Source organism: Sus scrofa, chromosome 8, assembly GCF_054392235.1.
Source record: "Sus scrofa isolate SSC_HxYL_T2T_F1_AM1 chromosome 8, Sscrofa_HxYL_maternal_Yorkshire_Landrace_v2.0, whole genome shotgun sequence".
NCBI lineage: Eukaryota > Metazoa > Chordata > Mammalia > Artiodactyla > Suidae > Sus > Sus scrofa.
The window spans coordinates 125,041,639-125,880,934 of record NC_139390.1 but is presented as its reverse complement, the minus strand read 5'-3'; the positions used below and the strand labels follow the sequence as shown (position 1 = coordinate 125,880,934).

The 839,296-nt window shown below is 37.7% G+C and overlaps 3 protein-coding genes and 1 long non-coding RNA gene across 11 annotated transcripts; 2 read left to right on the top strand and 2 right to left on the bottom strand.

The window, feature by feature from the left end:
- The first annotated feature begins 68,384 nt into the window (after positions 1-68,384).
- On the top strand, positions 68,385-614,797 carry BANK1 (B cell scaffold protein with ankyrin repeats 1). 7 transcript variants are annotated; one of them, XM_084973315.1, is made up of 19 exons: positions 68,385-68,743; positions 98,000-98,069; positions 313,748-313,837; positions 350,428-350,826; positions 394,436-394,590; positions 403,607-403,745; positions 410,079-410,218; positions 431,278-431,383; positions 441,919-442,115; positions 561,568-561,646; positions 565,143-565,448; positions 569,090-569,392; positions 583,092-583,157; positions 593,221-593,399; positions 598,030-598,093; positions 610,374-610,403; positions 611,566-611,621; positions 612,888-612,951; positions 613,212-614,797. In XM_084973315.1, exons 2-18 carry the CDS (start codon positions 98,063-98,065, stop codon positions 612,945-612,947), a joined length of 2,376 nt encoding a protein of 791 aa, XP_084829441.1. In that variant the 5' UTR covers positions 68,385-68,743; positions 98,000-98,062; the 3' UTR covers positions 612,948-612,951; positions 613,212-614,797. The 7 variants fall into 7 exon arrangements, 4 of the variants coding, with proteins under 4 accessions (XP_084829441.1, XP_084829444.1, XP_020957378.2 ...); XM_084973318.1 differs by lacking the exons at positions 98,000-98,069; positions 313,748-313,837; XM_021101719.2 differs by lacking the exons at positions 68,385-68,743; positions 98,000-98,069; positions 313,748-313,837 and adding an exon at positions 314,014-314,230.
- LOC146401030 (uncharacterized) lies at positions 576,115-581,754 on the bottom strand. Its single transcript, XR_014813320.1, has 2 exons — positions 581,519-581,754; positions 576,115-578,776 (listed from the first exon to the last, which is right to left on the bottom strand). It is a non-coding gene; the product is annotated as an uncharacterized LOC146401030 (long non-coding RNA).
- Positions 614,798-750,992: 136,195 nt separating the features above from the next.
- Positions 750,993-823,807, bottom strand: SLC39A8 (solute carrier family 39 member 8). Of its 2 annotated transcripts, none has more exons than XM_013979001.3 (9): positions 823,500-823,807; positions 822,796-823,247; positions 794,862-795,024; positions 788,467-788,636; positions 785,124-785,246; positions 784,471-784,638; positions 755,176-755,383; positions 754,669-754,853; positions 750,993-752,557 (listed from the first exon to the last, which is right to left on the bottom strand). In XM_013979001.3, the coding sequence occupies exons 2-9, from the start codon at positions 823,012-823,014 to the stop codon at positions 752,408-752,410; spliced, it is 1,386 nt and encodes a 461-aa protein (XP_013834455.2). In that variant the 5' UTR covers positions 823,015-823,247; positions 823,500-823,807; the 3' UTR covers positions 750,993-752,407. The 2 variants fall into 2 exon arrangements, with proteins under 2 accessions (XP_013834455.2, XP_020957376.2); XM_021101717.2 differs by having other exon boundaries at positions 823,692-823,807.
- Positions 807,456-827,547, top strand: LOC110262181 (uncharacterized). Its single transcript, XM_084973319.1, has 3 exons — positions 807,456-807,670; positions 812,825-812,927; positions 822,253-827,547. The coding sequence occupies exons 1-3, from the start codon at positions 807,635-807,637 to the stop codon at positions 822,441-822,443; spliced, it is 330 nt and encodes a 109-aa protein (XP_084829445.1). The 5' UTR covers positions 807,456-807,634; the 3' UTR covers positions 822,444-827,547.
- The last annotated feature ends 11,749 nt before the right edge of the window (positions 827,548-839,296 follow it).

Genomic DNA, 839,296 nt, shown 5'->3' with positions numbered 1-839,296 from the left:
CACTGTTGCTGGCAGGCCGGGGTTAGGGAAGGAGAATGGGCAGGGGTCGCGGTTGGGAGGAGAGAGGCCCTACTATGCCACCCTCAGCCCGATTTGGCCTCCTCCCCGGCACCCCGCACACACACCCCATACACCCCGGGCCGCTTTGGCAACCGTGCCTCGTCGGCTGGGTCGAGCCGCAGTGTGTGAGTAGCCAAGTGCGGAGGGTGTCTCCGGGTGTGTGCGTGGCCCGCGAGAGGGCAAGAAGAGAGGAGGCGGAGAGAGGAGGGAAGGGGGTGGGGGTGAGAAGCGACAGAGAGGGCGGAGGAAGGAAGATCGCGGGGACCTCCGGGGCCCACCGCACAGCTGCTGTCGCTGCCGCAGCTGTCCAGAGAGAATCGCCAAAACGGCGACGAATAAAGGACTTACCTTGGGGAGACGGGCTCAGCCTGTGATGTGTTTACGGTTGTTTTGCTATCTGGGTTTTTGTAGGGGACCGTGTGGTGGTCATTTATGTTTCCCACTTGTGCATCCACACCTTCCGAGGAGGGGCCGCTCTGGAGCGTTGCGGCCCGAAGACTTGGCAGAGCGTGCTGGGAGCTCTAGGACGCTGGAGCAGACTGTCCACCGAGGGTGAGGACCGGAGTCCAAGAGACCCCAGGCAACTTTGGGTCACCTAGGGCTGCCCAACCGTCTCCAGGGAGAAATGGGGGGCGGGGGAGTTGGAAAAAACACCGGAGAGGGTTGGTTTTTCCATGTTGACACTAAGCACCCAGCCACTGGTTAGAATTGGTGACACCACATCTCCTTTCCCCTCTCCTTTGATCACCTGATACCCACTTGCTGCTCCTCATACCTGCAGGGCCCTGAAGCCCAAAGCGGGCCCCACTCTGCACCCGCCCCCGCCGTTGGAAAGAGTGTGAAGGAGAGAATGGGAGTCGTGGGAGGCTAAATAGTGGCAGTGGCCAAAGTGCTCCCTTCTGACCTTCCTGCAGGGCCACAGAATGAAGAGCAGGTCTCCCTCTGCAAGAAGGTCACCTCACCCAGCACCTCTCCCCAACCAAGCTCAGCACCAAGGAATTACAGTACAAACTCAAAAAGGAGTTTTACGAATTGACTGCTGACCCTCGAGTGTGGCTTCAGCAGTGTGGCCTGCAAGGAATAGGAGCTCACACTAGGAGGCAGGTGAGCCTCTAAGGAGGCCTTTTAGCAAAAGGAGACCATTCTGGGTATGTCCCTGGCTCAGAGAGACTGCCACTGGCTCCTAATTCTGCTGCCCAATTCAGAACCTGGGACAGTTTTGTAGTAACTAGGCAGACAGTACATTCAATAAATATGTATCATGCTCTTTTTATATGCCAGATGCTGTAATAGGTAATTTGTGTGGAGTGGGGGTGGGGAGTATTTGAAAATGGCCCTTGCGCATAGGAAAGCCTAGTCCAGTAGAACTGTCATAAAAATATGAGCTCTGAGGGGCCAGTGTATTTCCTCAGGAAGGGGTTGTTGAAAACAGCCTCCTGAGCACGAGCAGAGCTTGTTGCTAAGGCAGATTTGGGAAGTTGGTCCCTGGCCAGATGGCACACAGCGAGGAAGGGATGCCAAGACCTGTGGGTGAAGAAGAGGGCCTGCTTGTGGCAAGATCAGGAAACCACGTCCAGGGATGCTGACTTCCAGTGCCGCAGTGTTCTTTCCCACATCTTGCAAACAGAGATGCAGTTGCCACTGTTATTGGGACACACTTCTCCAGTGTTAAAACGCACACACACAAACAAACCTTTGAACCAGGATCAGAAAGCTCCAAATGTCAGCACCATAGAAAGGTTTTATGATGCAAATAGGAAATGCAGGCACACCTTTCAGGCACACCCTTCAGTCCGCTAGGAGTCTGGGACACCTCCTAGCTGAGGTATGTGTGGGAAAAAAATGTTGTGAATCATAATACTTTACAACACATCTTATTATCATCAGGTGTCTTTAATGCATGTGTATGGTTCCACACTGTTGCAACACAGGATCATCTTCTTAATCAAAACTGAACTCTAAGGAAAACTAGATAGCAGCATATTAACTGAGACTAGTCATACCCACATAACTGGCCTACTGAAATAGCCAAATCTTCCTTTTTTTTTTAATGTAGATTTTTTTTTTCAGATTTCCCACTATCTGTTACCAACCTTTTTTTTTTTTTCAGAATGCCCAAGCAATCCTTGATTATATTACCACAGATTACCTTACACTTGGAATTTACATTTTCTAAGATGTTACTGCAATTCCTGGATGCTGACTTTGAGAGTATCCTCTGATTGAAGAAAAAGAAAAAAAAACCTTGGCAGAAAAAACTTACTGTCTACCAAATAATTGTATTTCCCCATCTTTAGTGTATTTCTCTCTGCAAAATATTTGCCCAGGTAGGGACTCCATTTTCCATTTCCCAGTCTGCACCTGCTTGCAAATAAGTGGGTCCATGTGACTAGTTATGGTGAATGGAATGTGGGCTGAAGTGTTTCATCACTTTCCCAGGAAGGCAGTTAGGCAGCAGATAACACATTCTACAGCCTATGGGTTCCCATCTTATAGCTGAATTCATGGGCTTCTAGAGGCCAGGAGAAGGGGTGACCCCAAATGAAAAGAACTGAGTACCTGAGCCAGCACATGGAGGAATGCTGCCCGCCTAGTAGGAAAATCTGCACTGGACTTTACTCGAATTAAAAATAAGCTCTTATTGTGTTGCTCCATTGAAATTTAGGGATATGTTTGTTAGAGTACCTAGTATCACCAGATTAGCACACAGATGTTATCATGTTAGTTCAGAAAGGAAAATCCAGAATTATTTTGTATCTGTTATATGTCAGAACTACCAGAAGACTAAAAATATTATCTTTTAATACATGAGCATCAATTTTGATTTTTTGTAAATGAATTATTGATTTGTCTCTTGTGTTTCAAACATCTGTTCTGTGCAAAGCGCTGACTATATGATGCACAAATGTATAAAGGATTCTAGATTTAGTCCTTTTATTTAAGGATTGTTACAGAAGAGTTGTACATATGCTATCTTCGCAAACATTTAGGTGCAAGGTGCTACTTCCTCAAAATTGATTATGAACATAAATACGTACGGAAAAAATATTGAGGATTTGGAGTCATCTGTGCATACAAATGCTCCAAGTCACAGCTTACCTCCACTGGTACCAATTATAGTAAATGAGTAATATTTTAGTTTGCTTTTTTAGGCAACTACCAGATGTAGAAGCTTTTTTTTTAAAGAAAAAAAGTAATGATATTTCATATTATATCCTGTTTTGAGAATAACCAGCTTTTGAAATTTTGGACTTTCCTTTGGTTCTCAGATGAATTACTATATATATGTATTTTTTTTTTTCTTTTGGCTTTTTAGGGCCACCTGCGGCATATGGAAGTTCCCAGGCTAGGGGTCAAATCAGCCACAGCAACTCGGGATCCGAGCCTCATCTGCAACCTATACCACAGCTCATGGCAACACCAGATCCTTAAGTCCCTAAACGAGGCCAGAGATGGAACCCACATCTTCATGGATACTAGTTGGGTTCGTTTCCTCTGGGCTACAAATGGAATTCCAAATTACTGTTATTTTGCCATTAAGGATGGAATAATAACTTCAGGTTCTGACCCTTCCAAGGCATGTGCTTTGTTCTGAGTAGTTGATAGCAGACAACTGTATGTCTGACCTGTTCTCACCTAGGCTGATGGAGCATGGTGCTGAAGAACCTGCAGAGTACACAGCCAATCCTTGTGGATCCATGAATGTGGATGCGAATTTGATTTATTATCTTAAAGCTAATTCCTCTGACATTCATATTTAACATGTTCTACCCTTTTCACTATAGAGGCTCTATGAAATACATTATTCAACATGGATTTTATTTGCGGTTTAAAATAAAAGAGCTTTTTGTTGTTTATATTTTGGATTGCTCTTGAAATTTATTGAGCCTGTTTTTTTCCAGAAGGCAGTTTTCCTCATTTAAGAAAGTTATTTTTCAAAGTACACAAAAATTGTTATACCAAATGCATTTAGGAATAAATTTACTTTCTCTCCATCAGGGACCAGGTCATGATTGAGAGAATTGTATGCTAAGTTTAATACAGAGAGGATATGTTTTATGTAAAGCTGGGCAAGACTGTGAGCAATCATTATTAATTTGGATTTAATAAATATGTTTTATTTATATTTTTATCTTCATCTCATATCCTAGTTTCGGGCACAAAGTATATGCAACAGATTTTGTTGAGTGAATTTAAAAAGTATATTGACATCCACTATATAAGTCACTAGACTAAGTACCACAGTCCCTACCCTCAGGGATTTTTGAGAGTGCTAATATATGTAATATATATATTATATGTGTATGTATTATATTACATATTATATGTGTATAGATCTATCTATATATATGTACCTACACACATACTGGAGAGAAATCTTATAGCCCTTTCTTCTAGATAGTTTGAGCTGTAAAAGTTGATGTATCTTGGCTTTTCTAAACTCAGAATTTCAGAATGTTTGACCTGAAATGAGCTGAAGTTTACACTTGAAATGCTCTGAGAACAACTAATGGCTTAGTAATCAAACTGAAGATACCATGTTGTGGAAGAGCTGGTAAGTCAGTTTGGGAGAAAGTTTGTCAAGCTCTCTAAAAGCACATTTGCATATAACAAATCAATATAGTAATTGGAAATGAGTTTCACCCTTCAAAGCTAGTAGAAATTTAACCTTCCCCTAAGTAAGTTTTTCCGGTTATTTACTGGAAATTCATGAATTTGCAAGTAAATATTCTATTAAAAAAAAGAATCTTACACTCACTATAGCCATCTTTCCATTTAATTCTATGTAGTGGAGTTTGGTTGTATTCATATCCATGGTTATTGGAAAGCCTATATTCAATAGGCATTTATTGGGAATATAACATGAAAAAAAAACCAGTCTATACCCCTCTCATAAACCTTACATTCCAGTGAGGAGAGACAGATGATACAAAAGAACAACTAAAAACAACTGTACACACAGGACATGTCAGGTGAACCAAGCAATACACATGACAATAGTGTACAGAGGTAACAGGAATGGCACTGGAGGGAATGCTCAGTGAAGTGATGCTACTCACTGTGTAGACAGATTGTTTAGGAAAGACCTCTCTGAGAAGGTAATACTTCAACAGAGATTTAAATGAAGTAAGGACAGTAAATATGCAGCTATCTGGAAAAAGAGCATTTGGGTTAAAGAAACAGCATGTGCAAAGGCCCTGACATAAGTCTGTTTGACATTTTTAAAGAACGGTCAAAGAGGCCATTGTAGCTGGAGTGCAATGAAATAGAGAGTAGGTCAAGATGAGGCCAGAGAGGGCATGTAGGGTCCCATAAGGCCTCATAAGCCATACAAAAGACCCTGAACATTGCTCTGGTGAAATGAGAGGTATTTTATTAGGAAAGGGATGTGATATGATTTAAGCTTAAAGAAAAACATCACTCTTTTGTAATAACTTACCCTGGATCGGAAGGGAGCAGGGCTAGATATTGTAAGCCCACCTAAGAGACTATTGTCATAATCCAGGCCAGAAATAAGATGATTTGGAGTATTGACTTTAGAAGGAAGGGATAAAAAGTATTCAATTCAAAGCATATTTTTAAAGTAGAGCCAACAGATTGGCTAATAGATTGACTAGAGAATGAGGGTGAGGATCACAAACTCCAAGGTTTTGGGTCTGAACAAAGGAAAGATGGAGTTATCATTTACTGAGAAAGAGAACATTGGAAATGGAGAGCATATTTTATGGAGAGCTAAAACGAGTTTTAAATATGTCAACTGTGAAATATATATTATACAGAGAAATGGAGATGGCATGTAGGCAATTGAATATATGAATTTGGGCTTGAGAGGAAAGATCCAGGCTGCTGATGTATAAAATTTGTAGTCATGGCATCTTAGTAGTCCTTTGTTGTAGGTGGGGCTTGGGAAAAGAAGAGGGACCCAGCAAATCTGACAGAAGGAAGCAGCTTCTGGAGGAGAAATGTGGTGTCTCTGAGGTTAAGCCAGTCAAGTGACTTGTGTCAACAGTGCTGAAGATTTGAGTAAAATGACAACAGAGAAGTGACTATTGGTTTTGACAAAGGGGAGTTCACTGGTGATCTTAACAAAGCCATCTTTATACCTATCTAAAGTAGCACCTCATCACTTTCTGCCTTTTTATACTGATTCAGCCCCTTTTTCATGTTAATAACTGCTTGATAGACTGTGTGTGGTTGGGCTATGTATGTGATGTGTTTGTCTGTCTTCCTGCAACTAGACCATATGATATGACTCTTGAGAGCAGGAAATGTGTCTTGTTCCCATTTGAGTCTCCAGTGCTTAAAAACTGGTTGTTGAAAGAATGGACCTACAGTGCTAGCCCAGGTTAATTTTCCTCATTTTCGCCATAGTTGAAATAAGCATTTCAAGGGGTTGAGGTAGGAGGATTAAGTGAAGGTGGTCAAAAGGTACAGACATCCAGTTACAAGATAAAGAAGCTCCGAGGATGTAACGTAAATCGTGAGGACCATAGTTAGTAACACTCTCTTAGAGACGCTCATACGAAAGGAAGTACATCAGAAAGACAAATACCATATGATATCACTTCTATCTGGAATCTAATATACAGCACAAATGAATCCATCTACAGAAAAGAAACAAACTCATGGACATGGAGAACAGCCTTGTGGTTGCCAAGGGGGAGGGAGAGGGAGTAGGATGGACTGGGAGTTTGGGGCTAAAAAATGCAAACTATAGCATGTGGAGTAGATAAGCAATGAGATCCTGCTGTACAGCACAGGGAACTATATCTAATCACTTGTGATGGAACATGATGGAGGATAATGTGAGAAAAAGCATGTATGCATGTGTATAACTGGGTCACTTTGCTGTACAGCAGAAATTGACAGAACACTGTAAATCAGCTATAACAAAAACTTTTAAGAAAAGAAAATTGCTAAGAGAGTAAATCTTAAAAGTTCTCATCACAAGGAGAAAAATGTAACTGTGTGAGGTGATTGGTATTAACTAAACTTTTGTGGTAATCATTTTGCCATATATACATGATCAAATCATGGTACACTTTAAATTTATACAATGTTATATGTCAATTATATCTCATCAATTATATCTCAGTAAAACAGAGAGAGAAGGAAGCATTTCAAATAATTTATAGAAAAAAAATTCATATTTGGATTTTTTAAAATTACAAAATCAACTTTCATGAAGTAAAAAGAATTGACTCAGACCTCCAAGATGAGAAATAGGATGGGAATTCAGGAGTTATGTTTTAGTATGAGGTGTGTCTCTCACATATCCCCACTGTAAGAATAATTACGTGTGTAAATCCAGAGACGGGCACAGTGTTACTCATAGCTCCTCTTTCTCCAAATACACAAGGGGTTCTATTGTTTGCAACATCTAAATTATCCCCTGGTAATAAATTAATCAGACATTAGCAATTTTCAGGGAGGAAGTGAGTGATAACCATAATTGGGGTTATGGTTGTTTAGAAGCAATCCCTCAAAAGAGATTCCTTTTCTCTCTTTCAGAGTGTCCCTCATGTCCAGCTCAAAGTAGTCTAGACATCAGGGAAATTGTTCTAGATACGCTTTAGGATGCCTGTTCTGCCCACTCCCATTTTGGATACAATCTCCAGCCATAGCACATCATCAATACACAGGTTCAACTCCTGACATTACAGAAGATTGGACCAGGGTGGGTGACTATCTAACTAGACAACATCTAAGGACCAGTGACGTTTAACTTCCCAAACCTAATTAGCAAAGTAAGCTAGGCTAAACAGATACTCTCTAGGAAGAGCTTGACTTAAAAATTCAGAAGAAAGCTGGCAGTGGTTGTTTGAATGAAAAGTCTTGCAGGATGAAGCTGAGGTGGCCACTAGCAAATGAGTCATGTGCAAGGTAGGTAAACAGATGAAGCCCTTTGGGCCAGAGGGACCAGAGGTCAGATTCAGCAGGAGGGAAGAGAGAACAAGAGAGAGACAGAGAGATTCCTAAACCTGTTTTCCTTTTTGTCTTTTCTAAGGTCTGGTTGTTTATATTTATTTCTGGATGTATGAGCCCCTTCAATATCTTTATGGAAGAAATAATCTTGTTTTCTAGAGCTGGTTTAAGAGTTTTGTTCCTTACAACCCCCAAACACCTCAGTAAATCATTCCGAGGATAGAAAGAGCAGTTGAGATTGTTACTTTGTGCCCGCTATGGGCTTTCAAAAGTTGACGCCTTCTGATTGTGATGGTTCCTTTTCTTCATTCAAAAAATAACTATAACTATAATGTGCTCCCATCCTTGCCCATTCCAGTTGTTTCTATAGCACCGTCAATGCCAAAAATAAAGAGCAAAACAGTTTAAGTGGAGAGAGAGAGAGCAAGTGAGTGAGAAAGAGAGAGGGAGAGAGAGAGACTGGAGAGTTCCCTAAGTTTTTGAACCATTTAATTCATACCATGCCTGTTTCTTTCTTTTTTGTTGTTCCTTTTAAGGGCTGCACCTGAGGCATATGGAAGTTCCTAGGCCAGGGATCTAGTCGAGCTACAGCTACCAGATTACACCACAGCCACAGCAACGTGGGATCCAAACCGTGTCTGCGACCTACATCACAGCTCACAGCAATGCCAGATTCGTAACCCATTGAGCCAGGCCAGGGATCGAATCTGCAACCTCATGGATACTTGTCAGATTCATTTTGCTGCACCACAGTGGGAACTCCCTCTCTATGCCTGTTTCTATGTTACATTCAGGCAGATTATAATCTATGCTGCAGTAAAAATTTTAAAATCTCAGTAGCTTAACATAGTTTGAATTCCTCTGCAGACTTGGGCCTCCCTCCATGGTGGCAGCCATCCTCCGTGACTTGAGGTGGCTCTGCATCCCAGCCCGCTTCAGTCAGGCAATCAGAGGCACCCATATCAGGCTCTCACAGTCACCCAGCAGGAGAAGAGCGCCCTGGAGAGCTGAGCTCCAGTGATCAAATGCTTCTGCCTGAAGTGACACTCACGAATGACTACACTCACATTTCATTGGCCTTGGAGTTCCCGTCATGGCTCAGTGGTTAACGAACCTGACTAGCATCCATGAGGTGGCAGGCTTGATCCCTGGCCTCACATCACATAGGACCACATTACATATTTATTAAAAGGTAAATTTTTCTGATTTAATTCTGTAGGGTAAATATTCACTTTGTTTTTTCACTTATGGCTCAGAAAAAGAAATTCTGTTCTTCCACATATACCAATTGCCTAAGTAGTTCTAATGGATCATCAGGCTCTAAAGTTGGAGTCCCCAGAGGTAGACCCTGAAATACATAAAAGTGATTTATTAGAGAGTGTTCCAGGGAAAAACCACAGAAAAGCATGGCAAGTGACAGGAGGGGAAGGAAGCCAGGTGAAGGCCTGATGTCAAGAAAAGACCCAGGGATGACAACTTTGGTTCAGTCCTTCGGGGGACCTCTGCAGACTTGTAAGCCACTCTAGTGTTTTGATGAAAAATATTTAACCTGTAAATGCAATACACAATTTGCTAGAACTTATAACCATGTTTAATTATTAATCTTTCAATATAAAACTTCAGCTAGCAACTAAAAATATAACTTTAAAAAAAGTGTTTTAGGAGTTCCCATTGTGGCTCAGCAGTAATGAACCCTGCTAGTATCCATGAGGATGCAGGTTCAATCCCTGGCCTTGCTCACTGGGTCAAGGATCTGCAGTTACCTGTGAGCTGTCGTGTAGGTCAAAGATGAGGCTCCAATCCCATCTGGCTATGGCCATGATGTAGGCCAGTAGCTGCAGCTCCCTTCTGACCCATAGTCTGGGAACTTCCCTATGCCACAGGTTTGGTCCTAAAAAAGATATATATATATATATATATATATATATATATATATATATTTTAGGAGGTCTTGAGCAAACACAATGAATATCTCTAGATCAGCAAAATATATTCATCCAGACTAAACCATATGACCAAGGGAGCTGACCAAATCCATCTTTTCTGTTTATACTCTTGAATGTCTCATGACCTTAAGACCACAAAACTCTGATTCATTAGTTAAAGGACCAAGGAATAAAAGCATAAACTAATTTTTTGTTTTGATATGTGAGGCATAAGAGAGAATGCAAGTATACTAGTACTGAAAGGTGATAATTTTTAATACTGAAAGAAAAAAGCATAAAAGTAGTAAGCTTGACTTGTTTTATAATTCTGCATAATATTCACATCAATATTTTATAGTACTCTACAGTTGCCCCAATTTGCTATTCTTCAAGGTTGACTTGGTTATTTGCATTTCAATATATATTTCTAAAAAAAAATACCCCTGGGATTTTAATTAGGATTGCATCAAAATATTAGATTACTTTTTGTTAAAATCTTTATAATATTTAGTCCTCCAGTCCTTAAATATGGTTTATTTCTTTCTTTGGATCTTTGATTTCTATCACTATTGCTTAATATTTGGGGGGGCAGAAAGAGGCATTGTACATATTTCCTTAGATTTTTAAAAACTACATGTTTGAAATTTTTGGGTAACCATGTGTATTTTTAAGGAATAATTAACTGACTTGGAATCTGACTGAATTTCTGTGAAAGCCAAAGTCTTTAGGCTGATGCTTATTTGCACACAGGCTATACGGATGTGTCAATTTCCTGGGAGATATATTTTAATTTTCTATAGTAATAACTTTGATGAATTATATTTTCATTTTAATTCAGTATTATGAAAGGTTTCCAGAGAAATGGTCATATGAAGAACATTTCACCTATTTGGTCTACCATATTCAATGTATTTTAAGTTGGAACTTATTCATGCAATAAATTGTGTCTCGTATTTAGTGTAAGGAAATATTCATTTTTATAATTCATTGATATATTACCTATATTAGTCAGGAAACAAGTGGCAGATTTAATTTGAGTACTTTGAAGAAAGTTTAATAAAGGCCCTCTTTTACAATGCTATAGGCAGTATGCGCGCTGTACTGTGAAGATGGTGACTGCACAGTGTATTACCACTCCTCCACCTAAATGACAAGAAGAGAGAGTAATTACCAAACCCTGGGAAAATGGGCTCTCTGAAGGTTCTGTGACCTTCAGAGCAGACACACAGCCAGCCTGCATAAACCCCATAGGTATGGAGTTCTTGCTCATTTTCTCCTTCCAGTGATCTCATTGGCCAGACCCCATCAAAAGCCAAATAATCAAAAGAACATTTGACACAATTCATGCATTCCATCTTCCAGCGGATACAGCCCAAAACAGGAAAGGATGTAGAATGGCTTCAGAGGGCCAAGCAGGAGATGTCATATTACTTTTATAAATCAAGATAAATTTTAATACCCTATTTTCTTTGACTTTCAGGGAGCTAAACTATTAAATGTTTCATTGACAATAGTACATCTAGACTTTTAGCATACGTCTTCCCCTTATGCTGTGTAGTGAATGCTTTTGGAGTCCTGCTAAGGTTGCCTTTATCCATCTATATCCATCACCCTGTCACTGGATTTTTGATTAATAATAACTCATCACTGTCCCTTCTTCAGAGAACTGCTTTTGGTCATTAAGGAATTACTTAGTGGGCTGGCCCTACCTCTCCCCTCCTTCAAGAAGTTGGCCAGCAACAGACTGACACAGCAGTACAATGGCTGGTCCACTTGCATAATGTGAGACTAACCCTGTGGTGCAATGTGTGCTTTGAAATTTTCCCAAGGGATCAGACTAGTGTCTAACTAGATCAAGCTAATGTCTACCTAGGCCTACATTCCAGTTTGTTCCACTACCTTATCCTGTTTCCCTCCCTCTCTTCTGAGAGCACTTCCCCAATAAATCACTGAAATAAGAATCCCTGTCTTAGCCTCTACCTCAAAGATAGCTGACTTTAGATGTTCTGTAATACGATACATATATGTACCATGTTACAGGTTTATGAGGGCTTTTGGGCTATCTTTGATCCTTTATTTTAAAATTTTTATTTATTTTTATTTGTTTGCTTTTTACGGCTGCACTTGCAGCATATGGAGGTTCCCAGGCTAGGGGTCCAGTTGGAGCTACAGCTGCTGCCTATGCCACAGCCACAGAAGTTTGGGATCCGAGCTGCATCTGAGACCTACACCACAGCTCAGGGCAGTGCCGTGATCCTTTATTTTAAAATAGCATTTACTAAGCACTGAAAAATAGACTGGCACTTATTAATAAGTGCTTCACATGCATTTTAAAATTTTATCATCTCAGCAAACCAAAAGGAACAGTCATAATTCTTACCTTATAAATAAAGATGTACTTAAAGGTTAAGGACTAGCTGATATTCAAAACTAATCTCCTGAATTCCTAAAACCAATCTCCTAATCACCAAAGTATATTGTCTGCTATTGAATTTTTTTTTTTTTAATCTAGTGGTTTTTGGATTTCCTGTCTCAGGGGTTAACGAACCCAACTAGTATCCATGAGGTCGTGAGTTTGATCCCTGTCCTTGCTCAGTGGGTTAAGAATCTGGCATTGCCATGAGCTATGGTGTCGGTCGCAGATGCAGCTCAGATCCTGCATTGCTGTGGCTGTGGTGTAGGCTGGCGGCTGCAGCTCAGATTGGACCCCAAGCCTGGGAACCTCCATATGCCATAGGTGCGACCCTAAAAAAGACAAAAACAGACAAACAAATCTAATGTTTATTGAGAACTTACTAATAACTTTAAGTGAATTATATTATAAACTCTCATAATTTTCTGTAAGGTGGATACTAAAATTATCCTCATTTACAAAAGAAGGAAACTGAGAAGCAGACAATATATAAAAGATATACAATCTGGAGCTAAAGTTCCCCATTTCCAGATGTAGGCCTTTTTCCTCATTATCTTATCTTGAGGCATGTGATGGCCTTTATTACCATATCACATAAGATATAGCCTTTCTCATAAAGATTGTAATTTTATGCCTTTCCTACGAAAAATTCAAAGGGAAAATAATCATTTCTGAACTTCTAGGACCTCCTACAATGCTGGGCACATAGTAGATGTTCATTAATTTCACATAAATGAATGACTTAAAAGGTAATTCATGGGTTGGGGGAATTCACTCTGGTCTTAGTTCAGGCTACTACAACAGAACACTGTAGACTGGGTGGCTTAAACAGCAAACATTCATTTTTCACAATTGTGGAGGCTGTGAAGTCCAAATTCAAGGTGCCAGCAGATCCAGCATCTGGAGAGGGCTTGCTTCCTGGCTTGCAAATGGTTGTCTCAATGTATACTCACATGACAAAGAGCAAAGAGAGGGAGCAAGTTCTACCATGTCATCTTATAAAGGCACTATTTCCATTCATGAGGCCTCCACCTCATGATCTAGTTGGCTCCCAAAGGCCCCACCTCTTAATGTCATTATACTGGAGCTTAGGATTTTAACATTTGAATTTCAGAATGTTATTCAATTCATTACAGCTCTTTCACTTAATTATATTGGAATCTATCATTGAGTTCCTATTGCTCAGTGAATTCGGCAGGAAAAACTCTCTTTCCAGCTATTTGTTTTTCTCTTTTGAGGGTCACTCTTCTTTAAACTACAATTACACACATTTCTACTTGATACTGCAGGTATATATATATATATATTTTTTTTTTAAAAAAAGGAGTTCCTGCTATGGCTTGGCAGATTAAGAACCCTCGTTAGTATCTATGAGGACACAGGTTCAATCCCTGGTCCTGTTCAGTGGGTTAAGGATCTGGCGTTGCTGTGAACTGTGGTGTAGTTCGCAGACACGGCTTGGATTTGGTGTTGCTGTGGCTGTGGCATAGGCCTGAAGCTACAGCTCCGATTCAACCTCTGGCCTGTGAACTTCCATATGCCATGCGTTTGGCCCTAAAAGGGGAAAAAAAAGGGGGGGGGCAGCAAGTGGGATGTGGAGAAACTGAACTGACCAAGTCACAAAGCAGCCGGTCAACAAGCCAGCCTAGGCCTTGTTCAGAACTGTTTCTGTTGGTCCAGGTTGCCTCCTTACACAAACAGTGAAATACATATACGTATGCGTGTACATGTATCTACTTTTTTATATGGATGTTATTTATATATATATATACACACTTGCATCATCTGTGATGGCCATTTTTAGCCCATATCCTTTAAGACCATTAATAAGATCTAGGAATTACTGAGTCTTAGTACATGTCCAGCATTATGTTGGGAGATCTACATCCTTGAACTCATTCAATCATCCAAACAGTCCTATGAGAGATGTGTTGTTTTACTGTCCTGTTAGAGTTAAAGACACTGAGGCACAAAGAAGTTAAGCAGTGTAGCCAAGTGGTGGTTTGTTTAAAATGGAGTATATTTGATCCACAGCATTATGTTAGTTTCAGGTAGGTGTACAGCATAGTGATTCAGTATTTTTGCAGATTATACCCCATTATAGTTATCACAAGAAAATGGCTATAATTCTCTGTGCTGTGCAGTATATGCTTGTTGCTTATCTTTACCCAAGTGGTGGTTTTGAATCCCAGTTTGGAGTCCAGAGCTTTCCACTCTTTAATACTAAGGAGATTTGTGTTAACTTTTACCATCCATGAAACTTCTGATAGAAAATAAGCATTTCTATTGCTTAGCCAAAGAATCATTAAAACCAAGAATTATCAGGTTCAGCTTACTCTTCCTCTCAACTGAAAACCACCAATGACATAATATACTTAAGGACAGTTCTAATATCAACAAGGAATTTAAAGGGAATAAATGCTACATATAGAAACAAAATGCTATGCTGTACTGAAATTTAGCTACTTAACAACAATAAAATCATATTTTTAGTATAGTACAGTTCTTACTATTTTTAATCAAAGAAATTTTACCTATTTTGTAACTCTAGTATGGTTCTTTTCCTAATATATGCACTTTTAAAATGTAAAAAAGTAGAATTTTTATTGATTAGTGTATAAGAAATAGAAAAAAGAAATTGTTTCAATGAAAATTATCATCAATATACATGCTTAATATTGAAATATTTTTCTAATATATGCACTTTTAAATATACATGCTTAATGTTGAATGTTTACATGTATACATGTATACATGAATGTTACATGTATACATGCTTAATGTTAAATATATGTTAAATATAAATATAAATATATGTTATATTGTATACTGTTATAATGTATATATTAAATATAATATATGCACTTTTAAATATACATGCCTAATGTTGAATGTTTACATGTATACATGCATGTTACATGTATACATGCTTAATGTTAAATATACATGCTTAATATTGAAATATTTTTCTAATATATGCACTTTTAAAATTTAAAAAAGTGGAATTTTTATTGATTAGTTTATAAGAAATAGAAAAAAGAAATTGTTTCAATGAAAATTATCATCAATATACATGTGTAATGTTGAAGTATTTTAAGTGTGAAAAATAAAAAAATGTTTAATTAGAAAAAAAATCTTCAGAGTTCCTGTCGTGGCTCAGTGGTTAATGGATCCGACTAGGAACCATGAGGTTTTGGGTTTGATCCCTGGCCTTGCTCAATGGGTTAAGGATCTGGCATTGCCATGAGCTGTGGTGTAGGTCACAGACGTGGCTTGGATCTGGTGTTGCTGTGGCTGTGGTGTAGGCCAGCGGCTTCAGCTCTGATTAGACCAGTAGCCTGGGAACTTCCATATGCTGCGGGAGCAGCCCTAGAAAGAGATGCGCACACTTGCACACACACACACACACACACACACAAATTTTCTCAGAGTTCTCATTGCTCTTCAGCAGGTTAAGAACCCAACATAGTCTCCATGAGGATGCAGGTTCAGTTCCGGCCCTTACTTAATGGGTTAAGGATCTGGCGTTGCCACGAGCTGGGGCAAGCTACAAAACATTGGGTGAATAAAATAAGCATCCATGCAGCCAAGCATAAGAAATAAAGCATTACAAATACACTTGAAGCCTCCTGTGAACTATCCGTTACTGTATTCCTCTTATTTTGGTCTCACTCTTCGGAATGTTTTATATTTCTACTACATATGTATGAATGCCATAAATAAATGTACAAGAGTTATTTTGCATATCTAAAAAGTATCAAAGTGCTGTTGCACTCAATATATTCTTTAGCAGCTTGCTTTTTCAAAATTGTTTCTTTTGAGATTTATTCATGTTCTTATATTTAGTTTTAATTCTTTCATTGCAACAACTATATAGTCTTTTTTGCCATATGAACAAATAGATGTTTATCTAGAAACCCACTAACAAACATTTTCTTTCCTTTTCTTTTCATTGTTAAAAATCAATGAGCATGCTAGTAAGCTTCTCTTTGTCAGCATGTGTGAGTAGCGTATATCTAGTAGTAGAATCACTGCCTTAAAAGTTATGCATATTCTCAATTTTATTTGACATTCCAAATTGTTTATCAATGTGACTGAGCCAATTTACACTCTGCCAGGATGAAATGATCTTTCTCAACACTTTTAATTTTACCCAATCAGATGCATGTGAAAGCGTATCTCACTGTGTTTTCAAGTTGCATGTTTCTAAGTAAATGTGAAGTTTAGCATCTTTTAGTATGTCACTGGCTGTTGGGTTTCCTTGTGTGTAAATTTTTTGTCTTATTTCTGGTGGTTTTGTACCGTGTCAACTTGTGTAGGTTAGAACTGTTTCCCAGACTGCCATTCTCTGTCTGGTTCCAGTTAGAGTTGGCCAGAGAGAAATCGTATGAGATTTGGCATGTAGCAGTGAAGCAGCTGGCATTTTGCATTAAAGTTATTGTGACCAGATATGGTGAGAAGTAGATGCAGAAATGTCTGTGGTTTCCACCGGGTCCTTTCTTTCCCCCATTATATAGCTCCTCTTGATGATGGCCAGCCCTGATGACCAGTCAGGACCCCAAGTGCTGCACCAGACCCAGAAGCAATGGCCTCTCCACCAACATTCTTTTGTATTCCCACTTCAGTGAGAATCTGGCTTCAGGAGAGCTAGTACTTTGTCTCTGATTCTCCAAATTCTTCTTTTGGATCTTTGTCCCCCAAATTCTCCTACTGTTGTGTAAGTTCTTTTTACTATACTGTTTCTCAGACAAAACAAAACGATAACAACTGGACGCAATCACAAAAGTCATGAGAACCTAACAGGCTAAGATGTGAGAGAGAACAGAGGGATTGAAATGAGCCCAGTATCTGGCATAGCTTTTTTTTTTTTGCTATTTTTTTTTCTTTTTTGGGCTATGCCTACAGCACATGGAAGTCCCAAGCTAGGGGGTGAACTGGAGCTGCACCTGCTGATCTACACCACAACCACAACTGGAGATATGAGCCTCATCTGCGACCTACGCTGCAGCTCACAGCCGTATCCTTTTCTAGGTCCATCCATTTTTGCTGCAAATACCATTATTTCTTTCCTTTTAATAGCTAAGTAACATTCCATTGTGCATATGTACCACATGTTCTTTATCCACTCCTCTGTCGATGGATATTTAGGTTGTTTCCATGTCTTGGCTATAGTACACAGTGCTGCAATTAACACTGGGATACATGTATCTTTTCTGGGATACATGGTTTTCTCTGGATAGATGCCCAGGAGTAGGATTGCTGGATCAAATGGTAGTTCTATGTTTAGTTTTCTGAGGAATCTCCGTACTGTTTTCCACAGTGGTTGCACCAAAATTTACATTCCCACCAACAGTGTAATAGGGTTCCCTTATCTCCACACCCTCTCCAGAACTAATTGTCTGTAGACTTTTTGATGATGGCCATTCTGGCCCGTGTAAGATGGTACCTCATAGTGGTTTTGATGTGCATTTCTCTAATAATCAGTGGTGTTGAACAGATTTTCATGTGTTTTTTTGGCTATCTGTATCTCTTCTTTTGGAGAATTTTCTGTTTAGGTCTTCTGCCCATTTTTTGATAGGGTTGTTTATTTTGTGGTTTTGAGCTGTAGGAGGTATTTGTGTATTTTGGAGATTAATCCCTTTTAAGTTGCTTCATTTGCAAATATTTTCTCCCATTTTGTGGGTTGTCTTCTCATTTTGTTTAAGGTTTCCTTTGCTGTGCAGAAACTTTCAAGTTTAATAAGTCCCATTTGTTTATTTTTGTTTTTATAGTCAGTACTCTAGAAGGTGAATCTGAGAAGATATTTCCATGCTTTATGTTGGAGTGTGTTCAGCCTATATTTCTGAGTTTATAGTATCTGGTCTTATATTTAGGTCTTTAATCCATTTTGAGGTTTTTTTTTTGTTTTTTTTTTTTTTTGTCTTTTTGCCTTTTCTAGGGCCACTGCCAGCAGCATATGGAGGTTCCCAGGCTAGGGGTCTAATTGGAGCTGTAGCTGCTGGCCTATGCCAGAGCCCCAGCATCTCAGGATCCAAGCTGCGTCTGTGACCTACACCACAGCTCACGGCAATGCCAGATCCTTAACCCACTGAGCAAGGCCAGGGATCAAACCCAAATCCTCATGGTTTCTAGTTGGATTCATTAACCGCTGAGCTATGACAGGAACTCCCTGAGTTTATTTTTGTGTAGGTGTTAGGAAGTGTTCTAATTTCATTCTTTTACATGTGGCTATCCAGTTTTCCCAGCACCACTTACTGAAGGGACTGTCTTTTCTCCATTGTATATTCTTGCCTCCTTTGTCATAGATTAGTTGACTGTAGGTGCATGGGTTAATTCTGGGCTTTGTATCCATTTCACTGATCTATATTTCTGGTTTTTTTGCTAGTACCATATGATTTTAATGACAGTAGCTTTGTAGTATAGTCTGAAGCCAGGGAGACTGATTCCTCCAGCTTCATTTTTCTTTCTCAGGATGGATTTGGCTATTCTGGATCTTTTGTGCCTCCAAACAAACTTTAAAATATTTTGTTCTACTTCTGTGAAAAAATGTCTTTAGTAGTTTGATAGGGATTGCACTGAATCTGTAGATTGCCTTGGGTAGTATAGTCATTTTGATAATATTGATAATATTGATTCTTCCAATCCAAGATCATTTCTATCTGTTTGCATCACCTTTGATTTCTTTCATCAGTGTCTTATGAGTACAGGTCTTTTGACTCATTAGGAAGGTTTATTCCTAAGTATTTTATTCTTTTTGCTGCAATGGTAAATGGGATTTTTTCTCTAATTTCTCTTTTGGATCTTTCATTGATAGTATATAGAAATGCAGTTGATCTCTATGTATTAATTTTGTATCCTGTGACCTTAACAAATTCATTGATGAGCTCTAACAGTTTTCTGGTAGTGTTTTTAGGATGTTCTAGGTATAGTATCATGTCATCTGAAAACAGTGATTGTTTTACTTCTTCATTTACAATTTTGGTTCTTTCATTTCTTTTTCTTCTCTGATTGCCATGGCTAGGACTTCCAAAACTATGTTCAATAGTAGTGGCGAGAGTGGACATCTTTGTCTTGTGGGAATTCTTTTGGCCTTTCACCACTGAGAATGATGTTAGCTCTGGGTTTGTCATATATGCCCTTTATTATATTGAGGTAGGTTCCCTCTCTGCCCACTTTTTGAAGGGTTTTTATCAGAAATGTTAAAATGGGTGTTGAATTTTGTCAAAAGCTTTTTATGCATCTGTTGAGAGGATCATATGGGTTTTTTCCTTCAGTTTATTAATGTAGTGTATCACAGTGATTGATTTATGGATATTGAAGAATCCTTGCATACCTGGGATAAATCCTACTTGATCATGATGTAAAACCCTTTTAAAGTATTGTTGGATTCATTTGCTAGTATGTTGTTGAGGATTTTTGCATCTATGTTTATCAGTGATATTGGCCTGTAATTTTCTTTTTTTTGTGGTACTTTTGTCTGGTTTTGGTATCAGGGTTATGGTAGCCTCACAGAATGAGTTTGGGCATGTTCCTTCCTCTGCAATATTTTGGAATGGTTTCAGAAGTGTAGGTGTTAGCTCTTCTCTAAATGTTTGATAGAATTTGCCTGTGAAGCCATCTGGTCCTGGGCTTTTGTTCATTGAAAGTTTTTAAATCACATTTTCAATTTTGGTGCTTATGATTGGTTCATTCATCTTTTCTATTTGGTCTTGGTTTAGTCTTGGAAGATTGTACTTTTTTAAGAATTTGTCTGTTTCTTCTAGATTGTCCATTTTATTGGCATATATTTCCTTGTAGTAATCGCTTATTATCCTATGTATTTCTATGATGGCTGTTGTAATGTCTCCTTTTTCATATCTAATTTATTGATTTGAATCCTCTTTTTTTCTTGATGAGTCTGCCTAAAGTTTTATCAATTTTGTTAATCTTTTCAAAGAACCAGCTTTTAGTTTCATCAATCTTTTCTATGGTTTGCTTTGTTTCTATTTCATTGATTTCTGCTCTGATCTTTATGATTTCTTTCCTTCTGCTAACTTTAGATCTTGTCTGTTCTCTCTCCTTTTGCTTTGGGTGTAACGTTAGGTTGTTCATTTGAGCTTTGTCTTATGTCCTGAGGTAGGCTTGTATTGCTATAAACTTCCCTCTTAGAACTGATTTGCTGCATCCCATAGGTTTTGGATTGTCGTGTCTTTGTTGTCATTTGCTTTTGGTATTTTTAAATTTCCTCTTTGATTTCTTCAGTGATCCATTGGTTGTTTAATAACATGTTAGTAGCATGTCTCCACATATTTGTATTTTTTGCCTTTTTTTTTTTTTTTTTTTTGCTGTTGATTTCCAGTCATATGGTGTTGTGGTCAGAAAAGATGCTTGATATGATTTCAATTTTCTTAAAGTTACTGAGGCTTGATTTGTGGCCCCAAATATAATCAATCCTAGAGAATGTTCTGTGTGCACTTGAGAAGAATGCATATTCTGTTGCTTTTGGATGGAATGTTCTATAAATATCTATTAAGTTCATCTGGTGTAATGCATCATTTAAGGCCTTTGTTTCCTTGTAGATTTTCTTTCTGGATAATCTGTCCATTGCTGTAAGTGGGGTGTTAAAATTATTGTCAATTTCTCCTTTTAAGGTTGTTAGCAGTTTCTTCATACATTGAGGTGATTCTATGTTGGGTACATATATATTTACAATTGTTATATCTTCTGCTTGGGTTGATCCTTTGATGGTTATGTAATGTCCTTCTTGTCTCTTATAATATTCTTGATTTTAAGATCTTTTTTGTCTGATACGAGTATTGCTACTCCAGTTTTCTTTTGATTCCCATTTGCATGGAATATTTTCTTCCTTCCTCTCACTTTCAATTTTTATGTGTCCCCAAAACTGAAGTGGGTCTCTTGAAGACAATATATGTATGGGACCTGCTTTTGTATCCAATCATCTAGTCTTTTGGTTGGGGTATTTAGTCCATTTACTTTTTTTTTGACTTTTTGTCTTTTCTAGGGCTGCACCCATGGCATATGGAGGTTCACAGGCTAGGGGTCTAATCAGAGCTATAGCCGCCAGCCTACACCACAGCCACAGCAATGCAAGATCCAAGCCACATCCACCAACTACACCACAGCTCATCCAACACCGGATCCTTAACCCACTGAGTGAGATCAGGGATCGAACCCACAACCTCATGGTTCCCAGTAAGATTTGTTAACTCCTGAGCCACAACGAATCTCCTAGTCCATTTACATTTAAGGTAATTATTGATATTTGTTTTTACTTCCCTTTTATAAACTCTTTTGCAGCAAAAATGGATGGACCTAGAGACTCTCATACTAAGTGAAGTAAGTCAGAAAGAGAAAGACAAATACCATATAAAATCACTTATATCTGGAATCTAATACATGGCACAAATGAACCTTTCCACAGAAATGAAACTCATGGGCTTGGAGAATAGACTTGTGGTTGCTAAGGGAGAGGTGGAGGGAGTGGGATGGACTGGGAATCTGGGGTTAACAGAAGCAAACTACTGCATTTGGAGTGGATAAGCAATGAGATCCTGCTGTATAGATAGCACAGGGAACTCTATTTAATCTCTTTTGATGGAGCATGGTGGAGGATAATGTGAGAAAAAGAATGTACACATATATGTTTGTGCCTGGGTCACTTTGCTGTATAGTAGAAAACTGATAGAACACTGTAAATGAAGTATAATGGGAAAAATCATTAAAAAAAATAAAACAGCTGTGAGCTATGGTGTAGTTTGCAGATGTGGCTCAGATCCCACGTTGCTGTGGCTGTGGAGTAGGCTGGTAGCTACAGCTCCAATTCCACCCCTAGCCTGTGAACATCCATATGCCACGAGTGTGGCATTAAAAGGACAAAAGACAAAAAAAAAAAAAAAAGGCCACCTCTAGTGGAACAAATGCTGATGATTATTCCAGAGGCAATTGCCTACAATATCCTTTTCCCACAATAAGTTACAGTCACCCCTGTTTTCTCAGGAGATCCTCCAAGAACTGCCGTCAGATCTGATCTAGATTCCTATGGAGTCTCACTTTGCCCTGGGACCCAGTGCACATAAAAGCCTGTGTGTGCATTTTAAGAACAGGGTCTCCATGTCCCCCAGTCTACGGTACCCCTGAGCACAAGCCACAGTGGCTTTCAATACGAAATGCTCCTGGGGGCTCCTTCTCCCAACCAGATCCCAGGCATGGGGACCCGATGTGGGGCTCAGAGCTCTCACTCCAGTAGGGAAGTCTCTGTGATACAGTTACTTTTCAGTCTGTGGGCTGCCCACCTGAAGGGCATGGGATTCCTTATATTGAGTAATAGCCCCTCCTACCATCTTGATGTGCCCTCCTCTTTATTTTCTGGAGTAGGATTTTTTTTTGATAGTTTGCAGTCTATCTGGTTGAAGGTTTGAAGGTTGTTCAGCGTTTGGTTATAATTTTGTTGCTTTTATGAGATAAGGTGAGTTCTAGTCCTTCTACTCCTCCATCTTAATCCTGTCTCCTGGCCAAGACATTCTTTTTTTTTTTTTTTAATTACTCAATGAATTTTATTGCATTTATAGTTGTACAATGATCATCACAACCAAGTTTTATAGCATTTCCATCCCATATCCTCAGTGCATCCCCCCAACCCCCAACCTGTCTCATTTGGATACCGTAAGTTTTTCAAAGTCTGTGAGTCTGTATCTGCTCTGTGAAGAAGTTCATTGTGTCCCTTTTTTAGATTCCATATGTAAGTGATAGCATTTGATTTTGGTGTCTCATTGTCTGACTGACTTCACTTAGCATGATAATTTCTAGGTCCATCCATATTGCTGCAAATGCCATTATTTCTTTCCTTTTAATGGCTGAGTAATATTCCATTGTGTATATGTACCACATCTTCTTTATCCACTCCTCTGTCAATGGACATTTAGGTTGTTTTCATGTCTTCCAGCCAAGATATTCTTGAAGGGAAAACTCTCTTAAGGATTTTGAGAAAAACATTTTAAAAACAGGACACACAGAAATGTTGATAAGTAGCATTACATTAAAATGCTGTTCATCAATAGATAACTTAAAAGAGTGGGGAAAGACATTTGCTAACAAATATGACTGGTAAGAAAAATAAAGACAAATGGATAGAAAAGTGGATGAGAGATGTTAACTTGAATTTTAAAAAAATTAAAATTCAATAACCAAGTGGTCATTGCATGTATGAAAATGCTCACCACGATAATCATCAGGGAAATTCAAAATTGTAATTATCAGCTTCCTCTATACTCACTGGAAGCATTGGGAGTTCCCTGGTGGCTTAGTGGTTAGGATTTGGTGCTTTCACTGCTGTGGCCCAGGTCCAATCCCTGATCTTGAACTGCTATCCCACTTCAAGCTGCTACACATTATGGAAAAAAAATTATCAAGTATCATGAAGCCTTGTAATGGAGAGAGGTGGAATAACTAGATCTATCATATAGGATTAAAAAAGGATTGATACAAGGACTTTAGAAAAGAATCTAGCATTGTCTCATCTTTCGACTGCCTTATTCTATATTAGCCAAATAAAAACATCCCACGTGTCTACTAAACACAGAACGGGCAAAATTTTTTTGAAATTTCATTTTATTGATGTATAGTTGATTTACAATGTGTTAATTTCAATGGTAGAGCAAAATGATTCACTTATGCACACACACACACACACACATATACATTCCTTTTTATGTTCTTTTCCATTAGGGTTTATCACAGGATATTGAATATAGTTCCTTGTGCTACACAGTAGGACCTTATTGTTTAATCCATTCTACATATAATAGTTTGCATCTGCTAATCCCAAACTCTCAATCCTTCCCTCCTCTACCCTATCTCCTCCTTGGCAACCACAAGTCTGTTCTCTTTGTCTCACAGTTAAGTTCATTCATGTCATATTTTACATTCCACCTATGTGATATATATTTGTCTTTGAGGTCACTTAGTGTGATAATTTCTAAATTCGTCCACGTTACTGTAAATAGCATTATTTCATTTTTTATGGCTGAGTAGTATTTCACTTTATCTATATCTATCTCCCATCTTCTTTATCCAGAACGAGCAAAATTTGATAGAGTCATACAACAAAATATTTTCATAGCAATGGACATGAATGAACCTTACCTAAATCATAACTCTTAAAAAAAAATCGGACTTCTGCTCAAGATGGTGGTGCCACGGAGAGCAGAGGCGAGGTGAAAAAAACAGGACCTCAGGGGCCTCTCTGTCAGGCAACATAACATGGCAGCAGTGTGCACATACATTCCAACGAATGTTTAAAAAAGGCCCCTCAAATGTTGACTGAACGCGATGTCTAAGAAGCAGAAAAAGGAAAGGGCCTGCCACGGAGACCCAATCAGTCTGCAAGGATTGCGAACGCCCCATGTGGTGCAACGGTGGGTCCCCGCCCTTTCCGCCAGGTTGCTCCAGGGACCAGGCAGCAGGAGCTTCTTTTCCATGTCACAACTGTGAGTAAAGGTGGGCAGTGGGAGAAGTACAAAATTAAATTTTTAAAAGAAAACAAAATAAATGAGGGCAGTCTTTCTGCCAGCACCTGAAATCTGGCCTCAAGTGGGAGCTGGCTTGAGAATTGCCCTTCCGGAATCTGCTGAAGAGTGGAATGGGGGTGGGGGAGGTCGAGTTACATCAAGGTTGTAGAAAGGGCGAAAGAGTGGTGCTTTTACTCTCACAACAAGAAAATTGGAGGTAAGCTGCAAAGTCGTAACGTTTCTTTCTTTCTTTCTTTTTTTTTTTTTTTTTTTTTGGTCTCTTTAGGGCTGCACCAGGGGCATATGAAGGTTCCCAGGTGAGGGGTCTAATCGGAGCTGCAGCTGCAGCTGCTGGCCTATGCCAGAGCCGCAGCAACACCAGATCCAAGCCACAACTGAGACCTACACCACAGCTCTGTGGCCACGCTGGATCCTTAACCCACTGAGCGAGGCCAGGTATTGAACTGAAACCTCATGGTTTCTAGTCGGATTCCTTTCCACTGTGCCACGAGGGAAACTCTTCCTAACGTTTCTCAAACCTATTTTACTGCTGAGAGTCTAGGGTAGTAGGATAGCCTGAAGTCTAAGAAAGGACAGATCCTTCTGGGAGAACAGTGGGAGATGCAGCTTTGTGATTGTTAGAAATTTTATTCCAAAAATTGGATAGATATATTGTTACAAAAATTGTTCCAATTTTTTTTGTTTTTCATCTCTCTCCAAAAGATAATTTAAGGGCGTTTCCGTTGTGGCTCAGCATAATTGAATCTGACTAGTAACGGTGAAGATGCAGGTTTGATTCCTGCCCTAGCTCAGCAGGTTGAGGATCCACTCTGAGAGCTGTGGTGTAGGTCGCAGGTGCCGCTTGAATCTGACACGGCTGTGGCGTAGACGGGACACTACAGCTCAGATTCAAACCCTAGCCTGGGAGCCCCTGAATGCTGTGGGTGTGGCCCTAAAAAAAAGCATAAAAAAAGATAATTTAAAAACAATTTTCCCCAGAATTTATAATTATTATGTATAGAAATGTTAGTCCAATACAAGTGATCCTTTTAGAAAGTGATAACATTTCTATCTTGATTTTTATCCAGTTAACTTTGCTAAGCATTCTTATTATCTTAGTAACATTTTAACATCATTTAACATTGGAAATGTATAATGTGTAATGTCTGAGAGGGAGAACCATCATAGTTTCTCCTTTTTAATCTATTTGCTTTGTTTTGTTTTATATTATATTGATCAGAACCTCTGGAAGAAAAATGTAAAAATAATCACTGAAAGCAGATGTTCTTGTCTTGTTCCTAATATTAAAAAATTTTCTAAGTTTTCATCATTCAGTATTATGTATCTGCAAAATTTGATACATACAGTTTATTAAAAAATTTTTTTAGATATGGTTTATTGAATTATGGAAATTTCCTTCTATTTCTTATTTTCTAAGAGTCTATTCATTTATTGTCACATGTAGTATGTTGAATTTTATTAAATATTAGATCATCACCTATGGTGATATTTATGATTTGTCTACCTGAAATTATTATTCTAGAGAATTATTATATGGATGGATTTTATGGATTATATAATGTTAAATAAACTCTGTATTCCAGGGATAAACCCAAATTTATTATGCTATTTATACAAATATATATGTTTCTGTGTGTGTGCATGGTGTGTAGTAGTATGTTATTTCTGGATTCAGCTGGCTCTTTTTTAAAGAGTTTTATGTTTAATTTATAACAAGCTAAGTTATAATTTTATTTTTTATTATCTTTTTTCTAGTTTTGGTATCAAAATTATCACAGTCTATAAAAGTAATTGGGAATTTTTTTCTTATTTTTGTTACATGGAACAGAATGCATAAAGATTTCCCGTTACATAAGTCTTGAAAGAACTCCACTGTAAAATCATGTGACCAGTATTTCATTTGTAGATTTTTAACTATTTCAATTACTTTAATTTTAATAGATCTGTCCTCTTGCAGGTCTGTGTTTTCTTGAGGTAATTCTGATAAAATACATTTTTTTCTAACAGTTTCTCCATTTTTTGTGAATTTGCAATATGCTGGCCTAAAATATATTATTATTAAATCTCCTGTATGTAAAGTTCTCCCTCCTCTAAATGTATAATATTTTTTAATTCATACCTTCTGGTTTTGTTGTTGTTGCTTTATCCTGCTATAAACAATGGCTTTCCCTGTTCTTTTTCCTCTCCTTCTATAATGCCTAAAGAGATATATATTGTCCTTTTAATTTTATGTTTCATGTCACCTTTTCCTCTTTCCCATTTCCTATTTCTTTTTCCTTGTGGTATATTCTGTCTAATTTCCCCAATATATACTCTACTTTGTTAAGTTCTTTCCAGTCTCTTTTTTTCACCTCATCCTTGCCTCTAAGTATTTTAATCACCCATTACATTTTTCATTTCTCACATGTCTCTTTTTTTAATATGCCAAACTGCATGGTCTTTTGGATAATACCTTGTTTCCCACGCGTTTAGTTTCTTCTCTGCTTTAACTTTAAACATGATTACCTAACGTATATCTGATAAGTCTTCCATCTGAAGGTTTTAGGAGTATACTCCTGCCATTTGTTTGTGTTTTGGTGACTTTGGCTTATTACGGATTTTTTTTTTTTCTCATGTTTTGTTATTCTGAGCTGGGAAATGCTGTTCACCTGACTTCGTTAGAACCCTGAAAGGATGACTTGAGGTTTTTTCTTTGCAGAGCAATTTTAGGTATACATCTGCCATGCTTAGCCATTTACACTTTGGGAAATATTTTTTATATTAATTTTCCAGACCCCCCCCCCAAAATTTAAATCCCTGAACATACTAAAGCAGGCCTGTAGAAGTAATGTTTTAGGGGAGGTGTTTTGTTTTGGTTGGTTTTTTAACCCAGAGCCAAGGATGATACAAAGTGCCTTTGTCATATCCATTTTCAAGTGGAGCGATTTTAATGAAGTTCACACTTTCATAGTGGATGATGCCCTTCAAGGGTTGTGATTGTATGACTCATCCTCATTCCAGCTTATCCACTCACAGGTGCCCAGGGCTTCATGTGGCCTTTAAAGGCCAAGCCTCTTGATTACTCAGCCTCGTAAAACCTCTAGGGCTGCCAGTGCCTGATTATCACACTGGGTTTCAATTTCTCCTACTTTAGGAGACAGTGGAGGTTTGCTTTAGTCACTTGTGAACTCAAACATTTACATTAAAGAAGTTTATCCAGGACTTTGACAGATTTGCTATAAGAGGGCTTTTTTTTTTTTTTTTTCCCCCACCATCAATACACAAAATTTTTGAGAAGAAACTTGACCTCAAAAGTCTTCAATGCCAAACCACAATCTAGGTTTTTCAGTAGCTGATGATAACACCTGAGAAATATAAAATATTGCCCAATTAAGAAAATAGCTTAATATAGGAAACTGCTATACCAAACAAACTATTGTTTTCATTGGGTAGTGTTTAAAAATAACAACATAAAATTTATGAAGAAATTACACTGTCCAAAATTATTGAGAATTTCAGAACTTTTGTGGGTTATAGCTATCATTTTTATTATGTTATAAATCAAAGCTAAGGACTTAAAGATTCATTGTTTATTCATTTATTTTAAAACAGTCACAACTAAATCCATTACATTTTAACATAAATAAGATTTTTCATGAAAATCACATTTTCCAAAACAAAAAATAATGAGGCGAGGGGCATTGTTTGATATTTTTGCATATCTCCTTTAAGGTCTGACTTAACAGAAAAGAGCTGGATTCTCATGTCTTCAGTGTGTTGCAATATTTGGTTGAAATATATGAAGAAAATCCAGTCTCACAGAGACATGTAGTTACAAGAGGGAAGAGTGTTTTAGTAACTTTTTCATATTGTTACAGATATTCTTCTTGGATTCAACATCTGTGTAGTCTGTTAAATTCAAAGGGGCGTGGCCAAGCCTTTGGCTGCATACTTGGAATAGCATGAAATGAGGGAAACAGAGAGAGAATACTATTGAAACTGTGTGTTCCCATGGTCCTACGGTTACAGACACAGTAGGTATTGCATATATTTCCAAAACTCCTTCCTTACCTTAAAATTTCCTCTCGTCTGCTCTCCCCAGCTTCCCCCCCACCGCCCCAGAATTTCCAAATCATCAAATAGCAAGGATTAAAGTAAACTAGAGACAAGGGAAGATGCAATAGGTCAAGAACACTGGCAATAAAAGATACTATAAAGAGAAGAAATGATGGAGTGACAGAAAGAGGCCCAGAACACGCTGTAGTGGCACAGAAGATAAAGCATAGTGGGAAGACAACAGAGAGGAAAGACAGGGAGCAGGAGAGGAGAGAAACAAGACAGGAGACAGAAACAAATACCCAAAGGACAGGACAGGGGAAGACTGAGGCACATATAAGGAGACCTTTTTTTTTTTTTTTTTTTTTTTTTTTGCTTTTCAGAACCTCATTTGCGGCATGTGGAAGTTCCTAGGGGTCAAGTCAGAGCTACAACAGCTGGCCTACACCACAGCCACAGCAACGCGGGATCCAAGCTGCATCTGTGACCTACACCACAGCTCATAGCAAGGCTGGATCTTTAACCCACTGAGTGAGGCCAGGGATTAAACCCACATCCTCATGGATCCTAGTCAGGTGCGTTAACCAGTGAGCCACGAGGGGAACTCCCAACTTTTTTTTTTAAAATGAGTTACTTTTGCAGGACAGTAACACCAATAAGTTAAGAAAATAGCATGTTTGTCCATCAGTTAAGACCCCAGGAGACAGTGCTAGTTACGCAGGGCTGTTCTCACTCCAAAGATTAAGGTACTTACAATGACAAAACCTGACCTGTCCCCGCATTTTCCCTTAGAAAGAAGGCCACTATGAACTGTGACTACTACCCAGAGTGTTATCAAAAACCTTTCAGAATGTTTTCATTTTATCTTAGCTTGTTCTACCTCTCAGGATACAATAATAATTTATTTCCCTGTTGTATAAAATAGCTTTTTTTCATTTTGTATTGTTTCCTTATTTCACATTTCAAAGAGCTCCATCTCATGCTAGTGTATCATTTTTTCATGTTGAAAAAATTTTCTGAGTACCAATCTCATTAAGGAGTTCCGCCTTCCCCTTAATGGTCTCAGGGTTCCCGTCATTGGGCCTCATTTCTCTTGTGTCTTTGTTTATGACCTTGCGCAATAGCCAGACAATTGTTTTCCTCTTTTATTTTCTTTTAAGAATACCAGCTTTTGAAAAATTTCACCTGAGGTATCACAGTGAACCAACGTCTGGAAAAGGGTGTATAATCATTGCCTCATCTTTCTCTGGATTGTTGTTGGTCTGGAGTTTGCCATTCCATGAGCAAAGTCTGGATTATCCTTCTGTAAGCAACTTTCTTTCCGGATTTTTGTTCTACAGAATCTCATTTGCCATTATTATGTCTTCTTATACCAAAAGAGATTTCTACAGCTTATCTCCTTTAGCTTAGAATTTCACTGCAACAAAAAGTTTATACTGTTTATAGACTTGGAGGTTTGACTATGGACTGCTTCGCTTTCTCCCAATTATCTATAAATACATAAAAGACGACTATGGAGATGAAGTAGTTGTCATTATCCTGTAATTCCTGTTCATGTCTATTGTAAAACTCTAGCTCTCATCACTTGGTGACTCAATGCATTTTAATAGTGTTTGATAGAAAAATATCTGAAAATCTAAATAAACTTTAAAGCTACTGGATTTCATGTTTCTCAGATTACTCCCAGTAAGCACCCGTTCTCTGAAAGAAACCACGTTAGCCGTTGTATATGTGTGTGAATATATATATCTCCTTATGTTTTCAGTGTTCCAATCCTTGATTTTAAATTCCAAAAATCTCTGTGAAATGGAGGAAAGAGTTAGTAGTTCTCAATGTTCCCTCTGAAGCCCTATTATAAATGATTATCACATTGGAAAATCACCAGCTGTCTTGCATAAAAGCACGAACATTCTGGGAATTATTCCACAATTGCACACCTTAAATTTTTTCACTCTTTTATATCAGTGACAAACTGACATGGATTTATTTTTACATTTTCTTAGAGATCTGGTATATAAAACCTATAGTTTTATACAATTTAGAAATCCCCAAATATCAATTTCTAAAACAACTTGAGAGTGAGCAACTCCCTTAACCTTTTCCCATTAAAGACTCAACTAGTTTATATTTTAATGAAAAAAAAAATTTTTCTTTTGAGCGCACCCATTGCCTATGGAAGTTCCCAGGCCAGGGATTGAAATCTGAGTTGCTGATGCTGCAGTAACGTTGGGTCCTTTAACCCACTGCGCTGGGCTAGGGATCAAACCACACCTCTGCAGTGACCTAAGACACTGCGGTCAGATTCGTAACTCGCTGGGCAGCAGCAAGAACTCCAGACAAATAGTTTATGTTATTCTCTAGTTCCTTCTTTTTTGACCCCTGATTCTTCTTGTGTCCCATGGTCCTTGAGTTGTTCTGTGGATTTCCTAAGTAAATTTTTTGTTTTATCACGTTATTATTAATGTAGAAGCTGCTATAACAGGCTGTATTAAATATATTTTGCTCCGCCTTGTTTGTAATAGTGAACATTCAGTTAAATATGGAAGTAGAATTATCCTGCCATGCTGGAAGGAACTGGTTTAGATATCAGAATCAGGGCAGGGATTGCAGGCATTGCAGGCGTCTACCTTACTACTTCCCCAATTGGATCTCATCTGTTGTTTCTCAGACAATAGCTGCATAGAACAATTTCTTGTCTGAATCACTAAGATGAGGGAGTATTCTCCCCAATAAAACGTAGGAAGAACTCACACCTTTCCAGAGAAGTTTTGAATATAGAAGAGGAGGAAACCCAGGAAGAGTTAGAGCATTGGTTTTCAAAGTGTGGTTCACAGGTCACCTGCAGTAGCACAGCAGCATCAGGGAATTTGTTGAAATGTGAGTTTTTGGTCCCTCTTCCTCAGACCTGCTAATTCAGATGCTGGGCAAGCGGGAATCTGGAAATTTGTTTTTTAACCTTCAAGTAATTCTAATGCCTTCTAGAGTTTAGAAAGCCACTGCATTGGAGACTTGGATCCATTTATCAAAGGACAGGCAATGTCCTGGAGTCATGGTTCTCAAACATGGTATGTGTAGGAATTAATTGTAAGTCTTTGGTGGGACTAGAGAATCTACATTTTTAAGAAGCTCCCAGGTAATGTTCCTGCTGCTGCTGTTCTGTAGACTACATTGATTGCAAGGCCACTGATAACATCCAGCGAGAGATCGTATAAGGAGGTGCCAAGAAAAACAGCCTACATGGAGTGACCTTGGTAAGGTTGGCCTTTTGCTGAGGGAGATTGACTAGACTTGGCTTTATTAGAAATTCTCATAGCTCTGTCAAGACAAAGGAAAGCCTTATCCTGAATCCAATATTTTAAGAAAGGTGATCTGGCATGAAAGGTCAGTGAATAAGGAACAGAGATTGTAAAATTTTAAGCTTATGCCAGGTTAGGTTGTATAGTTTGAGATGGTGTGATGAGCAGTATCTCAATTCTTTAGAGCAATTTTTGGAATAAAGATATACATTTGAACTTTGCAGAAGCCTTAGTAAGTAGACACAGTGGGGCAAAGTATAGTCTAAAGGATAGGAAACAGGGACAAGTCATGTTGGTGGAACCCAGATTAGATACCGACAGTTCGGGGACTGCTGGTTGACCTTGAGCAAGTTACCAAACGTCCTCAGTTTTCTCATATCTAAAATGTGATTGAAAATAAAATCTACCTTGTAGAATTCTTTGAAGCTTAAATGAATGAAGATGTTGAAGGCTCTCAAAAGAGTACCTGGCACATGATAAAACTAAAACTGTTTCTTTTTCATTGCTAGTATCTTTGTCTTCATTTTAAAATTTTCATCATTGTTTTTACACCCGCCACATTCAGGTTAATAAAAGTTAAGTGGTGGAGGAAAAAAAAATTAAGATTATTGAGAAAGCGTTCTTTGAGAAAGGGGGAACATTAACCAAAATAAGGAATCCTTCCTTATGCCAAATATTTTTGTAAAAGGAAATGGAAAGTCTCTTTATTTTATGACTAGTCCCAAAGGATATATAATCAAGGCAAAGCTATCATTATTAGAGTTACCTTCAAAATTTATAAGGGTAGTGATGTTTTAATGATATGTAAGATAAATAGCAAGTTAGTATTAGTCTACTTTCTTTTCACTTTATGAGGTCATTCGGAGGTCAGAGTTTCTTTCCAATCCATTTTTTGACATGGTGAGCTCTTCTACTATGGAAAATGGAGAATTCCTTTAGGGAGCATATCTCTGGGTTTCCTTTTTTCTTTTTTTTCATTCTTTCAAGCAATTTCATCAGTGTATCTGTTAACAGCAGGGAAGAGTTGTTAAAAATCATTTCTATAATCATGGCTGAGAATATGAAAGTAGTGTTTTTGGGTAAGAGGTAGAGAAAGAGAGTTTTTTCTAAATTCTTATACTGATCACTTAATATGTCCTCACGGCTATTTATTTGTATTGGAGTAATTTGATTTCATTGCTGAGAACACAGATTTGTTACCACAAAATAAAACAGGGTTTTTTTTTTGTTTTTATGTATTGATCTCAACTTATTTGTTCTTTTCAGTAAACGCTTATAGTCTAAAAATGACAATTTAAAATTCCTTAATACACATACATGTGGCTCTGTCTCTGTCTTTCTCACACACACACTATATATGTGTCTGTATGTATATTACATATATACACATATGCATATATACATATATATGTAATTGACCCTTGGCAGTAATTTTGAGTTGCATAAATTTTCACATTTTTTTAACCTGTTACATACTCAAAATCTTAATAAAATGAAGTAAAACTAAGTCCCTGAAAAAAAATGAGTTACTTGGAATTTTTCAGATTTTATAAAGTTCTCCCCAAAACAAATCTTTAAAAATGATATTCAGTATTTAATGCTTTTAAGAAATGTACCTGTTTGATGCATCATTAGGAAGGATTTCCTCACAGCCCTCAATGAAAGCAGTGTGAAAGAAAAATGCACATAAATCTTTTACCCAAGCAGAACTGTTGTCTTACTCAGTGGTTCACACAGCCAATAATATTTAACTCGTATGGCTCATGTAGCAATAAAACAAATAAATGGCCCTCTAAAAAGTTACATCCTGAATTATATAAATATTCCTGTTTAGCACATTGTAACCTGCCTAGCCACAAAGTACTACAGCCATTTAGCCACAGCATAAGTATGGGCATTGGCTGAGGCATGGGCACTTTCATTGATTTTCCTCACATCACAGTGAAATGGTCTGTGCCATAAATTAAGTAACAATAATTAATATCCCCAAAGCATCTTATTATCAATTAGTATTTAACACAGCCAACTACAGCAAATGCAATGAATCTTCCTAAATAAATGGAGTGTTTTGTACTTCAAAAGTTAGGTGGAGGAGTTCCCATCGTGGCGCAGTGGTTACCAATCCAACTAGGAACCATGAGGTTGTGGGTTCGATCCCTGGCTTTGCTCAGTGGATTAAGGATCCGGTGTTGCCGTGAGCTGTGGTGTAGGTTGCAGACGCAGCTCGGATCCTGCATTGCTGTGGCTCTGGCGTAGGCTGGTGGCTACAGCTCCGATTCGACCCCTAGCCTGGGAACCTCCATATGCCACAGGTGTGGCCCTAGAAAAGACAAAAAAAAAAAAAAAAAAAGTTATGTGGAGGTGGAGTAGTGATGAAAGACTCTGCTCTGGTAGATCTACATTTATCCAGCTGATGTGCAAAGTTCCCAGAAATTTGGCAGAGAAATTTTGAGACTCATAGCAACCTATGTGAAGCAGGCTGGATTCTACTTCTTATCAGTCATGTTACAGTGTCAGCAGAAGAGAGCCCACAGAGCTCAAAGCCAAGAAACTGTGGTCTGTTTTTCTTTCTGAAGGGAGGTTGATGAGAGTGAAAGTATTCAGGACATCCTCCAAGTGCATAGTAACAGTGTAATCTGAAATCAAAAGACAAAACAAACAAAAAACACACAAAAAACCAAACACACACACACTCATACAAGACCCTTTCTGTAGTATTTACCTTTTTGCAACTCCATTAATTTTTTTTTTTTTTCAGTTTACTCATGGAGAAAAATATTCAAACTTCCTTCCATTCTGAGAGAAAGTAAATGTGAAGCCCTTTACCATCTCTTCCTGTGGTAAGAGTAAATATGGTTTGAGTTTCTCAGAATATAGGGGGGAAATGAGTATGCCTGGCCCCCAGGACTCATCTTTGAATTACAAATATAACCTGTTTTGTTCAGACTTCATATAGATGGCTTTTGATATTCAAATAAATAAGGTGCTAATTAGAGTGGTAACACCATTCTAAACTATCAGGAACACATGCAATTTTATATACTTGAGGGAGGATCAAATGACCCATGCCTTTGAGAAGTTATTGAACATAGGAGAAATAATGTGTGTGGTTATTAAATCATTGGGTTCAGTTTGGTCACAACTGAACCACAAGCTGAGGCTCAGTCCCCAGTTCCACAGGTTCTACTCAACAGCTGTTACTGGCTGTTACTCCTCCCCATGATAACTTGCTTATGTCATATTCCAGTTCAGAAAATAGGGCTTTGATTTGTTCCCAAGTCTCATATTTGCATAATACTTCCCGCCTACCAGCTGCACAAGCCAAACGCCACCAAGGAATGTCTTTCGACGGTCTGTAGCCTCAAGGGTAGATTCTTATTTCTCTTTCATTTTATCTTCTAAGATGTTCCTCACTTTCCAGCAGCCTCAGAAATGCACCTAAATATTTTTCAATATATTTTGCCATAATTTTTAGGTGTTTTGTGATATATGACACTGTGGCAGACAAACAAATTAGCTTGCAAGGGGATTGGAAAATCTGAGAACCTTCACAGTTCTTAACAGTACGTATATATGTTAATACATATATGTGTGGAGTGTGTGTGTGTGTGTATGTGTGTAATGCTTTTTTGGCTGCCCCACAGCACATTGATTTCCCGGGCCAGGGATCAGGTCTGAGCCATAGTTGCCACCTACACTGCAGCTGTGACAATGCCTGATCCTTAACCCACTGAGCCAGGGCCAGGATCCAACCTGTGTCCCAGTACTCCCAAGACACCATGGGTCCTGTTGAACCAGAGCAGGCACTCCGATATTTTTATATTGTTACTTATTTTAACCTCTTTTTATTTAAAGTAATTGACCAATTACTACTGATCATCTTATCAGATAAGAGTACTTTTACTATACTCTTTGGTAGTTTGAGGCCTTTTTTCCCCCTTTCTTCTTTTTCTTCTTTTTTTTTTTTAAATCCTTCTTCCTCTAGTAAGAGTGAGAAGGCATTCAGAGTACTTCAAGTGTTTCAGTAATGCTCCTTTCCGCTAATCCCCAATTTGATGATAAATTTTTAGGCTGTAAGAGAATTCATTTAGTTGTTTAATAGTTCCTTTGTGACAGGATTCCAGAACTCCCAACTTCAAATACATCTCCAAAAAGAGTTATAAAAACAAACATTGTTGAGTGTCCACAACTCATGGTAATTTATCTTCTTTCATGGTAATTGTAGGTTTTTGTAGGTGCTGTCTATGAAGTTGAGGAAGTTCCCCTCTAATTGTAGTTTACTGAGAGTTTGGATTGTGAATGGATGTTAGATTTTGTCAAATACTTTTCTTTATCTGTTGATAATGATAAGGTGATTTTTCTTCATTAGCCTGTAGATGGATGGATTGCATTAACTGATTATTGAATGTTGAACCAGCTTTGCATATATGGAATAAATGGTGTATAGTTTCATCATGGTGTATAGTTTATGTATGTGTATAGTTAGAATCAATTTGCTGATATCTTGATGAGAATTTTTGCATCTGTGTTCCTGAGAGATATTGGTTGAATTCTTTTTCTTGTGATGTCTTTGTCTTTTTGTGGAATTAAGGCAATCCTGGCCTCATGGCATGAGTTAGGAAGTATTTTTTCTGTTTCTGTCCTCTGAAAGATGTTATAGAGAATTAGCATAATCCTATCCTTAAATGCTTGGTAGAATTCACCAGTGAACCCATCTGGCTCACTGGTGCTTTTTGTTTTGGAAGGCTATTAATTACTGATTCCAGTTCTTTAATAGATGTAGGACATTCAGATTGTTTATTTCTTCTTGTGTAAGTTTTGGCAAACTGTATCTTTCAAAGATTAGTCCATTTCTTCTAGGTTATCAAATTTGGGGGGCATAGAGTTGTTCACAGTAGTCTTTTATTTATTTATTTATTTTTTGTCTTTTTGTCTTTTCTAGGGCCACACCCATGGCTCATGGAGGTTCCCAGGCTAGGTGTCCAATCGGAGCTGTAGCCGCCAGCTGTAGCCACAGCCACAGCCACAGCAACAGGGGATCGGAGCTGTGTCTCAACCTACACCACAGCTCACCACAACGCTGGATGCTTAACCCACTGAGTGAGGCCAGGGATCAAACCCACAACCTCATGGTTCCTAGTCGGATTCATTAACCACTGGTCCATGACAGGAACTCCCACAGTAGTCTTTTATTATCTCTTCAGTGTCCACTAAGCTTGTAGTGATTTCCCTACTTTTATATCTGATATTAAAGATGCCAGAAGATTCCTCAACTAAATAAAGATCTAAGTTGTCTGGCTACATTTTTGACACTAGTAATTTCTGTCTTGCTTCTCTTTTTCATAATTAGCTTGGCTAGAGTCTTAACAATTTTATTGATCTTCTCCAGAAACTAGTTTTTGGTTTTGTTGATTATCTCTGTTGATTTCCTGTTTTCAATTTCATCTCTCTCTCTCTCTCTTTTTTCTTTTTGTCTTTTTCCCTTTTCTAGAGCCACACTCTCAGCATGTGGAGGTTCCCAGGCTAGGGGTCTAATCAGAGCTATTGCTGCCAGCCTGTGTCAGAGCCACAGCAACTCGGGATCTGAGCCGGGCCTTTGACCTTCCCCACAGCTCACAGCAATGCCACATCCTTAACCCACTGAGCGAGGCTAGGGATCGAACCCTCAACCTCATGATTCCTAGTCCGATTTGTTAACCACTGAGCCATGACAGGAACTCCTTTCATTTTTACTATATCTTTTCTTCTGCTTACTTTGGATTTAAGTTACTCTTTCTGCTGTCCTGGTGTGGATGTTTAGGTTATTGGTTTTTATTACTCCTCTTTTCTAATATATGCATTCAATGTTGTAAATTTTCCTTTAAGCACTGCTTTCACTGTATCCCACAAATTTTGATAAGTTGTGTTCTCATTTTCATTTAGTTGAAAATATTTTTTAAAATTTTTTCAAATATATTCTTTAACCCAAGCATTATTTCAACATGGCTATTTAATCTCCACATATTTGGGGATTTTCAAGCTGTCTTTCAGTTACTAATTCCTTGCTTAATTCTCTTGTGATCTGAGAGCAGACGTTATATGATTTTTTTTCATTTAAATTTGTTAAGGTGTGTTTGACATTTCATGACATAGAATGCATTCTGTCTTAGTGAATATTCCATGGGAGTTTAAAACGAATATGTGTTTTGCGGTGGTTGGATAAAGTAGTCTATAGATGTCAATTATATCTAGTTAATTGGTAGTGCTGTTTTTGTTTAAAAATGGACTCATTTCTCTTGTAGTTCTATCAGTTTTCCCTTCAAGTACCTTGATGTTCTGTTTTTAGGTGTATGCACACTGAGCATTGTCTTCTTGGAGTATTGACCCCTTTATAATTATGTAATATCTTCCTTGCTCTGAAATATGCTTTGTCCAAAAAAAAAATTTTTTTTTTCTCTTTTTGCCTTTTCTAGGGCCACTCCTGCATGCAGCATATGGAGGTTCCCAGGCTAGGTGTCAAATCGGAACTGTAGCCACCAGCGTACCAGAGCCACAGCAACGTGGGATCTGAGCCGAGTCTGCAACCTACACCACAGCTCACAGCAATGCCGGATCCTTAACCCACTGAGCAAGGCCAGGGATGGAACCTGCAACCTCATGGTTCCTAGTCGGATTCGTTAACTGCTGAGCCACGATGGGAATTCCCTGTCCAAAATTAACATAGCTACTCTCCCTTTCTTTTGATTAGTGATGACAGGGCATTCATTTATCCATCTCTTTACTTTTAATTTGTATGTGTCTTTACATTTAAAGTTGATTTGTTGGAAGAATGAGTTAGGAAGTTTTTTCTGTTTCTGTCTTTGGAGAAACTATTGGTATAGAATTGGAATAAGTTTTTCCTTTAATGTTTGGTACAATTTGTGAGCAAATCCACCTGGGCCTGATGCTTTATGTTTTGAAAGGTAAGTAATTACAATTTAATTTCTTTAATTGATATAGGCCTGTTCAAATTGTCTGTTTCTTATTGCGTGAGTTTTGGCAGGTTGTGTCTTTCAAGGATTGGTCCATATATTCCAGTTTATGAAATTTGTGCCCATAGATGTCTTTATATTTAAAGTGAATTTTTGTAGACAATCTGTCTTTTAATTGGTTTATTTAGTCCCTTTACCTTTAAAGTGATTATTGATATATTTGGATTAAGATCTACTATATTTGTTGCAGTTTTCTATTTGTTGCTCTTATTCTTTTGTTTCTGTTTTTTTGTCTTCCATAACCTTTATGTCTTTTTTGGCTTTAATTGAAGGTTTTATAATTCAATTTTTCTTCATTTTACTGGTTGCTCTAGAGTTGTCAGCAAACATTTACAATTTTGCCAAGAATCTTCCCTCAGCCATATCCAGTGTACTCATGAGCTCTTCAGAGGCACTCTTCATTGTTGCTGCAGTTGGTTCTTTTGTTTGTTTGTTTTTTAATCTCTAGCATTTCTGATTCTTTCTTAGAATTTCTCTCAAGATTACATTATCCCTTTGTTCTTGGTTGTCTACTTTTTCAGTTAGAATTGTTAACATACTAATCATAGTTATTTTAAATTCTTGTTTTGATAATTCCAACATTCTTGGCCATAAATGACTCTGATTCTGATGTCTGTTTTGTCTTTTCAAACTGTTTTTTTTTTTTTTGACATTTTATTGTGCCTTGTGAAGATTTCTTGATAGCTGGACATGACATACTGGGTAAAAGCAATGGTAATAAACAGACCTTTAGTAATGTGGTAGTAAGTTTGGAGGAGGGAAAACTTCTCGAGTCCTATGACTAGATGTTAGCCTTTCAGTGAAGCTGTGCCCCCGGACTGTAACTTCAGAACTGCTTCTCAGTGTCTACCCCTACCTACCACTATTTGGTGGGAGAGAATGGCTAGAGAGGCCTGGAGTTTGGTATCTAGTTCCCCCACATGGAAGGACAGAGGGAGCTATACTTCATTGAATTTCCTTTCCAGCACAGAGAGCCAGCTGGATTTGGGTACTTCTCTTTCCCCAGCTAAGCTGGCAAGACAGTTTTGTCTGAGGGTAGACCTTGCTATGCACAGCATGCTCTGAAATGTGTCACAATGATATTTGCCCCCTCCTACAGGAATCAAACATGAATTTTCACTGTGAAGACCCGGTAGGGTTTGTGGAGGTAGAACGCACAAAAGTGTGGGGGCCTCCTGACTGGATCCTCCTGGAGATTAAAGTAATTATTTTGAAATAATTTTTTAGAGCAGTTTTAGGTTCACAGCAAAATTGAGAGAAAGGTATATGTCCCTGTCCCAACACATGCATGGCTTCCCTTGTTATCAATATGACCCTCCAGAGTGGTGCATTTGTTACAATTGAGGCCTGTGTATTTACACCTCATTATTACCCAAAGTCTGTAGTTTGCATTCGTCTCCACTCTTGGTTCACTATCAGTCTCCTGCGTTTTTTCACTCTTAGGCTTGTCCACACTGAGCCTCCAGCAATTCATCAATTGTAGTCCAGCTTTTCCTATTTGACACTGGTTCCCATGGAGGTATCCACTTCTAAGCTGTTAAATTGTGTATCTACCTGTTCATCTCTTCAGTTTGGGGGTCACTGGTTTTGCCCTGTGACCTCACTTCTCTGATGATTCTAAGAAGAGTTGTTGATGTTTCAGTTTATTCTTATTTTAAGCTCTTAGTAGGATAGAGTGGTGTCTTCTAAGCTCCTGACTTGCTAGACTGGAAACCAGATGTCATCAATACTTCTTATTGTCTGTCTTTTAAAGTGTTAGCCATCCTAGTAGGTATAGGTAGTGACTGTGTTTTTGATTCACATTGCCTTAGTCACTAATGATGTTGAGCATGGTGCATATAATTTTAAGGACCATTTACATGATTTTTAATTCAACTGAATTTCATTGTTATAGGATAAGGAAATGGAGTCTTTCAACAATTGGCGTATCCCCCATTAATTTTTTTGTTTGTTTTGGTTATGCCCATGGCATGTGGAAGTTTGCTGACCAGGGATTGAACCAACTGCACCACAGCAGTGACCCAAATCACTCTGCTGGCAATGTTGGATCCTTAATCTGTTGATCCACAAAAGAAGTCCTATCCCCCATAAGTTTTTGCAGTCAGCTTCCATTAAGATACTTTTGAGAGATTCTTTCCTCACTGGTTTTGATTAGATTTCTAGATTGAACCTTTCTGCATGAAATGTGGCATAAGGAATAAACAATAGATGCCTAAGCTTGTGTCTCATTGTAATTAATACTCATTTTAGCCAAGCAAATGTTGATACCATGTGATCAGAAAAAATTATGAATGTGATAGTGAGGTTCCGTATTTCAAGATTGTCATGTGTTGTTTTGGGCTATTCAGGTGCAGTTTCTTGGGGAAACCGCCCCTCCATCAGTTCATGTCCTAATGATGCTTACCATTAAACCCACCCCTCATCCACCTGTAGCCTCTGCTCCCCAGACTAGAGGGATGTGCCATGGCCAATTGTACTGTCTTATGCACATCTTTTTTTTCACATTTTCCTGATACCCTCTCTTCTCCACTTCTATGTACACAGTTTCTTCAGGGTCATCAAGATCTTTGAAGAAAAAAAGTTGGCTCTCTAGGCAAGTGATAAATACAGAATATTAAATATGGCTTGGTTTTAGGGGTACCACAAATACTTCTCAGTGAATTTACACGTGCATCTTCCATTCAGTCATGCCTTTCTCTCTTTCCAGGTGAGTTGTGTCTTTTGTTGAAGGTGTTGAGTGGAAGGAAACTGCTAAAATGTTATCTCGGAGGTGATTAATTTTCACTTATCCATTTGTTTTAGAGACAATCCAGATGTCATGGTCTTGACTGACCAATGTTGAACATTTGTATCACTTCCTCATTTCTGTGTCAAAGCGACAGAAGGTAAGGTGACTTTAAGGCTTAGTTTAATATGTACATGTGTGCACTATTGAAGAAACCATACAATGTCAAATGCCTACAATAAAGGTTATAATTTCAAAAATATCAGGAGCTATTCAGATGAGAGATCTTTGAGAGAAGGGGATATGTGCTTTTTTGTTTCCTTGACAATAGATGAAGGTCTTAAGGAGTTAATGTCATTTTGATGATCTCCCTTGAAGTCAGATGGCTAACGAGCAATCTGACAAAGGGAATCCATGTGTGTGGAGCACCAGTCCTGAGTTGAGCACTTAGTTCATCCAAGCACATGATTTCATTTTGTCTTTCAAAGAACCCACTGAAGAAAGTATCGTGATACTGTTCTTAAGAGATTAGCGAACAGAGGTTCAGTGATCTTAAATGAATTGATTAATTTTCCTCTCTACCCATGTCTCCCAGCTATCAATCTGTGAGCAGATGCAGGGCTGGCTGCATGATAATCATCCTAGTGAAATTGTTTAAAATATAAATGCTGGGACCCCTGACTCCCGAAGATCCTAGTTTGATAGGTTTAGCTTAGATCCAGGTATTCTTTCAGGCCAAAGTGATTTGGTTAAATGGCCAAGTTTGTACCATCTCTTCTCTACCCCATAATCTCAGACTGGTTCAGGGAGTTGATTTAGTTTCATGCCTTACAGCTGAAATCATTTGGAAAAGGCAGTTTAGAGTCCTGTGTGGAGAAGGTTCTGAGACCAATGGAGAAGTGTTCTGTGATCCATTAGTGATGGCTGTCGCGAGGCCAGATGGAGGGAGGAGAATCCTACTGCCAAGTATCAGCCAACTGTGATCTAGATTGTGACAGTTGGTAGGTGGGTGAGGAGGGTGGAAAAAAAAAAAAGGGAAAGTAGAGAATATCAGTCACATTTGATTAAAATTATCTGAGAATATACTAAATATTTCAAACAGCTGTATCTTAGCTATATCAGAAGCCTAAATGTTGCTCTTGGAAAAATACTAGTGATGACCTAAGTACAGAGAGCCAAATGGAGGAGACGAGCCAAAACACTCTTGCGAATCCCCCAGATACTGGATTTCTGCAGTGTCCTGGTCCTGTGGGAATGCGTGTGCCAGGAATATCGGGAACTCTGTGTAAGAGCAGCTGCCATGTACCCATGTCTTCTCTGTAGCAATCTTTTTTCTTGTGGCAGAAAAAAATGTGGCTCTACGCATTTTAGCAATTGATCATGGATTTCATATTTAAAAACTTTCAGGAGAAGACAACTATATTTTATAGTTCTAAATTGTGTGTGCTTCTTCTTCACATTCTATTAAATTTTAATATTACACGTATATATTATATTTGGAGCAACCGATTTGGAATGTGGGTCTGATAAAAATATACCTGAGTAGATATAATGGCTCTCTTTTCTTAGATTCATAGAAAGAGATGGATAAAGCTGGCCTTTAAATAGAGAAAAGCTTCCTTTTAGGGTTTAATTCTCCCTAAGTTAGCCTTTTTAAAGGGAGAACTCCATGCTTAGGTGTCATTTAGTCCAGGAAAACTGTGCATGCAACTCTTTGCTGTAATACCAGAAACAGAGGACCTACAATCTTCATTATTTCAGTGGCCATCAGCAGGTAACCTATGGCAGATAGGCTCTTAGGATTCTCAACTAATTCTTCTTTGCTTTCCACTCTTGTGGACTTTGTTACTTCCTTTAGTCCACTTGGAGTTGAAGGGAAATGATGGCTAAGGTCACGTCTCACAGCCAATGTCGGGGATGAGCTTTGACCTGCTAAGTTATCTCCTGGGCTTTAGAAGAGTTGTGAAAGAGACATATAGCAAATATAAAGAGAAAAATGTTGCAATTTGTCAGTGATATCTATCATCAGACCGGAATTGGGAAATTGCAACACATGATTAGTAAATTTACCATCTTTGATTCATATTGGGGGCTAGGTGAGTGGGAATAAATAAAAATATGTCAAGCATGATGTTGCTATTATCAGCATGAAGGTGGGAAAAGGAAAAAAAAAAAAAAAACCTAGATGAGGAATGGCCTGAAGCATCTGGATACATTTTCAGAAGACCCAGTTTGAGCCTGCATAAATCTCTGTCGTGCCAGAAATATTGAAATTTTAAAAATTAAAATTAAAAAGTTTTAGGTATAGCTGCTTAATGAATTTTAGAAATGTAATTGACTTTGAATTATACATGCATTATTTGTCTTTGTTAATAGGAATGTTCCCCATTTCAAAATTCATAAGATGTGAGTTCCAAGAAAAATAAGTTGGAAACATAATTTATCACTTAGCCATTCATTCATCAGGACCTGGAAATTGGTCATCACTTTGGTAAATAGTTTGAAGTTCCAACATTACCCTCAGTTTTATTATTGTAATGACTGAGACTCAGTGTTCTAAAGATAATTACATTATTGTACAAGCTAACTGAAAGAATGCTGAATAATTGTCACTCTTCCGGAGATTGGATTTTGTAGAGTTGTTTGTTTGTTTTTGGCTAGCACTACATCCAGATACTTTGGATGGAAGGAGCTACAGTAAAATTAAAGAATCGATAGGTATTTATGAGAGGGACTTTTATATTTGTAAACAAAACCTGACTTTATCAAAAACAAATGTCAAGAGGTTACTTTAACCTTTGTTACACCTCATAATGCATTTCTGATGTATTCTGGAGCAAGTGTGGGGTGAGTGGGAAAATTTAACGTAATGGACTAAGAAAAACCTAGTGTTTGGCAGACCAAATGACAAGGAATGAAAAAGAAACGCCAGACAATAAAAATATATTTTATGTAATGATGCAGTAGGATTTTTAAATGAGTTCCCATTTGCCTCAAACTCTGGAAAACACACTCAACTCTCAGTATTTCCTGAAGGCAATGGAATTTTTTTTTTGTCCCTTTGAAAACATTACCTTTAAGGCAATGAGCAAAACAAGGAAACCCTCTAAAGGGCTGGCTGGAAATCGAAACTGAAGCCAAGACACATATTGAAATTAGAGCTACTATTGCTTCACCATGGCTTGATTTCTGGTTTTCTCATTAGATGTCGCACATATGTTTCCTGTTGTGCTTATTAAAAACAACATCTTATATCAGGTCACATTTCCTACAAATACCGACTGAGAACTAATTTTCCAGCTTGAAAGTTAACTTTTAAATGTGATTATGCATCACATTTTAATAGGAAAAGGAATGATTATTTAATAAATGATGATGGGTGGTTAGTTAACTACTTGGGTTTCACTTTGTATTGTAGGAAAGAGAAAGAAAGAGAAGGAGGGAAGAAAGATAGGGAGAAAGAAAGAAAGGAAAGATGAAGAAAAGGAGGAAGAGAGACAGGGAGGGAGGGAAGGAGAGAGGGAGAGGTAGAGAAGAAAGAAGGAAGGAGAGAAGAAAGGAAGGAAGGAGGGAAGGAAGAGAAAGATAAATTCCAGAATGATTAGTGAAACAAATGTTAAGCATAAAACCATAAGAAAGAGAAAATTTTGAGGGAATATTTATTTTAGGACTCCTATTTTCTAAGTAATAAACCAAATCACAAAGAAAAAATGACTTAGCTATGTAAAAACTGAAAGAACAAACCACTGTTGGAAATAATCAGTTAACAAAGAATCAATCAATACAGTGAGACAATATCTATGTTCAATGGGACAGCTAGAGATTCAGAACCTGAAAATACAAAGGATTGCTAGAAATACATAAGAAAAATCTTACGATCCCAACAGCTTGGAGAAAACAGATATTAGAGTTTTGGTCACAGTTGTTTCAAATAGATATTGAAAATAAGATGACGTATTTCACTTTGCTGGTAAGCAAAGAAATGTAAACTGAAATAAGATGTTATTTTGCCTAAATACTTAGGAAACATAAAATATACAAAGTAGCAAAGAGGATTTTATAGAATAATAATGTTCACATACAGTATAAATTGGTGCAGTTTTTCTGGGTTGGTCTGGTCATGCATATTGAAGGTGACCAAAAAGCTCATCACTTTTTTAGTTATTTCCATTATAAGAACCTATCTGTGGAAATTGTCATGTATGCATATTGTGACTCTAATGCTATTCATGATGAACCATCCAAATATCCGATTGTAAAATAATGTTTACGTAATCTAGTCAACTGCCGTGTAATCCCCAAACCGACAAGATCAGCATCACCAGGCAGACTGTTAGAAATGTACATTCTTGGCTCTATTTGACACCCACTGCCTCGGAAACTCTAGGGGTGGTCCAAGCATTTACCAAGGCTTCAAGATAATTTTGATGTGTACAAAAGCTTGAGAATCACTGATATAATGGAGTAGTAAACAGACATTGAAAATGTTTTCAGAGAACACTCATCATGGAAAAATTCATAAAACCTAATTTTAAGTGGCTAAAAGGAGAATAAAATTCGTTTATATTTAATATGGTCATGGCAATTATCATATGATATATCATATTATGATATAAGATGACTTCAATTTTGTAAATAGATAGGAGTCAAGACCATATATTTGTAAAATCAGAATCATGTATATGTATACTCACATAAACACACATATCAGCAGGAGAAAAAAGCTATCCTCAATATATCTGAGGAATATTATCTTTGAATTACTTCTCCTTTGCATCTTTATGTCCTTTTCCAAATTCTCTTCTGTGATGACGTGTTATTTTTTACTATCAATAAAACCATCTTGGGAGTTCCCACTGTGGCTCAGTGGTAACGAGCCCAACCAGGATACATGAGGATGCAGGTTTGATCCCTGGCCTTGCTCATTGGGTTAAGGATCTGGCATTGCCATGAGCTGTGGTGTAGGTTGTAGAAGTGGCTTGGATCTTGCGTTGCTGGGGCTGTGGTATAGGTCAGCAGCTGTAGCTCCAATTTGACCCCTAGCCTGGGACCTTCCATATGCCGTGGGTGTGGCCCTAAAAAGCAAAAAAAATTTTAAAAATTAAAAAATAATGTTAAAATAAAAAAATGAAAGATATTGGCCACGTTTTCACATGTATAGCTAATGCTCAAGGCTCCAAGTTTCCTGTAACCCTAAATGGTTTTTTATTATTTTTTTTAATAGTTATTTCCCCAATACTTTTTTTTTCTACTGTACAGCATTGTGACCTAGTTACACATACATGTACACATTCTATTTTTGCCTATTATTATGCTCCATCATAAGTGACTAGACATAGTTCCCAGTGCTACACAGCAGGATCTCATTGCTTATCCATTCCCAAGGCAATAATTTGTATCTATTAACCCCAAGCTCCCCAACTACCCCACTCCCTCCCCCTTTCCCTTGGCAACCAAAAGTCTATTCTCCAAGTCCATGATTTTCTTTTCTGTGGAAAGGTTCCTTTGTGCCATATATTAGATTCCAGATATAAGTGATAGCATATGGTATTTGTCTTTTTCTTTCTGACTTACTTCACTCAGGATGAGCATCTCTAGTTCCGTTCAAGTTGCTGCAAATGGCATTATTTTGTTCTTTTTTATGGCTGAGTAGTATTCCATTGTGTATATATACCACATCTTCCGAATCCAATTGTCTGTTGATGGACATTTGGGTTGTTTCCATGTCTTGGCTATTGTGAATAGAGCTGGGTGCATGTGTCTTTTTTAAGGAAAGGTTTTTCTAGATATATGCCCAAGAGTGGGAATGCTGGGCCATATGGTAGTTCTATGTACAGATTTCTAAGGTATCTCCATACTGATCTCCATAGTGGTTGTACCCCACCAACAGTGCAAGAGGGTTTCCTTTTCTCTACACCCCCTCCAGCATTTGTTATTTGTGGGCTTATTAATGATGGCCATTCTGACTGGTGGGAGGTGGTATCTCATGGTAGTTTTGATTTGCATTTCTCTAATAATCAGTGATGTTGAGCATTTTTTCATGTGCTTCTTGGCCATCTGTATATCTTCCTTGGAAAAATGTCTGTCCAGGTATTTTGCCCATTTTGCAATTGGGTTGTTGGCTTTTTTGCTGTTGAGTTGTGTAAGTTGCTTTTGTATTCTAGAGATTAAGCCCTTGTCAGTCACATCATTTGAAACTATTTTCTCCCATTTTGTAAGTTTTCTTTTTGTTTTTCTTGGCTGTGCAAAAGCTTGTCAGTTTGATTAGGTCCCACTGGTTTATTTTTGCTCTTATTTCTGTTGCTTTGGGAGATTGACCTGAGAAAATATTCATACCAGATGGCTTAACAGGTGAATTCTATCAAACATACAAAGAGGAACTGATACCCATCCTCCTTAAACTTTTTCAAAAGGTCGAAGAAGAAGGTACACTCCCAAAGATATTCTTTGATGCCACCATCACCCTAATTCCAAAACCAGATAAAGATACAACCAAAAAAGAAAACTATAGGCCAATATTTTTGAAGAATATAGATGCAAAAATTTTCAACAAAATTTTAGCCATCTGAATCCAACAACATAAAAAAGATCATACACCACGAACAGGTGGGATTCATCCCAGGTGTACAAGGCTGGTTCAACATACACAAATAAATCACATTAACAAAAGAAAAGTCAAAAACCACATGATCATCTCAATAGATGAAGAAAAAGCATTTGACAAAGTCCAAAGTCCAACATCCATTCATGATGAAAACTCTTACCAAAGTGGGTATAGAGGGAACATACCTTAACATAATCAAAGCCATTCATGACAAACCCACAGCAAATATAATACTCAATGGAGAAAAGTTGAAAGCCTTCCCACTAAAATCTGGAACAAGTCAAGAATGCCCACTCTCACCACTGTTATTCAACATAGTACTGGAAGTCCTAGCCACTGCAGTCAGACAAACAAAAGAAATAAAAGGCATCCAAATAGGAAGAGAAGAGGTAAAAACTGTCACTGTATGCAGATGACACTATATATAGAAAACCGTAAGGACTCAACCCAAAAACTACTTGAACTGATCAACAAATTCAGCAAAGTAGCAGGATATAAGATTAACATTCAGAAATCAGTTGCATTTCTGTATACTAACAATGAAATATTAAAAAAGGAATACAAAAATACAATACCTTTTAAAATTGCACCCCAAAAAATCAAATACCCGGGAATACACCTGACCAAGGAGGTAAAGGACTTATATGCCGAGAACTATAAAACATTAATCAAGGAAATTAAAGAAGATGTAAGGAAATGGAAAGATATTCCATACTCCTGGGTTGGAAAAATTAATATTGTAACAATGGCTATACTACCCAAAGCAATCTACAGATTCAGTGCAATCCCTATCAAATTACCCAGGACATTTTTCACAGAACTACAACAAACAATCCAAAAATTTATGTGGAACCACAAAAGACCCAGAATTGCCAAAGCAATTCTGAGGAACAAAAACCAAGCAGGAGGCATAACTCTCCCAGATTTCAGGCAATATCACAAAGCCACAGTCATCAAGACAGTGTGGTACTGGTACCAAAACAGACAGACAGACCAATGGAACAGAATAGAGAACCCAGAAATAAACCGAGACATGTATGGTCAATTCATTTTTGACAAAGGTGGCAAGAACATAAAATGGGAAAAAGACAGTCTTTTCAGCAAGCATTACTGGGAAACCTGGACAGCTGCATGCAAATCAATGAAACTAGAACACACCCTCACACCATGCACGAGAATAAACTCAACATGGCTTAAAGACTTAAATATGACAAGACACCATTAAACTCCTGGAAGAGAACATAGGCAAAACATTCTCTGTAACCCTAAATGTTTATTAATCTTTCACGATGACATGAATTTATTGCAAAGAGAGACCCCCTTCTTCAAGAGCAGGTGGTGTTTTTATCAGTCAAGAAAACAGTAAGATGTGGTACTTGGGTTGACCTAGCCACAGGCAGGATGTGGCTGCCAGAGCAGAAGTGTAAGTCTTTGAGCAACAGCCACATCCTCCTCCCACTAGTTCTTTTTTTAGCTAATGGCAACTCCCAGGATTCTGATGTTAACCAAAAGTTCAAGTCTTCTTTGTAGCACCATCATATCCTCTTCTTTCACCAGCAGTTGTCACAATAATCTTAGTACAGAGCAGAAGGCATAGAATTTATGGAAATTTTAGGCATTCGAATAACCAAGTTCATGTAGCCAAAATGTTCTAGCAGGGTGATACTGAGAAGAAGTGATAATCAAACAGTAGTTATTTATCTCTCTGTGTTAAAAATGATCTGTCCTTTGTTATCTCAAAAAAATCATCAGAATTTCTTCTCTGGTTGACATTGCAGCTGTTTGAGCACACAAAAGTTCAACCTGTTCTCCTAGTACTTGGACAAGGTAGTGGATTTAACATTGTTTACAGTGGTCTTAAAAGCTCTTCAGTGTTGGAAACATTTTAATTGTCACAGAAAATAAATATTGTAGCATGTGTCTCTTTGCTTGTCCAAATCACTGGAATGAGATACATTCTTTTTTGTTTCCTGCTCATGTTAACATAGCAAGAAGATTAGGAGACAGCCCCAATTGCTCCAAATTGACAACTGCCTTCAGAATATTTAGGGGCTAAGAAAAGGTATTATTCAGTTTATATGCTATGATCTGCTTCAGCCTCCATGGTAATATGTTGGAGAAATTCTTTAGGCAGAAATACAGTTCCACTCCTTAGGTAGGTGCAGAAATTTCTGTAATTTGAAGGAACTGTGATGTATTAACAAACAATGACATACTAAAAGAAATATACCATAGTCTCATTGAAAATCAGAATGAAAGTATAATTTTATATAGTGAACTTGCTAGGTAGATACACTTATGAAGCCGGCTTAATGGCAACAGTCTTAGATTTCCTAATACCTGTTATTCAAAATGCATGGATTTTTGAGAATGATCAGAAACTGGTTTTGAAAACCTAAAATTCCTCGGATGATGGTTCATCATTTTGTATCACGTAGATGCTATCCCCTGAATTTCTGGTTCTGCCCTCAGGTTTTATTACCAAGGTCGTATTAGTGACTTTCTACAAATGTGCTTTGTGTCTGTGAGACATACTTATAAATGTTTGACTAAGTTTGGGAATACTCAGATTTTCAAAAGAAACCCAGGTGGTATATGGAAACTGACCACGATGTGTAAATGCTGAAGATAAGGTGAACTATACAGAAAATAGGACAAAAGTAAATACAGCAAACATCAGGATGGAAACCTAGTCAAAAAATGAGAAACTTGAAAAACACCTGTGTTTTGTCAACAGTGGCTTGGCAGCCAAATGGGAAGGACAGAGGAAGTTAAACCCATGCTGGCTTCCAGAAGGCAGCTACAAAAAAATGAACCCCCTAGGACCAGATGGTTTTATGGCTTTGGTAAACAATAGATTTGCATAATTCTTTCCCAGTAATTCTGTCAGGAAGAGCGTTGAGCTAGAAAACAACATAAAATTGTGCCTTTTTGGAAAACCAGCTCTCTAAAAGGCCAGCCGGTAATTAGGGAGAAAGTGAAATGTTGGGAAGGACAGACGGAAGTATGTAATGAACCGTTATCAGGCCATCTTGACTATGAGTTAATTGTAAATAGCAATATGTTTGGAAGTCTTAGGTCTCCCCTGGTGGCCATATTATAAACTGATTATCTTACAGGAACAAGGGCTTCTCTGATTTCAGGCACCACCTCCCCAGGGTTTCCTTGTTTGTTCTGATTTGTAGCTTCCTTTGACTTTTGTTTCTAAGGCTTGGGTGACTGCCATTTGGTTTCTCTTCAAGAAGAATCAACAAACCACTTAACGCTGAATTCTTTTCTAGTATACACATGCATCATTACTCCCCATTGATCTCAGGATGTGGGATCCCCGTACACCTTTTGAACAAGATCCTCTGTTTCAGCACAGGGATAAAGAACCCTCATCTATTTCATTCATTCAACTGATGCCATTGGCAACCATTACTCCCACAGGTGGTTTCTCCGCATGCAGATAAAGATTTCTACTTTTAAACAATTGAATCAGAAAATGGGCCAGTGTAATAATGCATTGGCTAACGTCCACCTCTCCTGCCCTCTAAACCGGGCAATAATCCCCAACCCACTTTTAAACTGAATGCTTAAATATTGATGTTAAAAGACTAGGGCGTGCAAACTCAAAAGCCTCCAGTGCTCAAGTGAATAATACAACTAAATACAGCCGATGTTGAAGGGAGTAAAAACTAACAACAGGGCATCTTGGCAACTGTGGTGAAGTTGCAAGCCTGGGCTAAAAAGCAGTCAGCAGCTTTCTAGCTCCGGAAAATTGTTGCCATGTAATAAAGTAGCCCAAGAAATGTCTGATCTCTGGGACTTTTAATTCTCAATTTTATGAGAATACAGGGTGATTTTTCAAAGTTAGCAACAAAGTTTATATTCTAATGATATTGTAGGGAACAAAGCATTTTTGTGAGCATTATTTTTCTTACAGAGTACCAGGGTTGATCCCTACCTTAGTCTCAAGGCAGAGATGTCCAGTAGAAATACAATACGAATTACATACGTGATTTAAAATTTTCCAATAGCTCCGTTAAAAAGTAAAAAGAAACAAATACAATTAATTTTTAGAATATATTTTATTTAACCTAGCTATCCAAAAATTGTCATTTTCACAGTATAATTATTATAAAAATTATTAATGATCTATTTTAGTGTTTGTTGAGTGTGAAATTCAGTAAGTATTATATACATACAGCACATTTCACTTTTTCCTGGCTGCAGTTCAAAGGCTTAATAGCCATATGTGGCCAGTGGCACTGTATTGGGCAGCACAGCTCTAAGGCTTAGAGTACCTGCTTTTACTTACATACAAAGAGTGGGCATGACTTTGTTCTTTAAAAAAAACACTCCATGATCTTTGGGTACCAGAGCTCCCCCTGTTCCTGCCCACCAAGTTACTGCTGCCATTTTGATAACATACAGTTGTTAACTGCCAGTGTGTTGTAGGAGACAGACAGGAGAAGCTGTTCAAGGAATATGTTTTGCCAAGGAAATAACGTAAGGAACTTTGGATATGCTTGAATTATGGGAAACACAATCTTAGAAGTGTTTTTGGAAGTCATCTAATGCAGATGACCTTTCATAATATTATAAAAAATGCTAATTCATCCTCTGCTTATGCATATCTAGCAGGAGCCTACTACCTAATAAATTAACCTCAATTATTACTGGATTATTTTAATTTATAAAGTCTTTGGTGTCAGGTGAAAAAATGATTTGACTCATTCTAGAGCAAAACACAAGTGGAGATGACAATGGGAGACAAATGTTAATTCAAACATGAAACAAACCAATCACAATAAAGTGGGAGAAAGCAACAACTTTCTAGGCTATTTAAAGATTGACTAGATTTCCTTGAGTTCCTTATATCCAGGGGTATCCCGGCAATAACTGAACAAATAATTGGTGAGTTTATTATAGCACATCCATTGCATGACTAAATAATTTTCCTGCCCTGAGATCTGTGATAGGTGTAATAATAATAAATGTGTATAATACACACATATATACATACATATTCTCAAAATTTAGATAATTATCACATTTTCTGTGTTATTTTGAAATTTATTACTGTGTTGCTTCAATTTGCATTTTTTTTTTTTTTTTGCTGCCGGTGAAACTGAGCACGTTTGCTTGTTTTTAGCAATTTAGATTTTTTTTCTCTGATTGATAATTCAATCTAGTGTCACAAATTGTATTTAGTTGTTGTGTGCCTTTAGTTTTGTTACTCTAGAAGAGTTTCTCAAAATTTGCTTTGTATTTTGCGATACTGATAATTTTGTAAGACAGTGGCCAAGTATTTTGTAGCATCCTCTATAACAGGAATCATTTGTCCCCTGAATTTCTGTAGAATTCCTACACCTGGGTTTGGAGGGGGTTTTGTGGGTTGATTTTCAATGACTGACTCAATTTCTCTAAGTATCCCAAGACCATGAAAGACATTTCTCCCCCCTTTACTCATTTTCTTTAAAATTTCTGGTAATTTATCCATTTTAATTATATCTATTATGATAAAAGTGCTCATAATTTTCTTTTATTATACTTTTATTGTCTATAAAGTATATAGTTTTGTCTTCAAATTTGCAATAATATTTGTCCTCTTCTTTTTCTTTTTAGATCCCAGACCTTTCTTTTCGATATACTTTCCTTTTGCTTGAAGTTACATCTTTAAAGAATTTCCCTCAGGTAGACATTCTGTATCATCATCACCATCATCATCATCCTTGAAAGGTGTCTTGAACCACTGTTGACACTTTTTTCCAGTTACCATTCAAATTATTGTGGCCCATGAAACACATGTGTGTCATTTGCATCTTGAGAGTGGTATGCTTTTTTATTGCAAAAGCCCCTCAACAATGCGCTCATAGTCAAGGCATCTGATAGACCTTCCATCCTCCTTACCGTCGACAGCATCTTGTATTGTTGTCTTGGAAAGCCCGTCTCAAAATTTGACTCAGAAAGTTTTCTGACTGTATCCCCTTCATCTCTTCCTGGTCTACACCCCTTAGTAAAAGAGTTTGATCACTGAGTAAGGCTGTTGCCAGAAAGAGGTCATTTCCTGGTCAATGGTCAGGATAAAAATTTAGACTTCTGCCTTGACCATTTCTGGGAGTGATACTTCTCTATTTCTCCAAATAGGAACACTGAAGATATGATATAGTTTTGTACATGAAAATTCAAAAACAATACAGCTAAATCATTAGGCTTAGTGAATTTTGTAGAGTTTCTTGATATACATGATATAGAAAATATATTCTATATATTTCTGTGCGTTTTCTCTCTTTTTTTTTTTTTTTTTTGTCTTTTTAGTGCTGCACCCACGGCATATGAATGTTCCCAGGCTAGGGGTGGAATCGGAGCTGTAGTTTCTGGCCTACACCACAGCCATAGCAACACAGGATCTGAGCTGTGTCTGTGACCTACACCACAGCTCATGGCAACACCAGATCCTTAACCCACTGAGCGAGGCCAGGGATCGAAACCACAACCTCATGGTTCCTGGTCAGGTTCATTAACCACTGAGCCACGATGGGAACTCCTATTTCTGTGGGTTTTCTAAGTGATAAAATTAGAAAGACAAATAATACCCTTTATTATTAATATTTCTGGCTTATGCATAAACTTACTTTTTCTCTTTGGAAAACAGTTTGGCATTATCTACCAAAGTTGAAATTATGCATTTCATACAGCCTGACAACTTGACTCTTAGGTGTATATACCCAAGGGAAATGAATACACATTTATAAAAGGAGATATAAGCATAATGTTCATAGTAGCACTATGACAGTCTCAAACTGGTAACAAACCCATCGATCATCAATGATAATAAATAGTAAAATAATAACAAAATGGTAAAATAAATAGCAAAGTATAGAAAATAAATATTTCTACAGTAGACAGTGGGCACTAAAAGTGGATGTAACTGTAGATACATAGAATATCGAGTTTCTCAAAACTAAGCACACACAAAATAATATGTATATTGGATGTTTCCATTTATATTTAGTTCAGAAATGACAAAAAACAATATAAACTTCGATGCAAAAACTATACAGACAACAAAGAAGTGATCATCATACAGTTCTAGATAGTCAAATACATTGGTGTGGATCAAAGCAATAGTGATTAGGAGAAGGCATAAGGAAAGTGTTTGATGAACTCGCTCAAGTTCTGTTTTCACATGGGTGAAAAGTGTTTTCATTTTCTTTCTTTTTTTTTTAACTGACTTTATAATTGACATAATAATATATTAGTTTCTGGTGTACAATGTAGTGGTTCAATATTTTTATAAATTACAGGATGATTGTCACAGTAAGTGACATACTGTCACCATACAGTTATTAAAATATTATTAACTATATTCCCCACACTGTACATTTCATTCCTGTGACTTATTTATTTTATAAGTGAAAATTCATGCTTCTTAATTTCCCTCACCTGTTTCATTTCCTACTACCTCCCTCTGGCAACCCCCACTTTGTTCCCTGTATCTATGAATCTGTTTCTGTCTTGTTTTGGTTGTTCATTTTTTAAAGATTTCATGTAAAACTGAAATCATATAGTATTTGTCTTTCTAGGTCTGACTTTTTTACTTAGCATAATACCCTGTATATATATTCATGTTGTTGGAAATGGCAGGATTTCATTCTTTTTTATGGCTGAAAATACTCCAATATATATTTACTAGAATATGTGTGTGTGTGTAGTGTGTGTGTGTGTGTGTGTGTGTGTACAGACACATACATATGCCATATCTTTTTTTTTTATTTACAAAAAACTTTATTGAGGTACAGTTTATGTTCCATAATATGCATTCATTTTAGGAATACACGTCAGTGAGTTCAAACCAATATTCACACTCAATTATAATACCACCACAAGGAGTTCCTGTTGTGGCACAGCATAAACAAATCCAACCAGTGTCCGTGAGGATGCGAGCTCAATCCCTGGCCTCGCCCAGTGGCTCAGATCTCGCTCTGCCATGACTCCAGTGCAGGCTAGCAGCTGCAGCTCCTATTCAACACCAAGCCTGGGAATTTCCACATGCCATGGAAATGAAAAAAGAAAAAAAAAAAACCAAACACACCACAAGATGCAAACATTACTGTCACCTCACTCGTCCTATCATGTCCTTTAACATATGCCACATATTTATCCATTCATTTATAATGGACATGTAGTTTACTTCCATATCCTGGCTATTGTAAATAGTGTGGCAAATGAACATTTGATTGCGTGTATATTTTTAAATAATTGTTTTTGTCTTCTTTGGAAAAATATCTAGCAGTGAAATTGCTGGATTGTATGGGAGTTCTATTTTTAATTTTTGAGGAACCTCCATACTATTTTCCATAGTGGCTACACAAATTTACATTCACACTGGTAGTGTTCAGGGGTTCCCTTTTCTCCATATCCTTGCCAGTACATATTTGTTATCTTTTTTATTTTAGCCATTCTGACAGGTGTGAGGTGATACTTCATTGTGGTTTTGATTCTCGTTTCCCTGATGGTTAGTGATGTTGAGCATCTTTTAATCTGCCTGTTGTCCATCTGCGTGTCCTCTGTAGGAAAATAGTCATTCATGTCCTCTGCCCATTTTTATTTTTTTTAATTTCCCCAATATGTTATTTTTTTTTTCTGCTGTAAAGCATGGTGATCCAGTTAAACATACATGTATACCTTCTTTTTTCTCACATTATCATGCTCCATCATAAGTGACTAGACATAGTTGCCAGGGCTACACAGCAGAATCTCATTGCTGATCCACTTTTAATCTTGTCATTTGCTTTTTCAGAAAATGATTTTTATTTTTTGCATTATAGTTGGTTTACAGTGCTCTGTCAATTTTCTACTGTACAGCAAAGTGACAGTCACACATACATATATACATTCTTTTTCTTACATTTTCCTTCATCATGCTCCATCATAAGTGACTAGATATAGTTCCCAGTGCTAAACAGTAGGATCTCATTGCTTATCCATTCCAAAGGCTGTAGTTTGCATCTAATAACCCCAGATTCCCAGTCCATCCCACTCCTTCCGCCTCTCCCCCTTGGCAACCACAAGTCTGTTCTCCAAGTCCATGATTTTCTTTTCTGTGGAAAGGTTCATTTGTGTCATATATTAGATTCCAGATATAAGTGATATCATATGGTGTTTGTCCTCTCTTTCCTACTACATCTTTATGAGGGTCTCTAGTTCTATCCATGTTGCTGCAAATGGCATTATTTTGTTCTTTTTTATGGCTGAGTAATATTCCACTGTGTATATATACAACATCTTCTTAATCCATTCATCTGTCCATGGACATTTAGGTTGTTTCCATGTCCTGGCTGTTGTGAATAGTGCTGCAGTGAACATAGGGGTGTCTTTTTCAAGGAAAGTTTTGTCCAAGATATATGCCCAAGAGCGGGATTTCTGGGTCATACGGTTATTCTATGTTTAGTTTTCTGAGGAATCTCCATACTGTTTTCTATAGTGGTTGTACCAACTGACATTCCCATCAACAGTGTAGGAGGTTTCCCTTTTCTCCACACCCTCTCCAGCATTTGTTATTTGTACATGGTTGTTTGCTTTTTTTGATGTTGAGTTGTATGCGTTCTTTGTATATGTTTTGGACATTAACCCATTATCAGATATACTGTTCTCCAATTCACCAGGTAGGCTTTTCATTTTGATGATAGGTTCCTACACTGTACAAAAGCTTTTTAGTTTGAGATCATTATTTTTGTTTTTGTTTCCCTTGCCTGAAGAGACACATTCCCCCAAAATATCACTAAATCAATGTCAAATAGCATACTGCCTGTTGTCTTCTAGGAGTTTATGGATTCAGATCTTATTTGAGTTTATTTTTGTATATAAAGGTAAGAAAATGGTCCAGTTTTATTCTTTTGCATGTAGCTGCCCACTTTTCCTTTTATTGAAGAGGCTGTATTTTTTCCAATGTGTATTCTTGCCTTTTTGGTCATTGATTAGTTGACCATAGAAATATGGATTTACTTCTGGTCTCTCTATTCTGTTTCATGAATCTGCATGTCTCTTTTGTGCCAATACCATATTGTTTTAAGTACTATAGCTTTGTAATATAGTTTGAAATCAGGGACCATGCCTCCAGCTTTGTTATTCTTTCTCAGAGTTCTTTTGGTTATTCAAGGCATTTTGTTTTTCCATTCAACTTTAGAATTCTTTGTTCCAGTTCTGTTTTAAATATTACTAGGATTGATAGGGGTTGCCTTGAACCTATAGATTGCTTTGTGAAGTAAAATCATTTTAGCAATGTTAATTCTTCCAATTAATGGACATGATGTATCTTTCCATTTATTTGTATTGTCTTCAATTTCTTTTGTAGATGTCTTATAGAGTTCCAAGTACAGGTCTTTTACTTTCTTGGTTGGATTTATTCTTAGATATTTTATTTTTTAATTATGTTATTTCAAGTGGGGTTATTTTCTTAATTTCTGATAGTTCATTGTTACTGTTTAAAAATGCAAAAGATTTCTACATATTAATTTTGTATCCTGTAACCTTTCTTAACTTCTCTTATTAATTCAAGCAGGTTTTTGATGGCATCCTTAGGATTTTCTATATACAGTGTTATGTCATTGGCAGTTTTCTTGTTTCCTGAGGTAGGCTTGCATCACTTTAAATCTCCCTCTTAGAACTGCTTTTGCTGTATTACATTTATTTGGAATCATTGAGTTTCCATTGTTATTAATCTCTAGGAATTTTTTGATGTCCTCTTTGATTTCTTCAGTGACTCATTGCCTGTTTAGTAGTGTATTTTTTAGTCCCCATGCATTTGTGTTTTTTTTCAGGGTTTGTTTTTTTTTTTTTTTGTAGTTTATTTCCTGTTTCATACTCTTTGGGTTGGCCAATGATACCTGATGTAATTTCAATCCTCTTAAATTTACTGAGATTTGTTTTGTGACCTAAATTGTCATCTATCCTAGAGAGTGCTGCATATGCAGTTGAAAGATTGTGTATTCTTCTACTTTGGGATGAAATTTTCCACATTATCTATTAAGTTAATCTTGTGTAATGTATTGTTTTAAGCCATTGGTTCTTTTTGATTTTCTGTCTGGGTGATCTGTCCATTGATGTAAGTGGGGTGTTAATGTCCCCTACTATAATTATATGACTGTCTTTCTAAATGCAATATATTATCTTTACCAGCTCAGATTTTTCCTTGTTCTCTTATCTTGTATAATAATTAACACAAAACACTGACCTCAAAATCTCGGTGGCTTAACCACTATGAAGTTTCCATTTGGATGTGAAGAAAATACGTGATACATAGCAAACCACCTGTCAATAGCAATGATCAAATTCCACCATGTGGTGATATTTTATTTTTCTATTATTAAAAGTTCATTGCGAAATGAAATCATGGCCTTTTTTTTTTCTTATTTCTTATTTCGTTTTCTTTTTAGGGGCACACCCGTAACATATTGAGGTTCTTATATAGGGGTTGAATCAGAGCTGCAGCTAACTAGCCAACACCACGGCCACAGCAACATGGGATCCGAGCCACATCTGACAATGCTGGATCCTTAACCCACTCAGCAGGGCCAGGGATTGAACCCACTCCCTCATGGATATTAATTGGGTTTGTTATCACTGAGCCACAATAGGAACTCCCATTACTTCCATTTTAAGGCTCAGCCCTTTGGAACTTGGGTCTTCCGACATTGCTGCAACAGAGGAAGAGAGAAATGGAGTTGCTGCTCACTCCAATAAGTGCTTGGTAGGCATTTACTTTCCTTATCAGATACAAAATGGTTTTGTGCTAATCCTTCTGCATATAGAAAGTACTCAGCCCTTATCCATGGGGTTTCAATTCAGATACCTCATCTTATCAATGCACGTAGCTCAGATTTTAAGGTTGATAGATGATATACAGTAGTGACTACATCGGGTCCAGATTATCTCCTCTGTGCCTGGAAATCTAAAAAAGGAAATGAGGGTTCATCTCCTTCCATATCTCCACACAATCCACAGGGACAGGATACTGGCAATAAACATTTCCTGTAGTCGGCTTTTTCAGATCTTGAATTTTGCCATGTTATCTGGGAAGGGATTCTCCGTTGGTTATTATAAACATGGCTATCTTATTTCTACAAAGTAAGGATATTGTTTCTTGGAAATATTCTAAACACCTGCACTTATTTTTCATACTGCTATCCTCATGTATTAGTAAATATAATCTATTTTTGATTAATAGAATAGAGTGATATAGAGTCATAATCTCTTAACTATGATTCTAAAATCCAAAATTTCAGAAACAAAACAAAACTCTAAGTTCTTTGATGTTTAGTGATATAACTTACCTTGGGCTGAAATGAGGGTATTTGTAATCCTTTCTTATCTCACTTCATGTAACTATTCATATTTTTCACTGATAAAGTGTTTGATTATGGGCTGCTGCTTTAGATGCCCACTGGGAATGCCTTCTAATATAAGCTCTGTGCCTGGTATAAGACTTCTAAAATTGGAAAACTTTTAAAATACATGGAGGAGCTCCCTGGCAGCTCAGTAGGTTAATGATCTGGCCACTGTCACGCTGTGGCTCGAGTTGCTGCCATGGCATGGGTTTGATCCCTTACCTGGGAACTTCTGTGTGCTATGGGCATGGCCAAAAAAAATAAAAAAAAAAAAAACAAAGCAAAACAAAACAAAACAAAAACATGTAAAACACATGTTCCTCTAAGAATTTAAGATTAAGGATTATGGATCTGTATTTACCTTTTTGTTGTTAGGTTTTTGACTTGCTAAGTATTTGACACTGGGGAAAAGTATTTACAATGCTAAACCGCCTTGAAGGTTTCAGTGTTGATTTAATCTTTCAGTCTATAGATTGTAGATATGTACAATTTTTATAAAGTCATTATTAAGAGCCATAACCACTATGTTACATAGTATTCCCTCTTTGAATAAGTGATATTTGTTTCTGGTATTTAAGTAGGTGGCTAGCCTTGTGAACATTTCCTTGTTCATTGCTAGAAGTTTATAGCCACATTTGGTCCTAAGGATATGGCATACAATTTCTTCCTATTGGTCTCATTTTCTCATTTTCAACTTCATGTTACAATTCTTTGTTTTTCCATTCTGTTTCTTCCTTTGAAATTATTTTGTCTTGATTTTGTGCATTTTCTCTTTATCTCAATTATGGAAACAAATTAGGACAAATGACATAAATAGATATATAAAAATTCCATGAGTGATGCTAAACAGAGCTAAATTCCTACAGAAAGGAACTCTGTGGTATTTGTGTACATGTGTGCTTTGACAACTGCATACTGTATTATTCTGTCTTTACACACATTTGTGAATAGTCCTTTTATAACCATCCTTAAATTATAATTTTATGTCATCTGTTTTCTGCCAGGACCTGATTATTAAAATAGTTGGTCCCAGAAAATAAACTGTCAAAAGGGTATCTGAGATTGGGTTACCCATAAAATCGAGAAATGCAGATATAACTTTCTTGCAAGGCAAAAATGAGTCACAGGTAAATCTGTGACATGCTGTGGTGTCACAGTTACTCAAACTATTACCAGTGGTAGTGCCTGAGAAAGGCAAGAAATGAGGACAGTGCTTCTGAAATTTTAATGTACATACAAACCACTGCAATTTCTTATTAAAATGTGTTGCTGGTACAATAGGCCCGTGATGATGTTTAAGAGGCTGCATTTCTAACAAGCTCCCAGGTGATGCTGATACAACTGGATGATACCACGTATTAAGTAGCAGGAATGAGAAGATCCTGTGGCTGGAGCGCTCAGCTTCCATGGCAACAGTAATAATAATGAAGATTGGGGAGTCAGCTGGAAACTTCTCGTGTCTCTGGAGATGTAGGGAGGGTGAATGTAGTAATTGAAAGATATGAATATACATTGAAGCAGAAATAGGGAAGTTATCAGATGTCCTTGCAGGTCTGAAGTTATCTGGCATCTGCTGTATGTGCAGGGAAGGTATGGCTCAGGATCATGCCCATGGTCTGTCTGACGATAAGGATTACAGAATGGTAGTTACGATTACATGCTAAGTTTTTAAAAGCTAAAGTAAAGGCACTAGCAGGGAGGGAAGAGACCTTGGCTATGGGAACTTTTCAGCAGACACGGGTAAGGTTCTGAGATTCTTCTAGACCCTTCAAATTCTCTCTGCCGTCTGAGGGAACCAGCCTTCCTCAACATAAAAACTTTCCAATCACTCTCTCTGGGGACTTTTTCTCTTACGGTGATGGCCGTGCTCTCCCTGGCTCACCTTCAGCTACTCTCACTGCCTTGTAGATTCGAAGACAGCCTAGGCCAGGGGGTCGAGGGATGGGGTGGGAGGGTGGTATACGATCTTTAGGTGGAGCCAAAATTTGAAAGAAAGAAACAATTAGAAGACATCATTGATCATTCTCAGAAAGAGCCTGGGCAGCATGTATGGCAGCATTAAACCAAGGAGGTAGAAATTTAAGTTTCGATCAGGCTGAAATTAATTGTCAGAGTGTACTCACCCTGGATTTGGCCTCTACTGCATTTTAAAATAACCTGGAAGTGGTAATCAGGTAATCAGGTTACATTACCCAAAACGAAGTAATAAAAAATACAGATTGTAAAATCAGTCCCATTAACCATTTTTAAGTGCCTGGTTCTGTAGTGTTAAGTATTTACCCATTGTTGTGAAATAGACATCCAGAACTTTTTCATCTTGCAAAACTGAACTCTGTATCCATTAAACAACTTCTCCTTTGCACCTCTGTCTAGTCTCTGTAAATACCACTCTACTTTCTGTTTTTATGAATTTGACTATTTTGTATATTACCTCATATAAGTGGAATCACACAGTTCAAGAACATTCTTGGCATAGCTTCTGTAGAGGAAGCCATCCAAACTGCGGAAACACGTATATGTTGTGGTGGATTTATATATGGAGTTTGTTCAGCATCCACCTCTCTCAACCAAAATCCTGTGACGAGCCTGGAAGAATCTACTTTTTTTTTGGGGAGGGGGATCAAAGTATTAAAAAACATATAGGTTAGGAGGATACTGCAACTTGAAGAACTTGGGGGTGGTTAGCTTCTGTAGGCCAAGGGTAAGGGTAGCCATACCCCATTGGGATTAAGTTTGTTGATTTTAGTGGGAGTAAGTGATTCAGAGAATGTTAGGTTTGGTGTGTCAAGGTAACATAAAAGACTGTATGGGCCCCATTACTGGGAGAAGCCATAGAGATAGAATTTACTCAGTGTTTTGGGTCACAGAAATCTGTGGCCTAGGCTGATGGATTATGGTATACAAGGAAGAATATATACTATGCAGTCTATAAAATTAAAATATTAGTAATCTAATAAAATACCTATACAGAAGAACTTCTAGGGATGCTGGGCAGAAACCTCATTCACTGTAAGAGCAGGAGGCTCATATTCTGTAGCCTCATAGCCCTTTTCCAGAACTGTTCCATTTCACAGATCCAAGCAGCCCTGATTGAAAAGGAGACCAGACATTCTGAAGAAGGGACTCCGCAAGGTGGCTACAGATGTAAACTGGGACTCTTCCTCTATGTTTTTCCCCGAGAGACCTCAGCTATAAACCTCAGTGACCAAGTGCTAGGAAAAAGGAAAAATCTCATGTTTCTAGGGCTTCTGAGATACTGGCTTTAAATTTTTGTTGATTCTCAGAGACCCAAAATGTACCTATGAGCTCTTGAACACAGTAGGGACTTATTCAGGTCAAGTGGATGGAATTTTGGTTCTGTCCCACAGACCTGTCCTATTGTTATTTCCTAGTCCCGGAATGTATATGTGTATTTAATATCTGTTGGAATCACGAGAGTGGTTCCTTGATGCATAGAGCAAGGGCTAAGAGAGCAGGAGGGACCAAGCAGAAGCCCCTCAACAGTCTCCAACAACCCTTGACAAAATCGTATATGGAAAGCAGTACTGCTTCCCTGTGGAAATGTATGTTGTGGTCCTATCGTCAGAGACTTGAGAGATGCACAAATAATGATTCCTGCCAATTCTATCTACATTTCTCAACTAAATGACTGTTGACTGAAAAATTAACTCAAAATCCAGATAGTGCATGGAAAACCAGGCTGGATCATCACTCATATGATGGGGGAACCATGGGAGTCACTACTGAAATTCCAAATATGGCATCTTTACTGGAAAAAAATTAACACACTCTGCGGAAATTGATATGCAGTTACTGACCTGGCAGATGCCCTCTTGTCAATCCCTATCAATTAATACACCAAAAAATCAGAAGCAGCTTGCATTTACATGGCAGAGAAAATGGTATTTACTGACTTGGCGCAGGATGCTGTCAAATTTTATGTTCTCTCTTGATTTTGTAATACAGTTCAGAAGGTCCTTGATCACTGAAGTAACGAACAGGGTATCACACAGGTTTATTACACTGATGACAATATGACAGTTGGACCCACCAAGAAGAAAGTAGTAAACACCTAAGGTACGTTCATAAGACTTAATTATGCCAGAGGGCGAGCAGTCATCCTTGCAAAATATTTGAGGACTGCCACACTGGGGAGGGTCCCAGAAATCAGAGTTCTGGGCCATATCAAGATATCCTTTATATGGACAGTGTCTAAAGTGGCAGACTTGTTCTCTTCCTTGTTGCATCTAGGATGAATAGTGAGGCATATCACCTCACAGATTTCTTTGGATTTTGGAGGCAACCTATACTTACAGATGTTTATCAGTCCATTTACTATATATCTAGTAATGCTGCTAGTTTTGAGTATAGCCTGGCTATAAATAGGGCCCTGCAGCAGTTCTAGGCTGGAGTCCAAAAGCTACCTCTTGGACAACTTACTCCTTTTAACCTGGCGGATGCGATTTTGTTGGAGATGTCTGAGGCAGAAGAAGTCATTGAAAAGTCCTAGAGGAAAAATAACAGAGAAGATAACATTGCATGCCTTTAGGTTTTTAGAGTAAGGCTATACTTTCCTTGGCCACCAACCAATTTCCATTTGAAATGTAGCTCCTAGGTTGCTACTGGGCCTGGTTAGAGACAGAACACCTGACCATGGACCCCATGTAACCAAGGGGCCTGGACTTCCCATCAGGAACCAGGTGTTACCTGATCTATTGCAACAGAAAACTGCATGCACAGGAGCATTCCATTATAAAATGGAGGTAGTTTATTATAAGACTTCTCCTGAACAGGTCTAGAATATAGCAATGAACTGCATGAACATTGGTTCAGACTCCTGCTGTATCTGTCCCTTCACGGTCTCCTCATACCAACCTATAGTTTCACAGCAAGTTCCCTGTTACCAGTTAATGGAGGAGAAGGAATCATTGTCCTGGCTCACAAATGATCTGCATAGTGTATCAGGTTGGGTGGAAGTGCATGGGTTCTGCCTTGTAGCTCCTTTGAGGAATGGTCCTGAAAGAGTAGGGCGATGTCAAATATTTCAGGAAAATAGTGTTTAGGGCTACCTCTGGTCGTTCACTTTTTATGGAAGGAAAGATGATTTCCAGCATGTATCTATGTTGACTGAGGTGTATTCAGTACGTTTTTGGCTCGTTGCTTAATTAGCTAATTGGCTAACTGACCTGGAACAAAGAATATTGGAAAATTAGTGACCAGGATGTATGGGGGGAAATACATATATATATATATACACAACTCCCATGATGGGAATTTTTCACAGTGTAGGAGGCTCTACTAACTAGGATCACAAATGACTTGGCCTCTTGTTATCTGTCACCCTTCCCTTCAAATCTGCCAGTCCTTGCACAATAGGACCATGAACAAAATGACCATAACGGCTGAACAGAGGCTCTGTATGGGCTCAGCCACATGGGCTCATCCTCACCAAATTTCTCTCTGACTGCTGCCATTGTTGAGTGCCCAAACTGACAGCCGCAGAGGCCAATGCTTGCTGCAGCCCCGTACTGATCACTTCTGGGGAATGACAGCTGGCTGGTGGCCATTGATTATGTTAGACTCCTCCCATTAGAAGAACAGGCACTTTTCCCTCATGGAATTAGACACTTTTTTCAGGTTTTCATTGGCCTTTTAGGCTGACAGACTTCTCCCAGCACCTTGCTCTGTGGCCTGTCAGAATGTCTTTTCATCCTGAATGAATGTACCTGTGATGAAGGCACATATATTACCACATATATATTGCAGTGATGGGCTTATGCCCATGGAACTTACTGGTTTAACCGTATGCTTTATTATCAGAAATCAGTTGATGTGACAGAGTGGTGGCATGGCCCAGCGAAGGCTTATTTATGGCTTCTGCTCCTGATAAAATCCTACAAATTTATGGTATGTACCTTAAACGAGCAGGCTCTGCATCGCACAATTTCTCCTATAGCCAGAAAAAAAGACTTGACAGTAAAGTAGCTCTTCTCATTAATGACATCTAGCGACGAACTTTTTTTTTTTTTTTTTTAGAGGTTTCCAGGCTAGGGGCCGAATTGGAGCTGTAGCCACTGGCCCACACCACAGCCACAGCAACGCTATATCTGAGCTGTGTCTGTGACCTACACCACAGCTCAAGGCAATGCCGGATCCGTAACCCACTGAGCGGGGCCAGGGATCAAACCTGCATCCTCATGGACGCTAGTCAGATTCATTTCCGCTGAGCCATGATGAGAACTCTATGTAGCAACTAGTTTTAAGGAATTTCATTTCTTGTCATCATAACCTTAAGCATGGTAGATACAGAGGAATTAGTACTTAGGAAATGATGACTTTGAAGAATTGGAAGCTTCTGGCCATTTTAAGATCATTAAGTCTTTGCACTAATAGTCATCCAGGGATAGCCATGCAAGAATTTGGTCCCAATTATTGGGAGAAATTACTCCCCCCCCCGTCTTCTTTCAGGATTTGTTCTTTATCTTGATATGCCTAGGTATAGTTCTATTTGTATTTTTCATTTATCCCAGATTTTCTTGAGTCTGTGGTGTCTAACATTAATGTGGGGATGTTTTCTGTCGTTATTACATCAAATAATTCTCCTCCTTTCTTCTCCTTTTGGTATTCTCATCACACATATGTTACACCTTTTGTAGTTGCTCTAGTCCTTGGATATTCTGTATTTTCAGTCTTTGTTCTTTTTGTTTTTCAGTTTTTGAGGAATCTATTGATACATCCTCTAGCTCAGAGATTCTTTCCTTGGACATGTCTAGTTTACTAACCCACCAAGGCATTCTTAAATGCTATTGCAGTGGGTTTTTTTTGTTTGTTTCTTTTGTCTTTTCCAGGGCCACACCTGTGGCCTATGGAGGTTCCCAGGCTAGGGGTCTAATCAGAGCTGTAGCCGCTGGCCTACACCACAGCCACAGCAATGCGGGATCCGAGCCGTGTCTGCGACCTAGACCACAGCTCATGGCAAAGCCGGATCCTTAACCCAGTGAGCAAGGCCAGGGATTGAACTGGCAACTTCATGGGCCCTAGTTGGATTTGATAACCACTGAGCCATGACGGGAACTCCTCGCAGTGTTTTATCTTTAGCATTCATTTTTGGTTCTTTCTTAGGATTTCCATCTCTCTGTTTACATTGCATATCTGTTCTCTTTGCAGGCTTTATACCCTGTCTACATATAAAATACAGACTTTGCATATTCATCACAGTTGTTTAAATTCCTAGTCTAGTATTTCCAACAATCCTGCCATGTCCGAATCTGATGTTTGCTCTGTCTCTTCAAATTGTGTTTTTCTTCTTCCTCTTGTTGTGCCTTATATTTTTTTTCTTGATAGCTGGATACGCTATACCAGGTAAATAGGCCTTTAGTAATGTGTGAGGGAAGAGGAAGAGCTTCATAGTCCTGTGATTATGTCTCAGTCTCTTATTGAACCTTTGGCCTCTGGACTGTGACCTTTGCAAAAGCTTCCATTTTTTGTTTTTCCCCTCTCCCCTCAGGTGGGACAGATAGGCCAGAGTGGGCTGCACTTGGGTGGTTCCTTCCCTGGGTCAATTAGGCTCTGATGATACCGCAGCAGGTTAGGCTCGGGTTAATTAGTTTCCCCTGAGGGCAGGCCTTGTTAAGAAAAAATGCTCCAGAGTATTTCAAAATGGTTCCTTGCCTCCTCCCTCTCCTGGAAACCCAAGGGAATTTTTCTCTGGTTTTACTTAGGAGGTAAACGTCACACTGCCGTGGAGGCCCCCTTATGACTGGGTCCCCATGGAGCTCTGAGCTCTCAGAGTTCAGTTTCCTGCTTCTGGTTCGTGAGGCATTGCCCTGGAGTTTCTGCTGCCTGGTAAGCTGTGGCCGCCTGTAATTGGCTCAGTCTCTCTGGTGTTGGGGCCGCGGCTCTCCCTTGTCCTTCTCCCTCTACATCCAGAAGGAGTTGTTGATTTTTCTGTCTGTTCAGCGTTTCAGTTGTTGTTAGGATGGGGTGTCGTCCCTAAGTTCCTCTCTGATCCTTTCACACTTCACAAAAATTTCTTTTTCTTTTTTTCCATTTTATTGCTGATATGTCCCCCATTGAATATTATACAGTATTAGCTCTTATTTAATTCCAGTTGCATCTTCCTTTCTGTTGGTTTTGTTTGCTGTGCCCTTCCTGAATTTACCAGCTTATGTTCTGGGAACATATGTGCATTCGGTGTTTTAGTTGTAGAGTTTATTGTATCTATGAATTTAAGCTCTGTTATTGTATGTTTGAAGTTTATATGTTGTAGCTCATTTTTTGTTGATGTTTCTTGGATTCTGAAAGAGGTATTAAAATATACTCAGTAATCATTTTGTTCCTTTTTCCTTTCCTTGAAGCACAAAAGCTTATGGTTGTTTTGCCTTATTGTATTTATCATTTATCATTACAATATCACCCTTTTTCCAAGTAAATGCTTTTTTGATTTAACTCTGCTTAATGAAATAGTAAACTAGCTATCTGTGTTTCTTCTTCTTAGCATTTGTTTGAAATATCCTTGACTATACCTGTATTTTTAATCTTTCTCGATTCTTCTTTAGGCATGTTTCCTATCAATGGTAAATTGTTGAATTTTCTTCATTTGAAGCAAATTGAAAATCCTTGAAAGGACAACTCAGACTATTCAACTTAATTATGTTAACTGATCTGAATGGTTTTCTTTTTTCCATCTTATTTTATATATGAAATTAAGCAATTTTATTGCTTGAATCTCCTCTAGTTTCCTTATTTTTCATTTTTAAAGATTTTATTATAGTTATTTATGATGTTCTATCAATTGCTGCTCTACAGCAAAGTGACCCAGTTGTATGAATATATACATTCTTTTTCTCATATTATCTTCTATCACATCTGTCACAAGTAATTGGATATAGTTCCTACTGTATTTTTCATTTTTTAAAAAATTATATTTCACTTGACTTTTAGGAAGAGGTCAGAATGCACATTGGAAGAATTTGGTAACAACTGTGGCATGAATACTATTTCTGTGTACTGAAATTTATGGTAATTTTTACTTTAAAAATACATTTTCAATGAACTCTTTCAGATTTAAAATGATGTTTTATAATCACTGAAACAGATAACTCTATGTTTTCTTCTTTCTAAAGATCCAAGTATTCTTAATTCAGGGATATATTTTGCTTTGGCTCGATGATTCAGGCCATCTTCTCAACATGTTTCTTGATCCTGTAACTTAGCATTACACATTTCCTGAGTTTTTTCTCAGCTAGCTTTTCTCTTCTTGTCTTGTTATTATTCTTCACATATACTGTATTGGACATCTCTGTGTTAAAAATAGGAAACTGGTGTCTTATAGAGTATGTATATCCTATATATCTCTATATATTCTATATATCTGATCTAAAATGCTTTTTAGGACATAGTTTGTCCTTTGGTGAGGGACTTCCTGCAGTGCAAGTTTAGTCAAAAGTCTTGTGGGGTTGTGTTCTAGGTTAAATGTTGTTGATTTGACCTTGAGACTCGGAAGACTTAATGATGTTTGGCTAAGCTGATTAAAAGTGTAGAGTTCTAAGATATTTAATTCCATTTTAAACATATTTACTGTTATTATGCTTTGCTGACAACAAATTATATTATTGAGATATGAATGAATATTTTATTATATATTTTTATATTATTTATTTGTAAATATCTTCACTAGATATTATTTAAATATTGTTAAAAGTTTATTATTTAGATATTAATTTATTTAGATATTAATGTAGTTTGCCGTTATTTTGTCTCACCATTTGACATCATGATTCTCAGTCCTAAGCAGAAAAGAAATGTTCCAAAACTATATCAAAGAATTTGCCTGATGCGCAAACTGCTATTTCCCTGCTTCCTCAGTGTACATGGAGACGAGGGCAGCCCTTCTGCACCAGGAAGACTAATTGCAGCTGCTTGAAAACCACTCCTGTTTTGACTGCCTCCACCAAAATACCAGTTGCTTTCTCACTACTCATGCCAGAAAAAGTGGAAGTTGCATAAACAGATCATTTCTTTTCTTGGCTCGCTTTCACAGGGAAGTCTCAAATGGATGTGTCTGATTAGTGGCATCAAATATATATATATATATATATATATATATATATATATATATGACTGAATCCAAGCTTTAGGGGAGTCTGGGAATTTGAATTCTGATTCCATTGAAAGGAATTTCAACTCCTGTATCTTTCTTCTCTGTTCTAGGTGACTTTTTAAATTCTAGTTTAAATACGGTAACCCTGCATATCATTTTTGTGACAGCAGGTATTTACTTTCCGAGATTTCCATAGGCTAGCTTTTAGCAGTTACATTTCAACACCTTCGTAATAGGAAAATAGTCTATTTTTATTTTGAAGATATTATCTCTGTGTATTCTATATCTACTTATAGTTAACCCTTGAACAACTATGGGGGTTAGTCCACGTATAATTTGTGGACTCAATCAACCATGAATTGTGTAGTTCTGTAGTGTTTACCACTGAAAAATATCCCAGTGTAAGTTGACTCAAAGAGTTCAAACCCATGTTGTTTAGGGTCAACTGCATTTTAAAAATCCTTTTCAGATCATTTTATTATTTTCTGTTGGTGTGAATGCTTCTATTTGAGGGCTTTTCTGAGAGCTGCTTAAAGTGTTGGATTGACTTGTGTATGTTGTTTAAAAAAATTTTTTTTTTTTTTACTTCTGTTGTAGATGTGCTACTAGGACCTAATGATCTAGGGCTTCTTGGTCAATGGAATAATATGGTACTTTGTTTATCTGCGATCCACTCTCTTCACCAGAGAGAAGATTGTCTTCCTGTTCTAAACTGGTAGAAGCTGCTTTTCAGCTGTAGACATTCAAAAAATGATCTCTTTGTCATGAAGAGACACAAAGTTATCCTATACCTCTGATTTCTTATTTATATTCATTTCTAGTATTGTTATTAGAAAAGTGATTTCATGAGTAAGGTTATGTATTTCCTGAATGTAATACTTTTGTGGTTCCTATAGATGGCTGGCTCTTTCTACAGACTCACTCTCCTTGCAGTGACTAGACATGTTTATAGCTTGGTTATTGTTAAATGATTGCCGCATGATTACACATATAATGCCTACCCACTATGCAGTAATTAGCAAGAGTCATCAGTTTACCTGAAACCCAAATGGTAAAGCCTAGTATTACACCTTGTTGAAAGCAGTTTTTATCGTACCTCAATTATGGTGAAGATTTAGGGTGATATGGCTGGGAGTGTACTGACTCTGTTAATCCCCTCTCCTGGGCTTTCTGCAGCCTGACAGGGTCTTCTCTGAGCTGGTAGAACCCTAAGTCACTCACACTCACTCAGTATCTCCTAGCCTGACACTGTTGGTTATCCTTTTTTTATTTATTTATTTTTTTTTTTGGTCTTTTCTAGGGCCACATCTGTGACCTATGGAGGTTCCCAGGCTAGGGGTCTAATTGGAGCTGTAGCTGCCGGCCTATGCTATAGCCACAGCAACGCCAGATCTAAGCTGCATCTGCAGCCTACACCACAGCTCATGCCAAACTGAATCCTTAACCCACTGAGTGAGGCCAGGGATTGAACCTGCAACCTCATGGTTCCTAGTTGGATTTATTAACCACTGAGCCAGGATGGGAACTCCTATTGGTTATCCTTTACTTGAAAAGGATATACTTTCTTTTGTCTTGTTGTAGGAAATCTTTAATTTATGTAAGATGTATGAGCTGGAGAAGGTTTTTTCACAAAGACCCAGTCCTAGTCTTCCAAGGACTTGTAGCTTCTCCCTAGAGTGTGTAAGATGAAGGTAACTAACATAAGCATTGATGTGTCGCTGCTCTAGTGCCTGGTAAATCCCTGTTCGGAGTGAATGATTCATATTAAAGTATAAGGTTTTCACTTAACACAAAATTTAGAAAGTGAGAATACAAGAATAGGTAAATTCTCTGTGAATTTTGGCTGAGCTGGAATGCCTAAAACTTGTTTAGTGGCAAGTAGATGAGCATCATTATAACAGCATTATAAGAACAGAATATTCTTTTAGAGACTACTTAGACTTTGGTAATTGAATCTAGGGGCATTTGCAGGACACTGCCATTTTCTCATTTAATGGAATGATTTTGCAAGCACTGCATACTGTGTTTAGAAATAACAGTTTAAATTGAGATGGAAAGTAAACTGAATCTGATCAAAATAAAGTAATCCAATAAATAAATTTCTTCTGAAATTAGCATCCTAAAAGTTAAATGCCACCTAATTTATATGAAACCAAATTTCTCTTTTACAAAAAGAACATTGCCCACATTATTATATTATTAGGTAATTAATGTTAGTGACAGTTCACAAATTTTACTTGTTAGATTGCCCTTTTGTACAGATTTCTCACTTGAGTTGTCACTGTTAAGTACAATAGGGCCTTTGACTAACCTTTGCTTTTTCCATATAGTGAGTAATGAAGAAATTGGAATTTTTTGGCTCACATTTACACCCTACTACAAGTGTGTAATCATTAGGCATGAAGAGATGGGATTGTGTAAAAGGATGTACTAGTGCTTCGATTCTTCAAATGTCTACTCTTACCTCTTTAGCTATAGTTCACAGGCAAAAAAAATAAAAACAAAAAACCTTTCAATCCCTACTCCAAGCATGTTGATGTGCACACACAGAGAGTAATAAATAGTTGTTTTCCTAGTAGAGCTGGTAAGTGATCTGTAGGGGTTTGGTTAAAAACTATATGAAATGAGACTTGGAAATGATGACCTGAAAAATGAAAAACTCATTTTATATAAATGCATAAGGACACCTAAATATATCTACTTATTTGGAGATCTGTAAAGAAGTCTATTCTTATTTTTATCTTTTTTTTTTTTTTTTTGTCCTAGGAAAAAGCAGAGCGTGTTTGGCCTCGCTTGTTTGTAGTTGCTTCACGATCCTTCTTTATTCTCACTCTGTGCCTTCTGGGAAGGGAGAATGTTGTTAAATCTTTTTTTTTTTTTTTTTTTTTTTTCCTTATTTCCATCCCTAATTACTGTCTATTGTTTCTGTCCCAGTTGGGTTTAAGGGCAGGGTAGGCATAAAGGAGGTGGAACAGGTAGGTGGAGGGGAGCGGGAAAGATCTTATTTTGACTGTGTTCACAAAAGATGGCTCTGTGCTGTCTGATCCCAGCAGATGTTTTTTGTGAAGCATTTTTATGAGTTATGTGGAAGTCCTCCTTCCTCCATTTCTGGATATCTCTTACCTGAAACACCCTCAAATTTTACTATTTTATCTGGTTGCTTATTCCCTCTGCAGCTTCAAAGAGTTTTATCCAAAAAGCTTGCTCACAAATTCTTCACATAACCAGCCTCTTTCATCACATCGGTGTGGCTGACAAGTCCAAGAATCACGTAACTTTTTTTTTTTTTTTTTAGTTTAACTGCTTCATAAATTTGGCATTTTGTCTAACACTTCCTTTGGAAAACAACCTTTATTCTACTTTGCTGCTCCAGCTTAATCTTATGCTCCCCCTCATAAAAGTACATTTGAAAACCTATATTGAGAAAAAGCTCATTTTACAATTAGCACAGCTTTGAGCCCATGGGGCCTCATAATTTTATTGAAGATCATAAGGTTTCTTTCCTGTTCTATCTTGGGGCCTGCCAGAATCATAAAAAAAGTTCTACTTCCTGTTACCTAAAGAGTGATTTAGGTCTCAATTATGTTTACTTCATTCTTCATTACTTAATAATCCTCCCTTGAGGTGAGGGCTTGGGGGTGCACAGTGAAAAGGGGTTTAGGAGTTGCCATTTATTCCTATCTCACAGAGATATTTTAAACTATTAAGAACGAGAACATGCTCAGTTCTCTAATATGGTAATAGTTAATGGGTCCCTATAATTAAATAAAAAATATCAGCCATGAGTATATTTCCTTTAAACATGATTCACTTACAATTTGGCTGTTTTTCTTAGAACCCATTCCCTAGGTTGTTTCTCCCCCTCATATTTTTTTCATGTTCCCTGAGCAATTGTATCCCCAGAAGATCTTCGGTCATTCAGGCTTCTGGTCTACATTGCTTTTTGCCTCTTGAGAACATCAGACACTGACAAAAATGCAAGCCAACCATGGCTTTTAAAACTGCCTTTTGGTGTTAAAAAATGTCAAAGTGACTTTTCATTGTAAGATGAGAATGTTAAACATGAGATGTAGAAATAAAATTCTCACTGGACTGGTCTATGTACAGTTTTCTCGCTACGTCCCTATCTGAATGTTGATGTAAATGTATATGGAATCACTTATTCTTTTCTTTTTGGTTCAGGGTTATTTTATATTTATTCACCTGCTATTTTCAGTTTAGGGCATGAAAAGGACTATGTAAATTTTTAACATAGGATCAAGCTTGTTGTTTGCATAGGGATAGTTTCTACCAATTCTTTAGGCAAAGGCACTGTTGGTCAGCTTTTCCATTTGTAGCAACAATGGATTTATCTATGGAAAAAAAAAAAGACATTTTATTGGCCTTATACTACTTGAAGGTTTCCCCCGCCCCTGAATATTTTAACCCTTTCTGCTACTGAAGTATATTGTAGGGAATTTCTTCTTCCTCCCTTCCTTTTCCTCCTTCCTTCCTTGCTTGTTTTCCTTTACATATTTAGTTTTAAACTTCACCTTCAATCCTTGGTAACAATGTCTCAGTGTCCTTACATATAAAGTTAGATAATATGAAACCTAGACATAAGTCTGAAATGAACCGAGGCATGTGGAGGGCTTATGTGGTACAGTGCCTCACTTTACCTAATTTGACAAAGTTATGTGGAAAATTGGGAATGCCATCAGAAACATTGGGTATGATTGGTCTCAATTTAGTTTTATTTTTATAAGCGTTTTCCTTACCTTTTGGGGCAGGCAGTGTAATAACTTTCAATTAAGCTCTTCCTTAGTATTTCTTTTTGTGTGGTGGGTAGGGTCTGACTTCTTGATGGGGACCCTGACCAGTCTGCCCAGCCTCTGTAATTACTGCTCACTGAGTACCCTCCTCTAGTGTCTGCTCCAATTTGGACAAACTTCCAGGAATCATAATTGGAGCATCAGCTTGGTGAGATGGATGGAGACCATTCAATGACTCCAACCGCAATTTTCTCACAGTAGATATCACCTGTGGTTCAGATCGGATGCAAGTTTACAGGTCACTTGTTCAATTAAAAAAAAAAAAAAGCTTAAAAAAAAGCTTAAAGTTGCTAGCATTTGAATTATAAGGAAGATCAAAGAGAATAAACTGAAAAACACAAATTATCTACCTAGATTTAACACATGTCAAGATTTGGCCATACATATTTCAGATGCTTAAAAAGACTGTTAAAAGTTCAAATGAGGGAGTTTCCTTGTGGCACAGTGGGTTAAGGATCTGGTATAGCTCATGGCACAGGTTTGATCCCAGCCCGGGAACTTCCGTATGCCATGGGTGCAGCCAAAAAAAAAAAATACATATATACAAATGAAATTCCTCCCTTCCTATCCTGTCCTCTACTTTTTTTTAACCTAGAAGAAACTTCTCTTCTGAACTTAGTATATATCTATGTATTTATGTTTTATGATTTACCATAAACTTATACTATCCCATGCTTCTAAATTTTGCGTGTGTGATATCATATTGTATGTCTGAATTACGCTTCTGTCGTTCATTGGTCACATTTGTGCTTAAAGATATATTTAGGTTTAGGTTATTTATTTTACTGTGTTTATAGCAATAGACTCATCCTATATGTGTGGGTGTGTTGGGGGCATTTTCTTTCTAACTTTTCTTCATGGCAAATAATCCCGGGAGGAGTGTCTTCACATATGCACGTTTTCTCGGTCTCTGTGCAAGAATGTACATCCTGCAGTGGAATTGCTGTGTCGTGGGGTGTGAGGACAAAGATTTCTTTCGGTCAACCTGGGCTGCCAGGCTTGGTGCCATTCCACACAAAAAGAGAAATCATTTGGGGTAGGGTGTACCTGGCCGGATTTCCTGGGCCGACAGCATAGCACGAACCCCGTCCTGGGTCATCACTTCCATAACGCATTCTTTTCTAAAGTGCCCTGACATTATTAACATCCTGCATGATTAATTTACTTTGTAAGGGTTTATATGTCTCAACTGAAAATAATTCCATGAGATTAAAAATACTGTTACCCAGGAGGCTTTGAGAAGATAAAACATAATCTCTCATTTCCTTTGAGATTAGAAACCAGGTTGTTGTCTGAGTAATGAATTTTGCTAAAGTCATGAAAACAGGTCCTAAAAATAGACAAAAAAATACAGTTTATTGGGATTTTGCTATCTAGTTTTCAAATCTATTCGATGGTTAATATTTACTGCATGTAACATGACTGAGTCATAGCTAATCACGCTCCCATTTGGATCTAAGTGTTAATTGTTAACAGATAAAGCTTTCTCAGGATGAAAAGAGTACTTGAAAAAAACAAAGAAAAAAAGGAGAAAACCTCACACAATGACTTGTTGGATTTGATTTTATAGCAGGAGTTGAATTGAACATGATTCAAAAGCATTGATCTTGAAGTAAGAAGTTAATCAGTCACATATCATGAATGTTTGGGAGGCAGAAAAGTAGTGAAAAACATTATTTTTAAATGTTGAATGAATGAATAAAGAACATTACATCTATTGAGAGACAAATCCATGTTTGATTTTCATTTGTATCCTTTGTGGTCTCAAGTACAATACCATGGGACACAGGAAATGCTAGGCAGCTATCGATGAGTGAATGAGCTAATAAATGGGCAAGGGATGCTTGAAGCGATGAGAAGAGATGCACAGGCCTGTTTGCTTTCCCATTAGGAATATAATCAAGCAGTGGAATCTTAAAATTAGAAAATAATTAATCCTCGTATGATAATTTACTCTAATGTTAAGCGTGGCTTTTTTTGGTAGTAGATATTTTTGGTAATTTAAAATGAGAGGGGATATCTATTCTATAATATTTAAAACCCATTCCTCAAAGTAGTATTTGTTCATTCAGTTGAAAACTTTTAGCAAAATGCCTCTGACATGTAGCATTCTTAAAAAAAAAAAATGTTCGGGGGACTTAATTATAATTCTTTTAAAAGCTTTTTTTGAGCTTAACTAAAGCAATTACCCAGTCTCTTGGGTTTTGCTACCACCATGTGCTAGTAGATGACAGATGTTTGGATAGCTGTGACCAAGCAGACTGGTCACTTCAGGGTTTGTTTGAACCCCATGAAAGATGATACATAATGTTGACACAGAATGTTGAAAAATGTGTAAGCCAGGCAATTAAGATGAGGAGTTATGCCAATGTTATTATTTTTAATGATATAAAAAGTTTCTCAGAATATATTTACACATAAGTAAGGAAGGACTGTTTCCCGAAACTGTATAAATATGTTTTTAAATACAGATTTATGTTTTGAAATATATTTCTTCTCATGGTTGCAATAAAAATATTTAGAAGCCAGTCTCTTAAGGGACACAAAGGGACAGGTCTCTTAAAAAGGGACTCTGGTCAGTAGAAAAAGGCAAACACCAGGAGAATGTGGTTTATAAACTGAGGATAGCAGGCGTTTTTTTAAAAGAAGGGAATGGTCAACATTATCACTTGCCAGAGTGAGATCAAGTAAGATACGGCGAGAAAGGGCTGATCTGAGTCAGCAGCAAGGAGGCCTTGGATAATTAGGTTTCGTTTCAGTGCTGAGGTGGGCCTTGGTTAGGTTCATGAGTCAGCGGTGTTAAGGATGAAGAATCAAGTAAGTAGACATCACTTTCAAAACTTGCCTGAAGGTACAAGAAAGAGGAAGCAGAGGCAATTCATAAGAGCCTCAGTTTTCTTATCTATAAAATAGAGACAAGAACGCTTGTATCAGAAGGCTACTGTGTGGCTTGGGCACAATGCCTGGACAACACATAGGGCTCATTAAATGTAAGCCACCATCGCCACCACTCCCACCATCAACATTTCTGGAGGTAGTCAATTTCCAAATGTTCTTATAATGTATGACTATCCTATCAGTCATTGGTAGCACTAGCTCCTTTATTTTTACCTACTGCTTTAGAATTCTGGGTATAAGACGTAATGATTTTATGTGTATAGAAAAGGAGTGGGGGGAGGATATAGTAAAATGATCAGTTCACAAGAAGACTAGGGCTGAACTATGTAGCCTAGCAATCCAAATTCTGTGGAAAGATTTGCAAACACATATAACATGTGCTGAATATTTACTACGTGCCTGCCACTCTTTTCTAAGCATTTCACATTCATTAATCCTTACAGTCACCCGAGAGGGTAAGTGTCTAAATACATCCTCATTAAGTGAGGGAGGCACACAGAGATACTAAGAAGTTAAATAAGCATGTAGCACATCTTATTTTATTGCAGCTGTGGTTTGAGTCCTTTTAGGAATGAAAAAGCTTAAAAAACCTTAAAACCTGAGAGTTCCCATTATGGCTCAGTGGTAAGGAACCTGACTGGTATCCATGAGGACACAGGTTCCATCCCTGGCCTTGCTTAGTGGGTTAAGGATCCGGTGCTGCTGTGAGCTTTTGGGTAAATCGTTAGACGAGGCTCAGATCCCGCATGGCTGTGGCTGTGGCGTAGGCCAGTGGCTTCCACCCCGATTTGACCCCTAACCTGGGAACTTGCGTGTGCTGTGGGTGTGACCCTAAAAACAACAACAGCAGCAACAAAAACACCTTAATACCAAAGAGACGGGATGAGGGGAGAGAGAGCTACCACATTGAAGGTTCCTGTTTCTTCTCCTTTTGTCCATGAAAAAGAGTTGGGTTTGTATGCCAAGTCTTACGAATACATCCATTCCTGTAAAGCTTATCAATCATCCTTTTTGCACATTCTTCAGGTCAGGCTTAGAACACTTGGAGAAGACTTTGTATACCGTTCCTCTGTCTGCTGGGCGAGGGAAAGAGCTGTTGCCACACTGTTTGAAAAGGAGTAAATCAGAAGTGACTGCTGGACATACCCATCCCCGTGCCCTGTTTGATATAAATTGAGGTGATCCCCATAAATGAACAGAGTTAGAAGCTATTCCATGTTTGGGAGATTGGGAAGGAGGTGGTTGGGAAAACTATTGGCTGTGGAGTTGGAAATAAAATTTCACTGTGAAGCATTTCCAAAGATACTGCAGGCTAAAATTTCAAAGTATCTCCAGAGGATTTAGTTTTATTACTCACACTGATGTCAGTGGGAACTGGGCAGTTACAGCCTCGGCTGCTCTCTGGAACTTTGCCTGACTACTCCAGTTTCAGCCATTAGAAATTATTTGTTTCCCAATCTCTTTCAGCTCCCCATCAAATAAAGCAATCTCCAGTAATTGATGTTGAGGTAACAACAGAAAAGTGGTCCCCGCAAAACAGCTACTAGCTCTGAACTGTCACCAGAGAATACAGATGACCCTGTCCTGTGTGAAACGCAGATTGCCTATGAAAGCAGTTCTCTACATGTGAAAGCTGATCTTCTTGTTGACTTCCGTTATAAAATTGGAGACTTGCTCCCCCAGAAAATCTCTGACAGATAAAATAGAAACATAGTGAAAGGCAGCAAATTTAAAAAATGTATTTAAAGTGGATTAGTGCAATATATAGGAACATTTAAACAGTGAATTTGAAACAGTTAAGAGTTATTTTTGTTGTTCCTTAGGTTGGCTTTCATTTGAAAAGTAAATTAATCAGTTGAAATAGGAAAAAAAAAAAACACAAGCAATTGGCTCAAGTTTTTTTCCACTTCTTTCAGTCTCCATTCCTTTACCTTCTGTAACTGAATGTTGTTCATAGTTGCCTTTGGTTGGACAGACTCTGCTTCCCGGTAGTTTAAGAAAACTCATAGCTCATCATTATTGTTTTTTTAAAAGAATAAGGCTGCTTATCTGGTCGGAGGGGAGGGAGTCTATCCAGAAGCACAATAGGAAGGACAATTTAAATTATAAGAAACTGCAGGGAACTACATCTAATCACTTGTGATGGAATATGGTGGAGGATAATGTGAAAAAAATAATGTATATAAATGTATAACTCGGTCACTTTGCTGTACAGCAGAAATTGACAGAACATTGTAGATCAACTATAATAAAAAATTAAAAAAATAAAAAATTATAATAAACTGAATTAACTGTATTCCAATCCATAGTTTGCTTTTTAAAAAGATTTTAGTTTTTTTCCATTAGTTAGTTTAAAGTGTTCTGTCAACAATGTAATATTCTTTAGAAAAGCATTTTGCTAAATGCTCTATTGATTCTGTAGGCTGTTCATTTACTCTTGACTGGATGCTACTTTCTGGATGAAGTGCTGGCTTCCAGTCTCAGTGAGGTCAGACCTCGCACCGGGTTCCCTTGACTTGGTTCCCTAAACGCATCTCATTTTGAGCATCCATTTCCCTAGACTCCTCTTCAATCTGTATTCTTCTGGTTGCAAATTCTGATTTGTATTTAATCAGTCAGCAACTAGGCAACTGTCTCCAGTACCTAACTGGGTGACAACACTGGCCAATTCACTCAAGGTCGTTAGATAAAAGATGCTGGCCTCTACGGAGACTGACAGCTACTCCCCATACCACCATCTCGCCACTGTCCCTTACTTCATTCTTGGGCATGCTGAGAGGGATATTTTACGTTCGAGGATGGTAGTCAACTACCAATATCTGGCAGTTCTATTTTGGTGTGTTTTCCTCTTTTCTGAATTTGGGCCAGCCCTCTGACTATTTAAGTAGAATGAAGTAGAAGTGGCATTGTACTTGTTCTAAACGTTGACCTTCAGAACCCTAGCAGCTTCAAATTCATTCTTTGCATGCAAACAGTTAGGATGCATTCTCTCGGACACCAGCTAATCTGCAGTGAGAAGCCCCAGTCCCCGAGAAAGGATGCATGCAGGTGTTCCAGGCAACAGGCCCAGGAGAGCTCCCAGCCCACAGCTGGCATCATCTGCCAGTGAGCCATCTTGGATGCTCCAGCCCAGTTGAGCTCTCAAATGACTGCAGCCCCCAGCCAATATCAGGTGCAGGAGAAGAACCACCTAGCTGAGCCTGGTCACCTTGCAGAATTGTGAGAGAAAATCGTGTTTTAAGCCATTAGATTTCAGGGTGATTTGTTACACAGCTGGAGATGACAGAAACAGGGGTGTCTGGTCAGTTATTGTGCTAGGAACTGCAACTGTCAGGATGGAGAGAAAGGGGGTTTATATCCTGAGACTTTGTCAGTATGGTTTTCCTCATGTCCACAGTTTGCCTCTCCTCGTCTGGTGTGTCATGTCTAGTCCGGGACGCACTGAACGCTCCTGACTTGGGAGAGCTGGTAGCTGCCCTGCCTCCCTCGCCACCCATGAAAATCAGTTCTATGTACCAGGAGGACTCTTAGGCCTCCCTGCAATGGCCAAAAGAGGCCTCATTCCTTCTGATAGGTGTCCAAGGTTCTGCAGTGGGGTTTGCTTGCCAAAGCTTTCAAGGAGGTTGTTTCTCGTCAGGTGTTCTTTATTTTTATTTTTGTTTTATTTTTTGTCTTTTCTATTTCTTTGGGCCGCTCCCGCGGCATATGGAGGTTCCCAGACTAGGGGTCGAGTCGGAGCTGTAGCCACCCGCCTACGCCAGAGCCACAGCAACTCGGGATCCCAGCCGCGTCTGCCACCTACACCACAGCTCACGGCAACGCCGGATCGTTAACCCACTGAGCAAGGGCAGGGACCGAACCTGCAACCTCCTGGTTCCTAGTCGGATTCGTTAACCACTGCGCCACGACAGGAACTCCAGGTGTTCTTTATCCCTGAATCTCCCTCGGGGAACCCGAGGAGCGTGGCTGTGGGAGAAATAAGATTTAGATATTCATGATTCTCAGCCCTGGCCATTTTCATGCTCTTCCCATCCAACACAGCCAATTTTCAGTTGGGCTTTTTAGAGAAAAGGAGCATGTGCCAATGTGCCCATTTTCTCCAGTAACCCATGTAGCCTCCTAGAGGCTTATTCATCTCTGCCTCTAACCTATAGAAGCCTCTGTCACATAGCCCCCAGCAGAAGGACATGGAGCTGAACTGGAGGCCAGAACACTAAAGAACACACTCCATTTGGCTTCCAACTTCAATTAGCTAGAAGCCTGGCTAGGTATATTTTCTAACTTATGGCTAAAATCATAAGTTAATTAACCTAAACCGTTCTGTATGTCAACATTTTCTTTCCAGGTCTCATACCATCTCTTGCTCACTTTCAGGTATGTTTTCGGTATAGGAATATTCACTTGCAGACATAAGAAATATATATTTATAAATGCCTTTGTGTTAACCACCCCCATTCTTTTAATGTCCTGACCTTAATGTCAATGATTTCTTCCCTGTGTTGTGGCTGCTCATGCAATGTTTTGATATTGCTTCACAAAGAATTCTTTCGGTGCTTCATCTCTTTGCAAACATTAAATTAGATGTAAAAATATTATCAATATTTTTGGCTAAATTAGATGTAAAGATATTATCAATTTTCTGGTACTTTGGGTTTCTAATCAGTGTTGGGATTATTGCAGTGTTCTCTATTAATCTAGATTCTGAGCTGTCATTTGTTAATGTTCTCTTTGAGCCCATTCTATAGCGGTATAATTCATTCTCACAATCTAAATTTGCATTTTATATCATTGCCTTGATAGAAGTATAGAAACAAAAGCATCAGTCCATATTGTAAAGTTCTCATTCTTTTTCTTTTCTTTTTTCTTTCCTTCCTTCCTTCCTTCCTTTCTTTTTGCTACACTTGCAGCATGTGGAAGTTCTCCAGTCAGGGATCAAATCCAAGCTGCATCTGCAGCCTACAGCACAGCCGCAGCAACACTGGATCTTTAACCCACTGCAGAGGCCCAGGGGTCAAACCGGTGCCACTGCAGAAATAATGCTGGATCCTTAACCTACTGTTTCACAGTAGGAATTGCAAAATTCTCGTTCTTTTTTTAACTTTTAAAATTTTTATTATTTTACTATTAAAAATTTTTTTTTATTATAGTCAATTTACAATGTTCTGTCCATTTCTGCTATACAGGAAAGTGACCCAGTATACACACACACACACACACACAGAGTTTTTCTCACATTACCTCCATCATGTTCGGTCATAAGTAACTAGATATAGTTCCCTATGCTATACAGCAGGATTTCATTGCTTACCCACTTCAAATGCAATAGTTTGCATCTATTAACTCCAGACTCCCTGTCCATCCTACTCCCTCCCCTGCCCCTCATTCTTTTTCATCATCTTCTTCTTTTTTTTTTTTTTTTTTAATTCCTGGAGCATTCAATCTTCCATTTTTAAAAAACCATTCTGCCACACACTGCTAATTCAACTTTCTCATTATGTTGGTTGCTTATGAACAAGGCACCAAAGAAGTGATAGACTAACTGGACCTTGTTTTTGCTGAGATGTTTTCTTGATTCATCAAAGCGCTGAAGCAACTCTGAGGATGTTTATAATGGGCGGTTTGTGGAGTTTCCATGGTGGCAGCGGTAATGAACCCGACTAGGATCCATGAGAATGTGGGTTTGATCCTTGGCCTTAAACAGTGGGTTAAGGATCTGGCATTGCCATGAGCTGTGGTGTAGGTCACAGATTCAGCTTGGATCCAGAGTTGCTGTGGCTGTTGCATAGACAGGCAGCTGCAGCTCAGATTCAACCTCTAGCCTGGGAACCCCCATATGCCCCAGGTGCAGCCAAAACAAAACAAAACAAAACAAAAATGGTTTTTGCTATATATTCTCCACTTGACTCTTTGGGTCTGCTTTAGACTTTTGTTTCCCATCCTGCTGTGTGCATGGAGAGGCTGTCCTGTAAGGACCAAAATAATGGGCCCTTTTGCCCTCTGGTTTCCAGTTGAGTTCAGCCAATGGGAGGTACTGGCAGGAAATCAGACAATGGGAAGATAAAGAAGCCCTGGTGTATGTCCACCCCTCCTACTTTCCTCCATCCCAGCTTTAATATGGTTCTCTGCTCGTGGTTTTGTTCCTACGCCAAAGGCCATGGCTGTTAAGGTGAGTCTCTTTGACAGGTATAAATCTTTCTAGTTTTTTCGGTCGTATCTTTCCCTCTTCAGGAGTTGCAATGGCTTCGTATAGATTCTAGCCCTGGTTTTTCCACCATTTCTTCTTACTTCTTTTAACCTTGCCTATGCCTTGTAAATTGCCTGTGATCCTTTTGTACCATCTCTTTCCTGCCAGGAATCTTCAGGATTAACACTGCAGGTATTTATAAGCTATCCTCAGTTTTTTAGACTGCGGAGAACTCTGCATTGTATATTTCATCAAAGTCAGATCCATACTGTGTAAATTTAGGCAAGTCAGCAGACAACATGTATGCCTGATAGAGAATATTTAGAGGTCATTAGCTCACTTCTGTCCAAATCAGTATAACTGTAACCCAAAGGGTGCTGCTTCTCTAACAAAGCACTGTTAAACTTAGTTCAGCTAAATTTAATGTTACTAAATATTTTTTTTTCCATGTGGCACCTGTGTGGATCATGTTTACTCCTTCCTTCCATGATATGTTCTCTCTTTGCTGCTTTGTTTTCATTTCTCCTGGTTCTTGGGTGCCCGTTGTGTAATCCCAGCTTTGAAGAACTCACAGGAGCATGATTATAATATAAGATTAGGGTTTCCCCACTTCTTAAAAATTCTTGAGACCTTCTCGAGACTCATACCATGTCTCCACATTATAATCAGTCGTTTGTCCATCTAAATTGTCTAGGACTTCAGAAGTTTAGTAGTTGGAATCCACATTTGAGAAACTTGTCCCTCCCCTACCTTTTTTCTTTTGCCATTAGGGCTTTTCTTCTTTCTCACAATTTTAACCTATTTTCATGGTCAGGTCGTACTTTTCTTTGTTTTGCTCTTTCGAAGAACTTCGTCACCTTTGCTTTTTTTCCCAGATATTAAGGGCTTTTTTTATCATTGCCTATTAAAATGGTGCTTCTATTCCTTTGCTATTTACTTTCAAAATTGAGTGTGGAGGACTTGTAACAACTTGTAGTTAGAGATATACTGCAGTGTACTTTATATTAGTTACAAAATGACTTTCATCATCCATGGCAGAAGCTAGTCAAATATGTTCATTCTATGTTATCATCAGAGAAATTGATAGAAGAGGATTTGTAGGTACAATTTATCTAGTTACTAAACAATAATAAATTGCATACCCATGTGTCTGTCTATGAATCTATGTATCGCTTTATCTATATCTTGGTCAGATCATGAGCCATCTCATCTGCTCAGTGGAAACCCCAGATTCTCCTGTTTTGGTTATGAGCTTAAAAAAGTCACAGAATTCTTAGAGAAGAGAGTTAAAATTTGACAGACCTAGTCTTCCCTGAGTATAAACTTCACGTTTCTTTTGTAATGACCTAACATTTTTGTGGCCCCTTGATGAATTTCTCTGCTTCAGTCTCACTGTATCAAAAACGTATATATCCTTTTCTTACATATGTAAAGGAAAATAACTCTGGTTTCTATTATCTTTAACAGTGTTATTTTCCTAACTTATAAGACTTGCATTCCTTTCCTTCTTTGGGGGAAAAAAAAAAGATGTTTTGGATATATTGGAAAAGAGTGGGTATTTAATGATGTGCTAGATTCTTTGTCTAGCAGTCCTTTTTAAATAGAAAGGATTAGATTATTATTTCACCTCAATTATAGAAATGATTTTTCTATAAATAACCATTTCCACAACTATTCTTTAAGTTAGAACCTGGGCATATGATTAAATGCCTTAGATAGATTTAAAGCTGATACTTTCTTCAGTCCTTGAAATTGCTGTTAACCCAGCAGGTTTAACACTAGAGACGTTCCTAGAAGAAAGGTGATTCTCTTTGCAAGTTAAGAAATCCATTTTACTATTCCAAGATGGAAACAGACTGTCCATAGATTTCCCATTTCAGAAGACTAACAAGTGAATTGAGCATATTTGTACTCAGGAAGAATCTCCTTTTTCTCTTTCTCCTTCTTCATTTACTGAAATGTGTGAATTTTAATCTAGAATGTTAAATCTTCACAGTCATTTTTACCCAGCACTGACAGTTTCTTTGTAGGAACAACTCTGGACGAGAGTTGTTATTATCACTGCCTTCAGTTTAAAGCTGCCTTCCAAACCAAGCTGATTGATGCCAAGATCAGTGCTTCTTTCCAGATCACCCTAGTGGACTTGTAAAGAAGGACTGATCTTTTCCATAAGTTTTTCCTTTTCGCAAGTGATTCTAAAGTGAATAACCTTCCTATTTAAGAATAATTTATAACAGAAACAACTTGGGTCATGAACACTTGCACTGGGTTTCAACTTAGTGGTGGGGAGTCATGCCCTTCTCTCCAAATTATTTTGGCACTTCCTAGAGGAACCGGGTGCCACAGGATTTTCCTGTGCTTTATTGCCAAGTCATGCTTTTGATACATAGTGATACTCCTGGAATATGTGTTTGACCTTGTTGATTTCTTCTCAATTGCAGTCTTATGTTATAATATTGTCTTAAGCTGATTTTGGTCTGTTTCTAAGTATTTTCTATGCTTTGCTGTTTGCATGCACCTATATTTTAGAGTTAGAAAGATGTCAAAATGTTATCCCTAATCTAAGAGTAGCTATGGATTTTTCATCTGTTACTTTTTTCTAGCAGTTTCCTTTGTCTTCACAGACTAGCCTTTTCTGTTGGCTCTTACTTTACCAGTTCTGAATTGTTTCATTATATTTAATCATAGTTTCAGGAAAAACCCACAGATAGTATTAATTCTAGGGGACTATAATCCAGACCTCTTAATAAACCATATTATAAACTTTATACTGAAACATATATTTATAGCATCACCCTGCATCCATGCAATATTACACACTCTACATACCTGATTCCCTAGAATACAGGACTTTTATTTTCCAAAACATGGTACTCAGCTGGTTACTAGTCTTCACAGTCCTTTTCTCAGACACGTTACAATCTATGTTTTGAAGGCGATTTCAGCCATATTCAGTACTACCTCAGTTTTCACTTAATAGTATTATATCTTCAACTTATTTCCTACATGGAGAGTTTTAATCCTACCAATCATTGTTGAATTACTAACTGCTTCATTTCTTTTGGACTTCTTATCCTCCAAGAATTTACTTTTCCTTCTAACTATGCATACATGTGTGTGTGCGTGCGCGCGCGCGTACACACACACACACACACACACACACACACACACACACACTCTCTCACTGGAGTATTATTCAGCCATAAAAAATGAAATAATGCCATGTGCAGCAACATGGAAAGACCTAGAGATTATTATACTAAGTGAAATAAGACAAAGACAAATATATATATCACTTACATGGGTAATCTTAATAAATGGTAAAATGAACTTATTTACAAACCAGAAGCAGACTCACAGACATAGAAAATATTCTTTTTTTTTTTTCTTTGCATTTTAGGGCCACTCTTGCGGCCTATGGGCAGGTGGAGGTTTCCAGTCTAGGAGTCAAATCAGAACTGTAGCTGCCGGCCTGTGCCACAGCCACAGGAACACAGGATCTGAGCTGCGTCTGTGATCTACACCACAGCTGACTGCAATGTGGTTCCTTAACCCACTGAACAAGGCCGGGAATTGAACCCACATCCTTATGAATAGTAATTGGGTTCATTAACCACTGAGCCATGAAAGGAACTCCCAAAAATATTCTCATGGTTACCAAAGGGGATGAGGGATAAATTAGGAGTTTGGGATTAATAAGTACACACTACTATATGTAAAAGAGATAACCAAGAAGGAGCTACTGCGTGGCACAAGGAACTATATTCAATATCTTCTAGTAACCTATAATAGAAAATTCTGAGAAAGAGTATCTATATCTATATATCTGAATCACTTTGCCATACCCTTGAAACTAATATAACATACTTCAATAAAAAGTTGTTTCTTTTTTGGGGAAAAAAAATAACCAAAAAAACCCAACTAGTTCTGGTTCTTAGGTATTCTTTTTTTGGAATGGAAGCACAGATGCATGTATTTCTACCATAGACTCAGTCTCCTAAATTTGGATATAATTAGAAAATGCAAGGTAACATCTCAGTCCCTGAGTTTGGTTGCTGAGTAGATCTCAGAAATATTTAGATTTGTCCAAGGCATGACAGCAGTGAACACCCGCAAACAGTATTGGTGGTGATCTGTTTATTCTGGGGTAGGGGGCATCCCTCCTTTCTTCTGGCTCTGTTCCCCTTCACCCAGGCATAAATGACATCCTCATCCAGAGTGCCTTCACTAAACAACAGCTTCAACTCTCCAGACTTGTTCAGAGATTCAAGAATTGATTTTAAAGTATAAAATACATGATAAAAATCAAAGGACAGTGATAGACACATCTCCCAGGCCTTCTGAAGTTACCGTAGTGCGGGAAGGGGAAGGCTTTGAAATTTAGCATGTAACTTAAGATATATATCACACTCAGCCTGGCAACTCCTGCTGTTTCTCACTTCCTATAGACTCAAAACTAGAAATTCAGGGCAAATAAGAGAAGAGGAAAATAGAGGATGCTATGGAAAACAGATGAGAGAAGCTAAGATCAGCATAACACACAACCTATATGTTTCTCATCTCCTGTCTTAACAAGCTCATGAACTGAGCTTGTCAAATAACTCTTATCTCAAAAATTTTTTTTTTTAAACTAGGATTTGACTTTCTTGGTGAATTTTATCCAGGATTTAGGCGGACAATTTTTTTTTTTCAATTTGATTTTCTTACAGAGTCCAGAAGTTGATTTTCATAGTGCTCTAAAGAGAAATTTCTTTATTCAGCAAAAGCTTTTGCTTCCAGCATTAATAAGAACACGTATTCTATGAAAACTCCTCAAGGGTCTGTTCTGCCCAGGAATGGATGTTTTCTTGGTCAGTCCTAAGTATGGACAAGAAGAGAAGATGTGTGAAATGAAGGGCTATTTGGTCGATAATGTTTTAGGGTGGGTTTTGAGCAATAATGCAGCATTAATTGTTCCAGGAGTGCAGTGAATCCAGACATAACATTTGAGAAGCAGACCTACCTTGCTATGAAGGCTCGGGTCTTATTCAGCATTTGATACCTAGTTCCTTATATGGAACTTGACATACAGTAGAAGAGCAGTGAATATGAGTTGACCTCATTTTCCCTTCCTTGCCATGCTTCAAGATTATCTAGGGCAGACTCTTCACCTTCGATTTCATTTGTATTTCCTATGAAGCCCTTGAAATTACAGTGATACAGTAAAGAACAGGGGCTTAAAAAATCTGACTGATGGGAGAATTGGTAATTTTTAATTAGCCGAGCTAGCTACATCCAATGGAATATTCTACAGCCATTACAAACACTGTTTTGGCAGAATTTTGAATAACATGGGACCTTTTGAGGGTGTAATGCTAAGTTTGAGAAAAAACAGGGTATTAATGTCATGGTTTTTCTCACTCACCTTTCTGAACATTATCCAATGTTATTAATTATTCCAAAATTTTAAAAATGGCAATTAGCTGAGTTAGGTAAAGTGAATTGTGTAAGGGAGAAAAGTTTTTTTTCCCTCTCTTTTCCAGTTGTATAAATTTAGCTTGGCAATGGGTAAAATATACTCTCCCCCAAAGTTTACCTTTGAGGACTAATCAGCTTTAGACATATTTTGGTAGTAGCTCCTATCTGCTTTATATCTAAGAGTTTAGACTCCTGAAGTCATGTACTTAATACTTACTTTTTAAGGTGTCTGAGGCTCTTCTCTCCTAAACTGTTTTTCATTTTCTGTGGTTTCCTTTGTTGCAGAAGATGTTCAAGTTTTATGAAACATCAGGTACCATTCGGCCTAAGTTTCTTATAATATAGATGGAGAAATGGAAATTAAGCATACTAAGGGGGAAATAGAAAATTATCAGCTATTGTAAATTAAAAATGCGGTGGATACTATGCTATCCTCCATGCATATATTATCTAATTTATAATTTCAAGTTAACCTTCATTTATAAATGGGTATCTATTTAACCTCTTACTCCCCCATTGAAGAAGAAAATACTTTAAAACTTACTGGTCTGACTAATTGAGAATTACTTTAATCACCAGAGGGATTAATATACTTTTTTTCCCCAGAAACCATGTAAAAATGAATGATGACTAAAGGCCCATTAAAAGAGTAGGATTTTGATTGATGTACTCTTCTTTTCCAAGCTTCCTTAACAGCTTTAACATTCCTTTTACTCCTAAAACACAATATTTTAAAACTCCTGTGTAGAAGGTGATTGCCTAGCATAATCTATTCTGTCCATCAGTAGTAACAGAACTATTACTTAATTCCAGGTAGAAACCCATCCAATTAAAAGATTATATTTCCCAACCTCCTTTGTGTCTAGGGATGAATACTGAGATGTTAGCAGCAGATGTTGGGTGAGGCTTAGTAGAAAGCTGTTTTTTCCCTTTGCCCTTTCCTATACGGTGATTGAAGCTCTGGAGGACAGAGACCGTGTGGTTTCCTGGTGGCATTGGAGAGCTGCCATACAGGTTTTAGCTGCCCACTGCTGAACTCCTTCTAGATGAGAGAATAAATTCATTGAGTTTAAACTACAGTTGTCAGATTTCTTTGACCAGCTGCATTTCCCAACTGATCCACAGCTTAGGACAGATAGGGAAGAGCTCAGTAGTGTTTTTAAACTGTGCTCCATTGTTTCATGGTTTCTAGATGTTGTTCAGGGGGTTACCTGGGAAGAATTGCAAAGAAGGAAGGCAGGATTCTCAACTTTGTGCTGGAGCGCATATCTCTAATTCCCTCTGTTTTTTCATTTGGACATCCATGTGGCATTTCATTTGACCCAGGGTCCCATAACTTCAAGTAGTTTGAAAACCATTGAGTTCCAGATCAAAATTTTCATCATATAATTGCTAAAACAGTGACCATGTTTCAGGCATTTTTCTAAGGGTTTAACATGTAATAAATCATTTAACTCTCTAAATAACATCGTGAAATAAGTCTATTACTATGATCCTGCCCACCAGGAAACTGAGGCACAGAAGTGTTAACTTGTGCAAGACTGCAAATCCTGCATGTGGCATAGCCAAGGATCAGATGTGGGGCAGCTTGCTCCACCATCCAGGCTTTGAACCACCACCCTGTTCTCTGCACATGATTTCTAAATTAATGCTCATGGAATGTAAGTGATTTTTCTCAAATTCGAAGAGCAGGTTTGTGGGAGACGTGAAGAACCTCTCAGATCACTTAACTCTAATGTTCTTTCATGAACACCAAGCAGCATCCTCCTTCTCTTCTTAAGTTTTTTCCCGTATGACACAATGATTTAATTGTAAGTCACTTTCCTAGCTGCTGCAGTTGCAAATGAATGACACCCATCACTGATAAAAGCTGAAAGTCAGCTTTCAGCTTTTAGCTTCTTTGTAAAAAGCAGTTCTCCTGAATAGTGTAGCAGTGACACTATACTTGGCTGCAATCTCTTCTACCCTGTAGTTTTAACGTTAGAATCATCTCTTTCCATATACTTCAAATCCCAGACTTTGAAAGGTTTTAAGACTTTTAGAGTGCAAGTTGTCTAGTCTCAAACAGCTGGTAAAATCTGTCTTAAGACCTTGCTGTCTTAGTCCTGCTTAAATCAAAGACGCATCAGCTAAATGTGGCTCCATTGCTACCATCTCTTCTGCTAATAAATTAAAAAAATCTAGCCAGATAACTGTTCCCTTATAGAACTAACAATGCACAATATTAAGCAGCACATTTTCTATTAGAATTCATAATTCTAATTCTGTTAGGAATTATAGATGTGTACAAGAAAAAAAAAATCTGATTTTCTAGAGGAAATGTCTGCCTGCAGACATTTCTCCAAGATATGTTATTATGCTTCTTTTAATTTTAACCTACGTAAGTTTATGTAGTCAACAAAAGTTATTTTTCTTGTGTGATATTCAGTGATGAATATCTTATGTTGATAGGCCTTTCATTCCATTAAATGTTGAATGTAATTTTCTTACAATAAAAAAGATTCCAAAATAAGGGAAACAGTGTACTTTTAGAATAGTATAAATGTCAGATCTTGGTAATATTCTCCACTAATAGTCATTTTTAACATTATAAGCAATGTTATTATAAATATATGTGTGTAACTTTTTTTTTTTCTTTTTAGGGCCGTACCTATAGCATATAGAAGTTCCCAAGATAGGGGTCAAATCTGAACTGCAGTTGCTGGCCTATGCCACAGCCACAGCAATGTGGGGTCTGAGCCACATCTGCAACCTATACCACAGTTCATGGCAACTCTGGATCCTTAACCCACTGAATGAGGCCAGGGATTGAACCCATATTCTCATGGTTACTAGTTGGGTTTTGTTACCACTGAGCCACAGTGGGAACTCCTTGTGTATAACTTTTATATATATTACAATGCAAATGCTATTTGCCCTGTATCCTTGTGGAGTTTTTAAAATAAGCATATTTCACAAATTGATAGATAAGAAGGATGTCTTGCTTTTTAATTTGTACTTCTTTGATTGCTATTGAAGATGAGTATTTGTCCCTAAAGGTAATGGCCTTATTTTTCTTTTTTCTCTTTGGCTTGACTATTTATAGTCTTTGCTTATTTTATTTTATTTATTTATTTATTTATTGTTGCACCTGTGGCATATGGAATATCCTGGGCCAAGGATCAAATCTGATTCCTGGATTTGATCCCTGCTACAGCTGCAGCAACCAACACTGGATCCTTAACCTACTGCACTGGGCCAGGGATTGAACCTGCACTACCACAAAGACAACACTGGATCCTAAACCTGCTGCACCACAGCAGGAACTCCAGCCTATTTTTTTAAAACATCCATCTTCATCTTTTTATAATCATTTCTAAGAATTTTTTAAATCAAGGATGTTAAATCCTTGTTTATTCATTTATAATGCAATTATTTTCCTAGTGATTTATTTTTTACTTTTAAAATATTCTTTTCATTACTATATATATTTCATGTTTATGTGGTCATATTTACTATTCTTTATGACTTCTGCTTTTGCTTTTATTCTTTGTGCCAAGATGAAATATATTCACTATATGTTTTTAAGCCTTTTGTTGTCGTTCTATATATCATATATAACTTTTTAATATACCTGACAATTTTTTTGGAGTATAGTTTGAGGTATGGCTCTAGTCATGCTTTGCTTCTAAATAGTTTGCATTTGGCTCAACAGTTTCTGATGAATAGTATCTATTTTCTCCTACTGATACGACAATTTTAGAGAAAGTATTAGATAGCCTTAGAGAAAGTCATTAGGTGGCAACTCTAGTATATAATCACAACTATTTTTGTTTGCTCTCACCCTGTAATACCATGGAGGCAGTGTCTGTGTTCTTATCTCAGTGTCGTCTCCTCTGGTGCATGTAGCATCACTCTCATAGCCTCAAGACACAGAGGAGCAGCCATTTCTTCAACAGCTTTTCCTCCTTGTATTTTAAATATGATAGCTTCCCTGCTCTGTCACTTTCTCACATAATCCACCAATGTTTCTTGCCTAGACTACTAGAAAACCTTCTAGTTGATCTTATACCAATATTTCTCTCCCTCCCTTCCTCCGTCTCCAAATCATTCTCTATATACATGTTTACAGCACTACACACACAGGTTTCAACTTTGGTTCTAATAGTCACTTTTATAGTTATACCTTTTAAAAAATATCCTTAACACCCTTGTTTTTTGGCATTTTCTACTGGTGTCCCAGTAAGAGCATTACTGAGATTAGCTTGTATCATCTTATTCCCCCTTCAGCTTCACCTCACTTAGAATCTGATTTGAAGTAAGACTAAGTAGTGATTGGTCTCAGAAACTTCCAAATATTTACTTCCAGGATGAGAGTTATCCCTTCCTACGTTGGAATTTCTGTAAGAGTTGAACTTACATGGGTCACGAGTACTTGGAGAAGCAGAGAATGAGTGAAGGAAAAGGCCATAGACATGTCCTAAAATGGCAGATCTCAGAGAGCACTTCCTTCTAGAAGAAAAGGAATACATTTGAAAGGAAGCTGTGCCCTTCCTAATTTCATCCAGGGGGAGGGCCAGGGAAGCTAGTGAGGAAAGAAGCCCTGTGAGCTGGGTTAGGTTCTGGGATGTAAAAGTGGCATGGCATGACTACATGGAAAATATATAATGTGTATATATTAAAAATGCAATACAGCAAATATATATTTAAACCATGCAAAGAAATGAATACATGTTTTTTAAATTGAAAACATTTTACTTGTGCTAAAATACACATAAAAATATTTACAATTTTGATCACATTTTTTTAGTGTACTGTTCAGTAGTGTTAAGTATATTCATACTGTTACACAGTCAATCCTCAGAACCCTTTTCATCTTGCAGAACTGATACTCCATACCCGTTAAACATGTCCTCATTCTCTACTCCCCACAGCCCCGGAGTGCTTATATTTTAAGTAAATTAAAGAGAGCTCCCTCAGTCAGTGAAACCTGGGCAGCTGCCTTTCTCCTTTGTTCCAGGAACTTCTGGCTTATAGCTGGCTTAAAAGAATTTACCTCCTTCAGAATGAATTATATGAAGGGATACATCCAATTTCTATATGATGAAACTATGAACAAATAGTATGTAGTTTTACACATGAAAAAAAAAGCCAGAAAAATATTACCAAGTGATAGAAAAAAATAATAACCTAATTCTAACTTTAAAAATGTAATGAAGTAATTGCCACTATGAAGGTAGACTGAAAGAACTAAGAATTTGGTGGATGATAGGGCCAGGCAGGGGGAACTAAGACCAGAAAACAAGAGAAAGAAAAATAAGAAGTGGCCAAATTCAGGAATGAAATAGAAGTAAATGAGACCATTTCAAGCATGGAGACTAGAGTTCCCGTCGTGGCTCAGCGGTTGACAAAACTAACATCCATGAGGACGTGGGTTTGATCCCTGGCTTTGCTCAGTGGGTTAAGGATCTGGCATTGCCATGAGCTGTGTTGTAAGTTGCAGATGAGGCCCTAAAAAGACAATACAAAAAACAAAACATAAAAAAGGATGGAGACAAAATTGCAAGGACGTAAGAGTGAATATACATCACAGAAAACATTGCAAGAATGGGATGTGTTAGTGGTAAAGCAAACAAAATGAGACAGAAAACAAGAAAGACTTCAGAAGATTAGAGAAAAGTTTTGTCCTTGGGAGATAGTCCCAAGAAATGTTAATATGTACATATTTGAAATGCCTGAAGAAGAAAACCAAATCATGGACTGGAAGAAACATTTTAAAATATAAGTTAAAAAAAAAACTACTTCTAAGGTAAAGAAAAATAACAATTTATATAAAGAAACACTGGTAGAAAGCACAGCAACTAAGGAGAGTGGTGACTAAGAGGAATAAATTAGAAGAATGGGAAAGATGGGGAGGTGGGTAGGAGCAAGATTTCCCTGCTTATACCTTTTTACATGCTTTCAGTTTGGAAACATTTGAATATACCATCTATTAAAAATACGTTAAAACCTAAAAATGTCCGTCACATGGTAGGTCCCTTAGATTATAAGCCATTGTTATAGGCCTCATATTTTTTTTCTTTCTTTTTAATATGAGGTAAGTTCTTTCCAGGCCTGAACTCTAAATTGAATGTGTGGCTTCTCCTTAACTCCTTCCTTATAACCTGGTGCCGTTGTAATTCACTCGCCCATTTACCAAATAGTTATTTTCTACTACGTGCCAGTCATCATTCCAGCCAATGGGCTACATCAGTGAAAACATAAAAATGACAAGTCTCCATCCTCATGGAAATTGTATTCTTGTTGTAAAGGAAGGAGAAAGACTAATATACATCAGTAAAATGTGTAGGATGTTAGATGATGGTGTTTGAGAAAAAAGTAGGACATAATGGTACAGGGAGTGGGGGAGGTGTGAAGGTGCTTGTAATTTTTGACAAGGTGTTCGGGAAAGGATTGCTAGGAAAAGAGATTCCGCCTTCATTTTAACCTCCTTTACTTTAATCTAGTTAGGGCCCCTAACTAGACTTCTGCTCTTCTGTGGGTATGTAATTTGAATATTTTTGGCCGAAGGAGGAATTCCTGGATTTATTTCTTGAGCTTCTTTTGGTGAGAAATTTTATTTAAAAAATATTCTTAAGCTTTTTAAGACTCTTTCCCCATTAGACAAGGTGAATTAAAATAAAGTAACATCCTCCCCCAACTAACGAAATTGTGATTTCTCAAGTCCTTCATTCCATGGATCTTTCAACCAGAGATCCATGTGTAAGTGCCTTTTAGACCAAGTGCATTACCAGGAAAATTATTTCCAGAATTGGTGCCAAAAAAGTTATTAAAGGGAAGAATGGGGAGGAGGTTATTGGAAGAGCTGTGATTCAACTAAAAAGCTGCTCCACACCCTAGGTTGGAGGCTTCTCTCTGGTAAATAAAGGGAATCTGTGTCTAAAATGTGGGAGACCTGCTCCTGTGTTCTTTACGCGCTTATGTTCCCTTCCTTGCTTCCAGGGAATTCTTCCAGGATTTTACTAATTCCATTACTGTCTGACTTGTGAAATTGGGCAGCTTTTACAAATTAAATATCCAGTGCTTCTGAAATTTTGAGTCTTCAGAAAACTACTTTCAAAACTAAATGAGAAGATGACGGTGGGGGCATTAGCTGTCGCTCACATTCTGTCAAGAGAAGCTAGAGGCTCCTCTCTCTTTTATTTTTAATTTTATTCAAAGTATTTCACATATATAATTTTAAAAGTAAAATAGTTCTTCAAGGATCATAATGAGAAATGAGACCCTCTGCTTTATTCTGCCACAATCTGATTGTTATACCTGCGGAAGTATCTGATTGTTGTACCGGTGGAAATGGTTTTCAGTATTTTAGCTCTTTAATTTTGTGTTTACTTCTGCATTTCCAAATGGCATTGCTCAGATTGCTGTTTTTGAACTTTGAACTTCATATCCTATATGTAGATGCCTTGTGATAGATGAGTATTTAGCTCTCTTATATTTGCTACCCCACTACAAAGTTTTTTAGGTACATTACTCTTTGGTGCTTACATTGTTGTAACATTATGCGTACTTATAGTTGACATATCTATTATACATTATTTTGCTTTTTGCTTCGTCATCGTTTTATTTTTTTAGTGATTCATTTTTCTTTTGCCTTGTTTTCTACACAGCTATTATGAGTTTATCCCCAGATTCTTGCCAGAAATAGAAATCTCTTCTCAAAGAGTCCAAACATGTCAGGTAATATATCCATTTTATTTATTTATTTTTGTGACACAGCTTCTGGGAGCTGTCCATCACCTCAGTTTATTTTTTTTTTTCTTACTGACTTTGCAACAGTGTGGTCCAGAGCTGTCCCTTCATCATCACCAATGTAAAGATTTCCTAAGACTCTTCTTACTGGACCCTGGGTTTTTTAGATTTCATTTTTATTCTGGATTTAATCAATTGATATCATGGGGAACATCTTCCAGTAATATACAAAATTTGACATTGGAGTGAAATTTTTTGGGACTTTGCACATCTAAAAATATCTGTATTCTCACACTTAGAATTCTAGATTGGAAATTTTTTCCCATCAGACTTGTGAAGACTTTGCTAAGTTAGTTCATTGTCTTCTAGGTTTCAGTGTTGCTTGTTGAAGCATCTGATGCTATTTTTAAAACATTTTATTTTAACATAATTATATTCTCAACAGGAAGTTGAAAAAATTATACAGAGTCCCTTGTATCCTCTCAACTTAACCGCAGTACTGGGAAGTTGATGCATCCCCGTGGAACAACTATAGAGATGGCATAAGACTAGAGAATTTTGCAGTTTTACTAAAAAAGTTTTCTGCCCCCCTCAACTTGAAGGCATGATTACTGAACAGCTATACAGAATTTTTGATATTATTATTATTTCAAAATGGGCTAGTCGTCAGAGAAATGTAAAAGATGCATCAGATTTAGGTACTTATTTCCATTCATTATATCCCTGGAGGATGAACACATAGTTAACCATCAACTGACGTGCGGTGATTATAAACAAAGAATGAAAAAAAAAAAACAAACCCTGTCCCTCATTAGTCATAACAAGATGTTCATGTTGGTATACCAGGCATCAGTGGACAGCTCCAAAGTCTGACAGTTGTACAATAGAACACATTTGCATGATTCATTCTGCTTTAGCCTCAGCTCTGGGCTCACTTTATTCTCTGTGAATTGCTCAAATGAGAAAACAGGACGTAAAGAGGATACAAAAGAAAATACACAGGTCGGAAATTGCTTTGTTCTACATGCATTTTTTCTCTCAATAAGGAAATAAATTTTCCAGACTTCTTTAAATAGAAACATTAGTCTGAAGCATTCATTGTCTCTTCATCTCCTTCATTTTCTTTCCCTTTTGCACTTTGTGCTGGTGAGTTTCCATGACATGTAGGATTTAGGGCTGGCCTGGGAAACATGCAGGTAGTGAAGAGAATACAAGTCAACCTAGTATCTCTGAGGAGGCTTGGGATCACCTTGGCGTATCACAGAGGGCATAGGAGAGCCGCTGAATATTAGGTACACTCCTGTAGTTGGCGAAATGTCCACTGGCACAGAGAAGGATACTTTGACCATGTCTAAGCTCATGTTCTTAGCGTGCCACTGTTCCCTCGGCTTCGAGAATGCAGTAGGATAAACAATAATGTTAAAGTAGGATGCTGCTTTCTGGATTCAAAAGGCGTTGTCTATGCAGTTTCTTCCAGCCTTCCACAAAACTAAGGAAGAGATGGGATAAGCGAATTCATTATAGAACTGAAACGTACAACTAACAAACAACTTATAATTGGAAACTATAAAGATCTTCCTTTCTTATAAGGCAGATAGAACTAAAGTTTAAAAACCTCAGTCTGGCTTGATGTCTTCGCACACTTAGATTTTTGCCTTGCTACTTAAAGGACAGAAAGATAATATAGAACGTTGCCACTATGTCAGTAGACGCAGAAATTCAAGGTCTGAGCCAACCAAAAGAACATACTATTCTTCCTCTACTCTGCTGCTTTGATCTATACATCATAAATACTTTTGTGCCTCTGCCCCTTGGTTTTTTCCACCTTCCTTTTCACCATTGACACCACTATCCAGGGACAGCAACTTTCAGAAAACAATCAGGTAGGAAATAGTCAGAGCCGTATAGTAGCAAGTTATGTTCCCAGCAAAATCAATGAAAATAAATCTATACTTAAATTCACCTTGGGAAACATTTTAACAACAAAGATAAAGAAATAATACCATAAAATATCCACATAAACAAAACCAGCAAAGTAACCTGCAGAGGAATAAAGCTGAAACTAGTTTCTTTTCTTCCAACAAAAGACACTAGACGGTTATGGCAGAGAATTTACTGCTCAACAAATATCTATGTTGTTCTGCATGTTTCCCAGCCCCCTGGAGTTAGGCAAAGGCATGTATTTGGGCTCTGAGTGGAAGTGGAACTGTCACCTTTGTGTTGAAACTTTTACAAGCTTAATTTCATCTCCCAAAGGGCCGAGCAGGCCCACAGACGCTCCCTATGGATATCCTCAGTTCCTGAATGCAAAGTTGGAATAAACATTCCTGACCACTGAAAAGTCTCTACATTGTCTCCCTGTGTGAGGGGAGAGCTATTATGATGGGAAAGTGGGACAAGATAAACCCTGGGGCTGGCCCTTACCTTCCAAACAGTGCAATGAAAGGTCCTCTATCATTTCCCTTGGTATCCTTTTCATGGCTTCTTCCCAAGTCAGGCTGGGTAGAAAGAGGGTGAGAGCTGGAGCTTCAAGACCTCTCGAGACTTTAATTTAGAAGTCTCACAGCCTCACTTCCACTGCCTTCAGTTGGTCAATGCATGTTACAAGGCTAGTTCAGATTCCAGTGGTAGAGAAATATGTGCTCTTACATGTGAAGAGTGGCAAAGTCCAGTTGCCAAGAAGTGTCATATAGGGATGTGAGGAATTATTGCAGCTGTATTTTCAAGAAATCTACCACATCTCATAGGATCTGGCAAGATGACAAATGGCATTTTATTTTCACCTGTCACACATAGACTTGCACCTTCATTGTTTCAGCTCAAGGTTATGTCTTTTCAAATCTCTTTACTCATATAGCCAAGGAGTTGATTGCTGGGAAGGGCAGTCTCCTGTCCATAGTCTTTCAGTCCCCACTCAGCCAAAAGTGGGCCCTGGGCTTGGAACACTTCCTTACACAAAGATAAAGAGTCCACATAGCCTGTGCCGCCAAGCTTTTCACCTTGTTTAAGAATATCTTCCCTGTCTCAGGCTCAAAGTATGCTCTTTTGTCTTTGCTTAAAGTTTGTTTTTATGGTCAGTCTCTCTGTTATATCTGTCCTCCCCTGGGAGGGGTCAGAGTCTTTCTACTACAGCTCAAATTGCCCTGCCTTGGCCATAGGGAGTGACCTGCTGGCCAGGAGGTACTGACACCCACTGCAGAAGCTGATGTTGCTCTGTCTGTTCTCTATGTAAGTAAAGCATTGTTCCACCCAGTGCTTGACTGCACTGTTCTTGGTGATTCTGCTACCAAGATGCAGTGGGCAGAAGTGTTTAGAGAGGAATTGATGACCAGTGCATGTCAATCTGCTCCAACATTGATCATTTGAACATCTTTTGGAGCATCATGCCATGGATGACATCATGCAGATTGGAATATTGAGAAATAACGAGTGTACTCGATGCTTTAGTTGGATGAATATGTGCTAGAGTTTAAGAAATAAATCCTACTTGTGGGCCTGCTGGTTCAATACATTTTGGGGATTCTTAAGCAGGTTTTGATATCTCTTCCCAAATAGAGGGTATGGTGTTGTGCTTAGTACCAACTTTCATTAAGAAAGTAGTACAGCACATGGCAGACTCCTCTGGAGGCCTTTTGGGAGCGATGCTCTGATCCATTTATTGAGAAACCCTAAAACTGCATGTTTGGAGTGAGAGCACAGCAAAAGAAGGCTCTGCAGCAGGGACAGGCTGTTGGAAGCAGTCCTGTCATCCATCAAATTCAGTGGTGCTCCAGGTATCTGATACATAAGAATGCCGTATGTAACATCTGGCAACTACATTAAAAGATGTGAGACACAGTTCTCTGATTGGGAGAAGTCTTCTGCTGATAACTTTCATTTTGAGCAGCTGCTCTTGATTTGCTATTGAGATCTGGAGGAGGCTGAGTGCTAGAACATTGGACACCAAGACACTGGATGTTGAGATGTCTAACATTAGGTGTTAACAGATTTATCCATCAGATTGTGCAGGATCAGTCATTATGAAATTGAAATATTATGGTCTGGATTAGATTCACGAAGTATGGAAAGAATAAGAAAACTGTATGGATGAGTGGCTGAAGCTCTCAGGACACCTACTCATGCTTCATTCTACCCATACATACAGTCTCATGAAGGATTTCTTGCAAATAACTGACATAAGAGGAAACAAAATCTCAGGGCTTGTTTGCAGAGAGTTCTTCAGGATAAGCTGGCACCAGCTGGAAATGGTCCATTTCTATCTTATGTGCCCACTCAGAGGTGTGTGTCTGATGAAGGAAAAAAATCAGACAATATAGAACATTCTCCACTTTGCCAGGAAGGAGGCATGGCCTGAGGATCTTCCTCATGGGTGACAATTAATGGCTTGACTTGTTGGTTAAGAACTTGGAAAGAAGAAGATTGAATGATTGATGGTAGAGAGCTCTAGGGACTTGTGTGTGAATGGACCCATTGTAATAGGTACAGAGAGGGATGATATTGTATCCCACGTGATTTCCCACAAAAGCATAGCTCTTGCAGAGGAGACTTTCAAAAGCCAGTTGATCTAGTTGGCTCATCTTATGAATATTGGCTAGTCTTTTTTTACCAGGCATCTTAGAACTATGTATAAAGAAGCTGTGGTGGCTGGGATGGAAGCTTTGCATGGATTCAACAATGTGACTTCCCCCTCATCAAGGCTCCTATGGCTCTTGCCCCTACTTGCTGCCCAGCTTACCAATAGCAGAGGTCAATCCTAGGGACTTGATATGGCTCTATTTCCCAGGGAGACAAACTAGCCACCTAGGTGTAAGTTAATAGCATTGCCTTTCTTTCATCATGAGGAAGGCAGTGGTTTGTTCTCACTGGAATAGATATTAATTCTGTTTGGATTTTCCTTCTTTACTCACAATACTGCTGCTGCAAGAAACAACTGAGGACTTAGAGAAAGCTCTGTTCATTAAGATGGTATTACTTCTAACCAAGGAACTATTTTCACCACAAGAGTTACGTAGCAGTGAGGTTTTTTTTTTTTTTTTTTTTTCCCCCCCACTGTACAGCAAGGGGGTCAGGTTATCCTTACATGTATACATTACAATTACATTTTTCCCCCACCCTTTCTTCTGTTGCAACATGAGTATCTAGACATAGTTCTCAATGCTATTCAGCAGGATCTCCTTGTAAATCTATTCTAAGTTGTGTCTGATAAGCCCAAGCTCCCGATCCCTCCCACTCCCTCCCCCTCCCATCAGGCAGCCATAAGTCTCTTCTCCAAGTCCATGATTTTCTTTTCTGAGGAGATGTTCATTTGTGCTGGATATTAGATTCCAGTTATAAGTGATATCATATGGTATTTGTCTTTGTCTTTCTGGCTCATTTCACTCAGTATGAGATTCTTTAGTTCCATCCATGTTGCTGCAAATGGCATTATGTCGTTCTTTTTTTATGGCTGAGTAGTATTCCATTGTGTATATATACCATATCTTCTGAATCCAATCATCTGTCAATGGACATTTGGATTGTTTCCATGTCCTGGCTATTGTGAATAGTGCTGCAATGAACATGCGGGTGCATGTGTCTCTTTTAAGTAGAGTTTTGTCCGGATAGATGCCCAAGAGTGGGATTGCGGGGTCATATGGAAGTTCTATGTATAGATTTCTAAGGTATCTCCAAACTGTTCTCCATAGTGGCTGTACCAGTTTACATTGCCACCAGCAGTGCAGGAGGGTTCCCTTTTCTCCACAGCCCCTCCAGTACTTGTTATTTGTGGATTTATTAATGATGGCCATTCTGACTGGTGTGAGGTGGTATCTCATGGTAGTTTTGATTTGCATTTCTCTTATAATCAGTGATGTTGAGCATTTTTTCATGTGTTTGTTGGCCATCTGTATATCTTCTTTGGAGAAATGTCTATTCAGGTCTTTTGCCCATTTTTCCATTGATTGATTGGCTTTTTTGCTGTTGGGTTGTATAAGTTGTTTATATATTCTAGAGATTAAGCCCTTGTCAGTTGCATCATTTGAAACTATTTTCTCCCATTCTGAAAGTTGTCTTTTTGTTTTCTTTTGGGTTTCCTTTGCTGTGCAAAAGCTTTTCAGTTTGATGAGGTCCCATGGGTTTATTTTTGCTCTAATTTCTATTGCTTTGGGAGACTGACCTGAGAAAATATTCATGATGTTGATGTCAGAGAGTGTTTTGCCTATGTTTTCTTCTAGGAGTTTGATGGTGTCCTGTCGTATATTTAAGTCTTTCAGCTATTTTGAGTTTATTTTTGTGCATGGTGTGAGGGTGTGTTCTAGTTTCATTGCTTTGCATGCAGCTGTCCAGGTTTCCCGGCAATGCTTGCTGAATAGACTTTCCTTTTCCCATTTTATGTTCTTGCCTCCCTTGTCAAAGATTAATTGACCATAGGTGTCAGGGTTTATTTCTGGGTTCTCTATTCTGTTCCATTGGTCTGTCTGTCTGTTTTGGTACCAATACCACACTGTTTTGATGACTGTGGCTTTGTAGTATTTCTTGAAGTCTGGGAGAGTTATGCCTCCTGCTTGGTTTTTGTTTCTCAGGATTGCTTTGGCGATTCTGGGTCTTTTGTTGTTCCATATAAAAGTTTGGATTGTTTGTTCTAGTTCTGTGAAAAATGTCCTGGGTAATTTGATAGGGATTGCATTGAATCTGTAGATTGCTTTGGGTAGGATGGCCATTTTTACAATATTGATTTTCCCAATCCAGGAACATGGAATATCTTTCCATTTCTTTACATCTTCTTTGATTTCTTTGATTAAAGTTTTATAGTTCTCGGCATATAGGTCCTTTACCTCCTTGGTCAGGTGTATTCCGAGGTATTTGATTTTGTGAGGTGCAATTTTAAAAGGTATCATATTTTTGTATTCCTTTTCTAATGTTTCATTGCTGGTATACAGAAATGCAACTGACTTCTGAATGTTCATCTTATATCCTGCCACTTTGTTGAATTTATTAATCAGTTCAAGGAGTTTTTGGGTTGAGTCCTTACGGTTTTCTATGTATAGTATCATGTCATCTGCATACAGTGACAGTTTGATCTCTTCTCTTCCTATGTGGATGCATTTTGTTTCTCTTGTTTGTCTAATTGCTGTGGCTAGGACTTCCAAAACTATGTTGAAGAGCAGTGGTGAGAGTGGGCATCCGTGTCTTGTTCCAGATTTGAGTGAGAAGGCTTTCAGTTTTTCCCCGTTGAGTATTATATTTGCTGTGAGTTTACCATAAATGGCTTTGATTATATTCAGGAATGTTCCCTCTATACCCACTTTGGCGAGGGTCTTGATCATGAATGGATGTTGAACTTTGTCAAATGCTTTTTCTGCGTCTATTGAGATGATCATATGATTTTTGCCTTTTTTTTTTGTTAATGTGGTGTATGATGCTGATTGATTTGCGTATGTTGAACCATCCTTGTGAACCTGGGATGAACCCAACCTGGTCATGGTGTATAATTTTTTTGGTATGTTGTTGGATTCGGTTGGCTAAGATTTTGTTGAGAATTTTTGCATCTATATTCATCAATGATATTGGCCGATAGTTTTCTTTTTTGGTGGCATCTCTGTCTGGTTTTGGAAGCAGTGAGTTTTTTATTCCCATGCAGGAATGTTTCCAGTAGAAGAAGCAGTGGTAGTTCTATCAGACTGGAGATTCAGACTACCACCTAGGGACTTGGGGTGTTTTAAACCATAGAACTAACAGAGAAGGAACTTAGATGATTGATGTCAATTACAAAGGAGAGACTTGGATTGCTTTTACAAATGGATGTGGTTTGTATTATTTCTGTAACCTAGGAATTAACTGGGACATCTCTTAGTAATTCCATGTCTGATAGTAATAATAGAGCCGCCCAGTAAGGGCAGGAACACTAAGGGCTCAAACACATCAATAATTAAGACTTGGATTATCCCACTAATAAAAATACCAAACAACTGAGGCATTGCTTGGGGCAATGGAAACAAAATAGCAAGATGAAGAAAAAATTTAAGAATATGTCCTTGGAACTAGTTACAAACTCTAGAATTATAGCAGCTGTGTATATATCCTTAAGGTATATATTACTCAATGACTGTCCCCCTTCTATGTTCACTATTTTTGGTATGCGATGTGATGTTGGCACTTAAATTTATTTAAGTCATGGCCCATAAGGAACCATATGCAGATCTGACAAAAAAAAAAAAAAGAAAAAAAGAAAAAGAAAAAAGAAACCCAAAACAAAAAACAACCCCTTGAAAAATAGGCAGAAGACCCAAACAGACATTTCTTCAAAGAAGACTTAGCAATGGCGAATAGACATATGAAAAGATGTTTAGCATCACTAATCATTAGAAAAATGCAAGTCAAAACTGCAATGAGCTATCACCTCACATCAGTCAGAATGACCGTCATTAAAAAGTCTAAAAATAATAAATGCTAGAGAGGGTGTGGAGAAAAGGGAACCATCCTACAGTGTTGGTGGAAATATAAATTGGTGCAGCCACTGTGGAAAACAGTCTGGAGGTTCCTTAAAAAGCTAAAAACAGAATTATCATATGATCCAGCAATCCCACTCTTGAGCATATATCCAGAGAAAACTCTAATTGGAAAAGTTACATGCTCCCCAGTGTTGACAGTGGCATTATTTACAGTATCCAAGACATGGAAGCAACCTAAATGCCCATCAGCAGTGTATTAGATAGAGATGTGTGTATATATTATTTATTTGACTACCTAAAAGTTTAAAACTCTTTTCATAATGAAGTTAAAGGACAAATGATAAATTGCAAAAAATGCTTGCTACTTTAATGTCAGGTAATGGATCAATATCATTATAATAGACCTTTTACAAATCAAAAAGAAAAAGTTGAATATTTTTTCATAGGTTTATTATTTTTTTACATTATTAATTTCTACATTTATATTTTATATTGTTTTGGTCAAAGATTTAAGGCATAAAAGTAAAACCTATTAAAATTTTTCATGTGAGGGAAATATTCTTGTGCATTTTCTGTGGACACATAAAGCAACATAAACTTTTTGGGTGGTAATTCAGCAATATATCAACTGTTTAAAAATGGATTTATTTCTGATTTAGCAATTCTGAGTAAAGCCTAAGTAAATAATCAGTGTATATAGACATCTGTCAGATGCTTTGTTTGCTATATTATCTTTATAATAGCAAAAATTTGGACTCCAGCTACATGTCAACAACACAAGAATGATAACGTTATTCAAATTAGAATAATATTTGAGAGTATGAACAGACATTAAGAGTATGTAATTGATGAATACTGAATGAGGTGAAGTAATTTTCCAGTCAATAGTTAAGTTGAAGAATAGGTGAGCAATTAGATTAATATATATACATATTTATACTCATTCATATATGTGATATATAGATATGGATATATATCCATGTAATGTATCATATATGAATATATATACCCATGGATATATTCTTATCAAGGTTTTAACAGTGGTGGTCTTCTCTATATGATAGAATTAAAGGTTATCACTTTTACTCACCTGTAACTTCCCTATTTTCTAAAATGAATATCTGTTTTTGTATGTACTGAAAGGAAGCGCAAAGGTATTTCATACATGCTGTAAGAAACTATTTTTAAATTTGCAGAACATAATAATAAGTGAAACCCATTTCTTAGATTTTTGTATTCGGCACCTCAGTCCCAGGGCCACTATGTCTGGCATCCTTCTCTACCTGACAGCACATCTCACCTCCATGTCTCAGAGAAGCGAGGCTCTTTGATGTGGGCATCAGTAGGCACTGATTGGACTGGAAATGCACCTGATCCAAAGGTGCTCAACACAGGCCTGTGGGAAGCCTGTCCATAACTTCTCATGGCACAAAGGACTTTTCCAAAGGTAGGCAGTGATAATTAGCTACCTCAGCTATGCTTGTTCTTTGTGGAATTTACATGGAATGTGGTGGGTTAATGGCTGGATGTTTTTTTTTCTCTTTCTTTCTTCTTTTTGAGAAGACAAATCATATACTCAACAGGAGGCAGAAAGGCTAAGAAATAAAGATTACATGAGAATAAGGGAGAAAGAGAACTGGGGTGGGGAGAGGGGCTTGAGCTCATCTCCAGCAATGTCTTGTGCTGACAGTTTTCCAGTCCTCATGTTCATCTACCGTCAAGGAGGCCAGTGTATCTTCCATCCTTCCAGCCAAAAAATGCCCAGTCATTATCCTCAGTGATGAGGAGTAAAGTTATGATACAGTCACTCCCTGGCTACCACATGTACTTCATTCTTGTTCAGTCACATGTTACTAAATGCTGCCCAAGTCCATAATAGCAGTGGAGATTGTCTTTTAGACTTTTGCTTTGCATTCTCTTCTTTGATGTGTGTGTGTGACCTAAATATTTCACTAAATGAGAAGTTATATGTTGAAAGTGTAGGGAAAAAAAAAGAATTGGGAGCTTCTTGTATTTCCTGATTCTGTATTTTTTATCCCTCTTTCAAATAAACAAGCTGACATTAAAAGCAGCCCTGAAAAAAATGCATTGACCTCATTAAATATATATCAAGGAGAGAGGCTTGCTCAATAACGAGGTATTGATGCTATCAGGGAAGTTCTCAAAAATATGGAATCAGGCAAAAGAGAAGGCTGAGTGTGCTTTCAGGGCAGTAGCTGTTGGACTTCTAAGAGTTTGGGTTCTCTGTAGGGCTGAGATTAACATGTAGATTTTTGTCTGGTAGAGACGGAAATCATTCTTTCCTGTAGAAGAGACAATCCCAAAGGATGTAGTTCACTGCTCTGTAAGACATAAACTGGTTTTACTTCTAACCTAGCTATGTTATCCTAGCACTTCTATGTTTAATTGTCTATGTGACAAACTTCTCAAATGCTCTTTGACCTGGTTATAACATTTTACTGGTTCCCTCATTAATTAATGAATTGAATAAAATTCCTGATGTTTTTGTTTCATATTTGCCTGAAAAATCCTGATTTTTTACCTTTTTTTAAACAATTTTTTTCCCATTATAGACGGTTTATAGTGTTCTGTCAATTTTTTGCTATACAGCAAGGTGACCCAGTCACATATACATGTATACATTCTTACCCTTTTTAAAAATATACTTTTACAGCACTCTCCTCTAAATCTTTTTTTTTTTTCTTTTGGGGCAAATACTCAGTATGAAATAAGCTAACTACTGTTGTAATTCCTAGTTGGGAGTTTTAAGGGGTTGTAAGAATATTTCCCCTTAAAAACTGACACAAAGAATACATATTTCAGAATTTTCTTTAACCCAGGTTTACCAGTTTCTTCCATAGTATGACATTTTCATATTTAAAAAGAAATGCTTAAGAAAGTTTTTTGCTTTTGTTGTATTTTATGTATTATTGTCATACATGTTTTGCAATCTCCATTAGATTTTGTTTTACAGAGCAACCAGTTCCTTTTTTTCATTTTTTAAAGTTTTATTGAAGTATAGTTGATTTACAAGGTTGTGATAATTTCTGCTGTACAACAAAGTGATTCAGTCATACATATTCACATATCCATTCTCTCTCAGATTGTTTTCCCATGTAGATTATCATAGAATAGTAGGTAGAGGTCTCTGTGCTATACATCAAGTCCCTGTTGGCAAATCATTCCATATACCTCAGTATGCATATGCCAGTCCCAAATCCCCAGTCCATCCCCACCCCACACCTGTCCCCTGCAGTAACCATAAAGTTTTCAAAGTCTGTGAATCTGTGAGTCTGTTTCTGTCCTGCTAAATTCATTTGTATCCTTTTTTAAGATTCCACATGTAAGTGACAGCACATGATGTTTGTCTTTCACTGTCTAATTTTACTTAGCATGATAATTTCTAGGTCCATTCATGTTGCTGCAAATGCTATTATTTCATTCCTCTTTATGTCTGAGTAGTATTCCATTGTGTATATGTACAACATCTTCTTTATCTATTTCTTTGTCAGTGGACATTTAGGTTGTGTCCATGTATTGGCCATTGTAAACAGTGCTGCAGTGAACACTGGGGTACATGTATCTTTTTGATTTATGGTTTTCTCTGGATATATGCCCAGGAGTGGGATTGCTAGACCATATGGTAGTTCTATTTTTAGTTTTTTGAGGAACCTCCCTGCTGTTTTCCATGTGGTTGCACCAGTGTACATTCTCACCAAGAGTGTAAGAGGGGTTCTTTTTTTCCACACCCTCTCCAACATTTATTGTTTGTAGACTTTTTGATGATGGTCATTCTGGCTGGAGGAATGTAGTACCTCCAGTAGTTTTGATTTGCATTTCTCTAATAATTAGTGATGTTGAACATCTTTTCATATGTTTTTTTTTTGCCAACTGTATGTCTTCTTTGGAGTAGTATCTATTAGATCTTCTGCCCGTTTTTGATGACATTTTTCACAGAACTAGAATCACAAATTTTAAAATTTGTGTGGAAACACAAAAGACCCAGAATAGCCAAAACAACCCTGAGAAAGAATGAAGCTGGAGGAATAATGTTCCATGACTTCAGACTATACAGCAAAGCTATAGTCTTCAAAACAGTATAGTACTGGCACAAAAGCAAAAATATAGATCAGTGGAACAGGACGGAAAGCCCGGAAATAAACCCACATACCTCTGGTCAACTAATCTATGACAAAGGAGGCAAAAATATACAATAGAGACAAGACAGTCTCTTAAATAAGTGGTGCTGGGAAAGCTGGAGAGCTACATGCAAAAGAATGAAATTAAAACACTCTCCAACACATACACAAAAATAATCCCAAAATGGATTAAAGACCTAAATATAAGACTGGATACTATAAAACTTTTAGAAGAAAACAAGAACACACTCTGACATAAACCCCAGCAATATCTTCTCAGGTTCTCATAGAGTAATGATAATAAAAACAAAAATAAATAAATGGGACCCTAATTAAACTTAAAGTTTAAAGTTTTTGCATGGCAAAGGAAACCATAATCAAAAGGAGAAGACAACCCACAGAATGGGAGAAAATTGTTCCGTCGTGGCGCAGTGGTTAACGAATCCGACTAGGAACCATGAAGTTGCGGGTTCGGTCCCTGCCCTTGCTCAGTGGGTTAACGATCCGGCGTTGCTGTGAGCTGTGGTGTAGGTTGCAGACGCAGCTCGGATCTGGCATTGCTGTGGCTCTGGCGTAAGCTGGTGGCTACAGCTCTGATTCGACCCCTAGCCCGGGAACCTCCATATGCCGCGGGAGCGGCCCAAAGAAATAGCAAAAAGACAAAAAAAAAAAAGAAAAGAAAATTGTTGCAAATGACATGACTGACAAGGGATTAATCTCCAAAATGCATAAACACCTCCTACAGCTCAATATCAGAAGAGCAACCAGTTCTTTTGAGCTTCTTTTAACAGTGCTTTAAAAACAATGGATGATAAATGGTTATTATTACAAGCATTTAAGAACCAGTCCCTCCTTGATGTTTATGCCCTCAAAATATCTTTCAAAAATTCAGTATAATCTGCAGGCCACTCTAGATCGTCTACTTTTAGTCACCTGTAGTAATGAGTAAGTTCATTGAGTTTTTCTCATTTTTTACTTAGAATTTCCACATGAGAAATGATGACATAACAGATGAAGTCACTTTTCAATATACTACTTTATTCCTTTTTCTTGTCAACAAATATTTGTTGAGAACTCTTCTGTGCCATGCACAGTTCTAGGAGTTGAATATGCAGATGAATTCAGGAAATCAAATAATAACTAGGGAGGACCATTTGCTGAATTTAGATTTAAAGCAAAGAGACTTACCTGCTAAATTTTTCATTTCTCTTCTAAGAGTATTTTTGTCTGAGAATTAGGACCGAGAGTTTGTAATAAAAACATCTTTTTCCTTGAATGGTACTCTTGAAAAACTAACAAATTCCTTGCAGTTCTTCTATTTCACAGATTCTGTGGTGATTTATGCCTTATGATTTTCCACCTCCACTCTGACTTAATAATAAACTTCACAATTCTTCTACTCGAGATAAATAATTTTGGTTAATTCCCACTGTCATTTCCCAAAGAACCTGCCTCTAGTAGTACTAATCTTTGCTTTTCCTCAATAAAATCAACCAAAAAATTATTTAAAAGCTACTTATACTAACTTTTATAAAAGACAGTAAAAGTTTAAGTCAGGAGAAAACAGAAGGTGAGAACTTGAGGAGAAATATTTCACTTAACATTATTCTTTTGCTGTAAGTGATGGATTTGGTCATTCATCATAGATGAAACTGTGTATTTTACAAAAGTAAATATCGTCTAACATTATATTTGATACACTGATCATTCCTTTCAATCCACAGACTCACAAAGGAATATTCATATAAATTGACAGGACAGGATGAGTCATGAGTGGATCAGAAATTGTCTGTTAACTTGTGTGAGTTTATACAGTCGATTATATGCCTACATACAACCTCTGACTCAAAGATTACAGGCAGAAATGTCTTTGGCAACCACCTAGAAGAGGGTAAAAAACATTTTCAAAGCTAAGCAAACATTGTGGGTGGAGCCATCGACATGCTGAAAATATTGAAGTCAGTAGTCCTATTTCATTGGCTTTGTATGATTTCTGGGGCCAACTCGAGGGCAGGGGGTGGGGAATATTGCTGTGATAAAATGGCAGGGACTTTAGAAATGAAACGCAGAAAGGAAGCACAGCATATACCTGAGTACCGAGAGAGTGTTTTTTCTGGTAGGGCTTAATCTAGGTGTTGTACTCTTCCTACTGAAACCTTGGGTGGTCCAAAATAACAATAATAATACTACTCACTGATCTGTAAGATACAGAGTAGTTGTGGCAAGCAACTTTGTATAGTTTACATTGACAGAATATCAGCATTCCAGGCAAATAGGGTGACTTATGGGATATGAAATGATTAGAGCTTTCAAAGTATTGTTTCATTAAACTCCCCCTTCTGAAGCCTGAACTTTGAGCAAGTGGTGTCAATTCTGGTATGAGAGAGCGACCATTGTTAGTGTGTAGTACTGGCCAGATAAAGGCACACACAGGACAGTAGTGATGAAAAAAGAGATGACAAAATAAGGGGCTCCAGCATAAAGAGTCTATTATCTTATCACATGTAATCGAGAGGCTCAAAGAGATTAAAATATTTATTCAAAATTCAAGGACTATTACCGTTTTCTTTCTCATGGCTGAATCCCACTTGGCTACCCTTTTCATCACTTCTCTAGTGGGGAAGGAGTGTGTCTGCGACCAAAACTATTCTGTGATGACAGCCATTGGGGTACATCTAATACATGTCTGTGGACACATGGCTCTGTTGAGGATTTCTCTTTGCAAGCAACCAACTGACTGTAACTCATTTAAAGGGAACCACCGAATATATAGGCAGGGTGTCTGGGTTTGTCTGGAATGGGGTGGACAAGCTGGAGAAGCCAGTGGAGGAATTAGGCCTATGCTGGGGACTTCGGCATCAGAGGCTTATGGGTTTCTCATTAGATTTGCAGTCACTTGTATTTCCATTCAGATTGTCACATTTCCTGGTGAAAGATTCTTTGTAGCTTCAGCCATTGGATATAAAGATGCCCAGCAGATTATTAGAGAGGTGAGAAGTAGGGTTAATGCTGGTGTGATAACTGAGGGGTCAGTCGTCACTTCTATATGTGACAGGTCTGGATGTGTGTATGTAAGTGCACATATACGTGTTTCTATACTTAGGTTATATTATATTTGCATTGGATTTTGGTAAATTATAGAGCCTGAATTACAATCGATAGATCTGATTGTCCTTGGTTTAAGATTTTTTTAAAAAAAATCTAGGACTTACTCCTTTACATATTATTAAGAAGTACATAAACAAGATGGGCTAAAAATACTATTTTACTATCAAGGCTTGTCTCTCCAGTGTGATCACATCTAGTCCCTGAATTTTAAACCTGAACAAGACCTAGTGTTCTTCCGAGGATTTGTACTCGACTGTATACGAAGTGCTAGGCAGACTGTTAATTTCCTTCACATCAGTTCATCCGTTGTTCCTCAAAAAATGAGCAGAAGAGCTTAGCCCAGGAGAAAACACAGCAGCAGTACCAATGTTGCTAATTTAATGAAGCTACATTTTTCAGTGAAAAGATTTTGGGCATATCAACCATCACTGGAGACTTTGCGAGATGTTTTGCTTTTCAGATACTTTAGAGTTACATCACAGACACAAATTCAATTGCTTCTTCAGATCTATTACTTAAGTGCCCCTTCTAATCTCCAGGGACAGCTTGTCACATTTCCTAGAAAGGAAGAATGTAGCATAATTGATGCTGAGAAGATCAATTTGGCTACATATTGGGAGGGAGTACATTTACCAATTTCACCATCTTCTATCCTAGTTGTTTCTTCCAATAGCTTCTTGTAGAAATGAGAGGTGCAAAACCAAGAAATCTGTCTTGGTAAATACTGTGAGTTTTCTCCAAACACAAAATTATTTAAAAACACCTTAAAAAGGAGTGTAAATGAATTTGTGTTCATTAAATTGAGGGGGGGTTAGTAGAGAGATGGAATCCTGTGGAAGGATTTTTTTTTTCCTCATGGGCAAGAAATACATGGTTCTGCCCATCTGTGCTCCAAGAAGAGAAAGTATTAGTAGATGGTTTCTCATCACCTACGTATGCGCTGCTGATTATCAAAACAACCCTTAACAAGGAGTTCCAATTATGGCTCAGCAGGAATGAATCTGACTAGTATCCATAAGGACTCAGGTTGGATCCCTGGCCTTGCTCAGTGGGTTAAGGATCCTGTGTTGCCGTGAGCTGTGATGTAGATTGCAGATGCAGGTCGGATCCTGAGTGGCTGTGGCTGTGGTGTAGGCCAGCAGCTGTAGCTCTGTTTTGACCCCTAGCCTGGGAACCTCCATATGCCACAGGTGCCACCCTAAAAAGACAAAAAGACAAACAAAAAACCAAAAAACCCCAACCCTTCCAAGGACGTGAGCAAGAATTATGATGTGTCAATTTCATGTTAAGGAACCTGAAAACATAGACTTCTGTGCTCCAGAAACATTCATCCCATTGTGCCAAGCAAATGCCTAGAACGTGAAGCCTGTAGCCAGGATTTCCCTAGACATAGTTCCTGCTGCTTTTTCCTACTTGCAGTTCTGGAAAAGTACAAGAAAGCAAGATGCCAATCATAGGGTACCTGCCCTTTGAGATGCCATGTCCTCTGAGGCTCTACTTCACTTTCAGAATGTGCTGCTGATGAACATTGCTATATTTTCTGAGGGCTTCTGGTTAGTCACTAGTAAAAAGTAATTACTAGTTAAGGCAAATTTTAAGTGAATACAGTTGGTTTCTGAGAGCTCTGTGTATGGGGGCTAAGGGAGGAGGTGGCTAACTCCCTTAGCCAAGTTTTACAGTTGTCACATGTGGGAGTTTCCAGAATCTTAAAAGGCAGTGAAGGCATCCTATATGTAAACTGTGTTTTAAGTAGGTGAAGGCTTGCATCTTCCATGAAGGGAAGAAGAAGAAAATATTCATATCCTTTCTGTCTCAGTTGAAATTGCAAAATTTCCAGAAGCCCAGAAACTTCCCACTTGATGCTCTCTTGCCAAGAATGCTGGCCTTGGATTGTATCTTCCTTCCCCAGACCATATCCCCAGGAGGAGAGTCGTTCTTGCAAATGGCTAAGCCAGCTGCCTCCCCAAAGGGGAACAGACAGTGTCTCAGTTATGCATAGTCCTTTTGTCCTTCCAGATGGATGTGGTTTATGATCTAAGTCCCACATTTAAAAATAGTATATTTATGATGGAACTTTATATAATCTGGCTTTTCACCTGCCAAGGGGTGGGAGTGCAAACATTTTCACTCTCCGAAGAACATCTCCATGGAAATGGACTCTGTCCACTGGTTCCTTGCAGGATGACCTGGAGAATACAAGGACACCTCTGAAGCCACTATATCATAGTCACTGTAGCACAGGGAAGAGTCATATAAATAAATGCTCTACAGACTCCAGTAGCATAAAATACCTGTTAAGAATTCAAACTTGGACATCCAGCAAAGTCTGGGCTGACACCTACTTGTTAGCTGTGCAATGCTAGGCAATTAATTTAGCCTTTCTAAATCTTAGTTTCTCCATGATAGCACGTATTGCATAGGTATTTGGGAGGATAAATACATAAATAGTGTTATGTCTAGCATAAAATGATATTAACTAGATTATTATTGTTATAAGCATGACTATATTAAAAGGTTGAATCTAATGGCCCACTCTGTTGGTCAACCTTTTGCCCATACTTATGCGGTCTTTGTGTACATTGTACAGCAATGACATTCTCCACGCTCTAAGTGATTTGTCTAACTTTGATTTACTACTTATAGCTCTTATACGGTTTCAACTGAGGATATCCCTAGACTGTTTTATAAAGTAGCTTGTGGGTCTATTGGTTTCTGTTCTTAAAAGTTTGGAGGACATAAAATCTGTATAAAATTGACCTGTTCATTCTATTTTTTAAATTTAAAACTTTTTAGCTTTACATTATATATCATGTTAGGAGGAAAACTTAGCTCATTGACTATTACAACTTCCTGCTGTCTCTGTAGGGAAAATAAGTGTGGTATCTGTGGGTCAATGTACCACCCCACAAAATAAGAATTATAAACAGAATTAGTAATTGTTCTTAAGGCCTCAGACTAGGTTCAGTTTTCGATGCAATAAAACAATGATCACCCAGTTTTTTTCCCCAAGATTTCTTTCTTTATCTGAACTAGATCCAGTGGATCAACTTTCACCAAATATTCAGCTTCTCTTTATCAGCTCTTTGTTTCTTCCTCAAGATTCTTTTTTTTTTCTGAAATTTGGTTAATTTTATTGTACTTATAGTTGTACAACCATCATTACAACCTAATTTAAGAACATTTCCATTCCAAACCTGCAGTGCATCCCCCCAAAAAACTTGTCTCCTTTGGTAACCATAAGTTTTTCAAAGTCTCTGAGTCTGTTACTGCTCTACTAATAAGTTCATTGTATCCTTTTTTTTAGGTTCCACATATAAGTGAAAGCCATATGATCTTTGTGTCTCACTGTCTAACTTCACTTAGTGTGCTAATTTCTAGGTCCATCCATGTTGCTGCAAATACTGTTATTTCATTCTTTTATATGGCTGAGTAATATTCCATTGTATATATGTACCACATCTTCTTTACCCACTCTTCTGTCAGTGGACATTTAGGTTGCTTCTAGGTCTTGGCTATTGTATATAGCACTACACTGAACATGTATCTTTTTGAGTCGTGGTTTTCCCTGGATAGATGCCCAGGAATGGGATTGTTGGATCACATGGTGGTTCTATTTATAGTTCTTTGAGGAACCTCCATACTGTGTTTCATAATGGTTGCACCAGTGTACATTCCCAGCGTAAACAGTGTAAGAGGGTTCCCTTTTCTCTGCACCCTCTCCAGCATTTATTGTTTGTAGATTTTTTTTTTTTTTTGTCTTTCATCTTTTTATGGCTACACCCACGGCATATGGAGGTTCCCAGGCTGGGAGTCATATCAGAGCTGTTGTTGCTGGCCTACACAACAGCCATAGCAACTCAGAATCCAAGCTCCGTCTGCGACCTACACCATAGCTCACAGCAATGCCGGATCCTTAACCCACTGAGCAAGGCCAGGGACCAAACCCGAGTCCTCACGGATAATAGGCAGGTTCGTTAACCACTTAGCCTCGATGGAAACTCCTGTTTGTAGACTTTTTGACGATGGCCATTCTGGCTGGAGTAAGGTGGTACCTCATAGTAGTTTTGATGTGCATTTATCTAATAATGAGTTATATTGAACATCTTTTCAGGTGCTTTTTGGCCATCTGTATGTCTTTGGAGAAATGTCTGTTTAGATCTTCTGCCCATTTTTTTTTTTTTTTTTAATTTTCCCACTGTACAGCAAGGGGGTCAGGTTATCCTTGCATGTATACATTACAATTACATTTTTCCCCCACCCTTTCTTCTGTTGCAACATGAGTATCTAGACATAGTTCTCAATGCTATTCAGCGGGATCTCCTTGTAAATCTATTCTAAGTTGTGTCTGATAAGCCCAAGCTCCCGATCCCTCCCACTCCCTCCCCCTCCCATCAAGCAACCACAAGTCTCTTCTCCAAGTCCATGATTTTCTTTTCTGAGGAGATGTTCATTTGTGCTGGATATTAGATTCCAGTTATAAGTGATATCATATGGTATTTGTCTTTGTCTTTCTGGCTCATTTCACTCAGTATGAGATTCTCTAGTTCCATCCATGTTGCTGCACATGGCGTTATGTCACTCTTTTTTATGGCTGAGTAGTATTCCATTGTGTATATATACCACCTCTTCCGAATCCAATCATCTGTCGATGGACATTTAGGTTGTTTCCATGTCCTGGCTATTGTGAATAGTGCTGCAATGAACATGCGGGTGCATGTGTCTCTTTTAAGTAGAGTTTTGTCCGGATAGATGCCCAAGAGTGGGATTGCAGGGTCATATGGAAGTTCTATGTATAGATTTCTAAGGTATCTCCAAACTGTTCTCCATAGTGGCTGTACCAGTTGACATTCCCACCAGCAGTGCAGGAGGGTTCCCTTTTCTCCACAGCCCCTCCAGCACTTGTTATTTGTGGATTTATTAAGGATGGCCATTCTGACTGGTGTGAGGTGGTATCTCATGGTAGTTTTGATTTGCATTTCTCTTATAATCAACGATGTTGAGCATTTTTTCATGTGTTTGTTGGCCATCTGTATATCTTCTTTGGAGAAATGTCTATTCAGGTCTTTTGCCCATTTTCCCATTGATTGATTGGCTTTTTTTGCTGTTGGGTTGTATAAGTTGTTTATATATTCTAGAGATTAAGCCCTTGTCAGTTGCATCATTTGAAACTATTTTCTCCCATTCTGTAAGTTGTCTTTTTGTTTTCTTTTTGGTTTCCTTTGCTGTGCAAAAGCTTTTCAGTTTGATGAGGTCCCATGGGTTTATTTTTGCTCTAATTTCTATTGCTTTGGGAGACTGACCTGAGAAAATATTCATGATGTTGATGTCAGAGAGTGTTTTGCCTATGTTTTCTTCTCGGAGTTTGATGGTGTCCTGTCTTATATTTAAGTCTTTCAGCTATTTTGAGTTTATTTTTGTGCATGGTGTGAGGGTGTGTTCTAGTTTCATTGCTTTGCATGCAGCTGTCCAGGTTTCCCGGCAATGCTTGCTGAATAGACTTTCCTTTTCCCATTTTATGTTCTTGCCTCCCTTGTCAAAGATTAATTGACCATAGGTGTCAGGGTTTATTTCTGGGTTCTCTATTCTGTTCCATTGGTCTGTCTGTCTGTTTTGGTACCAATACCACACTGTTTTGATGACTGTGGCTTTGTAGTATTTCTTGAAGTCTGGGAGAGTTATGCCTCCTGCTTGGTTTTTGTTTCTCAGGATTGCTTTGGCGATTCTGGGTCTTTTGTTGTTTCATATAAAAGTTTGGATTGTTTGTTCTAGTTCTGTGAAAAATGTCCTGGGTAATTTGATAGGGATTGCATTGAATCTGTAGATTGCTTTGGGTAGTATGGCCATTTTTACAATATTGATTTTCCCAATCCAGGAAAATGGAATATCTTTCCATTTCTTTACATCTTCTTTGATTTCTTTGATTAAAGTTTTATAGTTCTCGGCATATAGGTCCTTTACCTCCTTGGTCAGGTGTACTCCAAGGTATTTGATTTTGTGAGGTGCAATTTTAAAAGGTATCGTATTTTTGTATTCCTTTTCTAATGTTTCATTGCTGGTATACAGAAATGCAACTGACTTCTGAATGTTCATCTTATATCCTGCCACTTTGCTGAATTTATTAATCAGTTCAATTAGTTTTTGGGTTGAGTCCTTAGGGTTTTCTACGTATAGTGTCATGTCATCTGCATACAGTGACAGTTTGATCTCTTCTCTTCCTATGTGGATGCCTTTTATTTCTTTTGTTTGTCTAATTGCTGTGGCCAGGACTTCCAAAACTATGTTGAAGAGCAGTGGTGAGAGTGGGCATCCGTGTCTTGTTCCAGATTTGAGTGAGAAGGCTTTCAGTTTTTCCCGGTTGAGTATTATATTTGCTGTGGGTTTACCATAAATGGCTTTGTTTATATTCAGGAATGTTCCCTCTATACCCACTTTGGCGAGGTTCTTGATCATGAATGGATGTTGAACTTTGTCAAATGCTTTTTCTGCATCTATTGAGATGATCATATGATTTTTGCCTTTTTTTTTGTTAATGTGGTGTATGATGCTGATTGATTTGCGTATGTTGAACCATCCTTGTGAACCTGGGATGAACCCAACCTGGTCATGGTGTATAATTTTTTTGGTATGTTGTTGGATTCGGTTGGCTAAGATTTTGTTGAGAATTTTTCATCTATATTCATCAATGATATTGGCCGATAGTTTTCTTTTTTGGTGGTATCTTTGTCTGGTTTTGGAATGAGGGTGATGGTGGCATCATAGAATGTCTTTGGGAGTATTCCTTTTTCTTCAACCTTTTGAAAGAGTTTAAGGAGGATGGGCACCAATTCCTCTTTATATGTTTGATAGAATTCACCTGTGAAGCCATCTGGTCCTGGACTTTTATTTGTAGGGAGTGATTTTATGACCTCTTCAATTTCATTTCTAGTGATTGGTCTGTTAATTTGGTCTGTTTCTACTTGATTCAGTTTTGCCAGGCTGTAAGATTCTAGAAAATTGTCCATTTCTTCCAGATTGTCAAACTTGTTGCCATATAGTTGTTCATAGTATTCTCTTATGGTTTTTTTTTTTTGTATTTCTGCTGTATCCGTTGTGATTTCTCCTTTTTCATTTATAATTTTGGTTATTTGGCTTCTTTCTCTCCTCTTTTTAGTGAGTCTGGCCAGGGGTTTGTCAATTTTGTTCACCTTTTCAAGGAACCAGCTCTTGGTTTTATTAATTTTCTCTATTGTTTTTTGAGTCTCTATTTTATTGATTTCTTCTTTGATCTTTATAATTTCCTTCCTTCTGCTGACTTTAGGACTTTTTTGTTCTTCTTTTTCTAATTCATTTAGGTGGAGGGTTAAGTTGTCAATTTGGGATCTTTCTTCTTTTTTGAGAAAGGCCTGTATTGCTATAAATTTCCCTCTGAGCACTGCTTTCACAGCATCCCATAGATTTTGAGAGGTTGTGTCTTCATTATCATGTGTTTCAAGGTAGTTTTTAATTTCCTTTTTGATTTCCTCATTGACCCTTTGGTCTTTTAGTAGCATGTTGTTTAGTCTCCATGTAGTAGGTTTTTTCTCTTTCCTTTTCCCATGGTTGATTTCTAATTTCATGGCATTGTGGTCAGAGAAGATAATTGAGATAATTTCTATGCTCCTAAATTTATTGAGATTCCCTTTGTGTCCCAATATGTGGTCGATTCTTGAGAATGTTCCATGAGCATTTGAGAAGAATGTGTATTCTGCTTTTTTTGGATGTAGTGTCCTGAAGATATCAATTCAGTCTAACTTTTCTATGGTTTCCTTTAGGATCTCTGTTGCTTTATTGGTTTTCTCTCTAGAGGATCTGTCCATTGCTGTGAGGGGGGTATTAAGGTCTCCTACTATGATTGTATTCATATCAATATCTCCCTTTATGTCTGTTAATATTTGTTGTATGTATCTGGGTGCTCCTATATTTGGGGCATATATGTTGATGATAGTGACCTCCTCTCCTTGGATGGATCCCTTAATCATTAAGTAGTGTCCTTCTTTGTCTTTCTTTATGTCTTTTGTTTTAAAGTCTATTTTGTCTGATATGAGCGTTGCGACTCCTGCTTTTCTGTCATGTCTATTGGCGTGAAATATTTTTCCCCACCCTTTCACTTTCAATCTATATGTATCTTTTGTCCCAAGGTGAGTTTCTTGTAGGCAGCATATTGAAGGTTTTTGCCTTTTTATCCACTCAGCCACTCTGTGTCTTTTGATTGGGGCATTCAGTCCATTGACATTTAAGGTGATAATTGATAGATGATTATTTATTGCCATTTGAACCTCATGTTCCAGTTGATTCTATGGTTCTCCATTCTTCCTTTCTTTCTTTTTTTTTTTTTTTTTTGGTTGGATGGTCTCCTGTTATTATCTGCTTGAGTGTATTTTTTTTTTTTTTTTTGCAAATGCAATATTTGGTTTTGGCTTGTGGTTGCCCTGTTTTTTTAGTATGCTAACCCCTTCCCATAATTGTGTGTTTTAGCCTGATGGTCCTGTAAGTTCAAACACTTCATTACTAGATTAAAATTAAGAAGAGAAACATACAAACAAACAAAAAGGGTTATTTACTTCCTAACATCCCTTGCCCACATTTTATGGTTTTGATGACTCTTTTTTATTTTTTTCTTTTTAATTTTATTTTGTTTGAAGCATGTTCATGATTAGGTCTGTATTCTGGCTTATTTGAGTGACTTCTCTCTGATTGCGATTTCCTCAGTCCTAGTTCTTCCTCTTCTTCTTTTTTTTTTTTCTTTTTTCTTCCCTTTCCTTCCTTTCTTTTTGGTTTAGAGAAGCCCTTTCAATATTTCCTTTAACCTGGGTTTTGTGTTGCTGTATTCTTTAAGTTTTTGTTTGTTGGAAAAAATTTTTATTTCCCCTTCTATTTTAAATGATATTCTTGCTGGATAAAGTATTCTAGGTTGCATATTTTTTCCTTTTAGCACTTTAAATATCTCTTGCCATTCCCTCCTGGCCTGTAGTGTTTCTGTAGAGAAATCAGCTGATATTCTTATGGGGGTTCCCTTGTAGGTAACATTCTGTTTTGCTCTTGCTGCCTTTAGGATCCTCTCTTTATCACTAACTTTTGCCATTTTTATTATGATGTGTCTTGGTGTGGGTCTGTTTGGGTTCAGATTGTTTGGGGCCCTCTGTGCTTCTTGTATCTTTACCCGGTATCCTTTAGATTTGGGAAGTTTCCATCGATAATTTCTTCAAATATATTTTCCATCCCCTTATCTTTTTCTACTCCTTCTGGAATTCCTATTATGCATAGATTGGCCCACTTTATATTATCCCATAGGTCTCTTATATTGTTTTCCAGTTTTTTGATTCAATTTTCTGTCTGTTGACCGGATTGAGTGATTTCCATTATTCTATCTTCCATATCACTGATTCGTTCTTCTGCATTATTCATTCTGTTTTTTACTGCCCCTAGTTCAGTTTGCATCTCTGCAAATGAATGTTCTAGTTTTTCTTGGCTCCTCCTTATATTTTCTAGTTTCTTTCTGAGGGTATCTGCATTACTGTTCATATCTTCTCTTAATTCCTTCAGTATTTTCACTATTTCTCTTTTGAACTCCAGGTCTGTCAGACTGCAGAGATCTGTTTCATTGTTGACTGTTTTAGGTGAGTTCTCCTGTTGGTTTGACTGGGGGTGGTTTCTCAGCTTATTCATCTTGCTTGTTGTTTTCTTTCTCCTGAGGGAGTTGTACTCTCCGTTATCGGGCAGTGTTTGCCTTGTCACTGCCGTGGAATATTTCCTGAGGGCTGGCGTTGTTGGTCAATCTTTTTTGAGGCAGTGTGGCTTTTTTGGAGTGTTGATGGGACTAACAGTGTTTCTTTGAAGCAAAGGAGGGCTTCCTGAGGGCAGACAGGACTGGGACGTCCACACCACGATGGTAGCAGATTTCACTTGGTTATGCAGAGCTTGCTCTGGTGTTTTTAGGCTGTGGGGTTCTTGCAGGGGGCTGGCAGTGTTGGGCAGCTGCTCCTCAGGAATGCAGCACCCCCTGGAGGCTGGAGCAGCTATCTGGGTCACTGAGAACCTAAGAGGCTCTTCCCTAGGGCAGCCCAACTCAGAAGGACAGCCTGCGAATGTAGGCGGATCTTTTCACAGTCTGGCCAAGCTTGTTGCAGCTTTTCTGGGCTGCAGGGGCTCTTCCAGGGGGCTGGTGGTGTTGAGCAGCTATTCCGTGGGAGTGGGGCACCCCCTGGGGGCTTTGGCGGGTAGCAGGGCCCTTGGAGACCCAAGAGGCTCCTCCCCAGGGCAGCCCGACTCAGAAAGACCGTCTGAGATCTTTTCCCAACTCGGCCAGGCTTGTTGCAGCTTTTCTGGGCTGCAGGGGGTCCTGCCTGGAGCTGGCAGTCCTATGCAGCTGATCCACTAGGGCACCCCCTGGGGGCTTGGGCGAGTATCAGGGCCACTGGAAACCCAAGAGGCTCCTCTCCAGGGCAGCCTGACTCAGAAAAACCATCCGAGAATTAGGCCGATCTATTCACGGCCTGGCTAGGCTTGTTTTAGCTTTTCTGGGCTGTAGGCCTTTACTCGGGGGCTGGTGGTGTTTGGTGCTGGTCTGCGGAAGTGTAGCCCCTCCAAAGGGCAAGCAGCCCTGTGGAGGGACATCCCCTGCGGTAGTAGGCTTCAGGCAATTGTTGAGGCCAGCCCTCCTGGATGGCAGGCAGCCCCAGGTCTGGTGAGAGCGTAGGGCATGGTGGGGGTGGGGGGAGGGGATGCACTGGGAAGCACAGCTTTCTGCTAGCTTGTAAGCTTGCTGTGGCATGGGGGTATTCTATGGGAACCCACCCCTTCTTCTCTCCCCTCCCCAGCACGGGCGCAGACCAGGCTCTTCTCCCAGGTTCCCTCTGATGCGGCTTTCCACTTCCCCACCCCTAGAGTATTGTTCCCTTCCTCTGCGACAGCTTTGTTTTCTAGTCTCCCAGGCAGTCTCTGCCCCATCAAATGGTTTCTAGACCTCCCAAGCAGTTTCCACTCCACCCCGCCCCCCCAGCCCGGGGACTAACCTTCGGAGGCGAGGTCTCGGTGCCCAGCCCCCACCCAGGCGTCTCAATTTTTGGTGACTGTGCCCGTAGTTCAGATGGTCCATTGGGTTCTTGATTGGCTTTTCCGTACTCCAGCTTACTGCTACACTCTTCTCTGCATCTGGAGATTCCTCCAGTTTGTTTGATCTTTCCCCCGGTAGGTGACTTTCCAGGGTGCAGGATCCCTTTCTCCTCCGCAGTTCCCTTTCGGGAGCGCCCGTCCCGCTCGGATTCACCTTCTCTCACTCTCCTCTTTTCTCCTGTTCTGCCCAGTAATGTCACGAACTTTTTGCCGTTATTGGAGCTTAGGTTCCTCTGCCAGCGATTGGTTGCTGTTCTGTGCAAGTCATTTATTCTGTAGATGTGCTTTTTTTGTTGTGTTTGTGGGAGAGGGCGGGCGTGTCCCCCTACTCCTCCACCATCTTGTCCTCTCTCTCTGCCCATTTTTTGATGGAGTAGTTTGATTTTTTGGCATTGAGCTACAGGAGGTGTTTATATATTTTGGGGATTAATCCTTTGTTGGTTGCTTCATTTGAAAATATTTTCTCCCATTCTGTGGGTTGTCTTTTCATTTTGTTTAAGATTTCCTTTGCTGTGGAAAAACTTTTAAGTTTAATTAGGTCCCATTTTTTTGTTGGTTTTTTTTGTTGTTGTTGTCTTTACTCTAGGAGGTGTATCTGAGAGGATATTGCTGTGGTTTATGTCCGAGAGTGCTTGGTCTGTTTTCCTCTAAGAGTTTTATAGTATCTGGTCTTATATTTACGTCTTTAATCCATTTTGAGTTTATTTTTTGTGTATGGTCTTCCTCAAGATTCTTTAGTTGTTCCTTTATTGAGGTAATACTCTTCCAACCTTCCCTATCCTTTGAAAATTCATAAAAACTACAGGATGGGGATGGGAATGGAATGATAAGAAAAGACATGATTTACTGGGAAATAGTGGAGAAAAGATGTTCACAAGTAAGGATGATAGGAGAGAAAGGCAAATGCAGATATCAAATAGTTAATTGTAACATGATACCAAATTCAAAAGCTACCAAAAAAAAGCGTAGTAAAAATTCTATGTACTATCTCTGTCTAGCCACCTTGATCTTTCCCCCAGAAGTGAACAATGTGATTAGTTTCTGAGGTGCTTATAGGCCAGGGATTGAACCCATGTCTCCATAGATGCTGGTTGGGTTCACTAACTGCTGAGCCATGATGGGAATGCCTATATCTTTCTCTATCTCCGTATTAACAAATGGTAACGTACTATATGCTCTGCACTGTACCTTGCTTCTTTCACTCACAATAAATAACTTGGAGATTGTGAGTATTAATACCTAAAAATCCCCCTATTTCTCTTGTTTTGCTTTATTGATATTGTTTTAGCCAGTCTCTCCTTATTGATACTCAGCTTTTGCTCTCGCTGACAGCACTGCATTGAGCAGCCTTGAACACATCTCTGTGCACACGTGTATTACCCCGTGCTCAGTTCTGAAAACAGAAACTGCTCCATTTTAGGGAGACAGGGGTTTCATATAGCACTTGATTACTTACAGGTCTTTAGAGGGTTGCTGGCACAGCTGGAACGATGGGCTCTCAGGATGACACTCAAGAATCTCTGAGAATCGATGGGCAGTGGAACTTTTCTGCAGCCTCTGTGACTCCTTCTGCAATGTTGAGTTCCAAACCACCATATCTCGTAGCTATGGGTCAGGGATAAGGAAGCCAAAATCAAGAAGAAATTGCGTCCATTGACACTGCCTTTTCATAAACAGTCAAAGAGACAGAAAGGTAGCTTCCTTTGTATTTCCTCCTTCTAAATCTTACTTGATTAAATTTAATCAGGGTTATTAATTAATGGAACCTAATTTTCATTTAGGACTCTGATTCTATAGGATCATGGGAAATATCAAATTTAGTTTTCTAGACTCTGCATCTGTGTAAGAAGGCACTCTAGAAAAAGGCAGGGATATGAGTCCATCTGATAGAGAAAACAACTATTACTTTAATTGATGATATTGTTCTAAAGAATTTATCAAATCTCTTACAGAATCACTGAAGGTAAAAGTCCATTAAGTCTAATTGAAGTGGAGTTCTCTTGTGGTGCAGCAGGTTAAGGATCTGGCATTGTCACTGCAGTGGTTTGAGTCACTGATGTGGCAGGGGTTCGTTCCCTGGCCTGGGAACTTCCACATGTTGCAGGTGCAGTTGGAAAAAAAATTACTCTTTGAAATGAATGGTTTTTATTGACAGTTTGACAGGTGACAGGTTGTATTTGACTGCCCTGGATCCTAGAAACACTCACCTCCACTATCTCCCACCCTGACCTCCTCAGCGTATTCCCTTTGGCCAAATAAAGATGGTCCCAGAGAAGCAGAAAGAGTTTCCACCAGAGCAGACAGACAGAAGAATTTAACACATGCACGTCTAGCCCAAGCCATGGCTACTCCCACAGGAAGGTAGAGGAGCAGTAAGATTCAAGTGTGGTATCAAGACCACGTATCCCAAGTGGAAGAAAAACAGTGAAGAAAAAGGGTGAACGCAATACTGAAAGGCTGGCTGGGTGATAATAATGGTCAGTTGTTGGAAGTAATACTCTGAAAAAGATTTTCTCATAAAAGTTGTCAAGAGTGCAGTGGGTAGAAGTTACAATGCAGGGTAAGCAAGAGGGCTTTGAGAGCAGCTACTGGGAATAGAAGGTAATGGCCCTGTAGTTAATAAGCAGTGAAAATATAAAAGTAAAGCAGAGTGGCTGCTGCTATGCATTGGTAGGTATTAAGAATTGCATTATGCTGATATTAAATTAGCATGTATTTATTTACTCACTGTTTGCATGTAGAAGACAGCAAAGCATGGTGTGAACCGGAGCCCTGTGGGGGAACCCTGTGAAAGAAGATATGCTAAACTCTCTTCTGAGAGGAGACTTTAAGTAACAAAACTACAGCTGTCATGGAGACCCAGTTTTCTTTGGACTGTAGAGAATGGTGGTCCGGCTTTTTGAGAATTTCCTAGAGGGGATAAATACTATCACCTGGGCTAGGTTTTATCTAAGGTTGGCAACTCCATTCTTTCCTTTATTCAGACAAAAATACTTGGAGTCATCTTTGACTTAGACTTTGCCTCCTTTAAAAAATTATTATTTTTTAACAGCTGCATCTGTGGCATATGGAAATTCCTGGGCTAAAGGTTAAATTGGAGCTGCAGCTGATGCCTATACCACAGTTTGCAGCAACAAGGCAAAGGATTGAATACAAATATTCATGGACACTATGTTGGGTTCTTAACCCACTGAGCCACAATGGGAACACCTTAAAAAAAGTTCTTAATTGGAGTAAAATACATATATTCTAAAAGCTATTATTGTAACCATTTTTTTTTCATTTTTTAGTTTTATTGAAGTGTAGTTGATTTACAATGTTGTGATAATTTTTGCTATCTTAACCATTTTTAAGGGTACAATTCAGTAGTGTTGAGTGCAACTGATTGCCAGAACTTTTTTCATCTTGCAGAACCAAAACTCTTAATCCCTCTCCCCCAGCCATGGCAACCCCACTCTACTTTCTGTTTCTGTGAATTTGACTACTGTCATTACCTGAGAGAACTGGCATCATACAGTGTTTGTCTCTTTGTGATTGGCTATTTCACTTAGCATCCTTGGGGGTCTGTCCACCTTCTAGCATATGCCAGAATTCCCTTCCTTCTTAAGGCTGCTTGTTTGCTTGCTTTTGGGCTTACTTTTCTCTCTTGCAATCTAAACTCAAGTATTATGAAATCCTTTTGACTCTACTTTCACAGTTAGTCCAGAGCCTGGCCCCCTTCTCTCTACTGCCCCTGTGACCACTGTGGTCCCAGCCACTATCACTTATCCCCTGGACTTCTGCAACTTGCTCCCTGTCTTCTCTTTTCAGCCCAGCAGTCTTAAAGATCAGGTCATCCCTTTGCTCAAAATCCTGCAACATCTCTTCATTTTGTTTAGAGAGGAAACCAAAATCCGTGCCTCAGCCTGCCTGCCCTGCAAAGCCTACTAGCTCACTGTCACTAGCTTTGCTTCCTATTGCTCTGCCTGCTCGCCCACCTCTGCACCCACATCAGCCTTGCTTCCTTGTTCTTCTTGACTAGCAGGCAAGATCAAACAGCAGTGCCCTTGCCCTGGCGTTTCTCTTGCCAGATATCTTTGTATTCTGACTCTATTATTTTTTCTAAGCATTTGTCAAATGTAAGCTTAAAGAGCCCTAACCCAACCACTTTATTGAAAGAACAGCCCACCCTGTCACACACATTCTTTTATCCCCATTGCCACGCCTTTTCCCCCGCTGACAATTAGCGCCTTCTAAATTGCTATATAATATACGTATGTATTGCTTTAATAGTTTACTCTCTGTCTCCCCCTGCTAGATATGTACCTTTACCTGCCTTGTTTATGGGTGGTGTACCCTAAACACTGAGAGCCATGCCTGGCACAGAGTGGGAGTTCAACACGTGAATGAGAGGAAAGATCACCTCCTTGCATGGAGAGTAGGTTGGGCAGGTGCTTTAATCCATCACACAGGACTGAAACAGTATGTGAGTTCAGAAGGAGGCAACCAAAGGATCCCTATTTCTAGTCCAGCCACTCCCAGCTTCTTGCATATTTTCACACCAACAGAGCTTGTTTTGAGAGTCCACTGAGAAGCAGTGTGGTGCAAGCTAGGATCCTGGAGTTTAATGCTCTCCAAACTTAAACTCCATTATCTACTGACTGAATGGCTTGAGGGAAGTTAGTCTTTTTTACTCTTCTTCTTTTCACAGTTCCCTCACCTGTCAAATGGAGATACTATTAATACTATATTAGTAGTATATTAATAGTGTATTAGTGTATTAGTACTACTAATATTAGTATTAGATAGTATACTAGTATAGTATACTATTAATTGGGTCTTCCTCATGGGTTATGAGAATGAAATGAGATAATTCATGCAAAATGCCTAGCACTTGATAAATTACTTTTTGGTAAATATAATTATGAAGCCCTTAAAGACAGTGCATTTAGGATGCTATGCGTTACCTCTACAATCTCATTTATGATTTTTATTTGCTTAGTAAAATTCTCTTTATCTAGGTGATATAAAGATAAAGTTTGTTTGAGCTCAGAACTGAATTGTCAAGAGCTCTGAGGTGCTATATGAATTATTTTACCATATAGTGAATTCTCAGAAGTTAAGTCCATATTCAAGTGAAAGTACAAAACATAACATAGGATCAAATATAAGAGAATTTTGACTGTCTATGTAGTTTTTTCCATAGTACTGATTATCATGATATGACTCATTATACCTCTAACTCAATGGTATTTTTCAAAAAATTATTATAAATAGATAATGAGCTTTTCATTTCACCTTTCAAATAATATTTTATTACTTGACATTTATTTTCTATTTTTAGCAAAGTTTTTTCTTTGTTATGTTATCTGGACTGTACCCATTACATTTTGAAAATTTGATATTTAGCTTCAATTTGTAAGTTACACATCTGAATCAAGCACTTGTACTAGGTTTTAATCACCTTTTGGGAACAAATATTTGCATAATTGATTAGTAACTCTTGATCTTGTGGTAATTTCTTCAAAAACATCTTCTCATTAAATGTGGAGGTTTAAACCAGTTGGAAATGACCCTTTTTGTTATATAAATCTGGCTTCAATTTTTGAACCCATTACCCTAATGTTCAGTGCTATTTCCCATTTTGAAAACTCATTTCGTGTGTGGGTATTTGAAATGATCAGAGATATTACCAAGAAAATAACCAATAAGCCATAAAACTGCTCAAGTCATTCCTAGTGTAATTTATTTGTTACTGGGCAAGTTTCATTTTAGATTACTTTGGAAGAGAGGATGAGTGTATATGTAGCAATTCCCTGAGTGTATGGTCTTATTGTCCTGCCCATAATTTATGGAGAATTTCTGCACTTGCTTTAAATAAGCGTGAAAGTAAGGCCATTGTGTTTAAAAATGTAGTACAGGAATCTGAGCTTTCAGTGGAATCAGATAAGAAACCTGAGAAGCATGCATGAGAGGGAAGTGTTTATTTCATTCTCCCTACTTGTGTAAGAGAATAGCCCACCTGAGTAAGATGTTCACATCTACAGCTTCACCAGCATGCGGAACAGGAAGCAAGAGGACCAAGAAAAGCATTCTGCAAGTGGCCTTCCCCAAACAGGATGCCCCGCGTCCCTCTGCCAAGGCTGAATGAATTGAATCCAAACTGAGAACTTAACAAGTTGTGTCTACCTAGGACCATTTTAACTTGAATTTGAATGTTTCATCCTTTGCTGACACCTACAGAGGATTTTGAATCAGTTATAGGAGCACTTGGTCAAACTCTTGTATATAAAATATCTCTTTAAACTTGTTCAACAAAGACAAAAGAGGCACATGATGGGGTGACTTTTCATGACCTACTGCTGGCTAGAGAGGAAGTCAGCAGTAGGCTTTATCTTTAGATGGCTTCAGATAATCGTGGAAGCCGATTTTGGGTGCCCTTCAGAGTACATTTACTTTGAACCTCTGGTGATAAGTGTGATAATACAGCCTGTTTTTCCTTGATTTACTGTGGTATTAAAAGCTCTCCTTGAATGTTTCTAAAACTTGTAAGAAGAAGGAAGGTGTTTTAGAGCAGCTAGCAAGATTTATAAGACTATAGAAAAGCTTAGTTAGTTGTCTTTTATAAACACTTAAAAAAATCTTTGGATCAAAGGAGCATTCATAGAAAACATTTTTAGTTGCTAAAATAAAGTATATGTTCATATTTGGATTTTTCCAAATATGTTTTCATGTTTTTATTTTAGTTCATGGCAACTCTTTGAGGTAAATAAGGGAAAAACAAGATACATGTACGATGTCCTCTTCCTAGAAAGGAAATGTTGAGAATGGGAACGGTTTCTAGAAATGAATAAGATAAGCTGGGAGTAATAAGCCTTCTGAGTTGTGTAAACCCTAAGCTAATGATAATTGTGAATGTTTATGGTGAATTTACTGGGCCCATGCAAATAGGATGATATGTAAGAAAAGGTGTTAATGGATGATAAAAACTCAACTCAGGTTCTCACAAAAGAGGACATAAAACAGTTGTCTCCAGGGAAGCTTCCCAGTGCTTCGTAGGGAGTAGCAGTGAGCAGTGCATCCAAATAGCTCCGAAGATGAGAACATAATACTTTTTGCCCAATCAAGAAATTATTCTTCCTGACAAAGTGGATGGAACATCATCTTTCCCTCATTGTGATGCAGATAGAATAATACAATAGAAAAGATACAGGAAATAGAATTAGCAGCTCACAGTGGAGAGAGAGACAGAAAAGCACAGCCCTTGGTAGACACCAAGAAAAAGAAAAATTTCTCGGCGTACCTTGCAGATTTCCTCAGAAGAAGGAGCACATAGAAGGGCTAAGGACAAGGACTTTAAGATCGGTTGGACACATTTACGTTCTAACTGGTGGAATTAGGCAGGGACCGGAAGCCTCCATTTCTTCTTCCAAACCTTGGAAAAACAAAAAGATAATAAACTAACTCATGCAGTTGTTGTGAGAGTTGAGTATGGTAATGCATGTAGAGAGCTGAGTGAAATGCCAGGCATGTAGGTGCCCATGAGTTAGTGGCTGCTAACATATGTCTTCAACTGATCATTGTTAAATAAAGCCTATAGATGATTTTAACCAAAGCCTTTCCATCGGGAAGAACATTGACGTGTGAACCAATAAGCGAAAGTAAACATGTGGTAAACAAGAGTGTCATCAGATTTAGGAGGAAACTTAGAATGGCAAACAGCATGACCTGGAGACATCCTAGAGACAGGATTAAAGATGTTCACAATTTTCCCCCAAATTAGTATAGTATCTGTCCTTATTTTGTTGTCTAGATTTATGACAAAACTGATTGCAGAATGACTTAGAGATGGGGCACATTCTAAAGCATGTACTTATTCATTCTCAGTCCTTACTTTTTGCCTGCCTTGAATTAATAAACGTCTCCAGTCTGGACAATCCATTCAGGTTGGTTTCTGTACACTTTGCTACAGCCTAGATTTTGGAGCTCAGAAAGAGGAAGCGCTAAAGAGTAATACTCATTATAGGAATTTTGCCTTAACAAATCTCTATTTTAGCTATCTGAGTTTGTGCTATATATGCATATTTAAGTGTATTGGTCTTAAAGTACTGTATTCTTAAATATGCCTAAATATATTGTTTCAGACTTCTTCTGAACTCCATTCCATGTCATGGGTCTCCAGGGAAACAAAAGGAAAAAGAAATGCCCTTTTTGTGTTCAGCTCCCATCATCTTTCTGAGCAGAGGACCTGGGGGAAGGAATGTTGGATTTGTTTCTCACTCTGATCGCTTACTTTCTGGCTCTAGAGACCCTTTTAAGGCAGGCAGTGTTTTTGGCTCAGTCAGGTTTGGTTGGTGAAGCAGAAGCTATTCTGCATTTCTTTGGTGGAAAGAAAATTAATATATGCAAAGTATTTGAGGCTTAGATAATCATCAGCAGAGCTTCAAAAGCAAAGACCCACAGCCAGGCCCCTTTTAGGAAATCTGGAAACATAGGCTTCCATGGAAGCCACCAACACTGATTCTAGTTGCCAGCAGAGCTGAAATAGGAGCAAAGCGGAAGGTCCAGGGTGCAAGTGAGCCAGACCTCATCTCTTTTCCTCTCCAGATCTTGTCTTCATCTCCCTCCCCTGCCTTCACATCCGCAGGAGGCTGACTTGAATGGACTGCCTTGGTGGTCCTCCTCGTCCTCCAGCTTCTGGTTCGGTTTGGCCCATGAGGAGTATCCATGGGAAATCAGGGATGGGGAAAAGAGTGAGGTTAGGGTCATTATTCTGCATCCCTTCGTTCAAGGTTAATTCAGGAAGTTTGTGCCCTTTGACTGCAGCTGCTTTCCAGTTAGCCTCCTCTCTCAACATACTCCTCCCAGGTTTTGGTAACTGTTCTTTCCTCATCCTTTCAGGCCGAGGGATGATAATGGCTCTTACTAACCCTAGGAGCCTGCACTCACCCTTGCAGTTCCGCCACATCCTGCAACCTTTTTTTGGTAAATACTCCTTTAGTAAATAAAGACTCCACGAGTTATTCTAATATGCGTGTTCCAACTCTCCCCTCTTGGGAACCTGACTAATACAGTAATTTATACCGCAAGTTCTCAAGAAATGTACCTTAGAAAAGGGTGTCTAAATTGAGCGATTTATATTTAAAGGAGCTCAGGGATAACCTCCTGGCAAGGATGGAAAGGATGCGGGTTATCCATGGCATGTGGTAAAACCTACCTTTCTCCCATTGTCATGCTTAAGGACATTAGATAAGGTACAAGTGACAGGCAGGACATGGATGGATTCATTGAGGAATTTGGCTGTTTTGTAAACAGTGAAGATTTATAAAGAGTGTGGCATCACCCGTTTTTCTCTTTGGGTCTCAGAGAACATAAACAGAAATTAAGAGCCGTATAATTAAGACCATGAGATTGGAAGGCTCCATGGAGCTTAGAAGGCTTTGCTCCTCTGCAAACCTTGTCATCTGGAAGGAGGGGGAAGCACTGCAGAATTGCAGCTCCGATGAAATGCTCAATCCTGCCCGAACTCCACTCTAAAAATAAGGACACTGCTAGAAAGAACTGGGTCCTTGAGATCAGGCTTGAGGACAGTGGAGGACATGTGGACTGAGGCTGAGATCTTTAATCGCAACCTGCCTTCAAATTCCCTTGCTTGTGGAGGGAGGGGCTCCTCTCCTCATAGTTCTTTAGCTCTTAATACCACAGGCAGCTGCTTCAAGAGCTAAGACTGATTTTCCTCCAGGCCCACCTTGACAACTTCACACTGCTTTTGAGTTGCCTTAATAATTATATACCAATAAAACCCCCCAAAATGAAAAATTATCAACAGCTGTTAAGTAAAATATGTTGAGATATTTGATAAATGTGAAATACAATTAGTAATAAAAATGTTTTTGAGGAGCTCCCATTATGGCTCATAGGGTTAAGGACCTGATGTCTCTGTGAGGTTGAAGATTTGATCCCTGGCCTGACTCAGTGGGTTAATGACCTGGTGTTACCAGTGGCTGTGGTGTAGGCTGCAGCTGCAGCTCTGATTCAACCCCTGGCCCAGGAACTTCCATGTGTTGCGGATGCAGCTGTAGAAAGAGAAAAACTGTTTTTGAGAAATCACTAAGATGTCTTTTATGCCTACAGTATCTTTGGGTTTCCCAAAATGGTCATTAGGTAATACAAAGATTTCCTCCTTCACCCTGCAAAAGAAAGGAACATAAGAATAACTAAGGTTTGTCTAAAACTTCTGCAAATTTTAATTAATTCATAGCTGTTGTGAAAGCTTTTGTCTGCCAGACTTAATGTATACCTTAAAAGACCCTAAAAAATCAAGGAAAATTTGTTTTCCTAATAAATATGTGAGTAATGATCTAATTATTGAATGCTTTTCAAATGAAAAATGTATTCCTGTTTCAGCTCAAAGATGGGTACAATAACTTTGACCAAAGATATTTGTTTCCAGGTTTCTAGATTGATAAATAATATTTTTTTATTCACTTAAAGTCTGGACAAGTATCAGGATATGACTCAGTAATGTGTAAATTGTCAAAAGCTTATGGTTTCTTTCCCTTTTTCTATGGATTCAATAGCCAAGATGTATATGCCCTTGCCTAAGAGTGATGTAGCAATAGAAAAACTGATGAGAGCTTCAATTGCTAGAAGTACAAAGTAAGCTTAATGGTTTTCCATTTTATACAAACGCTCCTGTTGACAAATCAACCTTAGCACTTTTTGGCCAGTTGTCTGACTGTGAAATAGGGTGTTTTCCGCACACACATGTAGCCGTCCATCACTGCAGTGCTGTAAAGCCAGTACCTCATTCCTTCACGGAAGAGGAATCCTGTGACACTTAAATTTTCTAAGGGAATTATTTGTGCCTTGTATAGATTTCTTAAAGACCCCCTTGGATAATTCTGATTTACTTATGCTTGTAGATGTTTCATTCATAAAAAGAAAACATTCAACATTTTCCCGTAGGTTGTACTATCACAGACATGATTTTATCCTTAAAGTTTAAGCTTCTCACAGAATTAAATCAGTTCAGATGGCTATATGAATTGCTGTTTGCTCAGACCTGCCTTCTGAAAAAAAGGTAAAAGCCTGAATTTTTATACTGATAGGAGATTCCTGCTTTTGGGTTAGCCCATGACTTTGAAATGCGTTGATTCTAGAGGTCTCCTTTCTACCAGAGGAACCCCTAGAAAATGGATGGCAAATTAAAGAAACGGGAGCTCTTTGCGATTAACTGAGGAGATCGCCATAATAAAAGTGGATTTACCAACAATCCTTCGTGATATTCGCCTCAATAGCAGAAATAAATTAGCCATGATACTGAACAAACTTTCTGAATATTTTACAGACACTAAACCTTTAAAGAGGTTTCCAGGGGTTGGCCTACCTGCTAATAACACAGCTCGGTGAGGTCAGAAATGGAGGATATGGACAGGAATGTGGGCCCCAGGGTCCTTTTAAAAATCTCCAGACACTGCTATGAGGAAGTTCTAATTGCTGTTACTTATTTTGCGGGTAGCTTGGAGCTTTGTCTTGATGGAGACTATGATTGTAATGGTGGGAAAAAATAATGTGATGTTGTTCTCCCAGCTTGGGGAGTTCCAACTTCTCTCTCCAGTAATAGGGATGCACATTCACTGGCACTGTTATTTAAACACGCTGTAACTAATAATTACTCAATCTCCACAATCCTCATCATCCCAAATTTTAAGAAAGGTAAAGAGAAGCAATGGAATTCCAAAACTATACTTAACCGTGCTCTCAGGAATCTCAAACTATTAAGGCCCAGAATACTGCCTATATCCTTGAAGACAGTAAGATCAACCCTGTCTCTTATCCATGCATTATCTCCTTTTGCATAATAACAGGCCTGCCTACTAGTTTTGAGAATTACTTCCAATCCTAGATTCTACTCTATCAGAAATTGATATGACTGATTATTGCAGGAGGCGCACATGGTACCTCTAGCTTTATCACCAACGGGTAAAAGGTGTACTTCCAAAATGCCAACCCAAAGAGCCTTTGCGTGATCTGAAATATAGTGATCTGGACTTTAGAAAAGGTGTCGGGAAAAAAAAAAAAATTGCCCTCGCGCCTCAATAAAAAATCCTTATTAAGTATTGTTACAACTGACACAACATAAAATTCTAAGGTGTTGATTCCTGGGTTCCTGTTTCCCAAATTAAAAAATATTCAGCAGTTCCTACTGACTACTAGACATCTGTTCCATCAGGAGATCTTGCATTGATGGTTTTTAGGAACTCTCCTGAAGCTGCTGACTGTGTAAGTGGGCAGCTTCTGCCCAGAATGACAGAACAATCTGCAGACTACAGAAGTAGACAGCTTGATGCTGATGGACCAAGATGAATTATCTGCTTTTTTTTTTTTTTAGCACTTTTTGCCCTGTACCCCTAATCTTGTATATTGTTTTTTTGTCCTTATCCATTAACTAACTAAAGTTTCTCAATATGATCTCCTTTATCTTTATCTTGTTTCTTTGACTCCCCTTCTTCTGCCACTTAAGAAAAAGCAAAACTCTCTGGTGTATTTTTCTCAGACTATATAGCTTCTGCTCTGAGTGCTGACAACGTTTAATAACTGTTCTTTTAGACACTTCAGAAGTTGCGTCACTTTTATAGGAACCTCTTGGTAACTTAGGTTTTCTTCATATATCACAAACTTTAGTCTGATCAAAAATAGACTTTGACCTCATGTAAACAAATGCTTTAACTAAGCTTACGACAACCCTGTCAGTAAAACCTAACCCATCAGTGGGAGGTCATGGTGGATCTAATTTGGGGCCATTCTTGCTGCAATCGTCTGTTTTCGTTGAGACCTATTTTGCAGGAACTGTTTAACTCGATCAAAGAATTTGCCCATCTTGAGGGACAAAATTGGTGTCCTTCTGGTACTAAATGATATTGTTACTCCCAATACAGTCTGTGTCCCACTGGATTACTAATTCTTACGCGGACATCAAGCTTATTCCCATCTGTCACCTGCTAACTTGGGTATGTATTCAGGAGATCTGTTAGTGACTTTTGACATAGTTGCCAACCTCCAGTGGATCGTGTTTCCTTGAAAAGTATACACAGAAACTTGCTAAAGGGGTCAACATAGTCTACCTAGGAAAACTCCTAGAAGGGACCACTGCAAACTCTGCATGCTACAGGATAATACAATTGGAAAAATATTCTGACCCTAGAAGACATAATAAATGAAACAACTCCTGTCTGAAAGCCCAGAAAATCATTTTAAATTTAAATTTATTACTCAGAGATATCATGACTAATAACATTAGTCTTAATTTCTACTTAGCTATCCAAAGGAAAAGACAATTCCATATCAAACCCTTCTTGTGTCTCCTATGATGCAATAGGTCAAGGAGAATAGTGCATGCCTAGTCTAAAAAAAGCCATCTGGTTCTCTAAAACAGACTCAGCTGAGTTCTAGAAAATGCTTTTATTGCCTCAGTTTTATAATCTTTGCCCTGACTTTGAGGTGTTTTTTTTTTTTTTTTAAGTAGGAATAATACTGAATTTAGCAAACTTTTAGGGTGCAAAAAAGTAACCATAATGATATTGGAGATGGTGGCATAAGCCATACCCAATCCAACTGTATTGAAAAATAAGAATTCATCACTAATTATTAGAGAAATGCAAATTAAAACCATAGGAGGTACCAATTCACATTATAGTCAGAATGGCCAACATTAGTAAGTCTACAAATAACAAATGCTGAAAGGGTATGGAGAAAAAGGAACCCTCCTACACTGTTGGTGGGAATGTAAATTGGTGCAACCACTGTGGAAACCACTCAGAAAACTAAATATAGAATTACCATATTGTGCAGCAATCCCACTCCTGGGCATATATCCAGACAAAAGTTTCCTTGAAAAAGATACATGCACCCCTGTGTTCATTGCAGCACTATTCACAATAGTCAAGGCATGAAAACAACCTAAATGTCCATCAACAGATAAATGGATTAAGATGTGGTACACATACATGGTGGAATACCACTCAGCCATAAAAAAGAACAAAACAATGCCATTTGCAGCAACACGGATGGAACTAGAGACTCTTACATTAAGTGAAGTAAGTCAGACAGTGAAAGACAAATACAATGAGATATCACTTATATCTGGGATCTAATATACAGCATAAATGAACCTATCTACAAAAAAGAAACAAACTCATGGACTTGGAGAACGGACTTGTGGTTGCCAAAGTGGAGGGAGTGGGATGGATGGGGAGTTTGAGGTTAGTAGATGCAAACTATTGCATTTGGAGTGGATAAGCAATAAGATCCTGCTGTATAGCACAGGGAACTGTAACCACTTGTAGGAGGATGATGTCAACATGATGGAGGATAGTGTGAGAAAAAGAATGTGTATATATTCATAACTGGCTCACTTTATAGCAGAAATTGACAGATCACTGTGACTCAACTATCATAAAAAAGAATTCATCATGAAATCACTTTAGACTGATGTGGTGAGAACAGAAGCTACAATGGTTTGAGGAGAAGTTAGAAAGTAGAAATCAAGGTAACTTTCTAAAAATGAAAATTAAAAATTTAAGGACCATGGAAGTTACGGAGACCTCCAGAGATGTGAGTTAAAGAGATGATGCTGTTATCCAGTGCCCAGATGTGGGATTAACTGTCCACAGGTGAGAACCACATCTGATAACAGATGAGGAATGTGGTCTAAAGGATGGGTGATGATGTAGACAGGTTGTAGGCAAGATAGATGGAGGGGAAAGTAAATATTAGATGACACCTACTTCCCTTTCCCTGTGAAGGAGGTGCTGAGACCGTCCGTTGGGACTGAGGATGAATGTAAAATGATAGAAGATTTGAAGAGTAAATGGGAAACAGATATTGAGGGGACCGAAAGGGGTGAATGAGGATGTACAGCAACTTTTTCTGAGGCGTCTCCAGTACTAGCTTGTATTGGGAACCATGTATTTGTAAGGGAACCGACCTGCAGGGTTGTATAATCCTCTCCAGCGGGACTGGGAAACAGCGATTGTTGAGAAACAGAAAAAGTGAGCTGTTGGATTGAGCCGCGGACATCACGTTTTATATACATCTGTGTGGTGAAATGACACGGGACAGGGAAAGTAATCAATTAGACAAGAGTGTGTTTGGAGAGATGGGCCATCGTATCTGAAGTGTCAGTGACACTTGATGACTGACTTTGGGAGTTATGCTATCTGTGTTAGGCCTCCAGCAGCAATTCCCAGTTGACTGAAGGAATGAAAACCTGAAGTGAAGCAGACTTGACAGAGCTGTATTTGAGGAAGTCAAGGAATCTTTAATCCACTGCAGAATGCGGCAATGCATGTATAAAGATCGAGAGAAGAGGGAGGGAAGGAAAATAGAATTGGCGGGAGAATAACATTTTAGTTAAGGTAAAGAGGTGCTAGGAGTTACATGGTAAATTGTATTATGAAGGACATAGGCATTAAACCCATGTAGAAACTCTGAAGAACTCTAGAAAATAAATTGTTTTACCAATATTATCTTTAAGCATCTGGCCCACATGTTGCGACTTTTAGAAAGTTTTATGATTTCACTAGACCTCAGTTTCCCTCTTTGTAAAGTGGTGACAACAATACCCACCTTGAAAGTTTTAGGGAGAGGATTTAAAAAATCATAGGAAAGTGCATATCATAATGGTGGCTCAAAGCCTACATTAAATTTATCTGTAATTAATACTCAACTAGTGCTGGCTAAGTATTTTAGAAAGCAGTTGGTCCTAAATTAGAAAATATCCAGGATCATTTTTTCAGCTTGTTACCATCAAGAAAACCTTATGCTTAAGTGTATGGTTCTTGATCTAGGAATTATGTAACTAAAAATATAGATGCAAATAGCAAGAATCGTTTAGTTAAATATGAAACTTGGGCTTTGCCGGAAACAGGCAGGGAGCAGACTATTCCCTGAATCTCCACGACTTCCTTGTTTCCTCCCTTCCACTAGGCAGAGAGGCTGTGTGATGGTGTCTGGGCTTTGCAGGGCGTGGGTTGAACTCTCAGGTCATGGCTGGTGACTCCCAAGCTCTGCATCCAGACCTGATCTCTCTTTGGAACTGCTTGCTACACTTCTCCCCCTGGAAGTGTCTGTATTTATATATTACAATCTCAAACCCTGAACCTGCTTTTCAGCCTGTGTTTCCTATTGTTTTGGGGGCAACACCATAATTTAGGCACCCAAGCTAAAAAAAAAAAAAAAAAAAAAAACCCTCAGTTTCATTTTTGAATATTTTTTTCTCCCTCACTAACTATCCCATTACCTAAGATCTTCTAAAACTTTCTCAGGCTGATCCCCTTCTTTCAGCCCTACCACCATTACCTGACACTCCCTCAGAATCTCTCATAGGGACCTTTGCATATCATTATATATCACTCCAGGAGCCTCACCTTTAACCCAGATGGATGGCTGTGTCTTCTCCCCCATCATACTATGCAATTTTCTATGCAGCCTCCAAATACCTCATGATGGAGTTACATTCTGAAAATTCATCGTAAGTCAAAAATATAAGGCATAAATGCATTTGATCCACCTAGCCTACCAAACATTATAGCTTAGCCTAGTCTACCTTAAATGTGCTCAGATATATTAGCCTCTAGTTGGGCAAAATCATCTGACACAAAGCCTATTTTTAATAGTGTTGTAATTTATTGAACACCGTACTGGAAAGGAAAAACAGAATGGTTGTGTAAGTACAGAATTGCTGTATGTGTATCAGTTTACCTTTGTGATCTCAAGGCTGACTGGGAATTGTGGCTTCCTGCTTACCCCGTAATATGAGAGAGTATCATGCTGCATATTGCTAGCCTGGGAGAAGATCAAAATTCAAAATTTGAAATGTTTCTACTGCATATGAATCACTTTTGTACCATGGTTAAAGCAAAAATTCCTAAGTCAAGGACTGCCGGTAGAGTATAGTAGGTTAAATATGGCCACACATTTTTTTTTTCTTTCAGCGTCTCCTTTCAAGAGCTTATTTCTGTACACATCTTTTTAAAATTATGTTTATTTTTTCCATTATAGTTGATTTACAATTCTGTACATATCTTAAATCTGAACTGGCCTTGTGACTTGCTTGGCCAGTACAATGTGGAGGAAATAAAGATGTGTGAGTCATGGAGCCTAGGTCTTCAGAGGCCTTGCACCATCAAGCTTTGCTTTCTTGTAATGCTCCCACCACTATCTAAGGAAACCCAGGATAGCCTAGTGAATGGTGAGAGACCTCATGGAGAGAGCAGCCCAGGTGACAGCCAGCACCAATTTCCATCCTTGTGAGTGAGACTATCATATACCCTCCAACCACAGGCACGTTACCAGCACCCTCAGTCACATCACAGGAGAGCCTCTCAGTCAATCCAAGAATCATGAGCAATAATAAAGTGTCACTTTAAGCCTCTAAGTCTTGGGGTGATCTTTTAATGCATGAATAGTTAACTGAGACCCAGATGGGCACCTCAAGGTGGATTGCAGCGATGATATAGACCCACAGAAGTGCCATTGGCTTCGAGTCCAGTGATAGGTCAGTGAGAGAGAGGGAACCACAGGACTATTAGGGGAGCTGGACGAGCTGTGAGGAAATAGATGTTGGAGGCTGGAGCAGGGACTTCTGCATCATATAATTCCAGTACAATCAGAGTGACTCTTGCCTTTGGTAAATTGGAAGATAGAAATTATACCTAATGAATTTGTGGAGCTGGCCAAAAAGATCTAGAGACAGATTCTGAATGGGCCAGGCTGTTTCTCTTAGTAATGTATGATAAACTATAGAAAGAAATATATAAGCTAAAAGGAGAGTGGTCAGTTTGTGAGAAGAAATTAGGGAAATAAAGAAGACCCAGGACTTGCTAGATTGGGATATAATGGGATGTAAGCTACTTCACACTCTATCTCCCAGCTGGTCAAAACAGTCTCAATTGGATGAGGCCTGTGGATAGAAATCCAATTGTGTATGTGGTTGTGTAACCCTTTGACTTGTCAAGCCACAGAACTGGACGAGATACATCAGGAAAAACTCATGAGGTCAATGAATAAGAGGATTCAACACAATCCAGGAGCTACAGCAGTTGGGATTTTATCATAAGCAGGGAAATAGAAGATGGCAATCAGTACTGACTTACTGTTAAGGTTTCAGAGGTGAAAACCTAGTTGTTGATGATGATAATGAAAGTTTGTGGCAAAGAAGGGGTTAGAGGAGAATGTGAGTGGGCGTGAGAAGCCACAGGGCTTGATGACTTCTGGCAGTTGACATCACTGAGATAATAGCAGGTTTAGTGGGGAATCCCACACTCTTGTGTTTTCATCTCTTGTTATAGCAAGATTCAGGCACTTTGTTTTTGTCTCTTTTGAATGTCTTAGAGAAACAGAATAGATTTAAAAGGCAAGTTAATAAATTATGGCAACCCATGATGGTTATTTTGGAAGAAAATAAGCCCAAAGGAGATAGTGATCAGAGACTTGACCTAAGGAATCAGGTGGCAAATCTCTCTATTCATCAGGTGTCCCCTTAGAGTGTGAGCAGTTCTTTAGAAGGGCAAGTCTGAAAGCAAATGGTGGGAAATATCAACAAATTGTTTCATATATGGAATGTGTTCCCTCTGTCTGATGCTTTTTTTTTTTTTTTTAGATTTAACATATTCTCGAGAAACAATGATATAAACTAAAGAAAGAGGCAAAACAAGTTATGGTCTATTCAGCTCTTTTTCTATTGCTAGGAACAAAGGTTTTCTAGGGTCACTGAGAATTCCTGTTTCCCACTGTGATCATTTAAATTCAGTAGCAGAAGCAGTTCAGGTAGCAGTATATCTGTGAGATACCTCTATACTTAATATTATATGGTCCTATATCTTTATGCTGAATAAACATAAAAAAATGAACCGACCGCTGTTAGGCAAGATGATCCATTTTGACACCTCTTAATTTTGAAGAGTTCTACAGGATTGCTCCATTTATTGAGAAACTGCAAAATGTATAAAAGCTACTTAAAATTTAGTAATGTTTTCAACTAAATTTGTATTTCATAACCATAGCAGGAACATTTATATTTAAATACATACCACATACTTCTATTATATAGTAATACTTTGATCAAGTATTAATAATATTAATTATTGTATAATAATTATTATTAATAACATCTATATTCAAAAATTTTTATTTACCTGACATAAAATACTCACCATTTATTTGGATTTGAAGAGTTCCCACAGTTGTCCAGGGACATTTGGATCTATCAAAGAAAAACGTACAGGACAAAGTCAAAAAGGCAAGTAAGACTTTATTTAAGCCTATTTCGGTAAGGAGAGAGATTGAATTCAAGTCCATAGAAACAGAAGGTGGATGAGATTTTAGAGCTGGGGTAAGTTTATAGAAAATACTGAAGGATGTCAGGGGAGAGGTTGGCACATGGGAGGTGCCAAACACATCCATTTATTCCTGCGTTTGCCAGTGTTCTCCTTTGTTGTTAGGTCATGGATATTTGCTAATTAACGTCACAATACGCTTCTACCCTCCCACAGAGACGGGGAGATGGGGTACTATCTTCCTTGATGATTTCAAAGAAGTGGCTGTAGGTCCTTGACAAAGACATTCCTGGGTTGTAAAACTATCAAGAGGCTGGGAGAAGATTTATATACATTTCAAAGAGGCAGAGAAATAATTTTCAGCTACAGATTTTCTAAAGTAACTCATCTAAGAAAAGGGATCAGAGGCCTGTCACCAAGAAGCCTATCTAATGTTTAGTCAAGCTAAGGGAAACTTTAAGGTCATCTTGGTCAGTCCCCAGGTTGGAAAACACCAATTTCAAGACCACTTGTAAATAGAAGCCCAGTGGACCAGAACCAAAAGTCCTGAGTATCAGCCCTGGCTTTTCCATGGCTAGCTATAGCTCTTGGATAGATCACTTAACATCTCTGACAGTAAAACAAATGTTTTTTTGTTTGTTTTAAGTATTTAAGACACTTAAGATATACTCTTAGGAAATTTCAAGTGTGCATTACAGAACTATTAAGCATTTTTAAAATTTAATTTAATTTTTTTAAATGTAAGTATATTCTTATTAGAATATAGTTTATTTACACTGTTGTGTCAGTTTCTGCTGTACAACATAGTGACCCAGTCATTCATATATATATGTATATATACACACATTCTTTTTCTCGTTTTTAAGAATTGTTATGGCGTTATTTCATTCTTTTTTATGGCTGAGTAATATTCCACTGTATATATGTATGACATCTTCTTTATCCATTCCTTTGTCAATGGACATTATGTTGCTTCCATGTCTTGACCATTGTAAATAGTGCTGCTCTGAACATTAGGGTGCATGTGTCTTTTCGAATTATGGTTTTCTCTGCATAGATGTCCAAGAGTGGGATTTCTGGATCATATGGTAGTTCCTTTTTTTTTTTTTTTTTTTTTTTTTTTTGAGGACTCTCCATACTGATTTCCATAGTGGTTGTACCAATTTACATTCCCACCACGCATGTAAGAGGGTTCCCTTTTCTCTGCATTCTCTCCAGCATTTATTGTTTGATGTTTCAGTTTCATGTGGCACACTTCTAAGGTAGTTGGCTCCATCCACTCCAAATAGTCAGCAATGGTCAGCATCACTAAGGTAAAGATGAGTGCCCAGTACTGATCATTCTATTATTCTTTATTTCTCCCTCTTCTCCCCTCCCCTCTTTCCTTTTCTTCTGCCTTCTCCTCTACTTTTTCTTCATTTTCTCTCATTTTCCTGTACTTACTTTTCTCTCTCTCTCTTATTGGTCAGGTTTATTTGGTGTGTCAGTTGGTGTAAAATTTGGATACCTGTACATCGTTTTTATGTGTATTTTCTTTTTACATTGTGTGGCAATATATCCTACCCTGATACATCTAATACACAAAGTTAAGATCCTTTCTTTAGAACAGTTATATACAAAACATGCAAAATTGGTTGTCTCTTTCTTTCTCCCCCACACACATATCTCATACTAGCATTTTCCAGATTCTAGAAAAAGAGGAGTGCTAAGAAAAACACTTGCTGAATAACATCATCTTTTAGTTGATGCTCAAAATTCTACTATTAGAAAATTATTCTTCCAGGTTGGGCAATTTTTACTTGAAGTTCTTCATTTACATTAACTTAAAATTTTAGACATTATTGTAAGAAAAATAACAACAAAAAGAGCTTTACTGCCATGCGGAGACAACAAATACTTTGTTAATAAGAGAATTAAATTTGAAATTAACTCTACATTAATGGATTATAGTTTCTTGCTTGAGATAACCCCAGGTGATAAAAATTTGTCCTATGTGATTGAACATTTCCTTGCCGATGAATGTTTGTTGGCTTTTAAACAAGTCAGTATCTTTTTTAGATTTGGGGGGATCATTCTCTTGGTTTTCTACTTCAGAAAGACATGAAATACCTTGTACTTCTTTTTTATAACCAAGTTGATCAAACATAACTACAGCACTCATCAACAAAATGACAACCTTTGTAAAACTTAGTGGAAAATTTCCTTTTTACACTGTCAAGTCTCTCATTCTTATTCTGTTTATGTGTGTATCCATATATATCTTCCTTTTATTTACCATTTCTTTATTCCATATTAATTTTTAAACCACAAGCCATTAGAGGAAAGAGGTCATATCTGTCTTGTTCATTCTTATATCCCTATATGTCCAGGGCTGCAAAGTAAGGAAAGAATAATATAAATCCCCAAATTTGCTGCATATATGTATATGCATATGTACATATGTATTATATATACATTTCACATACATATAAATTATACATATACATATCTACCCACATATATGTATATATGTTTGCTTGTTCCAACTACACACTTAATTTTTAGGAGTTACTTGTATGGGAGAGAAGATAGAAGGTGAAATATATGGAGATATAAAATAGTTCAGGGCTGAGAATAGCATGGTTTAATGAAATTCACAGATAGTTCCTAAATCTCACTATAAGCAATAATTCAGCATCTTTTTATTCCTAAACCTTCATTTAGAATACTTTAAAAATAGCATATTTTCTAAATATTTCCACATTTTCTCTTTGAGGCCAGGACAGTCAGTTTACATGTACTATCAGTAAATCAGAGAGGGGCAGTGAGAACAAATAACTGTCTGTGCATGGCGTGCACTAGGTCACCCCCCTGCCCTCCCATCTCCCGCAGTAAACATTAGCCAGGTGGAGAGGAAAGTGCATGAGCTTTGGAGCCAGTGAGATTCAGATTTAGATCCTGGCCAAATCACTCTGAGCTTCTGTGTCCTCTTTGGTAAAAGAGGGCTGATTAAACCCATTTCAAGAGATGTTGCAGGGATTAAATCGGATGAGGTAGGGAAAGCACTCATATTTAATAACATATGGTAGAAGGTCAATAATTGTTCTGTCTTTTTCACCCTTATCAAGGAGGAAGTGCTTTTCTAACAAGCCCAGGGGTCAAACCCTAGTCCTCATGGATGCTGCTCGGATTCATTACTGCTGAGCTGCAACGGGCAATCCTACTATTCTTTTTAACATAACATTTCAGGGAACTGTTTCTTATCTTGTAGCATTACATACAAGATGAAGCCCACCAGTCTTTTTTATTCCAGATGTTTTAGGAGAAAATCATTTGAAAAGGAAATTTTTAAAAAAGCACGACACATTAGTTTCCTGAAACATATAGCTGGTCATTTATAGGGAGAATTTATATGATAGATTATTTGGAAATGAAAGTTTCTTTTAAAATACATAATAGACTGACAGCATGAAAGTATTATTGTAGCACCATTATTTTTATACTGTATAAAATATGCTGAAAATTGAATGTCACCAACTTCCAAATTAATCTGTGGTTCTCTGTGGATCAAAATTGACTGATTTTTTTTTTTTGCCCTTCTAAGTTTTTTAAGTAGTGAAAACATTTAAAATATGACAGTTTTTTTTATTACACTGTAATTTTAAAAAGGTTTATTTTAAAATTGGATAAAGTAGTAATCATTAGATTCATTCATTCATTTCACAAATGTTTACTGAATGCCTAAGAAATGTCAGTCACTGTTCAGCTCTAAAGGTGAGTGGGTAACAGGAAAGCCAAAATTCTGCTCCTACAACTAGAAATGTAAACACATTCCTTCATGACTGTATGCAGAGTACTGAGATTGAATAGTTTGCTAGAAAGTACTTGGGGACTAATTTAGATTGGTAGGTGAGGAGTGGCTTCTCTAAGAAGCTGATTTTTTTTTCTTTTTTCTTTTGTCTTTTTGTCTTTTTAGGCCCACACCTGTGGCATATGGAGGTTTGCGGGCTAGGGGTCGAATTGGAGTTGTGGCCGACAGCCTACACCACAGCCACAGCAACATGGGATCTGACGTGGCGTCTGTGACCTACACCACAGATCCTAGGAATGCTGGACCCTTGCCCCACTGAGCGAGGCCAGAGATCGAACTTGCGTACTCAGGATCCTAGCAGGATTTGTTAACCACTGAGCCACGGTGGGAGTTCCAGAAGCTGATATTTTATTAGAGACATTAATTACACAAAGGAGTCAGTTTTGTGAAGCTGGGGACATGGGAAGTACATTTTGTGCAGGCAGAGCTGACTACAGAATTTGCAAGGTCTGATGCAAAAAGAAAATGTGGAGTTCTTTGTTCTAAAAGCAGAAAAAATACCATTAAAAATATATATATAAAACTTTCTCATTTCTTTATGGTCTTTCTCTCCACTTCTGGTATTTTTTATTTGCTATGTTAATATTAATGTTTTAAGCAAGGAAAATTAAAATTTCAAATTACTAGCATGAATGTTACTGTTCCTCTTTATATTGTGCAATATTTCTTTTAAATGCAAAAATACGGTCACTTAACTCATAGGTAGCATCACCAATATGACACATTTTTAAATTTTATAGCTTGTTACATATGTATTTCATTCTTACCAGAAACATTGTACAAAATTGACTCAACTTTTTAAATCTTGCTTCTCCATAGGCACACACTCTACCTTGAGCTTACTTATGAGTAAGAAAGGACTAAATGAAAATGTGAAAATGAACTCTGATTGCCCTCTTTTTTCTCTATCATCATTTTCAGTGTAGGTGGTTAGCTAATACTGGGAAGTTGGCAGGAGCCAAAAATGTTATGTTAGGGCTCTTTGATTGTTCTTGTTTCTTAGAACACCCTTGCTTCCTTTCTGTGTTTGAAGTAAGTTCTGGTTCTCTGTAGAAGGTGTGGCCTCTCAGAGCTGTAGGTGCCCCTGCTTACTCAGTTCTGGATTTAATGTGATCACCTTTTACTGTCTTAGGCTCACTCATGCTGGACTCCTATGCATTGTTGGTCCTTCAGAATTCTTTGTGCCTGGGGCATTGCAAATGCCATATGCAAATAAGGTGATGATGAGTGACGGAAACATTTGGTGTAATTTCTCTACTCGCTCAGGTTCTCCATTGTCCTGTTGGATTTCACTTAGAAACGCAAGTTAAAAGGTGAAATTATTTAAAATAAAATAAAAAGACCGCAACAGTGGAACATTAAACTGATTGTGGGGCCCTCCAATATCCGGTCTTTGCATGACTGCTGAGGTCATACATCATGAAGCTGGCCCTCCAGGTAGATCAAGGATGAGCTATTAGGGTCTTAAAACAGAAATAAACTTGGCACTTTTAAAAATAAAAAATAAAAAAGGAAGGAGACCATTGAAGCCTGGTTAGGGGGTGGGGAGGAAAATGGAGATGAGGTCAGTGAACAATGAAGGAGCAGGTGGCTTAGGGTTTTGAAGGCCATGGAAAGAAGTCTGATGCTTATTCCAATTTTGATGGGAAACTACGAAATGTTAGAAACTGGGAGCAGCATGATCTGATACACATTTTAAATACCACTCTCACATTGAGTATGAACTAGAGTGTGTGATGGCTTGAATTATTTTAGGAATAGTATAGATGGAGAGATGTACAAGATTCAGGGTACATTTTAGAAGGTGAATGAACATGGATTCTGTCGGGTGGGTATATAATATGAGAGAAAGAGAGCAAGAAGAGATAGTTAGGGATTTTTTCCCCTTTTTCAATGAAGAGAGGACTTGTAGCAGGGCAGGTTTGGTGGAAATGGAAAATCAATAGTTCTCTTTTGGCCAAGGTGAGTATTGAGTCGCCTGCCAAGCCTCCAAGTGATTTCGCCAAGTTGGCTATTAGAATTAAAGGCCTAACAGTTGATGAATAAATAAAAGTAAATTGAAGCACCATATAGAGCAAACTCATGAATTATAGGTCATTTGCCATTTTTCTCTGCATGAGAGGTGATTGGCTTTCTTCAGATGGTTTTAGTGCATAAGCTACAAGATCACAAGTAATATCTTTTTTTCCTGGTCTTAATGATAGGTCATTGTATATCCCTAGAAAGGTCTGTAGGTTCATCATTTAAAGAAGAAATAAAATCTTGTTAGTGGCAAATTACATGGATCCTTGAATTCATGAAGATGGTGTACAATTTTAATAATTACTAGTAGCCCACATATTAATCCAACAGAAATGGTCTTAGGCGAGGGTCAAGAGGTCCTTTACTCTTGTTGGTCTACTGTGTTCTTTCCATTTTATTTCTCTGCTCTAAAAATTTTTTAAATTACAGTTGATTTACAATACTCTGTCAATTTCTTCTATACAGCAAAGTGACACAGATATATACATGTATATATATGACTATATATATTTCCTCATATTATTTTCCATCGTGTTCTATTACAAGTGATTGGATATGGTTCTCTGTGCCATATAGTAGGACCTCATTGCTTACCCACTCCCAATGCAGTAGTTTGCATCTACTAACCCCAAACTCCCCATCTATTCCACTCCCTCCGCCTCAGTAACCCTTTTGTTCTCTATGTCTGTGAGTTTGTTTCTATTCTGTAGATAGGTTCATTTGTACCATATTTTAGGTTCCACATATAAGTGATATCATGTGATATTTGTCATTATCTTTCTAACTTACTTCATTTAGTATGAGAATCTCCAGTTCCATCCATGTTGCTGCAAATGGCATTATTTTGTTCTTTTTTATGACTGAGTAGTATTCCATTGTGTGTGTGTGTGTGTGTGTGTGTGTGTGTGTGTGTGTGTGTGTGTATACACCACACCTTCCTAATCTATTTATCTGTTGATGGACATTTAGGTTGTTTCCTGGTCTTGGCTATTGTGAATAGTGCTGCAGCGAACATAGTGTTGCTTGTATCTTTTTGAATGAAAGTTTTGTCCAGATATATGCCCAGGAGTGGAACTGCTGGGTCATACGGTAGTTCTAAATTTATTTTTCTGAGTATTTTCCATACTATTTTTCATAGAGGTTGTTCCATTTTGCATTCCCACCAATAGTGTAGGAGGTTTCCCTTTTCACCACACCCTCTCCAGAATTTGTTATTTGTAGACTTATTAATGATACCCATTCTGGCTGGTGTGAGGTGGTACCTAATTGTAGGTTTTTTTTTTTTGCATTTCTCTAATAATTAGCGATGAGCATTTTTTCATGTGCCTGTTGGCCATCCATATGTATGTCTTCTTTGGAGAAATGTCTATTTAGGCTTCTGCCTGTTTTTTTTTTTTTTTTTTTTTTTTTGCTGTTGAGTTGTATGAGTTGTTTGTATATCTTGGAGATTAAGCCCTTGTCAGCTGCATCATTTGCAGCTGTTTTCTCCCATTTCATAGGTTGTATTTTTTTAAAAAATGGTTTCCTTTGCCGTGCAAAAGCTTGTCGGTTTGATTAGGTCCCACTGATTTATTTTTGTTTCTATTTCTATTACCTTGAAGAACTGACCTAAGAGAACATTTATATGGTTGATGTCAGAGAATGTTTTGCCTATATTCTCTTCTAGGAGTTTTATGCTATTTTGTCTTATGTTTAAGTCTTTAAGCCATTTTGAGTTTCTTTTTGTGCCTGGTGTGAGGGTGTGTTCTAGTTTCATCATTTGCATTCAGCTGTTCAGTTTTGCCAGCATCACTTACTGAAGAGACTTTTTCCCATGTAAATGCTTGCCTCCTTTGTTGAAGATTATTTGACCATAGGTGTCTGGCTGTATTTCTGTGTTCTCTATTCTGTTCCGTTGGTCTGTATGTCTGTTTTTGTTTGAGTACAATGCTGTCTTGATTATTGTAGCTTTGTAATATTGTCTGAAGTCTGGGAGAGTTTTGCCTCCCGCTTGGTTTTTCTTCCTCAGGATTGCTTTGGCATTTCTGGGTCATTTATGGTTTCATATAAATTTTTGGATTGTTTGTTGTAGTTCTGTGAATAATGTCCTGGGAAATTTGTTAGGGATTGCATTGAATCTGTAGATTGCTTTGGGTAGTATGGCCATTTTAACAATATTAATTCTTCCAATTCAGGAGTGTGGAATATCTTTCCGTTTCTTTGAATCTTCTTTAATTTCCTTGATTAATGTTTTATAGTTCTCAGCATATAAGACTTTCACCTCCTTGGTCGGGTTTATTCCTAGGTATTTAATTTTGGGGGGTGTGATTTTAAATGGTATTATATTTTCATATTCTTTTTCTAATATGTCATTGTTAGTATACAGAAATGCAACTGATTTCAGAACGTTAATTTTGTAACCTGCTACTTTATTGAATTCATTGATCAGTTTGAGTAGTCGTGTGTGGTGTCCTTAGGGTTTTCTCTCTCTATGTATTTAGTATCATGTTATCTGCATACAGTGACAGTTTTACCTCTTCTCTTCCAATTGGGATACCTTTTATTTCTTTTGTTTGTCTGATTGCTATGGCTAGGACATCTAATACTATGTTGAATAAAAGTGGTAAAGGTGGGCATCCTTGCCTTGTTCCAGATTTTAGTGGGAAGGCTTTCATCTTTCCTCTGTTGAATGTTATCTTAGCTGTGTATTTGTCATAAATGGCTTATATTATGTTAAGGTATGTTCCCTCTATAGTCACTTTGGTAAGAGTTTTTATCATGAATGGATGTTGGATTTTTGTCAAATGCTTTTTCTGCATCTATTGAGATGATCATGTAGTTTTTGACTTTTCTTTTGTTAATGCTGTGTATGACATTGATTGATTTGCATATGTTGAACCATACTTGTGATCTTGGGGAGAATCCCACTTGGTTGTGGTGTATGATCTTTTTATGTGTTGTTGGACTTGTTTGGCTAAATTTTTGTTGAGAATTTTTACATATATATTCATCAAAGATGTTGGCCTATAATTTTCTTTTTTTGTAGTACCTTTATTTGGTTTGGTATTAGGGTGATTGTGGCCTCATAGAATGTCTTTGGGAGTGTTCTTTCTTCTTCAGACTTTTGGAAAAGTTTAAGAAGGACGTGTAAAAATTTTTCTTTACATTTTGGAGAATTCACCTGTGAAGCCATCTGGTGCTGGGCTTTTGTTTGTAGGGAGCATTTTTATTATATATTCAATTTCATTTCTAGTGACAGGTCTGTTTAAATGATCTGTTACTTCTTAATTCAGTTTTAGTCTGCTATATGTCTCCAGAAAGTTGTCCATTTCTTCCAGGTTGCCAAATTTGTTGGCATATAATTGTTCATAGTATTCTCTTATGGTTCTTTGTATTTCTGCAGTGGCTGTTGTGATTTTTATTTTTTTCGTTTCTTATTTTATTTGTATTCTGTCTCTCTTCTTCTTGGTAAGTCTGGCCAGAGATCTGTCAATTTTGTCTACTCTTTGAAGAACCAGCTCTTGATTTTATTGATTGTTTTCTATTGTTTTTTTGAATCTCTATTTTTATTGATTTCCTCTGTAATCTTTATGATTTCCTTCCTTCTGCTGACTTTAGGTTTTGTTTGTTCTTCCTTTTCTAATTTTTAAGGTGGTAGGTTATGTTGTCCGTTCGAGATTTTTCTTCTTTTCTGAAGAAGGCCTATATCGCTATGAACTTCCCTCTAAGAACTGCTTTTGTGGCATCCCAGATTTTGAGTGGTTGTGTTTTCATGATCATTTGTCTGGAGGTATTTTTTAAACTTCCCTTTTGATTTCCTTGTTGATCCATTGATTTTTTAGTGGCATGTTGTTTAGTCTCCATTCAACAGTTTTTTCTCTCTCTCTTTTTTTTTTTTTAATTTTCTCCCCAGTGGTTGATTTCTGGCTTCTTGGCATTGTGGTCAGAGAAAATGCTTGAAATAATTTCTATATTCTTAAATTTGTTGAGGTTAATTTTGTACCTCAGCATGTGGTCAGTCCTTGAGAATGTTCCATGGACATTTGAAAATAATGTATATTCTGGTTTTTTTGGTTGTGATGTCCTACAAATATCAGTTAAGTAACTGTTCTATTGTATCATTTAGGATCGCTGTTGCCTTACTGATTTTCTGTCTAGGGTATCTGTCCATTGATGTGAGTGGAGTGTAAAAATCTCCTACTATTATTGTATTCCCATCTATTTCTCCTTTTATGTCTGTTAGTATTTGTTGTATGTGTTTGGCTACTCCCATATTAGAGGCATATAAATTGACTAGTGTGATATCCTCTTCTTGAACTGATCCTATTATCATTAAATAGTGTCCTTCTCTATCTTTCTTTATGGCCTTTGTTTTAAAGTCTCTTTTATCTGATAGGAGTATTGCAACTACTGCTTTCCTGTCTTTTCCATTCTCATGAAATATCTTTTTCCTTCCCCTCACTTTCAATTTATATGTATCCTTTGCCCTAAGGTGAGTCTCTTGTAGGTGGTATATTGTAGGCTCTTGTTTTTTTTTTCTTTTTTCTTTCTTTTTTTTTTTGTCTTTTGTCTTTTTGTTGTTGTTGTTGTTGTTGTTGCCATTTGTTGGGTTCCCAGGCTAGGGGTCCAATCGGAGCTGTAGCCACCAGCCTATGCCAGAGCCACAGCAACGTGGGATCCGAGTCGCGTCTGCAACCTACACCACAGCTCACAGCAATGCTGGATCGTTAACCCACTGAGCAAGGGCAGGGTCCGAACCCGCAACCTCATGGTTCCTAGTCGGATTCGTTAACCACTGCGCCACGACGGGAACTCCCTCTTGTTTTTTTAATACAGTCTGCTACTTTATTTTTTTTTGATTGGGGGATTCAGTCCATTGACATTTAAAGTGATTATTGATAAATATGTATTTATTGCCATTTTAAACTTGTTTTTCAGTTGATTCCATGTTTCTCCTTTGTTCCTTTCTTTTTTTTGTTGTTGTTGGATAATTTCCTTTTATTTTATGCTTGTGTCCTATTCTTTTTAGTTCTTGTGAATGTATTTTTTGGTTTTGATTTGTGATTGCCATGTTTTTCAAGTATGTTAACTCCATCCTATATCTGCTTGCCTTAGCCTGATGGTTAAATAGGCTCAAACACAATCTAACAAAAAGAATATAGATTTTCTTACTTTTCTTCCCTGCATTTTATGATTTTGATGTCCTTTTTTATGTCTTCATATTTATCCTTTTGGTATTCCTTGTGTTTGTCATCATTTTTACAAATAGGTGTGTGTGTGTGTGTGTGTGTGTGTGTGTGTGTGTTTCCTTTTAGGTATGTACACTGGTCTTATTTAAGTGATTACTTTACAATTGTGATTTCCTCCTCCTAATCTTCTTACTTCTTTCCTATTTAGAGACCTTTCAGTATTTCTTTTAGAATGGGTTTAGTATTGCTGTGTTATTTTAATTTTTGTTTGTTGGAGAAATTCTTTATTTCTCCTTCTATTTTAAGTGACAATTTTGCTGGTTTGATTATTGTAGGCTGCAAATTTTTCCCTTTTAGAACTGAATGTATCTGCCACTCTCTTCTGGCCTGTAGTGTTTCTGTAGAGAAATCAGCTGATAGCCTTATGGGTGCTTCCTTATAATTAACTCTTTGTTTTTCTCTAGCTGCCTTTAGAATAATCTCCTTATCTTTAACTTTTCCAGTTTTTATTATATGCCTTGCTGTGGGTCTGTTTGGGTTAAACTTGTTTGGGGCCCTCTGTGCTTCCTGTATCTTGATATCTGTTTCCTTTAGATTTGGAAAGTTTTCAGCCATAATTCCTTCAAATATATTTTCAGTCCCCTGTTCTTTTTCTTCTCTTTCTGGAATCCCTGTTATACGTAGATTGGCTTGCTTTATATTATGCCATAGATCTTTTATATTGCTTTCATGGTTTTTCTTTTGGTTTTCTGCCTGCTGTCCTGACTGGGTGATTTCCATTATTCTATCTTCCAAATCACTTGTGAGTTCCTCTGTATTATTCATTCTGCTCTTCAGTGCCTTTAACTCAGATTTTGTCTCTGCAAATGAATTTTCTAATTTTTCCTGGCTCCTTCTTATATTTTCTAGTTCTTTTGTAATCTGCATTATTGTTCATATCTGCTTTTAAATCCCACATCTGCACTCTTAATTCCTTCAGAATTTTCACTGTCTCCTTTATGAACTCAGTGTCTGTTAGAATGCATAGGTCTGTTTCATTGTTTGCTCCTTTGGGGTCATTTTCACATTCTTTTAATTTGGAATGGTTCCTAAGCCTCTTCATTTTGCTTGTATTTTTCTTATTCTGTGAGTTTAGGGAAAACAACTACTGTAGTTTTGGAGGTCTGTTTATAGGTGAGAGCTCCCCTGGGTAGTTTGCAAGGACATACTAATTTTTTTTTTTTTTTCGCTTGAGGGCTGCTTTTGGTTTGTATGCTTGCTGTCTCTTTCCTCAGTGTGTGCAGGCTGTTATCCCCTTGATGGTGGGTGTGCTGGTATATGGCCTATGCACATTTCCAGGGAGATGGAGGCCTTGGGCAGTGCCTGGTTGCTGGTTGCTGGGCCCTTGACAATGGCAAGGACCTGTGGGGAGGTGGCACAGGCTGCTCCTGATTGCAGGGCCCTGGGAAGTGGCGACAACCCTCAGGCAAGTGTAGGCAACACTCAGAGACTTTGGCAGTGGCAAGACCAGGGCATATGCATTCCCAGGGTGTGGTTATTTGTTGCACTGCCCTCCTCTGTGGTGACCTTTGAGGTGATTGGGACCGTAGGTGGTGCCTGTTCAATGACTCCAGTGGTGGCGGTCCATGCCCACCTCGGAAATCCGAGAGGGCTGTAGCAATTTAGTCCCAACAGCTGTAGCCTGCCAAGAGGTGCCCCTGCATAGAGAAAGATATTCATATGGTGGTCCCACCCCTCCTTCTCTCAGCCTCCTAACAATGGCGCCTTGCTTCACCTGCAGGACCAGGCCACCTCCTATGCTATCTTGGCTGTGGTGCTCCTTTCCCCAGCCCAGTGGGTGCACTGCTCCCTAGCCCCTCAGGCTCTCTCCACATGTCCAATCCTAGTCGTCTCCTCAGAACTGGCCTTCAGAGTCTCAGCACCCAGCCCCCACCTGAGTGTCTCAGGCTATAGTTTCTGGGGGAGGTGGTACAGATTTTCTGTGCAGCTCTCTCTCTGCTTTGTGCTTCTCAGTCTGGATGCTTTGCTTTTCTCTGAGGCTTTGAGGCTCCCCCTCTGTCTCAGCTGTTCTCCCCATCAGTTAGATGGCCTCCCAGGGTGTGGATTACTTTCCTCTTTCATACCTCCTTCTCAGGAGTGCTGATCCCATCCTGGTTCCTTTTTTTGCTCTTCTCTCCCTCTTTTTCCCTTTTGTTCTATCCGGTTATGTGGAGGGTTTCTTGCCATTTTTGTAGGTTTAAGTTCTTCTGCCAGTGTTGAGTATATGCTCTGTGCAAATGGTTCTATATGTAGTTTTTTTCTTCTGATATGTTCGTGGGAGAAGGTAAGTGTCATATCTTACTCCTCTGCCATCTTTATTGCAATCTATTTCTCTGCTTTTTGGTTCTCACTTAAGTGGTAAAAGTCAATGGGCCAAAGCTGATGCTGTGAGGAATGCTCACAAGACTAATATTCTGACTTCAACTTAGGCCCCTTGTCTTGTGGTTACTCATGCTTAGTAAGAGTGTGCTTGGGTTGTTTTGGATTCTCCAGAGTGACTTCTAGAATAGTAGTGTACCGTTCTTTTACTAACATCCATTACTTCATCACAACATCTATCAACTCTTATGCAAAAGCACCCTTTGCCACCACAAGTGAAGATATAAAAGAATGATGGGGTGAAGGGGAAGAGCACCGTCTTATACCCAAATAGCTACAATTATTGGGCATCTATTATATGCTAACAGTTTCTACACATTGTTTTTTAATGATTATTACCCCATGCAGGAGAAATCATTTATTTCTTCATTTTATAGCTGAGGTCAAGATCAAATAGCCACTAAATTTCGGTTGGAGAAATCAAATTCATATCATTATGTGAAAAAATCATTTTTCTTTCCATTACACAGCACTGCCTCTCCAAAGTAAAGAGTCATTTGAGGTTTTTTTTTCACCTCCCAAATATCCATTTGCTTTTGAGTTCCAACTGGAATCATTAGAATGTTCCTTTTATAGACTAATTCAATATCTAATTTTATAGGTGAGAAAACGAAAGCACAGAGAGTTTAGCTGACCTGCCCAACATCACACAATAAATTTAATTATAGCAACTTCATAATGTTATATACCAATTATTTAATAAGGTTTACAATTTGCCCTGCTTAATCAGCAGTGAGGTATCTCAGAGATGTAAGAAGGGAACAAAAATTAAAGTTATCTTTTCACTAAGACCCTGTGCAAAATACAAGATTTTATTTTGCATAGTTTAAATAATCCTGATAGATAAATGCAAACATAGATAGGACTAGACTGTACTGTCTTCTATTTTACCTGACTCTACATCTTGGAACAAATACATTTTGGTCTTATTATTCATGAAAATGAGTCCAAATGGAACCTCATTATGTTTGTTCTCAAATGAAAGCAAACATCAGAAATTACACATCCAACATGCAAAAGGCACTTTCTTTTTGATCACAAAACAAGAAGAGACCATAGAATTCTCCTGTAACAAACTAAACTGGTGTAATTGACTTGGGCCCATAGCAGGATCCACAAGAATTCGGATATTCTTTAGAACTAGTATTTAGGTATAATGTTAGCCACTGGGTGAATGAAGCTAGAAAGGAAGCTTTTTCAGATGTTACACAGCTGGGAATAAAATTAGAATCTGCTTCATTAAGGAAACAGGTTAAAAATTACTCTTTCATTTTTTCCCCCAGTCTCCAAAGATTTCTGAGACCTAGATATGTTAATACTGTTTCAAAGATTTGTAATATTTACGTGTAAATTCTACAGGATGGGGACTACTTGGCTAGAATATTAGGAGGAAGAGGCAATATTCCACAGCAGTTTGAAACTCATCCAGGACCAAAGTGGCCTAAGGCAGCTAAGCATAATACAGTTTTAGTGGCTTATATAAAATATTTTGCTAATTTGTCCAGATCTTAATTGGAAAAATCCACTCTTCTCTGAAAGAAATGGTAACTGTTTAAGCCAGAAAGCCAGAGGTAGATGGAACATCAATAATGATGCCTGTTCTATATGCCAAGGACGCTGTGTGAAGACTGAAGAGTAAGTGAAAAATTGGAAGAGAAAAATGTGCTCATACTGCACTCTTCAGTGAATAAAGGTAATACACATGCTTCCATAAGGAGAGCTGTACAGGAGGTAGCTGAGACCCCCATTAAAAGTCTTTGAGTAAATAATTAGCCAACAAATATATCACAAGGGTCTGTGTGCTTAAAATGGGTGCAGTGGGAGATACCACGGTCCATGTATGCTTCTTGCCTTCAAGGGGTGCCCAGTCTAAAGAAGCTACACCAGTAAGCTGTAAAAGGCTTTTGTGATGGTGCAGCCAACACATATAGGAATATTTTTCCACTAAAGTGCAAATGTGATTTAAGGAGCCACTTTGTATACAGCTTTGTAATCTCTATATGGTCCCTTTTTTTTAGAAAATGCTCTGATGAATATCTAGAGCATATTGTGTGGATGGGATAGCTATGTGGTTGAGGCAAATACTTAATCTAAGTGCTTCACACATGTAAAATGGGAATAACAACAATTCTTGCCTGTACTGTGGCGAGGCTGAAAAAAAAAGTATGGACCAAAAATGCTTCCCCTGGACATAATAAGTCCTCAATCAATATTAGTTGTTACTACCCACCACTAGCACTACCACCACCACCACCACCACCATCATCATCATCTAGTGAGCCTTCCAAAGAGATTTTTTTTTTTTTTGGCCACCCTGCAGGTAATGGATTTCCCTGGGGCAGGGATCTGATCTGAGCCACAGTTGTGACCTAAGCTGCTGCTGCAACAATGTTGGATCCTTAACCCACTGTGCTGGGCTGGGGATCACACCTGAGTCCCAGGGCTCCAGAGAACTCCCCAAGAGATTTTGTTAATGGCCGGTGTTGAATAGAGATAAAAAAGAATTTTCCCCTTTTTCCTGCAGCAGTGTTTCTTGTGGGGAAAACTGTGACCATGTATTTTAACATCTTAGAAGGGAGCACCGGGGACCTGACACTGCAATTACATTTAATTACAACCAATGAGGAAAACTACTATAATTCAGCTTAATAAGCAATCATTGAGCATGAGAATATGTTAAGTAGGGTGCTAGGCATGGGCATGGGATGATAAATAAACTGTATCCCACTCTCAAGGATTTTAGAGTTTAGATGGGGATTTCAACAAGTAAAGATCTTGAGTTCCTGGTGACCTGCACTCTGATAGAACATTGCAGGATGCTCTGAGAGCAGATTGGAAGTGGGCCTGTCCCAGTCTGGAAGGGAAGGGGAACATCTGTGAAGTCTTCTTGGGGAATTATGCATGAGTTGAGTCCTCGAGGAGGAGTTATATTTAGATGAAGAAGGGGGTTGTAAGAACAAAGCAGGGAGGCTTGTGTGGGTATTGTGTTTGGAGGGAACTATAAGTAGTTTTGGGTGTCTGGATGAAAGTATGGTGCAGCAGGCTTGGAAGGAAAAGAGGCTATAAACGTAAGCAGGTTCTAGGTCATTAAAGATCTTTGATCAGACTAGAAGGGGCTGGCTTGGATTTGATGATTGATGAGAACCACTGTTAGGATTCAGTTCAAATTCGCTTTTACTTCAGCATACTACCAATATCAGCAGATGACTCATGCAAAAAGTACGTGAGGTGAGAAAACAAATGAATAACTAGTTCCGGTCCTGGACCTATGCAAAATTGATGGACAGTGTGGGCTATGGAGTGAAAAATTGGAGTGGTAAAGAAACTATGGCAGCTGCTAGCTTTTATCACATTGGGCTGGAGGGGAGATGGAATCACCAGTCAAGGATTTATTACTTCGACATAAAGCAATTCTAGCTGAAACCTGACTACATCTTTAGGTTTCCATTTCTTATTATGTTATCACAATTAAAGACTGGCCCCAGTCTAGCACAATCTCTTTTGCCAAGTCAAAGAACTTGGACTTCATCTAAAAAATAATTTGGAGTCAGTAATCATTTTAAGTATAAAAACATTTTAGAAATCAGCCCAGCATCAGCATGTTTTCTAGAGGCCATTCTAATGTACCAAAGGTTACAATAGTAAGATGCTAAAGGCTGCAAGCACAGTGGGACGACTTGGCCAAGTAGTTATAAGCAAGAGAAAATGAGGACCTGAGCTAGGTCAGCTGCAGTGAATTGTAGGTGATCCTGAGAAAGAGACTTCTGAGACCAAAATGACAGGTTGTATGTGCTTTGGCTTATTTCTGAGCTTTGGAATGTAGTGGAAATTCCAATCCTAGTTGGCTTAATCCTTTAGGATCAGCTCTATCTCTTCAGTGTGGAGGTAGATTCTCCAGCCCTCTGGACTGTACCATCTTTCTCTTAAGGATGCTCCAGCAGGAGGTCATAGGGATGATACCAGTTTTGCATCTCACTGTCATGGACTATGAGAAAGCCAGTATTATGATACCTGATTATGTTCTATATTTTATATCACTCGTTCTCTGTACCAGGCTCCTTTTTTTATTCTCTATTTTTCATCAGTCTCCTTGATCGTAAGGCAGAACAGATCTGTGTATATACATACGGATATATGTATGTATGATATATGGTATATAACAAAGACTTGAGCAGGATTGAAAATCATCAATGCGTACAAATAAATACAGAATATTTTTATTTTAGTATCTAAATGCTGAAAGGACCTCTATCAAACATATAATTATTGATCAACTAGGATCCTTACACAGTGCTGTATGTTCCCATATAATTTATGTTCAGCATGAAATTCTATTAGTTTCAATTTTTTTTCTATTTTTATTTTGACACCAATTTCTGTTCTAGAGAGCTGTAGGAAGCAATGGGAGTTCAGGCCTGGATTAAGAAACAGTAGAGCAGCTTTCTCTGCAAATATTCTGATTTTATAGGTCTGGAATAGGACTTGGAAAATTTTATGAACAAAAGTAAAACTTCTCAGATTGTTTTGATGTGCATCCAGGATTGGAAAGACATGTTTTCTAGATAAAGTCCAAATTCCTTATTATGACATATATAATCCTCTGTGTTCTGACACTTGCCTGCACCCCTAGCCCCATTTCCCTACTGCAGTCTGCTTTCCAGCCATACCAAATAGCCTGCAATTGTCCAGACACTTTAGACTGAGTTGTGCCTACCTGTCATGTCTGCCTGCCTAATGCATGAGCCCAGGTTAAAAATGATAATTAACTCTTCTTGGTTTCCTCTTCTATTCTGTAAGGACTGGAATCACAGCATATGAGCACTTTTTGTCAGGATCAGAGATATGCCATTTGAAAGTGACCTGCAGGCTACAGCAGTTGCACCAAGACTATTGGCAAAATGCTAATACTCAGGAAAAAATGTCCCTTTGTTTGAGGAAAAATATCTTAGTAGAAATTGCATTTACACAAAGGAACGATCCAGATCCTACTCTGAAGTGGAAATGTTGAGCAAAACGGAGAGCTGAAAGCCTCAGTATAATGGGGCCGTAAGAAGGGCTCTTGGATTTTCAGGAAAGGGATGTTCTGATAAGACATGGGCACAGGGAGCCTCCAGAGCCCTGGATTTCAGAGAGTTCTTAGAGTGTCTTGAAGCAGCAGACTGAATTCTGACCCTAAAGCAGAGGCTGCAGCTCTTAGTCTGCAGCTTGATTTGGTCCTGACTGGTATGTCTAAGCCCACAGGGGTTTATGAAGCAGAAGAAAATTAGAAACTTCCAGGTGCCCTTTGCTTCCTGAGTCATAAACAGCAACACTAGAAAATGTTCAAATAACCATCCACTCTCTGAAAAAAACTGTGAAAGGTGTGTATGACCAGCTTATCAGAAATCTCTAAAAATTCCTGATCTGGAAGGTGGAGTAGGATCTGTAAAGACAAAATGAATCAGAAATAGAAGCATGTCATAGGCTGGGTTTGGTTGCATTAATACCTAATAGTCTCTGTTGAGTGCTGTGTAGATATAAGGACTTAGAATCCTTACTACAACCTAGAAAATTAGCCCTATCCTAGAGTGAAGCAAGGGTGTGAAAATAGAGACACAAAGAATTTAGGCTTAAAATATCTAGCAAGTGGCAGACTGAGTTTTGACCCTTTCTTTAAGTCTAGCTAGAGCCGGCTCTTTTAAACACCATGCAGCTTAAGACAATGTAGTCCACAGTAACATTAGCAAGGAAAGCCTACTGAAAATGTTTATTGTGAAGAGGAAGGAAAAGGAAATTAGAATAGAAATTTCACCAAGTATCCATTTAAGTACACCATGGGACACTAAGAAAACACATATATGATACCCAACAAAAACAAAAAACTTATTCAGGACCTATTTCAAAGTAATAGCAACATCTTGTTCTCTTTGTGGCTAATTTGTTTTTGCAGTAATACATTTTTCAATGGAGTCAAATTACCTGTATCACTGTAGATTTTTATTGTGTTGAAATGTATCTTCTTCTCTGGCCCATTTTGTTCAATTTGATGGTATTTTCTAGCCTTAATTATATTATAAAACCCTCCTCTACCCAATTAAATCAGACTTGGACGTTTAAAGAAGAACTCTACATCCTTCTTTGATCCTATGTAATTCATCTATCATTAGAGAAAGAAATATTTCATCAACCTTTGAAAAGAGCTGACTGTGGGATAGAATTTCTTCTACTTTTAAGATAGTAAGTACTTTTCCCCTGAAGATACAATTTTTTTTTATAAATATGAGATATATCTGATGGAGCCACATGACATAAAGCCATGTATGTAAAGTATAGATCTCAAGTTCACATTAATATTCCTTTAAGAGATGTTCTTTTTATAGTATTCATAAAATGACCTATCTGAAGAATAAAGACCTTCTGTTTTTTGGGTTATATGATCCAAATTACATTTGAATAACATCCTATTATGTTTACCCATGAGTTTCAGTAGCTGCCACTAAGCCCATTTTGATAGGACAGTACAGCTGTAACCTCCACCTTGTAGTTTTGGTGAAGGAAAACTATTAGACAGTAAAATGCTATCAATGGATTTCAACTGATAAAATCAATAAAAACTCATTTGTTTTTGGAATTACTGGAAAATGGTGTGTAGATCCCTGAAGAATAGGATAAGGATGAAATTTTCCTTTTTCCTTGCAGATCAAGATGTTGTGGTTTTTTTTTTTTTGTTGTTGTTTGTTTGTTTTTTGCCAGTATAATACTCCAAGGGTTAGCTTGTGGTAATTAAAAACATTCACCCTTATTATTAAGGTTTATCTATATTTAATATCTGAGATCAGCCAGCATGAAGAGCTTGAGTCATAATTAGTTTAATAAAACCCATCCAGGGAGGCTCTGTGATCTTGTAGAAAACACTGACCGTCAATGAGACGGGTCTTAGTCACAGCTTTGTAATGACGATCAGTGTCATACTCCATGCCTCAACCTACTCTCTGTACAATGAAGACAGTAATCTTCCTTTTGTCACAGGGTGGGTGACTGATACCTTCCCTGCTGTTGTCTGACCAGCAGTCAGTGTCTGTGGTGGTGTGTTCGAGTGTCTCTTCCGCTTACTGTAAAGCTGGTCTTTCAGTTTTCCCCATGGATATGTCACCTCCGTATATTCCCGTGAGACCTCCCATTTCCCATGTGGGTCTAACTCAAATGGCTCTGACATTGAATTATTTTACTTTTGGAACACAAGTTTGATTTTCCTTTAAAGATGTTTGAATTGTGAAGGTATGATCTCATACTTGTCCTTGCCTCACAGAACTTACCATATACCTTTGCTTTCTAAGAAGTGGAACACCCTCAGGCACTGATGCTTAGTTAACTATTTCATTTTACTTTTATGTAACTTTCCTAAATATGTATGCTCAGATTAGTTCTAAGTTAGATTTGGGGTATTGCTGCAATACCCAGCTGCTGGACAGATACAGAAGGTAGCTAAGTAAAAAGTGACACGTTTAAGACATGTCATTAAAGTAGATGATGGAGAATAGACTTCAATTCTGAGATTGGGAAAAAAAAGAAGGATCAATAAAAAATATCTTTTTGTTTACTTCAGTTTTTCTTTTAATAAACGTGGATATTAAGTACCCATAAGTCCTAACTAGTGGAAAGATAATTGATTTTGCAGTCAAACATTTGCGTTTGCATCTCAGTTTTGCAGTTTATTAGCTATGAACCTCAACAGTGTACACATATTAATTCTCATTGCAATTATTGGTGAAAGAAGGATAATAGAAGGTAGTGAAATTTTATGTTGACATCTGTCCCCAACTCATAGTGGCTTTCTCCTGTCCTGTTATTCTCCCCCTTATTCACTCATTCCAGCCATGCTGGCTTTCTTGCTGTTTCACAAAAACATCAAGAATGTTCTCAGGTCAGGGTTTCGTGCTGGCTGTTCCCTTTGACTTACACTCTCATTCTTTAGATACTCACATGACTTTCACCTTCATCTCTTTCATGTCTTTGTTCAGATGTCATTTTCTCTTAGGGGTCAGCCCTGATTCAAACCTATTTACACTTGCAAACCCTATAACTATTTACACTCCTAAACCTTTCTCCTTGGCATTTTCCATTTCTCTGAAAGATGTATTTATCTTATAACTGAAAGTTTGTACCTTTTGATCATTTTGCTCTTGTAGGAAGGGCTGGGTCCCGGGGCTGCTGGAAGCCCAGGGGTTCCTATGGAACCGGGCCTGCTGGTAAGCTGTTTCACCCAGGGTGCCCCAAGACTGGTGCTGGCCAGCTGGTGGGCAGAGTCATGTTCCAACATTAGTAAACTAGAGGGAGGATTTTGAAATGGCCCTTGGGGAGTTCCCTGGTGGCTTAGCGGGTAAAGGTCCCTATGTTGTCACGTCTATGGCTTGAGTCACTGCTGTGGCCTAGATTGGATCCTTGGTTTGGAGACTTTGGCATGCTGCAAACATGCCCAGAAGATAATAAAATAAAATAAAATTAAATTAAATTAAAAAATAAAATAGCCCCCACCAGCACCAGTGTCCTCGTGGTAGAATAAGCTCCCAATAAAAGTTGCTTCCAGCATCTGTGAGCCCAGGGTGAGCCCCAGTGGCCTCCTGCCTCTCTGTGAGGCTCTCCAAGATGAGCAAGGGGTTCTGACCCAGCCTCCTTTTAAATCACTGCTTCTGCCCTGGGTCTCAGAGCATGTGAGATTGTGTGCACCCTTAAGAGTGGAGTCTCTAGTTCCCACAGCACTCTAGCTCTCTCAAAAGTAAGCTCCATTGCCCTTCAAAACCAAACATTCTTGGGCTTCCTGGTATGGGACCCCTGGCGTAAGAGGTCTGATGCCTCGCTCCTTGGGGACAATGTCTGCAAAGGTAATTACCCTTTAGTCTGTGGGTCACCTACGCGGGGGGTGTGGGTGTTGACTATCTGCATCTCCGCCCCTTCTAACTGGTCTTGTGTTTCCTTTGTATCTTCATTGGCAGAAGGTCTTTTCTGCTAGTCTTCAGCTCATTCTCAGTGATAGCTGCTTTGTAAATTGTTGTCATCTTCGTGTGCCCATGGGAGGATGTGAGCTGAGGGTCTTCCTGCTGTGCCATCTTGGCCACTCTTCTGCTTTCTAATGTTCATATTTTATTTTATTTATTTTATTGTATTTATCATATTTTATTTTATTTATCATATTTTATTTATCATGATAATTTTCTGTATCTCTTTAATCAGATATAAGGTCAGTGGGGGCAGGGCTTTGCCCACTATTGAATCTTACAGACTGTAATAGTTCCTAGCACATAGTAAGTGATCAATACACATTTTTTAAATGAATGGATAAGTATTTTAATATTACGTATGGATATAATAAAGTCCAAATTGTGAGGTGTCAATAAATAAAGGACTGCATGTATTTTTTGCCAATTATGGGAAATAATAAGTGCAAAAAAATCTAGAGAAAAGTCAGTCTAAGATCCCTTGTAGAACATACACTCTACCAGGATCTTTGTTTGTTTGTTTACTGCTGAGATATCAAACATGCAAATGGACAATGGCCAGTCATATATAAAAACAGAACTTTGACCTATAATCTGCAGCAAGCTGCCTGGGAAACCAATCCCCTCATCTGTAATAAACAACCAGGAAGTCCCCCTGCTCTAAGTCATACTTGCGGGAAGCCTGATTGCTCTCTCTAGTGACAAATCTAGGAAACTAAACAATAACTTCTGAAACAATCAGCCCAACACGGCCAGGACCTGATTAATAACTGACAGCTTCCCTAATATTTGTTCCCTGCTTCCAACTTAGGATCAACCATAGGAAGTCAAATGTGTACCCCTAATCAATCAAAGAGGATGCCCTGCTTCTAGTTGGCCCACCTATAGCTTCCTCAGGCCAGTAGCATCCAATCAGGACACAGCTAAAGGCTTCTCCTTTTCCACTCTAAACTTTTCCATTTGTCTTGAATCTCTGCCAAAACGCAAGTAACAGTGGCTGACTCCATTAGTAGCAAGCTCAGAATAAGCAGTATTTGCTTTACTGCTTCAGCTGGTCTTTGTTTATTTCCATGCTACTATATCTTGAACTCCTCGAATAAAGCCTAACGCATAGTGTGCATTCAGTGAACATTTGTTAAATAAATAAAGGGATGGAAAACTAACATCTTTGAGGAAAATTTCATATAATGCAGTAACATTTTTCTCTCTTGCTTTGGAGAGAAAAATAGGAATTGTTGTCATACACATTTTCTTCTTAGGTTGCTCAAGGCCATCTTACCTCTCTTGAGAAAAAGGATAAAGTTGTGCCATAGTAGTAGAAGTTAGATTTTTGATGTGACTTGAGAAAGGATGATAATGTGTAGCATCTGAGGGCAAATTTTTCTTTGTATTCTGCTCATTGATTTATCTTTGAGATCCCAAGCTTTAAGGATTATGTGGCAAAAAATATCTCCTTCTCTCTGTTTCTTACCCTGTTTCTCAGAGGAGGTCTCATGATCCATATGTAGTCCTAACCAACTCCCCAGGAAACTAGGGGTTTGAAGTCAAAATCCCAGTTAGTAAAAGGATGTGACTGTGTGTCTGTAGTCTCTGTGTACTGACCAAACAAGTATAACGAAAGATTGTGGCCATAGTTGGTGGCAGGTAGGAAATTCAGGGATTTCAGAATATTGGTTATCTTTTTATTATTTTCCACTGCAAATATGTTCCCCACTTTTTCCAATAAAAATGGAAACATATGTATGGAGGGGTAGGGGGTTGGAAATGGAGAAGGTGACTGGGTTGAACATTGGAAACTGTTGAAAAAATATGGCCTATAGATTATAATAAGCTTTTAAAGAGGAGTTTATATACAATACAGTAGGAAGTAGGGAAATAAGTTCTTAGGAAAGAAAAGAATACAGTAGGCGTTCCCGTCGTGGCTCAGTGGTTAACGAATCCGACTAGGAACCATGAGGTTGTGGGTTTGATCCCTAGCCTTGCTCAGTGGGTTAAGGATCCGGCGTTGACATGAGCTGTGGTGTAGGTTGAAGACGCGGCTCGGATCCCGCGTTGCTGTGGCCCTGGTGTAGGTCAACGGCTACAGCTCCAATTCGACCCCTAGCCTGGGAACCTCCATATGCCGCAGGAGCGGCCCTAGAAATGGTAAAAAGACAAAAAAAAAAAAAAAAACAGAAAAAGAAAAAAAAGAAAATAATACAGTATAGTGGTGTTTTAGGAAGACTAATCTGGCAGCCAGTGGCATTTGCTTTAGCACTCATGGGATTTCAAGAAAATTAAACAGAATAGGTGGTGTTACTTCAATTCAGTTTATCTTAGATAACTTTTTGGTAACTTTTTTGAATCAAATGTAAGGAGAGAAATTCAAAGAAGACAAAAATTAGTCTTTTTCTTTCAACATCAAGCTTTTCTCATAAAATCTTACGAATTTATTTTGTACCACCATGTAGTTTAATTTTTTGGCAATGAATTGGGGCAGGCAATCCGTAGGAAAGAGTTAAGGTGTATTTCAGATTATTAGGGAGTTTATGTAGTGCGCAAAGTGAATTTTTCACATATTGTGTTTTCGTGTGTGTTTGTGTGTGTATATGAGAGAGGTGGAGAGAGAAGGGTGAGAAAATGCATCACTATGGTTCTGAAAATTCAGTCAGAGACAGTTAATGACTTCACAGAGAATAGAGTTTCAGATTTGAGAAAATCAGTATAACTCACCCACCATATCTTTTTTGGGGGGTGGGGTCTGCACCTCCTAGGCCACAGACTGAGCCCATGCTGCAAGTGCAACTCACACCAAAGCTGCAGCAACACCCGATCCTCAACCCAGGGTACCACATGGGAACTTCCCACCACATCCTTCTGTGTACATTTGGTAAATGGCTACATAACTGAATTTTAGGGTCTTTGTTCATATTTTCAAGACACATCCATGGCACAGTAGAGGAGCTTGCTAAATGACTTAGCAAATCTAAATGCATTCCAACTTGTAGTTAGTATCAAAGATAGTTCTCCTTTCACAGGTGGTGTCTATCAACTTACTCAGAGGCGCACCAGAAACTCAACACAGGTAACTTCCTTATGAATGTTTTCTGGAGACACCATTATTAAAAGGAACATTAATTCTTTAATCTACTATGGTTGACTTTCAGATATTAAATTGCTGACCTGAGCTTTTGGGCTTCGGTAATTAAAATACGAAGCACTGGAAACAACAGCATTCTCTGTGCCCAGAACCTCTCAGCAGCTACCCTATGACTAACTGAGAAGGGCATTGAAGACTCATTTATCAGTATTTGTGGTCGGGTTAAGTGAAAAAAACATTTTAATGATTTTAGAGATTATTCTGTAATAAGAATTTCTTGGGAAACCTGAAGTTAGGTGTGACATAAGACAAGTTGAAAAGTATGGGGAACTGCTATGCTATTTAAATTGTGTTTCTTACATCCACATTTGTGCTACACATTTCTGGGGACTCATGATCACAAGAACTAGGTTCAAATGAAACCATCTCACCTTCTAGCTGTGTGAACCTTGACTATACAACCTCCCCTTTTTGAGATTTTATTCTTTAAGCTTAAGACCTATGGCCCAGGGCAATGGTAAGCATGAAATAAACCATTTTTTTTAAAGTATTCATATAGTATCCGGTACATAACAGCATCTTAGTAAGTGAATTAAAATGAATAAGCAATCTGAAAAAAATACTAATTCAGCAAAGGCTCTTGTAATGAAGATTGATAAAGTGCCAGGCTTCTTTACTTCCTTACTGTGCATCTGACACCACTTAGGAGCCTCACAGAGAGTTTATAAGATTATAGTCTTTTGGGAACACTGCCTGCATTCTGGGTAGTTTTTAATCCCACTTTGGTGATGTCATTAAATGAACTTACTTTTTTTTTTTTTTTTTTTTTTTTTGCGCTTTTTAGGGCTGCACCCACGGCATATGGAGGTTCCCAGGCTAGGGGTCGAATCTAAGCTACAGCTGCCGACCTACGCCACAGCCACAGCGATGTGGGATGTGAGCCATGTCTGCGACCTACCCCACAACTCATGGCAACGCCGGATCTTTAACCTACTGAGCGAGGCCAGGGATCAAACACTCATCCTCAAGGATCCTAGTCGGGTTCATTAACTGCTGGGTCATGAAGGGAACTCCTGAACTTACATTTCTATTGCTTACAAGTATTGTATATATTTGATTATATTATCTGCCTCTCCCATTAAAAAACCTAGCAAAAGCATTAGCAAATATTTGAGGAGTAAAATATCTTAAGACTCAGATCATTGATCACAGTTTGATCACATAGTAGGAACTAATTGAATAGTGGTTGGATTAACATCTCACAGGTGTAGTTCCCATCATGGCTCAGCAGAAATGAATCTGACTACCATCCATGAGGACACAGGTTCAATCCCTAGCCTCGCTCAGTGGGTTAAGGATCTGGCGTTGCTGTGAGCTGTGGTGTAGGTCAGACGTGGCTCATATCCTGCCTTGTTGTGGCTGTGGTGTAGGCTGGTGGCTACAGTTCCGATTAGATCCCTAGCCTGGGAACCTCCATATGTTGCAGGTATGGCTCTAAATAGACAAAAGACCAAAAAAAAACAAAAACAAAAACAAAAACAAAAACAAAAACTCACAGGCAAACAATGTTTAATTGAGTGAATAAAGTTTTTTTTGTGTGTGCATTTAACTCAGGTGTCTTAACTCTATGAGCAACAAAAATATCAAAGCTGTCTAATGAATGTGTGTAGAAAGTTAAAATCTGCAGAATATATGAAACTTCTGCTATGTTATCTCATTAATTTCAAATGATTAGGAGCATCCAAACCACCTGATATGACCACACTGAAAATAGTTTAAAGTAACAAAATGTAACCAGGAAAAAACAGTTGTCTTTAAGAAAAAAAGCTTTATCTTATGAGTAAAATTCACAACATAAGTTAGAAAATACTTAAAATAATAATGAAAAAGCTATATATATAAGTATTTGATATTCAAACAGCAATACTTAGGAATATATAGCCTTCATGTTTCTATTAGAAAAGAAGAAAATTTTAAATTAGTTAGATAAGCATCTTACCTAAGGAGTTTAAAATTAATAGAAAAAAGAAAAGAAATAATAAATATCAGATATGATTTTCATGAAGAGAAAATAAATATCTGAATGATCTATAATCTTTCATGAAGTTAGATCATGAGTTAAAAATCTTCTCCCAAAGCAAACTCAAGTACAAGCTTGGTTTTATAAGAGGGTTCTACCAAACTTTTAAGATACAAATTGTAACATTAAAGAAACTCTTTAGTAAAAGTGAAAAAGAAGGATTTTTTTCAAATATTATAATAGTTGGTAAAAAAATACACATATAATTTTTAGATTTTATATGGCATAGTAATAAAATAAACATCTGTGAAGTTATCATCACATCTAAAACCGTAAAAAGTTCCAGTCCTGTTGTCACTGAATGCTCTAACCTGTCCTGCTGCCTCTCCCAGAGGTAAATAGTACCCTGAATTTTGTGTTTTATAATAAAATTTTTAAAAAATTGAGGTGTTTAGTAAAATGTCACAATACATTTTGACAAATAACTACACATACATAAACAAGATAAATAATCTTTCCATTGCATGAAATAATTCCCTCCTTCAACCAAGACAACTATCATTCTCTACTTTTTCCTATCACCTCAGCTTAGTTTTATCTGCTCTTGAACTTGTATCAGTAGACTTCCATAGCATATATTGGGGGTGTGTGTGTATGTTTCTTTTGAGATACAGCCATCTTGTCTTAGTAGTTGACTCCTTTTGATTACAAAGCAATGTCCCAGTATATAAATATAGCACTGTTTGTTCATCCATTTTCCTATTGATGGAATCCCAGACTGTCTTTAGTTCGGGGTTGTTATGACTAAAAATGATATGAACATCCTTATACACAACTTTTTGTGAACACATTTCAGCATTACTTGTGTAAGTATTTTGAAGTGGAATTGCTATATCAATGGATATGTGTATCTTTTTTATAAGATTTCAAACTGTTTTCCAAAGTGTCTGTGCCATTTTCCATGCACACTAGAAATTTGTGAGTGTTTCAGTTGCTCCACTTGCAGTGGAATTTTAGATGTTGCAAATTTTCTGAATTTTAGCCATTCAAGTATGTGTGAAGTGCTATCACATTGGAATTTTAATTTGTATTTCCATGACAAATAATAAAGTTGAACAACTTTTCAAGTGCTTGAATGATTTGCAGCAGGGTTTCTAAAAGGGAACTTTGCTGCTTATTTTGGATACAGATTGAAAAAATAATGATGAGTATTTCGGGATTAAAAGATGGCTTCCTTGGAGTTCCCACTGTGGCTCAGTCCTTAACGAATCCGACTAGGAACCATAAGGTTGTGGGTTCGATCCGTGGCCTTGCTCAGTGGGTTAAGGATCCGCCGTTGCTGTGAGCTGTGGTGTAGGTTGCAGATGCGGCTGGGATCCCAAGAGTTGCTGTGGCTCTGGTGTAGGCTGGTGGCTACAGTTCCAATTCCACTTCTAGCCTGGGAACCTCCATTTGCCCCCGGAGGGGCCCAAGAAATGGCAAAAAAGACAAAAAAAAAAAAGATGGCTTCCAGTTCGTCTTCATTATTTTTTTAGATAGCAACAGATTTCTGAGTATATAATCTTTCTCTCTCTTTTAAAAATAAGGAAATCCCACAGAAAGATACAGGTGATTCAGGTTAAAATGTGAGGGAAATCCTCACGTGCAAACAAAAAGGTGTTAATAAACTTTAAATTGTGACCGTCCCCTTATCTGACCAAACGAGTATTGCCTGAAACAACACACTTAATGTATTAGGTAGAAATAAAACTATAAAACAGAGCTTGAAATTTGTAACAACACCCCATTATGTGATTTGTAATATTTTGTAAGCAAACAGAATGATGTGTGCCTATCACTAAAGACAAATTGATGAATTAAGACTATATTTTCACTTAAATTGAAGAGAGCTCTTGTTTCTCTTGGGTTATTGAGACTAGTAAGGCCTATACAAATTTAAAATGCAAGAATTCATAAATTTCCATAAAGAGGAAAAAAAAGACAACAAAATAAATCTTAAATACTTGTTGGGCTATAGCTCAAGGGAGCAAAAGAGTGCTTTAAAATAATCACCTTGATTTCTAGGTTAAAAGATAAGCACAGGAAGGCCGTTGTTATCAGATAAATAGCCAGGAGAAACAAACAAACAAATGCTTAAGAACTTTTGTGCTTCTTGATATACTTTAAAGGTGAAATCTGAATAAAGTCTACAATTTAATTAATATACAGTACCAATGTTAATTACTTCGTTTTGGCAGCAGAACCAAGGCTGTATAAGATGTTAACTTTGGAGGAAACTGAGGGAAAGATGTATAGGAACTCTGAACGATACTTAATGCAATTTTTCTAAATAGTAAATCTAAAACGATTCCAAAATTAAAAGTTTATTTAAAATTACATATTTGGCAAGAGGGAAAGGAAATGTGGCAAAACATTAACAATAGGTAAGTCTAGGTGACAGGCGTATATGGGTGTTTTTTGGCCAATTTTTTTCAACTTTCCTGTAGGTTTGAAATTTGTCAACATCAAGTGTTAAAAGAAAAGAGAAGATCACATTGGTAAAAAAGCAAAATAAAAGAATTTAAAACATGTATTTACTATATATATCTTGAAAATAGTTGAATATTTTTTTATTCAGGTGACTCTTTGAACAATTTCAACTGGTTTAATAATTTTGATTGAAACAATAGTTTGTAATAACCTACATGGGAAAAGTGAATGCATATATGTAGGTATAACTGATACACTTTGTCATACACCTGAAACTAATAGAATATTGTCAGTCAACTGTAATCCAATAATTTTTTTAATTTTAAAAAATAATACAAAAATAAAGCAGTATATGCCATCTCCCAGATTTTATCACAATGTGAAAAAAATAATATTAACATGTTCTATTTTATGTTACTCAGTAGTGTTTGGTTTATAGAAGACATATTTATTTGTTCATAAAAAGCTTAATTCTCCTGAAATTTTAAATTTCCTAACTGACTTTATGGGTAAATAATATATCATTGTTTCCATAAAACGTTTAGGTAAAGTTGGAATATACAGTTTAAATAATAATAATACTATGGCCTAAATGGTTTACTATTTAAATTTTTTATCAAGGTACACATCACTAAGACTGATTACTGCAAATACGCTATGTGGATAAAAATTTTATCCAGTAAAAAGGCTATCTGTTAGTAGGCTAAGAAGGACATAGAATACCTTGTCTTACTGTACATGTTTATATTAACCTTCACAAAGGTAAAAGCCATGTAACAGCTGTTCCATGATTCAGTCACATATTGCCACGATAATACTGCTTATCTACCTATCCTAAAACTCAGTGGATTAAAGGAATCGTTATTTCCTTGCTCACATGTCTACAGGTAGTCTGTATGTTGCTGGGCTAGGCTGGACTCCCAACTCTGAGATTCAGGCCTCAGGCCCCAGGCTCCAGGATGCAGTAGTCTTTGTGCTGGAACACAGGTGGAAGGGCCTCAGCTCCCTGGGACATGCTTCTCTGATGGCAGATCGCCAGACCAGAAGAGGCCATGCCCTATCATGAAACCACATGTCTAACCTCTACTCCCCTCCTGTATAATAACGTTCCAATAGCCAAAGCCAGGCCCGCAGCCATTCCCAAGCCAAAGGGCAAAGACCTACACTTTGCTCACCATGAGGCACTGTGAGTGTGTGAAAGAAAAATACCACAGCAGATCAGTGAAGAATTGGGACCAATGCTTTAGTCTGCCCATGTGGATGTGTCTAGCAGTGTACAGTTGTTTCTGGACGTCTGCTACTTAACATGCTTAGACATAGTGGATTATTTTCCATTTATTCGCTAGTACCGCTTGGCCTATGACAGAAGTTAGTAATTTCAGTTGTGAGTTCAAACTAATATTGGTGGTTGAGGCCCTAGTAAGTTGGACAGTTGCAAAGAAATGTAACTGTGTATAGAGGATGATGGGTTTGGCTTTTGTCCATGAAAGGGAAAAGAAGGTAGGTAAATAAAATGGTTGGTTATACTAGAATGTGAACGAAGACAGACATAAGACAAATTGGGGTTCCCCAGTCACATTTAGAATAGCTGAGGTCAAGGGAACCTTGTTTGGCCTGTAGTACCTGCAGTAGCGAGTTAAAAAATGAACAGTCGTTTATTTAGTTTGGCAACGTGGACCAGTGTTATGAGTCTCTTTTAAGGAAAGTTTTGGTTTCCCCACACAACTGTCGTCATTGTTCTCTTCCTTCATCATTCTTCCTCCTAATGCCTACCCCTGGGTGACTCATCACCCTTATTGATTGCTTTAATCCTCACTACACCTCCACATATGGTGCCCTCATTTTAATTCTTTGCAATTTAAATCCGTGGAGGGTGACATCTGTTTCCTGCTGGCACCTTGACTCTTATGGATTTATCTCTTTGTTTTGTTGTAGTTTTTCCACATTTTAAGGTTTAGATTTTCTTCTATATCCGTCAATAATAGCTGTTGAGAGGAAAAAGCTTGAAGTGCAATCTTATGATGTCGTCTTGTAAATTAAAAGTATGTCCTCAGGGATTATTTTGGATCACCTATCTATCTAACTAAATGTTTATGATTTTTTTTCTGTCATTCAGGAGACTGAAAGGTATTTCTGAAGTTGAAGTCAAAATAAACATAGTAAAAATGATTCACTGATCTTTTTTTTTTTTCCAGAAGAAACCAACAAAACTCCCCAATTTCCTTGCAACTTAGAATCTTTTAAAGAATGTTCTACTTCTCTTATCCCCTTCTTTTGACTCCCACTGCCTCCCTCTGCTCTGGCACAACCTGGTATCTGATGAGAAATGCTCTGAGTCTGGATGACTTAGGTTTGCAGCTTTAGACATTTTGTGATGAGTTTCAGACCTAAAGCTAGCACTGATCTTAGGCATCAGTGTCTGTGGTGCCTCTGCATTTTCTAGAAAATGCCCTTCACCCCCTTGTCTTGAAATGAGAAAAAAACCCTTGAAGGGAATATTTCTCAGGATCATTGCTATCTGTCAATCAGAAATACGAGGGATTAATGAACAACCCCTAATTCTGACACATCGATATGGTGGGAAGTACGTAAATTCACAACTTACGACAAACGTGGGTTCAAGGCATTTGCTGGAAGAGGTTATCGAGAGGACATGAGTGTGGGTTGACTTACCACCTGGACCCAGAATTCTGCCCCCTGCCGGCCCTTGGAATGAATGTTCTGCCCACAGTTCCTGTTGTGGGAGCTGTTTTCAAGGACTCAGCCTTGAGAGGGCAGTGTGTTGTTGAGCCCATCGTGACTGAACCCCCTTAAGGATGCTGTGTATACTTTTAAGATTCTGGCAGGAGGATGTGGTGTTTGTCTTGTGGTGACGGCAGACAAACCTCTAAGGAAGTTTCCTTGTTCATTAGAACTGCCACCTGCCAGCCTGGTTGGCTGCCTCCTCCTTCCCTCTCCCCTGTCCTCTCTGTCCGAGGGACAGTTTGTGAACAGGATTGTTTCACATTCTCCCATCTCTTCTTTTGCAGAGTAATTCCTCTTCCCACTCCCCAGTGCTGTGTCATGTAGGAAGGGATTACTAAAGAACATTTTGCCTAAACCTTTTATTTTATTAAACTAAACGGAATTGAACTTAATAATTCTCTACCTCCTGGATATCTTCAGCCCTTCCTTGTTCCTTGCTACCTAGTAACTTTGAGCAAGTGGCTTAAACTTGCCTGGCTTCAGTGTCCTCATCTTATAAAGGTGTTTACTTGTGCCATGTCACCAGCACATGTCCTGGCTTGTAGGAGGCCCTCAGTAAGTATTATTATTACTATTTTTGCTATTAGAGAAAGTGTATGTATAAGTGACATTTTTGAAACAGGTAAAGAGGCCCTAATAAATAAAATTTGGAATGTATGAATAAAATAACCCAATGGAGAAATAGTTAGGAAATAGGCAGATACTGCATTTTGGCCTTAATGTAATTATTTTTTCTCCTTTAAGATTGCACTGTGCTACTTTAACACTGAGTTCACCTGGATAAAATGCTTACAAGGTAATGATTTGCCTTGTTCCCCAAACACCTTGGGATGAGCCTGAACTGGGTAATCAACAGGAAGGGAAGGCCACTTTTCCTTGGGCAAATACTTGCATTGTATGTATGTATGTATGTGTGTATGTTTTTCTAGGGCTGCACCCACAGTATATGGAAATTTCCAGCCTAGAGGTCGAATCAGAGCTGCACCTGCCAGCCTACACCACAGCCAGAGCAACACAGGATCTGAAGTGTGTCTGGTATCTACACTACAGCTCATGGCCATGCCAGATCCTCCACCTATGAGCGAGGTCAGGGATCGAACCTGCATCCTCGTGGACACTGGTTGAATTTGTTCCCACTGAGCCACAATAGGCATCCCATGCTTGCATTTTTATGTTCACTATTTCAGTCCTGTGGATAATGGAATTATAATATTTATCCACCTCATAAAGGTGTTGACAAAGAAACATTTTTTTTGTAGAAATACATATTAAAATGTAAGTTCTTAAGATTACTTATCAACTTCTTCTGCTGCAAACAGACAAAAAAGGTAGATTTTCCTTCATCTCTTGACAGTGATTTAGGAGGTTTTCATGAATTTTGAAAGCTTATGAATAAAGAAAAGAGTGTAATCGCAGCAGTGAGTAGGAAGTTTATGATGAAGGGTGACATATGGATGGATGTCAGCAAGTATCAAGAACATTCATGTAGAAGAAAGGGAAGATGTGGTGTAGGAAGAGCTGGTGCAGCTGTCTCAGGGTACCACAGATCAACCATCTTAAGTATCACCAAAGTTCTGGATCCTGCCGTATATTTTTCAAGTATTAACCATGATAAAAATGTCCCTTGAGAACTTTAATTTCTAAGTGTTTTTCATGCTGATAAATTGAATCTCCTCTCTTCAAGTAGAAGAGTTTTAGTATTACTATGACTAATAATAAAAAGAAGAGTAGTAAAAAAGTAATTAAGAATCATATCAGCTTAATACATTGCTCTCCTGAGCCAGGCCCTCATCATTTCATTGAGTATCTCAGCAAACCTCTGAAGAAGATCTTCTTATATTTTACATATGTGAAGAATGGAGGATCAGGAAGTTAAGAAATCTCACCACAGTCATACAGTTTGGAAAGGATAGAACTAGGAGTAAACCAAGTTTTCCACCTTTCAAAGCTGAATTTTTAACCTCTGTAGTGCCCTACACAACTGGTTTATAGTTTCCTTTTTCTTTATGAAAAATCATAGTGATTTTTATAATTAGAATTCCGGATTGCCTATCAGCAACAAGAAAAATGGACATAAAACTCATGGATTATGTTGGCTCTTTTTTTTTTTTTTTTTTTTTTTTTTTTTAAGGGCTGCATCTGCAGCATCTGATGGAAGTTCCCAGGCCAGGCATCAAATCCTGAGCCACAGCTGCAACCGGAGCCACAGGTATGGCAATACCAGATCCTTTTGGATCCTTTAACCCACTGTGCTGGGAATCAACCCTGTGCCTCTGCAGTGACCCAAGCCGCTACAGTCAGATTTTTAACCCACTGCACTGCAGTGGGAATTCCTATATTGGATTTAATTGCTCCTCTGTTTATCCTTTTGGAAATGAGTCAAGAAAATACACCAAGAAGGCCAAGTTGCACAGAAATAATCTATACACAATAGAACATTTGTTAAATATGATTACAAAGCATTTCTCTTTTCTAATAAACAAGTCACATTTTATGATGGTAAAAATTATAAACATTTTTGAAAGAAATTACTTGGTTTTAGTGTTCTGGAAGTATACTTAATTTTCAAAAATTTTCATACAAATCCATGATCTTTAATTAGAAGAAAGAAGTCTGCAGACATAACATATACAGATTAAATTAGGAATTATCTTTTAATTCCTTTCTTTATTGTTTTCCTCTTAGCCCTCAAAACATCCTTTTTTTACGCTTCTGTTTTAGACGTTAGTTTCTAAAATGCTTGGCTGAGACTTTCCTTCATGTACAAAGAAGCAAGTTTATACTGGCAGGTTACTCAGTTTAGAGTCTCAAGTGTGTCCAGTATGTCTAAGCATATGGTTGATGAGTGAGAAGTTTTTATAAATAATTATGGTGTCTTTATTATCAGTCTCAGAAATTCTTCTTAGTTGTAGGGACATTTAAGATATAGGAGGAATCAAATTAGTTAAAGCACACAACTTATTTAACTCACAAAGACTTACGAACAAAAATTATCAACACTGATTCATTCTCAATTGGAAATTTAAACCTAACAGAGAATAGCTTACTTGATATCTTTTAATTTTTAATATTCAGCAAGATCATGGTCACCATAATTACATGTACAGAGTAACCCCTGACCCCTGACTTTAAAGAACTACTTTTCAAAATATTAAAATATCTGACCCATGTCAGTTTTTCTGCTCGTTATTTCAGAAGAATGGTCCTTTAGGATAGTTATTTTCTCTTAAAAACCTTTAAAATGATCTAAATTAGCTTTAACAAGTTTATTTCTGATTATTGAACCACCTAGTCAAACTACGTCCAGAATGCAAGTGAGGCTACCCTTAAAGTATTAGTCTTTAAGGTAAAAGTTACATGTTCAAGCCATGTTTTTATTGTTCGTGGAGACCAACAAATTTTATTAGGTGAAAAGACACAGGCATTATATAGATAACACAGCCCAAGCCATATTATATGCTAATCCACATCCGTGGGAAAACTTAGTTACTTGCTAAAAGTAAGGACTGAATATACCAGCTTCAAAAATGATGTATTTTAATGACCATTTTGCCCAAAGATTCTAGGCAAGTCATATACATTTTTTTGAGAATAATGCATAAATGTAAACATAGATGTAAAGCAGTGGTTCTCACCTGGGGTCAGTTTAACCCCCCAGGACACATTTTTGTTGTCATCCTTGGAGACTGCGCTTGGCATCTCAGAGGTCAGGGATGCCAAAAATTCTACAGTGCACAACTCTCCGCAGCACAGAATTATCCAATCGGAAATGTCAATAGTGCCTCTGGGAGAAACCATAATGTAAAGATTTCTCTAATTAATGTGATGGAGTATTAAAGACATCCTTTAAAAAGACATAAGCAGGAATCTCGAGTTCACAATTCAAAGTTAGCATATTTTGGGAGAATTAGAGTACAAGAAATTATGTAAGAATAAGTAGGAAAAACAGTTAGGCATTGAGTATATAGACATCACAGTCAGAAACTGAATGCAGGATTTCCTGTTGTGGCTTAGCCGTAATGAACCTGACTAGGATCCATGAGGATGCAGGTTTGATCCCTGACCTTGCTCAGTGAGTTAAGGATCCAGCGTTGCCATGAGCCCTGGTGTAGCTTACAGATGCAGCTCAGCTCTGGTGTTGCTGTGGCAGTGGTGTAGGCTGCCATCTACAGCTCTGTAATGAACCCCTAGCCTCCCAGGCAGGGAACTTCCATATGCCCAAGTGCAGCTCTAAAAAGACAAAAACAAAACAAAACAAAACAAAAAAAACTGAATGCAATGAAAAACTGAGCAGAGTCATTTGACTAATAGTTATCAAGTTACATAAAGACGAGAGAAAATGAGGAGAGCATTGATTTTACATATGTATTGCAAATTTAAGGTGCTACAGTAATACAGAAAGAAAAGGAAAGTCTTTTAATAAGTGGTACTTGAATAACTAAATATCCATAAGAATAAAAATGAGTGTAAATACTGACTTCACAGCACACATGAAAATTGACTTGAAGTAGATCAGACTAAAATGGAAACCTAAAACTATGCAATTTTTGGAGGAGAACCTAGGAGAAAATCTTTGTAACCTATGTGTGTATAAAGGTTGCCTAAATAAAATACAGAAAACAAGGAGCAGAATATAGCTTTTTTATTAAAGTTCACCAAAAGTAAAAATTTTGTTCTTTGAAAGTCATCGTTAAAGAAACAAAACACAAACAGCAAATTGGGAGAAAATGCAAAATTTGTATCAGACTGCAAACCTTTGAAACAAGAAGGTAAGTCAATTAATCAGCAAAATTGAATTCACTTGGGAATAGCAGAAGAATTGAAATTTGGGCCATGCAAACTCTGGTGAACCATAGGACAGTTCGGAGAACAAAGGAGAACATTCTTTGATAGAGGAAAGGAGAAAGTTGGGAGGGGCTGATTGGAATGAATGAAAGCTCATTGAAGGATACTGAGAATTGGAGGTGGTGTTGGTAGTGCCTCATGGGCTAACTTGTGGGAATTTATCACTAGCTGGGCTGTTGCTGGGCAGGGAGAAAAATCTTCCTTTTCTCTGCTGGGGTGTGTAAAGTTAAGCTGTATGCTGCAACAGACAGTACACGTGTGAGTATATCACAGCTTCCTGACTTCATTTTAAATGAGATTTTCCTTTATTTATTTTCACATTTCTCTCTTTTAATTAAGATCTTTCATTGAAAGCATTGCTGATCAAGAGTAAGGCTTTTTGTATTTAGTGTTTTTGTCTCTCAGTGTCAGGAAGGACCTTTTCTGGTGGTCATGTCCCACATCACAGGAAAAGTATACAGATTGGAACCTTTGAAGCCACATCTGTGTGACAAAGAAGGGTAGGAAGGAATTCTCAGCCCTTTCCCACTGAGAGTTTGTATCTTACCATGGTCAAAAGCATTGGAGATCATCTCAAAGCATTGACCTAGCATCACCTTATTGGCTTAGAAAAAATTATGCAGGGCAGAAATAAAAGTAATATGACAAATCCAGTTTGTGTGATGTTTCTAAACCAGGATCCTACCCTTGAAGGTGGCCAACTGAATAAATCAAAGGAACGGAGAGCATGGGGTGAAGTTTGTTATAACCAGTGTGCTTGTCCCCTGATCATGTGTAATTGAACTTTGACTTCTCCAGAAGCATTTATCCATGTACAAGAGGTGATATTTGCTATTGCATAAATGCCTCCTTGTTCAGTAATCAAGAGTTATTCAATTGTCCAAAACTATTTTAGCTAAGTGATTGTTGTTAGGCTTCTGTTGTTTTGGCTATGGCATCAGTTAGCTCTCCTAATGTTAAGGAAAGATTTATGACTATATTTTCTTGGCACTTACTCTGACCCAAGGGAGAATGGCTCTCCTTATAGAGGCAAATCATGTATGTCTCCAGGTTGTTCTTGACTGACTCTATGGCTCAGGACTAGAAAGATAACAGCCATGGAAGCCAGTAAAATTTTGAGAGTCTGTAGGTCATACAGGCAGTTTTATTCTGGTTATTCTTCCCTTGTGTCTTTTTCTTTGCATAAAGCCTGAATACAAAATTCCTCAAGTTTGGGTGTGACTTAGAGACGGGGAAATGAACCAAGGGGTCTCTAGCATAATGGTCCAGATCAGTTTTCGATGAAAGTCAAGCAGTCTGAAAGGTTATCTTCCCCTCCCCTCAGCAATGAGAGATACAGATGATGACATCTTTCCAGGTTAATACTACGGTAAAAGAAAGAAAGGGAAGAAGAAAGGGTTTCATGTTTAACCAAGGTAGGAAGTCTTGATCCAGCATCTTAGGAGGAAGTCATCTACCTCAATATTAGATTCTTCTCTTCCTGTTCACCTTTATTTGGAGGTCTCCAGCTGTGGTACAGCACCCAGTGTCAAGTGGAGCTTTTTTTATCTGTGAGATGGGTCTCTAAGGTTCAAGTCTCTGAAGTCTGGTTGCTGAGTAGTGAGCAGGGACTAATATTGTCCTTTCCAAAGAGAATTCAAGAACAATCTTTGTTCTTAGTGATTGGGACCTTGGGGTTAATAGATGCAGACTCTTGCTTTTGGAATGGATTAGCAATGAGATCTGGCTCTGTAGCACTGGGAACTATGTCTAGTCACTTATGATGCAGCATGATAATGAGAGAAAAAAGAATGTATACATATATGTGTAACTGGGTCACCATGCTGTACAGTAGAAAGTTGACAGAACACTGTAAACCAGCTATAATGGAAAAAAAATAAAAATCATTAAAAAAAACACATTAGTTTGGAGATTTGTAGCCTGGTATTTGAAGAAACTAGAAGAATTCAGCATACTTGTATTTAACAAGACCTCAAGGACAATTAACAGGCTTAGAATGTAATATAGACAAAGGTGTGAACATAATTCCTCTCTCCACAGTTGCCCCCATTTTTATCAAAGATAATGACAGCAAAGCTAACTTATTTGCCTTAAACTTAGCCTGTTTATTTATGTAAGTGCAGCAAGCATAGTGATTGGCCATATGAGATCTTTTAAGACTGACTTGTTAGAACTTGTTATAAAGAATCTCAGATTAAGTTCTTAACCTCTCAAGACCAGGAAGCCAGGTCAAAGTCCAGGTAGTTCTTTAAAACTATCTGGTCATGTCTGAGTCTATGCATGCCTCTCTCATGGGTGATACTCCAGTCAAAGTCTTGGTAATACTTAGCCAGTATCTCTAGTTGCCCAGTTACAAAGAGAACTGATTTTTATTTTATTCATGTAAATAACTAACCATATTGTTGTGAAAAGAATGCTCAAAATCTCCAAATTTTGGAGGGATCAGGTAGAGGAAAGAAAAGAACTAATGTTTCATCTCTGTCTACAAATGTATGTCTTAACCAGATTGCTCTCAGTTGTAGATAACTTACGAGAAAAGTTTTCCGTAAATCTGGGAAAAACAAAACATTAAGGAACAAGGATTGTTTCAAAGAAAATTTCATTAAAAAAATTATACTCATTCTCCTTGGTTCATTTAGTCCCCTCTAATTAATATTCGTTCTGCTTAAATTCAGTTTTTCCATTAGTTCTTGAAATTCTTAGATCAGTTTTATATCTGAAGATTAACAGAAGCCTGTACTTGTCAAAAGTCCTGTCCTTAAATTTCCTTGACAATGAAGTATTTTTGCAGGAATGCTTTTGTAAAAGTACCAGAAAAAAAAATCTGTCTGTAACTGACAAAACACTAAAAATGGCACTAAAGATCTGATGAGAGTTCATTATATTGCAGCTAACAAGGAAATTTGGTTATTTCTGTGCCACACATTTAAGATAATAACTAGAATTATGACTGATCACATCACAACAGGACATAATCAGAATTTTAGGAATTTTATATAATTTCTAGAACACTTATATTAATAACATTCACCAGTGCTTTCTCATGGAAAATGTTCTCAGCATGGCGTAAAACATTTACTAGTAGAATCAAATATGTTCAGTTTCTCTGTAAAAGGAAGCCAAAAGTGGATACATGTTTCAATGTTTTATCTTTTCTGGAAATTATTTAGCTATTTAATGAATTTAACTTATGATTTAACTGAACTTAGCAAAACTTTAAAAATGTGTTTTTGTTACTGTAACATTGCTTTATAATATTGTATCAGCTTCACATAACATTGTGTTTCTACTCCTGTATACTCTACAGCATGCTCATCACCAAAAATTTAGATTCCATTTTTCACCATTCAGCTGACCCCTGTAACCCTCCCCCGCTTCTTTCCTCATCTGTTCTCTGTATCTGTTTGTTTGGTGTGGTTTGTTCATTTTTAAAAAATATATATATTCCACATGAATGAAATCCTATAGTATTTGTCCTTCACTGATGTTTCTGATAACACAAAACCCTTAAGGTCCATCTATATCATTGTAAGTGGAAAGATTTTATCCTTTGATGGTTGATCACTATTCCGCTGTATATATACCACATCTTCTCTTTCCATTCATACATTGATAGTCATTTGGGTTTTTTCCCGTACCTTAGTTACTGTAAATAATGCCATGGTGAACATAGAGGTGCATATATCTTTTCAAATTAATGTTTTTGTATTCTTCAGATAAATACCCAGAAGTGGAATAGCTGGGTCACATGATAGGTCTATTCTTAATTTTTTGGGGAATCTCCATACTATTTTCCATAGTGGCTGCATCGATTTACAGTCCCACCAACAATGTGTACAAGGGTTTCCTTTATTCACATTCTCTCCAGCATTTGTTATTTGTTGTCTTTTCAATAATAGCCATTCTAACAGGGATGAGGTAATATTCATGGTGGTTTTGATTTTCATTTCTCTAATAATTAGTGATACTGAAAATCTTCTTGTGGGCCTCTTGGCCATCTATATGTCTTTTTTGGGGAAATGTCTTCAAATTCTATGCCCATTTTAAAAGTCAAATTGGGTTATTTTTTGGATTAATTTTTATTTTTTTTATTAAAAATTTTTTTGTTTGTCTTTTTAATAGGATTGCACCCTTGGCATATGGAAGTTCCCAGGCTAGGGATCTAATAGGAGCTACAGCTGCTGGCCTATACCACAGCCACAGCAACCCGGGATCCAAGTCATGTCTGTAATGCTGGATTCCCCAGCCCACTGAGAAAGGCCAGGGATCAAACCTGCATCCTCACAGATATTAGTTGGATTTGTTTCCCCTGTGCCATGATGGGAACTCATTTTTGATGAATTTTTAAAAAATATTTTGGATCGGATTTCCTGTCGTGGCACAGCAGTTAACGAATCCGACTAGGAACCATGAGGTTGCCGTTTCGATCCCTGGCCTTGCTCAGTGGGTTAAGAATCCGGCGTTGCCGTGTGCTGTGGTGTAGGTTGCAGATGTGGCTCAGATCCTGTGTTGCTGGGGCTCTGGCGTAGACTGGTGGCTACGGCTCCAATCCGACCCCTAGCCTGGGAACCTCCATATGCCATGGGAGCGACCCAAGAAATGGCAAAAAGACAAAAAAAAAAAAAATTTGGATATTAACCCTTTATTGAATATATGGTTTGCAAAAAGCTCCAATTCTGTGAGTGGCCTTTTTGGTTTGATGATGGTTTTCTTTGCTGTACAAAAGATTTTTAGTTTGATGTAGTCCCATTTTGTTTTTGCTTTTGTTTTCCTTGCCTTTGGAGTCAAAGCCACAAAAGCAATGCTAAAACTGATATCAGTGAGACTACTACTTATATTTTCTTGCAGGAATTTTGTGGTTTTGGATCATTAGTTCAAGTCTTTAGTCTGTTTTTATTTATTTTTTGTGCATGGTATAAAATGGTAGTCTAGTTTCATTATTTTGCATGTGGCTGTGCAGTTTTCCCAATGCCATTTTTTTTGAAGAAACTGTCCTTTCCTCATTTTATATTCTTTGCTCCTTTGTTGTTGATTAATGTTCCACATATGAAGGGGTTTATTTCTGGCCTCTCAATTCTATTCCATTGATCTATGTGTCTGTTTTTGAACCCGTACCACACTGTTTTGATTACTATAACTTGGTAGTATAGTTTGAAATTAGGGACTGTGGTACCTTCAGCTTTATTCTTTCTCAAGATTGTTTTGGCTATGTAAGTGTGTGTGTGTGTGTGTGTGTGTGTGTGTGTGTTTCTATACAAATATTAGAATTATTTGTTTTAGTTCTAGGAACTAGGCCTTTGACATTGATAGGAATTGCATTGGCTTTGTGCATTGCTTTGGGTAGTATGGACATTAATTCTTCCAGTCCATAAGCATGGAATATCTTTCCGCTTTTGTGTACCTTTAATTCTCTGGGTACTACTCAAAAAGATCTTCTGTATTGACATTCCATGCTAATGGATTGTTTTCGTAGATATAGGTGGTACAGATGGTGAAGATCTGGTAAGATCTTTCAATACAGAAGATCTTTTTGAGTGATACCTTCAGGAAGGGAGGAACTATCTTCTGTAGATTTCTCAATATTTTCAATTAAATTATTTGAAACTTCTCCAACCTTATTTCATGTTTATGTTTATGTAGCATGTTAAGAGATATATTTCCAGCCCATATGAGTGAAAGGACTTGCTTGATCTCCTGTGTTAAATGAGAATTTGCAATCCTGCACCCTACTTCAGTGCTAAATGAAACTGAGATGTGTTTTGTGCCTTTTATTGAAGGATATTAGCTTGCACTTTTATTTCCCCAAGGCCAAAACAAATGGATGCTGTGTATTTTTTTTAATGCATATAGGCAAATGTTTCTCAGAAGAGCTTTGGTTTGGTTTGTTATTAAGGCATGATTTAAAAGTAATAATGGATGTTTGTCATCTATAGATTGAGACTGGCTTTAGATCTGGAGAATGGTTCAGATATTTGTTGGAACCTGCTGTACCAGTTCCTGAAGAGCTAAATGTCGCATCTCTTCCTAACTTTGTGTTCAGTGACATCACATAGCTCACAGTTGGCAAAGGTGGGAATATTTACACTGTGGGAATTGGCAAATGCTGTAAATCAGAGCTTCTCTCATCCCCTTGCCTACTCAGTTAATCAGGTCATCACCGATAAAATCAGCTAGAAGGTGAATGGTACACTGTGACAGTCACCCACAGCTTATTTCTTCCAACTGGCTGATCACTGAACTATTTTACAAAGTAACCATTATCTTAAGGTAAAAGGGAATGAAGACCTCCTTTAAAACATACTTTCTTTGCAGATGAGAGAATTGATATCCAGAGAGGTTAGTTGATTTACTTAGCATCACACAGCTGGTTTTAGGGTTGAGACTAGACTCAGCCTCTTGACTCTTAGCTGCTTAGGAAAACCATTTTCTAATTATGCAGGTTTGCAAGGTACCCTGTAGTTGTGTGGACTCAACTTGACTGTAGGCTCCCAACCAAAGCCTTAAACATATTTGGGTCCAAAACTTGCATTCAAGCTATTTATTATGGACAGTGCCAAACAAACTTATTGAGATTTTTGTTTGTTTCATTGGCAGTTTTAAGTCTTTTGAGAGTTGAAGAGCTCCAAGTTAATTTTTTTATAAGCACTTTTATGTATGTACAGACTCAAATGAAAATTGAAGTGCCATTCCATATATGTCTCTTGATGTTAGTTGCTTTTATTTATTTATTTATTTATTTTTTGCTATTTCTTGGGCCACTCCTGCGGTATATGGAGGTTCCCAGGCTAGGGGTCCAATCGGAGCTGTAGTCTCCCGCCTACGCCAGAGCCACAGCAACGCAAGATCCGAGCCGCGTCTGCAACCTACACCACAGCTCATGGCAACGCCGGATCGTCAACCCACTGAGCAAGCGCAGGGACTGAACCCACAACCTCATTGTTCCTAGTCGGGTTCGTTAACCACTGCGCCATGACGGGAACTCCTAGTTGCTTTTAAACTCATGTGATTTGTTAGATCTAATGATAAAAAATGAAACTGATCTGACCATTGAACATCTTAATGCTTAAACAAATGATATGAAAAATATAAAATATCTAAGACCGGAAAGACAGATTTATAAATATGTATAAAATAAAGGCAAAATAAAAAGAAGGTGCTCAGAATTTGGGGCTCAGTGCTAAAAGTATTTTGAGAATACTATTAGGACAACTTAATGATTTGCAAAGTGGTAATTGCTCAGGACATTCTGTAACTTAGAGTCACAACTTCGCTATCACATTTCCATGTGTCTAAGTGTTTTAGAGACTATGGGGAACATTTTCCCTGTGGAATGAGAAAGTTAATTTCCATATTAGGGTATGGAAGGCAGAGCCTTAGTGGGGGGAAGGCTTATCGAATAGTTTGTTCCTCCCCCTTGTCTGTGGGTGGGTTTGGGAAGTCTGTGTCTCCTACCCTTCCATGGTAAAGTTTTGAGATGCAAATACTTCTAGGTATGTTTTAGGAAGAATATTGACAGTGCTCACCGGCTTTTCAAAGAACTCTATGAATCCTCTGAAAATAAAAGTTAAGGAAAAGTTAATTAATTTTTATTTGGTATCTACTCTGTGTAGCACTGTACTATGCATTTAAATACCTGATTGCATTTATTTAGTCTTCACAGTTGGAAGAGATAATATTACTTGGCTCTGATTTTTCTGACTTATCTTCCTTATCTGCTCCAGCAAGTTCTTAACCTCTTAACCCTCAGAGTTATTGCTAGTGGATTCTAGAGTTAATTGGGTAAATCACTATATGAGATGGTAAATAGTTACTGTATTTTTAAATAAATCCTTATTATTCAGTTTGCTTACTTGGATTTATCATTACTTGCCCACAGTGTTCTGTAGAATATTTACATCTTCTATCAAGAACTCCCTTGGGCAAAAATATATATTCACCTAAAGAAAGGAAGCATCTATCTGTCTGTGGAGATAAAATATTACTTAGACTTTTTGTAACTGACTTATGAAGTGAACATGTAGAATTCTTTTCATTAAGTGGCCAGTTTTCCATTTGAATGTTCAGATCTTGGGTTTCTTTTCTTTTCTTTTTTTTTAATGGGTGAAATATGTGGCTGTAGTTTTCCAGCATTCATTTGAAGGCTTTTATCTGGACAAAGAAATCAGTAAAAACATATATTGTAGTTTGACTTGAAGTTTTCATCAAGTGAGCTGATGAGAAGGCAGGTGGTTACAATGAAGCAAGACAAGCCTTAGATTGCTCTGCAGGCATGACTCACTATGAAATACAAGTGAGCAACAGATGAAAGCAGCAAGGAATTGAAAGGATGGAATGATTTCATATTTCAACACAAAAGATTGCCTAGGATTTTTTTCCTATTCAATAGGGGAAATATGACCTTCTGTCCTGGCTCATAAACAAATCTATTCAACATTTTTTAGCATGCCTGTTCTTTCCTACATTGTTGAAAATGTATCCCACAGCCTCCAGAGACCATAGCAAGCTTAAGCCTGACAAACATCCTAATCCCTCCCAAACCATTTGAGAAGAACCTGAGGTCCCAAAGTTCTCAGGTTCAGTTCTTTTGTTACTGAAACAGTTTTCAAAACCTAAGGGAAAGCAACTGTTTTGTTTTGTTTTGCCTTTTTAACAAGAAAAATAGAAGGTGAGCTGACTGAGATATGGGCACAGAGGTGAATTTTCATGCTATAAATATGCCTGGGAAACTATGAGGCAGAATAAGAATATAAGTACCTGTGGTGAATTGAGTTACATCTTTGAATGTCAGGCCACTGAATTCTTTGTGGTGTTTAAATCCCTTTATAATGAGTGAGGTCATTAGGGAAATATGCTATCTTAATGACCTTTATAATCTTAATGATCCTTACAGATTTATGAGTACATCACCTTTATTCTGTATACTCCTGTAATACGGCATAGGATACTGTTTCAAGGCAAAGGCTTTGGACCCAAAAGACCTGAATTCACATGTGGCTCTATCACATGATAGTTGTGATACCTTGGGAAAGTTTGGTAACTTGTAATTTGATTGTGTCACAGTTTCTTCAAGGATAAGATTAGAGTTGTAACAGCAATTGCCTTTTAAGGTTATTTGCCAGGATTGTGTGGATAAATGGATATAAAGTTCTCGGCACAGGACCTTGCATCTAAGAAGTACTCTGCATGTTAGTTCTTTTTTTTTTTATTGCTTAGATACTTTTTTTTAATATAATTTTTTTTCTACTGTACAGCATGGTGACCCAGTTACACATACATGTATACATACTATTTTCACATGTTAGTTCTTGTTAGGAAACTGTTCCATTGGTTATAGGAAGAGGCCAGTAATGGGACAAGTCCTGGCATCTTGATTCTGTCAGATGCTATCCAAGTTGACAAGGCAGTTGTCCTCTTTCAGTTTAGAGTTCTCATCTGGCGTAATGAAGGGATTGACTGACTATAGCTTATATGACCAATAATAAGGAAGGTTTTAATAAATTATAGTGTAATAATCACTAACATTTATTGGTTACTGTTTTAAGTGATTAACATGCATCAATTCATTTAATTTTTATAACAACCTTTTGAGATAATGACTATTTCTTAATATCTATTTTATAGATGAAAAAATTAAAATACAGAGAAATTAGGTAATTTAACAAACAAATAGCAAGTGGCAGGGCTGGGATTAGGTGGGTTAAAAAGTAGTGTATACAGAAACAGGAGTTTCGCTATCATGGCTCAACGGTAACAAACCTGACTAGTATCCATGGGGATACAGGTTCGATCCCTGGCTTTGCTCAGTGGGTCAAGGATCTGGCATTGCCATGAGCTGTGGTGTAGGTCTCAGATTCGGCTCAGATCTGGTATTGCTGTGGCTCTAGTGTAGGCTGGCAGCTACAGCTCTGATTCGACCCCTAGCCTGGAAACTTCCATATGCTGTGGGTGTGGCCCTGAAAAGACCAAAAAAAAGAAGTAGTATATACACTATGATTCCATTTTGGGGAAAAGAAAGATTTTATATATACATACACATACGTTTATGTATAAAACTGAATCATACATATAATACAATTGTGTGTGTATGTATGTGCATAATATAGTTCAAAAGAAAAAAATAAAGAGAGCTTTACTTGATATAAACATTTTATTGGGTGGGAAATACATTGTGGTGAACAGGGAGACTTCAAACCTGAAAGTGCTATGAGGCTCAGAGGCTAGATCTTATAGGATGGCTTATAAAGGAATGAGGAAGTTAACCTTTAAAATGATTAATTATTATAAGGGGAGTTTCAAGACAGCAGGAATTGATTAAAAGGGATTATCTTATACCATGTTAGGAAGACAACTTAGGTTTCATTTATGACTATCAGAGGCATTTATAAGGAATAACTTAAGTTAAATTTTGCTTGTATTCATGGTATAAACAAGATTCAGTTTCACTTATGGGGCCTAACTGGTTTTTCCAGCTCAGGGGTCTTCAAGCCTGTTCTCCATTATACCTTATTTTAACAATTCCCTCCCTTGGGTCATTTCTCTCAGCAAACTCTTACTCTCAGTTACCACTGTTGAGGTGGTTACTAGGACAATCGCTCCTATAGCCATCATTACCAAGGGTTGTTTTCCAGATTGTTAAAATTATTAAGAGAAAATATATCTAGAAGGTGAAATTTAGGGCAACCTGACATTTCTTCATTTTGCTTGATGACAGTTCTAATCTTTGTATAGTATAAATGTATTGCTTGAATAATAAAAAATAATTTATGCCACTATAAACAAATGGGCAGGACTAGGTGAACTTTCAGGTTCTGCCTGAAAGTACTATTCTGTGATTCCACATATGGAATAAACACAGCAGCAGGGAGTTTCTGCTGTAGGAAGGTGGGCAGGACTTCCCACCCCCACCATGTGTCTCTGAAAGATTCCCAGGTGCAGGGAGTGTCACCATTGCCCATGCCGCTGGCCTCAGGAGAATTGCTGATATGGAAGGACAGCTACTCTCCTGTGACTAATGCAGCCTAAGGCTCACTCCTGTCTCCTCTGTACTAGTTTCCAAAGCAGCCATGGGGTGACAGAAAGGGTTAGTGGAAGCAGTTCGTGTGATATGTATGGGAGAGCCATTATTCAGCGGCACATAATTCCTTTGCATGTGAATCACAAGGTGTGCTTATTAATTCAAATGTTTCTATTAAAAGATTGCTAATTAAAATATTCAAGAAGATGAAGAGAGAGGAAACAGGTTAACTACTGAAGTTTGGTGCTACTGCAGTGTTAATGTTTGAGACATTGTCACTGTGCGACACCCAAGAGGCAGGTCAACCTTGTGTGTTAAGGTTCAGCACACAAGATCACCAAACCTTTTCTCAAAGTAATTTTAAGTATGATGTTTTAAAAAAAAAAAATCAAAGTAGCTATGGGAAAAAATCAGAAACTTTTTGCAATTTATAAGACTGATTTCATGGTTTAGTACTAGGCATGGTCCTTACAGGATTTAAGGTCTTTAAAGGTTTTCAACTAGCCTTTAGCATCATCACACCATTTGATTAAATGATTCTTTGGAGACAGAGAATACAACATAGTGATTGGATGAGCAGAATATGGGCTGTTGCAGATGTTTCAAAGCTGATGGCTGGAATGTTTACTTAAGCATAGGTCACTGGATATTGATCACTGCATATAGCTCTTTACCAAAAAGATCAGTGGCCTTTCCTATGGGCCTAACTCCTTGTTTCTGGAATGGGATAGATAACTGTATCTGAAAGTAAGATTTTAATACACACATACACACACACACACACACACGCACACCCCTATAACTGAATAAGCCTTAAAGTTTCTCTCCTTCAGAACTGAGTGAAGAGGGAAGACATTTCTCATCTGGATTAAAGTTATTCAACTGTTCAATTACCCTTTCAAGCTCTTCTATAATCCTTCTTCTTTACCATCAGAGGATAATCTAACCTGGAAGATAGAGCCAAAGGGGTTATCTTTGGTGGTTTTAGAGAAAACCTTTCTAATTATATACTTGAAACACAGCGCATTCCTCTTTATTAACTAAATGCGATGATTCTAAATTTATGTAGGCAAAAATTAAATTTTTCCCATGTGAATGATAGTTGATCTCGGCATAGCATGTACAGTCTGCTCCAATTGTTTAACAAAATAAGCATGCGGTATCGATTTCTTTTTTAGAAGAAAAAGAAAGCTTAGGAGTCAAGAGGCATTTTGAAGCAAGAGTCTAAGGAAGAACAGAATCGTTAGGTTAGAAGAAAAGAGGTTGGATTCATTTTTCTATTTCCTTCCTCTTGCCTAATATGTAGGAAGCCAAAAATCATAGCAGTAAATAGCCTTTCATTTTAAAAGATGAAAGGAGGGTGTGGTAGGAGAAACAGAGTTGCTTCAGAAGATCTAGATTTTAAATAACTGGTGAAACAGTCAATAAGTGTTTAGGGTTAACAAATAATGACAGAAAAGGAATCAATTAACTTTGTTTTAGTTTGTACCTTGATGAATGATTTGCATACATTTTGGACGAAGAGACTCAGCTCACCACTCCCCTGGGCTCCTTTTCATTTTCACTGCTTGGAATAGCAGCCGAGTCAAAGTCAGGAAGCATGGAAGTCTTGCTTGCTGGAGAGAGTGCCTCTGATCGTTGTATCCTAACCCCACCAGGATTTAGAAAGAATACATTTTAAACTGCGTAGATGGAGATTTAATGAGTTGACGGAGCAAAGCCAATGAAGATAAATGGACTTACTCTGTCAATGATGCTGATGATTGTCTATTTCATAATGGAATGAAGCCCTAGCATGGCAATACTGGAGCACCAAATCCTCACTTTGTAGATAAGAATATTGAGGTCTCAATCTCTGGATGCTAGCAAGTCTTTGGCACTCTCCAGGTAAACATACAAGCTTCTTGAAATTTTGAAAAAATATCATAACTCATTCATTAAATAAGTATTTGTGTGTACTTCTATATACCAGGTAAACTAGTTTTCTCTAATAATGATTTAGGAAAAAATTAATGAGGTTAATATATCTCCAAATATGGAGGCATGCATTGTTCTTTCTCTCCAATTTTAAGGGAACATCTCTGATTGGGCATTAAAAGATATACCCAACTGATGGCTGCACAATTATTAAATTATAAAGATAGGACAATTTTCCTCAATTCTCAAGTCATATAACACAGGAATCTCTAAGCCTCAGGTTTTTTCAAGTGTCTATCATTGATTGAATACGATTGTGATTTTCTTCAAAGAAACCGAAAAATTCTCTGAATAAGTGAGTGTCCCAGAAATGGGATGCTCTGCAGTTGGTTCACAAAGTAAGATTAATGACACTGTGTCGTTGGTGATGACAAGGCCATGTGGAGCGGTCATGGGAGATTAGGTTGTAACCATCTGTTTTCCATGTGATGTCTTAATAAACACCACCACCTACACTGAGGTGTTATTACAGTCAACCTTCTGGGTCTTTGTAGATCAGGGCACTTGGGTACAGGGAAGGAATTGTTGCCTCTCTTTGGGTTACCACATGGTATGTTGTGGCCTATATTAAAACAGTGGTCTCATTTTAAGGGTTTTGTTTTTGTTTTTAAGTGCAAAGAACATTTGGTGAAGGGATGCTAGGATTGGAAGCTTAGGCTAAAGAGATTGCTTAGAAAGAAGTAGAGGTGAGAATTCAGAAAAGGTAGGACAGAGAAAAGCTCTCCAACCTTTGATAAGGAACTGAATAGAGAAAATCTTGGATATGTATTATACTTAATATGAATGCCATAAAAATAATGAGTTGCTATGATTAACTGCTAGTTAAAACTGCCCACCCATGGCAAGCAATAGATTTATATCACCATATCATGGATCTATTCAGTAAATATTTATGATATTTATGGTAACCTACTGGATGCCATACTTGTATAACTCAAAACTGTTCTTTTGTAGCCTGTCTTATTCTTCCAGATGCAATGACTTTTAGATGCCATGAATTCAGACTTGATTTTGCTGGTGCATGTCTACTCACATTGGGTGGATATAAGGCAGGTCTTCTTTTGGAGCGTGCTTTAGGAAAAGTCTATGCTTATGTGATCCTGGGTGAAAGAATATTGCCTGCCATTTCAGTAAACAAAAAAGTTTCCTGGAGTTCCCTGCTGTGGTGCAATGGGATCTGCAGTGTCTTGGGAGTGATGTGATGCAGGATTGATGCTTGGCCTGGCACAGTGGGTTAAGGATCCTGTGTTGTCGCAGCTGTAGCTTAGCTTGTGACTGTGGCTTGGATCTGATCCTTGGCCCAGGAACTTCATATGCTGTGGGATGGTCAAAGAAGTAAAAAAAAAAAAAAAAAAGAAAAAAGAAAAAATTCCTGCCTTTAAGACATCAGCCCCTGCAGCTGCCCCGATGGATGTACCCTGAGGGGAATTCAGGCTGGAGGGAAAAAAAAGGATACTGGCCCTAGATAATTAAGATGCATATCAAAGGAATAACTTCAAGGATCCCAGACTCTTGCATTGTTCTATACCTAGAAAAGCTCTAAAATTATTAACTCAAGATGTCTGTTTTTTTGTGATAAGCAGTAATCTTTTGATATTCAACTACCTATTTGTTTTTTTTTCCTCAAATGCTCCTATATACCCTGGCTCCTCATTTACCTCTTTGGAATTGTCCCTTAGAGCTATCTGAGAGGCTCTCTCTCAGGCTATAATCTTCAATAAGATCCTCAGGTAAAACATAACTCACACTTTTAGGATATGCATTTTTTTTTTTCAGTCTGCTCTGGGTTTGGAGATGCTACACTTTCCTGCAAATGGCCAATAGCATTTGCTACTTTCTATTTTAAAAGTCCATTTCAAATGGGGAGTGCAGGCAAGGCCAGTGAGAAGTGGAAATTTTGCCATACCACTACCTATATTTACAGATTTTCTGTATTCCTTGTAAGTCACCTTGCTTCACATTTATGCACCTCTTTGTCATTTTTCTACCCAATTTAATATCTTATATCCTTTGCTCTAACTTGATACGGTACTCTTAAAATTCTTTAAATCCAGTGTTTTAAAGGACACATTAAAGTAACTCACATCTCAGTACGAAAATGCTAAAAAAAAAAAAAAGAAAAAGAAAAGAAAGAAAAATGCTAAATTCTTTGCTGCCTTTCTGGGCCTTGCTTTCTACATTTCTTTACAGGCAAGAAAACAGAGCCTAAAGCATAAAGCTCATTTATGGGATTGAGAGAATGAGGTTTCCTTCCTGATTAGTGGTTGACTAATTATGAGTCCCTATTATGCCTGGAGGGAAATAGCCACTGTTTTAGCTTTTATAAACTCTGAAGTGTCTATTTGCCTTTTTGAAAAACCTCATCCAAATTCCAGTGAAATCTCCTCCTCTATTAGTCACTGCCCAGATTTTTCAAGTGGGGAAAAAGCAAAAGCAAAACCGAACCAACCAACTGGAAAAAAAAAAAAAATTCTGTGGGTGCCTTGAGGCTTCGAGATAAGCTGGAAATAGATCCACACCCTGCTATCCATGTGCATGATACACAGGGAAAATAGAACAGCTAAAAATTTTTGAGTCCTTTTCCTTTGAAAATTCCATTTATATTCTAAGTTCATAAGGCACAATAAATACTGGGAAGTTCTGTGTATGTATGTCTGTGTTTTTTGTTTTTCTCTTTTTCCATATAGTTTCCTGAAGGACTCTGGAATTAAACTAGCTTCCTTTGGTGATTGTGAGGTCACACCTGCTTTTTCAGAAAGATAAACCACAGGTTCTTTCGAGAAGTGGTAGCCATGTTATTGGAATTTACACAAAGGCTTTTGCAAGGATGTTGGTGACCTCAGCTGAAAATCTGACTTTCGTGCTGAAAGTGTTGCTATCAAGGCTTTTGGAATTGCCTCCAGTCTTTGCTAAGATTTTAGTTCCTTCTGTTGATTATTTTCGCTGTTTTCTACTAGAATAAGATTCATGGTACTGGTAGAGCATTAGAATATTTAACTCTCTCTAAAGGACAGAAAGAGACCTGATCCCATAAAAAATAGTTCTCAAAATCAAAATGCCAGGAAAACATACTTGTAATTATCCTTACGAAGTTATTTCAATGAGCACAACTCATTATGCTTTCCTATAGATAATGTAAAGTAGCTCACTTATGGTATTTTTAAAAATCGTGTTCATGCATATTGTGAGGTAAAGATATCAGTACCTCACAGTCTCTAAAGTATGAAATAATTTCCAAAAGAGGTTGAGATATTCCTGCTGGTTTTGTGTTCTATGGAGTAGCAAATGAGGGCTACAATTCCAACTTTATTTGAAAAGTATTGGAATTTGTTTGTAGTTCAGAAGTTTTAGCAAGATACAGTTCAACAGCAAGTAGACAAATCAGGCCATTTAATAACTATTTCAAATAAATTATTTACTTTGAAAAATGATGGGTCCTAAAATGTTCTCCCTTGAATCATATCAACACAAAATGTAGGTAAAGCTTTATATTTTTTAAACAGCAAGCAAAGGTAAATTAATAGTGATGAAAATCATGAAAAATAAAATATTTGACTTCGTGTTATTACACGTTTTAGACAATATCCTTAGTTCTGAGTCAATTACTTCTTAAAACAATTTTCATCCTCATCAAGTTTTTGAGTAGGTTATTATGTGTGTGGCTTGTAATGGAAACTTTGTAGCTGTGCCCCTGAGCTCACATTGTAACAGAAATAAGAACAAATTCAAGAAAACCATTAATCTTTCCCCCCCTTATGGTGAACTCAGTAAAGCAGACTGTTACAAGTTATAAAAATACAAAGTTCTGTGGTGAAATAAATTTTAGAAATGCTGTGTAAAATTTAAACTTGTCCTTTAATGTAAAACTTCTCAATTCTGTTTGTATTTACATGAACTCTAGGTCTACAGCAGAATGATCATTTATCAAATTTGTTTGACAGTTGCATTAATTTCTCAGGGTTCTCCAAAGAAACAGAACCAAGAAGAGAATATCTGTTTATCAATTTATCTATTGATTTATCTATGTATCTATCTATCTATGATGAGAGATTGGCTCACATAAGTATTGAGGCTGCTAAGACCCATCATCCACTCTGTCCAAGTTGGAGGCCCACGAAAGCTGATGATGTCGCTCCAGTCCAAAGCCTGAGAACCAGGGGAGCCAATAGCAGGATCATTAAAAATAGCTGTGGAGGGCCCCAGGGCCCACAATCTGGAAGTCCTGTGGTGTAAATACTAGTCTACATCTGAAGGCCTGAAAACCAGGGGTGTCAGGGGGTGAGGGGACGAGAAGGTGGATGTTCAGCTCAGGTAGTGAGCACATTCGCCCTTCCCGTGCCATTCTGTTCTATTCCGCTTCTCATTGGAGTAAGTGATGCCCACCTGCATTGGTGATTGGCGATCTTTATTGAGTCTGCTGATTCAAATGCTGATCTCTTCCCAAAACACCCTCAGAGACACACCTACATAATACTTTACCAGCTATCTGGCATCTCTCTGCCCAGTCAAGCGGACACATAAAATTAGCCACTGCAACCTTGGAACACTTCTCTCACGCCATATTCATGGGATTCTCTGGATGTTTCTTATAAGCTGCTGGCATGTATCGTATATGTACAGCTGATTCCTGAACAATGCAGAGGTTAGGGCAGCTGACCCTCTCACAGTCAAAAGTCTGAGTATAACCTGTCTGCCCTTCTATCTTTCGTTTCACATCCGTGGATTTAACTGATTGTGGTACTGTAGTGTACATTTACTGAAAAAAAATTCACGTGTAACTGGACCTGTGCAGTTCATACCTGGGTTTTTCAGTGGTCAGCTGTATGAAGGAGCTAAACCTTGCCATTAAAATGAAAGAAGTATTTAAGTTGTGACATTTTTAGAGAACTAAATTTAAAAATATATAGCATCGTCACTTAAAATTTTTTTCTCTAGTAACCTTTCTTTCTGTCTGTCTTTCTGTCTTTTTAGCGCCACACCTACAGCATATGGAAATTCCCAGACTAGGGGTGGAATCAGAGCTGCAGCTGCCGGCCTCTGCCGGCCTCTGCCATAGCCACAGCAATTTGGGATCTGAGCCCTGTCTGCGACCTACACTACAGTTCATGGCAATACCGGATCCTTAACCCACTGAGCGAGGCCAGGGGATCCTCATGGATACTAGTGGGGTTCATTACCACTGAGCCACAATGGCAACTCCCAGCATTTTTACTATTAATAGGATATATTTTTATTATATTTCATGTCACGTCTTTTCTGCCAGTAATTATTGATTACTTTTTTACACTTAGACTATTTAAACCTCACCTACCTGTGTCTAAGTTGAGTGTAATACTTGGAGTTCCTGTTGTGGCTCAGCAGGTTAAGGATCTGATGTTATCTCTGTGAGAATGCAGGTTTGAACCTTGGCCTTGCTCAGGGGTTAAGGATCCAGAATTGCTGCAAGCTGTGGTGTAGGTCATTGATGCGGCTTGGATCTGGTGTTGCTGTGGCTGTGGTGTGAGTTTGCAGCTGCAGCTCCAATTAGACCCCTGGCCCAGGAACTTCCATATGCCGCAGGTTCAGCTGTAAAATGAAGAAAAAAAGTGTAACTCTTGTTACCTGTTAATTATTCTGAGACCAAAAGAATAATGTATGGAGCTAGCAAAAGACCTATTGTAGCTAAGGGTAATACCAACTTGACTGAGTCTTAGTGAGAAAGGAGACTATGTACATAAACAAGATAGAGAAAGGAGATGACCTGTGCCAAACTGACTTCGTCCCAATAAATATTCGCCCTGGAAAGATAAGTTTGCAAACCAATAAATACTTTTCACTGTTTGCTTTAGGAAATTCATGTAAGCCAATTTTTTTCTGGGATAACAATCTATTTATCTGGGGAAACAGCTCACTTATCAAGTAGCAATTTACTTAGGAAGACTGACTTCAAGACCTTCATTTCATTCATCCACCAACTGCCAACTATTAAGAACTTTGCCCATTCCCAGTACCTTCATCTCTCCAGGAAAAGCCTGAAAAACCCACCTGAAACCACATGAACTCAGAAGCCAAAACTCTACAAATCTCTCCCCCTATCTCCCCTCTTCTGAGACACAGCTAACATGGTATTCTGCTTGACTCTAGTGAATTCTAATAACGTCAGCTTTATTAATGCATTGATTGGTGATATTATGGAGAATTCAATAGTGGGATCTCAAAATAGGGGAAACCAATAACATTTTTCGGGGTTTAGATCCTTTTGATTTTAGCAATTAGGCAGAGTTTATGTGTAATAACTTTGGATTGGTGAGGATAGCAAATCAAAGTAAGGTTTTGAAGCATATCTTGATAAGCAAACTTATATAATCTTCATATAGATACTCTTTTCATTGCCTTATAGTCTTTTAAAAGCAAATACATTTCATTGAGTAGGCAGATAGTTATTTTTAACTTGGTCCCAATGTTGTTTAATAATAGAGACACTGAAATTATGTCTCATTCTTGCAGGTGTCTAACGAAAGGATTAAAAGTTACGTTGGTTTTAGTTCTCACTGATGCAGATAGAGAATGAACATGCATTTGTTCATTGAAATATCACAAGAGTATTTAAAGATTAAATTAAAAGAAGATTGCTAGAAAGATTGCTGATGTCCTGCAGGACAATAACAATGTAACTTTTGGGATTATCTTTTTTACTGAACAGAAATCATGTAACTTCTATCAACTAAATAAAAAATGCACCATGTAAAAGCTGCAAGTTGAGTTTTATTCAGTGTCTTATTGAGGACTTTAGCCCAGGTGATAGCCTCTCAGAAAGCTCTGAGGAACTGCTCTGTAGAGGTTGGGGAAGAGGCCAGTTTATATATGATTTTAGCTAAGGCATACATGCTACCCAGCAAACATTACCATGAAAGTTTACTGTTCATCAGAGGAACATTAACAGATATCTCATTGAATGATTCTAGTTAATGATTTCTTTTTCCTGAGAATGGGAAGATGCAAGAATCTGGGTTCATAAAGTTAATTTTTCTGAAATGTAACTATCTAAGGGCCTGTTTTGCCTCTTTCCCTAAAGCACAGAGTGCTTCAGCTTGGTCTCCACCCTGAATTCCTTTTGGGTGTAGTATAGGTCAGCAATTGCGGGGCTAATGACTTAATCCTTGTAGAAGTGGATGTTGGAAACATTCTTTGTTTTATGCTTCACATTAACTGAATTTTTATCCACAAATAAATAGCAAGTTAAACAAAGATACATTAAACCACATAACTAAATAGTCCTTGGTTGGACCATTTTAAAAAATATTCCAATATGGCATTAAAAGGTTAGATCACCTTCTACTTGACTTATTTCATGTAATTTTTTTTTTTTTTTTTTGTCTTTTTGCTATTTCTTTGGGCCGCTCCCGCGGCATATGGAGGTTCCCAGGCTAGAGGTCTAATCGGAGCTGTAGCTACTGGCCTACGCCAGAGCCGCAGCAACGCGGGATCTGAGCCGCGTCTGCAACCTACACCACAGCTCACGGCAATGCCGGATCATTAACCCACTGAGCAAGGGCAGGGACCGAACCCGCAACCTCATGGTTCCTAGTCGGATTCGTTAACCACTGCGCCACGACGGGAACTCCTCATGTAATTTTAAAAATATTGATGATGTGTCTTCACAAAATAAGTAAATCCCCACATTCAACTACCCATTCCACAAAGTCAAGGACTTTGTACATTCTCAGGAAATTCCTGCTGAATTTCCTTCTGTTCAATCTCTAGAATTCTATGGTCCTACGTATTTAGATGTAGCCTGTTGATTGTGAGGTTTATGATTCAAGGTATTTACTATATCCTAACTCATTTCATGCTTTTCTTTTCTTCTTCTCTGTGACTGCCATTATAGTTAATCAGGATGCTTTAGCATCAAGTTAAAGAGAGATGAATGGGTACGAATGGTGCCTCAATGAGGTAATTTTCATCCTCTCATCTGAATAAATAAAGCATCTTTTTAAATAGGGAAGACTGTAAATTAAGTGGACAGTCATGTAAATATTTTAAATTGAGAAGAAACACTCATAGCTTTATTTTTTTCAGGGGATAACCGTCCCCAGTATGGGTACAATGTATATAGTATGGCTAATAGTTTTAAACAAATTGGAAGAGGGTGAAAGAATAGAGGTGAAAATGGTGAAGTGGGGGAGATTTGATTTGGGTAGGATTTTGATAACATGATTTTGATTTATTTTATTTTATTTTTTTGTCTTTTTAGGGCCACACCTGCAGTATATGGAAGTTCCCAGGCTAGGGGTCAAATTGGAGCTGCAGCTGCTGGCCTTCACCACTGCCATAGCAACTCAAGATCCTTAACCTACTGAGCAAAGCCAGAGATTGAACCCGCATCTTCATGGATATTAGTCAGGTTCATTACCACTGAACCATGATGGGAACTCCATGATATGTGATTTTAGTCTGAAGGAAACAATTATGAAAGACTTGGAGTTTCCTTGTGGAGTAGGGGTTAAGGATCTGGCATTGTCACTGCAGTGGCTCAGGTTCATTCCCAGGCCCATGAACTTCCACATGCCACAGGAGTGGCAAAAAATTAAAAAAAGGGGGGAGCTTGGAGACAACATTAAGCATGGGACACTTGTTTATGATAGTGGTATGAGGGGAGAATATTAGGCAAAAATTGGGGGTAGTGAGAAAATATAACTGGAGAGAATTTCATATTTCAAAACAATAGAAGTTTGGAGCATTAAATGAAACTACTTTTTCATAAACTGAAAAGTCAGAATGAGAAATTTGATTTGATTTTTTATGTTGGAAATAGGCCTGTCATATATTAGAAAACTAAATTGAACACAGTGTTCAGGATGTAGAAGAAGGAGAGACTGAAATTAGATTGACTGGTTGAGAAACCACGGCAATAAGTCAGACAAGAAGCCATGAGAGTTTGAATTAAAATGAAGGACACATCTTAGACATGTTGATGGATATGTTTACAGAATTTGATGACTGATTGGATGTAAGAAATGGAAAGAAGATGAGAATCAAAGATAAATCTCAGATTTCTAATGTTTATCTCTGAAATGAGGAATTTGGGCTACAGAGGTAGAATGGAGACAGAATTGCAGTTCCAGTTTAGACATAGTAGGTCCATAGTTTGGAGCATTCAAGTTGTGAGGTGGATGCTGAAGGACGGCAGGCTCGAAGTTAACAAAGACATCAGAGCTTAAGATAGAAACTTGAGAATTGGGCATCATTCAACCTATGAAAGTGGGTGATGTTTCTCTTGGAAATAGCACAGAAAAATAAGAGCAAATGGCAAAATTTGAGGCCACAAAAAACGTGGAGAATCAAGAACAGACATTATTATAAGAACAGAAGAAAAGGTATAGGGGAAAGAATATTAGATTTTGTGAAAAGAAAGCCATTCTTGGCTTTAGAACTTTCACTTAGGGAAAGTAGATTGCAAATGAGTTAAGAAACAAAAAGATAAGAAAAAATAGCAATATATATAGAGAGAGACAATCACTCAAGAAATAAGACAGAAATAATAATAGGGCCTGGGTGTGCATATGGAAAATAATGTTAAACGCAAGTATGTTGCTAAAATAGCAAACAAGGAAAAGATGGTTGAAGGGATGAATTGAATTAGAGAAAGAAGGGATGAATTCCATCAGCAGTAAGAATGTTAGAATTAGTTTTAGAGAAAATATATTACTTTTAAAACTGATGGAAAGATAAGAGGACCAATACAAATTTATATATTGTAATATATACATGTATATGGTATCAGAAAAATGACGTAGGTTGCACTTAGGTAAGACAGGATGTGCACTTACTTTAGAGTGATGTGATACTTGGGAGGAAAGGAGGTATAAAAGAAAAGATTGTTTTTTTTCTGTAATAGAATATATCTGGACATATTTAGTCAATCAGTGTGGAGAGGTGACCTGATGCCCTTTCTTCCTACTCCATTGCTATAGGTACCTGGTAGCTCTTGGTAAAAAGCTACAAAGCCTTGTTTTATGAGCATAGAGGTCTTTGGGGCAGGAAGGGGTCAAGACCTGAAGTACTTTGTTGTAAAGTGAAAATTTATCAAAAAGCTTTGAATACATCAGGAATCTATTAAATCTATTTAATCTCTTTAACAAGGTTGTGTGGTATAGAAAGTAACCAGACAGTAAGAGGCACAGTGGGCTGGTGCCTGAACTGTAAGTGGGAAGACTGAAGGTCTCTTAGGTGGTTTACACTGGAACCTGCTTTGACCCAGCTGTCCTGCAGGCAACTTGGGATCCATGCAAATGAATAAGTAAAAACTCAAGTTATAACGACCTGTAACACTGGGGCTAGACTTGTGGGACGCTTGTTGCTGAGCATAATATCAATGTGTTCTCCTGAAAGGGGCTTCCACCAAACTGCTGGGGTTAGCAATGACAACTCCCCTACTTTTTTAAGTCTTAGAGCTCTCTTAGGACACACTGAGGTAGGCCAGCAGGGGGCGCTGCCGAAATGTCAGGTCTGACAGAGACTGGTCACAATGGGTACATCTGATTTAGTGCAATAGCTAAGCCCTCCAAGAATCTGTTCAGATGATTAATTGCTGTGGGGGGGGTGGTGGGAGGGGTTTTCTATGAATCCTTGGAGAAGAAAGCAAATGATTGTTGTTCGTGCCAATTTGGACATAAAGAGCTGAGTTTTTATAAACTGAACGTCACTTGTGACCAGGTTTTGTATCGCATCATGGAGAGGTGAAACAGGAATTTGTACTGTTAGAATAAAAAGCTTAGAGTTCTGCATGATGTTTAGAGTACAGACTTGGTTTGGACAGATTATGCTCAAGTTCTGGCTATACTATATACTAAAAGGTTGTGTGATTTTATGTGAATTATTTGAGCTCTGCGGGAGATTGCATGAGAAAAATAATACCTGCTCTGAGATGTTTTACTGAGTAGTACAGCTAGAGGATACAGGTCAGCCCCCAGCTCGATGTCCGGTAGTGTGATTGACATGGTGACTGTTAACGTTGTGCTTAATTCTGACCATGTCAGTCATCTACTATATTGAGTAAATTTCTGTTTCAGAGAGCTTGCAAATTTTGGAGTTGAATAGGTAATTTTTTTTTTTTTTTTTTTTTTTGTAACTTGTCTGTGTCCATGAACTAAAACATGCGTCCCAACCAAGGAGTGGTGAGGGAGGGACCACTTCCTTCCTACTCTTAATGATGTCCTTTCATGCAGAAGAGATCTTTGACAGTGGAATCCTCCTGGCCTCTCTCTGCTTCCTTGCACACATTTCTTTAGGGGGATATTTTCATGACTGAATTTGATGGGTGAATTTGGTAGTAGGAATTGTGCATGCATATTTCCACCCCCCTGACTCCGCCCCGTGTCTCCTCATTGGGCTGTGCACTGCAGGCCAGGATCATGCATTTCCCTCCCCTCGGCCATGCCGCATGCACTTCCTGTAGGTAGCCCTGCAGTTGAGGAGGTTGGTCAGGGCCAGTGCTGGGGGACTGGGTGGCCGGTCTGTCGTGTCCTCAGTGTCCACTTTAGGCGGCCTAGTTGCTTACCCATTTAAACCACTTTTTCTTGCTCATAGAAATTTTAATTTCCTCTTGGAAATATTCACCATTATATGGGAGATAAATAACAGGTGGTTAGTAATCAAAGATTCACATATTTTGGCAATTAGGAATTTTTGGTTTTATTTTATTTTTTAAATTTTCACAGCGAGCTGCAGTCACTGGCCTATGCCACAGCCACAGCAATTCAGGATCCAAGCTGCATCTGCTACCTACACCACAGCTTGCGGCAACCCCAGCTACTTAACCCACTAAGCGAGGCCAGGGATTCATCCCACATCCTCTTGGACACTATGTTGGGGTCTTAACCTGCTAAGCCACAATGGGAACTCCAGAAATTAGGAAATTTTTATAAAGCTATACTGAGAGAGACACCTCGGATTATGAAGGCATCTCAGCCACTAATGTTTCTCCCAAAGGAAAGCACTTTATACCTAATCATGTGTCTCATGTAACAGCAGCTAAAAACTCCAGCAAAGGGCACTCTTATGTTGCTGTTATTGCCAGCATTTTAGAATTTACGAAGTAGGTCCAGAATTTAATTATGCATTTGGCCATCAACTGTATTTGCTTTGGAGAGGCACAGAAAGGTAAAATAAAAAAAGATATTAAGTCACCTCACAAGCTATTATTTTACATGCAGTATCTCTAATTTCCATAAAAATTCTGCAAGTTAAAGAGTATGGATCCTATTTGCAGACGTGGTGGAAGGTGAGGCTTGTGAAAGTGAAGTAACTTCTTAAGATAACAGATTGACAGGTTTTCAAGTTACAGTTTTCTCAACTCAGACCAGACTTGTGTTGTTCCAAAGCACATATTCTTTCTGTTATATTAGTTTTTCTTTAAAAACTGTGTAATAGTTTTTCTTTAAAACTAATATATTGTGAGTTTATGTCCTATTCTACTTTCATTATTTTGCTTAAGGTATTGAATTGGTTTTCATATTAGTGACATTTGTTTACTTTAATCTGATAAAACCTACAGAGTTATTGCAATGCCATTTCTAATTTTGACCTCAAAGAATGGAAACTTAGGATGCTCAAGTGTCTTCATTTCCTCAGCTAATAACTTGTGCATAGACCACAGTGCTGAGCACACCAAATCTAAGGATCGGGAAAATTTTGAATTTCATTTCTATGAAAGTATACTTTATTTTCACCTGCAAGTACCATTCATGCAGTTAGCAGCATGACTTAATGTGCGCAGAACTGTTTGAATGGCTTCGTAAGGTGGGGCAGGTATGCAAGAGAGAGTTAGCAAATGGGGGTATGAACTAATGGTCCACAAATTAGATTTGAACCTGGCTCTGCTGTAGGAGGGTGGCTCTTAAAGGGAGTATGTTGACCCTGCACAACATTGTTCTGAGTCCTAAATGTAAACTGCACACAAGAAGTACTAAATAAAAACAATTTTTAACTTTTCAGAATACTGTCACTTTTACTCTCTTTGCACTACCTTATAGAAGAAAATCAGTGGAATGTAACTCTTTCCAGGTTTGGTGAAATATTTTCAAAACTTGGCCAGGGAGAAATCTGATAGGTTGATTATCCTTGCTCTTTGAAAATTGGTATTCTCTGCATCGTAACTTTTAATGTTTAATTTGAATAGCTTTGCCGAGGGGAGGTAGTCTTGCATAGCTGATGAAACAGACTTCTATCATAGGAATGATATTTTATAAATTGGGCCTGATTGTTTCCTTGTCTTGAAAAATAGAACTACGTCTTGAACAAGGCGAGCCGAACACAAGCAGGGTGGCAGGGAACATCACTTCTGGGAGGACAGGCCGTGGCTCAGTTCCAGTGCCAGCTCTCTCGCTAAGGACTGGGCAGCCTCGGACAAATTTCTTCTCTTCTATGCATCTTGTTCCTCTTCTGTAAAATGAAAACTGATAATGCCTATTTGGTATCTATATAATTATTATCAATAATAAATAAAACAGTGTTTTTAACACCTCAGGCACATGGTCATGACTCAAAACATGCTGGATGTTATGATAGTGGCTGTTGGCTGTATTGTTCAGCATTACGGTTAAAACTATGTTATGATCTATTAAACTTTTAAAGAAAACTGGAAAAACTGGGTATTGCTCAAAGTAATCCTTAACTTTTACTGATTCATCATGATTGCCATTCTTTTGTATAATCCTTGGTTAGAATTTACTATTATTATTTATTACATGTCTGTTGTTTGGCTGTTTCTACCTAACAGAGGAAATACTTTCATTGGAGTCAGCTTCGCGGCTTTCTCCTTTTATTTCTCTCCCAAGTTTAGAAAAGACCTTATGGCGGGATACAATTACGCCCCTAGAAAGACCAAATTTGGGGACCATTTTCCCCAGCACAGATTTCTTGGTTCTTTCTGCTCGTTGGAAGATAAGCGAGAGACAGTACTGTGTTCTCACCTTAGTTTTGTCTTCTTTAGCTTGATGTTTGCAATGGAGAAACTCACTGGAACCAGCTTATTTGTCCAACTGCCCTCAATGTTGGGCTCAGAACGAAGGAGTAGGGCTCTAAGTGGCTTTGCCAAATTTACACAGCCAGTTGGGGCAGAGATGAGGTAAGACACAGTCCTTCTGACCCTCAGTCTAATGCAATTCCCTCTAATACCCTGATGCTTCTCAGCTGGCTTCCCAGCTGCCATTCTGCTTCCAGCTTTGGGATAGGTACCAGCTTTCCTGTTAAAATGAAACAAGCCCAAGCCAAAACTTTGTCTTTTTCACAGAGAGCATTTTTCCTGCCCATCTCCTCTCTCTTTATACCATTGTTTCTGGATGAGAATGTGGGTGGACCTGTGGGTCCTGACTAGTTGCTCTTCCCCAGACTTGCAAATTAGGGATTTTTGGAATGCAAATGTAAGTGTGTGCTCTGGCTCTTAGAAGGTTGTTGGATAGCTTAGGTTCTCCTCTGTCTCTAATAAGATCCCTTGGACTCTTGATTTTCATCCTTCCTCTTCTTTGCTATAGGAATCTTTGAAACCACTGATTGGGAGAAATTCTCCCAACCGAGTCCAGTTAATTAAGAGGAATGTATTTGGAAGGAAAGGAAAGTTTGATATCTATAAATACATTTGGATGCTTGGGATCCAGATGTATTTTTTAAGGAAAAATATTTTGGGGAAAAGACCGGTGGGCATCCTAGCCTTACTTATTTTTATTTTGGAAATTTTAGTTCTTTATACTCTGTGTAAAAATGAATTTGCAAAAACAGATTGCTCCAAAAGTTAATGAAAGTATGAAACTCAACTTTGAAGTGTCGGTCTGGGTAGTTAAATTTCTTCAGCCAACTTTCTGAGGCAAAACTGAAGGGCATCATTTCCCAATTCTGGTTTTTAAAGTCTATTTTCCTCATAATGTCCTCCTTCAAGAAGGGAAGCTACTCAAAATGAAAAGAAGGGGGGGGGTAGTATTGAGTGGAAATGATGAGTCACCCCCCACGACTCCCAGCAATAGAATCATCCATTCATACAGTTCATGGTCATCTGTTTTTCTGCACCATTATGCTAATGAATCACTGCTGTTTACCGCTTGGGGAGTAGCAGCACCTTTCAGCACCTGTAGGAACGAAATGCTGCTTGAAAGCTGGCTTCTTGGTTAGAATGCCAGAATGTTCTGTGACATGCTCTAGTTGCAAAACCCTAGTAGTAGAAAGGACTGCATTCATATTCCAAACTTGAAGAAACTACGCTTCTCTTAGAGAGGGACCGTGTCCTTCCTGGAAGGGTCTTCCTGGAATGAGATCTGAACACGCTTGCATCACTGTCACTGTCAGCAAAACAGCCTTGATCTGCAATTTGTCCATGTTGACTCTGGCTTACTTAAAATAGGCAAGTAAAAATAAGGAGACAAAACCCTGCTCTTGCATCTTAAAGAGAATTTATTATGTTTTGGATTCACTGTCTTGGCTTTGAACTATCCAAGGAGTTTGGGGTCAAGATAGTATATACCTCTTCCCCCAGTTAAGTTTGGTCTGCAAATGCAGACTTTTAAAATGGATTCTAAAAGCAGCTGATTTTAAAAACATGTTGGAAAATGAAATAATTTGATCTCTGGGGCTATGTCATTTAACTGCATTAACCTAGAATTATTTTGCTCAGATGTTTTTGTTCAATCATGTTGTTTCTAATGCTGGTATGATAAGAAATAGCTTACTCCATGTTCAAGTCCTTGGGCGTTGATGGATGAGGTACTTTGCCTCACTGAGTGGAATGTTTATGAGTGTGGTAAGTCATTTTTTATTTCTCTAATATGTATATTATCATTGTCTCAGCAGAGCTTCCTGGTAAGAAATCAGTCTATTGTCATTAAGTTATTTGAAAATTCCTTCCATGTGAAAGTAACTTTGAGTGATAGGATTCTCTTTGACAGGACGATGAAGTCTCTCCAAAAGAAATAAAGAGGATTAGAATACAAACTGGGAGACCAGAACAAACATGTTTCCCTAATAATGCTGGCATAGCTGAGTAGTCCTAGAATTCTGGCTTCCTAGGTCCCACACCAGCAGAAACAATTCCCCAGAGAGAGGCACTGTCTCCAGTTGGACACAAAAAAAAGACCAAGTAATACAATGAAATCATTAGGGATTAAATGGCAGCTCAAATAATCTCTTTCCTTTTAGGTTAAGTACATTTGTTTTCTAAGCAAATGGAAAACGGATCTTAGAAAACATTATTTTAGTTAGAGTGGTATTTTTTACTTAAAAGCCATTTTAAGCCTAGTCATAGTTCCAGATGGTCAGCACGAAAATCACCCAACTCCCTGCTGAGGTTAAACTAAAATTTATAGCTGGGAATTTACCAGGATTTTGTTGTGTTCTAGAAGTTCAGAATGTTTTAGGACCCCTGATATGTCTGAATATGTGTAGAGATATTGTAAATAGACCTGATATGGCTGTACTATAACACAAACAATTTTATGTGTGAACTTCAGTGATATGAAAGGTGTCAGCCACGTTTCTATTTAGCCACCCTTAATTCAAGTGGATTCTATGGCTATTTAATAATTTTTTCATTCATGCCTGGTGGGGTGGACTCCTTCTTTCAGAGAGTATTTGTGACAAGTAACAAAAGATGGAATTATTGACCATTTCCATGGTCATGGAATTGCTTCCTAATCTGTGGCTGTGGACTGTTGCTGCAGGGCTGATAAAAATATGTGGAATTTCGTGATTCTTGCTTTTTGCCGAAACATCTCAAATTGCAATAGTTTATCTAAATCCTTTTCTTATGACTTTCTTGGGGACTATGAAGTATCTAAATTTCCCATAATTACTTATCACTCCAAGACATATTAAGGCTTCTAATGAATTACTTTTGTGGGTTACTTGCATTCAAAATATAATGTTCCTGTACAGGATGAAGTTTGATTTCATTAAATTGAATAAATCTTTACATAACAGTAAATATATGGTAGGTATCTGCCAGAGCTAAAGACACCCCCTAGTTCTCCGTATCCCTGTGAACATCCTAGAGCATGGAAATGAGGGAGGACAGAATGCTTTTGTGTCTTCAGAATAGTTGTCTTCATGGGGATGCAGAGGTTCACAAAGTCTCTGAAGTTTCTTTAGACTATGTGATCCTTAGCTTTGTTACACCATGGGGTGTTTCCCTCCTCTGAGCCTCATGTCTATGTGCAAAGTAAAGATAACACCTACATTGCATGGTGGTTCTGAGGGTTAAATTGAACATATCTAAAGCACTCAGTGTAGTCACTGACAGAGAGGATGCTCCATGAAAGGCACTCATTCTTATTATTATTCTGATGTTCTTAGAAGGACCATGTTCATCTAGAAACACTAGGAATGTTCCAAAGAGCATCATGGTTTTGATTTGCTTGGAAGTCTTTGGGCTTACTGAATCATATTATGAAAGATCTGTAGGACCAGAAGGACCCTAACACCAGCTCAAATCCCTTATAAGAAGCAAGAAGGATGAAGGTTTCCTAAATCCTTATGGAGACTGAATCACTGCCCTGGTGAGGTAGAGAAGATGCAAAGAGCTGTGCTTCCCTTTAGAGACTTCAGTGAAGAAGCTCTGCATTCTTTGCTTCTTAGCTGCCTTCTGAGGACTCGGGCAGCAAGCATTCAGTTTACAAATGCATATTTATTGTATGACTACTATGTACCAGGCATTGTTTTAAGTGCTAAATGTAGAAAAGTGAAAAGATAATTGATTAAAAAAATCACTGTTCTCATGGAACTTAGATTTTTGTAAGGAGGGAAGAAGACAATAAATGTGGTCTGTAAATAATGAATGAGGTATGTTAGAAGGTGATAAGGGCATGCGAGAGGAATAAATCTGAGAGATGGGTAGGGAGTGCTGGGGGTTGCAGCTTTCAGTGGAGTGGCCAGGGTAGGCATCAGTGAGCATGTCTCCTCTGAGCAAATACTTGGAAGAAATATGGGAGTGTGGCAGAATGGGAAGAGTTTTGGTAGGAAGGGAAACCCAGCATGCAGACGCTACAGTGGGAGCATGTTAATGGGATCTAGGACCAGGGTTGAAGACACAGAGGCTAGAGCAGAGTCAGGAAAGCAGGTTCCTGTTGTCTCTCCCAGTGCACTTCCTGTTTGCTGACTCTGCTCTAGCCTCTGTGCATCATTCAACAGGAAGATTATAGGTGATGGCTGTAGGAAAGCATGGCCACAGTGTGTGCCGGGCGGCCCCAGGACCAGAGTAGCCTCGTGTTTGGATCTATCAGCATGAATGGCTTTAGAGTCAATGGGAACAAACATTGTGGCAGAAGGATCACTTGTAATATTAACAAGTAATTTGAACAGTTAGGATTTGCAGCATCAATTGCCTTAGGGAAGGAATGTTGCAACAGAAGCGCAGTAAGATTTAAAAACTTCTATCCCCGCCCCTGCCAAGAGAACTCAGGGCACAGAGAATGTTTGAAGTGTTAGAAAATTCTTCCAAATCCCTGAGGCTTCAGGTTTGGGGGGCTGAGGAGACAAGGCAAAGGCAAAGCAAGAAAGGTAGTCTCAGGGGGTGTCTGACAGAGAGGAGACCTGTTCCTTGTTCCATGCAAGCTGAGATGCAGCAGCAATGATCAAACCTCACAGAAATTTGGGAGGATGTGATATCAGAAGGTACTTGGACCTCCTTTGCCAGGTAGACCCAAGGAGAGAACAAGTCCCCAAGAGGAAAGCCTTTGTGGTTCATCTAGGCAGATGTGTGTTCTATAATCATGAGTCGTCTGTATGGCAGCATGGGGCAGGAGCAGAACGGATGTCAGAGTTTCAAGGGGACCAGAAGACAAGGATTGGTGGGGTAGGGACTCTGAGGTGAGCCCTGATGAGTTCTGGTGAGCCCTGATGGGCCCTTTGCGTCGGGATGAGGAAGAATGCATCTGTGACCCCTATGAGATAATAACTGAGGTCCTTTTTGGATGGTGGACATCTCAGAAAGTAGTAACTCATGGTCTGACTTCCCCCACTCCTTAGAACACAGAGGCAACCCCACTAAAAATAGAACTACATGAGGCTGGGGTGGATGTTGGGGACTTGTTGAACTAGACATTGAATTTGTGAACAGTTCAGTTTTTGAACTGAGACTTGTATTTGTGATATATTTGGAGAGCATAACTTCACTTTAACCCTTAGAGTTGAGAAATATGGAAGTGGAGAATTTATTTTCCTTGGTTGTTCGCATCCACTCCATAGAAGCCCAAAGTGGCTTCTATTAAAAATAAACAAACAACAAGCAACTATATTAGGCAGATCCTGTAGGCAAAAGATTTCTTTGATTATAACTTATGCTCTTGATAGATTTTTTTTTTTCAGAAGTGAAAAAAAGAGTAGAGGGATGTGGGAAGAAAGTATGACTCTATTAAAGGCAAAGGTACAAGGGAGTTCCCATCATGACTCATCGGAAACGAATCTGACTGGTATCCATGAGAACGTAGGTTTGATCCCTGGCCTTGCTCAATGGGTTAAGGATCCAGTGTTGCTGTGAGCTGTGGTGCAGGCCTATGGCTATACAGCTCCAATTTCACCCCTAGGCTGGGAGCTTACATTTGCCACAGTGCGGCCCTAGAAAGAAGACTGGGGTGCAAAAAGCACATGGTGGAAGAAAGAAGGAGATATAGGAATGGGGGTGAAACAAAGGCACAGAATCACCCAAATTAGGGAGGAGCTGATCAAGTAAGGATTAGCGTGACAGAGTGAGGACAGCAAATGAGGGAATTTGTGCTGGTGCACCCTCCTATTTGGTGAAGAGGAGTCAGATCATCTGCTGTTGTGGGGGGGGCGGACAGGTGGACTTGGGGGAGGTGGGTGGGGGGAACTAAGGAGAGCAGAAGGTTGCAACAGCCTCTCTGGAGAATGTGTTGTGAAATCAACAACATTTGCCAAGAAACGGCAATGAAATCTCAGTTGAAATTAGGTAACATGAATTTGTAATATGCCAAGGTAGATGTTTGTCTCTTTATTTCCTTAATTTTTTTTATTCTAATGGTAGTTCTTTAACCTGTTTTGCCAGTACATTCTTTTTAAATATACTTTCTTGTTCTGTAAAAACTTGAAAACCAAATTATGTTTTCTTTCATTGAAAGAGCATACAAGATATGCCTTAGGAAATTTTTAGATAGGTTAATTGGCTTTTCTTTATAATGGATTTGTATAGATCACTTTCATCTTTTAGATATATTTGGCATGCTATCTTTGTTAATAAAACTGCAAGAGCCTTGGACAAGGAAGAAAGAGGGAGGGAGAGAGGGAAGGAAGGAAGAAAGGAAGGAAGGATGGTAAGAGGGAAAGAGGGGATGGGAAGAGGGAGGGGGAGAGAGAGAGAGGGAGAGAGAGAGAAAGAAGAAAGAAAGAGAGAAGGGGAGGGAGGGAGGAAAGAGAAAAGAACAGAGGGAGGAAGGAGGAAGGAAGAGAGAAAAAAAGAAGGGAAGGAGAGGAGAGGAAGAGAAAGAAAAGGAACGGGAAGGATGGAGAAGTAGCTCGGTCCAGGAATTCGGGGCATCCTTCTCACATCTTTTCTCCTGGATATACAAATCTTCATCCACAGTTTAAATGGTTGAAGAATCTTGAATAAATAAGTGTCTTTAATTTTATACTGCCCATATTCAGGTTTACGGGTTAAATCTATAACCTGTAAGAAACTATTGACCAAAAATAGCAGCTCAAGAGCAAGAGCAGTATATTTAGACTTGGATGGACCTGAGATCAGTAACTCAGTAACAGGCACTCAGTCAATTGCTATTAATAATTTTAAACAGTTTTTCAAGCTCTCTCCTCTGAAGCCAGTTCTTGCATAGTAGGAGTGGAGACAAAGGGGGAGGAATAGGCATTAGCTGTTGAATATTTAGTGGTCTGGGTACCACTCTGTGACTACTAGGACATAACCGGCTGGTCCCTGTTACTGTGGGAGGGACAGGTAAATGACTAGCTAGAGCTGTGGGGAGAGAAAGGTGGGTGGATGTTCATATCAGTGCGAGGCAAAATAATGAAAAATCACAGAATTGAGCACTGATAGATTTTTGTCACAATAAAACCTTACTGTCAAAATAAAAATAAAAAAAGATGGTGTTCCCCAGTGGCCTAGCAGTTAAAGATTTGGTGTTGTCCCTGCAGCAGCCTGGGTTACTGCTCTGATGTGGGTTTGATCCCCCCTGGGCTGGGAACTTCCACATGCCATGGATACAGTCAAAAAAAAAAAAAAAAAAAAAGTCTTTTCATCTTTTACCACTGTTCTTCTATTTATGCTTTCACCTCACTGTACATGCAGAATCCACACACCCTTGCCTTTCACTTCCACAATTTCTAGCCAAACTAATCAAGGGCAATTAAAACTCTCATGTCATGGCAGTGTATTAACAGGGAGCCCCTGCCTGTAGCTAGGACTGCTCACCTGGCCCCACACAGCATTTTTATTTTCTTTCTCAGGTCTGCTCTAGGAACATCTGGCTTATCTTGCTTGACCCATAGTTTTGAGAAGGGGAGGAAGAGAGTTTTAATACCATTTTTAAACCTTCCTCTTTGCATCATACGTACTTTAGAGAGACAGGAAGGTGGCCTAGGAGGCTGGTTCTTAAATGTAGGAGTTCAACATCTCTATTCCTTGGCACCTGCCCTTCTTTTGTTCTCTTCCCAGTCCTGCCAGGTCCTGCATCTTTATGCAGCTGGCTTTCATGAGAAGGCAAAATAGATCCTGCAGCTCGGTCCTTAGCAATTCATGACTCCCCAGAAGAGGCCTTTGGCCTGGGAAGTCCCTCACCCTCATTTGGTTTCTAAAAGTCGCTGGAAGCTTCACAGGGAAGAACACAAGCCCCTAGAAGCTTTACTGGAAACAAAACTCAGTTTCTCACTAGAACTTTCTTTAGTGAAAAGAAGTCTGAAAAACACCTTGTGGGCACATACTAATATCTAGTATGTAAATAAATTATACCTCATAAGTTCTCAAAGGGCTTCTCTCCAATCCAATAAAAGAAGCCTCATTCTTGCACTGGGCACAAATGATGATGTTCCTTGGGAATTTTCCAGGTAAACTAGTTTGGAATTATGGGAAGGGCTTTCATGGCCCTCTCATTCTTCCAGGAATGGCACATTTCCCACCTACCTTTCAGTTGGCTCCTCTCAAGAACATTTTTTTTTTCCCTGAAAAATGTATCTAGTTTAAATCATATATTTATTTATTTTTTTGGCCATGCATGCAGAAGTTTTAGGGTCAGGGAGTGAATGCATACTACAACAGTGACCTGAGCCACAGCAGAGACATTGCTGGATCTTTAACCCTCTGTACCATCTGGGAACTCCTAAGTCATATCTTTAAATAGCTTCACACAAAAATCCTTATGATATAGTAAGTGAAAGGAAAACATAATTCAGTCTATGCTATGATTATAGATTATTTACACTTCTGCTTGAACAAAGATTTGAAAGATTAGAAGAGAGCATGAAAACTTCCCTGGGGTATAGAAGGTCTCAATAAACTTTGATGAGTGAACTATTAATGCATATGAGAAATGAAACAATGGTCCGAGAGACAAGATTGTTGATAAAATTATTCAATTTTCTTTTGAATATTGAAGTTATAAAATATATTAAAAGTCAATTGTTTGTATGACATTGTTAGTAAAACCCTCCGTCTTCTTTATAACGTCACCCTTTTCCCCGCTAGAGCTGTTTTTTTCCTTCTCTGGCCCGTCTCTAATGATGGAAAAGCAGATCCAAGCACTTGAAATGTGAGAATGTTTCAGCAGGTGGACAAAACACCACATATTTGTCACTGCATTCTCCAATTCAATATTGGCCAAGTGATAGGATGGCTTAATTAAGGGACTATATGATGAGTTTCCAAAACATTTTGGTCCCCTGTATGCCTGTAATATAATATTGATGCTTAACTTTTATAGACATGCTCCATTATTTAAGGCTTCTCCCCAAATGAATCCAAATACCTGGAGAAATAATACTTCAAGAATTCTTGGTCATTCATACGTTAGTACAAATCATTTGGGTAAAGGAAGGAGAGCATGAGGATTCTGGAGGTGGACGTGGCTTTAGGAGAGGACGTGTTGAAGGGAGAAGTGACAAAGAAAGGAGAGAAGACTAAGTGCTACTTGCTGAGTTCTTCCCAGAGGTCAGTCTGCTGTCTAAGCCGGAGTTATATGGCTGGGTTGGCTGGGACCAGGAAAGGTGCTGCCACCATGTTCAGTGGGTAGGAATGTGGTTGGGGATTTATGGTGTGGCTGCAGCTGTGGCTCGGGGTGAAGATGGTCATGTCCAAGCTGCCTCATGGTCTGTGGGATTCCTGAGCCAGTAGTGAGTTTATTATGGGATTAGGACTTTACATTTTCAGATGGGATTTGTGGTCATAACTCAAAGCCAGGATTCTAGCACAGTTGTTAAGAGAGGACTAGCAGAAGATTAAGATCTAATGTCAGGGCTCTTAATACCATTTTCTGCTACCGTTTATGAATCTATAAATTCCAACCCTTTCATTCTCAGTAACAAAAGAAATATCTTGAAGTTGATTACCGGGTTTTGATTGGGCATTATTACCCAGCCTCAAAGCCATCCAAATTATGTTCTTCTGGTGATCATCAATCTGTACTTTCTTTTAAATGATGAACATTTTACTATTATAGAAACAATATGTTGGCTTTACTTGTGAGAAGTTCATACTTACCTGCTTAACTAATTATGTAACAACCTTTGTTTAAAATAATCAAAAATGAGATACAAACAGAACTCACGCACCAAGAACCTGTAAGAGTTGTGTTCCTCAGTTTAAAGAAGGTTTCTGAAGTTGGTCTCTCAGGCAGTAGAAATAAAAACAAAAATAAACCAATGGGACCTAATCAAACTGACAAGCTATTGCACAGCAAAGCAAACCATTAAAAAAAAAAAAAAGATAACCTACAGAATGGGAGAAAATAGTGGCAAATGATGTACCCAACAAGGGCTTAATCTCCAATATATACAAACAACTCATACAACTCAATGGCAAAATACCAAACAATCCAACTGAAAAATGGGCAGAAGGTCTAAATAGACAGTTCTTCAAAAAAGTCATATGGATGGCTAGCAAGCACATGAAAAAATGCTCAACATCATTAAGTATTAGAGAGATGCAAGTCAAAATTACAATGAGGTACCACTTCATACCAGCTAGAATGGCTGTCATTAATAAGTCTACAAATAACAAATGCTGAAGAGGGTGTGGAGAAAAGGGAACCCTCCTACACTGTTGATGGGACTGTAAACTGGTATATTCACTATGGAAAACAGTATGGAGGTACCTTGGAAAACTAAATTTAGAACTACCGTATGATCCAGCAATCCCACTCCTAGGCATATATCTGGACAAAATTTTCATTCAGAAAGATACATGTACCCCTGTGTTCATTGCAGCACTGTTCACAGTAGCCGAGATTAGAAACAACCTAAATGTCTATCAACAGATGAATGGATTAAGAGGATATGGTACAGGTACACAGTGGAATTCTACTTAGCCATAAAGAAGAATGAAATAATGTCATTTGCAGCAACATGGATGGAACTAGAAATGCTCATACTAAGTGAAGGGAGTCAGAAAGAGAAAGACAAATACCATATAACATCACTTATATGTGGAATCTGAAATATGGCACAAGTGAACCTATCTATAGAACATAAACTCATGGACATAGAGAACAGACTTGTGGTTGCCAAGGGGGAGGGGGAGAGAGTGGGCTGGACCGGGAGTTTGAGGTTAGTAGATGCAGACTATTGCATTTGGAGTGGATAAACAATGAGGTCCTACTATATAGCACAGGAGACTTTGTCTAATCACTTGTGATGGCACATGATGGAAGGTAATATGAGAAAAAGAATGTGTGTGTTTATATGTGTAACAGGGTCATTTTGCTGTAGAGAAGAAATTGATAGAACATTGCAAATCAACTATAGTAAAAAGTTAAAAAAAAATAAAGTGAATGAGGGAGTGTGTGTGTTTGGGAGAGAGAGAGAGCATGAATACACACATGCATGCATCAGTGTGGCTCCTAGGATGAGAAAACGAGATGACTGTAATACGTAGTGACGTTTTTAAGTGTTCACCACGTTCCAGACCTTGTTAGGTGAGTGCTATTATTTTTATTTCAGATCTTATAGAACAGAACATTTAAATCACATGAATATGGTTTTAACTATAAAAAAGGAGAGATTAAAACAAGAGAAATTAAAAGGGAGCTGCAGTTCTGTCACTTCTTGTCCTTTTCAGAGCTGTTTTGAAGCATAATAAAATGAAGGCAGACAGCTTTTCTGGGAGCAGTAATTCTTCTCTTGGTCAATATTGAAAAATTAGGTGAGCTATACATGGATTTTGAGTTGCACATTGACATCTTTATCCATTTTATTTGAATCTCACTGAAGTAGTTTGATGGGTATTTCCTTTGTTATAGATGATATTGCTATGACATGATATTGACATCCATTCCAATTGAGAATTTTGTCTATAATCATGATTTTTTAAAAATAGAAATAGCCCAGAAAGGGTCTGAAATTAGTGGTATATTGCTTTTTATAGGCGAAAGAGTACCTCATGTTAATGGAAATTACATCCCCAGACTTTGTTCCAGGTCCAAAAATGTGACGTTCAGTGAATAAATTTTTCTATGCATTGTTAAACAAGTACATAATCAGTTTGATTCCATTTCATATATACAACACATAGCACACACACACACACATGCACACACACCTGCAAAAAGACTGTACGACAAAAATATTGAGTGGCTATTGTTGGATGGTGAATTGGTTTTTTTTTTTTTTTTCTCTTTTTGTTTGACTTTTAAAAACTGTCCACAAAACCATGTCCCCATTTGCAATAAAAAAACTTGTAGAAGTTAATTAACCAATATTTATCACACTTGTATCAAATAAATGGTATTGTACTAGGATCTTTGTAGAAGATACAGTATTGTATTAGGGAGGCTACTGCTCTCTAGAAATTATTTATTGTGTGGATAGGCACAAAAAAATGAAAGCAGTATGCTAGTATTACAGATACTGATTTCTTAATAAAAGAGCAAGCCCTAACTAAGAGCTGTGTTGTTCAAGGGAAATTACAGAGAGAAAAAAAGGGATCCGGCTGACATTAAAAGATAGGTCCAGTCCAAGGGTGGACTATGAATAGAAGGAGACAAGAAATTCCTATTGGATGTAATGGCTTCCATAAAAACAGAGATTAGAAAACACTCTGTTTGGAGCTCAGAGATGGGATTAGTGGTTGGAGAAACAGAAAGATTGGTCCTGACTCTGGCATCCCTTGAGTGTCAGATGAATATCTTCTCAGAGCAACCTCTTTCTTTTCTTTTCTTTTTTTTTGTCTTTTTGCCTCTTCTAGGGCCACTCCTGCGGCATATGGAGGTTCCCAGGCTAGGGGTCCAATCAGAGCTGTAGCCACCGGCCTACACCCAGAGCCACAGCAACACAGGATCCGAGCCACGTCTGCAACCTCCACCACAGCTCACGGCCACGCCGGATCCTTAACCCACTGAGCAAGGCCAGGGATCGAACCCACATCCTCATGGTTCCTAGTCGGATTCATTAACCACTGCGCCACGACGGGAACTCCTCAGAGCAACCTCTTTGAGTACTTGTAACAAGCCCTTTTTTAGAGGCATATAAACCAGAAAAGGTAATCCTAAAGTCTCAGAAGAGGGGTTCCAGGCGCTGTTCCTACATTCCTTTTGAATTTTGTCCATGCCATTTGATATTAGCGTCTTGATTTCAAAGTGTTTACTTTGTTCTCATTACTTTGTTTTCATCCATGACTTCTTCAAGATACTGTTTCTCGAAACCTCTTCTTGGCACCACAGATTAGGGATGCCCTGCCTTCAGGACTGGGATGTATTGCACACCAGCCTAAGCCTCATTTTGTCCCAGCATGCACTTGTTAAAGGAAGCAGATAAGAAAATGTATTTGTTATTTTTTTGCAATGTAACAAAATAGCCCAAGGCTTAGTAGCTTGAAACAACAAATATTTATAATGGCACCTGTTTCTGGGGGCAGGAATCTGGGAGTGGCTTAGCTTGGTGGTTGTGGGTTGGGTCTTATAAGCTGCGAGTGTGGGCTCCCGTCTCTGAGGACGTTGAAGATCTGCTTCCATGACCATTCAAGTGGCCATTGGCAGGAGCTTCAGTTCCTTGCTATGGGAAGCTCTTCGTAAGGCTCCTCACAAGTTGACTTATCTCAAAACAAATGATCCAAGAGTGAAAAAAAAAAAAAAAGCTACCAAGTTGAAAGCCACAATGTCTTTTACAACCTAATTGCAGAATTGACATATTACCACTTCTACCTTATTCTATGGGTCACACAACCTTGGAACAACATAGGAGGGGACTACACCAAAGTGTGGGTACCAGGAGGTGAGGATCATTGAGAACCATCATAAAGTCTGGCTACTGTGGATAGGCAGGTAATTTTTCTAAATTGTATTATGGCATAAACGTATCACTTGTAAAGATGAATTTGACAGCTTTAAGTGCTGTATTTCTGCATTTAACATAATGAAACGGGGGTCTTTAAAAAGTGAATCTGATCTATTTGGTATTATTTAGTCACACTGAGAGACGCATACTTCCTTGAAATACCCACCTCCAGAAGAATGGGACACTGTAGGCAGAAATGCCAGCTATCAAGCAAGACCTACACTGGGATGTCTGTGTAAGCAGAGATCTCTGCACTGTCCCCTGAGGTCAGGCAGACTTTCTGGGGAACATGTAAGGGGAGCGGTATGGGGCTACCACACAGCCCCTAGAGACAAGCTGAGCCTCCAGGCCAGGGCACGGGCGGCAGAGGTCGGGGGTGGGGTCCAGACTCTCAGCTGTTGAGTGACAGAGTCATACTTTCTGGCCGTCTGATAATTACCTTGCGTGCATTGGGGTAGATAAAACATTTTAATTCTCTAATAACTTGGGATGTCTGCTCTCTCTGCTGATCTAATGGCCTTTGAGGCAGAGCATTGGTTCCTGCAGAGTTTTGGTAACACAATAATGCACCCTGAAGAACTGATGGCAGTGATCAGGCTGCCCTAGTTATTCTTTTGGCTGATGAGTCTGATCATGGAAGTGGAACCTGAAAATTGAAGAAGTAAGAAATTGAAGCTCAGGAAGATTCAAACAAGGTAGCTTCTAAATTTCAAAAATTTTAAAGCAAAGAAGGACTGCAAATAGTTTACATACAAGGAAGAAGTCTGTTAGATTGTAAGTAACCAACAGGTTAATTTTAGTAAGTTTTTGAAACCTTCAAATCCACTTGCATAAATGATACGTATTTTTGAATGTGTTCCCATAAGAAATAATGGTGTCATAATAATTTCTACCATGTATTTGTAACCTAGAATTCTGATCAAGTTGAGTTGCCATACAGGGTCAGATTTTTCTTTAATATTTGTAAAAATAGCATTCATGGTCTTATTCCATACCTCACTGGGAGGCCAGTCTCTTTTCTATGATTTCTGGAAATCAAGAATGTATGCATCCTAATCCAATTTCCAGTCCCCGCCTCAGTCTGATTAGCACCTCCTCCATCTAAGATCAACATAGACGTGAACCTCAAGTCCTTTCTTTTTTTTTAATCATTTATTTATATATATATATATATTTTTTTTCTACTGTACAGCATGGTGACCCAGTTACACATACATGTATACATTCTATTTTTGCACATTATCCTGCTCCATCATAGGTGACTAGACATAGTTCCCAGTGCTACACAGCAGGATCCCATTGCTAATCCATTCCAAAGGTGATAGTTTGTATCTATTAGCCCCAAGCTTCTCAACCACCCCACTCCCTCCCCCTCCCCCTTGGCAACCACAATCTATTCTCCAAGTCCATGATTTTCTTTTCTGTGGAAAGGTTCCTTTGTGCCATATATTAGATTCCAGATATAAGTGATAGCATATGGTATTTGTCTTTCTCTTTCTGACTTAACTTCCCTCAGGATGAGAGTCTCTAGTTCCATCCATGTTGCTGCAAATGGCATTATTTTGTTCTTTTTTATGGCCAGATAGTATTCCCTTGTGTATGTATAGACCACATCTTCCTGATCCAGTCATCTACCAGTGGACATTTGGGTTGATTCCATGTCTTGGCTATTGTGAATAGAGCTGCAGTGAACATGCGGGTGCATGTGTCTCTTTTAAGTAGAGTTTTGTCTGGATAGATGCCCAAGAGTGGGATTGCTGGGTCATATGGTAGTTCTATGTATAGTTTTCTAAGGTACCTACCCCCATACTGTTCTCCATAGTGGTTGTACCAGCTTCCATTCCCACCAACAGTGCAGGAGGGTTCCCTTTTCTCCACACCCCCTCCAGCATTTGTTACTTGTGGACTTATTAATGATGGCCGTTGTGACAGGTGTGAGGTGGTATCTCATGGTAGTTTTGACTTGTGTTTCTCTAATAATCAGTGGTGTTGAGCATTGTTTCATGTACTTGTTGGCCATCTGTACATCCTCCTTGGATAAATGTCTATTCAGGTCTTTTGCCCATTTCCTATATTTTACGTCAGATTGCCTCACTCTTTTCTTCAGAATTCTCTGATGACTTTCCATTCCACTCACAATAAAACGTATCGTTTTGTCATAGCCTGTGAAGCCCTCCTATGTCTCTCCCTCTGCCTCCTTTATTCCAGCAACATGGGTCTTCTTGCCCTTCCTTGGACATGGAAGTACACTTCTCTTCATGCTTAGGGGCTGTGTACTTGTTTTCCCCTCTGCTGTGATTCTCCAGTGTCTGGCGGCTTTAGGTTACTCTTAATTCTCCAAAGTGAGCCTGCTTTAAATGCAAAAATGCTTGTTTCTTGACAAAAACTTGTGATAAATTGTCCTTCAACAGTTATGCTCATGTCTGAATGTCTAAATATAAGGCTATGGGTTCTTGGTGTGAATATTCATCTGGAAAGGAGAGCATTCTCATCTCACACTGAAAATTATATCCTTCTGAAAAATGCAAAGAAACACCCAAATTCTACAATTTTTTTTCTTTAAAATGTCTTTTGACATTTTAAGTGTAAAAAAAAATACTGTAAGGGATTTTCTAGTTTGTCTCCAAATTCCATGGAACATTTGCAATTGGATCAATCAGTCTCCACCTACAAATTAGTATTTATTGTTAGTAACTCAAGTATAATAAAAACTTTTTTAAAAATAAATAAAAGACCTACATGGGAAAAAAGAATATATATTGAGCTACTACTTATATTGAGTGAAGCAATGAAAGCCACAGGATCTGCTTTCAAGGTTTATTCTTCTTTCAAGTTACTATCCATTTTGAAGACATAACATAATACAAATGTAAACAATTGAACAACCCTCTACCTTTCCCCCTGGATCCCAGCATCAACGATTTAAAAATGCCCCAGTATTCTTAAAGATTGATTTTTTTATCTCTGAACACCTATGAGGAATAAAGTTTACCTATGTTTGTGCATTAAAGTGGTTTGGGGCTGAAACTGTTTGGACAGATTTAATGACCTTTGATAAAATGTATTTAATCTGAATATTTGCTTCTAGATATAGTGGTTGTATTCTATCAGTGTGCTTGCATAAGTTGATGATGTTCTGAAAATGTGCATTCAACATGTTAAAAATAGGAATATCAGTTACCACAATGACCTAACTATGCTACACATGGTATATGGTCCAATGACTAGCATAGATACTTGTAAAATTTGAGTTTGCAATAGTGATAGCTTCTTATTCATTCTTGCAAACGCCTAGGTATGCTGAAGCTGAAAACCTCTTCAAGTCATGTAATGCTGCTCTGTCCTTTCCTTGAAATGACTACTGCAGTAGACCTATTAGCACTATAGGTATTTATTTTCTCTTTCTCAAAGGACAGGGTCAGGAAATGTGTGCCAAGAGTTCACTGAATGAAATTCTACTGAGAAGCATCTCCCAACAAATTTGAGGATGTCAGTTGCAATGCGATGGATTTAATTGTTCAGCAAAGTGGAAATGCTTGCTTGGTTAATGATGTCTCTTTAAAGCAGGGTCAGATTATTGTGGAATTTTTCCAAGAAACTCACCCTTAGAAACAGAAGGAAAATTCTGATGTTATTAATTGGTGGAAGGAAGAGTTACCAGCTTTAATGTCTTTAGAAATTAATCCATCACAGTTAGATTTCTCAACTTTTGTTTTTCCCATTGGGACCTTTAATCAGATCCTAGATATATCAGTAAACTGGGATTAAGAAGATGGGCTCAGACAACCAGACTCAGTGATAACTCTGTTATGGTCTTCCCTGAAGGGCTGAAAAATGGAAATATTAGTATTTATTGGGTCATGCAGATAATAATGCCAGGCATCCATTCTGTAATTCATAGGTTACAAATTAAATAAAATCATGTCTGAAACAGTAGAGCACAGCATTTGCAAAAATGGCAATGGTAACCAAATTCCTCTTCTCTGGGAAGCTGGAAATCTGGCTTTGTTAGACTTTTCTTTTGAGCAGAGTTTATCTCCAACGCCAAAGGAATGGGTCTTTTTGTAGTAAATGGTTGGAGTTGGTTTTAATAGTACTGCCTATATTTACTTTATAAAGATATTTCCTTAATAAATCAAAATGAAATTAACCTAACAATGAGTTTAGCATTGAGACTTGCATCTGATAGGATTTCTGCCACTTGAAAATGCAGCCAGACATCTGTCTGTAACCTGATCCTGACCCTGGAGTGACAGTATCACAGAGATTTTGGAGATCTTATGATTGTGCTGAAGGGCCATGGGAAAGAGATGATGATTTAGTAACTGAATGGCAAATCCAATTGGAGGGACATCTGTAGCATAGTTTCACTGTCATTCCTAGGCACAAGTTGATGCATAGCATGAGTGAAGTTTGGCAATGTGAAGGAAGATGGGAGGATGAAACAAAAGGCTCAGGAAAACTCCTGGAGCTATTTCTGTGAAATGTTATCATTTGCTCAAGGATTGAGTTGGGGCTCTTAAAGAGCCTGGCTAATGTGGAGAAATCCGTATCTTGTGGAGGCATTTCATGTGGTCCAGGAAAAAAACAAAGTTTCCCAGGTTTTTCCTTAGTGGGACATGCTGTGGTGACTCTTGGGATCCTAGTTGAGCTTCAACCCATTGCTGCCTCTCAATCATATATATCACTTGAATTCTTCAATACCAGGAAAGCAAACAATATTTGATATTCCAACTTTGTTTCCTTGAGAGAGAGAGAATGTGCCGTAGATATGTATTAGGATGCTTTTGGCTGCAAGTAGCAGGAAATATTTGTAACAGTAAGGAAACTATAAGGATAAATCTAGTATGATTTGGAAGATCTGAGGTATGGCATTTTTAATGTTGGTTAAGTCATCAGCTTAATGACTTAATGTAAAAGATCCAGGATTTTTTTCCCCATTTTTCTGCTCTGTCATTTTTACCATGCCATCTACTTCCTTCATGGTTGCAGGGCAGTTGCATGACTTCAGATATGACATCCTGTAGCATATTTATAGGCCAGAGGAGAAGACAGTGCATATTTCCTTTTAAGAGTAAGGGAGGTTTCACTAGAAGCCTCACAGCATTTATACTGTCACGTCTCATTTAACAGAATTGCACTTTTCTCTTTGTCCTAAACTAAAACAAAAGGAAAAAAAAAAGTGAGTATAACTGGCTTAGATAATCAAAGGGCCCAGAACCCACTGAACCTGGTCTGATACTTAAGAAAGTGAAGGTTCTTTTGTCAGAAATAAGGGATGAATTGATATCGTATAGACTGGGGCTGACAGGTGGCAGTTTCCTTTGTACTCAGCCTAGCAAAGAATACAGTGAAGGGTTTCTCAATCCTGGCACTTAATTGATATTTTGGGCCAGAGCATTCTTTATTATGGGAGCTGTCCTTTGCCTTGTAGGATACTTAGCAATAACCCTGGTCTCTGCACAATAGATGCCAATAGCAACCCACCCTCCCTTGTGACAACCAAGTTGTATCCTCAGACAGGTAGGAAGAGGGGGTCAAAATCATCTCCCATTGAGAAGGTAAATTGGTGCAGCCACTATGGAAAACAGTGTAGAAGCTCCTTAAAAAACTAAAAATAGAACCACCATGTGATCCAGTAATCCTACTTCTGGGCATATATCCTAAAAAGATGAATACTCTAATTTGAAAAGACACATGCACCCCAGTGTTCAAAGCAGTGTTATTTACAAAGGCCAAGACATGGAAGCAACTTAAATGTCCATTGACAGATGAATGCGTAAAGAAGATTTTAGTTGGAAAAACATCTCCTGCATGGGAATGTGAAGTGAGTTCTTATAACGTAATTTTATTTGGCCTGCTTACCTTGCAAATGTCCTAGTACAGAGTGAATTCTTCTAGTAAATGGTTTAAATGCTGTGGAAGGGGTGCACCTTGGGAAACAGTACTCCAAAATTAGGGCACGACCTGGAGTCCTTGGTTTGCGACACACTTGACCTGGAATTGGTAGAGTTTAAAAGTTCAGATTTCTTGTGTTTGAAAGTAAAAATAATCACCATATTAGATAAACTGAACAGCTAAAATAAGCCAGTTTTTTAGAAACTGTTACTTCAAACCAAAGTAGTTCTGACTACTTAGGAACCTCTTTCCCTTTATTTTCTCTCTCATTTCAATGCAAGAAAGCAACTTAAACTTTACAAAATTGTGGCAAATTTGAAAGAGAGACAGCTTGGAGATAGAAATAAGCAAAGCTGTCCCTGGAGGGGAAATACAATGGTTAAAAGGAAGTGAGGCACAAAAAGTGAAAAGTCAGAAGGAATGTAGGAAGACATATGGGCAGAGGGGTACACTGTAAAGTACCAAGGGTACCATCCTGTGCATGACTTACTTATTCAATTCACATATTCTTAAAATATTGGCATTTATGCTTTATAGATGATAATCCACTACATGTTTTGTGCATTGACAGTTGAGTTGATCACTGTGATTTAACATTCAATTCTGTATGGCATCGTGGATAAGAGTAGGAGTGTGAAGCAGAGTCATTATCACTTATCAGCTGTGCGACATAGGGAAATTATCAAATTACATAACAGCTCTGTGCCTCGAATCCTATAAAATGAGGTTGCTAATGGAACTTAGTCCATAGGGCAGTTGTGGGCATTTTCTGAATTATTTCAAGGCAAATTACTTATCACACTGGCTGGCGTGGAGAAAATGCTTAACAACTAATGTTGCTATTTTAAAAATATTTTCTTGATTTTTTTCTCTATTCAACTCATCTTAGGACTTTTCTAAATTTCACCACTAAACTGAACCAGCTAAACGTGTCAGCATTCCCTACTAATTGAACACATGTTTTAATGCTTCTCATTTTAAGTCAAAACAGCGGAGAACAATATTGTAATGAAAATGTCTAGATGGGAAGAACTGAAAAGTTACAGAATCCGCAATGATTAAAGTTTGGCATATGCATGCAGATGACTAAATATCAGTTTGTGAAGAGATCATAGAAGCTCAAGGAAAAAAAACCCAAATTCTGCCAATTATTTTAATAAAAAACTTTGTTCAATTAAAAATAAGTTCACATATACAAAATTATATAATGAGTGAATGTATATGTATGTATATTATATAAATAGATAAAGCCTACTAAAGAAGCAGCCATGTGCTCATGACACATTTTAAAACATTAAAGTATGCAGCGCTGTTCAAGATCTCTCTGTACCTCTTACTTAATTTTGTGTTTATCGTGTCACTTTTCTTTATAAATTTATAATATATTATAACTCCTAACCAGCACAATTGTTTGGTTGTGCTTTTATTTGAACTTCATATTGTAGTATCTGCTCTCTATATTTTTCTAAGGCATATTTTTTATTAAAAATCAGCATTATGAGCCTTATGTTTTTGACATACACCCAGGTGGGCCTATAGAGATGTAGTTCATTTATTATCTTTGCTGTAAATATTTTATTGTATGAGATGAAAGCCATATAAGAGATCTACAGGATAATATAAACCAAGCCAATCTATGCATAATAGGGATTCCAGAGGGAAAAGAAAGAGAGTGACAAGACATATTCCAAGCTCTAAAAGGGAAAAATTTGCAGCCTAGAATACTCTACCCAGCAAGATTATCACTTAAAATAGGAGAAGAAATAAAGAATTTCTCCAACAAACAAAAACGAAAAGAATACAGCAATACTAAACCCATTCTAAAAGAAATACTGAAAAGTCTCCTCTAAATAGGAAAGAAGTAAGAAGATATAGGATAGAGGAAATCACAACTAGAAAGTAATCACTTAATTAAGCCAGTATACAGATCAAAAAGAAACCTATTTGTAAAAGTGATGATAAACACAAGGAACAGCAGAAGGATAAACATGAAGATGTAAAAAACATCAACATCATAAAATGTGGGGAAAGAAGGTAAGAAAATCTATATTCTTTTTTAGAATGTGTTTGAACCTATGTAAATATCAGGCTGAAGCAAGCAGAGGAAGGTGTTGACATACTTAAAAAACAGGGCAACCACATATCAAAGCCAAAAAATACATTTTTCACAAAAACTAAAAAGAAGAGGATACAAGCGTAAAATGAAAGGAAATCATCCAACCAAAAAAAGAAAGGAACAAAGGAGAAACGTAGAATCAACTGGAAAACAAGGTTTAAAATGGCAGTAAATACATATTTATCAATAATTACTTTAAATGTCAATGGACTGAATGCTCCAGTCAAAAGACATAGCATGGCAGACTGGGTTAAAAGACAAGAGCCTACAATATGCTGCCTACAAGAGACTCACCTTAAGGCAAAGGACACATATGAATTGAAAGTGAGGGGATGGAAAAAGGTGTTTCACATGAATGGAAATGACAGGAAAGCAGGAGTTGCAATACTCATATCAGACAAAATAGACCTTAAAACAGACGCCATATAGAAAGACAAAGAAGGACTCTATTTAATGACAAAAGGATCAGTTCAAGAAGAGGATATTACACTTGTCAACATATATGCTCCTAATATAGGCATATCCATGTAATACAACAAATACAGACATAAAAGGAGAAATTGATGGGAATACAACAATAGTAGGATATTTTACCACCCCACTCACATCAGTGGACAGATGGTCTAGACAGAAAATCAGTAAGGCAACAGAAATCCTGAATGACACAGTAGAACAGTTAGATTTAATTGATATTTTCAAGGTTTGACCACATGCTGGGGCACAAAACTCACCTCAACAAATTGAAGAGCACGGAAGTTATTGCAAGCATCTTCTCTGCCCACAAAGGCATGAAACTACAAATCAACCATAGGAAAAGAAAGGAGAAAAAACTGGCTACATGTAGACTAAACAATATGCTACTAAAAAAAGCCAGTGGGTCAATGAGGAAATCAAAAGGGAAATTTAAAAATACCATAAGACAAATGATAATGAAAACACAACCATTTAAAATCTATGGTATGCCGCAAAAGCAGTGTTTAGAGGGAAGTTCATAGAGATACAGGCCTTCCTCAAAAGAGAAGAAAAATCTCAAATCAACAACCAAACCTATGATGAAAAGAATTAGAAAAAGAAGAAAAAACAAAACCTAAAGTCAGCAGAAGGAAGGAAATCATAAAGATCGGAGAGGAAATCAATAAAATAGAGATTAAAAAACAATAGAACAAAGTCAATAAAACCTATTATTTTTTTATTGCCTGTTATTATTTATTGTTAGATAAGTGTACTTATTTTCTTTCTATGTTTAATAATTCTGAAATATTTATGGATCTAATTATATTTATTTATTCTCCTTATTCATGCTTGTTTGTATTTGTCATGCTGTGGTTTTAAAAAAAATCTCATTGTGAAACTTTATTGGTGAGGAGTGGCAAGGCTTAGCTTGAGGGTGTGTGGTCCTACAGAGATGACTTCCCTTAATTTCTGCAGCCATACACAATCTCTTCTAAAATTGAGCAACCACCTTCATTTCTTTTCTTGGCTTTTTTTTTTAATTATTATTATGCAAGTACTTTAATTTCAGACCTGCAATTAATCCATAGTGACTGACTTCTCCTTAAAATTTTCAGGGAATATTTCAGCCATTCCAACCCCCTCTCTCCCCTCACACATTAAAGGCCAAGATTATTCTAGAGTCCTCTTGCAAACCAGTTTTCTTCTAGTTCATCCTGTCCTGAAGGATATAGCATATTAGGGATCATCGATTTATGGGTAGGTCTCCAAAACAACTATCCAAATGCCATGTTTTTTTTATTTCCTATGTGGGGTTCGAAGTTACAACTCCATGGAACTGGAGATTGGTAGATACTCCCCAGAAGCTACTGGCTTTGGCACCTCCTTTCCTCTCCAGAGTCATAGGACTGCCTCATTTTTGGCCTTGAGAAAGAATTTCCACCTTTTCTTTCACATACATGGTTAAGATATACCAAAAATAATTCAGGAATATTTTGTGTATCAGTTTTAGATATTTTGTAGTGAACTGGTTTTTTTAGGTATATATCTACCTATTTAACCAGAAAGGAAAGTCCCTTGAATATTTAATTTGGATAGTGTGTATTTCTTTTTTGTTTTTATTTTTTACTTCACATTAAAAATCATTCTGGGAGTTACCATCATGGCACAGTGGAAACGAATCTGACTGGGAACCATGAGGTTTCGGGTTTGATCCCTGCCCTTGCTCAGTGGGTTAAGGATCGGTGTTGCCTTGGGCTGTGGTGTAGGTCACAGACACAGCTCAGATCTGCTGTTGCTGTGGCTCTGGCATAGGCTGGAAGCTGTAGGTCCCATTCAACCCCTAGCCTGGGAACCTCCATATGCCATGGGTGTGGCCCTAAAGAGAAAAAAGAAAAAGAAAAAAAAATCATTCTGTAGAGCAGATATTTAAACTGAGTCACACTCCCTATCGTTTTGGGGTTATTTTTTATTTTCTTTTAATTTATTTCCCTATAGTTTGGTTTTTTTTTTTAATTTTCATTTATTTTATTTCTTTTCATTTTTCCCCCCTGTAACACACACATTTGTTTTCTATTTGATTTAAGGAATAGCTTTCCTGGAACTGCATAGAGTCAGCATTTTGACCTGCATCTGTGTTGCACAGTAGTGTTTCTTTCATATCCTGCAGTCTCTAGTGCAAAATTAGAAACTTATTGAAAAAACATTACTAAGTACTCACTAAAATGTGTTGACTGTTGAACTGAAAACACTTATGTTTTGAACATGGTGAAAACAAAGATTTAGAATACTCCTATGCCTCTAAAATTTTAAATAAAATAAATAGATAGCTTAACATATAGTTATGTAATATTTTGTCTAATTTTTTTTGGTCTTAATTTGATGTTTAAATAAATTTGATGTGTGTGGGAGGAATTCTGTGGATATTTGTTGTAGAAGGAACAGCACAAAATAGCAATATTTAGGAGAAAAAGGGATGGGCTAACGCTGCTTAATATAGAAGCAATCAGTACTGTTTCCATGGAAATATAACTGTGGAAGAGCAGAAACTCCCCCTGTCTTAAAATTCATTAAGGGAATTCGCTAATGGCATAGCAGGTTAAGGATCTGGTGTTGTCATTGCTGCAGCTCAGGTTGCAGCTATGGTACGAGTTCCATTTCTGGCCGGTGAGCTTATGCATGCTGCTGGTGCAGCCAAAAAGGAAAAGAAACAAAAACAAAAGCAACAAACAAACAAACATTCATTAAAATTTCTGTAGTATATATATGAACAAGGACTATCAAGGAATTTTTTTAAAGAAACTATAAATTATTATCAGTGCAAGAAACTATAAATTATTTTCAGTGAAGATTAGTGATATACTCTTTTAAAAATCTGCATTTTGCACATTTTTTGGGGAATCCACTAACCTGACTCTTAAGTATTTGATCATGATGTAGGCATTCACCAATGTCAGTTTCTCTTCTGTTTCCTTGCCATGGGAAATTTTACTTCCTCAAGCTCTTAAATTTAAGCCAGGCGGGGTGACTTGCTTTGGCCAGTGAAACGTGAACAGAAATGATATTATGTGTCACGTTTAGGCAGAAGCATTTCATGGTGAGAGTTCTGGTTTTGAGCTGCACCTCCCCCTGCCCACCCCCACCCCCTGGCTAGCTAACATGAGTCTGATGCAGCCCAGAAATGGGTTGAACCAACATAGCACAGCTGTCCCAAGAGTGGCCCAGATCTGCAGATTTGCAGGTGCAAAAATTAAACTGTTGTGTAACAGCTCTAAGATTTGGAGTTGTTTTGAATTGCCCCATAACCTAACATGCTTTGGCTAGCACAGGTGGTAAAATATGAAGTACTTTCAGCCAATCCAAAAAGAACACTTAACATAAGGAAAAGAGAACAGTTGAAATGATATTTCATATTAAGAAGCACTGTCCATGTTTCAAAATACTCCAAGATTTCAGATAAAATTAACTTTTTAAGGGTGCTTATAAAAGTGACCTGAAATAAAATTTACCCCCTTTTCTCAAATTTTTGAGTTTACATTTACTTTTTATATATTTTATCCTGAGGTAAGGTCTTTGAGTATGTATTAAATATATATTTTTGGATTCATTTTACTTTATTTTAGTGAATATGTGTTTGTGTTTTTCTTTCATCTATGTCCTCTGATTATATTGTATTTTTAACTTTTTTCATTTTAATATTTTTATTTTTTCCATTATAGTTTACAGTGTTCTTTCAATTTTTATACTGTACAGCAAAATGACCCAGACACACACACACACACACACACACACACACACATGTATATATGTTCTTTTTTTCATATTATCCTCCATCATGTTCCATCACAAATGACTAGATATAGTTTGTGGTGCTATACAGCAGAATCTCATTGCTTATCCACTCCAAATGCAATAGTCCAAACTCCCAGTCCATGCTACTCCATCCCCCTTGGCAACCATAAGTCTGTTCTCCAAGTCCTATACAAATACCTTATACAACTCAACAGCAAAAAAGCCAACAACCCAATGGAAAAATGGGCAAAAGACCTGAACAGACATTTCTCCAAAGAAGATATACAGATGACCAACAGGCACATGAAAAAATGCTCAACATCACAATTATTAGAGAAATTCAAATCAAAATTATTATGAAATACCATCTCACACCTGTCAGAATGGCTATCATTAACAAGTCAACACATAACAAATGTTGGAGAGGGTGTGGAGGAAAAGGGTACTCTCCTACACTGTTAGTGGGAATGTAAGTTGGTACAACCACTATGGAAAACAGTATGGAGGTAATACAGAATTACCATATGACCCAGTAATCCCACTCTTGGGCATATATCCAGACAAAACTTTCCTTGAAAATGATATATGCACCTGTATGTTCATTGCAGCACTATTCACAATAGCCAAGACATGGAAACAACCTAAATGTCCATACACAATGGAATACTACTCAGACATAAAAGAGAACAAAATAATGCCATTTGCAGCAATACAGATGGAACTAGAGATTTTCATACTAAGTGAAGGAAGTCAGAAAGAGAAAGAAAAATATTATATGATATCACATATTAGAAATCTAATATACAGCGCACATGAACCTTTCCACAGAAAAGAAATGCATGGACTTGGAGAACAGTCTTGTATTAAATATTTTTGTATGCTAGTACTACTTGCCAAGCACAGCCATTATTTATTGAATTTTATTATTCTGATCCTCTGTATCTTTTGTCTTCTCAGCCCAGGGTTAGCATTGCAACACGCTTTAGCTGAAAGTTTGAAGGGGGTGTGACAGGGAACAATACAATTTCATAATTATAGGTGGAGCAGACCTTTATTTGTGTTTTTATTTTGCTTGTCTTGTATTTGCTTGCTTGGCTGCTTGGGCTTTGAATTCCTTGTCTATGTTGTTAACTTTGCTACTGCCTCTGTCTTGCCGGGGGAGATTGATTTGCATATGATGCACCGTGCTGGCATGGATTCCCGTGGGCCAGCAGGGGGACAATAGGGTTCTGTCCAGACCTCTCCCATAGTAGGAAGTTGGTTATTGTTCCCTAGTCTTGCTGCCTAGATTTCATTTGCCACACATTTCCAAGCCAGGTTCTCCAGCCACGCAAATAGATTTGGAAGACTGTCCTGTCGATAAATTCCCCTTCTTAAATTTAGTCAGTGTCCGTACCATTTTTACCGTTATATTTTTTTAAACCTTACCCTGGTTGGAAAACTAATGTGACAGTGCAAAGGTGCATTCTCCCAGAAAGGACACCTCATTTTGATCAGTTAATCTTTTGTAATGATTAGCAAGTGGAAAAGCATTTGGGGATGAGAAGATACTCATTTTAACCATTTCTGAATTTTATTTTCCTTTTCTGTATATTTATAACTCACATAATTATTTTTAAGCAACAAAGTATATGTCAAAACTGTATAACTTAGAAATTGCTACATAAGTGTTATTTTTTGATACAAAAGTAAGAATTGCTAAGATAAAATGAAAGTAGAACAGGAGCTAAAGAGTCTTTTGTTTGATTAGGGTGCTTTTCTGATCAGAATTGAGAAAGCAATCCAGTGAGCAATTTATAAGCCATTTGCATTTTCTGTTTTTTAAATGTATTTTTTACTTAGGTTTAACAGAACCTGGATGATATATTTTTGGGAGGACAAGGTCAACCCCAAGATCACTGTAAGACTGATAAATTTAGGACCAGTGACTTCAATCTCTTATTTCTTTTTAGTTTGTCTGCCTTCGAGTACTAGTATTTTTAGGTACACTTTGGACCCTCAGAGTTTTCCGCTCTGGCACTTTAACTGAAACAACATATTTTCTTTCCTCCTTAGGTAAATAGAAAGTAACATTTTTATTAGATAATTGAGAACCAGTCCAAGTACAATAGTCTGTTGAATGTCAAGGCGTTAAGACAATCTCAGGCTAGAGATTTAGGAGGAACAGCAGTGGATGTAGAAAGTTAACTACTACAGGAGGGTAGATGTGGATAGTATTGGTAAAGGTAATTCAGGTTCATGAGAAATGTGTTGAGACCTAGCATTTCTAAAGGTAGAATTGCATTTGAAAATGATTTAATATTCTTAATATTAAATGTTAAACTTATCAGTTGTGAGGATGTTGAGAAAACTTATTTTTCTCAGTAGAGACTATGACAGAGTGTTCCTGAGATCAGAGCATCGCTGAGAAGGTGCTTTGCTCATCCCACCTTAAGGTAGAAGCTGAACCTGTAGGGTTTTAACAGGGACTGGACTCTTTTGCCTGAGCCCAGGGTCATGGTTTACTCAGTACAATGGAAGAAAATAAGAGGAAAGAAAAGAAAAAGTGGGAAGGAAGCTAGTGAGGTCGTAAAAGACCAACCTCTCCATCAAGTGACATCAAGTTACTAAATTCACAAAATCATGAAGCAATTTTTGGAGAGTAAGATTAGACACAGAGCCAGGGCCTCACACTTAGTCTAACATGGGCTCATCTGAGGCAACATGGCCTAAGAAAAAAATGTGAGTCAGAGGAAGTGGCTGAGAACTCAGAAATTAGAGGACAAGCTCTAGACTTTCCCATGGAAGGAAGATCAACCAATGGGAGCCCATGCTAAATTTGGTCAGGCCAGGGGACCCTTAGATAGCATCTAAACTAATGGTAGAAGTTATTTCTGCTTTTCTCTTCAGAGTTCTCTTTCATGGTAAACCAGTGTTTCTACATCCTAAAACTCTCTCTCTCTCTCTCTCTTTTTTTTTTTTTTTTTTGTCTTTTTAGGGCTGCACCTGTGGTGCATGGAAGTTCCCAGGCTAGGGTCAAATCCGAGCTGCAGCTGCCAGCCTATGCCACAGCCACAGCAACGTGGGGTCTGAGCTGCTTTTGCAACCTACACCACAGCTCAGGCAATGCTGGGTCCTTAACCCACTGAACAAGGCCAGGGATCGAACCTCCATCCTCTTAGATACTAGTCAGGTTTGTTTCCACTGAGCTACAATGGGAACTCCTATCCTAAAACTTCACTGGATATTTTTTCCATCTTCTGCTTTGACTGACTACTCCTCTCCCTTACACTTTTTAGTCCACTGCAACTTGGCTTCTGCACCTAATCATTCTACTGGATCCATTCTTATAGGAATGGGAGTATTTACAATACAAACTTACAATTATTCTATGATGTAGGTGCCATTATTATTCTCATCTGTATAATAAGGTTAATAATAGAACTGACTACCTAGAGTTAGCTGAGCTTCAAAAATCATGCAGTTAGTTTTCAACAGATACTTGCTACTGTTATGTTGTTGCTGCTGTTATTGTTGCCTGTTCCCTTCTTTTAGAAATGCTGTTATTCTTGGTTGCTACAACAAGCTTCTTTCTGGATTTTTGGTCTTCTTCCCTGGATATTGCTTATGTTTCCTTTGTAGCTCCTTTTCCTTTACCGATCCTTAAAAAAATTACTGTTCTTTGGGGCTCCTCCTGAGTGATAAGCCATAAAGAGTAGCTTTTCTTTCTAGCACTTCAACCATATCTACTTTTTTTCCCCAAAATCTTACTTCCAGACTATAATTCTACTAAGCTCCAGAACCATGAATGCAATTACTAATTCTGTTTTCCCAGCTCGGTCAATGGCAATGACTGCCAAGTTGCCCAAGCCAAAAACTAGGTGTTATCGATGACTTACCCATATTCAATCAATGATTGGACTGGCTGATGCTGACTTCTAAATATATCTGGAATCTATTTTGCTTCATCCTCTGTATCATTGAATTTAAGGATTGCATGGTCTCCTAATTGGTCTCTGTTTCTCTAGCCAAGAACTTTTGATCCATTCTCTATGTCATAGTGAGTTTATAACAAATTAATCCCGTGTTCATCTCCCACCGCTTTCTGCTTGAATGGTTCCAGCTCTACCAAACTCTTCTAAGTTCCCTTAAGATGTCCCATTCCCACTTTAGCTCTGAGCTCTGAACATTCTTCTCGCCTTTGCCTAGAAAGCCACTTCCTTTCTCTGTACGCTTCATCTGGTTGATGCCTTCTCATCCATCAGGTTTTAGCCCATATATTATTTCCTCTAGAAACCCTTCCTGCTTCACTCAGACTCTGAATGAGATATTTCTGCTCTGTGCATCTAGAGTTCCTCTTGCAGCTCTCACCACAGTACCTTGAGATTGCCAATATACACATCTATCTCTTCCACTAGGCTGTAAGCACCATTTAGTACTTTTTTATTATTGAATTTTGTTTATTATTGTATCTCTAGAAACCAGTGCAGCGTCCAGAATATAATAAGTACTTAAGGAATAGTTGTCAAAAAATAAGAATGGGTAATAAAAACTCATTTAACATTTAAATATATTTTCTAATAATGTATCCCTATAATAAAAGTAGATATCCCTATTTTATTATTTTATCCCTATAATAAAAGTAGATATCCCTTAGTAACATATCCTAATGTTACTAAGTCCAAACCCATTCTGCTTGCCGCATGACAGGCCAATAAATTGGGAGATAAGGTGTTGGGACAAGGAGTAGTGACTTTATTTGGAAATCCAGCAGACCAAGAAGATGGTGCACTGGTCCTAGGGAAACATCTTACCAAGCCAGAAATCAGGCCTCTTTTATACTAAAAGGGGAGGGCTTGTTGTTGATAGTTGTAAACTTGATCCATTCTCTATGTCCTAGTGAGTTTTTCACAGATTAATCCCAGATTCATTTCCCACCACTTGGAATCCTTTGGTGTTGGAATCCTTTGTTCTTGCAGCTGTCTACATAGGTCAGGTCATGATGTTCCTGTAAGCCTCCAACAAACGAATGTTCTTCTCTGGTGTTTAACTTTTTAATCTTTGTATGAATGGAAAAGTGTTATATCATTAAAGGTCTGAGTCATGAGAATGGGCCATCCTGTATATTTCAGGCTATAGGCACTGTTCTTAACTGGAAGCAAAAGCAGTAGAATACAAAAGTTAAAGGAAAAGAAACAGATCTAATATGGGGTGAGATTTGTTTTTCCTATTACACTAATTAAAGTGTATAGTCAAGTCACTCTGTTTCTCAGTTGCCCAATCTGTAAAATAGAGCTTGGATGAGTGTGTGTGTGTGTGTGTGTGTGTGTGTGTGTAGGCCTTTTCCATCTCTATCATTGTATTATTTTCTAAAGAATCCTCAATGAGAAACTACCAGTAAAACTATCAAAAAAGCTATTAAGCAACAATCCGGAAGGATAATTGACTTTTGGATGAGTCAACAAATGCTTTCTTCCCAGATACTGAATGTAGGACAGCCATCTTACTTCCAGATATTCTAGGTACTTTCAAGTCAAAGATTAATAAAGTACATTCCAGGCTGAAGTCTAGACCATTCTAAAATAGGCAGGACTGTGTGCATTTTTGAATCCTGGTTTTATGGTATTAGTGGCTTAATGCTGAGTTATGAGCATTATGAGTTTTGTGTCTTTACTTAAAAGTTAGAGCAACCGTGCAATAGAGCAGTGACTTGCAAGTCAGACAGCCTGGACACAAATCACTGCTCCTCTAGTTTCTTGGTATGACTTCGGGCTAATCTTTTCACCTGCAAATTGGAATAACAGTGGTAACTAGCACAAAGTTTTGTGAAGATTAATGCATTAGGAAATGCACAATTATTGAAAGTATTTGGAATAGAGTCTGAAGTCAATTAATGTTATCTATGATTGTATCAACTCACTGTTATTTAAATGACTCTCTTAGTTACTTAACTTTCAGTTTAGGGGTATTTTCAAGAGGAGAGGGTCGTCTGCCGTCTGCCTTTGCAGAACAACCTCTTCCCTGGGCCACCAGATGTCACTGTTTCTGACAGTTTCCAACTTCTTGACCATCTAAGATGTTATCCTATTTCCAAGGGAAGATGTGTAAAGTTTCAAAGAGAGAAAAATTTCAATACTATGGAACTTTTAATAAAAGTTCCCTAAAACCATATATAACCATCTTTAAAGTATTTTTTATGTATCACTCAAGGAATTCATATTATACTTGCCATTCTGTCTGATGTTGATCATAATGTGGACCTGAGATTGGCTCCTAAATGGGTCATTTGGGGTTTATTCATTAATTAAGCCATTCAACAAAACCATTTTTGTCAGTGGCTATGTTTAAGGTACTTGATAGGGAACTAAATTACACTGGACATGGATACCACCACTAGATAGAGGCTAATAACAGAGATAAGAGTTACAAATAGCTTAAGCCTTGAGAGTGACAAATGCTATTTAACAAGGAGAAATATTCTTCTGTGAAAGGACATCAAAGGCAAAAGATGTATCTTGATAAAGGATTAGGGACAATAATATTGATGAGAAGTATTTGAGTGAGATCTTAAAGAACAATTAGGATGTGACATAGGGAAATGGGTTGGGGATGATTCGTTTGTGCAAAGACATGAAAATATATGTAGAATAATGAGAAGTTCATTTAATCTCACAGGTAGGATGTATAATAGAATGTGACAAGGAAAAAAGAGTGAAAATATACATTGAGGTCAGATTGTAAAGGCCCTTGAACACCAGGGAATAAGCTTTAGAAGTACAACAACATAAAGCAGAGCTCTGAAGATCTGCATAGATGAGTTTAAATCCCGGTTTAGGCTCTTAGGCATTTAAGCTTAGACCAAACAACCTCCCAGCCCCACACTGAGAGAAAGAGGGAGGAGTGGGGAGAACTTTCCTGCACTGCAGTTAGTTCCTGATTGTGAAAACTGGGCAAATAGCACTGTTGGGAAGTTGGGAAGATTGACGATAATGCTCAGGAGGCACTTGGAAGATAGAAGCTGTTACTGTAATATAATCTGTAGGCGATGGTTCCTCTGTTATCAGAAATTATATTTCCATATTTAGTGGAAACTGAGAGGTGATTGAAGTAAAGGTACCTCAGTGCAGATTTTCCTCTCTTCCTTGAGAGCTCTTGAGACCCACCTTGAGACACCCTGGGTCTATTGTTGAAGCAGGCATTTGTGTAAATGGAGCAAGTGGTCTGTGACTCCTGTTCTCCGAGGTGCTTCAGGATTTGGTGAAATGCTTAACCTGCAGTGGTCAGTCTCAAGTCCCAGGTGCCTCCATCATGTTTCTAAAGAGGGTGCTAGAACTCTGTTGGGCCCCAGCAGAGATCACTTCTGTTACATGAGAAGTTTACCGTTTTCGCAAGCTCAGCACATGCGCCCTGTTTGAGAATTTTCAGAAGCCTACTTATTTTGTTTTTAAGAATGAAAACTAGCTCATTATTATTTGCTTTCTCTCCAGAGAGATCCTATGGATTAGCTTACGTGTTTTTGTTTTTAATTAAAAAATAATTACCGCAGGTCCTGCGAACCAAATACCCTAACAGTTAGAGGCTGAAAAAGAAAATCTTCACACTCCTTTTGGAATAATATGGCTGCTCTAAATTGGACTTTAATGCTTTGCAGTGATTCACTTTTCCAGTGTCCTGAAGGATGGAGTTTTACCTGACTTCTTTTAAGAGACTATTCTAGAATATTGTAACTGAACTACTAACTCATTTTTTCTTTCTCTGGGATATTTCTCCTGACAGACTAAATTTTCTTTTCTGAATTTCATATCTACCCCTCTTCCTTTGAACCAAGCTAAATAATTCATTTCTTCCCCGTTTCATAACCTGTCATACTACTTCACGTTTGCTCTGCTTTAACCAAACTGTCCACTTTTAGGGGCTCGAATCTTCCCTGATTTCCCTTACCATTTGACTCTTAATTTTATTACTTGTGCCACTGAAATATGTACAGTAAAAAAAGGCGCAAGGAGTTTTCCAACTTTGAAAATTACTTTTGTAGCTGTCGTTCCCAAGGAAACCACTTCCATTGTGTCTCAGTTTTATTTAGCACATAGAGTCCATTATGGGATAGATTTTGAAGAATTGTTGCTCGATTTCTTTGTCTCCCTCTCTTTTTCTGTTAGGAAGCTGGGCGTCAGTTTCAAGAAGTTGAGGAAAACAGTAAGTGCCCTGAAAATCGACTTTGAATTCACAGAGCTTATGAAACACCCAGAGGTAGGCTAAGACATTGGTGGTGAAATATTTGGAATAAGAACTAGGGAACTCCTATTTCCCACTGAATTTTTGAGTGTACCTGGAGGATTTAACCTTTATTGATATTATTTAAGTTTTCATTTTCAACATGGCCTATCTCACCAAATTATTGTTCCTAAAGGTTTCCATGCTTTGGCATGACAGCGGCCTATGATTCTCCATTAAACTTGTGCTTGTGTTATTATATTCTAGGAAATGTTACACAGTTACGAAAATGCTGTACAATTGTATACCTGCGTATTTATATTAACCTCCTACACACATTCATTTCAAATTTATCTTGCTTGGTTTTCAGTTAGCTCAGCTCCCTGACCAGATGCTGTGTTTATCTGTCAGATTCTTTCTATTTATATACATAATGATTTTTATTTTTTCCATTATAGCTGGTTTACAGTGTTCTGTCAATTTTCTACTGTACAGCATGGTGACCCAGTTACACATACATGTATGCATTCTTTTTTTCTCACATCATCCTGCTCCATCATAAGTGAACAGACATAGTTCCCAGTGCTACACAGCAGGATCCCATTGCTAATCCATTCCAAAGGCAACAGTCTACATCTATTAACCCCAAGCTCCCCATCCATCCCACTCCCTCCCTCTTGGCTACTGCAAGTCTGTTCTCCCAGTCCATGATTTTCTCTTCTGTGGAAAGGTTCATTTGTGCCTTATATTAGATTCCAGATATAAGTGATATCATATAGTATTTGTCTTTCTCTTCCTGACTTACTTCACTCAGTATGAGAGTATCTAGTCAGATTCTTTAGAAGAAAACTACAGAAATCTAAATAGATATATCCAACACTTGAAAAGAATCGGTATTTGCTGATTACAGTGCCTTCTTATGAGACAAATCACTACTTCCAGCCTTTAGCTGCCCAGATTTTTAATATATCTGCTTCAAATAGCCAGAGGCAAACAAGATTAAAAACAAATGCACTAAGCCTTCTTCAGTTATCACTCAGCATGAGGAGGTGTTCACCATGGGCAGGTGGCTGCTTGTAGGGCGGAAGTTCCTTCTGGCACCCTCATCACACTTCCCACCCTCTATTATTCCTGCTCCTGGGCTTGCAGCCTCATCTGGCAGGGGCGGATGGTGGTGGTGGTATTTCTGCTCACAGCATGGATTTGTTTTTTGCACAGATGAATATTTGGATAAACTGGTAAGCCCTTGTTAAAGCTGTAAAGAAACTGACATTGGTCCATGTTAACCATGCACACACCTCCTCCCTCTGTGGACCACCTGCTGGCAACTTCTTCCTCTTCATAAAACAAGGACCTCCACACTCTTGTAAGACCTTCACACAATGCAGTACAGTTACACTGGGGTATCTGCTTTCATTTAACCTTTCACTTTTCATTTCCAAAAAAAAATTCCATTTCACTTGCGGCTCTGAACTTGATTCTGTATGCTTTTCCTATCCTCGAACCTATCAGTGAGATCATGAAAACATGGTTTAACTACATTAAAAAAAAAAAAAAAACTCTTTCCTGAAATCTTTTTCAGAGGCTAGCATATGCATGCACCCACATAAAGTGTTTTCTCCTTCTCTCCCCACCCCCACTTGAAATTTGAGAATCTAAATGTTTGGGTGGTTTGTGAGAAAAGGCAGCTTCTAGTTTATTTTGCTGTAGTTTTCTTTGAAGCTGCACAGGGGTGAGTAATGTTCTCTGAGCCCCTCCCCTTTCCTGATCCCCAGCCATTTCCAGGGAATGATAAACCCCAGTTGTGGTTGTGCATGGCTCATTTCCCAGAGCTGATAGATACATAGGAATATGTCTCAGCATCTGGTCTTGCAGTGTTTTAACTGGCCTTTTCCTTCTGATATCTCTTTAGTTCCCTATCTCTTAATATACACCAGCCCCCTACTTTCCGTCCTCTGTGCAGACATCTAGCAGCACTTACTATGATCTTGTTTTAGACACTGTACTGAGCATTGGCATAAAGACAAGAAAGAAAATTTGGTCCCATGCTATATGAAATTGACAGTATAATTAGAGAGAGGACATAAATACGTATTTGCAATGTTGTACAACAATAGGTCTAAGTTCAGAGTGTTATGGGAGCTGACTTGAAATGAGTCGCAGAACCTGACTTAGAGCTAGCCAGGGAGGAGGGGACTTGCTCAGGAATGACCTGTGCAGAGGGAACAGCAAGTGCAGAGGCCCAGGGGTGAGCCAGTGGGAAACAGTAGGCAAATTGGCAGGAGCTAGAGATATTTCACTATGGCCAGGCTTTTTCTTTTTACCACGAGCGAGTGTCAATGTGAAGATGGTAATGATGACTCTTATTAATGCTGATGGTAATTGCAGATGCTGTAAAAATAAACATTGAAGAAAAACAAAACTATGTAGTTATACAAAAGTAATACTAATTATAGCTACTCAAAAATACCTCTTTATACTTTGTATCTAGATATAATATAGCAGGACTTATAAGCTGAGAATCATACCTTTTGGACCTGAGAGGGACTTTGTGGATCATTTAGGTCAGTTCTTCATTTGAGAGATGAAGAAAATGAGGTTCAGTTGTACTGAGAGTTTCAAGGTTGGCCCGCTGGAGCAGAGCAAACATGCCTGGTTAATTAAAATGTGCTTATTCTTAAGTTAGTTGCAATGTTTAATTTTATTACAGTTATAAACTCTACATTCACACTTATTTTCAAGATGGTATATTCATGGGACGAAGTTACTTTGTTAACCTTCAATTTTTCATTTTCCCCAGTTGAAGTTTTCAGTACTATAGTTATAAAATAATCATCAACTGTAGAACCTATTTTGTTTAGGGTTGTTCCTATCCCAGTGTTGTGCCTGTAAATTTGGAGAGCTGAAATAATGCCACTAAGTTTGCAGTAAGACTGTGGATCACGAGTTATCAAAATGAATTGGTACAAGTATAGGATACTGAAAATCCATAAAATGCAATTCTGAAATTAAGCAGTCCATTGGAGTGCTTTAGAATGATAAAAGCCAGTGTTGGCATTACTTAAGTATTATTGTTGGCAGATGGAACTCAGTGTGTTTCAAACAGGACTCACTCTAATGGAGAATAAGATTAACCATTTATTGAAATGGTAAGGATTGCACTAGAGCAGAGCAATTGGAAATAAATCTCAAGAGAAACTAAATGGGTATTATATGGGCCAATACCACAAGTTAATCCTCCCCCTTTTCAATCCCCAAATGCAAATGGCAAGTTGTTTTAAGGCAGAGCCTAATCTCTTTTGCATCTGTTCTCTAAAGCTTTGTGTTAGACAGATATTTTATTGCAGAGCTGGCGTCCAAACAGTTTAGGAAAAATGTAAATCTAGCAGATGATTTAAACCAAAGAATTGTGAAATCTGATCATCATTTCCCCCATTTTTGTATTTCTGATTTCAATTTCCTGAATTGAGGAAGCAAGACAGAAATAAAGCCACACATTGTCATTAATGGATGAATTACATTCTCTTCTTTTTTTTGGGCCACATCCACAGCATATGGAAGTTCCCAGGCTAGGAGTTGAATCCAAGCTGAAGCTGCTGACCTATGCCACAGCCATAGCAATGTGGCATCTGAGCCATGTCTTCGACCTACACCACAGCTCCGGGCAACGCCAGATCCCTAACCCACTGAGCAGGGCCAGGGATCGAACCCACATCCTCATGGATACTAGTTGGGTTTGTTTCCACTGAGCCACAATGGGAACTCCAACAAAATACATTCTTGCAATGCCTTTTTCTCAGTAAAAGTATATTGAAAAACTATGAGAGGAATCCAGATCCTGAAATACAGACTACCTGACTATCAGGTCCCTGTCATTGACCAACCAGACCATAGTGTGCAGTCCTCAAATCAAAAGATAAGTACATAAGATTAAGCAAGACAAGGTTAGCATTTCACACTCTATTGCCAATTGGGACATTACCCCAAACCTCAGTTTAGTTTCCTAGACTGCTAGGCTGAACTATGTGAAAACTTCTTTTTGCTTTGATATAGATAACTTTTACCCAACTTCTTCAAATGGACTTTGTATCTCTCTTAGGTTCATTCTGAATCTTGACTCTTCACATTCTGTGAGGAAAAGCTGACCTAGAAAGATAAAATTGATAGCAAGAGGAAGCCCAGAGAAGTGCAAAGGAGCTGGGGCAGACAAGGGCAAGACATTTCTCAAGTGTGTCTTGTAAGATACTGGGGCACTACCCTTTTGGAAGGAAGAGCATTCAAAGAGCCAGAAGGAAACATTTATCCTCATACAAGCTTGATTATATCTATAGTACTTTGGTCAACAAAGTGCCCTTAGCTGCAACCATGGCCGCCTTGAGGGCAAGAACCAGAAAGACTCTTTGATGTCTCTCTCAAGACTGCTGGAGTACAAGATGAGGGCAGCACGATAGAAATTAGTGGTTATCAAAATCTCTGTGACAGGAGTTCCTGTCGTGGCTCAGCAGAAAGGAGTCTGACTAGGAACCATGAGATTACAGGTTCGATCCTTGTCCTTGCTCAATGGGTTAAGGAGGTGGTGTTGCTGTGAGCTGTGGTGTAGGTCGCAGACGTGTCTCAGATCCTGAATCGCTGCGGCTGTGGTGTAGGCTGGCAGCTGTAACTCCGATTAGACCCCTAGCCTGGGAACCTCCATGTGCTGCAGGTGCGGTCCTAAAAAGACAAAAAAAAAAAAAAAAAAAAAAAAATCTCTGTGACTTGCTTAGGTTTGCTTAAGAGATAGCATTGACGTAGCACCTGGTGTGGGGGGCCTGTGGACCACTCTTGCCCACCTAGTTCCTTCTGAAATTAGAATCGTAGGTACACAGTAGGAGTTGGAAGGGGTGTGCAAACATAGCCTAGGTAATGAAAAGCTTGGATCCCTTTTACTTCATTCTTGCAAGTTGGTTATCATTTCTCCTTGACTACTTCTTGAAAGGGGAATGAAGACAGGAAAGATGGAAGGAGTAGAACATTAGCTGGTACTATATAGCAGGCTCTGTGCTGAATATTGTATATATTTTACCATTTAAAACTTGGATCCATTTTGTGAGTTATTGTTATATTCCATAAGCATCAACATATATGAAAAAACTCAGCTTGCCAAGAGGTACAAGAATGAACATTTATACTGGGATTGGATAACCCGTCTTTCTGGACCCCAAATTTCATCCTTTTTTCACAGCAACTTTTACATTTTAAGCCATGGACTTCTCATACTTTATATATTTTAAGGTTTTATTGGAAAATGGTGATGAAGCAATTTGGGGCAACACTGGGGTGAATGATGTGAATATCTTCTTGTTAGTGCAGGAATTCACAGTCTTTAATGTGTTGATGTCATCTGTGTTTCTCCCAAGTGTGATAAGGGTATTTGTTGTTTGTTGACTTTTTAGCCCTGTGGTCAAGTAGTGTTATCCCCATTGTGCATATGCAGGAACAAGGGTTGATGGCTTTGTCTCAAGTTCCAGTTGATAATGGTAAACCTGTGATTTGTTGTTGTTGCTGTTGTTTGTCTTTTTAGGGCCATACCCACAGCATATGGAGGTTCCCAGGCTAGGGGTTGAATCAGAGCTGTAGCTGCCAGCCTGTACCACAGCAATAGCAACACCAGATCTGATCCACGTCTGCAACCTACACCACAGCTCATGGCAATGTTGGATTCTTAACCCATTGAGCAAGGCCAGGGATGGAACCCGCATCCTCATGGATACCTGGATTTGTTACCACTGACACACAGCAGGAACTCTAGTGGAGATGTGGTTTTGAACTTAGAGGGTGAGACTCAAGAGTCTGCACTCTTATCCAGTGCACTGTACTGGTCCTCTCTATGGCATGTGATGTGTCCTTCGATTACGTACCACAATCATCAGGAGGAACCATTATTCCTTATGACAGCTCCAGGGCCCAGTGCAATTCTAGAGAAATCTTGAAGGATAGGAAATGTACCAGTGTTTTCAATAAAATCTATATAGCCTAACAGAGACTGAGTAGTAGATACTTATTGGTTAATGTTTTATCAAGGGGCTGATCATTTGGCCATAAATTATGGTAATGGTTATGTTTCCAGAAGACAAAATTTATTATGGTAAGCATTAAAGAGAGAAATTTTAATGTAGTGATTATTTAAAGAAGCAAATACTTCACTAGCAGCCTATTCTTTTTCCTGTGATTAAGAACTTTCAGGAGTTCCCATCGTGGCACAGTGGTTAACGAATCCGACTAGAAACCATGAGGTTGCGGGTTCGATCCCTGGCCTTGCTCAGTGGGTTAAGGATACATGTATACACATGTATACATAAAGTAAAAAGATATACACATATATATATGTGTTCTTCATGTAAAACATATATACGTATATGTACATATATGTGTATAAATACATAAAATAACAGCTTACGGAATTGTTACTAGGATCTATTAAGAGATCTGGTGAATTTGTATGAGGGAGAGAAAAAAAGAATTTAACTTGGGATAAGGAGAGCAGGCTTGAGAGGGTGCTAAATTTGGTTCTAAATAGAGTATTTGTGGTTTCTATGAAACGTACTGATTGAAGTGTTTGGTGGGCAGTTGAAATGCGAATCTAGATTCGATGTTGTTTGGGGGGTGCTCAGCAGATAGACATGGTTAAACCCAGAAGTTTAATTACCTCATGAGAGGTAAGGGAAGAGGAATGAAGATTGGACTCTAGCAGGAAAGAATTCATTACATATTATAATTTTTTACAGAATTATTGACAGGTGCATATAGATAGTGCACCATAAAGAGCTGTTTGTTACAGTATCAGTTTATGCTACATAAGTATATTACATAGTTCTTTTATTCACAGTGAAATTTGCTAAGAAACCATGGGATTTTTATCCTCATATCCAGTAGATTTCCAATAAAAGCATAAAAGATAAAACCTCAATATCTGTAATTTATTCACACCAAATATTATATACTCAAAGTAGAAACTTAGCTCCAGTTACAGCAACCATGAACAGGAAATATGACTTTAAAAAATATTTCCCCAATACTGGAGTGAGATGAACCAAAAGAAAGAGGAACCTAATGTGCAATTATTTTTAGTGTTAAATGCAAATGATAAAATCGTAGCAGAAGCTCCACTTGAGTGTAGCTTAATCTCAACGCAGGAGCCGGCATGACTCTTCAAACTTAAGTCAGATGGTCTCACTCATCTTCAATCGCTTAGCGGCTCTTCTGGATTTATGCAGAGTCAAAGCCGAAGTCTTCACCTCTGAGGCCTCACCTGAGCTGTCTCCCATTACTCCACTGCCTTCCTCTCTTTCTCTCCCTCTTGCTAGGTGTGCTCCAGCTGCAGGGGCCTTAGCAGGCTGCTATGGAAAATGCCAGGCCTGTTTCTACCTAAGGACCTGTGGCCTAGCTGCTCTCTCTGGCTGCCATGCTCTTCTTTGCAAATATTCACTTTAATGCCCTCCCTCACACCTTCAAGGCTTTGCTCAAATATCGCCTTTCTAATAAGTCAGGGCAAGGCCTACCATCTGTTCCCTCCCACCTGCCCCTAGCCTGGATCCCCCACACCTGACTCAACTTCTTTTCCAATTATTTATGTCTTCCAATAAAGTATCATTTATATAATCGGAAAATCTGAAAATCAACAACTTTAAGATGTACAATTTTTTATGTGCAGCTAAGAAGGAAGAAGAGCTGCCAAGCAAATCATGATATGCCATCAACTGTTAGATGTGCCCAGATATTACAGTTGTTAAAAATGTGAAAAATTTCTATCTCAGACTTAATGAAATACATACTTATTATGGCTATTTTTATTTTTTCATCTCCTATGCCAGGACATAAAGTTCCAACAGCAGAAATCTTTATATTTTTCCTTCACTGAAACATTCCAGGTGCTTAGAACAATGCTTGGCAAGTAATTGGTTCTCAATAAATGTTTGTAAAACCAACTGTTAAGTTTATTATTTAGAGAGAGGCCCCGGGACTAAGTAAAGGTTAAACCAGAGGTATGATGGATGACATTCAGAGATTGCAAACTGAGAGCAAAGGGGCTAAAAATATTAGCTTTGGATGACTTCACATGGTCTCCTTTAAGGTTGGGCATGAGCATACGTGCAGTTGTAGATCATGGCATGGGCACTAGGTATTGCTGTGTACCAAGTTGCCCTCAACCTTGACAACTTAAAATAACACACATTTAATGTTTCATAATGCCTGTGGGTTAGGAGTCTGAGCATGGCTTAGCTGGGTCCTCTGTCTCAGGGTTTCTCTCAGGCTTCTATCAAGGGATTGCCTGACCATGATCACCTCCGAGTTTGACTGGGGTAGGATCTGCTCTTAAGCACAGGTGACTGACTATTGGCAGGTTTCATTTTCTCCTGGATCATTGGACTGAGGTCCTCAGTTCCTTGCTGGTTGTTGGCCAGATGTTACCCCTCGGTTTCTATGTGTGGGCTTCTCCAATATGGCACCTTGCTTCATCAAAGCATGCCGGTCAAGGAGGCAACAGAAAGAACCTCCTGGCAATACTGAAGTTAAAATCCTTGGTAATCTAATCACAGAAGTGACATACCATCACCTGTGCCATATTCTGTTGGTTAGAAGTGAGTCATTAGGTTCAGCCTACTCTCAAAGGGGAGGATTGTACCGGACATGAATATCAGGAGGTGGGGATCATTGGGGACCATCTTAGAAGTATGCCTACAACATTATGTGCAGGCATCTTTGAAACTGCCTGTGTAGGAAGAAGGACATATTTGTCTATGGAGGACCTACGCAGGATCTTTTGTAGTCGCACTTCAGAGTATATATTAAATGATGGTTTTAAGTGGGTATCATTTTCCATCATAAAGATGATGAATTTTGATAATAATACATCTCTAACCACGGCTGATTGGATAAAGGGTAGATACCTGACCTAAGCCAGTCCAGTTAAATTTCTCCTCCATAATTTTTTGTTATGTACTGACAGACACTAGTTCGGTATTGCTTTGAGAGATGCTGTCATCATAGGAACTGTGACTTGATCCTCTTCTGTCATATGAAACAAGAAGCCAGGAAAAAAAATCTGCAGAAGGGGGAGGACAAAGATGTTTAGAATGGTTCTCTAGACAAAAAGTAGAGTGTCTGATGGATTTTCTTTTCACATCGCCAGGCATTTCTGTAATAACCTTTCATGAGCCCCTCCTATACTATTATGAATTTATACTTTATTTTTAACTAAAGTGAGCTTAAGGTGGTTTTGCAACTTGCAGTCAGAGTTCTTACTAATTATCTCTTTATGGAGGCCTTCAAAGTACCTCTGTTACCATGACGATGACTATGACACATTGTGATGACATTTTCCTAACAAAGATGTTGAGAAAACTTGAAGAGAAGGAAAGAAGGCCTTGAGCCTTCAGTCCAAATTACAGCAGGATTTAAAATTTTTGGCAAAATGGTCACATTGTTTCACTACTTCAGTCTTTATAAGATTTTAAAAGAAAGCATGTCAGTGCATGTGTCTTTTTTAAGGAACGTTTTGTCCAGATAGATGCCCAAGAGTGGGATTGCTGGATCATATGGTAGTTCTATGTATAGTTTTCTAAGGTACCTCCATACTGTCCTCCATAGTGGTTGTACCAGCTTCCATTCTCACCAACAGGGCAGGAGGGCTCCCTTTTCTCCACACCCCCTCCAGAATTTGTTACTTGTGGACTTATTAATGATGGCCGTTGTGACAGGTGTGAGGGGGTATCTCCTGGTAGTTTTGATTTGCATTTCTCTAATAATCAGTGATATATTGGGGAAATAAAAAATAAATAAGTAAAAGAAAGCATGTCAAGTAGGGGTAGGTTTATAAGACCCCCTGTGGAACTAAAGAGGAAGGAATCTGAATGGTGAGAACTGTCTCAGGCATATTTAAATCAAGCAAAATGGCTTCTGTCTAGTCATCTCTTATTCATGGTAATACATTTGTTTACTCAAAATACCTGAAACGAAAGAAAACCAGCAAGCTGTAACACTAGGTTCTTTAAATATTGGCTGAAACCGACAAAATAACACTGTTACAGTTGATGCAAACTTTATTTATAACCACGCTTTTTAAAAGGGTTTTCAGTTTTTCTGCAGTGCAAAGGAAAAAAAAAATCACAGCATGTTCTAGGAATCTGGAAATACTTAGACTATTCAAGAATGAGTAATAGATGAAGTGTTGTCTGCATTGCCACTTCCTCCATTTGAGTTGTTTTTATCAGCCCCTAATCTTATTTCGAGACCCTGTTAGACACTCAGTCACCTCTTAAAACAATGCTGAGCCAAGGACCGAGTTTGGACCCTTTTTTGTGAAGTATTGATTCTGTTTCTTTCTTGTCGTGCCTTAAACAGAGTTATTCTGTGTGGCTCCTGTTTTATGTTCAGTTTCCCTAATGCACAGTGAGTACTTCTCTCCACATGCGGCAGTTGTCCGGGTCTTTAGCCAGTGACTGCTCAGTGCATGGCTGCTGCATAGAATTGACTTGCTTTCCTATTGTTGACTCCAAGGAGACCTCCTCAACAGGTGAGATTACATGCCAAGCTAAAGTAAAATATTAAAAAAAAAAAAAAAAGAAAAAAAAAAAAGAAAAGAAAAGGAATAAAACTCCCAACCGGGACATTTGCAGAACTCAGTGGGTTATGTGAAGGATTTTTTTCCTTTGTTCACCTTCTCAATGAGGACGAAAGTGTTGTCTTCTTTTTTTTTTTTTTTTTTTTTCTTTTCTTTTTTCTTTTTTGCCACACCTGTGGCTCACAAAAGTTTTTGGGCTATGGATCCAACACGCACCATAGCAGTGACCAGGATGCTGCAGTGACAACGCGGGATCCTTAACCCACGGCACCACAAAGGAACTCCCCAGAGTGTTGACTTCTTTGGTGGAGGGCTTTGCCAAGTCAAGAGCGAAAGTTTCAGTTAGTAGACCTTGCACTAACTGTGTGTGCCTGAGCAAGTCGCTTCAGGACAAAGGTTTCATAAGAAAAATCTCTGGGCTTAATTCACTGATGATTGACGTAATCGCATTTGTGGGGGAAATTGGCCATCTGTGAGTGGCATCCGCTGGGGTGCGTAGGTGTGAGTGGGTTGCACACGAGCCTCCTGGGCAAATTTCTGCCAAGCTGTCCTCAGCTCAGAGGCTAAATAAAGATGAGAAACTGCCATGCAATATTGAGATAGAGCCATTGCAAGGCCAGAAAATAGTATTAGCTTCATCTGAATTGTTATGGAACATGGCAATATCACTTTGATACAGTAATATCTTGAAGCCTGTGATGAAAGTCTGCAAATTCACAATTTTCTCTCCGCTTCCAACCCTGCCACCTTAGTTTCTGATAATTTCACGCATCCATCATGAGAGACATTCTAGTGGTTGTGCCTAACTGTAGTTTCCAGTATTTCTACCTTATAGTGCAGGTTCTACCAGGTTGATCTACATGTATGAGAGCTGTTTTACAATCTGGGGCCACAGTTTACTTCCAAAGGATGTCGATGGCCTTACACCCAGGGGCTCTTCTTTGTGTCAAATCCCTCTCTCCCTCCTTTCCATTTTCTTTACGTTCTTTTTTCTCACTGTTCATGTTCCACCTTCTCCCCTCCCTAACACGTAGATTCACCTTATTACCTTTATAAAATCGAGGAGGAAAATCTGAGTTCTAAAAGACATCTGGCCTGGAGGGTTTTCTATGATAGATTTGGGGCCTGTGTAGCTTTTCCTTTTATGACTACTATTTCTAAAGCTGCCACTGCTTTCCCTTTTCCATTAACATGTTACATTTTTGTCCAAACGTCCTTCTGAAAAACTCTTTGTGCTTTCTTTTCTGAAAACTTTTTTCAGGGAAATGTTTTTTCTTTGTCCTTTCTTTTCAGAAAACTTTTCAGGAAAATGTTTGAAAACAAATAGCATCTCGCCACAACCATAAAGGGAAAACCACCCATAATTCTACAACATTTTAATAAAGTAAGGAGTAAAAGGACAAACCTCTGTCCCCATTACTCAGTGCTATTCACCACTGAATAAGTATGATGAGGATTCAGGGTATAATATTCTATTTTTTTTCATTTGCATAAATATGCATCTGTACATTGTATATGCTCTAAAATATATATACACTTGTGAAAATAAAAACTTATAACTTGGCAGTTTACCTTTTTGACTTGACATCCTATCATGATCAGCTTGACACCTGTTACCACCAACAGATCTACTCAGTTCTTTTTCATGACTACCCAAAATTCCAATATTGCGTTTGTGGCATAATTTATTTTGTTTTCCCACAGATAAACAAAATAGACTGCATAAACAAACTTAAACACTTATTTTTAACTGACAAGGATACATTTCTAAAGGGAAAACTGCTTAGTCAAAGATGGGTAGATTTTAAATGTTAATTAAGTGCTAATTTAGAATTAGATTTCAAAAGCTTATGTCAATTTGCATTCTCACAGATAGTGTATTAGAGGTTCTAGTTCCTTGCCAGAACTCGATGGTATAAAACTTTTTCTCTCTTGTCAGTCTGATAAGTAGAAGAAGATATCTCATCCTTATTTATATTTGCGTTTTCCTGATTAATACTCTGGCAGACCTTTTTTTTTTTCCTTCTCTTCCGACTCTTGTTCCACCTCCTCATTTTTCTTGAATTTCTGGTTTCTACTGCAGGGTGCTCCCGTCTCATTTCTTATTAATTTTTAGAAATACACTGTAAAGTACAAATTTTAACTCTTTTCTGTCTTTCATAAAATAAAATTCCCATAGACTTTCCATGGCCTTTTAACATTTTTTTATGTTCTTCGCAGGTACTTTCTTGTGACTGATACAGTTACATATCTCTGTTTTCTGCTCTTTATGGTGTATGGATATCCTGTTTTATTTACTCAGAATATGTGTGTATAATTACTCTCCCCTATTTCACTCAATATTTTTTAGTCTTATTTTTTTAATTTAGATTTATAATTTGTCTTGAATTTAACTTTTTTTAATGGCGTGACGATTTAGTTTTGAAAACAGCATAAGATGTCAACAAATGGTGCTGGAACAACTGGACCTCCACATGTGAATGGATCTAGACATAGATCTACATCCTTTACAAGAATTAACTGAAAATAGAGCATAGACCTAAACATAAATGCAAAACTGTAAAACTCCTAGAAGATACTATTGGAAGAAATCTAGATGACTTTGGGTATCATGATACCTCCTTAGATACACCATCAAGGCATGACCCATGAAAGAAATAATGATGAGCTGGACTTCAATAAAATTAAAAATTTTTGATCTGTGAAAGACAATGTCAAGAAGAACGAGAGGAGAAGTGAGAGACTGGGAGAACATATTTGCAAAAGGCACATCTGATAAAGGGCTGCTATCTAAAATATGCTAAGGACTCTTAAAACTCAACATAAAATGACAAAAACCCAGTTAAAAGTAGGTAAAAGATCTGAACAGACACCTTGCCAAGGAAAATATAGAGATAGCAAATAAGTATATAAAAAGATGCTTCACATTCTATGTCATCAGGGAAATGCAAATTAAAACAGTGAGATACCACTAGATACTTATTAGAATGGCCAAAACCTAAAACACAAATTACTCAATGCTGAGAGGATATGGAACCCCTGGAACTCTCATTGCTGGTGGAATGCAAAATTATACAGCCACTTTGGAAGACAGTTTCTTATAAAAGTAAACATACTCTTTTAAAAAATGATCCAGCAGCCATAGTCTTTGGTATGTATCCAGAGGTGTCAAAGACTACCATGGATGTTTATAGCAGCTTTAGTCATAATTACCAAAACTTGGAAGGAGCCAAGATGTCTTGTAGTAGGTACATTGGATAAATTGTGGTATATCCAGACAATGGAATGTTACTTAGTGCTAACAAAAATGAGCTAGTAAATCATGAAAAGACATGGAGAAAACATAAATGCATATTACTAAGTGAAAGCAGCCAATCTAAAAAGGCTACATACTGTATAATATCAACTAAGTGAAATGCTGGAAAATACAAAACTATACAGACACTAAAAATGTCAGTGGTTACCAGGGGTTTGGGGAGGGATAAAGATGGTTCACAAAGGATTTTTCAGGCAGTGAAAATACTCTATATGATACCATAACAGATATATATCAATTTAGATTTATTTAAACCAGTGGGATGCACAACACCAAAAATGAACTTTGATGTAAACTATGGACTTTGGGTAATTATGATGTGAGATCCCAGCCCATAGCCCTCAGGTTGTCTCAGTCTGAGCAGCTTTATACTATGCCTAGAATGCTTGGCACCTATTTTAGCATTTGACTGGAATCTTTACATAATTGATTATCCTCCAGTTTGATTTGACATAAATTCTCCCATCAGACTTGATGGTCTTATGATGTGAATAAAAAACAATAAAAAGTCTGATTTAAATGTCCAGATTTTGAAGAGGCTGTTTAAAGATGAAGTTCATTTTTGTGTTTACCATTATTTACAAAGATTTTGTGTTCTGCACAAAGTACACATAACAAAGGCACATCAGCAAGGATACAAAACGAACTAATTTGATTTACAATAATAACAGACGGTGGCCACCTGCTGTTTGTGTTAAATATGAATGGTGTTCAGTAATGCCATCATTTATGAAACTTGAGATAGTCCCTTAGTTTCTACTTCTAATATGCAGAATAGGCATAAATGAATGAAGACATGACAGGTTTGGTGATTAAAAGAGTGGCAGAGTTCCAAATTCACTACCTTAGTGAGTTTATTATAAGTTGTTACTTTGTAGCCTAGTGATACAGGGCCAGTCAATGTAGATTAAACATGAATATTTATAGTTACCTTCCTTTTGACATATGGCAACCTACCTAGATAACACCTGTTTGACTTTGTTAAAGAAAATGTGAAGAAAATATAAAGGGATAGGCATAAAAACATAGTGAAAACTAAAAAGTAGATTAAACGTTGTTTTAGCCACATTACTTGGTCCAGCACCAAGGGGTGATTATTGTGACTAAGATATAAAAGTATTGGATGCTAAGTTATCCATAACCCAAAAAATCTAAATGTAAGTAAACTGTTTCTGTAATATGCCTGATTTCATTATGCAAATGTAAAATGAATCTGATTAATTCCAAAGGAAGCTATAGATTTAGAGACAAGAGCACTGGATTTTGAGATTCTATTCACCAAGGATATAGTTCTATTCCATAGGTAAGTGGCTTAATATCCCTGATAGTCAATTTCTTCACCATAAAATAGATGATACCTAAATTACAGCATTATTTTTGTGGATGTGATAGGATAGTAAAAATTATTCTTGCTAGAACAGACTGTGTGCCTATCAAATATTTGTTTAAATAGCTGCATTATTTAAAACAAAGCAATTAATTTGTTACCAACTTTCTTCTAAAACAAGGTTGTACTTCATGATGATGCATAAAATATGACAAAAGAGAATACATTGGAATTGAGGAGAAAGAGATTTAAAACAACCACCACAACAGGATAGAGAAGAAAGGAACCAAGATAAGAATACAAAGAAAACTGCAAGGGCCTATATACAACTTAAATGGAGGCCTCAAATTTAGCTCTAACTTTCTAGAACTCACAGGCAAAAGTCGATCTCATTAATTTCTCAGCCCTTTGCGCAGGAGCAGTAACAAATATCTTCTTGGTGCTAAGAGCTGGCAAAGATTCCTCCTGAGGTTTTTCGTAAAGGGGACAGTGTTAGGACCTCCTGTGTGGCTCACAACAAGAGGACAGTGTTGGAAGTAATAAACAGCATCCTCAATGGTATCCTTAAAATAGATGCAAGGACAACGACTTTATAGAACTGTTTCTAAATGGGTTCCTTGCGTTATTCCTAGGAATTCCTCAGTAAACATACTTCTGTGAATGTCAAGGCAAAGGCAAGACTGTCCTGTTCAGTCTTGCTTGTTTACAGAAGGGTAAATGCCAAGGCAAAAGAAGCAATTGTTATCTCAGTAACTGGGTTTAACACAGGGATATATTTTCGGATATCTGAGAGAGGGAAGGGCTTGTACCCTTCAGGTCCGTCATCCTGAACACTGTTTCTCTCACAAAGAAATTTGAAACAGATGAAAAGAGCAGTCAGCTTAAAATGTCATCCTTGGAAAATGCAAAATGAGAGCTAGTCTATGTTACTTGTTCTGCTCGTTTAGCAAATGTTTGAATACTGACTATGAGCCCCACACTGTGCTGGGGATACACACCGCAGCACTGTAGTTTTGAAAACTGTATCTGTGTACATGTATAGGTGTATATCTATAGCTGTCTCTACATCTACATTTATTCCTATATCTATTTCTGTATCTATACACCATCACCCCCCAACACATCGATACTCAGAACCATCAGGTTTTTGTCATTGAATCTGATACAGACAAATAAAGAGGCAACGACAGTTTTGTTTCATAAACCTTATGAAATGATTAATCTGAAAGCTGTATTATTACTTTTTTTAAGTATATGTAAGTAGCTTAACAAGATTTGTACATGAATAGAAAGCCATTGTATTTGGTGCAAAGAAGAGAGCTGATTTTTTTTTCTTTTCTTTGTAGTATTATCAAAATGCATTCCCATCATCCCAGACAGACAGTTCCTTTAAGGTCAGCTAAACATACAATATTCTTAGAAGTGGTTTTCTAGTAAATGAAGCTTATCCCTTTAAATGGTAATAAAAATTAATCCCCTCAGACATAAACCTTTATAAATTGGAATAGACATATTATGTGGATATCATTAAATATTTGAAAATCTATAATTACATGATTCAGTAATATCTGCCAAGACCTACTGAGGTAGGTTGGTGTTTTACCCCTACCTAAGCTGTCCAAAAACGATGAAATTTTGTATACTTTGTCTGCCATAAGTCTGCTCTCTCATTTTTCACTCCTGTCAAATATGTCTGCCTATAGCTTCTATTAGTTGGAAAATCAGTATTACCTTTTAAAAACCATACTGACCGGGCTAAGAGGATCTGAAAGAGTGTGGAGGAGGCTGTCCTATGCAAACCACATGAGTTTAGTGCACAGATTCAATTGCATCACTATTAACTGCCCAAAGAAATTCTGTATCCTTTCATTGATGGGCTTCACACAGGTAGTTGGATGTATTGGATAAGGAACATTTGGATAAATTAAGTTGTATCATAGTCATAACTGCAAGTTGTTCTTATGTAACTTAGTGCTTTCTTACTTATTTTTGCCAAGGGATAAAAGAACTAATTTAACCTTTTAAGGAATGGAAGTTTCTAAGGGAGATACATATTCTTAAGATAGAAATAATACTCACAATAATAATATTTATTATAATGATGAAATTGATAATGGTGGCTTAGTGCCTAGCATGTGCCAGGCACTATCTTTTAAAGTTCATTTATCTTTTTTTATTTTTTATTTTATTTTTTTGCTTTTTAGGGCTGCACCTGTGGCATATGGACATTCCCAGGCTCTGGGTCTAATATAAGCTGTAGCCGCCGGCCTACGCCACTGCCAAAGCAATGCGGGATCCTTAACCCACTGAGGGAGGCCAAGGATTGAACCCTCATCCTCATGGATACTAGTTGGGTTTGTTAACCACTGAGCCACGACGGGAATTCAAATAAGGTTCATTTAACTTTAAAATTCATTCAGCACTCCACAGAGAGTTGATATCATTTGTCTAAAAATGTCTTTATTATCTTTTCATTCTTAAAGAATGACACAGTTATACTTAGTATAAAATTCAAGGGGAAAGTTGTTACAAGACAGGTTTACTGAAAGTAAATATATATATCACTTTAAAGATGGCCAGTATATCCTAATGTCCATTAAAATGTATGCGTACACCTAGTTTCTTTCATTTGATATAATGTTAAGATTTGTTGATTTCATTGCATGCATCAGTAATTTACTTTTATTGATGAGTGATGTTTCACAATAAGGATATGCTGCAATTTGTTTATTCTCTTGCTTGTAGGCATTTGCATCGGTTTTAGTGTCTGGCTAATGTGAATAAAAATTTCTATCAGTGTTCTCATGCGATTCTGTTAATGGGTATATGTTTTCATTCTTCTTGTGCCAGTACCTAGCAGTACAGTTGCTGGGTTCTAGAGTAGGTATATGTTTAACATTGAAAGACAAACTTGTTAGGACTTTTCCCAAAGAGATTGTGCCATTTTACACACCTACTAATGTATGAGAGTTTCAGCTGCTCTACATCCTCACTACTGTTGGAATTGTTAATCTTTAATTTTAACCATTCCACTAAATATGTATTCATGTTTCATTGTGTTTTTGATTTGTATTTCTTTGATGACTTAACAGGGTGAGAAATTTTCCTGTTCTTATTACTGACTTTTAAAGATCCCTTAAAAGATCTATTAAAGATTTCTTTCGTGAGGTTTATGCAAATGACACTTGCCCACGTCAAGTTTTGCTGATTGTTTCTTTTTTATTATTGAATAGTGAGAATTTTTTTTCTTTTTAATCAAAGTGAAAGTCATCTTTTTAAAATTTTATAATGTTTTTTATTTTGTATTTTTTAATAATGGTTTTTACTTTTTCCATTATAGCTTGTGTATTATGTATATAACTGTATATTAACTGTATATTATTACATATATAATATTATGTATGTAATTATATATTAAGTATATAACTGTAGTGTTCTGTAAATTTTCTACTGTACAGCAAGGTGACCCAGTCACACATACATGTGTACATTCTTTTTTCTCACATTATCATGCACCATCACGTGACCAGACATAGTTCCCCATGCTATACAGCAGGATCTGATTGCTTATCCATTCCAAAGACAATAGTTTGCATCTATTAACCCCAAATTCCCAATCCATCCCATTCCCTTCCCCTCCCCCTTGGTAACCATAAGTCTGTTCTCCATGACCATGATTTTCTTTTCCGTGGAAAGGTTCCTTTGTGCCATATATTAGATTCCAGATATAAGTGATATCGTATGGTATTTGTCTTTCTCTTTCTGACTCACTTCCCTCAGGATGAGAGTCTCTAGTTCCATCCATGTTGCTGAAAATGGCATTATCTTGTTCTTTTTTATGGCAGGGTAGTATTGCATTGTGTATGTATACCACATCTTCCTGATCCAGTCATCTGTCAATGGACATATAGGTTATTTCCATGTGTTGGCTATTATGAATAGTGTTGCAATGAACATACAGGTGTGTGTGCCTTTTTCAAGGAAAGCTTTGTCTGGATATATGCCCAAGAGTGGGATTGCTGGGTCATATGGTAGTTCTATGTATAATTTTCTAAGGTACCTCCATACTGTTCTCCATAGTGGTTGTACCTGCTTACATTCCCACCAACAGTGCAGGAGGGTTCCCTTTTCTCCACACCCCCTCCAGCATTTGTTACTTGTGGACTTATTAATGATGGCCGTTGTGACAGGTGTGAGGTGGTATCTCCTCGTAGTTTTGATTTGCATTTCTCTGATCATCAGGGATGTTGAGCATTTTTTCATGGGCTTGTTGGCCATCTGTCTATCTTCCTTGGAGAAATGTCTATTCAGGCCTTTTTCCCATTTTCAATTGGGTGGCTGGCTTTTTTACTGTTGCGTTGTATAAGTTGTTTGTATATTTTAGAGATTAAGCCCTTGTCCGTTGCATCATTTGAAACTATTTTCTCCCATTCTGTAAGTTGTCTTTTTGTTTTCTTTTTGGTTTCCTTTGCTGTGCAGAAATTTGTCAGTTTGATTAGGTCCCATTGGTTTATTGTTGCTTGTATTTGTGTTGCTTTGGGAGACTGACCTGTGAAAACATTTGTACGGTTGATATCAGAGGATGCTTTACCTATGTTCTCTTCTAGGAGGTTGATGGTTTCTTGTCTTACATTCAAGTCTTTAATGGTATAAACATTTTGAGATTCTTTTTGTGCATGGTGTGAGGGTGTGTTCCAGTTTCATTGATTTACATGCAGCTGTCCAGTTTTGCCAGCACCACTTGCTGAAAAGACTGTCTTTTCCCCATTTTATATTTATGCATCCTTTGTCAAAGATTAATTGACTGTAGGTATCTGGATTCATTTCTGGGTTCATTTCTGGGTTCTCTATTCTGTTCCATTGGTCTGTATGTCTGTTTTGGTACCAGTACCACACTATCTTGATGACTGTGGCTTTATAATATTGTCTGAAGTCTGGGCCAGTTATGCCTCCTGCTTGGTTTTTGTTCCTCAGGATTGCTTTGGAATTTTGGGTCTTTTGTAGTTCCATATAAATTTTTGGATTTGTTTTTCTATTTCTGTGAATAATGTCATGGGAAATTTGATAGGGATTGCATTGAATCTGTAGATTGCTCTGGGTAGTATGACCATTTTTACAATTTTAATTTTTCCAACCCAGGAGCATGGATTATCTTTCCATTTCTTTGAATCCTCTTTAGTTTCCTTGATTAATGTTTTATAGTTCTCAGCATATAAGTCCTTTACCTCCTTGGTCAGGTGTATTCCCAGGTATTTGATTTTTTGGGGGTGCAATTTTAAAAGGTATAGTATTTTTGTATTCCTTTTCTAATATTTCATTGTTAGTATACAAAAATGCAACTGATTTCTGAATGTTAATATGGTATACTGATATTTGCTGAATTTATTGAACAGTTTGAACAGTTTTTATGTGGAGCCCTTAGAGTTTTCTATATATAGTATCATGTCCTCTGCATACAGTGACAGTTTTACCTCTTCTCTTCCTATTTGGATGCCTTTTATTTCTTTTGTTTGTCTGTTTGCTGTGGCTAGGACTTCCAGTACTATGTTGAATAAAAGTGGTGAGAGTGGGCATCCTTATCTTGTTCCAGATTTTAGTGAGAAGACTTTCAGCTTTTCTCCATTATTATGCTGGCTGTGTGTTTGTTGTAAATGGCTTTGATTATGTTGAGGTATGTTCCCCCTATACCCACTTTGGTAAGAGTTTTTTATCATGAATGGATGTTGGACTTTGTCAAATGCTTTTTCTGCATCTATTGAGATGATCATGTGGTTTTTGACTGTTCTTTTGTTAAGGTGGTATATGATGTTGATTGATTTGCATATGTTGAACCATCTTTGAACCTGGGATCAATCCCGCTTGGTTGCGGTCTGTGATCATTTTTATATGTTGTTCAATTTTGTTGGCTAGTATTTCACTGAGAATTTTTGCATCTATATTCATCAAAGATATTAGCACATAGTTTTCTTTTTTGGTATTATCTTTGGTTTGGCATTATGGTGATGGTGGCATCATAGAATGTCTTTGTATGTGTTCTTTCTTCTTCAAACTTTTGGAAAAGTGTGAGGAGGATGGGTATAAGTTCCTCTTTATATGTTTGGTAGAATTTGCCTGTGAAACCATCTGGTCCTGGATTTTTATTTGTAGGGAGTGTTTTTATGACATATTCAATTTCATTTCTAGTGATGGATGTTTTCAGTTGATCTATTTCTTCTTGGTTCAGTTTTGGTCTCTGGAAAGTTGTCCATTTCTTTTAGGTTGTCAAATTTGTTGGCATACAATTGTTCATAGTATTCTCTTATGGTTTTTTGTATTTCTGCAGTATCCATTGTGGTTTCTCCTTATTTGTTTCTTATTTTGTTTATTTGGTTTTTTCTCTCCTTTTCTTGGTGAGTCTGGCCAGGGGTTTGTCAGTTTTGTTTATCTTTTCAAAGAACCAACTCTTAGTTTTATTGATTTTTTTTCTGTTGTTTTTGAATCTCTATTTTATTGATTTCCTCTCTGATCTTTGTTATTTCCTTCCTTCTGCTGACTTTTGGTTTTGTTTGTTCTTTTTCTAATTCATTTAGGTGGTGGGTTAAGTTTTCTATTTGAGATTTTTCTTCTTTTTTGAAGAAGGCCTGTATTGTTATGAATTTCCCTCTGAGCACTGCTTTCATGGTATCCCATAGGTTTTAAGTGGTTGTGTCTTCATTATCATTTGCCTCCAGGTATTTTATAATTTCCTTCTTGATTTCCTCATTGACCCATTGGTTTTTTAGTAGCATGTTGTTTAGTCTCCATGTAGTTAGTTTTTTCTCATTTCTTTTCCCGTGGTTTATTTCTAGTTTCATGCCATTGTGGTCAGAGAAGATACTTGAAATAATTGCTATACTCTTAAATTTGTCGAGGTTATTTTTGTGCTCCAGCATGTGATCAATCCTTGAGACTGTTCCATGTACACTTGAGAAGAATGTATATTCTGATTTTTTTGGATGTAATGTCTTGAAAATGTTGAGTAAATCTAACTTTTCTATTGTGTCCTTTAGGGTCTCTGTTGCCTTATTTATTTTCTGTCTAGAGGATCTGTCCATTGATGTGAGTGGGGTGTTAAAGTCTCCTACTATGATTGTATTCCCATCAAATTTTCCTTTTATGTCTGTTACTATTTGTTGTAGATATCTGGATACTCCTATATTAGGTGCATATATATTGGCAATTGTAATATCCTCTTCTTGAATGGATCCTTTTACCATTAAATAGTGTCCTTCTTTGTCTTTCTTTAATGCTTTCATTTTAAAGTCTATTTTGAGTCTGATGTGAGTATTGCAACTCCTTCTGTCCTGTCTTGTCCATTGGCATGAAATATCTTTTCCCATTCCCTCACTTTGAATCTATATGTGTCTTTTGCCCTAAGGTGAGTCTCTTGTAGATTGTAGGCTTTTGCTTTTTTATCCAATCTGCCACTCTGTGTCTTTTGACTGGAACATTCAGTCCTTTGACATTTAAGGTAATTATTGGTAGCTATGTATTTATTGCCATTTTAAACCTTGTTTTTCAGTTGATTCAATGTTTCTCCTTTGTTCCCTTCTTTTTCTGGTTGGATGATTTCCATTTATTTTATGTTTAAGTACTTTTCTTTTTAGTTTTTGTGAATGTAATGTTTGGTTTTTATTTGTGGTTGCCCTGTTTTTTAAGTATGTTAACCCCTTCCTATGTCTGCTTGCTTTAGCCTGATAGTCATTTAGGCTCAGACACATTATTAAAATAAAAAAAAAAATCTGTATTTTCTCACATTTCTTCCCTACATCCTATGATTTTGAAGTCTTTTTTTTTTAATATCTTCATGTGTGTCCCTTTGCAGTTCCTTGTGTTTATCATTACTTTTACAGTAGCTCCCCCCCCCCTTTAGATCTGTATGCTGGCTTATTTAAGTGATTGCTTTCCAATGTGGTTTCCTCCATCCTGTTTCTTCTTACTTCTTTTTTTTTTATTTAGAGAAGCCCTTTCAGTATTTCTTTTAGAATGTGTTTAGTATTGTTGTACCCTTTTAGATTTTGTTTGTTGGAGAAATTCTTTATTTCCCCTTTTATTTTAAATGGTATTCTTTCTAGATAGAGTGAGAATTTTTTCTTAATGATCTCTATTGATTGGCAGAAGTTTTTAATTTGGGTGAAATTTATCATTTTATTCCCTTAAGGCTGCTGCTTTCTGTGTCTTTTTTAAGAATTTGCCTATACTTAGGTCATGATGAAGATATTCTCTGATTTTTCTATCTTCTTATAGGCTTATATTTTAGCTTTTATGTTTAGCTTTTAAAGTCTAGGTGCATTCTCCATTTCAAATTATGTTTTGTGCAGTAAGACAGACATTGAAATTCACTTTTTTTTTTCCCATATGGATGTCCATTTGTACCAGCAACATTTATTAAAAAGACTTTTCTTTCAATTTCCTTGGTATCTGCCAAAAGTCAATTGACCATATAAATGAGGGTCTGTTTCTAGACCCCCTTTTCTGTTTCATTGATCAAATTTTCTCTTCTTATGCCATCATGCAGTTTTGATTATTATAAATTTATACTAAGCCATAGTCTACCTAAAGTCAATACACTACTTCACATGTCTCTTTCAACAATAAAATTCCATTTACCTCTTTCCTTTGTGCTACTTTTGTCATATATATCACATCTTTATGTTTAAGCCCCACAATTAAGTGCTATAATTTTTATTTTAGAAGGTCGTGTGTCCTCTAATGAATAAAAAAGAAAAAATAATTTAGTGCCTTATATTTTCTCAGATACCATTTCATGTGTTCTTTATTCCTTCCTACAAAGGAACCTTGCTGTCTTGCATCATTTTCTTTCAGCCTGAAGAATTTTCTTTGACATTTTTGTAAAATGGAGAATGTATGCAGGCAATGAATTCCCTCAGTTTTTATCTAAAAATATCTTTATTTTGCCATTATTTTTGAAATATACTTTGCTAGATCTATAATTCTGGATCAACAGGTTTTTTTTCTTTAAGCATGTTAAATTATTCCATTATTATCACTGTTTTCCTTTATGTATTGTGTCATTATTTGATGACTACTATGATAATTATCTTTTTGTCTGGTATTCAGTAGTTTTATTGTTGCATACCCAGATATGACTGGTTTTATATTTAGTCTCCGAGTTCATTTTGTTTCTTGAGTATTTAAGATGATTTTTTTTTCTTTCTTTTTTTGAGAGGGAAACACGCCTATGGCATATGGAGAGTCCCAGACTAGGGGTCAAATCAAAGCTATAGCTGCTGGCCTGAACCACAGCCACATCAATGCCAGATCTGAGCCATGTCTGCAACCTATACCACAACTCACAACAACACCAGATCTTTAACCCACTGTGTGAGGCCAGATATCAAACCTGTATCCTCATGGATGCTTAGATTTGTTTCTGCTAAGCCATGATAGGAACTCCTAAGTTGATTTTTCTTTGACTAAACTTGAGAAATTTAGATCCTTATTCCTTTGATATATTTTCTACCCTATTTTCTCTCTCTTATTTTATCTTTTCCTTTAATTAAATAAATTAGTGCACTTTATATAATCTAAATGTCACTGAGGATCTATTACTTTTGGTTTTAATATTTTTCTCTCAGTTCTTTAGATTGGATATTTTCTATTGATCATTCTTCAGATTATTTATTATGACATCTTCAATCTGCCAGTAAGTCATCATTATATATTTTTATTTCAATGTTGTACATTTTAGTTCTTTTTTTTACAGTTGCCATTTCCTTCTGCTATTCATTCATTCTTTTTATTAGTAAACTATTTTCTTAAACATATGGTGGCTGTTAATTCCAACACCATGATAATCTCTGGGTTGTTTTCTAATGACCACTTGTACCTTAATTATGTGTTTATCTTCATATTTTACTCACATTTCTTTGAAAAAAATTAGCTTATATTCTAGAAATTGAGGATATGCTATACAGACACTGTGTTTTGTTGTACTCCACTGAAGAGTGTTTACTTTTGCTCTGGTAGGTAAATATCTTAACTCAAGTTCCAAACTGAACATCTTTTGCAGAGGGCAACAGAATAAATTTCTACTTTTTTTTTCTCTTCAGATTTCTAGCTGATGCTTTTCCCTTTGATCTCTGGATTCTCTCTTTCCCTCAAGTCCATTTCAGGTGTCAACCAAGGATTTTGAAAAAAATGTATGTGAAGAGTTTGGGTCTTCCTCTTCTGTGGCTTATTCATTTTAAATCCTTTTCTCTCACTTTACATTGACTCACACAACTCTAAACCCCATCTCTAATTCCTTGAGACAGAAAAACTGTGGGTCTCTCTTCTTGTGTTCTAGCTACCTCATGCTGCACATACAGATATATTCTCAAGAGAAAAGTATCTATCTATCTATCTATCTATCTATCTATCTATCTATCCATCTATCTCTCTATAAATTCAAAGTTTATTATTGTTATTTGTAAGAGGGTCAGTCCAATACCCTCCTATTTGAAGTAGAAATTCTCCCTTTGATTGTGGCCTCTGAGTATATCTATTTGTTCTTTACCTTTTCAGCAATAAAATTTTAAAACACTGATTTTTATATTGGCAGAAGTTTCATAATATCCTTATTGCTCTGAAAATAAAAGTTGCTAAACTACTTTTAGTTTGATAATATGGTAAGGCATTATTACAATTCAGTTACCTCAAAAACATAAAATTTCTTTAAAGCATTCCTGTAACTTGATTCGAACATTACTATGTTCTGGAGTGAGTACCAAGATAAACTATTTGTGAAACGGACATCAAGATAATTAAATTAAAAAGCTTGGTTATGAAATTTTCCTGACTCTGTCATTTACTAACATTTTGACCTTGGGCAATTTAATTACCTTCTATACCCCAGTATCTTATTTGAAAAACATTGTAATAGTGCCAACCTTGGAAACTTGCTGTGAAAATAAAATGAGTAAATATGTAGAAACTGCATGATCTGGACTTAGCACATAGTAAATATTATGTAAATTATAGATCCATTATAAATTAGGGAATACTTACAAAAATAATTTTACTTGCAGAATAATTGATTTCTAATTATTTGTTTTAGGTGTAGTAAATGAGCAATATCAGTTGGTAACTATTCAGGCCACTTTTATTTAATAGTAATAAGACAATGATGTACTATTAATTTGAAGTATACTTTTCAATTTCTCATGGTTTATGAGTATATGTAGCTGGCTTATCCTATTGGGATCATCAAAGAAGAATTTTAAGAAAGAATTGAACACACCTTATTTTATCCTGTGGGAAATTTTTATTGCTCTGGAGATCTTTTCTCTGAATACTGAGAAAATATTACTTGTTGGAAACTATATAATAATTAAGGATTAAGGGTTATTTTTCATCAGCTCTGCTTTGGGTCCAATCAGGCAAGCCATGCCTAAAAGATAAGCAAAGGTTAACATGTACTAATATCAGTAGATGGCAGTTTTTAAAATCATCCCAAATCTGTTCTAGGGAGAAAAAGCTTTTTATGGTTGTTTATTTTTATTCCTCTTATCAGTTGCATAGTGAGGAACTGTTACTGGATAGAAGCTGGGAATTTACAAAATTGTGTTAGTTTACAGAACTTGGAGTGCTGAGCCTATCAGATTCCTGCTCCAAATCTGCTTTTAGTGCCTAGTCAATTGGCTACAGCTTCTGTCTCCACATGATATGATTGTAGCTCAATTGTTGCTTTATCACGTTTGAGAAAGAGAGAAATGTATAGTAACAGATGTTAAAAATTACAGTTTTAAGTAACTACTATGGATTTCTTTTTTAATTGAAGTATAGTTGACTAACAATGCTAGGTTAGTTTAGGGTGTACAGTAAAGTGATTCAGTTATATATGTATAGATTCTATTTCAGACTCTTTTCCCATGTCGGTTATTACAAAATATTGAGTATAGTTCCCTGTGTTATCTAGTAGGTCCTTGTTGTTATTTTATATATAGTAGTGTGCATATGTTAATCCCAAAATGGAATCACACTCAAGTTTTCATTTGTATTTTTGTTTGAAATGACATAGAAACCTTTTCAAATCAGCCCCTAGGAAAGTGAGACTTGTATTCTCAGTGACATTTGGAGCTCAAATGAGATATTATAATCTCTGATCTTGTAGAGAAACAGAGGAAAACTTCTTGAAAGCTGAATTTTTTTAAAGGGAATTCATAGGGAATTCAACATAGGGAACATTGGAATTAATACGGTAAAATTCAGGTTTCTTACAACCATTAATTATATAAATTTCTTCAAACAGCCCCAACTTTAGACTGTTAACTTTTGGGCCACAATCAATCACATTTTAGTAGAGGATTTGTAATCATTGTGGAAAATGCTCCAGTGGATGTAAAAATGGGTGTCTTTCACAAAGGGGTATCTTGTCATTTTCCATCTCCTCCATTGCAAAGAATTTCATCCCTTACCCCTTTGAGCCTTTGCACCGGGACCCCAATTTTGTTCATATACTGTTGGCCTCCTTCCTTCAGGGGAGGCTGAGTTAAGGACTGGTCCTCAAGTGTCTAACAATCACAGCTATTCCACAGTAAGCCTTTTCTCCTTTCCAGTGACTGGTTTAAGGGTAGAAAAGTGAATAAATGCAATGCTGCCCTGGAAAATGTAAAGAGAAGTTTGTTGAGAGGCTGCTGGGTGTTATTCTTCACTCTTAAAAAGGGTCTAAGGGAAAATAGATCCTTTTTTTGCCCTTGAGAAATGACTGTGCAAGGAACTTAATGCCTCAAAATGCTGCAGCCTTTTTACAACCAGGAAGAAATTAGATATTAAAGTTCAAGGTGACGGAGCATCAAGGTCAAGTGATGATACTGTGTTTCATCACATTAGTGAATCTTGCAGTTGCCTAATCACTGGACTTCTGTCATGCTTATGCTATGTTTTTAAGCATTTTCTTGAGTCTTTTGTTACTTGAAGCCAATGCATTCTAAATAACACAAATAACAAAATAATTCTGTGTCTTATACTTTCTGGAGTGAAAAATTTTTTCAGGGAAAGACCTCAAATATGTAAGATATTGGACAAGTTTTGAAAATTAGCGTGAACTATTTGCACATGAATTTTTTGAATATGGCATACCGAAACATTCATGGGTCTGAAAAGCATTGTTATTAAATATCAAAGCATTTATTCAGGAAGTAAGAATAGCTTTTTTTTTTTCCTTTTTAGGACTGCAACTGTATTATATGGAATTTCCTATTACTTATCGATTTTTAAAAGTTTTATTTTTTTAAATTCCATGACCACAAAATGTTTTAGAGTCAATATTTTAAAATACCAAAACCTGAAGTATTTGGGTTCTGCCAAGGCATGTTTAATGGTGAAACTTGGGCTTCTCTCTCTCCAAGAATTTTTCAACGCATATAGATTTTTTATGGGCTTTTTGTGATGAGCTTTAGGACTTTCTTTAAGTCTTAATTGAGGTTAAAGGCTACATCAGATCATTGGATTTTCACGTTATATTAGGCAACATCTGTAACTTCACTGCTCTACTTTGTAATCTTGCCACACTGCCACACTGCAGATACACCTCCTCATCACGCTCCTGCACCTGCTGTCCTGTCATCCCCATTTACACAGATTGAAGTCCCCAATGAAAGGTAAGCCATGCATTCCACTGTGTTTTCAGAAAATACAGGTTGTGACTCATTTTCCATGTGTAAAATTATATAGAGGTTTTATGGGCACCAGCAGAGAAAAGCAGTGTTGAGAAAATTGCCAAGAGATGTTTTCATAATTATAAAGTAATTTTATTTATGAATAATTGGTTACTAAAATTTTTCTACTTTTGGTTACTACTGTATTCTGAATTTATATACTGTATACTGAACTTAGCCTTTCAGAGGATGAAGTCATAATTTTTCTTTCTAAATAAAATAGGGAAGAATTTTAAAAAGAAACTGAGTTCCCATTGTGGCTCAGCAGGTTAAGGACCTGATGTTGTCTCTTTGAAGATGTGGGTACATGGAGTTCCCTATATGGCGCAGTGGAAACAAATCTGACTAGGAACCATGAGGTTGCAGGTTTGATCCCTGGCCTCTGTCAGTGGGTTAAGGATCTGGTGTTGCCATGAGCTCTGGTGTAGGTTGCAGACGTGGCTCAGATCTGGCATTGCCATGTCTGTGGTGTAGGCTGGCTGCTGTAGCTCCAGTTAGACCTGGGAACCTCCATATGCAATGGGTGCAGCCCTAAAAAGACAAAAAAAAAAAAGATGTGGGTACAATCCCTGGTTTCGCTCAGTGGGTTAAGCAGATATGGCTTGTATCTGGTGTTGCCATAGCTGTGTGTAGACTGCAGCTGCAGCTCCAATTCAGCTCCTAGCCCAGAAAGCTCTATATACTGCAGGAGCAGCCATAAAAAGAAAGAAAAAAAAAAGCAGAAACCTCAGATGAGTTATTGATTTTATATTTGTTGAACATATACTATGTACCAGGAATGTGTTAAAGAATTAGAAAACAATCTTTTTGCCATTGGAAAACAAGTTAGACTTTTTTGCCTTATTTTTTTCTCATGATTAAACATATTTAAAATCCAGTCAAGTATACAACTGAATGTTGAAGGCATTTTAGAGTGAGACCTCCCTAACATTGCAGTTCCTACTCACAGTCCCTTCAGAATCTAGGGACAAAAACAAAACAAAACAAAACAAAACAAAACAAAGCTTTCCACATATACTGCCTAACAGTAATAATGAACTTAGAAAGTTTTAAACATTTGTGGAAATACATACATGTAGATGTAAGAGCAAAACATAATATTTAGTTGATTCACAACAAATGGGTTTAACATTGAATTTCCGAAACTTAAACCTAAGTTTTATTTTAAAGTAGCTTGTGGGAACAATTTTAAGGGATATCAACAGGTAAAAATTGAGAAGGTCAAATCCTTTGAGTGCTAGGTTAATCCCAGATCACACAAGTCCTGCTGGTCCAAGGACTAAAGTTGATTTCATTCCATAGCAGGCTCACGATCATTTCCATGCTTTGCTGCAGGAAGATGGTATCTGTAGGAGGTGAATATTCTTCTTAGAGCTAATTTTACCATGCCCAGATTGAATCAGCATTTCTAACAATTTCTGTTATTCCTTATTCATGTTTTTAAATGCCCTTTGCCCCGTAAGGCTAGAGTCGCCTCACAAAATTCTCCTTACTTTCATGGAGGTATAATACATCCACAATTGCATAGGAAGAAATTTCTCTTCACAGTAGTGTCATACATTTCTATGCTACCTTGTTCCAGGAAGAGTTTTATGGCAGCTTGATATGAAAGGGGTATTGCAGCCATGCACCTGGGGCCCTGGCTGAAGTGACACAATTTGGGCTGCAGACTTCAGAGCATATGGGGTGGGAGGATGCTGAGAGGTAGCAGAACAGCACTGGAGAGGGGGAGAGTATTCCCTTTTCCTCTCCCCTTTTCCTGAAGCTCTGCCAGAGTGACAATGGGCTGTCAAAGTCAAAGCACTGTTCAAAGTCTGAGGGAGGAGCACCGATGCAGTGTTGTCAGGAAAACCAAGCTGTCTCTTCAGAAATTGACTGGAACACTGTAAGCTCTTTCAGAAAATGAAAGCTTAACTCTCACCTGTCATTCAGGAAGAGAGGTTTCTTCAAATTCTAACTGTCAGTAAGATGTGATGTCAGCGATGTGGGCTCAGCTCTTTCTCTTCGCTGCATGAGACAGCTGTGGAGGGATTTCTGGGAACAGAGGCAGCTCTGGGCAAAGTTGGGAATTAGAAGCTTATCTTCAGGACAGTTTCCTCAAGTTCCTCATGCTACTGTCCCAGTGTTTCCTCTTACAAAGTCCCAGTCGGGCTTGCTTCCCACCCAGCCAGACTGACCTTTATCATTTACCAGTTCCCAAAGCCCCCCCTCCCCATTCTCTCCATAAAGCAAGTTAACCTGTAAGACAATTATTAATGAATATTTGCATTCATGGCTATGTGAGTGCTGGAAGGGAACTCGGAGCCTCTTTAGCCCCATAGCCTCATTTTGCAGATAAGAGAATTGGTTTTCACATGACCATGTAATTACTTGAGAGAGGAGGGCATTGGGTTATTTTATTACAGTTAGTATGGTAGCCTGTGTAATTAAAAATTAATTGTTGTAATTCAAATTAATTGTTGAAATGGAAAGATGGCAGATAGTGAGACAGAGTTCTCATCAAGGAAGCTTGATGGAAAGGCTACCCAGAGACCTCCTTATACCTAATATATTTTCTTTCATTATTTCATGGCAATACAGAGCATTCTTCTCTGCTTGCAGAATCTCATTGCTGCAAGTGTCAAGCAGTTGACTGAATTCAGAGCTTCTGGCTTACACTGGCCAAAGCTATAGAAGACTCCAGTAGAAAGCTGAATGTCAGTGTGTTCATTAATAAAGAGAGACGTAACTGTCAAGTAGACTGGGAAGAATCATTGGTTTTTTAAAAAGAGTATGAGATAACATTATTATTAAAAATAATAATTAATTAAAGTAATTATTAAAACATTATGTGCCAGGTGCTGATTGATGTGCTTTACAAAAGCTGTCGCTGTCATCCAAGCTTCTCAGCAACCTATAAAATAGATACTATCATTGTCCCCATTTTAGAAATAAGGAATCCGAAGCACTGAGAAGTCAAGAACTTGACCTTGCTCTGTAGCTGGTACAGTTGGGTTGTGAACCCAGGTAATGTGGTTTTACTCACTCTTCAGTAGTGCCTCAGTAATGACTTGGTAAGGACAAAAGCAGAACATATAATTACGTTTTATAAAGAGGCCCGATTTACCTTTTGGGTGAGTGGTATTAGGAGTCAACTGATCCCAGCTCATTCTCCACAGGGAGAGATTTTGTTCCTGGGGGGCATTTGACACATCTGGAGGCATTTTGTGTTGTCATAACTGGGAGAAGGGCTTACTACTGGAATGTAGGAGGGATAATCCTGGGATGCTGTTAAACATCCTGCAATGCACGAATGTCCCCCAACAACAAAGAGTTACCTGGTCTAAAACACCAGTGGTCCTGGGACTGAGAAACCCTGGGATGAGGCAGTAAGAGCTGCATCCACATCTACAATAGAGATCATGTCCCATCAAGCCATTCGTGAGGAGTTCTTGATCAGTGGTGCCCTGTTATTTGCACAGTGCATGGATGTGCATTCCAAATTTGCCCTCTGACGTGTTTTTCCATGTTCCCAAATGGCTAATTCCTAAGGTAGTCACTCATTTATCTCATTAGAGATGATAAAGCATTGCTGTGCCCTTTAAACTACCTCCCAAAGTTAGTTGCAACCCTAATACCAAAACTATAAAAATTAGTTAGAAATACTGAATTCACCTACATATATTGCATGATTTAAGCCAGAGTTGTTTTTTTCATAGGCAAAGATTTTTTTCATCAGGATTGAAAACAAAAAGAATGATAACGAGCACCTTAATAACTTTATATCTAGAATATTTCACTCATGTAATCTCTACCATACAACTGCTTTCCCCTCCACACTGAAAATTGGCCTTTCTGATTAACTTCAAGCCCAATTCCAGAGTGTGTTTGAAAATCATTTGTTGAAACTGGAAAAGTTTCCAGCATGAAGCAGAGCTATGATGGGCTGGAAATCTCTGCCTATGACTCAGAACTATGATGTGAGAAAGAAATACAGGTGTGAATGGTTATTTTGTTTTTGTTTTTTGCTTATCCTTTTAGCTACTGAAGTGTGATTTCTTTTGATTAAAGCTATTAACTTTCACTAGTAAATAAGCTTGCTTCCCAAGTTTATTATGTGTTCTGTTTAAGGGCAACACAAGTATCAAGGATGTTTGGCTTATATACCAGTTTACAATATCAAAACCTTACATTTGCATAATATTCTTATGTTTCATAAATTCTGTTACATTTAATTTCTACCATAATCCTTGAAAATAGATGTGGTTTAGCATCTGTATGTTAATGTGTTTTCATTTTAAAATACATTTAAAGGACTCAGAAATCTAGGTAGTAAAACATACCACCAATCAGAGATATCACATTAGCAAATAACTGTATATGCAATATTTTTGAGTGAATTTTTAAAAAGTGAAATCAAATGCATGCAATTAATTGTAACATATCTACCTTTACTCAACAACATACAGTATTTCCCATGTCAAGATCAATTTTCTAATCAACTGATTGAATAGATGCTTAGTTTTCTGTTAGGAATTTACTGAAATTTATTTAGCCAATCCCTTAATAAAGGACATTTGATTTTTAAAAAATTTTTATTTCATTATATGTGTATTTTTCTACTGTACAGCATAGTGACCACGTTACATATACATGTATACATTCTTTTTTCTCACATTACGTGTTCCATCATAATTGACTAGACAGAATAGATGCAGAATGTTGCCTTTGGGATGGATTAGCAATGGGATGCTGCTGTGTAGCACTGGGAACATTTGATTTTTTTATACAACTTTTCTTTCATTTAAGGCAATGTAATTATAGAAGAAGAGTTTTATACATACACCTTTCTGTACTTGTCTATTGGTTCCTAAGTTTATCACTATATTGTTAGATCAAATAGTATGTTTAAAATTATAATGCATATTGCCAGATTGTCCTTATCAAAAGTCCTAACTCATTGTACTTGCTATACTCCTTTATTTTCTAATGGTAGGAATTATTAATCATTTCATACTATACAATTACTATTTCATACTTTATTTTACTTCCATTTTTATAAATAATATTGAGTATCACTTCTTTTTTCAGGTAGGCTGTACTTACACTTTTAAAAATTAATTTCCCAATCATTCCCAAATTTCTTTAAATTTTTTTCTCTTCCATTAATTTTATTTGCACTCTTGATTGGTTTATAGGATTTTTTTATATTTTAGGGATAGGACAGTCTTTCCTTTCACATATTGCTAATGACATCTTTGACTAATGGAAAACCAGAAAGTGTGTCCAAGATACAAGTGGCAAAGTCATGACTAGATACAAGGTCTTCTGGTGCCGTTTTTTTTTTTTTTTTAATTCATCTTCTTCATCAACTTTCTTAAATGAAGCAATTAGAACTCCAACAAGAGATGCAAGAATATTAAATTTTGAGGTTGAATTGCTTCTGAAATATTTTTAGAGTGCTTACTAAAGTAGATTACATGCTGCCCTAGAGGCAAATAGTAAGTAACATATATATATATATATATATGATACATGTTATATATCATGTATATATATGATATACATATTGCCCTATAGGCAAATAGTAAGTATCATATATATATATATATATATATATGTCTTTTTAGGGCTGTACCTGCAGCATATGGAAATTCTCAGGCTAGGAGTCGAGTTAGAGCTGTAACTACTGGCCTACGGCACAGCCACAGCAACACAGGATCCGAGCTGCATCTATGACCTATACCACAGCTCACAGCAATGCCAGATTAACCCACTGAACGAGGCCAGGGATCGAACCATGTCCTCATGGGTACCAGTCAGGTTTGTTACCACTGAGTCACAATGGGAACTCCCCCATAAATGTTTGTTGATGGATGGATTAGTGTGCTGTATTGTGCACACAGACAGATAAAAGACACAGTCTTGGCATTCAGAGAACTCCCAATCTTGTGGATGTGACAGATGAAAGATAGATGGAATGACCCAAAGTGGGATAAATGTTATTATGGAAATGAGCATAGAATCAATCTGATGTTCTAAGCAAATGTTAATGACTCTCAAATCCCCTTCCTCAAATATATTGACTAGAAACACATTGTTTTATAATGTGACATTTTTCTTTAGTGAGGAATAATGAAAATCATGGTGGCTTTGGAGTCAGATATACCTGGGCTTAAGGTCCAGTTTCACTACTTTCTGTCTGAATAATTCTGAATGAAGTAGCTTCTGTGAGCCTGAACTTTTTACCTGTTGATATCAATATCAATGTCTATATCCTAGGCCATTAGGAATATTAAATAAATAGCAATGTATTCAAAGTGCTTAGCTCTTAGAAGGTGTGCTAGAGACACTGGTTCTTTTCTATATTCCTCAACCAAACAATGTTAAAAATTACCCATATGGAACATTGCCTGCCCCCTTTTTCCCCAAGATTGTATCATTTAAAAAACTATTAATAGTTTATCGTATTATCTTGACCTTCCCTCGTAGCAGACCTTCGGATAGTTAGCAGCAGACCTTTACCATGACACTGTATACTTCTGTCTCACCCAGAACAATTTATAGACAGAGGTAGGTACTAGAAGTTTAGATAATTCAAAAACATGTATCGCCCTTGACTTTGAAGTTCCCTAGAACATAGAAGGCATTACATAATAATATAAAATACTGGAGTGGTATTTAATAGAAGTTATGTAAATGCCGAAGAAATAGATTTTAATAAAGATTACATGGTATGACGTTGCCTGTTCCTAATAGCATAACCTGACTTTCCAAGAGGGCGTTAGAGACATAGTCTTGATTTGGGTATACTATACAGAATATGAAACCACTGGCAATTCATTGAAGCGTGTGTGTGTTGAAATCTCATGTACATCCTGCTGAGGGAATGTGACAAGACAGCCTTTGGAGGTCAGCGTTCACATCTCCCAAGATGTAATTATTCTAACTTCATGAGTAACTGGTCTTCCCTCCCCCTCCGGTACTCCGTAGTAACTGATACTATAACTTATATGATCTCTTCTTATTTCTGTTACTTTTGCAGGAAATTTTGGACAACCTTGATTTATGTTATCAATTACTTAGGTTCATATTGCCATCCTAAAGAGGAATTTCAACAATTTTATTTTAAAAAGTATATGGAATGTTCCCAGAATCACTAAAGAGTTTACTAATTTAGTGGTGGGGTAAATACAGGTGATTTAAAAAGAAACTATAATCCTTTATTTTAAACTGAACTGACCTTATCAAATATTCTATATTCAGTGTTTCATTAAGCTTCAGAAGCCTTGGTTTTCAGATTATTTATTTGCTTCTTCACTAAAGGAGAGTTGTTTGGGATTTCTTCCTCTAATATGATGTAACTACAAGAATTACAGCAGGATCTAGAGCTAAAGAAATAGTTCAACAATTGTATTTACACATATAAAAATATGACAGGCTGTCTTTCATACCTTTGAAATATTTTTCCTCAGGAAATTCCATTTTATGGTTCAAACTAATTTAATTGACAATAGCCCCAGTGCCTCAAATTTGTGAAGACTATGCTGATATTTATGAAACAAGGTAATGTCATGAAACTTTCTTTCAAAAACAAGTTAGAAATTTCTTATGGGTCCTTTATTTGAAAACAGCAAAATGCATTCCTATAATGAGATAAAATGAAAAAAACTCAATTACTGAAGAAAATGACAAGATTTTCTCTAAAATTCTGGTAAAGAGAGAGTATCAGAAATAGAATATAACATTTCTTTTTCTTGAACTATTACCAGCAAAGACTATGAAGAAATATAAACAAGTAATAAATCATAATGCAATCAATCAGAGCAGTACAGAGGCCATTTATCTATATGTAAATTTTCCCTCTCTTATTTAGAATAAAAAACCCATTCAATTTTCTCTGTCATGTAAGAATTATCTTTTCCTCACATTCTATTTGTCTTGCATCTAAACTTGAGTCCGTTTTTCATGAATTAAAAAGGGGAAATTAGTATGGAAAGAAGCCAAATCTTATTACACAGCAGTTGTATTGTCCTGGGTACTACCAAGAGAGATTGGAAAAACTTCTGAAACCTTTGCAAGAGAAACTTATCAATAATTAAGTATAAAGAGAAATATAACAAAAAAATTAAGATGAGAGTCTCGGTGAACTGGAGGACAGTATCAAATATTCTACTATATATATAGTTTGAGTCCCAGAAAGAGTGGGAGGAAAGAAATCATAAAAATATATTTGTAGAAATAATTACAACCCGGAAAAATTTCACATTTTATTAAATCTATAAATATGATCTAAGAAAAGCAGTAAATATCAAGAAGGATAAACAGAACAAAAATCACAAAAACAAATTTTAATCAGATTCATTTTATCTTTTAGTGATAGAAAGGAAATATTTCAGGCATCCAGAAAAAAAATGGTATATGACATACAGAAACACAAAGAAAATAATCACTCCAGACTTCACATCAGAAACCATGCAAGCCAGAAACATCATGATGTCATTCAAGTCCTGAAAAGAAACTGTCAACTCATATCTATTTCCTACAGTTTCTTACAAAACTTAGCAATTTTACCATATGATCCATCAATCATGATGCTAGATATTTACACATTTGAGTTGAACATTTATATCTACATAAAAAACTGCTCCCCAATGCTTATAGCTGCTTTATTCATAAGCATCGAAATCTAGAAGCAACCAAGAGGTACACTAATAGATGCATGGATTAGCAAACTGTGGTACATATGTACAATGGACTATTATCTAGCGATAAAATGGAAGCTGTGTCAAGCTGTGAAAAGACATGGAGAAACTTTAATGTGTATTGCTAAGTGAAAAAAGATAATCCACAAAACGAAATACTGAATTCTTGCAACTATCTGCTCTTCTGGAAAAAGCAGAACTATAAAGACAGTAAAAGATCAGTGGTACTAGGTGTTTCATGGGGTAGGAGAGGGTGGACTAAGGATGAATAGGTACAGAAACAAAAGATTTTTAGAATTGGGAAATCTGTATTCTATATGACGCTATAATGGTAGATATAAAATATTGTGCATTTGTTAGAACTATGCAATACTGGAGTTCCCGTCGTGGCGCAGTGGTTAACGAATCCGACTAGGAACCATGAGGTTGCGGGTTCGGTCCCTGCCCTTGCTCAGTGGGTTAACGATCTGGCGTTGCCATGTGCTGTGGTGTAGGTTGCAGACGCGGCTCAGATCCCGCGTTGCTGTGGCTCTGGCGTAGGCCGGCGGCTACAGCTCCGATTCAACCCCTAGCCTGGGAACCTCCATATGCCGCGGGAGCGGCCCAAGAAATAGCAAAAAGACAAAAAAAAAAAAAAAAAAAAAAAAAAAAAGAACTATGCAATACAGACAGTGACCCTTAATGTAAATTGCAGATTTCAGTAGTGATAGCTTATCAATACTGATTTGTTAGTTGTAATAAGTGTACCACACTAATGCAAGCTGTTAAAATTAGGGGAAAAAATATATAGTGGGGGCAGATATGTGGGAATTCTTTGTACAATTTTACTTTTACTTGCTTTTACTCTAAAAACATTAAAAAAATACTTGGAGATGAAACTTTTAGTTTCACTGAACTAGAATGGAGAAGGTAAGGATAATGACATCCTTTAATTTTTAGTAAAACTTTTCCATAAATCTTAAATATTGTTTGATTATAGATTTAAGATTTTTGGAAATCATTTATATGTTAAAATTTTCTATTAAAAAGTTTTTGGTAATCTATGCTGTGCAAAAAAGAAGTAAAAAAACCACAAAAGACAAAAACACAAAACCAGAAATTGTCACTCCTCGAGAGAGTCCATAAAGAAAATGAAAGGCAACCATTAAAAAATTTTTAATATGATAGGAATATAAGAAAAACTGAGGATTAGTCCCAGATTTTAAAATACTGGCTAGCTGAAAATGCAACAGCCAGAACATGAAGCTTTAACCTTCAAGTTTGGAAAGCAAGGGGACTCCAGCTATTAGAAAGTATGACAATTTCTATAGCTATAGATACAGACTAAGGGAAAAATTACCCAATATTTCATCATCCTTTTGATTAACCTGAGCTCTGACTTTTCATAAATAATAAAGTAGATTTATAAATATAAATAATAATAAATAATAGCCAATATGTACAGTTACTTGAAATAGTCCCTCATGTATTAGCATAAATAAATCAATTATGATTTAAATGCATGGTTGCCTTGTCTTCTTTTATTCCTACAATTTCATGAAATTCTATCTTATTATACCTATTTTGTGGATGAGAAATTGAACTTTAGAGAGGCTCTATAATATGTCTAAGAAAACACATTTATAAAAGTAGATTTACTAGACTAGGATGTCTCAGCCCAAAGCCATCTCTAAATGACAGCTCACTGCTAGCATTTATCTTAAATGATCAGGCTTGCTCACTTGAGAGGCAAAATGATTGATAGTAAATGAGTCTTAGCATTAGGGAAAACAAGTGTAAAATTTTAACTTCCAGTGGGTAGGTCATATTATGTATTCCTAGGATTTAATTTGGGAACAAACACAGTAATTATTTTAGGAAATTGTGTTCTGAATTGCTTTTGGTTTTCCTTCTTAATGTTCTTTATTCACTGTTTCCTCTAAATTGTCATTGGTTAAGAGTATTAACTGATACTTCTAGACGAAGCCCTGGCTCAAAGCCGTAAGACTAATTAACTTTATCAGTTTACTAAAATAAAATTTAGTATTGTCATATATACAAATTAAGTACAGTGTATTTAAGGTATATTTCAGTTGTCTTTTGACTGTTCTGGCTCTGTAGGCTTCCATTATCAATAATTTTATGGTATATTATGGTAATTCATAATACAAAGTGTCCCAAAGTAGGACAATTTTGCTGCTAATGAAGATTTAATATATTTACATACTTTCCTCCAAACTGATAATAAAAAATAGAATAATAGTTATTGAGAATAGGCTCCTAATAAACAAGAGACTTGGTAACTTTCTGTGCAAGTTGAATTTTAAAATTCTTTTCTTTGCAGAGCTTAACAAATAATTAGATTTTATTAGATTCATCAAAATCTTGATTGTCAAGAAGGTTTATTGGACAAACTTGCAAAGAATGTTTTATCTGTTTTTTTTAGTTAGAAAAAGTAACAATTTCAATAAACTTTTTTCAGTAAGTACTTCATTTAAAAATCCTTTAATTTAAAAAGTGGTGTACTTCTTCCGAAAATTACTTTCCCCTCAACTTTTCTAATTTCAATTAGAATTCAAATTGCTTTTAATTATGCTAAAAATGAAATTTCCTATTCCTCTGGCCTCCTTCTGCATACAGGAGACATCTTTTAAGGTTCAGTCAGATAACATTTTCAGCTAGATTACATAGCAAGTAAGATGAATTAAAGACTGATAATCAAGGTATCAGAAAATCTAGGCAAAGGTAATCTGTATAATTTTAATCATTTGGAAACTGTTAGACTTCTGTATTCCTAAGAGCCCTGGCCTCAACCTTTTTTTTTTTTTTTTTTTTTTCCAGGATTTTCTTTTTCTTACCATTTCATTGTCTTTTCCAGCTGTGTAGCCACTTAACTGTTTTTATCTGTAAACTGGGTCATTAACTCCTCAGAGAAAGTGTATTGTCTTCAGGGAGGACTTATCACCATGGTTTTTTTTTTTTTTTTTTTTTTTTTTTGGTCTGTCCAGATTTGGTGCTTTCCTCTGATATCTGGTGGCCTCAGCCTGGGTTTGCTCTTCTTTTTGATTCCCACTTCCTCTCTGCCTGTCTGATCTTGACTTTCCTCTTTACTTTCCCATGGCCTATTGGGTCCTCATTGTTGAATATTTGGGTGCTTCTGGTGTTCTCTCTTCCTCTGTGCATAGTATCTGCATGTGTCTCAGTTCTGGACCTTTGCTTCTGTTTTGACCCTTGAGCTTCTGGCTCCTTTCTGCTGGTTTCCTTTCTTGGGAGCTCCCCTTTTCATTATTCTCTGGGCTCACTCCCTGTCTCTTTGCTCTTAAAAATTACATTTTTGGAGAAATCCTAGCAAAAGATTTAATGGGAAGAATGAAGGGTTGAAAGTAAGAGTTCTCACAGGTAAAAGAATTGCCTGGTTTGATAAGTGAAACTGTGGTTTTGGATGACAATGATACCAGTTGAGATTACAGTCATTTCCACCCCACCTAGAAGCACGATTCTTGAGAATACCCCATGGCCGTAAAACAAATAGTTGGGAAATATAATCTTTTATGGGGGAAAAATCAACAGTAAGGGATTAGACATCATGTATGAAACCTTTTACAATATTAAAATATTTATATGCATTGAAAGATAACATGCTAAATCAAATAATGTTGGTGACATTTTATACATATCAGATGACAAAGACTGCAAAATTACTTTCCATTTATCATCTCTCGCTTTCTAGAAAATGTAAGGATCTATTCTCCTAAAGTCTACATATGCTCATCATAAAATTGTTTTATTCTTGTTTTCTTGTATCTTTTGTCCAAATATCCAGTGCTTGTACCAGTTCTGATCTTCATAATGGGCACTTAAAGTGCCATTATCAATAGTCCAGTGATTTAGTCTTAAGTCAATTTTACTGATTCTTATAATGAATTTATCCTCTGATTCAGCAGTACAATCTTACCTTAATTCTGTGATCATACCATCAAATAATATCCTAGTTGATGGGTTGACTATTCCTTATTCCCCGTCTGCATGATTCTGGACTGTAATTACCTGCTTCTAGACTGTTGTTTTTGAAATGTGGCCTTATCTTGCTTTCTCCAGGCACTCTCTGAACCTTCTCTCTGCTGTCTCATGTCCTCTTTGTCACTGCCTCCATGACTGCTGTGATAATCACACGTCATCTCCACCAAGACTCCACGACCACCTTACTTCTTTCTTCCTTCCTTGTTGTCTCTTGCCCTGACACAACAGCTTCCTTCCCACCTTTGGCTAACGCACACACCAACATCTTCAGATCACCTTGGATTCAGCCAGCAGCCATGAGAGAACACAGGCTCCACCCAGAAGGAAGACAGGAAGAAAAATTAGTCATCGTCTCAATTTTCCAACATCCTCAGGATTCTCCGACAGGAGCTGAGTCGGGCTTTCATCATATTTTGATGATGTGGTAGTAGGGACAGAAAAGAGAGGATGAATTCAGCTCTTATTTAGGAGGGTCCTTTGGTAGAACTTTGTGATTGTTTCAGGGAAGAAGAGAGAGAAGTTGAGGATGACTCAGGTTTCTGGTTTGGGGAACTGGGTGGATACTGGCTCCCCATCTTTCATCCGTGCTGTTGCAATGACTTCCTAATTAGTCTTGCCTTCTAGCTTTGTATTATCTTTCTAAATCACATGTTTTGTTATGCTTCCTCCCTGCATCGAAACCTTCCATGACTTCTGATTAACTGCAGGATAAAGGCTTTCATTATTGTAGTATTTGAGTTTCCACATAATGCAGCCCTCAACTTAATGTCCTGAAACACATGCATCGTTACACACTGACCAGTCATCTGCTAAGTGTACACTTTCACATCTCTCTGCCTTAAAGCATGGCATGCCCTTTGTCTGGAGTGTTCCTACCACTGTCACTGCCTAGAAAAATTCTGATTATTTTTCAAGGTCTAGGTGAAGTGTCCCTGTTCTGTAGAAGTGGAGTCTTCACTGTGCACTAATGTCACTAAGTATAGGACTTCATTATTGGTCTTTTGAATACTCCATCACGATTATTTGCTTACACGATTCCACCATTAAAATGCAATGCAGGAGTTCCCTTCGTGGGTCCTAATGAACCTGACTAATATCCATGAGGATGTGGGTTCGATCCCTGGCCTTACTTAGTCGTTTAAGGATCTGGCGTTGCCATGACCTGTGGTGTAGGTCTCAGTCGCGGCTTGGATCCCGAGTTGTTGTGGCTGTGGTGTAGGCTGGCAGCTATAGTTCCGATTCAACCCATTGCCTGGGGACTTCCATATGCTGTGGGTGCGGCCTTAAAGGCAAAAAGAAAAACAAAAGAAAACACCAAAAAACTGCAATGCAATTCATGCAATAATTGTGGAGAGTTTTTAGGTCCATGAGTCATTTTGCTAATGATTTCAAGTATATAACTGCTTCAAAATTCTCAAAAATTAAGCAATATGTAATTTTTTTTTGTTTTTGTTTTTGTTTTTTACTTTTTAGGGCCACACCCACAGCATATGGAAGTTCCCAGGCTAGGAGTTGAATCAGAGCTGCAGCTGCCACCCTACGCCACAGCCACAGCAACTTGGGATCCAAGCCACATCTGCACCATAGCTCATGGCAACACCGGATCCCCACCCACTGAGAGAGGCCAAGGATCAAATCCTCATCCTTATGGATACTATCGGATTCATTTCTGCTGAGCCACAATGGGAACTTCCAGTAATGTGTAATTTAATGTGCTTAACATAATGGTACAAATTTGTAGACTTGCTTGTTGTCCTAATGGATTTTATTTTGGATGTTGTCTTCTAAAGGACATCAGGATAGAGGCACTTATGGGGGGGGGGTGGCAGTAGATATTCTCTGGAGATTTCAAGGAGAAGCCTCCATGCTGGGGGAGCACTAACCCTGTTTTGTGTGGCTAGATTATGGGAAGTAATAGGATTAATTTGTACCTGCACCAGTGAAATGAAGGGGAACTGAAGCAAAAATCCATATTTGAAAAAGATAGACAAAGAGTTAGGAAGCAAAATGAAGGGCAGAGTTTGCAACTAATATGAGAGAACTGGAGCCACTGCTTTAAGAGTGAACATGGGGAGTTACCATAGTGGCTCAGCGGAAATTAATCTGACTAGAATGCATGAGGATGCAGGTTTGATCCCTGGCCTCGCTCAGTGAGTTAAGGATTCCACGTTGCTGTGAGCTGTGGTGTAGGTTGCAGATGCAGCTTGGATCTAATGTTGCTGTGGCTGTGGTGTAGGCCAGCAGCTACAGCTCTGATGTGACCCTTAGCCTGGGAACCTCCATATGCCATGGGTGCAGCCCTAAAAAAGACCAAAAGAAAAAAAAAAGAGTGAGAGAGTGTAAATGCGAATTTTCTGCTATGAGAGGGTCCCTGGAACTTCTGGTAAAAGAAACCCATTTATAGACTGTCTCTGTCCTTGCTCGCGGATGGAAGGGAAGGAGCTGCTAAGTGATCCTACATTTCATAGCAGGTTGAGGGTTACGCTTCCCTAGACCTCCTTGCAGGCTTCATTTCTAGTGGTAAAGTGTGCTGGGACCACAAACTCTGATCTTCAGTTAATTTCATGTGTGTGTACATATGTACATACAGAGGAAGAGTGAGGCAGAGGCAGACACACAGACTGATTTACTGTAAGAAACTGGCTAATGCAGTTATGGGAGCTGGCAAGTGGAATCTGAAGGGTAGGCCTGTGGGCTACAAGCTCTTTGGCAGGAGTTGGTGCTGTGATCTTGAGACAGAATTTCCTTTTCTCTGGGAAACCTCAGTTTTTGCGTGTTAAGCCTGTCAACTAGTTGGATAAGACCCACCCACATTGTTGAGGGTAATTTTCTTTAGTTAAAGTCAACTGGCTATAGATGTTACTGCATCTTTGGAACACCTTCACAGCAACATCTCTATTAGTGTTTGATTAAATAACTGGGTGCCGTAGGCTACCCAAGTTGACACATAAAACTATCACAATTCACCCCTTGTTAATTTGGCATCCATACGTATATCCTTAAACCAATAAAATATCCAATTAAAGAGAATAACAGAGTCATACTCCTGCCCAACATGATGCAACTATCCTGCATACAACCCCAAACACACTTTTTCCCCAGAAGAGGCTAAACAGTCCTTGGATGATGTTTCTTCTTCTCAATATCTTGTAACTTAACACTACAAAGTAAAGTTTATTATTAATACATATTACATTGTATGATAAGGGGACAAGGGAGGAAAGAAAACACTCTGGTATATGTATATCAATACTGTAAGAACTTAGATTCATGTATATCTGATTTGGCAATCCAGTACTTGGTATGAGCTCAGATATTGATCTTAATCGGTGGCCAGGCATGGTTTTTTTATCATTAATTAGGTAAGCAAATAAGACATAAGACTATTGTCAGATTTTTCTTTCCAGAGTAGTTTTCATACTGTATGTCAAATAGGAAATTGCAGTCTATTAAAATGTCGAGCAATAAATAGTAGGTCTATCTCCAGAATTTAAGCAGAGCCCAACCTCATGAGATATGAAAAATAGATAGGAATCCCTGCTGTGGTGCAGTGGGTTAAGAATATGACTGTGATGTCTCAGGTTACTTTAGAAGCACAGGTTCAATCCCAACCAGGGCAACGTGGGTTAAAGAATCTGGCTTTGCCACACCTGTGGCATAAATCAGCAGCTGTGGATCAGATTCAGTCTCTGGCTGGGGAACTTCCATAGGTGCAGCCATTAAGAAAAAAGAAAAAAGAAAAGAAAAAGAAATGGACAATAACAACTGAGGATATAACATAATCCTCATGTATACCTGAGGATAGATTTGGTCTTGTGACGTTCTACCAAGAGGCTGGGGATAGAGAGCTTTTCAGAGCTTATACAGAAAAAGAAAAGGCAGGAGTTCCTTGGTGCCTCAAGAGGTTAAAGATCCGACATTGTCATTGCGGTGGTTCAGGTCACTGCTGTGGCACAGGCTCCATCTCTGGCCTGGGAACTTCCACATGCCAAGGGTGTGGTCGAAAACAAAAAAACCAAAAGGCATGTGCATCTTGGAGGTCAATTAAATCTTGTTAGTTTCACAATCCGTGCTCTGGAAGTCATGACTCTTAGTTGTTTATCTTACTTTGGCAATCCCTTGGAGTTTATAGAGCTATTTAAAATATTCCAGATTTTTCCATAGGTGCCAAACAACAGGAGTTTACTCATGCTTAGACTAGAGACGTATAGGGAGCATTCCATACCATGAGACTCAGGGAGATGGGGGCAGCGGTATTCACAGTGAGAACACTACCCATGTTCAGAAATATGAGATTAGGTTACTGTATTAGTGAGCACACAGGGGACATATTTGGGTGAGATTTTTTTTACTAAGAATATTTACCCAAAAGAGTGAGAGGAATATTACGAGAAAAGGTGAGTTCTGAAGCCAGATTTTCAAGAGTTATGTGTAAGAGGAAGGGAATATTCAGAGGCCTTGAGCTATCAGGAAGGTGATAAAAGGCCATGTCATTGCCTATACAATGTAATCCCCATTGTCAAGAACATTACAGCCTAGATAACATAATGTATTTTTCAGTGTAGATCTGATCTTTATTTTTTAATTAATAAGACATGGCAGCAATATATTGAGAACTAATCTATTATTTATATATCTCTTGCAAAGAGTCATTTATACATTATATATCCAGACAGAAAATTCCTTTTATTTTATCTGAAGTTAGTTTTTAATAGAAAATATATTAGATTATTATCATATACCTGCAAAGAAAAATAGGTATGCTGAAATTCATAATTTTCCCAGATATGTGCATGACCTGCATACTGATAGTTATACCAGTTAAATGGCCTAGACTGAACTTTCACAGAGGTTGTTGCTTAATGTTAAAGATTTTTATTTAAAGATAAGTGGCTGTTTCATGTGTCAATTTAGAGCTAGAAACATTAATTAAATTAAGGAAGAATGAAGACAGATTTTTAAAAATTTTATTTCTCTAACTTATTTGTGTATTTCTCCAGTGAAAACTAATATGATTACCCAAACACTGTGCCCTTGTAAAAAATGTTTTAACAAGACATTCTATAAACGTTCAATTCAAATTGTGTTTACTAGCACTTAAAATGTGAAATACTTCACCCAATTTTGTCAGTACACAAAGAGAGCATTTGCCAGGCTCTTCAATAACTTATAACTTTCTTTTGAACAATCATATAGCACTATTACATGATTAACTTCTTTTCTTATCAAATCTTGTCAGTAACAATAGAAGTTAAATTAAATTTGGAACAAATATAAAACTGAAAGCTGGAATAAAACAGTGTGGAAAGTATGCTGAGAGAGAGAAGAACTTAGCAAGTACTAATCTTTATATGCTCGAAAATACTCATTCATTAAATAATATTTCTGTAGCCTTGCTAAGGCGAAGTTACTATTCTAGGCACTCAGGATATATCATTGAACAAAACATTCATTTATCTCGGTGCTTTCATTCTATCTCCATATAATTGGAACTTTTAAGGATAACAACGAAAACAAATAGAAATTCAAGAAATCTTTAATTCTAGTATGGGTGTTGTAACAATATTGGGTGTCATTTGTTATCTTTGTAATTACTTTTGGAAAGTTTGTTGAACAGAGGCTTTTCAGCAAGTGTTATTTTAAAAAATTTTTATTTGATTATGGTTGACTTAACAGTGTTGTATTGTTTCAGGTGTGCAGCAAAATGAATTAGTTATACATATATCCATTATTTTTTCCCACATGGTTATAGCATATTGAGTAAATTGCCTATTCAATAGGTCCTTGTTAATTATCTATTGTATATACAGTAGTGTATGCATATCTTACCCAGCCTCCCAGTTTATCCCTTCCTCCCATGGTTTTTCTTACGGAGACCAGAAGTTTGATTTTGAAATCTCTGCGTTTGTTTCTGTTTTATAAATAAGTACTTTTGTATCATTTTTATTAGATTCCACACGTAAGTGATATCATATATCTGTCTTTCTCTGTCTTGCTTCGCTTAGCTTAATAATCTCTAGGAACATCCATGTTGCTATAAGTGATATTATTTTGTTCTTTTTATGGCTGAGTAATATTCCATTGTATATATTTACCAGATCTTCTTTATCTATTCCTCTGTCAGTGGAATTTAGGTTACTTCCATGTCTTGGCTCTTGTAAGTAGTGCTGCAGTGAACATTGGGGTGCATGTTTCTTTTCAAATTATGGTTTTCTTTGGCTATATGCCCAGAAATGGGACTGCTGGATCAAGTGGTAATTCTATTTTTAGTTTTTTAAGGAACCTCCATATTATTTTCTATAGTGGTTGTACCAATTTACAGTTCCACCAACAGTGTAAGAGAGTGCCCTTTTCGCTGCACCCTCTCTAGCGTTTATTGTTTGTAGAGTTTTTGATGATGGCCATTCTAATGTGTAAGGCGATACCTCACTGTAGTTTTGATGTGCATTTCTCTAATAATTAGTGATGTTTAACATCTTTTCATGTGCTTTTTGGCCTTTTGTCTGTCTTCTTTGGATAAATGACTAGATCTTCTGCCCATTTTTTTTTTATTGTTTTTCTTTTTCTAATATGTGAAGCTGCATGAGATGTTTGTATATGTTGGAGATTAATCCCTTGCCAGCTTTCTCATTTGCATAAAGCGTTATATACTGAGCATCTTGGATTTCCCCTACAAAATTAAAAGGAATCCTTATTTTTATTGAGTTTTTTACAATGAGTAAGCTTTTCTTTTAACACTGTCTCTGCAACACCAAACATCAAATCCAAAATGGAAGCATTCAATCAGTTATTCAGAGGTTTCTTAGATTCAAATCAAATACAATAACAATAGTTTCCTTAATTATTGAAAGCCACAGCAGAGCAGCTGGTAAATTACTATTTGGGTTATTGAAGAAGCTCTAAATGACATTAAACAAAATAAATGTTTTTTTTCACAAATGTATTTCCTAATTTATTTATTTGTTTATTTTATCACATGAGCAGAGAGTGAGTCAGCCTCTGATATTTCATAGGGAAAAAATATCTTTTTAAAAAATGCCATTATGGGAGTTCCTATTGTGGCTCAGTGGTAATGAACCAAACCAGTATCCATGAGGATGCAAGTTTGATCCCTAGCCTTGCTTAAGGATCTGGCATTGCAGTGAGCTGCGGCATAGATTGCAGATGCAGCTTGGATCCCACACTGCTGTGGCTGTGGCTGTGGCTTGCAGCTTCAGCTCTGATTCAGCCCTTAGCCTCTGCCATACACTGTTGTTGTGACCCTAAAAAAAAAAAGTAAAAAACAAACAAAAAGCCCCCCAAAATCACACTATTATGTTTAAACTTGGTACATTTCTTTCTTTGAGCAGATCTTAATCTGCATCTAATTTTTTTTTTTTTTTTTTGTCTTTTTGCCTTTTCTTGTGCTGCTCCCACAGCATATGGAAGTTCCCAGGCTAGGGGTCTAATCAGAGCTGTAGCCTCTGGCCTATGCCAGAGCCACAGCAACAGGGGATTCAAGCCGTGTCTGTGAACCACACCATAGCTCATGGAAACGCCAGATCCTTAACCCACTGAGCAAGGCCAGGGATCAAACCTGCAACCTCATGGTTCCTACTTGGATTCGTTAACCACTATGCCACGACAGGAACTCCTAAATTATGTAATCAAAATAATATTTACCCATAATTACTGAAGTAATATCTGTTCAAATCAGAAAATTTGGAAAATACTGAAAAGCAAAGAAGAGAAAACTTTGCCTCTTATAAGCACTATTAGGAGTTTTAGTGTATGTCCTTTTTTTCTATCACAGTTTTTATCATATACAGCATGTATAATTTCATATTGTAGCATATAGCATATATTGTTTCAAACTTTTTTCCTTTTTCATTAGCAGTTATGAACACCTTCCTATGTCAATAAATATTCTCTGTTTGTGGCATTTAGATTTTTCCAGAAGTATAAAATACATTGAAATGTGTAAAAATACTGTAGATGCTTCTTTTTATTTTCTAGGGAGTTGTGGACAAATGGTATGCTCAGGGCAAAAGGTTTTTGCCACTTTCTCAGTAAATGCTCCCACCCAGGACAAACTGTGGCCCAATGGCCCAAGTCAGCATGAATCCTTGATTCATTACAGTCTATCTTAAGTTGATATTACCACACCATTGACAAGGCAAAGTCATCAGAACATTTTAATCCATTTTATTATTTGTTACTTCTTGTATTAACTTTTTATGTGTTTTATTTCCATACCTATTTGAAATTTCAAAAGATATTATAATTACTATTTTACATATTCATTTACATTTTCTTAAATAATTATGCCTCCAGTCATCTTTTTTCAACCTCCTGCAATGCTATGGTTTTATCTAAGATAATTTTCTTTCTCCCTGTGGAATTTTCTTTAGTATTTATTTTATTGTAGGCCTATGGGTAACAAATTCAGGGATATTTTTGCCTGAAAATGTCTTTACTTGTCTTCATTTTGAATGATACTTTTTGCTGGTTATATTATTCTAGATTGATAACAATGTTCTATCAGGATTTAAAAGGTGCTATTTCATTATCATGGGGCTTTCATATTTTCTGTTGTATAACCAGCTGTTGAAATATAGTTGTTCTTTTTAAAGTGATGTGTGTCCTTCCCCCTCCCCCCCGGCTGCTTTTGTGTTTTGTTTCAAGCAGTTTTCATATGATGTGGCTCTGAATAATTTTCTCTTTGTTTTTCATGATTGGTTTTACAGAAGATCTTGAATCTGTGGTTTTATATCTTTCATTTGTTTTGAAAATTTCTCAACTGTTATTATCTCCTCAAATATTATGTCTTTTATTTACTCCCTTTTGTCATTTCCTGAGACTCCAATGACTTTTGGGAAGTTTTATCACTATGTACCCTCCACCCCTTTTTTTCTGCCTGTATTTCAGTTTTCTATAAACCTATCTTCTTCTTATTTTCTGAAACCTTAATCTGTAGCTGAATGTATTTATTTAATTATTAATTTCAGATAATCTTTCAGTGTTAGGATATAGCATTTTCAGCTTTAAGATTTTTAAAAATTGTATTTTATAGAGATCCTATTAGAGGGAAAATATTAAACATTAATTACAGGTACTTGAAAGTCCAAGTCTATAACTCAAAAAAAGCTGGATTAACCATGTATGTTTCCTATTTCCATTTGTGTGTGTGTGTGTTTTCTTGGTTTTGAATATTCGTTACTACTTCTTGATAAGGCTGTTAAAAACTGGACATTACTTATAAAATTTGTAGAGGTTCTGATTGACCCTATCTTCCAATGGATAGAATTTAATTTTTTTTTTTAAGCAAACTGAGTAAAATCAGCTTGTCATGAACTGGTTAGGGTTAGTCTATTTCCAATTTCTGTTTAAAGGGAATAGCTTTTCTGAATTCTCCTTGTAATGCCTGAGGTGTTCCTTATGGCTTCTTTTCTTTAGCAGACCCTAAGGTCTAATTTTTGTTTCCTCAGCACTTGAAGACCACAAGAATCCCTGCTTAAATTTTTGCTACTTAGCAGACACTTTCTGCTTGGTTCTGAACATAAAGCTCTGTGCATTCACAGTTTAGGAATTTGCAAATGTATCTAGGAACAGTTGTGGCTGTTTGTTGGATCATTTTTCTGTGACTTTTTCTTTTTCTCAAATTGTAGCCAACAATCTTAGTAACTCTGGTGATCTTGAACTTTGAATTCTGTTTCCCAAGCCCAGTGAGATTGCTACAAGCTCTAATCTACTTCCTGCTGTTCTGCATCTATAGTTTATGGTAAAAATAAGCTATTCCCCAAGGGGGTATGTGACATCTAATATAGAACTTAATGCTCTGCTGCATTTACATTCTTCTAAGGATTAGGTTTCTCATGTCCAGATTGTCTTGTTCTCCAATGCCTTAACAAAACATCTTTAAAATATTTATTTAGATTTGCAGTTGTAATTAGTGGAGGGTAGGGGTTAGTCTGATCCAGCTACCATAACATGGCCAGAGGTGGTATTACTACCTCAGTAATTTTTGCTTTAATTTCAAACTATCATTTCTGCATTTTTGAAGTTTATTTTCTTGCTCTTTTTCTTATTCATTACCTTGAAAGCTTTCTTCATCTACTTGCATTGTTTTTTGTATATTTTTTAAGCTCATGCATTTTATTTTGAGCTTCAGTTTAGCTGTATTCCACAGGTTGTGCTTTCTGGTTTGTACCAGCCTACTCCAGCTTCCCCTCCTCCCCATCTTCCTGAATGTTTTGGAATTTCCCTTTGAGCTTCTTATTTAAACCAAGATTGTGCAAGAAAAATTGTATTGTTACAAAATTTGTAGATGCTGGAGTGTTTTTGATTTCTGATTTTGTTAATAACTTCAGTTTTATTTTATCCTAGATAATGAATATATTATTTACATTTTAGAATTTGTTGAGGCTTTTTTTTCAGTCTAAGATATGAATTTTAATGAGTGTTTTCATTGCATTTGTAAAGACAGTGTATTCTCTGTTTTCAAGTTATTTACCATCCTGACCGCCCATGTCTGTGTCTCTCTGTTTCTCTGTCTGCTCATTGACCTTTTTCTGGCCTGAATTCAGTATTATTATGAGCTTTAGTTTCATTTTGTTTGCACTTATACTTTGCCTAACATTTTATTCATCTTTCCAAATCAGATATTTTTCACCACTTCTAGTATGTAGCTCACAATTTTATTTTTTGTGTGTGTGTTCCAATATCCTACTTTAAATAGGTTAGGCCACTTAATTTTATTGATATTTTAGAGAAATGTGTGTTTAACATTATTTTATGCTATGCCTTCTATTTATATAACTCTCCTTTTTAAAAATCTTTCACTCTGTAGTGATTTGCATTGTTTCCTCTGAAAAAAGATTTTTATCGTATCTTTAAGTTTATACATTACTTTTATATGCTATATATATATATATATATATTGCATTACTTCTATATTATTAACAGTGATAACATTTCCATGTCTTCTTCCCCCCTCACCTTCTCCCACTCTGACAAATTAAATTTACTATATTATTTTTGGTTTTAGCTACCTTTGTACTACTATATTTACATTTTAAAAATCAACATTAAGTGATATCATTTGACTTCCACGTACTATAAACTGGGAAATGCAAGTACACACACACACACATGCACACACATACTCTTCCACCATGTAGTGACACTGTGGTGCCCTGACCATTTCTTCTTTGTACTCATCATGTACATACATGCCAAGAACAAACACATGTTACTTTTTGCCTGTGTACTTTTTCTGATCTGTTGTTAAACTATGGCTACTAGAAGTGAGTACTTTTATTTTGAAACAATATTTATTGCATGCATATTAAAGGACAGTTTGACTGTGTATGATATACTTGGGTCAAAATTAAATATATAACATCCTTCTCTTTTTGTGTTTGGCATTGCTGAGCAAAAATATGAAGGCAGCCTGATATTCCCACTTCCTCTTTTACATGTATTAAACTTTAAAGGAATACTTTTTTTGAAGTTCAGAAACTTTATTACAGTATATATAATTTTGATTCTCAGATATGGTATGCCATTTCAACATGTAGTTCCAATACTTATTTGATTTTTCTTCAACAGAATCTTTAAATATTTATTTGTTCATTTACTTTTGAATTCTATTTATGACTATATTGCATATTTTCTTTTGGCTTTCCTATATAAATATTTCCTTCTGTATTTTAACTCTTCATTTCCATTCTTTTTACTTTGTTTTACTTATTCCTGTTGTCCATGTGCCTTACATATTTTCAGCAGTTTTTATTTTTTATACTGCTTCCAATTTTACTTTTATTTCAATTGTGTTTTAGGTTTTCCTTTTACTTTCCTTAGCATAGGTAACCTATGTTTTATCTTTTCCTTATATATTAATACGTTTTCTGAGGGCTTGTTTCCATGTTTTATATTCCTAGTAAATAAGGGCAATTACTACATTAAGATTCAGGAATTTAATGTGAAGATATTTTGTCTCAGTTTTCATTGATTCTTGGAAATAATTTTCTGATGTGTTTTCATTATTGGTTTTGCTTTCTATTTCTTTCCTTTTGTTTTACTCATTATTTTTGTATGTATGCATCCTTATCTGTCATGATGTTTCTTATTCATATATTTGAGGAATTCATCTAAGAAGGGACCTGTGATCCAATCCAAATTAATGATTATTTTACATCTGATAAAAACATAATTTTTATTTCTCCCAATCCAATAGATAGGAGGTATTTGGCAGATCTTTTTATAGTGCAAAAATCTTATATGTCCCTTTTCCAATTTACTATGTGGGCAGACCACCACTTTTCAGTGGAACTTTCTAATTAATTCTTTGTTTGACCTTGTGTTCTCTGTTTTTCAAACATATTAATGTCAGGGAAATTTTTGTTGCCAGTGTTTGTTCCTATGTCCAACAGTTGCAAAAAAGAGTAGGTTGCATTCAGTGTACTCCTTTTACCTTAAAAATAATATCTTATGGTTTTTTGCTGATCACCTGCTCTAAATGCCTATCTCTACTTTTTTCTCCATAGTTTATTTGTGGTTTGAGTTTTTACTTGTACATAATTTATGTGTCACTGGGGTTTGTCTGTTTCTTACTTTCCTTGATGCATTAGTTGATATCGAACTGGAGAAGGGGAAACTGTTAACTTTTTATTATCATTTTCAAATTGGATGCCTAATCTGCATTTCAGTATTTGATTTTTAAGAGCATAAAGGAAACATAGAAAACTCCTGGTCCAAGCATCTCATTTTGCAGAAAGAGAGATTCAGGCTAAAGTAAAATGATATTCCCAAGGCCAAGCCTATTATAACTTATTATAAATAACAAAATAAAAATCTATTCCAGATCTATTAATTGTCAATTCAGTGCCAGTTAAGCCATGCAAACTATTCCATTTAAAAACTTATAGTGAAACATGTTTCTAAACAAGTAACTTGCTAGCATGTTAGGAGAATATTTGCAAACATTAGAAATATGGATGAATTTTCTCAATAAACAGGAGATAACTTTCACCTAACATTTCTATTAGGATTAAAAAAAGACATTTTTATGTAGGTCCAAATTAAATATTAAAGTAGTTTTAGGGGTGAATGGTGTGGTGATCTCAAGTTTTGGAAATGATGGTGGGATTATGTTGCTATTGAGCACCATGGTAGTCAGTGGCCAAGACTGTTTCTGTACTGCCTGCTGTGTCGCTCTTTCACAGCAGTTATCTGAGGGATGCAAAATCAAAGGCACTTCATATTATCTGACACTTTTCTGGAGATACCCATGGATTGATTTTTGACGTCTGGGCTATTGTATACTTTAGCATAAAACTTTGTTTTTCTCCCTAAACTCAAATTTAAATTTATTGATTCATTTTACATTTGTACTTGATGCAGTTCTATGCCCTGGGTAGAGAGTGATAAAAAACAAAAAAGGCAAAATCTCTGCCTTCATAGAGCTAATGCTTTGGTATGGGAGACAGACAGTAATGACATGATAGACATCTGTCTATCAGTATATCTATTCACAGCTAAATATTTGATTACTGCCGCAAGAAATGAAAAGTAGTGAGTGAATGTGACTCCCTCACATCCCTCCTGTTACTTAAAGGTAGGCCCATGTTTGCAGAACTCTGGAGGTTCTAAGGCCTATATATCATTTCAGGTTGAAGTTAGGTGTATTTTAACACTTAAGGGTCTACCTTATTAGCATAACATGAACTTCATCTTGCCCCATGGTTATATATTTTAAATTTTATTTCATAATAAATTTCCATGCCATTGGGTCCAATTGAGATGCCAGTTCAATAGGATTTTGCATGAGGTACTACAGAGCAACCTGGGTGGGAACGATGATATAATGGGGAAAAAAGAGCATTCTGTAGTGACATTTGAGTTGAAATGTAATTGATGAGAAAATGAAGGTTTGCAAAGACTTCAGGGTAGAGCGTAGGAGTAACAGGCTTGACGTGTTTGAATCATATAAAGGAGAATATTGTAGCTGGAATGTTAAGAGGGAAGCAGAGAGGGTGAAAGATAAAATTCTGGTGATGGGCAGGACTCAAATCAAAGAGGCCCTTGAAAACCTTGAAGAACTGTGAATTTTCCACTCAATGTAATAGGAAGCCATTGGTGGGCTTTTGTTTGTTTGTTTAGCAAAAGAGTAACAGCCTTGGTTTATGTTTAGCTGCTGTGTGGATAATTAATTGTAAAGGACAGGATGGAAGCAGGAAAGCAGTAACAAGCCTTTTGTAGTAATGCAGGCTTGTGCTCATGGGATAGTGGTGGATATGGAGCAATGTAGATATATACAGGACATTCATAGATTTTAAAATATCTGAAAACATAAGGGAAACATTTCACTATTTTTATTATACATTTTTCAGATGAGTAGTCATATTTATGACTTTAATTAGGAAGGTTTTTACCTGAGAATTTCTCCAGAGGTTGAAGGAAATGGTTCCCTGATGAGGGAATTTTGACTCTGACTTGAACTCTTCCACAAGCCCCTACCTTACTCCTGCCACAGATGGTCCTGTTACTATTATAATTATATATAACATTTTATATTTATATTGTATATAAAATGTTATTATTATGATAAAAGCCCATAGCCTTTTATTATAGGATCTATCATTTCATGGGCATCTCTCCTGAGGAGTACTGGAATGATGGTTCACCTTTACCCCGGTCCATGATGTCCACTTGACTTCTGCAAAATCTGGGGTAGATTTATATGACAAAGACAGGGAGCTTAGGATGCTTGCTAGCCACCTCTTCCCTCCTCTGACATCATTCTGTTACCTCTTTGTCTATAACAGTTTGGCAGCATCAGTTGCTCTGTAGGTTGAATGGTGAGCCAAATTTCAGAGGTGAGATAACACCTGCCTTGACCCTTGAAAGTGATTAGGGTTTTCACTTAATCTCTGATAGGATGTGTACCCTATGGGAAAAAGTAAGGGGAGGGGGAAAAAAAGCTGTGTTCTGTCGCAGCTCTTTTTTTCATTGACTGAAGTGGAAGTGAGGTGGTCAGGAGGATTATTTTTGGTGGTGGGGTCAATTCTCTGCCCAGGCACACATCAGAAAGTCAAAGAGGGCCTCTTCCTCAATCGTCAATCATTAATTCAACAACTATTTACGGAGTATCTAGTTTAGGCCCTCTTGTAGGTGTTAAGGCCACAGAAATGAAAAGACAGCCATAGTTTTCACCCTTAATGTCTTAAAACATCAAGCGCTTTAGTTTATGGTGTAATATTTCATTTCTTATTGTTTCTACCTGAAATCAAGTGTCTTAACTTTTCAATGACTGTTATGGGCTTATGTGGGTTAAATAACTGGAAGAGAAAAAGGAATTTTTTTCTTTGATTCCACTTTATCCCTATCTACTATCACATTTACCCTATTTATTCAGTTTAACTTCTCTGTTATCCCAATTCCTTGGCCAATACAAATTTTATCTTTTTAATGGAATTATGACGCAGGACATTGAAGAAGTGATGGATGTGATTTTCTGCTGTACAGGAACTTTCTCGTTTTACAGCTCAGTCCATATTTTAAATTAGACTGTGAATTAAGTATCATGTGTAAATCACTTGAGTCTGTCAGTCATCAGTTATGTTATTTTCTGTGCCTGCACTATGCACAGACCTTTATAAAAGTGTTCCACTTATCTATTGCTCCATGAACAAACTACTCCAAGTCTTCGTGGCTCAAAAATTTTTTCTTTCTCACCATTCTGAAATCTGAGCTGGGCTTAGGTGGGTGATTGTTCAGTTCCAGTGGTGACTGCCGATGCTTGACTATCCGGAATAGCTTCTTTACTCACACGGCTCACTCCTCAGCTGTGATGGCTAGAATAACTAGGGATTGGCTGGGTAGTTCTCTTTATTCACTTGGTCTATCTATGACGGTAGCTGGATCTCTTTAACTAGTGGCAGAATGTTCCAAGAGAGAGCATTAGCAATATAAACCTTTATGTGCAAGCCCTTATTAAGTCTCTACTTATATTTAGCTTGTCAGTGTTCTGTTGGTGAAAGTTAGTCAACTGATCAGTCCCAGAGTCACTCAAAGGAACTACATGAAGGCACGAATATCAGAAAGGCTGGTGCATTTGTAATTATCAAGTTGTTATACTTGATTCATGTTCCCTCAACGTGAAAAATATACTCAGCCCTTCCTAAGATCCACAGTCTCCTTACATTGCAGCCTCAGACACAGACTTGAAGCTTAGGCTTGATGTTCCTAACACCATTTAAATCAGGTACAAGTGTGGCTGAAGTGCCTGATATGAAATTGCTCGGGTGAACCATTTAAAGTACCTTGTTTTGAATACAGAGCACTGTAAACTGAATTTGAAATTATCTGCTCCCTCTAACCACTCTCACCCTCAACTCCAATGTACAGTGATGAAATAGGATCAGAATAATTTAAATTAATCCTTCTATTCAAGGGGGGTGGTGGTGGTGGTATGTGTACAACATAGCTTTCACTGGTTCACAGCAATTCTGAAATCCACCTGGGAAAATATTTTCAGTTCCCATCCTCTGAGATTTAGAGGAAAATCCACTCTCATATTCAAGGAAGAAATCGCATTCAGGTTATGGTGAACACATGTAATGTGTAAATCATGGTTAGTCTGCGAGTTCAATAGAACACCCCAGCATGCAATGACCATGTAAACAGCTAGAGGGTAATATGGACAAGGACTGGGGGAATCATACCATGAAAACTCCATATGATGATGTAGTGTTTTTCCTTCTGTGGATCTCTTTCATTCGATGGGTTTCAAATCTGTGAAATAGCTCAGGTCCAAAAGCTGTTTGTCTTGAATATAGTTGGAACAGTCTATAGATTGTTTGCTGCCTAATTGTTTTGTCCCAGGATCTCTGTGTTTTGTTGATCTTCTTAGAGGTCTCTGAAGATCAAGCTCCCCTGTTTTTCATGCCAGCCTTGCTGCTCATTACATTTACTGTGCCCATTTTATTTCTGGTGATTAAAATATTGGATTGATTATTTGGGAGTTTTATCACCCCCTGTACTACTTGGAATCCTCCTTATGTAAAAGTCCTAGCTTTCAGGTGACAACCACTACTAGGCTTCCTAACAGTTTTGGTTCTTCCTCTCAGTAATGTGTTCTTTATCACGTTGATAAACAGAAGTCCCCCGGGTCTCTCCATAAAACACAGTCATCTCATGAGTTTTCTTTCTGCTGCAATATATTCTTTCTATCAGGTCTCTCTGAACTTTGAATCCTCTTACTGTACCATTTGCCATAGCAGTTCTACTTTACATAGTAAGAGCTGTGAGTTTTTCCATGCTTCTGAGTTCCAACTAAGCAGTATATTAGCATGAGCTCCAACTCCTGAGGAGATTCCCATAATGTTAAATACGACATCACAAGAAAGTGAACCCATATTGAAAATCCTCCAGTATCCAGTTTTTTGTTTCATTTGACTTGATTCTTCTCCTTCAGGATCCAGTCCAGAATCTTGCTGACGTATATTGGCTTTGTCTTCTAACTCCTTTCTTCCTCTAGGGGGTCCAGCTCTTCCATTACCTGGTCATATTGTAGCTGGACCCTGCTTATGCAGCTGGTGCTAAAAGAAGAGATGGAGGTTAATCATAAGGAGCAATGACATATCTTCTTCTTTCTTTCTTTCTTTCTTTTTTTTTTTTTTGGCTTTTCAGGGCCGAATCCTTGGCACGTGGAAGTTCCCAGGCCAGAGGTCGAATCATTGGTGCTACAGCTGCCAGCCTACACCACAGCCACAGCAACTTGGGATCTGAGCCACATCTGCAACCTACACCACAGCTCATGGCATTGCCACATCCTTAACCCACTGAGCAAGGACAGGGATCGAACCTACATCCTCATGGATACTAGTTGGATTCATTTCCACTGTGCCACAATGGGAACTCCATATATTGTCTTCTAAGGCACAAGCTTGCACATTATTGCTGAGAAAGGAGGAAGTGCTAGCCTTTATTATAAGACATGGTGTACTTCTCCTAGCACAGAGTTCAGAGGAATCTGGAGGTTAAAGTTTTTTAAGTGCATCGACCCAGATATTACCATCTCAGGGTTCCCGGTCCATTCCTTCTCAATGAGAGCCCTGAGCTTGGCATAGCAGACTTGTTGGGATGGAGGAGTCACACTTCTCTGGAGTTCTACTGCTCATAAAATAAGTCTTGGCCCTGATCCTTGGCCTGACCAGGTACATCAGACAAGAATCTCTTTATTCTTTGTATGCTCCCTAGGAGGCCCTCTGTCTTTCACAATTTGTTTTACATTGGTAATTAATCACCCTCAGCCTTTGTTTTCTTCTTTCAATGCACCAATGGCTCTTTCTATAGCTCTCCAATTCCATAGTCTTTATCATTATGATTTTCCTCTCTTTTGCTAGATTATTGTACTCGTCAATTCATCCTTTCCATTGGCATCCTATTCCCGTTTACCACTGGAAAAATAATTTAGTGATTACACTGAAACTACATGCCAGGAGTTTTCAGTGCTGGTATTGATGCCCTCAGGGTTGTAGTGAAATCCAACTCCATATTTCATTTTAGAGTCTGCTTCCTAGGGCCATTCCAGGACCACCTGTCACAAGTTCTCTGGGAAGTACATTCTGATATTTACATGCAGGAGATTTTCCGAGAAATAATCTTAGGAATAATACATGCCAGGGGTGAGGAAGGTAGGAATGGGCTAAGAAAGAAGCTGAACAAAGAAACAATTGCAACAGAGACCTCAGGCCATGCTTTGGGGAGTTCTCGTGCTGGATGGTGCTTCAAAGTTGTCCCACTTGGGTAAGGAGTCTAGCCCTTTCACTCCCACGTTGAACTCCCACTGGACTCCTGGATGCAGGTTGTTCTGTAGGGAGGGAGAGTAACCTTGAGCAAGGCAGCTTCTTTTGGCCAAGGGCGATTCCTGGAGAGAACTCCGTTATGAGCTGTTCTTAGCCAGTACTCTCAGGACCTGAGAGGTGAAGGCCATGAAACTGAAGAAAGCTACATGCAGTACTTGAGCCAACTGCTGAAGTCACTAGGCTGATCTTTTATAGTAGACATCTATTTTTCAATCCACCCTTACCCCTTCTTTCTCCCTTTGGGGAATGATGTCTACCTTCTCCTGGGAAATGTTTTTCTCTAATCCAACCACATTGTCCAAATTTGTGTGGCTGTTTTCTAACTCCTCTTCCAACTATTGATGGTCTCAAAGATGAGCTCCTGGCCTCAGCAAGATGAATCACCACACCCCAAGCCTCCCTCCGGAACTGCAAAAATGAGCTTTTGAATCAATTTAGGTAAAGCCCTTCTTTATGAATTTTTAATAATGGTTTTATTGAGATATAATTCATATACCATACAATTCCCCGCTTTTTAGTCCTTGTTAGTATATTCACAGAGTTCCGTAATCACCTCCACTGTCTAATTTTAGAATATTTTTCATCACCCTAAAAAGAAACTGGGAACTCAGCAGTCACTCTTCCTCTACCCCAACTCCCACCCCTTGGCAATCACTAATCTACTTTCTGTCCTTAAGGATTTTCCTATTCTGGACATTCCATATAAACAGATATAGTATATGGTCTTTTGTGGCTGCCTTCTTGCAATAATTTACCATGCCATATATATCAGTATTTAACTTTTTTATTTTTTGGCTTTTTAGGGCCACACCTGCAGTATATGGAAGTTCCCAGGCTAGGGGTCAATTTGGAGCTACAGCTGCCAGCCTATACCACAGTCATAGCAATGCCAGATCCAAGCCACATCTGCAGGCTACACCACAGCTCACTGCAATGCTGGATCCCTAACCCCCTGAGTGAGGGCAGGGGATTGAACTGGCATCCTCATGGATTTGTTACTGCTGAGCCACAGTGGGAACTCCCAGTATTTCATCCTTTTTATTGCAGGTTGATATTACATTATGTTACACCACATTTTTTTTTTTAATCCTTTCATCAGCCGATGGACATTTGGGTTATTTCCACTTTTTGGCTCTTATGACATTGCTGTGAGTATCTGTGCCTCATGATTTTCTAAACTTGATACCAGTGAGAGCAAGTCTCAGTCCTACTCATTTTGTCTCAGCTGGGCATGTTTTCAACATTTTGAGGCAGCCATTCTAGAATAAAAGAACAGAATTGGAGGGAGAAAGAACAGTCCTATGTTTCGGTTTTGTGCAATGCCTAGGTACACCACTTCTTTTCCCCCAGTGTAGTCACATGATCTGTTAAAACGTACCATTTTACATAACCTGCTTATGGTGGGCAACTATCAGGTGCAGACAAAAGAGTTCAGGCTAATACATGACGTCTGATAAAATTTTAAACAATACTACTAGCAGTGATGTTGTTTAAATAATAAAATCCAACATTTAGAAATAACTCACAGCTCCTCCCTCATTCTACCTCTCTCATCTCTGTGAAAATGACATGCCTGTGGAAATAATCCCCAATCATAAAGGGCCAAACTCCAAAAATTACTTTGCTCAGTAGGCTCCCTAATGATATTTAATCACTTCTTCCATTCAGGCTTAAACAGTTTGTTCGGTACCTTCATTTAGGGTTTACTCCTGTATGAATCAAATTACCATTCATTTACAGATCTGCCTTCTTCATTAGACCACAGGCTTTTTGAGACCTGGAGCTCTTTTTCAACTTCATGTTTTCTAATAGTTCTCATGGTAATTAATTCAACAAACACTTACTAATTCTTCTGTATTAGTCACCTATTCTATTCTTAGAACTATGATAGTCTTGAGGATAGAAAGGTGAATAAGATCCCTTGAGGGGCTTACATTTTATTATGGGAAGGTTATATTAAAATCAGTAAGAATAAACTGTTTAAGTGTTGTTTTGGTAAAAATAAGCACAGGGAACAGAAAGTCACTAGAAGGTATAGTCAATTCTACTAAGATTAGAGAATCTTAGATTTATCCACAAATCCACTTTTAAACCCAAGGCGGGAATCCCCTTTAGCTTCTTACAACTGTAGTGGTTGAATCAGGGTGAGGGCTGCCCTATAGGTGAGTTCCCTAATGAGCCTATTTCAGGGTCAAAAAGTGGCCACAAGTCTCAAAATTGATCCATATTGTGATTTCTAGTTCCTGTGATGCATATCAGACAGTGAACCTCTTCTCTCTGTGTCTGAGTAGGAATTAGGCCTCCTCCAGGAAGTGGAAAAGATGCTAAGAGGCTCCTACTGGATCATTCTCACTGGTTATGCTTGTGTGGGAGGGAACCCCTGCACCTTTGTGTAATATGTACTTCTGCAAAGAGTGAAAAAAATAACATGCTTATCTCACATGTAGCTTCTCTCTTTCTCCTTTAAAGTAGTACTTTTGATAAAACAAAGAAGTTGGTGGCAAGATAGAAATTGCATTCTACCAGTTAGTCACTGAAATCAGATCCCTTTTTACTAAGTATGAAAGGTATAAAAGGGGAAATTATTAATACAGTTGGTACCCGTCCACTTCATTAGAGTTTCAAGAGAAGAGTGAACAAAAATTACCACTTGCTGTGGGTATCACAATAAGGAATAAGTTACAGTAAAGATTTAGAAATGTAGTGACATATTTAGCTCTATGGTACAATAGTTTTACTAAGCTATTATAATTTTGTTTTTGTTTTTGTAGGTTGGAATTCACTGCTGAAAATAGTTTCAGTGTATCAAAGAGTACTTGCCCTTTCCTGAATTGAGATTACTTTTGGGATTTATTTTAATCATTTTAAATTCATCAGATGTGGGGATAATGGAGCCTCAGGAAGGGTTTTCCTCACTCTAAGGCTAAACTAACCTTCTTATGCCCTGCCTTTAGTCTGTTTGATATCCCAAATATCCCAGTGCCTGCTCTGGAATAAAATTATCCTTTCTTTACTATAATGTTGGACTATTCCATTACTTATAATAATTTCTATTATTTGTCTTATGGGAAGACTCCGAGGATAGAAACTATGATGCATAGTAGGTACTTAATATAAAATTATTTTCAATATTATAATTATTTTGAATATTCACTGTTTTCCATTGCCTTAGTGCTATTTCATGGCAAGTATTTATTGCATCTGTAAAACACAATTCCTTTATTTTTAAGTGAAATTTGTTAACTCTGTTAATTATTATACTACTAAGATAATTTTATGAATTATATACTTTAGCTTATGAAATCTCCATCCTTTATATATCGTTATTAGAATCGTATACAGATAGAAGGTGCTCAGTCCATATTTATAGAGTGAAAAATAACTTTTATTTTTAATCTTAAAATTTTAAATTTATTTTCTTCTATTTCAGTTACTTCCAATATTATTTTCAGTCTTTTATGAAGCAAAAGGCATATTTTTTTCAGTAGGAAACAAGTATAAGAAAACTTATGCAAGATATTTATAGGGACACAAGATTAAATATATGTTTTAGATCTCTCAGCAAAATTTTTCAGACAGCTCTCTCAGTCACATCTCTACCCATTAGGCAAATTTCTCATACCCTCCCCTCTCTTCTTCTGTTTCTGTGGCTAATCAAGTGACCTCCAGGGATGTAGCTATACCCATAACTTAAACTCTTATCTGTTTTCAATATAGTTTTCAACATCCCTCTCCTATGCATATGTGACCTAGACTCACAAAGAAATCACCCCTTAACAATGTCTTCTCTTTCCTTCAAAAACGTGCATGATGTTTTTGATTCCAGGAGGCCTTTTTTTTAATATGTGGCAGCTGCCACCACGCTTTTTTCTTTTTTTGCTTTTGTCTTTTTAGGGGCACACCCACAACATCATGGAGGTCTAATCAGAGCTACAGCTGCTGGCTTACGCCACAGCCACAGCAACGTCAGATACAAGCTGTGTCTGCAACCTACACTACAGCTCACGGTAACACGGGATCCTTAACCCACTAAGCAAGGGCAGGGGTTGAACCTGCAACCTCATGGTTCCTAGTTGGATTTGTTTCCGCTGTGCCACGAATGGGAACTCCTGATTCCAGGAGGTCTTAATGAAGAAATATTTTTCACTGATCTCAATAAGGATGGCCTGAGATTTCTCCAGCATTTCTCAAAGGTTCAGGATCCCTGAACTCCACATGAGGTCTGGCAAGATAATGTAGAGTCTGTGACATTGAGATCCCTCTGTCCTGAAATCTTAGATGATTCAGGAGGGTGGAAGTCCTCCATGGATGTCCTCTTAAAAAGATGAATTGGGGCCACACAGCTGATCTCTCAGAAGGTAGGGAATGTGCAAGCCACAGGAAAGGAGCAAACTGAACTCTCAGAAGATCTCCAGGAGATCTTGGTATTCTCTTGGTATTGGTTTAGTATCACCAGCATTTCTGTTACTTGCATTTGGAAAATGAAAACTCATTTTTTTTTTTTTTGCTGCGAATTCTCACCATAAAAATGCCATTTTCTGTTCTTACACTCCTTTTTAGCTCATTGTAGAGTCAGTTATTCTAACTGCTTTTTCTCTGTATGGGTGTTTCAGACAATACGTGCAATGACTTGCTTTTCACGTCATAATCCAAGATGATAGGGACTTTAGCAGGAAGCTTACTTCACTTTCCTCAAATAAATGACTGCATTTTCTTCTCTTCCACACTATTTTCAGGCTATTCTCTGCCTGATGAAATTGCCTGATAGATGTGGAAAATACCTTCTATATGCTCTTTCAATTTTTGGATGGTGTCAAGGGGCATAATTTTTAGAACCTGCCCAACACAAACTAATAGCTAGTTACACCACTGGCTGAAACATTATCGTCGTTTCTCTTCCTGTTGAAATTTTCTTCCAGCCACTTCCTGTTGTTGTCACCTAGTTCCAAACTCCCAATTTCAGTGTTTCTTTAAGATGATTATTAGTATTAGAAACTGCCCCAACAATCACATTACTTACAAGAATATTCTTGATCCAGCCTGTGGTCCAAAGATATTTTTTAATTACCATAGAACCATTTAGCATTACTTTATCCTACATAATTCTCCACAAAAACTGAAGCAGACTATCTAGAAGACAGATTTTTGGGGAAGCAAGGGCTATATCTTTTGATCACTTTATGTCCAGTGCCCAGCACTGTGTCTTGCATATGATATAAAATCCCTTTGAATGAATGAATAAATGAATAAATAAATGGATAATGAAAATGTGAAGAGTAGTATCTCCTTTTATCAATCCTGTAGATTAAAGCTAACACGTTCAGCTATCGAGAGACCTGTGGTAAGTTAGATGCTAAGGAAAACATAAATCGAGTAGGGAGTGGGGCTGGAACCCTTATCTAATCAGTAGTTCTAGGGTAAAAAACAGAAGCAAATTATCAGAGTTCTCAAAGTAAGCCGAAACAACCAAAAAGAGAAATGGCAAATTTTAGATTTCTTGACCTTTAAACCTTTTTTTTTTTTTTTTTTGGTCTTTTTTTTTGTTTTGTTTTTGTCTTTTTGCCATTTCTTGGGCCACTCTCGTGGCATATGGAGGTTCCCAGGCTAGGGGTCCAATCGGAGCTGTAGCCACCGGCCTACGCCAGAGCCACAGCAACGCGGGATCCGAGCCACGTCTGCAACCTACACCACAGCTCACGGCAACGCCGGATCGTTAACCCACTGAGCAAGGGCAGGGACCGAACCCGCAACCTCATGGTTCCTAGCCGGATTCGTTAACCACTGCGCCACGACGGGAACTCCTAAACCTTTTTAAATATTGTTTGTTAAAACTCAAATCTACTAAGTAAACTCTATTCCAGCAAACTCACTTTCATTTGTTAGCACCAGCAGGATATGGAGGGGGGTGGTGTCAGCTACAGTAAAAGCAGAAAACGTGGTTAATTCCACATGTCATCCTTAATTGAAAAGAAAAGTGAAGATTCAGCACATCGACTCAACCACTAGAGAACAGAAGCAAGCACATAATGCAAACAGCCCTGCAGGAAGGAATATCAAAGAGCTACCACAACCACCAATTAACAGTGAAATACTTCTCCATAGGGACTTGGCAAATTAATGCTAAAGAGAACAGAATATTCTTTAATATATGTTTATTTAGAAGAATATAAAATTTTTCCTTATTAATGAATATCTCCAAAGATCCAGTTTATCGCTGTAGGTTGGTATTCGTTTTCTATTGCTAATGTAACAAATTGCCACAAACCTAATGGCTTAAAACAACATAAATTTATTATCCTACAGTTCTGGAGATCAAAAGTCAGGTATGAGCAGGACTGGTTCCTTCTGGAGGCTCTGTGGGAGAATCCATTTCCTTGTCTTTTCCAGCCTTTTTTTTTTTTTTTTTTTTTTGGTTGTCTTAGGTCCATACCTGTGGCATATAGAGGTTCCCAGGCTAGGGGTCCAATAGGAGCTGTGGCCACTGGCCTACACCACGGCCACAGCCACAGCAATGTGGGATCTGAGCCGCATCAGTGGCATATACCACAGCTCATGCCAATGCCGGATCCTTAACCCACTGAGTGAGGCCAGGGATCAAACCCATGTCCTCATGGATGCTAGTCAGGTTTGCTAACTGCTGAGCCACAATGGGAGCTCCTCTTTTCCAGCTTCTAGAGGAGGCCTGCATTCCTTGGCTTGTGCCCTATCCTCCATTTTCAAAGCACATTACTCCAATCTCTGCTTCTTTATCATGTTTTTTCTCTGACTTTCGTGCTTCCATCTTATAAGTACTGTTGTGCGTACTGTAGCTTACGTGGATAATCCAGGCTACTCTTCTTGTCTCAATAGCCTTAACTTAATTCCACTTTCCATGTAATGTAAAGTAATGAACACATAGGTTCCAGGAATTAAGACGTGGATACCTTTAGGGGGCCCGGCCCCTAACACAGGCTGGACCTTAGGATACAAGAACTCACTTAAATGTGAGAAAAGTTAAGAAAATGAACAAAGCAATTTATAATAACAAAAGGGTACTATTGCTATTTCAGTTTTATAGTAGGTTGCTGCTGTAGGTAAGAACCAGCTTTGTTTTTTAAAGGGATCCAGAATCTAAAAGGAAAAATAAAACCAGCAGAATTAGCAAAATCATCCAGTCTTCAAAGGCGCCGGAATCAGCCATGGCAACTGCAACAGGGCAACAGCCAACAGCCTCAGCCATCCAGTTACTGGAACACAGAGTCAGCATGAGGCTCTTATAATCTCTACGGAGTGGAGTAATAATATTGAGGCTGTCAACATGCGGCTAGAAAAAAAAAAAGAATTCAAAGGAAGAAGTCAATGGATCCAAGAGTTTGATATATGGAGAAACTAGGAACCAGCTGTGGCTAGCATTTTCTGTCATTCTGTAACAGAGGAAAAATCAGAAACCTGCGATGACTCGCTGCTGGTAGCCTTCTGACTGAAAAAGCATCTCAGTGTGAGAATTACTAAGTGCCTCTTCCCTGAGAACAAATGTGAACCAAGACGTAACCCGGCATTTCCAACAGTATCATTTCCTTAGGGGAGGAAGCAGGAGAAAAATAAAATCACCTGTGACTAAAGATGTGTTTGACCCTGAGAAATAAGACAAAAATGAGTGAGAGCATTCCTAAAATATCTTTTCATAAATGCTCACAAAGTTAGGATACATGGTAAGACTTGGGTTGCCACCTGTGTGTGACCTCCACACATTTTCCTTTCTTTGTGAACACAGTGTCTCTCTATCCTCAATAGAATAGTACCAATATTGTAAGGAATTATAAGTACAAGTCACACCTATTTTTAAGGAGATGCATATTCCTTTTTATGAGAGTTTTGCTCTGTGAGAACATGAGTACGAAAAGAAAAGCACTTTTTTTAATAGGTGTATGTATAACCCTGCCTATGAGAGCCGTATACTTTTTAGTAATGACTTCACGTGACCTTAAAAGAAAGAGGAGGATTCTGTCTAAGAAGCAAGGCTATAGGAGTTCCCGTCGTGGCGCAGTGGTTAAAGAATCCGACGAGGAACCATGAGGTTTCGGGTTCGGTCCCTGCCCTTGCTCAATGGTTTAAGGATCCGGAGTTGCCGTGAGCTGTGGTGTAGGTTACAGATGTGGCTCGGATCCCGCGTTGCTGTGGCTCTGGCGTAGGCCGGTGGCTACAGCTCCAATTGGACCCCTAGCCTGGGAACCTCCATATGCCGCAGGAGCGGCCCAAAGAAATAGCAAAAAGACAAAAAAAAAAAAAAAAAAAAAAAGGAAAAGACAAAAAAAAAAAAAAAGAAGAAGCAAGGCTATAGCTGAATTCCAGCTCTGTCACGGAAAACTTTCAAAACCTAGATTCCTCATTTGTAGAGTATAGTTAAAATCACATTGTCTTGAGCACCAAAATGGCATGAACTTTGTAAAACCCTTACGTAGAGCTTGGCACATGGAAATACTTAAAACCGAGTAGCTGTTAACAGCAACAGCAATGAAACAAAAGGATGAACGAATATGCAAAGGGCCTAAACGGTTACCTCATATCTTTTGAACAAGAGTTGTGTTCTCTTTCAGTACCTGAAACAAAAACAAAACCAGAATGGATTTCCCGTCGTGGCGCAGTGGTTAACGAATCCGACCAGGAACCCTGAGGTTGCGGGTTCGGTCCCTGCCCTTGCTCAGTGGGTTGATGATCCGGCGTTGCCCTGAGCTGTGGTGTAGGTTGCAGACGCGGCTCAGATCCCGCGTTGCTGTGGCTCTGGCGTAGGCCGGCGGCTACAGCTCCGATTCAACCCCTAGCCTGGGAACCTCCATATGCCGCGGGAGCGGCCCAAGAAATAGCAAAAAGACAAAAAAAAAAAAAAAAAAAAAAAACCAGAATAATGTTTGAATTTTAGTGGAAGATTTTAAAATAATTTCTAGCACAAAGTCTTATTTAATAAAGCTGTTTTTAAAAGAGCCCATAATTTAAAACACACATTTGTTCTCATTTTTCATTTACCGGGATCATACGGCTATAAATTATAGAAGTGAGGATCTGAAAATATCCTTAAATTTCCTACGTATTGTAAATCTTATTCTGTGTGTGTTAGAGGAGACAGTGTCATAAAATTGTATAGCTGGCAGAAGCTTGAATATAACTCTTCCAGTTTTCTTATTTAGCTGAGCTTATGCAAGCCTCCGAAATACTGAGAATTGTTCCACTTGCCCAGATAGCACGTTGGAGGGTCAGGATGGCAACCATAGCTTTCTGACTTCCAGTCCAGGCCTCTTCATAGAGGAAGGCTTGTAAGTGACAGATACCATTTGCTATCTGAACACTATCCTTTTTAGCAGGCCTGTGTTTGCAGGGAAGGAGTGAGCATTGCGTGTTTCTTTAGAACAAACTAGGATGCCTTTGAAGATGTGGACATGTACTTCTGGGGAGCAGAAGCTGGGATGTGTATGTCACTTGCTTTTGCTTCAAAACCTTGGTCAAAGTATCTCATGTGAAGAATAGATGTATGTATATATATATATATATATATATATATATATATATATATATGCGTCTGCATCAGTTCGGACGTTGTCTCCCCAGGGGACTGGCTGAAGAAGACGTGGGCTTTCCTGAGAATTGAATTCCTGAAAATATTGACCAGGACTTTACATGTACCCTGCTATCCAAACCCTCTGTCTTCACCTTGTTGGACTGAAGTCTCTTGGTAAACCAGCATGTGTAGAAGACAATAAACTTAATATATATTATTTCATAAATTAGATAAAATCTTTTGCTCCATTATTTCAAATAGAGGAAATCAACTTAAAGTTAATAATGATGTTCAAGGAACTACTGGAAAGTGGATAAATATATCTATAATAGTTTTTAAAATTTGCTGATATTTCACCTATTTCTCCAAGTTTACTTCTTTATGGTATACGGTATAAAACAAGTCCCGTAAACAGGCCAACATTTTGATACTTTCATACTTTGATACATATGCCATTCCTAAAAATGGCCATGAGATAAATAGTTGCCACATGAGCCTCCCTTCTAGGTTTCTTTTTTAAAAAGAAAGAGGGACCCTTAAGCATGAACGATCACCAAATCTTCAAATTGATCTTCAGAAATACTTTTAACTTCAGGAGGTAAATTACTAATTTAGAAAGCCTTGGGAGAAGAAGGGACATTTCTTCTAAAGCTCTAGGGGGAAACTCTTGAGGATTTCACAGTCTTTAAAGCAAGCAAGCAAGCAAACAAAGGACCTATTTCCATCCATGTCTTTTATTTTATTTTGTTTTTTATTTTATTTCATTTCATTTCATTTTATTTTATTTTATTTTATTTTATTTTATTTTACGAGCCCCAGTTCTGACCTGGAGCGTGATTGGGAAATACATTTTGTATAGGCTTTAAAAATCACTTTATAATTTATGAATCTAGCCTAAAATGTCTGGGCAAAATGCAATATCAAAAAACAAAAGCAAAAAAAAAAAAACCCGCAACAACTATGTATCTGCACCTCCATCATCTTTATCTATACACCTTTCCTTAAACATCCATACCTGTCTGTCTGTTTCCCTTACCTTAGTGCCCCCTTCCAGCAGGTGTCTGCTTCTGGGATCCCTATTTCTTCCTGGAAGGAAGTGCATCCTGGAAGCCCCTGAATGGGACAAGAATGGCTACAGGAACAGGTAACCTAGCTCTAAAAGTATCCTGAGTTAAAAGGTTAGGCGGCAACAGGTCCAGAGAGTATTAAAGAAACCAAAGCGCCTAAAAAGGAGCCCCGAGCAAGCCGGCGAGCAGTTTCACTTCCGCAGGGCGACCAGCACGGCCAGCCCTGACCCTGTGGCCCGCGCCCCGCGGCTGCGTTTCCGGGACCTCGGCCGCGGCCGCCTCGGTGGGAAGCGGACTAAGGACCGTCGGGGGCCCGGAGACCAGCTGTCGGAGAACCTCAGGCCGGGAGAGGCCGGCCTCAGCAGGCACTCGTCCAGGGACCCGGGCTTCCGAGGCTGCGATGCTGCCTGCAGTGCCGGGCCGGGCGGGCGGGAGCCGGGAGTCGCCCGCAGGCGGCTCAGCGCCCCCAGGTGGGTGCGCGCGAGGTCGGGAGGCGGGAGGGAGGCCGGCGCGTCCGGGGTCCCGCGGAGACTGAGCGCCTGGCGCCGGGGACCGCGGCTGCCGGCTGCCGTTCTGCCGCAGGGCAGGCTTCCGTCGTGGGCTTCTTGACGGGGGGAAATAGGGACCCAACGAGGTGGGAGCTCTCTTTGGATCTGGGCAGCGTGCCACCGCCATTGCCTCAACTTCTGAGTAGCTGGAACTTTCCACAGCACCTGGGACAGGTCCCCTCTAGTCTCTAAAATCACGTTGGCATGTGTATTAAAACTCTGCGCGTGTTTTAAAATTCTGTCAACATTTTATAGCAAAACTGCCCATTGATAGCATCACCCGTTAACCTGCCGGGTTTGCCCAAATCCAACCCGGTGAGTTGATAGGATGGCCTGTGACCTGCAAATCAGACAGGTTACTTTCTGTAGGAAGTCTTCGAAACACAGACTTTGCTAACTTGTTAAAAAGAAAAGCAGTCAGTTTGGTTGAATACGTAAATATATTTACGAGTCAAATGGAAATTATTTTCACTTCTTATTGAAGTATATCAAATGCATTTGCGAATTGTGTAGTGGTTATAAAAAATGTTCAGTTTTGAGATGTTCACACTGAGATATGCACTAAGAAAATCGGAGTGAATTTTTATTCATTTGCTGAATAAAATTGCTTATAGTTTATACTAGCATTTTTAAAGTAATGAAATTATGACTTTACCCCTTTCTCCTGGCTAATGTGTTTTTTAATACATACATTTTAAAGACTGCTTTTTAGTTAAAATGGGAAGTGTATTTGTGACAATGGGAAATGACAAGAAAGGAACTGATAGCTTAATTAACTTTCTAAATATTGAACACTACCATTCTGAAAACTGCTTCTGATAGACTGCATCTCTGCTTGCATCTGTAAATAAACCAGCCACGTCTTTTGAATTTTGAGCAGGTGAGAGCTCTTCTAATTTCAGGTGAACCATTTAGTTAAATAGAATTAGCTCCGATTTGTTTCAAACTTTCAGATTGAGCAGTTTAGCAGGCAGTGACTTTTATTTCACTTAATACTCAAGTAATACTTTAAGGGATTTGCTATTGCGAATAATGCTAGAGTGATGTGAACCAACTCTTGTCTCATCCTGACTGTTCCTATACATTTCCCCCCATCTTGTTGTATTCTTCCAATATAGTATTTACTACTTGCTACATTTACCTCCTTCTTTGGCTCTGGTAGAGACACTCTTCTTATAATGAGCTACCTCTTGTTATTAACCCCTGCCATTCCTAGATATGAATAGTCTTCTAAAAGAACTACTTCTGATTAACCTTTTTTTTTTTTTTTAAATGGAGAGTTTTCTCATGTGACCTCTCTTTCTCTTTGGGCAAGTGTCTCTACAGCATTGCAGACTTGGGCTTAATGTGACACATTAGGGGTCGGTTAGTCCAACTGCCTTATATTATTTTTTAAATTAAAAAATTCACAAGTTTTTATTTTATTTTTTGGTGTGTTAATTTTCCTTGTATCATTAGCATATTTCTTTTTTATTATAGTTGATTTGCAGTGTTTCTTCAATTTCTGTTGTACAGCTAAGTGACCCAAACACACACAGTTCCCTGTGCTGCACAGTAGGGCCCCATTGCCCATCCATTTCCAATAGAACAGTTTGCATCCATCAGTCCCAAACTCCCCTGTCCATTCCTCTTCCCCTCCCCTGCCCCCTGGCAGTGACAGGTCTGCTCTCCTTGGCTGTGATCTGTTTCTGTTTAGCAGATAGGATCATCTGTGCCATATATTAAATTCCAGATGTAGGTGATGTAATATGGTATTTGTCTTTCTCTTTTTGACTTCCTTCACTCAGTATGAAAATCTCTTGTTCCACTGTGTTGCTGCAAATGGTAATATTTTGTTCTTTTTATGGCTGAGTAGTATTCCATTGTATTTATATGTACTCCATCTTCTTAATCCATTCATCTGTTGATGGACATTTAGGTTGTTTCCATGTCTTGGCTATTGTGAGCAGTACTGCAATAAACATAGGGGTGCCTCTGTCTTTTTGAATCATTGTTTTGTCCGGATATATGCCTAGGTGTGGGATTGCTGGATCATATGGTGGTTCTATATTTATAGTTTTCTGAGGTACCTCCATCCTGTTTTCCATAGTGGTTGTACCCATTTTCATTCCCATCAACAGTGCAGGAGGGTTCCCTTTTCTCTACACCCTCTCCAGCATTTGTTTGTTCACTTGATAATGATGGCCATTTTGATGGGTATGAGGTGGTACCTCAGTGTAGTTTTGATTTGCAATGTCTCTAAAAATTAATGATGTTAAGCATTTTTTTCATGTGCCTGATGCAACTGCCTTATTTTGGGATATGGGAAAACTGAGACCCAGGGAGTGATTTGCCCACCCCATTCATCACTTCATCAACAATCTTTTACCTACCCACCCCTAGGAATTGTGTAGTTATATGAGTGTAAAACGGGCAGTCTTCAGTGGTAAACAGTTTCATGCCTATGAAGACATATTTCTAGCACTAGGTGTATGGTATACTTGTAATGACAACATCTTGTGTGTGCTGCCATCAGAGAAATCTATGAGTGTCCAACTTGTCCTTTAGTGGAAGCAGGAAAAACATGATAGCCAGTACTAAGACAATGTGGCAATCATGCACAGTGGATGAAAATTCTATTTAGACTGTATTTTCTGGCTTATGATTAACTAGATACTGACCATTATTAATGTCTAAAAGAGAAATTCTCTGTTTTATTCCAAAACCTATGATTTTTTTTTTTTTTTTGGTCTTTTGTCTTTTTAGGGCCGCATCTGCGGCATGTGGAGGTTCCCAGGCTGGGGGTACAATCAGAGCTACAGCTGCTGGCCTACACCACAGCCACAGCAACCCAGGATCCGAGCCGCATCTGTGACCTACACCACAGCTCACAGCAGCACTGGATCTTTAACCCACTGAGCGAGGCCAGGGATCGAACCTGTAACCTCATGGTTCCTAGTCAGGTTCATTAACTACTGAGCCTCTATGGGAACTCCTATGATTGTTTAATTTTAACTCCTAACTTCAGTAAGGACTTTTTCTTTATTAAAGTGTAAGTGTATTTTTAATTAATATTATTTGATAACTCTGATGAAGAGACATAAATGGATAATTTAAAAGCAGGTAGCATCTGTCCTGTCTCACCATGTGCTAGATGCTTATATATAGCTTATGAGGAACATGGTTTGTCTGTCTTGCCCCTCTGTCTTAAAGTTCTCGAAGGTTTGAAGATTTTTCTCTGACTACAATCTTCCAAAATAGCCAACAATCTAGATTTCTCCTACCAGGAAAATGTTCTTGTTTAACTCTGGTGGCTGGTAACCCTTGCTTTCTTCAGATCAGCTCAAAAGGTTCTGATAAGTTTACTTTTACTGAGATTTTAAAGAGAGGTAGCTCTCTCGGGGCCTTTTTATTTTAATGTGGAATAATTTTATAATATTTACTTGCTTTGGATTTCAAGTGTACACAGCAGTATATTGGGGGTTCTACTTAAGGTCCCAGAGGGACCTTTTTTTGCCTCATGTGTCTGAACTGTAGGTGATCATGCCCTGATTACGATGGCTTTTGGGCTCAGACTTCTTCAAATCCAGTCCAGCTTCATTGCTTATTCACATTATGACCTTGGATAAACAAATAAATCTGCCAGTATTGCATTTTGTCCATGAAGAAAAGCAAAAGTGGGTGGAATAACATTTATCTGAAAGAATGGTTTTGAGGATTAAAGAAGAAAATCCATGTGAAGTGCTTTTCGGGATGCCATAGCAAATTATAATTGCTTAATACATGTTAACTATTATTTTACTTCTTCGATCATTGGTCAGTAGTGTCATATTTACACGTAAAAGGTAGAATTTTTATTGAGAAATGGCCTCATGCTGACTTGGGAAAGATAGAATTTTTATTGAGAAATGGCCTCATGCTGACTTGGGGAAAAACTAAAACATGAAGCCATGAAACTTTCTCATCAAAAAAAAAAAAAAATTGGAAGTGTGGCTTCTTGTAGAAAGATATTGCCATAATATTGGGAAAATATTGTGGTTAATAGTTCTGAGAGGAGAAAAATAAAGAACCCACAATAAGAATAACTAAGGATTAAAAGAATTTTAGATGAGGGCAGGTACAGGAAAGAAAAAAAAATGGGACTTTAATAGGACAAAATGAAAGCATGTTTTATCTCTCCGTATCAGAGAGTATGTATTGTGACCCAATTTAAAAAAATCTTTTGGAGTTCCCTTGTGGGACAGCAGGTTAAGAATCCAGTGTTGTCACTGCAGTGGCTGGAATTGCTGCCATGGTACACAATGGATCCCTGGCCTAGGACCTTCCATGTGCCATGGGTGTGGCCAAAAGAAATAGAATAACTATATGTGAAAAAAATAAACATTAAACAGAAAATTGTGGGAGGCTTCATCAAATTATAAGAATATGAAGGATCTGTTTTATCAAAATATTTACTGCCAGGTTAAAAAATATCCAGCAAAAAGAATATCATTCCTGCCAAATATAAATCACATGTTAAGAATTTAAATGGCTGTTACCTGATCATCTAAGTTACAGTTGCTTTTTTATTACTTTCTTTATATGTTATAGAATATCTTATAGTAATTTTAGAGACAACTGTGGAATAAGAACAAGGACAAACATTTCAAAAGTATATTTTAAAAATAAGTTGTGGAGTTCCCTTGTGGTGCAGTGGGTTGAGGATCTGGTGTTGTCACTGCATTGGCTCAGGTCAATACTGTGGCATGGGTTTGATCCCTGGCCTGGGAACTTCCACATGCCATGGGTGCAGCCCCCCAAAAAAACAAACAAAAAACTTGAAAAAAAGTTGTTATATGAACTTGTTATTCTTTCCTGTTTTATTTTTTATTTTATTTTCAAAAATTTTATTGCTTTTTAGGGCCACACCTGTGGCATATGGAAGTTCCCAGGCTAGGGGTCGAATCGGAACTGCACTGACCTTCCATTGACAACAGTATCATTATCTTTTGTTTGAAAGGAAAGAATGGGTTTTGTTGAGTCCAACAAATCTTTTAAGTGCCAGACAACACACTGACCATTGTGTGTTGAGCATTAAACAACCAATGGGCTTTCTGCCTTTGAATCAAATGCCTATTGGCCAAAGCAACTCTTTCTGGAAGCTGGGCTATCCATGGTTCTACTCATGTTATAAGGATATGGATAGACAGGAAATGATAAACAAAGGGTCTCTGGTCTGCAGATAAGGGCCTGGTTTAGTGAAAATTCTAAGCTCTTACTGAAAAGCCATGAGAAAACGAAGGAAATTATCTCACTTGAAATCAAAGTAGATTTTTTGCCTCAGTTGTATCTCCCTCACTTTCCCAACACTGACCTAATAGTTCATGAATTGTACTAAAACTGTAGTTATCTCCTGAAAAGTCTAAATCACATCAGTCTGCTTAATCTAAATAAAATGTGATTGTCCAGTGTAGAAAATGTATACATTTTAGGGATTCTTTACACAGTTGCAAGAAATACTCTACAATTTGTCATTCCAGTTCCATGATTTATCTTGATATGTTTCTCCATATCTTTGAGGCTGATGTTTCTCCACCCTCCACCCCACCCACCTAAATACTATAGCAGCTTAGAAAAGTTTTTGTAGGAAGCGAAAGAACATGATGAATTATTAAATGGTTTCATATGATTAGATGGAACAATATAACTTCTTGCCCAAAGTAGGGGCTAATCCTCTGATGCTCTCACCTCTCAAGGTACTGTGATATCTGTACCATATGAATTCAAAGTAGAAACATAATAAATGGTAGCTATTAAAAGAAGGCCAAAATTTCAAGTGGTCTAACAGTATGTTGTTGTTCTGAAAATTAGGCGTGATCCCATAGCTAAATTGGAACAAAAAGGACATGATAATATTGATTGTGATCAAAGGATGAGATTTAGCCTTCAGTGAGGATCATGACAAAAAAAAAGGAACTATTCTTGTACTTTTTGGTATGTCTGCCTTATAAAATGGAACACATTAGAAAAAAATGAAGCAATGGGAACTACTAATATGGAAAAGAAGTATAGGCGCTTGAAAGGAAAATATGACACATGGTTAATATGATAAAACAAAATTTAATGTACTAGATACAAAGAAAATCTTATGAAAGCACAGAAGGTAATGATGAATTAACGTCTCCTGATTACAAAGGGAAAGAGTCTTTCTGGATTATCTCAATGTGGAGCACTTGGAAGCAACAAAGAAATTTCTCTCCAGTGGTAAAGGCTTAAAAGGCTCATTCTTTTTCTCTGAGTGAAAAAAATAAATACAGAAAGGTCTAATTCCATACAATATCTGATATTTTCACCACCTGGACTGTTTTCAGGGTCTGCAATAAAACTTAGATATCATTCTTTATGTTTAAAATAGGAAAGAGGAATTCCTGATGTGGCTCAGTGGTAATGAACCTGACTCGTATCCATGAGGACACTGGTTGGATCCCTGGCCTCTCTCAGTGGGTTAAGGATCTGGCGTTGCTGTGAGCTGTGGTGTAGGTCGCACAGGCCGCTTGGATCCTGCATTGCTGCGGCTGTGGTATAGGCCGGGCAGCTGCAGGTCTGATTCGACCCCTATCCATATGCCTCAAATGCGGCCCTTAAAAAAAAAAAAAAAAAAAAAAAAAAAAAAAAAAAAAGAAAGTATCTTCATTAAGTTACAGATGATATGTTAAGAATGGGGTTAATGATCGTCTTGAAAAATAAGATTAGAATTCAGTGTGCTGCTCCTGAACTGGGGAGATAGGCACATGTTAATGAAGATCAGATGTGATCAATGAAGTGTAATGCTATAGGGGAAGGAATGAGACTCCGAATGATAAAAAATTTTCAGGTTTTGAAAAGGTTACATTCACAGTCATACAGTGAGCAGAGGGTGGGTGGGTTGCAGAAGAAAAAAGCTGGAAAAGTAAACTGAAACTAAATTACATAAATCTGTGTGAAAAGTCCCCTGAGGATAATGAGTAGCTGTTGAAGCATTTTAAAACAGAAACATGACATGACTTGATTTTTGCTTTTAGAAAATCACACAAAAGGTTATTCTTTTAAGTCATCTTCTAAGTCAATGAAGGTGAAAATAAAAAGAGAGTTTATAACCCTGGGGGAGGAGAAAAAAAAACATAACACATGAACTGCTTTGGTTACAATGAATTGGAAGAGGTCAACAGTGGAAGTTTATGAACAGAGTTTACTAACCAGTAAAATACAGGAGAAGTGGACACTTTAAGAAGTATTCCTTATAGACTTTTTGTGGTATAGTAGTAGATATAGAGGCTGAGCGGGGAGGAGATGTGAAGAATCAATCGTAGGTTTCCAGCATGGAACACTCAGAGGGTCATAATGTCACATACTCCACTGGAAAAGATCAAAGGAGTAGGAGGCTGGGGTGGGGGAGGGGGGATGGTAAGGGTGTGAGAACTTCCAATGGATATGCTACGTTTGGGTATCTTGGAAATATTCAGGGGGTGGTATCAAGTAAGCACTTGGTATTATGATCTGGAGCTCAGAAAGGCAGTTCAGGCTGGAGATATAAAATGGGGGAAAACCAGTAACACTCCTTCAGTAAATAAGATAACAGAAAAAGAGGGCCTAGAGTAGAAAGAAAAGGTGACCCAAGGTGAAGAGTATATAAAGCAAATGTTTAAGTGTCGATAGAGCCTATTCAACCCAGTGATTGAGGAGAGGCTCAAAAGAAAAGGAGGAAAATAAAAGAATAATGGCAAGAATTCAAGAGTAAAATATTTTGGGAGTTCCCGCTGTGGTGCAACGGGATTGGCAGAGGCTTGGGAGAGCTGAGGCACAGGTTCGATCCCTAACCCGCCACACTTGGTGAAAGATCTGGTGTTTCTGCAGCTGCGGCTTGGGTTATAATTTCATCTTGGAACTGATTCCTGGCCCAGGAACTCCATATGCTGCAGGGTGGCCAAATATGGAAAGAAAGAAAGAAAGAAAAGAAGGAAGGAAAGAAGGAAGGAAGGAAGGAAGGAAGAAAAAGAAAGAAAGAAAGAAAGAAAGAAAGAAAGAAAGAAAGAAAGAAAGAAAGAAAGAAAGAAAGAAAGAAAAAGAAAGAAAGAAAAAGAAAAAGAAAAAAAAATATTTTGGGAAAGCAAGAGTGGTGAACTGACTCAAAGTTCTTTGAATAAGTCAGGTAAATTGAGGACTGAAGTTTAGCCAATGAATTTGTCACCATGAAAATATCAGATGACCTTAGGAATAGAAGTTAAATAGCTTTAGTAGAGGGGACTCAAGTTGAAGGGAAATGAAGACGAGGACGCCATGTAGACAACTTTTGAAAGCATGGCTGCCAGCATGTAGAAACAAAGCATCTGCCGAAGGAGATATGGGTCAAAAATTTATTTATTTTATTAGAAAGTATTTTTTGTTGTTGTTGTTTTAAGATCTGTGCTGCTACAATGACTTAACCGTACTCAAAAGCTGATACTGTCACACCAAAGGGGATTTCCTCCTTTGAAAACTTTCAGAGATAAGTTCCATAAATTCCACTAGGAACACATTTTAAAACACAGATTTTCTTACGTTTTTAAATATCCTCTCTCATTTTCCCCCTTCTTTCCTTCTTTTCTTCCACGTTTCTGGAGTGCCTCTCCTCCCCTTCCTCCTCTGCCTTCATCCCCTTTCCCCCTCCCTGCCTTCTTCTCTCTCTAGGTATGAATGTTGATGGAAAATAACTTATATTTCTTTTTATAGAAACTTTGTTTCAGTGCTAGATTATTCTGTAGCTTCGACTTTTTATTGATCACCCCTTCATTTTTATCCAAATTGAAATCAGTGCTTCACTATTACAGTCCCAGCTTTGCATATGCTTCAACTCCCATCTATCTTATAAAAGTCCAACCCTAAATAAATCTACCCAACTGTATTCTTCTTGTCTGAATCCAAGTAACTGAATATGGCGAAGTAAAAACACATTCACCTGGGTTGGTATAGTTCTAAATTTTGACAGTTCTTGTTGCATGTTAGTTGTGTCATAGAAAATTTTGAGAATAAATGACAGTGAGCTCAAAATTGTATTCTCTAACAGATGTGTAGAATACAGATTTTTTCTGTGATGTCAGATTAGTGAAATCTTACCTACTTTCTGTCTGCTGATGGGCAAAAAACACTATATTGTGCTGTCCAACTGTATCCACTAGATACGTGACTCTTGAGCACTTGAAGTACAGCTGGTTCAAAATGAGATGTGCTATAAATATAAAAACCCACTAATTTTCAAAGATTTAGCACAAAAATTAGACCATAATCTCTCAGTAATTTTATATTGATTGCATGTTGAAAAATAGAATTTATTGGATTGAATCAATATATTCTTATAATTAATTTTACCTATTTTTATTGTAATATGGCTGTTAAAAATTAAAAGTACATATGTGGTTTGTATTTTTTATTAATGTTATATTTTCTGTTGAATAGCTCTCTCTAAACTTTCAAAAAAAACTCAGTGAAATCCATTAAGATTTGATTTTTCCCTTAAGAAATATTGTTGCATATATATTACCAGATAACTGTCATAAAAATGCTAACCTAATCCATAGTTCCTCCAGCAGTTTAAAGAGACCCTCTGTCCAGTTATGCACACCCACAGGAGGTATTTTAATAGTGATATTTCACTATTATTTTAATGTTAGCTAAAATTAGCATTTTCATATCATTTATTCATATTTTTATCTTTTGTCTTGATAATTGTTAAGATCACATTACATATTGGAGATTTAAACTTATACATCACAGATTTTTTTTTTTTTTGTCTTTTTTTTTGCATTTTCTAGGGCTGCACCTGCGGCATATGGAGGTTCCCAGGCTAGGGGTTGAATTGGAGCTGTAGCTGCCAGCCTACACCACAGCCACAGCAACACCAGCTCCTTAATACTACCAAGTGAGGCCAGGAATCGAACCTGTGTCCTCATGGATGGTAGTCATGTTCATTTCCACTGATCCACGACGGGAACTCCCCATTACAGATTTTTTAAATGTATCTCTAAATGATTCTGATTATGGTGTTCATTGACACTGAATATATTTTAATGCTCATTGGTTCAAATATACTTATATTTTCTTTCATAGCTCTGTTCCTGTCTTGGCTGAAGAAGGGTTATGAATCCCTAGATAACCAGTGTAATTTTCTACATTTTTTTCAAAGATTTTAGTTTTTATAACCGCATGTGTATAACATGAGGCTGAAATCCATCTTGTTTCTTTTTAAAATAAGGGCAGCCACTGAAAAGAATGGATATGTGTACATGTATAACTGAATCACTTTGTTGTACAGCAGAAATTATCACAACATTATAAATCAGCTATACTTCAGTAAAACTTTAAAAACTGAAAAAAAAAAATAAGGGCAGCCAATTGGGAAATCAGTATTTATTAAATGAATCTTACTCTTCCAAATGAATTGAAATATCGCCATTGCTGTATAGCAAAGTTTCATAAATCCTAGAATTTGGATTCTGAAATATGTATTCTGTTCCACTAGTGTATTCGTTTATTCCCGAGCCAGTATCTGATAAGGAAAGTTCTCGTTATGGAAATTCTTTTCCATAATTTTTTTGGCTATTAATAGATATTTATTCTATTTTTCCACTTGCATTTAAAGATTATTTTGTCCACTTCTTCTCCTTTCCATGAGACAATTAGGATGTTGTGTAATATGTATTGTAGAGACATTTAATAGAAAACAGTGAGAAGTTTCAAGCAGAAAACTTCAATATAGGGAATTAAGTCTTTCCATAATCAGTGTAATGGATTTGGAAATAGGCTGAGCAACCAGGAACAGTTTTCCTAACTGGCTCGCTTAGGCAGGAGCTTGGGTGGGAGCAGGGGAATCAGGAACCACCAGGAAGCTAGGGAATCAGGAACACACTGGTGTCAGGACCCCAAGAATTTCTGGCTTGTAAGCTGTCTCCTATTTGCTGGGCTTGCACCAGCAAAACAGATGCTTTTCATTTCATTGGAATTGCGTTATACTTATATTCTGATTTGGGTAGAATCAACTTTAAAGGCTAGTAAATATTCTGTTGGACTAATTTGAGTAGAAAATTCTGTGTATGAAAGGTCCTGAGTTTCATAAGAAATATATAGTAACTTGGGTTATTTAAATCAATTGACAAAGTTGGGAACTTTCCACTCACTCATGTCACAAGCACATAAAGGTTGAATTTTCCTGCTTTGGTTCTGTGAACAATGTAATAAGATATTACTTTCTACATTTGAAATGTCTTTCCAGGTAACATTTTATCACAAAATTAGTTCCTTGAATCATGAGTTGGAAAATGTGACCTCTATGTTGAAATTATGAGAAGAAAAAAATCTCATTTTTTATTAGTATTAACTGTAGAAGATGTTAAAATGAAGAAAAAACAATGCCTTCGTAAAAGGAATTTAAGATAGATCCTTCATATAGAATTCAAGTTTAAAATTTTGATAAATTTTTATTCATATTATAGTCCAAAGTAATCTCCTAAACTTTCCTTGTTTCCTTTACGTTTTTCCAATGTAACATTGATAAGTGTTATTTTGAAAGATAACTAAAGCTACAAGTTTCGTTCACTTTTGTGAGTTGATTATCTATGCTGATATCTATTTCAACTCAGACATGGGATCTGTCGCTTGTTGTGTGACTCTGAGCAAATTACTTATCTAAGATCTCATTCTTTTATATCTGGAATGGGTAACACCTATTTTGTAGAAACATCATGGTAATTAAATGTAATTCTTTGTGTCGGGTGCCTAGAGCATTCATAGCAGGTACTTTGCAAATGGCAAATATTATTGCAGTCAGCATAAGCTGGTAGTCAGCTTCTACTTTCATTAGAAGAAATGTGTTTACAGGGATCATGGTGCCACATATATGTAAATCTCAGGATTGAGAGCCTCATATAAATGCTCTTGCAGTTATCCTGTTTAATTTTTCTCAACACTACGTTAAACACTGTCATATCTCAAATACATGTTTCTTTGGGTTTTCACTACAAACTGAACTTGATGAAACCTGTGATCTGTTATGGGAACAAGTTATGTGATGCTATATGTGAGTTGTGTACTGTCTTCAGGGAAAATAGGTAATCGGAAAAGAATATTTTTCCCATTTTGAGAATTTAATTCTGTTTAAGCATCTTATTTTTAAAAATAAAAATGTCGTTAACTTCAATTCTTTATTCTTGAAGGAGACTTAATCCACAACTCTATCATATATCATCCATGCCACTCCCCCAAAGGAGAAAAAAAAACAAAAAAAAAAAAACCCACATAGAGAAACTGGATTGTCATGTAGTTGACTTAGAGTCTCTCAATGTTTGTAATAAAGCCATTTTTAATGCCATCATCTATTTAAATTTAATAGTTGATATAGCTGTCTAGGTAAAGCTTTAATGATATATTTGAAATTGTTTAAATTATGTCTAAGTAGCTTCTTCCCTATAGGATATAAATCTATGTAGTATTTCACCTAGACCTCTAAGAATGAGCAGAATAACAGAAGGGTCCCCCTAAGCAAATTTCTAGTTCTGAGTACTCTACATATAGTTAGAAAGCATTTGTAATTATGCAAAGTAAAGGGCAGCTTTTCTATTTCTTTTATGAGGGCCTGTCTTCTGAGAAGTTAGCAATTAAAACACACTTCATTTCTGCTTCTCCTTAGGAAAATACAGATTTGTTAGAAAGTAGGTTCATATGTAGTATTTTATTACATGACCTCTTAGTATAATTTTCCAGTCTGGTGCATATTAAAATCTGGCTTAAGTTTCTCATTCTGAGTTCAGAGCCTAGCTGCATGACCTAGTAGTCAGTCGGTCATATGACCTCAGGTAATTCTGTTGCAAGACCTCTCTGTACCTCACCATGAAATGATGGAAGATCATTTAGTAATGCTTGCAGTATAGTAGGTGCTCTGTAGTTGATAGCTCTCATAGCAGCTGTGAGGTGAGTAGGTGAGTGGCCATGTGGGACATTACAAAGTGTGACTCATACTTTTCTTACCTGATGGTCAAAATCTAGAAAACCTGAATTCGTACTTACAGGACTTTATTCCTTTAGTGCTGTGTTGCCCCTCTTGGCAAAAAGTGTTCCATGGTGAAGTAAATTTTGAATATATGTATCAGAACATTAAATTTTGAATGTACGTATCAGAACATTAAAGTGGCTTGAGAAATTCTACAATTAACAATGTATCTTCAGTTTCCTCAAAGCCATTGTTTCATAGATATATTTAACTATGCGACGTTTTGTCATGTCAACACTGGTAGAGAAGTTAAATTCTTTTGCACAAAATTATCCCTGTTAAATGACAAAAAATTTTGAAAGGTTGGTTCTTTCAACCAAAGATTGGTTGCGCTTCTTTTAGCTGGTTTCCTCAGTGCTGTTCATTCCATCATGTAAATAAAATTCTGATCGTCGTTTGCTGATGATTATGTTTCAGATGGGAAGAGAGAGGGAGACTTATAGTAGAAATTGAAGCTGCAGGGGCTATGGACTAGGGAAATAGCATTGGTAAGCTAAGTAGGGCATACGCAATTTGTGGATTTCTTTAATTCTCTTATGAGTCATTCTAATCATTCAGGTGGGACCTTCGATTATGGGATGTGCTAGAGAAAATGAGGGAAAATGAGAAGGTAATTCTCTGTTAGTCAAAGTGTGTGAATGAAATGGAACTGGGAAAATGCATAGGAAATTCTAACATAAGAATATTTTTCAGGGTGTCTGTTTATGAGATGGATATTTAAATAGCATGTGTGCACTTTAACCGAGCAAATGATTTTACAGGTATTTCCACATGTTAGATATGTAAATCTATCTATGTGGCTAGGTAAACAGCCTCACATTGTTTAATTATTGGTATTTCATTCATCAAAATACTCCACAATTAAGAGCAACTTAACTACATGGCCATACCCAGATGTATATTAGAAATGTTTGTCAGTGAAACATATTTGGAGCCAACATGTAGGTTGCTAAGAGTCACCCAAATAAGTTATTGCAGAACTATTTTTCTACCTAAAATAATAGTAAATAATAGAAATGCAAATAATTTAGACAGAGAATGAATTTTATGTCTTGGAGATTTACTCATTTATCAGGTCATGTGGAAAACAATGTTAATGTGATAATCACTTTTATTATTCAAACAGATTGGATGCTATTTAGAGGAAGGGGTAACCTGTGGCATCCATTCAGCAGAGATAAGCACATTAATAAATGCTTCCTTATTAGCTAGTATAAAAAGTGACATTAGAGTAGCCAATTAACTTTACGAAAAAGGGTAAATAAAGGTGAAGCCATTTCTAAATGCCCTGTTTCTGAATATCCTTGAAGTCTTACATCTACCTTTAGAGAACCACCCTGGTTTCTGAATTCCTTTTCAACTATTTAGTCTGCATCTGAGCTGTCTTTGATGATGAAAAAGAACCTTAAAAATTCACAGAACCTTTTACACAAAGATAATTCTAAGGCATTTCTCAATATTATATTAACTTTTAATCTGATAACAAGTGGTTTAGTTATTTTTTGCCCAGATTTCTATAACCTTTTAATAGAACTTAGAATATTTAGCTAATTAAATATTTTCTGGGGCAAATAGGAAAAGTATGATTATGGTCTAAAAGAAATAAAATTTAATATCCTCCATGTTTGTCTAAAAGATTAAATCATTTTGCTTCATTTTTTCCTAAAATAATGCAAGCACATAATTGAAAATATGTAACAAAGACCTAAAAGTTGAAGAGTGGTGTATATACTTCTAGTTTCTTTTTTCCTTTGTTAACTTGGAATAGTGTTACTTGTTTAGCATTGTAGCTTTAATATATTTATATTAGTTTATGCAGCTTAAAATTACATTTGTATGTCTCCTTGGTAATGTGATATTGTAAATCTATTTGCACCTTGTTTTAAAATGAAAGAAAACCAAAAGAAAAGAAAATCCTCAGTGATTTATTGAATAGAAGAGTACATCATCCTCCATATAAGATTATTTTAATTAATCAAAAGAAAGACTCAGGAAGACAAAATGGTTTGATTTCACTTAATAAAAACAAAACAAATTAACAAACATAAGAACACTGACACAGAAAACAAACTGCCAGAGGGGGAGGAAGGTGGGCAAATGAGTGAAATAGACGAGGAAGATTAAGAGGTGCAAACTTTCAGTTACAAAATAAATGAGTCACAAGGATATAAATATACAGCAAGGGAACTATGGTCAGTAATATTGTAATTCCTTTGTATGGTAACAGATGGAAAGGAGACTTATTATGGTCATCATTTTATAATGTACAGAAATATCAAATCACTATGTTGTACTCCTGTGTCTAAAATAATGTAGATCAATTATATTTCAATTAATAAATACATATACTCTCCTAGCCAATTAAAAATATACTGTATAGTGTGGTTCCCTATAGTTACCATGCATTACCTTTAGTCACTATGCTATATACATTGCTTCAGTTTTAACTCATTTAAGTTATGATTATAAAGGGGAATTGTAATTTAACCTTCATTTAAATCATGATTCTTTTTCCCAGACATTTTTCTCAAGACTTTGTAAGTTGTTCTCAGATATTTTCCAATGCTTATGTCACTTTAGTCCTTGGAATGTATCATAATACAATGGAAAGAGCACAGTATTACTATTTGGAGAGGATACTGTAGCCAAGCATGTCCCTAGTGTTGTTCAGTTATACTATTGTTTTAAGATATACAATGTAGTTAACACTTCCAAGATGCTTATTAGCCCTACAACAGCAACAAAAAATAACTTTATTAACTCTTCTAAGACTTATTGGGGATGATTTACATTGTCGAAAATTTGGGAAATATAAGGGAGAAGCATAAAATTCCTTTTCAGTGTACTGCCCAGTTTTCATCCCCTTTTCTAAACATATTGGTGTTGCATACCCTTTTTCATCTGTGTGTGTGTTTTATGTAACATTTGTAAAAGAAAAATTAGACTGAAAAATAAAGGAAAAATAAAAATAAATAAAAACAAGAGTTTTTAAGAACATAGGAAATACTTTTTCATAGTCCTGCGTTTGAAGTCAGTTAACCATAGGGTAAAATCCTGGCTCTGTTACTAATAGACCTTCACCTTTTGCAAGCCATGCAACCTCTCTGATGCCAACAAGGCATTGAGTATATTGATGGTAACATCAGTTATTCAGGAGAATGTTTGGCTCATAATAATTACTCAGTTAATATCTCTGATCTTAAAAGTACCACAGAAATTAAAATTGCTTTCTCTAGGAACTTGGGATTGAGGGTATTTGTCAAGAATGAGTGGACTAATACCTCGGTAGTCTTGTGCAGGAGTAATTACCCTTCCTTCCTTCCTTCTGCACCTCCTGTGCTAGGCTCTAGGGATACACACAAAGTTGGCTCCAGCCCTCAGGGACTGATTTAAGTGAAATAGGATGGGATTAGCTGAATAGTTCTATTTTTTTTTTTCTCCTCACTCTAATTCAACATCAGGTGACTCAGAACCCCTCAGCCTGCAGAAATCTGAGTAACTCAGAACTAGTTAGCTGGGGTGAGCAACAGCTAAGAGAGTTTTCTTTGACTACAGGGGATGATTCTTGGTATGTAGCTGCTGTTCCAGGAAGTTGCTGTTCGTTTTAGAATGCAGTCTTGAGTACAGTCTCCTGGGACAGGGTTTTGCAAATTTCTGTCATTCTCATAAGACCTTCCCCATTTTTTGGCTATCATATCTATCCTCTTGTTTAAGAAAAAAACCTTTAGGTTTTTTTTTTTTTTGGCTTAAATGTGATGTCTTTAAAAAATTACATCACTACCATAACTGAAAAATCATTATCATTCTCCACAAATAACCATACACATACACAGATTGAAAATCAAATAGTTTTGAAAAAATTATAGCTAAGGAAAAGCTCTGGGACCACAAATCACTCTCTCTTTGATAATTCATGAAGCCATCATAGCTCCAAACTGAGACATAGTCCTTGAAGGAGTTAGGATTGGAGAAGAGAGTGACTTGCCCTGTGTGACCCCCGTCATTGTGTCCCAGGAGTTTGCATCCCACCCACTGGCAAACCCTGACTCTAAAAGCAGATTTCACTTTGCAGAAGTTGAAAGGAAGTTTTATTTCGTGTTTACAGCTATCAAGCACTGTGATCAATGCTCTCCATTCTTCATCTCATTTAATTCTCACAGCAACCCATTTCATAAATGGTGTTATCCAGATGTTACAAGTGGGGGATCCAGGTTCAGAGATGTTAATTATTTGCCAAGTTTGGACTCCAAGGAAGCTTTGACTTCAGCCTTTGGCCTCTTGAGCACTGTTTGCCTCTCTGAAATGAACTCATTTCATTCTCACACAAATACATATATACACCCACGTCAGGCAGGTATGCCTCCCATGTGAGCATTTCTGGTTTTTCAATCAACAAAGTAGCCATGTACATACAAAGTCCTTTTAACAGAGAAGATGTGCAACATGAAATGTGATATTGTTACCTCTTCATAGATCCACTTAGGAATATTCTTTACAAGGGATAGAATAGACAACTGTAGTTTGCAGCTGATAATCATAAAAACTTAGAAGGTTTTGCTACTTTCAGAGTCCTTGGAGATAAATGAAGTAACAGAAAGTGAAATATCTACAGTGAAATGCTAAAAAACATATATGTCTTTAATGAAGGCCATTCGGTTATTTAAAATCATCAAAGCTATAATGCAGATGTGATTAAAATATATTGTAAGATGCCTGCAGTAGGGTGCCTTAAGAATGCAAGGCTAATAATTTGCATCTGCCTAATGCTTTGCATCCTCAAAGGAATTTTCAAACCCCTACTAACTGACTCCTAGAAAATCCTTCTAATGTATCATTTGCTTTGACTCCATAAGAAAGCTAAACAATGATCATTTAAGCTATTTAACCAGGGTTATCCTACAGACACTGTGTGAGGAGAAGCAGCAAGTAGACTTGCACATACATCTATCCGTTTTATTTCAGAAGGCTTTAGGAAAGGGAGAGAAGGAACCAGAGCCAAAATCACTGTTCCATTGTTGCGGTAGACAGAATAATGGATCTCCCCAAAGATATCTACATCCTAATCCTCAAACCTGCCAATGTGTTAACAATATGGGAAAAAAAAAAGGGTTAAGGTTGCAGATGGAATTAAAATTGCTTATCAGTTTACCCTAAGATGGGGAGAGTGTCCAGGTGACCCACTGTAACCTCAAGGTCCTTACAAGTGAAAGAGGAGGGAGCCTGCCTCACACTGCCCAAGACATAATAGCATGAGAAGGGCTCAGTCAGTGGAGCTGGCTTGAAGATAGAGGGATGGGATGTGATCCAGGAACTGTCATGGCTTCTAGAAGATGGAAAATGCATGGGAGTGGATTCTCCCCTAAGGTCTCCAGAAGGAACATAGCCCTGCAGATGCCTTGATTTTAGCCTAGTGAGACCCATTTCAGACTTCTAACTCCCAGTACTGTAAGACAATAAATTTCTGTGGCTTTTAAGCCACTCAGTTTGTGATTGTTTTGTGTTTTTTTTTGTTTTTTTGTTTTTGTTTTTTTTTTTTAACAGCAGCGATAAGAAACAAACAGATTTGTAAACACAACAGGGGCAAAGAATGGTATGACTGCTACAGATAGGATTCTGTCCATCAAACATTCATACACCATCTGCCTCATTAAAACATTGGATGCAAACCCCCAAAATATAGCTGTTATAAAATATGGCATCAGTATGGTATCAGACTATCCTTTAGTAGTCATCCTTGGTCAGATATAAACTTATTTATTATCGGAACGTCTCCCTGGAATTCACTGCTCTAATAGCGAAACAAACAAAAAAGTCCCATTGTTGTTTATTTCTACTTGGTGGCTTTTACCAGTTTCATAATCCTGTCATTAATGATACTGGCTACTGCTGCTGTTACAATTTTTGATAGTATAGACCTGTGAGCCTTGGCAAGGTGTTTCCTTTCTCACTGCTTCAGTCACCGCAAGTGCAAAATGGGATAAGAAGAGTACCTGTTCACAGGGTTGCTGTGAGGTTAAAAGGAATGAATGCTTGTGAAACACTAGAACAGTCTTTGGCACATATTAGGCACTCACTGCATTTTGGTAGCGTTGATGATAATTGCCTCCATTCTCATCATCCCTGTCATACATTTAAAAATGACTGCTGGGGGCCAGGCCCAACCCTGGTAACCAGGCTTACTATTTTATCTCTAGGAATTTGGGATCAGTATCTCTATATTTTCAGGTAAAGAAATGTAAACAATTTAACCAAGAAACAACTTAACCAGGTAGAACTTTAAAATAGTGGAGTGAGGACTGTTCCAGAAATATTTGGTTAAACTTTTGATAGGCTTTTTGCTTGCTTTCTGCTTTCATTACGTAAAGCCCTGTTCCATCCTAGCCTCTCAGAGGACAAAAATGTACTGAGAGACAGCTGATTTAGATGTGTACTCCTTGTAAAAGGTCACTAATATTATTTTATGCTCCCACTTTGTTTTGGTATCTGAGAATCTGAGCCAGTTTTTAACTCTGGAATAGAATTATTTTGAGGCCATTTTCTCTAATGATAAAAATTGGGTTGGAGTCAGGCTAGTTTTCCATGAAAGGAACCATATGGGATAGTTTTTAGGGGTATTTCCTTATAAAAGTAATGTATGTGCACTGTAGAACATTTGAAAAAAGAGAATAATATAAGATTAAAGTTATAGTATACCATAGTCCTTCACTGACAAATAGGTATTGATAATATTTTTTGGAGTTGTGAGTTTGTGTATATATATATATATAAAAGAGCTCAGATTTTATATATAGTTTTAAAGTGTTCACTGTGGTTTGCATATTAATTTATGATACATTTTCAGATTTTTTTATGTCAAAAGGGTCTTTGTAACATTTAGGTCTTTTGGATGTATAAATTGTTCGATTATGAATTTTGTGGTACATAAGGATTTATTGACACTTTACTTCTAAGATTGTATTTCTCATTAATCCCAGGATAAATAAGAAGATTCCTCCACCACAGATTTTAATGAGATACTAAAATAAACTACCTTGTGTTAAGGTAATTTGTAAAACTCCATTTCCTATTTATAGAAGATAAGTCCTTTTAAGGGTAGGAATTGTGCTTCATGGTCTTTATATGTCTTAAAGTCTAAATAGTTGCTTTTTATAATAATCATAATGTGATTTTTAATGAAACAAAAAATATGCATGAATAAGGAATTGATATTGAGGTTTTTTATCAACACTATGGTACTTATGGATAATTATAGTAAATTATCCTATTGAATTTCAGAATAGCAGATCTGAAAAAGCCAAGTAATGAGTGAGAACTATAAAGTATTCTAGTAGTGAGGATCAGTATCATGGAAGATAAAGGACAAGAACCTGTTAGATATGACTGTCGGGAAGTGTTAGGAATTCCCAGTGGGAGTTCCCATCATGGCTCAGCAGTTACCCAACCTGACTAGGATCCATGAGGACATGGGTTCGATTCCCTGGCCTCGCTCAGTGGGGTAAGGATCCAATGTTGCCGTGAGCTGTGGTGTAGGTCACAGATGTGGCTTGGATCTGGTGTTGCTGTGGCTGTGGTGTAGGCCGGCAGCTGTAGGTCTGATTGGACCTTTAGTCTGGGAACCTCCATTTGCCGCCAGTGCGGCCCTAAAAAGCAAAAAAAAAAAAAAAAACGAATTTTCAGTGATAGAAAATAATATTTAAAAATATATGTATACTTAAAATAATATTTAAAATATTAAAATAATATTTTAAAAGTATATATATTATATATGTGTGTGTGTATATATATATCCATATTTATATATCCATATGACTCAATCACTTTTCCGTACACCAGAAATTGGCATACACTATAAATTACTAGTTTTTTAAAAAAAGAATCTCCAGTTAATAAACTGTACCCTTCATCTCTGTCTATATTTTTCAGTATCTGTTGTTGATTCTTAACTTTTCCTATAGTTGTAAGCCACATTAAGATATAGGGACTCCTCAAGTTCAAGTGGTAAAATTTTTAAATACTAATTATGTCTTAGTCTTACAAGCCCCAAGAAAAAATATAAGGGAAAATTCAGTATTTGGATAGCTATTTTTCTACACTGTGTTTATAAGTAATTAAGCATTTAGAGTCTAAAATAAAATTTTAAGAATAAATGTACATTTATGTTCATATATTCTTGACTTAGCTCTATCTTTAAATTTTTTATGTGACATAGAGCTTCAGTTTTTGATGGACAGTATCTTTATACATTTAAATAAGATAGAAGAAATATAGAAACAATTGTAATAATTCTTTCTGCTTCCTCATATTCTAAAATCATCTTTCTTTATCTAGAAGTTCACATTTTTATAAGAATTTATACATAGATCTTATCATATTATACACTTCCAAATGTCAAATACTAATGAAAGCAGTCCCATCAGGAATCCTCAATGTTTCATTATTTAAGTTCAGAAAAGACTTTTGAATTCAATCTTATACCAAATATTAGCCATGGGTAAAGTAATTGAACATTAATTTTTTTAAACTTTGGCTTTTGTAACGTGGTTAATACCTGACTTCTAGGCTGTTAATTATAGTAATATGACACCTGGAGTCCTGTTAATAATAGTAAAATAGCAATTTTTATAAAAGTTGATGTGAAGTTAAAATTGCTTTTGCTTAACCAGATATTGTATTATAAAATTTGCCTCTCATCACTATCTATATTACTTTTTATAATTTTGGATAAACATCATAAACACAGTATTCAGAATTAAATCTAAATTTTAGACGCATATTTCAGGTATTGTTTGGAAATAAATGATTTGGCTCTCATTTGACAAACAAAAATCATTTTGGTGAAATAAGGCAGATTTTGAGCCAATAAGTTAATGATTTTAGTGAATTGAATTATGCACACGCATTTAGTTCCTTAGTAAGTAACAATATAAATCACTTGGATTTTTTCCTCATTAGGAAAATCTTCATTTTCTTTTTTTACATCAGCAGAACTTGAGAGATCAGTATTGAGTTATAATGATCAAGTATGGTACTAGAAATACTAACAGCATAAGAAGGACTCTATAGTGATTTTCAAACTCGAGTGGACGTAAGAATAATCCCAGTGTTTAGTTACATGATGGGTGATTCTTTCCTGAGCACCAATCCCAGAAAATTCTGATTCTGTTAAGCTTCCACACTGGTTCTGAGGCAAGTAGGCCCTTAACCACATAGAAAAGGATGAAGTTACAGGGGCAATGTAGCTGTTATCAAGGGCTGAACAGAGTCAAGGACATTTATAGAGACACCTAGTGTTTCAATCACTTGGTATTGGTTCTCTGTACACAGAATTCATGTTTATTATAAGCATAGGTCCCAAGAGGCCTTGGGTTGCTTCTGCAAGTGGTAGGAGACACACTCTGCTAGGTCTGTTATTACTCTTCTTGTCAAGAATGGTTGCAAGAGGATGCAGGCATCAGGAAGGGGTGGGCAGTTACATGCTTGCTGGTATTGCTTTCAACAAATGAGCAGAAGTTTATTCTGTCCATTGTTGCAGTCTGTACATATATTTCAGTATACAGATATTTTGAATATATTCTACAATACCCACAGTAGGATGTGAATTTTAAGGGAAACTTTGCACAGAAGGTTTTGCTAAAGGTGTGTTCTTAGTTATATTCTTATATTGCGACATCTCAGGTAAATGCACACAACAAAACTGTTGAAAGACCTTAGTGTCTAAATGATAATCAAACACTTGCCAGTATAATTAAGTGTATGAGTGTATTTATCATGTCCTTGATTTATATACTTCATAATAGCGACTAAGAAGCATTCATTTCAATGAAAGGAATTCAGAAAGAAATAGATAAACTATTTGGTCATTGCTCTCAGTCCATGATGCGCTGTATGCTCTTTTTTCTCCTATCCTTGCCACCATCTTGTGCTTTGGAAAGAAAAGGTAGAAAGGGGGAGTGAGGGACATAAAGAAACAAGGGAATGCCAACACAGTCTTCTCTTGCTCAGAACTAGGACAGCAAAAGTAGATTTGCCAGTGGAACTGAAGTTAATTGTCTTTTTAATCTGATCAACTGATCAAATGCGTCTGTCCCCTGGAAAGTGCAAGGAAGGGACTGCAGTTTTATTTCATTTTCTCAGTAAGATAGCCTGCAGCGTGGTTTGATAGCCAAACCAGAGTTGGCAGTAGATGGTGTGAATTTAAGCCCACATCTATGACTTTCTAACGATGCAACCTTGGCCAGTCTCTCACACTTTCTAACTTGTGTCTTCTCAAGCTTAAAATTTTGTTTTTGAGTTAAATTGAATTAAAATGCAGTTCATAAAACTGTAACACTATCAATAGCAGAAGACACATTATAATATTCATGTGAATATGCTTGGTATATTATTACAACTGGATGGAATTTCAGTGTGTGTTACTTTGAAATGTGGCACATTTACAGTCAAGTGTTAAGCTTTTAAGCTGACATGAGGCTCCCCTGTGGCTGAAATGAAACCTCTCTGGCTGAATCAACTAATTTTTCCTGATCAGGTTTCAGTTGCCAGTAGGTAAACAGAGTTCGGTGCAAACAAGACAAGCTTTTATTCAATGGGCAAAAATAAAAGGAGCTCATTACTCACGGCTGAGTAATATTCCATTATATATATGTACCACATCTTAATCTACTCGTCTGTCAATGGACATTTAGGTTTTTTCCATGTCTTGGCTCTTGTGAATAGTGCTGCAGTGAACATATGGGTGCATGTGTCTTTTTCAGGGAAAGTTTTGTCTGGATATATGCCCAAAAGTGGGATTGCTTGGTCATATGGAGTTCTAGCTTTAGTTTTCTCAGAGAACCTCCACGCTGTTTTCCATAGTGGTTGTACCAATTTACCTTCCCACCAGTGGTGCAGGAGGGTTCCCTTTTCTCCACACCCTCTCCAGCATTTGTTATTTGTTGATTTGTTAATGATGGCCATTCTGACTGGTGTGAGCTGGCACCTCATAGTAGTTTTGATTTGCATTTCTCTAATAATTATTGATGTCAAGAATTTCTTCATGTGCCTGTTGACCATCTGTATATCTTTGGAGAAATGTCTATTCATGCCTTTTGCTCATTTTTCCATTGGGTTGTTGGGTTTTTTTTATTTTATTTTTTTTCTGTTGTTTCGTATATTTCAAGCCCTTGTTTGTTGCATCATTTGAAACTATTTTCTCCCATTCTGTAGGTTGTCTTTTATTTTTAATGGTTTCCTTTGCTGTGCAAAAGCTTGTCAGTTTGATTAGGTCCCATTCGTATATTTTTGCTTTTATTCCTGTTGCCTTGGGAGACTGACCTAGGAAAACATTTGTATGGTTGATGTCAGAGAATGTTTTGCCTATGTCCTCTTCTATGAGTTTGATGGTGTCTTGTCTTGTATTTAAGTCTTTAAGCCATTTTGGGTTTTTTTTTGTGTATGGTGTGAGAGTGTGTTCCAGTTTCATTGTACCAATTTACCTTTCACTTGCTGAAAAGACTGTCTTTTCTACATTTTATATCCTTGCCTCCTTTGCTGAATATTAATTGAGCATATATGTCTCGGTTTATTTCTGGGTGCTCTGTTCTGTACCATTGATCTGTATGTTTGTTTTGGTACCAGTACCACACTGTCTTGATTACTGTAGCTTTGTAATACTGTCTGAAGTCTGGGAGAATTATGCCTCCTGCTTGGTTTTTGTTCCTCTGGATTGCTTTGACAATTCTGGGTCTTTGATGTTTCCATATAAATTTTTGGATTGTTTGTTGTAGTTCTGTGAAAAATGTCCTGGGTACTTTGCTAGGGATTGCATTGAATTTGAGGATTGCTTTGGGTAGTACTAAGTCTTCCAACCCAGGAGCATGGAGTATCTTTCCATTTCTTTCCTTGATTAATGTTTTATAGTTCTCAGCATATAAGTCTTTCACCTCCTTGGTCAGGTTTATTCCTAGGTATTTAAATTTTTTGGATGCAATTTAAAAAGGTGTTGTATTTTTATATTCCTTTTCTGATATTTCATTGTTATTATACAGAAATGCGCCAATTTCAGAATGTTAATCTTGTATCCTACTACTTTGCTGATTTCCTTGTTTAGTTCGAATAGTTTTTATGTGGAGTCCTTAGGCTTTCTATATGTAGTATCATGTCATCTGCATACAGTGGCAGTTTTACCTCTTCTCTTCCAATTTGGATACCTTTTATTTATTTTTTTTGTTTGTCTGATTGCTGTGGCTAGGACTACTTTGCCCACTATCTTGGATTGAGCTGCTTTAGTCTGGTTTTGTTACTAGTCTTTGTGGCATCCTGTTGCTAAAACATAAGTTGTTTATATGGTTAAAAACCATTTCTGTGTCTGGGTGGTGGGCTACATAGTGTAGGTGACAAAGCTACTTTTCAGTTAAAAAAAAAAAAAAAACTCAGGGACTTGTATTGAGGATATATGTGGGGATGGAACAATAAATATGCCTCTTCAGTGTGTAAGTTGTTGAGTTGTTGAGCAGCTGAGAAATAAAACAAAAAGAATAAAGCAGAGGGAAAATTGAATATTGTCTTTATTATTGATAAAGTTGGCATTGGCTAATGCAGTGTAGATCTAACACTTGCCTTTATATAAGCCACAAAAAATATCAGGATATCACTGCATGGAAGAAAGTAACTGGTAGGCTCTTGTTTTCCAGATATATTTTCTTAATTAGTAACCTAGTTTGTGTCAATAAATGAGCATATTCTTTTCTACTCTTTCTTCTTTTACTCAAAGTGGATCCATAGTTCAGGCCTTTTCTTCAAAACAAAGTGGACAATTAGAGATATTTGCAAAGTTCTATCAGCTGGGAGAATTTCCTTTCACCATTGTCTTCTAAAACAACTAGAGTGGGGCTGTAATGCAGCAATCATTCATTTTGAAATGGTGCCAGTATATTTTCAGACCCAAGGTGTGTAGTATATGTCTTAGTTTACTATTTTGGTGGAGATGGTGGGGATGAAGTTGATCAGTTCCAGAGGCTTACATTTTTCTTTTCCTATCATGATATCCTAATTCTCTGTTAAGGATTCTTCCATTTGCTATGCATATGTATTACCACATACATTCCTGGCTTAAAAATACCCACAGGCTATCTCTATGGGCCCACTGGAACCATTATTAGACATACCCAAGGGAAGATGTTATTTATCATTACACCCAACTTCGGTAAGTTCCCTTTTACCAGTATGCTCTTGTGGCATTTCAGGTCCACTAAATCGTGGTACACATGGCTGCAAGTCTCTGGGGAATGTTTGGGGAAAGATTCCTTTCATACATGTTTAGCGGCATAGAAGAATCCTTTCTCAAAAGGATTTCTCAAAAGGACATATTCTTCTCTCAGTCGAAGGGCTCTGGGTCTGTGAGCCAGATAGGAGGCCATGCGTCTTCACGATTGCAACTTACGTCAGTTTCAGCACCCAAACCTAGAATTGTTTTGTTTATAAAGGTGAAATTGAAGCTTCATAGGCTGTACTTATATTTCATTCCTAATGCTCCTCAGATCAATTACTTATCATAACAGATCCCTGCAGTGAAAGATGCTTTGATTACTCAAGTTGGCTGTAATGATTAAGTGCTGCCATTTATCCTCTACCAATATAGACTTCATTATTCCCCCATTGACATCAAGAAGTTCAGTTCAAAGGGTCCAGTTGCCATTATTGTCTCCAGGCTGCAGAGGACATACATCACAGAACTTTGAATTTCTTTTTTTATATATAGATAGTGATTTTTTTTCCATTATAGCTAGTTTACAGTGTTCTGTCAATTTTCTACTGTATAGCATGGTGACTCAGTTATACATACATGTATACATTCTTTTTTCTCACATTATCATGCGCCATCATAAGTGACCAGACAGAGTTCCCAGTGCTACACAGCAGGATGCCATTGCTAATCCATTCCAAAGGCAACAGTCTACATCTATTAACCCCAAGCTCCCCATCCATCCCACTCCTTCCCCCAATCTGCTGTCTACAAGAGACTCACCTTAGGGTGAAGGACACATATAGATTGAAAGTGAGGGGATGGGAAAAGATATATCATGCCAATGGACAAGACAGGGAAGCAGGAGTTGCAATACTCATATCAGACAAAATAGACTTTAAAATGAAGGCCATAAAGAAAGACAAAGAAGGACATAAATTTCTTAATGCTTAGTGAAGGGAATGTCAGAATACTCTAGAGCAAGGGTCAGCAAACTACAGCCAACAGGCAGAATCCAGTTGGTGGCTTATTTGTGTACACCCTTTAAACTAAAAACAGTTGTTGTTTTACAAATTTTCTCTTACATTTTTAAAGGGTTATTAAAAAAAAGAGGAGGAGAAAAAGAAGAAGAAAGGAAGGGAGGAAAGAGAGACAGAAAGACAAGGAGAAAGAGAAAGAGAAAGAAAGAAAGGAAGGTTATCCTGTGCTACCCATAAAGCCTAAAGTATTCACTGTCTAGCCCTTTACAGAAAACAATTTGCCTGCTGACCCCTTTTCTCCATCCTGGTAGGCATCCTGGTAGAACTAGCATTGTAATCACTTTGACTGTAGGCTGCTGTGGAGTCCGTGCCTCAGTTATACATTCTAATTGACTGTTAATGCCACTCAAGTACTTGAGAAAACACATTATATTCTACTCTTGTATGCATATAACCAGATTGATGAATTAAGTTGGATTCAGCCCTCTTGGTTTAATAACTCCTAAAATCCATTCCATATATACTTCCCAGACTCATGCTGATATATATTGGCACAATCTTGTAATAATTTCTGTGTTTGAAATAGTTTCTCTAGAATAGTCCTTTCACTTATGGGATCTAATTTTAGTTATTGATTTTAGAGGCCATCAATAGGAGATGTTGGCATGGATACTGAGAAAAGTTCACATCACTTGTAAAGCGATTGCCTCAAGTGAAGTTCTTGAAAAGTTTTTATTTTCTTTTGTTTGTTTTTACAAGAAGCACAGGTTCCCTTGGTTTAAAAAGATCCAGGAACATTAGAGAGTTAAAGTTCTTAGACTCATCTCTATCCCAGTCTTTCTCTCTCAAAGTCTTATGATTCCACAGCTTCCTCAACAATGCTCTTATATTAGTTTATGATTCTTGGAGGGTTTTTTCCTGCTACTGGAGTTGTAGCTCTGTCTCTGTGTGAATGTATGCTCTTTAGGATGGAGAAGCCATAAAACCAACCTCCTCCATCTATGTAATCCTTGTGGCCACCGTATTAACTAAATTCCATTGACAAGTGATCTCCTAAAACTTTCCCTTCCATTGACAGTCCATCCCATTATGGCATTCTGGTGCTTCTGCATGCCATAAGTTGCCGGTATACTGTTCCCTCTTGATGAGGGGTTTCTTGTGTTCTTATGTGAGTAACCCAATTCCAAAATCCATCTTACCGAGTTTGTTTCCTGTCATCACTCCTAGTACCTGTACTTATCAGGATCCCAGCAAGAACCAGGTGCCACTCTCAAAGATTTTAACTGAAAAAAATTTAATAAAATGATTATTTAGTAAGATGTTTAGGGCTGAAGAACTCAAAGAGGGATGGGGAAGCATTTGACGGGTAAGCAGGAATCCTTTATGCACAGTGAGTGGCACACAGTGAGTGAAGTGGAAGTAAGACGATTGCTAGAGATGCATGAAAACTGGAGCCACAGAAGAAAAGCCACAAAAGGGCCACAAAAGAAAACAGCCATTGCCAAAATTAGAATGGGGAGGTGAGTGACAGGGCTAACAAATAACCTGATTGTTCCCTTCTCTCACCTTCTGGTGTTCTGATGGTGTTTTCCAATAGAGTGAGCGTGGGCGCCTGGATGATGTAATCCATAGGGAAGAAATCCGTCTGGAGAGATCACAAAAGATATTTAGGTCCTAAGGAGATCATTCCTGAGTGAGATTTAGAGAAATGAGAAACATGTAAGGAAGATACTGTGTGAGATGATTCTACACCCATATTTAATTGATTCTAATAATGTTCTTTGTTTTAGGCTAGTCAAACTCCCTGAAATCAGAATTCATCTTAAAATTTGTGATATATCCTTCCTGATCATGGTATTTTTTTCTTAGAGGAATATCAAGCAATGATGTCGTTCATTCAGTAATCTATAGAGTTATGGCAATAAAGGAGAGAAAGGATATGGACATTGCATAAACAGAATTCTGTAAACTAGTACTAAGTTTGAAACATTTTAAAACCTCTTCCCAGATCTAGAATCTTTTATGTTTCTCATTTTTATTTTATTTATTTATTTTTTTGCCTCTTTAGGTCTGCAGCCATAGCATATGGAGGTTCCCAGGCTAGGGGTCAGATTGGAGCTGTAGCTGCTGGCCTCTGCCACAGCCACAGAAATGTGGGATCTGAACCACGTCTGCAACCTACACCCCAGCTATCAGAAAAGCAGGATCCTTAAACCACTGAGCAAGGCAGGCATTGAACCTGCTTCCTCATGGATGCTAGATTCAGTTCCGCTGCGCCAGTGATGGGAACTCCATACATTTCTCATTTTTAAAAGAGCTGTCAACAATTTGTATTAGCAATAAAACATTATAGAGATGGGAGTTGAACATTTGTCGTTTATATATGAGAGGGTAGGAGGACTTTGCAAGATAATCCTGTGGCAGTAATACCATGCTTACTTTACAGAAAAGGAAAAAAATCTCTTTCAAGATTGTTCTGTGAAGCATAGAAACATTTATTTGCATCTTAAAAGGGAAGAGAAAGAGGAAGGATCTGCATTTGTATAAAAATAATTTTTGCTGGTCGTTGTTCTTTACCATAGCTGAAAAGCATAATCTGAAAATGATGTGTTGGCATTTTCCTGTATTTGAAAAGAAGAACTGAGTTAATTAACATATGCTCATAGAGATTTCTCCTGAAGAAGACTGAAAAATGGACCTGAGTGCAGGTAGTCTATTTAGAGGATGAGCCCATGAAGCTCATAAGATAAGAAAGGGGGAAAAGCGTGTATATTAATAAGCAGAACAGTATGATGAACAATTGTAATTCAGTATTACTGAGAACCCTCTAATTTCTGTGTAGAACAAACCTCAGAATTGTCCCAATGAAGGATGGGGAAGCTGACCTTTTTATACATTGGCTTCCATCGTTCATTGACTTAGGGTCCCCCCTCCCCCTCAGCTCTCCTTGCTCTTTCCTCTAGCCCCAGAGAAAGTCCGAAGGCAGCAAAACAGAGGTTGGAAGTGGTCAATGTGCTTAACAGTTGAGCACCAAGCTGAAGCCAGTGGGCCAGGAAGATGGGGGATGTGTATCAGCAGCATCTGCTACACAGATATATACAGAAAACACCTGGTACTTTCACCACTATGAATAAGTGAAATTAACCATCTTTCCTAGAGGAGAAATATGAGTTATAGAGTATTTTGCTACCTTAATATCTTTGAGATGCTGACTCACAGACATTGAAAAACTTATGGTCTCCGGAGGAGACAGTTTGGGGGGTGGGGGGATGTGCTTGGGTTATGGGATGGAAATCCTGTGAAATTGGATTGTTATGATCATTATATAACTACAGATGTGATAAATTCATTTGAGTAGAAAAAAAAAAACAAACGAAACAACAACAACAAAAATATCTTTGAAAAATCCTTAGTTTTGTTCCCCTCTTTAGTGGCTAGAGTACAAAGGCAGAAAATAAAACCAATTCAGTTGTACTTAGCATATAATTTAAGTAATGGTATATGTATTTGTGTGTTATTAGATCAAGACTAATATTCGTGTTATCACCAAGAGTCTATTATGGCTATAACTCATTTCTATGTACTTGTCTGTTTTCTATACTTGGGTTACCAGTTAGAAAAATGTAATATTGAAAAGATGCATCATGCAGTCTTTCTCCATTACACACAATCAAACGTGGGTAAGAGATAGGATCTTATTCAAAAGGAAGAAAAATCTGCTTTTTGAAGCTGTGCATATATAATAGGAAGGATTTTGATTTGTGGCCAGCCTCATTTTTTTTTGGTAATATGTAGTATAATTTATTCTCATAGCAAAAACAATTATTGATATCAATTATTAATAAAAATTTTCTCAGGCTTGAAGATTTGTTCAGTATTTTGTAAGATAAATAAGGCAATGTTGCAAAATTTGAAAGTACACTTTATAGTAAATTTAAATCTATTTTGTTTCTACCATTGTAGTATAAGCTGTCATTTACTTTATGTTGCTAGACTGAGATTTGCATTTTAAATAATTTATTTGCAGACCTTAATTCCATCTTCAATAGCAATTTCCCTTTATCTTGATGAAGCATTCCAGGAATGAACATTTCATGTTTCTGTATTTCAGGTTCATCCTTTGTAGTTTGATTACATAGCCCATAAAATTTGGCCGACATTAATAACAGTAACCCTCCTTAAATGAGCAGAGTAATGATTTAGGTTTGATTTAGTTCAAGTGTGTAGAACAAAGTGCATTGCAAGGCCAGTAGGCTCCTCTTGAGAAATCATAGAGAACTATTGTTGGATCTACAACCCAGATGTTACTGAGGCACAAGCTATTTTCTAGAAGGAGGAAAAAGAAAACTATGGCTATGAAAAGCCCTTTCATTTACTTTCATTTGACTCAACACAGTTTCATACAAAAAGATTGGAAGGTAACATAAAGACCAATTACTGTCTTCATAGCCATGGCAGGTTAATCAGTGTGGTCATCAGTAAAATAAAAATAAGTACGACTCCATATAGTCTTATGAATATTAAGTGAAGTGATACATGTTAAATGCTTAGGAACATGCCTGCTACATGGAACATCTCAAATGATATTTGAGAAAATTTAACGATTAAATATCTGAAATCATTTAATCTGTAGCAGAAAAAAAAAAGGATGACATTTAATGCTAGTCTTCAGGCTTCTGAAAATTGTCAAACAGAGGTTATTATGTACAGGTCAAATTTAAGTTCTAAAGGAAAGCACAATTTCAGTAGAAGAAAAAAAAAATGACCATGGAGTATTGAGAGAGACTTCCTATCTAATTTTCTTGGTATGTTTTGAAAGACTGGTTATGTATGATTGTCTTTAGAATTGATTTCCTATGGCTGCCTTCAACCACAGTTGTGACCTATACTATAGCTGTGGTAACACCAGATCCTTAACCTACTGTGCCAGGCTGGGGATTGAACCTGCGTCCCAGTGCTCCAGAGATGCCACCTATCCTGTTGTGCTATGATGGGAACTCCTTTTTCTTTTCTCTTTTTAAATACATTTTTTAAAATTAAGGTATATTTGATTTACAGTGTTGTGCCAATTCCTGCAGTACAGCCAAATGACTCGTATATATGTATATATTCTCTTTCTAGCATGGTCTATCCCAAGAGACTGGATATAGTTCCCTGTGCTATACAGTAGAACTTCGCTGTTAATCTGTTCTAAATGTAATAGTTTGCATCTAACAACTCCAAACTCCTCATCTACCCCACTCCCTCCCTTCTCCCTCTTGGCAATCACAAGTCTGTTCTTTATGTCCATGAGTCTGTTTCTGTTTTGTAGACAGGTTCATTTGTGCCATATTTCCACATGTAAGTGATATCATATGGTATACGTCTTTCTCTTTCTGACTTCACTTGGTAATCTCTAGTTGCATCCATGTTGCTGCAAATGGCATTATTTCATTCTTCTTATGGCTGAGTAGTAGTCTATGGTGTATATGTTCCACATCTTAATCCATTCATCTGTCAGTGGACATTTAGGTTGTGTGTTGGAGCCTCTTTTGTAAGTGGCCAAAATTCCATTCATGAGGGCTCCACCCTAATAACGTCCTTATCTCCCATTGGTTCACCTCCTAATACTATAAGACTGGAGATTATGATTTCAACATATGAATTTGGGGGAAGACGTAAATATTCAGTCCATAACAATGATTATTTATACCTTAACTCTGTTGATCCAAATAGTGTATAATGGTCCTGCTTCTTTTTGTTTTGTTTCTCTGCAATTAATTTTACTTTCTTTTGTATTTTATATGGAAAAGACTCTAATGTGCCCAAATTTGTTTTTCAAACTGTCGTATCAGAACTGCCCAACTTCTATTAGCATTTTTTTCAAATGTTGAAATATATGATACAATATTGCAGTTGCTTTGTGTTCTTCGTCCCTCCTTCCCAAAATGCTCCATTCATTGATTATAAATCCTTAGACCTCTTGAACAGCTGCCATCCTAAAACATTCTTTTTTCTTTTGATATTTTACTTTACTTTTTAATTGCCATGTAATATATATACACAATCTAAGATATGCAAATAGATTTTTTACAAATATATATGTATACTTTGTATAACAACCACTTAGACCAAGATGTAGAACATTTTCAGAACCCCAGCAGGCTCCCTCTTGTCTGCTTTCATTCATTAATCCCACCCCCAAATATTCTGACCTGTGTCATCATGTATCTTTTTTCTTTCTTTCTGTTTTTGAACTTCATATACATACAGCCATTCAATACATACACTTTTTCTTCTTTCGTTCAACATTACATCTTTGGATTCATCCATGTTGCATGTGGTTCATTCCTTTTTATTCCAGTGCAATGTTCTCTAGTATGAATTTTCTATAAAATTTTTTTTGTAAGTGCTGTTTTATAGCTCATTATAATCTGGCCTTGAAATTGCTCTGAAAAAAAATATATTAACCTAATATTTTTCCTCCTCTGGTATGACTTGCTTTTCTTTCCTGGATATATTAAGCGACTTTATAATAATCCTTAAACCAAGGGAAATTTAATCAAGATATATTTTCTCTAACAATTTTTCCATAGAACTGGTTCCTTTTCCCTCCATATTTTAAGGATTAAAGAATTATATTTTAAAACTTTCAATGTGATTTTCATCCTCTTCTACTTCAGGTTTTTGGATTATCTTTATACTGAATCTTTTCTTGTTTGACTCTTATCCAGATATATTAAATTTTCACCAACTGCTTTAATCTTTTTCTCCCTTTTTACATTTACTATGAAAATATAAAGCTTTTCTTTGAGACCAAAAATTAAAGTATTACCTATGTCTAATCTAGTCATTGCCTCTTCTTATTTATTACTTGGGCAGTGGTACTGCTTTGGTTCTCAACTTATCTTTTAATTTATTAATTATACCCTTTCAAATGATTCTCTTTAAAAACTCAAATCAACATGTCTTTGAACTTTGGTTTATTTAATGGTCTTTTTTATACCGTGAGGGACTTTCATGGTATTTTTTCTTCCCTGCTTGTATCTTCTAGTCTTGGCGTGTCATGTGACTTTCATTATGATGAGAATCGTATCATTATTACTAATATTATTGTCATCATCTCTTTCCATAATTACGAATTTGTATTGCTAATCCTTTCATCTTGCTCATGATTCTCTTAGCTCAGTTTAGGCTTTCTATTTGCTTTCATATTGTGTGTGTAAATTATTCTTTATTTTCCCCTCCCTATCTTTTTCCTATTTTTTCTTTTTTCCCTCCAAACTATAGTTTGAGAGATAAAAATCTATATTCTAGTCAGTTTTTATGGCCTGAGAGGAAAGAGAAGGAAGATCTGTATTTGCGATGCCCTAGTTGTAGGCCATGGGTTGTGGTCTCTAATGAGACCTTGTTGTCTGCAAGTCCCCTCTCCTCTGCCCAGGGACTTGCTTGAGTTCCCGTGCAATTGATCCTGGATTATTGAGGGTTCAGCCTTTCCTGCTTTTGCAGATGCCCCCAGTCATTTTCCAGTTAAGGAAGAGATTTCATGAGCACCCTGGTGGTTTTGGTGATTTGTAATCTTTTTCATCAGTACTGGTTCTAGGGTGGGAGAGGTTTAGGATTAGTACTGCCTCACTAGAACCTCATGTTTATTTCATCAACATCAAGTTTTTCTTTTATAACTTGAGATAGGGGCTGCTTTGTTTGTTTGGTTTTTTTTTTTTTTTTTTTTTTTTTTTGCTATTGAATTTCTTTCTTTCTTTCTTTCTTTTTTTTTTTTTTTTTGCTTTTTGTCTTTTCAGGGCCACACCTGTGGCATATGGAGATTCCCAGGCTAGAGGTCCAATCGTAGCTGTAGCCGCTGGCCTACACCACAGCCACAGCAACATCGGATCTGAGCCGCATCTGTGACCTACGCCACAGCTCACGGTAACGCCGGATCCTTAACCCGCTGAGTAAGGCCAGGGATCAAACCCGCAACCTCATGGTTCCTAGTCGGATTCATTTCCACTGTGCCACAATGGGAACTCCTGAATTTCTTTTTTTTTTTTATTTTTATTTTGTTGATTTTCTGGGCATCGAAATACTGTAATCTGTTTTGATATATCCATCTTTTCCTTGAAGAAAGATTTTAAAGTCCTTTAATGTAAATTCTCATATTTCTTCTCAGAATAATTTGATTTACCAGGTAGATTTAAAAAAAAAAAAAAAAAACAAGCAAACAGGAGTTCCCATTGTGGCTCAGTGGTTAACAAACCTGACTAGTAAACATGAGGTTGTGGGTTTGATCCCTGGTTTCACTCAGTGGGTTAAGGATCCAGCATTGCCGTGAGCTGTGGTGTAGGTCGCAGACAGGGCTCAGATCCAGCGTTTCTGTGGCTGTGGTGTAGGCCGGCACCTCCAGCTCCAGTTGGACCCCTACCCCGGGAACTTCCATATGCTCCAGGTGTGACCCTAAAAAGAAAAAAAAAACAGGACAACAAACAAAAACAACACGTCATTTAGTTGGTGAATAAACAGTGGCTGAAAGGAATCGAGTGCCGTACTCTAGGATAGTCTAGGTAACATTTTGTGTTTACTGGCTGAGCCATGCCTGGTAGCCCAGCATCCCTAATCCCACAGAACTGTTTCCATTCTGTTTCCAGACCTCTCATTTATTTCTCTCGGTCTTTCTGATTCACGTTTGTGCAGTGAGTACAATGTACACGTGCATAAAGCATGAACTCTGTGTTGTGTCTGAAGGATTACTTTAATCTCATAGGATTATGGTGGGGGTAATATGGGCTATATTATTGATCCCTGATACAAGCAAATTAATATATTCCCTAAGGAGTACATTTAATTCTTTAAGAAATTAACATTATAACCTGCTGTTAGTGTGTCAAACAGAAGAATATTAACACATTATTTTCTTTCTTTCCAGAAAATACAAAAGACATCCTGATGATATATGAAGAAGATGCTGAGGAATGGGCTCTGTACTTGAGGGAAGTTTTTCTGAATGCTGTGAAAAGGGAAGCCATACTATTATATTGCTTGGAGAATTATTGTCTTTGGGATTTGGAGCTGCTGGATTTAAACTCCTACAAATGTAAACTTTTGATACTATCAAATAGCCTACTTAAAAACCTAACTCCAAAGAAATGTCAGTTTCTGGAAAGTGTACTTCACTTACCAGAAAGTGTGGTTACTCTGCTGTGTGGGGTGAAGAGCTCGGATCAGTTCTACAAGTCATTAAATATCTCCAGAGGCAGGTGGGAGCTCTCAACTGAGCAGGAAGCTGAGGACTACATCTCGGTCATCAAGAGCATCATTTTCAAAGGTAGTGTTGCCAAATCTTACTTTTTTATCTCTTTATTAATTGCTGTAGTTAAAATACCTAATTTTTACACCAATGAATATCTACTATTGGGATTTAAAAAAAAAAAAAGAAAAACGAAAGCCAACTTTAACAGTATGTTATACTTTCCTCAAAATGCAGGCAAGTTCCTAATTTTAGCTCTGTTCCAATCAATGCGTATCAGTTATGCCAAACATGGTTGATAAGCGTATTCCTTGGGGCAGCCTATATGAGATTACACTTGGTAGAACAAATATGGTAGGCTATTCGTCAGTTTGGTTCTGGAAACTGGCCTTTTAGTTAAGTAGGGAGGCTTGAGTTAATGTTATCTACCCTAATATTGGTAGCAGTCCAAGGTTTGAAGGTCTGGGTTAGAATTGCAGAACTGAAATTTTGTTCCTTTTATTAATTTTAAATAGCAAATTTGGTTTTAATCATACAGGCACTGCTTTAGAGGGTAGAACACGAGGACCTTTCATTAACTGATCGCAGTTTCATGTAACAGTCAAAAGCCTGAAGCTTATGGTGTTAAAGCTTCCTCCTTCCCCCAGGGCTTCAGCCTTGGTGTGGGAGGGGTGCCATGGTCAGCTGCATCCCTGGTTTTCTCAACTTGCATTTTGCCTTTAACTTCCATTATTCCAGGTATGATTTCCTCTCCTCACAGAGAACTGGTGAGGTTCTTGTTTTCTACTGGCCATACCAGCTATTAAGTACTGCCTCTTTAACTTAGAACATATTTCTGGGCTCTGTGGAGAGCCCCTCAATTCCCAGGGGGTATCTCACCTGTAGTTCCCTAATGTGACAAATTAATACCCATTTAGTTAGCTATATTTATCACTTCAATCCTTGCTACTTTCTTAGGCTTTCAGTACTCTCTCTTCCCCTATATTATTTCAAATTTCTCCATTTATCTATTGCTTTTACTTTTTTCCTTTTACTGTTTGGTTGAGTACTGGAAGCTTACAGTTCATCTCTTGTTTTTATCTTGCTAATCTCTCCTTGACACCTTGTCTTTCTGCCCTATATAATTCCTTCAAAAAGGTGATTGCTATTCATGACGTTTTAAAACTTCATGGTGAAATGTTTGCTCACACTTTTCCACTTCCATCATGGCAATATATTTTTAGTATGTGATTCTTTGTGTGCACCAATTTTCTCTCTCTCTCTCCCCCTCTTATTCTCTTGCATAGTATGTTTATATAGATCCTGTGCTGGTTCAGTTTTTCTTTTGTTATCACCGAGCAAAATGAGTTTTTCTCAGTCTTGCCCATGGAGATAGGCAATAGGGGTTTTGTTTGTTTTGTTCTGCCTATCACCCCCTTCACTAGCCACACACAATGAAAAACCTTACTTCTCTGTTTTCACAAATGCAGACTGCTTTCTACAGGTAATGTATTTTTCTGTATAGTTCTCATTTAGCCTCACTCTTTCTACTTTTGGAATCAAACAACTTCCATAGATGCTTCTACCTGAAACTATTACATCCTATCTACGGTGTAACAGCCACTAGCCTTAGAAGAAGCTGTATTTGTTAGCTCTTTTTGAAAACTGATTTTGGAACCATTCTATTGACTTAGAGATCTAAGAGAGGTCCCTGTTTACTCTCTTCAATAAGTAGGGCATTTGCATAATTGTTTGTCTTTCTCTACATTTTGGCATGACTTGCAGAAATAAAAAGGGGTAATGTGGAATGCATAATTTTCTAATATGCCCTGTTTTTTAAAAAAAATTTTTTGTTTGGTATTCACCAAGTACAATAAGATTTTTGCTTGAAAATATAAAAATGTTATAATTGGAAATTATGAAAAATTATAATAAAATGCACATAAGTACAAATAATTTTATGCTAATTGTCTTCCCTGAGATAGAGGAGCACTAAAAATTTGTTGAAGAATTTTGAATGATTCTCTACATGCATCATTTTTATTTCCTTGTAGAATTCACACTTAAATTATGATGTCACTATTGTGTAAAAATATTGAGGAAATACCTTTCAGTTGTTTAAGTTGTTTTGTTTTATGATGAGTACCTTTGGGTAGCTCTGTCAGTAATATTCTGCTATCTCTTCAAATTATATTTCTATTTAAATTTGGTAGGAGAAAAGCTTATACTTTAGGGATAACATAGGATTATTTTGAAGACACTATTAGCTCTCATCTTTCCACATTCAAGTGCTATACTCTAATTTCATATAATAACTAAGATGCACCTCCCAGATAGAAAATAAAACAATGTTGTATGGAAAAAGAAACATTCAAAGATGATGTGAATGAACTGCAAGCATGCAAGCAGAATGTAGATCTCTAAGAAGCTTGCAAACCATGTCTAAAATAACTTCAATGGGTTGTTGTCCTTTGAAAAAAATTAGTATTAATTGCTATAGTCTATGCATTAATCATTTTGTTTTAATAAACAGCCTAAGTGTTGGGCTTCCTTATTTTATATTTCGTATTGCCATTTGTGTTGAATACATAAAGTCTGCAATGGGTGAAATGGTAGATGTGGAATTCAATTTTTACTCCTCTTTTTCTACTTCTTCAGTATCCTATAGAGAAATTATGCAAGGAAGAAAGGAATATTATTATTCAGAAATACTATAGGACAAAGACAATAATAAAAATGCCAGAAAAGTCATGGAAATAATCAAATGTTGTAATATATTCACATAAGAAAGACAAATTAGAGGAAATTTTATAAAACATAATGAAAGAGAAAGGTATTTTATAATGAATCAAGGGTCTGGAAAAAACTTTTTAATGATAAGGATGAAAAAAGTTACAGTACTCATGTTTAATGTAAGCATTTTACTTCTTTTAAAATAATTAAGAAAGCTAAATTTTTTGTCTTCTTAATTCTGAAATTGGGAGTTAAACACAAATTCTTATGTGTTTTCCATTTTTCTGTGTGTAGTGTAACCAATTTGACCCTATCTCTTCCTTTTACTGTCTTCTATTTATTTATTTATTTTTTGGATCGTTACGTCATTTTCTCATTCTTTTTACATCTGTAGGTTTCATAAGTATTATTTATATGTAATGTAAATTATCTGATCTCAAATCTACATAAAATCAATTAACATTTCTGAGTGTCACCATTGTCTATCTCGTTGTTTATAAATCCTCCGCTTAAAAAAAAACTCTGTACCAGTTCCAGTGATCCTAGCATATCTCCTAGGTCTCCTTCCTCCCTTTCTCTTTCTTTTTTCTTCTTGTATATTTTGCCATTGGACCCTTTCAAGCACACCGGTTGCTCGCAACGTTTGAGTCAGCTCTCTCCACACTTTATTTTAATATGTGTTATATGAAAATATAGTACTCATATTTACTTCATATTTATCACACTTCCTTCATTGTCAAACTGTAAATGTAATGGTGGTGGGAAAGCTGCTAATTCTAACACATCTGTAACTATATATGAAATAATTCCATAAGAAACAGGCCTGAAAACTGTATGAACAGAGCATCCAGGGTAAAAGGATAGTATACTTGACTCAACAGGGAATATGTCCAAAAAAACTGTAGAACTATAGGAAACCGAAAACCTGCTCCTAAAGAGCTTGCACACAACCGACATGACACGAAGACTAGTGCAAAAGTATCAAATTGAAAGAAGCACATGGCTCATAAGTGAAGCAGATCCACTTACTAATCTTTTTTTTTTGTCCTTTTTTTTGTCTTTTCTAGGGCCACACCCCTAGCATATGGAGGTTCGCAGGCTAGGGGTCCAATTGGAGCTGTTGCTGCTGGCCTACACCACAGCCACAGCAATGCAGGATCCGAGCCACATCTGTGACACACCACAGCTCACGGCAACGCCGAATCCTTAACCCACTGAGCAAGGCCGGGGATTGAACCAGCAACCTCATGGTTCCTAGGCAGATTTGCTCACCCCTGAGTCATGACGGGAACTCCCACTTACTAATCTTGAAGTGTCTGAAGCATTTGCCAGAGAGGCAGGACAATTTGGGATGCTCTGCAGAGACTGAGACACTGACAGGAGCCATTTGAGTTTGTGATCTCAGGCTACTTTCCTAATGCTGCCACTACCACCAGGGGGCATGCCCCACTGAGAGCCACCTCTACCCCTGTTCCTTGAAGCCAGGCCAGGGCCAGGCCAACCTTTTCAGTGTGCTGCAGCAGTGTGGCTCTGCCACAACAGGAAGATGCACAAAGCCCAGACAGAGGATATCTCTTGAGCACCAGACAGAGGACATCCCTTGACTCTGATGGCCAAGCAAAATTGTGCTTCTGAGTCCCACTTGACATTTCCTCAATAAGGCCATTCCATCAAGACTGGGAGAGATGGCAGATTTACCTATGACATAGAAACAGAGAACTAGGAAAAATGAGGAAACAGAGGAGTATGTTCCAAGCAAAAGAACAAGACAAACTTCAGGAAAAGATATAAATGAATTGAAGGTAAACAATCTATTTGATAGTGAGCTCAAAGTTTTGGTCATAAAGATTCTCAATGAACTTGTGGGAAGAAAGGATGAACACAGTGAGAAATGCCACAAAGACATAGAGAATATAATAAAGTACCAAATGGAAGTTATAACGGAACCGAAAAATAAACTGGAAGGGTTCAGTAGTAGACTGGATGAGGTAGAAAAATGAATAAATGAACTGGAATACAAAAGCAATGAAACTCATTCAGATAGAGCAACAAAATGAAAAAAGAATTTTAAAAAGTGAAGGTAGCTCAAGGGACTTTTGGGAAAACATCAAGCAAATTAATATTTGCATAGTATGGAACACAGAAGAAGAGGAGAAAGAGAAAGAACCTGAAGAATTATTTGAAGAAATGGTAGCTTAACACTTCCCTCATCTGGGGAAGGAAACAGACAGGCAGGCCCAGGAAGTCCAGAGAATTTCAAGTAAGTTGAAAGCAAAGAAACACCAAGACACACTATTATTAAAATAAAAATTAAGGATAGTGAATTCTACAGGCAGCAAGAGAAAAACAACTTTTACCCTACAAGGGAATTCCATAAGGCTATTAGCAGACTTTATAACACAAACTTTACAGGACAGAAGTAGGTTGCATAACATAGTCAAAGCACTGAAAGAAAGAAAATTCCAACCAAGAATATTTTACACAGCAATGTTATCATTCAGAATTGAAGGAGAAAGAGTTTCCCAGATAAGCAAAAGCTAAAAGAGTTTATCACTACTAAATCAGCCCTATAAGCAATATTAAAGAAACTATTCTTTAAGCTGAAAAGAAATGGCATTAATTAATATTCGAAAATATACAAAAATAAAAGTCTCACTGGTAAAGGTAAATATATAATAAGATCAATCACAAAAAAAGGTAAAGTTTAAAAGAAAAATATAGTAAAATTAACTAAAATTACAATAATTACTTAACAGATGCATAAAATAAAAAGATGTGAAATGTATCATTAAATGTATTGAATATATATGGAGGGGGTGAATAAAAAGATTAAGCTTTAGAATGTGTTCATATTTAAGTTGCTATCAACTTAAAACAGTTACTGCTTAATTAGAATTTTATATATGAACTTTGCAGTAACAACAAGGAAAAAGCAGTAAATACACGAAAGAAAATGAAAAGAATCTAAACATAACACAAAAGAAAATGAAAGGAATCTAAACATAACGCAAAAGAAAATTACCAAAACATAAGGGAAGAGAGAAAGGACAAGAAGAAAAGAAGTGAGAGGAACTACAAAAACAGCCAGAGAACAATGAATAAAATAGCAATAAATACGTGACTACTAATATGTACTTTATTTTATTTTATTAATAGTTATTTTAAACGTAAATGGACTGCTTTTGCCAATGTAAAGACATAGATCAGCTGAATGGATATAAAAACAAGACCCATCTATATGTTTCTACAAGAGACTCACATCAGGAGAAAGAATACACGTAGACTAAAAGTGAAGGAATGGAATAAGATAATCTGTGCAAGTAGAAATAAAAAGAAAGCTGCAGTAGTTATATTCACACCAGACAATATAGACTTTAAAACAAAGATTGTAATAAAAGACAAAAAGAATGCTATTATATAATGATAAAGGCATCGATCCAGCCAGAAAATATCACATTTATAAATGTATATGCATCCACAGAGGAGCACAAAGATGTATAAAGCACATATTAATGGACTTAAAGAGATAAAAGCAATTCAATCAGAGTAAGGGACATTAATTCCCCAGTTACATCAATGGATAAATCATCCAGACAGAAAAAAATAAGGAAACAATGACTACAAAACATTCAAAGAAGATTTAATACCTATCCTTCTCAAACACTTGCAAAAACTTTAGAGGTGGGAAACCTTCAAAACTTATTTTACAAAACTAGTGTTATCCTGAACCAAACCAGAGAGGGACAGCACAAAAAAATAGAAAATTACATGCCAGTATCTTTGATGGATATAGATGCAGAAATCCTCAACAAAACATTAACAAACTGAATCTAACAATATGTTAAAAGCATGATAGACCGTGATCAAGAGGGACTTATTCCAGGAATGCAAGAATGGTCTAACATCTGAAAATTAATCAACGTGATATATCACATTAATTAAATGAAGGATAAAAATCATATGAGCATTTATTTCAGTCAATGCAGAAAAAGCATTTGACAAAATTCAAGATATAAATGATAAAAACTCTAAACAAAGTGGGTAGAGAGGGATCATAACTCAACATAGTAAAAGAAATATATGACAAGCTATAGCTAACATCATAGTCAACAGTGAAAATCTCAAAGCTTTTCTATAAGTTTAGGAACAAGACAAGAATGCCTCTTTTTTCCACTTTCATTCAACATAGTATTGGAAATTCTGGCATAGCAATTAGACAAGAAAAAGAAAAGGTATCTAAACCAGAAAGTGAGATGTAAAACTGTCAGTATTTGCATATGTCAGTACTATATATTAAAAAACCCTTAAAACTCCACAAAAACTGCTATAACTAATAAATTAATTCAGTGAATTTGCAGGATACAAAGTCAATATGCATATATCTGTGATGTTTCTGTATACTAATAAAGAAATATTTGAAAGAGAAATTAAGAAAACAATTCCATTGATATTTGTACCAAAAATAATAAAGTACCTAGTAATAGAAATAAATTTATTAAGGAGGTGAAAGACCTTTATACTAAAAACTGTAAGACACTGGTAAAAAAAATTAAGAAAGACACACACACATATGACTCTAGAGGCAAGGGAAACAAAAACAAGGGGGATTGCATCAAACTAAAATTCTTCTATACAGCAAAGGAAACCGTCCATCATGAAACCTAAAAGACCACCTATTATATCCAATAAGGAGTTAATTTCCAAAACATATAAAGTAACTGTACAACTCAATGAAAAACAACTCAATTAAAAATTGGGGAGAGAATCAGGATAGACATTTTTCCCAAAAAACATACAGATAGCCAACAGACATGGGAATTTTTTCTTTTTCATTATCATTATTAGGAAAATGCAAATCAAAACCATAATGATATGTTACTTCACATCTGTTAGAATAGCTGTTATTAGAAAGACAAGACATAACAAATGTTGTAGAAGATGTGGTGAAAAGTGAACCTGTATACACTGTTGGTGAGGTTGTAAATTGATGCTGTTGATATAGAAAGCAATATAAAGATTCCTCAAAAAATTAGGACTAGAGCTACTAATTAAGAATATGACCCACTGTTCTACTTCTGGATATTTATCCAAAGAATGCAGAACATCAGCTGAAAGATATGTTCATCCCTGTGTTCATTGATGCAGTTTTTACAGTAGCCAAGATATGGTAACAATCTAAGTGTCCATCTGTGCCTGAATAGATAAAAAATATGGAATACTACTCAGTCATAAAAAGGAATGAAATCCTGCCATTTGTGACAACATGGATGGATTTGGGGGTATTAAACTAAATGCAAAATAAATCAGACAAAGAAAAACAAATACCACATGATCTCACTCATATGTAGATTCTGGTGCATTAGCAGTGGGATCCTGCTGTGTAATACAGGGAACTGTCTAGTCACTTATGATGGAACATGTAATGTTAGAAAAAAGAATGTACACATGTAAGTGTAACTGGGTCACCATGCTGTACAGTAGAAAAATATATATGTATATATAAATAAATATACCTGAAACATATAATAATGAAAAAACTGAATCTAATCATATAAAGAACTATCAGACAAACTAAAGGAGATTCCACAAGATTTTTTTCTTTGTACTCTTCAAAATATTAAGATCAAGAACATTTTAAAAAGAATGAGTTATTGTTCTAGATTAAAGGAATCTAAAGTTACATAAGAACTATATACAATTGGAGTTCCCATCATGACTCAGTGGTTAAGGAATCCGACTAGGAACCATGAGGTTGAGGGTTTGATCCCTGGCCTTGCTCAGTGGGTTGAGGATCTGGCATTTGCCATGAGCTGTGGTGTAGGTTGCAGACGCAGCTCGAATCCCTCATTGCTGTGACTTTGGCGAGGCCAGCATCTACAACTCTGATTTGAAACCTGGCCTGGGAACCTCCATATGCTGTGGGTGCAGCCTTAGAAAAGACAGGAAAAAAAAAAAAAAAAAAACTATTTACAATGAATTACCCTGAACTGAATGGCTGGACTAGAAAATATGACCATACAGGATATTAATAGGACAGTTAATGAAATTTGACTATAAATTATATATTAGATAGTGGCATTGCATGATATTCAGTTCTCAGACTTTTAAATTATATTATACAAGAGAATATCCTTGTTTTTAAGAAATACACATTGAAATGTTTAAGAGTAATGGGGTGGGATGTCAATGGCATGCATACACACAACACACACACGCATAAATGAACATCTCTTTACAAAGACATATGTCTGTGTGTATGATTATTGGCTAAATATCCTGAGTCATCTCTTATGCATATATGTAGTTCTAAGAGATGAACAAAAGGGAAAGTAAGAACATTTTTGTATTGTGTGCTGATGGTGGTGCATCTTTAAGAGGTGATGGCTTTTGAAGGAGGACATAGTTCAGTGCAAGCACTGTGAAGCTAGACCGATTACCCTGTGGTTGGCATTTGAGGAACCTCCAAATTCTATTTTGAATGTAATAATAAGGCATTTTACTGCCATTCTTACTGTTGGATGTGGGGTGTTATCTAGCATGAGGAATAATATTTGCTCTGTATTATTTATTGCTCTTTATTTTAGCCCTTTGTGTCATGTACCATTTCTTATGTCTTATACTCTGGGGGTTTTTTTGTGTGTGTTTTGTTTTCTTAGAAATATTGAGTTCAAAAATATTAGATGATGATTAGGAATCATAAAGTGACATTGAGTTTCTCCCCCAAGTTTCCTGCATAAGGTGAATGTTTAAAGGAGAAACTTTTTTTTCCATTAAACAAATGTTAAATAAATATATTTCCCACAGAAATCCTATTACTTGCTTCTGATCTCAGAATAGTAGTGAAGAGCTGACTTAATAATACTTTCCAGCTGATACTATTGTGATGGTTCAGTTACTTAATACATTTAAAGTGCTTACAAGAGTTCCTGGCAAAGAATCCATGCTCAATTAAAATAAGCTAGTTTTATTACTTTTCTGTCTGTACATTAAGTGAGAGGTAGGAAGAAAGGAAAGGAGAGAGGAGGGAGAATAGAGAAAGGGGGAAGGATAAAAGAGAAGGGAAATAAGGGAGGAGGAGGAGAAGAGAAGAAGCCTCAAAGATGGGTGAGAGATGCAGAAGGAGCGACAGGTACTCTTGGACTGCAAATAGAGAGCAAGGTGTTATTGACTAGGCAAGAAGGAGAAATCAGGGTGGTGAATGGAAAACTCAAGGTTGAGAGAGTGTCAGGGAAAGAAGTGAATCAAATACCCCCCATACACCCAAATCTAGGAGGGTTTAAGAGTTGAGGGAACAGAAAACAGGTGGAAATTGAAGTAGGAAGCAATAGGAAGAGGAGAATGTATTAAATCACCAAGGCTGATAACAAAGAGCTTCATTTATTTTGGAATTTGCACCTACTCCTTTGGGAGCCCAAGCCAATCAGCAGGTGAGGACCTGAAAGCTTTGGACCAGCTCAGAAAAAAATACCTGTAGGGAGTGGGAAGGAGATTGGGAGAAAAGACTTTTATATCAGATAATGTTTTTACTCCCTAGCTAGATGTAAATATGGACAAAAGGATATATATGTTAAAAGTAAGCAGGAGTTCTGTTTTCTAGTGGTTCTAGTTGTCACTTTCACAATTTGATGTGTTTAGGCTTTCTCTAATAAAGTGAACGAATTAGAATCACTCCTGGTTTATGAAATGTTTGTAGTTTTCAAAGTTTAAAGTTTTTTTGATAAGAACTTACAAGTGTTAAATTAAATGTACTGGTCTTATGAAGTAAAGGAAGGGTTCTCAAATTGTTTTCTCAAGTAAAGGGACCTTCCCTACCTTGTTCCAACCTAATGTACTAGCAAGAGGAATAAATGCACTTCATTATTCACTGCAGGGGTTTCTGTCCATCTTCATCATACTCTTCAGAGCAGCTGGGAGGGGTCTGCCCAAAACTTCAGATACCCGGATCCCCTAGTTTTACTGAATAAAATCTCTGGAAGTGAGTTGTGAAAGAGCAAGTAGCGGAGGCCGTAGAAATAAACACTAAATGAGTTCCCCTGTGGCTGGTGTACTCTGAAGTTTAAGAACACTGATCTGGACTATTATTTCATGAATCTAATCTGTACTGATGGATAAGTAAGCATCACTCAAAGAATTAGAAATAGCAGTTTTGTGCATTTAAAATCAGTATCTCTCCTTTATTGTTTGAAGTAGTTGGAGTGCACTATCACTTATCTATCAATTTTATTATCTACATAAATTGTGACTGTTTACAGAGGTTTTTGGTTTGGGTTTTGGTATTGTTCATATAATGTAATTACAAATGTTGTTCTGTGAACATTTCTGGTACAGGTTTCCTGGTGCACAAGTATTATTTGAGGGCATAAGTCCATAAAGCAATGGTGGTCACAGGATTTGTGTACATAAAAATTAATGCAATTTGTCTCCCCAAAGCAGTTGTACCAGCTTATTTGATAGAAATGTAAGTCTTCAATTCATTCTCTCTCTTCAATAATTGATACCCTCAGAATTTGCAGTTTTTGATTGAGTGGATAGGAAAGTATAATTCATCCTATATTTAACTTGAATTCTTGATTACAATGATCAGTTTCTCATATATTTATGTATTTATTCATTATATATCTCAGTCTCAAATTTTATTCTATGAAATGCTTTCTCATGACACTGTCTTTTTTGGTTTCTTGGATACTTTAAAAATCATTGGTTATATAGTTTACAAATATCTTCTCTGAGGTGGAATTTGGGGCTTAAATTTTTAACTTCATTTTTAGTCGTTTTGATAAACGAGCTCTTAGTATAGTTAAGTGTATCAGTTTTTTTCTTTTAGCTTACTATTTATTACTTGCTAAGTTATCTTTGCCTCTTAGTTCTTACAGATATCTTCTAAAAATTGGAAACCTCAGACTTTCTCATTAAGTATGACATCCATCTCCATCTGGAATTAATTCTGTGTGCAATGTGAGGCTGGACTCTAGATTATTTTTCCATTGTGAATTAATTACCTAGTCTTTGAATGTCTCAGCTGAATATATTTAAGATTATTGCAATTATTCACGTTTTCCATTTGAGTCATTTCTGTTGCTCTATTTTTCTAGGAATTTGCTGATTTCACTTGTGTCCTAATTGCACCATTATAAAATTGTTTATAGCATTTATTTATTTTTAATGCCTGCCCTATATAAAATTGTGTGTTCTCTTTATTTCTAAGATCATTTATTTCTGTACTTTTGTTCCGTATCAATTAATCTTCCTAGAAGTCTGTAAATTTCATTTGTCCTTTCAAAGGACAACCTTTTAAATTAAAAATTTTCTATTGTGTATTTTTCTATTTTATTTATTTTTATTTTTAAATTTTTATTGAGATATAGTTGATTTCAGGTATATAGCAAAATTATATATGTGTGTGTATATATACATATACACACACACACGTATATAATAGATATATCCATTATAGATTATTATAACATCCTGAGTATAGTTCCCTGTGCTATACAGTAGGTCCTTGTTGGTTATATATTTTTATTTTAGTTATTTTTATGTATTTAATGTTTCTTTCTACTTTTCTTCAATTTTAATCTACTTAGCTCATGGATGTGAATCTGTTTTTGCTTTTTGTGATAAACATTTAAAGCTACAATTTCTCGCCAAGTACTTCTTCAACACTTTTCATTATTATTCAGTTGTATATATTTTATAATTTTATTTCTTCTCTAAAAGTATAATAAACAGAAGTATTACCTTTAATTTATTTTCTTGCCATTTTCTAAATTTCATTGTGTGGCCAGAGAATGTGGACTATACTATTCACGTAGTTCAAAATTTATTGAGTTTTATTTATGCACTGGTATTTGACTGATTTTTTTAAATTCCATGAGTACTTGAAAGGAATACTTATCTCTGTACTTAGTATGCACTATAATTTATGGCCGTGAGACTAAGCTTGTTATTTCAATGTATAGGTTTTTACATTTTTTAAATCTTGAGCTATCATTGTATCTTTGCTCTGTCTTTATATATTAATGTATATTTTATAAATTGTACATAGCTGGATTTTTAAAAATTTGTTCTGAGAATCTTAGTCTTTTAATGTATTAAGTTAATCACTTTATATTTGTTGTCATACCTGTTATATATGGATTCAGTTCTACTATGTTGTTTATTGTTTTCTATTTGTCCCATGTTTTTTTTTTCATGTTTCTTTTTTCTTTTATCATTTTTTGCCTCTTTTTAGCTTGAGTCCCTTCCCATTCTATTTGCATGCTACTTTATTCTTTCAGTGATATTCTAGAAATTTCAGGATGCATACTTAACCTAGCAATGAAATTATTGTTAATCATTACCTTTAGTTATTAAGCAATATCTTTATTATCTTTCCACTAAAAAATAAAAATGCCATTTGTAATATTTTAACTATAATCGTCTCTGTTTCCACCTTTTCAGGATAATTGTTTTTTCTTAGTTTTTCCACATTTTTGCTGTTTATACACTCAATATTTATTTAACTTAAACCCTCTATTCAGTTTTCTTTGTATGCCATTCTTTCTTGTGTCTTAAATTCTCTTCCTGGGATCATTTTTTTTTTCTTAGAAAATACGTATTTGAAGATTCTCTTTGGTGAGCTCTGTTGAAAATAAACCATGTCAGTTTCAATTTGTGCAAAAATGTCAGCTTTACATCATTATTGATGATAATTTCACTGGATATAAAAATTCATGTATTTTCTCTTAGTTCTTGAAAATATCCCACATCCATATTGCCTGATTATCTAACAGTTGTTCAGCTGTTGGCAGTCTATTTTTCTTAGTAGCCAGCTATTAAGACCTTCTGGTTGTATTTCTTCAGGTTTGTTTGTTTGGTTGGTTGGTTTTTTTGTTTGTTTGTTTGTTTGTTTGTCTTTTTGCCTTTTCTAGGGCTGCTGAGTGGCATATGGTGGTTCCCAGGCTAGGGGTCTAATTGGAGCTGTAGCTGCCAGCCTATGCCAAAGACATAGCAACGGGGGATCCAAGCTGCATCTGCGACCTACACCACAGCTCACGGCAATGCCGGATCCTTAACCCACTGAGCAAGGCTGGGGATCGAACCTGCATCCTCATGGTTCCTAGTCGGATTCGTTAACCACTGAGCCACGACAGGAACTCCTGTATTTCTTCAGTTTTAGACTGATGTGTTAAGATATTTAACTTTTTAAATTTATCCTGTATGTAATTACATGAGTGTCTTAGAGATGAGATTCCATGTCTTTTCATAATCTGATAAATGTTCAGCGATTACACCTTTGAGTATCTCCCTCCTTGTCCATCCCCCTCTTACCTACTGCAGTCAGATTAAGCACATGTATGATCTCCCTTCTCTGTGTCTCTTAATCACCCTTTCATATCTGCTCTCCCTTTGATCCTCTTGCTTAATTCTACTTACATTCTTTAGATCAGAGTTCCTGTTATGGCTCAGCAGAAACAAATTTGACCAATATCCATGAGGACACAGATTCGATCCCTGGCCTTGCTCAGTGGGTTAAGGTTATGGCATTGCTGTGAGCAGTGGTGTAGGTCGCAGATGCAACTCAGATCCCTAGCTGTGTGGCTGTGATGTAGGCTGACCACTGCAACTCCAATTCATCCCCTAGCTTGGGAACTTTCATATGCCATGGGTACAGCCCTAAAAAGCCCCCCCCCCAAAAAAAAGCAAAAAAACTGTCTCAGATTTATCTTTTGAATAATAGATTCTTAAGTTCTTTCTCATCTGCTTTTGAAAATCTTCATGGAGTTTTTAATTTCAGTTATTACATGCCATTACCTTTTTCATTTCTTAGGGTTCCATTTAGATGTTTGATCAAAGCCTGTTCCAATTAATAGTCTTTGATTTCTTTACAGTCTTATTTTCTTTTTAAAATTTCTTTTATAATATTAACACTTATTTATATTCTTCTTCTGAATATAGTAATATGTGGATTGCTGGCCTGGTTCTCTAAGACTTGTTCTTTAAGTATTTTTTTTTCATTGCAATTGATGTTACATGGGCTTTCTCTGTATAAATCCATTGAGGCCTGATTTTAATGTATTTTGCTAAAAAAAGATTTAGGTCTGTTTCTGCCAGGAAGTTGAATTTCCACCTGGGACTACTTTAAACTAAATTTCTGGCTTGCAGTTTTTTGGGCAGTTTTTAAGGTAGAATCTGTCCAGGTCCTAAACCCAAGCGAATGTTCTTCGTTTAGGAAGTCTCAGAAACAATATTTCTACTTTTCTATTCCACCCAGAACAAGGCTGAAGAAGAAAATTTCTGTGTGAAAGTTTGAGTGTCCTGATTTATAAGAAGATTTCTGGTCTGATCTCTTACTTTGTTCATGTTTTCACTTTGTCTCCGTTTAAATGAGTACGGTGCCTCTTGAAACTGATCCCTCAGTACCATCCGGGATCAGCAGAAAAACTCAGAGAAAATATGGGATATAATGTATTCCCTTAACACTATGAATTTGTGCCTATTTTTTGTTTTGGACTCTAGGAAATTTTCTTATGTTATCTTCAGCCATTCATGAATGAAGGCTTATTGTTATTAATAATAATATTAATTTTTTTTTGTCTTTTTAGGGCCAACCCATGACATATCCAGAACTGTTTTCTTATCTTGCAAAAGTGAAAATCCGTACCCATTAAACATTAATTCATTACCCTTTCCCCCACAGCCTCACATATAGCATTATGCTTTCTGTCCTTACAAATATGACTAATCTGGATTTGTCTTAGAGGTGAAATCATATAGTCCTTCTCTGACTGACTTATATCTCTTAGTATAACGTCCCCAAGGGTTCCTCCATGTTGTAGCATGTATCAGAATCTCTTTCTTTTTTAAGGATGAATGATGTTTCTCTCTATGTATATACTACACTTTATTTATCCCTTCATTGGTTGATGGATACTTGGGCTGTTGCTTCACAATGCAGCTTTGGCTACTGTGAATAAAGCTGCTATGAACATGGAGGTACAAATATATGTTTATGTCTCCACTTTCAATTCCTTTATATACCCAGAAGTTGAAGTGCTAAGTCATATGATAACCTATATTTAATTTTGAGGAACTGACAACTGTTTTCCACAGCAGCCATACCATTTTACATTCCCATCAACAGTGCACAGCGTTTCCAGTTTCTCTACATCCTTGTCAATACTTGTTCTTTCTGGTTCTTGATGCTGTTTTTGGGGGGGATATTATACATCTTAATAAGTATAAGGTGATATTTCATTGTGGTTTTGATTTATTTGCATTTTCTTAATAGTTAGTAACATTGAACATCTTTTCATGTGCCTAATCGCCATTTGTGTAACTTCCTTAGAGAAATCTAAGTCCTTTGCCTATTGTTTAATTAGGTTATTTATTTTTGCATTGTTAAATTCTAGGAGTTTTCTATATATTCTGGATATTCATCCTTTAGCATAAAAATGATTTGCAGATTAAAAAATAAAATAGTTCTGGTTATGTATAGTGTGATGGTTGCACAATACTATGAAAAAAAATAGTATTTGCAATAGTTTAACTTTGGTATATAGGAATTGACTGAGATTGAATTTCTAATCTGTTCCATTTCTGTAAACAGATTACTATAAATACTATTTAAAACTGAAAAATAATATCAGTTTCAAGTGTAACAAGAACTGTGAACAATTAGAAATTTCAACTGATTTAAGATTTCTGCCATGTGTCTTGAGACATGGTCTCCAGAAGCCTTTGAACCGAATTCCTAAAACTACCCTTTTTTTTTTTTTTGATGTACCTCTGCATGTTTTATTTTCACTATCAAAATTCACCCATGAAATAAAAAAAAAAAAATCTGTAAAGCTTTAGTAGATCAATAGTGTGAAAATTTTAGACATTCCAGTTTAAGAAGAACAAATGTTTTTAGTGATTCTAAAATGCAGAAAATTCTCTTTGAAAATTCTAAAAAAACAGTAAGTTATACTTAATATGTGAGATAGGGATTCCTTAGAAACAGTTGAGATTTATCAAATCAAAGTATGCAAGGTTCTTTAACTGAAAAGAAAAAGATCTTTTAATAAATAATGACTGTGTTATACTTTTTCTATCATCTGTTGGTTACCAGACATAATAAGTAGGCACATATCATTATAGAAAAGATGTGATTTAATTAATTTTCATGGTTTGTTGGCATGTATGACACTGTATTAGGTAGCTGAATTCAGAGTCATATCAAAGAAAAGATAATTTTTTACAAAAGATTTCATGATGTAAGGAAACTTACTGATTTATATTTCTGATAACAGCAAATTAGAAATAAGTGTGGGTATGGCACATTAATTAAAATGAAACATTTGCATTATGATTCCTTTGCACATTCCTACCCTGGGGATACTGTTCGTGGGAGCTTCTTTTATGAGAAACCATGGTATTCTGTATTCCCAGTAATAAATCCCCTGGAAAGAATGTCTAATAACTGTGCTTCTGTGTGCTGGCCTTTGGTCAGATGTGGTTCGGGAAAATGTGGTATAAAATCTACTTTTGACTTCCTAGGTGTTCTCCTTCCTAATGCCTTTACCTTCAGTTTAGTGAGTTATAAAGGGGTTGGGCCAGAAGAGGGCCAAATTAGGAAATGAAAGTATAGCTAAAAAAGAATGGTGTAGATAAATCCACAAACTCTTAAGTAGGTTGTGTAATTAATAATAATGAAGTTCAACACCTCAGTCCATTACAACTTTCTTTAAATCTTCAGTCAATTTTAATGATCAGAAAATGTAAGCCTTATATGTTTAAGTGACTGTTTTTCAGCCACTTAAACATACCATTCGGTTCAGTTTTATTGTTGTGTACTTGTTTACTGGATTAGAAAGAAAACCTTTGAGTAACTCTTGTTTAATCACATATTTATACTAATGTCTATTACTTGTAAATAGAGGATGAAAAGAATGATTCTAGGAAGATTCAGTTACTTCTTTTCATTTATTTAAACTCTTGTATTTAGAGAGTCTGTGACCACATGGACAAGTTCTTGGAGGCTAGGGCAGATCTGTTTCACTGAGAAAACTCCATGTAGCTTTGAATAACAATAATTTATGTATAATGAGGCTAGAAAGACAGTCTGAGCTAGATGCAGCCTGAATGGATTTTTCATGCCACAAGGCACTGTTTTCAAATTCATATATATATATATATGAATTTATATACATATAAATATATGTATGAATATACACACACGTATATATTTCAGATACCAGTAAGAGGAGAAAACTGTCAAACTCATTTTGCAAAGTTAATGTGAACTTAATGTCAAAACCAGTCAGAAAAAAAAAAAAGAAGAAATTATAAATGCACACAGATTTTTTTGAATTTTAAATGAAATAGTAGTAAGTAAAATCCATCAATGGTTTTTAAAATTAATCCATCAATTTTAGTAGAGTGTGTTTACACTCAGAAATGAAAGACTGAAGGGGAAAATACATTGACAAAATCTAGTAGGATTTTAGGAAGATTATTCCGACAGCATAGTATATAGATAAAACGGCTACAATGACTAGGCAAGAAGACACTGCAATGCTATATGAGAGAAACAATGAGTGCCTGAATTAAGGAATTAATGGGGAAATGGATTCTGGAGGACAAATTAGGAAGATACTTAAAGGATAAATTAAACACATCTTAAGGACAAATTTGATGTACAGACAATTGAGCTACAGTAGGAAGATCAGGGTATTGCTCAGATTTCTGTCCTTGGTCCTTTTAGCTCTCCCTAAATGTAGCTTAAATCATTTTCTCTAAGATAAGGATTTTTCTATCTATATCATTTTAGGCTAGCCATTCTTAAACTTTTGTTCTCAAGAACTTTTATATTCTTAATTTTTTTTGAAAAACCCAAAGAGCTTTTGTTTGTTAGTTAAATTTATTGGTTTTTGTGATGTAAGAAATTAAAATGTAGAATTGAAAATATCAATTCATTTAAAAATACTGGCGTTCCCACTGTGGCTCAGTGGATTAAGAATCTGACATCTCTGTGTGGGTGCCATTTCAATCCCTGGCCTCACTCAGTAGGTTAAGGATCTGGCATTGCTGTAAGCTGTGGTGTAGGTCACAGATGCAGCTCAAATCCAGTGTTGCTGTAGCTATGGCATAGGCTGCAGCTGCAGCTCCAACTCAACTCCTGGCCACAGTATGCCACAAGTGTGGCCATAACAATTAAAAAAAAAAAATCCATTACATGTCAACATAAGTAACATTTCCATATAGAAAGGCGATATTTTCAAAAAGCAGAAATTAGAGAAGTAGTAGTGCTTTACATATTTGCAAAACTCTAATGTCTATTTTAATAGGAGTCAGATTTTCATAGTGGCTTGGCAACATGTTGTATGAGAGAAAAATTCTGTCTCACTCCAATATGTGTTTAGAAAAGAGAGAACTTGTTCTTTAATACTACACTCAAACTTGACGAGCAATGGTTTCTTAAAGCTCAGTTGCAATGTGGGATCTAAAAATCTTATCAGTGGCCTTTTTGTACTCTGTTGAATTATAGTTCTTTGGCTTATCTTGCACTTTTAAGTGACTCTTCTATCCATGCATAATTTTATATCATTATATACACTGATCACGTGGAAAATATTGATTTACTTAGTTGCAGATCTTCTAAGTATTGATGCATTTCATTATAAAATATTCCCATTACACACTGATATGGTAAGAAAATTGTTAAGTATTGGAAAACTCTCTTTTTTGGGGAGGGGGGCATTCCATGGCGTGTGGAAGTTCCCAGGCCAAAGATGGAACCTGCACCACAGCAGTTACCCAAGCCACTGCAGTGACAATGCAGGATCCTTCCCACAAGGGAACTCCTATTGGAAAGCTCTTAGGCTTTGGTGTGGATGTAAGTTTTTCCATTTTTTGCTCAAAATAGCAATTTCTCAGTGCCAACAGATATTGTCAGTTCATTTTCCTTGAAGTGACAAGTTCACTTTGTTCACTTTCAAGAATATTTCTGTCAGTATTTAAGACTGAATAATCATAATTTGTCTTTTAGTTGTTCTTTCAAGTACAAGTTGTTTCATTGGGAAGTGGGAGTGGGGGGGTTGCTAATGACTTTATAGCAGCAAATCAAAGAATTGCAAATTTTGCCTTGAGATAACTACTATACTTCAGTATATAGCAGAAGTGAAGTATGCATTTTGCCATATAGAATTTTAAAAATACATATTGGACTTTCCCTTCTCACCCAGTAGAGTTATTAGGATCCATTACAGCTAGACAAAATGGATGATATATATGAAATAACTAATTTCATATTAGTTAGATATTGGACATAAAGCCTTTCAGGAACATCAGCCTTGAGAGAGGGGAAACAGTAAGGTGAGTCCCATAATTGTCCTGGAGAGGTTTCCAGGCCACAACAGGGGAAGGGGTAACCCAGGTGGAGTTACTGGTTTCCCAGAGTTTGGGAGATGGAGCTGGGAGTTCAGGGAGGCTGAGGCGTCTTGAGTAGGGAAGTGAAGAGAGCTGCACAGAGAGGAGCTATGGAGAGCATAGAAGTTTGCTTTAATCTTCCTCAGAAGACTAATCAGGACATGCCTTCAAGACGACTGCTCAGGATCAAAGAAAAACAATCCTGAGGGAGCATAGGAATATCTCAGGGGTTCACTCAGATCTGGGAATACTTGAATGTCCACAAAAAGAGTAGAAAGACTCTGTGGTCCAAAACAGCAGGGAGGACGCTCAAAATCAGCCCTAAATGAAAGACTGCTCTGGTCATGCCCAACACATGTAAAAGAAAATCTTAAAATATCCATACTGTTTTCACGTAAGGTAGCTGTATATCAATAGGTTCAAGTATATCAATAGGAACACAGCACCCAGGAAGAGAGACTTCATAAAGTACTTGTATCCAGAATATATAGAGAACTCTCAAAACACAATAAAGAGAAAACAAACAACCCAGTGAAAAATGTGGGCAAAATATTTAAGTAGATACTTGACCGAAAGACATAGCAGGATTGCGAGTAAGCACATGAAAAGATGCTCGATGTCATTAGTCACTGTGGCACAAACCACACACCTGTTTTCCAAAGTGGTTATACCAATTTACATCCTCACCCGCTCTGCTGACAGTTCCAGTTGCTCACCACCGCACCAACACTTGATCAGTCTTTTCAATTTCAGCCATTCTGATGGTTGTGTGGTAGTATCTTATTGTGGGTTGTTTTTTTTTTTTCCTTATACAAAATTAACATTTATTTTAAGCATAAGTGCATGGTGGTTAACAGCACAGTTCAGTGCCACCGCCTTTGTTGTTCATACTTAGGCAACAGTTGTTCTACTCCGTTTCTCTTGTATCTTCATAGGCAAACTACCTCTTAGTATTACTATGAAAATTATTTTGATCTCATGGACCACTTGAGTCACTATAGTCTGAGGTTTTTTTTTTGTTTTTGTTTTTGTTTTTTTACCAAATTCACACTGTATATGTATGGTCCACCTTCAGATTTGCTAAAATCAGTATTTTCTTCTGTCTTCTCATCAAAAATAAAGCCCTATTTGTATATTCCCTATCTTAGTTAAAACATCACTATGACCCCTAACACCCCAAGGCTATCACAGAACCCTCTCTTTCTCCCACATACAGTGAATTTCTCTGCCTTAGAAATGTCTCTACTTTCCCATCTCCATCCGCATCAGCCTGGACCATCATCTCCTGTTGGTGGCCTGTCTCCTCATGGTCTTTTTAAAATGCGCACTTGATTATAGGGCTTTATATTGCCTATAGAATTGAGTCAAAATGCTTTAGGGTAGTTGACAAGGCTACTGAAGACCATATATTATATAAGGTATTTTTTTTTTTAAGTTTAGCAGTATGATTTAAAACACCTGTATTGATTGTCCACTAATTTAGACAATAATTAATTCAAACAGTAAATGTGTAATAATAGCAGTACATTTAGGACAAAGGCCAGTAGAGCTGTTTTTGTACTTCTAGAATGTATTAAAGTTTGAAAAATTATGAGCTGCCAACTTTTAGATTCAAGGATTGGATATCTGCTTTTTTTCTTTCTCTAAGAAACTAATAGTTCATTATAACTTCAGAATTCCAATTAAAATGATGGATTGTTTGAAAAGTATACTGCTCAAAAGTCTGAATTAAAAATGTGAGTTCAAGTATGTGATACTTTACACAGGGTTTTATTTTGTCCTGAAGAGATTCTGTGACTTACATGATTTAATAAAGTAGCTCAAATTATTTCTGAGGTTGCAGAGACTAAGGTTTCAAGGTGTTTTCCTCAATGTATGATACATACTGAACTTCTATTTGAAGAAATTACTCTATTTTAATCAGTTTATCTTTTTGAATTCTATTTTCCTTATTATATTTTGTATTTCTAAATATCACCTTTTGTCACTCATATATACTGAAAAATAAAACTCAAACACCAAATTGTTAGTGGAAACTTATTAGTCTTAGACGTCAGAGTGTAATTATGAGTTATTTATTGCTAATAAAACAAGATAAAGGTATTTAGTCAGGATATTTTTGCTGTATTGGTAATGACATTTTGAACACTGGGTATCTTTTTGCCATACTCATATTATGATTAATATGTGTGTATGAGTGCTCCCTATTCCAGATTTCTCCACCTCCCGTTTTGGTTCAAAACCAAGGTATACTGTTCCTATTACTCAGGGTCATTATGCTATCACTACATACTAGCCAGCTTATGTCATTCCTTGCTGCTCCAAAATCTTCCACCTCCCCTTAGATGATTTTCTCCTCATTTTTGCTAAAAGCTTGTCTTCTTTTCTATGTTTCAATTCTACATGGGAAATGGCCATCTGTTGCATTGACAGCCCCTATGGAAGGCTTTTCTGGACATTAACTCTAGTGTTACAAGGAAGAAGCTATGTAAAGAGTACATGGAAAAGCACAACACTACTGTCCTTATTGAATAAAATAACTAGCTCTGAAATCTATGCCAACACAATCAATATCCTGAAGGCTTTGTGTCTGAGGTCCATAGAACTCATCTTCAAGCTATGGCTGAACTGTCATTATCAAATTTGGAAGGCAACGTTGCATGTGAACTGTGCTTAACCTAAACACCCCTTACTCTAGCAGATAACCAACCATTTGCTAGTCTCAGTAATTGTTTTTCTAGCCAGATACATTAAACTTTATTTACTTAACATCAGTAACATTTTCTCATTCACATTTAGGTTTATGCTCAATATAATAAAACATAAGATCATATCAGATCAACAAACAGCCTGATACAAGATGATACCTCTAAAACTGACTTATCATATGTTTATATTTCATGTAAGGAATAGAGCAAGATATCTTTCTACCTTAACTCAGTTCTTCACTGAGAAACACAGTAGCCAGTTTAAATTATATTGAGAAACAAGTAAAGATTTTAAAAATTAAACATTTTATGTTACCACCAAATACGAATTCACTTACACTCTATACCGAGGATATATAATTTTTACTATAAATTTGCATGAAACATTTCAAATTAATTTTTCTAGTGTCTTAATATTCCTATATATTGAGAGTCACATTTTTTACAATCTCCATTTACAAATTGCATAATAGCAAAATTGGAATTACATTTGTTCCCAGAAACTATATTTATCCATTAAATTTTTACTGTTGTACTGTTTACCAGGCAATTATTATTTCCTTTTGAATTGTAATAGGAAAATTTGGAGCAAGTGGAAATTAATACGTCTTCCTCTGAAGTTCATCCTGTATCTCTTTTTTTTGGGGGGGGCTTTTAATGTTATCCTAGTGCTATAAAATGTAGGGATGGTAAATAATGCTTATCAGTCTCTTTGTTTTCCATATGAAGAAACTTGGTTTCTATGCACCTTTTCATATATTCAAGTACCTAGACAGGAATTCTATTTGACTAATAACATTATGGTAATTGAGAACATGAATTTTCAGCTCTACTGGAATGCCACTGAACTCTCTAACAAATACTTTATCATTCCTTTCTCTAGTCTGGAGCATCTTAAGTAAGAGGACTTTTCTCAATCATTGTTCTATTAGTCACAGTTGCTTCAGGCAAATGGTTCTTTTCTCGTTGCAGAAGGAATTCAGAAATGAGACAGGGAAAGAGAGAAAGTAAAGTGAGGATTTATCTAAGTAAGAATATGCCCCCAGAGGGGGCTTAGGCAGACAGGTGAGCAGCTGCCTTGCTTTTCTTTGGCATGCCAGTTCTGAGAGGGAATACAAATGAAGAGGCAGAATATTCATTGGGGAGGAGGGGTTTAGGGGTCCTATTTCCTGATTTTCACCCTGGCCCCACCTTCCTGACAGGAGGGGAGATTTTGTCCTCATTTAGCCTTGATAGGAAATGTCAATGGGAACTTCTTATCTGTTAAGTCTAATTTTATTGTAATAAGGGCATAATGAGCAAAAGGTTACATTAAGATGCTGGAGATTCCCACCTTTCCCACATTTCTTTGTCTGCCTCCAAGACACTTACCACCCCAGGTGTGTGGTTTCCTGTTGATCTGGAGATTCCTGCTTTGCTTTGTCTGCCCATGGATCCCTGCTGTTTACAAGGTGCATGGTTTCCTGCCACCTGGCCCCTGCCCCCCTTTCTCTGCTCATACCTAGCTATCTGCCTGCTTGTAACACAGTGACTAGAACCATACACAATCATTTCCTTATTCAACCATCCAAGTTCTTTACAACTCACAGAAATTCTTTTAAAATATGAGAAAATATCTTTTGCATCTGATCTGTAATTCTTTATTAGTCTTTCCTAGCTGTTTAGAAGTTAGAAAAAAAGGAGGGAGCTATATTTTTTTCTACTTTCTTAGGAAAATCCTTTCTAATTTAAAATATTTAATTTTATAGTTTTCTCCAGTTCCTCTATGTTATTTCTCTCAATTATTGCCTGCATGCAGCAAGGATCTGGAGGTGCAGGTGGCCTGGTGGAGGGTTGTTCTGGCTGGGAAGTGCTTCAGCAGCACCTGCAGTCAATGGTCTCACCGCACAGGAATGGAGGTGGGCAGTCTCTCTAGGCAGGATCATTCAGTTCAGTTCCGCAGCAGTTCTGGGTCGAAGGGAATTCCCCTCAAACCCACATTCTGGTCTGGAACGAAAAAATGCTCCCTCTGGTTGCCTCAGAGATCACAATCTTGATCTCAATCAAGAGTCAAGTTTGTAGCAGTGTACAACAAGTTGTATTTGTGCCCCAGAGAGAGTGGGCCATCCTAGGGTAGGGATTGGCTCTAGTTACAACGGGGTCTTTCTTTTTATCCCCATACAGGGGATGTGTTTGGGGACCCCAATTCTCCCGCCCCAGGCCCACTAATTTTTCCTGTTCCAGCCCCCCTGCACCATGTATAAGGGTTGGGTGTTGATTGATCTCTGTATGGGGGCATGTTTTTGATCCTCTGATTGGTTTTGGGCAGGATGCCTTATCTCTGTGGGGTATAGGTTATAGGGAAGGGCTCGCCCAAGAGCATGTCTCATTTGTATAGGGAAGTGCTCCAAAGAGGATGCCTCTGGTATCTGCCTGTGTCCTTATTGTGTGATCGCAGGCCTCCTGTTTTGGGTAATGAGAGATGGCCTGTTCTGAGTCACCTGGGTCTGATTCCCTATCTTATCCTACTTAACACTTTGATCAACAAATATGTGAACCCAGCTTTGAATGATGAATAAGAATTCTAAATCCAAAGAAAAATATTTTTAAGTTAAAAATTTTTATCTAATTATAAAAATAATATATGCTCATTATAAATAGTCTGAATTATACAGAAAATGTAAAAGAAGCCAGAAAAAACTGTCACTCAGAATGACAATACCCAGAGGCAATCACTGTTAACATCTTGGCATTTTCATTCCAAAGATAAATCTTTATAGTGTAGAATACAGGCTGTTTAATAATTGAGAGAGTACTTGCCAAATATGTAAGTAGAATCATTTTAAAACAAAATCATAGTTTATGTTAGAAGAAAAGGCGAAGCATTAGGTGGCAAGTATGGGATTATACTGCTGAATGAATGTGGGGAAAAATTCTTTTAAACTCTGAAATGATAAGCCAGGATCTCAGAATTTGTCTTTGGATTAGGAATAATATATTAACAACTATTACATGAGAAAATGAAAATCCCACCAAAATCAATGTTTTACTCAAAAGAAAGATTCTGGTATGGAACAAATTAGTCAAAATGATCAAACAAAATATTAATTCTTTGAACATAGATATAATCGGTAATGATAATCTTACAGAGAATTGTGTTAAAATACTGATGTAGGGAGAAGCAAAAATAAGCGTAAACAGATGAACTATTAGGAAAAGCAGAAGAAAATATAAATTTATAATGATTTTTCTGGTACTTCCCATAGAGAATTAAAAACTTTCTTTTTATAAAGAAATTATAGACTACTTCCAACTTAAAACTGGTCTCAAATAATACCTTCTCCAACACTGTTATTTGACAAATGATGTAATTGAGACATTGAGACATTACATCATTTATATAGGACCCACAGTTTCCAAGTGGGCAGGAGTCTGGGAAAATCTGTGCTGAGTCAGGATGCTGGCTTCTCTCTGAATTCCAGTTCTCCAGTGGCACTTGTGCTTGCACAAGAAAATTTATTACTTCCTTGCTGCTCATGATTGAGCCATTCCTTTTTACCTTATGTGTTTATTTTCTAATATGTGATGAATCTCTATGGGTTATAAATGTCTACCAGTTAAGCACTGTTGTAAGAACTTTACGTACATTTTTTTAATTTAATTCACACAAAACCAGTGAGGTCCAAGTACCAGCACCATTCTTATTTTTAAGTAAAAATACCAACATGAGAGGGTAGGTAAGTAGCAAATGACAGAGCTGGAATGTGGCTCAGATATGTCCAGCACCCACATATTAAATGAAAACAATACTGAACAAATTTTTATTTGATTTATAAAAAATATTTTTAGGGTCCTTTGGGAGTACCAGACCATTTTTTAACAAAAATATTCTCAAGTCCAATCAGAGTATTCTTAAAATTGTCAAGGATTTTGTATTTCAGAATCTGAGGTGAAAACCTAAGTTGTCAATAATTGGTTGCTGTTACAGGCACTGAATCCTCTTCTTCTCCATCACCTGATAGTTTCAGTTGCAGGGAGATTTTAAGCTTTCACAAAACACCTCCACATTCTAGATTTAACAGCAGGGTCACACCTGAACATATTTTACATCTTGGGCCCCGTGTCATAATTTACATTTACAAACTTGCAATGTAATTTTTTTTTTTTTTTTTTTTTTTTGTCTTTTTGCTATTTCTTGGGCCGCTCCTGCGGCATATGGAGGTTCCCAGGCTAGGGGTCTAATCAGAGCTGTAGCCACCGGCCTACGCCAGAGCCACAGCAACACGCGATCCGAGCCGCGTCTGCAACCTACACCACAGCTCACGGCAACGCCGGATGGTTAACCCACTGAGCAAGGGCAGGGACCGAACCCGCAACCTCATGGTTCCTAATTGGATTTGTTAACCACTGCGCCACGACGGGAACTCCGCAATGTAATTTTTAAATATAATATTATAGAGGCATTCCCCTTTAGTTACTTTCTCATGCTAAATCAGCTTTAGAAAGTTTTCCTGTCTGGAATAGTATACCAATACTTAAAAAATGTAAAACTTTTATGAATTCCCACTAGGGCACAGTGGGTTAAGGACCCAGTGCTGAAAAAAAAAAAAAAAAAAACAGCTTAAAACTTTTAAAGTAAATAAGGTTTTGGCGTTCTCTTGTGGTGCAGTGGGTTAAGGATCTGGCATTGACACAGCAGTGGCCTGGGTTGCTGCAATGTCATGAGTTTGATCCCTGGCCCAGGAACTTCCATACGCTGTAGGCTTGGCCAAAAAAAAAAAAAAAAAAAAAAAAAATTAAATAAATTTCTGAATTTTCCATTCAAAACATTTTTCTTTTTTATCCAAAATGTGTTCTTTCTCATTTAGGCATCATATTTCAAAATTGTGACCAAAAATTATATCTACTTTTCTTAATCTGCCGTCCTTCCACCATGCATACCTCTTTCACTGGGCTCATTTTAATATAATAATCTTTGTTTTCATGTTTCCTTGTCAATATTACGTCCCTATTTTGTGCTTTTTATGACAAGTACTCTATCATGTTAACCCTGATTTAATAACATAAAATGATACCTTATAGTGTCTTCTTCATCAGCATTTTATTCATACCAAATTATTTTGAGCTTCATAAATTTAGGCAGTTTTTTCATACTATTATTAGTCTTTTGATCTCTATGATATGTTTTCACATTGTTAACTTAAACATTAACATCAAATAATTTGATCATTTTCCTCCTTTATTGTCACATTTAGATGTTAGAAATGCTTTTTCCTCCACTCCTGAAACATTTAGATGTTAGGAGTGCTTTTTCCATAACCCCCCAAATTCATGTTCCATGTCTATTATGTTTCCCACTTCTCATGCCAGTTAGTGCCATATCTATGTAATTTACTTTTCTTCAACTTTCATAATTTTGTTTTGAAATGTATGTATTGGCCATAGGAAATAATTACCTTCCTTTGGAACACATGTTTTTTCCTTTGACTTGATTTGGTTTCCAGTAAATAATGGTTTTAGCCAATTGACACTTATTGAGCTTCTTCTCTGTGTCAGGCCTTTAGTAGTTCCTTAGAACTAAGCTAGAAGTAAAGATCATGAGCTTCTGTTGTCAAGGGCTCACTGGCTAATGAAAGAGACAAGAAAACAAATGATGTGTAAGTGGTATCTTCCATGTGACACTTTCTCACAAAGTACATTGCATCCAAAGAGCTATGATCATGGGAAAGTTGGAAACGTTTTCCACCAGGAGTAACCATTGATGGAAGTGTTGAAAATTAATTAGGAGGAAAAAGGGGACTGGCCACAGCAAGCAGAGGAAAAGAACATATATAAACAAATGAAAGGTTGTGGTCATGTTCACAGACTGGGAGGTTGGAATGGCTATAATGGGAGTAGAGCATCATCACAGGTGAAGCAATCAAAGTGAGTCATTAAGGCTCTTCCTCGTCACTCTTAACAGAGGTGGGTCTGCTGACGAGGCCAACTTGCTAGAACTTCTTGTGTATGAGATTGGGGACAGGCAAGATGTATGTAGACCAGCCAAGGGTCTTTTACCTACAGTGCAAGTTATACCCTGTGGCCAAGAGTGCAGAGTTTGGAGTTGGGTACTCCTGGATTCAGGCCAGCTCTGTGACCTATGGCAGTTTATTTAATGTTTTTTAAAATGCCATTCTTGTTCAGTAAAATAAGAAAATAATAGTATGCATGTTAGGACTGTTGTGAGGATTAAATGCAATTATGCACATTCAAGTACCTAGGGTACTTGAGACTTAATCTGAACTCAATGCATATTACTCTTATTTTTATCCCAAACTGAGAAGACTTCTTTTAGGATCTTATCTACCAACGAGTTGTGCCCCAAGGAAAACTTTACTAAGCCTAACTGCAGAGTCCTTTCTCGTACATCTGACAGAGTAGAAGGTGGGGAAAGGCAAAACCTATTTCTGCCACAAAAGTGTATAGACTCAGTTTCTATAATTTTTATTCAATTTGAAAAAGGGTTATGCTTATATATAATATTTCTTAGAAGGGGAAAGAAAATGAAAATATCCTTTAAAAACTGCTTTTAGGGAGTTTCCATTGTGGCTCAGTGGATTATGAACCCGACTGGTATCCATGAGAATGCAGATTCGATCCCTGGCCTTGTTCAGTGGGTTAAGGATCCGACGTTGCCATGAGCCATGGTGTAGGTTGCAGATGTGGCTCAGATCTTGTGTTGCTGTGGCTGTGGTGTAGGCCGGCAGCTGCAGCTCCAGTTCAACCCCTATCATATGAGAACTTCCGTATGTTGCAGGTGAGGCCCTCAAAAGCTAAAAGGAAAGGAAAGGAAAGGAAAGGAAAGGAAGGAAGAAAGGAAAGAAGGAAGGAAGGAAGGAAGGAAGGAAGGAAAGAAGGAAGGAAGGAAGAGAGAGAGAGAGAGAAAGAAAAGAAAGAATGAAAGAAAGAAAGGAGGAAGGAAAGAAGGAAGGAAAGAAAGAAGAAAAGAAAGAATTTTATATCAAAGCAGGCAATTTCAGTCATTTTGTCTAGTTGCATGAAAATATGAAATTAAAAACTATAATATATCCTAAAATTATTGCCATTTCATTTGATTTGGAAGCTAAATAAAATCCTCAGGTACAGAGTCCCTGATATTTTATGGAAATAGTCTTGGATATCAGTTTAAGATACTGATTGCTGTTTAAACTGTGTAAAATGCTGGTGGACATTATTAAAAAAAAATACCAAAGAATGTGTGCTGTCGAAGTTCATGTTCAACATGAATTACTCTAGACAATTGTAAAGAATTTGAAGATTCTTGAAGGAAAAAAAATCAAAATGTATCTCCTCCTTCCTTCTACTCAAATCTAATTGGAATTGAGAAAAATCATCATTACCTACTGATAATGACTCCACCTGTTTGGCACAATAAAAGCCATTTTCTCTAGCAGTAAGTCAATCCAACAACATAAAAACCACCCCTGGGAATTCTTTGTAATATACAACATTCTTCTGAAATAATTCAGTGAGCAACAAGACTGGTGAACATATACAATTCACATGTAAATTGCCCTCTCTATGTAAATTAGCAAACTAGAATGCCGATTTAATGTCACATGGAGTATAATCTTATGCTATCACAAGAATTAATGCCTTAGACATTTTCACTGGAGTTTTGGGCCATATGTTGTTTTTAACAGCTCTGAAAATTGTGTATCTTTGATTCTGTCGGATCAGCCTTGTGATAAAATGACTGTCAATATGCAGGGATTTAACTGTGGGTGAGGAAGCAGTATAGCGTGGTGATTATGGGCTCTGAAGTCTGACTAGCTAGTTCCTCTTTGACTTCAGCAATAAGTAGCTGTGTGGCCCTGGAAGAGTTAATTTATTGCTCAGAGCCTTATTTTCCCTATTTAAAACATCACCTCGCCCAAGTTCCCTCCAGACTTCCTAAGCTTGAATGTTTTTTCTGCACTTTCCAGCCTCTGCTACACTCTGTATTTTAAACTGTATTATTTACCTCCACGCCTTTAGCTTGCAAGTCCTGAGAAGGAAGACTCACCTTAGTGTCCTGTATAGCACCTGGTACATAGTTAGTGCTTCATAAATATTTGTTCAAAGAGTCAATGAATCAATCTATAAGATGAGGATAGTATTAGCACCTACCTCATGGAGTTCGAGACATTACAACGTATTAACTGTGTGTTAATATGTGCAAAGCACTGAGAACAGCACTTATCACACAGTAAATGTTCAGTAGTTTTTAGCTGTCATTAAATAATATTCCCAAGGAAGTTTTGCTAATATAGTCATGGGTATTCATTTTTGAACAAACCTTTATTTGAAATTCTTTTCCTTTTAGCCAATTAGTTGATTATACCTTCCTTTTCATTTGCTAAACTGAAAGACACTGTCACTAAAACCATTCCAGCTTTCTGACAGTAACTTGTGGCTGACTTTGCTACGTTGGGATGGAAGTCAGGAGTTAGATCCACTTGCTAAAATGATATAGTCACTCACTAAGAATTGAAGAGACACCTAAGCCATGAGATTTGAAGGGAGGGGTAATATTCTTGTATTAGTGTCTTTCATGCTTTTATTATTTAATGAAATCATCCATTCATGAGCATAAAAGACAATTCTGTGGTTATGTAAATTTAAGTAATTCAAATGTGCAGCATCTTGTTCTTAGCCTTTCCAAGAGTAGAGACTTCTCATTAGGCATTTCACAAGAATATGCCTGCCTCGGTCTCTGATCTTTCTGGGATCCTGTTCTTGCTCTTATAGTATCATCCCTCCTTTCCTTTGAGCAGTTGAGTCATTCACAAGTCTAGCTATTGCCTTGGCTGATGCCCTTGTCTGCTGAGCCCTGGAGGAGATCAGGTTAGACACACCGGCCTTATTCTTGCTTCCCTGTGATTACCATTCTGTATTCTCCTGAAACATTCAGATCTGTATCTAAGTATAATTACTTGTACTGGAGGCAACACCAAAAACAGAAACATTGAAATTGTCATTAATATTGATGGTTCCCTGAATTTCAAAGGGAAGATAATTACAGATTCTTCAAAAAGAGAGGCTGCCGCTTTCCCACTCTTAGTCCATTTTCTCAATCCATTTCCCAATCCCAATCTCATCACCTTCAAGCATCTCCAATTGAGATATATTAATTCATTCATTTTACAAATAATTTTTGAGCACTTGTCCTGTGATCAACAATGAACAAGATAGTCAATTTCTGTCTTATGGAGATTGAAGAAAAGAGTGGTTCCAATGACCAGAATGTTCTCTCTCTCTCCTCGTCACCGTTTTACAGTTAAAGCCCACTTCTAAGAAGGCCAAAGTGAATGCCTGGTCCTCACGGTGGTCTTGGGAATTAACATGTGGTGTTAGTGTTAGTGTTTCTAGCTAGGTAATAGGCATATTTATACAAAAGAAAGTTGGGTCTCCCTAGTTAAATTAATTAATGCTTATTAGGAAGAAACTAAACTCAAGTTATTTTCTAAACAACATCGAAACTTTATTTCCTATTCAAGGACCAGAAGATCCTCATCATTTACTTAGCAAAATTTAAGATTTTGCTGTTGAATTTACTACTTAGGGCTCTATTATCTTATTCCTGAGTTAATTGTGTCAATGTTTAGTTTTTTTAACCCTGTTTGGTAAAAAGTACTGTATTGTCTCCACAGCATTGACACACATTAGAAGAGGAATAAAAGATTCTATTTGGCTGAACAACTTAATGAGGGAGGAATAGTTTCCAACTCACAGAATTTAAAAACTATAAATAGTTTTAAATGGTTGACAGAAATTCAGTAATCCAGCTTTGAAAAGGGATCATTTTAAGTGTGTATTCAAAATAAAATGTAGTGTATGTGAAAATCTGGATTGTAAAGAGTCATTAGAATATAAAGCATTATTATTGCACCTAATAGTAAAAATGCAGACCAGATTGTCCCACTTTGGTTCTTCAAAATTATGCATTTGCAGTCTTTAAACAAAGGCTAGAAGGGAATACATCAAAAATTACCTAGGGTTACCTCTAGGAAATAGTATTATTTTCTTTATTTGTGTGTTCTAAATTATACATAATGAATATTTCTTACTCATGTAAAATATGTAAATTTTATTTTTAAAAAAGGAACTGCTGTTATCTTCTCATCCAGTAAAAATGATGAATAATTTTTTGATGCTGTTCATCTTTGATTGATTAGAAAAGTAATATTTATGGGTTTTTAAAACTCTAGTGTATGTTATAAAGAATGAAGAAGGAAATTTTAAAAATGGCTTTTATTTCCACCTCAGAAATAATCACTGTTAAAATAAGAATATTTTTTTCTTGCCATATTATATATTCATATGTACACAGTATATTGTAGGTACACATCACATATATGTGTGATACATATGTATGTGCATATATCTACACATGTACATGTATATGATTTTTTATTCAGCTAACATTATAACAAAAAATTGTCTCATGCTATCCCAGCTTCATTTGGAACACTGCTCAAACCATACATTTTATGAATCTCTATGCAGATTAATCTGTGCTTTTTCTTTCTAACTTGTAAGAAAAGAATAACAAAACGAGACAGGTAAATCGCTGAATATATGTGGGTCGTGGGTATTTTCATACTCTGGGTATTTCAATGGAATATTTTGTAAGACCACAAGAAGTCATTTCCCTACTTATGAATTTTTACATGTGCCATGTATAATTTAGCACTCAAATTGGGAATGATTCATTCACAAACAAATTTTTCTTATAGCCTGGACTACAGCTACCAAAGTGGATTAAAACTTTACAGTGTCAGAGTTCCCGTCCCGGCTCAGTGGTTAATGAACCCGACCAGGATCCATGAGGATACGGGTTCGATCCCTGGCCTTGCTCCGTGGGTTAAAGATCTGGCATTTCCATGAGCTGTGGTGTAGGTCACAGCTGTGGTGTGGCTTGGATCCCACATTGCTGTGGCTGTGGTGTAGGCTGGCAGCTGTAGCTCCAATTTGACCCCTAGCCTGGAAACCTCCGTATGCCACAGGTGTGGCCCTAAAAAAAAAAAAAAAACACAACAACAACAACTTTACAGTGTCATTCATTAAAGGGAATAGTCGAAATTCTGATGGTCAGTTTTTGTTTGCAATCTTATTCACTAAATCTTGATTTTTATTTCATTGTTGATGATCTACTGAAAGGGATTGTCACTGACACATGTCGAACTTCTTCAGAGAGGATGTAACTAGGGTTTGTTTCATTAACTAGCCTCTCGATTCTTTCATCCAAGTGCTGCATGTATCCTGTTGCAGGAAATAACTGTCACCGTGGAGAACGTAGATAATGCTAATACTGTCTTAGCAACTCACAGAAAAAGTAAACAATGAAAATGTGTAGGCGAGCAAGAGGCAAGCTTAGTGCTTTCTAAGCTTTGGCGATTTTCTCTAGCTTTGTTCAGTTCCTGTGTTTAGGTTTATAATGATTTAAGTACAGATGTTCTTCCTTGAGACAGTCAGGCAGAGATTGTGGTAGACAGAACAAATTATTGACCTTCAGATATAAGTCACCCTCTCTCCCCACAAAAAAATAAACCATGCTAGGCATGGATTTATTCAATCATTAAATCAGGTAACACATATTTAGACCTGCTATGAATAATAGCATCTTATTATTATGTGTACTTACATAAATATTGAGCATCTACTATGTTAAAGGCCGTATTATATGCGCTGGAGATGTAGAGAGGGAAAAAAAACTAATGACCTCAAAAGCTTACATTCTAGATGGATGGACAGACAAGGAAACAGATAAATACGTGATATGATTTCAGTTAACGGCCTACGCTATAAAAATGTCATGGAAAGGTCTCAAGCCAGGATATGAATTGTCACCTTTCACTGCTTCTCAAACCTCAGTGCACATTCAAATCCTGTGGGATCTTTTTAAAACACAGATTCTAATTCAGCAGGTCTAGAGTGGTGGCTGAGAATGTGCATTTCCAATAAGCTGCTGATCTGAAGACCACACTCTGGAGTTGCAAAATATAATACCATTTCTGTGTAGCAAGTTTGACTAAGAAGTTGATAGGAAAGGTAGCTTAAAGGGAGAGTGGGTAATGGGTGATGAAATAAGAGAAGGGGAAAGGGTAGGGAAAAGGAGAAAATAAACAGAATGAATGGAATTGAAATGCAGGTAAAAATTGAACACACAGGCCACCAAAACAGCATCTCTGCCTTAGAACTATTCCTGAATGTTATGATCTAAAATTAAAAGACTGAAGTATCAAGAGTAAAATATAAATATACATTCATGCTAACGTTTAAGAGAACTTTAGCTGGTAGAGTTTGTGCAGTTAGAGTGCCAGGATCAATGTGGGTGTTTAAAATAAAGTAGATTTATCTTATTATTATTGGGAACCAACATTTGCTTAGCTATATTTAGTATGTTCATTTTTATATATATGTATTTTTTGAGTAAGAAGTATTCTTCTTCTTCTTCTTTTTCTTTGGAGGTAGCCTTGAATGAAATATTTCTTATTTTGTGTCCCTTATAATGCACCAGGGACAGCAAAGGTTAAGAATGTTGAGGACTAGACTAAAAGGTTGGTAAAAATTACAACTTTTTCTACAGTTTATTTATTTCCTTTACCTTTTGGGGAAATACCAATTTACTTACCAGAGTCATGGGGAGTATTGTAGTTGTTGGTATGACATTAAAACTCCAGAAGAGCATGCTAGAATCTGTACTGCCTTAAACGTACTTAATAAAATTAGCTACATTGTGATTATAGAATCATTTCCTAAATTATAAATTAAAAAAAAAAACAATGATGTTTAGTGTTGAAATTCCAGGGGCATGTCGCAGTCCTTTCTGAGTCATAGTTGGCTATACACACTGAGAAAGATGGATTTATGATCTTTTGAAAATATGCATTGCTTTTATTCAATTTGATAAAAGAAATCAGAAAAAAAGAGAAACTAATATTGAGTTGCCTATCCTAGGCCTGACTCATTAGATATATTATTATTAAGGGTAATGAAAAACAACCCAACAAGGAAGTCATAATTTACCCCATTAAAATAATTGAGGAAATTTGAAGCTTAGAGTGCACAGGACTTTATCCAAGGTTGCATCAGAAGACAAGAAGGTTTTTTTTTTGGGGGGGGGGGTTGTTTTTTTCAGCAATAGACATGTATCTTTTAGATTATTGCTTGCCTCTCTCTGGCCCTCTCTCTCTCTCTGTTTCCAAATCATTTTTTTTTTTTTTTTTTTTACTAGTTCAACACTGAAAAATCATTTATGATAAAAACTGAACAAGAGGAGAATCACTTTTATTCCAGATGACATTTGGGGGGATTGCATAGATCATCTCAACACAAAGGTGATTTGTGATAAGCTAGTTTTTAGTCTCTGCAGAGCAGTGTTTTCCTACCCGTTTTTACATCTAATACACAAAGAAAATAATCTTTACTGTAATTTCATTTACATATCTTAGAAGAGAGGTAAAGACATGTGCTCAGTCTGAATTCTTGATCAGTTCATTCCTCTATTTGAGGAATGTATATGGTTCAATCTGTAAAGCAAATATATTTTCATTATAGAAAACCAGAATATATATTATGTATATTAGATATTACTATTCATAATATAAACTAGTATATTTATCTAATACAATTACCCATAACCCCACCAGCCAGAAATAGCTACTCTTGATATTTTGGGTATATATTGCTAGTCTTTTCTTATCCACTCAAAGTGTTGAATGTCTATCACATAGTTCTGTATCTGAATACTTTTTGAAAGACTTTATTTTTTTAGGGAAGTATAAGGTTTACAGCAACACTGAGAGGGAGATACGGAGATTTCCGATATAGTTTCTGTCTCCCCCCAGTGACCTGTACATGTAGTGCAGTTTATTTGTCCATTCACCTGCTAAAGGGCATCTTGATTGCTTCCAATATTTTGGCAATTTTGAATAAAGCTGCTATAGATATCTATGTGTAGATTTTTGTGTGGACATAAGTTTTCAACTCCTTTAGGCAAATACCAAGGAGAGTTCTTGCTGGATTGCATAGTAAGAGTATGTTTAGTTTTTTCGTAAAACCACCAAACTGTCTTCCAAAGTGGCTGAAACATTTTGCATTTCCAGCAGCAATGGATGAGAATTGTTGTTGCCCCACATCCTCGGTAGCATTTGGTATGGTCAGTGTTCCAAATTTTAGACATTTAAATAGGTGGGTAAAATTAAATATATACCAGGTTTTGCAATTTAATTCTATTCTGTTCCACTGACCTGTTTGATTGTTCTTTACCAATACCACTGTCTTGATTACTATAAATTTATAGCAAGTATTGAAATTGGGTCATGTTAGCCCTCCAGCTTTGTCCTTCACCTACAATATTAAGCTGCCTACTCTGGGTCTCTTGCCTCTCCATATAAATGTTAAAATCAGTTCGTTCATGTCTGTAAACTAACCTGCTGAGATTTTGATTGTGATTGCATTGACTATATAGATCAAATTGGGAAGAACAGACATCTTGACACTATTGAGTTTTTCTATTCATGAACAGAAAATATCTTTCCATTTATTTAGTTCTTACTTGATTTCGTTTATCAGAGTTTTCATTCTATAGATATTGTGCATATTTTGTTAGATTTATACCTAAGTATTTCATTTCGAAGGGACACTAAATTGCATTCCATTTTAAATTTCTATTTCCACTTGCTTATTGTTAGTATATAGGAAAGCAATTGCTTTTTGTATATTCACCTTATATCCTGCAACTTGGCTATAATCGCTTATTAATTTCAGGAATTTCATTGTTGATACTTTTGGATTTACTACATAGACAATCATGTCATCCCAAAAAGTCAGTTTGTTCCCTCTTTCTCTTTTTAATTATCCAGGCTAGAGACTTAGGAATTTTATTGATCATTTCAGAAAGCCAACCTTTGGTTTCATTTATTTTTTTCTCTATTGATTTCATGCTTTTAATTTCATTGATTTCTTTTCTAATTCTTATTATTTCTTTTCTTCTGCTTACTTTGGATTTAATTTGCTATTCTTTGTTCAGTTACCTAAGGCGGAAACTTAAATTTGACTTTAGATCTTGCTTCTTTTGTAATATATGCACTATCAATTTCCCTCTCTGCACTGTTTTTGTTGCTTCTCGTATATTTTACTGTTACATTTTCATTTTCATTCAGTTCAAAATATTTTTGTAATTTCTTCTGAGATTTCATGTTTGACCCATGTGTTATTTAGAAGTCTGTTGTTAAAAATTTCCATATATTTTCAGTTACCTTTCTATTAGCGAATTCTAGTTTAATTTTATTGTGACCTGAGAGCATTGTTAGGAATCTAACCTTTTAAACTTGTTAAGGTGTGGCTTATGGCTCAAAATGAGTTCTATCTTAATGAATGTTCCATATGAGGGGAGGGGGAGTGTATTCTGCTATTGTTGGATGAAGTAAACTAAAAATGTCAAATATATGCAGCTGATTAATGGTGCTTATGAGTTGAATTCTGTCCTTACTGATTTTCTGCCTGGTGGATCTACCCATTTCTGAGACAGAGGTGTTCAGTTTTCTCACTGTGGCTTCATCTGTTTCTCTTTGATGTTGTATTAGTTTTTTCATCACATAGTTTCACACTTTGTTGCTAGATGTATGCACATTAATAATCGTTATGTCTTCTTGGAGAACTGACCCCTTTATCCTTATGTAATGTCTGTCTTTATCCCTGAAGACTTTACTTTGAAGTCTGCTCTATCTGAAATTAAAACAGCTACTCTGCTTTCCCTTGTTTAGTATTAGCAAACAAATTTTTCCATCCACTTACTTTTAATTATTATGTGTCTCATATTTAAAGTATTTTGTAAACAACATATAGTTGAGTCTTGTTTTTTGTTCCATTCTGATAATCTGCTTTTTATTAGTGCAATTAGAGCACATACATTCAAAATGATAATTAATATGTTTGGATGAGTGTCTACCATATTCATTACTGTTTTCTGTTTTTTTGCCCTTGGTCTTTGTTCCTAGTTTTGTCTTCTACTCTTTTTCTGCCATTTGTGATTTTAATTGAGCATTTTATATGATTCCATTTTCTTTTTTTTTTTTTAGCATGTCAGTTATAATTTTTTAAAAAAACTTTAATGGTTATCCTAGAGTTTGCAATATACATTTACAACTAATCCAAGTCCACTTTCAAATAACACTTTACCACTTCATAAGTAATATTATTACCTTATAATAAAATAATCCAATTTTTCCTTCCTATCCTTTATGTCATTGCTTTTATTTCATTTATATATAAGCATATATAAATAATTATATACATAAGCAAACATTACTGAATGCATTGTTGCTATTATTATTTTGAACAAACTGTTATCTTCTAGATCAATCACAAATATGAAAAGTATTTTTAAAATTTTACCTTCAGTTATTCCTTCTTCAATGCTTTCCCTTCTTTATATATATCTGAATTTTTGGTCTATATTATTTTTCCTCTCATTAAAGAACCTCTTTTAACTTTTCTTTCAGGCTGGTACACTAACAATAAATTATCTCAATATTTGTCTGTGAAAATCTCTATTTCTCCTTCAATTTTGAAAGATAATTTCACAGGGTACAGAATTCTGGATTAGTAGGTCTTTTTTTTTCTCCTCTCATACTTCACCTCTCATACTTTTCCTCTCATACTTTTTTTCCCTCTCATACTCATTTTTAACTCCATTCTCCTCTTGCTTGCATAGTTTCTAAGAATAAGTCAGGTATAGTTCTTATCTTTTGTTCCTCTATAGTTACTTTTTTCCCTCTAGCTTTTTCCCAATTTTGTTTATTTTTGATTTTCTGCAGTTTAGTAGATAATGTCACTAGACGTATTTTGGGGGCAGTTTTCCTACTTGGTATTCTCTGAGATTCCTGGATCTATGATTTTGTATCTGACATTACTTCAGGGAAATTCTCAGTTATTGTTGTTTGAAATATTTCTTCTGTTTCTTTCTTTCTTATACTTCTGGTATTCCCATTATTCATGTTATACTTTTTGTAGCTGTACCATGGTCCTTGGATATTCTGTCATGTCTTTTTCAATCTTTGTTTTCTTTGCTTTTCCGTTTTCAAGGATTCTATTGATATATCCTTTATCTCAGAAATTCTTTCCTCAGTCATGTCCAGTCCTTACTAACAAACCCATCAAAGGCAACCTTCATTTCTGTTTTTAATCTCTAGTACTTTTTTGGGATTTTTTTCTTAGGATTTCCATTGTTCTGCTTATATGGACCACTTGGTCTTGCATTCTGTCTACTTTAAACATTAGTACCCTTAGCATTTTAGTAAAAGTTGTTTTAAATTCCCGGTCTGATAATTCCAACATTGCCGCCATGTTTGATTCTGATATTTGCTCTGTCTCTTTAAATTGTGCTTTTTTGCCTTTCGGTATGCTTTGAAATTTTTCTAAATAACTATGCATAAAATACTCTGTGAAAGTCACTACTCTAAGATGGCCTTTAGTAATGGAGAGGAAGCTTTCTAGAGTCTTTTGATTAGGTCTCAGTCCTATAGTGAGCCTGTGCTTCTGGACTGTGAACCTCTTAAAAGTTTCTCCCCTTAGTGAGAGAAGATTTGTTGCTATGGGCTACAGTTGGGCTTTCTCTTCCTCTGGTCAGTTAGATTCTGCTAATATCCCAGTAGGTTAACTTGTTTCCCCTGAGGGCAAGCCTCTTAAAGAGTATTCTGGAGTTAAAATGTTTTCATTTCTACTAAAGGCTGAGGGCATTTTCCCCAGTATTTGGTATGGGAATCTAGTTAAGCCTCTAGAGGTAAATCTCAAAATAATGTGTTCCACCCACCTTTTGGCTGAATTCCCCTGGAATTTTTAACTCTTAGACTCATCTTCACTGAGTGTTTAGCAATTTGTCAGTTACAGTTCAGGTTTCTCTACCCTGGTACTGGTTTCTGGGGGCAGTTTCCACTCCCAAGTCTCTGCTCTGATAAGCTGAGACTCTGTGTTCACCTGCCTGTCTCTCCAGCCTTAGGGGCAGCAGTTTGTGCTGTGTCTACCCCTCTCTTAAGAACCAGAGAGGAGTTGCTTTTAGTCTTTTCAGCTTTTTGTTTGTTAGGATGAAGTGGTGACTTTCAAAGCTCCTTAAATGTGGAATCTGAAACAGGAAGTTCTAATTTTACTAAAATGGGAACCTGTGAAATTGACAACTTTGTAACTTGATTTTTTTCATTTATATTATAGATTTGTTCCTTCATGTTGAATATTCTTTGATGAAATTTTAATTAGTGACAATGTCTTTTATTACATTACGTATTTTTATCTGGTCCTTTATTCTTAGATTGCTCTCAATTTTCTGCATTATAAACTGTGCTTCTGTGAACATTCATAGAAGTAAATCTTTTGTACATCCATGTTTATGTCCTCAAGGCAAAGAAAATAGCTCTCATTAACCTGTGGTATTCATCAATACCACAGGTGAATTATCAGGAAACATTCTAGATAATACTGCAGTGGAACAACTTATACCTTTTAAGATGCATTAAATAGTTTTCTTGTTCTTTCATCAATTCACAAAGTGATAGAGACAATTGTATACAATCTTTCACTGTTTGTGGGTATGTGTGTTGGGGGGAGAGGGGAAAGGAGGGGGAGAAGTATACAGGGAGAAAGACTGCTTTTGGAAGTGTTTTAAATTGTTAGAGAAATAAAGGCTGTTTTTCATTTCATTTCAAGCAAGACCTAGTACTGAGAGAACCTTGAAATCCTAAGTGCTTTTATGTTTTTATTCTGAAACTTTTATAAGACAGAAAAAAACAAAACAAGAAACTCTCCTCCTTAGATATGGCGTGAAGACAGCTCCTCTCCAGAGGACGTCACTTTTGTTAGTCTGTTTTTCTGATAAAATTACCTGTGTGAAACTGGTGACTTCACTTTTTGGATGTAATGAGGCCAAAATTCTTGCCATCTTCATCTGTATTGCTTTTGACTTTTCTTCCTTTTTTTATCCTGTCAATTTTCTTTTTCCAGAGACCACTAGGAACACACATGTCTTTGAACATTTTTTTTTTCCTAGTTGCAATGAAGAGAAGGCCACCATGGAGAACCAATGGGCATCTCAATAAGATTGTATTAAGAAAAGAATTATTGTAGGATTTAGGGTTGTGTTAAGTTATTTGAGGAAGAGTTCAAGGAAGCAGGGCTTTGCTATATTTTGCTTGCTACCAAAAGTAGGTATGATTTTATGATGTGGTGTATTCATTACTCTCATTGAGAAACAGCATGACCAACTATCCCAGTATGCTTGAAACCAAAGAGGTTTCTGGAACACAGCATTTTCAGCACCCAGACCAAAAAACTCCCAGGCAAACTGCAAGCAGTTGGTTACCTTACCTGGAAGGCAAGAGAAATAAAGTGAATCTGAGGCTGGAAATGGTAAAGAAGCAATATTACTCACAGGAACCAGGATTTGGAATGTTTGGTTATTTTTGTGGTTTGGACAATATTCATGTTTTTGCAAGGACTCAGACATGATTACCAAGTGGTCTGATCTCTGACTTAATACATCCTGGTGACAGAGTGGCCTTGTTGGATGGCAAAGCTCTTGAGACTGTTGATGTGCAATAGGAGAACAGGAAGCCACCTCCTAGTGACACTAGGGCCTTCACGCAATATCAGGCCAGTTTCTAGCTGTCAGGAACTGCTTTCCTTTATTCCTCTTCTCTTCTTTGAGGATTTGAGGGGTGCTTTTGTGGTTGGCCTTGGACAACTTGTGAGAGCCTTGGTTTTGGTCATACTGGTTCTGTGCCTTAATTAGACATGTTGGGCTTCGAACCAATGAGTAATAAAAATACTATCCATCTCTCTTAACACAACTCCTCTTTGCTTCAACAGAGAAAAATGTTTTAATGATTGAAACCAAATACTAAATTACTGTTATTTTTTTAAAAAAATAAAGTACTTTTCTCCCTTCTTTGAGATTCAAAATTCACATTAGCATATTTTAGTATTCTTAGTAATACTGCCAAAAAGAAACCCAACTTATTTAATATAGGACACTTTTTTTACAGAATACATTAAGATTTTGATGAACATTAATATTTTCACCATTAAGCTAATATTTCATAGAAATACTAGTTTTTTTAGTATTGTCTTTAGTATTTAGTATTTAGATTGTCTCCTAGTTATGGTTTTTGTTTTTAAAAATTAGAAAAATATGTAAAGGGTAAATAATTGCTCTGATTTATATTGTTCTGATTTTATTTTATTTTATTTTGGTCTTTTTGTCTTTTTAGGGCCGCACCTGTGGCATATGGAGGTTCCCAGGCAAGGGGTCCAGTTGGAGCTGGAGCTGCCAGCCTACACCACAGCCACAGCAACTCAGGATCTGAGCCACATCTGCGACCTACACCATGGCTCACGGCAACATCGGATTCTTAACCCACTGAGCAAGGCCAGGGATTGAACCTGCATCCTCATGGATGCTTAGTTGGGTTCACTAATCACTTAACCATGATGGGAATTTCATAAATTGTTCTGATTTTAAATGAGTAAATTTTCTTAATATAGTCATTGAAAGGAGATAGTTTCATGTTTTGCAGATTTACTGTTTTAATGTTAAGTGAAAATATTAAATGGTGATTGGATTTTTTTGGGGGGGAACGTTTAACTAGTGGATGAACATATTATGTTGTTGGTTTAGTTTGGTAGCTAAGTTTATAATGCTCAATTATGAAGCATTATTTTAGTTATTAAACATTGATTCAACTATTTTAGCTGCCTTAAACTCAGTTTGGTTGTGCCGTACATTGATTAAATAGATTATTCAGCAACTGGTCTTTATAATGATGGAGGAAATAATATGGACTTAGCGATATTATAATCTACATTCATGAACTTTCTTCTAGATTATGAAGACTACCTGGAGATCATTACTCCAGAAGACATAAGAGTGAAACATTCTGGGGAAATAAGTGAGAAGAAGGAAATGGAAGAATCGTCAGAAGCTTCAAGAAGCACCATACCACAGGCAGTGGTGCTTCCTGCTGAAATCCCATGTGAGGTTAGTGAAGCTGCCTTGTTATGTAAGTGACTGCATTGTTTTAATGGATACTGTATTTGACTAGAGTGTAACTAACACTAGAAGCTCCAGCATAGAGGCATTTTTGTCTGCTTTGTTCGTGGCTTTGTCTTCAGAATCCAGAACCATGTCTGGCAGTTAGTAGGTATTTGATATGTATTTGTTGAATAATAGACTATTGAAACATACATGAAAACTTAATTTTATTAAATGCTATTTTATATGTTACAAACAGATTTACAGTTATTTTATATACATGTATATGTGTGTGTGTGTGTGTGTGTGTGTGTGTGTGTGTATCAAGCTATTTAAAAGAAAATTGGATTCATATTAACCAGATCAAGGGTTTTATTTTCGTAAAGGGAAATACGTCTTTGAATAGGATTTAAAAATACTTACTTTTTAGGACCCCCAGTTTTTCAATGATAAAACATGTATCAAAGGCATACATTATGAAGTGGAATTTTCATTAGAGCTAGAACTGGCCTTTTTGGAAATAAAGGTATAATGTCAGGAGGAGTGGATTTCTCAGAAAGTTACTCTATGAATATGTATTGCTGATGTTTCTTCCTCCTAAGTCTTTATTGGACTGAACCACCAAAATATGCCTATTGCTAGAGCATGAGCAGAAACTTGGGCTATACGATTTCCAGACAATAAGAAGATGCTGGTGCTCAGTGCCCCTGGTGTGCTTGAGCAGGAAAAGCCAAAGATAGAGAAGCTTGAGAGATGCATGAAAGGGGCCTTCAGGTAGAAGCCAGTGGATTTACGTGATAGGACCTTTACAGGTCTGCTTACTGGGAGGCATTTTTAGGGAGAGAATGCCCTAAAACTGATGCTACCAGAAGTCCCGGGAGAAGCTCAACATTCTGTTAGAGGGAACCAAGACAGAATCAGGCAAAGAAAAATCACAGCCTATTTAAGGAAGGGAGATCAGGCCAAACACTCTGAACCAGTGGCTCGTATTGAGTCAGAAATAGTGGAAGAAACAGAAATAAATAGAAGAGACTATAATAAAAGAGAAATGAGAACTATTTTCAAGAAGGTAAAGTCAAAGCAAGAAAAGAAAAGAAAAGAAAAAACCCTCTGGAACTAAAAATTGGTCATCAAGGATTATGCAAGGAATCTCAATAGCTGCTTTTAAAAATATCTGCAAGAGTAAAATTTGAACAATATAAAACCTTTCCATTATTAAATTTGCAGAGAAATCAAAATCCGGAAATTAAACCCCATTGTCCCCTAGGAAGACATGGCTCACTCAGATGGCTGGGTAGGGTCAGAGTTCTTTCAGTAGCTCTTTCAGTGATTGTGGGCTATCTTTTACTGATGTGGATATAATTCTTTCAGACCCTCTGAAGTTAAATTATTTCAACTCCAAATCTCTCTTGGGCACCCCGCTTTTTAAACAGTCCGACAAGTTGAAAGATCATATAAGATTATTTTAGCACCAGCCCTACACTGTTAAAAAAAAAAAAATGGAAATCCTTGGACCAAAAATTGTCATCCTAGTCAAAATCCTGTGTACTTAGAACCTAGATCTTTGTACAGTCTGACTCCATGTGCCAATTTCCCAACGCCACAGGCAAGATCATTTGTATCCAAATGAGTGAAAAAAATCATGTTTCAGGTTTGCTAAGATTAACATTCAGTCTGTGCCAGTTGTCTGAAAGCACAACCTTTCAACTTATTCATTTCTGAGAAGTCTTCAAGTTACCGGATAAAGAGAGACCACTTAAAGAGGCCTCCTCTCCCTGGAAGTGATACTTGAGACTCCCCTGCCGTTGTACAAAATCTAGAAATGTGCAAGACTCAAGACTGTCCTTGCCAGTTACCAGGTCGTATTTGAGATATACTTCCTTTGCACCCAGTAGCTTCAAGAATCTGTGAATTTCCCATTACAGTTTTTTTTTTTTTCCCAGCACGCCAGTGCTGAGTTGACTGGTATCATCTAAGGGCATACTCTTCATTTTCTCTGATGAACAGGGAGTTAATTTAAATCTGTCCTGCTGCCTCTTGAATTGCTTGGGTCTGCGCACCTTCCTCTGGAGAAATGCTCTCCTCATTCCCTCTGCTCTGGAGAATCAGTGTTAAATGGTTTAACTGAGGCAGCAGGAAAGGCTGCCACTCTTTTGGACCCTAGGAGCCTGGCAACGTTGATGCCTCTGCCTTGTCATCTTTCCCAGCTTTGTTCCTTGCCATGGGTATCAGATTTTTCTGGACCTTGAAAATCTTCTGCTAGCTTGAAAACAGCAGAAAAAAATTTTTTCTTTAACAGTTTTGTTCAAGCAATAGTGGAGATGTGCCTCCAGAGTTCTGTTTATATAAGTATTCCCTGTCTTTTTAAGAAATACCTAAATGAGTTTTAACAGTTTAAATCTGCTGCTTATTTGGGCCTCCTACTTCTTCTAGGATTAGCAACCTTTGTTCTATTTTAGTATTTGTCAAGCTTTTTGTTGTTCTTATGGGCCAAGTTGTTTGTTTCTCTAGCACATTTCTCTTGATTTTGTTTTGTAGGGTAATTGATCATGAGAAATTTGAAATCAGTGAATTCTAAGTCTGCCAAACACATCCATTGTTCAAATGAATCTTATTCAATTTGGTCCCTGATGAATACTCCACTTGGGAGGCATTCTTCCACTGGAATAACATCTAAACCAGAACTAGACCTGATCTATTACATGCTAGCTTCCTTTCCCTTTCTGTGTATTTACTCCAAAATCCTAATTTCGTTCATTTCTCAGGCAGAACCTCAGAGCAGTGGTTCTCATCTGGGGGTGATTTGGCCCCCTTGCCCTGGGAGATATTTGCAAAGTGTGCAGACAGATTTGTTGTCATAACTGGGGGGTTGCTATTGGCAGATGGTAGGGGGTAGAAGCCAGGGGTGCTGCTAAACATCCTCCAGTGCACAGCAGTCCCCACGGCAATGACTTCTCTGGTGCAAAAACATCAAGAGTGCCAGGGTTAAATCCTGCCCCAGAGAAGAGGAAATACATTCATGGCCCTTAGTAATAGGTCACCTTCGAGTCACCTAATAATGGTGTCAAGGAGGCAGTTGTCTTCTTCAGAGTCTTGTCTGCAGTCCAGCCCATTGTTTTGTGATCTCTTGCTAGAGCCACGTCATCTGCAGGCAGTGATGCAGTCACTAGATTTTTTAAAAAATGAATTTGACCTGAAACCTTAAAAGGGAGCCTATAAATGCTCTCCTCAGTGGTCCTCTCGGATGCCTCCTGCCTCTCCTGATATTTCTGTGAGCCCAGTCACAGATTCAGTAATGGCCTCTGTATTGCTTCTTCAGTGACACCACCCTAAAGTGCAGGTAAGAGTGAGCTCATTTTTTCTATCTTGTTTAATCCGTGTAGGCAGGGCATCAGTATGTCATTTCCTCCTCTTTTTGGTAGAATCTGCTGCACTTCTCAGCTTTTTTCCACTCAATACCTTGTACTTACTTTAGTATAATTAACTAATATTTCTTTATGTTTATATTATTCTCCCACTGCTTGTGTTCTGATAAGATTGAAGTATGTTTTTAAAAGGAGTCTGGTCACTTGTTGATTTCTTGAGCAAATTTAATTCCGAAAGTTTAATATAACCACAAAAAGCCCTTTTAAGAGGCTTTATCAGCATTTGGATCTAAACTCATTTCTCTGATTTTTTTTTTCTATCTGTATCTAGAACATGGCATACTCCCTAATAAATAGCTTCATCTTATTTGACCTTCCCCAATATATAGCTCTGTGACGGCAACCATAATAGGTCTCCAAACCCTAATCCACACAGACCACAGATTATATAACCAAAGAATCTAGAGAACCTCTGAGGATCTATGGGAAGGGGTGTGACTCTTAGAAGGGCCCATGGGCAAGCTACAGAAACCTCAGAGAGAACCCCCTGCCCATTCATTCCATGGCACTGAATGCAGTTTAAAACAATATATAAGAGCTAGCAGCATTGGCCACTTATTTTTAACACCAAATCACACACTAATTCTTGGTTACTCAGCTTAAATTAAAAGTCTGATTCTGTGATTTAATTGCAAAATAGAGTAAAAGCAGCAAAAGGTTATTGTATGTATCAGTGCCTAAAAAGTCTATGTTGTAAAGTATTACCCCTTTGGTAGCAAGGCTTTACAATGACAAAAAGATGTTGTTGTTGTTTTTTTCTCCCGTTAACCAATTGCTAACTAAGCTGCATTATAGGATTACTAGGGGAGGTTTTAAAAAGTAATTATGTCTGACTCCTACCCCCAGAGATTCATATGTTAATAGTCTGAGTTATGGCCTGGACATTGGGAGTTTTAAAAGCTTCCCAGGTGATTCTGCAGGTGAGAATTAGCAGCCAAATTTGGAACCACTGCCATCACCTAATCGTTGCCCTGCTGTCATGGGTCAGATCAGGGAGAGCTGCAGGAATCTGCACAGTGCTGGCTTAATAAGGCTCGTATGCACCTGTGCTTGTAGAGCTAATGCCTATTAGTTATGAATATATGAAAAGAGCCATTGGTCTGTGTACACAAGTCATAGGGAGCTTATATTATCCATGAGGCTCAAAATCCTTTGTTTCCTGTGCTTAATGATTCATTAAAGCCTAAAGACAATCTTGAAACTCCACCATCCTTGTGTTGCATTGCAGACAGAGCTCCAGCCCTTTTGTTGAGGTGTCGAGGTCTATGACCAGCGCAGCAAATGTTTAGAGTTTGGAAGTGATCATTAATAACTTTTTCTCTCTATATATGCTCAGAACCAAATAAGGGTTAAACAGAAGAGTCAGAAAGATTGAGAGAAAATTAGCAGCTTCATAACGGATAAAACTAAATTTAAGACCATTTGATTGTCCTAATATTTCCTCTATTGAATTAAATGTCCCCATGTAACTAGATCTTTAATTAAGATGTCCATGATAATTATGGACAGGGCTGGATGAGCCTAGGCCTTCCCTCTTGGAGCAGCCCCCTCCAGGCATGGAGATATAGGAAGCAGATGAAGCTATGAGTCCTGAGGGGGTGACTGAGTAGATCTGGGGATGCCCCATATTAAAAATGTCATATTTTTATAGACTTATTCCATCTGAATTTAAAAATATATACAGATGGCCTCTTACGTACCTAATTCTTGCAAGATGCCACAATGATATGAAAAAATAAAAGTACCTTCAGGATGTTTAAAATCCACCTGGGAACCAAGATATAGACATGAAAAACTAATTAAGAGTACACATACACACTCCTGTATACAATAGATGACTAATGAGAACCTACCATATAGCACAAGAAAATCTACTCAATAGTTTGTAATAACCTATATGGGAGAAAAGAATAGATATAAACACATGCATGACTGATTCACTTTGCTGTACACCTGAAACTAATACAACAGTGTACATCAACTATACTCCAGTAAAATTAAATTTAAAAGAATAAAGAGCAGAGGACATGGCTTAGAAAGGGTTGACTAAAGAGTACATGAAATGCCTTATGATTCCTTTGGAAGTTGCGACACTCTTCACAGGCCCAAGTTGCAGGGGGGACTTGTGGAGCTCTCAGAACCCGAGTTGGACCTTAGTGGAGAGGATGTGTATGAGAGATGAAGGGAGAGAAGGAACTCAAGGGCCAACATTATGTTCAAACAGGGACGGCTACCTAATTAGCAGGGCCCAGTGCAAAATGAAAAGGCAGGGACCCCGATCAAATTACGAAGCATTTCAGCCTGCTACAGCAGAACATTAAGACAAATGCAGGGCCCTTCCAAGGGTGGGGCCAGTGCAACTACTGAGATTACGTGCCCATGAAGCTGGTCCTGGGTACAAAGGAGGTGTCAGTACCTCCCTGGGTGTAGTCAGTTTGCTTGTCTTTTGTTAAGAACTCTTCTCTGCAAATGGATGAATGGTGGAGTCCTGTCCTTTTAGGGGAGACTCTAAAGCCTACAAAGCAGCCTGTGTGAGCACTCATGAACAAGAATGAGTGTGCTAAATAAACACTGGGAGAGAATGCTCAGGCTTACTGAGTTTGGAAGATGAGAAGTCAAAGTTAAACATGAAGGGAGATACACAGGGAAGAGAGCTCTGAAGAAGATTGAAGCCAAGGATTTGGGGGGCTTGGGCAAAGTAAAATGGGAAGTCATTAAATCTTCAAAATAAGATGACAGATATGAGCAATAGAGGAACTAAAGAAGTGAGCTGGAAGTGAGGTCCTGTGAAGAGGAGAAGGCAGACCTGAGGATAAGGAGGGGCTCCCATTCTGACCTCAGGACTCAGATGATGCCAGGCGTGGGGAGACACAAGCAAAGAAACAGGGAAGCATGTCCACCATGTTGGATGTGAGGCCAGAGAAATAGGTGGAATTGTGGGATCTTTTCTCCACATGCAATTTAATTGGTATGGAGAAATTTAGTTCAAAATATCCTGTGGGGAGTTCCCCTTGTGCTCAGTAGTAATAAACCTGATGAGTATCCATGAGGATGCAGGTTTGATCCCTGGGTTAAGGATCCTGAGTTGCTGTGAGCTGCATTGTAGATCTCAGACATGGCTCGGATCCTTTGTTGCTATGGCTGTGGCATAGGCCTGCAGCTGCAGCTCCAGTTCAACCCCTAGCCTAGGAACTTCCATATGCTGAGGGTTCGGCCCCCCAAAATAACAAAAAATTTAAAATCCTGTAGACAAATATTTGGTAACACTAAACTCCTGGGAAAAGTGCCTGAAGGAGACTGTGTGTCAGCTGAAATGATTTTGTAACATCATCATATTGGTAGAAACTCTTTAATGCTCGGGTACAGAGCATTAAAATATATTTTTATTGGTGGGTGATTTATCCTTAGGGAGATAACACTTAAATATAAGAGAACTTTGAAACGATTGACTTTTGGGTAAAAATGATTTTATTAGAGTATAAAAATGAAGCTTCTGGTTGTTTTGTAAAGAACTGAAATTTAGTTTGATTTGATATTTTAAAAATTACGGTTGATTTACAACATTCTGTCAATTTCTGCTATACAGCAAAGTAACTTAGTTTATAAACATATATGTTTATCTATACATATATGCATTCTTTTTCTCACATTATCCTCCATCATGTTCCATCAAAAGTGATTAGATATAATTTCCTGTGCTATATAGCAGGATCTCGTTGCTTATCCACTCCAAATGCTATAGTTTGCACCTACCAACTCCATAGTCCCAGTCCATCCCACTCCCTCCCCCTCCTCCTTGGCAACCACATTCTGTTCTCCACGTCCGTGAGTTTCTTTCTTTTATGTAGATAGTTTCATTTGTGCCATATATTAGATTCCAGATATAAATGATATCATATGGTGTTTGTCTTTCTTTTTCTGACTTACTTCACTTAGTATGAGAGTCTCTAGTTCCATCCATGTTTCTGCAAATGGTGTTGTTTTGTTCTTTTTAATGGCTGAATAGTATTCCATTGTGTATATATACCACATCTTCTTAATCCAGTCATTTGTCAGTGGACATTTAGGTTGTTTCCATGTCTTGGCTATTGTGAATAGTGCTGCAATGAACATACAGGTGCATGTATCTTTTTCAAGGAAATTTTTGTTCAGATTATATGTCCAGGACTGGGATTGCTGGATCATATATGATGGTTCTATACTTAGTTTTCTGAGGTACCTCCATACTGTCTTCCATAGAGGTTGTACCAATTTACTTTCCCACCAATGGTGTAGGAGGATTCCCTTTTCTGCACATCCTCTCCAGCATTTGTTATTTGCAGCCTTATTAACGATAGCCATTCTGACCATTGTGAGGTGGTACCTCATTGTAATTTTGATTTCCCTTCAAAAGCCTTTGAATGGTGATATCTAAGATAATAAAAAAATATATTTCATTTTATTTATTTTGAAGGGTTAAACAGCAAAAGATAAAGAATGGTACAGGTTTTGAATTTGGATAGTTTTGATCAACTTTCAGAAAATTCTATTAGTTACCCTGTTCGTGAAAGAGAGAAATAATATTCTTCCATTTTGGTTTTGGTGTGTGTGTGTGTATGTGTGTCATATGTTTTGGTTAGGATTAAAGGAAATGGCTTTATATTAAAAATGCTTAGCATAATTTGTAGTATAAAATAGATGCTCAATAAATATTTATTCTTTCCTTTTCTCTGTATTAATTACGATCTTCTTAACCCTTACTTTCTTTCTGGATTGTTTTCCAAAAGGTTTTCAATAATCTTTTTTATCTTACATACATAGATTTAGTGTTTCTACCTTAATAAAATCTTGAAACTTTTAGGTTTATAACCTTTAGTCAACTCAATAGCCTTCACTGGATACTCATCATGAATAAAGATTAATCAGAGAATCTCCATCAGGTAAGATGAAAACTACAGTTGATCCTTGAACAAAAGGGATTTTGAACTGCATGCATTAGCTTATACACAGATTTTTAAAAAAATAGCAAACGGCCCAGTACAGTGTGATTTGCAGCTGGTCGAGCCTTCAGACACTGCTGTGGTGGAGGGCCTGCTATACACAGATTCTCCACTGTGTGGAGGGTTGGTTCTCCTGACACACTGTTCAAGGGTCAACTGTATTAGACATTTAAAACAACTCATCATATTTAAATTATCAGAGATCTTAAAGCTAAGCTTGTTCAGTCATTTATAGATAAAGACACCAGGTTCTAGAAAGCTGAAGGAAGGGGATTTGGGGGGAAAAAAAGGATTTGTTTAGCCGTTGAATTACAGTGCTCATAACCCTCAAAGAACCTCACACGCGGGGATGAGGTAAGAGGAAAGGGAGCAGCTGTGTCCTCATTGTCTTTTTAGTTGCAAAATGTGGTGTTGGGGAAAAAATTGAGAATTCCATAGACATCAAGTTGATAAAGTGTGAGAATCACCTTTACACATTTCCGAATATGGCTGAAAATACAGCCACGATGAAGACATATAATTACCACATGCGACCTTTATCACTAGTAAATGTACTGGGTTCCTTGGTTAATGAAAACTTTTCAAATGACTCATTGGGTTATATTTTTCATCTTATAGAATCCTGGTGAAATATTTGTTATTTTAAGAGATGAAGTAATTGGCGATACTGTGGAGGTTGAATTTACGTCAAGTAGTAAATGCATTAGAACACGGCCAGCTCTGTGGAATAAGACAGTCTGGTGGATGAAAGCTTTAGGTAAGAATTTTTTTATGCTTTAATAATTATAAAACATCATTATCTTGAGCTTCTTTCAATAAATTTATGGTAAATGGTTTCACTTCCCTACAGAAACTAATATTGTTCTGCAGGTGTTTCCTGTGTTGAGCTTTCACATACCCAAGTTTCTTCTTATTAATCTGGATTCACAAAAGCACGGATGTGTAAATTATGAGAAATGAGGTTGTCTACTATGTGGTGAAATGACAGCCGGTAACATCACATATTTTTAACTGTGTCAGCAGACAGCACTTTAATGTAAGTCAGCTATTAAATATGGAACTAAAATTATCGGCTTTCTTGTAACAGAATTAGCAGACATTTATTTTGTATTTTTTCTTTCTTTCTTTTTTTCTTTCTTTTTTTTTTTTTTTTTGCGATGCCCCCAGTATATTTTTGATCATTTTGGAAAGTGTAGTTCTTTTTCACTCTTTTATCATCATGATGCCATTTCTATATACAGTCTTCACGCTTTTCCTTATTTAATTTATGAACCTAATCATTATTATTCCAATTTCGATTCAACATGATAAATTGTACCAGATTGAAAATTCCAGATGGAATAGCCACACTTATGATAATTGTACTGAAATCAAAATCTAATGTATTAATTTCTGCATGTTTTGATATAAATGTAGGACTTTTACTTGGTGTTTGAGTTTATGATGTCCCTTTACAATCAGAGAATAAAATTACTTTGGTAAACTTTATAAATGTGAACTTCAGAAAATATTTTAAAGTACAAAGATATTCAATCTTATTATGAATTTAGAGATGCAGTAAAAATATTTAAAATTAAGAGTATTCAAATGCATCCTGAGCTGTTTTGTTTTCTTTTTAGAATGCAGTTATTATGAAATTCATTTACAAAATAAATACAAACCTTTTCTCTTATGTTAAGTATGTGTCACTTCTATGGATTTCCTTGCACAGTTTAGGTCACAGTTGGTTTATAGAAAGGAAAGACTCTATACCAAGTATTTATAAACATTTAAACACTTCTTCCTATCACGGACAGGTATATGTAGAAGTGAGATGAGAAAGAATTCTGTCTTTTTAATTTTTTTTTCAGAGCCACTTGCTTTCTTATGCCACATTTTAAAATGATTTAATAAACAATAATTTCTACCTAATAAGTTTAGAAGTTAAACTAAATCTAGTTAGATTAAAATCAATACAGAAAAATCAATATTGCAAATTAAGAAGTACTTAGGTAAAATTTCCAAAATAGCAAATCAAAATGTCAAATAAAATTTTTTGCAGTAAGATTTTAGGTTCAGTTTTCCTAATAGCTAAGATTAGTGCAAAAAATAAAATGTCTAAGTTCACATGTTTTTCAGAAAAGCAGAAAACTATTATTCCATATTTTTCCAGATATGCAAAACCATAATAGTATCTATGTGGTTGAACAGCAAATCATTTGTAATAAAATTAAACAAGTAAAGAAAAACAAGCCATTACTTACTAGCTATGCTAATTAAACCTCTTCAACTCTTTTTTGCAACTGGTGTATTCACTAAGTTAATGACAGATTTTCTTACAAAATACTGGCTGCTATGTAGCAAGCTATAGGGTATTTCCATGAATACATATGGGAATAAAGATAAGACATGCCTCAGCAGAAATGGCCCCAGAGTCCTACTGCCGCATGGCACTGTTTCTTGAAATTTTCTGAACCCTAGCAAGAACTCCATGATCCAGTACTTATTCATAAATACATAATGAAAACAAAAGTTTTAAAAGCAGTATTTAGATTAATGGCTTCAGCCCTTACATGATATAAAGAGCTTGAAATTCACCACTCCCATTCTTACAACAAGAGAAGGCTGAACAGACTGAAAATGAATGGCTTTTCTTGAACTCTTTGGGGAACTAAGGTTCTAGGGCAAACAACCATCCCCAAATCTGGACATTTTGGTAGGTTTTCGTTTGTTTTTTGTTTTTTGTTTGTTTGTTTGTTTGTTTTTTGAGGGCTGTACCTAAGGCATGTGGAGGTTCCCAGGCTAGGGGTCTAATCAGAGCTGTAGCTCCGGGCCTACGCCAGAGCCACAGCAATGCAGAATCCAAGCTGCATCTGTGACCTACACCACAGCTCACAGGCAATGCCGGATCCTTAACCTACTAAGCAAGGCCAGGGATTGAACCTGCAACCTCATGGTTCCTAGTCGGATTTGTTTCTGCTGCGCCACAACAGGAACTCCCATTTTGGTAGTTTGAAATCAGGTGGGAGTATTTACACCACAGAAATTGGTAACGACTATAAATCAGTGCCTTTTTTTTTTTTTTTCATTCCAAGGGATAATTTATCAGCACACCATTGAGATAAAGAAATGAAAAAGGCCTCATTAAACTAAGGTTTCTAGAAGACGATCTGCTGCTATCTCCTTAGCCAGAACTTAATCCCAAGACCATGTCTAGCTAAAGGAAGAATAGAAAATCTAGTCTTCTCAGTTGAATAGCAATGTGCCTAGCAAAGATTAAAATCAGAATTCTGTTTCTGAAAGGAAGAAGAAATATTGGGGTGAGCAACTAATATTCTCTGTTAGAGAAGGGTACCAATACCCCTCTAAGATCAACTATAATTCTTTACTTCTTTGGAGCCCTTCTCTTGGCCATTATAAGTCAAAGTGCATGTGTGTGTGGTAATGGACTTTCATCGTTGAAGCATATCATATACTCTGAGGTCTTCTTACAGTTCTCTAAACTCTCAGATTTTTCTCTGCTCAACCCAACATTATGCCATATCAATGTTCTTTTTAACTATATATTCCTTTTTAACTTGGTAACAATTCAGAGAAAAACAAAGTTATATTAAAGTACACTTATGGTGACCTGTGAAGAAATCCTCCAATGCTCTTTTTTCTAAATGGTATCCTTCTCTTCTGACTCACTTCCACATCTTTATCTGACGTTTTCATTTCACAAAATATCCTATAATTTTGCCTTCTTCTCATTCTTTCAGCTATGGAGATTGATAAACTCATAATTACTTTGTTTTCTAAAAACCACACCTTCCCAGGGGTGTCCACAGGTTTGTGTTTGACCGGGACTGTTTTGTATTAAAGGAATTTGAAGTTACTATAGTCCCAGCTTATGCCAAAACTTTAAAGAAATACATATGAAGGCTTTAAACTAGAGATATTAACTAATTATAACTCAGAAGTAAGAGGGCATTCCTCTGGTACCTGCCTCTCAGGCAGAAAAATATTTTACACAGCAGGGGGATGACCAATTAAAAGTTGAAAGGGAGTTCCCATCGTGGCGCAGTGGTTAACGAATCCGACTAGGAACCATGAGGTTGCGGGTTCGGTCCCTGCCCTTGCTCAGTGGGTCAACGATCTGGCGTTGCCATGAACTGTGGTGTAGGTTGCAGACTCGGCTCGGATCCAGCGTTGCCGTGGCTCTGGCGTAGGCCGGTGGCTGCAGCTCCGATTCAACCCCTAGCCTGGGAACCTCCATATGCCTCGGGAGCGGCCCAAAGATATAGCAAAAAGACAAAAATAAATAAATAAATAAAAGTTGAAAGGACTGTAAAATTTATCCACAAAGGTATAGAATCTCTTTATTAATTAGGAAACTATGTTCTGTATAATGTAAATTATAACTTCACATTTCATTAATAGAGCAAGAAAAATACTTTAGGATGTGCTAAGTATTATGTTGAACATGCTTAGAAAAATAGCAACTGTTAAGAAATTTTTCTAAATATCTTAACCATGAAAATGATTTTTACATATATTAAATTGATAATAATTTTTAGGCATGGCTAAAGTTTTGAAACCACCAATATTTATTTAATAATAAACTTCTAATCAAAAGAGTTATGTTGATTTCAGTTCCCACGGAAACTTTAGGTGGGTTCATTTAAGGTTTACCAGGTTATAAAGGGCTAAAAATGGTTAATAAAGGAGGACAGTTTCTCAGACAAAGGAAAACAGAAAGCAAAAATCTCCTAAATTAATGGATTTGTGAAGTATGTATTTTTATGGAAATAGTGAATATATTTCTGATTATTCAGAAATACCTTTGGGTTATATGTCCCATAAATTAGTTTGTCCCTCACCTGGAAAGACAGATCACTTAAATCATGGTGACGGGGAGGGTTGACAGAGTCTCTTGAATGGCTTAGAACTTCAGATTTGAAATTTTAATAGAACTCCTTTTTAACCACTGCTCCTCTGTAATTGTACTTTATTGTCTTTCTGGGTCTGATGCAGGTAAAGAATTCCATGTGTTCCTTTCATGATAAGCCTTTTTTTCTCTTCGTAACTGACCCTTATACCCTTTTTTGGTTTGATGATCTTGACCTATATTTGTGTGTACTTCAAATGTTAACTCTCACTTACCTACTTTGTCTAGATAGTAATAGCAGGATTCACTTTCCCTCCCTTCTGAGTCTTTGAATTAATTGGTTTTTCTTCTTACTGAAGAGCTGTAAAATGTAGATAGTGACTACAGTTCAAGTAAAATAATGCTCAAGCAGTACAGGGTACTGGTCAAGAAAAAGCCAGTTTAATAGTGCCTTGTAAAAGACAGTCTCCCAACCAACCAGAGGATTCCATAAGAATCCTTCTTGCTATATAGGTAGAAACAGTAATTGGATCTTGATGTAATAAGTTGCATTCACTAGATATGAAAGTGTATACAGCAAAGACAGTACTTCAAATGGTATGTCCTTAGAGGATTACTCTAAAATCAATATCATCAATATCATTATTGATAGATCTAATGATAGAAATTTGAGTCAACTAATGCCTCAAGATATCAGGAATAAACTGGTTCATTCTCATGTTAAATTCTAAGGAAATTAGAATTTTTAAGTATTTTACATCGAAGAACTACCCAGCAAACATTCTCACTGTTACGTCTTGTATTTTATCACCTTTCTTTCAGAAGGTTAGCACCTCATTGTAAAACTCTTAATCTCTTTTCTGATAAACAAAATTGATATTTTCTTTCAAAATCATCTTTATGAAATCTACCAAAATTGATTTCATCTCACACCGGTACCTCCAGGACCCTCGCTACCATACGTACAGAACTGTAACTGATGAGAGGTACTTGACAACTTTCAGGGGGTTTTGAGCTTTCTCTTACAGTCTCTGTAGACACTTACTTTTGGGAGAGAGAACTTTTCTACATATATTCTCTTTGTTGGTTAAATGTTTAGTCAAGCAACATGAAAGGAAGAAGGCTTGGCTTCTTGATCATGTTAAATTTAAGATTGTTATGTTGGCTTTAAATTTCCCTGAACAATATCATAAGAGCTTCTATAACCTCTTCAGGAGAAAAAGTCAAATTGAATGCTTAAACCTTAAGGACATTTAAATATTCAGTGTTTCATCAGGTGGCTTTGGTCTTGTACCTAATGCCTTATTCCAAACCCCAGATGTTTGGGTGACAGGTTTCCAGGAGAAATTGGGAAATCTCTTTGTTGCAAGGAGTGAAAGTTTTAAAAAGTGTGTTCTGCAAATGAATTTAAAGAGCTAAGTTTTGTTTACTTTTGTTACAATAAAACACAGTAACTTTTCCATTGAAATGATTCTTTAGTGTTTTTTTTTGTGGAGAGCACAATAGTCTTAGGAACTTCAACTTTGCTGGGTATGTTACCACAGAGTTTATAATTCTCTGTTATCAGTTGCTTTGAACAAGTTGTTCACAAAAAGACTTTGGATGAAGGGAGGGTGTAAATAGTTTTAAATAGCACGGGTTGCCTTCTAAGGGTTTTGCCTTGTAATTAATTGATTACAAGTCCTTTAATTTCAGTTAATGCTACTCTTTCTTTCTCCAAACCATTTTAAGAAACGTCCATGTAAACAATGGGAACTTTCTTCCTCAGATTAATGACAAATACCTACCTTTTAATGAATGACATTACTGTTTTAACCTCTAAAGTGTTACATGGAGATGATTATAGATTACTCCAAAAAATGGAGGTTAGAAGGTAGGGAGAAAGAGTTAGTGCTTTGCTCTTATTATAATTTAGCACAGTTTTTTTTTTTTAAATGACTCTGGATTATGTAAATTTTTTTATATAATGATTTTTATTTTTTTCCATTATAGCTGGTTTACAGTGCTCTGTCACTTTTCTACTGTACAGCATGGTGACCCAGTTACACGTACATGTATACATTCTTTTTTCTCACATTATTTCTGTTTTGTGGTTTCTAACTACTAAGGATAAAAATGTGCTAAAAGTTAGTAAAATTATTATGAATTCTTAAAGCCTCCCTTCACAGTCTCTAAAACATATAATAGTATGAACCATGCATTTGTATACTCAGCTCCCAACTCTCATTTGTGTTTTATAAGATTTTCCTGCTGGCTCTGTCAATGTCCATGTCTTCTGTGATGGAGTCATCAAGGCCACAGCAGAAATTAAATACTATACAGCAGCAAAGGCTATGGAATCCCTATTGGGAGCAGCAGGTCCAGGAGATGGTGTGTGCCAGGTAAGTTGATCTTTCCATGAAGCTGGTAATAAGCTAAAATGCTAATGCAAGTTAAACGAATGTATGCTTTGGTAAGAGTCTGAATTTTGGTTGAATAAGAATGGATTACTGGAGCTCCCATTGGTGGCTCAGTGGAAACGAATCCAACTAGTATCCATGAGGATGCAGATTTGATCCCTGGCCTCATGTATGTTAAGGATCTGGCATTGCCCTGAGCTGTGGTATAGGTTGCAGACATGGCTCGGATCTGGCGTTGCTGTGGCTGTGGCTCTGATTCAACCCCTAGCTTGGGACCTTCAAAAAAAAATGAATTACTGATCAATGCGAAAGGAAGAAACTGACCTCTGTGGTGCAGAGATGTAGAGGAATTAGTTTGTGTAGGTCAAATCATCCCTGAAAATGTCACTGGGAGACAGTTATCCATTACAAAATGCCTGTTGTGGTGGGCTCATTTTAAGCTGTTGCAGAACCAACAAAAAGACAAAAGGATTTAAAAAGACTCTTTAAAAAAAAAATGAGTCTCCTCTTCATCCAGATGTGGGCAATACAAGATAAAAGAAACTTTGAGGTTAAGGAGTCAGACAGACCAAGAATACCACCAAAAAGGGAATGTGTGGTGTTAACCAAGAAATTGTTATTTTCACGAGGAAATTTCCAAGCTACGTGTATGATTTCCTTAGTGTCATTTATCACTATTGTCTGATAATGAAACCTATTGCTTTAAATTAACCATGTTTATTTAGAATTCCAGGAGTTCCCATTGTGGCTCAGTAGTTAATGAATCTGACTAGGAACCATGAGGTTGCAGGTTCGATCCCTGGCCTTGCTCAGTGGGTTAAGGATCCGGTGTTGCTATGAGCTGTGGTGTGGGTCGCAGACTCGGCTTGGATCCCACGTTGCTGTGGCTCTGGCGTAGGCCGACAGCTACAGCTCCAATTGGACCCCTGGCCTGGGAACCTCCATATGCCGTGGGAGCAGCCCTAGAAAAGGCAAAAAGACAAAAAAAAAAAAAAAAAATCCAGAAAGGCTAAACTTTTCTGGGAACTATGTGGAGGTATTTTCAGGTTTTTTCTTAGTGTGACAAAGTATCAACTCAGTGGCGATGGCTGGATGAGGGAGGACTTTCTAGTCCTCTCCAAGGCCTGGGTTGGGACATTTTCCAGGGAACAGTGGATAATGTGAGTGCCCTGCCCTCAGGGACTTAGAATGGAACAATTGCATTTTGATTAATCTTAAGCCATTAGTTAATTTCTGCATTTTTTTTTTTGTTTATGTTACCTGAGCCAGTTTCGGTAGAGAGAAAGCTTGCCTAATATGGAACCTTTACCCTTTATGTGCTTATTCCATGACATTTTCAGATTTTCAGAGTGAAGGGAATGCCATTTCTTTTACTAGCTACTTGATAATTAGAATCATAAGCTTGCCTAATGTCCTTGTTTTTTGTTTGTTTGTTTTGTTTGTTTTCTTTTTCTCGGGAAGGAGGAAGGTAGAATAGAGTTGAGGCAAAGAAAGTCAAATTGAACATGCAGTCTTCAGATTTACCACAAAACACTCCATTAAACTTGTAACAAAACCAAAGATAGTGATGTTGACAGGTGGTTGTGAAGCCTTATTGTTTAAACTAGTTTGGAATTGGAGGCTTTGTTATTTATTTTGTGTGACACATTTTTCTATTAGAGTTCTCCTTCATGAATGATATGTTTTAGAACAATGGAAAAGGTAAAAATGTCTTAGAAAAGGAGGACACAGTAAAATACCATTTGTCAAACTGAGGAGTCTGAGGACATTTGACAAAATGTCTATATTATAATTGCAAAGCAAGAACAAAAGTAATAGCTTGAAATACAGATTGTTACATTTTCCTGTGACACATCTACTTTATCCTCTACTTTAAAAACTTTATTCATTACAAAAAGACTAATAAAAGTGATATATTGCATTCAGTATTCAGTAAGCACAGAAGTAAAGTAGTCCCCCAAACACATTTTTGTGTTGGTTTTGCTTGGGGTAGAAGAAAATAAATCTTCTGTACCGAAAATTAAATGTAATTTATGACTCTTGGACAGCTTTTCAGGATGTTGTAATATGCAAGTCATGATTTTGTCTGCAGTTTTGAATGAATAGAGACTTTCTTGGCATAGTTTTCATTTCTTTAATTTCATTTGTTTTAGCTAGCACAATCATTTCTTAAAGTTTTTTATTAAAGTATAGTTGATTTGCAATGTCCTGTCAATTTCTGCTGTACATTGAAGTGACCCAGTCATATGTATATATGCATAATTTGGTTTTTAGATAACTAGAAAATGCTATTTCATTTTTACCCTCAGTGTCAGAAATGAGAGGTAAGGATGAGTTTCTCCCCTCCATTAAACCCTGGTGCCTAGTGAGAGGAAGAAGGTTGGGCAGTCACAGCTTGCATCAGGCTTTTACTGTCAGAAAAGAGCCACTTTAAACCTGAGGTTTGAGTCCTGAGAGGTAAAGTTATTCTAAGTTGGTGACAGCAGGCTACTGTTTGGTAAGAGTCATTAAGAGATTAGGTTTACCGTATACAATTTAAGATAGGGTTAGAAGTTTTGCTGTTGTCATGAGGGGACGTAGATGTCCTGTGGAATTAGATCAAACAAATTCTGCAATTGAGATCTCAGACCAGACCAGGCTATCCCATCACCATCCTGACAGAAGGAAAAGACTGCAGTTCAGTCAGTCTCCATCACGTCTTGGACCAGGAGTGATATGGGATTCTTCTCATCCACTGGCATCTGAACCCATGACTTATTCCTACCATGAGTTCCCAGAGATAGTGAACTTCACCCTTGATGAAAGAGGAGCTGCAGGGACACAAGGAACCTTGGTGTGTTTTAGGGTTACTTGCCTCTCTTTGTTGGCATTGATTGTTTTCTTGTGACATTTAGCTTTGCCCTCATCTAAGTTGCATTTTAAAAGTTGTATAAAAAGCTGTGCTTTTCCTCTCCAGCATACAACATTTTGGGAATTATTCTTTTAATGGGCTTCTCTACTGCTTTAATTGGGAAGTTTGGATATTTTGCAAATAGTCCACTGAACATCTCTATTCAAAGAACAGAGTACAATGTAATTTTATTCACATGTTATTGTGTATTTGTAAGGACATATACAAGCAGATGTCAGGGTTTTTTTTAAAAAAATATTCTACCCACTTAGCTGAAATAGCATGCTATAAGAGTTATCCTGAGTTTTCTGTAAATTGTAATGGTAGATGTATTTAATCCTTAAAATTAAAGGGATATCCTATAATCATTTAAACGCAATTGGACATTTAATAACATGAATATTCCATAAATTTGAGAAAATGAACAATAGTGAGAAATCTGTAGATTTTACTTTTCAATAATCCTCAAATTTTTAATGAGATTTTCTATAGCTCTTTCTTTTTTTCTTTTTTTTGGGGGGGGGGGCTTTTTAGGGCCACACGCATGGCCTATGCAAGTTCCCAGTCTAGGGATTGAATCAGAGCTGCAGCTCCCGGCCTACACCACAGCCACAGAAACACAGGACTCGAGCCGTGTCTGCAACCTACACCATGGCTCACAGCAATACCGGATCCTTAACCTGAGCAAGGCCAGGAATTGAACCTGCATCCTTATAGATACTAGTCAGGTTCATTATCGCTGAGCCACAATAGGAACTCCCTCTATTATCATTTAAATAGGAGGGAATGTAGCAAAATGACCATTCTGTGGATTTTAGTATATAAATGATGAGAAATTTGGGTTTTCTTAGTTATTTTTAATGATGTCTATTAGATTTTTTAAGACTTCACCTAAACCATCTTAATTATCTGTTTCCTAAATCATTTCATCTTTTTTGGATTGATACTAAGCCCCAGCACATAGCTTCATAGAGGTACAATTTCCAGAGCATCAACTAGAACAGTGAGAGCATCAAATGAAAAAATCAAAAGCCTGATTTGAGAAGATAATTAGAATTCAAGTGCTAGTGTTAGAAAAACTGGTAACTCCTATTTAACTGCAATAATTAAAACCTTTGAATCTTCCATCTTACAAAAGTGTCTAAGGGCCACAATAGAGTCAACTTTGTATAGGAACAGTATAAAAATCAACTTAGGTCAGAGTGCCAAAATAACAGCAATTATTGATCAAAGCATTAGGATCCTATTAAAAGAATTTTTAAAATGGTAAATAATTTTTATTAGTCATATTTCTTATTGGTAAAAAGGTACCTTTGTGTTGCATGTATTTATCATCTTAAATGTTTTACTTTATACCTATTGTAATCCTATTTTAGGTACACTTCATTTCCAATTTTTATTAAGTTGTATAAGATTATTCAATCTTTGGTTTACTGCTTGCAAATATTTAATATAGCGTGAAGCCAGATGAGGTTGGGGTGAGGGAAGGTATGGACGAAGGGAACCCTCATATCACGAAGAACTTCCCAGGTTTTTGTTTTTTTGTTTTGTTTTGTTTTGTTTTTGTCTTTTTGCTATGTCTTTGGGCTGCTCCCACGGCATATGGAGGTTGCCAGGCTAGGGGTCGAATCGGAGCTGTAGCCACCAGCCTACGCCAGAGCCACAGCAACACGGGATCCGAGCCGCGTCTGCAACCCTACACCACAGCTCAGGGCAACGCCGGATCGTTGACCCACTGAGCAAGGGCAGGGACCGAACCCGCAACCTCATGGTTCCTAGTCGGATTCGTTAACCACTGCGCCACGATGGGAACTCCTCCCCCAGGTTTTTTTAGTTCCCTTAAAGGTTGGTTTTTTCATTAAGCAAAAGCTCAAGCATGAGTGGTTATCTCCCTTAGAGAATTCTTCAGGAGATTCTTTATACCGAGAGAAAGTGGAAGCTCCCAGGCCTTTTTGAGCTTTTTTTTAGGTCCTCACATCCTTTAGTAGGTTGATGGCCACACAAGGCTTCAGGGTCACAAATCTTTTCCAGCACTAGCTCCTATCTCTCATGCCTGCTTGTCTCCTTAACTGTCTCCATGTTTCCGATGTTCTAGCCACCCAGGATCACTGCCTCTTTTAGAACACATTACGCCACTGACTCTTCCCTGTCCCTTTTTTAAGGCATGGGCATTGTGATTTTCATCTTCACACACCCAATTTCTTCACATAATTTGTTCCTGATATAGATGATGCAACTGGTACTTATTGTTTACAAATGGGAAAATGGTGATTGCTTTTTCCCCCAAGTGCTATTTGAAAAAATAAGTGAAAAACTATAGTATAAGTATGTAAATAAGATAGAGAAATGAAAACAGCACTTTTAAGATACACTGTTATTTATAAAATAGAATAAATGAATCTGATGTTTATGAAAGTAAGGAACTCACAGAGGTTTGTGATACTAGAAAAGTGAAGAATTCGTGCCATGAACTTAGTCATGAACTCTGTGTTAGTACTTCACTACTGCCTTTAACAGCTGTAAAATTCCTGATGCCAGTCTTGCCTTTCTTTAGAATATTGAGGCATTGTTTACTACTCAAAAATGCCTAAGATCTTACCACTCTTCCAAAAGGCTGCTTATTATCTTTCCTTTTCCTGAGTGGAAAAGGGAAGTGTGGCATGAGAGAAGTAGTCCTGGATAGACAGGGCAGGGGTGGAAGTTGGATTCTTTTACCAAACCAGCAATCACTTCATGCGAGCTCATTTTCCTTAGTGCCAAAGGAATTTCCTCATGTGAACAAAAGCTAGAGTATATGATCTCCAAGGTCACTTCTACCTCAAATTCTATGATTGTACGCCAAGAAGAAATACTTAGATTGGGAATTTTTACCCTTCTCCCTTAAGGAGGATTGACTTGCAAATGCATGCGCCCAACGTGTCGCCTTTATTTCCGTCTTATTTGTACTCATTCCTAATTTTCCCCCAGAGAAGAAGGAAATGATTTGAGTTTCATGTACCTTTGATCAGTATTATTTCTTGCTTTATATTTCTGATGAAAGGATTTGTCATCAGTCAAGTAAAAGGAAATTTAGAGATTTATTTCTGGATTCATTTTCAATACTGTTTTTGTTCCTAATTAGGGTGGACCAAGAAGAATAAGTCATATCTATTGAAACTCATATTTTACTGATAAAACAAGTTATATTTCCATTGTGTTATGTTTTTACTTATGGTAATGGTCAAGCAGTGGTTAAAGATGCCTAATTAGGGTAGTTCAGACTTAATGATATATTCACCTCAGTTACAGATCATTGACTAAAACAGGAACATACCACTTGGCACACTCATCCATTTATTTAGAGAAAAATAAATAAATTAGTTAACTTTAACAGCAGGTACATCAGCTGTTATAAGAAAAGGATAAATATTTCTGAGTACAGGTACTTAGCTATTAACACAACTATACTGCTGTTTCTCTACAATTCTTTATCTTACGGGCCGTGTCAGTCCATTTTCATAGTTATTGGTTCCATATGTTTTAGCTTATGTTTAGCTGCTATTTAGAATGCATTTTATTAATGACTTCTTAATTTATAGTTTCTGCTCAGTCAGTGGAAAGAAATACTTCCTCCCTTTTCGTTTCTCCCAAACTAAAGCATCTCTCTTGTGTCTTACATCCCCCTCTCATCTCATCACTGAGGCTGGCTTTGGCTGCCCTTTGCAGAGGATGCCTGTGTGCTGGTGTGAGTGCTACCTCTAACCAACCCTATCCAAGTGCAGCCTTCTGCTATTGTTACCTAGTTCTTCACAGAATTCAGATCTTCTACCATAAGAAATATTTTTAAACAAGTCTGGAAAACAAAGGACAAGTCAAACACAGTTAAGGATGTTCCTTCATAGCTATTGTTCATAATAAGATAATTAGAGGAAATTAGAGAATCTGCCTCCAATAGGAACAAACCTCAAATCATCAATAACCCTTTAGAAATTAGAAAACTAAAAAAATCTTGTGGCAAAAATGTGTTTGCATTTTCTAAAAGTCATTATGCATTCCTGTGAGTCTCTTTGCTAATAATGTTTTTCGTTATCAACAATAAGATAAAGTGGAATATAATTTAGGAAGTCTAAATTGTGTTTAGCATTCATGAAATATGTTTCTACACTAAACTGTATTGACACAGGAAATGAAGCAAAAGAAATCTTTGACAAAGAAAATTGAGCTTCTGAGAATCTATTTCCCCCCCTCCGCCCCCTGAGGTGAGCCATTTAGTCTTATCAACCTTATTAAGTACCAACATACAAACACATGTATATCGGTTAGGCTCAAGTCCCTCCCAACAAATCCAATAAGCATTTTTTGTCATTCAATTTAACTTGATTTTTCAGCAGCAATTAACATCATTGACCAAACTCACTTTCTCGATATAAATTTTTTCTTTAGCTTCCATGAAGATGTATGTTTCTGGTTTTCTTCCTATATCCTTTTCCTTCTCAATAAGTTTTGCAATGTCTTCTTTATAGATTGAGAAAGTGAAGTTTCACATCTATCCAGTATTGATTCTTAGACACCCTTCTTTTTTTGATAGATATTTTCTCTCCAAGTTACCTCATTGACTTACGGGATATACTCCAAATGTGGATTTCCTTTACGCCCGTCTTTCACTGTTCTCTGACTCATGAAATGCATCATCATCAATCTAGTTTGAAAGCCAGAAACATGAGGTACCACCTCACACTAGTCAGAATGGCCATCATTAAAATGTCCATAGGAGTTCCCGTGGTGGCGGAGTGGTTAACGAATCCGACTAGGAACCATGAGGTTGCGGGTTCGATCCCTGCCTTTGCTCAGTGGGTTAACCATCCGGCGTTGCCATGAGCTGTGGTGTAGGTTGCAGACGCGGCTCGGATCCCGCGTTGCTGTGGCTCTGGCGTAGGCCGGTGGCTACAGCTCCGACTCGACCCCTAGTCTGGGAACCTCCATATGCCGCGGGAGTGGCCCAAGAAATAGCAAAAAGACCAAAAAATAAATAAATAAATAAAATGTCTATAGGTAACAAATGCTGGAGAGGGTGTGGAGAAAAGGAAACCTTCCTACACTGTTAGTGGGAATGAAGGTCAATGCAACCACTATGGAAAAGAGTATGGATGTGCCTCAGGAAACTAAAAATCGAATTATCATATGATCCAGCAGTCGTACTGCTGGGCATATACCCAGACAAAACAGTGATTCAAAGGGACATATGCACCCCAGTATTCATTGCAGCACTATTTGCAATAGCCAAGATGTGAAAACAACCTAAATGTCCATTAGCAGATGAATAGATTAAGAAGATGTAGTATATGTACATGATGAAATACTAAGTAGCCATAAAAAATAACAAAATAATGTCATTCACAGCAACATGGAAGCAACTAGAGATTTTCATACTGTGTGACCTAAGTCAGAAAGAGAAAGACAAACATATATCACATTTTTGTGGAATCTAAAATATGGTACAAATGAACCTATTTACACAGCAGAAACAGACTCACAGACATAGAGAACAGACGTGTGGTTGCTAAGGAGGAGAGAGGAGAGACAGAAACTACTACATAGACAATGAAGTCCTAATGTGTAGCACAGGGAACAATATCCAACCTCCTGGAATAGACCATGATGGAAAATAATATTAAAAAAGAAGAATGTATATATGTGTATAACTAAGTCCTTTGTTGTACAGTAGAAATTAGCATAACATTGTAAACCAAATACTTTAATAAAGCCAGAAATGAGTCTTCGTATACTTTGTACTCCTTTGACAAATAAATACAATCCATTACTAAGCCTATCAGTTTAACTTAATAAATACTGTTCACTTCTCTCCACATCTCTCCAATTCTAACACTTTAGTCCATTGCTTTTTCCCTGGCCTCTGCCACTAGGCTACCCTCCTAACTGGTCCCCTACTGTAGATCCTTTACACACCCTACTTATCTCAAGCCCCTGGTCTGTGAAGTTATTTTAAAAATAAAGACTTCAGCATATAGTTTTACTGCTGAAACACTTTAATATAGAGTTCAGTTGTTGTATGGATTAAAAAAATCTTAAACATGGACAAGATGACCTTGAAGTCACTGTCCCTGCTTTCTCTTCAACTTAATCTTAATCTTCTCTTACTTCTGTATTCCAGAAACACTGGTCTGTTTTAGGTCCTGAGCTTTAGTTCATAATTTCCTGCTACCAGTCCTTCCTATATGCTCCTGTCTCTAACTGAGACCCTCTTCTCATTCCTCTTACATAACACTGTTTTCATCTAGTTAATTCTAACTCATTCTCCATATTTTATTTTTTTACTTATTTTTCATTTTTGGCTGCCCTGCAGCATATGGAATTTCTGGACCAGGAATCAGATCCGAGACCCAGCTGTGGTCTATGCCACAGCTGCGGCAATGGCAGATCCTTAACCCACTGTGCCAGGCCAGGGGTCAAACATGCATCCAAGCACTCCAGAGAAGCCTCTGATCCCATTGCACCACAGCAAGAACTCCCATCCTCCAAATTTTAATTACAGCATCTCTTCAGTGGAGCCTTCCCTGACCCATACATCTCCCTGTGTATCTCTTTGTAATACTAATCACATTCTCATTTGACATCTCTATACATGGTATTTCTCAAAGTACCTCTCATTATCTTCCTTGCCTTAGACTCCAAGGTCAGTGGGACAGAAATGCTATCTTTTTGGATCCCTCTTCCATCTCCAGAACCACACTTAGTTGCTCAATCCATATTTTGTTGGGTGAAAGAATTTTATACATTAAATTTCTCACCCAGCCTCAAAAGATCCATCCACCAGAGTCCCTTGTTCCAACAGCCACTGGCTTCCCAATGGCATAGGCACAGCCCTTTTTGAGAGAGTTATTGGCTGAAGCAGTGCTGCTTTTGGCTGAAGCAATGCTGCTTTTGACTAAAGCAGCAGGTAAAGAAGTAAAGGACAACAAAGGAAAAAAAAAATCAAATGAATATAAAACAATGAGATTAATTTTACTGCCTATCCTGGAAACTAGCAATAAAACAACCCAAAAGAATAATTTCCAAAATTTTCAGAAAATCATGGCATCATTTAGAGAAGGTTTTTTTGGAAAGACATTTCCTTGAATATGCTAGTGCAGTATTTGTTTTAAAACTCACTTATTACCTATTTAACAGTAAATTGTTACAAAATGATTTCTAAAGAGAGGTAAGGGTGAGAAAAGACATGGTTCTTGTCTTTCTCACCTGCCATAGAAAAACGGTTTTTTGTTTCTTCGTTCATTTCATTGTACGTGCCATTAAATATCTCCATTAATGGGTCTGTTCACATTCAGTCAAATTAAAGTTTTGAGACTTTTTGACATTATGTGAGGGGAGTGTCAAGTTGAAAAATTCAGCACAGTCAATCTTCAATCAGTGGTTTGGAAGAGTGTTTTTCTTTTTTTACACTTGCCTTTACATGATTACAATGTTTATGCATTCTGTATGATTGATGGAGATGACAGAAACTTCTCGTGGTTCCCCAGTATTTCGTTTTCCTTTCTTACATGGTAATATAACATTTATCCAGGCATGGGACCACCCAGGTCGTTGTTGCACTTCCTGATCCCTGCAGCTAGATGAAGCCATATAACTAACTGATGGCCAGTGGCATGTCAGTTGAAGTGATTTACACAGATTTCTGACCATTTCTTAAAGAAGGATATGATCATGCTCTACCCCTCTCTGACTTTTTCATTTGGCTGCAAGGCCAACAAAGGAATGATGGGTGAACCATCTAGAACCCTTAAAACCATATATAGTAGTGCAACACAATATAGCCTGGATCCCTGAATCGGTAAGCCAGAGCACCAACCCTGGACTGCCTAATCCTAGACTTTTATGATAAAGAGAAATGGGTTTCTTTTCTTTTCTTTTCTTTTCTTTTTTCTTTTCTTTTCAAAGCCACTGGCATTTTGGTTCTCTGTATTGCAATATAAAACTTACATTCTAGTTAATTTTAAAGATATGCATTACTTAATTTAAGAATTTAAAAAGAAAAAACAAAATTATTTTTCAGTCAGTACAAATACCAGTTTGGGGAGTCAAATCTCCTCATTAATAGACCTGTGCACTTTCCTAAATCACAGTGATTACACTTTGTGAGTTGTTGTAACTGAGGGTTCACATCATATTATACAGAGAAAAGAGAATTCATGTTTACTAGAGATTTTTCATATTGACTCATTTACACTTCTAAATAATTCTGTCAGGTAAGTGTCGTTAAGGTCCACAGCTGATGAGTCCTCAAGCCAACATGTCAACATAGGTTACTCAGATCTCAAAACCTATTTTATTACTATAATTGCTTTTAAGTTATTTAAAGAGATTCTACAACTATATGAATACCTAATCAATAATAAATATAAGATATTTGAAGGAAATGTTAAATTGCATTGTTTTATATTCTTATATTTATTTTTGCATATGTAATCACGAACGTGTTGAGATTCTGAAAACTGAGCCATTCAAAACTTAGAAAAATTAATTCAACCAAAATAGCAATTACATCTTAGGCCAATTATGTATTTAGATTATTCTTTTACATTAACTGCTTGAATACTCATAAAGTGAAAAAGTAAAGGCTTTTTATAACCCTAAGAAGTATTTGCTCTGCTCTTTGACCTATCATTCTCTTTATAAGCTGTAGGAGAAAGTTTTGTTTAAGATATATTATGTAAACTATGCATCAAATTCTCCTTTAAATGGCTGTTTTGGCTTGGTTTCACAGCACACATTATGAACAATGGAACAAATGAAGTGACTTTTTTTCCTTTTACTAGTGAAACTTAAATAAGCATAACAATTTATTATAGTAAGAAAAACGAGATGTTTTTAGCTCAGTCATTGGCTTGCCTTTTAGATACCTAAAGGTACAGAGGAAAATGCTGCAGCTGTTTAATGGATTTTGTCTCCTTTAGGAACATGTACAACCCTCCTATGGTTATTTCACGGAAATCACTTCTCTTGTCAATCAAGATTCTTTCTCTCTACCAGATTTGAAAGAATTAACTTCATATTCTGTGGCCAGCCTTACAAAGTTTCTTCACCCAACAGCAATACTGAAAAACCCTTTTCCTGCCTACTTCTATTGTAGAAGCTGGGAAAGCCAGATTCTCACATTTTGAACCACCCATGCAGGTAGAGATGCTCAGTTTTAGACAATGAGACTAAGCTCTAGAGAGCTTTTGCTTTTCTGCTTACAAAAAGAAAACTATAGATCTGACTGGCGGTAGCCACCTTCCCATCTTTCCCCTCCCTGTACGCCCACCTCTTCCCTCTTTTGGTTAAACATGAATATGATGTTTTGGGTAAACATGGGTGTGGACACTATAGTGTCCATTTAGAAACCACAGGACCATAATTTATTCTTTATTTTTCTAAATACTGTTTCAGATTTTATTTTTCCCTCCAGGACTAGAATAAAGTATGAAATGCAGTGTGTTTAGAATGTGAAGTTAAAATCCTTATTATACTACTTATGAGCTCTGCAATTTGGGGTTAACTGATTTTTTTTTTTTTTGTATCATGATTACAACATATATAAGAATAGGCATTAAAAAAAACTACCATTCAGGAATGTTATAAACATTAGTGATAAATTATATAAAACCTAGCACATTTGAAGTGCTTAATATGTGGTAGTTGGTATTACTACTTGAAATTCTTTGAGTCTATTTCATTGTATACATTGATCCCGACGCCTACAAGGTACACCCTTTCACATCACTCCATGTGCCTGAAGTTATCTTCAAGCTTCTTACATTACAATACCCTAAAATCCTTTTAAGGACAATCTCTCAGTGCTATTATCATCTGCAAAAAATGTTCACACCTCTCATTCAAGAAAGGTCAATCAAACTTTGAAGGAATGCTACTGTGGGAATGGGTATTCCTCTCAAGGAATTCAGCTTTGTGTAATGAATCTCTTCTTTTTTCTGCTTTGTATTTTTAAAATTTTTATTGGAGTATTATTGATTTGCAATGTTGTGTTAGTTTCAGGTGTACAGCAAAGCGATTCAGCCATACACATATACACATCCACTCTTTTTCAGATTCTCTTCCCATCTAGGTTACTACAGAAACTTGTGCGGAATTCCCTGTGTTATCTATACAGTAGGTCCTTGCTACCTATCTATTCTATATATAGTAGTGTGTATATGTCAGTCCTCAATTCCCAATTTATCCCTTCCCCCCAACTTTTCCCCTTGGGTAACCATAAGTTTGCTTTTGAAGTCCTTAAGTTTGTTTCTGTTTTGTTTGTTTGTTTGTTTGCTTGTTTTGTCTTTTTTGCTATTTCTTTGGCCGCTCCGTGGCATATGGAGGTTCCCAGGCTAGGGGTCGAATCAGAGCTGTAGCCACCAGCCTACACCAGAGCCACAGCACCACAGGATCTGAGCCATGTCTGCGACCTACACCACAGCTCAGAGCAATGCCGGATCCTCAACCCACTGAGTGAGGCCAGGGATCGAACCTGCAACCTCATGTTTCCTAGTCGGATTCGTTAACCACAGAGCCATGACAGGAACTCCTGTTTCTGTTTTGTAAACAGAGGTTTATTCCTCATTTCAGGGTTATTTAGAAGTGTGTTGTTTGCTTTCTAAATATTTTGAGACTTTCCCAAAATTTGTTGACATTTATTTATAATCCAGATATGGTCTGTCATCGTTTCTGTTTCATAGGCACTTGGAGAGAATATATATATTCTGCTTTTGTTGAATAGAATGTTCTAAAAAATTGCTTAGTTTCTTATTGGTAAGATCATTGCATCATGGTGTGTTGAGTTTTTTCTACATTCTTGTTGATTTTCTGTCCACTTGTTATATCAGTTTTTGAAAGAGGTATCTATGTGTTAACTGTAATTATAAATTTGTCTATTTCTCTTATCAGTTCTGTCAGTTTTTACCTGAAAAATTTTGCAGCTTTGGTGCATATGCATTTCGGATTATTATGTCTTAATGGATTGATCCTTTTATCATTATATAATGTCTCTTTCTCTTTTTGGTAATCTTCTTTGTTCCAATGTCTGCTTTATCTAAAATTAATGTAAGCTACTCATACTTTCCTTTGTAATGGTTCCATAATATATTTATTATCTTTTACTTTTATCTGTCCATATTGCTGATTTGAAGTAAGTTTCTTAAAGAGAGCAAATAATTAGATCTTTTTTTTTTTTTCTTTTTAGGGCTATACCTGTGGCATATGGAAGTTTCTGGGGTAGGGGTCAAATCAAAGCTGCAGCTGCTGGCCTATGCCACAGCCACAGAAATGCCAGATCTGAGCGTGTGCGACCTGTAGCACAGCTCATGGCAACGTGAATCCTTAACCCACTGAGTGAGGCCAGGGGTCAAACCTGCATACTCATGGATACTAGTTGGGTTCTTAACCTGCTGAGCCTTGGTGGAAACTCCTTAGATCGTGTTTTTCATCCACCAAAACATGGTGGATGTTTACCAATCTCTGTCTTTTATTGATGTGTTTAGACTATTTACATTTAACATAATCATTAGTATGTTAAGGCTTTCATCTGCCATTTTATTTTTTTGTTTTGTTTTTTGTTTCCTCTCTACTTTTCATTTATTTATTTTTATCATCTTCTTGTATCTTACTTAAACTTTTTAAAAATATTTCTACTTTGATATATCTCTGGTATTTTGAGTGCATCACTTTGTATATCTCTTTTAGTGGTTCTTTATGTTCATAATGGATCACTTGAGTGAAGTATTGAAATCTCACATCTCAGAGATTGGTACAAGATGATGGAGTATAAGGACTTAAACTCATTTTCTCTCATGAAAATACCAAAATTACAACTAACCACTGAACAACCATCAATAAAATAGACTAGAAACTACCAAAAAAGATATCCTACACACAAGAACAAAGAAGCCACATTGAGATGGTAGGAGGGGTGCTTTCATGATACAATCCCATACCTGCCGGGTAGGTGACACACAGACTGGAAAATAACTATATCATAGAGGCTCTCCCACAGGAGTGAGAGTTCTGAACTACACATCAGGTTCCCCAGCCTGGGGGCCTGACATTGGGAGAAGGAGCCCCCAGAGCATTTGGCATTAAAGGCCAATGTGGGTATGTGTGTGCAGGAGCTCCACAGGACTGGGGGAAACAGAGACTCTACTCTTGGAGGACACAGATGGGATTCCATGTGTACTGGATCCCAGGGCAAAGCAGGGACTCCAGGAGAGCCTGGGTCAGACCTACCTGTGGGTCTTGGAGGGAATCCTAGGAAAGCAGGGGGCAACTGTGGCTCCTTGTGGGGGCAGAGCATTACAGACAGAGGTCCTGGGAATATTCATCATCATGAGCTCCCCTGGAGGCTACCATTTTGGAAAAATCTGACAACTACCCATCAGGGCTGAGAAGCCCCAGGGTAACCAACAAACAGAGTGGGAACACAGCCCCACCCATCAGCAAAGAGACTGCCTAAAGTCCTTTTAGGCACACTGCTGCCCCTAATCACACCCAGAGACAAAGCCCCACCCACTGGAGGGACAAGACTTAGCTCCACCTACCAGTTGGTAGGCACTAGTCCCTCCCATCAGAAATCCTGTAATAAGCCCTTGTATCAACTTCCCCCACAAGGGGACAGACACCAGAAGCAAAAGAGGCTATAACCTTCTAGCCCACAAAAGGGAGAACAGACGAAAGCCTATACAAAATGAAAAGGCAGAGAAATATAAGCCAGATGAGGGAACTGGAGAAAACTCCAGAAAAACAACTAAATGAAATGGACATTAGCAGCCTCCAAGAAAAAGACTTTAGAAAAATGATAGTAAAGATAATCCTGGGGGAAAAAACTGGACGCAAGGATTGATAAATTAGAAGAAAAACTGAACAAAAAAATAGAAGATTTAAAGAGAGACTGGGTTTGGAGTTCCCATCGTGGCGCAGTGGTTAACGAATCTGACTAGGAACCATGAGGTTGCGGGTTCGATCCCTGGCCTTGCTCAGTGGGTTAACAATCTGGCGTTGCCGTGAGCTGTGGTGTAGGTTGCAGAAAAGGCTTGGATCCTGCGTTGCTGTGGCTCTGGCGTAGGCCGGTGGCTACAGCTCTGATTTAACCCCTAGCCTGGGAACCTCCATATGCCGCGAGAAAATGGCAAAAAAAGACCAAAAAAAAAAAAAAAAGAAAAGAAAAGAAAAGAGAGAGACTGGGTTTTAGGGATTGACATATGCACACTGAGATATATGGAACTCTTGGCCAGTGTGGACCTGCTGTATAGCACAGAGAACTCTATCCAATATGCTATTATCTATGTGGGAAAAGAATCTGAGAGAGACTGGATATGTGTATGTGTATGTCTGGGTCGCTTTGTTGTATGACAGAAATTATCACAGCCTTGTAAATTAACTATACTCCAATAAAACTTAAAAATTTTTCCTTTCCTCTACTCATCCCCCCATTTATATAAATTGCCTTAGATATTCCATCTACATACATTTAGAATCACATTAGAAGGTACTGTAACTTTTGCTTTAGCCATCAAACGTAACTTAGAAAACTCAAGAGAAGGAAAGCCTATTGTATTTACCTGCATTTTTTACCTTACTGTGTTCTTTTTTCCTTATCCCAGTTCCATTATTCTTTCTTTTGTCATACCCTTACTGTTTAAGGAGCTTGTTTATTCATTCTTTTATTTATTTATTTGTTTGTTTGTTTTTTAGGGCAGCACATGCAGCAGAGTCATATGGAAGTTCCCAGGCCGGGGGTTGAATCAGAGCTGCAAGGCTACACTACAGCCACAGCAATGCAGAATCCAAGCCATGTCTGCGACCTACCCTACAACACAGTTCACAGTAATGCCAGATACTCAACCCACTAAGCGAGGCCAGGGATGGGACTCGAATCCTCATGAGTTCGAGTTGGGTTCGTTAACCACTGACCCACAGGCTGAACTTCCTCATTCTTTTAGGGTGCATCTGGGGGTGACAAATTTCCTGTTTTCCTTCATCTGAGAATGGTACCTTTGGTTATGACTGTGTTTCTAATTATTTTTTAAGGTTTCATTTTTCTCCTACTTATTTCAAACATTTTTGTCTTTAATTTACAGAAGCATAATTATAATGTCTCTTGGCATGGAATTCATTGGGTTTATTAACCTGTTTGTGGTTTGCTCAGTTTCTTGAATCCATAGGTTTGCCTTTTGCTCAGTTCAGGATTTTTCATTCATTATTTCTCTGTATTTTTTCATCCATATCCACTTTCCCCTCTCCTCTGGGACTCTAATTACATGAATGTTAAATCTTTTGTTATAATTTCACAGGCACCTCACATTCCATTTATATTTTTAGTCTATTTTCTCTCTGTTGTATGAATTGAGCATTTTTTTATTGTTCTATTTTTAAGGTAACTGATTCTTTCCTCTGTCCTTTCCATTCTGCTGTTGAGCCCATGCACTGAGGTTCTATTTTGATTATTGTATTTTTCAGTTCAAAAATTTCTAATTGGTTGTTTTTTATACCTTCATTTTCCTTTCTGAAGCTTTTACTTTTTATTTATTTCAAGAATATTGTAGTTGCTGATTGAAGCATTTTTCTTATGGCTGTTTAAAAGTCTGATTAATTATAAAATTTTTCTCATCTGGTGTTGGCGTTTATTGATTGACTTTTTTCATTCAGGGAAGAGATCTTTCTGGTTCTTGGTATAGTAAATGATTTTATATTAAAATCTCAATATACTAGTTGTATTTAAAGAGAAGAAAAGGAGGAAGTATAACTACTCCATCTCCGGGAAATAGAAGTTCATAATTACAAATCTTTTAAAATAGATATTTTATGTATTTTTTTCTCTTTTAGGAAGAAATACTCTTTATAGTAGTTTTTTATCATAAATAAGTATATATGTATATAACATCTTCATATTTAATTAAAATTGTGGTCTATAAATATATATGCAAATTACTTTTTCAAGTAACATTCATCAATTCCACAGTCCATCCAGGGCGCTAAAAAAATTCTCTTGGAAAAAGTCATATATTTACTTCATTATTTTGTAATTAGACTTATGTGTATTTGATACCTTAGTTTTTTCTGCTTTCTTTTCCAATATTCTTGATTGATATAGATCTTCACGTACATGCATATGTATATATGGTTATATTATTTGTATATATTTGATTTTTCCTAAAATCAAACACTATTATCAGTATAATTTTATTATTTTATCCTGCTCTTATTTTTATAACAAGTTGCTCATTAATAACTAACATCTGAAATTGGTTGTAAATTTTTCTGAACAAATATTAAACTACTCCATTTTAATCTTTCTACCAGTTGCACCAAGTATTCTTAGGATTGCACACTTTATTTAAAGGAGAGGAAAATCAATGGCATTTTTGAATTTCAATGCTAATCTTTAGAAATGATGCTTGTTTTTATTCTTGAAATTTAAAAAGAAGCATAAAACTCAAATCGGATTTTTCTAGTTAGGATATCCTTGGGAGAGAAATTCTTTGGGGATAATTTTTAGTACCCATTTCTGTGATTTTTCACATCTTTGTTTTGTGTTCTATACCATTTATTTATATGTGAGAATAATACTAGTAACATGCTTATGAAATTGAAAACAGAAGTGATTCAACTAGTAATCATAAGCTAGAATATTTAAAGGTATCTTCATTCTTTCTTAATGAAATGAGTTCTTTTCTACATAGTGTAGTTTCTGTTCTAACCCTAAAAACACTGTTAATTCATTTTAAAAATTCAATGATATGAAATGTAGCATTTCTCATATTAAAGCATCATAGTACCTCTTTATGAGAAATTTTACTTCTCAGATTCTTCCTGGGAATTCATGCTGTTTTTGAATTCTCTATGTCTCAGAATTTCAGAACTGAAGAAATCCCAGAAGTCATCTTATGCCTAATTTATACACAAGTGTATTACCTCTATGACAAACTAATCTCTAGTCATTAAATCTTATATACTTTGGCAAAGAAATAGTAAGTTCTCTCTTTATGCAAAAATGCCAATGACTAGATAATAGCCTATGCAGAACTCTCTTGACTTTTGATACAAATTTTCAAGAAAATTTACAAACTGATGTTAGGGTTTTGGTAATTTTTTAATTTCTTTGTCAAGGCCTATAGCTAAAACATATTCTTTTCGAGCTTTAGCATAAAGAATATGCAAATATATTGTCAGTAATGTTTTTCCCTGTTCCTATCAAAGACTTCCTGAAGAGACTGAGTGATAATTACTCATATAAAGTTTCACAACTTTATAGAATAGGTCCCACTCAATATCAGTATTCAAGCATATAAACAGTCATAGTTATGCTGATATTTAAATAAGCTTAATTTAATCTCCATAATAAACATATCCATGTTAGGTATTTTAAACCTTAAACAACTCCTTATTGCTTACAGGATGAATTAAAAACTTTTGGTCAGATGTGCAAGGTCCCCTCTCTTCTCTCTCATTCTTCTGCAGTCTGTGGAAACTCCTGAAGTCCTTAACCAGGCCATGACATCTCCCTGACTATGTGCAACTTGTGACTTTAGTCCAGAGCTCCTGTGTGCATAGCAGTCTCAACTTAGGTCATCTTCTCATGAAGCCTTTCCTAGCCATTTCTTCTGTGGAATTGAGTCACCTCCTGTTTTGCCTGCACTGTGTCTGACCCATAGAGACTTTGTATGAAGTACCTAGAACTCAATTTGTTGCCCATATACAATCGCATGAACTTGAATTTCTTTCTTTTTTTTTTTTTTCCTTTTTTCTAACACCTGTGGCACACCAAGTTCCCAGGACAGGGATTGAACCCATGCTACAATGGAGACCTGAGCCACTGGAGTGACAATGCCAGATCCTTACCTGCTGTCCTACAAGGGAATTCCAACCCTTAATTTCTTGTTCTTGATGACAAAACTTGTCACATCTCTCCCTCTTTTTCTTTTCTTTCTCTCTTTCTTTCCCTTCCTTCCTTCCTTCCTTCCTCCCTCCCTTTCTTTCTTTCTTTCTTTCTTTCTTTCTTTCTTTCTTTCTTTCTTTCTTTCTTTCTTTCTTTCTTTCTTTCTTTCTTTCTCTTTCTATGATCCAGAGCTGAGCACTTCACATAGTTCATGGCATTAAGTCAATTAATGTTGGGTTTTGCTTTGCATTCCATAACTATAAGTTGAGAAAAGGACTTTCATCCTTTCTCTGTACTTTTTTTTTTAACTCAATGGATTTTAATATATTTATAGTTATATAGCTTTCTCTGTACTTCTAAGTAGGACTTTTAGAAAATCCAGAAAGGCTTGAATCACTTTATTACTTCAGGCACCCAGATTATTGAAAAGTGAAAAAATAGAGTAATATTTTTTTCAATCGGGTAATTTAATTTCTGTGACTGAGTATTGGCAACATGTCTAATTTTATTTAGAAATCATTTCAAAAGTCTTGATTAGATACTTTTGTTTCGCAAACCTCTCTCTCGACACCATGGCTTTGTTGACTGGCCCACTTCCTCAGCTATAATCACCTATGCCTCAAGTCAATTTGGTCCCAGCCATGGCTTCACAAAACACAGTTTAAAAGAATGATGGCCTTTGCAATAGTTTGTCATTGTAGTAGAACACGTGGGTTCTGCATGGCTCATTCCAAAATACTCAGATTAGGAAAATAAAGTTGATCTATGGTAACTCTATATCTGAAGGGGAAAAAAAGTAGGCCAAGATGAACATTCTCCCTTGCTTTGACACAGAAATGAAATATTCTATTTTAAGATTATTCCATTTCTAACTCTTCAGTTGAAGAATCAAACTCATAGTTTTATTTCATTTATTAAAATGTTTTCACATATATTTTAACAGAATTTTTTATTAAAAAAAACTTCAGTTTTATCATTGACCTACTGCAAGCTTTTCTAAAATTACTGAGTATATAAGTGAATTAACTCATCCAAAAGCAAAAACTTATTCTTGTATTCATATTTCTATTATTCTAATAACTAGCTTTAGGCAAGTGCCTAATGTGTTATATTATTCTTTTTAAAAAGGTATAAGTATTATTAAAGATTACCCAGTATTTACTACAGTCAATAATTTTTATTTATTGCACTGAGTTCCTATGTAAATAATTGAACTAAGAAAAAAATTTCCCTTTTATTTGAAAACAGAATGACATTGATGGACTTGATGATATTCTCACATCCACATTCAAACATGAGATACCACATTATGAATTCCGACCATTCCAAACTGAAATCCACCCTCAAAAGGAATGTGAGTATTTTCCAACTACATCAATTATTCTCTATGTCACATTTCACTATATGTAACTATTTAATAAATATTATAGCAGAGAATATTGCATTGCTGATGGAATATTTTAGACAATTCCCATCCCTAGTGAGAGATGATTTTTGTTTTGTTTTGTTTTGTTTTTGTTTTGTCTTTTTGCTTTTTCTAAGGCCGCTTTCCGCCGCATATGGAGGTTCCCAGGCTAGGGGCGTAATCGGAGCTGTAGCTGCCAACCTACGCCAGAGCCACAGTAACGCAGGATCCGAGCCATGTCTACAAGCTACACCACAGCAATGCTGGATCCTTAACCCACTGAGCAAGTCCAGGGATCGAACCCTCAACCTCATGGTTCCTAGTCAGATTCGTTAACCACGATGGGAACTCCAAGAGATGATTTTTATTCTAAGGAAATGTTTGGATGATGTATGATGAAAATTTTTCATCATAGCATTATGTATAATTACCAAGAATGGAAATAACTTAATCCTCCAAAGGTAGGTAAATGATCAAATAAATTTTGGTATATCTGTTAATGCAACCATCATAAACAAATTTTATTAAAAATTGATTTGATGGCTGGAGTGAGGCTTTGATATATACTTAATTGAATAAAAGCAGGGTATATAGCAATAGGTAGTGTGATCCTCTATTTAAAACAATACATATGTTTAAGAGCGTTATGTTTGTCTATTTATTTATTTTGGCCATGCCCACAGCATGTGGAAGTTCCTGGGCCAGGGATTGAACCTGAGCCACAGCAGCAATCCAAGCTGTTACAGTTATAATGCCAGATTCTTAAGCCATTGCACCACCAGAGAACTCCTAAGAGTATGTATGTGTGAGTGTTTGTATGTGTGTGTATAAATTGATAGTCTGGACAGATAGCACCTGTTATGACTGTTATCTTTGTGTTGTGCAATTTCAGGGATTACATTTTTTCATTTACTTAATCTGTGTTTACTACAACAACCACATATTATCTGCATCATATTATTTGTATTTTATATATGTAGTATATGTAAAGCAATATAGGAGGTACTACAAGAAAAATTATACCTCTGAATGTTATCATGAGCTCAGTAGCATATTTTCTATATTGTTTGTTCTTACATAGTTGGTTGATACACTTTTTATAATCCAATTATATGACCAATTATATAATCCAATTATATGACCTTATATGATCAATATGTACCAAACAATGTGATCAAGGTATAATGGTGAGTAAAACAGGCATGAAGGTAAAGAATATGAGAGGTCTTCTACAGGCATAATGTAGGACTAAGGAGCAGAGGTTTTTGTCTGTAGAGTTTTCTGCTTTTTGAAGCAGTTTTATCATCAGGCTGGCAGGCCTGAGGGAAGTGGGAAGAAAAGAATAAGACCCTTAAGACACTATCGGTTTTGATTCACCTAGATGTATGAGTATCTGCATTATGTACAGTGAGGTTAATTACAGGTAAAGGTCAGTGATAGGCTAGTTTCGAATAAGTAATCTTGTAAGAATAGTGAAAATTTATTTTTATTTCCCATACACATTTTAACAATAAACAATTCATTTATAAAAGTTAGACATTAGATTGGAGATAGAGAAGGAACATGACATGATTCCTCACTTAAGACACTCATCATTTAACTGGGGAACCAAGATAATATACATAGTAATAGAAAGAAACAATATGCTGAGGTTCGTGGAATTGATTATATTGGTAAAAGAATTTTTGAGAAAAGCTATATTATTTTTCAGGACCTGCTTCCTAAAGGAGGTAGGATTTTACCTATTTCTTAAATATATCTCAATGAAAAAAGAGAAAGGAAACCAGAATCCTAAGGAATAGAAAGTATATGCAAAGGTATGAAGATGGAATTATGACACAATGTTCACAAATTCCTCAGCACCATATTTGTATAGGTTTGTGGAATGAGAATTGTGGAATTGGAGAAAAAGTGAGAATGACTTTAATTTCTCATTTTATAGGAATTCCAGGTAGGTTTTAAAGTGCTCCTCAGTGTCTTAAGTAGGTTGTAGGATATTAATTTTACAGTTAGAAATGATGGGATATATTTGGTCCTTTATTTTTATAGAAAAAGAATTCTGGTAGGTTAAATCAGAGCCCCTGCCAATGTGGATCTTATTCAGTACGGTTGGGGAACAGTTAAGCTTCTACTTTTTAAACAAGGTTCTGGGTAAAGCTGATGCTGCTGGTCCTCAGACCTTTCACTGAGTATCAAGGCTGTAGAGCAGTGGTTCTCAAAGGTGCACATATCTTCTACTGTGTAACTTTGTAGTTAAAAATCTGAATTGTTATCTTAAATGCAACTCTTTCCTTCAGAGCCTGTACAGTCAATCATCAAGCCCTATTGAGTTTTATTTTGAAATATGACATCTCTCTCCTTTCTTACCCATTTTCACTACCATGACTCTAGTTCAGACCATAAGTTATTTCTCCTTCTTCCTAAGAAAGCCTCCAAGCATGTTTCTCTAACATGTTTCACCTTTCTTTCCAACCATCCTACACTTAGTTGCTTTCCTAATCATTCTCATATTCCACTTATATTCTGGTCCAAAGGCATCTTAAGATCTACCCAGGTCATTTATTGCACAAAAAAATTCCCAGAATTTTTTTCCTGCCTTATTTTACTTTTACTATCAAAATTGTTTAATATTTTTAAAGAATAAATCAGGTTCCCAAGACTATAAGAAGTCCTCCAAAATGCCAAATACTCCTTACTAATGAAATCAAGCATCTTTGCCAGATATGTTGATTCACTCCTTGGTAGTACACATTTCTTGGATTTCCATGTATGAGATCCATACAAAGGACAGTGGGTTGCTTTCTATGTGTAAGGTATGGCCTCCTGGTGGATAACCAACCATCTGATCCCAACCCAGCCCTTCTGGCTTCCAGGTTTCCTGGGTATTTCTAGGCTCTTTTCTGGCTTCTTTCTAGGTTCTTCGTTCCTTTGCTGTTAAGAATCAGAAGACAAAATGAGTAGTTTTCAAAATCTATTTTTAAATTTACACATGGATATGAATGACATTTCTTGAGATTTCTTGTTTTAACTAAAGGTTAGCCATAGCTTAGCTGGACTGGTTAATCATGGAACAGCCCCACTCATCCTTGTCTAAATGGATTGTGAACAACCTATTAAAATGCTATGAGACTTAATTTTAAGAACTACTAATAAGAAATGCACGTGTTTCTTTGCTTCCACACATTATCTCCAGACATGGACTTCAAGCTTCCAGGCTATTCCTTGTGGCATCATTACCTGCTTCAGGCTTGTTCTGCATGTTGCCTTATTTCTCCCTGACTACTCTTGGCCTAAAGCCCTGGATTAGAAGGTGTTTCACACTGTGTCTTCAAATACTCCTTTTCTGGGACCAGACTGCATGACACCAACCTTCACAGGTTCTGCTGCTCTGCTATTCCTCACCCTGACACGAAGGGCCTAAAATCGCTGCTTCTCACCTCCATTTGTTACCTATCTCATTTCCTTCCCATCTCTTCCTTCTTTCCCATTTCTTGTTTCTCCTCCCCTCATGACTACTGATGCTAATATTATGGCAGATTCTATCTATTGGGATATCCCATGAGTAATGAACTCTTTCTGGATTCAAGGTTACATATGCTCCATGCATTTCTCATGTTTCTTGTCAATTCATCTGTCAGATAATTTACATACCAGAAGATCCATCTCCCAGAACTCTCTATTTATAGTTTTATAAAACTCAAAAATATTAGTCTAGTTACAACAAAATACAGAATTTTCACCTAAATTAAAGAGATGTATAGGCACTTTAAGGAATTTATATTATCTGAGAAGAACAGAGAAAAGATTGACTTTAATCCTAGATGTTTTCTATTGTTTTGCCTGAGCCCGTCAAGTGGGAGAAAAAACAACACAGATTCAAAGTCCTAGGACTGTTCTTTCTACCTCCAGGGTGATGGCCAGCATGGGCTCTAACCACGCCCAGTTTGGATTTAACTGATCTTGGTAGACCCTGAACACAGAAACAGCCAGAGAAAATGCCTTAGAAATCGTGGTTTTAAGCTAATACCTCCTTCCTTCAGCCCCATGCCTTTTCCAGCCTCATCCTGAGAGGCTGTCCACAGGATTGTACTCTGGGCTCCCTAACTGTGTGGAAAAAAGAAAAGAGTCATCATACTTTTGAAAATGCGTAGCCATGTTACCATGGGAAACCAATTCTGAACTCCATTTCCATAAAGGAGCCTCTGCATTGCTTTAAAGTGCAGCTGAATCTCATTATTCACAGCAGTGATGTTCTGTAAACTCACTGAATAAGAGAATACTGAACCATGGCTCCTAGGAGAAATCCAGGGTTAGGTTCCTATGAGCCTCTGGTCACATGTTTTTGGTCAACTGATCAATAATGAACCATATTTCTATTGAAAGACACATTATTTAATATATATTTCAATGTATTAACATTGAACTCACCACCAATGACATTATTATTGATGCCTGAATGAAGCCTAGTGGACACATATCTTCTCTCCATGAAGTGTATGTATCAAGCCTTAACTGTGTTTAGGAGCACCAGATGGCACTTCAGCACTATGCCAGCAGGCCATTTTTATAACAACTAAATCACCAACAAATACAGAAAAATGTGTCTCTACATAGACCCCAAAAAAGGACATTTCTTTACAATATGAGAGCTGAAATAAGGCCAAGTGTCATCTTGCTTGACCTCAGCTGGGAATGTGCACTTTGGTTGATTCACATTTTTCACTACTCTGCCCATATCCACAAATGACTACAAAAGTTCCGTAAAATTTGATTTGGGGGGGCACAAATAAATTTTTATTAGTCAGCAAAGTTGCAAATACGAAATTCATGAATAATGAGGACCAACTGTATTTATTTATATTGAAGAATTTATTCGGCCTATGTCTAATATCTGATTGAATAGATGTTATTATCTTCATTTAATGGTTGAGAAAGTTGAGATGCAGAAAATTCAAATAGATTGTCCAAATTACATTATTTGTAAATGCTAAAATTAGGATTTCGTCCATATGATATGATTCTAAAGCCTTTATGTTTAAGCAATAGCTACACAAAATATTGCCTCTCAAAATAAATATTGTTTTAGAATTTTAGGGTTCAAGATAATAAAATTTGTTATCTTGAGCTTTATTTATTAAGATGAAATCAATTCATTTGAATATAATATATATTCATTTGAATATAATCATAGATTAGGGATTTAACCATTTTAACTAAAATATTAGAAAAAAATGAATAATATGAACTTTCTTAAGACAGTTAATAAGGGACATACAGAATGAACACAACTTTTAGTTTTTCTATTTAATATTAAGAGAATATTTTAATAACAAGAATGTAACTGTAACAGTTTATGAGGTGAATACAAAATTGAAGTTAACATGTACTTCCCACTCATATTTTTTGTAATATGAGAGATAGCAAACTGCCTGAAGGGCTTTAAAGGACCATTATTTACTTTGTGTGTTTAATTTACATTATCAAGATTTTAGAAATGCAATAATCTTGGCAGTATATTTGGTTGCTTGAAATTCTAAATGGGATTATATGTCTACCATTTTAACAGGATGGAAGAGTGACACCTCATGTGTTACGTATTTGCTCCTTCTGTCACTGGTAATAGAGTCATAAATGCAGCAATGCTCTGTCTTAGTGATCCACAGAAATACTAACGTTTCATCAGACTCCAAATCCTATGATGATATAAATGAAAATCATTACCTTTCTTCAACCTTCACAGATATCTCTGCGAGAGGTATCTTACGCTTTTAATCGGTATCTGATTAGCATCCAGGGAAATTTACCCTAAAACCATCTGTGGCATGGTCCCCAGCCTGGAAGAATACCCTAAGTCCTCCAGTTCTGACCCCAAATTTATACTTTCATAATTGAAGAAACTGAGGTCCAGGGAAATGAAGGAACTTTCTTAAGCACCATAGATTTAGTGGCTGAGTGGGGATTAGAATGCAGATTTCCTGACTTTTTATCTTCTCTTTGTTGCTGCTTCATTGTTTTATTCTAAAATGGCCTCCTGGTCATCGTAAATTGGGTGAATAAAGATTTACTGTTCCAGATAGTGACTTAAGAGAACAGTGGATTATATGGTCATGCGCTTCCTCATCTTATTTAAGAAATTTTAAAGTTTATATTCTGAGAATATTCCCATTATTCCCGTTTTATTTATAGGCCCATTTTTTTTTTTAATTCTACTGAGCTTGCTTAATCTTTTGAAAGCTTTGGTTTGATAACTTCAATCTTATTATTGGCTATATTTTATATGGATTATCTTGAACTGTTAGAAATGGCTCAGTCCAAACAAATATGTGACTTGATTTCTTTACTATGTGCCAGCTCCTCTATTTATTTTTATTTGCAAAAACTAATGAGATTGGATTTTCTTTGAAAAATTCCCCTTCCAGGCATTTAATTCTGTTTCCCTAAAATTACCATTTGACAGACATTGGCTGTAACAACTGAAAACTGAAATTTATTTTGTCCGGAAAAGAAGTTGAAAGCCAATTGGCCATACATTAGTGTGAGTTACGGCTTCTTCAGTTATACCTTGACAATAAACACAAATACAACAAATTTTGATTAGTTAAATGAAAATTGCCGTGAAATGAAACAGATATATGCTGCAGATTAGCACACTCCAAAAAAAATTTTTAATGTCTTCTTAAGGAATCTATTGTTTTAATCTGAAAGGTAAGATTAACTGTTCACAGGACAGTTTAAGAAAAATAACTAAATGGTCTATAGGATTTGTAGTACTTCTGATTAAGATGTATAGCATCATAAGAGGCTATTTTTGTCCTTGTAACAATAGAGCAAGCAAGATGGTCTTCAAAATGACAATCTCTTTTAAATGCAGCAGCAAATGAATGACAAAGGAAACCTAAAGAAACTAAATTCCAGAAAGGGGCAAGTCCTTCACTAAAAAGGAGAAACTCATGAATTCCTTCATCCTTTGCGGAACAAAAAGATAAGAGCTCACTGTAGATGAAGAGGAAAGAGAAACCAGCTGAGCATTTAGCAAACTCTGAATCACTATACTTTGGCTAGTGTGATGGATAAAAATCCCAAAGAGCCTCATTATGGAGTGGGTGTGTATCACCCACCAACTCTCTTTGGTAGGCTGTCATAAGTGCACAGACCCAGTATACCAATGGCTGAAAGAAGGCAGTAAGATAGAGAAAGATCCTTAAAATCCCTGAAGACCATCTAGTAGCTCCTGAAAAATAGGAGAGGGACAGCGTTGCTGAGACAAATCACATCAAAACTGTTACCATATGGAAAGCATCAGCAGACAGATTCTAAATACAGAGCAGCATAAAAGTGGGAAAACAATACCTCTAAGCTATTAGGATAGTAAGGAATCTTCCTTAATTGAGTGTAGGCAGAAGCCTTACAAAATCTGAGAGAGAGATTCCGATGTGAAAAATTCTAGAGGCAAGACTGGAGAGAAAAAAGAACTGCCCAGTGACCAAAAAGCTGGCAGCTAGTCTGTAGAGCAACACAGATTTCTTGAGTCTCTCTAAAACTCAGATCCCAAGCAGTGCTAAAGAAACTTATGATTCTGCCCTTAAAATATTTGAGAGGGGGGCTACCTAAATCTAAATAAAACTGCAAAAATAACCAAGCTCACTCAGCTACAGATTAATTGAATCAGCTCCTGAGTGTAGTTGTCTGAAGAAAGTTTATGCCTTACTCTGGGGTATTATTTACTTCAGTCCTTTAGCATAATCCTTAGTATGCAATATAAGATTATAGGAAACATGAAGAAAGAATAAACGATGATCCAAAGTCAAGAAAAGAGGTAGTTAATAGAAGCAGACACAGAAATGCTCTAGATGTTGAAATGGTTAGATAGGAATTAAAATAACTATGATAAATATGTTACAGAATCTGATGTAGAAGTTATGCAATGTGCATAAAAAGATGGAAATTTCATCAGGGAAGTGGAAATTATAATAAAAACAAAAGGAAATTCTGGAAATATGCAATATCAGAAAAATTTTTAAGTATTAGATAGACTTCAGTGTAGAAACATCATTAGAAAAGAATCAGTGAACTTGAAAACAGTCAAAGTAAATTATTCAAACTGAAAGAGAAAGGAAAAACCCAGATTTTAAAGCTTTAAAAAAAGAACTTAGCTCACCTACTTATTAATTTGACTCAGTCTTGATCTAAGCTCTGTAGGATAGTATTACATATGTGTTATTGAATTCTCTGGGTAAAGATGTGGGAGAATGAGGCAGAAAAATATTTGAAGGAATAAAGCCTGAGAATGATCCAAAGTTGATGAACAACATTAATGCACAGATTCAATAAGCCCTGCAACGCCCCTAGCAGAATATGTACAAAATACCACACTTATACATACCATAGTTAAATTCCTGAAAATCAGAGCTAGAGAGAAAATCTTAAAAGTAACTGTGGTAGGGGATTGGGGTGGGGATGCATGTGTTAATTGACAGGTGATGATTTTGTGTATTGTATGTTATGGCAGAGAAAGATGACCAAGGGCATGTAAAAATCTGACATTATCTTGCAAATACTTTCCTTTATTAACTTTGGTTTGTTTAATTACAGCAGAAAATTCTTTTATGATGCATTTAAATAAAAATAAATAGAAAATTGTATCTTAATTCCTTTCTAAGAAAATACATTAGTTTTATTTGAAACTTGTTACCTACTTTGAACAGTTTCAACTTTTATAAGCTGATCTTAATAAAATACTTCATAGCATTTTACCTACTGCATACCCTGTAGGAAGAGACCAGCGCATCTATGATTTAAGCAGAATCATAGGTTTACCTACAGCCATTTAGTTCAACACTCTTTGAAGGATAAAATATTTCCTTCCTCTAAGTTCTTAACACATCCTCAGGGCTTTTGTTTTGTTCTGTTTCCTGTTAAAACATACAAACGAACAAACTAAATAATTTATTCAGCCCTGAAACACCCAAGTGAATTGAAAACTCAAGGTTTAATTCTCCTCTCTTTTCCTTTTTTTTCTGGTCTACCAAATAGCAAAGAGGAAAATGAGGCCAGATTCACAGGCTTCCAAAACATTATGAGATGGCTGTTTTTATTGTTTCAGAATTTTGCTGGAAGATAATTGACTTTTTCTTTGATGCTTTTGTTTCTCTTGCTATGTCTTCACATTGCTTGCTTCTGATAATACCTTACTAATTACACACCAGCTTACTATTAAAGTAATAGCTTACTATTAAAGTAAGCTGGTGTGTAATTTTCATAATGCAATTTTTCTAGTTAAATATGAAACTGTAGAAAAATAGCAAACCATCACTAATTGGGAAGTGTGTGTGTGTGTGTGTGTGTTATCATTGGGATAGCAGTTTACATTCATCATTTTGTAGTTATACATAATTAACATATATCTTCTGATAGCTAATATGTACTTATAAAATTCAAACTCCAAAACATTGATGTGAAACCTATAAAATCCTGATGGAAATTTCCATACTAAAGATTTTTATTTTTTATTTTTTATAATGATTTTTATTTTTTGCATTATAGCTGGTTTACAGTGTTCTGTCAATTTTCTACTGTACTGCAAGGTGACCCAGTCACACATACATATATACGTTCTTTTTTTTTTTCATTTACGATGATTTTTATTTTTTCCATAGTAACTGGTTTACAGTGTTCTGTCAGTTTTCTACTTTTTTTCTCACATTATCATGTTCCATCATAAGTGACTAGATATAGTTCCCAGTGCTATACAGCAGGATCTCATTGCTTATCCATTCTAAAGACAATAGTTTGCATCTATTAACCCCAAATTCCCAGTCCATCCCATTCCCTTTCCCTCCCCCTTGGCAACCCAAGTCTGTTCTCCATGTCCATGATTTTCTTTTCTGTGGAAATGTTCATTTGTGCCATATATTAGATTCCTACTCAGCCATAAAAAAGAACAAAATAATGCCATACTAAAGATTTTTATAAAAGCACTGCCGGTATTTTCCTATTGCAGTTACTTGTGAAAAATTTCACATAGAAATCTAACATAACCCTTCTAGGAATTTCATGGTCATTTCAACTTCAAAAGGAAGCAAACTAGGCATGGCATTAGAAAACACAAAAAAGTTTTATAGATGAATTTACGTATTATTTATTGCTTGGTTATTTAGTGTTAAAGTACATTGAAAAGGAATTGTTACAATGTAATGTTTTTGTTTTGCCTTTAGGAAATTGATGTGCCTTTCTAAGTAAAAGTTACTCCACTAGTAAGGGGAGGTACTAATGCTAGTGAGAATATTAATTTATATTTGTTTTAAGATAAGGAATAGAAAAGAGGAGACTCTACATTGCTCAAACCAGTGATGGTTTCTCATGTGCAAAATCACACTAAAATCACACTGCTCTGCTTTGAGGTAATTACTTTTAGGAATAGATGGTGGTTGACTTTTTCTTATGGGGTTCCAGATATGATAAAAATTATCCTGTTATGTTTATAGATACTTATTTCAAAGAACTTCCAACTCTTCTCCACTGTGCAGCGAAATTTGGCTTAAAGAACTTGGCTATTCATTTGCTTCAATGTTCAGGAGCAAACTGGGCATCTAAGATAAAAAACTTGGAGGGTTCAGATCCAGCACATATTGCTGAAAGGCACGGTCATGAAGAACTCAAGAAAATCTTTGAGGAGTTTTCCGTAAGTTTTTTTTTCTTCCATTTTATCTCTAAAACTTTTTTGTAAAATTAGTGTGTGTGGGGAGGGTTTGTATGTGTGTGTGCGCGCTTGTGTGTATATCATAGTCTTTTGAAAATGATACTACTCTCCATCTAGTTTGTAGTACATGTTTGTCCTGAGTCATTCATTATCTTAATCATTTTGCATGATTAGTCAATTTGTTTTTAATGTTGCCATAAACCAGCTCTGACTCCAATTCCACCCCTAAATAGCCCTTTTGGTAACTTGTCTGGTCTTTTGGCTTCTAAATAGTCTGTTCAGTAATGGAAGGGAGATGGTACAAAGGAAATGAACACTTATTACCTTTTGTCTCTTGCTCACACATCTAAGTAAGACGCTCTCAGGCACATGAAATGAGGCAAATATTTATTAGGTTAAAGGAATACATTTTGATCATCATTCAAAAGGTCTACCCAATAAAAAACTAACTCATGTTGCTTAAAATCATTTCTAGTATGTGATTCTTTTTCTATGTCTGTTAAATCCCCTACCTCATTGTGTAGGTTGAAGCCCCAAATTTCAAAACACCCTTTCAAGGATATTGGTTTTGTGAGAATGCGACGAAGGGAAGGTTTTGAAGGAGGATATACCACTTTGGTACATAAAACACGCTTTGTGTTTCTATAATCAACTTTAGAAAAGCAATTATTTTCTGTTTGTAACAAATATATGCCCATTTAGCTCAAGAAAGTGAATTATACTTCTGACAGCTCTTAGGAATATATAATAGGCAATTATTATGCTGGTGAATATATAAGAACTTGTCCTTAGATTCTCAAAATATAAATAATTTTATTGCCAATGAACAGTTAATAGAGAATATTGAAATGCTTCTCATCATGTATTACGACTATTAGATTAAGTTGATGTGATATTGGAGTTCTAAAACCATCGGTATTTCTGACCTTCAGAGAGCAAAATGACAACCAGTCTAACTCTTCTGATAGCTATTTGATGGCAAATAGCTATCAGAAGAGCATGGATACTATCCACTATCTGGAATTACAATAGGATATCTTTGGCTTATATTTAAAATACATACAGAAATTAAGTTTTGTAATAAGATGAATAAACTAATTATTTTTTATTCATGCCCTTCAAATAAGAATAAGCATAATTTCTCTTCCTGGAAAGGTTTTGGATAGTGACTGTTTTTTCTCTCTCACATCCTCTGAATATTTATACCTTTGCTCCTGCAATAATAGCACTGCTACAAGTTGATTGGTATCATTGTCTTTAGGTGACTATTTACTCTTTCATAGTGACTGCATTCTAATTTTTCAGAGTTATGCTTGACCATTATTCTGTGAAATGTGTTAAATTATTTTATGTATACTCTGTCTTTGTGAACTGTTACATTTTCCCCAGATGTCTGTAGTAGACTTTGCCATTTAGTAGGATAGTATAGATCAATTATTTTGCAAATGCTCTATTATCATTAAGGAAGTAACTATAGCTATTTCACAGGACAGAAGCTTTATAAGGGTACTTTGTAGCTATGGATAATTTTAGGTACAGTAATTTTGCAAACTACCAAAGTTTTTTTGGTAAATGTGAGGTTAAGGAAATAGGAACATGACTATTAGGTTGTGACACACATGGAAAGGGATGTTTTCTATTGATTTCTTCTTCTAATTATTCTTCTAGGGATAAGGTTTATTTAAAGTAAATCTAATAGTTTTATCTGCTAGGTTAAAGTATGTCAGATAAACACATGTTGAGATTTTATACTATAAATTATAGTAGCTAGGTCTTTTTAAGGGCATATCTAAACTTTTTTTTTTTTTTTTTTTGGTCTTTTTGCCATTTTCTTGGGCTGCTCCTGTGGCATATGGAGGTTCCCAGTCTAGGGGTCTAATCGGAGCTGTAGCCACCGGCCTACACCAGAGCCACAGCAACTCGGGGTCCGAGCCACGTATGCGGCCTACACCATAGCTCACAGCAATGCCGGATCCTTAACCCACTGAGCAAGGCCAGGGATCGAACCCACAACCTCATGGTTCCCAGTCGGATTCTTTAGCCACTGAGCCATGATGGGAACTCCCATATCTAAACTTAATAGGGAAAAAAATGTGCAGTCTACTTATGTTTTCAAAATACTTTAATATTTCTTTAATAATATTTACATAGCTTTAATGTTATAATCGTTTTCTGATAAATCTAGGATTTTGTCACATGTGCATTCAAATTTCCCATGAACTGTTTTTTGAGGAATTCTTGAAAGGAATAGAGATCTTTCAGTTTGAGGCTTATAATCCACCAATTGACCATACTTCTGTACTAGAGAAATATATATTTCTCTGTCAGATGCCCATTTATTACTTTATATCCTTTTATTCTACAGTGGATTATTCCATTTAATTTAGTATATATTAGTACATACTAATTCTGTTCAAACGGCAGCATAGCCTGCTTAGTTTACATAGTTTTTCTTTCTTATGCATCTAGAAGCTGATAATGGGCAGTGGCTCCCTTCCCCTCCCACTGTCAGGGACACAGGAGGTGCTCGGCTTGTATTTGCTCATTGGTGAACAGGAGGAGAGTATCAAATTTAAGGACTTGATGGATCTCCCTTATCAATAGTATCCTTAACTGGATACCATGTTTTAAAATAATTGTTGTTCATATTCTTTCTATATTCCGGATTTTTTTAAAGTTTAGGTTTAGAATATTCATAGAGAAATAACCCAACTGCTATCTTCAGCATTTATTTTTAATAGGCCAGCCAGCCTACAATGAATTTTAGAATTCTGGCCTTTGTTCAATATTGATGTTCTGTTAGAACTGAAGGAACTGGAACAAGTCATATAACTGCACTTGACTGCATGCATTACAAATTCATGTCTCAGTTATGCTTTTGGAGCTACTTAGCAGTCTCTTTCTAAAATCCCATTAAATGCACCACAATGGTGCATTGTAGAATTTTACTCTTCCCCAAGTCCTCAAACCCAGTTTTGATGCCCTAACTCTGTAGTTTAAAACATCCTGTTAAACTCCCTTAACTCCTTCGTCTTCTTTGTCAAATTTTTGTTTTTCTCCTAGTCATAGGGTCTTGGGATTGAGCCAGGGTGGATTTGATTCCTCACTTCATCAAATACCACATTTGCATCCTTGGGCATCTTCTTTTTTTTCCTCTCAGCTTCCGTTTATCTGTAAATAGGAAACATAATTCTTTTTAGGTGTTTTTAGGACTTGATGACATAAATGTGAATACAATAAATATGTAGTAAGTCCACAACGAATGATATTGCATTCACCTTATTTCTTTTGATTTATTGTTATTCATATCAATTTGAGACCTCACCATCAATCATACTCTGTTTTTCTCCTACGTCATTCATCTTTCCCATTATACTGACTCTTTCCTGAACAAACATGTTCAAACACATACACTCACATGCACACACTCCCAACAACTCTGCTTTCTCTTTGATCTCTTTTTCAGTTCCATAATTAACTGAAAGAATGCTTCTTCATTTCACTTATTGCTTTCCTCCTAGCATTCCAAGTTCGCATGCAGGCCACTACTGAAGCTGCTCTGTCAAAGCCATGAACAATGGATCCCATAGATCGGATCCATTGGATTCCTCTCAGAGGTCCTTTGGCTCAACCTTTGTCCTTGGTTTCCCGATCCTGCCCTCTTCCTTAATCCCCGCTGACCCTCTGTGATGTCCTTCTCTTACCCCATCAGCTGAAGTTCTTTCTACAGTCTTCTCTTAGGATTTACAAATCGGCTGTAGACCTTCCTCCTGACTTAAGGTTCCAGTTGTGGTTTACAAGCTGAATGTGTCCACATGGATATGTTACAGACCTCTAGAACTCAGCATACCCAAATAATCATCTTCTGTTATCCTGGCTAATGGCATAATTATCTGCAATAGTGACTTGGCCTAAATTTGAAAGTCATTTTCACCTCCTAATTAGAAAGCCGCAAATGCATACACTACTTCCCATTTTTTTCAGGGGAGGAAATATACTTATAGATCAAGTACTCTGCCCAGAGTCATGCAGCTAAAATATATCTGCCTTAACCCTGATCCCATCCTCATAGCATTCCTCTCTCTCACACAGTCCTGCTCCACACCATCAATTTAGTTACTGTATCTTAGCAGTTCTGCTTACACACCATTGATCACATGTGTTCCTTCTCTTTCATTCTCTCTGTGGCTCCCTTGGTTTGTACCTTCATTATCTCTTTTGACTGACTGTGCTCAAAAAGCCCCTGAAGAGGTCTTCTCAGTCTTTGTGGCATCAAACCGTCTCATATCAGGCTGTGTACTGAGGACCCACCAGAGTGTAGCCCAGCTTACTATTTTAGCCTCATCTTTAACTCCATACCTTGGCCTCCAAAGTCCATTTGTCCATCCTTCATTTTGTTATTTCAAGATATTCCCTTTATCTGAGAGCCCCTTCCTCCTAAATGAAATATCCTGATCTCTCAATCATGCCCAAATCTCAGTTTAAACTTCACCTACAACAGGAAACTTTCATAGAAGGAAGCAGTAGGTGTGTACCTTCACTGTATACATGTAATCTCCATCAGAAATCTTGGCCTAATCTAGGAATATTATGTGCTAGAGACTCAGAGCATGTGCTCTGGAATCACGTACCTGGGTCTAAATAATGGCTCTGCTCTTTCCAGCCATGTACTCTGAATAAATCACTTAATTTCTCTGTGCTTCAGTTTTCTCATCTGTAAATGGGGATAAACACCTTTTTTGGTACCAATATGATGATAAGTAAATACAAATACATGTAAAACGTATGTGAGAATGCCCAACAAATAGTAAGCACTCAGTAAAATTTACCTGTAATTGTGTTATTCTTCTGCTAATTAGTTTCTGAGGACCCATTATTCTGTGGGGCTTTTTCTACTTCAAAGTAAGTACTAGTGAATGGTTATTTATTTTTATTTATGTGTGTGTTTTTCATGTCTGTCTCTCCAATAGATTATGAATGCCATGAGGGAAAGGACAGTTTCATCCCTTTTGCCACAGTATCCTTAGTATCTAACACAGTTTTACATAAACACTATGGGTTCACTACTTAAGTGTTGAATGAATTAATCAATCAGTGTTGATTATATTAAGTTTTCAGTTCCTGGAGGCAAGTCTTATGCTCTGTTTATTCCATATTCCCCATAGCATCTAGCAAAATGTCTTCCAGGTTGTAGATAATAAATGCTTATTGAATAATAGTAGTAAACACTCTTATCCTAAGGAAATTTTTTTTAAAATGCTATTTGGATAAGTTTATCCAAGATCAGAAATAAATATTATTTCCTCATAGTTCTTTTTTTTTGTTTTTTGTTTTTTGTCTTTTTAAGACCACACCCATGGCACATGGAGGATCCCAGGCTAGGGGTCCAATTGGAGCTGTAGCTGCTGGCCTATGCCACAGCCACAGCAACGCTGGATCCAAGCCTCATATGTGACCTACACCACAGCTCACAGCAACACAGGATCCTTAACCCCCTGAGTGAGGCCAGGGATCAAACCTGTGTCCTCATGGATGCTCGTCAGGTTTGCTAACCGCTGAGCCATGACGGGAACTCCAATTTTCTTGCACTTCTTTAAGAGAAGTGACTATGAGAAAATAAAATTCAGATAGAAGAAACATGAAGCAAACAAACAAAATTATTGTAGCTTCCAGGAACTTAGCATTAGTGAAAGAGACATTTAAAGCTGTTCATTATCACAGTGCAAGTGGTTTTGATCTTGGCAAATATTCCAATGTTTTAGCGTCAATACCCACACTTAATCTTCTTGAGTCTCTCTTCAAATCCTCCACAAAAAACTTCTATCCTTTAAGAGCTAGACTCAGGCCAACGCAATACATTAAAACATTATCCATCACATTTACCGTCATTTATCTAAATATTCAGAAGTATTTTGTGATTTTATTTTATACTGTTCTTACTAAAATTTATGTTCTTAGAAATGGAATATTGCATTTGTAAAATAGCCATCCTAGCAACAGTAGGCATTTACATGGCAGAGACCGCTTGATAAATTATGTGCGTGTTATTTTATTGCAAATGACAAGGGAGGGAAAGAAATCATATACTTCTCTTGTAGATATCAGAGAAGTAAGCAGTTTCATTTTATATTTGTTATTGTCCATTTAATAAAATACGTGGTGAATGAATAGTTGCTAAAGATGAGGATATTATTCATTGCATTTATTGACGAGCAGCATAATTATTATAAATAATTTAAATGAATGCTTTTGAATAATGGAGCTATAATTACCACAGATTTAGGAAAAGTCTTAAAGAACATTCACATGGGTCTTCCCTGGTGGCTTTCAATATCTTTTCTTTCTTGGAGTTTAATGAGAGCTAATTTCAGTTAAGGTGATATAAAATGATAATGCAATAGTCAGTTTAAGTTAGGAAAAAAAAACACTCAAGGACTATTCATATACTTTACCCATCTTGCTTTTCTCAAGGTGCTTGCCCCAATTTCCCCCCCAACCCCTCAAAACTATACTTCCATGGGTATTGTTCTGACCCTTGTTACTGCTGTTTACTTCTGTGAGGAAGCAGAGTAAAAGATGAGCATCTGGGAAAACATTTTTAGGGTTATATTCTGTGTATATATCATGTAAGAGAAAATATACAGATACTCTTAGCACTTCTAGGGACTTGATGAAAATATGAATCATTTATTATGTAGCAACATAGAGAAAAAGGCAGCAGCTGTGACATCTGTGAAGAGTTCTTACCAAGAATTACAAATGGGGTTTTTGCTTGACTTTGTTAAACCAAACTAACATCATTTCAGGGAAACACTGTTTTAAGCAGTGGCATATACTGGGCTTAGGGGCCAGGAGAAATGTCTTTCCTGAGGAAATGTGTAAGGGAATACTTAATTAAAAATCAAGTATTTTCTCAGAGTAATACAGTAGGCAGAAATATCACAGACAGCTGCTTTACCCATTTCTTCCATTCTGTAAACGCCTGTTTCTTTCTCTCACTTGCCCCTCTAATCTCCCTCTTTCTTTTATTTTTTTCTTTCTTTTTTTTTTTTCTCCTATGTACTTTTCATCTGATTTTGGAGCTCACTGGCCATATTTTCTGCAAGGGCTAAAAATCAAAACGATGAGAATTTTCGTTCTTGTGTACTTTCATTTTTTAAAATCGGAGGCACCTACACAATGTTAATAATGAGTAAACTTTGATATGTATCTCAAGCAGCTCATCGACTAAGTGGATTTTTCCCTTTTGAATCAGTTTCCACATTGAATCAATATCAAGTAAGTATTAGATAAAATCGCCCTTCTCTTTGTGATGATGCTCCTCTAGTCTCAAACATCAAAGCAGCAAACTGTGTGATTAAATAAATATTATTGCTAAGTGCTCTTAAGTGGCATAGTTGGTCTTTCCTTTCTTTAAATCAGTCATGGATTCCTTCTTAGAAGTAAACAGCATTCTTGTAAGAAGCGTATTACATCCAAAGTAGGGTAGTAAATTTTTATCAGGAAAAATCCCCTCTAGTGCTAAAGTCTGAGACTCTAAGAGATCTTGCATGTAGTGATTGCTCTTTCCTCCAGGAGGGAAATTCATCCACTTCCTGCTTCTGTAGGATCAGCACTCACAGCCAATCCTGAGGCTTCCCCCAGTGCTGTGACCCTGGTACACCAAAATCTGTTATTTTGCACCTGATAAACATCTTTTGGGATTGTTCAAACCCTCTTACACTTTTCAGTTAGGGCCATGTGTGCTTTTTGGCACAGATGTTGGAGTTTTCATTGATTCCTCCCTGGTGATCATTTTGAGCACGTGAAGGCAAACAATTCAAGTAGCAACCTCTTAGGATTATCTCCAAAAGGATTCAGCTCATATTTTGTTTTTACGAAAAGCGAGGCTATCAAGTTTACAAGGAGTATGTGATAAGAAATAAAGGAGTTGAGTGTAATTTATCCTATGATAGTTGTTTGAATATATATGTATCCTCAATTTTTGGAAAGTATTCTTTATATTCACCACAAGCCCCTCAGTACAGTTTAAGTCTCTTCCCCACTGCCCTAATCTCATACTTTATGGAAAACAGCTGGGATGGCAAATTCAGCCATAGCAAATGCATATTTTGGTAGAATTTATAATATCTCTGCTCTGGTCTTCATTGATCCAAGTACTATAGCTACTTAGAATGCAGCCGTGATCTACGAAAACAAGCAAAATATTTTTTTGACTACCTACTGGCTTGGTACATAGGGATTTTAATGCTTATTAAGTTAAAATCCATTGAATCCCCACAGGTAAAAGGTAGTTCATGAATGTAATACAGAGAAGCCAGTGTATAGGTGCTTACAGTTCTTCTCAGAAATAAATAATATATCATTAAGATTTTTCCAAGGTTGAAACAGTATCTCATTCCAAATAGATAATTCATTATCTTTGACATATTTGCTTCAGGTGCTGGTGCTCCCCAGTACCCTAACAAAGGTGACACTCCTGCATTTGGTGACCAAGCGGTTTTCCAAGTCCTGTGGAGCCCTATGTTTTTATAACCCTTGGACTTCTGATTTCTCAGAAACCTCCCAAATCTGAGTTATTTTGTTTTTCTCCGACTCCTTTCAAGCCAATTAGCTTGTGGAGAACAGAATAGTCTAGCGCTGTCACTTACAGGCCTGCTGGTCAAAGGGAAATGCAATTTCAGTGAGTACACAATTAATCACAAATGTTAATTAGAGCAATCAGTATTGACAATGTGGCTTTAGAGAGTGGACATCATGAAATAAACACAATGGCATTATGTTTCCAGAATAAAAGCATGCGAAGCCAAATTAATTAAAATTTTATTGGAAAAATATGACTCTTGGAAATTCTCTATTAATTGGCTTGAATTTCAGTCACTGATGCTTGAGAATAGACAAGGGTATTTAATAGAATTCAGTGTGGACTGGCTGTAGACTTCTCCACTGATATCACTGCAACATTTCTTTTTAAAATTTGTGTAATGGTCTCTCCAGGGTCAGATTACATATGAGGTAAGTGCAGAACTATATATATATGTACATATATATATGTATGTGTATATATATATATATATATGTACATATATATATGTGTATATATATATATATATGTACATATATATATGTGTGTATATATATATAAATACTTTAAGGAGCATTCATAAAATATCATAGCTCCACACCAAGAAATATGATTTCTTCTTCATCACTCCTTATGTAGCAATACCTTCCTAGTGATATATACGGATGTGAGAAATTAAAGATTATGTCTGACTTATTTTTTGCCTCCAAAAATGTAGCATAAATGGAATATAGATGGTACCAGTTGAAGGCTAAATTTTTGGACTTGTTTTTTAAGGAAATTAATCAGCTCTCCCTTGAGCCAGAAAATCAATAGCCTCTCCAATTTTAGTTTGGCAAGTCTATTTATTGATTGATTCCACAAATGCTTATTGAGTACCTATTGGGTACCAGGTGTTGTTCTAAACACTGAGATTTTAAAATGCACTAAAACTCTTTGTCATTATGGAACTCAAACTCTAATGGGAAAAAAAGACGGGAAGCAAAAAAAAATTAAGATATATAATATATCAGAGGGACATTAATTTTAAGGCAAAAAGGAAATAGGAAAAATCATTTGTATATATACACACACATATATAAATATATTAAGGAATATTCAAGAGAGCAAGTTGGCTAATGTTACTGAAGTAGAGTGAATGGGAGAAAGAGGATAGTAACAGATGAGATCAGAAAGGTAACAGAAAGGTAGGGCCTTATAGGCAGTGGTGAGGGTTTGGGAGAAAGAGAGCCACCAGACAGTTCTGAAGAGAGACATGTTCTGATTTAACTCTCTGGGCTACTGTTTTGACAACAGCCTGTAGAGGGCAAGGGCAGGAAGGATGAGACCTCACTGGAGACTATTCTAGTATTGCAGGGAATAGCTGATGAAGTGGTAATAGCATAGACTAGGATGACAATGACAGAGATGTTGAGAAGTGGTCAGATTTGAAATATGCTGGTGTTTTACAGGAAAGCCAACTGATCCACTGAGTCTTTGGCAGTGGGATACAAAAGAAATTAAGTAGTTACTAGTATCTCCAAAGATTTTGGTAGAAGGAAGGAATTACTATGGTATTGAGAATGAGGAAGAGTGTATGAAAAACTGGTTGGGTAAGGAAGACTAGTAGTTTGGTTTGGGGCATAATAAATGTAAGATACAGAATATTCCAAAGTTTATAAGTTAAGATGATAGGAGATCCCAGCAGAAATGAATGGCCTTTGAGGTGCGAAGAGACAGGAAATCTATTGACCTGAAAGTCTGGTGGGAAAATTATTTGATAGAGGAGATAGTGCTCAACTGTGTCAAGTGCTACTGACAGGTCAACCATGATAAGGAAAGAGAACAGCCTTTGGACTTAGAAATGAACCTGTCAAGAGCAGTTTGCATGAAATGCATTGATGGGGATGTTGCATCAGAGGTGGTAGAAGTGAGAAAGCCTTGACATGATTACAGGGTCAGTTAAGGAAGGGAGGAGTAGAATCAGGGAATAATGAGTGTAGGGCAATTCTTTAGGGTGGAAAGGTAAGCAGAGAAAAGGTATTGTAGCTAGTAAGGAACATGGGGTCAGTAGAGGTGTTTGTTTTTCATTATATTGAAGGTTGAAACAATTACATGCTTGTAAGTTAATGAGAATGATCAATAGAAAGAGAAAAATTAATCATTCCGAAAAAGAGGAAAAGCACTGGCCAGACACTCTCATATTTGTTAAACAGGACGAGAAAGATGGCAATGTGAATAACAGGTGTGAATGTATATTTGTATATGTATGTTTACATATTTCTCCTTGAAAATAAACCATAGTAAAATCTTTTCAATACTGAAATGATGGAACAGAGATTTACTGAGAGAAGAAAGAGATTAAGATACAGTTTTCTAATGAAGCAAGATCCCTGGAATATTTTGCTCTAAATTAGTTTGTCCCAAATATGTCTTATTAGCTGTTTGTGGAGACAAGAGTGAAGCATGGTTCTGTATCAGATGCTCATTTCCTGACAAGTGGTTAGGAGTCCTTGCTGAAAATCTAGGGGAGGAGACACACTCCAGCCTCCAAGTCGTCTGAGTATCTTGGAGAAAAAGTGAACTGCAAGGGAAAATAGAGTGTTTTCATCTGTCAGATCTTAACATCCGCTCGCATTGACAAATCTTACACCCAAATCCTTGACTTGAGCCTACGGCTGAGACTGAAGCCTAAGCAAGCACCTTTCTCTCTTTATTAGTGTTTAATGTGCTTTTCTTGGGACTGCCGAGTCCACTTATTCAAATCTGGCTCTCACTAAAACATCAGTAAGCCAATTAATCCATTTCCTTAATGAGAACTCTCTATTACAAGAATGGGTAACTGCATAGATTTATATTGAATCCATCAATCTTGCATTTGGTGGGGAGAATGCCAATTATCCGAGCAATCTGGTTCATTACTGCAGTATTGGACCGCGTTGCTGAACTAGCCTGCAGCTCCATTACAGTAGCACTGTGGGGGCGGCAGGCTTGGGACGGATTATTTGTTGAAGACCTGTTATGTAATAGGTTGGGCTGGAAGCTTTGTGCACATTCCCTCAGTCCACGTTCTCCACTTGTCTCTGAGGAACTGCTGCTTATTTTACATTTGGGGAAAGTGAGACTCAGAAGTTGAAGAATTAGTAACTGTGGAGCCAGAATTTTCATCAAGTGACCTCCAGCAGAAGATGTCTAGCCATAAAAATGATAACCCGCTAACTTAAGGGTCTTACTGAATGAAATTTGTAATGATTAGAATAATTCTTTCCAATTTTAGAATAGCTTTAGGAGTGGAAGAAAAAGGAAATAGATTTTGTATCAACACAGAGGGAGGCAGAGTGATCTAAATTTAATAATAAATAGTGACTGACCCAGGTTCTCACCTCCCATCTTCTTAGATGTTCTTTCCTTGACCATCCAACCTTATGTCCAGATCATGCTCCTAAATAGAATGTCAGCCTCATCGTTATATTACTGTCATCATAATCATTCCCAAATATTTACTGAGCACTTATTCTGTTGCTAATATGATAGGATTGTTAGGGAAGGAGAAAAGAGAAAACTCTGTAATTGTATTTCTCTCTGAAATCTACTTCATCAAGTATCAGGTTGTAAGGTTCAAAATGTGTATATGAAAAATCTTTGGACTTTGCAAAGCTTTAGTGATATTTTTAGAGTTATTATCATTTTTAAACTTCCTCATGAACGTATTTTAATATTTCAGTCACTTTGTGGGTGAATTATTTTAATGCTTAGTGTTTCTAACTAAAAAATATGTATATGTCACATGAATTTGCCATATTATGAATTTTTCTTTCCTAAGATATGACTCCTGAAGCAAATATAGAAAATAATATTCATCCCATTTTTTCTTAAATACATTAAACTGTAACATCCCTTCAGACATAATAAAATGAGCATGTTTATTATGTTTATTTTAGTCTGTCTTTTTACTTAAGTCAATAGAGGTCTTCAATTTCCAGAGAAATTCACGTGGCAATAATTTGAGTAATAGTGATCGGCATTTAGCAACAATTAGCTACTGTTGGAAGCCCTTCCTGTCGCTTAAATTCTAGTTGATTATGGAGAGATAGTAAATGAATAAACAAATGAGATAGTTTCAGAAATTGATAAATACTGTGAATATTTTAAAGACTAAAATTCTAATGAACTCTATTTATAAAAAAGAATGGAAATTTATCACACCATGCTTAATATCACATGTGTTATAAATATAAATCTCTTCTTTTTGGTTCTTGTTTTATTAAAATGTAGTCAGTTCACAGTGTTGCATTAGTTTCAGGTATACAGCAAAGTGATTCAGATATACGTATCTAAATAACTTATTTTTTAAAGATTCTTTTCAAAATATTGAGTATAATTTACAAAATATTGAGTATGGTTCCCCGTGCCATACAGTAGATCCTTGTTAGTTTTCTGTTTGTATAATAATGTAAATATGTTAATCCTAAACTTCTAAGGAAACCTCTATTTAATGTTAGGTTTTATGACACTTCATCACAAAATCACTCATTAATATAACTAATATATTAATAAATTCATGCCTAGAATCTATTTCTTTTATCACACTATATATTTGATGAGAGTATCTCAGAGTTTATAATTACATATTAATGTATGTGGGTATTTACTTAATATCCCTCCCACCAAAGTATAAATTCCACAAATGTGGATGTTTGGTCACCACTGTATCTGCCATGCCCAGATACAGTGACTGCCTCAGAGTAGAAGCTCTCTCCCTCACACACACACACCCACCCCATATGTACCCATATGTGCATTGTGCATATATGTTGCATAAAAGAATGAATTCTTTATAAAATATTAAATATGTACTATATGTTGGACATTGTTATATTTATAGGAATATAAGAGAGACTAATCACTCCTCTTGGGAATGCACATTTAAATAGGGAGATAGACAATAAATAAAGGAACAAATATTCTTTATCTCCTTCTTCAAAATTCTACCATAAATTTTACTTCCCATATTCAGTCTCTAGGAAGCAGTTAAGTACTTTAGAAAAAAAGAGCAGGTTACTGTAAAAATCAGAAATAATAAAATTAGCAAAAAGTTATACAGAACTTTCTTTGAACTGGTAGTAATTTTTACTTCTTTATGTTAACAGCTCTGTTTTATTATCCCCACTCACTGCTTAGGGAATGAAGCACAGAGTGGTTAAGTGACTGCCTAGAGTCACACAGCTGGTAGGAGGTAGAGCCGGGATTTGAATCTAGGCAGTGTAGATCTAGCTTTTCTGCTATACAAAGCACTAGACTACATTACAATACTTAGGAAAGACCCACCTAACCTGTTTTCTCTAACAACTTATCCTACTATAAATCTGACAGATGATCTTTCTGCATAAAATTACTGCGTATCATGCAGCATTCAGTTCCGATAGGTCCAGATTCAGTTTCATGTGTGTTCTATGCAGATGGACTGAAGTGCCTCTAGAGAAAAAGAAGACACCAAATTCTGGTGAAGTTAAATTAGCATAGGGCTGTTACATGCTTAACTTTCTACCACTATCCTTTACTCTTTTCTTGAACTATTTTATCACTAGTTTTATTAACTTTCAAGAGTATTGTGATGGTTAATTTTATGTTACCTGGATCTTGGTGTGCCTAGATACTTGGTCAAACAGCAAATGGGTGTTTTTAGGTGCGATTAGCATTTGAATCGAGAGACTGAATAAAGTAGGTTGCTCTCCCTAAAGTGTGTGTGTGTGGGGGGGGGAGCCTTATCCAATCACTTGAAGGCCTGAATAGAACAAAAAGACTTTCCTTTTAATGGAAACATCAGATTGAAACACCAGTTCTTTTGGGGCCACAAGCCTACTGGCCTTCAAAGTGGAACTACACCTCCAGCTCCACCATTGACTTCCTGGCTTTCCATCTTGCTGACTCACCTACAAGTCTTGGAGTTGCCAGCCTCCATAATTGTGTGAGCCAGTTCCTTATAATAAATATCTTCCTTTGTATAGGTACATCCTTTTGATTCTGTTCTCTGGAGAACCCTGACTAAAACAAGTATTAATTTTAACTCTGTGATTTTTTTTTTTTCTGAATCCCTTAATGGTACAAATTAAGATGAGGAAATAATCTGAGTGCTAGATTAATCCTATCATGTTACCATGTGCAGTTGGGGCTGTAATCAGATGTTGAGTTCTTCACATGGTAGGAGAGGGCTAGAGTTCTAGAGATAAAGTCAGAGATACATAGAGTCCAGAAAAGCAGAAAAAGGAGAAGGTAAGCCACAGGTGAAACAATACAAATTCATGGCAATTCAGAAGTAGCTAACTTCATCTTCTTAATCCATCTGTCCATAAACATTTAGGTTGTTTCCATGTTTTGGCTATTGTGAATAGTACTGCAGTAAACATGCAGGTGCATGTGTCTTTTTCAAGGAAAGGTTTGTCTGGATATGTGCCCAAGAGTGGGATTGCTGGGCCATATGGTAGTTCTATTATGGTTTTCTAAGGTACCTCCATACTGTTTTCCATAGCGGTTGTACTAAATTACATTCCCACCAACAGTGCAGGAGGGTTCCCTTTTCTCCATACCCTCTCCAGCATTTGTTATTTGTGGACTTATTAATGAAGTTAAGTCACAAAGAGAAAGACAAATACCATATGATATCACTTATATCTGGAATCTAATATAGGGCACAAATGAACCTTTCCAAAGAAAAGAAAATCATGAACTTGGAAAAGAGACTTGTGGTTGCCACGGGGGAGGGAGTGGGATAGACTGGGAATTTGGGGTTAATAGATGCAAACTATTGCCTTTGGAATGGATAAGCAATGAGATCCTGCTGGGTATCACTGGGAATTATATCTAGTCACATATGATGGAGCATGATAATGTAAGAAAAAAGAATGTATATATGTATGTGTAACTGGGTCACCGTACAGTGCAGTAGAAAATTGTCAGAACACTGTAAACCAGCTATAATGGAAAAGATAAAAATCATTATTTTAAAAAAAAGAGTAGCTAACTAAAATTGTTCTAGGAAAATATCATGGAAAACGGTTAAAATGTTCTCTTAAAAGAAAATGTAGTTTGTTTAAGATCTTTGTAGAGATTTTCAAGTACCTCCTAGGAGGTGTTTGGGAAAGTGGGTGAACCTATTTTAATGCCTAAAGAGTTTTACTGCCCATCAGTAGAGAGATAAAGAATGGGCTTGTCCAAAATGCTAGTGGAACTTTTCTTAAGAAAGACTAGCAAAGATTTTCCGTTAATCACCCTCTAACCTCAGCAGACATAAAATTCAACTTTTTCTCCACATTCTCTCTGATTTCCTTAACCCTTTGGTAAATAGATTAAATAGAATTGAAACAATGGCCATAATGTGTATGTTTTTGTTAAGTGTGTGAATTTTCTATGTATGTCTTATTAAAACTGGGGCACATTAAAATTCTTAAGAGTTTATTTGATCAAAAATCGGTTCCAATTAGGCAGTACCAAAGCAGAAGCAGTTAGGAACACTCCACTGATAGGACGTGGAGGAAATGCTTCTACAGAGAAAGGCAAGGAAATTATTAAGTGGGTATAGCTTAAAGATGAGTTGGCAGAGTGTGACTGGTTGTCCTTAGGTTTAGATTTCATACCCTTGAAGTTAGGATTTGCTTTGCCAAAAGTAAGGCTACAGTGGCATTAGAGACACCTCAGTATTATGACCTTCTTTAATTAATTTCACAGTCTGTATGTGTTCATAAAATTTCTCTCAGGTCCTGTGACAATGAAGTCAAAATTTGGACTTTTCTGCAGGGACATTTTTTATGGATTCAGATTAGTTGCTTTGTTGAAATTCAATTTCCTAACTACTTATATATTAAATGTTCTAATAAATTTTACTATGTCAGAAAGTGGAGGAGGTCCCGTGGTGGCGCAGTGGTTAACGAATCCGACTAGGACCCATGAGGTTGTGGGTTCGGTCCCTGCCCTTGCTCAGTGGGTTAACCATCCGGCGTTGCCGTGAGCTGTGGTGTAGGTTGCAGACACGGCTCGGATCCCGCATTGCTGTGGCTCTGGCGTAGGTTGGCGGCTACAGCTCCGATTGGACCCCTAGCCTGGGAACCTCCATATGCCGCGGGAGTGGCCCAAGAAATAGCAAAAAAGAAAAAAAAGAAGAAAGAAAGTGGAAGGCTCACATTTTGCAAAATACAGTGACCACCACCATCATTGCCATAAAGCACAGCTTGAACAGCTTTGAATGTAAAACTGAAGATGAAATTACAGCTGATGTTGTAATACTTGTCACCCACTAAATGGTAATTTCTTCTTTTAATGAGCTATCTCTCCTCCATATCAGTGACATTTTTATATTCTTGAAAGAAGAATTAAGGTGAAGCCAGCCATTCTTCCAGGAAATACATCCATGTACCAGAGGAATTAAAGCATAAAGGTGTTGTTTTTTTTTTCAAATAGAATTAAGCCCATCCCTCAAATATAGATAAGAAGCAAAATAATAGACTTAGTGGGTGGGTAAAAATTACATGATAAGACTATGAAACTATGAGATTAGAATAATCATTAAAATAGATCTGGTAAAAGTGTTTCTATAGGGCTATCTGATAGTATTTATTGTCTTTTTCCTGTGATTTTTAAATGGCCTATGATGCCATAAATCATCTGTAAAATATACACTGAAAAATATTCTTGCTTCCACAATTTATGCTGTGAATTATACTGTAAACTCTCCTCCCATTCAAATGCAAGTGTGAGTTCTAGCCATACTGATGCTATGAATAATTGCCAAGTGGCTATCATGAAATTCATCAAAAACAATGGTCCATGGTGGAGATAGGGATATAGAAAGTGAAATTATTTGGAGAAACTAGTGGAAACAAGATTTAGAGTTTTATTCATGTTGGTAGCATAGTCAGTGATCAGAGAAGAGTCAGGTAAGGAAAAATAAAGAGTTAAGCATGAGAGCACCTACTGGGAATAATTTATTTTCCAAAGAAAACAAGTCAGTTGAAGAAAAACATATTAAAAAAGGTGCAAGATTTTATGGGGCTATAGCATCAGCACCTCTGACTTAATAAAAAGGGTTGTTAAATCTGTACCTTAATAAGAAATGTGTGTGTTTCCCAAGGCAACAGTTCTCACTGCTGTGTTGCAGTCTCTCCACAAGTATATCATCAAATTTTGAGCCCCATGTATTTTAAAAACTGATTTAGCATATATGGTATTATACTGATAACTTTCAAAGAGAATATTGAGCCAAGTAATACAATGCAGTATAGAGACAGAAACAGCCTACTGCAAAAGTAAGAGTAAAGGAAGTAACATTGAGAGCCTACCAATGGAAGGTCAGATATTTATTGAAACAGTGACAGTTCTTCCTTGCCTGTTTCATGAAGAGCTGGTCAGAGCAGGAAACAGCTCCCCTCAGACTTTATGACAGTGCTGAAAGGTTACCAAATGGATAGTTGCATGACTGGACACTTTTATAAACTCTATGGGACACTGTCATTTTGCAGTCAGGATCCTCCTGTAATTACTGCTGGCTTATTTAGAGTGGTTGGGGTCTTTTTTATACATTCCAGTTTGTGGCCAAAAAAGCTGGTGTCTGAAAATGTGTCTCACTGCAACTACATAAATATTGTGAATCCTGCCTTAGGGCCTGGATACCACCAGCAAGCTGCCCAGTGTAAATGTGAAGCCAAAAGACAAAGTCAGAGCCATGGGCACAACATTGGGATCTTTTTTTTTTTGCTAGGAAGAAGGCCAAGCATGCATTAACATTTACTGTGGTGGAGCTTCTAGAACAAATGACAGAACCTTCATTAGCAGCGTTAAGAGTCTGCCGAACATGGCTTTATAGTCAACAGAGTAGACTGTTGCCCTACAACTTGTTTAAAATGGCTCTTCTAATATCTCTCTACCCAGTAGTAACTACATGAGTAAGACAGAGTTGTGTATGTGATTATAGCTGAAAGGCTATAATAGGAAACAGAAGGTGAAGAGGAGTAAGGAGGAAATGATTCGATACTGGCACCCTTTGAAGGATAAACTCTTGATGTCTTTGATGAGCAGGAAAGAAAGTTGCGAGCAGTGGGAACCTCCATCACGAGTCTCCCAAGTGAATCCTAGAAACCAGGGTCACTCCTTTGTTTTAGGTTTATGAAGAGATTTTTAAATGTCATTTCTGTCAAAGCAAAACAGTCAAAGTTTAGGAAGCCTTCCTGGCTGATGTAGACATTGGGCTTATGCCCATGGCTTAAAACAATGGGACAAAATCTAAGACAAACTCACCTGCAAACTCTAGAACAATTTACCAATAAGTTAAAGATTCTGTGTGTAGCCTAAGAGGCACTACTGTGACTGCACTGATGTTATAATGCCACTTTAAAGTAACTTTGCTGGGGGAACCTCTTCCAGATTTCACACATATTCACCAATACCACAGTTCTTCATCATCCCCTCAATTTATGAGCATGTTTACCTAACCTTTTCACAATCAGGACCATGGCTAACTCCCTCACCTTCTTTGGGAGCTTGCTAAAATATCATCTCACTGAAGGTTGCTTTGACCACTCTGCTGAAAACTGCCAACCCCAAAACCCTTTCACCTGAAATTCCAATACTACTTTATTCTGCTCAACTTGCCCCCTTTCTGTAGAACTTACCACCTTCTGAAATACTACATAGCAGTATTTATTATCTACCCCCATCATCTTTCTTCCTCCACCAAGAATATAAGCATGATGAAGACAGGAATCTTTGCTTTGTTTGGCTTTTTAAAATTATTGCATTAAAAAAATCTTTCTAGGAGTTCCTGCTGTGGTGCAGTGTGTTAAGGATCCAGTGTTGTCTCTGCAGCTGTCAGGTCACTGCAGAGGTGGGAGGTTCAATCTGTGACCAAGCACAATGGGTTAAGGATTTGGCACTACCACAGCTATGGCATAGGTCTCAGCTATGGCTCGGATTCTATCCCTGGCCCAGGAGCTTCGATGTGCCACAGTTGTGTAAAAAAAAAAAAAACTTTCTAAAGTTGTAAAAAGAAATTATCTAAATTAGCATAGTAAAATTGAACACCCACGCTGAAATTCTAAAAGCAAAGAAATGAAAAAGTTATAAGAAAAGTTCTTAAGGAGTCAATCAGGAAAACAGCTGTGTCAGAAAATTGCTTTGTGGATGTAAATTGAAATGTAAATCTTTTGTGAGCTGTTAATTTTCTGAAAAATACATTTGGCTCATTAGTGGGGCACTGGGACTACTGATTAGCTGAGTAGAGAGAAATATACCATCAATGCCTTAACCCAAAGCCCATAATCTACTTTTTGAGAAGGTATCTGCGTTAATTTTTTAAATGCTTTAGCAAGATAAAGGAGTGGGAGGAGGGGCAAGAGAAAAGGGTTATTCCTCAAATTCAACACATTTTTTATTCAATTTATCATCAAATGCTGTTGAAAATTTCTCGTATGTGTAACAATTGATAGACCCTCTCATAATTCCCTTAAGTAATTAGTTTATGGAGGACCTTAGAGAGCATATGAAACGTGGAACAAACCCTCTCACTACAGTCATATTAAGAGTTTAATTACCAGGAAAACACCCAGACAACACATGTATCAGCCATGATTAAGTGAATGGTAGATAGCTCTTTGGACACTTCTGTTCATAAAACCCATTCCCTGTATTGACTAATGACTAATGACACTATATTCCAAAGCTAGTCTATAAGACCTTTGCATGCAGACTGTGACAGTTCTCTCTGTTCATACTCCTATGTTTTGTAAAAATTATACATGGCATCTTATAGTCAGTCCCCAATATATATTATATTCAGTTAACACACATCTCTCCCTACCTCCATCCGGCACTAACCTGGTCTGTTTCTTTATCCTATGTTCCTGGAAATCAGGCCAAGCAGTAGGCACTGCTTACCTACCCCCTCTGGCTGAGATGTATTCTTTCCTGAAATACTATGGCATGGAATCTTAATCTTTTGCTGAAATCTCCATTTCTTTCATTATTTTGAATTGATGTACTGTGTGTATGTGTGTGGCTTGACAAAAGCCACTTTCCTTCCCAAACTGGTCCTACAAAAGCCTCTGTCCCTACTCAGAATTTCAACACCTGCCGTCTCTTAAATTTTACAGTATTCCTTTGTGATATAAGGCATTGTGATTCAGGGCCTATAGCAAGAAAACCTTATAGTAATCTCAAAAACTACTTCTGACTATCTCTAATAAGATAGCCTAAAGTGTAATAATTATTTCTTACAATATGTACAATGGTTACCAAAGGAGAAAGGGGAAGGGGAGGAATGGATTGGGGGGTTGGGATTGGCATATGCACACTATCGTATACAGAATGGATGGTCAGCGGGAACCTGCAGTATAGCACAGGGAACTCTATTCAATATTCTGTGATAAACTGTATGGGAAAAGAATCTGAAAAAGAATAGATTTGTGCATACTTATAACAAAATCGCTTTGTTGTACAGCAGAAATTATCACAACATTGTAAATCAATTATACCTCATAAAGCTTTTTTAAAAAAGAAAACAAAAATAAAAATGACAAATATGTGCCATTTTCCTTACTAGTTATAGTAGAGTAATTAACACTAAATATATTAACAGACCATCCCCAGTGTGTTATGGCATAATGGAGTATATAATATATATCACTTGTTCAACATAGGCTGGCACACTTTGGGCAGGGGGATCTGCTCCACGCAGTGACTCAGAAACTTAGGCTAATGAGTGCTACACCACCTCATACCAGTAGCACCTGGAAACATGGCTTCTGAAGCTATGATAGCAGGGGAATCGAGAGATGGAGGGTCAGAGACCTGGGCTTTTAACCTCTGTCCAGAAGTGACTGACATCACTTCCTGTCACAATTCATTAGCCTAAACCAGTTACATGGCCCCAACCCAACTACAGGGGATTCTGAGAAATGTAGTTGAACACATGGAATATTTGGTGACATGTTTTGCACATTTTTCCCATCAACTATGGGTACAAACTTTGGATGAAGCAAACTTCAAACTTAACATTTTTTTTGTACATCATAACTCAATGAATTTTATCACATTTATAGTTTTACAATGATCATCACAACTCAATTTTATAGCATTTCCATCCCAAACCCCCAGCCCATTCCTCCCACCCCTCAACGTGTCTCCTTTGGAAACCATTAAGTTTTTCAAAGTCTGTGAGTCATTATCTGTTCTGCAAAGTTCATTGTGTCCTTTTTGTAAGATTCCACATATAAGTGATAACATATGATGTTGGTGCCTCACTGTCTGACTAACTTGACTTAGCATGATAATTTCTAGGTCCAACCAAATGACATTATTTCATTCCTCTGTTGCTAGACATTTAGGTTGCTTCCATGTCTTGGCTGTTGTATATAGAGCTGCAGTGAACATTGGAATACATGTATCTTTTTGGGTCATGGTTTTCTCTGTACAGAAACCCAGGAGTGGGATTGCTGGATCATATGGCAATTCTATGTTTAGTTTTTTGAGGAATCTCCATACTGTTTTCCATAGTGGTTACACCAATTTACATTCCAACCAGCAGTGTAGTAGGGTTCCCTTTCTCCACACCCTCTCCAACATTTATTGTTTGTAGACTCTTTTTTTTTTTTTTTTTTTTTTGATGATGTCCATTCTGACTGGTGGAAGGTGGTAACTCATAGCCTCGTAGTAGTTTTGATTTGCATTTCTCTAATAATTACTGATGTTGAACAGATTTGTATTTATGTTAAGGTAGGTTTCTTCAGAAGCTATGTCTCCATATACATATAGTAATGTAGTACCTTATTATATTAAGGGAGTGGGCAGGGGACCTTAATATAATAGGTGGTTCCCTGCCTGCTTTATGGAGGGTTTTTTTTTTTTTTAATCAGAAATTGGTGTGGGATTTTGTCAAAGGCTTTTTCTGCATCTATTGAGAGGATCATATATTTGATAGAATGACCTCTGAAGCCATCTGGTCCTGGAAGTTTTGCTTGTTGTTGTTTGTTGGAAGTTTTTATTTATTTATTTATTTATTTATTTATTTTTTTTTTTTGTCTTTTTGCTATTTCTTTGGGCCACTCCCATGGCATATGGAGATTCCCAGGCTAGGGGTCAAATCAGAGCTGTAGTCACCAGCCTATGCCAGAGACACAGCAACGCTGGATCCGAGCCGTGTCTAAAACCTACACCACAGCTCACGGCAACGCCGGATCATTAACCCACTGAGCAAGGGCAGGGACTGAACCCGCAACCTCATGGTTCCTAGTCGGATTCGTTAACCACTGCGCCACGACGGAAACTCCTGTTGGAAGTTTTTAAATCACAGTTTCAATCTCAGTACTTGTGATTGGTCCATTCATTTTTTTCTATTTCATCTTGGTTTAGTCTTGGAAAATTGTACTTTTATAAGAATTTGTCTATTTCTTCTGGATTATCCACTTTATTGGCATACAGTTGCCTGTAGTGGTCTCTTATGATCCTTTGTATTTCTGTGATGTACTTTGTAACTTCTCCTTCTTCATTTCTAATTTTATTGATTTGATTCCTCTCTATTTTTTTCTTTGATGAGTCTGGCTAAGGGTTTATCAATTTTGTGGATCTCTTCAAAGAAAAGTTAGTTTCATTGATCTTTTTAGTTTAGTTTCATTGAAAGTTTTAGTTTCATTGATCTTTTCTATGGGTTTCTTTGTTTCTATTTCATTTATTTCTGCTCTGATCTTTATGATTTCTTTCCTCTCTCCAGTTGCTTTAGGTATAAAGTTAGGTTGTTTATTTGAGCTTTGTGTTGAGTCCTGAGGTAGGCTTGTATTGCTATAAACTTTCCTATTAGAACTGCTTTTGCTGCATCCCATAGGTTTTGGATTGTTGGTCTGTGTTGTCATTTGCTTCTAGGTATTTTAAAATTTCTTCTTTGATTTCTTCAGTGATCCATTGGTTGTTTAGTAGCATGTTGTTTAGTCTCCACATGTTTGTGTGTGTTTTTTTGCGGTTTTTCTCGTGTTGATTTCCAGTCATGTAGCATTGTGGTTGGAAAAGATGCTTGATATGATTTCAGTTTTCTTAAAGTTACCAAGGCTTGCTTTCTGGCCCAGAATGTGATCAGTCCTAGAGAATGTTCCATATGCACTTGAGAAGAATGTGTATTCTGCTGCTTTTGTGTGGAAGAGACCAAGAGAAGTTGGTCTCTTGAAGATAGCATACATATGGGTCTTGTTTTTATCTCCATTCAGCCAGTCTATGTCTTTTGGTTGGGGCATTTAGTCCCTTTACATTTAAAGTAATTATTAATATGTATGTTCGTATTGCCATTTTATTTACTGTTTTGGATTTGGTTTTATTCGTCTTTTTTCTTACCTTCTCTTGTTCTCTTCGGTTTGATGAGTATCTTTAGTGTGGTATTTGGGCTACTTTTTCTTATTCATGTGTGTATCTATTGTAGATTTTTGGTTTGCAGTTAGCATGAAGTTTTGACATAGGAGTCTGTATATATACAAGATTGTTTTAAATTGTTGGTCTTTTAATTGCAAGAAACACTTAGGGCCTGTGTTTCTTTGTCGATTTTTGGTCTGGATGATCTGTCCATTGCTGTAAGTTGAGTGTTAAAGTCCTCTGCCATTATTGTGTAATTGTCAGTTTCTCCTTTTAAGGTTGTTAGCAGCTGCCTTATGTATTGAGGTGATTCTACATTGGGTACATATATATTTACAATTGCTGTATCTTCTTCTTGGATTGATCTTTTGATCATTATGTAATATCCTTCTTTGCCTCATATAATATTCTTTATTTTATGATCTATTTTGTCTGATATGAGTGTTGCTATTCCAGTTTTCTTTGGATTCCTGTTTGCTCCCATCCTCTCACTTTCAATTTGTATGTGTCCCTAGAACTGAAGTTGGTCTCTTGAAGATAGCATACATATGGGTCTTGTTTTTATCTCCATTCAGCCAGTCTATGTCTTTTGGTTGGGGCATTTAGTCCCTTTACATTTAAAGTAATTATTAATATGTATGTTCGTATTGCCATTTTATTTACTGTTTTGGATTTGGTTTTATTTGTCTTTTTTCTTACCTTCTCTTGTTCTCTTCGGTTTGATGAGTATCTTTAGTGTGGTATTTGGGCTACTTTTTCTTATTCATGTGTGTATCTATTGTAGATTTTTGGTTTGCAGTTAGCATGAAGTTTTGACATAGGAGTCTGTATATATACAAGATTGTTTTAAATTGTTGGTCTTTTAATTGCAAATGCATCTCCAGAGTCCTGCATTTGTACCCACCTCTTCTCACAGTTTCTGATTTTGGTGGCATATCTGTGTGTGGATGATCTCCTACCTTTACTATGTGTACGCCTTTACTGGTGAGCCGTGTCATTTGTAATATTTTTGGTTCTAGTTGTGGCTTTTTATTTTCCACCTAGCAAAGTTCCTTTAGTATTTGTTGTAAAGTTAGTTTCATGGTGCTGAATTCTCTTAGACTTTGCTTGTCTGTAAAGCTTTTGATTTCTCCTTGAAATCTGAATGAAAGCCTTGCTGGGTAAAGTAATCTTGGTTGGAGGTTTTTTCCTTTCATCACATTAAATATATCATGCCACTCCCTTCTGGCCTGCAGAATTTCTGCTGAAAAATCTGCCAATAACCTTATCAGGGTTCCCTTGTATGTTATTTGTTTCTTTTGCCTAGCTGCTTTCAATATTTTCTCTTTGTCTTTAATTTTGGTCAGTTTGATTAATATGTGTCTCGGGTATTCCTCCTTGAGTTTATTTTATATGGTACTCATGCTTCCTGGATTTGAATGAGTGATTCCGTTCCCATTTTAGAGAAGCTTTCAGCTATTATCTCTTGGAATATTTTTTATGTCCCCTTCTCTCTTCTCCTTCTGGCATCCCTATAATATGGATGGTGATGCATTTAATGTTGTCCCAGAATTCTCTTATAATGTATTCATTTCTTTTCAATCTTTTTTCTCTTTTCTGTTCTACATCACTAGTTTGTCCTCCACCTCACTTATTCCTTCTTCTGCCTCCTATATTCTGCTGTTGGTTGCTTCTAATGAAATACTTATTTCCACTATTGTATTTTGCATCTCTGCTTGCTTAATCCTTAAATCTTGTATTTCTTTGCTCAGAGTTTCTTGTAATTTATCAATATGTGCCTCCAGTTTATTTCCGAGATCTTGAATCATCTCACTATAATCAGTCTAAAGTCTTTTTTAGGGAGGTTGATAATCTCAAGATCACTTAGCTATTTTTCTGGCATTTTTTTCTTGCTTCCTTATCTAAGTCATAATTCTCTGCCTTTTCATTTTGTATAGATTTTTGGTGTGGTCTCCTTTCTTACAGACAATAAAGTTGTAGCCTCTCTTACTTCTGATGTCTGCCCCCTCTGTGGCTGAAGTTGGTACAGGGGCTTGCTGTAGCTTCCTGGGGAAGGGACTGGTGCCTGCCCACTGGTAGGTGGAGCTGATTCTTATCCCCCTGGTGAATGGGGCTTTGTCTCTGGGTGAGATCGGAGGTAGCCATGTCCATGGGGGTATCTTTAGGCAGCCTGTTTGCTACTGGGGTGGGGGGGGAGCTGTGATATCACCCTGATTATTGTTTGGCCTGGGGCTTCTCAGTGGTTATGGGTGGGGCCAGATTTTTCCAAAATGGCCGCCTCTAGTGGAGCACAACTCATGATTATTCCCTAGACATTGGCCTCTAATTCCTCCCACAACAAGCCACTGTCACCCCCCTGTTTTCCCAGGAGATCCTCCAAGAACTGCAGTCAGGTCTGACCCAGATTCCTATGGAGTCTCTGCTTTGCCCTGGGACCCAGTGCACATCAAAGTCTGTGTGTACCTTTCAAGTATGGGGTCTCTGTTTCCCCCAATCCTGTGGAGCTACTGTGCACAAGCCCCACTGACTCTCAATGCCAAATGCTCTAGGGACTCCTTCTCCTGATGCCAGATCCCCAGGCATGGGGTCTTGATGTGGAGCTCAGAACTCTCACTCCCATAGGTGAGTGTCTGTGATACAGTTGTTTTCCTGTCTGTGGCCTGCCCACCTGGCAGGTATGGCATTGCTTATATTGCATAATCACCCCTCCTACCATCTTGATTTGGCCTCCTCTTTGTCTTCTGAAGCAGGATATCTTTTTTGATAGTTTGGAGTCTGTTTGGTTGAAGGTCATTCCTTACATAATTTTAATACATTTTAAATGTGCCTAGAAATTCTGAAGACATAATCCAAGATAAATGTAGCAATAGGAAGGCCATTTTCAAAAATAACACTAAAATTACTAAAACCTGTCTCCTCTGACAAGTTAGTTTCTCTGGTGCTACTCAGATATCCTCTCAATGACATAGTTAAATAAGCAACAGCAAAGTCATCTCTTAGCTTCCCTATTGACCATTGGATGTGACCATAAACCAAACTGCATGGAGCTCATTTATCTGATGTCAGCTCACTCTAATTTATTTTTTCAATTATTGCCCCAAAGAGATGTATCCTTTCAACTTTCCCTCCCTTGCACATCATTATGTGGCATTTGCTTATTTCTCTAGATAAATGAATTTAATTAGAATGACTAACGTCCTGTACATTAATTATTACAATGGCAGGGACTTTTCCCTTTACTTTTTCAGATAGAAAAAAAAAACATAATCTGTAAAGTCATTTTATTAATTAAAAATAACCTTTATATTTAGAATACTTTTAGATTTAAAGGTGAGTTATCAAGATAGATTTCCATATACTCTTCCATCCAATGTTCTCTGTTATTAGCATTCTAAATTAGCATGGTATATTGCTCCAATTAATAAACCAATATTGATATCTTACCATTAACTAAAGTATATGCTTTACTCAGACTTTCATATTTCCTTAGTTTTTAGCAAATATTATTTTTCTGTTTCAAAATCCCATCTAGGATACTACCTTGCATTTAGTTGTCATATCTCCATAGGCTCTTCTTAGCTGCCACAGTTGCTCAGGCTTTCCTTATTTTTGATGACTTAGTGTGTTAGGGATTATTGGTCAGGTGTTTTGTAGACTCTCCCTCAAGAAGGACTTGTCCAGTGTTTCTCCAGGAACTAGGGAGAAGTCTGGGTTTTGGAAAGGAAGCCCACAAAGGTGCAACACCAGTTTTAAAAGTCTTATCACATCATATCACATCGATGGTGCAGACTGTCAGCAGGACTCAGTTCTGTTGTTAGCCTTGGTCACCTGGCTAGGGCAGTGTTCGCCAGGGTTCTCCATGGTAAAGTACTCTCCCCTCCTGCTTCATACTGTCCTTTGTGGAGGGAAGTCACTATGCAGTGCCCCTACTTAAGAAATGGAGATTTATGCTCTACCTTCTTGTTTTCCAAGTGCCAATACTCACCAAGGCCCCCCACTTGAGTCAGAGTCACAGTGTGGTGGTGTTCAACCGGGGGGCAAGGCCAGGTTCCTTCACTCTACTTCCTGGAGGGTATAGTATTTACACAAAGTATGCAGAATCCTTTGGCACAGGAGGACTGCCTCTTCTCCCCATTTAGTTATTTTGTATAATCATTTATATCAACATGGATTCATAGATGTTTGTTTTATACTTTGGGTTGTTATCCAGTACTACTTTATCTTTTCAAATTGTTCTAGCTTTGGCCATTGGAAGCTCTTTATCATTATGTTTTTAAAATTATATTTATTTAATTTATAGCATTATGGTTTGTATATTGTTCTGTGTGTTTCCTGTCTCTGTCTTAGTACCAGCCATTTCTCAAGAAGCTCTGGTTTCTTCTATTGGAGAATGGTCTTAGAAATCAAGATCTGGGTTCAACCCATTGCTACTGGGTTAGCATTACTTCTCAGCTGACAAAGAAAGAGAGATAGGTTCATTTGGCTTTGACTGAGATAATGCTCAGATTTACTGGGATTCCCAACCATTCTTGTCTATAGTAAAAGATTTTCCTTTCTTACCTGAGTTTCTTTGACATTGGTGGAAAACCTACAAGAGGGTAAAGAAGAATTGCCAGTTCTGAAAAAATAAATGTGGGAGTCTCGGCCTGGAGGACTGTAGCCTTCATTCATCAAAAGTATAAAGTGGGACTATGGGACTGTATATAAAGCCAGCATTCAAAGTGTGAAAAGTGTGATAACCATACACACAGACAAATGTATATGTACATGAGTGTATTACTAAGTATGTGCTCTCTCTCTCTCTCTTCCTCTCTCTCTCTATATATATATCTATACACATATTTGATAGAGGTGATAAAGCTATATAGCTTGTATATATAACTTTATATAAATGTGATAGTGAGAAATTTTCCTTCTAATAAAAATAGGAAATTTCCAATTTTATTCCAGATTTTTCATTTCGACAATTGCATTAATACTGCTCTTATTTCCCCTGTATTTCTTTGGAGTTGTTTTTCCTCCTTACTTTTTGTATTATTATTACAAACCCTTCTGATGATTCACTTGTAGGGTAACTAGAACTCTTGAGCCATGAAAATGGAACAGTAGAATATGGTTTTTACTGTGCTATTTTGAGCCCCTCCAGTAATTGGACTTCATGAGAGAATAAGAGCGATACTTATTTATATCATGAGGTATGCCCAAGAACCAAATAGAGATCAGGAAGAATGAATGCTGATGTGCCAGTCAGCAGGGCTGAAACATCTGGGTGACTACGAGCCTCAGCATTTTTGTTTTTCTGGTATTACTAAAATTGGCAACCAGGGACTCTATTCAGTCTAACTGATTCTGCAGCTGCATCATCCAAAGTCATTCCATGAATTTTTTCCTCCTTCATAGCCTCAGAGCCTGCTTTTAATGCACACTGAAAGTTCTCTGCCGTTGGGAAGGCCTCTTCACTCCATACTGGGAAATGCCTCTAAGAAACCATGCTAGAGGATGTTGCCTGTGGTGGGCACCTTGAACTTGTCCTTCTGCAGAGAGCTCAAGAGGTCAAAAGTTCCCTGTAGACTATTATATGCTTTGGGTTAAGCTAGACATAAAGAATGGACATTCTAGTCCTAAAGAGTAGGATAAGCAGAAACTAGAAGTGAGGGAGAATATGACTTATTTGAAAAACTTAAAGTATCTTTAAATAACAAAGAAATACATGGCATGTGACAGGAGAATTTGCAAGGAAAAAAGCTACGAAGATGAGCTTAAAGTCAGTCTTATTAACAAGTCAATACTTAGTTCTTGTGACAATGGAGACTGTTACAGTGGTTTGGGCAGGAAAGTGATAGATAGTCATCAGCATTTAGGAAGACCAGTTTGGCCACATGATAGAGAATGTCTTGTAAGGGAAATCAGAGGCAAAAGGATCAATTAGATGAATGACCATGAGGGGCTGAACTGAGATCATGACAGAGGGGAAGGTGGGAAGTAGTCCAGCTGGCTGGGCCTTCAGGTGATAGGACAAGAGGTCATGGTGGCTGCACTGATGTGGGGATTGAGAGTCAGAAAATTTCTGGCATAAAGTGCCTGGTGTATGGTGAGGTAAGTGAATAAAGGAGAAAGAGAAGTTTTGAGAGGGAAGTATTGGGCTCAATTTAGGACAGGGGCAGGTTGAATTGAAGTGCCTGTTATATATTCAAGTTTAGATGCTGGTAGGAAGTGTGGTGCCAAGATCTAGATCTAGAGTTCAGGGGAGAGGTCTAGCCTGCAGGTGGTGGTATAGTGAAGGTAGTGGAGAATTCAGTGGCAATGGGAAAGGTGACCTTGACAGAGCATACTTTAAAACGATGAATGGAGAAATCACAAAATGTTTCATAGTATAGTGATTAACTGCTCATGCTCTGAAGCTTTACTACCTGGTCTTCTAGGTGTTAAATACTATTTAGTAATTTTTGTGTTTGAGAAAGCTATTTTCTCTGTGCTTTAGTGTCCTCTGTAAAATGAGGATAATAAGAGGATTAAATAAATTAATATATGCAGTTCGCTTTAGGTAGCGTCCAGCATTTGTCGATGAGCAATAAATGTGTATGTGCGTGTGTGTGTGCATAGGCCCTAACATATTTGAGACTGCTCGTTAAACCAGTTTTCCTTATATATTCAATTTCCTTATAAAATCAACGAATGTTAATGTATGGAATATTGGTAAAAAGTACATGAGTAGCGTAAGATATGGTCCTTGCCAGGAAATTCACTGTTTACAAGGATTGCAAAAGAGTAAAGCAGGACTGGATAATAATACATTTTTCCCAGTCTCCCCTCTTCCCTCTGCTTCAATCATATCAGACTTCCCTTGGTTCCTCAAGTTGCATGGTCTCCCCTTCCTTCAGAAAGGGCTTTAGGAACTTTGAACCTATGCCCTAGGACATTTGACAACCCTGTACACTTGGCCAACTTCCATCATCAATATCTCAACTAAAGCATCACTTTCTCTGACTCCACATGTAATTGGGTTTCCTGCTGTGTTTCCCAGAGTCCCTTATTCTCCTCAAAACCCTTTAGTTATACATAGTTATTCATGTTCTCTAGAGAAGTAAAAGAAATATGTATGAATAAGAGGGACCAGGAAGAAGCCACTGTGGACCAAACAAATAAGAGCATTTCAAATGGAAAATTCTACTCAGGCCCCAGATATTTTCTAAAGAAGAGGCTTTGGTGTTCCCAAAGGTGCACAGACTTGTAGAGGGAAAGAATCTTATCTGAATTCTCAGAAAGATGCTTTATTTTACATCTCCTCTAGCTTTGGGGATTGAGGTACTGTGTTTTGATATATGCACTAAGGGCCTTTCACATTTGGATTAAATCAAAAACACCTTTGGAAAGTTTAAATAATATCACAATGGGTCATGACTAAGCTTGTTTCATTCATAGTTTAAAATGATTTTCATCATGGCCACATGGATTTAAACTTGAATTTGACTTTGGGAAGGCCAGGTCTGTTATTGACAACATTTTTTTTTCTTCTATCATTGTGCAGATTATGATTACAAATTTTTACTTCTTTGGAGGGCAGATATTTCTTGCATCTCTACCATGTCTCAGGTGCTGTGTCATGCACTAAGTATGTGCCACTTTACTCACCATTCAAACAACCTGATGAGGTATTATTGTCTCAATTTTATAGGCAAAACTCACATCTTTGCTTAAATGTTATAGCATTTATACTGGAAAGATTAATTCTTTCAAGTCAAAAATGATTCAGTGAGCCATGAATCAACAGAATTCGTGCGATCAACAACACAAAAAACAGCTAGAAATATAATACCAGAGTGAGTTGTAGGCCTTAAATGTTCTTAACTCAAAAGAAAACTGCGTCAATATTTTTAAGGGCTTTTTTTTTTTTTTTTTGAGTTTTTGAGGACCCTGCATTGTACTAGATCTTGTGAGGAATATTGAGCAGAAGCAATAACAGGATAGATATCTTTTGCTTGTATAGCACCTCATACTTGTATAAACTTTTTATTTGATAGTTCATCACTTTGAGAGTACAGAGCACTATTTTACTATCTGCATGTAGTTCTTTATTCTAACTCGGAAAGAGAAGCATTTGGGAATAGAGGCATTTAGGAGCCTGTATATTATTTCTGTTTCACCCTGTAGCTGAAGTTTGTGACTCTGAAAAATAAATAAGGCATATATGAAAAGTGAACATATAAATACAGTAAAGCCTCCAAAGCACAGAGTTTCTTTTTCTCGGCCTGTTGCATGATAATGGAATGCTCATCTGCTGATGAAGGGTGAAGTTATCTCATGAAGACTAAGAAAAAAATTTAAAGCAGGTACATCCAGTGTCAATTCAAAACTACTGTAATCTGATATCTGAAAGGAGAAAAGGAAGATAAAATAGTAAAACTGAACATTTGAGATGCTAAAGGCCAGTACATTTTGGATATTTCAGGACAAGAATTTTCCGAGAAAGAATAGAGCGATATAGTCAAGTAAGTGACTGCTTCGCTATTTTTGTTTCCTGTACCTTACCTTTCCTATATTCATAGCATCCCATCCTCAGCTGGCATTTCTGTATTTGGCTACCTGCCATTATCTGCCAAACTCTGCCATCCATGTGTGACATGGAGGATCTTATTTCTCATCGCAAACATCAGTGGTAGAAGAAGCCCCCAGTGATTTTCGGGAGAAAGTAAGAAAGAGTCCAATGTTAGTAGAATCTATAAAGCAAAGTTTTTAATAATATACAAATCAAAGCTATATGTAGAATTCTACCACAGTGAGGTGAAAAAAATGAAAATGGTGATACCAAATAAATGGTGAAACCAAATAAGACGCCCAAATGGCTTATGGAAGTGGAGGAAAGACAGGCAGTAAGAGGAGTGTATAAATGGTGTATCTGAATGGAACACTTAACATCATACTGTCCTCTCCACTACACGTGTACTCCTGATTCCTCTTACTCTGCTCTCTTTTTGTTTCTCCTCATTGCCTATTACCTGTTAACATGTTAGACAGTTCTCTTATTCATGCTGATTATTTCCCTCCATTGTCCTGTAAAGTCCACAAGCACAGAAACTCTGCTCCATTTTGTTCAATGCTATATCTAAGTTTGTGGCATAGTGCCTGGCATGAAGGAGACTTTCATTATATATTTGTTGAATGAATGAATGAAAATGAGAAAGCTGAGGGTAGCAGCCCATTGAAACATATTTGGGCAGACACAGGAGAGTAGAGGAGAGAGATGCAAGGACATCAGCACACGGACTCTATACCCCCAGCTGGAAGAATGGGAAGTATGCTTTCCTGATGAGTATTTAATACTGGTAAAAAAAAACACGAGGTATGATAGTGAGCAAAGACTTCATTTATCCATGTAGCATGGGCCCCTCTTCCTTTAAAATCACCATAGGAGGACTTCCTGCTGTGACACAGCAAATAAGGATCCAGCTTGTCTCTGCAGCAGCTTGGGTCCCTACAGATGCATGGGTTTGATCTCTGGCCTGGCACAGTGGGTTAAGGATCTGATGTTGCCAGATCTGTGGCATAGTCTGCAGCTGTGGCTGGAGTTCGATCCCTAACCTGGGAACTTCCATATGCCATGGTGCATCCTAGATACATAAATAAATACATACATAAATAAAAAAATTAACATAGGATGTATTCGTCCCTTACCCTGCAGAAAAATTCATCTCTAAGTAGTTTGGACTAACAGCAATAATAATAAGCAAACGTAATTTTGGATTATTAAATAGTAATAATAATTGCCTGAGAAAATAAAGATAACCCAGTAATAAACACAAACCAATGAAATTTTAATCTTCCAGTCATAATTAGGAAATATGGAGAGGAAACTTCATACAAAAGTAAACGAAATTATATAATAAGTTTTTTGATGAGCTCATACGTAAAAAGAACATGTAGAGAAGATGAGAGGAGAGGAGACCAGGCCAGTAGGGACAGATTTAAATAAAACTTAGGGGCATGAGTCCATGTGTGCACCATCTTGAGTATGGCACCCGTAGATGCTCTGAAGGATTTGTTCAGTTGCATTAATTAAGCCTTTATTTGAGGAAAATATTAAAGCCGAGGAGAGGATGTTCTTTCCCTCTGTTTTGACATAGAACAGTAAAGAAGAGCCAGGTACTCTGCTTGCAGTGGTTGCTCTGATATTAGCGGATGACAGAATACAAAGACTTTTGTTTCTGGCTCCCCTGACATGAAGCACATTCAAATTAGAAAAGTCAAAGCAACATGAAGGATTTCAAAACCTAGCAGGAATTTAAGACCATCTCACTCTTTTAATTGAATCCAAGTTTGCAAGCTCAATTTTATTACATGCCAGGTTATTGAGACGAAGAGATCACTCTTGGTAATCTTTGAAAAAACTGGGAAGTTGGAGAGGTGCTAAGTTTGGCAAATTTCTTGATTTTCCAAAAGCAGCCTTACCCCTGTGGAATAACAAAATACAGTGTCAATCCCCAGTGATATTTTTAGAGGACCATGTGGCTAATGACCATTTAGGAGAGAAAAAAATTTACTAATAAAGTCATTACTCTACATAATATCAAGAATGCAAAGTAATGAATATTCTTTTGGGATAAACTTAATAGTTTAGACAAAATTCTTTAGGTTGAACATTTTTCCCCCCATGGCTACATCTTGCGCATGCAGAGAAGCAAGCCCTGAAAAATGAAACAGTTAAGTAGGTACTTCGCTTGCCAAATAACATTCTCAAGTGTGGATGAATGGATGGAGATCAGCTCGGAGGTCTTGTGGGTTGTTAGAGATCTTGTTACTTAACTCTGACCTAGTCAACCTTTCTTCATTGACTTCAATAGATACCCAAATTCCTGAATGTCAATTTCCCAGCTGTCATAAAGCTGGGAATAATAATAATAAAAAAATCAACATTTACAAGGAATGCTGCGTTGGAGACAATGTGACCGAAACAGTTTACTCAGTATATTATAGGTTTACTGTCATATTTAAAATGTTCTATGTAGGGGAACTTAATTCTCCTCTTATACTCCGAAGTTTTGTTTAAAAAAAGAAGGGCAGGGGACCTTTAAGTTTCTCCATTCCAGATGCTTTTCCAGGGAAGTGAAGGAAAAACTCTTTATAGGACAGATATCAAATACAATCCATACTGCATCTGAGAACTGAGAATTCCTCCAATTTGTGGTCTATTGGACAGGTATTTGCCTTTGGTAAAATGTGACCTGACCTCAGGATTTCAGTAACCTCTGATAGTCATTGAAGTTTTAGCATTCATTCAAAGTAGATGTATTCTAATGAGAAATCTGCAAACAAACAAACAAACAAACAAACAAACAAACAAAACCCAACAATTGTCAGGAGCCGTGAGGGAGATTTGTGGTTGAAGATGCTATAACATGTATCACGTATTCTGTTCCTCAACCAATTCGGGACCCATACCCTCCATGTCATAGAAGATTAGTCAATGTGTGAACCCCTGGGTGCCCTTGAGAGTCTGGAAATAGAAAACTTAACTGAAGGGTCCATTTAATTGAATTTATTAAAGATGTCTGTCAGGTTCAGAAAGAAGCACAGATGCTTGAGGTCTGATTCATGAAAGCTCCAGGTGGCATTATTTTACATTATTTTTCCATGTACATTTTAGATGGAGTGTTTGCAAATTTGTTCCTTATGATTCATTAATTCAACATGTAAACCATGGAAAATTGTAAATTATAAAATTAAATCCATGCGTACCCAAGAAAGGAAATATAATCGTGCTTCACATTTATTCTTATGAGTAATTCCACTAAATTTTGGTCTCACAAATCTTTTTCTTTTACCCCTACTAAATAACGTGCTATTGCTATGAGTTTTCTTATGTTTGCTTATTATTTTCCTCCATTACAACAAGAGAATCAATGATATAAAATATTTTTGAAGACTATTTTTCCTCCCTTTCTGTAAGTCATTGAAAATCTCCTGGGAGTGATATAAATTCAGTCAGTTTTTCTTAACAAGCAACAGTTCTTTCCTTTTCAGAAATATTCACTCATATCTAAACATTTATATGTGTTTGCAATATGCTAGACACTAGAAGGAATCAGTAATGTTTGTGTTATTAATTGGACGTAGCAATTGGTATATTAAATAAAACAATGAGTATGTATTATTCGATATCTGAATAAAAATGTACTCATTTTGTAAGCATTCCTGTTACTGGTATTTTGCAGAGAAAAGAGAGCATAGCCTTACAAAAGAAAAAGATGACAAGCGTCTTAAAATTGTAGCACTTTAGGGGACTACCTACCACAGATCAACACCCAAAGCTACTTGAGCCTGTACAGTGGATGCTGTTGGTGCCCCATCCACATAAGCTTTCTCTGCCCTGTGCACCACCTTTGAGCAGAATTGCCCTGTGAACTTGTAACCAGTCCTTTCTTCTGAGGTTATGTAATCATGTAACAGGTTGCAGATTCACAGCTGACCCTCAGATTACAAATAAAACATTTGATTTAGATTTTTGTCATCTTCATAATGTCCTCATCTCAAAGGTGAAGAAGGGGATCATTTATTAGGATCTAGTAAATTCAGTACAGTTCAATAATCAAAAGAGTCATTTTAGGAAACTCAGTCTCTGGATGACTATTCCTTCCTTCAGCCCTCTACTTCTCTCTTAAAATGCCTTCAGTCAGTGAGGCTGCATCAGATGCATCTATGAAGAAACCTCACCACCAACATCATGCTATTGTTCCCAAGGCACCATGGACACAGGGCCTGAAAGAAGGTTGGGGTTATCCAAGGGGTCTTGATGTTTTGGGCTCCTTAATAGCTAGATGCTGCATCCAGCTGTACCTGAGGCTGTGGCTCCAGCCAGGAAGGTGGCATCTTAACAGCTGTCTTCCTACTGCAAGCCACCAAGTCTAGAAAAGCATGCTTTCCTATTTCTCTTAAGTCTACATGAGATTTTATTTATGCAATGCCCCATGATCAATCCACCAGACCTGGTTTCAGATATAATAATAGAAGCCAGTGAATTAAAAAAAGAAGTTTTTCTTTTTTAATAAAAATATTGCTTTGAAAACGAAGGCTAGGAGTTCCCATCATGGCTCAGTGGTAATGAACCCAACTAGTATCCATAAGGATTCGGATTGGATCCCTGGCCTTTCTCAGTGGGTTAAGGATTGGGCATTGTCATGAGCTGTGGTGTAGGTTGCAGACAAGGCTTGGATCCTGCATTGCTGTGACTGTGGTGTAGGCCAGCAGCTGTAGCTCTGATTTGACCCCTAGCCTGGAAATTTCCATATGCCATGGGTGCAGCCCTAAAAAATGCAAAAAAAAGAAGGCTGAAAAAATAACCTGTTCTGTCCTCACCTTTACTTTATCTGTCAGAATAAGCCTCAGAGAAGTTAGGCTTGAAAGTAGAGTACATCAGCACAGGAAACTATGTCTAGTCACTCATGATGGAGCATGATAATGTGAGAAAAAAGAATGTTTACATGTATGTGTGACTGGGTCACCATGCTGTACAGTAGAAAAAAAAAATTGTATTGGGAAATAACAATTAAAAAAAAATAAAAAACAAATCAACTATAAGAAAATTTAAAAAAAAGAAAGTAGAGTGCATCAGGAACATAATGTAAGTGGGAGATGAAAATACATGTTATTATTACGTTCCAAATAAAATAACTTTTATTTAGCACTTTGGACATACTAGAATAAAAATTGTATTAAGCCTTCTAATATGAAATTCTCATATAATTCTAATAAAAATTATGGCATATAATCTATAGTTTGTATTTTCAAGATGAGGATGAAGTAACCTTCCAAGAGAACATAGCTGATAGATTGAAAACTTGGATTCAAACCCAGGTTATCTGACTTCAGAGTTAACCACAACAGCACTCACTCATTGTCAGGCTCTCAAGATCAGAATTTTTTTCGATGAAATGTTTCTCTGTGAGGAAGTAATACATATTTCATATACATTGTATATGTACATATAAGAATATATGTGAGGTATGTATCTGGTTAATGTAAGGGTGTGAAAGTGAGCTTTGTAGGCAAGTTGCTTTTATTTGAATACAGGTTCCCCAAGTATTATCTATGTGACCTTGAAATTAATCCCTGTCAGTATTGTTATTGATATGTAAGAAGCAATGCCCATAATTCTTTGGGTTGGCTGGGCGGTTCTGCTGAACAGTGCTGTGCCATGATGAGTTGGCACCTGAGGTGAAGGGAAAACTAGTAATTCTGATTTCATTTTTATTTAAAATCTTGATATTTTGTTCGTCCTGGGTTTTTTGCATTATTTTTGAATTATGAACTATCGTATTAAAATATTATTTATTTTTGAGTTTTTTGAGTACGAAATCTCTTAAATGCCATACAAGTACCTCACTTGTCCCACTCCCCCATCCCCCAAGTCCTGGCCCTGTCACTGAGGTCTGGGCTCACTTTTGTGACTGTGGTCAGCTGGACAGGTCAGCAGGGAGCTGCCTTGTTTAGGACAAGGATGACCTGGTACTGCTCCATGTCATCACATAGGCATGTGGCTCTTGTATTTCCCCAGCAGGCTAGATCAGCCATATCGGCAGGCTAACCTGAGCTGATCGTCTTGATAAACACAGAGAAGTGATACAGAATTCAGAGAGGAGCAAGCTCTTTTTCAACTCTCTGCTTGCATTGTTTGCCACTGACCTGTGGCCATACCAAGTCAGTGTGGGAGTGGACTGCAGAGCTGTAAGTTCCAAGACAGGAGACATAAATACCAGAACGGCATTAATTAGAACCATAATATAGTCAAGTTAACATGTTCCCTAAGTCTCGATTTCCTCAAATATAAAATAAAAACACCAGTGGAACCCACTGCATAGAGTTATTGGGGGCACTGAGTGAGACATTTTATGTAAAGCTCTTAGTACAGTTCCTGACACAGGATCAGCTTTCAGTAGCAGCTATTATTTTATTATGCGTTTGACTGTGAGTTAAATGCTGAATTAACATTTCAAACAATAGAGAACATGACTATCCCTTGGTATGGGGAAACCATGCTTCTTTCTCCTTGACTAGTTAGGAGAAGCAGTAAGTACATAAGATCAGTATGTAGACTTTAAAATATAACATAGAGGAATATGTCTACCAGATTGAGTTCCAGACACAAACATTCAATGCTATTTGAATTTGAGCCTGAATTTCTTTATCAAGAAGTACACGTGGCTTACCAAAGTAAAATGCTGGGGAAAAATAAAGAGAAAAAATATGCCACATGACTTGGGCTCAGATTGTCTCTAGAGCAGCTTATTAATTTAACCATGGGCAGGAATACCTATAAACTACATTTCGTTTAAGGAAGTAAAGCGCATGCGTGTGTTCCTGCACAGGTGAGACCCTAAGAAATATTAATCCTAGCATTGCTGGGAATGCTGGCCTCCTTGCCTCTGGATGAGCAGACTGATGAAGGAAAGTGATAAAAGAGGACTGGTTGGACCGACCGGTGGAAAGTTTCCATTATTATGCTGATTCTAGTTTCTCGCAGGAATAACTCTAAAATATATTAGCCACACAAGAGAGGCAATGAGTGTTAAATTTCAAGAAGACGATTTTTATAATATGCACCGTGGGTAAATGTTTAAAGAGTTGAGCAAGAGGTACTGGATGCAGATAAAAACTATGTAGTTCTGCAGATTTAAAGAGAAACTTAGACCTACGCAGATGAACTTATGGAGGCTGGGAGTTGAAACATTACTCCCAGCCGAGTGCCCCAGTAAGGGAGGACACCATTGTCCTACATGGAAATGTTCTTGCTTTTTTCTTTGAAAACCAGTTATTTCAAATAAACTTAATTGTAGCATCCTACTGGGAAAATTTCAAGTCAAATTTAAGATTAAAACGGTGCTCAATCTGTGTCCCTAAAGTGTGAACTGCACCTCGTATAATGATGTCCTTTTAAAAACTAAGACATGAAGTACGGTGTGGAGTACCTTTCCAGTGGAGAAACCTGGCACTTGCCCAGCCAGGTGAGCAAGGATACATCACCTGTGATGCTGATCATCTGCACCACAGATGAGATGTAATGTGTGGAGGTTGGCTCTGCATCTCCGTGGTCTTCCTCCCCCAAACCTCTGCCGTCTGTCTAATCACAAGGAAAACATCAGGCAAATCCTTCTTAAGGATCATTCTGCAAACCACTGGACCAATAATTTTTATCACTGAGAAGTCATCAAAGGCAAGGAAAGTTTGGGAGTTCTTGCCATGGCTTCACAGTTAATGAACCCAACTAGTATCCCTGAGGACTTGGGTTCGATCCTTGGCCTCATGTAGTGGGTTAAGGATCCAGTGTTGTCATGAGCTGTGGTGTAGGTTGCAGACGTGGCTTGGATCCTGCATTGCTGTGGCTGTGTCTGTGCCGTAGGTTGGTGGCTACAGCTCCTATTTGACCCCTAGCCTTGGAACTTCCATATGGCTCCTGTGCGGCCCTTAAAAAAAAGAAAAAAAAAAAGAAAAAAAAGAAAGTTTGAAAAACTGTTACAACCAGGAGGAACCTTAGGAGACATGACAACTAAATGCAGTGCAGTATTCTTGGTGGGATCTTGGAACAGTAAAAGGACATTTGATAAAAACCAAGGGAATCTGAATAAAATACAGACTTTAGTTGATAGTAATGTTTCACTATTGCTTTACTAGTCAAGACAGATGTACCACACTAATGTCAGATCTTAGTAACAGGAAACTAGGGGTAGCGTACCTAGAAACTCTCCCCTATCTTCATGGTTTTGCTTTAAATCTAAAAGTGTTTTAAAATGAAGAGATGATTTCAAAACACTGATACTAGCATACCTTTTGCTTAAGAGCTCAACGGTCTTTAAAGTTTTTTTTTTAACAAAACACAAAAATGAGTTTTTAGAAAAATGTAATTTTTAAAAATTTGGTAAACATGTTATTGTTCTATTCGCCAAAGACTGTTTTCATAAACTTCAACCCAAATACCAATGTACGCGGAGAAGTTAGAGATAATTAGAAACAGTTACTTTAACAGTCAACACCTACAGTTGAAATATCTGTACTGTTTCTTATTATTTTCATTATCATTCTACAGTTCCTTGAACTAAGATATTTTTATTTTTACCATTTGAAATTCAAAAGATGTTAGCTTAGAACATCCCTTTGTAAGAAACACAAATCTGTAGATTTACTCATTGATATAATACAGACATTTATAGACTATGAGGAGAAGTCAGAGACAAAAATGCTGGTTTGACATTTTTTTCTGTATTGTTTTTGCTGTGATAAACTCAAGTGGAAGAGGATAGCTGCAATTGTTATTCCACTCTTTCAGTATGAAACTGAGGATAATTATTCAATTGCATTCAAAGCCATAGGGAAAAAAGAAACCAAAAATGTTAGCTGGGATTTTTTTCCTTTGACACAATCTGGCCAAAATTAAATAGCTGTCAATACAAGTGACCTTTTTTGTTTCCAGTTTTTACACTCAGAGCCCTTTCATCCCTGTAAAACAAAAGAACCATAACTTCATGCTCAGCAGTAGAGAAGTGTGGGACGTATCATTTCAGAGCTCACCTTTAACAGAGGGATGGCCACATGCTATTTTAGTACATTTCCCTCTAGAAAAAAGTGAGTACCTGGAGGATGCTTTTTTAATAACTGTCTGGTATCTAGACCATCTACTTGTGGCTTTAACCTATTACAGAAATCAATAAATGACCCTAAGTACTAAAGTACCTTATATCTAAGTATGCATGCTTGTGTATGTGGGCTAGTAGTATTCGAATTACTGTGATTTTCTGCGTTTATCTTCAGAGTGAAATTTCTTGAGTACAAAACCATTTCGTGTCTGCAGTAGGTTCCTAGGCACTGCTCTCAATAAAAAATAAAACTTCCACAAAAAGGACATTTATATTTAGTAATTCTGTAGTACTTATGATAACGGTAATAACAGCAGAAATAACTATCATCTATTGAGTTTTTCATGTATGCTTATAATTTTGTAAAACATCTATTATACTATAAGACTGAAGACAGAAATCTGGGTTACTGTCATGTCTCCAGCATATGAAACATTTGCACATAAATATTTTGCACGTAAATATTTGTCAGATAAACGAATGTCAGGCCTTGGTTGCAGCAAACAATGAGGCAGGTGTTTTGGGTTGGACATATTAGCCGAAGTGGGATAGAAGCTGTTGATAAACCTTTTCACAGTCATAGCAGATTTTCAAATCTAGGGCTGGATGATGTCAAGCCTGTACTCTTCCCACGTCTTGCATGGCCGTGTCCCATTCAGGCCAGGTGATTTTTGACTATTATTACAATCAAATTAATTGTGTCAATGTTCCTAGCTTTTGTTTTATTTTTTAATGAATTGACGACCAAAAGGGAAAAAAACCAGAAATCCTTATGCTAATGATTAATGATCAGTGAACAACCAGGAAAGGCCTTTTACCTCCATTTGCACCCATAGAGGGCACCTCACACCTATTTAAACAGGTGAAATGGAGAGGTTGGAGGTGAGTCAAGGTTAGTTCCTACACCAAGGCTTTGATGACTGACGTGAAATGAAATGAAAAAGAAACTTTGTTACCTGAAGCTTTGCTACCTGTAGGAGCCCTCGGGTAATACAGTGGTGTTCTTTCATCCCTAAAGATGATGTCATTAAGATGAGAACAAAGGTAGCAAAAAATAATAGGTGAGGAGGAACTGAAATGTTCCCATCTGTTTTTGCCTATCTCTTATCGTATTTATCGAATATGCCATGTGCAGAACACTAATCTTCAAAGAATGAACAATGAGAAACCTGCCCACATTTACCAGCATCTCTGTTCTTGCTCAGTGACTATCAAGATCACAGTATGGCAGGATTGCATGGAGAAAATAGGCTGATGAGAACAGATTTGTAAAACAAATAATCATAGCACTTTGAAATTTTGCAGCAGACTTGCTAGCCTGCGCTATTTCTTGTTTTCTGGATCCATTGAGCAAAAAAGCCAAGTGTTCTGAACTAAGGCAGACCAAGTATGCCAAGAAGTACCCTTCTCCTACTGGGGTTCCCTCTCTCCCTGATTGTGGACACCTGATATCTGATAGTTCATTTTCATAGGAATTTGTAAGTTGCTACTTTTCAAAAGTAGAGAGATTGCCTTATATTTTGTCAATGATGAGATGGTGGTGCATATGTCGAGCCTCATATTTTTTTGCTGTCTTGTACCTCCTGCCTTCTGTATTTGTGTCCCAAACTGCAGCTTAAAACAACAGATATTTATTCTCTCACAGTCCTGGAGACTAGATGTATGAAATCAAGGCATTAGCAAGGCTGAGTCCTTCTTAAGGCTCTGAAGGATAATCTATTCCATGCCTCTCTCTGAGCTTCTAGTGTTTCCTTAGCACTCCAGGGTGCTCTTCTGTGTGTATTCTGTGTGCCTTTGTCTTTACATGACCCTCTTAAAAAAGCCATCCGTCGCTGAACCTAGGACACATCCTAATCCAGCACGAACTTGTCTTAACAAGATTACACCTGCAAAGACCCATTTCCAAACATGGTCACATTCACAGATACCAGGAATTAGGACTGATACTTTTGGGGGAGGATAAATCAATTCACAGCACCCTCCCTACGAAACCTCCCTTTGAGGAAATAATCAAGGTGATTTTTACATTCTAAGAAATTTAAGGCTCATCTGTGGGGGTCTTGTTCTTTTCCTTACTTCCACATTCAAAGAAGCCCTTAGTGGAGTTCTCTTTGTGGCTCAGTGGGTATCCATGAGGATGTGGGTTCGTTCCCTGGCCTCGCTCAGTGGGGTAAGGATCTGGCATTGCTTGGATCCCATGTTACTGTGGCTGTGGCATAGGCTGGCAGCTGCAGCTCCAATTCAACCCCTAGCCTGGAAACTTCCAGTGCAGTAGGTGCAGCCATAAAAATTAAAAAAAAAAAAGGAAGAAAGAAAGAAAAGAGAGAGAAGCCTTTAGTAAGGTGCTGGTAAACTCCAGGGTCCTAGAATTCTCTTTGTTAAGGCTCTAAACTAGCAAGATGACCAGACTGATAGTGGGAATAGACTGAGAAAAGGCTGGGATGGCTCGCTTGTTGACAAAGAAAATTACCAAGATGGTAACAGGGAAAAAGAGATACCCGTGAATGTACATCCACTGAGTTTTGTGAATTTTTCTAAGTTGATTGTCTCACAATTCACCAAACATGCGATCAGTTTTCTGAACAGAATATTTGATAGTCAAATTTAATTATTTGAAACATAATAAGCTTTTTTTTTTTAATGCCACACATGTTAAAAGTCACCAAGGGAGGGAATCTTGTATTTCATCAAAAGGAATCTCTCACTACTAGATGAGACAGCACTTTTGAGCACCAGAAAAAAAATTTTTTTTATAAAATTTGTGTTTGTCTTTCATGGAGATCAATGTATAGTTCATAGAGCCCAACTTTAAAAATGTGAAAGTTGGTGATGGGTGGGCATGAGTTGAATTAATTAATGAAAAGAAAAAAGAAACCTTTCTTAACCAGGGATTATGTTAATATGTTGAATCCATGGGTAGAAGCTGTGCAGTCCTCACTGACAGCTCATAAAGGCTACAGTGGCAGGTATTCTAGAAACCAGGAGGGTGACAGAGGAGCTGCTGCACATACAGGCACCAGTGTGGCAAGGGAAGTTTCATTAGCTGGGGTGAGCAGCCAGAATCAGCAGCAAAGTCATTACTAAGAGAGACCCTATGGTTAGCACAGGAATACATATCTTTCTGACACAGCCATTGTATTTCCTGATGTACCACACTTACCAAGAGCTTATTCGAAAGATTGATTATAGATTTAGCTAAGAAAAGAACTGTTTTCAGTTCTAGGAGGAGGGCCCTTCCTGTTTCTCAGTGTTATTGACATAAAGTTGAATTTCATTGCCTACTGCAATTTAGGTGCCGTCCCTTCGATCTGTAACTCCAGCCCATAATGAGAGCCAGAGTTTCTTTTCCTTTTCATATCATGCATTTTAGCACTTGAGTTGTTGTTCCATTATATAAAACCAGAAAAATGCAGCCCAGTATGTTGTTGTATGTCAGCCTCTTGAAAGACAATGCAGCGTGGTTATGTAACAAGAACGTGATATTGGATTTCTTATTGAGGAGAAAATTGTCTCTTTCCAGGCACTTTCCTTAGTGAAAGTTATGTAAGATCACTGACATTTTTGAGTTACAAACTTCTCCCTTAGAAGTGACATAAAAGAATCTATATTTAAAGCAAAATACACTGGAAAAGTATTTAATAATAGCTTTATGATTAAGAGTCTGTGTGTGATATCCCAGTTCCATAAATTAACCATCAATGTTTCCTGAGACAAATTACACAGTAACTTATTCTACAAAATGGACACAGTAGTGCTTATTTCATATCTCATTGCGTGGATTAAATGCAATCATCGATGTAAAATATTTACCACAGTATCTGGATAGTGACTGTTCTATAAGAGTTAAACTGAAAAGAACACTAGAATATTTCCCAAATAAGCATTTTTGAAATAATTTCTATGGGATTTTAAAAATGCTACCCAGTTCATTAAATATAATATTAAATATTTTAAAGTAAAATTTTCTATATGATATTTGGGGACCATCACAAAATATAATCTGGGCCTCAAAGTAGGTAACACTTTTCTAATAATCAAACCGGTACAATTGGAGATGGTTTTCTTTGCAAGGAACATGTTCCTTATCACTGGAATGTTTAAGCAAAAGTGGAAGGGCCTGGAGTTCCCGTCGTGGTGCAGTGGAAATGAATCCAGTTGGGAACCATGCGGTTGTGGGTTGGATCCCTGGCCTCACTCGGTGGGTTAAGGATCTGACGTTGCTGCAAGCCGTGGTGTGGGTCGCAGGTGCAGCTCGGATCTGGCGTTTCTGTGGCTGTGGTGTCAGCTGGCAACTGTAGCTCTGATTAGACACCTAGCCTGGGAACCTCTATGTGCCAAGAATGTGGCCCTAGAAAGCAAAAAAAAAAAAAAAGTGGAAGGTCCCCTGTGGGGCCCCCCTTGTAGGTGGAAGGTGGCACTGAATGACTTCTGCTCCCCCTCATGACTCTGTCATGTATTCCATGGAAACCTGTCATCTTTTTTCTTTTCTTTTCTTTTTTTGGAGGGGTGCTGTACCCCTGGCATATGGAAATTCCCAGGCTAGGGGTCTAATCGGAGCTGTAGCTACTGGCCTACACCACAGCCACAGCAATGCCAGATCCAGCTGCATCTGTGACCTGAACCACAAATTCATTACAATGCTGGATCCTTTAACTCACTTAGTGAGGGCAGGGATTAAACCTGCATCCTCATAGATACTAGTCAGATTCTAAACCCGCCGATCCACAGTGGGAACTCCTTTATTCTTTTTTTAAATGACAGCTTGAAAGTCCCCAGTCACATCTTGAAAGTCCTGGACATCATCTATTTCAGGCAGTTTGGGCAATTCCCTAGGTAACACCCCCACCACTACAAGTGCATCAGGTTGGTCACAGCCTGGAATGTGGCACTTGAAGACAAAGTCCAGCCCTGGAGAAGTGCTTAGTTCACTGTTTATCTGGAGAGGGAACCAAGACATTCCAACATTCATCACTCCTGCTCAGTCTCCACTTTGCTCTGCCTTACTCCCAGTATAGAACAAAGAGAGTAATGAAATCTGCTCACCTGAAATTTTCAGGGAAAATGCTCAATATTTTTTCCTCTTAGAAAAAGAATTATATAGAAAGGAGAAACTTCAGAATCCTCATGGTACAGATGGAACCTTGCAAGTTATAGGTGATGCATATAGCAGTTGTTCATTTTAACAGCAGGGTCTTTGCAAGAACTCAGTTATCCTGATATCTTGATTTTTTCTAGACCCTACTGCTGTCCAGTAAGAAAGACCATCACCCATCATCTCCTTCCAAAGGTCCCATGGCCACTTTTTCCCTATGATGACATGGCTAGAGAGTCCATTCCTTCCCATCAGTTATAAGCTTCCTTTCCCCGGAAACTATATCTACCAATAAGAAGGTATATACAGGCTCTCCTTAGCTTCATATTGTTTTAGTCAAATCAAGAAATACCTTTGATGAACTAAACTGCTTCAGCTGTATCTCTGCATTTTCTTTATTAAGCAGTATAACTACCTTGATCCATTGGGTTCATCCTCTTTCTCCTTTTGTCTCATAGCCACTCTTTCAGGATTTCATTGATTGGAAGGATTACCACATTGAAATCAGCTGTATTCTTCTGTACCCTGGGTCCTGCTACCCTCCGTTAAAGCAGCTTTATTCTTCTAATAAGTACTAAGTAGTAAATGTGTCCTTTCTCCAAGGAAGCCACCAGTTGGGTGATGCACAGCCCTTTCTCCACTAAATTGTGGTTTGTGATTCTACCATGACTCACTGGTTTAGGGGCAGTTTACATACACATCATGAGGAAAATACTGACAGAACTCACTCCAGGAAATTAGAAGGGAAGCTATTGGGATATTGTCCTTCTACTTTCTCAACGTATCAAGATTATGTGGCAAATTTCAAAGTGTTCCAGTTGTCCACTTAAACTGAGAATCTGTTTTGTTTTCATTTTAATGTATTAAACTTTGTGTTTCAAGATCTTGGTTCTAGCTGTAAGCGTAATTGGAAACAGAGACTGATGTCAAAAGGTCTTTCCTCATTTTGTGCACATGAAAACTATTCTTAAGTTTGCTATATTGGCACCAAAATTTGTTTATTCCTACTGTTTATTTATTATCTGATAGGTGCTGGGCACTAGGCTATGTGTTTGACTTATTGAATCCTTATAATCACTGTGCAAGAAAAGCATTACCAGCCCCATTTTTATAGATTCTTTAAAATTAAGACTCAAGAGTAGCTAAGTAGTTTCCTAAAATAGGCTTGCAAGTTAATAGCTGAGATTTAAAAACAAGCCTGAGATTAAAACCAAGACCCCTTTTACTAACGGATGCTAAAAACACTGTCTTTCTCTCTTTTTTCTCTTTGCTTTACAGACTGCCCCAATACTTTTTTTTTTTTTTCTTAAAATATTTCTTGCTGTTTCTGGTAGTTGTATGCCAGCTTGGCCCATCTGGTGCTATTTTCCCAGAATTTCACAGTACTGCCTTTCTATTCAAAAATATACTTCAAAATGTCTTTAATACATTTCTTATGCTCACCTTGCAGTGGTCATTCTACCATGGTCACCTTGCTGCAAACTGGATTCTGATGAGCTGAGCATGTTGGCATGAGGCTGTCAGCAGGAACCCAAGCAATTGTATGGATAATGGATACTGACATCCATCCCCTACACATGCTTGGCTCGGCAGAGCTCTGGTGCAGCAAACACTGCTTTGCTGCTGGCACAATGGCTGCATTCCAGAACTCTAGTGGTAGACTGGATGGCAGTGCAGGGATTTTGAGAAACTCTCACACCTCAACTAGCTGAGAATATATGTGATCAAAGAGTCCTTGAGAGGACTGTGTAATGTACTGATAATTTCATTCTGATATATAAAAACTCATGGATTGACTTATAAAGTCAGCCTTCTCCTGTGAATTCATGATTAAGGCACAGAAAGTCGAAGGCACGCACTGTTCAGGAGAGGAACCTTATGTCCAGCTACAGATGTTTACATTCAATTCTAAAAGCTATGCATATCCTGCTTCCTAGAGAGTATATTTTGTTGTTCTTTTTTTTCCCTCTTTTCGGGGCCATGCTTATGACATATGGAAATTCCCTGACTAGGGGTCCAATCGGAGTTAAAGCTGCCAGCCTACACCACAGGCACAAAAACCTCGGATCCAAGCCATATCTGTGACCTACCCGACAGCTCACTTAAAACAACGCCAGATCCTTAACCCACTGGGCGAGGCAGTGATCAAACCTGCATCCTCAGGGATACTAGTCAGGCTTGTTACTGCTGAGCCACAGTGGGAACTTTTTCTGATGTTTTGATTTCTACAGACAAGAAAATTGAAATGGGGCATCTTTATAGAATTTGAAAAATCAGCTGTAGCATGAAAATGCCTATAATTCCAAGGCAAGGCTAAAAGTATAACAAATAATGGCAATACCCATCAAAGGATCATAAAAGTATCACAAGGTGTTTCTCCAATATATTCACCCATAATATCTGCAGGTACCACCTTCATGTCAACAGGAAAGACATTCTTGGTGGCTAGTTAGTTGCACGTGGTCAGTCAGCCCATCGGAATGGAAGTGATGCTTACTCCCACCCAGCCTCTCTGATCAAGGATGGAGAAATAAAAATCAATCCATTATGACCTAGGTGACAAGAAAATCTTACGTGGGGAAACCACTACACAGGTTTTTTTTTTTTTTAATAACATATAAATTATGATGTAAGTAGCAGAGATTTTAAAGCTGAGTTTCCTCCCTCCCACAGTAGCACTCAGTGTCATTTTTTTAAGAAAATGTTGGCATTACCTTTTCTGATCTCATCCTCAAGAATCAAGATGTTGACATGGGCCCATTCATTATGTGTTAGAACAGGAAGGCATCTTAAAACTGGGTAAGTGTACTCCCCGTTTATAGATGAAAGTCCTGAGGTCCAGGTGAACAGTTTCAGGCAGCTCTAGCAGTTAAACCTCTAATTCTCCTTGAGAAAGGAATATAGGAAGACGTTTTTACTGGAAATTGCTAAACCACCATAGTCTAAAACTGCGGGCAGAATTTGTGAAGGGGCATGCGGATCCCTTACTGAACTGCAGTATGCTGACTTGTGAGAAAAATGGATGACACGTGTTGGGTCATCGTAGTCCTGCTGCTTGAAAAATCTTATTTTCTCCTCAAGGATATATGTATAGATAATTTATAAAGCCGTGCATAAGCAGTTACAAATTGATATGGGGAAGGCCAAAAACAGTGAGCACCTTTGGTCCTTGAGAAGTGGTCTTCTGGTTAAGATGGTTAAGTGACACCTATTTCTTATCTATGAATAGCCACGACCCACCACTATGGTGTGTGACTATGTGGCTGATATTTAGTGGGCAGTGGAGATGCAGCAGTGGTCTGAGGAGGCTGCAGGCACAGTGGAGACATTAATAAAGGTAAAGCAGAGGAGAAGGTAAAGCAGTGGTGGAAGAAAATGGACGTGGTTAGTAGGGTCTGTCTTCCCTGTCAGATTTTAAGCTAGTTAGCTAGTTGGTTAGTTAGTTAGTTAGTTAGTTAGTTAATTTTTTATTGCTCTGTCCCCCTTTGCTCAAACATCCCAAACCTTCACAAAGAGTTAACCTCTAAGCATTTTAAAGCCGTAACTATGTTCCATTAACCATGAATGAGCCAGGTCCTTGTTGAATGCATCATGGATATAAGGAGTGAGGCCTGAGAGTAATGTGATAGAAGCTTAGTTCTGCTGCTTCTCCTAACAAGCTCTTTGACTCCAGGCAGGTCACCCCTCAGAGACTCAGTTTCTTCATCCATAAGATGGAAAGATTTAACTGGGTGATCACAAAAGACATTTTTACTGTCTTGTTATTATTATCTTTACCATCTTTCTGACCTGACAAGAAAGGAGGAGGCAATACTGGTCAAATGCTAAAAATATGTGGAAGGTAGGTGGTAATGCTCCTTCCTAAATCCCGTTCCCCAGTTTTTGATTGCCTGTTTGGGATTATCTGGGGAAAAACGTACTTGCTAATAAATGTGAACAATTTAAATGAAAGTACTGAGTAGAACTTATCCCATGGATGGTGTGAATGGTTTCATTATCAATAGCAGTATGTTGAACATTCTGTATTCAGGATATGATGTTTCATGAACTTTGGTTAGATGGACACACGTGTTTAATAAAATGGTGACAGAGACATTGCTCCTGTCAGAACACAAAGGCGAAGATAACTTTGCCATGTCCAGACTCTCGTGTTGCCAAATCACCCTGTTATGAGGAGGGTCTTATCATCTTACTCGGCTTCTCAGGGAAAGGCCCCCACACAGCCAGGCATTAGGTACCAACTCTGAGGGGACGGACAATTCATTTCCCTGGTGCGTTAAATCATACTTGTTTTAGTCACTCCTTTTGTTCAACTAAGGAAATTTCTCCGAACCTCCTTAATCTCTTTCATAGTCACAATCTCCCTGCTTTTTTTTTTTTTTTTGCAGTCACATTAATTTCACTATCAAATTTTATTTTGAAATAGATTATTTTGAAGGCAATCTAAAGCAAATCCATTTTTTTTAAGTCAATTGGCTTTAGGTGGAAAAGGAAAGCAAAGGTTTCAAGCTAGATTAGAGAAATGTGTCTCATTTCATTTATGTTCTTTACTAGAGAGAAAAAGTAAATATAGCCCCTGCGACGCAATTTAAAATATCGTCATCCCCTGCCTCCTTCTCCATTTCTCAGCTCCATCCAACTGGGTACCTTAAGAATGGAAAGCATTTTACCCTGCTAAGTGGTATATTGAAGTGTCTGCTGAACAAATTGGAAAATTTTATAGGTAGGCCTACAGGTGCTTCTTTATGTAAGTTCAGTCACCAGGAATAATTTTACTGTCATTGCTGTTTCATTTTTTTTTAAATTCCAATCCATTGCTGATGCCTCGCTGATGAATAATTAGAATGGTTTCAGAGCAAGTGGGGCTATAAGTCATATAGATAATAGGGGCACTGTCACCCACTGCCTTGCAATTGTCTTCTATCGCTCATTCCTCTAGATTGCCCCTCGGAGGTGATCGGTACCTCAAGTGTCAGCCTCCTTTGGTCAGGTTTGCTTCCAGTGGGCTTCTCTTCTCATAGAATGAGCGTGGCTGACCCTCTCTAGGCTCTCTTAGGTCAGTTTTCCTCCTCGCCTCTGGTTCTCTTACTCTGTGTTCTTCCCTGCCCTTCTCTTTTTGCCTAAACACAGGTGTTGTCACTGTTGTGCCTTTGGACAATATTTCTTTTCTGCTTTCTCCACTACACAGGAGGGTTTTTTTGTTTTTTTGTTTTTTTGTCTTTTTGCCATTTCTAGGGCCGCTTCTGTGGCATATGGAGGTTCCCAGGCTAGGGGTCTAATTGAAGCTGTAGCCGCAGGCCTACACCAGGGCCACAGCAACGCGGGATCCGAGCGGCATCTGCGACCTACACCACAGCTCACTGCAACGCCGGATCCTTAACCCACTGAGCGAGGCCAGGGATCGAACCCGCAACCTCATGGTTCCTAGTCGGATTCGTTAACCACTGAGCCACGACAGGAACTCCCCACAGTTCTATTCATGATATTCAACTCTCATCTTTAGGTAGATGACCCCAAACATTTGTCTCTCCCAGACTCTCCACTTACCTTCTCTTCCAATTGCCTGATTAACAAATTTATCAATCTGAGCTGTTTACATTTAAAAAATTTGTTCAGGGAGCTCCCGTTGTGGCCCAATGGTTAATGAACCCGACTAGTATCCGTGAGGATGTGAGTTTGATCCCTGGCCTCGCTCAGTGGGTTAAGGATCCGGTGTTGCCATGAGCTTTGCTGTAGGTCATAGACATGGCTGGGGTCACGTGTTGCTGTGGCTGTGATGTAGGCCAGCGGCTATAGCTCCACTTCGATCCTTAGCCCAGGAACCTCCATATACCATGGATGTCGCCCTAAAAAAAAAGACAAAAGACCAAAAAAAAAAAAAATATTCACCATCTCCATCAAACCAACCCCTCATTCCTATTCCCTTCTTTCTTTTCCTGGTCATCTAAAGTTAAATTGATACTATTGAACTGTCTTTGATTCTTGCTTTTTCTGATACCAGCTTTGACCAATTAAAACCATACTGTACACAACATTCTGCAATTCGCTTTTTTCAGTTTGCATGTATGGTCAACATCTTCCTTGCCAATATTTTCTTTATTGATGAATGTATAATGTTCCAGAGCACTGCTATGCATTAATGTCTTTAATCTCCTGTTGGTCCAGGTTATTTTGTTTCCAGTCTTTTTAAATAAGCCATGCTACAACTGAATAATAATTGACAATATTTATATGGAATTTCTGTATATAAGGTTATGAACAGTTAAATTATGAGAAAATTGCCAAATTTATCCCCAAAACATACAAATTTGCTCTGTTCCAACAGTGACTTTGTTATAAATACTAGAAACATATACATGTTTCTAATGATCTGAAATATCATTTTACTTTCCAATATATATGTTACATATATATGTTTTTTGGACTTACAGTATTATTTCCATGGATGTTTTGCTAATGCCGTACACTCCTCTCTACTATAGTTTTATATCATTTTCATATCTGCTTAGGCATGTAATCCCATATTAGTACCTTTTTTTCAAAATCTCCATGGCCTTTTTCCCAGTAAAACCTTAGAATTTCTAAAAATTACAAGGCCTCCTATATTTACAACTATTAATTAATATTTTGACTTACCTGAATGAAATTTACACATTTTGATCTCAATAATATTGAATATTTCCATTCAGAAATGGGATATATATTTCTCTGATTATGTGATTTTTCTTAACAGCCTTCATTAATGTTTTATCATTTTCTCTGCTTAGGCCATGGACACTTATTGTTGGACTCATATCGATCAATACTGTTTACACAGTGCAATTTTTATTATATTTTCTAACTATATTGACCTATAGGGTGGCTTTTGATGTCATAAGTTTAATACCAGATTTGCCACCCAACCTAACTGGCATGTTTATTCATTAATGCTCTTGGGCTTCTGTGTTTTTCATCAAAAGATTCTGTGTTATTTTAATTTAGTTTGCTCTGAGCTCTATTACTTCTCAAACCCATAAACACAACAGCAGCACCAATGATTTTAATTTTGAAACAAACAAATCTTCAACCAAACTGTTTATATGAGGTCTGTTCTCAAACCCTGTACGGAATTGACTCTTCTGCGTTCTTCCATCTACCTGCAGTGTTCTTGTCCTTGCTTCTCCACTTCAGTCTGGCAAGTCTGTCCCTCTTTCAAGTTCTTTCACTCCTATAATCCTATCCTAATGTCTGTAACATCATTTCAGTTTTTCTTCCTCTAAAACCTCATCCCACCTTCAGAGCTCCTATAGCTCTCTAAGAGTCGGAGGCGGGGGCTATCTTTTGTCATCTCCATATCTTTTGCAGCATCTAGTACTGCCTCCTTATATGTTGTTAGAGAGCTCAATAGACATGTTTTCATTCAGTCTAATACATCAAGTGTCTGGAACCTAGAATCTTAGCCAGGGGATTCCATTAGCTATTCATCCCATTGCTGTACCATTAATCATGGACAGACCAAAATTTGGCTGGCCATCCATCACTGATGGGGTAATTAGATGATGGGGTCAACAGAACATAGGCTTCTTATATGCTCATAAAAATGCTATTCAATTTTTTTCCTGATGAATAGTCCTACTTTACCTTCAAAACATACCATCACAACCCCATAGAAGCAAACATTTCTCAAAAAATCTTAACTGATCTATAGAACTGGAGTTGTAATTCCGTTTCTCTTCTGGCTATTAAAATGTTCAGCTTTGGGGGAAAATGTTCGTTTTATTTTTACAATTTAATTTTATATTTTATAGGTACATAATGTTATTTCATATTGCAATTTTAACTAGTATGTACCTTGGAGTTCAATTATGAGACTTAACAAAATCCATTTATATTAAAAGCTATAACAGAGTATCATTTTTCACAGAGACACTGCATTAAATGACTTCTTTACTGAAATAATTTTTTTCCATCTTCCTTAGGGATGGAGAAGCTCAAAAATTTTTCTCCATGAAAGATGAGATTAAGTTTAAAAATATAAGAGAAGTATTTTAATGAAGGAATAGATAGACAAAATACTGACCTATTTCTATTTATAATATTTGAAGCCATCTGCTTTTTAATCTTCTTTTTTTTTCACTCAAAAACATAGGGAAAGCATTTTCAGTCTAAAACAACAGGCTCTTTGAAATCCAGAAGGAACTAATAGCTTTTGCCACTCTCCATGGCAGTCTTTCTGCATTGCAAAGCCATCTAAACAAAAACCAGTGCCACAAAGTATACAAACAACTAGGCCTGGATTCAAGCAAATGTGACAGGTAGTGTTATAACCCCGGGTGATGGCAAAGCCTGTTTCTTCTCAGTTAAATGGCACATATGAATAAGGCTTTCTTGAGATCTCAAGAGGGGTTCAGGCTAATTTTATATGACAATATATTCTTTATTTAAAACAGTCCCCTCGCTAAGACACTGGAAAAAAAAAAAAAAAAAAAAAAAAAAACTAGGCAGATCTCCCTATGAAGCCACATAGAGTACCTGTAAAGCAACAATCTTGATGATCTATGAGCCTCGAGTCTCAGCAAGTGGTTCCTAACATACCATAACATTGTGGAACTTCTCTGCAAAAACCGCAGCTCTTCATTTTGGTGGGGCATTCAGGGACATAGACCTAAATGGTTGGGCACCCACTGAGCTTTCTAATTATCTGCCAGAGTTGTCATATAATTTCCAATAATTTGCAGCTGTTATATGGAACTGATCTGATCTTTCTTCAGAATTTCCCATTGTATAACAGTATAAGACATGCTAGAATAATGCACTTTGAACTAATTCATAGCCTTTTGATATCCAGGAAGGTTTGGGAGCCCTCTTATTGAAAAGGTTAGTGTCTGTTTGTTTTTGTGGCATGCTGCTTAGTCAAACCCAAGTGAAGTGATAAAGACAAAATAGCAAGAGAAGATTTGTTTTTCCTAATGTAAGTTTACTTTTCTTACCACTTTGTTCTTCTGTTAAAATGACAATAACATTAAAATTCATACTTCCTGAAAATTATGAGACACTAATAAGAAACAATTATATTTTTAGTCACTTTAAGGAGGCTGTTCAAATGTAGTACCTGTAACCATTCACTGAATAATTTGCTCTATTTTCCTTTTTCTAACAATCTTTTTCTCTTCCTTCTTTTCTTCCTCCTTCCTTTTTACAAAACAGTGGTCATGTTACAAGAAAAAATTTTAGACGAGTACTTGATTTTGGTTTTAGGAAATGTTTATCAGGCTTCCTTTTAGTTCCAGAAGTCAAGGCAAGAGCTCATTACTTAGGAAGTAATAGTTGGACCAAATGAGGGTAATTTAAATAATAATAATCATAATAGATGATTTAACCTGGCTGTGATAGACATCATGGAAAGCGGCAAATGTGGGAGGTGGTTAGGCAAGTATTTGAGATTTGAAATCTTCTAAAAGAGTGGGTAGGAGGAAAAGCGTGTAGTTTTGCCATTTGTATGTTAAGAGCTTATTTATTTTTATTCAGTGATATTTCATTGGTCTTTGAATTACAAGTAGGTTGGAACCTCAGGTCATCTCAGACACACTTTGAACTGCTGACCATAGTTACCGTGTGCCTTGGCTCACAAAGCCAGAAACAACCATATGAAAACATCTTCAAAGATAAGATGTATTGACCATTAGCCAATGGTCAATAGCCAGTGGACTCCAGACCCAGAGTTGGCTGTCAAAGCAGTGTAGCTTAGCCTGACACTGAGAACACTTAGGTTTCAGTACACTTGAATTCCAGTTAATGGGAGACTGAATATATACAGCTTTTCTATGACAAACTTTCTCCAAATCAGGATAATGGTGCTTGTTTTAAACTTGGCACAGGAAAACAAACAACTGTCATGTCCCGTACATAAACCACAGAATTCTAGATCCTTTTACTCAGTTTAGTTCAATTCATTAAACATTAATCGAGCATTTATTATATTCTGATAATATGCTTGCTGCTAGGAAGAGCTAAATGGGTGGGACTGAAAAATCACCATCAAAGAGATTACAGTTGAATGAGAATCATAATTCTACCTAGGCAGTCCTGTGTGCCACACAGTATGTTAAGTCCTTTACTTGCATTGAAAAATACTTTACTCTTCTAACAGTCATTTGATGAAGGTGCTGTTAACATCCCTCATTTTATAGATGTGAAATGAAATTACAAAGGGTTTTCAATGATTTAGAAGCAGGATTCATGCCCAGGATTGTGGCTTGAGATTTCACATTCCCAATCACTTCACTGTCTCTAGAGAAATAGTTATAACGGTGTCTGCCAGTGTGGTTCCAGAAAACTTCAGAGGCATAGAGCTGCACAAATGAGGGAGTGATGCATTTAGTCAGGCTGAGGATGGGATATGGAGTAGGTATCCAGAGAAAATAACATGATATCCAGTAAACCCACAGAGTCTTTCTAATTATCCTTATTTTGTTTTCCTGAACAAGATATTGTTACTCTGAAAGTTTTATGGTTACATAGCTCACATACAACAGAACCAAGCTTCAGATCCCAGACTGTCTGAATTCTGTTCTCATGTGCTGCTTCCTTGGGTTCAAACTTTAACTCAACTGTTACTCATGAGGAAAGGACTGAGCTGGGGTGGTGAAAAGTATAAGAAAAGTTAACTGAAAAAATCAAAAGAAAAGCATTGTTGGGAAAAGTGAAGTTAAAATTAGTCAGTCCTTTGCTTCCACACTCTTAAAAACCAAGGACTTTTAGGATGATTCAGAATAAGATACAAAAGCATAACACTTAACTGTTTTCAAGCAACCAGTTGCAGAGACATAGCAAAGCAGGGGACAGACAAGCTGGTGGTGGCCTGACTTGGAAGGAAGGGGAATACTGGTAAGCAGGGGAAAGCATAGGAGTCTCCAAAGAATAAAAGAAATCCACACAACCTTTGAAACAACAATTTCATGTCAGTGTGAGGTACACAGATAAAAAAATCCCCACATGAGACTATGGGGAAGCAGATGGCAGCATCAATAATCCATTGGGAATTATGTCGAAAGATATAGTTACTGAAATTCAAATTGCCGGCAAGAAACAATGTGATTTAACCTTTGGGGATGGAATGATACGTGACACATGTTAAAATAAGTATATAGGGAAGCCACAAAATCGCTGGGAGGCACTTGGAGAGAAGCTGTGAAACAGCCACAGGATGAAAATGGGATATTCAATTTAGGCACAAGATGGAAAGAATACTGCAGTGTGGCAGCAGAAATGGCACGCTCATGTTACAGACTCTCCCAGGGAGGTTTTGAATGGATTTGAGTTTATGTAGAAATGTTCAGGTGTGAAGCAGAATTGTACAGAAAAGTTGCTTTTTTTTTTTTTTTTAAAGTGGGCAAAATGCAGAGTGTGAGTGTACCAGCAGACAGAAAGGAGCTTTCGGGCTCAAGTCGGATGACCTGCAGCTTTATAGAGGGCAGGGTGACAGGGTGCCCCCCTTGAAAAGTAGCAGAGAAGTAACAGGGGGATTGAGTTGCTTGGGCGGGGGGGAGTTGTGCTTCTAGAAAACAAAAGTACAGGACTCTGCAGAGGAAGAAAATGAGACCAATTTGAATATGAAATGGAAAGTTTTTAAATTGCTGAGGATTACAGAGCAAAGAAAGAAAGTCAGTAAGAATTCTTCCTTCACATAGCATGAAAATACTAGAAAATTTCTTACATAAGAGCCAGGGAGAAGAAGATTCAAACAGATAAAACACTTACCTATGGGAAAGCAAGAAAAAAACGGACTGCAAAATAATGGAAGAATCTTTTGGAAAGAATGTGATGCTAAAATGTTATTGAGAATGGGAAGACCCAAAGGTGATGGTGGCAGTACAGAGTAGTTAATGAGAAACCATGCCCCCTTCCCAGACGTGTGTGACTGTGAAGATTCCTACAAACAGACAAGGAAACCTGTTCTGAGATAATGTCTGAGATTGGAGCTCATCAGAAGGAGAGCTGCCTCTACACAGACTGTTCTCAGTATGCTTACAAATGACTTAGATTTTATCTTTCTCTTATATTTCATAAAGATTAGATACCCCCAACTCCTCTGGGAATTGGATTAAAATACAAGGAATAGAGTTGGACCAGGGTCCTAAACTATATCCTTCTCTATATTTGACCTTGAAGAAATGGAAAAAAAAAAAAAAAAGATCTGGAAAGAAAAAAAAAAACAAAGCTAGAAACTTAAGTCAATCTTAAATACATATGGAGTTTGTATCTTATTTGCTAACGTAAGTGAAATTGGAAGGAAATTGTCTTTGGCTAATGAAAATGCTTCGACAACTAGTTATGAATCAAATTAAAAGTTGGCATAATGAGAAGCACATTGATTAAAAATGAAGCTTCAGATCGTATTTGCTTAGTGTAGGCAGCTAAATGTATCTTGATAAATGTTACGAGAAATAAGAAAATTCTAGTAGGTTATTTAAAGTTAGCAATTTTATAACAACACACTGCCTACCATTCCAGATACTTTAAAATATTTCCAAATTCCTAGAAGTTTTTCACGTTGTAACAGTTCACTGAGGCAAACGGTCCTTTGAACAGGAAACAGTCCCTCGCACTAAACTTGGTGTCCACATTTATTGGAGCTAAACACGCAAGTATAGGTAAAGTCTAGGGAGTTCTGTTCTTGAGTGAAATACATTCCCTGTTTTTACCATGAATGGCCTGGAAACAAATCTTCCTCCGTGGGTAGGATAAGCCAGGAGAGAGTGGTGGTCTTCCTCCTGCGACATCAGCAAAACTGCAGGTGGGGGGCCAGCTTAGATTTCCTCTGTCGTGCTAATTTTCAGGTAGATATCATCAAAGACCAGCAGAAGTCACCATTTCTCTGACTAAGCCCTCATGAAAAGGGGCATGTATTTGGGGCCCATTATTTGTATAGAATAGTTTCAAATGTAAACACAGCTTCAGTAAGATGCCTTCTGTGCCCTTGCATTACTCTGCATCTGGAATTGGAATAGAGAAGGGTGCTTTGAAATAAGAGTGTCCAGGAATATATTGTTATATGAGAGAGGAAGAGTAGTGAGGGAGCCCTGTCTTTTAAGTCTGAGAGTCTTGGGTTTTAAAGGCGTTGACTAGCTCTGTGACTTTGGGGGAATTCTTTTCTCTCTCTCAGCCTCCGTTTCCCCCTTAGTTCCTACCATTCTGCCTCAGGGGACTTTTGCTGAATCCCTGCTTTGGGTAGGCACGATCCCAAGGGACTGTGGATTAGAGGAACTGGCACCTAGGGGGAATTCAATAAGTAGCTGCTGTCACTCTTGATGTTGTTATCATAAATACGTAATAGAGCCTGGAATTTTAGGATTATGGAGTTTTAGGGTTATGGAGACAGTTTTAGAATAGTTGAGGAGAGAACGTTTGGCTGTTGTGTAGTGAGACATGGCTAGAATATTCAGAAATTACCTGTAAGAGTCAGGAGTGGGAAATTAAAAGAAGTTAGTGTGGAAAAGTTTCAGATATGAACAGTCTCCAACCTTATCATTGTATTGTCCCATTGCCACCACGGACTCTGAGGACAGGGGCCACCAGCAACAACCAACCAAACACACCTGGGAATGAACCCTGGTCTGCCTCATTTTAGCTGAATATTGCTTTGAGAAAGTCATCTCAGCCTGTGCAGCATGGCATTTTAATTAATGGGACAGTGGGAAAGGAAGGGCAGAGGTTAGCATGTTCATTGCGCTAAATTTCCACTGCCTTCTAGCCAGTCTCCACCACCCTCCCTGGGGAGGTCCCTTGTGACCCTGCCTCGTTCTCCAGATAGAGCATGTTGGCTTAGGGAAAAGCAAGCTGCTGGCAAGGGAAAAGGAGTAAAAGCTGGTTGTCCCTTCCTTAGGTTCCACCCAGAGTGAGATAGGAGAAGGAAATATGATTTTCTTCAGCATTAGTTTTATCTACGATGAGTTAAAATTGTTCTACGTAGTCATACTCTGAATGTTAGCCCCCCCGTCATTGGCTCACAGTGGAGCTGCCCCCTGACGGCTGACCCAATGGAATAGTGAGGTGAACAGTGCGGTTGTGCTGCCCACTACTGAAAGGAAGTGGCAAGAAAGGAACTTGAAAGTGTTACCCAAGAAACCTCGAGCTTTCTCCGTATACAGAGGACTCTTCTCTGGGCCGTAAATAACGGCGAAAGACAATCAAGTAAATGAAAACTTTATGGACCAGTGAGCTATTCGGTATCTTTTACAAAAGATGTCACTATTCCTCCAAATAGGCTTTTAAGCAAAGTGTGTCAAAACAGGAAAACAATTAAAAATAACTTATCTATTTTGTGGCAATTCTAATGAAGCAACATAGACATGTAAAACTTCTGAATCAGCCAAAAATCGGTTCATTAAAAACAGTAAGCTGGAGTTCCCATTGTGTCTCAGCAGGGTAAGGACCTGAGGTTGTTTCTGTGGATGCAGGTTTGATCCCTGGCCTTGCTCAGTGGGTGAAGGATGTGGCATGGCTGCAAGCTGTGGCATGGGTCACAGATGTGGCTTGAATACAGTGTTGCTGCGGCTATGGCGTAGGCTGGGAACTTCCATATGCCGCAGATGTTGAACCCCCTACCTTGGGAAGTTTCATATGCCGCAGGTATAGCCATAAAAAAAGAGGGGAAAAAAAAAAACAACAACAGTAAAGCCAACTTGTCTTGTATCTTCTCATCTAAAGCTCTCTTAGATTTTTACTTAATTTATAGAAATAATTAATCTTACATTTACAGAGCAAATTTCACTATGATCTCCATTTCACAGAGTAGGAAATGTTAAGTGAGTTGCTCAAAGCTGTATGGTTAATAAGTTGCATGGTTGAAGTGTAAATATGACTAAGTCCAGAGCTTGCTTAACCACTAGAATCTACTTCCTTAGTGACTAAACTCTTCTGCCTGAGCAATTTTCCAAGGGAATAGATGATCAGTGAATAGACTCTTTCATGGTGTGGAAATTCTAGGAAGTGCTAAATTCTCCTCCAGTGATAGAATATAGTCATAATTACTTTCATTAAAAGTTTGAGGTCACTTGCTGTTTTTTCATATTATGCAAAAATCCTCAGGTTTATGTATAATCTCACTCATTTTAGGTGATTGATAGCATGAAATATTATTGATCATCACAAATGGAAACAAAACATTGTGTCTAAACATTTTTACAGTCTGTAGTTCAGAAAAACATTATTTTATTAGGTCCATTTTAAAGATGGCAAAACTGAGTCTCAGGGAAACTCATTGAGTTCTCTTATCTAACTAGCTATTCAACTTAAGCTTTTCTGTTAAAGAGGTATATTCCAATCATTATATATTAACAATGAAGGGTTTTAACAACATAGATTTTTACTTTTCTTTCATATTAAGAGATATTGCTTTGATAATTGAACTCAATGCCTTGTGTGGGGTAGGTGCTCAAGGATGCTTATTGTCAATGAGAGAAAGAATGTATGCATTAAATAAATTTAAATAATACATATTCCTATTTATAAGTATTTGCATACCTTGTCTGCTTCTTTTCCATGTTAATACTTCTGGTTTATGTCAAAAGATCTGACTGGAGGGAATTCAACTGAAACAGACTATTTGCTTACTCTTCTATTTCTCTGTCACGGGGGCAGAATTAGCTCTTAGCTCTTTTCACTCCTCTTTGCTTTAAATATTTCTCTTTTGAAAATATAGCATGTTTCTAAACAGCCTACTCAAACAACAGTAAATTTCTAACATACTTGTTATTGAAGCAAGGGAATGAGTTATATTTTCCATAATACCTCCTACTTTTTCATCAGCTTAGTCATAGTGTAGCTTTATCTCATTTCATCACTGGATTCTGAGCTTGAAAGGAAGTTTGCCAACAATGGACAGATAATAGCAAACTTTCAGTGCAACAAATAATTCTGTGGTCTCAGATGGTTTGTGGTAAAGTAATGGATTTTGCTTGGTATGTTATGCGACCCTTCCTCTAACATACTTTAAAATGTAGATCTCATGTTATGTCTTATCAAGATTCTAGACTATCCCTGATGGTGTTGACTTTTTCATTTCTAAGAGCTTTACCTTGGGAACATAGCTCTCTAAAAACTGAAACATTTAGGTATCATATGCTCATTGGTAGGCTAGATGCCTGAAAGAATAAACGGGGCTCCCTAACTCTTTAACGTAAGAGAGGGGCACTGGGGGTGGGGATGAGGGGTGGGGGACATCTACTTCATTTTAAACCCCTTTTCAGGGATGTTAGTGGAAAATCCTCCAAAATACATGGAAGGATGCTGACCTCACAAGCAGTTATTTCCATAATAATGGGAGTTGCCATCTAAGATTATTTTAAATAAATACGTGGTTTTAGAGATAACATTGAGATTTTCGCTACACATGTTTAGCTCACTATTTTTCCCTGTTGTTCACATTGGGAACAAGTGATATAAAATATTCATCTGGCTAAGTCCATCAGATCCCAGATCAAAGACGAGTTCTTCATGAAAGTCAAGACTGCCGTGCTTGCCATGGAAGCATTCCGATCGCTATGTTTCCTCTGGTATGACAGTCACTACAGTTCATCAGAGAACAGTGGAACGTGATATGTGCAGGTAGACTGCTGTTGTTCAGAACTTGACTCTGCTTCTTACTAGTTACTTGTCCAGAGGCAGGTCTGTGTCTCAGTTTTCTCATCCATGAAATGGCACTACTAATAATAGAACCTACTTCATAAAATTATTGCGAGATTATAAATGAGTTAATACATTAAAAGGACTTTTACGGGTGGCTGGTGATAGTACTTAAATGTTAAATATAATTGTTGTCTTTTATTTACTGGCTTTTCTGATAGCTCTAAGCTCCTCGAAGACCATTTCTCTTTCTGCCCTTTATCCTTCGAAATGAGCACAGATCTAGCCATGGCAAATGATCAATCAGTGTTTATTAAACTGATAAATGAATGTGCAAGCCTTATTATAATGAGAGTAGAACAATGACTGATTATAACCACTAATGGTGTTTGATAACTTCTATTCTTTTTCTCTGCCAGTTTCTTTATTCAGATAGGCTATTCTTTCTTGTTGGCCTTTTTCCAGCCAGTCTTTTCTCAGAGACATTTTCATATAATATATCTTCCCCAAACAAGGGAAAGAATCAGGGTAGACATTAATTTGTTCAGTGAATAATTTTTCAGCACTTGGTATGTATATAAACTTGCACAAAGGGCATTTAAAGAAACATCTCGAGTACCCACGGGTCCAAGGTCTCAAGCATCTGTGGTCATAAACCGTGAATTAGATATATCACTCTTTTCTGCCTCTTTTCAGTATTCTAAGTGCAGCGTGGCTGTCTCTGGATCTATACTTCAATGCCACAGGGAAAATCAATAGTAATAACACAAGATGCTGAGAGTAGGGGTTAGAATTCTCTGTTTTCCAAACTAATCTTCTAGGTCTGAGACTTTCCTATGAACTGGGAAAATATTGAATTATCCAGGATTCAGATTAATGCTGGCAAAGAATATACAAAAATAATATATAAAAAGATGGCTCACAGAAGTTTGTTTTAGTTTATTTTACCCATTAAGTCATTTTAATGGAATATATAATTTGGTAAATACATGTAGATTTGGCATCCTAACATTTTCTTTAATTTTCCATCCAAAGTAAAGTGTCAATTTGGCAATTTTCTCCTTTAAGTGTTAATATTTCTAAAATGGAAAGTTTGGGTAAGAAAGAATTCAGGTTTTTTCCATTCCCATGCCAAATAAACATCACATTTTAATTGTCAACTGCAAATTTCATTTCATTCTCACTAGAATGCCATATGCTTTGTATAATTATTATAAAACTTTATCTCTGAGTTTTTTTCAGTTTTATAACTAATGCTTTTGAAAAGCTTACTCTTTAAGAGTAATAGTGTCAATAAAATAAACTGTCTACAAGCTTAGTGAAAACAGGTCTTTTTCTTGGGTGCAATTTTTTAAAGATTTAGTAGTATCAGAGTTTTTAGGTGCCACTTGAATCTTGCATACTGAAATATTCAAGGTAGGATTCTTTTAGGATGTGATATGCAATTTATTTCTACTATAATGATACAATTAATCATATTATGAATCAGGAAATGTCACGAATCAGAAAATCCAATTATTTTAGTGTTGTGAAAATCATTAGGACTTTGTGCATTTAATCAAGATTGATGCCTGCGTTTGAGGATGGAGAGAGTCTTTGGATTCCAAAAAGTGCTATTTCAGTCAGGATGGACAATAAGAGACAACACCTAATTCTCAGTGGCTTAAAGCCACACTCATTTACCCTGCACATTGAATGTAATTTAGGTTGGGGCCTCTGCTCATCAGAGTCACTAAGGCATCCGGCTGGCAGACTTCATCACAACCCATATTTCCATACTTCCTGCCTCTAGGGGAAGGGAATATGGTGAATCACACTCTGGCTCTTAAAGTTTCCTGACAAAGCAAGCCACAAAGCCAGGCCTAACTTGAAGAGGAAAGAGACGCATAGTCCTACTTTATGATATGCCCAAAGCAGGAACATCAAAATATTTTGAACGACCCTTACCCACAAACTAACCCTAAAGTTGTTCTTGTCACTGTGGCCATAAAGTGCTATTATTTGCATCCTTTGATCATATATTCTGTTGTTACTTATAAAATTAAGACATTTCTGTGGGTATGGCTCATTCTTATACCTTATTGTCCATTAAATTAATTTGAGGAGCAGGTTGGCAATTCTTAAGAATCTAATGATTTTCGAACAAGTGAGGTGGATCTTCTAATTTCTTTTTTTCATGTATTTTCTGACCTTATATCAATAAGATCACATGAATTCCCATACTGAGTCAGACTCATGGTCATTTCAGCCAAAAATCTTATTCTTGGCAAAAATGAGTCATTTCTATTGTTTCTGCATTGTTCTTAAAGAAAAATGATAGAACTATTATAAGATTTGCTATTTTAAAAATAAAAGATTCTGTTTAATGTGCATAAAGATGAATATGCACTTACCAAAAAAAACCCGAATATTCCTTTCTTGAATTCCAGTGAATCCCAAAGAAAAATTCAAATATTAAAATTTAGTTTTAAAGAAATATTCTAAAACAATTTTAAAGGTTATAATAGAAAAAAATAAAATAGGTACTTTTGAACAAACATAAAAGAGTGAAACTCTAGTGACTCCATTCATCCTGTTTTGAAGTTCCGGGTCGAAAAAATGATGGACTTTGTTTTTAGAATCACAACATTTTAAAACGGAGACCCCCTCTAAGGCCATAGAAGTCAGCCCCATCATTTTACAAATGAGGGAACTGAGACCCAAGAAAAAGTTCTGGTGAACAGGATAAGACCAAATCCCAGCCTTCATAGTGTTAAATTCTAGAGGAAGGGGAGATATGAATTCTATGACTATAAATACAATAGTATATATGATGTGCCTGAATGCAGTCCATATTCAAGATTATTGCTACTCCATAGAGATAGTCTTCTATTTTAACTTTTTTCCCAATATTTTCGTCCCAAGTATATTTGACATATAGACATTTAGCCCCTGACTAAATAATTCCAGATCTATAGAACTTTCAAGGCAGTTAGAAGTACTCTTTGGTTATAATTTTAAATATGCTGAAAGAACTTAGATATCCGTGACCCTAATTTGTCACAGTTTATTCTATTTCTTTCCGATATAAAAAAAAAAAAAAAGGTATAATGGCTTGACCACAATGAAAATGTCATTATTTCATTAATTTTCTTATGTAATGACCCAGAACACAGACTTCAGCTTAAAATATCTTTCCTATTGAAATAAATACAGATTTAGATGCAATACATTCCTTGGAAACAGTAAAATTTATGTCACATCTAACTGATATCACCAGATTTGAGAAAACTGAAGTACTGTGGCATTTGTTTTTATCGGAGTGATGAATCATTGTTCCTTTTAGTTTTAGTTCTCTTAATGCGAACTTGGTAGATACGCTTTGGGAAAGAGGCTGGTGGATAATTATGTTTGCAATAACACATGTCTTTTGCATCTAATTATCTTTTTTGGTGAATTATCAAAGAATATAGGACATGAGAAAAGAATCAGTAATGAAAATATTGGGCACTGTCAGTCCTGTAAAATGGAAACTCAATATTTCTGTGAAATATAGGACAAGAAAAAATAAAGTAAGTAAATGCTCGCAAGATAATGGCCAATGTAATATCTTATTTTTTGAAAAGAATGGTAGCATTGTTATATCTCTCTACAGCAAAGGCTTTTTTAAAACAGAAAATAAAAAGCCTGCCTCTGGTAGCATTTAAAATTGTATGGCACTGGTTTTTGGCTATATAAAATTAATTTGTATAAATGATTTCAAAAGAAACCAGTAAAGCTATGGATATAATCCAGAAAGTGAAAGAACAGTAAACAATGCTTTATTGTTCTGAGTAGGAAAACTACCTGGCTCTTACTGAAATGCTCCAAATGACTCACACTGCTATTAAATGTTTCCTTTTTCATAGTCAATTATCAGCATTTTTTAAAGAATAAGTTGTTTTCAAAAAGATATATAAACTGGGAGAAAAATCATAAAGAGAGTCTTAATAAATGCCGTGAACTTTGTTGTTTCTGCTAGGTTATTAAAACAAAATCCCACTCATCTATATGATTTTGATTGCTTTCGATAGGGGCTTCCATATGTAAATATATAAATAAATACAGTATTTTGCTAGAGATTGCCAGATGGCCCTCCACCTGCAGTGAAGTAATTTTCTCCTTTATGAGTCAGTGTAGACGAGTAGCTAATTCATTACCTTGCTATGAATTTTCAAACTTCTAGAATTTTGCCATTTTTATAGAGGTAGAGGGATATCTCACTTCTCTGATGAATGATATTAAACATCTTTTCATGTGCTATCAAACAGTTTGCATGACATTTTCTGTAAACTGTTAGTATTCTTTGCCCCTCTTGCTGTTGTTGCTGGTTAGTCTTTTCCTTATCCATTTTGAGGAGTCCCCTAGATTTTGGGGAACCTAGCACTTTATCTGTAACATAAATTGTGAAACTTTTTCCCAGGTTCTCCATTGTCATTTAAGTTTCCTAACATTTTCCTAAGAAGTAATGTAAAATTTTTGTGTTGCTAAATTCATCAATCATTTCTTTTTAAAAAAAAAAAAAAGATTTTTGTGTTAATGTTAGATTATTGCAGAGATTGTTTTAAATGTTCTACCATCTTTTTCATAACTTTTATGTTTATGTTTCATTTATCCACTTGGCATTTATCTTGGTTTAATGAGTGAAGCTGGAATCGATTAGTTTTTTTTTTTTTCCCCAAATGGGTATCTAATAGTCTCAACAATTCCCAGTTCATTTTTCCTACTGATTTGCTATGCCGCCTTTTTATGTAATAAATATCCGTATATATTTTGGTTGTTTTCTGTACTTTTTGTTGTGGTGTTCTTTCTCTTCATGAATATCTCATCATAATATGTTTTCATCTGATAAGGCTGATGCCCTTCCTTCCATTGTTCTTTTTTTTTTTTTCCCAGAATTTTGCTGGATATTCTTATTTATTTTTTTCTTCCAAACTATAGAAAAACCTTGTGTGGTCCTAAAAAATAAAACATTATTGGGATTATTTTTATTTATAAATTAATTTGAGATAATTGACATCTTTATTATGGTAAGCCTTCCTCTCCAAAACCACAGCATGCCATCCCCTTTGTCCTGTTTTCTTTCATGTCTTTAAGGATAGGCTTGTATTTTTGTTTCCCTCATCCTTGTAGAGTTTATTCCTCAGCAGTGTTTGTTTGTTGCTATTACAAATTATGTCTTCATCTGTATCTTGTGACAAGCAAGTTATTGTTTATATACAATAGAGGTAGTTGATTTTTGTGTATTGATACTGGTACCTTATTAATTTATGTTTCTTTTCATCTTTATTGAGAAACAGTCAACAAAATTGTAATATATTTAAAGTGTACAATGTGATGATTTGATATATACTTTCATTTTGAAAGGATTTCCACATTCCAGCTAATTAATACATCCATTCCGTCACAGTTTAACTTTTGTGTGTCTGAGAACACTAAAGGTCTACTCTTTGAGCAAATTTAAATTATACCATACAGTATTAGCAACTGTAGTCACCATGTCATATATTAGATCCTCAGATCTTATTTATCTTATAACTGAATGTTTGTACCCTTTTACTAACCTTTCCCTATTCTCCCTTTACTTCCCCAGCTCTTGGCAACTACTTTTCTACTCTGTTTCTCTGAACTCCACTTTTTTTAAAAAAACAAAAACTATTCCATGTAAGTGATACCATGCAGTATTTGTCTTTATCTGTCTGAATTATTTCACTTAGCATAATGCCTTCCACGTTCATTTGTGTTGTCACAAAGGATGGGATTTCCTTCTTTTTTTAAGTTTTTTTAAGGCTAAATAATAGTTGTGTGTGTGTGTGTGTGTACACCTCACATCATCTAGGTTGTTTTCATACCTTGGCTATTGTGAATAATGCTGCAGTGAACATTGCATGCAGATAGCTCTTCGAGACAGGTATTTCCCTTTCCTTTGATTATGCCCAAAGTGAGATTACTGGATCACATAGTAGTTGTTTTCTTGAGGAAACTTCATAGTGTCTCCCATAGTGGCTGTACCAGTTTACATTTCCACCAAGAATCCACAGGAGTTCCCTTTTCTCTACGTCCTTGCTAGCATTTGTTGTTTTTTGTTTTCATAATAGTAGACATTCCTTCAGATGTGAGGTGATACGTTGGTGTGGTTTTGGATTGCATGCCCTGATAATCGGTAATGTTGAGGTAATGTTTCATTACCTGTTCACCATTTGTATGTATTCTTTGGAAAAACATCTATTCAGGTTTTTTGCCCATTTTTTTAATTGAGTTATTTTATTCTTTTGCTATTGAGTTGTAGAAGTCCTTGACTATTTTGGCTATTAACCTCTTATTAGGTATGTAGTTTGAAAATATTTTCTACTGTTTCATTTTGCTGACTGTTTTCTTTGCTATGCGGAAGTTGTTTTTTATTTTTTTTAATTTTATGTTGTCTTATTTATTTCTGCTTTTGTTGCCAAATTCAAAAAGTCATTGCCAAGATCAATGCCCAGAACCTTGCTCCCTAAGTTTTCTCCTAGAAGTTTTAGGGTTTCCAGTCTCACATTTAAGGCTTTAATCCATTTTGAGATGATTTTTGTGTATGATGTAAGACAAGGATTCATTTTCATCTTCTTCATGTGGATATACGGTTTTCCCAACACCATTTATTGAAAAGACTATCCTTTCCCTTATTGTGTATTCTTTACATCTTTGTCAAAAATTAATTGACCATATATGCATGAATTATTTCTAGGCTCTCAATTTGATTATATTGACCTATGTCTGATTTTATCTTAGTACCATACTGTTTTAATTACTATAGCCGTGCAATATAGTTTGAAATCACAAACATGATGCCTCCAGCTTTGTTTTCAGGATTGCTTTGCCCTTTCAGGGTATTTCATGGTTTCATACAAATTTTAGGATTGTTTTTGTATTTCTGTGAAAAATGAATTATAAATTTTGTAGGTATTACAGTGATCACTTAAGTGGATCACTTAAGGTAGTATGGACATTTTTAGCAATGTCAATTCTTCCAATACAGGAATACATAGTATCTTTAAATCTGTTAGAACATTCTGAAAAAAACCACAGCAGAATACACATTCTTCTCCACTGCACATCGTACATTTTCTAGGATGCAGCATATATTAGGTCACAACACAAGCCATAATAAATTTAGGATTGAAATCATGTCAAGCATCATTTCTGATCACAGTGGTATGAAATCAGAAATCAATAAAAAGAGGATAACTGGAAAATTTACACATATCTGGGCTGGATATTAAAAACCACATTCCTAAACAACCAATGGATCAAAGAAGAAATAAATATATATAGACAAATGAAAATGGAAACAGTATAGCAAAACTTATTTGATACAGCAAAAGCAGTTCTAAGAGAGAAGTTTATAGTGATAAATACCTATGTTAAAAAAAAAAATCTCAAATAAAGAACCTAACTTTAAACCTCGAAGAACTAGAAAAAAAACAGCAAACTTAGCCCAAAGTTGATGGAAAAAGAAATTAACATAGATCAGAGTGGAAATGATTGAAATCAAAACTAGAAAGACACTAGCGAAGATCATTTAAACCAAGAGCTAGCTAGACTAACTAAAAAAGAAAGGAGACTCAAATAAAAAAAATCAGAAGTGAAAGAGGAGACATTACAAATGATATCATAGAAATGCCTAAGGATAATGAGGAAACTGCTCTGAACAATTATACACCAACAGTTTAGAAAACCTTGAATAAATGGGTAGATTTCTAAAGATATACAACCAATACTGATTGTATTGATTACAATTCAGTTATGTTTACAATAGATAAGAAAGGGGAATGTATAGCTACATTAAGCATCCTGCCATCAGAAATGGAGCACATCCAGTCTCAGCAGAGAATTTCATTTCCCTTACAAGAAATCTAAGTATTTATTTGTCATAATTTTACTGAAATGTTGTGTCCAGCTTAAAGTGCCACATTCCACAAGGACACAAAAGACTGGAGGTAGCTCAAAAAAGAGGAATTTAAAAAATTAGGAAATCTTTAGAAAAGAGGTCCTAAGAGGAAAGTTAAGGATTTTTAGCCTACAAAATAAAAGTCAAGAGAAACATCATTCTTTCTTTAAAAATGTGGTGGAATTTTATGAAAATGACACCAAGCAATTGTTCTCTGTGTTTATAATACAGCTACTCTAGTTTCAAGGCCTCTAGCTTGCCAGACTCTGTGATGAAATTTTTCTATCTAGAAAACAAGGGTGGTGTTTAGTTTACCATTGACCCCTCAGAATTACTGTACACATAGCATGCAATTTGAAAAAAAATCACTCTGTAACTATAGGATGTTATTACTACTTCCATTGATAGTTTTACAGAATAACAATAATTCTTAAGAAACCAATAATTAAAGATAATTTCAAACAGATATAAAAACAAACTTGCTGATTACCACTGTGTTAAATATGAAAAGGAGATTCTGGAGCTGAGGACTAAATGCCATTTCATTCTTGGAGCCTTTAAAGACAGAGGGACAAAGTTTTTTTAAATACCTATCTACATAAGAAATGGGAGGGTGGGACAATGTCCTTTGAGTAGCTTAACAGTTATGAGATCATATGATTATGAAGGTGACCTAAAGTGACAACCACTAGGGCAGATGACACCCTATTCCATCATTGGTCTGATAAAGATTTGCCCACATACACAAGCCAACATTTACTTTTGTTTTTGAATTTTATTACGGCTTAATATGATTGAACTCCCGCAACAGAAATTCATGCTGTTGGAGAAAGGGGGTTAAACTGTAATTTGGGAGCTGGAAATGAGTGCTGCTTCTAGTGTTACTATTTCCATTACTGCTGTATTAGTTGACTTTGTTCTATACAGCAAAAATATCCTTAAACTATTGCATGTCAAAATGTTGGCATGTGCAATCATGTGTTTCCATTAATGTTTATTATCAGTACAAAGTATCTCCCAGTGTGAAAATGAAGTAATTTTTAAAATAAGAAACCGTGTTCAACACACAATAGACAATTTCATGGCCCTGACATTAATTATAATAGCTTTTACCTCTATAAAAAATGTCTTTATATTTTTTGTGCATTTATTAAAGGTATATGTCTTGTCAGATTTCAAAGGACTTGAGACAACTTGCTATGAGTCAAGGACATATTCAAGCATCAAAAAGCGTAACTAAGAGCATTCATTCATTTATTCCTTCACTCACTCACTCATTCAACCAATATTTATTTTATATCTACCAGTCACTGTGATGGGAAGTTAGGGGTATGAAGGTGAATAAAGTATGATCCTTCCCTTCAAAAAACTTAGAATTCTCTGTATTACAGACCCATAAACAGGTAATTTTAAATGTTCTAATATGTGTGCGTGTAAGAGCTGACGTATGTGAAAAGGGCTCAAATAAATGTATGTATAAAGTACTGCGGGACCCCGTAGGCAGAAGTTTCAGACATTTGGGATCCATGTGTTCTTATAATTGAACTTAAGTTTTAGATAAGAGAAACCTATGATTTTAATACATGGAACAGACCTTTCCTTTTTTTTTTTTTTTTTTTTTTTTGCTTTTTTTAGGGCCACACCTGCGGCACATGAAAGTTCCCACACTAGGGGTCGAATCAGAGCTACAGCTATTGGCACACACCCTAGACAGCAACGCCAGACCCAAGCCGCGTCTGCAACCTACACCACAGCTCACAGCAATGCTGAATCCTCAACCCACAGAACAAGGCCAGGGATCGAACCCACATCCTCATTGATCCTAGTCGGGCTTGCCAACCACTGAGCCACGAAGGGAACTCCAAGGAATAGAACTTTTTAATTGCATTCCTGCTACCTCCCCAAATAAACCAAGTGTCCTAGGCAAACCCCAATGTTCCCTGTTTCCTGATCCTGCCCTTTACTTTCTTTGCTCTTCACGGAGTAGCATAAAGGAAAGAGATCACTAGCTTCTGAAGTCAGACAAGCCAGGGTTCAGGTTACATGGATCTTGCTGAACATCAGTTGCCTTATTTTTAAAATGTGGATAATAAATTCACCTCTCTGAGTGCTTTTGAGGACAAGAAATAACAACAGTAAACGTACTTGGCATTTTGTAAGCGTTCAGTAAACGGCGGCTACTGATATTTTGGGGGATGTTATCCTGCTGTGCCCTGTACTGGAGTCCCTCATCACCATCCACCTGGTAACAGTCCTTCTGACTCTGACGGTCTGCAGTTCATGTCACATTTGCTTCTCATTGACCCCTTCTTCTCATGCGATTACTCCTCTGCACGTAAGGCTTTCACACTTTTTGCACTGTAAGATCCCTCGTAAATATATTTGCAGTTGAATTAAGCTCACTTAGCTTAGAAATAACAAGAGAGGAATGAAAAGAGATGCCGAAAAAATGTTCGGTGCTCTATGAAATGTCATACGACTAGTTAGGGACAGAGGTGGACCTAGAGCCAGGCTTTTTGATGCTCAATCTAAATGACAGTCTCTTAGGAAGCATGGCTATTTATCTTCAGAGACCAAATTTATCCCAGCTCTCACTTATCCGGCCCTTGTAAGAAGTTAGTCAAATGGATAATTAGTCCAATTTATAATAGCAAACTCTTAAAGCACTTACTAATATTTACAAAGTGATACATATGTATATATATACATAATTAATCCTCATAAAACTCTACGTAGAGGGCATTACTATTATATCTGTCCTAATAAATGAGGAAACTGAGTCACAGAGAGGATCAATTACTTCCTCAAGGTGATGCTGCTAGTGAGTGGCAGAGCCGGGATTCAAACCCAGCCTCCACGGTCTCCACCACTGAGTCTGCTGTCAGTTTTCATATTATCTTAACATTCTTATTTAAGAGTGTACAAATTCTAAAATATTTCATGACAATAAAGCTTATCTCTTGTGACTCATTCTCTTTCAGTTCCTGTTACTTTCCTAGTAATTCTGAGAACTTCCTAAGTGCAAGGAAGCCTTTCTGATCACTACAAATATTAAAAACAGAGCAGAAACCATATTCTACTCCTATTGCTCTTACTTTAATTTGGATCTGATACAGGTTTATAGATGTCATTAGACTTCTTTTCCAAACATGTAGAGTGCTTCTTTTGGACATATGTTAGTATTTTTTTTTTAACTCACCCCTTTGAAGTCATGTAGAGACACCAAGTTTGGTTGATCAGTGAGGTGCAAGTAGCAGTGATGTGTATTACGCCTGGGAGAAAACGTGAAGAGCCAGGGTGGGATTCTCGACATTCCCTTCCCACTGCCCAGGCAAAGGATAAAATAGAGGCAGAAGTTGAGATAAAGCTTGAGTCCCAAAATGATTATGTAGAGCAGAGGTCACCTGGCAACTCATAATAAACACATAGAGTGAACAATAACCATTTATTGAGTTAAGCTCCTGAGAAGTTTGTGCATACTGCCCAAGCCAGTTTATCCTGACTCTGTCAAGGTTTAATTATCATTAGAAATACTTTGTATAGTTGACGTATTTACCCCAAAACAGCTTTAGAACAGTTAGCTAATTACATGGCATCACTTGACTCAACTTTTATGCTTTGTGAGTTTTCACAACATATGTTTTCTATAAATATAAAGCATGAAAACATTTCCTAGGAGTTAAGACAGCTTTTAAAGTCCTAATTAGTGCTGAAATAACCTGTATTTTCACTACCAGGGATGTTCCCTGAGATATGAAGTTATGTGTAACTACAAACATGATAGTGCCATAAATGTTTGATTTTTGTTATTGTTGTTGGTTTTGCGTTGCTTTGAATGTCTTGTTCATGCTTCTCCTTTACTCGCAGACTACTAGACATAGGGTGCTCCAAAAAGGCATTTTTCAGAGTGTTTTAATACAACTTGATTAAATTTTCAACTGTGTTTCCTTCCTACTCTTCTCTAGTTATTGATTGTAGATGTAGCACGTAAGGTGCATGCATTCATCACAGCCTCCAAGAACTGTATTTTGGCAAATCATTAGAGGACTCTTTCAGGGACTGCATCAGTTGTTGACTCATTCCAGCTTGGATCATTTTGAACTTCATTTTTGTAATGGTCAAGCCCCTGATTATTCAAACTCATAGAAGGAAACAGCACTATACATATATTCAAAACCAGAACTGAATCCAAAAGCCATTAATATTTGGCTCTGGAGATCATTGTAAAACATTTTATGAAAGCAGCATCTCCATCTTCCCAGTTTTGTAACTCCTGACCTTCCCGGGATATATATTATGTGAGCATGAAGTGGGATCCAGCATTGTCATGGAGGCTGGAAAGGCTGCCTGCCCCTGACATTTGCCACCTCATTTTGTCTCTGGAGTTGCTGTGTCTATTAATAGGATATCTAATTCCTCCTTCTCTGCTCTGTACATAACTATCCAGAAACTGCATCTTCTGGAAAAATCAGCATTTCCAATTCTCAGAAACATGCTTTGTGCCGGGAAGGAGACATTGTAAGTTCAGATTTTGCTATCAGGTTTTATGGTGCTTCTTCAAATTTATCTCGTCTGGTAACTTCTTACGTAATCACCTCTCTTTCTCCATTTTTTTAAACTGTGTTGCTTTATACCAAGTCACACAACACAATGTTTTTAAGCTGATGGGAGTTGAGTGTATTAGCATTTAATGAACATTATAATACACATTAGAGTAGGATGTTAGGTGAACACCCAAAGGTAGTGATTCTCAACTCTGGCTACATATTTGAATCATATGAGAAGCTTTAAAATAGAGATTCCTGGGCCTCACTACAGAGAGTCTAGTTAAATTGGCCCAAGGTGGTCCCTGGGACATTGGTATTTTTCAAAGCCCCTTAAATCATTCTCATGTAGAGTCAAGACTGAGAGCCATTGTCCAGAGTCAGCTCTAGGACAGAATTGCACTTCATGCCTCACATTCAGAAAGTGTTTTGGACCTGCTTTGTATCCTCACAGTTTCCAATATGTGAGGCTTTATTCTATTTCTTGTGTAATATAGGTACTCATTTTCCTTCTGTCTTTGTGCTTGTTTTCCAAGTCATTGAGCAGCTCTAAGATAATCACTGCTTAAGGCCCCTAATATTGCAAAATAAAATTCTGCTGATTAAAATGAGTCTCTAAAATAACATTTACTAAGGCCTAACGGGTAAAGACTTATAGAAACACATCTGTAGACAACAAAGTTAGCCTTATTACTTGCTGCAGCAAAGGAGACTGCACCTCACAGGTAACAGTGAAGAAATCATCTCAAAAGGGGTAATATAGGATAAGGATACTTTTAGAGTTTCCACTTTGGTAGAATTTTGACAGCATTGGTCAGAATTTTCAAACGGGTGGGTTGCTGGAAGAGTCAGTGGTCTTAACTTTGGGACTTATCTTTGAGATGTGTTCTCCTTAGATCAGTTTGTTGATAGCCTTATTTTGGGACATAAACATTTGGATGCACTGGTGTTAAAAGAATTTGAGCTTCAGTTGTTTATGATGGACATCAGGGTTCTGATTTGGTACAGTTTCTCCCTTTTGAAAAGTGTGAAAAATTTAAGGCTCAGTTCTCCCCTCATCGTATATCTAGTCTGCAGCAGAACTATTTTTCGCATTATAAGATGCATGAGGAGAAATGGTTTTCCATCTTCAATCAAGTAATTAATACTTAGCTATCTATAGCAATAAATCAATATATGATATATTCTAGATAAAATTATATGAGTTATTCATATCTGTTTAACAGAGTTTTTAATCTTACTGATTTTTATACTAAGCAAAATATTATTTGCTCCAAAACATAAAATCTAGCAAGGTTAGTCACCTTATCTTGTTATTTCTAACTTGAATATTGATACAAATCAATTCTGGGTGCCATCAAGAGTTTGGGTTTACAGTCCTCAAGACACTTACAGAAAAACACCACAGGGATTTTGCCTTACTGGGAGTGTTTTTCTTACTAATTTATCCTGTATTGTAGATAAATGGTGTAGATTTAGAAGGAAAAAATTGTAATAAATATTTTTTTTAATTCACTATGGGCAATCCAGGCTATATAAATAAAATGAGGAGCTCCCACTGTGGCTCAGTGGGATCAGTGGCATCTTGGGAACACTGGGATGCCGGTTAGATCCCCTTTCTGGCACAGTGGGTTAAGGATCTGGCATTGCTACAGCTGTGGCTTTGGTCATGTCTGCAGCTCAGATCTGATCCCTGGCCTGGGAGCTCCATATGCCATGGGGTGGCCAAAAATGAAAAATAAAAAGTAAAGTAAAATAAAATGATATATAAATGACATACACAAAATGATAGGGCTGAATTTAGGAGTCATTTCAAATAAATGGTTAGTAACTAATGATATCTTGTCTATAAAATGATAAACATGGTATTCAGGTATAGCCCTGTAATGCAAAAACTTCAGCATGGTTCACGCTGCAGTCATTTTTTTCTGTGTTCTTAGCAGCATGACTTTGGAATTCAGGGTGGATCTCTGAATGAGACACCATTTACCAGTATGTGATCTTAGGACATGCCCACTTACCTGTGGTTTCAAATTTGGTTTGAAATCATTTCAGACTTACAAAGCGTTACAAAAATAGTACAAAGAAATTCCCATATACCTTCACCCAGCCTCCCCAAAATGTTAGCATTTCACATGACATTACAATTTTCAAAACTAGAAAAGTAGTAGTGATGCAATACTCTTAATTAATTTAAAGAACTTTATTTTTGTCAATTGCTGCCAATATACCTTTTCTGGGTCAGGATCCAGTCCAGAATCACAGAATACATTGAATGATCATGTGAGGCTCCTTAATCCGGGACAGCTTTCCTTTTCCTTTCATGACTGACACTTTCGAAAAGTGCAGTTATTTTGTACAAAATCTCATTGTTTGGGTCTGTCTGATTTTTTTTTTCCTCGTGATTAAATTGAGAATATTTATTTTTGGTAGGACTGATGGAACAGTGACTCTACCTTTCTCAGTGCATCATGTCGAGAGGCCTGAGGTGCTTGGTTTTTGTTACTGTTGATACTGACTTTGATCAGTCGAACAAAGTGGTGTCTACTGGACTTTTCCACTGTAAAGTTTTTTTTTTTTTCCCAATGAAAAAAGTATTTCTAAATGATTGTGCATGCTGTCTCCCTCCTTTCCCTTTTCTCCTCTTCCCAAATGTGATGTGGAGTAGTGATGGAAAAATTTGAGAGGCACTTAATTAGGCTGATGAAGTCTCAGTATTGCTTTTCCTGCCTATTCGGTACCTTTTAGAATAGTGAATTATTCCAAATAAAAGACTCAATTTTATAGGAAAGTATATATGAGTGTGGTGTTCTATAAGTTGTCCTGGGTAATTTGGCCTAAGGACACAATAGCACCATCTTAAAATTTTGGTCCTAAGTAAACTCCGGCCCCCACAGCAGGCAGAATGAAAGAAAAACTAACTGCATTCTGCTCCATTCTGGAACTGAAAGCTTTCAGAATAAAACTGAAGATTTCTCTCTAGCTATCTTATTAATAAAAAAATAATTAAATATGGAAAATTGCATGCTGTGTAGCATAGAATTTCATTATACATTCCTTGAATTTACTTAAATAACCCTTTCCCTTGGTTTTCTTTCCTACTAAAGCAGCGCGTGCTCGGTCTCAGTGCATTCTACAATTCTTGAATAATTTAAAGAAAGTACCTTGAAAGCAGAATCACTTAGAATCCAATCTACATTTGGCAGTGCAGATGACGGATTCAGGCTTTATACTTGGACAACTTGACTATGACTGTGCTTGATCCAAGGTTCACAAAGGCCAGAGCAATGAGTTCACACTCTCAGAAAATGGGCAATTAATGGCACTTAGGCTGACTGCAACCAGAATACAGTCTGACAGGAGGAAAAGCCATGTGCTTTTCAGCTATGAAGCATGTTGGAGAAGAATGCCCACAGGGAACAGAATGGGCTGGAACACTCTCTTGTAGTCAGCATCATGGGTAAGGAACAGGAGGTGGCTAGAGGAGCCACAAACTGTGTCAGACAGCCAGCACATGAGATACTTAGCTTGGAGCTCCCTCTGCCTAATTTACAAGGGGGAAAATGGTCAGGGGATTTTGAGCCCAAAGATGAAATGTTGCCTGCCATCTCCCTATAAATCATTCAGTTTCAGTAAGTTATGCCTTTGTTTTAAGTTCTATTGAAGTATAGTTTATTTACCATGTTCTGACAGTTTCTGCTGTACAACAAAGTGGTTCAGTTATACACATTCTCTTTCAGATTCTTTTCCCACATAGAATATCACAGAATACTGGGTAGAGTTCTCTGTGCTATACAGCAGGTCCCTATTGGCTAATCATTTCATATACCTCAGTGTGTATATGCCAGTTCCAAACTCCCAGTTCCTCCCTCCCCACCACCTTTTCCCTTCAGTAACCATAATTTTTTCAAAGTCTGTGAGTCTATTTCTGTTCTGCAAATAAATTCATTTGTATCAATTTTTTTGATTCTGTATATAAGTGATAACATATGATGTTTGTCTTCCACTGTCTAACTTCACTTAGTATGATAGTTTCTATGTCCATCCGTGTTGCTGCAAATGGCATTATTTCATTCTTTTTTATGTCTGAGTGATATTCCATTGTATATATGTACCACATCTTCTTTATCCATTCCTCTGTTGATGGACATTTGTTTCCATGTTTTGGCTATTGTAAATAATGCTGCAGTGAACATTGGGATGCATTTATCTTTTCAAATTATGGTTTTTCTCTGGATAGGTGCCCAGGAGTGGGATTGCTGGATCATATGGCAATTCTAGTTTTAGTTTTTTGAGAAACTTCCATACTATTTTCCATAATGGTTGCACCAATTTACATTCCCATCAGCAGTGTAAGAGGGTTCCCTTTTATCCACACCCTCTCCAGAATTTATTGTTTGTAGACTTTTTGATGATGGCCATTCTGGCCAGTATAAGATAGTACATACTTCATAGTAGTTTTGATTTGCATTTCTCTAATAATTAGTGATGCATGTTTTTCATGTATTTTTTGGCCATCTTTATGTCTTATTTGGAGAAATATCTATTTAGATCTTCTTCCCATTTTTTTTTTTTTGTTGTTGTTGTTATTGAGCTGCAGGAGGTATTTGTATATTTTGGAAATTATACAAACATTGTCCATTGCTTTATTTGCAAATATATGTTCCCATTCTATGGGTTGTCTTTTTTTGTTTGTTTGTTTATGGTTTCCTTTGCTGTGCAAAACTTTTAAGTTTAATTAGGTACTATTTTTGATTTTTGTTTTTATGTCATTACTCTAGGAAGTAGATATGAGGAGATATTGCTGCAGTTTATGTCAGAGAGTGTTTGGCGTATATTTTCTTCTGAGAGTTTTATAGTATTCAGCATTACATTTAGATCTTTAATCCATTTTGAGTTTATTTTTGTGTATGGTGTTAGAGAGTGTTCTAATTTCATTCTTTTGCATGTAGCTGTCTAGTTTTCCCAGCATCGCTTATTGAAGAGACTGTCTTTTCTCCACTGTATATTCTTACCTCCTTTGTCACAGATTAATTGATGATAGGTGCCTCGGTTTATTTCTGGGCTTTTTATCATGTTGCATTGATCTATATTTCTGTTTTTGTGCCACTATCATACTGTTTTGATGATTATAGCTTTGTAGTATAGTTAGTAAGCTGTATTATACATATTTTAATATATTATTTGTGAATAAATAATGCAGTAAAATTTGTTTTGATATAAATATTTCAAAAAAAATAATGAGTTATGTTTCCTTCATGTTTAATGTTTTCACACTGCTTTCATACTTAATATATTGCTTAACCCTCCTAAAACCCTTGTGAGTTAAGTATACCCTCCCCCATTTTAAAGATGAAGAGCTGTCTTGGAGAGAATATAAGTGACTTGCATCAGATGACATAGCCAAAAAATTGGTGTCAGGAAAAATGAAAATTACCGTGAATTTTGTTCACATAGTTTAGCAAAGAAGGCTTTTTTAGCCAGTGGAGATTAGAAATACTGAGTTTTGTAGACTAGTAAATTTTGGCATATATTTTGGGTTTATTTTGAAAGTTTAAGTATGGACTCAAAACACCTCATCCCATAAGAAGAAAAGAAAATCTATACTTTTAATAAAATTGTCATTGACAGAAAATATTTGAAACACATAAAAACTGTTTTTCATGCATATATACATGTGTACATTTTATATATTATATATGTGTACATAATATACCTATAAAACCCACCATTCTTTTTTTTTTTTTTCTCTTTTTTTGGCTGTGCCTGTGGCATGTGAACGTTCCTGGGCCGGGGGATCAAACCTGTGCCCCTGCAGTGGGTGACAATGCCAGATCCTTAACCCGCTGCACCACAAAATAATTCCTAAACCCGCCATTCTTTAGTGAGGCTTTCAAGTTTTGTTCAGCATAAAGAGCAATAATGGAACGGAGTGAGTAACCAGGATTTGGTGTGTTTACTAGGCAGGGAACTTGGAGAACAGGAAGAAAATGCAGTCAAAACACATTTTCTTTCAGTATGAACAAATCACAGCATTAACAGAACTAAAGGCATATGAGTACTGGTCCAGCTACCTCATTCTGGAGATAAGGAAGCTGAAGCAGAGGCAATTTCAATGGTTCTTTGCTGAGGCCATACAGCCAATGAACTGGACTGGAACTCAATCCTCTGATTTCAAGTTCACTGTCACTTGCATCCTGACACTGAAGCTTTGCCCATATGTGTTAGCTATATTATCTATAGAGAGTCTTCTGAACATAGCCTATGATTCTACTGAGCCTCAAATGGCAAAAGAATGTAGATATAAAGATGTGTGACTTCCAAAAATACTAAATAGGTTGCATTAAAATAGGAAGGTCTAATAGGACATTGACTTATTTATTACACGTTTAATTATTCTCTAAGCATTGGAATGAGAAAGCTGAACAAGGTAGGGTTCTTTCCTTTGAAAAGTTCAGCTTCTAGTAGAATAGACACACAAGTAAATAACACCAACATAATGTAACCATAAATACAAATTCAAGTTACCTGAACTATTAATGAGCTAAGGCTCATCAGGAGGCTGCCGGTAGTGGTGTTGAAGAAGGGGCTGGCAAGAAGTGGGAAAAAAAAAGGTATTCTGAGGCTCCAAGCTTGAGTTTAAAAACCAAAAATACATTATGTGCTTGTCATTAAATAGAATGATGATGTGATGGGCAGCAAGAAACCCAAAAGCACAATTAAAATCTACATAATTTGCTTATTAAAAATATGAAAATAAACACATTTACACAAAACAACAGACAATATGATGGTAACCAAGTCCCCACATTCTCAAAGAGCAAAATACTGCTGATAACATCATTTACACAGAATGAGGATCCCCAGTGAAAGAAGCTTGTCTTTTCTATATTTGTTACAGGGTTTAAATTGCCTCTTGCCCAGTCCTCCATCTAATTGTGATTGTCTACTAGGAAAACAGTAATACATTCCTGCCCCAGAACTAGATGCAGTAAAACACCCAGAACATTTCTGAGTTCTCAACCATGAGATTGCACAATCTAATGTCAATTTCCTCAGCATAGCTATCGTTTCGCATACTCATATTTCAGGTCTGCCTGAAGCCCATTTCACATATGCAGATACTAATTCTCATAATCATGCATTTTTTTCCTTTTAGTACTAACCAATCTGTGCAAGGCTATCATATTTTAATTTCATGAGGCAAGATGACTTTAAGCTATAAATCCAGACAACAGAGACACCAAAGCCATAGGTAGGCTAAGGTTAGCTTCTGAGAATCCATGTGTAGGAGGCAGAAAAAAAAAAAAAAAAAGATTGCCTGGTGTGGTTGTAAGACACTAGAATAAGCTAGAAGTAAGTGTTAAATCAAATCTGTACAAACATTAGAAGCAGAGCAAGACAGACCATCTGAATTTGAGTCTGATATTGGTAAGCCAACTTTGGAAACTGAGGCAGGTACCTAGCTGATCCAGAAGACTTCACCAGAATATAACCTGTCTGGGAAGAGCTTCACCTCTAAATTCCTACCTGGAGGTCCACCTCCATGGATAATAAAAGCATGGCACTCCTCTGAAGCTGGCAAAGAAAAGTAGTGATCCGATTGGCACGAAATTGCTTAGTGGTTGAGCAAGCATTGAAAAAGACAAGGAGATCTGGATTGAGGGTGCTGCAAAAGACAAGTAGAAGTCATTGGCCATGGGATCTAGACGGTTTGATGAGTGCAGTTTCAACCTTCATAAGACAATAAAATGGAGAAAAGCAAGAAATTGAGGGATTCTATATTTAAATGACATTAATTTACAGGCAAGACAGAAACAAAATGTTCAAATCTATGGAGACAGTAAAAAGATCAGAGTGCCATGAGTTAGGAAAGAGGGAGGGATGAACAGGTGGGTTTTTAGGGCTGTAGAATCACTCTGTAGGATACTGTAATTATGGACACAAATCATCATACATTTGTTCAAATCTATAGACTGTACAGCGCAAGAGTGAACCTTAATGTAAACTGTAGGCTTTGGGTAACGCTGATGTGTCATTATAGGTTCATCAGGTGTAACAAGTGTGCCACTCTGGCAGGGGATGTTGCTGATGACGCAAGCGGGAGTTCTTGTTGTGGCTCAGTGGGTTATGAACTCCAACTAGTATCCATGAGGACGAGGGTTCGATCCCTGGCCTCATTCAATGGATTAAGGATCTGATGTTGCCAGGGGCTATGTTGTTGGTCAAAGATGAGCTTGGATCCTGCGTTGCTGTGGCTGTTGTGTAGGCTGTGAGCTGCACCTCTGATTTGACCCCTAGCCTTGGAACTCCCATGTGTTGCAGGTGTGGCCCTAAAAAAAAGCAACATAACAGTAGTAGTAGTAATAATGATAATAGTAATGCGACAAGCTATGCATGTGGGGGGAGGATATATGGGAAATCTTGTATCTTATGCTTAGTACTTCTGTTAACTTAAAACTGCTCTAAAAAATAAAGTCTATATTTTTTTAAAAAAACAGAGTTAAAAGAGGATGAAGGTGTATGGCTTGAAAATGGGATTTCAGAGCTTAAGATGAAGGATAAGAATGGAGAACATTGGCAGAGATGGGCAGAAGCTACATAGTGAAGCCAATTATTATCAAATTTTAGTATAATGTGGTTATGGATTGAATGGCCTACCCCCACCCTGACACTTCTAGCCTGCCTTTATCTGCAAAGTGATTGCTTTAAAAGGCAAAGCCGGTAGAACATCCGAAAGTATGACACAACTACTTACCACTTTATTTGGGTTCTAGCAATATGATTTTCTGATTACACATCCTTGGGAAAGCTTCTAGAAGCAGGCCCATATACGCTTCAGCCCCAGACTATAGTAATTAATAACTACATTATTGAAAAGGCAAAATGTTTGACTGTGACTTTAGAGAATACTGGCATATAATCAGAGAGTATCTCAGGTTCTTCTTAGATTTACAAGAGGAACTCAGTTCTTTCTCTTGTTCAGCTCATAAAAAACAAAGCAAGCAAAGTAACAAAAAAAATGGTAGTCTTTGGCTTTGATGGCTAGTTAACATGAAAGATTTTATGATTATAGGGAGTTCCCATTGTGGCACAGCAGAAACAAATCTGACCAGTATCTATGAGGATGCATGTTCTATCCCTGGCCTCACTCATTGGGTCAGGGATCTGGCATTGCTGTGGCTGTGGCACAGGCTGGCAGTTGTTGCTCTGATTCAACCCCTAGCCCGGGAATGTCCATATGCCACATGTATGGCCCTAAAAAGCAGAAAAAAAATTATGATTATAAATTTTTCTCACAAAAAGAATTTCCATTTTGATATCCTTAAATGTTTCAAAATATACTGCATTCTGTGGGCACTCTGCAAATCTAATGAATATGTAGCCTTTCTCCCATGAGTTCTGAAATACTTCTCTTAATTTTCACTTTGTTTATGTTAAAACTTACTGCTGGGAGTTACCGCTGTGGCACAGTGGGTTAAGGATCCGACTGCAGTGTCTTGGATTGCTGTGGAGATGGAATTTTGATCCCTTACCAGGTGCAGTGGGTTAAGGATTTAGTATTCCCACAGCTGTGGCTCAGGTTGCAGCTGTGACTCAGATTCAGTCCCTGGCCCAGGAGCTTCCATATGCTGCAGATACAGCCAAAAGGGCAAATCTCATGTCTAAGAGTTAGAGAGAGACAGAGAGAGAAGCTGGAATTATCTTCTGCCATATCCCACAGGAGTATCGCTTTAAAAAAATGAGCCCAGGAAATGCTTTTATTGGCCCATGGACGAGTGACCAGGTGGAACCTCTAACTCATACAAACTTCAAGCATGCTACATGTGCTTGAGACTTTCCAAGCAGCTACATGTGCTTTAAACAAACCAGTTCCATGTATACATGGAAAAAAGAAAAAAAGGAAAGAAAAAAAAAAAAAACACACCAAGTAGATTTTTCAAAGAGGAACAAAGACAGTGCATTGTGTGTGTGCATGTGTGTGTTTATGTGTCTGGTGGGGTTATCTCTTTAACAGACCCAGTCTTTAAAGGTTATCCAGAGAATAGGGTGCCATAAAATCTTCATCAACACATATGAGCTTGCAAAATTTCCGAAGTCTGAGAGTAAATGAACAAGACCCTTTTCCACTGCTTCTTGGTTCATGCAGATGCATAGAATATAAGCAATGCTTTCAATTCATGTTGTTGAAACTCATTGATTTACAGATGAAAAATTGGAGCCTCAGGGATGTTTAGGGGCTTGTTAAAAATTGTCTGGCTGGAGGATGGTCAAGAGAGGAATTGAGCTCAGGTCTTATTTCAGTCACGTGCTTATCTTATTTAACTATGCTGTCATTTTTAGTTCAGTAAGAAACCAACCAACCAAACAAACACAATAATGGCAGAAATCCTAAAACAGGAAAGGTTTGGGAATCATATAGTGATAACCACATGCAATGGGCTCTCTCAAAAGAAAGCAACTATAACTGAAAAAAGAAAAGCTACAAAATAATGTAGATGTTTGTTGGTAAATCCTCTCTCCCACCAAATTATAAAAAGATGACATAAGAAATACAGAGACAAGATTTTTTGTTTTTGTTTATTGTTTTTTTGCTTTTTAGGGCCATACCTGGGTCATATGAAAGTTCCCAGTAAAGGAGTTGAATCAGAGCTGCAGCTGCCGGCCTATACCACAGCCACAGCAACGCAGGATCTGAGCTGTGTCTGCGACCCACACTCATGGCAAGGCCGGAACCCCATCCCACTGAGCGAGGCCAGGGATCAAACCCGAATCCACGTAGATGCTAGTTGGGTTTGTTAACCGCTGAGCCATGAAGGGAATTCCTGGAGACAAGTATTTCTTTCATTTAATTAAGAATATCTTAGATTTCATGATTTTAAATTCAAAGTTTTTACCATTATCTTGTTAGTCTTTTTATAAAGCTTGTGTTTAAAGACATATGTAACACTATAAATCAACTAAAATGGAAAAAATAAAAATCATATAAAAACAAAATGAAAGGCATATGTATGATGGGATAGCAATTCTGTATTAGACTAGAACAGAGCGGCATTATACAAGATGTGCCTTTCTTTTTACATATCTCTTTTGAGGACAGCTTGTTCTGTGCATCACTCTTCCCACCTGGCTTCTGGTGAAACATTTAAATTGCAAATAAATAAAGAGCAAGATAAGTACATTTCCCAAAGTCCATAGCATCTGCAAAATGACCTGCTAGACATCAAAAGCATCAAATGTCTGTTACTTAAGATTCAAGAATGTTTCTTATTTCATGACAAAATATAATCCTATGACTTTCTCCCACTACTTGGATACCTTAGAAAAAAATGGTATTTAAGAAAATAACACTTTGTACAATGGGGGATTGATTGCCCCGGTTTGCCTGGAAATGAGGTGTGCCCTGGGATTCAGAACTTTTGGTGCTAAAATCTTGGACAGGCTCAGATTGATCACCCTACAGTCAGAACAAATCTGTATGAAGGTGTACATCCACAATCATTCGGAAAGTGTTATTTCCCAGCCCACTAATCTGAACCACTTGCAAAGGAGTCTGTAGATTATTTTCCATCTTTCTAGATCACAATTTTCATGGACTCTGTTATCTGAGCATCTAGGCATTGATTCTGCAAAGGACCTGGACCATATAAGGAGAGCACATCTGAATGTTCTGGGTTTGAGATAATATGGAAGTAACTCTGAAATGGGACAGACCGGAGCCCTAAAACAACTGGGGAAAGTTTCATATAGTCTTCTAATACTTTTTGGTTAGGGTTTCACCAACAGGAGCAATCATGGTTTCTTTCAGGCAGTTTACTTTCTGCCTTGAATTACTAGCCTAGTGAATCCCTATAAAACCCCTCAGGCTTTCTGATTCTAGAATTCTCTATTATAAAGCAATAGGAGGAGGGAGGTACAGCTGAGAGAGTCAGTGTGGTAAATAGGGGCATGGGCTGTAGAGATTTCAGGGCCTGAGGTTTTTGAATGCATTGCCAAAGCTGATCCAGTGCATTTCCTTCTCAGCATTAATAATTACTTGGCACTAAAGGAACACTTGCTGATAGAGCATTTTATGGTGTGGTGTTTTATTATCTCTGTCTTGGAAAATGGTGGCCACTGATAATCTGATAGAGAAGAGAAACTCACTTCATTAATTTATTATAGCCCAGAATCCTATGCAGGGTGTTTGATTACAGGGAATATTCTTTATTTCTGCCAAATTAAAAAGCTGGCACTACCCAGTAGATGATGTAAAGCTTTTGGTTCAATGCCTTCCAAATTCTGTTTTCTAACAGATCCACCAAGAACTTACAGTTTATGCTGAAGGATTTGTTTTGTTTTACCATTTTTATATTTACTTGGTTTCTCCCAATTTTTTGTACTTGAATAGCAAACTCATACTAGTTGTATTAGGTAGTTTTGTCTTTATGGACATAGTGCCATGGAGTCAAAGACCTGGGCCCTGATGCTGGCAATGCTGCTGATCACTGAGTGTGGCCTTGGGCAACAGCACTTAATCATTCTAGGCCCCTGATTGCTTTATCTGTGATATGGAAATGTTGGACTAACGTCCCCTGCAGCTTTAATATTTTATGGTTCATGTTTGGATGAAAAGTTGTGGATAAGTAAGTATGAAAGAAGACTTGTTTCAAAAATATTAAAAAAAGGAATATATGCCAATTTTCTGAAATTCCAATTAAAGATGGCATTTTTTAGTTTGCCATGTAGAGTATGTAAATTCTAGTCACTATTGTGATATATGCTGCAGAATGCTTCCTGTAGTTCATGTACTATTCCTGACGGAAGAAAACATCTGGGGGATTTCTATAAAAGCTGAGATTCACTCTTTTTTTGTTTGTTTGTTTTTGTTTTTGTTTCAGCCTCACTTGCAGCATATGGAGGTTCCCAGGCTAGAGATCGAATTGGAGCCATAACTGCTATCCTACACCACAGCCACAGCAACTCGGGATCCAAGCCTCATGGTTCCTAGTCAGATTCGTTTCCACTGCACCACAACGGGTGCTCCGGAGATTCACTCTTAACAGAACCTTTTTTTTTTTTTTTTTTTTTTTGTCTTTTTGCGATTTCTTTGGGCCACGCCCGCGGCATATGGAGGTTCCCAGGCTAGGGGTCGAATCGGAGCTGTAGCCACCAGCCTACACCAGAGCCACAGCAACGCGGGATCCGAGCCACGTCTGCAACCTACACCACAGCTCACGGCAACGCCGGATCGTTAACCCACTGAGCAAGGGCAGGGATCGAACCTGCAACCTCATGGTTCCTAGTCGGATTCACTAACCACTGCGCCACGACGGGAACTCCAACAGAACCTTTTGATTTTGGATTGGGTGGTACATTATCCCACCTACTTAACTTTATCCTTTTGGAGGATTTCACCATCTGCCTGTTAGCAATTATTTGTTTTTCTTAATTAATTGGTAGAATCTATAATTTTTAAAAATACTTCACATCAGTAAAAAACAAAAAAAAAAAAAAAAAAGGGAAAAGGATGTGAGCTACATACTCTTGTGCTGTGTATGACAAGGGAAACAGAAACAGCCTGTTACAGCTGAGCACAGCCTTAGACATCAATTAGTCTAACTCCCTCCTTTTGTAGATGGGGAAAAAACACCCAGCTCATTGTTAGCAAAGCATGTAACTTGTATCTACTTTTTTGTTGTTGTTCCTTATATCACCAGCAAATATCTTTCTCATTCCCAGGAGTGCATTTCTTCCCATGTTTTTTAACTCCTTTGATTTCATAATGGTAATGAAACTAGAAGAAACAAAAAATTTAAAAATTAATTTGTTGTATGAAGTTTTGTGTGTGGAGGTAGTTGAAAAGCCAAATGGTCCTACAAGTTTTATAATAACCACAAAAAAGATGTGTATTCTATTTTTTTCCACTTGCAGCTATGATGTTCCAGGGGCAACACATTCATTTCTTCGAGCTAGTCTTTTTTTTTTTTGTCTTTTGTCTTTTTTTGTTGTTGTTGCTATTTCTTGGGCCGCTCCCGTGGCATATGGAGGTTCCCAGGCTAGGGGTTGAGTCGGAGCTGTAGCCACCAGCCTACGCCAGAGCCACAGCAACGCAGGATCCGAGCCGCGTCTGCAACCTACACCACAGCTCACGGCAACGCCGGATCGTTAACCCACTGAGCAAGGGCAGGGATCGAACCCGCAACCTCATGGTTCCTAGTCGGATTCGTTAACCACTGCGCCACGACGGGAACTCCGAGCTAGTCTTTTTATTTTTTTTTTCACATTTCTAAATAAGTATTTTATACTATTGGCTCTTAATGATGAGATATCATGTATTGACTTGCTACTACAGAACATGGGGATTTAACTCTTCATGTATGTCTCCATCCAAAGTTAACCTTTCTCCCCACTTCACCCCTTCCCCATCTTCTCAAAATAGTTTTAACATTTCATTTTGGTTAGATTATGTTACATCATTGTATTATTTAAATGATATTTTCAGCTGAGCCATTCAGAGAGCAGTTATTATATTTCCTATCTATTCAATGTTTTTCTCCATGCAGTTAATATGACCTAGTTTTTATTGCTGTTGTTTGCTTGCTCACTTACTATCCTGCATCCTGTCCCTCTGACACAAGCGTAAACCTCAACATATTCAAAATCACCAGAGAATCTTATCAGTTTCACCCTTTCCTGATCCATTCTGTTCTAATGTACACTGACAGCCTTCCAAGCCCAGCAGCCACTCCCAGCTTTGTTGTCCTTTGGTCACTCATTAGTTCCCTTGCATTTCAATTCTCTTTCTCTTTGGTCCCATTTCTTCGTGCTTCCTTGTGTACCTCTGTATTTTGAAGAGCACTTTTATAACATCAAGGGAAAGTGTACACGGAACATACAATATTTTGACAATCATAGGGCTGAAAATATCTGTATTTCAAGTTTACCCTTATTTAATAAGTTAGCTGGGTACATAAATTTTGTTTGGAAATTATTTTCTCCTAGAAATTTTAAGGCTTTGTCCCATTATCTTCTAGTCCCCAGTATTGTCCCAAATTTCATTGTAAAATAACCATGATTTCGAACTTTATTCATCACTTTTACTGGATACTCACTGGAATGCTTTCAGTATCTAAACTCTAGAGTTCCAATTTAGATCATTTTCAATAAATTATTTGTTGTAAAGTTCTCTGATTAACCAGAACTTCATCTCAAAGCACTGCAGACATGTACTTTTTTCAAGCTTCTGCATGTATCAATCTGCTTATACACTAAATTACTTTCCTATGGCTGCTGTAACAAATTACCACAAACTTGGTGGTTTAAACAACATAGATTTATCTCTTTGTTCTGGAGGTCAGCAGAGTCTAAAATAATTTTCATTGGGTTAAAATTAGGATTTTGGCAGAGTTGGTTTTTCATGTAGCCTCTACAGGAGAATTTGTTTCCTTGCTTTTTCCAGCTTCTGGAGACTCCCTCCACTCTTGCTTTTCTTGGCTCATGGTCCCTTTTTCCATCTTCAAGCCAGCAGTGTAGCATCTTCAAATCTTTCTCTGTCTCCACTTCATATCACCTTCCTTCCCATAAGGACCTTTTTGCTTACAACATGCCTGCCTACCCAGATAATCCAGGAGAACCTGTCAATCTCAAGATCTCTCATTTAATCTCATCTGCTAAATCCCTTCTGCCATAAAAGGTAACACTGTTCCCAAATTCTGGGGCTTAGGACATGGAGGTCATGGAGAAACCAGTGATCAACCTACTGTACACACCACTGACCACAACAAATCCCATTCCTGAACTTAGTATCAACTGGTGGTGAAACGATCTATAGTGAGAGGAACTGTAGAACAAAATGGCAAAGGGCATCATGTAACAGGGAGTGAAGAGATGGGGTCACTTGTGTAATTAATCAGTGGCAGATACTGATCATATCTACATTTATTTAGCTCTTTTATGAAGTATCTAGATGAAGATGTATAATTTTACTGTAAAGTTCTTGCACATGTTCTGTTAGATTTACTACTAAATGCTGAGTATTTTGATGGCATTAAATGGTATCTTTACTTTTTTTCATTTTCTAATTCTTTATCAATGGCATATAGAAATGCAATTGACTTTTATATTAACTTTATATCCAGGAATTTTCTAAGCATTCTTATTAATCCCAATATTTTATTTTATTTTATTGCCTGATTTTACTACGATCGACAGTCTTGAATGAAACATTTAGAAGAAGGCTTATTCTGTGCCCATTGTATTTCAAAATTAAGTATGATGTTTTCTAAAGGATTTTTGTTAATGTTGATATCCCTTATCAGTTTATGACCATTTTCTTCTATTCTAATTTGCTAATAAGCAAAAGTATCTCTTTTAAGATTAGATTCATTGGAGATTTGGAAACCAGTGCTTATAGTTTTGATAAATAAATTCATCCAATGGCAAAAATTTCTTACTAAAATTACCTACACTCTTGATATCTTACTTACACATATAACTTGAAGTTTGTATTATTTTGTTTCAAATCACAATCTTCCAAGAATTTATATGAATCACTCACTAAATGTTCACTTTAGTTAAAGTGAGGCTTAAAATGGATTGTTAATGGTGTCTACCATTGACAAACAGAAAATAACAATTCTAATAATATCCTTCCCCCATTTACCAACTAAAAAGAACTGCATCATGAAAGAATCTTGGAATTCTTTAGTTCCCATTTAGAATATTCACAGCAGTGGCCTGCCAAAGCTGAAGTTTCTTAGTGAAGTTAACACAGAAGACTCTGAATGTACTGTATTCCAGATTTAGAAAGGAACAAAATCTTACCTAATTCAAGTGAGCTCTTCCTCTTTCAGAGAAGTTGGAAGTCAACAAAGCATGGATGCTTCAGCAAACAATTTTTAAACTCCCTGGATATGTATCTGCTCTTCCCAAATAACCCTTCTTTACTAGAGTTTAGACTTGTTCATTTGTGTTATCACTCTGTCATTTAGGAAATCTCTTTTAAAAAACCTACTGTGGATTAGGGACTGTATGTGCTCTGGGATACAGTTTAGTAGGTGAAACAAACAAATACATAAACAACTTCTATATAGAATAAGTGCTACTCTAGGACTGAATATGGAATGCTATAGGAACTTAAAGGAGACTCTATCTCAGTTTTGTGAAAGAAGAGAAGGCTTTTTAATTTTCCTGGGACATGTGAAGAATTAACAGGAGTCAGCCAGACAAAAAGCAGGAAATGCCATTTTATACAGAGGGATAGAATGCGCAAAGACCCAGGAGTGGAAGAAAGACTAGTGTGTTAGAGAAGGCCCTACTCTTCAGAGCAAAAATATGGCACTTGGCCTGCTTATCTACCAAGTCTTCCCCCTCCCCTTTTTTGGCTTCATACTTTGTGAAGGTGTGGGCAGTGCCGGGAGCATCCAGCCTTTCCAAAATTCTTTCTCAGTTCATCCTGTAGCACTTGTGCTTTTTCCGTATGTTCAATCCTATCCTGCTTCTTCGTTCACTTATGTATTTTCAGAACTTTACATCTTTCATGCATATGATCTTACTTGATATGGCACGTAGTTAAGAGACCTGACTCTGCAAGCTGGAAGATTTGGTTTTTTAAATCTCACTGCAATACTTACCTTTGATCTTGGGCTAGTTACTTAATCTCTAACTCGGTCTCCTTTAAGAGAAAGAAAGTAACAATAGTACCTAGACACTGAACGGTTCTAAGAATATAAGTGATATATGAAATCACATAGTATAGTGTCTACCACATAGCAGACCCCAGAATATCAGCATTTGTATTACTATTATTAACCTTATAGTATTGTGTGACAGACAATAAATATTAAAACAAATACATATTTTATTATATACATATATATATTATATACATATTTATATACACACACATACACATAAAGGGACTTTGAAAGGTTAAATGACTTGTTCAAGTTTATGCTAATCTCTAACTTGCAGAGCTGCAGTACACAGTTTTTGGCCTCAGGTTCAGTGCCTCACTGGGCAAACTTGAACACAACACTCAAAGCCATTTCAGGGAAAATGCCCAGGCTTTCTCTCAGAAGTCAACGTGAGGGTGTAACCCCACTAACACAGATCCTGCTCTTACTCTTACTTTAGCTGTGGGGGGCAGCACAGTGGTGTTTTTTTTTTTTTTTTTTTGGCTTTTTGCCTTTTCTAGGGCTGCTTCTGTGGCATATGGAGGTTCCCGGGGTAGGGGTCTAATCTGAACCGTTGCTGCCAGCCTATGCCAGAGCCACAGCAATGCCAGATCCAAGCTGCGCCTGTGACCTACACCACAGCTCACAGCAACATCAGATCCTCAACCCACTGAGCAAGAGCAGGGATCAAACCCACAACCTCATGGTTCCTAGTTGGATTTGTTAACCACTGAGCTGCGACGGGAATTCCATGTGGGCCCTTTTTTGTCACCCAAGTAATTTTCGTGTTGTCTTACTTGCTATCTAGTCCTTAAAATTGGAAGGACTCACTCTATTGATCAGTTACATATATCTGTTTGTACCATCCTGGCTATACATGGTTGTGTAACAAACTACCCCCAAAATGGATTGAAACTATAATGATGTCTGATTTTGCTCATAAATCTGCAATTTGGGAAGGCTCAATAGGGGACGTTCATCTTTGCTCTGATGACCTCAGTTGAAATAGCAAAAAAGGGTTGGAGAATACACTGTAAAAAAAGGCTCATTCACATGTCTGGCAATTGGAGCTGTGGGCTGAGCTCAGCTGGGCTCTGAGCTGAGATCTGTTCCTCTCCATGTGGGTGAGGCCATGTTTCCCAGGCTACTTCCCAGCCTGGCTGCTGGGTTTGAGAGTGGACATCCTGAGAGAAAGTCCGACAAGAGGGCTGTATCACTGTCATGACCTAGCTTCAGAGATCATAGAGAGGCACTTCTGTGCTGTTCTTTACTCATGGAAATCACAGAGGCCCACCCCTTTTTAAGGACAGAGAACATAAGCACTTACTTTTGGTGACAGAGTGACAAAGTTCTGCAAGGGCGTGTGGAATGGGAAAATTAGGAGATAGGAAATGTATATGCACACATACACATATGTAAATATGTATCTATGGGAGTTCCCATCACGGCTCAGCGGAAACAAATCCGACTAGGAACCATGAGGTTGCAGGTTTGATCCCTGGCCTCGCTCAGTGGGTTAAGGATCTGGCATTGGCATGAGCTGTGGTGTAAGTCGCAGATGCGGCTCGGATCCCATGTTGCTGTGGCTCTGGCGTGTAGGCTGGTGGCTACAGCTCCGATTTGACCCCTAGTCTGGGAACCTCCATATGCTGTGAGTATGGCCCTAAAAAAGCAAAATAAATAAATAAATAAATAAATATCTATGTATATATTTTCATATTAAAATAGATCCACATATTTACAGATATACTTATTATTAATATGTATATATTTCATATTCAAATAAGTTTATATATTTCATTGTCATATATATACATGTATATGTGAACCATTTCAGCTACATAAAAACATCCCTCTCTGACACTACCTATGTCGCTTTTTAAAAATAATTGGAGTCCCCCGGTGGCCTAATGGTTAAGGATTCAATATTGTCACTGCCATCGCTTGAGTTTGATCTTAGGGAATTCCAAATGCCACAGGCTCGGCCAAAACAGTAAATAAATACAAATAAGTATATATTGATTCATTTATTATTTGTTTGGCCCCCACTAGAATGAAGTTCCACAGAAGCAGAAACTTTGTAATTTTATTTACTGCTATATCCTTATTTCTCAGAATACCGCCTGGCACAGGGTAAGCACTCAGTTTATTTGTTGAAAGCATACATGCAAAAATGGTGATACTGCCTCCACTGAATAGGGCCATAAATTTATAAGCATAGATACTGGCTCTCAGAGCTGTCTTTGAAAGAAAGGTTGTAGTTCCTCTCTTCCATAGATAGCAAACTTGATAAATGATGGATAAAGAATGTCACTAACATTCCTGACACCTGCATTTGCAATCCCATGGCAAATATAACCATGACCACTTTTCCTCTGCATTTCATCTCTCCTTCATCCATTGCTAGAAGCTTCAGCAGGGGGATTTTTTTTTTTTTTTTTTTTTTTGGATGGCAGCTGTGAATTATTGAGAAAAAGGCAGTGACAGATAGAAGGATTTTATTTGCCTTCCACAAGATGCAATTCGTGAAGCCTCATAAAGTCATAGTTAATAAGTTGGGTGTTTTGCCTTGAGGCGTTCTCAGTAGCTCATAATAGTATTTATTTCAGAAAGTATCACTTTTGGCACATTAAGGGTCAAGTAAATATAATGTGAAAAGACCTTGTTTGACTTTAGAAAAATTAAAGCCCTCGAAGCATGGAAAGCAATAAAAGATTATTATGTGCCTTTTGTCAGATGTGAGATACGTTATTATGAATCCCTTATGACAAGTACCTCCACAGCTTTAGTTGTAAACACTTTTATTGCTGCTAATTATGATCTCCAGTCGGGTCTTTGACACTTCGAGGTGCATCCTCTGTAGGCATATTGGTTGTGATGAAACATTAGCTAATAGTTACAGTGGGGAAACAGATAGTAAATTCATGAGTTACATAATGCTTCTCTGGCAGAGCATTTTTTTTTTCAAATTTTAAATTTTGATTAAAAGTGAAAAGGATAGCATAAAATGCTAAAATATGACATTCAGCATTATTGGAGAATATCAAATGTCTCTTCAAGATGTTACTAAGAATATTTTTCATTAAAGTTCCCAAAAGACGCTTTCCTATGAGAACTGCAACACAGCAGTAATTTATGGATTCTCCTAACTTCCTCCTTAATTTCAACATCAGTGTGAGCACATATAGCCATATTACATATGACCCAGTCACATTTATAAAATAAATGTGTATGGAAAGAAGATAATTCTTATTAACTAACAGTAGGACATAATCTTTCAGACCATTTTCAAGAAATGGTTGTGGATTTGAATTAGCACTTCCAAAAATGCTGTGAGCTGGAAGATAAATAAGAGAGACGTGAACCCTGTCCTTGAAAACTTTACTCTCCACACTTGTTTCTAGTGGACGTGGTGTGGGAGAACAGGTAAGGAGCCGGTTGGCACAGTGTTAGATTTTGGAAAATAGACACCTTTGGTTGACACCTCAGTAGAGTTCACTACTAGCATCGTCAACGTTATCATCAAAGATGATAGATAACATTTACTGAGTACAGGGGGCTGAGAACATAGCAAATGCTGTCTGTATTGTGTACATTAATGTGATTAATCATCACAGCATTCCTCTGAGACAGGTACTATGCATAGCACATTTTACAGACGAGCAGATTGAGGAACAGAGAATTTAAATGTTTGACCAGTGTCACAGGACTAATAGAAGGTGCCATTGGAATTTGAACTTGGCTGTTGGCTCCTAAGTTCATGCTCTTAACCACGTGGTTCCATGGCTTCAAAAAGGCACAGTACTTCCCCTAAAGAAAGATATACCGTTCGAATTCAGGAAGGGATATGACAGTGAACATTTAGAATGCCATCACGATTGGGTACAGGAACTGAACTGCACTTTTAGAACTTGGCATATGCTGTTACACTTCACTTGCACATGAGGTGACTTTTCCCCTGTTGCATAGTAGGAATAGTACTTAATCTGTGGCAGGAATTAGCTTGCCTAATCCTTGAAACAACACAAAGTGGTTGGTACTTGATTTATAGATGAGAACTAGTTCTGAAAAAGGTTACATAACTTGTTCATAGCTGATAGTCAGGAGCCACTCTGAATTTAGGTCATCTCATTCCAAATCTGTGCTTGTAATCACCAAACCTAATGGGTGTCCCTCCTGGATGTCCGGTGGAACTCCCAGCAGAGCCATTTATAAGGGCTATTGGCTGGGTTCCATCTCAAATTATTCTAATCACTTGGTCTTGGGTGGGACCTGGGAACAGGCAGTTTATGAAAGCTCCCCACGAGTTTACTGTGCATCCAGAGACAAGACCACTATACTCTCTGATGCTGTTCTTCACCCTAAAGTTATTTTTAGTCTCAACCACCTAAAATGCAATAATCTATATTATTGTTTCCAGGATGGGGTAAGGTATAAACAGAACAGTTAAATTGTTGGAAATCTCCAGTGCTTTCTAATGTGGGTTTTATCATATAAGATATAGACATAAGATGTGAAATGGAATTCTTTACCCAGTCACATATAACAAGATGGTTCTGAGTGGGATGTCATAATTTTAAATTCAGTTCTTTTCTGATCTTCCTGACAGTTAATCTTTCCATAACATATGATCTACTTAAATTGCTTTTTTAACTGTATTTTTATCTTTAGCACACCTGGCCCACACATTTTTCGATAGTGCAGCTCTGATTCACAAAAGGATAACATGGGGGTCACCTGAATCACGCTGCATTATATTTGGCTAAAGAAAGTGTCTCATCAAACTACAGTTGTAGATGGCAGTGAAGATTTAACTCATTATATAAAAGCCCATCTTTCTGTGGTTTGTATATATATATATTTTTTTAAGTGAAAGGAAAAGAAAGAAAACACTTAGCCAATGGACACGTCTGAAAAAGAATAAATTAATTTAGGGATGCAGGAAATTATCCCTAAAATATAATACCTAACATCTGGATCATCATGTGTTAAATATTTGATGAAGTGGAAATGCGTATCTTGGACAGCTTATTTGACCAGATAAAAGTAATTGGAAGAAACAGGCACAAATCTAACATCTCTGTTTTAGCAAATGACCTGTCTGTAGGCTTTGCACTGGAAGGGTTGATGATGATTACAGAGACTGTCAAACAGAAGTGGGTACTGTGTTCCAGAGACAGATCAGTGCTAAAAGGCTAAGTACTTTCGCTCATCTTTAAAATGTGGGCTAAATATCCAGGAAGGAAGGGAGAAAGCATGGATGTAAAGTTGGCTGTGGCGATGGTGACTAGGCAAGCAAAGTAATCTGAAACTACAATTTTAAATTAATTTTAATCTTCCTGTCATAACTTCCTGTCATAAAACAAATATAACTATAGTGAGTGGAATTTTATTTTTATTTCTCTTGTTGTTACACTTATCAAAAGATAGGTAAAGTCTACCTGATTAAAAATACTTCGCCACTGAAAACAGTTACATTTTCTGGAAAATGCAATTGCTAGTAAATAAATAGATAATAAAATGCAGACTTTTCTATCATCAGGTATATTCAGAGTTACCTTGCAAGGACTTTGAAGTCATAGAGGTCATCCTTCAGCCTGACCATATAACAGAACTTTAATTGATTACTAGATTTGGAGGGATGAACTCCATAATTTTCTGTCTTCTTCATATTCTGTAGAAAATAGACTACCAGTCAGAGATAGAGGACACAAATTTCAAATTCATTTTTACCACCAACATGGATTTTTATACCTTCACTCATAGAATGGAAATTTGATCTGTAGTCAGACTTGATTTCTCCATTGAGTAAAAAGTTTCATTTCCAGGTGTCTAGTATTTTCACTAGGTCTCTGTTAATATCATCTGAACCCAGTACAAGTAGTGTTAACAAAAAGCACCATGTTTGTAGCGCTGAAAACACTGGACTTGGATCCACAAGGTATAACCCCTAGAACGCTGGGTTATCCTGGATTTGATTCTTTGCCTTATATTCTGTGAGTTGTGAACAAGCCACCATCTCTTCATCTGTCTTTGTTTAAGTCTCCCCCTGCCTGCCTGGCAGAGTTGGTATGAAGATGGTGATTCATATGAAACTGCTTTGAAAATCATCAATTACTTTATAAATGTAGTGAACTGTAATTTATTTATTTATTTATTTTTGTCTTTTTCCCTTTTCTAGGGCTGCTCCCGCGGCATATGGAGGTTCCCAGGCTAGGGGTCGAATCAGAGCTGTAGCCACCGCCCTACGCCAGAGCCACAGCCACGCAGGATCTGAGCCGAGTCTGCAACCTACACCACAGCTCACGGCAATGCCGGATCCTTAACCCACTGAGCAAGGCCAGGGATCGAACCCGCAACCTCATGGTTCCTAGTGGGATTCGTTAACCACTCAGCCACGAAGGGAACTCCTAAATGTAGAGTACTATAATCAAGACCTTCCTAAATCATGGAATCTGCATCTCTCATGATTTGCCAGCCACCCAGAGGAACATGCTTCTAGCCATGTGTCACATATATCTCAGGAAGGAATTGTAGATAAAACCCTGATTAGAAGAAACTGACTTCATGTAGTGACCTTGAGCAGTCATTTAAAAACTCCCCTGCCTCTCTTACCCTATTTGTGATATGAGTATAGTAACAATAATTAATTGTATATATTTCTCCAGGTGGATTTAGAAGGAATAAGAGCCACACACACTATAGTTCTGTGCTACCAAGGAGACACAGCCCATTAAGTTATCAAATGATATTACTGTGAAACCCGTATGTTCTTACTTGTAACATTTCCATCTTCAAACAGTTTTTGCTTTTTTTTTTTCCCCGAAAGACTGGGCCTAAAGCAAGATTCTTTTATTATATTTCCATTCATCCCTTTTTGTTAAATTTCTCAGAACACAAGACATGATTATACAATACTTTCACTGTGTATACATCCAAGCCCAAAACATAGCTGTCACCTGCTTCTCAAAAGCAGTGGAGAAAATAAATAGGAGATTTATTTATTATTTGCTGAATCTCACCTGTTTTCTCTGGCCCCTCACCCATGGTCTCCATTAGGATTCCTCTGTCAGCATCCATAAAGCTATGATATGGTTTTAGGAAGTCCTGTGTGTGCTTTCAAAAGCCATTATGGCTGTGTTGCCTCTCTTCTTTGGGGACTGAGAGTGGACCTTCTGTTTCCTCATAACTCAGACAATAGCCAAGACAGTACTCAGCATGTGCTTTACAGGCAGAATTGACAGACAGCCTGGCTCCCAGCCACCTGACCCAAGGGCTAGAAAGACTGAGGAGACAGAGCTGGGCCACTGAGGATTCCGTGTACCCCATAAACAGACATCTGCTACCCCTTCCCCCCAGCTAAGCTGGACAACCCAGGGTTCCCCAAGCACAACCCGTGCTTTCTCTCGTCCACATTTAATGATACTGCTTTCACCGTCCCTGAAGCCCCATCTTTGCTTTTCTGTATTTTATCGTTTTCGAAAGATGACTCCAGTGCCAGCCACCACCCTGAGATGTGTGTTTCTTGCAAACTGTTGCCAGCTATCTTGCCTTTGAATCGCTATGGCTCTTGTTTCATAGCACTCTTAAGTGATTTAACACATTCTTTCTTGTTTACACTTCTGCACTTATGTTCCTATTGTTGGGGCCCTTTAATAAGAGACATTAGCTATATAACCTTTGACAACCTGTCTAGCCCTACTATAATTTGTTTTTACTCAGTAAATGAGGATTATAATAGTAAACCTATCGCATACAATCATTCTGAGGGTAAAATAAATTAATATCAGTCTAGAACTGGGACCAGTGTCTGGTACATTGCAAATGTTGTTTATTACTTTAATAATAATACTGTTGTTTATATGTATTATAAATATGTATGTGGATGTCTGTGTTTTTTAAAAGACACTTACCTTATCCTTCATTTTATTCTCATTGCCTAACCTAGTTTCCGATAGGTAGTAAATTCTGAATAAATGTTTTTAAATAAGTAAATGAAAAAATAGCACCCCATTGCCAGTGTTTCAATCCTCTAGAAATTTGAGTTTTGCCTAAACTGGATTGACATTGCTTTAGCTTGGTGAATTTCTGAGTTAGGAACATATCTTTATAAAACTTCAAATTGTTCTCAAACACAGGGTATAAGGTAATAGTTAATTTTTTATTCATTCACTTAGCTCAGCTGTTAATAAATGCAAATCTCAGATAAAGTAACTCAATCCTTATCTTACTGTTTTAATTACATGATCCATAACAATGTAAAGTGGTTCAGAAATCTAAACAGAATGCTAATGTGTAATGCTGGAAAGCTATTTGACCTAGGGATTCAATAATATTTGTATGTGCTAACTCATTGTTGGTTTCTATAGATTTTTATCCTGAACAGTTTCAGAGGCACTTGCAGACAAAGTGAATAACATTAAATCCATTCTCTATTTGCATATAAATTTCTTTTTAATTTTAGTAGACTATTTGTCAAGCAGTTTTAGGTTTACAACAAAATTGAGAGCAAGGCACAGAAATTTCCCATGTACTCCCTGCTCCTACACATACATACTCTCTCCCATTATCAGCATCACTCACCAGACCAGTATTTTTTTTTTTTTTTTGTAATCAAGTATGAACCTAATTTGGTACATCATAATCACCCAAAGTCCATAGTTTATCTTAGGGTTCACTCTTTCTGTTAAATCACACCAAGTATGTTTGTTGTTGTAAAAAAATCTCCATGCTTCAATGATTTCTCTCTCTCTTCCCACCCCACTGTTGACAAACACTGATCTTTTTATTGTCTCCATGGTTTTGCTTTTTCCACAGTGTCATATAGTTGGAATCATACAGAATGTAGCCTTTTCAGATTGGCTTCTAGCAGTAAAATATATTTAAGTTTCCTTCATATCTTTTCATGGCTTGATAGCTCGTGGCTTTCAGCACTGAATAATATTCCATTATCTGAATGTGCCACATTTTATTTACTCATTCGTCTACTAAATGATATTTTGGTTGCTTCCAAGTTTTAGCAATTATGAATAAAGCACTATAAACTTCATGTGTGGATATAAGTTTTCAGCTTCTTTGGGTAAATACAAAAGAATGAGATTGCTAGATGATATGGTAGAATATGTTTAGTTTTGTAAGAAACTGCCAAACTGTCTCCCAGAGTGGCCATAGCATTTTGTATTCCCATCAGCAAAGACAGAGTTTTTGTTTCTCCACATTATTGCCAGAATTCAGTGTTGCCAGTGATCCGGACTTTGGCCATTCTAATAGGCATGGAGTATTAGCTCCTTGTTGTTTTAATTTGCATTTCCTTGGTAACATACGGAGAAGATGTGGTGCATCTTTTCCTTTGCCTGTTTGCCACCTGTGTATCTTCATTGGTGAGGTGTCTGTTAAGAGCTTCGGCCCATTTTTAAATTGGTTTATTTTCTGAATGTTAAAGTTTAAGAACTCAGTGTATATTTTAGATAACAGACCTTTATCAGATATGTCTTTTGCAAATATTTTCTCCTAGTCTGCGGCTTTCCTTCTGTTTCTCTTGATGTTGCCTTTTGCAAAGCAGAAGTTTTTAATTTTAATGACGTTCAGGTTATCAACTAGTTTCTTCTTGGAGCGCCTTTAGTGTTGGATCTAAAAAGGCATCACTGGGAGTTCTTGTTGTGGCTCAGTGGATTAAGAACCCAGCTAGTATCCATGAGGATATGGCTTTGATCCCTGGCCTTGCTCAGTAGGTTAAGGATCCTGCGTTGCTATGACCTGTGTTATAGGTTACAGATATGGCTCGGATCCCACGTTGCTGTGGCTGTGGTGTATGCCAGCCACTGCAGTTCTGATTCACCCCTAGACTAGGAACCTCCATATGCCCAGGTGCAGCCCTAAAAAGAAAACAAAACGAAAAAAAGGCATCACCATACCCAAGACTATCTAGGTTTTTCCTATGTTATTTTCTGTGAATTTTATAATTTTGCATTTTACTTTCAGGTCTTTGGTCCATTTGGGGTTAACTTTTGTGGAGGGTATTAAATCTATGTCTCGATTCATCTTTGACATGTAGAGCCAATTTGTGCCAGCATCATTTGTTGAAGAGATTCTCTTGGCTCCATTGTATTGCCTTCATTGCTTTGTCAGAGATGAGTTGATCATATTGATAATGGGATTTCTTTTTAACTTAAGAAGCTGTCTTAAACTTGACATATCCTGTTGTGAACCCAGTCTTCAGTTAAAGGCCAAGGCCTCCTATTTGGAAATGAACAGCCATCTACATTTAGAACCAGATAAATCTTTCTCACAAGATATGTAAAGCTAAAGATAAACTGCGTTAGACAAATTTAAACTTCATGTAAGGTTGCACACTCATGGAGTTACTTCCAGATAAAAATGGATATTAGACACACCCTGATTTCCTCTAGGCTATGAATGTGACGATTAGGAATTATTTTCACAAGCTACTGAATTCTGCCAAATAAAGCAATTGAAGCTTGAAAATGCCAGGCTACTACCTTACAAGACAATTTGCAATTCTCAGTGGCAAGAATGAAGTGAGATGAGGCTCTTTGTACAGTAATTATAGATTATAAACAGCAGCATCCTTAGTATTTTGGTTGGGGTCCCCACAAAATAAAATTTATTTCACTATTACAGGTTAAAGGCTTTCATATTTCTGGGCTAAAAAAAAAAAAATGATGTTTTTCTCCCAAAGTGAATTACTTGGCTTTATTGACTCTCTTCTATGTTGATTTTACATGCTGATGTAGGGGGAAATATGTGTCTTTAATATATAACCATGTTGTTTTTCCCACTGCAAAAGTTTTCCATTTTATTTTACTTTAAATGCATTGCAAATTTACTTTTAATTGGTTTAGGCCAGTATTAACTACTACAGCTTTGGCTGCTTCTGGTACATAGCAATACATTTTTGTTTAATGTTCTTTAAATAGATCTATATTGAGATAAGATCTAAGAGTGGGAGTTCCCCCTCGCGGCTCAGTGGTTAACGGAGCCGGCTAGTATCCAGGAGGACGTGGGTTTGATCCCTGGCCTCACTCAGTGGGTTAAGGATCCAGCATTGTTGTGAGCTGTGGTGTAGGTCACAGATGCAGCTCGGATCCTGCGTTGTGTAGATCCAATTCAACCCCTAGCCTGGGAACCTCATATGCTTCAGGTGTGGCCCTAAAAGAGACAAAAGACCAAAAAAAAAGATCTAAGAGTGTATTTCCTCTTTAGAGTACATTGGAATGGTAAATCTTCTGATAATTTATTCTAATGTAATCTACTAAATTAAGATGGGGTGAAAATGGTTTTTAATAAGCAAAATTATTTATTGAGCATATGTGTGCATCTCTGGTTTCTCTGATTATGAGATTCTGCTCTGCTACTAAATGGTATTATATTGTTGCTAGTTCAATTCCACAATTTAAATGTAAAATGAAAATACTTGAGAGTATTACGGTGTGTTGCAGTGTATCAAAAATAGTATTAAATCCACATACATAAAATAAGCATTAATACTTTTATCTCTAGTGACTTTTTCACATAAGAACAGTCTCTTCTGAATTGTTACCTGCCTTCAAATTGAAGGTTTGTGGTTAGAAATTTTATTTGCTATCCCACCATGTCTTCATTAATTTATGATTCACATTTTCTGACTGTTGATCTTTCATGTTTTAAATACTCTGATCAATAGAATTGACTCTTCTAATTCCGTATTTCAAAGCTGGATATTATTCCAGCCATATAAATACCTACTGGGAATAGATTTGCAACAGTATAAGCTTTAAGAATATTTCTATTTAATTTGTCAAAAAAACACATATTTTCTGATAGTAATAAACTGAAAGGGTCTTTTGCCTCATTTGTCAAATAACGCTTATTATCTAACAACCAAAGAGTATAATCTTCGTGGGAAATTGCTGGGTCTCTAAGTGGTGTTTTATGTTTGCTTCTGGCTTAGGTTTCGGAAACCACTTAAACTTTTTCTGTTTTTAGAGAAATGACATGTCCAACAATTGTGATGATGACAATGCTAACCTTTTATTGCTGGGCCCTGATTTTTTTTTTTTTTTTATATCCATTCGGTTCTCTTTGACCCTCACTCAAATCATCAAAAACTCAGGAAAAAAAGAAAAAAAAAAGGTGTATTCTTAGTAACAGTCAACATAAATGTAACCCTGGCTACCTCTGCACTAACTCTAAGCTGCCAACTTGGAAACATGAAATTCATCCATTATCTAGTTTTACTCAAATGAAAGCATGTTTTGAAATTTTTTGATTTAACTGGAATGTTAAAAGCACTGTAAAGATTTATAATTTTGACATAGTATTTTGTGTTTCCTCTACACAGGTTTACCTTTTTTTAAACTTATGATTGTGAAACTAAAAATGATTTCAAGATTTTAGAATTGTTAATAGCAAAGCTTTCCAGCAGTGTCTGATATATGCATTTGTTATTATAAGAATAGAAAATCAGAGTTAAGGTTATGCATGCAGCAGTCATAGGTTCAGGGCTCATCAAAGCCATGTTCTTCAGTCAGTTCTTGACTACTCACTCACCTTTGTGCTCTGCATCTCATCCATGGCCCATTTCTCCTTCCCTAGTGTTGGTGCGCCCACGAGGAAGCACCCTTCCGAGTTAGCCACTATCCTCCTTCCCATCATTTTATGCTGAAAGAAGGCAAGCTAGTTTTAATAGTAGTTGAAACAAGTCTTGGTTGTACTATCAATATTGTAAAAATGAATTAAAAATCACGTGGGAACTGAACACCAGCGAATCACGTGAGAGACCCCTCTCCTCAAAACTGCTGATCTCCAGCTCTTAGGGTACATGAGGTATCACAGTCCATGGAAGTGGTGCCTCAGGAGAATTTCAGTCTACAGCTTACACATCCTACCCAGAAGCCCTGCTTAATTCCCATTAGCTTAATTGGCCCATTGTCACATCTGTCTTGTGATTCCTCACACTTGAAAACAGAGATAAATTTTAAAATCATTGTAAGCTACAGAGACCACTATTTGGAGATTTTTGTTTGCTTTTTTGTTTTGTTTTTGTCTTTAGGGCCACATCCATGGCATATAGAAGTTCCCAGGCTAGGGGTCGAGTCAGATCTACTACAGCTGTTGGCCTACACCACAGCTATGCAGGATTGGAGCTGCATCTGGGCAGCCCCAGCTTCAACATGAAAACTTTCAGTTCTACCCACCACATCCAGTTGTACCCTTGGCTCCAGCCCCATGAAAATGATCCCAGAAAGTGGGACCAGCTGGAATGGGCTGTTTCAGTCTCATCCTATGCCACAGCTTGCAGCAATGCTGGAACCTTCACCCACTGAAGGAGGCCAGGGATTGAACAGGCGTCCTCATGGATACTAGTCGGGTTCTTAAGCCACAATGTGTTAAGCCACAATGTGTTAAGCCACAATGGGAACTCCTATTTTTAGTCTTTACATTCCAGCTTGAAGAAAACTGACCTTTATTTGTTCTTGTAATTGAGTATATATTTTGATGTAAGCATAATTTAGTAATATGAAAAAAATAGGGGAACATAAAAATTCATCCTAAATAAAATTCATCCTATACTAATGACCTTAATGGAGATGCTAGAAATAACAGTTGTTGAGTGCCTTCTATGTGCCAAGCTCTGTACTAAGTGCTTGAAATGTGTTTTCTTATTTAATTTTTACAATAATCCTGAGAGCTAAGTTACTTTTAAGCTTATTTTTACATCTAGGGAGACCAAGAGAGAAGAATTTGCTTGAGCTCATGTGAGCAGTAAAGATAATAGTTAAGATTTGAATTCAGGTCAGTGAGATGATACATCTGGGCTCAAAATTCTACCCTGTGTAAGCTACATATATTTATAGATGGGATGTTTAATAGTAATATCACTCATCATCATACTGTCATCTGGGGATATTTCCAACCACCATAACTGGAGTAAATAAGCAATGTTGACTCCACTCGTTCTATCAAAATTCCTCTTTTCCCTAAGATTCACCCGTTTCATTGATTGGACAGCTTTGCCCTTTGCCTTCTGCATGTGACTTAATCAGTCTCGCTTTTGCTTGCACCATTCTCTTTACAGGGAACATCCACCTATTTCTTCTTCCATCAACTCATTTATAGTTTATTCATCTATTCAAGCACTCATTAGCTGCTAAGATTTACCTCTCAAAAGAATACCTATCCTTCAAATTCTAGCTCTAGGGAGTTCCCGTCATGGCGCAGTGGTTAACGAATCCGACTAGGAACCATGAGGTTGCGGGTTCGGTCCCTGCCCTTGCTCAGTGGGTTAAGGATCCGGCGTTGCCGTGAGCTGTGGTGTAGGTTGCAGACGCGGCTCGGATCCCGTGTTGCTGTGGCTCTGGCGTAGGCTGGCGGCTACAGCTCCGATTAGACCCCTAGCCTGGGAACCTCCATATGCCGCAGGAGCGGCCCAAAGAAACAGCAAAAACCCCAAAAAAAATTAAAAAAAAAAAATTCTAGCTCTAGTTATTCAAACCTAGAATAATTTCATCTTTCTATCTTCTACTGCACCCTTTAGTCAAACCAAACACTTAAGGGACTATAATTATTTCATATGTTTTATTTTTATTTTCCTCTCTAAATATCCTGGGAACATATTATATGTTATGTATTTTGTATATCTCCAGGAAACTTGCTAGCATTTTGTGTGATGAAAATATTTAATAAATATTGATTGACCGAGGTTAGCAATAGTTCTTCATGCTTGAAAATAGGTGGTATATCTAAGCTACATATTAAGAATTGGCCAGGGTTGAGTTTTTGTGTGTTTTAGTAAAGTCACCTGAACCGGAAATTTGTTCCTCTTAAAAAAAATGGTCTTTGGAGTTCCCGTCGTGGTTCAGCAGTTAACAAATCTGACTAGGAACCATGAGGTTGCGGGTTCGATCCCTGACCTTGCTCAGTAGGTTAAGGATCCGGCGTTGCCGTGAGCTGTGGTGTAGGTTGCAGACGCGGCTCGGATCCCGCGTTGCTGTGGCCCTGGTGTAAGTCGATGGCTACAGCTCCGATTCGACCCCTAGCCTGGGAACCTCCATATGCCACAGGAGCGGCCCTAGAAATGGTAAAAAGACAAAAAAAAAAAAAAAAAAAAAAAAAATGGTCTAGTTGAGTTCTGAATACCGTTCTGAAGTTGAGGAAGCTTATTTAAGAAGGATTCTCTGTCTCTTACCTTTGAACTTCAATTTGTATGATTATATCCTCCTATCTCTGATATTTTTCCCTTTTACCAAACCCCTTCCTTCTGCTGTCTATTCTCCGTCTGTCTTCATTTCTAAATGTTGGACACAAGTACATGTTTTTTGTTTTCAGTGTATTTTTCAGACATACCTAATACCCAATTAATCATTTTGACTTCATGGCAGACTTGTTTACAAATTGTTTAAATTTTTTAGAAAAGAATATTATAAAATTTGATTGTTTAATTTATAGTTTGATGTTCAATTGCTTGTATCTAATCATTTTTGTATGTTTATAATTTAATGTAGACTCTGTACCTAAGTTATTCCACAATTCAGTTCTACCAACATGTTATCATATTTAAGACCTGTTGAGCAAATTAATAGTTTATTTGACCATCATACAATTAACTAATTCTGTTTTCCTAAGTTGGTAAACTTCTTAACTTCATAAAGATGTTGGAAGACTCACCATTTATAGTCATGTATGTATTCCAAATATATTTTCAAGTTTTACATGAAGCAATGTAAAGGATATTCCAGATATTGATATTATATCTTGACATCAATCTCTCATCTCAAATTGCATAGAAAAGGTGTTTTTAATCAGTGTACTCATCTTTTTTTATTAAAATATAGTTGATTTACAGTGTTTTTTCAATTTCTGCTGTACAGCGAAGTGACCCAATCACACATAGTTCTCTGTGCGGTACAGTAGGGCCCCATTGTCCATCTATTCCAGATTTAACAGTTTTCATCCAAAAATCCCAAACTCCTTGTCCATCCTACTCCCTTACCACTCCCCCTTGAAACCACAAGTTTGCCCTCCTCGGTCCTGATCTGTTTCAGTTTTGTAGATAGGATCATCTGTACCATATTTTAGATTCCACAAATAAGTGATATCATATAGTATTTGTCTTTCTCTTTCTGACGTATTTCACTTAGTATGAGAATCTCTGGTTCCACCCATGTTGCTGCAAGTGGCATTAGTTTGTCCTTTTTAATGCCTGAGTAGTATTCCATTGTGTGTATGTACTACATCTTCTTAATCCATTCATCTGTCAATGGACATTTGCATTGTTTCCAAGTCTTGGCTATTTGAATAATGCTGTGATGAATATAGGGGTGCATGTATTTTTTGAATGAGTGTTTTGTCTGGATAAATGCCCAGGAGTGGGATTGCCTGATCACATGGTAGTTCTATATTTAATTTTCTGAAGTACTTCCATTCTCTTTTCCACAATGGTTGTACCAATTTACATTTCCACCAACAGTGTAGGAAGGAAGGAACCCTTTTCTACATACCCTTTCCAGCATTTATTGACTTGTTAATGACAGGCATTCTGAGTGGTGTGAAGTGCTACCTATTGTAGTTTTGATTTGCATTTCTCTAAAAATTAGCGATGTTGAGCATTTTCCTATGTGCCTGTTGTCCATCTATATGTCTTCTTTGGAGAAATGTCTATTTAGGTCTTCTGCCCATTTTTCAGTTGGGTTGTTTGTTTTGTTGCTATTGTTATTGAGTTGTATGAGTTATTTGTATCTTTTGGAGATGAGCCCTTGCATCATTTTCTACCATTCTGTGGGTTGTCTTTTTTTTTTTTTTTTTAATGGTTTCCTTTGCTATGCAAAAGCTTTTGAGTTTCTTTAGGTCACATTGTTTATTTTTATCTTTATTGCCATTATTTTATAAGCTGGATCAAACAAGATGTTGCCATGACTTATGTCAAAGAACATGCTGCCTATGTTTTCCTTTAGGAGTTTTATAGTATCTGGCCTTATATTTAGGTCTTTAATTAATTTTGGGTTTATTTTTGTGTATGGTGTCAGAGAATGTTCTAATTTCATTCTTTTACATGTAGTTGTCCAGTTTTCCCAGCACCACTTATTGAAGAGACTGTCTTTCTTCCACTGTATATTCTTGCCTCCTTTGTCATAGATTAGTTGACCAGAGGTGCTTGCATTTATTTCTGGGCTTTCTATCCTGTTCCATTGATCTATATTTCTGTTTTTGTGCCAGTACCATACTGTTTTGATAACTGTAGTTCTGTAGTATTGTCTGAAGTCAGGGAGCCTGATTCCTCTATTTCCGTTTTTCTTTTTCAATATTTCTTTGGGTATTCAGGGTCTTTTGTGTTTTCATACAAATTTTAAAAGGATCGTACACCATGATCAAGTGGAATTTATCCCAAGGATGCAAGGATTCTTCAGTATACACAAATCAATCAGTGTGATAACATCAACAAACTGAAAAATAAAAACCACATGATCCTCTCAATAGATGCAGAAAAAAAGCTTTTGACAAAATTCAACACTGGTTTCTGCTAAACACTCTCCAGAGAGTGGACATAAAGGTAACCTACCTCAATAATAAAAGCCATACATGAAAAACTCACAGCTAATATCATTTTCAATGCTTAAAAACTGAAAACATTTCCACCAAGATTAAGAACAAAACAGGGATGTCCGTTTTAACCACTACTATTCAACATAGTTTTGAAGTCCTAGTCACAGCAATTGGAGAAGAAAAAGATATAAAAGGAATCCAAATTGGAAAAGAATAAGTAAAACTGTCACTGTTTGCAGATATGATACTATACCTAGAAAACCCTAAAGAGTCTACCAGAAAACTGTTAGAACTCATTGACAAATTTGGCAGTGTTGCAGGATACAAAATTAATTCACAGAAATTGATTACATAAACCAGCAATGAAAGATCAGAAAGAGAACTCAGAGAAACCACCCCGTTTACCATAGCTCCAAAAAGAATAAAATACCTAGGAATAAACTTACCTAAAGAGACAAAAGACCTATACTCTGAAAACTATAAGACACTGATGAAATATGTCAAAGACAACACAAACAGATGGAAAGATATATCATACTCTTGGACTGGAAGAGTCAATATTGTCAAAATAGCTGTACTGTCCAAGGCAATCTGCAGATTCAGTGCAATCCCTATCAAATCACTAAGGACATTCTTTACAGTGTACTTATCTTTAAGTGGCAAGAATTATTTGGAGTGTCCTTAAAAAGAGCATTAGAGGCGCTAGAACTGGTAACCAGATACTACTGAGTTGAACAAAAACTTACATGGTCATATTTGACCCCTTTCCTCCATCCTTTTTTACTGATGCTTATAATAACCCATCTCTTGGATATTTAAGTTGGCTTTCTCCATTAAGTATTTTCTTTCACTGGTTCTCATTACCCTTCACTTTGTTAAAATCATCCCCTTTCCCTATTACCTACTGTTGCCAGAATTAGTTTTCTAAGATACAAATAGGATAATGCTACTTCCCACTTCTTAGGAAATAATTACATACTCAAAAGTATTTAAAACTTTATAAAATAAAACCTTAATGCACCACCACAACTTGTCATTCAAATATATCTCTGCATACAACCTAATCGGACCAACTGTGAGCCATTCACCAAGTCTTCTTGCTCTTTCAGTCATGCTTACCCATCAGACAAGAATTTGCTTTTGCCCTTTCTTTACAGATTAAAACCATATATATCCTTTAAGAATCAGCTTGAATACCACCTATTCCAAAATGTTCTTTTCCAATTATCCAATGGAAATTATATATATACACATATGTGTGTGTGTATATATATATGTGTATATATATAGTATAATGTGAAATACACAAATGTGAATATGTATGATTCCATACCTCAAGTATTTTATCATTACTGGTAAAATATTGCCAAAAATATTTTGAAATATTTATATATGTTCATATGCATATATTATATAGCTATATTAAAAGCTTGTTTTATTTTGCTTTATCTGTGCCCTTCTCTTCCTCACTAATGGTAAAATATTTGAGGTATGGAATCATACAACATTCATATTTGTATAGCTTACATTGCATGATACAGTATTCTGTGCATGTAGGCTTAGATGTTTCACTTGTAGCTCTGTAGCCTTTACCTGCAATAAATCATCATTCACTGACATCTTTAACTCAGTTTTTGAAAAACAATTCTTAAGCACAGATATCCTGTAACCCTTCCTCACATCATGGTTCCTGAAAGGAAACTCTGTATACATAATGCCTCTCATTCTTTGCTCCCATTTTACTCTTCAAGATTCATTCCAGGATGAATTCACACAATTCTGCTCACCAGCGACACCTGTGACCTTGATTGAAAAATTACATAAGCTGTTTTCAGAGCTTTTCTTTTTTACACTTGATTAAGCATATAACATTGTAATGTACTTGAAATACTCTGTGTTAAGCTATAGTGGCTGCTATACCATAAACGGAGTGGCTAATAAACAGCAAACATGTATTTCTCACAATTCCAGAGGCTAGGAAGTACAAGATCAAGTGCCCGCAGATTTGATGTCTGGTGAGGGCACTCTTCCTGGTTCATGGATGGCTCTCTACACACTGTGACATATGATGGAAGGAATGAGGGATCTTTGTGAGTTCTCTTTCATAAGGGCCCCACCGTCAAAACCTAATTGCTTTCCCAAAACCTCCACCTCCTAATACCATCATCTTGAGCATTAGGAGTTCAGCATATGAACTTGGAGAGGACACAGACTTTCAGTCAAAAGTACCCCCTCTCCTGATTGTTCTCAGATCTCTCTCTCCAAGTTTTTTCTTTTGCTCATATGATTGTTTTCTTCTGGTATTCTTTGCTGAATCCTAGCCTATAGGCCTCAGAAAATTTCGGAGCAATTGACATGTCCAGGAATCATACTGACAGAGCTATAAAATAAAGACAATAGAATGGATAAGATAGCCCATTCCGTGAAAAGAGGGACAAGTGTGGAACCCAGGAAAAGCCAATTTATCAAGGGTTGGGCAATGCAGACCATAAACTACATTTAAAAAAGAAACTTGCTTAGAAAAATATCTAAATGTTTATATCTTTATTGACACATGTTTTTAATATTATATCGGTATAGGAACAAGAGAATAAACTAATTATCCACAGGCTCCTTTCAGACTTTGAATTCCATAATTTTATTTTTTCCATTATAATTGGTTTACAGTGTTCTGTCACTTTTCTACTGTACAGAAAATTAACCCAGTCTCACACACACACACATTCTTTTTCTCACATTATCTTCTATCATGCTCCGTCACAAGTGACTAAATGTAGTTCCCAGTGCTATACAGCAGGATCTCATTGCTTATCCACTCCAAATGCAATAGTTTGCATCTATTAACCCCCGATTCCCAGTTCATCCCACTCCCTGCCCCCCTTCTTGACAACCACAAGTCTGTTCTCCACGTCCATGAGCTTCTTTTCTGTGGAAAGGTTCATTTGTGCCATATATTAGATTCCAGATATAAGTGATATCATATGGTATTTTTCTTTCTCTTTCTGATTTACTTCACTTAGTACGATTCCATAATTTTAAATGAAGATAACTGTTTTTTACTTTTACAACTACAGCTTTAACAAAGGAATGGATTTAATTTAATCATTCACATTGTAGTGACAAGATATCCAAATTCAAACCAGGAATATTGTCCAATAAAGTTTGCTAGTACCTCACAAATGTAGCCACAGCTATGGTGTATTAGAAACAAACACTATCAAAATAGGGCTAGACTATGGTAAAAGCATCAAGTGCCCAAGCTTGAAGTACACAAGTGTAGTTAGAGCTGCATGATGGACAGAGACAAAGACCAGGAGCTGTCAGCATCAGGACCAGGGCCCAGTGTGTCACTACCTGGGGAGATTGGCTGGAGGGTGGCCTCAAAGTGAGAAGAGAGTTGGGGTGAACACACTGAACTAGTTGAGATCAGAACAGGAGATGAGCCACCTGATGAAGCCAACCCTCCAGAAAGCTAAACACTTTCAGATTTGTTTTCCTAAGTTTGAGCAAATAGGTTTCAATATTTCTGCTGTTTTTCCCCCACTTTCTGTGAACTTTCAAATGAAACTGTGGCCTGTCCCCTTGGCACCTGTTCTTTTCACTGCACCAGGTTTTGTTGGTTACAATTAAAAACTTCAATTTCTCATTGTGTAGAATGAGACTTCTAACCTGTGCCCACCTGGTCAAAGTGCCTCTTCAACACTTTATTTATTTATTTATTTTAAACCTTTTTTTTTTTTTTTTTTTTTTTTTGCTACTTCTTTGGGCCGCTCCCGCGGCATATGGAGGTTCCCAGGCTAGGGGTCGAATCGGAGCTGTAGCCACTGGCCTACACCAGAGCCACAGCAACGCGGGATCCGAGCCGCGTCTGCAACCTACACCACAGCTCATGGCAACGCCGGATCGTTAACCCACTGAGCAAGGGCAGGGACCGAACCCACAACCTCATGGTTCCTAGTCGGATTTGTTAACTACTGCGCCATGACGGGAACTCCTCAACACTTAATTTATTACATGAAGATTCTGTCTAAAAAGTAGAGCATATTGGAATTCCCTGGGGGTGCAGCAGGTTGGGGATCTGGCATTGTCACTGCTGTGGCTTGGGTTGCAGCTGTGGCTCAGGTACAGCCCCTGGAACTTCCACATGCTATGGCTGCAGCCAAAAAAAAAAAAAAAAAAATAGAGCATATATCCTCAAGTTATTCTAACAAAATTGTGGCCTATAACTAAGGAAAATATCCATTTTTCCCCTCTGCGAGTTTAACCACTCCACATCTATTTTAGTCTAACTCATTCCTCTCCCAATCACAGACAGAGTTCCTATTTAATTTTTACATTCAGGATTCCAATTCCCATTATATGAAAAGAAACTTGCGTGAGAAATTACATGAATCTTCTTCTAGGCCATGTGCCCAGATGGCCTAAGGAGCAACAAATTCTCTTGAAAGATGCAATGAGAGCTAAAATATTATGCTCTTAAAATATGCCTTTGAAAAAACTTTTCTATGTTTGCCATCATTCATAGCTTTCATATAACATTGTTCATCCTTAGCATTTAGTAGGAAAAATTTTTATCATTTTAATTGGAATATTATTGCAGATTCTGCAGCCTATTGTGTTCATCTTGGGTAACAAATAAAATATTACAATATCAGTGTGTTACTCTTCAGAGACATATATATATTTATTTATATATATATTTATTTATATATATCTTATTCTACAGACTTTCATATGCTTTAGTGCTGGCAGAATCATTTATAATTAACACCATGGAAGTTGGGCAAGAGTTGGGCTAATTACACTATCTTCAGAATCTCATAAAAAATATTTGGAAACCAACTGCCATGTGAAGATTGTTTTTATTCACTCCCTCAAAATTAGAATATTATGATTAATTTGTACAGTGCTAGATGCCAAAGCCCTGTATACTGCAGTTAGAAAGAAGTTCTTTTATCTTTGACAATGAATGATTTTACTTTTATTAAAAAATGTATGCTACAAGGACTATCTGAGGGCTGAAGTATTACACTGAGTATGTTCAGCTAATAGATTTTATTGTTTAAGCTGGATTTTTCATTTGCACAAGTGGGAATCAAGGCAAGTTTCAAGGTCATTGTTTAATCCAATCTCCTCACCCAAAAAGCAAATGAGTAAAACTGCCCTTGTTATCTGATTAATTCTTAGTTCTCCATTTCACCTGTAAGGACTGAGTTTATGGTAATGGAATAAATAAAATATCGTATTCTAATTATTTTACTAATTTCCCCTCCTGGTAAAAATGTGATATTTTTGAGAGTGTGAATGTGTCTCTTTTAAAATATTACCTTAATTACTATCAGGGTATTAGCACACAGTAGGCCTGCATAAATATCTGATTTATGAATTTACAATGAATTTATGAATGAAGTCAGACTCTAGACCCAGATAAAGAAACTTACTAAAAAATTAAACATCTCTGATTCTTACCATTTCTCTTAGCTTATAAATTATAGCAGATTTTTTAAAAATTTTTTATCTTTTTAGGGCCATACCTACCACAAATGTAAGTTCCCAGGCTAGGGGTCAAACTGGAGTGGTAGCTGCTGGCCTACAGCATAGCAAAGCCAGATCTGAGCTGCACATGCAGCTTGTAGCAATGCCGGATCCTCTACGCACTGAGTGAGGCCACGGATGGAACCCACAACCTCATGGATATTAGTCTGGTACTTAGCCTGCTGAGCCGCAGTGGGAACTCTCATAATGGTGTTTTCAATAACAAAATCATACTTCACACTTTGATCAGATAGAAAGTTTATCAGATAGCTTATCAGATCAGATAGAAAGTTCTTTGTCATAGCAGAGCTTGTAAAGGCACATACTTCAGAAGAAATAAGTTAAATAATGATTGGCTCATTATTGATATTCCCTCAGCAAATCAGTGTGGTCAGGAGTTCCTGTTGTTGTGCAGTGGTAACAAACCTGACTAGGATCCGTGAGGATGCAGATTCAATCCCTGGCCTCGATCAGTGGGTTGGGATCCCGAGTTACTGTAAGTTGTGGTATAGTTTACAGACACAGCTCGTATCCTGTGTTGCTGTGGCTGTGGCATAGGCCGGCAGCTGTAGGTCTGATTGGACCCCCAGCCTGGGAACTTCCATATGCGAGGGTGCGGCCCTAAAAAGAAAAGAAAAAAGAAAAAAATCAGTGTGGTTACCATGCTTACTTTAATGTAGATCTACACTTCATTGGATGAAGTTGAAAAGCTAACATATGCAGGTCATATTTTTTTGAGCCCTTACTGTGTGGTAGATGTGATACACGTTTTCCTTACATTTTCCAATTTAAACTTCCTAGAAAATTGATGGCATAGATATTACTGTCCACATTTTACAATATAGAATATTGAAATTTGGAGTAAAGGTCTTGCCCATTGTCACAGAGCTAATAAATAAAATAGAACAGAACTATGATTTGTTCTTAGACTAACTGAAAATACATGCTCTGCCCACTGTACCACACAGCAGAGTATTAAAGTATACACAGACTAGGTATCCGACTGCCATTACACCTGTCTTTTAGACCATCTTTAATTTCACCAGACACAGTTATTAATATATCACTAGATCCAGCGCATTTTTCCAAAATAAATGATTATGTGTGACGAACTCCAGTACGACGCAGTTGTTTTTTAGTGCACATATGTCTAAAGATCATTTCATTTCTGAGAAAACTAATACTTTCAACATAGCCAGATTATACAAAATATCAATTTCAGGTAATAGCTATGACAGTGCTCAAATCAGTCAAATTTGGCTATTTTTTAAATTTGAAAGCCACTTCCTTCAAGACATTTTTAGGCTTATGTGTTTGTGCAAATGTCATAAAGCTTAAGCTATAACATAAAAATGATTCCATTAGATTTCAACCTCAGCACACACACATACACCTACATACTTGCCCACAGGCTCTTTAATGCACACTGATTTTGAACTCATAGTGTCTAGACTTGTAAACAGTATATAGGAAATTTTCGCATAATTCCTGAATTCTTTGAAAACCATTCCTGTTATTCAACTAGTAAAGATTTATTGATATGATTTTAAGACTATTATGGATTTTTAATGTATTCTTGATCTACCTGATGAAACATAGAGGTCAGGCTAATTAACAACAAAAAAATGGGCATATCGACAATGTAATACCAAAGCATACAACTATGAGTCAACATGCCAATCTCCCTAGTAAAGTTATATGACTTTTCACATTAGTATTTGCTTATGTCCACAAATGAAAAAAAAATAATGATTTAAATAGAAAAAGAAGATGCTTTTGTATCAGGCTTACTATAAAAATATTAGAGATTTTTATTTTCAAGATTCTAGAGAAAATCAAAAACTGTGCTGCTTCTCTGGGTAGGATTAGTTTTGTTGTTTTTTTTTTTTTAAAAAAAAGCAAATTCCATTGGGCTCCCATTGACCAAAGTGGGTGACAAACCAAACTGATGAAGTCCAATACCCATCACACCAAGATTGTTATAAATTTAATAATGCTTTAATAAGGATGCTTCTAATTTTTAAAGGGACATTCAAGATACAGAGCAAATGGCCTAATCATTTCAATCAATTTTATTAACAAAAGCATAAATCATTTGAATAATTGCGTGGAGTTCATGATAACTAAATGTGACCTATGTTAATGCAATGAAGCTCCATCTCTTTCTCTACATACAGAACTGTCACTGCTGTTACTTAGCTTTCTCTACAAGCGCTAATGTGTTCCCCTACTTTAGACCCCATGTCTCCTTCAAAGAATATAAATAAAGCCTTAGCAATTCCAAAGAGAACAGGTTTCTGTGCCTCCTCAGTAATTCTCCCTTCTAAGTGTAGTAGAACGGACTTCAGAAAAACAAACATAAATTCGCTTAGTTTCCTTCTTCTATTTATAGATGGAAAATGTATGTATTTGTACATCAACTGCACTTCAGTAAAAAAAATAAAATAATTGGATTTACAGAATTGGAAAAAAAAGGTGGAAAACAAACCCCTTTGCAGTCTTACTGTCTTTCACTGTAGTGTAACCCTTGATATGATTAAGAATATTGTTTGGACAGCTAAAAGATACAGACGTTTTCAAAGGCAGCAAAGCTCATGGTTTTAAAAAGAAATGGTTGTGTTCATTTTTATTCAGGAGTTATTTGTTGCAAAAGTTTCATAACTATTGCTGTGAATCTTAATCGCAAAAAGTTCCATTTTAAAATGTATTTGTTGTTTACTGTAACTGTTCTATTGGTCCAGCTACACTTTTAATACTATGTGCCATCAAAAGAAATTATAGATGGCTCAGATATAAAGCTAAGATGTGTAATATAATCGAAGTATTTAAATTAAAACTTTAAAACGAATTCTTATTTTCACAGGTATTAACTTTCTATTTGGTATATGTAAACAAGATGTAGGTTTATTAGATTAATTTATATTATTGAAAGTCATACTCATTTTTTTTTCAGATCCAAGATGCTGGAGGAGATGATGAGCAGGAAAGTGATTATGAAGAGGATTTTATCTCCTTTTGTACACATTCTCCCAGTAAGTATTCCTGTATGTTACATCTATACATAGCATCTGTATTAAAGTATATATAACTGGTAAAGAAAAATCGAAGAGAGAATGGCAAAGAACAGAGGGCACAGAAAGATAGTTAATGAACTGAATGACTTTTAGTGTACTATCTGGTAGAGATACTACTGTAATGTCTTGCTAACTTAAAAACTTATAAATTCAATGCTTAATAATCGAACACCAGTAGTTTTTCCTACCCAAAGAGAATACAAAAGTCAGGTTGCTGTAAATATCCTATTTGACAGCTATATTTTTTCAGTTTTTTTTTTTTTCTTTTAACAAAATCACATCCTTTTCAGACATTAGTTTTCTCAGCTAGGAAGTAAGTTTGTACTAAGACTCTCTAAGATCCCCTTTGGCTGAAATAGAATGTAACTCTATATCCTCATAACTGAAGACTAACTCAAGAGTTTTCCTCCGTATACCTAACTCAACCCATCGTGCCAGATTCCACTGGCCTACAACAGCTTGCTCACCATCTTCACCTGTAAGTCTGATAGGCATCTCCAACCACTGTCAAATCTCAAAACTCTAATTCCTGCCGCTCCCAAACCTGCTCCACCTATCTCAGTAAATGAAGACTCCTTTCTTGTTCGACTTAGTCCAAAAACTTGGCGTCACCCTTGGCTTTTTACTTTCTCTCCTCTGTCCAGTCCGTCACATAGTACTGTGGACTCTGCTTTCACCATAGCCAGTGTCCAGCCATTCCTCACCCTTTCACTGTTACTCCTTCCAGTCCACGCTGTCATCAGCTCTTCCCTGGATTATTGCGGTAGCAAAGGGGCTCTCAGTGGAGCACAATTTTCTACCCCCTGTCAATGAATGAATACTTCTGTTGTTTTTTTCATAGTTTGAGAAAGGATTTTTGCTAGAAATAAGGCTAAGTGTCCTATGATGCACAGGACATGCCTCATGAAACACAGGATTATCTTATCCAAATGCCAATAGCTGGCTATTAAAAAACCCTGCAATAGCTGCCTCCCAATTTGCCCCTAATATTCTGTGCTTCATAAAGGAAGTAATCGCTTTTCGTTCCAAGTTCTCCAGTTTCTTCTCATTGTACTATCATCACTTGTAAGGCTCTAAATAATCTTTATGGTCCCACCTCTGACCACTCTCTGGCTTGTTCACAGCTGCAGTGACCCCTCACACATCAAGCATGCTCTTGTCCCAGGTCATCTGCACTTTGGACAGTTCACAGTTGATGCTCAACTGCAGATTACTGACCATCAATTTTTCAAATGATGGGTTGCCTGCAAATCAAATAAAATTAAACACAATGCCTTAACTAGCATACTTTGGCAAAATCAGTAAACTCTTTAAATGTTATTGTAGAACACAAAACAATGCTAAATATTAATACATGATGCCTTGTTTTAAAGTTATATGTTTTATTATAAATTTTAATGACTTAATGATTTATTATAATTTGTAATGATAATGAAAGTAATAAAGGTCATCACTGATAATGACCATATATTCAGTATGACATTTCATTCTCAGAAGTGCTACCAATAATAAAACATTATTTCAATTATTTGTACAGAACAACCTCATTTCTGCAGACAGCTTGGACCTGGGACTGTCTCATATATGAAACTCTGTGTGACTGGACTTAGGCCTCTGGCTTTTATGTTGGGGAAAGGGTGAAGCATAGAATACCCTGTCAGCATAGTTCCATTGCTCTCTTCATTTCTATGAAGCTTGCTAAAACCTGCCGACCCATTACACCTGACTCTTCAAGGATGTCTTCCAGGTTTGGGCATAGTGGACAAGGAACAAGGAGTCTCTGCTGCTTAGACAGTGTTTGCATAAAACATAAACACTGAATACATAAACATAAAGGTGGCTATAAGTAATTGCCTATAGTGTGAAGATAATTTCAAGCTGATGATCAGTTTGCATAGACAGAAATAGAGAAGTCTCTTGGCTAGCCTGAGCAGTGATTTCTTTTCACCCACTCCATCATCATTTCTAGAGACTGTTTTATGTTTTCAGGTTGGGTTTGGGATTAGAGGCAGAAAGATGAATGAGATCTGTGCAGAGATCTGTGTAAGAATGAAAGGCGGTCTGCTCTGCCCAAGCTGGTAATTAAAGCACCTTAGTTTGTGGTTCTAATACTGGCAACTGGACCTTTCTTCTTTCTCATATGAAAAAAAAAAGAGGAAGCAAAAGTAAAATTCATGTAGAAATATGCAGTACTAAAATGGGCATGATTTTCCCACATGACTCATTTTTCTCCCATTGCTGAAAGATGTCTATAGTGTTCATTTAAAAAAGAAATCCCTTTCTCTGTACTCTGTCATTTGCCTTCTTTAGCTAGATTTTAGTTTAGCAACACTTTAAAACAATAATTATTTGCTTTTCTCTTGTACTCATAACAGCAGATCACATGTTCCCTCCAATATAGAGAGTCCAAAATTCATTTAAAATTTTTGTGAATACTTTATTTAGAGCAGGATTTCTACAAAGAAAATATAAACAAAAAGGTTTTGAGATTTAAAGTTATTGTGTTATAATTTTTTCTTTCTATTTTCTTCCTGAGTAGTTAGAGAAGAGTTACTGAGTATAGTGTAAACACAGGTAATGAAAGCATGATGCTTAGAATGGAGGAAATATGACTGAATCATTTAATTAAGTTTTCAGGTAGAATAGGTTTTTTTTGGTGAGAGACCTGAGCCTTAAAAATATTTCCCTACCAGAGTTCCCATTGTGGCTCAGCAGTAACAGACCTGACTACTATCCATGAGGATGCGGGTTTGATCCCTGGCCTCCTTCAGTGAGTTAAGGGTTCAGCGTTGCTGTGAGGTGTGGTGTAGGCCCCGGCTGTAACTCCGATTCGATCCCTGGCCTAGAAACCTCCATATGGTGCAGGTTTGGCCCTAAAAAGCAAAAAAAAAATTACCTACTATTGGTGAGTTAGATGCCTTCTCCTTCAAAAATTATTAACACTTTTCTCAAGTGATATTTTCAAGAATTAAGATGTCATCTGGTGATAAATATATAACAATAGCTAAATAAGCATCACAGGCTCATTTTTTACCAGCAAGTTAAGATTTTTGTTCCTTGTCTCTACCTTTTCCATCACTTATTACATATTAGGTTACTTATATTGTTTTCTAAGAAAAATATGGTAATGCAGTCATATAGTGAATCTGCTCAAACAATAACTCTAGAGGATCAGAATATTATTATCTAGGTAATGTCGGAATGTCACATATTATTGTATGTATGAGTGTGTCATACACTGAGGTGGCAAGATATAATGGAGCTTTCATTTGGCAAATAGTTTAAAGGCCCAAGAATGATCATTCACCAAAATTATGCATTTGTCAGCTTTCCCCTATATCAGATCATCAAAGTTTTGATTAATAGTACCAGCACTTCTGTACAAAATTGTAAAATATGAAATACCTCCAGATGGTGTATTTAAATGAAATCGTACAATCCTTGTCATAAACAGGCATACAGAACCCAGCTCTCCATCAGGAAAGCCAACAGACATACAGGCAGAGGGCAGAAGGAGGTGCGGAAGTGAAAGAAACGGCAGAGGAAGAAATAGAGCAGGACTCTGGCTCGGAGGCCCAGCCCACCCCAGAAGAGGTGGACAGTGAGAGTGAGGACCAGTATGATGACTTGTATGTGTTCATCCCTGGAGACAACCCGGAAGATAATTCGCAAGAGGCCCTCATGAGCAGACCACCTCTCCCCCCGCCGCGACCTGCAGCTACTGCCTTCCAACTGGAAAAACCTCACTTCACATTACAAGGTAAGTTTATGGTTAAAACAACAACTACGAAACTTTGACAGACTCACCCAGCATGTGCAGTGGTGAAGCTATACAGAGATCACCTTTAAAACCCTCAGAAACTTTCCTCCTATTTTTTTAACAACTAGGACTTGAAATCAGATAAGACATACCTACCACTAATTCCTTCCTCCCTCCCTCCCTCCTTCCTTCCTCCCATTTCTCCTTCCTTCTTTCTTCTCTATCTCTCCCCCACCCTCATCCTCTTCTTCCTCTCCCTCTCTCTTTTTTCTATTTTCTTCCAGGAAAAAAAAAAAAAAAAAAAGCCTCATTACAAAGCTTTCAGTAAGTAAAGAGAACTTGGAAGGAGTCTTTAGTTCTTCACATAAAACAAACCTCAAGCATCATGTGGAAAAGTAAATGACAACTTTGCTTTTTAAAAATACTCTTAGTTTTCTGGCCAAAGAGAAAGGCTAATGTGTTACAGATTTGAGAATGCCCTTGGGCACTTCTCTCAGTTGGTAGTTGCGGAGGGGGCAAGTGGTAAAGGGTTTATCACACAATGCATTGAGACCAATGTCTACAAACACTCTCTGTCTTGCTAAAATGGCAGTGATAGCATTTGTGCCCTGGTACAGGAATTAAAGGTGTGCCGTGGAGGGGCGATGGGGTGGGGGTGGAGAGCTGGGAGCATCAGAAGAAGCTTCCATATTAAGCTTATGTGCCTGGAATGTTCAACAGCCTGACACTGCCATGTTGGCTCCTGCAGGCACTAATTACCACCCACTGTATTGATCACTATTTTATGTCTACTTTCCAAATTTATAAAATGTTCTTACAAAGAAAATTTAATAAGAAGGATGAAAGAAATGTCTACTATTAAAACCCCATTGGTCACTATACTTTAGTTGTCAAGTCCTAAAGTCTATAAACACTGGTGTAAAAAGTGAATTTTGAAGCCAGGAAATTTAGCACTTGTGTCCTTGAAAGGCTTATCTCTATTAAGTTTCCAGTTGACCAACCCAATCCTTTACTAAGATTATGTACCATATTTAGAGATAGAAAGTAGGGGAAAATTAATGGGTACTTCTCTGATTCATTCACTCATTCAACAAACATTTATTGAGTACCTACCTGCTTTATGCCAAGCTCTTATAGTCTGTTGAGACAGATCAAGGAAGTAGGTGTATCAATACTGGGAGTAGGGGAGACATATAGATTAGTAGTGCACTGACAACAAAATTCTGGTATATTTTTCTCACCTTTATAGATGTGCATAATTTTATATAATTATTACAATTAATTGTTAAGAAAGCAAAGTTTCAGCAGGTCAAAGCTCTTTAAGGAGGTAATAATAAATCACATTTTTTTTCTCACAGATTTCCGTATATGGTATGTTGGTTAGGAGGTCTAAAATTACTCCACAGAGAATGATTTTCACTAGATGTCTGGGACCAGAAGTATAATATTGGCTATTGTATGTTATGAAAAGCACCAGATACAAAAAGCAAAATAATGCAAAAAGTATTCCTTTTATTTAAAAATTGTACTTTTACATTTTCAATGCAGTATTACTTTGAATGTAATTTTATAGGGCTGATATCAAAAGTAAATGGAAAATAAATAGAAAGTAAAATGCCAATATTTTGTTTTGAATTCTTTAAGTCTTCATAAGTAAGGCTGGAAGCTACCACTTACTTATTGCCAGAGACTTTGTATGGGCTCTTTGATGACTTCTGCTAGTGATGCTTTCAGGAACTGTTCTTTAGTGTACCTTCCATATGCCTTCCATTTACTGAACCCTAAGCATCAAATTCCTCATGATAGCTTTATGAACATATTCATTGGAGAAAACGACACTTTTCAGTTTAAAAAGAGCACCCTGTCTCTTTATCTTCACAACATTCTTGCAAGGCAACAATCATATGATACCCTTTGACTTAGAACCAAGACCCTAGTGTCTGTCAATAAAAAGTGTCAAATACTTCCATGAACAGGTTCCTGGGCTTTTAGAATTCTTATCTTTGTTACAGATTTCTTCCCAATTATTTCAAAAATTGGAATTTTAAGAGTGATATATTTTCGTCTTTATCTACTAATGCACCACCTAAGTTGAGAAAACATAGGTCCAACTCCAACATAAAAACCGTAAGCTGATACACTGGGAACTGAAATGTACAATGCATTATTTCTAGTGCAAGCCCAACTTTAGAAAGAGTTGGGAAAGGAGGTGGGTGGAGAAACAAAGGGAGTTAACAGCTCAGGAAATTGGTTCATAAAAGTAAGATAGTTGACACATTCCGCTAAAAATGAAACGCTATGCAAGTGTTTCCCACACACTTAATCTGGTTTCACCTAAGATGCTGTCAGTGAAACAAGTCATGAAGTCAAAAATCTCAAAATCATATGATTCATAGGAGAAAAGGCAAGTCGTGGTGATTTTAAAGTTAGTGCGAGGCATGTTGGCATTCATACTTCCTGGGTTAAACTAATTGAAACAGGCTGAGACTCCATTTCATCGGGGAGGTAATCTCGGACTCTTCTCAGATCTCTCCCCATAAGCAGTTGCTCCTTATAATAATATCCTTTTTATTCTGGACTAACTGCTTGTCATTCTCCTTACCACCTAAGTTTTTCTGCTAAAATATCCATTAAATGAACTAAAATGCTTTGGTCAAATTCTTACCAAAGAGAAAGGAGACTAGTTCAAGAGCATGGACCTCTCAGAACAGCACAGAAAAGCAATGATTTTTCAGTTCATGATGGAAATCCTTTCCATTTTTATTGTTTTCATTAATACTTTAAGGAAAACACCTGTCAAAAGGTCTCATTTTTAAAAAAATTTCTCATGGATCTGGCAGAAAGAATCATCAGAATTCTCTTCAACTCATTCATTGACAACAGTATACGATATCTTTGTCTTCTACATAAACTGCTGCTGGAATATTTGAATAAATATTCTTATAAAAACATGTAAAGATTTTGCTGAATATGAAAGCCATAAAAGACCATTTATTATTTTCGTGTGAATTTATCTTTAAGCCACGGATTGTCCACACCATCTTTTATGTCATGAACCCTACTTTCAGTGTCCTTTATCAAAGAATGAGGTTCATGTTGGCTTATAAAAATCAGGAGTTGCAGTTTTGAAGGTCTTTTTGTCATAGCCAGAGTGAGACTTAATCTAAGAAGCCAAATAATGACACTTTTGGCTATTCCCCCTCTGTCATTTTCAGAGAAACTGAATTTTAGGCAAAATACCTAGTTCAATCCCTATAAAAGAAAAAAATGACTTCAAAATTTTAAAATGTGAGAACAGTATGCTTGAAAAACACAAAGTTTCAAAGCATTTGGAATGAGGCTTAGTTTTATAATTTGATTTCCTGGAATTAATTCATTTGTAAAGTATGTGGAAAATATTTATATGCTTATTTATATGTTTTCAAAGCAATCCACTCCTTTAACAAACTTTTTCCAACACATTAACAACTACAAACTGCAGGAGAATATGTTAGTAAATTACATAGTTCACCTTTCTCTTTTTGGAATTTATAGGATAATATATACAGTACTTGGGGGGAGGTTCAATCAAGTGACAGATGGACACCAATAATATTGCATAAAACATAAGCATAACCACCATCTAAATCTTTCACACGCAGGGAAAATATTGTCAGGCCAAATGGAAAGAAGTCAAAGTTGGTGTGATTCTAGTGCAAGATTTGAAGCAGGAGGTGAACCCAAAGGAGAAGAAGAAAAAGAAAATGAAAAGGATCAGGAAGAGGAAGAAGACCCATATACTTTTGCTGAGATTGATGACAGTGAATATGACATGATCTTGGCCAATACGAGTATCAAGAAAAAAACCGAAAGTCGTTCTTTTATTATGAACAGACCTCCTGCCCCGACACCTCGACCCACAAATATTCCTCCCAAAGAGGAAACTACACCTTATATAGCACAAGGTAATGTGTTTTGTTGTTGCTGTTAAGTGTGTGTGTGTGTGTGTGTGTGTGTGTGTGTGTGTGTGTTGGGTGTTTTGTCTTTTTTGGGTGGGATCTAAAATCTCAAAGATGAAAAGCGTCTTTTCGAGTCATTGGTAAATGACTGGAAACACACAAACCATGTTATGTGTAGAGCAATGCTGTTTCATGCTTCTTCCATAATTCTGCAAGAGGGAAGCCCAACTCCTCTGAATAATGTGCAACACAAGAAAAGAAGATAGGTACTTTACATTTTTGCCCCTAATTTTATTTAAGATAGCTTAAAAACCTGAACAGTTTTGAATACTAGAATCTTAGCTATGCAAACCCATTTGCTCTGCTCACTGCACTTCACTTCAGTGATTAAGACGCACATCATCCCCGATAGAATTTCTGCTTCCTTTTAGGCTGCAACTCTCTTTTCTCATTCTCTACTCAGTTAAATCTAAATTAAAAAACAAAAACAAAACTAACAAATCCCTAGAGCTTTTTTCTATGTATAGCCCCAGCAGGATGTACTGACTTGGCTGTTATTTCCTAGCCCCCTTGTATCCTCTGCTTTAGTGCACTCCATGAGTCCATAGTGTCTAAGACATGGCTTTTATTCATCGGTGTATCACATGCACATGCACTGAGTGCCTTTTGGGGGATATGATACCATCCTAGGAATTAGAATGTAATAAAATAATGTCTCCATCCTTGATGGATTCTAGGTGATAGCCCTGCAAATAAATATACAGTATAATTTGATGCCTTATTAGAGATTTTTGAACAAAATGTTTAAGATCAAATGAAATGTTTGGGTGATAACTAAAGTTCAGAGGCAGTGTATTATACATTCAAATAATCTAAACCAAGTACCCAAACAGAACATTTAAATATATACCACAAATCACTCCATATACTTAATACATTCCAAAAAAAACCAACCATTCCATTGCTTAAGCAATATTATAGAGTGATTTGTGTAAGAAAATTTAATGTTTTTTTAACCAGTATTCTATATACCTACTTAACAGTGATTTACTCCTAATAATGTTCAAGAAACTATTAAAAATAGAAAAAAATAACAAATTAATAAAGGTTTCAGCTAAATTAAAATGTCAGCTGGAACAATTATCTAGATTCTGAGGGCCAGGAAAAAGCTCTAATTAGAAATTCTTGGATTCTGTCATGGTTCTAGAATTTTACAATCAGCTCTCCATATTTCCGAGTTCTACATCTGAGGATCCAACCAACTGCACATTGAAAATATTCAATAAAAGCAAATTCCAGAAAGTACCACAAAGCAAAGCTTGAATTTCCCACCAGAGCAACTACTTACGTGGCATTTATATTGTAATTATGACTATTCACATAGCATTTACATTGTATTAGGTATTATAAGTAATCTAGAGATGATTTGCAGTATACAGGAGAATGTGCATAGGTTATATGCAGATACAGTACCATTTTATAAAAGAGACCTGAGCATCTGCAGATTTGGATATGGGGGTGTGGTCCTGAAACCAATTCCCTGAGGATACCAAGGGCCAGCTGTACCAGCTCTTTGACCAGGTCGCTAAATCCCAATAAGTATTTTTTGAAGAGAGAAGAGAAGTACATAGCTCAAAGAATTTTGTTACATTCTAAAAATGTTTGAAGTGGTACATCCTCTTCTGTATCCCAATCCTTAGAGAGTTCTCAAGACAAGTACAGACTCCCACATTGTGTTGCTCTACTTTTTACCATCTTCTCATCCTTCTATCAGCTGTCATATTCTTGTCTTTCATGAGTTCTTTCATGTTTTCTATTTGTTCTTTTTTTATACCATTCTTTTCTCTTTCTTTAGCTGTGTAATTCAATATCTGTGTCATGGCTTTTGCTTCATGTTTTGTTTTGATTTGGGTCTTTAAATTTCTGCAGTTTTTATTTTTCTTTAGTTCTCATATTGTCTCTGTTTTCTCTGTTTGTTGTTTGCTCTGGAATGTTTGATACCTCCATTAAATTTGATTAGTCTCAGTTATACTTTCATGTTTAAGAATGAAGCACCAAAAACCTGAATGAAAACTCTTATTTGCTAACTTGTGGACTACACTTTAGGGTAATGAGGTAACTACCTTTTTCACTGAATTACCCCAGAGTGTTAAAGTAGATCTAGTCTATGTTTTTCAATTTTTCTTGAATGAATGTCAGCTAAACTCCAATCTACATTTATATATCTGGTTGCCAGCACTCTGAGATGCAAATGTGAGAAGAAGACTGGGAAATTTCACCATTCAGAATGAACAATTTAACTTGCTCTCCCTGCGTTCAGTCCAGTGTATATAACTCCTTCCACTCACTGTGCCTTGTGTGCCTCAGAATTACTCCTCCTATTCAGTTTCTCTAAAAATAAATCCTCCATCATAGATGATTTCCTCACTTCATTGGAGAAGGAATTAGGGAGAATGATGCTTTAGACTGTCAGCCAATCCCCAAGTTAAGTAAGAAAAATGAAATAATTTTCCTCCTCCTTCATATTTTTATTAATTACAGAGCTTTATTGAGTACCAAATGATAAAGTCTGTAATATTAATTATATAAATCCCCTTTATAAAAGTGGTACACTTTGTCATTATACACTTTATACACATATACATACATAAAATTTCTTGAGTTTCTAAGAAATTTTAAAGACTATTTATGTCACCTACTCATCCCAAGCCCAACATTCTTCAACATTTATAAGAAATCTTTAATTCAATTACACATTCTAATTTGTTCTCGCAACATTTGTGTGATATACAGACAAGAACCTGTGTTGTGTGATTTTTTGTTTTGTTTTGTTTCTGTTTTGCACTTAAGTATCTAAAGCAGGCATGGTTATTTTCCCCATATCCCAAATCAGTAGCAAAAACTGAACTGTAAATGAGGTCACCAAAGTCCCTTTCCATTATTTCTTCCTTTCCTTCCCTGGAATATACTTGCTTGCCTCTTCCTTTTGTGCTATTGATTGCTTATCATTCTGTTCTCACATTAGGAAAACATTACCTCATCAGTGAATTCTTTCTTGGTGTTCTTTGCATTTCACAGGGTAAACATCTTTCATCATGCATCCCTTCTCTCTCTCTCTTTTTTTTTTTTTTTTTTTTTTTTGAGCTCAGGCAAATCTATTAAATAGAATATCCACCTTTTCCCAGAAATCCATCCATTCAATTAAAGAACATTAATTTGCCCCAATTCTTTCCAGAGCACAGAAGTGGTAGCAGAATGTTGGTACATCCAAGGTGTGTTAATGTAGCCAGAAAAGAAGGATGTGGAGTAGGGGGTGGAAGAAGAATACAGGATGCAGAATCCCAATGTACTATTTCAGAAACTCAAGAAAGTACTAGCAAAGCAACAAGGCAGATAAACCAGAGTGATACAGGAAAATCATATCGGCATTTGTGAGCTAATAGAATATATGTATATTATTGGTTTGTACCTCCAGTTCCTGGCACAGAGCTCCTGAAACCCTTGTAATTTCCTGGGTGATAGAAGTGGTTTTGTTATAATGAGGTGACTCTGATCGGGCTCCTGGATGACTTCTGGATGAGAGCTGGTACAGGAAAGTCCAGACAGTGATTAGAAGCTTGGAGTTTTCAGCCCTACTCCCATTTCTTGGGAAAGGAGAAGGGCTGAAAATGAAGTTAATGATTAAGCATGCCTATGTGAGGAAGCCTCCTTAAAATCTTGATATTAGGGATTTCCAAGAGCTTCCAGGTTGGCAAACACATCCACAGAGGGAAGGTGACACACCCAACTCCATGGGGACAGATCTCCTGCACTGGGGACCTTCTCAGACTTCACCCCATACATTGCTTCATCTGGCTGTTCATCTGTATCCTGGATCATATTCTTTAATAAACTGGGAAACATAAGTGTTTCCCTGAGTTCTGTGAGCTGTTCTAGCAAATTAATTGAACCTGAGGAGGGAGTTGTGAAAATCTCCAATTTGTGATGAAATCAAACGGAGGTTGTGGGTGGCCTGGAAATCTACCACTTGGCAAAGGCATTTGAAGGAGAGTGAAGCAGGCTTCTGGGACTGAGCTCTTACTCTGTGTGGTCTGACACTATGTCCAGGTAGATAGTCTCAGAATTGAATTAAATTGAGTTAAATTGTAAACCATCCAAATGGTGTTGTAAGATTGCTTGGTGGGAGAAAACCCACACACATTTGGTGTTCAGCAGTATCTGAAATGAAGGCTTGTGAGGGTGAAAGTAAAGGAGATACATAGAAAAGAAAGGTATGGGAGGAAGAGTGGTTTTCCCGATACTGCTTTGTGGGGAATATTCAGATTCAGCTGATACTATGTAAGCAAATACCTTCATATATCTGAGATTCAATTTCCTCATTGTAAAAGTTGGGAATGGAAATAATATCTACGTTGAGGGTGGTTGTAATCTTTAAGTGAGAAAATTAACATTTACCCAGTACAATATTTGGGTTGTGGTATATACTCAATAGACAACAATTAAAAGCAATTCTACTTTGTCCTTCCTTAGTTTCTGGGCAGGCAATGACTTTGATAAACTAATGTGAAATTCTAGAAAAAGTGTGTGCTTCCTGTATTCTGGAGAGTTAGTAGTCAAGGAGGCTATTAGAGATTAAATAGGGGTACAGGACAGGATATCCTTTCCTCCAAAGTTGGCTTAGCTCCTTATAATAATAATTATTAGGTAACTTTCATGACAATATTTAATTCATGCAATAATCCTGAATAGTTGACATTAATAGACTCAGTTTAGAGATAAGAAAACTTATGCTCAGTGGGTTTTTATCTCTTACCCATGATGATAAAACTAGTAAGGGAAAAGTATGGGATTTGGACCCAGATCAATCTGGCTACCATATTTGTACCCATGGCAGCACAATTTTCTTTACTGATATATTTATTCCTGGATCATTTGTTAATATTTATTTCTTCCTTCTAACCCATAAGATCCCTATAGGATGAGACCAGTCTTACTTGTTCTCGCCCATCAAAATTCGATCTGTTTTTGTATCTTTGGTGCCAAGCGGAGTGCTGAAATCATAGCAGAAACCATGAATATTTGAAGAATATTAATTGAATGACTACAAGGATGAATAAATGATAAAAGTGACAAGAAGCACATCAATATGTATAGAATAGGAGATTTTACTAACATTACAGAGGATAGTCAAAAGATTATATCAGTCTCCTAATTCTTAAATTTCTCCTCTTTTAAGCCATATGTCCAAAGCTCTACTAATTTGAAGAGAGGAGGCTATAATAATGGGATGAAGTTCTCGGTTATTCACTGATAATAACAGCTAAGCCTTCAAACTGCTTTCACACAGCATAACATATCAAAAAGAAGCTCTGTTTCCACCATTGCCACCATCCCCTGTCCCCAGAAATGTAACTTATTAATACAAAATTGAATCCATGGTTCATTTTATCAAGAAATATGTTTCCATTTTTTTAATTCCATTCTTGTTACACTAAACCTAATTCTATGTTAACAACCTCAAAAAGAATAACTCATTATTCTTAAAAGTTTTTGAAGTCTGTCTGCTTTTAAATATCGTATTCTCTCCATCTTTTTCTCCCCATAATATTGGAAAGGATCAGGTTCATTAAGCTTTAAGAATATAGAGGCATTAACATGGATTTACAGTCTTCCTTAGTGAAAGAATTCTTGATGTAAGACAAATCAAGGGAAAAAATGATCACTTTTTATGGTATAGATAAATTGGTAGTAAAACTACACCCATAAATCATGCAAGAGATGACTGCCTGTTGGGGAAAATTTGTCAACATCAATGGACAATTTCCCATTTTCCCCTCACAGTTAATAAAATCAAGATGCTTCTTTAGAGTCCATGTTGCTGATTTGGGTAGAATATAATTTCCCTTTCAATTTTCGATTGCTGCTGAGTTGCCCTTGGCATTTTACAGTGCAACAAAGTTGTATATGACCTTTTTGAGAGCTTCTCAGCTACTGGGTCCCCAAAATGTCAAGTACAACTCAGTTGCTCTCAGAAATTTTTCACTTGCAATTCACTTATACTTGAAATTGATCACATACAACTCAACTGAAATGCAAACAATAACAAAAAAAAGACCTCATAGAATCTCTTAGGAAAATTAATCCATACCTGTATAAATGTGACAGGGTGGAATGGTCTCTATCCACATTAGTGAAGAAATATGGTCAAATCATTAAAGTAGACCTTAAATCAAGTGCCTTGGGTTCTATTCTCTGATCTAGTGACCTTGTCCAAACCATTGGCTTTAAAACTTATGTGTGTATATATGTGTGTGTGTGTGTGTGTATACACACAGATGTATATATGTATGTATGTATACATATATACAGGTGGGCTCTAGATAGAGGGACATATTTATCATTTGTTTGTAAGCCCATGTCCCTGTCTTGACCTGTGATTCTCTGCTTCCCTCCTTTCCCTGATAGGGTACTAGAACAGTTCTGCAAAGGAGCAGTTGTTCTGACCTGTGCTCATGCTGGGAATGCCGGTCTTCTTCCCCTTAACATATGGTGCTCCTACAGTCTTTGTGAAATTTGTTTTTCAGTGAGAAGTTCAAATGGCCTAAAATAGTAGTTCTTAACCAGTTGATGATTCGCCTCTCAGGAGACTTTAGCGACATTTGGCAATGTTTAGAGACATTTTTGATTGTCATGACTAACTAAGACAGTAATAATGGCATCTATGCTAGACCACGAAACAAATCTCAACAGGTTTAAGAAGATAGAAATTATATCAAGCATTTTTCTCAACCATAACAGTATGAAACTAAAAATCAATTATGGGGAAAAATGGGAAAAACACAAACATGTGGAGACTAAGCAACATGCTACTAAAAAAACATTGGGTCAATGAAGAAATTAAAGACAAAGTCAGAAAATACCTTGAGACAAATGAAAATAAAAACACAAATTTCCTAAATCTGTGGGATGCAGCAAAAGCAGTTCTAAGAGGGAAGTTGATAGCAATACAGGTCCATCTCAAGAAACAAGAAAATCTCATATAATTAAGAGCCCTGTCTTTTTGAAATTTTCAATCTGCATTTCTGTGGTTTGAGTCTTATTAGCAGAACTCATACTTGATGTTTGTTCAAAGTGAGCCTGACAAGATCCTACTGACTACTTCTTAGGATAGCAACATTTCCTGATGTAAGAAAAAAAAGACCAGATAAATTACTTTTGGTAATCACCAAGCATGAGCCAAAAGGTGAACTCATCAGAGTTTCTAGAGCATGGTAGTGAATTTCTAACAATCCAAACCACTTGTCTTTGAAATAAAAAGAAATCATAGGGGGGAGTTCCTGTCTTGGCGCAGCAGAAATGAATCCGTCTAGGAACCATGAGGTTGTGGGTTCGATCCCTGGCTTTGCTCAGTGGGTTAAGGATCCTGCATTACCATGAGCTGTGGTGTAGGATACAGGTGTGGCTCAGATCTGGCATTGCTGTGGCTCTGGCATAGGCCAGCAGCAACAGCTCCGATTAGACCCCTAGCCTGGGAACCTCCACGTGCTGCAGGTGCAACCCTAAAAAGACAAAAAGACAAAAAGACAAAAAAAAAAGAAATTATAAGGATGTTACTGGATTAATATCTCTACTAAATCATTTTTTATTGAATACAAGTGTTAAGTGAAGTCAAGCAGTGAGGCCACATGAAATAGTAATGGGAGGAGATGTGCCCCCAGCCCAGTTTCTGAAAGCAATAAATGTTAAATAAATATTACCTGGCTGGTAACAAGAAGAAGAAAGACCTGCCTGCCCAGTGGTAAGAGTGGAGACTTTGCTAATAAACTTATTACAGTGGCCTCAAGCTCTAATTGCACAGAATTCCATAAACCAACTGTTCTCTCTTTTTTCTGACTGTCCCAACTTCCTGGATAAGAAACATTTCTGGAATAGAAATATTCTTATTTGCATCAAAAAAGATAAATATGCAAATAAAAACAGTTTGTATTCTACTCTAATAAAAATTAAGTTCCTTAGGAATAGAAAAAGTAATTTATAGTCAGATTTCCTGGTTTGGGAGAGCATTTTTATGGGAACACATCTATCAGACAAAGTTTCCATTACAAATTGGAAAGAAAATTACTGTTTTCTCCTTAGGAAACCGAAGCATTCATTGGTATTTCCATTGAATTAAAATTTGTATGTTATTTTCCTTCATGCAGATAGATGCTTTCCAACTACCCATCTCCACCAATCTCCAGAGTAAGTTGTAACCACAGCCATAACCTCATGTGTTGGCTGACCGTTTATACATCCCTCTCCACCTCCGACCAAAAAAAAAAAAAAAAAGTCTCAACTCCTGACTATATGTCTGCCAGGCAGTAAACTACATTCAGGTGAAGACCTTCATGTTATATCACTGATGTAACTATTTTTATTTGTAGCCATCCCATCCCCAGCCTGCCTATTCAAATGTGATGATGTATGTTTGATAAATTTGTTGAAATTGGTAACCTAACTGTTGCTAACAGAAGGAAATGGTGCTTTTAAGCTGACTGGAGTGCTCAATCTATCTTGGTCCATTTGCAAAGAGGATACATCTCTTCTCTGAGCTTCAATTTGATTAGTCAGTATGACTACTTTCTAGGGTTAGGACATTCTATTCCCTGCCTTTGCTGGCTAGACAAAAGGTTGTTTACATTGCTTTCCTTTACCTCACTCTGTCTTTCTGTAATTAACATTCATAGGGTGAAAACTGGGGGAACAAGGTAGGGAGAGCAAGGTTACAGAGATCGCATTATGACCCTTGCCCTTCCTGATTAATTTTTTCATCTCGGTCCTCTCTCATCAGCAGGCACTAATGACACATGCGAACTTTGCCTAAAATAATACACCAAAATAGAAGACAGTATCGAAACTGCCTAAAATAATACACCAAAATAGAAGACAGTATTGAAACTGACCAGGTCTTCTTTACCTTTGCATCTTAGGGTCCTGCCTGACACTTAGCTACATTGTTAGCAGTCTAATGAGTTTGCTGAATGAATAATAAACATACCACTGATACATTTACAGCATCATTCCCTGAGAATCTAGAGTTCAATACAGATCTGTATATTTTATATCAAATCCCTAGTTTCAAGAATGATCAGTGACGGGTGTATAGCTCTAAACAACATTTCATTGTACACTTCTAATGGGCATGGAACATCAAGGGGTTGTGGTTTATAATTCATACCTTTATGAATGCATTTGGCTATTGCACAGACTTTCCATTACCTTAGCCACTTATAAAATAATTCCAAATAAGCTTTATCAGATTTTTCAAAGAAGGGCAGGTCTAGAAGAATCTGTTTGCTTGAAATAGGCCACTAATGAGGTTGACATGAAGAATGTTCTTGCAGAAGCAACCTGGGAAGACAAATAGTGCAAGTGAATTCGTTATATTTCACCTTCTCTTGCTTCTCTGTTCTTCTGATAGTTCTGCTTTGCTTAACATTTTGAATATTTAATACTATGCTAATTTTTCCCATTCAATGTCATTTCTAGTCTAGAGAAAATTTTACAAAAGTCTTTCCACCAATATTTAAAATAAATAGGGGTGGTTTGGAGACATTTGCATTGTTTGAGATTATTTTCAACCTCAAAAAATTGTTTTTCTTTCCTTATGGACTTTTTTTTAATGTCTAAAGGTAGTGGCAGCTACTAATAATACATTCATTATTCCTTCTCCTCACACTCCAATTTTAGGTAGGGAAGAAAAAAATAATATTTCATTAGGGCAAAGAGTCATTAAAATTGACATGTGTCATAATTGCCTTGATAGCATAATTTGAACGTTGACACAATGAAATATGGTCAAAAATAATATTCTCCAAGAATTCAAGTGCATAGAAACAGGACTATCTCTGTATATTAATAAAAAAAAAAAAAACTGACATTGGTCTGTGATTAAACTTTCTAGTGTTTCTGTTAGTCTAAGCCCCCAGTAAAAAATAATCTATTCTTGAAAACAGAACATTCTATTTAAATTCATATGCATTTAAAAATTTATTCGGGCACCATTTGGTCTGAAATGTCTTAGGAAAAAGGAATTGGTAGCATCTTAGATGCAAGAACTGAGTAAGGCACTAGAGTTCATCTTACTTAAGCCTCAACTTTATTGGCAAAGAAATAAAGGCCCAGAGGAGAAAGCCATTTTCCCGTGTCATATAAGTTGTTAATATTAAGACAAAACTATCGGCTTTTACTGTGCCAAGTTGATTAGCATTCCAGCATATAGATTTTTTTCACTTACTGTGTATTTAAAACAGACTCTCCTCTTACCACAAATCCCGTTGTATAAAAATATACACTTTCGTATATAAATCTGATTCTCCCTATATCATAGATTTTATAGTTAACTCTTGTAAAGGTTGTGTGGGTGAAATGATAAATATCAAATGTATAAAGCTTTTTAGAACAAAGATTTTGTTGGTAGAAGCAATTTTAAATGTTTCAGCTAATATTTACTGTAAAAAGAAAGATGAACAAATTGTGGAATATTTTATCTGTATATTCTTTTCCCAAGATTAATGAGTAGGTGTCCCTGGTATGCATGTTTCATCAGTGGTCATTTTGATGAGCTAGGTCTTCAAGAAACTAGTAATGTAGACCCCTTTCCAAGATTACCTCATATTCAAAAACACATCTTAACTCTCATAGCAATAAGAAAAGAGTGTCTTTGGCAATATGTCAATTGCTAATTCAGTCTTTTAAGGAGATGAAGCTTGTCTGTAGGTGGAAGGAGGGAAATGGTTGTGGTGGGTGTAGCTGGAGGTGAGTTTGGAAGTAATTTCAAGGGAGGTTTTAAGGTAGAGAGCATCTATGTGCTATGGGACATGATTTAGTGCAAATCCTGCTCTTAAAGAATTCTGTTCTGAATCAGCACTTTCATCTTCATCCTACTCAGAGCATCCTATTCTCCCACACCAGTACTCCACCCATCCCAGGCTGTTCCAGCTACAAATGCTGGTGAAATGTCAACAATAAATAAATATACTGCTGCTATAACTTCTCCATCTAGAAACTGAGAGTGTTTACCTGTTTAACATTTACCGTATTTCACAAAATCTAGACATGTTTTGTCAACAAAATATATTTCAATAAAATATATGATGTAAAGTGATTTTTAAAATAAATGAATGCCAAAAAGCTAGGAAAAAAATAATCCTATTTCCCAGTACGCCTTAGCTCCAAGATTCATCAAAGTTCTTAAAACTTAATCAATTAATGTACTTTTTATTGGGAGAATTTGTTTTCTGAATTTATCTTTGGATTCAGATTATTTCCTATATTAATTATGCCAGATTACAGCTTTTTTGTCTGAGACAGTCTCAGTAATTATCTTAACAATATTGGAGAAAAAGCACAGAGTGTCTGCATGTTATTAAAATTTCAAAAGTGTTTTATTTTTTTCAAGACTTTTAGAACTGGCCAGTGGAAAAAAAAAATCAAGCACCACTTATAAAAATGCTGTTATTATCCTAAAATATATGCACACACCATGTATCTATCACTGTATTTTATTTTAGAAAAAAAAAAAGTAAGCCACCAACCCAGAACTTGCCAGTAAATTATATTTAGCATGTTTTCCAAAGTCTAACTTGGAGCAGAAAATTGATTTTCAACCAGAAATGTTATTTCATGTGTATAATGTCTCTTAAACACGTCATACTTTGAAAATATATTTGCTTCTCCTGTTTGAGGGAGGACAAGTAGTGCCCTTTCTCTTGACAATATCAAATTATATATGCTTAATAAATAATTATTGATTTGATATGCTTTAGGGTACTTTATTAAAGTTGCAAAGAAAATGTTATCTAGATTAATCACAGATACAATCTTTTCTTTATTGATTTACAATGTTCTGTCAAGTTTTACTGTAGAGCAAAGTGACACATTCATACATATATACACATTCTTTTTCTCACATTATCCTCCATCATGTACCAACACAAGTGTCTAGATAGTTCCCAACACAAGTGTCTAGATAGTTCTAGATAGTGGTATATATCAGGACCTCGTTGCTTATCCACTCCAAATGCAATAGTTTGCATCTACTAACCACAAACTCCCAGTCCATCCCACTCCCTCCCACTCCCCCTTACCAACCATAAGTCTGTTCTCCATGTCCATGAGTTTGTTTCTTTTCTGTAAATAGGTTCATTTGTGCCATATATATGATCTTGATATTAGATTCATTTAAAGAACTTTAAAACCGAAGACAGGGATCCAAAGTAACTGCTGCAATGCATCTTCCAGTCAAAGTAGTCAAGTACCATCCAGCTGGAACATTCTCACTCCTACGTTGCCTCAGCCAGATTATCCCAGGAAATCCTGGGGAGCTGCTGTGGAACCAGAGACACAAGCATGTTGGAAATGCCCTAAGGTTCTATTTAATCCCCCCTCATAGCTTCTTCTTTATCTTAATTTTTTTTTCTTTTGAAGGAACATACTTATTTTATAATTTCTTTTGGATTGTTTTATTACATCTAGTTCTTGGCATGCTACCTTTGTCTCTTTGTGGCTTGTTTCCTCATGTGACTTGTTATTCTTTTTTTAAAAAATTGAAGTATAGTTTAGGTACAGTATTCTGTAAGTTACAGGTGTACAATGTAGTGCTTCGCGGTTTTTAAAGATTATACTCCATTTATAGTCATTATAAAATATTGGCTATATCCCTGGGTTGTACCATATATCCTCAGTTAGGAAAAAGAAGAGGCAGCAGTGCTGTGAAGAACTAAGTAGTAGATTGAAGTTCAAGGCTTGAAAGTCCAACTCACATCCCCACTGACAATAGTTCTGGGAAATTGCAAAATTACGTAGCCCTTTTACATATTAGTTATTTCCACCTCCCTCATCTGTAAACATATGAGATTGAACTAAGTCTCCAAGACCTTTTCCAGTTCTCAAACCCAACAATTTAGACTACCCATAAAAAATGAATGGAACTCTAGGATGTTCAGTTTCTGAAGTCAAGCTGTCAAGGCTATAGACTTTTTCATTAACAAATGCCGGAAGGTATACAGAACTTTGTGGGTGCTCAGTAAATATTAAACAATCAATTTTATCTTTCATCTGCAAAATGGGGTGAGTAATGCTGACTTGTCTCACAGAATTTCATGTGAGAAATAATAAATGAGAACAAAGCACTTTTTAGATAATGAAGTAATTCGAATAATCTGCTTTAATAGGTCTGAGGTCTAGCTAGATGATGCAAGAATGAAGCATCTTTTAAAATTATTACATCTGTGAAATGCAGCAGTCTTTTCATCTGTTTAAGAAGAAACAGTCATTATCCTTGCTTATCACCAAAAAGTCAGCATGAATAATTTCTGTGCAAATGAAATTTTTCATGTGGTTTTAGCATTTATCACTTTTAACAAAATGCAGCTTTTATCTTTACCTGATATCAAAATGGAATCATATCTTGATTTAAACAGTTTAATGAGGCATTCCATCAGCATTATACTACTCTGTGCAAAGAAAATGCTTTTTGAAATGACTGATAAGCTGCACAAATGAGAAAATGGTAAATTTAATAATCCTCCTACTCAAAAAATAATAACAATTCAGCAACTGTTACTAAGGAAAATGAAGTATTACTTCTAGTTTCTTAGACTCTTCCACAGTATGTTCTTTTTATATTTTATGTTCAATAACTAATATGTGTTATATTTTACAGTGTTTCAACAGAAGACAGCCAGAGGACAATCTGATGGTGACAAGTTCCATGGTCCTAAGAAACCAGGTACTGACATTTCAGTTTATTGAAATAATCTCTAAGAGTTAGAGAAGTCTTATGAATACTAAGGTCTCCTGGTATAGAAGTAAATAATTGTGTACTTGATTGATTTTACTCTTAAATCAGTGTCTTACCCAAATATAATTTTTCCATAATAAGAGTAATGTAATAAAATTATTTTAATTAACAAAGGCAAGAAATAGCCTTGTAAGGATGTTTGTGATGAAAGTTGATGATATTGTTTGTTAGCAGGGCTCTAGAAAGGTCAAGTAAGACAAATTCTCCAACATGCCCCAGAGACATCAGGAGAGGAGCCTCTGGAACTGAACTTGACAGGAAGGCAAACAGATGATTGATTCCCCAACAAAGGGGGCCAGCATGGGTTTTCTGAACACTACATTGAACTGCAATCAAACATGATAGCCTCTTCTCACTATTCTCTTGCCTTTGGCAGTTGATCCAACATGTTTTAAGCACTTATTTTCCATGCAGAGGAGAGTTGAACACCATTGCTACAGAAAAGTCTCACATAGGAGGAATTCTTTCCTCTTGCTCTATAAGGCAGTTCCCTGACTCATTTGGTTCCTACTGACAAGAGAGCCACTAGTAGGTTATTTATTATGATTTTGTCTGATACTAAGGCTGTGATAAAAGCTCAAACATGAAAAACATAAAAGGTGGCACAGGTGGAGGTTAACACTGGCTGCCTCTGATAATCGATGAGCTTGTACAGGTGCGTTTAACCTCACCCCACTTTTGCAGGAACTTCACTCCTTGAAATCGTTACCTCTAAATTACTGAGAAAGGTGGTAAAATAATACCAGGAAGTTATTTCACAGCAGCCACTAGCCCACACAGTCAGTCTCTTTTTGTGACTTTAAGAAAATGGCGAGGTACTGATTACACCAACTTCTAACTTCCACTGAGCTATTACATCCATGGACTTGCTTCTGGGATGACATGGATCATCCTCCAAACAAAAGTGTGTCCTTAAGTGAGTGACCTTCACTCATCACTTCAAGAAGCATTTCTCACAGCATCAAGGTTGTACGTACATCATTCTTCCAATTAAACACATGGTGTTTCAATACAGCACATGATGAACCTGAACTTCCAGTCTCCCATGAATCACTTGGAAATATTTCTTACAAATTTCCAGGCAAAAAACCCTCTCCTATTTGACAATTTTTCACTTCTAGTGATTTCTTATTTTGAGGGAAAGATCTATCTTAAGTCTGCTATTATCCTCCCACTGTGCCTTTCACATTCTCAAGACATAAATGCAGAATTCCATGTGAGATCACTGTACAATTATGATCAAACAGTTATTGAAGAATTAAAGTAGAGACTATTACTCCTATCTGGACACTCTATATATTTCACAGAGTGTTAGAAAGAGTAAAGAAAGGGGATGCTTTAAGCTCTTTGGAAGGAAGTGTCCTGGAAGCATTTTTAATAAATTACTCAAGTGTCATTTTTTAATTAAATTAGGTTGGAATTAAGGGAAAGATGTAAAGAAGGCCACAGGACATGAAGGAAGGTGACAAGTAGCAAGTGTAATGAAGGGATGCTTCAGAGCCTGATCTTACCCATCATCCTCTGGGTGTCCCACAGACAGCACCCTAAGGAAAGGCAGCCAATGTTTTCAAAGCCTAAAAGAGACCGATTATTCTTCTACCATATGCATGGAAACAACAGTCCCTTCTGCACTTAGAAAAAAAAAGGGGAGGAAATAATGATGAAAGGAAACGAGAACCTAAGTTATAAAATATTTTATTGGATTAGCATCTATCCATATCTTATTATTTACTTTCCTCCATCAAGATCAATGAGCACTAGATTTTTTAACTCTTGGGGGTTAGGATAACTGAAAAATTTAATCAAATTTTTGTGTGAATTTATCTATCTCGAGGTATTTCTATCCAATTATTGATGATATTTTTGATTGGTCACCTTAGACCATTTCCCCTAGATTCCTTTAACCATGGACATCAATAATTTAGCAGAATAGAAAAGAATATTCTTCTTTCTGCAGGGACTAGAGGAACATTAAATTTTATGAATTTTTTAAGCCCTTCTTGATGATGGCAATATATAGGGAAATCAGAATCTAGCATGAGAAAAAAGATAATTAAGAATAATTGAGAAGATTTGGAAATTAAAAAATTAAGTCCCTAGTGGACTTACTCTGTCCAATCATTTTTCTATAAATCTTTTCAGATATTTATGACCATCAAGACCATGAGACATACTAGGCAGTCAAAAGTGCTTATTTCAGAGTTCCTGTTGTGGTTCAGCAGTAGTGAGCCTGACTGGTATCCAGGAAGATGAGGGTTTGATCCCTGGCCTTGCTCAGTGGGATAAGGATCAGGCATTGCTGTGAGCTATGGTGTAGGTCACATAATGCGACTTGGATCTGGTGTGGCTGTGGCTGTGGCTCTGACGTAGGCTGGCAGCTGCAGCTCTGATTCAACCCCTAGCCTGGAAACTTCCATGTGCAGGTGCAGGTGCAGCCCTGAAAAAAATAAGACCAAAAAAAAAAAAAAAAGGAAAAAAAAACCCCAAACTGCTTATGCCTAAATATGAACATTAGTCAAATATCTTGCAATTTCATGGTATAACAGGAAAAGCAATACATATTTCACCAATGATAACTTCTTTATTTGGTAGAAAACAAACAAAAAGCCCTCTTATGAAGTGTTTTTCAGAGTCAAGATTTTTTTAAAGGGACTGGATAGGTTCTCTAAAGTTTAAAGAAATTATTCAATTATTTCACTACATGCTGGAAGGAAAAGGGATAATGAGAGCCAACTATTTTCCCACTGAAAGTATAGATGCCCCATGTTGAAGACCGCCAAGGGATTGACAGGAAGTTACATTATTGCTAAGTCAAGGAATTTTCCTGAGGAACAGAAAAAAATTAATTGGCACCACTTCCATGGAAACTCAACAGATTTCTTCAACTCAATTTTCACATCTTGAAAAAATATAAGAAAAATGCTGAGGACTTTGGATCACAGATAAAAGTTTCCATCAAAATACAGTTTTAAAATCAGTCTTTCCAAGTTGGTTTTAAAATTAGAAAAATTTTAAATCAGTGCCAGAGTGGTGTCCCCAGAATATGCTGCTACCACACCTCTACCCACTTCCCAAAATTGAGCCCACACAGAGCAGTCAAGGGTTTGTTCTTCAGCGTGGCAAATCAGAGAACTGAATTTTGTCCATGGGTTTGGAGTTGATCAGAGTTTTGATGTGTGAGTCCTGTTAACCAAGCTTATAGAGAACTGATTTATAAGTCCCAATTCAAATCTATTAAATCTGTCCTATGGGAAGATTCCTTGCCAGTGACTAGAATGCTGGCATTCATTAGACCCTTGCCAAGTAATAAAGTTTCTATAAAATAAAACTAGTAATTAGAAGACTCCTGGTGAACATGATCAAGTCAAAGGGTACTGGAGTAATATAAGGGCCTCAAGGACATAGAAATAACTGCTTAATTTTCCCTGCCTCACACAGTCAGGGTCAAGATTATTATTATAGTCCAGGGTCAAGATTGCTCATGTCTTCCAGAACCATAACAACTTTTTTCTCTCTTTTATAACTTTTTCTTGGACTAGGCCAAGGGGCCTTTTCTATCTTCAGCAGAATCACCCCCATTTCATTAACATAGTCTTACCTCAGATATGACCCAACAGGGAGGTTTAGCATTCTTAGCATTCTTAACTGCCTCTCTGTGATCATGGGTTACGGCCCCAGGTATGCTCGGTATGCTCAGCTGCACAGGGAAAAGATGAATCTCATGAAGCATGGGTTGTTGTTGTCACCCTTAGGAGAAAAACTGTTTCCTTGAGGGATAGGGTTTGTGGGGGTCAAGAGGAGAACGCCCATCCTAACCAACTGCCTATACCAGTGACTCTCAATCCAAGATAAACATAAGAATTATTTGCAGATCCTGCTGTATAGCACAGGAAACTATATCTAGCCACTTATGATGGAACATGATGGAGGATAATGTGAGAAAAAGAATGTATATATATGTGCGACTGGGTCACTTGGCTGTACAGTAAAAATCGACAGAACACTGTAAGCCAACTATAATGGAAAAAATAAAAATCATTTTAAATTTTTTTAAAAAAGAATTATTTGCAGAGCTTCTAGCATGCCTAAGTCTTACCTTAGACATGGACTGTAAGTGGAACACATGAGAACAGAAATGAGCTATAATAATAATAATCTCAAACCAACACACACACACACAAAATCTAACCAAAAGAAACTGTTTCAAAGGTCATACTGTGGTCAAAATCTCACCTCTAAGTATGTAGATTTTAAAAACAATATGCACAAAATAACTTCAATTTTTCGCCATTTTTAACCTCGCTTAAATCCATGTCTCATGTAAAAATTCAAATCTCCAGCCACTCCCTATTATATTATTGTACCATTTGCTATAAATGACTTTTGATATTATCATTTGTTATCATGTGCTCCACATTGTTTTTTTATATTTGAGACACATTTCTCTGAACTCATAGTTCTATCAGAAGTGGGAAAATAGAAGATGTATCAAGAGAATCATGCTATCAATAAAAACAAAAGAGAAAATATTTACTTTTGATAATAAAGACTATTCAGATGTGTTTAACAAGCAGACACTGAATCTTCTCTGCTCAGTAATTATCTATCTGGCTCCTGTAGGCTTATGAGTTTGCAACCTCTGGTATAGACTCTGCCCACTAATTCTTCAAGCAGACTGCAAAATCATCACTGGCTGGTCTTTTCTGGGGGGTGTGCATGCTCTTGGGAAAGGTACAGTCAGGGAACATAATCTTGTATGAGCTAAGCTCAGTGCTGCAGCAGTCTGAGGAATGTTAGGTACTAGAATTTTCTGTTAAGTAGGAGACCTGGGGAAATGTGCATGGTGTTACCTTTATATGAGGAAAAGAGAATGCTCATCCCTAACATATTTTTATCAGGCTACTTTTGCCAGTACTTGATATATTAAAAATAAAAGAAGGGAAATTATCAAAATGTGGTTATTTGTACTCCATAAAAGAATAATGGCTTCAGTTCTCTTTTTTAGTATAACTTACATTTCCATTTGCCGTATTGTTCATGGTTTCGGTTTGTTTTGGGAGGGGTTTTGTATGTTTGTTTCATTGTTGTTGTTGTTAAAACCATACCTGGAAAACTTTGTGTCATAGCTAAGCTCTTGTCAAAAATGATGATGTGTCAATAGCTCACAGAGGCCTCTCAGAAACGCTTACAAAAGAAAGGCATCAAAAAGGTTGAATTCTTAGTAGAAACAAAGACTGGGGAAAAAATAATGCTAGACTATGGGACTGATTCCAATTAATTCTAAGGTTGAAAAATGTCCCTCCATACTTTACTATATGTACAATATTTATTTATTATTTTTAAAGATTTTTATTTTTTCCATTATAGTTGGTTTACAGTGTTCTGTCAATTTTCTACTATACAGAAAAGTGACCCAGTCACACATACATATATACATTCTTTTTCTCACATTATCATGCTCCATCATAAGTGACTAGATATAGTCCCCAGTTCTATACAGCAGGATCTCATTGCTTATCCATTCCAAAGGCAGTAGTTTGCATCTATTAACCTCAGACTACCAGTCCATTCTACTCCCTCTCCCTACCCCTCGGCAACCACAAGTCTGTTCTCCAAGTCCATGAGTTTCTTTTCTATGGAAAGGTTTATTTGTCCTATATATTAGATTCCAGATATAAGCAATATCATATGGTATTTGTCTTTCTCACTTATTTCATTTAGTGTGTGGGTCTCTAGTTCCATCCAGGTTGCTGCAAATGGCATTATTTTATTCTTTTTAATGGCTGAGTATTATTCCATTGTGTGTATATGTACCACATCTTCTTAATCCATTCATCTGTCGATGGACATTTAGGTTGTCTCCATGTCTTGGCTATTGTGAATAGTGCTGCAATGAACATACAGGTGCATGTGTCTTTTTCAAGGAAAGTTTTGTCTGGATATATGCCCATGAGTGGGATTGCTGGGTCATATGGTAGTTCTATATTTAGTTTTCTGAGGTACCTCCATACTGTTTTCCATAGTGGTTGTTCCAGTTTACATTCCCACCAACAGGGTAGGAGGGTTCCCTTTTCTCCACACCCCCTCCAGCATTTGCTCCTTGTGGACTTATTAATGATGGCCATTCTGACTGGTGGAAGGTGGTATCTCATAGTAGGTTTGATTTGCATTTCTCTAATAATCAGTGATGTTGAGCATGCTTGTTGGCCATCTGTATACCTTCTTTGGAGAAAAGTCTATTCAGTTCTTTTGCCTGTTTTTCAATTGTATTGTTGGGTTTTTTTGCTGCTGAGTTGTATAAGTTGTTTGTATATTTTAGAGATTAAGCCCTTGTCAGTTGAACTATTTGAAATTATTTTCTTTCATTCTGTAGGTTGTCTTTTGTTTTTTTAATTGTTTCCTTTGCTGTGCAAAAGCTTGTCATTTTGATTAGGTACCATTGGTTTATTTTTGCTTTAATTTCTGTGCCTTGGGAGACTGACCTAAGAAAACATTTATTATATGTATAGTATTTATATGGTTAAAATTTTACTAGATACACAATTTTGCATCCTACTTTGTACTTGTCCTTATGTAATAAGCACACTCTGTTTTGAAAATGGTTATTTAAATTACTATTATTTTTAATGATTACTTAATATTTATTAAGTAAATAGGTCATATTTTCAATTCCTTACTGTTAGGCAGTCAAGTTGTTACCTTTCAAATTTTCAGGAAAAAATATTCTTCTAGTCAGTTACTCGGTAATAGAAAGAATTTTAATGAAAAGCTCAATTTGCTTCCTTTCCTAATCTGGAGATTCATATGTTCACCACATGGGTTCCTTGATGTTTATATGACCAATATTTGATCAAATAGAAAATCTTGTAAAGAAAAACTGATCCAAAAAGAACTAAAACTTTAGAAACTATAGGTTGCCTGGAAGTATTTACAATGAGAGACCAAGAGTATGCAGTATCAGCAACTAGCAGTCCGACAAATGCTTTTCAATGAAAATTCTAACTCTTATGAAAATAAACTAATAATAAATATAAAATTAGGGGAGAAAGGAAAAAACCCTTCCACCCCTCATAAAATAGTAATCTAAATGCGGTAAAGCAGTTTTTCACAGCCTTCCACAAATTACAGGTGGCATGTTTTGGTTTGATTAGTCTGCCCTTAGGAGGAAAGGTGGTAAAATACCTAATCATTTTTCTTTGCAACTAGTCATGCCTAATGGTAATTTATCAAGACAATTTGTTTTAATATTTGTAGTGTGAGATAATAATAAAAAACAGATGTATGCAAAATTAATCTACCTGTAAACAACCCATTTTCAGGGCTCAGTCCATCTAGAACTTCTGTTACTCCTAAATTTTTTTTTGTTCTCTCTATGCAACAGTGCAAAACTAAACCCTTTCCCCACCAAAAAAAAAAAAAAAAAAAAAAGCCATCTTATATTTTCACAACTAAATTTTGAAATATGAAGGGATAATTGAAATGACTTATTAAAAGAATGCACTATTTTTTAAATTCAGCTAAACCTGCATATATAGCAAACTAAAGTGGTACCATTTTCTGGGAAGGCTTTGCTTGAGGTAACGTCTACAAAAGCAGAAAATCCAGCCGCATGGGTATTTGAGATAAAAATGGATTCACACATAGGCGAATGGATGACAGAAGTGAGGTGCTAGTTAAATGGCATAGCTGTTAAATGACAGTGCTAAACCTCCACACTCTGGCAGGAACGGCACATAGAATTCTACTGCAAACTGCATCTCACGAATTGAATTGGAGTGTGGAGGCCTGTAAAAAGAAAATGGTATAAGATGCAAGATCTCAATTGTTATCTGTGCTTTTGGCTGCTGAACCACTGAGCCCTATGACTGACTTTTGCTTCTCCAGTTCCCCTGGGATTTCATGCTCTGCCATCCCTGAAGGAAAAGATTCAGAGTATAGAATCTGTTGACATCTTGTTAGTTCTGAGGGAATAGGACTTCTGAGGAGAAAAGACAAGCCAGGAAAGCCCTGGTGGAAATCATAATGATTGGCCATGGAGCAGTTTTATGTGCATGTGAAGCTTTACAGAAAGGAACCCTCTGTGTGTGTGTGTGTGTGTGTGTCCCTTTTCCAAGATTCCCTGTTGGAATCTCAAAACTGAAAGAAACACGAGAAGTCATTCCAAGACCGCCCCAAGGCTCAAGTTCCCTTCAAGTACTTAAAACCTTCCATCAAGTACTTGAACTTCTCATTTCCAGACTAAGCAATCCTAACACTATCAATGAATCTTTATTACTATAGAATTTGAATCTGCTCCCCATTTCCCAAATCCTTGTCAGTCTGGTCTAGATACAGTCTAGTTGATCTGTTTCTTTCTTGAAAAAGAGCTCCCAGTAGTGAACAGTTTCTACCAATTTACTCACTACTAACCTGCCTACCCCTTGGCAGGACTACCTCTTCTCTTCCTGGAGACTCTGGGCACATTTATATTTGATATGCATGAAGATGTGTGTCACCAATGAGTTACCCAGTCGCTGCTGAGTTAATGCAATAAGCATGTTGGACTTAATAGAATATGTTAATGAGAGGGTACAAACTCAAATGAGTTCTGCAGCCAGGCTGGTAGTACAAGTGTGATGTCATCCAGAGACTACAAGGAGTGACAGAGACTGGGGTAGCCTGGAGAGTACAGAGTCCCTAAAAGCGTGCAGCTTCACATGTGTCTTTAAGCACAGTGTGGACAAACAGAACACAGACTTCACCATGGTCTGCGACTTGTTCTCACTCTACCTCATGCCAGTGTCTGGTGTGGCGTCAGCAGCCACATGTGGGACATCAGACCATCCAATGTTCTGATGGTGCCAAGCAAATAATACATGGCGTGCTCCAAAAGAAACTCTTTTGGAAAGGAGGTAGTTCATTACAAAGCATCCAGCAATTATTTATTTCAAATCTTTCAGGAATAAATCGTCAAGTGATCCTAAACCTCTTGTGACATTTGGATGTTGATTGAGAACTCTTTTTCTCAAGGCCAGAGAGATTATGTTGATTCCATAAATATTTATTAGTAATATGTCAACTGAAAAAGTGCACAACCTAAAAGCTGAGAGTTATGTTTTATTCGGTAGAATTTCTGAAAGCTTCAGGCCTGAGACATATCTCAGATAACTCTGAGAAGCTGCTCTGAAGAGGCAAAGGATTGGGAGGAGCTGGGATACACAGTTTTTGCACCAAAGATCAAGCAGTCATAGAACAACAAAAATTTTTATTTAATAAAAGAAAACTGGACCTCTCAAGTTGATGAATTTAGTGCTTTTCTGTGTATGGGAAGATGTAAGAGTCTGGACTCACTGAAGTCATCCCTTTGATATGCATCTCAGCTGTCGGGGCCAGTCTCCTGTGTTTTCTCATCCTGAGTTTCCTCAGGGTCAGGGATGGTGGGGGTGGCTGTAGTCCTAGAATTCAATGGCGGGCATTATGTTTCCATCCCAAAGTCCCTCAGTGCTCACTGTCTAGGATGGCTGTAGTGGCTGATGACTGCAACATCCTTTGTTTACTGAGAAGCCTGGTGGCATTTTTAGTTCACAAATAATAGTGTTACCTTTTATTTAGCTTACTATAGGCAAGCCCTATGCTGAATGTTTTGTGTACCTAGTCAAAAGTAATCTTCACAAAAGAACATGAAATTGGAGTTCCCATCATGGCGCAGCAGAAATGAATCCGACTAAGAACCATGAGGGTTCGATCCCTGGCCCTGCTCAGTGGGTGAAGGATCTGGCATTGCCATGAGCTCTGGTGTAGTGAACTTCCATATGCTACACCTGCAGTCCTAAAAAAAACAAACAAACAAAAAAAACCAAAAAGCAAAAACAAACAAATAATTATACTGATTTATTCTGTAACTGCTCATAGGTTAGCTAGAACAAGATACTCAAACTCCTTATTTCTTAGAGTGCTTTTTTTTCCAGCTGTCATATATTGACTTGTTAAAAATCCTTCCCTCATAATGTAGACAGAGCCCGGATGGAGAGTCAAGCCTTTTCCACCGTAAGGAACTGCCTTGCTGCTGGACAGGAGGAACTCATCCTCCTGCAAGAGAAAGTCAAGAATGGGAAACTCTCTATGGATGAAGCCCTGGAGAAATTCAAACAGTGGCAGATGGGAAAGACTGGTCTGGAAACAATTCAGCAGGTAATACTGACCCCAATCCCTTCTCGAACATGCCATCACTTTCAGAGCTCCTAGCCTGTTTTTAAATGTTTAGTCCTAACAAGAAATACAGGTAACTGTTCTTTTGTTTTTAGAGATTTAAACTGCCAAGTGAAAATCTTACAATATCCAGATTTCATGTTTACAAATCATTGATGAACTCAATGCTGAGACCAAGTATATCAGAGCTGAGACCTAATCAATTTATAAGACTGTTCATAGAGAAGTGAATATTTTATGAATCTCATTCCTAAAATTAAGGTAAAGCATCTTTACAGAAACGTGCTCAGAATTCTGAAGAATGTATTATGTAGGCCAGACTTAAAGGGAACAAGAAAATGACTGAAACTATATCAGACAATAGTCCTAAGTAAAATTTAATAAGGTTTATCTTCTCTCCCCTTAACCTTTGGAAAAGAATATATATGTGTGTGTGTGTGTGTGTGTGTGTGTGTGTGTGTGTGTGTGTGTGTGTGTGTGTCAGGATCTGCATATGTATAAATATGTATCTCAGTATTTGCATATGTATACACACACATATACATATGTGTTAGAATTTACAGAGGAATTATAACAAGAGTATTAACTCCAGATAAGCTTGTCTTCTATAAACATGATTTACATCCCAAGAGGGGATTGGAATAGGGGTTTCCAAAAGGAAAATGAAAGCAAAATATACTATACACATCCCGGGTTTTCCCAGTGAGGATATCAGGACTGTATTCTGTCTATCCAGTAGGCCTTCCCAGTCACCCAAAATATCACCAGATTTTTTTTTCTTCTCATCACAGGAAGCCCTAGTACTTTGGAAGCCAGGTCTCTAGCAACTGTTTGATTAAACACAATTCATTAGCTACATTAGGCCAAAGTATAAATAATCATCAACAGCTTAATATGCCAGCTTTCCCAAGGAGTCACTTTTATTTAAAAATAATGCTTCAGGAGCTCCCTTTGTGGCTCAGTGGTTAACAAACCCGAATGGCATCCATGAGGATGCAGGTTCAATCCCTGGCCTTGCTCAGTGGGTTGGGGATCCGGCATTGAGGTGAGCTGTGATGTAGGTCTCAGACGCAGCTTGGATCCCACGTTGCTAACATGGGCTGGCGGCTACAGCTCCAACTGGACCCCTAGCCTGGGAACCTCCATATGCTGTGGGTGTGGCCCTAAAGAAAAAGACAAAATAATAATAATAATAAAATAAAATAATGCTTCAGGAAACATTCGTAAACAACAAAGAAATGATTCACAATGATGTTTCAAGCAACATGGCATATAGGCAGGAGATCGTTTAGGCAAGGGGACTTCCTCAATACATCTGAGACCACATGCCTTGTCAGAAATCACTGATCTCTAAGGATAGCTCTTATTGAGGTTTGGTGGCTAGACCTGGTCCAGATTTTGCAAGGGCAGAATCTGGTCCTGGTCAAGTTGAACAAGGGCAATTGTTTTGGCAAACAAATGCTAAGAATGCTGATGGCGGAGTTCTGTAACAGATCCTTGTTCATGGTTAGAAATACAGCCTTGCTTCTCAGTCCATGCCATTGCCATCACCATCAAACAGCCTTGTCTCCCAAAATGGGCAAAATGTGCTTAAGTGCAGACCTAGAAATCACATTCCTAGAAATTCTAGAAAATAAGTTATATATGTTTTGTTGAAGTAAGTCAGTTGTGCTTCATTTTCCTTAGACCCCCTCAATAATAGCGTTTACGACTTAAAGTAATACAACATTCTTGGAAGTGATGTTACTAGTTGCTTTATTAAACCTTTTGTTGTTTCTAGTTTATTTGTGTATTTATATTCAATACTGTTTTAGAAAGAATTTAAGGTGGTCTGTACTCAGCTACTTTGAGACTCATGTGGCTTATTGAATATATAGGATAACAGGATAAAGAATATGGTTAGCACTTACGCAAAATGCAAAAAAAAAAAATTAATTGACCTGTAAATGCGAGGACAAGCTCTACGAGGGCTTTCTGTAAGAGCCCAAAATTTGTGACTCTGAAGACTGTTGGGGGAATCAGTCAGAGCTTTTCTCTTTCTTTCCCCGCTTTATTGAGGTATAGTTGACTTAAAAACGTGTAAATTTAGTGTACAGCAGGTTGACTTGATACACTTGATTTGATATATTGCAAAATTATTACCACCATAGCATTATCTAACACCCCCATCGTGTCACAAAATTACCACTTCTTGTGACAAAAACACATGATATTAACTCTCTTACCAACTTTCAAGTTGCTGTATTATGTACATATGTATGTGTATAAAATAATACAGTACATGAGATTCCCCAAACTTTTTTGTCTTATAACTGGAAGTTTGTCCCCTTTGACCAGCATCAACATCTCCCCATTTCTTCCAATCCTTAGCACCCAATAACCACCATTAATCTCTGTTTCTATGAATTTGGCTTTTTTAGATTTCATACATAAGTGTGATCATACACTTTGTCTTTCCCTATCTGATTTAACTTTCCATGATGCACTCAAGATCCATGCATGTTGTCACAAATTGCAAGATTTTCTCCTTTCTCATGGTTGAATAATATCATATATATATATATATATACCATTTATCCAGTCACTTGTTGAATGATTCTTAGTTTCTACCTCTTGGATATTGTGAATAATGCTGTGATGAACATGATGTGCAGATAGTTCTTTGAGATCCTGATTTTATTTCCTTTGAATAAATACCCAGAAGTAGGATTGCTGAATCATATGATGGTACTATTTTTAATGTTTTGAGGAAACTTCATACTGATTTTGCTCACGGCTATGCCAATATGCATTTCCACCAACACTGCACAAGGCTTCCCTTTTCCCCATTATCTCTTACCTCTTGTCTTTTTGATGATACTCATTCTCCAAGTTCTGAGGTGATATCTCAGTATGGTTTTGATTTTCATTTCCCTGAGGATTAGTATTATTGAGAATTTTTCATGTATCTGTTGGCCATTTTTATGTCTTCTTTGAGAAATGTTTATTCAGTTACTCTGCCCATTTTTTAATCAGATTATTTGGGTTTTTTGCTCTTGAGTTGAATGAGTTCTTTATATATTTTAGAATTAACTCATTATCAGATATATGATTTGCATATATTTTCTCTCAATCTATAGGGTGCCTTTGCATTTTGTCTTTGCCTTTGTCTTTTTGCTGTGTAGAAACATTTTAGTCTGATGTGGTCCCAATTGTTTATTTTTGCTTTTGTTGCTTGTGGTTTTGCTGTCATATCCAAAATAGCATGGTAAGAGAGCTTTTTCCCTGTGTTTTTTCAGTCAGTCCTTAACATAAGGGCCTGATCAAAAGTCAGAACAACAAAAAATGAATGTTCTCTGTTTTCCCAACATACACACACACACACACACGTCCCCATACACTTTTCAATATTACTCTTGTAGTTTACAAAAATATTCATCTGTACCTGAGGATAGTAATTATCAGAGGTAGCTGCGAAGGTATGTTATTACTGACAGAGGTATTATCCTAGGAAAACAAGAGAGGAAATGGCCAGAGTTAATAGTAGAAGTGTTTCTAGAATAATGTAGACTCGTGTAGAATCCCTGAAGTTGAAGGTGAGATGGTTGAGAAAACCTTGTCTTTAGCTCTCCTCACTCCTGCTCACAGTCGCTGAGTCCCTAAAGAAGAGTGTTTGCTCTATTCATAGGAAAGGATTTTTAAGGAAATGAAAAAAAACTATTTAGGAAAAGTGATTTATAAGTTTCAGGGGCAACCCTTAGGAAAAAGGTCACTCTTAGGTTCTCTTCTAAAAGCAGATTTATTAAACATTAGCTTGTTTTAACTTTCAGTTAAAAAGATAATAGGTATTCAATGTAGAATACCCGGAAAGCCAAGAAAGTTCCCAAACGAGCTAAGATAGGAAATTCAGTTATGCATCATTTGCTCCCAAGTCTCTAGTTCGTCAAAGGAATGTCTAAGAAGGAATGTGCCCCATGGAGACAGGCAGCAGCAAACCAGCGTTATGTTGCCCTCCTGCTTTTGGACACCAGAAGCCAAAGTAGATGCCTCAGGTGTTAGACTGGAAAAACAGCTCCCAAAAGAATTGAGCTCTGGGTTCCCAACCTGACTCTATCACTTTTAAGTGTGTGATTTGGGAAAGTTATTTGATCTCTCTGTACCTCACTTTGCATATCTATAAAATGAGGACTTTTTTTGTTTTCTTGGCTTTTTAGGGCCACACCAATGGCATATGGAGGTTCCCAGGCTAGGGGTTGAATCAAAGCTGTAGCCACTGGCCTATGCAACAGCCACAGCCATGCCAGATCCAAGCCATGTATGTGAACTACACCACAGCTCACAGCAACACCAGATCCTTAGCCTGCTGAGCAAGGCCAGGGATCGAACCTGCATCCTCGTGGATACTAGTCAGACTCATTTCCTCTGAGCCAGGCCAGGAACTCCGACTTGACGTTTTTATTCACTTCATGAAGTAGTGAGAATTAAGTAAGTTAAAGTATCAAGGACATTGTAAGTACCAAATTAGCACTAAGTAGTAGTGGGGGTACTGGTCATAGTAGTTGAAGTCTTCCTCTGATCCAAGACAAATTTGTAAATCTTGACTTCCGTTTCCTGGGTTTGTTCTCTCATTAAGGAAAAACTACGCCAACTACGAGATTGCATTATTGGGAAAAGGCCAGAAGAAGAAAATGTCTACAGTAAGTAAAATCTGACAGTAAGTAAAATGATGAAGCAGAAAATGCAAAGATGGTGGAGTGGAACGAGCCTGAGTGCAAATCTCTACTCCATCACTTCTGAGTGCTTCAACTGGAAAGTGTCTTAAACATTGGTACCCTCATTCCTTGTCTGTGAAACAGAAATAATTATACATATATCTGGAAGAGGTTGTGCAAGTTAGTGTGTAAAATACTTTTCACCTTCTCTGGCCCATAATGGACCTTCAGTAAAGGATAGTTACTTCCTTTTCTTTGATGTCTATGTAAGTTGCAAATAATTCTGCTCCAGTTTTTTTTTTTTTTTTTGTATGAGCCATTATATAGGGTATTAAATTATTAAAAACTCACATTTCTTAATAAGGTAGCATATTCTCAATATAGTCAGTTCTCACAGTTGTCTATACATGGATCATTTTAAACTGTAACTCTCAAGTTGCCTTCTCCTGAAGCTAGCATGTTTCTTGGCAATGCAGATTCCTCTTACTAGTAATTAACATTTTCTCCCAGCAGTGGGAAAAACACTCATTTTAATGTTAACACAAGCCAAACATTATTAAGATGGCAAATCTTCTCCAAAGATAAACAACACATTCTAAAACTGAAAATAAATTATGTTTCACTGTTTGACCACTCTGGCCCCAACTACCCACCCCTGCACAAATGATTAAAAACTAACAATCACTAGAAAAGCTTGAAATCTTCCATCTCTTCCATTTTCAATAATATTGCTTAGCTTTTAGCTAGTATTTCATGCTAAAATTCACCATCTTAAAATTCATTTTATTTTTATATTATTGGGTTATCTACTTTTCCATAGACAATTCTTTAAGGTCTCTTAGAAATGTTTTCTAAAACAGAAACATACTTTCTGAAATAATTAAGGTCACAAACACAAGACTAATTTACAAATAGCTGAGTTCTGCAGACTTCCATTCTAACATAGAAAAAGACTGAAATTTTAACAATGTCTAAAATTACAAAATAGGTAAATAATTTTACTAAGGTACATTAAGCAGTAGTAGACTATTTACTATACACTTAATATTCTATTAATAACCCTTTAAGATAGGCATCAGTCCTAATTTGTAAATAAGGAAACTGAGAATCTGTGAAACTAAGAAGCTCCAGGACACACAGAGAATTCAACTGCCTGTGAAAACCAAAACCTACACTCATCAAAGGAATATTATAGAATCCAGAATATACAAAATATTATCTTTTTTGTCCCCAATCATGTTTTTTTAAAATGAAAGTACAAATTTTAAAATATAATTTATAGAAAAGAAAAAGAAAGCCATCAATTAAAACTGAACCTGAGATGATCCTGTTGTTGACCTTAGCAGACAATGACTTTAAATTATGAACATACTTAAATTAATGAAAAAATATGGTGGTTTTAAAGAGTGAATATTAAATCTCAGCAGAAAAACTGAAACTACCTAAAAGAACCAAATGGAAATGTGTAGGAACTAAAATTATAATAAAAGAAATGAAAAATCTAGCAGAAGAGCTTATCACCAGAGCAGATATAGCAAAGTCAGAGTTAATGAACTTAGGGACAGATCAATGTAAATTATCCAATACGATGAACAGAGAGAGAGAGAGAGAGAGACTTTAAAAATGATTGGCACCTCAGAGGCATGTAGGACAATAAAACACTGTTTAGCGTGCCAGTGATTCAAAGTCCCAAAGGAGAAAAGTATGAGTTTGGGGCAAAACACTTTAAAAGAAGCAATGGTCAAATACTTCCCAAATTTAATGTAAACTGCCTCAATACTGTTCCAAGAAATTAAAAAAACTACAGTTAGCATAACTGTTAAGAGAACTACATCTGTGCAACTTGTACTCAAACTCTTTCAAGCCAAGATAAAGAGATATTCTTGAAAGCAGCCAGAGAAAAATGATACATTACATATAAAGGGAAAAGGATAAGCATATTCCATATTCACTAATTTCTTATCAGAAACGTATAAGACTAAAGTGTAATCATATCTTTAAAGGGAAAAAATAAAAAAATGACCTCTTAGAATTTTATATCCAGGGAAAATATTCTTCAAAAATTTGTTGAAATATAGACATTTTTGGATAATTGGAATCAGAGAATTCAAAGAGAACAAGATTGTATTATAAGAAATGTTAAAGAATGTCATACAAGATGAAGAGGTTATTAAACAGAAACCCAGATCCACACGAAGAAATAAAGAACACTAAAAAGTTTACCAAGCGGATAGGTAAAAAAAATATTGTTTTCTTTCATCTCATAAATTACTTCAAAGACAACTATTTAAAGCAAAATAAAAATACTTAAGTTGGGGATTACAACATATGAAGAAGGAAAAGATGTTAAAACAATTATGCAAATATAAAATGTGCAGATAAAAAGTGAAAACAATTATGCAAATGCAAAAGGTGCAGATAAAAAGTGAAAACAATTATACAAATACAGAAAGTGCAGATCAATGGGATTACATGGTTGCAAAATTTTTATATGATGAAGCTCCAAGTATGGGATATGAAGAATCAGGTATAAATAAGAAGAAAGGATAAGGTAGGAAAGATGAAGTGTCAAGTGTAAGATACGAAGCATGAGGAGGTACACTATTACCTCTAAATAGACTCTAAGTTAGCAATGCATATTTTAGTTATAAAATCAAGACGGATAGATAGATAGGTAGGTAGGTAGATAGATAGATAGATAGATAGATAGATAGATAGATAGATAGAGAAGGAGCGAGACAGACAGACAGGGAAACTAATAGAGGAAGTAAAATGGAGCACTAAAAAGCTATTGATTCATCAAAAAAATAAAGCAAGAAAGTAGCAAAAGAGGAACATAAAGTGAATTAGTAAAGAACCAAGAACAGGGGAAGGACCCAGATGGTGGAGGAGTAAGATGTTGTGCTCACCTTCTCCCACAAATACATCAAAAAACACATCTACATGTAAAACAATTTGCCCAGAACATCTACTGAATGCTGGCAGAACTCGAACTTCCAAAAAGGGCAAAAAACTCTCAACATAACAGGGTAAAACGAAAGAAAAAGAGAGAGAAAAGGAATCAGGATGGGATTAGCATTCCTGAGAAGGAGCTGTGAAAGAGAAAAGGAACCCACACCCTGGGAAGCCACCTAACCAACCACATGATCAGCTGATATGGAGGGACCTCAAAGTCACCAAGCAAAGTGCGGCAGCTGGAGTGAGGAGGGCAAAGTAGAGTGAGAGCTGCATAGATCATCTGCACCACCACTCTGGGCAGCACAACCTGAGACACTCAGGCAGGGGCTGGGCACTGAGTCTCAGGCTCTGGAGGTCAGTTCCAGGAGAAGACTAGGGTTAGCTATGTGGAGACACCCTGAGGGGTTAAGGAGTAGTGTGCCACAGGCTGGGAAGCAGTGAGCTATGGACTGGGGAGTAAAACACCATAGCCGAGGGAACCCCACAGGAGGTCTGGGCCCACAGGAAAGCAAGGTGCCATTGTTGGAGAGGGTATGAGGAGACGGAGCAGACTGTCATAGTGATTTCCTTGCCCACGCATGGGCTCTCAGAGTGTGGGATGCCTCTGGCTCAGGCTACAGGTAGCAAAAAGCCTCAGGCTATGGGAGACTGGGTGCTTCCTGTACAGGCTATGGGTGGCTGGGCAGCAGAGGGCTAAGTGCAACATGGTCTATAGATGGCAGGGACAAACCAAAGTAGTCATCTCAGAAACCAGAGGGAGGCATGGCCTACCACCACTAGAGGTCTGTGAATAGTCTACACCTGTGACACCAGTCACCTTGGAGATCAGCAAAACAGGGCACTGCAACCAAGTACCACCTGTTGTTGCTTTCACTCCCCTGGGAACATACCCACCCTGCTGCTACCAATGCCAAATGCTCCAGGCAGCGCCCAAATGCTCCAGGCAGTGCCCAGATGCTTGATCATTGTCCCTTCCCAAGACCCTGCAACCAGGAGCAGTCTGTACAGCAACTCCTGCCTGGGCTAAGTGGGATGGGGTGTTTCTTACATGGTCTATAGGTAGCTGGGACAGACCACTGCAGTTATCTCTGACTCCAGAGGTGGGCGTGGCAGGCCACCACTAGGGGTCCATGAGCAGGCACCACTTGCAGCCCCAATTACCTCAGAGGGCAAAACAGAGGAGGGCATTGAGACTGAATACCACTTGTTGCTCTCATTCTCCTGGGAACATACCCGCCCTGCTGCTGCCACTACCAAATGCTCTGGGCAGCACCCACATGCTTGATCACCATCATTTCCAAGGACCCTGCACCTAGGAGCACCATGGCAGCACCTCCTGTGTGGGATAAGTGGGATGGGGTGCTTCTTGCATGGTCTACAGGTGGCAGGGGCAAACAACCATAGCTATCACTGACTCCAGTGGCCCACTGCCACTAGGGGTCCCTGAACAGGCACCACCTAGAGCCCCAATCACCTCAGAGGGCACCACATAGGAGTGCATTGCAACTGAACACTACTTGGTGTTGCTCTCACTCCCCTGGAAACTCACCCTGTCGCTGACACTACCAAATGCCCTGGGCACCTCTTAAATTGACCTACGGCTCATTACCACTTCTCAGGGCCATGCAACCAGGAGTAGCCTGTACCACCTTTCTGCAAGTCTTTGATACTGTTAAGAGCCCAGCAACCAGGCACTGACTACTACCCCTACCCATTGCCTCATTCTCCCTGGAACAACACTCAGCACCCTGGGGATTACAGCCTGCTTGCACCAAAGAATGAGACAGCAAATATCCAAACTCCCATGCCAAAAATAAATAGTAACCCCCCACAAAATACAGAGGGGTGCTCTTGCATAGAAGTAGCCTTCCAAGACTTCAGTTTGGCTTCCCTAAACTCACAGAAAAAGAAAAACATAAGCAAGATGAAGGAGCTTGGGAATCTTTCCCAGTTAAAAGAACAGGAGAATTCACTAAAGCAGTCAACAATGATACAGACCTCTGCAGTCTGATAATCACTGAGTTCAAAAGAGAGGTATTGAAAATACTAAAGGAATTAAGGCTGAATATCAAGGAATTAAGAGCAAATATAAACAGTTTTGCACATTAATTTAGAAAGGAACTAAAAAATATAAGGGCGAACATAGAAAAATTAGACAATTCATTTTTCAGTTGATTCTATTCTATGAGAGGCAAACTGAGCTAAGGGCACAAAAGGGCAGAATGAATAATGCAGATGAATGAATTAGTGACTTGGAAAATAGAATAATGGAAATCATGCAATCAGGACAGCAGACATAAAACCAAATGAAAATACACAAAAGCAATATAAGAGTTCTATTAGATAATATAACACAGGTAAATCTATGCATAATAGGAATTCCAGAAGGAAAAGAAAAAGAAAAAGAGGATTGAAAATATATTTGAAGAAATTATGGCTGACAAGTTTCCAAATCTAAAGGAAACAGAGATCAAGATACAGGAAGCACAGAGAGCCCCAAACAAGTTGAACCCAAATAGGCCCACACCAAGACATATTATAATAAAAATGGCAAAAGTAAAAGAGAGAATTCTAATGACAGCAAGAGAAAAACAAAGCATTAATTATAAGGGAACACCATTGGCTGATTTCTCCACAGAAACACTACAGGCCAGAAGAGAGTGGCAAGATATATTCAAGCTCTAAAAGGAAAAAATTTGCAGCTTAGATTACTCTACCCGACAAGAATATCATTTAAAATAGAAGGGGAAATTAAGAATTTCTCCAACAAACAAAAGCTAAAAGAGTACAGCAATGCTAAACCCATTCTAAAAGAAATCCAGAAAGGGCTTCTCTAAATGAAAGAAGAGGAAGAACTAGGATGAAAGACATCACAATTAAGCCAGCATACAGAACTAAAAGAAAAAAAAAAAGATGTTAAAAAAGGACTTCAAAATCATAGAATGTGGAGAAGGAAAATAAGAAAATATAGACTCTTTTAAAAAAAAATAATGTGTTTGAGCCTATAAGACTATCAGGCTAAGGCAAGCAGATATAGGAAGGGGTTAACATACTTAAAAAACAGGGCAACCACAAATCAAAACCAAACATTACATTCACAAAAACCAGAAACAAATGTACACGAGCATAAAATAAGTAGAAATCATTCAACCAAAAAAACAAAGGAACAAAGGATAAACATAGAATCATCAGAAAAACAAGGTTTAAAATGACAATAAATACATATTTATCAATAATTACCTTAAATGTCAATGGACTGAATGCTCCAGTCAAAAGACACAGAGTGGCAGACTGGATAAAAAGGCAAAAACCTACAATCTGCTGTCTACAAGAGACTCACCTTAGGGCAAAGGACACATATAGATTGAAAGTGAGCAGATGGGAAAAGATATGTCATGCCAATGGACAAGACAGGAAAGCAGGAGTTGCCATATTCTTATCAGGCAAAATAGACTTTAAAATGAAGGCCATAAAGACAAAGAAGGACACTATTTAATGGTGAAAGGATCCATACCAGGAGAGGATATTACAATCATCAATATATATGCCCCTAATATAGGAGTACCCAGATACCTACAACAAATACTAACAGATATAAAAGGAAAAATTGATGGGAATTCAATAATGGTAGGAGACTTTAACACTCCACTCACATCAATGGACAGATCCTCTAGATAGAAAATCAGTAAGACAACAGAGATCCTAAATGACACAATAGAAAAGTTAGATTAATTGACATTTTCAAGATATTATATCCAAAAAAATCAGAATATACATTCTTCTCAAGTGCACATGGAACATTCTCAAGGATTGATCACAAACTGGGGCTCAAAACTAACTGCAACAAGAGTATAGAAAGTATTTCAAGTATCTTCTCTGACCACAATGGCATGAAACTAGAAATAAACCATAGGAAAGAAATGAGAAAAAACTAACTACATGGAGACTAAATAACATGCTACTAAGAAACCAGTGGGTCAAGGAGGAAATCAAGAAGGAAATTAAAAAATACCTTGAGACAAATAATAATGAAGACACAACCACTCAAAATCTGTGGGATTCCACAAAAGCAGTGCTCAGAGGGAAATTCATAGCGATACAGACCTTCCTCAAAAGAGAAGAAAAATCTCAAATCGACAACTTAACCCTCCACCTAAATGAATTAGAAAAAGAACAAACAAAACCTAAAGTCAGCAAAAGGAAGGAAATCATAAAGATCAGAGGGGAAATCAATAAAATAGAGATTCAAAAAAACAATAGAAAAAAATGAATAAAACTAAGAGCTGGTTCTTTGAAAAGAAACAAAATTGAGAAACCTCTGGCCAGACTCACCGAGAAAAGGAGAGAAAAATATTCAAATAAAATAAGAAATGAAAAAGGAGGAATCACAACAGATGCTGCATAAATACAAAATACCACAAGAGAATACTATGAACATTTATATGCCAACAAATTTGACAACCTAGAAGAAATGGACAACTTTCTGGAGACTTACAGCCCACCAAAACTGAACCAAGAAGAAAGAGATCAACTAAACAGACCGATCACTAGAAATGAAATTGAATATGTAATAAAAACACTCCCTACAAATAAAAGCCAAGGACCAGATGGCTTCACAGGCAAATTCTACCAACATACAAAGAGGAACGAACATATATCCATCCTCCTAAGCTTTTCCAAAAGGTTGAAGAAGAAGGAACACTCCCAAAGTCATTCTGTGACCCCACCATCACCCTAATACCAAAGCCAGACAATGATACTACCAAAAAAGAAAATTATAGGCCAATATCTCTGATAAATATAGATGCAAAAATTCTGAACAAAATACTAGCCAACTGTATACAACAACATATAAAAAGATCATAGACCACAGCCAAGTGGGATTCATCCAAGGTTTACAAGGATGGTTCAACATATGCAAATAAATCAACATCATATACTACATTAACAAAATAAAAGTCAAAAACCACATGATCATCTCAATAGATGCAGAAAAAGCATTTGACAAAGTCCAACATCCATTCATGATCAAAACTCTGGTTAAGTGGTATAAAGGGAACATACCTTAACATAATAGAAGCCATTTATGACAAACCCACAGCAAATACAATACTCAATGGAGAAAAGCTGAAAGCCTTCCCACTAAAATCTGGAACAAGACAAGGATGCCCACTCTGTTATTCAATATAGTATTTGAAGTCCTAACCACAGCAATCAGACAAAAGAAATAAAAGGTATCCAAATAGGAAGATAAGAGGTAAAGTTGTCACTATTAGCAGATGACATGATACTATATATAGAAAACCCTTAGGACTCAACACAAGAACTATTTAAACTGATCAACGAATTCAGCAAAGCAGCAGGATACCAGATTAACATTCAGAAATCAGCTGCATTTCTGTGTAGTAACAATGAAATATTAGAAAAGGAATGTAAAAATAGAGTACCTTTTAAAATAACACCCAAAAAAATTAAATACCTGGGAATGCATCTGACCAAGGAGGTGAAAGACTTATATGCTGAGACCTATAAAACATTAATCAAGGAAATTAAAAGGATTCAAAGAAATGGAAAGATATTCCATGCGCCTGGGCTGGAAAAATTAAAATTGTAAAAACGGCCATACTACTCAGAGCAATCTACAGATTCAGTGCAATCCCTATCAAATTACGCATGACATTTTTCACAGAGCTAGAATAAACAATCCAAAAATTTATATGGAACCTCTAAAGACCCAGAATTGCCAAAGCAATCCTGAGGAACAAAAACCAAGCAGGAGGCATAACTCTCCCAGACTTCAGGCAATATTACAAAGCCACAGTCATCAAGACAGTGTGATACTGGTACCAAAACAGACATACAGACCAATGGAACAGAATAGAGAGTCCAGAACTAAATGCAGACACCTACAGTCAATTAATCTTTGACAAAGCAAGCAAGAATATAAAATGGGAAAAAGACAATCTTTTCAGCAAGTGGTGCCAGGAAAACTGGACAGCTGCATGCAAATCAGTGAAACTGGAACACACACACACACCATGCACAAAAGTAAACCCAAAATGGCTTCAGGATTTAAACATAAGACAAGACACCATAAAACTCCTAGAAGAGAACACAAGCAAAACATTCTCTTACATCAAATGTTTTCTCAGGTCAGTCTCCCAAAGCAATAGAAATAAAAGCAAAAATAAACCAGTGGGATAAATAAAAGCAAAACTCAAACCAACAAGCTTTTGCACAGCAAAGGAAACCATAATAAAACAAAAAAACAACTTAGAGAATGGGAAAAAATAGTTTCAAGTGATGCAACTGACAAGGGCTTAATCTCTAAAATATACAACTTATACAACTTAATGACAAAAAAGCCAACAACCCAATGGAAAAATGGACAAAAGACATGAATAGACTTATCTCCAAAGAAGATATACAGACAGCCAACAAGCACATGAAAAAATGCTCAACATCACTGATTATTAGAGAAATGCAAATCAAACAAATCCACTATGAGGTACCATCTCCCACCAGTCAGAATGGCCATCATTAATAAATACACAAATAACAAATACTGGAGAGGGTGTGGAGAAAAGGGAACCTTTCTACCCTGTTGGTGGGAATGTAAATTGAAACAACCACTACGGAAAACAGTACGGAGGTACCTCAGAAAACTAAATATAGAACCACCATATGACCCAGGAATCCCAATCTTGGTCATATATATACCCGGACAAAAGTTTCCTTGAAATAGACACATGCACCTTTATGTTCACTGCAGCACTATTCACAATAGCCAAGACATGGAAACAACCTAAATGTCCATCGACAGATGAATGGATTAAGAAGATGTGGAATATATATACAATGGAATACTACTCAGCCATAAAAAAACACAAAATAATGCCATTTGCAGCAACATGGATGGAACTAGAGACCAACACACTAAATGAAATTAAGTGAGAAAAAGAAAGACACATACCATATGATATCACCTATATCTGAAATCTAATATATGGCACAATAACCTTTCCATAGAAAATAAAATCATGGACATGGAGAACAGATTTGTGGTTGCCAAGGAGTGGGGGAGGAAGTGGGATGGACTGGGAATCCGGGGTTAATAGATGCAAACTATTGCCTTTGGAATGGATAAGCAATGAGATCCTGCTATATAGCACTGGGGACTATATCTAGTCACTTATGATGGAGCACGATAATGTGAAAAAAAGAATGTATATATACGTATGTGTGACTGGGTCACTTTGCTGTACAGTAGAAAATTGACAGAACACTGTAAACCAGCTATGATGGAAAAAATAAAAATCATTTTAAAAAATAAATAAATAAATAAAATATTGTCATTAAAAAAACAAGAACAAGATATTGGCATTAAACTAAGTCATATCAATAGTTATTTTTAATGTAAATAGATTAAATAATCATTTAAAAGGTAGGCATTTTCTGACTTGATACTGAATACCCAATTTTGTGCTATCTAGAAAACATGCATTTTTAAATATGAAACAGGTTGAAAGTAAAGATGGTAGGTAAGTAATCTACCAACAGTAAATATAAGAAAGCTGACATGGGAGTTCCCATTGTGGCTTAGTGATAATGAACCCGACTGATATCCATGAAGATGTAGGTTCGATCTCTGGTCCTGCTCAGTGGCTTAATGATCTGGCATTACCCTGCACTGTGGTGTAGGTCACAGACCCGGCTCGGATCCCGTGTTACTGTGGCTGTGGTGTAGGCCAGCAGCTATAGCTCTCATTTGACCCTAGCCTGGGAACTTACATATTCCAAGAGTGCAGCCCTGAGGAGCCAAAAAAAAAAAAAAGAAAGAAAAAGAAAGAAAGCTGACATGACTGTTTTAATACAGGACGAGATGAATTTTAATACAGAGTATTACAAGAGATAAAAGAGGATATTATAAAATGATAAAAGGGTGGTTCACTAGGAAGATATAAAAATCCTAAATATTTGTGTACTTTATATTATAAATATATATTTGAGATTTATTAAAAATTAAGAAGCAAAAATTGATGGTACTCAGAAATACAAATAGAAAAATTAAGTAACATTATAGAAGAACTAAACCACGCCATCAACACACTTAACCTAGTTGACACAAAACAGGACGTCCAAAAAATTCAGATTATATGTTTGTTTAAGGTATACACATAAGGTTCACCAAGATAGAACACATGCTAGAGTATCAAACCATTTCAATAAATTTAGAAAGATTGACATTTAAAAAAAAATTGAATTTAATTAAAAAATTAGAAAACATTTCTCAAAATAGTTAAGAATTATATACATTTCAAAATGACCCATGGGTCAAATAAGAAACCACAAGAAAATACTTCAGCATGAATCATAATGAAAATAAGATTATAAACATTATAAAATTGCAGAATGCAATCAAAACAGTACTTAGAGGGGAGAATATGGCTATAAATGTGACAGTAGAAAAGATGAAAAATTTAAGATCAGTGATCTAAGTTGCCACCTTAGGAAACTATGAAATGAAAAGCAAATCTGAATCCAAAGGACTAAGAGGGAAAAACAATAAGATCAATACTCAATGAAAAATGAAAGAGATAAACAATAGATAAAACTAACAAAACCAAAAAGTTATTTAAGATAATTAATAAAATTGAGAAGCCCATGGCAAAAATGTTCATGGAAAAAGAGGAAACGAGAGTTACCTATATTAGGAGTTAAAATGAGGTTATGCTGAGTGAAAGATACAACCCAGAAGAATATCTGCTGTAAGATCCCATTTATCTGGACTTCCAGCTAAAACTAATCTATAGAGGTAGAAATCAGCTCAGGGGCCCCTAGGGGTAATGGTGGGATGAGAACTGAGTTAAGGTTCTATAAGAGGGTTTTCTGTGAAGATGAAATGTTCTCTATGCTAACGATGGTGATGTGTAAAGGTTGTATAGATTTGTCAAAAATCTTCAACCTATACACTTACAAATGTTTGAATTGCACTCATGTAATTAGTTCTGAATTAGGTTAATTTTTAAAAAATGAATAGCTCAGGCTAAAAGAATATCAAAGCAGAATGCAAAACTTTTGTTAAGTGTCAAATATATCTAAAATCATAATACCATAGGACAAGCATGGGAAGGAAAAAAAGACAAAAATAATAAAAGACATAGTTTCGCCCTTAGTGGCTGGAGATTTTAAAATCAGATTGTGAAACTCCATAGTCACCTCGAAGGCAAGAGGTAGTCAGATAAGAAACGAGCTTAAGAAAAATATTGAGAATAACTCAGTAGAATGTGCTTTTTTTGTCTTCTAGATAAACTCACCATTGTGCACCATCCAAATGGTAAGTTTGATGTTTATTGAAAGATTTAAAACTAAAACAAGTCTCAGAGTAAACCAACTTTAATGTTAACGTAAACCTAATATGATCCGGCTGGTCGGTGTAAAATCTCATAGATTTCATATTTATATGCAAAACCACTTGGCGTCCAAAGTAAATGTGAGGGATTCTAGAACAGCAATGCTGGAGGTGTTATGATACAGTAAAAGAAGAACGAGCTTTGAAATCTGACCTGGCTCTTCACAGCTTACTAGCTGTGACTTTTGGCAGTTCACTTAAATTCTTTAAGCCTCAGCTCCTTCAAGTGTAAAACGTAGATAAGAATTATGTCATGGGGGATTGCTGTAAAGACTGATGATGGTTTATGTAAATGGAGCTAATGCTTGATAAGTAGGAGATGTTGACAGAGCAAATGAAATTGGAATAACACTTACTAACTGAGAGGTTCACTTCAGTGTGGTGGGGGAGAAATGGCTATAGAAGGTTGGGAAGGTAGAGAGCAGCTGCAGGCCAGCTAGGGATAGGGGTGGGTGGCTATGCAGTAAGCTAGAAGCACTGCCTCCAGACCGAAGCACAGCACTGATCATGAGAATGGAACACTAATAGGATCAAGTTGTGTGGCTGGAATAGAAAGTGAGAGACTTGTGATAAAGGCAGAAAGTGGCATGGGCCAGGGTGGAGTAGTAGGAACAAATTTTGTAAAAAAGTGTCCTGCAATTGCCCGATCCTGGTAAGTGGGGAAGAGAAAAAGAAGAAGGCAGCGTAATCAAGTGGAGGTTGTTATTCAAAGGTGCTGGATTATTTCTGAGCTGAAGCAATGTCTCCATATCCTACTCTGGTCAGTCTGTTAGAGGTAGGAAAAATGAATACATACTCGCCAAGGGTACCTTTTCAGTATGCCCTGTTATCTCTGTAGTATGTTTTCTCTTTACCCATATCCTATTCTGTGTGTGTGTGTGTGTGTGTGTGTGTGTGTGTGTGTGTGTGTGTGTGTGTGTGTGTGTAGTGTGTATATATATGGATTAAATGGATAAATGCTAACTCTATCTTTTTTTTCCTTATATACACACTACACACACACACACACACACACATATATATAGTGAATAAAAGAATTATCAAACATGTGAATGAATGAAGAGATAATAACAATTTGTATTTCTAGGTAACGAAAGTGCCCACAATGAAAATACATTACATAACATACCCTTTGGCAATAAGGTAGGTTATATTTACCTTCATTTTTTATAAAATGCAAAAAAGAAAAAGAGCTTCTTTGTTGAGAAGGAAGATGAAAACCTTCCATCCTGACTTTGCTTTGAAACACTCCAACAAATATGAACAAAATTGGTTACATAAGCATTTGTGTGCAAAATCCGTAAGCCATAATTTAAAGAATTTAACTATTCAGAAAAAAAGCAAAGAAAGAACTCAAAGGAAAAAGGAACTAAGGCCAAAGTGTGGCCCAATTCAGCATGTACAGACTAAATAAAACTTTGAGGAGTTATAAACACATCTTTAGCACAAGGAATGTAATGAGTCTATTTGAACCACAAATTTATACAGTCCTTAAGGTCTGGTTATAGAAAAAAATATAATGCCAAAATATTTTTCATATAAATATACATTAATTCACATTGTAGCATTAACTGAAAATAAACTGCTAAAGAGAAGCTAAAAATAACACTAAAAAAAGCAGTAATGAAAAGCCAAGACCAGTTCAAGACAACAGTAATGATGTCCCAGACACAAAATTTTCTTCATAAAAATCATGTTTATTCCAACTATCTACGTACATGATGTAGGAAATTTGCACTATTATCCAGGATCATATGGTAGCTGAATTTCTTGCTAAAATCCAGAATTATGGCCTCTGGCAAGTTTTTATTGTGAACCAAACCGTTTTAGTTTATCAAATTCTAATAACCCTTAAAGCTCTCTTATGTTTTGAATAAATCATCTATAACCATAAAAGTCATTCACCCTTAAGAAATGCTTGAAATATTTGCATTTCTGGATCATTCTGTGGCCCACCAATGAGGTATAGACCTAAGGGGTCTACAGACACAGGAGGCTCATTGGCTGTAGCAGAACTGAAGTAAGATCTAGCTCAGAAGTTTATGAAAATAATTTTTGTCCAACAGAGTTCCTTTCACAAGATCTGAAAGACTACCCAACCATAGCAATTTTTTTTCAAGAGCAAGATTTTGGATAAGATGAAAAGAATACGAATTTCTGATGCTTAGGCTATTCTCTCTTAAAAAGGAAGTAAAATTTGACCTTGAGGACTCTGATGTCATCAAGCTTTATGATTATTCTTTCCTTTTAAGATGGGGGATGTCTTGCCAGTTGCCTCTACAAAGCTGTTTTTCTGACTGTGAAAGACAGCTATGACTTTATCATATTTCTTTGTTCAGCCTAAAAATGGATTAAATGGATAAATGCTAATAACTCTGTATCTCTTTTTTGTTTTTTTTTCCCCCTTAGCTTCCTGCTCGATTCCAGGCTGAAAAGGAATTTGGTTTCTGTTACAGGAAAGATCACTAAAGAGGTAAAATATCAGCTACTTAACAGCTAGATTTTTTTAGAAAACCTAAAGCAGCCTTACTAGAAACTTGGAGGAATCATTTTTCTAGCAAACAGAATACTTTAAATATTTCATCGCCTTCTTGTGAAAGGATAGTGTATTTTTCAAGCTAAAGGTGATTGTTCCTTAGAAAGGTTTATGGATGGCATGATTTTATGCTAGCTAATCAATTTCAGTTGATGATCAATTATTCAATAATACATTTCCTGTGGTCTTATTTTCAGATTATTATCCTGAAACTCAAGAATCTGCAGACACTTTTGGGTAAAACAAGCTTACATTTGGACTGCCTGCTGTCTACAAGACTAAAATCATGCTATGCAAATAGAAGCACACTTCTGGGTTTCAGACTTTGTTATTGCCACAATTTATTGCCATTATACCTGCTTCAGATGAGTATATAAGATTAAAATTGAATGCTGTAGAGCAATTGCATTATTTGAAAATTCTAATATTTTACAATACACTTTGCCACTGAAGCAGCTATTTCTCATTTTTAAAATTAAAGGAAACAAGAGCAGAGGATTTAAATGCTCTGAAGCAAAGTTATTGGGCTTGTTTAAGGGGCTAACCTTAATAGTTCACTCCTCCTCCATTTGAGAATATCCATAAAGATACAATTTGTTTCATTTATATTGAGTTTTCAGGTGGATGGTCTGTTTTCTAAACTTCTCCCATTCAAAGCTCTAATTATTATTGTCACATTATGCTTGCAGCAACCTTCCCTTTTTAAGAGCCTGTTTGCTTATAACCTTGAGAACATTATTTTTAAATTTTTCTGTGTCTCAAATTAATATACATTTCTGGGAGTTCTCATTGTGGTTCAGCGGAAACAAATCCAACTAGGATCCATGAGGATGCGGGTTTGATCCCTGGCTTCTCTCAGTGGGTTAAGGATCCGGCGTTGCTGTGAGCTGTGGTGTAGTTCACAGACATGACTCAGATCTGGTGTTGCTGTGGCTGTGTTGTAGGCTCGCAGCTACAGCTCTGAATCAACCCCTAGCCTGGGAACTTCCATATGCCGCAGGTGTGGCCCTAAAAAGCCAAAAAAAAAAATAATAATATACATTTCCAACCTATTTTCTCTATTAAAAAGTTTACAATTTCACCCACCTATTTCTCAGAAACAATTTACTAGCTTAGAAGAAAATGTGGTTTTAAGATTCTGATTTCTACCCATAGTTGCTACAAATAAAATGAATTTTTAAAGCTATGTCTGACTTTTAAAAATAAATGAATGAGAATTAACCGTTAAATTCCTCTGCTTACTAGTTTATAGAGAAAATTCGACCAATTTTTTAAAAGTTAAACTTGATTAATTTCACTGTATAGGGCCCATAAACATACAAATGATTTTTTTCTAGCCTCTAAACAGTGATTGGTAGAGATATATATTTAAAGTGATTCTGAAAAACATTGCCCATAGTTTCTCATTACTATTTACACTCCCAAGCTTAAGTTTTAAAAATAATATTTTTTAAATATCAGTAGTCTGATCAATCCCTACTAGAAGGTGCTTTTTGATTATGAAATTTAGAAATTCAGTCCATAGCTTCACATCTAAGCTTTCAAGAAATGGAATGCCTTTCCATACTGAGCCCCCATCTCTGTGGATCATCTCACCCCAAGAGTCAAGAAAAAACAATAGAAAATTGACTGCTTTTCTATAATTTTCTAGTATAAAATGCAAATGTGTCTATTATCTCTAAAGTAAGAATTTCTATACTGGCCTGAGGCTGGTGCCTACAATTCTGCTGTTGACTTTATTCGTATTAAAATGTGAAATCCAATAAAAGGTAAAATGTCAACATTTCTAATTGCAAAGCAGTTAGATCACTTCTTACCTGAGCCTCAATTCAGGGTTGAAGTGGGAGATAAAGCATTCATGTTATTCAGTTCTTTAATATAGAAAGAGATCTAAAGTCAGGACCTTTAAACACTGTCCTTGTGAATTGGGCTATTTCAATAGATGCAGAGAAAGCATTTGACAAAGTCCAACATCCATTCATGATCAAAACTCCTACCAAAGTGGGTACAGAGGGAACATACCTTAATATAATCAAAGCCATTTATGACAAACCCACAACAAATGTAACACTCAATGGAAAAAAGCTGAAAGCCTTCCCACTAAAATCTGGAACAAGACAAGGATGCCCACTCTCACCACTGTTATTCAACATAGTACTGGAAGTCCTAGCCACAGCAATCAGACAAAGAAAAGAAATAAAAAGCATCCAAATATGAAGAGAAGAGGTAAAACTGTCACTGTATGCAGATGACATGATACTATATATAGAAAACTCTAAGGACTCAACCCCAAAACTACTCGAACTGATCAACAAATTCAACAAAGTAGCAGGATACCAGATTAACATTCAGAAATCAGTTGTATTTCTGTATGCTAACAATGAAACATTCAAAAAGTAATACAAAATACAATACCTTTTAAAAGTGCACCCCAAAAAATCAAATACCTGAGAATACACCTGACCAAGGAGGTAAAGGACTTATACACTGAGAACTATAAAACATTAATCAAGGAAATTAAAGAAGATGTAAAGAAATGGAAAGGTATTCCATGCTCCTGGGCTGGAAAAATTAGTATTGTAACAATGGCTATACTACCCAAAGCAATCTACAGATTCAATGCAATCCTTATCAAATTTCCCATGACATTTTTTCACAGAACTAGAATAAACAATCCAAAAATTTATATGGAACCTCTAAAGACCCAGAATTGCCAAAGCAATCCTGAGGAACAAAAACCAAGCAGGAGGCATAACTCTCCCAGACTTCAGGCAATATTACAAAGCCACAGTCATCAAGACAGTGTGGTACTGATACCAAAACAGACATACAGACCAATGGAACAGAATAGAGAGTCCAGAACTAAATGCAGACACCTACAGTCAATTAATCTTTGACAAAGGAGGCAAGAATATAAAATGGGAAAAAGACAGTCTTTTCAGCAAGCATTGCTGGGAAACCTGGACAGCTGCATGTAAATCAATGAAACTGGAACACACCCTCACACCACACACCAAAAAAAGTAAACCCAAAATGGCTTCAGGATTTAAACATAAGACGAGACACCATCAAGCTCCTGGAAGAGAACATAGGCAGAACATTCTCTGATATCAACCTCATGAATATTTTCTCAGGTCAGTCTCCCAAAGCAACAGAAATAAGAGCGAAAATAAACCAATGGGACCTAATCAAACTGATAAGCTTTTGCACAGCAAAGGAAACCATAATAAAACAAAAAGACAACTTAATAGAGAATGAGAGAAAATAGTTTCAAATGATGTAACTGACAAGGGCTTAATCTCTAGAATATACAAGCAACTTATAAACTCAACAGCAAAAAAGCCAGCAACCCAATGGAAAAATGGGCAAAAGGCCTGAATAGACATTTCTCCAAAGAGGATACACAGATGGCCAACAAGCACATGAAAAAATGCTCAACATCACTGGTTGTCAGAGAAATGCAAATCAAAACTACCACGAGGTACCACCTCACACCAGTGAGAATGGCCATCATTAATAAGTCCACAAATAACAAATGCCAGAGGGGGTGTGGAGAAAAGGGAACCCTCCTGCACTGTTGGTGGGAATGTAAATTGGAACAACCACTGTGGAAAACAGTATGGAGGTACCACAGAAAACTAAATATATAACCACCATATGATCCAACAATCCCATTCTTGGGCATATATCCAGACAAAATTTTCCTTAAAAAAGACCCATGCACCCTCATGTTCATTGCAGCTCTATTCACAATAGCCATGACACGGAAACAACCCGAATGTCCACTGACAGATGATTGGATTAGGAAGATGTGGTATATATACACAATGGAATACTACTCAGGCATAAAAAAGCACAAAATAATGCCATGTGCAGCAACATGGACGGAACTAGAAACTCTCATCCTGAGTAAAGTAAATCAGAAAGAGAAAGACAAATACCATATGATATCACTTATATCTGGAGTCTAATTTATGGTACAAATGAATCTTTCCACAGAAAAGAAAATCATGGACTTGGAGAATAGACCTGTGGTTGCCAAGGGGGAGGGGGAGGGAGTGGAGTATTTGGGGAACTTGGGGTTAACAGATACAAACTATTGCCTTGGGAATGGATTAGTTATGAGATTCTGCTGTGTAGCAGTTAGAACTATGTCTAGTCACTTATGATGGAGCATGATAATGTGCGAAAATAGAATGTGTACAGGTATGTGTAACTGGGTCACCATGCTGTACAGTAGAAAGAAAAAATTGTATTGGGGAAATAACTATTAAAAATAATAATAAAATAAATAGAGTAAAACCATGGCAGAAAGCTCTTTAATAGTCTCTTTCCCTAGATTCTCTGGCCCTTGAAATCTTAATTACTTTGCCATCGCAAAGAAAGAGAAAAAAATAACTGAGGTCCTCCCATGCCTTCTGAACCCTGGCACCTCCTCTCCTTGACTGATGAGGCTTTGATGGTGCTTGGAAAACAGAGAATTTTGGAGTTAGGAAATCTGAAGGAGTTACCATGCCTGTTTCATAGAAGGAACAGATGAAAAGCGGAGAAATGCAAAGGGTAATCCAAATTTAGGAATGATTCCCAACTGAAAATGTCTGGAAGGAAGCAATTTTTTCAACCTCTGGGCCTCATCCCTAACATACAGAATATACTGTTCATCAAATTTGAGTCAACCAACAAAAGTTTTTGTTTCATGGCAGAAGAGTTAAGATGTCAGGATCTAGACTAGTGGACTAGAAAGATAAGAACTTTCTTTGGAAGTTTGGGGCATTTCTCTGAGATCCCTAGTCACTGCCAGGATGACCAACATGGGAAATCTTCTGAAGATTTGGCGCTGACTCTGGAAGCCTAACCAGCCAGTAGGTAATATACCTTATCTTGCCCATCATCCCTTCCTCAGTTTTGGATTTGTTCTCAAGCCATTAATCTTAACATGCCTAAGAACCAGCTCCTTCCTTAGATTCTTAAATTTACCCAACTCTGACTTCTAGAGAAATTTGGGCTGGTATTAAATACTATCAAAAGAATTTTTGCTTAATATGAATTCCCTTCTTTTCTACTTAGTCAATTTTCGAGGATAAAGAAAAAGAAGCATCTAGACCAGTAGTTCTTAGCTGGGGCAATTGACAATATCTGGAGACATGTTTTACTGCCCTCACTGCAGAGAAGGTGCTCTTGGCATCTAGTGTGTAGAGACAGGGATGCTAAGAAACATCCTCTGATACACAAGACAAAGAGTTATCCTATCCAAAATGTCAACAGTGCGAGGTTGGGAAACTCTGATCTACACTATAAGGTAAAACTGAGATTAACACTTATAAGAATGTTAACCTTATATGGAATTAAATTTATATGGAATTTTCTGGAAGTGGAAACCTCTCTGATACCAGAAATCAATACTTTTATTTTGAAGTGCATATAGTGTAACTTAAATGGAGCATTAAATACTCAAAGGAATGCATGACTCTTAATACATTTTCATAAATCAAACATTGGATTATTCTACCAGTGGAGGCTTGACATGTTAAAAAATGAAGATTGTTTTCAGTATCGTTCTAATGAAAATGACTTTGTAACTTCAGTCATTATTATATCCTATTCATGCACTAAGTATTTGCTCATCTGAGTTCCTTTTTGTTCCCTGTAATGCTCAGGGGGTCTGATTTAATAACTTGGTCTTACCTGAATTTTATTGCATATTGCTTTTCTAAAGGGGTAAATATTTAGAAATGAGGTCTGCTCATGAGCCTGATCTAGTTGCTCCCAGATAATTAACACAGGGCTGGTACGAAGCCCCACTGGCAACGCTTTCTCTAACTGCACCTGCCAATCATACTTATTGCCCTGCCTTATTTTGTGGTGCTGACCTTTAAAGGCCAGGACTACCACATAAAAGACAGCAAAAGCCAGATTCTAAATACAATAGACCTAGAGTTATAAATTATAGCATATGATTTCCTTAATATTCTCATCTTCAAAATGCAGATTCTTCCATAATTTTATAGGTATTAAATGACATCGTGTAACTGAGGAATGCAGTGCTTCATTCAAGAGCATGAGCTTTGAAGTAAGACTGACCTGGTATTTGAATATTGGCTCAGCTATATCCAAGCTATGTAAACTAAGCTAGTTTTTCAGTTTCCCTAAGCCCTTTTTAATCATAGTAAAGTGCGGTTACCTATACCAACATTAGCATAGTTTGCTTGCGAATTAAAAGTTTTAAAAAATCTAATTTATCATTCAAAGAGGACACTTTTTATGGTAAAAAGAGTTCTGTTGATAATTATGATTTAAAAAAAAGCAGGCATAAACTGGGACTACCTCCAGCATAAGCTGAGATACATGGTCAATCTACTTAAATAAGACATAGGTGTTCATTGCATTTTTGGCTCTGAGTAAATTCTCAATGAAGACAGTTGGCAAAAAATAATCCTTTTTGAAATGTGAATACAGTGTGATACACTAGGCTGGCCTGTTATCTGGCTGGCTCTTAAGCACAGCCTTAGAGTATATGATTCAAATCTATATCATTATTTAAAAGCCCAATGATTACAAAATGCTGAATGACCACCTGGATCACCCATAAACATCAGAAGCCTCAAGTAGAAAAATCTATCAGTGGTAAGGTGTAGCATTTCCCAATTTGTGTTACAAGGAACTCAGGTGTATTCAAGTAAAAATGGTTTCTGTGATCAAGTGAGGTGGAAAAGTGCTGTGTGTTTTAGTCCCTTTTAGAAAAGCTTATTAGATATCTAAGTATTGCAGATTAAGTAACCCTGCGATAAAGAAATGTATACAGTTTGAAAAACACTGGCTTGCATATTATGTATATGGAAGCTGGCCTCATTTTCCACTTAATGGGAAAAGAAAAACTGGCTGAATGCTGCCTGCCATGATATGTTTAGATAGTGTGAAACCTGGGTTCAGTGGGAAACTGTCAAAATCAGTGAGTGATTTTTGTGATGGACAACAGTGGCAGAGGGCAAGGAGTGGTGGCATGCATGGGACTTATTTGACATTCCAAATTTGCCCTTGGGGAGTTCCCGTTGTGGCTCAGCAGGTTAAGAACCAAACATAGTGTCCATGAGGATGGGGATTCTATCCCTGGCCTCACATAGTCGGTTAAGGATCTGGCATTATCACAAGCTATGCTGTAGGTCACAGATGCAGCTCGAATTCAGTGTTGCTGTGGCTGTGGTGTAGGCCTGCAGCTGTAGTTCTGATTCAACCCCTAGCCAGGAACTTCCATGTGTAGCAAGTACGGCCATGAAAAGGAAAAAAAAAAAAATTGCTCTTGGTTAGCATATAGTGAAAGGTCAAGTTCTAAATTTTTCAAATAATAAAAGTTAGTTTCAGTCAGAATAAAAATCACTTGTCTTTAAACAAATAAGTTAGTGAACACGTCTCTGAGTACACCACTGTCATTTCTGTTGTATGATTCTTAGTGTGTCTTCACATCAACATCAAATTTAGTTCCACTTAGAACTAATATCAAGACCACTCAGAGATGCTGTGCACTGAAGTGCATCAAACACTGAAGCAATTTCTGTGTTTGTGGAAATGAGTGGGACAGTTTGGTTCAAATTTCCTTCTATTACAAGAGGAGACCCTCAGAGAGAGAAATTAGCCTTCAGCAAATTAACCAACAATGCCTGATGGATTCTATATTAATTTCTCAAGGTAGGGATGGACATGTCATATCAACTATGATAAAGGTGCTATAATTTTGCCCCTAGCACTTTCTCTTTTCTTCAGTTGAGGAAAAGAAAGACAAGGGATTTGGGGAAGTGTGAGCTATTCTGGCATTCGTGCCTGGCATTCAGTGAAAGCATCTGAAGTCACTCTAAGGAGCTTTAAGCATCCTTGCAAGACACCGGCAACTATCATAATGTTGCAAAGTGAGATGTTTTGTAACTCCGATGTGGCAAGTCATGCCCCATACCTCCCAGTTCTTTTGCATCAGCAGGCTTGGGGAATCCCAACAGATGACTTGTCATTAGCCTTGACATCAGAGGGCATAAGAACCTTACTTTGATCACCATGTTTTCTTCACCCCGACTTCCATATATTATAGCACTGTGTCTGAGAGGTTTTTATTTTATTTTGTAGGAACACTTACATAAGGTCTACCCTCTTAACAAATTCTTAAGTGTATAATGCACTGTTGTTAACTGTAGGTACAATATTGTACAGTAGATCTCTAGAGCTTATTTTGAGTGAGATATTTATACACATTTGAAGTTGGATTTTGGTCTCAAGAGATTTTTCCAGGGTTTAACAAAACAACCCATCTCTAACTATAAGAACTATCTGCTTTCTTATCTTCTTCAAAAAGATAATAGAGAAGCAAGCATTATGCTTTTCTGAAGAAGTTAGTTCTTCAGCCTGAAAAGCAAATGTCCATGAAGGTTTTGCTCATATTTTAGCTTTGAAATGGAAATGGGAGAAATAGCAGTGTTCTTTGGAATATGGCAGAAAAATTATTTGAGAAAAAAATTATTTTAAAACCATGAAAGAATTACAATAGTTTAAGACCAGTAAGAATAGCAAATGCAAAGGCACTGTGGCAGAAGGAAACAAAGAGCATCTGAGAATCTAAATACATCCAGTATTATCAGCACATAGAGAGCAAAAGGAAACACAGAATATAAGAATAGATGATATAGGGCAATATAAAGGATTCTGGGTTTTTTTCCAGAAAACAAGGGAAATGATAAAGCTTTCAGGAAAAAAAAGATGTAATATTTGCATTTTGAAATGAACACGTCACTGTACTAGGGACAACAAGCTGGAGAGAACATAACCAGATAGCAATCAATTGTCCAAGTATAAAGCCTCATATTTGTTCTTAACTTTGAAGCCACATGTACTCTATGCTATATAACAAATGGCCACCAACTTAGCAGCTTGAAATAACACATTTATGACCTCAAAGTTTTGATGAGTTATGAATCTGGGCATGGCTTTGCAGGGTCCTCTGTTTAGAGTCTCACAAGGCTACAAGTGAGGTGTCAGTCAGGCTGAATTTTCATTTGGAGGCTCCAGTAGGGGATAATCTGCTTTCTGGTTGTTGACGGAATGCATTTCCTTGTTCTGTATGACTGGGGGCACCTTATTTTTCTGGTTGGAGACCACCCTCACATATTAGAAGCCCTAGGTGATTACTTGCTACCTGGGTGTCATCCACAGGACTAGTCACTCCATCAAGCCCACGAGAGAATCTCATCTCAAGGGAACCAGTCCCTCAGGTAGAGCTTTTACCTGATAAAGACAGGCTCACTCAAGATATATCTTACTATTATCTTATACTCAACTGATTGGGGACCTTCATTACATCTGAAAAACCTTCACTTGGCCATGTTCTGTCATCTAGAAGCAATTCTTAGCTACACTTAATGGGGGAAGGGGTTAACATCAAGTGTGGACACCAGGGGACAGGAGTCATGCTGCCGCCTTAGAATTATGGCCACCACAGCATCAAACACTTAAATTTTAGTATTATAAACTGTTGAAAACTAGTTCCAGGTACCAATGGGACTTTCCCACACAGATCTTATCTTTATATATTGATAAGAACGTTGCTGAGACAAGATTGTTTTCCTTGAGATATCCATAGCGCTTCTCCATACTACGTACTTATTCCATTTCTTATAGCAACTTACTGAGAAACGTGAATACCCTGCATTCCTTTGCTCTGTTTCAGTAAACTGTAATGTCTCCTTTAGTATTTTCTGCTTCTACTGCTACCTGCATCTACTTTCACATTTTTATTTAGCTAATAAGTGTTTTTCTCTGACATCATAATCCCTCAGTACACATACACATTTGGCACTGAAAACAAAGAAATAAGAGCCAAAAGAGTGGCATTAATTTAGTAAGTTTTCAATACACTTGCCTAATGTGGGATTCCTCTCAGAATTATGCGCACTCATCATGAGTGTTAACACTGCTAACAATGATATCCAGAAAATAACCAAAAATTTAAGAAAATTAAAATTTCATGACATTCACCTTGGATGATAAAAACTGTAGCCCACCTAACCCTCCAGGTAGAGCCTCCTTTCCTGTCCGCTTGCATCTCTCACAAGGTCCTATCTTAATATATCCATTTCTTGCCTATCACTTTGTCTCTTGCTGAATTCCTTCTTCATGGAGGTATAAAGAACCTGAACCTCAGTAATTCCAGAAACCAGAGATTTGAGGAAGGAGAAAAGTGGGAAAAGGCTAGAAAGACACAGACTGAAAACACTGACACTCACATGGGGAAGAAGTAGATAGCCTTTCCAGTCTGTGCTGGCAGGAAAAGCTGGGGCGTAAGGCCCCACAGGAAAAGGTGCAGCTCACACCTCCACTGCTCTGAATCCAACCAACAGGTTTCCCAACGTGTGAATATACGGCCTACCTCAACCCTGAAACCACTGCCAGAAAACTTTTATGGGCTTCTTGAGGACACCAAGGAGAGAGCAAACCCCAAGTTTCTTCCCTTATGCCTGGCTGCTTCCTTCACTTCTGGGACCATGGAACAACATGGACCAGGCCATGAACAAAGACTAAAGACTATGGAGAACACTTTGAGGTTAGAATCCACATTCCTTTGATCTTTAATGGCCAGTGCTGAGCAGAGCACATTGCTTATGGTTCTGGCCAAGATCAGGAAATAGCAAAATAAGCCATCAAGCAGGCAAAGTGGATGTCCAAATCCATGTTCAGATACGGGATTAAGATGGCAGAATACAAGGACTGGAACTCACTTTCTCTCATAAAAACAACAAAATTACAACCAAATGCTGAACAACCTTCAACCAAATGGACTGAAAACTCTCAAAAAGATATCCTACTCCAGAAGAAAAAGAGGAGGCCATATCAAGATTATAGGAGGGGTGATTATGAGAAATAAGCAACCCTGTGCCTACCAGGTGGGCAGCCCACAGACTGGAAAGTAACTGTATCACAGAGACTCACCTACAGGAGTGAGAGTTCTGAGCCACATGTTAGGTCCTCACACCTGAGGATTTGGCAATGAGAGAAAGAGCCCCAGAGCACCTGGTGTTGAAGACCAGTGGTGTGGGGCTTATGTGCAGGAGCTCCATGGGACTGGGAGAAACAGAGACCCCATACTTGAAAGGTGCACACAGGCTTTCATGTGCACTGGGTCCCCAGGGAAAAGCAGAGACTCAACAGGAATCTGGGTCAGGCCTGACTGCAGTTCTTGGAAGATCTCCTGGGAAAAGAGAGGGTGACTGTGGCTCTTTGTAGGGGAAAGAAATTGGAGGCAAAGCTCTTGGGAATACTGATCAGTGTGTGTTCCTCTAGAGTTGGCCATTTTGGGAAAATGTGGCCCCACCCATCAGCACTGAGAATCTCCAGGCCAAATAATAATCCAGGTGGGATCACAGCCCCACCTATCAGTAAACAGGCTGCCTAAAGACCCCTCAGGCACACATACACCTCTAAGCTTACCCAGAGAAAAAGCCCAACCCACCAGAGGGATAATAATCAGCCCCACCTACCACTAGGCAGGCACCAGTCCCTCTCATCAAGGAAGACTACAGCAAGCCCCCATACCAAGTTCAGCCACAAGGGGGGCAGATATCAGAAGTAAGGCTACAACTCTATTGTCTGTAAAAAGGAGACCACTCCAAAAACCTATAAAAATGAAAAGGCAGAGAACTATAACTCAGATAAAAGAGCAAGAAAAAAAAAAAAAACAGAAAAACAGATAAGTGATCTGGAGATTATCAGCCTCCAGGAAAAAGATTTTAGACTGATGATGGTGAAGATGATGCAAGACATTGGAAATAAACTTGAGGCAAAGTTTGATAATTTACAGCAAACACTGAGCAAAAAAATAGAAGATTTAAAACTTAAGCAAGAAGAAATGCAAAATACAATAACTGGAGGAGTTCCCGTCATGGCGCAGTGGTTAATGAATCCAACTAGGCACCATGAGGTTGCAGGTTCGATCACTGCCCTTGCTCAGTGGGTTAACAATCCGGCGTTGCCATGAGCTGTGGTGTAGGTTGCAGATGCGGCTCAGATCCCACGTTGCTGTGGCTCTGGCATAGGCCAGTGACTACAGCTCCGATTAGACCCCTTGCCTGGGAACCTCCATATGCCGTGGGCGCAGCCTAAGAAATGGCAAAAAGACCAAAAAAATAAATACAATAACTGAAATTAAAAATTCATTAGAAGCAACCAACAGCAGAATACAGGAAGCAGAAGAACGAATAAGCAAGGTGGAGGACAGACTAGTGGAAATCACTGTTGTGGAACAGAAAAGAAAAAAAATATTGAAAAGAAATGAAGACAGTCTAAGAGAACTCTGGGACAATATTAATTGCACCAACATCCATATTATAGGGGTGCCAGAAGGAGAGAGAAAGGAACAGAAAAAATATTCGAAGAGATAATATTCCCTAACATAGGAAAGGAACCACTCACTCAAATCCAGGAAGCACGAGTACCACATAAAATAAACCCAAGGAGGAACACCCAAGATACATATTAATCAACAATCCCATATACACTCCTATATCAAAACTTCAGGGTAAATGCAAACCAAAAAATCTACAATTGATACACAAATAAGAAAAATCAACTCAAATACAACACTAAAGATAGTCATCAAACCACAAGAGGAGAGAACTAGAAGAAGGGAAGAGAGCAACAAAAACAAATCCAAAACAGTTAGTAAAATGGCAATAAGAACATACATGTCAATAATTACCTTAAATGTAAGTGGACTAAATGCCCCAATCAAAAGAAATCAACTGGCCGAATGGATACAAAAACAAAATCCATGTATATGCTGTCTTCAAGAGACCCACTTCACTTCTAGGGACACATACAAATTGAAAGTGGGAAGATGGATGAAAATATTCCATGCAAACTGGAATCAAAAGGGAGCTGGAGTAGCAATATTCATATCAGACAAAATAGACCTTAAAATAAAAAATATTATAAGAGACAAAGAAGTACATTACATAATCATCAAAGGATTGATCCAAGAAGATACAACAATTTTAAATATCTACACACCCAACATAGGATCACCTCAATATGTAAGGCAACTGCTAATAACCTTAAAAGGGCAAATTGAAAATAATACAATAATAGTGGGAGACTTTAGCACCCCATTTATAGCAATGGACAGATCATCCAGACAGAAAATCAACAAGGAAACACAGGCCCTGAATGAAGCATTAGACCAGAAAGACTTAATAGATATTTATAGGACATTCCATCCAAAAGCAACAGAATACACATTCTTCTCAAGTGCACATGGAACATTCTCTAGGGTTGATCACAATCTGGGCCACAAATCAAGCCTCGGTAACTTTAAGAAAACTGAAATTACATCAGGCATCTTTTCAGACCACAATGCCATATGACTGGAAATCAACAACAAGAAAAAACTGCAAAAAACACAAACACATTGATACTAAACAACATGCTACTAACCAACCAATGTATTACTGAAGAAATCAAAGAGGAAATTTAAAAATACCTGGAAGCAAACGACAACAAAGACACAACAATCCAAATGGGATGCAGCAAATCAGTTCTAAGAGGGAAGTTTATAGCAATACAAGCCTACCTCAGGACATAAGACAAAGCTCAAATAAACAACCTAACTTTACATGTAAAGCAACTAGAGAGAGAAGAATAGACAAGACCTAAAGTTAGCAGAAGGAAAGAAATCATAAAGATCAGAGCAGAAATCAATGAAATAGAAACGAAGTAAACCATAGAAAAGATCAATGAAACTAAAAACTAGTTATTTGAAAAGATCAATAAAATTGATAAACCTTTATCCAGACTCATCAAGGAAAAAAGAGAAAGGACTCAAATCAATAAAATTAGAAATGAAAAAGGTGAAGTTACAACAGACATCACAGAAATATAAAGGATCTTAAGAGACTACTACATGCAACTACATGCCAATAAAATGGACAACCTAGAAAAAATGGACAAATTCTTAGAAAAGCACAATCATCCAAGACTAAACCAACACAAAATAGAAAAGATGAATGGACCAATCACAAGTACTGAAATTGAAATGTGATTTAAAAACTTCCACCAAACAAAAGTCCAGGACCAGATGGCTTCACAGGCAAATTCTATCAAATACTTAGAAAAGAGCTAACACCTGCACTTCTGGAACTATTCCAAAAAATTACAGAGGAAGGAACACTCCCAAACTCATTCTATGAGGCCACCATCACCCTGATACCAAAACCAGACAAAGATTTCACAAAAAAAGAAAATTACAAGCCAATACCACTGATGAACATCGATGCAAAAATCTTCAACAAAATACTAGCAAACCAAATCCAACAATACATTAAAAGGATTGTATATCATGATCAAGTGGAATTTATCCCAGGAATGCAAGGATTCTTAAATATCCACAAATCAATCAGTGTGATACACCACATTAACAAACTGAAGAATAAAAACCATATGATCCTCTCAATAGATGCAGAAAAAGCATTTGACAAAATCCAACAGCCATTTCTGATAAAGATCCTTCAGAAAGGGGGCACAGAGGGAACCTACCTCAACAAAATAAAGGCCATATATGACAAACCCAGAGCTAACATCATTCTCAATGGTGAAAAGCTGAATGAATTTCTTCTTAGGTCAGGAACAAGACAAGGATGTCTTCTCTTGCCACTACTATTCAACATAGTTTTGGAAGTCCTATCCACAGCAATCAGAGAAGTAAAAGAGTCCTATCCACAGCAATCAGAGAAGTAAAAGAGATAAATGGAATCCAAATTGGAAACGAAAAAGTAAAACTATCACCATTTTCAGATGGTAGGATACTATACCTAGAAAATCTAAAGCTACTACCAGAAAACTATCAGAGCTTATCAATGAATTTGGCAAATTTTCAGGGTACAAAATTAATACACAGAAATTGACTGCATTTCTATATACTAACAATGAAATATCAGAAAGAGAAATTTGGGAAGCAATACCATTTACCATTGCATCAAAAAGAATAAAATACTTACGAATAAACCTACCTAAAGGGACAAAAGATTCGTACTGTGAAAACCATAAGATGTTGATGAAAGAAATCAAAGACGACACAAACAGATGGAAAGATATACCATGCTCTTAGATTGGAAGAATAAATATTATCAAAATAACTATACTAACCAAGGCAATCTATAGATCCAATGCAATCCCTATCAAAGTACCAAGGACATTTTTCACAGAACTAGAACAAAATATCTTAAAGTTTGTTTGGAAGCACAAAAGACCCAGAATAGCCAAAGTCATCCTGAGAAAGAAAAATGAGGCTGGAGGAATCAGGCTCCCTGGCTTCAGACTATACTACAAAGCTACAGTAATCAAAATCGTATGGTACTGGCATGAGATAGAAATATAGATCAGTAGAAAAGGATAGAAAGCCCAGACTTAAACCCATGCACCTACAGTCAACTCATATATGACAAAGGAGGCAAGAATATACAATGGAGGAAAGACAACCCCTTCAATAAGTGGTGCTGGGGAAACCAGACAGCCACATGTAAAGGAATGAAATTAGAACACCTCCTAACACCATACACAAAAATAAAGTCAAAATGGATTAAAGACCTAGATATAAGACCAGATACTATAATAAAACTCTTAGAGGAAAACATAGGCCAAACACTCTCCAACATAAACCACAGCAATATCTTCTCAGATCCACCTCCCAGAGTAATGACAATAAAAACAAAAATAAACAAACAGGACTTCATTAAACCTAAAAATTTCTGCACAGCAAAGGAAACCCTAAGCAAAACAAAAAGATAACCCACAGAATGGGAGAAAATATTTGCAAATGAAGCAATTGACAAGGGATTAATCTCCAAAATTTATAAACATCTGTAGCTTAATACCTAAAAAACAAACAACCCCATCAAAAAATGGGCAGAAGATCTAAACAGACAATTCTCCAAAGAAGACATACAGATGGCCAAAAAAACACATGAAAAGATGTTCAGCATCACTCATTATTAGAGAAATGCAAATCAAAACCACTACGAGGTATCATGTTACACCAGTCAGAATGGCCATCATCCAAAAGTCTACAAACAATAAATTCTGAAGAGGGTGTGGAGAAAAGGGAACCCTATTACACTGTTGGTGGGAATGTAAATTGGTGCACCCACTGTGGAAAACAGTATGGAGATTCCTCAGAAAACTAAACATAGAACTACCATTTGATCAAGCAATCCCACTCCTGGGCATCTATCCAGAGAAAACCATGACTTGAAAATAAACATGTACTCCAATGTTCATTGCAGCACTGTATACAATAGCCAAGACACGGAAGCCATGGAAACAACCTAAATGTCCATCAACAGAGGAGTGGATAAAGATGTGGTACATATACATAATGGAATATTACTCAGCCATTAAAAGGCAAGAAATAATGCTTTTGCAGCAACAAGGATGGACCTAGAAATTATCATGCTAAGTGAAGTCAGTCAGACAGTGAGACACCAACATCATATGCTATCACTTACATGTGGAATCTAAAAAAAGGACACAATGAACTTCTTTGCAGAAGAGACACTGACTCACAGACTTTGAAAAACTTATGGTTTCCAAATGAGACAGGTTGTGGGGTGGGGGATGCACTGGGGGTTTGGGATGGAAATGCTATAAAATTAGGTTGATCATCGTACAACTATAAATGTAATAAAATCCATTTAAAAAATATGAAAAGGAGGGGGGAAAAAAGTCCATATACCAAATAAAGCTCAGGCACCTCATTTGCCAAATAATAAATAAAATAAAATTTCACTGTTTTTTTTTCTTTTTAGGGCAGCATATGGAAGTTCCCAGGCTAGGGGTTAAATGAGAGTAATAGTTTATAGCTGCCAGCGACAGCCACAGCCACAGCAACACCAGATCTGAGCTGCAATGTGACCTATACCACAGCTCACAGCAACACAGATCCTTAAGCCACTGAGTGAGACAAAGGATCAAATCCACATCCTCATGGACACTAGTTGGGTTCATTACCACTGAGGTACAACAGAAACTCCCTCATCTTCTAACTTTTAAATAGCTCATTACTTCCCTAAGTGATCAAAGTGGTACTTTAATCTATCGAATACATGGAGCACATTTTTTTTTTTTAGAGCAGCAGTGAAAAGCCATTGGAATATTTTAAGTAGAAAAATTCATTCTGACTGCAGAATGAAGAATGGCTTGTAGAGGCAAGCAAAGAGAGTCAGGGGGCTGGTGTGAATATGGATAAGACTGGAATTTATTGATTTAAACAGTTTGGTGGATGATGATATCGTTTGCCAAGATGGAAAAGATTGGAGGAGTGTGAGGTTTGGTGGGTTATATGGCATTGGTCAAGTCAATTAATCTAATTCTCACTTTCTTCATGGGTAAAATGAAACTAATAGTAGTAGAATCTCATTAGATAGTTTTGAAGATTAAATAAGTGCTGCTCATGAAACACCTGAAATTGGGTAAGTGCTCAATAAACACTGAATTATCATCTTTAGTCAATACTTATTTCATAGTGCCATAAACTGGTAAAGTTGGATTCAGTATCATCAGGGAAATATTACATTATTACAATTGACGTCATAACATTTCTCTTCGTGCTACATACGTAAGCTAAAATTTTATTTAAGTTAATTTTTGGATTACATGTCTTTAATTCATGGGGATCTGTATCACATTGTGTCAGTCAAGCTTTAGCCACTTGTAAAGTTACCTGTGAATGTAGAATCATTTGAGGAAGGTTTTGTGATGTTTTTATTCATCTAGAAAACTTACAGAAGGCTACCACGAGTCTTCAAAATAGACTATGTGTGCAGGATGTGGATTTAGCATCTATTTTCATCCCCTTCTATGAAGACCCTGTAGTTAACGTTCTGGGAGGGTAATGCATATGTTTGTCAGCCTCCCCAGCAGGAAGGGGCTCCATGTGATACGTGTTCCACCAATGAGATAGTCTCATGGGAGATCTGGAAAATGCATGTGTGAGAGAGAGTACCTCCCTGCTGCTGTGGAGGCCAGTCAGGAGGTCGGACTCTTTTGGTATCTATAGCCAATGGAGTCTATATTCGGAGGGCTTGTCACCCTCTTCAAGGGTTTGAGGCAGTTAAATGGCATTGATGGTGATAATAAGTACAACTGCTTCCTGATTTCTAGATCTTAGCTATGGTAGTGTTACTCTAAGCCAACTCCTCTAGCTCTTTGAAAGATTTTATAATCGTTTAATTCCTTGTATTAAATTCCTTTTTGATTAAAATTTCTAGAATCATTTCTGTTTCTTAAATAGAACTCTGACTGGTACACTGAGTCACATGAAGTCTAATTTAACTCAGTTTTCACTAGTTTTTATTGAATAACATTTTACTTAACTGAGATTTCCAATCTATTCACCCTACTGCTCAATTTTCATTTCAGGCACTCAATTCACATTTCAAGTGCTTACTTGATGTTTGTTAAATGAATAACTGTTATGAGGTCATCATCTGGGTTATCTGATTCATAAAATAGTAACTTATTTCTCTTACTTTCAAATCAGTCTAATACAGTATTCATCAGATTACTCAGATATTTATAATCAGTACAAATCCCTTTGAACTTTAATATGTATATATATAAATACACACACACATATATATACATATACATACCTTACAGCATAATTTTAATAAACTTAAGTACAAATATTACCACAGGTCAGCCAAATCTTTATTCACTGACTACCTAGTTATGGAATTTATATTCTCTTTAAGTTATGTCTAAAGAATATTCAGTTAAATCAAATGACCTTCATTAAACTCATTTTTCATCAAAATCTAAAAATACCAAATTACAAATTCAGGAAGAATTTTACTTACATCTATAATCAAGGCATCAGCATTAAATTATTCATTGATTAGTTCTTTTGTTAGCTCTTTTCTTGACATAAAAATTTTAGATTGTGTTGAATATGATTATTCCCTCTTTAAATATGTTCAGACCCTCATTATTCATAACCTTATAATCTGACTTTAACCATACTTTGAAGGTCCAGATTGCAGAAAAACAAAATTTAGAAAGCCTGGTACCAATTAAACATTTATCAGATCTGTGGCTGGATGATAAGCCTTTTTTCATTTTAAAATATAGTAGAGGCACAAAGTTAAAAAAAAAAGTTTTAAAAAAGTCAATGAATTGAATACTAATGGGTGACCCAAGTTAGTTTGTGTCACAATATCATTTGCTCAGATCTGTTTTCCTTGCTAGGCTGTGAAGCTGAGCAGAATAAAGCAATGCTGACACTAGCACTTAAAGGAGAGTCCTGTCCATCAAATGCAGTAGTCCAGCAAAGAAACACGGTACAGCCCTCTGGCCCATTTTATTTACCTTGGGACTAAATAATAAGGTTTTCATAAGACCAGGGGCCATTATGGGCTTGATGAGAAACAACAGACAGCTGGGAATAAGCTTTTCTTGGAATGATGGCAGTTACCAGACAACCCCTGAGCACCACGTTTCGTTGTCCTCAGAAGAAAGGGCATGATCTTATCAGTGTCACTAGAAAAATATGACGCTGATCATTGGGCACATTTTTACATCACTGTTCTCCACAGAGAGGGGACAGAACCAGATTGAGCAGTGTGCTCATCATCTCTTGCTGGAGAGACATTTATTTCTGCCTTTATGACGTCTGCATTCTTCTTTAGCCAGTAATCCCGTGTCATACAGATTTACTGCACAAAGAATCCTTTGATCCTCACTAAATCAGTCCATCATGGGTTTTTTTTTTTTATTATTCTCTTGTTTATCCATACAAATATACCCACTCAGTGCATGCTACGGCATGGTGATTTGAATTTTAGTATTTGACCAACATTGGCATTCAATTTTAACATATTTTTTTAAAGTTTAATTCCACTAATATCAGCCACCAACATGGGGCAAAGATTACACAATCATAGTTGGTAATTTTTACATGAGAACTTTATCAATTGCCTATTCTACAAACAGGCTGCATAGAAAACAACAAACCTCTGTTATTATACACTATGAACCTTACTTAACTAAAAAAAAATATATGTGGGGGCTCAGCTGCTCTTGATTATCTCTCACCCATGACTGCACTCATGGGTTATGGGTTACGTAGTCTAATATATAAGGATCACATTCAAATTCATAAGAAAAACATCAGGAGTCCAATGATAAATTTCCAAAGGACAGCAACAAAGAGTTCATTTAAAAAGTAATGACCTACGGTCAGTTAATCTTTGATAAAGAAGGCAAGAATATAAATGCAAAAAAGACAGTCTTTTCAGCAAGTATTGCTGGGAAAAGCAGACAACTCAATGAAACTGGAACACACCCTCACACCATACACCAAAAGAAACTCAAAATGGCTTAAAGACTTAAATGTAAGACAAGATATCATCCAACTCCCAGAAGAGAACATAGGCAAAACATTCTCTTACATCAGTCTTACAAATGTTTTCTCAGGTCAGTCTCCCAAGGCAACAGAAATTAAAGCAAAAATAAACCAATGGGAACTAATCAAACTGATAAGCTTTGCACAGCAAAGGAAACAATAAAAAAAAAAAGAAAAAAGACCACCTATGGAATGGGAGAAAATAGTTTCAAATGATGCCACTGACAGGGGCTTAATCTCTAAAATACACAAACAACTTATACAACTCAACAGCAAAAAAGCCAACAATCCAATGGAAAAATGGACAAAAGACATGAATAGACATTTCTCCAAAGATATACAGATGGCCAACAAGCACATGAAAAAATGCTCAACATCACTGATTATTAGAGAAATGCAAATCAAACTTACTATGAGATACCACCTTCCACCAGTCAGAATGGCCATCATTAATAAGTCCACAAGGGGCAAATGCTGGAGGGGGTGTGGAGAAAAGGGAACCCTCCTACCCTGTTGGTGGGAATGTAAACTGGAACAACCACTATGGAAAACAGTATGGAGGTACCTCAGAAAACTAAATATAGAACCACCATATGACCCAGGAATCCCACTCTTGGTCATATATCCAGACAACACTTTCTGTGAAATAGGCACATGTCCCCATATGTTCACTGCAGCACTATTCACAATAGTTATGACACAGAAACAACCTAAATGTCCATTGACAGATGAATGGATTAAGAAGATGTGGTACATATATACAATGGAATACTACTCAGCCATAAAAAAGAACAAAATAATGCCATCTGCAGCAACGTGGATTCAACTAGAGAGTCTCAGTAAGTCAGAAAGAGCAAGACAAATACCATATGATATCACTTACATCTGGAATTTAATATATGGCACAAATGAACCTTTAAACAGAAAATCATGGACTTAGAGAACAGACTTGTGGTTGCCAAGGGGGAGGGAGTGGGATTGACTGGGAATCTGGGGTTAAAAGATGAGAACTATTGCCTTTGGAATGGATAAGCAATGAGATCCTGCTGTATAGAACTGGGAACTATACCTAGTCACTTATGATGAAGCATGATGGAAGATAATGTGTGAAAAAGAATGTTCATATATATATGTGACTGGGTCAACTTGCTATACAGTAGAAAACTGACAGAACACTGTAAACCAACTATAATGGAAAAAATAAAAATCATTTAAAATTTAAAAAAAAACTTTTAAAGTTTCAGAAAGTAAATAAAACAGGTTGACATAGAAAAAAAAATGAGGGAGTTCCTGTTGTGGCTCAGTGGTAATGAATCCAACTAGTATCCATGAGGATGCAGGTTTGATCCCTGGACTTGCTCAGTGGGTTAAGGATCCAGCGTTGCCAGGAGCTGTGGTATAGGTCCCAGACATGGTTCGGATCTGGCGTTGCTGTGCCTGTGGTGTAGACCAGCAGCTACAGCTCTGATTTGACCCCTAGCCTGGGAACTTCCATATGCCACACGTGCCCACCTAAAAAGACAAAAAACAAAAAGTCATGTAAGTAGTGAACAAATACACAGAACTAATGTTTATCCTTATCTATAATCAAAAACACCAGTTAAAGCTAACCCAAGGTAGAATTTACAGTTAGTAAGTTGTCCAAAAATAAACCAAGAGCAAGTAAAATTGATGAGCAATAACTCCATTGGCACATGATGCAGCAATATGCAGAATATATTTACTTCAATGAGACCTTTGCATTCCTTTATCTATTCAGACGGCTCAACTCCTTCGAAACCTCCTTCTCAGAAAGGCCTTCCCTGATATCACGACCTTTTCCTCCTCCTTCAATTTTCTACAGCACTTATCTGATATTTATTTATTGCTCCCTCACTAGAACAAAAACCCAACAATCTACCTTTTTCACAGTTTTGAATTCAGACATAAAACAGCCAGCACAGACAATTAAATATTTGGTAAATAAATGAATGAAAAAGCGAATAAATGAATAAAAAGAGTGAATAAAAATTACACTTTATCAGTGTAATCATACAGAAAAATTCAAAAGAGGTAAAAACTTCATGCAATAAGATGTTCATTGTACATTAACTGTAGCAGAGGGAATCCATTTAAGCATAAACAAGGTTTTGGACATCCATCAATTCACTTTATAAACTTTTTGAATGCTTACTATGTGTTGGGCACTTCTTTATGCCTTCCTACATTGAACTTTTATTTTAGTGGAAAGAGCTACTAAAGAAATTAGTACACACTATAATGCCAAGCAATGATAAATGCTTTGAAAAGAAAAAGCTGGAAAAGATAGTGAAGGAACGAAAGGCTACTTTAGTTAGGTTTCAGAGAAGACTAGTCAGAGTTATCACTTCACCATATTGTCATGAGGTGTATGCAGAAAAGTGCTCATGATATAACATGTGAAATAGAACACAATGTTACATAGAGAAGAACATTTTAACAACTATGTAGAAATACATGCATAGGCCCGTGAATTAGAAAAAAAATTGAAATAATTAGCTGAGATAGTAAAACTGTAGAAATTTTTAATTTTCAAATTCTCTAGTGTATTGCTGCATCATTTCTCCGTTTTTAAAAGTAAAATGGAAAGGAGTAAAAGTAATTTGGAACAAGGACATCTAAGATCTGAAACTTTTGGAGTTCACTGCTCAAGCTGTCCTCTGGAAGAGCTTTCTAAACAGATACAAAATAGCTTTGAGGTAAACTGAAATTTTGGAGATTGGACATCCTTTCCAGAATAACTATGGGTATGTTCTCCCTTGCCTCTTGTTGCAATACAGACTGCTGAGAAGCACAAATCTCAATTTCCACTCAAGTTTATTCATCCTCTTCTGTTGTTTTTAGCCCCCAGTTGGTGATGCTCTGTTACAGCAGCACGAGGGTATATATGATTTAATTTATTACTAATGACAATTATGAACCATTTATTTGTAACACAGAAATCCTTTCCTAGATAACTGGTCATATGATGTCTCTCACCTGCCCAACCCAAACTTTTGCATAGAGAAGGCATATAAATAAGAGCTGGATTAGTACATAGAAGCAGGTAAAAGGGCAGGAAGCACAGGACAGAATGGGATTACCCTGAGAAGCTAAGTATTTTCTACTGTGCCCTCTTCTCCCCAGCACTTTACTCATCTTGCTATCAACCCAGGAGTAAAATCTCCCTCCTCTCACCAACCAGGCCACTTTCTGAGTACTCTATGAATATTTACCAAGGTATATCAAATTGAGTCCTTGATAAAGCAAGAATTAGGTACTGTGTAGTAACATTCGAGTTGTAAGAGATCTGGATTTCACCATGACAATACCATCGACAATCTTGAAATGTATATAAATCTGGAAAGCAGATGTGCCATGTCTTCAGTTCCATTTATGTTCCCATATGATATCATGAATGATTAATTCAGGTAAAATGGAAAGACATTAAAACCTAAAGGACAGAGATACTCACTGAAATGAGAATGGCCAGAGGGGTTTAAGTACTAATTATGCAGCGGTCTTATCAGTTGACCACACAGTAATCAGTGTAATTAAAGTGGGCACTAATAAGACTTTTAAACCTCCTTGAAGTTTTGTTCACTTTTAGTCGACAAAGTCCAATTTGCCTGCAGGATACTGAGCAAAGAAAAATGTGTGTTAGAGGTATTAGGCTGGTTTTTAAAATTTTTCTACTGGGATTTTCATTATATATTAGCTCCTCAGTCGTTTCAGAATTCCTCAAATTTCTTTCTGATACTGTCATTTGATTTAGCAACTGGATAGAAGCAGCTGAAAGCATATCTTGGTCTTAAAGTAGTGTTGGCCGTGACAAATGTCCCTGCAGAAATATAGAATGAATGCCACACATTTATCTCGGCATCTGGGCCATGTTTGTTTCTGCAGAACAGAGGAGAGGGTAGAAAGGATTCTTATGTTGGTAAACTGGAAATCTAAGAATTACACTTGCCATCTGGGATTGCTTTGACGAGAATACTGGCCTGTTCTTTCCACTTAATTACCAAAATGAAGTATCATCATGCGAAGACAATGATCTTCGTGATCAAGACTTAAGGAAAACCAGAAAGGATAAATACTTTGATTTAAATGTGGTTGGATTTATTTACTGTGACATTCAACCAGCTTCTCAAGTTTTTAGAAAAAAATTCATGCACACGTTTCGCCTATACAAACAAGAAGAAGTTACGTAAACCCAACATAATTAAAGCAATTTATATAGGGCATAAACTTCATGATGTTTTACAGTCAACTTGTAAGTAAAGAAGGCAACTAACAGAAATAACTTCTCCCAGCAAAAACACTTATGGGGTTTGCACAGTTCCAAAATACCAGTATTTAAATATGTACTATTCCACCAAGTGCCAAAAGGAGAATAGCAAACTAAATAGAGCAAAATATGGCCTCAATTTAGAGATTTGGTAAGGAAGTAAACTGAAGACCTACTTTTATAGGCCATGTCCTAAAGAATCACCTTAATTTCTCCAGCAATATAATTTCCTTAACTCTGTTGGGGATACAAGTTCAAATAAAAAGCTTATGTTCACATAAAACTATTGAACAATTAACTCAAGGGTAATACTTCTGGTATTAAATCTGTCGAGTTCCAGAAATTCTCAAACTTTTCTGCAATGGAATCTCCTTGTTTTAGAATAGAAATGGCGTGTTTTAAGGCCAGATGGGCAACTAAGAAGCATGCTAAGTGGCTGCCTGAGATCACAATCAGAACAGGGACTCACAAGTTCTGTCCTTTATGGAAATGGCACTAACTCAGGGTTCTTCCTATTAGCCGTGCCACTGAGTAAACCTTAGCACATGGGCCCACACTCAAGGCCCATATTGAGCTGATGTCCACCAGCACTTCAGGGAATGTGCTGCCAGGCCCCAAACTTGCTTTGACAGAATTGTTACAATAGTAAACATTTGCTCTGGGCACAATCCGACATAATCCTTTGCATTGAAGAGAACAGATAGGTATGATTCTTAACTAATAGACTTAGTGGTATCCTAGTTTAGAAATGATATGGATAAAAACTATAGCAGCAGGAGCACCCATGGTGACTCAGCGGTAACAAACCCTACTAGTATCCATGAGGACATGTTTCAATCCCTGGCCTTGCTCAGTGGGCTAAGAATCCAGTGTTGCTGTGAGCTGTGGTGTAGGCTGCAGATGCGGCTCAAACCTGGCATTGTTGTGGCATAGGCCAGAAGCTGTAGCTCTGATTAGATCCCTAGCCTGTGAACTTCCATATGCCATGAATGCAGCCCTTAAAAAAAAAAAGAAAAAGGCCAAGAAAAAGAAAAAAGAAAAAAAATGATTAAAAAAAAACTATATCAGCAATTTATTTTCTGATTCCACATCCCTAAACACAATAGCCAACTGCTTTATGGAATCAAGTCTCAAAAACATTTTATTAACTGTACTCTTTTCAGTACCAATTGAAAGGACATGGATGATCTTAAGGTTCACCGTAATTTATTTTAACCCAAGAATTTTCATCTTTGGAAAGCGTCTGTCCCTCTGAAGAAGGGATGGCCAAGGAATTTGGAGGAATCCGGGATGAAGGATGGAAGGCCAGGCTCTGGTAGACATGAGACGAAATTCTAAAGCAACTGCATTGGAGTAGGAGACTTGTTCAAAACAACCACCCCAAAGTCAGTTTTTCAATCTCTAACGACCCAAAATATGAATTTTTTTCAATCCAGAAAGGTGCCCTGTCAATGCTAAAACTGTCTTCCTGATGCCTCTTCACAGTTCTTTCCTCTCAGTGTGAAAACATTCTGTCTGGTGGAGGCCTAACAGGAAGGAGGGAGCAAAGCCAGGGGTCACTTCTGGGCAGCTCAGACCTGCCTTGCTCTCTAGGTTTCTGGATTCACCACTTTTTAGAAGCAGATGAAGCAATGTCTGAAGGCTGAGCATCCCACTCGGACATGCTGGCCCCGTGGTACACTTGGGTTTAGAGCTGAGCCTGAGGTCTCGGGTGCTTCCTCCTGAGGGACTGTTTTAGAATTAGAATGTTGCCACCACCATCTTGGGAAAAAGGACCAGGTTTATGGGCAGAAAAGCCACAGATCTTCTTCCCACCCAGAGTCAGCATTCCCTCCCTGCCTCACCACTGGGTCCTCCAAACAGGCTCCAGTTAGGGGTGGAGGTGGAGAGGGGGTGTCCTTCCTAATAACGCCTAGATCTTAGAGATGAGGATGGACTGACTTGGTAAATGAGATACGACATACTTTAAGGAAAAGGTTGAAGCAATCTAGAGCAAAAAACATATCAGAAATAGTATATGTTTTGCAGGCCTCAGCTGTGGGTCAGAGATCAGTCACGACTCAGGCAAATTTTCTTTAAATTATACATCTCATAGATACAGGCAGCCCAAATGAACTGAGCAATTTGGGTACAGATGCCAATTACAGGATAATAAATGGAGGAGGCTTAATGAAATATTTGCTAAAACTCTCAGGCCTCAATATAGGAGCCTAAAGGCTAAAACTAGCAAAAATGTGTAAGGAAGGACTTAAAATGGTTAGACTTTAAATAGGAATTAAACATAACAGTGTAGTAGCCACAGGGATGCATGTTCGCGTAGCCCTTCAATAGAAAGCCTGCCGCAAGGCCTCTGGGAAGCTGATCTCTGAGCTTCACTACCCACCCCTCCTCCCACCGCTCCCCCACCCCACCCCACCCCTCCTGCACCCCACCACTCCACCACCAGCCTCCTCTCCCCATCGCCAACCTTCCCTCACCTCATAACTCCCCTCCTAAACCACCCCTCTCCCACCCCATAACTCTCCCACCTTTCCTCCTCCTCCCACCCTTTCCTTCCTCTGCACCTCCACACCCCACGCCACTGGGCTGCCTCCAGCCAAATCTCAGGGAGGGAACTGCAGAGCTGCCTTTTTGTGCCCAGTGCAGGAGTCCTTTATTTAACTTTGGCTTGGGACAGCCCATCATCCTCACTGAGACTTTCTGTGAGGGACACCTCAGCCCTCCACTCTTCCAACCTTATGATTCTTCCTTCTCCCTCTCTTTTCATAGATGTTGGGCGTATGATGCAATCTAAAACCTCCCCTTGCTCACCCCTCTCCCTGCCCTTTATTTTTCATAAGCAATGCCCGCCCCTCCCCAGTAAACGTCTTCCCCTTCTGGTTCCATCACGGTGTCCACTTACTGGAGAACCTGAACTGCGAACAAATACATGAATCAGTGTAGCTCTGGTTTATCTTGCTGAGAGACAAAACAATAGCTGAAAATTTTTAAAGAGTTACAACCAGGGAGAAAAAAAAAATCACCACTTCTCCTCTCTACAGAAAAACTCATTTCTTTTTTAATGATGGCTTCCCTTTAACCTTTTCAAATGGAACCTTCCCTTTTCTTGGCTTTTCTACTTGTATCCATTACTGCATCTCTATCTCTAGCCCAAAGTAAAATATATTCTATTGATAGTGATGTAGAAGTTATATGGATGGGGAGCAAAAAGACTTCTTCTAATAGACTTAGGCATTATCTCAGAATAGGTGTTACTTAAGAATAGCTATTCACACTAGATACTCATAATTCTAAACTGCCACGCTTTGTGTTTTTCAGGACCTGGGGAGAGAGGTAAGTGCCCATGCAGAAGTTAATTTAACCTCCATAACCTTGGCTTCAGAGGTGGGTAGTGCCCCAAAGCTTATAATTCATTTGATTACAGCTATCAAATAAAGTCTGCATCAGGACTCATTCAGGATTGTAAATTTACCCTTGGAAAGGACGTTTGGAGGCAGTTCCATACTTCTTTAGCAATTAGTTTGCAAGCTTCCATTCATTCCATTCACTCCAGGTTTGCCTACATCACCAGGTTCCCTTTCCTGCATGGCGCACGATTAAATTATCTACTTGCCTCACTTCCATATAAACCCCTTTTTCTTTTACTTTTTTTTTTTTTTTTTTTTTTTTTGCAAACGGAGAGAATGGAACCCCTTAGGCTAATCAACCTCCCCCTGATGCTGTAGACATTGAGGATGAATTTTTATTAGAGGGTAGAGTGGGAGGATAGTGCAAAAGTGCCTGCTCCATCCCCTGAGTGCCATCTGCATTCGCATCCGGGGGCACAGGCAGTGCCCACCCGGAGAGCTCTCCTGCCCACAGATAAGCCCACACACTGCACCACTGACAGCTGTGTAAGGAAGAGACACTAAGCTAAGAACAACATGGAAGTCACTTTAAGATTGCACATATCAGTCATCAGAAAATGCAGCATAAGCCCCAAAGGAACAGAAATATGAGGCTCATTTTAAGTTTTAAAATCAGCTCACTCCTCCAGCAAAAATGAGAGGTTTTTTTTTTCCTTTTTTAAAGCCTACAGAATCTCTAATTCCCAATCTGTTCAGAGACTTACCTCCCTTTACAAACTAACAAAAATAGATCTGCAACCAACCTCTGAAACTCAGCATAAGAAATAGAAATTGCTGCTTTTGAATCCCTTTGCAAATCAACATCTTAAGTTAGAAATGAGGAAGCAAGTCACCTTCTCTATCCTTTAAGAAAGGAGCAAAAGCAAGATGCTGCCTGGAGTTGGTATGAGAAATCTCACTTTTCCTGACTCTAAAACAGGAAGGGTGTCACTGACAGATAAATGAAAAGCTTAAAGGAAATTGATTCAAGAAGAAAGGAAGGGTGAGGAAGGGGAAACCAAAAAAAGAAAAAGAACAGGAGACTAGAGTAAGATCCTTGCTTGTCTTCTATTCCTACTCCTAAAATGAAATAAAAATACATTTAGATGGAGTTACCATCGTGGCTCAGCAGTAACAAACCTGACTAGTATTCATGAGGATGCAGGTTCAATCCCTAGCCTCGCTCAGTGGGTTAAGGATCCAGCTTTGCCGTGAGGTATGGTGTAGGCTGCAAACATGGCTCAGATCTGGAGCTGCTGTGGCTGTGGTGTAGGCCAGCAGCTGCAGCTCTGATTAGATCCCTAGCCTGAGAACTTCCATATGCCACAACTATAGCCCTAAAAAGACTATATATATATATATATATATATATATATATATATATATATATAGAGAGAGAGAGAGAGAGAGAGAGAGAGAGAGAGATTCTCTATTTGGGAGAATCAGAGGTATAGTTCAGTCTCTCATATGGTTTCTTCCTACCTGCTGCATAAGTACTAACTCTTCATATATATATATATATATATATATAGAGAGAGAGAGAGAGAGAGAGAGAGAGACTATGTTGAATAACTACATTATTTATAAAACAATTTCACCATTCTAACACATTCTAATAATCTATAACAGATTTACCTGTGACTTTAAATTTTAAACTAATATTTTGATCATTATGTCATCTAATTTTTATTTCTTCAGACTGCTGAAATGTATACCAGAAAGATATTCTCCTCATCTTGGTGGGGTGAAAGAAGAGGTCCAGAAATAAAGTCAGTGTCCAAGTCTTTAATCTGAGTCAACAGCATATCTGCAACTAGAGCTCAGCACTACTCCTTATTAGACTCAGACGTAGCCATAGGATGATTGAATAGAGAGACAGACATTAGTGACAATCATGAGCTGCTCCGTTAACAGAATGTGTTGCCTTGGTCCCTCATGAAAGTTGACTTCTGGTGGCTGCCCCTCCTATTCCTTATCACTATCTGGATATCGGCACTGGAGACAGTTAGTCCCCCACTAAGATCTCTGCAACCTAAGACAGTACAGAGATGAATACTGATGCAAAGCTAATGGGTCTATAAAAATTATCATTGCCACTGTTTAGTTGTTTTTGTCTGAATACTGACATGTCAGAACTGAAACCTACCTTCTGCACTAAACTTGATTCTATGCTAGATGATAATAAAATAAATTGCTTTCTGAAAAAAATCATTCATAGTAAGATGGTGAACAATCATTTTCTCTTTCCTTTCTTCTTCTTTTTTTTTTTTTTTTTTTTTTTTTTTTTTATGGCCACAACTGTGGCATTTGGAAGTTCCCAGGCTAGGGGCTGAATTGGAGCTACAGTTGCCAGCCTATTCCACAGCCACAGCAACACAGAATCCGAGCTGCATCTGAGACCTACACCACAGCTCATAGCGATGTCAGATCCTTAACCCACAGAGTAAGGCCAGGGATGGAACCTGCATCCTCATGGGTACTAGTTGGGTTCGTAACCCACTGAGTCATGTCAGGAACTCCAACCATCATTTTCTATTTGGGAGAATCGGAGGTATAGTTCAGTCTCTCATATGGTTTCTTCCTACCCGCTGCGTAAGTACTAACTCTTCTTACCACCTGTGGCCTGGCCAATTGTTTTTCTATATAAGTTTATGATTATAGCCTTAGTAAGATCTGAATTGCTAATACCACAGAAGTCACCATCAAGCATTCAGCTAATAATTTTGAGTACCAGTAATGCCAAATAGCATCTCATAAGGCTGGGGAAACCCAGTGTGTTAACTAGGGCAGACTTCAGACCCTTTCTCATTGGCGCATTAGCCCAGAAGCAAAAATTGATTTATCAAAGTAATTATTAATATCTAAGTTATCTGAACAATTATAAATTACTGATTATCTGAATTGTTTGAAAATCATTATTAATATTATTAATAGCTGTAATTTATTATCACTTCCCTAGATTCTAAAAGAAAGTCATTTCAGCAGAGAAACATCAAGGGGGGGGGTGAGAATGATATAGAAGCCATAAACTGAGAAAACAAGCCACCAGACATAAGGAATCTGATGTATGGAAGAAGCCTAAATATAGGAATGATTTTAAAGACAAGCCATGTCCACTTCATATTTCTGCTTAATTCTTGTTCTCTCACTCAACTTCCGGATTCATCGCCTATTTTAAGGTTAAGCACTTCAAGTATATTTTTCTGAGATCAGCTGATATAGAACCACTCTGTAGTCTCTGCCTTTTGTTTTAAGGAGACTCTAGATTGAAAAGCAAAAAGTCTTTATCCTTGACTTTAAGTGGAGTTGAATTGCATGTGAGAATAGTGTATTGTTTCCCCCTCTTCCTAGGTTTGCATAGTTGGTGACCTGAAAACAAAATAGAAATTGTGACACCTTCATAAGACAAGTTGATATATTGAGTTCAGAATTCTTGCTCTAACACAAAGTGACAGATGACAAAAAAAAACTAAAAAAAAATTGGCAGATTTGTTAGATAGATACCTAACAGCAATAAACTTTAAATGATTCTACCCATCTCATCAAGCAATTAAATTGAAATTCACTCCTAGTCTAACATTCTCCATCTGTGAATAAAATGCGTTACTGGGGTAATGTCTTGCACTATCTAATGCAAACGAAATGCATTTCCTAATGCAAATGTAAAATGTGTTTATAATTTTATTTTGCCTATGTATTTGTTCAGTAGGTATTTATTGCGAAGCTACTGTGTGCCAGGCATTGTTCAAGGATTGGGTATACAGTAGAGAGTCAAACTGACAACCCCCTTGCCCTTATAGACCCTTATATTCTCCTAGGGGGAGAGAGAGAATAAAAATATAAAACTACAATAAATTTTTGCCAAGTGGAGATAAGGACTATGAAGAAAAAATGCAACAAGAATCAAGAGATAGAAATGACAGAGCTTCCATTTAATATATTGTGGCCAGGGGAGAAAGACGATCAAAAACTGAATAGAATAAAGGACCCTCCACTAATAGAGAAGTGCTTTCCAGACCTGGGAAATAGCAAGTCCAAAGGTCTAAAGTTGGGAATATGCTTAATGTGTTTTATGAAAATCAAGTGTGCTAAACGTGGGGTGAGTGAGGGGGAAATTGTAGAAATGTCAGAGAAACATCCAAAGGACAAATAAATCACCCAGAGCCTTAAAAGTTATGATATAAGGAATAGGATAATAATTAAGGCTATAGGTTTCAGAAGAAGGCCACACAAAACAAATTTCCATGAGGACTTTTAGCTGCTACAGTGATCAATGGTCCTTGCAGTTCAAGAGTTGACATTTGGCTCTTAATAACATTTTGTAATGAGCTGTAGCAGGAAGGAAGTTAGGAAAGGAAATATGAGGGGGTTTTGTTTTTGTTTTGTTTTTTGGCTGCGGTATGCAGCAGCTTGATGTGAGATCTCAAGCCCCAGACCAGAGACTGAACCCAGACTGCAGCAATGAAAGCACTGAGTCCTAACCACTAGACCACCAGGGAACTCCCAGAAATATATTTTGATTCATGGTAGAATACACTTTCCTCATTGCTATGAAAAGTAACCCACCTCATTATTAGGAAAGGTGTTCCCATGACAAATTTTCTGTACATGCTAGAATCTGGTCTTACTGAATTCAGGTCCTGAATTCAGGGGGGTTTTTCTACTAAGCCAGCAACCTGGTCGTCTCCTGCAACAGAGTTTTACAATCTAGTCAGCATAGTCTGAAATCATCAATGCGTTCTGTTCTATATAGAATACCTATACATTACAATCAATGGTGTCATAATGGTGCCAGGCATTACACCCACTGGATAAAGCAGAAAGTGCTTTGAAATCTCCTTCTTATGTGATGAAATAGGATAATGATTTAGAATCTAGTCTTCGAACGACGGAGAACAACGAGGGAGAACGTGTTCCCCTACTCTACAGTACTTCTCAGGCTCTGGTCATTTCTTCTGCAGGGGACCACTGCTCCCTGACCCAATTTGGACCACCCAATCATCTTCCTCATTAATCTATTGCAGAGAGCTTCACTAACAGCATTAAATGCACATGAATCACAATGACACACTTTACCAGTACCTGAGGAATCCGGCTCGCAAATTACTTAAAAATATAGGCTTCTGCATATGGAAAATAAGAATCCATTCCATACATGATCCAATCTGTACATTGAAATTGAAAGAGAAGCCTGAGATCAGTAATTTGTCCATCTGATTCAGAAAACCAGCACATCAGTTGAAACCAACTTTCATCAGCCAGTGATAAGTTTGGCAAATATCAAGTATAAATATCTAATCACCTTAATAATGTGCTTTCTTTGGAAAGTTCTAAGTGGACCAAACATTGCAAGAGCTAATGAGGTTATGCATTGCGGAGATGCTAAATCAGGAGGTATTAACTTCAGATTGAGTGGGTCCTAGGAATGTTCTCAAGGCACCAACATAAGCATTCCACACATCCCAGGAGGTCTCACACATTTCCATTTTTCCTCTCAGTGCTGCTCTCCCACAGATATGGACGCTTCAGTTAGCCATGTTGACACTGCATAACCCTGCCCCATCCCTGGCCATAATTCATTGGACAAAATTATCACCTGATCCAGAGAGACAATTTATTGACTCAACAGGAGCCCATCAGAAAGACTTCAAACTTTGATCTGAGACGCAGTGTTGGGAGGTGGGCCCAGCACTAAAATGAAAGTCCAAGAGCCTCCCGGAACTACCCTGAATTCTTCCTGTGGCCTTCTCCTTCAGTATTTCCTTGCATTCTACAAGCTTCTCTAGGTTTCTTCCTTTAATTTCTGTTTAAGTCATTCTGAAAGGAATTGTGATTTGAAGCAACAAAGTTTGACATATGGTGTCACCATGGAAAAGCTTTGGAAATCTTTGGCTCTGGTAGTATCACCCATGGATTCGGCGGTGTAAACCTGGCACCTACTGTGTACAGCACAGGTCCATGTGCTGACAATACAGAGAAAAATAAGACAGAACAATGAATTGCTTCCATGGAGCTTATGTTTCAGAATTCTCGCACAGCAGCTCTTTTCAGGACATTTGGTCCAAATGACTACATAAAAGCCTGATTCTTTTTTTCGTGGTGTTTATGCCTAAATACCAACGATTCAAGGATGGCAAAATATCATCAAGCAGACAGGTTTGTCTTAATAGTCTCTATAATACCTTGTTGAGTACTCACTAATTTAGCAGTCTGCATAAGAGCATGTGTTTTGATATCAAACAAGACCCAACTTCATGTCCTAACTCAGTATTTACAAACAATGTGACCTGTGTTTAAGTCTCAATTTGCTCATATACACAAATAGAGCTCATAATGACAACAACACATCCTGTAAGAGTGAAGTAAATTAACCTCCATAAAGCACTCACCACATGCATGACACAAATTAAGTCATCAGTTATTTGTAGCTAATACCCAACAGAAAGTACAGAGTAAATGATTCTTAAAGTAAAGGGAAGCATACTGGATAGCCACTCACATATTTACCCATCAGTCCTGGGGAGAGAAAGCAGAGCTCTTTTTGAGCAATTTTCCCAAGGCTGAAACATTCCAGATAAGAAGGCAAGGCTCAGGGAGAAAGTCTTCACAGCATAGCTGATTTTCCAAAGGCTTGCTTTCCCTCGTGGCTGAGCTTCTACAGTCCCATGTTGCCTTTGTATTCCTGTTTCCATATGCACACGTTATCTGGGCAGAGGAATTGGCCATATGGTCTGTCATCACTGTAAAGTATAACACAGGTGTCTCAGCCCCAGCATTGGCATTTTGAGCCAGATGATGTGGTGAGGGCTGCCCCGTGCATTTCAGAATATTGAGCAGCATCTCTGGCTAGCCTCTACTTGCTGAAGACCCATAGCACCACAGTTCTGATCATCAAAAAGTGTTTCTGGACATTGCTACATGTCCTCTTGGAATATAAAATCACCCCCAGGTGAGAATAAGTGGGTGGCAAGATTGTCTGGGTCAAGGGTCATCTCAGTAGCCAGTTCAGCTGGAATCTAAACATTATGTGGATGCTTCAGAGTTGACAAATGCAGCATCTTTCATGGTGGAGTTAGGGAAAGGTGGTTCATTTACATAGCTGTTTCTAGAAGCAACCGGAAATCAGACCCAAAGGTATGACACTTTGTAACATACTTATGCCTCCAGACAGTTGTCAAGACTAAAGAGAGGAGCTCGGAGTGAACAGATTCCCAAACACACTTATGAAAATTGCTCCAAACTGCACTGAAAGAACCTCTCAGCTATTGACATAGCTTTGAAGGAGTTTCTCCAAAGGGATGCATTTTGGGGTTTTTTTCCCTATCTGCATTTTCAAAATAATCCTGCCACCCTATAGAGAACACCAAACTTATCAAGGTACCTGAGAAATCCTTTTAGTGATTTGATTTACCTACGGAGGCTTACAGTGACTTGCTATGTTAACTATAGGATAACACTTAAAAAGGTTTACAGACCTGTGCTCTCTGACAGCAGCCGATTTGATACCTCAAAGCTGGCATCATTGACCTATTGACGCTCAGGCTTCTTTTCACATACACCGGAAACTCTTTTACTATCAGAATATATAGATTTAAATATACTAGAGAAAACTCATCACAAAACTAAACTGAAAGGGTCCAAAAGTGGCTCCCTGGTTTAAAATGGGAGGTGAGTGCTGTTCTGTGAGTGGCACGTACCCTCCACAATTGTCAGCACAAGTGAATTAGCTGCTCTCAAAAGGCATTTATCTGAGTGTGACTGTAAAGTTTTAAACAGTCACTGCTCCCAAGTCTCCGTGTGTGTGATGGATTTTGACGTATTCCAGCCACGTCACAACCACGTGAAGATCCCTTCTGAATCAGAGCCTCCTGGCTATGTTTTCTGGGGTTGCCTGCCAGAGTGGATCTCAGCTAACATCCTCAGGACACACTTGGATCTCCTAATGAGGCAGCCTCCATAGGAAGAGAGTGTATTGTGTGCTGCCAGGAAGAGAAGGAGAGAAAACCGTTCTCTTGCCCATCTCTGACACACCTCGTCAGGCGAGCAGCCAAAGCGGGCTTAAACTGGGTCCAACATCCTAGCGTGATTCTTTAGATTTTTTTTTATAGCTCAAAGCTTGACACATTTTCCCAACTCCTAGCCTAATATCTGTTTTCTATTAAAAGAAAGGAAATATAGCTTTTGATTTTGTGTGAGTTACCAACAATGCTAACTCAGGATATTTCCTACTATGGGTAGGATGGCAGGACAAGCTGTGTTCCCGTTCCTTATGAGTCCTAACTCCCACGCAGCTGAAATCGGTTTGGAGTCTCTTTTTTTCATATGACTGGCAGATGGGACAAGGTTGTAAGGAGAAACCTTATTTGTTGTAGAAAATGAAGAGGGAAAATCTGTGAAAGAATAAGGAAGAACGAATTGTATAATAAGCCCTTTATTCTAACAAATCCAATCACGTGAGGAGCCAGGTATTTCCTTCCAATCAGTTTGACATTAAAAGGTGTTCCTATGGTCTGAAAAGATTTACTTCTTCCTGAAATTTCACAAAGCTATAGCATATTTAGAGAAAAAGACAAGGCCCTCAGATACTTAAATTAAAAAAAAAAAAAAAAAAAACTGTAACCAGAAATTTTTTTTTGTCTTTTATTTAGGGCTGCACCTGCAGCATATGGAAGTTCCCAGGCTAGGGGTTGAATCAGAGCTGCAGCTGCCAGCCTATACCACAGCCACAGCAAGGCAGGATCCGAGCTGCATCTGTAACCTACACCAGAGCTCACGGCAAAGCCAGATCCTTAACCCACTGAGCAAGGAAACGGATCAAACCCGAGTCCTCATGGATACTATTTGGGTTCATTACTGCTGAGTCACGACGGGAACTCCCTCAGAAATTATTTTTAAAAGAACAACTGGCAGATTACTTTCCTTGACTTTTCCTCTCTTTCTGTGGTAGCACTGTATTTGGGGGAATAGAATTTCAAGTAACCTGGAGCCATAGCCTGTCCAGTCTCTATACGTAACGTCAGGATTGTTGGAGACCATGACAAAATAACATCATTACATTCTCGTCTCAGGCCACTCTCCCTGCCACACTCACAAGCAAAGTTTGTGTCATCAAAGCCTAAGAAACATGACTTTGACTACCTATTTTTCTCAGTTGTTGAGAGAACCCAGTTAAGGAAGTCAAAATTAGAAGAAGTCAAGTCAAATCCATGTTGCGATCATGTGCCCCCATATTATACTACTTCTCTATTCTAGCTGCAGGTTGCTAACTTGAAAATGCTTATCCAGGTAAAATGAGGACCAAGCAAGAGGCTATGAGTGGATGCACAAAAATCCTCCACTCTTAGTGGGAAAACAACTTGAGGGCATGCCCACAGAGAGGAGTCAGTCGATGCAGCCTTGGGCAAAGAAGAAAGTGTGACAACCAGAGAATGACTGAGCCACTCAGAAGCATACAACACATGGAATGCAAATATCACTTACATTGTGAGGTTATTACACAAGTTTTTAGTTCTTTTTTTTCCAAGTGACAATATGAAACATTGCACGACCATAAGATATGTGGTAAATCATAGGCAGGAGAAATGTCAACCCAATCTCAAGTTCACCTCTCATATACAGTACCATATGAAACCTTATGATTCCATACCCCAGACCTCACCAGCTATGCCAGCCACACACAAAATATCACTTGTTCTGCTATTTCAACCTCAACTGTAATTCATTCTCTTTATTTTCAGATAATATGTTTAGTAAATATGGGATATATGTAAAGAAAGAACAGCACATATTATACTGTAATCTAAAACACTGCTTTGTTTTTCAAAGCCATAATGATTCCCTTGTCATGGCTTTCTCATAACCTAAATGATAAAAGCTTCTGTAAATGACTTTCCAATCACTTCTCCAATCTTATTCCTGATTTAGCTCTAGAAGAGGAAATAAACTAAAATGCTTTGAATAAAAAGGTTATTTTCCCTTTCAATGTCTCATTCAACTAGAAGAAGCAAAATATTCTGCTATAACTTGACAACCATCCCATCCAAATCATAGTCAACTGCACTTGACACTCTATTAAGCTCTGGATTCTTTTTTTTTTTTTCTTTTCTGGTGACAGGTGGCTTTGAACTTTGGAGTCTGGACAACTGTCATCTTTTTTCTATATTGATTCACTCTTTGATCAGCTATTCTGCTTTGAAGGTTGACAAAATTCAGGTTGGAAAAAAATGGCTATATTATTTATACTGCCCCAACAGCCATTCTATTTTATAAGCTCCAAAAATTCTTCTTTATAAATCTTATTTTCTTGATCTCATTCACACAGCATTGAACAAATATTTACTAAGTCCCTGGTAGTCACTGATCCACTGTGTTATGTGACAGGGATACTAGACCAAATTCCTTCTTCCCAATAGATAACTAGGAAGACAAACAAATACAGAAAGAGTTGCAATGCATCACAGCCAATTTTATTCTATAACTTAGGTGATGTTTACCAGCATGCTCTGTGAAGTAGTTAAGTTCATTTCTTTCTTCGCAGTTTAGTAATGTCAATTAGGAACTTCTGCAATGATGGAAAGCTTCATTGTCCAATAAAGTAGCCACTAGCCACATGTGGCTATTACTCACTTGAAATGTGGCTGGTGTGACAGAGGAATGAATTTTAATTTCATTTCACTTTAACTGATTCAATTTTAATTTAAACTGTCTCCTATGACAAGTGACCACTTTTTTGGACAGTGCATGAATAGACAGAAATCCTTGGTGCAATAAGTCATATTATCTGATTTAGCCATAAGTTAGCCTTTGAACTTCAGAAATCCCAGGGAGCTAATTATAAGCACTCTGTTAATCCCAAGGGAGAAAGTGTATCAGATGGTTCCGCTAGATTGAAGGCAGCCTCCTATCTGGATCAAACCTCTAGATGTCATCTGGTAGCAATCCATCAGTGGGGTTTAGAGTATTAAAGTCATAATTCTACTGTTTTTTGTTTTGTTTTGCTTTTAGGGCTGCACCTGCAGCACATGGAAGTTCCCAGGGTAGGGGTCAAATCAGAGCTGTAGCCACCAGCCTACACCACAGTCACAGCAACACCAGATATGAGCTGTGTATGTGACCTACACCACAGCCCACAGCAACACCAGATCCCAACCCCCTGAGCGAGGCCAGGGATTGAACCTGCATCCTCATGAATACTAGTCGTATTCGTTTCCACTGCACCACAATGGGAACTTCTAAAATCATAATTCTTTTACTAAATTTACCTATATCAAGGAAGAAGATCTCAGAAAATACAAAAGTAAGGAGTTTCTCTTTAGGTTTGCACATGATTCCTCCCTTCCCACCTCCAATCCAGTAGTAAATTGATACAAGTCTGGATTCACTAAAATTGCTAAGCAGAAAAACGTTTTATTTCGAGTAACTATTGAATGCTAAATGTGCTTTGAAAATAAAAGCACAGGTTTGGTCATAGGATTTCAACCTTTAAACTACTCATAACCAAGGCACTGACCAACATTGTATCAAGTGATAAAGCCCAAAGGGATTTCTTTAAAGGCAATGAATCAGCACAGGAAAGTTAGGTAAGGATGCATTATATTTGGGGGTGAGGTGAAGACAGGCAGTGATGTGAGAGGGATCTGGGCATGGCAGGTAGTTCTTGATTTGAATCCTAGCTCTGATGTTTATAGCTGGGTGCCCTTGGGAAATTTCCTCTAGTTTGCTCATCTGTAAAGTGAGGATGATAATATCCACCTCACAGATTGCTGAGAGAACCATAAATAATGTGCTCCAAATTCTTGGTGCATCTCAAGACACGGCGGTTATTATGTTGATGACAGGTCTATAACTATAAGAGTTAGAGTCAAAACAGCCAGTACCATTTGAATGCCATCAAGCAGCTATTAAGTTGAGGACACAAGAGCCTCTTTTTTTTTTTTTTTTTTTTTTTTTCACAAGTAGACAACTATAAATAAAATGAAGTTCTATCCCAAGGCAATAGGAGATTCACAAATGTACAGTTAAAATAACACCAAAGGAATAGCTCCCTCACCTACAAATTTTACCTGTTGTCCTCAAAATTCCTTCCTTCTGAATTAATACTCTCTAAATTCAGTAGAGAATTTATAAGACACTAAGGAGAGAAATGGCAAAAGTGGCTGGTTACTCAGAGAACTGAAACAGTACTTGTTTTTATATGAAACTCAAATCATATGTATTCTTTGGAAAGTTAAAATTTGACCTCAGAGAAATTATTTAGGAAGAGAGTTATTTAGAATCAACATTTGAACTCTTCCCACTGCTGCCCCAGCATCTTACCCATTTGATATTACAGGCTGCCTTTCTAGCTTGTTATCAGACACTGAGGAGCAACATTGGAAAAAGAATTAACAGGACATGTGGATGACAAATGCGTACTCTTATTGACAAAGACAGAGAGGCTTAGAATCCTGCCCACAGCTCTTAGTTAGCAATCTTTCTCCTTCCAAATGTGTCTCTTACATTTGTTTTGCTAACAGTGAGATTATTTCAACAGTAACCAGGAGATGACATTTTGTAGGGGGAAAGAGTAATGAGCAAATAGTGCCTCTAAACCATGTCCTTGGTGCAGCCATTCTGCACCCTAACAGTCACAGCAATTAACATCACAATTAGGCCAAATTATTAAATTATTCTCAAAGCAATTTGCATTAAAATTCTCTTTTCCTCCCCCCCTACCACATGAATGCAGGTAATTATGCAAAACTCTTAAAGTCATAGGTAAATAAAATTCCTTCTTAAACAAAAAATTTATAAAACTAAAGCATGCACGTGGAGGGTACTGATCAATTAAGTAGGAAAATTTGTCACAATGTATATATAACTAGGAAACTAGGTAACAAGGTGGTATAAGAAAAGATCTTTAGTTAAGCACCCTGGAATTAGATCCTGCCTCAGCTTCACCATTTCTTAGCTAAGTGAGGTTGGGCAAGTTTTAGACTTCAATGCCTTCGTCTTCTAGAAATAGAAATAACAGTATCAATTTCATAAAGATGTTGTAATGGTTAAAAAACAATACATGTAAAACTCTCTGCACAGAACCTAACATAGTAAGAATCAACAAATGGATAGATATGATTGTCAAATATATGTACTCATTGTTTCCTGCATGGTAATAGGCAAATAATGAAAAATCATTCATGCAGGTTAGTACATTTGGCATTATGTTTATGCAACCAAACCACATCTTGGTTTTATTTTCCCAATATCCAAAGTAAAAGTGCCAAAGAGAGTTAATAATAAGGAAAATCCACATCTAAAAACATTTTTATACATTGCAAGAACATTTGAAACAAAGTGAAAATCATATAAACTATACCCTAGAGAGACAGAGCATATGACCTTAAAAAGAATAATAGTAAATTGATATCACATGTCCAGGACAATGAACAAGAAGCAAGAAGACAATGAAGCGACAAAGTGATTCAGTTATGTCTCATTTTCTCTTCCATTATAGGTTATTACAAGATATTGAATATAGTTCCCTGTGCTGTACAGTAGGACCTTGTTTATCTATTTTACATACGGTAGTTTGAGCACACAAAATCTCTGGGTACGTCCTTCCTTAGCTACCTCTCTCCTCTGCTTCCATTTGGAGTAAATTCTTCAAAAGGGTGGTCTATACTCGATGCTTCTCTCCCCCTTTTTTCCATCACACTTGAACCCTTTCCCATCAGGCGTTGATCCCTACCACACACCAGACTGCTCCTTTCAAGGTCCCCAAGTACTCCCACAGTGCTAAGCCAGGTGAGCCAAAACTGATTCATCTTCACCTTTGGCCAAAGCTGATCACTCTTTCCTCCCTGAAAAAATTATGTCGCTTGGCTTCCAGAATACCACTTTCTCCTGGTTTTCCTTCCACAAACGTGGCTATTCCTCTCAATATCCTTTGCTGGTCCTTCTGCTTCCCCCTATCACCTAAACATTTGAGAGCCCAGCGTAGGGCTCTTCCTCTTCTAGACCAGTCTCACGACTTTGTATACCACCTATTTGCTCAGAACTTCTAACTCCTATTTCTACCTCAGCCCTCTCCCTGGAGCTCCAGACTTATGTATCTGACCCCCGGTATGACATCTCTACTTGCCTATCTGAAAGGCACCTCACATCCACATATCTGAAGTTAAACTCCTTTATCTACAGCTTCAGAACCTGCTCCTGCAGGAGCCTTCCCTTCCCAGCAAATGTCACCTATATTCTTCCATTAGCTCAGGCCAGGTTGCCTGTCCCTCCTCTTCCTCTCACAACATGTTCAATATATTGGCAAAATCTGTTTGTTTCGCTTAAATATAGATCCTGATTCCATTCATTTCCACTCTCATCTAAGAAACCATATGACTTCTTCTTTTTTTTTTTTTTGTCTTTTCTAGGGCCGCTTCCCACGGCATATGGAGGTTCCCAGGCTAGGGGTTAAATCGAAGCCATAGCCTCCAGCCTACACCAGAGCCACAGCAACACGGGATCCGAGCTGCATCTGCAACCTACACCACAGCTCACGGCAACGCCGGATCCCCAACTCACTGAGCAAGGCCAGGGATCGAACCCGCAACCTCATGGTTCCTAGTCGGATTCATTAACCACTGCGCCACGACGGTAACTCCAAACCATATGACCTCTTGCCTAAAGAATTACATTCTAACTTGCTCCTCTAAAACGTACTCATCACAAGAGCTGCCATAATCCTTTTAAACACTTTAGATGCTGTCACTCTCCCCCTCAAAAACCCCCAAAAGTTTCCCTCCTCTCTTTCAGAGGAAACTTCAAAGTCCTTACAATGTGCTCTGGGATTCGTTTCTCCATTTCTGTTCCATTCATTTCCACTCTCATCTAAGAAACCATATGACTTTTTTTTTTTTTGTCTTTTCTAGGGCCACTTCCCACGGCCCTAGAACCACACTGGTGGCTCTTCCACACATGTTCCTCCTGTCTCAGGGCCTTTGCACCTGCTGTTTCAAGAATGATTTTCCGCAATGTACCCATGTATCTTTATGTCGTCTGGTCTTTGCTCAAATATCTTCTTGGGGGGCAGCTGGCCTCTGGAAATCCCCACAGATCAGTTTACTAGAGAAGACAGTGCCCTCACCTGAGTCAAGAGCTTGCTCATTAACCCACAGTTTCTTCAGGAGACTCATTTCACTGTGTCCACCAACCCTAAAGCAATGTCACAAACTCTGCCCAATCCCAACATTTCTCTCCTTTGAAGACCCGTCTGAAACGATTTTAGCCCAGACCACATTCTGACTTCTCCTCTGAAACATCGTAACTGTGTCAAAGTGTCATTCTCCCTTACTACAGTGACTGAAGGTGAACTTATTTTTTATTTTTTCTTCATTTTCATTTTTATTTATTTTTTTTTGTCTTTTTAGGGCCACACCTGCAGCATGTAGAAGTTCCCAGGCTAGGGAATGAATCCAGGCTGTAGCTACTGTCTGATACCACAGCCATAGCAATGCTGGATCCAAGCTGCATCTGCGACCTACACCACAGCTTGCAGCGACCTACACCACAGCTTGCAGCAACACCGGATCCTTAACCCACTTAGCGAGGCCAGGGATCAAACCTGTGTCCTCATGGATACTAGTTCGGTTCATTACTGCTGAACCACAATGGGAACTCCCAGAAAAAGAAAACAAAAATGTAAAACATATTCATCCTTAACTTAATTATTCCTGTCCCACAAAGTTATATAAAATATCTCATTGAGATTTATTTCCTTTCAGATGAGGAGAGAAGGATGCTGAGTCACCTCCACTGTTCAACACTGGTGTAGAGAAAAAGTAAAAAGAAGTATTAGAATTGGAAAGGAAGAGACAAATTGTAATTATTTGCAGATGATATGGTCAGTTATAAAAAGAAAAAGCAAACAAAGTCCAAAGCTTCTAGACATAGTTAAGATTGATAAACAAGGCTATTTAGTACAAGGGCAACTTAAAAAAAAAAATTTTTTTTCTTTTCTTTAAAACAGCAGCAACAAAACAGAAAATGATACCAGAATAAAAGACCATTTAAATAGCAACAAAGATTATAAAGTAATCAGAAATTAACCTAATAAAGAAAGCACCATGGCTTTTATAAAGAAAAAGCAAATATCTTTATTAAGCAACGTAAAAGAATATGTGAATAAATGAAGACACTCTCCATTGGTCTTGGTTGAAATAAGTTTTTGTTACAGCATCTTATTCCCCTTAATCTTTAAAGACGTTAAACTGAAAATAAAATTGCAGCAGGATAGTTTGTAGAAATTGATAAATTGAGTTTAAAATTTCATGGGAAGAACAAAGGCCCATGAATAGCTGAATAGTTTTGAAAAGGAAGAGCAGAGAAAGACTCACATGGAGTTGCCATTGCAGCTCAGTGGAAATGAACCTAAACTAGTATCCAGGAGGATGTGGGTTCAGTCCCTGGCCTCACTCAGTGGGTTACGGATCTGGCGTTGCCATGAGCTATGGCATAGGTCGCAGATGCGGCTGAGATCCCACGTTGCTGTGGCTGTGGTGTAGGCCAGCAGCTACAGCTCTGATTTGACCCCTAGCCTGGGAACCTCCATATGCTGTGGGTGAAACAAGAAAGGAAGGAAGGAAGAAAGAAAGAAAGAAAGAAAAAGAAAGAAAGAAAAAAGAAAAAAAGACTCACAGTTTTGAGAGATCATAGGATTCTGAGACCTAGCACTGCCTTCCTGCTTATATGTTTACAAGCAAATTGTTCAAGTTCCTAAGCCTTGGTTTTCTCATCTATATGATGAGTGTAATTATAATACCTTCCTCTGTGGACTCATGTGAGTACTGAATGAAATTATGTATGAAAGTGCCTGAAATGTTGTGAGCACTAATAAATTTAAGCTGTTGTTAGTGTTATAGTAACATACAGTTATTTGTGTGTATTACCTCCCTTGCAATACCAGGACTGTTTAGCATGAACTTTGGGTACTGTGAATTTTTTTTTCCTGTGGGGAATAGCCCTGACATATGAGTCTTTTTTTTTTTTTTTTAATTGATAAAAGGGGAAAAAGGGAGAATTCCCTTTGTGGATCAGTAGTAATGAATTCGACTAGGATCCATGAGAATACAGATTTGATCACTGGCCTCACTCAGTGGGTTAAAGGTCTGGCATTGCTGTGAACTATGGCGTAGGTCACAGACGTTGCTCAGATCCCGAGCTGCTGTAGCTGTGGTGTAAGCCAGAGGCTCTGATTCAACCCCTAGCCTGGGAACTTCCATATGCCATGAGTACAGACCTAAAAAGCAAAAAAAAAAAAAAAAAAAGGAGAGAAAGGGGGAAGAATGTTTAAGATAAAAGAACTAGAATCAGGGGTATTCTATTCTTTTCTAGCTTTTACACTGTAATCTCCAAAAAGACAAAACAAAAAATAAAACATGCAGGAGAGGCTTTACAGGGGCTGAGTGATACAGAGCAGAATACTGAAACCAAACTCTAAATAGACTGCCCCTCTTAGGCTCTGCTATGCTCATTTAGAAAGAACTGTATAAGTTTTTTGTACATTTTAGAGATTAAGCCCTTAGCAATTGCATTGTTTGAAACTACTTTCTCCCATTCTGTAAGTGGTCTTTTTTTTTTTCTTTATGGCTTCCTTTGCTGTGCAAAACTTGTCAGTTTGATTAGGTCCCATTGGTTTATTTTTGCTTTTATTTCTGTTGCCTTGGGAGACTGACCTAAGAAAACATTTGCATGGTTGATGTCAGAGAATGTTTTGCCTATATTCTCTTCTATAAGTTTGATGGTGTCTTGTCTTACATTTAAGTCGTTAAGCCATCTTGAGTTTCTTTTGGTGTATGGTGTGAGGGTGTGTTCCAGTTTCATTGATTTGCATGCAGCTGTCCAGTTTTCCTGAAAAGACTGTCTTTTTCCCATTTTATGTTCTTGCCTCCTTTGTCACAGATTAATTGACCATAGGTGTCAGGGTTTATTTCTGGGTTCTCTATTCTTTTCCATTGGTCTCTGTCTGTTTTGGTACCAGTACCACACTGTCTTGATGACTGTAGCTTTGTAATATTGCCTCAAGTCTGGGAAAGTTATGCCTCCTGCTTGGTTTTTATTCCTCAGGCTTGCTTTGGCAATTCTGGGTTTTTTATGGTTCCATATTGAAGAAAGAGAGAGAGAGAGAGGGAGAGAAGGAAAGAGGGAGAGGGGGAGAGAGAGAGAGAGGGGAAGAGGGGGAGAGACGGGGAGAGGGAGAGAGGGGGAGAGGGGGAGAGAGGGAGAGAGGGGGAGAGGGGGAGAGAGGGAGAGAGGGGGAGAAAGAAAGAAAGAAAGAAAGAAAGAAAGAAAGAAAGGGAGAGAAGGGAGGGGAGGGAGGAAGGAAGGAAGGAAGAAGCAGCACAACTCAGTCAATAGGAAAAGTCAATAAGCTTAATAACAAACTGGAAACTTTAAGGCCTACTAACTTGCTAAAATATTTATAACAAGTCCCTCACTTTCTATATTCTGTAAAATGGGAGTAACAATTCTGGGTTTCCCGGCACTGCTCCTGAGGAGATTAATGAAGATAACAGTGCTATATAAATGCTTGTTTTAAAACAGAGGCAAGTGGTTGTGGCACAAAAGACTGGCAGAATTCCCAGTGCCCTCTGGGGTCAAATGGATGGCATATTGAAAAATTACCACCAGTGTTTCAAAGAACAGCATCACCAGTAATTAACATCAAAATATCACAGGTTTTTGTTCTCCCATCATTGATCAGCTTGGTCATTCCTACCCATTAACAGAGACTGCTAATGTCCTGAGGGATAGTTTTCCCTACTTGCAGATTCGCCCAGGAAAAAAACAGAGTATGCCTCTGAAAAATAGAAATCATATTGAAATAAGTGGATACCATCTGCTAAAAAATAAATATCATGAAAAAAAAAAGAAACTATTCATTTGAATAACCAGCAGGCATCATGGAAATTCATGGAAATTAAGCAGCAAAATTCAGCTTGATCTTGTTTAGTGATTTCCTTCACAGCCTGCATTTCATGATGTTTCCTGGGTTTTTGTAAAATGTATAATTAAGTAGCAGTGGCATAGAGGGTAGAAGCAGGCACTGAAAAGTGTGCGGGACGGCAGAGCCAAGGCTTCACAACATGTGCTCCCATGATAACCAAGAGAAGCACACGGTTCCAGAGTAGAGCAAGCAAGAGTCAAAATTAAAAGCAGCAGCAACTGAGAGTAAAGGATTTCTACGGAGGATGGAGCATCAGCTCTCTGCTGGCACAATTCTAGCCACTGAGAGAGTGAGGAGACTGGTGATACAAGTGAGCCACAAAGACTATTTTATAGCTAGAGAAGCCTTCCTAGATATCAAGGTGGTCTTCGCCCCTTGGCGGAGCATGCGTGGTTTCTCTGATCCCCTCCAGCCACAGAAGGATCCCCAGCCCTGGTGCTACAGAGCCACCACTTGTCCTACCAACCAGACTCTGTCTTGTGTCTGGGTCTCTATGCCTGCTCTTACTTGTGCTTAGACTTGCCCTTCTCACCCTGTTTCCCAATCCTTCCATCTCTGGTCAACTTCTGCTTGCTCTTTTACTCTCAACCAAGCACTAGTTTCCGGGCAGCCTTTCCTGCCCCTTGCCCATCGCTCACGAGCAGAGCCTTTCTGTCTACTTCAGTGACACTATGTTCTACCTGTGCATGGTGTACTCATCATTTAAAATTTGTGTGACGCTGATCAAGGTAGTCCTCTTTCCTATCAAATGAGACACAATTAGAGTTCCCACACAGGTTGTGATTTGCATTACCATAAGGTAATATACGGGAAGCATTTAATTTAATTCATACCTGGTTAACTAATGCATGGCATAGTAAATGGTAGCTCTTTTGATAATATTGTTAGAGATAACTAAAGTTTTATTTTAAGTATATTTCTCTACTTTATGAGCAGTGTTCATTTAAGTCATAAATTATAGAAGTTACTATAAATACATAGACCTGCTTAAAATTTTCCTTAAGGGAGTTCATTCAGCAGGTTTATGCTTTTTAATTTCACAATAATAATCTGTTCTCTGGTTTCAATCAACAACAACAAGATACAAGGAGTCTTGGTTAAAGCAGAAACATACAAAATGGGGGAGGGGGGCAGAGATTGGGTAAACAGAGAAATTAAACCCTCCATAGGGAGAGGAACCCACAGAAAGCTAGATTTTTGAATGTCCATGCTCCCAGTACCCAATGTCTTCAAATTCCTTTTACAAGATTTAAAGAAAACACGTTTTTATCATCTGGATAAAAGTGGCAGCTTCTTAGCATAGTAGAATTTAAGCTTATATTTAGAAATGGGAAGAGGTGTGTAACAAAGATAGCAATTTAAAATGACAGCCTCAAGGAAGGTCAAAGTAATATTCTCATGGCACTTTCTGCCCAAGTTAGAACAGTTATCACCTGACTTAAGAGCTCTTTTTCTATCAGTATTCAAGGAAGGGAAATATACTTTCCAAGGATGAGTTTCCTGACCAGTTTGTTTCAAAAGTTATGCATTGGGAATTGCAGTTGAAAATGCTTTTGAGAAGAGTTTTGCTTAAATTCACCCTGGTTTTTGTTTTGCTTTGTTTTATTTTAGGAAAAGCTATCTGCCTCTAACCTGTCTTGACCATGGTAAATTATGTTCTATAAGAAAGTGTAATCAAGAATACCATGTGGAACTCAGTGACAGTAACATGAACAAAGTATTACTTAATAGGTATGCTTTTCCCATTACGATAATTATAAATGATAGGCTCAAAGACTAGAAATATATATAAACGATAAACATACATCGGATTTGTCGTCATGGTTGGAGGCACTCAGCACACAGGAAAACCGAACCATCTTGGCTTGTGAGTTCTGCAAGACCACATTTATCTTGTGCCCTGTAGAATCCTGATTCATAGTTCTATGCCTAGCACAGAGTTGAAACTCAATGAACATTTGTAGAATTGGTCAAATGGGTTGTGTTGAGCTCGTCCAAAACCTGACTCCGCAACTTGCCAAAAGTTGTTGTCCCAAGTTATTCAGCTCCTCTGAGCTTCAGTTTTCTTTATGCATAAAGTTAAAATCATACCATTTGCTCTGTATAATCTTCATGAGAATTAAAATAAGTTGGCATGTAAAGCAGTTAATCTAGTGTCTGGTAGAGTAGGTGTTCAATAATTGGTGATATTTTTATTTTGATTCTTTCAGATATCAAGAATTGACCATGGAGACTTTTGGAGCTTGTTCTCAAGTAATCAAAATAGGCAAATGAAACTTTTTAACAGTTATAAAAATGCAATTGTAACCACCTCAATCAGCTGCAATGGATAATACTAGAATAAATAAGAAGTGCAACGGCAAGGATGGTTCAACATACGCAAATCAATCAGCATCATACACCACATTAACAAAAAAAAAGTCAAAAATCATATGTTCATCTCAATAGACGCAGAAAAAGCATTTGACAAAGTCCAACATCCATTCATGATCAAGACCCTCGCCAAAGTGGGTATAGAGGGAACATTCCTGAATATAAACAAAGCCATTTATGATAAACCCACAGCAAATATAATACTCAATGGGGAAAAACTGAAAGCCTTCTCACTCAAATCTGGAACAAGACAGGGATGCCCACTCTCACCACTGCTCTTCAACATAGTTTTGGAAGTCCTAGCCACAGCAATTAGACAAACAAAAGAAACAAAATGCATCCATATAGGAAGAGAAGAGATCAAACTGTCACTGTATGCAGATGACATGATACTATACATAGAAAACCCTAAGGACTCAACCCCAAAACTACTGGAACTGATTAATAAATTCAGCAAAGTAGCAGGATATAAGATTAACATTCAGAAGTCAGTTGCATTTCTGTATACCAGCAATGAAACATTATAAAAGGAATACAAAAATACGATACCTTTTAAAATTGCACCTCACAAAATCAAATACCTCGGAATACACCTGACCAAGGAGGTAAAGGACCTATATGCCGAGAACTATAAAACTTTAATCAAAGAAATCAAAGAAGATGTAAAGAAATGGAAAGATATTCCATGTTCCTGGATTGGGAAAATCAATATTGTAAAAATGGCCATACTACCCAAAGCAATCTACAGATTCAATGCAATCCCTATCAAATTACCCAGGACATTTTTCACAGAACTAGAACAAACAATCCAAATATTTATATGGAACAACAAAAGACCCAGAATCGCCAAAGCAATCCTGAGAAACAAAAACCAAGCAGGAGGCATAACTCTCACAGACTTCAAGAAATACTACAAAGCCACAGTCATCAAAACAGTGTAGTACTGGTATCAAAACAGACAGACGGACCAATGGAACAGAATAGAGAACCCGGAAATAAACCCTGACACCTATGGTCAATTAATCTTTGACAAGGGAGGCAAGAACATAAAAATGGAAAAAAGAAAGTCTATTCAGCAAGCATTGCTGGGAAACCTGGACAGCTGTATGCAAAGCAATGAAACTAGAACACACCCTCACACCATGCACAAAAATAAACTCCAAATGGCTGAAAGACTTAAATATACGACAGGACACCATCAAACTCCTAGAAGAAAACATAGGCAAAACACCCTCTGACATCAACATCATGAATATTTTCTCAGGTCAGTCTCCCAAAGCAATAGAAATTAGAGCAAAAATAAACCCATGGGACCTCATCAAACTGAAAAGCTTTTGCACAGCAAAGGAAACCAAAAAGAAAATGAAAAGACAACTTACAGAATGGGAGAAAACAGTTTCAAATGATGCAACTGACAAGGGCTTAATCTCTAGAATATATAAGCAACTTATACAACTCAACAGCAAAAAAACCAGTCAATCAATGGAAAAATGGGCAAAAGACCTGAATAGACATTTCTCCAAAGAAGATATACAGATGGCCAACAAACACATGAAAAAATGCTCAACATCGCTGATTATAAGAGAAATGCAAATCAAAACTACCATGAGATACCACCTCACACCAGTCAGAATGGCCATCATTAATAAATCCACAAATAACAAGTGCTGGAGGGGCTGTGGAGAAAAGGGAACCCTCCTGCACTGTTGGTGGGAATGTAAACTGGTACAGCCACTATGGAGAACAGTTTGGAGATACCTTAGAAATCTATACATAGAACTTCCATATGACCCCGCAATCCCACTCTTGGGCATCTATCCGGACAAAACTCTACTTAAAAGAGACACATGCACCCACATGTTCATTGCAGCACTATTCACAATAGCCAGGACATGGAAACAACCCAAATGTCCATCGACAGATGATTGGATTCGGAAGAGGTGGTATATATACACAATGGAATACTACTCAGCCATAAAAAAGAATGACATAATGCCATTTGCAGCAACATGGATGAGCTAGAGAATCTCATACTGAGTGAAATGAGCCAGAAAGACAAAGATAAATACCATATGATATCACTTATAACTGGAATCTAATATCCAGCACAAATGAACATCTCCTCAGAAAAGAAAATCATGGACTTGGAGAAGAGACTTGTGGTTGCCTGATGGGAGGGGGCGGGAGTGGGAGGGATCAGGAGCTTGGGCTTATCAGACACAACTTAGAATAGATTTACAAGGAGATCCTGCTGAATAGTATTGAGACCTTTGTCTAGATACTCATGTTGCAACAGAAGAAAGGGTGGGGGAAAAACTGTAATTGTAATGTATACATGTAAGGATAACCTGACCCCCTCGCTGTACAGTGGGAAAATAAAAAGAAAAGAATGAAAAATAAAACTTTTTGAAAAAAAAAAAAAAAAAGAAGTGCAACGGGCAGCCCACATTGTTTTTGATGATCGAAGGAGTTCTCTGAGGCTTGCATAGAAATGGATCACAACCTCAACTCTAGAAGTCCTCCTTTGCACATGTTCAGCACACTTTTACCTCAGAGTTTGAATAAAGCTACCTAATACACTGATAATTCTCCTTTTATCGAATATTGTTTTACTGATAACACCCCTCAGGAAAAATAAAAACAATGATAACAAAAAAACTTCATGAATAATATTGCATATAGAATAAGATTATGAGCTCTGAAATAAAAGACCAGAGTTCCATTCCTAGCTCCACTACTAAAACTTGTGACACTACCAGGCAGGATGGTCTGTCTAAACCTCAAGTTCCTCATCTTTAAATTGGGAGTGATTGTTATTCCAGATTTTGAGAGCAGTGGATGAAATAATGTATGTAATAAATATATGTAATAGAGTGTCCCTCATGCTTATCAGATATTAAGTGCTCAATAAATAGACTCATCATCACCAACACTGAGGAAATGTGCGTAGGTCTTGACTGGCAAGACATTTTCATGCTCCTTGTTTTTAGCTGGGTCTAGACTATGTTTAAAAAATACTCATATTCATTGATCTGGTAGAAAGAGGATATAAGAGGAGAAAGTGTGTCTAGTGCTTGGTATAGTCTACTTAGTTTTATCTGAAAACTTAATAATCCAAAAATGGAACAGAGTCCATTGTGTCTATGCCTTAGAAGTCTTCTCCAGAATTGCCCAGAAGTGTCCAAGAAACAAGAGGAAAGCTTGTAGTTTATGTATACGTGAGATTCAACCCCAGGCCATCACTGCAAATTGTTTTGTTTTGTTTTCTTCACTCTAAAAGTGTTTTTCCATTATAAAATAGTCGCAAAATCAAAATATTACCACCTCAAAACCAAAGTGATAAAGCAAATAGAAAAGGAAACCACCATCAATAAACTGACCCCTTCAGGCTCCACCACTGATTTCCAGAGAATGAAGCTGTAGCCTCCACAGCTCCTCTCTGCCAGTTCTCCATGACCCAACCCCAAGTCCCACTGCTCCTAAGTCTGTTCAATCAGTCGTTCGTCCTCCTTCCATCCCCACCCATTCATTTTCCCGACAGCCAGGCAACTCATATGAGTGAGGAATTACATGGTAACTTTTTTTTTTTTTTTTGAGATTTATCTTGATACTCAAAACAGGAGAAAAAAAAAAAAAAAACAGAGGTATAGAGAAAAGATAGTGACAGGAATGGGAGCCAAGATGGCGGCAACATCATTGGAATATGGGACCTGACTGGGCAAGAATGAAGAAAACTAAAGGTCCTTAGAGGAATGAACTTTCTGCTCTAGCAAGAATGTTGGTTTAAGCAAGTCTGAAGAATGAAGGCCACAGAGTGTATACAGGGCAAAAGTTTATAGTCATATGTTATCATCCAAAAAGGGATATCAAGGGGGAAATTCTTGGCAGTTCACTTTATACAGTGTTTGGCTGAAAAAGTTCAAAGCCATTTATTGCTGTCGTTGCTGTATTTTTCCAAAGTCATTTCCTATTGATTCAGCACGCCAGGAAACCATGGCTGGGTTCACCTTGCCAAATATGAGTTTCTACTTTGCTGACTGGACACTGTCCAAAAGCCACATTATATTGGAGACAATAAGCAACTTGCCTTTGAAAGGAACCATTTGTGTAGGCAAGTAGAGAACGCCTCATAGATTTCTCATCAATTTGGGGATTGAGTTATCACTTTCCATCCTACTCTGCAATTTACGCTGTTTGTTGCCCCGCCTCGGAAGTAAGTTCTCTATTCTGGAAAGGGATGACCCAGACTTGCTTAGCCCCCTTCCCAAGAGGTTCCCCTAAAGGATCCCAGTATTTTGGCAAACAAGTTTGTCTAAAACTATATACTCTAGAAATAAACCCCAGATGGGAGAACAGCACAGAGGAAGATGCAATATTCTGACATCCTTTATGTATAACAGGATGTTTAACAGCCTGATACGGCAGGAGATGATTAGAATAGTCAGAGGAACTGAATATGACCTTAAAATGATTTGAGTTTCAGGATATTTATCTGTAACATGAGGACAATAATGCTTGTCCTTTTCACGGGATTGCTGTGAAGAAAGAAAAATGTATACAAAACCACTCTGCAAAATGGACAAATGGAGGAGATTATTTGGTTAGTCCGAAAAAAAATTGCAAGGTTTGATTTTGCCAACAGGAAATTTGTCCTTTTGAGACTGAATATTAAAAGGAAATAGCTTCTTCAGATGCATTTTCCCAGCTTGCTGCTTTTACACATAGAAAAAGGAATGGCATATCTGTCTGGATTTTACTTTTACTTTTATAAAACCAGGTAGATAGGGCTTAGTGGACACTTAATTATCCCATTGGGAAGGGTAGCAGAGCCATATCAATCATGTGGAGGCTCCCAGATGACAAGGCCAGACTAATGACTCAACTTATTTGACAACTGGCAAATGACAGGCTTGCCAAAACCAAGAGCTTTGAAACATCAGAGAGGGTCCAAAGTAAACCTTTGAGATGGCTCCAAATTCAGTCCCATCCATTACCGACCACACCTGCCGGTAGCCAGGGTGTTGCATCATGCCATTGTTGTTGCCAGCAGTGCTATGAGAGAAAAAGAAGGACCAATTACAGAGAAAATATTACAGGAATGATGCAGAATCATTGATGTTTTCCAAGGCAAATGTATCAGCAATTACCAACCACAACTCTCCCTTACTTGCTCTAGAAAAGCACCTGGTTTTCATACAGAGTTAACAAGTAAGTATGTAATCTCCATCCACAAACTTTACTAAGAACCGTATACGAAACATCACTTAGTCCTAGGGTGACAAAAGTGACTTCACATCCCAGTGATGGAGATAGACCTTTCTTTGTGAACCCCAAGATAGTGGCATTATGTGTGAGGTGCTATAGGAGCCAAAACTGTAGGATTTATTTTTTGCAGGATATGAAAGGAAGTCCAGGAAAGGCTTCATAAAGGAAGTGCCCTGAGCTGAGTCATGAAAGGTAAGCAGAAGTTTGGTGACACACTAAGGGGAAAGTGAACTGTGGGGATGGACATGGGACATGCAAAGGCAGAATAGAGGGAGCTGAAATGGTGGGTGTAGTGTGCAAAGGCTGGATGAGGCCCATATTGTCACTAGAGCTACCTGATCCCCGTTTTGGAAACAGAAAATTATTTGAACATAGTGGCAAAATAATTTTTTTTCTAAATGATTTGTACCTAGATTCCATGGGCCCTACCATATATTATCCTTATTAAGACTCCACTGCATAAATAGGTACAGATGAACCCAATATAACCAATTAAAAACTAGTATCAGGAGTTCCCATTGTGGTGCATGGAAAATGAATCCACCTGTATCCACAAGGATGAGTTTGATCCCTGGCCTTGCTCAGGGGACTAAGGAACCGGTGTTGGTATAAGCTGTAGTGTAGGTCACAGATGAGGCTCAGCTCCCACGCTGCTGTGGCTGTGGTGCAGGTTGGCAGCTGCAGCTTTGATTCAACCCCTAGCCTAGGAACCTCCATATGCCGTGAGTGCAGCCCTAAAAAGAAAAAAAAAAAAAAACAAAAAAAAAAACTGGTATCACCATAAATTAGAGTTTTTTTTATTTCTCACAAAAATAAGATAGTTTGACAGTTTTTTTTACATCAAAGGAACATAATGGTATAATGAGTTAATTGCTTAAATCACTCTTTTGTACATGCACAAAACCCTTAAAATTTTCCTAGAGGAAAAAAAAAAAAAAAAGATCATCTTTGGAATTTAAAACAATAAGGCTGTTTCCACGTTCAGAAAAGAATGAGGATACTTAGTTAATTATTGTTCCAAATGGTGACACCCACCTAACCCTGATAAGCAAAACTGACCACACCATTCTATCTCCAGCTAACACAAGGCTGACAACTTGGAATGCCAAAGTGATGGTTGCAGATTAGCAGAGAATTATGTTGAAAAGAATGGTAAAGCTGCATGTGGGCCCATCAATGACTCTCATGGGCTGGGGGAAGGGCCACCAGCACACATTTGCCATCTCTAAGTTGGCCTTAAGCTAAGCCATCCCTGCGCTGACATTTCCCCTTGCCCACTTGTCTCCCGATTAATTCATTCTTTGGTTTCTTTCTCTTTCGGAGCTTGGCTGCTCATCAAATGCTAAGCTGGCATTTTTCAATGAGGTAACATCTCAAATAAAGTGAAAGCTCCTGAGGGCGCAGATGCTTAGGACATTTTAGAGTTGGGTACAATGTATGCCATTTAGTGGGCACTGAAAGAAAATTTTTCCTTCCACCAAAAGCCAACTGTCCAACTCTGGATTATCGTAGTAAGAATATTACTATGATATAGCAGCTATTACAAGTAGGGTACAGACTGCAATGCACAAGTCAACAGCTTATGATATAGAATGGACGTTAACAAAGATGTGCTCTAAAAAAAAAAAAAAAAGAATGCAGGAAACAATTTGGCAAAGACAAAAGAAAAAAAGGAAAGGAACTGATGGTTGTTGAATACCTTCAGCAATTTCAAGTATAGTATCTCGCTTAACCCTTGCATCTGTCCTATGAGTAATAACAGCTAACATTTGCTGAGAGCTTACTATGGGCCAGATGGCTGTTTTAAGCTCTATTATCATTAAGTTGTTTAATAGTCATTTCTTCTTCACAACTTTGTGCAACAGTTCTATCACTATCCCATTTTATAGCTGACAAAAGTCACAGAATAACTTGCCCGAGATTGCTCAGCCAAGTGACAAAACTAGGATAAGAGTGCAGGCAATCTAAGGTCAGAGCCCACATTCTTAAGCATCCCACGGAGCTTATTTTTCAGATGAGGACACCGAGGCTTAGAACAGTGAAGGAACCAGGAAAGCTGGTACGAAGTGTGCTCAGAACTAAGTCTCAGATCTGCTACACTCCACCATCCACATTCAATGTACCACTCTGCATTGCCAACCACAGAAATAAAGGTTTTCAAGTATTTAAATTATACTATGCTTACAGAAGAGGAAAACATCAATCCCTTCTGTTAGATATTTTTTCTTATTAAGCTTAATTCTACAACTAATCAGATATAAAACAAGTAGAGGAAACGCTTTTCTAGCTCACTAAACAATAAGTGTTTATCAGCTGGAGGCCAAACCCTAAGAGGCTTTCTGTTTGACCCAAGTCAATTGAGTGTGCTTCAGACGATAAAATGCTTAAAAAAGAAACAGTTTCAAGAAAAATAAATGCAATCGTTTTTCTGAAAAGAAAGGGACACTGAGTAGAGGAGGAGGGAACAGTAAAAGAGGTATGGTGAAGCCCTTGGTGGTTCTGGTCTTTCATTTTCCATACATACAGAGGATGGAAATGATTAAGGACATTTTCAATTCAGTCTTTCAGACACAAGTAAACACCAACTAGAATCTGAAAATAAGTGAAAGCAACAGAACAAACTCGAAACAAGCAAGCAAAACGGGCAGAATTGGAGAAAGAAGGATTCGATTATTTAGGTAAACTGAATGTGTTCCCATTCACATAAGAACATTCTAATGGGTAATTTTCTTAGAAGTGTTTTTATAGTAGCTGCAATATAAAGGAAAGTATATTATTCTCTTACTAAGTGAGACCATGGCTCTATCAAGTTAAATCCTTCCTCACGGTGTCCAGGTCTCAAGAAGCCCATTGCAGGGACGTTTCAACATCTCCAAGCTATAATTTCTTTACTGTGTAAACTGTAGTTCTTCTGAAATTTTATTTTCATAAACAATCAATAAAATAACAACATAACCACCCAAAGTCAATTCTGAATTGCTGAATACTGCAATGCTGGATTTTGTTAATCATATGTTTTGAGGATAGCAATCAAGATTAAGTGTTTCAGTACTACCTCTTCTAAGCAGAGCCTGTCATGTTTTAGGACCCAAGAACTACTCGTAAAAGCAGAAATGCCAATGCCCAGGAAGAAATATGTATCATATCTCCCAGCATTTTCATTGTCTACTAGGATTCAGCAATGACCATGGTCAAACAATTATAAAAATTGTTTTAAAAATAAAAATAAAAGATAAGAATATCTTCCAATTGCAATCACTGAAAAGAACACCTCTCCTCTTGCCTTTTAAAATGACAGTGTCATGAGGTCTGATGCACTGATTTTCAACAAAATATGTTATTGGGGAAATATTTTCAGATCTACCCTTGTCTCTTACTAATAGTTAACTTCCTCAGCCCACTTGGTGGGTTGACTCCCGGATCATTTCAGGGTACAAACCTTAACATGAGCCCACTGTGCTTTCAGCTAGAGCAAACCCCCACTAACTTTGAGTCTCTCTCCACATCTCTTAGCTCTGATTCCTGAGGGACAGAAAATAATGGATTTGACACCCCCAACCCTGTACGCTGGGCCTGTGTCCTGCCTCTGAAAAAGCCTCTTTTTAGTAAAATAGTTTCATCCTTTCGTTCTTTACCGCCGACACACTTAAGAACTAAAAATCACAACATTCTGTCCCTGCCTTAGCTTCCATGAAACTTTGGGAGAAGTTAAAAGGCCTAGATTTTGATCATGGGAAAATAATAGCAAAATCTCACTTTAAAAATTGTCTCTGACACCAAAATATTCTGTGTTAAATATAATCCAAGGCAGTCTGTGATATTATGGGTACAATGTTCTGGTATGCTTCTTAGACGTTGGTAGTAAGAATATATTCACGTTTATAGGTACTCAGATATGTGGGTTATTTTTTAAATGTGCTACTCATTTATTCACTCCTTTTTTTCATGCATTAATATGTGTTAACCCCTTTTAAGTGTCAGGCATTGTTCCAGGTATAGGACAGCAGTGGACAAAGTTATTCCTTGGCCTCGTGAAATTTCTAATGGGGAAGACAGAGGATAACAAGATAAATAAGCAAATGATATATAGTATGCTAGACTATTTTCTAAGAAAAATATATAAGAGGAAAAGAGATATGGAGTGTTGGGGGTGATTTTTTTTTTTTTCTTTTTAGGGCCACACCTACAGCATATGGAAGGTCCTGGGCCTAGGGGTTGAATTAGAGCCACAGCTGCCAGCCTACACCCCAGCCACAGCAACACCAGATCCGAGCTGCATCTGTGACGTATACCACAGCTCACAGCAATGCTGGATACTTAACCCACTGAGCGAGGCCAGGGATTGAACCGGCATGGATACTAGCTGGGTTCTTAACCCACTGAGCCAAAGCGGGAACTCTGGAGGGTGATTTTAAACAAGAATATGTTTTCTAAACATTCACTAATGACATATATTTTTAGCAAAATATTTGTAAAAAAAAAAAAAAAAGACCCTCTAACAAACTGGCCATATATTTTTTCTTTCTCCATGACATGTGCTATGGGAAACTTTCAAACCACGGAGATCAAAGATGCAAAATAACTCTAAGGTTGTAAAGTTTATAAAAAGAAAGTCACATATTGCACATTTCTGAGGAATTTTAACACTACCTAAAAATTTAAAGCTCTGCTCAGTTGATTCCTGGATTCTACTAGAAGATAGTCTGTTGAAGCAACATAAAATGTCAGTTTGCAAAGGATGAACAACTAAGCCTAACCTTTTACAGAGTTTTCGGACTTCTGTTTAACTTTATCTGCTCTCAGAACTTTACCGCCAAGTTTTAAACTGTTCTCTCCCTTGACGGCGAAAGCTGTAATCTGACTCTATGTGTGTACTACAAGAATTTGAAGAAATTCACTCTAAATGTAGCCAGATTGCTTTAATACAAGTGTTGTAGCAGATTTTTGGCTAGAACTTTCCCTTTTGTCCTAGAATTGCAGCTAAGTCCTAGAATTCAAAATGGGGTGCTATCACATTTTCTAAAGAGAACCATCGACAATAGGGCCATGAAGCTCCTCTCAGGATTTTCTTTTCTTTCTTTTTTGGGAGGTGGAGGAGAGCACACTTGCTGCACATGAAAATTTCCCAGCCAGATATCGAACCAACACCACAGCAATAACCTGAGCTGCTGCAGTGACAATGCTGACAATGCCAGATCCTTAACCCACTGTGCCACAAGGGAACTCCAGGATTTTCTAAGAGATAGCAGAACTGTTGAGTACAGTCACCTACTACTTCAACTCTCCTCCTCCAAGTCTATACAATCTGAGGACTAGGAAAGGGAGGAAAAGTCTCAGTGTCCCCAGAGCCCTGCCAGTTCTGTTGCCTAGAGAAGAACGGTTCCCTTCCTTCACCCATAAATTCCTCCTCCCTAAAGCTAAAACAGTCAAGACTCTGGGTGATTCCATCAGAGTGAAACCATCATTGCCTTCCTCTGTGGGCTAAGGCAGTAAAACTCACTGATCTGCTCCTGAACCTCCCCATGCAAAAAAAAAAAAAAAAGAGAGAGAGAGAGAGAGAGAGAGAGTTGGAGAGAGAGGCAGCAACAGAGCAGCCTGAACATCCACTTGAACTCTGGAAAGGGTGGCTGGGCTTCAGAGGTCTTTTGGGGGCTTCATTAAAGAAGCCCTGCTGTTCAGTGAGTGATCTCAGCAGCCAGAGGCTGTGGGGTAGACTACTTAAAGAAGAAACTGGGAAAGAGTGTAAGAGGTTGGCCCAGCTGGACTCCCCAGGCCAGGAATTGCACAGAGGGAAAAGCCAGATGGATTCTCCAATAGCCCACATCTGTCCTGAGCCAACCAAGCTTTAATCCTTGTCCCTCCAAGGACATCAGTTCTCAGGGAGTGTTAATAATGGGAGCATCAAGTGACAACCAAGTAGGAGAGATCCACAAGCTGGGGCAAGTTGAATAATGAGATGCTCCCCTTGTCACCTCTCCCAACTTCCCATTCCTGGCCAGGAGAGGAGGCCTAGAAGAAGCAAACATGCATAAGTTTGAATTGAGCCATGGGTGGTAGCACTGGACTGAGCCTTATAAACCAAAATAACTGAAGAATCGTAAACTGCCCAAGATGCCAAAAAAGAACCCACTATTCAGTGGGGGAAAGGGAGTCAAATTTTACAATTGAAGTAAAGACTTGGAAATTAATAAAACACATTCACCCATGAAAGTATGACATAGAAAACTAGTTGTGAAAAGATATGAAATAAATGCCCTGGGGTTCAAAAACCAAAGCAACATAAATGCTTGGCTTGTAGTAGACACTCAATACTGTCTGTTGTTGAGTGAATTCATGAACAAGTTGATTTTGATTGAGTATGAAATAATTACTAATTAAGCAGCAGTAGTTGAATAAACGAATTCTATTCTCCACAACTCACAATATCGGATCCTTTCAGCCATGATTCTAATAAAGTGCAATGCTGGCTACGTCAAAGCTTTCCTTTTAATTGTGTTAAATCTGGTGTTTAAAGCACACCTGTCTAAGTACATCTGTTAGTAGCTAAAGAGTATTAGTGGAATTAAGTCATCCTTTCTAATCAACCCTCAAATCATAACCGGCCGTTTCCTCATATTATAGCTAATTTGTTTTTTAGTTTTTTCTAGTCAAGTTAAGAGGAGTTCCCGCTGGTTAGTATAAGGATGACTACATGATCCTTCTGAGTTTTCTGAAATACTGTTTGATCCCTCTCCTCTTTTCATAAGGCATCTGCATTTGACCACTTGCTTATATAATTCTACCTCTATAAAGAAACTTAAATCAGATATAATCTAACTCTACACTTTTATTTGATAATTCCAAACTGTGAGACACAGAGGTTTAATTGGTCTGCCCAAGATGACATAGCTGGACAATGATAAAATTCAGACTAGATTGCAAATAGTTTCCTCCTCATCTCATTGCTGCCTCCAGCTCAGACCCTTTACAATGCACTCTCAACCAGTGTAAACCAGCTAGGTCAAACAGCATATGCTAAAGCTGCTAGATAAATTCCTATACTGCTGGACTTCTCTAAGCTCATTCATATTAAAGTTCACTAGAGTTTTCTCAAGAAATATTGATCACAGGCAATAGATTAAATGGTATAAAGAAGAATGAATTTTCTAGTACCCTTTTCCAATTTTAATCAAAATAAATTGCAGAGGTCTTGTAGAAAACCATTCCACAAGGCTCTCTTTAGTTTTCTCTCCACAGTCTACTATTCCAGGATCGAAGACGCTCTCCCCAAAGACATAAATTATTGCAATTTTTCCTTGACTGCAACAAAAGCAAGTAATTGAGGCAACTATGCTCTTTTTTTAAGTGTGCAAAGAGGCTTTAGGGAGTAGAGAGTTTTGAAGGCTACTTATGCTCCCACTACTGTACTGATTAGTGGAATAAAAAAGCCCAGTATGGAGTCATTCTTCTGGCTTCTCATGCATAAAATCATCAGGTTGCTTTCACTTTGTTTTTCTAAGGTTTTAACACCAGGTTTTATCAAGCCCTATGTAGTCCCAAATCCTCTACAGCAGGTACCAAAATAAATAAATAAACTCTTGCAAATGCCCACAGCTAAAGAAGAAAAAGCTTTGAATTAGGGCTTTGCCTTAAATCAAAGGCTGCCTTGCTGTAATTACTGCCACAACGGGGATAAGAAAGTGCATCAACAGCTCTGCTAATATAAGCTCTGTACTTCTTCTGATTGTTAACATGCCTGTCTAATTTCTCCTGAATTAAGGCTGTTCTAGATTTCTCTGCAAAAGATTGGGAGTTACTGGGGCTGTCATTTACATAGCAGTGCAGACTTCATTGACAGAAAGCTCTAACCAAATAAGAGCAGTTGAGGAAATTTTAGGTAGGAATATAATACTGAAATTAATAAATCAGAAGTATAGATAAGAATCCTTTAGAAGCAGCTTTGGACAAAGACAATGGCTTTGTAAAAAGAAAAAAACATTTGATGAAGCTATGGTTGCTATAACATCAAGCTCAACAAGGCTTACTTTTCTGGTAAAGGATCTAGAAGTTTAAATAACTCAAAAATTACCTTTAGACCCTAAAGGTAAAAGTTATGGTCAAAAAGAGTTTAAAAGTTAATAATGGTGAAGGCCTTAATGACAATCTACTCAGAAATCCTTTTGCGACTAAATCCAGGACTGAAAATAGCAGCCAGGTAAGTGAGAAACAATGGTATTGAGCAAGAATATGGTTGTACTCAGGAAGCATAAAGGATCAGTTTGGAATAAGTCCTTTAATGTCCTGTAATCTGTCCCAATCTGCCCCCCCATACAGACTGGGGAGGAAAGAGCAGATCATAGCAAATTTCAGGCTGAAGCCAAATTCTAGATTCTGAACACCTTTATTCTAATGTAAAGGTAAGGGTATAAAGATGATCACCACAGGTTTCACAAATCTATTAAGAATCCAGTAAGCAGATAACATTAAGCACCCACTATAACACAACACCATGGGATCTATTGCGGCAAGACTACAGAGTAATAAAAAAAAAAAAAAATTCACTTGCCTAAGAGAAACTTCAATTTATGAGTTGGGGAAAAAAAGGGAATAGTATTAAAATGAACTCAAGTATGCAAGTCCTGGAAACTGGAAACAAGTATATGGAGACATATATTTAATCATACTCTAGGTTGGTGCCTACTGGAGAAATCACACAGAAGAAATCCTTTACAGTAGAAACTCTTCCTTCCTCTCCATTTTCTATGGCAACATTATTTGTATAATTGAGCAGGAAACTAGTGTCAGAGTGATGTGCTTGTGTAACATTCTCATTATGGATGGCAAATTAAACTTCTTAGCATGTCTTCAAAAACTGGAGCTCTCAAAGGACTTATGGTTAAAGCGTACTATCTTATCTTATTTCTTAGCATCTCTTTAAAAATATCAACAAAAATGTAAGAACATACAGAAACACATGCCAAGACTCTCAAGTCTTTGACCCCAAAGGGGGAAGTTGAAAATAACGTTATTTTGACTACATTTGACCCACTGAAAAGATTCTGATTTGGTATAGTTTGTGTTAAATTATTGGAAAGCCATATTTTTTTTTAATTTTTAAATGTTAAAGCCATTATCTAGAAAATAATCTTTCCAGCTTGCTATAGATGCTACTACTTGCAATTATTTACAACTGGCAAAATTCTCACATTTATTTTTCACCTGGTAGCCCCATGTATATATATGAAATTATGATTCCTGCTTAGAGTAACCAACTTCTTGTGCTGCAATTTTAAAACTGTGTACACACATATACACACATACACACACACACACACACACACACAAGCCTATAAGCACAAAAGATTTAGGAATATTTGCCAATTAAAGTTTTGCTTAAAGTTTTGCATGATCAGTGGGATAAGTTCTTAAGAAAAAAAGCCAATACAATCTCAAGTTGCACCAAGAAATGTCTAATAGTCATCGCTCTAACCTCAAATGGAACACCCTTTTTGATTCTAAACTTTAGATAGTTAAAAAAAAAAAAAGAATTGGCCAAAGTGGAATATGATGCAGATGTAGAAGATCTATAAATCATGTTTTAAGTTGAACACTTGACCAAATTATGGATAGGTAACCTTCAGAAAAAGAATATAGGAAAAAATATAAAATGCTGCCATGAAGAAGAACATATGGATTTATTTTAGTTTATTATATAGAAAGCAGAGGTGGAATCAAAATTTGGTTAAGCAGAGGTGGAATCAAAATTTGGTTATGAATGTACTAGGTTTAAGAAGGTTAAAATTGTATTCAAGATAACTATGAATTTTTGAGCATTATGGCCATTTAAATAATAAAGTCAGTGATCTTAGATATGATGCATTTTATCCCCATGCAGATATTTGGATAAGTGGATACAATGGGTGGGAGGTTACACTAATTCAATACTTTACAGTCCTGTCCATCAGAATCATCTGGGAATCCTTAAAAATATTCAACACTACCAAACCCAAACATACTAAATTAGAATAACTGGAAATAAAACCTATGAGTCTTTATTTTTAAAATCTCACCAGGATATATCTGTTACTGCTGGTCAAATTAGTATCTGGGTCTCCAACAACAGAGCAATACATCTGTACTGCAGGACTTCTGCCATTCTGTTCAAGTGTATCTTCTGTACATGTATTTGGATGACAGAAAGTCATGTCTGACTGGGAACCAAGAGGTTGTGGGTTTGGTCCTTGACCTTGCTCGGTGGGTTAAGGATCCAGCGTTGCAGTAAGCTGTGGTGTGGGTCACAGACACGGCTCGGATCTAGCGTTGCTGTGGCTGTGGCTCTAGGCTGGCAGCTACAGCTCCCATTGGATCCCTAGCCTGGGAACCTCCATGTGCTGTGGGTGCAGCTCTAAAAAGACAAAAAGAAAAAGCAAAGCTACAATAGAAATGCAATTCAATTTTACTTCAAAACACAAAAATCAGTAAGAATTATGGTGCAGCAAGAAAAAAAATGATGCTAATAATCATGTTTCATTTGAAGAAAATAGGGAATAACTGAAGGAAGTTAGTGAATATCTGCGGACGTTAGCTCTAATCTGGTTGGGAGGGCAGGAGGCAGGATCACCTGAATCAATTGATAAAAATATCAAGAGTTTACAAAATAGCTACTACCCATGAGTCTTAACTTCAACAGAGGGTCAACCAACCTCATTTGAAGCGGATGGACTTCCAAAAGTGTGTGCTGAGTCCCATGGCGCTAGGAGATGCCAGTACTGGACTATCCTGTGACTGACCCATACTGAAGACAGTTATGGTGACTGCGGTTAATACTGCACATTTGAAGCTTGCAGAGAATAGATCTTCAAAGTTCTTCACACACACATATAAATTCATTATGTGAAATGGATGTTCGCTAATTGTGGTTTAGTTTCACAACACACATCAAATCTTCACCTTTTATATGTTAACTTATACATTATTTCAATTATACCTCAATAAAATGGGGGGGGAGACAATTCTAAAATAAAATCTTCAGCAAGAAAAATGTGCCCAGAAGTGTCCAAAATGGAAGATAGAAAGGTAAGCAGAGTAATATTAAACATGTAGGTTGCACTAAACAAATAATGTAACAATAGTAATAACGCTAACTTAACAAACACAACTAAAATACTGAACAAAATAATCGTATAATTTTGTGACAAATGATGCGTTAAAAATTGTAACACAAGATAAACCTAAGTGTAATAAAAACTAAGGTTTTTGTCTAGAAAAAAAAATTATACCAAGAATAAAAAGTCTATTAAAAGAAAAAAAAAAAGAAAGAAAGTCATGTCATCCCTCTGAAACCTCAACTGTAGACTTAAACTGTTGCAAAACACTCTATTTTGGTAAGTCTTTCTCCCTACCAAGAAGGCAAATCTGATAACCTTATGAACATACTTTCAATGAATGAATGAATGAACTGAATTGACCATACATTTATCTGCACATATAAATGCTAAAGGAACACTGAGTCAATTCTAATCTTTTAACTAAATTATGTACATTTTTTAGAGTGAGAACCCCCCTGCATACAAGAATGTAAGCATCCATATGTGAGTAATAGTCATGGACCATTGGGAAAGAGTTTCTTTCTCTGCATTTTTATGAGGCTTAAATACTTATTTTGATGGAGATTAATGTTCCCTCTTTAATTAAGTACAAACCAAGTATTCAATCACTGTCCTTCCCCAATTATCAGTCCACACTTAACTCATCACCAACTTTAGATAAACATGTTGATAAAACTGTCTTCTGAATTAAGATTTCACTTTCATAGGGCTCTTAATTATTTTTTTCTCCTTACTGTTTACTTCTTGTGAATTATAATTTGACAACTAAAAATTTTTCTCGTGTGGTTAACGTCCGCCAGACTGACTAGTTATTACAGAGATGGAAGAATCTTTGGATGTGAAAAATAGTAAAAGAAGGAAAACAATCTTTGAACCAGATGATTGCTAATATAACGTTCAGTTCTAAAAATCCAAGCCTAGTGATAGCCAAATAAACATATTGATGCTAATAATGTAGGCTTTGATAACTGGCTTAAAGAACAAGTAAAGAAGAAAAATAAGCTTATGTTGGAGGGACAATAACCTTGGCCATAAATCTGAATGTCTGGTTAGCTGAAAGATAAGAGAGAGCAAATATACCAACAAAAGAAGAGAGGCTCTGGGACTGCCTTTATGGCAGACCCTGACTATTCAATCCTAATCTCTTCATTAGATGATTTATTTGAGTGTTGCTCCAAACCATGGAAACCAGCAGTGTTTGGAGTTTCAATGCATATTAATTCAGCCAAGTGGATCCCACAGACATAAATAAAATTGCCACAAACTGGCAAATAAATTACTTGAATAACAGAAATATAATAAGGAAGATTCATCTTTGCTATACCTTATAGACAACAACAAGAGAAATTATCTTCTACTAGTATTTAGTTTTAAGGCACCTTGCCCTAAGCGTGTTAGGGTTTCAAGGCTTGAGGATGGCATGTGAAAAAGGATTAAAGTATTAATGAGAAATAAGTTTGTCGGAGTTCCCACTGTAGCTCAGTAGAAATCAATCTCACTAGTATCCATGAGGATGCAGGTTCCATCCCTAGCCTCACTCAGTGTGTTAAGGATCCAGTATTGCCGTGAGCTGTGGTGTAGGTCACAGATGCGGCTCGGACCTGACATTGCTGTGGCTGTGGCATAGGCTGGTGCCTTCAGCTCTGATTCGACCCCTAGCCTGGGAACCTGCATATGCCACGGGTTCTGCTCTGAAAAGATGAAAAAAAAAAAAGTAAGTTTGTCAATGACTGACAAAAAATGCAAAATAATATTAGCCTGAAAAACAAATGCAAGTTCCTTTCTCTCTTGAGTAAAATAGAATGGCATCCTTCTAGTTTGTGGCGCACTGGTTTGGTTTCCATTATCAAGTTCACCTCATGGTCCAAAATGGATATTCCAAATCCAGCCATCATATCCCCTTTCCAGTAAACAGGGGTAAGAAAAAGGAAGGAGAAAGGCATGTCCTAACCCATAAAAACACTTAAAAGGTTTCCTGGAGTTTCCGTGTGGCTCAGCAGGTTAAGGACCAGATGCTATCTTTCCGAGGATGTGGGTACCATCCCCCACCCTCGCCCAGTGGGTTAAGGATCCAGCACTGCCACAAGCTGTTGCAGATGCAGATGAGATCCTAGTGTTGCTGTGGCTGTGGCACAGGCCTGCAGCTGAGGCTCCAATTCCACACCTGGCCCAGGAAATTCCATGTGCTGCAGGTGTGGCCATTAAAAAAAAAAGAGTGAATGTTAACTGTTAATTAATTGTTAAATAAGAGTTAATTATTAATAATAAACAGATAAGAGATCACACAAAAATTGGACAAAGGAGTAGAATCCAAATCATTTGATTCTGCAAACAATATCTTGTCAATAAACATGAAAAAAATGAGCAATATCAGGAAGTTTCCATTACGGCTCAGTGGTAACGAACCCAACTCATATCCACTAGGATGCAGGTTCAATCCCTGGCCTCACTCAGTGGGATAAGGATCCAGCGTAGGTCACAGACACCACATAATTACTGAGTGATTGGATCCCATATTGCTGTGGCTGTGGTGTAGACCCACAGTTGTAGCTCCAATTGGGCCACTAGCCTGGGAACTTCCATATGCTGCAGGTGCAGCACCCCCCCCCCAAAAAAAAGAAAAAGAAAAAAAATGAGCAACATCATTAGTCATCAGGGAAATGCAACCAAAACCACTATGAGATACCACTTCACACCCACTAGGATGGCTATAAGCAAAATGATGGATAACAAGTGCTAGAGAGAGAATCAGTCAATTTTTACCATGTTTACATTGAGTGAGATTCTAAGTGAAGCGTATACAAGAATTCTTATGTATTTATATGAAATACTGCATGACTTTCCAATAAAAAAAAAAAAGGCCACTTCCCAAAAGTTTACCAACAGTTTCACTTAAATCTCATTGGTCAAAATTTGTCAGATGACTACTGGCTATAAAGGAAAAAATAGTCTTTATTCTGATTGGAATAATCCATCATGCAGTGAAAATTTGGAAATTCCATTACTGAAGAAGAAGGGGAGACCTATAGTAACCATGAAATTTATCTTCCAAACTGAAACTGTATTGAGTTGCAAAAAGGCACCATTAATAATTATTCTGGGACAGCACATATAGACTGGGACATATGGTCACCTTAATGAGATCAGATATTTGGGCACAACAAACAGCCCCTGTTACTGTTAATAATGCTGGCTACCTTTTTTGAACATAAGAAATGTATGATCCATGTAGTTGGTAGTCACTTGGCTTTCTACTTATTAATTTATTAAATATTTATACCTACAACAGTAATTCTCACAATAATCCTATGAAGTCAGTATTTTTGACCCCATTTTAATAGTTAAAAGACAAATGTTCAAAGAAGTTATTTAACTTATCCACAGCCACACTGATAGTCAGTGTCAAATCTTGGAATCAAATTCACTGTCTTCTGAGTTCAGAACACCTGTTGCTGGTCCTAGGTGCTATCAGTTTAGGAAAAACTAAAATCTCTGGCAGTAAATGCATCATGCCAGGTTAAAGACGCCAAGCATAAAATAAATGTATTCAATGTGATTCTATGTTTATAAAATTCTAGAAATGTGGATCTGAGTTTACGGAGGGAGGAATCAATGAGGGGACTATCTGCAAGGATGCAGGAGAGGACTTCAAGGTGGCCTACTGCTTAACTATGCTGTATTGTCAGTGCTATGACTCTGATTCAATCCCTTGCCATAGAAATTCCACATGTCAAGGGCATGGTAAACCAAAACAAAGAAGCAGGAGGGCAGGGATATTTTTGGAGCAATGGAAATGCTATGCCATGATTTTGCTGGTAGTTACCAGGTTGAGTTCATTTATTAAAACTCATGGAACAGAGCTCAACTTCTCTCCTAAAAACAACAAAATTCACAACTAAAGGCTGAGAAATCTCCACCCAAATGGACCAGAAACCTTAAAAAAGATACCCTACTCCAGCAGAAAAACAGGAGGCCACATCAAGAGGTAGGAGGGGCGATTTCATGATATAAACAACCCCATACCTCCGGGGTAGGAAGCTCCACAGACTGAAAACTGACTGGTTCACAGAGACTCACCTACAGGAGTGAGAGTTCTGAGCCCCACATCAAACCCTCATGTGAGGGGATCTGGCACTGGGAGAAAGAGCCCCTGGAGCATCTGACATTGAAGGCCAGTGGGGCTTGTGCACAGGAGCTCCACAGGACTGGGGGAAATGGAGACCCCATTCTTAAAAGGTGCACACGGACTTTCACGTGCACTGGGTCCCAGGGCAAAGCAAAGTCTCCATGGGAATCTGGGTCAAACATGACTGCAGTTCTTGGAGGACCTCATGGGAAAACAGGGGTGAATGTGGCTTGTAGTGAGGGACGGACATTGAAAGCAAAGCTCTCGGGAATATTCAGCAGCATGCCTTTCTCTGGAAGTGACCATTTTGGGAAAATCTGGCCTCACTCATCAGTCAGCCTGAGAAGCCCCAGGGCAAAGGACAATCCAGGTGGGATCACAGCCCTGCCCCTCAGTAAACAGACTACCTAGAGACCCCTCAGGCACACACTGCCTCTAATCCCTTCCAGAGACTAAGCCCCACCCACCAGAGGGATTAGAATCAGCTCCACCTACCAGTGGACAGGCATCAGCCCCTCCCATCGGGAAGCCTACAGCAAGCCTCCACACTGACTTCAGCCACAAGAGGGACAGACACCAGAAGTAAGAGAGGTCAAAGTAAGAGAGGTAAAAAGGTCACCACACCAAAAACCTATAAAAATGAAAAGACAGAGAACTATAACTCAGATGAGGGAGAAAGGAAAAACCCCAGAAAATAAGTTAAGTGATGAGATTCTCAGCCTCCAGGAAAAAGACTTTATAGATTGTTGATGCTGAAGATGATGCAAGACATTGGAAATAAACTGAAGGCAAAGATGGATAACTTACAGGAAACACTGAGCAAAGAGATACAAGATATAAAACTTAAATAAGAAGAGATGCAAAATACAATAACTGAAATAAAAATTCACTAGAAGCAGCCAACGGCAGAATACAGGAGGCAGAAGAACGAATAAGCAAGGTGGAGGACAAATTAGTGGAAATTACAGATGCAGAACAGAAAAGAGAAAAAAGATTGAAAACAAATGAAGAGAGTCTCAGAGAACTCTGGGATAACGTTAGATGCTCAAACATCTGTATTATAGGGGTGCCAGAAGGAGAAGAGAGAGAGAAGGGGACAGAAAAAATATTCCAACAGATAATAGCCAAAAACCTCCCTAACATTGGAAAGGAACCACTCACTCAAATCCAGGAAGCACGAGTACCATATAAAATAAACCCAAGGATGAATACACTGAGACATAAATTAATCCACCTGACAAAAATTAAAGACAAAGAGAAAATCTTAAAAGCAGCTAGGGAAAAGAAACAAGTAACATACATGGGAACCCCAATAAGGTTACCGGCAGATTTTTCAGCAGAAACTCTGCAGGCCAGAAGGGAGTGGCATGATATACTTAGCATGATGAAAGGAAAAAACCTCCAACCAAGATTACTCTACCCAGCAAGGCTTTCACTCAGATTTGAAGGAGAAGTCAAAAACTTCAGAGATAAGCAAAAGCTGAGAGAATTCAGCAACATTAAACCAGCCTTAAAACAAATACTAAAGGAACTTCTCTAGGCAGAAAAGAAAAGGCCACAATTAGAAACAAAAATACCACAAATGACAAGGCTCACCAGTAAAGGTATATATACAGTAAAGATACGAAATCATCCATGCACAATTATACCACCAAAATCAGAAATCATGAGAAGAGATGGGTACAAATGCAGGACACTGGAGATGAACTTGCAATTAAGAGCACAACAACTTAAAACAATCTCATATACATATAGACTCTTATATCAAAACTTCAGAATAACTGCAAACCAGAAATCTACAATTGATACACAAACAAGGAATCTCTGGAGAAGAAATATATCTCATAGTAAGTAAGTGCATAATCCACCATGAAGGGGGTCATTTGACATCATTCTTGGAATGCTGAAGTCTTCTTAGATCTGATTCTGATTTCCTCTCCATCAAAGAATTTATGATAATTATAATTAAATAATGCCACTGTACAATTAAATAATACAATTCTACAATTGTATTATTAATAACCATTTCTCTCCATGGTACAATGTAAGGTCTTAATGTCTTGTTTATCACATCACCTAGAATGGTGTAATGCCTATATCGAAGAATCAATAAGATGTAACAAATTGTGAGGACATATTTATATAGTAACACTGTTTTTTAACCAATTTATGCATTTTATATTTTGCTTATTTTCAGAGGGTGTATTATTTTTGTTATTCTTACCGGTTAAGTTATTCTTTTTATTATGCTATATAAAATATTTAATGGTATATAAGGCTTTCTTCTTTATAAATTTTAGTTGAATACACACAATGTTAATATAATGCTAATTTTTAAAGAAAAATTGAAATGTAATAGATAATACTAAATAGTAAAGATGAAAACCATTCAAAATGGGATAAAGTATAGAATAAATTTCCTATTTGTCTCAGCATATTTTCCATTCCACTTCTCCAGAGGGTGTCACTTAATCTCTTTCTTAAGATCCATGATATAATAATCTGTGTGAATGTAACTGTGTTTAAATATACGTATTTTATACTGTAAAAAAATAAAAATAAAATTTCAAAAAAAAAAACTCATTGAACAGTACACCTAATATTGATAAGTTTTATTGCATGTAATATACTTGAATAAAACTGACAAGAAATATATAGAGAGAAGATAGTTGATAGACATAAAGACAGACAGATGGATAGACAGACAGTAAGATCCATCAGTTGATCTCTGGTGTGGCCCAAAAAAATACTGATCAAGGATATCAGAAGTGTGGCTGGGGATAGTTTACAGCTCTCTACTCACAACACAGTATTCCCATTTGTCTTAGGAGAAGTGGAGACTGCATAGGATATCTATTTCACCAAACGCTTGGTAAGTTTCCTTGGCTAGAGTTCTTGGTTGAACTTCTTCTTCCAAGAGACTTCCTCTTTAATAATGTGACTTGCTTCCCTCTAACTTGATCACATGGTTATATTCTTCATTTTTTCTTTCTCCATCTGTTAATTTGATTATCGATGTACATATAACTACGGAGAGATCCAAAGCTATAGACCCTCTAGGAGTAAAGGAATAATTTCCGTAGTAACTGTAATGCTTCCAAGAAAAGGAATCCTCAGACCTTTGGCAGCAGAGTTGCTATGGCCTTGTGAAGCACCCTGCATACTGGATAGAGGAGTATTTACCCAAGTCCATTACCAAATGAGAGATATTTGCAGGAATTTCTATAGATTTTGTGCAGGTGAGACACCATGAAAACCAGCTTCAGTAAAATGAATATGGAAAAGTTTTACAGGATGAATTAGAGCAGGAAGAGATTGTAGGAGGAAAAATCAATTAGGAAACCTTCACAGTGGCCCAAATAAGAGCAAATGAAAACCTGAACAAAATGGGGCAGTGGGTGCAGACAGGTAGGGTGAAGAGGTGAGGCTCTGAGAGACCTGGAGGAGGGTGCAAATCAGTGCTTCTCCTGCCACCCACTGCCCTCTGGACCAGATCCAGAAGTGCAACGGGGAGAAAAAATGGTGCAGTCTGACAAACAAAGGTGTGGGTGGCCCTGGAACAACCTATTGAGATACTGAAATTGTGGTTCTTTGCCTATAATTTACATTTTTTTTCCATCCTACTCACAGTATTTAGGTATTTATTTTGTTTTTTATTTCTTTACAGCCACGTACATTTCTGCAACACTGAGGTAGCACTGCCATTAAATGTCTTGCACATTCTTCTTTGTTAAATTGGTTCTAATATAACTGGCTACCATCAATAAGCTTATTATTATCCTGTTGTCCTATTTCTGTAATTCCAACTTCTCCCTTTAATTTTTCTGATGATTTTATATGAACTGCTTCCATTTGCCTATACAGTTGACAACATGTTTTTCCTTTTCCCTTTTTTTTTTTTGTTTTGATTATCCAAATTTTGTAGCAGGTTTATAAAATTTAATTCCTACTGTAACAAAGATGTGAAGAGAAAGTGAAAGTTCTTTAGGGTTCTCTACTTAATCTGGTCCCCTCTTTTAGCCCCTTCCCCACTGGGTAAGCAGACAACAAATTAACAAAATTCAGTTAAGGCTTGATCTCATCCAATAGTGTTGACTTCCCTATAAAATATTCAGTCTTTCAAAAAAAAAAAAAATTTAGTCCCTGAGCTAGCCCTAATCCCCTGTACTTCTCCTTGTGATGATACATGGAGCATGGTGGTAGGTGTGGTGAATAGAGCTTTTGGGTCCTCCTGGAAAAATAAAGAGTCTTCAGCATAATGTACTCTGCTTCCCCAGGTCACCATGGCAACACCCCTGGCTCCTGGGTGCTGTTTGCCCTGCTGCTATGCTGCATAGCTTCACTCTGTGTCAGTGGGAGTCTGATTTCAGTCTCTCCTAGCTTTGACAATGCCTAGTACTCTACCCTGGTGAGCCCTATCTCCCCTCTGCTCCCATTTCCACAGTTTTCTGCCTGAGAGACACAGCCTTCTTCCAGTCCATGGGCCAGGTGGTCCCAGCCCCACACAGCACCACACAGCCCCATACAGCCTGCAGAATCTCCTGCTGGGCCCACTGGCTAGTCTCTGTTTAGCTTCTCACTGCAGCTGCCCCTGAAGGCAGCTCAGGAAGGCCATACTGTAAGATTTCCCTCTTCTGACCACCGTGCTGTATAGCTATCTACAGTGCTCCAGCCAGGCCCGAGGTGGGTGCAAGATGAGGCCCAGAGATGATTTCCTAGTCCTGAACAGATGGCAGGAGGAAAAGCTGCCTGCCCTCTTTGCCTTGGGCATTCTGTAATAACCCATCTCCTTAGAATCTAGTGGGGCCACAGAGCCCAGTGCTCCTCTGCCACTCATTAGATGCGTGATCTCGGGTGAGGTGTTTACTGGCTCTGTGTTCTAGTTTCCTCAACTTAAAATGGAATAAAATTGCAATTTACCTCATAGAGTCGTTGTGAGGACTGAATAGCTGATGCCCATTTATATACATGTAAGTACTTATCACAGAACCAAATGCATAGAAGCTATTCAATAAGTTAATGTTTTTTCCCCCTCATCACGAGTTTTTTGGACTAGAGAAGAGCAAAGTTTTTATTTCCTTCTTTACTGATATCCTCTTCCAGACTCCAGCCAATCCTAAGTGGCAGGTGTGACACCTCCCCTACGCCACAGCAGAGACGGACAGACTGAATCCTCCGCATTTGGTTGTGGGGACACTGAACGAGGAGATCAAGGAAACAGGAAAAGTCTCTTGAGGCAGAAGCTAGAACCACACTCCTACTTGTGTGTGATGGCATGATGGAGGCTAACGTTGGTATTCCTCCCCTAACAGATTATAATCTCTGCCCACCTACCTGCTCCCACCCTCCAGGTAAACAAGGTCAGAGGTCTTGGGAAGGCAAAGGAAAGCAGCGCATTAGAAATTTTAAATATTGGTCCCTTTCATTTGTATTCCTGGTTTTGCCCTCTATATCTTAAAAGCTGACCAAATCATCAGAATTATGTTCACATTTTTCCAAGCTACCCAGTTTAGCATCGGTACAGCATGACTTTCAGTTTAAAATTCAATAAATGCAGCCTCATCTGCTGCCAATAATATATGCCAAAATATGCATATGTTATAAACTATCTCTTACATTTTCCCCCCAAGGTATTCTCTGTATGATTAAATAAGTTTCATTAAAAGTGATCTAATCTGGACAAATTATCAAAGAAGAGCAAAAGAGCTCAACAGATACCACATACTACAACTATTTAACTGTTACTGAAAGTAGTAATGCTAATCGTGGTTTTAAATGGAAAGAAAATAGTAAAAACAAAAACAAACAACAACAAAAACCCTCAAAATCCTTAATATAACTCATAATTCAGGAATAACTTTTAATAGGCAATGGCCATTACCTCATACTGATAACCACTATTAATTTACAGAGGTATGAATTGACCATATGTAACTACAATCCTCTAAATCGAGTATGTTTGTATAAAACACTGAAGGTCGAACAGCAATTTGTGAGGGCTAAATGTTAAATTACTACAAAATGTTCATCATTGAAATAAACTACATTCAGCATTTCTTTTGGAAAAGACAGGCCATTAAGTATAGCTGGCCCACTTAGGTGCAGCTTATCCATGCATGAACCCTCTGGGTGCACTAAGCTACATTATAACAGCCTGTGCCAACCCCTGCCAACAGTCCCAGGTTCCATTTACTCAGAGTCAATAGGCCCAATCAGAAAAGCTTGACATAATGGTGACAGTAATTGTCACCAAGGAGTAAATTTGGATATATTTATTCAACACTGTAGTGTGGAAACAAGAAGTGACGTGGGGAATTTGGGCAGAAAAAAAAAGTGATCCAGTTAAAACCTTGAATTTGATAAAAGCTTTGGAAAATAAGGATCTAAAAAGAGATGCTATTCAGTCGAGAGAAAAGGACCCTGAGGGGGTCTTATCAACTATAAATTTCAGAGCAATTTCCAGCATTTGCTTTGGAAACACAAAAACTCAAACTTAAATTCTGGCAGATCTGCTTACTACCTTTATGGGTTTGGGCAAATTACATAATGCTGATGAGCCTCAACTTCCTCATCTGTAAAACAGAAATACCATGTCCATGGAGGATTAAGTGAAATCATGTAAATATCACAATGTTGTCCCTACCCCTATTATCCCAGCTTGGGGAGCTCCCCTCAGCACCCTGCTGGACATGTGAGGTCCTGTTTAGTCGTCTTGAGGGGCTTTGTGCATTAGCCTCATGAGATAGCTGGGCAGTGAAGCAACAAAAATTGGTGACATTGACTGGCTGCCACTCCCTCTTCCAAGGAGTTAACCTGGAAAGGGCTCTTCCTCAGTAGGGAAATGGAAATTAAAACTGCAATGAGACATCACTTCACGCCTACTAGATTGGTAAAAAAAATTTTCAAAAACTAACAAAACCAAGTGATACCAAGAATGCAAAGCAACTGGAACTCTCATATACTGGTGTTGGGAGTGAACTGGTATGCTTTTGAAAAACACTTTGGAATTTTGTTATAAAATTAAACTTATCCTTACTGTATGATGTACAAATTATGTTTATGGGTATTTACCTAAAATTACTTAAAATACAGATTCACAAATATCTGCCTGCTAATGTTTATAGCACCTTTGTTCATAATAATTCAGAACTGGAAAGTACCCAAATGCCATCAATTGGAGAAAGAATAAAAACATTACAGTGTATCCATATGGTGCAATACTATTCCACAAGAAAAAAAGAACAAACTCATGCTACATATAACAACACTGATGAATCTTGAAAGCACAGTAAGCTGAAGGAAGCCAGAGACAAAAAGTTAAATGCTATTTGATTCCATGAATATGACATTCAGAAAAGTGCTGTCTTAGGGATGGAAATCAAGTAATTAGCACAGTCTGCGGGACTGGAAAAGGGGCACAATGCATCTTCTAGGTATGATGGAAATTTTCCATATCTTAATTGTGGTGGTTATAGGAATGTATTCACTTGTCAAAACACATCTAACTCAAATTTTAAATTATACTGCTTTGTGGTATGTAATTTATGTTTCTATAAACCTGTCTTTAAAAAAAAAATCTCACACCAAAAGAAAGCAAGTAAAAGAAGTATGAGGGACAGAAATAATTAATAAGTTATAGATTTAAGCACAAAATTTTACAAAAATCTTTAGAAAGACATATCTAAAAGCTATCTCTATAATCCTATAGAAGCTTGAAAAGTAAAAGGGCTATATATATATATGCATATACCTTTGAAAGATACATATATCTTTCAAACATTGGAGAGAGCACAAATTTAAAAGTAAAATGAAAGGAAAAAATAAAGATAAGTATAGACGACAATTGATTCATGGAAAATAACATAAAATTCATAAATGTCTCATGAGACTAATCAAGGAAAAATGAAAGAAGGCACAAATAATCAGTATCAAGAATGAAAAAGCCAGACTTTACAACAGATTCCACAAGATCAAAAGAGGATATTATAAAAAGCTTTAGGCTAATAAATTTAAATATGTAGCTAAAAAGAGTAAGTTTCTTGAAAAATATAACTTACCAACAATGGACCGAAAAAATGCTATATTCCTTTATCTATTAAAGAGGTTAAATCTAAATCTTCCCACAATTTAAGAATATCAAAATTAAATCTCTCATACCAGATACAAGAGATACATAGGGAGAAAGAATGCAAATCTTACACAAAAATTTCCACATACTATAAAACAATGATGTCTTAGGAGACTTCTGAAGTGACCCAGCAATCCCTGCCTCCTGGTATCACTGCAGCAGGTAATCCCTTCCCTTGAGTGTAGACTGGATCGAGTAACTTGCTTCTAATGAATAAAATATGGTAAAATGATGGGATATCATCTCTGAGACTAGGTTACCAAGGACTTCTGTCATCCTAACAGGGTTCCCTCTCCTTTCTCACTTTAATGAAGCCAGCTGTCTTGTGAGCTGCTCTATGGAGAGGGTTATAATAACAAGAAAGTGAGAGTGGCCTTGGCCCAACAGCTTATGAAAAACTGAGGCTTTAATCAACCACCAGAAAGGAACTTAATCTTGCCAACAATCTTGTGAATGAGCCTGAGTGGACCTTTCTCATCAAGGCTTGAGAAGGCTATAGAATCTGAGAATCTGAGAGCCAAGGACTCACCTAAGCCTTTCTTGGTCCATAGAAACTATGGGGGAATATATGTTGCTTTAAAGCACTATGTTTTGGACTTGTTACACAGTGATAGATGACAAATACAGAGAGAAACATTTGCAGTTTTATTTGGGCCTACCAGGATTTTAATCACGTATTAAACAATCCTGGAATGTAGGATGCCTCTGGAAGGGAGCATGACTTTAGCCAGGCAGCTCTCTTCAGCTGAGGGTAAGTTCCAGGGAGACTCAGTCAAGTGCCATCAACCTCTAACCCTCCCACCAGCTAAAGAACAAGTGCTCCAGTCCCAGAGGGCAGAGCTGGGTGATGTACCATGGCTCCTGCTGAAGATGATATGTGCATTAACATCATAAATCTAACAAAACATTTGGAAGCTCTCAATGCAGAAAATTATAAAAATTTATCAAAAGAAATAAAAGACCTCAACAAATGGGAAAAATATATCGTGAATATTAATTAAAGCCTCCATGTCATGAAGTTAAATCTCCCTAATTTGATATATAGATTTAATACAATCCTGTAAAAATTCTAATGCTGTATATGTGTATGTGTGGGACATGACAAATCAGCAGTAAAATATATATGGAAAAGTAAAAAGGTTGAAGGGCTAAGCTTAGCCAAGTGTTTTTTTGTTTGTTTGTTTGTTTGGGGTTTTTTTTGGCTGTCCCATGGCATACAGAAGTTCCCAAGCCAGGGGCTGAACCCAAGACACAGAAATGACAACACCAAATTCTTAACAACTAGGCCACCAGGGAATTCCAGCCAAGACATTTTTAAAGAATATAAATGGCTGGGAAATTTGCTCCATTGAACATTAAATACAGTAATTAAAACAGTAATGCATTGCCATAAGAATAAAACAATAGCTCAAAAGAATATAACAGAAATTCTAGAAACAAATTCATACACAAATGGATACAGTGCAAATATGACACTGCAGAACAGTGGAAAAAGAATATTTTTTCTAAAAATGGTGCTAGAACAATTACATAGCCATATGGATAGCTATAGGAAGAAAAATGTTACCTTACCTCATGCCAAACACAAAAATAAATTGCAAGTAGATTATAGAGCTAAATGTGAAAGGCAAAAGACAGTAAAATTTCTAAAAATTAATAAAGGAAGATATCTCTACAACATTAATGCAGGCAAAGAAAGGCTTTTTTTCTTTGTAGGGCCACACCTGCAGCGTAAGGAAGCTTCTGGGCTAAGGGCCAAATCAGAGCTGCAGCTGCCGGCCTATACCACAGTCACAGCAACATGGGTGGGATTCTTAAGCCACTGAGCAAGGCCAGGGGTCAAACCCACATCCTCACAGAGATAACGTTGGGTCCTCAACTCGCTAAGCCACAACGGAATTCCAAGACTCCTTAAACAGGATTTTAAAAAGCTTGAACTACAGAAAATATTGATAATTCTGAGTATATCAATGTTCTTCATCAAGTATCACCACTAATAGAGTAAAAAGACAAACTATAGAATGGGAAAAAGTATTTGCAACACATAGAGCCAAAAAAGGGCTCGAAATTTGAATTTATATTTTTTTCAAAAACTTCTGAAAATCAAAAGAGAAATTCAAACAGTCTGATAGAAAAAAATATTTTGAGACTGTATCAGCAACTCACCAGAGGTTATTCAAATAGCCAATGAACAGTCTTACTGATAATAATGTAAATACTAATTAAAGCCACAAAGTAATATCTTTACACTCCCATCATTAGATACCAGGAAATTTTTTTAAATGACAATACCAAGCTTTGGAATGTCTATGAAGCTAAAGGGACTCTACCGCTAATAGGACTAAAATAGTGTGTCATTATCTTAACTTGAAACTACGCAAATCCTATTACTGAGCACTTCTACTGCTAGAAATGTACTCAACAGAAATGCATGAACAGGGACACCAAGAACTATGTACAAGAATGTTCATAGCAATAGTATTCATAACAGTCCACAATTAGAAAAAACCAAATGTCCATTAATAGTAAGTGGACAAATGAATTTTGGTGTATTTATATATAGTATAGTACATAAAATAAAAATATACTACTACTACCCTTAAGTAACAAAATGAGTAGAAACTTGACTCTGAGCAGGACCCTGCTGGGCCTTCCCAATGACAGACCCTTCTCCCAATACCCTCCACATCCCCCCCAACCTTGTTTGCAGAAAAACTTTAGCCTCCTAGGCCTTCTCCAAGTTCCAAAGAGAAAAATTCATCATATAATTGAGAAAATACAGAAACAAAGGACAGCAGTCAAGTAAGATAGAATAGTAATAGTTTAGTCATAAAACAAAGTCAAGGATTTTTAGTTCCTCCTCAAATGCTATAGAGAATATCCTAAGTCATATCTCTGAGTTGCTCTGCAGATACTAAAACCCTCACCATTGTATAGGAGTTAAGTTCATGCTGCCCACAACCACATAAACCCCAGACTGGCTGGAACCACGAGGTCAATGATGTTGACTCCTGAAATACCACCCAGTCACCTCATCACCACCCAATCAGAAAAATGTCCATGAAATCATCAGGCACCCTACGACCCTCACCCTCACCTAACCTTTAAAAACCCTTCTCTGAAAGCCATCAGGGAGTTTGGGTCTTTAGAGCATAAGCTGTCCATTCTCCTTGCTTGGTGTCCTGCAATAAACACTGTACTTTCCTTCACCACAATCCAGGGCAGTAGACTGGCTTTGCAGAACATTGTGTAAGTAGACCCAAGTTTAGTTTGATAACAGTCTGAGGATCTAACATATATCATGGTGACTATAGTTGATAACACTGTATTATACAATTGGAACTTTCTAAGAGAGTAGGACTTAAAAAGTTCTCAGCAAAATAAAAGGTAAAATTTTTTTTTAATTTCCACATCCTGCAATATGGATGAATTTCACAATGAACAAAAGAAGGCAGCACAACAGAATTCCTATTGGATTTTTCTATTTACATCAAGTTCAAAAACAGGCAGGACAATACTATAATGTATAAAAATACATGCTCAGTGGAAAACTGTAAAGAATAGCAAGGATGTAGTGGTCATAAAAGTCAGGATTGTTTTTAACTTTGGAACTGGGAGAAGGATGAGTAAGGAGAAGGGAGCACAGGGGGGATTATAGAGTTTGGCAATTTTGTATCTCTTAATCTAAGTAGTGGTACCATGATGTAAGAGTTCATTTGATATTTAACCCACTGCTACTTCAAGATTTGTTCACTTTTATTTATATATTCTATGTTTTATAAGAAAAATTTATTTTTTTAATTGAAGCATAGTTGACTTAGAGTATTTTATTAGTTTCAGGTGTATACCATAGTAAAGACTCAATATTTCTCTAGATTATATTCCATACAAAGTTATTATATTACTGGCTATATTCCCTGTGCTGTATAGTACATCTCTATGATTTATATATTTTATAGTACCAGTAGTTTACAAGACAAAGTTTAAAGAAACTTATCTGGCTAGGAAAAGAAATAAAAGTTTCTCCTTACCTAAAGAAAGAAAAGTAACTTTTTATATAACAGCCTTGCCAATTCCAACTCCTGAGAACATCTGTTGAGTACTTCATTTCTAATGCATATACCATATACATATCTCTGTGTGTATCACACCTTTTTTAACTTTTAAAATAAATTTTACTATTCATATTAACATGTGAATATCATCTCTTCACTTAATATATCATAAACATATTCCCTGGTCAGTGCATATTTATTAGCTTTCTTTTTAAAGGCTGCATAGAATTCTATTATATGGATATGTCATAATTTAATTAATCTTTCACTTATTGAAGGAATATTTAAATTGTTTCTGATTTTTCTGCTCTTCTAGACATCATTCAATGTTCTTGGATATATATTCATATCACTGGGTTTTTTTAAGGAATCATTCTGTTGTCTTACTTTGTCCTGCCTTGCATCTTGGTTCCTTCATCTTCCACTCCTCCAAAGGCCAAATCTTCCTGGCCTGGCCATTCTTTCCCACTGTCATGCCTTAGAGTCTAGAGCTTTTCTTAGCAAGAACTAAGTATCACACTCTCAGACTATCACACCCATCTCCAACACTTCTTGGCTTCACCAAGAGGTAAGAGTCATGGATCAGACAGGTTTGATACTGCCCATCTCCTTCATGCCTCACTCCCCTTCTTGCCCTTCTTAAATTCCATAACCCATCATCAGAACCCTCCTTTGTTTATTGCTACTTCTCTCTCACTCCTCTCTCACTGTATCGTACTCATCTGGCAAAACCTCAAATCTGACAACAGCCACGTTCCAACCAAACTGTACCTGTCCCCATGTACTTAATGTAAGTTGGGGAAATACATAAAACAAGGCTGACTTGCTTTACTTTAAATTATCTAATGGAAATTATCTAATATAAAACAGGTCTTCAGGATGCAAATATAGATTCTCATATGAAGTGAGGTAAGTCAGAAAGAGAAAGACAAATACCATATGATATCACTTATATGTGGAATCTAAAATATGGCACAGATGAACCTATTTACAGAACAGAATCAGACTCACAAACCTAGAGAACAGACTTGTGGTTGCCACGGGGGAGGGAGTAGGATGGACTGGGAGTTTGGGTTAATAGATGCAAACTATTACATTTACAATGGATGGGCAATGAGGACCTAATGTACAGCACAGTGAACTGTGTCCAATCTCTTGGGGTAAAACATGATGGAAGATGATACGAGAAAAAGAATATATATATATCCAAGAATCTAAAAACCATGGAAAAATATCTCTCCTTGACCTTACATCCGCTTCCGATTATCCCTCATGTAACTCCTCCTATATTGTGACATATATATAAATGACTGGGTCACTTTGCTTTACAGCAGAAATTGGCATAACAGTATAAATCAACTATTCTTTAATTTTAAAAAAGAAAAGAAAATAGGTTTTCAATGTGACAGGCCAGGGAAGAGCAAGTGAGTTGTCAGCCTTTAGTGTGGATCAGATATCCTCCTATATTCCTCACTCTTGCAGCCTCCTGGAAAACTATATGACACCTCCTTCTCCTCTCTCTCAAACCTCCACTCCTCCTACCCCATCTTCACTCTCAGATGAAGAATGTGCTTCTTATGTCACTGAGAAAATTAACCAGTGAAGAATCTCCAGAGGTGTCCACACAATTATTCCGGTATCAGCATCTACACCCACATAGTCTGCCTTCCCACCCACTACTTCAGATAGATTACCCCTGCTCCTGTCTAAAGCCAATCTCTCTTGTGTGCTAGATTCCATTGCCTCTCGCCTACACAATCTCACCAGTTCGGCAATTCCTCTATCTCTCTCCCATCATCAATTTTCTACTTTCCACAGAGACACTCCCACCAGTGTACAAACAAAAACTGCCACAATTCCTAGAATCTAAAAACCATGGAAAAATATCTCTCCTTGACCTTACATCCACTTCCGATTATCCCTTATGTAACTCCTCCTATATTGTGACAAAATTTCTTTAAATTTTTCCTATACCAGCCATCTCTGATTTATTCCCATCTTATCTTGAATCCACTGCAATATAGTAACACTTTAATGCTCTATCACCACTTCTCCCAAAACTCCTCTCATCAAGGACACCAATGAACTCCTCTCTGACAAAATCACCGGCTGACTCCATGACAATTCAGCCATGCCCTCCCCTGGAAAATTTCCATCCTTTGGTTTCTGGAATAACATACTCTCATGATTTTCCTCCAGATTCACTAGCCATTTATCTTTTCTTTTCAGTACATTCCCCAAATCTAAACTTTGGAGCTCTTTAGGATTCACTCTTTATCTGTGTGTGTCTGTGTGTGTGTGTGTGTGTGTGTGTGTGTTTGATTCTAATTCCCAAATTTGTGTGTGTGTGTGTGATTCTAATTCCCAAATTTGTATTAATAGCCAAGTTCTCTCTCCAGAACTGTAAATTCCTATGTCAACTGCCTACTATATAGATCCACATGTCTAATGTCTAACAGAAGTCAGAAGCAGAACTTCCTTTTAAACTGCCCCTCTGATTGCTTGCCCCATTTCCGTAAAGAACAGTTCCACTTTCCAGTTCCTCAGACCAAAGACCTTGGAGACATCCTTAAGTCCTCTCTTCTTCTGATTTCTTGTCCAGTGCATTAGCAAGTCTTATTGGATCTACCTTCAAAATACATTCAGTTATACTCAACCATGACCACCCTGCTCTGAGTTGTCATCATCTTTATCTCGATAATTTCCATAGCGTCTTAACTGCTCTTCTTTCACTTCATAGGCAGTCTGGTCTCAACCCAGAAACCAGAATGATCCTTTAGAAACTGTAGAAAGTTTATACAACTACTCAAAACTTTCCAATGGCTTCCATTCCACTCAGAGTAAAAGCCTCATTCCTTATAAAGTTCTTTAAGGTCCTATTTAATCTACATCCCTGCAACTGCTCTGTCCTCATCTATTACCACTTTCCTTCTTTCTCCCCTCAAGCCAAACTGGCTTCTTTAATATCTACCAAGAAAACACATACATCTGTTTCTCCCTCTGCCTAGATATCTCTTCCATCAGTTATTGCCATGTCTAATGCCTTCACTTCTTTCAGATATCTAACCAATGAGGAATTTCAAAACTACCTTAGTTATTTAAAATAATTTTATTTTTACCTCCCTCCACTCCCTTGGTTATATATACTCCAAAGAACATATCACCGTGTGTGTGTGTGTGTGTGTGTGTGTGTGTGTGCACTTGTAAATACACCATACATATACATAACATTTATTATACGTATTATCTCTCTGTGTACACTAGAATGTACACTATGTGGATACAGAATTTTCTGTATAGCTTGTGCATATTCCCATTGACTACAAAAGTGTCTAGCAATAGTTGGGGCCTAAAAATTATAAGTTGAGTGAAATAATGTACATATATTTTTAACAGATAAGAAGCCTTTAACATTTAAAAGACTGACTCTTACTTTGGCATTTCAATAAAGCCTCCTTCTGCACTCTGATTCTTTACATTTAGATTTAAGAAGAAAAAAATATTTTATTATTTTCTAGAGTTGGCAGTTTAATGAATGTCCTCTGTGTAGTTGATTCATTTTAAAGCCATGTTATTTCCCCGTCTAATCATTGGCAGGGACAGGAAGTGGAATTAATGGCTAAACTTTCAGAAGGATTCCCCTGAAGCATTACTGCATGAGGCAATAGAGGTTTTTCCTTACTAGGACACATTTTCATGTTAAAGTGTATATTTAGAGACCGAAACCCTTTAAAACTAATGGGAGGTCTGTGGGCTAAACATTTATAGGAAACTAAAGGAAACGGCATGGTGAAAGCAAGCTGTGAAAAAAGATCTTCTAGCTTGCCCTTACCTAATGTGTCACATGAAAGACTGATTTTAACATTTCTGTTAGAGAAAATGAACAGAAAAATATCATGACCGATATTCTATCCATAATTTTGCTCTTCTTTCTATGAATGCCACCTCTTCATTTGAGTCATGCATTGGGGTAAGAAAAAAAGTGTAGAATATAATTTTTCTCCTAAATCAGAAATGCCATCCTACACTTAATGACTAATTGCATAAAAAGAAATTTTTTAATTGCTAACACAATTTAGTAAAGCTGGGAGATGTAAATTGTCAGTAAATAACTAACCAGGTTGTTCAAATTTTCAATGAAAAATAGCATTTGGCCACATTAGTTGTAATTTGGTTTGATTATGTTTTGCTTTGTTTTTAGGAGACCTGGAGATTTATTCTAATATTGGACATTCTCTTAACTTTTAAATACACTTAGTAATGGATTTACTAATCCATGTGACTGCCATAGCCACACTTTAATTCTTCTCTGTTCCTGGCCAATTCTTACCTGTATAACAGATTACTGAAAGGAGTAAACTACTTTTTCTCTAGCCATCACTGGCCAGTACTCTCTGTTGCAAGTTCCCGTCCCTACTCCAAGATAATATCCCAGGTATATCCCATACCTTTTCAATCTCTTCGAGCCTCAAAAACAATTTCATTTAAGTAAGTGTGATTCACTTTCAGGTACTAAAAAAATTCCCATCCAGTCTAAATTAGAACTTCAATCTCTCATTCCAAAGTGTCACACCTTCCCACAGTTCAGACTTGATCATTGGATGAGATTAACTATAATCACAAAGTGATCTTTGTCTATTTTCCCCTTCCTTCCTCCATCTATCCCATCTTTCACTGCAGGATCTCCCAGGGTGAAGGTAGTGGATAGGGGAGATTATGAAAATAAGGATGTCTCATATAGCAGGTGTGAAGTAATTTGCCATAGTAGATGCCCTCATGGAGCACATCTGTGTCCTTGCTGGAGACCCCCACTAAATTTTTATTATATGAGTGGTGCATGCCCAGCTATCTTGTTGCAACTTCCCTGAGTTCCTGCCCTCTTTGCTGTACCTCCTGGCCTCTTTCCTGGGGTTCCATCTCCCCAGAACACTTCCGGTTTAGATAAGGGCTCAGTGAGGTACATGGACCATGGGAGATTTATGCATTCTTATACCAAATGATAGAATGCCGTTTGTTAGACCTTTCTTTTCTCCCCCTTTCTCTATTCTATTATTGCAAGTTGTTCCAGCCAGATTCATGGCTTAGGAATTCTCCAGGCTGGAAGCAGACAGGAAGCAAACACCATTTTCTTTGTTTATGTATGTCTCTGCTCTAGGGGAACCTGTCAAGGTCTCTAAAGAATTTTCATGCCAGACTTCAGTCTGGTGGGAACACTAGGAAAGCTTAAAAGTTTCTTCATTTACACAAGCATTCAGCCAGCAAATAAGATTCTACCTGTCCTATTTCCTGGCATCTCCAGTCTCTAAGACTTATTCAGTTGGCTTGAGATAAGTGCCAGAGTCCCACTCCTCTCTTCCTTGGGAGGAAGAGAATATGCCATTGCACTCTTAACTCAGAGACACACCTATTTAATTATTTTCTCTCCAATCACTCTCTAAAGGTTCTGTTCATCTCTTACACAAGATGTAAATTAATCATTGTATAAATAGTCCCTAGAGAGGTTCTACTATCTTTCAATAGCTTAGTTATGGTTGTAAGGATATAATAAATCTCTCTTTAAGATGTGAGTGTATTTACCTTTCTCAGACTTATGACCTCAAATGAAATTCTAAACACCAGAAAAAACTCCTAGTCAACACCCTGTATCGCCTATATCACTATTGCAGAATCTGTCATTTTGCCTTAAAGTCAACACCATCATGCAGTAGGCTACATAATGGCTCCCAAATGTATCCGAATCCTATTCCTAGAATCTATGAATATGTTGCCTTGAAAAGCAAAAAGAACCTAGCAAACATGATTAAATTGAGTGTCTTAAATGGGAAACTTTCCTGTATTATCACAGAAGCCTTTATAACAGGGAAACAGAGGGATATCTGACTTAAAAAGTAGGAGATGCTGAGTTCTCATGTGGCTCAGCGGGTTAAGTGAGGTTTTCTCTGTGAGGACACAGGTTTGATCCCTGGCCTCACTCAGTGGGTTAAGGATCCAGTGTTGCCACAAGCTGTGGCATAGATTGCAGATGTGGCTCAGATCAAGTGTTGCTGTGGCTGTGGTGTAGGTTGGCACTACAGCTCCAACTCAACCCCTGGTCTGGGATCTTCCATATGCCACAGGTGTGGCTCTAAAAAGAAAAAAAAAAAAAGTAGGAGATGTGAAGGTAGAAACCAGAGGCTGGAGTGATGTAAAGAAAGGGTCAGGAACCAAGAATTACAGGAGGCCTCCGGAATCTACTATATGCAAGGAAACAGATTTTCCCCTAGAGCTGTTGGAAGGAACCAGTCTTGCCTACACCTTGACTTTAACCCTGTGAAACTGGTTTCAGATTTATGGCCTCCAGAACTATAAGAGAATAAGATTTTATTGTTTCAAGCCACCCAATTGTGTCAAGTTGTCACAGCAACTATAGTAACAAGCACACATTATCTCTCTTAGGAAGTACTTCACTATAAGTAATTAAAATCTCAGGCTCAATGGACTAAAACAATAAGAAAATATTATTTCACCTATCAGGAAACCTAGAGTCTCTGTGGCAGATTTTAGGCTCCAACTTCTTCCCATTCCTCTGTGTTATGCCCACTCTGACTGAAGTTTTATTCCTGAGCCTGCTTATGTAAGGCTCACAAGACAGATTCTAGCAACAATGGGGCAATATACTACCTCACTCGTTGAGGGGAAAAAAAAAAAAAAACTATCATTCAGTCATAGCCTATAAATTACGGCTTTTAATGTATCTTGGCCAGATTAGGACATGCACTACTCCTGGGCCAGTAACTACCCAGGAAAGCTATTCGCTAATTAACTTGAGTATTTGTTCTTGACCCAATTTCAAGTAAGGAGTGAGATTAGCATCACTAGCATTAACTAGTCAGAATCTACCCCTGAAGCCAGGAATAGGATAAATACATGGGCAAAACTGGCATGAGGAAGAGGGCAAAGATAAGAAGACCGTATAATTTATCAGCCAACCACAAGACTACTGAGAATGAAAGGGCGAGACATCAGAATTCCAACAAGATACCAGATATAGGCTAGTACTACCCCACTTCCTCTGCGACTTACGGCTACCCTACTGGTAGGGGGCCAACAGTGTTGTCTACAAGCATTTTGCTTAGGGCTGATTAGAGCATTCTTCTGGCCTAAGACCAATTTCTGAGGACAGTGGATTACAACAGTGAGGAAGTACTTGGTCTGGCAAGGTTAGATTTACTAAAGTCAGACAGCTGGAAAGTAGAAGAACCACAGACATAAAAATCAAATTTTCTTAATCCAATTCAGAGCTCTTTCCACATATCACTTCACATAATGTAGGGTCAAAGACAGAAGCCATCCTTATCTGTAATAGCTGTGTATGCAATAGTTATACAAAGTTATTGCTAAACAACAGAAATTTACTGTCTCACTGCTCTGGAGGCTGGAAGTCCAAAAGCAAGGCATTTCTTAGGACTGATTCCTTCTGAGACCTGGGAAGGAAGGTTCTTCTCCAGGCCTTGCTTCTTGGTTTGTAGATGGTCATCTTCTCCCTATGAGTTTTCACATTATCTTCCCTATCTATGTGTTTCTGTGTCCACATTTCTTTTATAAGGACACCAGTCATACTGGATTGAGGTTCTCCCTAATGACCTCATTTTAACTTTTTTATCTTTGTAAAAATTCTACTGCCAAATAAAAACCCTACCTCCAAATTCTGAGATACTGGGCGTTAGGACTACAAGGTATACATTTGGAAGGGGAACACAATTCAACTTATAACACACCCCCAAGGGAAATTCACAAGGGAAGGGGCTCTTTATCAAGGAATGTATTACATGTGCATAAATACATATATATATATATATATATATATATACACACACATATATATATACACACACACACATATATATACACACACACATATATACACACACACACACATATATATACACACACACACATATATATATAGGAGCATGTATGAGCACACATGTATGTTTAAAATCAGGTCCTTGTTTTAATTTTTATTTTTATTTTATTTTATTTATTTATTTATTTGTTTGTTTAGTTTTTGTCTTTCTGCCATTTCTTGGGCCGCTCCTGTGGCACATGGAGGATCCAAGGATAGGGGTGGAATCAGAGCAGTATCCGCCCGCCTACGCCAGAGCCATAGCAACGCGGGATCCGAGCCACGTCTGCAACCTACACCACAGCTCACTGCAATGCCGGATCCTTAACCCACTGAGCAAGGCCAGGGATCAAACCCACAACCTCATAGTTCCTAGTCGGATTCATTAACCACTAAGCCACAATGGGAACTCATATCATATTCATATTTTTATAATAAAATGTTCCCTTTAAAGGAATGAAGAAATGAATACCAGAATCTTTAATAAGCATAAAAATAATATGTGGTGGTTCCATTACAATATTGTAGACACTAGGATGCATTTCTGCCAGTGTGAATTGTTAAATCAGAACTAAGGTCAAAAGATCCCATATTATATTTATTTTTCTTTCTTTTTCCTCACTATAAGTTATATAAAGTAGAATTCCAAGAATATGACTTCTAGAAAAGTTTTATTATCAACTTGTCTGATGTCTCTTTGTTAAACAGCTTCTAACATGAAATCCTTATTCATTATCTAGATTCTATTTTATTAAAGACTGATTTTTAAAAAAGGTTTCAGAATCTTATCACTTTCCATCTTTGGTAAGTTTACCTGACCTTGACATTTTATTAAAAAGAAACCAATTTCATTTCTTAATGATTCACTGAGTTCCTCAGATCAAACATTCTTTTGTAAGTATTTATTATAGGAACTCATGGCCCCATATCACCATACATACCAAAACACATGCAAAAATAATTAATAAATAAAAATAGTCTACTTGGAACTCCACTCCCAGTATACTCCCTCTGGGACCTATGGGCAAGTCTGACAAAAGGCAAAACTCTAATATAATTATAGAGCTCACACCATTCCTCTTATGTGCTCCCAGCTGGTTTTCTCCCATCTTCTCCACCCACTTCACCCACCCATTCTGACTTCCTACCAGAGTGATACTGTATCTTCTTTCTGCATCTCTCTGTGTTCAGCTAAATGAAATATTCAACACTCCAAAGTTATAAGGTATAGGTTCCTAGTGTTACTGACTTTTGAATTGCAAGTTCTTAAAGAATAATAAAATCCAAAGCTCAAAATTATTAGACCTCCAAATATAGCACTCAGACAATGCAGCAAAAACATTTCAGGGCCCTTAAATTACTGGCATAGAGCTCTGTCTTCCCATCTACTCATAAAGCTGACTCTTCCTATTGTACCAAAAGGAATAATAGAACAAAATACCATGTCCAATAATTAATTTCCCCAGAGAATGAAGGGAAAATAGGACTATTACCTTCTTCTCTATTCTCTTAAATGCAAAATTCCTGCTAACCACAGTGTTACCTATACGTGTCAAAAAGTATACTTCCATGATCTTTTTTAAGGATGCATGATTTAGATCAACATACTTAAAAATGTATATACAATGCACAACCATGAAGAGACCAGAGATCAATTTATGCTCTACCTTTTTAATACAGAATGGAAGACCAATCCTGGGAAAAGTACCCATGACAATAATTTGTGAAAAGTTCTGATAGCTACATTAGTTTTGCTGAGAATTGCGAAGCTGAATTAAGAGATATTGCAAGGGCAAAGGAAAATTTAAATTTCAAGCTAGTGAGGGCTGATCTGACATCTTTTAACATAAAATTTGTGGGAGAATTTGCCTCAGTAGACCATAACTTCCTGAATAATTAAAGCAGGGTATTCAAGGTGAGCATTACATGAATGAATCTAGTCTGTTTTGGAAGCAGGAGCCTTCCAAAACATTTCTATCCTCTATTAGAAGTATATATTTAATTCATTTTTTTACTACCCTTTCCTTCATTCTGTATTTTATAGAAAATTTTGATGTTAAATGCCAGTTTTATTCTACTTACCACCATTGCAGAGTTAAGTACAACAATTAAGTGCAGTTGCTAAAAAAGCACCAAACTACCAGAAAGAGTCTCTAAGACAGAGCCAAGAAGATAGGTTCCTTCTTCATTTCAAAAACTGGGCTTTCGCATGGGGACTAGGAATCCAAACTCCTCAAGCATTCTTGTAGACTGAATATAGATGTTTCACATTTATGTACTATTACCATTTTACAAATGTGCAGCAGTTTTATTTATAGACATCCTGGTCACCACCTCCCATACCCCATCTTTGAAAGTTTTTACCTCCTGGCTCATTTTCTCTTTATCAGTATTTTCTATCCACAACTATCAGTGGTTCTCGAATTTGGCTGAAAACCAAATATCATGAGAAACATTTAAAAAGCTTACTAGTAGATAGATCCCACTCCCAGAAATTACTGTTTAACTGGTCTGAGATGGAGCCTAGGCTTTTATACTTTTTAAGCTCTCCAGGGCATTTTTAATATACACTCAGAGCTGAGAATTGCTAAGGTTGACAGTCCTCCCTACACTGGACTCCCAGTTCCTAATCTGCCTCCTCATATGATCTCCTCCACCTCACTTCAACCACCCACTGTAATAGTCATACAAAAGGCCTCACCATTATCTTCAGCCCTCCATAATGTCAATTTTAAGCATACCACTCCTTCTACTATTTCTTTTTCAAATAGTCTCTGAGCTCACTTTGACCTTCACTTCACTGGCCACTTTTAAATTGAAACTTACCTTCTCATATCTTCATTTCCCTTCATTCCCACCTTGAATTTCTTAGCCCATCATTATAATCACTCTTCTGCATAAGCCCTAACTATTCTGTCCCTCTCACACTCCCTTCTTTGTGCCTGAAAATACCCTAGTGCTGGATAAATCCAGCTCCCACATTCCCCTGTATCTGGTATGCTAAACAAAAACAGAACTATGATAACTGACCCCACTCCAGATCCTTAACTATTAAACACAAATGAGCCCTTAGACCTTTCTAGAAATGTAATCATATTTATCTTCCTAACTCAATCTTCTAGTCTCCTAAATGACTATTTTATACTTAATACCCTTCTCAAACTTCTAACACTATTTCCATTTTCTTCACTCTTCAGTAACAACCTTGCTTTTTATTTTATTAAAATGTTAGAAAGAATCAGAAAAAGAACTTCCATGAGCTTCTACCACAAAATCCTCACATACCTGTACCTTGCCTATGTGTACCACATTGATAATACAGCATCAAAACCGTAATAATACTCAAGGTAAGTCTGCATAGATTATTGGGGGAAAGTTTAAGAAAACAAGCAATCAAGTAAAGGAAAAGACAGACTCTGTAATAGAGATAGACAATGATGTATATACCACAGTCACTGATTTAACAAATACTCATTGATCAGCTCTCATACGCCAGTCAATAGTCAATACTGTGCTACAACAATAAACAAACAAAAAAGTCCTTTAACACTCCAGGTGTCCTCTTATCTTAGAGCTTTTGCACTTTCTATATGGATGTCTCCTCTGAATGTCTAAATTCCTCACCTCTATCAAATCTTGGCTCAAATATCACTTTCTCAATAAAGCCTACCCTTTTCACACTATTGAAATTTCAGCTTTATTTTCCACACATTCATATACACACCACCATATCCTTTATCCTACTTTATTATTTATTTTTTCTGTAATATATGTGCTATTTAATATACTCTGTAATTTTTGCATTTATTGTGTGTGTATATATATATATATATATATATATATATATACATTTTTTAATTTTCTATTCTCTGTGCTAGAATGGTGAGAAAATGATTATAAGTACCCTTACTTGCTTTGTTCATTGATATACCCTAAACACCTAGAAATCATTGAAAAGAGAAAGGAGGGTCTCAAGAGTGTTGAATTACATTCTCTCATTCTCCCAGACATCTCTTCCTGGAACTCCTGTTAGATGTATGTTTTCTTGAAATATCATCCATTTTGCTAAACCTCCTCTTCCTATTTTCTGTCTCTTTAACTCATTGCTTTGCCTCTTGTAATTTCCTCAGATCTATTTTCCAATTTACTAATTCACTCTTTGGCTGTGTCTGTTTAACCTCTCTGTTCCATTTTTTTAATAACTTTTTTTCCTCTTCATTTCTGGAAGTTTGATTTTTTTCCTTTTAAACATACTTTATTATTCATAATGCTCTCTTTTGTTATAATTTTTATTCATTTTTATATCTCAATTATACATATTTCATAACAAAAATATTTCATAATGTCTACTAATTATTATTATATCTACTAATAAGTCCTTAGACATCTATTACTACTGTTTGTGTGTCTATTTATATTAACTATAAATAGATTCCCCTGTGTTTTTTGAATTTTGAATTGTGAGGGGTTCCAGCTTGGTAACTTTGTACAGCCTAAGTTTAGGGTGTGCTCATCCAAAAGAGTTTGTATTTGCTTCTGCCAGTCACTCTCAAGCTAGCTGTGCATTTTTCTTTGGTTACATTTTTCAGCTTAGTCACTTCTATACCATGCAGTTAATATAAATTCAAACCTTACACACGTGGCAAAAACATGACTACAAATTACTAAGAGAATTTTTTCCCACAAAGGAACTAAGTAGAAATATAAAAACTTCCTCATTATCTCCTATATTTGTAAGCATATTTTTTTTCTTGTTCATACTTCTAAAAGGGATGCAGCTTTTAGAGAGGTCTCTGTTCCTACTATGTGTTGTTTAAAGTGCAAGCTCTAATTCCCAACCTCATATGGTCATTTAGTGCAAGTCTTCTAGTCACTTTGGCACTACAATATTAGCCCTGTGTTAGTTCATTCTTTGTTTTGGACGTGTGTTTGTCACTAAATTCCCTATAAATTCAGCTATATATTCAAAAGGATTTTGGTATATCTTAACCATAATTTCTGTTTGCTGTAGGTAGATTTTCAATTTATATATGAAAATAAAATTGAAAATAAAATCAATGATCATATATACATGATTGCACATTATAAGAATCTTTCGGAGTTCCTGTTGTGGCACAGCAGAATTGAATCTAACTAGAAACATGAGTTTGTGGTTCAATCCCTGGCCTCACTTATTGAGTTAAGGATCTAGTGTTGCTATGAGCTGTGATATAGGTAGAAGATGCAGCTAACATCTAATGTTGCTGTGGTTGTGGTATAGGCTGGCAGCTGTAACTCTGATTAGATCCCTAACCTGGGAACCTCCATATGCCAGGTGTGTGGCCCTAAAAAGCAAAAAAAAAAAAAAAAAAAAAAAAAAAGAATCTTCTTAGCAATCTTCTCCAATATCCTTTCAATATAATGTTGTGTACACTGTTGATGATGTGGCTTATGTAAGTTCATGCTAGCTAAATGTGTGATTATTTTTCACTTCCACTGAAATTCAAGAAAAGATAATAAAACCACTTTTCAATTCTAATTTAACCTAGTGGAATGAGTTATGTACAGAAATGCACTTTCCTAAGTATATTTGTATATTATTAACACCTTTAATTTCCATAACTCTGTGAGATGAGTGCTATTATTAACCTCTATTTTAGAAACAAGGAAACTGGCATACAAAATGGTTAGATGATCTGTTCAAGTTTATGCGGTTAGGGTTTTAGCTGAGAATTTTACCTAATAGTTCTGATTTCAGACACTAATCTAAGAACAACTATTCTATCTTGCAAATTAAGTAACTATAAAAATCTTAAGTCTTGATAAGTGTAAGTAAGAAAAATACTTCTTTGGGATTTCAGAGGAAGAAGCAACCAATTTTAAGTTAGAGGAAAGAACCATGGACAGTAAATCAGTCTCCATATGATAGCACTTAAAAAACAACTTAGCAGAATATTCCAGATTCACTATAATCCTTGATATCAGATACAGCACATTGTCATAACAACAAGCATGTCATCTTATATTATGCAATATAAAGACTAAGTTACTTGCATACAGTCAACTCTAAACAAACATTTGTTAATGAACATATTTGCCTCTATGCTGTATTTTCTTGGTATTTATTTGGCACTAACTTTGCACATGGTAGGTGTTTAATAAACTTGTTTGAATTGAATTCAGTTGAAACAAACTACACCATGTCTTCTTTTTCTCAAGAACATACTCCTCAGACAGGGAGGTGAGAGCAATCTAGAAACTGAATTTCCAGGGACACTCATGGGAGTCCAACAAAGGACTTAAGGGTTTTAATTGCCATAAGCAATCAAAAAGGTAGTTAATTGTGTTGTGTGTTTATTGATTCTGTGGCTGTCAACAGTATCATACTTTGGAACAAACACACAAGGCTATCCCAGTTACCTATTATTAATTGAAGCATGAATTCAAAATAACATTACTTATGGTTTTTTTTAATTGTTCCTTCCTGGCAATTAACATTTTTAAGCCCTTAAACATTAGTATCACACGACAGACTTATACAAAACTAATTTTGATGTTAGTTTTGGGCTTTAGAACTTCCTCTTCCACTTGAAAATACTGTGGTTACCCTACCAAGGTCTCAGCATCTGTTTCTGAGTTTCAGAATCCCTTCTCACAATGCAGTTTATTTCAGTATTGGTAAAATTTGTCAATCTGGTATTCTTCAGAACTCTGGGAGTTAAAACAGGCTACTTCTCAGAATGTCTCATTCTTATTCTAGAATAGATAATCTGGTTTTAACCTTTATTGAAAATTTTCATTGCTAAAATTTGAACTACTCATCCCAACAGTATTAGCCAACATTCATTTGAGGGTACTAATTCAACCCTCTCAACAATTTTATGAGGCAGGTGCTATTACTATCATTATTCCCATATCATAAACAAAGAAATTGAGAAACAGAGAAATTTTCTAATGCATCCAAGTTTATACAACCAGTAAGTGGTGAGCCCACAGATTAACCCAGACAGTCTATCTCCAGAGATACCACGCTCAGTGTCTGTCCAGCCCAGCATCAACCATAGGAATATGCCCTCCTTTGTTTTTTTTATTTCCTACAATCTCAGTTACCTGCTATCAACTTCAGTCTGAAAATATTTTTTTTTTGTCTTTTTGTCTTTTCAGGGCCGCACCCGCGGCATATGGAGGTTCCCAGGCTAAGGGTCTAATTGGAGCAGTAGCTGCTAGCCTATGCCAAGGCCACAGCAATGCCAGATCTAAGCCATATCTGTGACCTACACCACAGTTCATGGCAGTGCCATATCCTTAACTCACTGAGTGAGGCCGGGGATCAAACCCACAATCTCATGGTTCCTAGTCAGATTCGTTTCCACTGCACCATGAAGGGAACTCCAGTCTGAAAATATTAATGAAAAATTCTAGAAATGAACAATACCTAAGTTTTAAACTGCACACCATTCTGAGTAGTGTGATGAAGTCTTGCACCATCTGGCTCCACGCTTCCCAGATCATGAATCATCCATCTGCCCAGCATATCCTGCTGGTTAGTTACTTAGTAACCAGGTTGGTTATCAGATCATCTGTCATGGTAATACAGTGCTTTTGTACAGGTCACCTTTATTTTACTTAATGGCCCCAAAGACCGAGAATAGAGATGTGGGCAGTTTGAATATGGCAAAGAAAAAAACATAAAGTGTTTTTTAAGTGAAAACATTCTTATTAACTTCTCAACTTAATAAGGAAAGAAAAAAATGAATGCCAAGGTTGTTAAGGTCTACAGTAAAGACAAGTGTTTAATTGGTGAAATAGTGAAGAAGAAAAATGAAATTCATACTAATTTTGCTGTCGCACCCCAAAGTGCAAAAGTTAAGGCCACAGTGTGATAAGAGCTTAGTTAAGATGGAAAAAGCTGGAGTTCCCATTGTGGTTCAGTGGTTAACCAATCTGACTGGGAACCATGAGGTTGCAGGTTCGATCCCTGGCCTTGCTCAGTGGGTTAAGGATCCAGTGTTGCTGTGAGCTGTGGTGTAGGTCGCAGACATGGCTCGGATCCCGCATTGATATGGCTCTGGCGTAGGTCAGTGGCTACAGCTCCAATTAGACCCCTAGCCTGGGAACCTCCATATGCAGTGGGTGTGGCCCCAGAAAAGACAAAAAAAAAAAAAAAAGGACGGAAAAGGCATTAAATTTGGGTAGTAAGATATTTGAGAAACCTCATTCACATAACTTGTATTATAGTATATTGCTATGATTGTTCCATTTTGTTATTAGTTACTGTTGTTAATTTCCTACTCGGTCTAATTTATAGACTTTATTATAGGAATGTATGTATAGGAAAGACATAGCTTATACAGAGTTTAGTACTATCCACATTTTCAGGCATCCATTGTGGGTCTTGGAATACATTCCCCATGGATAAGTGGGCACTACTACAACATGTACGAGAGGGCAGCTAGTACCCACACTTTTGGTATTTTTAAAAGAAGGGATGAGAGTAGCTATGGAATGCCTTTTTTAGAAATGCTACCTGTCACTTTACTCAAGTATCTAGGAAAATATTATCGTCTGTTTTATGGAGATGCTAAATCTGGCTGAGCAGTTGCTTTCTCTGATTCCAAGTAAGCCTCCAAAGATGACTTTGAGTTGCAGAGTCAGATCCCAAATGAAAACGGGATATTGCAGTGTGTGCTGAGTAAGCAGGGTGCATAAACATAAGAGCAGGGATCACAATGCCTGACTTTACTGTGGGTTCATCAGACTCATATTGCTTAAAAGAGCGTAGAAAATCCTAAACTGAAAGAAGACCAAGTGATGTGCCTAAGAGTCACTTTTCTTTCTACCTTCTAATTGCTCTTCCCAACCTATCTTCCTAAATATTAAGACACTCTGTACTTCACTTTTATTTATTTATTGCTGTTTCTATCCCTAAAAATTTTCTTAGTTGTGTTTTATTTCAGCGAGCCCAAGGCATCTTCTTTCTCACCTTTAATGGATCTTTTTGGAGAATAGCCAAAGAGTTTAGTACCCTCAGTGTGGACAAGCTGTGCATTCTCATCAATATTCTGAGAAAGATTAGGGTGGGTAGGGGAAGTTCCAGTGTGCAAAGCATAGCAATTAATTTTAAATATTTCTGTTTAAAAAAAAAAAAAGCCGTGAAGAAAGCTTTGTGAAAGATAGCTAAAGAATAACAAAGAAATTTTTTTTCTAGAATATTTATCTCAAAGAGATATCCCCAGGAGGAGGCAGTAGGAAGGAAAAACTTAATCAGAACCAGCAACTAAAAATACAAAACTTTGTAGTAGTAAAGTAACACTCAAGATACAGTTCATTAAATGAACTGAAGCAGGAATTTTGACGTAAGCTTTACCTGAGCAGCAAATTTCACTTCTCATTTTCACGGGAGATCAAATTGATAATGAAATCAAAATAATGTAATTAAAAATTATTCCAATGTATCAAATTTAACCTAATGCTTTTACTCTGGTCAGGAACTACCTAGATATTTGGGGGGGTATATAAAGGAAACATAAAATATTGTGGATTGGTGTTTGCTGGCCTACATAATCAGGATCTAGCACCTAAAGTGTCTAATTCAAACCACTAGAAATAAGGGTTAATAGTCTGATAAAGTTAAAGTAAATATAATCTAAATCCATTCAGGTCAGTTTCTACCATGGTCAGAAACATAACCCGGACTTTTCTGGATTTGGCCAGCCATGGAAAGCAATGAAATGCTGCTATAATTTTCAAAGTCAGATGACTTTGTTTTCTTCTTAAAAAAAATGAAAAGTCTTAGAGAATGGAATTGAATAAAGTTTTGTACATCAAAGTGCATTTATCCAAGAATCTGTAAGGTATATAAAGAATATGATAAATATAAAGATTTTGTCTGCATGAAGAATAGAAAGTTCGTCCATTTTTGTACATTATGCTCCTGAGTATAATGTTCCCTACTGCAAAACAACTTTTACCCATATTATCTGGATCATGAGGTCTGGAAAATAGTTTTCAGACCAAGATAACAGCAGTTAAGCTGCTGAGAAGTGATGAGGTCTGGACATATTTTAAAGGCAGAGCCACAGGATTTCCTGGAAGAGAGGATGTGAGGGGTGAAGGTAAGAAAGAATACAAGGGCGACCACAAAATTCTTGTCCTTAGAACCTGGAATTACAGAGTTGACGTCAGTTGTCCCACAAATGGGACAGGTTTGAGTGGGAAAAGCTTCTGTTTTTAATATGTTGACTGTGAAATGTTTGTTAGTCTTTTCAAGTGAAGATGTAGCAGAGACAGCTGAATACACAAGTCTGGAATTTGAGAGATCTAGGCATGGGGATAAAAGTATGAAAATTGCTAGCCTCTGAGTGATATTTAAAGACTTGAGAATCAATGAGAGTGCCCAAGAAGGGAGTATATATGCTGACAAGAAAAGGACAAAGAACTCTCATGCGTGTTCTACTGCTACATGCCCAGGGGAAATGGGAACACCCAGCAAAGGAGAGTGAGAATTAGTAGCCCATGATGTTAGTAGCCCTGATGGAATCATGAGGGTATAATGTCCTAGAAGCCAGCTGATGCACTGGCATCAAGGATCAATAAATCATTCATGAGTCAAAGCTGCTCTTAGGCCAAGTTGAAAAGGGTCCATTGTACTTTGCAATGTGGAAGTTATTGATAGCCTTGATGAGATTAAATATGAAAACAGAAGGAAAACCTTAACAATCAAAACACTGCTTAATTGGACTTCGTAAGTATGGTGGGCGGAATAATGATCCCCCTGCCCCAAAAATGTCCTGTCTTAATCCCTAGAATCTGTGAATATTAGGTAACTTGGCAAATGGGAAGTAAGGTTGCAAATGGAATTGAGGTTACAAACAGGGACCAAACCATGGACCATCCAGTGGGCCCAGTGTAATCATAAGGGTCCTCAAAAGTGGGAAAGGGAGAGCAGAGTGATGCAATGGTCTCTGAGAGATTTGAAGATGGAGGAAGGGGGCCATGAGTCAAGAAATGCTGGTGACCTCCAGAAGCTGAAAAAGGCCAAAACAAAGGGATTCTCTCCTAGAGCCCTTGAAAATAGAACACCCCTGTCAACACCTTGATTTTAAGCCTAGACAAGGCTCTTGTCAGACTTCTGACCTACAGAATTGTAGAATAATACACTTGTGTTAAACCACTAAATTTGTGGTAATTTTTTGTAGCAACAATATAAAACTAAATGTAATAAGAAAATTGTTCATTGTACCATCTTTTCCCCTTAGTTTCAGCCTTTAAGGCCTCAGGGCCATCACAGTTAAATTATAAAGGTATTTGTGGTTTTGTGTGGCTGATGCTAAATTTTCACTATCAAGTTAAACATTTGCAAGCAACGGATGCATAATGACAATAAAAAGCTTTATGTGAAGATAATTATTGCTAACCATCTCTAAATCCTAACTGAAATAGAAATGTTAATTCAAAGTAGATATTTGAGAGAGAAAACAGTGAATAACAGTCTTCTCGTATTCTTGGGGCATCTGAAAACTTACAGCGTTGGGCCTAACAACAAAAGAAGTTTGGACCGGCGACATACTTCAACGGAGTAAAAACAAAGCACATCACAATGAGAGAAAGGGGAAATGGGCAATGGCAGAAGACGTGGAATAACCAAACTGTGTAATGTGAAGAGGAATAGAGAATCCTTGAAACAGAAGGCAACTCAAACACAAGACAAGCATAAAATTGGACTCTCATGAAATTATAGCATCCTGATTTCTCTGTCTCCGAGATTATCATCCAAGTGTTGCTCAAATCATCAGCTCTGATATCTGCTTTACCTTCTCCTTCTCTTATATTTGATGAATCATCAACTTCTGTCACCCTAACTCCCTCATCTCTGTTCTCTCAGGTGTCTATCTGGATTGGACCACTTCTATCTCTTTCCTGGTTTGCTCCAAGACTTCCAGACTTCTCTCCTGGCCTCTAATCTTCTCCTTTCCAGGTCACTCTTCAAATTTCTTCCAAAGTGATCTTCTGAGAGCCCAGATAGAACCATATGTCCCTTAGTTAAATCCTCAGTAGCTTATGGAGTCTTTCTCAAGCTCTTTAGCATAGATTATAGAGTGGTTCTACCTGCCTCTTTTTTTCTCTCCTTCCTCCAATCCACTACACTTTTCCTGAATTATAATGAAATTCTTATGGTTGCTGGGATCCACCCCAATTTTTCTAGCCACTGATCCTTTCCCAGGCAGTTTTCTCATGTGGAATACACTTCTACACCCTTTACCTTCCCCCAGTGGTCTTCATCTGGCTAATCTCATGCATGCTTCAGATCTCGGCCAACAATAGCAGTTTTTCCAGGCAGCCTTCCTAGGTCTTTGAAATCAAGTTGAGTGATACTTCTATAGGTTCCCCAAAACATCCTACAATCATATATCATGTCGTAATTGATTTTCTGTTTTCCAGTCTCCACACTAAAATACTAACTCCTTGAATGAAGGGACTTTATTCTAACCAAAGTCAGCTCTTACACCAAGTAAAACGCCTGACATCTAGTCAGTTTTTAATAAATTTTTTCAAATGACGAGTTAAAAATATACAAAATAGGCTCATAAAGAAAAAGGCACAGATTTAATTTTAATTGTTTTCATCTCTCACCAAAGACTGATTTGTTTGCTAGAATGAGGTAACCAAAATCTAGCCGAAGAAGCCAGCACTGTTAGAAATGTTGTAGTTATTTATCCTCAGCTGAATGTCAAGTGTGCAGCACATCATGTTATGTTTTCAAATGGGCTTCAGCAATATTAGCCAATTAACAAGATGTCCTGCCATTTCCTCAGGCAACGGGGCTAACACCCTAGTCACAGCACAAAGAGGACTTCACTATTTCTCCCCTCTTCCCAGTTCTGCTGAGGGTTTAACTCAACTGCTGCTGTGCCCTCACATGCCAGTCTTTTTCTTCTCTTTAGTCCTACAAATTCCCTAGGCTTAATCTAACTCATTATCAGACACAAGACTTGAGCCTAACAGATCTGGCTTCCAAATTCTTCGGTAGTCACAGATAATATGTTTTTTCTTTGGCCATTATGATTATGTTAACCAACAAAGATAGCTTTACCTGGCTTCCAGTTAAATGTTCTTTTTTACAAAGGCACAAAACTAGTTTTTTTCCCTTTCTCTAGCTATAAATTTGCATGGCATCGGGACATTTGGAGGTTTAATAATTTGATTATAGAAAATATTTGCAGATGAATAAGACAATGAAATTGTTACTATTCTAATGTGACTATCCCCTGAATGTTATTTTTCTCTCCATTACCAGTACAGGTACAGCAAAAGAGTGGAGATTTTGCAGTTCTACAGTGTAAACATTCTTAGATATTAGACAACACTGTGAAAGACTAAAGTGGTGACCAGTCTCAGTAAGTACTGTTTAGAACGGCTTTGGTTTCATCAGCTCCAAAAAACAGAATGTGCCTGCTATATGACTTCCATTTTAATACTAAGATATATTTTTGAAGTGAAGTGCTTATTTCTACTGAGAATTAATAATTATTCTCCAATCGTATGTTACCCATTGTGTGTTCTCCTTTTTTATGTGGTGTTTAATCACAGAAAAAGGGAACACTTTCAGTTCCTGCTCTCTGGAACAAAACTACACCATATTCAGTAGTATGCAACCTAATGGCAAAAAATTAGGTAGAACAAAATCAAGTTTATAAAAGAGATCTACCAATACTTTAAACAAGCAGTCATGTAATAAAAGACTCACCGAATCATTGTTTCTCTGTTCTTCACGAGGAATTAATCAACTTTTCTGCAAAATGTCTGAGAGTGAATTTCTCTGTGACTCTACACACATTTTCATCACCATTGTATCACAGCTGACAGCTCTTTTCTGACAAATTTCGTTCTGAGCAAGTTAATCAAAATTCTATTTCCAAAATTATGATATTTGGTATGGTTTCATTGTTATATTTTTAGTAAGACAGACATTTTTCCATATAGAAGACTCTCTTGAAAATTATCCTGAGAGCTTTCCTTTCTATCACTAAGTCATGTTAAGACTTTGCTGGAAGATCCCATCATGGCTCAGTGGTGGTGAGCCCGACTAGTGGCCATGAGGATGTGGGTTTAATCCCTGGCCTCACTCAATGGGTTAAGGATCCGGCATTGCTGTGAGTTCTGATGTAGGTCACAGATGCAGCTTGGATCCTGCATTGCCATGGCTGTGGTGCAGGCTGGCAGCTGCAGCTCCAATTCCAATTCAACCCCTGGCCTGGGAAATTCCATATGCCACACCTGTGGCCCTAAAAAACAAAACAAAACAAAAAAAAAAAAAACTTTGCTAAGCAAAGTCTCTGTTGGAAAAAAATCATTAATTGGAAGGTAAAACCTTAGGAAGCCTACCTCTGACTCCAGGATATTGGTTATTGCTTTGATTCTGAATAATTGACTCAATACAGGAAAAAAGCACAGTAATAACTACCACTTGACAACTACCAGGTTGTGTCTACATTTCCACAGATACAGTTGATTCTCTTGCTTAATGACTGTCATTTTAAAATCTAACATGAGTATCTATCTCTTTGGATCAATTAGTTTTATGCATTTAATATTTGTTGTAATTTATTGTTACATTCGGATTTACTCCTGACAGACTATTTTACACTCCACTTTATCGTGTTTTCTTGTTTCCTGTCCTTTCCTATCTTCCACTGGATGGATAGACTATTCTTTTGCTGGTTTATTTCCACACTTCTGGTGGTAACCACTAGTTATATTGATAGCACATACATATTTACTTGCTCCTATCATTCGTAAAGTTATCCATAGCTGAATTGTTCCTCTAGGCAGCTCAGGAACATTCTTAGATATTAGACAACACTGTGAAAGACTAAAGGCTCATTCAACTCAGGTCTCCCCTCCACACCATCCATTAGTCAATAAGACAGTAATGTGAAGGCCAGAACTTAGGCTCTAATTATCTCTCTGAGGTGTCTCTGCAATGTAAATAATGCCTCTTTGGTGTGATGCCTTCATGTAGCACAATCTCGAAGCCCTCTATGCTATAGTGCTGCCTGAACAAGGTAAAAGCTTCAGCATAAACTTACCTTCTCTAGCTCCTCCACAACCTCATCACATAACATGCCTTAGGTCTGGATTCTTGGGGATATATTTAGCTTGTTTTCATCCTTCATTATTTAAATGGTGAAACCTACTAGTTATTCATTCTAACTTCCCTTATCGCAAAAGTATCCTAGATTTAACCGTCCTTATTTCTCTTTTGTGCTTGAGTACTTTGACCTAGAACAGGGTTGGCAAATTTTTCTGTAAAGGACCAGAGAGCAAATATCTTAGGCTTGTGGACCAGACAATCTGTTGTAACTACTCAGTTCTGCCATCAGAGCAGGAAAGAAACAGTATGATTATATACAAGTGAATGAGCGGCACTGTGTTCCAATGAAACATTATTTATAAAAACATGTCGTGGACGAGTTTTGACCCACGGCCAATAGTTTTCTGACTCTTGTCCTAGAGTATTTTTTAAAAGGCTGGTCGTGCATTAAATCTTCTGAGGCATTGGGTATGTCATGATTTTTTCCATGAATTTAAATAATCCAGCTGGGAAAAATTCTAGATTCCAATGTCTTTTTAGTCAACACTCCAAAAATAGTATTCTGTTATCCAACATTTCTATTACACAGTCTGATAACAATGAAATTCTTGTTAGATGGAGATGATTTGCTTTTAATCTCTGGAAGCTTTTTAGAATTTTTCTCTTAGCCTTAGTTTTTCTTACATTTCAGCACCTTTTGCAAGTACATATCATTTTTCTATTTTATTTCATACAATATGAAATCCATCAATTCATTGAGTGAATGTATTTCCTTAGTTTGAAAAAATCTTGTTTCTTAAATTATTTCCTTCTATTTACTGTTTATCTTGCCATCTGAAACACCTTCTTCATATATTGATGCTATTTCCATTTTCCATAATTCTTAATTTTTTGTTTTATGTTCTTTCTCTTTCTCTCTTTCTGCTGTCTTTTGAGAAAGGTCTTGGACCTCATCTTCCAGCTTTCCAATTTATCTTCCACTGTACCCATTCAGCTACTTAATTCCTCTACTGAGTTCTTTATTTAAGCTGTGATATTTCTCATTCTAATTATTTCCAGCCAAATTGTATAAATGACTGTTTTCTGCTTCATATGTCCAATTTCCTATCTGCATTTTGAGAATTACTCTATGTATAACAAAAAAATCTAAGTAGTAGCTTAACCAAATTAAGCTGTTTACTTTCAACAAATAGCAAGAGGTTTAGAAATAAATGGTGGCTGGCAGTTCAAAGTTTTAGGGTCAAGGGCTCTTCTTCCACTGTCCTTCCCTCATGGTGGTGAATGACCTCCTGCCATCCTCCAGCAGGCAGCAGAGAGCAATAAGATGGGGGGAGAGGCAAAGAGAAAGAAGAAGCAGCATTACTTTTATCGGGAACACAAAGACTTTGCCAGAAAACCTCAGGCGACATCTTCTATCTTTTATATACCATTGTGTCACATATCCAGCCCCAGCTGCCATTCTGAAGTTAGGTTTTTGGCTTCTCAGACTTTATAGTAGAGGAAGGCAAGACAAAAGTTGGTCAAAAGAATATTGAAAGAGAATGGATGTGGGTACATGTATAACTGAATCGGTTTGTTTACAGCAAAACTTATAAGAACATTATAAATTAGTTATACTTCAATGAAACTTTAAACATTAAAAAATACTGATTAAGCCAACAATGTACAGTACCTGCCACAATCCTCATTTTGCAGAGATTTTGTTTGTTTATTTGTAATTCTTTGTTTGGACCATGTATCTTTTCATCTGGTACAGTTTTTAATTTTGTGGTGTTTCTGAATAATGTTTTCAAAATTAAAATGTCTTATCCCCCTCTCCCCCCAACAGTGTTCTTGTTGCTTTTTACAGAGGAATGGGGATTTGGAGCTTCTTGCTCCATCATCTGGAAGTGCTTCTCATCCAGTACATTATTTTCAGAATTTCCAAAGATAACACAAATAGACAGAAAGATATATCATGCTCTTGGGTTGGAAGACTCAATATAATCAAAATGACTATACGACCCAAGGAAATCTACAGATTCAATGCAATCCCAAATAAATCACCAATGACATTTTTCACATAACTAGAAATATTTTCAAATCTGTATGGAAACACAAAAGACCCCAATTAGTAAAAGCAATACTGAAAAGAATTTAGTAGGGATTCAATGCAATCCCTACTAAATTACCAATGACATTTTTCACAGAACTAAAATATTTTCAAATGTGTATGGAAACACAAAAGACCCCAAATAGCAAAAGCAATATTGAAAAGAAAAATCGCAACTAGAGGAATTAGGCTCCCTGACTTCAGACTATACTACAAAGCTACAGTCATCAAAACAGTATGGTACTGGCACAAAAACAGAAATATAGATCAATGGAACAGGATAAAAAGCCCAGAAATGAACCCAAGCACCTATGGTCAACTAATCTATGACAAAGGAGGCAAGAACATACAGTGGAGGAAGGTTGTCTCTTCAAAAAGTGGCGCTGGGGAAACAGGACAGCTATATGTTGAAGAATGAAATTAGAACATTCTCTAACACCACACACAAAAATTAACTCAAAAGGGATTAAAGACCTAAATATAAGTCCAGAAACTATAAAGCTCCTAGAGGAAAACATAGGCAGAATGCTTTTTGACATAAATCACAGTAACATTTTGTTTGATCCACCTCCTAGAATAATGATAATAAAGACAAAAATAAACCAATGGGACCTAATTAAACTCAAAAGCTTTTGCATAGCAAAGGAAACTATTTAAAAAAAAAAACCACACAGAAGAAAGAAAATCTTTGCAAATGATGCAACAAATAAGGGCCTAATATCCAAAATACACAAACTCATACAACTCAACAAGAAAAAAACCCAATCCAATTAAAAAATAGGCAGAAGACCTAAAAAGACATTTTTCCAAATAAGATATATGGATGGGCAGTAGGCACATGAAAAAAATACTCACATTACTCATTATTAGAGAAGTGCAAATCCAAACTACAATGAGGTACCACCTCACACCAGTCAGAATGGCCATCATTAACAAGTTAACAAATAACATGCCAGAGAGGGTATGGAGAAGAGCGTACCCTCCTTCACTGGTTTTTGTTTTGTTTTCTTTTCTTTTCATTTTTGTCTTTTAGGGCCACACCAGCAGCATATGGAGGTTCCCAGGCTAGGGGTCAAATTGCAGCTGTAGCCATCAGCCTACACCAAAGCCAGAGCAATGCTGGATCTGAGCTGTGTCTGTGACCTACACTACAGTCCACAGCAATGCCAGATCCTTAATCCACTGAGAGAGGCCAAGGATCAAACCCACATCCTCATGATGCCAATCAGGTTCATTAACCACTGAGCCACAACTGGAACTCCTTTCACTGTTATTGAGAATGTAAATTGGTGCAACCACTGTGGGAAGAAGTATGGAAGTTCCTCAGAAAACTAAATGTAGAAGTAACATATGATCCAGCAATCCCACTCCTGGGCATATATCAAGACAAAACTTTTATTCAAAAAGATACATGCACCCCTATGTTCATTGCAGCACTATTCGCAATAGCCAAGACATGGAAACAACACAAATGTCCATTAACAGATGAATGGATTAAGAAGATATGGTACATATACACATTGAGTATTACTCAGTCATTAAAAAGAACAAAATAAAGCTATTTGCAGCAACATGGATGGAACTAGAGATTCTCATACTAAGTGAACTAAGTCAGAAAGAGAAAGACAAAAACCATATGATATCAATTATACCTGGAATATAAAATATGGCACAAACAATCCTGTCTACAAAAGGAAACAAATCAGAGACATGGAGAGGAGACATGTGTTTGCCAGGAGGGAAGGAAGAGGGAGTGGGATGGACTAGGAGTTTGGGTTGGTAGATGCAAACTATTAAATTTAGAATGGATAAGTAATGGAGTCCTACTGTACAGCATAGGGAACTATGTCCAATCTCTTGGGTTAGAACATGATGGAAGACAGTACAAAAAATAATGAATGTATACATAAGTATGGCTGGGTCACTTTGCTGTACAGCAGAAATTGAAGGTACATTGTAAATCAACTATAATAAAATTTTTTTTAAAAATGGCCTTAGCTAACAAATGCTAGGTTTCGTAAATACATACACCATTAGCTACTTGTTGAAGCTGGAGCTCACAGAGCCTTTACCACTTAAGATTGTTTTCTTTACTGTTATTACAAGAAACTAATTATCATGCTCAAGTCGTATCTGTCTCCTCAGGTGACCATGCTTTGGGATTGTCATATTTTGAGTAATTCCTCCGGGCTCTGCCACCCAGCAAATTAAAGAGGACAAGATTCCTTGCTGGGGGTTGTGGTTCTGGGAATGTGAGCAGCTGGTTTTCATGAATTCTGCACTTGACCTGGCCTACTATTAGGAGCTATTGTGTTGGTGGTGGCGGTGTTTTTAGTTATTCCTTCCACCTTTCGCAGTTATTTGTATACTAAGATTTTTGAAAAGTGAATGTTTTGGGGGTGGGTTGCTTATACAAAGAAAAACTAAAATTTTTCAAAATTTAAAAAAAAATTAAAAATAAATGTAGATCTCGCAGGTGTACAAATAATAGATGATCATGTATCCCAGTTTACTAGGGGTGGTTTAAAATTGTGGTCTTGACTTAATCATTAATAGTTCCTCTTTTCACCCTCAAATATGTCCACTTTGGACAATAAATCACATGGACCATATATGCAGTCACTCCACATACACATGACAACTGGAGCCCATAACCTAGAGAGGGAGCTTCTTGGCCCTCTGGTTTCTCCTGCTGACTGTCAGCAGAATCAGTGTGGCTGATAAGTCATAATCAGTTCCCATCCTCTACATCATCTGGTCTAATCCAGTTTGCTTGGAAGGAATTCCCAGATGCTCAGGGAGCCCAGCTGTGCTTTGAGCAGGGGTGCAGAACAATCGTGAAGGTCACTGTGGACTTGCTCTCTCTTCCCAGCCTTTCCCATCATGCTGAGAAAAGGGCCACCACACAGCCAGGGAAGGGGAGGGAGGGAAGCCAACAGGAAGTCAATCGATGAATTCTCTATAAATGCAATGCTTTGCCTTTTTCAAACTTCTAAAAGGTAAATGGGGACACATTTTATTCTAAAACGTAATATTGTTCTCAGGTTTCAGTATACACATGGATTAATGCTAGTTAAATGATTTATTTCTGTGTAGGACTCCCAGGGATCCACAAAACCCTTTCTTTCCTTGATCTACTATTAAAAACTTGTCTGCACACTCTCTCATAAGAACCTATATATAAGTATTTAATTTTCAATGTCATTTGAAGTCGCACATATTTACCCCCCAAATGTTTTTTCTGTCTCATCCCCGTTGGCCCTGATAGAGGATTCTGTCAAAGTTACTTTGATCTACTTTATGCCTCCTCCTTCCTTGCTGTTCTTTAGAAAGCAACGCAGTAGCTCATCAGGCTCATCACAGTACAGAGTACTTGTAGCACTGCCAGCACACCCAGTAATAAGGGTCACCAAGTGATGAGTCAACAAAATAGAGACTATATTTGAAATATAAGAGGCACCTTAGAGAAGTAGAAAGTTGGAAAACTCAAGAATCCTGTAAGATAGGTAGGCACAAGCACTTTTTCTTAGAAAACATACAGCATTATTACCCATTTTAACTGCCAAATAATAAATATCATTATATTATTATATTATGTTTATTATATTAATTATTATAATAGTTGTCCCCAAATGTATATTATTATATAAGCAAACCTAAGCATCAAAAGTTAAGATTTTAATAAACATATGGTTCAATCTACTATTAAACCAAAAATAAAGTTGACAACATGTATTTTAGAAAAGTCAGGGAGGCTTAAAGTATATAATTGATCAAGATTTTTTGCCTACATAGTTCTATTATTTTCAAGTGTTTTTTTTTTTCTAGAATTCCTTGGAGAAATATAGGTCAAACAAAATCTAAATGCAGAATAGAATTGTCTCTATTAAAAAGCTAAGCTAGGCGTTCCCTGGTGGCTCAGTGGGTTAAGGATCTGGCATTGTCACTGCTGTAGTTCAGATCACTGCTGCGGTACAGGTTCAGTCCCTGGTCCAGGAACTTCCACATGCTGAAGATGTGGCAAATTAAAAGAGCTAAACTAAAAAATGATTTTTTAACTAAGAAGAAGTATTTGATCTCATTTTAGCAAATGGCTATAGCATACTTATCATGTATAACACTCCAGGCAAGGCTTCATGAAGGGTGAAAATATGTCCAATTTATGACCCTGCCTTCTAGAAACCCTTATCTGAGAGGAATAGAATCATGTACAAAAACTCCACTGCAGAGTTCCCGTCATGGCGCAGTGGAAACGAATCCGACTAGGAACCATGAGGTTTCGGGTTCGATTCTTAGCCTCACTCAGCGGGTTAAGGATCCGGCATTGCCGTGAACTGTGGTGTAGGTTGCAGATGCAGCTCAGATCCCGCGTTGCTGTGGCTGTGGTGTAGGCTGGCAGCTGTAGCTCTGATTAGACCCCTAGCCTGGGAACCTCCATACGCACGAGTGTGGCCCTAAAAAAACAAACAAAACAAAACTCCGCTGCATGCATAAAGTGTTGACAGAATATTATGAGCATAAAAAGGGAAGAAATCAAAGATTCTTGGAAGTGGTAGTAGTCCAAGTGAACTTGAAAGGAGAAATCAAATCTCATTGATCAAATGTGAACCTGACATTCAATTAAAGCATGGGTCATAAAAAGCACTAAGAATAAGATGTGTTGACGTTTTCAAGTATAAGATTCTGGAGGCAGGATTTTTTTCCCTAACGCCTAGACCATACTATACACAGATGCGAACTTAAAAAGTTACTTGGATAATAATCGTTTTCATTCATTTTGATCAAATAACCCCAGTTCCTATTATACATTTTCAAGCAGTAGGTAAGAGCAAAGGAAAAGTACTTTAAAGTACGAGTTCTAAAGATGAAGTAACCTGGTATAATGTTTAAACCAATAGGATGTGGAGTTAATACCAAGTACAAATCCTTTCTGTAACACCAGCTATTTGATCTTGGAAAGATGACTAAATACATTTTATATCCCAGGCTTCCCTTCTATTAAAAAAGTAAGATAATATCTGCCTCATAGCCTTGTTTTAAATATAAATATATGAAATATTCTCATCTCTACTGTACAATTAAGGATTTGTTACATTTCTCCAAACACATGTTTTATGACAGTTTTTACCAAGTTACCCGTGTTTATGTTCATATACTGATTGCATCTGCTATTTACCACTCGGTTTATCATTTCCTAGTGCCATGGACAAAGAGCAAATATACATGAGAAATACATCTTGGCCACCTTAATAACTAAATATGTATATTTCTTTTAAATCACAGTATCATAGTACCATGTGAGTTACTCTTAGAATAAGTAGTATGGGAATTCAAGATACACAACAATAATGACAACAAAAAAAGGAGTTTCTACCATGGCGCAGTGGAAACAAATCTGACTAGTATCCATGAGGACATGGGTTTGATCCCTGACCTTGCTTGGTGGGTTAAGGATCCCGCATTGCTGTGAGCTGTGGTGTAGGTCGCTGACGTGGCTCGGATCTGGCGTTGCTGTGGCTGTGGTGTAGGCCGGAACCTCCATATGCTGCAGGTGAGGCCCTAAAAAGCAAAAAGACCAAAAAAAAAAAAATACATATATACATATATATGTAGGTACAAGTTAACTTCGGAAAAGATTGATGGAGAAAAAACCGTGCTGCAGAAAAAGAATTTGGTTTAGACGAAGGCAGAAATAAAGGGAGGTCAGGACCAAGAGGAGGGGGACCCGTGGAGAGCACTTCCCCCTGAGCTCCCAATGGCACCATTAGGACTTCTTCTAAGTTTCAGAGCAACTGAGAGCAAGGACTTTTATCCTCTTCCAGCACATCTCTGGGCTATGTCTTGGCAGAAACGGAAAAGTTATACAAAGATTTCAGGAATCTGGTCCCATTTTAACTATTTATCATTCGTATGACCCTGAATAAACGTCCCTGTGCCTCAGTATTCTCCTCTGTGGAACTGGGAGAGTCAGGCCAAGGCTGCCTGTCTTCCAGGATCAAAGGAATCAATGAACACAAAACCCCCTGGAAATATGGGAAGAGCAATATACATGTCAGTAATTACTGCTATTCCCACTGTCTCTCCTGTTATTTGCAAAAGCAGAGGAAGGAACTGCAGCATGGATAACTTCTATCATCTTCAAAGCCATAACATTGTGTACAAGATATGCTTTCTTTCACTCTGACATAGACTTGGGGGTGCAAAGTGGGCACAGGGCATCAGCTTTCCAGCTATAGTTTTGCAGTTCTCTTAGACAGTCAGATGGCCTTTGGGGGCAATTTGAAAACTTCCGGGATGAGCACATAGCTCTTCACTGACTGGTTGTACCACCTGTTTCTATGGCAACTATGGAGCCATTCCACACTCACCCGCTTTCCGTTCCCATTCACTGCAGCATCTCTTTAACATCAAGAGACAAAGTTTAATAAAGTAGAAGCATTTTAATAAATGGAGTTATAATTTAAATAGACGCTTTCGGTATTTTTTGAGTCCCCCCAGTTTTCTATATGTTACAGTAAACTCATAGCTCTTTCCTCAAAGGGAAATGGAGGAAAGCAGATAGCTCTTATAAAATTTCTTATAAGAATATTGAGAAAACATTGCCCCATAAATCCTCTGCCATATTTTATGAACAAAGATCTCTAATCAACATTTAGTTCACCTTGTCCTCCCAGAAGAGAAATGCGTGTTTTGAGTTCGCATTTGCCGCACACACATTTTGGTAACCATCTCACACTCTTCTTTCTACACAACTTCGCATCATCCAACACTTGGTCTTGGAGGGTGGAGAGTCTAAAGGTGGAGCAAGGTTCACAGCCACACCAAGACTGGTATGACAGGGATCTGGGCAAGCTCACAACAATCCTAGATATTTGTCCAATTTGACATTATCAAAACTCAGGATGTTTAGGTAACTGACAGTGTTATAAGGCATGGAAGTAACAGAGCCAGGATCCAAACACACACATGTGTGTCTTGACCACACAGAACTGACCACATCCTTAGTGGCTGTACTCTCACCACAATTCTGAAGGCTGATAAACAACTCTGGTTCCTCGTTTGGGTGGCCCCAGAAATCAGAACCTGAGACAAAGACTTAGAAGAAGGTGGTTAATTTAGGAATGGATCCCAGGAGGCAGGGAGGGGCAGAGCTAGAAAAAGGAAGACAGGAAAGAGGGAAAAAACACCATTAGTTGACTTTTCAAGCTCGTAGATGGAGGCTCAATTCTACCAGGCCCTCTGAGAAGCATATAGAATGCATTCTAGAATTATCCAGCTGATGCTAGAAGGCTGGACTATTTATGTACTAGTCCCCCACTCCCAACCCCACTGGCTGAGAATTGCCTCTGGGCAGTTAACTCTCCCACCATCTCTGGCTGCTCTCGTGCACAATATAAGGGGCTCCTAGAGGGTCAGAGAAGACCTGAGGTAAAGCACGGAGAGACTCGTAACTGCCTCCAGGTGGAGGTTGGCTCTGTTGGGTTGAGACTGAACTTCAGGACACCTGCCCACTTCAGCTGCTGCTGAGATCAGAACTGAACCCAGAGACTGCAGGGCGGACACAAGCACCCTAATTCTAGGATATTTTACAACTCACTGAAATAGCCTTGTGATGTGCACACTCACACTTGACATGAACATAACCTAAACTATGGTTGTGGAGCAGCACTGTCACAATACACACAACTGATTCAGCGGCAGCTTCTCTAGGGCAGTGATCACACTCCAAGCGTGGGCTCTGTGTGCCAGGATCTGCTCCTAGTTTCATTTCTAGAAAGTCTATATACACAAGCCACTTAAACTCAAGGTGTTTCAGTTTTCTCACCTGTAAAATGGATAGAACCGAATTTACCTCATCATAGTTTGAGATAAGGTTACATGAAATAATACATGTAAAGCACTTAGAGGAGTGCCTAGATATTGCGAGTACTCAAAGCGGTGGATGGAATTTTATGAATAATCTGCATTTACCAACATTTCCATCTCCTTCTCTCATAGCAGGAGGTGAGCACATTAGAAGCCCTCTGAGTCTTCCCACTTATGATTATAATATGCTAACCCCAAGCTTAAAACAAAATAACTACAAGCCCAGAAACCAAGCATCATGGTGACAGGAAATTTCACCACTCCAAACCCAACATTTTCTTAGCACTTTGTCTCAGAATGATGAAAAGTGTTTAGCGACATTCTTCTCAAACACAACCTGGATTTAAAGGGAACGATTTCAAAGGCTCATACTTTCGCTTGGTAAAAATCCTTTACTCTGGTGGAAGAGCAGCTAGTTAGAGAGCGGGAAAAAACAGCCTGTGCAGGAGCTGAGTAGATTCTGGTCTCCATAGTAACGCTGCCTCATACTCTCACCCTTTTAATCACCTAATTCCCTTAGGATAAAGAAAGGAACTAGGAGACAAAAGCACTAAGACAAAAAAAAAAGGTAGTCATTTGTGAAGTAGATGGTGATAAGTCAGCAAACATGGCCAGGAGGTGATTCTAACCACCTACAGTTACGTGACATTTCCTTAGAATTAGTTTTTCAGTGAGGGTTAGAGGTTAATATTGATCAAGCAGAGGTGAGTTGAAATTACTCATTCCCCCACCTTGGATGCCACAGCCTGTGTGTGTAAGATGGCACCCTGCAGCTATGGGACAGTTTGCAGACAAGCCACAATTCCTAGCAGGATAATTGGTCTCCACAGGGGTGAAATTCACGATACTTTTCTTTTTACCACAAGCCTTTGCTTGATATCTAAGAAAGAGACTGAACATCTTTTGAATGATCAGAGCAGCACATCTCAAAGCCAGGCCCACGGAGCTCTGCCTCAGAATCCCTGGGGGCCATGTTACAGCACCGATCCCCAGGGCCGATCCTCAGAGATAGCAGAAGAGCCTGGGAAGCTGTATTGAACAAGCAGCCTCAGGGGCTCCTTTTGCACCCTACACTTGGAAATCACTCATTTAGCTCTTAAGAGTTACTCAAAAATCTAACTTTAGCTAACTTCCTCTCATTCTGCTATTGGTGTTGGCATTCAAAAGATCATTTATAAATATGAAAGATTCCACTTTTCTGCAGATGACCTATGGAGATTATTCATCTTTGAGACAAGAAAGCATAGGGAAGCATTCAAAACCACTTAAGCAAAAGGGAACGAAAATCTATTTTGGAAAAATAGCTGTAAATTCATAATGAAAAGTGTAACCTGGGCTCCACTAATTTCATGTAATTCCCTATCTCCCCTCACCAGTTATAGTAATGCCCATCTAACTGGTGTAAAGAATATCTTTTATTTTTTAATAAGATAGAATTCTCAAAAGACAGAAAGCCAGTTCTATAAATCACTTATTTCATACCTTCTAAAAAAATTGTACAAGTTACATTTAGCTGTCCCCCCAATTGTATTCATACATTCAGAAATTCAAATGTTTACTAAGTACCTATTAAGTGCACGGCAGTGCTCTATGTGCTGGAGTTAAAGTCAAAAACTCCTGCCATCACAGAGCTTACATTCTAGGAAGGAAGAGAGACAAAAGTTAAGAAAAATAGCTACCATGCCAGATGGTGAAAAGTGCCACCAAAAAAATTAAGTCAGGAATAAGGTAGTTGCAGGTTTTAATAAGTGATATGAGAAAAACTTAAAAAAGAAAGTGATATTTAAGTATCTATACATGATGAGGGAGCAAGTCTTACAACTATTGAGGGGAAATATTCCAGGCAGAATATCAGGTGCAAAAGCCCTGAAGCAGAAGTACACTTGGCCTGTCAGAGGAACATCCTCAAGGCCAGTGCAGCTAGAAGGGAGTGAATGAGGGAAAGAATAGTAGAAGATGAGGTGAGATATAATCATTCGAGCAGAGGAGGCACATATCAGGACTTTGACTTTTATTCCAAATGAGACGGGAAGATGATACAAGAAGATTTTGCACAGAGCAATTACATGAACTGGGTCATGTTTAAAAGGATCATTCTGGCATCTTAATTGAGAACAGACTGTAGGAGAGACAATGACAGAAAGAAAAGGAGACCAGGTAAAAAGGATGCCAGTACTTCGGGGTGAAACGATGTTGGGTAAGACTAGAATGGTGGCTGCGGTGGTAAAAGAAATGGTAGGATTCTGGAAAAATTTCAAGGTAGAACCAAAAGACTCTATGGAAGAATCATATGTGGGATCAAGAAAGAGAAGAGTCATGGTTTATCTAAGATATTGAAAAGATGGAGCTGCCATTTATTGGATGTGGAAGACTGGGAGAAGCTGGTGTTGCGACATGTTAATATTAAAGCATCTGTTAGACATCCAGGTGGCAATGTCAAGCAGTTGGATCTAAAGCTCAGAAGAGTTTCAAATGATGCAACTGACAAGGGCTTAATCTCTAGAATATATAAGCAACTTATACAACTCAACAGCAAAAAAACCAATCAATCAATGGAAAAATGGGCAAAAGACCTGAATAGACATTTCTCCAAAGAAGATATACAGATGGCCAACAAACACATGAAAAAATGCTCAACATCGCTGATTATAAGAGAAATGCAAATCAAAACTACCATGAGATACCACCTCACACCAGTCAGAATGGCCATCATTCATAAATCCACAAATAACAAGTGCTGGAGGGGCTGTGGAGAAAAGGGAACCCTCCTGCACTGCTGGTGGGAATGTAAACTGGTACAGCCACTATGGAGAACAGTTTGGAGATACCTTAGCAATCTATACATACAACTTCCATATGACCCTGCAATCCCACTCTTGGGCATCTATCTGGACAAAACTCTCCTTAAAAGAGACACATGCACCCACATGTTCATTGCAGCACTATTCACAATAGCCAGGACATGGAAACAATCCAAATGTCCATCGACAGATGATTGGATTCGGAAGAGGTGGTATATATACACAATGGAATACTACTCAGCCATAAAAAAGAATGACATAATGCCATTTGCAGCAACATGGATGGAACTAGAGAATCTCATCCTGAGTGAAATGAGCCAGAAAGACAAAGACAAATACCATATGATATCACTTATAACTGGAATCTAATATCCAGCACAAATGAACATCTCCTCAGAAAAGAAAATCATGGACTTGGAGAAGAGACTTGTGGCTGCCTGATGGGAGGGGGAGGGAGTGGAGTGGGAGGGATCGGGAGCTTGGGCTTATCAGACACAAACTAGAATAGATTTACAAGGAGATCCTGCTGAATAGCATTGAGAACTATGTCTAGATACTCATGTTGCAACAGAAGAAAGGGTAGGGGAAAAACTGTAATTGTAATGTATACATGTAAGGATAACCTGACCCCCTTGCTGTACAGTGGGAAAATAAAAAAAATAAAAAAATAAAGCTCAGAAGGATCAGGACTGTGAGTCACTGGTGTGGATGACATTCCCTAGGGAGTGAGTGTCAATCGAAAAGGGAAGCTTAGGGTCTAAATACTGCTGCTAATTTAAAGATCAGAACTGAGTATGAACCACGTAAGAAATTGAGAAAGAGTGGACAGTGAGGTAGTGGGGGTGTCCTTGAAGCCAAGTGATGAACAAATTTCAAAGAGGTGGAGTGGTCAGCAATGTCAGGTGCTTGGAGATCCGCATCACAGGACTGGGAACAGACCATTAGAGCTCAGGACACGGACGTGAACTCTGACTTTCACTAGAGCAGTTAGATGTACTTGCGGGATCAAAATCCTGATTTTACTGAATTTGGGAGAGACTCAGAGAAGGGAAAATGGAGAGAACCAGTATAAAAAATTCATTTTGAGACTTTGCTTCTAAAGAGGAGGTGAGAGATGGGGTGATAATAGAAATGTGAGGTCATGAAAAATAACTTTTTGTTCCTTTCTTTTTTTAAAATATGAGAGTTTAAAGAGTATTTGCAGTCTAAGAGAATATTCAAGTAGAAAGGATCAATTTGATTACAAAGGACAGGAGGGAAGAACTGCTGAACACTGTCCTTGAGTAGAGGAGAAGGGCTGAGACCTAGGAGGCAATAAGTGGAGACATTAGAATTTTTTTCCTTTGATAACAAATTGTTTATCTGTAACACGAGGAGAGAAAGCCAATGTATACAGTTGTGTAGATGTGGTTGTGGCAGCTTATGGAAGTCCTTGCTGTTTGCTTTTTTCTCAGTGAAGTAGGAAATAGGTTCATTTATAGGAAGGGGGAAGGTGAAAGGGTTTTGGAGGTTTGAGGAGAGGGAGAAGTGTGAGAACCCTGCTGTGGTCCTGGAGACGGGAATGGACGTGAGAAATGTCATAGGATTGCCACCAGCACAAGGGGTCATCTGATGAAATTAAGGGGAGACGTTGTGGCCTAAATAACCAGAGAAAGTTGAAGTTCAAGAGTCCAATAAAAAAAAAAAATCTGAGATAGCCATCATAAAAAAGCTTTTCAGTTCACTTAGGAGATTTCTCACTTTCATCCTGACAAAATCAGTTTGAGGATTCTTCCTTCGCAGTGCTGAGTCATGTTTATTACCCCTGCCTGCTAGATGTGAATTGTGGAGAGTCTGTTGCTGAATCTATCAGCCTTTCCCTTTAGAAGAGAGTGAACTATATTTTTAAAATGTCTTATTCATTCCAACCTCTGTCCTTTCTTCTATGGTATAAAAATCTCTATAATGTGATTTAGGCTCACATACTTTCTAAGTTTATTCCTACCAATGCTATGCTAAATGCGGATCAAAAGAAATCATTCTTAATCTTGAGCTTTTGAGGTCTTAGCTATTTATACCAAAGGATGATACAAAAATTTGTCAAAGCTGAATTAATTTAGTTCAAAACCATATGGCGTATTACATATAACTCACTAATGGCAAGAGAAATCAAACTCAAATTAGCCAAGAAAGGATTTTACAGCTCCAAAAGTCAGGATATTTTATATGAATCACAGGAATTCCTCTAGTCAATCCTGCTTCTGAGTTCCTCACAAATCTTGAGTTTTCATTCGTTGCTACTAATTAACACTCTGCTTCACATCTTGCTGTGTTTCCCATTCATCCATTGGTTTCTGGGCAGTGACTCAAGTAAGCTGTGAGAGAGGTCTAGCTGGCATTTAGGGGAAAAAAAATCGAGACTTACAGCTGTGTTACAATTTCATAGACACCACCTGCCATCACCAGGGACAAGGAATCTTCCTCATCTTAGCCACGGTGAGACCTCAGGTGCCTGCTGTTTTGAGATGCAAAACTGGAAAGAGAGGGGATAATGCTAACGCCCACCTTACAGAACTGAAATCTATAATTTTTTGGTTTAAGATCTATTGCAAGCTTATATTCAAGTGAAAATGCTTGTGTGTGCCATATTTTGGCCACAGGTGTAAGTCAATTGATAATGGGCATTTATCTTCCAAGTCCTCCTCAGAGCGTGTCCCATTGGAAAAGGGGGATCCACTTCGTCACTCTGTTAATATGATGCCATTACAGGGACTGCCTGTGTCTCTTTTGTTGATCCTTTGATTGACAGACTAATTGATTAAAAGACCAGGCTACGCACTATAATAATAAATATTTCCGAGCGTCTACTAGTTTCGTAATAAATATTACTTCGTATTTGCTTTTGAAAAATCTCATCAAGATCCATTCACCAATTAACCTATCATTGCTTCTACATTTCTATTATGGGTGCCCTGGGTCATTCTGACTTAAGCTTTCCATTCAGAAACCTTTCCTTGTGATTATCCATTCAAAGAGAAAGCCATTTAGAAACACGCTGGATAGAAAAGTATACTCTAGAGTGAGATTATCCAAGCTTCAGTCCTGACTCCAGCACTTGGTACTTTAGGATCCTAGGAAATTGACTCAAAGTCTAAGAGCCTTATCTGTCACATGGAATAATAAAAATACATAATTAGAGAAATGCAAATCAAAACTACCATGAGATACCACCTCACACCAGTCAGAATGGCTATCATTAATAAGTCCACAAATAACAAATGCTGGAGGGGGTGTGGAGAAAAGGGAACCCTCCTGCACTGTTGGTGGGAATGGAAACTGGTACAACCACTATGGAGAACAGTATGGAGGTACCTTAGAAAACTATACATATGGAGTTCCTGTCGTGGCTCAGTGGTTAAAGAATCTGACTAGGAACCATGAGGATGCGGGTCCGATCCATGGCCTTGCTCAGTGGGTTAAGGATCAGGTGTTGCCGTGGGCTGTGGTGTAGGTCGCAAACGCGGTTTGGATCCTGCGTTGCTGTGGCTGTGGTGTAGGCCAGTGGCTACAGCTCCAATTCAACCCCTAGCCTGGGATCCTCCATATGCTGCGGGAGTGGCCCTAGAAAAGGCAAAAAGACAAAAAAAAAAGAAAAGAAAAGAAAACTATACATAGAACTACCCAGCAACCCTACTCTTGGCCATATATCTGGACAAAACTTTGCTTAAAAAAAGACACATGCAACCGAATGTTCACTGCAGCACTATTCATAATAGCCAACACATGGAAACAACCCAAATGTCCATCAACGGACAACTGGATTAGGAAGATGTGGTAGATATACACAAAGGAATACTCCTCAGCCATAAAAAAGAACAAAATAATGCCATTTGCAGCAACATGGATGGAACTAGAGACTCTCATACTGAGTGAAGTAAGTCAGAAAGAGAAAGACAAATACCATATGATATCACTTATATCTGGACTCTAATATACGGCACAAATGAACCTTTCCACAGAAAAGAAAGTCATGGACTTGGAGAATAGACTTGTGGTTGCCAAGGGGGAGGGAGTGGGATGGATTGGGAGCTTAGGGTTAATGGATGCAAACTATTGCTTTTGGAATGGATTAGCAAAGAGATCCTGCTGTGTAGCACTGAGAACTATGTCTAGTCACTTATGACGGAGCATGATATTGGGAGAAAAAAGAATGTATACAGGTATGTGTAACTGGGTCACCATGCTGTACAGTAGAAAAAAATTGTATTGGGGAAATAACAATAAAAATAAATAAATAAGTAATATATACATCATAATGTCATGCTGAGGATCAAGCACGATAATTCACATAACATGCTTAGGACCATATGCCTTAAATAGGAAGAATCCAGTAAATTCTATATATTTTTATATATTTTTAAGTGTACTTTATACATTGTATATTAAATATATCATATAATTTATATATGTACCTATATAAACTGAACATATTTTATCCAGGCTGCATAAGTATATGGAAGGAAGTTAAAGTGGGTTGATGTATCAATTCTGCCACTTACAGGTTTATAATCTCGAGACTCAGTTTTTCATCTGTCAAAATAGGATAATTCTTACTTCAAGTAGTTCATAAAGGCCTCCTACTACAGTCCCTGACATGTCATAGCTGTTCACTAAAAGGTGGCACTAATCACTATCTATATCCGTTTGCCAGATCTGCCAGAACAAAATACCACAGGATGGGGGACTTAAACAACAGAAATTTATCTTCTCACACTTCTGAAGGCTGAGAAGTCCAAGATCACAGTGTTAGCCGGTATGGACTCTCCTGATGCCTCTTTCCTTAGCTTGCTTTCTGTGCACACACGATGATGTGACTTACTGTGTATCCTAATCGCCTGTTCTAGGGACACCAGCCAGACTGGGTGAGGGTCCACCTTAATCCCATGTTGCATGCACTACAAGATATTTAGTATCCATCTGAGAAACTCTAGGCTCCGTGGGAATAGACATTGGTTCTGTCCTGCTTAACTCTCTGTCCTCATTGCCTAGAAAGCTCAACAAATATGTGCTAAATAAATGGACAAACGAATGGAAACTAAAAAGAAATAAGAGCCACTGTGAAATATTAGCTCCCCCATCTTTCACCCCACACCCAATTACTGTACTTAACTATTTATTAATCCTCACTGTACGATCTGATTTTTGCCTATTCCAAAATGATTCTGAATCAATAATGACCATTAAATTCCCAATTCAATATCCATATTTATACTTACGATCCCTTTTAACTTGCCAGTGTTTCAAGATTTTTCATGTGTCTTCTGTAATAGCTCCCCATGACCCTAACTATCTACCTGTGATCTGGTATCATTTCACAATAGGCTGTTTTAACTACATCCAATAAATAAAACTATGATTCTTCACAACTCCCGAGAAAGATGCATTTACCCATCCTTCTATTTTCAAGGAGCCGGGAACAAAAAGGGTGACAAAAGAGGTCAGGAAAAAAAATTGATCATGTTGACTGTGCTCTATAACCCAGTAATCACACAAACCAAAGTGGCAAGATGATCACAGACCTTTGGCGACAGGACTCATTATCTTAAAGAGCAATTTAGCGAGAAAGAACACTTCATTTTGTTCAGTGAATGGGAAATGTCGGCCCTTAATAGCCTTCATTTTTATAGCATCTGTAGCCTAGCATACAGAAACAAAAATCATGAAATTTGAATCCACAGGAAAATTTATTTCTGTTCGACACATTATTAAATAAGAACTTAATGTTAATTTGAATAAATTTACACTCCTCTCCTAGACCAATACCATCCCTATCCCCTTCTGAGGGATTGTGGTAAGAGGGTGGAAAGATAGTGGGGAACAGAGAGGCACTTAGTCTCCAACTGACAACCATTCCTGCTTTTTGCACCAATTCTAAAAAGCTCTTAGAGTCAGATTGCCTCTTGGGGCAAAGGAATTTACCATTAAAATATGGAAGATTATTTTTCATCTTGGAGGAAAACAAGTATTTCTTGGCTAGGTGATAGACTCAGAGGCAACCGGAACGCCCATTCTTTGCAGCAGCCTTAGATTAATGACTTCTGCTTTTCCAAATTTTCATGGAAGCCCATTGGGCCAGTAGAAAAGACAGGCAGATGGGGGTCCCTGGAATTAGCAATAATAGAACAAGAAATGGTTAAGTCTTCTACATGGCAATTCATTGTTTTTAATGTAATTATACCCATCGGTCTCATCTTCAACTTTCTTAAAAATATGTTCTAATAGAGCAAGATGAGAAATATAAATTAGCATGAAGAAAATAAGAAAGTTAGTATGGCATGTGAGACAGCAGTGCAAATTCTGGAATGAGACACATCTGAGTACAAAACCCAGGTTCCCTAGTTTTGCTGTGTCAGCTGGGGAAGCTACTTAACCTCTCCAAGTCTCAATGTCCCCTGTACGTTAGAGGATATAAGCATTCCTATTTCACAGCATTGATTTTAAGATCACATGAGATGATGTATGTAAAGCATTCCCACAGTGCTTGCAATTGCTAAGTACTCAAGAAATAATACTTACTTTCATGCCACTGCTAATAATGATCTATAGTCCTATCTCACAAATAACCACTCTCAACATTTTAGCATGTAGACTTTCATTTTGTTTTCTATGTGTATGCTTAACATATTTTTTATTCAGTAATGGGATCCGTCTACACACAATGTCTGCAGCTTGCTTTTTAAAAATAACCTTTCTGTGTCAATATTTTCACAATACCATTTCCAGGGGCTTCATAATAATCTCTCTTGTATCTCTATAAGTATTTGTTTCATTGATCCTTTTATTGCCTAGCATTTGTGATCCTTTTATTACTTTGCGCCCAAATTTTCACCATCATAAATAATCCATGATACATAACCTTGCATATAAATACCTCAATATAATCCCCTTTGGGTTAAATTCCTAGAAGTGAAATCACTGAGTGAAACAAAGTGTACATGCACTTTTTCAGATTTTTTGGCATATTTTGACAAGTTCTCCTTCAGAAAAGACTCTCACTGAAAATATATGATTCATTTTTTCTGAAACTATCCACAACACTGGGCATTGTAATTTTACTTTCAAAGGGAGAAAGCACTGCCAATATAATAGTATTGTGGTCACTATGATATAAAAACACTTTAAAGGTTAATTGAAGGCTCCTAATTACTATTTTCCAGCTGAAGTATATTCTAGAGAAGGAATCAAAAACTATGGCCCACAGACCAGATCTAACCCACCATCTATTTTTGTACAGCCCACAAGCTAAGAACTGTTTTTATAAATGAACATTTACAATCGATCTGATGAAAGGGATGGGAATGCCACCTTGAACTCCAATTAAGCAAATGCCATTTAAAAAAACAAAAAACCTCAGTTCTTCTATTTAGCCAAACCATGTTACAAAAACATGTACGTATTCAATAATCCTTATTATTATATTTTGAATTTCATAAAAAACTGTTTTTCATGGAAATTTTTGTTTTATCTCCTGTTATGTAAGTATCCACGTAATATTCTCAATATTGGATCTGGCCCGCAAAGTGCAAGATATCTACTATCCAAGTGTTTACCAAAAATTGGCCAACCTCTCTTCTAGAGTGTTCATTAAAAATACAAGAGTTTAAATATACATTTAAGTATTTCACCTAATATACTACGGGATTGACAAATTTTAAAAAGACACTCATTTATTCCGTATGTCAGAGCTTTACAAACCTGGAATCCTCAGTTTCCCAGAGGTGATCTTCAGAGGAAAAGGACAGCAAGAGAAGCCGAGTCCTCACAATGCAACCATTTCTATTGACTCTTCTTTCATACTGAGGTTTCAAATAACATTGCAAAAATTAGTCCCACTATTGTTTTCAAATATCTGAAAACTGCTTGCAAATATGGAGCTAGGCGTCCCTGAAGTAGGAGGCTCCATTTATACAGCTTCTTCCAGAGCCTGTTGACAGGAGACAGTCCCTAATAGGCCCAGTCCACCTGCTTTCAAATCAAACTGCTCCACTTTTTAAAAGGCTGTATTTCTTCTTTCTTTTTTTAATCTTTAAATGACTTTTATTTTTTCCATTATAGCTGGTTTGCAGTGTTCTGCCAATTTTTCACTGAACATCAAAGTGACAGAGTCACACATACATATTTACATTCTTTTTCTCACATTATCCTCCATCATGCTCCATCATAAGCGACTAGATATAGTTCCCAGGGCTATACAGCGGGATCTCATTGCTTATCCATTCCAAAGGCAATAGCTTTCATCTGTTAACCCCAGGGAAATCAGCCGAAACCCCCTGGACCTCAAAGTCACCAAGAAAAGCACAGCCGCTGGACTGAAGAGGACAAAGCAAAGTGAGAGCCTCACAGATCATTTGCACCACCGTCCCAGCCGGCACAACCTGAGACGCTCAGGCGGGGGCTGGGCGCTGAACTCAGGCTCCCTGGAGGTCAGTTCCTCGGAGACAACTATGGTTGGCTGTGTGGAGACAGCCCGAAGGGCTAAGGAGCCGTGTACCACGGGCTGGGGAGCCAAACTCCACAGCGGAGGGAACCAGGGAGGCAGCCTGGGCCCACAGGGAAGCAAGGCGCCATTGCTGGGGAGGGTGAGTGAGGAGGGGCCAACTGCCAGAGGCATCTCCCTGCGCAGGCGCAGAGGCCCTCAGAGGGCGGGGCACCTCTGGCTCCGCTACGGGTGGCCAGAGGCCACTTGCGCAATCTCTGGGGAGACTGGGCGCTTCTTGTGTGAGCTACAGGTGGCAGGGCACCACTTGTGTGGACTAAGGGCAGCTGAGGAGCTAAGTTCCACGTGGTGCATCTCGCATGATCTATAAGCAGCAGGGACAAACCACAGCAGTCATTTCAGACACCAGAGGGAGGCGGGGCCGCCACTACTAGGGGTCTGTGAACAGGCACCACTTGTGGCTCCAGTCACCTCAGAGAGCAACCCAGAGGAGGGCATTTTGACCGAACACTACCTGTTGTTGCTCTCACTCCGCTAGGAACTCACACACCCTGCCACTGCCACTGCCAAATGCTCTCGCCTCTCCTAAATCTGCCTAAGTCTCATTACCACTTCCCAGGGCCCTGCAACTAGGAGTAGCCTGCACCAACCTCCTGCAGGTCCTTGCTGCTGTTAAGAGCCCAAGACCGAAGCACCCACTGCTGGCCCTACCCATTGCCTCCTTCTCCCTGGAAACACACTTAGCACTCTGGGGATAACAGCGTGCTCACACTGAAGAAAGAGACAGCAAATATCCAAACTCCCAAGCCAAATGTAAATAGTATCCCCCACACACACACAAAATACAAAGGGGTGCTCTTGCACAGAAATAGCCCTCTAAAAAAAATAAAATAAAATAAAAGTCTTTCTTTTTTCTTTTCAATGGCCACACCTGCAGCATATGGAAGTTCCCAGGCCAGGGATTGACTCCAAGACACAGCTGTGACAACGCTGGATCCTTAACCCACTTTGACCTCTATGCCGATGATTGAACCTGCACCTCCGAAGTGACCCAAGCTGATGCAGTCAGATTCCTCTCCTCCTTTTTTGTTTTTTTTTTTTTCTTTTTAGGGTTGCAAGTGTGGCATATGGAAGTTGCCAGGCTAGAGGTTGAATTGGAGCTGCAGCTGCTAGCCTATGCCACAGCAACTAGCAACTTGAGATCTGAGCCATGTCTGCTACCTACACTGCAGCTCACTGCATCGTTGGATCCTTTAACCCACTGAGCAGAGCCAGGGATTGAACCCACATCTTCATGGATACTGGTCAGGTTTGTTGCTGCTGAGCCACAGTGGGAACTCCTGCAGTCAGACTTTTAATGATTGTGCCACAGCAAGAACACCAAAAGGTTATGTTTCTTTCTCTTTCTTTTCTTTCTTTCTTTTTTTTCTTTTTAGGGCCACACCTGCAGCATATGGAAGTTCCCAGGCTAGGGGTCACATCAGAAGTGTGGCCGTCAGCCAACGCCACAGCCACAGCAACACAGGATCTGAGCTATGTTTGCAACTTACACCACAGCTCAGGCAATGCTGGATCCTATAACTCTCAGGTGAGGCCAGGGATTGAAACTGCATCCTCCTGAATGTTGGGTGCGTTTTTGCTGAGCTACAGCAGGAACTCCCAAAAGGTTTTATTTCTGATTGATGAAAATAACTAACTAGCAATGCAAATAAATCTAAATTAATATTGGTAATTTTTCTCCTTTCAAGAGGAAACCAATCTTGATTCCTGCAAACTATTTCACACTTAAAACTGTTAAGCAACTATTCCCATAGCAAGGGAGGCAAGACAGAATTTGCAAGGAGCAAGTAATCATAGAAAAGAAAATGTAGGCCTACCTTTCTTTCAGGTTTCTGAGCTGTTTATTTAGGTTGAGAGAGCTTCACAATGAAGCTGGTCCTTCACTCTGTGGCAAGTGTAATGAAATGATTAGGAGTGAAAAAATAAACATAGAAATAAGGACTCTGTTGTTTTTCCATTAACTGTGATTTTCTTGATGATCGTGCATTTCCAGAAGGTTTAACATAATTGCCTCATCTCCTTTCCTGAATCTCTTTTAGATGCCTCCCGACACATTCCCACACCCATAGTTCTTCCACTCCTGGGTTCACTTTGGCAAGGAAATTCTTTCAAATATGCAATAAGGAAGAGAGTCTGTTCTTTACTGTGTACATGCTATTAAAAATCAACAAAAAAATAACATATAAATTCCATAATAGGAACTCTGGGTACTAGAATTTAAATTTCTTTCTTTTTTTGGGGGGGGGGGGGGAGCTGCACTTGCAGTATATGGAAGTTCCCAGGCTAGAGGTTGAATCAGAGCCGAAGTTACTGGGCTACAACAACGACAGCTACTGCAACGACAGCTCCTTAACCCACTGAGCAAGGCCAGGGATTGAACCTGCATCCTCATGGATATTAGCTGAGTTCATTACCACTAAGCCACAATAGGAACTCCTCTATAATCAGTTTATAGCATAATGATCTTCATTCTGGAACCAGGTAAGTCAAGGCAATGAGAACATAATCAATAAAATCATCAAAAGAGTCACACCGATGATGGTAATAATAGAGAATTTTGGGGTGCTTACTATGTAGCAGGCCATGAACAGGTCATGAGAACCAGATTCAGCTGACTTTCAGTAGTAATAACTCATTTATAATCACGCCCTGTTCTAATTCCACTATGTGTATTAACTGTTTCAAGGTGACAGAACCAATAAGGTAGGCACCATTATGATCACCACGTTACAGTGCACTTTAGCAGATTGCCATGCTCATGGAGCTAGTGAGAGTGGACCTGGATTTGAGTCTCCAGGATCCAAAAAAAATTTTAAGAACCAACTGTACTTTACACAGTAAAAATAATTTTTACAAGGGTGATAATAACACTGAATCTTAGGAGGGTGGAGATCAAGAGGGCAGAGGAGGAAGACACTGGTCTCACCTCCCCTTACAGACATGTGATAAACCACAACTGCATATATAGCAACCCTCACTAAATTCTATCTGAAGACCGGCAGAGCAGTGCCAGGATCCTTAACCCACTGAGCGAAGCCGGGGATCAAAGCTGCATCCGCACAGACACTATGTCGGATTCTTAACCTGCTGAGCCATAAAAGGAACTCCTCAAAAATTTTTTTAATGTGCTCTGTGTTTAAAAAAAAAAAAAACCCTGACTCCCAGACTCTAAGGATACATTCAGACAAATCACAGTTTCTTTGGGGTTTACTTTCTTCATCTGAATGTTCTTTGTCCTATGTACCGTGCAGAGTTAATATGACAATGAAATAGTAATAGATGAAGAGAAGCTTTGATGAGCATAAAGTGCTATATTGTTATTATGATAACATTGAATGATATTTCTTCCAGCAGAGGCACTATAGTAAAGGAAAAAATCTAGCATTTTGAGTAATGTGTGTCTGAAAACTATCACAAACTACAAAGGAATGGGAAATTATCAAGGAAGAATTAAAATCAAAGCAAAGTTCTCTGTCAGGCAAGGTCAAGATGACAAGTAAGTCATTTCATGAATCCATCTGAATTCCAGGCAAGAATTCCACTGATCTTAAGTACCCATTACAAAACACCAATATTTTAAGTGAATACATCATTTGCGTATTCATCTAAAGTAATATTAATAATATTCCTACTACACCTATTTACTTTCAAAGAAAGCAAATCTAGTGTAATAGCGAAACACAAATAATACTCTCAATTAAATCGTTCTGTAAATAATAATACTCTGTGATCTTGTTGCCATGAAACAGAAACTTCATTCTCCTGATATTCAGAGAATGAAGAAGCTCAAAAAATAATGCAAGTTGAGTGTCCACTACTTACCAGACACATTTTATGCATCATCACTTTGAACACTGTGAGCTAGAAATTATTATCCCTGTTTTACAGAGAAGGAAATGGGGTTCAGAGAGATATAACCAAGGTCACATAGCAGGTAGATATCAGAGGTGGGGTTAAAATCTGGTCCCTCTGATTCCAAGATCATTTTCCCCTTCAACACATCTGCTGTTTCTACAATTTGTTTAAAAAACTAAATAATTAAAAATCAATAAACTAAAAAACACCTGTTTTCAGTGATATAAGATCAAATCTAAGGTTTCAGTATCTGAAACAAGCTCACAGTAAATTTTTAATAAGGAAATATTTCTATAGCTATCCCAGAAACTTACTTTTCTAATTAAATACATAGGAGACACTTAAAAAAAGAAAATCAGTTTTAGTAGAAGTAACTCTCAGTAAGTGGCAGTGTGAACGGAAAATGAAAGAAATAATATAACATAAATGAAAACAGCAGAAGCACTTAATGGCTAATATTTATTGACTGACAATTGACCAGCCCTGAAAAAACACAAAGGTTATATTTAATAAAATGTTCTCTGCTCAATATTATCTATTTTTAGACTGATCTTGAAATAGCAATGGCAAGTTTTGTATTTTAAAACCAGGTAGAAGGATGAGCGAGTTTCCTTGAGTGCTGGCAAAAAAATTTTTTACCTTCGCTAGTTCTCTGCGGATAACTCCCAAATCATTTGTTTCATTTCAATAAATAAACCATTCACGGAGTATACTTCCCATTCTTTATTCATCAACAGAAAACTACCACCTTCAAAAATTCATTTCCCTGAATATCCATCCACTGCCATTTCTTCAGGGACTGTGTAAATGCGATGCCATACCAGCCTCCCAGGGTAGAAACTCCAAAGTGTTGCCAGGAGATCTTTCAGGCCCATGGCCCACAATGCAAATGGAAGCAGCACAGCCAACTAGGAATTCCACCTGGAAATCAAGAACTGGATAGCTTATGTGAGTATAACGAATTATCCTCTTCTCCAAGTCCACATCCCATTTCCCAGAGGAGGTATGAGTTGGTGTAGCATCTTAAAGACATAGGGAAGCTGGGAGTTCCCATTGTGGCGCAGTGGAAACGAATCCGACTAGGAACTATGAGGTTGTGGGTTCGATCCCTGGCCTTGCTCAGTGGGTTGGGGATCTGGCATTGCTGTGATCTGTGGTGTGGGTCGCAGACTCGGCTTGGATCTGATTTTGTTGTGGTGTAAGCCAGCAGCTGTAGCTCTGATTAGACCCCTAGCCTGGGAACCTCCATATGCCACAGGTGCAGCCCTAAAAAAAAAAAGAAAAGAAAAGAAAGAAAGAAAGAAAAGAAAAGAAAAGAAAAGAAAAGAAAAGACATTGGGAAGTCACATGGAGAATGTTAAGTCCTAGGAACCCTAACCCTATCAGCAGCAGAAGGCAGCAGCATGCAGTGCCCTTGCTAGAAGAGCCAGCATGGGTAGCAGAGCTGTGCAGGAACAGGGCTTCCTCCGCAGGGCCAGCTTTCAGACCCAACACCCACCTCCAAGTCCAGGAAGTCCTACCCCTTTGATTTCCCAGGCCTAAGGGTGTTAAGCGGCTTCCTTGTCTCTGGGGATTAGGACTCCAATGTATCTTTTTTTAGGGAGGGGTGGGACCCAATTCAATTTATAACAGTAGCAAAACTGCTGCCCTAGACATGGCATCTGCACACAATGTCTCAAGGAAGTAGAAGACATCTCGTCCTAACTCCTTTTAAGACCCGGCCCAGTACACACCCTGTCCTGTCTCCATGGTGAGAAACTATGTCCTGTGTCCAGCCAAGCATTGGTAAAGGGGTTGGAACTGCAGGCACTTGGAGGTGACATGCTCCAGAAAATACTCTTACAACCTTGACTGAGAGACAAAGGGAGGGAACATCGCAAGGATTAAGCATGTCAGTTATTACGCTCTCCTAAATGTTTCTGTCCTCTACATTGCGAGCTTTTCTCATTTTTTCCTAATTGTATTTATTGGATTTTTTTTAAGAATAAATGTTTACTAAAGAAAATTGAGAAAGTATTAAAAACAGCTTTGAATGATTCACATCCCACCAACTAAGACCTCTTCCTCTAAAACACTGGTATATGTGCATTTATGAAGAAAATTGAGAAAATGTTAATATTTTACCAAGAGCCAATTTAAAGCAGCTCATAATCCCAGAAATAGAGATACCACCTACTAATGCATTAGAAAATATCTTCCCCATGTGTATATATTATACACACGTCCTAATATAAAGAAAAAATGGGATTACAGAGGGCATACTGCTGAGTAGCCTGCTTTTAATTCAGTTAAGTTAATTGTTTACAATTTAAATAATTTAATTGTTTACATTGCCTTTCTCAATGTTTTAGTAGTGGTTTCTGGAAACACCTCACTTCTAACATATTTAATACTCTGCAGGGGTGTAAATAATACCAAAAGGCGGAATTCCCATTGTGGCTCAGCAGTTAATGAACCTGACTAGTACCCAGGAGGACGTGGGTTTGATCCCTGGCCTTGCTCAGTGGATTAAGGATCTGGCATAGCCATGAGCTGTGGTGTAGGTCACAGAATGGCTCAGATGCCTGGTTGCTGTGGCTGCGATGCAGGCCTGCAGCTATAGCTCCAAGTAGATCCCTAGTCTGAGAACCTCCATATGCTGCAGGTTCGGCCTTAAAAAGACAAATAACAACAACAACAACAACAATAATAATGTATGCACTTAAATAGATACAGTGTCAATGATTCCAGTGTATTGATACCAAAAGTATTCTGATGATCCCCAAAGCATCTTTTAGGATCATTAATTGCAAGTGTTCCATCTCAAGTTCAGTGAGGCAGTGAAGTTCTTGGCTCAAACTCAGGGAAGGGGGAAAGGTCTAGTCAGAATGGAATTAGACTTATTCACTGAAACCTAAGTCAAATAGTCAAGCGCATCCTCTGTGAAGAATGGCCTGCCTGATTCCCACTTCACCTAAAGAGAATTCTCCCATTGGTACTCAATTACTATTTGTCCGCATTGTCTGTCTGTCTGATTGCTGATGTCCTAATACCTCTAAGTGTGACCTCACTGGTTTTTATGTGACTTTCCCCCAGGGTCCTCCTGAGGACAGACACGAGCTGACTCATCTTTGGATCCTCTGGGCCTGGTATCACCAACATTGACTGTATGTTGTATTGAATAAATGAATGAATTCATTTGTTCACAAGAGAACAAGCTCAGAATTCGTTTTCTCATTCCCTGGAATGGTCTACCTTATTTTTTAAAAAGAGCTAAAGTTTGAATGATTTTCAAAGTATTATTTGGAAGAAAGTAAAATATAATTATTCGAACACTAACCTGGATATTATGCCTAAGTATTAGTGATGCATGTGCCTAAAAAAGCCAGGTGTCTATAAAAATCAAGTAATAACTTGACACCCAGGTGATGGTTGCTAAGAAACTGTAGTTTTCTGAGAACACGTGGTGTATGAAGTATGGCCTAGATTCATATCCTACATAAAACATCTTCTGTGAAGTTATCTAAAAAGTCTGATTTTGCATGCCTTGTCAAAGCATATAAGTTACTCTTTCTGCTATCCTGCTCCTGCTATTTAAAAACCATGGTTCTATATGTGGAATATTATTTCAACACCATTATCGCTTCTGGGCTCAGTTTGTTTAGATTACAGACTGAGGCCTTCTTTAGCGCTGAAGCATCTCAGTGGCATCAAATGTTACCCTCTCCTTTAGTCACCACCAAGGAACAACCATCACCTCTGTAGCTCATTTAATTATCTACAAAAATCAGATAACACTGCTGATCCGACTTTGCTTATACTATGTAGTGGTAATGACCTATAGAAAGAGAGGAAAAAATTTAATGATTTTTAAAATTTATTTTGATGGACAGTACTTAGTTTCACAGTTCTGGATTTGAGCCCAGTAATTAGAAGAGTTTTAGACAGAAAGATCTAAGCCTATAGAAAAAGTGTTTTCATTTGGTTTTGAGGTTTGTTTTGTTTGTTTCCTTAGCATTTAGACCATCCAGTGAAAAACACACAATGACATCAAGGCAAACAAATAGTACTCATAACACGCTGAGACAGAGAAACTAGAAAGTGCAAACATGTATGAATACTACTATTTGTGAGGTAAGATGGGCCGTGGGCCAGTACAATTTAAATTAATTAAAGAATTAATCTGAAAGAAATCTAAGAATTCCTAAAAGACTTAGTTCCCTGAACTGGCTGTGTCAGAACCATCTAGAGTAGTAAGTTCCCCACATGAACCAGATGCCAGGCTGTCTTTATCTGACACCACCACCAGTCTACCCATATCCATTCTTTGCCTTCTCTTAGAAACACTACCCTGACTTTACTGGTGGCACTGTATCCAGCTAAAAGCAGCATTTCCCTGGGAGTTCCTGCTGTGGCTCAGGGGTAATGAATTCAACTTAGGTAGACTTTGCTAAGAGGCTTGGGGATCCCGCATTGCCATGAGCAGTGGTGTAGGTCACAGATGCGGCTCAGATCACACTTTGCTGTGACTGTGGTGTAGGATGGTAGCTGCAGCTCCAATTGGACCCCTAGCCTGGGAACTTCCATATGTCACAGATTCACCCCTTTAAAAAAAAAAAAAGCAACACTTCCCAGCTTCTCCTACAAGTTGGTGTGGCCTGCGAATAAATCTGGTGCATGAATGTACGTGGAGATTGCTATATATGACTTCTGAAAAAGCTCCTTTAAGGGGGCTGAAGAGTTGCGTGGGAATGTTTTGCCTTTCTGCCCATTCCTCCTTCCTGCTATGTGGAATTTAGACTTTCAGGTGGGATCTCTCTAGCAAATATCTTAGAACATAAAGTAATCTTGAAACCAAAAGCCAAAGATTACAAGTCAAAGGAGCTTGGGTTCCCACCCTGCCAGCCCTGCACTGCTTCTCCTTTATAGGACGGAGAGTAAACCGCACGTGTTTACTCACGTCTTATTCTACATCATCGAATCCGAAACACAATGATGGTGGCATTTTCTTGGCTTTCCCAGATTCCAACAGACGATTTTCATTTTCACACAACTCTAAGTTTCTCAACAATGCCACCTGGTTGCCAGTGATTCTAGCATGCCCTTCAGAAATGTTAAAATGGTGGGGTGGGGGGAACGCCTGTCTTAGAATTAATCAAATAGGTATTCGGAGTTTCTTATTTCTCCTGCTGCCTTACCTGAAACTTCACCCGTGAAATCACTGATGATGAGACACACAGAAGTTGGGAGCCTTCAATATGAGTTAAATGACCATGAGAGAAAGCTTCCTGCGCACTCAGCACAGAAAGGAAGCTAAGAGCAAAGCGCTCTAACACAGCTATTGCAACCACAGCTGGGGGAAGGCTGGGAGCCAGTACAAAAGCAGCTGTAGCAACATCAGTGTTAAGGAATTTATTTATTACAGGGTTAGAACCTCTTGTACTGAAATGAACCTTAAATAAATACCAAGGGAGTTTGGAAATCATGGTAGCCTACTGCTAAAAAACAAAGTGAACCCCAAAGGACAAGGATGCCCACCAGAGCATGGAGGACAGATTGGCAGTTAAGTTTCCCCTGGCACAAGCCATCAATAACTCGTTCTGCTAATATACCTACACTAATTATCTGGTGAACTCATAGTGCTATTTCAGTTCTTCCTAATTAATTCCTTTTTCAAAAACTTAAGCTCCTAGGTAAAGAAACCCTTTTAGTTGTGGTAGGGTGGAAATATTAAGTATCTAGAGATCATTATGAAATGCTTCTCAGGGACCCTTACACAACCGGACTCATGCATTGGCTCCACTAAGCAACTGCTATAGAAATGAACATGGCAGGGTTAGACTTGAGAACTGAACAAACACAGATTATCCTGAATTAAAGCCAACCAGTGTGACATCCACCCATCTACACACAACTCACACCAGTAAAGGAAAGAAAATAGTATTCTCATAAAAAGGAATCAGGATAAATATTATAGTTCAAACATGGACGTCATTTTAGAAGCTTTGGGTGAATTTTAACTAGATATTTCCTACTAAGTAAAATGACAGACTAAATCTGCATAAGGTAGATTGAACCCATTTGTACTCTTCACTCTCCCCCTGTATTAGAATTGCGCATCTGTGCCCTTCGCCACCTGACTCAATGGTGACCCAACCTGGATGACCCCCAGGCTGGATCACCTTCTCAGCAGACCCATGAGCACGAAAACAACCTGTCATAAGCCTGGGCTCTTCAGATTTCAATGCGTTCGTACTCCATACAAGCATGGTAACAGAGGTCTTGCTATGTTCTGAATGTTTATGTCTCCTCAAAACTCATATGTTGAAATCTTACCTCCCAAAGATGATGTTAGGAGGTAAGGGGTTTGGGACATACTTAGGTCATGAGGCTGGAGCCCTTACGAATGGGATTGTGCTCTTATAAAAGGCTCCAGGGAGGTCCCTTGTCTTTCACCACCTGAGGACACAGGGAGAAAGCACCATTTACAAACCAGACACCACATTTGCCAGGGCCTTAATCCTGGACTTCCAGCTTCCAGAGCTGTAGGAAATAAATTTCAGTTGTTTATAACCTACCCAGTCTGCGGTATTTTGCTATAGCCACCTAAAAAGACTAAGACCGGGTCTGATTCAGTACTCTAAAAATGTCAAATTAGTAAGCATTGCTATAAAGTTCAATACTGCAAAAATAAAGGTATGCACCCCCACATAATTCATTGAAATCATGTTTGTCATAGTAGCACCTTTAAAGCCTGAAATTATAGAATATTCAACTGATATAATGAATGTCTCAGTATAAGATATGTTGACTAGTAGGTTTACATTTTGTTATCTAAGATCATTTAAATTTAATCATGGCTTCCCATATCCTACCTTCTACCTGGAACTGTAGCCTCTAATAAGCAGCAATTTTCTTTTTGCTTTTTGTTGTTTTTTTTGTTTTGTTTTGTCTTTTTGCCTTTTCTAGAGCCACTACTGTGGCATATGGAGGTTTCCAGGCTAAGGGTCTAATCAGAGCTGTAGCCACTGGCCTACGCCAGAGCCACGGTAATGCTAGATCTAAGCCACATCTGCAACCTATACCACAGCTCACAGCAACGCCGGATCCTCAACCCACTGAGCAAGGCCAGGGATCAAACCCGAAACCTCATGGTTCCTAGTCGGACTGGTTAGCCACTGAGCCACAATGGGAACTCCTCTTTTTGCTTTTTGAATCTACGTGCCTGTTCTCCTCATAGTTGAGGAAAATGGCCAAAACATCAATGCATGTAAAGAGTAATATGAAGCACCTAGACAGTCCACATACACAATGATCTGTAGCAAATGAGTCTGTTACACCAAAAGAGAGTCTGTTTAACTATCTTGTTTTAATATCATGTTGGCAATAGATTAATCCAGAAATACAATCCGTGCTTTAAAGAGATAAAGGTTATTTCTTAAGACTGAATGTAAACAGGTAAAAATGATAAAAATAGATTCTATGTTTACTGTTTTTAATGAATAATGATGAATCTTTATGGTATTTATTTACTGAGTATCTTTGAAAGAAACACATCATCAATTTCCTATCAATGTCTCTCCCGCATGATACCAGGTACATGGAAGCCACTCAAAAAAATACATCTTAGAGTCTCCGTTGTGGCTCAGTGGTTAACGAATCCGACTAGGAACCATGAGGTTGCGGGTTCGATTCCTGGCCTCTCTCGGTGGGTTAAGGATCTGGCATTGCCGTGAGCTGTGGTGTAGGAAGATATTTCTTAAAATGAATAATGAATGACACGATACATGGTTTCAAAGGTGTTTACTATTTGGTCAAACAATATTTTTTAATTGTCAGTCATAGAGCAAAATGTACATTAACACACATGTTAATACTAACACACATGTTAAGTATTCTTCACACCTGCATTATTGCTATGTGACACCATCTTATGGCTGGTGAGAAAATGCAATTCTTGAGATCACTGTTGGCTTTTATCAGTCATTTTCCTCACTGTCAAATCTTTCCTTAAGAGACGTGGGAGTGTGAATTGGGGTTGGGATGTTCAATTGTAGACCAACTTTCCGTATCTGCTAAATGAATAAACAGGCCCTAACTTTTAAAATTGGTAGAAAAATAACCACAATGGGTAGAAATTTTTTTTTTTTTGCAAGGAATACCATATAGGAAAAATCTAGACTGAACACAAAAGAAGTATCGTCTGAATGTCTCTCAATCACCCATCAGAAACATCTATTTCTTAAGTCAATCAGTCTTTGACATACAGCCATGCAGCTGTTATTTTGTATTTACTTAAAATAGCCTCTGCTAAATAGTTGTATTCATCTTTAAAAGTAAATTGCTTAAAATTACCTTCAATTTCTTTCTATAAATTACAAAGCAAACACATTGGCCACTTGGATACCGAAACCTGAACTGTCACCATCTTTACATACTGTATTGCCATTTGCTGTGGTATAACCACAACCTAAGTCACGAGAAAGCAATTCTGGCTTTTTAATGGACTCTGGTAGAGTTTACACTTAGAGATAAAATATCAAACAAGGGCTGAACGTAGTAGGGCTAACAAAACTTTCCTGATGTCACAGTTCATATTATTTTAGAATGGTTCTTAAAACAATCCTACAAGTCAGTCCCTAACTGAAATATAAAACAAAGTAAAAGCTCTGAGTAATCTTTCTCTCCTGGGTTCACTAAGGCCTTGAAATCAGTTACATCCGTGTTGTATACTTTTTCATCCTCGTCCGCATTTTGATGTACATGCTGGTGAAAGCACTAGAACAAATTAACTGAAAGAAAACCACTCTGAAACTACTTGAACATTTGATCCGACCAGAGAGGTTTAAAAGCTTATACAGCCTACTCTGCATTTTTTTATCCAGGTCTTGGTGTCTAAAGGATTACGGAATGCATGTTTCTTGCTTCGTGATGATTTTTAGTGGGCATGACACATTTAAAAAAGTGGGTATTTACTAAAGATCTCATCTATCAGGCTCTTCAGACTGGAACTGAAAGCTTTTTTGAAGCATTTTTAACAACAAATAATGGCTTATTTCACAGATCTGAAACCAATAATCAGTTTTCCCAATGTACGGTTGAAAAACAAAATTATCTTTGGTCTAAATAGGATCCAGCTTAAAAATCCCTTTGGAGCTGTTTTATTTATTAAATGTCTCCATTAACACACCTTTCATTTCCTATCACTCCAGTTCGATTTCTCCTGCATACAATGTGATGAGCAGAATGGCTATGAAGCCGGTTAACATTCCAGCATTCTGAATCATGAAGAAGGTGAAATCGGTTTTCCTTCCAGTTACCTTTTCTCGCAGCATATCGTTCATCTCTGGAAACTAGAGGAAAGATCTATTGTTAGATAACTGTTGCCATCTTGTGGTAAAACATAAAACAGTCGTTTAAAGCTTCCTGTGGAGATGGGAGAGGATGAGCATTTGTTTCAGTGGTTGAAATATTTTCCTACAGAGAGCATGATAGCGCTCGCCAGCCCTAGCTGACATCAACGAGAAGAAAAATACTAAGTGAGTTAATCAGTGGGATAGAATTTACTTCTTTTGAGGTCTTTCTTTCTCCCTTTCTCTCTCTCTCAATCTCCCTCTCTCCCTCAATTTCTCTCTCCTTCTCTCTCTCAATATCTCTCTCTCCTTTCTCCCTCCCTCTCGCTCCTTCTCTCTCTCTCTCCCTCCCTCTCTCCACCCTTACTCTCTCTGATCCATCACATCATCCGTATAGGACCTCAAATGCATCTAGCCTTTTCCATCCTTAAAATCTTCACAGCCATCAAAACCTCTATCAGAACTCATTTCCATCAAAGTTTTCAACGAGCTAAATCTTTGAGGTTTCAGCTAAAATCATACTTTCCTAGGAAGGTTTCTCTCAGGTCCTCCTAATTTACATGAGATTCCCCTCTTATCATCTTTCCTCACATATATTGCTCTTCCTTTCATTTCGCAGTTCTTTTTAAATCTGTAATTATGCAGTCATCTGTGTGGTTTTGTTTGTCTGCTGCATTTCAGGTTCCCCTCTTTGCAGATGGAAGCCTCAGGAAAACAAGCACTGTGCCTTTTTGTCCACTCCAGGGGCCACACTGCCTTACCAATTCCCAGGCATGGTACAGAAATATCAATCAATAGTAGCCAATTAAACAAATTTTTAGAAATCACTATATATTTACTTCCTGCTCTCTTCAATTTGATTCCTTTTGCTTTCTCTACCCCTCACAAAATCTCAAGGTTTTTAAATAAATTGTGCACTGTTTTAGAACAGAAGACTATAACAACTGTATTGCAATGAAAGAGATTGAAACCCCAAGTTCTATACTTAAAATCTACCCTTTCTTGGCAAATAACTTCTACCAAATACAGTGGAAGTTATAAGCAGTGGTATATGTACAGTGGAGCATTGTACCACAGCATCCAAGAGGTCTTCAGAATCCACAGTTAATCCATGTGCCTAATTTAAGAAAACTATTACTATGATAAAATGGATGAAAGTTGTGAAGACATTCTGAAAAAAGCAACACTGCCGAAGTATATACAGCATCATTTATCAGTGTTATTTCTTTAAGCTGAATACCTCTAATAGATGCTGTTCTTAGATCAGAGAAAGAAGTGGATGACCTAGAATAAATACGGTAGGAGGCATTTATTCCGTAAAGAAAAAAATAAATGATGTGATGGTTCTAAGAGATGAAATCCTTGCTCTTATAAGGGTCTGTACAGAACAGCAACCATAGCTAGACAGCTATCATTTGGAATTAAGAATGCAGATAAAGGAAATTAAATTATTAAACTATGTATGTCATACATACTTAGTTCCAAATGCAAAGGAAATATTCCTTGATTTGCATATACTTAGCACATTCTCATATTCTGGAAAGCCGCCCATGATTTATTTGAAAATCCACAGGACCACTGATACTTTCCCTCTTACACAAACAGAAATACAGACATAGCATAGACATAAACATAGATGCAAATATATCCTGACCCAAGTAAATATCACCTAATTTTAATTTGCCAGTTTTAGTTTAACCCCAAAGGCTCTCACTGTTTAGAACTTTGAAATAACAAAATGCTATTTACTCTTAATAAGTCATTTCTTTCCAAATGGGACATCTTCATGAAAGAGGGGTGAAAAGTCCTACAGCAGAATACAAGCTTTGCCCACAAGATGAAACACCTGGGAAAACATCTCTGCTTCAGCAAAAATAAGTCATTTCATCCTCTGTCTCTGAGATCCTAAGTCAAAGGATCAATGAGAATTACTTTCAAATCACTATTAATACAAACTACTCAAAAAGACTTATCTGCTGGACCAGGAATATTTTCTATTACTACAGAAAGGCCTTCCACATGTGGAAGGCAAAAGGTCACCCTTACTTCATAAGTGAAATGTTTCTTTCCAAATTTAAATTAAAACGTGATAAAAGCTTAAAAATTCTTACCATGTCCGCCAGAGAAATGTAAAGGAACATGCCTCCAGCAAGTGCAAATATGATATTTGGAGCAAAATTATTGCCCACCAAAATGCCTAAAGCTAGCCCAACATAGCAGGAACACGCAGAAAGGAAATTGAATAATAGGGCTTGTCGAGTGCTCATTCCTGCATTGAGGAGGATCACAAAGTCCCCTAGAAGAAGAACAACACATTAAGTGAATAGTTTTCTTCTAAATTTGGATGAGATAAAAGATAATCACCAATGTCCTAAAAGGACTCCTCCATTTTTGAGGCATCAGCAGGATTTTTTTTTTTTTTTAATTCTCTTGAAGTATGGTTGATTTACAATGTTCTGTTGGCTTCAGGTGCACAGCAAAGTGATTCAGTTACACATATACATATATATATTCTTTTTTAAACATCAGCAGGAATTTTAAGAGTGCGTCATCTGAAGTGTCTCCCTCCCCTGCAACCGAGGAGTAACCGCCTCTGATAAGGGAGCAGAACCCCTTACCTAGCTCGTGAGGGAACTCCTCACAGAGGATGGCTATGGAAGTGCTGAGTCCCTGCAGAAGAGACAGGGTGAAGGAGGCCCCGATGGCCAGGCCGTCGATGAAATTGTGGAGGGCGTCACTGAGCGTTATCATCCAGGCAATTGTCCCTATTTCTGAGAGTTTCGGCCCCTTCAGACAGCTACAGCAACTTGACTCTTTTTTTCCATCCTGTAAAATAACAGAAAATAATCAACAGGCTAGCTAGCATTTCTTGGGAGTCTAAGAGATACAGAGAAGTAGGAGATGTGTTATTTATTGAGAGAGACAAGTGTTTCCAACAGAAAGTCTCTCCTGGTGGATAGGAACCCTTAATCCTATAGAACAGAAGAAAAAACTTACAATAATGAGAAAGGAAAGGAATAGAGGGACAGGGCCCGGACAAACCCCTTAAAAGACATTTTACTTTGGTTTCCCCATCAAACAATCCTTTTGACCTGCATGAACAAATTCTCACTCTTGCCTTCCCAAAATGTAACAGACCTTAGCCTAAGGATTCGATATATTCACACACTTTAAAGTAAGTTTTTCAAAGACTAAATGTAAAGTATTTTCCATGTTGCAACTTAGACGTGAAATCCACGTTTAAAGCACAATGAGGCGTTCCCGTCGTGGCTCAGTGGTGAACAAATCCGACTAGGAACCATGAGGTTGCGGGTTCCATCCCTGGCCTCACTCAGTGGGTTAAGGATCCAGCGTTGCCGTGAGCTGTGGTGTAGGTCGCAGATGTGGTTGTGGTGTAGGCCGGTGGCTACAGCTCCAAATGGACCCCTGGCCTGGGGACCTCCATATGCCGCAGGAGCGGCCCTAGAAAAAGACCAAAAAAAAAAAAAAAAGGCACAATGACATCAAGGAACTTTTGTCTTTTATCCTAATCTATCCTCTGCCACTGTGTGACTGTGAGCAAGTCATCTGGGCCTCAGGTTCTTCAATTGTGAAGTGAAGAGAGTGCACTAAATGATTCGTTTATTTTTTAATGACTTATGAAGTTTCCACTGTCTTCCAGGTGGTGTGTTGGGTGTTTAGGCTGTAACAACATGGTCCCTATGAGCCCTGAAGTTCAATGAGTCTCTTAACAAATTCCATCAAGTGTGATTGGAACAGGCTTGACTTTATGTTAACCCTTCTTTCCACTGGGAAACAATAATAAAAACAGAAAATCCTACAATGAACTCTTTGCAAGAATTTAGATTTCCAAAACATTTACAGAATTGCATAAAATCAAATGGCAAATGCCAACTGAAGCATTTTCCAGAAACTGTGGAAAAATATAATAAAAATAATAATTCATTTTTAAGTAGGGAAGCAATTTGCAATTAACTAGAGAACATTTTATTCCTAATTCTCCTCCCCTCAACTCTACCTCAGCAACTAATCAACAGATTTATTGAGCATCTGCAATTTGTACAACAGTGTGCTACATGCTATGGGAAGTGCAGAGAACTGGAAAATACAGCTTCTATCTTCAAGAAGTTGGATTTATTTTGGAGAAACAAAATGTAAATCATATGTCCAACTTTTAAAAATGGGCAACACATATCAGCTTGAGAAGGGCTTCCTTGAGAGCAATCATCTGAGAGGTTATGCATTTACTCTGAGATCACTTAATGGCTCAAAACACTTTGGGGACTATTCTCTCAGGACTGACTTTAGATCTTGCAACACATCATTTCACTGTCTCATTTGTGGCAAATCTTCATCCTTGAGGGATTTTCTTTTTTGGTGGGGGGAGGGCATGCCCACAGCATTTGGAAGATCCTGGGCCAGGGATCAAACCTGCACCACAGCTGTAACTAGTGCCATAGCAGTCACGACACCAGATCCATAACCTGCTGAGCCACCAAAAAACTCCTGAGGGATGTCTTTTGTTTGTAGACCACCCAAAAGTCATTTGGGCCAATAAATTCTTAAATCAATATAGAAGGAGGGAAGATTGTTATTTGTTGCCATGGTAGTGGCAGAAATAGTAATAGCAAAGGGTATGGTATTTATTTCTTGCCAAGCACTGTTCTAAGCACTTTATTTAATGCCTTTAGAACCATCCTATGAGTTAAGCACTACTATTATTATCAGTTTAAGTACTACTGTTATCATCTAAAGCACAGAAATGCTGGTGAACTTACCAGGGATACAAAGGAAATAAGTGGGCTTCTCCTGGTAACTGTTCTACTATTCCAAACTCATGGCAGGGGGAGGAGAACACGTCTTATTTGTGATTAAGTCTGAAGGCGATTCACAAGGAAAACATCCCTTCTCTCAAAAACTCTTCTAAACAGGTGAAGCAACATTGGAATAGTGTTTAATCTCCTTCTATTTTAAAAGGCAATTCGCATCAGCATAACAAGAATTCCATCTGGTCTTAAAATGTGGTCTTTTACTGTACAGTGTTAAACTCGGGCTAATTAAACATTTTAAGAGCTTATCTGAGGAGGAATCGATTCCAATCTGGCAGTGTCCATCGGAAGTGGTTAAGAGCACTCCACCAACAGGAAGCACAGGGAGTGACTTTCATAGAGAAAAGGCAGAAGCAAAGCAAGGAAGACATCAATTGGCTTTGGCTTAAAGCCTAGCTGACTGTTTGCAAAGGACTGTCGCCTTATGTTTTGATTTTGTAACTTTGAGGCATTTATTGGCTTAAATGTTGGTGTGCTTACCTATGTCATTAGAGCCACTTCAGTCTAATTGCCTCCGTCTTTAATTAATTTAATAACTGATATAGCTAATATAAAATAACCATGACTTAGTACATGTCAAATAGGTGGCTTGGGTAAGAAATGCCCTGGATCAGGAAGCAATTGCTGCCAAAGGAGAAACAAAGGTGGTCATGAGAAGAGCCATAGAGGAAGTAACCTTAGCTTTGCAAAAACTTATTGCCAAGATATATTTAATAAGACCCCTTGTTTTCCTCTTCCAACCCAGTTCACCTAATCATATATTTATAATTTCCTTAATGTACCTGTAATGATTTAGGGAAAAGATTAAGAGACCCAAGTCTTGACTACCTGATATTTCGTTCAGAGTCTATATACAAACTCCTTTCATTCCCCAAAAAAGAAATTAAATTAATATATCAGGGAATGGTTCTCTTACCTCTAAGTACAGATATTATTGACTCTATTTATTATGCTTCCTTTTAGCTCTATAAGCTTAAGTCTCAAATGATGCCGTTGGGTAGGTTAACGGTTATACATTTTTAATAGCCTTGCAACAAATGAAAGCAGGCAAACATTCACAAGTGGTTCTTTTTTAATTCAGTTGGAACAAAATTAATGAGCAGAGAACACACTAAATTCAACTCCCTCTAATTAAATTAAGGAGTATTCTTCTCTTTCCCTTTCTTTTTGATTTTCCCTTGTTGCTGTTGCTTGCTTGATTTCTCTCTTGTTTGACCTGTACACTAAATGTGAGGCTATTTCTAACCTCAGCCATGATAAGGCAACTCAATCCAGTGAAAGGACCATCAGTCTGAAATTCAGGAAAACTGAGTTCTTGCTTGGCTCTGACAAGAATTACAGTATAATCACCATCAAGACTCTTAACTTCTCTCACCTTAATTATTAATGAAGATGAAAGTCAAAGCAAAGTGCAGATTAATCAGAATTGGGGAGAAAGAATATCATGGTCCAAAGTTATGAAAGTAGAGGGGAGATTGAGTAGAATCCCAATGTAAGTATGGAAGGGAAGAAGCAAAAAGTAACAGAAAAGAAAGTACCAAGAAAAACAAAAGGAAGAAAGCAAGTGTGCTTACTATTTAAGCATGGAGTTGGAAGACCAAGAAGAGAAGGAGGGTAGTATGAGGAAGACAAGGAGAAGGAGAAGCATCATGAGGTGGGAGGAAGAAGAAGAGAAATCAAAACAGGATAAGAAGGATGAGGAAAGGATGAAGAACGAGAAGGAGGGCAAGGAAGAGCAAGAAGAGGAGGAGGAAAATGAGAAAAGAAAAAGAAAGGACTTAGCTATCCTGCAGAGAATACAGATCATATAAATACGGCTTTCAGCTGCAATGAAATACTATGCAGAGTAGTAGAGATGGATGAATTGCTATACTTTCCCACAGCTAGGGATGCCCAGAATATAGTGTTGAGGTAAACGTGTGTGTGTACACCATTTATATACATAAATGTATATATTTAAGTACATATGTCTAGTAGGCACCTTTTTGTAAAAAGTATTATTATTATAATTCCATGATGATCCAAGCATAAATATATCTGGAAAGTTATATACAAAAATGCTAATCATGGTTCTCCCTGGGAGACAGTACTGTGGATAATCTTTGCATTTTTCTTTTATCTTTTATGGATGTTCTGGGACTTTTGAACGTATTTTATATTATTTCGGTACTCAGAAAACAGAACACGAAAGCCTTGGGGTAAGAACCAGCAAGAGGGAAAAGAGAACCAGTGGTGACTCAGGAGCTATCATCAGTGACTAAAGTGAAGCTGGAGAAGCAGGCTGCCTGCCAGGTTTGGTCCTCATTAAAAAGATAGTGTATCGTCACTAAGTGAAACTTTATTGGGATGATGGCCTCAAAGATCAGCAGGAGCACCATCAGACCTCACTTTGCATTGGGGGAGGCAAGGTGAGCCATGATTAATTAATAAAAATGTTTTTATGTTTTATTGTCTATATGTTTTATTGATAAGAAGGTAAAAGCAAGCAACGATTGCAAGTGAAAGTTAAATTTCAAATTCCACATCCCATGCTGACAGAATTTTGCAGAGAAGGCAGTCTGATTTTTTTTTTAAAGCCAAGTCAAAAAGTAAAGTAGCAACCTACTTAAAAACACAATAAAGATGGCAAATGGAAGTAGAAATGACAACAAATAAAAGATAAAAATTATAAGCCCATAAAAGAGAAATTAGTGTAATATAAATAAAAATAATAAAATACTATTTTAAGAGGTTGCAAAAAAAGGAGGGTGAGAATTAAGGAAAGGAGCACTGAATGCAAGCTAGTTTAATTATTAAAGGGTATGGGCTTTGGCACCAAATGGATACGAGTTTAACTCTCTGAAGGACTCTCTGTGTCCTTCAAAAAGTTACTTGGGTCCTAGCTAATGTGATAAAACAAGAAAAGGAAATGAGGAGTTCCCGTTGTGGCTCAGTGAACGAATCCCACTAGGAACCATGAGGTTTCAGGTTCGACCCCTGTCCTTGCTTAGTTGGTTAAGGACCTGGCGTTGCCGTAAGCTCTGGGGTAGGTTGCTGACATGGCTTGGATCCTGCATTGCTGTGGCTCTGGTGTAGACTGGTGGCTTCAGCTCCGATTAGACCACTAGCCTGGGAACCTCCATATGCTGCAAATGCAGCCCTAGAAAAAGACAAAAAAAAAAAAAAAAAAAAAAGGAAATGAAAAGTATATACACCCATCACAAAAATGAACTCAAAAGCAATCATAGACCTAAATGTAAAAGCAAAACTCTGAAAGCCTAAGGAGATAACACAGGAGAAAACCTAGATGGCGCTGAGTATGGCCATGACTTTTCATATACAATGCCAAAAGCACAATCCATGAAAGAAATAATTGATAGCCTAAACGTTATTAAATTAAAAACTTCCACTTTGCAAAAGACAATGTCAATAGAATGAGAAGACAAGCCACAGACTGCAAGAAAATATTTGCAAAAGTCACCTCTGATAAAGGACTGTAAAACAAAATACATAAAGAGTTCTTAAAACTAAACAACAGGAAAATAAACAGCATCATTAAAAAAAAATGGCCCAAAGACCTTAACAGCACTGAACAGACCAAAGATATACAGATGGAAAATAAGCATATGGAAAGATGCTCCACATCATATTTCACCAGGGAAATGAAAATTAAAACAAGATAACACTGTACACCTATTAAAACGGCCAAACACAGGAACACTGACAGCACCAAATACTGGCAAGGATATGGAACAAAAGGCACTCTCATTCATTGCTGGTGGGAATGCAAAACGGTACAGCCACTTTGGAAGACAGCTGGGAAGTTTTCTTACAGAACTAAACATACTCTTTCCATATGATCCTGCCATCATAGTCCTTGGAATTTACCCAAAAAAGATGAAGACTTCTGTCCACACAAAAACCCAACAGAGATGTTTACCACACCTTTATTCCCAATTGCTAAAACCTGGAAGCAACGAAGATATCCTTCATTAGGTGAATGGCTAAATAAACTGTGGTACATCCAGACAACTGGAATATTGTTATCCCTCCCCCAAAGGCACCATCAAAACACAAAGGGACACGGATAAATCTTAAACTCATAGGACGAAGTGAAAAATGCCAATCTGAAAAGGCTCCGTACTATATGACTCCAACTATATAACATTCTGGAAAAGGCAAAACTCTAGAGACAGTGAAAAGATCAGTCGTTGCCAGGGGGCAGAGAAAGGGAGAGCGATGGGTAGGTGGCGTACAGAGAATTTTCAGGTCAGTGAAAACACTCTCTATGATACTGCAATAACAGATACATGTCATTATACACTTGTCCAGATCCCCGGAATGTAAACTATGGACTTTGGGTGATTATGATGTGTCCATGCAGGTTCCTCACTTGTAATAAAGGTACTGGCCTGGTAGGGGATGCTGATAATGGAGGAGGCTATGCAAATGTGTGAGAATGGGCTATGTGGGAAATATCTGTATTTTCTTCCCGATTTTGATATGAACCTAAAACTGCTTTTTAAAAATTAAGTCCCCATCCAAAAAATTACTTGGAATTTGATATCAGATATCTTCTCCGTAGAAAGGACACTACAACTTCATAAGATTGTTGTGATGATTAAATGGATGTTTATAAACTGCTAAGTGCTCCATGATTATTATGTCACATAGATCATTTTACCTAACAAAGTTACAGATGAACACAGCATTATTACAAGGAAGAAAAACAAAAACTAAGAGAAAAGTGTGCAAGACTCAAGATGTCTCGTGATGGCCCTTTAATACATTCAGGAGCATACTGATCATTGGAGAAAATGGGAATGAGTATATCTACAAAAAAAAAAAAAAGAGAGAGAGAGAGAGAGAGAGCTTTAGCAAACTGAGAGGGTACAGTAACTTATTAAAAAGAAAAAAAGAAAACTTTTAACAAGGATGCTTGAAAAAAGCTATTGAGCTTTCAACTACTGGAGTTCAAAGTGTGTGAAAGTCAGGAGATTAATTAGCCAGAAGGTAAAATTTACCATGAAAAGTATGGAATTTGAGTTAACAGGCTTATATGAATCAGACAATTAACTGGGTATAGGAAGAAAGGAATCTTTAAGATGTAAACAAGGAGTTACTGTTATGGCTCACTGGGTTAAGAATCCCACATAGTGTCTGAAAGATTCGGGTTTGATCTCTGGCCTCGCTCAGTGGATTAAGGATATGGCATTTGCCACAAGCTGAGCATAGGTCACAGATGTGGCTCAGTTCCATCGCAGTATTGAGATGGCTGTGCCGTAGGCCTCAGCTGCAGCTCTGCCCTAGCCTGGCAACTTCCATATGCCACAGGTCCTGCAGTAAAAAGATAAAAAAAAAAAAAAAAAAAGCATGTAAAGTCATATCTTGGAGTTCCTGCCATGGTGCAGTGGGTTAAGAATCCAACTGCAGCAGCTCAAGTCACTGTGGATACATGGGTTTGATCCCGCCCCAGGGCAATGGGTTAAAGGATCCAGCATTACTGAAGCTGTGGTATAGGACGCAGCTGTGGCTCATATTTAACCCCTGGCCTGAGAACTGCCATATGCTGCAGGTGAAGCCATTTAAAAAAAATATATATGTAAAATAATATCTTGCATATTCAGCATCTCACAGTTTACAAAGCACTTCCATATATTAGAGTCTTCATTTTCTTTTGACCTTTACAACATCCTCATGAGTAAAACAGAATAGATATTGGTATCCTAATTTTAGAGATGAGGAGAATGACAATCCAAGCATATAAATAACTTGCTCAGTGTCACACAGGAGGTGTTAGGATTAGGCTCCTTAATTATTTACTGAACACCTATTTTATAGCAGGCAGGGACTGAGCTGAGAATAGAGGACAGAAATATAAAGAAAAGAAACTCTATGTTGGTGGAATTCACCATCCAAAAGGAACACACAAGATTCAAATTTCAGCCAAATATCCAGGGAGCTATGGAGGATACACAGATCCAGAAACCAAGGGGTGAGGTTAGGGTGGCCCATCTCATGTTGACACCTAATAATCCACTTTAGGAATACTTGCTTGCTGTCTCCAAGATGTTAGACTTGGTGGATTTGAAGGTCCTAATGTCCAAAGGAGTAATTCTTCCACAAGGAAAGATATCATTTTCTGATTCATTGGAAGTAGAGGGTAATCCCTGGAAACTTGGGGGTCTTTATGTCCCTAAACCATCAACTGGAAGAGGACCTCGCCAATCCAGGTGACACAAGACAGTGAGGTAACCAGAGAATGCCGAGTGGAATGAGGCAGCTGTAACTACCACTCGGGCCTTATAACCAGCCACAGAAGGAAGGAGCAGCTCTAACTTACATTCCTGTTCCTCAGTTGCCCCTTTTCTCCCGTTCCCCTTCCCCCAGTATTTTAAAAGGAGAATACTGGTGCTGGCCACCACGTTCGATTCAGGCTGTGATATGACTGAGCTGATAGCGCACAGGGGTGACATGATTGCTGGCAGGACTATGTGCATCCCCTGTGTCGGGGACATGCACATCCAACCCTGATGGAGAAGAGTGGAGGCTGACAGGGGGAACAAACGAGAGGCGGTGGAATATACCAGGGAGCCTTCATTTCTCCGTTCAGATCCAACCGTTTTCCCAGCTCTCTGCTCCGATCTGTATGAACCCCATCAAAGGGCTCCCATGCTCCTGGCTTCTAGTTGGTCCCAAACAAACTGTTCTAACATAAAACTGGAAAGAAGACAAGAGGAGACCAGAGTATTTATCCCTCAGGCTCCCTCTCTGAGGGGCAATTTTAGGCTGGGCTATGTCCTTCATTGAAGATCACTGCCCCACTGAACAGTGGCTTTCTGTACAAGACTAGCTCCCTCCCATTCTAGTAACTTCTTCCTTTCCCATTCCCTCTGGATGTAAGACTGCTAACAATTTCCACTATTTCAAGCTCCAGGTTTACTGCATTTCCCCCTGGGGTTCCACCTACACTTTGCCCACACTATGGAAAATTGCCCCTTTTCTATTTATTATTTATCCTTACTTGAAAGTGTCACCTCTTTCTGAAAAGGACATGATGGATCCAAAGTCAGATACTCATAGACTCGAAATATACTATTAAATATATTTTAATGGAAACACTTAGAAAAAGGTTTGAGCAGACACGAAGATGTAAAGAGTTAAAGGCACTAAACAAATATAAAATGTTGATGGGCTTTGCTTTTATGACTCTATTTTCTAGCGATTTCAATGGACTTTATAGCTGGTGGCTTCTTTATCCTTCCTCTGGCCCTGAAAAGTCAGTCTCAGCTCACTCTAACCAAAATCAAACTTCATATGAGAAAAGAGAAATTAATTTTATCTTCAATATATATAACCAAATATAATTCAAATGTGCTTAGTCTCTAGTCATTTGGTTTCAGGAAAACCTCATAACTATTTTCATAACCCTTTGCCAGTGAAAATAACCATTAACAAGAAAATAACAATTTCCAGAAACCGTGAAAATTGTTTCCTTTCCCTCCATCCCTTCTGTGAAATGTGAGTGAAGTTGTTTTTAGCTCTTTAAGAGTTGAAATCACTGGCTTTCATTTTCAGTTTGGGGCCATATCATTTTACTGTTTTGAAAAAAATAATTCAGGAGAAATCTGAAAGGGTTTTCAGGAAATTACGCTGCTATTTTCCTAATGAAACTTCAAGTGTATACTAATTAAGTGTTTACAGTTATCCTAATGGACCGTTTGTGCCATCCTAAAAGGGTGCCTACTGTTACTACAGACGAGGAGGGCATTAAGGCTCTGCTACATTTGGGAAGCAGGACATCATTTCTTTAAAAAGCCTGGGTCATGACCTCCCCAGCCCACACAACTCTCACTGCTACTGAAACGTCACAAAGGGAGTCAGAAGGCGCCAGGAAATTGGTTAAGTTCTAACATAAGTTGGAGAAATCTGTTGCTGGGCTCCTGAAAAACAAGTGATCCCCCCCCCCCCCCAATGCAGGGACATCTACATTGCTCAGCATCAAGTCTTCCAGAATAATTCAGGGGAGGGAACAGGGGTAGGGTTGGGTGCGGAAGAGGAGCCAACCCCGCAGCAGCGGCCTGGGGTGTAATTACCATTTGACATGAATTGTGTGAAAAGAACAGAAATATGGAAGATGCCACCCAATGTCCTACAAAGGACGTTTGCAGCCCTGCAAGAGACAAGGACAAGCTCTCTGACTGGCAGAGATCTAGAAACACAAGCCTCTTAGGAGCAAGATGATTGAGAGAGAGTGATGAGGCCTAGGGTGACAGATGACAAGGGGGACGAGATCAAATGCCAAGCGCGGTCACCACAACAGAAGAGCCCGTTAGGACCACAGTCAGAGAGTTAAGAAATAGGCAGTCTGCCGGTAGAGAAGAAAGTGAGCAACAGAGGGTTAGAAGAAACGCTGTTCTCTGAGGAGGCAACCAGTCCTGGGTCTCTATTGCAAGAGTTGAGAAAAACGGAGGCCATCTCTACTTTGAGGGTGGAGAGGGAGGGGTGAGAACTACACAGGAGAAAGGGGTACCAGGGCCTCATTCTTCCTTAAAGATGTAAACATGATACTCTGAAGATCTGCTACCAGGTTAAGGACATAAATGTGATAGAGGGGGACTGAGCATGAAAGACACAGGATATCCTCAGAGAGCATAGGAGAGTAATCCTGATGAGAGTAGTGGTAAAGTCATTAGCAGTACAAGTCATTCAATCTTCACAATAACCCTAGGTGGTGAGTAGCCCATTTTACAGATGAAGAAACTGAGGTATAAAGAGGTAAATTAAGTAACTGTCCAAAGTCACACCTCTAGAAAGAAGCAGACACAGGATTTAAATGCCTGTGCCAAACAAGCTATGCCTATGATCACTAGGAAACAAGGGGTTTTATTTTCTCCTCTTTCACTCCTGTTCATCCAGCATCTAGCACTGCAGGCACTCTGAATACATGAATGTACAGTAATAGTAAAAGTACATTTTCTCTCATGACAGGTTCACAAATCATTGTCACATGAAGCATCTATTCCAATCTTTCCAAAGAGCAAACATGTGGGCATTTACACAATGTGGGAGACATGTGCATAGAAAAATGGTCATTAATCAGTTCCAAATTGGTTGGTCTACATTAAAAAAAAAAAAAAATCCTCTGAAAGTGCAGAAGTGTTTTTGTTGTTTTCTCACCGATTCTTTAAAGTTAAGGAGCCAAATCAAAAGCTCCTGAAGGACAAGGAATTTTTTTTTTTCATTTCAGCCCAGAGTTTAATATAGTAGGTGTTCAATAACTATTTCTTTTAAAAAATCATGGGAGCGGGGACTTGCGTGCTGAACTGGATGGAGCAGAGGGATGCCAAATCCCATTCTGGTCAGCAGGTGGCAGTGTGCCCACCTCCATCCCAGCCACCCCCAAAAGGCAGAGGAGTTTTATCAGCAGCCATCTTGTATCTACCTTGAGGAGACTTACACATTTTCCAGAAGACTGTTGGAGGAAGAGGGCATAAAAATCAGAATAGTAGCAACAAAGGCAACTAATGCTGTTGAATGCTTAGCATTTTCAAGGTATCCTCCTAAATGCTGTGAGCTGAGTAACTAACAACTAATCACAGACCAGGTAATGCAGGTACTAGAGGTAGAGGCTTGACCAAAACCACAAAGGTTAGAGATGGACAAGCCATTGAAACCAGATGATTTGACTCCTAAGCCCATGCAACAAAAGGCAGAGAAGACTTCTCAAAAGGCCTAAGTTCTTTCAGATAAGAAATTCTGAGTTCAGTCGTTTATTGCTATAATAACGGGTTATTTTATTGTGTTTGCCAGTCTCCATCCTGGAAGGTGCCAGTGATTCAAGTACCTCTGGTTTTGAGTGGATTACACTAAGCTGAAGTTCTGGGGTTCACTAACACTTCAGACACACTTAAAATAATACCCCTGATCACTGAGGGGGAAAAATACCATCCATAGGCTTTCAAATCTACTCCATATAATCCATTGTTTACAGACCACCATACAGTTTGAAAAAATCCTTGTTCTTTGACTGTCCCTTCCTGAGTTTTTTACATTTAATAAAATGTAATTTTAGAACCAGAGGCTTACCTAAGAGTATCAATACTTATTTAAATGTTAGGATATAGTAACACTTTGAAGAAAGAGTTCTATCCAGAATTTTCTCCCATGTCACTTTATACCAGCACTCACTGTGCCCCAGCTACCCTGGCCTTCTTTCAATTCTTAAAACCCATCAAACTCTTTCTCACCCTGAGACTTTGCACTGGCTATTTCTACAGTCACGACCTTCTCTCTGATCTTTGCATAGATAGCTGCTTCCTGCAGTTCTGATTTAGCTTAAATATGTCTCTGACCACTAAACTGAAGTAGCCACCTGGACATCATCCCATCACCATAGATCAATTCCCTGCACAGCATCTGAGACCCTATCATGTTGGGCTATGTGCCCACCAGAACAAAGAGTGCCAGAGATCAGAAGCATTTTCTGTCTAACTTGCCACAGTATCTCCAGGGTACAGAAGAGAGACTGGCACAGGGCAGGTGATCACAGGGTCCACGACAAGGGAATGAATGACAGAATGAAAACCTGAACAGCATCCTCCTGCCCTTTAACATAGTTCTACTGACTTGACCTATAGAACAAGGTGTCATTCAGAACATGAAATGTTACCACAAAATAAGGCTCAATATAAGACTGCCATTGTTGTGGTGGTGGTGTTTTGTTTTGGCCATACCCACAGCATGAAGAAGTTCCCTGGCCAGGGATTGAACCTGTACCACAGGAGTGACCCGAGCTATAGAAGTGACAACGCTGAAAGCCTTAACCAGCTGAGCCACCAGGGAACTCTGTCATTGCTGTTTAAATATATAAGTTGCATGACTGAAATTTTGGTCAAAGTGATTAAAAACTACAAATGATCCAGGGAAATTTTCTGCAAAAGTGATGACCCCCCCAATAAAGGATTTTTGCAATTTTACTTTCCAAGTGTAAAACAATTTCTAGATTGGTTTTGCAGCCTAGAAAACTATCAGTAATCCCCAACTTCAGTTTTTCTGATATGTACTTTATAACCTAGTAATACAAGTAGATGAACTAAGCATAAAACCACAGACCTGCATAGTTTACTAAAACTTCAAAGATAATCTTTATTGATGCTTTCTTGGCTATTGATTTTTTTTTCTTTAATCTGCCTTCACTGAGTTGCTGTAAAGGTTTAATAAAGTCATGCTCATTAAACAACCTGAAATTCCTAAACAGAAGAAGATGCCACCAAATTTGTTCCTTTTTACTTTTGATGCTCTGATACCTAATAACAGAAATAAAACACACACACACACACAAAAAGCCTTTAAAAATAATTGAGCTCACACACTGTGTTCATTCATTTGATAACTCAAACTTACAACAGATCTGAATAAACTGGGCCACTGATCAACACAGTGAGCAAGTTAAAGACAGGAGAAAGTGACCACTTAACATCAATGAAAAATCACTAACTTAATGCACTGAGGTCCTCAGAAAGGGACTGAAATCTCCTATATAAAAAGAATGCATATGGTAAAATAAAATTTCACCACTCGATCAATGATCTGGCTTAACCTAATGGTATATTTATTAAGTGTGAACACTTATCAACAAGGACCTACTATATAGCACAGGGAACTCTACTCAATATTCTGTAATAACTTAGATAAAAAGAATGGGTATATATATATATATATATATATGAGTTCATATATATATATATATATATATATATATATGAATCACTTTGTTGTACAACTGAAACTAATGCAACATGATAAATCAACTATACACCATGCTCCTGGATTGGAAGAATTGACATGGTTAATATGGTTAATTTGCTTCCCAAAGCAATCTACAGATTCAGTGCAATCCCCACCAAATTACCCATGACATTTTTCACAGAACTAGAACAAACAATCCAAAAATTTATACGGAACTGTAACTGACCCAGAATTACCACAGCAATGCTGAGGAACAAAAACCAGGCAGGGGGCATAACTCTCCCAGACTTAAGAAAATATCACAAAACTACAGTAATTAAGACAGTGTGGTACTGGTACAAAAACAGATATGGAGACCAATGGAACAGAACAGAGGACCCAGAAATAAATCCAGACACCTATGGTCAATTAATCCAATATAAAATAAAAATTAATTTTTTTAAAAAAAGTGAATATTTAATCTGATTTTTAAACGTTTTCAACGTTTTGGTCTTTTTAGGGCCACACCTGCAGCATATGGAGGTTTCCAGGCTAGGGATCCAATCAGAGCAGTGGCTGCCGGCCAGCACCACAGCCACAGCAACACTGGGATCCAAACCATGTCTGCAACCTACACCACAGCTCAAGGCAAGGCTGGATCCTTAACCCACTGAGCAGGGCCAGGGATTGAACCCGCGTCCTCATGGATACTAGCTGGGTTCGTTAACCGCTGAGCCACGATGGGAACTCCTTCAATTATTTTTTTTATTCAGTAAGATGATCAGTGAAGTATTAATAGTTATGAAAGTGCTATGTGTGATCTGGACATTTGCCTCAGACATAAAACGCAATAGATGGGAATATATAGGCAGATAAATATCCATATGGGTGTGTGTGTGTGTGAGAGAGAGAGAGAGAATCTGTTAATGTTCTACTACAGAGCGTAGTAGGGTCAAACTTAAAAAGCATTTTGGCAAAAACCACACTTTATTTGCAAGACACTTTAACTTTGTGGTTTTTCTAATTTAAGATCCTTATTTTGAAATATACGGAATAAATATTACATGGAATAATACAATATAGAATAAATTCTGTCTCTCCAGGGGCTTATCCTTTGGACATGAATTTTATTTATTACAATAAAACATCTCATGCTTTGGCAAATTTTCCATCATGCAATCCACTGAGTAAAAATTACTCACCCGGTCTTGATCCAGTATTCCCAAACTGCAAGATGTAGCATGTAAAGAATATAGCACCACATAAATATTTCAAATGAGCAAATGGCAGAAATTTTTTTAGAAAAAGGAAAAGAAACAGACCTATTTTGGCAAGTCCAATGTCTATGACATGAACATCTTTTATAAGTTAACCTTTAAAAAACGACTTGAAAAAGCTCTTGTTAAAGAGACACCAGCAATAGAATATATTTACATTTTTCCATTGCTTATGCTGGTTTGCAGCTGGGCTTTCTACACAATAAAATTAAGCAACACTTTCTGATGCCCAGAATAATTTATTTGAACCTCTTAATTTTGTTCCCTCATTTTTCAAAAGAAAAATGTATTGGCATTCAATCTCATTTTTTTAATCAATCACCATGCACACCAGAGCAACACAGCAATTCTTCATTATACTAATGGGGGAAAAATTAACTTGACATCAAGCCTAATTGAGTAAAACCTCACTAATTCTTCTATATAGGGATAAGTCCTGCTTGATTAGTGAAAGCAATTTGGTATAGAACATGTTTAGATAAATACACTTTTATTGCTTTCCAGAACTCACAGTAACAAATAGCTTCCACAGGGTGTGGTAGAGGTCCAGAAGAAAACCTGCTACATTGTATGGATGAGATTAATGCAGCATCTCAATTACGGTGAGAACATCTTGGTGTCTCTTTAGATAAATTTCAGGTTCACCTCCCTAACAAATTATTTCAAAAGGCAATTTTAAGATGATTCCAAAGTCCTCTACAGCCCAGTCTATAAGCCAAATTCACAAATCATAAGTTATTAGCTACGACAGATTAGTAGAGTCAAAATTAATGAGATTCCACTCTGCAGGCAATCCCCAACTCACTACCAGTTGTACTGCAAAAGTTCACTTGTAAGATCATTGTTAGAAATCAGGACTGATTAGAGCTATGTTCCCATTAGGAAGGTCATGTCATGTGTACAGAAGGAACATGGGGGCTGAGACTCAAGACCTCGGGGCGGAGCGGCGGGGGGGAATCTCACCATAACTCTGCCATTTATTATCTGTGTGAACTTACGTGAGTTATTTAACTTAACTGAGTCTTAATTAAATCTGTAAATATAATACCTGTTTCACAGGACTGCTGTAGGAATTAAACATAATAGCTGGAAGGCACCTGCTCCAATGCTCTCTATTCGCACTTCTGGGCAGTTTCTTTTACCAAGTATCTCTCTGCATCAGAGAAGATTAGCTGATCGCTTGTAGAGGCACTTTAGCGAGCTCATGAACTTGAAATTATATATAGCAATTGGTGGGTCTGTATATTCTTCTGCTGAAAAAGTTCATACCTTTCATCGATCAGCTTCATAAGGGGAATTATGAAGATCTCCTGTTCTACAAGGGCCAAATGCTTAAAAATAATAATTGGAAGTATTCTCTGCACCTAGGTTAGCGTTTCATCCGGTCTTCTGTACTTAGCAATCTCCCACCCATCCTTCAAGACTGGGAAAAGTATCATCTTCTCAGGAAAGCATCCCTGACCACTTCACTTGCATCACTTCCCACCTCAACACATGCCACGTGTCAGCCCAGCAATCTGTGCACACCTCTACCAGAACACTCATCACATCCTCTATAACTCTTTTTACATGGACGTATATACCTTTAAGGAATTCCAAATACATGGCAGATGCCTGGTAAATGGATATAACTTTTTTCCTTACAAAAAAGTATTTATATTTGGACGTCATTAAACGTAGTCAAAACACTAATTTGAAAAGATACATGCACTCCAATGTTCATAGCAGCACTATTTACAAGAGCCAAGACATGCAAGCGAACTAAATGTTCATCAATAGATGAACGGATAAAGAAGAGGTGATTATACACACACACACACACACACACACACACACACATACACACACACATATATATTATCAGGCATTATAAAAAAGAATGAAATTTTGCCATTTGTAACAACATGGCTGGACTTAGAAGGCATTTTGCTAAGTGAAATTAATCTGACAAAGACAAATACTGTATGATATCACTTGTATACTGTAGATATGTGCAATCTAAACAATGCAACAAACTAGTCAATAACACAAAAAAAGAAGCAGACTCACAGATCTGGAGAACAAACTAGCAGTTACAAGTGGAGAGAGGGAAGAGAGAAGGGTGAAATGGAGGTAGGAGAAAAAATGGGTTATTATGGGATTACATGAAGTCATCTGTGTTAAGCCTTTGAAAATTGTAAAGCGCCACAAAATTTATAGAATCTTTCATTCGATAGAGAATATTTTTTTTAAAAAAAATGGTCCCTTTAATTAAGAAACACATCCGGAAGCCAACGTGTCTTTGTTAAAAGAACTTTGAGTCTGACAGATCTAAATTCAAGGAAATGCCAACCTTTCTGAAAGTGCTTCCTCATCTGTGAGACGGAGGTCATCGCCCCACCAGGCAAGGCTGTACATGAATGATATCGGTCAAGTTGTGCGTATATTCCCCGCACGTGAACTGTATCACCAACATCCCACCACTCTCCACCACCGTTGCTATTACTGCTGTCAGTTATTCAGGAGTGACAGGTAACAGACATCTCCCGTGCTTACTGATGGCTTGCTCTGCCTGACACAACTATGGTTCAGGGGTGACAGAGAAGAAAAACTGCGCAGGGACAGCTTTCAGGAGGTGGAGTGCAAAATGATATGCCTGAAACTTCGTACGCAGGAGCAGGCTACTTTCATACATGATCACCTGGTTCTCAGAACTCTCCAAAGGTGGCAAGCATGCCGTTCTCCAGGTGGGCAACAGGGTGGGACTCTACTCAAGGGAACTGTCACTGTCTCTGCCTGACACCTGTGTGGAGCTTTGCTTGAGTTGGCGAATCTGGGATACAAAGGTACACGTGTCCATCCCTGACAAGAGGACACAGGCTGAGGGCTGAGACATCTGCCTGTCTGCCTCGCAATCTGTCATCACCTCCAATCACCTCTTAGCCACCTAACAGAGAGCCTATTCCAAGCCTCTTCCACTCCTCCCCAACCCCACGCTCCTTACCGCTACTTCGCACCTGTCTGAGATGGAGGCATCTGACACACACACCCTCTCCTCCACCCACAAACACACCCTCCCCTCCCCCCGAACCCACGAACACATCCTCCCTCTTCCACTCCACCTTAGAATAAGAGCCCTTCTCCCTTTGAAGACTGGCACCTCCACTAGTGATCTAGTTCCATGTAATTAAAGCGGCATTATTTTAACATCCTTTCAAATGAACTGAAGGTGTCAGAGTGTGACAGAGACAACTGGATGGATGAGTGTGTAGGTGAACACCTCTCAAAGAGAGACTGCAGTGCAAAAACTGCTGATATCATTCAAGTGGCAACCTACACTGGGCTTTAAAGTTTTACTCCAATGCCAGTAATTGTTTCAAGTTCTCTTAGTCTTTCTGACAGAGGCCAGTGGCAGACTTGAGGCATTTACATTCAGAAAGTTGTCTCTATTACCAAATAGGCTTCAAGTTTGAAAAATCACACTTTAGTTTCTAGGAAAGGTACTCAAATTTTAAAAAGGGGAAACAATGAAGATGAGTAAGCATGGAATTCTATGTTTTCATCCTCCTGTGTGCTACTCTATCCCAGGGAAAAAAGTACAAATAGACTCAAATGTCTTTGCAGCTTAGTATGAGAAGCCCTCTTCTAAATGTTGTGTAAATAAATACACACATAGATTTTAAAGTTAATCCTAGAGGAATGAAAAGTGAAGGGATGGGATTTGATGAGATCACTGTGATGAAAAATGAAGGAAAGAGAAGCAAAAAGTTTAGTGAATGGAAGGGGGGACTATATATCACATGCATATAATGTCAGACACATTGTTACATAGTCTAGTAAATTATTTTCAGAAAAAGTTTTTAATTTAAGGATTTCAGCTCCTCACTTGACAGATGAGTGAACAAAGACTCAGAGATGTTAATTAACTCTCCCAAAATCACACAACATATTTTATTGCTGAGATGTAAACACTGGCCTGTGTAACTCCAGAGCCCTTGCTTCCTTCCTCCCAGTTGTCTTGCAAAGAAAGGAGATTCCAAGAAAGCACCAAGAACATAGTAGCTAAGAGGCAGGAGAAAAAGAATAGCATCACATCACAGAAACCACCTACTGAGTAATTCCAAGAGGGAGGAAATAAGCTCCAGCAAAAGATCTGCCTTTATATTCCTAGCATTTAGCTAATAATTGGTACTCAAATGTGTGGTTAAACTACAAGAAAGCTTCAGAAAGAATGAGAATAAGTGTTAAAACAGAGCCTGTTACCTAGAAAAACCACTTGTATCATTCTGATAGGGATAGCGTAGGCACAGGTGGTTGTAGAAGTCCCAACAGGGGATCATAGGTAGTAAAGGGAAGTCTGGGGGATGTTGGGGGACCACCGTAAGTCTAGGAAGACCATCAGAATAAGCAGCCTTGCTTGACTGGTGGAGGTGAAAGAATTGCTTCATTAGGTGGCAGTGGGATGAGGCCTGCATTCAGATTCAGACCAATGGCAAGAGTTTGAGGACAGCCCTTCCGATGATTTGAATACCCATCTTACTGGATACTAAGGAGGAGCTACTATTCCCAGAAAGGAAGAGGCGGGCTTTTCCAACCCCCATATCCCTTGGATGATAAAACTGCGGCCCAGGGGATCCTCCCACAGAGCTTCCTTGTCTGCCCACTTGCATCTCTCCCCAGCATCCTATCCTAATAAATCTGTTTCTTGCCTATCCCTTTGTCTCTCGCTGAATTCCTTCTTCATGGAGACATGAAGAACCCGAACCTCAGTGAGTCCAGACCCAGGGTGAGTGATTCTCATTTAAAACCATGGGTTCAAGTCCTGTGCTCTGGCTAGGTTCAGGCCGTTAGTGCTGTCGGTTTCAATTCCAGAGAGAAATTTCGGAGAACGGGCGGTGTTTTTAAATTACTCACGATTAAATATTAGAGGAGATGATGAATAAGAGGAGGGAGCATGTAAAGATGCGTCAGCAAGTGGAAATGATAGGCAGTACGGTGCAGGGTAATGGCTAACCATCCTAACTTGGTACCTGGGTGAGCAATGGCTAAGCCACCCAGCTTCTTTGTACATCAGTTTTACAAACTTTCAGATGGAGATAATTGCTGTACTCACATCATACAGTTGTTACTCTGAGGCGTAAATGAGTTAATACATGTAAAGCACCTAAGACAATGTCTGACACATAGTTTTATATCAGTATTACCTGGTGTTTCAAGAAGTTACATAGGGAGTTCCCATTCTAGCTCAGCAGTTAATGAACCCAACTAGTATCCATGAGGATGCAGGTTCCATCCCTGGCCTCACACAGTGGGTTAAGGATCCAGGATTGCCAGGAGCTGTGGTGTAGGTCGCAGATGCGTCTTGGATCTGGCATTGTTGTGGCTGTGGTGTAGGACAGCAGCTGCAGCTCCAATTGGACCCCTAGCCTGGGAACTTCCATGTGCCTTGGGTGTGGCCCTAAAAAGCAAAAAAAAAAAAAAAAAAAAAAAAAAAAAAAAAAAGTTGGACAGTGTAGGGAAGGAGGAGGTTTGAGAAACCTTAGGGAGTAGCAGAATCAGGGAAAAAAGAACACTTGAAGGAAGAAAAGAACTTTGATGTTTGTAGACAGTGGGGAGTAGGAAAGATTCTAGAGAGATAAATGAGAACAGGAAGAGACCATGGGAAAGATGAGCACGCATGTTTTGAGGATCTGGCCTTAGAAAAAAGACAAAGGACAACATCCATTCATGATCAAGACCCTCGCCAAAGTGGGTATAGAGGGAACATTCCTGAATATAATCAAAGCCATTTATGATAAACCCACAGCAAATATAATCCTCAATGGGGAAAAACTGAAAGCCTTCTCACTCAAATCTGGAACAAGACAGGGATGCCCACTCTCACCACTGCTCTTCAACATCGTTTTGGAAGTCTTAGCCACAGCAATTAGACAAACAAAAGAAATCAAAGGCATCCATATAGGAAGAGAAGAGATCAAACTGTCACTGTATGCAGATGACATGATTCTATACCTAGAAAACCCTAAGGACTCAACCCCAAAACTCCTTGAACTGATTAATAAATTCAGCAAAGTAGCAGGATATAAGATTAACATTCAGAAGTCAGTTGCATTTCTGTATACCAGCAATGAAACATTAGAAAAGGAATACAAAAATACGATACCTTTTAAAATTGTACCTCACAAAATCAAATACCTCGGAATACACCTAACCAAAGAGGTAAAGGACCTATATGCCGAGAACTATAAAACCTTAATCAAAGAAATCAAAGAAGATGTAAAAAAATGGAAAGATATTCCATGTTCCTGGATTGGAAAAATCAATATTGTGAAAATGGCCATCCTACCCAAAGCAATCTACAGATTCAATGCAATCCCTATCAAATTACCCATGACATTTTTCACAGAACTAGAACAAACAATCCAAACATTTATATGGAACCACAAAAGACCGAGAATCGCCAAAGCAATCCTGAGAAACAAAAACCAAGCAGGAGGCATCACTCTCCCAGACTTCAAGAAATACTACAAAGCCACAGTCATCAAAACAGTGTGGTACTGGTATCAAAACAGACAGACAGACCAATGGAACAGAATAGAGAATCTGAAAATTAACCCTGACACCTATGGTCAATTAATCTTTGACAAGGGAGGCAAGAACATCAAATGGGAAAAGGAAAGTCTATTCAGCAAGCATTGCTGGGAAACCTGGACAGCTGTATGCAAAGCAATGAAACTAGAACACACCCTCACACCATGCACAAAAATAAACTCCAAATGGCTGAAAGACTTAATTATACGACAGGACACCATCAAACTCCTAGAAGAAAACATAGGCAAAACACTCTCTGACATCAACATCATGAATATTTTCTCAGGTCAGTCTCCCAAAGCAATAGAAATTAGAGCAAAAATAAACCCATGGGACCTCATCAAACTGAAAAGCTTTTGCACAGCAAAGGAAACCCAAAAGAAAACAAAAAGACAACTTACAGAATGGGAGAAAATAGTTTCAAATGATGCAACTGACAAGGGCTTAATCTCTAGAATATACAAGCAACTTATACAACTCAACAGCAAAAAAACCAATCAATCAATGGAAAAATGGGCAAAAGACCTGAATAGACATTTCTCCAAGGAAGATATACAGATGGCCAACAAACACATGAAAAAACGCTCAACATCGCTGATTGTAAGAGAAATGCAAATCAAAACTACCATGAGATACCACCTCACACCAGTCAGAATGGCCATCATTAATAAATCCACAAATAACAAGTGCTGGAGGGGCTGTGGAGAAAAGGGAACCCTCCTGCACTGTTGGTGGGAATGTAAACTGGTACAGCCACTATGGAGAACAGTTTGGAGATACCTTAGAAATCTATACATAGAACTTCCATATGACCCTGCAATCCCACTCTTGGGCATCTATCCGGACAAAGCTCTACTTAAAAGAGACACATGCACCCGCATGTTCATTGCAGCACTATTCACAATAGCCAGGACATGGAAACAATCCAAATGTCCATCGACAGAGGATTGGATTCGGAAGATGTGGTATATATACACGATGGAATACTACTCAGCCATAAAAAAGGATGACATCATGCCATTTGCAGCAACATGGATGGAACTAGAGAATCTCATCCTGAGTGAAATGAGCCAGAAAGACAAAGACAAATACCATATGACATCACTTATAACTGGAATCTAATATCCAGCACAAATGAACATCTCCTCAGAAAAGAAAATCATGGACTTGGAGAAGAGACTTGTGGTTGCCTGATGGGAGGGGGAGGGAGTGGGAGGGATCGGGAGCTTGGGCTTATCAGTCACAACGTAGAATAGATTTACAAGGAGATCCCGCTGAATAGCATTGAGAACTATGTCTCGATACTCATGTTGCAACAGAAGAAATGGTGGGGGAAAAACTGTAATTGTAATGTATACATGTAAGGATAACCTGACCCCCTTGCTGTACAGTGGGAAAATAAAATTAAAAAAAAAAAAAGAAAAAAAAATGCTATATAGGATTTTGTGAAAAAATGACTAATTATACTTATTAATTGTTTGGCTTTTGCACATAATCAATAAAAGTTCTTTCTCCCTCTGGTAAAAAAAAAAAAAAAAAAAAAAAAAAGAAAAGAAAAAAGACAAAGGAAAAAAGTTCCGACACAAAAAGGAATGTGGAGAGCAGAGGAGGACAGAGCACTTTTCAGGAAGTCCCAGAGGAGGTGAGACAGCAAAGGTCACAGAGATGCCAAATTATCTCCGCAGTCTCCTCATTAAAGGAAGAAAAGAGAGTGAGAATTTTGTGGAGTCATGAAAAAATGTTTTGGAACAGTTAGTCTTGAAAACACGAAAAGCTGTTCACTGAAGATGCATAAAAGCATAGTTAGTGAAGCGTGGGCTATATTCAGAGTGGATTCAGGTACAAGTTCACATAACTTTCCAAACACATAGACTAGAACCTGGTAAAATAGCCTGTGGGGAGCAGGTGAGCTTGGAGATGGATCCAGTGGGAAAACAAAAGCCACCAACAGCCAAGGTGCACTCAGAATTCCTGCTCATGATTGTGTAGGGACATTGTTTGCCTCTAATTCAAACAGCTTTTTTATAAGTATCTGTGAATTAAGATCCACGAAAACCACTTCTTATACAATTTATTACATGCACCATTTTCAACTCGTTGTTAATATAACCCCATAAAAGAAAGTAACTAATTTCTGTTTTTAAATCTTGTGATGGTCAAAAACTAGATGATATAAAATAGTAAGTAGGTCTTCGGTGAAATACGGCAGTCTAGACATGCCTATTTTTCTCTAGCGCTTCCTGAAACTTGCTACAATTAAGGACTAAAAAAGACATAAAACCACAAGGACAGAACGAATGGAAGATGATAGTGCTGAGATGTTTATTTTGGAAGATGAAAAGAGGAGGATGAAGAATTCCTATTGTGGCGCAGTGGGAATGAAACCGACTAGTATCCAAGAGGATGCAGGTTCGATCCCTGGCCTTGCTCAGCGGGTTAAGGATCTGGCATTGCCATGAGTTGTGATGTAAGCCGCAGATGCAGCTTGGATCTGGCATTGCTGTGGCTGTGATGTAGGCCAGCAGCTGTAGCCTGGGAACTTCCATATGCTTCAGGTGCAGGGCTAAACAGGAAAGAAAAAAAAAAAAAAAAGTGAAAAAGAGGAGGATGAGTTCTGACTTCAGAGAGGGAAAAAGTCAAAAGAAACAAAGTGATGCAGGGCCCAGAACCCCAGAAAGTTTTGGGGAATGGAGGTACCAAGGAACTCTGGAGTGGGCAGAGAAAGAGTGGAACAAAAAATAAGGGAATGCATTGTAAATTCATTTAGGGAGCAATTAAAACCCCAGATCAAAGCAAAGCAACCACCCCAAATGATGACCAGAGATTTATCCTTTGCAGAAATTGAACCAAGAGCACAAAGCAAACTGGAGGCTGGAGTGAAGTAAGGTATTAAAGACCAGGGCATCAAGTCAGACATGCACAGTGCCCCAGACCCCTTCCTCTCCCACCCTACTTCCCAATACAGGCAACCAGAAATACACATCTCCAGGCAAGAATGGAGACAAACCAGCCACAAAGGAGAGAAGAGCAGTAGGTAAGCCCCCCCCACACATATACATACAGAGCTTCTGATTTGTCATGGGTTTTTAAATTTTGTACTTAAAAGATACTTTCTACTTTTGTGTATAATATGTCTATATATTATATAATATTTCAGTTATATTATGGAAGGGCAGAAAGTTTGTCTACCCCACTGAGTACTTAGAATAATGCCAAGTGCACAGTAGATGCTCAATACCTGGATGAATGAAGTGTGTTTAAAATCTGTTGGGGTCTCATGGAGACCCAACTCAAAAATGCTATCTTTATATCTGCAGAGTACCACTTCTGATCAGTTATTGACAAAGTCTTCCTAATATCACCATACTTTGCAGCTAAATGCCACTCCACTGCACTTCGATTTAAATATGAAATTCACAATAGTCAGCTTGTAAAAGTGGCTGATATTAATTTATCTTCCTTTAGGAAGAATAAGTGGCTCATATCACTTTATATTTAATAGCATCTGTTCTTAAATGAAACCAAGGGTGGTTTCATTTAGAAAAAGACTGATTATGGACTACTGGACAGATGAGCTAGATGGGCCCTCTAGTGGACTTGAACAGCTAATACTCCCCAAAGTACCCGGCGTTCCGGAGGAATCGACATCTCTTAAACACAGTCCTTCCAGAGCTGTGGACTCAGGAGGAAAAGCCCCAGCAGACTGCAGAGGTACTGAAATGACCTCCCCGGGTCTGTGCAGTAGCCAGAGAGACAGGAACAGAGCAAGTGTCACAGATGAGATGGGAAATGTTACTTAGTGGCAATAACTGGAGAAATGGAATCCTCTGCTCCCCTTTTTTCCTTAGTATTCCTCTGTCACCCCTATCTTTCCCCCTAAACATAAATGCTCCTACATGCCCACAGCCACACACACACACACACACACACACGAGAGGGTTGTGATGCTCACGTTTACTGAGTCTGGAGCAAATGTATAAAGGAAGTTTCACACCATTTGTCTAAATATTTAAGTTATAATCAAGCTAACAGACTGTTAAGGAAAATATCTTCTATCCTCCTCCTGTGATAAACATGCTTCTGCGGCCACAAAAATTTTAAAAATTCATGTAAAACTGTAGTTTTAATATGACTGAATATAGACAAAATACCAAAGGCAACTAAACTTGAGCACCATTGCATTTCTGAGTATTCTGTGATGAACCAAAATTGTCTGGATGAATATTAATAAAGACATCTCTAAGTCATGCATTTTAATTATTCTATAACATTTCTTTTGTGCTTCCTGTATTTCAGAAAAACCAAGAAGTATGCTGTTGTAATACAAATTGTCATATAATCTGTGTTCTTTTGATATTAATGTCAAATTAAACTACTTTTCTTAACTCACTTGTAGGTGGTTTCTTCTTCAATTTGAAAAAAAAAAAAAACTTCAATGTGCTGAAGCAATAAAAACAGGAATTGTCAAAAAAAAACTCTTAGGGCAATACCTGGACTCCAAAATGAACCATGAATTTTACACATTACATTCAATCATTGTAATGGGGTCACCTAGGTGACATCTATTCTTATCATATAAAATATTAGAAAATATTCTAAGTTTACTATTAAAATCAGTATCATTCATATTTTTCTATCTCCTGTCTCTTAAAGCAACATCTGGACCCTGATGATATTTTAAAATTTCCTTTCTTTCCATTTTTTGAATGCAATGAGAAGAGAAAATGGAAAATAAAACATGTTGCTTCATTTGTTTAAATCTCTCTTCACTAGAAATGATGCCTACAACCCAAACGCCAGAAAACACTCCCCCTAGGACATTAGTGTCGTGACAATTTATGCGGTCCATGTCAAGGCCTGGTGCATGGCTCTCATCCTGGCACACACCTTCTCTGCTTCCAATGGACTTCCCATCCTAACAGCATATGCCGGACTCCTCGCTTCATTCTGTCCTCTCCTAGACTGGTGGTCCACTCGGGTTTACAATTCCACCATTGCTTCTATTCAGGACATTGAAGGAATTGTGCCACTGGCCTCTAGCATTGATGCCAGGAAGTCCAATGCCACTTAGAGTCCGGTTCCCTTGTAGGGGGCCCTTTCATTAGTCTGAAAGCTTCTGGAACATTCTTTGCTCAGATACTGGCATGGTTGGCTCTTCTTTCTCATTATCCAATTCTCTTGACCTCTTACGGGACCTTTCCTGATCAGTCACAAAAGTCCTCATATGTCCCTGCCACATCGCTATGATTTTTACTTCCACCAAAATCATTAATGCTACCTAATAGTTCTTGTTTTACTCTTCTCTATATTGCCTATTTCTGCTGAATAAACTATAAACTCCACCAGAATTTGTTTGCTTCATAATCCCCAGTGCTTAGAACAGTGAACGGGTGCTCAATAAATGCTTATTGAATAAATGAATGAAAGCCCACACGTTAGCACAACTACCAGAAGTAGGGAAAGAATGGCCTTTTGATGGATAGCTCTAAATTATACAAAAGAGGATCATGCCTAGGACCTCACTTTGTCAGAGTGTTTGTATTTACTGCAAACAATCTTCTGGCCATAATGAATCATGGACCAGGAGCCGTAAAGCTTTAAAGTCAAACTTTTGAGCAGTTCAATTTTATTTGTCCTCAGAAAGCAGTGCCCTTGGGTCAAACTATCTTCTTCCCCCTACAGAAATTAATGCTTATTAAGTTAAGACTTAAGGCTATCATCTTGACTCTAGTAGAGCAGTGATAGGAAGAAGGCCACTCAGCAAGGTATGTAAGAATGCAGGCTTCAGCATCAGACAGCCTCCGTCTTGATCCAAGCTTCACCATTAGAAACTGTGTGTCCTTGAGTTTATTTAACCTCTAAGTCACTGTCTCCTAATTATAGAAGTGCTTGTCTTCTAGGCTATTATGAAGATCAAATGTGATCATTTTCCTAAAGTTCTGGGTATAGCCCTTGAACATTTAATAAAGGTTACCTATAATTATTATAGGAAATTATCTATTTGAACATTTCCATATTCTATGCAAAATCTCGCCTGAAAGTATCATTCATTGCTTTGCATGAAATAATTTCCTCCTTTAGCTTAGTGCTAATACACAACTGCCTCTTCAAACACACTTGAGATTTTCCTTAATCAGATGGGAAGAAGTATAGTATAGGATCAATCGTGTTTTCTTTCCAGAAGGACATTCAAGATCCTTGCACTAACAACCTCCTCCAGCTATCTTTTTTCCACTTTTTTTTCTTAACTGAATTCCTTTTGATTTTACTTTTAATTGTCCTCTTTTATATTTTGTGCTTAATGTTGTGGCTTAGAGATCTGTCATTTATAACCTAAGTGACCCCTAAGAGTTTATTTAATATCTAAACTTCCACTCTCTTAATCTGTCAAATGAGAATTATGTGGGCACCAATGACACTATCATCCCAGGATCCCTTTTTAATAATCACTCTTCTATTGCATCCATGTGCCCTTGAGGCCATACAAAGGGCCCAATCTTCTAACTTAGATTAGTCTATAAGTGGCCATCTAATTCAAGCTGGACCAGGGGGACACTTGCCAGAAATCTTGGATTTAGGACTGAAAGAGGCAGGTCAAATTTCCTTCTAGTAGATGAAATTATGAAACATACATTTGGGAGTTCCCTTGTAACACAGTGGGTTAAGGATCTGGAGCTGTCACTGCTGTGGCTCAGATCACTGCTGTGGTGCAACAGGTTCGAGCCCTATCCCAGGAACTTCCACATGTTGGGCATGGCCCCTAAATGCCAGGAGTTGCTAGTGGCTATGTTTCCCATTTAAGAAGGAGCCAGTCTACAGTAAAAGAAAAGAATGACTCGAAGATGCAAAGAGGGAGTCCTGATGATTCTAATGGTTCCTGGGTTCCTGATCTTCCTGTAGCTTGGCCATTCCATTAGAGAGTCCACGACCTTTCCAATAAATTCTCCTTTTGCAGACATAATTTGGGTTTGATTCTCAAATAGTTCTAATATGTAGAAAATAATCCTTACTTTTAATCTCTGTAGTAAAAAGCAAATCATATTACCTAGCATATAATGCTTGCACAAGAAATGATACCTATTAACATAATTTAGAAAATGGAAATATGAATTCTAAATCAATTAATTAATGAACACAATTTTAATAGCTTACAAATCTTTTTTCTTCAGTTTCAAAAGCTAAATGGATTCTTTGGTTTGGAATCTTAAACGAATTGCAAAAGAAGAGAAACCCTCTAAATTAATTTTGGTGCATGCTATCGTATAAATCTAAGTGACTCTTACACAGTTAAATGATCTTAAAAAGCAGTGAAGCCTCTGGCCCGCTAACCAAGAACTTCTTACTTAAGTCATGTGTTTACTGTAAATAGATGGAAGAAAGGTGGAAAAAAGAAACAGACTTAGCATTCTGTTTACCCCACATATACAGGAGTAAATCTGACACATTTAAATGAGCAAAACACTGACTTAGCTGTAGGCGCAGCAGTCTTCACATAATATAAAGGAGGAGGTAAAGAGAATTACAATACCTGTAAAGACACCACACTGACGTTATCAAAATGGATGTGTCCATTAGGCTCTGTGACAGCCGGGTTTGCATAACATCTCACACCATTGATGGCAGGTAACGTTTTAGGTTGATGAGTTTTTTCCTGAGAAGGACCAAAGTCATCATTTCCAAAGTGGGTATGACCATTCTACATGGAAAAATATGGGAGGAAAAAGTTATAAGAGGAAACAAACATGGTTCCTACAGGCAAAAAAATAGAAATGTTAATGATTATTTATAAGAGAAAAAATGTATGTCTATTTTATATGCAGCATGATCATTTTAGATTTATAAAATTTCTCTCCCTTTAAATGTATCCTCCTTTGTTAGATTCTGCTCTTTCTGTTTTTTCATGTTAGGGTTCATAGATCTTCTTATGTTGATGAATATGAGTGGAATACAGATTATGTGTATCTGTTACTGGACATTAAATTGTTAGTATTTACTCCAACTCTGCAATAAGAATCAAGTGTTCCTCTTATACTTATCGACATATAGACTTTCTTTCTCCTCACATTCATGTCTAACAGCTGAACTGTTCAAGTAACCATAGGAATAAGGCTTGCCTTTTTTTGCCTATATAAAGTAGCTTTACTAGGTAAACATCAAACATTTTAAATAAAGTCCATTTACCTGACCATATGTCTTTAATAACATCTTAAGCATTCTTTCTACAAAGAAAAATATGTAAAATCCACCAAACACAGCAACTGCCTTTTCAACATAGTTGTCAACTTTGGGATTGAATCCAAATGCCTAAGAGAGAAGAAAAAAAGGCAATTCACTTCTTGCGCATATATCCAGACAAAACATTTATTCAAAAAGATACATGCTCCCCTATGTTCACTGCAGCAATATTCACAATAGCCAAGACATGGAAACAGCCTAAATGTCTATCATTAGATGAATGGATTAAGAAGATGTGATACATATATATATATATACAATGGAATACTACTCAGTCATAAAAAAGAATGAAATAATGCCATTCCCAGCAACATGGATGCAACTAAAGATTTATTAAGTGAAGTCAGAAAGGGAAAGACAAATACCATATGATATCACTTACATGCAGAATCTAAAATACGGCACAAATAATCCTATCTACAAGACAGAAACAGATCACAGACATGGAGAGCAGACTTGGGGTTGCCAGAGGGGAGAGGGGAGGGAGTGAGATGAATGGGGGGCTTGGGGTTGATAGATACAAACTATTACATTTAGAATGGATAAGCAGTGGGGTCCTACTGTATAGCACAGGGAACTATGTCCAATCTTTTGGGTTAGAATATGATGTAAAATAGTACAAAAAAAAAGGAATGTAAATATATGTATGGCTAGGTCACTTTGCTGTACAACAGAATTGAAGGAACACTGTAAATCAACTATACCTTAATACAAAAAAAAATTTAATGTACAACAGAAAAAGCAAAATAAATAAATAAATAAATGGCAATTCAGGTAATCTGATTCAGTATATAATTTTCACCAAAATTCTAAGTCCATTCTTCACATCTAGGTAATATTGGGAATTTACCTGCCAAAATCACAAAACAAAAACTCTGAAATTTGAGTAATCAAACTATAAGAGATGGCATAGGAGTCTTATAACCAGAGGAAGTCTTATTAAATAAAGCCCCTGGAGTATCTCATGGTTTCCTAGCTAAAACATCTTCAGGAAAATGTGCCTTGAAAAATGGAACTTTTAGTAGTAAAAAAGTAGCACTGATTCCTGTATGTATAACATTAGATATAAGTAATAAAGATAAATGACATTGATTATCCACTTTCTCTAAAAGTCATATATTTGCCCATCAGATTCAGAGCGAAATTTTTTCAATTATTTTTTAAATTTTTATTTATTATTTTATTTTATTTTTGGCTGTTCCATGGCATACGGAGTTCCTGGGCCAGGGATCAGATCCAAACCTCAGTTGTGACCTAAGCTGAAGCTGTGGCAACGCCAGATCCTTAACCCCCTGTGCTGCTGAGATTGAACTTGAGTCCTGGGGCTCCAGAGACACTGCCAATCCCATTGCGCCACAGCAGGAACTCCTCAGGGTCAAATTTTTTAAGCTAGTACGGCAGGTCACTTGGATCCCTGTTTTCCCATAAGAGATCCTCTTGACTTTAGAGGATCCCAATAAGTCCTAAAGAGATAAATGATTCAAGGATTAAGCCCAAGAAAAGAAGAAAAGACTTAAAATACCAGGCTCGCACACACACACAATGAGAAGGAAACAATTCACTGTTTAAAGGACACGGGGCAAGAGCTGGAGTTGGAAATTATAGAGTCAAGATGTTCTTAGCAGACAAGAAACACAAACTTAAATAAATAAAATAGGAAAAGAGTGTAATATGCGAAAAGTCACAGCTTTATACCACTTCACACATTGTAAATCTCCCCTCTGAACAGCAGTCTAGAATAGAGGATGCCTGGATTCTCGTTCTACAGCAGTCTCTGGGGAGACCTCAGGCCACGTCTTCATTTCTCATCTATTTATGCAGCACAAAAATGGCATAAAGATACCTACTCTACACATCTCACATCTAACATAGGGGTTATGAAAATAAAATGAAATAACAAAAGGGAAATAATTTTGCCCAGAAACTGTAAATTGGGAGGATTATTAAAAAGACAGATTCCTTAGTGTTTATGTAATTCTCTGATCACATCCACAATCCCCTAATTATCACAGTAAGGCAAAAGAACATCTTTAAGTTTCACTGAAGAAGTTTCTTATTTTCCTAATAGACATTTTTAGGTATTATTACATTTTCAATAAAATAGAAAACCTCAAATTCTTAAATGTACAATCCTCCATCCACATTCAATATCAGTTTTTTTAATTTAATTTGACCCACAAATCAGATGAGTTGATTTATATATTATAACCTATACTATACATATATTATTACATATAATTTCTATCAGACAATTTGAATTGTCACCCTAACTTAGTTACTAGCTGATTATATGACTGTAATCAAGTCATTTAATCCCCTTGGATTTTAATTTTTTCATCTATACAATTGAGAGTTTGAGGAAGATGTCCTTTCTAGATATAAGAACAATAACAATAAAACTATGACTTTTAGAGGTTATAGTCTCACTTGCATTTATAGCTGTGAAAGCTAAAAGGCGCTTTAGTTAGAACGTTCGAGAACTTAGGAGCTCAAGGTAGTAATCCCTGAAATACTATTTTCTCTTTGTTTGGGGCTTGCCCCTCCAGCAGGGATAGAGTCCTTGTGTGTAGAGATTTCTCCAGCTCCCCTTTGTGGCTCGTTCCCATTAATGTCCCTTCCTCCTTCCTGTCTCTTTTCCTCTCCCTTAGTCTTCTTCCTCTGTCCCTCCTCCTTACAGACTTGAAATAAAACATATACATTATGTGTCGATTAATTGACTAGCACGCTCTAGTCCATGGCAGATCATTAGACATTTTATCAAAGGAAAAAAGCTGTTATTTATTTATCAGCCCTCAATCAATTATTTCCACAGTCAAAAAAACAAAACAAAACAAACAAAAAAAAACAAATGGAAAGGGTGGTCAACCATGTTCTAATGTATCCTCTCGTCTTCTATAGCTGTAATAAATAAAGGAAGGAATTCTCTGTACGTCTTCAGTCAACTTGGCACTGCGCATGCTTCTGAGACAAATAAATAAATAATAAAAGGGTGCAGAAAAATTCAATTTGCCAAATGTGAGACAGTAGAGCGTTTTAAGGCCCTCCCAGGTGTCCCAGAGCTGTCTGAGCACGTCCTGGCGGCTGGCCTCCCAGAGTATTCATTTTCTCTCTGACCCTGACTTCCCCTGCAGCTTGGGACATTTGCTGTGATTCAGCTTTTCTCGTATCCAAAACACTATAAACCAGACCATAAAATGCTGTGAGAATTATGGAGGCTTAAAAGATACCAAATGCTGAAACATCTTAAAAGATACAATTATTCACCAAAACAAACAGCCAACCTCCTTACCTCTGGAATAAGTTGGAAAATGGCATTGGAAAAGAGAGTCCCAATAGCCAGCCCCACGAAATAGGTCAAAATCTTAGGGAAATAAGATTTCTTTATCAATGGAGTCAAAATCAATCCGAGGAGAGATGCCAGATTAATAACTGTCACTGACAGGAAGCCGTATCCCCAAACTGCAGACCAGAGGGAAAAAAAGCACAAATTAATCAGAGCAAAGGGGCCAAATGAAGTCGTGTTGTCCATTCAGCCTGCTTTCAAAGCTTGAAACAGGTATCTTCTCTAAAACAACAAAATCTTCTTAATTAAAATTGCATAAAAAATGAGAATATAAATATTAATAGCAACACTGCCTATGCTTCCAATGGTCCTAAGTCATCAATAAGGGCTTACAGACTTTCATAGCTTGCAGGGAATTTGAAGAACATCTAGAAGAGCGATCATTTCAGGCCCACAGGTTCCAAGCTACCTAGTTTCATCTATGGCTCAAAGCCTCATTTAAAACCCAGCCTTTCAGAGGAATAAGAGGGACACAATGAGTTTCAGGGAGAAGGTGGGGGACTGACCAGTGGAGGGCAGGGGTGGAGATGGGTGGGGGTGGTTAGCTTCAAGGTCACATTGGCCGACACTGAGCTGGTCATAATTGTTGTCTGCAGGCGCCTGTGGACAGTACCTCCTGTGGGGAGGCGGCACCTCAGCCCCCCAGTGGGGCCTCCAAGGAGCCCCAGTGCAGTGAGCACTCAGGAAGGCAGGACAGGGCAGTGGAGAGGGTGAATGCATTGCACAACTCACCCTGCTGGGCTCAGATGAAGGGAAAAGCATCCCATATAGTGGAGACCTTGATGACAAAAGGAGGCAGTGCACTCTTCATCTCTCTGCCCCCAGAGCCTAATACCCAACAGGCGCTTGATGAATGTTACTTAGAATAAAATGAATGAATGGCATCCCAAGCTCCATAGCCAATAACGTGTGTGACCTGTACTTTGTGAGCCTCAATGTCCCCAAGTTATCCTAGAGGGCTCAGTTTGAAGACAAAATGGGAATGTGAGTGACACAGACTGTGAGAACAGAACAGCGGCAGATGGTTATGCAGCTGAAATACAAACTGGTCTCTGGAACCATGCAACACTGGCTTTGCTTGTGGGCCCACTCACTGAGGACAAGGGACAAGATGAAAGATTAGAGAGCTGCCTCTGCGTTGTCACTTCTTTAAAACGCCCAGAGGGAGTTCCCACTGTGGTGCAGCAGGTTAAGGATCCCAAGTTGTCACTGCAGCAGCTCGGGTCACTGCTGCGGTGTGGGTTCGATCCCTGGCCCAGGAACTTCCAGTACCATGGGTACAGCCAAAATAAATAAATACATAAAATGCCCCAGTTTCCCAGAGCTCTTTGTTTGAAGGTTTTGGACCTTCAAACCCAAACCATTTCTTGTGTGATACCATCATTTTATCACTTATATATTTGCCTACATAATACAAACTATAGACTTTCAAGCACAGGGCGGGGGGGGGGGGGCTGTGTTTTACTCACACTCACTGCCTAGAATTGCGCAGCAAATAGCATACAATCCTGAATGAATGAATGAATGAACACCATATTTTAAGATGTAACCCAGAACTCTGTCAAAAAAAATACCAAGTCTCCTGCTTATTCAGTCTTTCAACTTTCCTTACTATTGTATATATAATCAGAACCGCTTGGGGAACTGTGGGAGTTCCATCAGGCTCCAGGCACATCACAGTTTCCCCTTCTTGTATTGTGAGGACATTATTCAAGGAAAAAAAAAATCCATTCATCTGCTCAACTTGAGCACCAAAGAATGAATTAGTATAAAAATATTCCTTGGACCTCCCATAGACCCCCAGGACTCCCTCTACTGATCTCATTCAGAAAAGATCACCTTTCTTTCTGTTTCTTAGTGAATGCTGAAGGATTTTAATAAAATTTCAAGGAATATTAGTAACAATTGCTAACATTAATTGAATGCCCATAATGTGTTAACGTTCTTCTAAGACCTTCGCCTTCTGAAACTCATTTAATTCTCCTATTTCATAGAGTTTTTTCAAAGATAAAATAAAAGCAGTCAATGCAAATCCTGGAACATAATGTGTTCAAGAAATAAATGTTATTATTACTTTTTTAGTTACTAGGTAGATATCACTTAAATTTTAGTTCATTTGGCTCACTGCTGAACGATGAAAGGATGACAAACCAGGAGCCCTGGACTCTCATTCCACCTCAGGTATTATAGCTAGAGAAAGCCATTTAACCTCTCTGGAGTAGAGTCTTAGGTCATCAGTGGTATTAGAGAGTTGGACAATGTGATTGTCAATGCTGCTTCAAGTAAAATTCTATCATTCTTATCTGCTATTTGAGCTGAACGATATCCTGTGATCTCAAAAATAATAATAATAATAAGGCAACTTTGGACAATTAACTCATTGCTAAAATGTAATTAATCTCCTGGAGAATTTAATTTACCATCAGTGTATTGCACTCATCAATATGAGTTTATAAAGCACCTGAAAGGCAATTTCAAAATCACAAGATGTGAGGTCTCAGATAAGTGAGACTCGTTTATCTGCCCACTGAAATGTCAGAGCATATGTGTTCATAAAATCCTTGCATCATGACTCCTCTGGCTTGCTTTTATTTGGTTTTTCGTTCCCTTGAATGAGCTCAAAATTGACTCTATATTAAGTGAACTGTTATATCAAGAATCCAGTGCATTTCATTATTTAAAAAAGTCATTTCTTTGTAGGAAAAAAAATAGGCTTGCACAGAGGCCAGGGAATGGAGAGAACCTATGAGCACATATACAAGGAAGAGTGAAGACATGGAGTTCCTGTCGTGGCGCAGTGGTGAACGAATCCGACTAGGAACCATGAGGTTGCAGGTTCGATCCCTGGCCTCGCTCAGTGGGTTAAGGATCCGGCGTTGCCGTGAGCTGTGGTGTAGGTCACAGATGCAGCCTGGATCCTGTGTTGCTGGGGCTCTGGCATAGGCTGGTGGCTATAGCTCCGATTAGACCCCTAGCCTGGGAACCTCCATATGCCGCTGGAGCAGCCCTAGAAAAGGCAAAAAACCAAAACAAAAACAAACAAACAAAAAAAACAAACAAGTGCAGAGATATATTCTTCCTACTCTAGGCCAGGCACTGTTCTAGATACCTGCATGTATTAATTCCTTTGTTACCCCCAAATATTCTGTAAGGAAAGTACTAATATTATCTCTATTGAGGCACAAAGACACAAAAGGAGGTGACAAGATCACACAGCTGCACTAAAAGAAAACAATTAAGATACCACACCAGGTAAAGACAATATGCTGTCAAATTAAACATCTTAGATTAGTAATGAGTACTCTGTTAGTTTCCTTAATTCTCCAGAAACTTTTCTATAACCCTTACTCCATGCCAGACATTCCAGCTTTATTTCAATTCCCAAGATAATGTGTACTCCAAGAGGCATTTCTCTCTGGATCCTGCATCCAAATATTCGGTGCCTTCCTGATCTTGTAATTTAAAAGTGCTGATTTTTCCATTTTGTGGCTTCGTAGTGTTGACCCTAGAAATCTTCCACTTCCTGCTTCCCACTTCCCTGTTCCTACTCCCTGGTTCCTGAGAGAGTAACCTAGGAATTGGGGTTAAAACACTTTTGAATTATCAGTAATTAACCTGCACAGAGTAGAGAATTTCCTTTTCCTGAAGCCTCACCCCCCATCCCCAGAATTATGTACATATTAGATATATTTTATTAAACAGAAATATACATATAGTACCTGTGTGCCAAATAATACTCTAAATGCTTTACAAACATTAAGCTATTTAATACTTATAGCAACCCTATGAGAAAAGTATTATTTTAGATGAGCAAAATGAGCCAAAAAGATATAAAGCACTCAACTTAGCTGGAAAGTTACAGAGCTGGGATTTGAGCCCAGGTAGGCTGACTTCAGAATCTATGATTTTTACTATATTATACTATCAGTAAATGTTAGTATAAAAAGCATTTGCTGAATCTATTTCGGAATGTAAAGTATAAACTGTATTAAACAGATGTGTTGAAATAGAAACATAGCCCCTTTTAGTACATACCCTAGAAAAAAATTTGTTTGCATATTAAATTCTTGCTACAAAATCACTAATTATACTGATAAATTATGGTTGGAAACCTCTGTTCTTTGTATATGTAAATATAGAATACAAAAGAGCACACAGGGTCTAAAGCTGAGACAGTCTGGGCATGAACGTGGCTCTCCCACTTACAGGCTGTGTAATCCTGAGCAAATAACTTCAAACTCTCTGCATCTCAGTTTCTTTGGCTGAAAAATGAGAATAGCTACTCCATCATTATAGTGGTGCAAAGATTAACTCGGTTAACACACGAAAGGACTTGGAAAAGTACCTGTTACAGTAAGGAATACATAAGAATTAGATATTATCATCATCTTTGTCACTATTGCTATTCCCGTTATTCATACACACTGAGATTGAAGTGTTTGTAGATACACAAAGGAATCCAAAAGTTAGTAAAATAGACGCTTCCTCTGTGGAAGCTTCCCTTTTCTTCTCAAGCTTTCCTCTGTTTATATATTCACTATATTCACCCTAGGTGTGCTCACCCAGACCAGTGGCTCAAAATGCCATCCGTAAGATGACACCTCTCCAGCCTATTCGACCTATTCTCTGAACTCCTGGTGTGTGTGCAGCACTGCCCACTGGCCACCTCCCCCTCGTGGGTCTACATCAATGCTTCGCACTAGCCAAGTCAAAAACTAGACTCCTGGTCCCGCCGCTCACTTCCTCCATAACAAAGTGCCCCTCCCCAGGCCCATACATCTCAGGATACGGTGCAACCATCTACCTGCTTTCTCTGGCTTAAACCCTTCATTCGTCTTTCCTTCCGTGCATCTAGTGCAGAGGCGAACCATGCTAACACAGTCTCCAAAACCCACCCTGAATCTGATCACATCACCCAGCTTCTCCTCTCCCACCTTAGACCAAGCCCCTATTAGGCTGGGCGCCAACCCCAGCAACAGCCCCCCACCCACCCCAGCTTCTTGCTTCACCTTCTGCCCCATTAAAATTTATCTTCAAATCGAAGGTAGAATCATCTTGTACAGAGCCCAATAAAATCACGTCACTCCTCTGTTTAGAACCCTACGGGGTCTTCAAACCACATTCAGAATAAAATTCAGTCAATTTACTGCACCTGCACATCCTCCCTATCTGGCCCCTGGCTGCCCCCAAAACATCATCTCCGTCTGCTCTCCTTTCTGCTCACTGTGCTCCAGACACACACACTTTCTCCGTTCCTTACACAGGCCAAGCTCATCCTCAAGCTGGCCGGTCCCTGGACCAAGAATGCTGTCCCGCACAGGACCTCCAGCCATGGCTCCGTCAGGACTCTGTTCAAATGCAATCTCATCAGACAGGCCTCCCTCGACCCATCTAAAATCACACTCACCCACCATCTCCCTCTGTCCTTTACCTCCTTGATTTTCTTCATAGCACTTATCACTCTGAAATTATTTATTTGCTGGTTTGTGTAAGTGCTTATTTCTTTTCTCCACTGCACTGTAAGCCCTAAGATGACAGGAAATTTGTCTTCTTGTTCACTATAGAATCCTTAATACACAGGACATAAGGGAATAGGAAAAATGAGCATTAAATTATCCATGTGGAGCAGCTAAGAATTTGGAAATACCAAGAAATTATACAGAGCTAGCAAACAGCCCCTCAACAACTGGCTGATCTCATTTGTGAAAGAAGTCTTCTACATGCTTAATTATGTATGTAAATGATATGATAAGAACACATTTATTTTCTTATACTTTAAAACTTCCTTACAGCGGATTTTTTAACACAGTTTATCTACAGCAACACCATGATAGGCACTTAACATAGTCACTGGCATTTTCTTTCATTTATGAAAATTAAAGCAGTGATAACTCAGTAACTTAAGATTTAATCTAAAACTACACCCTAGATTTCTTATCCCTTAACTGAAAAAGACAGATAAATTGACAAGTTTTTAAAATTTTTGATAAGTACAGGATAATAGAAGTGGATCAATTATGACCCAACTAGTGAATGCACCATCCACTATACACAGCATAAAACATACATTGTTTAAAATCAAGAACAGAATTTTATAAAATTTTCAACTGGTACCAAGAAATATTTTGACTCCGTAAATAAAAGAGCATAACTTCTGAAGCTTTATTTAAAGGTCTACTTATGCTCACTTTGAATATTTCCAGAATATAAATATTTATTACAAAGGGATTCTATGTAGATTAATGAAGAGCCATAAAGCAGAAAAAAAAGAACATCCTAATTTCATTTCAGACTACCCTACAGACTTTTCAAACAAACAGGAGAAAAAGCTTGCAACATACCCTCTGAAAGACTCGGTTTTGTTTTGTGCTTGGGCCGATCCTTGCAAGGGTGAAAGTTCAGTTGCTGTAAGACTGCTGGACAGATGACAGAGAAGTTTGAGCTGGTTATCTGCGTCGCATTTGAAAAGCCATGGAGGGAAAAGATCTCTTCAGCTGATAAACACTGAAACAGAAGAAACAAAGTAAGCTGGTATGTGTCAGCACAGTGAAAGCCCACACTGCAAAGATACTGTAGTAAATATTTCCTCTAGATGCACAATACTAACTCTTACACTAAAGCTCACTGCAAAAATGTACAGCTCTCTACAATAGTAAAGCAGGCAACAGCTCTTTAAACCCAGAAACTAGAAAAATTTAAAAAACAAAAAACCCACAAACCTCTTGATCAACAGTCTACCTATAGCAGCCAAAATATAAAGAACCAGCATGGGGGTTTCCAAGGACTTTAAAAATATTAACAGTGGACCAATTCATACAAAGTGCTTTAAGATAATTCTATAGCCTCAAACTCCCCTCTTTGTTTTTCTTTAGGTTGAATAGGTATTTTACGTAGGTTGTTGGAGTTCCTCTGTATTGCACTTCCTTTTTTGACCACGCCTGCAACACAATGAAGTTCTAGGGCCAGGGATCGAATCTTTGCCACGGCAGCAACCTGAGCCACAGCAGTGACAATGCCAGGTCTTTAACCCACTGAGCCACCAGGGAACTCCTATGTCACATTTCATATAGACAAACATACCTGGTTCCCTCATAGTTTCACGGTTAAGAAATTCATCCATCGTACACAGCAATAATGATTTCACCAAATAAAAATCGCTTTTAAAATACATCTTAAACAAACAAATGCTTGTTTGTGCTATGTATTATTCTCAATGATGGTGGGTAGCTTTTATATATTACATGAAGATTTTTAAATGATTTTGGGTTATTTAGAAATTTATTTAACTATTAATGGGGAAGATAATCAGTATGAGAAAAAAAGTCTCTATAGAAATAACTCTTTAAAGGCATCATTTTTCTTTGGGGCATATTTTAACTGTAAACTTTCTTACATATACTTGCGTTATTACGATACTTGCATTATTAAGAAGAATATAAAAGAAATTAAATGTGTTACTGTTGCTAATAAATGTTATAAGAATTACAGAGTGTGAAAAATACCCATTCACACAATCAGAAAAATCTGTTTTTAATAAGTGCAAAGAACACCTCCTCGCAAATTTCAGCCAATGGTTAAATCCCACTAAGATCTTAGCTTTGTGCTTTGGACTGGATTGTCTTCTCCCCAGATTCATATATTGAAGCCCTAACCCCCAAGGTGATGATATTTTGTGTGAGGCTTTCAGGAGGTAATTAGGGTCAGATGAAGTCATGAGGGTGAGGCCCTGCTCCAACTGGTTTAGTGGCTTCATAAAAAAGAGACACCAGAGAGCTTCTTTGTTCTCTCTCTCTGCCAAGGGAGGAGCAAGAAAGCAGCCATTTACAGTCCAAGGAGAGAGCTCTTACCAGCCACCAAGCCTTCTAGCACCTTGACTTGGGACTTTCAAGTCTCCAGTCCATGAGAAAATAACTTTCTGTTGTTCCAGCCACCCAGTCTGCAGTATTTTCTCATGGCAGCCCAAGGTCACAAATACACTATGAATGGTTTTAAAAACTCAAAAGTCGTCATTAATTGTTGGACTATAAAGTGCTGTCACTCCCCTTACGACAGAAAAAATCGAATTAAAAATGTAAGATTTGGTAAAAAGAGATCACTACTAGTTAGGAAGGAAAAATGAAAAAACATCAAATAAACCGAAATGTATGGTGTTGTCAAAAGCTGACTCCAACCACCTTAAAGAAAATGCACACTGAGATATCATTTTTTAAATGTCTAAGTATGTGCCTAAGGCTGTTCTTTATTGAACCCAAGCTCTCCTTTGGATTCATGACAATGATAGCTGTGTGCCAGCCCAAGAAGAGGAGAGGGTACACTCAATGCCCTGTTAGCAGTCTTCCCTCAGGCCAAGGGTGGGGTATAATAAACTAACAGAGGAAGAAAATAGCCAGAGAGCCAATTGGGGAAGAGAAAGTGGCTATAGCTTATTCATGTGAAGACACCCAGGAGCATAATTTCGAGGCTCAAAAATTCCAGAGTCCATGTGGCCCAGCTGCTCCACTGCATGATGCCAGGAATAAGTAGGTGTAGAAGTTTTAAACACAAAGCAGCACTGTTTCTCTACAAGGAAGCCTTAAGCCCTTGGACTTCAAGTTCCTCCAAGCACAAAACCGGAGGAAAAGGGGAAGCTGCCCATAGATAATTTGCAAAGTCTTCTCAGAATTAACAATCTAAGACTTCCTAAAACCTGATGACTATTAAACAGTTCTTTTCGGACTCTAATTGTGAGCCATTAGTGGATCAGGAAATCCACTTACAAGTCAGCATTTTGTAGATAATTAAAAATAAAGCAATATAACAGAAACTGCAGAGTGTATCACATGTAATGAGGGTGAATATTGCTTAGTCAAACTTTTGCTGCAGTTACATTCTATACAAACCATGCATATGCATACTGAACACAATGCAAAGCTCTTTTTTTTTTTTTTTTTTTTTTTTTGCTATAAATGACAATCAAGTGTTCTAAAGTCACTATCTGCAAGGGTGTCCAGACTTCTCACTGTACATCATTAAAGACAAGCTCCTACATATGGTTAGGAAAAAAATGCAGTCAAAGGAATATACAATCAATACTGAGAGTCTTGAGATGTGTGCAGAAAGAACAAAAAGAAAAGTAGAAAGAGCAAGTTCCCATCGGGGCTCAGCAATAACGAACTGGACTAGTATCCCTGAGGATGCAGGTTTGACTCCTGGCCTGGCTCAGTGGGTTAAGGGTCCAGAACTGCCATGAGCTGTGGTGTAGGAAACAGATGCAGCTCGGATCTGGCATTGTGATAGCTGTGGTGTAGGCTGGCAGCTGCAGCTCCAACTGGACCCCTAGCCTGGCAACCTCCATATGAAACCAGTGCATCCTGAAAAAGACAAAAAGAAAAGAAAATAAAAAAAGAAAGAAAGAAAAAGAGAAAGAAAAAAGAAAGAAAGATAAGACAAAGCTCTGGGCCTTGCTTTAGGATTTTAGAATGAGGACAGAACACGAACACCGTGGCAAAACTGAATCCGTGGGAGGCCTGATTTGTTTAAAAGAACTATCCACCCTCAGACAACAAACAGTGGTTGCCAGAAGAGGGAGGGGGAGTGAAATGGGTGCAGAGGATTAAGAGGTACAAACGTCCAGTTATAAAATAAATAAGCCACGGAGATGTAATATTCAGCCTCAGAACATGGTCAATAATAGTGTAATAACTTTGTATCCAGACAGATGGTTACTACTTAACAGATCATTTCATAATGTCTGCAAATGTCAAATCACTAGGTAGGACACCTGAAACGAACATAATATTGTACATCAACTACATTTTAATTAAAAAAAAAAAAATAAGTAGGGAGTTCCCATCATGGCTCAGTAGTTAACGAATCCGACTAGGAACCATGAGGTTGCAGGTTCAATCCCTGCCCTTGCTCCGTGGGTTAATGATCCGGCGTTGCCGTGAGCTGTGGTATAGATTGCAGACTCGGCTCGGATCCCGCGTTGCTGTGGCTCTGGCATAGGCTGGCAGCCACAGCTCCAATTAGACCCCTAGCCTGGGAACCTCCATAAGCCACAGAAGTGGCCCTAGAAAAGGCAAAAAAAAAAAAAAGAAAGAAAGAAAAAAAAAAGAAGTAAAAGTAAAAAGTAGCCACGTTTTAAGAAACACTGTTTCATCAGATAGCTGCCAGCAAGTAGAATGCAAAGAGCTTCACAACTGCACCCTACCGGGCTGTTACAATATTTAAACAATATTGATTTTTATTGGGCTTTGACTTAACAAAGTTTAATGTGACACAAAGAAAGCAGTTGTCGAAGAGAGGGCGGTGCTTCCCCGAGCAGGGACAAACAGGATGAGCGCCCAGGGCCTGACTAGTGAGGATGACAGCAGAACCGGTAGAACCACTGAAGAAGTTCAAACATCCTCTCACACACAACCCTTCTCCTCCAGAACAAACAAGGAGTGGACTCTGAAACCAGTATGACCCACCGGGGCTCCTCACAAAACAGCTCAGGGTGACTAACCTGAATGGCATGTGCCTCTGTGCCCCTGTGTTTTTGTTAGCTCCTTCACGTTTCCACACTGAGCTCTTCATTCCCTTTTTTTTTTCCCTTTTCAGGGACACACCTGCAGCATCTGAAAGTTCCCAGGCTAGATGTCTAATCAGAGCTGCAGCTGCTGGCCCACGCCACAGTCACTGCAATGCAGGATCCAAGCCACATCTGCGACCTACACCACCGCTCACGGCAACACGGGCCCCTTAACCCATGGAGCGAGGTCAGGGTTGGAACTTGCAACCTCATAGATACTAGTCGGGTTCATTTCCGCTGTACTACAACGGGAACTCCTCTATCTAGTTTGTAACACTGCTGTTTTCAAAGGCATCACCCTGACGTTTGCCATGACCCTTTGAGCTTTGCCCTAGGAGAGGCAAACTCCAGCCAGCGGAGGAGGTAATGCACAGAGGGTTAAGTTTTTCCTGAGGACATTTCCTAAATGTTGTGTTAAACTGCTAGTTGTTAGTCTCTTCCCCATTAAGATGATCTCAGGTGGGTCCTACACAGAGAAAGTACCAAAGTCAGGTGGTGGTGATAGGAATAGAGTCGGCACAGGTGGTTGTAGAAGTCCTGGCAGGGGATCATAGATAAAGAGGAAAACCTGGGGAAAGCTGGGGGACCACTGTAAGTTTAGGAAAACCCTCAGAATAAGCAGGCTTGCTTGACTGGTGGAGGTGTGAGAATTGCCTCTGGTCCTTGGGTGGGGGGTGGGATGAGACCTGCATTCAGATTCAGACCCAGGGCAAGAGTTTGAAGACCAGCCTTCAGCTGATTTGAACTTGCATCTTACTGGATACTAAGGAGGAGCTACTACTCCCAGAAAGGAAAAGGCGGGCCTTTCCAACCCCTACACCCCTTGGAAGATAAAACCATGGCCCACCGGATTGTTGGGGCAGAGCTTCCTTGCGTCTCTCACAAGCAGCCTATCCTAACAAATCTGTTTTTTGCCTATCTCTTTGTCTCTCACTCATTTTCTTCTGCGTGGAGGCATAAAGAACCTGAACCTCAGTCAGTCCAGACGCAAGATGAGCAATTCTAATGTAAAACCAGGGGTTCAAGTCCCAGTCTGGGTTTGGGCTGGGTTCAGGTCATGGCACATGAGTTCAAGTCCCAATCTGTGTTGGGGCTGGGTTCGAGTCCCAGTCTGTGTTCTGGCTAGGGTCCGTTTCAGTGGTAGAGGTAAAAAAGGTTTCGGTGCATCTCCTTAATAAGACCCCAAATTATACTCAAAATCATTTTAGCAGATAGTTCCACACATTTTCTTCTGCTTCCCCTAGAGCATCTTCCTCACCAGTGCTCACTAATCAGAAGTGGTTTTTGTTTTTTTCGATTTTTTTTTTTTTTGCTTTTCTTCTAGATACATCTTTGGGGGAAGTCTGGAGGCTGGTGTGAAGAGAGGACAGGAAAGATTGAACGGTTAAGGCAAGTCCCTCCCTCAACACTTCATACAGTGGAAATCTGCTTATAATAACTGCCAGGGAGTCAGGCAAGATTGAAATCACATGTCTTAGATGATGACCCAGCCTCTCTACTTGACTAAATTTCAGGCTGGTTCGTCTAAGCCTCTAGGCCTTGGCCTTATATTGATCCTCATAGGGCCTGCACTGCCCAGTTTTAGCAAGAACCTTACTAAATCAGTCTAGAGAAATCCCCTGTCCTTAACATCTGATATTATCTTAATATCCTCAATATCTGATCAAATTCCTCCATATCTGAGCACCCTGGCTGGCCTTCCACGGGAATCCTATTGGGTGTGTTGAACCCAAATCCCTCCCTCCCTGATGTTTCCTCTTGTGATTTCCCATCCACTGGTCCCACCCTGCTCCTTGACTGTAAATCCCCACTTGACCATGACATATTCGCAGCTAAGCCCAGTTCTACACTGAGGTCCCTTTTCTCCTACAGTATTAATTCCTGAATAAAATCTGTTTTTAATCACTTTACTGTCAGGCTCTGGTTTTCTTGACAGTGCCAAGCATAATAACCATGCAATTATACTACATGTCACATAAATTCTTTCTTTCATTCAACGAGTATTTACTGCATCATGAAATTCGAGGTCTAATATTGATGGGAGAAGTGGAAGGTGGGGAGAAGCTGGAGGGTGACAACCAAGAAAAAAATAGTACAAAGATAAATAAGTCATCCCACCTTCCATTGAGAAACCTAAATAATTTCGGCAGAAATAAATCAGATACACTCCAATGTATGAAACCAGAAAGTGATCAATTCACGAGAGATGTAATGATAAAGATCTATGAGTTCATATAAAGCAGAAATAATATGCAGAGGAAACTGGCAAAAACAGGTCTGAGGTTAGAGCACTGGGAAAGCAGAAAGAGGATGTTGCTACGGGTGGGATCAGAGAACCTAGGAAAAGAGACGCACTGGGGAGGATGGTGGCAAATCTGGTTTTAGGCATTGAGAGCTATGATGCCTGCTTGTGGGACATCAGATGGAAGGGATGAGTGAGCTTTCTCGGAGAAAGGTAGAGGCCAGAGATGAAGAGGTAGCTGTCTTCTGTAAGGAGATATCAGCAGACGAGGAGTGGAGGAGCTCATCAGCAGAGAGAGCAAAGAAAGAAGAGAAAAGCTTTGGGAAGCCATATATGATTTATGCAAAAGCAGGAAGGGAATCCAGAGACTACGACAAAGCAAGATAAGCCCAAAATGTAAACAGTCCAGGCCAGGGAGTTCACACTGTGGCTCAGTGGGTTTAGAACCCAGCTAGTATCCATGAGGATGTGGGTTGGTTGAATCCCTGGCCTCGCTCAGTGGGTTTAGGATCTGGTGTTGCTGCAAGCTGCAGCATAGGTTGCAGATATGGCTCACACCACTTGTTGCTGTGGGGTAGGCCGGCAGCTGCAGCTCTGATTCCACCCCTAGCTTGGGAACTTCCATAAGTCCCAGGCAGGGCCCTAAAAAGAAAAAAAAAAAGAAGACGAAGAAGAAGAAGAAAGAAAGAATAAAGAATCTAGGCCAATAAAATGTAGTGAATGCTCATCATTTTTGCCTGCCTAAGATTCTTTCACCATCATCCAGTAACAGACCACCAGTTTGTGACAGGAGCCTCCCTCAAGGCGATTTACTGGGGGTGACCAGGGAACACCAGACCTAGACCTGTCCACTCTCTCATGGCGCTATCAAAGAAATCTTCTTCATCAGGGCTGCTAGGAGTCTATGGGCCCCTTAGGCCACTCTTCCACCATATGAAAGAAGGTAAACTAGTAAGCAGAGAAAGGCAGGTACCCAATACCAGCACCAATCACCTGGATACAGCTGTGCCTAAAGCTGATGCTGCCCTTTGACTCTTAATTACCCGAGCCAATGAATTTCCTTTATAACAGAAGCCAGTTTCACTTGTTTCTTTTACTTATAAATGATAGAGTCCCGATTGATATAGAAAGTAATTATTTAAAAGACATTTGTAAATCTAGCAAATGAATGCTACATCCGGAACGTGTGCGAAAACAAAAAGATAAGCCTCTCCATCCTCCTTCCTTTTCCCAGGACATGGGCTGTCTCCTCTATTTGGCTGTCAAATGGCATTTCACTAAATAATACAAAGCAGCAGAACCATCTGATCCTGTACACATTAAGCCTAAGCTTTCACATCACACCACAAATGAAATATCATCTAGCTCAAAAGTCACCCTAGAGATGGTTTCAGATTCTGTTTTGCACAGACTGTGATTCCAAGGAGGCCAAGCAGCTCATACTCCGAATGAGGACACTGCTAGGTATGGCTGGGTGTTGACGGCAGTGGAGGTAAAGGCAGGAAGAGAGCGGGTTGTGCCATGCACTTAGACTCAGTGCTGATCAAAATTAGAATGAAATGTCGTCTAGTCAAGTAACCAAGCCACACAAAGTCCCAGAGGGAGCCAGAGTTATAACTGGGGTTAGAATCCAAGCCTTAAAAAACCTCATCGACTTTCTTTTAGTGATTTCTCCACCCCGCTCTGTTTTGCCACAGCTGTTGCTTTGCAGTAAGCACTACAGCTAATCTTCTGGAATTAGCCATGTTTACAGCTGTGATGAAAGCCATGTAACCTATCCCTCCCCCTCCCCCACCCCAGGTGAATGACAGTCTCCTGTTCTTTGAAGAGATGTCACAGGTAAGAGGTGGATTAAAAATCCATGCAAAATCTTCATCTGTTCTGCTCTCATAGAAGCTAGTTCCACTTCTCCCTCACTCTCATTCATTTGTTCATTCACCAAACACAGATGGATCACATTTCTCTGGGCCAGATATGCTAGTAGGTGCTGAGAAGGAGACATGGTTCCATCTTCAATAAGCGCTCATCTTCATTCAGTAAATAAAAATATATAGATACAAACAGATAACTATAATACAATGTGGTCAGTGGAATAATAAAGGCATCTGCAAGGTCTTGTGAGGGAAGAGGGAAGAGGTCAGGGAAGGCTTCCTGGAGGAGGAGACTATTAGCTATATGCTTAACATAAGTGTGTGATCTTTTAATCCCCACATCAACTACTGAAGTAGATTTTAAGAGAAATCTAGGATTTAAAAAATTATGTCTAAGAAAGGTAAGTGGTTCAAGATTAAACAACTTGTATTAAAGTCAGACTTCAAACCAATGTCTTCTTATGACTTCTGACTTCTAAGCCGATACTCTTGCTGGTAAAGTCTTATGTTTTGGGGGGCTGAACACTGAGAAGAACACAAATAATGAAAGAAGGAACAATTTAGACCCTGACAAGGAGTGTACTTCTTGCTCCTTACTGTGACTCGAATCATAAAGTTAAATTACTCTTAGGCCATATTTAGCATCCTACCCAAAGAGAGACCTCAAAAATGACCAAACATCAGTCAAATTCAAATAATTCAAACATCAGCCAACTTGTCTCACCACGAGCAGAACTAAGAAGAAATGCAAGACAGTCACGATTCTTCCCCCCACTCCAACCCAGTAATCCTCCTTATGGCCCATCTCCCTCCAAGACGTCCATCACCCAAGCAGGAACATGGGGCAGAGGCAACAGCCACACACAAGCAGCAGAGAGCTCAGTCCTGACACAACACCCTCTACTTCAAACTCAAGGCTGCTGGCATTGCCATGAAGTGTTCCTGTAGCAGGATCATCAAATCTAGAACATCTGGATGTGTGCCATCTTGAATAATTTGCTTCCCTATTGCTATTTTAAACCCAGTATTCTTGCAGTTAAAGCGGAGAAGCCAGCTTGCTGCTTCACCCACCTAAGCTACCATCATATAACCACACAACTGCAAGACCAGCGAGGCCTGTCCACAGATTGTTAGGCATGTATTAGGAAGAGAAAAAGATGAAGACCCAAAAGAATTATTTAACGGAAAAAAAACTTCTGGAAACCTTGAGTTCATATCTACCTTAATACCTACCAATGCTAATATTAACAATATAATACTATGTGCCTGGCACACAGCAGGGCTCAGCAAATACTTATGGAATGAATGAATGAACCCCTCACTTGTCTGCAAAGTGATTTTTAAATCCACTGCAACATCAGTTTACATTCATAGTAGTGACCTCAATAAAATGATAAAAAAGCAAAAGAAGCACAGAAGATGAGTATACATAAGAGTGTTTCAAACATGGCAACAGGCCAAAGATTCCCAAGAAGACAATTTAAAAATTTAAATTTTAGGAGTTCCGTTGTGGCACAGTGGAAACAAATCCCACTGAGAACCATCCCACCAGGTTCGATCCCTGGCCTTGTTCAGCAGGTTAAGGATCCAGCGTGGCCGTGAGCTGTGGTGTAGGTGGCAGACACGGCTTACTTCTGGCATTGCTGTGGCTCTGGCGTAGGCTGGCAGCTGTAGTAGCTCCGACTGGACCCCTAGCCTGGGAACCTCCACATGCTGCAGGTGCGGCCCTAAAAGGATAAAAGACAAAAATAAATAAATAAATAAATAAATTTTAAAAGGGTGGTTTGAGTTTAACAATTGGGAGGCCTTTCCTGACCCTGAAACCAGCGAACGGTCCCATTAACTTAACCTGTCCGGGTGACTGCACCATGTCGTGGAACCAGTGATTTAAAGGCTCCACACGGGCAGCAGAAGTGACAAAGTAGGAGTGACCGTGGACGTGGCTTCCAGGTTTGTCGCTGATACGATAATGGAACTGCCTCACCGCAGTTGCAAGGAACTCGCCAGTATCACTTCCACACTGCCTTAATATTGCACAATGTGTGTATGTGCTTACTCGCTCACCCCCTACCAACTTTCTCTTGACCTTCTTCCCTCTTAATTTTCTCTTTAAAGTTCACTCAAGATCATTTCACCATGACAGGACAGTTTTCCAAGGTATGAGCAAAGAACATTCTAGAAAGATGAGCTTCTAGATGTAAGGGGTGGCTAATCAATGGATTCCAACTCTGTTTCCCCAAGACTTGTTCTCCTTTTTTTTCCAGCAGGTTTTCTTTTTTTTTTTTTTTTCCTTCATCTTTTTAGGGCCGCACCTGTGGCACATGGAGGTTCCCAGGCTAGAGATCTAATCAGAGCTGTAGCTGCCGGCCTATGCCACAGCCACAGCAACCTGGGATCCAAGCCGCGTCAGCAATCTACACCACAGCTCACAGCAATGCCGGATCCTTAACCCACTGAGTGAGATCAGGGATCGAACCTTCAACCTCATGGTTCCTAGCTGTGCCACGACGGGAACTCCAGGTTTTCTTACACGTACTAAAGCCATCATGATGCCTATGCGTTTGCTCCTACCATGTACACACGTGCACCGTGTTCACATGCAATCTCAAAGCTCTTAAAAGACCAAGAGCCTTTCCTTGATGTATTATTTAAAGGAGAAAGATGCCTTGTTTTATAATGCATTGTTGAGGGGGGAAAAAGGTTATCACAAAACCAAATGTATAGAATGACACCACTGCTCTAAATAAGGTTAAATAAAATCTGGGGATACAAGGTTCAAAATGTTAACAAGGCTTATCTCTGGGTGATGAACTTACGGGTGGGTTTTTTCATTTTTTCCTTTCTGCTTCTCTATATTTGCCAAAGTTTTAGGCAATAGGCTTGTACTTCTTTTCCAATTAGAAGAATGAAGTTAAATCATAGGGGTTTTTAATCTCCTTTTCTAGGTTCCTCCAAATATAATTAAGACAGGCTGGAATTTTTTTTTTTAAATTTTACTAAATTAAATTGTAAAAGCAATGACACCCTCTAAAAGAGAGGTTTACAAAATTTTCTGACTTAACCACAGCTACTGACAAATTGCTTACTGGATCACTTCACATACAGTTCCTTTCATGCCTGGAAGCCTGGTATGCTGGCAGAGCGCAAATATTTTGGATTCTCCACTCTCTGATTCTGACCCACATGCAAGCAACTGGGCCATCCTAACTTTCTATCACCTGCAACATAGTCCCCTAGGTCTCCTCCCATTTGCTGCCAATATCTAAAGGTCTTTGGGCCTTGCTACCCACCAAGAGCTCCCCACTCAGTCTCAGTGGGAGAAGGGGGGCAGTTGTTAGGTATGGAAGGCTTGCCCCTTCTCCAGCTCAGGGCTGGGGTAGATACCACAAGGAGTGAGCTCATCCTTCAAAGTTCTCTCACCTCTGCAGACATGGAATGACCTTGTCCATCAAAGACCCAATTACATCACAATCCTTTAGTGTGGTGGTTCCCAAAGTATGGTTCAGGGACCTCCAGGGATTACCAAGGCCCTTCTAGAGAGTGTCATATTCAAGGTCAAATGATTTCCGTAATAATGCTAAAACTGCATTTTCCTTTTCACTTTCATTCTTTTAGGAGTGAACAATGGATATTCCAGAAGCTAAGTAACAAGTCACAACAGACTGAATACAGAAGCACATATGAGATCCAACTATCTTCTACAGATACTAGAGATCTGCAAAAATGTAAAACAATGCCATTCTTCTAATTTTTGTCATTGTAAATGCAATTATTTTTCAGCTAGAAAATGTAAGCATGGCATGGGCTTGTAACTGCTATTTTTATATATTCAATAACTATTTTTAAATTTTATTAACCTTAATTTCTACAGTGGTAAATGTCAATAGATATAAACCACATATACTTGAGCATATCGGTGTTGTCAATCATTTTTAAAAGTACAAAGGGATCTTGAGACCAAAAAGTTTGGTCTCGGACATAAAAAAAGACCCTTAGGATAGGGATAGAGCAGGCGCAGGTGGTTGTAGAAGTCCCAGTAGGGGATCATAGGTAAAGAGGAAAACCTGGGAGATGTTCAAGAAAGCCATCAGAACAAGGCAGGCTTGCGTGACTGGTGGAGGTGCGAGAATTGCCTCAGGTCATTGGGTGGGGGTGGGATGGGGCCTGCGTTCAGATTCAGACCAAGGGCAAGTGTTTGAAGACTACCCTTCAGCTGATTTGAATACACACTTTACCAGATACTAAGGAGGAGCTACCACTCCCAGAAAGGAAGAGGCGGGCCTTTCCGCCCCCCACTTCCATTGGCTGATAAAAGCATAGCCCCCTGGATCCTGGTGCAGAAGTTTCTTTGCCTGTCTGTTTGCATCTCTCACAAGCGTCTTATCCTAACAAATCGGTGTCTTGCCTATCACTTTGTCTCTCACTCAATTCCTTCTGCTAGGAGGCATGAAGAATCTGAACCTCAGTGAGTCCAGACACAAGGTGAGTAATTGTAATGTAAAACCATGGGTTCAAGTCCCAGTCTCGGTTTGGGCTGGGTTCGAGTCCCAATCTGTGTTCTGGCTAGGGTCAGGCCGTCAGGGCTGTCAGCTTCACTTACATGCTGCTTAACTGACAAGTGGAGCGGTTCTAATCAATTTTATCTCATATGCCTCGTAGCTTGTTTTCCTACACTGCCTCACCCAAGATTGTTTCTCCTGAAACACTGCCATTAACACTCTTCCTCTCATACTGGGCCCCCACAATCACAATCACACACACACACACTTTCTGTTTGCCAAGAGTCTAAAGTCCTAAAGCTAAAGAATCTCAATTAGCCATCTCCAGTTGTTCTTTCTTCCTTTGCCCTCTTCCAAAAGCATACTTAAACTCTCTATTCTAACCAAGCAATTCTTATTAGAATGTCTTGTATTTTACCTTTACGGTGACTTTGCGTGCCCTGTGATCCCTCCCTAGAATTCTGAGATACTTCCTCTCGAAGTATTCAACGTCTATCTGTCCTACATTTGGCCCCCACCACCTCTGCTTAATATTGCTATGCTCTCCAGACCCCCACCTCGGTAGGATTTCTATGTTTAGCACTGAGTGTATGCTTCCCGTATTACCAAGTGTTGATGAGAATGGGTATCTCCTTAATAAGATTATGAGCATCTACAGGGGAAAGATGTATTATTTCACACCTTCCTCATCGCCTAGCAAAGCATCAGACATATAGGACACCCAACTTATCACAATCACTAGTAGGACAGATTAAGGAAACGGGGGTGGGTGAAAGAAGATGAGAAACTAGTACATGGTGCATAAAAATAATTCTGAGAATAGAAATGGACAATGGGAGAGTTATTTACCAGGAACTCTGAAGAGCCAAATTTTCTAGTCACAAGTTTCTTTGTTCTTTCTATAAAACTTTTCCACCCTCAGCTTTGTAGGGCCCTGATACAACAAATAAACTGACACCAGTGTTTCTAAGATGCCCTAAAAATTACAGCTGTGGGCTTTAGAGAAATCCTAAGTCAAGATGATGGCCCCCAAAATCTGAAAATTTCAGAAACTAGAAAGAATAAAAAATGCATTTCCTTCTGATATGACACACAGATTCAATTTTAATATACTCTTTTTTTCCACTGTTTTTTTTATTATTTTGCTTGTATCAAATAAATGGACTGTTGGTTTACTTTGAATTGAGACATCCAGGTTGACTGAAATAAGTTAAAAGTAAACTGATAGGAAATGTATTGTAAATGGTTAAAGTTATTCATTCATTTAACAACTATTTCCTGGATACCTACTATATGCCAGACACTATGCTAGTTCCAGGAATAAAGAAGGTGACTGGGAAAAACCCAGCCCCTAGTCTCACAATAGATCTTACAGACTATGACAGGATTCAGATTAAAAAATAAATAAATAAAAAGGCAGTTACAGTATGTCCTGTAAGTGCTGGAGTAAGATCCATGAACATGAAAAGACGGAATAACTTAGCTACCTTAAAGTAATGGATTGTCCAAGGCTTCCTGGGGAAAATGATATCAAAGATGAGATGTAAAGGAAAAGAGAAATAAGGTTGGAGAAGTATGGGGGCTAAGGATAGATACTGCAGGGCCTTAAATACCAGGCAAGGAATTTAGGTCTTATTCTAAAGTAATTAGTAGCCATCTGAAGACAGTAAGAGATCAGATTTGCATAGCTGAGATGTAAGTTGGCAACATTGTGGGTGCTGGGACATGGGCACGACAGAATGCAATGGGCAGTGGCTCGCCAGGCACAAACAGAATGTCAAGACAGAGCATCTAATTTACTCTCACAGCAATGCCATGATGTAGGTAAAATTATGCCCATTCCACAAAAGAGAACACGAGCACCTATAGAGTTTAAGTACACATGATTTAAGTTATTGCAACAGGACCTGTGTACATTAGATATGGGAAGTAGGGAAGGAATGGAGTCAAGAATAACATCCAGTTTTTCAGCTTATTCAACGGAGTGGATGGTGACGCTGATCCCTGAGATGGGCAAAACAGGATTTACCAGAAGGTGTTGATGGAGAAGGGATGGAATTGCTGAGTTCCATTTGGGACAAGTTTAGTTGGGACTGAGTTGGGGGAGAGGAGAGTCAGTGAGCAACAGAATGTGCAAGACTGACCCTCAAGAGACGGATGTGAACCAAGCCATCCTATGCAGCAAGCATCCACAGATAGGTGATAACTGCAGCCAGAGGAGTGGCCGAGGTTGTAGAGAGAGTGTACAAAATCAAAAGGAAAAGGGCTTGGGATAGAACCCCCAAGGAACCGTGATATTTAAGAGATGAGCAAAGGATGCTGCAATTGAAAAGCAGCAGCCAGAGGTAGGAAAACCAAGACAGACACAGCTGTGGGCAAGGAGAGGGTGTGTCTCCAGCAGAACGGGTCGCACATGGTCAGCAGAGAGGTAAAGCCTGAGAGCCACCTGCTGTATTTAGCAATAAGAAGGTGCTGGATGACGTCCTGTAGAGCAATTTCCAAAGAGTTTTGGAGACGGAGCCAGACCACAATGTGTTGAGAAGTATCTGGAAGGTGAAAAAATGGAAGAGGATTCATACATTTCCACCACCGAGGTATATACAGAAACCGAGGCACAAAGACCATGGGATATTCAGGGGATTCATAGCACAAGGGCCCCACTAACACAGCCTCTACCTTAAACCAGCACAGTGGGAAAGAACTGAGGACTCAAAATTGGTACCTCTGTTCTCCCAGACAAATTTGGGCACGTCTTGACTTCTGCCAAAGGATTTCTTTGTGCCTCAGTTTCTGGGGAAACTGCTCTGTCCTAGTTTTCTCACAATACTGTTTAGCATATAAAATGTCAAAGATCAGGAAATAACACTGTAAGGTTAAAAAAGAGTTTGTGAAGGAATTACTATGTTTTAGAGCTAGATGTGACAATTGCACAAACAGCTTCAGCAGGGAAAAATAGTAGTAATATTATTACTAATTTAAAAATTAAAATAATAATATTAGTAATAATATCACTGATTAAAAGATCATCTTTTTTTCCTTGCTTTACTAAAACAAAAGAAATCTCAGGAGAAAATGCCTTCCTAGCTCAAAGGGCTGTACAGCTCCCAGTGGCATCAGGAAACAGGTATCAGTTCCACCTCGACTTCCAGGCACTTAGATGACATAGGAGGCACCAGGCTTTTGGAAAACAAACCACCCCGCCATCGGATAACATCCTTCAGAATGAGGAGTAACAGTAGGGAGCCCATGGGTTTTGAAGTCTAGTCCCCCTGGAGTGCAATCTTCACTCTGCCATTTCAGAGTCATATGTAGCTGAGGCTGGGTTTCCTCAGGGGCAATCCCTAGAGTACTTACCCTGTGAGATCAGGAGGATGAAGGGGGATGGTGTATAAGAAGGTACTGAGCACAATGCCTTGCAAATGAGAAGTGCTCCATAAATGTTAACTATCACTCCTGTGAAGACAGGCCCTGCTTCCTCTGCTAGAGTGAAGGCCATTTGAACATTTACTTAAATGGTCTTCATCCCAAGTTTAAAGACAGAGCCAGTGTCTAGACTTTCTCATGAACATGTGTAGGTAAAGTAACCAAAGTGCATAGCCGAGTTCTGAGATCCCTGCTCCTAAAGAAAACTGCAGAGCAGCATGATTTGATATGCAAATTCAAGTACCCAGTATCCTCAACAGTAGGCATCCCTTAGCAGAAGGGTCGGGTGTTTTCTAGCATATATGTTCAATATTCATATGATGCAATATCTGTTACCCAATTCAGAATCGACTTACTGATGATACAATTCCCTCTTAAGTTTGGGCTAATTTCTCTTTCCCTGTCCCTGAAGAGACCCATTTCTCACTTATTGTAGTGAGACCAAAGTGGCTTCTCTTCTCTAACTTACTTTCCATCTAACAAGGTCAGCTGAATGTTGAGGCCCTTGGACTCTTTGGGCTTGCATAACTAAATCTAAATTTAAAACTACAATCACATCAATGTCTAGAAGTATAATATGGGCTTCTAACCATTTGCATTTCAGTGCTGATGTAAATTTTGGAAGAAAATAGTAAAATAGAGCCAGCTCCTAAATATAGCCTCAGAAGTCCTCTGGAAGAGAGGGAATGCTCATAATTTCAGTACAGATTGAAATACTCAAATTACTTCATTAATCTCTACACCTAAGGTTTGTATTTTCAGGGGGTTATTACTAGTGCTTGATGAAAGGGAAGAAGAGGCAAATGGTAAAACCCTTTCTCAAGATGAGAGTCATCATGGAAACTGGAATGCTGTACTTCTCACTGATCTTATTTCATTAATCCTGGCTGCCTTTTTATAGCAGCGCTCTCATCTAAGTTGACTGATCCTAAGGTGCTCAGGCTTCAATGAAAGACAATTTTGTTAAGGACAGTTAAGCTATTGTTAAGCCATATCAACCAACACAGCATTATAAAGACAACAACTGTTCAGTGAACACATAATTTGAGTTGACGCTAAGAATTTTACTTGCACTGTCTTTTTTCTTATTCAAGTAACAGGTAATAAGGGAAAATAGCTTATTTGCTTGAGTTACTACTCAAGTTTAATGTAATGCACTAACCATATAAAAATATGCTGAAATGTGCCTAAATATATATACCGAGTAAATATATGTACTAAATACGCCTAAAATAGACTCAATGCTCAGTAATTGTTGTTGTTATTATTATAATTTTTTAGTTCACAACCATTTTACGAGAAAGGTTCATTTTTTTCAATTCACAGATGTGAAAACTGAGGATTAAAGAGATTAAGTCATTGCCTGTGATTCCCCCGCTAATAAGTGACAATATTAGAAATTCAGCCCAGGTTGGTTTGATGCCCAAGACCAAATTGTTAACCACTATGCTGTAGTCTCTACTATGGTCAGAGAGCAAAGAAGCGAATCGAATGTATTGATGATAACTGAATTGATTTTGAACTAGGTTCACAGAACTAAAGGCCTCAGAGGCCTTATCATTGCTCACGTGGTTTTCTCTCTACTATTCAGTTATTTTTTTAAAAAAAGTCAAGGTATTAAACATTTGGACTTGGAAGGCATAATACTACTTTTCATGTTGACACCTGTGATCTAGATTCACAGATTTTTGTTTTTGTCCTCCTTAAACTTCAGGCCAAGAAAAACAACACAGGATCTTTGGAAGGATACAGAAACCAAATTAAACAGGGCTCCATTCTGAAGATCTTCTATGCTCCCAAATCCCATCATCACAAAGGTAATTCAATGAGTTTCATTTCTTTATAAAATAAATCTCAAGACGCGGCAAAAGCATTTGGCTCCTGAAGCAGACAACTGGGGATAGTTTAAGAATAAATTAATTTAGTTTCAATTACAAACAGGAATCTACTGTTATCTGGAGTGGAAATGGGAACGCTCTCTGAAAACTACAGTTTCTTAGGTTGTCTAGAGTTTAGCACCATTCTTTCTTTCTTTCTTTTTAGTAAATTGCATTGTAAACAATCCCAATATTAACTGAGTACACTTAGTAATATGGATAGTCCCTTGAGGAAATGCCACTCTGAATCCAAGTAACTGGCAAATTTTATTACCAACCACATTAAGCTGCCCTCCTTAATGGGGCTGCCTTTCTTTTTCCTGAGAAATGTCAATCCTTTTCAACATCAGGCCTTGTTTTCCATGCCGATGTATATTCCTGTTTTTCTCTTCGAAATCCTCCCACCACCAAAAGAAATTTAACATAGAGGATGCAAATACATGTTACACTTAAAGCAAAAACTGTGTAACTGGGTCACTTTGCTATACAGCAGAAATTGACAGAACATTGTAAACGAATTCCAATAAAAATTTTTAATGAATATTAACAAAAAATTTAACTTTAGAAAGAAAAGAAAAAACCTTAAACTACAGTCGTGGTTGAAAAGCCATGGATTTTTAGGATGGGGAAATCAAGTCCCCGGCCCTCAGGATCTCCCAAGGTGGGCATCATCAGGAAACAGAAATACGCTATGAACCCAAATCTCCCACCCAGCTACTCTCTTTTGAAAATCCCTAGAGAAAAAAAAGATCTATCTTAAATGAGGGGAAACGTTTACCTCTCCCTCTCATGGTAACTGTGTGAGAGAGCTCAGTGAGATTCTAAGAGTTAGTAATTCTGTTACTCTGCTCACCTACTCGTCCCTCACTGCTGCAGCTCATTCCCTAGTGCCTAGGCACAGTCCTCTCCAACGTCGTGCCCTCAGCAATGCAGGGGCTTCACAGGTGTGACAAAGGAGGACTTACAGAATTAAGAGGTACAGGAGTTTCTGTCGTGGCTCAGAGGTTAACGAATCCGACTAGCAACCATGAGGTTATGGGTTCGATCCCTGGCCTTGCTCAGTGGGTTGAGGATCCGGTGTTGCTGTGGCTGTGGTGTAGGCTGGCGGCTAGAGCTCCAATTGGACCCCTAGCCTGGGAATCTCCATATGCCATGGGTATGGCCCTAGAAAAGGCAAAAAAAAAAAAAAAAAAACCCAAACAAACAGAATTAAGAGGTACAAACTATAAGGTATAAAATAAGCTACAAAAAGACCTGAATAGACATTTCTCCAAAGAAGATATACAGATGGCCAACAAACACATGAAAAAATGCTCAACATCGCTGATTATAAGAGAAATGCAAATCAAAACTACCATGAGATACCACCTCACACCAGTCAGAATGGCCATCATTCATAAATCCACAAATAACAAGTGCTGGAGGGGCTGTGGAGAAAAGGGAACCCTCCTGCACTGCTGGTGGGAATGTAAACTGGTACAGCCACTATGGAGAACAGTTTGGAGATACCTTAGCAATCTATACATAGAACTTCCATATGACCCTGCAATCCCACTCTTGGGCATCTATCCAGACAAAGCTCTACTTAAAAGAGACACATGCACCCGCATGTTCATTGCAGCACTATTCACAATAGCCAGGATATGGAAACAACCCAAATGTCCATCAACAGATGATTGGATTCGGAAGAGGTGGTATATATACACAATGGAATACTACTCATCCATAAAAAAGAATGACATAATGCCATTTGCAGCAACATGGATGGAACTAGAGAATCTCATACTGAGTGAAATGAGCCAGAAAGACAAAGGCAAATACCATATGATATCACTTATAACTGGAATCTAATATCCAGCACAAATGAACATCTCCTCAGAAAAGAAAATCATGGACTTGGAGAAGAGACTTGTGGTTGCCTGATGGGAGGGGGAGGGAGTGGGAGGGATCGGGAGCTTGGGCTTATCAGACACAACCTAGAATAGATTTACAAGGAGATCCTGCTGAATAGCATTGAGAACTATGTCTAGATACTCATGTCGCAACAGAAGAATGGGTGGGGGAAAAACTGTAATTGCAATGTATACATGTAAGGATAACCTGACCCCCTTGCTGTACAGTGGGAAAATTAAAAAAAAATAAGCTACAATGATGTATTGTACCACACAGGAAATACAGCTGATGTTCTATAAAACCTATAAATAAAACCTATAAATGGAGGGGTTCCCCTTGTGGCTCAGCGGGTTGAGAACCCCGCGTTGTCAGGCTTTGACGCTGGTCCAAGTCAGCCTTGGCGCGGGGCACCCCTGGTCCTCCGCCGCCTTCAAAGAGCAGCAGCCCTCCACCTGCGGGACACTGAAATGGCAGGGCAGCTGGGGGTGTTTGGTTTGTTTTTGTTTCTGTTTTTTTGTTTGTTTTTGTAATGGTGCGCAATGTGGGGAAAAAAGAAAGAAGTGGAGCCAACCTCCTTTCCTTAATTGAACAGGACTGACAGACCACTGATAGAACTCCAGGCTGGGGCCCGCATTAATTCATGTGCTGGCAAAGAGGAGGGAAATGTGTGCGACACTTTGCGCTTTACAAAACTCAAACCTTGGGAGTTCCTGTAGTGGCTCAGCAGGTTAAAGACCCGACATTGTCTCTGCGAGGACATGGGTTCGATCCCTGGCCTTCTTCAGTGACTTGGGGTTCAGGCGTTGCCCCAAGCAGCAGTGTAGGTCGCAGAAGCAGCTCTGATCAGACCCCTAGCCTGGGAACTCCCATACGCCACAGGCACGGCCCTGAAAAGAAAATAATAATAGTAATAAAAGTTTAAATAAATGTATAAATGGAATTATTTACAGTTTTAAAAACGGTGAATCACTACATTGTACACCTGTAACTTATATAATATTGTACATCAACTACACTTCAATGAAAAAAGTAAAAAGAGGAGCTCCTGCTGTGGTGCCACAAGATTGGTGAGAGCACTGGGATGAGGGTTCAACTCCCGCCCGGAACAATAGGTGAAGGATCCCGAGTTGCTGCAGCTCCGGCTTAGGTCATGCCTGCAGCTTAGATCTGATCCCTGGCCTGGGAGCTCCATATGCCTTGGAGCAGCCAAAAATGAAACAAATTAAAGATAGTTAACATGTGAATTAAAAGCATTATCTTCCAGGGAGAACACAGCACAATTTTTCAAAAAGAAAGAAAGAAAAAGGAAGACTTCCATTCTAATCTGCCAGAAGAGTGGATTCATAGGTAGAATCCTTCTGGAATAAACGTAACAACAGGACTGAACAATTTAACACTAGACATGGGTGTTTCACCCATATCCGAAGTCTAACCACAGAAGAAAGAACAAGTTGATGGATGTGTTTCCTCTACGAAAACTTTTGAAACTCAGGAGTAGGAAAACTATTATTCCCAAAATATTTCCCCTGAGAAACGTTCAGCATTTAAAAAAGAATAAAAGAAAATTTCACTCTATAAAAGAGAATCCATATAACCCACAGGAAAATCCATCTTGCGATTAATAGCACCCATGCATTTGGCACAAGCACATGTTCAACCAATAAATATTTTCTAAACCAAATCAAATAAGCAAGATTCTACAAAAAAAGTGTCTGACATGTAACTCCTCTACAAGGTGTTTACCCAAAGGCTCCCTCACCCTCCTAAACTAGTAGCACACGCTACCAACAGTATTCATTTGGCAATTAATCACACACAGCCTTGTGATAATGTCCTGTAATATTTGTTTCCATGGTTACAACTACTGCAGCTTTGCCTTGCACACTTTTTCACACGTTTCCATCTTATTTCTTAACTAGACTAGAAGTTCCCTGAGGACAAGGACCCATCACCATCACTGTAGTTTCTGTAGTCTTAGCCCAGTTCCCTTAGTGTGACTAAGCGATGGAGCTAGAGAGTATGATTTCCTAAACTACAATTCCAAAAATCCACTTGAGGATTTAGGGTTGCCAGAGGTTCTACCACGTCCTACGTGGATTTGGTCAAGTTACTTAATCTCTTGGCACTGCATTTTTCTCATGTGTAAATTATCACAGGATTGTTGTGACTTTGAAATGTGTTAGTACAAATAGATTGGTTAAGCGTTATGCCACACAGTAAAAAAAAAAAAAAAAAAAAAAGAATCCTAGATATAATTATTTTTGTTACATACAAAAGGGTCCAGGCAACTCCCAGGGTAGTGGATAAAGATGCAAGTTGGGGAGTTACATCTGGAAAGAATGCAGGGTATTTTCTCGAATGGACCCCAATCATCCCTGGCATGGAAGCAAACCAAGCTCTTGACATCAGCTTTATGAGTGTCTCTCATTTTCCCAGAACCTCTTGGAAACAGTGGTCACCCTGTACACAGCTTGAAGGAAAGTGACAGGTCAGAACAGGAAGGTCCACTGTCCTGAAGGAAAAACCAGCAGAGACCTAAGCATGATCTTGCCCTTTGGTTCTGTCCTTGCAGCCAGTTTCTTACCTGAACAATCAGGCTAGAAGGCATTCCTAGATTTACCCCACCATTCTTAGAACATAAAGGCAGACAGTGAGAGAGAGAATGTGCTTTCTCTCCTCCACCCATGGTCAGTGTTTCTCAGAACCTCCCTCACGTAATGCACCATTACCTCCTATCCCAGGAAAAAGTACAATAAACAACAAGCTGTGCATACAGATGTAGGTAATGACCACACACACCCTTTCTGTTTGCGATAGACCGCTAGCCTGGTCATCCACTGAAATAAGCCAGGATTCCCTCACTGCCTCTCCCTCTGGCATCCTTGGGCCATAAACTAATGAAAGAGAACACCTAACTGTAGTTAAAAGACCATGACAGACAAAAGATTGAAATAGAAAACATCTATCTTTGGGGCTTTTTCACCTACTCTTCAGTCATGCCTGCTTTTCAGAAGAAAGCAGAGTATTTGTGCTACCTTCTGCCTCCAGATTCAAGCAATTATTACACCTCCCACAAACCACTGCCGTCCCCTTCTTAGCTCCTGTCTTGACCCATTCCGACACATTCCACACTCTCATATGGATGACTTTTCTAAAAACACAAGTCTGATCCCATTCCATTTGTCTTTGAAGTTCTTTGATCAGACATATCATCCTATCATGCATTATAGTTGTGCAAATATCATACATCTACCTACAAACTGTAAAGTCATGTGAGGCACCAAATTACCTTACCTGCATTAAACAATCTTCACTCATTCAAAAAAATATCAAAAAGTATATCATGAATACATGTTATGTACCAGGCACCACTAGCCCTTAGAGAGATGAGTCAGAGCACTCCTTTCAATTTATTTCAAACCATATGGGTGAGTATAGCGCGTGTGTTGGGGGAGGGAGTGTGTAAGCAGCCACATAAACAGAAAATTGTTATACATATAAGTTATTTACATATTTTAATTGCAATATACAATGCATTATGATTGCATAGGCATCACCTGAAGTAGGATCAAAAGAAGGGGCTCTTTCTAAACCCTTGAGCAGGCTAAGAAAGGCTTCTTGGGAGTTCTTGTCGTGGCTCAGTGGTTAACGAATCTGACTAGGAACCATGAGGTTACAGGTTTGATCCCTGGCCTTGCTCAGTGGGTTAAGGATCCAGCATTGCTGAGAGCTATGGTGTAGGTCACAGACACGGCTTGGATCCCAAGTTGCTGTGGCTGTGGCGTAGGCTGGCGGCTACAGCTCCAATTAGACCCCTAGCCTGGGAACCTCTGTATGCCACAGGATCCGTCCTAGAAAAGGCAAAAAGACAAAAAAAAAGAAAGGCTTCTCGGAAGAAGGAATGTCTAAATTGATACCTGAAGCATAAGCAGGTGTAAATGGAGAACCAGAAACTACAGACTGGAGTAGTGGCAAAGGAGAAGGCTTGAGAAAAACACACGAACCAGATCATAAAGAGGCTTAAACCACATTAAGAGTGTTTGAAGTTTATCCTGAAGGCATTTCATTGTTGTAACAAAATGAGTGATATGATCAGATTTGTACTTTAAAATGACCACTCTAATTAGAGGACAGTGGTTACTCAAAATATTTGTTGAACACATGAATAGCTAAGTGTCCTTAGCATGATAAAAAAAAATCAGGAATTCAAAAAAGAGAGAAATCCACAAATCAGTGCTGGCTATGATGCCCCAGAAAGGTTTTCTGGAGGAGGTTAGCTGAGTTTTAAACTTTTTAAATTTTGATAGGGCAATTCAAGGCAAAGAACATTCCAGGAGGAAACAGGAAGGGTACAAGGAAGACAATGAGCTAAAAAGTGGTTGAGCAGAAGTATAAGGTGAATTTATAGAAGATGAATAGTTTCATTTAGCAAGTGTGAGGTCTGGAGAGGTAAGGTGACATCTCAGAGTCAACCTGGATGAGCAGGGCCTCAAATGCCAGGCTCCAGATTTAGACTTCACCAGCCAAGAGACAACTCATGGACTTCTGGAAGAACAGAGGCATAACTCCAAGCACTGCTTTAAGATTGCATGTTGGAGTTCCCGTTGTGGTGCAGTGGTTAACGAATCCGACTAGGAACCATGAGGTTGCGGGTTCCGTCCCTGCCCTTGCTCAGTGGGTTAAGGATCCGGCGTTGCCGTGAGCTGTGGTGTAGGTTGCAGACGCGGCTCGGATCCCGCGTTGCTGTGGCTCTGGCCTAGGCCGGTAGCTACAGCTCCGATTCGACCCCTAGCCTGGGAATCTCCATATGCCGCGGGAGCGGCCCAAAGAAATAGCAAAAAAAAAAAAAAAAATACAAAAGATTGAATGTGAATTGAAAGAGGTTTAAAAGCAAGGTATGGGCAACCACGTGATAGGATGTGAAAGAAAAAGAAAGATGCAGGAGATGCCCTGCGAGACAGGCATTAAACGGAAAAATGGAGTTAGAAGAAAGAAGCAAAAGCTGAAGGTTGAGTGATGGTGGGATGGTAGGAAACAAAGGTTGCCCCACATGCCAACCTACCACACCAGCATCCACATCTCTGGCACCCTCATTAACCCTCCCTGGGAGACTGATTTATTTTAATGGAGGCATTTCCTGCAGCTCAGTGTGATAATGTGGGGGTGAAGTGTTTTGAAGAAATGAAGAGAAAGCAACACTTGGAGAATGAGAAAGGAACATCTGAACAAAGGAAAGGTGGCACTGAGCCCATTCCTAAATCCCCTCAATTATTTACTCAGTTGGGACTTCCCTTTGTATCTAGAAACTGTCTGAGATAAAGCAGATTTATACTGAGTCATGAGTCCTAGAGACCCATTTAAATAAAACAGCTCTCCTCTCATTTGTTTGGGTTGCTTCTTCTACCTATTCTTTGTACCCTCAGAAACCACAAGAAGCACAACAATTAAATTCAGTTATTCTATGGCCTCCAGTTTGAACTCAGTTCACTTTGATCACTCAAAGCAACAAGTTAATTTAATAGTACGTAGGGACACTGAGAAAATATTAGACAACCTTCCGAAATTGTCTATATTTTGTGGTATGGTAGTGCATTATGTGGGAAAAGCTGACCTAAGACCTCATCCAAAGGAACAAATGTCATCTGTAAACAGATCTTGTAGAAGATTCAATAAATCTGTGGTCTAAAGAAATAACTTCTATCTTTTCAACCTTCTTCAAAGTCAAAAAATCAAGCTTCTCACATATTATTATTCTGCTCTGTTGCAGATAAGGAAACTGAAGTTGCATTCTTTAAGGTACAGAGATATTAAGGACCCTAAATTTTGCTCCAAGTTGGATGGTTTCCTGTTGGGGCAGATATAAATGTCAGCAAATTAATAGATTCTTCTGGAATGGCATTTTATTTGACATCATTTAACAGTTAATTGTTGCTTTCATTAACACTTTTTAGAACATCAAACAGATGTTTGCTACATCTGATTAAGTGATAGGTTTCCCTTGGCTTCGTTCTCCTTGTTTTCGAAGTAATTATGGGCTTCCTCTATCTCTTTTTGATGCCCACAGAAGCCATAATGACGGTAGCTAAATATGCAAACAGAAGAATGAGAAACAAAGTGTCAGTGTACATACAGTTTGCCTATTGAGGTATCCCATTTACTCATAAACCTAGAATCATATTGCGAATGAACTTAAGCAGTTTTCCTAAATTGTTTATGTGTATTTTCCAGTATCTTCTCCAAGGCTTGGCTCAGGGGTCTTTTGTCCCTTTAAAATTCATCAACCCCTCCAGTCATCACAAGATAAAGAGATAATTTAAGTCAAAACAATGTGTGGGCTACAGATATGCAGCTGCAAGTCAAGTCTCCACACTTCTTTCCAAGCATATGACCGCGCCTATTCTACCTAGAAATGCTTTAGTCAGTTCAGCTGTTTGCCCTACTTGAGACTGCAACTAGACAGAAAATACTTAGGAAGTTGTTTGATTCATTTCTAAAATATTGATATAACATGGGTTCATTTCAGTTTTTCCATTGCATCATGTCTTAGATATTAAACCAACTGCAATGCCATGCCAGAACTGGATCTATAGATAATTTACTAAAGACTGTACACAAGAGGACATGCACAAAACCATTCCAGACCTAAGGGCAGTCACTCTCATACCCTACGGCATCAAAAATCATACTTCTTGAAAATTGTATGTTTTAATTGAGGTAAGATATTCCTAACAAAAAGAACATCAAATTATTATTAGCAAGGAATTTATCTAATTAAAGTTTCCTTAACTGTAACCTAAGGTCAGATTTACTGGGAAATGCTCAAATTCCAAGAGTGGAGTACATGGTACACAGGGTTTCCCAAACACCGTGGACCACAAACACTTCTTGTAACACAAACTAACACGCCCCAGAAGTGACAAACAGTACAGAAAATACTGAATACTGCCATTCATCATCTTCTTGTCACTGGAACAGGAAGAGAAGGAAAAAAAAAAAAAATCAAAGCACTGAGTTAACTGCGTTTTTAAAAAGTAGGGAGGAGATTTGGGGAGGATGCTGAAAGCACATTTTGCTTACTTTGCAATTTTAAGAAATAATCATAGAACATTTATTATGAAAATAACAAAGGATCTATGATATCACCCTTTTTTGAAGGTTACTAATAGGTATGGTCTTCATTGCTCCTCGGTGACGCATGGTGTTGAATTCTAAATTCCTTAAATCCTAGGAATTACCAAATGCCTAGGTAATACTGCGAATATGTATGAGATACATTGGGGGTTTTGTGTTGCTGGTGGTGTTGGTTTTGGAATGAATATTAGAATCAAACGCTTCACCTGACAGATAACTAAAACTATGGATCTCAACCTAGGTCGGCCCCAAATGGATGTGGGATCTTGGTCTCAGCGACCCCCACCCCCGCGCCGCCTCCCCTTCCCTCGGGTCTCCCTATTTCTATTCAATGGACCCTTCAGCCCTAAATGCCTCGTGTGGTGTACACAGGCCAGACAGAACTACATCATAGCTCCTTGGCAGTCGTTTTGCACTGAGCAACGAGGGTAGCCTGCGAAACTCTGTCTCTGCTGGGAAGGCTTCAGTTCGCCATCCCTATCTAAAAAGCATCTCTTAAGGTGCTTTCCACCCTCAACTACTTTATAAACTTTTCTATAATATCTTCGAACCACGACCGTCTGACTGCTCAGCTCATTGGGCATAAAACTGCAATGTGTGGCTCCCTCGACACCGACAGCCCTTGAACCCCAACTAGAAAGCTGGGTCTAGTGAAAAACAGGACCCACCCGTCTCACACTGGAGAAATTCTTTTTCCCGCACTTTTCCCCAATAAAGAGCGTTCGAGGGCAAATGGACGTCTCCCGACAACCTGGCGCGGAGGAGCAGCCGGGCCGGGACCTACCTGGTTGAAGTGCAGCTGCCCGAGCTCGGGGGCGCCCTCCACGGGGCCGGATCCCAGCTGCTCCAACAAGCGCCGGAGCTGCGCCACCGACAGGCTCCTGTTCGCGCCGAACACGCTCAGCACATCCTCGCTGAAGGCGAGCTCGGGCCCCGCAGTCTCTCCTCCGAGGCCGGCGGCCGCCAGCAACAGGAGCCCTGCCACCGCCCGGCCTGGGGCCATCCTGGCCGGGGCTGCCCCACGCGGGCCCGAAGTGCACAGGGACGCGCGTCGGTGCCCAAGGGCGCACGGGTCAGGCTTCGGCGCCGGTCCGAGTCAGCCTTGGCGCGGGGCGCCCCTGGTCCTCCGCCGCCTTTGAAAGAGCCGCAGCCCGCGATCTGCCGGGCATTGAAGTGACGGTGCAGCCGGGGGTGGGGAGCGATAGACAGAGCGGGCCCCCGGGCCTCCTGGAGAGCCTGAGATAAAGAGGACAAAGGGGGGACAGAGATAAAGGCCACCAGGCCACCCGCCGGCCAGCCCCGGGAGCACTGTGAGGCCAGAGCCCTCGAACGCCTGGCCGGGCATGGGGCCAACTGCCCCGGAGCCGGGTTTGCAAACGTCCCAGGTTTAGCGCACAGTGTGATGACACATGCTCCTTCCGGAGAGAAAGCCCCAAACCGCGCCACTTCTTAGGAAAAAGTAAAACCACACTGGCTGTCGAACCCCACCTCCTCTTCCTTTCTTTCTGCTTAATTCCTTCAGAGCAAACGTAGAAGGGGTGAGACGTGTAGTCCCCAGGAAGCCGCAGGAAATGGCCACCTCAGGGTCCTGGGGTTTGAGCGTCTAATCGGGACCCTCCCTCTCCCAGACCTCTTCTCCGCCTGGGCAAGCTAGTAGGTTAGCTACTTCTAACCTCTCACCTCGCCTGTTTGTTTCTTGTTTCTGCGTCTGTTTATGTCCACGTGAGTCACTGTCTGCCTCTCTCTACTCCCTCCCTCTTCCTCCCTCCCAACACTATCTCTGGCAAATCCGCTATGAAACTGGGAGATCCGGCTCTAGCTCTTAAACAGATAACCGGAGAAGGGCCCTGTCCCCGCCTCCCTGCAGCACGTGGTGACACACTCCCCATCCTGAACTCCTGCGCGTGTCCACGCCAGGGCGCACAGCCGCTGCCCTTTCCTCCCGGCTGGGGTTGAGCCCTCCCACCCTCAACCGAGCGGCCTCCCCGCCCTCACCCCAGGGGTTACCTGAATGCCACCTCCTTGTCGATATCCCTAGACTCCCTTCTGGGCTTGGTGGTCTGTTACCTTGTTGAAACCAGCTTCCTGGAATAGAGTGTGGAGCCTTTTGCATTGTCTAAGAGATTAGCAGGAATTGCTTTTTTGTCTTACTTCTTAAAGTCAGGAGCAAAAGGAAACCGAATCTGTATCGGTGGCAAGCTCACTGAGCCAGCAGTGCAGAGCCGGCCCTTCCTGACGCCGCACGGGATATCCGCAGATCAGAATGAATGTTTGTTTGTTCAGATGAGGGTTCAATAAAAGCTGATTTAGGTGTGAGGTCAACAAATTTGTGCAAAGTGAATGCGGTGTTTGGGGGCAAAGGTTGTGTCTGTTGGCTGTAACTGTCCAGAAATAAAGTGAAACCACGATTCACTCAGCTTAGGACAATAAGAGGAACTCAAAAATGTTCTTGTCTTTCACGAGGAAGAATGCACAGCCTCCTAAAACAGCACATTTTAAAAGATACACTAAGTCCAGACAAGGGGCAGGGGAAAGAATCTCATTTCTCATGAGGAACTTAGTGCAAGAAAGAGTCAGGGAGAGAATCTTCCTGAAGGAGGAAGCTCTCTAGTGGGACATAGCTGAGGTGCTATGGAGAGGGTTTAACTGCATTCTAACTGCAGAGAGCAGAAGGCAGCAGGAACAGGGCAGGAAGATTTCTGCAGAAAATAAGGCACACTTTGCTTTGGGAGGTAGTAATTTCACCACTGGAAAGTTATTCAACCCCATGGGTACTTAGTAGAACGATTGGTGCCTTGGAGGGAGATCAAAAAAATCTTCATGGTGTGTCCCTTCCAATTATACAATCTGTGTATTTGTTGATATTAGTTTACAGAATGACACTGACACAAAAACACCATCATCACCCAAGGATAGAAGTAAGTTCATGTCACACTTAAACTTCTTAAACTACACAACTGATGGGAACACGTCCAGATTATTCTTGGATTCTCAAATGTAGTTTGATGCCTGTTTTTCTTTTTGACCCCAGTAACTCGAAGTGATTCTTGGAAATCAATGAGCTTTCTAGATGGTTCATCTACACCCAACCAGTTGTTCATTCCCAGCTTCAACTGCAACATTGATAGTATGTTGGACTTTCCACAGATGTAAATGGGTTTCAAATAATATACATTTTATATTGTGAATTTTTAAAATAAAGGTTTATCAGCCATTCATGTCCTCTCTAATTCTAGATAAACAGATAGACAGACAGACAGACAGACAGATAAATCTTGCCAGCCCATCAACCTCAAATGGTGATAAGCAGTCAAATAAATAACAATCGACCTGCTTGGCAACTTTACCAAAAACAGTGAACATAACGTAAGCATACAATTAAAAGAGAGTATTCTGAAAATTACAACTAACTACTAAATTGGTGAGGCTCATTTGTAGAGCTTCCATTCTAATGAAATATAATCACCAAAGGACTACTTAAATAATGTTTTAGAGCCCAAGACACAGCATTCTACCAATAACATTATTGAAGAAAAGGACTTCCAGTCTGAAACAAGGTGTAATGTAAAGACTCGTTTTTCTCAGAAATGTGCTTTTAAAAGTCAAGCCATTTTAAATGGTAATAATGAAGGGAACATGCCATGAGCACTGGCCAGGGTATAGACAGATGTTCTTTCTCTTTCAGAATTTAGCATGGGCAGTTAGAGGCTAAGCAGGGTGACAAAGATGTCGAGATTGGGGAGGAAACGTTGGAAATCAGAGGCTGTATCGCTAATGGGGTAAGCGTGTATTCACGCAACCCTGCACAGAATGTTCGTACCCAGGTCTGATGAATGAAACACCCTTCCCAGTGTGGTTTGTCAGAACCCAAGCTGAAAAAGGAGGGTATCTACACAAAGCAGTGGCCTGCTGTGGGCTGCCAAGAGTCAGAGCTAAGTTTGGAGGACACACTTGGATCAGAGAAGAGAAAGAGAGGCAGCCAAGGGTGGAGTCAGAGCCTGGGAGTGAGAGGAGGGCATCCGTGCTTGATGGTGGCCCCACACAGAATGTCTGAGATGGGCAAGGGTGAGGAGGAAGACCCTGCCCAGCACTAGCATGAGGTATGAACATCTGTGCAGTGAAGAGGTCAGCCTGACATGGGGCATGTGACAGTGTGATTTATAATAAGAAATACATGTGTGGGCTTCATCTCTATTTCAGGCGCAGAGCTCCTAAAAACCTTGGAATTTCCTAGGTGATGAGGGTGTTAAAGGAGACTCTTGGACCCCCAACTAAGGACGGAGGTTAGTTGCTAGGAAAACCAACCATGTGATTAGAGGGTTGGAACTTTCAATTCCGCCCTCTTGACCTCTGCAGAGAGCAGAGGAGCTGCACATTGAATCAATCACCAGTGGTCAATGATTTAAGCGTCCATGCCTACATAATGAAGCCTTCTTAAAAATCCACAAGGACTGGGTTGGGAGAGATTACCGATGGGTGAACATGTGGAGGCATAGATAGTAGTGCAGTCAGAGAGGGAAGCTATGCCCCCTTTCTCCAAACCTCAGCCTGTGCACCTCTTCCATCTGGCTGTGCCTGAGTTATTTTTTGTAATAAACTAGGGGTGGAGCAAGTAAAATGTCTCTCGAGTTCTGTGAGTCATTGGATCCTCCAATCTATAGCTAGTTTATCAGAAGCACAGGTGACAACCTGGACTTTGTGACGGATATGGGTGAGGGGACAGTCTTATAGGGCTTAGCCCTAAAACTGTGGGATCCGACATTATCTCCAGGTAGATAGTGTCGGAGTTGAGTTGAAATGTAGGATATTTAGCTGGTGTCTGCCAAAGGCTTGGATGTATGTGGAAACCCATCCTTCACGTTGAAATTTGGAATTTCAGAATTATAGGAGGAGAACCCAAGAGGGTGAAGGAGGGAATCAGAAGCCAAAGAAATGGCATCGGAAACAGAAAAGTAGTTACATGTAAAGGGAACCATTAAATAAATACGTTAAAGATAATAGTAGCCAATTTTCTCACTGTCAGAGAAGGGAGTTTCAGACATCAAAAGGTAGAAAACTAAAATGAGCCCGTGAGGTATTGGAGATATAAGGGTTAGTTTGTGGTTTTCAGTATATTAACAAATGAAAATGGATATGTTACAAATTATCCCTAGCTCTCTCTGTCCAATAGGAGGGGTTGGAAACTACAATACCCTAATAGCAATAAGCATACCTAGGGCCCTGACCTTGGCTTCTAAAAACTATTCTCCATTAATAGGAACCAGAGCTCATTAGGAAAAGGGCTGATTCCAGGATTGGACAGGCAAAGACCAAGGTGAACCTGGAATCTCTTGCTGTGCCTGAAAGCAAGAAAGTGGTCAAAGAATGTAGGAATTACACATTAAAGTATTCCAAAATAATGGAGCACGAGAGCAGCAACTTATACTCAAATGGTTTGGGGAGGGGGGCAGTGGGAAAGATCTTTGTACTGTGCTTGCAACTTTTCTGTAAGCTTGTAATTGCTTCAAAACTTAAAAAAATAAAACACTGAGAGCGTTCATGTTGTGGCTCAGTGGTAATGAACCCAACTAGAATCCATGAGGACACAGGTTTGATCCCTGGCCTCACTCAGTGGGTTAAGGATCTGGCGTTGCTGTGAGCAGTGGTGTAGGTTTCAGACACGGCTTGGATCCCATGTTGCTGTGGCTGTGGTGTAGACTGGCAACTGAAACTCCAATTTGACCCCTAGCCTAGGAACTTCCATATGCTACAGGTACAGCCCTAAAAAGCAAAAAAAATAAAATAAAATAAATTAGAAAATAAAATAAAACATTGAGTATGAATAAGAAAAGAAGATTTCTGCAACAAATTACATAGATAGTAAAACTAAAATTTTGCTAAAATCCCAACTTGATAATAGTCCATGAAATTAAGTTACTCATTTAACACATATCTTTACCATCTGCATCACAGTTCATGGTGTCTAGGGAAAACAAGGGTGAAAATATGCTTTTTTTTTTTTTCTTTAACCTTTAAAAAGCCTGTAGTTAAAGGTAGACAGAAGGGAGACAGTTGCTCTCATGGAGATTTTAAAGGTTGCAGTGGAGAGAGATGGGAGGGCTTAGGTCTGCAGAAGATGCTGAGCAAATAATTCACAGAGCAGGTAACCCTTGAGCCTGAAGGATAAGTAGAAGTTTGACAAACAGGGACTGGAAGCACATTCCAGGATGAGGAAATACAAAGTAAAAAGCCCTGAGAAACCCAAAAGAGCAAAGAACTACAAAAGGGTCACTGGAATTGGAGAGTCTGGAGCAGGAACACAAAGTTCCACTGGGTCACATGTGTCTTCCTCTAGTGACACTCCAGAAGATTCCTTAAGATCATCTGTGGTAAAATTCTCCTCCGGGAATTTACATCTCCTCTTTCCTGTATTATAAGTATCAAATAATATTCATTCCTTATTATTACAAACATGCCACACATAAAATTCTCACACAGGAGCAAGATAATGACCCCAATCCAGATTGTACTTGACCAAACAGCCAGCAATGCTACAGACAGTGTAAGGAGGAATCAGATTTTGCAAATTCTGAATTTAACTCTTAGTGCATAAAATGGGGATTAAAGTAATATCTGCTCAATCTATGTCATGGAATAACTATGAAAATCAGATATGATAAGGTGTGTGAAGACGCTTTATAAACTGTAAAACAGAATGTCGGCCTTATTCCAAGCTTTTTTAAATGGTAGGTAATGTGAGCTGTGTAATCAGCCTAGTGAGCTGCTTTTGGGAAATGGACAAAAACAACCAAGAGTCTTGGAACAAAGACTACTTTATACCTACCTAAATTCTCGAGGGTTTGTTTTTTTGGTTTTTTTTTTTTTTTTTCCAGGAAAGCAAAGTGCTCTACTCAGAAATGGAAATGACCATATATATCATCAACTCTGATCTGGCTGTTTTTGAGCGAGGAAAGGAAAGCTTAGGAGAGTTGAGTGACATGGTCCAGTAACACTGGGGCCCAAACCTGCCTCCTTCCATTTTACTACCAAAAATAAACACTCAGCATGTTTGGAGAATATTATGCTTGTGACCTTAATTTGAGTAAGTGAAACTGGAAATTATACCAGCCTGTGTTCTTCCTGGCTCGTCTTCCTCCTTTCTCTTTAGCTCTATTCTAAGGACCTGGGCCTTGTGCTCCCACTCAGTTCAGCTCACCAAAAATGACCTCACTGTTGTTGTGGTGCTTTATAATTCTATGTATTTTTTTTTCTTTTTATGCCCACATCTGTAGCATATGGAAGCTCCTGGGCGAGGGGTGGCATAGGACCTGTAGCTGCAGCAATGCCAGATCCTTAGCCCACTGAGCAAGGCCAGGAATCAAACCTGCATCCTCAGGGACACGAATGTTGGGTTCTTAACCCACTGAGCCACTTGGGAACGCCGTCCAAACCAGAGTCTGGAAAATGTATATTTATGCTTATGGAACAATGTTGAACAAATTAATGAAGAAAGAGCAGAATATATTGTAAAACAATATAAACTACTGTGTGTGTGTGTGTGTGTGTGTTTGCACGTACAATATCAAATGTCTATGGGTTTAGGCACCAAGATGTGTAAAATGTCTTCTTCCTAAGAGTAGATTTGGGGAGCAGAGAAGAATGACACCTTCTCTGGGAGAGAAGAAAGAGAAAACGTAACTTTATTTTCATCCATTTCTATGATGTCTCAGTTTTTCAAAAGGCATCTTACTTTTATAATTAAAAGAATAAAAAATATTGCAATGGAGATGGTGGTGCAACTCTAGATGACCTCCAAGGTGGGGACCTGGGGAGTTAGCATCGAGGTGCCTCCGTGAGCCCAGAGAGGGGAGGCCTGAGCCGCAGACGTGGAGATGCCATGCTGGGGTGTGGGTGTGATTCTTAAGCAGAGAAAGCTCACAAAAATAGCACGGGTTTTTAAAAATAGCCCATCCAGCTCCTTTCAGTCTGTGAATCCTGAATAGCCCTGGGTCTCTGATGGGAAATGAGGTCAGCTGAATTGTAGGCATGAATGATTCTCCTTGGAAACAGGGCTTCCCACATCTCAACTCTCCCAACCCTTGAAGGTCGGAGGCCCAAAGCTGGCATGAAATGAAGCTTCTAGGAAATGGATTCATGTGAGAACAGTTAAGAATTCTGTCTTCAAGAGAAGTGCTTAGGACTAAGCCTATGCTCAGGCAAATTTATGGAATGAAATTCCGACAAGGAACTCTTCTCTGAGTTCTCAGCCTCTTAACGCCTGGACCCAGTCCTCTTCCCTCACCTTCTCTTCCTTCAAATCTTCTGTTCTCCACTCACATTAAATATCTGCACTCACATTAAAACACAAAAGATTAAGAATAAAAAGTGATCACTGACCCAGCGCCATTTGCAATCACTTTATGCCAATGGTATCACCAGCTTACCTAGTTCACAAAGCATTTTTAAGTGTTTAAATGAGACTATTGGAAGTGAAAAGGCAAACAGAGAGAGTGTTCTATCTTCAGTGCATGTGTACACCGTCAGGCCCTGAAATCTCCCTAAGAATCCTCTTGATTCTTCTGTTCTTCCCCCCTTCCCCAGACTCATTGACACCACCGCATTCTTGCTGAGCAAGTATTCTCACTGATGAAGCATCCATCTATGACTCCTCTTTGAAAGAGATGTATGATCTCTAAGGAATGTACCATAAACCAACCAGCCAAGGTCTCCTGGCAGCACAGTACTGAGGAAACACCTGAGAAATAAGAGTCCCAAGACTTTTCAGTTCTCATTTTAACTGAAACTGTGTGGATAGCTTAGCTTTTCAGGGATCTCACTGGGCTGTTGTGATGGTTGATTGAGGTAACTGAATTAAAGTATTTTATAATCTACAAAGCCAGGGAAAACTAAATTTTCAAACTAGCCAAACTAGATTGCGCTGTCATTTTGAGCATGGTTGACAGCTTTGTGACAACCCCTTGTCTGTCTGACTACGCGTAACTACATCAAACAGGCCAGGTAGCCCTTCCTCTCTAGACCAGAAAATTACTTCCCTGTAGGGTAGGGACACAGCATGGTCCAGAGAGCCCATTTGCAAAGAAAAAGCACTGATTTTTTAAAAATTTGACTTGGATCGAACTTTTCATTTTCTCATAGAAACTTCAATGTTTCCAAGTTTGATTTCTTATTCTGATATCTTTTTTCAGTATGTTTCAGAAGGAGGAAAATTATTCTTGGTGCACACAAGTGAAAAACCAAGCATTGGTACCTGTGGCTCTACACTTAAAAATAGGATTCATTCCTATGGGAAAGTCTTAATGTAGATAAATGCACTTGGAATAAAAATGTTCACAAATATAAAGTAAAAGCAGAAAAATATTACAGGGAAAGATATTGATCTGAAGACATGGAACCTTAATGTTCAAAAAGAACATACCCTAATATCCTAAGAACTGTAGGGAACAGTTCAACTTGTATTTGTGAAAGAAGACACAGTCTTCAGAAAAACATCTGATGCCTCTGAGAAAATGTTGGATTTACTAATGTCCAGAGTTTTTTATGTTCCAGACAGGATCTGTAGAAATGCCTCATCTGGTGAATGTTTATTTTTCAGTCTTTGGACAACTGGTAGTACCTTGGGTGTCTTTCAGGAATCCAGACTAGTTCTTAATTCAAGTTCCAAAACATGTCTGTTCTCTCTCACAAGTGAGAAATATATTTTCCACTGCAGTTTGGAAACTAAATTAAATAAGAAAAAAATTGTGTGAAAAGATGCCTACAAGGAGTTCCCATCGTGGCTCAGCAATTAACAAACCCGACTAGTGTCCATGAGAATGCGGGTTCGATCCCTGGCCTTGCTCAGTAGGTTAAGGATCCGGCATTGCCATGAGCTATGGTGTAGGTGAAAGACGTGGCTTGGATCCCACATTGCTCTGGCTGTGGCATAGGCCAGCAGCTATAGCTCCGATTCCACCCCTAGCCTGGGAAATGCCATATGCTGCAGATGTGGCCCTGAAAAGACAAAAGTAAGGCAACAGCTTAAAGTAACAAGGGCAAGCTGATTGCATGTGGAGAGCGAAACACAGCGACTCCAAGAACAGAGAGCTCTGGGACCGTCTCTGGACACTGCCCCACGCCGCTGGAGACCTTGAGCAGTTCCTTGGCCTTTCAGTGCCTTAGCTTCTACATCTGCGGAAAAAAAAAAAAAAAAAAAAAAAAAAAGCCTAAAATGTTTAATCAGACAATGACACTATGAGTCTTTTAAAGGTTAATGCAAGCAGGAATGTGTAGGTGTCTTACTTCCAGGACTATCACCTAGGTTTCTCTCATCTAAAAAAAAAATGAATTGCTACAATGGAACTAATTCCTGGACAATAGAGTTCAGATGGGTCTTTTTTTTTTCAAACTTTTATAATCCCTTACTTGAGGGAAAGCAAAAGAAAGAAGGAGGGCAGGAGGAAATGATCTCTAATGGTATGAGTTTGATAATATGAGTTTCATATACTAGATTAAGTTCATATTCCCTGTGACATTTCTCAGTTACTTTTATTATTAAAAATGGAATCAAATCTCCAAATTGTGATGGCCAAACTAACTTGAAGGTTTATCATATATTCGAGTTCTCACCCTACTTTGTAGCTCTTCTTTAAAAAGTTTTCACGGAGTTCCCGTCGTGGCGCAGTGGTTAACGAATACGACTAGGAACCATGAGGTTGCGGGTTCGATCCCTGCCCTTACTCAGTGGGTTAACGATCCGGCATTGCCAGGAGCTGTGGTGTAGGTAGCAGACCTGGCTCGCATCCCCGCATTGCTGTCTGTGGCTCTGGTGTAGGCCGGCGGCTACAGCTCCGATTCCACCCCTAGCCTGGGAACCTCCATATGCCATGGGAGTAGCCCAAGAAATGGCAAAAAGACAAAAGAAATAAATAAAAAGTTTTCATTTTTTTAAATGCCATGAAAAAACATTGTTGATATAGTCATAAATTTCTTAAATGAGGTTGAATTCATTTCTATAAAAAATAAACTAACAAATATGCATCATCCATAAAAAAATTTACTGTACAGAATCAACTTGATCATCTCTGGATAGTGGAAATACAATGTTTTTATGATTTTTTTATTTTCTAAATCTTCTGAAAAATGATTTCACAATTAAATTTTACTATTAATTTTGAAGCAGCAGCAGCAACAAAATTAAAAGTTGAGTGATGAGTTCCCTTTGTGGCTCAGTGGGTTAAGAACCCAACATAGGACATGGTGTTCCTGAGGATGCTGGTTCAATCCCTGGCCTCCTTCAGTGGGTTAAGGATCAAATGTTGTGTAAATTTCGGAGTAGGTCACAGACGCAGCTCAGATCCAGTGTTGGCATGGCTGTGGCATAGGCTGACAGCTGCAGCTCTGATTCCACTCCTAGCCTGGGAATGTCCATATGCCACAGGCGTGGCCCTAAAATGAAAGAAAAAAAAGAGTTGGAGAGTTAAGTAGAATGAGGATATAAACAGCTTTTCATTGAAAAACCAGTGGTAAAGTGGGGTGAAACTCTCCTGCTCTGGATTTCATACCTGTAGGATTTCCTCTGAGGAAAGAATCCTACTTTCTTCTTGTCTATATGGTTAATTAGAGACTCAGAGCAAGAACAAGAATTGAGTCAGCAAACCCAACATTTAGTAGGAAAAAAAAAAAAAAATCCCAAAGGCCAGAACATTTATGCTCCATGAGACTTGCCAGCTACAATTATTCCCTCCTACATGTAAAGGGAAAAGGTAGAGTAAAACCTTAAAATCCAAATGATTAGTGTACAACAAGTGGTTCCATAAATTCTAAGTAGCTGCTATTTTGCAAGTTTTCATCTAAAATATTGCGTAATAACAAGAGACTTTTAATCTAAAATATTACTAGATATCTGAATATGAAAACATCTAAATAAAACTAAAAATTTAATATAAAATAAAATGATCTAGAATATCTAAAATAAGAGTTCCAGTCATGGGTCAGTAAAAACAAATCTGACTATTTCCCATGGAGTTCAATCCCTGACCTTGCTCAGTGGGTTAAGGATCTGGCATTGCCATGAGCTGTGGTATAGGTCTCAGACTCAGCTTGGATCCCAAGTTGCTGTGGTGTAGGCCAGAGGCTACAGCTCCATTAGGCCCCTAGCTGGGAACCTCCATATGCTGCGGGTACAGCCCTAAAAAGACTAAAATAAAATAAAATAAAAAGGAGTTCCCTTCTTGGCTCAGTGGTTAATGAACCCAACTCGTAACCATGAGGTTGCAGGTTCGATCCCTGGCCTCACTCAGTGGGTTAAGAATCCGGCATTGCTGTGAGCTGTGGTATAGGTCGCAGACACGACTCAGATCCCGCGTTGCTGTGGCTCTGGCAAAGGCCAGTGGCTACAGCTCTGATTGGACCCCTAGCCTGGGAACCTCCATATGCCTCCGGTGCAGCCCTAGAAAAGACAAAAAAAGAAAAAAATATATCTAAATTAAGTATTTGTTTCAGGTTGTTTCTTCCTACTTAATCCACTGAAAGTTAATACAAAGTAATTTTTTTGCCAATATTATATCTAAATTTTCAAAATTTACAGTGCAAAATCATTCTATTAGTCCCCTGTCTATTTTATTCTTCATTGTTATGTGATTCTAGGATTTGAATTTTTAAAGAAGAGTTAGAAAAATCTTGGAGCAAACTTGGAGCCAAAATAAATTTGTTATCCAGAGAGTTCAGACAGAACATTGAAGCTTGAGTGAGCTTTCTGTTCTATTGAGACCAGTTTGTCATGCTCTGTTCTGGTCAATGCTATAGAGTAAAATTAGCAAAATGCCTGGGATTAGAAAAGGTAGAGGTATACATAGCATTACCATCTGCATACCCTACGCCTGGGCTCTGCCATAGATTTAAGAACAAAAGAATGGGGTTGGGTGTCATCACAGACCAGATCCTATCAAAACCACTTCTAGAGTCGGTTCAAAGATACTTGGGCTTTAAGATAATTAGAGAATATTTATTCCACTGTCCTTTTTTTACTCATCTATGTCCCCACTGACACTGTAGAATTCAATGTCTTTAACCGTATCTCTCCAGTGTCATCAACAAAAATAATATCTCTAGTTACTGTCTCTGATCCATGGTGACTATGAAAACAATCCCTCTGGAGCAATTCATTCTACAGGGTAGGTCTGGGGAAAGCCTACAATGAAGATAACATCATTTGTATTATATCATCCAGATTAATGCACAATGGTCTGAATACCAGCTCTTCCTCTTTCCCCATATAACCTTTGCTTGAATTATCCTCTGACTTTTTCATCCTAATGTGTGAACATTTGGAACCCTAATTTGTAGACTTGGACAAGAACACTTCACATCCAGCTTATATTCTTAAATATTAGGAGCGAATTTAAATCAAAGATAGGTTAAATGCTGAAAAGTAAACTGGTTTTTTAGTGTTGACTCATTTGAAACAAAGGTTAACATTGAAAGTCATAAACAGTATACATTTCGAACTTGTAATCTTTTGATGTAAAGATTGATAAGGATGGCAAAGACCACTGTTGACTAACAAATTGATCGACATTTGAGAAACTAAAACAAAAGACAATGCCTCCTGCCTGGGCTTCTGGCCAAGAAGCCTGGTTAAAGTGCAAAGAGACTGCGGTGTTTGGTCAGCCCATGAAGTCAGTAATGGGGAACCTACGAATGCTTGTTCACAGTGCATTTCTACGTGCAACTCCTTCACAGCTGTTAACATGGGTTTGGTTTATCTTGCTTGGTTTGGTTTTTGGTTTTAGGGGGTTTTGGTGTTTCTTTTCTCAGCCCAGATTCTTCTAACAGCTAATTATTGCACAAAATAGATGACAAAGAAGTAAGATGGAGATACGAAGTTCCCTCAAAGTTTTAATTGACAAAAAAAAGAAACAGTTTTGTTTGGTTTTAGGTCTCTTGGTCCTGTCATTGCTAACATGTGACCGATTTTTGATAAACAGTGATATTAATAAAATTATTTGGGTTTGGGTGAATATTCATTAATTGATCTTTAATCTATATTCCAAATATTTCTTTAAAAAATTTTACCTATTTTTCTCAACTTTGTCTTTTTAATGATTTGTATTTTTTCCATTATAGTTGCTTTACACTGTTCTTTCAATTTTCTACTGGACAGCAAAGTGACCCAGTCACATACACATATATATACATTCTTTTTCTCACATTATCCTCTATCATCTTCCATCAAGTGACTAGGTATTGTTCCCTGTGATATACAGCAGGAATCTGGGGTTAATAGACATAAACTATTGCACTTGGAATGGATAAGCAATGAGACCTCAGCTTTGTACTCATTAGGTTACAACCTTTAGAGGACCTATTTACATGGCAATATGCTATTAGCTAACCTCTCAACTGCTGTGTGAACATACTTAATACTTAACTCAAACCTTTGTGGTATGTAGAAAAAGAAGTTCTTTTGCCAGAAAGTTCCTTTGCCAAATGTTGTGAGGATTAAAGTAGATAGTACATGTAGTGTATTTAGCATAAAGACATAGGAATCTGCATGTGTGTGTGTTTCTCAAACACTGCTCTGTTCTTTCACATGGACCACAAGTCCCTAAAACAATAAGTAATAGTGATTATGGTACTGACCTAAAGTTCAAATCAAAAACATGTGTTTCCTTTTTCCCGAGAAAATATAAACATTCAGAAATTTCTTTTCCCACCATCAAATCTACAGTCCACCTTTACCTGTATTCTTAAACTTTGCCTTCTCTCCTATTAGAGCAAAGGAACTTTTCAAGCTTTTGTTCCAAGGCCAGCCTCCACTGGTACAGTTGGTTCCCATCCTCTCTTGCTTAGTCAAGGCCTTTGTTCCCACAATTGCACCTTTTCTCTCCTGTGATATCATCCGTTCCTCCCTCTCTACTAGATCCTTCCCAAGAGCAGAAAATATGATCTCTTATGTCTGAAAAGTTCCTTTTCTGCTATATCTCTCTCAAGCTATCACTCTATTTAATAAGGGTTGAATTGTGTTCTTCAAAAGGTATATTGAAGTCCTGACCCTCCATAACTCAGAACGAGACCTTGTTTAGAAGTAAGGTGATTGCTGATGGAATGAGGTACAGCTGGGTGGGCCCTGATCCCATATGGTTGATGTCCTTATAAGAGAATGGACACTGGAGTTCCCATAGGGGCTCAGTGGTAACAAACCCAACTGATATCTGTGAGGATGAGGGTTCAACCCCTGGCCTCAGTCGGTGGGTTAAATATCTGTTGCTGCCATGAGCTCTGGTGTTGGTCGCAGAGGCAGCTTGGGTCCTATTTTGCTGTGGCTGTGGTGTAGGCCGGCAGCTACAGCTCTGATTTGACCTCTAGTCTGCTAACTTCCATATGCCCCAGGTGCAGCCCTTAAAAGCAAAGCAAAAAAGAAGGAGAAGGACACTGAAGACACAGAGAAGAGCACCACGGGCCGGTGGAGGCTGGTATAAGAGATCGCCAGCTGCAGGCCAAGGAATGCCAAAGATTACCAACAACTACCAGAAGCTAGGAAGAGGACAGGGAATTGCTCCCTAAAGATTTCAGAGGGAGTGTGGCCCTGACAACAACTTGATTTCAGGCTTCTAGCTTCCAGAAAGGCCCATGAGACAAAAAAGTTTCTTGTTCGAAGCCACTCAATTCATGATACTTCAGTACCACAAATTACAGCAGTCCTAAAAACTAAGACATCATTTCCACTCTGTACTAGTCTATTCCCAGTGAGCAGAAAATATTATCTTTTATCACTTAAAAATTCTCTTGAGGAGTTCCCATCGTGGCCCAGGGGAAATGAATCTGACTAGTATCCATGAGGACACAGGTTTAATCCCTGGCCTCGCTCAGTGGGTTAAGGATCCGGTGTTGCCATGAGCTGTGTGTGGTGTAGGCTGCAGATGCAACTCAGATCCCATGATGCTGTGGCTGTGGTGTAGGCCAGCGGCTACAACTCCAATTTGACCCCTAGCCTGGGAAGCTCCATATGCCACTGGTGCAGCCCTAAAAAGACCAAAAAAAAAAAAAAAAAAAATTTTCTCTTGACCCTGAATCTTCCTTAAGCTAGCACCCTATTCCTTGACTTCTTTTTTTATAGCAAACATTGTTATTTTTTTCTTTTTACATCCATACCTGTGGCATGCGAAAGTTCCCAGGCCAGGAGTCAAAGCTGCAGGCCTATGCCACAGCCACAGCAATGCCAGATCTGAGCCGTACATGTGACTTAACACCTAAAGCTTGTAGCAAGGCCAGATCCTTAGCGCACTGAGGGAGGCCAGGGGTTGTACCCAAATCCTCACAGAGATAATGTTGGGTCCTTAACCTGCTGAGCCCACAATGGCAACTCCTAAAACAAATATCTTTTAAGAGTTACTTTTAATCATTATCATCACACCCCACCCCCTTCTCAAATCCACTCATGCTGGTCAGGGTCCCCACCCTTTCCACCCCTCCCCAAAACCAGTTTTGTCAAAGTAGCTTATTGTACTTTGTTCTTCTTCAAAACGAATATATATAATTATTTCTTAATTTTGCTATTATCTATCTCCCTCACTGAAATCTAAGTTCCAAAAAGACAGGGAATTGATACATTTTTTCACTATCACTCCAGGCCCTGGCATTCAGTAGGTTCTTAATGAAACTTTGCAGAACAATGCACCGCATTTGCTTTTAGGTTATTAATTGTATGGGATGCCTAAAATTTACATTTGGATTTAAGCACTTTATTTATGGATGCTATAAATTTTGCAAGGATTTTGTTATAGCTTTTCAAGAATTTGAAGGTAACTAGTAAAAGGGGATTTTATGTTTTGCAAGCACACATTATAACTAATATCTTAAGGTAAATTGCGATGTCATTATTTTGTATTATACCTTCCAAAGCTGTTAGCAGATATTAATCTTCATGTTCATCCTATGTAGTAAGGAGGTTTTTAACTTTTATCTTGCAGATTTGGTAACTAAATGACAAGAACCAAAAGGCCTTTCTGAGACATCTAAGTGGCCAAATGATAAAATGCAAACTGGGATAAAAGCTTGTCACTATCAAGCCAGTTTAATTTCCACTAAAGTCCCCCATCACCAACCCCACCTTATAATTTTACTAACATTTAAGATGATTATCTTAATTATATTAAATGAGATAAAAATAACTTCCTCCTGGATATTAAGACCATTTACAGATGAGGAAAGTGCAATCAGAGATGTTATGCAAATAAATGCAATAAATGAAGGTGACTTGTTCAATTCACTCTTCTGAGGAGCCATAGAAATTTTGCACAATGAAC

Bases quoted from the DNA above. Each gene is read 5' to 3' on its own strand.
- SLC39A8 (XM_013979001.3), bottom strand. From the start codon at position 823,014: ATGGCCCCAGGCCGGGCGGTGGCAGGGCTCCTGTTGCTGGCGGCCGCC. The intron at 795,025-822,795 runs GTAGGTCCCGGC...CTTCTGTTTCAG, and splicing joins GGCAGCTGCACTTCAACCAG to TGTTTATCAGCTGAAGAGAT. The intron at 784,639-785,123 runs GTAAATGGACTT...TTTTCCATGTAG, and splicing joins TATTAAAGACATATGGTCAG to AATGGTCATACCCACTTTGG.
- BANK1 (XM_084973315.1), top strand. The intron at 431,384-441,918 runs GTGAGTATTTTC...TTATGTTTATAG, and splicing joins AATCCACCCTCAAAAGGAAT to ATACTTATTTCAAAGAACTT. The intron at 610,404-611,565 runs GTAAGTTTGATG...TTGTATTTCTAG, and splicing joins CATTGTGCACCATCCAAATG to GTAACGAAAGTGCCCACAAT.
- LOC110262181 (XM_084973319.1), top strand. From the start codon at position 807,635: ATGAAGAATCTGAACCTCAGTGAGTCCAGACACAAG. The intron at 807,671-812,824 runs GTGAGTAATTGT...CTTAAACTTCAG, and splicing joins TCAGTGAGTCCAGACACAAG to GCCAAGAAAAACAACACAGG. The intron at 812,928-822,252 runs GTAATTCAATGA...ATCTCAACCTAG, and splicing joins CAAATCCCATCATCACAAAG to GTCGGCCCCAAATGGATGTG.